Genomic DNA, 810,000 nt, shown 5'->3' with positions numbered 1-810,000 from the left:
CTATCTCACATCACACATCGTCTTTAGAAATAATGTTGGAAATGTTTGAAGAAAGCAATAAATACGGCTTTGATGAATGATGAATTGATATTAAAGTCAAATTATACAACATGTAGCACTTTTAACACTGGCACACCGGTCTACGTGTCCCTTTTGTAACCTACGTGATCCTGTCCAGATAAAAGCCTATCGAGTGAAAGCATCTGAAGTGGAATTCCTCCCACGTGTAATATTCTTGGCAAATAGATTTGGATTCTCTAAACAATACAGAGAGCTGTTAAATATTGCCTTAACACATTACAGCGATGTACCTTAAATAGACACTTGGACAGGGGAGCAAGTCACTGCCGAGCTGAACTCAGTCCAACAAATCATTGTATGTACTGTAATGTTGTCCCAAACTCATTCTCCACTTCCATCTCCTCACAATCCGCTCTCTCAACATGAGACGGAGTTGTCATATATATTCTCTTACAAAGTGGAAGAATGGAAGTAATGAGAAACAGACAAAAGCTGCCATTATAGAAATTACAGTGTAAACAAAGCACATTGTTTCCCTCAGTGCGTGGTATGTTAGAATAACAAAGAGATGTGCTTATGACTCCTATTATGCAATTTTACAACAACAAAAGGTGAACTCTTTCCACACTTACTTTAATAGTGATATATTAAAATCAATTTGTTGTGATAAAGTACTTATTTTATTTTATTTATTTATTTATTTGATAGGGACAATGCTCATTGATCAACAGACAAATTACTTGCTGTAAACAAGCCAGAGTTAGCCACAAGTGCTAGTTTCCATCTGTTGTCCCTAGCCAGGTCTTAACAGGCACCCTAAAATACAAAAATCAATACAAATACACTATAAATTTAAGAAATACAGTAGCAATGTGATAAATACAGCAGGAATTTTAAAACAATATGAATATATCCTCAAACAGACAATAAATTGCTCACCTCATCTAATCCTCAACTTAATTACAGTATAAAGTACAGTATAAAGAAAGAAAATAAAAAATAAAAACAAAATATGTTCATGGGCTTAAGTATGTGGTGTATGGTTGCAATTGTAATTGTCCCTAATCCAAGATTTAAGATGTTTTTTAAAAGAGGAGAGACTATTACACTCCCTTAACTCATTGGGCAGACTATTCCAAAAAATTGTGGCTCTGATAGAAAAAGCTGTGCTTCCAATCCTACTTTTTCTAAATTGAACTATGCAGTCCCCTCTGATGGTTGCTCTGGTTACTCTATTGACCTTATCTTTCTGTTTTATAAACTGGCACAATGGTGGTGGATCAAGTCTATGGAGTACCTTAAAAACGAGACAGGCATCAGCAAAGTTTCTGAAGTTTTCAAAGCTAAACATATTGTGTTGTTTAATTATGTGACAATGATGATAGCTATTACCCTTACGGTCCAATGTCTTTAATGCCTGTTTATAAAGTGACTCCAATGGTTGCAATGTTGTTTTATTGGCTTGCGACCAGCTAGTTAAACAGTAAGAAAAATGTAAAACTTAACATACTAACTCACTTTGATCTACGAAACAAAAAGTACAGTTGTATTGCCCCAGAACAATAAGGCTGCATGTCTGTAGTAAAGTGCGGATCGGGTCGCATTTCTCTGTCCGAGCCCGGCCCGCGTCCGACAGAGCAGTAACCGAACCCGGCCCGAGCCCGACAGGCATTAAGATATTTATGTCCGAGCCCGACACAGTTAAAATCTCGTTTTTTTTCTCATATTAATGACACATGTATGTTTGTTTGTGTGGAAAGCCCGCTTTTATTAAGCAACTGTAGGAAGGCATTCGGAAATGTCAACAGATGAGCGCACGGGGCAACAAGCGCACGTTAACACAGGCGCGCACCTACATAATAAGCTTTTTTAAATTGAAAATGTTCAATGCCTTATCGCGCTGATGTGACCAAGCCCGACCCAAACCTGAACATCATTTCTAAATATCTGTCCGAACCCGGGCCGGCCGGTTGGTTTGGGTATCCATCCTCTAGTCTGTAGGGATAATATCCTTAGCCATTAAAGGAGAATTCAACCCGTAGCTCTGTTGTTTGTAAATTTGGAGTGCTGTCAGATGTGAAAGAAATGCATAAATGTTGTGCTAATTCAGCTCTGTTTAGTTCCAATGTTCAGACGTGCTTCAGAGTGCTTAGGGACCGTCTACAAAGTACAACACCGAAAAGAGATACAACAATATTTATTAATTTAATGATTAAATAAGGTAGTGTCTCCAAACTTACCTCAATAATAACTTGTCTCCTGCTAGTTGTACTACAGCACTTACTTAAAAAAAAATAAGTATATGCCTATTTTTGAAAATATTTTTGTATCTCCTTTCGGTGTTGTACTTTGTAGACGGTCGCTGAATTAGCACAACATTTGTGCATTTCTTTCACATCTACTGCAGTCAGATTCACTGTGTTCACTCAGAAGGAATCACTTAATGACATTTCGAACATGTTAAGATGCTAAAAGCACGTTTAAAACTTGCCCGGTTTCAGCCCCCTGGGTGCCAACGCTAGCAGGGGGATAACACGGTGTAGGTAGCACCGATTGTTTTCGATTTTCTCGCTACTGACAGCACTCCGAATTTACAAACAACAGAGCTACGTGTTGAAATCGACCAGAATTCTCCTTTAAGTCTCATAAACATATAGTACATAAACATTTAGTACATAGATAGTTGTATCCTTTGCATATAGGATTTTAGACTTTAACTTCCATATATACCACAGAATATGCCCTTCCAAAATAAAACTAACAAAATCATTTTTGAATTAAATAAGATGATTAATCTGAATCCTGTTGTAAACCTCTGTCCCTCACTATTTTTGCATTCAATTCTATAGCAATCACTGATGAGTAAGTAGTACATGAAGAGACCGGTTAGGCTACTGTATGTCCCAGAGATGGAGACAACCGAGTTATCAATTGTGGAGCTGCAACTCAACACCACAATGTCTCACCATTCATTGTAGGTGTTTGCTATATATAACACAAACATTTTTAAATTATATCTTTTTTGGTGATATATATTGGAAGTATATTCATTGAAATATTCTCCTGTCAAATGTGAGTATTCTCAGTAAATATCTCTAAGAGACGTGGAATGTAGGTTGAAGCAAATGGACATTTTTACAATTTCCGCCATTACTGTCATATAGATATCTATATAGCTGTTAAAACCTTTTCAAGTCAAGTCAATTTCATTTGAAATAGACCAATATCACAAATCACACATTTGCCTTTTAAAGGATTGTGTCTTGCATTGGGGGTTGGTGGGCTTCAGAAACTTTGGGACTGAACTCAGGTCAGGGCTCTCTCTGACTGTTCACAGCACATTTGTCATCAATAGCCTGCAGAGTCTTACCTTTGCCTTGGAGTTTGCTCACCCTCCCGATCATGGACGTGAGTGTAAAAACGCAAGCTGCGGGCGTTCTGCTGCTGTAGAATAATCCGCGCACACCTGGATATTCTCCGCGGAGCTCTGGGTCGCTTCCTCTGTTAAATCCTGTGGCATAGTGGCGCAGTCCAGATCTCGGTGCTCCCCATGGCTGGAGACATGTCAGAGAGTGACAGCGGTGATTCTGCGGGGACTGAGCCGGCTACTGTCAGAGGAGGGCTGTCGTGGCGTGCCGTGCCGTACCGTGTGTCCTGCTGCAGGACAGGTGTGGGCCGACTGAAGCGTCATGTGCAGATGTGTGTGCGTTTAAAGACTGCGGTGTCATGTTCCCTCCTCCATCACACGATTGCTTACTGTGGCATTAAAATCAACTCAACACCGGCTACATATGATCACAAGTTCACAGTACAGGAAGCACTCCCCGGCGATGAAGGGAGCTAGGGGACATGTGAGGATACACATTAAAAGAATGAACTTATTAGCCACTCCCATCAATTTTTAGACCTCAGCTTGACAGCACTGTATCAATGGACATAGGGCAACACGAGCGTTCTTTTTAGCATGCATGAATGTGTGCATGTTCAATGTGTATACTAATGCAATATTAGATAATGCAATAGTCCTCATAGATAAGTGTGTACACACACACACACACACACACACACACACACACACACACACACACACACACACAAATGCTTTCTCTATCCTTATATATGCAGCATGTACTTTTTCCTTTTTTTTTCTTGATTAAAGTGTAAATACAACAGTTTATAAAATGCCACCTTGTGAGGAAATGTAAAGAGCGAGCTTGAGTGGTAAATGCTTCTGGAACCTGTACATAGGCATGCTCTGCCATTGTTGTTTTTTTTTTTCAGTTCACACCATGAGTTAATTTAACAATTTAGCACCCTAAAACCAAGTCAGCTCCGTGAGTGGATGAGCAGCAGTCATGCATTTTGCATTACCAGTGAAATGGGTTCCAAAAAAACAGGAGTGAGATTTTTGTCTGACCCTCAGTACCTTTACCTTTGAAGTCAATGTTCTTTAAAATGATAAACCATCTCTGACACAGCAAACTGTTTGCCCAGAGAGCACAGTAAAAGAGCGTACAGGTTTTCAGGGAACACATTTCCCGCAAGCAAACACTGGTGTGGTGTGCAACCCTCAATCCTGTGTGACTTATCAAGATTGGCTGGGACTCAAGTAAAACTTCACTCCAGCCTTTTTAAACCCCTCTCATGATTGTGGCTCTGCAGTCAGGAGCACCCCTCCTCCCTCTCCTCAACACAACATCTCCAGCAGCCCCCCCCTAAACCAGAAACACAACCCGAAGGCCGCGGCTCCTTCTATGGGCAGCGGCGGCTGGTTGATCGCTGCTGGAGCCTGATCCCGCCACCCTCCGCCGACCAGGGTCTCCGCTTGGCTTGAAAGGCTGTCTAATGGGTGGGGGTGAAGGGATGGTGGTGGAGGCCTGGCAGGGGCAGCGGGGCAGGAGACAGAAGCTCAGAGGAGCACTGAGGAGTGACCTGGAACGCACCTCTCCGAGCACACATTTATTCATGACTAACCTGCTCAGTGAACTGCGTCTGCTCCACAGGAAGCACCACCTGCCACTGACTGCCAAGTAAGCCAAAGATACTTGTAAAAACTTGTGAACAAAAGGAGAAAAAAAACATGCCCAAAACATGCTGGAGACCTCTTAACGTTTGAACTTCCGCCATGGTAGTACTTTCAAAACCCATCCAGAGCAACAGGGTCACCTCCATCCTCTGTCTTTTCAACAAGTTATCTTCTCTCCATTTTTTCTCTGTTCACACATCACTGACTACATTTAACATTATTAATCATCATTTAATTGTTTGTTTGTCTCACATTGCCAGATCTTCCGCCACAGCGCTGCGGAGGAAGGTCTGGCCCTTCCACTCAACATTCCTGGATGGGAGAAAAACGTGCTCTAGTTTATTGCCATTGCTTTAAACCGATCACAATGGTCTTGGGCGGGGCTAAGCACCGGACGGAGCAACGGTGCCTCTGTAAAATAGTCCCGGGAAGGAACTTGTTTTGGTGGAACATTTGCACCCCGCAAAAGAAAACGCCACATACAGTATTAAATTAAGTTAACTGTTGACACAATACAGTATCGTGAGCTATTTAAATTAGCTGGATACATGGTTAAACCTCATTAGCTCTTACCAGTGTATCTCTGTGTGTACTTCATCCATAGCAAATCCCCACCAATTGGTCCAAAAATGTCCCAGTTAAAGAGGAAATGCCGTAAACATATTCTTTGTAAATCTTTACAATCGTTCCCCGAAAGAACCAAGCAGGCCTGCCTTGTTGCATGATCCAAAGCTTGAAACAAGCTAGCGCAAACCGGTGATTAGCTTATAACGCTAGTCTTCGGGGCAGAGGGTAAAGTAAAAATAAATCACTATTTTTATACCACTAACAAGGCTCAAAATAGCACCACACTTCCACAGTAGCATAACGAGGGTCCCTACATGTAAACTGAAGAATTGAGAACTTTGTAAGTGTACAGACAGTTTATTAAAAAGATAGTTTATAAAGGCATCTTGGGAAAACAGTCATGACCAGTCGAACGACGAACGACCCCCCCCCCCCTTTGGGCTAGAGTGCTCCGACAATTGGGATTTCCATTGGATCAGAGTACTGTCACTGGGCTGCCTGTTCTGCCAATCTTCCCAGTCACATGACCAATTAATATTAATATATAATTCCATGATGACTATCCAAAATTCTGATACCATGGAACCAGCACTGGAATTATTTTTTTTTTTAAAGTGGCAGACTGATTGGTCCCCCCCTGTGCCACCCCACTTAAAAATCGCCCCTGAGTGATCCACAGCGCGGCTGATCAGATCAGGCCTGGCTGTTGACGCTCTGCACACAAGCCTGGAGTCTCTACTCGACCTCTGCTCTCCAAGAAACCATGTCTGAGCTGCACCAGCAGAGGCCGCGGCCCCCAGCAGGGAGTCTCATTCTCAGCCTGCCCGACCCACACACAGTCTATCCTGCCCAGCCAAGAAAACACCGGCCACCTGCTTACACCTCCAACACTCGCAACACACTGTAGTCACATAGAGGTGCTGCCGTATCACTTCAAATGCTGTTTGATTTTACTCCAAAAAGTACAAACAATTACAACTGTTTTAAAGGACACTTTTTAAACACTTGTGTTTTACTATTTAAAAAAACTTGCATATATTTTGCTTTTACTCATATTTTTTCTAGTTGCCTTTGTGTTCTAAAGATCTATCTATCTATCTATCTATCTATCTATCTATCTATCTATCTATCTATCTATCTATCTATCTATCTATCTATCTATCTATCTATCTATCTATCTATCTATCTATCTATCTATCTATCTATCTATCTATCTATCTATCTATCTATCTATCTATATGCAATGCACTGCTGAGACATAACAGGCCCTAACATAAACAAGCTAAAACTACTGTAAAACTAAATATATAAAAACTAAATCTTTCTGATATAATTAAAAATGAAACAAAAACTAGCAAATACACATTGAAAACTTTGAAATTCAAAACTAAACAAAATAAAAACTAATTAAACCTTATATAATAACCTTGGTTGAGATTGAGTTTTTGATCCACTGATTTGATTTAGTGTGGGTGAGGGCTTCCTAACTGAGACCGTACTGAGCTTACAGCGTCTCAAATGGGGATAGGCTGTTCTGTGTGATTCAAGCTGACACAATGAGCAGTTAATTACATTAAAACATTGCCCCAGGCAGCTTTACATTCTCGAGAACATGGTTACTTTCAAGCAACACATTTTTCCCTCCCTAAATCCACTCTTGATGTATTCTACCTTCCATCTCTGCCGCTTCCATAAGTCAACTCAGCTCTGCTGCCCTGCCAGACCCCGCTTCTCATCCTACTATACGAGTCTGACCGGCTGCACCTGATTATTTTCCCATAAATCCCTCCATCATCAATCCTCTCCTCCACACTTCCCAAAGGATTTAATTAACTTTTCCTTGCAAGCAGAATGATGGGTTAACCCTTCGGAAAGGAGTTGATGGCTGAAACAATTTTCATTTCAGTACTCATTTAAACTCAGTTTAGCCCCCGCCAGTATGATGTATTTCCAGGCGTATGGCTATCAGCTGCACAAACAGTGTGTTAGCGCGGGATGAATAATGTGGAGGAAATGGGATCTCGGAAGAGGTTGCACAAACCTGCGTAACCTGACTTTCCATCAAAGTCAGAGTTATTTGATGTAGTTTGGCTTGTGAGCTGCTACTTACATGCAACTTCGGAACCAAAAGCAACACATAGCCAGATGATAGATTGTATAATACTACTACTCGCCAACAAAGCACTAAATGGTTGTGGCCCTGAATATATACTGTAACTGACTGGTGGATGAAACCATCAGATACAGCTCTACTCAGTGTCCCCAGGATCAGAACCGTAAGAGGTGAAGCAGCTTTTAGTTTCTATGCTCCCCACCTGTGGAACAAATACTCTGAACACTCACATAGGTGTATTCAGTTATCTGGCTGTTTGACCTCTTCCCAGGACTGTGTGCTGTGGAAGAGGGTCTGGGTAGACCACACAACATTCCTGGATGGGAGAAAAACATGCTTTGGTTTATTGGCATTTCTATAAACCAATCACAATCCTCTTGGGTGGCGCTAAGCGCCCATGAAACTATCTGTCCAATCGGAGTTTTCTGTTGCACGACTAAAACAACTTTTGAGCGTACACATGTTCCACCAAAACAAGTTCTTTCCCGAGGCTATTTTGCAGAGCCATACTAAACAGTTGTTTAGTATGGCTCTGCAAAATAGCCTAAACAACTGTTTAGTATGGCTTTCATTTTAAAATGGTTATCTAACTCAATTTGAAACTATTTATTTGCTTGCTTTGTTTGTATTGTCTTTAAAACACCATCCATCCATCCAGCCAGCCAGCCATCCAGCCATCCAGCCAGCCAGCCAGCCAGCCAGCCAGCCAGCCAGCCAGCCAGCCATCCATCTTCATCTGCAACTGGAGGATCCCGAGGCGTTCCCAGGCCAGGGTGGAGATATAATCCCTCCATCTACTCCTGGGTCTTCCCCGAGGCCTCCTCCCAGCTGGACGTGCCTGAAAGGCTCTAAGGGAGACGCCAGCCATCCTCCTGAGAAACCCATTTACTCCGCAATCTTGTTCTTTCGGTCATGACCCAGCCTTCATGACCATAGGTGGTATTATTACTTTTTTTGCATTTTTTGTCTTTTACTTGTAAACTTAATGTCCTCTAACATTCTAGTTTTAATGTATTTTTCGCCCGTGTAAAGCACTTTGAATTTCTTCGTCTGAATAGTGCTACATAAATAAAATTCCCTTGCCTTGCCTTACATATATGCCTGTGTTTTCAAAGAGCAGAGTGCATGAGTGACGGAGAGATGCAAGCCGACTGCCAAACATGACAGGCTTCTTCAGTCATGGCCAATTACAACTGGCAGCGGATGTAGGCGAGAGGGCAGGCACAGACAGAAGCATCCAGACAAGATAACCCTGATCATCAGCGTGTGCACCAAAAGCTGAACATTACCCTGCAATCAGCACACACCCTGAGGTCAGGGCCCGCCACTGCTCATGCTCTACCTCCCAGGATCTCACTGCAGAGCACACTGCTGCTCCTGCTATCACCGAGTCTCACAATAGCTCTGAAGGACCTGATACCTTAATGTCGCCTTGTTCAAGCCAACCTTTTGTCACTGATTCCATTGGCCCCCTGGGGTCCAGCCAGAGTGTAGAGGGTGACATTGGGTCACTGTTATCCTGGGTGGTCACGCATGGTCCTGACAGTGTCCTGCTGGTCAGGGACGTACAGGCTGTGATTTGTGAAGAAAGCAGAGAGGGAATGTTTATTGATCATGCACAACAAAACAAAACATGAAAGAATTAAATTCCCCTTCCAATACCACCATGGATATAGAGCCACTGGGCCAGCCATGCCAAAACACTTATTTATGCACTTCAATATGCAATGGAATATAATCTCAAAATAAAATAGCACAACTTGGTGTCAACATAAAACACAGCGCTTTCAAGCCGGAGAGCAGCGTTCACTTTGCGGTAAAAACAAAATACTTTCATCCAGGAAATGTCCGTTCCTCGGGAGTGTTTTAATCCAAATCCGATCTTTTTCCTAAACTTAACTAGTCGTTTTAGTGTCTAATTTCTACTGTCATCGCCGCATGACGCTCACTTTTTATGACAAACGACCCATATTGTCGTATGGTTCTGTTCTCTTCATTTTGTTGTCCCTCTGTTTTCTGACTCCTCACTTATCTCTCCTGCCAAAGTGGATTAGAAATAAATTAGTAAAACGACACCGTTATGTTATCTTTGTGTTTAAGTTTGCATTATTTTGGATAAATGTGTCTCAACAGTACCTAAATGTGAGCATACAATAATATACTGTACATATAATATATAATAATACTATACTATTACACTATAATTATGCTAGGTGTGTGTGTGTGTGTGTGTGTGTGTGTGTGTGTGTGTTTGTGTGTGTGTGTGTGTTTGTGTGTGTGTGTGTGTGTGTGTGTGTGTGTGTGTGTGTGTAAGCTAATCCTATCTTGGCCATGTACCAGCTTTCACTGAGATAATCATGCATGAAAAATAAATATATACTGTATTGGGGTACCTCATTTTAACATGAATTTCAACCCTTTACACAAACTGAATTAAAAGAAAAGCATTTCAACGTCTGTTCAAACAGTTAATTAATTCCCTCAAGTGAAACTAACTAGCCGGCGTCACAATGGCTGGCCGCTGTTTAAAGTAGCGTGATCGCACAGAAGCTATTCATCAGAAGATGTCTGGGGATGGATGAACTGCGAGAAGTAAAAAAAACTCTCTAGTTCTATGTATCACGCTTCGCATGGATTCAGCCGCCTGTCGGGTTTCCTCAAGCTGTTGACACACAGGGTGCGATTCGTGATAAAAACAGAGGGGGGTGTTTTTTGATCAAGCACAACAAAACAAAACATGCAAGAATTAAACCCACTCTTCCAATACCATGGATATAGAGCCACTCGGCCAGGTATGTCAAACATATATTCGTGAACTTCAATATCCAATGGAAAATAATCTCAGAATGAAATAGCACAATGGGGTGTCAACATAAAACACAGTGTTTTCAACCTGGAGAGAAAAATTCTTCACCCAGGAAACGCTTGATCGTTCCTCGGGAGTGTTTTAATCCAAACCACCATCTTTTTCCTAATCTTAACGAGTCGTTTTGGTGCCTAAACTTAACTGTCATCGCCGCATGATGCTCACTTTTTCTGGCTAAACTCCACTACCACAGTCCCTGAAAGGACCGTGATCTGGCGGTGCCTGTAGCTGGCTCACAGTCACCTATTGGCGGCTAAACAACTGCCGCTGGTAGCCGGCGTCCCGGAGCTCTGTAGCGGCTAAATACAACCAGCAACTGCTGCTCAGATTTTATCGTTCTATTGCACTATAGACTGTTCATGTTACAGCGCTTTACTGAGTTTAAAATATTTCTATTTTAATATATGGTCTATTGGTGAAGTAGCATTGATCTCTTTGAGGGGCAGGGGGTACATTTTTTGTCCACACACACACACACACACACACACACACACACACACACACACACACACACACACACACACACACACACACGTTTAGGAAATTACTTCACAATTTTTATTATATGTTAAGTACATGTTTCAGTTTTTCATGAAAACTTGGTGTTTCTTTAAAAATGAGGCAGTGGTGCTTCATAAATTACTTTATACAAGCACTGGGAGTTTGAACATATAGAAAACACCTGCCTTCACATAAAAAACTAAACTAAACTGCATGTGTGTGTGAGTGAGTGAGTGAGAGAGAGAGAGAGAGAGAGAGAGAGATAGATAGAGAGAGAGAAGAGAGAGAAACTCAAGGCAGAGGGTTACTTATCAGTTAATCTCCCTCGGTGCGTTACTTGTCTATCAAAGTTATAGAAATGTAGAAAACAGATACTGTGCTAGAGGCTATTTCTATAAGTTCAGACCCAGGACCCTGGGTGCTAAGAGCCAGTTTGGGTCGCTGCCAAGAACGCAGAGGAGAAGAGCTTTTTGAAGGATTGGATCAAATCATAAGACAGCTTATCAAAAATGACTACAGTATAGAGGCTTTGATGCTGGGACAGATGTTTTCCCCCATTTTATGGCCATTAACTTACCCCCAGGTGGATGATGGGTACTTTCAACAAGACAACCCCCCCACCTGAGATTATAATGGCTTGAGGAAAATAACAGGTGAAAGTATGTTTAAGAACGTCTCACTGATTATCAGCTCCAATGAACACTTTTTGGATGATGCATCAAGCGTTACAGATGTGGAGTGTTTGCACAGAATCAGAAAAGATTTATTGCCATGTAAGTAACACAAGTAATTTGCGTTGGCGGGATGGTGCATACATAAACATATTAAAAGGAAATAAACAATAAATACAAAAACAAATATGTACAATATAACTGTTTATATAATAAGAAAAAGGCTGAATGGTTTAATGATGTGCAAAAATGTTAAGGGATGTGCAAAAGGGACAGGATATATAGTATGTGCAATGGACAGGTATAATCCAGGATGGACTGCAGATGGGAAGAAACTGTCCTGCCAGAGGGGAGGGATTCAAAAAGCTTGTGACCAGGTTGAGAGTTTCTCACCGAAAACACATTGGGCCACATGCATTTTCATATTCTTACTCTCAACTTCTCTTACTTTTTTCTGCAAGTCTTGCTTGTATTAGTATTCCGAGTTGTTTGGACCTGATGCTGATGCGGTTCATTTTTAATAATGTTCAAGCGGCCATCACTGGGCTACAAAAACAGACTTCTTTTTGGAGCCGGTGGAGTCGCTGTATGCTAGAAATGAGATAGAATGCAGGTTTAAGGCACTTCAGCATTGGCTACACTTTCCAGGCCCGGAAGCTTCGTCCATTTTTTTTACAGTCAATGTCTCAAACCCAGAAATGGATGTTGAGCGAGGCGACAGTGGTAACTGCTGCACCACCACTACCCTAAACTACAATATTACTCAACTATACTGTACATTCCTATTAGTAGCAAGGGTGTAGTCTATACCCACGATGTTCCACTTCCGGGATTGCTCCGTTGCCACCAAAAATTCTACTGAATTTCACTCTTTTTTCGGCCGGATGTCCGTCACCTTCCGCTTTTTTTGTATTGGAAATTTAAACTCCGGTAGATTTGTGAGGACTATGGTTAACTGCTCCTCAGATCTCTGCAGGGTAAATCCATGCTGACAATGCTGTGTGGACTAGCCAGACCCTCCTTTGCAGCGCTGTGGAGGAAGGTCTGACAAAGCGAGACTAACCTCAGTGTGACATTGGGCTACATGAGAAAAAAAAACAAAAAAAACATCTGAGATGATTTTTGTGACAGGTAAAGACAGATGCATGGATTCCATCTGTACCGCTGTTCAGGTTTTCATGGGGGATTGTGCTGTGGCCTTACCCAGTGCAGATGCACTGTCAGTGGGAATAAAAGAAAATGCAACCTGAGCCTGTACAGCCACACTCTCCTGCAGAACGGAGCTCAGCCTGCTTCCAGCTCCAGGATTAATTAAAACAAAATGATGCTCTGGGACGATTGGCCCGGGTCCGGTTCCACAGATGAAAAGGCAGTGAGTGAGATGAACACTTTGTCTGTAACTGGAGCCGGGCTGGTCACTGCGGCTGGTATGTGAACGCTGTCCCTCTGTGTCCTCACCATTCCCATGTTGTCATACCCAGGCCACCTACATAGTAGTGAAGAGCTTCTGTTTGTGTGTACTCACCCAGTGACCCCCCCCCCTCCTCCTCCCCCATCACAGCCTGAGAACATGTCCAGGTCAAGGATCCTCTTTTAATAGTGGCCACCTGCTCCTTCTGTCCATAGCAAAGCTGTTTGTGATCTTACACTTTCTAAATCGGTTTTCTATTCACTGCAGAGCTACAGTACACACACTCTGTTAGTATGTTGTCACTTTTTTTTTTTTGCTACATTGCACTTTTTTTTTTAGCATATCTAGGGAAAAAAACAGTAAAACCAGCAAAAAGTTAACCCTTTAGCAGCCTGCCCCCTGGAGACAGCATTATTAAAGCCACGCATTATCATGAAGGAGTTTGTATGATATCGTATGAAAAGGTATGCACAACAATTAGTATGATATCCTACGAAACTACGGCGAGCGCAGGCACATGACAGTTAAGTTTAACAAAATTGTTGGCACGTCCACATGAAACAAGCCTTCCGTGATCACGCTTCACCACCACCCCTCCTCCACGCAGTTGCTAGCAGCCAAGGAGGACACGGAGGATTAAAAAAAACATGATGGACTCTTCAGAAGAGGTCATTATGTTCACTTGAGTTTCTGCGCACGATAAAGTCGCCGGATGACACGATCTTCTGAACATACTGAAAAATACAGAGAGAGTTGTGTGGCGCTGATAGTCTTAATTAGCTTTGTAGCCATTTGGCAATGGCTTGAATGTAACATACGTTCATTATTATAAAAAAGTTACACACTAAAGCTTTAATATTTTCTAATTTCTTCGCTCCTCTGTGACCGTAAACTGAATATCTTTGAGTTGAGGACAAAACAAGACATTTTAGAACGTCATCTTAGGCTTTCGGAAACACTGATCCACATTTTTCACCATTTTATAGACCAAACAACTAATCTATTAATAGAGAAAACAAGCGACAGATTTATTGACAATGAAAATATTCGTTAGTTGCAGCCCTACACCTTCAGCCTTCGAAATAATGCTGTTTCCTCCCTGCCACTGTACGTACATTCACTAACATCAATGAAAGACTCCCAGATTGGGTCCCAACCTGTAAGCACTGCAGCCAGAGAAGTACTGTAGAGCTGCTGGCTCATGTTGCCTTTGGCAAGAACAGCTCAATCATTTAAGCTGCATGTTGGATCAAGTTAATATGCTGGCTGTGACAGGGTTGTTCTAAAATACCATGAAAAACATATACAGTGAAAATAAATATAGTGTGGTGGAAAATTGCAGATGGTTCACGTAATTACGTTTTTCTCCGATATTTAAATAATGTATTACATATACAAAAGGGACCTTCCTGAAGCTGAAAACGACTGTAGTTTATTTTAAAATTAGTTTAAGGTCGTGCATCTTAATAGTTTGTATATGCAGAGCCAACACATGGGTCAAAATATTAAAGAGCCCCTATTATCCTCCTTTTCAGCATCCTATTTGTACCCTCGGGGTCTCCTAGAATAGGTTTACATGCTTTGATGTTCAAAAACAGATTATGTTTCTTATACTGCCCATTGCTGCAGCTCCTCTGTCTGAAACACTCTGTCCGAGCTCATGGCCCTTATTTGATAGCTCCTTGACTCCTCGGTCCTCAGCTGAACTGGAAGTTGTTCTGTCCCTCCTCGGTGAAGGCCGTCTCAAAGCTCTTATTTCTGCCCCGAGGAGCAAGCAAGGAGGAGGGATCATCAAGGAGCTATAGGCGAGGATACACGAGAGCAGCTTCCCTGGAAGCCGTGCAGCTGAAGGAGTTGCTAACTCCGCCCAAACAGCTGACGAATTCATGTGACGCTTCAGAGGAATGGACGTCTCAGCCCTCTAAAACACGTGATTCCCTCGCGTCTCTCCCGTGCCTCCTCGGTGGGACATACAGAGGAAGGGAGGCAAGTGGAGGACTCGAGGAGGCAATTTAAGATCTATGAGATGCAGCGTCTGTCTGAGCTCTTGGCCCACCTTCCCGAAAAAAGCCCAGTCTGCTCTGATTGGTCCACTGGCACACTCGGTTGTGATTGGTCAACCAAATTCAAACAAGCCACTTTCTCAATCAGTGACATCACTAATTGAAGAATTTCAAACAGGAATGTGGGTGAGCCGTTTTCAGACAGTTGAGAAAAAGTGCTGTCTGTGGGAAAGAACGCTCCATTTGGAGTAAAATATGTTTTTTTTGTACTTTACACATCAATTACATACACAGAAAACTACACAACACACTAAAAGATGATGAAAAACCCAAAGAAGCATAATAGGGGCTCGTCAATGTGGATACTATGTTGAGATGCATTATAAGTAACTTTACTTGACGTCTCTGTTGAGCAGCACACACAAAAGAGCAACAATGCAGAAACATGTTTGATTTAGGTTTCTGTTTCCTCTGTGGCCTCCTGCTAGAATATGGATTTTCAAATTGGACTTGTAGCAGCTCCAGTCCAGTGTCATCTAGTCTCACATTTCCAGCTCTATCTCCACAGCGCTGTGGAGGAAGGTCTGTCTACATCACAAATACATTCTTGGATAGGAGAAAAAAACAATCTGGGTTGGTTGCATTCTCTTTAAACCAATCCCTATCGTCTTTGGCGGCGCTAAGCTCCGGACGCAGCAACGGTGGCTCTGCTAAAAAGTCTCAGGAAGGAACTTGTTTTGGTGGAACATTTACACCCCGCAAAAGAAAACGCCACATACAATATTACATGAAGTTAACTGTTCACACAATACAGTAACGTGAGCTATTTAAATTACAGTAGCTGGATACATGGTTGAACCTCATTAGCTCTTACCAGCATATCGCTGTGTGTACTTCGTCCACAGCAATCCCACCAATCGGTCCCTAAACATCCCAGTTAGAGAGGAAATGACGTAAACATATTCTTTGTAAATCTTTACAATAATTTCCTGAAAGAACCAAGCAGGCCTGTCTTGTTGCACCATCCACATTTTTCTTCAAAACTTGACATTTTCAGCGTGTAGCTTGCTAGCTCAAGTTTGTTGTTTTAAAGAAGAAAGAGTTAGACAGTGGCAACACACAGGAATGTTTTCGAGGCGATTATCCTGGAAATGAATTAGACTAAGTGTTATACACCCACACAGGTGTATTCAGTTAATCTGACTGATTGGACCTCTTCCCAGGACTGTGTGGATGTGTGTTGACTGATTGATTGACATTTTCCTGAGTCTACTCTAAAGGCCCAGACACACAGAGCCGACGGCCAAACATCGGCAGAAAAGGCAGTTGGACTGATCAGTGTCCCCGAGTTGGTCAAAAAAGTGCCTCGGAACACACCAAAGCGACGAGACGTAATACGTCTCCATAACAGCAGGTGGCGCTAATCTGTATTGTCGGCCAAAAATTTAAACCGGCAGCTGATTGGACGAACGCGTCATGTGGGTCTGGTTTCTCTGGAAATTCAAAGACAGACTGTCATGGCGGCTTGTTCAGAATACGATCTCATATTGTTCTAAAATAGTTCACCGAAACGTGTTTCTGAAAACATTTTAAGCGAGAAATAGGCCATGCAGTTGCTGAATCTGTCTTCATTTCAGATCAACAAAGGTCAGTTTAAGGCCCTGTTTACACGATGATGCTCGCGGGGTGAAAACGAAAAATTATTTTATTGGATGTGCCTTTCGTTTATACGGCGACGCCGTTTTTGGGGCTTAAAAACGCCAAAAAGCGAAACCATCCTCCAGAGTGGAAATCTTAAAAACGCTCCACCATCGCGTTACCGTCTAAAGGCTAAAAACGCAGAAGTCTGAAGACAGCAGTGTGGAGAGAGAGACGAGAAAAATGCGTCCAGGTAGTCTGTTGTTACGGAGTAGGCTACAGAAATTATAGGCTCCTGTTATCTAAAAGATTATCAATGTAATGGCTCAATATTTGAATGATTTCGACAATGTGGATAAGGTTCTTATAGTTCAATGACCATATGTAGGCTATTTATTTGAGCCAGAGAAGGGCTGCGAGGCTCAGGATATTGGTAGTGCTCCCGTGGGTGCTGTGCTGTGGCTCGGTCGACTGTGCCGGTCATCATCAGACAAACATGCAACTCCACCTCCTTGTCTTTCCAGACAAGCTTTTGTTGTTCGCTTCGACATGTTTTGGTTTAGCGCTACTAAGGAGAGAAATAGGAGGAAGGTTCTACGTAGGCGCGCGGCCTTGGTGGTGTTGTGTGGCAGTGCCACCTAGCTGCCTGGCATGCATACTACATCGAATTTCACACACTTTTGCGTCACCATATGCACGCAGATTTCCCCCCCAAATCTCTCGTCTAAACACGGAATAAAAAGTGAGAACACAATGCCACTTTTGCGTTTTCTCTTCAGATCGTTTCCGTCTAAACATAGCCTAACAGATTTTCGTCAGATTTTGAGAGACTCTAGTCACGCTCATTCCGCTCCCCGTTTCCGGGTTAGCACTCTACCAATCAGATGGGTCATTTGAGTCCAACTGCCGGCAGTGCCCGCCCCGCCGATTATACATGTCAAATCGGCCAAAATGAAGGACGGCGGCCCCTCGGACGGACGACGGCACGGAACACACCGAACAGACTCGAGTCACTGACCTCGCCAGACTGTCCAACGGCCGATTATCGGCTATGTGTGTCCGGGCCATTAGCGTTGTTGCACCTGTTGGGGCAGCACAAGTGACATCTTTATCATTCTTATTGGTAGATGAAATTTTATGACCTTATAAATTCCAATCAAAGCAATGCGACAGCAAATCCCACAACACAACAGCATTTTGCTACAACACGACAGCATTGTCATAAGAGACAAACAGACAGAAACCAAGGAGCTCTGTAACGTCAATAACGCTCTAATTTACATTTCTAATCAATTTTAAACGACTGTTGGTCTAGTTATTCACCTCTTTCAGCGCTATCTGGCGATGCCGCTAGAGCAGGGGTCAGCAGGGGTTACCATGGTTACGTGTCTTCAACGACAAAGAGACTCTTAGGAAGTGAGGTTGGAAATTACAGCTTAGTGCGTCCAAAAAGATCCACACTACTGTTTATTTACACAAAAGTATGTTGAACGATAGTATACATATTGTATCTATGTAATGCAGAGTGTGCGACTTCAGACGCAACCATAATTTGGAGTTTAAAGTCAGAATTCTGAGAATAAAGTCTGACTTTTTTTTCTTAAAATTCTAGCTTTAATAGACTGACAAAGACAGACAAATACAGATAATGTGAATGAGCTATAGAGTATGTAGGGAAATATTAGCCCAATGTTATCAGCTGAATAAAAATATCTGTGATTGAAGATAATAATAAAGACAAATAATGCCTTTAAATATTTAAATTCCTTTGATTATTGCTGATAATTTATTTTTTATTACGGTGGCCCTGAAGTGCGCGACAGCAAATCCCACAACGCAACAGCATTTCAGCGTTGTCGTTACTACCGCATTGCATTGTGGGATATTTGTATTGAACACTGTAATATTTTACCGGAAATAGTATGCAATTCACGCACTATTGGTTTCATACTAAGTTATTGGACATAATAAAAAATCTCACATACTGTTTTAGCTGCTAAATAGCATGTTAGTGTGGAATTTCGGACGCAGCCTATGACTTTATTCTCAGAATTCTGACTTTAAACTTTAAAGTCAGAACTCAAAGACATTTTTTCACAAGTGGCCCTAATCCTCTTCCATAGATTTACTCAATAAGCTTTAGAGTATTTTGTACCTCCAAGACAGTAATTTGTCTAAAGTAAAATAGTGGATTACTGACTTCAAGGTGAATCCCTATTTACAGATTGTGTGAGAACTACTACTAAAAATCAAAAGCCAGAAAAAACTAAGAAAAAAACAAGAAATGTTTGGGGACTCTTTGAATACTGTTGAATTCTTTCTTTTTTTTATTTTCTGTGATCACTAAGATTATTAAATGTTTCTTTTAGAAAATAAGAGGCTTCTGCAGTAGCCTATATTCCTCTATCACAACCAATGGGGGCTCTGGGATGAGACGGACTAATATGACGGCAAGTGGTTTCACTTAGCTTGTTTGTCTTCACTTAGTGGTCATTAAACGTGTAACACAGAGATGACTTGTAAACAGCTTGACTCAGCACACAATGACTCACTGAAGCCTTCGTGTTTACCTCCATTCACTCATAAACATGGAATTACTGCTTATAAAACAGCACCTGGATACTGGGACTGAGTGTCCAACAGGCTGGCTGCAGCCAACTGTACAGTAGGTGTCAACACTGCACAAACATCTTCATCTTACAGGCCATTTGGTCCCGGAAATCTTAAAAAAAAAAGATATCTTAAAAATAAATAAAAATACAAATCAACTTTTTCAAAGATTTTCGAGAATCAAAAGAAATTTGTCACGTCAAATGTTAAAGTCGGTCCAGTCGTTGACTTGTGCAATTCAAGAAAGACTGCAGCACTGGGCCTAAATTGCCCCCCACCAGACATAAACCACTGGGCCTAAGGACTTTTTTTTGTGTGGCATTTTTAGGCCTTTATTTCTGACAGGACAGCTTTAGACATGGAAGGGGCGAGAGAGGGGGGAATGACATGCAGCAAAAGGGCCGCAGGTCGGAACCAAACACCGCGGCTGCTACGGCGAGGACTGAGCCTCTGTATACGGGCGAGCGGTCTACCAGGTGAGCCACCCAGGCGCTGGGAATTATATTTGAATGTATTTTAAGACGTTTTTAAGACGGTTGGAAACTTTTCTATTTATATTTTCAAATCTCCGGTTAGCTTTTAGCTCTGACTTAATGTAGGGCCCTATGGAATCTGTCTCATAGCTTTTTAAAATCTATATATATATATATATATATATATATATATATATACACACACACAGTGAGGAAAATAAGTATTTGAACACCCTGCTATTTTGCAAGTTCTCCCACTTAGAAATCATGGAGGGGTCTGAAATTGTCATCGTAGGTGCATGTCCACTGTGAGAGACAATCTAAAAACAAAAATCCAGAAATCACAATGTATGATTTTTTAACTCTTTATTTGTATGATACAGCTGCAAATAAGTATTTGAACACCTGTCTATCAGCTAGAATTCTGACCCTCAAAGACCTGTTAGTCTGCCTTAAAAAATCATATATTGTGATTTCTGGATTTTTTTTTTTAGATTATGTCTCTCACAGTGGACATGCACCTACGATGACAATTTCAGACCCCTCCATGATTTCTAAGTGGGAGAACTTGCAAAATAGCAGGGTGTTCAAATACTTATTTTCCTCAGTGTGTATATATATATATGATTTTTTTTCATTACAAAAAAATTCTCATCTCAAGCTCAGGATTGAGACAAAAGTATGATTCCACAATTTTGAATGATTTCAGGACTTTGGTGAGTACACCATTGCTCTCATTACTGACAGAAACGGTGGACAATGCCAAAATAAGACTCAAGTCTAAATGTACTATTTTAAATTAAGTATTTAAAACAAGGGAAGAAATTTGCCATTTGATATTTCAACCTTGTAATTTAAAGTAATTTGATATGATTTTTAAATGTCTTTCTTCTTTTTCTCAAAAAAAAGATGTTACACGTTAAACGATTCTTATGTTGCAATGCCACTTGTTAAAAAAACAACAGACACGTTAAAATACAGCATCCTTATATCTTTATTGTATAATGTGTTCTTGTGCATAGCCTACAATAAATATGGGAATACTTTGGATTGAGCATCTGACCACGATCCACAAACTATGCAGGCCAGAGTGTGTAAAGCAACACAAACACATACACCCTTCACAATGGAGTGGATCTCAGTGTTACTATCACAGAGGTAAATAAAGAGCCTGAGATAGCAGCCCTCGGCAGGGCCGAGTGAAGAGAGTGGGGGGGGGGACGTTTTGGTGTTCTGCTGTTATTCTGGGCAATGAATAGAAAAAACTGAGATCAGAGTGAGTTTTTAAGATCACCTTAAGAGAAGAACTGGGTGGGTCTTTACTAGAGATGGTCTGATACCATTTTTTTTTAAACTTCCTGATATCGATTCCGATACCTGAACTTGCGTATTGGCCGATACCGAGTACCGATCTGATACCAGTGCGTCATATATTTTATCATGTTTTAACAGCAGTATACTACTATCCCTGTATGGATGTGATATGATTGCTATCATTGTTGTTAAACTCTGTGTGAAACATGAACAAACACACAAACAATGAACGCCGTAGAACTTTCTCGTATTATCCAGTATAACAGCGAGTCATAGCGGAAAAAGAACATAAATAAACTACTTTAAAGCAGATTTTCTTCATGGCTAAATTACGTGGTATCAGATCGGTGCATAAACTCCAGTACTCGCCGACACCATTTTAGGCAGTATCGGAGGCTTTTCCCGATACTGGTATCGGTATCTGAACATCTGTAGTCTTTACATCCAGCATCAGCATCATAACCGTGTCCAACACCATTGTTTCACATCAATGCATAAGCAATCATTCAGTGCCCCCATAATACATTTTAGGCAGAAAATAATTGAATACGGTTAAACTCAGAGCTGGACCCTGTTCTTCGCGTGTCACTGGCTAACCCGTATTAGTTAATACGGGTTAGCCAGTTTACCCTTTACTGCGGTATGAGAACTACTAGGGGTGTGCAAAAAAAAAAAAAAAAAAATCGATTCACATTCAAATCGCGATTCAAGCTCTACTGATTCAAAATCGATTCATAGAATTCCAAAAATCGATTCATATTTTTTAATAATAAAAAAATAATTTTGATTTATTATTATTTTTTTAAATTGTATGTCTACTGCAATCACATGGGAGAAGTAACCACATTTACATACTGTGAATCATTTTTTAATCGAGAATCGTTTTTGAATCGAAAATCGATTTTGAATCGAATCTTGAGCCTAAAAATCGATATTCGAATTGTGACATTTTCTGAATCGTGCACCCCTAATAACTACAGCGACAGATCCCAATGATTTCCTCTAAAATCTGAATTGTACCTTGAAAATAAGGAGCAAACACTGTCATAATACAGCTTCTTGGGCTATACAGCTGGATATGAACTTTATGTGCTAAAGAACTCAAAAACAATCAAATCAAGCTAATGCCATCTGTGTACGACAGTGCCCGGATGTGGCTTAATACACCGCAGTGGAATACGATTCATATGGATTCATGTAGTCATGCAAAGCAATTCCTTTTGTATGTCGGACAGAAAGATATAAACAGTTGTGATTTACCCCAAATTCTTACGAAATGAACCTCTGAAACAAGCTCTCCTTTTGAGTGGAATGGGGCGGGCTGACACCACCAGCTGACGAGCCTCTCAAGGTCCGGACCAACAATCCCGGAAATTAAACGTTGTCCATATAGACCAAATCGGACCCAGCCCAGACCCAGTGTTATGAATATCAATCTTTTGTGTTTTTAAATATATTTACTGTTCAATAAATTGTAAGTGACATTGAATGTATATATGTGTATATATAATAGATTTGTGATCCGTCGGATCTAATTGCATCATAGTGTGAAACACCGTTTTACTGCCGCTGTTAGTATGTGAAGTCGTGAACGGAGCGCCGCAAAGATGCGGTGGAGACGGAGCGAGACTACGTCGCCTCTAACAGCTTGTTCAAGTCACAGTGAATTGGGGCAAAGTGTGGTTACACTTTTCAAAACTCCACGCAGACAACGTTCGCTGCAATATAATGGCGAGCCGAAAGTGGCCGCAGCGAGTTCGCAACTTGAATGTACTGTATGTTGTTTTGTTTTTTTGTTATCGTCACTCGTTGCAGACCAGATACTGACTTTTGAGTAAAACGTCTTAGAAGCCCTGGTCTGGTCAGTACGCCGGACTTTGCCTTTGAGTGTGATGTCCATGCTGAGGCAGCACTTGTTCCTGTTTTATACCGACTCAACTAAAGCTCCGATAATTGCCATGTCGCTTTAACAGAATGGGTTTACCCACAGATGTCAGAGACTGGTCCAGGACGGCTGAGTCATGTGTAATGTAGTGTGCACCCTGTTTACCACAGAAACCGGAAGATATAAATAAGAGGCTATACGTGTATTGCGGATTACATTCAGATGTGCGAGCAGAAGGACACTTCTAGAGGTATTCTTGGCACAGGATCAAAGTTTAAACCCAACATCTTTATCCTCTCCTCCTCTCCGCAGCCTGCAACAGTTACAGCAGGAGGGCAGCCAGGTCTAGGTGCTGCTTTGATTGCTAAAACACTGCGGACGTACCCCTGAACCGTGGCACTAAACCATGTAAATATACACTAACCTGCACCCTGGAAAAGCTAAATACAGAGGCTTGCAATACTTTAATATGTGACACTGGGGCAGAGTGTTCCGCTCAATAAGCCTCATATACACACAGTGTCTCAGAGAGCAGTGTGCTCTCTGCTGGGACCGTGGCCCACCCAGCCTTTCGGCCCCCCTCTTCGTTCGCTGGAGCAGGGGAAGGTGAACGCAGTGCTGCATCCTGAGTGCAGACCATCAGCATCCTGCACCACAGATGCCATTGGTCCAGTCCTGGATGACTCCAGCCTTGACCAGCTTCAGCAGGAACTCCTTCTCTTTCGATATGTTGTGAGTCCAGGACTGCAGAGGGGACAGAGGCACACAGGACTGAAGATAGCTGCTAGAGATTTACTGTAGACAGTACAATACATTCAACAGTTGGGGGTTCTACATTTTTCACCTTTTAGATTTTAGAACATTTAATTCATTTGTTTTTCCACTTTCAACAAACAAAGCATATTAGTAGCTGTATTTGTGGCCATTACATTATAATATAATTTGCACAATGTGTTTACAACCATAAACAATACGGTTTATTCAAGGCCAATATCAATACCAATTATTAGTAGTTAATGAAACCGATAACCGATATTTGGAACCGACATGCATTTTCAGTGAAAATGAAAATCTTTAAGTAAAAATTAAGATTTTGGAATGTTACAAACTCCAACACAAAACTTTGTTTAAATGCTTTAAGCGATTATATAATAAATGAGAAACTTTCAACATAATACCCAGTAACAGAGAGTCAGATGGTGTTGTGGGCGGGACATTAAGTCAGACTCAGTGGTGAGTGAAACCGAAGCAGAGGGAGAGACACAGAGCTGTAGACGAGGCAAAGTAGACCACTTTTTAATTCATTAACTTTATCTGTTATCAGGCAAATAAAACGCCAATACAGATAATCTGCAAACTGCCAAACAAACGGCCCGATAACATATAGAACAGATAGTCTATCCCTACAATCAATGTTATGATTGAGAATTGATTTAAGTTGCATTTGGTATTTACGGGAATTCATTAATTACAGAAAAACATTTATTTTGAAGTCTCCGCACAATGCTCGTCGTGAGAGAGACCAACCCAGTCTCACGGCAGTTCGTGAAATGGTCACGTTATTTAATCTATTCATTCGTGTACACGGACACGTTTCTCTCGTTTATTTCGTGGTGGTCAGCACGTATTTTAAACTAATGTATTTCATTGGGAAGCATCTTTCGTGATCACAGCACGACTGCGGTAGCGAGTAGTATGAAATGTCGAAAATCAGTGCAGGGAGGTTGGATGGGTCAAACAACACAGGACTTTCACCCCGGACACCGGGGATCGTGTCCCGGCATTTGACGTGTCCTTTCCCCGTTGTTCTTTTCCTAAACCCAACCTCCGTATAGATGCTTCCCATTACGTGCTGACCAGCACGAAATAAACGAGAAAAACGTGTCCGTGTACACGAATCAGTAGATTAAAATTAACGTGACCATTTTACGAACTGCCGTGAGACTGTGTTGGAGAGACTCACAACATAGCAAGCTAGCAGCAAGCACGGACAATTTAACAATTTAATGCTCCAGTGAAAGGTTTTACAATCGTTATAATTTGATGTTAGCGATTTTCAGCGGGTGAAGAAGTATTCTGATCCTTTACTCAAGTAAAAGTACTAATACCACACTGTAAAAATACTTGTGTCTGCCTGTGCTTCGAGGGAATAATGGTGGCGTAATACCATGGGCATTGATACACATTTTTCTGAGTATTGTCGACACTTCTTCCCTTGGAATGATGCGAGGCTTAGGATGGTGATGTTGGTTAGTCTTTTCTGCCCAACACTTTGGTCCAGAGGATTTTTAAACTGCATAGCCAATGTCTCTGGAGAGTCAGCGTGGTATAAAAAAAACCAAAAAAAAACCCATCTCCACCTGGTATTAACATGTGATCTATCTGGATACGTTATCTGGATGATGACATCTGATCACAGGCCTTTAGATATACGCCCGGTATTAATACTGTAAGAGAACACGTACAGTCTCCTTTCTCCTCGCATTGTGATCACATCTCCGTATGCAACGTGAGGGTCTTGTGACAGCCAGAGACAGCCGAAGGCATCTGTAGGCTACTTTTCAGTAACCTTAACATTACTCATACTGTAAGAAGGTAATCACAGCCAGTGGAGAAGCTTGCTAATGCTAGTTTGATCTGCATTTCAGCCTTGCTAACGTTTTTAAACGCCATTTATTTATTATCTTATTGAAAAGTAATTTACTGTCATGTGCTGGCTGTTTGACATGTTCTATTGGTTTGTCTACGTGATTTTGTCTCCGAGCAGCCACTGTCGTGAGTCACATGGGTCTGGGTCATTAAGGGTTTAGTCATCAGTAAACATTTCTATAATTTTAAACTTCACTTATGTCCAATTGAACAGCATTGGGTTCTCGACTGATGGTCAGACTAATGAGAACGTGACCTCGGACTCTGTCCAATCCCTTTGTTTTTGTACTATTTTCTGACATTTTAGAGAGTGAATGATTAACCCATCAATTGAGAAAATAATGAAATAATAATACATGTAATAGTTTCAGCCCTAAATAACATCACGGTCAATATCAAGAGTTATGCTGAGTGCAAAAATGTATCGACTAATAAAGCCAAAAAAAACGTTTTGTTGTCTTTTTTGGCAACGTAAGAATCAGTTATAATTAAAATTGTGGCTCTTGCAATTGGAAAATCTCACTCTAATATTGATTCGCATTTAAAAAACAATAAAGAATTAATTTCTAATTCGTACTTTGTAATATACAACATCTCAGATTAAAAAAAAAGTCACGCCGTGCAAACATAATGGTGGTGGTCTCTTGTTAAAAAATGCCGCCTACAAAAAAAAAAAAAATAAATAAAAAATAAGAAGTCAGTGTAGGCTAGTGGAGGACTGTAGAAATGAGCTAATTTCTCTCCTGTCTCAATTATACATGCCGTGAGTCGGGGCCAAGCAGCTCTGTGCCTCTTTGAACTGAAACACAAGTCTTGTGAAAAAAGGACGAAGGGGATTGCATGTCTGTCTCAGTAACCTGGGCTAAGAGTGATTTATGAGCAGGCTGGAGACTATGAAGTGTGAACACTGTATGTAGTGCGCCGTGACTGAAAAACCAGTACCCAGCAACGTTCCTACACTTGAGATTTCATACACATCCCAGGCCACCACGCAGCATGCTGGGTAAATCCCTCCTGAGAGGCATTTTAAATGAGAGAAAAGGTCACAGTAAACTGTTCCAGTGTTGCGTAAACCTGGAAAACTAACAAATAGGATGGTGGTCTACATGTTGGTCAGAATGCTAACAAATTTGGGGGTTGTGAACAATGTGTGGGAGTACCGTCCATTAGGAGAAAAATGTGGAGGAAATAGTGGGTCACACACCTGTGGATGGAGGGGATGAATCATCAACTTAGAAGTCTGACTGAGTCCTTCACAAATTTAGGCTACTACTGCACCATAAATCTAGCAAAAAAAGGCAATTAAGGTTTCTGTCAAATGGCTACAAGGTTTCAGCAGATACACCAATTTCTTTAAGTTAAACTAATAACTGAATTGTCCTCACTTTGCTGCAGCTGTTGTGCATATTTCATTTGTTCAGAGAACATAATATAAGGGGTGCCATCACTGCGGAGTTTTCAGAACAAGGAGATAAATATTGATTTCTTAGCAAAAAGGTTAATTCAGTTTGACATTAAAGTGATGGTTAAATCAAAAATACATTTCCTAGTATCCTTATCCTGTGTCCCTGACCGCGCCGCTAACCCCGCCCATCATATAAAACCACTCCTGACTGAGATTGTGGGTCGCAGCAGCTAGCAGAGCGATATCATGGGTCAGATGGGTGTGTGTGGAGGTCAGTTGTAAAATAAATGAAGAAAAAAGAATCAAAAGAATGAAGTTGAGGTCCTCCCAGGTGGGCGAGGTGTGGTTGAAATCTAACAGTCCTCTTCAGCTTTGTAGCTCTGTAATCCCAAAACCACACTTGAGCAATCCAATCAAATTGAAAAGATTTGATTTAAATCCCTCTCATGACTTATCCCCCGCTCACATATTCTGTTTCACTCAGAAATACGCCACATCACGGAAGATTGAGACGATCCAACTGCTGTTTTGCTCTGACTTTGAGGGGAACACACTGGTGGCACTTGTAGCACATACCAGGTGAGCTGCAGACGTGATTAAAATACTCAAGCCTGAATGTGCTAATCCATGGAGGGAATGTGTGTGGGTGTGATGATGCACCGATCGATGTAAACCTGCGATGAAGACAGTGCCAGTGTGTGGGCTTACATAGAAAACGATAACATACGTTCTGACCCATGTCGTGCCCTGCTGGTGTTTATAGCCCTTACATTTATTTAACAGGAAGAATGGATCAAAGAAAAAAGGCGGATACATGTCAGAGTGGCTTAAAAACTGTTAGACTTAAGTCTTGAGCTACAGAAAAGCTCAGTTTTATAATCATACCAAATCAGGTCTTTAGTTACCTCTTTGATGGCCGACATCCTGATGTGCTGATCATAGTAGTGCAGAGGGGCATCGGGGGTGTTCATATTGTAACCAAATCCAGCTACAGCTACTTCATCACAGTTATGAAGGGCCATCGTTATGGCAACTGTCCCCAGGGTCGGGATATTCTGAAAAACAGACAACCGAGACTAGTATCCCGGATCATGAACAGTATGTAGTCTCACTGCGTTCAGAGCTTACAAAGCGGATGACTGGTGCAGGGACGCAGACTGACTGGTAGACTGGAGTCTGCGATGATAGGATGTGTGTTCTGATTTGTCGCGACATTACCCCATCAAGTTGTGATAGAGCTATAGTGCGTAGTTTCTGTCTCCCCCATGAGGAATTCTAAGTAATGTCTTCAGAAGATGTAATTATCTTCACTCGAGCTTCTGCACGCGAAAGTTGTTGGACTACTCCATTTTTTAAACACAGCCATACTGAGAAATACAGAGGGAGTTTTGTGGAGCTGATAGTCTTAAATAGCTTTATATCAACTCATTTGGCAATGGTTTAAATGTAATGGACGCTCATTTTTACAAAAAAAGTTATGCGCTAAAGTTTTAATATTGCGTCCGCATCTTGAATTTCTACAGATGAATTATCAACAGTGTCGTGGCTGACTGACACTGCACCGAGGACCGAGCTGGTCCGAAGAGAAGAGCCGAACGGCGCCGCGGCTACGACAAAGGTAGGCCTCTAATTCTTACCTTCAGTCTGGCGGACTAGCGTTAGCTTCAGAATCAGAATCAGAAAGGATTTTATTGCCAAGTACGTTTTTTAACACATACAAGGAATTTGTTTTGGTGTTGTTGGAATTTGATGGAATATTAAACAATATAACTATAAGTATAAACAATATAAGTATATGTACACAGTATGTATTAAATTAAAAATAAAGATATAAATAAAAAATAAAGAGCAAAGAGCATTACAGCTTCTGCAGTTTTCAAATGCACAAGCAAAACCAAGCTCTGTAAACCCTAGATTAGCCCCGATAGTAGTACGTTTCCTCAGGGTTGTGGTTATACCGTGACAGTAGTGGACATGTGAATGTACAGGAGACAAGCCTTATGGTTATTGTGTGGATATCTTCCAGATGTGAAATATGAAGAATGGTTCTATTTTTAACAGCCTAATCGTGACACTTTGTTTTCAGACTGGTTTAGGCTCTGTGGAGGTGCTCGGCTCCCAGCAGCATCTGCTGTGTGTTCACAGAGGCCTTCATAATGCAAACAGACAGACAGGGGAGTCAGCTACCAGAGCTGCAGTCCTGACCATTAACTCACCGCTGTGTGTGAAACAGCTCGCTGTTCCTAACACTTTTCTACCTGGACAGAAAGCGTTGCTAGGAAAAACAACAGGTATCTCACCCCTCTGCCCATCTGTCCATTGTTGTAAGGTAAACCAATCAACTTGAAGGCGGCCTCCAGGATAAAGTAGGGGTTTAGGATGCGCATGCTGCTGGGGTCTCTTGGAATGTACATGGCCACCGACTTCCAGAACCCTTCAGTGCTGCGCTGAGAGACAAAGAGCGGGAGAATGAAACAGCGTGGTTAATGTGAACCTGCACGGAAGCGCATTGCTGCCACACCAGAAAAAGAAAAACAGATCACTGTCAGGTAATAATGTGAAACATTTGTCATGACAAGATGTTTTTAGTGTTATGTAAGGGAAGATGATTCTGGGATTATGATCCAAGACCATAGACTGTTAATATTAATGGGCAAAGCATCCGGTTCCGCGAAGTGCTGCAAATGCGGAAGTGCCTAAAACCTGCATTCTATCTGAATTCCAGCAGGGGGCGACACGTGCGGTTGCAAAAGGAGGTTGGTTTCTGTAGAAGTCTACAGTGGTGGAATGTAACGAAGTACAAATACTTCGTTACTGTACTTAAGTACATTTTTCATGTATCTGTACTTTACTTAAGTACAATCAATAGTGTATACTTCTGACTTTTACTTTGTTACATTTTGCAGCAATTATCTATACTTTCTACTCGTTACATTTTCGTTACATTTTCTGATCAGTTTCCCCCCCTGCCAAAACGTCTTCTTGACCGTCACACGTTTGTAGTCCGCAGGGAAGCCTTCAGCAGCGGCCGTCCAGCTCCCTGTGCCGCTCGCGATATTACGAATCCCACTATGGCCACGCCAAGACCCGCCCTTCAATAGCATTTATTGGCCAGGCTCCCGGTACTACCACTGCTCCTATTACTGCTGCTGCTCCCTTCTATATACAGTCTATGGCTGCTCCCGATACTCTGCTTGGTCATATGTGAAGCATCCGTTCACATAGGGTTATTATACAACCCGAATATTTATCTTAAAAACACTCCTGGTCCTCCTCAGCTGTGCCGCCACATACTTGTTGTCCAAGCCCATGTGTTCTTGCTAAATAAATGTGTGCAGCATTCACTGTCCCGTGGGAAATAATGCAAAGTCGAGCTTCACGCAGATCACCCTGATAATAAACGTTGATTGTAAGTCAGAATGTAAACTGGGCCACAGATGGTAAGCACAATTAAATTAACCTAAAACTAACTTAATGCCACAGCCCATAGTTTTTTTTTTTAATTATTAGAATATAGACATTAAGAGAATAAATCGTTATGCAAGTACTTTTACTTTTAATACTTAAAGTACATTTAAAATCAGGTACTTTCTACTTTTACTTAAGTAGGGTTTTCATTGTTGTACTTTTAATTTTACTAAAGTAAATATATCTCTGGTTATTTGTACTTTTACTTAAGTACTGAGATTCAGTACTTCCTCCACCACTGGAAGTCTATGAGAAAGCGACCACTTCTCACTTGATTTATTACCTCGGTAAACATTTTCATAATGCGTTTATGGTCGCAATCGCTAGTGTTCATTCTTCCGCAATACAGAATGATGTTCATTTTTTGAATAAAATGATAAAGCAGGGGGTGTTTTAGGGCATGGCTATGATGTGACTGACAGTTTGCAGCCTGTCTTGTATGTAATATAACTATGGGACAAACCTTCCCTAAGGTACCAAACTGACCTTGAATTAAGTAGGCTAGCTTTCAGCAGCAGTTGCATCCAGATTGCCAGTGAAAGTGTGTAGCGTAGAGTGTAAGCAGCGTTGACAACTCTCAGCTATTGTCACAGTCAGATAGTGCCCAACAGTCTATGGCTCCTCCCTCACTCTTCCCTCTCGTCTAAAATCGTCACATCCGCAACCAGGATGGCTGCGCCCGTTATGGCAAACTCGACGGATAGCAGATCTTCACAAACCAATGGGTGACATCACACATGCTCTGTCCATTAATATTTACAGTCAATGTTCAAGACCTGCATTACCCTGTCAGCGTTCTAATTCGCAATAATGACCAGCTCGCTCTACATTATCCCGATTATTAAACGTATTCTTTTACGTACGGATTGCTCAGGTGCCGCCGGAAATTCCGGCGGATGTCCATCACCTTCCTCTTTTTTATGTGTTAAGTGTGTCATGTATGGATTTATGAGGACTATGGTTATCTCTGCAGGGTGAATCCAGACAGCTAGCTAGACTATCTGTCCAATCTGAGTTTTCTGTTGCACGACTAAAACAACCTTTGAACGTACACACGTTCCAACAAAACAAGTTCCTTCCCGAGGCTATTTTGCAGAGGCACTGTAGCTCCGTCCAAGTCCATTGTGATTGATTTAAAGAAAAACGATTTTCTCACAACCTGGAATGCTGTGTGGACTAGCCAGACCTTCCTCCGCAGCGCTGTGAAGGATGGTCTGGCAATGCGAGACTAGGTTCAAAGTAACAAACCAATTTCTGCAACAAAAAATGTTTGTGTACAGTTAAAAATTAATACAGACACTGTTTCTCAATAACCTCAAATATGTGAGCATTGTCTGTACGGACATAAATTGTTAATGATCAGACGACTTACATGACGATACCGGTATATCTATAATATATTGGCCCAAAGGATTTATCGATCACAGTTGCAAAAATTCATCCAGTATTTACCTGTAAGGAACTAATGTATTGCAGAAGTTCTTGTCATTTTTAAAAGATTTAAAATGATTATAACAACACTTAACTTTGTTTCAGTGTCATAATTTTCTTTACAGCATTTACTATATACACAATTCTAAAATTATTAAACAAAAAAAACATAAAACTGAAAGATATATCAGTCATCATAAATGTTAATGCGTAATAATTACCAATAATATTCACACCGTAAATATTTATCAATTCTTATTACCATGCCAAGTGGACAGGGGTGGAAAATATGATGGTGCTTAAGCAGCCCAGTGAAAGCAATAGCCTGAGCTGAGGCCTGGGGGAGGGGGTCAACACCATTAAAACACTGATGAAAAACAAGCGGAGCAAACAAAGCCAGTCAGAGAAGGAAGCCCCTGTATCAGTATACCTGGGGCCATTACACTAATTACCAGCAGTCTGCCCAGCAGTCCTGATGTCTCTTTATGAACAGTTACTGGGATACCTGCCTCCGAGTTCGCTCAGGTATGCTGGAGTGAGGGGCGGGGAGAAACCAAACAGCACTGATATGAGCTATTAGCTTTCTAGCATAGCGGTGTTACCCTGTTAGACTGTATGCGCCTCACTGACGGATCAGGTGGTAATCCTGTCTGACTGAGACCATTTTGCTCCTCTATCCCAGCGGGAAACCCAACACCTCTGCTCTGCTGGCAGCACTAGAAGGACACGAGTCTGTGGAAAACCCATCTGCACACAGCCGACGGGATCAGATGACAAGCGATTCTCACGTCCCTAATGACAGGATCAGTATACAGTTGTGTTCAGAATAATAGCAGTGTGTTTAAAAAAAGTGAATAATGCTCAAAATCCTTGGAATAGCTTTTAATTCCATAATATCAATGTATTGGGAACACTGCACATTCAATTCGAAATCAAAACATGACCAAAATTGATCAAGTTTGTGTTATACCTTTACAGAAAGTGTATAGCAGTATTTGCATTTTTCTTTACAAACTCAAACATTTACTGTCTCAAGGGTTCGCTTTACTTTGAATCACTGCACTAATATTTAGTTGCATAACCATTATTTCTGAGAACTGCTTCACATCTGTGTTGCATGGAGTCGACCAACTTCTGGCACCTGTGAACAGGTATTCCAGCCCAGGACGATTGAACTACATTCCACAATTCCTCTGCATTACTGGGTTTTGCCTCAGAAACAGCATTTTTGATGTCACCCCACAAGTTTTTTATGGGATTGAGGTCTGGGGATTGGGCTGGCCACTCCATAACATCAATCTTGTTCATCTGGAACCAAGACTTTGCTCGCTTACGCGTGTGTTTTGGGTCATTGTCTTGTTGAAAGACCCATTTCAAAGGCATTTCCTCTTCAGCATAAGGCAACATGACCTCTTCAAGTATTTTGATGTATTGAAACTGATCCATGATCCCTCGTATATGATAAATAGGCCCAACACTACAGTATGAGAAACATCCCCATAACATGATTTTTGCACCACCATGCTTTACTGTCTTCACAGTGTACTGTGGCTTGAATTCAGTGCATGGGGGTTGTCGGACAAACTGTCTGCGGCCCCTAGACCCAAAAAGAACAATTTTGCTCTCATCAGTCCACAGAACGTTGCCCCATTTCTCCTTTGGCCAGTCAATGTGTCCTTTGGCAAATTTCAACCTATTCAGTACATGTCTTTTTTTCAGCAATGGTACTTTGCGGGGGCTTCTAGCTGATAGCTTTGCTTCACATAGCCTTCTTCTGATCGTAGCAGTACTCACAGGTAACTTTAAGTCTTCTTTGATTTTCCTGGAGCTGATCATTGGTTGAGCCTTTGCCATTTTGGCTATTCTTCGATCCATTCGAATGGTAGTTGACCGGTTTTTCCCACGTCGTTCAAGCTTTAGATGCCATTTCAAGGCATTTGAAATAATTTTGGCTGAGCAGCCTATAATTTTCTGCACTTCTTTATATGTTTTCCCCTCTCCAATCAACTTTTTAATCAAAGTCTGCTGTTCCTCAGAACAATGTCTGGAACGACCCATTTCAGTGTGAAATGCACTATAACCAGCATGCACAACATTTGCTTCCTTCCTTCCTTAAATATGGGCCATAACTGACACCTGTTTCTTCACAGAATCAATCACCTCACTAATTGAACACAACACTGCTATTATTTTGAACATGCCCCTTTCAATTACAGATTCAATTACACAGAATGAGCAGCATGCATGTCATGACTGTTGGGTCTGTTGGTTTTCTAACACTAGTAAATTATTTGCCATGTAGAAATATCACTTCTACCAAACAATTTGATTTATGAGGTTAGTGATGTTGGACTGCTATTATTTTGAACACAACTGTATATGCTTATATACAGATAATTCTACATCAACAAATGTTAGTATACATACTATGTCACGAAGACAAGCTTCAGTAGCAGTAGGGCTGCACAATAAAAAAAAAATATCGCGATATCAACTTCCGCAATAAAAACACTGCGAAAGGCTACGACATATCACGAAAGACACATTTTTTGTTAGTCGAAAGAAAATATCAGTTGAAAACTGCACTTGTAACTGTCATTCTTTTTTAGTGGTGCCTTTATATTCAATTCAACGTTCAATTTGTTCAATAAAGGAATGTTGGAAATGATTTCCTTTCATTTGTTTTAAAGTCAACAAGTGATTTGTTGTATTTTAGTAGAATACTCAAAGAAGCCAAACACTGCTCATCTTAACACACTGCCCACACAAAGATGGATTAAAAAGGGCAAACTATCCCTTTAAATCATGCATTCATGCATGTTTTCTGACTTCATCCTGATTGTGGAAACATGGCAGAGGATACCACAAATAACTAAATCTCCTGCATAAAGATGGCAATTTGAGAAGCAATGTTCTTTGTTTTCTGGTTGCTCTGCAATTAAAACAGTTCAGGTATGTGGGTTTTACAAGCATGTTTAAATGCATTTGTAAAATAAAAAATAGACTAGAAGAGAAGTGTAAAAGCACGCCTCAGGTCACAGTGCTAACAATATTATGGAGCATGTCGAGAGCCGGTGTGGATGGCAGCAATAGCTAAAAAAAGTGTCTCTTCCACTGTAGACAAGACATAGGCCTGTTGACAACAAAGGACAGGGATGTAGCAATACAGCTGCGGCAGCGTCAGTGCTTCCACCTGTCAGTGGAGGTGAAATGTGATCCAGGACTAGGACCACCCTGGTGATAGCCACATGAAACCCTGGCTTCCTTCTCTGCCTCCAGTGCTGCAATAGAATGACAGCTGCTTTCTGATGTGCATCAGAGCTGAAGTCTCATACTCCCCACTCTGGCTGCCAGTTGAATACAGTAGGTATGCACGCTAGACATCAGGGGATTCTCAGTACTAAGAGTCTAAAACTGGCGAAGGGCAAAACATTGTGGCCATTGCCACCACTTCTACTAAAAGGTGCATCAATCAAAATTAAGCAATGGATTAAAAAAAATCTAAGGTATACCTGTGTAGGTGTAGGTGTTTGCTGGTAAACCTAAGGAAAAACAGAGAAACCCCACATATTGAACCCACTATATGGAAAGCTACCTGATAAAACAAGCTGCATTGCTGTTAGGTGTCCTTCAAGTGGTTATAAATAGTGTCGTGATTGACATATTATCTTAAACATTTATGCCTACACATGTTAAACATGTTTGCCTTTCACTTGCCCATGACTCTATGGTACCTCATATTACAGGTTATAGTAATTGTACTTTTTCTGGTAAATACTTTCGTTTTTTTCCCGGAATTCCAAGATAGCCATTCAGAATCTCAGTGGATTTACACTCAGCTGCCAGTTTATTAGGTCCACCTTGCTAAAACTAAAATTAAAATGCAGCCTAATACAACAGCCCAGCAAAAATATCTTCCCTTCATGAAGGTTATAATGTTAGGCGTTTGTTCACTTTGTGGTCACTTTGGTGGCCGCAGTGTTCGGTACTTTTAATCCGTAAAGTGATATATTTACTAGAGTTGAGCCGGATACTCGGCTGAAATGAGTATCCGGTACCGGTCCGGTAGTATAAAGCACTTTTGCCGAGTACGAGTATTATACGAGTAATACGAGTCAATATCTATGCTCGGAATGAATAAAAATCCTCATTGGGTAGCTGACTGTGTCTGCGTTCTGTGATAGGCTAGTCGTCACAGCGCCCCTCCCCTACACACAGAGATTTATTGTGTTGCTGTGTCCCGCTCTGCTCACTCACACACAGAACACTGAGAAGAGAACAGCTCTCTCTCTCTCTCTCTCTCTCTCTCTCTCTCTCTCTGTCTCTCCCTCAGTCACTCAGGTTTGCGGGTCTTTTCCGTTAACGTTCAGGGTTTCTTCAGCTTCAGGTTTGTTTTTTACTTCGGTTTGTAGTACTTACTTATTAACCAGTAGAGTTCTGGTAAACGTGGGGTTTGTTCAGACGTGGTGCTTGGTAGAATGCGACTCGCGTTGCGTCTCTGCCTGTCGGAGATAATTTTTTTTTTTTTTAAACCGTCAGCTGGCTCTAACCAGTTTTTTTTACTTCACGCACTGAGTGTCTGACACTTTCTTGCTGTATTTCATAAAAAAAAAATAAAGCTCTGCCCATTTCAAGACAACCCGACCCACTTCCGGGTTAAATCCCGCCCACTTCCAGTTTAGGCCCCGCCCAGTCCGAGTACAGATACAGATAATTCATATGGTTAACAGATACAGATACAGATAATGCTGTACTCGCTCATCCCTAATATTTACTGTATCTCTAGATATTTACTTATCTCAGAAACCAGGATGGAGCATACAGTAAGCTTAAACACTACAAATGACCAGCTGATCACAGTATCAGTCATTACTTGCTTTTATCCTAATATTTGGATCTATTTAAAGGTTTTTGCGCATTTGACCCCATTTGTTTACTGTCAGGGAGGAATGGACAGGGAGTACAGAGCAGGTATGTTGTTACTCTGGCTGCAGGAATGTGTGACATTCCCAATCAAGCATGTACGACCATAAAGCCTGTTCCCACATCTAGATGCTTTTGGAAGCGGGACACACAGGCCAACGGGACAGCAGAGGAGGCAGCCTTGGTATGCTGGGTTGATGTTCAGGCTTATAATAACTACTAAAGGCCTAAACAGAGGGGAACTTGTTACACACAGGTAACCCTCCCTCTCTACTACAACCCAGGGTAGAGCTTGGCGATATAGATAAAATCAAATATCACAATATTTTTGACCAAATACATCGATGTCGATAGCAAGCATCCGGCTTCCCATCTCCACCCTTTCCTCTATCAATGCCCAGCGCCATTTGTTTTTAACTCCTTTCTCGACTAAAGTTGTATCTTCTTCAGGTTTGATAAACTTTGCCTCAATTTTTTTGCCGCGTTGCCAGGTTACCACGGATACCAAACCGCACTAGCGTTTCTTTGCAAAGACCCGCCCTACTTTGCCTCCGATTGGCTAGAACTCGGTTCATTGGTAGGTGGAACTACGATGATTGGTTAAACCCAGCGCATCAAAAACAAATCCCATGTGGACTTTTATGTCATCCGTCGAAAATCTGTTACCAGGCCGGAGTCCTTTAAGCTCTGCGACATAATATCAATATACATTCCCCAGCCCTTATCCAAGATATCTGAAATCTGAAAGCTGATTTCAGAAGCATTTTAGAGTGCAGCACACATATAGAGCAAAACTGCTTTAGGTGTGAAAACATCTGCATTGCAACTCTGCCTCATCTTTCTGTCTATGTGCTACAGAGTTACCCAGGGATAACTAGATGCAGGAAATTGTCTGTAAATCACTACGCCAAAATCGCCAGACAAATTCAAGTAAGCCCCGCTGTGTAATTTGCATCATGTCCTGCCTCCTGCACGCTGCTGAGAGAGAGAGGTGTTTAAAATAAGGTTTTACGGTATAGGACAATCTTTTATTTGTTTGTGTTTGTTTTGTAATGTGTAGGTATGTAGATCTTTTGAAAACATGTTTATATTGACATAAATAAAACTGTAGGGACATATCTGCGATGATATTAAGTTGGATTATGACTGTCCTCAAAAGGTTTCCCCGGCTGCAGTTTCATTTCTCTGCTCACCCAGGTCACAGACTTCCATCACTCCTCCCCTCCTGCTATCATTTCTCTTCACTTTACCCCACAGAGGATCTACCTGCACCCTGCTGTGGTTTCCTCTGGTTCCTAGTGCCACTGGCCTTTGCATGCCACAGTGTATTGTTATGTAAATGAGCAGGAAACCCACACAGCATGTGTGTGCATATTTACCAGCTGCAACAGCAACTCTGGTATGGTTTTCACCTTGTGAGTCTATATGTATGTGTGTGTGTGTGTGTGTGTGTGTGTGTGTGTTTTCATGGCAAAATGTAGTCCCGAAGACACCTACTGCAGAAGCTACCACAAAAGGAGGATTTGAGGACTTTGCCAGCTGTTTATATTTCTGTCTGTCTGCGGACAGATTAAGTACAAATGTTGAGGTACTTGTACTTTACTTGTGTCTTTTCTTTTCATGCCACTTTCTACTTCTACTCCGTTACATTTCAGAGAGAAATATTGTACTTTTTACGCCACTACATTCATCTGACAGGTTTAGTTACTAAATACTTAGTCTCGCTTTGCCAGACCCTCCACCAAAAAAGCTTAAGGAGAGTCTGGCTACTCCACCTAGCATTCCGGGATGGGAGGAAAACGGGCTCTGGTTTAATGGCATTTCTTTAAACCAATCACAATCGCCATGGGTGGTGCTAAACTCCTCACAGAGCCGCTGCAAAATAGTCATGCGAGAGAAAACTCAGATTGGACAGATAGTCTAGCTAGCTGTCTGGCTTTACCCTGCAGAGATCTGAGGAGCAGTTAACCATAGTCCTCAGAAATCCATCAAATTTAAAATCCCAACACAAAGAAAGCGGAAGGAAACGGAAAATACATGCATCCGGCGGAATTTCCTTCAGCACCGGAGCAATCATTATAAATGAAACTAGTCAACAACATAACAGCCTACAGGTCCAGCTGAAATGATTAGATGATTAAACGCACAACTGTTTGGATCGTTTCCAGTATTGGTAGTATAGTACAGTACTGGGAGGATTTTTCTGCATTGAGTACTTCCTTGCCTTCCTTTTTCCTTAAAGTCTCATTGGAACTAGTTCCAATGAGACAACCTGTAGGGGGACCGAAGAGGGAAAAGTTACATAGTATGCCTTTAAGTAACATTTTCAATGCAGGACTTTTACTTGTAACAAAGTATTTTTACAGTGTGGTATTACTACTTTTACTTGAGTAAAGGATCTGAATACTTCTTCCACCACTGCCCCCCCCTTATGCTCCTTGGCCCAATTTGGTGTTGTGGCTGGTGTGATCCCATTGCATGCAAGATGGTCTCTGGTAATGTTTTAGGGACATCATTTCCAACTCATGATAAATACATCTCCTCCATCTGCAGTATCTTTCTTGCGTCCCTGCTGGAAGGAGCTAAGATGATGAGGGAATGTGAGCGAGGGAAGTGTGGAGCCGTGTTAGCCAATTGGAAAGTACTCCACAAATATCTGAAAAAACTCTACACCAATCCATGCAATAGTTTTTCAGAAATTTAAGTATGGACCAAAGAGGTGACATCAATAGAGCCATGCTGCTAGTGTGGATTAAAATCAGTTTCCATCAGCCTTCTGTTTCTGACTTTTTCAAAAAATGCTGTGATATTTATAATTCTTGGTAGTTCCACTCAGGTTTTTTAATGTACAAATCAGAAATGTGCATGAAAACAGGTGGATGTAAACATTCTCACTGTCCACTCTTATCACCAACTGTCTGCATTCACTAGTGGCAAAATAAAGTTTTCAGCTGCCTTACCAGTTTCTGCTTGAAAACCATGTATGAGAGCCACCTGAAGTCCAGAGCTTTAAAGGCCGAGAGGACAAACAGGGACTCAGACTCGTAGCTATCCATCTTCTGGATGGCCCCCTCTGGATAGGCGATCCTCATGGTGGTCTTGGAGCCGACATCTTTCTCAAAGCCTTTCACTGGGGCTTGATTCAACCTGCAACACAGAGCTGCAAAATCAATCATAAAATTCCCCGTCCAAAACATTTTTCATTTTAATCAGCAATTTACAGATCACAGCATTAGTCAAATCACCAAATACAAAAGTTGAAATGCTTACATGACTTCATCAAGTCATTTTTATATAGAAAGCCGATCATCACTGCTTTAGAATTTGCACACCATACGACACTCTCTGTCCATGGATATCGAAGAAGATGGGTCAGAATGATATTAATTTAATAGACCAACAAACAAATAGCCATTGAAATAGTGATAAATTATATTAAAAAATACATTTAATACATCAATATCAAATGACAAATTAAAAAACCTACCCCTAAATTATATATATAAAAAATGTATAAACAAATAAGCAATTAAATCCAAATATCAATATCCACTGAGATAAATACATATATGTATTATATATACAGTATATTATACAACTCCATTCTAACACTATTCTATATGTGGTTAAAGTCTTCACACACTGGTGTGGTCAGTCAGAAACCAAGCTGAAAATGGAATTAACATTTAGATGTGGGACTTGATGGGGGTTACTCTACTACTGTATGTCCTATGGCATATGTTGAAGTGGATATACTGTTGATTTGGGTTCTTGGAACAATGGACGACCCCTGATTTAAGGAAAAAGAAGTTGCATTAAAGTGATTCCTGTCTGTATAATACTTTTGTGTCACAACATACCTGACCACCACATCAAACTCATCAATCCTCTGTCCCAGAGACTTGCCGGTGAGGATCCCTCCGTTTCCTACGATGATGCATGTCTTACATTTCATACTGTAACACAGAACGATGCACCATTATGATGTGGTACTACTTTAGTCTAGTCATTTACCCCATGTGTTTGCTAGAATGGCTTTTTCTTTTTCTCATAAAAAAAAAAAACAAAAAAAAAAAAACGCACAAGACATCAAAACAGGTGTGTGATAAAACTAATATTTGCTTCCCTGACTTTTTTGTTTTGGATTGTTGCAATAATAATAAATATTTGCCGAAAGCAAGCATATTTGTCCACTCCCATGTTGATAACAGCATTAAAAAAAAAGAATCCCTTTTTAAAGTACATTTAGAACAGATAAAAAAAGTTAACTATGGACAGTTATGGGATTAATCACATTTACATATTTTAATCTATTCACAGCCCTATTATATATTTATATATTCATTCTTCATTGCAGTCACTCAGATTCTAATGTAGAAAACTGAGGACTATTAATGCCACAGTACTTGTATGATTAGCTTCTTTACTCACCATTTATACTCTCTGAGACACTAACGGCAGAAGTGTGACTGTTAACACAATGTGTTACACTATGGTTAATATTATGATTATAAAATTGTAATGTAGACTCAGTACATGTGTCCAGTGTTTGGTCTGCTTAATTCTGGGTGGAAAAATAAACACATTCCTAATTGTCTTGGCTGGCGGATCAAACCGGGTCAGTACTATACACTGTGTCTGTCCATATAAAGACAAAAACAAGGTGGAATCAAACAACTATTTTACTTCAGTAACTGATCTGGAAACCACTCATTAATGCTGGAGTTTCAGGGTATACAGACAGATTTACCATTAAAGCACAGAGTCTGTTTAGAATTTGTAACACATGGCTTTGGCAATTTGTTCAGAGAATATATGGACACGAACCCCCAGATTTAGAGAAGCTACTCCTTACGAGAGAGGCATTTTTGATTTCCAAATTAGGCACTTTTAGTCGAAGAGGGCCAAATGAAGAAGTAGATTTGAAGGCATTTATATGAAATACAGTGGATTACATTTGTTCTTTAAAAAAAAAGGGGATATTTCTTGAAAACAATATGAACTTTTGCAAGAGGAAGGACTTGTTGATGGTTGGCTTAGACCTTAGTTTGGATTATCCATAAACAAAAGATAGAAGAGATTTATGTTGAAAAATTTGTTTGCGGGAGTAGTACAATGTTTGTGATTTTGCGTTGAAAAATGTAGATTCAACATGTTTACCCGTTGATGAGTTCAGATGAAATATAGTTTTTTGTAAAGAGTACATTAAAGCTGTCTGTATTGCTGTATGTTTTGTGTTTATTGGTAATTGTATTAACTTGTAACCCTTGTCCTAAAGGATGATGACTGAAGTTTTCAGTCATCATCCTTTGAGAAGCAGCAAGACGAGTGCTTTGGGACCGTCTACAAACTACAACACCGAAAAGAGATACAAAAATATTTTCAAAAATAGGCATATGCTTATTTTTTAAAAGTGCTGTAGTACAACCAGACACGGCCTTACCTATGTTTCACCCGTTTCAATTAAAACAGGCCCCGCCCTCCAAGGGGGGCCCCAACAGACCAGCAAAATCACATTCATTTTCTCCGTAGGATATTGATTTTCAGCCATAATGTCTAAACCATCCAAGGTAGATTGATCACGAGCTACGAGGTTGTGAAACGAAAGTTTCTGCTTCTATAAAAGCCACAAGGTATGAAATCAACCTTGTTATTTGCGATCTTCTGGAGAAATACTACACTACCCATAATTCTAAGCAAAACACTGACGTCTGATTGGTCGAACTCGCGGTTACCATGGCGACGTTTACCGCCCCCGCGAACGGCTTAAGCGATCTGAATCTAATATCGGTAGTTTATGTGTTTATACCTTTGCCTTTTTGCCGTAAGGTTAAAATGTTATTTTGAGGAAAAGAATTTTAAGAGGAAATGAAACGCACATATGCCAGTGGTGCTGAAAAACGAAAGATATCGGACAACAAAAGAAAAGCTTTATTCAGTCTACCAAAAGTGACATCTTTCTTTGGTCCAGCATCTGTAACCCTACCGGCGACAGCAGCGGCCGAACCCCCGTCACAGGATGCTAGCCAAAATACAGATTATCCGTCTTCAACTCAAACTGCTGGCAATAATGATGACCAAACATTGTTAGTAGAACAAGAACATGACGATGAAGTTCCTACCGCTGAGACAGGTGAGGGAGATGCCAGGGAGAAAGGCCCGTTTACAGAGACAGACCTGGGGTGCTGGCATATTGCCGATGACCAACGAATTGATATTGTTAGGAGCGGTCCCGTTCAGATAGAGGAGTTTAACTTCCCACAAAGCCAATCACACCGCCGTTTTACCAAGGACAGATATTTCATGAAGATGAAAAATGGAGAAAAGATACGCAGGTCATGGTTAGTGTACTCAAAATCATCCGATTCAGTCTTCTGTTTCTGCTGTACCTTTTTGGCAAGCGGACAAGTAGTCTCACTCACAAAGGTTTCAGAATGTGGGAACGACACACTCTCACACTCCAGGATCATGAAAAATCTAATACACACCGTGCCAATATGGACAGCTGGCGCGAGCTGGAGAAGCGCGTCAAAACGCACAGTACCATTGACAAAACCTATCAAGAAATGCAAATGTTGAAAAAAAGACATCATGAAAAGGTTAATTGCCATAGTCTGTCACCTTGCAGAACGAAACCTTGCTTTCCGTGGCCACAATTCCAACCTACATTAAACAAACAATGGAAACTTTCTAGGTGTGGTGGAGCTGCTTGCAGAGTTTGACCCAGTGATGTCAGACGAGCTGAGACAAAAGAGATTGCTGACCATTATCTGGGGAAAACTATACAAAATGAGCTGATCACTCTTATTGGAGACAAGACAGTGGAAGCAATAATACAAGGAGTAAAACAATCCCATTACTACTCTGTGATAATGGACTGCACCCCGGACGCTGCACACATAGAGCAGCTCTCTGTGACACTGCGCTTTGTCAAGTGCCAAATCGGTGCCGGGGCTACTGTTGGAGAGCATTTTGTCGGTTTCCTACCAGTGCTTGACACATCAGGCGCAGGGCTAACAGATGTCTTCTTGAAGCATTTGGAGAAGTTAGGCCTGGATGTCGAAAAATGCAGGGGACAGGCGTATGATAACGGTAGCAACATGCAGGGGAAAAATAGCGGTGTGCAGAAAAGGGTGCTTGATATCAACAAAAAAGCACTGTTCATGCCATGCGCCAGCCACAGTCTAAACCTCGTCATTGTAGATGCTGCGAAGTCAACAGTGGAGTCTGTGAGCTTCTTTGGGGTGCTGCAACGTCTGTACACAATTTTCAGCTCCTCCACACAGAGATGGGAGATTTTCAAGACAAACGTACCACAGATGACCCTAAAGGCCATATCCAACACGCGATGGGAATGCCGCGTGGAAAGTGTGAAAGTGCGGTGCTATCAGCTTCCCGCTGTCGGCGAAGCTCTTCTCTCACTGGTCGATCATGCAACAAAAAAAAGGTATGTACGAGTCGAGTGTGTGTTATTTTGCTTTGTGATAGACAGTCTATGATTTTAGTGTGTTAGGCTACGTATTAGGGTGTTTTTAACCTATTTAAAAACTTAAACCAGACCCGGTGCCAGGATTATATTGACCTGTTTCAGTACAATGGACAGCGGCGCATGGCTTTGTAAAGCGTTATTATAAATTGTTGAAATTTAAAAAAAACAACATTATTGTTATTATCAGGTGACAGTGAGACTGCGTCTGCTGCCAGAGGCCTTGAACAGGAGATAACAAGCTGGAAATTCCTGCTTACTGTCATCATTCTACATGAGGTTAATCGTGTCAGCAAGCTGCTCCAGAGCCCACAAGTTGGGATTGATGTGCTACAGTACGAGGTGGGATATGTTCTTAAATTCCTAAAGGAATACAGAGAGAACGGCCTTTCATCCGCCCAGACAGATGCTAGAGACATCGCGGAAGAGATGGAGATGCCAATGGTCTTCCCCACTACACAAGGCCGAAAACCCAAACGCCAGTTTCCGTACGAGCCCCAAAATCCGGATCCTTCCTTAACAGTGACACCCGAGGAAAAGTTCAGGAGGGATGTTTTCCTCCCACTAGTGAACTCTGCCATTACAGGCACTAGTGAGCATTTCAAGTTGATGGAGACATTTCATGGTCTGTTTGGTTTCATTTATAGAAGAGAGGAAATGAAAAGGGCCGTGGAAAGTTACACCCTCAAAGAAAGCTGCGCAAATATAGAAAAAACCCTCGGCGATGGGGACGCTGAGGACCTTGTGTGCGAGATCTCGGCTGCTGTCACTGCCGTGCCAGCAAAAGAAACCACTGGCCTGCAGATTCTGAGCTACATTTACAGAAACAATTTAGTTGAACTGTATCCAAACCTCAGCATTGCTCTCCGACTCATGATGACAGTGCCTGTGACTGTAGCGAGCGGAGAGAGGAGTTTCTCTCGCTTGAAGCTAATAAAAACACACCTGAGGTCAACAATGCTCCAGGAGCGGCTGTCAGCTCTCGCTCTGATTTCTATTGAGCACGAGGTGACAAAATCGCTGGACAAAGATGAACTTATCAGGGCATTCTCAGCACTCAAACACAGAAGGGTGGATTTCTAAAAAGGGCTCAGGTGAAATCTACGCCCGCCGCCCGGTGAGCTGTCCACGGTGCTGAAAAAAACGCGGAGCCCTCGTTATTTATGATAAGTTCGGTTCAGTGTCAGTCAGACACTTTCTTCTTTGCTTTTGTTAAATAATTCAAGTTGAGGGGATGTTTGAGGTTTTTTTTTTTTAAAGTCAGCCCAGACAGCTGAAGATATACTGCGCAAATCAATTAAGCAGAGAAGTTGGCGTCCGTGAAAGGGCGAGGCTTATTCCAATGTAAAACGCTGTATAATTGTATATAGTTTTAATCAAATAAGGTTGGATTATTTCTATGTTGAGGTGCCTGTCCGTGAAGCTGACAGTGCACGTAATAAAATAATATATCATTGATGCAAACCAACAGGAATCCTTGCTTTTTCTGCTCTATTATGTTTATGTTTTATGTGGGTAGGGCCCCATATTAGTTATTGAAACGGGCCCCCAGATGCTTAAGGCCGCCGCTGAGTACAACTAGCAGGAGACAAGTTATAATTGAGCTAAGTTTGGAGACTAAGTTTGGAGACCTTATTTAATCATTAAATTAATAAATATTTTTGTTGTATCTCTTTTCGGTGTTGTAGTTTGTAGACGGTCCCTAAGTCTTGTCGTCTCAACACCTATTAAGAGGCTAAAAGCACGTTTAAAACTTGCCTGGTTTCAGCCTCCTGGGTGCCAACGCTAGCAGGAGGATAACACGTTGTAGGCAACACCGACTGTTTCCGTTTTTCTCGCTACTGACAGCACTCCAAATTTACAAACAACAGAGCTACGTGTTGAAATCGACCGGAATTCTCCTTTGAGAGAAACGGGGCAGGGTGGGAGGGAACAACATTTGAATCACTTCATTCACTTTAAATATCAGATGAAGTGATTCTTTTCTTTAATACAGATGATACTGTGTCATTTTAATTAATTATAAAGTAGTCAAGTCAAAAAATTATGATTTTTCCATGAATCCTCTATGTTAGCGTTTATAATGTTACCTAACTTGTTTGGTAGCTTATTTATTGTCTTGTTGGATAGTTAGTAAGCTAGCTTGTTTATTCCAGCCAACATTCTTTCACTAGTTACAGAAAATGAGCCGACTGGCTAGTTAGTTAGCTTGCTTGCTAGGGGGTTCAGTTCTCAGTTCAGCATCATTTGTATAACAGAAAAGAATCACTTCATCCTATGTTTAAAGTGAATAAAATCGCTTACCAGCCTACTTAGTTCCACAACAATTTTGGCTGTATTATTTGTGTCCCCTTCAAAAATTGCTCTTGAGAAATTTTATGTTTATTGACCTAATAAGCACCTCAATGTGTGTGCATTGTCAAAAGTTATAAACTGACTTCGTCAACGGTTTACAAATGCTCCTAATTGTAGCTTTAAATACAGAGCTGAAAGAACATGGAATATTATATTGTGATGACTGCAATATGTGGATCAGAGCATGACAGGACAACTAGCTTACCTGTCCAGTTCTTCCCCAAGGCCATAGCTCTGAGTAGCTGCCAGAAGAATATCTATGAGTTTCTCTGCAGGTATAAGAGAGAGACAGAAGCAGAAAGAGAAAAAACTGAGATGAAGATGAAAGTAAAATAATTATTTTTCCCTCCACAGTCCAACCCAGCTATGATGCCCTCATGTCCAGTACAACTAGACTAGCTGTGATAAATGAGGCAGAGCTGGGAGCCAGCGGCTGACACTTCTTCAAGTTACAATGTTATACAACCATTAAAGATGGGTGGCAAAGCAAGGTAAGAGCCCATAGACAGTCCTCCACAGCACTGCGGAGGAGGGTCTGGCTAGTCCACACAACATTCCGGGATGGGAGAAAAACGTGCTCTGGTTTATTGGCATTTTTTTTAAACCAATCACAATCGTCTTGGGTGGAGCTAAGCGACAGATGGAGCAACGGTGCCTCTGCAAAATAGCCTCGGGAAGGAACTTGTTTTGGTGGAACATGTGTACGTTCAAAAGTTGTTTTAGTCGTGCAACAGAAAACTCAGATTGGACAGATAGTCTAGCTAGCTGTCTGGATTTACCCTGCAGAGATCTGAGGAGCAGTTAACCATAGTCCTCATAAATCCACCGGAGTTTAGAACGCCAACACAAAGATAGCGGAAGGTGACTGACATCCGGCTGAAATGAGGGACATCCGGCGGAATTTCCGACGGCACCTCAACAATCCTGGAAGCGAAACGTCATCAATATAGACTAACAGTCCACCAACTCCTTCGAGGGAGTCGTGTATATGATTGCTTTGAAGAGTTCCAATGGGTGCTCCATTAAACCCAATATGTACGATTCATTGAGTCAAGACTACAAAGACACAAAAGACAGAATTGTTGGGAAAGGGCTCGGAAGGGTTTTGGGATGCAGCCAGGGGGATTCTATGACAGCAGGCTTTTCACCACTTTTTCATCAAAAGTGGCCATTCAGAACAGGTAAAACACTTCATTAGACGTGGTTTTATGACAACTTGTAGAAACTAGCTTGTTTGAAGCAGACAGAGGCTTTGACAGTGCTAGGGTATTTAATATACTAGTGGTTTGAATTTTTTTGTGTGTTAACTGGTAAGAAATGCAGTGCAACTTACATTGAGTTGAGAAGACAAGAATGTGTAATCATACCTTGCGATTTTACACCAAACGGAGGCAAATAATGATTAATCTTGGAGAATCTTTTGTAATTTGGATCAAGGAACATGGGCGCCAGTTTGGTGAACCTGTTGATATAAAAGAAAACATGTTACAACAAGTAAAGATGAAGAAGTGGTACTCGTCAATGCAGTATCTGTCCAAGACCCGTACGGCCGTGATGTGTACAGATGCACTGATTAATGGTAGAATTCTTAAGAGGATTTAAAGCATCGTGTTTCCAGCTAATCCACAGTTTGTCTGATTTCACTTTCACCTAAACAAATTCAGAAGCACATGTGTGAGAGAGAGGACAGAGCTGCACATCTCACACAGTGAAGCTGTGAGAAGGGCATTTCAAAGGTGGGAACTGAGAATCAGGCAAGCATGGCCCATTCACCTCTCTATCAAGATTCATCCTGGTGCTCTGGGAACTGAACCAGCGACAAGAGTTATGTCCCTGATGTGGCCGGACACTACTGCATCATGAACTAGCTAAGCCATGTACAGAGGTAACATTGTTTAAAACAAAAAAGAATAAGAACAACGTATTCTAACATGGGCATGTCTTTATGGCACCAAATGAACAGCAGCTAGTATCTTCAGCTTCTCGCCCCAGAGCTGTGTAAAGGGATATTTTCACACTGATGTTGATGGGTAATGGTAGTGGCAGAAAAGACTCAAAAGCCCTAATTGCACGGGACTAGTATGAGGGGACCTCATATGATTTAAAATTAACCCCACCCCATGTCTGTGTCTCTAGTGGTGCATTTACAGAGGATAAGCAAAGTCTGTATTTTACTGAAATTATCCCACAACCTTTGTTTGGGTAAAATATGGTAGGTCATTTGCGGCAGAATTTTTAATTGACAAATTAAGAGCCATGGCAGATTCGCACAAGATTAAGATCACAGACGACCTCCGTCTGAAACTTACAAATTACTAGAGGTCCCCAGGTAATACTAGTAAAAGAATATTAGCAGCAACAAGGATTCTGCTGGAGCCCTTATCCCTCCTTAACAAACACACTTTATAGAGGAACTTTAAATCTCAGGTGAATCAACGCTACTAAGATTAGGGTTGTTGGGCTGGTGGAAGAAGCTGCAAACCCTGATTTGCACACAGCCTGGGAAAAGACTTTTGTGATCTGGTCAACAAAGTATAGCCAGATAATGGGCTTTTGAGTAGGCCTGCAGCGACGCGTCGATGACGTCGACGCATCGACGTCAAAATTACGTCGACGTCGTATTTTTGCGTCGACGCTTCGCCACACACACATGTGGGAGACCAAAACATTGCAGGAAACAGCAACCTCCTCACAGAATTCCCAACAAAGCCCTGCAAAAAGCCCCATGAAAAGAAGAAGTCCTAAAAAAACAGCTCGCCCTTAATCATCGAGGGTATGGGAATACTTAAAATATAGTCCCAAGTACTAACGTTAGCTAAATTAATTTCATGTTTGTGTAGTGTGTTGTGTAGCCTGCGCACTTAGGTGGTGCTAGCTAACTATCTTAGCTCTCCGTGCAGTTTGTTCGTGCTAGGTTAGTAGCTAACGTTAACGTTAGCTAGCTACTGGCGCCTAGACAGCTGTGTTTAGCTAACGTTAGTTATCATCTAATGTTGGCTTGAATGGTAGCTAGCTTACGGCTGCAGAACACAGATATCTATAGTAGCTAACGTTAGCTAACGTGAACGTTAGCTACTAACCTAGCACGAACAAACTGCACAGAGAGCTAAGATGCGTTGGTTAGCCTAGCACCACCAAAGTGCACAGCTGCATTAGCATGTAAACCTACAGAATAGCAGTTAAGAGAGTCAGTTTGATTATGCATCAGGTTTTATGTTGGGACTGTTATGTTGTGTTAAACAATCCAAGGAATGTCTGTACTGTGCACTGCACAGTGTTTTTCTTTTTTGCACTACAACTTGATTTTTTTGAACAAGAGAGTTATGTTGGTACTGTAAAAGAGTAAACAGGCTGGCCTTTCATTTTGTATAACAGTAAAATAATTATTTTATTTTGTGTAAAGCAGAAGATTTTTTGCTGTGCAAAATTGTTTAATAAAATATATTATTAAGAATTTTTTGGTATTTATTTGAGATACATTATGGTTTTTATTAATCGAGCAACAGAAAAATAATTGTTATATTAATCGTCCAATTAGTCGTTAGATTAGTCGACTAATCGATAAAATAATCGCCCGATTAATCGTTTAATAAATAATCGTTTACCCCCAGCTCTACTTTTGAGGCTGAATCAGCTATCAACATAAAAATGCCAAAAGTCTATTTTTAACATACAAAAAACAATCTTTCACTGTACTGCAATTTTTATATTCTCTCTCTCTCTCACTCACTCACTCACTCACTCAAAAGCTATAGAATTTGAACACTACTACAAAATGCCGAACACACTATATAGTGCCCGCAAGTTACGACTTCAAGTCACGACTCACGTCTTGGTAGCGTTCCAGGCAAAGTCACGACAAACCCTTCTCTCTGGTCTGATGATCTACATGTCAGCAAGCCAAGCTCTGCTTGCACAAGTGGCTGCTCACTTCAATTACGCGAGCATGTATGTACAGCAGATTTATGCTTCTGATGATAAAAATAATGACATTTGGCACACCGTCAAAGCTGGCTAGCTAAACATTGTGCCGTTGGCAGGGTTCAGGCTAGCTAACGTTAGCTAGCGTTAACGTTAGGTAGTGGCTACCTAACGTTGATGTTAGCTAGCACTAGCTGATACTAGCGTTCCAGGGCACTTTCACGGGTAGTAGGTTGTGAAAACATGGGTTACGGTTTGCCTGGAACGCAGGATTAGTCTCTGGCCGTCAAGCCCTACGTCTCTCCTTGTATGCTTAAGTCTTGCCTGTTTCCACATGTTCCTGATTCTCTTTTGGATTTTGTTGAGTTCTCTGCCTGTCTTGGACTTTCGGCTGTAAGTATTTTCTTATAAAACCATTTGAACTCTACCTGCTTCCTCCGCTTCTGCTTTGCACTTGGGTCCAAACCTGCCTTCCTGAAGTTTTGACAACTATCATGTTTTTCTCACATCATGTACAGATTTTAAGGCATTCTATTATCAAATGTCATAAAAATGAGTGCATATAGCTGCCGTAAATGAGAAAAAATCCCTTCCAGCCCCAGGTCTGGCTGAGACTGTATAAAACAGGTCTGGGCTGAGCCCTGAATGTTTTTAAAGTCTGGCTCCGTCCCTGGTTGTCTCCAGTGATCCTAGGCTGCACGTTAAGTCAAAAACCATTTAAGCGTTAAAAGCTAGCATTTTTTTGGGTATGTTCTGAAAAGCTGTTAAGTATTCAATAACGTGATGTAATCTGCAACAGGGTTACACTTTAAACCATTATCCTTTTTATAAAGATGTATACACTAGCAGTGATAATAAGGGTATGAACAGGTATGTAAACAGTATAATAGGATAAAATAAGATAATTTACTCTACATGAACATAGTCCAACTGGCTGGTTACCACCAATAGCTCACTTATAGTGATGTGCTCAACATTGCATGTAAAACAAAAATTACACAGTTAAGTGTATTCTGTTAGTTTGTTGTTTCACAGCATTAAACCAGTTATGCTCGATTTAATCTTCACATCTGTCTCCATTTTGGGGGATTAGGCCTTCATAAATGCCTTCACAGTTGAGCTTCTTATAGCACAACTGGACATGTATGTACATGTGTCTTTTGCACTGTGCCAAGACCCCCAGGGTGAGAGATTACAAAACAGACATTAATGCCATTAATTGTCCTCAGACTTCCAAATCCCATGTGACAAAAGAGTTTAGTCTAACTGATGTAAAATATAGAAGCGGATATCTGACAATAGTCAGTAACAAATAAGAGAATATTAAAACTAAATAAAAACTATTTTTTTTATAGAGAGGACACTGTACTAAAAGGATTATGAAAGCTAAATTGAATTTCCTAGAATACTGGAGGGCCACTAAAGCTACATCGACACTACTACGTTTTCCTTTTTAAGCTGCGTTTTGAGACAAAATCGATGTCCGTCCACTAGAGGTGTTGAAATTAATCAAATAATCGATGCATCGAATCGTGGACATGGACGATGCTGCATCGATAATCGGCCGAGCCATAATCGATTATTACTGTTTACAATTTAATGTAGGCCTAACAACATTTCTGTTTACATATTATGTTATGTTTTGCACATTCAGGATGTGCTCAGTGCTGTAGTTTTATGTATCCAATTTATTTAGTATTAGAACACTGCAGAATGTTTTGTTTTTGAAGCTTGAAAAGCTATGAATTAAATATCCTATATGGCTTTAATAGAAAAATGTATTTGACGCATTGTGATGCATCGAGATATCGAATCGGAGACGTGATAATCATAATCGAATCGGGAGATCAGTGAAGATTCACACCTCTACGTCCACACAAGAGTTTTAGCTCCAGGAGCAGAACTAATGTTCGTCCATATTAACACGTCTAACAATGCATATCACATGAACATTCGCATACACTGGGCATGCACGTACCGGCGTAAACAGGAAGCCGATTGTCTGGCGTTACGCTTTAGAATCATGGATGTATACGTTAAAAATACAGAAAATACTTTGAATGTTGAACAACAATGGCGAAAAGTAAGAGCAGGAATTTATTAATTTGGACCGAGGACGAGGTGGAACTTTTACTGAAAGGTATGTAAGCTACCTAACTGATAAGACTGACTGACGTGTTTCGTCGCCAAAGGAACGAGCCAGGCTACAAAGCAACCCCAGAGTTTTCAAACCAAAAACGGGAGCAGCAGAATTTCCAAATCTCTGTTTTAGGGCCTCGGAAACGCCGGAGTAGTGTGGACGCGAGGCGTTAACGTAGCAAAAGATATATTCATTTTCAAACCAAAACAAAGTAGTGTAGATGTAGCCCAAAGTAAGTGCTATGCCAGGACACCAATTGTAAAAGTTGACTGCTGAAGAGTTTTTGACAGGAAAAACCGCATTCACAATGTTTTGAAACACTATACATGTATAAAAAAAAGGGATAAAAAAAAAATTAAAAAAATACTTAAAAATGAATTGGAAAAGACAAATATCTGAAAAACCAGTTAATGGTTTTTGCTTGGAAAAGTTGCACGAAAAATACATTTGGCTTTAAATGCTAATACAATATGTGTCCAATTTTGAAAAATGAAGCCTACAAAAGGAAATGTGTACATAAAACCTTGCTGTGGAAGAACTGAAACAGAAGGAAAAATGTTTCTTTAACCGAGTCAACCCGTGCAGCTTTGGCAGCTTGTTTCCTTTATGTGTAGTATCACATAATGAACTTGCAAATGAGCTCTGATTTGGTAACACAAAACAGCTGCTAATCAGTCAATGTTGGAAGGTCTACAAAATAATTGAAAGAAACATAAAAAACACTTCCAACGCAGTTAAGAAATCAGCTACTAATGATGCATCTTGCTTTTCTGACTGCGATAGCAGACACAAAGATCAGAAGCAACAACAGATTAGATAAAGAATGTATCTTATCTTATCTGTAGAAAGAGGAACATACAGGATAAGAATACAGTAATATATACAGATACTGTATTTCTTTTAAAGCAGCAGGAATTTATGAATGACTCCACCTCTGTTACGGTGCATTCAGACCAAAAAAAAAATCCAGTGATTTTTGCGCAGGGTTGTGCGGTAGGGGGAGGGTCAATGAACCGGCCCATTTGTGTGACGTCCTGTTGTGTTCTTTAACCCCCCAAGGTAGCATAAGAAGACTTTGTATTTCTGTCAGATCGTTTAAAGAGCCTGACGTTTCCGACCGCACTTGGAGGCAGCTTTGTTTCACAGGAGAGAGAGAAAGAAAAGAGATGAGCGAGACATAGCGAGTGCTTTGTTGTTGCAGGAAACATTCAGCTATTGCACAAACTCCCGGGCAGTTCAGTGCGTGCGTTTGGTGTTTTAAAACTTTCCTGTGGCAGCGATAGAGGCAGTGATGTTTCCTTTTTCCTGTACGGGACTCTCACACCGCCTCAAACCATAGCCCCAAACACTCAAGACAAGTCTGATCTCCGGTTACATGATTGGCCACCGCAGCGTGACGTGGGGTTGCGTTTCTCCAAAAGTTGAGTCGGTCTCAACTTTTCACCGCAGGCCCGCTGTATTTTTTTGTGTGTCCCCTCTGCTGCAAACCCCGCCGCATCATAAGCGCACTACCCCCATTCAAAATGAATGGAAAGACCTGCGATTTTGCCGGGCCGTCTAACGGCTGGCTGTGTGAATGCGGCCTTGGAGCTTCTCACCTGCACCACCTGCTGTTAGCTGCAGCAGTCCAACCAGCTGAGCAAAGAAAGCAGAATAAATGGGTCAAGGATTCCCTGGGCATTTTACCACTCCTTTCTCCTGAGGAAAATCCTCCCATGTTATTTTAACATGTCTCAATCTGGACTCTGCGAGCACACTTCATTAGCGCTGCTGTCTCAAGGCCCTGGTGGGTTCGAGGGTTGCGTGTCTCTGCTGCTCTCAGAGTAAGTGGGTAAGTGAACCGGCCAGAGGTTTTCTCACGCACTGGGACAACAGCAGAGCACAAGAGGACAAAAATAGTTCTGCACCACACATGGGCCCATTCAGACCACTGCATCTTCGGACTCATTTTATACATAGTGCTGAAAACACAAGAAGGTGAAGGGCTTTCACGGTGTGGGGACTTCTTCTGTCTTTAATAATGCAGAGGCAGAAACGGGATCTGTCCTCTACCATACCACTCTAAGCTCAGAGAGCTTTGTATGAAATAGGACTTGAAGTTTGCCTGAGAATACATGATTTAGGCCAGTTTTTAACCATGCTGTAGGTGAATTAGGTCCCCAGAGCACCACAAGCACAGTGAGTAGACTTTACCATTGGGCAAGGTAGGCAACTGCCAATTAAAAGCATAACTATAGGTTTATTATGATGGTTATATAAAAGATATGAGACTATGTAAATATGTAACATTAAAAAAAAAAAAAAAAAGAAGAGGAAGAGTAATACATTAACTATAAAACTCCCTTAGATATTCTACTTTTCTGTTGGCCCCCCTGAAACAAGCTAGTGCTTGTTCATAAATGTCGGTTTTTACTCTCACATAAATCATACATTAAAATAACCTGCGATGACTAATGAAAAAGCGCTGCCTACAGTTCGTCATTTTTTTAATATTATATCCGTTTTATTTTACGTTTTCATGCTCGCTTATAGGAGTTGTGTTACGTTACTACTGATGACATTTATTTTTGCTCCGGCTAGTCGGCCAGGTGGGCGGTGCTTGGTTTTGGCTCAACTTGGTCACAAACTTTCTTTCTGAGGCGAGAAATAGCCAACGCAGTAACAGAATCTTGATTCATATTTGATCGGCAATGCCTAGTGATGGACACTGCGTTAGAGAATCCTCGGCTCCGATTGGTTGTATCTGCGGACACGGTGGAAACTTGTAAATGCCTTTCGGGGAGGCAGAGGAACATCGTTTTCTAATGTGCTACTGTCAAGATAAAGTGACAGCAAATATGAGTTATTTAAAAAACAATTAAAGTTACCTACTGAACTACTTTAAAACATGGTGTGTAATTTGTAGTGATGGCCAAATGGAGCCTCATGAAGCTTCATGAACCATTTTCTTTATTCTCCGAGCCCACTAGATGGCGCTCTCTGTTCAAAAAAGGGCTGAAAGCACACTGATTTACCATTCCTTGAGCCTTCTTTTTTAAACCAAGAGCGCCATCTACTGGGCTAAAAAAATAAATAAAATGGTTCACGAAGCTTCTTGAGGTTCATCTGACCATCACTGGTAATTTGTTGAGTACCTACCATCAAATTGTAAAGCCATGGCATTAGTAGGCAAAACAGACGCCTATAGACCTGTATAGCTAAAAATAAAACTCTTATTGTCATCATCAGTGGAATTATTGTAATCATATGTCACTTAGAACGTTCTGGGAAAAAAGCAACCATGGTGGCACAGTAATAACACCAACCAAGTCTCATTTTGTAATCTTGTCTTTAACTGTTGACATCATGCATGCATGGACATTTGTGAAAACTACATAAGTTACTAAACGTCAAATGTGATCATGCTCTAGAAGAACCCAAGCACTAATAATAAAACAGGTATGGGATGGAACAGTGATTGCACTAGGGTCAAACTAATTACAATTTACGTAACGATCATGATGAATGTCTAAAATGCTGCAAGCTCACTTTCATAGCATGTACGTATTCTTACTTTGGATAAATGGCTGTCATCTTGGCAGCTGCAAAACCAGGCTTACAGGCTCCCTTGCTGAGATTGCCGTATTTGTAAATCAGCTCCAATGGCCTGGAAGAATGAAGTCAAGCAATGATTCAATATCACATAATAGTATGCAGTAAATACTGTAAATAACAGTAGGGACAACTCATTAATGCTGGCCCATGCACCTTATGCCATCATTGATACAACAAGCTACCAATGCACCCCACAGGTTAGTTCCTAGACACTGAAGTGAAACTTGTATAAATAGTAAAATGTATACTCACAGACTACCATCCAGCTTCCGAAGGAACCCTTGACTGTCATACACTAGAAAAAGAAAAATAAGATAAATATAATGACATACTATATCACAGTTATTTGTATGACACTGAAGTGATTTAATTACAAAACGTTAATGGGTTTCTGCACTGGCTGTCTGTTAACTCAGTCCAGTCTGCAAAAGTAATTCTGTTCATATTGGAAGATTCTACATGTTAATGTTCAGTGCCGATGCAGGCAGGTAGTGCCATCTATGTAAAGATAAAATGTGAGTGTGAGGGTCTGGTCTGAATGCTAACCTAAGTAACCCCAACCATGCCTTAAGCATGCTGTAGTTGTCATCCAAAAGAAATAATTAATTTAATTTTTTAAATTTGGAATTGGATTGAAACTTTAAAGAACATTGCCATGAACACAATCTATGGTTTTGCAGAAATGTCCAATGTCAACACAGTTTGACAAGTTTGCTGAACTTGAAAGCCTGATAATGCTGTTATCAGGCAGAGGGCCTGATAACATTGTTATCAGGGGGGGCCTGATAACAATGTTATTTTCTGAGCCGACTAGATGGCGCTCTCTGTTCAACAAAGGGGATGAAAGCACACTGAATCACCATTCCTTGAGCCTTTTTTAAGCCAAGAGTGCCATCTAGTGGGCACAAAATAAATAAAATGGTTCACGAAGCTTCATAAAGCTTTATTTGGTCATCACTAGACGACAGATTGTCAACAATACGAGAATAAACAGCCAGCTGACTTGGCCGATTGTTTTTGTATTTTTACGTTTTTGTCTCCGTCTGTCTTACAGAACGATGTATATTAACGTGGGTATGTTGCGTCTGGTCAAGGTGAGACGATGAAATGCAATTCAGAAAAATCTGTTTGAGTGTACATCCATTTGATGGCTTATCATAATCCAATACACTGCACAGTAGTTCACAATAATATAAGACAGGATTTTTACAACTCTGGCTGGTTTGAAAAGATACATCTACAGCTGAATTTGTCTGGCACATTCTCTTTTGTGGCTGCCAAAAGGTTACAGACTTACAGAAAGGCTTAAGTTCGCTAAATAACAAGCATTTGCTTGGCTCTACATAACACACAATTTTCTAATCAAGCCTGGACACAGGGTAGCAGAGGCTCAGCACCAGGCTCAACTCCACCAACCCTTTTATGAACTTAGAGAAAAGTCTTCATCTCTAACAAGCAGTGTACAAACAGCCAATCCAATCATCTCCCAAATTGCTAGCAAATGGTGATGTGCCCGAGGTAAAAAAGTAATTTGCTAAGCGTGTGTATTTTCAGTAGTTGCAGCTAACAGAGTGAAAAGAAAATGTATTCAAAAAAATAAAGTAAAAATAGGTTCAGCAATTGAATCTTGCTGGATTGTAGTGTGTAGGATGTAATGCTTTTCTTCTTTAAAAGCAGTGAAGGGGCAGTGTGGAGGAAAACTCTAGGCAAACTAAAACCACTAATGAAACATCCTGTCTCTAAGTAAATGGACTGGCTCCCCCATCTGGTAAGAAGAAGTGCCAAAGAGGAACCAAATTGTCATCCCTTCAACAAACATTAAGCCAAACTGAAAAATGTACAATTCCTTAAGAACTCATAGCAAACTGGATCTCTTTCTTCTTCACACTAATAAATAGACACACTTAAATAAACATGAATCCTTGTCTGAATAACCACAAATTTATTTATCCATCCTTCCCCTTTCACACATGTAATTCAGAGAAAATACGGTATTAAAAACCCTCTGCCAAGGTTTACATTTGATCGTTTACACAATTTTTCATAGTTCACACACACACAAAATTAAATTAAATTATGGTTCCCGTTTTAAGCTCTTTTTTTCTGTTAATGGCTCTCTGCTGGATGGCGTGACACATGCCACTTTATCAATGAGGACTGGCGGGTTAAATCGGCCATCCTACACACTGTTAGAAATATTTTGATTTACGTACTTTTCCTCTTGTTATTTATTAAACTGTTTGCAGAGAATAATATTATACCGATTACTATTGCCTCTCTCTGTTAAATGAAACTGTTGTGGACGTGTGTGGATATTGTTAAGAAACCAAAACACTAGAGGTGCAACGATGAATCGATTAGTTGTCAACTATTAAATTAATCGCCAACTATTTTGATAATCGATTAATCGTTTGAGTCATTTTTTTATTAAAAAAAATAAGATTTCTCTGATTCCAGCTTGTTAAATGTGAATATCTTCTAGTTTATTCTCTCCTTTGTGACAGTAAACTGAATATCTTGATCAAACACTGATCCACATTTTTCACCATGTTTTGACATTTTTATAGATCACACAACTAATCAATTAATCGAGAAAATAATCAACAGATTAATCGACTATGAAAATAATCGTTAGTTGCAGCCCTACAAAACACTGCTTGAACTCACAAGATAACATGGGAGCCACTGTTTTGTCCTTGTCTAAGCATGGTGTGTTCCTGAGGGCATACATGCCCTCCCAGACCAGATAAATGAAACAACATCGTCTCTTACCAGATAACAACTGACGACATCAACTCTGTATCATGATTGTATTACATTACACATTACAGGTATTTGTAAGTATTTGTATAAGTTTCCACCATTGGTGGACTTGTTGGCAAACACAGCCTCCCTCTTTTATTCCTTCAACCAGCTTCCTGAAAAAGGCCGTTGCGATGTTTGTGTATATCCAAAAACCTGTTGATATCCAAATCTTTCATAACGTTTAAAAGGAGGTGCGTTTCTCCTTCCGACCAGAAATGTGGGCTTTTCTTTTGGGCATGCATCTTTACCTACAACCACAGAAACGCACAGAGCTGACCATAAGAAAGCACTGATTGAGACGCATATTCTGAATGCGCTCTACACATGTCCAAAAAAAATGCTTCTAAAACCCAAATAATCTCGGCATAGCCCACGTCTAAATTGGAAAATGCTATATTTGGAAATTCAGGATGTTGTCATATCCAGAGTAATAGTGGAATATTAGTGGACATGGAAACATAGCCAGTGACTTGAGTAGAGAGAAGATAAGTTCTCTCACTTGTGGTCCAGTTGCCACTTGTCACTGAAATAAGTTACAGTTTTAAACTTCGTCAACCTATATGACTGTTTATATGAACACTTGGTCAGTTGTTCACATCACTATAGTCATTTATCATTGCTTTGGCACAAAATGCACCGAGTAAGCCTTGCATATCAAAATAGTTTGCATTCATTTGCTATTGAATCATATTATTCTCTAATGCAATTATACACGTTCATTGTGTAAATCCCTACATGCAAAATAGAGCAACCAACAATCACAACAACCTGTCATAATAGCCATGTGCTGCTGCGTCATGCCAAAAGAATTTTCCTTCATTGCATTGCAAGGGAGTACGTCAGGTGTGATGTCGATACAATGTCGTGGCCAGACAGAGAGGAGAGATTGGAGGACCGTTGAGGTTGATACATTTGCAGGATATTTTCGTTTTTCTTGCACAATTTTGTACAGTATTTCCTGTTCATTTTACTGTTGTATATCTTTTTTTCTCTACAAGCTTTCTTTATGTATTTACAGTTGGCTGGTGTGTACATACAATGAGAAAGTATAGTGTGTGCCATCAATACTATTCAGCTGCCTAAATATACAATGTCAGCAACTGGACAATGTTACAGAGGGTAACTATCACACTTTTAGAGCACGCTGTCATTTGACAAGATGTCTTTGCATTTTGACTGTCTTGGTCTAAGCAATGATAAAGGAACCTTTTGTTTTGATAGCAATGATTTATTCATTGATGGATTTATTTACACTGGAAACTTTATTAATTATTTTGATTGAGCAATCACCTTTTACAAGTCACATAAAGTGATGTGCTGAATGTACCACGTGGTGTGAGGATTGTACTTAACGTTTTGAAAATTGTAAGTTTGTTTCAGTAAATGTGCGAAAGTGATTGAAAAAATCTGTAATAAAAAGGTGATACTGTATATATGACATTATGCCAGCACTTATTAGAGGAAGACTCACGTGAATTGTGGCCCCAGCTTCCTGAGTTGGTCCTCCATGACCAGTAGTAGAGCAATCCCAGGGCCAGCAAGGAGCACAGGCCCAGCAGGAAGTTGCAGCTGGGTTTAATTCTCATCTCAGACTAGCATACATGGCACATCTCCTATTGGTGTCTGATTGAAGAGGAGATAAAAGGGTTAGTCCTGTGCTCATACACAGCTTGTCATAATTTAACACCATCCCCCAGAGACGCTGAATGCCTGAGACTCTACACCGGTCAGCAGAAGTATCAAATTCCTCGACTGTTTTCCCGAAGACGATACTTTATTTGTGGTGATCCACAATGGGAGTTGGGGTGGATGCTCCATCTTCACAGATCCACTCGGTTCTTAGTAACCAAGTCCAAGTAACCTGACCTGGAACCTAAGTCATACCCATTCTGTGATCCTCTGTTCAAGGCTGGATTAGTTCAAGGCTCCAGGCACACATTGTGGCAGTTTGTGTTTTTTTTATGTAATTAATTCCTTAATACTGCTACAGTAACTTCTAATTAGGGAAGTCGTTTTACCAACCTAGATGATTTCACACAAGACGTGTAGGTAATAAGCTTTAAAAGGAACACGCCGACTTATTGGGACTTTAGCTTATTCACCGTATCCCCCAGAGATAGATAAGTCCATACATACCCTTCTCATCTCCGTGCGTGTCGTAACTCTGTCTGACGCACCCACCGCTAGCATATATATATATATATATATATATATATATATATATATACATACATACATACATACATACATACATACATACATACATATATATATATATATATATATATATATATATATATATATATATATATACACACACACATAGGCTAGTAACGTTTTAGAGTGTATGTGTCGTGATTTTTAATATCGATGAATATAAACACACTAATTAAAACTTAGAACGAAGGGGGCAGAAGTGGAGAGAGTGGGAATGTGCTTTAACCACTAACGTTAGGTCAGGTAATTTATTTTACACTGGACTTTAAATCGAGTACTTTTATGCGACGGGCTCTGTGTATTGAACAAACCATTAACAGTGAATGCAACGTTAGAGTAACAGTGAAAAACAAGGTGATGTTATTGCAGCTAGCAGCTGACAGCTTATTAAGCAGCGTTATGTTGGCTGCTGTCCCCAGAGTAATGGTAGCCTATTAGCGTTTTAACGTTAGCGGCCGTAATAGCCTCCGTTAACGTTACTTCTCAGGCTGGCTGGTGGTGGCGAATGCAAAACGCGCGGCCCTACATGAATATGACAATAGGAATGTCAGGAACATTGAAATAATACAATAATAAATAGCCAATAAGCATGACTGCCTGGCAACGCTAGCAAGCAAGCCATTCACAAGCTCTTACCGCACGGATAACGTTACCATTATTTTTCAAGTAGACTTCAAATCCGTCGGTGCTTCCGTTGGCCACCAAACTGCCGATATGCATTGGTCAACATTAGCGTTATGTGAAAACATCCCAATAGCCATAACTAGCTCTGCATTATATCGACACAATTGAGGGCATTGGCTGAAAACTGAGGGGCAGACTCGGTGGTCCCTCCCCCCCTCCAGTCTTACTTGGGGATGCAACCCGATAGGTCCAAATCCAACCCGGTACGGAGAGAACATCACGCCAAACTTCAAGACACATCTTTTTTAATGACGCCCACGCCTTGAATAGAATGCAGTAAGTATTTTTGAATCGCAAAAGGAAAAAAAAACTACATAGGCTACAACTGGTTTTCTTTGTACAGCTCGTACACAGAATATAGCCTACCAAAAACTTAAAGTAGGCTTAACTTTACATTCACTCAGCCCAACAGAGTGTATCCCCCTGTCACACAGAATACTCTCTCACGTATAATCAACCACCATAGGGTCCCTGGTAGACAGTTTACCATGGGAGTCAGGACATTATCATGGTCTTCATCTTATCTTAACCTCCAGACACCTAGAGCCTCCTCACATAGAGCGGCCCAGAGTGAAGAATTATCTTAAAATACCAAACAATCACAATACACACATACATTTTTTCATGTTTATTGAACTGTCAGATACATTTCTACCACAGCTGATGCTGTTGCATGTGTTGAAACTCAGGTAAAGACAGTCAACTTATTACAGAAATCATAAAGTGTTTTTAGTTAAAGTTAAAGAATTAAATATTGATAAAAAAAAAGATGAAATTAGACAAATGAATGTTTTCTGTTTGAGTCTGAGATTTACTTCACAGTGCAGTGGTGGAATGTACAGTACATTTACTCATTGTACTTAAGTACAAATGTTGAGGTACTTGTACTTTATTTGAGTCTCGTCTTTTGAGGCTACTTTCTACTTCTACTCCGCTACATTTCAGAGAGAAATACTGCTACTTTTAACTCCACTACATTCATCTGACAGCTTTTGTTACTAGTTACTTTACAAATTGAGATTTCTGCACCAAAAAAAAATTGTTTATAAAATCTGATGTTTTATTATAAATGAAACTAGCCAACAATACAACGGCCTACAAGTCCAGCTGAAATGATTAGACCATTAAACTCTTCATTTCATTGACAGAACTGTTTGGATCGTTTCCAGTTTCTAAAATGTGAAGGGTTTTCTGCATTGAGTACTTTTACTTTTAAAGGTGCACTATGCGTTCCCGCATGGTTTCAGCGCAATTTCATTTTTCTCTCAAATTGAGGCATCTCTCCTTGATCCGCTAGCTGCCTGCCCTCTGAACACACCGTGAAAAAGCCCGGTCTCGGGAGACAACACAGGGGTCGTTAACGTCAAACACTAGAGACACAGGCTGTGCACCAAAATACAACAAACCACTCCAGCCAATCACCGACAAGATGGTTGGGGGAGGGGGTGAGGGTTAGTGACAGTTAGTCGTGACAGTTACAGAAACAGGGGGGGAGGGGCAAGCTTGCTCTGTTTTGTTTGAAATTTACTTGGAACGTCAACAGAAGTGACCACGCAGGAACTCATAGTGCACTTTCAATACTTTAAGTACATATTCCTGATGATACAGACTTTTTTAAGTAACATTGTCTGTTGCGAATTACTGGCGCAGAGAACAGAAACGGGTAGATAAGTGAACAAAAGTTTATTCGAACAAAAACGTCTTCAAGCAAGAGCAGGGGTGGCAGGGAGCTGGCTGGCTGGAGATGTTCCTCGGAGCCAGAGTGGAATACTAGGCTTGGGAAATCAGTAACATGATAGACCTCTGCAGCGTGGTTCACTTGTAGAGCTGAGTAAATAACCGGTAAGTCGACTGAACGAAGGCAGAAATCAGAATCAAAACAAAAAAAATCCTTCACTGGTAGGAAAAACCAGTGGGCCGCAGAGCGCTACCGAAACACGACAGAAGTATCTGGCAGAGGAGTGGAGTGAAGACCAGACTTATGGAGAGAGTGATGAGGTGAGTGGATACAGGTGGGCCTCGTCAGCTGCCTGGAGAAGCCAGCTACGCCCCCAACCATACACATGCCCTGCAGAGAGGAGAGGAGAAAAGGCACAAACACAAAAAAGCCACCAACAAAACCAGAATCAAACACAGGATTATAACAATTTAAGAATCACATCAAGGGTCAGACATGTATAGTTTATTTCAGTGAAAAAGTAAAATGTCTTACTACATGTTGCATCTGTTGCATTTTTTTTTTTCAAAATATATTTTTTTCTTTTTCTGTTTTTTTGTGGCTTTCTCCAACGTTTTTTGTCACTTTAAAAAAAAAAAATGTGTTGCTTTTTTTTTCTCCTGATTTTTTTGTGGCTTTTTTCTGACATTTTTATGGCTTTTTTTTTTTGACTGGATCAAAATCTGGGAGGGGCCGGATTTGGCCCGCGGGCCTTGAGTTTGACACGCAGGACAGTCCACAGTTTAATAAAAACTGTTCTTAAATAAACATAAAATTGACAATTACCATCAACAGTCAAACCCCTTGGGACCTGTTAGCAATTAATGGTGGATAAAAACAGCCATAACTTAAAAAATATTGCGATTAGACAATTATTAAATAATTATTACAGGCCTGGAGAGTGGACACACATTAATGACACAGAATGCACAATTTGCATGTGCTTTTGTTGAGTCTGTGCTGTTTTGGTTCTTGTTTATGTTTATTGTTTGTCTTTTGTACTTGCCAATTTGTGTTCATGTTCCTTAAAAAAAACTCAATAAAAACCTTAATAACAAGAAAAAAACATCTCAAACTGTCGACTAGTACAGAAAAGGATCACCGCAGTCTGCTGAACTGAGTGTTAATAAGAGGGCCGTGGGTCCACCAACTTAAAAGTAATGTTTCAGATATTTTAAAGTGTGGTTGTATGAGCTAGGCCTACTTCTCCATAGTCAGTGTATTACTAGTATCGCAGGTCTGGTCCACATAGCATTCCGGGATGGGAGGAAAACGTGCTCTGGTTTATTGGCATTTCTTTAAACCAATCACAATCGTCTTGGGCGGTGCTAGACACTAGACAGAGAAGCAGTGCCTCTGCAAAATACCCATGGGAAGGAACTTGTTTTGGTGGAACGTGTATTTTCAAAGGTTGTTTAAGTCGTGCAACAGAAAACTCAGATTGGACAGATAGTCTATCTAGCTGTCTGGATTTATCCTGCAGAGATCTGAGGAGCAGTTAACCATAGTCCGTATTAATCCAGCGGAGTTTAGAACGCCAACACAAAGAAAGAGGAAGGTGACGGACATTGGTGAAAAGACATGCATCCAGCGGAATTTCCTGCGGCAACGGAGCAATCCTGGAAGTGGAACGTGAAGGATATAGACTACACCCGCCTGAGTCTGTTAGTCTGAAACAACTACATGCATCAATTTTAAACAGTGATGTCATTATTTTGTCATCTTTATTGCCCAATCGGAATAGTATTAGTATGTACATCTATGTCTGAATAGTATTTAACCCTTGTGTTGACTTCGGGTCACATTGACCAGTTTTCAATTTTTGTTTTATATCAGAAAATATAGGACGTAGGAATAAGCACTGAAAATGTGTAGAAGAAAGATTTAACAATTTAAAACGTTGGAAAAAGCAAAAACACTGTGAAAAAAGGCGTCCAAAACGTTGGGAAGGTTGACAAGAAGACAACACAAGGGTTAAATGTATGTTTACTTTGTGCATATCACATGACAAGGGTCATGGGTCACTGCAATCAAATACATCTGAGGAAGGCCAGACTGTGGGCCAAGTGGTTTGTGCCTTATTTGCACTATTTAAGTATTTTTCTGGTGCATTCGGGTCAAATATGACCCATTTTCAAAATTTCTATATCAGAAATATGGGTTTCTTTTTATATTTCTAAAGATAATTTTGATCACCCAAAAATAACATGGATGGATGATTCCGTACAACGGCTTCGCAAGGACAACAAAAGATCTGATTTGAAAAAGAAATTGAACTGTTTCGAAACAGTATCCTCACTGAACTTTGACATATACCCTTCTGTGATTATCCTTCCTTTACTATTAGTCTAAATAATCCATAATATCTGCTTTTTTTTACACCTCAAAGATTAGGTTTAATTTCCTATAAATGACATTTATGGACGATGAATTCCAAAAATAGGTGTTAAAGCTAGTAATAAGTTGGTGTTTATAAATGGTAGTGAAAGGAAGTGTAAAATAGGGGGAAAAAAGCACCAAAAACATTGAAAAAAGTGCCAAAAGTGTCGAAAAAATTAACTAAAACTTCAGAAAAAGTGAAAATTTTCACTTTTGACCCATGAGGACGACAAGTGCATGGTCCAATGGAAGACAACACAAGGGCCAAGCTGTTTTGCGGACTTTGCCTTCTTTATTCATCAAAACTGAATAGACACGAGAAACTCTTTGACATGAGTGGATTTACAAACGTGTACCTTCAAACTTGATGATGGGTTACCCTTTATAACTGCGGACTTGATGGCTTATTAGAGCACATGAGTATTTATAACTGCTAGCTTGGCAACGCAAACCCTGTTCTTATTAATGGCTTAGTGACTTACAGCATCAGGCTTGTAAGTTAACTACAGCATCTAAATTCGGTAACACTTTACTTGAAGGTATCTACATAAGAGTGACATGACACTGTCATGACACTGTCATGACACAGTCATGACACTGTCATGACACAGTCATGACACATGAACCCTAAAGCCCCTGACACACTAACCCGACGGCTGACCGTTGGCAGAAAAGGCAGTCGGACTGATCAGTCGGCTCCCCGAGGTCCAAAAAGTAAACTCAGAACACACCGAAGCAACGCCGACTTGAGCATGTAATATGTCTCCATAACAGCAGGCGGCGCTAATCTGTATTGTCGCCCACAAAATGAAAACTGCCAGCTGATTGGACGAACGTGTCACGTGGGTCTGACTGCTCCTGGATTTTTCAACCGGGCAAAATGGCGGCTCGTTCAGAATATAATCTCATATTGTACTGAAATAGTTCACCGAAACGTGTTTCTGAAAACATTTTAAGCGAGAATTAGGCCATGCAGTTGCTGAATCTGTCTTCATTACAGATCGACAAAGGTCAGTTTAAAAGATTTTTGTCAGATTTTGAGAGGCTTAGTCACGCTCATCCCGCTCATCATTTCCGGGTTAGCACTCCACCAATCAGATCACGGAGTCCGAACAAAGGTCGGCCAAAATGAAGGCCGACAGCTCCTCGGATGGACGACGGCAGGGAACACACCGAACAGACTCGAGTCACTGACCTCGCCAGACTGTCCGATGGCCGATTATCAGGTTGGTGTGTCAGCGCCTTAACCCTAACTCTAACCATAACTTGTCATGACAAAAACCGAATGACACTTGAGAAAGAAGCGTTATGTCATAAACGTTTGACTTGTTTATAATGTTTATGACACGTTCATGACAACGTCATGTCACTCTTATGTAGATACCTTCAAGTAAAGTGTAACGCTAAATTCTTAATTACGGGTAAGAAAAACAGGTATCATTACGAGTGAATTTCAAAGTCCATTTTATGTTATCTTATCAAGAAGTATGAATAACGGGGAGCCTGGATAGCTCGGCTGATAGAGCATGCATCCCATGTGCAAAGGCTCAGTCCTTAATCTAGCAGCCGCGGGTTCGACTCTGACCTGCGGCCCCTTTGCTGCGTGTCGTTCTCCCTCTCTCTCCCGTTTCACATCTTCAGCTGTCCTATATAATAACGGTCTAAAGTGCCCCAAAAATTTAATCTTGAGAAAAAAAAAGAAGTATAAATAACATGCGAGTTAATGTTGAATGAAGACAGACAAATAGTTAGCTGAAGCAAATTTCTTTACTGAAACAAACCAATGAGTTTTTTTTTTTTTTACAAATTGAATGATGAATGAACTGGAAGTTCAGTTATACAACGAGAACAGACAGCTCATCTCCTGGGGTAACGGGTAACATCTTAAAATAGACTACATGCCATTTACACTTCACAGGTTTCTGTGAAAATACACATAGAACATGTTTTACAAAACAACGCAATAAAATAGATATGAACCCCCCCCCCCCCCCCCCTGTATAATTCTGTTGATACTTTATGAATAAAATAAATGTATTCTCCACTGGACTGATGAAAGCAGGTCCTTTGAATCTAAACTAGAAAACTAGCGTTCCTATGTCTGCACTCTCACAACAACAAGAACAAGTTTTCAGGCTTGAGCTTGATCGAGAGGGTGGGGCGCACAATCCGTAAGACATTTTTTTATTTCAATAAATGTACAATTAACATTTTAAAAACAGATTTTTTTTCAAACAAATCAGCAATGGCAGCACACAACTTTTCAAATGTCCCTCACAAAACTGGACTTAAATAAAAGTGCAATGCACGGCTTTTCAGTAGGAGAGTGAGGAAACAAGTGGGTAGACAAAGCGGGATTATAAAAATCTGAATGGGTTTCTTGAAAATGCATCTATATACTGTAGAAAAAATAGAACATACATCATGAAACTCAACCCTCCGCAGTATTATTGCAGACTTGTGTCTGCAATGCAGTGGTTACTTTCTCAAAGCACCGTTATAAATAGGCTGGTAACAACAAGCTATATTCTGTTTGACTAAATTCATATTAAGGAATGCAGTTCATAGTTATAGTTTAGGAGGAGGCATAATCACTGGATTAAATGGTATTGCGCAAAGAAATACTTCATACGTAGATTGTTAGTTTTGTAAGCATTTGTTGCAACCATGTCGTCTGGAATGCTGAGGTAAAAGGTTTCTTCTCGCAAGTGTGAGCAATTTCTGAGCAAAGTTGTAGGGAGATTCTATCAGACAACTTTTCAGTAGGAAAGGTTAAATTGCTCACACCAAGTTTGCTACATTCCACTCGTGTGTCCAAAACTATCTCCAAAACTGCATTTCAAACCTCGATTTATTTTCACACTGAAACGTAATGTCTGCTCAATACATATCTTGGTCGCACTTTTTTGTTAAACAACAAATGTACGTATAACAGAATAATCGCAACTCAAAGGCCACTTGCATGCTTTTCTTAGAGCTTCAAACTGCAGTTGAAAGCCCGGAGAAAAGCCAGTTGGGCTATGTTCACACTTGGCGGCTTTTGTAGTGAACAAAATTAGAAGCTGGCAGCGTTTTGGTTCCAAAAAGCAGCCGAGAGCGTCTTTTGTTGTTATAACAACAGCTACTGCTACAGTATCCTAGAGCGCTATGTGGACAGTGCTAATGTTAGATAAAACAAAGCGGTGGAGCAAGCTAGAGAAAGAATAGAGAGAGAGAGAGAGAGAGAGAGAGAGAGAGAGAGAGAGAGAGAGAGAGAGAGAGAGAGAGAGAGAGAGAGAGAGAGAGAGATGCTAACGTTAGATAAAACAAAGCAAGAGAGTACCGTAAAACTCACTGTGCTCCGACTCCATTTTTTCTTGTTGTTATGGAAACGACGGGTCTGGATACTCCGCTTGTCATTGGTCGGCTTTCAAAAAAGCGCTTGACATAGGGCGTTTTTTTCAGAAAAAGTTTTTTTCAACTTCAAAAACACGCTCCGAGCTGCAGAAAAGAAGTCGGTGTTGGCGCTCACCACTTTTTTGAAAACACGTTTACTCCACAGGATTATAATGTAAAACAGATGCTGGCAGCTTAAAAAAAAGACGCCAAGTGAGAACATAGCCTAAAAAGGACCTTTGAGATCAGTTTATTCCTGCGTCTGATACTAAGGTCACGAATGAATGCCACGCTCCACCAATCCTCATCACTAATGTTTGTCTGGTAACGTTGTTTTTAATTTATTTTGTATTCTACTACTCAAGTACTTCGTTTTTAAACTTTCGAATATTGATATCCATTTGAAAAAGCTGTCAGTGAATATCTGGTCAGATTTGTGATCTTGTTTACTTACTCTTTGATCAGATAGTTCCTGATAATAATTGAATGTTTAGCCAATTTCGAGGCAAAAAGTTAACGTACATCTGTTTGTGTTTCGACAACATTTAAGAACTTTGGCTTTTTTGTTTTTCTTCCACGCACACGCGCAAAAAAATCTCAACATTTTTTCAAAGTAATGTATTGAAAAAAGTATTGATTTGGTATGGGTACACTTTCAGTAGTTTCAGTAAAAATATTCCACCTGTAACTCCATTGTTTCGCAAAATGGCCTGGCACTTTTTCATGTATCGTAAGTACAAACATTCTGTGCATCATTCCAGGCTATCGGAGGCAAGTAGCTAACTGATACAAAAACATTTGGGGTGAAGTATTCTTATAATTAAAAAAAGGATAATATCAGCGCAAATTTGTTTTCCGATTAACGCGTGTAAAGAGTCTAACCATAACTGTGGCTATTGCAACTCGTGTTAACCCTTGTGTTGTCTTTGACCCGTTTTCTAAATTTCTATATCAGAAATATGGGTTTCTTTTTAACTACCCAATTGTAATTGGGTGTGAGTGGACCCCAGGAAGAGTAGCTGATGTTCTGCATCAGCTAATGGGGATCCTAATAAAATCTAATCAAATTACCCAAAAATAACACGGATGGTTCCATACAACGCGCTTCGCGAGTACAACAAAAGATCGAATCTCTACTTACAGAGAATTTTAGGGTGTTTGATTCTATTTTTTAGCATTTGAAATTTTTTTTATCCTGACTGAACTTTGACATATACCTTTCTGTGATGATCCTTCCTTTAATAACAGTCTAAATAATTCATAATTTATGATTTTTTAAACTCAAGAATTACGTATAATTGACGTTTATTGACCACAAATTCCAAAAATAGGTGGAAAACTAGAGATGGTCCGATACCATTTTTTGCTTCCCAATACCGATTCCGATACCTGAACTTGCGTATCGGCCGATACTGAGTACCGATCCGATACCAGTGTGTCATATATTTTATTATGTTTAAACAACTTTATACTACTATCCCTGTATGGATGTGATATGATTTCTATCTTTGTTGTCAGTCTGGCTCAGGTTAAACTCTTCGTGAAACATGAACAAACACAAAGAATGAACGCTGCAGAACTTTCTTTTTTTATCCAGTTTGACGGTCAGTTATAACGGAAAAAGAACATAAATAAACTACTTTAACGTAGATTTTCCTTAGGGCTTTATTACGTGGTATCGGATCGGTGCATAAACTCCAGTACTTCCCGATACCGATACCATCGGAACATCTCTATGTAAAACTAGTAATAAGTTGGTGTTAGTTGTGTTTATACTGTACATGGGAATGAAAAAAAGTGTTAAACGTCAAAAAATGCACCAAAAACATTGAAAAAAAGCACCAAAAGTGCCGAAAAAAAGAGACAAAAAAGGTCAGAAAAAGTGTTCAGTTTTGACCCAGCAAGTGCATGGTCGAATGGAAGAGACAACACAAGGGTTAAAAAAAAATAAATACTTGTTTCAATGACGTGTGACTTTAAACTTACAGAGGTTCGTAAAGCCAATACGTATTATGCAATGAAGCTAAATGACGGGCAGAGTGTCGAGCTCTGCTACCTGACACATTCGCTACCTTATGTGTTGGATACAGGACTTTATTTTTCATTTTTAAGTTATGACTTGTGTTGGTTGGAGTTAGGGTCCTGCTTTATTCTGTAATATTATGTCCCTGTCTCTGAGAGCGGCCCCATTTCAATATCTAGTTTTAAGGAATTCATTATTTTAATTTGTGTTATGTTCACATGGTGCACATTTCTAAATAAAATTGGTTTTTAATGAAATTAGCATAGCATAGCAGAACTCGAGCCCTGCCTCCTCAGAATATGGAGCCCGGCAGGTATCAGCGGTAACATTTTAAGTCAACATGAACCATTTTAGTCCATGTTCAAGCAAAAATGCCAAACATGGACTGCTTCCTGCTTCGCAATGAGAAGCTTGCTGCTTTTCTCTGTTTATAGTATTCCAAACAGCATTAAAAACTGAATCATAATGCACAAACATGAATATTTATCATTTCGGCTCAGGAAAATTCTGCTGAGCATTTCTCACTCCTTTCTGACACTGCATAGACAAAATAAAATAAGTGGCAGATTAATTCATAAAAATAATCGCTAGTTGCAGCCCGAAACAATTTTGAGCAATTCCAGCATACACTTTAGGAAATCATACCCTCAAATTAATAACTCGGGCACACAAATTAGTTATGAAATTAAGAAGTGTGGGAGGGACTGGATCTAAACGAATAATGGCAAGGCTTTTAATTTTAAATAATTTATTCAGCCATTTTAGGGCACAATTTAGTACTTTACAAATTTGAAATAAAATCAATCTAAACCTTTACCTTTGAGACCGGTTGGGCTCCGTATCATAGCCACTAACGGCAGCAAGAAATAAATAAAATGACGCTGATATTATCCTTGAAACTTAAACACCTGTGTTGCATATTTATTAAAATGTTTAGTAAAGATCAATTTATTGAACATAACTGTAATTAAAGTTGAACTCCAGCATTGTCTATTTTTTTACAGGTGCCTTACTGTCAAAATGCTACTTTAGTACAAATGTCATTTTTGTCTTACGTCCTACTTTTATGTCCTGCCAGGGCTGGGCGTCAGCCTACTGCACTGTGTGGAGTCCTCTGGAAAAACTGAACCAAAAAAATACTGCCGTTTCCTGTTTCGCGGTCAGACAAAAGCAAATAGAACTGTCATTGAATGAACAAAGACGGATGAACGAGAAGTTAAAAAAAATTATCGAGAACAGTCCAAAGCGAGTCCAGAAGAAAGTGGTCCGGAGCTACACTCTTGTCAGCGGCTAGCTGCTAGGTTAAGGTACAGTGAGCACGGGTCAGTCTGTCAGTGCTGGTGCTGTGTGGGTGGGTGGGTGGGTGGTTGTGGTTACTCCATGATGGCTCTGTAAATCACAGGCTCTATGTAGTCCCCCCTGTAACGCGAGTTGATCACTCTCTGTCTCTTGGACTCCTGGATGATCTCCTTCTCTTCAAAGATGCCGTCGAATCTCATGTCCGACGCTTTGGACTGCAGAGACAAACACCAGACTGCATGACAACACGGACACGGCTTTTCAATCGCTTTGTTTTTTACTCATTTTTAGTTAGGGTTGGGCATCGTTATGATTTGAACAATTCTGATTCCAATCGGGATCCTTCTTTTTCGATTCCGATTCTTTGAGGGGTGGAGTTAAACGGCTCACATGTTTATTTCACAGATAAGAGGAACATTTTATTTTATTGGTGATTTACAGTTTAACCGGGCTTTTTCCAACGTCAAATAAAGCCAAAAAACAAGCGCCTGGAAGTATGGTGGTCGCTACGGAAACCAAAACTTAACGCATGTTAAATTTGGAAACGATGACCCGATTCAAAACCAAGGTTGCGTCCAAAATCTCATCCTCTGCACTACAGACTCAATATGTGTACTATCGTTCAACATACTTTTGTGTAAATAAACAGTAGTGTGGATCTTTTCGGACGCACTAAGCTGTAATTTTCAACCTCACTTCCTGAGAGCCTCCTTGCCGTTGGAAGACGCGTAACCATGGTAACACCTGCCGACCTCCGCTCTAGCGGCATCGCCAGATAATGCTTAAATTACTGAAAGAGGTGAATAACTAGTAGCGATGGCCAAATGGAGCTTCGTGAAGCATTTTCTTTATTTTCTGAGCCCACTAGATGGCGCTCTCTGTCCAACAAGCTCAATGGTGTTTTTTGCCTCCAACGGCGCCTTCCAGGCAGCTAACCCTAACCTTAACCCTAAACATAACCATTGCCCCGCTGCCTGGGAGAAGACATTGGGGGCAAAAAACACCAAAGACCGTCCAACAAAGGGTTGAGAATAGACCTTTTCACGGCAGACATGTTGACATGTCATAGTAGGAAAAGCACAGGTGTATTCAAAACCATTAATGATGGCTGCATTCCACTTAGGAGAGGCCCTGGTATTGTGCATGCTGACTCACTGAAATAGCTTACTGGGACACTTCATGGAATTGAGTCATCGTTAAGGTTATCAATTTCAGCTGTGCTTTTCCTACTATGACGAGTCAAAATGTCTGCTGTGAAAAAGGTCCATACACTGAATTGCAATGCCTTAAGCGAGAATTATACTGGATGCATCCAAGGTGGTGCGTACAAATGTGACGTCATGGGATCGCCGTGACTATTTATACCCACGCTGGTGCTCGTGACACTAGTTGCAGTCTTCTCCTGAACAGCGGTGGCGCTAATGAGCAAAGGCTACCGACATTGCCCTTTCTACGGACTAGAAGAAGCAGAAAAAGGTAAACAATGGCAGATCTGGCAGCAGCATTGCCGTCAATGCTTCGATTTGATTCGATGACCTACTTCATCAGATCAAGCCTTTCATTCACCATAAAAGAACTCATCTTAACCCAGTAAGTTTACAAGAGAGACTTGCAGTCACTCTGAGAGTCCTGGCATCCGGTTGTCGGCGAACCCGTTCAGGCCTCGCGTTTCCGCTTTGTCGCGCGCCGCTGAAAAAAAAAGAGCCGTGAGCGACAGCTGGGCGCGCGCCATAAATCGGGCGCGCCGGCAGGATATTACGTCATTTTGACGTCACGCGCCACCTTGGATGCGTCCAGTATAATTCTCGCTTTAGGCCTTTCTCTTAAAACCAAGAGCGCCATCTAGTGCAGTGGTTCCCAACCTTTTTTCCTTGGCGCCCCCCCCCTACTCATGTCTAAGAAAAGCTGAGCCCCCCCAAAACCGAAGTTGAGGTAACTTTCCCTTACTTTCTTTTTTGATACAGAGGAGTTATCAGCACTTTTACGTTTCTCCGCCATGTTTCATTCATAAAATAGTGATGCCGTGGCGGCAGGAAAGACGAGGATGATAGCAGCTAGCAGCTGACTTGATGACAGCAAGGGTCACAGGTTATGAGGTCCCGGAGGTTTGGCCTACTAAGTAGCCTGCCTACAATTTTAAGCGAGAACAAAATTAATAGTTTTCATACAGACTTTTGTATACATTATATATTCTACTGTATTATCATAATTTGTTTATCATAATTTTTTTTTTTACCTCAACCTCAAACCAGATAAGACTTGCGCCCCCCCTGTGATCTTTGCCGCCCCCCTGAGGGGTGCCCGGACCCCAGGTTGGGAACCACTGATCTAGTGTGCTCAGAAAATAAAGAAAATGGTTCACAAACCTTCGTTTGGCCATATTGGGATATTTATGCCGGCGCAGTGTCTAGTATTGCATACTGTAACATTTTACCGGAAATAGTATGCAATTCATGTATTGGTTTCATACTAAGGTTTTAGACATAATAATAAATCTCACATACTGTTTTAGCTACTAAATAGCATGTTAGTGTGGAATTTCAGATGCAGCCATGTTTATTTCACAGATAAGAGGAACATTTGATTTTGTTTTATTGGTGATTTACAGTTTTACCTGGCTTTTTCAACGTAAAATGAAGCCACACTTTAGAGCGCCGCTTAGTGTGCTCCATGGCTGCTACACAACAAGCGCCTGGAAGTACGGTGGTCGCCTTGGAAACCCAAACTTGCACGTTAAATTTGGAACCAATGATCAGATCAAAACCACATTTTTCCAAACTATTCCAATAGAAAAACGATTCAATTGGAATTGGAATTTTTTGAAACGATTCCAAGTTGGAACCAGTTCTTGATGCCCAATCCTATTTTTAGTTCCAACTCAGTCTTTGTTAAATGAACACAGGATTAGAAATATATATACGGTGGATTAAAGCGTCCATGTGAGTGGTTTGGGTTGCATTTACCAGTCTGGATTTGACTCTCTTGGGGAGTTCCTCATCCAGAGAGTAGACGTCATCTCTCTTGGCTGTTAGCTGTGACCCATCCTCAAACTCCACCTACATTCCAGAAATGTAGCAAACAAAACAGTCAGGACACAAATAGAGTAGAGTTGTGTTGTGGTTGTGGACATTTCTGTTTCCTGTATTATGATTTCTGTATGTTTCCTGTTTTTGTATATTTATTCTGTATTTTTCTGTTTCCTGTGTTCTCTGTTCTCCCTTGTGTTGTCTAGTGTTGTGTCAAGTTTCTGTGTTTAGCTGATTTCATGTTTTTCCTGTTTTATTCTGGTTTTCTGTCTTGTCATGTCCAGTTTTACTTTCTGTTTAACCGCCTTTGTTGATTACCTTGTCTCTCCTAATGTGTTTCACCTGCTGTGTCACCTGCCCCTCGTTACCTCATTACCCAGTGTATTTAGCCCTTGTGTTTCCCTTGTCTCTTATCAGATTGTTTTGCGTCCGTTTTGCGTCCTTGTGTTTTGCCCGTCAGTTTGTTTCCTCTTCTGGTCAGTTCGTGTTTCCACCCTGTCAGTTTTGTGCCTGTTTTTTTTTTAAATCTTCCCAGCGTTCTTTTGTTCCAGTAAGTTATTCCCTGTGTGTTTTTCCAGTCTCTGTACTGCCGCTTTTTGTTAAATTAAACCTCAAGCTCAAACCATCTCCTGCCTGCCTGCCTCTCCCTGCATTTGGGTCCTATTATTCCCTGCCTCATCACAGAGTTGGACCATATGGAAAAAAAATATCATAATATTTTGACCAAGTACACCGATGTCGATATTGCGGCGATATTGTAGGGTTGACTATTGGTGCTTTCACAAAACTTTAACACAATGAGAGTTTTGATAAATGATCACCAATAATGTGAATACAATGACTAAGTGGGTAAAGGCAAATAATGAAACAGCTAGAACAGTCTGATAAGTTCAGAAAATGACATCGCTTTACTGTGATGCAGCCTTTAACTGTAGAATAATGTTATGTTATGTCTTACTATTGGTAGATAAATATAATAAGAATGTAATAGGTTTCCATAAGAGACCAAGAGTGTTTTGGTGCAGGGCTCGACATTAAGGCTTGTCCGCTTGTCCGGGACAAGTGGATTTTTTTGTAGGGCAAGGGAAGAGAAATTTACTTGCCCCACTGGACAAGTTAAAACTCAAATAAAACAAAATAAAATGCCATGTTACTTCACGTCATTACATCTATGTTACCGATTTGAAACAAATAAAATTTTTTCCCCACAATCCGGGGCAGCGGACTGCTATACATTAGACCCAGCGGCAGTGGGTCAGCAGACCGCTAACGTCGGACTGACTGCTAACGTTAGACCCAGCGGCAGTGGGTCAGCAGACTGCTAACGTTGGACGGACCGCTAGCTGTTCAGCTCATTCTCTGTAAGCGATGCAGCATAAAAGCACGGCGGAACCAGCAAGCCAGGCAACCGGTGTTAGTTAGCTAACATTAGCTTGCTAACTCCGCCTTAACGTTACCCCGTCGCCACATCGTTCACAGAAAACGAGCCGAATAAAGCTGTCACTCGTGGCGATAGCAGTGTGCTTTGTGTGGATGGAGCATGAAGTTAATTTGACTCATTTAGCGGCTGGCTCTCTGCCTCGTAACGTTACTACTCCACTGCTCATTTTTCAGTCAGTTATTGTAAAACATCAGCTCTGCGACTTGCCGGATTAAATATCAGGTAATAATCAACTGTAAAGTAGCTACACCTTTTAAAGGATCCCTTGGTAAATCAGCCTCTGTCGGGTAGAAAGTGAAATTGTAGAAAAAAAAAAAAAACCGTTAACACTAACATTTAGTGGCAAAATCAGTTATGTCTACAAAAATATTTTAGATATAAGTCTGTCTAACTGCGTGTCAATCACTGCTCAGGCACACGCATTTCATAGCATCCTCCCCTCCCCCTTCCCCGCGCACGAGCTGCAGATAGGTTTCCTCTCCTCCCCCCCTCTTCACACGCGCTCTATCGTGCACAGCTCTCCCTTGTGGGGGGAGGGGCTTAGGAGACCGTTTGGGCTTTAGCAGAAAGGGGGGAGGGACTGAGAAGTTGTTGATGTTCAAATTTTTTGGCAAAGTCCTGGATCTTCACAATCCTACCTACAGCACCTTTAAGCCATAACTATAAGATAGTTAGGGTCACAGTGTCCTCGAGCAAAGTACATTGAGTAATAATAATAAGTGAAACAGGAGCAGAATGTACCGCTTCGCGTGAGAGCAAATGAAGACAAGACTAGGCCTGTCACGATAGTCAATAAATCAATTAATCGCACGATTAAAAAAAATGAGCTCGATAATTTTTCTGGCCGCGATAATTTTCATTTGCATGCTTGTTTGTTTTCCTTGTCTCTCTCTCTCTCTCTCTCTCTCCCAAAGAGACTGGAGGACCACTCTCGGTTCCTTAGCGTAACGAGGAGTGAACCCTCTTGTCAGTCGCATGCTCTTTGTGTGGGCGGGACTCCTGGCGGAGAGAGAGAAAACGCTAGTTGAGAGTTGGAGCAGGGTTTCCCGCAGCACTTTGCAGTTAAGGCACCGTTAAAAAAAAAAAAAAAAAAAAAAAGTATATGAGCGATATCCGCCATGTTACTCGGCGTCCTGTTTTCTCCCTTTCATTCCAAACCACAGTTGACAACCTGCAGGTGGAGTCGGTGGAGACAGGCTCGGACATACACGCTGCTGTGGACCGCAAGCGGTTTCAGGAAAGTGGCTGCGTGTGTCCGACAGTGCACAGAACATTAACAGTACAAGCCTACAGCTGCCCGCGGGGTTGCAGAAAGTGTGTCAGAGTTGCGCCAGTGTGTGTGTGTGTGTGTGTGTGTATGTTTGTGTGTCGGCCCGAACCCACGAAGCTCCGACCTGCAGAGGAGAAGAAGCTGCACCTTCGCCAAAATGAAGACTGAAAAACAGAATTATTTTGGTACAAACATTTACTCGCCATGTGGCAGATAGCCATATAGACAGATTTCATTTATTAATTATATATTATTTAAATGTAATATTTAGTGTTTAATAAATCATTTTTAAATGTAGTACAGAGTCTGTAGTCTATCGCACAAACACTCGAGGAATGCTGCAAACATTTGACAGCCAGTATGAATTACCTGGGAGAACATACGTGTCACAAACGGCAATTCCACAACTGTACAACAGCGTGAAAGACGACATACTAGGAGATCAAAGACATACTGTGGATATTTAAAATGTCTTCCAGTTCCAGTGTTGAATATTCTTTAGAAATAAAATTGTATTGATCTTTGAAAAGGTGTACCTGCATTATTATGCCATTATCATTATATTAGATGAAAATGGTCTTGGAACGACAATATTATCGTTTATCGCAATAATTTCTGGGATAATTTATCGTCCAGCAAAATTTGTTATCGTGACAGGCCTAGACAAGACACAGCACAGTGGCCTCGACCCTGGCGTGTGTTGTGTGAAGATAACACTCCCTAAGCTGGAGAAAAGAGGGGGCCCAAGAAAGAAAGTATAAGAGATGAGGGTAAGAATAGAACGGGGCTCACAAGGTCTGACAGTCTAGAGATACGTGGACTGGCTCCGGCTTTTTGTCTGTTGCTAGGGAAACTTAGTCTCTGCGTGCTTTGTGATCCCACAGATCTGTGTATTGAAACTTCGATGCTTGACTGATTAAACGAATGTATTTGACTTTATCTTATCTTCTTATTTGGCTCTTGCTTAGGATCAATGTAATTCCAATTTAACGAATGCGCGGGGATATATAGGTCTTTTATTGGAGTCAGAAACATTGTCCCAAACGGGGGGACACAGGAGGAAATCCCAACTCATTTGGCAATGACTTGAATGTAACGGATGTTCATTAATATCAAATAATTACGCACTAAAGCTTTAATTTAAAAAAAAAATTAAAAATTAAAAATTGAAAAGTCTTAACATGGATCCAACATATTAGCAAATATAAATCCCCACTGCTTACTGGCCTATAGGTAAGGTAGTCACTAAAGCCATCCACAGATACAGTTCTTCCTGAGGATTTACTGTGCCACATGTATGTTTAACATTAAAACATGATTTATAAAACCATGCCAACAATGAATAGGCTATTTTAATAGCTTAGTATTATGTGCACTAAAAAGGTATGTATAAAGGCTTTAGGCCGCCCTGCAGGCCCAGTTTATTATGCAACTTCATTTCATACAATATATGTAGTAGGGGGTCCCTGCTCCATCTCTCTTTGAGTTAAGGGGTCCTTGGCTTAAAATAACATCGAAGACTCCTGCTATAGGACAAATGTTCAGCATCAGTAAGCGTCCACTAAAAGTGCTGTTTTTGCCGCTGAGATGCTCAGATTATTATTCTTAGTGTCTGACAATATTATGGAAAGGATCCCTACAGAGATGGACATTTTTCAATACTTAATTCAGAATGATTCGACACATATTTGGCCTTTAACAAATATTGCGCTAGTCCATATAGCGATTTCGATAAAATTGCGCAGCCCTAATTGTAATATACATGTCTTAGGTTCAAACAAACAACAGCACTCGTTGGCCAATCAAATACGTCAAATAAGTGCTGTTTCCAGGGTGATTACTTTGTAGCATGAACACAACATTTCTAACGTTTACCTCGGGCTCGTCCAAATGGAAGTTCAAAAAACTGCTGCTGTCTGAACTTGCCAGAGCAGCAAAATCCTTCCCCGTAATATTATAAATTGCTGTGCAGTGTTTTGGCATCTGCTAGACTTTCCGATTGTGTAACTCAAACTGGACTTCCTGTTTCCAATTTGATTGTATCAATGGAACCTAAAACAATGGCTGCTTAGACTGCAAGGCCACCATATGTTGTGGTTTACAGAGTCAAAGGCTACATTTATAGCTCTAATATTAAAATCTACTTACAATAAACAGAAAGAATTATTTTGGGAATAGCCAGTTCCAAAACCAAATATCCAAAAAAAAAAATCGTTAATATCTGAAAGTGATTAATTAAATGTAGACACTTCTTTTATACATTATTTTTCAATTACTTCAGTGTACACTTCCACACAAACGTTTACACAAATAATGCAATATGTGACAACAAAACATATTCCACGGTCAAAAGAAGCATGGAGAAAAATCTTATATTACCTGCCTGCCCCGACCTTTTGCTACAGCCATGTTTTCGGTGCTGGCAATTGTAATATTTAGGTTCAATTTGTTAGCATATTGTGCTATTAATTACAGCAAGTCAAACTTTGTCATGTGACACAAAACAAACACAGACACAAAAAGGAAATCTTACCAGGTACATGTGGATGGCATGCGTTGCCACAAATTTGGCCCCGTACACCAGGCCGTCTGTCCATCGCACTTGAACCACTTCACCCGGGGGTGGGGGTCCGAGCTGAGCACAGTCCCGGCTCTAAAACATAAAAACACACATGACAAACTTCTGAGCAAACTGAACACAGGCGTAGATATTTCCCCTATACTGACTGCTTTAGCCTGGGGGATACTTTTGAAGTGGACATATTATGCTTTTCCGTCTTTTCTGTCATACCTACAATGTTATAATGTCAGATTTTCATGTTAAACATCAAATATTTAGGTAAACGTATTTGAGATAAATCCCTGTGATCTTAAATGTTCAGATTTCCAACTGTTCTGAACAATCCGGTACAGTTCAGGTCATCTGCTCCAGGCAGGAGCTACTTTAAGGTACTGCGGTGTTAACATTATCGCATGTAGCTACATGCTAACGACAGTAAAAAATGTCATCTTGGCTGCCAGTGTTGTTAAATTCTCCTCAATCTCGGGTCGCATTACTGCTGAAACATGTCCAATTGTGTAGTGTTTGGTTCAGAAGCCTTTATCTGTGATTTTTGATGGTGGAAAGTGCTGCTTAGTTCCATTACAATCCAACGTTAGCCTAATGCTACATATTAAGTAGCTGCAATGTTTCTCCCCAATTTTGGGGTTACTGCTGGACAGTTATGTAATATTTGGTTTAGACGCCTTTATTGGTGATTTTTCACGGAACAAAGACCTGCTATATACTCCATTGCAGTAGCTCCAGGTTCCACTAGTGAAACAAAAGCGGAGCGGAGATTCCAGGAAACACGCTGGCCAATCGGAGCAGACTGGGCTTTTTCGGGAGGGGGGCTTAAAGAGACAGGCGCTCCTACAGAGCGCCTCAGACAGAGGGTAAATACTGAGCAGCAGCCAAAGGATAGTGTTTTTTGAACATTAAAGCATGTAAACATTTCCTAGCAGAAACACAAAATACAAATATGAACCTGAAAATGCTACTTTAAAGCTGGTTCACCTGTTACTCCCGTTATTTCCTAACAGTCCGGCGCAGTGCTCACTCCACATACAATGCTACGTTACATCACTTCCAAACAGCCTCAGCAATCTGGTTTAACGGATTATTCTCTGCTCTAGCTAAGTTAACAACACAGAATCCGTCAGCTAGTTAGCGTGTCGCCCACTACCGAGCTCGTTTTTCAACCGGCTCAGATACTGACAACGTTCTCTTCACCTGTTCTGACTTTAGCGGTTTAGACAACACACTAGACCAGGGACGTCAAACTGAGTTTCACTAAGGGCCACACTGAAAAATGAGGGCCACATCAAGGGCCAGACATGTTTAGTTTATTAACATGCTTTTATAAGAGAAAAAGTAAAATATCTTTGACTGTATTACTACATGTCTCATTTAGTCTTCTCACTTACGGTTTGGTCGACATAAAACCCTAAAAAAGTCAGCAAAAAAGTTCCTTTGCCATCATAGAGTTTAGAAAAATCAATCAAAACAAAGATTACATTTTTAAAAGCAGCTACCACACAGCCGACTCACAGCAACCTGTTTCACAGCTTGAATATGAATACATCTGCCTTTGTGGGAATTCCTGAGTCTTAAAAGTCGGGAAATCTGCCAAATTCTGCTCCGACTGTCGCATGATTACAGTTTGAAAAATAGTTTGCCATCAGTTTGATCTGGCGCACAACTAGGCGGGCCAAAATTGATGCGGGCCAGATCAAAATTTGTGAGGGGCCGGAGGTGGCCTGTGGGCTTTAAGTTTGACACGTTATCACTAGACTGTCCTGCTGTTACAGACGTGAACTAACCACGGACAGTTGTCTCATTCAAGGACTCACGGGAATGCTTAGCTGCAGTTCACGGCAGTGCGTCGCTGCAGAATGAATATAGGTGAAGCACAACGTATATTTGGCGTTATTTTTTGGCATAAAAAAAAAAAAGACAAGATAACGATAAACCAGTGAACCTACCACGATGTCTTCGGGGAAGAGATTGTCGCTGAAGGAACCATCATCAAAGTTGACTTCATAAAATGTCTCTTTAGACAGCTGCACCACGTCGCACTGGTAGTAGCGGCCATTCTTGTGCTTGCATATCACCTTCTGTCCCACAGTCAGCTCCTGCATGGCTGCTTTATTGCGCTGTAAAGGAGATTCAGGAAAATCAAATGTTTTATGACTTACTAATGATGACACTGCTTCAGTAGTCCCTGACATTTGGGACACTATAATGTAAAGCCTAGTTCAGAACAAAGATTCACGACAAGACAAAACTGTTTTAAAACGTTGCGCGGAAAAGTCAGTTGCCCGTCTCAGCTTAACTCAAGCCAGCTGATGGTGTCGCCTGGGATTTAGCTTGTCAAGTCGCCAGTGGCTGGGTTTATAACATAAGGGCCATCATCACCTGTTTCAACAGCCAAGTCAGCTGGTCAAGTCCGTTACAAACGGTTGCAAACTGGTCAAAGTGGCGGTTTTGGACGGAGGTAGTCTATATCGATAACGTTCCATTTCCAGGATTGTTCAAGTGCCACCGGAAATTCCACCAGATGTCCCTCTTTTCTGCCGGATTCCCCTCAACCTTCCTCTTTCAGCTAGCTAGACTATCTGTCCAATCTGAGTTTTCTGTTGCACAACTAAAACAACTTCTGAACGAGCACATGTTCCACCAAAACAAGTTCCTTTCTGAGGCTATTTAGCAGAGGCACCGTCATTTTTTCCGGGGCTTAGCACCAAGACGATTGTTGGTCTGAACTAGGGGTGTAAGAAAAAAATCAATACACTTGAGTATCGCAATATTTTATTTTGGAATACTGTATTGATTTTCAAAAACGCAATATTGATTTCTTTTTAAATTAAAAAAAATATATATATTTTAATTAATTAAATTTAGTTTACGTTCAAAAATATTCATGTAAGACAGTGGTTCACGTTTATGTTGTGTTTAAACCCCCTACCGCTAGATGGCTATGCTGAGACACACCACTAGTGTCCTTGCCTAACAGTGCCTAGCAATGCCTGACTTTTTGCTAGAAGCTAACAATGTAGCTATGGCTGAACTTTGGCCTACTTTACCATATAAAAATGTACTCACTAAGAACCTGTGAACCACAATCCCAAACTGCCAGTTTGATTTTCTCTGTACTGAATTGTTTACCTAAAGTAATGTCATGTCGTTTCATTAGGTTTTCTAAAATTATACTTAAAAAAAATCCCAATATATCGCCTCACGCACAGTATCGAAATATATTGCAATATAATTAATCGTGACCCATGTATCGTGATACGTATCTTATTGCCAGATTCTTGCCAACACACAGCCCTAGTCTGAACACACACAAAGTCCCAGTGATATGGAAAACAGCGGAAATTCTACCACTTCCTAAGAAACCCAAACCAGTTGGACTGAACTATTTTAGACAAGTGGCACTCACTTCTGTTGCTATGAAGTGCTTTGAGCGGATGATTTTAATTTGTCTCAAAATACAAACCCCAAGCTCACATGGACACATTACAGTTTGCTTACAGAGAGAAAAGGGAAGTGGAAGATGCTGTCACAACCCTCCTGAATGGAATTTACAAACACCTTGAAACACCTGCCGCTCATGTACGCATCCTGTTTGCAGACTTCTCTTCAGCTTTCAACGCCATCCAGTCACACATAGATAGAGAAGCTGACAAACATGGGTGTAAACCTCACTCTTGTAAAGTGGATTCAGGACCTTTTAACAGGCAGGCAACAGTATGTGAGGGCGGGTCACAGTCAGTTAAGAACCATCAAGACAAACACGGGAGTGCCACAAGGATGCGTTTTATCACCATTGTTATTTATTTTATATACTAATGATTGTGTCTGCCACCATTCCAACTGCTCACTGATTAAGTTTGCAGATGATGCTGCCCTAGTCGGTTTTTTAACAGATAATGAACAGGACAACAGGGCTGAGGTTGTTCATGAATGGTGCAATCAAAACTCACTAATTTTAAAGATTTCAAAAACAAAAGAAATGGTGATTGATTTCAGGAAAAGGCCCCCTCCACTGCAACCTGTTACTATTCAAGGGACAGTCATTGAGACTGTGGAGGAGTATAAGTAGCTGGGCACTATTATTGATTACAAATTGCCAACACACTAGCAAGATACTCGAAAGCACAGCAACGGCTCTATTTTTTAAGGAAACTGCGTAGTTTTAATGCAGACACAACAACTCTGACATTGATTTATATAACTTTCATTCAGAGTGTGGTGACTTTCGCCATCCAGTGCTGTGTGTGTGTGTGTGTGTGTGTGTGTGTGTATGTGTGTGTCTTTCTGTCCAGAACAGGAACATGCTGGACAAGGTGACTAAAATGGGCAGGAAAATTACTGGATCCGATGTTAAAAGCACCTCCAACCTCACAGAACAGTATACCCTCAATCTGGCCCTGAGGATACTGGATGATCCATCCCACCCACTTTTCTCAGAGTTCCTCCCCCCCCCCCGTCCTCTCTGGACGTAGATTTCGAATGCCCCTAACAAAACCCAAACGTGCCATTACATCGTTTGTGCCGAGGAGCATTCAGTTACTGAACAGATCAGACCCATGCACATAGACATTTTATAATGTGCACTATTGATTATTTATTTAATTATGTATTAAGTCATCTTAGCTATTGGACCGATGATTGCATGTCACCACCATTGCTGCGTTGTTGTTGTTTATGTTCTGTTTTCTGTATCCTCTACGTCTTCATTGTTGTTGGATGTTTGGTGTGGTTTTTATTGCATATGGTTATTCACTGTTGTATGTGCTTAATGTTTAATGTGGCTCCCTTGAGTGCAAAACAAATTCCCCTCGGGGCAATAAAGGTTTCATAAATAAACTGGGCCTAACAGAACTGGACAATGCTTTCAAAAAGTGTCAAAAGTTCATCTCTAGTGACAGTAAGTCCTTAAAGAAGAGGTTACCAGATCCTCAGAAGCTCCTTACCTCAATCTGAGTGGGGCCTTTGTGTCGACAGCAGGTAACGTGGACCACAAAGGGCCACTGATCGGGCTGCATGAGTACTCCAGCAGCCTGGGCACAGGTGGGGTGGTAGGCAGTGGGACAGCGGCCATGAGAGCACTGCACGCAGCAGCCAGACGCCTTCTTCATCCGCTTCTTACAATAGTAACATTTCTGATGGAGATTAAAGGACAGGAGCCAAAGGTCAGGGAACTGCCGTGGATTTGAAATGACTCAATGAAGGGGAAGCTAACACACAAGGACCAGTATTAGATGGAGTGCAGCTGAAGCCTTTAAACGTCATAGCTTCACATCCTGTTAGCTTAGTTCTGTGAGCTACATACATACATACATACATACATACATACACACACACACACACACACAATATATATATAGACATAGACATAGATACCCTGGCAGAGAGATGTAGGGTTGGGTACCGAAACCTACGCAACCGGTAGGAATTGGACCGGATTTGAACGCAAATTTCGGTTACACTTAATGTGTCGACTGAAATATTTTACCTCTGTCGCTCCGAAACGGACATAAAAATATCACACTTTCTCTGTAGTCTACCGTTAGCTAGGTACCGTAAATGTAGGCTACTTTTAAAATGCCATATTTTCCCTCTGGGCTCACCAAAACGGACATAAACGCATATTAACCATTCACTGCACGTGATCACTAGTAAACATGTTACACTTGTTCTGCCAGTCTATCGTCAGCTAGCTACCTTTTAGTGCATTTAAAATGCCTTATTGTATATTTAAGTACTTTAAAACGTTAATATATTGTTAAATGTAAATAATTTTCAATTTAAAAAAAACTCTACAAAAGAGACTTTCTTTCTTTTCTTCTTTTCAAGAAGCCAGACTAATCTGCGAGTGGAAAACTGGAGCTCGCGAGATCAGGATGGTCTCACGAGGCTAGCACAATCCAGGCATGTATTGTGACTGGACTTAAACTGTGTTTTGCTCACCCTTCAGCATGCGCTGCTCTTCTTTACAACAGCCTACAGTGTGAGTGTTTTAGCTCCAATATGTGTGAAGATATAGATTAATAAGTCTTGAAATAGATAAATCTGTGTTTGATTTGGAAATACACTGATGACGGATTATCTCTGACGCTAAGGAATCTTTTATCTCTCCAATTTCCTTTTAGCAAATGTGTACAAAACATTCAGGTAGCAGCTTCTCATTTTCGCCAGATAAAATGACAAATGTTGACTTTTGTTGGTTACAGCTAATAGAGTCTATATTGACGACGTTTCATTTCCGGGACTGCTCCGGTGCCGCTGAAAATTCCGCCGGATGTCACTCTTTTTGGCCGGATGTCCGTTACCTTCCTCTTTCTTTGTGTTGGCATTCTAAACTCCGGTGGATTTATGAGGACTATGGTTAACTGCTCCTCAGATCTCTGCAGGGTAAATCCAGACAGCTAGCTAGACTATCTGTCCAATCTGAGTTTTCTGTTGCACAACCAAAACAACTTTTGAACGTACACATGTTCCACCAAAAACAAGTTCTTTCCGGAGGCTATTTTGCAGAGGCTCTGTCATTGAGCGCCGCCCAAGACTACTCTGATTGGTTTAAAGAAATGCCAATAAACCAGGGCATATTTTTCTCCCATCCTGGAATGCTGTGTGGACTAGCCAGACCTTCTTTCGCAGCGCTATGGAGGAAGGTCTGTAGCTAAGTTAGAGCTGGGCGATATGGAAAAAATCTAATATCACGATATTGTTGACAAATTCCTCAATACCGATATTGCGGCGATATTGTAGGGTTGACAATTGGTGCTTACAAAAAAATATTTACACAATGAGATTTTTTATAAATAATCATCATTAATGTGTATATAATAACTAACTGGGTAAAGGCAAATAATAGAAAAGATATAACAGTCTGGTAAGTTAAAAAATTGCATCACTTTACTGTAATCCAGCCATTAAAACCAGGAATGACAACACAACTTGTCATATCACGATATTACAATATCCAAAATCTAAGACGATATCCAGTCTCATATCACGATATCGATATATCGATATATTGCCCAGCCCTAAGCTAAGTCATGTTAATTTCATGAGTTAATTGATGACAGAACACAATGAAAGTTGTTGGTTGTGTGTCTGTCTTCAGTTAAAGAGCATTTGCATGTTGCTTTGGATTGCAGTTAAAGGAGTAGTTCACTGTACCATAGATAAATAAATTGTACATAGTACTCAACTCCCTGGGCTCTCTGTAGTCCCGGAACAAGTTTTCTATCGAATGGCATTAAGGAGAGTGGAGCGCATGAAAAATGAAACGCATGAAAAATGAAACGCATATCAGTGCCAATAGACTTCAACGGAGGCTGAACAAAAGACAAAACCCTACAAAACGCATGTGCACTAGAGTGCGGATCGGGCCGCATTTTTCTGTCCCAGCCCGGCCCGCGTTCGACAGAGCAGTAACCGAACCCGACCCGAGCCCAACAGGCATTAAGATATTTATGTCCGAGCCCGACCTGAGCCTGACAGTTAAAATCTCTTTTTTTTTTCTCATACTAATGACACATGTACGTTTGTTTGTGTGGAAAGCCCGCTTTTATTAAACTGTAGGGCATTCGGAAATGTCAACAGATGAACGCATCAGCGCACACGGGGCAACAAACGCACGTTAATAAGCTGTTTATTCATCTAAAATGTTCAATGCCTTATCGCGCTGATGTGCCCGAGCCCGACCCCGAACATCATTTCTAAATATCTTTCCAAACCCGGCCTGGCCCGTCGGGTACCGGCGGGTCCTGCCGGGCTCGGTTCGGGTATCCATCCTCGCATAACAAATTCCTTCACAGGACGAAAATCCGAAAATGCTATTTTTAGCAATAGCTTAGCGATAAAGTTGTGTTTGGATTTCCATTAGCGCACAAATGGATACAAGACACTTCTTGCGTTCTTTCTTTCAGACTCTGTTGAAGTTTGTTTTCACTGATGTGCTTTCATTTTTCATGTGCCATGCTCTCCTTAACGGCATCAGATAGAAAGCCTTTTTGGACGATAGAGAGCCTAGGAAGGTAAGTACTATATACAGTTTCAACTGTTATCGGGCAAACTATTTCTTTAACTTCCTGCTCAGAAGTTTAACATTAAAAAGCCTTGCAGCAGATCCGAAGGCTAAATCCCACCTGGTAGGCCTTTCATTTTAATTAGTGAAGAAACACAGGACTTCTGTTAGATATACATAACTTGTTGTACACATGGAATTAAGGTTATGGAAATGTTTATTATCTTAACCTTGTGTTGACTTTGGGTCACATTGACCCGTTTTAAATTTTTGTTTTATATGAGAAAATATGGGATGTAGAAATAAGCGCTGAAAATGTGTAGAAGAAAAATTTAACAATTTAAAACGTTGGAAAAAGCAAAAACAAACTGTGAAAAAAGGCGTCAAAACGTCGAAAAAAAACTTGTTTTTTTCAAGGTTGAAGGGAAGACAACACAAGGGTTAAATTTACAGTGTAAACTAGCAATCAGCCTCTATTTGTTCATGCTGAGCTGGCTATTATTTGAGACTCAGCCATTGTTTATATACCAGCTTATAATGGAGAATGTAACGGCAGCTTATCCATACAAGTGTGTGACTGTTATTTGAACTCACCAGTTTAAATCTTTGCAAGGGGATTCCGCTTAAATCCACAGGACTTCTTTCAGTGATGTTGACAAAGCGAGCCTCCAGCACAGCCACTGCACACAGCACATGTACCCACCTAAAACACACACACACACACACACACACACACACACACACACACACGCACACACACACACACACACACACACACACAATGTAGTCTATTGTTGCTGCTTCTTGTTGCGTGGTATTGGGAGCGTACTCCGTTTGCTTTCCAAGAATCCCTACTCTTCTTTGAACAATCACAACCATGATCCGACTGTTGATGGTTTGAGACAGCCGACAGCTGATTCCTGTTTAATACAACTAAGGGCTTTGGAGGTACACATTCTACCGTACTCAAGTATGGAGTATTTATTAGAAGAATAACCCCTTAGGATGAATCATCTCATTTTTGAGGGGGTCCTTAGTGTTTGATCCTGCAACCACGGCAACATGCCAGGGCTGAACTAGTGATAACGGTGATATTTAACAAGTTACATCCAAGACTCCTCCAGGGTGTAACGCTTTAGTTAAAGAAGATTAAGAAAACATTAAGAACTGGGTTTCGATTGTCATCCAAATGAAAAAAGCAAGCCAAGGCCTTGCATTATCAGAGGACATTGTTGCCTGAAATTCCATTAGCAGAGCAATAATTATATTTTTCTCATGTATCAGCCAATAATATATTGGCCACAGGGTGCGATTTAGGGCCAATGCCCAGCCCTACTTATTTATGAACTTCAATATCCAATGGAAACTAATCTCAGAATGAAATAGCACCACTTTGGTGTCAACATAAAACGCAGTGTATTCAAGCCGGCGAAAACAAAATACTTTCACCCAGGAAACGCCCGTTCATACATGCCTGGGATACATTTTGTCCCCACCGGGAATAAAAATAATTCAGCAAAGGCAGGGGTATATATAGACCAGAAAGGGGGAAATCCCACTCATCCACCCCGAGCAAATCACACCCTGATTGGCTACCAATATAACGTGCATCCCTACATACAGTAATACCTAATCAGTTGGACCATGACTATTCCAGTTTTCTGACTTAGAACTCACCTGTTGATGGCTGTTAAGGAGTTGAAAAAATCAATGAGCAGCTTAGAACGTTAAACCAGTTTGGTGTTATCCTGTTTAAGGATAAAGTACCATTAGTACCTGTCTGTTTATTTAAGGGTGTTTATTGTATAAATATTGTATAGTAATATTTACGTTTTTATTACTATTATTATTATTATTATAACTAATTCTATTTTTTCTATTTCTTATACTTTATGTATATGTTTTTCTCCTGTCTACTTAATGTGTATTATTCTAATGTGTGTAAAAAAATAAATTCTTTTGAGCTGCTGTAGCACAGGAATTTCCCCAGTGTGGGATTAATAAAGTCTATCTTATCTTATCTTATAATAGTGCAGATGTTCTAGATGTACTGCTTCTGGTGTCTCTGGAACAACTTACTTGTTGTTGTTAGCTTTCTGCAAGGCTCCCCCTCTCAGCGAACACAAACAGCAATTCTGCAAAAAGAGCATCAATCAACTAACCATCCAAACAATAAAGACCCGCATTTTTCATTGTTGTAGCTTGTAGTAGTCGACTAAAAACCACATTTAATTTGCAGCCGTTATCAAAATCAATGGCCATCTCATGTTAATGTGGGTCCAACTGTTATACAGTGTGTTCCAAATTATTATGAAAATTATATTTTACACTTATTTTCCTAAATAGTCGATGCAAATGACAGTCAGTATAATTTTCAAGTCACCAACCGTTAGGGTATCAGTCGAATTTCATTGAACAAACCACCCAATGAAAACAGTATTTTTTTCAAAAATAAAAAACTCAAAATGCACTGTTCCAAATTATTATGCACAACAGAGTTTCAAAGCATTTTATAGGTTGTAAAGAACTGAAAATGGTCATTTGCTGAATTTGCAGCATTAGGATATATTTACAGAAATCAAAAGCTATTTCAGTCTTAACAGGGCAAGTTACATGAAGAGATTTGTGGCTGATTCAGAGCACACACGGGTTCGTGCAGATAAAGGCATAATGAGGAAGTTTTTACCAGACAAATTCATCAGATTAAGAGAGCAGCTGCTAAAATGCCATTACAAAGCAGCAAACAGGTATTTGAAGCTGCTGGTCCCGCGAACCTCAAGGTGTAGGATCCTCCAGAGGATTGCAGTTGTGCATTAACCTACTATTCGGCCACCCCTAACTAATGCTCACAAGCAGAAACGGTTGCAGTGGGCCCAGAAATACATGATGACTAATTTTCAGTCAGTCAACAGTCTTGTTTACTGATGAGTGCCGTGCAACCCTGGATGGTCCGGATGGATGGAGTAGTGGATGGTTGGTGGATGGCCACCATGTCCCAATAAGGCTGCGACGTCAGCAAGGAGGAGACGGAGTCATGTTTTGGGCCGGAATCATGGGGAGAGAGCTGGTAGGCCCCTTTAGGCTCCCTGAAGGTGTGAAAATGACCTCGGTCATAGTCAAAGTATGTAGAGTTTATGACTGACCACTTTCTTCCATGGTACAAAAAGAAGAACCGTGCCTTCCGTAGCAAAATCATCTTCATGGATAACAATGCACCATCTCATGCTGCAAAGAATACCTCTGTGTCATAGGCTGCTATGGGCATAAAAGGAGAGAAACCCATGGTGTGGCCCCCATCCTCCCCTGACCTCAACCCTATTGAGAACCTTTGGAGCATCCTCAAGCAAAAGATCTGTGAGGGTGGGGGGGCAGTTAGCATCAAGAGGCTATTCTGACATCCTGCAAAGAAATTCAAGAAGAAACTCTCCATAAACTCACAAGTTCAATGGATGCAAGAATTGTGAAGGCGATATCAAAGAAGGGGTCCTATGTTAACATGTAACTTGCCCTGTTAAGATGTGTTTGTTTGAAATAGCTTTTGATTTCTGTAAATATGCTCCTCCTAATGCTGCAAATTCAGCAAATGACCATTTTCAGTTCTTTACAATCTATAAAATGCTTTGAAACTCTGTTGTGCATAATAATTTGGAACAGTGAATTTTGAGATTTTTGAAAAAAACTACCGTTTTCATTGGGTGGTTTGTTCAATGAAATTCGACTGATACCCTAACGACTTGAAAATTATACTGACTGTCATTTGCATCGACTATTTAGGAAAATAAGTGTAAAATACACGGTATTGTATGGCTATAACCATCTCCAGTGCAACACATTTTCACAGTAGAGTCTTCCATCTAAAACTCCAGATGATAGGAAAATCTGAATTTATAAACCTGCAGTTAACGTTCATTCCATTTATTGTTTTCAGTCTACCAAATGCTGGGTTTAACACCGGATTTCTGTTACCAGCAACAGCAGCAGCTGTCTCATTAAATACTTGTTAAAGTGCCCATATTATGAAAAAATCACTTTTTCTGGGATTTGGGGTGTTATGTTGTGTCTCTGGTGCTTCCACACACATACAAACTTTGAAAAAAATCCATCCATGCTGTTTAGAGTGAGATACAGTTTCTGAATGTGTCCTGCCTTCAGTCTCTGGGTGAGCTGTTCAAAATCGGCATGGCTTGTGACGTCACAAGCCGAAACAAGCAGGCTAACCGCAACCATTAGCTCGTAGCGTTAGCATGCTAACGCTAATGCTAACGCTAGCATGCTAACGCTAGCATGCTACCTCGTTCTCAGTAGCAAAGCACTGCTACAACACACACAAGTTCACCATAATCTACAAAAGAACTACTTACATGTGCGCCCTCATTTAGAAGTCTCCCAGCTAATCCTGCCTTGTAACTGACCGAAGTCAGCCTTTCTTTTACTGTCTATGGAGCTAGCTAGCTGACATGATCTACATCTGAGCTACTGGGCATGTGCAGTGCAATCAAAGATAGTACAGAAGAAGAAGAAGAAAAGAGGTCTCACTCTGTAGCTAAAACAGAGACCAGCTGAAAAGAGGATCTGCAGCAGTGAGAGAGAGCGGTGCAGTACAACAAAAATATGGTGTTTTTTGAAAATTAAACCATGTAAACCTATTCTGGTACAACCTTAAAATACAATTATGAACCTGAAAATGAGCATAATATGGCTGCTTTAAGGATGTTGGCAATGCATCAAATAATCCTGTTACTATGGCAGGCTCTGACACAAAGCTAAGCTTGAGAGGTTGAGACTGATCTCTCTTAAGGGCCTGGCACACCTAGGCCACATTCAGCCTCGAGAAAACGTAGCAAAACGGGTTTTTTTTAACTGAAACGGGGGGGTGTTGAACACCCTGTTGTGTGCGCTGCCTTTTTATTACCACCGGTTTACAGACACGTCTCTGCTGATTGGGTATCACCTGTGACACAGCCAATAAACGAGACACACCAGCCAAACAAGAAAAAACATATCTCAAAGCCGTTGCACACTGTTTCACCCCATTGCACACTGTTTTGAGATTGAACGCGCTCCAGGCCGAGAGCAAAGAACTAAAGGTGCAGAGGCCTACTGTGGCGTCTCCTCATGTTGCCTGTATCTTGGCCAAAAAGTTGCACTTGAACACAACGCAAAGACTACAGCCGACCAAATAGCACGTACGTACGCCAGCAGGCGGCGGTTAATCTATTCAAAAAGGGAAACCGGTTCCCAAATCAGCCAGCGGCAGGCAGCACAGAGCCTACAGTCCCTCTGCTTCACTCCCTGCCGGGACGACAGCGCACGCCGGGAGACGGCTAACTAGATTGTCCATCTCCAGGTAGTCTATATCCTTCGCGTTCCACTTCTGGGATTGCTCCGGTGCTGCAGGAAATTCCGCCGGATGCATGTATTTTCTGTTTCCTTCCGCTTTCTTTGTGTTGGAATTTTAAATTCGGTGGATTTATGAGGACTGCACACACACACACACACAGCGTTTTTACCCTTTAGACAGGAACGCGACGGTGAAGCGTTTTTAAGATTTCCACTCTGGAGGGTGGTTTCACTTTTTTGCGTTTTTAAGCCCCAAAAATGCCGTCGCCGTCTAAACGAAAGGCACATCTGATCAAATATTTTTACGTTTCCACCCGCGATTGATTCGCGTAAACAGGGCCTTAACCACCAAGAGGGCTCCGATGAAACAACAACGTGCCATGTAGAGTAAATCTACCCTGGAGTGTTAACTGACCTCAGTCATGGCGTTGGCTTTGCAGCGCGCACATTTCCACTCCTTGCTCACACTGGCTGGGTCCACACCGTAACAGCCTGGAATATACAAACACAAAGACACAGTCTGACACACTGGTGTAGTGGCTGAGAGACTCAGTCAGTACATTTTCATGCACACTAATATTCCACTATGATTCAGAATATGACAATTTTCCAAATTTGATACATGTAAACAGCATATTCTGTTTGAATATTCCGAATAAGGCCTTTTTCCGTATAAAGCATATTCTGATTGATATGTGATATTCTGGTATTATTCGGGTTTTAGAGGCATTCTTTGGACAGCGCATTCTGAATATGCGTCTCAATCAGGCTTTTACCACAGTTTGCGACAGTTTATGGCCTCTTGCCTGTTTAGGCCTTACGATTACTTTTGTGCGTTGCTATGGTTACTGTACACAAACCAACCAGCCAACAGTTTGCAGGGCTGGGTTAGAGATGCATGCCCAAAAGAAAAGCCCCACATCTAGTCGGAGTGAGAAACACAGCTACTTTTAAACATTATGAAAGACTTGGATATCAACAGGTTTTTGGATAGGCCCCAAACATCGCAACGCCGACCTTTTCAAGAAGGTGGTTGAAAGAATGAAAGAGGGAGGCTGTGTTTGCACGGTCGGCCAAGTCCACCACAGGTGGACATCTTTAAAAAAAAATCCTATTTTTTCATGGCTGCAAGAATATTAGAGGAATATTCACTTTCATTAGCCATGTAAACAGCTTAGCCGGAATATCGTCTTTTTCGGAATAAGGGCAAAATCCAGAATATTATGTGTATGTAAACATAGTCGGTGTCATGTCATCATGAATGTCTGTTAGCATGTGCTGCCATCCACAGACAGTGTTTAGTCAGTGCAGTTGAAAGTGGTTGTGTTATGCCAAATATCTGCCATCAAATGTTGCTGTCTAATTCTATAGTAACACGTTTCTGTACCAATGCCATATATGAAATTTGGGGGAATAAAGATTGATGAAATAAGACACGTGTAAGGACGACAGGGTTTATTTAAGAACACTGTGATCATGTGCACACAGGCTGTGTTACATGTTTGCAGCAAATAATCTCAGTTCAAGTGTGTGTGTGTGTGTGTGTGTGTGTGTGTGTGTGTGTGTGTGTGTGTGTTTGTTTTACTATATTCGTGGGGTCCAAAAAAACGGGGAATACAGTATACTTGTGGGGTCTGCACAGCCTTGTGGGGCCCAAAATGCTGGACCCCACAAGGTTAAAGGGCTGTTTGAGGGTTAAGACTTGGTTTTAGGATTAGGGTTAGAATTAGGTTATGGTTAGGGTGAGGGTAAGGGTTAAGGTTAGGCATGTAGTTGTGATGGTTAAGGTTAGGGTAAGGGGCTAGGGAATGCATTATGTCAATGACTGGTCCCCACAAAGATAGTGAAACAAACATATATGTGTGTGTGTGTGTGTGTGTGTGTGTGTGTGTGTGTACTGACTGGTGTGAACCCGGATGCTGCACTGAGAGCAGCTGATGAGGAGGCTGGTTCCATCTTCCTCCAGATGAGGCGTGACGGGCTGCTCCTCACACTCGGAGTCATCCTCCGTGGTGGTGGTGAAACACATCTCTGGGATCAGAGGTTTGGTCCGCATCCGCCCGCCAGCCACCATGACAGGCTTGTCTCCACTGTTCCCACACTCAGTCTGACGGCAGGCACAGCACGCAGAAACATGGAGCTTACAACACTGTGCAACAAGTCATATCCTATTCAACGTATTACAAATTATTACATAATTGTCTAATTGTCAATGATTTTGACATAATCGTGGTTTCTTTGTTTAACCGCAATTAATTGCTAACACTAGCTAAGGTCTCAGGGAGTATGACTGTTGATGGTAGTTGTTGATTTTGTTTAGATGTGCCAAATTGTAATTATAGTAATAAGTATAGTAATAAGTGATTATTGGTCGGACTCTTGAGCTAAAGCGATGCTAGTTGTTGGCACTTGACCCTATACATGTTCATAGTAACAAAAATAACAAGGGGGGGGGGGGAGAATACAGTTAGAAAAAATGTTTTATGATAATAAAGAGGAGTGGTTTACATCATAGGCTGTGTATTTGTGTTATTACATTATCTGGGTCACATAACAGGGATTTATAACCAAAAGATGTATCCTGGGATTCATTCAAAACTTGAATTTGTTTAAAAAAAGAAATCAATAAATCAATATATTTTTTTAATTTGACAGAAAGAGACAATTATATTGTTAATCGCAATTATTTCTGATATTTCTATATTGGAATTGTTACAGCTCTATCCTATTCTAAATATGGACTAACGTCAACTAACGGTCACAAACACCCTTACAAAACAAATTTTGCGCAATGCGAAACATGGCTTTAAGCTGTGTAAATACCTAATGTTAGCAAAAGAAAGTATTAATAAATTATGCATATACAACCTTTCATCCATCCACACAACGTTCACTTGGCTTTCAAAGTTTCCATGTAGGAGATAGGAAGTGTGTACCGTTTCTTACCATTCGCGCAGCATGTAACGTGCGATCTTTAGCATAGAGAATCTTTGATAGGGACCGCAATATTTTTTTCACTCAAACCAGATTTGAAAAAAATTGCAGAACTATGCCTCCATGACATTATATCTAGTCATAGTTCTATTACTCTAACTCTAACTCTATTCTAACTCTATTTACTCTCGCAAGGATCCTGGAGGGAGCCTGGGAGTATGCCCAACCGGTCTACATGTGCTTTGTGGATCTGGAGAAGGCGTATGACCGGGTCCCCCGGGAGATACTGTGGGAGGTGCTGCGGGAGTATGGGGTGAGGGGGTCCCTTCTCAGGGCCATCCAATCTTTGTACGACCAAAGCGAGAGCTGTGTCCGGGTTCTCGGCAGTAAGTCGGACTCGTTTCAGGTGAGAGTTGGCCTCCGCCAGGGCTGCACTTTGTCACCAATCCTGTTTGTAGTATTTATGGACAGGATATCGAGGCGTAGTCGGGGTGGAGAGGGGTTGCAGTTTGGTGAGCTGGGGATCTCATCGCTGCTTTTTGCGGATGATGTGGTCCTGATGGCATCGTCGGCCTGTGACCTTCAGCACTCACTGGATCGGTTCGCAGCCGAGTGTGAAGCGGCTGGGATGAGGATCAGCACCTCTAAATCTGAGGCCATGGTTCTCAGCAGGAAACCAATGGAGTGCTTACTCCAGGTAGGGAATGAGTCCTTACCCCAAGTGAAGGAGTTCAAATACCTTGGGGTATTGTTCGCGAGTGAGGGGACAATGGAGCGGGAGTTTGGTCGGAGAATCGGCGCAGCGGGTGCGGTATTACACTCAATTTATCGCACCATTGTGACGAAAAGAGAGCTGAGCCAGAAGGCAAAGCTCTCAATCTACCGGTCAGTTTTCGTTCCTACCCTCACCTATGGTCATGAAGGCTGGGTCATGACCGAAAGAACGAGATCCAGGGTACAAGCGGCCGAAATGGGTTTCCTCAGGAGGGTGGCTGGCGTCTCCCTTAGAGATAGGGTGAGAAGCTCAGTCATCCGTGAGGAGCTCGGAGTAGAGCCGCTGCTCCTTTGCGTCGAAAGGAGCCAGTTGAGGTGGTTCGGGCATCTGGTAAGGATGCCCCCTGGGCGCCTCCCTAGGGAGGTGTTCCAGGCACGTCCAGCTGGGAGGAGGCCTCGGGGAAGACACAGGACTAGGTGGAGGGATTATATCTCCAACCTGGCCTGGGAACGCCTCGGGATCCCCCCGTCGGAGATGGTTAATGTGGCTCGGGAAAGGGAAGTTTGGGGTCCCCTGCTGGAGCTGCTACCCCCGCGACCCGTTACCGGATAAGCGGAAGAAGATGGATGGATGGATGGTTAGTTCTATTACCTTTATTGTTACTATAATGGCCACTGTTCATCATACCAACTGCTACGATTATTATGAATCTAGACCTACTCTATCTGTAAAGTGTCTCGAGAAAACTCGTTATGATTTGACACTATGAATTGAATCATTATTATACCACATATATATTTAAGGGTGAACTATGACACTTTTCCGTATTTTTGGTCACATTTATAATGTTGAAATGTTGAATTTTCATGTTAAAAGGTGCAGTAGGTAAGACTTATAAAACTAACTTTCTGTCATATTTGCTGAAACTGACGCTATGTTCCAGTAGAACTACATGAAGCAGGTCATTTAAAAAAAAAAAAACTGTGTGCGGTGTCTAACTGCGTGTCAATCACTGCTCAGGCACACGCATTCATTCTCCCTCTGAGAAGTTGTCGATGTTTGGCCTACAGCACCTTTAAACGTGGCCAAAGCGTCAAATACTGAGGTAAATGTATTTCAGTGAGCAAAAACCTCAGATTTCCCTCTGTTCTAACTGCTCTGGTTTCAACAGTTGTTTCTACTCTCAGCTCTGTATCACATCACACGAACTAGGATTGGTCCAGGCACTGCTACTGCAGTGTTTATATTGTCACATATAGCTTGCTAAAGTCAGAAAAGCTGAATGACACCTGCATGTCTCCGTAGTGCATGGTCTATAGCTGACTGGTAATGACTGGCGAGTGGAGTCCGCTCTGGTACCGGTTACCTGCTGGTAGGTGTGAAACAGCCTGCAGATGGAGCAGTACGGAGGTTTGGATTCCATGAGCTGGTTGTACTCTCTCTCTTTCTTCAGGTTGGGAGGTCTGTTCTGCCACAGGTGGGCCAGAGGTTTAGCCCAGCTCTCTCCTTCCAGGCCGCCCTCCTCTACTGGGGGGGCCTCCTCTGGAGCCTCTGAGGGACAAAGAAGAAGAACAGCAAAGTTAGCATACACATGCAGATCAAATAACTAGCGGGTGGATATTTGCTCAAGAGACCGAATGCTAATTAGACCTAACGCCCATTTCTATAAATGGGGTATTTGTTTGATTTCGCTATACTGCAGTCAAAAAGGACTATAGCTCTCATCTTGAAGAAAATGAAGACACCTACAATTGGTGCTTGGATCAAGAATATGGCGCAAAGTATGTCCATGGAGAGAATACCATATGTATCAAAATATATTATTGTTTGACCAATATACAGTGCTCAGCAAAAGTGAATACACTCATGCTAAAGTTGACTAAAAAGAGGAATACAAAAAAATAATCTTTTGGAAATTGATCTTAATGCCTTAATTAAAAAAATGAGGAAAAATCCAACCTTTAAGGACACCAATTTTCTTTGTGAATGAATAATGTATCGTAAATAAATAAATGTTCTTCCTTAAAATACAGGGGGCATAAGTGAGTACACCCCTATGTTAAATTCCCATAGAGGCAGGCAGATTTTTATTTTTAAAGGCCAGTTATTTCATGGATCCAGGATACTATGCATCCTGATAAAGTTCCCTTGGCCTTTGGAATTAAAATAGTCCCACATCATCACATACCCTTCACCATACCTAGAGATTGGCATGGGGTACTTTCCATAAAATCATCTCTCAATGCAAATCAAACCAGCTATTAGGCTAACTGATAATTGTAGTAATTGTTACCTAAAATGTGGGACAGGATACCTTAAATAAAAAGAAATGGTGTACCCCAGAAGGGGAAAGTACTGAGGCATGTCTTGGAGGGTGATAGCAAAGGTGCAATTCTTATTTTTCTTTTGTATTTATATGCGTATTATGGCTTGGGTCAGGGAGGGGGAACTTGTTAAACAAAAGTTGTAATGTACTAACTGTGAGTGCAAAAAACCAATAGAGAAACTGTAAAAAAAAAAAAAAAAAACTTGGTAAAAACCCAAGTTGTTTTTTATAGTTTCTCTATTGATTTTTTTCAGCCAATATAAAGTATGATGGTGAGACATCCCAGTGAAGTTGTTGCAGCAGATGGGACAGACCTTCATCACTCATGCCGTCCTTTATGAGCGGATGGTGGCCTGGCAGCTGCCCTAGATCGCTCTCCAGCTCTCCATCTGCAGCCAACTCTTCTGCCACCTGCTGGAGAGACACACACACACTGTTACTATCAGCATCCAGGCTGGACAATCTTTTCAAGAGACCAAAGGTCACTCTCTCGCCTCTAACTGGTTCAGAATGCAGCAGCTAGGCTTCTCACTGGTTCTAATAGACGACAGCACATCACCCCAAACCTGGCTTCTCTCCATTGGCTCCCTGTTCGATTGATTTTAAAATTTTTACTGATCACTTTTAAAGCTGGTTTGGGTCTGGCTCCTAGTAGTCTCGCTTTGCCAGACCCTCCTCCAAAGCGCGCTGGAGGTGAGTCTAACCGGTATCAAAGTCACAGATAATTTTTTTTTAACCATACCCAGCCCTCATTAGGTGTGTCTACCATCTGTGTCCACTCACTGCTTTGCTAACATGTCTGTTGTCTTTCTCCGTCTCCGTGTCGCTGCCCTCACTCTTCTTCTCCTCTTTAGGCGGGGCTTCTCCCTCTCCGTAGTCTCCTTTGGCGTAGCTGTGAACGTGCAGGACGTCCGCGGGGCTCAGCGTCCTCTGGAACACTTTGTGTGCCGGGCTGCAGCCGCTGCCCAGCGGAGCTTCCTCCTCAGAGCACAGAGCCACGGGCTCGGGCGGACAGACGTCTGCAGCCGACACGCCGTTCTTCTCTTTTTTTGACGCGCTTTGTCTGTGTGAGGTTTTCTTCGCGCTGGCTTTGGACTGGGATTTAGTCTGAGGCTTGGTCTCTTTCTCCTTCCTAGGCTCCGTCTTGACTTTTACTGTGTCTGAAAGAATAATACAGCAATGATTATTAGTCGTTGGCCGCTTGACTGGGGTGGGTGTGGCCTACCTGCGTCACAGAGCTCAAAGCAGAAGTGACAAAATGGGTTGTCTTAACAGTAACTTCCAAAAGGCCACGAGAAACCAAGGCAGAACACCGTAACACCAGTTACCGCTCTTTGACTTTGTTTTGGAACGCTCAAACTGAGTTAGGGTACAGGATAGGGCTGCACAATTACTCCCAATTGTATCAAAATCGCAATATGGACTAGTGCAATATCCAAATCACAGGGGGGGGGGGCGCTCCCTATGTTCCAGTTCTTTCTATCCTATGAAACAAATAATTACTGCGGAATTTACGTAATCCACTCTAATTAGGTCTACACTCTAAATCAGGGGTCACCAACACGGCACCAGGTAGCCCCCAAGGACCACATGAGTAGCCCTCAGGCCTGTTCTAAAAATGAAAATTGAATATTGATATTATCTGTTTCCCACCTTGTTAAGTCATTGTTGATAATGAGAAATCATTAACGTGATCAGTGTCTTCACATAGATGACTACCATTAATCATTAATAATCATATATAACTAAAGGCAAACTGAGCAAATTTGATATTTCAGAAGAGTGTATCAAACTGGTAGCCCTTCGTATGACTCAGTACTCATGAAGTAGCTCTCAATTTCAAAAAAGGTTGGTGACCCCTGATCTAAATAATAAACTCCAGTCATCATCAGAATAAACTGTGCTTGTTACTAGATGCTTCAAATCTGATAACTGGAGTTTATTATGAAAAATAAAGCTGGGAGAATGACTGTAGCTCTTAAGATGCAGTGGTCTGTTTGACCTTAAAACTGTACTGTACCTTTATCTGGCTTGACGGGGACTTTAGTTGGAGACTCCTTGCGTGACAGCTTGGCCTTCTTTGGCTCCACCTCCTCCGTCTCCTTCATGGTCAGCTCAGGTTTGATGTCTTCAGAGGCTTGGATAGCTTCCAGCTGACGCTTTGTCCCAGTCTGGGGCTTCGGACTGATGCATGGGAGACATTAGTGAAGACATGTCAGACGGGACTCACGGGGAAACATTCTGCATAATGAGCACTTTTACTTTCGGTACTTTAAGCATATTTTTGATGCAAATACTTTTTTTTTATTTTACGTAAGTGAGAATTTGAAAAGACTTTTACTTTGTTTGTATTTTTACGCTGCAGTATTGCTATTGTTGGAACCTAACAGTTTTGAAGGTACTATTCTGGGAGACAGAGAAACTTCCACAGGCCTGAAGCTTCCCCTGAGGCCAAAGAGCGGTACAGTTTATTAAAAAGAAAGTTTAGAAAGACAGTAGCTCCCAAGACGGCGGTCGCCTGTATACGAGAACGTGACCGTCTTTATAATCTATCTTTTCAATAAGCAGTCTGTACACTTACAAAGTTCTCAATGCTTCGGTTAACATTTAGGGACCCTCATTATGCTACCATTGAAGTGTGGTGATATTTTGAGCCTTTTTAGTGGTATAAATAGCGATTTGTTGTCCCAGAGAACGATCGAGTGGGTACACATCAGTTATTAACCCCTAGGTTTGTTTTGCGCCGGAATTGTCCTTTAAGGTAATTTCTATGCATTGCTCCCGGGTTGACCCAGGTGATCTCTGAATTGTCACGACCAGGGATATACCCGTGTAGACTGGCTTGGTTTGAATTTCCAAAAGGAGGGTTGAACCCTGATCAGACAACCCTAGCCCGACCCTGGTAGGTGGTGTGAAAGCGGCATAAGCTACTAACGTTACCATGGCAATTACCAGCAACAGACGGAGTCTACACGCTGCCTCCTGTTTATGCAGAGTGCGGTTTGGCCGTGTGAGTTTAAACAGAGATTAGTTCTTCTACTGGAGCTAAAAACACTTGGCTTAAAAAACAAACTCCAAACCAAAATGTAGCAATGTAAATGTAGCCTCAGTGACCACGAATCTTAAAACTGAACAAAAGCAATTGAGTGATTTAAATAAATACTCATATAACATGGGTTGTAATGAAAATATGCCAAAACATTTTTTGAATACGGCTATAATTAGGTAATTGAGCTGTGTTAGTAGCAAGTGTGAAGCCAGACCTTTTGTCCTCCTGGACAGGGGTAGTGGGCTCCTCAGATCCAGCTTCACTGGGAGTCTCTTTTGAAGGCTCGCTCTTGTCTTCTTTCAGGAACACAGCAGCCTCTGGTGTGGGTTTGGAGTGGTCAATGGGAGCGTTGTCTTTCCCCGCCTTCCACAGTTTGTAACGGTCGGGCTGAAATTTGCGTACAAATACATCCATGGAGATCTTCACCATGTCCTGCCGGCACGAACACTGGAAGGAGCAGAAAGATAAAAATTTTAGTCTAGGTTTGACCCATGGTAGTCTGAGCAGCAAATGTTTCCCAAATCGACAGGAGTTTAGAAAGCCAACACAAAGAAAGCGGAAGGTGAGGGACATCTGGCTGAAAATGAGGGACATCTGGCGGAATTTCCGGCGGCAACAGAACAATCCTTTTAATGAAACGTTGTCGATATAGACTAGATATTCAGAGGATGATCCTCAGAATGTTAGGTTAGGTTAAAAATGTTTGTCTGATTAAAACTAAATTTGAACCTGGACAGGGTGAGCCTGACATTGTAGCATTGCTACTGGTAAGGCTTTGAAAACAGAATAAGAATTTGCACGTTCCATCCAACACCGACTTCCATATCGCATATCGTTTGGTGCACATTAAAGTCGGTTTTGATTGCTCATTCTTTCGGTTCATTTAGGCTGGTGTAAAAGCTGTCAATCAAAGTCTGGAGGACGCCAAACAACAGGACCAAGACCATTTGTAAAGAAGGGTCTCTGTGTGCATCCAGTCAGACTCTATGCGGTGCGTTTGTGGTGTGTGAAAGCAAAAACGAGGGTTTTATGATGACAGATATGTGATCAAAAGATAACCTACTATTACATCCATCTGCTGATCACGGAAGTAATAATAAAAATCAGTGGGAGTTATCCAGACTTTTTGGGGTTCGGCCGAATACCGAAACCGAATACCAAATCCTACTCCCATCCTCAGTCCATTAACACAGTAAACACATTAATGTATGTAATGTACCTTAAGTTGCTGCATTCTGGCTGCTGTCTGTAGATTCCTTCATGCACAAGTCGTATTCTTTCGGATATACCAAATGTTTTAACAGCGGCGATGTTGTGTATTGTTTAGGGTCCTTGTCACCACGAGAAAGATCGGCATTGAAAATTGAACATGTAGCTGGACTTGAATGGCCTGCTTTTGACTGAAAGTACTGCCAAACATCACTTTTTCTGCTCACGAGTTCCATTTTCACTTTCTCACAGCCTACTGCATTGAACGGTCCACCTACGTAAACACCTTCCCGTAATCAATGGCGGCGTCATTACATCGACCAGCGTAGCGTGCGTAGTGCAAGCGTATGGTTCGGTAGAAAAAAATTCTAAGGTTTGGCAGAAACCAAACGTCGTCAAAAAGCCCAATATTTGGCTGAATCCAAAGCCGAATCCTGGATTCGGTGCCTCCCTGTCCAGATTAGATTATAATGTTGACAATTTGACATGGGGATTTTATGGTTCTTCAAAGCTGGTTTAAAAATCATCTGGAACTGTTTGTCGGAGCAATAAGTCCTTAAGCCTAAAACCTGCAAGAGTCCAGCTATTGAAAGTTAGCTGGACCATAGTCTGAATCGACGACAGTTCATTTCCAGGGTAATCGCCGGAACAACAACAAACTTCGAACTAGCAAGCTACATGCTAAAAAATGTCAAGTTTTGAAGAAAATTTGGATCAAACAAGAAGTCAGGCCTGCTTGGTTCTTTCTGGGAATGATTGTAAAGTTTTACAAAGAAGATGTTTACGGCATTTCCTCTCTAACGGGGATATTTGCTGTGGACGAAGTACACAGAGATACACTGGTAAGAGCTAATGAGGTTTAACCATGTATCCAGCTAATTTAAATAGCTCACGTTACTGTTTTGTGCAGTTAACTTCATTTAATATTGTATGTGGCGTTTCCTTTTGCGGGTTGCGAATATTCCACCTAAACAAGTTCCTTCCCGAGATTATTTTGCAGAGCTACCGTCGCTGCGTCTGGAGCTTAGCGCCACCCAAGACGATTGTGATTGGTTTAAAGAAATGCAAAAAACTCCACAGCAGTGTTTCTGCTAGAAAAAAATTTGTGCCGGTAAGGCTACCTTGGCCAGTTTGACCCACTCCGGATAGATTTTACCGTAATCCCTACTAAGCACCTCGCAGGCTGTTGAGAAGGTCAAGCCTCCGTAACCGCGGAGGGCTGTCATCATAGGGATGGTATCATTTGTGGCATTAAAGGTGCAGTAGGGCTGAAACGATTCCTCGAATAACTCGAATAATTCGATTACAAAAAATCCTCAATGCAAAATGATTTGCCTCGAAGCTTCGTTAAATCAATGTTACCAACGTTGTATTGCTGACAGACATGGTTTCCACACGGATCATTATTATTGTCACACACCAGACGCTGCACAGTCTGCTGGCGACACATGCCAGAGCGTAAATAGTGAGGGGCTAAGAGAAGAGACAGGCTGGAGAAAACGACAGAAAGTGTCCAAAGTTTGAAATCAGTTCAAACGTAATTAAAACGAGAACTCTGTACAGTGTGTCTACTGAAAAACCGAACTAGCTTACCACAATAATAGCACGACGTCAATGCTTCAGCATCTCAACAGAAAACATTTCTCATCCATTCCACAAAGCCGATATACATTAAAATAGATTGAGTATACTTATTATTTACATATGTTTACATATAGGCCTATATACAGATCAGTCTCAGGATGAAACTTGTAGTTCTGAAAGTTAAGTTGAACAACTTAAGGTAATGTTTATGTATGTTTAATGTATGCCTTAGTGTGAGGTTGATGTCATTTCAGAATTTTTTTTTGAGAGATCATATTGTAAGCAATGCAGGCAACAAAAATGTTGCTTTTTCCGAAAGTTTAACCAAACTATTCTTTATTATTGCTCTTCAATAAAACAAAAGTATTTCTTATCCGATTACTCGATTAATCGATGGAATAATCGGTAGAATACTTAGCTGCAGCCCTATGGTGCAGTAAGTGATGTAAATCCAATAAACTTTTTGTCAAATTCAGAGAATATCTCCTTTTTTTCTGTGTGCACTTAAAAAAATCCTGTCTAAATACACACCCCTGGCTGTGTAAATGGAAAACAAACGAAAGAAAGAAGTGCATGAGCCACAAAACACTATTCCAGCCAGTCAGCACTCAGCCAATCATATAAATGCTGATAATGGTTCCAACTCTTTACTTTTTGTTTGCCTTTATTTCACAATAAGAGCATACTGTTATTCAAGATAACTTTATCCATGATTAACAAATCAATCCTCAAACTGCGCTCAAAGAACCTAATCACCTGGATGGGAATGAATAGATTATTTCATCTTGATAACAGCATGTTAGCCTGGATTGGAAAAGCCACATTTGAAGAACAGGGCCCAGAACTAAACGCAGCAACTTTTTTTTCCCATTGGTCCAGACCAAATAGGGGTACAACAGGTGTGAATCACAATCGTCTTGGGCGGCGCTATGCGCCGGACGGAGCCACAGTGTCTCTGCAAAACAGCCTCGGGAAGGAACTTGTTTTGGTGGAAAATGTCTACGTTCAAAAGTTGTTTTGGTCGTGCAACAGAAAACTCAGAATGGACAGATAGTCTAGCTAGCTGTCTGGATTTACCCTGCAGAGATCTGAGGAGCAGTTAACCATAGTCCTTATAAATCCACCAGAGTTTAGAACGCCAACACAAAGAAAGAGGAAGGTGACGGACATCCGGCTGAAAAGAGGGACATCCGGCGGAATTTCCGACGGCCCTGGAGCAATTCCAGAAGTGGAACGCCATGGATATGCCGTAGATTAAAAAGGACCAAACAGCTCAGATGTGAAAGCACCCTTAAGGCCCGGACACACATAGCCGATAATTGGCCGTTGGACAGTCTGGCGAGGTCAGCGACTCCAGTCTGTTCGGTGTGTTCCGTGCCATCGTCCGTCTGAGGGACCGTCGTCCTTCATTTTGGCCGATTTGACATGTATAATCGGTGGGGCGGGCATTGCCGGCAGTCGGACTCAAATGACCCATCTGATTGGTAGAGTGCTAACCCGGAAACGGGGAGCGGAATGAGCGTGACTAGAGTCTCTCAAAATCTGACGAAAATCTTTTAAACTGACCTTTGTCGATCTGAAATGAAGACAGATTCGGCAACTGCATGGTTTATTTCTTGCTTAAAATGTTTTCAGAAACACGTTTCGGTGAACTATTTTAGTACAACATGAGATCGTATTCTGAACGAGCCGCCATGACGTTCTGTCTTTGAATTTCCAGAGAAACAAGACCCACGTGACGGGTTTGTCCAGTCAGCTGCCGGTTTTCATTTTTGGGCGACAATACAGATTAGCGCCTCCTGCTGTTATGGAGATGTATTACGTCTCATCTCATCGGTGGGTTCTGAGGCATTTTTTTGACCAACTCGGGGAGACTGATCAGTCCAACTGCCTTTTCTGCTGACGGTTGGCCGTCCAGTTGGTGTGTAAGCAGCTTTAGATTCACAGCTGTTTAAATAAATAAATGAATGTTTTGCGTACCAGTGTCGCCTGTTTGCCGTAATCAATCCATCGCTGGGTTGCAAAGTTGGTGGACTCGGCACAGTTGAAGCCATGGTTGAAACCTGCGTGATAACCAAACGGGAACGTCACAATGAACTGGCCGGCCTCCTGCGTGACCTGAAAATGACACCGAACAACAGAGAATTACAAGAGCGGACACGCCATTTCATTTCAAACTTTCCACCGTTGCTTCATGTCATCACTATCACTATATTTAATCATGAGGTTTATTTACTGCCCGTTTGTTAAAGACATGAGGTCAACACAAAGTGAATGAATGGTCACCTTCTCAAATGGTATGCCATATTTCTTCAGGATTGAGGGGGAAATTAAAGTCATCTTGTGGCGCAAGAAGGCTTCACAGCTCTGAGCATTCCCGGGAAAGAAACCTGGAAATACAGAAGGTCATCCACAACATCATTGTTAATTAGGGCTGCACAATATATCGTTTTTTTTAATCCTCGTCGGGATATCAACTGGCACAATAAACATATCGCAAGAGGCTGTGACATATCGCGAAAGACGATGAGGGTTGCCCGATGGCCCGGGGAAAGTAAAACGCCATGGGCAAGTCAATATAAAAACCCACTTGCCTGTTCGGGCATCATTGTATCATCGTTTTATTTGAATGTGCCGTTGGCCAACAGTGTTGGGGAAGTTACTTTTAAAAAGTAGTGTTTGCTCGTTACTCGTTACTTCTTAAAAAAGTATGGAAAGTAACTTTTTACGTTACTCGTTACGTTTACATTACTTTTAAAAGCAGGCGTCTCTGGCAGAGACTGAAGTTAATTATACAAAAAAGCCAATCTATGGTTTATCAGTGAAGTGTCTGAACTACACTGCAGACTGGATTCTCTACTCACAGAGTGATGGCTGATTCATTATGAACGAGTCCAGCGCAGGTTGAATGCACATCGTCAGGTCAACGGCGTTACACGGTGTTAGTGTATACTATGTAGTGTCTGTATCAACTTGTACCGGTCACGCAGCCACGATGGTCCGTGCATTGTTGTAGACACATGCAGCCTCTTTTCTGGAAATCCTCGCGTGTCCGTGCGACCGACACAAGTCCACAGCGGTCCGCTGCGTGTAGCCTATGTATGAGCCCATCTCCACCACATCCATCTGTGAGGTTGTCAGCTTTGTGTCTGCCTGGCATGCTCTGTTTGTAGGACGGCCGATTTAACCGCCAGTCCTCATGCGATGTAGTGGCATGTGTCATGTAGCTCTGCGCTCAGAGCGGCAGGCCAAAGCCACGAAGCTTAAAACGCTCTCAAAAGTTAGCGTTGGCTGCTTCTCGCTTGCCATGATTGCTCAGCTACCAGCCTCTGTCACGTACCGTGTGGAGCTTGTGAGCGAGCAGCTGAGAAGGCAGTGTCGCTGATAAATGGGTCCCTGGGAAAAGTAACAGCCGAATTGAAAAAGGAACTACGTTTCGCTACCAAATTTTCAGTAGTAGCGCGTCACACTTCTTTTTACCTGAAAAACTTGTTACGTTACTGTAACGCGTTACACACAACACTGTTGGCCAATCAAGAACTGCGCTGGCGCTTTACGATTTTGATGCGGTTTTTTTCGACATTTTTTTACTCTTTTGATGCTTTCAACGTTTTACTTTTTTTCAACATTTCTTTTCTACGTTTTTGTTTGTATTTTGGACGTTTTTTTTAAAGCTTTTTTTAAGTTTTTCTTCCAAAGTTTGACAGTTTTTCTAAACTTTTTTTGACGTTTTTCCTCAAGAGAAAAACAACAACAACAAAAAAACATTGTATAGGGGCCAGTAAAAATTTACTTTGGGCAAGTAGAATTTTTTTTTTTACTTTCTCGACCGGACAAGTGAAAAAAAAACATAATGTTGAACTCTGCACTGAGAGATTTTGTGTGAGATTTGAAAGGAAAATGTATAATGTCATTCTTTTTTTACTGCTGCCTTTTATATTCAATTCAATTTTAAATTTGGTTAATGAAAGAATGTAGGGAAATGATTTCCTTTTGTTTGTTAAAAATTCAACAAGCAGTTTGTTGTATTTTAGCAGAATACTGAAAGCAGCAGAACTGACAACACTTTAACATCAGTTTATTTAACCCAAGTAATATCGTTATGGCGGTATTCAACAAGGTTATCTGCAAATATCAGCCCTGGTGTTTATGTATTTTAAGTTACGGACATGTGAACATAATTGCTGTTGTGGTTTCAGAGGTACTTTCCATACAGTGTGGAGGTTCACCGGAAGCACTTCCTCTTTGAAACCACTGAGCATGACAAGCTGAAGGGAGTTGTGTGACCCAGTGGTTAAAATGTATCTGTGTAACAATAGTGTAACTGATCCGTTCTCATAGGGGATTCAAGACAAATGGGATAAGTGCCTGTTGTGACACATTCAAATCCATCTATGGAGCAAGAAGCCATCACATACCCTTAGCAAGTCGTTCCAGTCTTTTTCCATGCTCCGGTGGAACAACATACCTGCAGAGCAACACAAACACCAGTATATCAAATATGATTTATGGCTATGATATTGACAGCAGAGAAAAAAACGGATATATGCTTCCTTATGGTGGCCAAATGTTTTAGAGAATGAAGCCTAATAACCACAAAGGCTCTCAACAATGTCATCATTCATTGCAGGGTGTTTTTCAGTGTATCTGAAAGAATCTGCACACATCAGTAACTGGCCTGAAACCAGATTTGTTTCTTTCGTTTCTATTTATGTCCTCCAGCAAACACAAAGCTTATTTACATGGCAGTATCATTTAGCTAATAAAAAATATTGTTCTCTTTCCCAATTTTCTTTTTTCCTAGTTGCCATTTTCTCTTACAGTAAATATAAAAACTACAGATGCAAATAAATATATCTATATCGATATTACGAGGCTAGATATCATCTTAAATTTTGGATATCGTAATATGCCACAAGTGTTGTCTTTTCCTGGTTTTAAAGGCCGCATTACAGTGAAGTGATGTCATTTTCCGAACGCACCAGACTGTTCTAGCTGTTCTATTATTTGCCTTTACCCACATAGTTAATATATCAACATAACTGATGATTATTTATCAAAAATCTCATTGTGTGCATATTTTGTGAAAGCACCAATTGTCAACCCTACAGTATCGCCGCAATATCGATATCGAGGTATTTGGTCAATGACTGTACCAGGACTTTGGCTCTCCAAAGTGCAGATAGTTGATGCTGTACAGATCCATGTCCTCCGTGTGCCACGCGAAGGCGCTCTTCCACATCCCAAAGTAAAGGTACGGCGTGTTGACTCCTTTAATCTTGATCCCGCTCTCGTTCTCCACAGTGTCTAGAATGGTGTTGAGGCGGCCGATGTTCCATTCAGCCACATCCTGTAAAAGGAGGGATTCAGCAGAGGCTGTAAGGTCTGGAATAGAGCTGAAGATCTTTGCCCGAACCCGCCGGGACCTGACGGGACCCGACGGGTTCGGTCGGGTTCGGTCTTCATTTCTATCATGTTACACAGGCTTCTGGAGGACTTATTTTATTTCTTTGTTCCAACTTCCATGTGGCCTATAGCCTCTCATTCTTGACGGAAGACAAAAGAGCTGTGTGCGTGCGGCGCAGTCTCTTTTTTCTTTCTCTCCCTTTTCCGCCGAGTGGTGCGTGTGCCCAATCGCGGCGTGAAGAGCGTGTCCGCGCTATTTTCCGACATGCACTCTAATCACTGCTGATAGACGGCCTTTTGTACAGTCGGGCTGTAAACGGGTTCGGGCTTTTAAAAATCTGTCAATCAAAATGTACTTGTCGGGCTCGGGCCGAATTCTCTCGGGCTCGGGCCTTGTCGGGCCGAACTTTTAAGGCCCGATTACAGCTCTAGTCTGGAATGAGCTTGATCACACTATAAAAAAAAATGTCTTTAGCTGTCCCTATCACGGAAATAGTGCACTACACAGTGTGTTCGCCATTTGGTAGTGGCGTTTGAATTCTCCGTGGTTAATTTCATTCACTCTATCATCGAGATCTTCGACAGGGGGTCACACACATGTAACCGGCGCATCTACTGACGCAACAATACTTTCAGTGAGTGTCCCAAATCTCGTTTGGCCGGTTCCCTATATAGTTCACTATTTAATAAACACTATATAGGGAATAGTGAGTGAGTGAATGAGGGAATGGTTTCAACACAGATAGTTTCTGTGTCTGCTTTTAAAAAGAGACTAAGACAACAGTGACTACTAAAGTATGTTGAAGCTTGAATATTCTAAACGGCTGGGGACTTCCAAACAAGTGACTCTGAGATCCTTAAATTTTTACTGTTATTCTCACTTGTTATAGGTTTACAGGGATTTTCCTGCAGAGATTAATTTTTGGCGCCCCACAAAGAGGTGTTTGTTAGTTTTGTTAATTGGGGTTTTATGTACTCAAACATAATATACTTTGTTTATCAAACTGTCAGAAATAACAGGCACGTGCATAGATTTCTGTCAAATAAGGTATAACACAGACTCTTTGCCTTTAATGTAAGCGGACCGATCACGGTTACTAGCAAGTGTAGTCACCCCCCCGAAAGGCTCATTCTGAGTCAGGAAAAACCCTGGCTTTATGTGTATTGCATTTTATTTATTTAACCGATGCTTAGACTGACAGACTAAATGTCTCGGGACCTCTCAGGTAGGGTTAGGGTAGTAAGGGTTTCTTCTTCTTGTAGGTTGTAAATGATGTTGTATAATACATTTAAAAAAATACAAAAAATCGAAAGGGTCTGTGTTAACACGGTAAAGAGATGTAAGTTCCAGTTGGTGGCCTTATCCAACCTATTACCACTCACTTAGTCTCGCATTGCCAGACCTTCCTCCACAGCGCTGCGAAAGAAGGTCTGGCTAGTCCACCCAGCATTCCAGGATGGGAGAAAAACGTGCTCTGGTTTATTGGCATTTCTTTAAACCAATCACAATCGTATTGGGCGAAGCTAAGCGCTGGACGGAGCCACGGTGCCTCTGCAAAATAGCCTCGGGAAGGAACTTGTTTTGGACTCTGGAATTAAAATAGCTGTTGAGTTTGTGATGAGAATTTTACTCAAAAAAAAACAAACAAAAAAAATAGAATTGATTGTCGGTTCTAGCTCGGAGGGTGTTTCTCGAATCGCCCGGAGTTTAGAACGGCAACACAAAGAAAGAGGAAGGCGACGGACATCCGGCGGAAAACGAGGGACATCCTGCGGAAATTCCGGCGGCTCCGGAACCATCCTGTTAATGAAACGTCGTAGATATAGATTACCACTCACTGGATCATACAGTGTTCCGCTGACATCAGCCCCATAGAGGGGGTGGTTGAAGGTCAGGTTCTTCCAAAACTTCCTCTCCAACTCGCCAAAATCCACATATCGGGGATTGCAGAACCTACAATGAGAAATCACAGAAGAGAACTCGTTTGGTATTTTAGATAATAGGCTTACGTAAATCACGTACAATACAGGTTGTCTACATTATAATCGTATATTCATTGCAGAGCTGGGCAATATATCAATCGATATATGAGATAGATATCTAGATATCGTCTTAGATTTTGACTATCCTAATATGGCATAAGTCTTGTTTTTTCATGGTTTTAAAGGCTGCATTACAGTAAAGTGGTGTCATTTTCTGAACTTTCCAGACTGTTCTAGCTGTTCTAGTATTTGCATTTACCCACTTAGTCATTGAATCCACCAAAAGTCTAGCCTGGTCCTACCAGACTCTCGTACATTTCATTTGTACAGAGAGTCTGGCCACTCTCTGTTGAGTGTTAACTTCCTTGAAGGCGGTACCAGGGCTTAAAGTGAAAAAAAATCCTGAAACTTTTTTTGAACGGAGGGGGGGGGGCGCACAGTCTAATATTTCAATATGCACTCATTAAAGTTTATTTGACTGGCAAAACTGTTAGTCCTTCTTACATTACACAATAATAAATGTCATAATTTTTAAGAACTAAAAAAAAAGCGAATGAGTACATTCATGATTTTGTCCATGTTGACATTATCATCATTTATCAAAAATGTCGCATTGTTTAGCTTTTCATATAGCTAGATGTCTTAACTCTGGGACAAGGCCGTTATGTTTAAATACCTGCCATGCTGATCCCAAATCAGTCGCAGTCGTAACGGTAGCCGTCGTTGCCGGTAACTTAATCGCATGACAGAGTGCACAGACCGAAGCATTGTAACTAGCAAGCACTTTCTTAACGCTGCTGCCATACAGTATCTTCCTTGAACATGCGCTGCAGAAGCAAGCACCCGGCTCCCTCAAAAATGAGGCACTAAGTGCTAAACGGCTTCCCGTCTCCACCCTTCATGCCCAGCGCCATTTGTTTTTAACTCCTTTCTCAACTAAAGCTGTATCTACATGCTACAAGTTTGATAAACTTTGCCTCCATTTTTTTAGCCGCGTTACCACGGAGACCACACCGGCACCGCACTCTCGCATTTCGGCAAAGACCCGCCCTACTTTGCATCTGATTAGCTAGAACTCCTTTTTGGTAGATGGAAGTTCGATGATTGGTTAAATCCAGCGCATTAAACAAATCCTATGTGGACTTTTAATTTATTTATTTTTCTAAAATAGTCATACGCCAGAAATCCGGCCCCAGGCCCAGTACTTTAAGCCTTGCGTTAGTTAGAGCTGCGTTCCTCTCATATGATTGGTAGGTGAAATCAATTGACTCGAAAATATTAAACCGCATGCAAGTTCCCAATTTTATTTTTTTTCCCTCACGGTCGCACACCGGAGATCTGGCACAGTGCCGGAATACTTTAAGCCCTGCGGTACTCTGTTGAAGTTTAAAACTATTGGATCTGCCCAGAGCCACTCTCTAATGTTTGGTCGTGACGTCGGCTTAGCATCGCTAGCGTTCGCCTTAGCCAACTCCTTCACCACTAACGGAGCGAGCTGGAAAATCAAACTGTTCCCGAACCCCGTGGGGAGGAGGGCCACAACATCATGGTCACCAACAAAACTCAGCAAAGAGTGTTCTTGCTCAGGCTTTAACTTCTGGATATTCGACAGCGTTGCCACAACGGACCGAATGGCTTTGCTCGCATCTTTCTCCGCCGCCATTACGGAACTACAACTCAAACTACCGCACGACCTCAACGTCATCGTTCTCAGCCACTCCCTCTGTTCGCTGATTGGACCGCCAAAGATTTGGCCGGAGAAAACTCAAGAATATACCGCAAACCTAGACGGTGTACTGAAGGAAAATGAAAATTGAGCAGAAGTACGTAGGAGGGCGGAGCCAGGCTACCAATAGTCAACCCTACAATATCGTTGACATTGAGGTATTTGGTCAAAAATATCGTGATATTTGATTTTGCCCAGCCTTAATTCATTGTGTGAAAAATATTCATCAATCCACTGCGGTTCATAGTTTGACTATGTAAACTGACTTGTCCAGGTTGGAGGTCTTGCGGAACTCGTGGACCGTCATCGGCTTCTTCTGGATGTTGTACTGTGTGAACAGTCCTGACTGGCCCGTCACCACCTGCTGAATGGGAGCAGGAATCACCAGGTCGTCGATATCATCGTATGTCCGTCTAGGTTTCCAGCTTTTAGGTGGAATAACCTGCAAAGGAAGAACAGCGCAGAAACAGAATGACAAACAGTGGAGGGATGAGCAGGGCTGAAACGATCGCTCAAGCAACTCAAATATCGCGATTACTAAAAACCATCGATGCACATTTCTTTTGTGGTGATGCCGGACTTGGGAGCAGCAGCCCGTGGGTCCACAAGACTGATGTTCTCTCCACATTACATGTAAATCACGCTATATTCCCCCCTTCAAACCCTTAAACTTCAAACCAAAACAGTGAAAGAAAGACAGAAATAATAAACAACTGGGGATGAGATTTCCTGTTTGGTTTTGGTGTTTACCTTGGTATGAAATTCTCAAGAATCTTAGAATTTCACGGGTATTGGTGTTGACTGCTAAGTTTCTGGTATCGTGACATCCCTAGTTGCTTCACAGTAAAAGAATAACAAAGGATAATCTTTTTTGGAAGACTTTCACTTAGGGCTGGGCAATATTTCAATATTATATCGATATCGTGATGTGAGACTAGAAATTGTCTTAGATTTTGAAGAATTGTAATATCGTTACATGGTAAGTTTAGTCTTTTCCTGGTTTCAAAGGCTGCATTACAGTAAAGTGATGTCATTTTCTGAATTTACCAGACTGTTCTAGCTGTTCTATTATTTGCCTTTAACCACTTAGTCATTATATCCACATTATGATGGTTATTTATCTAAAATCTAAATGTGGAAGATATTTTGTGAAAGCACTAATTGTCAACCTTGCAATATCGTTGCAATATCGACATCGAGGTGTTTGGTCAAAAATATTGTGATATTTGATTTTCTCCATATCGCCCAGCCCTACTTTCACTGTGAAGCAGCCACAGGAAGCGTTGAGTTTGCATTAACATCATACTAAGAATCCAAACAAATGTCTAATACTCTCTTTCTTCGGCAGGGCATTGATTCAGGTAATAAGTTGGGCTAATTGCATTTTCAACTTAAGTCAATTTTTCTATACTCCCTATCACTACGAACCAGTGCTGTAGTACTCAAGATCGGTCTTGACTTTTTGAAGGTCTCGGTCTCGTCTCGGAATCGACCGCATTTTTACTCGGTCTTGTCTCGGTCTCAGATAAAGAGGATTCTGGATTTTATTTCAAAACCGGTAAAGATCACAACTTCAGGGACATCACTAAATTGCCTGTGTATCGTCTGATTTATGTGTTAACGTCATTACTGTGATTGGATGTAAAACTCCCTGCTTCAAATGCAACCAATAACTTGACTAATATCTAGTTGTGTTACTGTTAACCCCCTCTTCCCGCCCCCCTTAACACTCACTCCTAAAGTGAATGTAGGGAGATGTCAGCCAAATCCTTGGTAATAACATTTTATTTATTACATTTTTCAAAAGAGTTTTTGCAATAACATTTAAAAGAAAGCACATTTTTGTGAAAAGAAAACACACAGCAGTGTGCAAATTCTGCAATGTAACGCTAGCCGTCACAGCTTGGACCACCTACATTTTTTATCAGCACTTTGTAAGAAAGCATAAAGAAAGGTTAGTTAAGTGTTATGTGATGCTAGCGAAGCTAGCTAGCTAAAGTTATCTGCCTCTTCAGGCCCGGACACACATAGCCGATAATCGGCCGTTGGACAGTCTGGCGAGGTCAGTGACTCGAGTCTGTTCGGTGTGTTCCGTGCCGTCGTCTGCCCGAGGGGCCGTCATCCTTCATTTTGGCTGATTTGACTTGTATAATAGGCGGGGCGGGCACTGCCGGCAGTCGGACTCAAATAACCAATCTGAATGGTAGAGTGCTAACCCGGAAACGGGGAGCGGAACGAGCGTGACTAGAGTCTCTCAAAATCTGACGAAAATCTTTTAAACTGACCTTTGCTGATCTGAAATGAAGACAGATTCAGCAACTGCATGGCCTATTTCTCGCTTAAAATGTTTTCAGAAACTAAGAACTTAAACTAGAACTATTTTAGTAAAATATGAGATCGTATTCTGAACAAGCCGCCATGACAGTCTGTCTTTGAATTTCCGGAGAAACAAGACCCACGTGATGCGTCCAATCAGCTGCCGGTTTTCATTTTTGGGCGACAATACAGATTAGCGCCGCCTGCTGTTATGGAGACCTATTACGTCTTATCGCTTTGGTGTGTTCCGAGGCACTTTTTTGACCAATTTGGGGAGACTGACCAGCCCAACTGCATTTTCTGCCGACGTTTGGCCGTCGGCTCTGTATGTCTGGGCCTTAAGTCTATATCCTTGACGTTCCACTTCTGGGATTGCTCTGTTGCCGATGGAACATCCGCCGGATTTCACTCATTTAGGCCGGATATCCGTTGCCTTGGGCTTCCTTTGTGTTTGCATTTTAAACTCTGGTGGATTTATGAGGACTATGGTTAACTGTTCCTCAGATCTCTGCAGGGTAAATCCAGACAGCTAGCTAGACTATCTGTCCAATCTGAGTTTTCTGTTGCACGACTAAAACAATTTTTAAACGTACACGTTCCATCAAAACAAGTTCCTTCCCGAGGCTATTTTGCAGAGGCACCGTGGCTTTTCTCCAGTGCTTAGCACCGCCCATGACGATTGTGATTGGTTTGAAGAAATGCCAATAAACCAGAGCACGTTTTCCTCCCGTACCTGAATGCTATGTGGAGTAGCCAGACCCTGGTCCAGGGCACTTTGGAGGAGGGTCTGGCAAAGCGAGACTATCTGCCTCTGTACCAAAACTCTTCAGAAATCTCTTCACCCCTCAACCAAAGTGATTTAGCAAATATTGGCTATGCATATTAGCTAGTTTTTTGGTCTTGGTCTTGTCTCGGTCTCTATACATCCTGGTCGTGGTAAAGACTTGGTCTCGGTTTAGGTGGTCTTGACTACAACACTGCTATGAACTACTAATTACTAACTACTCAGCCAACAACATGGCTAATAACGATGTCCCATTTAATCATAAAACAGTAGATTATCCCAACTACAAGTTATTATGCATATAGTACATTTAAGGAAAACTATCAGATCAATCAAAACTCATTGTATCGTAATAACCTGACAAAATACAATAGACCCTTACTTACTTTTGCCATTCCAGCTTTGTGTGCTCCTTGTGACTCCATATAGGCAATGTACCGGCTGAAGTCCTTGAACTCCTCTTTGGAGGGGTTGAACGTCATTATCCTGGAGCCTGCGCCTTGGGCTGGCGTGTCTGTAGTCATCTTGGGTTGGTTACTTTGACCTCAACTCTGATTGGTGGAAAACATGGACATGATTAGGGATCGACCGACACTGGTTTTGCAAGGCCGATACCGATTATGAGTAGTTAATAAAAAACGATATTTGGAACCGATATGCATATACAGAAAAAATCTTTAAGTCAAAATTAAGATTTTGGAATGTTACAAACTCCAACACAAAACTTTGTTTAGATGCTTAAAGCAATTATTTTATAAATTAGAAACTTTCAACATAATACCCAGTAACAGATAGTCAGATAGTGTTGTGGGCGGGACATTAAAAGGTGCACTACAGACAATCTGCCAAAATATCGATAATCGGCCAGGAACGATAATTGGTCCATCCCTAGACATGATCATGAAAACATTTAGGTTACATGTCTGACAGTTGCATGTCTGACTGGCTCACTTTAATGAAGTTGCATAAAGTCTTAAAAGTTTAATAAAATCCATAAAGTTTTTTTAGCATGCCATCACTTGACAGTACAGACCATATCAAGCACACTGCTGAAGTTGCTCTCTTCGATTCAGGAGTAAAGGGGAAAGGTAAGAGATATTATAACTTGGCCAGTTCTCTGTTGTTACATCACTTATAGTTATTGAAACAGTACCAGATATCATAGTTACAGCCCCAAAGCTGGTACACTCCTCAGCAGATTTGTGAAACTGAAAAGCTGTTTGTGAAAACAGAATAAAAGGATATTTCACAGCTGTTTCCAAAAACCACTACACTCTGACTTGTCAAACCTGAACCTGAAATTAACAGACCTTTAATTCTACTTCAGTTTTTCTCCATGCCAGACAACACAAGAACAGAAACCGCCATACTTAAACCTAGACAAAGCTTGTCTTAATTATTATACAGACCCAAAAGACAATTTATAACCCAGAGTTGTAATTTCCTCTATTCTATTTGTGAAAACAAATTGTATCCAAAGTATTTACTGATATTACAAAAATAGTCACTCCTATTTTGCATTTACCCAAGTTCCCCCTTAGCTACTATGCTACAAAGACTTTCTCCAACTTAGACCTCCAATTTGACTACCATAGTTAAGTAATGTGCATTACAAAAATCTTTTTGTTTTGTGTAGAGTTGACCAACCGAGGAGATGCTCAACTTTGAGCTAACGGGCAACGTATTTGAACTTAAGCATTACGGACTTTACTTATAAAAAAAACCCCTGAAGACTTAGGGGTTCCCCGTATACTGTGATTGGATACAATCCTGATATGCTCAGTCAGTGATTGGTTGAATACCATGTCTGTTAAACCGTGGCCCACTGACAGCGCTGCTCCACGGAAAAATATGAAGCTAACGTTACGTTAGTCCGCTAGCTAACATGCTAACTGGAAGATAGCTTGCTCTCAGTCTCAGGAATTAAAAGTGTAGTCAACAAAAACCAAACCACCGTCATATTCAGGAGTAGACCGCACGTAACTAACATTTCCAGACAATGCGATTCTTCCCGTCAAACCAGATAATCATTTATTGAAAGCAACCGCTAAGTGTGTAACGTTAGATCTGACAGCTGCCTCTGCTTTCAGCTAGCAAACATGGCTTGTTGCCGACCGCCAGTTTTTGTGCCCAAACTTAGAGTTACTCCTAATTTCCTAAAAACGAACTCATTCTAAAGTGTCAAACATTAACTTACACTCGCTGAATTGCAGACGAGTTGTTTTTTTCTCAGATCACAGGTAGTAGAGTAGAAATACAGACATCATCAGTCCGGGTGGAAAAGACAGTCCTCCATTATTCCAATGACGCATGCCCAGTGTGTGTTTGTTTACATGGAGCTCAGCGGGAGGGGCTTCCGTAGTCCCCCAGCCAATCACAACGCCCTCTCCTCCAGACCATGCCTGCACCCAGGTTTGCCAGTCTGTCAGAGATTTAAAACTCACGCACACGCACTCACACACACACACACACACACGCACACACGCACACACACACACACACACGCACACACACACACACACACAAACACACACATTCTGAAATGCTATTTTACTGTATCTAAAGTTCCTTAGTCAAATGATGTACTTATGGAGGTATATTATATTAACCACCAATTACTACATCTGAGTCTAACTATTTTCCAAGAACGGACTACATAAAAAGATGAACCTGTGATAATCATCCTTGTGTGAAACAGAGAATGAATATGTTATTGAATAAAGACAGCAATCCAAGTCAGCTATAAGAAATGTAATATTCCGTGTTCCCCACCAACACAAGGGCTCAGTAAATGGTGTGATGTGTATGGATACAATGTTAGGGTTGGGTACCGTTTGGATCTTTACGATTCCGATGCCGAACCGGTACTTTTAAAACGATTCCGATTCCTAAACCGATTCTTGAAAAACTGAAAAATGACATCAAAGAAAGGCTCTTTTATAGAGTTTTTTAAAAATGGAAAATTATTTAAATTTAACAATATATTAACATTTTAAAGTACTTAAATATATAATAAGTAAACCTAAGTCACCTAACACATAACTACAAGAATTTAACAAATAACAGTTACACTATTAACAAATAACAAAATAAATGTTGAGTTGGTATGCTAAATAAACCAGCTTCAAACTTTAGCAGTTCTTTTGCAGAAAAATGACCATATTTCCCTTTTCTGGCAAGATACCACACCTGTACACACAGGTATGAGTTTGAAAGGGCAGACAATTTGAGAAGGCTGTCCCGCTTCCCCCACCACCAGGCTACACGGTCTTGTCCTGAACAATAGACTAGCAGAACAAGTTTACTAGTGATCACGTGCAGTGAATGGTTAATATGCCTTTACGTCCGTTTTGGTGAGCCCAGAGGGAAAATATGGCACTTTAAAAGTAGCCTACATTTACGATAGCGTGATATTTTTACGTCAGTTTCAGAGCGTGTCCAAAAAGCCGTCTATCAGCAGTGATTGTAGAGTGCATGTCGGAGAATAGCGCGGACACGCACTTCACACCGCAAGCGGGCACACGCGCCACTCGGCGGAAAAGGGAGAAAGAAAAAAGAGTCTGCCGCTGTCCGGAGCGACAGAGGGAAAATATTTCAGTCGGAACCCAAACCCTAATCTGGTCCGAATACTATCGTTTGCCTGGGAACCGGTTCCATAGTGGAACCGGGTTTCGGTACCCAACCCTAGTTCCGAGGCACTTTTTTGACCAACTCGGGTAGACTGATCAGTCCACTGCCTTTTTTGCCGAGGGTCGGCCGTCTGGTCTGTTTGCCTGGGCCTTGTCTGTTAGTCATGACAGTTACGGAAACATGGGGGGAGGGGCGAGCTTGCTCTGTTTTGTTTGAAATTTACTTGGAACGTCAACAGAAGTGACCATGCAGGAACTCATAGTGCACCTTTAAATGCACTTATTGTAAGTTACTTTGGATAAAAGTATCAGCTAAATAAATGTAATGTAAATAAATGTAATGTAATGCAACATTTTATAACCATCATACATAAATAGTAAATTGATAGTTAATTAAACTTTAAATACGTATTTTACTGTAAACAAAAAACGACATGATTTATATTGTTGACTAGTTATTAGTAAAGTTATAATCTATGTTATTTTATAAGTAGTTTAATGTAATATGAAAGCATGAGTTTGTAGAAAGTAACCCTTCCTCACTTCTCTTTTAAAACAAAAAAAAATCCATTTGTCCTCACATGCTCAGAAGCATTTTTATCTTTTGAAACTTCTCAGATCAATAATGGCCTCGGTAAATTAGCTTAGTTTTGTTGCACTAAATACATGGAACAAAGTACAACAGATATTCAAAATAGACGGGTATGTGTCAGCAATGCCAGATGATGTGGTTGTGTTCCTGCTTCAGTTAATCCATAGACATGGCTGTTATGTATTTTGTTTTTATTTGACATATCTATATTTATTGTTTGTATTGCTGTTGAAGAGCTTCATGCTCAGTCAATGTTCCCTGAATAAATGATGATGATCAAGTAACATTCATTTGGGCCCATTACATATTTTTAGTTATCTATACAAGAGACTTGATTATTTGATTATTAGTGCACTGATAATAGCTATATCTAAATAATGTTTATAGATGCTTCACAAAGTATTTATTACCCATTGACAAGATAGTATAATCAACTGTTGCAACGTTACTTTATAATAGCCATCCAAATAATGATTTTACTTTGACATGCACTTGTTAATTTCCCACCCACTTTCCCACCCACTGCTGCTGCGGTAAGGACTGAGCCTTTGTGACGTTACATGATGTGCACACTCAACCAGGTGAGCTACCCTGGCGCCCCGGGAATGGAGTATTTTTAAGGAAAGTTTTGATACTTTTCTTAAGTGAATAATCAACATTTTAATTCCAGCACTGCACAATGATCTCAATATATTTCAAGTCCATACATCCTTTATAAATTGAAGTTGCAAGCAGCGATTAAGGGCCCTCCACCTCCCCGCCCCGCACATCCGACAACGGCAGGAGATGAGGCGCTGGAGATGATGTATTGGAAATTTTGGATCACATCCTGTGTCCACTATGTGGCATTAGACAACATGCACTAAACATGCATTATGTCGTTCTAAGTCTATGTTGACAACGTTTCATTTCAGGGATTGTTCAGGTGCCGCCAGAAATTCCGCCGGATGTCCCTAATTTTCAGCCGGATGTCCGTCACCTTCCTCTTTCTTTGTGTTGGCGGATTTATGAGGACTATGGTTAACTGCTTCTCAGATCTCTGCAGGGTAAATCCAGACAGCTAGCTAGACTATCTGTCCAATCTGAGTTTTCTGTTGCACGACTAAAACAACTTTTGAACGTACACATGTTCCACCAAAACAAGTTCCTTCCTGAGGCTATTCTGCAGAGGGTCCGTGGCTCCGTCCGGCGCTTAGCGCTGCCCAAGACCATTGTGATTGGTTTAAAGAAATGCCAATAAACCAAAGGGCGTTTTTCTCCCATCCCAGAATGCTGTGTGGACTAGCCAGACCCTCCTACGTAGCGCTGTGGAGGAAGGTCTGGCTATGCAAGACTATGGTGTTCCCAACCCGGTCTCACGCCAGTTCGTAAATAGTCACGTTATTTTGATTTATTAATTTGTGTACAGGTCACGATTTTTTTCGTTTATTTCGTGTACAAGTCACGATTTTCGAACGTTACCATTTCACAAACTGCCATGACACTGGGCTGCTCTGGGGGACGCAACAACGGGGAAATGAAATGCCACAACGGGGAAATTCAACGACACACGCCGGCGACAACAACAGGACGGACCACCACACGCGACCACAATGGGGAAATTAAACGCCACACGCTGGCGACAACAATGGGACGGACTGCCACACGGGGACGCGATCCCCTCTGTGGCACGCAACAACGGGGACATGGAACGCCACAACAACGGGACGGTTGAGGTTAGGAAAAGAAGAACTGGGAAAGATACCGTCACACACAGGACACACCGACAACAACGGGACGGTTGTGGTTAGGAAGAGAAAAACGCTGAAAGGAACTACAACACGCAGGACGCGATCCCCGGTCTCTGGGGTGAAAGTCCTGTATTGTTTGACCCATCCTCTACCCTGACCAACCTCCCTACGTGGATTTTCTGCTTTTCATGCTACTCCCTACCGTTGTCTAGCTGTGATTACGAAACATGCTTCCCATTTACGTAAATACATTAAATTAATATTCGTAATCACCACACGAAAAAAACAACATAATCGTGTCCTGTTCACGAATCAATAGATTCAATAACGTAACCATTTCACGAACTGCCATGAGACTGGGCTGGGTGTTCCATATCAAGTGTAGACCAAACAATGTACATTTCATGTAAATCCTGTGACGCTGTCACATAAGGTTGATTCCTTGTTGCTTGTAGATAAATACAAACTTTTTTTTTCAACGTTTTGGTCGTCTTTTTCGACACTTTTGTCACTTTTTTCCAATTTATTTGTCACTATTTCCAAAGTTTTTGTTGATTTTTTTCTGCGCTTTTTGACGTTTTTGCTGTTTTACCACCCACGTTTTTGAATCTTTTCCCACCATTTTTGTCACTTTTTTCATGCCATGAAATATAATAAAAAACCCAAATTCAATGAAAGTAGTGAACTGATCATTTATTTTACTTGTGAAGAGTGTTGTAGGGAACCATCCAAGTTATTTTTTTTGGGCAATTTGGTTGAAAGAAAACCCAAATTTCTGATATAGAAATCAAGAGGGTTAATATTGGCATGTAGATGTCCCCAGGCCTCGCCTGTTATCATGCATGAGAAATGTGAAGCCGATTGGACAATGCACATTTGAGTTACAGCATTGATTTTCATCCAAAAAAAAAGTCTCTCAGTAATATGTTGCACTTGTGAAGGAGTCTTGTAGGAATTGTGCAGGATAATAATCCGACAGGACGTTTTTGTAAAAAACATTTTCTGACACGATAAAATGTCTGTCTTGCAAAGCTCACTAATAATCTATAGAATTTATAAATATAATCTCTTGATACTCTTGTACATAATTCTCTCTGCTGAACGTTCACTTATGAAACTGTCTTCATAAATGTGAAACACTGCTAATGTGAAACACCACTTAATAGTCAACAGAAGAGAGTGAGGGAAAAGAGAAGGAGGAAAGGGGAAGGGAGAGAAGAGTGTGTGTGTTATGCAACTCTGCATCACTTTTACTGCCTGTCCTGCTCAGAGTAGCAAACTGGGCCATGACGGGTCCACGGAGCGTCACAAAAGGAAAGAAATTCACCACATTTTATATTAATAAAAACCCAGTTATCCAACTTTATTAACATCAAGGTTTTCAAGACAATTCAGTCTGTTTTTTATTAACAAATAGAAAACAGATCATGTATACAGATAAACAGATAGGACCCCTACAGCACGACTGTGAAATGAATCCTTTATATGGTCCACTTCATCCAAAAACCACCTCCCTTTGTCATCTCATCCAGTGAAAACCACAGAGCTCCACCACTGAACATTGAGGCTGCTCGCAGTTACAAGTCTGTCCGTCTGCAACACAGTTATACAATAGCTGAGCTGTAACATATGAATGGGGATCCAGTGTGTCTGTGTGTGTGCCCTGTCTATGTAAAGCCCAGTGTATCTGCTCGTGTGCCCTGTCTATATGTAAAGCCATGTATGCAAACCGAAAAGTGGGAGAAACCCGAAATGTGTCAAGATCACTAAATCACTTCCCTGTGTGATGTCAGAGTCATGTTGGGTGCAGTACATGTGGTCTATGTGGCTATTTTTGTAAAAACGAAATGCTCGGAAATTTTGCAAAATAAGTATGAAGACACGGAAACCAGATTGCATGAAGTTTTGAGCGAGTTTTTGCACACATTTTGAGCGAAAATAAGTTTAAGTGACAACCAACATCCTCACCTTAAAAAAATCTGGTTGGCTGATAATCTGGCCGAAAATATGTTTTTTTGTGCTTTTGTTTATCTGGCCGGCCATACTTTCTTATTCTTTTCATATGATCCAATAGTCCCCCCACATTTCTAAATTTTCTCCAAGCCCACTGTAAATGCTTGTAAAATTCAGCTGTGAACTGAGTTGGGTTTAAAGATCCTATGACATGCTGCTTTTTGGATGCTTTTATATAGGCCTTAGTGGTCCTAATAGTGTATCTGAAGTATCTTTTATATAGGCCTTAGTGGCCCTAATACTGTATCTGAAGTCTCTTTCCCGAAATTCAGCCTTGGTGCAGAATTACAGCCACTAGAGCCAGTCCCACAATGAGCTTTTCTTAGTATGTGCCATTTCTGTGTCTGTAGCTTTAAATGCTATTGAGGAGGAGAGAGGGGGGGCAAGGTGGAGGGTGGGGGTGTGGCCTTGACCAACTGCCATGCTTCGCTTGTTTGCAAGCCATGATGTCTCTTTCTTTCTCATGGGCGAGCAAAATTCTCTGGGCGGGCAAAGCAGAGAAAGGGCAGGTAACCTTTCCCCTTATGACATCATAAGGGGAAGATTCCAGATTGGCCCATCTGAGCTTTCATTTTCTCAAAGGCAGAGCAGGATACCCAGGGCTCGGTTTACACCTATCGCCATTTCTAGCCACTGGGGGACCATAGGCAGGCTGGGGAAACTCATGTTAATGTTAAAAAACCTCATGCCATGGGACCTTTAAGAACATCAACAGGTGGAACATTTTAATATTTAGAGCGTTGTTAGCAGTTATGACAGCATCAGGGATCACACATGTAAAGTTGAGCAGAAAATTCAGATATGAATAGGTCTGGCAATATTCTACAGCATCTTTTTCTTCTTGTCAACAAATCCCACGTGCAGACCCAAACCAACAGTGAACTGATCTTACTAATAATAATTGAGTGTGTATCAAAGCCTGATGTATCAGTTAGCCACATGTTCCTTCATTACCATGAACACACACACTGTAGTTTATTTTGACTCAATCCCACACACACCGTCCTGCTACCACAAATATTCACTAGAGCACCAAAAGTGGATAAATCCGCTGCTAAAAATAGACCCCAAGAAAAGCACTATTTCCTTCTGTTATGAGTAACGTTTGCCTTAAACTACAGTGTCAACCTGTTATAGGAAATTACTGAGACTTTTTTTTTTTATTTGAAAATACACTCACCTAAAGGATTATTAGGAACACCATACTAATACTGTGTTTGACCCCCTTCCGCCTTCAGAACTGCCTTAGTTCTTTGTGGCATTGATTCAACAAGGTGCTGGAAGCATTCTTTAGAAATGTTGGCCCATATTGATAGGATTCATTAGTTTTGGTGTTTTCATGGGATTTGTTGACAATAAGAAAATATTTAATAAAGCCAGCCTTATCCTTTAAGGTTGGGCAACTAAACCAATTCAATTAAATTTCAGCATTGAGTCTTGGTCTCGGTGCCATAATGGATTTATTTTCTCTATTTTCTGCACGAACCACGTTTGGATAGCAATATGGTCACACTTACTGTATTCCACCAAAATTCTCAAGAACAGACCGTCTGTGTTTAGTCTACCTGAGTCTATATATTAAGAGGGGGTGTGAAAACACAACCTTTCCAACAATTTTATATTTCCTTTGTTTAAAGTGTCCAGATTTCAGAAAAATAGTCAACAGTTATTGACTCTGTACATGTCAGCAGTTGTTCAGATGTGATTAGTGTTGGTATGTTTATAGCCAAAGGTTTATTTCATCTTGAAGTTCACAAATTTGATCTCGTTTATCTGATCTGTTTGGTAGATATCATCATCATCACCATTCTGTTGGCAGTCAAGACAGGAAGTCAAAACCCTCATTTCCCCCTAAATAAGATTAACTGAGTAATGATAACATTAGAACATCATATATATGGTACAAAATAAAATGATTAGCAGCTGTGAGTATGCGCTCTCCAGTATTAATGTTGAAAATACATGTCCTTTGTTCTAATAAAAATAATAAAAAAGACAAATCAAAAAAAGACCCATTAAGACATACAATAACAAGTGTAAGTGATTACAAAATAAATTCTAAATATTTATAACAACATAGTCATGATGAATATAAATGAAAATAGCAGAACATTTGCTTTTTCTATAAGGAGGAGGCAGACATTGGGGAGTGACGGGAGTATTGAGTGAAAAATCGGAATGAGTCATGACTACAAGTCTTTCAGGGTTGCTTTTTGGGAGGTTTTGGTGTCGGGTCTGTGGCAGAATCATGGCACCAGTGCAGGAGGAGTTTGTCCTGTCTCCTCTCCTCTTTCCTCCAATCCCCAACTTCCTGCTGTGGTTCCCACCTCATCAGTCCCCCCCCAGAGCCTCCTCATCAGGCCTAAGGGACTGATGGAGCGGAGTAGATGTGGCTCAGAGGAGACACACAACTCTTCTGAGGGTGTCTTTCTGGGTGGGGTTATGTTGCATAGTGATCAAAGCTTCCAAGGTACTCCAGAGCAGCCCGGTAGCACAGTTGGTACTGGTCCTAGTGACAAAAAAACAAACAATGTTTTGGTCAGTTTATAAGTGGGAAGCCAGAATTAAAGCTACAGTGCGTGACTTTATGAACGTTACATTCAAGCCATTGCCAAATGAGTTGCTACAAAGCTAATCAAGACTATCAGCTCCACAAAACTCTCTCTGCATTTCCAACACATTCTCACTCCCATTGTGTCAGAAAGCGACGCCTGGTCAGGTGCCTTTGGTGTTTGTTATTGACGAAAAAAGTCTCCTTTGGCGTCATATGTAGACGCGCTTGGTCGGGACTCTTGGCTTCACTTTCTGACGCTCTGGGTCGGGACGTACATTTAACTGACATGCGGCACATGAACGGGACAGTTAGGTTTAGGAAAAGATGGTGGGTGGGGTTATAACATGTACGTTTCAGTGACACACGGGACAAGAACGGGACACGAACCCCCGGTCTCCTGGGTGAAAGTCCTGTGTTGTTTGACCCATCCACCCCCCCCCCAACCAACCTCCTTACGCGGATTTTCAGTCTTTCACACTACTCTCAACGGTTGTCTCTCTTAATACTACGTCATCTTACAGCACCGCGGTCGAGCTGCTGCTCTGCCCGGTGCGTTCAATACAGACACTAAAGGGTTATTTGTGCGCCAGTATCTGATATTGAGACACACTGACCAAGCGTCAATATTTTACGAGTTGGGAGTGAGAACGGGTTGGTATAGTTTCATATTGTTTCTGTCGACTTTGAATGAAGTGTATTTTACAATGCTAAAATTACTGTTTATTTACATGGAGTCTGGTGGGTTTAGCGGAAGCAATTTCGTAGATGTTTTGATGTTTTAAAAAATGGATCTTACTCTTTAACAGAAAAGTCGTCTTCCTTAGAAATCCTTTCCATAATGTTGTCAGACACTTAGAATATTAATCTGAGCCTGTCAGTGGCAAAATGAGCACTTTTGTGAACATAAATACAAGCTGCACAATTGCCCTATTAAAGCTATAGTGTGTAGTTTCTGTTGCCCCCATGAGGAATTCTAATTAGGGGTGTGACGAGACACCCAGCTCACGAGACGAGACGAGACGAGACACGAGATTGGGTTCACGAGATCGAGACGAGACAACGTTTTAACACTATTTTACGGACAACTTCAATGAAAAAATAAGACTCGAAAAATAGTCCGTTATTCAATTGAAAGTCACAAAATGAAAACTGAGCAATGAAAGGTTTTGCCATTAACTCAAATGACTGGCTTCTCTCCTGTATAACTCCTGTTACACTGTTACTTATTCCATATGTATGGTGGAGAGAGTCTCTTCACTCAGAGAACCAAGGTTACAACATAACTAAGCGTTTTCTGGCAGTAGTTGAGATGGTTGAGACCAAATGTTTTGTACTCACATCGATTACGTTCTAAAGCACAAATAAATTATCATCAAACGCTCAACAGATAATTTTTGTGAAGACAGATGCTATTTTCTCCTCCTCTGCATTTTTTTAATTGCAGCACTAAACAAGGAAGTAGACTACTCTAGTATAGATTTATGACCATTATAGGACGAAGGGAGAACATTTGTCTTTGTTTAATATCATTAAAAGTAAAGTTAGGTTTCAATATCAAAAGGTTACGCACTAAAGCTCTAACTTATATTGTAGCTTGTTTCGCTGACTGCAGCGATCTTGCTTAATACTGGACCAATGTCAAAGATAGTTGTTCCCATCAGTCACTTAGACACAAACACATGGAAAATAGGTTTCAGGTTGGAAAAAAATGGGTCCAGGTTGGAAAAAAGTTACCCTTTAATGCTGCCATTAGTCTGTGATTGGGCCCAGCCGGGCCCTCGTCGAAAAAATATTTAATATTTGACTTTATTTCCCCTTTGAAAGGGTTGCTTAGCTGCTCATAAATGCTATTGAAGTGAATTAGTTGAAAGATCTTCTGGGCTGGTGCGTTACAGTAGATTAATATACTATGGAAAAATAACTTGTAATCAGATGTTAGCGGGTGGCTTGCAGAAACAAGAAATATTGTGTGTATGCCATGACTCAACAGCCACAAATAAATGGTCAACGTGTGAGAAACCCTGCATCCTGATTGGTCATACCTCTGTCTGCACCATGGCTGGCCTCTGAGTTCGGAGCGTCTTGACGGTGTGGAAGAGGTCCACCGCTCCCTCGTATCTCATCCTCTCCAAGACGATGCTCAGGGTGATGAACACACCGGTCCGCCCAACACCAGCACTGGTGGACACGCACATTATAACATTCTCATTACAAAGAAACAAGTTCGGAAATGTAAGACAGAGGATGGCCAATTACTTCATGTCCTATGGTCCTGCGATAATTTTAGACCTTATTTAAAAATGACTTATTTTCTTCCCCATTACCTTCTCACAGCCATTAGCATTTGTAAAATGATCTCTTTATACAGCACCAACATATACAGGTATTATCTCTTGGCTTTAGCCTAGCCATATTTCTTTGAATCCTGTAATATCGATTAAAGATCTTATAATTGATTTGTAAAGTGTCTCTAATATTTGTGGACAAAATGTTGGAAACACCCTTCAATATAACTGCAGCCTCCAACATGATCAGTAAACTCCTCTCTAGTCTATAGCCTTGACGTTCCACTTCCGGGATTGCTCCGTTGCTGCCGGAAAATCCGCCGGATTTCACTCATTTAGGCCGGATATCTGTTGCCTTGGGCTTCCTTTGTGTTGGCATTTTAAACTCCGGTCGATATATGAGGACTATGGTTAACCTTTTCTCAGATCTCTGCAAGGTAAATCTAGACAGCTAGCTAGATTATCTGTCCAATCTGAGTTTTCTGTTGCATGACTAAAATAACTTTTAAACATACACGTTCCACCAAAACAAGTTCCTTCCGAGTCTATTTTGTAGCGACACTGCGGCCTTTCTCCGGTGCTTAGCAAGACGATTGTGATTGGTTTAAAGAAATGGCAATAAACCAGAGCACGTTTTCCTCCCATCCCTGAATGGTATGTGGAGTTGCCAGACTCTCCTACAGCACGCTTTGGAGGAGGGTCTGGCAAAGCGAGACAAACTCCTCTCTGACTCAAGAGTCAACAATAATTAAAAAGTTAGATTTTTTTCAAAGATACTGTAGGATTTGTTTCAATGGATTGCAGTACAGCATTTACAAAAATGCTGCAGGAAACTCACAGGGGACAGTAAAAAGTGATGCACATGACTGGGACACACAGCGCTTGTTGTTGCCGTTTGTGGATTATGAAGTTATTGAAGTCGGCTAGCCATCAGTGGTGTTGGCAAATGACTTCGCAAGAAGATTTACCTTGTGGTTACACAGTTTGAAAGCAGTGTCTGCGTCAAGGCGAACCGCTCTTCTGTCGGCTAGTCTGTATGTGTTTATTGGTTGCTTAGCTGTGTAACTCTTTTACACTCTGGCTAACGCGTTACGCCGAGCCTCCCTGGGTTTGGTTAGCATTCGTTTGTTAACCGGACCGGGTACCTGGAGTGAGCTAATGTGTTACGATGGGCTAACTCTTTCGGTACACGGTTACCGTTAGCTCAGGCTAAACCCTGGGTGCTAATCTTGCCGACAGGCTATTGTGTCACGATGCGCCTGCTAAGGTTGAATATTTATGCTGTTTTTCTTCTTTTCCAGTCACAATGTCCTCGGCAGCGGCCCCTGCCAAAGGATCGGAACCGAAGGCTAGTGAGACTGTATCCCGCCTGTGCCCCGCGTCATGTGGGGCATCCATCTCGGGCAGGGACCCTCATCAGATGTGCATAGCCTGCATGGGCGCTAAATACGCTCAGGTAGCGCTAGCTGACTCAGTTGTGCACCCACTGTGTGTCAATGACAGAAAAGATACTGGAAAGGCGACTGAGGGTGGCGGTGGCCAACAGTCATGACCCATGTCTGTCGGGAACCACCCCGAAAGCCACAAACAGTACCCATCCAGTGTTCATCTCTCTGTCAGGCGTAAATGCATCGCTGGGTGTGGATGCTCTAGTTTTTCTGTAGTACCTGATGGATAAAGGGAAGGCTTTTTCGACAATTAAGGTGTACTTAGCTGCTTTCTCAGTTTGTCACGTGGGTTTCGGGGATAAGTCGGCGGGGCAACATCCCTCAGTTTGTCGTTTTATGAAAGGGACACGCCGCAAGCTCCCAGTTTCTAGGCCCCTGGTTCCTCTGTGGGATTTGTCGGTCGTGTTGGACGCCCTCGCTCATCACCCGTTTGAGCCTATGGAGGCGGTGGGGATGAAGTTTGTCTCTCTTAAAACAGCTTTGCTCTTGGCTTTAACCACTGCAAAGCGCGCAAGTGACTTACAGGCTTGGTCTATTCACCCTACCTGTCTGCAGTTTGCCCCAGGGCTCTCTAAAGTCTGTTTGTGGCCCAACCCAGCCTTTGTCCCTAAGGTGGTGGAGTCAGCCTACAGGTGTCCCTCAGTGGAGCTCTTGGCTTTTCACCCGCCTCCTTTCTCCTCAGGAGAGGAGCAAAGACTTCACATGTTATGCCCTGTCCGGGCTCTGCACATGTATGTGAGTCGGACGGCTGGAGTTCAGCTGTTCGTGTCCTGGGCTACTTCCCATAAGGGCAAGCCATTGTCCTGCCAGAGGCTATCCCACTGGATTGTGGAGGCCATATCATCATCATATCATATCACTGTAATATGTAAAGTGTCCTGAGATAACTCCTGTTATGATTTGATACTGTAAATTAAATTAAATCGAATTGCATTGAACAAAGAACACAGATAAGCCTGGTGTGCATTTCTAAAGCTAAAGGGACTGGACTAATGCGTACACACACACACACACACACACACACACACACACACACACACAGTTACCTGCAGTGCACAGTAATTGGTCCGTCTTGTCCGAATTGCTCTTTAGTTTTATGGACTTGGCCGATGAAGTCGATGAATCCTTCCCCAGTTTTTGGCACTCCTTGCTCTGGCCAGTCAGTGAACTGAAACTGCCTGATGGTCCTCGACTGACCATCCTGACAGATACACAGAGAAATGGAGACAGTATGTTAGTAACTCACACACGGTCTACAGCCCCGTCATCAGATGCAGTAGAAACCAGTGTTGGGGTAACAGATAACCAAAAAGTAAGGTATTACTCTTCTATTACTTTTTCCTGTAAATCTAGGAATTAGTAGTCCAATTTTTAGTGCACAATACAGACTTAAGAAGTTTCTTTAACGTCTAAGTCATTTTGTCTTAAATTTTCCTTTTTATGAAAAAAATAGTCACACATGTACATGAATACAACAGGTAGTAATTCCCATCATTTTCAGTTTTTTTTTCAAGTAAAGTTGAGAGAAAATAAACAAAACAAAACTCAAGCAGAAGACCCTCAGTCATGACCAGTCAAATCACCTTTTCTTTTTTCAGACAGTGAACTCTGTGCCCTGCGTGGGGAGCGCGCAGTCCCAAACCTCCCACTTAAGTGCAGTGAAATTCACAAAATGCTTAAAAGACACAGATGGAAAAAGAAACCTCTGCATGCGAAGAAAAATGGCACTCTGCCAGCACAAACATATTCTGTTGCAGAAATAGCACCCTAAGTGCCGTTGATGTCCTTTCCAATTAAAACGAGCTGAAACCATCTTCCTTCTGCTGCAGCACGCAATAGCAGCAAAGCTTTGCTGAGGAGGACCTACCCTGGCGTCTGTGACTTTGAACTCTCTCAGGATGTACTGAGGCATGTTGTATTCAGCCATGGGGTCCACAACAAAGTACTGGTAGCGTGCGGAGCGCTCAGCAGGCCAGTACTGATGGCACTTTTCCTAAAGAATGGAGAGAAGAAAAGTGAGTATTACACTGGATGATGAGGAGTGGGACAGAATCTGTAGGAATATTAAAACAATGTCACGTGATTCAGTTCAAGATTATGCATCACTTCTATATATATATATAATTGAATATTGCAGTTACTGTGTCATATATATAAAAATATATATTTCGATTGTTGTCAAAAATGTGCTGATGATTTCTGTATTTAAGCTGTGTGATTTCAACTTTCTAATTTTGTAGTTATATGAAAGTAATACAACTTAAAATATACTATACTACAACACATACAACATATACATTGAACTAATACTTCAAATGTACAATAGTAATTGTACAACTACATTGGGTAAAATCCTTTAAGTTTACACAAAGTACATGCTAAAAATACATTTAACAATTTAATGATAGTATGAACAAACAGTTTAAAGTAACTTTTTTTTATTACAAGGAACACAACAGGTTATGTGCAGGTATTGGCAAATTCTGTGAGCTTTTTAAGGTTTTTTAAATGTCAGATTTAGCAAACTGTAGATTCATTTCATATCCCCCAAACATTATGGTCAATCATGCTAAAAAGGAAGTGAACCAAATTCTAATTACTTTAAATGTTAAAATGCATTCCATATTTGTATTTTTTTGTGCCTGTTTTTATATATATTTTATTTGTACATATTTTATGTATGTGTATCAAAAATGTATATACTTATATAATTTAAGGCTTTAATTTTAGTCAATTAGATGTAATACTGTTTGATACTAAATGACATGACATGACTTAAGGTGTGATGGTGATGTGTTACCCGTCCCATCTCGCGGAGTTTGGTGAGCATGACTACAATGGTGGAGTTGTGTTCCCACAGCATTCTCCAGAAGTCCTCAGTGGTCTCGGCTAACGGGCCCTGGGTGGCCATGTACGCTTTCTGCTGCCTGCAAATTGGAACAGAGACACTTCTGTGTTTACTCCTGAGGGTTCTCTGGATACGTTTCAACTTCAGCCCTAGCTACACTCTAAGAAATACCTCCATAAAATAACAGAAAAGTTTCTGGCAGCTCGTTACCCAGACTTTGTAGACTTTGTAGACTTTGTACTTAAAAATACAGAACATTTTGTTAGGCCTATTAAATAAAATTCTCTCATTCAAAGCTGCTCAGCACTTCTGAAAACGTTGAGAAATGCGACAAAAATGACGTAAAAAGTGTCACAAAAGGTTGGAAAAAAATGACAAAGTGGACTTCTTTAATCTCCCAAAACCAAACTCCCTGGCCGACAAAAGTTGTCGGAGCACAAATTATGCAATTTGAACTCTTAAAAAACAAAAATACAACTGTGAATCATGTTCTACGGACAATTTCTGTTAAAATATACAGACATATAACTTAAATACACGGATATTTCTTGGAGTGTATGGTCCCGCTGCAGATTTCCATTTTACTGTAATAAAAATACAGGTGATGGCAGATAAATAATGATGCTGGTTCATTACTACATCCAGTCATATTCATGTCATCATAGTAAACAGCCAACAAAAAGCTTTAACATACAGCTGTTGAGTGTGTCTTGCCCAGGCTGTGAGTAGATGAGTTTGTTTGTGGACATGCATGGCTGGAAGAACCTGCTAGGGGCAACCTATTGTCCCCCTTTCCTCAAAATACATAGTAATAGAAATAGAGGCTCACACATGCCCAATTGTCATAGATTGGTTTCCAAGGAGTTATTATTATTATATAGTTATGGTTTTGGTGTTTTGTCTTAGTCTGTTTTGCTGTCATATTTTGGTAGCCTGGTTTTCTGTCATGTCTTGTTTCCTTCTGATTGTGTGATTTTCGGTCTTGTCTTGTTTTATGTTCGTTCTGTTTCCTGTTTTATTTTGATAGTCTGTTTTCTGTCTTGTCTTGTCTAGTTTTACTTCCTGTATTTTCCCGCTCTTGTGATTGCCTGATGTTTTCCACTTGTTTCCCAGCCCTTGTGTCACCTGCCTCTTGTTACCTCGTTACCCTCTGTATTTAGTCTCTGTGTTCCCCTTGTCCTGTGTCAGATCATTGTGTGTGTTTGTTCCTGTCATGTTTCTCTGTATCAGCTAGTCAGTTTCTGTGCTTCTTATATTTTCCTATTTTTGTATTTTCCTTTGTTTTTGGATTCCTTTTTCTACATTCTGGAATTTGTTTTTTGCCTGCTGCAGTTCTCAGGACTCCCTTGGTTCATTTTTGTGTTTTGGTCTAATAAATCCTCAACTCCAACTTTGTCCTGCCTTCTCTCTGCTATTGGGTCCAATTATTCCCTGCAACATAACAAGGAGGAGGAGAGACATTTCTGTCCATCCAACACATATCAAGGTCAATGTAGCCTCTAACTTTTAATCAGGGGGAAACTGCCCAAATAAAGCAAAGTAGCCAAGATTATCACAAGCTGCCCAATCAAATGCAAAGTAGCCCAACTTGGGGGGGGGGGGACCACCCAATCTGGCAACACTGTTGTCTGTGCACTGGTCTAGTGCACACGAGTACCCATAAATACAATGAATGTGGTAGAATACATATGGCATCTTAAAATTGTACTTTAGAATAGCGTACTACCTGGAACCTTTGCTGTGTGTCCAATAGTTAGTGATCATTTAATTAAATGCACAATTTTAGCTTTTATTTGAGATATTAGTGGGATCCCTATTAGCTGATGCAGAACATCAGCTACTCTTCCTGGGGTCCACACAAAATATAAAACATGACAACAGATAAGACGCTTTCAGACAAAACAACCACATGGAAATAAAAATAAGAAAATATAGCTAGTAATATTCTTTCTTGCAAACATAACTATACATATTTCTGTTCATATACACATATATATATTACACTAAACTCATAAGCACTGAATATACAAAACTGAAATCTTACATCATAGTCATATACCTGTAAATATTCCTATACATAAAAAGTACAAAAAGTAGTTACAAAATATGGTTACAGGCGTATGGGCCACAGTATTGGAATGTAACTAAGTCCATTTACTCTAGTACTGTACTTAAGTCCAAATGTTGAGGTACTTGTACTTGAGTCTTTTCTATTCATGCTACTTTCTACTTCTACTCTGCTACACTTCAGAGAGAAATATTGTACTTTTTACTCCACTACATTAATCTGACAGCTTAAGTTACTAGTTACACACGTAGTTTATAAAATGTGATGTTTTATTATAAATTAAACTACCCAACAATATACAGGCCTAACATTAGAAATGATTAGATGATTAATCACTTAGTTCATTGACAAAACTATTTGGATCGTCTCCAGTTTCTAAAATTTGAGGATTTTGCTGCATTGAGTGCTTTTACTTTTAATACTTTAAGTACATTTTCCTGATGATACTTGGCATTCTTTTAATTAAGTAACATTTTCAATGCAGGACTTTTACTTGTAACAGAGTATTTTTACAGTGTGGTATTAGTACTTTTATTTAAGTTCAAGGAATGGCAATTCAGTGTGCTTTCAACCCTTTGTTGAACAGAGAGTGCCATCTAGTGGGCTCAGAGGATAAAGATAATGGTTCATGATGCTTCATGAGGCTTCATTTTGCCTTCTTCTCTGCCTTTGCTGGCACATTGTTGCATATGTTGGTGTGGCCTAATAACACCACCTTTTGATCAGAGGAATAGTGCGCAACCATTGGCACGGCTGTGTATGACGTCTTCATGAGAGTCTTCGTGCATGAGATAAACAAAACTACTGCTTTAAGGTCCTTATCATGCAAAGTAACAATGTACTTCAGTGGTGCATATTACTCGTGATGGCCTAATTAAGATTTGTGAACCATTTTTTGAGCCCACTAGATGGCGCTCTCTGTTCAACAAAGGGTTGGAAGATTGAGGTTTTTTTTTCATTTCATTCAATCTTTCTATAATATACATCCACCTATAATGTACATTAAGAATTCCTGTCATACATATTTATGTATGTGAATCTGCAATAAAATTACATAAATAAAACTGAGTACATTCAGATTCACCCTTCAGCACATTCCTTTAATAGCTTCTAGTTCCAGGCAATGACGTCCCACAACTGTTGAACTGTTTAGGACTGAACTGAAATTAAATCAAGTGTTAAATATTTAACATTACACAGTCCCTTAAAGTAAATTTGATGAGTCAGCTGTTGCTAATGTATGCACTGATATTTAAATGCTTTTGCTTGAACACAGACCCTTTTTTAACAGCGCTGTTAAAATGACAGATGCCATCCCAGCTGCTCAGCTCGGCTCGGGGCTCCGGAACTACTCCCGACCTGCCCACTGGGGGACAGTGTTGAAGCATGCAGCAAAGGGCTTGGGTAATGCAGTCAAGCCTGTTTGCCTGAGCGCCTGAGTGCCAGTGCAGCACACATACTGAGTATTCCTGTTCTGTTATCTGTGTTATCAGTGCTGTATCATTTGTGCGTAGCCAGAGATGGCTAGAGGCACTGTTGTTTTTGGTTTGCGAGTCGCCCCTGTCCTGCTCTCAGGTTTCACCTCTGTTCAACAGGCACTGGAACTGTTGTTTGAATACCTTCATAATACAACAAACAAATATAAACTTAGGAACCAAAGCTTCTGTATTTTGGTGGGATTCTGGCTGGCTGTTCTGGCTCACCAATGCTCACAATGATTAAAGGAACTTAGACCAGTACCAGATGTGGGAGGTTGAATAATAATAGCATCATTACTGACCTCTATGCATTCAAGCAGGCAAACAAACAACCAAAAGCAAACAGTTTGGCTGCTAAAGAGCACCCAGAACTGTAAACTGTTTTAACCAACTAATGTTGCTATATAGTTATGCTGATTGATAAAACAACATATGCTGTAGTGAAAATCAAAGAAGAAGTGTGTTTAAAGGACAAAGCTGGCTTTATTCCATACTGTTCCTATTGTCAACAAATCCTCAGGAAAGACAAAAACCAACAATGGTTTATGCCATCTCTCAATACTTTCTGATTCCCCTCCCCTGTGGCAGGAGGGAACAGTGTATTTGTTGAGCACTATTTTCAGCTGCGGATGAATCCTCATATATAGGGGGTTTGTTCATGGTAATAATGAGACATGTCAGCCAGTGCAACGGTAAAGGTAACTGGACTGCATCTTTTCTACCTTAACAGACAAATTGCTGAACAATTCACCCATTCACTGCAACTGGCCTGCACATTGGAAGCAACTTGGGGTTCAGTGTCTTGATCAAGGACACTTTCCCAGGGATTGAACCGCTAACCTGTAATGACTGGACAACCTGCACTACCTCCTGATGTGTTTTGAACAGTTTTTGGACAACAACAATGGAGCTCTATGGCAGAGGAACAAGATACATCAGGCTGATACACACAACACTTGTTAGTAGAATTTGATCATTGTTGTTGACAATATACATATAGAGTATTGTAATCTGTGTTTACTGTTGTCTGTGTGAGTAGCCATGTTCACATGATGTCACATAATGAACTAGGGATTGAGTAAAAAATGTCCCCTCCAACCTACAGTAAAAGCATGTTTTAATATAGTGGATACAGATGACCAATTTTTATTCTAGTGAAACTTGAATAAAGTTTAATTTCAGTATAATTCAAGTCATAATAGCATTGCACTCACAGAAAAAAAAAGCCATCCCTTCGGAGCAGCAGGAGTCATTTGGCATCTCTTCCAGCAACATTTTGCGATGTTATCATAATTTGGAAGAGCTTCCGGTATCAACTTTGACCAACTGTACTTACTGTAGCTGTGTGCACAGTTTTCCTGAGCAAATGGGGATTCTTAGCCATTTCAGGGATACTTACATTCAGTTTGGACTCTAAATAATGGTTTAGATTAAGTGGTAACTGATAGAAACAATGGCCAAACCAACAAAAAGTAGATACAAGTTTTCCTTAAAGTGACTAAATGTAACTTTTTAATGTTTCTGAAACAGTTAAGAACGCACATTGTGACGGGTCACAGATTTCTTTGTAACACCGGAAAAAGCCTACGCAGCCAGGTAAAAGGTAGCAGGAGTTTTCTTTATATAGGCCTAATTGTATTTTTATTTTACAATTTTAAAAGATAATTTTTTGGGCATTTTAGGCCTTTACAGGACAGCTGAAGATATGAAAGGGGGGGAATGACATGCAGCAAAGGGCCGCAGGTCGGAGTCAAACCCGGGCCTGCTGCGTCGAGGAGTAAACCTCTATATATGGGTGCGTGCTCTACCGACTGAGCTATCCTGGCGCCCGTATTTTTATTTTAGAAGTTATCTGTTGTAGTTATGGCTGATACTGGGACAGGGCCATCACAGAAAAAAAATGAAATTAAACGGAGAACAACTAAAAGCTAAAAAGGGAAAGTGACAAACGACGGGTGAAAACTAGAGTCAATCTCGGTCGGGCTTTTAACAGATGGAGACAATTACGGGATTGTAAATGATTCAAAAACGTCCCTGAATTGGCCCTCGGGTATGTAATATGTCTATTTCATTCATAAATTAACTTTACAATGTGCAATGTGGTTGTACGTCAGTAACCAACATTAGATTACGTCCCCCTTCCATTCAGCGCGGACGTTTTATTAATCTAAGTTATTATTACGTTGGTTGCTACAACAATCTCTTAATGCTTTGGCTCGTGACACAGTGACAGTGATACCCGGTTTAGCTCACGAGACATCCAAAGTAGGCTAAGTTACCGTATGCAACACTTGAAATGCAACGATGCATCTGTAACTCATTCTCTTATTGTCAATAAATGATTTTCTGTCTGAGCAAAATAGTCATAGCAACTATATGACCTCCCCATAACGCTAACCCAGCAATCTACAGCGTGCAATACAGCACCGTAAAGAAAAGATCTTTACAGCAGGTGTGGTAAAAACACTACCGCTTTTGTCCAAAGCGGCCGCTAGAATCGACACAAACTGAAAGTTACAAATAGCCACTTTAATAATAGTCACATTACAGTCAAGCCATAACAGAGTGCTATCAAAGGATAATAAATGGTTTAAGCAGGAAGTCCATTCTATTCCAAGTATTCTCTAATCTAGAAGTAATGATAGACTGGAGTACACCTGCTTACTGACTTTCTATCTCACATCACCATGAACAGGCAACGAGCTGAATGACTACAGCTGATATACTGTACATTGAGGTGATTGGACACCTCCACTAATCATCGTTATGTCTCTCCCCCTCACCTTAATCCATCCTAATCCACACTGTGCACTATAAAGGCTGAGCTCAGAGAGTACTGGATCTCACTCCACTATTAATTACTGCAAGAGGAATTACAGGACACCCCTGCCTCTTTCCCCATCCTCCCTTAGGTGGAGGTGCCCAGGGGACTTCATTAGGCGCTGACAGCCCAGAAAAAGACACACCCACCCTCGCTGCAAGTAAAAGTCCTGATTCATTAGCACAGACTTTACTCTGCTAGAGCACTGGAAAGTATTTACAATTAGTGTTTACATTTTCAGAAAAGAAGTACTTCTCCGAGAGGCCTGAGATTGAGGCCCTGGATTATCTGACATCTGACAATACCAGTGGTGACATCTAATATTTGTAGTTGTGTTACAAACTCAGGCAGACTCTCTTTCCCTCTCTTTATTTAGCTTTTGCATAGTGACGGAAGTCCTTTTTAATTTATCATTTGCTTTGTAAGACAATGAAATCTTGAAGGATTGCTTCAGAGAGAGCTAAAGACAGAGGCAGTTAAGGGCAATTTTAGCAATAGCTGAATCTGTACCCAAATGTCACTACTATGTGCTTGTACTATTCGTTTGTGACATCAATGGTGGATCACATCAGTAGGCCTGTACTACGAAGCAAGATTTGGCGTTAATGAGGTAACTTCAGGTTCAACCCAGGGTTTTGTGTATCACGACGGTGGATCACTTGTTACCGGGTTAAATCGCCGTGGTAACATATGCTGAACACCTAACCTGCTCGGACACTTATGTACAACTTGCACTCAAGCAATCAATTAAGCACAAAAAGTAAAAGTATACTTCTACTTTAATTTATGTTTCTTAGACACTAAAGTATACTACTTATCTCTTTCGCTGGCCCTGTGTGTCACACACCACAATGAAATGGTTTCCATGGATTTACCTGTATCCGTCGATGAAGCTGGCGTTGATGTAGTCGGAGCCCTCCACCCCTCTGATTGGCTGCAGGCAGACACGGGTGGACTCGAAAGGCATGATGTTCACCAGGCGGTTCTTGAATTTGTTACACGGCAGGTTGGCACTGATGAATCTTGAGGTATGTGCTTTAGAGTTGGCCAGTTTCTGCGGACACAGAAAGGAGGACACGTGCACTGCAGCTTCACAACTACACCCACTGTCTCCACTATCCGCTGCCAACAGATTCTCACTCCCATCTCGTAAAATACGGACGCTTGGTCAGGTGCCTTTGGCGTTGTTATTGACGTTAAAAGTCTCCTTTAGCGTCATATCTAAACGCGCTTTATCTAAACGCGCTTGGTCGGGACTATTGGCGTCACTTTTGATGCAGTTAGGTTAAGGAAAAGGTCGTGGGTGGGCTTACGTTTCCATGACACGCGGAAAGAACGGGGCGGTTGGGTTTAGGAAAAGAAGAACGGGACAGCTGGGTTTAGGAAAAGAAGAATGGACGGTTGGGTTTAGGAAAAGAAGAATGGACGGTTGGGTTTAGGAAAAGAAGAATGGATGGTTGGGTTTAGTAAAAGAAGAAAGCGACGGTTGGGCTTAGGAAACGTGACACGCGGGACACGATCCCCATTCTCCTGGGTGAAAGTCCTGTGTTGTTTGACACATCCACCACCCCAACCAACCTCCCTATGCGGATTTTCGGGCTTTCATACTACTCACTACCGTAGTCGCTCTTAGTGCTACGTCATCTTCAAACACCGTGTAGCTGCTGCTCTCCCTGGTGCGTTCTACAAACACAGTGAAGGGCGCTTTTTGCATCGCTTCTGACGCTGACAGCCACTGTCCAAATGTCCGTATTTTACAAGTTCGGAGTGAGAACGGGTTGCCGCTGCTGGTCTTTCAAAGAGCTAATACAACCGGTCTTGGTGGAATGTGGTAAGGTTGTTAAAGGGCTTGGGGATCTAACATTCTTATTAATGCATGAAAAATGCACTTTGAGCTGATCCTCTTTGTTCTCTGACTTCAAATAAACCTGATGCCGGGCTGTGTTAAAACATCCTGAATGTGATAAGGTCCAGGAATTTTGGACTAGGATACATGATAACCTATGTCTGATTCCAGGGACCCAGGTTCCATTCAGCCCAAGATTATTTGTTCTGGGAGATGGGTCAATCCCAAGCGGGATGGATAAGCACATAAGAAGCTGGGTCCAGACTAGTTTAATGATAGCCTGACAGATTCTTTTAAGAGGATGGAAGAATGAGGGGTAGAGCTTAAATCGGCCCAAAAAATCAAGCCCGAACCTACCCGAGCCCGAGCACGTTGCGTCCGAGCCCGGCCCGGCCCGACACATTAACTGTAATTATGAGCCCGAGCCCGATTTAAACCCGACACTTTTTTAATAAGTGGGCCGTTATAACTGACGTTCAAAACTACAATTCAGAGTTGTTTGAACTGCAGAAATCTGTTATTATATAGAATAATGCAACAAGGACGAAGCCTGTAAACTGCGCTGTTTGTTTATTCAGAATGGAACGGATTGCAAAACATATTGTTGTCACTGCCCACGACTTGTTTAAACTGCTTCCATACCTCCGACTTTCCTCCACACTTGCTCAAAGGTAATTCTCCTGTTTTTCTTTTTTTCTTTACATCTTCAAGCTCCATGTTGTACTTAAGATTCACAATACAGCACAGCAGGCCCGGTGTGATGCGTGCGAGAGGAGGAGACTCCGCGCATGAAGTGCTGCATTTTGTAACTGCAGCCTAAATTTTGTACACATTTGTTACTTTTATATAGCTTATATATACATATTTATAATAGTTCTGATTATGGCATAGCTTTCTCCCCACCCAATTAGGCTAAATAGGTAATGGATAAAAAAAAAAAAAAAAAATGCTTGATGAAGGGTCCGGCCCGGCCCGAGGATAGTGGCGGAAATAACGGCCGGGTCGGACTCGGGCTTGGGCCGAGAATCTAAACTCTAATGAGGGGGTGCCGTCAATCCAGGAGTGGGCTTGTGAGATGGCTAGGGTAGCGGCTTTTGAAGACATGTCATATATTTACAGTTTGCCAGATTGAATGTCTATACTAGAAAATAGGGGAAGTACTTGAACTTTCTGGAGAGCTCCTAAGAAGCTTTGTGACAGATGATATATGCAGACACAGGTATGATGGTGTTAAAAAAAAAACACCTGAAGACATTGACGAGTCAAAACAAACACATATTTGCTTTGAGCTGACGTAGAGAGGCCTGTATCAATGCATATTAAGCCGAGGAGAATAAAACTTTTGAATGGCAACATCCCAACTGAGTTGGGTTTTTTTCGGGCTGGCTTTGCTGACAGGCCCTAATGTGATTCCTCTGCATCGCAAGGGCAAGTGTCATTTTGAGAAGTGCTTGCGAAAGACATTTACAGTGAGTCGAGGATGAAAACCTAATTATGCTCCGTCCGGATTTATAGCCGTCCTGCTTGCTTGAACAAGCAGTATAATTCGGGTTGTGGCCTGCCGCCCCATGCGTGTGGGGTGTTGAATCACTGTGGTGTCGCTCAGTGCGGAGTGAGCATTAGAGGGTGGTGCAGTGCTGCGGCTCATCCCATGTAAAACCACCAAACCCAGTAGGCCCTAATCGTTAAGCCGTCAGACATCCAGTTTGTCCCGGCCCTGTCTCCTTCCCTCCATCCCTCTCTCCCTCTGCACCCTCCCTCTCCTTCGGCCTGTCGTCTTAAGTTCAGAAGTTAAGCTCTCGCACTCGCAGCTCCTCCTCTGAGAAGGAGTTCATCTCTGTTGCACAGGCGGAAGATAAAAATCCTCACCCTTCCCTAGCTCTCACTGCATCATGCCGTTAAAGGGGCACTTAAGCCATTTAGGATTGCTCTTCCATTATGTTGGAAGATTTGGATAAAAAAGAAAACGAATGGCCAAAATGAATGCAACAGAGGCTGAGATATCCTGACTTTTAGTCCGTTGAATTGTTGTTATTGTTGATTCTGACTTTATATGCTCCAGAGCCAAGCCAACAACATAACAAAAACTACATTTTATCATATCAAAAATATAGCTGGAGTACAGTTAGAGGCTTCTTGTCTCAGGTAGATGCAGTAAAACATACATGCATGTGCCTTTCTTGGTACGACAAGTCAAAATGTCTGCTGTGTAAAAAGATCTATAAATCGATTTGAGTGCTCTGATGCTAGCAAGGCTACGAGGCACGGGTTAGCAAACTGTATTAAGAAAGCAAAACGACATGTACAGTACAAGATGGACAGAAAAACAGGTGATCATCAAGCAAACACGCAAGTCAAATCCAAAATATGAAGCGATGTTGTTGTGTATTTGGAATGTAAAAACATTGGACAAAGATCAACTTGAATTTTTCATTTGCACAGCAGAAACGTGAGAAAACAACACAGTTCATGTTCTTAGCAATGCTATTTCAATAACATTTAAGTGTGGCTCCTTTAGTTGTGTGTTTACAGTTAAAAATGCAAGGAATTTCAGGGTGAAGGGAGAATGACGTGAAAAGTTTGGAAACCATTGGGTTTAGACTATTGCAACACCCTCCTCAGCCTAAAAAGACTGCTCCCAGAATTACAAGAAAGCGCATATTTGGTCACAATACACCTGTTCTAAGATCTTAGCTTTGTTTTCTGGTTAGCCCCAGAATTGATTATAGGGCTGCAGGATATAAGGAAAATATTGCGATTATTTTGACTGATACTGCGATTGCGATATGATTCATGATATTGGAGGAATGATAATTTTTGTATCATTTTTTGTCATTATTAATGAAAAATATTAAAATGATTATAGTGTGATTTTTGCAAAAATCTGTACAAAACAAAGACTTTTTTTCTTTAGACTGTAGGATAGGATCTCTGCAGCACCATAATACTTCATTCAGACCACCCCTTGTGATTAGGATATTGCACTAGTCCATATTGCAATTTCAATAACATTGTGATTAATTGTGCACCCCTTATTGATTATACTTCTGTTTTTTATTTTACAATGCCATTTACAACAACAACCGTTTTGTTTCATAATACGGCATTGCGTCACAAAGTCTGTCAATCAAGACAAACACAGCAGAGCCAGTCATGTGATCGGAGTTCCACTTTAAATGGACTATCAAGCTGTGCAAATTCACCATGCACAAAACAATCAAAAACAAAAAAAGGTACCAACCTTAAACTCCAGTTCCATGGCGGTGACACTCTCTCCGGGAGGGATCTGGGTGAGCTTCTGGATGTGGGCGTACAGGTTTCGGGCAGGGACTTCTGTGTTGCCACATGTTGCAGCTTCCAGCAGGGCCTCATGGATGAATATGTACTGATCCTCTGTTTGCACCATGTAGTTCCTCTGAGCTCGCATACATGTCACATGACCGTAAATGTCCACCGACTTCTCGTGTTTCATCCTCTCCAGCATGGCTTCGATCACAATGAGGCAGCCTGTTCGGCCCACTCCGGCACTGACAGAGCACACAGACAAAACATGGTTGACACAATAATTTATTGGCATTTGTTGTTACCAGCTGGTATTGTTTTCACCTTGTGTGTGTGTGTGTGTGTGTGTGTGTGTGTCATCATGGCAAAATGTGGTCTTTGAGACACCTACTGTAGCAGATCTACCACAGAGGCAGTTTTAAAGTACTTTGCCAGGTGTTAATACTTCTATCTGTCTGTAGAAAGATTTTGTCACTGCAGTAGTGTCACACGGTGCAAGATGCAGATACAAAACTTTATAGATGTGTAGTTAGTTGAGATCAAAATGAAGGCTGAGTTTGAAGATGGGCGGCGGAGCTAGGTGGCAAGGAAGTGCAAAAGGGCCTTGGCCCCCAAACTTTACGCTCCTGGCTTGATTAGGCATCACGGCTGGTGTAATCCCATTGCAAGATGGCTTCTAGTTGCCTTGGCAACAACTACTCTTTCTGGGGTTCGTATTCTCATAAAATACATATAGGTCAAATCCTGTAGGTGTCACTGTAGGTGTCCATAGTGACCACTGTGTAGCAAAATCATCAATGACTCACTCAAAGACCATTTATCGAAACCCATCACCTATAGATCTGACAAAGATTTAGCCTCTGGGGGGAGTGGCCAATATTTCGGCGCTTCAGCAAGCCGATATCCAGACCAGTACTACTTAGGATACAAACGGAAACCTGAATGCAAACAGGCATTGGAAATAAGCAATAGCTATGAATGGTGTGATGCTGTACATTGGAGATTTGTTGCACACATGTCTATGTAGCAGCATCTGTCCCTATTCAAAAAGAAATGCTTCAGAAACCAAAATCTTGTCCTGTTGCCTACATATTCTGCATTCATATGCAGATATCTGTTAAAAGAGATCATTTATTTGTCTACTGCGCTTATATTTTGCTTATACATTTAGCAACACTTGGTTGCTAGTGAAAGAATCACAACAAAGAAAACGTTAACCATGCCAGACACATGTTGTGTAGAAGACACCAGTGTATTGCCTCAGCGCTTCAGTATGGCGTGCCGTGCTAGACTGCGAACATCGCTGACCTCACTACAAAGAAGAAGTGATGTGAAGGCCTGTTAAACAGCAGGGAGGGAGCAATCTGCCTAAAGAAAACTGGACTGGATTTTCAGATCTTTGCCTTTTCTGTTCTTTTGATACGTGTGGTATAAAGCCCCACAGACCAGCTGGGCTAGTACACATGAGAACTTTCAAAGATCTCTGGGTATTTCTCGGTTTTGTTTTGATGTAATGCAATTACTGATAAAATTACTAACCCATGATACTTATTCTATGCACACACACATTTGATCCAGTTAGTAGGCATAGGCATACAGGTGTCTGTTGACCGGTCATTTTAAGTTGCTATAGCCATGTAGTTGTGGCTTGGTGATGGCACAGTGGCTATGACACATGCCTTTGGTGTGGGAGATCTGCGTTCAATTCCCACTGTGATACATCAACCAATAGTTGCTCCAGAGGCGTGTGGCCTCTGACATACATATAGCAATTGTAAGTCACTTTGGATAAAAGCGTCAGCTAAATGACATGTAACATATGTGTTTTTCAAATGTATCCATTTTTCAAAATGGTCTGGACGAGTTGTGTTATACTTATTAACTCACTTTGCAACAGCCTTGCTTTGTAAGTTATTGTGTGCTTGTTTAACATGCTTCCTAGTAAAGTCATTTAATCCCCTGCTTTCCTGCTAGTCATCTTCATTTAACAATGTGCCTGTGATTCGTAGTGTTGCACTCAGTTGTACACATGAAGGGTTTAAACCCCGCCTACTCTGCCTGATTGTGCGCCTAGCTGTTCATAACAGATGCATATTTCTCTGCGCCGGTCAAAAAGTGGTCCTTCTCCTCTCCACTCTACAGAACATCTCTCTCTCTCTCTCTCTCTCTCTCTCTCTCTCTCTTCCCGTGTGTGTGTGTGTGTGTTAATCTCTCTGTCCCTCCGTCGGTCTCTCTCCGTGTGCCTGATCGCGTATCTCGCTGTAGACACAGTCAATCTCCATAAACCTGGGTGTTTTATTTTGAAATTTGTTTTATTTTGTTAAGTATCTGGCTGCACTGGTGGCCTTCCTGTATGCGATTACCTGCCTGGCTTAACACATTTGCTCGCAGAAGAAATAGAGGAGACGCGGAAACGTTCGCTACAGCATGCGGGCCACCTCAACACACTTGGCCAATCACTGCGTAATGTGGCCTTGATAGTTGGTTTGCCTGTTTCACAAAGTTAAACTAATTGTTGGACGCCATTGGAAAGGGGATTTCAGACTATGCTAGATGTTCCCACACACTTTTCTTTGAATCATACTGAGGCCTTTGTGTTGATGTAAAAGCCAACCTGGCGTCAACTAGTGCCGACGAAGGCCAACTGTTGCGTCTTGGCAAAAACACACCACTTGAACACACCACAAAGAGTAGCACGCACGTTCTGCACCTGTGTGAGTGGAAATAATTGACCGACCGTCTGCCTAGTGTTTTAGGACCTTAAGAGGTAGCTTACCTGCAGTGGACCACCATGGGTCCAGCGTCTGGAGGATTACAGGCCTTGACTCTGCGTAGAAAGGCCAGTGTTGGGGTAGGATACTCAGGCACTCCATGGTCAGGCCAGGCCATAAACTGGAACTGTCGAACCTCTCTCTTCTCACTCGAGCCATTCTGTTAGAACACACATACACACGTTTTGTCATTTATAAAAATGTGATTCGACACACTGAAAAATTCATGATTTATTCATCTGGCTATAAATAGAGACAGAGCGCATCACATCATACTTTGAAAGCCACGCCCACCCACAAATCAATGGAAAATCCATTAAACAATATCCAAACAAATCCATTGATTTGTATTGCGTGAAGGTTCCTCCTAGTCAATTTTGTCTGCTAGCAAACAACTGAAACATGCCTAAAGGCTGCTGTGTGGTGATACAACAACAGGGTAAATAACCCATGTGTTAAGTTTTTATAAGCTCCCAACTCTGAAAAACTGATCTTTTATGAAAACAAAAGTAGAAACAGATGTGAGGAATCCGCAGGTAGAATGGACAGTGGGATCCTGACAATAAGCTAACGTTATGTCTACATGTGCAGCAAACATTTTGTTACCAAAAATAAATATCCAAATGTCAGTTTTAGCCTAACTGTCTGTAAATTAAGCTAAACGTAACTTGGACATATCGTTGGATTATGGGTTCTTAACATTGTTGGTAGTGAATATCACCACACAACAGCTTTTTGCCATTTTTCTCTTGTTTGCTTGCAGGTGGAATTGATGAGGAGGCACCTTCAAGCAATACAAGTCAATGGGACCTAAATGTGCTCTATCTCTATGTACTGCAGCGAGCAAAAGAGCGCGAGCTGTACCCTGCATGCCGTTTGGCGTTGAACAGTTACTCCTTCCATTTTGGTTAGATGCATCACAGTAACTAATTGATAAATCAATCACAATGAAATGTACTAAAACAAATATATGTGACGCAAAAAGACAATTTATAATTACCTCGCAACTTTTATTCATAACTCTCAGGAAGCCACAGTTTTCACATTTTCCTCACTCAAGTGTATTTGTCTATGTAAACACAGTGTACATATAGAGTTCCCACCTTATATAGGGCGAATGTGCGTATGCTGTACGTAGCCAGCTCCACAGTGTCCAGCATGGTCACCTGGATCATCCCATATGTCTCTGTGCCTCGACTGGGCCAGTACTGGTCACATTTCACCTGCACACAGACACACAAAGTGTTATTGTTGAAGTTTAAACATAAAGCTGAACATTTGAATATGGCAACCAAGTCAAGAAAATATTTTTGGTTTGTTTTCTGCTTTGTGAGATAAGAGACAGATTCAAAGAATAAAAGGATCAAAACTGATGCAGCAGAACCCAACCTTCTTTCTTGTCAAAACCTGGCACCTACATTACGCACAATGCAACTCGACTGCTGACAGTTTGGTTTGAGGTTTGGATGTGCTATGCTAGGAGCAGCTAATGTAGCCTGGAGCCTCTAGCCTGCAGCAGAGATGAGGATACAGAGGTCTGGTAAACTCACTTCTTTCCACACCTCCAGATTTCTTTCATTTCAAAGTAATTTCAAATGGAACACATTTAACTCAGGAGTTACGTCATTCCAAGCTCCAGCTTCCGAGTTCCGAGGTAAAGGGAACACACTTTAAGGTCCGACGCTGACTCAAGAGACATCACTTGAGGACATTTATCAGACTCTACACAGCTCCCTCTGGAGACACGGGAGGCTTTATACAACTTTTTTCACATATGCAAAAGTTCTTCCCAACACCTGTAAACAGACTTCAATGTGTAAAGTCTGTGGAGTCACACTTTAAGTAATTAGTCAAGCTGAGCTCTTGGATAGAGTGTGTTGGGTAGTGTACTACTGCTTATGCTGCTGCTTCACAGACAAAATGAGTTTAATTTAGCTCTATTATAGCATCCACTGGTTTCTTAATGAGCTCTTTGGACTTCCTTCTCGCTAACACTGCGAACCCAGAGTTACAGGGTGAGCAAAAACAATATAATACTGTAGTATAAATATACTACAAGTAGAAGTTACACATACACTTTGAGAGCGTTGTGATGCACTGCAAAAGGAACATTAAGTGAGACGGAGTTCAAACAAGGTTCTTCAGATTAAAAGGACTTGAGTCATAAAACAAATTGGTCCAACAAAGCTCTGCCCTGTTAGTGTTGCTGTTGTTATTCCATGGATGGACGCAGGGGATGAAGCAGCCTTCATGTGGACATCAGTGCTGACTGAAGGGGACTGGTGGCCGCAGGAGCTTTGCATAACAGATGGTGGTGGGGGGGGTTTGCAGGTGTCAGTGTGGGGGGGTGGGGGTTGTTTTGCAGGGCCTGCGGCCAAGTACAGGGCCACATGGCCTTTGGTCAAAGTGGTATGAAGAGCCACCACCTGGACTCACACATCACACATGGCTCATTAAGTGTTACAGGCCAACAGAATGTTAACTAGAGATCTGAGAGACTCAACAACAGCATCAACCTTAACCAATGGTTACATTTTCTTGACAAGCTACCTCGTGTTTTCAGTAACTAACTACATTTACTCAAGTAATGTAGCCTACTTAAGTACAAATGTTGAGGTACTTGTACTTTACTTGAATTTTTTCTTTTTATGCCACTTTCTACTTTTACTCTGCTACATTTCAGATGGAAATATTGTACTTTCTAAGCTACATTCAGTCGGAGAACAAAATAATTTGTGTGACGTCCTGTTTTGTTCTTTAACCCCCCAATGTAGCACAAGTAGACTTTATATTTCACGAAACTGTTTTCCGTCAGATCCTTTATAGATCTCAATGTTTTCGACCGCACTTGAAGGCAGCTTTGTTTCAAAGGAGAGAGAGAAAGAAAAGAGACGAGCGAGACATAGCGAGTGCTTTGCTGTTGCAGGAAACATTTAGCTGTCATACAAACTTCAGTAGTTCAGTGCTTGGGTTTCGTGTTTTACCCTCGTAGTGTTTTAAAACTTGCTTGTGGCAGCGAAAGTGATGTTTCCTGTTTCCTGTACGGGACTCTCACACCACCTCAAATCATAGCTCAAAACACAAAGACAAGTCAGATCTCCGGTTACATGATTGGCCACCGCAGCGTGACGTGGGGTTGCGTTTCTCCAAAAGTTGAGTCGGTCTCAACTTTTTCGCTGCAGGCCCACTGCGTCCCCCTTGCGCCAACCCCCGTCTCAGTCTAAACGCACTACCCCCATTCAAAATGAATGGAAAGAGCAGAGGGGGGGATGTTTTTTGATCATGCACAACAAAACATGCAAGAATGAAATCCCCCTTCCAATGCTATGGATGCCACACAGCCAGCCATGCCAAAACACTTATTTATGAACTTCAATATTCAATTGAAAATAATCTCAAAATGAAATAGCACAACATGGTGTTAACATAAAACACAGGGCTTTCAAGCCAGAGAGCAGAGTTCACTATAGGGCAAAAATACCAAAATACTTTCACCCAGGAAACGTTGTTATTTCCTCGGGAGTGTTTTTACCACAATCTTTTTCCTAAACTTAACTAGTCGTTTTGGTGCCTAAACTTAACTGTCATCACCGCATGATGCTCACTTTTTCTGGCTAAACTCCACTACCACGGTCCCTGAAAGGACCGTCATCTGGCGGTGCCTGTAGCCGGCTCACAGTCACCTATTGGCGGCTAAACAACTGCCGCTGGTAGCCGGCGTCCCGGAGCTCTGTAGCGGCTAAATACAACCAGCAACTGCTGCTCAGATTTTATCGTTCTATGGTACTATAGACTGTTCACGTTACAGCACTTTACTTAGTTTAAAAAACTTCTATTTTTGGTATATAATAGACATGGTCTAATGGTGAAGTAGCATTGATCACTTTGAGGGCGGGGGGGGGGTACATTTTGTCCCCACATTTTGTCCCCACCGGGGATACAAGCAGAGGCAGGGATATAAAGACCAGAAAGGGGGAAATACAATGCACCCCGCCCCCCCCCCCCCCCCCGGAAATGGCACCGTGCTTGTAGTCACCACGTTGGTATGTGTTGATCAGGGGTGGAGGCAATAATCGTTTATGGTCTGTCGCTGCATTGATGCAGAATCGTCCAGGTCTGCATCGCGATGCAACGATGCAATGATTAATTTCAACACCCCTACTGTGTATCCTCCTATCCACCTACAAAGACTTCACTTCACCACCCTCCATGTGTATGTTAAAAGAGTTCATGATTGCTGTAATCAGGATAGCGTCATAGTGTGACTGCACAGTAAGAAATTGGGGACAAAATCCACAGTCATTACATGCAAAAATGTATTCAAAAGTTCAGCCAAAGCTAATATGAGGCCTCAGCAAGCTGAAAGGCCTGCCTGTAGAAACCTTGACAGACCAGCTGATTGACTATGATTACTGCTCCTGCTGACACCAGTTATCACTGCAGTTCTTATACAAGATTGATTTTTCCATTTCATATATTTCACACTTCAACCTGCTTGTAGTTTGTTGCTATCATTCAAGTACAGGTTTTCCAGGTGGGTGAGGATTACATCTACAACATGAAAGTGGCTGCTTTAAGGCAGCAGTAGTAACAATAGTTGTTAAGTTGTAGTAGAGATTTTATTCATTTTTAATAAGTGGAAAATGTGGCAGCTGTATGTTTATGGTTTTGTAAATTATCAGCTATAGAAACCAGCACTGCAATGCTGGAACAATACCTGGACCCATGTCTTGTGTCAGATAGTTGGTGCAAAATTGATTCAACACAACTAGATACCAATTCTGATACCTGAACTTGAGTGTCGGACGATACTGCGTACCGATCTGATATCAGTGGGTTAAAAAATACATATATATATATATATATATATATATATATATATATATATATTTGAACAGCTGTACTATCCCTGTATGGATGTGATATGGTTTCTTTGTTGTACGGCCTGGCTCAGGTTAAACTCTTTGTGAAACATGAACAAAAAACAGAGAATGGATGCCAAAGAACTTTTTTTCTATTATCTAGTTTGAAAGTCAGTCAGTACGGAAAAAGAACATAAATAAACTACTTAATACATTGCGCGGTATTGGATCGGTGCATTAACTCCAGTACTATCCGATACCAGCATTTTAGGCGGAATTGGAGGCTTTTCTGATACTGGTATCGGAACACCTCTAGACACAATTTTATTTAGATATACAGTTGTGTTCAAAATAATAGCAGTCCAACATCAATAACCTCATACATCAAATTCTTTGGTAGAAGTGATATTTCCACATGGCAAATAATTTACTAGTAAGTGTTATAGAGTAATAGAAAACCAACAGTCATGACATGCATGCTGCTCATTCTGTGTAATTGAATCTGTAATTGAAAGTGACATGTTCAAAATAATAGCAGTGTTGTGTTCAATTAGTTGAAGAAACAGGTGTCAGTTATGGCCCATATTTAAGGAAGGAAGGAAGCAAATGTTGTGCATGCTGGTTATAGTTCACACTGAAATACTCAACAAAATGGGTCGTTCCAGACATTGCTCTGAGGAACAACGGACTTAGATTAAAAAGTTGATTGGAGAGGGGAAAACATATAAAGAAGTGCAGAAAATTATAGGTTGCTCAGCTAAAATGATTTCAAATTTCAAAAAAATGGTCAACTACCATTCGAATGGATCGAAGAATAGCCAAAATGGCAAAGGCTCAACCAATGATCAGCTCCAGGAAAATCAAAGAAGACTTAGTTACCTGTGAGTACTGTTACGATCATTCTGTGGACTGATTAGAGCAAAATTGTTCTTTTTGGGTCTAGGGGCCGCAGACAGTTTGTCCGACAACCCCCATGCACTGAATTCAAGCCACAGTACACTGTGAAGACAGTAAAGCATGGTGGTGCAAAAATCATGTTATGGGGATGTTTCTCATACTGTAGTGTTGGGCCTATTTATCATATACGAGGGATCATGGATCAGTTTCCATACATCAAAATACTTGAAGAGGTCATGTTGCCTTATGCTGAAGAGGAAATGCCTTTGAAATGGGTCTTTCAACAAGACAATGACCCAAAACACACCAGTAAGCGAGCAAAGATTGATGTTATGGAGTGGCCAGCCCAATCCCCAGACCTCAATCCCATAGAAAACTTGTGGGGTGACATCAAAAATGCTGTTTCTGAGGCAAAACCCAGTAATGCAGAGGAATTGTGGAATGTAGTTCAATGGTCCTGGGCTGGAATACCTGTTCACAGGTGCCAGAAGTTGGTCGACTCCATGCAACACAGATGTGAAGCAGTTCTCAGAAATAATGGTTATGCAACTAAATATTAGTGCAGTGATTCAAAGTAAAGCAAACCCTTGAGACATGTTTCAGTTTATACAGTAAATGGTTGAGTTTGTAAAGAAAAATGCAAATACTGCTATTTTTTGAACAGCCTAATATTCCTTTTTCTTCACTTTCTGTAAAGGTATAACACAAACTTGATCCCATTATGGAATTAAAAGCTATTCCAAGGATTTTGAGCATTATTCACTTTTTAAACACACTGCTAATATTCTGAACACAACTGTATGTAAGTTGCACAATATAATTTATAATAATATTTTTCACACATGGCCCTTCTCCAAGACAGGGCCCCAAGATAGCTAATAATATAAACCCTGCCTCTTTTTATATTGCATTATATTTTTCATATTGTAATATATTGCTTATATTGTAGTATATTGTCCTTATGGCAAATGCTCCAACAACATTGCAAGTAATCTAATTACGCAAACACTGTTCACTTTGCAGTTGCCCCCTTTTGTTTGGAATCCAATCCTGGTGGTGTCAAGTCTGACCAGTTAACACTTGTAATGGTCTTGTTGTTGTTGTTGTTGTTGTTGCATTGTTGCTCCCCAAAGTATGAACCCAGGGTTTTTAGCCAGCCCTAAAGGAAAATCACCAGCACCAAAATGATAATTGAGAATAAAAATAGCAATTCAAATCCTCTCTGCATGTGTTTTGGAGTAATTAACCAAACAGTTAAACAAGCAGAACATAAACTAAAAATATGAGAGCTAATCTCTGTTTTGTCTCCAGAGTCAGGCTGTACCGGACTCTCCAGGTGATTTATTTAAATGTTAATATTCATGTTTTAACCAGTTTTTGGGGTTTTATTTACTCAAGCATAATATATATATATTTGTTTATCAAATTTTCAGAAATAACAGGTGAATGCATAGACTTCTGTCAAATAAGGTAACGCAGACTCTTGCCTTGCTGTGTGCGGACCGATCATGCTTACTGTCGTGCGGAGTCCACCCAGAGGCCCATTCTGAGCCAGAAAAAAATCTTTTAACCCTGTTGATTTTATTAACCCCATGAGCCTTTTTTTCGTGCTACCACCAGGAAAGACATTACATTATTAACTCCAATACTGGTAAGGATCTAAGAGGCTGGTCTTAGCGATAGTTATGACCGTGGAATTTTGGATTGAAATTACAGCATTGCTGAGATCAGTGGATTCCCTTGTGGGGGCGAAGCTTGAGCAGTGTTCTAGCAAAGAATGTTACCTGTTAAAGCTTTAGTGCGTAACCTTTTTATATTAATGAACGTCAGTTACATTCAAGCCATTGCCAAATGAGTTGCTACAAAGCTAACTAAGACAATCAGCTCCACACAACTCTCTCTGTATTTCTCAGTATGGCTATGTTTAGAAAATGGTCTCGTACGGCGACTTTCGCGCGCAGAAAATCAAGCGTAGATAATCCTCTTCTGAAGAGTCCATCATGTTTTTTTAATCCTCTGAGTCCTCCTTGGCTACTAGCAACTGCGTGGAGGAGGGGTGGGGGTGGTGCGCGATCACGGAAGCCTTGTATCATGTGGACGCACTGACAGTTTTGTTGTCATTACACAGAATTCCTCATGGGGGCGACAGAAACTACGCACTTTAGCTTTAACAAGACCCACAATTCACCAAGCTCTCAGGATCACATATTTGGTTGGACACCCAAATGAATATCACTGGGCCGTTTTCTGGAATGACTAATAATAGATAATAGAATATTTGTATTGTGGGGTGTACCTAACACTAGATCTGGGCAATATGGAGAAAATCAAATATCACCATATTTTTGACCAAATACATCAATGTTGATATTGCGGTGATATTGTAGGGTTGACTATTGGTGCTTTTACAAAATATTAACACAATGAGAGTTTTGATAACTAATCACCAATAATGTGGATACAATAACTAAGTAGGTAAAGGCAAATAATGAAACAGCTACAACTGTACTATATTGTACAACAATAAATTCAGACTCTTTTAAAACCAGGAAAAGACAAGACTTGTATCATATCACCATATTACAATATCCAAAATTGAAGACGATATCTAGCCTCATATATCAATGTCGATATAAATTTGATATATTGCCCAGCCTTACCTAACACTGCTCTACATTTTTGACGACTGCTCAAAAAAATTTAAAAGGAGTTTAAAGCTATAGTGCATAGTTTCTGTCTCCCCCATGAGGAATTCTAAGTAATAACAACTAAACTGTCGGTGCATCCACATGATACAAGCCTTCCGTGAGAGAGTTTTGTGGAGCTGATAGTCTTCATTAGCTTTGTATAAACTCATTTGGCAATGGCTTTTTTAAAATTTTATTTCCAAATTGTATATATTTTAAATATTGCTCGTGTAGTATTCTATTATTTCATGTATATTGTTTCCTATTATTTAATGTTTACTCTGTATGTGTGCTGTGTGTCTGATATTTTGCTGCTGCAACACCGTTATTTCCCATTTTTTGGGATCAATAAAAATCTATCTATCTATCTATCTATCTATCTATCTATCTATCTATCTATCTATCTATCTATCTATCTATCTATATATCTATCTATATATCTATCTATCTATCTATCTTAAATGTAACGGACATTAATATAAAAAAAAGTTACGCACTAAAGCTTTAAAAATTGTCTTCAAAAAGTAATCACATGACTTTTGCATAGCTGTATTGCCTTAGAGACATGTACACTGTAATGCAAGAGTGCCTCATATCAACAGTGGACAAACTGATGTGTTTGGTTATCAGGGCAGCCATTGCCTCGGCCACAGGTTAGATATCATCTAATATATGCCGCACCTCTGGTTGAACCACAGACGGATGTTATTGGCTCTGGCAGAGGGCTGATGGTCTCTGTCACAAATAATAATGTTTCACTGCTGTGGCACTCAGTTCTCCTTGGTTGTGGAGTTATTAACAGTGTGAAACAGGGCTGCAATCATTACTCACATGACAACTGTCCCTGCCCTGCTAGCACTCATCTGCCATGTGACTGGCTGTGAATGCCTCATACCTCATGTTGCTGAGCCAAGCTCATCTGCACCACTGGAACTGGTGCACTACAGAGCAGATCAGTTTACTGATGTATGGGACACTCTCATTGTTGCATTTGTGTACCTAGGGCTGGGCAATAATTCAATATGATAATTTACGTCCTATTGTGTTAGAATGGACAGCCCTCATTCTGACAATAGTTGGTCAAAAATGAAAACTTGTAGCTGTTAACTTTTTTAAATTAGCATCACTGGTCGGCCGGCGAGCGAGCGATCCCGGCAGCCCCCAGCTGGCTGTCACGTCAGACTGGAGCTTATCAAGTCCGACAACATCGGAGCAAATGTGCAATTGGCCATCAATTTTCGTAAAAATGCCCATATTCGAACTCTGCAGTTGATTTCTCGCATAAAAAAGTCTCAAAAGTGAATTTAGTGGTGAAATAGCAGACACAAATTGTAAAACCTTTCCAGTTGTTGGCTGCAGCTACTATGGCAAACTCCCGATCCAGATTCTAGAATCGATTGCTTTTCCTTGGGTTCCCGGATAGTCACACTGAATTTTAAAGATTACATTTTGCAGCTGAATTTGGCCTGTTGAATTTGAACAAGTTGCAAATATATTAGTTGAATTTTAAACATTGTATTTTGCATCTGAATTTGGTAAATGGAATTTTGTTATGTTGAATTTTGGATTCTGAATTTATGAACTTAGAACACATTATCGATTATTATTTATCTAAAATCTCATTGTAAAAAATATTTTGTGGAAGCACCAACTGTCAACTCTACAATAACGTCGCAATATCGTTATCGATGTTCTTGGTCAAAAATATTATGATTTCTGATTTTCTCCATATGGCCCAGCACACCCCTATTTGCATTTTGTTATTGTTGTTAGAATGGACAGCGCTCATTCTGACAATAGTTGCTAAAAATTTATAACTTGTATATAACTGTAACTTTTTAAATCAGTAGTTACATCAAGAGTTGCTGATGATGATGATGATCTACTTTTGTGAGTGTACATGGTGTTTCAATGGATAAAGTAGTGGTTAAGATTAAAGTTAACATTGCCAGCAACTGGGAGACCAGGACTTAAATACCTGAAGCTGTAACAAAATATGTTTAGTACTTTGGATAACAATATGATATTTGCTGAATTCTTAAAGTCTGTCACAATACAATTTTGATTCGATTTAATTCACGGGCCTACCATCGATATGAGACGATACATGAGCCCATTTAACACAGTTCCATTTATATCAACTCAAAAAAGCAACTTAAAGATGATTGGACAAATGTATTACTGAGCTCTTTCAGACATTTAAATTATAAATATAAAGTGGGATTCTAAAATAAAGGGGTGTCTGACAGTCGATATGTATAGATATTTAGAGATTTCACCTTGCATCGATAACATTAGATCATGGATCATTGAATTGATATATCGATCCAGATCGATGTATCGTTACAACCCCTAATTAATTCCACGCAAAAACAGAATTTGCTCTATTTATTTATGTTCTCATTAAAAACATGTTGTGCCTCTCCTTTGATAAATGCACTGTCAACCAAAGCCATTGTCATGAGAGTATTATTTTGATTATTTCTCAACATGAGAGGCTCACCCGTGACTTCTCCTCCAGACGGGTCATCATAATGATGGTGCAGGTCCTCTGCTCCCACACCATCCTCCAGAAGTCACTCAGCGTCTCCGGCAGCGGCCCCTGTGTGGCAATGTAAGCATTCTGCTTCCTGTAGCCATCAATGTAGTTGGCGTTGATGTAGTCGCTACCTGGAACTCCTGCAGGAAGGAACAAGTTGGACAAAGTTGGCAAGCAAATTAATAGGGTTGCCAATCAGAAAACAGTGGGGCTTCTTTACTAAAATAGGATGAAATACACTTACAGTATTTGACAGGGGAAATCAGAAATGAAAGGTTGTCTCATTATATTAGATTGTTTAAACCCTTGTGTTATCTTTAGAACTTAGATTCTCTGCCCGAGCCTGAGCCCGAACCTGGCCGACATTTTACACCGCTATGATCGGGCCGGGCCCTTAAACAAGCATTTGTGTTTTTTTTTAATCATTACTTTATTAGCCTTATTCAGTGGTGAGCAAGCTATGCCTCTCCAGCTTCTCCCGTAGCTCTGGGTGTATGTCCTGCACTGACTTGAGTGTGAGGTAAACTGTGATACATCGCGTCTCCCCCCCTCTGCAGCACTGTTGTCGGCCAATTAGGTGATTGAGACAAGAAAGTCTCCTATATGGTTCCAGGGCTTTGATTATGTTGCTGTCCCACACTATTCGGCTGAGGGAGCTAGGGTCGAGGTTTTTTTTACGTTTCTTCTTTCGAATAAACAAACAGCGCAATTTACATGCTTCGTCCTTGTTGCATTACCGGTATTCATTAAGATAATTCTAAACAGATTTCTGTAGTTCAAACTCGGAATTGTAGTTGAGAACATCAGTTATAACGGCTCACCTATTAAAAAATTGTCAGGTTTAAATTGGGCTTGGGCTCATAATTACAGTTTGTGGGCCGGGCCGGGCTTGGACGCAATGTGCACAGGCTCGGGTAGGGTCGGGCTTGATTTTTTTGGGCCCGATCTAAGCTCTAGTTGTCTTCCAGTCGACCGTGCACTTGTTGAACAACTATTTTCTGATGTTTTTTATCCTTTTTGCGACACTTTTGTCGCTTTTTTTCGATGTTTTCGATGCTTTTTTTACCCTACCACCAGTACATACACCACTAACACAAACTTATTACCACTAGATTGACACCTATTTTTGGAATCCATGGACAATAAACCTCATATGTAGGAAATCTTACCTAATTTTTTAGTTAAAAAAAGCAGAAGTTATCAATTATTCAGACTAATATTAGAGGAACGTGTGTTGGTAGATAATCATAGACGTGTGTATGTCAAAGTTTAGTCAGAATACTGTTTTGAAACCATTTCAATTGGTTTTCAAATGCCTTTAAATTGAATAAAACACCCAAAATTTAATAAAAGTAGTGATCATTAATTGTACGTGCGAAGAGCATTATATGGAATCCATGTATTTTTGGGGTAATTTTTGTCAAAAAAACAAACATATTGCTGATATCGAAATTTTGAAAATGGGTCAAATTCAACCCAGGGACAACAGGATGATTAAATAAAGGTCTGGTTCTCTCTGCAGTTGAGGTAAATCAAGGCCCCGACCACTATGTGAGAATTACAGTACGTAAAGTGGCCTCTCTTGAGTGTCTCTTACCATCCACAGGTGTGAGGATGACCCTGGAGTGGTCGTAGGCAATAACATTTGCATAGCGGTTCTTTGGCTTGCTGACTTCAAGGTTGGAGTGCTCCCAGGTGAACTGCTGTCCTGGATCAATAGACTGACACACAGAGGGGGGGGGGAGCAGGTAACCATTTATTACAACAGTGCCTATATTCTTTTCTGTTTTTTAAAGCCTGTCAGAGCTTGGAGCGAAGAGTCCAGACTAATAAATGTGACACAATTCATCATCCCTCCCCCAGCCTGCAGCTCTATAATATGAAAAGCCCTGGGTGATCTTTAAGCCCCCTGGATACACACACAGGGCTGTTTGGACTCACCTACCAGCTCAGTGCCCGGTATTAACAAAGAACAGATCCAGTGAGGAAGGGAAACTCCATTTTCCAAAAGGTTTTGGGACAATAGTCCTTGGATGTATGTTTCCCAGTAGCATACATTAGGTTGAGTGATGGTGGACCACTAGCACTATGTCAAGAGTCAACAGATAAGGACTTGTGGTAGATGTTATTTCTCAATACAGCCAAAAGTGACAGGGGATAAAATAGTGATAATTCAGTTGAGATTGGGTCGCTGAATTCAAACATGGACTAGCACACTTTGGGAAGCACCCTCATGGAGTACAGCTGTGGAGCGGCAAAGGGCGTGAAATATGTCCCGTATCAGAGGGTAGAATTAAACAACCCATATCTTCACCGTCATATGGTTTGGAGGACTTGTTGGGTTATTTACATAGTCATTTTGTAACTATTCTACACTTATTGTTTCTTTGCTTCGATAATTCATACTCCTTTTATTTGAGTCTCTTCTCCATAGCTAGAGCAATGCTTTAGTACAACAGACAGCACAAGCTGCAGAAGTTCTTATTTTTTCTCATTTTTTAGGTTTCTACACAAAGAAACATGACGTTAGAACAGATGTTGAAATATTCTTCTCTTAATAGTTTTTTCTACTTATTTGTTTGTACTCTTGTGAATTAAATCATTGCAGTATGCGAGATGGAAAGCCACGCCTGTGTTCCAACGATGGTAGAGTGTGTCTTGATAAGCGCTGGACAGGTTTTCACTATGCTGCCTGATGATTGGTGTTGGAGACCGAGCAGTGTGATTAAACACTATCTTTAAACAAAGAGATCTCAGAGAATGTGACCTCTGAGACAAAGGAAACCACATGGCTCACATGCGGCCTGAACGCCCTTTTCAAACAAAGAGAACGCAGCCTCCATGCAACCGTAAAATCCTACAAATTCACGCTTTCATGAGAAAAGATGGCTGGAGGTCTAAAAACTACAGAGGTTTTAGTTCACACCTACATGTCACCTTCAAGAACTCTGATTCCCTATTGGCCCGGGGTGCCTGAACGTAGCAGGGGTCCGTGCCCAGGTGACCGGGGATATAAATACTCTGGTGACCCTCTTTTCATTGTCACTCACTGCAACACCTTGAGTTGCTGAAGAGGACAAACATCGGTCACTCACTGCAACGCCAAGATGTTAAAGAGGACAATCTGTTGCTCTCTATTGCATCCGTGCTAAATTGGAAGCACAGTCAAACGTTTGTACTCTTAATTAAATAGTTTAATTTTCCGGACGGGTGAACTATTTTGGATCCTGTTGAAATATGTGTGCATCAGTTTCATCTCTACAGAAGAGAAAACGAGAAATCGGACAACGTGGACACCGGTTTTCTTCTAAAGTCGACTGAGCTGGTTCTTCACTGCCTTTGGAGAGAAACCAGCTTTTTTCCCGTGAATCACTGACGAGTGAGACGGATCCGTTTTGTTTACCGTGGAGCATCTGTGGGACCAAACAAACGAGAACACACACAGTAAGGAGGCTTAAGTTTGTGGGCAGAGAAATATAGGTGTGTGTTATTAATGTCAGTAACTGCCATTGCTGCAACTTGTTACTACTGTAGTAACAAGTTGCAGAAAGTTGCAGCAATAGCAGTTACTGACATTAATAACACTGCTGCCTCCCGCCCCGGAGAAGTTGGTTACTGTACACGCGAGATAATAAACCGTCACTCGAACCACAGCAGGCTGAGTAATAAACATTCCCCTCGTTAGACAACTTCTCAGACCCCTGCCATAACATCAAGTTAGGTCAGAGTCCTGAGTGAATGAGAAGATTGGTTATTATCACTTCCTTGAAAATCAAGATTCCAAGTGTCTTTCTTCCTCTAAAGTGGGCTTTTCTGTCCCCTTTACACACTATCCTAACACACACACACACACACACACACGTACACAGATCAGCTGACGGCCACCCCACAGTCACACGGTATTGCAAACAAGTTTCACTTCCCGCCATCTTGGGAATAAATAGCCTGTTCGTGTATTTCCTCGAGTAACCATTTTGTGCCTTGCGCTAAAACTACAAAGAGCCTTATCCTACTACACACCGAGCCGATAATCGGCCGTTGGACAGTCTGGCGAGGTCAGTGACTCGAGTCTGTTCGGTGTGTTCCGTGCCGTCGGCCTTCATTTTGGCCGATTTGACATGTATAATCGGCGGGGCGGGCACTGCCGGCAGTCAGACTCAAATAACCAATCTGATTGGTAGAGTGCTAACCCGGAAACGGGGAGCGGAATGAGCGTGACTAGAGTCTCTCAAAATCTGACAAAATCTTTTAAACTGACCTTTGTCGATCTGAAATGAAGACAGATTCATCAACTGCACGGCCTATTTCTCGCTTAAAATGTTTTCAGAAACACGTTTTAGTGAACTATTTTAGTACAATATGAGATCGTATTCTGAACAAGCCGCCATGACGTTCTGTCTTTAAATTTCCGGAGAAACCAGACCCACGTGACGCGTTCGTTTTCATTTTTGGGCGACAATACAGATTAGCGCCACCTGCTGTTATGGAGAAGTATTACATCTCGTTGCTTTGGTGTGTTCCGAGGCATTTTTTTGACCAACTCGCGTAGACTGATCAGTCCAACTGCCTTTTCTGCCGAGGGTCGGCCGTCTGGTCTGTGTGTCTGGGCCCATATATAGGGCCCAGACACACAGATAATCTCACAGTGTTTCATCCGCCATCTTGATCTCGCGTGGCTTAGCTACCCATGTGATCTTGTGATCTCCCCCTCTCTCCCTTTTTCTCTCACTCTCACTCTCACACTCACTCACTCACACACACACACACACACACACACACACACACACACACACACACACACACACACACACCACATGTTTGCTTGTTTTTGCCTATGTTGTAGTTGTACCAAGTAAATAGGTTTATTGATTGAAGAACTATTGATTGACAATTGATAATTTGGAAGTTAAATAAATTCTATTATACTTTCAAGAGCAGTTGTTTGTGATTATTTGTGTATATGTTGTAATAACAGCTGGTTGAACAGGTCAGTGCTCGAATTTCACCCTTCCCGTTCACTTTATGAATGTGAGATAAATTAATTAAATTAATTAAGATCTGTATTTTCAAAGAGCACACCACCTATGAGACTGTTTTCACAGTAGTTATTGGTCCCTGATTCCAGGGTGGTGGCCTGTTTTGATTGTTTGTTTAATTTGATAATGTTGTTAATACACATATTCATAACTTCATTAATATTGATAAAACATCTTTGATAAATTGCTAATAATTGAATCTGTACCTTCCTAATCCCCAACATTGGTCTCCCAGCGATTGCTGGCTGTGAATGCAGGTGCAGGTTTAGCTGAATAATGACATGCTGAGGATTGTTTTTCATGATTGACCTTTCACGCTCCTACTTATCTTGTATCATCTGGAAAACAAGCCCACACCCGTATACATACACACACACACACACACACACACACACACACACACACACACACACACACACATGCATAGGCAAAATGAAGCTGCAACGAGGACTCTAATATCCTGTTCCTCTACTCCTGACTGGCTGGCTGGGTGGCGGCTCAGCCCCCCCAGTCTACAACTGATAATAATGAAAATGGAGAATGAGGTTGAATGCACATCTTATTTAACAGTCTGTTAGGTAAGGCTTCCACCACGCTGCAATGACAAACCACTCACATTACTGCTAATGTGCTCCACCGACGCGTAGATCAGTTACCCAGTATGTCAGTGTAATCACACTCACGGAGCTGCAGTTCCACCAACAAAAAAACAAAGCAGGTAAACACAGAGAGAGGAATAGCCAGGCATGAAGCATGTGGATTTGTGTATGGCAGAGTCAGGTTTACACTCAGCACCCGCTGCCACATTCACTGAGTTAAGAATAATAAGTTACTTATGTCTAATACACGTTACGTTTACAGGAGTCCGTGTTGGCTCTGAATTGGCTGCACACCTTTTCATCTATCTTACATCTTATCTACTTCACCCTGTCAGATGAGAATCACACTCACTTTGCTGAGTGTTGTTTAAATTAAACAAAATAAAAATACAAACTATATGTATTTTTATCTGATGCTTTCTGTATCTTCCAATGTTTGCATCCAGTGTATACTAGTCTATATCCACGACCTTCTACTTTGCTCTGTTGCCGCCGTAAATTCCGCTGGATGTCCCTCTTTTCGGCCGGATGTCCGGTACCTTCCTCATTCTTTGTGTTGGCTTTCTAAACTCTGGATTTATGAGGACTATGGTTAACCGCTCCTCAGATCTCTGCAGGGTAAATCCAGACAGCTAGCTAGACTGTCTGTCCAATCAGAGTTTTCTGTTGCACGACAAAAACAACTTTTGAACAAACACTGATTAATGTTAACCTGACTCCGCCAGATGGGTTGCTTCGCATTTGCTCGGCATATCCATCTGGGAACTTTCCGTTGGAGAACTTTTGGGAAGGGGCGAAAATACTGGTTAGCTGATTGGATAAACCATCTGTTTATCACCACCTATGTTGGTGATAGACGGGCCAAATCAGATCAACGATATATAAAAGCCTCCAGTGCCGTTTTTGCTCTTCTTTCAATGAAGGAATACTTTCTAATTTGGATAAAACTTGCGCGATAGCTACGCTCATCTCATCCGTGGAAGCCGCCATGTTGTTTAGACTGAATAGTCGCTTGTCGTTGCATCACACCTAAACCCGCCTCAAAACCAACGCTGATTGGTCGGTCATTTTGCGAACGGGTCCAAATTTTCTCTGTCTCAAGATGCCAGACTGATCTGCGAGTGGAAAACTGGAGCTCGCTAGCTGTTTGTTTCTACAACTTCAATTAGTACAAGGCAGGATTAACTGGGAGACTTCTTCTAAACGAGGGCGCACTTCCAACTTTGCGTGGAATACCTGCAGACAAGGGACATATGTAAGTAGTTCTTTTGTAGATTATGGTGAACTAGTGTGTGTTGTAGCAGTGTTTTGCCATTCAGAACGATTCATGCTACGGTGAGCCCCCTCGTTTCGGGTAGTGACGTAGAAAACCCTGCAGATTTTGAACAGCTCACCTGGAGACTGAAGGCAGGACACATTCAGAAACCCGTATCTCACTCAAAACAACATGGATGTTTGTTTTTTTTCCAAGTTTGTATGCGTGTGGAAGCACCAGAGACACAAAATAACACCCCAAATCCCAGAAAAAGTGTTTTTTTCATAATATGGGCACTTTAACAAAATTACAAATATAATGTAGTTTTGTTATTGGTTGACAATAAAAAAGAATTGGAAATTAAGTGTGATTACATCGCAAAAACTGATCAAAGCAAAACTGCCTCTTGCAATCATAACTTAAATGAGGACATATAATCTTTCCATCAGTGGCCATACATAAGCAAAACTTTAGGTTGCAGACATTCCTCAGTTTTTTTGTTGGTTTGTCTTTGAGCAAAGTTTCAAACCCCCCGTTGTCACACACAAACACTAGCACTCCTGCTGCGCGGTAACACACTCCAGAAAAACTGTTCACAGTGAAAGTCACTGCAGCCCAGTGACTGGGTTTGTGTTGGCACTTGGGAGTAACTGGAACTTCAGCAAAACAGAACATTGGCCAAGTATTAAGGATGATATAAACATGCCACTCCTGTTGTTAATGCTTTGTCATTTCCAAAATTAGATGGGTCCTTATATATGTCCTTTTGTAAAATACGTGTGAGTGCGTGTATGAGTTGTTACTATGATAGCCACTGTTCATCACACAAACTGCTATAATTATTATGAATCATATTTCTCTATATCTCTATATCTGTATCAGTGTCTCTGTGTCCAAACTGGCAGCAGCAGATGGCCACCCACCAAGAGCATGGGTCTGTCCGAGGTTTCTGCCTTTTAACCTTCGCCACTGTTGCACTAAACATTTGCTTTTGGGGGAATTATTGGGTCTTTGTAAATTATGTGTGGTCTAGACCTACTATCTGTAAAGTATCTTAAGATAACTCATGTTATAATTTCATACGATAAATAAAATTGAATTGAATGAGTTTAGTGTGTTTGTGAAATATGTATTTGCCAATGCATTGGCCCAAGAAACAGTTATCGATCCTCAATTATACAACAAGTGGATCTGACCAGGCAATCTAATTGGTCAACTAGACATTAGAAAGTGCTCAAATCAGCATGACAGCACATCCAGAGCCATTTGAGCACATCATGCTCATCACTAAAAATATTTCTTCGTATTTCAACTCCGCATTCCGCATGTCAATATTACAGAGTTTTTGAAATATTTGTATTCATGAACATAAATCAGGAACCACAGGGTAACACACAGAAACTCTGCAACATTTTTATATAAAGTGACTCATCAGATTGAAAAACTTATTTTTTTACAGCAACCTGGAGCCTGTTATTGGAAATGTTTTGATCACATCAGCTGTGCCGGCATGACGCTATGTTAAAGCTTTAGTGCATAACATTATTTAAATAATGAACGGCCGTTACATTCAAGCCATTGCCAAATTAGTTGATACAAGGCTAATTAAGACTATCAGCTCCACACAACTCTCTCAGTATTTCTCAGTATGGCTATGTTCAGAAACTAGTGTCGTCCGGCGACTTTCGCGGGCAAAAACTCGCGTGAAGATAATTACCTCTTCTGAAGAGTCCATCATGTTTTTTTAATCCTCCGTGTCCTCATTGGCTACTAGCAACTGTGTGGAGGTGCGGTGCGCTATCATGGAAGGCTTGTATAATGTGGATACTCTGATAGTTTTGTTGTCATTACTTAGAATTCCTCATGGGGGAGACAGAAACTATGCACTATAGCTTTAAAAATAGCCTGCTACATGTGAATTACGCAGATGTACAGGAGCTAAATCTATCCATGGAAAATTTTTCATGAATATATATTAATATAATAAATATATTTTTCAGAAGATATCTTAGTTACAACATGATTGAGCTAGAAAAGCAGTTTTGTGTTTCAACCCGTTCTCACTCCCAACTCGTAAAATACTGACGCTTGGTCAGCGTCTCTCAGCGTCAGATAGCGACGCAAAAATCCCCCTTTAGCGTCTGTATGGAACGCACCGGGCAGAGCAGCAGCTCGATCGCAGCGCTGTAAGATGACGTAGTATTAAAAGCAACAAGGGTAGCGAGTAGTATGAAAGACTGAAAATCTGCATAAGGAGGTTGGTTGGGGTGGTGGATGGGTCAAACAACACAGGACTTTCACCCAGGAGACCGGAATTCATGTCCCATTCTTGTGCCACGTCAGTTAAACGTACGTCCCGACCCAGAGCGTCAAAAAATGACGCCTTCTAAATATTACACTAAAGGGCTAGACGCGAGTCCCGAGAGCGTCAAACAGTGACACCAAGAGTCCCGACCCAGAGCGTCTAAATATGATGCTAAAGGAGAATTTTTGCTTCAGTAACAAATGCCAAAGGCACCTGACCAAGCACTGCTTTTTGACGCGATGGGAATGAGAATGTGTTGGTTTTTATGGGCGGTATTTATTCAGTTTGGGAAAATCCCATGATCTCCACAAAGCTAACTTTAGCTTAAGTTGGCTAGCTGACTAAACAGGGAGGGACTAGAAATCGTCTCTGTTGCTAGTTTTATTTTGAGAGCGTATTGCTCCACAATATGAATACAGTTTGAGTAGAACTTTTATTTTGTTGGTAACCGTTGTTGTATTATCGCAATACTACATTCAAGGATTTGATTTAACGGCATATTATTGGCACTTCAGTGATGCTTACGGACTTCGGCGAAGTCCTAGCCGCATTACTGTCGTGCCAATACTGACGTTAAATCCCACCCTTGAGTGTTATATTGCTTAAATATATATTAATTAACAGCAGCGGCATGGACAGTATTCCTTGCCAATGCAGATATGAAACAGATCTGAGGCTCAGTTAACAGCCAAAACTAAGTTTTACTAGTGCAAACCAGCTTTTACGCATTTGATATGGCTAATAAATGGATGTAATCATTATTCTGTTATATATGTTATATATGGAGTGTATGAAGTGGTCTCAAGTAGTTCCCAAACTCATTCATCAGATGTAACAAGCTGTAAGATACTCACTGGCAGGTCTCATTTGAAATGCAGCCATTATCAGCGTTTCATTTCAAGGCCTGCTGCTCTTACTATAGACTAATGGGTGGTAGCGCCGATGCAACAGACACATGAGGACATACGAGGGTGTGTGAGTGTGTGTGTGTGTGTGTGTCCCACTGTGATGTGACGATGTAAGCCAGATCATTGCAATGGATTTTGCATGCATTCACAATTGATCCAGAGAATATATCCAGATACAGATAACAATAAAAAAATATAACTGACAACTCAAGTAACATTTAATTAATAACCTTGCATCATAGATAAGCACTAACCTCTAGTTAAGTCTGGAACTGTGAGATGTTACATTGAGATGGCTTTTTGAGGCATTTGATTAATTACGGTGTGTGCGTCTGTGTGTGTGTGTGTGTGTGTGTGTGTGTGTGTGTGTGTGTGTGTGAGTGTGAGTGAGTGAGTGAGTGTGAGGGAGAGACCTAGTGCCTCGGCCATCCACAATCTCCAAACAAACGATCAAACTTTATTGAATTCTACGGTATCAGATTACACATCAGCTGCTGTGATTTTTGGTTTCATTCTCAATACTGATGGCCAAATGAAGCAATATTTTAACCACATTCTTCATTTTCTGAGCCCACTAGTTGGCGCTCTCTGTTCAACAAAGGGTTGAAAGCACACTGAATCTGATCACACTGATCTAGTGGGCTCAGAAAATAAATAAAATGGTTCATGAAGCTTCATGAGGCTTCATTTGGCCGTCACTAATTCTTGATTACTAGCAGAAACTAAGAGCAAATATTCAGACGGAAGCCACCTGAACCAACTGGTTGCTGCACTCGTCTGAAAACAGCACCATTTTTGTACCTTGGGTAAAAACTCCCAGTCTATGCAACACGGTCTCACGGCAGTTTGTGTAATTGTCACGTTATTTTTAATCTATTGAAAGGACGCCTCACACGCCGGGAGACCTCCGCGGGGGACGCGCGACAATAACGGGACGGTTGTGATTAGGAAGACAACGGGGAAACAAAACGCCACACGCGGGACGCGATCCCCGGTCTCCCGGGTTAGTCCTCTATTGTTTGAGCCATCCACCACCCCGACCAACCTCCCTACGCGGATTTTCGGCTTTTCATACTACTCCCCTACCATGCTGGCCACCACGAAAAAAACGAGAAAAACGTCCCTGTGAACACGAATCAATAGATTAAATAACGTGACCGTTTCACGAACTGCCGTGAGACTGGGTTGCATGACACATGGTTTTTTGGAGATGGCAAATCACGGTGTCTCTCAGGGTGTCTTGTGGAGAGTGCTGTGAGAATAAAGGGGTTGGGACTGTTGCTATGAGGCATCCAGTCCTTGTATAAGTGGAACAAGAGTTGAGTCTGTATTCTTGGCAGGAAGTCAAGCATTTTCTCAGTGGGAGTTGGACTCTGCAGGGTTGTCACCCTGTCACCGGTACTTCTTGCAATTTTATTGGGCAGAATCTTAATAATAATAATAATAATAATAATAATAATGTATACTTTATTAATCCCGCAAGGGGAAATTAAAATGTTTTCACTCTGTTGTTATTACACACAGGCTTGAATTACACAGCTCAGTACCTATACATGCACTAATGGAGAGATGGATGGAGCTGCCCATGGATTTACAAAACAACAGCATTTAATAATAATCAGGTAATCCTTTAATCCTTTAATTATTAGACTAGTAAATACAAGTCATTGGATATGTGGCTTAGTATCATCCAATACCAAACATTTCATATTTTCCATCCAAATATTTTGACATTTATTTCGAAGAAAGGCTTACCAAAATATTCTAAACTGAATAGAATGTTATCTTGTTTGGCAAACACAACAACCTGTCTCCACAAAGTTCCCTCCATTTCACAATATTGGGTAAGAAAAATACTTGGAAAGGTAGAAAAGTTGATGCAGCTGCTATTTCATAATTTATATGTCCTCCTTCTTCTAGGGTACATAAACAGTGCACCAATCTGTCCTGGTTTATCCGCTGGAAATTCACTACTTTAAATGCAAATAACCTTCCATTGTAGGACATCAACAAGCCATAATCCCTCACTGGCTTTTATAGTAGGTAAAGGCAGTGGGTTATACATATTATTCTTGGAAAGGAGGCAGAGATTTATGCATACTTAGCAGCATCCTTTTAAAAATAACCAATGCTGAACTTTAACTCTGCAAGGGTGAGCCAGCTCGATACATGAGTAAAACATCAGGCCTGGAATATGTGAGGTATTTTAGTGAGAAAATAGAATGTTGATTTTACAGATGCATGGGAATTGGAAAAAAAATATTTATCCCTGGCCTGACTGAAACAAAAAGCAGTTTCCAATATCACTAAGTAACACGAAAAATAAACTTGTAGGGTAAATTCATAGTTTTCAGGGCAGAGCAGACATTGTAAGAGCAACGAAGAAGGTAGCAGAGTTAGTTGATAGATTAAAATTTTGCCGTTGAGCTGACTTGTTCGCGGGCAGTGGAGGGCAGCTTCGTTTTGTCCTGATATATATTATTTTCTCTTGCTTTTTGTCTAGCTTAGTGTTAAAACAAAGTTTTATTTTACCTTGCTCATTGAATTGGACCTGAGAGAACTTTTCTTCCACACCATGTATAAGAGCAGGAAGTTACCTCGTACTCCTGAGAGAAGCGCAGACCGTCATTGGCCTTGAGTCTCTCTATGTAGTCCGCCAGGTCACAGACAGCGATGGGAGGATGTTCCCTCATCCCTGCAGGGAGAGGTGGAGCGGTAAGTACAGTCCATCTCACACACACACACACACACACACACACACACACACACACACACACACACACACACACACACACACACACACACACAGGGTCCAAATTTAGCACCATCAACTAACATCAACTGGTACAATATTCAATTGTCTGGTAGATTTGCTTCACTCAACAGCCAAAAAAACGATGGTGATCTATTGAGTGTATGGTAAAATTTGTCGCACGCACACATGCATGCACGCACACACTCACCAGAGTGCAGATGCATGTTGAAGGCTCAGAGCTAACTGGTCATAGTGATATGGGGTGACAGTGAGGGTGCTGTGTGCTGAGCAGAGGGATGATGTATGACTGTGCAGCTCTTCAACAGCATGCCATAACCACACTGGTGATGTGAGCGTCAACGAGCATGCTGATTGGTTAAAGAAATCCCATTAAGCCATAAGTGAGTGTGAAAGTGCCACACGGGTGGTTGGGGCGTTAAGAGTACCTACAGCATCTTACACTGACATTTGTTTCTACATATCTTTGATTTTTTTTTTTTTTTATGTCTTTCTACTGTATTTCATTTCAAATCTCAGTTTTAATGACATGGACAGACTATGAAGGAAGTATATGGAGTTTAATAAGAGGGCTCTAGTTCAAATGGGTGCTATGTAAAAAGAAAGGGAAAGAGGTGGGGATGGAGGAAATCAGTAAAACACAAGAGGGATAAAAAACTAACTTGGAGTATTCGGGCAACTGAGGCCACTGGAACCTGTGGGGGAAAGACCAGGCAAAACAAACAGAACAGGGGTCAGTTAGGAGAAGACAGAGAAATGAAAAGAACACATGGATCTGTTTTGTGCTCTGCACTGTGATTCAGCTTTATCTGTAAAATATCGCTTAATGTTCATTGCATCCGAGCACAGATGAAGTGGCTTCAGTTGTTACGGGACAGTCACACCAAAATAGGCGATCCAGCGATTTTCTGCAGGGTGGTGCAGCAGGGGGAGTGTCAATGAAATGGCCCATTTGTGTGACGTCGTGTTGTGTTCCCCCAAAATAAGCACAAGTAGACTTTATATTTCACAATTAATTCCATCAGAACGTTTATAGATCTCGTCGTTTCCGACCGCACTTGAAGGCAGCTTTATTTCACAGGAGAGATAGAGAAAGAAAAGAGACGAGTGAGACAGAGCGAGAGCTTTGTTGTTGCAGAAAACATTCAGCTATTACACAAACTCCCGGGCACGTCAGTGCGTGTGTTTGGTGTTTTAAAACTTTCTTGTGGCAGCGACAGAGGCAGTGATGTTTCCTGTTTCCTGTACGGGACTCTCACACCACAAACCATAGCTGAAAACCAGTGTTGTGTTGGTAATGAAACGTAGTTCCTTTTTCAATTCGGCGCAACGTTACTTTTCCCAGGGACAGATTTGACAGCGACACTGCCTTCTCAGCTGCGCGCTCACAAGCTCCACACGGTACGTGACAGAGGCTGGTAGCAGAGCAATCATGGCAAGCGAGAAGCAGCCAAAGCTAACTTTTGAGAGTGTTTTAAGCTTCGTGGCTTTTTGCTGGACGGTGCTCTGAGCGGAGAGCTACAGTTGTGTTCAAAATGATAGCAGTCCAACATCACTAACCTTATAAATCAAATTTTTTGGTAGAAGTGATATTTCTACATGGCAAATAATTTACTAGTAAGTGTTGTAGAGTCATAGAAAACCAACAGACCCAACAGTCATGACATGCATGCTGCTCATTCTGTGTAATTGAATCTATAATTAAAGGGGCATGTTCAAAATAATAGCAGTGTTGTGTTCAATTAGTGAGGTGATTGATTCTGTGAAGAAACAGGTGTCAATTATGGCCCATATTTAAGGAAGGAAGGAAGCAAATGTGCATGCTGGTTATAGTGCATTTCACACTGAAATACTCCGCAAAATGGGTCGTTCCAGACATTGTTCTGAGGAACAGCAGACTTTGATTAAAAAGTTGATTGGAGAGGGGAAAACATATAAAGAAGTGCAGAAAATTATAGGCTGAAAAAACGGTCAACTACCATTCGAATGGATCGAAGAATAGCCAAAATGGCAAAGGCTCAACCAATGATCAGCTCCAGGAAAATCAAAGAAGACTTAAAGTTACCTGTGAGTACTGTTACGATCAGAAGAAGGCTATGTGAAGCAAAGCTATCAGCTAGAAGCCCCCGCAAAGTCCCATTGCTGAAAAAAAGACATGTACTGAATAGGTTGAAATTTGCCAAAGGACACATTGACTGGCCAAAGGAGAAATGGCGCAACGTTCTGTGGACTGATGAGAGCAAAATTGTTCTTTTTGGGTCTAGGGGCCGCAGACAGTTTGTCCGACGACCCCCATGCACTGAATTCAAGCATTAAAGCATGGTAATGCAAAAATCATGTTATGGGGATGTTTCTCATACTGTAGTGTTGGGTCTATTTATCCCATACCAGGGATCATGGATCAGTTTCAATACATCAAAATACTTGAAGAGGTCATGTTGCCTTGTGCTGAAGAGGAAATGCCTTTGAAACTTTCAACAAGACAATGACCCAAAACACACCAGTAAGCGAGCAAAGTATTGGTTCAAAGATTGATGTTATGGAGTGGCCAGCCCAATCCCCAGACCTCAATCCCATAGAAAACTTGTGGGGTGACATCAAAAATGCTGTTTCTGAGGCAAAACCCAGTAATGCAGAGGAATTGTGGAATGTAGTTCAATCGTCCTGGGCTGGAATACCTGTTCACAGGTGCCAGAAGTTGGTTGACTCCATGCAACACAGATGTGAAGCAGTTCTCAGAAATAATGGTTATGCAACTAAATATTAGTGCAGTGATTCAAAGTAAAGCAAACCCTTGAGACATTTTTCAGTTTGTAAATGTTTGAGTTTGTAAAGAAAAATGCAAATACTGCTATTTTTTTGAACAGCCTAATATTCCTTTTTCTTCACTTTCTGTAAAGGTGACACACTATGACAATACACGGACCATCGTGGCTGCGCGACCGGTACAAGTCGATACAGACATTACGTACACTAACACCGTGTAGCGCCGATGACCTGCTGGACTCGTTCATAATGAATCAGCCGTCACTCTGTGAGTAGAGAATCCAGTCTGCAGTGTAGTTCAGACACTAAACCATAGATTGGCTTTATGGTCAAAGATAGTTTTTGTATAATTAACTTCAGTCTCTGCCAGAGACGCCTGCTTTTAAAAGTAACGTAAAAGTAACGAGTAACGTAAAAAGTTACTTTCCATAGGGGGTAACTAAATAAAGTAACGGATTACTTTTTTAAGAAGTAACGAGTAACGAGCAAACACTACTTTTTAAGTAACTTCCCCAACACTGCTCAAAACACAACGACAAGTCTGATCTCTGGTTACATAGCTAGCCACCGCAGCATGACGTGGGGTTGCGTTTCTCCAAAAGTTGAGTCGGTCTCAACTTTTTGCCGCGTGCCCGCTGCGTCTTTTTGCGTGTCACCCCTGCGCCAACCTCCGCCGCAGCCTTAAATCACTACCCCCATCCAAAATAATTGGAAAGACCTGCGTTTTTGCCGGAACGTCGGACGGCTGACGCAGGCAATCTGAACACGGCCTTAGCCATGCCAGCGGGGATCTCTGGGGGTGGAAACGTTGGTCATCGGTTGTTGGTCACTTTGTCAGGTCACCACCTAAAGGCATGGTTAAATTACGTTTCCGATCAATGAAATTTACTCACATTCGTCCCCAAAAAAGGCTGTTGTGTTGGCTATTTACAAATGCCCCAAAAAGGGCTCCTTAGGGAGATCAAACTGTTGCTTATACCTTCTTGAAATATGTCAACATAGGTCCAAGTCCAACCAGAAACATCAGGTACGATTCATGAGCTTCAAGCTAACGTTAACGTTGATGTGAGCGGAACAGCTAGCGTTAATGAGGAGTCTGCAGCTGCCAACCTTAACGTTACCTTAGTCAATGACACCGACGTCAACAATAACGTTAGTAACGAAACACATGGATGGCCTGACTGTTGATCAAGGGACCAAATTATGCATTTTTACTCCACGAACAGCTGGCTCGTTTTTAAAGATAACAAACTGGGCTGCAAAACATGTAGCAGCATCACTTGCTGGCCAGACAGAGAGGGGACTAAAGCTGTCAAGAGAATGACTGACACACACACACACACACACACACACACACACACACACACAACTTGTTTAAATAAATACATACATTTATGTTGTTAATAAATAACAATAAATTGTTGTTGTACCAGCAACATCTCCAAAGTTTTGTTGTTCACTGTAGAAATCTCAAATGTCATAATGATTTGCCAATGCAAGAGAGTACCGGTACCTTTTTTTTCCCACTTCAAGCACTGTTGATGGTGAATAAAACACCTGCAATTAGTTCTTCAATTTTATGGGAAACTGGAAGTTTTTGAGGCTTCGAGGCCACCCAGTGAGCTTTCACTGGAGGGGGAACAAAGGTTGGCAGTCAAAGGAGTTGCTGAATTTCTGTTGGTGTAAACAACATCTGCCAAATACCCTCCCACTGCTACCTTAGGTAAATGCCAGCCATCTGATTGAGAAGAGGAACATGGATAAAACACAATGACAAACCTCCCACTGAGTTTAAAACCTCCCACTAAAAGACAGGTGGGAGAAAGAAATAAGAGAAGTAGTTGGATGGGTGAAGAGATCAGTGAAAACGTCTGACAGGAGAGTGACTTAGGAAACAAAGAGAAAGTAAAACAGAGATTTAATAGTCAGAGAATAGAAAAAAGAAACAGGCTGCATGGTTCATATAACTAAAAGTAGTTATGATGGGAGGAAAGAAGGAAGTTAGTTGATGTTATAGGGCCACAAAGTCTGCGTAGGGAGGAGGTCAGGTTTAATGGATGGATCACCAAAACATCAGGTTCTAAAACAAGAGACTGCTGTTCGTTTCCAACCAACAGTCAACGTTTTGTTCAAAGCATGACCATGATCGTCCCCTATCCTTAACCACATTTTTGTTAGAATAACCACGATGACGAAGGTTCCCCAACTTTAACAAAGTTCTGTATTTTAACCCAAACCAACATCTGTCACTACACCTAGTCTATATCGACAAAATTTCATTTCCGGGATTATTCAAGTGCCGCCTGAAATTCTGCTGGATGTCCCTCGTTTTCAGCCGAACGTCCGTCACCTTCCTCTTTCATTGTGTTGGCGTTCTAAACTCCGGTGGATTTATGAGGACTATGGTTAACTGCTCCTCAGATCTCTGCAGGGTAAATCCAGACAGCTAGCTAGACTATCTGTCCAATCTGAGTTTTCTGTTGCACGACTAAAACAACCTTTGAACGTACACGTTCCACCAAAACAAGTTCCTTCCCGAGGCTATTTTGCAGAGGCACCGTTGCTCCGTCCGGCGCTTAGCGCTGCTCAAGATGATTGTGATTGGTTTAAAGAAATGGCAATAAACCAGAGCGCGTTTTTCTCCCATCCCGGAATACTATGTGGACTAGCCAGACCTTCCTGTGCAGCGCTGTGGAGGAAGGTCTGGCAAAGCAAGACTACTGTCTGTACAGTGTACGGTTCGGACAGCAGCCTCTCTGTTTTTGTATGATGATCCTCATAGGTAAACAACACGACGTGATTGGTTGATTGGTCTTTATTTGCGTCGCGAATGCTCAGAAAAATCTGCCTTGTTTCTAAAAAAAAAATTACGCCGCTTTATCGCAACGAAATATCCCCGTTCTGTGTGAAAGTAGTCAGGACAAAACAACGGTTCCAATCGTTTTACACCGGTATCGAAAAAATAATAATAATGAAAACCAACCCTAGTAATAAGCTGCGTGTGCAAACAACCTATGGGGTCATTTATTGGGTAAGGACAGTTGCATCCAGAGACAAAAACCTAAGCAGATATCTGTCAGTATTATCACGGCTAAGGGTACATCAGAGAGATAATTTGGATTCAACAAGTGTCTACTTGCAGGCAGTTTGTTTGTGTGGGTCAGTTTGAATAAATATGAGCTTATAGGTTCTAGGGACAGTTTGTGTGTATGTGTGTGTGTGTGTGTGTGTGTGTGTGTGTGTGTGTGTGTGTGTGTCCATGCCTTGTGTCTGATAGTTGAGTCTCCTCATCTCCACAGGGTCTGAGGAGTGGGCCAGCAGTGAGTCCTTGACCCCCGCCATGTGCTCATCCTTGGCTGGAGATGTTCGTTTCCTGGTGGAATGAAGAAGTGGTGCGATGAGAGAAGGCAACCATGCAAGCAACTCAAAGTTCAGGAAAACTCTCGTCATAGATTTAACCGTTTATTGCCACAAATGGAAATACAGTTATGCTTGTTGCTGATGGCTCTGCTCTTGATAATGCTCCCTGGACCAGCCAAGCAGCATGCTAAGCTGAAACAGGGAGCGCTATGCAGAAACCCCATTGGGTATAAAAGAGTGAGCCAAAAGAAAGACATTGAAAGCCATTTTAAACTTTAAGTCATGTTAGGACTCTGAACTAGGAAGGTGGAGGCTGGGGTGGTGGAAGCGAAGCATTGCCAGCGGCAGCAGCAGCAGTGAGTGAAGCAGCGTCAGTGTAGCTGGGATCAGTGAGGAGGGAGTCATATTTAAAAGGACGCCTTGATGTAAGAATGGCTGTGACTGGAGTGCACCTGATAGGAATGATATTCAATCAGCGGGTGTATGACTTCCATGTCCTGCATGAACTTACGCTAAGCTTAATTTAGTACTTTATCTCAATTCTGTTTAAAATGGGATGAGGTCCAGATAAAAATAAAGTATGTTGAATGGGGAAATGCTGTAAGAACCGACAGAGGCACTAACCTTTCTTGTTTGCTGCATCCACAGAAAGCAGGCAGACAGTGAACAAGGGAGCAGAGAGAGAAAGGATTCATTTACAAGTTGTCAGCAGCAGGGATGCCACACAGAGTCACAGTGGACGAGAAGTGCACCTGACAGAGCACATTACAGCACCTAACTTATTACTCCTACTCCTCCCTTCGCTCTTTATCTGATCCACAGCCAGCTGAGCAGCTTCTCCTTCCAGCGTCTGAGATCTTCAGCTTACACACATCTTCTTTTATTGCTATTTAGAATTATATGATCATCGATTGACACCCCCTCTGTTTGTCCTTCTTTGTGCACTGTGCAAGTATCTTGTTGCCAACTTAAAACCTTTTTTTTAAGCTTGAACATGTCCCTGCCACATATCAAAATAAATAAATGCATTAAAATGTTAGAGATAAGGGTACATTGGCAAGGATTTACGGACATTTCAAAAGCATCGCACATAACAGAACGGATGAGAGCCACTTATATATTCTTTTATTTACGGTGCTCTCTTGCTACATTGTTAATAAAGACAGAAAAACTGTTCTTCGCCCTTGACACTCTGAGCTTCCTGAACGATAGCTGTCAATCAATATAAACTAAGGAGGTCTGTGGGTGAGATCGCCTTGAAAGTGACTAATCATAGGAGGGCTAGTGCCTCCTTGGTTTCTGCCCCAAAATGTCAAAAGTCAGTTTCATTCAGGCGAGCAGAAATCAACTTTGCTGGCAGAGTTTAGCTGCAAGAGCGTGTATGCCCTCCAGAGCTCGCACAGCAGTAGTGGTGTGCGATACTGCAATATTTGGTATCGATCCGATACCAAGTAAATACAGGGCCAGTATCGCCGATACCGATATCAATACGATACCGATACGATACCGATACCGATACTTTTTAATAATTAAGGTGGATGCATCATCAAATTGCTAAATCTGAATGATTTTTTTATGACCATAATCACGTTTTTGTGATTTTACCTTTGGATTATTAATTACTTAAAACCCAGGAAAGAATTTTTCATATGCTTGAATACATCTGTTGTGTTACCACTGTATCATACAGCCTTTTTACAAATTATACAGCTTGCCGTTGTTTCATTTTCGGCCTGAAAATATAGCCACACAGTGCTCGTCTTCCTCTCTGCCGTTCTTCTGCTCCGTCTCTGTCCTGCTTGTGTGTGCATGCGCCGCTGAGTCATGAGACGGTACAACATCAAATCACAAGAGTGGGGAGGAGGAGCAAAGTGTGCCTGCTCCGCGCTGGGATAGGAGTGGCATTTGAAAGCACCGGCACTTACACAGACACTTTTTGAAGAAACCGCAGCAGTGCATACTCAAGAGAAACTGAAACTAAAGTATCAATCTCTTTACACTGGTTGATCAATATCAATACCAACGTTGGTTTCGATATTATCGATATTTGGATCGATCTACCCATCACTACACAGGAGACACTCGCAGGTGCGTTGTGGCTGCTCTGTGTGCGTGCTGCTTAGTTTTATATGCGCAGGTGCCATTCTTTCCCTCTCCCTATGTTTTGTTGCACGCTTGCAGCTGCCTGTACAACTCTTGATTGTTGAATTGGTGCGCAAAGAGTAATATCTGCGCGCAGGGCTTTAAATTAACTTTTTTTTTTATTACCAGCCAACATGGCTAGTAGATTTTAAAAGTTGCCAGCCAATCAGATTTTCCACTAGCCACGTTTGTTTTTTTCCTAACTAACTTTACTTGACTCCTCTGGTTCGTCTTCTCCGTTTCAGCGTAGCTCGTAATCGATCGCACGCACACTATTGTCTGATGCGTCACGACTTGGTGTTCATGGGAAATGTAGGGTTAGTACAACAAGCAGTGTTGCCAGATAAAGATTACGTTTCCAAGCCAAAGACACACAAAACTGCCCAAATTTCCTGGCAGAAAACAGACCAATCTGGAAACACTGACTGCCGATTCAAACAGACGCTTTGCTTCATTCATCAAAAAATGCAGTATCACAAAGCTTAAAGGAGAATTCCGGCCAATTTTTACGTTAATCTTGATTGCTATAGCTATGAGAGTACTTTCGATAGAAAAAATTAGATTTTCACAAAAGCCTGGCTGAACACACTTATCACGGACGGCAGCTAACAGCTAGCAGCTAGCAGCTAACAGCTAGCAGCTAACAGGCCAAGCTACCCATGGGCAGGATCAAGAAGGGTAGGTGAATTTAAACAATGTCTGAGTTGAAAACACATCTTGTTGTCACGTTAGGGCCCTGTTCATGTGGCACAGACATATTAATTGCATTTTGTGTCTGTTAAGAGGCACAAAGGCACTCTAAAACTTGCCCCGACAACTGCCGTTTTAGCTCAGTGGAAGCTTGTACACGTAGTGCAGCTACTCCAGTTTACTAGGACCGATCCAGGTCGGGTTTTTTTCTATCGAAAGTACTCACATAGCTATAGCGATCAAGATTAACGTAAAAATTGGCTGGAATTCTCCTTTAATATACTGTATTATGGAATATAAGGTTACACTTTACTTGAAGGTATCTACGTAAGAGTGACATGACACTGTCATGAACATGTCATAAACATTATAAACAAGTCATAAACGTTTATGACATAACGGTTCTTTTAGTAAGTGTCATTCGGTTTTTGTCATGACAAGTTATAGAGTTAGGGTTAGGGTTCATGTGTCATGACTGTGTCATGACAGTGTCATGTCACTCTTATGTAGATAACTTCAAGTAAAGTGTTACCGAATATAAATACATTACCCAACGCAAGCTCAACTCACTTTTCATAGTGTACTAAAGTAAATGGAAACTACTGAAAAGTAGAAAAAAAAACAATCAACAATCTATAATACCATTATATATTTAGGAAAATGTGTGCTAGCAATGTAATAAATATTTGATTAATAAGAATGAAATATGCAAAACATCAACTTGGTCTTGGAAGACCAAGTGATTTCAGTTTGAGTTGCTTTCCTCTGAGACTCCCCAGTACCAATATTACCAAACAAATCCTGACACATCAAGAGAGAACGAGCAAAATGAGAAAAAGACTAAACGAGTGTTGCCATTCGAGCAGAGCAGTAGCCATATGGAAGCCCCCATCAGCCCAGTCAGCAGCTCCAGATGTTTGATCCAAGCAAAGGAAGCACGGGCCAACTGTTAGCCTGGAAGGGCAGCACCTCGGGGCAACTCACAGCGCCTTCCTCCCATATGCCGTGGAGGGCCTTTGCCTTCAGGCCGGCTCAGCGAGAATAACTGTCTGTCTGTACTTTAGAAAATACTCCAGTCTGACCATTTCTTGGTGCCTGACTCTTGTTAAATGTTCTTGTCATCTGCTGCACTGAAGAAAAATGCCCCAAGTTTCTCTCTGTACTGGGCTTAAATGATCGCTCAGCTAGATGATATGAGGAAGAACACAATGAGCATGCACTGCTTCAAGGTATACTGACACTATTCCTGTCTTTATTATGACAGATAAAACAAAATTAACCTGTGTATATGTGTATATTGGGAATCCCACAATATGTAGAAGAGGTAGATTTGTCCCCCACAAAAAAATACGAAAGAAAACCCATCCCCCAAAAGAGGTAATAATAAGAATTGTGTCTACCTGTGCTAAACTGGGGGGCTAAAGAACACAACAGGAGCGTGAAAAATAAAGATAAATTCATGTTAATTTAAATTTTTGGAGCTTCTGGCTTTAACAAGTCTGTCTGCTGTTTTTTTTCCATCAGACTCACCTCTTGAAGAGTAGAATAGCAATGACTATGATGATGATGAGAATGACCGCCAGCACTGGACCCATCACCCACAGCATCTCGGAGTCCTCAGTTTGTCGGGCCATCCCACTGTGGAGCTTCACCATGATGGGCTCGGAGAACGGGCTGGCTGCAAACGTCCTCTGCTGCAAATGAGGATGATCCAGAGTCAGTTCACACTCACTGAGTTACACACAACAGAGCAGAGAAAATCAGGACATTTTACGAGTTCGGAGTGAGAACGGGTTGTCCCAAGCATGTCTCTTTTGAGAATGATACCCTGTGTCTCAATGAGATTACCTGTTTAAATAAAGGTTAAATGAAAAAAAAAATCTCCAATGGCTGAAGGCCACCACGGTTTCACAATGAAACCTTTTCCACCAACTCACACAGTGGCTGATGTGTCCAGGTTAGATTTGAACTTTATTCACACACCACACTTTCTTTTCAAGGGAAACTAGTGATGGCCAAATGGAGCCTCATGAAGCTTCATGAACCATTTTCTTTATCTTCTGAGACCACTACATGGCGCTCTCTGCTCAACAAAGGGTTGAAAGCACACTGAATTGTCATTCCTTGAGCCTTTCTTTGAACCAAGAGCGCCATCTAGTGGGCTCAGAAAATAAATGTGGTTCATGAAGCTTCATGAGGCTTCATTTGGCAGTCACTAATGGACACCTAAATGGTTTTCTATTGTATTATCTATAATTTCACCATGTGGGGGAATTGGGGAATTGGCGTCCCTGCTTGCTGAGAAGGTACCGTGCACAGAGAAGCTGTGTGAGAAGGGGAAAGGGGAGGGGGGAGCAGGGGACAGTTCACCTCTGGGTCGAACGGGTTGCTGGGCATAGGTGCCGATACTGTGGCTGCTCCGCTAATAGGCTACTGAGCACCCATCAAGCTGATTGCGGTTATGTGTCAGTTAAAATTTTCATCTCCAATCCTATCCTGAGTTGAAAGATAGCCTACTTTACGGCTTTATTATTGAGTTGATAGGAGTGTGTGTTCGTGTTGACCGTCTGAAATGCAAACATTTTTTGACTACTATTTTTTTTAAAGGGCGTGCGCCCGTGAGCACCCACGGAGGAAAACATAAATCGGCGCCTATGTTGCTTGGTCTCCCAAATGGAACGGTCCGGACAAGGGGGGGAACGGGGGACCATGAGCCTCCTTGTTTATCACTTTTATGCATGATAAGGATCTATCGGAGATCTACCCCGACTTTTGGACTGCTCTCAGGATTGCACTTCCTCTGCAAGTCACTGTGGCTCAAGCAGAGAGGAGCTTTTCAAAACTACAGTTGATCAAGTCATACCTGAGGTCAACCATATCCCAGGAATGGCTCACCGTCCTTTTCATCAGTATTAATCATTCAATAGAGGAGCAGATTTCATACGATAACATCATTGATGATTTTGCATCAAGAAAGGCCAGAAAGGTCAGGTTTTAGTTTTAGTTTGTGTTTTCTGTTCTTAGTACAATAGCGTAATAATTAGATTCTGTTTAGTGCATTTTCACATTTGTGTGATGAAGAATTTGTGCTATTTAGAATATTTATTCTATATTTTATTTGCACATTATTCTTAATATTTTATATTATTGCTGCTCTCTGCTCTTGATACATTTTTTATATATCTGATTGTATATATGTTTATCGAAGGGGGTCACGCCCTGGGTGTAATTCAACGTAGAACCGTCACTGTGCTCCACACAATACAGCTGGCTGTATAGTTTTTAAGTCTCTGTCCGGGTAAGAACATTTCCTCTTTAAGTAATTAAGCTATTAAGTAATTAAAGCCAGTATTTGCAAAATGTTCTAACAGCTAAATAGTATAATTTCAGGTGCCCAGTGGGGAGTTTTTGTTTATATTCAGTGTTTCTCATCTAAACTAATTTTGTGTATCCTTGAGGTCTAACAAGTGTGCATGTGAGAAACACAACCGGGACCCACTAATCACATCCATAGCACTACCAGAGGTCAGAAACTCCACAGGGTACCATTTATCTGTGGAAGATAAATCAAGATGGTGCTCGACTTACACACTTATCTGAGGTGGACAAGGTCGAGGTCTGCAAACTGGTTCTGTTACTTTGGCCCAGCTTTTGTCAACACAAACTATGACTAAAAATATTCATTAAAACCCCTTTTTTTTGACAAAACTAAAATTATGCCAAAATGTGAACTATGAACGAGTAGATTTAAGAAAACTAAATGCAGCCACAATGCTAACAAAAATCGGACAAGAGGCCGCAACAAAAAAGCTGGGAAAAGCTACCAAAAACCTGCAGACCAACAGACTGACATTAACAAAAAGCTAAGCTAACATTAACCTGACATTATAGAGGGCTATGGATGTGGATGTAACACTTATGGTACTTTTAGTTGACTATTATTTTGGTGTTAATATGGGATATTAATAAGAATGAGTGCAGGATTAATGTGCTGTCAACCATTTAAAACGTATAGTATAGGGATAGTTTTACATTAATCAGACATTTTAGCAGGTCTTCTCAAGGAGAACACAGAGAGTAGAGCAGATGAGTGAATCCATCTCCTGAATGATTCGCTGCTCTGCAGTGGAGAGCACAGGTAGCTGGAATAATGAACAGTGATCAAGAATGACAGAGAGTACCCAACTACGTTCGAACAGCAGAGTGTGGGAATAGCAGCCATTTACTGAGGAGAGGCAGTCAGTTATGTTACAGTGGTATTAGTCTCGCATTGCCAGACCTTCGTCCACAGCACTGTGGAGGAAGGTCTGGCTAGTCCACACAGCATTCCGGGATGGGAGAAAAGCGTGCTCTGGTTTATTGGTATTTCTTTAAACCAATCACAATCGTCTTGGGCGGTGCTAAGCGCCGGATGGAGCCATGGTGCCTCTACAAAATAGCCTCAGGAAGGAACTTGTTTTAGTCGTGCAACAGAAAACTCAGATTGGACAGATAGTCTAGCTAGCTGTCTGGATTTACCCTGCAGAGATCTGAGGAGCAGTTAACCATAGTCCTCATGAATTCACCGGAGTTTAAAATTACAACACAAAGAAAACGTAAGGTAATGGACATCCGACCGAAAAGAGTGACATCCAGCGGAATTTCCGGTGGCACCAGGTTTTCATTATTATTATTTTTTCAATACCGGTGTAAAACGATTGGAACCGTTGTTTTGTCCTGACTACTTTCACACAGAACGGGGATATTTCGTTGTGATAAAGTGGCGTCATTTTTTTTTAGAAACAAGGCAGATTTTTCTGAGCATTCGCGACGCAAATAAAGACCAATCAACCAATCATGTCGTGTTGTTTACCTATGAGGATCATCATACAAAAACACAGAGGCTGCTGTCCGAACCGTACACTCTACAGACATTAGTCTTGCTTTGCCAGACCTTCCTCCACAGCGCTCCAGAGGAAGGTCTGGCTAGTCCACACAGCATTCCAGGATGGGAGAAAAACGCGCTCTGGTTTATTGGCATTTCTTTAAACCAATCACAATCGTCTAAGCGCCGGATGGAGCAACGGTGCCTCTGCAAAATAGCCTCGGGAAGGAACTTGTTTTGGTGGAACATGTATACGTTCAAAGGTTGTTTTAGTCGTGCAACAGAAAACTCAGATTGGACAGATAGTCTAGCTAGCTGTCTGGATTTACCCTGCAGAGATCTGAGGAGCAGTTAACCATAGTCCTCATGAATTCACCGGAGTTTAAAATTACAACACAAAGAAAACGTAAGGTAACGGACATCCGACCGAAAAGAGTGACATCCGGCGGAATTTCCGGCGGCACCAGATCAATCCCGGAAGTGGAACGTCGTGGATATAGACTACAGTGGAATAAACAGGTCACAGTGCCTTTTTTGCTAACCCTGCCATACATGAGAACAACACCTGTAACTATGGCAACTTTACACAACCACGATGGCATCAACGAGGTGCTGACAGCTCAACCCAGTGTCCAGAAGGAAATGTTGGCATTGTACGTTTCTGCAAACCACGGATACATGCATGCATAATACTGCAACCCGTTCTCATTTTCCACTCGTCACATTCCGACGCTTTGTTAGGACCCCTGGCCGTCACTTTTTGGTCGCGTCTAGATGGGGATCCAAGATCTCCGTCGACGGTTGAGAAAAAAAAAATTCTAGTGACTGGCTGGACAGCTGTAGTCCCAGAATGCTTTGACGAGATACGATTCAAGAATGCATGATAAAAATACTCAAATGTGCCAGACATAACTAAATGCCTAAAATGTGAGTAAAATCAATATACAATTTTGGTCATAAGACTAAAACTAATTAAATAGTTGCCAAAATGAACTGCCCTTCTCATTAATGTATAGTATATAATATATAAGTTTTCCCATGGACCAATCGAAACATTGGAAAATGATGACCTGTTTCAAATAACCGACAACCAGTTTTAAATGAAATGGCTTAAATCTATGTACTACAGGGAGGGTGACATATTTTGATGAAACATTTGGCAGCTATACTTTTTGCAGTTTACCTGTCTTTGACAGCTGACCCACAATGTTACATTTTGGACACTTGTGGGTATTCAGTGAGGCAGGACTATATATGAGAGTATGGAGGATGTTGGAGTCCTGCACACACACACACACACACACACACACACACACACACACACACACACACACACACACACACACACACTGTGATGACCAGTGGTGGTATGTAACTAAGTACATTTACTAAATACTGTTCTTAAGTCAACATTTTGTATTATCCTTTCATGCCACTTTCTACTTCTACTCCGCTACATTTCAGAGAGAAATATTGTACTTTTTACTCTACAAATTCAGATTTTTGCACACGAAACACATGCAGTTTATAAAATCCGAGGAGGACAGTGAATCGACGGTGAGACAGACAGCGGCAGGCTGCTGTGTTGGCTGCGCCAGCTATGGGAGTGAAGAGTCCCCTCTGAGGCCAGGGAGGAAAGGAAGCAGCATAGGGGAGGATCCGCATCAGTGACATCCTGAAGACAAATCCAATAATGCAAAACAACTTCACACGCCTTCTGGACAGCTGTGGAGACCTGAGGCCGGCCCTGGCTATTTCCCTGCCATCATTAGACAACATGGCAGTCTCTCCTGTATCCAAAGCACACAGGACACACTCACACTGCTGCCAGGAGACACAATGTCTTCGAAGGTGACTTGCTGAGCAGGTTGTGCTGCCATTAGTTATTATCCATCACTATTTGAGATGGCTTCAAGGCTATCTTTAGCTCACATAGAAAAATATATTTGAACCAGTCTTACTATTGATATACTGTAGACCTTTTTCAGTGTTGCATTTGTGTAAGTGTGTATTACACCATACGTACAGTAAAGGATGATTCCACATTATTAAAACTTAGGTCTTGTTTTTGTAGTTTTGTCCATCACATCTATCAGTTATGAGAACAGTGGATCATCAACTTCATTGCTGAATGAGGGAATGTGTTGACATCCAAGGTCAACAAAAATAAGACCCAAGTTGAGCTTGACAGTTCATACTTGCTCCGGAGCAATGAATCATAATCACTAGTGATGTAACGTTCTGTGCCGAGGCTTTGGAACGTGTGTGTCGAGAAATCCTCGAAGTTATCCGCGAAGCGCGTATCGAGGCTTTTATCGTTTTAGACAAATTACGTCATTGATGACATCCGAAGCCTCGTTGCCCGTCCATACCACTTGTCAGCTTGACGTTAGCAAACGCAAGTTGCTTCTGCTACGACAGAGTTCTAAGGCCATCATAGGGAAAAAAATAATGTAACGGACCCGGGAGAGAGGGGTAATATTCCGATAAAAAAACCTCTGAATTTCATTAATCGGGGTATTCCTGCATGTATACACTTTAACCGGGGTATGATCGGTTTAAGCATCTGCACATGCTCCAAATGCCCCTTCCCACTTCCCTGGAAGGACCATCAGCAGCAAAGAGTCTGCGGTCCAATCAGTTTTACTCCACGCCGAAGCTCAGCGGACATCGGGAGATGTCTAAACAGATCCATCTCCGGGGCTGTCAACGCCGTGTCTCGGCTAAACAGTGGAGGGACCGAGCAGCCTCCGCTGCGGCCACTGGCTAACGTTAATGTTTGTTAGCTAACGAAGTTAGCTTTCTTATTCCACCCGACACTGGACGACACTTGTAACAGATACAATGACCCGAACAAGTTGTGAGTCGCCGGGCGAGGGCACTGGGCTTTCCTACGCTGTGACAAGAGTGTGTAAATGAAACATAAAGTTGTTACAGTAGGTAGAGTGGTACAGTAGGTGGCAGAGCGCCACCTACTGTACCGGAGGTAGAGTTACTCCGTCATTCTTCCCCGCTCATGTATTCAGGGAGAACTGGCATAACCTGGTTACTGCTGTGCATGTAAACGCACTGACTGACTATGGACATGTATGTCATACAACACCACTTCAAAAAAGCCAAACTAACCATTTAAGTTGGGGGACTCAAGAACAGTCAAAATTGAACCTGAGACACCCTGACTTTTAGTCCCCAGTAGTAAGTTTCAAACTTCAAAGCTGTGTCTTTGAGTACGTAGTGCGTTTACTCTGACCAAGTGTGGCCACATGCAGTGCAATGCGAGTACCTGGATGCTGCACTCATAGCGGTCAAAATGTTGAGAATGGATCGGTGGACACTACTCACCCTCAACAGATGCCATCTTTGCTGAAACGGCAAAACACAAACTATACAACTGTTATACACGCTTTTTTCTATATGTACCACTATACTGTTGTCAGTTAGTGAGGAAAACAAGCCGGGTGGACGACAATAGCTGGAGGTAAAGCTTTGGCTGCAATTTACCATTAAACTGAAGAAGATAAAATATTTTCACGACCTGGTCATCATGATATGATAAAAGCATGCTAGAAGCACACTCTCATTACACATTAAATATTATAAGAACAGCTGATTTCTGGCGCAGTAAACCGCTCCAGCGGGCAGGCGTTCTTTGTGCGTACTATGAAATAGAATCCTGCAGGCACCACTGATTGAACAGTCAGTGCTTAACGGCGGCGAGCGATGTGAGACAACACTACCCTGTTGAAATGTACGCACTTGCACAAGTGTGCACTGTGCACACTACATGTAAGTGCTCTCACAGAAGTATCCAGATTGAGACACAGTACACAACTGCTGGATCCTACATTTCCCTAGAATCTATTTGTCAGACATCTTTAAAACTCCACACCCCTAGTTTGTAATGCAGACTTTGTGTTATTGATGTGTGTAGTCTCAAGTGATGGCACTCAAACATGATGCAGTGACAGAACATCCCATCATTAGAAGATGTGAAACATATCATTGCATCATTAACCTTCAAAGAAAAAAAACCAATTTATTTTTCCATCCTGATTAGTGCAGATTTGTAGCCAGTTGGATATTGGCAACGTAATAAACTTTAAATAGGAGTTACATGGATCAATTTGCAAGGCGTAATTCACTTTAAGTAACTGTGCTGCTTGTCACTTAATGTTCTGTGAGACAAGTGCAGCAAGTTGGACTGTGTTAGTGAATGGGAGTATAAATATTCCTGTAAGCCTGATGGGGCTCTGGCTCAACAAGGCTAGCTCCAGCTCCGGCTGCAGCTCCTCTGGGTGAAAGCTGTAAACACAACTGAAGAATGCTGCTTGTTAAAACAATGTCACCCCGCGAACTGGCTTTGCTTCCTTATTGATTCATTAATTTCCACACGTGTCATGCTCTCTTTCTCTCCAACTTTCATTGTGAGAGCGCGTGACATCAGGGCTGACAACTACAAATGAATTATACGTGACCTGGCTGTGAGAGATTTGTTGAACATTTGTCATGTTGTGGAATGCTGAAACGAAACAGATGCTCACATTTTGATTGATATTATATATATATATGCTTCTCATACAAACGCCCATGAGTATATCCATTATAAAAGTTATTTTGCTGTTGTTTCATTTTTTTTTTTGCACAGTACCTCAAACAATGAAAGAACATGATTCTAAATCAGGTTTTCTGTACCTTTTTAAATTACATTTTCAGCTAGAATATATTTAATACACAATGTAAATGGATTTTCAAGGTAAAGTATAGCAGATACAGTCAGATCAAAGCGCTTGGTTTGATTATGCAGAAGGATTAGGATACTGATTTCCATTTGGAGAGCAAAGTAAACAGCCATCCAAATGTACTAGATCTATGGTATATATGTGTAGATGTTGATGTGCTTGGAAGGGTCTAAGATACGGTGGCCGACAGGGGCAGACGCCCTGCAACTTAAGAAAACACACGCAAATAGACAAAACACAAGCAAATTAAGAAAACAACTTCATTCATTTGACAACATATGTGCAGCATTCAGCAAACGCACTGCAAATACCACAACACAACCAAATACATAAACGCGCTGCAAATACACACAACACAACCAAATAGATAAACGCGCTGCAAATATGAAACGATGCAAAAAGGAAAACACACAAACCCAGAAAACAAATGCAACAAAAAAACGCTGCATCCAGATTACACAACGGAAGTTCTCCAGACCTCTAGAGGGAGCAGCTAGTGGAACAGCTTGATTTTAGACCCCACGGGGAGGGAGAGAGAGAGGGAGAGAGAGAGAGAGAGAGAGAGAAACTGCATAGACTGTAAATATTAAATCTATGTTTGAGATATGTTTTCTCTCGTTTGGTGGGTGTGTCTTGACTCAGGTCACAGGTGATACTCAATCAGCAGAGACGTCTGTAAACTCGTGGTGATAAAACATTTAAAACTGCATCAGCGTTTAACGTTGACGTTTGTTTAAGCCACATGAGAGGGTTTAATTTCGAGGTCCGAAATTACTGAAGTGTAGGCCTCCTCAAGTGTAATATTGTGATTATACAACAACGGTTACCAACAAAATAAGTGATCAATCTGTATTCATATTGTGGAGCAATTCACTCTTGAAATACAAAAAACAGACAGGATTTATAGTCCCTCCCTGTTAGTAAACCAGCCAATTTACCGTGGGATTTATCAAACTGAATAAATCCCGCCTGCACATATAAACACAAAACTGCTTTGCTAACTCCAACGTGTTGTAAGGAAGACATCTGCTGAAAAAGTTATTGTATTCATCAGCATGATTGCCGTACTGTTTAGTTCACAAACATCCAACACACCAAAGTACAAACACATAGCGGACCAGACGCAAGCTTTTATTTTGAAAAGCCGAAGCTCTGGGACGGCACCAGCCAGGAGGGCATGAGACGGGAGCATAGACTGTATATTATTAATATATTATGTTATTAATAATAATAATAATATGAATTTAATATCGGTTAATAACGGTCGAAAATCAAGCTGTTCCACTAGCTGCTCCCTCTAGAGGTCTGGAGAACTTCCGTTGTGTAATCTGGATGCTGCGTTTTTTTGTTGCATTTGTTTTCTGGGTTTGCGTGCTTTTCTTTTTGCATCGTTTTTTATTTGCAGTGCGTTTATGTATTTGGTTGTGTTGTGGTATTTGCAGCGCGTTTGCTGAATGCTGCACATGTGTTGTCAAATGAATGAAGTTGTTTTCTTAATTTGCTTGTGTTTTGTCTATTTGCGTGTGTTTTCTTAAGTTGCAGGGCGTCTGCCCCTGTCGGCCACCGTATCTTAGACCCTTCCAAGCACATCAACATCTACACATATATACCATAGATCTAGTACATTTGGATGGCTGTTTACTTTGCTCTCCAAATGGAAATCAGTATCCTAATCCTTCTGCATAATCAAACCAAGCGCTTTGATCTGACTGTATCTGCTATACTTTACCTTGAAAATCCATTTACATTGTGTATTAAATATATTCTAGCTGAAAATGTAATTTAAAAAGGTACAGAAAACCTGATTTAGAATCATGTTCTTTCATTGTTTGAGGTACTGTGCAAAAAAAAAAATGAAACTTTTATAATGGATATACTCATGGGCGTTTGTATGAGAAGCATATATATATATATATATATATAATATCAATCAAATTTTGAGCATCAAACACTTTTCTGCATTAATTTATGGTGGAAATGCCTTCATCTATAAAAAGTAAAATACAAAATTGAGGGGTGGGGGGGTGGGATTGCTGTAAAGAGAGTCATGGCTTTTTTTTGGTAAAATAGTCAGTAGTAATTAGGGATGCACCGAATCCAGATATTTGGGGTTCGGCCGAATACCGAATCCACTGGTTAAGATTCTGCCGAATCCGAAACCGAATACCGAATCCTACTCCCATCCTCAGTCCATTAACACAGTAAAGTGGGTTAAAGTTTTTAGCTGTGACTGTCCTTCCTTTGCTGTACCTGAAGTTGTTGCATTTTGGCTGCTGTCTGTAGATTCCTTCATGCACAGCTCGTATTCTTTCGGATATTTCATACCAAATGTTTTAACAGTGGCGATGTTATGTATAGTTTAGGGTCCTTGCCACCACGAGACAGATCAGCATTGAAAATTGAACATGTAGCTGGACTTGAATGGCCTTCTTTTGACTGAAAGTACTGCCAAACAACACTTTTTCTGCTCACGAGTTCTATTTTCACTTTCTCACAGCCTACTGCATTGAACGGTCCACCTATGTAAACAGCTTCAGTAATCAACGACGGCATCATTACGTCGACCAGCGTAGCGCACGTAGTGCAAGCGTAGGGTTCGGTTTGGTGGAAAAAAATTCTAGTCAAAAAGCCCAACATTCGGCCGAATCAGAAGCCGAATCTTATATATATTTCTTATTTTTTTGTCGTATACAGATATGCAGTGATGTTTGCTGGGTAGTTTGTATGCAAATGTTGTCCAATGTCAAGTTTCTAGTTGATGATGTGACAAGACGATATACGGTAGCTAGTTTAGGCACAAAATCTGTCAAGACTGACAAGCTGAGCACATCCGCAAGCCAAGCAAGCAGTCGTGTCTTTCAGAACACTTTTTGTTTTCATTCAGAGCAGAAAGCAGGGAAGCTTCTTACTGAAATAGAATTACCGACTAGATATTAAAGCCGGTTTTTAACATAAACCTGTTTCATTTAAATACTACAGTAGATGTAGATGGAGTTATGTGGATGTTCAAAGCTAGCCTCGTGAGACCGTCCTGATCTCGCAAGCTCCAGTTTTTGGGTTGGTGGGATAAGAAACAAGTGTTGAGATGAGATGGGAAATAAGAGAGGAGTGTGCAGATTAGAGCAGAGAAGACAACATGATCCAGTGAGAATATGGGGGTGTAAAAAAAATCCATACAGATTATTCAGTTCATCACCCCGGCTTCTCTCACATTTACCATCAACCAGCCATAATTAATATTATCACTCCCAAGTCATTCTCCATGAAGCTGACATCACTTTTCTCCTCTGGTATCCAGCCTGATACATGACACGTGCTACACAATATATTTCCGATATATTTTCCTTATCCATCATTTATCATAACGACTATATACTGCACACGCGTTGCAGTGTGTGAATAATTGCCATCCACATCAGAAGAGTGAGTGTGCACCAGTTGGCAGCCGGCTTACTCCAGGCTCATCCTCCCACAGCCAAACTGTCTCTGATATCACTGCACCATTTCACCGCTCTCCAACAACCACATAGCAACCAAAAGTCTTATTTCCTTGGTTGTTGTAAGTACCTTTTGTGATAGATCTGCTCTGTACCGTTTCCTCCGTCACCAATACAAAACATGCTGCTTTTAAATGGAGGGGGGGGGGGGATTGTAAGGGGATTTGATTGGTTATTGATGATTCTGGTTCCAATTTATATCTTACTTTTTCTAATATCCATCCTTATTAATCTTCATCTCAGTGGATTTACCCTGCAGAGATCTGAGGAGCAGTTAACCATAGTCCTCATAAATCCACCGGAGTTTAGAACGCCAACACAAAGAAAGAGGAAGGTGACCGACATCTGGTCGAAAAGAGGGACATCCGGCAGAATTTCAGGCTGCACCGGAGCAATCCTGGAAATGAAACGTTGTCGATATAGACTATCTTCATCTTAACATGATTTAAATTGTTCTTCTGGAATTCGGAGAATACGTTTTATGATGACAGTGCCTTTTTTTCTAGAAAACACCTGGCACACTGGAAACTGCAAAGGCAACAAGGAAATCATGCCACACCACAGGCACAGGCATAAATGAATTTTAGACTCAATGACTTGTAAGACATACAGTATGTTTATGTAGTGCATTAGCAGACGTGCATTCTTTTGATTATAAAGTTGTCAAGAAAGCTTACGTTTTCGGTTTTGCATGCCACTGGGATAACGTCGCTTAATTTGTTTATTTTTCTCTTGTAGGTAGTGGTGCAGTGGTGAGAGAAATTACGCATAAAGTCAAGTGGTATAATGTTGTTGATTAAGTAGTGGAGGGAGTGGAGTTGACTTGATGAAAGGGCTTTTAATCAAGCAGAGGAGGGTGTTTGTCAGTAAGCAAATATTTGAGAGGTGTCCTGTGGAGGTTTTTTTTAGTAGTGCTATGGGGCAATATTTTAATGAGCGGGTTCCTGTTTTGCTTGTATCTTGTGCTCTACTAGCTACGAGGATGCATTGTATTGTATGTGAGCAAGGATAAGTTACAGTAACACGTAACCGCGATCAGCTTCGTGGTAAATTAAGAATCACTAAAGTTTTCATCCGAGAGATGCTGTGATTGGTAGATAGGATATGGAGCAGGGGACTGACAGCAACATAACCAATCACACTATGACAGACACTCCACTTAGCACCAACTGCAATGTTTAATTTTAAATGACTGTAGCCTACTGGCAGTCTGACACACGTGGGTGCTCAGTATTTTCCGCCTATACCGATATTGTGCCAATATAAAGACGTATGGCTATGCTATGTAAAACATAAAACAATGTATGTGGGTGTTTTTCGGGTGAGGACAATTGCTCACCCGTTCACTTTGAGGGCCCTCATCTCATTTTGGACATAAGCTAAATGAAAGTACTGTTTTGAGTGTTCAGTGGCAGTTGTGTGCCTCAAGCCCCAGCAGCAAAAAAGTCCTGCAAAAGCACAGAATATCCATAATATTCAGTGGAATAGAGTGAAACTAGCAGCGGGAATGTAAATTGCATCACCCGCATTCATCTCCAATCATATCTGTATTTGTGAGAAGTGGCGCTGTCCTGAGTTGAAAGAAAGCCTACTTTACGGCTTTATTATCGAGTTAATAGGCGTGTGTGTTCGTGTCAGCCACTGTCCATTTCCTAAGGTTCTGAAATGCAAGCATTTTTTGACTACTTTTTTTTTTCTAAAGGGCGTGCGCCCGTGACCACCCATGGAGGAAAACATAAATCGGCGACTATGGCATCAATGCCATTTTAGAATGCACTTCTCACTTTCTACTGTTGTTTTTTTATTTTATTTTTTCATTCTTTTTCATTATTTGTATGAAATCATTTTATACATTTTTTCCAGTTATGCCTGCTGCTGTCTACTTGACTTGATATTTAAATATTTTCTTATTTTCATTTGATTGTATTTTTGTTTGATATTTCAGTTTGTACTTAGATCTCACTTGCAAATGAGATCTTGATCTCAATGTGATTTCCGTAGTAATTATGACGGTAACAAAGAAGGAAGTGCCAAAGTATAAGAGTGCCAAATTTCTGCATAAACAGGTAGGTTGGGGGGGGGGGTGGATGGGTCAAACAAACACATGACTTTCCAGGAGACCAGGGTTAAAAGGAAATGGGGGGTTTATTAACTTTACGGAACGAACAGAGTCACGTCCCTTTCAGCGTCACGTGCGTAACCGGAAGTGGAGTAACGTCTGATTTGAACCCAAATCACCATATTTTTATTAACTCAACTACATAAGTAGTTTTGGTGTCCAAACCTAACCAAACTGGGACCGTTTCACAACGTTAACGACGTGTTTAAAACCGTGACCATTACCTTCTCTGATTTAGATATGAGGACGTATTTCCTGCCACCACTAGGGGGCGCTAGTTTATGAAACCCTCCTGTGGGTCATATTATGGCGCTGACACACCAACCCGATTATCGGCCGTCGGACAGTCTGGCGAAGGTCGGTGACTCGAGTCTGTTCGGTGTGTTCCGTGCCGTCGTCAGTCGGAGGAGCTGTCGGCATCCATTTTGGCCGATTTGACTTGTTGAATCGGCCAGTGGGCAGTCGGACTCAATGACCAATCTGATTGGTGGAGTGCTAGCCCTTGACTAGCGAATCAGTGCACTTATGTTAAAACACTTCCCGGAAATGACAAGCGGGATAAGCGCGACAAACAAAAAATCTCTCAAAATCTGACGAAAATCTTTCAAACTGACCTTTGTCGCTCAAAAAAACAGACAGATTCATCAACTGCATGGCCTATTTCTCGCTTAAAATGTTTTCAGAAACACGTTTCGGTGAACTATTTTCGTAAAATACGAGATCGTATTCCGAACGAGCCGCCATTATGGTTGGCTTTGAAATTCGGGAGAAGCAAGACCCACGTGACGCGTTCGTCATTTTCGGTTTTCAATTTTTGGGCGACAATACAGATTAGCGCCGCCTGCTGTTATGGAAACGTATTACGTCTCACGCATACGCAGAACAAACGCTCAAGTTGGCATCTTTTTGGACTTCGGGGAGCCGACTGATCAGTCCGACTGCCTTTTCTGCAGACGGGCGGCCGTCAGGTTGGTGTGTGCCTTTAGAGGGTAGGAATAGGTTTGGAGGACTTGTTGGTCCAGAGGCAGTGTACTGTAGGGTTTTTAGCCCAGTATTCAAAGGGACTATGTCATGTTCATCCAAATTAAATGACAAAATACGTTGTTTGTCCCTCAAGTCCCTCAAGAACAAAACACAAGTTGTATGATCTGTCGCCACTATGGACAGGACAACATAGTTTGCCTTCTAAAACTGTTTGAAATCACTCCAATCTTCCAACTTTGTTTTAAATAGTCTGGAGAATAAACCTCGAAACCTTAACATATAAAAGGTGTGCAGCTTGATACCATGTTCAGCTCATCTGTCTCCTTGGCTCTTTGAGCCTTCTTTTCTCTGTACTACTTTTTGGCACTTCTAGCAGAGTATTGCCTACAGCTCTGAAAACTTTTTTCAATGATAATTTTCACGGGCTTTTAGGCGGCACAGAAGCATATTCTGAAGGATATTTATAAAATCTCAGGGGGGGAGTTTGGAGGTGATCAATCTCAGTGGCACTAGCTGATAGATAGTAATCATTCAGCAGAGAAAAATGTACTGCTGCTACATCTGCAAGCTGGAGAGAGGAGGTGGGTTGTGCAAAAAGAAACGTGGCTTTAATAGCAGTGGGAGGATGAACATTTTTCTATTGTTTTCATTGTCCATTATCTCCCCACCCAAAAGAGCATTTGAGTCATAAACACTGTGTGATTCTAATGTGTTTTGACAGCTCTGTTATTTTCCAGAATATTAAAGATTTACGCCTCAGTCCGAGCCTTCCGCTCACAGCTCCTCTATCTGCGACAAACTGGATGCTATCCAGTAGGCTCAGTGTATTACCCACAATCCCCAGTCCTCTGCACTGCCATCCTTCTTACTTCCTCTCTGTCTTTTCTCCTCAAAGTTCAGCATCCCTCCCACATCAGGAGCTCATTCCAGCATCCGAGCCATTCTCTCTCCAATGATTGCAGCGTTTCTCGCCTTCTAAAGTGCGTCTGTGCATTTCCCTCAGGACCCCCCCCCCATTCTTAGCAAACTTATCCCCCCATTAAGCTCCCTCTCTATTCTCTCTCCACCTCTCCCTCTTCTCCTCACCTCGCTGTCACTCCCACAGGGCCCTGCATTCAGAGGAAGCTGCTGTTCACCGCTCGCTATCCCTCCCTCCTTCCTCTGCTCTAAGTGATCGCACTGTTTGTATTGGCCTTTTTTTCTTTTATCCAATTTCACACGTCCCAGCTTGTTTACTAGCAGTGGGGGCCATAGAAAGCCGCAGTGCCCTTTTTGCTTCCGTCTCCAGCACCCCCCACCACCCACCCCTTCTTTCTTTCTTCCAGCCTGCCAGCAGCTTTGCAGTGGCAATAAAAGCTATAAGCTTACTTCCTGTTTTCAATGAATGTGATTAGGTTTCTATTTTTGTACAGACTCGAATCACATTCAGCTGAGTGTCATTTACTGAACCTGGGCTTTTCGCTGCTCTGTTCTTAACACGATGAAACAATCATGGTCCAAGGCTACACACGCTTGATAAAAGCCGGGGTGTGCTTGGTATGTGTTTGAATGAACCTGAAGGAAAATTAGCTGTTGGACCCTGTTGACCTTCAACAAAAATTACCAGAAATTCCATTCCATGTCCATTGATAGTGCTGGTACTGTTAAAGTAATGCTGCCAGTAATAAGCTGTACACAAGTCGTAGCAGCCACAAGATTTGTATTTGACTAGTCTATATCCACGACGATTCATTAAGGGGATTACTGTGGTGCTGGAAGATCCGCCGGATGTCCCTAATTTTCGGCCGGATGTCCGTCACCTTCCTCTTTCTTTGTGTTGTAATTTTAAACTCCGGTGGATTTATGAGGACTATGGTTAACTGCTCCTCAGATCTATGCAGGGTAAATGCAGACAGCTAGCTAGACTATCTGTCCAATCTGAGTTTTCTGTTGCACGACTAAAACAACTTTTGAACATACACGTTCCACCAAAACAAGTTCCTTCCCGTGGCTATTTTGCAGAGGCACCGTGGCTCTGTCTGGGGCTTAGCGGCGCCCAAGACGATTGTCATTGGTTTAAAGAAATGCCAATAAACCAGAGCACATTTTTCTACCATCCCAGAATGCTGTGTGGACAAGCCAGACCCTCCTTTGCAGCGCTGTGGAGGAAAGCCTGGCAATGCAAGACTACTAATTCAGGCTTTTCTTCTCCCAGATGCTTGGCCATTATTCTATTAGCTCTTTGGTTGTTTTAACTGCGTCCTTTTCTAATGCAGGACAAGGCTGTTGAGCAGAGAGGGAAGGCTCAGTAAATTTAGCTAATTGTGTTCTGGTCTTATCATGTTTACATCTTACATGATAATCCAAACTTTAAAAATTACAATTTCATTTAGTTTTTCTTTATAGAAATGATGGTATTATGAGATATAGGCCAACTGTATATTAAAAAAAAACTTTAAAGACAGCCTTGAAGAACCTTTACAATTACAAGAAATATTTTACTCCATTAAGAGTATGCACAACAATTAGAGTCTTGGGCCAGATGGAAAAAGTGAAGGGGTCTGGACCAAGCACATTGAAAAATTAAGCCAAAGGGGTACCTAGAGCATATGGCTGTTTAAAGGTAGTAAGTCAGACTTCACAAGTGCTATTCTGGACCAGTCTCGCTCAGATCTTAACACCTTTCAATGAAGATGACACAAGGGTAAATGACTGATATGAGAAACAGATGTAATAGAAATTAGACTGACAATGCTGTCCACTGGAAGCAAGATGACAGCGGGGATCATGGCATCACTGCCTGAGAGATATATACCTGCAGATGCATGCATGAGTCAAGGACGTGATTCGCATCAGAGCGTCGTGCCTGTCAATGTGTGCACCGTTGCTTGAGGGGCTGCTCCTTTGTTCCAACAGAACAATCCAGGGAGGAAAAACAGACTCAGCTCTGTTTATTCAACAATGCAAGGCCTTGAGAAAATGCATGGGACACACACTTCAGTTTAAGTACTAGAATGTGACCCACAATGTAGAAATGAAGTTTTATGAGAACTATTCATCTGACGGTTATTAAGGCCAAGAATGCAGACAAAACAGCAATAGATCTGTATATTAAAAACCCATCCACGTTGCCTCAGCAGCAGTAGTTTTATGATTTATTAAAGGGCGAGAGGTGTCAAGCACAGCCTTGGTCTTGGTGAACTTTTCCTGACACTGCACTGCTGCATACAAGGCAGACTGTGACTTACAGCTTAATCAAGTCTAATACTAAACTTTGCTTCTTTCTCACGTGGTAAAAGCTAGCCGGGGCCAGTGTATTTAACTGGTATAAGAATGCAGAGGGAGTATTTGACATAAAACAATTGGTGCTAAGATTGGTCAGACCCGCTCTGGGAATTAATTTGTATTATTACCAGAGCTTAGTTCTGACAAGGTTTAATTAATCAAGGATGCCAAAACATAGTATGGAGAAAATATCAACTTCATATATAATGCAATCCAGTACAACAACAACACAGACTGTGGCCTCATCACGGAGCTGAACCACATTATTCATCATTAAGTGCACGTTTCACAGAGGTTGCAGTCATTGCAAAACTATTGCATTATATCAAACAAGTATCCCTGTTATTGTGTCTAGTGTCTGTATCTTATCAACATGTGGATGAACAGGTTGTTGTAAAAGATGGGCAGATGCTGTACGAATTAAGCAAGAATTTAAACCTGAATTGGTCATTCCTGGCTAACTTCAGAATCAGAATTTCCGCTAGACCGGCTGTTGTTTGACATTCAGTTTGAGGGTGGTCATGATAGCAGATTAATTCCCTCGAATGATCAATGATCTATCTGTTGGTTGATCAGATGGATTCCTGACAGGTCAGACATTTGGTCAGCTGTCTGCAGTTTCAGCAGCTCTGATTACCCACATGGCTGCTGTTAAAGATCTGTTGTAAAGCTGTAGTAAGTTTATTTTAATATTATTTTGAGTAGTATTTTAATGTTGTGGCTGACAGTATTCTGGCTACATTTACATTGCTACGTTTTAGTTTAAAAACGAATATCTTGCTACGTTTCCCCCTCTCATTTCCCCTGCTCTGGAGTTTCCGAGCCCCTAAACCGGAGACATTCAGAAAAACTTCTGACCTGTTTTGGTTTGGAATCTGCGGGGTTGTGTTGCAGTCTCAACAGCCGCAAACGGAGACCTTTGGAGATACCGACACTGACTCCAACGTTTCTCCGCCTGATTGGGTCTTAACGGTCATGACGGCTCGTTCTCTGAGACTAAGCTACTGATGTAACAATGGCAACTACCAGCAAGGGGCAGAGTATACATGCTACTTCCTGTTTATGCCAACAGTCGCAATTTTCATGAGTTATGCAATATGGTTTTAGGATGTTAGTTAAAATGCAAATTAGTTCTTCTACTGGAGTTAAAAACACTTGCACAGGGTCGCTTTTGGCTCAAAACCCCACTTAAAAACCAAAATGTAGCCTGTGTTGAGATTCTTATGAGAAATAAAACTGCAGACAGACAGACCAGCAGAATTGACAAGCAGCATTGCACAAATTAATGTAGACTTTCTCTTCTTTGGATTATTTCACAAACTTTATTTTAGTTTTTGAATGGACCAAACTGATTGGTGTTCCGTGAGTGTGAGCACTATGTTGTGACCGGTCGATTGAGCTGTCAAGTGTGAGCATTGACATCATATGACTTAGTTGCTTTGAACTTGCATCCGTAGTCAGGTAATACATTTTGGTGTGGACTTCCCCCTCTGCTAAAAGTACAATAAGTACACGTAGACTCACATAATAATAATAATAAGGAAAAAAAGGGTTCACCTGCCCCAGTGAAACAGTGTAAGTAAGCACAACACATTTTAAGTAGATCAATATAAACTTATAAGAAAAGGGAAATAATTCACCATGTTAATGATCCCCATACACTATACACTGGTTGTTTAGTATAAATATATTCATCATCTTAGTTGAATGAGCTTATTAGTTTCTATATAATTTGTATTGTACATCCGGTTGTCCTGGAAGCAATGAATATGATTATTATGCTGACATTTTAGACATGCTGTTCATTCTAAAGGGCTCCTTTTCATTGAAGTTCTCATATTTGTTTGCTGCAGCAGTGTAGTGTAGCATGCCTCTTTGCAGGTTTGCCCATATAGGATAGACAATGGAATGAATCATTATACAGTGTATAGTCATAAAACTATAAACTAGTTAGTCTTTTATCAGTGATGGCCAAATAAAGCTGACTGAAGCCACTTTATTTTCTGAGCAAACTAGATGGCGTTCTTGCTTTAAAGAAAAAGACTAAAGGAATGGCAATTCAGTGTGCTTTCAACCCTTTGTTGAACAGAGAGCACCATCTAGTGGGCTCAGAAAATCCAGAAAATGCTTCATGAAGCTTGATGAGGCTTCATCAACAGATAATTTACCAGAACTGGCTGAAATATTAACAAATTGAACAAATTGAAACTGAACATTGGATTGTATTACCAACCTCTACTTCTTCTCCATTTGTGCTACTGTACATTCACCTACTCTGTTTATTACTAGCTCTGATGATTGCCTTGTGTTTGGATAGCAACTGACCAAAGAGTCTTGTGATTGGCCAGAAATGCACCATCCTCTGCACAAGGTTCTGTAAGTACTGTACATGTCCATACACCATTAGCGGGGAGGGCTTGCTGTTGTGTTAAAAACATGCAATGAAAGTATAGGAGACATTAGAAGCTGTTGTGGAGAGGAGGTCACTGAACAAACTGTTATATATCATGGATAAACCCGACCAGCCAGCCTCACCCCCCCCCCCCCACCCACACACTAGTCCAACAGCGGAGCACTTTCTCTAAGAGGCTTCGACAGCTTCGGTGTCACACTGACCGCTACAAGAAGTCATTCCTACCACAGGCAATGAAACGTTTTAACACTTCATCACTGAGTGTTGGCTAATAGTCATATACATCACAATACTGCACTAAGTGCAACTTGCACAGACAGTTTAACCACAAAGCTTTAAAATGTATTTAAGGTGCCGTACATTCTGATGTCCTTATAAATACATAAAGGTGACTCACAGACTCGTGGTCCATCAGGTCTGCCAGAACAAAGCAGCGGTACTGCTTCTGGCCTGGGAGGGGTTTGTTGTAGTAGCCGTTGTATTTCTTCTCATCACCCAGCGTGAAGATCTCGGGCAGAGCGTCCAACCTGGCAGCGATGTAGGGCTGCAGGACGTCCTGGCTCTGTCTCTTCTCTCTCTGCAGACTGCTGTCGGCACCAGGCTCCAGGAGCTGCCAGAAGGACGACACAACAGGCCACTTTGGAAAACTTATCGTAACACAACAACATAACAAAACTGACCTCTGTAGGAGATGTTTCTTTCTCATGCCGCACCCCAGGTGGAGGTCAGAGGACAGTGAATTGTTCCTCCCATTTTAATTGACGTATTTATCTCTCTTCCCAAGTGACTTTAATTCTTGCCAATCCCATCCGAATTCTGTGACTTTTAATTCTGATCCAGTTTCAATTATTTTTCCTGGTTTGGACGACATAGTTCCACAGAAAGGGAGATCTTAATACTACACACTAGAGGGCTGCATTGGGATTGGGTCCTACCGGGACCCAACGCAAATCTCGTGGGAGCGGGCGCTTTGAACTTTGCTACGGGCAGGGAACGGGCGGGATGTAGCCTGGAACCCCCCCACGCCAGCAGACACCATATATATGTATACTGACAGTATATATATACAGTATCTATGAGCAGACACCAGCAGCGTGTCTGAGCCTCCCAGGACGGGGGAGACCCGAGGCTCCGTCCACCGTCCACCTGTTCCCTCATCCTCTGCTCCTTCCTCCCCGTCTAACAGCAGCAAGCACCTGCCTTCTTTCCCTGCATCTTCTCCCTATTAGCCTATAAAATTACGTGTGTTCTCATGCAGGACGGGAGAAGACACAAAATCAATGCATCTCTATTATTGTGCGGGAGTAAATTCTCAGAGTTTTGCGGGTGCGGGCGGGAGTGGACATACACATTGCAGGTGCTGGCAGTAATGGTCAGAAATTCGGCGGGAGCGGGATGAAGAAAACAGTCCTGCGCAGGGCTCTACGCCACACTACAGAAGGGGTTCTACGTTTTTTAAGCCATGGACCCCTTTAGCTGAAAAAGACATAGAGCAGGGACCCCCCCCACCCACCACATATTGCATGAAATTGAATTGCATATTAAACTCAAGTGTAAACTTGAGTGTTTTTTAGGCTATATAATGGAACGACTGCACAAGTGGAACAGTATCATGGCCGTTACACACTAGGGACTTTTTTTCATTGTGTTTTTTTTTTCATTTCGAACCTCGCTTTATTGATTGAGCTATAAAGCAGGCACTTATTGTGGTTCAATCCAAAAACTCTGGTTTGGTATCTTCCATCTCGTCATAACAAATACACACTGATGGCCAAATGAAGCCTAATGAAGCTCCATGAACCATTTTCTTTATCCTCTGAGCCCACCAGATGGTGCTCTCTGTTCAACAAAGGGTTGAAAGCACACTGAATCACCATTCCTTGAACTTTTTTTCTTTACACCATGAGCGACATCTAGTGGGCTCAGAAAACAAATAAAATGGTTCACCAAGCTTCATGAGACTTCATTTGGCCATCAATAAAAATCCACAACTCTTCCAAGAATAATTTTTCCATAGCACCAATTAGACCAATACAGAAAAGAATACACCGAAACATAGGAATGGAATTGTAATGTAAAGGTATTGTTGCATATTGTTGTAAGTTAGTGTAAGACCTGAAAAATTGTATGCTGTATTTGCATATCTACTTACTTTGTAATAATATGATTTTGTGAAATAGGGGCACGAGCAAATAAGCTATTTGCTTCCGCCTGCTCCTTCTTGAACTAATCCTTTTATTTATATATATATATATAATTTTTTATTTTTTTTGTTAAATTCTGATTGTTTGTGTTTTATTTTATGGTTTTAATATTTTGGTTTTGTCTTGCAACATGGTTGATTGTTCAAGATAAATAAATAAATGAAATGAAATTAAATGAAATAGTACTGTAATTTCAGAGCTTATACAATTATAACTTTAGTAAAGTACTCTGCTAGTTCTGAGAAATGATGAAGGATACCAGACTTTATGATTAGACAGGACTGAAATCGTAGAGTTTGATGACCTTCAGAGGGAGTACAGAGGGTCATGGCTTCATTACAGAAGCTGAGAGCTGAGTTTTATTCTTTCCAAGTTTGTTTGTCTGTGTGTATGAGACATCTTTCTCCACCACCTACTTCCTATCTCCACTTTGTATCATCTTAGCTGCCACCCTTCAATGTCCAGGGTGACGCTGACGCTGTAAATTGTCACTAAACTCACTGGAGAAGCTTCAATCACACATAGACCACATCTGTAACCAGTTTTTTATTATTTATTTTTTTAAAGATAATTTTTTGGGGCTTTTTCCTTCATTCGACAGTGACAGTGGTTAGACAGGAAAGGGAGGAGAAGGGGGGGGGGGGTGTGTGTGTGTGACATGCAGCAATGGGACGCAGGTCGGATTCGAACCTGGGCCGCTACAAAGGACTCAGCCTACATGGGGCGCACACTTTACTGGGTGAGCTAATGGGCCACCCCACATCTGCAACCGTTAGTGTCTTGGCATCTCAAGCACAGACATTGTGTAAAGAAAAGCAACTCAGTTTATCAACCAGAGTGGAAAGACTTAACTACCATTTTTTTCAAGTGACTGATGGGAACAACAATCTTTGACAGTGGTCCAGTATTAAGCGAGATCGCTGCAGTCGGCAGCAGTGAAACAAGCTACAATGTAAGTTAATAGGGCAATGTGCAGCTTGTATTTACCTTTCACAAAAGTGCTTGTTTTGCCACGGACAGGCTCAGATTAATATTCTAAGTGTCTGACAACATTATGGAAAGGATTTCTAAGGAGGTCAACCTTTCTGTTAAAGAGTAGGATCCTTTTTTTAAACATAAAAACATCCCAAAATTGTGTTTGCTAAAGCCACCAGACTCCATGTAAATAAACAGTAATTTTAACATCATGAAATACACTTTATTCAAAGTCGACAGAAACAAAATAAAACTATAAAAGGCCATTTTGGTCGTCTTTCGACTTTTCCAACCATCACAACTCAACTAATTTTGGTTTAAATAAACACATAGTTTACCGATTTACATGTGAAAATATTTTGGCCCTATGCATGCTAACATATTGTTTTTTTTAAATGGAGTCTGGTGGGTTTAGCACCAGCGACCTCAAAGCTGTTTCTGGTTAAACAGAAAGGTCTTTAAGAGGTTTAAAAAAGGTCTGTCTCTGTAGGGATCCTTTCCATAATGTTGTCAGACACTTAAAATAATCTGAGCCTGTCAGTGGCAAAAACAAATGGTGTAGACCAAATTCGAAGATGCACATTTGCCCCATAGGGTTACATTGCAGCCTGGTCTGTGGCTGCTGGTTACAGCGTTTACACTTAATACTGAACCAGATTGTTGTTCCTTACACACAAAAACATGGTTGAAAAACCCCCAAATTACCCTTTAAAATGTAGTCTTCTGAAATAGAGGAACAAAACCAAAACAGATTTCACAAATTATTCTGCAGGATACCGCGAGGTCTTAAACGTATTAAAGAAGCTTTGAATGTAATATTCTTCATATAAGGCCCAAGTAAGTGTGCATGTAACGTTACACTTAACTTTGTTTGGTGTGGTGGATGTTATACAACAGGTACAGGTACTGTTTATGTCAGTGTTCTGCTTTACGCTCTTGAACGTGAAGTGTGCGCGAATGTCTCGCACCGTGCTACTAACAAGCTAACGTTAGCTTGTCACCTCAGAATGGGCAAGTGTCATTTTGACCCTGCTGTAAGTAGCTGCAGAATCCAAAACATGAGTGGGTTAAGCCTATTCCAGGCAGCGCTTAAAACCTGCGGAGCGGCTATTGCTACGAAGCATTACTGGATAAACAGACTGCGGCCAAGGGTGCAGAGCCGCGAAGACTGTAGAAGACCGGAGATTCTTGTGACACTCACTGACACACAGCGAGAATGGATTGCTGCATTTTCTGATCCTCATCTACTGCATGCTATGCCTGTTTTGTTTTAATTACCTGATGACCTAATTTCAGGTCAAACTGAAAATTTTGTGACCAAAAGGCCCTATGTAAGGCAACTAATACCCATCTTGTTCATTTTAAAATTGCATCTTGTGCGTTTTAAATGTACACACATACACACATCCAGGGTGCTATTTTCTGGGGGGGATGCGTGGGATTTTCCCCTTTCTGGTATCCCTGTCTATATATCCCCTGCCTCTCACCAATAGACCATATGTTATATACCTAAAATAGTGAAATAGTATTTTAAACTAAGTAAAGTGGAGCTCCAGGACGCCGGCTACCAACAGCAGTTGTTTTGCCGCCAATAGGTGATTATGAGCAGGCTACAGGCACCGCCAGATGACGGTCCTTTCAGGGGCCGTGGTAGTGGAGTTTAGCCAGAAAATTGAGTGTCATGCGGCAATGACAGTTAAGTTTAGGCACCAAAACGCATAGTTAAGTTTAGGAAAAAAGTCGTGTTTTGAATTAAAACACTCCTGAGGGACGAACAAGCGTTTCCTGGGTGAAAGTATTTAGTTTTTTGCTGTGAAGTGAACTCTCTCCGACTTAAAAGCGCTGCGTTTCATTTCGTTTTATGTTGACACCAAGTTGTGCTATTTCATTCTGAGATTATTTTCCTTTGGATATTGAAGTTCATAAATAAGTGTTTTGGCATGGCTGGCTGAGTGGCTCTATATCCATGGTATTGGAAGGGGGATTTAATTCTTGCATGTTTTGTTTTGTTTTGTTGTGCATGATCAAAAAACAATTCCCAACCTCTGCTTTCTTCACAAATCGCACCCTGCACACACCTCCCAAAGCTATTGTGTATTTAATATGAATGTGAGTATTTTAATCTCTCTTACAAGCCATACTGATTTATCATTATATCCCTCATACTTTTACCAGTTTGGCCATGAAGTTGGCATGAAATTTCATTCCAAGTGAAAAGGTATTAAAGTCTTACATTTAACTTGGAAACCCTTGGGGGTACCCTGTTCTGGTTTAGGTGTTATTACTTACTAACCAATCAAGTTTGTCATACTGTAGACATGGTGCATGTACGTGGCCCAAATTGAGAACTGAACTTGTCATGTTTCCTCTAATTTGTTGCACTTGATGGATGCAGTACTTACACTTTTTGTACTTCCATCTTTTTAACTTTAAGATATAACTGTGTTCTTTTGTTCCTGATGTGAGTGGTGCATGAGTTGTGGCACTTTGACATTGACTGCAGTCACTCCCACCTTTGGATCCACTATCCAATAGATTTGAAATCATGCTCAACCTATTATCCACACGAGAGTTGTCAACCTGTATATGTGCTTTCCTTTTGTCTTTTTCCATTTTGACCAGGGTTGAAACATTGGTCTTTTGTCACAACCAGTGCTGTGGTGTGGCTCTATGTTTCGTTGTTGTCTCTTCCTTTTTTTCTGTTGTCTGTGTTGTGGGCGTGTCTTGGGCATTGTGGAGATCCAAGTGATTGGACTCAGCTGCAAGCAATCTCTCATTAGCTGTGGCATAAAGACACCAGCCTTCCAGAGACTCAATGCCACATTATTGCTTACCAGTTTAGGTATTGAACCTACAAGCTACTCATTGCTTGGCTTTAGTCTAACCTTATTTTTGTTCTTTCTTCTCTAGAGATCCCCGATACAGTCTGGATCTGTTCATTCACACCTGGATCTTCTACTCTTCATTTGAATACCAGGAAACCATCTTTACCTTGCTGCCGCCTGCTCACCCCACACACCCAGCCTTTGTTTTGGTTACATGTTCTTTAAATAAATCCTGTTCCTTGTTACTTGCCATGCTCTGTTTCCACACCTGAGTCATCCTCTTCCCCGCCGTAACACTTTTTGCGCTATTGAAGGAAGCAAACCAATCAGTGTGCTCCCCGTCTTTCCCTTTGAAGTCACTCTGTAGCCTCAGAATGCTGAGTTGATATAATTACTAAACACACGACCAAAATAAGACTAATTACACAGACCAAAACTAGACTGAAATATCTTTAGTTTTCGTTGACTAAAACCAACTTTAATGAAACGGCTAAGACTAAACTAAATCAAAATCAGATGCAACAAATGAAATAAAGCCTGTGATCTAGTTACTCATTTCACTGCCATATATCCAATGCACCCTTTTAATTATAGTGGTGAACTTCTGCACTCCGTGCTCTGTACTAGGGGTGTCTCCCCACGTTGCAGGGAAACGTTGCAGTGATCTGAACCGGCCCGGAGGCTCAACGAGCGCCCGCCAGCAACGGTATATGGTTGAGCGACCTAGAGAGGGACTGAAGAGAGCGAGCGTCGTTAAAACAAAGCAGTGAATCAGAGAAATAAAACTTTCCACATTCATATTTAGTCGCAACAAATGATATATCCAGCTACAAAAAGCATGAGTCAAAAGTTAGGACGGAAGTACAAAGAGCTATGTGCTATGGACATGATACACCATCTCATCTCGTCGCATTGGCGTAAACTGGCAGGTTTCAGAACGCTGCAGACCGACCCGTTGCAAGAAGCTGCAAGTTTCAACTTGTCTCGTCCAGAATCTCTGTTCTGAACTGGACTTTACGGCGCTGTGAAGATTCGACTGTGAGACTGGCAGTCGAATCAGGCTCTTTCGATCGAAGCATCGAATATTCGACTATTCGGGGGTCACCCCTGCTCTGTACACTCTCGTGCTGCATGCCTGCTGCCCGACTGTTCACCTGAAAGGTATGATGTCACTTGCTGCTACTGCTGCTGTTTATATGGCATTTTAAAAGCCCCGACATCCACCTGGCTCTGATGTATTCCCCTGTGTGTGTGTGTGTGTGTGTGTGGGTGGGGGGGGGGTTATTATCCTTCCCACTCCCTGTTTTGTTCGGGCTTGGTGTTTACCACTAGGGAGAGACCAGGTCAGAGCCTAGACGCCAATAATAAAGAACATTATGAATGAAATTTAAGACCTATACCACAACAAAAAAAAAGAAAAAAAAGCTGGAGCTGCCAAAAACTTGGCAGAACTGGCTGATGGCTGTTGTTTACTGGAGACCTTTCAGATAGATGTTTCTCACTTTCACAATTTGCATGAGACTCCAGTGTCTGTACACCCAACGTTCCCAGTTGAATTGCTTTCTTGCATAAAGCAGTAGGCTTCAAATACATTGTTAGCAACTGGCTTTTACCAAGCCCTAAATTCAGTTTTTTTTTAAGCCAAGTATCGCTAATCTTCCACTCCCCCATAGCTGAAGAATGAAATCTGTAATATGTCCCTGCTGTGTCAGGTCTTGTGTTTGCAACTGGCGAGAGACCAGGTCAGAGCCTAGACGCCAAGACTAACGCTGCACATATTCAACATTTACATAATAATCTATTCCACATGTCTGTGCTGACTTTAATAACTCAGATCAATGAGCTGTGACCTGAGTGAGGTAGAGAAATCACACCAATCTCCCCTTAGACCTGTGTATTAATGTAAACGTAATAACGTAAATGCTATATTCAGCCATCAAACTTCAACCCGCTGCAGCCTGCTGCACCGACACACTCCCTTTGTGAAACCAAAATGCAAAACGTATCGAAGTGAGTAGCAAACACATTTGAATTAATAAGAGAATGGAGCAGATCCAATCTTTGTGGGAAGTGTCGACGGTGCTCGGTGGCCTTGTTGTGTTTGAGGACTCTCAGTCTGCTACTTCGTCTTATTTATAGATATAAAAAAACAATCAAGGCTGCAGCAACCAAACCTGGCAGATATGTAAATCCTCATTCGCTATTTCTAATAATACGTAATTTTATTTATATCTTTATATTCACAAGACCTGTCTGAAGAAACTTCAACCCTTTGCCGGTGCATTTCCCAAACAACAATCCAAACCACAAGTAAATTCTTAACCTGTGGGTTGAGAAATACTTGTGGTGGTGGGTAGGGCAGGATGTGTGTGATGGCTGGGTTCAGTAATAGACTAGCCAAACAAAGGTTTATTAACTAATTATTGAAAAAAATGACTACATAACAAGATCATTTAGAAAGAAATAACTGTTTACAAATTAAACAAACTAGACTACAAGATGATACAGATACAGATGAAGTGTAGCCTATGATGTGCTTTGTCAATTAAATCCGGTTGGTTTGTCAAAAACATTTTATGGTTCAGCAGATAAAATACCTGATTAACCGGAGACAAAATGTTATTAACAACTTAACCTTAAAACCATACTATGATCCATACAGAAAGTTACATGCTATTATAAAACTCAACACTGTGTATCTCTTCTCCTAACCCTTAAATCACATTAGCCTAAGGCTTTCCTCTTTTTAAGTGTTTTAATCTGTGTTTTGGGGATCCTAATAACATTAAACACGCTGTTTTGTACTATACCTGTCTGTGCTGCCCCACCCAACTCCTTCACCAACAACAATTCTACTACTCACTGGAAATAAACATACTTAAACTATCAAAAATTAATTAGATACTGATATATGTAAGATATAATCTACATAAAGTTGTGCCGTTTTAAAAAAGAAGAGCGTAAAATGAAGGCCTTACGCAGAGCAGAGGTGTATCCTAAAAATGTAATCCTTGTACATGTTCTAATACTCTCTTTAAATAGAAACATTACTTTGATTATCCAACAAATGGAAGAATGTTGACTAGCAAAGGCTAAAAGCTATAAGCCCATTATGGTATATACAGTGCAACAAACAGCCAAAGAACGCTAAAACAACCGACACAAAGGGGGGTGAGAGGCTGCCTCATGACCATAGCATTTCTGGATCAGACCATTGCAGTGATATTTCAAAAAGTGCCAAGGTGCCCCAAAATTACAATACTTGATCCCTATTTATGCTAGATATCGATCTGCTCCAAGTGCAGCCACTGAAGATTAAACTGATTCTGAAGATTAGAGACACACACACACACACACACACACACACACACACACACACACACACACACACACACACACACACACACATAAGGCGTTTCACTATCTTTGTGGGGACCCGTCATTGACATAATGCATTCTTTGGCCCCTAACCCTATCCTTAACCATCACAACTAAATGCCTAACCTTAACCCTTACCCTCACCCTAACCATAACCTAATTCTAACTGTAACCCTAAAACCAAGTCTTAACCCTCAAACAGCCCTTTAAAGTTGTGGGGTCCAGCATTTTGGCCCCACAAAGCTGTCCGGACCCCACAAGTATACTGTATTCCTGGTTTTTGGACCCCACAAATATAGTTAAACAAGAACACACACACACACACACACACACACACACACACACACACACACACACACACACACACACTTGATTTTGTCCCTTAGAAGGACCTTGCATTAAATTGGCGCTATGGTGCATGGGCCTTTTTCACAGAGGACATGTGACATGTCCCAGTAGGAAAAACACAGGTGTAAATAATAAAACTACTGATGGTTGAATTCCATTTAACTGCCTCAGTTTCAGGGCCTTGGAATTGTGCATGCTGGCTCACTGTCACACAGCTGTGGCTTTTTTGGGGCAGAGCCATCGTTAATGTTATTAGTAACACCTGGGCTTCTCCTACTATGACAAGTCAAAATGTCTGCTATTGTATTCATGAGCTGGTCCCTGTTTTCTTCGTAACACATGAACACAACGATGCACAGGTATATAACAATGCATGTGCAGGCTTTCTGCAGGTTTCACCAAGTCAAATTTAAGACTTTTAAGACCCTTTTAATACCATTATGAATGAATATATGATATATATAAAGAAATGAGTTAAAGTGAATGAGGGGTAGGAAACTTTACAAGCTTCGGCTTCATCCTGCTCCTTTTCGGACACATTTTTTAAATCAGAAATGGTAATAGTATGTTTAATATTACTTGTAAACACTGTATGGATATTGTTCTTTTTCCTTTGGTGTGTTGCTACACACTTTTTATTTTATATATATATATATATATATATATATATATGTATGTGTATTTGTATATATATATATGTATGTGTATTTGTATATATATATATATATATATATGTATGTGTATTTGTATATATATGCATATGTATGTATGTATGTATATGTATATATAGGTACATGCTGTATGTGTATATGTATTTTTAGTTTTGTTCGAAATAAAAATAAATGAAATGAAATGAAAAATTTAAGACCTATACCATGACAAAAAGCTGCTACTAAACATGGATGAAAATAAAATTAAAATTGTATCCAAAAAGGTTGCTTTGCAAATGTCTTTTAAGAAAGAAAATGCTTTCAACACTTTAATTATGTCTCAACGGTACACATAATAGGCCTCATGCAAAAAGATTCCCACAAAGCCCTATGTGAGGCAACCTGTTTTCCATATGTGGACAGGTCTCATTTAAATTAATGTCAAATGTAAAATGAAGAACTTCACACTGCAAGAAAGAGAAAAGAAACCACTCTGAATATGTGATTGTACAAGTGGTTGTTGCATGAGGTCCCAGTGTGTTTAAACAATTTAAACATAACCTTTGACCGTAACCACTACATGCCTAACTCAAACCCCAAGCCTGACCTTAACCAAAAACCTTAACCTGAAAGGCTCAACCTGAAAATGAAAGGGTTTGCCTTTTATGGGAGCAGATTTTAGGGACTCAGTGTAAACAGACTTTTGGCGTTATTCCATTACATGGTACCTGCTCGACTCGCCTCGACTCTACTCGCCTTGACTCGACTCACTGTGCGTCCGTTTTCCATTGCAGACTTTAGTACCGCCTCAGCGTGGCTGGTCGTCTTGCCACGCAAGTATAAACATCAGGCCACTTGAGCTTGTTTTACAGTTCTGTGGTGGCTCCACGCAGAGCTTTCGCCGTAGCCTATGTAATATGTGGCCTGATGTTTATACTTGTGCGCTGGTGTGTGTGTCGAGGCGGCCATGTGTGTGTGTACGTAGGCTACGGTGAAAGCTCTGCCTGGACTGGAGCCTCCGCAGAACTGTAAAACAAGCGGCGCTGTAGTAAACTGCGACACACACACAGAACGTCGAAGGTGTTGTTGCCACAGCCAGAAGACACATTTTATTTCAGAAGAAGCTGGAGGCAGCAAAAAAAAACACAGCTGGCTAAACTGTTTAAAAATAGCGGGTTTGTTCAGGACACCCCCCTCTGTCGCTTTCGCGTCACCTTTTCGGCTTGCCTCAGCTCGCTTGGAACCTCGACTGAGGAGGTACTAAAAAAAGTACCTGTTAGCAGGTACCAGGTACTTTTTTTCGTAATGGAAAACCAAAAAAGGTAGGTAGAGTCGAGGCGAGTCGAGCAGGTACCATGTAATGGAAAAGCGCCATTTGTCCCCTTTACAGTACATGGCAAATACAAGTACACGTCCACTCACCTCATGTATGTCCATGTCTTCAGGGTTCTCCCATCTTTTGAGAGAAACTGGGGTGACAGGGACAACCACTATGTAGTACCACCTGTATCAAGCACAGTAACACAACTGCATTACACACCCATATGTCATACGTATATGTACGTACATACATACATACAAGAAAACACAGCATCAATGTGAATTACATACTGTCTCATTTTATTATTTTTTTTTTGCCATTTTAGCCTTTAAGCCTTTAATAGACAGGACGGCTGTAGACAGGAAAGGTGGGAGAGAGAGGGAGAAGACATGCAGCAAATGGCCGCAGGTCGGGCTCAAACCCTAAGTCTCTGCGTCGAGGACTGAGCCTCTGCATATGGGCACCTCTACCAGGTGAGCTACCCGACGCCCATTTGCTAACGTTTTGTAGGACCTTTCTCAATATTTGTTCTGCACTTTTAACATTCATGTCTCCTCTTCTCCTAAACACCGATATAAATACAGAGTTTGCTCTGGGACTAATGAAAAAGTCTGGGTCGGACATTCATATAGAGATTATATTAGTTTTTCTTCTCTCCATCAGCCTCACTTCTCTTTTTACAGCGTACTTGTGGCCAAATCCTTCAGAGAAATAAACACTTGAATTACAATTAAGTCCAAGCTATTTTCAGTGCCTGTCTTCCTGATCGGCTGTGTAATAATACAAAAAAGTAACCGTCTACTGAGTTTCAGCCTTTGCATTGGGATTCTCTTTGCTGATCAATTGTGGGTTTAAAGCTCCAATCATAAATAAATTGCTTTCTAGTACCAGGAGAGAGCTCAGGAGTGGCACTGGGGTTATTGTTAGCATGGCCATTGGTTTATAAGTTATAAACATGGTGTTGTTGTGTTGTGGGAATGTTTGGGTGGCTTTTGCAACTAGTTTGACCCTAAAAGAAATCTCTGCTGCAGCGGATAATTGGCTGCTTATGAACTGGCTAGAACAGGGAAAGATGTAAATAAGCCAGGTTTATGGCTTCAACTTTTAATTTAACATAAAAAAAAACATTGTCTGCGTGCATCTTTGTGTGTGTCCACTCCACTGCTGTGTGGTGAGTCTTCCAACTGCTCATACACTGAATGTATGCTGGATAGAATAGCATGGCACGCTCTCTGAGGTCACTTCTCTCATCGGTATGAGGTGCAGTGGTGAAAGAAGTACTCATACCCAATAACTAGAGATGTTCCGATACCGATACCAGTATTGGAAAAAGCCTCTGATACTGCCTAAAATGCTGATATCAGTATCTGCAAGTACTGGAGTTTATGCACCAATCTGATACCACGTAATTTAGCCACTTAATATGGAATCCCATCAGTACCCCCAACTGGCTGGGAGGGGCGAGGGTAGCTTTAATATTGGGTATTATTTTTGATGCAAATCATGTAAGGTGCATTTTAATGTCGTGCCTAGTTAAGGTGTAAGACATTTTAACTACTTGTTATACTGTTGGCTAGTTTAACCATAACAATGTATTTTTAACACCATCAATAGTTATACTTGTGTACTGTGACTTAAGTTACCTTTAGAATGCATTTCTACAGTCCTATTACTCATAAAGCTCTGAGTACTTCTTTTACCAAAGCAGTAAACCAACCATGCCAAACACTTGGGACTTGGGAAACTGTGCTGGGCATTTTTCACTGCTTTCTGATGTTTTATGCAGACCAAACAATCGAGAAAATCTGCAGATTAATCAATAATAACAATAAACGTTTGGTGCCGTACTAACTTGCTTTTAGGCTACCAAGAACCTTTAGTACTTGAAAGGACCATATAAAATGCATATAATAAAATAAGGGCTGTCAAACAATAAAAAGATTTAATCGCGATTAATCGCCAAATTTCTATAGTTAATCACGATTAATCGCATGTTTTATCACGTGAATAAAATTCTATTATTTTGCATTTCAGAACTGTTTTTAAGTACATATTAACAATGGAAAGCCATTCTTACCAGTGTACCTTAATTGGGAATCAAATGAATGCAAAGAAAGTTACTTTATGAACTTGACTTCAAGATTTGTAATCGTTTATTATTTATTTACTGTAAACAAAAGAAAAATGTGTGATTACAATATCAAACTGATATGTGCAGAGGAGAGAAGACATTTCAGAGCCATCTCTGAAATAATGAATAATCGCTTATCTTTTCAGTATGGTTCCCACTATTAATCGTTTTCAAATCAAAATCGAGATTTTAAAGAATTGGGTTTGATTAATCGAATGTGAATAAATAGTTGAATGTTTGGTGTAACATTTGGTTTAACATTTTTAATTCCCCTTTTTATTATTATATTTACTCTTTTTTTCATAGGATAAATGCTGGAATAATGTTACATATCACAGATTGAAAAATGTTCTATTTTCAGTGGATTTTTCATTTTTATTTTGTATAACTTTATTTAACATGATAGTAGAAGGTGTAATATGTAGATGCTGCTGTTGAACTGAGACATAGCAGACATTTCAGTTTACAGGAAATTGTTTTTGTAATATTATAACTTTTAGCTTTTGTGATAAATGTTCTGTGTTTGACTGTTCAATGTCCCATGCTTATTAAAAGAAAAGCACTTATTGCTGGAAATTCATATCGATGTTCTCATCGTTGCATAGGAATATAGAGCCGTTTTGATGGTGTCTCCTGTTATAATGCTCCATGACATGTTTTATCTGTTACACAGTGAATATTGAACTTTTTTTTGAACTTTTTCCCCCAAAATCATTCAGCCATAGTTCCCCCCTGAGACAAACAAACAGCACACACCTGACGTGGGCTTCAGCAGGCGCCCTGAACAGAGTGATGGTCACTCTACCCCCGTCCTCCACATCGTGTTGGTATGGAGCCGGTTTCATTTTCAGCAGATCCGGAGCTGTTCGGATGGAAACCTGCTGCTGGAGGCCGCCGGCACTGTTTCCCCGGCTCATTAGCACAAAGGAATAATCCGTATCCGGCTGCAGCTGTGTGATCAGCTTCCTCTTCAGGTTGCCTTGGACTTCCACACTCTGCTGGTTGTACAGGATCTGAAACAAAGATGACGTTACCGAATTCAATATGTTTAAGGCATGCACCAAACTCCCTCTAAAGCAGAGATCTTCAACAGGGGATCTGGGGCCCCTAGTGGGTCCTCAGAGTTCCAGGGGGGCCTCCAAATTATTGTTAATTAAAAAAACAAAATTCAGTACAGAACAATACTTTGCGCATCTATAATGTGAGACAGGTGCATCGGAGGGAGATAAGTAGGTCAGAAGTTGCAAAGACACTTACGCACTCTGTCTTACTTGCAAACAATAAATTAAATAGTAGGCAACGTTTCGGTGCTAGACCATCCTCTGGCAAAATGAATAAAGGGAGATTCTTTGCAACTTTTGAAAGTTTTTTCAAAAATGTAAATGTCTTAACATGACATTAAAATTAACATCATTAAAACATGATTCATAAAATCATGTATAATCATATATATCATGTATAAATCATATAGCTTAGTTTTCTATGCACTAAAAAGATGTGTATAAAGGCTTTAGGCCAGAGATCTTCCTCAGGGGTTACAGAGACTTACAGCAGGGGGGCCACCAAATTGGCCTAACATGAATCCAACATATTATTAGCAAATGTAAATCTGCCTATTTGTGATTTTTTTTTAATTGATAATAGGCTTACTGCCCTATGGGTAAGGTAGCCAACAATTATTATTTTAATAGCTTAGTATTGTATGCAAAAAAAGGTATGTTTAAAGGCTTTAGGCTGCCCAGGTTAATTTTAAACAATTTTGTAGTAGGGGGCCCCTCTTTCTGTTAAAGGGCTTAAAAAACGTTGAAGACCCCTGCTTTAGGCTTAATGCAATTTAGTAGTAGTAGGGGGCCCCTACTCCGTCTCTCTCTCTCAGATAAGGGGTCCTTGGCTTAAAAAACATTGAAGACCCCTGCTCTAAAATATTGAGTATCGAAAAATGCCTCGTCATTCAATACCCAATTTCAATACCTAAGGAGTAAATCAGTAGTGCGTCAGTGAGCCAGTAAACATGCAGCATGCTTCTACTGTACCAACATCTTATAATGCTGATGATTGGCTGTCTCATGTTATGTCTCATTGGATTATTGTATCTGTGCTGTGAAACTTTGTAACCTCGCTGCCTCCTGTGTTCTCCAAGTTTGATCGTGTGAAGAACTCAATATGTAATTGTTTAGTGTTACAAGGTGCTGTAGAAAAAAGTATGATTTACTTGCTTACTATTATTTAGTTGCTGATCCATGGTCATAAACCATTGTTTCTGCACTTATTCTGAGCTTATCATCAGAGCTACACAGTAACCACACAGACTTAAATAGCCAGTCATAAAATTCAGTTACAGGCAGAACTTCATATGGTGCAAATTGATTTTCTTGATGATTTATGGAACCGCTGTTCTGCTAAGAAGTACAAAAGAGAATATTTCAGCTATCTCATATACATGTAAAAACATTTTCTATTATTGTTATTATTTTATATTGTGATTATGATACCTCCTCCTGCAATAACATTCATTTTATACCTACCATAGAGACAGAGCACATTTAAAAAATGTCTAAAAGCTGCTGTGTGGTGATATTCACTACCAACAAGGTAAAGAACCCAGAACTTAAGTTTTTATAAGCTGCCAACCCGAAAAACTGAGCTTTTATGAAGACAAAGGGGGATCCTGACACTAAGCTAACATTTTATAATTTATAATTCATACTCTTTATTGATCCCCAATGGGGAAATTACAATTTACACTCTGTTGTTATTACACATTACACACAGGCCTGAAATACACACACATGCTCAGGTCCTATACATGCACTAATGGAGAGATGTCAGAGTGAGTGTGCTACGACTGGACAGGCGCCCTGAGCGGTTGGGGGGGGGGGGGGGGTTGCCTTGCTCAAGGGCACCTTGACAGTGCCCAAGAGGTGAACTGGCATCTCTTCAGCTACTAGTCCACCTCCTTACTTCGGTCCGTATGGGGTCTTGAACCAGCGACCCAACTCCCTACGGACTGAGCTACTGCCACCCTGAAATGTTATGTCCGACATTACGTTTGCAGCAAGCATTTTGTTACCAAGTCAAATAGCTAAATGTCAGTTTTAAGCTAGTCTATATCCTCGACGTTCCACTTCTGGGATTGCTCCGGTGCCGTAGGAAATTCCGTCCGTTTCCTTCCGCTTTCTCTGTGTTGGAATTTTAAACTCCGGTGAATTTATGAGGACTATGGTTAACTGCTCCTCAGATCTCTGCAGCTAGACTATCTGTCCAATCTGAGTTTTCAGTTGCAGGACTAAAACAACTTTTGAACGTACACGTTCCACCAAAACAAGTTCCTTGCTGAGACTACTTTGCAGAGACACCGTGGCTCCGTGCGGAGCTTAGCGCCACCCGTGACAATTTTGATTGGTTCAAAGAAATGCCATTAAACCAGAGCACGTTCTTCTCCTATCCCGGAATGCTGTGTTGACTAGCCAGACCCTCCTCCGCAGCGCTGTGGAGGAAGGTCTGGCAAAGCGAGACTAGTTTTAGGCTAACTATATCTCTGTAAGTTAAGCTAACACATGTAACGTCGGACATAACGTTAGCTTAGTTTCAGGATCCCCTAGTCTTCATATTCTCCTTGCTGATTCCTCACACTTGTCTCCACTTTTGTCTTCATAAAAGGTCAGTTTTTTTGGGTCGACAGCTTATAAAATCTCATGGGTTATTGACCCTGTTGGTAGTGAATATCACATAGCAGCTTTTAGGCATTTTCCTGTTGTTTGCTAGAAGACGAAATTGACTAGGAGGAACCTTCAACCAATGCAAGTCAATGAAGAGCGGAGAATAGGTCTTTCTTGTCTAGCCATATCATATAGATATTCAAAAACATTGGCTACTTGGTTCTAGATTATCAGTAAGAAACATCTGAGTGAGTTTTTAACTTCAGTGGCTGTAATGTCTCAGTGTCTGCAGCTGCTGTCTAGGTGACAATGTGGGCTCATCTTACCTTGAGAGGCACTTGGGATTTGTAAGTTTCTGGCACTTCCCAGGTCAGCAGGACAGAGGTTTTCATCACAGCCTTCACACCAAAGTTCTTGGTGAACACTGAGGGAAGGTCTAGATGATTATTAGGTGGTTAATTGAATTGCAGATATGACTGAGATGACACAAAGCAAGAAAAACAAGGGCATTTGTTCACTAAAATGACACTACACTCTACATTTGCATATTCATCAAAATAAGAGCACAGAGTCTGTATTATTTGGCACGGTCATCTCAATGCCAGTGCAATTATACCTTTACAACGCATTCTCATGAATAGGTCCGTGTCATATAGTACCAAAAATGTATGCATATAGTATGAAAAATTATGCACACAAAACGTAAGATATCCTACGAAACTAGGAGACCGCCGGCTGCTCATGTGACACCGACTACAGAGCTCCATGATGCCGAGCGGCAGTTGCTAGTTGTTTTAAGCCGCTACAGAGCTTTGTGACGCCGGCTATAGACCTCCGTCACAGCTCGTCGTATCAGCGGCAGTTAGTAGATGTGTTAAGCCGCTACAGAGCTCTGTGACGCCGGCTACGGTGCTTCGCATGGTGCTCCGCATGGTGCTCCGCATGGTGCTCCGCATGGTGCTCTGCATTGTGCTCCGTCAGGTCAGCAGTAGTTGGTGGTTCAGTTACCTGAGAATAGGTGACTTTGAGCCGGGTACAGAGCACCACGACCTGCTGGTCGTTTCAGCAGACATTACAGTTAAGTTTAGGCAACAAAAAGTAAGCGTTATTCGGTGACGAAAGTGAAGTTAAGGCCGATTATCGGGCTGTTTTTTTGGTAGTTTGCAGATCATCTGTATCTGCGTTTTATTTGCCTGATAACCGATAAAGTTAGTGAATTAAAAAGTGGTCTACTTTGGCTCGGCTACCGCTCTGTGTGTGTCCCTCAGCTTCAGTTTCACTCACCACTGAGTCTGACTTAATGTCCCGCCCACAACACCATCTGATTCTCTGTTACTGGGTATTATGTTGAAAGTTTCTCATTTATTAAATAATTCCTTATAGCATCTAAACAAAGTTTTGTGTTGGAGTTTGTAACATTCCAAAAATGTAATTTTGACTTAAAAGATTTTCATTTTCACTGTAAATGCATATCGGTTCCAAATATCGGTTATCGGTTTCATTAACTACTAATAATCGGCATCGGCCTTGAAAAACCAGTATCGGTCTATTCCTACCTACATGTCCATGTAATGTACTGTGTGCTGACGTCAGATGCAGCTGTCTAAAAGCACCATGAACGCAGCACAGAGAAGTAGCCTGTGCTTCTCACCTGGCATGGACGTGGACATGGTCCGACTCTGAATGCTGGGGCTGATCGGTCCCCCCCCCTTGCTGGTGAAAGCTTGGACTCTGATGTCGTAGGTTGTGTCTGGCTGCAAACCTTGGACAGTCATCTGTGTTTCCGCGGTACTGTTGGTGTTGTTGTGTTGGCTGTTGATATCTCGATAAACCACCACGTACTTGACAATCTTCCCGTTCCTCTCGGCCAGCGGCGGGGGCTCCCAGGCCAGCTTGGTGGAGGTGGCGGTCAGGCCTACCACGCTCAGATTCTGGGGGTAGCTGCTGGGAATGTCCTCAGGGGTGCTGATCTCCTTCACATATTCCTCCCCGTTGCCGGCTCGGTTTTTGCCGCATAGTTTGAAGATGTAGGTGGCTCCCTTGTGGAGGCCGGTGACTGTGAAGTGATCGTCTGACTTTCTGAAGTCTTTGATGGTGAAAGCGTCCTCCTCTGCTCTCTTGTACTGCAGCTGGTATCCCACATGCTCCCCCACCATCTCCTTCGGCGGCTGCCACTGGATCAGGGCGGTGTTCCCTATGGTGGTGCTGATCATCATAGTGGGCTTGCCAGGCACTGGAAGACATTCCCATGTCTTTGTTACTCTTAAAACAACTACATTCGATTCATTCAACACTAAATAAATCTTAACTCTGCTAGGACCGCTACAAGAAATCATTCCTACCACAGGCAATGCAACTTTTTAACACTTCATCACTGAGTGTTGGATAAGATCCATATACATCACAATACTGCACTGAGTGCAACTTGCACAAACAGGGTTTCCTGGAACAGGTATATTAACACTGCATTTCAGTCAACTTCTGTCAAGAATTATAAAAAGAGGCTTAAGACCTATCTGATTAACTAAACTTAACTATCTGTATTGATCTGAACTATTCATATCACATTTTGTTTGGCCTTGCTGTCTGTCATTTCTACTAACACATACACAGATCAGTCCACATATCCTCATTTTATCTATATTATTGTAATTTATTTTATGCCTTTGATGTTTATGTAGCCAACTTTATGCTTTTATTTTAATTTTTTTTTTTTTTATTCAGTGCTTACTTGTGTTCAATTTGTTGTTTTTTGTTTAGGACACTTATATTAATTGTAATTGTTCCTTATCTATATTATTCCTCTCTTCCTTAGGTGAGACTCCTTCTATTTGCCCCTAGGGGTTTTCTTAATCTCACCTGCACAATCTATATTTTTTATTATTTAACTTTTTTGTGTTATTGTTGTCTTGATTTTATTGTGCAAAATAAACAAATCAAAAAAATACTTACATCTTTATAAATACTATTTAAGTAGTTGTATATTTTTATTCCCAACTTGTATTTACATTTGTACATTCTTTCCTTTGTATTCTTTATCTGTATTTTTTTAATTTTTGTTCTTGTATTCTATTCTTAAAACATAACCCTAACCTTAAAAGCGTGATTAAAAAGTTTCCTTAGTTTAAAGTGCTCATATTATGCTTTTTGGCTTTTTCCCTTTCCTTTATTTTGTTATATATCTTTTTTGTGCACATTATAGGTTTACAAAGTGAAAAAGCCCAAAGTCCACCCCAAAGGGACTTACCATCTCCAACAGAAAACACTGTTCACAAACTGCTCCAAACAGCTCTATTGTAGTCCAGCCTTTACTTCAGAGACAAACGTGCATCACTTTGTACCACACGTTATAATGCTCGCCTAGCTGCTAGCGTGGCACGCCCTCATACTCTGCTTCTGACTGGCTAGTAGTCCTTACCTATAGGTACTGTGCATGTGCTACTCCCAACAAAGATGGAACAGAAGTGTGATGCCTCACTCTGTAGCTAAAACAGAAAGCTCAACACACAGGGTGAAAAGAGGAGCTGTATATAAGTCCATTTTGGTGCACTGAAAACAATCTCATGTCCTTTTTTTCTGTCATTCTACCTGGGCAACAACACAAAGCGTTAGTTGTTTATATGAGTTAGGTTCATAGGGTCACCACTTGGTCATATTGTAAACTATCTTGCATCCTCCGCATAAAGATCAGGTTTGGTCTGGGACAGAGAACAAATTCTACCGCAGCAACATTCAAAAACATGGTGGGTGCAACACACCTGCTCCTGTGGTGGTGACGACCTTGGCCTTGCTGCGAGCTCCATCGCCCTTGGTGGTGTACGCAGCCACAGTCACAGAGTAGGTTGTCTCTGGGAGCAGACCTGTTACTATGGCCTCCTGTGTGGTACAGAGACACAGAGAAGAAGAAAGACGGAGGGAGGGAGGGAGGGAGGGACACAGAGAGGAATGGAGACAGAGGGAAAGAGAAAGGAAAGGACAGAGAGAAAAGGGCAACAACATTCAGGTTGAGTCAGTCAGTGGCCTCAGTTGAATTGGTGTGCTGTCAGCCAGTTTACTGTACAAGGCACTCAGGCACATTAAACAAGTCAGGCGCACACAACATGCCTGTCCAACACTCCCAAAGGCATTTAAACTGTTTTCTTTTTTAGGAAAAAGTAAAGTGAAGGCCATGCATGTAAACCTGCAGTGCATTTAGATAAAATCCTCCATAAAGTTCAAGGTACCTGGTCCTTGAGGTACTGTTAGATGGTCTGTAAGCTGGAGCAGAAGGTGGATCTGTAAATTAGGATGGATTGTTACCTTATGGACAGTAATTTGCCTTTGTTTGTCCTCTTGCAACCAGTCCTCCAAACCATATGACAATTAAGGTTGTTTATTCCCCCCCCCTCTAATATAACCCACAGGAGCATTTCATAAATTAGCGCCCCTAGCGGTGGCTGGAAATATGACCCCATATCTAAACCAGATAATGTAATGGTCACAGTTTGGTTAGGTTTAGACACTAAAACTACTTAGTTAAGTTTAGAAAAAAGATGGTGGTTTGGGTATCTTCCGGTTATGTATGTGACACAGAATGTTACTTTGCACCGTTTGTTCTGTAAAGTCAAAAAGAAACTCGCTGTGTACTTTTATTTTCAAACTGGACACGAACTGTGGTCTCCTGGGGGAAAGTCCTATGTTTGTTTGACCTATCCAGCCCCCCAACCAATGCACGACTAAAACAACTTTTGAAGGTACACATGTTCCACCAAAACAAGTTCCTTCCAGAAGCTATTTTGCAGAGGCACCGTTGCTCCGTCCGGCGCTTAGCACCACCCAAGACGATTGTGGTTTAAAGAAATGCCAATAAACCAGAGCACGTTTTTCTCCCATCCCGGAATGCTGTGTGGACTAGCCAGACCTTCCTCCGCAGCGCTGTGGAGGAAGGTCTGGCAATGCGAGACTATATAAAACATAAAGCACACAAAGGCAAAAACCGCAATAACAAGAGACTTCAGACGCATTTCAAACTTGATATGTTCACTCACGAAAATGACTGCCCACACACATCTAGAGCACATGTTCTTACATGCTACTTCACTGCATAAAAAAAGCCTTGTATATACAGCAACATGTACATTCTGTCAGCAGCTGGGAGTCCATTAAAAGGTTTGGAAAAGGCCCACTCCTCTCAGATAGCTGCAGATTTCTTTCTAGTGCTGTTCCTGAGTGATGAGTGGAGAGGGGTTGCAGAGATGAAGCAGCTTGTGATGAAAGAAAAATGGCAGCAGGATGGTGGTTGGAGGTGTGGGTGTGTGCGGCGGAGATAATATTCCCAGCAGAGAACACCCAGCGGCTTCTACTTCCCCCCATCAGACCGGCGCCTCCGCCTACAGCCTAGGGCTCGCTATACCATCCATGGAGATGACAGGGCAAATTAGCAAGGCCCTGCCAAAGCAGCCAGGGGTTCCAGCAACAACCAAAGCTCTAATTATTATTTCATGCCAGGCAATTTTATATCTATCACAGGATGTTTAAAAGGTTTAGCTGCTCATTTAGAAGCAGACATGTACAGAGCAGAAATCAGCTGGGACCTAAAGAGTTAACATATATATATCCTCCTTCCTGTCTGCTCTGCAGGGCTAAGAAGGGGAAAGATAAAAAAGAAATGTGACTCATGTGAAGTTACTCTAAAGCCTCATTATTTTAATCTGGTGGTATTCCTTTTCACTTTCTTGCATTTGGAGACAGAAGAAAAAATAATCTAATGGGTCTTTCATCTGTCTTTTTCAAATGCACAGCCAGCCAGTGTGTGTGTGGGGATGAATTCCCAAGGACTGAACAGATGAAACATTTGACATTAAGTCAGGAGACATCGCTCCTGTGAGGGGAATGTCTGGTTTAACAGGAGCCAATCAATGTTCAGTGACTTCTTGTGTGTCAAACATCAAATGCTGCTGTCCTCCACCTCCCGTCCTTTTAAACCATTAATACCAGCTGGGAGGGTTTCTACTAATGTTACAACTCCACTACAAAAGATTATTAGCAGTGACAACAGTGTGCTGATTCATCTGCACTGAGACTAACACTAAGGGAGGGACATTTAGTGGTGGAATGTAACTAAATTAGGGCTGTCAGCGTTAACGCGTTAATCGCGATGCGATTAAGGGCCGACGCGATGCGATTAATTTTTTTTAATCGCATTAATTGCATGCCGGCATTTATTAATTTATTTTACACTTCACTCGGCTTTGCATTGTGCCTAACAGGCTACTATTTTTACCCTTTGCAGCACCGTTACTTATCATCAAGCTACCACTTCCTCGTAACACATCCTGCTGCTGCAGGCTGCAGGCATGATGGAGAAAGACAGCAGCAATGAAATCCTGAATGGCGCTTTTTATTTTCCAAAACTCCCGGACGGCTCGTAGAGAAGTCGAAAGCCATATGCACATTGTGTAAAATATCACAGAAGCACGTCAAGCTTGAGCTACCACCTACGGAGCTAAGCATAGTAGTACAGTTAACGTGATGCTACCTGCTAGCATGCTACACTATACTACGCTATACTACAGCTCTTGCGAAACGGGTGGCAACTAACTGCAGACCTGTCAGCATAGTAGAGGACTCAGGTCTTAAAGACGTACTACGGTTGGCATGTTCTGACCTGTTTGTTGCCGTCGAGGGGACAGTAGTTTCACCATACACAGCCTGTATGACACGGAGAAAGCAGCCACAGCGGAACTGCTGCAAGGTGCTGCAAACGCTGTCTCATTAACCGGTGATCACTGGTCAGTGAGTAATCAACATTATTTAAGAGTTATTAAACACTATATTGACCCTAGTAAGGATAGGGATTTTTAGTTTTTTAATTAGGTACTTGGATGAATTGTGCAATAATGACAGATTCACACATTTTTCTTTTGTTTACAGTAAATAAATAATTACAAAAACTTTCTTTGCATTCATTTGATTCCCAATCAAGATACACTGGTAAAAATTGCTTTCGATTGTTAATATGTACTTAAAAACTGTTCTGAAATGCAAAATAATAGAATTTTAATCATGCGATAAAACGTGATTAATCGCGATTAACTATAGAAATTCAGCGATTAATTGCGATTAAAAAAATTTATCGTTTGACAGCCCTAAACTAAATACATTTTCTCAAGAACTTTACCTAAATACAAATGTTGAGGTACTTGTGTCTTTTCATGCCACTTTCTACTTCTACTCTGCTACATTTCAGAGAGAAATATTGTACTTTTTACTCTGCTCCACTTAACAAATTGAGAAACCACAATGTTTTATTATAAATTAAACTACCCAACAATATACAGGCCTACAAGTCCAGCTGAAATGATTAGACCATTAAACACTTAGTTGATTGACAGAACAGTTTGGATCGTTTCCAGTTTCTAAAATGTGAAGATCTTTCTGCATTGAGTACTTTTACTTTTAATACTTTAAGTACATTGTCCTGATGATACTTACATACTTTTATTTAAGTGACATTTTCAATGCAGGACTTTTTAGAGTGTGGTATTAGTACTTCTACTTAAGTAAAGGATCTGAATACTTCTTCCACCACTGGGCATTTCTGACTGATACTTTGATGAATGTTGGAGACCAAGTTTCAACCACAGTCACTGTTGGTATAGTCTCGCATTGCCCAGACCTTCCTCCCCGTGCTGAGGAGGAAGGTCTGGCTAGTCCACACAGTATTCCGGGATGGGAGAAAAACATGCTCTGGTTTATTGGCATTTCTTTAAACCAATCACAATCAGTCTTGGGCGGTGCTAAGCGCTGGACGGAACAACGGTGCCTCTGCAAAATAGCCTCGGGAAGGAACTTGTTTTGGTGGAACATGTGTACGTTCAAAAGTTGTTTTAGTTGTGCAACAGAAAACTCAGATTTGACAGATAGTCTAGCTAGCTGTCTGGATTTACCCTGCAAAGATCTGAGGAGCAGTTAACCATAGTCCTCATAAATCCACCAGAGTTTAAAATTCCAACTCCAAGAAAGCGGAGGGTGTCGAACATCCGGCCAAAAAATTAGTGATTCCCGGCGGAATTATTGGCGGCACCAGAGCAATCCTGGAAGTGGACCGTTGTGTATATAGACTACAGTCGGTATGTTATATTTAAGATTTCCTTTGATTTGACATTTTAAATTGCAGCCAGTGATATTAATCCAATGCGTTCATCTATTATCATTATCCACTAATCCTGTACAGAGATATTAGAGTGGTGGTGGTAGATGGGTGGGGGTCTGGAGCCTGGCCCAGTTAACAGAATATACAGAATATGTTTTAATTTGACCTGTTTTAGGCCAACAAAATAAATAAATAAATAAACTAGAAAAGTGCGCTCAGTAAAGTGCAGATCTCTGCCAGGTGTGTCTCCCTTTGCCCACCCAAAAAAACATAATTTATGCAATGGCGGCGAAGACGCTCCGGTTCAAAATGAGACCAAGACTGTCTAATGCAAAAATGTTGCTAAAAGAGGATTTGCATCCTGCTTTCAAAGAATATCCCTCTGTTTATTTCCCATTAATTCTAATTCCTAATCAGCTACTTCCTAGCAAGCTTTTAACTCATCAAAATGATGTAACGTTATGAAAGGCAATATCAAAGCTGTGAGAAATAAATGATGTGCTTTTGTAAAACTCTGTAGCTGCAGGAGACCACTACATAGATCTTCTAGTTCTCTGACTCTGCCCACAGTCATGAGAAGTGCCGCCGTGATACTGAGACTGCAATCAAAGAGATTCCACTTACTGGACATGATGCTGGGACCAGCGTTGTGCTTGTTACTGAGAAATCCTCATTAGTTACAGTTAATAGTTACCTCATTAAAAAGTTACTAAATGACTTTCCACCCAAAACTATTGCGTTACTGTGATAAGTAACGTTTTAGTTACTTTTTAAATATATACTTTGAAATGCTGCCATTGGTAATGTGCCCATAGCATTCCGGTACTGTTGCTATTATCTCTGCTGGGATCATGCATTCAGTCGGTGTGTATCCGTCTGTCTGTCTGTCTATCTGTCTGTCTGTCTGTCCGTCTGTCTGTCCACAGCTCATCCCACATACTACTAGACCCATCAGCCTCATATTTTTTGTTTCATATGTCATATATTTATGACTGTATGGTGTTGTTGGTTGCGGTGGCCATTTAATACATTCAATAATGTCAGAGAGCTGCTGAAATGCCTCTGTCAGTTAACTCATCACTTATGGTGGCGATACACTGGGCGACTTTTTGGTCAACATGGCAACGTTGAGGGCAATGTGCACACGGCAATGTGCTGCCAACAGGAATTAATGTACACTGAATGCCTTTGTATATGTAGCAGTCAATGCCGGGATAAAACAGTCAATAAAGTAGGTTTTAAAAGAATTGTGAATCACCGCAACCACAAGAGGTCCTTGGTCATACAGTCAAAAATGTGCACAAAAAATATTAGGCTGATGGGTCCAGTAGTATGTGCACACACATGACCAAACTCATGATCCCCTTCAGGCTTCAAAGCCAAAGCTACAACACTTAGTTACTTATGGTAGAAACACAAATATCAGGAAGAAAAGGACCAAATCAACAAAATCTGCAAGTCAACAAAATCGGGCAAGCAAAAATGCTCCTCCTTCTAAAACGTCTATCCCGCGGCCCTTGTCTTGCGAGTTGTAGAGTTTCCTTGAGTGTCCCACTGTGATGTGACGATGTGAGCCAGATCATTGCAATGGGTTGTGCATGCATTCACTCCTGTTTTTCCTGATCCAGAGAAGATATCCAGATACAGATAACAATACAAAATATAACTTTTAATTAATAACCTTGCACCATAGATAAGCACTAACCTCTAGTTAAGTCTGGAACTGTGAGATGGCTTTGTGAGGTATTTGATTAATTACACTGCGTGTGTGTGTGTGTGTGTGTGTGTGTGTGTGTGTGTGTGTGTGTGTGTGTGTGTGTGTGAGTGTGAGAGTGTGTGTATTTGTATGGTCACAATTATTGATTGTTGATGGTCAGATTGTCTATTTTATGTTGATGCTTATACTCTATTCTTATATGGGTTTATGATTTGTTCTAATGTTTGTGCTGTTTTTAATGTAAAGCATTTTGGGTTTACATGTAATGAAAGTTGCTATATAAACAAAGCTGTCATTGCAGCTTTTTTTCAGCATTGCAGAAAAGGAATATATCGGAAGGATACTGTACTTTTCATGCTCAGCACAGTAGATGTAAGCTTGTAAACAAAAGCTGTATGCACTGCTAGTCTCTGTGGAGTTTTTATTGCAAAATAAACCAACAGGAGCTGGACTCAAGTAGAATCAATAAGCAGTCTCAGCTTTTATTGGATGGTAGGTAGCAAAAAACAAACCCCTGAGTTATACGGATCCGTGTGATTCAAGGGAAGTGAGAGCGGAGGCGGCAGGAGACACTGAACTAGAGGCTGAACACTTTGATAATTACTATTGCAGAGTCTGAAATACATTGCTGCATTTTTATGTATGTGTTCTGTAATACCATGGCAGATATACAAATATTCATCCCTGGGCCCAGATAAACAGACAGTAAAACCACAACTCCAACTTCACTTCCAGAATAAAATCAAAAGAGCGTTTACAGCTGCGGCTGCTCAGAGCCTGGGAGGCTGTGACCAGAGCTGTCAAGACACATATCAACACACACACACACACACACACACACACACACACACACACACAGTAATCAGTTGTTGCAGTTGTCATCCTGGTCTTCAGCAGCGAACATTGGGCCATGAAGTCTAGTCTTATGTCACTCTCAGTGTTTATATCATGCACGACCCCATGACACCCCCACCCGACCCACATTCAAGGCATTTAAATCCACACACGCGCACACAAAAACCATCACAACCACCAAAATTCACTTTAGAAACAAACACGGCACACGGCGAGATGAGTAAAAAAAGAAAAGAAAAAGAAGCCACAGTTAGGAGTTCTAGATGGACTTTCTCCACTGAGGAGCTGTCAGCTCTCTTGAAATCTGATGGTTTTGAGTTTCTGGTATGAAGCTAGAATGAGGTGACAGTATCCCACCTGTTAGAAACTGTCTTGGGGATGTAAGGATGAGGCATGAAGTAGTAAAGCAAAGGGAGAAGGCTACTAGACAACTACATACTTCTATAGAGACTTCTATAGAGAATATCCAGCATTGCTTTCCTCAACACATACATGAGATTTGCTCATATATCAAGATATAATTTACCAAGTGTAAATGCAAACCTCCATGATCAGCTGTCATTATCCAGATACTGTATCCAGATAAAGATCAAATGCTAATACCAGGTGGAAATAGGGCCAGGATGAGTATATAACTGTAGTTATAAATAGGACTTGTTTGGATAGCTGCTGCACGCCCACACTGGCTGGAGAAATAATCCTGTTAGTACCCACGCAGAGATCGGAAGATGTTATGACAGAAAACACACTCCCCATAGCCCCTGTCCACCCAACACTGTGGCTACTCACGTAGTTCGATGAATCCTCATCAGTCCACTGACGAAAAGGACAGACAGGGGAGTGGAGTCAGAAAAACAGAGGGAACTTTCTGTCTAGAATGTACTTAAGGCCATTTTACGAGCTGATTAGCATGCTGGACGACAGCAGTGAATAGTGACTATTGAGTAGAGAAAGAGCTGCCAGGGCGGGGGGGCTGCTTTAGATCACGTGTCAAATCTGGCCCCTCGCAGATTTTGATCCGGCCTGCATTTCAATTTAGGTTCACAATACATTTTGGCCCACCTAGTTTTTGTCCCTTTATTTCCCTTTAAGTTTTTGGTGCTTTTTCAACGTTTTCAACACATTTTCTGGCGTTTTTGTCCCTTTTTAGATAATTTTGTCGCTTTTTCCATCTTTTTTGTTCATTTTTTTTCAACATTTTTTGGTGGCTTAAGAATTTATTGCCAACTTTTTTGGGGCTTTATGAGGCCCAAACTGTATGTGAAAGCTATATGAGACATGCAATAATACAGTTAAAATATTTCACTTTTTCGATTAAATAAAAGCATGTCAATAAACTATACATCTGGCCCTTGATGTGATTCTCATTTTCCAGTCTGGCCCTTAATGAAATTGAGTTTGACACCCCGGCTTTAGATTTTGCATGTTGTAATGGAGGTAACATCTGGATGAGTGTGTTTGTATAATAAGAGCTCTTCTGCGTAGTGCCACCTGATGAGACAAGTCTGGGCCATGCTGATGAGGCAACACATAAGCTAGCGTGAGCCTGCCAGGGGCCCCCCATGCCGTGACATAGCATATCCAGAGGGTCTGAAGCCCAGACTGCTGACTCACCTGTACCATGAACCCAGTTTCCTCAACCTGGGAGCATGGGACATGCACTCAATCACACTTTCACTTTCCTCCATCAACCACATAGTGTCTGATTGTAATTCATTGTTGTCATGGCTCCCATTGTTGCTTCTAACCTCAGGCCACTAGGAACCTACATGAGGACCCTGCCTAAGACTAACCAAGTAAAACAGCATTGTTTTCTATGTGAGCATAAATCTAATGAGTGAAAACTAAAACCAGTAGTGGAAGAAGAATTCAGATCCTAAGTAAAAGTACTACGTTTGTAATACCACACTTTAAAATACTAGGTGCACGTAGGTAAGACTTATAAAACTAACTTTCTGTCATATTTGCTGAAACTGACCCTATGTTCCAGTAGAACTACATGAAGAAGGTAATTTAATATAATCCGGCTCCTCTGGCACCACCTACAGCCTGTAGTGCGATTTGCAAAAATCCACCGCTCCCTGTTCAGATGCACCAATCATGGCCAGGGGGGGTGTCTAACTGTGTGTCAATCACTGCTCATGCACACGCATTCATTCTCCCCTGTGGGGGCTCAGGAGACCGTTTTGGGCTTAAGCAGAAAGGGGGGGAGGGACTGAGAAGTTGTCGTTCAAATTTTTTGGCTAAGTCCTGGATCTTCACAATCCTACCTACAGCATCTTTAAGTTAAAGTATGTAAGTATCATCAGGAAAATGTACTTAAAGACTTAAAAGTAAAAGTATTCAGTACAGTTCTGTCAATCAACTAAGTGTTTGATCAGCTAACCATTTCAGTTTAATTTATGATAAAACATTGTATTTTCTAAACTACATGTGTTTTGTGCGTGTAAAGTAACTAGTAACTAAAGCTGCCAGATGAATGTAGTGGAGTACAAAGTACAATATTTCTCTCTGAAATATAGCAGAGTAGAAGTAGAAAGTGGCATGAAAAGAAAAGACTCAAGTAAAGTACAAGTACATCAAATTTGTACATGGTACTTGAGTAAATGTACTTAGTTACATTCCGTCACTGACTAAAACCATGATACAGTCAAAAGAGAGAAAGATAAATGTCTTTGAATTACTGCTGCACTGTTATTTGCTCTGTATGTCTTGTGTCACTGGGATCTATTCATAGTCAGTATTCTGGGGCAGCAGCAAATCACATTTTCAGTTTCTCATCTATTCTTTAGACATCAGAGCTCATCCCTGAGGTTGTGTTCAAAGCAGAATGAGACAAACAGAGATGAAGAACGAAGCATACAGAGAGGGATGAAGAAGAGTTTGTACTGCTGTAAAGTCAGCCTTCAGACGTTGGAGCCCCTTGGCTTCTCCAGGAATGATTTGGGGGTAGCAAGTGTTTGGGTGTTCTGGAGGTACCAGTACTTCACTCCTTCATGCAGGCTTATTTGATCATTAACAAAAGCAGCCAGATATGTCACTGCTGCACTGTGAACTGGCCTGTCCCCAAAAAAGAAAATTGTCTTTTAACCCTTCCTTTACAAGCTAAACATTTGACACAATTTATAATATTTGTTTTTTGATTGTGTGTCCACATGTTTTCAATACAACCCAAATATCCATATATGAATGGATGAATGAAATTAATGGTCAGTGTTTCAGGGATAAAAGAACCACGCTGATAGGATGTTACAAGCCTTAGTTCTGTCAAAAATGTATTGATAGTGCAAAACCAAAAACGCTTAGATTCTTGTATTTTTCACTCCTTTAACGTATTTTTCTTTTACTTATTTCCAATGATGGGTGAATATATTTTGAGTTTTTAGCAGTATGCCTCCCATCATGCTTGATAATGTTGCAATGGAGCCTTTTTTATTAGTTATATTTAGCTGAATCTGTTTAATGGAAAGTCATGCTGCATTACAGACACAGCCACTCAGAATTTCCCCTCCTAACCAAAGGCCTTCTGGCTGTCAGCCCAACTTCCAGCCTCTAGTAGTAAAGGTGATGATGTTTCTATCATGTTGCACCCGCGAAACTGGAAGACAACAAACAGCCAAGGCTGAAGAAGAAGGGTGATTTACATGAAGCCAATGAAAATGTCCAACTGGAGAAACAACGAGATTCTGGGCATTTTTTCAGCAAGGGTCGACACTGAAATTGTCAGACAAATTTAAGGAACAGCAAAAGACTCGGTTGTTTATGACCAAGTTACAAACCGGCTACATGACCAGTGTAATCAATGTCATGTCCTGCCTCCTGCACACTCTACCCAGGCGCCACCCCTCGCCTAAAATGGAGTATTTCCAGGGAGTGACAACACGTCTGTTAAGGAAAATGTCCTGTTGTGTGCTACATGTGTGAAAGGGCAACAGGTCCAACACAAATCAGGTCCAGACATTGTCCAGAGTTCATATGAGAAAACAGCTTATGTGTTGCATTTGCAACACGGTCTAAAGTTGATGTTGCACCTCGAGAAAACAGGCTTTAAAAAGTAACAATTTGGGAAAACTAACAAAATTTTGTGAACCAAAAATGTGTGCCAAAAACAACACTTTTCTTCCATTTCTTTGTTTTATCACTGCAAATCAGCTCACCCGCAATTTGGAGCCCTGTCTCGCGCATCATGGTATTACGTCATGTCTGTGTGTTTTTCGGGACAAAACATTGTTTGGAGACCAGCAAACACATCAGGTATTCCTCCTGGTGAAAGATCTTGTAGTGTGTGACTCCCTGTCGCCGCCCAGTCATGAAGTGTGAAAACCATACGACTTCAAGACTCCCGATTACAAGACAGAAAATTAAAGTAGTACAGTGTAGTCTGAACAGTACAGCGATCTGACTACTTTGAAAGTCGTGTACTGTGAACTTATCTTAAAGGTCCGGTGTGTAACATGTTTAGGTGAAAGATCTTGTAGTGTGTGACTCCCTGTCGCCGCCCAGTCATGAAGTGTGAAAACCATACGACTTCAAGACTCCCGATTACAAGACAGAAAGTTAAAGTAGTACAGTGTAGTCTGAACAGTACAGCGATCTGACTACTTTGAAAATCGTGTACTGTGAACTTATCTTAAAGGTCCGGTGTGTAACATGTTTAGGTGTTCATTATCAAAATCTGTGTTGCCCGTTCACAAACTTTTTCATGAATATTTACCACCACCATCAATTCCAAGTATTCCTTTTGGCTTTACATTTTACATTTGCATTCGCATGAACTGGGGTAGACGCTCCATATTCATGCGCCATCTTGAAATACGTTAGCTGGTAAGGGACATACAGGACATACTGCTCCGCCTTTCACGTTTTCGCTGTCACATGATAAACTCACAGGTGCTGCTAATGCTGCTAACGGGTATCGTAGCTTCAAATCAAAATTCTAAAATTTCATCCAAAAAAACAAAAAATCCAAATTTCAGGAACAGAAGTCTCCTTCTTCGCCCAGAATAAGAAAAAGGATATTGAAAAGAGCAAGAGACTGGCTTTTTGAAGCGTGAAGGCTACCGTAGCTGTAATACGTACTTTGAACTGCGTGGTGCGAGAGAGTTGATTGCGATATATGATCTCAGTGCTAGATGGGAGAAATTCCTACACACTGGACCTTTAAGCAGCAGAGACCTTTAGCGTGTCACAGCCCTGTCCTTGAGAATCACTGATCGAACCTGACCAAATCCACATATACTCACAAACAATAAGATATAAAAGCAGCACACATAATAATTGTGTATTTAAGGATGAATAGAGTGAGAGTATGAGACCAATATGTTTGATTTGCAACAAAATAGTGGCCATTGTGAAAAAGTTTAATGAGGCTCAGCGTAAATTCTTTCAGGAAGACGTCATTAACCCAATCACTACTCTTTCTTCTTAAATCAAATCAGCTGTTTAGAAGCGATACTTTCAGTTAAACCAATCAGACATGGCCACGAAATTCAAGGGCCAATCACAGCATTACAGATCTGCTTTAAATCTGTTCTCCCTGTGCTGTCAGCTGTCGTTTCAGGCAAAGCGCTCAACCCTCCACCTCCCCTGCCGCCTCCAGTTATTATGTTTCTCCCGGTTGACGGTTCCGTTGCCTCGTCTGATCTCCGGTCTCCTTCTCCGCCGCAACCAGTGTCTAGACTCCATCGGGGGGTTATGTTCCTGTTCTCTACCCCTTTAAAAATATTATTAATTCGATGGAGTCTAATCTCCAAAAGACTTTGTACATTTTATCATGCAGTTATATAATACATATTTTTGCATATCTGCAAACAAAGTCTCTCATGATTTAAATACAGATCATGCCTTTTGTAAATCCCCAGAGCACAGAGATAAGTAGCACTCCAGCTGTAATCTTCATATCAAGCTATCAGCATAATAATTGTAAAAATGTAAAGTTCTTGAAACTTAAATATCACTCACTTAATCCAACCTGGACCTGTGGCACCATGGACAGTTGGTTAGTGGACAATAAAGAACCCTTATCATACTTTTGGGGATTTTCCCCATCTTTTAGGGTGTTACATCATTTTTTGTGTATGTAATAGATGTATAAAGTACAAAAAAACTCATTACTCTCCAAATGGAGCTTTCTCTCCCACAGACAGCACTTTTTCTCAACTGTTTGAAAACTTCTCGCCCACATTCCTGTTTGAAATTCCTCAATTAGTGATGTCACTGACTGAGAAAGCCAGCCCAGTTTTTCACATGAGCTGCCCATTGGTGCATTGGAGAAAGCACAGCCCGCCCAGTGGCATGTGTGAATTTGGTTGACAAATCACAACAGAGTGGGCCAGCTGACCAATTATAGCAGAGGGCCATGAGCTCAGACAGAGTGTGTCAGACAGAGGAGCTGCAGCAATTGGCAGTATGAGAAACAAAATATGTTTTTTGAACATCAAAGCATATACACCTATTCTAGAAGATCCCAAGAGTACAAATAGGACGCTGAAAAGAAGTATAATAGGGTCTCTTTAAAGTCTGCTATGTAGTCTTTTCAGAACAATTTAAGCATGGAGGTATAGAGAACCATGCTAAAATGGCCACACAGGTATGTGTGGAACCATTCTGCATTGTTATGCATTGTGATCATCTTAAATAACAAGCAGTACTAATTTAAAGGAACCCTTATTGTTAATAGTGTTTGCTTGTACTGATGAATACCAAAGGACATTAGTCGGCCTGTTTTATTCCAAACACGAGTGGCTGCTTCAACAGCAGTGATTCAGAGGCATTTGTATTCTGCTTCCTGACCTTGCTGACTAACCAGAAAAGACAAAGGTCTTTCGCTTTCTCAGCTTCTTAGAAGAAATAAATAAAAGCTGTTATCATAAACAATGTAAGCTGTTAACAGTGAGGTGAAAATGGGCTCCATTCGCTGGCCAAAGTGCAGCTCATGCTCTAAATCAAAAAGAGATTAATTATCGAAAGCAGCAGGGAGACTAAAAGTGGCCCCAATGTTGAGTAACCATCATTCTTTCATAGAGTTACAGATGAATCACTGGGCTCTACATCTTGATGTATCACTGGCTCTGTCAGTGAACTTGTACATTATGAGGATGGATTCCTCTGAACTCATGATGGCTGTCCTCACTTCTATACCGCTTATCAACTTCCCCGTTGGTCTGGAGTGAGACTCTCTGGTTGAAGGCAATGGTAAGCAGAGCTGTAAGATGACGTAGTATTAAGAGCGTCAATGGTAGCAAGTAGTATGAAAGACCTAAAATCCACATAAAGAGGTAGGTTGGGTTGGTGGATGGGTCAAACAACACAGGACTTTCACCCAGGAGACCAGGGTTCATGTCCCGTTCTTGTGCCGCATGTCAAACGTACTGTACATCCCGACCCAGAGCCTCAAAAATTGACGCCAATAGACCCGAACAAGCCCGTCTAAATATGGCGCTCCAAAGGGCTAGACGCGAGTCCCAAGAAAGTTAATTAGTGACGGCAAGGGTCCCGTAACCAGAACGTCAAAAAGTGACACCAAGACTCCCGACCAAGCGTGTCTAAATATGACGCTAAAGGCAACTTTTTGCGTCAAAAAAACAAACGCCCAAAGGCACCTGTCCAAGCGTCGCTTTTTGACTCGATGGGAGTTTAGAATGTGTTGACTGTCTGTTGACAGGGTCAGATTTAGAGGGTCATTCGATCTTTGTTGCTTCACTCATTACTATGAATGGTTTGACTGCAATAGCAAATTACATATATAAGTATATACATTACTTTGATCTGACAAAAAAAATCTCTTTTTTAAACATAATACTCAGGATAAGTCACCGACCTCACTTGGAACACTGAAGAAAACTTTTGTTTGTGGATTATAAATAGGTACCAGGACATAGTCTGCTGTTGAATTCAGTAAATGTCCTTTTTTCCATGCTGTGAACACCACAAACTTAAACCAATTCATCCCAAAAAATCTAGAAACCTTAACAAATAACACCACAACTATCTGCATGAATAACCCTAGCAGTAAATGAAAAAGAAAATTATTTTAAATTTGGGAGAAATGGTCCATAGACAGACACAAACATCTGTGACTACCATGTTGACTAATTTACTGCCTTAAAAACCCAAAATCTGTTTACCTATTTGTTTCTTCGTTGATTCAGATTAACTGAGGTTAGCGACTAACACAAGACACTCTCAGTTTGGATCTCTGTCTCTTGTTGATGCTTGCCTGTTTTTATATTTAGACCTTATTTTTGCACGGCTAAATACTCTAATGGACCTCCATCACAGTGATTTGTGATTATAAATCTCTACTGAGTCAGAAATGAATACCACGGTTGATAGGAAGAGCCACGAATGTGTTCATTTACAACTGGATGAAGTGATATTATATCAGCCTACCTGCAGGGGCTTAACCAACATCTGGTCTGTAAAGCCAATAAGACTGAAAATGATGAAGTTGAATATAGCAACACTTTCAAGAGATGTTGTCTGTTGTAAACAGTTTATAAGCAAGACTAGGTGGAATCGTAGTATATGGCTGGACTGTGTATGGTCAATATGCTTAAATCTGGCCACATTGTTAAAGGGATAGTCAGTGGTGTCTATAATGTATAGATATTACAATTGTTATATGTAGTGGTCCCATTGATATTTGTTTATAAAGTGTGCTTGACTAGCATAGCATATCATATGACATGGTTAAGATACATCTGAGAAAAATAATTCACTGATTATCTTATTCCACTGCCAATAGTGATGGCCAAATGACGCCTCAAGAAGCTTTGTGAACTATTTTTTTTTTTTTTTTTGGGCCCACTAAAGTATTCTTTTGGTTTAAAGAAATAGGCAATTCAGTCTGCTTTCAACCCTTTGTTAAATAGAGAGCGCCATCTAGTGGGCTCAGAGAACAAAGATAATGCTGCACAAAGCTTCATGAGGTTTCATTTGACCATCACTAGTCTCGCATTGCCAGACCTTCCTCCACAGAGGAGGGTCTGGCTAGTCCACATAGAATTCTGGGATAGGAGAAAAACGTGCTCTGCTTTATTGGTATTTCTTTAAACCAATCACAATCGTCTTGGGTGGCGCTAAGCGCCGGACAGAGCCACGGTGCCTTTGCTTAATAGCCTTGGGAAGGAACTTGTTTTGGTGGAACATTTGTAAGTTCAAAAGTTGTTTTAGTCATGCAACAGAAAACTCAGATTGGACAGATAGTCTAGCTAGCTGTCTGGATTTACCCTGCAGGGATCTGAGGAGCAGTTAACCATAGTCCTCATAAATCCACCGGAGTTTAGAACGCCATCACAAAGAAAGAGGAAGTTGACGGACATCCGGCCAAAATGAGGGCCATCCGGGGGAACCTCCGGCGGCACCTGAACAATCCCGGAAATGAAGTGTCGTCAATATAGACTAGGCCTTCACTAGCTGCCAACAAAATAGTTTTATGAAACCTTGCTACTGTGGTGTTGCCATGTATGTTAATATGTATTTCAGTTTGTACACAGCAGGCTCATTGCAGCCAACTAACTACACCCTCCTGCAGAACATGGGGCAGCCTGTAGCCCTTTGAAGCTGCAGACTGAGCTAAGCCATTATCATTCTAAATGTCATCCTGTCTGGTGTTTTTTCACTCCGATGTAATCAATTCTCGCTGTAAGAATTCTAATATCATCAAAAACATCAAAGGAACACAAGGAACAGGAGTTTGGTGAAGCATGTTAGGGAGCAGCTTATCAAGGCTAAAGTATAAGGCCTCTGTGACTTATCAATGAACTCTAAACGGTGTAGCGGATTGTTCTTTCATATCAAAAAACTCCATGTAACATTTGTACAGTATAATATTCTTGTGGCAATGTAACCTCATCATAATCTGTGGCATTTGTTATTTTTTCTCTGGGATGAATTTTTCATTTAATGCCTAAAGGGACCAGCTGTGTTTATTGCAGCCATCTACTCTGTCTGTAGGATGATCAGTTGTTTTGGCAAGTGTCACAGGCTGAACTAATAAATTAACAGCAGTACTCAGACAAACCTTTAGCTCAAGAAGACAGAGACAAACCAAAGGATCCAAAAGTCTTCCAGGATCAATGACAATCTCCTTTCTTGGGGAACTGTCGGTTTCATTTCATCTCATGAAACGGAGACACAGCTTGACATTCAATTAAAAATTAAAAAAACATTGTTTGCTATGGCTAACTATGGGTGAAATATATTGGAGAAGCAAAATACTTAGTGCCTAGTCTAAACACTGCACATAAGGTACAGTATGTGACTGATGGTATTGTGTTGTCAATTATCAACGCTACTACAAGATATTCAAATTATCTTACGGCACACGCTAAATACACTTAAGTAAAGTTTTTCTTAAGTTCTCAAATGGTAGCATTGTTTAAATTGGACAAACAGACTATACAGGGCTGCCAACTCTCACACATTGATCGTGAGACTCATGCAATTGACATTTCGTAAAGAACTGTACTTTTAGTGAAGCTGTGTGAAAGGTTTTTGATGCGTCAGGCTCAAACTTCTGTTGATGTGCAGAAGAAACTGTGTAGAATAATTCATCAAAAGACATCTTTGATGTGCACATAAGCACAAGGGTCTGTGGTTGTTTTACAACTGGCTGGTTGCACAAAATACAACCAGCGGACGTGCCGTGCATGATTGGGGCTTGGAATTATTGACATTATCTCTCCACTTTGAGACTGCAAATTGGAAAATATACCTGCTGCCTTCAGTATAGTACTACCAACTGTCACGATAAACAGAGCTTCATTCGGACAAGCTGGAACTAATGCCACAATCGCTAGTTGAAAAAATCAGTATCATTCAGTTGAATAAAGTTATTGTTGATGTCACTAAAATTAACTCAATTACATATATTACCAAATTATCAAAAAGTATCATAAACCACCAAACAGAGTTCAATGAGTTATCGGTTTCAACTTTTTAAGTGAACTTCAACACAGGCTATGATGTCTAGAGGTTGGCAAGTATGCTGATCAGGCATACTTATTTATCATTGACCATGATCATTGACTTGTCTTTTCATCTATTTATATATTATTATTATATATTCAAGCATTTATAAATGCTTGAATTTGCCTTGAATTTGGCTGCTGAAGTTTTTAATGAAAATTGCAGGGGGTTGAGGAGTGATGACTCCAACCCCTGAAGTCGGTAATGTCACAGAAGGCCTACTCATAAAATGCATGACTTCACCGTTATCGACTCTCACTTCAAACTAAATTCAGAGTGTATACAACCTGTTCTGACACAACAGTCTCAATACAAAACTGCTTTCTATTACCAGATAAAATATTTTTCACTGTGTAGTGTCCATCCATTCATCCATCAATACATCTATTTTCTGCCCCGTTTCTGAGTATTGGTTACAGTGACTAGGTTTACATGCACATAATATTCTGGTTTTTGCCCTTATTCCGAAAAAGACAATATTCTGACTAAATTGTTCACATGGCAAATGAAAGTGAATAGTCTACTAATATTCCCGTTTAAGGTGGAGGACTTGTTTGACCATGTGAACGCAGCCTCTTTCTTTCAGTCCTTCAACCACCTTCCTGAAAAGGTCGACGTTGCAATGTTTGTGCATATCCAAAAACCTGTTGATATCCAAGTCTTTCATAATGTTTAAAAGTTGCTGTGTTTCCTTTCTTTTGAGAATGCATCTCTACCACAACCGTAAGCCGTTAACTGGCCAATATTTATTATATAGCATATTCCTGAATCAAATTTTGGAATATTGTCATATTCGGAATAATAGTGGAATATTAGTGTGCGTGTAAACATACTCAGTGACAGCAGGCTAACAGATCACACCTATAGACTAAAGAGTTAAAAGCCCACCGGATGCTCTTTATGAATGTATCATTGCAGTAACAAAGATTTAAAAGTTGCGCAGTGCAACCTGCAAAAGCTGAGAAATAATCAACTTTATGCAAATGTCTTCTGACATGCAGGAGCAACAACGCAGAGACAACAGGTCACGCTTGCTTGGAGTTAAGGTAGCCCAGTTGTCCTTCTGTCCAGCCACATCCTATAGCTCCTCTTGGGGGATCCAGAGGTGTTCTGGTTTTGCCCCTGGGTCTTCTCCCAGTTAATATATTCTCAAAAAAACTCCACCGGGAAGCATCCCCCTATAAACCAGCTTTCAATACGAAGGAGCAGCGGTTCTACTCTTAATTTCTAAACATTTAACCACGTCCCAAAAGCTGAGCCCAGACACTCATGAAACTAGCAAATGGCTGAAACTTTTTTATTTATTTGCATCTGCATGATGTTTTGAGTTTCAGTCATCGTTCGAAAAATAGATCAAAGTGGAACGACTGAATGGAAACATTTTTTGCAAGCCAACAGAAACTTAAAGCAGCAGAGATAGCAGCATATACTGTATATATATATGTATACATGACTGTTTTAAAGACATCCTTGATTCTCTTTGCCACTGAGGCAATTATGAGTAAAAAATTGGACTACTTTGAACTGAAATTAACACTTGATGGCTTTTTTCTTATATTCTTTCTTCTTATATACATGAAGAAGATAGTCTAGATCAAAGGCTGTTACTATCATCAAACTGTTGTGAGTAATTACCAGTCCGACAATACATTCACAGAGTTTTAGTGGTGCTCACTGTCTGGCTGGATAAATGAAGCAGCCATTAGGTTGTTGAACAGTGGCTGGAGGAGCCGTTCACAGCAGGGTCCAACTACCCTGCACTGCTGGAAATCCATAAATCCAGCCATTTGAAGGCAGAAAGATTATTGAAATGCATATTCTCTTTGCCAATTTCCCAAGGGGGGTGATTAAAATTAATCTTTAAATGTATTATTACCTAACTATCCTCTCGCCTTTCCTTTCCTTTGCACTGATGACAACAACAGACCGATAGAGACGAGAAAGGGAGGGGAAAGAGAACTGATTACTGATGAGAACAGTAAAAAAACATGATCCACACTGAAATCTTTAGCAGAGCTACATATTCTAGATGCCTTTATGTCTATCTCTATCTAATGATCTTCCTTTATCTTTTCTTAAGACAATGTCGAAATATTAGGTCTGCCTGGTACTGCAGTACATTTGCAACTGCACTGTAAAATAAAAGTATGTTGTGCCTCACTGTACTGAGAAGATATGGTCCTACACCCTATATACATTACTATAAGCAAATTATCCCATTATCCCACAATATTCCCCATTGTGTGGTGTTAAAAATAATCTGCATACAAAGAGGATTTGTACTCTGTTTCCAACAGCAGCAGGTAGCTGTTTTCTGGTAAACCCACTATACACTACCTAGTCAGCACATTTTGAGACTAGCAGGCATTTAGCAGCTATAGAGACAGATATTTTCCCCAGGAGTTGGTGGAGATGAAAACAGAGCTAAAAGGAGACCAACTTACAACGTGAGACATCGGCCCTTTAAAGGTCTAAGGGGGCTTTCACACCTGCCTCGTTTAGTTCGGTTTATTAGAGTTTGTTTGCCCGGCTGGTGCGGTTCGTGTGGGCAGGAGAGAATGCGGAAACCGCACTCGGGTGCTCCCCAAAAGCGGACCAAACAAGCATACCGAGACCTGCTTGATGAGGAGATCTCATCCAATCCAAATCCAGTCTGAGCTAATGTCTCCTGTCAGGTGTGCTATGCAAATTCAGCGATGCAGCAGAGCAGCAAACTGTAGCAGCTTGCATTGTTTTTCTCACAGAAATAGACAGCAGTCAAGCTCGCCGTCCGTCACTGGCATCTCCGTGGTCAAACAAGTCGCCGCTAAAGTTGGAGACAGACACCGGCAGAGCAGAGCGAAGTCTCTTTGACCAGAGCAGACATAGTAACGTTGCTTGCCAAACCATGTCTGATTATTTAAACGAAAGGAGCTGGTTTGACAATGGAGACGTCCGGAACACAGGACCTTCTTCCTGTATTTATTTTCTTGCTCCTACCCCAGACACTGACCAATAAGAAGAGTGAATGTTCTTGCGTGATTTGTAATGACGCATTTTGGTACGCTTGGATTTATCCAGGTGTGAAACCAAATGGAGGGGAAATCGCTCCTAGTTGACAAACTCATCAACTGATTTGGACCAGAGCAAATCAACTGTAGGTGAGAAAACGCCCTAAGTGTGCTTTCGCAACTAACCTGTTTGGTTCGGTAAAAACTAATTCTGGTGCATTTGCCTGTTTAGTGTGTTTATTTTAGAACGCGAAAGCTGTCAATTGAACTGGTGCAGAAAAGACAATCTGACCAAGACAGTCATTAAGGTGCCTCCTTTTGTCCTTTCTCTACCTGTTTTTTGTTATTCCTAACAAACAGTGATTTGATAGTAATAATAATGCTCATAATCAGTTATTTCTTTGTGACACCATACAACATAAATAAGTAACGGTGTTGGAAAGTGCTGCATGTTTTGCTTTTAGTCACCGATATTTGATTTCCCACGTGTTTACGTAGCGCAGATGATGCAGGATGACGCCCAAACTGTCCTATCAATGAGTTACCAGTCAGACTTGATGACTTCATGCTTATGTGGCACACTAAGGAATAAGCTAATTTATGTGACCAAAAAGACAAACAATGAAGACTTGGGGCCCTATCTTGCACCCGGCACAGTGCAGCACAGCGCAAAGCCCGACGCAAGTGTCTTTGCTAGTTTAAGACCGACACAGTTGTCAATTTCCTGTCCAGAAATCCACGTCGTTTAAATAGCAAATGCACCTGCGCACATCTGTGCGCCCATGGTGCGAGCTGGTCTTACAGGGAGGTGTGTTCAGGTGCATTCTTGGCGTATTGCTATCTTGAGTCAACGGAAAGTGATCGAGCCATTGACCAACAAAAACCTGGTCTAAAGTCAATAACGCAGCATTTCATTGTTATTTTAACAGAGCATTAGTAAAATGTGCCTAGGCTCGTGCACAGCGCACGCACACTATGCTTGTTACACAGACACACGCACAGGGATGCGCAACAGCACACAAACATGCAAAAGATAAAAAATTGAAATATTACAATGTGAAAATTATGATATGATCTGCTCGCGCGCTTTCACTTCATGCATGAGCAGATCAGTTTCTTCTCCTCTTCTTCCTCTCCTCTTCTCCTTCCTGCTTAGCAAGTCCACCATCATAATAGCAACGCGCCAAGGTACAAGTGCGCCTGGCTTTTAAAGGAAATGGGAGATGACACTCTGATTGGTTTATTGCATGTTACGCCTAAAACACACCTATGATTAATTAAGACGCTAAGTACAACCCTTTTGAACCATGCGCCTGGTGCACGGACCCTTTTTTCCGCCGTCAAACTAGCAAAAGTGGATTCATACACGCCCTAAACGCACCTGCGCCAGGCGCTTCACGCCGTGCGCTTAGATCGTTAAAATAGGGCCCATATTCTCCTGCGACTTCCTTAGTGCTCTGCCATTGGCTGGGTATGTTTTTTTGGGATACAACAAGACGAGAGGAGCCACAGACAGGTTGCCATATCTTATCAGATCAGGTGATGCTCACGCTTCACAGCCATCAGTGCTGGGAGGGATAAGAGGCTCCTTCAAGCATTCTTCAGCCATCCAAAAATACGCTTCACTGAGATCTAAAAAACCCACAAGCTTGCCAGCAGAAAAGCAAAAAAGATTTAGTGAGTTGATTGTAAAGGTAAAACAGTGAAAAAAGACCAAACTGGGAATGAGCAGCCAATTAAAGCTTTGCACCCTGTCTGTAAGCTCTGATAATTTGGCATGACTGTATTGAATTTGCCATCAAGGTCTTTTTTGTGACAAAAAAGCAGTAATCTGTACAGACTGTTGGCAAGCCAAAGCTCTGTGAAACAGATGAGGGATTTTTCAGGCTGCTTCACTGGAGACAACACACAGCTCAGCACTCACAGCCCAGCTTAGTGGCTTTAAAAAATACTGCTCTTTGCTTTAGTGACGTCACACTGAAGCTGTGTGACGGACTCCAGAATCTCATCAGCAGAGCTAGAGGCTGCTGTCCATCACCCTGACAAGGACACATGGGCTGTAAACACAGCAGCTGGGGTACAACTGGTTCTGCTGGCACACAGATCTGAGCCTCCTTCTGAAATGATTCATCAGTACACCAGACTGAATCCATTCATCACAGAGAATAGGTGGTGTCAATACAAAAAGCATGTCACGCAGTCTAACTTGGAAACTCTTCTGCTGCTTTCCACATTGTTAGGGGGCAAGTATACTCAATCTGAATTGCTTTCCTATCAAGTTCTCTTATTTATGTTTTTACTTTATTTAAAAAAAAAAAAAAAAAAAAGTTTTTACAATATTTCTGTCAGCTTAAAGGTAGTCTTGCATTGCCAGACCTTTCTCCACAGTGCTGCGGAGGAAGGTCTGGCTAGTCCACACAGCATTCTGGGATGGGAGAAAAACATGCTCTGGTTTATTGGCATTTCTTTAAACCAATCACAATCGTGTTGGGCGGTGCTAAGCGCCGGACGGAGCAACGGTGCCTCTGCAAAATAGCACTCGGGAAGGAAGTTGTTTTAGTCGTGCAACAGAAAACTCAGATTGGACAGATAGTCTAGACACCAGACTAGATAGTAGATAGCTATAGCTGTCTGGATTTACCCTGCAGAGATCTGAGGAGCAGTTAACCATAGTCCTCAACTTACAGCATGGCGATTCTGCTAAAAACTTTAATTTCATATGAACATTCAAAAAACATTGTTTCACTTGGGTTAACACTGAAGGTCATTGTCAAATCCAAGAAACTAATGTCCCCACATTGGAAAAAAACAAAACAATGCAAGACGTGCAGCACAAATAATTATTGTAGAAGTGAAGATGGAGGTTGCATCACAAGTGCAAAACCAAGGCTTATGGGTCAATGATACTTTACTGGTATATAGTATGTTATATTTCATATTTTTGTGGAAACAGATTCAATTTGGACCAATGGGCTTTTTTGTTGCAAAGAAATTTGGTTATTTTTTCAAATACAATTTATTACAAAATTTCTCTCCTTCTTTAATGTTATAAAACTAGGTAGTTAATTGGAAAGTACTATCTAAATTCATAGAAAGTACACAATACAACTTGGACTGTTACAAAATAAACCCTGGATAACCTTTTATTGCTGGGTAACTGAGGGGGTATTTCTTAAGATTGGTTGCCTTCTTCTTAGGATGTACTCAATTTTATCTGAGTTATTACTATCCTAAACCGGTCAAAACGACATGGTACTTTGTTGAATTGAAGAGCAATACTTGAGGTTCAACCTTGGACTTTAGCTGTAGTTTCTCTATAATTACCTCCTTATTACAAGTGGTATTTACCTAATAATGTAATATTATTAATATGTAATAATATTACATTATGTAAATGCCAGGTACTTACTTACTTACTTACTGTAAAAAGAAGGGTTACCGCTTCATTTGGCCATCACTTCACATATCCCATATACAACCACCTGTTGTGACTGAAATTCCATACTTTGGACATGTGATAAAAAGTGAACCATCTCCATGAAAACTTCTAGTCCTATAGACTACTAGGGAGAACTGTAATGTTAAGCGGGAAAACATCAGGTACCAGTGAAACCAGGAAGTCATCAGATGACGATGATGCCAAAACAACTTGCTGTGGTTTACACGTATATTAGAAACAGGATTTTACAACTTTGGAAGTTCCAAAAAAATAAAAATAAATCCACCAATAACACAGCCCCCAGCCACACAGTAAGAGCCTCAAAGGAGCAGGCAAAGAGCCGCATACGGCTCAAGAGCCACAGGTTCGCCACCCCTGGTTTAGGTGCTATGTCGGGAAAGGAAACCTGATTGAAATTTGTTAAAAATATCATAATTATTCATTAAATAAATCAACTCAAGTAAACCACTTTCTGTAAAAAAAGTAAATTTCAGTCATTTGTTTTAAAGAACAGAAATGTGAAGGACACCTGATTGGGGTTTCTTCTGTATGAAGTTAATTCTGACAGTTTGTTGTAATGAAATAGAAATACCTGGCTTCTTTTGCTGCTTTTTGATAAGTTGGCATTAGTCTATTCCAAATGTAGCCAGGTCAGTGGGTGTGTGGGTCAGAGTTATCCCTCTGGAGTGTATGCTGTGTGTGTGTGTGTGTGTGTGTGTGTGTGTGTGTGTGTGTGTGTGTGTGTGTACTGTATGTGTGTGGTGTAGAGGATTTTGTTTATGGAGTCCCTCCATGGACTGTGTGTTGACTCTCATCACCATCACTGACGCCAGGGGGATGGACTACACTTATCACAGATGAGGCTGAAAGAAAAGTCCCGTCAGCAGGTGTAAGAAGTATGTGAGGGTGTGTGTGTGTGTGTGTGTGTGTGTGTGTGTGTGTGTGTGTGTGGGTAGATGGCTTGTAGGATACCGGACCTCCATCGGGCCTCCTGCCTTGCACAGATAAGACAGGAATGCTGCTTATAAAGGAAATCAGGTGAGACGCTCCTTCAGGAGACCAAAACAAGCCGAGAGGGAAAGAACCTGAACGCCATCTCACTGCTGAGTGCTCTGAAACATCCACCCTTTGACTTCTGCTTCAATGGACTCACACATTATCACTCCTGCTGCTGCTAACCTGCTAATCCATTACATTGTTGTTCCCCTTTAACCTGGTTTCTTCTTTGGTGCAAAGATTTCACAGTCATCTCATTTGCTTTCTTGGATAGTGTGTGTGTGTGTGTGTGTGTGTGCGTGCGTGCGTGCGTGGGTGCGTGCGTGCGTGCGTGTAGTGCACCTGACTTGTGGACCCTTTCTTAAAATCAACTGGTTCAGACATTTTACAAATCTGATTTTGGACCTCAAAACTTCTATTTGTCACTGCTTTACATAATTGTACTTTATTTTGCATCCTGGTTGTCCTGATCTGTTTATCACATTGTTTTTCCATTTCGGAAAGTTTGAGCATCTTTCTATGTTCTTATGATGATGTTGCTTCCTTCTCTGTGTTGTTTTCTTTGTAAAATGAGGGGCTGCCCCTCAATGACTTTTTTTTTTTAAGATAATTGTTTTTGGGCATTGTAGGCCTTTATTTTTATAGGACAGCTGTATACATGAAAGGGGAGAGAGAAGGGAATTGACATGCAGCAAAGGGCTACAGGTCGGAGTCGAACCCGCCGCCTCTGGGTCGAGGAGTAAACCTCTCTAAATGGGCACACGCTCCACCAGGTGAGCTACCCAGGCGCCCTGTCCTGAATGATCTTTTGCGTATAAATAAAGGTTGAATGAATATATGTGTGTGTAGCATGAAGAGAGTACAACTTGCATTTTTGTTGTTGTAGACTGACATTAAATGAACCTTGAATCAGAATGGTAAAGGATTCAAAATGCTTTGTTCTTGCAGTTGTAAATAAAACATTGCGCCATGGTTGCTGAATTCATCTAAAATTGACAAAAAATGTAAAAGATTGATGTAAGCAGCAGATTGTCTCTCAACACTGTGATCGACTGCAGTTAGCAGGTCAAGTAACAGAATTTGAGGCTCGAGGCTCGATTTCTTGTCGAAATGCACCTTGCGAGTTGCAGTTGACTTCTACGTTGACCTTTTCATGTTCACAGGCTTGTAGAATCTTTTTTCTTTTTTCTTTTAATCAAAGAACCAGATATTTTCTAACACAGTTGTTAATATATCACCCTGATGATTCAACTGGGAGAGTTCCAGGCTGATCAAAGCAATGGAAGAGCTGTGAGTGACATAACATTGTCTAAGGAGAAAATGAATGGAACTTTTACATCGGGAACCAGAAATGCCTGCAGTAGCTCCTCCCACATCACAACTGAGCCTTGTTTTTTATTTTATGTTTTTATATGCTGCACTGTTCATGCAAATTCTGACATTACTAAGGGTCAGAATAGTTCTTCCATTCCTGCAACATTGACACATCTTTCCATGCATATACAGACTTTTACTGTGTTGGAAAAAAACATGAACTAGAACATGTGTGGTACCACTTAAATGTATACATTTTCTGAGAAACAAAGAGTATCCTGAAAATAACAATATACTGTATGTATGCTATGCTAACTGACTTGCAGTATACTGTATCTCTACTTCGAATCCCCTTTATTTCTAAATAACTCCACTTTATGTACAAACTACTCCTTTAAAGATTGATGCCACTTGACCTATCTCAAACATAAATATATGCACACACTTGTCTTTTGCTTTCTGAAGCACAATTACCTAGGTCTTTCTATCATTCACACATTCATATGTGTGGCTGTTTCCCACCACTGTAGGCTGGAATAAAAATAAAACTGCAATAAAAATGAAAATTTCAATTGCGAAGTCAGGCATTAATCAACTACAAAGACATTATCTAAAGAAATATAAAAACAAAATAAAAAACCTGAAACTACATGAAGTGTATTTCCTGCATTTATATAGGCCTACATTTGTATCAATGTAACAAATTACACATTATAATGAAATTAGTCAATAAGCTCTCCTGAATAAGGGTGTTAAGGCTTTCCTTTACTTAAGTCTTTTCAGTCATGGGAAACGTAACACTGCTGGCTGCATTATGATGGCTTTTTGTCATGCAGACACAGATATTTTTAACGTGAATGTTTACTTATAGCTTCATTGAGACATTTACGGAACGAGACAAAGACCAGAGCAAAGAGACCACAAAACAGCCACATCTGTTTCTGAAAATGAGAGCTATGCAAGCATAGTAGTAGGATTGAGCATCGATTCCAACGGTTCCAACTGGTAATCGTTTAAAAAATTAAGATTCGATAGGGAATTGTTTTTTTATTGGAATCGTTTGGAAAACATTGGTTTTGAATCCAATCATTGGTTCCACATTTAACACACGCTAGTTTTGGTTTCCTTAGCAGCCACTGTATTACCAGGCTTGTTGTGTTGCATTCATGGAGCACAGTAAGCAGCGCTCTTGTGTGACTTTACTCAACACATTCTCATAAACGGGTCAGTATGATATCCTACGAAATTAGGAGATCGCCGGCTGGTCACGTGACGTCGGCTGGCTACGAGCTCCATGATGCCAAGTTGCTAGTTGTATAAGATGCTTCAGAGCTTTGTGACGCCGGCTACAGACCTCCGTTGTATTAGCGGTAGTTGGTGGTTCAGTTACCCGAGAATAGGTGACTTTGAGTCGGGTACAAAGCACTGCGAGCTGCCGGGCTTTTCGGCGGACAATGTGGTTAAATTTAGTCCACAAAATATGAGCGTTTTGCCGCGACAAAAGTTAAGATTAGGCACCAAAATGACTAGTTAAGATTAAGATTTGTAAAAAGATCGTAGTTTGGATTAAAACACTCCTGTTAGGGTTAGGCTTTAGTTTTCCCCAGGAAGCGATCTCCGCTGTCTGGCTTGAAAGTCTTGTATGTTAAAGTTAAAATGTTAAAAACTCCTTTTGATGATGAAATAACTTTTTGTGCAGCACTAAATATACAAAGTTTATTATTATTACTTTATAGCTTTCTGTATTTTGTTCCATTTTAAAACATTTATCACAAAGTTGCATTTGTCAAGGAATAGCGTTTCCCAGTGATTCCTGGATTCTTTAGTCCGCCATTGTTCCCGCCAACTTAAATAAACATTTACCCAACACATTCTCACTCCCATCTCGTCAAAAAACGACGCTTGGTCAGGTGCCTTCAGAGTTTGTTATTGATGCAAAAAGTCTCCTTTAGCGTCATATTTAGCTGCGCTTGGTCGGGACTCTTGGTGTCACTATTTGACGCTCTGGGTCGGGACGTACGTTTAACTAATATGCGGCACAAGAACGGGACAGTTAGGTTTAGGAAGAGATGATGGGTGGAGTTACAAAATGTACATTTCAGTGACGCGCGGGACAAGAACGGGACATGAACCCCGGTCTCCTGGGTGAAAGTCCTGTGTTGTTTGACCCATTTACAACCCCAACCAACCTCCTTACGCAGCTTTTGGTCTTTCATACTACTCTCTACCGTTGTCTCTCTTAATACTACGTCATCTTACAGTGCCGCGGTCGAGCTGTTGCTCTGCCCTGTGCGTTCCATACAGATGCTAAAGGGTTATTTTTGCGTCGGTGTCTGACGCTGAGAGCCACTGACCAAGTGACAGTATTTGACCAGTTGGAGTAGGAGAAAGGGTTGATTAACCACCTGCTTAAGAGCGTGACAGTACCTGGGCTTCAGGAAAGGAAACGTCAATGATGACCGGCTGGCCGTGAGGCTCCCCGTTTTCCAGCCGGGAGTAGACCAGCTGGTAGCCTCGAATCTGGCCATGCTGCTTCACAGACAGGGGGGGCTTCCAGCTCACCCGGAGGGCAGTGGAGTTGAGCGCATCTGCCTCTACCTTCCTGGGTGGAGCTCCAGGCACTGCAACACAACACAGCACACAACCTCAAATTTAGGGTCTTGAGCGACAGTTTCTTTTTGTTATATCTGCATTTACCTTTTGGTTAGTCTAGCATTGCCAGACCTTCCTCCACAGCAAGGAAGGTCTGGCTAGTCCACATAGCATTCTGGGATGGGAGAAAAATGTGCTCTGGTTTATTTGCATTCCTTCAAACCAATCACAATCGTCTTGGGTGACCCTAAGCAGTTGACGTAACACATATGTCACCAAATTAATTTCCTTGTTTCTGATATGAAGACGAGACGTGTGTGACTCGAACATCTCACATTTACCAACAGCAAAAGACAAACCATTTCAGACCGTCCTGCCAACCTGTATACATCTTAACATCAATGTATGCTGTAAACGATTTGTTTTACTCTGAAGTCGCTGAAAGCTGATGCTGTTTCCTGCCGGCTCTCTGCAGCGGGCGGGGCTGCTGCTCAGTTCCCCCCGTGACTGACGCGCGCACACGCAAACACACACGGTGGATGCAGGAAAATCCGGAGATGAGACGTACACCATGACCTAAATTGAGGACAGCTACGCTCGTTATTGTAGGTGCAATGATAAGTTAAAGTCCAATAAGTACTTTATCAAACCGTATGAATGTGTGTCCCAGGCCAGGATAGGAAATGAACTAACAATGTAAAGATCAACAAGCCACTGGCAGATATGTTCAAATTTGATTTATTCAATAAATTATTATTTTTTGTCTTAAATCCACCAGCCATTTTAATATTATACCAACATTTGCAGCATCCTGAGCCTTTTTGGTAAGGGTACTAGGAAAACCCAGCCCAGAGTAGTTTTATTCTCCCCGAAACAAGTTTCATTTTATTTTTAAAGAAGTATACCAACAAAAAAAAAAAAGAATCAGGCATTTTGGGCTGCAATAATCTCAAAAAAAGGCCGTGAAATCATGGAGGGACTGATCAAGACCCGTAAGACCCGCTCCCGTTCCACCGTCTCATCTCCGCTGAATTACAATAGAAATATATTGGAATATATTCATAAGTCGCTAAGAGGGTCTTAAAAGTCGCTTAATTTAGCGAGAAAGTTGGCAAGTTGGCAACACTGCTGCAGCTTCCTGATTTTCCAAACTACGTGGAAAATCCCAGAAAATGCGTCCGTTAATCGGACACAGAATTATTTTTTATCCCCAGTGGGGACAAAAATGTATACCCCCTTCAAAGTGATCAATGCTACTTCACAAATAGCCTAGACCATATTGTAATTATATACCTGAAATAGAAGTATATTAAACAAAGTAAAGCGCTGTAACGTGAACAGTCTATAGTGCCATAGAACGATAAAAACCGAGCGGCAGTTGCTGGTTGTATTTAGCCGCTACAGAGCTCCAGGACGCCGGCTACCAGCGGCAGTTGTTTAGCCACCAATAGGTGACTGTGAGCCGGCTACAGGCACCGCCAGATGACGATCCTTTCAGGGGCTGTGGTAGTGGAGTTTAAAAAACTTAAAAAAAGAAAAAGTTAGCATCAAGCAGCGCTGACAGTTAAGTTTAGGAACCAAAACGACTAGTTCAGTTTAGAAAAAAGATCGGATTTGGATTAAAACATTCCCGAGGAACGAACAAGCGTTTCCTGGGTGAAAGTATTTCAATTTTGCCGCAAAGTGAACTCCGCTCTCCGGCTTGAAAGCACTGTGTTTCATGTTGACACCAAGTTGTGCTATTTCATTTTGAGATTATTTTCCATTGAATATTGAAGTTCATAAATAAGTGTTTTGGCATGGCTGGCTGAGTGGCTCTATATCCATGGTGGTATTGGAAGGGGGATTTAATCCTTGCATGTTTTGTTTTGTTGTGCATGATCAAAAAACATCCCCCCCTCTGCTTTTTTCACAAATCGCACCCTGCATAGACGCACACGGGTCATTAAGACTGCTTATACACTACTCTGTCTAATTTTAAAAACGCAGTCCACACTAGTGTTTCCAGGTTTTTCTAGTATTGACCTCTGTCCACAAAGAAAGACATGAGGCAACATAATCCAACATTATGCTTTTCCGTGTTTTCTGCCATATCTACAATGTTATAATGTCAGATTTACATGTTAAACGTGGCCAAAACTTACCTCTGGTTTCAACAGTTTTTGCTACTCTCGGCTTAGCCCGCCTTCTATGATTGGGCATCTGCTCCGGGCAGGAACTACTGGAGTTTTTTTTTTTTTTTTTTTAAGTGTTAAAATTGTCGCATGAAGTAAAAGATGTCATCTGTTGTTAAATTCTCCCCAATTCTGGGTCACATTACTCCTGAAACATTTCCGGTTATGTAGTATTTGGTTTAAAAGCCTTTAGGTGCAATTTTATTTCTGACTGTAGAAAGTGCTATATTCTATTAGTGTTCGCTGCTAACTATAGTAGCTGTGAGCTAACCGCAGGGAAACCTGTAATCTTACACCTTTGAAAAACCAAGCTGGTGTTTTAAGATTTATACACTCCAGAAACTGCTTTAGAAAAGAGTAGATGGTTGGGCGAGAGAAAAGATGTGTTTGCAAAATGGAACGGCTTAATGCGGCTGTTTTATAAGAGTAATATAAATAGTTCCACCCCAGTAGGATTAGATATCACATCAAAACAGTTTGAACACCCAACATGTCAGGTCAGCAGAAGATGTGCTGCATAGAAGCAAAGTTGTGTTAATCCTGTTCTCTCATATGCAATCCAGTGGTTTCTTTATCCCCATTTGGTAAGTAACATCAAGGTTTGAAACTTCTCCTGGCCTGAGGAGATAGTTAGGCCCAGCAAAGTAACAAAGTAATGTGAAGGTTGCTGGCTATCTTTGCAGGTTATACACATCAAAGCTTGTCACATGGAGCCCCAAGAGGATGCTGGGAGAAGGTTTTATTCTACTTTATAGATAAATGAGGTCACAAAGATTTCTCTAGAATGCTTGGTCAGCTTCAGAGGGAGATGGAAATGAATACAAATTTGACTTCAATAAAAAAGAAGAGGAAATATTAATGGAATTTAAGACGGACAAGGAGAGGAGCGGAAGCGTTAGAGGTTTAAATGCACTGCACCAAGAGATTAAGGCATGGAGAGAAAAGTGTTAAAGCAGCTATAAAGCAGCAAGTATGACCCAGCACAGCAGGCAAAGTAAAGCTCTGTAACTTGGTATCAGCATTATGCACTTTAGACCCATTGGAATCGTTTAACCTCATATTGTCTCAGCAAGCTTCCAGAATCAAGCTCCAGGCTTTGGAGGTAAAAAAGCGTCAATAAACTTCTGTTCTACGAATACAAAGCCATAGCCTGTGTAATGCGGAAGAAGAACAAAAGAGATTGTGTAAAAGACAACCGCAGACTAAACACATCTTTGAAGTCAGTATAGTAAGCAGGAAATATCAGCAACTTCTGGATGTTCAGTGCTACGGTAGCCTCATCGCCGTTTTACCCAGGGGTGTCGGACTGGGGGTGGAAATGGGACTGAGTACCCAGGGCCCTCATGTGAGGAGGGCCCAAAAAGATGCAAGAATGAATACCTGTGGATGCAGGGAGGGGCCCATAGAGAATACCTTTCTGAAGGGCCCAGAATTTTGTGCTACGCCCCTGACTTAGCCACTTCATTCATCTATGGCAACCGTATCACCAGAGTTTTATGTTGACACCACATTGTGCTATTTCATGTTGAAATTATTTTCCATTGGATATTGAATTTTCATGAATTTCATATCATTATAATAAAAATAAGTGTTTTGGCATACCTGACGGAGTGGCACTATATCCATGGTATTGAAAGGGGGATTTAATTATTGCATGTTTTGTTGTGCGTGATCAAAACCTAGGTCCCTGCTGGGGCGGGCTGGTCAAAGATAGGGTCCAGTCCATCAAACAACCCTCTGAATGGCCTTGTCTGGAAGGAGAATTTGTGGGCAGAGCACAGCGAAAGCTCCTACAGTCTTTGTGGAGAATGGACAGATGCCAGTCAGCGATCATAGCTCAAAGTCAAATGGGGTGCATGCAGGGAGATGGAGAGAGATGAAAAAGAGTGTGAGATTAAAATTCAGTGCGTGCGCAGAAATCAAGTGAGGTGAGAGCGGTTGAGAGAGAGAATGAAGATTGGGAGCGAAAGACAGCAGCTGGAGAGGGTTAGTGCTTTGGAGGGAGGAAGGAAACAGTGCTCCCAAAACTATTTAGACACATCGTCAACCCGGCAGCACAGAAGATCTGCCCAATCACCACAGTTTAGCGTCACTAACTCAATATCAGACCAACTGTCTCCCCTTCTGTTCCTGAGTTATGGCATTGAATAATGGCCAGAAACATTATGATGTCACAGTGAAGTTGACCTTTGACCGTTTGAGTATATGTCATCACTCTGTGTCATTTTTGTGTAAAATCTAGTCATTATTAGTGTACAAACTAGTTATGGCCCTAAACTTTTTTTGAAAGGTCACAGTGACCTTGACATTTGACTTCCAAAATCAAATCAGTTCATCCTCGGTTCCAAATGGAGGTTTGTGCCAAATTTGAAGAAATTGACTCAAGACATTGAGATATCACATGTACGAGAATGGGACGGACAGACAGAAGTATAAACGGAAGGACATACAACCCAAAACATAATGCTTTTGACCACAGGGTAGATGCTAAATTGGATCTGCTAGCCTTAGGTTAAGGCGTGGGGATTGGTTAGGGTTAGGGTAGTCTATATCCACGACGTTCCACTTCTGGGATTGTGGCGGTTCTGCTGGAAATTCCGCCGGATGTCACTCATTTCGGCTGGATGTCCATTTCCTTCCTCTTTCTTTGTGTTGGAGCTCTAAACTCTGGTGGATTTATGAGGACTATGGTTAACTGCTCCTCAGATCTCTGCAGGGTAAATCCAGACAGCTAGCTAGACTATCTGTCCAATCTGAGTTTTCTGTTGCATGAGTAAAACTACTTTTGAACGTACACGTTCCACCAAAACAAGTTCCATCCAGAGGCTATTTTGCAGAGGCACCGTGGCTCCGTCTGGCGCTCAGCGCCGCCATGACAATTGTGATTGGTTTGAAGAAATGCCAATAAACCAGAGCACGTTTTTCTCCCATCCCTGAATGCTGTGTGGACTAGCCAGACCTTCCTCTGATGTGGAGGAATAGGAAGGTCTGGCAATGCGAAACTAGGATTAGTGTAAGACTATCAGGGTAAGCCAATTGGAGGCAGAATAAAAAGGGCCACGAGACACATCCTTCGATGTCAACACTTCTAGCGGATCCGATCTAGCATCTACCAGGCCACGGCTATCGCCGGCACGGAGGCATAAAATCACATGTTAGGACCCAAGAAAGGGTGGGATCATTGTTGAGTTTTTAGTATTTCTTTAAAGAGCCCCCTATTATGCTAATTTTCAGCAGCATATTTGTACTCTCTCCTAGAATAGGTTTACATGCTTTGATGTTCAAAAACAGATTATGTTTCTCATACTGTCCATTGCTGCAGCTCCTCTGTCTGAAACACTCTGAGCTCTTGGCCCACCTTCCCGAAAAGCCCAGTCTGCTCTGATTGGTCAGCTGGCCCACTCTATTGTGATTGGTCAACCAAATTCAAACAAGCCACTTTTGGGCAGCACTTATGGAAAAACTGGGCTAGGTTTTTCAATCAATTACATCATTAATTGAGGAATTTCAAACAGGAATGTGGGCAAGGTGCTTTCAGGCAGTTGAGAAATAGTGCTGTCTGTGAGAGAGTGTTTTTTTGTACTTTATACATGTATTACAAACACAAAAAACTATATAACACAATAAAAGATGGAAAGAATCCAAAAAAGCATAATAGGGGCTCTTTAAATAATTGGGTCACAATCAAGCATTAGGTTTGGGAGGGTTAACCCTCCCAAACCTAATGCTTGATTGAAACAAAATTCGGTCAAAATAAAGTCTTCACTGTAGAAAACGTAAATGTCATAAATTGGTTACTGAACCCTTGTCATTGGAGTCATCAAATCTACCCAGCACTGACCTCCACAGTGCTTTGATGTGGGGAAGGAAACATAATTTAGACTTAATAATCCTAGAATTCTGGGAATCTGACTTTGATCTAACAAATCAATTAACAGAGAGCAGATAAGTAATAGCAATATACACATATATACAGTACATACATACATACATACATACATACATACATGCATCATCGTCTCTCTCTCTCTCTCTCTCTCTCTCTCTCTCTCTCTCTATTTCTCTCTCTCTCTCCATTTGCCCCATAATTACCATTGAGACACAGACAATTTAAACACAATAAAAGCAAGAGGTAATCAAATTAATCCAGACATTGGGCTAATATGACTAAGAGGGGAATTTAAAGGGGTTATAGAATGCAAAACCGATTTTACCTTGTCATAGTTGAATAACGACAGTTTGGTGGGTAAATAGGACATACATAGAACCTCAAAATCCCATTGACATCCCTTTCCTCTGCAAATCTTACAATTTGAAACTGCCTCTGAAAACGGGCAAATCTCAACGAAGGTAATAGTTGACGTCAACTCGGTGGCTCCTCCTTATTTGGCTCTAGTCTCTATCTTTGTCACGCCCCAACATTTACATCAAAATTAAATCAGGTAGTCTTCTGAATAGGTCGCGCAGATCTCAGAAATTGTATACATTGTTAATCTGCTATTTTATCACTAAATTCACTTCTGAGACTTTTTTATGGGAGAAATCAACTATGTAGAGGTCAAATATGGGCCGTTTTACGAAAATTGATGGCTAATTGCAAATTTTGTCCGACTGTGTGTCGGAATTCAGCGGCCGGTGCTGCCTGGGTTGCTGCCTCGCCGCCCGGCCTGTCCTACTTCACAAACCACGGCCCGCTGTGAGCTAGATGGAGCTCCGTCACGGCCGGCAGCAGGCAAGTTCTGGGTTACTGGACTACCAAAAGCCGCTGCCCTGACCGAGCTCCAGAGCCTGCAGCTCCCCTCTTCCTGCTAAATGGCTGGTGTGTGAGTGAGAGCGCGGTCAGCGAGCTTGTTACGCCCGCAATCTCTTACCACAGGTTTCATTTCATCTTATAATGGATATGTGTGTTGAGTTATTTAAACAAATGATCGGGGAAATAAGCGCCTCTTGTCCGCGAGCGAGCTCTATCACTGAGAGCTACCTTGCCTCCTCCTAACCAGACCTCTGAAATTCACAAAAATGCATTAAATTGAAATCGGACAAAAGTGTTAGCTAAGCTTTGTAAGACCTTAGGGTAGCTGTGATATACATGGCGTGACAAAATTCAAAGTGTAAATATACTATAGTTATGCCGAAATTGTAGCGCCGATCGTCAGACTGTGTGGAGCTCCTGAAGTCTGACACGTCTTACCAAATTTGCAATCAAGTTTCGTAAAACGGCCCATATTTGAGCTTTATATAGTTGATTTCTCGCATAAAAAAGTCTCAGAAGTGAATTTAATAACGAAATAGCAGACAAACAATGTATAACGTTGCAGTGTCTGAAATATAAGACCTGCTGTTTCGTCTCCAATGTATGTGTATGTGGTTCGCTCAACCAATCAGCTATGTAGAGGTATCATCTAAATATTCATGAGCATACCATATTTGGAGGAAAAGCTCTTGTTCCAAATAGGGCCAAAACACAGGGATGCATAAGGGCCCATAAAATAGCAACCGGGCCATTTTCAGCCCAATCAATGTTACATACCCTATTAGGAGACCTTAAGGAACAGTGTGAAATACCCTATAAAAGCATTATATCACCCCTTTAAGGTAGGAGTCAAAGGCAGAGCTGGAGTTCATTTGAAAGCAGTCAAAGAGGCCTGAGCTGGTCACAACAGTGAGCTTTAACAGAGTAGAGGTTCCATACATGCTGCTATTCTTTCTAAGCCTTCCTGACATTGTCCAGGATTTATTTCTGTGATACTTTGATTTCCTCTAGTGGCTCCAGAAAAAGAGCCTGACACTCTTTGCTCTCATTGGTCATGAAATAGCCAATTGTGCCCTCACAAAAAAGGTGAATCCTCTTGTAAGGATTTGTTGTAATGGTGTCTGTCTTATAACTGTGGACATTGGGCTGTGCTGCGTTCTGCGTCTGAGTGTCTCCAGCAGTGACAGTAATAATGAATGTGTTCTACGGATGGCAGAACCTCAATATGGACTGAATCATAGCAGCCAGTCAGACCTATCTGACTGAAGAGAGGGAAAGAGCATGTCATGTTCCCACTCAGGAAATTCTCCAGACACCGTAGCCTAGCAGGGCAGCAGCCCGGCAGGCTAAAGCTATGTCATGATGCTAGGAAAAAAAGTACAAACACAAAGAATTGGCAGAGAGAGGCAGGCAGGAGATCAGTGGCAGCAAACGTCTCACAAAGCAGACTCACAAAGTGAAATGAGCACATGCAAGCTCATGCTGTGACTTATTATCACGTCTATTCACCATGACATATAAATAAATTACAGTATACTGTAGCAAGAATACAAACTGGTCATACTATTTGATTCAAGAAAGGGTAAGGTCATTGTTAGATTTTGGCAAGTAAAACATTGTTTGAAGCTCCAATGTGTAGGATTTTTTCTGGTTATACAACCGCATTCTACACAACCCAGAAGTACATTTAATGACTTTTTTTAGATTATTTTTCAGGCATTTCCGCCTTTAATGGATAGGATAGCTAGATATGAAAGGGGAAGAGAGGGGGAAGACATGCAGGAAATTGTCACTGGTCGTACTCAAACCCTGGACCTTTTGTGTCAAGGCAAACACCTCTATATACAGTATGTGTGCCTGCTCTACCAACTAGCTAACCTGGCCACGGCAACTTAACAATTTTTAAGGTATGGTTAAGGTTAGGCAACCAAACCGCTTGGCTAAGGTTAGTGAAAGATTTTGTTTGTGACACGAGAACTTCAGTCTCCCACATAAAGGTTGGATGCACTACTTGATCCACCACCTTGACCTCCTTTCACTTCGCTACACAGCTTCCTGCAATTAATTTGAATGTTGTAAATGACATGCTGAATAATAGTCTAGTATGAATTTGATTACTAGGGATAATTGTCTGAGTATTGGAATCTTATTAACAAATAATCTAGTGGCACAAACAATTCCAGTGGAAATTGATGCAGTCTATGGGCACATTTTAACTGTATGGACGGCAACTGAATAACTGTATCTGTATGTCAATCACTGGAACCTCAGTGTTTGCTCTAACTACCCTTCTTACTTTCAGAGGCAGAACTTTTTTGTAGACCCAGGCCAAGTTGCAGCACTGGATGTGTCTCATTGGTCAAACACAATCCTCAAAACTAATAAAACTTTTGTATAGCATTTATCCAGGCTCCAGCAACCACTGCTTGCTGCAAATACCAATAGTCTTGGGATGGGAGTTTCTGTAATTTTGTTGGTGGCGGGGTACATTACTGTCGACCACACTGTATTTTTTTATCTCACCACAAGGAGTCAGCAATGTTAAAAAATTTCAAATCCTACAATGGGCCTAGGCAACTGAACCAGTGTTAACGCATGTTGAGGTTTAGGAAACTTATTATGTTTAGGAAAACCAGACTAACTGTAATCATATAAACCAAATAATAAAGAGTTATTATTATATATAAAAGACAGACAAGAGAGAACATATTCCAAGAGCTGCCTTACAATTGTTATAATTTCAGTAGGTACTGTGTTTTGGACAAATTTACCAGAAAAGGGTCAAAGGTCTGGCGGCCTGAGGCAGTTGCCCACTTTTCAGCCATGCCAATACTAATTAGGATTGGGCATCGAGAACTGGTTCCAACTGGGAATCGTTTAAAAAATTACGATTCCAATGGAATCATTTTTTTTATTAGAATCCTTTGGAAAATTTGGTTTTGAATCCTATCATTGGTTCAAAATTTAACACTCTCTGTAGCGATCACCGTACTTCTAGGCACTTGTTGTGTTGCAGCCATGGAGCACAGTAAGCGGCGCTCTAAAGTGTGGCTTTATTTCACATTGAAAAAAACCGGTAAAAAAATCACCATTGAATCAAACTAAAATTTTCCTCTCAGAGAAAACTTCCTCTGTGACATAAGCATGTGACCCGTTTCAACTCCACCCCTTAAAGAATCGGAATCGATAATCGATAACAACTGAAATCGAAAGTAAGATTTGGAATTGGAATTAGAATTGTTAAAATCAAAACCATGTCCCACCCTAACACTAATTCAAAATAATTTCTTGCACTCACACATTAAGCAAGAGCTTGTTAGACTAAACTGCAGCAGCAGTAGGAGAGGAGCAGAGTGAGTATTGGAGGGTTTGTATCCCAGGCTGCTCCCAATGACACCATCAACATACCGTCTTCCTTGGTTCTGATGCGGGCTGCAGAGCTCTCCGGGCCAGGCCCGACGTCAGTGTGAGCCCTCACCCACACCAAATACTCAGTCCACTTCTGCAGGTCGTCCAGCACGTAGCTGGTGACATCAGCACCGATTCCTGACACCTCGTGACGCTTCACGTCCTCCCCTGTGAGTGCTTGGTAGGCCAGGGAGTAGCGCACTAGCTCCCCGTGGCGGCTGTCTGTGGGCGGCGCCACCCAACTCACCTTGATGCTGGTGGAGCTGAGGCTGAGTAAGCGTACCTCCTGGGGAGGGGCTGAGGGGGCTGATGGGAGGGGAGGAGGGAGGGTGATGGTCAAACAGGGTGGACAATGGCAGACAGAGCAACTTACCATCTGGACTGCAAAGAGATAATGTGCTTAAATGTTACAGACAGGTTTCCCATTGTAAACTGGTTAAAAGCGTTCTCATGAACAGGTTCGTACTATATTGTGCTAAAATATATGCACAACAATTCGTATGATATCCTACGAAATTACAGCGACTGCCTGCTGGTAACGTGACGACCGGTCACATGACAGTTAAGGTTAGCCGACAAAGGGTAACTGTCATGCGGTAGTCTCGCATTGCCAGACCTTCCTCCACAGCGCTGCGAAGGAAGGTCTGGCTAGTCCACACAGCATTCCTAGACGGGAGAAAAATGTGCTTGGTGGTTTATTGGCATTTCTTTAAACCAATCACAATCGTCTTGGGCGGCGCTAAGCACCGACGGAGCCACGGTGCCTCTGCAAAATAGCCTTGGGAAGGAACTTGGTTTTTGTGGAACGTGTACGTTCAAAAGTTGTTTTAGTCATGCAACAGAAAACTCAGATTGGACAGATAATCTAGCTAGCTGTCTGGATTTACCCTGCAGAGATCTGAGGAGCAGTTAACCATAGTCCCCATAAATCCACCGGAGTTTAGAATGCCAACACAAAGAAAGAGGAAGGTAACGGACATCCGGCGAAATTTCAGGCGGCGCATGTACAATCCCGGAAATGAAACATCGTCAATACAGACTAGTCATGTGGTGACAACAGTTAAGTTTAGACACCAAAACGACTAGTTAAGATTAAAACACCGGTCCCCTAAGAAGTAATCCCGGTACACAAACACCCGTTTTCTGGGTGAAAGTCTTGTGTTTTCCCATTAACTTTCTTCTGAGCCACGAACTCCGCTCCCCTGCTTGAAAGCCCAGTGCTTTAGGTCTTACATACAGCGGCAGTCATGTTGTGTATACAGTAACACATACTGTACGTGAAATATGAATTAAAGTGCATTACTTTTCGCAGCTATATGCACGAATGGTTCATGAGAACAGCCTGACTGGGTAGCCTATGTCCTAAACAATTTGTTCATATCCTACTAATTTGCTTTACCATTATGTTTTGGAGAAAAGGTTATTACAGCTCACCTCATGTTCAATAGCAATTCCATTTTTGTGTGACATTCTTATACTGTACAGAAGTCATAGAGAGGAGATCTCAGTGGCGTGTGTGTGAAAAGCCCAGGACTTTGACACTATAGACTTGGGTTCACAAGTCCCAGCTGTCATTTAAGTTTACAAAAACAAGGTCGGTGAAAGATTGTGTTCTTGGTTACATATTGAAAAAGTGAACACTTTAAGCCAACATTGACTTTTTAATATTTAACCAAGAGCACAATGAAATTATCCTTTAATTTCAAGCCATTTTGGCCATCATTTGCTTCAGTTATGAAACGCTAGCTAAAAAGAAGTTCAACGCTGCAAGAAACGAGCAGTCGGGCGATCAGATCAGGTTGTGAACAAACAAAAAACGTTTATCCAGATTATCTTAACCACTTTATTAGTTGGGTATGATCCCTCACTGCACCGACAAACTGCAGTAAATACAGCAGGTTAAAGTTAAATCAGAAATTTGACTGACCTGGAGGTTTGTTTCCAACCTTTGTGAACGTCTGACTGCCCGTGTTTCTTGACCCATGGGACTTTGTTCTTAGCAGATCTCAGTAATAACCTTAGTGAATACAATATTATCATAAGGGATTGAACCAGTGACTAAAACTATGAAAATAAAATGTAATAAACCAACCACCAATTATCCTAAAGGTGTCTGTATATAAAGGTTTCCTCATTATGTGAATTAAAAAATTTGATTTGAGCAGCACAATGTTCTCTACAAACCATATTAATCAAATCAGTTATATATGAATTTATAATTTTTAGAAGACAGGGTTGAAACTGGATGGTTAATTGTTAGGATTTGCATTGAACAATAAAGGTGATTTATTTTCCAATTAACACACACTTTTACATTTCTGAGAATTGCTATCTTTTTTGTTTTTATCATATTCACAGTCCGGAGGTCAGACAAAAACAACTTCACACTCAAGCTACCTTTCTGTAAAACAACATTGATCTCACACAGACATGTAACTAATGCTGCATTTCCACTGCATGGTACGGCACGGCTCTACTCGACTTGCTCTTTTTAGTTTTCCATCCCCAGTGAGCAAAAAGTCGTCTAGAACACGTCTAAAAGACGGACATCCAGAAGACGTCCTCTGGGGAGCCAGAATGAAAGTTTTTTTATACGTCTTTTCTGGACGTTGTATAGATGTCAATAAAAGATGTTTTAAAGACGTGATTGTTAGACATCCAGACAATGTCCTCAGGGGAGCCAGAATTAATGTTTTTTATACGTCTTTTCTGGACAGTGTATAGATGTCAATTAAAGATGTGTTAAAAACGTAATTGTTAGACATCTAGAAGGCGTTCGCACAGGAGCCAGACTTAAAGGTTTTTAAACATCTTTTCTGGAGGGTGTATAGACGTCACCCAAAAGATGTCCCAAAGGCAGCCAGAATGAAAGTTGTTTTGAATGGCTTTTCTGGACACAATATAAATGTCAATGAAAGACATGTTAAAGACGCCATGGCAATCAGCTGAGAATCCCGTCTACACTGAGGGGGTACTAGGCCTTTAACAATTATTACATAATTGTCTAATTGTCATTTTTTTTCTTTTCATAATCACAGTTTCTTTGTTTAACCGCAATTGATTGCTTAATTAGCTAAGGTCTTAAGGCATATGACTGGTAGTTGTTGATTATGTTTAGATATGCCAAATTGTAATTATATAAGTGATTATTGGTCAGGCTATGCATTTTATTATTATTTAAATTGTTAGTTGTTGGCACTTGACCCTATATACGTTCATAGCAACACAAATAACAAGGGGGGATACAGTTGTTACTGTTTTAGGCGTGTTTTACGTCACAGGCTGTGTATTTGTGTTATTACATTATCTGGGTTATATAACAGATATAACCAAAAGATGTATCCTGGGATTCATTCAAAACTTTAATTTGTTTAAAAAAGTAATAACAAAAGAAATATTTTAAAATTTGATTGAAAGAGGCAGTTATCTAGGGGTTACTACTATACGCAGTGGAAAACGAAAAGCAGAAATGCACCATACAGTGGAAATAGGGCATAACACAGTGTGAAGGTTCACCAACTGAAACGTAAAACAGGGACACTACAGATGAATGCATGCATGCACAATGATAACACAAGAGCAGAATTCCACAAAATACAGCAGCAAAACAGTTGAGATGAGTGTGGAGCAGGTGGGAGAGATAACACAGGGGACTGTTATCATGCTCGCCTGTGGTTCGGCAGCCCAGCAGAGCGCCAGGACCCAGCGAGGTTACTGTTTGAACAGTGTTGGAGGCTGGTTTGTTCGCCTGCAGCAGAGGTGCTTGTGACGAGTTGAAAGAGACGCACAAGAACAGCCGTTCCATCACACATACAAGAACCTTTGGATACGTCCATGCAGGGGTGCAATAGATCAAAGAGACAGAGACCCATGAGTGGGAGATGCACTGAGGCTGATTAAAGTCGCAAATAGAAACAGGGTTATGAAAAATACCAAAACTCGGAGTAGAGGGCAGGTGGCTGTGAGAGAAAAGGAATTATAGGATTTGGACAGAAAAAAAATGAACCTAACCAGGAAAGAAGACTATTCGATTGGGATAAAAACAAAGTGGTGTCATGTTGAGAAACTGCATAGAAGGATTAGGTAAAATTTGGGCGGAGACTGCCTCTATTGATCGCACAAGAAAATGAGTATTCATTTATAGGAAAAAACACCCATCTTTTCATCTCTAGCTGCACCGCAAACTGTGGATTTAAAGAGTCAAAGCTGGATTAAAACCACAGTGAAATATTTTTGCCCATATGTCTTTTAGGAATCCGTTTTTTAAGTTTGTATCTATTTTTTATTTACTATAATTTACTATTATTTACTATTTATTTTGTATAATTTGTTTGCTTGTTTGTTTGTCTGCACTCCTTACCCTTATTTCTAAGATCTAGAGGGAAATATCCAATATAGTGCACCATGAACCTGTCAATTCCTTTAATACGACTACCCTAAGCTGTGTGAGAGAGGGAACGTGCAGTGTGAGTGATTGGGAGCTGCGGTGGGCGGGACTAGTACAATATCGGTGTACTGGGTGAGTTAACCTTGGTACATCAATCACAGAACTTCTTTGCTTTTATTATTACCCTCGTCAATTTGTAACTCTGTTCAATTCAGTGCAAAAAAAACACACATTTTGGATTATATTATGGCTGTATGAATGCGGGGTTAGCACTTTAACTCCACATCTTTTCACTGATTCATTATTCAATAAATAATATAACAAAAAGGTGGTTGTGATGTGCTTTGCAGCAGCACAGAGCCCCATTGGATGTGTGTGGTTTCTCACTTTAACAACAGTTGACTTTTGACAGCCGCCTGCCATTGCTAAAAACAAAACGCACCCTGGTTTTCTCCTCTGATGGCCTGTCAATTTTTAAGAATCATAATCTGACAAGCTCCAGATATATACTGTAAATTAACAGAAGAAAGGAGACAGAGAAGAGCAGACAGATGACACTATGGAAGGGATTTAGACAAGCAGTAAGTGAGAGTGGCAGTGGTCAGGGTCTTTAGTTTCCTGACACGATGGGTTTGACTGCCAGAGGAGTGATGGGAGACTGAAAATCAGAGCGACTAGTTGTAAAAAAAATTGTTTGCAGTGTGAATGCTGGAGCAGGGATTTCACCCCTGACAGGTAAAACAAGAGAGAGGACTTAGATTCTGCTGTCATACACACTGCAGGTTCGAGTCCATATATCCCAGCATGCCAGAGAGCCAGAGATCCAATGCTCGATATGCAGCTAAGCTCAGAATGAAAGGTGTTCAAGAGTATTAGTGTCAGCGGGGAACAGCAGAATTCCTGCACATGAGCACACTCGATGCCATGTTTCACATGACAAACTATCATTTTGAAGAGACATGGCAGTCATGATAAAAGCTGTCTCTCTGTGCAACAGTCTGTTTGTTTTTCCTTGGTCTTACATCATAACATTCTGTTTGTATCGACTCAATGCCTTTATTAGACTATTTGTCAAAATGTGCAATGTGCGACGTCTGGTGATTTGTTACGCAAAGGCAGCAGAAAGCAGAAAAAAAGATAAAAAAAATATCAAGCAATACTAGTGTGCCTATGAATGATGGCTCGGGTGGAACAACGGATTTTACGCCTGACAAAAAAACTCTTTAGAATGACATTTTCTTTTGTTGTTGCCTTGGTGCTTGAACTTTGTAATTGAGTTGCATGTTCAGCAAATTCGAGCATGACTGACACGTGGAAAAAAAAATCTTCACATAACTAATGCTACACTGGTAATTACATTTTGCGAGCATGGAATTTCAATTACACAGCCCGTCTGCTGCAAGCATTACTGTGTTGTAATAGTTTGAGCAAACACAAATTGCTGGTTCAGAACAGGAGCTTCTGCTCCCCTATTCAGATTCATATAGGATTTTAGAAAGACGGCATTAATTAATCTTAAAAAATCTACATTTTGCCAGCCAAATCAAATCATCATATTCAACCTTTGTTTCGTTATAATTTATAGAATTTGTTGTTTCCAATATTTGAATCCTTTCTTTACAAGGAATGTATAAAGGCGATGACGTACCAATATGTCCATGTATATTTGATATGAGTTTACAGTTATTTACAATTCCTCTTCTGCAAGTACAAACATGGCTCATATTTTACATGTGCTATACCAATTTGAATGGGTCCTGAAATGTATGTTTAGGCTTCAAGTCTATTTTCTTCCGTTTAACTTCAGTGATTAAATACTGTGCCTGAACGCATCTTGTGTTCACACTGACGATGATGTGTAGACATGCTGTCAGCCGTCTGCCTCTCTCTGGAGTCTGTCCTGGCAGGCTTATATTAGGTAAAAGCCACCATTTTGAAATTGACAACCAATCACAATGACAAATGACTACCAGTGACCGTGACACTGGCAGTCTAATAAAAAAGCACACTGTTTTTTTTTTTTTTTTTTTATAAATCAGCTTCATTTTAGGAGTAATACCCTATATCATTTGTAACAGTTGGCCCAAACATGGCCAGTGAAACTCTGGAGAACTTTTAGGACAATCCCCAAGGAGGAGAAATATTTCACTAAAATGCGGAATTTGAGACTCGCACATACAGTGCCTTTAGACTTGACATGAGTCTCGTCCCAAAAGACTTCAGACTCGACTCGTACTCGAGATGCGGGCCTCGTGAACAATCATTATTTTTAGGAAACGTCTGACGAGCTGATAGTTATTCCCCTCCCTGCCCAACCTATAACCTACCTACGTAACACGTATCTGCTGAGACCTGACTTGGACTCTAGCTCATAGACTTGTGAGCATTTCTGCTAAAATGCTGCTGACTGTTCATGTTTTACCTCTGCAGTTTGCGCATGGTACAATCTGATGCTTCTTACAGCTGGGAAAGTTAGCAGAGGAGAGATAGAAAGATACACACGCACGCATGCACAAACACACACACACACACACATACACACACACACGCACACTTGAGTGTCCATGGGGTCCATGTGGCGCTGATGATGCAGATGACATCACCAATACTGTCCAATGACGATACGACGTCATGTTTACTCCTCTTGGTTCATTTGTAACTACATAAAATCTGCCAGGACTTAAAGGCAACAATGAATCATTTTTTCTCTTCGTCCGGACAGAATAACCTGAACCGGGACATTAGAAGGCTGGAGTACTTACTGGACTGGGCCGTCCTGGCCGCAATAGGCTGAGTAAAGACTCCTAAACCCATCTCTGATCTTGCTGCCAGGGAAAACATGTAGAGTGTGTCTGGCTTTAGACCATCAACTGCATGGGAGCCCGCTGGGTCGAACGTGTCGTGATGCTGTGGGAAGATGTAAACCATGAGATCATGAAGACAACGGCACATACACACACACACACATATTGAACTATTGTATATATTATTATAATCTTGGGTTTCATTTAGTACAAATTCAACACAATCAACTAAATTCCTCTCATGTGTTACCCTGAGATAAATCGAATTATCAGAAGGAGCCAATGCCGGTGTTGATCTGAGGCTGTTTTTGGGGAAAAAGGTAAAATGATTTCATAGGCACATCATTCTGAGTAGAGTTGGGTAACGAAATCTGGTGCTAATATGGCACCGGTGCCTAAACGACCGATATCTACTGGACCGCATAGCAACGCAGATTTCAGTGCCTCATTTCGGTGCCAATTAAATGCCTTCACTGCTGTCTGGTGCTTCAAAACGGAAGTTAGAGGCAACGGAAGCTTTGCTGCATGTCACGCTACACTTTGCAGCAGGTAATGTTAGCCCACCGTTAGCTAGTAGCTGGATTAAACACGGTTAAAATGCTGATAGCTTAGCGGTGTAAAGTGTGACTGTATTTCACTGTAGAGGATTCCAACAGCGGGACGTACAACAGTCTGCAGCTAAAGACACAAACTAGCACTGAGGTGCTGTATAAAAAAAAGTTTATTATAGGTATTATAATCACACTCTCATTGGAAGAAACATGTTTTTAAGATGGTATTTACCTTGTCTGTAGGAGTGTTGTCCTCCCAGTAGAGCAGTTCAAAGCTAATGATGGGGTCCTGGACAGGCCAAAGCCAGGACAGCATGATGCGTGAGTCCAGCTCGGCCTCAGCCTCGAAACCAGACGGCTGAGCTGGAACTGGAGGCACAAAAAAAGGCATGAAGAGACTCAAAGACAGTAAAGGGTGTGTTCAGAGGTGGAAATTCAAAGTAAGGGAGTCAGGAGGTGAAGTGGGAGGCCAGGCCCAGAGACGCTGCAGTCAATACTCATCAGTATTCAGAACAGCAACAAAGCTGAGGAAGTATAAAGAATTCCATCACCTTTAAATCCTCTAAGGTAATTGAGATTTAGTTTTACTGATAGTTGTCTACTAAGTCTCTCATGTCCATGACTGCCATGAATTTACTGAGGTGTGTTTTGCTTACATGGCAAATCATCATAAGTCAGTGGACCACTCTCCCAACACAGCTCATTACAAATCCTCAAACATTTTCATGCTTGACACAACTCTGGATATTGTCACACATTTATGCATTTGTGTGTGTGTGTGTGTGTGTGTGTGTGTGTGTGTGTGTGTGTGTGTGTGTGTGTGCGAGTGTGAGTGTTTTTGGATTTCATAGCTTTGTTGGGAAGGGATAGGGGGGGAACGGTTTTATGATGTTTGAACGATTGAGCCCAAGATAATTTTATTGATGCAACTTTGCACATATTGGCATTATTGAAAATTAGGTGTGAATGTGTGAATAATATTTATTGTTTTACCTACCTGCCCAGGGACTACGGGCGGGAAATAGCACATGTGCTACAACCTGGTGCAATGCATCTCTCCTTGTTCTTACACAAGGTTAATGTTTAACTAACTTACAATTAGTATTACATTACATAACATGTCAGGTCACAGTTTCCCCAAATGCCATCATGTTTTCGCTGCTTGAAGGTTGGTCTTGGCTTTATTATTTGCTACCATCTTTGTCAGTTACTGGAGCCTAAAAAAATCCTCATTATGGCAAAGTACAGTGGAGCTGGGGTGAGACAAGAATGCAGCAACAATCACAACTCATCTACGAATAACTCCAACTTCTGTCAATCAAACAAGCACACTCCTAAACACACTGTCGCTTTTATGTATTCTAAAACTGCACTATTTTTTATCTCAAAGATCCCCTCCAGGCAAGTTTTAAGACATAGAAAACAACTAATAACTTGTGTTTGATGTGTTTTTTTTCCCCCACAAACTTCTCCTCACTTCAGCTTGTTTGCATTCAAAAAAATAGTTGGCGATGCTGGCACCACATAACAGGCAGACAAAGTTAGCTGCTGAACCTTAATGGAGTATTTAGTAGCTAAAGCTCCAGATATATTCTCAAGAGTTGCTTGGAGGGACAAGGGGGAAACGCAGCGGTGAAAAGTTGAGACCGACTCAACTTTTGGAGAAACGCAACCCCACGTCACACTGCGTTGGCCAATCATGTAACCGGAGATCAGACTTGTCGGTGTGTTTTGAGCTATGGTTTGAGACGGTGTGAAACATCACTGCCTCTATCGCTGCCACAAGAAAGTAAAAAAAACACAAGCACTGAACTGCCTGGGAGTTTGTGTAATAGCTGAATGTTTCATGAGTCAGTATCATGAGACACATAAGTGTGACTGTAGCATACTTAAAATAGAAGGTGAATCTATATTTTCAAGATCAGTGAGGATGGGACTTTGTTCTGTTGCAGCCAGGGTACCCAATTAGCACCATCCAACAGATAAATGCTGGAAAAATATGGAAGTGGCTGGTAGATTTGCTTCACTCCCCAGCTAAAAAACAATGGTAATCTGTTGCGTGACATCTGAACATTCACTAGACTTTTGTTGATTTTGCACCCTACTATTTTTTTTGTTGTAGCTTGAACCGATTTCAGTGCATGTGTTGCTTTGAAGGCTCCTGTAAAAGTTGTGAATAAAAAAACAGTAATTCTTTGCCTGAGCTCAGGCAAACAGTCCACTGCTCCAGACGATATGATAGTGTAGACAGCCACATAATAGATGACATGACATGGGAACATTTTACATTACTCGCATTGATGGGCTCATAAAACAACGGGTAGAATCTGTCTTAGTCTGATACTAGTTACTACACTTTCTAATATGCATTTAAGTCAAAATGATTTATGTCAGCCTGGAAGGGTGCTGAACTCTATTCCAAAAATAAATAAAGTGGGTCAGCTGAATTTGGGTGGCTTTATCTTTTATTGCAGCCCTGTTGTGATGTCATGTTTATTCCAGCCAAACACAGGAAGCTGAAAAACAGACTCTCTGTGAATGAAATACTATTATTAATCCCCTACGTGCAGGCAGCCACTTTGTCCTTGAGGATAAAGTGTAGGAGACTTTCATACGCACGCACGCACGCACGCACGCACGCACGCATACACACACACACACACACACACACACACGCACACACACTGTGTTCATCTCAGCTGGTGAATATCTCACATTACAGCACAGTTTTTCTGCAATTTCAAAATGATGTGAGTGTGACTAAATTTATCCCAGACATTTTTTGCAGCTACCAATACTTTCTTGCATACATCCATTTCACAGAGACACACAGTTAGTACATGTGTAGTTGGTGCAAACCGCCAGGCACCAATCTATATAACACAGCTCTCTAATTGCACCATAATTACAGTCTTGGAGGTGTCATTTAGATATGCTACAGTACATGTAGCAGCGTAGATGACTGCTAACTGTAGACTCTTAGTTATGTCAGACTGCTGGTTTTGTCGTTGTTCATATTTCTCATCGCCACAGTGCAATGTTCACACACAGAGGAAGTGAAATACGATGAACTAATACTTCATTTTTTTGGTTTCCTTAAAGCTGCCCTACCATTATCCCTAATTTATTATAATTTCTTGAAGCTGTATGTAGCCCCTCAATTTCCAATTTCCTTTTTATTTCCATTTTTGTATTACAATTGTGCATATCAACAGCACAGTCAAAAATGTTGTTTTTTTTAGCATGCACACTGACTGTTTTGAGTATACTTTCTTGTGTCACCTTTCTTGTGGGAATACACTACATACTCTAAACCTGTTCACAATAAGTGTGTAGTTGTGACCCAGCTAAAGTTAGTGATGAGGTGGTGAAGAAAGGCTAAAGAAGCAGAACATTTTTCAGGAGTTGGTGGAAACCAAGCCAGAGCTAAAGGAAGAGTGAAGGTTAGACTACCGATTACTGTTCATTCATCAGGTGGACACAAATATGACTATGCAAATGTAAATGCAAATGTTGCTCTCTCTCTGCTGGATTTGTAAGTAGACAGTTTGCTACCACGTTTACCATAACAACTTCATTAGGTGATAATATGTCAATGTTGTGTTTGCAGCTTCTTCCAATACAGCAATTTTATGTGTAAGAGAGTACATTTTAAAGGGTAACTACCGTTTTTTTCAACCTATTTTACTATGTTTTTGTGTCTAAGTGACTGATGAGATCAACAATCTTTGACATTGGTCCAGTATTAAGCGAGATCGCAGTCGCAGTCAGCGAAGCAAGCTACAATGTAAGTTAATAGGGCAATTGTCCAGCTTGTATATTTACGCTCACAAAAGTAATTGTTTTGCCACTGACAGCGTGTCTGACAACATCATGGAAAGGATTTCTAAGGAGGTCGGCCTTTCTGTTAAAACATAAAAACATCCCTGAAATTGCATTCGCTAAAGCCACCAGACTCCATGTAAATAAACAGTAATTTTAACATCATGAAATACACTTCATTCAAAGTCGACAGAAACAAAATTAAATATGAAAAGCTGTTTTGGGTCGTCTTTCCACTTTTCCAACCGTCACAACTCTAGTTATGGTTGAAATAAACCCATAGTTTACCGATTTACATATATAAATATGTTGGCTCTATACACGCTAAAAGTATTGTTTTTTTTAATGGAGTCTGGTGGGTTTGGCGCTAGCGACCTCAGAGCTGTTTCTGGTTAAACAGAAAGGTCTTATAGAGTTTTTAAAATGTCTATCTCTGTAGGGATCCTTTCCATAATGTTTTCAGACACTTAGAATAATAATCTGAGCCTGTCAGCGGCAAAAACAGCACTTTTAGTGGACCAAACTGACAATGCAAATTTTCCCTATAGGGTTACATTGCAGCCCAGTCTGTGGCTGCCGGTTACAGCATTCTTGCTTAATACTGGACCAATTTCAAAGATTGTTGTTCTGATCAGTCACTTACATAAAAAAAACTAAGGAAAATATGGTCCAGGTTGAAAAAAACGGGAGATACCCTTTAACCTAAGTAAATTATCTGAATAATTGTTAAATCAATTTCTGGCACTACTTCTGTTGCTACAAAACGATCCAGCAAGAGTTTTCTCGTGCCATTGCTTTGCAGTGACATAGTGAGCGTGTTCTCACCTCCCTGCTGGGTCTTGATCTGCAGCACATCAGAAGGCGGCCCGTCCCCCACAGAGGTGAAGCCCAGTACCCTGAGGCTGTAGGTAATATCTGTGGTCAGGCCTGAGATGGTAGTGAGCTGGCTGTCATCTGTGTTGTGTTTCTGCCAGGCGCTGAGCGGGGCGTCATGTTCCGAGCTGTAGTAGACCCGGTAGCCCCGGATTTGGCCGTTGGGCTCCTCTGGAGGCTCCCACTGGACCAGCATGGTGCTGGAGCTCAGCATCCGCGCCTGGATGTGAAGAGGCGGTGATGAGGGGGCTTGCTCACTTGTTCGGGTGTCTACAATACCGCTGGGAGGCCCCCTGCCCACGTTGTTGACAGCCATGACACGAAACTCATATTCTGAGAAGGGGCTGAGGCCGCCAATGCTGTATCGGGTTGTGGCTACCCCGTCTACTTCCTGGAAGCCGTTGTCAGACAGTTTGGCCCGGTACTGGATCACATAGTAGGATACTGGTTCTGGGTTGCCAGAGTCCCAGGTAAGAGTGACACTGGTGGCCGTGGTTTCTGTCACAGTGAGGGAAGTGGGTGGCTTGGGCAGGGCTGTTAGAGAGCAGAGACAAACAAAAGAGTCAGACATACAATAGTGGCAGTCTGTCAGTGAATTATCATTCAGGACCCTGTGTCTGCCCTCTCCTGATCTGCACAGTGCCAGCAGGCTGAGCACATGTATTATGTTGCAGGTGGGTGCACGTACTCCTATGCAAATCCATCTGTAGTCTACATAATTGAGATCATCAGAAGTGCATATATTCAATGCAGCCACACAGCAGAGCCTACTTTGCTGAATGTTTAACAGATATAACAAAATTATTTTGAATGGAAAGTTGAGTTTCAAAGCCCTTCCAGATGGTTCTCTCCCCCAGACTAAAGTTATTTGCATGTACTGTCGATGTGAACTGAGTTACCACCGGAGTACATCCAGTCTTAAATACCATTTGCAAAATATCCCTTTTTAAAAGTACATTTAGAACAAATAAAAAAATTTATTAATTTACAATTAATTGGGAGTTAACTATGGACGATCATGTGATTAATCGCAATTTTAATCGATTGACAGCCCTACTATTTATCCATTTGATATGGAGCCCACAAGTTGCAAAAAAATCACAAACATACTTGAGTTTTGCTCTTGAATTACATAATTTGTGCGCCGAAATTTACAGAACATAATGTTAAACATATATATATATATATATATATATATATATATATATATATATATATATGGGTAAAAAAAAAACAAAAAAAAAAACTCTCATATATAAGTGTTATATCGAGCACAAAAAACATCTCACATAACCCACAAAAGCATGTAATAATAATGGCAAATATTGTGGCAGCAAGTGGCAGCAGATCAAGCATCAATCATCACATCCATACATATATTAAATAGATAAAAACAAGAAAATACAGTATTAAAAAGACATTTTTTCAGTGCCTGCTTAAAACCTCCTAAACTTCTGACCGTCTTGGAGATGACTTTGTTGTGGCTTAGGTGGTCTAAGTCTCGCATTGCCAGACCTTCCTCCACAGCGCTGCGGAGGAGGGTCTGGCTAGTCCACACAGCATTCCTGGATAGGAGAAAACTGTGCTCTGGTTTATTGGCATTTATTTAAACCAATCACAATCGTCTTGGGCATTTGCTAAGCGTCGGACGCAATAACGGTGTCTCTGCAAAATAGCCTCGGGAAGGAATTTCTTTTGGTGGAACATGTGTGCGTTCAAAAGTTGTTTTAGTCGTGCAACAGAAAACTCAGCTAGCTGTCTGGATTTCTGACCTTTGACAGTGATCTGGGCCGTGGTCTCGATCATGCCCAGGGACGATATGGCCACACAGGTGTAGTTGCCAGACTGCCGGATGTTGGTGAGCTCCAGGACGTTGCGGCCAATAGGCATCTCCTCCTCTCGGGTCAGCTCCACCTCGCCACTCATCCACTTGACGTAAGGCATGGGAGCGCCAACCGCGACGCAGGTCAGGTTGACGCTGCCGCCGGGCATCACCTCGTGATTGGTGGGGGGGATGGAGAAACGGGGAGGCACACGGCGAACTGCAGGGGTAAAGAGAGGGAGTGTGAGAGGACAGAGGCGGAGCGGGTGGGGATCACTGGACCACTGGGCTGACGTCATGTTTGACTGACCTGGCTTGTACTGTGCACCACAGTAATGCCTGAATAACAGTTTGACTGTCCCATCATGCTCTAAAGTTCGTTGTAGGCTATTTTTGATTTCTGAGGGAGTCTGGATGTGTTTTTTCAGCTCGTAAATCAGTTTAAAGCCAAGTTATAGGCAGTTTTTTTTCTCCTGCTACCTTAATACTTTTCATTAGAATGGTTTCAGTTTAGATGTAGTCCTTTTGCTTACAGTCTTTGTTATATTAATGAGTGTCATAAATATTAGTCTAAGTTGATTTGTAGCATGTGATGTCTACAGTTAAAGAGATACTCTGCCGATTTTCAACCAGCATTTTATCATAACAATGTGGGTAGTATGTGTAATCTAACAATGGTAAACTTCCCTCTATTTTGCCAGTGCCCAGATCTCTGTGCTCATCTTCCAGCTAAAATCCAACAGATGATGCATTTTGCGTCATCCGTTGGATTTTCGCTGGCTTGAGGGCTGTTGCTGGAACTACAGATTGTGATTTAGAGAGTTTAGAGAGTTTAGATCAGGGGCGTCAAATTCAACTTCACTAAGGGCCACACTGGAAATGAGAATCACAATATGGCCAGACATGTACAGTTTACTGACATGCTTTTATTTAACGAAAAAAGTAAAATATCTTTGGATGTATTATTGCATGTCTCAATTAGCTTTCTCACTTTCTCACTCTCACAGTTTGGTGGCAAATCGTGAAAAAGAAAGATTACATTTTTTATAGCAGGCTACCACACAGCCGCCTCACAGCAACCTGAATATGAAAACTCTCTGCTTCTGTGGGAATTTCTGAGGCTCAAAGTCGGCAAATCTGCCAAAATCTGCGTCCCTGAGTGTCACATAATTACAGTGTGAAAAACAGTTTTCATGACTTTTTTGGTCTGGTGCACAACTAGTCGGGCCTAACCTAAATTGATATGCGGGCTGGATCAAAATTTGCAAAGGAATGGATTTGGCCCGCGGTCCTTGAGTTTGATACCTGTGGTTTAGATCTACAGAGAAATTCAGAATGAACTATAAAAGTAGACAGTACTGATCACATATGAACCAAGATTCTTGACTTCACTGTATTGCATACTTCTCACCGCAAATGTTTCCAGAAACTTATTTTAGCTTACCGTTTAACTGTAAGACAGGATTGTTTGTTACCAGCTGGCTGCGATATTGCCTTCTGTGACGTGCTCGCATTATGTCACCCACCAGCCGGAGCGTTTTCCACTGCATAGACAATCCAGTTTTATGACAAGACCCCGTTTCCGGCAGTGAAATACTCCTTTAAGTGCTTTTTTTTGATTTTTAGATCTATCAGTTTGTTTCGAAGGAGTTTTTGTGTCACCATGTCTCAATGATATGCCACTGATTTAACTTTGGGACTCAATGCACTTTGAGAGAGTTTTGTTAGGTTGGTTCACAAGAAATATATTAAAAGACAATTATAATCCAACCTTCAAGCGGTCCAGTGCTTTTATTCATCAAAAATCCATTTATAAAGACTTGCAATTCATCATCAGTGAACATCATGTGTAATTTGCATTTTGTGATAAAGTGACTATTGCTCACTGTGCAGACATTTCAAGTCATTCTGCTCTCACAGGTCATGTCTAACCTAACTGCCAGAAAGCTAGAAAAAAATCATATCAAAGAATCAAAAACATTACAGTATACTTTGAATTGACAGTTCCAGGCCAGGTATTTAAACATGAATACACATAGTCATTTATTGTATTTGCAATGTGTGTATCATTAGCACCTGATTTACTGAAGCTGGGTTTATACTGGACGCAATGGGTCAATACCAGTCTGGTAGCAGGTCAAGGTTCTGATTTATTGTTCAGTTTTTTTTTCCACCACAACATGATAACTGTGATTACATTCTTTAATTTACTTTGTGATATGAAAGATGGACTATAAATAGAAAATGAAAGAAGTGCAATTACCTCCAGGCAACTTCTAGTTCTCCTTGTTTCATTACTGAATATGAGACCATTTCTGTGCAATCATTGTATTTATGTTCTTCCATTCACTGTGATGGAGTGGTGATCATGCAGAGCTGAACGATTTGAAGTGGAGATGTCTTTTTTTAGATGTGTCTTACTAATTGGAGTCTTTTTTTTCTCTCCACATTGCTTCAATGTTGTCTTCACTATCAACATCCCCACAGGCTACAGAAAACACAAGCAGCCCACGCTGACCAATCACAGTTCTTTGTCCGTGGTGTCCACGTGGCATCTTTGTACGGCGGCTACATGTGTAAGCTCTATTAGATCTTTATGCGCAGCTATAAATCTCTCTTCAGTGCTTATTATCAGTGACCGGGCCTGTCCTCCAAGTATGTTGTTGTTGGATCACCAAATAGCGCTGAAACGCCCCTCCTTTATTAAACCTCTCTCTCAGACTCTCTTCTTTTTTACTCTTCACATACAGCTACTGCTGTCACTCCGTTCTCCATGATTGCCTTCAAGGCGAAAATGTCCGAATGTTTTACCATTATTCCCATCTGAATGATCATTATGTCTCATCGCTCTATATATATATAGTATATATAACTGAATTATTTTCCCTTTAGATGTGTTTGGACGACACTCTCCTATAAAACCCTCAACTTTTTGGTGCCATGGCTGAACTCTTGTAGGAACGGAGCTCTTGTAGGAACTCTTTACTACAGTCTGGGACCAATGGATTAGTTTGGCCTTCCCTATCAGAGCCTCATAATGTTGACATGGCATTACCTTCTATTATGCCAGCTTCTCTATACTAGATGTAACAGTGAATTTAAAGTTTGCCATGTTGAAAATGGGGTAAATTGAGAGCCTGTGCCTAAGGCGTGTAGTTGAATTTATTTGAATTTCTCCGGAGTATCTGGGCTTTCCTACTGGGCTGCAGGGATTAAAATACACCTGGAGTCTCTGTGATGCTAGTCTGGGGCACTTCTATCACATCCTGATGCTAAGGCACCAAGTGAGTGAGAATACAGAAGGATTCTCCCCTATTGTTAACTCTCTTCCTTAGAAATCTCCCCTAAGTGCTGGGATCTCATTACACTACATCTGAATTAGTGCAACAGCACAGTGTGAGCATTAAATACGCAGATGGCTGCGCTGCATAAGTGGAGTTCTCGCTCTCTTGACTTAGCCAGCACAGGGTCACGGAAATCTGACTCACAAAGTGTAATTTAAGCTGCGGGCTGGAATACGGGTGTGAGGAGCTTACACTGTGGATCAGAGGCTTTTCTAAGGGTTTGGTTTAACTACAGAGAGGGAAGAGCGAGCTTACAAATTATATCTCTCTGACTCTCACACAAAAATCGAATGCAGAATTGATGATGCTGGAGTTGAGAATTGGGAAGTAGCACTAGTACGTACAGTATGTTTGGCTGAACAATGACTGACAACATTCAAAGAGCTTTGGAGTGCATGCGTGGGCTAAATGTTACTGTGGTGGAGGATGGAATAGAGTTTTTTGGGCACTGCTCATACAAGAACAGCATTGTTTGCTGGCATGGGAAGCACTGAAACGCAGATGGCTGGCGTTAAGGTGGACTCCTGTGGAGGCTAAAGCGCTAGATCCACATGATGTGGAAGAGAAGGAGGAGGAGAGGAGGCAGAGGGCTGGGACAAGATGGTGGAGAAAGAGGAGGAAGATTTAAGGCCAATTTATGCTTCTGTGTTAAATCAACGCCGTGGCTACATACGTAGATACATGGAGATACTGACCCTAAACTGGACCCTACGCCTTAGCCTGACATGCACCTCTTAAAAAATTTAACTACACGTCGTGGCGTGAATTGTCTGTTTGGCCGTTGCTTGGCCGCTGCTTGGCCGCTGCTTGGCCACTGCTTGGCCGCTGCATGGCTGTTGCTTGTTAGTGTTGCATTTCCACCGACTCACTTCCTGGTTCTCCTCCATAAACAACATGAAATCAAGGAGAGGGTTAACTTTTCCTGCTACAGATTTCACACCGTGGTCAGAAAGCACGAGGGAGACACTTTGTTTCTCTCATTTTGACTCTAGAGTCGGTACCCGCTCTGAAGCTAATCACTGTCACTCTCTCACTCGCTCTACCACACACGGACACATACACTGGCTCTGCTATTCTCTTAAAGAGATCGATGCACACACCAATGCACAGGTATAAACTTCAGGCCACTTACGTAGGCTACGCCGAAAGCTCTGCATGGAGCTTCCGTAGAACCATAAATCAGACTTAAGTGGTAAACTGCGAGGTCAGTTAGGTGGAGGCTCATGGGAAATCTATTTTACTGTGGCTGGTCACTTGTTTGATGCTGGATGATTGATTAAAGGTACAATTAGGTCTAATTAGATTTTGAATACTTCTTCCACCACTGATTGCATGGCAGTAAAAGGGACAAAATTCTGATGGCGTTGTAAATTTTTAGCAGGTGCACAGAAAAAGCCAGGCCTTAACATTTCATATCCCCATTGATCTTCCAACACACACACAGGTGGCCTGTCACTATTGCGGCCAAGTGGTTCCCAGCCGGAATCATTTCAAAGCAGGAGTGGCTTTGACAGCTATGAATAAGCTTTTAGTTGTAATGTTGATGTACCAGGGACGGGGCCAAATACAAACCCTTAAAATGTGGATGCTAACAGAGGGGAGTGACAAAGCTCTGTGTATGTGTTGGTAAATGGAAACACTAGAGTAATACATCAGAGATCTTACTGATAGACATCTTAACATTGAAATTACCTGTTACCACAGCAAAGTGGGGGTAGTAAGGTCACTAAAGTAGGATGTGTTAGCCTCAGCTGGCCAGCACTTACATCAGCACTGTTTTCCCAATGTACTGAATCTGGATATTGGAAACTAGTGAATCTTTAGCAAACATTTCAGTTTTACATGACGTGTGCAAGATGAAGTGTGTGGTTTGTAGCCTTTCCATACTATTCACCCTCTGAGGAATAAATGGGCAATGTAAGGGCAGCTTAGCAGTGATATACTATGGGAGGTTTATGGTGCTGGATTGGCACGGTGCGGCCACCTTTTGTGTAGTATGCTCAATTAATCCTAAATATGAGACCTTGGCATTGGGGCTTATGCTGTAAGTAAGTAACTGCAGTGCAATTTCATACATATATACTTTAATTATTTGCACTTGGAAGGTGAATGTAAGACACTTAGTTTGATTCAAGTCACTGAGATGCTTGCTTATTCTACATTCTGATGCTGGATGGTATCAATGTGCTGGCCAGCACTGAGGAAATCATCGTGTTCTTATATTAGTCAATTAGAAACCATGAAGTTACCCGAGGACATGGAAGACGGTCACAATGTCATGACAATTGTTATTTGAGTCAGAAGTTAAAAGTGATGTTAATATTGCTTCTGTTGGGCGGGACAATGTGGATGACTGAGGCACTGACACAGGCACAGACTGAATTTGTTACTCAGTCGCCACAATGACATTTAGGAGTAACAGATGCACATTAGGAGCAGCTGAAAGTTAGAATGCAGACAAACTCATATCTTTAGTGGCATGCCAGAGAAAAGAGACGGGATAAGGAAGGGGGAGGGACAAGTGAAGAATATTTGGGAAGCCAAGTCCTAAGAAAGAAAAAGCTGGAGTTGTAGGGGAAGCTAAGATGGGTGGGGTAGCAAACATCTGTATGGATTGCCAGGGAAATCATGCAGCAGCGCATGTAGAGAGGCACCGGCATGCAGGATTCAGAGACAGGGATTACGCTTACTGAATTGATAAATGTTGGTAATGGAATCTAAGTAGACGCAGCTTTTGCTTTGATGAACATTTCAGCTTCAAGTCTAATGTTCATTTTATCATTTTCCCTTACTTCCATAGTAACAAGTAAGTTCTTTAATCTTCCAAAACCAACCTCCGTGGCTGACAAAGGTTGTCGGAGCACAAGTTATGCAATTCGAAATGTAAAAAACAAATCACGTTCTATGGACAATTTCTGTAAAAATATACAGTAATACAACTTTATAGATATTTGTTAGAGTGTACGTCAATAAGGAAAGCACCAGACCTAAACACACAGCGGGACATACCCCTGTAACCCATATGATATATGCCATAATATCAAAAAGTAAACACCATAGAGTTCCACTGTGCTGGGAGGGCATACAGCCAACAGCTCCGAACCTCTGTCAATCTATAGTTTTGGTCTTTTGGTTGACCTGACGCATTCAGCATGTTAGGCTGATCAAAATTATGTTAAACCGCCTTCTTTCACCTTCGTAACATTGCACGCCTCCGCCCCTCTCTGTCCACCACTGCAGCTGAAACACTCATCCATGCCCTCATCACCTCCAGACTGGAATACTGCAACAGCATTCTTTACGGACTACCAGACAAAATCACCAACAAACTCCAATACGTCCAGAACTCAGCTGCCCGCCTTCTCACCTCCACCCGCTGCCAAGACCACATCATCCCTGTTCTCCACAACCTCCACTGGCTCCCAGTCAAACACAAAATCAACTTCAAAATACTTCTCCTCACATACAAAGCACTTAATAACCTTGTCCCTCCATACCTCTCCGACCTCCTCCCCGCCACACTCCCGCCTGCCTCTTCAGGTCCGCCGATGCCAACACACTCAAGACCATCAGGACTAAGCTCTGGAACAGGGGCAACAGAGCCTTCTCAGCTGCTGCACCCATCCTCTGGAACGCCCTCCCCGACCACATCAAACAGTCAATGACCCTACCATCCTTCAAACAGGCCCTCAAAACCCACCTCTTCAAACTTGGTTTTTCCTGTTAACAGACTTTCCCAGTTTTTCCCTCCTTTTCATTGCCCACCTCTCCTGCTTTGCCTGTGCTTGTCCATGCACCTATATGTTTTCCTTTTCTTTTTGTCTGTCATGTAACCTTGTCTACGTGCCTTTGTCTGTTTGTAACCAAAACTGTAAAGTGTCTTTGAGTGTCTAGAAAAGCGCTATGAAAACTAAATGTTTTATTATTATTATTATTATTATTATTATTATTACTATTAAATCCCACTATTGCATTTAGAATGTATGATGCTACTCTATGTTGACATGACGTCAGAATCAGAGTCAGATCTTTGAAACCATGACCATCTCAGTCATCTTCCTTATTCAAGTCCAGCTTGAAAGAGAATTTTAGGTTTTGTAATAACAAGCTAGAATTTCTGACTTTCTCTGATGTTTTCAACGCAGCATCATTTGTGTTTACAGATTTGTAAGAGAATTGTTCATGTTCTAAAATAATGTTTTGGACCAAATCTCCCTTTACCTTTCAATTAATACTTTGTAAGACACAAACATTTAGGCAACATGAATGCATTCAAAGTCAGTGGAAAGAAACGAAAGGAGCAAGATGATGCAACTTCACTCTTGGCAGTGCAAGTTGCCTCACGGAGGAGCTACAGTCATGTGAACAAATTAGGACACCCATGCTAAAGTTGACTAAAAAGAGGAATACAAAAATCATCTTTAGGAAATTGATCTTAATGCCTTAATTAAAAAAATGAGGAAAAATCCAATCTTTAAGGACACCAATTTTCTTTGTGAATGAATAATGTATCGTAAATAAATAAATGTTCTTCCTTAAAATACAGAGGGCATAAGTGAGTACACCCCTATGTTAAATTCCCATAGAGGCAGGCAGATTTTTATTTTTAAAGGCCAGTTATTACATGGATCGAGGATACTATGCATCCTGATAAAGTTCCCTTGGCCTTTGGAATTAAAATAGCCCCACATCATCACATACTCTTCACCATACCTAGAGATTGGCATAAATCGGTGCTGATGTACAGATTTTGCTGCTGTACATAACATCCAGTCGCTACATGCTGTCCAAAGCATCAATCAAAATGGAAATGATGTGATGATAGATGTACCATCGGCATACAGCATTAGGCTGATGGAGTCTTAGATTCAAAGCACCTTAGTGCACCAGGACAACGCATTCTCATTAAAGGAGAATTTCAACACGCTAGCTCTGTTGTTCGGAAATTTGGAGTGCTGGCAGTAGCAAAAAAAACGAAAACAATCAGTGCTGCCTACACCGTGTTAACCTCCTGCTAGCGTTAGCACCCAACAGGCTTAAACAGGGCAAGTTTTAAATGTGTTTTAAGCCTCTAAACATGCTCAGAATGTCATTACAAGTGCCTACCCATGTGCAATGATTACTTCCGAGGGAACACAGCAAATCTGACTGCAGTAGATGTGACAGAAAGGAATAAAAGTTGTGTTAATCTAACAGTGTACATACCTCTGTTTATTTCCTGTTTTCCGGTCAAGTCCACACTAGTTGATTGTCGAACTCATACAATCACCAATATTCCAGTCAAATTTGCTGTGTTCCCTCGGAAGTAATATAGAGGCTAAAAACATGTTTAAAACTTGCCCTATTTAAGCCTGTTGGGTGCTAACGCTAGCAGGAGGATAACACGGTGTAGGCAGTACCGATTGTTTTCGTTTTTCTCGCTACTGACAGCACTCCAAATTTACAAACAACAGAGCTACATGTTGAAATGGACCGGAATTCTCCTTTAACGGGTCCGTATGATATCGTACGAAAATGTACGCACACCAAAACGTAAGATATCGTACGAAACTAGGAGACCACCGGCTGGTCACGGGACGCCGGCTACAGAGGCCGGCTACGGAGCTCCATGATGCCGAGCGGCAGTTGCTAGTTGTTTAAGCCGCTACAGAGCTTTGTTACGCGGCTACAGACCTCCGTCACAGCTCGGTCGTATCAGCGGCAGTTAGTAGATATGTAGTAGGATGCTCCCTTGTATCAGCGGTAGTTTGTGGTACAGTTAGCCGAGAATAGGTGACTGTGAGCCGAGTACAGAGCACCGCGAGCTTCTGGTCGTTTCGACAGACATTACAGTTAAGGTTAGGCGACGAAATGTGAGCATTATGCAGCGACAAAAGTTAAGTTTAGGCACCAAAACGACTAGCTAAGTTTAGGAAAAAGATCGTGGTTTGGATTAAAACACTCCCAAGGAACACGCATTTCCTGGGTGAAAGTCTTTTGTTTTCCCCGGGAAGCGAACTCCGCTCCCCGGCTTAAAAGTCCTGTTTTATGACCCACCCATCAACCCCGTCCTCCTCCCCTCGCGGCCAATCACGTTCTTATACAGCAACAGTCAATGTGGTGAAATGATATTCCTTTACTTTCTTATCAGGTACAACATAGACACACGTAGTAGGAAGACAACACAATGTAATAGCTCACTGAAGACAAAAGTAACATCATAATGACTTCTTATTCTGATCATTTTGTCATGTCTTTGTCATGTCTATCCACAAGTCGGCAAATCCACATATCAAACACAAACTAGAGCAGCTAGGGCGGCAGTTTTCTCCAATAGTATTTCACTCCCCCTCAATTTCTGAGCTCCTCGATGTACTCCTATTAATGAGAAAGCAGTACGAGTCTTGGAAAAAGCTACAAACACATTTTGCTCTATGTGAAAGTGTAGTTTTCTAGGAGACGCAGATAAGAAGAGTGCATGGTAAAAGCAGTTTGAGCTCCGAGGCTGTTGCTCAGCGTAATGATGGTCAGACAGCAGATGAAGAGCTGGGACGAGCCGTGCCTTTGAATTAGCCAAGACAATAAAAACATAATCAGCATGCTGGAGAGGACATCATGGGACTGACACAGTCACAACATTTTGTAAAATGAGCACAAACTTTCAATTCAAATTTGATTTTGTGGGCATACATTATGTAAAGATTGTGTTCCTTCACCAAGAAAGGTTTGAGGTGTATGACAACAGCACATACTGGACAAATCCTTGTGATCTCTTTGGCACTTATACACAGGCCCGGATCTAGGCATAGGCATTCTAGGCACCTACCTAGGGCCACTAAGGGACACAGTAAGAGGGGAAATATATATTATTATTATTATTGTTATATACATATTTATAGTTTTAAAAATAATTTAAAAATGTAAATTTCCAATCTAAAACTTCATCTTAACTTGTTCATTTTTTAAGTGTATATATTACTATATTATTTTAATAAAAAAGTACAGTAAAGAAAAATCTCCATTTGTGGGGAAATGCGTTTCCGGTTCCGGATGTAATCAAGCCAAAACGGTTAAACTACCACTTTTCTGGGATGCTTTCGGGTGCAGCAAAGTGGAAAAAAAGAAAAATGAAAAAGAAGACCGACAAGGGGCAAAAAAAATCTTTACACAAGTTTTTCTCAGGCCCTTCAAATAATCCTACATTAGATGTATAAAAAATTAAAGTCTTTAACTGGTTGGTTGAGTTTAGACAGCAAAACTACTCGGTTAGATTTAAGAAAAAATTGTGGTTTGGGTTAAAATTAGTTTTTTTAAGGACATGGGTTATACTTTACTTGAAGGTTATCTACATAAGAGTGACATGACATGTCATGAACGTGTCATAAACATTATAAACAAGTCATAAACGTTTATGACATAACGCTTATGTCATTAAGAGTCATTAGTTTTTTTTCATGACAAGTTAGGGTTAGGGTTCATGTGTTCATGACAGTGTCATGTGTTCATGACAGTGTCATGTCACTCTTATGTAGATACCTTCAAGTAAAGTGTTACCGAACTGTCCCTCCCAACGCATACTTACTTTTTGCATATTTTAGCTGGGATAATTGGGAGCTGGCTTGTGTGAACCTGTGGGTCCAAACGATCCCTGCATGTATTTTGCATCAACCAGCAGTGATGAGAAGGACACGAGCCCGACACACAGCTGTTTGTGAACTATAACAGTGTCTCCAAATTTAGTTTTGGCATTTTTTCAGGTGAGAAATTAACCTTTCAGATTTGGAATATGTGATGAATTTGTCAAACTAAAACTTTTAACTCCAATTTGTTTATTTAACCCATATTTAACATGACCCGTTGAGATCAATGATTTATTTTACAAGGGTGACCCGGGGCCTTATTTATCAACCGTGCGTACCCCAAGATGTGTGCGTATGTAATGCGTAAGAACATTGCCAAAGTATGGAATTCATCAACTTGTACTTACACTTAGGAAAGTGTGTAAATCTAAGCACAGCTCTGGCCATGCTTACGAACACAATCTAGTGGCAGAATAGCGATGCTACAACTAAAAAGCATTTAAGAGTGTCACAGTATGCATAACACAATCAACATCCACATTTGTCCTGTGTTTCCTTTTATTAGAAAACACTCAATTAGTCAGACAGCTGTGACAAATGTTTGAAATATAGTGCAATGGCTTATCTTGCGTCATGGGAAGACTGCCCACATTGGAAATCTAATTAAATAAATTTGTTGCTGCCAAACTGGTTTGTCTGAAGGTAAAGTCAATGGTTTATATTCTTTAAAGGCCTCTGTGAACATTTGGCTCCTTACATGTACAGATGTGCTGCACTTGAATAATATTTCCATCCAATAATATTTAAATGAAAACAAACAGAGGCGGTATGGTATATGATGTTTGATTTTGCTTTACCGTTTTACATTACAGTGAGGATATCAGGTGTATCAAAATAAAGGGGAATTACACCGGAACCCTGGATACATGGAATTATTTCTCTCACCTTGCAACGTTTGGGGTTTGGTCACTCTTTAGTTTGAAAAAGTAAAGAAGAAATTTCGGCTCACACAGTTACTAATGCCTGCAATTCAATATCAGTGTCACATCCTAAATGTAAACCTTTCCTGGTGGGGAAATATAAGATCCTGTGCAAAAGCACATTATTGGCATTCAAGACATGCGCATTTCACAAACTTTCAGACGAACAAGCTGCATAGAGCAATATGTGATGTGGTGCAAGGCAGCATATACTATAGCAGGGGAGGGGAGGGGGGGCAGTTGGGGTAGCAGGTGGGTTGCAATGTGGGGTTGGGGTCCTGAGAGAGAGGCCGGGACGGGCCTGAGGCGCCCAGCGAGATGCTGGCGCAGCACGGCTCCAGTCTGCCAGGCCTTGGCTTTAGGAGGGTAAAGAGTGAAAGAACCAACCTTCCCGTTGATCTGAGTGGTGAGATTTGGATAGTATTTTTTTTGGATGGCGGGGTGCAATGATGATGGAGGGATTTAAGATAAAGTGAAAAAGAAAAAAAAAGAAACAACAAGAGGGGCAAAATAAGGAGTAGGAGGAAGAAGACAAGGAGAAACAGAGAGAGTAAAACAGGCAAATATCTGCTTATCCATTAATGAGTGAGAAAATCACAGTAAAGACAGTAGCCTGTGCAGTGAGGTGACAAGCACACACACACACACACACACACACACACACACACACACACACACGCACAAAGCGAAAGGCCATGAAGGAAACACTCTTAAATAAGCACACAAAGACACAGCGAGATTATCAGTGCCAATCGAACTCCGACAACAACAAAAAACACCCACACATTTGGACACACAGAAGCAGACACGGACATACATTTACACACTGCCCTCCCTGTCCTTAACTTTGCTGCAGTGTTTTGAGTCCTTCAGAGCCTTGGAATTAAGGCAGCATTAAGGGAGGCTGACACTTGCTGACAACCAGACTTCATTAAGCACACAAAGCAGACAGTGTGTTACTGCCCACATTTATTCTGCCCATTGACTCTGAGCGCACTCAGCCGCCGAGCCTTGAAATCAATGAGCACATAAAGAATGTCCCTGATAGGATTAGTCAAACACTCACCTTGAAAGTTTGTACTTCTTTTGCCATGTGCCCAGTCCTAACTGAGATTTCTACGGCGGAACACTTGATTAGCTAATACTGCATTAAATGAGCACACTGACACTGTCCCTTTGGTCCACTTACCCACTACCTGATGAGAATACAGACATTGATGCACTCGATGTGTGATCTGGCAGTGACCGTGGTCAACAATCGGTTTTCATTAAGCTGTTTAAATATTTTTTTTTTTCAAGATTATTTTTGGGCATTTCTGCCTTTAATCACAGCTCAGACATGAAAGGGGAGAGAGAGAGGGGGAAGACATGCAGGAAACCACCGCAGGTTGGATTTGAACCCTGGGACTCTGCGTCGAGGAATAAACCTCCTCATAGGGGCGAGCGCTGTACCAGCTGAGCCATCTGGGCGCCCGTTTAAACACATCTACTCCAATGTCTGTGCTACCAAGAAGAGCTGGGTTAATGATTGAAGATGTCTGAGTTTCCCTACACAATTCAACATCAAGCCAGATTGTTATGTCTTGAGTATAGTGATTTACTAGTGAGCACATTTTTTCTGTTCATTAAGTAACTCTGTGACTGTGCCGTCATGGAACTACTGAGCCCTCTGACAGGCGACATCATTCTCTAGCCTTTAAAGCCTCCTCTCACCCAAGCAAAGACCAGATACTTGCTGCGTGACTAAGCCTCATATCCACATTGCATCTGTTAAGGCTAAACTACAACAACAGATCTCTCAGAACAAGCTAGACAGGGTTGTGCTCGGCTTGAACCCACAAACGGTTGTTAGCAAACAGCAAATCCAGGAGCTTGGGAGGTTACCCTTAACGAGTGTAGATCTACATCTGCTACTCAGTGTAGTGCTTAACAGCAGAGCCTGAAGATCTCAAAGCTTTGTAGGGTTGGAGGAACTCATACCCACCAAACTAGAGCCAGTGCTGCTGACCTGTGCTTCCCATGAATACACAATGCTCTGTTGTGCCAGGAACGGCAATAATATAAGTAACCACCACAAATGATGGGTTATGGGAAACTACAAAGTGTAAGCTTATTATCTTAGTCTTTATCAGTTATTTGTTTTTATAAGTTTTTCAAGCTTGATGTCAGGGCTGTAGCATTTGAGTCCGGACTGGGACTCAAGACGTTTTTGTAATGTCTCTGACGTGTCTTGGACTCGTTGGTATTTGGATTCGGACTTGTCTCGGACTCGGCCATTGGACTCGCCAAATGTTCTTGTTGGTCTCGATCGAGTCCAGCACTGTATGCTTTTTTCTAAAGTAACTTCCTCCTTCAAAACAAAACCACTGATGAAGCGAGCGTCCAAAAAACAGGAGTTGGTTTAATTCATAATGCATTAACATGGGTCGCCTGGCATACGCCTGGCTGGGTCATATGCCTCAATCATCAGGCATCAATCATTTTTATTTTGGCCACAGACACAATGTCAGAGAACACTGTGTACTATGGATTCTTCAGGACAAGTAAAAAGTTCAAGAATGGGAACATTTTTTAATAACACCTGTGTTGCTTTTTATTTGTTACATTTTTCATCAGCAGTCCAGAATGTTCTTGTTACACCAGAATAAAAAGACTCAACATCTAAAATGTGAAGTTGCACTTCAGCTTTATGTGACTTAACTGAAACTGTTATACTAAAAGTAAATAACATGGCCTAATTTGATCCTTTCTTTCTCGCTCTTGACTGTCTCTCATTTGGACTCGGTCTTGACTTGGACTCAAACATCGTTGGACTCAGTCTTGACTAGTCCTGGTCTTGGACTTGTCTTGGACTCGACAAAGGTGGACTTGAGTCCAGCCCTGCCTGGCTTACAGTCAGTATTCATTGTGTTAGTTTGATGGTAGTATGATGTCGCCTTGTCAACTGGACTTTGCTATCTTTACATTTAGGAACACTATTGAGCTTTTTCCCCAGCAGACATGTTGGCTTCTCAGAGCAGGAAAAGTACGGCTGTAACTGATAACATTAAAAACAAATTAATTCCATTTAGGTGAGCCAGTTCCAGGGTCCTGGTATCGTGCATGCTGGCTCAAAAGCATGGCTCATGGGACACTAAATGGAACTGAACCATCGTGAACAATATTAGTTTCACCTGTGCTTTTCCTGCTATGACAAGTCAAAATTCTGCTGTGGAAATGGTCAATGGAAAAAAATATGGACCTTATTGTGTCATCCTTTACATTTTTGTAGTTACGTGTGATTTATTGTCCATCGTCTTATAATGTCAAATGAACTAAGTCAAACCAAAGCTAAATGAGGCTTTGAGATTCTGAATCAGCCAAATCAGTCGGGTCCAGTCTTTTTAGTCTCTTTGTGTTTCCTTGCTAAGCCATAACAGAGAGATACACGTGTCTACCACTTCATTTAGCTAACTGACATGTTTATTGAAAGTATATTATGGATATAATGTGGATATTTTACAGAACAGTTAGTAACTGGACCTTAAGCTGAAGTTCATTGACACAATTCATGTGTTTGCATTGAAATTTAATGTTCTCTATTTTCAAATACACAAAATACTGTACTAAATGCTATCATGGAGAACTGGAGCCGTCTTTCACCAGTATGTGTATTTGATTGCAACATTCTTATCTCTTAGGTGGCTTTCACACCTGAAAGTCCCAACCAAGGTCTGGACCAAGGTTCATGTTTTTGCATTTGATCCAGTTGGTTTTGGTTTCACACTGCAGTTATGCAAGCGCACTAAAGACAATATGACGTCCTGTCGTCATCACATATGTGAGCTGCGTCTCTCAACAGTTGTAATTGATTGGTTTATAGACGAGCTTCCCCGTCTTCTCATATCTTCTCTCTATTGGTGTTTTTCCATTACATGGTACCTGCTGGACTCGCCTCGACTCTACTCGCCTTTTTTGGTTTTCCATTATGAAAAAAAGTCCCTGGTCCCTGCCAACAGATACTTTTTTTAGTATCACCTCCGTCGAGGTTCCAAACGAGCTGAGGCGATACCAAAAGGTGACGTGAAAACCTGCAGACTACTGATTGGACGGAGAGAATTGTCACTAATCACTGCGTCATCATTGCTAGCGACAGACGGGGGTGTCCTGAACGCGATATTACGAATCACACTATGACCATGCTAAGACCCGCCCTTCAGTAGCATTTATTGGCCAGACGTCCATGCTTACGCGAGGTAACGTAACCCCATTTGTACAGGTCCTATCCCCTGACCGGCTGTGCTAACCTTAACTATTCAAGGTTAAAGGTCCCATGACATGGTGCTCTTTGGATGCTTTTATATAGACCTTAGTGGTCCCCTAATACTGTATCTGAAGTCTCTTTTATATAGACCTTAGTGGTCCCCTAATACTGTATCTGAAGTCTCTTTTATATAGGCCTTAGTGGTCCCCTAATACTGTATCTGAAGTCTCTTTCCCCAAATTCAGCCTTGGTGCAGAATTACAGCCACTAGAGCCAGTCCCATAATGGGCTTTCCTTAGTATGTGCCATTTCTGTGTCTGTCGCTATTGAGGAGGAGAGGGGGGGGACAAGGTGGAGAGTGGGGGTGTGGCCTTGACCAACTGTCACTTTGCTCGTTTGAAAGCCATGATGCCTCTCTCTCATGGGTGGGACAAATTCTCTTGGTGGGCAAAGCAGAGAAAGGGGCGGTAACCTTGCTCCTTATGAGCTCATAAGGAGCAAGATTCCAGATCGGCCCATCTGAGCTTTCATTTTCTCAAAGGCAGATACCCAGGGCTTGGTTTACACCTATCGTCATATCTAGCCACTGGGGGGCCATAGGCAGGCTGGGGGAACGCATATGAATGTTAAAAAACCTCATAAAGTGAAAATTTCATGCCATGGGACCTTTAAATGCCTAACCCCAACCAATCGAGCTGCTTCGTAGGGCGGGTCTTAACGTGGCCATAGTGTGATTGGAAAATGACACCGAGCCGAGCTGAGCTGGCACTAGCAGTGGGTAAGCGCCATATGTCATATGTTTTGTTGCGTTGTTGAGAAGCAAGACACGGGAACTTTACTTGGGGGTTTGAGGAGCTGCAGCATTTATTCAGAGAAAAAACTGAAACCTACACTGTACATTTACTACCAATTGTAGTAAACTGCTGATTTAGTCCCAGCTCTGACAGCCGACAGCTGTCTGCTCTGAGCGCTGACACCGCCACTCTCTCACATCCACACTAAGCACTGAGCTGTTCCTTAAAGCAACTTCCCCGGTTTTATAACAGGACGACAGTCTGCCAGAGCTTCCTGTATTTGGTCCGAAAGTCCAAACCATCCAAAAAATGCTTTCACACTAGAAACAGTTCAGTTTGATCCGGACCTAGACTACCTCTTTTGGTCGGAGCAAGTTTCAGCTGTTTGGTCCGGACCGTGGTCCGGGGGAGGTTTCACACCTGTAATTTTGGTTCGGATCAAACTGAAAAGTCCGAAAGCCCGGACCAAATGAGATAGGTGTGAAAGCCCCATTAGTGGCTAAGTGGACCAAGATACATTTCTATATATGAATCTCTCTATATGAACAACATCCACAAACACATCCTCTCACAGACAACACAGCAAACTCAAAATACGTTCTCACATGTCCAACAGAAGAGGTGCAAACAAAGCAAAGCACATTAAACAATGAAAACAGCTGCCATCATGTGTAGATAGAAGGATAAGCATTGGAGAGATGAACAGACACATATACAGTCTGTGTATATGACTGACACATGAGTGGAGGAGGGATTGGAGGAGAAGGCCTGAAAAGCTAAATAGATGAAGAGAAATATAGATAGCATAAAGAAGACACATACACATACACACACACACACGTTGGTAACATATGGTATGTCCCAATGTTTGGTCAAAAGCCAAACTGTGAGATGACAATGGAGACAAAAGCTACCAGCACACCTGGAGAGGTTAAAGGTTAAACACAGACAGGAACCTTGAAAAGAGAAGCAGAAATAAAAACAAAAACAAACATATATTTCATAATCTGACTTTGTTGGCTACGGCTCTGTTTGGTTTACTGAGGGATGCTTCTTGCGACAAAAAAATCTTATGTTTAGAGAGATTGTTGAAAAGTGTTTTTTTTTGTCAGTTCTCAAAGGCAATGTTACATTATTTTGGGACTGATGCATGTACATCTGCTCACATCACACACACACACACACACACACACACACACACACACACACACACACACACACACACACACACACACACACGATTGTTGATTGGTCCACTCTGCTTAAAACAGAGATGGATTGAAGTTATGTACTGTATACCTTTGAATAAGCTATCTTTCTATCAAAAATATTAAATATACAATATTTGTGTGGGAAATGTTTTCTAGGTGAGTAAGCTATTTGGGCGGGTGATAGTCGTTTTCAGACTAGCCACCGTGCCAATCTGTTATAATTGCTTTGTTGCATGACTCTCTTGAAAATATATCATCTATTCTTTTAAACAAGCAAACAAAAACAACTTCCAATTGGTTTAAATGCATTATTACACAAGTGTAAAACCACACTAAAGATTAGGTAGTAACTGTATTTAGCATGCAGAAGCTTTGATATATTTTTAGAGGGAAACTGCATCAAAGAGCAATGTCAATGAAAATGTCAAATGAACATGAGACCAAAGCAGTAATGAATCACCCCTATGCTTTGAAAATTGCCTTTGAGAACATGATTTTGGCTGAGGCTAATTGAGTTGTTAGTTGACAAGGCGTACACAAGAGAAGCCCCGAGGCTTGCTTTCACCCCTGCTGGCTTTCGGTGCAGCATACCCAGTCGACCGGAGCACGCTTTCGGGGTGGGGGGAATTTCCTGCCTGTCTCCTCCGAACACGGGACGCACAATAGCGATCGGTGTCGGCTTCTCTTTGTGGCAAGACTCCACACGTAAAACTCCACCTCCTCAAAACAAAGAGACAGAACCGCAGCCAACCTCTCTTTCACCCCTGATGAGTCAAAACACAACCCCCCCCTCCCCCACCCTGCGCCCTCACTGTGAGGTCAAACAAACTAACAGGGGGTTGGAGCAAAATACATAAATCACCCCCCTGGAGACAAAGACAAGACAGAAAGGGAGAGAGAGAGAGAGAGAGAGAGAGAGAGAGCAGGAAATGACAGTGTGAATGCAGAGAGCGGACGGGCATCAACAGGTTTGACTTTCACTGCGGTTGAATCAGGCAAGCCAGCTTTCCTATCAGCAGTCAGGAGGCAGAGCATCAGTGCATCGGTGCAGAAGGTGTGACGACAGAGGACCTTAGTGTTGGAGGCGGTGACCTGAATAGCAGCGGGGGGGAGGTCAAGAGGGGTCAAGAGGGATCTTACCTCGGACATAAAGGTTCGCCGGAGCAGAGTAGCGAGTCCCGGCGCTGTTGACTGCCACACACTCGTATTTGCCCTGGTCCGACTCCTCGCTGTTCTCAATCTGAAGCGCTCCTGGGAAGGGAGGCCAAGATGTCAAAGTTCAGGTCTGCACCACACACGTTCAACCAATGCACACGCACACACACACACACACACACACACACACACACAAATGGGGATAGAGTAATCTGATTTAGACACACACACACACACACACACACATACACACACATACACACACATACACACACTAGTCCTTTGCTGTCAATATCCTTTTCTGAATAAACTCCTTTTCATTCTATACCTTATAGGTAGAAACATTTAGGAGAAAAGCATTCAGGATTCACATTTCTTCTTTTTGTTTATTATTTGGAGTCCTATGATTTGTCCAATAATTTATGGCAATGACCAAATATTATCAGGTTTGTTTCGAGATGATCCAGTTCTGTCCAACTTGCTCATTACTTGCTGTAGTGTCACACTAACTAACACTGTCAATCAAAGAGGCATGAGAGCAACAAGGCTGCAGCAGTTCTCCACTGACTGCAGAAGCTTAAAGGATAAGGCTGGTTTTATTCTTATACTCCAGGGGTGTGACACTCAACTTCACTAAGGGCCTCACTGGAAAAAGAGAATCGCATCAAGGTACATGTATAGTTTATTGACATGCATACATTTCTCAGACGTTTTTGTCACTTTTTTAAAAATGGGTCGCTTTTTGTTACGTTTTTCTTACTTGTCACTCTTTCCTCTTTTTAACATAAAGCTCTACAAAAGTCAGCAAAAGGTTCCTTAGCCATCATAGAGTTAAGCAAATCATGCAAAACAATGATTCTTTTTTTTTTTTTACAACAACCTGTTTCACAGCCTGAATATGAAAACTCTTTTGTGGGAATTTCTGAGTCTCAAAGTAGAGTGTCGCCTAATTGGAGTTTAAAAATAGTTTCCCGTCTTTTTGGTTTGGTGCACAACAAGGCGGGCCAAAATGTATTGTGAACCTAAATTGACATGTGGGCCGGGATCTAAATCAGCGAAGGGCCAGGTTCAGCCTACGGGCATTGAGTTTGACAAATGTTTTATACTCTATATACTGGGTGAGATCTTCCTTCATTACAATAATCACAGCCACTGTCGTTTATGATCTTTCCCTAAATGTTCACTAGCCCACAAAATGTGAATACATCTACAGCTGAAAATAGTCTCACAGAGCCTCTAGCATGGCTGTAGAATGTTACTCTAGTTGGACATTATTTCACTTTTTTGTGTGGATGAAATGTAATATTTGTGAACCATTTTTGGAACCAATGGGCTTGGGGCTGAGAGCCTCAGAGCGGGCAGGGAAATTAGAAAGTATTTAAACACAAATTGTCGGTTTGGGGGCTTTTCATGGTTGCTGACTGGATGAAAATAACACCAGCTTTATCCTTTAATGCATGATGGGAAACGACTGATCTAAGTGCTCATTGGCGCAGATGTTTCAAATACATCATTACACATACATAAACACTGTATGAGACAGTTAGTAGTTGCTTTGTCATGTGGTGATATTACAACCTGGCTCAAAGAAAACATATACTTTTGAAGCTGGTGGAAGTTAGAATATTTCACGTCAAAGTCTACGTACTGTACATGTATTGACTGCTGCATAATGTTATTCCATAGCGACAGTCTGGGGTTGGACTTCTCCAAATGTCAATCAAGTAAACGACGGCGGGTTTTAAACACATCTAAATTAACCATTACGGTGCGGACTTTATCCCAAAAGCTTTCAGCGAAAGGTCTTAAAGTGTTTCAGAGGCTTTTTTCAACGTGACAAGGAGAACATGCAGAGAGAAACATGCAACACCTGTCAGTTCTGGAACATAAGATGTCATTTGGATGCAATTAAAGACACTGGACTGGTTGAATCCAAAATTAGCAGCAATAGCATACATGTCCTGATTGGTCAAAGCCTTTAAAATAGCATTGTGCTATATTCTCGTGTTTCCACTGGACAGACCCTAGCCCTGACGTCCACTGATCCCTGCTCTAAAAGCAGAATACTTCTTACTTTTTGTATGCTAAAGATCTCTTTGAGAGCTTTCATTTTGTGGAAACATCAGATAAAACTTACCTGGAACTATGATATATAAATCCATTCATTTCATAACAATTTCATAGCATTTATACAAACATTTAATATTGAGTTGTCAGTAGAGATGTTAGGTATGAGATAGCAAACATTTATGTATTTTTTAGCAAGGCTGTGAATGTGACATACATCATGCAGTTTTGCAGTGGACAATAAATGTGAAATGTTAGAATAATGTACATATTTCAGAATACAATCCTGAAATGCAACATGGAATGGGTTTGTAACACAATGTTGAGAACTAGTTTAAGGACGAATAAAACAATCAGCGTGGGCACATCCCCTGTGGATCTGGTGCAGACAGTGAGCCCAGAGATGGAGGAGGAACAACCTTCATCTGGGATGTGTGTCCGTAACACACACACATACACACACAGTATGTAGGCAAGCCTTTCTCCTACACATCACAAAACATCGAGTCAAAATGTTAATGAAAGCCGTGTATTTTAACCTTCTCCCATTGAGAGTCAGTCCTGGAGACCAATCCTCACACTATTGTGTGTTGAAGTGTGAAGTATTATGTGTAGCAGTACAGTATATCACCGCACATTTAGCACCTCTACATGGCAGCTGCCTTTTAGTAGAAAATGCATCATTCTCTCCTGAGAATTGCAAATGGATGCTGACGGACGTCTGCTCTGACCTCTTAGCATGAAAAAGGTTAATGAGTGCTGACAGAGGAGGTGTAACTTCTTACAGAAGAAGACTATGAAACCCTAGTCTTTATCGACGACGTTTGATTTTTAAGGGTTGTTCAGGTGCCGCCGAAAATTCTTTGTGTTGGCATTCTAAACTCCGGTGGATTTATGAGGACTATGGTTAACTGCTCCTCAGATCTCTGCAGGGTAAATCCAGACAGCTAGCTAGACTATCTGTCCAATCTGAGTTTTCTGTTGCACGACTAAAACAACCTTTGAACGTACACCTGTTCCACCAAAACATGTTCCTTCCCGAAGCTATTTTGCAGAGGCACCATTGCTCCGTCTGGCGCTTAGCGCCGCCCAAGACGATTGTGAAAGAAATGCCAATAAACCAGAGCATGTTTTTCTCCCATCCCAGAATGTTGTGTGGACTCTACATTTTTTTCCACACTGAACTGAAATGCACTCCTGCACTTTTTTTTCTGCTGCTAAATTCTATATATTCTACCCCCACCTCACTGTGAACCTAACCTACAACAATCAGTGGTCTGTAACAACTCTACTTATGCCCTGTCTTTTGTTGTCTGTCCTGTCCCCTGTCTGTCTTAAATGCTCTACTTTAAGTAGTAATTTCACTTTATGTATAGTCTATAATGTGTGTGCACTAAACGTAGCATGTCTTGAATGTCGTTTTTATATAATGTCGTTTTTATATATTTTAAATGTGTAACACCACTTGATCCATGGTGAAATGTTGTTTCATATACAGTGTATATGGTTGAAATGACAATAAAACACACTTGACTTGACTTGACTTGAGTTGGACTAGCCAGACCTTCCGTCGAAGCGCTGTGGAGGAAGGTCTGGCAATGCGAGACTAATGAAACTCTAAACAACATGTCAGAAGCTGATGTAACTTTCTCTGCCCTTCAGATGTAGCGCCCTCAATACCGTAGCATGTGTTCCCTCCAGACAGAGAGGTCAAACCGTTACACCTTCATGACAAGCACTTTGCAGACTACTAATTATTCAAGAGGTAAGTTATCACATATGCTAACTGACTCACCTCCATGACCTGGTTCACTGGCATGACCTAGGCAGTGTTTCCCCCAGTTTTTTGTGAGCCCACCGGGCCTGAGTTGCCCCCCCACCAGGCCTAAGCCACTGGGAATTATTAACGTATTTTTTTATACGTTTTTTTACCTGTAGTTACAGTGGGGCGGCTCGGTTGGAAACATATTTTGTTTAATTTAAAGTTAGGTTTTAGCACTGACTTTATGTAGAGCTAAATCTGGAATCTGTCTTGTAGCAGACTCCATAGGGCTCTACATTAAGTCAGTGCTAAAAGCTAACTGGATATTTGACAATATGACTACATCTAAGTTTCCAACCAAGCCACCCCGCTGTAACTAGTTTAAAAAAGTCTTAAATCAAATTTTTTTCGCTGGGGGCTTAGACCCGGTGGGCCTCCGGGCTCGCAATACACTGGGGGAAACACTGTAAATAGCATTTGTTAGCCCACTGCTGCCTGTAAATCAGCGGGAAGTGGTCAAAGTGATTTTATTTGAGGACATTGTCACTAGAAAGTGTGACCTTTTTCTACTGTATTGTCTTCATCTCTTCCAAGACCATATGCGCTTTGGAGAATGTGGTGACGGCAGAGTAAGTGGACTGAGAGCTGGAAATGGGACATACTGAGGTGACAGGAGGAGGAGGACAAAGGAGATGGAGGAGAGGAGGAGAGGGTGATGAGAAGAGGTTTTCTGTACCCAGCATTCTTACCTCTGATTGGTGTACCACCTGGTGAGGTAATTTGAATGCAAATAAGATTAGAGATAACCATTAGCATAGAGAGAAGAGAATAAGAAAGAGAAACAGAGAAAGACAAGAGTGGCAGGAGAGCAAAGAGAGGAAAAACAGCAGAGATAAGAGTGACTGCTATTCTCACACTGTGAGAACAAAAAAAACATCCATAAAAAGGTATTATTAAATGTTTAATAAGTCAACGTGTTAGCCGAGAGTGAGAAATACACTTACTGATGATTTCATTAAAAATCAGTTTCATAAATGACAAGTGTGAAAAATTCTTTCTTCTGTACAAATGTGTTATTTAAGCACAAACATGTTTCAATAATTCATACCCCAGCTACAACTGCCAGTCTGTCATTTGTGCATGTGGTTATTTACTTTAACATGCTGCTTATTTGCCTCATACAGCTAGCTATTTGCTCCACAAAGCTGGCATCCTGTTGTGATCGTAAAGCATCTCATTCCCCACACCTGATTCCCCCCCACCCCTGACAGCACCTGGCTATCAGGCACTTGACCCCTCATTTACCAACAACAGGCGTTTTTTCTGTTAGATTTTTTTCTCCTGCATCCTGCCATAACAAGGCAAATCATTTTCTTTTCATGCCATTTTCTACTTCTACGCCGCTACATTTCAGAGAGAAATATTGTACTTTTTACTCCACTACATTCATCTGACAGCTTTAGTTACTAGTTACTTTACACATTAAGATTTTTGCGCACAAAACACATGTAGTTTATAAAATCTGATGTTTTATTATAAATGAAACTAGCCAACAATATATATATATATATATAAACAGCCTACAACTCCAGCTGAAATGATTAGACCATTAAACACACAACTGTTTGGATCCTTTACACGTTTGAGTTGTAAAGTTGGTGGACCTATTTGGGTTTCTACTTAGATTAGGGCTCAGATGGGCATGAAACTCTCCCGGTTGAATCATCGGTAAAAAAGATGAACAACTACAGCATGTCTGTTTTTTTTGTTGTTGATAAAAAGCCCAAAGTACAAGCTAAGTTCGGAAATGTTGATTTGATGATTTGAATACCAGTCAAAAGTTTGGACACGCTTTCTCATTCACTTGAAAGGGAAAGCGTGTCCAACCTTTTGACTAGTACTGTACATATTTGATTTTGCTATATATACTACGTATGTAGGTTGGTACATTTTATTCTACACTTGTACATATATGTACATTATTTTCATTCCTCTAAGTATGTATTTTTTCAGTAGTTCTGGCATTTTGATCGTTTGTTATCTTATTTTATCTCATTTATTATTTCTTTTTTATATTATATTTATTATATTATTTTTGTATTTTCTGTATGTGTGTGTGAGTTTGTGTTTGTCTCTGTAACCTGTTGCTGTAACAGAGTAATCTATCTATCTATCTATCTATCTATCTATCTATGACTCCCAAGGTGCATTTTTGGTATAGTGTGTTGCGAGAATTGACAAGACAAGTTGCAGCTTAAATCAATTCACTTTTGAATTCTGGATCAATGTTGGATAAATTCAGCAACTAAAGCGCAGTGTTGTGTTCTCAACTGCACAGACAAAGTGTTTTAACCCTAACGCTGACTCTGCTCCATGGCAACAGCTGCCCAGCTTCATGGGTATCGTAGTATTTCTCATTTTATTTCTCAGAAACAGAGTTGAAGCAATTACCACTTCCAGAACCACCTCTATTAATGTGAGATGATTGATTTGATTGATGATGATTTTTTCCCAAACAGTGCAGACACTGACAGTCAAGAGAGCAACAGCCTATCCTATTTTGTTCAACCATCTCACAGAATTAACTTTAATTAGCTACCGCTGAGTAAATCTGCTGGCAGCAGTTATCGTTATAGTCGGGGAAAATTCTGGGTCACTAACTAAACCTTTCACCTCCAGCCGCTTACCAACAAAGGGTTAATTACATGTTATATAATTAAAATCACAGCTCTTATGAATCGACAATCACACTAAATTATACTTTTAAAAATGATGAATCTTTCAGCCCTAATACTATTCATTCTTGTACCACAGCAGCAGCATTTCTTCCTTTAATCTTGCATCTCCCTGCCTGGTGTAGGTAATCTGTAGTAGCTGGCACCATTTGGGCATATCAGGTCATATGCAGCAAATGGCAGAGAGACGAATGGCTACTATGCAGATGCCAGTGATCTGGATAATAAACCAAGCCGCTCTTCAGTCGACAAGAAACACAAAGAAGTGTCAGATAGGTGGTGGGAGACAGCAGAGGGGGGAGGGGGGCCCTGGAAGCTGTGTGGCCCCTGGGGGTCTGATGGGGGGGGGACATCAGCAGCTTTCAGAGGGCCGGGCTAGGCAATGCGGAGACCTGCCATGACTTCTTACAGCTAGAAGAATCCCGCGCCATTTCAGCATGAAAGCAGAGTGTCATGACAGGTTTTGGGTTTCATTGTGAAAAATAATAGGACTTTATTATATTTTCACAATGTCTGGATTGGGAGGATTTGTTTCTGTAGTAGAGTCAATCAAAAAAGAATAAAGTAATGGATTGGCAGTCCTCAACAACTTTGCACATGAGTATCAAACTGGTGGTGTGAAATGCACCAGTTGCATCCAGCTTTTGTCCATTTTTGCCCTTTCTTTGAGGGTAGAGCGGGTTGTCCCCAGTGTTCTCAAGGTTGGCGCTTCCCCGGCTTCTCCCGTTCACATGTGGAAGTGTCCTTGGGCAAGACACTGAACCCCCAAGTTGCTAGCGATGATTAGCCAGCAGTACCTTGCATAGTAATCATAACCTGCTGCCATCAGTGTGTGTGTGTGTGTGTGTGTGTGTGTGTGTGTTAGCATGTGTGTGAATGGGTGAATGAGAGGCAAACATTGTAGTGTAAATGCAGCCCATTTACCATGGCAACGTGATTGGCTGTTAAAGGGGACCTCCATTGATTTTACACACCACTATTAGTTTTCCTCCCATAGGGAGTACTGCTACGCCTCTGAAAACAGTTGATAATGTCTTCTCTGGCTCTGGAGGAGCTTTGTCAAATCTGAGAAAAACCTGTCATCAGGTGATTTCAGTGATTAGTGATGTCATTATCTAGTGTTGGGCTTGTAGACGACACATTTTTAATAGAAAGCCTGTGTTACAACCTGGGGCAGGGATTTGCAGGAATTAACTCTATCGTTTGCATTATGGGATCCAGTATTTTTTGGAGTTTGCCTATTGGTGCAACGGTACACAAAGTCTATGGTTTGGTACGTGTCACTGTTGTGGGGGATAATCGACCATTAGAGCCAGTGGTTTAGTTTAAGTTTCCAGTTGGTGCTGATACTCAGGCAAGACCTATTTGTAGCCCTGGACGTCAGCGGTACCCCGATTTTCCACCATGCACGTCTGTGCTGTTTTCCGGCTGCATTCCGGTTTTGTTCCGTCCTCGGCCATGTGCAATACCACACCGGGAGCGTCTCAGAAGCGGAGCGTTTTGCCTGCCTGATTTTATTGTCTCTTTACAGAACAATCACGTGTCTATTAAGCTAGTATCTACCTTCCACTCCAAGCACTCCTACAGTTAAACTCCATGCCTTCTCTTTTCTGGTGTTGTCCTGATAAAAAGGATCTGTGATGTCTATCATGTTTTTCCACCTCAAAGATGAATTTCTTGTCATCCGTGGTGTTGCAGAGGAGACATATAGACTACAATATTGGGGGGGGGGGGGGGAATGTATTTAAGTAAATTGACTGGATGCTCTCTCTGTTTCTCTTCCTGCCCGGCTGTCTGAACGGTCCGCGGCTCGCGCGGAAACAGACCTGGCTCGTACCTTTAGCGGAGCGGAGAGCCGCACTGTGACGCAGGTGGTGGAATATCAAGCATTGACTCGAATGGTCGCCATTAGGCCTGCACGATAAATCGTTAGAAAATCGCGATCTCGATTCACCCCTGTTCGTGATTTAATTTTGAAATGGCTGCAATTTTTATTTTATTTTTTCTCCTTCAAATAATTTATTGAAAGCATTTGACATTGACATTGACATGTTTTAATTATGTAAAGGCTTTTTCAAGGAGTTCAGATAGAGCCTGTATCAGGAACATATTTAGTTCAATGTGTTATATCACTATTTTTGGTAGCCTACTGTACTTAAATGGCCAGTATCTTATTAGATACTTATTAGATCTTATTATTCATTGAAGCCTCTATATTTACAGGCTTGTGGTGATGTGCATTGTGCTATAAGTGCCAAAAAAAAAATCTATGTTTGGTACTGCCAATTTGTTTTGTTTTGTCATGGTTCATGTGTGCAATAAACGGTCTTTAGTGTTTTTTGCCCCTAACGTTCCAGGCAGCGCGGCAATGGTTATGTTTAGGGTTAAGGTTAGGGTTAGCTGCCTGGGAGGTGCTGTTGGAGGCAAAAAACACCATTGAGCGCTATTAACATTGCATTTCGTGAGAAAAAAATCATGGCAGAGAATCGTGATATCAATTCTAAGCTAAAAAAAATCGTTATTCATATTTTCGCCGAATCATGCAGGCCTAGTCACCATTGCTCGCAGGGGGTGGCGGTGCTTCCGGAACGCAGCGCAGACGCACCCAGTGGAAAATAGGGGTTAGAGCAACTGCTGGGGCAGTGGATAATTCCTGGATGACTGCAGCTTGTGCACATTTATATGATGCTCAAGCGAAATAACATTATATCAGGGGTCAGGCTGTGTGATAGACAAATTAAGGTGACACTACTGCAATTCCCATCCTTTCCACCACTCTGCCCAGGGTCATCATAACGTACTGGAAAGCCATAACGCTCCCAAACAACAGACCTAAATAATAACATCAGAGGCTTTTTCAGCTCTGGTTTCTCATTTACATTTGCCATAGTGACAACACTCAGTATGAGTCATACATCCAGGAACTAACCCGACTAACATGGTTTAGCTAATAGACAGAAACTGTCCCACTGTCAATACATTCTCTATGGAACTCACACTTTAGAATTCATGTTCCTCACTTTCTGAGACTCAGACCTAATTAGAGTGTACATGTATTAGGATAATGTGACTGGATTTATTTGGTTTATTGGGCATGTCAAAAAGAGGAAAGTTACGTATTGAGGTCAACGTCCTGTATCCAAGGATTCAGAACAAATACATGTAAGCTTAACCCATTGTACTTCCAGTTTAACCATTCGTTGGGACTCTCTTGCGAGTGTCCCAACATTCTGAAGTTGCAACACTACATCACTGGAGTACCCCTTAAATAGCCAATGACTGCAAAAACAATTCAGCTGGGGCCATCTTTGTCAAGCTTTGTCCACACATTGGCCACTGGAGTTTTCTGCTCTATGAACTCAACAAAAAAATATAAAAAATCTTGAAAATAAATAGTCTTCAGTGACTGGTGGTGTTATTGCTGCGTTTGAGAATATGGCGGCTGAATCGGAACCTTGATGTTTCACTCCAGCATTGTTTACCACAGAAGAGCTGTGTCCTGTTGCATTAATCTTCTTCTTTCCCAATCCCTTCGGACCCTGAGGCCAGCAGTCACAGTGCTCGCTGGTCCAGCATCCAGAGAGTCGACAGTGGTCTGGTTCACAACACTCTTCAATGGACAAACTTTGGTTGTAATTACTGGCAGACAGTTGAGCTTTGGAGCGTCAGAGGAAGCCTTACAGAAGCCAGAGGACATTTTTGTTCCTTTTATTCCAAAACAGAGCAAAGGTCTCAAATTGAAAAATGAAGCTATTAGTGTTTCTTAATGGATCAAATTAATTTAATAGGTCTAACTTATTCATGAGCAAATCTAATCACTCCTCTATATAATGAATTCTATTGAAACAAATAAATGGAATAATTGTGGAGTGCTGACTTTGCGCACGGCTATATATTTCACTTGCCTTTGTGTAGCACAGGATAACTCAGATTTTCTTATTAAAAGAAAGTCAGCCATCTGTGCCTGGCTGCTGTGGGACTGCATGTGACGACAGGGCCCTATGAAACAAATTGCCATGCTATTTGGTTAATAATACATGGCATGTTTGTCTTAACCTCAGGCCCAGACTACGACTTGGGAAAATCCTTAAAGTGGGTTCAAAGCCAATGATATCCTGGAGTTTGTCTCTCAGCCTTTCCTCTCTGCTTGTGTTAAGGTGAGAGCTGCCACAGGAGGCCTCCCGGAGCACCCCCCATCCCCCCTCAGTGATGGGAAATATGCTTCTTACTCCAGCCGCAAGGGCTGGCAAGAAAGTCCGGCCCTGTACAGCCGTTCCGATGTTGTGTAGGTGATTGCAACTTTTGGCAAGAAGCAAACATTTCTATTTTCTCACAGAAAGAGAGAGAAAAGGGCAGCTGAAAGGATGTATAATGCTTGGGTATTCAGCCAGCAGCCATCCAGCTCTGCTGCGAGCTGCCCGAGTTGGTTTTGTGGAGAAAGATGCCCTATCTGCTCTTCTGGATCCTGGCCACGTCCTCACAGAGCTGCCTCACATGGCTGCCTCGGCTTTAACATTCATCACTGTCTGTGGAGTGTTAAGCACTGTTGGCACGGCACTGTTCCCACACAGGTGCTGCTCAGGCAATTACTGCAATCTATGACATCCCGCTCAAAGTCTGAACCACTTATTTCCAAAAGCTTATTGCGTTTTACTTTCTGAAAATAGAAAGCAAGATAAAAACTTTCACGATTCATCTAATCATGGCATTCATATGGGCCACGATGTTTTTTTAAATGTTCTTTGCTTTGTTTGCATTTCTCCAAGAAATGCATACATGACCAAATCCTGCAAGGTATCAAAGGTTAGTTACCCCACCCACCAACACCTGATAGGGCAGCCAACTGCACTGATTTTCTAAAAAAAGAGACTTGTGTGTGAACATGTTGAGATGAGTGCTTTACCTGATCGCAGCTGTTTAATGCGCCCGTTGCTGCTGCTGATGTCAACAGGCAGGAAGTCTTTGAACCAGTAGATCTCTGGGTCAGGGTTGCCGCTGGCTGCGCACAGCATCGTAGCAGTGCGCGTTCTCTCCACAACCTTCAGCTGGGGCCCCATGTCTATGGTGGGGAAACCATGGGGGATCTGGTCCTCTGTGACAAAGAGAGACAAATAAACATTGGCACTCTGACACATGACAAGTGGATGATGTCAGTTAAGACTTGAGTCAATCATTGGATGTTCTCTTCAGGCTAGACCAGGAGTGTCAACCTCAATTTCTCTAAGGGCCACAATGGGAAATGAGAATTAAGAATCACATCAAGGGCCAGACATATAGTTTATTGACATGCTTTTATTTTGAAAAAGTCAAATATCTTTGACTACATTATTGCATGTCTTGTAAAGTCTTCTAACTTACAGTTTGGTCGACATAAAGTCAGAAAAAAAGTTCCTCAGCCATCATAGAAAAAGTGACAAAAAAAAACAATTTAAAAAATTGTCAGAAACTTGGAAAAAAGTGCCAAAAGCGTCTGCAAAAGTGACACAAAAATTCATAAACGCGACAAAAATTATGTGGGACGAAATTTATTGTGAACCTAAATTGATATGCGGGACGGATCCAAATCTGTGAGGGGTCGGATCAGTAAAATCCACCTCTAATGTAAATAATGCTGGGCCACTGCATGACTAATCCTTCCAAGGAATTTCTCGTCATGGATCGGTGTGAACGAGAGCGAAAGCGATGCAATTTCACCCCGAGTGGAATGCATTCTGAAAGTGCACACATAATCTGAAACGCTTAGTGCGGTCAAATGTCAGTCCTGCCAAATTATGGATGAAACATAAATAAAATCATGGGCTGAAAATCCCATTCCACATCTCTGCCCATGCTGCTGAGGACAGACACAGCAACAGTCAGAGCTTCACACACCTTGTCTCGTAATCATCAGATTCAGACTATTTTTTCAGCATCAAAAAAAATCCTGTTATTGTTGTCTGTGGTGACAGTACAAACACCAATTTAGGTATGGATATATAGGTAATCCCTGATTTGTACTCAACATCCGCTATCTTCTTTTACATTCTGAAGGTGTGCCTTTGAAAACACCAACAGCACTGACAGACTGGAATATTAAATCACAAAAAAGATTTCTCTTTGTCAAGTTAAAATTCCATGCCTGAAGTTTTGAGGAATGCCTCTGCACCTCGTCGGTCAGGACCTGCAGCTCGCAGTTTGAAAACAGTTTTTCTTTTTCCCTCTGCCATTGTTCTGCCTACTGTGTTTTTGGTGCAAAGACAACATTAATACTTTGCCACATGGAGAATTGCAATCAGATGCATAAAAAGGGCAAATTGTACTCAACGCAATCCTTTTTTTTGGAATCGGACCTTGAGACGGGACAGGTAGCAGTTGCAGGTGACTCGCAATTCATGGTGCTGTGATAGGCCCTGAGACTCATTTCTGACTCATACCTAGAAAGACTGACAAGCATTAGAAAGGATGTTAATGATGGCTACAAGCACATAATTAACCTCTGCTAGAGCATGGGGAATTCTGAGGAAAATGACAATGCATGATATTTACTCTAGAATTTTTACTGCCCAGACACTAACTTAAAAACTTTGCCTTACTACGTTGTTTAAAGAAGGCAGTCTTACTTGTAGGTCAATACATCCATCTATAGTTACACTTATAAGAGACATCAAGGATAGCAATGGGAACTGATTCTGTCTTTTTGAAATGAAAGACACATTGCTTCTACATTAGTGCCGAACATTGTTGGGTAATGAACATTTCTATTGGAAGACAATTAGTGGCATATGACTTTGTTTTAGTATGACACAGGGTGGCATGAAGTATGCCAAGTAAAAGTCAAATTGCAGAAGCAGAAACTGAGAAAGGAAAAGCTTAAATGCAAATGCTCAAATAGGAAATTAACACACAGTGCATGTTTTTTTTAGTTTGGTTTTTCCTCCCAGCCTACTGCATTTGCTAATTACTATTCATATTTTTAAGTCCTATGTAAATGAGCTGTACCCTTTCATTTTTTTCAATTAGACTTTATATTTTCAGTATGCTTTGATATTGTATATATCTGATGATAACTGTTATTTTTGGCTGGACCACAGCACTGCCAGCGAGGCCAGTCCTTTAAACATGAAATTCTGTCACTGAGTGAGTCACTGTGTGAGTAATGAAGTTACACCATTGGTGGGAATGAGTGATGAAAAGGACAATGACACATATTTTTCACAAATTTCAGCATGCACTGTGGCAAGCTCCCGGTGCCACAATGGGACAGCCTCTGATAAAGAGCTTAGAATGGGCCATGGGGAGGGGAGAAAAGATCCTGTGGTGACAGATAAAAAATGAAACTCCGGGGAACAAAGGAGAGGTGACAGCCAGGCTGGCTGAAAGCCGCTGGAAGACTCCCAGTGTTGAAAAAAGAGCCTCTTCACTCCACACAGTAAGCAAATGAGACCAGTCATTCTTGTTTTTTTGCTCCTGTGTACCCTCATTTGTTATTGTTAGGGTACCAGAGGGCCCTGGGTTGATATTAGGGAACAGACATAAACCGGTGCAACCCTGCTCCTAAAAACAATTACATTCCAATACAACAAAACTGCATCCTCAATTACGTTTGAGGCAAAAAGTCAAGTCACTCGCCAAACTCATACCCACAAACCATGTTCAACCCGTTCTCTCTCCCAACTCGTCAAATACTGTTGCTTGGTCAGTGTCTCTCAGCGTCAGATACCGACGCAGTGATCCCCCTTTAGCATCTGTATTGAACACACCGGGCAGAGCAGCAGCTCGACCGCGGCGCTGTAAGATGACGTAGTATTAAGAGAGACAAAGGTAGAGAGTAGTATGAAAGACTGAAAATCTGCGTAAGAAGGTTGTTTGGGGTGGTGGATGGGTCAAACAACACAGGACTTTCACCCAGGAGACCGGGGTTCATGTCCCGTTCTTGTCCTCTGTGTCACTTAAACATACATTTTGAACCCCACCCACTTTTCCTAAACCTTACTGTCCTGTTCTTGTGCCGCGTGTCAGTTAAACGTACATCCCGAACCAGAGCGCCAAAAAGCGACGGCAAGAAGCCGACCCAGAATAAATAACATCCCAAATCCCTGAAAAAGTGATTTTTTCATAATATGGGCACATTAACAAACTCTGAGTCTAACCCTGATCTCTGAGTTGATTTACCCTGAGATGGGAAACTCTGAGTTTTCGTTTCCTGAACAGCTGATTTAAGTTGGTTCAATCAACTCAGAGTAGGTTCACTCAGAGTTAAGCGCGTGCACCACCACTATAAAAAGGCAGCATGAATGGAGCCATGATATTACGATTCACCATGGTAACAACCACAAACAAACTGGTCGGCGCAAATACTCATGCGCACATACAGCGAGTTTGAACATGTATTTTGTTAAAAAAGCAACACAGCGGCTGCTGCAAAAGAGAGAGAATTTGCGTGGGAGAAAATTGCTGCTAGAGTAAATGCGTAAGTTCCAATATAGTGTATTAATATCATATTTAATTATAAGTATAATATTACTGGTGAAATGGTATTGAACCTATAATCTATTTCATTTAGGTGCAATTCCGCGGGCGAAAAAGTCCTAGGTCCTACTAACCTCATTCTGAGGCTGCAGCACCATCATTAACAGAATTATAACTCATAATCTTTTATTTCAAAGGGTTTACATCATTCACCTGCAATACTGTGGAACTCGTTTTTAACGGCTCTTACTGGTCTGTGTCCAGGGAACACTACAAAAACGTTTAAAAAATGTTTCAGAGCGAGTCACTTTCTTCTCACGCCGCTTTGCTATACAGTGGCTTTACTAATATGCTCCGCATCACCAATGTTGTAAAGAAAACTGCAGTTTGAAAAAAAAAAAACGTAATGCGTGACCACAATGGGTGACGTTAGTGATGTGAGGACGGATAAGGTTATGTAGGCTACATAACTGATAGACTGGGAAGAAAAACGATACCGCTCAAACAGGTAGGCTAGTATCTGGAAATGAAAATGCATCTATAGCCGGGGCCTCAATATCATCTCCCGACATATGTTTAACTCTCTGTGTAGGAATACAGCTTCTTCAGGATCACAGACAAAAGGAAATGCCATGTTTTGAGAAAAAAAAATGTTTTATAGACTGCCTAACATAGTTGCTCAGGCACCTTGCAGAGTAAACCTGTACTAAATGCACCTTATTCAAATGTACTTTATAGACTGCACAATACACTTTTATGGGAGTTGCAATAGCACAAGGTCTTTACAGCTTTTTACTGGTTTGAATGATTGTCAATGTGATTGTCTTTTATGTATGTGTATGGATTGCCTTTTTTTAACCTGATTGGTACCAAGACAAATTCCAATCAACTGTGTTGACATGGCAATAACATAATGAACTGAACTTGAACTTGAACTAGTTAATAAACCAACACTGTTTTTTTATTCATGCAGATAAACTGCGCTAAAATGCGCCTGATACAGACTTAATGAATGAATGAGGAAATGAAAGAGTGCTGTGTCAGAGGGAGGAGACTGAGATAAACTCGAGGTTTATTGAAGAAAACCTGCTCCCGACCAGGTTAGGTTTCACAGACTCAGTTACCATAGTAACTGAATCTGAGGTTAAGTTACCTCCCTTTCTGAAACAGCAAGCCCAGAGTTTCCCTCATCTCAGCGTTAACAAACTCAGAGTTTTCACTAAACCTGCTTTCTGAAACGTGCCCCAGGGCGGGGCAGACAATCGCAAAGGCGGGAAAACACCCGCGGCAGGAAGTAAAACAAGACATGAAACAGGAGAAATCACATTACAAAATAAAACTGACGGGAAGGATGGAACTGGGTTCGACAAAACAGAGATCACAGAAAAGAACCATGAAAAAGGAATGAGAACAATAGAGCAAAAAAGGAAACAGTATTAAAAATAGCAGGGAAACAAGCAAACATGGAATAAATTAACAAAAGAAAACAGGAAAAATCACAACTGAAAACCACAACCATGACATTATGACATGTATCATTCCACACTGAGACATGTGTGTGAGATGTGCCTCGTTCCAATGTAAGCAGATCAGATGCAGTCTGGGAATCACGAGCGGCTTTGCATTTGTTTTCAACAGACTAAGATGACTGAAAGAAAGCTCCTGAAACCCTATAACCTCTATCTTGTCTCAGATGACGTGGTCCTAACTAATACCTACAAAGAACTGAATCTTCGACATGCTCCATGACAATAAAGCAAAGCTGGTTATGCATGCAGGATTTTGTACCCCTCCCAAGACACCTGATATGCGTGCATGAGCTCCGGGAGTGTAGTAAATGAAAAGACTTCACGATAAAGGTAGCTGTTCCAAGGCAACGCAGCCACACACTTGAGAGGGGAGGAATTACCATGCTTTTCAACTGAGACTCTACAAATTAATCCAATGTGACTCAAAGAGAAAAAAACAACAACCTTAAATTGGATATTAACGTTAATCACATTAGAGCCACATTGTGCTGCAGCTGATTGGCTGTCCGTCAAAGAGTGTTTGTATGCCGGTGTCCATGACATGTCCACTCCTACTCTTTTCTTTTTATTAGCTCTCTGGGAAGAGAGACGGTAACCCAACCCTCCTCTCGTCTCTTCAGGCAATTTGGACCCATAAGCACACACGTCATTACTGCAAGCTGCAGTTTAGAAAACCAAGTTTAAAGTATCATCATGAAATTGCAACCTTATGCAACTTGCCTGCTACCAGCCTGATATAAAACTTTCGTCCTGGTTCGGAACTCTCTCAGACCATGCAAGATGTCTAATATCACAGTCAATAGCTTAGCTTAAAGGGGAACACCACCTAAATTCAGAGTTTCAATGTTATTTCCATGGCCTAGGAATATGAAGGTAAATTTGGTGCAAAATGCGAGAGCTTGTAGACCTGATGTGAGCACTTGTAGAATACAATGTGAGAACTTACAGAACGAAACATCTGCACTTGTATGTTAAGACTTGCACTTGTAAAAAAATATTCACACACTTGATCTGAATTTGAAATCACTGAAAGAAAAAATACACGACAGCTTGTAGAAAAAAATCTGAACTTGTAAGTTGAAGTTTGCACTCGTAGAAAATGTTCACAAACACCTGTTCTGAATGTGAAGTCACAAAATAAAATTGACAAATGTTACATAACACATGTAAATATCAATCTATACATTTAATCTTTATATTATATTTTTTTTACAACTGCAAATTTTAACATACAAGTGCAGGTTTTTTCTCATATTGTATTCTACAAGTGTTCACATTAAGTCGACAAGCTCTTGCATTTTGCACCATATTTACCTTCATATAGCAAAGTCCAATTCATATTTGTGAACATGAGCTTCTCTCTTTCAAACCAGAGAGGTAAAACTTACACGTGTGATGTCATCAAGTATACAGTGTGTGGAGCTGCTCCGTAGACAATGCATAGGAGACTGATTTGGGGCTTCTTTACTCTATTGTAGTGTTGCCAGTTGTGAAACAGAAAGTGGTCTCGTATACTCAGAACATTCCCCTGGATGCTGCCCAGAGGTGGAAAGTGACAAATTACATTTACTCACGTTACTGTAATTGAGTCGTTTTTTTGTACTTATTTATTTTTTTTTATTAAAGTGCTCATATTATGCTCATTTTCAGGTTCATAATTGTATAGAGAGGTTATACCAGAATAGGTTTATGTGGTTTAATTTTCAGAAAACACCATATTTTTGTTGTACTGCACATTGCTGCAGCTCCTCTTTTCACCCTGTGTGTTGAGCTCTCTGTTTTAGCTACAGAGTAAGACATCCCACTTCTGTACCATCTTTGTTGGGAGTCACACATGCACAGTAAGTACTACTGGCTTGTCAGTTGCAGAGTATGAGGAAGTGCAGCTAGGCGAGCATTATAACGTGTGTTATAAAGTGATGCACGTTCGTCACAGAAGTAAAGGTTGGACTACAATAGAGCTGTTTGGAGCAGTTTGTGAACAGTGTTTTCTGTTGGAGATGGTAAGTCCCTTTGGGGTGGACTTTGGGCTTTTTCACTTTCTAAACCTTAACATGCACAAAAGATATATAACACAATAAAGGAAAAGGGGAAAGCCAAAAAGCACAATATGAGCACTTGTGTATGTATGTATGTTTTGTGTGAAGAGTTGTACTTTGCCACATTTCAAATTAAAATTTGTTACTGAGTAAAAAAGTAAATAAAAAAGGTCTAACGTTTTTTATCGAAAGCGGCCCTTATCAAATCGCAAAAGTATAAAAGTATAAATAAGATATCAGAAGTATAATCTAAAAAAAAGCATATCTCCCCCCACTGTTAAATGTAACTAAGTAACTTTTACTGAGTACATTTTAAATGAACTACTTTTTACTTTTACTTGAGTAGATTTTTATACCGGCAATTTTACTAAGTAGAATATTTCCCAGTTCATTGTCTACGGAGCAGCTCCACACTTTACTTCATGACATCACACATTTGAGTTTTAGCACTCTAGTTTTGGGATTTGGGAGAGAGCTGTTCATGTTTTCTTGTTACTATTTTTGGACTTCGACCCTAGAAATAACATGTAATGAATTTTGAAAATGGCCGTAGTTCCCCTTTAAGCTTAACAGCTTCACCAACACCACCTCAGACAACCTATAATATTCCGCTCAGCTCAACTTTTCATTGAGCGCTTCAGTAATCCACTTTGATTTCATTCAGCTGAGGAAGTGGATTTTCTTTCCACTCAAAAAGGAAGTACTTTGCCCTAAAAGGTGGCTGACATCAATCCATTGGAGAGTTTATTGAGAAGGTAGACTGCTCCATTATTAGGTGAACTGCATTTTCAATTTACACTTTGAATTGAGTCAACTGTGAATTGAATGGATCCAGAGGGGAGTCCCAGAGCTGGGTCCCTGTTGACTGTGGTAAGGCTTCACTGACAGCTGAGGCAGAACAGCTTCACTGTTAGCACTGTAATGATACTAATATACTGCTACTGGATTTCAGAATAGCCCAGATCAAAACATAGGAACTCCCTTCATCTGGGCCTTCAACCTGCCTAATGGGGTTAAGAATTAATTCTGGCAGGAATGGCTTAAATTAGCAAATTCTGAATTAAATATTGAGGGAAGTAAAGAGGGATAACAATCTTTAAATTGTGAATATGTAACAAAATAGCAGTAACTAAAGCAATAATTGTGTTGGTGTTCTTGCCAAGCTCTTGGAAACATAACCAAACACTTTTAATTGCTTTTACCAAAATTCTATCCATTCCTTTATTCGGATTAGCTGCTAACAATGTAGCAGCTACTATTCCTGCTGTCCACATAAAACAATCACAACATATACATAAAAATACCAAACATACAATTTTACATACATTTAAAACAAGACATATAGTACAAGTAAAAGAATATCACTGTGTATATGTTTTCGTAAATTAGTGTCAAATAGAATAACATCACATTCTGACAATAATAGCCCATCATAGTTAGATTAAATAATGTTTAGTGTTGAAGTGTTTTCTAAGTAGTCTTTTAAAAGTGGCCTTACTGGGTGCCTCCACTATGATAGTTGGCAAGCTATTCGTGATGGCTCTAAACATTACAGACCTGCACACAACACAACACATCCATCCAGCCATCCATCCATCCATCCACCCACCCATCCATCCATCCATCCATCCATCCATCCATCCATCCATCCATCCATCCACCCACCTACCCATCTATCCATCCACCCACCTATCCATCCATCCATCCATCCATCCATCCATCCATCCATCCACCCACCCACCCATCCATCCAGTTTCCTGCTTTAGGTATTATAACACTTGCATAGTTTTTTTCATCACTCAGAGAAAAAGGTCCATATATGGAACACTGCTCTCTCACTGTGTCACTGTGTTAATGTTTGAACAAGAAGTCCAAGCTCCCTGCAACTTTCTAAAAAAACTTAAATGAAACCAAAACCATCTCAAATCCAGCAAACAGTAGCTCCTACATTACGTATCGAAGATATGGTACAATGTTCACTCCAACAGCTACAGAGATTACTACGGTACTATGCTGTGTGTACTTTCAGCTAGACTCAAAAACAAGTGTTGTTGGGGAGTGTTTGGGAAAGCTATGGGAGGCTCGCACTTCTTGGAACAATTGATCATTATCAGATTTCACACAGCTCCATGTGGGGCCACAAAAGGCTTTAGATAACTTTTTCACATATTCAGCAGCACTCCCAAAGGCCTGCAAACAGACTTTGAGTGGAAAATCGGTGGAGTTTCTCTTATCATAACAGCCATTGTTAAGTAATATAATTGTTATTTTGGCTCAACAATGTACTGTAGATTTTAGGCCAAGGTGTTGCAGCCATTAGTGGTAAGATGGTCTACATGGTAAGATGCACACAGCTTTTAAAGTTCACTTTTTGGATAACGACCAAAGTAGCTTTTAGAATATTGAATTTTAAAGTTACCAACCATTTCTTTGACCCTCCCCTTTTGTTCAGCGACACATTATTCCATGTCCGATAGTCACATGTCTGTGAAACTTATTCAGTTTGTATCTTAGTTGTTGAATCTTTGTATGTTCATACAAATATTTAGTTAAGTTTGCTGAAAACAAAAAAATGAAAGCAGTTGAAAGTGAGAGGACGTTTCTCTTTTTGCTAAGTTAATAACAGAAACCCAAACCGTCGCCGTGCTTGAGCTATGTTACTGGTTACTGGTTGCCCGGCGTTCGTGGTTCAACTGGTCGTAACTGTTTTCCAAGATGGCGCCTGCATGTATACATCAACGCTACTGTCTTCATAATCTATCTTTTTAATAAACTGTCTGTACACTTACAAAGTTCTCAATGCTTCAGTTTACATGTAGGGACCCTCATTATGCTACCGTTGAAGTGTGGTGCTATTTTGAGCCTTGTCAGTGGTATAGAAATAGCGATTTACCCTCTGCCCCGAAGGCTAGCGTTAGCATCTAATCACCGGTTTGCGCTAGCTTGTTTGAAGCTAGAGACACATTCGATTAGCATGAAAACATATCCCAGAGAACGGTCGACTCGGTACACACGTTATTAACCCCTAGGTTCATTTTGCGTCGGAATTGTCCTTTAATCTACATGTTATTTATCCCTGCACATGAATAATATCCTCTCTTTGGGGATAAAGGTGGGGTGAAAAATGTATGAAAATATTTGCCACAGTTAGGGGGGCAGAGGGGGGGCTGAGGCTTAATATTAAGGGGGCACTGGCCACCCTCGCCCTGCCCCCCCCTAGAACTGCCACTAATTACTAAACTATTTATTAACCCCTTGGAAAGCCACTGGTTAGAATTTATAAACGTATAAAGACTACCTTGTGTTAATAATAAATCAATGACTTCTCTCCGCAAATGTTTCTCATCAGTAGGTGCTAAAACATTCTCGCAAGTCTATGATACTGTACAGGTTCCCATGTCTTACTGGCTGTAATTGGCTAAAACAAAGTCTCAGTTCCAAATAGGGAGAAGTAAGCTGTAGTTGTGAGTGTATTGATAACTACAGGGAGTGGGATGGGAGTTTTCACAACAGAGGCTAGAAAGTGAGTTTTCAGCAGCCAGCCAAGGGACTACAGAGCCACTGATCGATGCACAGCCCAACCCCTCACAGGTGCATTATGGTCATTCTGTGCTGTGGGAGGGTAAATACCTCAGTTATCCCCTCTTGAAGTTGAGTTAATGTTTAATAAACTGTTATGGGCAGTAAAAAGTGCAGCCCGGGTGCATCCTGGCTCAGTGTAGGCCTGACTGATTAGGGCCACTATAGACTGGTGCACACTGAGCTCATTGTTCTGCTGTGACAGCCTGTATTTTGCTTTTGGCTGTAATGCAGCAGCCACAGAGGGAAACCAGATCAGACCTGATGGTGACAGGAGCGGGGTCAGGCTGGGGTTGGTGTTGGAGTTGTACACAGAAGATAAGTCTTCATACAGGTAGGTTGGATTTACAGGCCTGAGGGCTGTCAGGTATTCCACTACAGATTACTGAATACATCTATTGGAATTTTTATTGAAATTTATTGAACATATTCTGGTACAGGATATAAAATCCTCTATTCCAGACTCAAAAAAAGAAAGAAAAAGATTTAAACAAATGTCAAAGCTCATTCATTTCATAAATCGCATTCATATCACGATTAAGATTATTTACAATTCATGAATAAGTTACATAAATTACAAAACAGCTTCATAAACTTAGCACAAAAAGTAAGTAGGTAGGCAGAATCTGGACTCATCACTGAACATAACGTTCCTGTGTCAAGTGACAAGTGTCAATAGCAACAGCAAAATAACCTGTTTGGCAATGGCAGAGAAGATTTGGCAAATTTTTCATGGGCACAACCTACATACTCAGCGCTTGCTGCTCATCCCACAAATGCATGTTCCTTACAAATGGGGCACCATTTGTAAGGGAACTAAACAGGCTTTCCAACGGTATAAGATTTATTGCCAAAAAGCATTGTTACGACAGAGAAATAATCTACCAAACACAAATTTCCTTACTTTTTGTGCTAAGTTTAATTGTACATGACATCTTTTGACAGACAACATGTATCCAACCTATTCTTGAAAGAGTTAACTGAAGGGGAGCGCACAACTTCTTCTGGAAGTTCGGTCCATGCTTTAACCGCACAAAATTCTTTCTCTTTTCAGACAAGCATGTTCTGGAGTAAAGCATTAAAGAATTCCCTCTTAAATCATACCTATTGCTCCAAAATGAAAGATGGGCTCAGCCTGCCCAAAAATGTAATTTGTAACATATTCCAACACATCACTCAAATTAAGTAAGGTATTATAAATACTTTGTATAGCTTCTGTAGTATTTTAAAATCGTCTTGCTGAGCTCATTTGTTTGATAATGTCCTGGCTGTGCGTCTCCTCTGCCATTGTTGCGTGGCAGGTGATCAACCAAAAACAGGCTCCTGGTTGACATGAACACAAACATGAAGCTAGGCAGTGCATTTGGTTTGAACATTGAATATTCGAGGGGGGACAAATTAGCTTTCTTTCATCTTTTGGAGAGATGGACAATTATGCGCCTGACAAGGGATTTAGAGACATTCCTGTGGCCAACACTTTAACAGATTTGGAGTATAAAATGTAAGCATTTTCTTTGCTTGAAAACAAAGCAGGGGCCAGCCCTAGAAGTCTGTCACTAAGTGAGTGATGAAGTTACACCATTGGTCATTGTGAGTGATGAAGTCACACCGCTGGTCGGTCCAGTAGGAGTTTCCACATTGGCCATTGCTCTTTCAAAATTATTAGGCTGTATTTCCGCAGGCAATATAAAAAAACCAAAACATTCCACCATCAGTCATCTGATCAACTTCCTTATTTCAAACTTGATTGCTGTTACTCTACCTACAAAAACCTGTAAACATTTCAAATTAAAAGCCCTGTAGCGTTTCAGTGGACAAAATCCCATCACTAACATGGCTTTTATTGTGAATTTGGTCTGTTTATAATTTAGCCAGTTTCTGCATGTTCCCTTGTATATATTGTTGGAAGGCTCCCTCTTATCAACATTTATAATCCACAGCATGTTGGTATTTAAAAATGTCTGTCAGTTGTGTTCATCCTTATTTTGGCCATTTGATCAGTGATGGGTATGAACTATGGCTAAGGAACCAAAATGAGAACCAGGGAAAAGTGGGTACAGTCACTGAGTCTGAGAAAATGTTTTGCGAAAGGTTGCTGTGGTAGACCAGGGCCTTAGATCAATGCTGTTGCATGTTGCCATCATTTAGCAATCTAATCTTGCTGATGTTAGTGTGGTGGGAGCCCCGGACCAGCCAAGGAAGGATAATTTCACCCTGGTGAGTGTTTGCAGTCCGGGTGCAGACAGACAAGTCTCTCTGCAGCCTGACATGGCAGATGAGGATCACTTACACTCCCAGACTGACTGTGGCTGCGAGGGAATACTTTGGACAAGAAACAATGGTGCTCATGATGGGAAGATTTTTTTTTAGCAGAAAGGGTACAATCTTTAATTTGTGCTGTTGCAAGGCACATTGCTTCTCCGCATCCCATGGTTAATGATATCATTAATTCGTCAAATTTGTCAAAATACAAAGACAACACCTGTAGATATTGCTGCTGTACTGTTACATTGTTCTATACATTTGTATTGATGATGATGATGAGAACTATGAATTTGCACCAAAATTGGAAGTTTGATCTTACACAAATCAATCAAATTATGAAATTGTTTAGATTTTCTTTATAAAGCTAGGTAGGCAGCTAGCTAGCAATGTAGGAAGATGACATCCCAGTTGTCCATCTTGCATTCAAATCTGTGATTGGCTGATTGTTTGTCCAACACCAGAATAACTGGGCAACTCGGAGATACTGTATGAGCTGTGATTCCGAGTTCTGCAGTCAGACAAAAACCTTGCCAAAACAATTCACTGAATTTGCTTATTTGATGCTCTTTTTTATTAGGATTCTGATGGAGCTGAGCAACTTAATCATATGGTGAGTTTACAGCTTATGCAATAAATAGAGCTTCTGCTGTCCGCCACCCTTTCCTGACTTCAGGTGGGAGCCTGTTCTCCTTTTGTCGGAGTGGAACTTTCCCTACCGGTAGTTTACCGGTAGTTTTAAATCAAGACATTGAGTACTAAACCTAATGTCTAAAATGTTAATATTCCACAACATCCATATATGGCTAACTGTGGGAGAAAAAAAAATGCATATGTTTGTGTTTACACAGAGTTTACCCATGAATCACACAGGTTATGCATCTGGACTTGGGTGTTTAAAACAATAAATATAAGTGTTTCATGAAATGACTATGGGTAAAGTCCTTGTATGTCTAATAAAACAGTGAAATTAAGAACATTTCACAGATTACTGCTGTTACATTATCACTACAGCTATGGGTGGGCAAAACGGCAAAAATATCATATCACGATTCTTTTTCATCTTGGTTTTATGACTATTTTGTAAGTTACTGAACAGTACAACCAAACTAATTTCCCCATTTAAAAAGTATAGCCCTTTACAAAAAACCTCTTTAATGGTTCTGTGGCAGACAGAAGCAGAGGCAGAAAGCTATTTGCTCTGTAAAGATAAAGATATACGTGTCACTGAAACGTATATTTTGTAACCCCACCCACCATCTTTTCCTAAACCTAACTGTCCCGTTCTTGTGACGCATGTCAGTTAAACGTAGAGTCCTGACCAAGCGCGTCTAAAAATGACGCCAAAGGAGACTTTTTGCGTTAATAACAAACGCCAAAGGCACCTGATCGAGCGTAGCTTTTGGACGCGATGGGAGTGACAATGTGTTGTGTGTGTGTGTGTGTGTGTGTATATACTAGGGCTGCACAATATATTGTATTTTATCGCACTCGCGATATCAACTAGAGCAATAAACACATCAAGAAAGGCTGTGACATATCACAAAAAAGACACTTAGAGATTTATTGAGTCAATTGAAAGAAAATATCAATAGAAAACTGCACTTTATAATCTAATTATTTTTAGTGGTGCATTTTATGTTCAATTCAATGTTCAATTTGTTCAATAAAAGAATGTTGGAAATGATTTCATTTGTCTTAAACTCAACAAGGAATTTGTTGTATTTTAGCAGAATACTGAAAGCAGCAGAACTGAGTTCACTTGTATTGCATAAGTATTATTGCTATTGCTATTCGACATACAACATTATCGCATATCACATATTTTCCCTATATCGAGCAGTCCTAGTGTATACATTTCAGTTGTTACTCTACACATAAATCTTACATGCGATAACTAATGAAAAAGTGCTGCCTACAGTCTGTCTGTGTGCAGACATAAGGATGTCTATTGACAGCGCAGGGACCTGTGCAGTTGAGAAAGATGTTCATTAAAGTCTCAGTGTGTTCAGCTTTCAGTACGTTTGTAGCATTTACAAAGCGATGAAACTAAAAGTAAGGATATTGCATATCGGCAATATTATACCCCAATAAGAGAATATAATGTACAATACATGTGTGCTATACATATCAACGAGGTTAAATCCTCCACTGAGCTCTAAATCTATTCCTACACTGTAGAAATCTATAGTAACCCCCAGAGGTATAATTTGTCTGCTGAAATGGCGTTGCTTACCATGGGGATCGTTAGAGTGTCATTGAGTCTTCTGATGCCACCGCAGGTAACTACCTGACAGATGGCCTTCAAAGCATGACGAAAACGTTAAAGTCTCCACAGTTTAGAGATGGCATTACTGAAAGCAGAAAAGAGGGCTTCAAATCCTCAGTGGAGCCCTGACTGAAAACTTCAGTCTATGTAGATAAAATAAATTAATTCTCAATGTCACCAGTGAGTAAGGCCGACATCTTGGCAGACGGGAGGGCCAATGAGTAAATAAACAGCTATTTTTACACAAGACTGAAATCGGATGGCTTTAATTGCTTCTTTATCAGCCTTGCATTGGTGTGCATGTGTGTGTGTCTTTGTCATTGTACCTCCCTGTGCTTCTGTGCACTGTAGGCTCTATTTGCCAGTAAATGCTTGTGAGCCTGGAAGCTGAGTGTTGGGCCTGTTGTGGGGAGATAAACAGCGGAGGAAGATGGCAGATAGTTAAGTCTGAAATCTCTTTACTGCAGAAACCACTACAGCAGCATTCACCCTATACTAAAAAGGCCCTTTTACAAGAACATTCACTAGATTGGCAAAGGAGAAGCAATTCTGACAACACTTTAGTCTGTGCCTATTTGGGTCTAAGGACTGAAATCAGCATGTCCAATACATTGTAACTCCCATTGCGTAAAATACGGACGCTTGGTCAGGTGCCTTTGGCACCTGACCACCTGACCAGGTCTTCAAGCGCCACTTAGCTGCTGCTCTGCCTGGTGCGTTCTACACACACGCCGAAGGGACCTTTTTGTGTCGGTATCTGACGCTGACAGCCACTGCCCACGCGTCTGTATTTTACAAGTTCGGAGTGAGAACGGGTTGGCATGTGTTATGCACAGATCTAATGGTAAGATTCAGCTAGTGAAATGAATGCATGCTTTGGAGTGTACTGTCTGTCTTTTCAACAGTGTTGAGGCTTTCTGGTGATGGAAACTTTGAACCATTCTCAAAGGTAGCCTCCTCCTCTGCAGACCACTGCTCACTCACAGGTTGCAATGTTTATGTGTGTGCGAGCGTTGGTGTGAGATTGGGTTTACTGAAGGCATGAATATGTGAGGTAAACCTCCAATCTGAATGTGTTAGTCAGGATTTGAATGCTCAGTGTTCCAGAACCGCAGCTCTGTGCAAAGGAGCAGGCAGGCCTGAGACCTGAGCTGTAGCTGTAATTGGCATTGCTGCTTTAAAATGAAGGAGGATTTTTCCTCTTTAGAGAGCATTATGTGCCCAATGGAGCTGCTATCCATCATTTTGAGCAAGGTGCTTTTGACAGATAGAACAGGATATCTCCTTTTATTCAACCTCAGCGAGGCTCAGGGCAGCAGGCCTGTGCACACAGCCACACAGCCTGCTGCACCACCACAGAACATAATTAGATTCTTGACAGAAGACTAAATGGTTCGTTTTTAATGACTTATTTGAGTCTCTTCGGTAGATTAGGCAGAGATGCCATCATATATGTTTACCTGCCCAATGAATTGCTACTAAATGAGTCACTTAAGACGGAGATAGTTTGAGTTTCCTTCTTGAAGCTTGTAATATAGAATTAGAAATTGGTCAAAGGCCCTGGAGTTGGACTGAAAATCTGTGGCCTTGGCCAATAGCTCCAAGATGTAGAGGGTCTAGTGGTTTTGGATGGGAGGTCTAAACCAAAACGCTCAGCATCAGATTGCCTTGAAATTTGATGAAGCTATTCATGGTTCCCAGAGGATAAGTACTTAACCTAACCTAGTCTATATCAACGACGTTTCCGGAATTGTCGAGGTGCCGTCGGAAATTCCAAAGGATGTCCCTAATTTTCGGCCGGATGTGCGTCACCTTCTGCTTTCTTTGTTTTGGCGTTCTAAACTCTGGTGGATTTATGAGGACTATGGTTAACTGCTCCTCAGATCTCTGCAGGGTAAATCTAGACAGCTAGCTAGACTATCTGTCCAATCTGAGTTTTCTGTTGCACGACTAAAACAACTTTTGAACGTACACATGTTCCACCAAAACAAGTTCCTTTGAGGCTATTTTGCAGAGGCACCGTCATTGTGTTCTGCGCTTAGCGCCGCCCAAGACGATTGTGATTGGTTTAAAGAAATGCCAATATTTCTGTAATGCTGTGTGGACTAGCCAGACCTTCCTCCGGAGCGCTGTGGAGGAAGGTCTGGCAATGCGAGACTGCACCTAACATTACGCTTCTCAGATGGTTTGTTACACAAAACCATGTGGTCCTCCTCTACTGCCCAGATTTGGCGTATGATTTAGTTTAGGGATGTATAGAAGTGTGTTGTTTGTATGATGTCCATTGTGTCTATTTTTTTATTGTCTTCCTTTGTTTTTATAACATAACTTTGCACAGCACTTTGTTCAGCCTAGGTTGGTTTTAAATGTGCTCTATAAATAAATTGACTTGATTTGATTTGCATCCCCTGTCCATGTCCGCATCAGTTTCTTTTAAATATGCGACTCTTCACATAACTCACACAGCCTCAAGTACTTGTCAGTTACAGATAAACAAAGGTCGTATTTAGACATTTCAACACGTTTCGACATGCTTTCCTTGCAAGCATGTCACTGTCAACAACCAGTATTCAGTGGGCTATCTGTCTGTGCTTCAATAACGAAAGCATGACTTGCCAGTGGAAATATGCAGACCAATATTTCCGCTTCAAAGTTGGCCCCTTAATGACATCACTGGAATAAAGATAGGCATTTAGATTATATATGCTATAAGGAAAAGACTACTACATGAATAAATGCATTTGAAAAATGTATTTAGGAACTATTTAATAACAACTGAAATACAAACTTTTATGTTATGGAGGTAATCGTGGCATTTGAATGACTTAACTAAATGTGTGCGGTACAAAAAAACAGTACTGCGACAGCCCTAGTATGAATCATAAAGTATTTAATATCTTTGTGTAGATACTATTGTGTAACACAGTGTTGGGGAGTAACGGAATACGAAAGCGTTACGTATTCAGAATACAAATTATGAGTAACTGTATTCCGTTACAGTTACATTTTAAATAGTTGGTATTTAGAATACAGTTACATTGTTGAAATCAATGGATTATATGACGATACTTCTCTGTTTCACAAATTTATTCACTCTCTGAATAAATTAAGGCAATTCCATGCATTTCCCAGAAGCCCCCAATATGAAAACGAAAAAATTAGCTATTTGCGTGATCGCTGATAGAGGTAGAGATGGATAACCGACACAACAGAGCCAGGGCAGGAATTCGTTTCTATCTTGGAAATTCAAACAGCATTTCACATTAAAGAAAGAATAGGGAGAACGAAATATAACTGTGCAATGCAACCTCTGCTTGCCAGCAACCAACCTCTTTTCAGCGTCCAAATTACTCCACCTCCAACCTGAAGAAGCATCTTAAAGTAAGTTTTTTTTTTTATTAGCCAAGGGTAGTTTTCTGTTGTAGTTTTACTGGTCATCTTGCTATTTTATAGTTGACGTGCAACTTTACATTCTCCTACATGCTGATTTACTATCCCCAGAGCCGTTGAAAAACTGACTAGCCCCGTTTGACATGCTAGCTAACGTTAGCTAAAATTAGCTTGTGGTAGCTTAGACTGCGGTTAGATTTTTGTAGTATGAAGTTCGGGACTACAAACAAAAATCTATCTGCTTGTTCAGGTACACATTAAGCTAGTTGGAACAGAAGAACACACCAGAATAGGCCTGTTTAGTAAGCTGTATGTGATGGTGGAGATTACTGATGACTGCATGTGTTGTAAGGCAGAGGATATACAACTGTCAACAAAGAAAATGGAATATATTTACCCCTGATAGCTTTATATATGTACCTCTGTTTTTCTATTGAATAACATGAAAGTGTCCTTAGGCTACCAGCACCATGACTATACATTTCAAACGGATAGTGTGAGTGCATTTTAATGAATTGATTCCATTTTTCGTATATACTGCCAACATGTGCCTTGGTGTGTTATGCAAAGAGAAAGTTTGTACTTTAAATGTAAAAAATACAAGAAACTCTCTAGCAGTGCTATTGCAGATCCTAGCTGCATGTCTTCCCTTTCATTATCTCGGAATAAAATAAATCACTGTTTGTTTATCGCTCTTAATTATTTAAACAGGAGGGTTCGGCTCATAGCATCACCCTACTTTCAGCAGTAAAGTAACCAATCACCTGAATTATTATTGTGTAGGATCTGTTTATTTCTGTGTGTGTGTGTGTGTGTGTGTGTGTGTGTTTACAGCAGCATCCTGCCCACTCTAATTACCAAGGAGAGGGACCCCACAGCAGCTCCCACTGGGTTCCCATCACAGCAAGTTGCCACATTAGGTTCAACTATCCAAACACAGAACAGCTGCCAGGGATGACACATCACCACACACACACACACACGCATACGCACACGCACACGCACACGCACACGCACACACGTTTACTGACACACATCATTAGCATAGCATGCTGCTGATAATTGTCCAGATACAGCATTTCCTCTGCTGCTTGTCTCTCAGCAGCTGAAATTGTTACCACAGTAACAAACACTTTGATTCGACTGTCATAGAATGACTAAAGTCAGATATGTCAACTGGCAGTAAATTTACTTGCAATCCCAAATGGCATTTCAGCATCACCACCACAGGGCATATGTGGATTGAATAGAACTTAATTGCAATCAATGGTGTGGGTTTGGTTTCAGAGGTGGGCAAATAAAACACAAAATGAAATTGGTTCCATAATATGGTCATAATGGAAAAGAAAACTAGCATGCTTTGTAAATTGTTGTCTTATCAATGCACTAACCCTACTTAGAATTGTAATAAGTCTCTCTGATAGAGACCGGATACATAGTTATTGTTGTGTTTGCAACAACCTACCTTTGACTGATGTTCAATTCTAGGGTCTTTTGATTAAAGTGTTAAAATTACACACAACACTAAATCAACATTGGCATACAATATTTTTTAGTGCTGAGTAGTGTCTTTAACCTTTCTTTTTGGCTGCCACTAATCACCAATTAGAACAGCGATAATAATGAAGCACTACTTGCAACTTAGCTTATGAATATATATAAACTGTCAGACCGTCTCTATCTGATTATGGCAGCTGGACAGTCAGAGGAAACTTTTTTAGAGCGGAGACTAGGGGACATTCATGTGCTTTCTTATCTCCTTTCTTCATTACACTGGAATACTTATTGTTTAGACCCCATTAAAGTTCTGTCTCATTTTGTTGGAAGTGCATGTTTATCCCATGGATACCTGATCTAACTCCCACTGACAGAGCAACAGGAGTTGATTGGGTTGATGTGCTTGAGCAGCTTGTAAACAGCCCGCAGCATCTCTGTCTAATGTTGTGTGAGTCTATAATCCATTAACTGGATGACTTAGGGCCAAAAAGAGCACTTACTAATCATTTCCAAAAAAACCCAGAAGCCAAAAAAGTCTGAAAGGTGACAACTGCACCAGAAACCCCATCCAAAACAACAGCAGGGGATAATCCTACAGCCGGATTTGATGTTAGAAAGGTGGGTGTAACAAACAAGCTGTGATTTGGTTTCATGATCAGTTGTGTACAGTTGTTTGTGATAATAATCAGTAGTGATGGACAAATGAAGCCTCATGAAGCTTCATGAACCATTTTCTTTACTCTCTGAGCCCACCAGATGGCGCTCTCTGTTCAACAAAGGGCTGAAAGCACACTGAATCACCATTCCTTGAGTCCTTTTCTTTAAACCAATAGCGCCATGTACAGTTGTGTTCAAAATAATAGCAGTCCAACATCACTAACCTCATAAATCAATTTTTTTGGCAGAAGTGATATTTCTACATGGAAAATAATTTACTAGTAAGTGTTAGAAAACCAACAGACCCAACAGTCATGAAATGCATGCTGCTCATTCTGTGTAATTGAATCTGTAATTGAAAGGGGCATGTTCAAAATAATAGCAGTGTTGTGTTCAATTAGTGAGGTGATTGATTCTGTGAAGAAACAGGTGTCAGTTATGGCCCATATTTAAGGAAGGAAGGAAGCAAATGTTGTGCATGCTGGTTATAATGCATTTTACACTGAAATACTCAGCAAAATTGGTCATTCCAGACATCACTCTGAGGAACAGCGGACTTTGATTAAAAAGTTGATTGGAGAGGGGAAATCATATAAAGAAGTGCAGAAAATTATAGGCTGCTCAGCTAAAATGATTTCAAATGCCTTGAAATGGCATCCAACGCCTGAACGACGTGGGAAAAAACGATCAACTACCATTCGAATGGATCGAAGAATAGCCAAAATGGCAAAGGCTCAACCAATGATCAGCTCCAGGAAAATCACTGAAGACTTAAAGTTACCTGTGAGTACTGTTAGGATCAGAAGAAGGCTATGTGAAGCAAAGCTATCAGCTAGAAGCCCCCGCAAAGTCCCATTGCTGAAAAAAAGACATGTACTGAATAGGTTGAAATTTGCCAAAGGACACATTGACTGGCCAAAGGAGAAATGAGGCAACGTTCTGTGGACTGATGAGAGCAAAATTGTTCTTTTTGGGTCTAGGGGCCGCAGACAGTTTGTCCGACGACCCCCATGCACTGAATTCAAGCCACAGTACACTGTGAAGACAGTAAAGCATGGTGGTGCAAAAATCATGTTATGGGGATGTTTCTCATACTGTGGTGTTGGGCCTATTTATCGCATACCAGGGATCATGGATCAGTTTCAATACATCAAAATACTTGAAGAGGTCATGTTGCCTTATGCTGAAGAGGAAATGCCTTTGAAATGGGTCTTTCAACAAGACAATGACCCAAAGCACACCAGTAAGCGAGCAAAGTCTTGGTTCCAGATGAACAAGATTGATGTTATGGAGTGGCCAGCCCAATCCCCAGACCTCAATCCCATAAAAAACTTGTGGGGTGACATAAAAAATGCTGTTTCTGAGGCAAAACCCAGTAATGCAGAGGAATTGTGGAATGTAGTTCAATGGTCCTGGGCTGGAATACCTGTTCACAGGTGCCAGAAGTTGGTCGACTCCATGCAACACAGATGTGAAGCAGTTCTCAGAAATAATAGTTATGCAACTAAATATTAGTGCAGTGATTCAAAGTAAAGCAAACCCTTGAGACATTTGTCAGTTTATACAGTAAATGTTTGAGTTTGTAAAGAAAAATGCATTTTCTTGCTATTTTTTTGAACAGCCTAATATTCTTTTTTCTTCACTTTCTGTAAAGGTATAACACAAACTTGATCAATTTTGATTGATATTGATATTATTGATATTATGGAATTAAAAGCTATTCTAAGGATTTTGAGCATTATTCACTTTTTTAAAACATCTTCTTCCGCTTATCCGGTAACGGGTCGCGGGGGTAGCAGCTCCAGCAGGGGACCCCAAACTTCCCTTTCCCGAGCCACATTAACCAGCTCCGACTGGGGGATCCCGAGGCGTTCCCAGGCCAGGTTGGAGATATAATCCCTCCACCTAGTCCTGGGTCTTCCCCGAGGCCTCCTCCCAGCTGGACGTGCCTGGAACACCTCCCTAGGGAGGCGCCCAGGGGGCATCCTTACCAGATGCCCGAACCACCTCAACTGGCTCCTTTCGACGCGAAGGAGCAGCGGCTCTACTCCGAGCTCCTCACGGATGACTGAGCTTCTCACCCTATCTCTAAGGGAGACGCCAGCCACCCTCCTGAGGAAACCCATTTCGGCCGCTTGTACCCTGGATCTCGTTCTTTCGGTCATGACCCAACCTTCATGACCATAGGTGAGGGTAGGAACGAAAACTGACCGGTAGATTGAGAGCTTTGCCTTCTGGCTCAGCTCTCTTTTCGTCACAACGGTGCGATAGATTGAGTGTAATACCGCACCCGCTGCGCCGACTTTTTTAAAACACACTGCTATTATTCTGAACACAACTGTAGCTCTGAAAATAAAGAAAATGGTTCACAAAGCTTCATGAGGCTTCATTTGGCCATCACAAATGTTTAGGGTAGTATGTTTTGATCATAATGCATAATATAATGCAAATGTAACTTATTTAGGGAAAGTGTTTTTACAGCTGCAGGTTTTTGTATCAGTATTGAACTTGGGTTTCGGTTCGTTTCAGCACTAGGTCCTTTCAAACAATATCCTAGCCAAATAATCAGATTGAATTCCACTTGAATCATTCAGGGTGACATGCTTGTGTCAGCTGATTTCTTACTGTAGGAACAAGTAGTTTTGGTGTGTTTTTGTATATCAATACTTTCTGTATTTGTATTTTAAAAAATCTGTCATTTTACTTTTACTTTTGCTTTTTTTCCCAATGACATAAAGCATGACTATATTATGAACATAAGGACTCTGGGGCAATGGTGATGTTCCATTAGACATACCTTGACATGGGAATGTCCTTTTCTAGTCAAGTTTTTTTATTTATTTAAGACCTAAATGTGTTTTTTAATTCAACTGTTCTATCATATATTATCAAATAGCATTTTATCTTCACCTTCCCACCCTCTGTCTTTAATTACAATTACTGTATACATGCAAAATACATTTTAACTATCCTACTTTTATTTTTAAAACAAGTAATTTTACTTAAGTCAAATGCCAAGCGTGCAAGCCATGCAAGTAACATCCTCTAGTACTCTTTCCATCCCTGCTGATTTCTGTTTGTAGAATTACACAGAATTAGAATGTTTTTTCCAATCAGCAGCCAGTGACTTATCCTCCCTACCCTTTTTTTACTCCATACAGATAACAAGTCGTTGCTGGGAGAAATAACTAGACATTTTTGTCGAAGACCAAATAAACATGCTGCTTCAAGAGTTGTCAATTCTGTACCTGCAGCTGCGTTTATGTCTTCCACACTTCTTAAAGATGACGTCACCATGCCTGATCCCAATTAACATTTGTCAATGAGCACAACACCAGACTTCTGGATCTTTGAACAAATAGATAAGTTGAACCAGACCTATGATCATTAACCCTAATAAATACATATAAAACAGTGCAAACACAGAAATTACACATTATGTACAAATTTGCTCAATATATCACAGAGAAAACACAGAACTAAGTGTGGTGTATAATGAAGCTCCCCAGCTCTGCCAGTGGAACGGACTGGAGGGAACTGTCTATTATAGGGTGATTGGGGTGAAGGTGTCTATGGTCACTGTATGTATGTGTATGTATGTATATTTGTGAGGCCCTGTACAGACTGTAAAAACCAAGTTCCCCAGTGGAGACTATCCATTTAATTATAAGCATGCTCTAGGAGCTAACTAGCTTTGGGGAGTTACAGTATATTTGTCACCTAAAATGCTGGTATCGGTAAGTACTGGAGTTTAGGCACCAATCCAATACATAATTTAGCCCCAAAGAAAATCTACTTTAAAGTAGTTTATTTTTGTTCTTTTTCCGTTATGAGTGACTGTCAAACTGGACAATAAAATAAAGTTCCACGGCATTCATTGTTTGTTTTTGTTCATGTTTCACAAAGGGTTTAACCTGAGCCAGGCCTTAAACAATGATAGAAATGCTATCACATCCATATAGATATAGTAGTATAGAGGTGTTAAAACATAATAGAACACACTGGTATTGGATCAGTACTCGGTGATGAAGTCTTCCATCATGCAGATTAATCTGGTAGGAGGGGTTGTAATTAGGAGGAATAAGGGATGGCCGCTCAGACTTACTGGACAAAGCAGAAACAGAAAGCAGCCAGGCCCAGAACTCAATGCTAGAACAAGCCCCCAGTGTGGCCATAAGACTGAGATCAATGGCAGGCAAGAAACATCAGCTGAGTTCTTAATGATTGTTAGTGTACTAAATAGCTTAGCTGGTGGCAAATCACTCCATAGAGACCAATGCATGTGTGCCACCACACAATTGACACCCTCAGGATCCAATAATAGCTGCAAAATGTGGAAGCTAATTGCAGCAATTCAAAGCCTCCCAGGTCTCCAGAACTTTTACTTGAACTGCTGCTTGGGGAACAGCTGCATTCATTAGTGGGTCAGTCACCTCTATTCCATCAAAATGATGTGAAATATCTGAAAGGTAGTATCGACATGCTAAAGGTGGTGACACACTGACAAAAATGTATTTCTACGGATGTCTATTTTGCTTTACGAGGGCTGCTTTTAGTGGCCACTTCAAATCTCTTGTTGCAAAGAAAACATTCATAGCTGCAAGCATGTACGTAGGTCTACTTGCTGTGTTTTGGCACATCTGATGTATAATAATGCGGCGGGGGGGGGGCATTTGTGTGACATCCTGTTGTTTTCTTAAACCCCCCAACAAAGCACAAGTACACTTTATATTTCACTATTACATTTTTATAGTCAGATCGTTTATAGATTTCGACGACCACACTTGAAGGCAGCTTTATTTCTCAGAGAGAAAGAAAAGAGAGACATAGCGAGTGCTTTGTTGTTGCAGAAAACATTCAGCTATTACACAAATTCCCGGGCAGTTCAGTGCTTGTGTTTGGTGTTTTAAAACTTTCTTGTGGCAGTAATAGAGGCAGTGATGTTTCCTGTTTCCTGTACGGAATTCTCAGACCGCCTCAAAACACAACGACAAGTCTGATCTCTGTTACATGATTGGTCACCGCAGCGTGACGTGGGGTCGCGTTTCTCCAAAAGTTGAGTCGGTCTCAACTTTTCACCGCAGATCCGCTGTGTTTATTTGAGTGTCCCCCCCCTACGGCAACCCCCACCTCAGCCTAAACGCACTGCCCCCATTCAAAATGGGCTGACACAGGCTGTCTGAACGCAACCTTATTGACCACATCAAACCTCCCAACAGATAACAAAACCAAATATCCCAGATTGATGCAATACAGCCAACTATGTTAGGGCACAGTATACGCTGCAGGGAGTGAAGATTTTGATATTGCACCGCCATGCTTCGATGGTGATGGCAAGAATAGCACGCACGCCGGTATCTTTATTAGAGTGAATTAGTGATGAATCACCCTTATGCATGAATCATACTATAGTATAACAATAATAGCCTAATTTTACTCATGATCGATGATGATGAAGAGACAGAAAAATACAAATGCATGACATAATAGCATATTGTTCACATTTTAGAGCAAAATTCATAAATCATGTTTTCAGGGCTCCCCTGTAGTTTGCACCCTGGATTCAAATGCTTTCGGTGTTTGTACTTCACCTTAACTGCTTACATTTCAACTGACACTTTAATTGTAAAAACTGAAAGATGATGTCAGGTGAAGTGACATTATTTCAGGATATTTCAACTGTTCCTTTTATCACTTCCACTTTCCACGTTACCTTGCACGGCAGCTGGACTCTCGCAAAATCACGGGATGAGATACCACAAGAAACACCATCTAGTCAGGTTTCAAGTAATGTGTTAGTAATGCGTCCGGACACAAATTGCCATTCTATATCTTTTAGTGCTTACAATTTCAGTGTCCATATTTTAATTTAATCTTTATTTATCCAGGTAAGTCGATTGAGAACAAATTCTCATTTGCAACGACGACCTGTCACATTCACACAGTTCCACATTCATACCTGGAAGCTGCCCAGTACAACCACAGTGTGATCTGCTGGCCACTGAGCAGCTCCACTGGAGCGTTTGGGGTTAAGGGCCTTGCTCAAAGGCATCTCGGTGGTTTCACTTTCCCCACCCAGATTTTTATCCTGTCGGTCTGGGGATTGAACCGACGGCCTCCCGGTCACAAGCCCGCTTCTTTAACCTTTAGGCCACCATTGTCCATAGTGAACTACCAAACGAACAGTACAGGCAAAAAAAGAAGAAGAACATTTTTAAAAAGCTGGAGACCTAATTTACAACCAATAATCAAAACTGGGTAGTGCAACCCACCCCAAAAACCTAATTTAATTTCCTTTACATAAATAAATGTTAATAATTGCACCATAAATTGATGCCAAAAAGGCACAAATTGTTGCAGAAAAATTCAACACAATGCAGCACATGAAGTCTTTGATATGTTAAAGATTTCAATTTTGCTCAAAAGTGGAGATTTCAACCCCCCCCTAATGTTGAACCCAAAGGTGGGTGGCATACTATACTGTTAGTGACTTGTGGAGTTAGGGCTATAGAAACAGAATGAGAGTAGAATGGGCATTCAACTGCTTGCCGTCAACACCTGTCAACCGAAAGTGGTAGATGCTAAATCGTACCCGATACATGTGTCGACATCAACACTGGGTTTCCCTTCCTTTTCGTCATTGCAGCCGAAGACTGGCCGTAATCGAGCATAGGGGCAATTTCTACCGTGAGAAATCACCAATAAAGGCTTCTTACCAAAACCTACACAACTGGACATGTTCCAAAAGCAATGCTATCCAAAATTGGGGAGAAAGTAACGTCATTGGCAACCAAGGTTACAGGTTTCCCTGATGTTAGCATGTAGCTACATGTAACCTGACTCAGCTCTAGATTAGTATATAAGGCACTGGTTGGAACAGATACGTGTAACTCTTACTAATCAGTAATCACATGGACCAGTGCATCAGAGAAGTAGGTTCGCCCACAAGAGAAGGGAGTATTTACCAGTAAGCATTAAGTAGCAAGAGTAAAGAAGACTCAAAGACAACAGGTACATTTGAAAGGGAATATCACTGTATTGATTGTTTGTATGACAATGAAAAGAATTGAGTTTAAAAATCATAGCAAAAAAAATCACAATACATACGATTTTCGATTTTTTTTTCCCCCAACCCTAGTTCTTTGCAATGGTGCACATAAAAATGGCCATCCTACTATGTTGAGTTGAATAGGAATGTCCTTTCTACTCTAAAAATCTATTTCTATGGCTAAAGCTGTTCAGTCTGCCATGCGACATTGATGGTTTGGCTTGTTTGACTTGGTATTACAGTAACATGATGGTCCCCTCCCTGACAATGGGAGTCACAATATTGCTATGAAGCACAACACAAACAGCTGCTTTCCCATCAGTGACAGACAGAGAGAGAGAGAAATGGTGTGTGTGCTTCCTGCAGTACAGTGAGAGCATCTGAAGACGGCCAGGCTCTGTAAGGGTGATGGATGACAATAATTATGTGGGACATCCACTTGCATGGCGGGTGTGTGTGTGGGGGGGACCCTCAGTCCACTCCATCATCCAACAACTAAACTGAGCCTCCAAAGGTTCAGAAACACCAAGGGCTAATGATGACCTTTTATTTTGGTTGTCCCCCCCCTAGAAATATTATTAAAACCACGCTATGTATTGTACATAATATATACTTTAAATAATTGTGAAAGTAGTAAACAATACAAACACGCACGACCCAAAACATGCGTTTTAAGTTTAAAAACAATTTGATTCCCCCCTCTCTTGCCTTACAGTGGTAAAGATCCACTGCTTGGTTTTCTCCCTTTACGTTAACGTACACAGAAGTCTGTGGGACTCGTGGGAGAGATTTAATTTCGTCAGCTAACGTTAGTAGGCTTGCAAGGCTGTTTTATTCACTTAAACATGGGATATAGTGATTCTTTTCTCTAACACAGGTGATGCTGAGTCATTAATAAATTAGTCATCACAAAAAAAGTATGTATTTTTCCACGAGTCGGCTAGGTTAGCAGTGATTAAGTTACTTAGCTTGTTTGGTAACTTGATGGATAGTTAGTTAGCTAGCTTGCTAATTCCACCCACCGTGTTTACACACTGGTTATAGAAAATGAGCCGAACACACTGATCTGGCGAGAGCGTTGTGCTTTCCTACGCTGTGACTGTGAATGAAACATGAAGTTGTTAAACTTTCCTAATTTAGCATCACTGTGTCCACGTTCGGACACTACTCGCTGCTATTGGCCATATTCGGACACTTCCGACCTGACACACTTTCCTGTCTTTTCGCGGTACTTCACCGGTGATAACGTACTTTAGCCAGCTCTTGTAAAATAAAAGCTAAAGTAAACAGTTAAAACTATATACCGTTAGAAAGGTAAGAAGTTACACTTTAGTTTTACACTATTAAATTAACTGAAAACATTAATAGATCATTTATATTCGCATTTGAACAGATATTTTGATAGAACGTCAGCCAATATGTGTCCGAACGTGGACATAGTGATGCTAATGGCTGGCCGGCTGGCTGGCTGGCTAGTTAGTTAGCTTTCTTGCTAGAAGGCTTAGTTCTCAGTTTAGCATCACATGTATTAGAGAAAAGAATCACTTCATCTGATGTTTAAGGTGAATAACCACCAGCTTACTTACTGGAGTTCCACAACTACACATATCTTCTACAAGTACAATTTTGTATGTATTATTTGTGTACTCTTCAAATATTGCTCTTAAGAAATTTTATGTCTATTGTCCCGCCCAACTGTTAGATTAGATTTATGCCCATGGTCGCAACTGGTTGTCTGGCTGTTTTCCTTCGACAGTGAACACACCAGCCAGGCAGCAGACGGACAATGCTTCTGCTGTCTAGATGTCATCTCCGTCTCCCCGGGGGTAAAAGACTATTAAAAACAGCAGTACAATAACAGCATGGCAAACCTCAATATCCTCCACCAACAGTCTATTCAATTAGAAGATCCACGCTTGGGATTTACAGTCTGTCTTTTTTATATGTCCAGGATTTTCTTCCTGAAAGGAGTTAAAGTCACAAAGTCATGATCCAAAAGTTCCCTTTCTTTTCTTTTGCCTGCTTATTTTGTGTCTAGTCTTCGCTTAGTTTCTGAAAGACAGGCGCTTTCCTTTGTCTCATGACCTGATACAGGAAACACATCCCTCTCTGTTCACCGTCACATTTTTTCTCACCTGACACGGGGCCCGTGGTTTGAAGGCCGACACAATAATGTTTATTGACGGCACTAGAGCTTGGTCGGAAAGCTCGCCACTCAGAAGCAGATTCAGTCCAGCTGCTGCTAACGAAGTGAAAAGGTGGAGCTAATAAAAACTAATGAGCTGCATGTGTTGCCTGTGTAGCGGCTACTGAATCATGAGCACTTTATCCCAGTTTCACATTATGTTACTTCAAATTAGTAAAGTTGTAGTAAAGCCAGTTCATTGTTCCTAATCCAGATAAAACAAATCACATTTACCTCAGTTCCCAATAGTGTGATTTCATCTAAAAACCATTCATATCTCCTACATATGCAAATTGCCTCATTTACAGTATTTAAATTCTAAAAAGGTCAAGTTCATCTTGCATAAGACCTAAAGAGCCCGCTCTCTGTAATTGGAGCGTCATAACATCGCATCCAGTGTGTGTTAGAGGCAGGCTCTATGCTGGAGGAAATCAATATTAAAGAGGATTGTTAGAGTAAAAAAACAATAATAAAACTGAAAATATATATGTGTAATAAAACTTTTGAAGGTGCTGGGTATTAACGTGAAGTCACTGGACTACATGCTCCCACTGGTGTGGGTGGACCATGGATGTGTGCATGACCTTATATAGTTATCTAATTCTATTTAATTTCCAAATATCACTGTATCAGTTGGAGCAGTGGCGCTGGCAGGATTCTTCTTCATAGTATACACAAGAACCACCGGCCCCCAAGCGGTTTCCTGCGCCAGCTGTTCTTATAATATTTCATGCGTATGAGAGCGTGCTCCTAGCATACGTTTATCATATCATAATGACCAGATCATGAAAATATTTTACTGAAGCGTTTTGTAAGAGAGAGAGAGAGAGAGAGAGAGAGAGAGGTGGATGCGCTAAGAGCAGACAGCTGTACGGAGATATAAATAACATGATTTCTCTGTGCCATGTAAACATCATATCCTGAATATGATCAAAAACGGGAAAAGCCTCATAACCGCAATATTCATGTTAACACACATGATTCAAACAACATGCTATAGCTCCCTCCGTGGGTTCAGCGATACTCAGTGTCCAGCAACCAGTTTATCTACGGATCATAAAAATGAACACTGATTGATAGTGGATGGGTTGTTGGTGAATAACGTATATTCAATGATAAAATGTGAACAAAGCAGAGAGCACAACAGGGCAGCTGTCGGCTGCTGCTCCTGTGCGCATTTACGCATTATCATTAGATGCGTTGCTATTCTCACAGAAAGATGCACAGAGCGTACAGGATTACAGCTGCCGGCGCCTTTGACAGTCCCTCCAGGTTTTCGCGATGTCACGATCGCGCCAATTCACGCAAATTCAACCAATCACCATGACTTTGGTGCGACTCACAATTTTGACCAATCAACGCAATTTTTCCACAAATTTGACCAATAACCGGAGTTTCCCGCGACTTCAACCAATCCCAGCAGTCCCACGTGCCAGAGTTTACGTCAGTATAATGTGACTCTGAAATTTGATTAATTCAATAAATTATTATTTTTTTAAATAATAATTTAAATCTTAAATCCACCAGCCATTTTCATATTATACCAACATTTGCAGCATCCTGAGCCTTTTTGGTAAGGTTACTAAGAAAACTCAGCCCAGAGTAGTTTTATTCTCCCCGAAACAAGTTTCTTTTTTATTTTTAAAAGAACTATACAAAAAAAAAAATCGCAACTTTTTTTTGCAACTTTCACTGTCTCCAGCAACTTTACTGCAACAAACATACAAAGACATTGCAACTTTTATCGCAATTTTTTACAAAAGCTCCCGCATAATCAGGCATTTTGTGCCGCAACAATCTCAAAAAAGGGCCGTGAAATCCTGGAGGGACTGCTTTCAGTTGGAGTAATTATGATGCAAAGTAGTATCTATATTGCGTCATAATGTTTCTGTTTTGAATTAACAGCATTACTAAAAAAACTTAGTAATGCAGTCTGTGTACAGTTTATCTGTTGGGGACAAATGCTACAACTCCTCAAGACCTTAGCCAAGTTCCTGCGTCTTGCTTGCTACCTGCTGGTTAAAGTGGGGATTGGACAGGTTAGCCTCGGAGCTAGCGACAACTTCAGCTAAGCTTCACTAACTTTGAGTGGGCTTACCTTTAAGATGGACCAGCTTTTCTCATTTTAGTGACAAACTGCTCCTCCAAAAACATTTTTTAGTTATCTCTCCCTCGCTGCAAAAGACAACCACTAAGCTTCATGCAAATAATTATGTGATGACATCACTGATATGCAAATGAGCACATGACATCATTTGCACCTAAGCACTCTAAAAACCCAGGGGAAACCCTGTCTTCATTTTGCTCTTTGATGAATCTAATGCAAGTTAGACATTTTCACAAAAACAAAAACGGACTTATTTTAAACCCAGAAAGTTAGCCGTACCCCCAGGCTACCCCACAGTTAAGAGTCATGTTGCCATGGAAACAATCAGATGCACCTGCTGACCAGAGGCACAGAATGACAGAAAAGAGCTCATTATTTGTGGTTTGCTAAAACTATTGTGGAGTAAGTAGGTAATGAGAAAGGTAAGAGATCTTAGAGATGGCAGTAACCTGTTGGAAATACACAGCAGTGAGGATCAGCCAAAGTCTGTGCTGACATGTTTTCCCCCATCAGAATACAGCATAGAAAATCTACTTAGAAATATAGGAAATATTGGATAGGATAGAACGACATATTGTAATTCTGCTAAATTAAATATCACACTCATTATTTATTTTAATTGTTTTCATTTTAAATAAATTCTTTCTATTTTTTGGAAACTAAAACAGCCTTACTAATGTTTTGTGCCAAGGCCCAGGCATGTTTGGCCCTTAATCCTCTGGGGCCCACTTACGTAATTTTTCGGGACAAGAAAGACTATTTCTTCATTATATGAAACATTTAATTCATTATTTACAGTTACAGTTATAGATGCACAGAGGTTAGAGAAGCACTATAGGGGCCCAAAGTTTCTAAGTATCCGCCCACGTTGAAATTTTTAGCTCAAACTTGTACTAGTACACGTAGTACTGTAGTTGGGTCGGATCCAGGACGGATCACGTTCTCACCACAAACGAACCATACCGAACCAGACTGAGATCACCTCTAGTTGTTTTTGGTCCGGACTGCAGTCTTCACACCTGCCCAAACGAACCGCACCAAGGCGGTAAAAGCTCCAGCGTTCGATTTAACCAAAAGTCCAGGTCAGTCTTTTTCCCATTTGGACGTTCCGACAAAATCAAATGTGTTGATATTTTGAAGTTTGAAGTCTTGGTAATGAAGTTAAATCATGTGAACATTGTCAACAACCAATGGGTGTGCTCCCTCTAACACCAAACAGGAAGCAGCAAACGGCTAGAGCCAGTGTTGTTTATGGTTGCTATGGCGCCGAGCTAAGCTAAACTCTAAGGAAGGAAAGTTGCTGATTTCCAACGCTTCTGAAGCGAGTCATCCAACGGGAGTTTTAATCAGCAAACTTTCCCTCAAGTTACCAGCTAACACTAGTGGTAGCTAGCTAGCTTGGTTCCATTTTTCAAAATAAATCTAGTTGTATGTTCTATGGTCTTTAATGTTAGATGTGAGATGATTGTCTTTAGATGTGAGATGGTTTCAGACTTCAGTCTTTTTAAAGTCTGCTAGTGGATGGTAGGCATAAGGCTAATAGAGGTGTTTGTCTTGCTTGAGTGACAGATATTTCAGCCCAAATCACCTGAATAATTTTGTATTTTTGGGCTCCAGTAAGAGGCAACTGAAATCATGACCTGAATATGTCTGGTTTTTTTTATAGTTATTGTGTAGGGGTGGGAATCAATATGTCATTTTCTCTTCTTTTTTATCAATGATTCCCATAAATATGTTCTGTTTATACGGTACCGCCGACGGTGACTACATCATATCCGTTTCCAGCAAAACAGACTGAAAGCAGAAAATCCATGTGACTTCATGTTTTCTTTACAAATGAAAATAAAATGTCAGACTGACGTGATGTGCATTCTCTTGTGTATTAGTTTTTAGAAATGTCTCATTATATATTGCCTCTAGAAATGTATTATTCAACTTTTGTTTTTGTTAAAAAAGTAAAAGAAAATCGCAATACTCAATACTATGGAATCGTAATACTTCTAGAATCACAATAAATGAAAGTCGCAATACAAATCCAACCGGCACCCATGTATCGTAAAAGAATCAAATCGGGATAAAAGCATATCGTCCCAGCCCTACTATTGTGTCTGGTTTGTTTTTTATAACAATGGTGAACCTGTGAACTTTGTCAGCTCTGCCAATAACTACTGATCTCATTGCTCATACTCCATCCACCTGTCTGGCGTGTCCAGAAGCAGCCGGCTTCACCCTGTCTTTAGAGAGCAGAGCTGTTGAAAGCTGCAGGTTTGGCTCTGGAATGCAGACACATGACCAATCTCTGCCAGGCAGACATGCTTTCTCCCTGTCTCCTTTCTCCTAATTAGAGCTGCTGATCTTTGTGCCAAGACGTCTTGATACAGGATGTGCCAGGGACCTCATAAGACTCTTTCATGTCTATCTCTTCAACATTATCAGTGAATTATATTTTTTACCCTAACCTAATTGACTTGACATTGATACAATAGGTTAGGGTCAGGTTGTGCTGTTTTAATCCCAAGCTTGGATGTGTTGTGAAAAAAATTTTGATTAGAATCCGAATCAGCTTTATTGGCCAAATAATTGTCTCTGGTTTTTGGTTTTTCATTACAAATCTAATATCAACACAAATACATTTCAAGGCAAAGTCAAGCTCGACTAAGCCTACTGAAAGTTGCTTATACAATGTTCACATTGGTGGCAAGATGTCTTGACAAGATAGAAATGTTTTGCCCCTCTCTGATTATACTTCTGTATAATCACAATATCTCCCTAAACCAAAGCACACAAACATTTCTCACTTAAAGGTGCTCGAAGCGATGTCACGCGTTTTTTAGGCTACAACATTTTTTGTCACATACAGCAAACATCTCCTCACTATCCGCTAGCTGCCTGTCCCCTGAACACACTGTAAAAAAAGGCGGTCTCTGTAGACAGCCCAGGCTCCACAAACGGCAACAAAAACAAACTGTGCCAACCTGCACCACCAAACATAACAAACAATGTTCCAGCCAATAACCGACAAGAAGGATTTGGGGGTGGGGGTTGGGGGGGTTAGAGCACGGAAGGGAGGGGGAGGGGACGGGATGAGGAGGAGGGAGGGGTGGGCTAGCCTCCGTTTTGTTTGACAATACTTCGAACGTCAACAAGAAGTGACATCACCCAACATCACTTCCGTTTTTTTAACTACTTCCGTCTTCTTTTTGTAGATTTGACCTGCATTAGTATCAGTTCTCATAACATTGTACAAAAAAATGAATTGCTGAGGTTTGGCAACACAATGGCATCATAACAAAGTCTGACAACCCCCAAAAAAACATTAGCAGACATCGGTCAGACGATCAGACCGGTTCATCTAAACCCCTTAAGTTGAAAGTCAAACTTGAAATGTTGCTAATCATCTCTCATTACACAGGAAAACTGTACACACAACTACAGTACAGCAGGTCAAAGTTGAAGCAGGAAGTGGCTCTGTAAACTGTCATAAATGTCTACAACGTACAGTGTGGGTAATACTTTCACGGTTTGCCTTTGCTTTCTCTTCTACTAATAAGTTTGGCTACACTGGAGGTTTGTTTACAACCCCTCTGATCATACACTCGTGTTTCTAAAGCAGTCTCTCTGTTTTTAGTGACGTTGCTGTGTTCCCAGATGTCAGTACTGAACTTATTGAGTACAGGATAAGTTCTGTACCAAATTGGGTGAAGATCGGCCCTTAGGGGGCGCTATGATCAAGATAGACGCGTTTTGGCCTGTAATTCAATAAATGTAAATGGGAAATTTGCAATTGCAATTTACTACAGACCTTTCAGCTTGCGCGTTGCGATATTTTCGGCTGTTTGCATTGCGGCTGTCACGCTTTGGGTTCCGCTTTCACGGGCTCCGCTTTCACGAGCTCCACGGGTCGTCGGGGGTGACTCAAGTCAGGGGGGCTTGGACCGCGTCATAACCGCTTGCAGTTCTAGTGTTATGGTTGTAACCCGCCATAGACAATGAAGTTTTAGTTCATTTCCGCCACGTATTATATACCAAACCAATACAGATATACCAAGTTGACGGCAAACAGCAAGTGACGTCATTACACACAGGTTTTTATTCGCTTTAAAGCCGTTGGATGGAAGCACATTTTCACCGGCTTTCTTCGTATTAATGTTTTTAGCAAACTTCAGACAATTCCATTGACAAGTGGATGGAAACATAGCTATGGTCTCCTCTTTATATTCCAATGAGCTCCCATTCATACAAGCATTTCTTGTTACACAGAAAGTGCCAAGAGTCCCTTTTAATTCTACACTTTGAAACATCACTTTACTTTACTTTACTCAGAAACCTGAATTTCTGTCAATTATATTTCTTCACCACTTACAGTGTAAGGGGAAAGGGTTTCTGTGTGTGTTCCCTGGCTACGTAAGAGACAGCTTGTTAGTGCCAGTATTTCTCATCAATTCAGTAGTCTCCCCTAAGACATAAACTAATGAGCCGGCCTGTTGCTGGCAGTGCCTGTCACTCTCCACTCAGGAATGCTAACAGTACAGCAGTTTGCCATATTAGCTGGACCAAAGACCCATAATTAAAAAACTCCCACATTCAAACAAGTAGCTGGTGAGGAAACCCCCTTCCTGGCATTGAGTAACTCCCTTTAAAGACCTCTGTGTCCATTCACCTCTGTGGCCCGGGTCGTGAGAGAACCACAGATTCCAGGAGGGATTTGAGGGCTGCACTGTCTAAAGTTTCATAATATATTGTCAGTGTGTGAACGTGGGGCCCTGGTGTATTATGCTCACCATTTATGTAATCCCTACTGTAACGTAATAGCCTGTACTTAGGCAGGAAAACAAAAGCACAAGGCGAGAGAGAGCTTAAAAACACTGCGTTGGATTTCATCACATATATCTGTGGCATTCAGCGCTGTCTGCCGCCTGTCTGCAAGGTATTCCACATAGAGAGGGGAGAGCCAACATAAGATTGTCAAATACAGGAAACCACTGAAATCTAAGCATGAAGGCATGCAAACAAATCAGGTAATACTGTATGATGATGGCCTAAAGGATGGAGGATATGTTTGACAAAAACACATCAGATCAAGACCAAAAAGGCTCTTCAAGCCTGTATTTAGGACTGTATGTGTAAGATAAATACACACAGTTCATACAATGTACCCAGTTGTGAACAGACTAGTGCTGTCAGTTAAATACCTTATTAACGGCGTTAACGCAAACCCATTTTAACGGCGTCAATTTTTTTATCGCGAGATTAATGTTCTTTTTGGCCTGGCAAACTTTGTAGTTTTTTTCACATGCTGTTGCAATAACTAGTAACATTAGAAAAACTACAACACCACACCGGATCTAGCTAGACCGGAACCAAAACAACAGGCACGCCGCACACACTTGTTTGGGCTTGCGAGCCGGCCAAAGAGTAGTAGGCTAATGTTACGTTTTGAGTGGATGGCGAACGCGAGACGCCGAAATGGATGCCAATAAGATTCTGAATGGAAAGTTTACTTTTAAAAAGTTGCCAAATGGTTCCATTGACAAGACCAAAGTGATCTGTGTGTTTAGTCGTTGTGAACTGAGCTATCATCGCAGCACGTCCAGTCTGAAATACCACTTGATGGCCAAGCACACAGCTGATGCGAATTCTCCGCCCCCTCGTCAAAGCCGTTACATTGTGTGAGAGATTATTTGCTCCAAGTGAGAATGTTAGTGTGAAACTGAACACTACAGTATGCCAATATTGTTTTCAATAAAAAAACATTTGCACAAAGCAAGCCACTTTTCCACTTTTCCATGTTGATAAGAGCATTAAAATGAGAAAAAATAATGGGACAAAAAGAAATCAAGGGACATTTAGAATAGACAAAAATGTCCAATTAATTGCGATTAATTGCGAGTTAACTATGACATTAAATTTTATATGCTTCCCCTAGGCCACATAATTAGGCAATTTGGAGATATACGTTATCATTTCTACGCTGATGACATCCAGCTGTATGTCTCTTTTAAACCGGAGGAAACTAACAAAGTGTCAGCCCTGCTCAATTGCTTGTCCTCCATTAAGGATTGGTTGGCAAACAATTTCTTGCAGCTTAATGAAGAAAAGACCGAAGTCCTTATTGTTGCTCCGGATACTACAGCCTCCAAAGTTGTTAATCTTTTGGGGTCCCTTTCTTCAGTGGTACAGTCCAATCTTAGAAACCTTCTAATTAGTTTAATGCTAAACTTAGGACCGTGGTTTCACAAGGTGAACTTGAGATGATCATTCATGGTTTTGTTTCATCACGGCTTGATTACTGCAACTCCATTTTCACTTGTCTTAGCAAGTCATCCCAGGAACGTCTGCAACTAGTGCAGAATTCTGCGGCTAGGCTGTTGACCAGGTCCACCAGAATGTCACACATCAGCCCTGTGTTATCCATGTTACATTGGCTTCCAATAAAGTTTAGGATAAAATTTAAGGTTCTAGTTATTACATATAAAGCATTGCATGGACTCCATCCATACATCACTAACAGGTCTCTCAGATCTTCTAACCAGGGACTACTGGTTGTCCCACGTGGAGGAAGGTCTGGCTAGGCCACACAACATTCTGGGATGGGAGAAAAACGTGCTCTGGTTTATTGGCATTTCTTTAAACCAATCACAATCGTCATGGGCAACACTAAGCGCCGGACGGAGCCACGGTGCCGCTGCAAAATAGCCTCGGAAAGAAACTTGTTTTGGTGGAACGTGTATGTTCAAAAGTTGTTTTAGTTGTGCAACAAAAAACTCAGATTAGGCAGATAGTCTAGCTAGCTGTCTGGATTTACCCTGCAGAGATCTGAGGAGCAGTTAACCATAGTCTTCATAAATCCACTGGAGTTTAAAATTCCAACAGAAAGAAAGCAGATGGTAACGGACATCCGGCCAAACAGAGCGTGATCCGGCGGAAGCACCGGAGCAATCCCGGATGCAGAACATCGTCAATATAGACTACATGGGATACAACCTGACACTGAACATTAAAAAGACAAAAGAAGTCATTATTGACTTCAGGAGACACCGAGGAGACCACTAACCACGAGGGGAGAGGAAGTGGAGAGGGTCGCCAGCTTTACGTTTCTGGGGACTCACATCAGTGAGGACTTTCACATGGACAATCAACCCCACTGTCCTGGTTAAAATGGCTACTATTACTTCTTACAGACACTGGCAAAGAACACACTGTCTGCAGAACTGCTCATAGCCTTTTATCCCTGCTCCATTGAAAGCGTTTTAACATACTGTCTGACTGCCTGGTATGGGAATTGTACAGAGGCCGAAACTGCAGGAAATAATCATTGGACTCACTCTGCCCTCTCTGGAGGACACCTTCAGGACAACATCCTGGTAGATGTGACCCACTCCTGTCATCACCTCTTCTGTCAGGGACCCTCTGGGAGGCACTACAGAGCACTCAAAGCTCGCCCCTCCAGACTGAAAGAGCCATCATTGAACTGAACAAAATCAAACATTTCCTCACCTTGGTGTCATGAACTATATTTGAAATAATACAACCTCTGCAATAGTGTTTCTATGCTTTAAAAATGCTTGTTCATATATTTCTTGACTAGAATGACTGTGCACGAGTGTATGTTAGAGTATTTATTTGTGTACTTAATACTTTTAGCACTTTATATTCAGGTACGGTAAGCAAATTTCGTTATACACAAGCTTGTGCAATAACACTAATGTCTATTCTTTTCTATTCTATGCACCCTGCAGACCTACACACCTACTGTATATGCAGGCGTTAATAAACAGAGAACTGAATTTCCATTGAATGGGGAAGTTAGTGAATGCGAGCACATAGAGTAGACACGGGACTGTCCTTACCAGAAAAGCAACAACATCAGTCATTGGTTCACGTGCCTAAAATGACCTATGGGTCAGTCTTGTATAAAGTACTCAAAAGCAATACTTGAGTAAAAGTACAAGTATCTTCCCAGAAAATGACTGGTAGAAGTTAAAGTCTCCTTTTAGAATATTACTTGAGTAAAAGTCTTAAAGTATCTGATATTTACAGTACTTAAGTATTCATAGCAATTTTCTGATATTAAATGTACTTAAGTAGAAGTAAAAGTAAAAGTAAAAAAAAACTTTGATTATGAACTTTATGGCCAAAGGTGTGTAATGTTATCTTCATCCCCACTGTCGTCGGGGTGATCGTCTGTTACCATGGCAGCAGAGCCTGCAGCAGGTGCTTCCATGACACTCATCAGTCATTATGCTTCCTCCTCTTCTTTAGTTTTGGCCTATGGTTTTTTTTTTGCCACTTGGCCACAAACAGGCATCACGTCACCAACTGGAATGGAGCGTACATTATCTTGGCAATTTAGGAGCAATGATTCGCCAAACTTCCTTTTTTTCAGTGTAATAAATTTCTTCTGATTATATTTTGTAGTAACGAGTAACTAAGATGCTTAGGGGAAATGTAGTGGAGTAAAAGTATACATTTTATTTAGGAAATATATTATTATATATTATATATTATAATATATTTCCGGAAATATAAATAACGAAGTAAAGTACAGATACGTGAAAATTCTACTTAAGTACAGTAGTGAAGTATTTCTACTTTGCTACATTACAACACTGCTATGGGTAATATTTCCTGACAAGTGACCTCTTGTGGACATGTGAATTGAGTCTCCCTCGGAAGTAAGGGTTAGGGAGGGTCTGATGCTGAAAACCACAGTGAGCATCATGGCTCCTACCAACAGTCAACGTTGGGTTGTTTTTACTATGACCACCATCTTTAACTAACCTTAACCAAGACATTAAGCTGCCTAAACTGAAGCAAACTTGAACTGTAGGGGTGAAAAAACACTAATATTAATCTTTTTGTAATGTTGATCGGCAAAGATTTGGAAGGCTGATGGTTTTGCTGATGATTGAGTAATAGTAGATCAGTCCCTCCAGGAAGTTGAAATTATGAAATTATAAGACTTAGGCCTCTTGCAAATTTACCCAAACAATGCACTGAATTATTTGCAAGAGTTAGTAAAGCCCAGTTCAGACCAAAGTTTCGCAAAAACATTTTAGAACGTCGCAGAGAAAAGTTTCAGCTGTCTGAAGCGGCCCGTCTCAGCTCGACTCAAACCAAACCTGATGGTGTCGCTGCAACTCAGCTGTTCAAGACACAGAGGCTGGTTATAGAACGTAAGAGACTTCGCCTGTTTCGACAGCCAATAAAGAAGTCAAATTGTAAAGTCAGCTACAATGAAATGATCCATAATCCATTTTATTTCTGTTACAAACTAAAAACGGAGGCTCAACATGCATCCGCGAGCACTACGGTGGAGCCAGCTAGAGAGTGACAGAAGAGAGGGAGCGCCTAGGACAAATCAGGGAAATAAAAACGTGTTTTCGCCAATTCATCACTAGACATTTAACTGTAGCAAGCATCTCCCTATCACTAACGTTATCCACAATCATACTACAAATCAGCTACAAAAAGCCTGGAAGTCGGAAGTTGCTATGGTGGCCAGGTCGGCTCAGTGGGTAGAGCAGGTGCACATATATTGCCTCGGAACACACTGAAGCGACTCCGACTTGAGCGTACGTTCTGCGCATGCGCGAGATGTAATACATCTCCATAACAGCAGGCGGCGCTAATCTGTATTGTCGCCCAAAAAATGAAAACTGGCAGCTGATTGGACGAACGCCTCACGTGGGTCTGGCTGCTCCCAGGTTTTACAACGAAGGATAATGACGGCTCTTCGGAATACGATCTCATATTTTACGGAGATAGTTCACCGAAACGTGTTTCTGAAAACATTTTAAGCGAGAAATAGGCCGTGCAGTTGCTGAATCTGTCTTCATTTCAGATTGACAAAGGTCAGTTTAAAAGATTTTTGTCAGATTTTGAGAAGCGTTAGTCAGGCTCATCCCGCTCGTCATTTCCGGGTTAGCGCTCCACTAATCAGATTGGCCATTGAGTCCGACTGCCCGCCTTCCGATTCAACATGTCAAATCGGCCAAAATGGAGGCCAACGGCTCCTCCGGGCCGACGATGGTACGGAGCACACCGAACACACTCGAGTCACTGACCTTGCCAGACTGTCTGACGGCCGATAATCGGGTTGGTGTGTTAAAAAAAAAGAAGAAGAGTTGTTGTTATGGAGATGATACACCCTCTTGTCGCATTGGTGTGAACTGGCAGGTTTCAGAACTCTACAGGCCGCCGCGTTGCAAGTTACAAGTAGTTACAAGTAGTTACAAGTTTCAACTCTTCTCGTTGCGAATCTTTGGTCTGAACTGGACTTAATGTTGTCCAATCTAGATTGTCCAATTGATAGTTTTGGTGTGAGTTGCCCAGTGTTGCAGATATCGGCCATAGAGATGTCCCTTTTTTATCACGAGTCAACTAATAATGATAATGATAAGTGTTTGATCTATTGATGCCGCTGAAATATGTAATGACAAAATACAGTACTTCATAATCATAAATGCAAAATAAAACAAGTTTGCTGTTATGTAGCCTATGTCTCTTTGTTTCTGTGCTGCATGTTTAATATTAATATATAATTAAGTACCTGATACTCTGTCACATGTGTTTGAAGATGACTTTACTGATATTGAAATGAGCTTTTATTCATTTATATTAGATTTATTGCCCTGAATGCTTATATTTAAATAATCCATTTTCATATTCTGACTGAGTAGCATCTTTCCAGGAACTACATATTAAAGAAACATATACAGTATATGAACCCATTTTATTTTGGCTATTTGTGAAGCAACTTAGTTGTTTAGTCCCTCACAGAGAGTAACCTCTGTGAAACATTTGCCTCGGCACATGCTGAGGGACAAAAAGGTTGCAGTGCTTGAAAGCACGCATAAGAGCGTCTGACCTGCAGTGAAAGTGTCAGCTATGGCCGTTAGGTCACGTCCTCCTCCGGAAACAGGTGTGTAAAGCCAACACATGTCCCGAACACTCTAGGGGCCCCTGAGCTAAGGTCAGGTCAGGGGGCCCTAACCCTTTTACTCCCAGCACGGCGGGGCCACAAGTCACTTCCACAGCTCTTTACTGCCATTGTAGTGCTGTAACAGTGCCAGCACCACACAGCCTGACGAATCCACTGCAGAGTAATTCCAAGCCAGAGATTTTCCTCTCTCATTTTGCACCATCTTAACTCCATATCAGTGTTTGAAGTCTTGACAGGCGGGCTGGTTGGCTCACAACACTGGCTTGATGATTGAGTCCCCACTAATTGTTAACTGCTCTGTCAAAAAAAAACAACTTTGCACTTTATATGCATGGCTGATAAGCTCCACCACTGAAGATGTTAAGCAGTCTAATGTTAGTGCACACTGCATGGGTGTGTTGAGGATGCACCACGGAACAGTGTTTCTCAAATGGGGGTACCCATACCCATAGGGGTACTTTGGAGTACTTCAGGGGGTACATGAGATTTTATTTGCCTGATAACCAATAAAGTTAATGAATTTTATTTGCCTGATAACGGATAAAGTTAATGAATTAAAAAGTGGTCTACTTTGCCTCGGCTACAGCTCGGTGTCTGTCCCTCTGCTTCGGTTTCACTCACCACTGAGTCTGACTTAATGTCCCGCCCACAACACTATCTGATTCTCTGTTACTGGGTATTATGTTGAAAATGTCTAATTTATTAAATAATCGCTTAAAGAACAAAGTTTTGTGTTTTTGCTTTCGAACTATGGGGCCCATAGAACAGGCGCACTAGAGACCTCCGGCTACTTTTTTTGGCGCTCCGCTAACTTGAATGGGAATAAAATCATTTAATCACGCAGCTCTTCTAGACTTTCCAAATGTCATTGTACCGAATGGATCACATTTTGATAGAGTTGTAATTCCACTGTTTTGGCTTCTATGTCAAGTTTTTACACTGTCCCAAGGACATATCTTCATCAAAATTCTTTAGACAAATGTAAGGGATACTCTGCCTTGTTCACATTACGTTTTTTTGTTAAAGAAAAAAAAAAGAATATTGGCTGATATGTTGTTATAACACATAATATAAAATTGTCAATATTATCAATACCACTAACCTAAAAAATTCCCGTATTGATAGGTAAGTATTATATTGTCTTTCCACCAACTTGCAATTTTCAAACATCACTGTAATTTATCGCAAAACTATTTTCAAAAAAGGAACAGCATTTTTACAATCAGGACTATTGCAAGTTTCCACCAACTTTCAATTTTCAAACATTACTGTAATTGAATGGCTTCAAAGCCCGGCGCATATCCTGGTGGCCTGCTTTGACTGTTGTTTTCTGTCAGCCTCCTTCTCCCTGAAAGCCAGAAGGCAGCATATGAGACGAGGATCCCTCTGTATTTGCATTCAAGATACACAACAGTATATCATAACACGAGGACAGTGCAGGATATCTGCAAAGTGCAGAGACAGCGATGTTGCAGCCCTCTGGATCACTCCTGGAGCTTTCATCATCCACAGCCAGACAACACAGGTGCTGTGCAACAACGTTTCACACTTCTCCGTCACGCTGCAGCTCAGTGAAGGACGACCCAGTTACCTGAGTGCTGAACAATCACCTGACACTGCAGCGAGAGAGAGAGAGAGAGAGAGAGAGAGAGAGAGAGAGAGAGACCTGCATATACCTCCATATGAGCATTAAGATGGTTGCTAACAGGTCAAGTCAAGTTTTGTGTACTGTATGTCTAGACCATACAACAATGGTCTAAAAATATTTCACTCACTTCATTCACATGCACATGATATTCCAGGTTTTCCCCTTATTCTGAAAAAGACAATATTCCGACTAAGCTGTATCCACGACAATGAAAGTAATTATTCCACTAATATTCCCGTTTACATGCAGCCGTGCAAAATAGGATTTTTTTTCAAAGTTTTCCATCGGTGGCGGACTTGTTTGACCATATGAACACAGCGTCGCTCTTTAAGACATTCAACCAGCTCCTTGAAAAGGTCAGCGTTGCGATACTAGTGCAAAACTGTTGATATCCAAGTCACAATGTTTCTCCTTCCTTTATTTTGGCCATGCATCTCTCCTGCAGTCTTGCAAACTGTTAGCTGGTTGGTTTATGTACAACAACCATAGCAACACACAGAGCTGACCGTAAACTGTAAACAGACAAGAGGCCGTAAACTGCAGTAAAAATCCTGAATGAGACAGATTCCAAATGCACTGTGTAAATGTCCAAATATTCTAAGTCTAAAACCCAAATAATACCGGAATATCCCACGTGTCTTAATCTGAAAATGCTATATTCGGAAAAAGGCCTTATTCGGAATATCAAAACGGAATATGCTGTTTACACGACCTGCATCAAATTTGGAATATTGTCATATTCGGAATAATAGTGGAATATTAGTGTGCATGTAAATGTACTCAATGACTATATTTCAGGCTGTAGTTAGCACCTGCTAAACACTAAAACACTTATTTTAGGGTTAGGGCAAAAGAAAGCACCAAAGGCCCTGATATCCTGACTTTTTGTCTATATTTTGGAATACTACAATTCCCATATTGTTGTACATACACACGCACACGCACACACACACACACACACACACACACACACACACACACACACACACACACACACACACATTGTGGGTGGCACTGTCTTTGTGGGGACCCGTCATTAACATAATGCATTCCCTAGCCCCTAACCCTAACCTTAATCATCACAACTAAATGCCTAACCTTAACCCTTATCCTAACCCTAACCATAACCTAATTCTAACCCTAATCCTAAAACCAAGTCTTAACCCTCAAACAGCCCTTTAAAGTTGTGGGATCCAGCATTTTGGCCCCCACAAACAATTTGGTTTTGGGGAATTCTACAAGCAGCAATACCACAGGCCAAGCAATCGGCCTGTTCCAAACAGACACATTTTCAACGGGCACTGTACTAGTGCTTTATGAACAGGCAAAACAGAAGGACAACACAAGGGTTAAATAAAAATAACTACTTCCGTAAGTTAGAGATTAATGACGTATTCAAAGTAACTTTTTTCAGTGATGCTGATGTTGAAACGGATGCTGGCTTACTTTCCCTGCTTGAATCAGGGGGTAACAGTCCCTACAGGTCAAAGGCTCAGCAATGCAGCTATCATTCATCTTTTATAATGTCATTTATCACCGCTAATAAAGCTTAGTCCTATCAGGCCGCTCTCTCTCTCTCTCTCTCTCTCTCTCTCTCTCTCTCTCTCTCTCTCCCCTTTGGAGGTATTTTGGTGCTGAAAAGGCTAGAGGGATGGATGACTTCCAAGCAGGAGATGCAGAGTGCTCATGCAGGAAAAGGGCTATAAGGAAACTAATTAGCCATATCAGGTCCCAGGACCGCAGAGTGGATCTCCTGTTTTGTGAAGTCATTCTGGGTTCAATCCCCCATGAGGCAATTTATGCCAAAGTATCCTTGAGCAAAATATTTAACCTCTACCTGAACAAGACCTGGCTCACCCTGCTTTCCACACAGGGAAATTCCAAAATAAGACAGTTCCCCCTCTTGTAAGTAATACAATGTGGAAAAAAGTCACATTCTAATATGGTACAAATAATTTTCAATCTGAGCCATCATACAAACTTGTTGTTCACTACCAGTGACAAATGACAAAGAGCTGATGTAAATGAGGGTCTGGTGTGTAATTTAGCAATGATATGAAAGGCAGCAGGATACGCGTTACAAAGCTCCAAACAGTCTATATAACCTGACTCTGGGGGCAAACTGCAGGAGCATCAGACACATAACTACAAAATGGTTTAATATGCCCAAAACAACATACGACATAAATCGTAAGGACAAAGTAGAGCAAATTGTTACAAACAACTAACCGCCAAGGATATAGACACTGCATCATGTGTGAAGTCACATCAGAGGTCAGAAAGCCATTGATGCATCAGGGATCAGTCCCATTGTATACCATGTATATGTGATACTCCATTCCTACTTAATTGACCAGTTTTATGCAATGCAATTTTCAAAAGTTCCGCGATAGCAGTAGTAAAGAGAGGGAAAATGTTTGATCAAATACATTACGCTAATTATTGGCCATTTCCTGTTTGGGAGGAGAGATTATTTTTGCCCTAACCAATCAGTAGCGAGTGATATATCTGTGCCATTGATGTCATTTTTACTTGACATAGAAGCTGTGGTCATGGTTGCTACGATCATCTACCGTTTTCCATCCGTTGATGGATAATATGCATGTTAGTTCTGTGAGCCAACTTCCAACCACCTACACAGCCAGCAGAGTCCAACTCCCATCACGTCAAAAAGTGACGCTTGGTCAGGTGCCTTTGGCGTTTGTTATTGACGCAAAAAGTCTCCGTTAGTGTCATATTTAGACGCACTTGGTTGGGACTCTTAGCGTCACTTTCTGACGCTCTGGGTCGGGACGTACATTTAACTGACATGCGGCACATGAACGGGACAGTTAGGTTTAGGAAAAGATGGTGGGTGGGGTTACAAAATGTACGTTTCAGCGGCACGTGGGACAAGAACGGGACATGAATCCCCGGTCTCCAGGGTGAAAGTCCTGTGTTGTTTGACCCATCCACCCCCCCAACCAACCTCCTTACGCGGATTTTCAGTCTTTCATACTACTCTCTACCGTTGTCTCTCTTAATACTACGTCATCTGAGAGACCTGCTGCTCTGCCCGGTGCGTTCCATACAGACACTAAATGGGGATTTTTGCGTCAGTATCTGACGCTGAAAGAACACTGACTTAGCCTCAGTATTTGATGAGTTGGGAGTGAGAACAGGTTGACACAGCTGCACTGATCTCATTAATGCTTGTAGCCATTTTTCTGCTCAATCTCTGGCTCTGACGATAATGTCCTCGCTCTGACAGCTGACAATCGGCAAATTACCAGACCTGTTAAAATCGCTACACAAATCAGAAATGGGGGCAGCGTTTCCAAGCAGTGGTCTTCATGTTTCATTCCGAACAGAGCCATGGAAAACGTACCCGAACATGATGTTAATTAAGAACATATATATTAAGACCGGATCAGACCAACGCACTCTCATGAACGGGTTCGTATGATACCATACGAAAACTTATGCACAGCAATTCGTATGTTATCTAACTTTCGTCATGTGACGATGAGTCACGTGACGGTTAAGTTTAGCGGTCTTTACAGATAACTTTAGCCAATAAAAGGTGACTGAGAGCCAGGTACAGAGCACTGTAAGGTCCCGGTCGTTATAGCGGCCGTTACAGTTGAGTTTAGCCGACATAAGGTGACCGTCATGCAGCGACGACAGTTAAGTTCAGGCTAGAAGGGTAAGGGCTAAAAAGCATCCTTTTTGCTAATTCTGGCATATTTATAGCAATGTTTTTATGCACTGTCTCTGTCAAATAAATTATACAATTAATAAAGAAAAAAAATAATACAATCTGAGAGTAATTACACTTTCAATGGGAGGTACATTTAATTTTATGAATGTTGTTCATGATTACAGATGATTATAGTTATTACAGTCTGTAAACACAAAGATCTGTGACAGCTTAGGTTAAATTGGCGTCTTTAGTCTATATCAACGACATTTCATTACCAGGATTTTTCGGCCGGATATCCGTCACCTTCCTCTTTCTTTGTGTTGGCGTTCTAAACTCTGGTGGATTTATGAGGATTATGGTTAACTGCTCCTCAGATCTCTGCAGGGTAAATCCAGACAGCTAGCTAGACTATCTGTCCAATCTGAGTTTTCTGTTGCACGACTAAAACTACTTTTGAACTTACACATGCATGCTCCACCAAAACAAGTTCCTTCCCAAGGCTATTTAGCAGAGGCACCGTGGCGTTTATCTGTGTTACGTCTACGTCAACGTCGCACTAGGATTAGGCAATGGTTATGGTTAGGGTTAAGGTTAGGGTTAGGTGCCTTGAAGTGCCTTGAACGGTCGCAGCGCTGCCTAGAAGGAGACGTTGGAGGCTTAAAACACCATCGAGCTACCGTGGCTCCGTCTGGCGCTTAGCGCCACCCAAAACGATTGTGATCGGTTTAAAGAAATACCAATAAACCACAGCACGTTTTCACTATGTGGACTAGCCAGACCCTCCTCTGCAGCGCTGTGAAGGAAGGTCTGGCAATGCAAGACTACTGACTCATAGACTGGATATCTGTTTTGTAATCCATTAGTGCCAAAACATAACAGAAAACTCAGTTTAGTCTCTTTTTAGATGTTTGAGGAAGCATGCACTCTGTTAGAGGGCAGTCATTTCCCTGAGGTTAATGATTTGAAGAGGAGAAATAACTCCAGCTCATGGCTTTATTTGGCCACACTGCAGCACTGAGACACTCAGAGGACACTCATAGTGTAGCTGCTAATCCCTTCTGTGTATCCAAGTTCCAGCACTCTATAACAGGATAATTGTAGATGGGACCTGCAGACCCAGAAGCTGTTGAACGTACACAGTTATCCACGGTCCTCCCCTGGCCTTCTGATAGTTGTTTTTGCTGAAGGTGCTTAACCTACTGCTTAAACACATGGACAGTGGTGGAATGTAACTAAAGTACATCTACTCAAGTACTGTACTTAATTTCAAATGTTGAGGTACTTGTACTTTACTTGAGTCTTTTCATTTCATGCCTCTTTCTACTTCTACTCTTTTGGAGCTCTGCTGAAATCCAAACTGTTTAGATCATCAGACCCTTTAATTTGGACAGATTGTTGTTCCCATCAGTCACTTAGACACAAAAACATAGGAAAATAGGGTTCAGGTTGAAAAGTTACCCTTTAACACACAGTGTTTAGAATTATATTCACCATTTGAAATGTGTCTACAGAAGGGATAAATCCATATTAATCATTAATAAATATAATGTGAAGAAGCTGTTTTTGAAGACTGTGACTTCACAGGGTCAGAGATTCTGTATTTGGCCAGTTATTGTCAGTGTTGGCCCCATCCTGCACGCATATGAATTCTGCCAGAGAGCGCTTTTGTATCTACACTCCCCACCTTCACTGTCAAAGTGCCCTTCGGCAGGGCATCTCAGAGGAAAATATACAGCCACAAAAAAATTCAAGTCACCTCTCAGAGATTGGTTATTGCTGACACAGAGCCAGCAGCAGAGGACAGGAAAAGCAGTGAGAAAAAAAGAAATCTAGTGATTACAAGACACTGATGCTGATTCAGTGCCTATCAATGCGACCAGCAGTACCACTCGGGGCCATAACAAGTGCACAAGGCTTGTTCGGAGAGATGTGCATTTGCTCCTCTTGAGTGTCACAATCGACTTAAGGAGAAAAGTATATAGTGTTTTCTGCAGGAAGGCACGCAACTCCTACACGTGAGAATTCCCTCTTATCTCCGTCTGCATTTTTCTGGCTCCAGCTCCTCCCTTCATCCCCTTAAGCTCTCTCTGTCGGTTTCACTTCATGACTAATGCTGCGCTCTCATTACCCAGAGTCCCGCTGTCGACTCTGCCGCGTCTTCATCCTCTTCCTCTCTCCCCTCACTCTCTCATCTGTCATTTATGCCCACTCTCTGTTATTGCTTTTGCCGTTTTGTATTTCCATTCTCTCTTCGGCTCTCACTCTTTCTGCAGCTGACACGCGACACGCACGCACGCACGCGCACACGCACACGCACGCACGCACGCACGCACACACACCCTGGGTGGGTCATTACAGAGGAGTTTTTTTTCTTCAAAAAGACAAACCCACCATTAGTGCTTTTACCGTTTTGAATTTCCATTCTCTATTTAGCTCTCACTCTTTCTGCAGCTGGCACGCACGCAAGCATGCACGCACGCATGCACACACACACACACACACACACACACACACACACACATCACAGAGGACTTTTTTAGTTCAAAAAGACAAACCCACCATTTGTATATAGTGACACAAAATGGTGACTGGAATTGGTCTCATTATCAAATATACTGAAAGCTTTTCTAGCTTGTACTAGAGGACTTCACCATCTGCAGTTAAAAGGTTGAGATGGGTAAACAGCCTTGTGGAACATTTTTTTTTTCTATGAAGCAGCTGTACATTGTCTCTTGAATCTCTTGATTTTCTCTCAAAATGTAATTCATACGATGCCTAAAAAAGCTTTTACATCATCATGGAAATCGAACTCTAAATTAAAACAAAGACTAATTACATTTGTTGAGTCTTAGCAGCTCCCTTAAAAAGAGAAACCCCCGTAACAGCAGCATTAACACCTTTAAAGGCCTTAGAACAGCTTTACGTTTCATTTTCGGGATAGTTCAGGTGCCGCCGGAAATTCCACCGGATGTCCCTCAGCTTCGGCTTTCGTCGTGTTGCCGTTCTAAACTCCGGTTGGGGAAACATCCTCGGAGCTAAAATTGTCAATCAAATTATATAATTATAAAGATATATATTATATATCTTTTTTAGGGTAAAATTCTCATCACATATTTGTGAGGTTCTTTATTCCAGCAGCAGTCAGACTATTTAATGCAACATCATAATGCAGCACTGCTAGCTGTTTCTGCAATATGAGCCATCACTGGACAATATTCTGCACATTTATCTATTCATTACTCTGTGTCACCTCCAACTGTGCAATATGTCATCTCTATTCATTCGCACCTTCCTCATCTGTATATCTGTGTTTATATACTGTCTGTTTATATAAGGTTGTTTATTGTGTAAATACGGTTGTTTATTACTATTATTATAATTAATTCTATTCTATTTTTCCATTTCCTATAGTTTATGTATATTTTTTCTCCTATGTCTAATTAATGTGTATTTGTGTTATTCTGATGTGTGTACATTTTTCTTTTGAGCTGCTGTAGCACAGGGATTTCCCCAGAGTGGGATTAATAAAGTCTATTTTATCTTGACAGACATTTCAATTCCAGAGCTTGCCTCTCTACGTGCACACGTTCCACTAAAACAAGTTCCTTCCCGAGGCTGTTTTGCAGAGGCACCGTGGCTCCGTCCGGCGCTTAGCACCGCCCAAGATGATTGGGATTGGTTTAAAGAAATGCCAATAAACAGGAGCACGTTTTTCTTCCATCCTGGAATGCTGTGTGGACTAGCCAGACCTTCCTCCGCAGCGCTGTGGAGAGAGGTCTGGCAATGCCAGACTACAGTAGTTGGCAATTGACAGTGGCGGCTCGGTGCTGGTGCCGCAACTAATAGCCTACCGACAGCCTCTGAGGCATTTGCACTGCAGCTAGCTACTAATGGTGCAGCTACAGCAGCAGAATTCAGAAAGGAACAAGTAATGTGCTTTCCAGCAACTCCGGGAGGGGTGGTGTAGTCATTTTAATATTGCATTTAAAACTGGTCAGTGACCCTAATCCTGTCCGGAGCCCATATTTATTAAGTGTCTCACAGTGCAGATCCATTTTTGCGACACGACTGAAGCGTGGTGTTGCAATGTCATACATCCATGGTTGATGCTCCACGCCCTTGACTGGCAGCTGATTGGACAAACGCGTCACGTGGGTCTGACTACTCCTGAATTTCAAAACGACAATAATGGCGGCTCGTTGAGAATACGATCTCGTATTTTACAAAAATAGTTCACCGAAACGTGTTTCTGAAAACATTTTAAGAGAGAAATAGGCCATACAGTTGATGAATCTGTCTTCATTTCAGGTCAACAAAGGTTAGTTTGAAAGATTTTCGTCTACTTCTACCGGATAGTCGTGTCGCGTTCAACGGATTCATTTGCATCAAGAATGGCATCGGCCAGCTTTTTTGACGTGCAGCATTTTTCAAATGCAGCGCCACCTTCCCGGGATGCTTTGTGGGCGCGTTAAAGTTGCTTGACGTCACCCATAGGGATAAAGTGGAGCGCAGTGCAACAGAAGCGTCGCACGATCAGAATCACTAGGAATCCTAGGAAACACTCCTGGCGCTTCACTGACTTCTGAACAACGAATAAAAACTGCGACATCGCTGTTTTACTAAATTGGTCCAGTGTTAAAGAGTGAACGCTGTAACCGTGCATCGTCCAATTCCGTCTACTAAAAGTGCTTTTTTGCCACTGACAGGCTCAGATTATTATTATATGTTTTCACATGTAAATCGGTAAACTGTTTATTTCAACCAAAACTAGAGTTGTGATGGTTGGACAAGTGGAAAGACAATCCAAGTTTTTCATAGTTTTATTTTGTTTCAGTCGACTTTGGATGAAGTGTATCTTACGATGCTAAAATGAAAATACATGGAGTCTGGTGGCTTTAGCGAACGCAATTTCGAGGATGATTTTATGTTTAAAAAAAGGATTTTACTCTTTAACAGAAAGGTCGACCTCCTTAGAAATCCTTTCCATAATGTTGTCAGACATTTAGAATATTAATTTTGAGCCTGTCAGTTGCCGTATTAACTTACTATTACAGTAAGCTTGTTTCGCCGTTACCAACTGCAGCGCTCTTGCTAAATACTGGACCAATGTCAAAGATTGTTGTTCTCATCCGTCACTTAGACACAAAAACATAGGAAAATAGGGTTCGGGTTGAAAAGTATCACCAATGTGACACAGTATTTCTACCTTTTCTCTCAAACTATCAGTGTTAGGTCCCTGTTTTTGTTACTCTTTACCAAGTGGAAATCTGTAATGAAACCTCGGCTGCCTTAATGAACCGCTGCCTATTGTGCCTGGGCTTCTGTGAGAAGTTTCATTGATTATTTAAGCCTGACAGACACATGGAGAAAGCTGCAACTGGGATTTATGAAAGTGTTACACGTCATACACATCAATATTTATAATTATTACTGTTTTAATGCATATATTGAAGGAACTGACAGATATTTTAAAATGATTTTACGTGACTAATTATGCATAAAGAGATAGATATAGACAGACATAGATAAAGATAAATATAGAGAGAAAGATAAATAGAGAAAGATATAGAGAGTTATAGAGATACATAGAGATTAATAGATACTGTAGATAGATAGATAGATAGATATGTAGATAGATATACAGATAGATATATAGATAGATAGATAGAGAGATTGATATATATATATATATATATATATATATATATATATATATATATATAGATAGATAAATAAATAGAGATAGATATAGACATAGAAAGAGATAGATAGATATAGAGATAGATCGATAGTGATACAGTAGATATATATAGCCTATATATATGTATTAGGGCTGTCAATCGATTAAAAAAATTAATCTAATTAATTACATACTCTGTAATTAATTAATCGAAATTAATCGCATACATAATTAACGGTGCCTGAACCGATACTTTTTAAGAAAGTAAAAAAAGAAAAGAAAGAAAAAGGGTACTTAACAACAGTTGGTGACATTAAAGAACGGCTTGTTTATTGCTAAGGCCATATGGTCAAAATGAAATGATTTAATAATAATGTATAACAATAACAATAACTTATTTTACTAGTAAATTGCTGTTGAACGACAAAAACAACCACCAGGTGGGAAAAGGACATTTACAATAACTTCAAATGCACCACAAGGCTGTAGTTTACCAGTTTCATTGAACGCACCGTCTGTGTTGTTTTTCCAACGGCTAAAACACAGTCAAACTTTACACCATTTAGCGTTAGCTGTCAGCATTTTAATTGTTTTTAATCCAGCTACTAGCTAGCGGTAGGCTAACGTTAGCTGCTGTCGAGTATTGTGTTAACTAGCGTCACGTGCAGCGGAGTTTGTGTTGCCGTCTCTTTCAGAGCATCAGAGAGAAGAGCACAGACATATCAGTGGCACCAGATTTCGGTAGCCAGGGTTGGCAGGAAGAAGATTTTTACAAGTAAATGTTCCAGTTAATGATCCAGGCAGCACATTCTCGTCTCCCTCCTTCATTTAACAGTCAAATGGTGGCTAGAACGGCTGGAATGGATTAATCTGCGCTATTTTTTTTAACGCGTTATTTTTTCTCAGATTAATTAATCGAAATTAACACGTTATTTTGATATATATATATATATATATATATATATATATATATATAGAGAGAGAGAGAGAGAGAGAGAGAGAGAGAGAGAGAAAGAGAGAGAGAGAGATACTGTTTTAACGCATATATTGAAGGAACTGACAGATATTTTAAAATGATTTTACATGACTAATTATGCATAGAGAGATAGATATAGACAGAGATAGATAAAGATAAATATAGAGAGATAGATATAGAAAGATACATAGAGAAATATATAGAGTTATAGAGATACATAGAGATTGATAGATACTGTATATAGATAGATAGATAAATGCATATATAGATAGATAGATAGAGAGATTGATATATATATATATATATATAGATAAATAGAGATAGATATAGACATAGAAAGAGATAGATAGATAGAGATAGATGTAGAGAGAGATAGATAGAGATAGCTGGCAGCTAAATATGTATCTGCCTGCCACAACCTGAGGGACTCACCACTATGAGATCCGAACATTACAGATTGCTTTAGGATTGTACAGTAATTATATTATACAAAACTGTTCAGTATTATATTGTGTTATGTAATTGTGTTGTAATGTAGTGTGTTGTATAACTATCAGTGCAGTATAGAATCTATGCGACACCTACTGTATGTATTTAATATGTGATATGTACTATATATGCATTTTCTGTAAACTGCTTTGGCAACGTGTTTCCTTTGTTCATGCCAATAAAGCAAATTGAATTGAATTGAATTGATAGAGATACTGTATATAGAGAGGGATAGATAGATAGATAGATAGATAGATAGATAGATAGATAGATAGAGATACAGTTGTGTTCAGAATAATAGCAGTGTGTTTAAAAAAGTGAATAATGCTCAAAATCCTTAGAATAGCTTTTAATTCCATAGTATCAATGCATTGGGAACACTGCACATTCAATTCCAAATCAAAACATGACCAAAATTGATCAAGTTTGTGTTATACCTTTACAGAAAGTGAAGAAAAAGGAATATTAGGCTGTTCAAAAAAATAGCAGTATTTGCAGTTTTCTTTACAAAGTCAAACATTTACTGTATAAACTGACAAATGTCTCAAGGGTTCGCTTTACTTTGAATCACTGCACTAATATTTAGTTGCATAACCATTATTTCTGAGAACTGCTTCACATCTGTGTTGCATGGAGTCAACCAACTTCTGGCACCTGTGAACAGGTATTCCAGCCCAGGACCATTGAACTACATTCCACAATTCCTCTGCATTACTGGGTTTTGCCTCAGAAACAGCATTTTTGATGTCACCCCACAAGTTTTCTATGGGATTGAGGTCTGGGGATTGGGCTGGCCACTCCATAACATCAATCTTGTTCATCTGAAACCAATGCATGCTTACGCGTGTGTTTTGGGTCATTGTCTTGTTAAAAGACCCATTTCAAAGGCATTTCCTCTTCAGCATAAGGCAACATGACCTCTTCAAGTATTTTGATGTATTGAAACTGATCCATGATCCCTCGTATATGATAAATAGGCCCAACACTACAGTATGAGAAACATCCCCATAACATGATTTTTGCACCACCATGCTTTACTGTCTTCACAGTGTACTGTGGCTTGAATTCAGTGCATGGGGGTCGTCGGACAAACTGTCTGCGGCCCCTAGACCCAAAAAGAACAATTTTGCTCTCATCAGTCCACAGAACGTTGCCTCATTTCTCCTTTGGCCAGTCAATGTGTCCTTTGGCAAATTTCAACCTATTCAGTACATGTCTTTTTTTCAGCAATGGGACTTTGCGGGGGCTTCTAGCTGATAGCTTTGCTTCACATAGCCTTCTTCTGATCCTAACAGTACTCACAGGTAACTTTAAGTCTTCTTTGATTTTCCTGGAGCTGATCATTGGTTGAGCCTTTGCCATTTTGGCTATTCTTCGATCCATTTGAATGGTAGTGGACCGGTTTTTCCCACGTCGTTCAGGCTTTGGAAGCCATTTCAAGGCATTTGAAATAATTTTGACTGAGCAGCCTATAATTTTCTGCACTTCTTTATACGTTTTCCCCTCTCCAATCAACTTTTTAATCAAAGTCTGCTGTTCCTCAGAGCAATGTCTGGAACGACCCATTTCAGTGTGAAATGCACTATAACCAGCATGCACTGAACATTTGCTTCCTTCCTTCCTTAAATATGGGCCATAACTGACACCTGTTTCTTCACAGAATCAATCACTTCACTTACTGAACACAACACTGCTATTATTTTGAACATGCCCCTTTCAATTACAGATTCAATTACACAGAATGAGCAGCATGTATGTCATGACTGTTGGGTCTGTTGGTTTTCTATGACTCTACAACACTTACTAGTAAATAATTTGCCATGTAGAAATATCACTTCTACCAAAAAATTTATGAGGTTAGTAATGTTGGACTGCTATTATTTTGAACACAACTGTATATATAGATAGAGATAAATAGATAGAGATAGATATATAGAGAGATAGAGCTAGATATAGAGATAGATAGAGGTAGAAAGAGATAGATAGAGATAGATAGATAGATAGATAGATAGATATAGATAAATAGATAGATAGATAGATAGATAGATAGATAGATAGAGATATTTAGATTAATAGATAGATAGAGATAGATTGATAGATAGATAGAGAGAGATAGATAAATAAATTATCACACATATTTTTTCAATATATTTTTAGTTTACTCAATGAATTGTATATACAGCATGTATTTTTCCTATACATATTAATAACTTTTGTTTTCATATTTGATATTCATGTGTTTGACATTTAAGACCCCTGTGTTAACAGATTGATCATCAGTCTGGCCCCTCACTCTCTTTTTAAAAAGAGCCTGAGTGGTGTAGAGGAAAGAAAAGGCCGGTGTGTTTGGTGCAGCGAGCGCTGGAGCCTCCGGCTGTGTTTACTGCTGACGAGATCTACATGGCAGAAGAAATATAATGGGTTCCTGAGTGATTTGGAAAAGGCTGCCAGAGAGACAGACCATTCTTTGTGTGCGGTTGTTTGTCTATCAATTAGAATGTCAATTAAATAAGCGTGTTTTGGCTCCATCTTTGCCGCTGGCAAACAACAGAGCTGTCTAGAGACACACCTACAGGAGGTTCCCTTTCAACACATTCCTGCTCAATAAACAGCATCACACAGAGACACTGGGCTCAGACCTCTAACAGCCCAAAAACATTCTGACATGTTGCTCTATCAAATACAGATGTGTGCTGTAGTGTAGTCACTGTGCAGACACAATCCCGTCATAGGCGTAATTTACAGGGGGGATGGAGTGTGTTATAACCCCCCCCCCTCATAATCAAAACTGGCCAGTGCAACCCACCCCAAAAACCTATTATGACTGCCTTTACATAAATAAAGACATCTGCACGTGTTTGACAACCCCCCGTAGCGGAGTAGAAGTAAAAAGTGGCATGAATAAAAAGTGGCATGAGAAGAAAAGACTCAAGTAAAACATTTGGACTTAAGTACAGTACTTATTTTTCCATGTGCAAAACTCTGGTGTAGTCACATCACAGATGAAGAAAAAAAGCATTAACCAGTCCTTCCAGAAAAATGCGGATTTTTTTTGTGATTGTTGTGGGCAAAAATCCTTGATTATGCGGCACGTTTTCTTAAAAAATGCGATGGAATATGCGGGATATTTATGCAATTTTATGCAAGGAAATTGCGGAAACTTGCAAAAATTGCGGGAACTTGCAAAAATTGCGGGAACTTGCAAAAACTGCGGTTTAATCATGGCTTCATCGCGGGGTTTGCAGCTTTTCAATGATGTTTACGTCGCATAATTACGTCACTTCATAACGTTCTCATGGCAACAGGGGAAAATGACTGCTCTTGCGTGAAGTAAACGCAACATTTTGCAACTTTCTGCTAAGATATATGTGACTTTTTTGCAACGAAAATACGAGGATTATGAAATCATGCATGGGCGGAATTCTGCAATTTATGCGGCAAAAAAATGCGGCGTATTTGAAAAAATGCGGCCCCCGCATAAATATGCGGACTTTGGCTGATTATGCGTTGAATTATGTGATCGCATAATTGCGTTTTTCTGGAGGGACTGATTAAAACATGCACACACACAAAAAAAACAACCCACAAGCAGAAACCAGAGGCACATGACAAATTAAAGTAAATACAAATAGCCATGACAGATCATACCTTTATATCATCATCATCATCATCAATATATCAGCCACTGACAAATGATGCCAATAGGGAACGCCAGATCAGAAAACATTAATGTGCTGTGTTCTGTTTGTTTCCCGTTTTCAACTAAAATGTTTGCAACACTCCATGTAGACGTAGGTTTGTTATTTAACAGTTTAGACACTGGAGACAATGCTGTCCTACTTATGTGTGTGTGTGTGTGTGTGTGTGTGTGTGTGTGTGTGTGTGTGTGTGTGTGTGTGTGTGTGTGTGTGTTTGTGTGTGTGTGGCACATGTTTAAAGTCAAAGTGAAACAACATATTTCATCATTTAGTTTGGAGGACTTCTTGCGTTGGGAGGACACACATGGGAAGAAATCACAGCCTTTCTGAAAAGCTGCTGTTGCAGGGAGGTATTGAGACTTACCATAATATTCCCCTTTCTAGCAGTGATGCTGTCTGGCATTAGACTGCATGTCTGGAGACAGCTAGTTGAATTTGTTGCAGTACATGGAAGTGAAAGCTGTCACTGACTAAGCTACACCCACAGGTTTTCATTCCTCCAGTCCGTGCACTTTGAATATCTGCAGCAGAACTGGCAACACAAGTGAAGCAACATCTGCTTGATTTATGAAGGTAACATCAGTGCTTCCAAAGCTGCTGCTGTCTTCCACTTCAGACCTACTGCCACAGCAGAGGCCACATGTAACCCATTGTTCACTTCCCAACCCGTTCTCCCTCCCAACTCGTAAAATACTGACACTTGGTTAGTGTCTCTCAGCGTCAGCTACCAACACAAAAATTCCCCTTCAGTGTCTGTATGGAACGCACCGGGCAGAGCAGAAGTTTGACCATGGCGCTGTAAGATGACGTAGCATTAAGAGCTACAACTGTAGCGAGTAGTATGAAAGACCTAAAATCTGCATAAGGAGGTTGGTTGGGGTGGTGGATGGGTCAAACAACACAGGACTTTCACCCAGGAGACCAGGGTTACTTTTTGTAACCCCACCCACCATCTCTTCCTAAACCTAACTGTCCCGTTCTGTTCCGCATGTCAGTAAAACGTACACTACCAGTCAAAAGTTTGGGGTCACTTAGAAATGTCCATTCCACTCCATTATAGACAGAATACCAGCTGATATCAGTTGCATGTTTTTTTTAACCAGGGCAGCAGTTTTCAGATTACATTATGTGCTTACATAATTGCAAAAGGGTTATCCAATGTTTTCTCAGTTAGCCTTTTAAAATGATATCAGATTAGTAAACAGAATGTGCCTTTGGAACATTGGATGAATGGTTGCTGATAATGGGCAATGTAGATATTGCATTAAAGATCAGCCACTTCTTTCTACAACAGTCGAGAACCCTTTTGAAAACTGCTGCCCTGATTAAAAAAACAATGCAAATGATCTCAGCTGGTATTCTGTCTGTAATGGAGTGGAATGGAAATTTCTAAATGACCCCAAACTTTTGACCGGTAGTGTACGTCCTGACCCAGAGCGTCAAAAAGTGACGCGGCCAGGCACCTGACCAGGCGTCACTTTTTGGCGCGATGGGAGCGAGATTGGTTGCACTTCCACCACCGGACCAGTGAGGTTTCTTTACCCTGATGTTTATACCTAACACATGTATGTGTGCTCCAAACTGTGCACTTTACAGCGGATTTTAAGATACTTTGTGCATTTGTTTTCATTATTTTCAAGCAATGCATTTAAAAAAAACTAAATTATGGTACCAATTAACCAAAATGACAGAACTGAAACTCTAATTTAAAGCTACTCAAATATAATTGGCTGATGCGGCTATACATTCATCTGGAAGAAAATGGAGGCACCTACAATTGGTGCTTGGATTAAGAATATGGCGCAATGGCTGACCTATATATTGAGAGGAAAATTTGTGGTGTATGAAAAAATTCTGGAGGCCATTTGACCGGTTTGTAAAAGAAGAAGACATAGGGGAGCGGCTACTGTGATAGTGTTGTATAGTTTGCTTTTTGTTTTTTGACTGTTATAGTACGTCAAAGGTTGAGAGAGAAATATTGTAGTGGGTTGGGAAAGAAATGACAGAACTGAGTATATAATGATCAAACACAACAGAGCAAAAGCAACTTGTGCCATTAATGTAGTAATTCTTGGGTTGGATATGGATTTCACTATTGGTGGTCATCACCAGGCTCTGTACCAGAAAGCAGCTATCTCTGGAAAGTTGCTAAAAACTCTCTGGTTCTCACTCGGACGCTGCAGCACTAGTTATCAAATCAAATGAATCAAGTACCATGACTCAGTACAACACTCTGACTCAATTGACCTGACCTAAATGGTTTCGATCAAACTCAAACAGGCATGATTGTAGGAAAGCGCGTCATGTGCTCTAGGTACACATAAGGACCAGGTCTAACCTTCGGGCAACATAAGTCCCAGTTTCAGTAACCATGGAGCTAGGGGAACTCAACTTAACTGGACTAAACTAGAACACAAAAGTTTCTTTTGTGCATTCTTGTTTGAGAAGATTGAATTGAGATTAGACCAATAACCACTTTATAAACGATGAGAGCATTTGAAGTACAAACATTTTACAATTTACACAAGGAAACAGAATGCAGAGCCATCATGTTACACTTTGAATTCACTGTGGCACAACAGTGGATGGATGCAACAAATGCATGAAAAGGAGACGAAAAACACCAGAGCACCTGTCTCCAAAGCAACGTCGACGAAATTAACTTTCAGACTCTGGGTTCATTTTGGATGATTTAAAAAACTACGGCATTTGGTAGTGTTGAATTTCCAACTGCAATCATTCCTTTCCATGCACACTTGCTAGTTCGTTTGTGCTCACACACACACTTTTTTCTTTACCTGACCAGTTAGGAAGCAGATTAATCAAATTTATTAATATCAGATAGTAAAATAACATGTTTTCTCTACGGGAAGGGAGAAAACTCAAAATAAATAGTCCATCTATTGACAAATAAATGTACTGTTTGCAGTGCAAGCAGGAGCAGACACACACACACACACACACACACACACACACTGCAGGAGCGGGCTGTGTTGTTACTGTACTAGTGGTTCCTGTGTCCGGGGAAAGGTTCCTGTGGTGGGAACCAGCTACAGCTCGCACTAGAACTCACCCATGCCAGTTATCAAATCATGTGCCTTTAAGGTAATGTGACTCAGTGCAACACTGTTCCACTTTAACTGAATCTAGTTGACCTAAATGGTTAAAGCTGAACACAAACAGGCATGTTGGAATGAGTCAATGTTGTATGTTCACATGAGGACCAACTCTGATGCAAGGGCAACACAGGGTCACATGACCATGAAAACCCCTTCAGTTGAGAGAGTCAGGAAGGTGAGGGCAGGCTGAGAAAGCATGAGTAGGAGTAAAACAGCCAGGACACATGTGGACACGTGTGAAACATAGAAACAGAGCGCATCGCGTCATACTCTGAGAGCCACACAGCCACTCTCTGCTCTCCATTGACTTGTATTGCGTGAAGGTTCCTCCTAGTCAATTTTGTCTGCTAGCAAACAACAGAAAAATGCATAAAAGCTGCTGTGTGGTGATATTCACTACCAACAGGGTAAATAACCCAAGAATGACGTTTTTAAAAGCTGTCGACCCGAAAAACTGAACTTTCATGAAGACAAAAGTGGAAACAGACGTGAGGAATCAGCAGAGAGAATGGAGAGACTGGGGAATCCTGACACTAAGCTAACGTTATGTCCAACGTTACGTGTGCAGCAAGCATTTTGTTACCAAGTCAAATATCTAAATGTCAGTTTTAGGCTTACTATATGTCTGTAAGTTAAAGGAGAATTCCGGTCAATTTCAACACGTAGCTCTGTTGTTTGGAAATTTGGAGTGCTTGGCAGTAGCAAAAAAAACGAAAACAATCGGTGATGCCTACACCGTGTTATCCCCCTGCTAGCGTTAGCACCCAACAGGCTTCAACAGGGCAAGTTTTAAACGTGTTTTAAGCCTCTAAACATGCTCGACATGTCATTACAAGTGCCTACCCATGAGCAGTGATTCCTTCCGAGGGAACACAGCGAATCTGACTGCAGTAGATGTGACAGAAAGGCATAAAAGTTGTGTTAATCCAGCCAGTGCACATACCTCTGTTTATTTCCTGTTTTCCGGTCAAGTCCACACTAGTCGATTATCGAACTCATACAATCCAATATTCCAGTCAAATTTGCTGTGTTCCCTTGGAAGGAATCACTGCTCATGGGTAGGCACTTGTAATGACATTTCGAGCATGTAGAGGCTAAAAACACGTTTAAAACTTGCCCTGTTTAAGCCTGTTGGGTGCTAACGCTAGCAGGGGGATAACACGTTGTAGGCAGCACCGATTGTTTTTCTTGTTTTCTTGCTACTGACAGCACTCCAAATTTCCAAACAACAGAGCTACGTGTTGAAATTGACTGGAATTCTCCTTTAAGCTAACATATGTAACGTCAGACATAACGTTAGCCTAGTGTCAGGATCCCCCAATTTTCCCGTTCTCTCTGCTGATTCCTCACGTCTGTTTCCACCTTTGTCTTCATAAAAGCTCAATTTTCCGGGTTGGCAGTTAATAAAAACTTAAAGGAGAAATCCGGCTCAAAATGAACCTAGAGGTTAATAACACGTGTACCGAGTCGACCGTTCTCTGGGATATGTTTTCATGCTAATCGAATGTGACCAGTTTTAGCGCAAACCGCTAATTAGCTTATAAAGCTAGTCGTCGGGGCAAGCTAATTAGCGGTTTATGCTAAAACTGGTCACTTTCGATTAGCATGAAAACATTTCCCAGAGAACAGTCAATTCTGGGTTCTTTAGAGTGATGGTAGTGAATAACACCGCACCACACAGCAGCTTTTAGGCATTTTTCTGTTGTTTGCTAGCAGACGAAATTGACGAGGAAGAAATCTTCACGCAATACAACTCAAGTAGACCGGAGAGTTTTTTTCCCCTCCGGTGGGGGCGGGATTTAAATGCGCTCTCTCTCTATCAGTGAGACAGCAGTCAGTGCTTACCCTCTAACACAGTGAGCTTGGCGCTGGTGTTGATCTCTCCCACGCTGTTGGTGGCTGTGCACTCATAGATGGCCTCGTCGCGGTGGGTCCTCAGAGGCTGGATCCGCAGCACCGAGCCCGAGCCGTCATCAAACTCAATCACCTGGCCAGACGACAGCAGAGGAGGGTTAAAGTAATCACCTGTGACATTCTGTTGCGCTGAACAATACAACACAATAGTGTTTAACTTGCAAGACTTCCTTCAGATACTTATTATGAAAGTCTATACATGCTGGTCTCCTGGTCATTCCCCTAGTAAGCAAAAAGTCAGTTGGTTATAGATCATTATCCTACCGTGCCCCTCATCTGTGGAATGGCCTCCAACTACATGTTAAAGAAGCTCACTTAGCTGACATTTCTAAATCTAGATTTTAAACCCACCTCTACTCATTATACTACAGCCATCCATAGTGACGGACTGGCCATCTGGAATTTGGGGAAATGCCAGAAGGGCCACCTCCCTATGGACCCCTATGGGCCAGTACTGATAATTTGTCTTTGGTTAATTTTGAAGTTATTTTATGCATGCAGCCACAAATACCCTTTAACATACATACCCAAATAACCCTTTAACAGCCAGCCAGCCCCCTATGAGTGTGGTCCACCAAAATGAAAACAGACTTTTTAGACCGTTAGACCCTTATGATGAAATTGGAGCGAGAGATTTTAAATAATTCATCACATTATTAGATGTCATGCTGCTGTAAAAGTAGGTAGGCATACATATTTAAAGGAAAAGTTTGGTAAATACATCTTCTATATAATATTCTTTCGCAGAGTGAGATGTTCAGATGGATAGCAGTCTCATGTCTGTGTGTTAAGTACAAAGCTGGAGTCAGGACGTGGTTAGCCTAGCTTAGCATAAAGACTGGAAGAAGGGAGGGAAGGGGGGACTAGCCTGACTCAATTAAAAGTAAGAAATATACCAACCAACACCTTTAAAGTTTCTGCACACACTAAAATGAATTCAGCTCAGCTAGCTTCTGTTCTATTGCTTCTGTAACTCAATACGATCTCTCCCTGAGGATTTCTTTAATTGGTCTTTCTGAAAAAGTCAAACATTTTCTTGGGGCTTACTATTCATGTTCTACAGTACATGGGCATCTTCCACAGCACTTGCCATTGGACATAATCTCGAGATCTTAACAAAGTTAACAGTTCATTTCTTAGCAAACAAAATAAGATAGATAGATCCGGACTCACCAATGGACAAGGATCTTTTTTCATCTAAATGTTTTATCCATTTTATTTCTTATTTTCTTATTTGTTTCTTTCAACAGTAGTCTTTTATGCTGCCTTAATGAGAATGGCACACTGCATTTCACTGAACATTTTGCTTTTTTGTTTGTGAGGGTGAAAGTAAAACCTTTGAATTCCTGTATCCTTGAATCATTTTGTTGAGCTGGTGTTTAAACTGCGATGGTTCAGGAATTATGGGAAATGGTTTGTGTTGAAGGCAGCTTGAAGCAGAAATAATATATAAACCACCATATTAAATTGTTATATATTGAGGGAAGCACGTTATGATCCTTGGCCATAGTTTTTTGCCATTTGTCATTAATAAATAAAGTAAGATACAACATGTTAACCTCTGAACTTTAGGGGTCTTGCTAGATGTATTTTTCACTTTTGACAGAGCCAGGCTTGCTGCTCCCTGTCTTTATGCTAAGCTAGGCTAACCATCAACCAGCTTTACGTTTACTCTTGGAAAGAAAAAAAAGAAAGCATATTTCCCAAAATGCTGAAATGTTCCTTTAAGGTTTTACTTGTTAACTCTTAAATGAGTTGAACCTGAATGACTCCATTTCTATAACGAGCTATTATTTTGAAAATGGCCACGTTGACTCAAAAGAAAAGAGTAATATTTATCGTTACACACATTACATGTTCATATTTATGCAACTTTTCAGCAGTCCATAAAGGGTTCACCATAGTGCGCAGGGTCCTGCAGGCATCAGCCATGCATTATTCTGCATCAGAAATCTAGTGTGAGCTGTGAGACTGAAATTGCAAAATACACAATTGTTGCTAGAGCTCAGGCGCGTAGCCAGTAATGGGCCAGGGCAGCACTGGCCAGCCTCCTTTACTATTTAAGTTGAAATCTTCCTAAGAAATCTTGAACACTGATGACGGCTTATAGCTGAAACGCGTTTGTGTTTTGCCCACATTAAATAAGAAGATAACTTATCTGTGAGTGCCGGAGGTTTTGTTTTCTTTGATCCTTGTCACTGCCGTGCAGTCGATAACACTGTCTAAGATTTGGCGCTGTGTGGGCTACGTTCCATTATATCTTCCTTAATTCATATAAGGCTTGGCTGGAAGTTTTAAAACTTTTATTTTCTTTTACTGCTGATTTGTGTAAACAGCTGGTAAGGCATTGCTGCTCGTGATCTGGCCATAGTCCTGAAGCAACAATGCTGTAATGAATGAAGGAGGGATATGTTCCACATGCGATTTCTGTCTGATGTATGCTGTCATACAGTATGTTAACACTTCTCTGCTGTTTGGGTGCCACTGTGCAATAACATGGTTCACTATTAACAGTGCTGTGCAATGCAGAGCCCATGCTGCTGGTTCTGCCAGTGTAAATATATTTTAGCCTGAATAGGTTATAATAGACAGGTTTTCATCAATACTGTTTTTATAGTCTTTTTAGACTGAGCGATGTTGGTTTAGCATGTTGTATAGACAGTGTTTTGCTGTTATTGCCCTCATAATGCAGTATGTTGGGAAGTAAACTTATTGGTGTTTTGTTTAATTTGTCTACGTTTGTCCTATTTGCTACTTCTAGTTTTTATAAATCTTTTTTTGTGGGAAAAGATGGTCCACTCACTTTTGTACTGGCCCACCCAAAATACAAGTTCTGCCTATGTCACTGCTGGAGCTTTTGTGCAATGATGTTGCATAAATGTGATGTTAATATATCATTTCATAAATGTAAAAATGATGCACCGCTGCATTCATCTTATCAACCACAGTGTACACATGCAGTAGTGTAATTTTGTTGTCAGCTACTCCACCTACATAGAACTTTAAAAAAATGAAATTATAGGGTGCAGTTTACTTAGATAACAGCTTCGCCTGGGCTTTACAACACTGCCGTGTCTTTGAAGGTAATTCTAATCATTATCTTGGTTTTGTATGTTTTGTAAGTATTTTGAAAAAAATCAATAAAAATGTGCACATTATGTGATCAACACATTGCATTCTTCCTGCTAAAAAATGTTTTGCTCTGTGCACTGTGAGGAACGTTATGAATGTGCTCAAATGCTGATGAGAAAGTGATATCGGGAAATGATATCTGCATGATGGTGGAGACTTTGACACATGACGAGTCCGATGAATTTAGATTAAATGCAGCTTTATTCAATATTGAACATAACTTTCATGAAAGTGAGACAACGTTGTACACACTACCAGAGTGGTGCCTGTTCGAACATCAGAATGACTCCACTCCTTTTTATATACTCTCTCTGGAACTCACATATTCCAACCTATCTATTTCTGTGGGCTAGTGTTCCTGTCAAACTACCCTCATGTGGAAGATACTTCTAATAGATTCACACATTCCAGTCTATTTCTTTCTGTGAGATAATGTCACCTTGAAAACCAATCCTTATATGGAAGATCCTTAGAATAGATGAAATACCTTTGAACATGTGAATATCCAACCTATCAGAAAGTATGAAATATCTACTATCGATCTGTTCAAACTAACACTGAGCTGTTCAATATGTTGTGTTGTTACAATTGGACTAAGCTTCATGCATAGCTGCAAGGTACACTAGTTGCATCTCCTGTTCTGACATTTTGAGCAGTTAACGAGTAGATTTTTCACATCAGTTTATTTCAACTAAAGGCTTGGTTACTGGTGCATGCCTCCGTAGATGGTGCGTGCGCTACAAGTAGCACAGAGACGTTTATGCTCAACGCATTGTTCGTTGCAGTGTTCTCCAAAACAACAGGAAATAATCTGTGAATAAGCAAGAAGAAGAGAGCGGAAGTAAAGGAAAGCAGACTGCATGGCAATAGCAGTAAACACATTCATGTTAAACACAGACCTACCGCCAAACATTTATCTACTCCTAAGTATTAACCTGACATGTTGTTTATCTCCAAATTGAAATTAATATCTGCCTCTAACATCGTTAAGAACACTCTTTCGATAAGGGCTGTTTTTAAGCTTTTACAAAACGATCTCTCATGTTTTTCCACACTCTCCAGCAAAATGCTTCTTCTTTTCCCAGTGTGGTGTCTCTATCACATATTTAAGGCTGTTTGACTGTCTGTGGTCTGTACATGAAGAATCATACAGATGTTTGTAGAGGCGAACCTGCTCGGCCAGTCTTCCCAGCCAACCGCGTTGAAGTTGAAAGCGCAGCGTGCGCCGAGTTACAAAATTTCAGAGGTGCACAACCCCGTGCCGCAACAACTTGTGGAGCCTTCGCGCTGGAAACGTCAGCCCTGGTGACGTCATTTTATACCGCGCCGACCATAAACCTAGTGTTGTGCTGTTATCTGTAGGCTAACTTGTTGTCAGTCTCTATTGCTCTTGTCATTTGCCTGTATACATGTAGAACGCCATACAGCTACAGCGGTACTTAAACCTAGCGATGTTACTGCGTTTCCAGATCTCTGCAATATTGAGTACAATGTATAGGAATGATGACCAAAACAAGGAAAACGAATTAGGAAAATTATTAGAACCTGAGGACACGAGACGGTGAAAACAGAAGGATCAAGTTCTCACAGGGTTTCGTCATGTTGCGTGGAGTGACCGGAGTCCTGCTAAAGGAGGAAGTACACAGTCATGAGCATGAGTGGATAACAGGTATGTGAGGGGTTTGAGGAATGTTAGGGTGGGGGGGGTGCTAAAGAATCAGGGGTCAGGGCACTGGGCCTTACACTTCCGCCCCACTGTGGTGTGTGTGACCCAAGAAGCCGACTGGCAGGAATCACATTCTTGCTCTAATGAAGGAGGAGCAGAGCTGCACTCTCTTCCTGTCTCGGGAGGAGGTCAACCCACCCCACCCACAGGGAAGCCGAGGAACACTTTGCCCAAAGGAGAAACATGACATGAGTCCATTATATTATGCAGCCATCAGGGCTTTAAATTGACACCCACCAACCCCCCAAATGCAGATAAAAATGTACTTTGGCAGGTTACATTGTAAACTTACTAGCCAATTTGGCCGGTGATGAATGAAGCGAACAATACTGCGTTTTTTTGAACGGCAGGCTGCAGAAAACAAGTCAGTGTTTGCAGATTGGTTTGTTTTCTGCCATGAAATTTGGTGTGTGTTTGGCTTGGAAAACATAATCGTTATCTGGCAACAGTGCTTGTAGTACTAATCCTACATTTCCCATGAACACTATGTCCTGGGATTTCATATCACCGTTGGCTAGGTGATTGCGTGTGCAGAATCGATTACGCTGTAACAGAGTAGATGAATGGAACGGCACAAAACAAACCAGAGGAGCTGAAATTAAAGTAAAGTTAGGAAAAACTAAATTTGGCTAGTGGGAAATCTGATTGGCTAGTAACTTTAAAAATCTACTAGCCATGTTTACTGGTGATCAAAAAGGTTAATTCAAAGCCCTGGCAGCCATAGTAAAGGAGCTTAGACATGGAAAAAAAGCTATTTCATACTAAGAAGGTTTAAACTTCACCATGCCCACTGTAGGAAAGAGGTGTATAACAAAACCAGGTCCAACCAGTCAAGTTCAAATCAAAACAGAGAACAGGGACTGGTTTTGGATAACCCTAACTCTGATCCATCCCCAGCTTCAAGCCACTTAGCTCACTCCTGCAGAGATCACGTGTCTGATGGAACATTAACAGGGAGATCTGAACAAGAAATGCAGTCATGAGTGTCGAAATAGCACAACAATGTAGTAACGGCTGTAAAAAGTATTAATCCTGCCAATGCAACCGTGTTTTCTACAAATAAGATTCTTATGAAACTCATTGGCAATAAGATAGCACTTCACTGATGCAAAGTGAGGACATTATGAATAGAAATGCTAAAGGTAATGTGACATTATGGTCCAGTGGTGGATTGTTGGGTGAACAGTGTTAAATATTTGTTTACTGCACAAGTACAATTCTTGGGAGAGACACTTGGCAGTGAGAACATGTATCAAAGATGAAACAAAGTTAGAAAGATGCAAAGAGATATGAAAAGAAATTGAAAAAGGGAAAACGTTAAGAAATTGGCTTTAAGACTCAATGGAAGTGGTGCTGAAGATATCAGGTGGATAGTAACCTCTGTTTTGGTGGTTGGATGTAGGGGAGCGATTGTTCGGAGAGTCTAGGGTAGGGTTGCACGATATTGACAAAATGTGATATTGCGATATTGGTTATGAATATTGCGATATCAATATTAATTTCGATATTTTTAAACATGTGTAAAATTATAAACATTACGGGAAAATGCATCAAAACAAATTAAACAAGTTTTCTTACAACACAAGGTTTTCAACTGACAGTCATATTGGACTGGTACAACATGAATAAATAAATAAGGACCATGTCTCCAGAACAGGACATGTTTTACTGGTTGGACAGTAGAAAATAAATAAATAAAGAGAACAGGACACAACTTGTCTTTCGCTTCTCTGATTCGTTCCGTTTTGTTGTCTCTATCTATTTCTTCACTTACACTGTCACTCTGTCAAAATATGCACACACGTGGTACACTACATAGGGTTTGTCACATAGTGGACCCGTGCGCTGACGTGCATCATTATAGTGTTTCAAGCGGGCTCTAAATCGAACACAACTAAGCCACATAGCCAACGGACGGGACGCAGCGCTCCACAAAATAAACTAAAAATTGCATACTTATTGCAACACTTTCAATGTAATATTACGCAACTTGATATTGCGATAACGATATTGAGTCGATATATCATGCACCCCTAGTCTAGAGAAAGGGTAACATTGCAAACTTTCAAGCTATGAGTGTAAGACCAAATTTTCACCTAGTATTAACATTAGATCTAAATAAGGGATGCCGGTGCATATGTATGCAGAGCACATTAAAATTAGAATGCAATCGAACCCATCAGACCACATATGGAGGTGTTCTAGTGACAACTGCATCGTGCATGATTGAGTGCCACAAGACCAACATGTGTGGATGAGCTACAGTAGCACTAGTGTTACCAGGCAATCTTCTTACAGTCTTCTTACAGTCATCCGATCCCAAAATGATGATAATGACGCTTATTTAATACCAGGCCTATGGTATTATCCAGATCACATGGAGTTTTCCACTTTGTGGAAGTGTGTTCTAAGATAGACCTTAACTCTGTAGACTGGTCTATATATCTCTGAAGAAGGATATCCACTCGACAGTCTGCACATCTAAATCATAAAGTTATGATTAACGGTTGTAATGCTGTAACAATGCTGTAACATTCTTTCAATGTTGAATGTTGAGTGAGACTGATTCATGCATAGACATATGAGGAACATTGCACTGATGTAACTCAATACATGAGTTAGAATTGGTAGTGTCAAAGGCAAAGCAATTGAATTTGGACGGAATTAAGAAATATACTGTATCTTTATTTAAGGATTTAAGATTCTCTTTCTATTATATTCATCAATCAAGAAGGCCTGGCTTACTGAATAGAGTTGACTAACAGGGTAGTTAAAAGACAGCTGGAGAGCTGGACTGTCTGGACTGTGGGGCGGACGTACCCCTTCCCCATGCAGGGTAGCCATCAGTTTGAGTAATGCTGTGCAGACAGGTGTAAGATAATTCCTATTACTCACAACGACATGAACCAAGTGTCTCCGCCTGCGCAGGACTCATGTTGAGTCACTTCACTTGAAGCCATTTGGGTTGGCTGGCAGCTAATGACTGTTTTCCTGCTGCTTTCAGAGTCCTGCAGGAAGGCTCATACATTCCTATTAATCAAGCAGTTGCTGTGTGGGTTAATGCAGCTGCATTCATAAAACGCCTAGATTCTGGTAAGCCTACCACAGTGCACAAAGTTTCTGCACATTCAAATGTAAAAGAGACTCGGCAGGAGACTCTGAGAAGGTCGGTACCAACACATATGTTGCAGGTAATACATCACATTAATTATTTTGTTAACTATTTTTTTTGTCAACCCACGTCATGCAGTTGCATACAAAATACTATTTTAGTTAGCTGGGGACCAGCAATCTTGTTGTTAATCAATTCAAAAATTAACTTCACACTGTACTTACGGGCCAGCTACATTATGCAGAGTGAATGTTCCAAAACTACACTTTCGCTATAATCAATGAAACTGGCTACAGCGCGTAAGTGGTGCGTATGCTCCACTCTACAAGCGTAAAAATAAGAGGTGTTCGCAGCAATTTTACACAGAAATTGATCATAAAGTGTCTATATTTCTTTTAAATTAAACTACATGGGTAGCTCATCTGGTAGAGCCCCTCTCTCTCCCCTTTCATGTCTAAGCTGTCCTGTCATAATACATCTACTGCCAGCTGACAGTAGATTGATGTTTCACAGCGCCATGCCAGCTCCAAAAACTGAAGAAACAACACCAATCCCAAAGCAAAAGCTCATCCTCTGGCCTGTGACTTATATTTCCCCTTAACTGCCGAATCGGAAGCTGCGAATCGGCAGCCAACTTCAGTGCCGTCAATCCTACGCCGTGTGTGCGCAGCACGTGTAGCCAGTTCAAAGATACATACATTCTGCGGCACATCCACTCCTAGAAACAGTCCGCATACGTTACGCGTTCAATGTAGCCAAAGCGTTAGGGTTTGATCAGAGAACAGACCACCAAGGAGAGTTTTTAAAATGCTCCCCACATAATAGCGGATATCAATTTAGACATTTGTTACTGTAAGGGACCACCTCGGCCTTTCTCAGTACAAAGTACGCCACGTTCAAACTGGAGAGTCCAGACTGTTGAGAACAGCAGGATGCAGTATGCTCAGTTTATAACTTGCTGATGTGATTACACTTCAACACACCTGCTGTGTGACTAATAATCTCAAATCACACATCTACTACTCTACTACTACTTTCTTAGCTTTTTTGGAGCTTTCAACCACATTGACTATCAATAGCTGGGATTTCATACAATGACAACAGTCATGACTTTTTAGTTCTTGGAACAACTTTTAAAGCAACTAGAAAGTTCAGTCAGCCCATTGTTATCTGCGTTTCCACCGTGGTCTAAAGACCAGTGAATATTAGGGAAATTAGTCCGCTGCTGTATGATAAAGCAACATGACAGGACGAGGGCTGCTGTAAAAATGTCCCGGAAAATGTCCCCAGAACATAATTTGTACCCTGGTCTCTGCGGTTCCTCAGAAGGTTCCCAGGTCCAGGGGAAAGGAGGATGCTGGCGTCATCCAAAACAATACATTAATGCTACTTATATGTATTGTCTGTGTAGCCACAGCCTGATAAACCTGTTCCTGTATGCCATAACAGTGTATTCAACATGTATTAAATCATGACTTCGCGTAAACGTACACGGCACTTTCCTAAAGCCAAGTGGCGTGTTATCTGTACGCACTTTGAGCTATCCGCGTGTATACCTACGCTGTATATAGCGGACAGCAGTCGGCAGTCTGCTGTATCACAGCGTAAACATACACGCCACTTTCTAAAGCCACGTGGCGTCTTATCGCGAGACTACGTGTTATTGCGAGGCTACGTGTTATTGCGAGGCTACGTGTTATTGCGAGGCTACGTGTTATTGCGAGACTATGTGTTATTGCGAGGCTACGTGTTATTGCGAGGCTACGGTTGGTTTTAACATCACACGCGGGGGGAAAAGAAAAACCGGTTGGGATTAGGAAAAGAAGAATTGGGTTGGGTTTAGGAATAGAAAAACGTGGTAAGGAAACAACACACGCGGAAAACGAAAGAAACATCACACGCGAGACGCGGTCCCCGCTCTTCTGGGTAAAAGTCCTGTGTTTTACCCATCCACCACCCCGACTAACCTCCCTACGTGGATTTTCGCTCTTTCATACTACTCACTACAGCGTCAATTCACACGCAAACGCAAGGTAATGTAAGTCAATGGAGGCCAAACGACGTTGATGAACACGCTGAAAAGTGAGTGTGCGTCTTCATAACACGCCAATAACGGCATACCAATCGGCATACATACGCCACTTCATGAGATCAGTCTGGTGTATTAAACAAAATAGAAGCATACTGTCACACGTGTTGACATGTCCCTATATTAAATGTTGTTTATTCTACAGCATTTTACCACTGCCTTCACTATCTCTGGAGTGCAGCTGTCAGGCAGACATCACTGAGCATGTTTTGGTTTTTCACAGCTTTTAGTTTGATTGCACATCACAATATCAAGCCATAGCCTGTGTTTGATTCATGTGTTTTTGATAAATACTTTTAATAAGGAGAAATTCACTATTGGTTTTGGTCCTTTAAAGGTGAATTGGTGCTAGTTATAAAAATGTGTATCCTTTAATCCTTTAATCTTTGAAGTAGTTCAACTGCATTACTGTACCACAACATGACCTAAATCAAGCAAGGTTCAAGTTGTTGTGAGCTGGGTTCATAGAAACATGAAGGAACATGTGGATGGTCACCTTGGGCTATAAGAAAATGTTTCACTATTTTCAGATATTAAACAATCAATCTGTGAATTTAAAAAGAAATTAGTTAATCAATAATGAACATAATCGTTAGTTGCAGCCCTTTTCAGTCGTCTTATCGTCCACTTTTCCACAACACACAACGCCTTGAAAGTACAGGTGTCATTCAGTGTGTGTGTGTGTGTGTGTGTGTGTGTGTGTGTCTGTGTGTGTCTGTGTGTGCTACTGTGGTTTATCACAGTTCTGCTCTTTAACCTGTCAGCTTAACATGTAGACATGTACTCACTATGATGCGGAGCCTTGGGTATTCTAAGTAGAATATTGCAACTAACTTGACTGCATTCAGTGGTCTCTAAACAGGCACTAAGGCAACATTAACATTGCTACGTTTTGTTGTTTTAAGCAGCGTGTTGAGACAAAAGCGATCTCTGTGCACACAAGTGTTTTTATCACCAGTAAAAGAACTAATCTCCGTTTAAATTAACACACCCAAACCTCATATCTCATCAACATTCTGGTACATTGGGCATAAACAGGAGGCAGCGTGTTGCTCCGCCCGCTGCTGGTAGTTGCCATGGTAACATTAGTAGCTTAGTCTCAGAGAACGAGACTTCGTGACCGATAAGACCCAATCAGGCGGAGAAACGTTGGCGTCAAGTGTCGTGTTGCCAAAGGTCTCCGGTTCCAAACCAAAACAGGTCAGAAGTTTTTCTAAATGTCTCCGGTTTAGGGGCTCGGAAACGCCAGAGCAGGGGGAATGAGAGGGGGAAACGTAGCAAAAGATATTCGTTTTTAAACCAAAACATAGTATGTCCAAATCGTAGCAATGTAAATGTAGCCTAAATGCAGTAAAAGCTTCTGTATATTCTAATAATGAGCAAATACAGCTTGAGCCGAAAGCTCAGCTTTACTGCTGCTAAACACAAAGGCACCTGAGAAGGTACGTTGACACACTGGAACTGCGAGTTCAACATGAAAGAAAACAATCTACCCTGCTCTGTCTTTCTTTGTCTTAGGCACACATAAATGCAGAGAGCTAATGAGCAGTGAGGGTATGAGACATTCAGACAGGGAGCTTTGAGGCCCGCTGTCGAGTCATACCTCAAAGCGCTGGGAGCTGACTTTCTTCCCCTTCTTCATCCAGGTGATGCGAGGTTTGGGCTCACCCACTGCCTGGCATACGAACGATGCCACTCCTCCCGAAATCCCTGTCTGATCGTCGGGAGATTTGATGAAGCTGGGCATGCCTGGGGGAGAGAGACAGCGAGAAATAGGAGCAGGGAAGAGAGGACAACCAGCATCAGATGAAGAGGCCTGACAGAGACACAGCTCCAGGCAGGTGATGGGGTTTTTACATATTTAAATCTTCTGTAAGTGTTGCAATAACAATGTGCTCTTTCAAAAGCTGTCTCATGCCCGTAGCCACAACTATTCAGACATAAATCCAGTAGAAACAGCCAAGCTCCATCCTGATAATAAGCAGCACGTAAATCTGAAGGTGTCAGCGGGAGCAATTATACTGTACATCACCAAGATTAAAGGCGGAAATAAGTGCTGAGCATGGATAATAAATGATATTTACATGTCACGTTATGGTCATGCATATATTAAAGGCTGCTATTGTTTTGATGAGCAGCTCACCCTTTGTTTGTACCGGACGCTCTATATCAACCGCACAAGCTCACGAGCATACAGGTGACGCAATACACACTCCTGCCGACTGCAGAGGGTGCTAATGCAAACATCAAGAGCTCAGAAACGCCCCTCAATATCACATTTCACTGATCAACAGTTGGTGCGGGTACACCTTCAATAGTCCAATTTTAGAGATGGAGACTGCATGCCAATGGAATGATTAAATAAGTTTAAAGGAGACCTATTATGTTTTTCCGTATTTTCTGTGATCTATAATGTTACAAAGCCGGCTCCATGTGACGTGGGAGGCTGTGGCTCAGGTGGTAGAGCGGTTGCCTACCATTTGGATGGTTGGTGGTTCGATGACTGGCCCTGCAGCCCCATGTCGAAGTGCACCTTGGGCAAGACACTGAACCCTGAACCCCACAGTGTATGAATGTGTGTGAACGGTTCCTGTACTATGTAAAAGCGCTTCGTTAAGACTAAAAAATGCTAAATAAATACAGTCCGTTTACATTTTACATGATATACCGAGCCAGGTTTCTATATATGGTCATCTGCTCCAGGGAGGCACTACTGCAGTGTTTACATTACATACACTGCTGCTACATGTAGCTACATGCTAACATCAGGGAAACCTGTAATCTTAATAATTGGCTAATGATGTCGCTGGAACATGTCCGGTTGTGTAGTATTTGGTTTAAAAGCCCTTATTGGTGGTTTTACACGGTATAAGCTCTCGCTGTATACTCTGTGGCAGTCAGTGTCCACAGACTGTACAGAGACAGCGACAGCAGAGCACAGATGAGGAGACTCCAGAGATCAGGAAACGCTGATCAATCAGAGCAGACTGGGCTTTTTAAAGCGACGGGCGCTCCAGCAGAGCGTCTCAGACAGAGGGGGAACACAGGTGCAGCAGCCATGGGCAGTATGAGAAAAAGAAAGTTTTTTCGGACATTAAAGCATGACACCTTCAAGTAGAAATATAAAATACAAACATGAACCTGAAAACGGCATATAATAGGTGTCCTTTAAAGGGATTTAATGGGGTATTTAATATTGCATTTCGGAAACGTTGGGGGACTTGCGATGTTAAAAAAACAAGTCAAAATCATCACTCGACAGGTTTATAAACCTCAAGGATACCAACAATGTGTTTTAGTGTAAAAATAAAATAGCAGCAGGAAAAACATCATCTTCAGTACCTTAAAAGCATAATACCTGTTGATCTTATTTCAATAGATCTGGTCATCGTTTCTGTAACAATATACTCACAGAGGTAATGGCTGAGATCCAGGAACACACTGACATCACTAAAAAGAAGTCAGACCGGTCAAGAAACAAACAAATAAACAGCAGTCAGACAGGTTGTTAGCAAAAGTTACATATAATGCCGACCTTACACCAAACAACTTTTCAAGTGTTTCCACTGTTACAAACTGATTCATTTTAGGCAGATTTCATTACGTGTGTGTGTTTGTGCCTGTGTGTGTGTGTGTGCGTGCGTGCCTTTGTGCGTGCGTGTGTGTGCATGCGCGCGTGCGTCCTCTAATGAAACAGTTTGTACTATCGATCAGTAATCCACGTTTACAGCATTGTGACTGCAAAATTTTCCAAAATGTCGGGCTACAAAGGCAAGGGTCCCCAGCAGGGAGCCATGAAGAGCATTTTGAAGGCAAGGCAAGACATTTTCACAGTTACTTTTGGCAATTGATAAGTGAGCTCTTTAAAGTTCAATGTGATTCTAAACCCATTTGTGTAGTCGAAGCCAAGACCTGCTCCCCTGGTACGTTTCCATGGAAATCCAGTCATACAAGTTGTACAACAGGTTACTGTAGGGTCCTGAGGATGGTCAATGTACAGCAGGGAAATACTGCCCTTTACAGCGCTATGCAAAAGTAAGTAGAGCCAAGCCAGCACAAAGGGTTTTATCAGAGGTTCCAAGGAGGCCGAGGAGGTGGGTGGAGAGGAAGGGAGTGGATCGTACCATTTTTAAGCTATTTATTTCCCTTGGCTGCTGTTGTCTGACCCTGACGCTTGACACTCTAAATGCAAAACATGCTGAGTGCTTCGCCTAGCTTAACTGGCAGCTGTGAGTTGTCTCTCCCTTGCATTCTTCTCTGACCCTGTTCTTGCTGTTTCTCTCTGGGGTGTTTCTTTAGAATATGTCCATTTGACCTCTCACATATAATCCACAAGGATAGACACTTTATGATGAGAAGAAAATGTGAAAAAGTAGGACTCAAAACACACTCTCCAGCCTGTCTACTCTAACAACCCAGAAACAGGGCTGCCAACTCTTACGCATTGACCATGAGCCTGACACAACTGACACTTTCCACACCGTCTCTCACGCCACACGTCCATTTTTTTTCACGCAAAGAAAAGCACATGTGTGACTGATAACATATTGTCGACAATAGTTAAACCTGCCACAAGCTCAGTCAAAACTAAAAAGAAAAGAAATACATACAGGCAAGTACGGGCTGATTACCACTGGGCGTACTTTGTGGTGTTTATTCAACATGTTATCATGTTTGCCTCGGCAAGTCGATGGTTATTTAGCAAGTGTGCCCTGCCAAGTGTTTTGAGAGATAGCCAAACACACTTTTCATGGCAAGGCTCCCTTGGATCACCTGTGGCACGCTTGGAGTTTAGACTATTGATGGCCAAATGAAGCCTCATGAAGCTTCGTGAACCATTTTATTTATTTTCTGAGCCCACTAGAAGGGTGTAAAGAAAAAGGTTCAAGGAATGGCAATTCAGTGTGCTTTTAACCCGAGTTGAACAAAGAGCGCCATCTAGTGGGCTCAGAGAATAAAGACAATAGTTCATGGATCTTCATTTGGTCATCACTACTCAGGAGTGCCTGGAATGTGAAATATGTAAAGGTCAGTCAGTTCTTCATTTAAAACAATCACCTCATTACCTTTTAGAAATAATTTAGATAACCAAACTAGAGCAAGACTGAAAAATCAGCCAGGCCGATATTATCTTATTGCAGATGTCAGTATCAGTTTATATGATGGTAAAATGGTTCTCGGAGCTTCATGGGGCTTCATTTGGCCATCACTAGTTTAGAGAATGTTTAGAGCTGGCAGGCTGGTCTTTTATGTCTGTACTTGACTATGGTGATGTTTTATACATGCATGCTTCAGCTCAAAGTTTACATGCACTGGACACTGTATACCATGGATCTCTGAGGTTCATCACTGGTATGAAAGCCCTCACTCACCATTGTGAACTGTATGAACGTGTTGGATGGCCTTCTTTATCAACATGGAGACTTCAACACTGGCATATCTACATATACAAGGCTATTTTAGGTCTCCTTCCATCCTACCTAGGTCAGAAACCTATATCAGTGTAAATAGTACCGGGACTTACAATCTTCGTTCCCAGGATCTTTTCCTTCTGTCTGTTCCAAAGGTTAGAACTGAACTGGGGAAAAAAGGCGTTTAAGTTTGCTGCTCCCTCTACATGGAACAAGTTACAGAAATCCATGAAACTTACTGAGCTAGTCTCATTGGTCGCTTTTAAGAGGATGTTGATTGACTTGGAGGCAGCCACATCTGGCTGCAGATGTTTTGCCTGATGTGTTTAGGATTCTGGTTGACTTTGAAGGATTTGCTGTTTCAGTTGCTTTATGTTTTTAGTGTTTTTGTGTATTTTGTGTTTGTATGTACTGTATGTGTGGTTGTACTGCTGCCTGTCTTGGCCAGGACACTCTTGAAAAAGAGATTTTTAATCTCAATGAGTCTCTTCCTGGTTAAATAAAGGTTAAGAAGAAGAAGGAGAAGAAGAGCTCTCCCCATCATAAAGCACTGACAGTTTGGGAATCCTGTATTTTTTTCAGAGGAACCTTATCGTTTTTGGGGACAAAAATCATTTTTAAAGTTTAGATTTGAGCCTGAACAATATCTATCACATCACGTTGCGTTGTTGAATCTACCTGTATTATGATTAAAAATGTGGCGCTCCAGGCTACCAGGTGACACTTTAGCCAGATTCATTAAAAAAAAAGGTGACGCGTGCAGCCGTTACCCCGGTTACCCAGTGTTTAGGATCGAGACACCGGGTGAAAGACCCTGAGGTCCTGAGCGAGTTATAAAGAGAGCGAGAAGTTATCAGTGATTCAATTTTTCTTTGAGCTGTGTGAACTGTTTTTAATGCATAGCAACACGCCTGTTGATGTGCAGAAGAAACTGTGTAGAATACAATACTTACAGCAATGCATATTTAAACTCTGTTGTTTGAAAATGTATTGATATAATTATATAATTGATATATTTTAATTTATGTTAAGTAGATGTACTGCCCAGCACTAGGCTACTGGAGATCAAAGGTACAGTATCTGCTGAAAATCTCATACATCATGTAAATTGTGATGCAGCCGGTATGCCATGCCATCTGGAGGAGGTGAGGGATTGAACACTGACTGACACACAAACCAAATTACCCAGCACCAAGGCAGTTAGCAGAGTGCCCTAAAACAGCTACAGATACAGTATGACTATAATAGGCTTAGTGTGTGCTAAATGCCAACCACTGCTCCCTGCACATTTAGCGGCTGATCTTTGCATTAAGCTGATCTCACAGAGGACACGCATGGCTGGAGCCACAGACGGGAGGTTGTTTCGTCACGAGGTGGAAGGGTTTCTTTTCATAGAAAAGGGAATTGCCTTTGGTGGTGAATGACAGGTTTAAATCAAAATCACAAATGTGAGATCATAATATATGGAAATGTATGCTTGTATGGCTATACTGCATTACACTGCCAAGTGATAGCTCCTAAACTTAATACGGTTTAACAGAAATCATGCACACCCTCTATCCCAACACTGAGCATCTTGTTCCAGGGCTACAGTGCTTTGGATCAAGTCCAACTCAATGGAGACAAGTCCAAGTCAAGTCTCAAGTTAATGGAGACAACTTCAAGTCTCAAGACTTGTCAAAGTAAATCTCAACCAAAGCCTGAAGGCCATGATTGTGAATGCTGACCATTTAAATGACGTGGCATTTGTATGCCATCTTTTCAAAGCTGTGTTATTAGTGTTTATACATTGTTCCCATTGTTCAATAGTGACCCATCACTCCAGTAGTGTTCATCAGCACCAACACACTTGGGTTACATTATGTTAGTTTCTGTGTGTGAGGCATTGCATGGTCTACAGCAAATTATGGAAGAGAATTGGAGGCAGTGATGGATTTCTTTAAAGCTGACTGATGCTTGTTTGTTACGTTGATAGACATAGAGCGGGAATTATAACTTAGCCTGCTCTGACAGTTAAATTGCAGGCTACTGACAAAGGATTTCAGCAGCAGATTGGTACCAAGGTAAAAATACTGTATTCATATTAGTATCTCTTCTGTATCAGGCTATAATGGGTCTGGCTCATTTTGCTTGAAGGGACACATGCCACATGTTTTCCCCTGCCAGATCTAACACCACCATCTCCAAGACATGACTCTGCCCAAACAACTTCAACCATATGCTGAAGGCCAGGCAGCAGCAAAGCTGCAACTGAAAACATATTCTGCATCCAGAAACATTATTAGGAGGCAATATGGAGCAGGAAATCAATAAATTGATTGGAGTCCGGCCTTTCCATTAGTAATGAGGATACAATTAAATTCCTTTCAACTCATTCAACATGTATTTATTGAGAATGATGGCACTTACTGTCCTACAACTGGACAAACCAATAAAAGTGGTTGGAAGTACAGAAATGCAGCAGGGACATTGTTAGGGTAATTGTTCTCTGCAAATCCTTTCTGACTTTTATGCTTATTTCATCTTTTTTTTGATGAAAAAGAAATAAAGAACTACATTGAAATCCTTCAACCAAATCATATGGCTCACTGTATTATCCATTAGTGAATAATACATTGAGGTTAGGTTTCTGCCAGGTTAAATTGCTTGCATGAAAATAAAATAAAAAGTGAATGGATTTAGAATAATAATAGTATTGCGTTCATTAATGGCTCTACCTCCATCAATGATATTACAGAAGCATGTTAATATTTTGCAATGTGAAGATGATCCCCGTTATGTGTATGAAACATCACTGTGGGTAAACCTGCAAAGTTTTTATTTAAGAAACTCGATCAAGAATCCTGTTTTTTATACATGTAATGTTATATTATTACACATATCTAAAAACAGCTTTAAATGCAAAGTTTTAGTCCAAGTGCCAGGCATGCTCAGACTTGCTAACAGCATCTCTTCTGTCTCGACTGCGCATGTTTTAAATTATGAATGCCAACTTTTGCCTTCTAACAGGCGATTTAGAGTCCCTTCGTTTAGATACAACAGGCTAAAGAACTCTTTTATACATCAGTCTATCCTGTTGCTAAACCAAAATCAGAAGATAGAAGATAAAATGTAAACATCTAAATCAATATTCAATATTCTACATCCTGCACATTGTATATATCCTGAACTTTTGCACATTCCTCTACATTTTTGTACATCCTGCATTTGTCTTTCTTAATGTTAAATAGTTACATGTATGTGTTATGTGTTTCTGTATTTATTTATTTTTTCATATTATTGTTTGTATGTATTCACCATGAACCAAGGCAAATTCCTAGTAAGTGCTACTTACCTGGCAATAAATTTCTCTGTGATTCTGAAATTCTCTTTCTGATTCTGATTCCTCTACCGTACGTCTGGCACAAACAGTATGGTAACCGGGTGACATGTGTGATGGAATCCCACCAGCTCACACAACACATTCTCACTCCCATCGCGCCAAAAAGCGATGCTTGGTCAGGTGCCTTTGACGTTTGTTATTGACGCAAAAAGTCTCCTTAAGCATCATATTTTGACGCTCTGGGTCGGGAACCTGGGCGTCACTATTTGACGCTCTCGGGACTTGTGTCTAGCCCTTTGGCGTCATATTTAGACGAGCTTGGTCGGAACTCTTGGCGTCACTTTCAACGCTCTGGGTCGGGACGTACGTTTCACTGACAAGCGGCACAAGAAAGGGATGATTAGGTTTAGGAAAAGATGGTGGGTGGGGTTACAAAATGTACGTTTCAGTGACATGCGAGACAAGAATGGGACATGAACCCGGGTCTCCTGGGTGAAAGTCCTGCTAATACTAAGTCATCTTACAGCAACGCGGTCAAGCTGCTGCTCTGCCCAGTGCGTTCCATACAAACTTTCATCAGTATCCGACGCTTAGAGCCACAGACCAAGCGTCGGTATTTTATGAGTTGGGAGTGAGAACGGGTTGGCACCCAATGCATCCCTCAGACCAGTCTTGTATATCCAACATCCTCCGGGCTACTGGATAAATGTTGGAATAAAGTGTATTGGTTATGAGCTCATCCCTTCATGGGTGGTTTAACAGAGTGTATTCTTCATTCAATTACTCCAGTAAATGATGCCACAGTAAACAGGAGACACGGCTTTTAAATCAGTGCTGCAGAGGCCGGTGGCAGCAGAGCCCTCCTCCACCCTGATGGTTCTCTGACACCAGCCAGGGAATCCATCCGCACAGCACTCTATGCTGCTTACATGCTACACTGACTGCCTTGTACAGGTGCTTGTCACTCTCTGTGCCAGTCGCAGTGAAAACCTTGTCACTTCCTACTGGCTTTCTCACATCCCATGCTCATGGACTGCATCTGCTGAAAGACAAAGGCTACATTTACATTGCTACGTTTTGGTTTTTAAGCGGAGTTTTGAGCCAAATGCGATGTCCGTGCACACAAGTGTTTTTAGCTCCAGTAGAAGAACTAATCTCCGTTAAAACTAACACGCCCAGACCGCATATCTCATCAACATTATAAGTCTGGCTATCACCAGACCAAGCTCAATCTTTTAAGATTGAACATTAGTCTGGGGAGTCTGCTCTGTATTTTCTACTGCACAAGAGGCGTGATCAACGGGCATAGTTCAAATGACTCTGTACGCAATTGGATAGTCCTTCAACCAATCAGACCAACGATCCGGGTGACGTAGCAGCTACAGCGGCGTCAATGGGTTGCTGCGCTTCGGTGGCCGCTATGTTGAATGTAAATAAGAAGCTGCTTGGTCGCGTCTCTATCGTCATCGTGTTAAACCCGCCAATAGCGCGCCAGGTGGATAAGCCAGTTTGTAATTGGTCCCCGTAAAACTGTAACGGAAGCAGGATAGATAAACGTACAGTTTTCCAGCCTGAGCTGCAGGGCGAAATCAAATCGCCGGCAGATCGGGCTGGGTTTACCCAGTCTACAACATTATTGTATACTGGGCATAAACAGGAGGCAGCATGTATACTCTGCCCGTTGCTGGTAGTTGCCATGGTACCGTTTGTAGCTCAGTCTCAAAGAACGAGACGTCATGATCAATAAGTCCCAATCAGGAGGAAAAACGTTGGCATCAGTGTCGGCGTTGCCAAAGGTCTCTGTTTGCAGCCGTTGAGACCGAAACACAACCCCGCAGATTCCAAACCAAAATGTGTCAGAAGTGTTTCCAAATGTCTCCGGTTTAGGGGCTCGGAAACTCCAGAGCAGGGGGAATGCGAGATGTAAACGTAGCAAAAGATATTTCTTTTTTTAAACCAAAACGTAGCAATGTAAATGTAGCCAAAATCTGGTGCCATGTTTGAGTCTCCAAACGGCAACTGTTAAAAAAAAACTACAATACATCATCAACTTCAACGTTGGGGCTGAGAGTGTCATAAAACAGCAATGTCACTCTCTGCCTGATAGTAATCCCTCTCCGCCTGAGAGTAAGTGTTTAAAGCTTTAAAAATAACTAAAGTCCCACTCTGAGTCCACTATCTACATGATTCCTGGGAGGGATTCTGATACTACACCTGACTTTTCCAAATGAATAATCCTGATCAACGCTGGACTAGAATTACACGTAGACTTCATATGATTTTCCCATTTACTTAAATCTGTGCTTTGTGTTGCACAAAGTCTGTCTTTCACATACATTTAGTGAACCAAACCTTAATCCTATTTCTTGATAGGCCAATGATTAAAACATAATGGGTCTCCATGCTGAGTTGCTAGATGAGCCTAATCAATTTGCACCCACAATGCTATAAAAGCTCTCATCAGTATTTTCCACTGTATCCTCTCCACCAAACAGAGGAAGTTAAGCTGCTATCACAAATTACAATAATGGTAGTCTTTACATTACATGGGTTTTTATCCACGATGTTCCACATCCAGGATTGCTCTCGTTCTGCTGGAAATTCCGCCGGATGTCTCTCTTTTCAGATGTCCGTTTCGGATGTCCCGTCACCTTTCTCTTCCTTTGTGTTGGCGTTCTAAACTCTTTATGAGTTTTTATGAGGACTATGGTTAACTGCTCCTCAGATCTCTGCAGGGTAAATCCAGACAGCTAGCTAGACTATCTGTCCAATCTGAGTTTTCTGATGCAGGACTAAAACAACTTTTGAACGTACACGTTCCACCAAAACAAGTTCCTTCACCAGGCTATTTTGCAGCTGCACTATGGCTCCCCTCGGTGCTTAGCACTGCCCAAGACGATTGTGATTGGTTTAAAGAAATGCCAATAAACAAGAGCATGTTTTTCTCCCATCCCAGAATGCTGTCTGGACTAGCCAGACCTTCCTCCGCAGCACTGTGAAGGAAGGCCTGGCAATGTGAGACTAGTATAATGGCAATCTACATGGAAATGATATAAGCAAAGGACCTCTGTGTTTCCTGAAATATGGTGGGTAAATTTAGGGTGAAACTTTTGCTTTATAGATTACAGACATGGCACTTTCAGAAAGGATTGTAACAGGGATGACCACCAAATATTCCGAATCATATGAGGTTCATTGGAAATGTTCTGCGTGAATACAGCTTAAAGCTATTGCTTTGAAATATTAATTTATACCTGTGACATGTGACTCTGCTGACAAGTGAGTTAGCCGGAAGAGGATGGGTGTGCATGACTTTTTTCCTGCAGTCGTATATCATATGCGCATAACGAGAAGTTAGGCATCTCCAACTACAGTGTGTCAAATAAAATGCTCGTCAGTATTATGTGTATCTTTAAAGGTTGATGTAACAGATGCCACGAGTTCAGGTATGAAGTTAGACATTCTCAACTCGTCAAATACTGACACTTGGTCAGGACCCCTTGGCGTCACTTTCTAACGCTCTGGGTCAGGTCATTTTTCAACATGCAGAGTAAACCACTTAGTTAGGGTTAGGGAAAGGGTTAAGAAATTAACGTTTAAGTTACATGCGGGACAAGAACAGGATACAAACCCTTTTTTCCTGGGTGAAAGTCTTGTGTTGTATTTGATACTACTCCCTACCTTTGTCGCTCTTCATACTACGTCATTTTAGAAAGCCGTGGGTGCCTTGTGCGTTGGTATCTGATGCTAAGGGCATCCAACCAAGCATCAGTACGTGCCAACACAGTATGTGTTAGTTGGGAGTGTTTGGGAATGTCTATGTTCAGGTGATGACTACAGATAGTTACATTAAGGTATGAGTTTGGAGTGGTTATGGTCAGGATAATTGGTGAGGGAGGTTAAAAACTGACCTTGCAAAAATGCTAAATTGTCTTCAGGGGTCTTTCCTAATCTGGCTGCACTCCATTCTGTGGAATGTAGTTAGTCTTTTCAACACCTTTTTTATGTGGTTGAAGTTATGCTAACATACTGTATGATTATGTATGATTAAGATAAGTCAGCCATGGTTAACTACAGCAGAACAACCACAAAGACTACTTTCGTCAGAGAGAAAGTCAAGAGAGAAGGCTGTTTAGCCTCAAAGCTAAATGTGTTGTGATGCTATCCCCTAGTTTGTAGCATGTTCTTCAATAAGCAGTGCCAGTGGGTTTCTTTTCAACTCAACCTCCAACCTAACAACCCCCCTGTCTCCCTACCTGTTGCAATCTGTATTGGCACTAGGGCTGGGACGATATGCCTTTGTCCCCATTCGATCCTTTCATGATACATGGGTGCCGATTCGATTTGTGATGTGATTGTGATGTAGTCACATTCAATGATACCGTATATCAAATATTTAGGGGAATCATTGTTAAAAAAAACATTGCAAAGAGAAATCACGATACATACAATTTTTGATTTTTTTCCCCTACCCATAAATGGCACTTTACTGATCAAACAGTTTGGTTTCAAAAAACAATTTTTTTTGGAAACGCACTTATTGCACATTTTAATTTCCAAGTTTGTGTTTTCCATGTTGCCAACTAGTGTTTTAAGCCAACAATAAAAGAAAAAAAGATTTACTCTTTGCAGGCCAGTATATATAGTCTTATACTGTAGATCAGTCTGCCTTGGATGAAGGGTAAGCAGGTGGAAAATTACATCCCAAAAATGGCTGGGCCGTAATACTATTCCTAGGTCCCAACTATTCTTCAACAAAACTATTCCTCAACTCATAAGTTGACAGCCTATTGGCTCACGTCTCATTGTCACCCATGGCAGCACACTTGTTTTACAGGCCTGTTTCTCATTTGGGCTCAAGAATTTAATGGTGTCTAGGCATGCAGCCAGGCAGTCAAATGCTGTGTGAGGCGGAATAAAGCTGTGTTTCTGAGGCAATTCACAGTGACAAGTGACAACAGTTTCACACAAAGTGTCTTCTCCTCGCAGAGACTCATTAGGCTGTGGAGCAGCCATGTAAATCAACCTCTTATAAGTCAAAGTGACATATAAACAATCTGGCTTCCTACTTCTGGACACCCAAGGTAGAAACATTGCAACGCCTTCCACAGTTCTCTTACTAGCCTTCTCCTGGGTAGTCTAGTCGTGCAGAGGTTGATAATTTTGCCTCTAGCAGGAAGTAAACAGTAGTCATTAATGCTGATACAGGCAGAATAAAATGCCTCCAATGCTGTCTTGGACTTGTAAAAGTAACATTACCCCCCTTTGTCACCAGCTTCATTCAAAGTTAAATTTATTTAATATGAAGTTATTTGTATTACTACATCCTTAGAGATACATTTCAGATGGAAAAATAATAATCTTTAAAGAATATTTTGGCTTTTTTATTATCAGTTGTGATAACAACTGGTTACCTTAGTAAATAATTGAGATCTGGGAACATGTTGACATTGCTACAATGAAGACAGAAGTCAGATAACATGCCAACAGTTTATTGAGATTACTTTTTTTGCAGAATAGTCCAATATCATTGTTGATTACAATGTTACTTTACTGATAGGAATGGTGGCCAAAAATATAAAAAAGAAGACCCCGTAATTATCCTTTCATAATCATTTAAATAAAAAGTGTCTAAATGAATGCTCTTCTTAATGTGTAATATGATGATGTTATCCCATAAACTATGAAAAGTAATCCTATGTAAACAGAAATAGCATGTTTACATTGCCTATCAAGTGAACAGAGGATGGAAGAGCCAACGTTTGCACATTGAGTTTCACAGCACAACTCTCCTGCCCCATAATACAGAAAACCCTGCCAATTTCCCAGTGCTGCTCTTTGACGGGCCTGTCAACATAACCTGTCAGCCGTGCACCACCGGTAACTTCCAGCTTCCGTGGTGTGAAAGAGAGAGCAAGCACAAGTTTAATACATGGCTGCACAGAGGGACAGAAAGTGAAAGATGATGTGCCAAAGCAACTTACAGGGACACCTTGACATTTCTGACTTTTAGTTTTTGTCGCCAGGCAATGTATTTGGTCTTCAGTAAAGTCAAAAGTTGCTTGTCAACCCTACCAGCAGTTATGCTAGTTATACACTAGTACATAGCACAAAGGGTTTGTCCATCACTAGTCTGGATTGACGACATTTCATTTACTGGATAATCGCCGCCAGATATCTCTCGCCTTGCAAAACTCTGTGCGTTTCGGGAAACTGCCTTATTGTCCAAGGTGTATTTGTACACAGATGTCACAATGTGGTTCACACTCTGGTTTATGAGTCACGGTTTTGGTACAGTGGAGAAAAAAATGCATAAGGATCCATTTATTTTAATTTATTTTGAACAGACCAAAGTGCTAGTACCAAAGACGGACACAATACTCCCATTGGGGACTGAGGTAACATTTATCCCTCTGGCAGCTTTAGTGAACAATAGATTTTGGCCCGCCTAGTTGTGTGCCAGACCAAAAACTGTTTTTCAAACTGCAATTACGTGACACAGAATTTGGCAAATTTGAGACTAAGAAATTCCCCCAGAAGCAGAGAGTTTTTATTTTCAGGCTGTGAAACCGGTTGCTGTGAGGCTGTGTGGTAGCCTGCTTTTAAAAATGTAATCTTTGTTTTGCTTGATTTGCTAAACTCTGTGATGGCTAAGGAACTTTTTTCCTGACGTTTTTAGGGCTTTATGTCGACCAAACTGTAAGTAAGAAGGCAATATGAGACATGCAATAATACAGTCAAAGAAAACATAAATCACTGCTTTCAGTGCTTTGAATGAGAAATGTTTCTCTTCTCTCTGCTTTAGAACCATTTGAAATTAAATAGACCAATAACAGCCAACTTTTTCCAGCAGTGACCATAAGTGTTTTTTTACACACAGTAAAATAGCAGCTCTAAGACAGGGCACTTCCTGAACTCCTGTGCAAATATTAATCAGTAATCACAGTCACACTATTGTAACAACAACCACCCAGGCACCCAGCAATAAAAATATTCAGTGCAACACACAGTAACCACTTATTACTGTGAAACTTTTTTCAAGTAGTAAAGTCAAGTGCAACTACTCTCAACAAAACAGCAGCTTAGCAACTTTAAGACAATGACAATTATATACCTGATCCTACCAATCACATCAGCTGCATACAACAAAATATCAAGATGTGAAATACATTGTAATGTAAACCAAAAATAAAGTGTGTAGGCTTAGCCTACTACCAAATTTAATACCAGCACAACACTTTTATCTGTTAGCTGCCATTCCTCCACAACATCCAAGAGTAGCCTCGCCATATGAGCACCAGTGTGGCTCTCATAAACTGCTCTCGTCTGCAGCACATGTGATACAATCTACCAATCCTCGCTAATATAATGTGCCGTTATGGTTACGTAGGACTCTGTTGCGACTGAAGTCCAGGCGTCACTTGTAATGGCTACACGACTGGCTTTACACATTGATTCCATTACCTTTGCTTTGGTTTCTTTGTACAATGCGGGAAGCGCAGAATCAGTGAAGGTAGCTCTTGTCGGTAGCTTATACCGGGGTTCAATTGTTTTAAGCATGTGGCGAAACCCCGCAATTTTCTACCACAGAATAGGGTCGTAGATCCTTCGCTATGAAACATGCCACCGATCGTGTGATCCTCTTTGCTCTCTCGGAGTTGTGTGGCAACGTTGAGCTAGCGACTCGTCAATTCTTGGCTGGGATGTGTCGACTTTTTGTGTTGTTGTTGTTGAAGCCAACTCAGGATGCCAACAATCAACATGGTTCGTGAAGTTAGTTGTATTGCCAAAGTGCTGGATTTTAGTGTGGCAGGTTTTACACACCGCGTAAGTCTTGTCTAGTTTCCCATTAACTTCGTAAAATCCGAAATGTGCCCAGATGTCCGCTTTCCAAGCTTTGGGTGTGTTTTTAATTACCCGTCTATTGCGGTCATCTCCCTCTGCCTCAGCCATCTTGAATGTTGTTGTTATGCCCCCGGAAGTAATTGAAACTTCACAACTTTATTGTCCACTCAAGGCCAGAAAATAAACAATGAAATAATCGATTATGGCACTTTGCCGCATCCATGCTGAATCGTGTATGCCCCGCATTGCGATGCATCGGCGAATCGATTATTGTTGACACCACTAATGTAAACCTGTTCTAGTAGAAACCCCAAGTACAATTATGAACCTGAAAATGAGCATCATATGGGACCTTTAACCTTAATTTAACCAGAATTAAAGACACATTGTTATTAAAAATATTTTTCAAGGGTGTCCTGGCCAATACAGTCAACAAGACAAATAAAAACAAATTTAATGAAAGTCTGAAATTTCTAATGTTGCACAACAAAAACCATAGGCCTTTTTTGCAAATTCCATAAATTACAGAGATTGTATCACACGGTTCTTTCAATCCTTTTACAGGGAACAAACTAGCTAACTGTATGTTTGTAGTCATGTCTAGACTGAAAAATGCATTTTTCCAAAAGAGAAAAAGAAGCCATTCTCCAATTCTTCCTCATGACATGATAATCCAAATGTCAAACCCTTGCCAAAACAGCACATCTTTATCAAGATTATAATGGACCAATCCATTCACTGCCTTGTCAATAGCAGCCTGCCAGCACAGACACTGCAAATCCAATCAATTCAACTGAGCCCAGCTGGCAGGCTGAATGGAGAGCAGAAAAGCAAATGACAACAGTTCAATAAGTCATTACAAAATAATTTCTGCAATTAACTCAAACTGAGTGATTGTTGTTACATAACAATGTCAAATCTATGGGTGGAGTTTCCCTGTAAGGTGTTCTTCGCAGCCTTTTGTTTGTGTGATATTTAGTTACAGTGGACTGTTCTCATACAGCTTTGTTTACATGGAAATCTCCACTCACTAAGCATCCTTGGTGATACACATACAATGTTCGCATACTAGTAAGGAGAAGACACCAAGGCAGAATTTTGCATCATTACAATGTGCATTAAGTCCATACAGCCATATGGAATAGTCTAGACAAAACAGGTAATTTCAACTTCCTGCTTTCTCCCATAGTCTAATACCCACAAGCAGTTGGACCGCCCAGCAGAGACTCAGTAATCTTAACTTCCATTTGGAGAGCTGGATGCAGAGACACTGCTGCCACTTGTTTGTTGATATAAATAATACATTGTGTTCTCCTGCTCCTTGTTCATGACCCACACAATTGCCTCCCACACAAGTATGGTAGCAGCATGAAGGCTGGAAGGCAAAGAAACAGTGAATAAACTGATTCTATTTTGCAAATCATTATGTGTATGTGACCCTGGGGAGTTGCAAATACAAGTACAAGCTGTAAGGTGGAAACGGAAGGTTACTGCATACTAGCCCTGCCTGGATAAGAACATTGTGAGTCCTTGAATACAAATTTCGGTGTGACATTATACTATTGACACTCAGGAGATAATTGAAAAAGCTACGTAAGGCCTCATTCAAAATTCTCACAGTCCATATTTGAATCGGCTTCATGTAAATTCCTACCACCAGACCCCAAAACGCCAACATCTCAAATATTTGATACCATTTTCTGTCTTTTCTACTGTTTTTTTCAACCTGGACCGTATTTTCCTACATTTTTGTGTGCAAGTGACTGATAGGAACAACAATCTTTGACACTGGTCCAACATTAAGCGTGAATGTTGCTGCTTTATAATAACCATTATTAATAAATAGTAAATATAATAATAATACATAATGAATTAAACTTTAGTTGAATTATTTTGCTGTTAACAAACAATTGAATGATGATTGATAATGTTTACTAATAGTTATATTACAATCTGTTATTTTATTTAATTAGTTTAGTGTAATATAAAATAATGTGTTTATTCATTCAAATAGATAGTTAATACTTTGTCAATGGTTGATAATTGTTTTGTAAACCATATATACATGTTATTTGGATGCTATTATAAAGTATTGCTTATAATAATTACTTAAAGTTAATAAATTACAAAGCATCAAGTAACTTTAAAATGGGCCCCTCAAATCTCTTTCGGCGATCTTTAAAAGAGATGAATATTTAATTATTGGAGCACTGATAATAGCTATCTAAATAATGTTCATAGATGCTTTGCTTTAAGCATGTATAAACCATTAACAAGGAATTGTAATGATCAGTATAGAGCTGGGCAATATATCGATATTATATCGATATCGTGATATGAGACTAGATATCATCTTAGATTTTGGATATCTTAATATCGTAATATGTGTGTTGTCTTTTCCTGGTTTTAAAGGCTGCATTACAGTAAAGTGATGTCATTTTCTGAACTTACCAGACTGTTGTAACTGTTCTATTATTTGCCTTTACCCATTGCCCATCCCTAGATCAGTAGCAACTTTATAATACCCATCCAAATAATGAGTTATAATAAGTTAATATAGCATTACTAATAATTGGTAAACATTATTAATTAGCATGTCATTGTTTGTTGTTAAAATACCTATTAACTAAAGTTTAATTAACTATCAGTTTACCTTTTATTAGTAACCCTATAAAGTGTTACCAAACAGGGTTCTCTCTCATCTTTCTTGCTGTTTTCTGGCTGTTTTATTAACTCTCTTAAGAGTTTGCATCATGGTTATATTCTTGGAGGATTTCAACGGTTGTCAGTACTTTGGTATCTGGTACGGATCTTGTCGAGGTTGTCTAGGGTTCAGCTGTCATCTCAAAGTGAAGTTGTGAGTCATTTTTTAATAAGCACATGGCTGTGTATTCACATGCTCAGGCTGCAGGCTGTGATAAATGGTTACTTTTGGAAGTTGGATGTTTTTGTCTGCGGTATGCATGGTTGTTAGCCGCAGCTTGTGTTGGATTCATTAATATTGCAGGGAAAGGTAAGTAAAATAAGTGACATTTATGCAAAAAGCACTTTTTATCCGTGAAAAATGCTTTAAAAGCATATAAAAAACTTACACAAGAACATAATATATTATTATTCTAAATGCATAAAAAACACAATTACATTTACATAATAATACATGAAGTCCAGACCAAAACGGCTGTTTAAAAAGGTAGGTCTTTATCTGATTTTATAAGAGTTCACAGAAACAGCAGGCAGTATGGGAGGAGGCAGAGCGTTCCATAGTCTAGGTGCTATGGAATCAAAAGATCGATCACCACTGTTCCTATGCTGGCTGTGTGGAACAGAAAGCTAATTTAACATATTAGACCTAAGAGAGTGAGCTGGCGAAGTTGTTTAGCCACATGTGCAGGTGCCTGACCGCGCAATGCTCTGTATGTAAGAGCGAGAATTTTAGACTTACTGAGGAGAAAAGTGCGTTACAATTGTCAATGTGAGAGTAGTCTCTGATTGCCAGACCTTCCTCCACAGCGCTGCGGAGGATGGTCTGGCTAGTCCAAACAGCATTCCAAGATGGGAAAAAAACATGCTCTGGTTTATTGGCATTTCTTTCAACCAATCACAATTGTCTTGGACGGTGCTGCTGCAAAATAGCCTCAGGAAGGAACTTGTTTTAGTGGAACGTGCTCATTCAAAAGTTGTTTTAGTCGTGCAACAGAAAACTCAGATTGGACAGATAGTCTAGCTAGCTGTCTGGATTTACCCTGCAGAGATCTGAGGAGCAGTTAACATAAATCCACCGGAGTTTGCAAACACAAAGAAAAAGGAAGGTGAGGGACATCCGTCCGAAAAGAGGGACATCCGGTGGAATTTCCGACGGCACCGGAGCAATCCCGGAAAATGAAACGTCATTGATGTAGACTAATGCGAGATGAGATAAATGCATGTATAAGCATCTCATGTTCAGTAGTTGAAACTACAGATCTCAGTTTACTAATATTGCTTAAGTGGAAAAACACTGGATCTGTTCAGCTGCTTTACATGTGTGTAGAACAACGAAGATTGCTCAAATATCACCCCTAAATTACAGAGGTTGGAGCGGACAGCAGAGAAAAGAGGCCCAATACATGATCGTGGGGACGAGCTTTTCTAGAGCAACAACTAGAACCCCAGTCATCTTAGCATTGAGCTGTAAATCTTATTCTTCTCCAATAACGTTGAGACAGTCCAGAAGCCTAGATTATCTAAAAGCCTCACTGGGTTTGAATGAGAAATGGAGCTATCATCCCCATATAACTGGTATGCTATATTACATCTGTTTATGATCTGACCCAAGGGCAGCAAATATAAAGTGAATAGCAGGGTTAAGTCAAGTCAAGTCAATGTTGTTTATATAGGCAATTATTACAAATAAAAACATTGCCTCAAGAGCCTTGGTATGTGTTTTTAGAGTGCAATAAGTGCCAAGAAATTGCATAAGCTGTCAAGCTAAAGTAGGGTGCGACCAGAGTGCTTGGGGCTAAAAAACAACCATTGTATCATTTAATTGCATGATATATTGTTTTATCATTTGTATCTAGTATTTAGTTTGGTAAGAACTACAGGCAATTTTGAACATTGAATTGCATAATTAAATACCTTTTGAAAAGAAGTTTGTTGAAAACCCTGCTCTATTGAAAAGTCTACAGGTTCAGCTAAGCTGGAAAAAATATTAAAATCAACTGTGCTCAACTGTTTTAAAATATCTGAAAAGGGGTTATTCTTTTGTTTTAAAATCTAGCCTGACCCTTTTTTTTTACAATGAGTAAACCAAAAGAGTGTGAGCTGTACTCTGTGTGATTTAGTAAAAATTCTTCTCTACAGCATTATGACAGGGACCCTCTGTGGAGAGCCGTCATTTAACATGCAACTGGCTCACGCAGACATCACTTTGTTGATGCTTTTTACACTGAAAGAGCTCGTTTTCTTCAGCATGTGGAGTTCAGTGTGTAATGGAGTCTGTGTGATTAATTGTATTCAAATCCAAATTGCCATCCATCCATCCATCTCATTCACAACATCCCACATTTCTGTATTTGCACAGCAGGGAAATCCACTGCATCTGAAGTGCTAATACTCTCTTCTTAACCCTCCTGTTGTCCTCGGGTCAAATTTGACCCATTTTCAACAAGTTTCTATATCAGAAATGTGTGTTTCTTTCAACCAAATTGTCAAAAAAAATAACGTGGATGGTTCCATACAACCCTCTTCACAAGTAAAATAAATGATCAGTTCACTACTTTCATCGAATTTGGGTGTTTGGGTAAGATCTACATCATTTTGACGTCACATTCGTGCACGCCAGCTCGGCTGCGGCGACTGTAAAACGTCCCTAATACTACGTCATCTTACAGCGCCGCGGTTGAGCTGCTGCTCTGCCCGGTCCATTCCATACAGACGCTAAATGTGGATTTTTTTTGGGCTCCTACATCAATTGGCATACCAGTAGTACTATTCATGTTCTAGGATGAGTTTTACATAATTTGACATGTTTGAGTTATTTGCCTGTATGTCCACCAGATTTTACACAGTATACGAATGGATAGAGGAGAGTCTGCCGGTTTGTACTGTAACCAAGGATACATGGACAAGCACCACTGAATTCATTTTTATGCTAAACAAACATCTAGATTTGATGATTATGTGGCAAGATCTTTGCTGATGTCTGTCGGGCCTTACGGCTGTGGATATAAACAGAATCAGTAATCTGACCAATAAGGCAGGATCTATTTTATGGCTAGACTGAGGTTTCCCTGGAGACCATCACAGAGCAAAGACCCAGGAGGAAGATTTGGAGTGTTGCACAGCACCTTCATCCACTGAAAGGTCCAGGACGTCTTGTTCCTGCAGCAGTTAGGCTTTTTAATGAACAATGTTGATGCAATGTCTTTTCCACTATTCATTCATTCTTTGTATGGGGCAATTACTTATGCTGTTATTGACTGCATACTGTTTACATCGTTGTACACTGACAGATTTAGACTTTTTGTTTTTAATGATTTTGTTTTCTAACCTATTGACTGTATACTTGGCTTTTACTTACCCTCTAATTGTTGTTGCAATGGAACTATGTACTTCACTTCAATGACTCTGCCTGGTGTTATTTATTGTGTAGAATTTTGTTTGTTTTGTTTTTGTTTTTGCTGTGTCTATGTCTTTGTCGACATAGTCTATTTCGACAACGTTTCATTTCCTGGATTGTTCAGATGTCGCCGGAAATTCCACCAGATGCCTTTTATTTTCGGCCGGATGTCCATCCCCTTCCTCTTTCTTTGTGTTGGCGTTCTAAACTCCGGTGGATTTATGAGGACTATGGTTAACTGCTCCTCAGATCTCTGCAGGGTAAATCCAGACAGCTAGCTAGACTATCTGTCCAATTTTTTTAGTTTTCTGTTGCACGACTTAAACAACTTTTGAACGTACACATGTTCCACCAAAACAAGTTCCTTCCTGAGGCTACTTTGCAGAGGCACCGTGACTCTGTCCGGCGCTTAGCGCCGCCCAAGACGGTTGTGATTGGTTTAAAGAGCATGTTTTTCTCCTATCCAGGAATGTTGTGTGGACTAGCCGGACCCTTCTCTGCAGCGCTGTGGAGGAAGGTCTGGCAATGCGAGACCGTTGTCGACTAGACCTGCAAAGATATATGGATTAATCGATAAAATGTCCAGAAGAAGACATACAGTACTTTAATGATTCTCAAAGGGAAATTACATTGTTTTCACTCTGTTGTTATTGTTTTACACATTATGCACAGGCCCGAAATACACACACGTGCACAAACAGCACTGTGTATGATTGTGTATGTGACAATTACAATTGTAATTGGATTAAATTGAAAATTATAAAATGCATTATTGGAGAAAGGTCTATTAAATGAATCACCAACTATTTGGATAATCGATTTGTTTGATTTTATTAAAAAAAAAAAAAAAAAATGAACTCTGATTCTAGCTTCTTAAATGTGAATATTTTCCAGTTTCTTCACTCTACGACAGTAAACTGAGTTGTGGACAAAACAAGACATTTACAGACGTCATCTTGGGCTTTGGAAAACTCTGATCGATATTTTTTAGCATTTTATTACATTTTAGAGACCGAACAACTAATTATTCGAGAAATAGATTAATCGACAATGAAAATAACTGGTCGTTGCAGCCCTATTGTCGACATAGTGTGTATGTCTTTGTCTATATTGGCCAACTGGTTTGGTCTTTGGGAATTAAAAAAGTTCATTCTGCTACTTCCAGCACTATGTGTATGATGTCTGTGCAATTTTTGTCATAAGCTTTTGGTTCCATTTAGGTTCAAAGGGTTTGGTTTCTATAAGAATCTCCGAAAATCTCAACTCTTAGTGAGAAATTGATGATTCTCATTTTCTCTGGAGTGCAGTGCTCACACAGGAAGGTAATTGCTGACACAGCCCCTCTGATGAATTGCTATCTGCTAAATTATAAAGGAAATTACACAATGTGTTCATTGCAGCCATAAAGCAACTAGTCCCGATAATGAACCTGTTGATTAGAAACATTGCCCTCCGAGGACCTCTGAGGGTTTAAGGCTTCGCCCTGCCTCTGCCTGGCCTACTTACTGAGAACTGCTCCCAGCATGCATCAGCAGTGTTTCTAAAGTCATCTGCACCTGGTGTTTGGTTTTACTAACACACAATACACATAAATACATAGACACAAAGAAACTGACTTATATTTTGCTGTTGTCAGGACAATGAGCAATGCATTATAAAAAAGAGGGCATACAATGCTTTAAATGATTGACAGGTTACTTTCAGGAGGACGCCCAAACTTCAATATCTCATCAACATTGTCGTATACTGGGCATAAACAGGAGGCAGCGTGTAGACTCTGCCCACTGCTGGTAGTTGCCTTGGTAACGTTAGTAGCGAGACGTTGTGATCGATAAGACCCAATCAGGCGGCGAAACATTGGCGTCAGTGTCGTTTCCAAAGGTCTCCGTTTGCGGCCGTTGAGACTGCAACACAACCCCGCAGATTCCAAACCAAAACGGGTCAGAAGTGTTTCCAAATGTCTCCGGTTTAGGGGCTCGGAAACGCCAGAGCAGGGGGAATGAGAGGTGTAAACGTAGCAAAAGATATCCCTTTTTAAACCAAAATGTAACAATGTAAATGTAGCCTGAAAGTATTTATTTAACTGCCAGAGATCAATGGTCATGTTTGAATATCTGTCTCAAGGCTTGATTAACTAACTCCTGTCAGCTGTATATAATGTTAAACTCATTTCCCTTACTGACTAGACTAATATGAAATTACATTTTCCATGTTCCTACTCAGCCTTTCACCTCTACTGCATTTGCCATCCCCAAAATTGATGTTGTGCTCATTAAACATAGCTGACTTGGTTCAATGGAATTCTCATGGGAGACGTAAAGAACCATCATTGCATTAGCAAGGCTCTGGTCAATGCATGCAGATCATTTTTTAGTCTCCAAACCCAGCCATGAACCCTGACTCAGTGCTCTTAACGGGCGCTACATGTTGTTGACCTTTTTACAGTTTTTTCTCCTCACATTACCGGATGCAGGGTACAGCTGTGGAGAGTATCTTAGTAACTACACGGACAGAATCATCACGAAGCCACGACCAAACTATATTTCTTTTCTGAACATTTTCAAAAGAGACTGTTTCCCAGTCTGAACGCAGCCTTGACATCTACATTCCACTTTGGATTTGATAAATCTTCGGAACACGTCTTTGAATTATCAACGCAGAAGAAGGTAGGTGTCAATTACAATATTCTCATTGACCCCCTTGTAATCAACAAACAGTAATCTGTTTAAAAAACAAATGCAAAGGTAATGTACTGAAGTCAAAATGTTTCTATGGAAGTAGTGCTGTGTTCCAGTCACATAAAAAAGCTCTCTGCAGTAGGGCTGGGTATCGTTAAAAAATGTTTGATTGATTCTGATACCAATGCTGTGACTTTGATACCGGTTCCTAAACAATACTTATTTTCGATACCAATTCTATTAAATCTATTTTAAAGGTCACATATTATGCTTGTCCATGTTTGCTGTCACATATACAATGTTATAATGTTGAATTTTAATGTTAAACGTGGCCAAATAATGAGGTAAACTTCTTTTAGACAAATCCCTGTTGACAAATCCCTGTGAGCTAAAACACTGAACGCTACGGTTTCAACAGTTTTTTCTACTCTCGGCTAACTAAGCCGGCCTGCTCTGATTGGTCATCTGATCCAGCTAGGCAGGACTGGAGTGTTTTTTTTACTACGCTACTGCGGTGTTAACATTGTCCCATGTAATTACATGCTAACAGCAGTAAACAATGTCACCTTGGCTGCTAGTGTCGTTAAATTCTCCCCAATTTGGGTCACATTAGTGCTGAAACATTTTCTGTTAGTAGTATTTGGTTTAAAAGCCTTTATTTTAGTGTCAACTGCTAACTAAAGTAGCTACATGGCTAACGGCAGTAAACAATGTCATCTGGGCTGCCAATGTCATTAAATTCTCCCCAATTCCGGGTTGCATTACTGCTGAAACATGTCTGATTTGGTAGTGTTTGGTTCAGAAGCCTTTATCTGCGATTTTTGACAGTAGAAAGTGCTGCTTCGTTCCACTACAATCTAACATTAGCATACTGCTAACTATTAAGTAGCTGCATGCTAACGAAACATAGCTGTAATCTCGGCCAATGCTGGTCATTTCTCCCCAAATTCCGGTCACTTTACTACTTGGACATGTCTGGTTGTGTAATATTTGGTTAAAAAGACATTATTGGTAATTTTTCACGGTACAAAGTGCTGCTATATACTCCATTGCAGTAGCTCCAGCTTCAACTAGTGAAACGTGGAGCGGAGGTTCCGGACATTCCACGAAGCACGCTTGCCGATCAGAGCAGACTGGGCTTTTTTGGGAGGAGGGATTAAAGAGACAGGCGCTCCTACAGAGGGTGAATACAGGTGCAGCAGCCATGGGCAGTATGAGAAAAATACTTTACATTAAAGCATGTAAACATGTTCTAGTACAAACACAAAATGCAAGTTTAATCCTGAAAATGCTATATAATAGTTGCCCTTTAACAAAAATAAATTACAACATTACACATTATGGTACAAATTTATTGTTCAGCTCCTACTACGTGCGTCCCGTAGCTATATAGCGTAGAGTTTTTCCGCCGTGTTTCTACGACGTTAGACAGCCAATCACCCGAATAATTAGATCTTGGTAGAAGCATGCTGCATGCTTATTGGCTCACTGACTCTGATGAGATTTACTCCTTAGGTATTGAAATTGAGTATTGAATGACAAGGCATTTTTCGATACTCAGTACTAAGGAGGTAATTCGGTTCGTGCCTAAAAAGTATTGAATTGGATACCCAGCCCTACTCTGCAGCCTCCATTGCAGCTAATGAATCCTAGCTGTCTGTAACACTGCTGACATATGGGCAGAGCTCGGAGCTGTGTGAAGAATATGAGTACTCACTCTCTGTGTGAGACGGCAGCACCAGTCCGGCCAGCAGCACCAGATGAAGAGCTCCCCCGGCAAGAGGCGACAGCCGTCTAAATCTAAGGTCCATGGTCTGACTGTTGGTCCTGACGCTGCTGCTGATTGGCTACCACCTCACACATTCACAGAGTGACACCTGCAAAAAGAACTGATGTTAACGATAGAGGTTCTGTAAAAAAAATATTATTAATTGTATTAGGACAATGCACATTAATCAACATTTCTGTAAATGCACCAGTGCTAGCCAGACGGCTAATTTTCAACTGTAGTCCTAGCCCAGCATGCATGGGTTTATGGTGGAAGGAAACCAGAGCACCCAGAGCAAACCCACGTTTCTCTCATCTCATCTGGCATGTGAAAACATTAATAGTTGCCACTGAGTTTGGTAGTATTGCATTCTAATACAAAAGCCATACGTTGCACCTTCAAGAAGTTTATAATGTTCCGTTTTGATCAAACTGTTTCAAAGAAGTTTTGACTTTGAATTGTGTGTATCATTTTAGCAGCCACAGATAGAGTACTGTTGAATTTTACCGATCAACACTTAGAAGTGGCATTATATGTACAAATATATGTATATTTTGTCCACCCCATTTACATCAATAAGGGTAGACTGAATATTAGAAAAACCACAAGGTAAAACACAACACAATTCAACAGCACTGCAAAACATCATACAGTTGAATCACCTCCTCTCTAAAACACTTTTGACAAAGTCAAGTCAATGTATTTATAGAGCACATTTAAAACCAACCTAGGCTGAACAAAGTGCTGTACAAAGTCATATGATGTTATAAAAACAAAGGAAGACAATACAAATATAGACACAATGGACATCATACAAACACACTTCTATACAAATGTCCCTAAACTAAATCATATGCCAAAGAATAAAAATGTGTTTTAAGACAAGACATAAAGATCTCGGCAGTAGAGTAGGACCTAATATGAATGGGAAGTTTGTTCCAGAGTCTCAGGGTGACAACGGAGAAGGCACGATCACCCTTTGTTTTCATCCGAGACTGTGGAATAGCTAAAAGGAACTGATTAGACGATCTTAGGTTCCTGTAGGAGTGATGTAGGGTAAGGAGATCAGGAAACACTGAATGTTTCATCTTTCATAAAGGCAGGACCTACTGCAGACTGAATTAGTTTCTGCAAGTTATAGCTAATAAACTGGCAACTGGGTGTATATTTGCTACATTCACGTCTGTTACAGCTGTTGGAGCGAACATGTTCCAACTTTTAGGCTTTTTTGTAGCTGGATATATCATTTGTTTCGTCTAAATATGAATGTGGATAACGTTTATAATATTGAGATGCTTGCTACAGTTACATTTCTAGTGATGAATCGGCGAAAACAATGGTTTATTTCTAACTGAAACGCCCATACAGTCTTGGACCGCAAAAAATCATTAATAACCCTGGTGGTTTTGAGTCGTCATTTAGACAGTACATGTGATACTTTAACCTGACTCCACCAGATGGATTGCTTCACATTTGCTCGGCATATCCAACTGGGAACTTTTGGGAAGGGGTGAGAATACTGGTTAGCTGATTGGATAAACTATCTGTCTATCACCACCTATGTTGGTCGGACCAAATCAACCAATCAGATCAACAATATATCAGACTCTTGCCGAAACCAGTCGGGAGAAGAGCAAAAACATCTTTTCCTCCGAGAAAAGTCTCTGGTGCCGTTTTTTGCTCTTCTTTCAATGAAGGAATACTTTCTAATTTGGATAAAACTTGCTCGATAGCTACGCTCATCTCATCCGTGGAAGCCACCATGTTGAACAGTCGCTTCTCGTTGCGTCACACCTAAACCCGCCTCAAAACCAACGCTGATTGGTCGGTCGTTTGGCGAACGGCTCCAAATTTTCTTTGTCTCAAGATGCCAGACTGATCTGCGAGTGGAAAACTGGAGATCACGAGATCAGGACGGTCTCACGAGGCTAGTGATACTTAGGATTGGGCATCGAGAATTGATTTACAATTTGGAATTGTTTCAAAAATTACGATCCCAATGGAATCTTATTTTTATTATAAATGCTTGGAAATGGAAAATTTGGTTTCAAATACGATCATTGGTTCCAAATTTAACATGCGCAAGTTTTGGTTTTCCGTAGCAGCCACTGTACTTCCATGGAGCTCAGTAAGTGGCAATCTAATGTGTGGCTTTATTTTATTTTGAATCAAAACAACATGTTTCTCTGATCTGTGAAATAAACATGTGAACCCAACCCCTCAAAAAATCTGAATGGATAAGAACTAGAATCAAAGGAAGAATCGTAATAGGAATCAGAATTGTTAAAATCCAAATGACGCCCAACCCTACACATACTGTAAGAAATGCGATCCTAAATCAAGTTTTCTGTAACTTAAAAAAATTATACGCGACACGGACTCGGCATGCAAAATGAGCGAAGCACTAAACCCATCACCTGAAATAAAGTCTGTAGGTGGGTACCTGATTTGAGACAAGAACATTGCAAGATTATGGCGCATATTACAACTTTCATTTTCAGCCAGAGAAATACAGTATCTTTGAGAATGCAGCGCTCAGCAGTGAAGTGCACCTGTAGTAAGTGAAAGCACCTGGCTCCACTCTCATGTTCCTGCTATTAGTCAAAATCGTCCTGAGCCAAACATGAACTAAAGCAGCAACGCTTCCAGCCCATGTAAACCACAGGGGCCTGGCCGGTGCCAGCTGGTGTTTAAGGGGCCAGCTAAATCTGTTCCGTAGTGAAGTAATACAACAAACCACATGACATTACAAGTCAATCAACTACAGATTGCTTTATTTGTATACAAGATACTTCCTTCATTCTATAATGAACTCTATTGTTAGGGCCCTATCTTGCACTCGGCGCAGCACTGCACAAAGCCAGACACAAGTGTCTTTGCTAGTTTATGACCGACGCAGTTGTCAATTTCCCATCCAGCGCCAACATCGTTTAAATAGCAAGTGCACATGTGCACATCTTTGCGCCCATGGACGTGCTGGTCTTACAGGGAGGTGTGTTCAGGTGAATTCTTGGCGTATTGCTATCTTGAGGCAGTGGGAAGTGATTGCACCATTGACCAACAAAAACCTGGTCTAAAGGCGCAGCATTTCATTGTTTTTTTAACAGAGCATTAGTAAAATGTGCCTAGGCTCGTGCACAGCACGTGCACACTATGCTTGTTACAGACACACAGGGAAGCGCAGCAGCACACAAACATGCAAAAGATTACAAATAAAAATATTACTGCAAATCCTTCATCATAATGGCAATGCTCCAAGGTACAAACGTGCCTGGCTTTTAAAGGGAATGGGAGATGACACTCTGATTGGTTTATTGCATGTTACGCCCAAAAGACACCTATGATTAATGAAGACACTAAGTACAACCCTTTTGAACCATGCGCCCGGCGCACAGACCCTTTTTTCCGCCGTCAAACTAGCAAAAGTGGATTTGGACACACCCTAAACGCACCTGCGCCATGCACTTCACGCCGTGTGCTTATATCGTTAAAATAGGGCCCTTAATGTTAGTAACTTCATAATCATACCACTTGAAATAACTACAAACTCAGGCCTTCTATCTGTCGAACATTTCAACTTGAGTTTGGTTTAAATTACAGAGGTTCAGTGATGTGGAATGCTTTACCATCAGATTTTTCAAAGCTAACACCTGTCCAATTTAAGTAGCTGTTAAAGGTTTGTTTTTGTCTGTGCAATGTTCTCCCTATGGGATGTCTTTGTAAACAACCCATGCGACTCCTAATATTATTTTACCTTTCGTATTCATTCTGTTGATTTGATGTTGTTTGTAATTTTAGTTTGGGCCTTTTTCTCTCTCTCTTTTCTTTTCTTTTCAGTATTTTAGTTTCTTTCTTTTTTTTTTGCATCTCTTTATCACATCTTTTATTGATTATGAGTATATTATTCTGTAGTATTTGTATATGTGTAAACCTATAAACTAAACTACAAAAAACCTAAACAGTCAATAAGTAAACTCTCTCACTCTCAATACATTTACATTTGCATCAAAAAGAAGCAATGCGCTTTTCATGGATCCATGACTTACATGCATTTCCTGTTTATTTTCTTACAGTGGAGTGACTATATTGTGACACATACAGACCAGTGAATACTGAAAACACTGACGGATCTAAAAGTTTATGTTGATGAAAAATTACCAATGCATGTATGAAATGAATTATCTACACACTCGTATTGGTATGCATACACAATATAGCCTACAAGGCCTCTAGTGTTCTAGAAACTTTAAGCCCATTGCTCATAATACAGCACAGTGTACAAACAAAACAAAGATGGAGGAATTCTCACAAGCAAGTAACAGACCTACTTCACAGGCTCCTTCACAAATCACACCAACAGGTTCCTGAATAATCAAGCATTATGAGACATTTCAAATGGATTATGTCTTGGTTCCTGAGATAAAAACCCCATAGCATTTCAGGAGGGCCACAAGGGGGCCCTAGGCTTGTTGCAACAGGGGCAGTGGCCCCCACCCAGAGGCACCACAAAGTACTTATGATTATTTCATACTGCAGTTTAGGCTACATTTACATTGGGGCATACAACAGGAGGCAGCGTGTATACTCCGCCCGTTGCTGGTAATTGCCATGGTAACGTTAGTAGCTTAGTCTGAGAGAACAAGATGTCATGACGCCGAAACGTTAGCGTCAGTGTCGGTGTCTCCAAAGGTCTCCGTTTGTGGCCGTTGAGACTGCAACACAACCCCGCAGATTCCAAACCAAAACGGGTCATAAATTTTTCTAAATGTCTCCGGATTAGGGGCTCGGAAACGCCAGAGCAGGGGGAATAAGAGGGGGAAACGTGGAAAAAGATATTTGTTTTTAAACTACAACGTAGCAATGCAAATGTAGCCAAAGTATCACATGTACTGACTTTTTTAATTAAAAAACACGTCATTATTTATTTTTGGTCGTTTTGCCTTTACTTGACAATTGAGTGTAAAGGTAGACAGGACACAAAAATCTAACCCGGGTCATTGTGTGCTTACATGATAAGCACTACTAGGCCATGGGGACACCCCAACAGAACAATCCAACCGAAATATGACTTAACAATACTTGAGCAGGAATAAAAAGATGTATGCACTCCAACCCCTGCGGTTATCAAAAATAATGCACTGCACAAGCACCCCTACAATAAGCTGTAGCTTGTTGTGGATTATCCCAAACAGGTTTCTTGTGGTTTCCACTGATTCCATGTGGTTACTGAACTGCAAGCACCTGGAACAAGTCCAGCCCAGTCTTTACAACTTCACTGATTGCACATCAAGGCCAAATATGTGCTGAGATAGATCGCTGTGAATCCAGGGATCAGAGCGATACAAACCACTGCCTTCTGCCTCAGCACACCAGCAATTTACAGAGAGAGCAGTGGTCCAGCTGTACTTTACCCTGATCCTCCTCCTTTCTCAAATGAAATCCAGAACAATATGAATCCCATCAACTTCACCATCCGTGCAGATGCACACAGCCGACAGCTCGAATGCATATTCAGTTTATCTGCCTTTCAGTATATACGATATGTTAAATCTGCGTGACAGCTAAACACTTTTTGCTGAAATATATTCAAAAGAAAATACACACACACACACACACACACACACACACACACACACACACACACACACATACACATTTCATGAAAGCTTTGAATATTTCCACAGTGTGCCTGAAAACCCACCCAGGTTGAACAATTACAGAAAGTCTTTTAGAAAGGGTTCAGAGAAAGTTTGGGGACAATTTCCAACATCTTTGACGTGTCATTAGCTGTGCTTTGACAGGAAGACAGGGAGGTGACTAAGTGCTGGATTTCCACAGTCTTCCTGGATCAACAGCATTTCTCCATACCATTACTATTGTCTGCCAACAGTGGTGTAGAGACAGCTGCAAAAACCCTTTCATGTGTGCTCACCCGTCTCACAAATCACAACGCATCCATTCTACAGCTCAAACTGTTTAATCACCAACCAGTGGGATCCGAGTTACATCCTGGCTCGGTTATTTCTGACATTGCTGCACTGCAGAGTTTTGTATCTGTAATAGGACAAAACTGAAAGAAAATGACCACAGAAAATAAAATACACACACACACACACACACACACACACACACACACAAACACAGTATGTAGACAGACATACTAGACTAAGAAGTTGTATATCATTACATCTTTGCTTTGAAAAAGCACTCAGAGAAGACTCTTGTTCCAACCCATCTGTCCTCTCGTTTTTCCTCCTACACATGACAGTTAAGGCTTACGTAATGCCTGAGCTGTAGTTAGGTTTGAGACTTGTAGTTGTAAAAGGCAGGTTTATGTATTATTATTATTATTATTAGGGCCCGAGCGCCGACAGCGGCGAAGGCCCTATTGAAACTGAAGGAATTATTATTATTCTTTTCCCGGCAAATGAATTGGCTTTTTGAGGGGCTTAACATATTCAAAAACTCACCAAATTTGGCGGTCGCATCAAGTCTGGTGAAAATTTACGTATTTTAAGGGTTTCGGGAATAGGCGCGCAAAAATGGCTCGCTAGCGCCCCCTACAATGTTAAAACAATTGAGCACCTGCAGTGTGTTTAACGTAGACTCACGAAACTTGGTACACATATGTATCATGTCAAGATGTACAAAAAACGTCATTGAAGCCATACCCTAAGCCCAACAGGAAGTCCGCCATTTTGATTTCAAAGTTCAAAATTAGTGCGATTTTGGCCATTTCCACATCCTCCACTCCTCCTAGAGATTTCATCCGATCAACTTCAAATTCGGTCTGTGCCATCTTAAGACATGAGAGATGAAAAGTTGTTAAAAGAAAAACTTTTTGTCATAGGGCGTGGCCGTGGCGGGGCGGCCATTTTGTGCATTTCGCCGCCGAAACAGGAAGTGGGTGTAACTCGAGTGTACATTGTCCGATTGGCTCGAAACTTTTCAGGATTCATAAGAGTCCAACCCTGAGGACAAATAAAGGCCGATATTTACTTAAAGTCATAGCGCCCCCTAGTGACAACAGGAAGTAGGCCTAAAAGTCAAGGTGCTATACTTTAACGAACTCCTCCTAGAGATTTCATCCGATGTACTTCAAACTTGGTCTCTATCATCCCAACACCTTAAAGATGAAAAGGTATTAAAAGAAAAACTTTTCGTCTGACGGTGTGGGCGTGGCGTGGCGGCCATTTTGAGTGTTGAGCGATGAACAAATAAATTGTTGTAACTTGAGTGTACGTTGTCGTATCTGCCCGAAAATTCTCACGATTGACAAGGGTCCAGGCCTGAGGACACCTACAGGCCAAATTTGACTTTTGGTCATAGCGCCCCCCGCTGGCAACAGGAAATGAGCCTTATATGACAAACATCATCCGATTTACATGAAACTTAGAATGTGTGGTCTACATGTGATAATGAGCCGGCCCCTATAATATAACCATGCCCACTTACTCAGGCCACACCCCCTTTCATAACATTTGCACCGTTTAAGGTAGAGTCTTGTGTGAGGTGTCATTGAACTCAGCAGAGAGTTGCTTCTTCATTGGTGATGGTTTGGCCCACCCCCTATGCTTAAGCCACGCCCCCTTTCATGAATGCTGATCCATCTAAGGTAGAGTCTTGTGTGAGGTGTCATTGAACTCAGCAGAGAGTTCCTTCTTCATTGGTGATCGTTTGGCCCGCCCCCTATGCTTAAGCCACGCCCCCTTTCATAACATTTGAACCGTTTAAGGTAGGGTCTTGTGTGAGGTGTCATTGAACTCAGCAGAGAGTTGCTTCTTCATTGGTGATGTTTGGCCCGCCCCCTATGCTTAAGCCACACCCACCTTCATAACATTTGAACGATTTAAGGTTGACCATTGTGTGAGGTATCAATGAAATCAGCAGAGAGTTCCTTCTTCATTGGTGATGGTTTGGCCCGCCCCCTATGCTTAAGCCACGCCCCCTTTCATAACATTTGAACGATTTAAGGTTGACCATTGTGTGAGGTATCAGTGAACTCAGCAGAGAGTTGCTTCTTCATTGGTGATGGTTAGGCCCGCCCCCTATGCTTAAGCCACGCCCCCTTTCATAACATTTGAACCGATTAAGGTAGACCCTTGTGTGAGGTATCCTTGAACTCAGCAGAGACTTCCTTTTTAATTGGTGATGGTTGACCCGGCCCCTATAATTTAGCCACGCCCCTTTTTATAACTGGTGACCCATTTAAGGAAGAGTCTTGTGTTAGGAGTCATTGAACTCAGCAGAGAGTTGCTTCTTCATTGGTGATGGTTTGGCCCGCCCCCTATGCTTAAGCCACGCCCCCTTTCATGAATGCTGATCCATCTAAGGTAGAGTCTTGTGTGAGGTGTCATTGAACTCAGCAGAGAGTTCCTTCTTCATTGGTGATCGTTTGTCCCGCCCCCTATGCTTAAGCCACGCCCCCTTTCATAACATTTGAACCGTTTAAGGTAGGGTCTTGTGTGAGGTGTCATTGAACTCAGCAGAGAGTTGCTTCTTCATTGGTGATGTTTGGCCCGCCCCCTATGCTTAAGCCACACCCCCTTTCATAACATTTGAACGATTTAAGGTTGACCATTGTGTGAGGTATCAATGAAATCAGCAGAGAGTTCCTTCTTCATTGGTGATGGTTTGGCCCGCCCCCTATGCTTAAGCCACGCCCCCTTTCATAACATTTGAACGATTTAAGGTTGACCATTGTGTGAGGTATCAGTGAACTCAGCAGAGAGTTGCTTCTTCATTGGTGATGGTTAGGCCCGCCCCCTATGGTTAAGCCACGCCCCCTTTCATAACATTTGAACGATTTAAGGTTGACCATTGTGTGAGGTATCAATGAACTCAGCAGAGAGTTCCTTCTTCATTGGTGATGTTTTGCCCCGCCCCCTATGCTTAAGCCACGCCCCCTTTCATAACATTTGAACCGATTAAGGTAGACCCTTGTGTGAGGTATCATTGAACTCAGCAGAGACTTCCTTTTTAATTGGTGATGGGTTGACCTGGCCCCTATAATTTAGTCACGCCCCTTTTTATAACTGGTGACCCATTTAAGGAAGAGTCTTGTGTGAGGTGTCATTGAACTCAGCAGAGAGTTGCTTCTTCATTGGTGATGGTTTGGCCCGCCCCCTATGCTTAAGCCACGCCCCCTTTCATAACATTTGAACCATCTAAGGTAGAGTCTTGTGTGAGGTATCATTGAACGCAGCAGGGAGTTCCCTTTTCATTGGTGACGATTTGCGGTGTCTGAGTGCCGCGCAAATGCACGGTCGCAAGGAGCGGCGACCGCTGGTGACCCCGACGCGCGCAGAGGAGCGAGGGCCCGTCCATCGCTGCTTGCAGCTTTAATTATTATTATTATTATTATTATTATTATTATTGTAATTTTAATCTATGCCTTAGTTTTAGGTTGTTTTAGCATTTCAGAAAATATTTTCTTTAAAAACCAGACTGTAATATGATACTTCAATGCATTTAATGGGTTTAGTTTTTTGAAGGATAATATTACATGCAATTTAAGCAATGAAAATGTAGCTTTTTCTAAAAAGAAAACAACTCTCTTTTGTGTATTTAGTATTGCTCTTCAATAAAGTAAAGGTATTTCTCATCCGATTGCTCGATTAATCGCTGCAATAGTTGGTAGAATAGTCGATTACTAGTCTTGCATTGCCAGACCTTCCTCCACAGCGCTGCGGAGGAAGGTCTGGCTAGTCCACACAGTTTTCTGAGATGGGAAAAAAATATGCTCTGGTTTATTGGTATTTCTTTAAACCAATTGCAAGTCTCGGGAAGGAACTTGTTGTTTTAGTCTTGCAACAGAAAACTCAGATTGGACAGATAGTCTAGCTAGCTGTCTGGATTTAACCTGCAGACATCATAACAGGAGTATAGAACGCCAACACATAGAAGGAGGAAGGTGTCGGACATCCAACCAAAAAAGAGGGATCTTCCGGCGGCACCTTAACAGTGTGAGGTTGGGATGATGTGACTCCCCCAGAAGGAAGCACACCCTCCCACACTTATCTCCCAGCATCCTTGGAGATATAGTTGTGTGAAGAATGAAAAAATAAAGTTTGAGGGAGAAGTTTAAACCCCTCCTACCTTTTTTAAAATATTTTAACTGTAATAGTACACTGGCAAAGACTGTGAGCATGATCACTGAAAAGAAGCCACCTGTCTGTTTTCCGTCCCTGTAGGCTAGAATTTAGATTCTCTGCCTGAGCCCGAACTTGACCGAACTTGGCCGATACGTCCCGCCACTATCCTCGGGCTGGGCGGGGCCCTTGATCAAGCATTTGTATTTTTTTTAATCATTACTTTATTTGCCTAATTGGGTGGGGAGAAAGCTATGCCTCTCCAGCTTCTCCCGTAGCTCTGGGTGTATGTCCTGCACTGACTTGAGTGTGAGGTAAACTGTGCTAAATCGTGTCTCCCCCATCTGTAGCACTGTCTTCGATAATTGCACAACCAGGCCAGATTTTTTCAGATGTCGGCCAGTGCATTGGCATGCCTTTAATTATGTTGCTGCCTTGATCTGTTACCCACAGTATTCGGCTGAGGGAGCTAGGGTCGAGGTTTTTTTTTTACGTTTCTTCATTCGGATCCATTTGCAACCCATTCCATTCTGAATAAACATACAACGCAGTATACATGCTTCGTCCTTGTTGCATTATTCATTAAGGTAATTCTAAACAGATTTCTGTAGTTCAAACAACTCGGAATTGTAGTTGAGAACGTCAGTTATAACGGCCCACGTATTAAAAAATTGTCAGGTTTAAATCGGGCTTGGGCTCATAATTACAGTTAATGTGTCGGGCCGGGCCGGGCTCGGACACAACGTGCATGGGGTCGGGTAGGGTCGGGCTTGATTTTTTGGGCCCAATCTAAGCTTTACTGTAGGCCCAGTTTGGCTACAGTCACAGTAATGGTGCGACACCAGAAGTGCCCCATACATGTTCCCTGTAAAGGCCCAGAGGAAAACTTACTGTGGTCTACTGTGGAACTGAGGCAATAACAGCAAAGCCTCACAGCTCAGTAGTCTGGCTTAGGAAGTAACACGTGGGGCACATGCTGAGACATCCCAAAGAATTCAGAGTGATATGGTACGATAGCAGAGAGACGATACACTGCTGCTGAGTGATTTCAAATTCCAGACAACCATTAGCAGAAGTATTTGTTGTGAGGAGTGCCTGGAAGGTAGCATTGCATATTTCTGACAATTCATTGTGAACACTGGCAGGAGCGCTGAGTTAGGGTACACACTGTACAGTATACAGTATGTTCCTATAATCCCCACATCAGTGGGGATTATGGGAACACATACTGTACTAAAATAGCAAAACCAAAGGATTCTACCTATTAAATAAAGACATATATGAGAAGTTGTAGGACTGTAACTAAACTGATTATATTGTTGATTCATCTGATGATTTCTTTGCTATTTAATAGTTGTTTAGTCTATATAATGTACAAAAATAGTGAAAGAAATGGCCATCGCAATTTGACAGTGCCCAAGGTGATGTCTTTGAATGTTCCATAGATATTCAGTATTCATGTAAACCCCACATTTAACTTGATGATATACTGGATCATTGTTTATGGGTACATTATTGTACCGGCACAAAAATAGACTCGTAAAACAGGCTACCATAATGTAAATGTAAAAGGTAATGTCCCAACAACAAACCTTTAGGTTGTGTAGAAACTGATATTATAATATTGTAGCTGTGCATAACATAATGACGGAGGATAATGTGATTACATTTTTTTTTATTATTATAGCCACTCTAAGTGCACCTGTGTCCTTTTTGAATGATTATGCTTGTTTGACAGTGGCAGTGATCTTCAGTTTAATGACATTTACTGGAGCTTCTACGTACACACACAAGATTATAACGGTACTACCAACTACCAACAGTAGTTCAAATGAAGCACAGAAAGAGGGTGTTATGTGCAGCAGCCACAGATGCACTCCTATAGCTACGGAGTGTGAAAGGTTGAGGGTAACTACAGTATATGTGTGAGATAACGTCACTACATTATCTACATGTACTGTATGTGCTAACTGCTTTATAAGTCTCCAGACTCCTGTATGTCTGGGCTGTAAAAAAGAAACCAATAAATGCTGTGCATTCTTGGAGCAACGAGGGCCAATACATTGATAAATGTGTGGAATGCTACAGTCAGCTCATCTCATTTAGCCGTCCGTCAGGTTTTTGACAATTCCATAAATAAAGGTTGTATCCGAAATTCCATACTAACACGCTATTTAGTAGCTAAAACAGTGTGTTCGATTTTTTTATTAAGTCCGAAATCATTAGTATGAAAACGATAGTACATGAATTGCATACTATTGAAAAAATATTACAGTATGCAAACACTGGACACTATCCTGGCAAAGGTATCCCACAATGCAATGCGGTAGTAACGACAACGTTCTAAACGGAGAGACGGACAGAAACCAAGGAGCTCTGTAACGTTAAAACACTTTAATTTATATTTCTGCTAGGGCTGTCAGCATTAATGCGTTAATCGCGATGAGATTAAAGACAGAGCATAACGCGTAAGGGACCATTCGGTATTTATGGAATGGACCACCGGAGGAAAATAGGGGAGGGTCATGTCTTTTTATTTTATGCTGAGGGGAGGGTCATCCAACATGTTTTAGTCTGGGTGGGGGGGTCACCCAATTTTTTTATTCATGAAAAGAGCAAAATTTCAAAGTGGCTTGTTTGGTGCATATTTATCCATGTAGCTCTCAGTCTCGGCCCCCCAGCAGATGGTTCTGACCGCATACGAGGAGTTTGCTGGGGGGGCAGGAGGAGCACTGCCCCCCTGGTGGCTCAAACAGGTAATTGCATTGTTTAAAAAATGAGTGGAATAATTACATCTAGCATGACCAGATATTTTATAAATATCTTAAATAACACAAAACAACTAAATGGTGATAGGTAATACATCTGATTTCATATACTGCTTTAGTAAAAAAAATATTACCTGGCTGACGATGGGAGCAGCAGGACGCAAAAAACGAAAGTTACTGTTGCACTAGTCTGGACATCTTGCCGTGCCAACCTTGCAATAAAGGTTTCCTAAATGCCATGTATATACATGTGATGTCAGCTTACTAATTGATTGCAGGTTTTGTGTAGATTTAGACTTTTATACGTTTATTCTCACTGAATGTGACACTCGTATCGGCCTTGCTGGATACACCGTGTCATTTACCTTTTTGTGGATCTACTGATCTCTGTGGATTACTTTTTTTTTCGTGTCATTGGATTACGGCAAAATACGGATCTTTTTTCTCAACGTGTCTTAACGTTTTATGGTGAGTTTGGAGAGGCATCTCAACAGAATGTAGGTCCAACACTGATTGTTCACTGTTACATTTTAGTTGAATTTAAGCGTCTGTCTATTGCGTTCCAAAACAGCCGTGCCTCGATTGGATTTCATAAGAGCGAATTGTTAAATTGTTACAATGTAACTTAAAAACTTTAAAAATAAACATATGTGTTTTGGAATGTAATGTTCAGCTTCGGCAGCTTTACCTATGTGCTAAAATATACAATGACGAAGCCTAGTGACAAGTCCATAGCAACCAGTGTTGAATTGGTTAGCCTATATCCCAGTGTCCTTTGCTGAATGGTCTCAATGTTTTATTGTCTTATTTCATGTGAATACTAGTTTACTAGAGGAGTAACTTAGTATTTGAAGTAATGCGGTAATGCATGAAGTGTGCATTTAGTTTCCAGTGCTTATTATATTTCCACAACTATGTTAGTGAGTAAATCCACTGAAATGGCCACCACACCATAACAGAGGTTAACTCCTGCACGTCATGGCTGTAAAAATCAAACAGTATCTGTACTTCTTTGCTAAGTACAAACTTGCACGCAAGGGGAGGGTCATTCCTCTTTTTCAAATCATTTTGGAGGGTCATAGGAAAATTATTACTGACGAGGGGAGGGTCAAGTCTTTTTAGGTTAGAGGCCACAAAACTCCTCTGGTGGCCCCTTAATTAAATAACGAACAGTCCCTAATAATTGTGTTCATCACGTTAATCGCGTGCACCAAAGATTCTTCATTTGACACCGTCACTGGTGCTGTAACCAAATAATCTTTGCTACGAAGAATCACTACGCTCTAGAATCTTTGGCTGCTAAAATGTTGACCCTTTGAGGCACCTTTACTTGTTGTCAAGCTGCCACTGACACTTCCAACCTCCTGCTGCAGCCATGGAGATGACACAACACAGTTCTAAATGGCGCATTTTACTTTACCCTTGTGTTGTCCTAGGGTCAAATTTCACCCGTTTTCAAAGTTTGTTATATCAGAAATATGGGTTTCTTACAACCAAATTACCCAAAAATAAGTGCATGATGTACATTGTATGGAACCCATATAACAATCTTCCAAGATGCAATTAATGATTACTTTCATTGAATTTTGGGTGTTTTATTCAATTTCATAGCATTTGAAAAAAACAAATTATGTTTTCAAAACAGTGTCAAGACTAAAGTTTGACATAAAACAGTCTGTGATTCATTCAACATCCCCTGATCTTAACTATTAGTGAAAACAATGCATAATTTCTGCTTTTTTTAACTCAAATAATGGGTATAATGTCATTTAAATTAGGTTTAATGACCATGAATTTAAAAAAGCGTTGAGAAAAGTGCCAAAAACATGTGTGTGAAGTGTCAAAAACATTGGAAAAAGTGCCAAAAAAAATTCATTTTCAATTTTGACTCGGAAGGACAACACATTCATGGTGGACAGGAAGACAACATGAGGGTTACAAAAAACTGAAGCACTTCAAGTTTAAGCTACCATCAGTGTTGTAATGTAACGAAGTACAAATACTTCACTACTGTACTTAAGTAGAATTTTTGTTTTTACTTTGTTATTTATATTTACAGAAACTTTTACCCCATTACATTTCCTAAATAAAATGTATACTTTTACTCCACTACATTTCCCCTTAGTATCTTAGTTACTCGTTACTACAAAATAAAATCAGAAGAAATTTGTTACACTGAAAAAAAGCAGGTTTGGCGAATCATTGCTCCATGACCACCCCGACGACAGTGGTGATGAAGATAACGTTACACATCTTTGGCCATAAAGTTCATAATCAAAGTTTTTTTTTTACTTTTACTTCTAATACTTTAGTATATCTCTTTTCAGGAAATTACTTTTAATACTTAGGTACAGTAAATATCAGATACTTTAAGACTTTTACTCAAGTAATATTCTAATAGGTGACTTTAACTTCTACCAAAGTAATTTTCTGGTAAGATACTTGTACTTTTACTCAAGTATTGCTTTCAAGTACTTTATACAAGACTGGCTACCATCTACAAGCTAAGGCCGGCTACACACTGGCTGCGTGGGGTGTCCGTTTTTATTTCGGCTCCCATGTTAACAGGTTAGAGCTTACACACTGCCTGCCAGCCCAGTCTCATGGCAGTTCGTGAAATGGTTACGTTATTGAATCTATTGATTCGTGAACAGGACACGATTATGTCGTTTTTTTGTGTGGTGATTACGAATTTTAATTTTATGTATTTAAATGGGAAGCATGTTTCGTAATCACAGCACGACAAAGGTAGGGAGTAGTATGAAAAGCAGAAACTCTGCGTAGGGAGGTTGGTCGGGGTGGTGGATGGGTCAAACAATACAGGACTTTTACCCCGGAGACCGGGAATCGCGTCCTGCGTGTTGTAGTTCCTTTCCGCGTTATTCTCTTCCTAACCACAACCGTCCCGTTGTTGTCGGTGTGTCCTGTGTGTGACGGTACCGTTCTCAGTTCTTCTTTTCCTACCTCAACTGTCCCGTTGTTGTGGCGTTTCATGTCCCCGTTGTTGCGTGCCACAGAGACCGCGGATCGTGTCCCTGCGCCTGGGGATCGCATCCCTGTGTGGCAGTCCGTCCCGTTGTTGTCGCCGGCGTGTGGCGTTTAATTTCCCCGTTTTGGCGTTTAATTTCCCCGTTATTGCGTCCTCCAGAGCAGCCCAGTGTCATGGCAGTTCGTGAAATGGTAACGTTCGAAAATCATGAAAAAGATCGGAAAAGATGTTTATATGTCATTTTGACACAAATACATATTAATAAATGACATGTTGATGTTTGAAAGTCTCTAGGTTTTGACATAAATGCAGATATAAATGTAATTTAAGAAAAAATAATAAATAATTATCGATTTTCAAATATTGCACCTGTCAATACAGAACGAAATATTCTGTTGCCTATTTTGCCATCAATGCTGCCAACGTTGTCTTTGCTGTAATCAAATCAGTATATATTTATGTTTAACATGAAGTATACTACTGCTTGAGTGCAGTAAATCAATGGGAAACATACATGTGTACAGGGCTAGCAGCAGCGCTGCGTCAGACACGTTTCTGGTGTGTAAAGACAGAAAAATCCACGCAGCCAACACGCAATTGACACGCAACAGAAACGCCACGCTCACGCCACACAGCCAGTGTGTAGCCGGTGTAAGCGTGCAGCTAGTACAGCTAATCAGGTTGATGCTAGCGGACTCAGGCAAAGCTCTATTTTGGAGAATGCAAGTCGCCACAGACCTGTGGATGAAACCAAATTGAAAAAAATTAACTAAAGCGCTTGCGAAATGGGTGGCAACTAACTGCAGACCATCTTGACATCTTGTGCATGCACTTGCTGTATCATTTATTTTTAAAAAGCAAGTAAGGCAAGCTATATTCCTAGACATTGTGTCACCTCAGTAGCGTTGCACATTTTTTTATTTGATATGAGCAAATAAATCTAAAAATCAAGTTCATAAAGTAACTTTCTTTGCATTCATTTGATACCTAATCAAGATACACTGGTAAGAATTATTTTTTATTGATAATACAGACTTAAAAACAGTTATGAAATGCAAAATAATTGAATTTTAATCATGTAATAAAACATGCCATTAATCGCGATTAACTATTGAAATTCAGTGCGTCCGAAGAGATCCACACTACTGTTTATTTACACAAAAGTATATTGTACAGTAGTACACATATTGAGTCTGTAGTGCAGAGACGATTTCGGACACAACCTATCCAGGGAGTTATGGCATTATGCCATATTAACATAAACTCCAGCAGGAAACATTGAGACTCCCTCTGATTTAGTAATAAGACACGGGTTGGACAGCTAAGAGTGAAAGTTGTGTTTTTGTTCCAAATATATTGATATAGGTATTGAATGACGAGGCATTTTTCCGATAGCCCCAAGTTTAGATCGTTGCCTAAAACGTATTGAATTCGGTAGCCAGCCCTACTATTCGGTGCACGATAACAGGAGCAGCATCAGAAACAATAAAGAACACCCATGAACCCAAAAGCCCAGTCTGCTCTGATTGGTCAGCGTTTCAGGGTCTCGGCATCCGTGCTCCGCTCTCGCTGTGTCTGTACCGTCCGTTACTGACTGTAACGAAGTATAGCAGCGCTTTCTACTGTGAAAAATCACCGATAAAGGCTTCTTAACCAAAAACTACATGAGCGGACATGTTCCAGCAGGAATGTGATCCGAAATTTGGGGAGAAATTAACAACATCTGCAATCAAGATGACAGGTTTCCCTGACCCTTAGCATGTAGCTACGTGTAACGTGCCTGGAGCGGATGACCATGTAAAGAAATCTGGCACGAGTAGATGTCAGCTTCAGCCGAGAGTAGAAAAAAAACTGATGGCGTTCGGGACGGTCTGACGTGAGGGTTTTGGCTCAAAGGGATTTATTTCACATACGTTTACCTCATTATTTCAAGCTTTGGTCACGTTTAATATGATCACCTGACATTGTAACATTATAGCTATGACAGAAAATTCTGAAAAGCATAATAGTTCTCCTTCAAAAGATTTTTAACTTGATGAGACATTGTTTGAAGCTTTGTTCTATCCATCCACTCTGATTCTGAATAAGAGATAATTACCCAAAGTGTTTGGATTTGTCTTTTTTTCGACAGGAATGGCAATTAGCTGCAGATGCAGAATACTTTACACAAAGTGCCGTTGGACTGCTATTGTACTCTTTCCGTAATTATGCTAAAACCATCAGTGGCAAATCACAGAAATGGGCTTCATTTGGGTTAATTCAATTCAATCAGCTCTGAAGGGGAAATGATGTGTTCAGTCTCAGAGAAAAGAGGAAAGAAAGGAAGGAAGAGCAGCAAGTGAATTGTATCGGTTGAAACTGTTGAGATTATGGTGAATTCAGAATGAAGCTTACAGTGAGTTGACAGAGAAAGGGAATACATGTTCACTGGTTGCCTGGACTTCCTAACTCTCTCTTTGGATACTTGTTCCACTCTTCTGGCAGTCAAAGCCAATTGAAGATTAAAAAAAGTCATAAAAATAGCTCAAAAACTGTTGTTTTTTTTAGGAATTTCAGAAAATTATCTATTTGGTTGTGAATGTATTGCGGTGTTGCCAGTACTATTATTACTTATTACATATATATATATATATATATATATATATATATATATATATATATATATATATATATATATATATAGGCTGCATTTTCTTAATCAACTAAATCAAGGTAAGAATATGTTGTTAGTTAGGCATAAGGTATATTTCTATTCACTTTTAAAAGCAACATTATGTAACTATTTTATCTAGTAGTAAACAAAAAGTAACAGCTTTAAAGGTCCCATGCCATGAAAATTTCACTTTATGAGGTTTTTTAACATTAATATGAGTCCCCCTAGCCTGCCTATGGTCACCCAGTGGCTAGAAATGGCGATAGGTGTAAACCAAGCCCTGGGTATCCTGCTCTGGATTTGAGAAAATGAAAGCTCAGATGGGCCGATCTGGAATCTTCCCTTTATGATGTCAGGGGAAAGGTTACCGCCCCTTTCTCTGCTTTGCCCGCCCAGAGAATTTGACCCGCCCATGAGAAAGAGAGAGACATCATGGCTTGCAAACAAGCGAAGCATGGCAGTTGGTCAAGGCCACACCCCCACCCTCCACCTTGCCCCCCCCCCCTCTCCTCCTCAATAGCATTTCAAGCTACAAACACAGAAATGGCACGTTCTAAGGAAAGCTCATTGTGGGACTGGCTCTAGTGGCTGTAATTCTGCACCAAGGCTGAATTTTGGGAAAGAGACTTCAGATACAGTATTAGGGGACCACTAAGGCCTATATAAAAGTATAAAAAAGCAGCATGTCATAGGACCTTTAAAATCACCAAAACCAGCCAACAAAGGAACTATCCAGCTCCAGTTGTATCACACTGTATGGAACAGCAGCTATATTAATGCATATATTTGTTTTACTTACTTAGAACTAAACCCGTCTGAGGCTAGCTTTGACTGTAATTGTTACTGTGAAGTAACTGATCCCCTAAAACTACAGATTGAAAGTGGTTTCTTTAAAACTTAAACGTTATCAGATCTGCATCAACGGTGTTGGGGACAGACATTAGAATCTTGCAATCTAATTGACCTCAGCCTGACCCCTCAGCCGGATCCATTGAGTTGACACAAACAACAAAAGAGAAGAACACAGATACGCAATCACAGAGACAAAAAGAGAGATTGAAGAAAGAGCAGTTGCTGAATGGGTTTATTGTGCACTGGTGATGTGTATTCAGCAGTTGTGTTGACGTCTAAATCCCCAAAGCTTTAGTGCACTCTTAAAAGCTTTCCTTTATTTTGTCTTAGTCGGCCCTTTCTCACTTCGATTCCGAAGTCCACAGAGATAAGGGCGGCAGTCATTCAGACAGGATGGAGGGGGGAGGAGCTGCTGTAGGTGTCCAGGGTGGGGGTTTGTACCGAGCTGCTGACACCACTAGCCGGACTGAACAAAGCTGAAAGCTGTGAGTTCACTGAGCTGTGTCCTTTAAGCCAGTTACACACTGGAAAATTGATCAGCTAATCATTACAGTAACTCTCTATAAGAAGTAAATAAAAGAGGACAAAGCATGACATGTGACGTATGGATAAGGTCCACAGTGAAATATGCAACACAACCTGCTGCATGTTACTGGTATCATATGAACATGATGATCAGAACAATTAAAGGGTAACTTCATTTTTTTATTTTTCAACCTGGAGCCTATTTTGTGACAATAAGTGACTGATGGGAACAACAATCTTTGAAATTGGTCCAGTGTTAAGCCAGATCGCTGCAGTCGGCAGTGGCGAAACAAGCTACAATGTAAGTTAATATGGCAATCGTGCAGCTTGTTTACATTCACAAAAGTGCTTGTTTCCCACTGACAGGCTCAGATTAATATTCTAAGTGTCTGACAACATTATTTGAAGGATTTCGAAGGAGGTTGACCTTTCTGTTAAAGAGTAAGATCCTTTTTTTAAACATAAAAATATCCCCAAATTGCGTTTGCTAAAGCCACCAGACTCCATGTAAATAAACAGTAATTTTAGCATCGTAAAATACAATTCATTCAAAGTCGACAGAAACAAAATGAAACTATGAAAAGTAGTTTTGGGTCCTCTTTCCACTTTTCCAACAATCACATCTCAAGTTTTTGTTGAAACAAACACATAGTTTACCGATTTACTATGTACATGCTAAAAGTTTTTTTTTTTTTTTTAAATGGAGTATGGTGGGTTTAGCGCTAGTGGCTTCAGAGCTGTTACTGGTTAAACAGAGGTCTTAAAGAGGTTTTAAAAAGGTCTGTCTCTGTAGGGATCCTTTACATAATGTTGTCAGACACTTAAAATAATCTTAGCCTGTCAGGGGAAAAAACAGCACTTTTAGTCGACCAAATTGACGATGCACATTTGCCCCATAGGGTTACATTGCAGCCCGGTCTGTGGCTGCCAGTTACAGTGTCCAGGTTGAAAAAAAAAAAGGAAATTACCCTTTATGTCAGGGCAAAAATGCAATCATTAAATTCTACAATCCTCTTTCTCTTTGAGAACTGTGCTGTGTGAAAAAAATCCACATCCAAGTCATTTAATTCCATCAGCAGAAATAAAATCAAGATAGAAAACTGTCCTCAACTTTAGCTGCAAGCAATGCGATGTCGTCTGACAATGCACTGCGATGGCTGGTCAAATGTGCGTGTAAAACACATTTCTAAAAGATTACTGGTGATCATCACGACCAAAGATGAAATTACTGCTGCCATGATTACTTTCCAGAGATGTAAAATCAAATAATGGTCAAATGAAGCCCCATGAAGCTTCATGAATCATTTTCTTTATCTTCTGAGCCCATTAGATGGCGCTCTTTGTTCAACGAAGTGCTGAAAGCACACTGAGTTGCCATTCCTTGAGCCTTTTTCTTTAAACCAAGAGCGCCATCTAGTGGGCTCAGAAAATAGATAAAATGGTTCATGAAGCTTCATGAGGCTTTATTTGGTCATCAATAGTAAAATCCCATAATTTAAAAACAAATAACAAGGGAGCAAGGAAGGTTAAGGTTGCCTTCACACCTGAGCAGTTTGGTCTCTTTTAACCGACACCCTGCCGAGTTTTGTTGGATAGTCCGGTTCGTTTGTGGCGATGTAAAAGCTCATTCAAACTCTGGTGTGGACCAAACAACCGAACTCTGGTCCGCCTAGAACCGGGGGTCTCTGTTCGCTTCCATATTCACTAGAGTTCGGTTCACTTCAGGTGACAAAGCAATCGGACCCAAATACAGGAAGTGGACCAAAAACAGAACGTTTATTAACCTCTAATTTCAACCCTGCACACAGTTTATGGATAACTCCAAATCCATAACCTATTATGATCATACATTGCTTGCTGTCTGTGTGACAATACATTATCGTCTCTCTCTCATCAGGATGGTGGCCCAATGGTTAGCACTGTGGCCTCAAAGCAAGAAGGAAGGTTCTGGGTTCGAATCCAGGTCGTTCCGGCCCTATCTGTGTGGAGTTTGTATGTTCTCCCCATGTTTGCGTTGGTTTTCTCCAGGTGCTCTGGTTTCTCCCCACCATCAAAAAACATGTACTAGGTTCTCCAGTCAGTGCCCTTGATCAAAGCACTGGCTCAGATCTGGAGTTGGTCCCTGGGGGCTGTAAATGGCTGTCCACTGCTCCCTTGAGGGATGGGTTAATTGCAGAAAATGAATTTCGCTACATGTATGTGTATGTGACAATAAAGTACCTTTACCTTAAAAAGAAAACCCAAGACTGCATAAATTATTTCTGAGACCAAAAGTGTCGGCGAGTTTCACTTGGATATTCTGTCCAATAGACCAGCGACCATTTCGACCGTCTAGCATTTGTTTACAATGTTTGGGGCGTTTGACAAAGTGCAATATGATTGCTTACCGAACTGAATGAACAATGCAACAATTGGAATTTTGCAAAGAAAATTGCAACTAAAGGTGTGAAAGCGCGCTCAGAGTAGGGTCTCCCATCAGTATTCTCTTAGCTCTCAGTAGTCTCAGCGGTTGAAGATGTAATAAGTCCTCTAACAATTCATCTATTTTGCCAACTACATCATTTACTGTTTATTATTAATTGTGTAATCTGGAAATGATCTCCACCTTTCATTGCGTCCATTCATTCATGTATATGTTTATTTAGTAGTGTCCTATGAGTCAGCTAACACCCAGTAAGAGATGAAATAAAGCTGCATATGCCATCAGGTTGGGTGAGAAATGTGGCACTACCAGTTGATTGGGGTCTTAAAGAAGTGTACTGTATGGGCCAGGTTTAGGTCTGTTTCAGACTCATGCAGAGTTATCGGGTACTAGAGTCTATCCAAGAGGGAAATATATTTACCCAATGGATGGAGATGAAGTCTATCACTGGATAAACATAACTAATCTGCATTAGACAATACATCTGAAATGCCAACAAGCCGGAGAGAGAGAGCAAAGCATCGGTGTGGTCGTTGGAACCCGCTGCAGTGATTTACACTAAATAATAGTCCACTGTGAGCTGTTAAATGATACGTGATGTGAGAAGGGAGATGAGCCTACAGTCGATACCTAGCCTATCTCCTGTCATGGCTCTCCCTGCAGCCCCAGAATGCTCCTCTGCAGACACTGATTAGTCCCTCTCATCACTCTGTGGACACTGAGAGATACTATCCAGGCTATTTGTCGACGGGGTTATTCACTGACTGATGGCCCAGACAGCTGGCAGGAAGAAAGACTGGCTGGCAGCCACAGCAAATAGATGAGAAGCAACCTTCAGAGAGCTTTGATACATCAATGCAGTGAGATGAAGCACTGCACTCATCAATCACCAATCAAATCATTAATCCACCATGTCGCTCTAATCAATTCTAGAAAAAAAACCTCTGTATTCACTGTAGGGTTTTTACTGTGATTATGCAACAATGGGATCAACACAGATTCCTATTAAACATGCATGATGATTTCGTAATAAGTTATAGCCATGTATGTAACAATATTACTCATTTTCGGATACACTAATGAAACAGCCTCTTTGTCACTACCCGATGTGAGTCGAGTGCAGATGTGAGTTGCGCATGCAGCTATCGATGATTGTTTGATTGCTAACGTTAGGTCAAAACGCCATTTAAGTGACAGCCTTTGTTGTGTTGGATTTCTAACTTGTAAACGTTTTAGCTATCTATGATTGTTTGATTGCTAACGTTAGCTCAAAACGGCATTCAAGTGACAGCCTTTGTTGTGTTTGATTGACAACTTGTAGCCAGCAGTGAACGAACATCATTATGTAGGTCCATTTTTATTGTATTGACATTACAGAAGTCTCTCGTTAGAAGGTTCTTGTAGGCTACTTCAGTCTCTAATCTAGAACTGACATCAGGGATCATGCTGTGAAAATGTGATGCCTTACGCATGCGCAACTCACATCTGCACTCGACTCACATCGGGTAGTGACACTCTTCTCTAAATCTGCAAGGACCTCATTCCTGTTACACTCAAATATTGATTAAGTATTAGAACTCACAAGTACCCAACACAGCACATGCACACAGGCCCATTGGACCAGCAGCGTTGATTTTGGCATTTTACTTGTCTTTTGGCGAAAACTTATATTAGACACATTTTATTCATTTGATAATTGTTCAGTTTAGGCTGGTTTTAGAAAAAAACAGCATACAATTAGAAGACAACCTGCATTAATACTGAGCTATTTCCTGCCTACACACAGATATAAAATAGCCAAAGCAACATTAACAGAATGTTATTTTAGCATTAGCTTACCTGTTATACATATACCTAAATATTTTGAGATTTGTTCACTGTTTTGTTTTGCATTAAAAGAGTATATAGTTTGTGTTCATTGATCTTTCACATTATTGATTAGTTTTCATTTGTTGACAATTTCGATGGTTAACAGTAGTGACAGCCAAATGAAGCCTCATAAAGCTTTGTAAAGCGTTTTCTTTATTCTCTGAGCCCACCAGATGGCGCTCTCTGTTCAACAAAGCGTTAAGAGCACACTGAATTGCCATTCCATGTGTCTTTTACTTTACACCAAGGGCGCCATCTAGTGGGCTCAGAAAATAGATAAAATGGTTCATGAAGCTTCATAAGGCTTCATTTGGCCATCACTGGTTAACAGAAAACATCAATCCTGTTGTCATTCCACATGAAAGCTAAATGAGGTAACTGAAAGTAAAGTTAATGTTATTAGCTAACGTGATAATGTACTGTTAAAATTTGCTTAGCTTTTTATAAATGCGTGTCATGCATATTTGATTTGCATATCATGCGTTCCTTCTTTTTTTATCATATTCATGGTTGCAATTCGACTTCATGAATCTGGTAGTTAGCTGGCAGAGACAGGACGTTAATTGTAATACATTTTAATCATAGTTGATAAAATTAGCATTGGGTCATAGAGACAAATTTGGGTCTCATGACTCAGTGTGAGATGGTCCCCATCAAAGTGCAACCAAGTAAGAACATGTCGTGCTGAGAAAAGTTTGGACAAACAAACACAGCTATGTTTTTTCAGTACAACATGAGTCAATTTCCTTCGTATCTCGAGGATGGAAAGAGATGGCTTGGGTGAATAATTTATGTCCTTCTAAAAGCCATCTTTCAGCCAATTACTGCCAGAGCAGCCCAATTTCCTCGAGGGCCAGTGTGCTGTCAACCCAAAACCTCTGCATTCCTAAACTTTTGTGTAACACTGCACAGCAGCATGGCCACCAACAACATATGGAAACAGAGGTGGGGCCTGGAACCTTACAGGGCCAGTCATCCCAATATTAAATGATGGGCTTCATATCACATACAGTAAATGTTTTTAAGCTAAAATCAGAAAACAGTTTTCAATCCTAGGCGTATTGTGGATTATCACTCAGCAGCATTCAGTGATGCATTTGCACTACTGCTTTATTGACACCTGTGTTACATGTGGGCACTGTAATATATGTAATATAAGTATTAAGGGAAGAAGGAAAGTGAGCCTATGTTTGCGTGTGAGAAGAGTGATTACAGTTTAAGCTTAAAGTGTTTGGGCTAATTTGTTAGCTGCCACTGTTTGAACATTGAAAGGATAATGCACCTGATCCAAAAATAATAACCAGTCGACTAAAGACATTTGAGCCTGTTACTCAAGAGACAGTATGGAGTTCAGTTACATTCGGCTACAATAGCTTGAGTGAAGTTAGCAAAGCAAAGTGGATATTAAATGCAGAAGAATGCAACCTGAGAGTTCTTACCACGCCCTGAAGTACGCTGGAAAATTACAGCCTGGTCTCACAGAATTCCGTGAAATGATCACAAACTGTTAACACTGCGTTAAGTGGTGGTGGCATGGAATGTGTGAAAATTCCGTGTGGCCACCACGGAAAACAATGCCAATGTAAAGTCAATGAGAGGATGACGTAGCATTAGGAGTGACTACGGTAGCAAGTAGTATGAAAGCCCGAAAATCCGTGTAGGGAGGTTGGTCGGGGTGGTGGATGGGTCAAACACAGGACTTTTACCCAGGAGACCGGGGATTGTGTCCCGCATATCACGTTTCCTAAACTCAACCGTAACCGTCCCGGTCTTCTTTTCCTAAACCCAACTGTCCCGTTGTTGTCCTGCGTCCCGTTATTGTTTTCCTAAACCCAACCGTTTATTATTTTCCTAAACCCAACCATCCCGTTCTTTTTTTCCTAAACCCAACCGTCCCGTTGTTGTCCCTCGTGTCATGGAAACGTAAGCCCACCCACGACCTTTCATTTCTCGGAAATTCTTCCGTGGGCCCATCATGGAATTTTCGGCAATCCGTGTTCATTTCACGGAATTCTTCCGTGGGCCCATCATGGAATTTTTTGCAATTCCGTGAAACTGCCACAGATTTTGAGTTAAGGGGCCGTGTTCATTTCACGGACTGCTGTGAGATCAGGTTGAAAATTAAAACGTCACACAATTACAACAAATCAAACTAACTAACTATAGATATAACTAGAGAGATATAGAGCATATGAAAATGTTAACATGTTTTAAATCATGTTTATACTGTAAGTAATTCTCATAGAAATAGAAAAAAATGTGAAGTATGAAGCTGATAAAATAATATGATGTAGTTTGAGCTGTTAAAGAGGGCCCAGTGTCTCCAGCATCCCAAACATAGCATCAGTGTTACACATAACATACAATACAGCCGTTGTTTAAAATTCTGACCCCATGTGCAGCTTTGGGTCTGATGTGGGTCTTCCTCTTTAAGTGACTAACCTCGGTTTGTTGGCCCTTCTCACCGTGCCGCTGCGCTAACACAAAATTAACTTCCGGGTAGACAAACTGCAGTTTATTTGAATTGCGGAGATATGTGAAATCATCAAACTTGTTTATTTCTGTTGTCATTTTCAGCCGTAACTGTAAAAGTTAAAGATATATAGTTACACATGGAGGTCCGGCCTATCTGTTGTCTCTGCTGTGTTTATTTTATGTCCTGTGTTGCTTTGCTAGCGTCATTGATAAACCAAATCTAACGTTAGGAACAGCAACATGTCACCGATGCTCGGACTAACTGCTAGTGTGGGTGGTGTCATGTACTTTAGTCTGTGGCCCAACAGGAACATTAGCTCTCCAAGCCAACCAGAGGTGGAAAGTAACAAATTACATGTACTCACGTCACTGTAATTGACCTCTCGCCGGCCCCTCCCCAAAACGGCCATTGTCCAATCACACATCATAGCAACCGTTACTATGTGAGTAGGTCCGACAAACATTGACTCCAAGCAAGATGGTGAAGCGGTGCGCCCACGGCGTTTGTAAATCGGACACTAGATACCCCGAGAGATTGTCTGGAGGAGTTGTGTTCTTTCCATTCCCAAAGCCGAAAACACAACGTGAGCGGTGCCTACAATGGATAAAACAGTGTGGACGGTCCCACTCCCAGTCAAATGTGTCGAACATTACGAAGCATAAATGCGTCTGCTCAAAGGTAAGGCTAACAGCTAACTAGTTACCGTGTTGTCTAGATCTACTAACTAGAGGCAAGAACACAAATTGGACCAAAGTTATGATTACCATGGATATCATTGCCAGAATGTTAACCTACTCTCTAAGCTAAGTTTAACGAGCCCTTTAGCTTTAGCCAACATGAGTTAACATGTTAGCTAACGCTAGCTACATTGCTAGCTGCTGTTGTGTTGGGTCTTTGAGCTCCCCAACTTTATTTTTCGTCAGTTTACAACAAAGTCGAACATAGCGCCCCAACAAGCAACTTTAAATAATTTTGTTTTTATCTTTCATGTAGAATTTTATGAACGGAAAACCTACCCCTGAGTTCCCCAATCCCGCATTTGAGGTACAGGTCATGGGGTTTCTCAGATTTCGCTTGAGACCGGTAAGCATTAGCCTCGATAGTAGTCGTGTCTCCTTCATTGCGTATTTTTATATTTTGAATATATCCCTCCACTGCATACTGTAACCCCTTTTGCCTCGATCTGGAGGATATTGCGGAGGTATTGCCCCAAAAAAGGTCACTGACACGCACGGGTATACCTCTTCCCGTCATGGCAATCTGTCGCGCTGGTCGTGTTTGACCATTTGTTTGTCGGACGTAGCAACAGTAACTAAGGAGGGCGGGGCTCGGCGAAAGGCTAATTGAGTAGTTTTTGGTGTACTTTTACTTTTTAAAGTAGTTTTTAAAATCTGTACTTTTACTTTTACTTAAGTATGCCTCTGTATAGAGAACTGTGTGGACATAGAGTAGGTGACAAAAGATTCAGTTTGAATTGCATAATAAGCCTTAAAATGTCCTGACTTGGAGCCAAATATTTTATTTGCAATGACCAAATGCAGCAATTATACTACACATTACATTACAGTGCTCTACGTATCCATGGCTACAAGAAACACAGCTATAACCAAAGAAAGAAAACAAAACCTTTTTAGCTCTGAGCCAATAAAACTCAAGAACCCTGAGAAGTGTGAAGTACTCTTGAAGAAATATTACATGTATCTCAGTGTCTGCAAAAAGAAATAAAATAGTTGAAGTGATTATGTGACCAAGTGCTATGAGGTCATTGAAAGAGCAGCATCCAGTATTTACAGCTTTAGGTCCTGCTATTAGACAGAACATTTTCAAAAAATGCTGAAGCAATCAGCATTGCTGCATTTAAACAACAATTTTAGCAGCAAAAATGAAATGAAATAAATAAATAAAAATGACAGCCTTTTTACTGACACCAGGATAGGTTGGTATTACTGTTAGAAAGGGTAAAATCAAAATGTTCCTCTGGCAGAGCTGCTGATTACATTTGGTCTTAAATTACTCTCTATTTTCTATAATTATGGTGCAATTAGACAGCAACAATAAAGTATATTATAGCACATTACAAGTCAGTAAGCAACCATTAATGCATGGGGGTTAAAAAGTCCATTTGTTGTCTCTATTTGCTGTAGATGTCTAAATTATCTGAAATCTTAATGACAGGCTCTCTGGCTGCAAAACACTCTTTGCTACATTCCAATGTATGTAACGTACTCTATCAACAAGTTGTCTCCTCACACATCACCACATTGTGTTCCAGTCAATGCTTTCACCATAGCAAAGGCCACAGACAAAGCTTTTTTAAGGAGACACTTCCTGACTCAACAGCTGCTAACTGACTGCCTTCATAAACACTGTTAAATACGAACGCTGCTGATCCGTCATGGCTCCAAGCTGCATGGACAGAGTCACATTCCCTCACGCCTTCACTATGGGGACAGAAGTGTGACCCAGTCTCGCATTGCCAGACCTTCCTCCACAGCGCTGCACAGGAAGGTCTGGCTAGTCCACACAGCATCCTGGGGTGGGAGAAAAACATGCTCTGCTTTATTGTCATTTCTTTAAACCAATCACAATCGACTTGGGCGGCGTTAAGCACCGGATAGAGCAGTGGTGCCTCTGCAAAATAGCCTTAACTTGTTTTTGAATCCTGACTTTAATCTCAGAATTCTGACTTTAAACTCAAAACTCAATACGTTTTTTTCACATGTGGTAGGGCCATCCTCTTCCGTACATTTTCATAGGTTCACACAAAATATTATTTTATCAGCTTGATACTTCATGACATTTCCTAATTCTATGACCATCACTTACAAACACAGACCGATGCCACATACCACAGAATGTATAGCCTAGATGGTCTTTTATACAAATACACAAAACAGAAAAAGGAACAGCCTCTATTTATTCATGACGACATGAATGATCACAATTTACAAACTGTAACTATCTATTCTAACTATCTATCTAATCTAAATTCAAACCTAAAACCACCAGTTCAAATTATAAAAAAAATATAAATCCAGCTTCACAGAATTAAAATGCAAAGCCTGCCGGCACAAATACCTGCCCATAGCCTGCAGTATCACCGAGTCACTTATCATTTCCCTCTGCATCAGCTATCAGCATACTAATGTATCTGTAGACAGACAGGCTGGCTGAGAGGAGGGCGGCTCTTCAGCTCAATCTGATGATAAATACCCCCCTTCATGTATGAATGATGACACATATTCAAAGAATCCCAGCCCTCCCCTGCTCTCCATTGTATTGTCCCATTCAGCCTGGCACAGTGAAATGAAGGCAAAGAGCGGTTGTCTTACAGCATAACTCCTGTCATAACAGCCCCCCCCCCCTCCACACACACACATACACACACACACACACACACTGCATTCAGCAGGTGTGTCGCCACTCATCCTTTGCTTAAAACTTTACACACGGGCGGTGTTGTAAAGCTGCTCTGGAGCTCCACATGCTGCTGAGTACATTTACATGCACACTAATAGTCCACTATTATTCCGAATATGGCAATATTCTGAAATTGATTAAGGCTACATTTACATTGCTTGAGCCAAAAGTGTTTTTAGCTCCAGTAGAAGAACTAATCTGCATTTAAACTAACACGCCCAAACCTCATATCTCATCAACATTCTCGTATACTGGGCATAAACAGGAGGCTACATGTATACTCCGCCCGTTGCTGGTAGTTGCCATGGTAATGTTAGTAGCTTAGTCTCAGAGAACGAGACGCCATGACCCAATCAGAGGGTGAAACGTTGGCGTCAGTGTCGGTGTTGCCAAAGGTCTCCGTTTGCGGCCGTTGAGACCGAAACACAACTCTGCAGATTCCAAACCAAAACGGGTCAGAAGTGTTTCCAAATGTCTCCGGTTTAGGGGCTCGGAAAAGCCAGAGCAGGGGGAAGGAGAGGTGTAAATGTAGCAAAAGATATTCCTTTTTAAACCAAAATGTAGCAATGTAAATGTAGCCTCAGGTCATGTAAACAGCATGTTTCATTTGGATATTCCAAATAAGGCCTTTATTTCAGAATTTAGTGTTTTCCAATTAGGACATGTGGAATATGCTGGTATTATTCTGGTTTTAGAGGCATTCTTTGGATATGTATACAGCGCATTCGGAATATGCGTCTCAAACGGGGTTGTTACCGCAGTTTTCAACAGTTTTCAACAGTTTACGGCCAGTTCACGGCTTACGGTCAGCTCTGTTCGATGCTACGGTTGTTGTACACAAACCAACGAGCCAACAGTTCAATTGAGTCCGGCTGCGGTAGAGATGCATGCTCAAAAGAAAACAAACACAGCAACTTTTAAACGTTATGGAAGATTTGGATATCAACAGGTTTTAGGATATGCCCAAACATTGCAACGCCGACCATTTCAAGAAGCTGATTGAAGGAATGAAAGAGGGAGGCTGTGTTCACATGGTCGAACCAGTCCTCCACCGGTGGCAAACTTTGAAAAAAACCTGTTTTGCACGGCTGCATGTAAACGGGAATATTAGTGGACTATTAACTTTTATTAGCCATGTGAACAACTTAGTCGGAATATTGTCTTTTTTTATAAAAGTGCAAATATGCAGAATATTATTTGCATGTAAACGTAGTTACTGTCTTATGTGGTGATGAATTCTTCCTTTCTACAATATCTGTGCATGGCTCTTGAGTTTACCCTAGGTTGCCTGCTTTAGCCTGGCAGATTGGGGGGGGGGGATTTAGTCATCAGTTACTTTTACAAAATCCACATGAACCACTCCTTACATTGGCATGAATTGAATCCACCGCACAGCATTTATTAAAAAAAACAAATACATCACTTTTAAAGCTGGTTCACCTTTTACTTCTGTTAGTTCCTTCCATGCAGCAATTAAAAAGGCTAAGGCGCAGTGCTCACTCCACATAAAAAACTGCATTACATCCCTTCCAGCTCACAGGGAATAACAAGGGCAAAACAGCATCACCGATCTGTTTTAACCGAATAACATCAGCTAAAAACACCGAAACCGTCAGCCTATTAGCATTTCGTTCACTAAGCGGCTCGGCTGCCAACAACCTCGAATCGAAAATCGTATGGATCGTGATTTTTTTGTGACGATTCTTTTCCCCAGATTTAATATTTCTCTATTTTCACCAATAATTCACCTGGATATTTTATGTTTATACGTTACCACCGACAGCGACTACGTCATATACGTTATAATGGCTAAGCCTAAAAATTTAAAGCCACTGAAGGGCTGCTATATGGACTTGAAACTAACAGTCTATGGCTAGTAAACTAGCTGATGAGCTCTCGTCTACCTTACACCGCTCGGTAGCCTACTGTTGAAATCACTGACTCCAATAGTTATTGTTGCGTTTTGATTTATTGATCACAATGTTCTTTGAATGAACGTGCAAGAATCCATGTGTCCATTAAGCTCCATCAACAAACATTTACACATCCACATGAGCGTTGCGGTGTGTAGCGATTTGATGCGGTCAAAAACTATTTGTGCTCCTCTGATTAACAGCATCCCCGTTACCTGTTGAAAGGTTCCTACCTAAATAGACATCACTCAAAGCACACTAGTGACACCAGTGGACAATTTGTGTCCTACACCCAAAACAAATGAAAATGGCTCTTACATCTGTTTCAAGCAGAACAAAATAAATGTCAAGAAAATTACAATACTCAATACTATGGAATCACAATACATCTAGATGCGCAATAAATTAAAATGGCAATACAAATCCAATCGGCACTCATGTATCGTAAAGAATCAAATCGAATCAAAAGTATATCGTCCCAGCCCTAGGGGAAACACTGCTATTACAGTATGGCTGATGTTAGGGAAATATAGTGGTTGTGGCAAATACACTATGGAGAGGTGTGGTTAAGGCTATGCAACTACACCACCTAGTATAAAGTAAAAGTAATGACCTTTGAGGGAACAGAGAACTGGAGAGTCCGAAATGAATGCAATGGCAACAGAAATGCCAAATGCATTTTTCCATGAACAAAACTAACCACAACATCTTGCTGTAACTCTGGTGTGACCCAGCACTGGTTGCTTAATGTTGGTGTGCCACCAGAGGCAGTAGCTGCTAATTGTTTTTTGACTGAACAAGAAATATGTGCAGAAATCCAATTTGTGCTACGACGTACAGAAGTCTTGTAAAAGAAATGGTTTTCATCACAGTTGACTGACATAAGGCTAAAGATGACAAGGCTTCAGCAGATCTTTGAAAAAGGCTGACATACATTATGAATCAGATAGGCTTTGCAAAAGCCAGAACAATCCCTTGATGGATTTTCTTTGCAGCTGCTGAATCAGAGAGGCACCTTGATGAGCAGTTGCCTTGACAATGTGGGGAGCCTGTAAATGGCCCCTAAAGGCAGCATATCACTGACTGCTTCACAGCAAAAGATTCCTTCAAAGGAATGTTCACATCTCTGTTTTTATGAACAGCTATAAATCGCTTCCTGTAGCTAACAGTTAAAGACAGGGTTGGTAATAGGCGTGTAACGATACATCGGTCTGGATCGATATATCGATTCAAAAATCCACGATCCAATATTATCGATGCAAAGTGAAAATATCGCTACATATCGTCTTTAAGATTCCCCTTTATTTTAGATTCCCACTTTATATTTATTCTTTTTTAATTAAAAATAATAGTTAGTTTTTTATTTAAATGCCTGGAAGAGCTCAGTTACAAAACTGATAAATCATATTTAGTTTCTTTTTAGAGTGGATATAAATGTAATTGTTAAATTGGCATATGATATCGTCTCGGTCACAGGTTCCTGAATGAAATTGAATTGAAATCATACCTTGACAGATTTTAAAGCAACACTTAAAGCAGCCATATTATGCTCATTTTCAGGTTCATAATTGTATTTTAAGGTTGTACCAGAATAGGTTTACATGGTTTAATTTTCAAAAAACACCATATTTGTGTTGTACTGCACAGCTCTCTCTCACTGCTGCAGATCCTCTTTTCAGCTGGTCTCTGTTTTAGCTACAGAGTGAGACCTCTTTTCTTCTTCTTCTTCTGTACTATCTTTGATTGCACTGCACATGCCCAGTAGCTCAGATGTAGATCATGTCAGCTAGCTAGCTCCATAGACAGTAAAAGAAAGGCTGTTTCTACAACTTTGCTCAGATACAAGGCAGGATTAGCTGGGAGACTTCTAAATGAGGGCGCACATGTAAGTAGTTCTTTTGTAGATTATGGTGAACTTATGTGTGTTGTAGCAGTGCTTTGCTATTGAGAACGAGGTAGCATGCTAGCGTTAGCATGCTAGCGTTAGCCATAGCGTTAGCATGCTAACGCTACGAGCTAATGGTTGCGGTTAGCCTGCTAGTTTCGGCTTGTGACGTCACAAGCCGTGCTGATTTTGAACAGCTCACCCGGAGACTGAAGGCAGGACACATTCAGAAACCGTATCTCACTCTAAACAGCATGGGTGGATTTTTTTCAAAGTTTGTATGTGTGTGGAAGCACCAGAGACACAACATAACACCCCAAATCCCAGAAAAAGTGATTTTTTCATAATATGGGCACTTTAAGAACTTTTCCCGCTTCGGCCCCCCTACAGGTTGGAAGCGTAATTGTCCATTACATTACATTATGCAAGTTTGCCAGATTGGGTAGCAAAACTCTGGTACAGATCCTGTAGTTCGAATGAACTGGACAATGTAATGTAATGGACAATTCCGCTTCCAACCTGTAGGGGGACCGAAGCGGGAAAAGTTATTTAGCGCTGCTTTAAGATATCAGCAAATATCCTATCGTTGTCCAAAGAATCAATATAATATTGTATTGTGATAAAAGCTGTGATTTATCACCCCTAGTTGGTAATGTTGAAAAGCTAGCAAAATTTGAAAGTAGTATCTCCTCGGGGCTCTGTCTAAGTTTAAAGCATGTTTTGTTTAAAAGATATCCAAAGAAAAACCCCTTTCCTTAGAAAGAAACTGAAATAACCGAATTGTTCGTTAGATTCTCAAAATTCTGACCATCCATGAATGTGTCTCAGTAGAACCCGACAACATATGTAAAAATCACCAAAAGTAGTCTATATCCTTGACGTTCCACTTCCACGATTGCTCCGTTGCCGCCAGATAATCCGCCGGATTTCACTCATTTAGGCCGGATATCCATTGCCTTGGGTTTCCTTTGTGTTGGCATTTTAAACTCTGGTGGATTTATGAAGACTATGGTTAACTGCTCCTCAGATCTCTGCAGGGTCTATCCACTAAGGACGTCCAGATCCGATCACGTGATCGTCCAGATCCGATCACGTGATCGGAAATCGGGCCCGATCACGTGGTTTCAGACTCGATCGGAATCGGACGTTACCTCCCGATCAGGACTCGGATATATACGTATATATATTCTCATTATTTTTTAACACATCTATAGTTATGCGGTGGCACAGAGTTAGACCCTTTTGACTCCACACAGAAACAGCAACGCGTGCGGCATGACATCACTTTGTTGCAGAGACGCTATTGGTTAAATGCCGGCAAAGTAGAACACGCGCAAGTATGTCTGCGGTCTGGAGGTATTATAAAGTTGATGACAACAACATTGCTATAGCAAACTGTGAGATATGTAACAGAAGTGCTCTGTTTGTTAACAGAGTTGTTGAATGTTAAAATAAGGTGAATTAAATAAAAAATAAGGAACATCCTGGATCTGTTTTTTAGCTCTTCTTTATTCTTTTGTTATATTTTACAGAAGTATCGGATCGGGACTCGGTATTGGTAGATACTCAAAATCAAATGACTCGGATTTGGACTCAAGGGCAAAAAAACCTGATCGGGACATCCCTAAAATCCACAGTTAGCTAGACTATCTGTCCAATCTGAGATTTCTGTTGAAAGACTAAAACAACTTTTAAACATACAGTATGTTCCATCAAAACAAGTTCCTTCCCGAGCCTATTTTGCAGCGGCATTGCGGCTTTTCTCCGGTGCTTAGCACCGCCCAAGATGATTGTGATTGGTTTAAAGAAATGGCAATAAACCAGAGCACGTTTTCCTCCCATCCCCGAATGCTATGTGGAGTAGCCAGACCTTCCTTCAGAGAGCTTCGGAGGAGGGTCTGGCAAAGCGAGACTACTCCAAAAGTTACTTAGTAACATTTCACCACTGGTGTTAAGTTTATAAAGATTTCACTAATTCTTTGTGTGAATGATGTGCAGCCAAAATATTTTTTTTCGTGTATTGTATATACATGTGTTCCCTTAGGGAAATGTTGTATTATCTGATTCAATTGTTTTTCTATTTAAAAATAATAAATTATCAAAGGAATTTAACTTTCCTTTTTGTTACGTTTTTTGTCATTATAACTGTGTTATATTGCTCAAAAGACATTTAGGAGCTATTCCTGCTTCTGGCCATGGTTGTGTTTGTTAATTCGAGATGCAAGAATTGCAGATAAAGTGAAAAATTTGCCAAAAGTGAGTAATAATGTGACAGGAGCAAAAATGCTGTTTTCACAGGGTTAATTGTGAAAATTAAAAAAAAATACTAAAAAAATGAGTTTAAAATTTTGCAATGTCAATCCACAAAGAGCAAGACGTCAGAGGGATTAAGTTCCACACAGACCCCAGTTATACATGTCACGCTAAATAACTGAAGCAGGGAAAATGAAATGGTAGAACATATTTTAAACTCTGCTTTTGAAGCTTGTGGAAGACGGAGGGGACTTTGAATTCCTACATCAAAGAGGGAAGGAGTACAGTGCAATGCTCCCTTCATAAGGCAACTAAATTGCCAGTTTTAATGGCAACCTCAGTTTCATCTCCATCCAGCTGTGGTAAGAAAGGTTTCAAATAGACATCAGACATCAGATTGAAAATGTGTGTAAGCATATATTTTCCCTGTGTTTCGTCTTCAGTAAATGTTTTGTGTATTAGAGAGAACCCGACAGTTCCCTGAGCTCCATGAAGTATTCATCAGAAAGACAAGAGCACACAGAGCCTGAGTGCTAATCAATTAATACATGCGACCTCGCACAATAACCTGGCAAACAAGCTCAAATCTGGAGCGCAAACTACACAATGGCGGGATTAGCTCCATTAGCGCAGGAATCTCAGAGGCAATTAACCTGCCGCAAGCAAAGCCCTCTCTCAGATTCCATTATGTGGCGGCAGAGCGCATGGGGGGGGCGAGTGACGGAAGAGTAAGCTCTCAATGCTGGGGGTCAAAAGCAGCATGTGATTGGTATGGAAAGCAGTGATGAGGTGAGGACCTATTCCAACAGCTAACGCTGGCCCGCATATACCTAGTGGGAGAGGGAAGTTCCACCGCTCTACACGCTCATGTCCCATGCTTTCTCTTTGTTTCTTTAAAGCACTACCACTGAGGGCTACTGGCGCTGGAATAAGGGGGAACAACTAGATTTTTTGTTTTCTTTCAGGTGTCAACACGCCTGTTGATGTGCATAAGAAACTGTGTAGAATAATACATTTAAAAGACATGTTTGATGTGCACATAAGCACGGAGGGTCTGTGGTTATTTTACAACATTCTGAGGCTTGTTGCACAAAATGTAACCAGCGGATCTGCCATGCGTAATTATGGCTTGACAGCGCGCAGCATCACTCACTCACAGTTAGAGACTGCAGTATAGTACCAGAGTACACGAGTGTTGAAATGTTAAAAGAACCCTTCCCAGTGCCTGCAAGCCATTATAGCGATAACTACCAAACCAGCCCAAACTCGGTTGGAGCATGCAGTCTCCTTAACATAATATTCCAAACATTTTCCATTCCCATTTTTACTTTGACCTGAACTACCAAAACAATAAGAAAGTAAAACTGCATCACAACCACTAATCTGGAAAGGAACAGGGTTTTAGGAGTACAGGGAAGTATCATTCTGTCCACAGCAATATCATTCAGACAAGATATACTATGATACACATGATGGGAAATGTGTCTTCTTTGCCACATTTGACGAATTATTATTATTAAAAAGAAAAGAAGCAAAAAAAGTTAACTATGAAGGAAAAAGCTCAAATATTTTGGAGCCAGAAAATGTGCATCTGTTCGGGTCTTAGGACTATTGTTATCACGTTCCTGGCCAGACCAGTTGGCCTGGGTACCAGTTTAGTATGGTTATAGAGTGAAAACGTGAGAAGATGATGTGTTTTTTAAAAGTGTGTCCCCATTAGAATATTTATATTCATATACTCAGAATTGTAACTTCACATCATTGTGGTAATGTTACATTGTCGCTTCTGCCATAGCACTGCTGAACAAACTATATCGCGACTTTGTATAGTACTGGTGTCGTTGTAAATGTGGTTGTTTCTACGTGTCTACACGTTTCTATGTTTCTACATATACCTGTACTTATGTTATCTGTTGATATATTTGTCCCTGTATTTTGCCATGTGCATGAAACAGACTGTGAAGACAAATGTCCCTCATGGGACAATAAATATATATCTATCTATCACAACAATAGCAATTATAATGACAAAGCCTTGCAGAAGTAACAAGTCAAGTCAACACAGCTGGATTTCTGTTTGGTGTTAGGATTTACTAGAGCACCACAAACACAAATCATCATACAGTTCTTTAGGGGGAAAACAATTGAACAACTATCCATGTCCATCACATGACATCAACTTCTTGTGATATTTACAATACAAGTACTGCCTCATGTTAATTATTAACAGTAACCAGTATTTTGGAGCAGGTAAATTCCTTCGATACGAAAGGACACATGGTGAAATGAGATGTAGTGACATGTTGGACAGCCAGATTTGATAAAATGGTGGCTTCTCTAAACTAACAATTTAGCGGCTGCAGAGGACTGTGGGATTAGCTGCTGATGATAGCGTGGTTGAAAGACATAAGCCGAGCTGCCTGAAATGTTAGCACTCCCCAAAGACCGGCCAGCTCTCTGCTCAACAACTTCAGACATAGGCGTAACTTCCCCCCCCCCCCCCACACACACACACACACACACACACACACACACACACACATTTGCACCATAACTTGATGCAGAAAAGGCAAACATTGTTGCAGAAAAATTCACCACAATGCAGAAAATGAAGTGTTAGATGTGCTCAAAATTTCTATTTTGCTAAAAGGTGGAGATCTCAACCCCCTACGATCTCAACCCATTCCCCCTTCCCCCACCCAAAAAAAGGTTGAACTCAAAGTTACGCCTATGACTTCAGACAAGTTGCTCAGTGATTTGTGACCAGAACACATCACTCCAGGGAAGCTGACCCGTACGGCACTGTTGGCCTACTTCTAACTTATTTTTCTGTTTGTTGAACTGAATACGTAAAATATAATCAGAACTGATATGTCCTTGCGTGAGTTTCAAAATATTACAGCTGTTTTTAGTGCAGATTTCTGTACAAATTGGTAGCTAAGATTCCATTTCTTTCTTTCATTTGAATTTCTTCCATTCAGTTTGAAAGTAAAAAAATGAACTATGATATTCTAAAACGTCTGTAAAACTCTCTGATAAAGAACACATTTTCTCCAAGGAAACCCTCTTTGGCTTCAAACTTAAATTTTTCTCAGTTATAAAAAAAAACTAAACCAACCAAATTTTACTGTAAACAAACAAAAGACTTGTAGTGAGGTAAAGTAACATTGGCTGAGAACATACATTAACTCAAGTACTGTACTCGCGTCCAATTTTGAGGTACCATACTTGCACTCCACTACTACTTGATGTGACAGCTGCAGTTCCTAGTTGATCAATGCATCAGTAATAATACATCTATAATATAATATAAACAAGACATTAGAAGATGCCACCTTGGACTCTAGGAAAGTCTGATGGACATGTTTCACTCTTCTCTGACATTGTACAGACTGGCAGACTGTATTAACTTCGCTTGAAGTTTAAATTTTTCACACTTAGTAAAGTTAGTTAGTTTTATGAACTTGTGTAACTTGTAGAGTTCCATATTACTTCATCATCTTGATTTTTGCTTACAGGCTTCATGTAATGTGGATCTTAAGCATTTGTGGATTGTGTCAATTTTCCCTGAAGCACTTATTTAGAAAAATGTCTCAACAAATAAGATGAATTTCATAACTTTTAACTGCAAGGCTTTGTTAATGAATATCTGTTTCAGTTGAACTCTCAAAGTGGAGGCTGGGTGAAACGTGCAGGAGGTTAAAAGCATCAAAGACGGACAGTAAGTAGAACGCTCAAAAGTTTCACTCCGCAGGCAAATTGAAGTCTTCGGTGCACTTTGTCTTGTTTGTCCATTCTTTTCTCTCTGTCTCCTCTAGTTTGGTATTTGTGTGAGTGTGCATGTGTGTGTGAGTGCACAGACCCGCATCCGTAGCCAATAACTCACTTTAGTTGTTCAGTGCAATCCATGAATCCTACAATTAAATCTTTGACATCATGATATTCAGAGAGGCCTTAAATTGATACTTCAGAGCCACAAAGTTATAAAAAAAAACCAATGTCTCAGAAGGCACATGATCAGGTGGCCACGTTCAGCATGAAAACTTCACAAGTTGCTGAAAGGCAAGTGCTTACCTGTCAAGCTCCATGGAGAAAACAAGAGTATCCTGAGAATTAGTGCTGTTCCTCAGAGGTATAACTGAGCAATTCCCCTACAAAGCCTGTAAAACAATCCCCCTGCAAGCCGACGGAGCGCTGAGCCTGGGGGAGGTGTGCAGCCGCTCAGGTCAGCCACAGGTAGAGGCTTCAGAGCTCTGCAGCAGCGTGATTGATCTGAACACAGATCAGCTCCGTTCGAAGGGTAGCGCGGGTCAGAGCTGCTGATCTCTCCTGGGAGTGAAGAGCAGTGAACAGCCTGCAGCGCTGTGAGCAGGGCCGGCCAGCCAGCCAGCCAGTCAGCCAGTCAGCCAGCAGCCAATGTCTACGTGCATGATGTCACAGGTGTTGGGTTTCAGCTGGAGGCTGAGAGGCGGGCTCTGCTCCGGTGGGAAGCTATGCGGAGGGTTTGACCCATGCAGCGCAGGTGAGACAGACTCCTCCTCCATGCTTTACCTGGCGTCAGAGCAGAGGGGAGCGCAAAGGAGGGGGGGGGGCTGCTTTGTTTGTTTGCATGGAAACAGTCAGTGTTTAATGGGTCAGACGGGGTATTTAGAGCCATTAGCACCAAAAAGCCTTTGACAACAAGGTCAATAACAGGACACACAACACAGCCGCTTCACAGCAGGGGCGGGTCTAGAGGGTCTCCCCCAATTTTTTTTCCTTTTATTGATCCTCAATGTAACATACGGGACAAGGGACTCTCACAGCTCTAAATACTGCAATATCTTTAAGTCAGTCAGAGGTGTGAATCAGAGCTGTAGTGAATTTAAAATGTTGGGAACAATACACTGCACCCTAGTTACTGATTCACTCAAAATTAACCCACAGCGGCAAAATTAGCAGAGCAAAAACAAATGTTGAGCTTTGTGATTGTGTGTTTCTAACGAAAATGCACCTTGGGAGTCATGGTTAATGTCTCACATTGCATTTTTATGTCCACGGGGTTGTACTTTTGACTTTTTGTCAAAAATGCAGATATTTGCTAACGTTTTTTAACAAGTAAGTAAAATGTATTTATATAGGGCTTTTCACAGATAAAAATCACTAAGTGCTATATGATACAGATATATTAAACACAGTGCACAATTAGAATCACAAGGTAAAACATAAAAAGTCAAATAAAGTGCGACAGACGCCAAACGCCTGTTTTTAATCAATATAACGTAACGTACTAATGTCCATTCAAGACTTAAGGAGCTCCTACTGTGAGTCACATAACACGGTCCTATGGAGAAAATGAGTGGAACTTATACTTCTGGAACCAGGGGCACGTGAAAGCTCATCACACTTCACAACATTTAGTATATTAGTGAAATTTTTCTCCAATTCAAACATGACCTCATGCGTTATGTCGGACCACGACAACAGAGCTGGAAAATCCTCCTGCTTCCCTGAAGTCACCGTTGTGACAACATTTTGTATGCCAAACAACGAATGGTAAAGGGTATGGGCACCGACGGCACTTCATGGTGCATTCAGGTGCACATCGTTAACTTACGGTGCATTCAGGTGTGCCTCGTAAAATCGTAGTGCATTCAGGTGGACCTCATTAATTCATTTTGTGTGCCTAGGAGTCTGTTTTGGCATGTTATGGAGTATTGTTACCATGACAAGCTTAGTAGTACTTTCTTAATAAAGGCTGAAATTGCCCGCTAATTTGGCAACTGCTCTGGCTTGTTTGATGTCATTGATATCAACATATCATTATCGCAGAAATACCCTGAAATATTGTGATATTATTTTAGGGCCATATCGCCCACCCTTATGGATTGGAAAAATGTTGCCAATGAACATAATAGAGCCAGCAATGACTTATTCTCAGACAAATATACAAATAATGTGTAAACATAATTTCTGGGAAATACAAAATATACCATTGCAGTCGTAAATCAACGAGAGAAAGTTAACTAAAAAGAACTTAAACTTACATAAAACAGAAGAAATTGGTTTCGTCTTCCAAACTCTTTAATAATCATCCAATAAAAATAAGGCCTTACTGTTACTATGGCTGATGCAACAGGTAGGTTTAGCATCTTTCCATATACATAAGGAGTACATATTATTACACTGCAATCTGTTTTAATAAAGAAAAAGTAAATCAATCACACAAAATAAAGATTTCAGCTCAAAAAGTCTAGAGATGTCCATGCAAAATCTTCCAATTCAAGATCTTGTTCCAAATCCAGATCACCGCACATTTCTGTCTGACTTTGTGAGGATTCCATCCCATAACAATAAAACTCGCACAAACTTATGAACTCCCAAAACTTTTTTCAGTTTACACAGTGGGTTTTAATGTTTTTTAATGGTCACAACCTTTCCTTTACAAATGGAGCAGCATGTAAGTTGTCAAATCCAGCAGGAAAAGAAAAATACACTGAGTTTGGAGTCACAGAGGTTTTCTCACAAGAACAGAGCTCAAAAGCAAAGAACAAAAGGGGCACAGTATGGGCACATATTTTCCTGACAATTAAATATCCACAGCTTACAAAATAAATCAGCTATAATTACTTCCATTAACTTGGAATGTGAGAGGCGGAGATCAAGATAGGAACTACAATTATTTTCTACCTCGTGTCCTAACCACAAATGCAAGATAAAATCCCAACAAAAAGGGCAGAATATAAAACATTTACAAAACAAACTATATGCCTATTTGATCACCATGGAAGTAGACTTTATTATCTGAAATATGTGCATACAATGCATGTTTTATCCAGATTTAGTGTAAAGTCATCACGTGTAGACTGACACCCAATAATTACAAAGTCATATTCATACGGACTGAACCAATAATAAATAACTGTGGTGACAGTCAAATCTTGTCATAATTTCACATTAGGTCAATACTACTATGTTGTAAATGGTTATTGATGATTTGATTTTAGGTTATTATTGGTTAACAGAGGTGTCAAGTAACAAAGTACAAATACTTTGTTACCTTACTTAAGTAGAAATCTTGGGTCTCTATACTTTACTGGAGTAATTATTTTACAGCAGACTTTTTACTTCTACCCCTTACATTTTCATACAATTATCTGTACTTTCTACTCCTTACATTTAAAAAATAGCCTCGTTACTCCTATATAGACAACCATACAAGGGTAATTGTTACTAAGCCTGCCTTGGGTACACCCATTTTCTTGTCCAGTTTTGTTATCGTACATCCGTTGCCCTTACAGATTCCTGCAGCTAAGCTTGGATGTACATTTGCATTCCAATAAAGGCTATTGATAACATGCCTCTGAAGTTTGACAATACTTATAGGCAACTTGTCATCATATCTTCCGCTCCATGAAACACATGCTAATGCTCAGTAGTACACATATATGGTTCTTTAATGTATTTGCATTGTACTAAAATGCGTTCATTTTCAATGGGCATAAATGTGGCTGAAACAGGTGCATCCCAAATTTTTTAACATTAACATTTTAATATAACATTATAGTCATTATGGCCTTCAGAAAAATGTTTTTTTGTGGAGGTGGGGTAGTACACTATAGGCCCCTGTGGCATGGCCTAAGCTTTTGTCCTTAATGGCATTTTTTTACTTTTATACTTTAAGTAGTTTTGAAACCAATACTTTTACACTTTTACTTGAGTAAAAAGCTCGAGTTGATACTTCAACTTCTACAGAAGTCTTTTTAAACCCTAGTATCTATACTTCTACCTGAGTAATGAATGTGAATACTTTTGACACCTCTGTTGGTTAACAATGAAGTACTGTGATATTAACAGTAACTGACTATTGAGTATTGGGTAATTAATGTTAGACATAGGTATTTGGCTATCTATAGTTAATAGGTAAATTGTTAATAATAATTGAGTGATCAGTTAGACTTTGTAAAAGGTAAATAGGATTGCCATGGGGGGGAGATGCCTGTCCAAATGAGCTTTTTGCGCACCCTATTAATTTAATATTTATTATATAATTGTGCCCCCTCTGATGAAAATTATGAAATATTTTATATTATGTATTGAAGAACATAGTTTTATTTTACATTCAAGTCATGTTTTCTCATGTAAAATGACAATTTGTAAGCCCAATACAAATAACTATCGTGTACATTCGGTGAAAACAACAAATCAAAATGATGCGATTGACGCAGGTAGGTGGGACTATGTGTGTGTGTGTGTGTGTGTTGGTCCCTTTTACTGTTGGCAGGGAGTGTTGCAGTGTAGCAGCTGATGACTTGGGTAGAACTAAAGCCAAAAAGTCATATGGATAAAATGGTTTACATCAACATCGCAATGAAGTGTAAGAGGATTAATCGAGTCCCAGTGCCAAGGCATTTATGAATAAGCTTGCCCCTTCCATTTTAAGGAAGGGAGGAAGGCTTTTACCACAGCAGGACCCTGTTCAATACAAACAAGAAAGTCAGTGACATTAAATCCATCTGCAACAAAGAGCATCTCTCTTTGCCTCTGCTGTGGCCGCTTTGACGGGGGGTATCCATTTCAACGTAACATCACAGAGCACATTTTCAAAAGCCTGCCAGCTCATGTTTCTCATAAAGATTTATCATTTCAGCAGAATGAACTCGCGCAATTTCACAGGGTCAAAAGACACATCAAACAAGCTGTAGTTCCCCCTGAAAGTGAGCGGCCACCTGGTAGAGGAAACTGGATGTAATTCCTTTCCCGTCATTCAGTTACAAAGAGCCGCTTGGAGTCTGTGATTAGTGACGTGAGCTGGCTGTTAATAACCTTCTGAAATCATAGATTCAGAAACACAATGTGTCAGGCCGAAATACAATAATACTGTAAGTGAACTGATCCCTGAACTTCAAGAAATTGGTTAGAGTCTTGAGTTTGCTGTGGTGCAGGACGCATCACTCTTCTCCTCCAGGAACACCCCTTTTAGGGGCGGGCTGCTCGTAGGAGACTTCTGACGGCATTTCAAGAACACACACACACACACACACACACACACACACACACTCTCTTCTCCAAAACATCTACGATCTCGTAAAATAAGCACATTATTCATATAATGAGAGACTGCTCCACACGAAACTCTGACAAGTAAATTTGTAAGTGGAAAGTTCTTTGTGTAAACCCCAGAACTGACTGAGAAAAAATGATCAGTCTCCATTCTGCTTAAAGGGTTAACCCCACCTACTCCATGTGATTATTGGTCAATATTAAACTTGCCGACAATATTTCATTGGTTGATATATTGTATATAATGCAGTTTTTTGTTTTTGCAGGGTTCACTGCACTTTTCTTATTGTAGTCATATTCTTTGTATGACTGTTGCTGTGTAAAATGTTTCAGGTTGAAAATAATCTGTTAAACTGTGTCTAGATTGCACTCTTGGTTTAAAGAAAAAGACTGAAGGAATGGCAATTCAGTGTGCTTTAAACTCTTTGTTGAACAGAGAGCGCCATCTAGTGGGCTCAGAGAATAAAGATAATGGTTCATAGAGCTTTTTTTGGACATCACTACTCAGGAGTTAATATTGCATGCAAATATATAAAGGTCAATAACATTATCATTAAAAATAATCACCTAATTCTCGAATAAAAATAGATAACCAAACTAGAGCTAGACTGATAAATCAGCCACGCTGAAATGATCTTTTTGCATATATCAGTATCTAGTTTATAAGCGGCCAATAAGTAATAGAAATGCCAAACTAGGTCTGAGGTTATTTAGAAAGTGTCTTAATTACAGAGTTTGTCCACCGGAGAGCATGGCGAGTTTATTTTTACAATTTAAAATGTCCGGCTTAGTACGCATCTTGAAAAATCAGAAAATCAAAGGGATCTGGATCTCTAAGATTGTTTATGTTAAAAAAGTACTCTGTGCCGATATACCATATATTTTAGATATCAGCCTTAAAAATCCAGTAGAGGTCGGGCTATACACCAAACTGCCACCAAACAAGTCAAATCAATACAAAACATTTAAAAAAAATAATCAAGATTGTCCTGATTGACAGGTCCTAAAGCATCCCCTACGTTATTGTCAATTTTAAAATAAATGGGACCATAATTTACTAAATGAACATCAGGCTTCATTGAAGGAGACTTGAAACCAGCGATTGAGACCATAGATGAAAATGTTTACTGAGGTAATAAATCAATTGAGAAGTAGGCTCATTTTCCCATAAACCTCTACAGAAACAGACTTCTTATTGGAGCCAGTGAAGTCGCCCCGTGCTGGATATTAGATAGAATGCAGCTTTAAGGCACTTCAGCATTGGCTTCACTTTTCAGACCCTGAAGTTGCTGTTGGGTTTACTCCACCATAAAAAATATGGTCCTTAGAAATAGGCCCCAATTTAGGGAATGCTGATATTGAATTCTGAAAGGTCTGACTACTCCACATTTTAATTGTGATTTTTTTGTGAGTAAAAACTGAATCTACAATGTTCTCTGTCAAGTAAATGTAGTAGTACAATGTGTTCCATCAAAATAGAAGTAGTAGAAGGCAGTAGTAGACTATATAGTGTGGTTGCACATTACGTGCTTTGGGGTACAGCTACAAGCAGCAATACCACAGGTCAAGCAGCAGCCCGTTCCAGACAGGCACATTTTGAACGGGCACTGTACTAGTGTAGCTAAATGCCAGTGTGAGAAATGAGTTTAAAAAAAACTTGAAACACCAGACTGAACCACAGTACTTATCAGGGGAGTGATCTGAAACATTATGTGCTCAACTCTTTTGAATGCTGGCTGCTGCTTTTGTAATTGAGCATGATTCAGTGGAGTTCTAAGGAAGTAAGTAAGTCTGTTCCACTCTGCAAATCTATACATTATGAGATCCTAGATATGAGATTACTAGCAATAAAAGAGGTATAATCTATTTGCCTCATTTTTATCAAGCTCTTCTGCACTTTATTTTTTAGCTCAAGTGATCGAGACAGGATTTAAAAACAGGCAGTGTAGGGGCCAGTCTAAGTCAAGGCTTTATGGTTCTGTGTTGAATCTACGCCGTAGGTACGTAAGTACGTAGGTACCTACTGCGTAGGTATGCGTAGCCTGACGAGCAGCTTTCCAGAAATCTAACTACACGTCGCAGCAACGCAGAGCGCAACAACTGGGATTGGTCCTGTTGCCTGGGTTTGGTAGCCTTGCATTTCCCCCTACTCATTTCCGGATTCTCCTTCTCCATAAACAACATGAAATCAAGGAGAGGGTTAACTTTTCCTGCTACAGATTTCCGATCGTGGTCAGAAAGAACAGGGGAGACACTTTGTTTCTCTGTCTTCGCCGCTGAAGTCGGTACTCGCTCCGAAAGCTAATCCTCGTCACTCTCTCACTCCCTCTAAGCACACACACCAGCTCTGCTTTTCTATTAAAGAGATACACTAGAACGAACACACCAGTGCACAAGTATAAACCTCACAACGGTGTAGGCCACTTACGTAGGCTAAGACGTAGGCTCTGCGTCGTGCATCCGCACAACCATAAATCCGCCTTAACGTGTAGAGGCAACTCATTACAGAATTTGGGGGCTACAACTGTAAAGGTGCGATCCCACCCATGCTTCAGCCTTGATTTTGGGACCAAAAGGAGCAACTGGTAAGCTGACCTGAGTGACCTTGGAGGGGCGTAAGGTTGCAAAAGGTCGGAGAGGTAGGTTGGAGCTAGCCCATTTAGTGATTTGTACGTAAACAATAAAAATCAGTTAATTTAAAACCAGTTCTATAACACAGTTAAGTTAAGGGAGTCCAGTATGGCGGAAATGTGCTCTCGCCTGCCTGATCCTGTTAAAAGACGAGCTGCAGCGTTCTGTACCAACTAAGCGTGAGAGGGAGGCCTGGTTTACACCAACAGAAAGGGCATTACAGTAGTCAAGTCAGGTAGAGATAATAGCATGTATAACCCTTCCAAAAGGACTAAAAGATAAAAAGAGTTTGACCTTAGATAAGAGGCAGCTGGGGGTGGCTGCGCTCAGTCTGTAGGGACTTGGCTGGGGAATCGGAGGGTCACCGGTTCAAGTCTCCGGGCAGACCAAGTACAGAGAGTGGATTGGTAGCTGGAGAGGTGTCAGTTTACCTTGAGCAAGGCACCGAACTCCCAACTGCTCGGGGCGCCTTTAATGGACAGCCCCCCTCACTCTGATATCTCTCCATTAGTGCATGTATAAATCCTGTTTGCGCATGTGTGTGTAATTCAGGCCTGTGTGTAATATGAATGACTAACAGAGTGACAACCAGTGATGGGAATAACGGCATTACTAACGGCGTTACTTTTTTTAAGTAATGAGTAATCTAATTGATTACTCTTCCCATCTTAATAACGCCGTTACCGTTACTGCCAAAAAATGCGGCGTGTTACTATATTTGAAGCTGTTTTTTTCGACAGACCAACTAGATCTCTGAGTCTGAGCCGAGAGGCAAATACTTTTTTTTACTGTTCTTCCTTGGTTAGTGGGCAGTGCACGACGCAAGCGCATAAAAATGGTTGAGTAAAATGTCATGGTGAGCCAATCAGAGGTTGAGTTGGGCGGGTGTTCGAAAGCACGCATAGTCGGACACGCAAGACATGTTGCAAGAACAACACAAGCGAGTCAGTCAACGAGAGAGAGACAGGTATGGCATTATGAAATCAAGGAGAGGGTTAACTTTTCCTGCTACAGATTTTCCACCGTGGTCAGAAAGAACAGAGGAGACACTTTGTTTCTCTCACTATGACTCTAGAGTCGGTACTCGCTCGAAAGCTAATCGCTGTCACTCTCTCACTTCTTCCTTGCTCTATCACCTACTCCCCACACACACACACACACACACATGCCGGATCGACGCACACACCAGCACACAAGTATAAACATCACGCCACTTACGTTATTTGCACTACAAAGAGTGTATATATTTGTTATTTATTTTTGGTATAGTGCTTAACAAGCATAATTTAATTTTGCTTAGTTGTGGCCTGTTGAGGTGTTGTGTTATTTGTATCGATCCACTATATAAACATAATATCTACATACATGGCATTTGATTGGAGGCTAGCCTCACTTTGTCCCACAGCAACATTAAAATAGTTTAGATTTGTGTACATTGTTTCTGTTAATAATGTATTGTATTGAGTGTCCATTTCATTATAATATTCAGATTTATTATAAATAATTGAACATGCACATGTATTTTAAGTTCCATTAAAGAGGGGTGGAGGTGGGGTCACATTTGAGCATTTAAAAATGTACTTGAAAGTAACGCAATAGTTACTTTCTGAAGTGACTAGTTACTTTCATAATTTGTACTATAACTAATTTAATTACTTTTTGGAAGAAGTAACTAGTAACTGTAACTAATTACTTTTTAAAAGTAACTTGCCCAACACTGGTGACAACATTTTGTATTTCCTCTTGCGGGATACAGTTAATAAAGTATCACTATCACGATCTAAGCGCACAGCGTGAAGCGCCTGCGCAGGTGCGTTTAGGGCGTGTCCAAATCCACTTTGCTAGTTTGACGGCGGAAAAAAGTGTCCGTGTACCGGGCACATGGTTCAAAAGGGTTGTTCTTAGTGTCTTCATTAATTCATAGGTGTGTTTTGGGCGTAACATGCAATAAACCAATCAGAGTGTCATCTCCCATTCCCTTTAAAAGCCAGGCGCGTTTGTACCTTGGCGCATTGCTATAATGATGGTGGATTTGCACCATAATATTGTAATTATTAATGTTTTTATTATTAAAATATGAATGGCGTATTTTACTAATTTGCTGTTAAAATAACAATGAAATGCTGCGCTATTGACTATAGACTATAGACTATAGTTTTTGTTGGTCAATGGCACGATCACTTCCCGCTGCCTCAAGATAGCAATATGCCAAGAATGCACCTGAACACACCTCCCTGTAAGACCAGCACGCACCATGGGCGCACAGATGGGCGCAGGTGCATTTGCTATTTAAACGACGTGGGCGCTGGACGGTCTTAAAATAGTCAAGACACTTGAGTCGGGTTTTGCGCCTTGCTACGCCGGGTGCAAGATAGGGCCCCATATCTTAATGGCCTTAGTTGGAAAAAGCTCGATTTTATTACAGAGTTTATCTACTTGTCCCTTTTAAAATCCAAGTCCAAGTATGTATACACTGTCTCTATTTGTTCCAGAAGAACATCACATGAATATGACATAAAAGATTTTAGTCAAAAATGTCAATACACTGATGCATTTCATTTCTTTTACAAATCAATTTCCGCTCTGGAAATGCTGACTCAGACAACGTGCAGGCTTCTATCGAGCCCTCCACAGGCTTGGAAAATAAAAGTCAATTGCAATTTTGTACAGTCTGATTCAAGCTCTTTTGTTTCACAAAACTACAGTCCATGCAACAGCTTTAATGGTTTCAACTCATCACTTTTGGAAATGCATGATAATGAAATGTTTATTCATAGATCTTACCACAGACGTGGTGAGATTGTGTCAGTTTTCATTCAGTTGGTCTTGTACCGTTTGGGTCAGCGTTCCAGCCTGTTTTCCCTGCGTGCTTCCAGTGCAGACTGATCTCACTTAAGTGGAGTATGTATAACACGCCAATTCATATGCCATTTTTGCGTGTTATGAAGATGCATGATTGTTTTTTAGCGTGTTTATCAACGCCGTTTGGCCTCCATTGACCTACATTACATGTGAATTATCGCCGTAGCGAGTAGTATGAAAGGATGGAGGTTGGTTGAGGTGGTGGCGGATAGGTAAAACACAGGACTCTCACCCAGAAGAGCCGGGATAGCATCCCACGTGTGGTGTTTATCAACCGTATTTTTTAAATAAATCCTTCCCCAATGTTCTTTTCCTAAATCCAACCGTTTATTGTTTTCCTAAGCGTGTGACGTTCTCGCAATAGCACGGCACGTTCTCACGATAACACGCCACGTGGTGTGTATGTTTACATCCGCTGTATACAGCGTAGACATACACGTGGATAGCTCAAAATGCATACAAATAACACGCCATTTGGCTTTAGGAAAGTGGCGTGTATGTTTACGCAAAGTCATGATGCCATGTTGTCCTGTTGAGTTGAGTTTGATGACCCTGCCTCGTCTTCTGGTTTTTGAGCCCTGCCTCTGTGTTTTGGTACTTTCGCCTGTGTTTGTTGACAGTTTGAGAATAAACTGGTGGACTTTGACACATGTGAACAATCAAGCACTTGTGAGTTCATTACCCTGTGTAAGCTGTCTGTCATAAAGCACATATCTAAAATAATAATGAAAGAAAATCTGAAAAAACAAAAACCACATTGTGCAATACGTAGGCTATTGGGGTTGTGCAATATGTTAGTTGGGCAATACGTAGGCTATTTGGGTTGTGCATTATGTCAGTGCACTGTATCATTTTGTGCAATACATACAGGGTCGTTCAATTAGAAACTGCCAATGAAAGGAGGAGTTAATGTGCTTACTATATAGGTACCTGTCTAATGTATATGAAAGCATGTTTTGTGCTGCATTAGAGTATGTGTTGAGAGATGCTTATTTTCTGTGGAACGGACAGAGTCCAAAACAAATTTCCCTTCGAGGACAATAAAGTATATCTTATCTTATCTTATTGAAAACTTGTAAACATCTGAAAGAACATAAAATGCATGTTCAGTAACAAACGTGTCAATTATTACTTAACAAAATTTGTTTTTGTGGTTATTGATAGGAACCAAATAGGGACAATATGAGCTGTTCTGTGTCTGTGTACATTACATTGACAAGCAATTTTCTCAGTGTTACAGGTTACATTTTAGTATTAGCAGTGTTTTTGGCATTGCCACACCTGAAATAAATCCACCAGTAACCACTGGTTGGCCAGACACATGTCATATGTCAAAACAAAATACCCCCCCTCCCAAATAAAAATCTGCTACCATGAACACAATGTCAGGCTCCCCAATTGTATGGAAGACATTCTGCAGTGCGGACATGCTAACAGTAATCAGTGTGCTTGTGTTGCCTTGTGAGATTAGTGAATTCAGACTCTGGAGATTTATGCCAGGGCACCGTGATGCTCTGAGTGCCATTTAACTCCATAGAATGCATTAACATTTTCTTTCTCTAATTACAAATACAGCCTCTGTTCATCAGCGGATAACTAAAGGTCTGTTTAAAGGTTTCCCGTTGGCTCTCTGACAGCCGCACACAACGCTCCGTGTGCTGCTGTTCAATCCAGGGAGACTTGACAATCTGTCCCATCACACCTGCTTTTTCAAACACTTTGCTTCCCACAGATGGTACAGTAGTTCTACAAGAATTTGTTGGAGAAAGAGCTGCTCTGGACATAACCACATAACATGCATATGATACCCCTATGCTGCTTTTGGTGATTTTTTTCTGAGCAATCAATAGCTGTTTTACATGGACATGGACACTCTGGACTGCAGCCAATTAAAAACCACAGAGGTTCGGAAAAAAAAAAGGCAGGTGTCACTTTGAAGACACATGCTATTGACAATGACTGGTAGGGCTGGGTTAAATAATCGATTCTCCAAATAAAAATCGATCTTTGTTTTAATGGTCTGATATCTATTAATAAAACCACAACTTTTTCACCATGGATGTACTGTATAACCCACAACAGACATTTTGGGGGTCAATTCTTGTAAACATTAACCTTGTGCATTATAAAAAAAAAAAATGCTTCTTGCTTGTTCAATTTACAGCATAAGTTCTCTGAGAATCTCTTTTATATCCAAGCTAAATTGGTATTGTAATGGAAATTTCTCTAACCTAATTAATCAGAAAATTAGAAACGGAAACAAATTGGCAACTTGTGAATTGGAATCAAATCAATTTGGGAAATCACTGTCGATACCCAAACCTAATGACTGTACTATGTAACTCAGTTAGTCAGTTAGTGAGACGTACTGTGAAAGCAAACAGAAAACTGCAAAATGTTGAAGCTGGCTCAAATTTAAGCACCACATAATGTGATCCATGTCATCCAGCGAACCCTGTGAGTTGGCCAGTCAAATATAGGAACGTGGTAGATTGCTTTGAAAAAGCTGGTGATAATTGCAACAAATGTCAAAATGATTGCTGTCATGATTTATCCTGTAAGTTGTATAATTCTGTCTCCAAGTATTATACACTTCTGCAGTTCTTTGGCTAATTAGCCTTCAAACTCTTGGATCTACTAGCCAAACCAACCGTTCTACATTGTAGCCTACTTCATTGTCTCACTGAAAGAGACTGAACAAATCCATCTGATGAAGTTGAATTGATCAATGTTGACACTAATCAGTATTGTTTTTGTCTCCATAACATCTATGTTGCGATAACTGGAAAATTAAACTTCCTTTTCCTCTAAACCATGCTCTGAAACCAGTTTAAGATGGGTTGCAGGTTTACGATTGTGTAAACCTATTGTTGATAATCCAAGCAGAGGTTTGATGCTTATGTGCTGGTCCAACTCACAAAAGTGTCAATATTAAACTAGTCTACAATACCCTGGATTACGTTCAATTAGAATTTCTTTAAAATTAATTCTACCTCCAATTTCTGTGAATGGCAACTACGCCTCTACACTAGACCTTGATTTCCCAGCTTTGACACTTTGACTTGAGTTGGTTGGTTGAGTGATCACCATTCTCTGGCTTTTCCAGACATCCATTTTGATGGGTTTTTGCTTGAATATAACGTAGTGTTAGTCCAGCATTCCAGTTTAAGGCTTGATTTTCAGATATATCAGATTCCCAAATATCAACCCTAGCCCTGTCGCAAGACAGAACATTGATACTGGACGATTCTGTGAAAGTCTAGGCTGTGTTCAGTGACAAGATTTTTTTATGTGCAATGCCACCTTTTAAAAGATTCTTTCTTTCTGCAAGATCTGTCTGTGTGTGGCAAATATAGATTGATTGATTGTGAAAGACTTAAGACATAAAAAAACAACCTTGGTTCAGATATGGTTAGGCAACTAAAACACTAAGGGGAAGGAGATGTGGTTAAGGTTTAAAATAGAACATTAACTGCAGGTCTGAGGTGTGACACAAAACACTGATCTCCTGCATAAAAGTCAGAAACGCTACACATCCATCCACCACCCTGACCTCTCCAGCCTAACTTATAGCTTTGCTACATATAGGACACATTGACATTGGCAGTGGATGTGAATTGAAACGTGCTTAAGCAGGTCAACCTATAATCAACCAGCTTGATCTAGATGCTCTATCAGCATAAACAAAACAAAGCACTGCCAAGACATGCTATAAACTGGTCAATGGGAGTTCAGCAGGTGAAGCTGATGCTGGTGGTGTGACCATGAATTTTGTTATTGACTACATTAGGACCAGTTGATAGCATATGTGATCTCATTTACATACCATAATCAGCATCAGACATTTTCTATCCAGTGTAGACTACAGTCAGCCAGCTCTCACTGGTCCAGGTTGGATTTTTTTTTTTTTTTTAACGTCTTGATTTCCTCATGCAAGGTAATTATTCCCTAATGTAAACCTGACCTCAGCATGAGACAATCTGATATTCAGCATATTTGTGCTCTGTGTGTGTCAGTTGTGAGTATTCATATTTAGAAAATCTAAATGTCAGCACATGTGAGGGGCGATGGAAACCAACAGAGTGATGGCCATAAGCCTGATGAGAGTCTTGATGGGTAGGGAGGAAGCGGCAGATTAGTGTTCCACCACTAATGCTCACAATCTAAGCCCATAACCTGCTACATGACGGACACAGCAGGCTCCTGTATAATTCTTCTCACACAGTCAAAAACACTCCTAATATCCACAGGAATCTGAATGTGTTCATCAGTGGCAATCAGCAGCCCCCTCGACACAACACGCCTGATGATCTGTGCTGATCATATTTTATAGTGCTTCATAACACCCACATAGTCCATGGATGTGCCATCCCAGGGGGCCACAATAATGAGGCGATAACAACCCACATGTTTGCAAGAGCTGACGCTGCAGGTAGGCAAAGTCAGAGTAGGCTTCACGTCTACACACACCTGTCTTGGCTATCTGCCCCACCATGAGAGAAGCTGTGTTTATCAGCAACAAAATGAGATCTAATGACAAGAGCAGCTGCAGCTGTAAAGCATATTCCAGGGGATGTTTCTGTACTGCTGCTGATTACTGACATTACGCTTTATAGATGCAACCAACGTGAAAACAAATCTTACATTAAACTTGCATGTCAGTGTGAGACAGATGAAGGCTTTTGTTGATGTTAAACCTGCTCTACCTTCTGTTGGAATCCATCCAATGAAAGAAATAAAATAAGACTAAATGGCAGTGCAATGTTAACTGCCCACTAGTCTATATCGACAACTTTTCATTTCCGGGATTGTTCAAGTGCCGCCGGAAAATTCCGCCAAATGTCCCTCATTTTGGCTGGATGTTCATCACCTTCCTCTTTCTTTGTGTTGGCGTTCTAAACTCCGGTGGATTTATGAGGACTATGGTTAACTGCTCCTCAGATCTCTGCAGGGTAAATCCAGACAGCTAGCTAGACTATCTGTCCAATCTGAGTTTTCTGTTGCACTAAAACAACTTTTGAACGTACACGTTCCACCAAAACAAGTTCCTTCCCGAGGCTATTTCGCAGCAGCACCGTAACTCCGTCCGAGTTTTTATCGACGCCCAAGACGATTGTGATTGGTAAACCAGAGCACATTTTTCTCCCATCCCAGAATGCTGTGTTGACTAGCCAGACCTTCCTCCTCAGCACCGTGGAGGAAGGTCTGGCAATGTGAGACTCAAGAATAGTTAAATCTGAAGAAAATTACATTTTCACTGTTTTCTTAATCCTTCTCCTGCTCTTCCGGTGGATTCCTGACCATTACCACCCGCTACTGCTCCCGTATATGTCTGTTCCTTCCTGTTCCCGCAAACATTTATTAGATTGACCAATTGATTTAGAGACTTCTCCCCTCCCGCAGGGAAAAAAATATTTTACCTGAATACCTGTCGGTAATAAGTACTAAAATTACGTTTAAAACCACACGCTCCTACACGATTTGTGTTGGGTCTTGCGGTTTTCCAATCCCAATGCAGTCCTCTAGTCCAGACCTTATTCCAGTAGAAATGTTGTGAAAAGACCTGAAGAGAGCAGTTCATGCATGGAAGCCCACTGACATACTTGAGTTGAAGAAGTTTTATGAGGATGAATAGGACAAAATTCCTCCAAACAGATGTGTGGGACTGATCAACAGATACAGAAAATGTTTGTTTGAAGTTATTGCACCAGGTACTGAGAGCAATCAGCAAGCAATTCACATCAATTTCTAGTAGAGTTGTAACAGTACACAGAAGTCACGTTTCGGTTCATACTCCGGTTTAGGAGTCACAGATTGGTGCGAGTTTGGTACAGCAGTAAGAGCTAACTGAGGTAGCATTTTGCCCACTGGCAACTTTGGTAAACAATGTTTTGATCCTATTATTTTATCCTATGAAATTGTAAATACGGGTTGCTTTTCCCTTGTCCGTGTGATCGGCACAGCTGGCTGATGCCATCTAATGTGTGTTAGTATGTGTTTCCATTCACATACCCTACAGCAGTGGAGCAACCCTACACACTGTCTCTCTCCGTCACTGTTGAAGCTGACTGAGTCTTCCAGCTCCAGTGTTTCATCACACGTCAATCAGCTTGCTGTGGTAACCACGACACTATCACAGCTTCTAACTCACGCTTGTGAACTTTGGTTTTGTATTACATGTATTAATCTACATACATATATTCTGCATGCGGCTGCGTGCACCGGATCGTAACCCCCATACCGTGACAGTTAGAATTGTATATCATTAATCCCAACTCAGATCCAGTATTTACAATTTGTATAGTATATAAGCACTGCAGGGGTGGGGCACAGGGTGGCACCAGCCCCCCCTGAAATAGGATTCCCCCCCGGACTCAGACCTTAAACCCCCCATTCCTGTAGACAGAGCTGAAGCGAGGTGGTTGAGACAGAGATAACAACAGAGGGAACCGAGACAAGGTCATTGTCCTGGTGTTGGTCATGTCACCTCCTGTGATCCGTCATCGGTGAGGTGTCTAACAAGGCAGCTGGCAGGGAGAAGACAGGTATGAGGACAGAGCGGTGTGGCCGGGAGGCCGACACCTGTCAAATTAATGTCCTCTGCTACGAGCGCCGCTCAATAAACTCTCCCAACAGCAGCTGATGAAGGATGTGTTCCGGATGCCCTCATCGATCTCCAGCCCCAATACAAAACACATGTTAGTGCTGTAATGTGACACTGCTCAGCCCTCACCTGCTTAACGAATCACAAATAGGTTTCTTACATTTCATATTTTGTATTTAATGGTATTTTTATATTAGTTTCAATAAGTTTATTTTTTGTGTTTGTTCAGTGACATGACTTTCTCTTTTCTATTGTGTCAGTCCTATCATTCAGTACTGTTAAATGCAATGCTGTGCCAAATGGGGCATTATTTGTGTCCATGTGTGTGTGTGTGTGTGTGTGTGTGTGTGTGTGTGTGTGTGTGTGTATGTGTGTGTGTGTGTCTAGATTCTGTTGTGGAAATGCAGAGTCAGCTTTAATAGTCAAAAATATCACTCCTCACAGTGACCTGCCCCCCCTCTTCTTCTTTTTTTTTGTTACAACCCCCCCAATAATCAAAACTGGCCAGTGCAACCACCCCCAAATATCTAATAATAATTTCCTTTACATAATTAAAGACATTTGCACCAGAAGCTGATGCAGAAAAGGCACAAATTGTTGCAGAAAATCACTAGAATGCAGGAAAGGAAGTGTTTGATATGCTAAAAATTTCAATTTTGTTCAAAAATGGAGATCTCAAGCCACCACATGTCTGTACGGTCAATGTTTTTTACACTGTTTGTATATGTATCTTTTATGTTCTTCCTACGTTTTTCCTATCTTATAATCATTGTATTATTATTATTATTATTATTATTATTATTATTATTATTATAGAGCAGCAGAGTGGTGAGTATGACAAGAGTTATCAAGAGAACAGGTAATCTGCCAGACCTAGATATCCGGCTCGGAAGTCTCTAGCACTGCATTCTATTTATTTACAACGCCTTGCTTAAATAATTGCCTGTATATTTAACAAGCTTGCTGGATTTTTAAATCATATCACTATGGCACTCGCACTAGTGATTCCTTGGTCCTACATATTCCATTTGTTAGGACAGAATTAGGCAAAACTGCATTTGAATATTATGCTCCATGTAAATGGAATAACCTGCAGATTCTAATGAAATTAAACAGCCTTCCATTGAATCACTTTAAATGTCTTCTTTAGGAGTCCATGTATTCTGAATGTGCATGTGCACTTTGAGTTGTTTAACATTCTGTAAATGTTGTATGTGTGTACTGTGTATTGCAACTGTATATTATATATTAATTACTATGTTCACTAATTGTATGTGTATCATTGAATGCCGGTCTCTGTCTTGATGAAGGTTGGTGGACTGTGTTAAGACCACCATTTATGATGACTTTATCTTTCTATCAATGAATGTCTAAAATGTTGTACTTTCTATAAATGTATTAGAATATTGAAATAAGCCATGACCAAAACCCAAACATTGAGGAAGGGTTGAGTTTGCATCAACAACCATCAGCATCACAGGTATATAAAGCTTGGGAGCCTTTACTATTAAGAACAACAAACTGACTCTACTAGGTTATAATGTTAGGTTTGGTTAGGTTTATTATTTTGGCAGTTATTTTTTATTATGTTACTGTAGAAAGCTAAGAATATTTACAAAAACAAAATACCAACATTTCTTGATTGATCAGATTGCCATGACATTTACTTATATTCATGAAACTCAAACCCTGCTGAATGCGGCGACCCTTGAGCATGCTTCTATGGACACCTTTGGGACAAAATCACAAACAAAAAAATCCAACTGCACAGAATATTGCATTTATTTCCTAGAAAAGATTAAAAATAGTGAGCTGAACTGTTGCGAACTCAAAAAATTAGCAAAGAAAATTAAACATTTTGTGGCTAGAGTTGTAAGTTGGTGAACTGTCCCTTTACTTCAATTTTCATCTAGACTTAAGTTACATTAAGTCATAGTAAAAAAAACATCTAATTTGAGATTCTGGATATTTATCTTGACTCCTATTTATGTGGGCAAGTACACCATTTCTTCAATGTCATGCAGTATGCCTGTGGCTAATGGCCAGCACTTAGCAATTGCTTTCTGTGTGTGACTTCAGGTGTTTAAGTGTCATAATAGCGAGAACACATTTATATTCATGAATGCAGCTTTGCTAATACAGAGAGGTCCTCTGGGTGCACGGCAGAGGAGGCAGTCCTCATGTGATGCAGCGCTCCCACAGCACACCAGCAGCGTCTCTCTGAAGCGACCAATGTAAAGGTTGTTTGCCCACATGCCATTAACCAGCACACTTCAACCAGCAATACTATCTGTCAAGAGCTCCTCTCAATCCCAGAGCAGTGGCAAATTGTGTCTATTTTAACCGTGCTATGCTAGCGAGAAAAATAACAGACAGTGATGGAAACGGAGATGAAGATTGGCTTTTTATACTGTTTCAGCTCTGTTACGACGACTCACTGCTAAGAGTTGTCTTGATAAGATAATGATATTCAGACCTCTAAGGACAAACACATTTCACAGTGTTAATGGGTTAGTCAATGAAGTCGGACTCTCTGATAGATGTTTAATGAGGAAAACAAGAGAACAAAAACAACATTTCCCAGCAATCAGCAATAATCACCCATTCTTAAAGGAGGGTTTATTCAACCCGTTGTCTCTCTCTTTATTGTTATTATAACTTTAGCTTTTGTGATAAATGTTCTGTGTTTGCTTATTAAAAAAATAACACGTATTACTGGCAATTCATATCTATGTTCTCATCCTTGCATAAGTTTTGATGGTGTCTCATGTTAGAACGTTCCATGATATGTTTGATCTGTTACACAGTGAATATTGAACTTTAACTATGCTTAAAGAAAAATCGCAATTCGATTTTTGCCCCCAAATCATTCAGCCCTACAATAGTTATAAAGTGCTTTATAAACAGCTAAAACGGAAGCAGAAACATAAAAGGCAAGATAGATGAAATTGAGTAGGATGCGGCAAACAATAAATAAAGACAAAGAAGCTATAAAGAAGCTATGTTAAAATGATACCGATTTTAAACATCAACAACAGCTGATAGAATAATTTTGTCAATCAATGTCATCACACGCTACCAAAGCCCAAAGCAAGTCTTTGACATTGCTTACTCCATCTGATCAACAGCGTTAAGGCTATTCAGTTAGAGCACAGAAAAGCAAGCATATGTTTGCATTAGAGAAGCTGCTACTCTGCAGTCATTGTTTAGGATTTTCATCACGTATTAAATGACATGAATAAGGAATTGGATCAAAACTGTCAGCAAGTAATTTTACGTCCATCAACAAAATCCCAAAAGCCAGGCTGCAAATCTTTCACGAATGAACCAACTTGGCAGACACTTCATGGGTTTATTGCTAAACCAGTAAACAACAAGTGGAAAACTGGTGTAAAATAATTCATTTACATTATGTAGCTGTAACAGCTTGGCACATGTTACCCTTAAACCACCATGTCACCAATATATCTGCCGTTTAGATATTAGGAATCATTTATTTGTTATGTTTATGGTCCTTTCTTATCTATCCCTATCCAGATTATGCTCTGGTTCAAGGGCACCACTGCTTAATTACCAAATGCATCTCACAAATACAACTGATATCAATTGTGTTAAAACTCAGTCCAAAATTTGATTTCTGTTTGTGTTGAGTTAGTGTAACTAGAGACTCCTATATCAGCTGCAGTGGTCCTTTTGCATTATACTGCATGTGAGAGTAGTGCAAGATTATTCGTTTTGTCAGCACAGAAAAACAAACCAGATGCAGGTGTTTCAATGGCAACATACTGGCAGAACTGACGGCTCTAAACCTTCAAAGCCAGCAGCCAATTCTCCCTCTGCTGAATACATTTAGAGGAGAAACCTGAAATCCTTCAGGGATTGAAAGTGGCTAAAACGCCCTCACCTGCACACAAGCCAGGCAAACATGTCTTGCTGCTCTAATGCTGCATTTGAGTAGTCTTATTCAGAGTGCTTCTCTTTCAGCTGATGAAATTCTCCCAGGACTTTGAAGACAGCAGGATGTGTGTTTCTCCTTTAACCTTTACCTGAACGGCCCTATCTTGCACCTGGCGCAGCACAGCGCAAAGAAAATGCACCTGTGCCCATCTTTGCACCCATGGGCGTGCTGGTCTTACAGGGAGGTGTGTTCAGGTGCATTCTTGCCATATTGCTATCTTGAGGCACAAAAACCTGGTCTATAGCGCAGCATTTCATTGTTATTTTAACAGCGAATTAGTAAAATGCGCCTAGGCTCGTGCACAGCGCGCACACACTATGCTTGTTACACACACACAGGGAAGCGCAGCAGCACACACACATGCAAAAAATTACAGATAAAAATATCACGGTGCAAATACGCCATCATTATAGCAATGCGCCATGGTACAAACGCGCCTGGCTTTTAAAGGGAATTGGAGATGCCACTCTGATTGGTTTATTGCATGTTACGCCCAAAACACACCTATGAATTAATCAAGACAGTATAACCCTTTTGAACCATGCGCCCGGTGCACAGTCCCTTTTTTCTGCCGTTAAACTAGCAAAAGTGGATTTGGATACGCCCTAAACGCACCTGCGCCATGCGCTTCACGCCATGCTCTTAGATCGTTAAAATAGGGCCCGGAGGATCAAACTGTAGCTTACCGTACACCAGTGCAATATACGGCCTAGGTCACACGTGCTCTGAAAAAAAATGGTATGCGCAATGAATGGAATTACCGCAGTAGCACCTGTGCCATAAAGCTTTGCGATGTGTCTATTTGAGACAGAGCGGGCTGCCTCAGCAAAAAAAACAAAAATTACAAAGAAGACAAAGGCGAGAGATGTGATCCATGACCAGAGTTTTCATAATTTTTTTTTTTTTAAATACAGTGTTTGAATATATGTCGGCATAATTAAACATAAGTCAAAGTTGTAAATCATCAGATACAACAACAGCACAGGGAGGATTAGGGTTCGGTCCATGGACAACGCCATTGAATGTCATCAGCCCCAAAGTAAAAAAAAATTTTTTCTCAACCCTTTATGTAATCAGAATCCTCTATTACAGTATTTCACAATTGCTAAAACACTAAACCCCATTCTCTGAACCCAATGCTCAGTGGCCTAAACCCATTTGTCGAATCAGTCACTTTGTTGGCAAAACCTTAAACAAGTTCAGGTAGTTAAGACGCTGTTTGCAAATCCCATCCACTCTTTTTGCAAAACTCTAAACACATTCTCACTCACTAAAACACATTTTGCACTGTGTTGCAAAATGGTAAATACATGTGGCAAAAGTTAAACACAACTACAACACAGCTGTCATCGTTTACACACAACTCAAAATTGTTCACACTTGTTTCTAATGATGTGATCAAATCAGTTGTCTAGAATATAAGCCAGTTCAGAGTACACAGGTGGCCCAGGTACGTTGAATGTTGATACCACAATGGATGGAAACAATGTGAGAGGCAGAGGAGGAAGAGGAGGAAGAGTTTGTGTAAGAGGTGGTGAATGAGGAGGAAGAGTACAAGGACAACAAAGAGCAAGACCAAGAATAGTAATTTCAGATCAAATTCGGGCAACTGTGATAGACCATGTTCTTGTTCATGGAATGACAATGAGGGAAGCAGGACAAAGAGTACAACCCAATTTGACCAGATTCTCTGTGGCCACCATAATCAGGACATTCAGAGAAGAGAACAGGTAAATGTATTGTTTTTCTAATTTGTGCGACTGAAAGTTTACTGTATACATTTGATATAGTACATCAGTTTGTCAATAGAAAGGGGACTGGGGAAAAAAGAAAAAAAGATTTACAATACATTTTACATATGAATGTGATGTCCATTACTATTGTTTCTGTATGTATACATTTGTAAGAGCATTGTAAGAGCATTTTCCCTTTTGTAGAATTGCAAGACTACCAAATGAGGGTGGAAGGACTCCTTTGTTCTCCCAACAGCAAGAGGCTCTCATTGTTGATATGGTCCGTCAAAACAATGCCATCCGACTGCGTGAAATACAGCAAAGAGTTGTAGAAGACAATGTAAACTTTGAAGGAATCAACAGTGTCAGCCTTTCTACCATTGCCCGTGTCCTCCATCGCAACAGGGTACGCATGAAGCAAGTGTACAGAGTACCCTTTGAGCGCAATTCAGAAAGGGTCAAAGATCTACGATATCAGTATGTGCAAGTAAGTGTACACTTTCAGCAACGATGCTTACAGTACAAGTTTCTAGCCTACAGTTATTGTCCTATACTGTTACTGTAACTGCACTATATTATAGTGTATGTAAATCAGGAGTGCATATACATACACTTTTGCAGAAGTATGTCTTTCTGTAACACTTACTAAACTATTTATTTATCTCTTTTATATATAGAGGGTGTTTGAAATGGATTCCATGGAAAGGCCCCATGAATATATTTTTGTAGATGAAGCAGGGTTCAATCTGGCGAAGAGGAGAAGGAGAGGCTGGAACATAATTGGCCAACGTGCCATTGTGGAAGTCCCTGGCCAGCGTGGTGGCAATGTCACCCTATGTGCAGCCATAAGCAATGGGGGGGTTCTCCACCGTCATGCAACCCTGGGGCCATATAACACTGACCATCTTCTTACATTTCTGGGTGGTCTTCGGGATGTTTTGTTTGAACGTGAGCAGCAGGATCATCAGCAGGCAGTGCATCCTGTCTATGTTGTGGTTTGGGACAATGTCAGCTTTCACCGTGGTGTCCGAATACGTGAGTGGTTCAACATCAACCAGCGATTCGTGAATGTTTGCCTTCCACCATACAGCCCTTTCCTCAACCCAATAGAAGAGTTTTTCTCTGCGTGGCGATGGAAGGTCTATGACCATAACCCATATACAAGGGTAAATCTTTTACAGGCAATGGAATTGGCCTGTGGTGACATAGGTGTGGAGTGTTGTCAAGGCTGGATCCGTCACACGAGAGGGTTCTTCCCCCGTTGCCTAGGAAGGGACAACATTGCATGTGATGTGGACGAAGTCCTCTGGCCGGACCCAGCACAAAGACGGAATGCTGAGGCAGAATGAGTCTCTCATTGACTTTGATTTTGCAATTGCACAGTATTTTGTGTAATACGCTTTTCATTTAGAGTTGTCTTTGTTCTTTGGGCTTACTTTATTTTCATGCTGAAAATACAGAAATTCAATACTGTATTACTTGCATTACTTACTGTATGCAATATATTTGCTGTACTGAGTTGTGAATTATTTACTTTTATTTATGGCAAAATTATTTTCTATATGCAATAAACATTGTTTCTCTGTAACTACATGCCCTGGACGCTGTGTTCTCAATTTTTTTATGTAGTGTCTAATGAATGCTGATGAGTGTTTATATATTGACTGGCTGTGTTTATGTTTTGAAAGCATTGTTTGATTTTGAGCACAGATCAAATGGTTTTGAGGCAAGTGTTTGATTTTGCCAGAAGAGTCCCTGGCAAGATTTTGCCAGGGATTTTGTGAATGTAGTTTAAAGACTGGGTTTTGTGTTTAAAGTTTTGAGATTATGGGTGAAGGTTTCAAGAAATGTGTCTTAGCAATTGTGAAACCCAGACAAATTGCCTATGAGTTGTGATGGCCAAATGAAGTGTCATGAAGCTTCATGAACCACATTCTTCATTTTCTGAGCCCACTTGAAAGCACACTGAATTGCCTTTCCTTGAGCCTTTTTTTTAAACCAAGAGCGCCATCTAGTGTAGAGGTCGACCGATATGGTTTTTCTCCGGCCGATGCCGATCTTTAGAAATCAGGGTCAGCCGATGGCCGATTAATGCTGCCGATTTATTTTGGCCGATATTTGGCCGATATGTGCTTGTTTTTAAACCTCTATTTGAAAGATAAAATGTAATACTAATATACACAGAAAAATGTATTGAACACCACCAATCTACACTTGTATACTTCAATTAAAAATGTAATGTAAAAACATACTGTATATTGTATAAATAACGTATGAAACGAAACAGGTAAGAAGAAAATAAACTTTGTCAAACTTTTAAATGAAAAAAATAAAGTTTAGTGCACTTAGCAGCATTAAACTTCTGAGAATACAAATCTGCAAGCTTCACAGAAAGTGAAATGTTATTAATCTCAACACTATTTCCTCCTAACTCCTGTTGAATCACATAAGACTAGGGCTCTCTAAAGTCAGTTCTTGTTCACCTGGTTTGTTAGATCATCAGTGTTGGGCAAGTTACTTCCAAAATGTAATACATTATAGATTACTAGTTACTGTCATTTGAGAGCAATCAGTTATATTACAATATTACTGTCTCTGAATTGTAATGCGTTACACTACTTTTGCATTACTTTTGAGTTACTTTCACCAAAATAACAGGGGAAATTTGATTTGGCAGCTAGCTTGTGAATTTCACCACCGGATCAATAAAGTCTCCTCTTTATCCACTTATAATACAGATTATTCATATTTTGTATAATCAATATAAATATGCAAAGTAACTAAAGCTATAAAAAATAGATAAGTAAAACGTATAACAGGCAAGTAGGAGAAAATGAAAATACTCAATTAAAAGTACGACATTGTTGTAAAATGTTTGTTTATAGCACTTGAATAAGAAATTCATGTTGTTTAGTTTAAAACACTCTAAAGGAAATGTTCAATTATAGTGTGATTAAAACTCACTATTTACATTATTTACAGTACTTGATTTACAGCTGATTTGTGAAAAGGTAGCCTACACAACCTTATTTAACAGTAATTTAGTTTTACTGCGAAACGTCACAGGAAGTGCTTTTATTTTGAAGTAGGCTACACGGAAGTTGTCTGTTGTGTAGCCTACTCTTGCTAGCTTACTGAGATGCAACATGTCCGTCAGGCTCAAGTTGTTCACTTTCTTGTTTGTAAAACTGCAACATATTGAACATTAAATGATCACAGTAAAAGACAAGCGTTTTTGGTCGTCATTCGAAGCCATTCCACTACAGGCAGAGTTACTCTCCACGGCTGATAAAATGCAATGATATTTACATGTAGCAAGCCTCAACATTAATTCCGACATGTTTATATCTGTCAACCGCTGACATACCGTCACCTGTTGGGACATACATGCTGTCCGTACCGTCTCTGGTTCTGGCTCTGACCACGGGAACAGAAACAGGACAGCTCACTTCAACGCAGCGTAATAACTCCTGAAAATAATATCCATCTCGCAAATGTATCTGTCTCTGCAGTCATCTCAACCATCGAATACAGCGACAGGAAAATAATACGGCTTTTTTTTCCTGTGAAGAAATGTGCGGTGTTGGTGAATTCTTTAAAAAAACAATGCACCACTAAATGTTGCGTTAAAATGCGTTGTAACTCGCGTTACTGAGATTGTAACGAGTATAATATTACCGAAATTGAATTAGTAATGCGTTATATTACTGCGTTACAGCAAAAAGGAATACATTACTGTAATTGCGTTACTTTTGTAACGCGTTACTCCCAACACTGTAGATCATTGTTCATTTGTTGTGTGTGTTTTATCTGTTTTGGGGACCCTACTGTTACATGTCCTGTTGACCTCATTAGGATCTTATCTGAGCAGATTTCTGTCATTCAAGCAACTCTTAGTTGTAATTTAAAACTCGTCCAGCCAATTTAATAAAATTAAGGGTTTTATTCGTGCTCAAGTCCATAGATGCAGTTAATGGATACAGCCACGGAGAACTGAAGGCTCTATTAGCAACGATTAGTTCCGTTAGCGGTTAGCTCCGTTAGCGGTTAGCTAGCTCCAGTTAGCTCCGTTATAGGAGTGGATGAGACTGCCACGGACAGGGGTAACAACCAGACTCTGATAAATGACATTTGGGGAGCTTCCACAGCGGTGTGGCCGCGGTGTTTTGTACGGTTTTATTAGTACAGTTAATCCCAAGGCAAGAACACCAGCAACATGCTACTACTAACGGTAGCGTCTGAGCCTGAAGTGGCTGCGCGAGACACACGGCTCACAGCAAGACTTCTAGAGAGGAGGGGCTGGAGGCAGCTGGTCTGGGCGCGCTGTAAAAAATGTCGCCTAGTCATGTTTTTAACACTAGGCTGCCCGCAGATGCGCCTGCCTATTAATCGGCTTGATATACTGGGATATTGGCCAATGCCGATTATGTTAAAAAAGGCCAAAAATCGTCCGATTAATCGGCCGGCCGATTAATCGGCCGGCCGATAAATCGGTCGACCTCTAATCTAGTGGGGTCAGAAAATAAATGAAATGGTTTACAAAGTTTCCTAAAGCTTAATTTGGCACTAGGTCTATTTGACTGGTGGGCATGCTGAACGGCGTTGTCATGGTTGGCATGGTTTTATATCGGTTAGCCTAATAGCTGGTTTGATTTGCATTGAGAGATAATTTTATGGAAAGTACCCCATGCCAATCTCTAGGTATGGTGAAAGCCATGTGATTAAGTATCAGGATGCATAGTATCCTAGAATCCATGAAATAACTGGCCTTTAAAAATAAAAATCTGCCTGCCTCTATGGGAATTTAACATAGGGGTGTACTCACTTTTGTTGCCAGCGGTTTAGACATTAATGGCTGTGTGTTGAGTTATTTTGAGGCAACAGCACATTTACACTGTTATACAAGCTGTACACTTAATACTTTACATTGTAGCAAAGTGTAATTTCTTCAGTGTTGTCCCATTAAAAGATATAATGAAATATTTACTAAAATGTGAGGGGTGTTCTCACTTTTGTGAGATACTGTATATAGCAATTGTATGTCGCTTTGGATAAAAGCGTCAGCTAAATGACATGTAATGTAATGTAATGTACTAGAACTAGTACAGGTACTAAGACAACAAAATGCAGTTAGAGCATCTAACGAGAAGCGCAAAAAAGCAGTAAACTGCAGAGTAGGATTGCAGAATGTATGTAATAAAATGAAGAATAAATAGAATGTGGAATACAGGGGTTGGAATGCAGAAATATATACAGTATGAACAGTTATACCAGTGGTATGAATATGCTAAGATATTTACAGTTGAACATAGTAAGCAGTGCAGGTAAGTATTAAGAAGTGCAGACAGTGTAAGTACAAGTTGTGCTCATAGTTCAGGTATATCCCCGCCCAGGCTTTTGGATCCCCTTCCTTGCCGCCATCCTCCATCCTCTTCACACATGTTGTCGTTCATTGTGTTCTTTTCTTTTCCCTCATCGTAGTTTTTTAGTTGTCCCTGAAACTTTCTTGCACCTAATCCAACTTATTCTCGGCCAGTTTAGTTTCTTGTAAGAGCAGCAATCGTGCTTTTTTTTAATTAGATTGATCGGGAGAGTTTTCCATCTATGCCGTCATCTTGAAACATTTCAGCTTTTGTGTTCATATTTGAAACTCTCCCAGACAACAATAACAATTTCCTTTATGAAAACTCTCCATGAGATCCTCAAAGTGTCACTGTGAATGTCAGAGTTTGAAAATGCTTTTCAATAAATAAATACTTGTGGCTTTTTGCGTCTCTTTGTAGTCGTGTTGAGTGTCTTTTTCGTCATTTTTGATTTCTTTGGTGTTTGGGTTTCTGTGGTCGGTTTGTGTCCCTTTGTGGTAGCTTTGCATCTCTTTTTTTACATTGTTTCTGACCATTATTATCATCCTTATCTGTCTAAAACACTAGAAAAGCTAGAGCAGATCATAAATAAATAACCTTAACAAAGCTGAAAGACAAAACTTGCTAAAGAAGATCTGAGAAAAGGCTTTTAGTTACATGTATTTGGCTTAGGTGCTGCCCAAAAAGGCTTGGGTGCTGCACCTAAACCTTATAATGGCGGGGAAAACCCTGCATGTGATCGACCAGGATTGCCACCAAATTACCAACATTGCGTAGGCACACACCTGGCGTACAGTACAGGCCAGGCACACTAGACAGTGGGTTAACAAAAATAGAGCCTCCCGCCTCAACAAAAAATAGACACTGTATGTAAGGTGATATTGACTGCAGCACAGTTACATTGCAAAGGTTGTTTTTCTACCAGTGGGCTTCCATCTTGAATTCCCCAGGAGTTGCCAAAACACTAGTTTTTGCATTGCCAGACGCTAAACGCCGGACGGAAGCGTCCTCTGCAAAATAGCCTCACGAAGAAACTGGTTTTAGTGAAACATGTGCACTTAAGGCTGTTTTATGCTTCTGCGTCAACTCCACACCGTCGTGACCCTTTCGGAATTCTGCGTCGGGGTTGCTTTGCATCGCGGTGCATTTCACCGCCATAACGCTAGGGGGGGTGTGGCTTAAATAAGTCTGAGGTTATTTGCGAGGTGTCTGCCAGGCAGTTTATGTTATGTTAGCAAGCAAACTTTAGCACAACTGCCCACAAAGTACTGCTTGCTGGCGAAGTGCTAATTTCAAACCGTTATTACATATATACACTTTACAAACGGGTAACCCCGTCATTGTAACCAAAATATGTCTGAGTTTATTTGCAAATCTTATGTCAGTGAACTAGCATGTTGCTACTCCCCACAGTAGGCTGCTTGAAACACTGACTATCAACACACAGGACCTGTTGACCAATCACAGTCCTTGAGGTCTGCGTCGCCATTTTTGGAGGTGCACGTCGAGCTACGGCGGAGGGCTCGGAGGGGGGGTTTCGCGGTGACGCAGAAGGGTCGATTCGACGCAGAGGCATAAATCAGCCTTTAGGGAGGCGAGCTCTGGAATTCGCATGGCTGTCGAGTGCGTGTTGAGAATTTTGCTCCAAAAAAAAGATAAATATAATTTGATTGTCGGTTTTAGCTCGGAGGATGTTTTCCAAATGGAGTTTAGAACGCCAACACAAAGAAAGCGGAAGCTGAGGGATATCGGGCCAGAAATGAAGGACATCCGGCGGAACCTCAACGATCCCTTAAATGAAACGTCGTCGATATAGGCTACCAAAACACTTAGGCTGGCGACAGACTGGATGCGTGGCATGAGCGTGGTGTTTCTGTTGCGTTTCAGCTGCGTGGCGGCTGCGTGGATTTTTCTATGTCTTTACACGCCAGAAACGTGCTGCTGCTAGCCTTGTCTGTACACATGTATGTTTCCCATATTCCCTGCACTCAAGAAGTAGTATACTTCATGTTAAACATAAAAATATTCTGATTTGATTACAGCAAAGACAACGTCGGCAGTATTGACGGCAAAATAGGCTACAGTATTGACAGATGTGACATTTGAAAATCGCTAATCATTTTTATTATTTATTTTACATTTATATCTGCATATATGTAAAAATCTAGAGACTTTCAAACATCAAAATGTCATTTATTAATATGTATTTGTGTCAAAATGACATATAAACATATTGTCCTATTCTATTTTGCCTGGAAACGCTTCCACCACGCTTGCGTGTCATGTGAAAAATAGTCGGTTCTATTTCTAGCAGGCACGCGTTTTCGCGTGTCACACAGGCAGCGTGCAAGCTCTAACTTGCTAACATTGGAGCCGAAATAAAAACGGACACGCCACGCAGCTGACACGCTCACGCGACGCATTCAGTCTGTGCCCGGCCTTACGCTTAACTATATTGTTCAAGCGCTCCAACTCATGTGCAGCTGGCTGGCCCAGCTGATAAAATTATACTGTCGTCAGCTGAGACTCCCGGGAGAGCCTCATTAAAACCCACAGCAAACTAAAAGGACAGAGAGAGACAAAGCGAGAGGCACAGGAGGACTGAACGTAAGGCTCAAAGTATCACACAACTAATTAAAGTGGCAACAGGACTAAAGGGCACAGAGAGGACAATGACTGGCTCATTATTTACAACTCTTTATCTCAGGTTTAATGGGAAAACAGTTCCTAATTGCAACAAATTAGTCTTGCCAGAGGCTCACAGGGCTTCACATTAAATCATTAGCAGGTTTGACCCCGTCTGTCTCTCTGCTGTTTATACTCTGCATCACACATTGGATTTTCCCCCTCACATCAGACTTACAGCTGATGGTTTCTAGTCAGTGTGAGCAGCAAAATGTTCTACGGAGCTTTGACTAAATTGGCTAAATTCACACTTATGGTGGGAATCACAGAGTAGCTCACGATACGATACTATTACGATAGGTTGCCCATGATAACGATGGTTTCACGACACAGCAATTCTGCCATTCTAGATACATTGCAAGTCAATCATCTACGATACATCACGATATCCGTTTGTGTAACCGATGAAGAAAAAAGACGCCTAAAAAGGCGAAAAGCACAAATTATGTATTTATTCACTGCCTTTGTGGTGTCAGTTTGACATAATTTGAAAACTGAGATAAAACAATGTACAACAAAGCGCAGAGTGTTGATGCATGTTTCACACACACACACACACACACACACACACACACACACACACACACACACAAAATAAATATCTACACCATTAAAAAACCCATCCCACACACATCTGCTTTGTTCAGAAAACAGATGTTTTTATACACACAAATTCATTTTGATCAAGTTATGAAAGGGAGGGAAGAGGTCGGTTTGTGTCTGACATTAAATAGAGGAAGTGGTGAGCTGTTGCTGGTTATCATGCAGAGTAAATCAGCCGGTAAATTAGCGATAGATCTGTTGAGAGCAATACCAGCGATTGCATCCATCGCTCAAAGGATTAGCACTAATAAATATACGACTAGATTATTATCGCTAGAAGTCATTTTGAAATAATGGTTTGAGGGCACCGCCAGTGACTAGTGTTCACACAGTACCACAAAATTATAACTTTAATACGATACCCTGACTAAATGTCAGGGATGGGCAGGCCGACAGAAGTGCTGCAGCAAAGGACAGTATAGACCGAATCACTGTAAAGTTACGCTAAAACAAAAATCACTTCCGGGTAGACAAACTGCAGTTGATTTGAATTGCGGAGATATGTCAAATCGGCAAAATTGTTCTGTTGTCATTTTCAGCCGTAACTGTAGAGTTTAAAGATAACTAGTTAAACACGGAGGTCCGACCTATCTGTCGTCTCTGCTGTTTATTTTCTGTCCTGTGTTGCTTTGCTAACGTCATTGATAAACCAAATCTAACGTTACGAACAGCGACATGTCACCGCCGGTCGGACGGACTGCTAGTCTGGGTGGTGTCATGTACTTCAGTCTGTAGCACAACAGGTAAATTATGTCTCCAAGCTAACGTTAGTCAAAGTGTTGACATATGAAAGCATCAAACATGCATTTTAGATGAAGGAGATGAGAGTATGTCCAGTTGTTCCTCGTTCCCGTTTGCTCAGCGACGTTAAACTGTATGTACGGGATGCAGGGGTTTCTACACATAATAGTAAACAAACATTGTGTCTGGGTCTATAAAAAAATGTGTTTTTGGAACATTAAAGCATGTAAGAGTTTTATAGTAGACCTCCTACTATTATGTAAATAAAGATATGAACAGAAAATGAAAATGAACATAATATGGAACTTTAACGTACTGCTTTGTTTTTTTTTCCTGGCATGACATTCCCCTGATGCTGTGACATACAAGGCGTTGCTCTGCAGCCCTGCCCAGCAGTATCCAGGGGAGCAGCAGATTGCCGGGACCGGGGGCTCTGCCAGGCTCAGTGGGTCACATCCCCTCAGAGCCTGGGCCAGGCTGCCGTCGAGCCAGAAGCCAAACCTCCTGCCACTGGGGACGTCACGCTCCCAGAGAAACAGGGCCAGCACCCTGCCGATCCTCTCCTTATTCAGCTTACAGCTGACTGTACGGGCACATCATGTACTGGACATATGGGCATGATTCATATCCGCCAACGGAATCGCTTGTGTGACAAAATAAGCTGTAAAACCTCAAAGTAAAGACAAGTAGGGACAAGACAATGGTGGCAGACAAGAATAAGCTCTGCAAGACAAAAGGTGGGAAGCCATTAGTGACAATGGGGGACATCCCAGCAGGACAGCAGCTGCAGGCTGTATGCGATTCGTTGTTGAATATCACAACGATATTACTTGCGATAAACAAACAGATATTAAAGTGTACTCAGTTCTGCATTTCTGGTAATTTCGGTATTCTGCTAAAATACAACAAATGGCTAGTAATTTTGGGGTACAATTTGGTTCTGGAGAATGCCACAAGAAGCAATACCACAGGCCAGGAGTGGTTTTCCGATATGTATATTGCGGCAGTTGATATCGCGATGATGATTAAAAAAATTATATATTGTGCAGTCCTACTCCGACTTAGGCCAAAACGCCTAAATCAAAACAGTGGTCATTGATGTCTTCATGTTACAAACCTGAAAACGTCCTTCTTCTCTGATTATTGACATTTTGCTATCACAAACTAAATTCTTAGTACACCAATTTGCTATTTTGCTAGCCCTAGTAGGGCCATGAACTAGATGGTTTTTGAATGGAAGAACAAACTGAGTGCTAGTTATGGCCAAATGAAGCCTTATGAAACTTGTGTGACTGACTTTATTTAGTTGTTGAGCCCACTAGATGGCGCTCTTGGTTTAAAGAAAAAGGCTCAAGAAACAGCAATTCAGTGTGCTTTATACCATTTGTTAAACAGAGAGTGCCATCTAGTGGGCTCAGAGAATAAATGAAATGCTTCACATGGCTTCATTTGGCCATCACTAAATATTGTATAGCTTGTGTAGATTCGGTACAGAATGTCTAAGAACTGGCACGGTAATGGCTGATTTTCAAATGGGGAAGTGGTTGAGAATAATCTCAGCCTGAGCCACAGTGACTCACTCAGCGGCTTCACTCCCTTGGCCAGAATCAGATTTGACCTAGGGCCAAATCCAGGGGGAGCAAAGTCGAGGGTAAAACAAGTGTAGAACAAGAGGGTCAAGGGAGGAGGTCAACACTGTGAGCAAAGAATGGAGCATCCAAGCTGACTTGTCACTAATTCAAGGAGGACAGGGCAGACAGTGGATTATGTTGGCTTGAAGGAATTTGTTTTAGATTCTCTTTGGTTTGGAGTAGTTGGTAAATGAGAGTACCTTGACGTTGGTAACACAGAACCATCTGAGAAGCCGTCATTTGAAACGGCTTGGAAAAGGGAAGGCACTTTCAAAATATTCCTGGCAGGTGATTGGATGAGCCATCTGTCTATCACATCAGCCATTGTTGTTTTGAACAAACAGTCGCGGCCGTCACACACACCTAAACCACGCTGTAGCTGCCAGCAGCTCCTCAACGGACGCTGACTGCTTCGGTCCGCTGCTGTTCAGACACAAACGCATTACCTGAAGCCTGACGAGATGGATTTTGGCGTGATAGTTGATCCTGCGATGCTCCCGTGATTTTGTGATATCGCGATAATCCAGCTGCAGTGCAAGGTAAAAATGATAGATGAAATTCATGAAAAGAAAGAAGTAACTAAGAAGAAATGATTTCCCTGGCTAGTAAGGTCATATTAAAGAACCTTTTTATGTTTAACATTTTTTTTCTTTACCACTGACCATTTTCCCAAGCATAGCTGAGCCTTTTCAGATTTGTTTATGTTTTCATATCTTTTCAGCCAAGATGGCTGCTTTGCTTCTATTGTCAATACTTTTCCATTATTGCTTATTCGTTCAGTCTTCTGCAGCTCTTATTCAATCACATTACCTCTAGCCTGTATGTTTGTCAGCTTATTTGGCTTTGCGGTCTTTGTTAAATTGTATCTTACTGTACAGTACATGTGCCCTTGACGCTGTGTGTAAGTACACTGAGAGCTACTGACAACTAGAGTCCACTTTCAATAGAAGCAATGCTGATGTTGACATAAGGCAGCCATTAGTTCCCTTTTAAACACCTAGAAATCTGATGTGTTCTTTGTAAAATACAAATGAGAAACACTGCTATGGTTAGGGTTGACATTCTACGTGAGTCTAAGTAAGTTTAGCTTTCAACATTTGCAAGTCAATTTGCAATTGATCATTAAAATTCTGTTCCCAGCTGTAATCACCTTAAATTGTCTGGGAAGGCAGAAACTTTATTAATGTCCCCATCCTGTAGCTACAACCAGGAAGTGAGATGCACAGTAGAAAATAAAAATGTTGATTAAATATGTAACACTGACGTAACAGTTGTAGCCTACTTACTTTGCACACTTTATTTTTCACAAGGTACTCGCTCCAAATACTGGAGGTCCTGATTACATTTTTTTTCAATTGCTTTACCTATCCTTAGAATCCTAGATTCTTTTTCAAAACTCTTAACACAGCAACCCACGTACCTTACACAAACAGCCAAATAGTGCATTCTCTGCTCAAAACCAGATTTTGTTCATTAAATACCAACTCTACATTTCAAAATGCAAAAAAACCTTCTCTTCATACATTAACTCTATCAAAACATAACAAACCTGACACTAGAACGCCCCAATAGGAGAATATAGTCAATCATAGGCCAACTACTTTCTAAATACTAACAGTTGATGACATTACAAAAACTGCATTACTTTTATGTTTCAGTTCTACCTGCATACAATAGACAATGTGAAATATATTGCTTTTTGTAATTCAGTTCCCTTTTACTTTTAACCACCCAATAGTTTTGGCTTGAAGGTTGAATGTGTGCATTTTTGGCAACAAACTAATTAAGAAGTGAATGAGTCATCTTTACTTTGTAGAATGTACAGTAGAAAAACGACAGAATTGCCAAAGTAAAACCTTTACATGTATTAGCAACAGGAAATTGCAGTCAGTGATCAACATATAATCCAACCTACGTGGCTTTTGGTTCAAATTTGTAACAAAATTTAAAAACTCAAATACACAATTAGAGTGAAATAAAAAGGGCACAGAAGGGAAAAAATCTGAATACGTTAAAGGTGCTGTAGGTAAGATTGGGAAGATCCAGGACTAACCGTGCGTTCATGGACATCGGAAAAACGTTTTTCCACGTGAAAACGTCATCATTCACGTCCCTTCCTGTGGGAATCAGAGGTGGGAAACTCAGGCCAGATTTTGCTAACCGAGTTTCCCAGTTGGTGACAACTGACGTTTGATGTAGGCGAATTTGGTTCACTGAACATATTTCACTGACAATAAACGTATTTATTGTGGAGAAACGCCTCTGCTGAGAAACATACACAGACATAACATGTTTCAAATTATTCATAAATAGGCCTATGTATAAAAAACAACCAACACCTTATCCGTGTCCTTTCCCGTTCGTTGTCCTGCAGATAACACAAACACCTGACGATGTGCTGTTTGTATGCTCGCATAAGAAAACAGCAGCAATTCACCAGGTTTTCACACACCTGATGCTCTAGGCTACAGCCAACAGTTGGTGGCAGTCATGCAACAAGTTGTTATGCCAAACGCTAATATAACAGAAGAAGAAGAACACGCATCCCGACCATCCTAACCATGTGAACGCTGGTAGTCGGAAAAACAATGTAATCACGGGGGCGGTCCCTGTCATTCCGAGGTGGCATGAACGCGCCATTAGCCAAATATTTTAAACATCAACAACTTCTCAGTCCCCCCCCCCCCCTTTCTGCTAAAGCCCAAAACGTTCTCCTAAGTCCCTCCCCCCACAAGGGAGAATGAATGCGTGTGCATTAGCAGTGATTGACACACAGTTAGACACCCCCCCACCCTGGCCCTGATTGGTGCATCTGAACAGGGAGCGGTGGATTTTTGCAAATCACACTACAGGCTGTAGGTGGTGCCAGAGGAGACAGGTTTTTTTTTAAATTACCCTCTTCATGTAGTTCTACTGGAACATAGGGTCAGTTTTCAGCAAATATGTTAAATAAGTTTTATAAGTCTTACCTACTGCACCTTTAATGGTTTCATGTAGGGTTTGATTAGCCTCAAGCCCCATTCCTCTCTGAGAGATATCCAACACAGTATCAGTACTATAACCCATGTTTACATGTAGAGTAACAAATGATAAAACTCACTATAGAACAAGACATTGGATAGACAACATACTGTACCTGGACGTATTGGTGCCTGAGTTCCGTAACCCATTCACTATTCCTTTAAAAATATTTAAGATTTGGAACATTATGTCTTCAATTGTGGCGTGTTGTGTGCGAGCATTTGTAAATAAGACAAGAAAGACCCATCATTTTGGTACTGGGCAAGCTTGTATGTAAAGAAGAAATTAACATTTTAGAAATGGGTTAATTGACTGCATATTTTGTAGAAACAACACAAATCGTGTTAATGGTATGGCCTGAACAGTCCGGTGTTGGGCTAAATGTGATAAGAGTTTTGAAAATGTGACTACAGATTGGACAAAAGGATGTTAGCGATTATTTAAAAAAAATAAGTGGAGATTCTGCACTGTAGTCTTATTGAACTACAAAAACACATGGTCCACTTACAGTCCTACAGTGCCGTTTGAAAGTGATTTTTCTTTTTTCTTACAAACGATCTTTGGCCCAGACAACTGTTTGCAGAGAGCACAACAAGACGACAAACAAAAGCTTAAGTGCCAAAGTGTTCCCAGCCATGGTCCAGGACAATAAATGTTGATTTCAGAAATATTATGATGTGAAATACTACACTACACACAAAGGCAAATATCATATTAAAATAGATCGTAGTGCATGTCATCTTTTAACCATGAATATTATCTTTCCCCTAGCCTTGGGGCAGCGGTGGCTCAGTCAAAAGGGACTTGGCTGGGGAACCGGAGGGTGGCTGGTTCAAGTGTGTACTGTCTGTACGGAGTGTGGACAAGTAGCTGGAGAGGTTCAACTCCTGGGCACTGCCAAGGTGCCTTTCAGCAAGGCACTGAGACGCTGTGCTATGTGGAAGCCCTAGCACTCTGACATCTTTTCACAAATGTGGTCCTGTGTGTGTGTGTGTGTGTGTGTGTGTGTGTGTGTGTGTCTGTGCATGTGCGTGTGTGTAAATACATAATATACATACTGTATGTCCAGCATTCGGCGGCTAAAAAATAAAGCCAAGGCTAACAATATGTAAGTCCGTTAAGAAGGATTGCCTGAATACAGACTGGAGAGCAAGAAGCAATGGAGCAACGTAACGTTACTGTCTCATCAGCTGTAAACTGGTCGGAATCACACATGCCCCCAAAGCGCCTGATTACTGACTCGTATTTCACCGGCTGCAAAATAAATGGAAACATACAGATAAATGTACGTGATACAAAAGATGCTGGGTGCTGCGGTAACGTGTAGACAGACATGCGTCCCGGTCCAGTTGTTAAACAATAGCACTCCCTCTCGTGAAATATTTTTTAAATATCTTATTTAGATTAGGAAAATACATGTTAATGCAGATGTCAATGCACAGATACATTGCAATCACAATAACCAGACCACATGGGAAAGGGGTCTACCAGGTGTGAATGCAAAAGTCTTGGATTAGGTGCCATTATCCAGATATCCAGACACAGATTACATGTTAATACCAGGTGTGCTCTGTTACACTCTAATGCATCTTTAAGTGCTCATATTATGCTAATTTTCAGGTTCATAATTGTATTCAGAGGTTGTACCAGAATAGGTTTATGTGGTTTAATGTTTAAAAAACACCATATTTTTGTTGTATTGCACATTGCTGCAGCTCCTCTTTTCACCCTGTGTGTTGAGCTTTCTGTTTTAGCTACAGAGTGAGGCATCACGCTTCTGTTCCATCTTTGTTGGGAGTTGCACATGCGCAGTAGCTAGGTAAGGACTACTAGCCAGTCAGAAGCAGAGTATGAGGGCGTGCCATGCTAGCAGCTAGGCGAGCATTATAACGTGTGTTACAAAGTGACGCACATTTGTCACAGAAGTAAAGGCTGAACTACTATTGAGCTGTTTGGAGCAGTTTGTAAACAGTGTTTTCTCTGGAAGATGGTAAGTCCCTTTGGGGTGGACTTTGGGCTTTTTCACTTTGTAAACCTATAATGTGCACAAAAATATAATATATAACACAATGAAGGAAAGGGAAAAAGCCAAAAAGCATAATATGAGCACTTTAAAGCTGCCCCAGACAATTTAATGTAAATATACACCTGTTTAATTACAGTGAACCCCAAAATGGAGCCACTAATGAGTCTCATCCCCACTCGTCTTGCATTGCCGCAAGGGCGTAACTTTGGGTTCAACATTGGGGGGGTTGAGATCTCCACTTTTGAGCAAAATTGAAATTTTGAGCTTATCAAATACTCCATTTCCTGTATTCTGGTGCAAATGACCATGAGGGTCTGGCTAGTCCACACAGCACTCTGGGATGGGAGAAAAACGTGCTTTGGTGCTTGGGTGGCGTTTAGCGCCGAGCGGAGCAACGGTGCCTCTGCAAAATAGGAAGGAAGGAACTTGTCTCTTGTGAACCTCGTCTCATGCTGACCACCCTCTCTATAACATACTGGACACACAGCGAAGCTCTTTCTCCAACAGACTGGTTCAGCTTTGCTGTCACAAGGACCGATACAGAAACTCTTCTCTGCCCCAAAGCAATTACTCTGTACAACACCTCACCTCTCTCGAACTTTACTTCAGAACTATCTCTACAGTTATTGTCTCAACCACTCCACTGTGTTTTGCCCCTCCAATGACCTTATACAAAGTGATTTTGCACACATTTATTCTCCCACTCTACCTCGTTACTTGTCTAATGTACCCTGTATAGTGTCTATATACTTTTTAATAATAAATAAATAATTTTATTAGTAGTAGTAGTTTTGTGTATTCAAAGTGTATTCTAGTTTATTCTTATATTGTGTATTATATGGATATATATGTTATATATGTTTATACAGTATGCTAAGGCCTTTCTTGTATTCTGCATTGAGCTATTTTAATTTATATTATTTGTTGCTTTAATTTTCTATTGATATTTTCTGGATGGATTACTTGCTGCTGTAACGAGAGAATTCTCCGATTTGGGATCAATGAAATACTATCTATCTATCTGTCGTAGTACAATTCTCGCATGTGCATGCCGCTTGACACGGTTATTGGTCCCTGGAATCATTCTCCCTGGAATCAATTAGGAAAGGAACGTTTCATGGACAGAATGATGAGGAGGGACAATAACTTTCAATGTACATGTGGGCATGTGAGAATTGTGCTGAAACAGATGATAAGAAATGTGAACCCTGCCAAGGGCAACATTTGTTTGTTTGGCCCCTGTGTCTTTGTGCTTTCTGTATGCTCTCTGAAAGCTCCCATCAAGTGCAGTGCACAGAGAGACCCAAAAACCAGCCAGTCCTCTCCAGCATAAGAGGAGTTGCCCGCACTGCCATCCAGCCTCAAGTCCAGCTTTCTATTGACTAAGTTTGCAAAATTCTGGAAAAGTTGGAAACTTTCCATGGGAATTAAAGGGAATTAACGGGAATAAACAGGAATAAACGGGAATTAATGGGAATAAACTGAATATTTTTAATATTGCTTGTTATAATACTGTTAGTCTATAACAGGGAACTTAAATATAGTTGAAAAAAATAATAATAATCTTGGTTAAAACTACCTGATTTAATGCAACTTCAGTTGAATGTCCCTAGCTCCCTAGGGGAGATTAGTTCCCTTTCGGTCAGAACACTCATGCAACAAGAACATTACAATGTTAATAATTGTAATTGTGAGCATGTTAGCATGCTGGCATTAGCATTTGCTCCAACACATTCTCATTCCCTTCGTGTCAAAAAGCAGTGCTTGGTCAGGTGCCTTTGGCGTTTGTTATTGATGCAAAAAGTCTCCTTTAGCGTCATATTTAGTTAGTCGGGACTCTTGGTGTCACTATTTTGAGCTCTCAGGACTCGTGTCTAGCCCTTTGGCGTCATATTTAGACGCATTGGTCGGGACTATTGGCGTCACTTTTTGATGCTCTGGGTTGGGACGTCCGTTTCACTGACAAGTGGCACAAGAACGTGACAGTAAGGTTTAGGAAAAAATGGTGGGTGGGGTTACAAAATGTACATTTCAGTGAAACGTGGGACAAGAATGGGACATGAATCCCGGTTTCCTGGGTGAAAGTCCTGTGTTGTTTGACCCATCCACCCCCTTACACAGATTTTTGGTCTCTCATGCTACTCGCTACCGTTGTCTCTCTTAACACTACGTCATCTTAGAGCGCCGCGGTCGACCTGCTGCTCTGCCCGGTGCGTTCCATACAGACGCTAAAGGTGGATTTAGGTGTCGGCATCTGACGCTGAGAGACACTGACCAAGCGGCAGTATTTTACGAGTCGGGAGTGAGAACGGGTTGGCTCAGCCATCAGCCATCTGAAGGCAGGACGCTCATGTCGATAAATATGCAGCCTCTGAGTTGAGTGCAGTGCCATTACACACGGCCGTCTGCTGTGTTCACCTTACTACGTGCAAAGACGAAGTGTTTTTTCCCTCCTATCCCCAGAATGTATGTGTGGTGTAGCCAGACCTGAGCTGGCAATGTGAGACTAGCTCATCCTAAACCACGCCCTGACATGAGGTTAGACGGGCTGCGGGGATGGCGCTGCAGATTAATTTGACTTAGCGACACGCCTACCTCTGTGTCCCCTTAGAATCCATTAATATGCAGGAATGTCATTGTCTGACCATCATGTCACACGGCATTTAGTTTTAGGAATAACGTGATCACTGCTATTAACACAGCCTCTCGTATCTTAAACAAACAGCACCATCACTGTGACTGTAGAGACAAGACAGAAATAAATGCTATTTAGAATATAAAATGACCAATTAGTCCATCTCAAATCCACAACAAAGTGTTATTTGCCTGCTCCTCTCCTCCTTTTGAATGCTGATGAAATGACTGGCGTGCACTTTGATTGAAAACACACAGTGTACTGTGTGATCTACTTCAACACGGAGCAAAGAAATCTACGGGGAGTTTATTAGCGAGCCTCTTATTCGTGTGAGCAGAGTTAAACGTTAATTAACAACAAATCTGGACAGAAAGCAACAGAGATTGATCAGTATTCAACAACACAGCCACTCACACTTCCATGTGCTGCAACGCTTAGAGATAAAGATCCCGCCGAGCGAGCCGCCTTCCACAGCCACCTGTTGCTGCTGTCAGAGGAAGCTCGGGAGACCATCAACATCTGAAAAGCTGCAGGTTTTTGACATATAAAAATGAAATTAATAAACTAATTGTTTAGTGCTGATGGTTTAGGTGAGCTGGGGTACTGTAGGAACCAGAAATGTCACCGCACTCAATGACTCGCATGACAGCTACGTTTTCTATCCTTCATCATCTCTGATATCTATGGAAGCCCTGAAAGGAAAGGTGGGAGAAAAAATTGCAGGCAATTTTGGCCAAAATGTATCTCCTATGTACGAGATAATATCTTAAAGTTTATCTCCTACATAGGGGACATTATCTCGTACGTACAAGATAAACTTTTATGTTCCTAACCTTCTCAGTTAACTACGAATGTCCACTGTAAAACATAATGGAACTGTGCATAGGGGTTAAACAGTTTAGATAAGTAGATAACGTCAGATGAAATCATATTTTGAGGAGACTGCGTGTTCAACCCTCGTTGGGGCTGTTTCAGGAGTTATCGCTATAATCACCTGCAGGCGCTGGGAAAGGTTATATTTAAAATGCATATTTCAACACTTCTCTGGTGTGCCTTAGTTCTACAGTATATGCAGCCTCTAACTAGAACAATGTTGTGTCAAGCCATTATGCACGGCAGATCGGCTGGTTACATTTTGTGCAACCAGGAATGAATTTTCTCCGATTTAGATCGTGCAGATTTAAGCATAATTCATTTTGCACACAGGCTTTGCATTTTGGAAAATGGACGGCATCCTGAGTGGTGTCCACACTCCACACGCACACACACGTGCACACACACACATATACACACACACACACACACACACACACACACACACACACACACACTGGCAGTAGTCAGAGAACAGGGCCGCGGTGAAGTGAACATGACAACTCACGTTATAGCAGTACTAGTAAGTGCAAACTAGTAAGTGCAATAAAACCTTTGTGAGTATACAGCCAATACACCTGTTCAACAGGCAAAAAGATACAAAATTGATATTTTAATCTGCTCTGTCGATGCACAAATAGTTGCTTCAAACAAGCTACAAACGAACGCTGTCTGAATGTAGTCTAAGGCTACGTTCAGACTGTCAGCCAAAAATGGCCCAAATCAGATTTTTTTTGGGGGGGTTTCAGGTCAGACTTCTTCAGAAGTACACTCAAATCCAGATCTGACTTTTTCAAATCAGATTTAGACCACTTCCATATGTGGTCCTGAATCAGACCCAGGTCTAATTTTTTTTTCAATGCGGCTGCAGTGTGAACAACCAAGGCAGATTTGATACGACTTTTACCTCAATCTACATCGACATTTGTCACAATTATGCGCCGGCGGGAGTTAGCCCTAGACACAGACAGTAAAATTAAAAACTACAAAAGGCCTACAAAATGGCAATCCCCACAGTCATAACCCCGCAAAAGGCCAAAATAGCCAATTTGGCTCTCTTTCTCTTCATTCTTCTCCTCCTCAGCACCTGCTCATTAATGTTATGGCTGCCATTACACAAACATTTTGAAATAAAAGCGAAAATGCTTACTTCCTCCATAACCTCCCTAACTTTAGTGCAACGGCGTGCTGCGTCTGATGTCATTGTTCTTTTGCGCATGTGGTGCAGTTCGAAACCGCAAACAGTTCACACAGGAATCTGATATAGGCCACATTTTAAAAGGTAATGTGAACAAAAAATCGGATCTGAGCAAAAAATCTGAATTAAGCATTAAGACTTGCGGTATGAACGTAGCCTAACTGTTTATCTTATAGTTTGCCACAGATCTTGAAATTTGGCAAATTCTTGTAAACTCTCAGCTGCTTGCTGAGACGAACCACCCTCTTTTTCTCTCTTCCAGCGGTCCACATGGCCAATTAATATTCACGTAAATGACATCACCGAACTACACATGACTATCATTCACTGTTGTTTCAGAACCATGGACAATGCTGTTTGTGTCTTGGTACATTTACCTCAAGGATACACACAATGTGTTTTGGTGAGAAACAAATAAATTGGTAAATATACTCGGCAAAAAAAGAAACGTCCTCTCACTTTCAACTGCTTTTATTTTCAGCACACTTAACATGCGTAAAACTTTGTATGAACATAACAAAATTCAACTACTAAGAACTAAACTGAACAACGTTTCACAGACATGTGACTAACAGAAATGGAAAAATGTGTCCCTGAACAAAGGATGGTCAAAATCAAAAGTTGCAGAACGTTACAGGGAAGACATTCTCCTCCCTCATGTGGTACCCTTCCTGCAGGCTCATCCTGACATGACCCTCCAGCACGATAATGCCACCAGCCATACCGCTCATTCTGTGACAGGAATGTTAGTGTTCTGCCATGGCCAGCGGAGAGCCCGGATCTCAATCCCATTGAGCACATCTGGGACCTGTTGGATCGAAGGGTAAGGGCAAGAACCATGCCCCCCAGAAATGTCCAGGAACTTGCAGGTGCCTTGGTGGAAGAGTGGGGTAACGTCTCACAGCAAGAACTGGCAAACCTAGTGCAGTCCATGAGGAGGAGATGCACTGCAGTACTTAATGCAGCTGGTGGCCACACCAGATACTGACTGTGACTTTTGATTTTGACCATCCTTTGTTCAGGGATACATGTTTCCATTTCTGTTAGTCACAAGTCTGTGAAACGTTCTGTTTAGTTCTTAGTAGTTGAATTTTTTTATGTTCGTACAGAGTTTTACGCATGTTAAGTTGGCTGAAAATAAAAGCAGTTGAAAGTGAGAGGACGTTTCTTTTTTTGCTGAGTTTATGTACATTTGCTTTCACGTCTGTTTGGGCACCTTGAATTAAAAATGTCGTCCACTGTAGTTTTTTGTTTGGCTGCTCATTTTCAGACACAGTCCTATTTCTCTAAATGCACCATACGTTTTGTGAAATTCGCGATTGTCCTCTCTATTTGTTTGGTATTTTTGGGGGCAGCCGCTGTCATTTTCTACATTGTAATTTTGTAGTACTCTAGTTTTGTTGTGTCTATTTGCTGCTATGACAGTGACAATCATTCTGAACCTAATCCAATGCAATCTGCTCTTGGCTGAGAAATTTGGCTTCTCCGTGCTTTCCTCAAAGGGGGTGCTCTCCCAATCACAGGTCCCCTTTTGTTATGTGCTGGCTACCAACAGCCCACCTGAGGAGTCACCACCAACCACCTGACTGCAACACTCTCCATGTGATGGTGTTCTGAAGGACTATTCAGGCAGTGTAAGAGCACAGAGACAGCATGAAGGTTATTATAACTGCAGCATAACACAATATAAACTGTAGAAATGTAGGAGGTTGAAACCATTACGGTGCAATCAGACACTGTAGTTTATGACATCTTATTAACCCTTGTGTTGTCCTTGGGTCGAATTTGACCCGTTTTCAAAGTTTTTTATATCAGAAATATGGGTTTCTTTGAACCAAAATACCCAAATATAACATGGATGCATGAATGTACGTTGTTTGGAACCCATACAACGTTCTTTGCAGGTAAAATTAATGATTACATTCATGAATTTTGGGTGTTTTATTAAATTTTGATAACATTTGAAAAACATGTTTAAATGGTTTTAAAACCGTATCCTGACTAAACTTGGACATAAACCAGACTCAAAAAAACGCAGCGTGCCAGCAGCGAAAAGTTGAGAATGACTCAACTTTCGGAGAAACGCAACCCCACGTCACGCTGCGGTGTATGAGGCGATAGTTTGAGGCGGTGTGAGAGTCCCTTACCGGAAACAGGAAACATCACTGCCTCTATCGCTGCCACAGGAAAGTTTTAAAACACCAAACACAAGCACCGAACTGCCCGGGAGTTTGTGTAAGAGCTGACTGTTTCCTGCAACAACAAAGCACTCGCTATGTCTCACTCATCTCTTTTCTTTCTTTCTCTCTCGAACGCCATGCTTGAGCTATGTTACTGGTTACTGGTTGCACGGCGTTCGCAGTGGTGGAATGTAACGTAGTGCAAATACTTCGTTACTGTACTTAAGTACATTTTTCATGCATCTGTACTTTACTTAAGTATAATCAATAGTGCATATTTTTCAACGTTCTACAACATTCTGTTACATTTTCACAGATCCTTCATCGGCTTCCAAGCCGGCTCCGGCCCGGGCGCAGCAAACATTTTCATTTTCAAACATTTTCATTTTCAAACTGAAAATGAAAATGTTTGTTTTTTTATTATTCCCGTTTTTAAATCTTAGTTGCCATCTATTTCTCTCCACAGCGTCGTTCACTTCTTCGCCAGGCTGCGTAACACGCGTTCATATCTTATTTATTTGGCTCGGCCTCTTCACATCGCCTCCCCATTTCAGCTGCTTCACACACTTTATTTGCTTACGCTCCCATGGTTAAAGGAAATAAAACTGTCTTAAAATACATCCATGAATAAAAACCAACCGCATTGCGATTCTACCAACATATTTCCGTTTTATGCTGGTTAGGATAGGAACTTTTTTTAAAAGCCAGGCCTTGTTTGTGGTAGTGGACAGTATGGATACTGTCGAATAAAACCAACCGCATTTTAAATGGTAATATGCAAATACGATTAAGAGAATCAATCGTTATGCAAGTACTTTTACTTTTAATACTTAAAGTACATTTAAAATCAGGTACTTTTAACTTTTACTTAAGTAGGATTGTCATTGTGGTACTTCTACTTTTACTAAAGTAAATATGTCTGGTTATTTGTACTTTTACTTAAGTACTAAGATTCAGTACTTCCTCCACCACTGGTTCGTCGTCGTTCTGCTGATCATGACTGTTTTCCCAAGATGGCGCCTGCCTGTATACGTGAACGGTACTGTCTTCATAAACTATCTTTTTAATAAACTGTCTGTACACTTACAAAGTTCACAATGCTTTCGGTTTACATGTAGGGACCCTCATTATGCTACCGTGGAAGTGTGGTGCTATTTTGAGCCTTGTTAGTGGTATAGAAATAGCGATTTCTTTTAACTTTCGCGTGCCCCGACGACTAGCATTATAAGCTAATTAGCGGTTTGGGCTAAAACTGGTCACATTCCATTAGCATGAAAACATATCCCAGAGAACCCCACATTATGTTTTAACTTTACTTGGCATTACGCCATGGCAATCCCACTGCCAGGAGAAACACAATAAACCAAACCAAAATAAATCAATACAATCAGGTAAAGGCAGCAGTGGAAGAAATATTCAGATCCTTTACTTAAGTAAAAGTACTAATACCAAATTGTTAAAATACTCTGTTACAAGTAAAAGTCCTTCATTGAAAATGTTACTTAAGTAATAGTCTGTAAGTATCATCAGGAAAATGTACTTAAAGTATGAAAAGTAAATGTATCAATGCGGAAAAAAACTCAGTTGTGTATTTAATGGTCTAATCATTTCAGCTGGACTTGTGGAGTAGAAGTAGAAAGTGGCATGAAAAGAAAAGAAAGTACAAGTACCTCAACATTTGTACTTAAGTACAGTACTTAAGTAAATGTACGTAGTTACATTCCACCACTGGGTAAAGGTTTACAGAGAATTGGCAGTGAAAATGACAGAAGTGAGCTCTGCTGGGAGTTTCTTTTGTATCGCGATGCGTTCAGGGTGCCTCTGTTCTGGGGGGAGCTGTCAGCTTGCAGGAACATAGCGTTTGGCAGCAGCATGGAGACATTTGGGCCTGTTTCTGTACAAGGCTTTCAGAGATCAATAGTGTGCTATCAGTCATGAACAGACTTACAAAAACTGTCAGCTTCCTCTTAAGACGATTCAAGGATTGAGCTGTGAGCAGCCACGGTCCCGCCGTCAGTCTCATGACCTGCTGACTGCTTTTATCCCACACACATCAAACCCAACACTACCTTGTGTTTTGTGTTTGTTTCCTCAGCAGATTTATATAAAGTTATACTGTATATGGAACAGATAATGGCCTGATGCAGTCAGCGTTTCTACGTCTGACATTGTGACATTTGAATGAATATACAGTATATGTATTTTATAATTAATCAATATTACACTGAGTTATAAATAAGTAAAGCAGACTGTATTGTATTACGCTGAGATGTTCTATAGCTGCTTGTGTTCCAGTAAGCATTTACATTTCACATTTATGGCTGATTTGTAAAAAAAAATATGAAGCCTCCAGTGTCCATCATCATCCATGCTTAGAACAGTGAATGACCAGTGGCACAGTAGAGCTGAAGATCTTTGCCCGAACCCGACGGGACCCCATTTTACATGGGCTCGGCCCGGGCTCGGGCCCGGGCTTGAGATTCGGGTTGCATGGTAAATGAGCGGTCAGCTGATGCATTTCGATTAGCGCGAAAATGGATGCTGAGGAGGTGAAACGGAGGTGAAACGGAGGCTGGCCTCTGGCGATTACCTTTTGGTTGCACCGGCAAAGAAAGCAAAGTCTGAGGTGTGGAAAACTTTTGACCATGTACATAATGAGAATAATGAGCCAGTGGGTTATGTGAAATGCAAACGATGCGACATTCTGTTAAAGTACGACAGAAAGAAAAGAGCTGTGTGCGTGCGCACATTTGACTAATGTCGGGCTGTAAACGGGTTTGGGCTATTAGAAAGCTGTCAATCAAAATGTACTTGTCGGGCTCGGGCCGAATTCTGTCGGGCTCGGGTCATGTCGGGCCTAACTTTTAAGGCCCGATTACAGCTCTATGGCACAGATACCGCCATAGCATTTCAAACATGAGCTATGATTCCTTTTGAAAGATGAAGTTCAGTCTGAGAGATGACATTTATTATTTAAAGCTGGCTGAAGGTAAGGTTAAGGCGGATGCTTTTATTAGACAGAAAAGGTTGTCCAACAGCTTTTGATTCTTTTTTTTATGTAAAGATCCGCCACACCCCAACAAATATGATACATGTAGATTAAAACAAAGTATGATGTTAGACTTGTTTTACTGTAAATATCCAATACAGGTAGGATAACAGGTGTATCTGTTGTGTTAAAGTGTTATCACAGTGTAGCTGCTGATTGTCCCACGTGCAAAATGTACGTGTCCTCCTGTGTGACGCAGTTTCACGTGCACAGCATCCAGCGGTGCCGCGTTCGGGCTGTGCTCTGACTCAGTCCCGCCTCTGTTGTCGTTTCAATGTCCACTTAACCCTTGTGTTGTCTTCCCGTCAACCTTGAAAAAAACACTTTTTTTTGACGTTTTTGATACCTTTTTTTCACAGTTTGTTTTTGCTTTTTCCAACGTTTTAAATTGAAAAAATTTTCTTCTACACATTTTCAGCGCTTATTTCTACGTCCCATATTTTCTGATATAAAACAAAAATAGAAAACGGGTCAATGTGACCCAAAGTCAACACAATTAAGCCCAATCTCTGACAGCAATATATCTCTCTGTCTCTCTCTCTCTCTCTCTCTCTCTCTCTCTCTCTCTCTCTCTCTCTCTCTCTCTCTCTCTCTCTCTCTAACTACAAATACAAAAATCTTGTTTTGCTGTGTATGTGTGTAGACAAAGCCGAAAACAAATAAATTAATTAAAATTTAAAATTTAAACGCAATCTTAAGTTAATATGTAGGTATAAATAGAGGTATTTATACCAATATTAATACACCAGATATATACCTCACTCACCCTGACAAGAATACGAGTCAGTTGGAACTTTCACCTTGTGAATATACTGGCATCCTAATCTGGGAATACAAAAATACTGTAGTGATACTCTACATAGTGATGATGGCAGAGGTCACAGTTTGGAAACTGCAATGTGCTCGTGCCTAACATACAGCAGTTTGGACCAGAGATGATCTTGGTTGAGATCCAGGTGGCTGCGTCTACTCCCTGATACACCGAGCCGGGTGAAAGGAAACTAATCAAACAATTAAATTCCATGTGTAATGTGGAGCAAACACCTCACTCCGTCCAGCTCACCAGACCGCAGGGATACTGGAAATGTGATCCTGTCCAGCAGACTAAGCAGTGGCCAATAAATGTCAGGAACTGATTACAGTCTGTGGCCCATAATGAGCGATAAGGGAGAGAGCAGGGGGGGAGCTGACTTCAAACCCTGACACTTCCCTTATCCAGCCTGCTGCTGTCCCCTTATCCTGCCTGCTGCAATCACTTTCATTGATCTACTGCTTCTCCACAGGGGAGGTTCAAAGCACTCCACCAGACTTAACAACTCCTGAAACACAGAATATTCACCGTGTTCCCTCATCAGACAGATTGAATTTTGCAAAAGGTGACGCATTAAGCGCCGAGACCCCTGCTGATTTGAGTAACTGATCATTTAAAATGTAAAATTAGCAGTGTGATAGTCATGTTGTGCAGGTTCCTACCTAAACATAGCTACAGATGTCCTGAAAAACCCCATTAGGTTCATTTTCTTTGCAGATTGTATTGAATACAATTGGTCTGTTTACCTCTTTGCACCCAAGCATTCATCCACATAAATCAGTAGTCTAACCCCTATTTTCCATTAAGCGGCTCACCGCTCAGCTAAAGATACGAGTCAGGTCTGTTTTCACGTTTCGGGGGCGCTCGAACAGCCGGGCAGGAAGTGAAACAGCGAGAGCATCCAGTCAATTTACCAAAACACACCACCCAATATTGTAGCCTATACACATACGTATATATATACGTATATACTAGTGCTGTCAGTTAAACGCGTTATTAACGGCGTTGACGCAAACCCATTTTAACGCCGTCAATTTTATATCACAAGATTAGCGTTCTTTTTGGCCTAGCAAACTTTGTAGTTTTTTTCACATGCTGTTGCAACAACTAGTAACGTTAGAAAAACTACAACACCACACCGGATCTAGCTAGACCGGAAACTATACAACAGGCACGCCGCACGCACTTGTTTGGGCTTGCGAGCCGGCCAAAGAGTAGTAGGCTAACGATAGGTTTTGAGTGGATGGTGAACACGAGACGCCGAAATGGATGCCAGTAAGATTCTGAATGGAAAGTTTACTTTTAAAAAGTTGCCAAATGGTTCCATTGACAAGACCAAAGTGATCTGTGTGTTTTGTCGTCGTGAACTGAGCTATCATCGCAGCACATCCAGTCTGAAATACCACTTGATCGCCAAGCACACAGCTGATGCGAATTCGTCATGTGCATAATGAGAATTCGTCAAAGCCAGGCAACAATGGATGACTTCAGACAGAAGCACATCCACAGGGGAAAATGGCTGCTCTTGTGTGAAGTAAACGCAACATTTTTCAACTTTCTGCTAAGATAAATGTGACTTTTTTGCAACGAAAATGCGGGGATTATGAAATCATGCAAGCCCCGCATGTTTTGTGCAGAAATCGGCAATTTATGTGGTGAAAGTGCGGCGTATTTGAAAAAATGCGGCCCCCGCATAAATATGTGGACTTTGGCTGATTATGCATTGAATTATGCGATCGCATAATCACGTTTTTCTGGAGGGACTGAGTAGACAAAACATTTCATTAAAACTTGTGTGTGACAAATACTGTATATGTCAAAATCTAAGCATTGTCTAGCTGCTTTGTCTAGGAAGTGATTGGCAAACTCTGAGTAGCAAACTCAGATTTATATGTATATTTTTAAAAATCACGCATGGAAATGTACATAAAAAAATTGTTGCATCGATAATCGGTTTAGAATCGAATCGATGGCCTATGAATACGGAATCGAATCATGAGGTGCCAATCGATTCCCACCCCTATTATTCATGCTGAATGACTGAGGCTATTTCCAGAAACTTATGAGCACATCTCTCGTAGACACAAGATTAAAAGTGGTGCTTCTGCAAGATCATCTGTGGAGAATCTCAGTTTTACAGATCTGTCGATTAAATCAACTGGAAAAATAGTATTAGCGTTAGTCGACAAAGAGTTTCTTCAGCCAGGACAGCCCTACTATAGACTATGCTGATTCACAGTGTCACAGTCAATGCACCAGTTCAGAAGTCATAGGGAAAAAAGTATCAAATCCAGTATTTATTGTTTGTCCACCATGGTCACACTGCAAACAGGAACCAGTTAATGCAGCATGATGATGGGGACATTCCCCAAAATGTGAACAACATTAGGCCAAGAAAACGCTACTGTAAATGACTGACTGTATGGCAACATTCAATATCTTGTTCATATCATTCAAAACATGATGGGAACTGTAGAGCCAAAACTCAAAACATACTCTGGCAAATGGAAATAAAAATAAATAAAAGAATTGATGAAATGCATGACTATTTGGTGTTTTCATTATGTACTTCAGTAAATGTTTTTGCAGAACTAAGGCTAAAAATCAACATGGTTCAGATTAAAGATCTTTGAGCTAAATGCTATTGTCGGCATGCTTACAATATTAATTAGATAGGTGCTGTAATGTTAACCATGTACCTTAGTGTATCATTTAAGAGGACTTGCATGGACTTATTAACAATAAACCCAAAGCACAGCTGAGTTTGACGTGCATGCCATTAGTTCTGCTGGTATTTGATCATTAATATTGGGCAATGCGACATTTTTGAAGATACAACACACTTTCACACTAGTCCTGTTGGGAAAGCTTCCTTGAGACACTATTACCAAAGAGAAAACACAGAAAAGACGCTTTGGATATGTTTCCTAGCAGCTAAGCATGCTACATGAGCCTTTAAAAACTCCTGTAGGTAGCGATGGCCAAATAACGCCTCATGAAGCTTGGTGAACTATTTTTTTTCTTTTTCTGAGCCCACTAGATGGCGCTCTTGGTTTAACACAATTCAGTGTGCTTCCAACCCTTTGTTGAACAGAGAGCACCATCTGGTGGTCTCAGAGAATAAAGAAAATGCTTCACAAAGCTTCAACCTTCATAGCTGTAGATTAAACTGGGCTAACAGAACTCTTTTGGGAGTGACTCTAACTCTAACAGAGTCACTATAAACTGACTTGAAGTAACTTGCTAGCCTGGTAACATTAAGGCAACAAACTCCCCATTACGGAACAATCTGTGTAAACTTACTCTGGCAATAATCTTATTCTTATTCAGATTTTTTTTTACAAATTATATATTATTTCCAGAAGAAAATATTGACTTATATATGGCTCAATCCTGTATTACAATTCATCCTGAAGGGGACATGAATGTATGTCACAACTTTCATGGCATTCCTTTCAATGGTTGTTGAGATATTTGATTAAAGGTCCCATGACTCAAGGCTCAGTGCTTGGACCAATTCTATTCTCCTTATATATGCTTCCTCTAGGCAATATTATTAGGAAACACTCAATTAACTTTCACTGTTATGCGGATGACACCCAATTATATCTGTCAATCAAGCCAGACGAAACCAGCCAGCTAGCTAAACTTCAAGCTTGCATTAAAGATATAAAATCATGGATGGCCTACAATTTCCTGATGTTAAACTCAAACAAAACCGAAGTTATTGTCCTGGGCTCCAAACCCCTACGAACCTCATTAGCCGAAGATATAATTACTCTGGATGGCATTGCCCTGGCCTCAAGTACTACTGTCAGAAATCTAGGAGTTATTTTTGATCAGGATCTATCCTTTAACGCCCATCTAAAACACACCTCTAGAACAGCCTTTTTTCACCTTCGTAACATTGCTAAAATTAGGAACATCCTGTCTCAAAACGATGCAGAAAAACTAGTCCATGCATTCGTTACTTCCAGGCTGGACTACTGTAATTCCTTATTATCAGGATGCTCAAATAAGTCCGTTAGGACTCTCCAGCTGATCCAGAATGCTGCAGCGCGTGTTCTGACAAGAACTAAGAAAAGAGATCATATTTCTCCTGTATTAGCTTCTCTCCATTGGCTTCCTGTAAAATCCAGGATTGAATTTAAAATCCTTCTTCTGACCTATAAAGCTCTAAATGGTCAAGCACCTTCATATCTTGAGGACCTCTTAGTACCTTATTGTCCCACTAGAGCACTACGCTCCCAGAATGCAGAGTTACTTGTGGTTCCTAGAGTCTCTAAAAGTAGAATGGGAGGCAGAGCCTTCAGCTATCAGGCTCCTCTCCTGTGGAACCAGCTCCCAATCTGGGTTCGGGGGGCAGACACCGTCGCTACATTTAAGACTAAACTGAAAACTCCCCTCTTTGATAAAGCTTATAGTTAGGGAGTGAGGAGTTGCAGTGAACGCCTAGACCGGCGGGGCAGGGTGTATAGCTGCAGACACAGCACCCCTGCTTTTCTCTGCTTCTCTTTACAGTCATCAGATTTACCTATCGTATAATCAATAATATAGTGCCTCTCCTAGTTATGCTGTTATAATTCTAGACTGCCGAGGAAGTTCCTTCTTATGACACGCTCTTTTCTTTTGTTTCCTTTTATGCACATCATGTCTCAGAAGTGCTTGTTACTCACCTAGCTCTGGGGAGTTTACTCCCCGGAGTCCTTATGTTTCTTCTTCACCCAGAACATCGCCTCGGATTAGGGCGACACCAAGACCTGGGTCTTGGGTGCAGCTGTGGCTATGGACCTGCTACACCCTGCTACGCTCTGCGATTCCCTGCAATGCCCGACTACGTCCTGCTGCGTCCACCGCGTCCACCCATGCTCTGCTGTGCCACGCTACATCCTGTACCGTCATAACCCCAACCGTCAGACACCGCCCACCAAGAGTCTGGGTCTGCCGAGGGTTCTTCCTAAAAGGGAGTTTTTCCTCGCCACTGTCGCAATAGCCACTGCTAATGCTTGCTCTTGGGGGAACTATTGGAATTGTTGGGGCTTTATAGAGTGTGGTCTAGACCTACTCTATCTGTAAAGTGTCTCGAGATAACTCTTGTTATGATTTGATACTATAAATAAAATTGAATTGAAATTGAATTGAATTGAAATGACATAGTGCTCTTTGGATGCTTTTATATAGGCCTCAGTGGTCCCCTAATACTGTATCTGAAGTCTCTTTTATATAGGCCTTAGTGGTCCCCTAATACTGTATCTGAAGTCTCTTTTATATAGACCTTAGTGGTCCCCTAATACTGTATCTGAAGTCTCTTTCCCAAAATTCAGCCTTGGTGCAGAATTACAGCCACTAGAGCCAGTCCCACAATGAGCTTTCCTTAGTATGTGCCATTTCTGTGTCTGTAGCTATTGAGGAGGAGGGGGGGGGCAAGGTGGAGGGTGGGGGTGTGGCCTTGACCAACTGCCACTTTGCTCGTTTGAAAGCCATGATGTCTCTCGCTCATGGGTGGGCCAAATTCTCTGGGCGGGAAAAGCAGAGAAAGGGGAGGTAACCTTGCTCCTTAAGCTCATAAGGAGGAGATTCATTTTCTCAAAGGCAGAGCAGGATACCCAGGGCTCGGTTTACACCTATCGCCATATCTAGCCACTGGGGGATCATAGGCAGGCTGGGGGAACGCATATTAATGTTAAAAAACCTCATAAAGTGAAATTTTAATGCCATGGGACCTTTAAAAAAACACAAATGTGAACCTGAAGGTGGCGCTACAGGAACTGCTGAGGATCACCAAAGCTTCATCCTTTGGCAACCATACCGTAAATGTCTGTACAAAATTTCATGCAACGCTAAGACAGGTAGTTTTATATCATAGCCCTGTAAATACAGAGAGTGAAAACAACAGAAAAGGGCTTTGAATTCAGAGGGTTAACTTTGTATCAGCACAAAGGACACCGTCTCATTACAATGTTGCAGACAGAAGGTGAGTTTATGATGCTGGTACAGTCCAATGTGTGTGCATGTTAAAATGCATAACGGCCTCAAAGAAGCTGGTAGGGGGCAGATGAGTGAATGAATGGATGAATAAGGATAATAGAGAATAACTTGTTCTCACACTTGCATTTTGACATATCTTCGTATTGATATCAGCTTTGAAACACTCAGGTTGGACACTTCAGATATAGGCTAGATGAGAGTGAGAATACCTTTATTCTTTGGACACTAAGATCTTTTACTTTTTTGCTGTATTGTCGGCTAAGAATATTTATTTTGATGCTGTGCTGGACAAAAAGCAGAGATAAGAGAGCAGAATGACCGTTCATCCTTGTCCACAGGGTATTAAAACACAGCTTCTTCGTGGCAGCTTACAAACAACATCCCTGTGTCATAAATTCAATTGCTCTTTTTGTTCCATATCTCTCAGAATTTATAGCTGAAATAAACTTGAACTGTGGCCATGAAAGTGCTTATATCCCTGCCGGTAACATGGCTAGCTGTTTGTTGCATCGCCAGCCATAAATCAGGCAGCGGTGAGCCTGTCTTGGCCAAAGCCTTTTCAGATCCATTTACCACTGATAATGCCTGCTGTTCCAGCAGGCCTCCAGGGGCCACAGCCAGATCTCTTCATGAATAAGCAGACCTGCTCTGTCCTCCAGCTGAAGCCCTCAACTGGTGCTGAGCATCGGGAAAACGGTGCACCATGTTAGCAAAGTGCTGACATGAAAGATGAGCCTATTTTTTTTCTCCACATAATATCAAAAGGGCTTGAGACTTCCATCATGTTAAAAAAAATGTTATGACCTTGCACATGTACACATCAGCTGTATTGGACCACAACTAGGGGGTGTAAATCGTATAGCCAGTGATTCAAAGACATCTGGTGTAGGGCTGGGCAATATATCAATGTTATATCGATATCATGATATGAGACTAGATATCGTCTTAAGAGTTTGGATATCGTAATATCGTAATATGGTAAGTGTTGTCTTTTCCTGGTTTTACAGGCTACATTACAGTAAAGTGATGTCATTTTCTGAACTTACCAGACTGTTCTAGCTGTTCTATTATTTACCTTTACCCACTAAGTCATTACATCATTTCTGGTGATTATTTATTAAAAATCTCATTGTGTAAATAACATTTTGTTAAAGCACCAATAGTCAACCATACAATATCATTGCAATATCGACATCGAGGTATTTGGTCAAGAATATCGGGATATTTGATTTTCTCTATATCGCCCAGCCCTAATCTGGTGTTATGCTCATTGATTAGTGGTTAGAAAAACAGTTGAGCCAATAAAAGCTGTGCAGGTATCAGGAATGAGGCCGACATTCTAAGTGCCGTGTTGTAAATACATTGCATTCGAAGTATGGATTCACGATATATCGGCAATCAAATTGATATCAGCCGATGCTGGTATCTTTTACATCGGCATCGGTCCGATGAGCAAAACTGGCCAGATGACAACAACCCAAACTGCTCATGAGTATTGGAACCCCTGCTAAAGTTTACTAAAAAGAGGAATACAAAAATCATCTTTTGGAACTTGATCTTAATGCCTTAATTGAAAAAAAAAAAAGGAAAAATCCAACCTTTGAGAACACCATTTTTCGTTGTGAATGAATAATGTATCGTAAATAAATAAATGTTCTTCCTTAAAATACAGGGAGCATAAGTATAGACACCCCTATGTTAAATTCCCATAGAGGCAGGCAGATTTTTATTTTTAAAGTTCCCTTGGCCTTTGGAATTAAAATAGCCCCACATCATCACATGCCCTTCACCATACCTAGAGATTGGCATGGGGTACTTTCCATAAGACCATCTCTCAATGCAAATCAAACCAGCTATTAGGCTAACTGAAACAAAATCATGCCAATTTCTAGGTAGTTTGTGTCATGTAAGAAGTTAAGGGGAAAACACAAGACTTTCTGTCGCCATAATTTTGTATAATATCATACGAATTGTTGTACATATGGCTTTGTAAAATATCATACAAACCCATTCATTAGAATGGTTGAACCAGTGGTTGAAGCCTTTGTATAGTTGTCAGTTTATCAGGTAAGGGTATGAACTGCATGGCAGTCTCTGGTAACAGTGCCAAACAGAGTGACAGCTGTCTCATATCAACTTACAGCGTGAATGTGCATCGGTAGGTCCTGCTCCTCTCCTGTATCCCCGCTTTCCTACATTATTACAAAGTGTAATAACGTGTCACATCTGTCGCCCGCATCCATACACGGCATCGTCCCTTCCTCTCCTCGCAGCTCTCATGCATTAGTTCACTGCTGTTGACTGTGTAGTTGTGGCTGTTTCAACATTTACAACATTCACAACTTGTTATTTATTGAATGACAATACACTTATCTGTATATGAACATACAGTATGCTTGTGTTCAAGTTTGCTGTCTGCTGTAGTTACGTTCTAAAATGAGTGTAAAATGTTGTTGGTAACTATTAAATGTAAATGACCCTGGCCATTCAAATGAATGTTGCGCAGCATTTAGTATGAGGTCATTATATGGACTGACTTCTTCCAGCACGCAGCACTCTGACTGACGAGCAGCTTCCCTGATCAGGCTGCAGATTTCTCCCAGCCAACCAGGATGGTGCACTGAGTAAGAACATAGAGTGGTGCTCATGACTCATAAAAAGGCATCACAAGATCATTATATTGCACTAAAGGCTATTAGAATTGTTGCACTACAAGCCAACTGTACCACATAATAAGCTCAAATAGAGCATTGGGAGTCTAAGAAGGCGAAATACTTAGGGCTGCGGCTATCGATTATTTTAGTAGTGAAGTATTTTACCGATTATTCCACTGATTAATAGAGTAAAGATTAGACATACTTTTGCATTGTTAAAAAGCAATAGTAAATAGTGGTTTGTTTGGCTGAACACACAAAAGACGGTGCCCTACCCTGCCTAAATGATATTTACAGCAGGCGCTGCAAGAATAAGGCTAGGAGAATCATTACAGATCCAAACCAGCCGGGTAACTGGGAAGAAGGTACCGGATACACCAGGCCAGCACTGAGAGGCTCAGGGGTGGGGGCTTTCTCCCCTCAGGCCACTAGGATCCTACATGAGGACACTAAGACACCAAGAACTATAACTATAACGATGACTATAAATAAATAGTTTTAAAAATCATTCTAACTCGGGGCACCTGTATAGCTCACCTGGTAGAGCGTGCACCCCATGTGCAGAGGCTCAGTCCTTGCTGCAGGTTCACTTCCAAATCATGGCCCTTTGCTGCATGTCATTCCCCCTCTCTCTCCCCCTTTTATGTCTTCAGCTAGCCTATCTAATAAAGGCCTAAAAATGCCCCCAAAAAATATTCGTAAAAAAAAACAACTGGCGGAGTCCACACCACGACTATCGACAACGACAGTGGAGAAGGATATCGATGGGATCACTTTCAGAGCGACTTGATTAACGATAGAAACGCTTACAGCCAATCAGAATCCATCTGAATTTACAACACGGCACAGCGGAGAGAGACACTGCAGAGAGATTTGTTTCACCCAGGTGGTTAGGGTAGTGGAGTGACTTTTCCCCTCGCTACGGGGCTACGGTCCTTTAGCGTTGTGTTTTTGTGTTTTTAAACATCAGTGCTTTGAAAGTATTTCTCATGTCACAGAAACCACTGAGAGTGAATCTTGTGTTTTTGTTCCGGTGCTCTTCACAGACGCTCTGATCTCCGGCTCTCTGGAGCTCTGAGCTCTCTGGTGTCGGCGCCCCAGGGACCGCCGGTAGACTTTTTTGGTTCAAAAAATGTACCTTGAATTCACAAATGTATGATGTAGGAAATAGGATATGAAGGATGTAGGAGATGTAGGCTATTATTACAGACATTCCTGTAATTGTACATCTGCTGTATTAGTGTATTATGTATTATCATCAGCTGGAGCGTGCAGCGCATGCTTGACGTCGCTGTTTACAGAACGTTATCGTTCAGCAGTTTGGATGGCCCTTAAAATTGCTTAATTGCAATTAAGCAATTGCAATAAATAATGTTGTAAATGCCCAGTATATGAGTATGATTGTGTTGGCAGGATGACTTTAACAGGCCTTTGTTGAGGGACTACTACTATGAGCTCTTCAGAAAACATGAAACAGTGCAATGCAACATCATGCTGGGCTCTAATGACTCTGGTGCTCTACCAATCACCTTATTAGCTGCATTAGCTGCTTAATTTTGCCTCATGAGCAATATTTCAAGTAATGCATAACCCAGTCACTCAAAGGGACACAATCTATCTTCAATGACTCGTTATGAAATAAGGATTGATATTTATGACTGTGCAGTACCGAGATAGTGGTAGCAATATGAGAGCTGTAAAGGCAAGTGTATGGAGTGTCTTTTATAGGGCTTTTATTGAGCCTCCCTCTAACAGGACGCAGATAGGTGTTGGAGTGGCCAGTTATAAAGGAGAGCGAGGACAGACACGGCCACTAGATTGGAACGGAAGTGAATGACTGTGTTTAATAAAATATTCGCTCACTGCCATAAAGAAGCCGCGCTTATGCCGTTTGTTTTTTCTTGGACAGATAATCAAGTAGGATTTATTTCAGTTATATTCATGTTGGAGAAAAATTGCTTCCTGAAATTCAGCTGGAACCATCTTGAATAACTAAAACATTACAAGTTAGTGAGCACGGCTTGAGATAACAAATGTCTTTGATGTTATTCCAAAGTGTGTTTCACTGCATGCAGACATTAAAGCAGTTTGAGTGGGCTGTGCTTTCTGACAAAATGGAAATATCATAGTATGGTATTTTTGGTGAAAATGTTGTGATATGTAACATTATTCCAGCATTTATCTTGTAAAAAAGCAGTAAATATAATAATAAAAGGAGGAATAAAACATGTTAAACCAAATGTTACACCAAACAGTGAATAGCTGAATTTTGTTGGGCTTTACGTCGACCAAATAGACTATATGAGACATACGATAAAGTCAAAAATATTTTACTTTTTTTAATTAAATAAAAGCATGTCAACAAACTTTACATGTCTGGCCTTGATGTGATTCTCTTTTTCCAGTGTGGCCCTTAGTGAAATTGAGTTTGACACTCCTGTCCTATACCATGACAGGTTCAGGGGCTGCTCTAAACCTAGGATGTTTCATTAGCTTCACAAAACGTAAGCAAAATGATTATACTGTATACACGAGACATGATTGAGCCAGTCCATATTCAGAAATATACATTTGTGTATGCATATTAAATACAACAATAATGTAAGTAATATTAGAGCAGGGTACTACATGTAACAATTATAGAATGTAAACCCTCTTTTTGTTCTTAAAAAAATGGTAGTTGTTACAGTAGTAGGGCACACACACTTTTCACTTTCAGCTTTACCTCCAAATGAAGTAGTTCTGGAAGAAGCTTGTACACCCAATGACTGATTGTCTGACTGCTCTTGTTTCCTGCCCCGCCTGACAATTAAAACCCCCATTTGTAATAATCCTTTTAACAACAGACACTAGGCTTTCAGTAGAATCTACCTCTGATATGATGGAGCTTCCTCCCAGCCCACAGTCTGGAAAATCTGACATGATATATTTAAATGTATTTATTTATTTATTATTGCTATTGCCCGGCAGCCTAAATGTTCTGTGAGACCGGGCAATAGCATTCTAGGAGAACAGTGAAGACGTTATTTTTTTAGCATGAAAAGGCTTACATTCATAGTGAATATTAGCAGATAACATCTGAATCAGATTAGGAAAGGCTATGTCAGATAAACCCATGTCGAGGGGCGTTGCTGGACATACTGGGGCACGGGCCCCCTTAAAAAATTCTGAGGACCTGCTTTGTGTATGAAATGCGCTATACATACTGCCCTTGCTTGTTCCACTATTACTGCCATTTTGTATTCTGCTGCTGAAATTGAAACTGGGCTTATTCTGCAATACTAACAATGAACCCAAATTGCAATAACAAACATATATACGAAATGCACTTTATGATACAAGGAAAATATCTCCAAGAGGGAAAGCCTTTTCGGACAACATCTTTACAGACACCGACCTAGTTATTTCATTCAACTTTTGTATTACGAACAATATTAAAGAAGTAAAGAAGAAACATTTTTTTACACAATATATATACTATATATCCAACAAGTTTATATTTCAATACATTTTCAGAGATTGGTGAACCAGAATCTTAAACAAATTAATTTTACTTTTGTATACACAACCATTTCATGGTATTGGCTAGAAAATGACTGATATAAAAATTACGTGTGAAAATGTCATCCCTTATTTGAAGACAAAGCAAGTGATATTGTCTTTATTGTGCAATTATTACTTACGTATGGTAAATTTCCCATACATAAATGCAAATTTAAAAAAAAAATGTTTCCCCCAACTTTTCAGAATGCTTCTTATGTCCAACACCAAGTCCAAATGGAGTTGGTTCATTTCATTTTAAGTAAAAACATTACCCATTTTATAAATCAGCAGATACATCACTCAGTGCAGACTTCCGTATGTGATACAGCAAATACAAAACATGAAACGTCTTAAAAAACATTTTGTGTCATTCGGCTCAACGGTATTTCACTAAAAATAGGAAACATGTAGATAATTCATGCCATGCTCCATTTAGATAAATTAATCGTCCTCTTGTGTTTCCACATGCGGGGAGCTCTGATTCTGTCAGAGCTGCTGGTGGCCATGTTTGCCTGTCAGAAGCATTTGTTTTCCTGCAGAGTGCTAGCACACAGCTACGGCAGCAGGTCTGTTGGGTGGCCGGATTACAACTCTGATTTGGAACAACTCAAGGGTTGCAGCCACATGGCCAATTGCAAATAACTGGCAGGTGGCTGTGTAGTATATTCAGTATAATGTATGTTGCATCAGTAGGGCTGGGTACCCAATTCAATACTTTTAATGCACGGACTGATTTGCCTCTAAAGTATCGAGTATCGAAAAATGCCTCGTCATTCAATACCCAATTTAAATACCTAAGGAGTAAATCTCAGCAGCGTCATTGAGCCAATCAGCATGCAGCATGCTTCTAACAACATGTAATAATGTCTGTGATTGGCTTACACATGTCTAACGTTTCCTGCATGTCGCAGATACATGCAGGAAAAACTGTACGTTACACAGAGACGGCTATTTTTGTTTTATAAAATTGGTATTGAAAAAATGTATCGTTTAGGAACCGGTTTTAAAGACACGGTATTGGTATCAGTACTGGTATCTCATATTTTTGAGCCAGCCCTATACATCAGACAATGCCCAGCAAAATATTAAAGCAACTTACATTCAGAAAGGCAAGTAAATGATGATAGCACAGCATATACTGTGTATTCATTATATTTATTAAACAAAGCTTGTGCAAAATGTCCATCTGTCTGTCCAACTTATTAATAATCAACTAAACTCAACTATACATTATCTAAACTTAATGGTCAGATTCATTTGACAGGAGTGGGCGATATTGCCCTTAAATGATACCATAACACTGCAGGGTATTTTTGCTTTTAAGATATCCATGGCCATATCATGAAATTATCGATGGTCAAAATAAATGAAGCCTCACGAAGCATTTTCTTTATATTCTGAGCCCATTAGATGGCGCTCTCTGTTCAAAAAAAGGGTTGAAAGCACACTGAGCTGCCATTCCTTGACTTTATTTTTTTTTTTTTTAAACCAAGAGCGCTATCTAGTGGGCTCAGAAAATAAATAAAATGGTCCATTTACTTAGCCTAGAAATCTAGACGCACCCTAGCGGCAGCAAATTTAATTTGCAGCCAGGGGGGTCTAGGCACTCTCCGTTGGCTTGCTAGCTGGAAAAACCAAACTCTGGTCAGGCCAATCACATCGTGTATAGAGTCGGTAGGCGGGCTTATGGCTTTTGAGACTTTGAGTTAAGCTTTTCTTTGAGAAAAGAACAAAGAACGGCACTGAAGTCATTCTTAAAAAAGGAAGATGTGTTCGCAGTTTTGCCGACCGGATACGGCAAAAGTTCAATCTATCAACTAGCTTCGATAAATTCTTCGTTGCTCTGCCTGGTTGTAGCGCTATCCTATTGTGTGCAGAGGGAATTTGAAAGACAACCGTTTATCCCGCCCCTCGGATTGTGCTCCGTCAATGGTGAGTTCCCAGAGCCAACATCTTGATGTGGGTCTGGCTTGTCAGGCTACCATTTACTAGCTACTTCCAAACATTCACTTCACGCCAGGCTGAACACCACCTTTTAGCTGTGATATTTTCACAACGTGCTCTTGCTTAAATAAAGTATAACAGCATTATCACAGTTTCACTGATAAGCCTTGGCCTAAATAAAACCAAATATGTTATTGACTAAACAATTACATATCAAGGTCCATTAGTTTGCTTTTTCCAGAGCTTTCAACAGTATCGCACGGTCATCATAGTGGATAGATTTGGCTTAGTTGTCATGGAGATGTATCTTTTTAAGATGCAAGCTCAGTAGCCATTATGATTTTATCCATAGTAATTTCCTTGTCTTTGTTGACTTCATGTGAGGTTTTGTAGTAAATCCTTGACGTTGAAAACAGTAGTTTAACAATACAATACCAAATCATGGTCCACTTTTTGCAGGGCCATCAACTGTACCATGCAATCTTCATCTACTAAAGCCACCTACACATGATAAGCGATTTGCTCTCCGAGCGGTGCGCAACGCCAGGGGTAGCGCAGCGCATAGTTGGCCGCCACCGCACTCCCCATAGGAAATCAATGGAACGGCCAGCGCAAAGCGGTTTTGCCACCTATCATTTGTAGGCGGCTTAATGTTGCATGTCAACAAATCCGTCTCCATGACAACTGAGCAAATTCCATTCACTGATAAAGACTGTGGGATACTGTTGAAAGCTCCAGAAAACGGGACTTGATATGGACTGTGATTTGGTATTGTTCTGTCAAACTATTTCCTGAGTCAAGATTTGTTCCCTCCAATACCTCAGTCTCTGGGGGCTGGGACATTTTAAGTGTTGTTATCATTACACATGTGTATAAATATATATATAATCAGTTCATGCTCAACCAGTACTTGACTGCAGAAATGACTGCTGGCTTTTTTTTCAGGAGATATGAACCCCATAGAGACTTTTAATGAGGGAAGTCACTGAGCAAAGTAAATTCAACATCAGGTGAAATAGGCAGAAAATAGCTTTTTATGAAAGCAGCATGACCTCCTGTCACATAAATTACATACACACCATCATAGGAAGAGCATGTTTTAGCCAGCAGGACTAACTATTGCAAAAATATCTCAGACTTCAACAGAAATACAACTCCTTGCAAGAAGAAACATGGGATAAAATGCAGCATTAACTGTTTAACTGATTTGTGATATCAGGCAGTAAATAAATTGACTTGACTGTGCATTGGTTTCAAATGTATAAGAACATATGTATTGTTATTGAGTGTGGAAGTTAACTCAGTATGTGTGGCAAAGCAATGCTTACTGGTTATGGGACGACCATGAGATGAATTTAATCTATTGAGATTTCACATAGGCCTACATATGTTGCGGAATATCTTTGTTAGATATTCACATGCGTAATCGCCCCATGGTTGTTTGAAATGCTTTCTCACATTGGCAAGAAACCAACTGTGGGGAAACAATGACAAATGAGTGAATATTGGCTTTTCATTCTTCAATCTATTAAACATAAGTGTTACTATCAACCTTCAAGACTGCATAGCCCTCATACAGTGACAGCCTTGAACTGATGATGAGGCAAGTTTTTTACATTCAGAGAGCATCCAGGGGCACGACCGAGTCACAGTTGCAACACTGGAATCTATTCATCCAGAACATCCAGCAGTTTGGTGCAGGGTGGAAGGGAGGCTTCACAGACAGCATGGGTACTATGTCTGATCTGTCATATACAGAGGGCTGGGCGATATGGAGAAAATCAGATATCATGATATTCTTGACCAAATACATCAACGTCGATATTGCGACGATATTGTAGGGTTGACTATGAGTGCTTTCACAAAATATTTTTTACAATGAGATTTAAGATAAATAATCATCAATAATGTGGTAAACAGTTTCAAGAGAAATTATAGAGAAAAAATAAATGTCCAGCTATATACTGACTATCTTAACATGTATGCACACAAAAAGTGCGATTTTAAAACAGAACAGATTTTCTGAGAAAATTGAGTAATTATGTGCTTGTTAGTATCAATTAAGCCAAGGTAATTGTATATCACGATATCTCGATAAATGATTTCATCACGATGTGATTCCATTAAAAGACGATAAATTATCATATTGAATTATTGTCCTGCCCTACATACACATATTAACACAGCTTTAATCAACTGCATGTGTATCTGGCATTATTCCACAGCTCAGCCGTCTGCTCATTAGTCTTATTAATTGAAGCACTGCAGTAAATAGCCGGCTTATGATTCTGACAGGGAAGCAAGCAGTAGAGCCGTGGGACAAAGCCACAGCTGACAGAGAAAACAGACAGAGGCCCGAGAAGCAACTTTCGAGACAGTACAGTCTTGTGCACAAGAGGAGGACAGAGGAATATCAACAGCATCCCAGCAGAGCCTCTCAACCACTGATCAAAATTCAATGCAATTCATCAATACTGATATTTTACTCTTTTCTACTCTACTCTAAGAGGCTACGACAGCTTCGATGTCGCACTGACCGCTAAAAGAAATCATTCCTACCACAGGCAATACAACTTTTTAACACTTCATCACTGAGTGTTGGATAAGACTCATATACATCACAATACTGCACTAAGTGCAGACATAGGTTTTACTTACATCTTTATAAATACATATTAAGTAGGTGGTCATTTTTATTTGCCACTTGTACATACGTTTGTACGTTCTTTCCTTTGTATTTTAGTTGTTCTTGTATTCTATCCTATTTATTATTTCTTGTATATTCTATATGTGTGATCTGTGTCTTATATTTTGCTGCCGTAGCACTGATATTTCCCAATTTGGGATCGATAAAGTCTAACTTATCTAATATAATCTTTGTTTGCTGACAGTGTGAACCGTAGAAATAGAATGAGAGTATGAGAACAGAATGGACATAGGTCTGTTTGCTGTGGTCATTTGATTTTAGTTAAAAAGAAAATACTACAGAAACAGAATGAGTTGGCCCACTAAAATGGTCACATTGTTTTGCAATGGCAATGGTACACAATAAAATGGCCGCCGCTCTGGCCATCCTGCTATGTTGATTTGAATGGGAATGTCCGTTCTACTCTCATTCCGTTTCTATGGTATATCGATGCATCGTGGAGTACACCTCTATATATATATATATATATATATATATATATATATATATATGGACGCCTGCTCTACCAGGTGAGCTACCCAGGCGCCGAAGAATGCCGCTTTAAGTGATTGGGCCAAAAACTAAAAAAGTATGACTTGAACAATGAATCAATTATCAAAATAGTGTCTAAATAATTATCTAATCCAAAATTCCTAACTAATGGTTATGTTCCTATCCACTAGGTCGCCAGCGACCCGGTTATGGAAGTTTGGATGTGTTTCACATTAAGCATTTAACCACATTAGCTCAACACTTGTTTTACACGTTGTTAGATTGGTTAGATTCTCCACAATTCAATCATTCGACTCATTTTACTGAAATCATAAGCACCAAAGCATGATTCATAATTTTTGTGCTCATGCTAATGATCAAAAAGAGAGCAGAAATCATGACGATTCACTACTTGTGAGCTGGTCCCATCCGTTGAAACTGGGTCCATTCCTGGTTTTTTTATATTCCTCTAGTCTGCAAGGGGTTTTCCTAAAAATGTATCCAAGTTCTGAATATTGTCCTGTGGAGTCCATTGCTAACTGTCTTCTAATGCTAACCGTCTGCTAGTGCCACCTGTCTGCTAACTGTCCGCTAATTGTCTGCTAGTGCTAACTGTCTGCTAACTGTCTGCTAGTGCTGTCTGCTAACTGTCCGCTAACTGTCAGCTAGTGCTAACGGTCTGCTAACTGCCTGCTAATGCTAGTGCTGTTTGCTAACTTTTTTTGCCGAACTTGGTCTTAACCAACGGGGTAAGCTTCTCCTCACAACCAAGGGGGTAAGCTTCGCTTCAGAGCTCGAACCTCTTACGGCGCCATTTTGATGCTACAAAACGATCACCCGACGTTAGCATTCAATTGACTGCCATTCATTTTGACGTCACTTTGACAGCGAATAACTTTACATCTTAAAGACTTTATTTGTCCATTGTTTATTTCTAAAGAAACACGACAATGTATAAAAGGCTCCATTACCTTGTATCTCACATTATGGCTCCGTAGCAGCCGTTTTTGTAAAAATAGGCTAACGATTGTGTCATAACCACGGGACTTACTGTCGCATAGTAGAGGAATTACCGTATAGTACAGGAGAAGCTTGCAGGCAGTTTCGACTTACATTAGCTGTTTAAGTTTAATTACTAATGGTAACTAGCATTTTAGTTAGCAATAATTAGCCTGTGTCCATGTTATCTCCTTACATATACCTACACTCTCCGTCTCTGCAAGATTGGAAATGATTGAGATTTCTCTTGGCACAGCTACCAGAAGACGTACAACTTTTAGACAGGTTGCTCACGTCACATTTACGTTGTCTCTCTCGGTTGGAGGCTGTGCAGTAACGCTCAGCGCTCACCGGAAAAGTGAGTGGAGAGGGTTTGGAAAGGTTCAGGGACTACAAACTGAAAACAGCGACAATAAGGTAAGGCCTAAAGGTCTGAAACCTTATGCAGGTGTTGTTGATTAGATGTAGAAGGTATGTGTGGTGTCATAAATCATGTCTTAGTTATTGTTATTCAAATATGACTTTTATAGACAATGGCCAAAAACACTGTTTTGAACCATGTTTGAACTCAAAATTGTGTTTTAATCACATGCTAGAAGAGCACATTTTCAGAAAATAGAAGAATTTGGGTTTTAAATGAAGCCACATACAGTACATGTATTTTGGCATTGTAGTTCTTCTATTAGCTTTTCAGTTTGGGTATGGCAAATAGAGGTGGATATTAAAACTTTACTTTAGTATGTCATGTAGGTCATTCAATTTGTCTTAGAAGATACGTTTTTCTTAAACATCGTTATATCATTATTTATATAATATTTCTGCTTTTGACAGGCTATTTTAATTGTTTCACTTCAAATCAGCTTAACCCCACTGGGCTTCCACCAATTGCTAGGACAACTGCCCTTTTATTTTTTTTTTTTTTCAATTATACAATATATACAATAGCCTTCTTACATTTAATTATACAGTAGACACTTAAAAAAACAACAACTTTGTTTTACAGTAATTTAGGTCACCTCCCATTGTATGCATATCCTTCTGTTTGTAAAGAAAAGCCATGCAATAATATCATGCAATATGGCCTAATGAGGTCTCTACCATGTATTATTCACACTGTTGAAACCCCTCCCATTCTTATTTGTAATATTTATCTCCACCTATTGAATTTCCAAATATGTACTTTAAATCTTTTATTTTTTCTGAACATGTTAACTCATGCTTGTGTTTTATATATATATATATATTTAGACTTTAATTGTCAGGCTCATTTTCTCCTAACATGTTGATGCGCCCATGCCTGTCACATTAGTTTACCTATATTTCTTTTTATGGCCAAGTCATTACATGTATGAATGCTTCTATATAAACACACCCAGATAACACATGGCTGAACTGCCTGTGTAAACAGGGTGTACTTGTTATAGCAGTGTGTTCTGGTAAAATGCATCTCTGCTACTAAACAGTCGATCAGCAGGTTGTGTCCCACCCAAACATCCTGTTTCAACTACAAATACATTACGTTATTCAAGCAGGACATCCTCAAAAAACTGCACAGGCCAAATACCCATTGCAGAGATCATTTTCGATACCAGCAACCATCCTGTGTGACAGTGGGGAAATTACAGGTCTGTCAGTGCTGATAGGATCTTGCCCTGGCTCTGAGGTGAGATGAAACAGCAAACAATAGAGAGTCTCACTGAAAGGCCCAGCTATTGTGGTTCTGTTCTATCTAGGGAATGAAAGGAGACAAGCTGGACTGTTCTGTAGATAGGTCAATCAGCCCAGGAACAATACCACGACATGCAAGAGACAAACTGAACACTCCCATCCAATCATGTCCACACCTATCAAATGAGTTCCCCGCTCCTCAGAGAGACCAAAAACTCCAGCATTGCATGTACATCATTACTGACTACCAGAGAATAGATTTGTTGAAATAAAATGTAATGCCCTTTTAATATTGTCTTGATATACAGTACATGTGTAAGAATTTGGTTTGACAATAGAGCTCAACAGCGAGCACCCACTTTTTGAACGGCTCTGCTTCCAGAAGTGATTTTCGCCATTCAATATCTACATTGACGTTTCATTAAATGCTTATGTAAAGAGTTTTAAGCCTGGAAACAGGGCCAACCAGCTACGAGATAAATCGTGACCATAAAACATTTGATTCAGCGCAAAATAAAATTTTGAAAAGGGCAAAAAAAGTACAAGACTGTACAGATACGATCAGAGACTTCAGTAGTAACAGCTATAGCCATTTGCAGTTTCGCGGGTACGCTAAACGTTTTCATGGTTACTGCAAGTTTCACCAATCAGAGATGTGGCTGTAACGCTTAGGATTGTGGGTAGTGTAGCACTTACTATCCTATTAAGAGCGGCAACAGTAGCGTAGAGTAGTACAAAAGCCCGAAAATCTGCATAGGGAGGCTGGTTTGGGGGGGGGAGGTGGATGGGTCAAACAACACAGGACTTTCACCCAGGAGACCGGGGTTGGTGTCCCGCGTGTCACGTTTCCTAAACCGAACTGTCCAGTTCTTGTCCCGCGTCACGGAAACGTACCTTTTGTAAGCCCACCCACGATCTTTTCCAAAACCTAACTGTGTCAAAATTGATGCCAATAGTCCCGACCAAGAGCGTTTCGATAAAGCACGTTTCGATATGATGCTAAAGGAGATTTGAGCGTCAATAACAACGCCAAAGGCACCTGACCAAGCGTCCGTATTTTACGCAATGGGGGTGAGAATGTGTTGATACATCATGTAACCTTTGTCGATTCAGGGACTTATAACTAAAAGAAAAGCTCTCTTTTTCCATACTTATAGAGAAACTCCCCATAAATAACCCTTGTGTATACTACAGACAGATGGGATGGGATGATAGCAGGGAACGGTTGTCTGTGTTGTTACAAAACTTGATTAAGAAATATGCTTTTCTTTGAAGATGCTGCAGCAGGAAATGCAACCTGCTGTAATCTGATCTCATTGGGGAAACAACTGTGGCACCAGCTAAATAAAAACTGAGTGTCTAGCATCTGCTCTCTGTTCTCTTTCATGTTAACAGGAGAAAATGATGAAAACTGATGTTTCTGCTGAAGAATGATGTACAGGAATTTTTTTGTGAGTGCAGCCCTGAGTTGAGAAACAACATCCTGAGATGTTTGGTTTACGGCCAAGAAAATGATCCTAGAAGAAAAAATGAGCTTCAAGAATTTAATTAAAACTACAGGTTTTGGGGTGACCTTTAGCTCTATGTCGTCCCCTCTGTCTGTCTCTCTCTCTCTCTCTCTCCAATTTCCTGACTTGCTTCAGATGCTCTAAAAAAAGAAAAAAGCCCTAAAAAATATCTATACCAGGTTTGGGCTTCACAAAGCCAGACAACATCTCACAAGCTTTTTATTTTAGTCTGAAAATTATCCACTGACAACTTTTGATAATTTATTTTATCGCAACATTTGTTTATGTTGTGTGTAGACATGAGAAAGAAAAGGATATCAGTGATATATTGTTATCAGAGTTCTATCATTCTCAACTCTGGGTATCAGCCTCAAGTAGCCACCATCTACATGATACTACAGAAACTTTCTAAACAGGCTAATTATAGAGCCATAAGGGTCCTGTATGGAACCATCTGAGCATGGGTCTGGTTCCAGCCTGCAGGGTTCTGTAGTCCTCTTGTCTCAATGTGCAGACTCTAACCTGGATGGAAATGCTGTATATACACAATGCCAAAATATAGCAGCCCCCTCCACCCATATGTTTTCATGCTTGTTCATCCCTGAAATTACACACAATTTATCAATGTGGAGAGGACGGCTGAGTGTGAGCAGAGATGGAGGGAAGCCAGCCCACATACAGCTGTGAAACAATCAGCAGCCAGAGCCTTAGATGGAACTGTGATCAAGAAAGAGGAGCACAAGTTTGCAGTCAGATTCAATCCCATACCTGCAGTGAAGAAATGATATTGGGGTCATTCTGTGTCAAGTCAGATAGAGGTTTTTGTTTCTTTTTAGATTTTATGTATATGCTATTTGAGAATTTCATTTTGATTTAATTTCGTAGCGGGAAATAATTTTTAGGGTTCAAACTTCAAAACTCCTAGTGCCATGAAATTTGGTAGGGGTACTGACAAACCCGTGTACAACAGATTCAAGCCCTGACCGTTTATGTAGGGAGGGGCCAAACCTTCCTCTGCAGCGCTGTGGTCTAGCAATGCAAAACTAAACAACACAGGACTTTCCCCCAGGAGACCGGGGTTTATGTCCCGTTCTTGTCCCGCATGTCACTGAAACGTACAGTTTCTAACCACGACTATCTTTTTCTGAGCCTAACTGTCCCGTTCTTGTGCCGCATGTCAGTTAAGCGTAGCCTACTTTTTCTAAATGATGCCAAATCAGTCCTGCCCATTGTGTCAAAAAGTGACGCCAAGAGTCCCGACCAAGCCCTAATTAGTTGAAACCCCCACTGCGTCTGACCGAGATGCTAAAGGAGACTTTTTGCATCAGTAGCAAATAGGGTTGGGTACCGAAACCCGGTGCTTATACGGCACCGGGTTCTACCGGTATCTACCGGACCGAATAGTAACGCGGATTTCGGTGTCTCATTTCGGTGCTACTGAAATGCCAGCGCTGCCCTCTGATGCTCTGAAACGGACGTTAGAGCCAACAGAAGCATCGCTGCATGTGACGCTAGTTAACATAATACACTTTGCAGCAGGTAACGTTAGGCTGCCGTTAGCTAGCAGCTGGATTAAACACGGTTAAAATGCTGACAGCTAACGTTAGACGGTGTGACTGTGTTTCACTGTAGAGGATTCCAACACCGAGACGTAACACAACACAGACGGTGCGTCACTTGAAACTCGCCTCGCCAGCCTCGTGGTGCATTTATGTAAAATACCAAGTTATTTAAAATACCCTTTTTCCATCTAGTGGTTGTTTTTGTCATTTACCAGCAATTTACTGGTGAAATAAGTTATTGTTATAAGTTATTGTTATTTCATTTTTAATAAATCATTTAATTTTGGCCATATGGCCTTAGCAATAAACAAGCCGTTCTTTAATGTCGCTGACTGTCATTTTGTGCTCCTTTTTTCTTTTTTAAATATGTACATATTTTAAAGGTCCTATGACATGCTGCTTTTTGGATGCTTTTATATAGGCCTTAGTGGTCCCCTAATAGTGTATCTGAAGTCTCTTTCCCGAAATTCAGCCTTGGTGCAGAATTACAGCCACTAGAGCCAGTCCTACAATGAGCTTTACTTAGGATGTGCCATTTCTGTGTCTGTAGCTTTAAATGCTATTGAGGAGGAGAGGGGGGGGCAAGGTGGAGGGTGGGGGTGTGGCCTTGACAAACTGCCACCTTGCTTGTTTGCAAGCCATGATGTCTCTCTCTTTCTCATGGGTGGGCCAAATTCTCTGGGTGGGCAAAGCAGAGAAAGGAGAGGTAACCTTTCCCCTTATGACCTCATAAGGAGGAGATTCCAGATCGGCCCATCTGAGCTTTCATTTTCTCAAAGGCAGAGCAGGATACACAGGGCTCGGTTTACCCTATCGCCTTTTCTAGCCACTGGGGGGCCATAGGCAGGCTGGGGAAACTCATATTAATGTTAAAAAACCTCATAAAGTGCAATTTTCATACCATGGGACCTTTAAAAAATCTTTTTAAAAGTATCGGTTCAGGCACCGTTTAGGCACAAGTATCGTTTTAGCACCGGTATCGGAAAAAACCCAAAAGATACCCAACCCTAGTAGCAAACATCAACGACACCTGACGAAGCGTCGCTTTTTGACGCTCACTGTGAGAATGTGTTGATCAACTAAACTCCACAGCGGCTGCAGCCACAAAGACACATATTACAGCAAAGGACAAACTGCACAGTTTCTACACCGCTTAAGCACAAACCATGGATGTAATAGTAGAACGGGACAGAGTGTTCAAGGCGGAACCCCATTAATTCCTATGAGTTGCTCAGTGGCACTTCATGGAGCCAAAACTGCATATAAAATTTTCCGGATGATCGACACTGTGCAGCCCATACACCAGGCGCACTAGAGACCTCCGCCAGCCGAGCCAAATTCTGATAGTGGAACGAGTCATTTTGTGAAAATGTACAGACAAAAGTCTTTTTGGGCCTCATGGCATCACGTGACGGGCCACTATGTTAAATTTGTTTCAAAGCCCGGCACCCTTCCTGGGGGCCTGGCACAAACGCATACAAACTACGTTACTAGGCAAAGCAACACCTTAGTTTGTTATTTTGGTAAAAATAAAATGGACTCTTTAACTAATGAATGTGTGTGGATATATAGATAAAGTATATTAGTGTGGAGATATATGTGAAATAATATGTGTGAGTGTGTGTGTGATGCATTCAACATTCAGGTCTGAACCTCATGCAGCCTTCATTAGGATGAGAAGAGAAACACACACACACACACACACACACACACACACACACACACACACACACACACACAAACACACTCTCTGCATTCCGTTATTCATCCACAGTGCTGGCATCCAGCTGATGCATTTATCAAGGTGGATGAACAACACGCAGAACACTCCTTCCACCTCCTCTCTGTCTGCATCTTGTTTCCGTGACTCCAGCTCCTCTCCAGCCTCCCTACCCTCAATCCTCTTCCCTCCATCTGTTGCACTCATTCCCTACGCCTATAACTCACTCCTTCTCTCTTCTCCATCCAGCCTAATTAAGGCTCTGTCAAACCCAGGTGAACTGCACTCTCCTTCCTCTTCTTTCTCTGCCTTATTTAGTCCTGAAGCATTTGGATTTGTTCATCCGGCGCATGAACAGGACAGCTTGCTATTCTTGCTTTCTAAAACTGCCAAAAGAATGCAGCACTGAGGGCTAAGTCATACAATATAACTGGCTAATAATGCAGCATGAAACACACGGGCTGCCACACAGAAAACACAACAGAGCTGAGACTAAATCTCAGTCCAGAGCATTTGTACAGTAACTAGACTATACTTTCATTTCTCATTACAGCAATAGGCCTGCTCTATAGGCTACACAAGTAATGCATTCTTATATATGGTGTTTCTTACAAACAATACAACGTGCCATTGGCCTGAGGTGTTGCTGGTGATGCAATTTCTGTAGGCTTACATTTTTGAAAGCATGGATGCATTACAGAATAGTCTGCAAGTCGCACTGTTTTCCCAAAGGGTCAAGCATGCCATTTCAACTTGAATAAATGCATCAAAGCAGCAAGACAGTTTTTGAAAGTGAGTTTTCTTTTATCATGTAGATTATCATGTATCAGTAGATTATAATGTGAATATCATACCACGGTCAACTGACCGGAGAGTCTGAACAGAGAGCCCTGTTATGAAAGGCAAGACCTAATTAAACTAATATATGATGCAAATAATGCTATAATTATGCAAAATGACAGGTTTGATACAGACATGTAATTTCGTATAAAATGACATGGGTGCTTTGATTTGCAAATATTTTCAATGTAACCTACAGCACGAGTGTGCCATTAATTTTTTTTTTTTGTACGGAAATACCTTAGAATTCTGCATTTTAAAAGCTGCAAGAAGGAATCTTTGTTAATCATAAAGGCACAGAATATAAAATCTGACTCATTTCTTCTGACTCCTTACGACAAACTCTTCATGAAAAGCATACATTTTAATACAACTTTTACAGCTTAATATCCATCTGTAAGAAAAGCCTTTGTTAACAAAATTTGCCTGTAAAAGTTGACTTTCAAAAAACATAATCCCTATTTAGGATTATATGGGAAAACTGCGGACACAAGCTATAGTAGGCTAATATCATTCCCTTTGAGACAGGATATGGAATTTTGCGGGCAAACAGTGTATTGATTTTGAATAGATTTGGGTGTCATGTTGTGTCAGTGTAGGCTGCGATGCCAGATGCAAGTGAGAGCTGACGGACTTGTGTGAATATGTGATTCAGTGTTGCATGCAGCGTGTCCAGTCTGCAGGACGCCCCTTCGACCGCACACATAGTCACAGCTGCATTTCTGACACTTCACACAGCAAAGCAGTTCTTGGAAAGGATGCCATAACTCACCATTTCCTAGGGTTTCCAGGACGTCTGCATTTCTGCAAAATATGTTGAAGACAAGAAGAGCAGGGAGGTCCCGAGATCAGACACAGTTTAGAAAATAGTCTCCCAGTTCCTCCAGTCCCGCAACACTTGCCCTAATACCCCCGAGGTGAATTGGAAGGAGAAAAAAAAGTCCGTGGAAGGTCCGTAAGCAGTGTCAGGTAAATCCCCGCTCCTCTGCCGGACTGTCTCTCTCTCACTGTGGGTTAGTGTTCCCGAGAAGACGGCGGTATCCGTCTGCTCCCTGCCCGTCCGCGGCGGCTCCTCTCTGACAGAGTGGCATCCCTCACATTTTCTCCACATACACGCTCGGGAGGCGTCGGCCACCTTCGGCTGTTTCCGGGAGAAAAAAAAAAACATCTATGGGGGTCCTTTGGAGTTACTGCAGGGGGCCAGCCTGATTACTGTTTGATAATTTTTTGATAGTTTCTTTTTTTCCAAAAAATTCAAATATATCTGAAAATATAGACATTATTTGCAAAGCCTATAATGTATTTAATTTAATTTACACAATATTGATGACAGAGAAAGTCCGCCTCCACCAACTTATTGCAGAAAAGAATTTTTTTGTTGTTGTAACAATATTTCACGTTTCACGTTATAACGTGAAAAGTTTCATGTTAAACAATAAATGATCGCGTTTTTACGTGAAACTTTTCACGTTATAACGTGAAACGTGTTAACTAGTATATTGTTACAACAACAAAGTTTCTTTTATGCAATAAGTTGTTTTTTACGTGAAACTTTTGTTTCGTGATAAAAAAAATGTTCTTCTCATAACTTGATGAGTTTGTATGTTGTAATAACGTGATAATATCTTGTTAAAACTTGACAAACACCTTGTTATTACAATAAACTTTTCACGTAATAACGTGATGCTGATACGTTTTTCTTTTTCAGGCTTGGCAGCACTATGCTTCCGTAATGTCAGGCTTAAAGGTAAGAAATTAAAACTTGATAAGATAAGATAGACTATATTGATCCCACACTGGGGAAGTTCCCTTGTTACAGTAGCTCAAACAAATCCACACACATCTGAATAAGAAAAAATGCACGTTAAATAGACATAGAATAGAAAAAAAATATCATAAGATTAGCAATAGTAATACATTGTATATAATGAAATACAGGTAAAAAATAATAAATATTCTGATATAAAAATATGCATAGTGCAGAATATTGTCACTGCCAATATTGATGTATTATTAATATGTGAATATCAATTTCCCTCCAGTTTAATTAAACTGAATACAATGTATGTAGTTGGGGGTCTCTGCTTTCTTTTAGCTAAGGGGTCCTGGGCCTAAAATACTTTGAAGACCCCTGGCATAGTATAAAGGGCTTTTCACAGGGCGCAACAAGGGGCGGACTGGCCATCTGGCATAACGGGCACTTTCCCGGTGGGCTGACATGCTTTTTAGGCCGACCGCCGACACTTTATTTTATTTTTTAATTTTTTAATTTTAATTTAATTTTTTTGTCGTGCCCATAAAACTGGTAGGCCTAGATCGGCAGCCCATTGTTTTTTCAATTGACACTGGGCTGCTGTCCCAAAACACTTTAGTTAAAAATATCACAGGCTAGGTTTTTTTTCTGACAGACGCAGCCCATGAAACACGTAGCTCAGCGGCCCATTGGTTGTTTTCTTAATTGACACTGGACTGGCCCAATCATATCTTTAAACAGCACCCTCTTTGGGATTTCTGCCTGCATGCAGTTTCAGTGTGCATCTGTCAGGCTAGAATAGTGATAGAGATCATGGAAAAGAAACGCAATGGAGGTGCAGAGAAGCTGCGTGAGAAAAAGAAACAGGCCCTTCAGGCAGACGCTGCCAAATGTGTCAAATTGACAGACATGTTTTCGGCAGTAGCAGAACCTTCATCAGCTCCCGTGGCTGATGATAGTGGTGGTGGTGTCGGCGGCAGTGGCATGCACAGTGAGGAGGAGACTCAGGAGGAGAGGGACAGAGATGAGGGAGTGAGGGTAGAACCATAGACATTATATAGAATGGACCAACAGATCCCGTTGCTCTGAACGGAGACCAGTGAAGGCCATTAGAAGCACTTTTCCGGTGATGGCTGAGCGTTACTGCATAGCCTCCAACTGAGAGAGACGACGTAAATGTGACGTGAGCAACCTGTCTGAAAATTGGAAGTCTTCTGGTAGCTGTGCCAAGAGAAATCTCAATCATTCCCAATCTTGCAGAGACGGAGAGTGTAGGTATATGTAAGGAGATAACATGGACACAGGCTAATTATTGCTAACTAAAATGCTAGTTAACATTAGTAATTACACTTAAACAGCTAATATGAGACGAAACTGCCTGCGCGCTTCTCCTGTACTATGCGGTAATTCCTCTACTATGCGACAGTAAGTCCCGTGGTTATGACACAATCGTTAGCCTATTTTTACAAAAACGTCTGCTACGGAGCCATAATGTGAGATACAAGGTAATGGAGCCTTTTATACATTGTCGTGTTTCTTTAGAAATAAACAATGGACAAATAAAGTCTTTAAACGCTTCAGATGTAAAGTTATTCGCTGTCAAAGTCACGTCAAAATGAATGGCAGTCAATGGGATGCTAACGGGGGGTGAGTGCTTATTAGCATCAAAATGGCGCCATAGGAGGTTCAGGTTGTGAGGAGACGCTTACTCCCTTGGGTAGAACCTGCGGTAAGCAGAATTCCCCTTAAAACACTTTGCCCCTTGATAAAACTGAGCCAAAAACAAGTGGTGGACAAACTGTTGATGAAAACACTGAGGAGTATACCGTTTTATTAATAACCGTTTTAATGTGTCAACTCTCACTAATTCTTGCTTACTGATTACATGGCGTGAGTAGTTTTAAGGGGTAGGAGTTGGTATACATATTCAGGGGAGTGCAAGGACAGGTGGTATTTGTGATCTTATGTGGTGGGCCGGTCTGGGCCAAAATGCGAGGGCTGATTTTTGGTCCCAGGCCGTCCCTGGGTGCAATCCCGTGAAACTGTCATGTTTCGTGCTCTTCACAAGCCCGTCCGCTGCAAGAGTTAAATTGTGTTGAACTCTTCCCTACGCGAGCGTGCAAATCAATGAACAAGAGACTGATTCTTCAGTGTGTGAGTTCCCTAAAATACAATAACTGTTTTCTTAACAGTTATCAGGACATAGACAGCGGGGCTTCTGCTTGGATTTATCAGGTTATCAGGTAATTATAACTATGCTAATTTAGCTAACTTTAGCTATCAAAAATAACAGTCAGTTGTTAAGAAAGACTGGGATTACCACCATTTGTTATAAATCTCCCTGTGATTAGGGATACATGATACCACAGTCAGTCTACTGTACAGCAGGGATACAGTAACATTAGTGCACCGAATCCCCATGGTTACCACACATTGATCGCCTACTACAGGAATGTAGTAGACCCCACGTCGTAGACCCCTGTGTGAAAAGGCCTTAAAGGAACACGCCGACTTATTGGGACTTTAGCTTATTCACCGTATCCCCCAGAGTTAGATAAGTCCATACATACCCTTCTCATCTCCGTGCGTAGCGTAACACTGTCTTACCCACCCACCGCTAGCCTAGCTTAGCACAGATCCTGGAGGTAACCGGCTCCATCTAGCCTACTGCTCCCAATAAGTGACAAAATAATGCCAACATTTTCCTATTTACATGATGTGATTTGTACAGTGCTCGAATTATCTTTTTGTCTTTAAGGGGGTCTCTCTATCTCATAAAAAAAGGTTGGCACACCCTGCACATAGCCTAACAAGGCTATATAGGCCTAGGCTATAACTTGACACACGCACACAACAGACAGAGAGATTTATTTTTACAGAAATGGATTCCTTTTAATTAATTTCAACATATTATTGATTGTAATAGTCCGTATTTCATTTCAATTTCGCAATACAAAGAAATAGACTAAACAATTTAGTCTATTTCATTTTATAGTGTCATTCTCAATTTCACAATGAAATAAAACGTAACTCATTTGAACTAGACCACCGTCTCAGATATTCTCAGTGTCAAACACAATAATGCATGTAGTCTTTAACTTATACACAGGGAAAATGCACTAACTGGCAGAAATGAATAAAGCCATTGCACAGCCAAACTATGAAACTAAACTGTCTATGTTTACTAGTCTTATAATGTACACGTAGTGATAACAACACCTGGGTGTTCAGTCGTCTCGTGCCTTGAACCATGGAAATAAATAGACGAACAATTTTGGAATTTTCACTGATGTTGTCGGGTAGCCTATTCACTGAATATTCCGCCATCAGAGATTGCATTGTATTGCTGACAGGTGTTTCAAAAATATCTGGGAACTTTTCCGCAGCTCTGAATGGCAGAGGATAGCTACAGATTTATTTATTTAAGATGTATTGGTGGTATTTACCTCAAAAGCACATTAAGCTAAAGCAAGGTGACTTCTTCGGACTTGCGAGTGCTGTCAAACCGATCGTAGCCTATGCGGTTTGCTCACATAGCCTAGTGGTGTGGTGGTGAAGTGCAGTCATGCTGCGTTCATGAGCGTAGGGTAGGCTCAGGTCTACATTCCGTAGTAGCCTATATTTTATATTTTAATTTAACATCTTTAATGTTAAGAGACCGCACAGGGATGGATAATGTTGTTTAAGATTAAATTACAATGCCACATATGGCAGACACCTTCAGATATGAGAGACCCCCTCAGATTTTTGACTTTGTTGCTTTCATGGGAGCCAGCCCTCACTCTATGGGAGCTCGGCTCCCTCTGGCTCCCACGTAATTTGAGCACTGGATTTGTATAGTCACAGCGTGTACAAATAACAAGGTTAGCACCTGAGAAGCACTGTTGTGAGGAGCAGAGGAGTGTTTTTTGAATATTTGGTGTTAAATGTCTATATTGTTTGTTGCAGAACCCCCTTAAACCCTCTTATTAATGACGTTTTAACATTTATAATTGCATGTGACTTGTTACCATTTTCTGGTGGCCTATTCAAAAGGGGGTAAACAACCTACCCTATTAATGACTTTCTCATTGACTTGATGAGTCTGAGACCTCCCGATTATTAATTTGTGTATTCTAACTCATTGACTTGGAAAACCAGTTATTTCCCTCACAGTTTGTGACTCAGTGTGAATTGAAAACCATACAGCTGGAGGTCCATGGGCACCAACGCCTGTGTATACTAATTCTGTGCAATCCCTAAATGTTAGTAGTGTTAGGTGATATGACATTATGTACTGTGCCCTGACATTATATGGTTTGTCATCTGGCAAAAATTGACCGTCCTATGGAGACGAAAGTTAAGTTTAGACACCAAAACAACTAGTGAAGATTAGAAAAAAGATTGTGGTTTGGGTTAAATTGGTCTTTAAGTAGTACTCCCGGTACAAACACCCGTTTCCTTGGTGAAAGTCTTGTGTTTTCCTCTTCCGGATCACAAACTCCGCTCCCCTACTTGAAAGCACTGTGTTTTAGGACCCACGCATCTCCCCCGACCTCCTCCCTATGCGGATCTTCACGCTCTTGTACAGCAGCAGTCAATGTGCTGCTGACAGTAATAACTAGTGGAATACATACACTTTTGGCCAATTGAATTTACAATGCATTATTACTTTTCATAGCTATATGTACAAATGGTTCATGAGAACAGCCTGTGCAAAGCAATGAGCAGGACTACTTTATGGCATCATTAGATCTACTGGATCCCATCATCCTGCATGCTGTCTCTCTGCTCCCCCCAGAGAGCCAAGCCTACTCACCAACACCAACTCACAATACTCCACCTGACCTACACCTACATCACACATTAATATACACACTGACTGATATGATGCATCACATATGATCCTGCAGACAGGACCACTAATAATGCTTTAGATTTGTGTAAATGATTCCCATAAAACAATACAGCAGAGAAAATATACAGCAAGTGTACTTCTTAATGCAAGAATGAATGTGAATATGCAAAAAGTGACATTTGGCCATTTATACAAATGTAAAAATTCTGTTAAAGTCATTTTTCACAGCAATTGCCTTATTTGTATGTTTGACTGTAATAGAATTGTAGCTTGTGAATTAATCATGGTTTTCTATGTCAGCTTGCTCATTATCCCGAGTTAGTTGCTGCTTCCTCAGTCACCAGCCCTGCTCTTTGTTTCTGCATGCATCAATTCTACTACTACAAACATCATTATGATGATGGAGTTACTGTTAAAGGGTAATTTTGGGAATTTTTCCTGGATCCTATTTTCTTATGTTTTTGTGTGTAAGTGACTGATGGTAACAACAATCTTTGACATTGGTCCAGTATTAAGCATGAGCACATTATTGCAGCCACAGACCGGGCTGCAATGTAACCCTAAAGGGCAAATGTGCATCGTCAATTTGGTCCAATAAAAGTTCTGTTTTTGCTCAGATTATTATTCTAAGTGTCTAACAAGGTTATGGAAAGGATCCCTACAGAGATAGACCTTTTTAGAACCTATTTAAGCCCTTTCTGTTTAACCAGAAACAGCTTTGAGGTCGCTAGCACTAAACACACCAGACGCCATTTAAAAAAAAAACAAACACTTTTAGCGTGTATAGAGCCAACATATTTTCACATATAAATCGGTAAACTATGTGTTTATTTCAACCAAAATTAGAGTTGTGACGGTTGGAAAAGTGGAAAGACGACCCAAAACGTTTTATTTTGTTTCTGTCGACTTTGAATGAAGTGTATTTTATGATGCTAAAATTAATGTTTATTTACATGGAGTCTGGTGGCTTTAGCAAACGCAATTTCGCGGATGTTTTTGTTTAAAAAAAGGATCTTACTCTTTAACAGAAAGTTCGACCTCCTTAGAAATCCTTTCCATGATGTTGTCAGACACTTAGAATATTAATCTGAGCCTGTCAGTGGCAAAACGAGCACTTTGGTGAAGGTAAATACAAGCTGGACAATTGCCCTATTAACTTACATCGCAGCTTGTTTCGCCGCTGCCGACTGCAGCGATCTTGCTTAATACTGGACCAGTGTCAAAAATTGTTGTTCCCATCAGTCACTTAGACCCAAAAACAGGAAAATAGGGTTCAGGTTGAATCAAACGGTAGTTACCCTTTAAGGTAAATGAGAAATACAGTATTTAGTATTGATTCATTTATATCAGATATATCAGTGCATGCTACCTAGCTATTGACAGTAGCTCTTTCCTTTTCTTAATGTGCCCTTTGCTTGCCATGTAAATCCCATTCTGTTCAGCTTCATATGTGCAGTAATCATCAACCTAATTAAAATGACTTATATGACGGTCTCCCCCGGCTCCGTAATTTCTTCCTACAATGGCCCTGATACGCCGTTGTACACAACTCATAACTACAGTAGTGTATTGTTATTTATTTTTAAAATGTATTTTAAAATTGTAATCCTGTTGATAATCCCAATTTTAAATAAATGTATTAGTAATCTGATTACGTCTTTTTTCTGTAACTTTAATGGAATAAGATATCAGGCTTTGATACACACACAGTACAATAGTAGGTATAATAGTCACAGTCACTAATCACTTTAACTCTGGGTCAGTTACTGTGGTACTTACTCTGCAAACCGTACCTTGCTGACAGGTTTTCTTCAACAAACCCTGCTTTTCTATCTGAAGGATCTTGGAGACAGACGCTTTCCTTGATTATCCTAGATATTGAAGCACAATTCATTTGCAAAGCCTTAGGTCAGGAAAGGATGATCAGATCCCCTTTGCATGTGCTATAATATACCATATTCTAATATTCTACCTTGTTGAATGTTCATAAATCATTTATCTGATCATTCATTGCCCTCTATATCACACATGGTGGATGTGCCCTCAGGTGAGAGCAAATTCGTTGTGTTGTCCTTTGTTTTTTTTCTTGTATAATATTGGCAACACATATTGGAAAAGCCACAACTTCTAGAGCTATTGGAAAAGGGACCCTTGCACTGAAACTGCTATTGCAGATTTTTATAGTTTTCACTGGGCACACACTTATAAGGATTATCAAAGAGGAATATTCCATAGGATTGCAGTGACTGTTAGAAATCACTGATGACATCACCACTCCTTCAGTAAATGAAGGAGACTATGTAAATAGCAAGTCTTTCCATAGCAGTAATGTGTAGGAATATTATAGGCTACTTTCTTCAATTAGCAAAAACCATCCAGCACAATATACTGCAGCTAATTACTCTCAATCATCTGCAGTGCCAAGATCACATGTGATGAAACACAAATCATAACTAATGTTAAAGCCCAGTGGCCCGGCTCCGTTCATGACTCACACATTTATTGAGTCCATCCTGAGCAACAGATTTGCATGTAAATCTTTGTTTAAATATCATTCCATTTTCTCCCTCTTTTGGCCGAAAGCACTTAAAACAGTATGCCCATATGATACCCCTGTCAGCCCTGTTGACCCCTTATCTTGACCCTGATCCTGGTCCACAGCAGTGTTACAATGCCACTTAAGAATGCATTGTGGTTCTTGCATGAGACCCAAAGTGTCTTCATCATCATTGTTTTCCTGTGATAAACATGCGGAGTATTGAGTACTTATCAGTTGCTGTTGTGACTGCCCAGTGTTCTGTTCTTCTACATCTGTCCTGTTTTTGCGGGCCTACTTCCTGTTGGCTGAGTGGTACTCAAATTTTAACCTACTCAGCAGGAGTTTGGTGATTTGCAGAAAAAGACACATAGGTGTGGTAAAACTGTACTCTTGTAACACTTTTGTATGTTCCAGTTGCAAATTGCACAATTTACTGAACTCCGGTGACAATGTGCAGCACTTAGTGTTTCACCTCCAACTGTGAAAACTACACTCATTCCTTTTTTCAAACAATGGAGAATGAAAAGGTTTTTCATTTTGGTAGGAGTTTCTCCTACCGGGATTTTATTCCCTTCATGGTGAGCAGTTATAGAGGCACTTGCTGTTTGTGTGTGTGTATGTGTATGTGTGTGTGTGTGTGTGTGTGTGTGTGTGTGTGTGTGTGTGTGTGTGTGATGTATTCCACATATGTATTACATTGACCACTGCTGTATAAGACCTTAAGGGGGAACAGTGTTTTAAACCAAACCACAATCTTTTTTTATTCTTAACAGAATGTAACAGTTTTGGTGCCTAATGTTAATTGTCGTCGCTGCATGACAGTCACCTTTTGTTGGATAAAGGACAATTCCGGCGCAAAACGAACCTAGGGGTTATTAACAGATGTGTACCCACTCTGTCGCTCACTGGGACATGTTTTCATGCTAATCCAATGAGTTTGAAGCTTGAAAGATGCTAGCGCGGACCGCTGATTAGCTTACAACGCTAGTATTCGGGGCACAGGGAACATAAAAACGAATCGCTATTTATACCACTAAAAAGGCTCAAAATATCACCACACTTCAATGGTAGCATAATGAGGGTCCCTAAATGTTAACCGAAACATTGAGAACTTTGTAAGTGTACAGACAGTTTATTGAAAAGATAGATTATAAAGACACTCGCGTTCATGTTTACATGCCGCCGCCGTCTTGGAAACCAATCATGACTTACAGCTGGCGATGCAAACTAAAATCAAAAGCAATTTGCTCAATATATCTGAAATAATCGCACTCTGTATAACTTGTCTAGTGTACTTACTCAGTGGATAGCTGTCCATCTGGTCCCTCCGGTCTGGGTCGCCAGTACAGCCCTGTTTATCAGAGAGGGGAAATCTTCAGACTGTACAAAACACTGCGTCTCTTGGGCATCGCGACGCAACAGGTCCCACTCCTTGTAACACAGACACTCCTGTTCGGTGGCCATAGCTTCACAATGTCCGCAGGTACACCACCAGTTTCCCGAAGTACGAGGCTGTGTTGCGGCATTGACTACCGGTAGCTCTCTCTCTCTCGTAGCCCTTTCACGGAGCTCCCGCAGCTCTTCGTTCAATAAACTGTCTGCACACTTACAAAGTTCTCAATGCTTCGGTTAACATTTTGGGACCCTCATTATGCTACCATTGAAGTTTGGTGATATTTTGAGCCTTTTTAGTGGTATAAATAGCGATTTGTTTTTACTTTCCCTGTGCCCCGAATACTAGCGTTGTAAGCTAATCAGCGGTCCGCGCTAGCGTCTTTCGAGCTACAAACTCATTCAATTAGCATGAAAACATGTCCTAGAGAACGACAGAGTGGGTACACATCTGTTAATAACCCCTAGGTTCGTTTTGCGCCGGAATTGCCCTTTAACTGTAACGTCCGCTGAAAAGACCGTCGCCTCACGGTGACCAGTACCTGGCCCACAGTCACCTTTTCTCGACTAAACTTAACTGTAATAAACTTCAGCACGTGACCGGTTGGCGGTCGCCATAATTTCATAAGATATACAAATTATTGTGTAAAGTGTTTGTACAATATCATATAAACCCGTTCATGAGAATCCTAGCAGCAGTTGCTGGTTGTATTTAGCCACTACAGAGCTCCGGGATGCCGATTACCAGCGGCAGTTGTATATCCACCAATAGGTGACTGCGAGCCAGCTACAGACACCACCAGATGATATGGGCCGTGGTAGTGGAGTTTAGCCTGAAAAAGTGAGTGTCATGCGGAGATGAAAGTTAAGTTTAGGCACCAAAACAACTAGTTCAGTTTAGGAGAAAGATTGAGGTTTGGATTAAAACACTCCCGAGGAACGAACGAGCATTTCCTGGGTGAAAGTATTTTGTTTTCGATGTGACGTGAACTCCTCTCTGCGGCTTGAAAGCGCAGTGTTTTATGTTGCTATTTCATTGAAGCCAGTGAAACATCAATCTACTGTCATCTGTTATCAGATGACGCAGGTGAGGGAATCAAGAAATAAAAACAGAAACTCACAAATTGAAACTGCCAATACACTCATTGACAGTCATTAATTGTCATTAAGTCGTTTCCTGTATATCAGTCCATCAATGAAGTGGCGGGAGACAGTGAAAGTTGCAAAAAAAGTTGCAATTTTTTTTGTATAGTTCTTTAAAAATAAAAAGGAAACTTGTTTCGGGGAGAATAAAACTACTCTGGGCTGAGATTTCCTAGTAACCTTAACAAAAAGGCTCAGGATGCTGTAAATGTTGGTATAATATGAAAATGGCTGGTGGATTTAAGACCAAAAAAAATAATTTATTGAATGAATCAAATTTGAACATATGTGTCAGTGGCTTGTTAGTTAATTTCCTATCCTGGCCTGGGACAAACATTCATACGGTTTGATAAAGTACTTATTGGACTTTAACTTATCATTGCAACTACAATAACGAGCGTAGCTGTCCTAAATTTAGGTCATTGTGTCGTCTCATCTCCGGTTTTTCCTGCATCCACCGTGTATGTGTACGTCAGTAGCGGGGGGAACTGTATGAGCAGCAGCCCCGCCCCTGCCCGCTGCATACAGCCGACAGGATTGAAACAGCAGCCGCTGACTTTAGAGTGACAAAACGTTACAGCGTACATTGATGTTAAAATGTATACAGGTTGGCAGGGAGGTCTGAAATGTTTTGCACGGTCTTTCGCTGTACGTTTTGTTGGTAAATGTGAGATGTTCGAGTCTCATCTTCAAATCGGAAACAAGCTCTCTCACGTGAATTGGCGCGATTGCGACATCTGACTGATCCGATTGTCCTGTTTTTACACTTGTAGAGCGGATCTCCGCGGAGCATAAGCACTACTACACGCTGCTCTAATGTCCGATGCCGCCAGTTTCATAGATTATAGTGAAAGCGTAGTGTTGGATCCGATCTGCATATGTTACGCGTGCAATGTAGCCAGCCTGTCAGTCTGCCACTTTTTAAAAAAACAATTCCAGTGCTGGTTCCATGGTATCAGAATTTTAGATAGTCATCATGGAAACATTAATTGATCACGTGGCAAGGGCTGGGAAGATTGGCAGAACAGGCAGCCAAGTGACAGTACTCTGATCCAATGGAAATCTTTCAGTCAGATTTACAGCACTGTAGCCCAGTGGATGGGGGGGTGGGGAGGGGGGTGGTGCCACCCCGTGCCCCCCTTCTAGCCCTGCCCTTGCATATTTCCCATTTTAAAATGCCACTGATGGAAACAGCTTAATGTGTCAGTATTGGTTGTGTTTTTAGACATTCTATTAAACTTCTGCTGTTTAATACCTTTCCAAAAAAGGTAGAAAGAAAGGCTACATCGACTTTCAAAGGCTGATGAGCATCAGGACTGACATCCATGTTTAACACAATTACTTCTTTCTTTCTCACTCTCCTTTTAAAACAGGACCGTTTTTGATTTGAAGATTTAAAGATTTCCGCTGATTACACAGTCATGACCTCTATTCTCCTGTTAAAACCCACATTTCTTTTTTTACAACAGTGTAATTATTGTCACACGGTGTCTGCTTGCTAACAAAGTCCTGCTCTTTTAGTGAAGCCGCAGTGATGCCAACCCCGGTCTCTTATTAAATTGCTGTGGCTAATTTGTTTGAGGTGCTTTCAACTGTCTCTGATAACCACCGGCTTTATTACGTTTGCATTGAATCAAAGTGAAAAAACCCTTTAATTGAAATTGATTAAATTGTTACACTAATTTGGAAATAGCTACAAACAGCAGAGCATCAGTTGCTGTCACTGGATATGGATGTGCCCCAGCAACGTTAGTTCTTTTATGTTTCCTGAATGATGTTCTAAATATAATCATTGACAAGTTAAATTTTGTTACTCAGTATAAAAACTGTTTTCTGATAGCTCAAAGTTGCCATTAACCTTCTTCATCTTTTGTATCAATGAATGTAAATAAATGTGGTTCTACATTGAATTACACCCAGGGTGAGACCCCCTTCGACACCCCAAAAAAACAAACACACAAAATTGCAGAATTATTAGAAATTATTATATTATATTGTATATTTATTTTAAGTTCTGATTACTTATACTGCCATATTTTGTGCAGAATTGTGTTCATTGTCTTTTGAAAATGTTGGAGGTGGAGATTGTGCAACTTATAAAGTGGGTTTCCTGTTGTAATTGCAATAGTTAAATAACTGGATTCTCTTAAGTGTGTTTTTCAAATGTCTGATGAATGAAAGATTTGTGCAATTGAGAAATATAATTTTATCTTTCACTTATGTTGTTATAATATATATATATGTATATATATATGTATATATATATATATATATATATATATATATATATATATATATAAATGTGCCAAAAATATAAACAATCAGATATATAAAAAATGTAACAAGAGCAGAGAGCAACAACAATATAAAATATTAAAAATAATATACAAATAAAATATAGAATAAATAACTAAACTAAAACCTGACCTTTCTGGCCTTTCTTGATGCAAAATCATTAATGATGTTATCGTATGAAATCTGCTCCTCTATTGGATGATTAATACTAGGGCTGTCAATCGATTAAAAAATGTAATCTAATTAATTACATACTCTGTGATTAATTAATCGAAATTAATCGCATACATAATTAACGGTGCCTGAACCGATACTTTTTAAGAAAGTAAAAAAAGAAAAGAAAAAAAAGGGTACTAAACAACAGTTGGTGACATTAAATAATGGCTTGTTTATTGCTAAGGCCATATGGTCAAAATGAAATTATTTAATAATAATGTATAACAATAACATTAACTTATTTAAATTGCTGTTGAACGACAAAAACAACCACCAGATGGGAAAGGGACATTTACAATAACTTTAAATGCACCACGAGGCTGTAGTTTACCAGTTTCATTGAATGCACCATTTTGTTTTTCCGACGGCAGCTGCAGATTGTTACATGTGTTGAATCCTCTACAGTAAAACACAGTCAAACTTTATACCGTTTAGCGTTAGCTGTCAGCATTTTAACCGTGTTTAATCCAGCTACTAGCTAGCGGTAGGCTAACATTAGCTGCTGTTGAGTATAGTGTTAGCTAGCTAGCGGTAGGTTAACGTTAGCTGCTGTCGTGTTAATTAGCGTCACATGCAGCGGTGTTTTGTTGCCTGTATCGTCTTCAGAGCATCAGAGAGAAGTGCAGACATATCAGTGGCACCAGATTTCGGTAGCCAGGGTTGGCAGGAAGAAGATTTTTACAAGTAAATGTTCCAATTAATGATCCAGGCAGCACATTCTCGTCTCCCTCCTTCATTTAACAGTCAAATGGTGGCTAGAACGGTTCCGGGTCAAACGTCAATATGGAATGGATTAATCTGCGTTATTTTTTTTAACGCGTTATTTTTTCTCAGATTAATTAATCGAAATTAACGCATTATTTTGACAGCCCTAATTAATACTGATGAAAAGGCCAGTGAGCCGTTCCTGGGACATGGTTGACCTCAGGTATGACTTGATCAACTTTAGTTTTGAAAAGCTCCTCTCTGCTTGAGTCAGTGACTGGCAGAGGAAGTGCAATCCTGAGAGCAGTCCAAAAGTTGGGGTAGATCTCCGATAGCTCCTTATCATCCCCCGTTCCTCCCCTTGTCTGGACATTTCCATTTGGGAGACCAAGCAACATAGGCGCCGATTTGTTTTCCTCCGTGGGTGCTCACAGGCGCACGCCCTTTAAAAAAAAAAGTAGTCAAAAACGAACACACACTCCTATCAACTCAATAATAAAGCCGTAAAGTAGGCTATCTTTCAACTCAGGATAGGATTGGAGATGAAAAGTTTAACTTTTCCGACACATAACCGCGAACAGCTTCGTGGGCGCTCAGTATTAGCGGAGCACCAACTGTCCCCTGCTCCCCCCTCCCCTTTCCCCTTCTCACACAGCTTCTCTGTGCACGGTACCTTCTCAGCAAGCAGGGGCGCCAATTTGTCGATTCCCCACACGGTGAAACGATAGATAATGCAGTAGAAAACCGCTTGAGGATTTTTTTTTGTGCTCGTGCTGTGTCATGAAAAAATGCCTCCTCGGGTGTTAGCCACAGCAAATTAATGAGGCAATACGTACTGTATGTTCAGCTGTCATTTATGGGCCTATCAAGTTACATCATCTTTACAGATTTATTTGGAATTTCACTTAATTAATCAACTTTAGTTATTTATTTATTTGTTAACGTTAGCATGCTAACATGTTCACAGTAACGTCAACGTCTTGCTGTTTAGTTCAATTCAATTCCATTTTATTTATAGTATCATATCATTACACAAGTTATCTCAAGACAATTTACAGATAGAGTAGGTCTAGACCACACTCTATAATTTACAAAGACCCAACAATTCCAACAATTCCCCCAAGAGCAAGCATTTAGTGCGACAGTGGTGAGGAAAACTCCCTTTTAGGCAGAAACCTCAGACAGACCTTGGCTCTTGGTGGGCAGGTGTCTGACGGTGCTAGTTGGGGGTGTGATGAACAGTGGCAATTATAGTCACAATAAAGATAATGGAACTTTGACTAGAAATAGTAGTTGTAGTAGTTCATGGCATAGCAGGGCGCTGAGCAGGACCACGGCGACAGCTGCAACCATGATTTAGGTGCCACACTAATCCAAGGAAAACTGCAAGGCGAGAAAAAATAAGGGCTCCGGGGAATAAGCTCCCTAGAGCTAAGTTAGTAACAAGCATTTCTGGGGCATGAGTAGCATAACTAAGAGCTGGTCCAAGGCAAACCTGAGCCAGCTCTATAAGGGTTGGTAGATGAATCTGACGACTATGAAGAGAAGCACAAAAGCAGGTATAATGTTTACCATGTTCATCTTAGTTTAGCTTGAGCTTGCTAATATTTGTATATTAGCACTAAACACAAAGTACAGCTGAGGCTGATGGGAATGTCTTTAGTTTTTAGGTATTTGGTCATAAACCATAAATAAATTAAAATGTTGACCTGATGATGGTGTTATAGGAAAAAAAGGGATCAGTAAAGCAGTATTATTACAATTCATCCTGAGGTGGGCATGAATGTGTGCCCCAAATTCCATGACAATCCATCCTATAGTTGTGTAGATATTTCACTCTAACCTCAGGATGGTGTTAGAGGAAAAGTCAAGAGGATCAACAAAGACTTAAAGATTCCTCTGGGAACATGGATGTCTATACAAAGGTTCATGGCAATCAACCCAATAGTTCTTGAGATCAGGGCATGAATTTCATGGAGGCCATGAGGGCCATGGCCCCCATGCCCTTTCCTGTCAATACGGGTTTTAGACACAAGTGTCTTTTGTTAAGATTCTGAACTCTTATTGGGCAACATCAAGTGCATCGCTGCGCACATAACCAGTGGTGGGTTGGATTTCCAGCCTGGTATGAACTACTAGAAAACCAGGCTGTTTAATATCGATAGTTTGACACAAATCTAACCAACCAAGAGACTTAATCAAACTCATCCTGATGTGCTACTGCTGCAAAAGCTGTGACTGAGTGAAATCTGAGAAGACTGAGCGGAGGCAAGAAAGTTTGATAAATTTGCAAACGAATGAGACAAGAAACTTGTTAATCATTGCTTGAATATCGCTACAAAGTTGACTTAGCTGACCCAGTCGCCTAAGAAGTGTTACGTGCCCAAAGAGTATTATAGCCAATTGTTTGTAACATTAATGTAACAAACCTAAGTTAAATTCATTCTTTCTGTGGACTTAAAATCATTATTTTATTTGATGGCCTTGCTGCCCTGGCATTTGGCCTTTGTGCCTTCTTGCTCCTAAAATGATGAAATTCCAGGCCTGCTTGAGATCTTTCAGCCTGGACCAAAGTGGTGGACTGACTGATATTGCTAGTGAAATTTTTTTAGCGTAGCTTGCGGGATGGCAGCAAAATTCCAGGTTAACTAAGTAATTATTCTGTACAGTGGGCAGAATAATGAAAACCCTTCGCTGTCCAAACTTCCAGCAAGATGAGTGAGTCAAAAAGCAGCCAACAGTGTGTTTCACAATTAAAGTGACTATCCCTTAACATGAGTTGACACTGAACCTTGCAGCGATCAATGAGTAAGCAGGCTGAGAAAAACAACATGCTAAGTTGTGATGTGAGCACACATCCAAAGGTGACTTTTAGGTGCTAATTTGAAAGAAATCAGAGATTGAATAAACAAGGGCTGACAATGCTGGAGACTGCCTGCTCTACTCTGCCTGCTGCACTGTAGGAAAAGAACCTGCTTTGTTTTCCTGACAGTTTGCAGTCTGGCAGTGATCTCAGCTTGTCAAGCCCTTATTAGCTGTTGGCAACCATTTGCTGTTTTCCATATTTCACAGTACAATTATTTGCCCACTTATTCTACTACATTTTAAACTGGCTGGCTGTCGCCTTAGATTTTTCATTTTTCACATTTGTCTCTATGCCGTACTTATTGTTCCCTTCCTTTATTGTCTGATTGATGAACTTCTTTCTATAGTAATTGCACAGAAGGAACATTTTCAACCTTCTCTTTTCTTCAGGAAACATCACAAAATAAATCAGTGACCTGGTTAATTTTTAATGACTTGAATGCCGAGCCGTGCTCCGTTAGGCAGTATTCTATGCTCAGATAAGATATCCCCTTGCAGACTGTGGAGGATGAGGGGGAGCTGCTCTCCAGTGACTGCAGTATCACTAGACTCCATTTCACTGCAAAACGAGCTTTTTGGTGGCAACCGTCCTCTCTATCGACTGCTTCTTAGTTACTGGAAATGCTTACCAGGCTTCTCTTTACTATTTACCGTTAACAGGGGATGTACTTAAAGTTATCACTCTTTTCAAAGGCAAACTGTGATTTTAAGTTGGATTTTAGAGTGCAACTTAGCAGCTGAACATATTGTTCCTCGCTGGCCCCCAGTGGTTTAACTTCTCAGCAGCTGCAGTGATGTAAAAGTTTACCAGTGCACCATGACATTACAGTTGGGAGTATTGATGGCCAAATGAAGCCTCATGAAGCTTCATGAACCCTTGTCTTTATTTTCTGATCCCACTAGATGGCGCTCTCTGTTCAACAAAGGGCTGAAAGCACACTTAATTGCTATTCCTTGAGCCCTTTTCTTTAAACCACGAGCGACATGAGGTGGACTCAGAAAATTAAATAAAATGGTTTACGAAGCTTCATGAGGCTTCATTTGGCCACTAGTTGGCAGTGGTTGCAGGAGCTGCAGAGAGCTTCTGACGTGTGGTCCAAATCTTTCAACCAGTCTGGTATTAAGTAACCATGTAAACACTGATTTGTAGGTAAAATGGCATTTATTTTAATTTTCATTAATATTACACCATAGGGTAATATTTTTTTTCGCAGAACAACAATTCTTTTTTAAAGGTACTGAGGTTATTTTTGCTGCAGTGGCATAGGACAAAACGGCATCACATGCAGCTGCCCATGACAGGTTGTTTTAGTTGTTTGAAACATGAGAACATTGCTTTTTTTATGGATGTTTACTTGGAAAGTTAGGGCCATCATTTAGTAGTTAGGGCCATTTATTCTTGAAGAAGAAATGTAATTTTATCTTGAGCCTCGAGACAAGGTTTTCATCAATGTTTATGGCAACAAACAGGAAGAGCCGGTGGGGTGTTTTTTTTTCATAGTGTGTGAAAATAGAAGGAGTTAAAGGCTACTAAAAAAAACCTCATATTTCTCTTCAGGAAATCTAAATGGACTGTTTCTATATAGCGCTTTTCTAGTCTAAATCACTACTCAAAGTGCTTTTACGTAATACAGGAACCATTCACCATTCACACACTGTGGCCAAGGCTGCCGTACAAGGTGCCATCTGCTCATCAGATAAACATTTACACACATTTACACTCCGATGGCGCAGCATCGGGGGCTCGAACCACCAACCCTCCGATTGGTAGGCGACCGCTCTACCACTGATCCACAGCCGCCCAAAAAGGTAAATGGGGGGAGTAGAGAGGCCGAAAAGTGGTCTTGATTTTGATATACTGCACTCATTGTCTCAATGCTGACAATGATTATGATTGCCACATAAATGAGCAGGAATATAAGAACCAGCTACTGTTGACACACAATACTGTCTGTGACTTCAGAACCTTGATGCATAATAAGTGAACTTAAAGTTTGTGAGTTACTGCCAGAAAAACAGGGAGCAGCAAATAAAGTCGCCTTCTGCTTCCACATGGATGAACCTGTTTGCCCTGCACGAAGCAATGCTGTATTCAAATAGCCTGAATGGCTGGGCTGCAGGCACCACAGGCTGCTCTGGGACCACTTTACATCCCTTCAGTTGATGCATGAACATGTTAATTCTGTCCCACTGGAACATGCATTGTAGGGGTAAAAGCAAAGCATGGAAATAAACTGTTACAAGGATACATGAAAACACAGAGTGAAGCAGGAAAGTGGCTTTAGCAGAGGCAGAGTGAGCCCTGTTAACTCTGTATTTGAAATGTTTAACAACCACATAAAATCTTAACTTGGTAACACTTTATAATAACTGCACACTGTGAAGCATTAGTCAAGTATCAGTAAATACATGTATCATTCAAATTAATCATGTATAAAGCACTGTTTCTACATTATTACACATTAATTATTTATGTGTTATTCTTAAAGGTCCCATGGCATGACAATTTCACTTTATGAGGTTTTTTAACATTAATATGAGTTCCCCCAGCCTGCCTATGGTCCCCCACTGGCTATAGGTGTAAACCGAGCCCTGTGTATCCTGCTCTGCCTTTGAGAAAATGAAAGCTCAGATGGGCCGATCTGGAATCTGCTCCTTATGAGGTCATAAGGAGGAAGGTTACCTCCCCTTTTTCTGCTTTGCCCGCCCAGAGAATTTGGCCTGCCTATGAGAAAGAGAGAGACATCATGGCTTGAAAACAAGCGAATCATGGCAGTTGGTCAAGGCCACACCCCCACCCTCTACCTTGCCCCCCCTCTCTCCTCCTCAATAGCATTTAAAGCTACAGACACAGAAATGGCACATACTAAGGAAAGCTCATTGTGGGACTGGCTCTAGTGGCTGTAATTCTGCACCAAGGCTGAATTTCGGGAAAGAGACTTTAGATACAGTATTAGGGGACCACTAAGGCCTATATAAAAGAGACTTCAGATACAGTATTAGGGGACCACTAAGGCCTATATAAAAGCATCCAAAAAGCAGCATGTCATAGGACCTTTAATTAATCTTTTTTATGAATGAACCCTTTTGGACATGTGTAATTTACAAATCTCATTTACTCACAGATGGCTTTCATTACTTTTAGGCAGTTATCTCAAGATGGGAGCGTTTGCTGATTCTGATGTGGTACGCATGGAAAAAAAAGTAAGAGAAAGTTAAGAAAATGTTCTTGCATGAGGCCCATTGTTTAATTTTTTGAATTGTTTTTGTGATTACAGTACCTTTTCAATTATCTGATATCAGTTTTTGTTTGTATTGTTGGTGACACTTCCTTTTTTATTAAACTACCATTGGAGGGTGCCAGTCAAGTCTTTTCTACAAATAGGGGCTTTAATTTGACTGAATATTATTAAATTGGTTGTCAGACAATTTTAAGATTTATAAAAACTATCTGTGTACTCTATACCTAAGTGCAGGATATTCCATCTGGTAATGAGACAATAGTGCTGACACAAACTGGGATGTGTCGTAACAGTCGACTCATGTTATTAAATGCTGAGTGTACAGATTCATGAATTTAAATGCTGGAACAAATGTACAAACTGTTTGAGTATTCTTGGTTTTCTCTCCAAGCTCAGTAAGAAAAGGCTTGTCAGTAGAGAATTTAGAAATATCCATTCATATATGTAGAGATGGCAATATTGTAATACAAATATTTGTGTATGCATGCTATAGAGGCATAGTGTTGCATCCTCCATCTCCCCGTAGACTAAAACCAGCCACCAGATGGTCTCCCCCAGGATACAGCCACTGAGGGGATGTACGCTGGGAAAAGCAGCTAATATTATACATATTAGAGCATTTCTCAAGGTGTTTCCACTGACATGGCATGAAAACATTTCCACACAGAGTCATATAAACGCCCTATATTTAAGGCCAGAGATCCAAATGTGTTGTTTTTTTTAAAAAAAGGACAATGCACATTAATGTAAATGCGCCAATGTTAGCCAGACAGCTAATTTTCAACTGTAGTCCTAGTTACCCAGCATGCATGTGTTTATGGTGGGAGGAAACCGGAGCACCCGGAGGAAACCCACGCAAACACATGCAATAATGCAAATCATGCAAACTCCACACAGAAAGGCCCTGCCTGGACTGGGGATCAAACTCTTTAGTGCCTATTTGCTGTGAGGCAGCAGTGCCAAACACTGAGCCAACCTTGCTGCCAGAAAAAAAAGAAACGGAACCCTGATACAATGCGCTGCGGCGGCCTCGCCCTGGCCGTCCTCCGCGCGCCTTGGGGTACTCAACTCTCGGTGTTAAAATATGTCAGTAATTTTGATTAAAAGCAGTATTTGCTTATCCCGTGCGAATACATTTCTAAATCTCACAAGGTCCCCAGGTGATACTAATCCCGTGTGAATTGGGTTTATGATTAGCCTAGAAATCTAGACGCACCCTAGTGGCAGCAAATGTAATTTGTAGCCAGGGTCGTCTAGCAACTCTCTGTTGGGTTGCGAGCTGGAAAAACCAAACTCTAGTCAGGCCAATCACATCGTGTATAGAGTCAGTGGGCGGGCTTAACATAATAACGGCAGAGTTGCGACGGTTCCACGTGAATTCCCTGCTACTTGAAAACAAAGAAGATGGCTGGTGGCGAACAGCGGTCTTTGGAATCGGCTTTGGCTGTGACTCTGGAAGACTTGGAGTTAAGCTTTGTTTTGAGAAAAGAACAAAGAACGGCACTGAAGTCGTTCTTAAAAAAGGAAGATGTGTTCAGAGTTGTGCCGACTGGATACAGCAAAAGTTTAATCTATAAACTAGCACTGCTCTGGTTGGTTGTAGCGCTATCCTATTGCGTGTAGAGTAAGGTGACCAGATTTCTGAGACAAAATCCGGGGACATTTTCAGCTCAGAAGCGTAAATACCTCAAAAACAGGTAATGTTTTTATCTTTGTAAACTTAAAACGGGGACACTGCCCCAGGGACGTCATTAGACCTAGAGCTGCTTGTGCCCCAACAAGCCCCCCTAGGGGGGTCCATGGTCATGCTCCCCTGTAAGAAAATTGTGTCTATTTTAACGTTTAAATGCATCAATCTGGTGCACTTTGAAAAGAAATTCAGAGGTTAGACTTGATTATTCTTATCTATGGATGGAAATATTTGTGCTGTAGCCTGAACTATTTTGCACTTCAGAATTTTAACCATGCACGCACAGGTGGAATAGTTTTTTCTTCATATTTTTGCATTAACATCACTAGGAAGCATACCAGTAGAAATATATATTCATATTTGTAAGTGGGATATATATAAGTAAGTGGGATTGTCTGGAATCTGGCAATATAATAACCATTATGGTGGGATACACTGGCTAAGCAATTTACAAAAAATATCTGTGCTGACATAAATAGTTTACATGAGATTAAATTATAAAGTTGGAGACCATGTAGAAATTTTGTTGCAATTTCAAAACCGTATTACTCAGGAACCGCTTGTTGTACTGATGCATGTGTTGAGTATAGAGTTTGTGAGATATTTCACAGAGAGTAATGGGTGTGCAGAGATTTGTGCAGAATGCAAATATGATAACATTTCATGTAAGTTCAATGTTAATTTTCTTGCAAACCATTTGTCACAGCAAGGGGCATCCACTATATCCGTGTCACATTCTCATAGGGGCTGAGACCCCCTAAAGGTCTGATCCTAGAATCACCCCTGCTGCTACTTCATACTTGTGCTCCACTACACCTCAGAGGGAAATGTTGTAATGTTTACTGCACTACATTTATCTGACAGCTTTTGCTTTATTGCTTCACACCTGGGCTTGTTTCTGCAACAGCTCATTGAGTATCGGATACAATTAAAACTATTGAGAAAATATTTTCCTTTGACATTGGTCCAGTATTAAATGAGATCGCTGCAGTCAGCAGCGGCGAAACAAGACAATTGTCCAGCTTGTATTTACGTTCATAAAAGTGCTTGTTTTGCCGCTGACAGGCTCAGATTAATATTATAAGTGTCAGACAACATTATGGAAAGGATTTCTAAGGAGGTCGACCTTTCTGTTAAAGAGTAATATCCTTTTTTTAAACATAAAAAGTCTGCGAAATTGCGTTCGTTAAACCCACCAGACTCCATGTAAATAAACAGCAATTTTAGCATCGTAAAATATGGGCATTCTAAAACATCTCTGAGCTCTGAGCAGCGCTCGCTCTGGCTGTCTTGAGCCTGCGTGCGTAGGGTGCACGACTATACGTTTGGTCAATGTTTTCTTTCTTTCATTCCAATTTCGGGTCTGTCAGTCACAGTGAAAACCTTTAAAATTAAAACGTTTTGAAAACTACTGGCCAAATAAACAGATTGACATTTTTTTCTCCTTCTAGTACCACCATCAAACTAATGGCGTTTTTCCATTACATGGTACCTGCTCGACTCGCCTCGACTCTACTCGCCTCGACTCGACTCGACTGTGCGTACGTTTTCCATTGCAGATTTTAGTACCACCTCAGCGTGGCTGGTCGTTATGCCGTATCGATGCACACACCAGCGCACAAGTATAAACATCAGGCCACTTGAGTTTGTTTTACAGTTCTGTGGAGGCTCCACGCAGAGCTTTCGCCGTAGCCTGTGTAGCCTATGTAAAAGTGGCCTGATGTTTATACTTGTGCGCTGGTGTGTGCGTGGAGCCGGCCATGTGTGTGTGTAGTTAGGCTACGGCGAAAGCTCTGCCGGAGCCTCTGCAGAACTGTAAACAAGCGGTGCCGCAGTAAACTACTGTGACCTAACGTGAAACACACACAGAACGTCGAAGGTGTGTGTTGCCAGAAGACACATTTAGTTTCAAATTAAGCTGGAGGCAGCAAAAAAAAAACAGCTGGCTAAACTGTTTAAAAATAGCGGGTTTGTTCAGGACACCCCCGTCTGTCACTTTCGCGTCACCGTTTCGGCTCACCTCAGCTCGCTTGGAACCTCGACTGAGGAGGTACTAAAAAAAGTACCTGTTAGCAGGTACCAGGTACTTTTTTTCCAAAAAAGGCGAGTAGAGTCAAGTCGAGTCGAGCTGGTACCATGTAATGGAAAAGCGCCATATAATATCCCCTTGTACACTAGAAATATTCAAATCTACTAGACAAAATACCAAATCCACTGAACACAGTCATGTTTTTCAAAGTATGACCCATTATTGTTAGGTACTCCATGAGCTTTCCAGAGACTGTCCTCCCCCCCGTAAAACGCCACCATAGATCGTCTGTTCAAGTAGTAGTCTATATCTACAATGTTCCACTTCCGGGATTGCTCTCGTTCTGCCGGAAATTCGGCTATTGACTATAGTTAACTGCTCCTCAGATCTCTGCAGAGTAAATCCAGACAGCTAGCTAGACTATCTGTCCAATCTGAGATTTCTGTTGCATGACTAGGGTTGGGCATTGTTTGGATTTTAACGATTCTGATTCCAATTGCGATTCTTCCTTTCGATTCCGGTTCTTATCAATTCTCGATTCAGATTCTTTGAGGGGTGGAGTTGAAACGGGTCACATGCTTATTTCCCAAATAAGAGTAAAGTTTTATTTTGATTCAATGGTGGGTTGCAGTTTTACCGGGCTTTTTCAACGTAAAATAAAGCCACACTAGAGCGCTGCTTACTGTGCTCCATGGCTGCAACACAACAAGTGCCCAGCTGCTACGGACCCCAAACTTGCGCATGTCGATTTTGGAACCTATGATCAGATTTGAAACCAAATCCTCCAAATTATTCCAAACGATTCCAATAAAGAAACGATTCCACTGGAATCGTAATTTTTGAAACAATTCCAAGTAGGAATCGGTTCTCGATGCCCAACCCTATGCATGACTAAAACAACTTTTGAACAAGCACATGTTCCACCAAAACAAGTTCCTTCCCGAGGCTATTTTGCAGCGGCACCGTGACTCCGTCCGGCGCTTACACCGCCCAAGGCGATTGTGGTTGGTTTAAAGAAATGCCAATAAACCAGAGCACGTTTTTCTCCCATCCCGGAATGCTGTGTGGACTACCCAGACTAGCAATGCGAGACTATTCAAGACTATTCAAGCAGCAATCAGGACTCATGTTTATATGTTATATGTTATATGTTTTATGTTCATAGTTCATAGCCCTCTTGTGGCTGTAGTAGTTATTACAGGAGCAAAGCATGTGAGGTATAGTATAGTATAAGAAGGTAGATTGGGGGGGTGGATGGGTCAAACAAACACAGGACTTTCACCCAGGAGACCGGGGTTTGTGTCCCGTTTGAAAAAAATGTAAACGGTGAATTTAAAAAAAAATTAAGGAACAATGAATTATGGCACGTTCTGTGTCACATGTGTAAAGGGAAGTGACGTAACAAATGTACTGATTTTAACCCAAACCACCATCTTTTGAACATGAACATAACTAATTAGTTGTTGTTCCTGAACACAACCAAACAACTGTTTCACATGGTTAACAAGGTGTTTAAAACCACGACAGTTACATTATCTGGTTTTGATGTGAATACGGGAAAAAAACGCTCCTGTGAGTTCGAAAGATGTGTGTGGTCCGAGCAAGGGTGCCAGTATGGAAGGAGCCATTGCCCCCCCACACCTTACGCCCCTGGCCCGATTTGTCGTTGCAGCTGGTGTGATCCTAACGCAAGATGGGGTAACACTTCACTTGAAGGGGGGTGCATAAGACTGACATGACACCATTGTCTATGATCTATGTAGTCTATGATCTATGTAGTCTATGATCGTTTCTGTACACAATATCGTACTGTATTTTTTGCTGTTTTCAAAATTTGCTTTTGCGACGAATCAATAATGTTATGGTCACGATTAATTTCGTAGCTAGTGTGATTGGTTCCAGGCTTACAACTCTTTATAAAAGCATTTTCTGAAACATCAATGGAGATATTGAACGGGGGAAATCACTTCCAGGACCAGAGCGATTCAAAAAATGGGCTGGCACCATTTAGCTTCAACTGGTTTACTGCATCTGTCTGCATCAGCAGAACGCGGTATGGGCTTCACCATGTCAATGCTACACACCACTACTTCACAGCCCTTATTAGCTGCACACACTAAAGTTCAACTGTATGCTATTTTAATGTGTGCTCACATGTTGAGCACACAGGGAAATTTCCTTGGTTCACACTTAGCTGGCTGAGACAGCATCTCCAAAATTCAGATGCTGACTGATAAATGAGCAGGCTAAGTGGATATTCCCCACGCCCTTGACAAATTAACGGGGTTTTAAGTTTTTTGGTAGGTCTTGAAACTTTTGAACTCCTTTCACTCGCTTATTGTGGCAAACATACCAGCTTAATAAGTATTTACTTGGCTGCTTCAATCAGAATGCACTAGACTGGAGCTGTTGTAAGCCTTCAAAAGTCTGGCCGCTGAGGGAAACCGAAAGGTGAAATCATGTGAAAAATAACAGCCTGTTACATGTTGAATGAGCAACATGCTGAATAGAGAGCTCCAGGAAAGTGGCATTTAATTTGCAGTAAAATTCGGTGTTGCTGTCAATTATCTGAACTATTACTGAAGACAGGATCAAGTTTTTTTTATCACTCACTGTCTCACCCTCTCTGTTTCCCTCCCTTTAGTCTCTTTTCTTTGTCTGTGCCCAATAAAATACTTTACAAAGCACACGGTTTTTACACCAGCTTTGTCCAGATAAATTCAGACACAGTTTCCTCTGCTCCGTCAGGTCCGTCAGCAATGATACATCAAGTTCAGTTACATTTTCATTGCCTCCCATATTTTGTGAAGTAGCTATTATATTAACCCAAACAAATCAATCTTGAACAGTGCTGTTTTTATATAATTTTACTGGCCCAAACATTCACAACACACAATTTGAATGTTTAGTGCTTAAACAGGGTGTTATATGCTTTGCAAATATCTCCCTTGGTTTCATGTTATACCTAATTCTAGTATGGCTGGTAGAACAGTTTTATGATAATTTTTTGGGCATTTTAGGCCTTTATTATAGAGGACAGCTGAAGATGTGAAAGGGAAAAGAGAGGGGGAACGCATGCAGCAAAGGGCTGCAGGTCGGATTTGAACCTAGTTGCTTTATTCACAACAGCATAATGCACTTAAACAGTAATGCCTGGGGGTGGGGGGCAGTATGGGAATGTGCCGGTGGCCAGTAGTTATCTGTCCCTGAATCTGGGGGGAAGGAGCTTTTGTGCAGAATCGCTTACTGCACCTTTAATCATATCTTATTTATCAATGCTAAAGATGGAGCAGGTTAGCACTTTAAAGGGCCACAAACATGAAGAAGACATGAGCATCATAAATATTGCAGGAACAATACATTAATGAATGCATCAATTAAGGTATTTCAATCATCATGATTACTGATTTAAGTCATGCATGAGATAATATTAATCCTTGTACATTATTGATAGCTCATGAAGTACTACATTAATTAGTTCATGCTTTTTCATGCATGAATTCATGATAATTCACGTACCATTATTATAAAGTGTTCAGATCATTCATTAATTGTGCTACCTTATGAAAAATAAAATATTTTATAGCCAGTATATAAAGACACACATTAAAGTTATAGTGCGTAGAATCTGTTTCCTCCATGAGCAATTCTAAGTAATGACAACAAAACTGTTGGCGCATCCACATGATACAAGCCTTCCGTGATCATGCATAATTCATAAAGCATGCTTAATTCCCTTAAGCTGTGACATTATTTGAATAATAATGTGCGTTTCTGCAGAACAAAGATTCAGGGTGGGAGTTAACTGTGTTGTATGTATATTCCCTGAGCTGAGACACTGGAGCTTTTGGAACAGGAAAAGGAAAGATTATATGGGAATTAAACAGAACGTTGGTGCAGATACTGTATGCAGCCAATTTGTTACATAAAGATATGTCAGTTGATTGTGGTTGTGCTCTGAAAGTAAAAATGTCAGCTTTCCATTAATGAAAGAAAATGTTGATGGATTCAAGTTTATGTTGTTTATTCCAGAGGGTTGGAGCTCAAATGGCAAAGGCACGATCACCTTTGGTCTTGTAGTTAGAGCGAGGAATGGTTAAAAGACCAAGGTTGGAGGATCTGAGTGGGCGTGTAGTGGAGTGAGGACCAAGGAGCTCAGAAATGTAGCGGGGGGGGGGGGAAGGTCATGTAATGATTTGAAGCTAATCAAAAGGATCTTATACTGTATTCTGAATTTGACCCGAAGCAGATGAAGGGATGCAAGGATTGGTGTGATATGAGACCGGCGAAATGTGAATAGAAATTGTTCATTTAATTACGTTTACATGTATTTCTTCCATTTTGGTCCATAAAGTAAAGAGAGTAAAGATGCAGGCCTCTACTGACAAGGCAACATGAAATTAAAAAATCATACTAATTACATATACAGCATAATAAGAAAGGCAAGCTTAAACTTCCAAGTTTCCCATTATAGGACTTTTGTCACAACAGTATCTCAGTCCGTTTGGGAACCAAAGAGTCGCTGGTTTAAGTCTCAGTGCAAGTTCACTGCTGAGGTGCCTCGAGCAAGGCACCAAACCCTCAAGCAGTGCCATATGTGTGTATTTCGGGCCTGTGTGTCTAATGTAATGTAAAAAACAACAGAATGAAAAAAGAATTGTATGTCCCCCTTTGGACATAAATAAAGTAGACATCTTCTTCTTCTAGTCTACAGCAATATGTAAAATCCCCATCAATACATATATAGACTTGATTTTCAATAATTATGTATGTGAGATTAATATTATCATTTTTGTATCAGTTTTATTTATATAGTAACTGTTTGATTTCCCCGTGTCAATGTTCTTTTCATTTTATCCGTTATTGTGGAGCACTTTGTAAACTTTGTTTCATGCGGTAAACTAAATCATTGATTATTTCTCCACAGGCTAATGATGATGATTGCTGATGATGGTTTACAGCTATATGTAATAAATAAACGATAAAATGCGCTATGAATTACCACAGCTGTGTGTAAGGATGGCCGTTCTGGCTTTGCATCACGGCCTGTCCAGGGTGCTGATTTCAGAGTTGTCCTGTATGCTGCTACGGTGCGCTGGAACCATAGACTGTAAAAATAATGGATGAATCTTCTGGGTCTGAAAATGAAAAGCCAATGCTGAAGTGCCGTAAACCTGCATTCTATTTAATTTCCAGCAGGGGGCGACTCCACTGGTTCCAAAAAAATGTCCGTTTCTATAGAAGTCTATGAGAAAATGAGCCTACTTCTCACTTGATTTATTACCTCAGTAAACATTTTCATAACGACTTTATGGTCTTAATCGCTAGTTTCAAGTCTTCTTCAATACAGCGTAAAATATGGTCACATTTATTTTTATTATACACAATAAAGCAGGAGATACTTTAGGGGCGTGGCTACACGCTGACCTGTCAATCAGGACAGAGGCTTACCAAGGCAGACCTGAACTTGCTTTTGGCTGTTGTCCGTGTTTTCATCTTAAACTTTGACCCTCTCACTGTGTGTTTTCACTTCATGAAGGTGTGTCGCTGAGCTATTGGATAGATGAGATCAGCTGACGTTACCAGCTGATCAGAGCAGCTGATAAGATAATTGACAGCCCTGGACAGGACAGCAAGGTATAATGAGGAAGCATATGTGAGAGGATTGAATGCAGATGTGTGAGAAATAAAGAAAGCAATGCAGATGAATGGCGCCAGTACCCGGAGGTCCGCAATTACCTGCCGCTTACTCCACAGGGTGACTCGCTCCAGAAGGGTTAGAAATTGACAACTTTCCCCCTTCAGCGTTTAGTTTAACCCTGGCTTGGCCGCGTCATCCTCCCTAGCTTCACCCTCTCGTCCAAAGATCCACAAACCAATGGGTGACATCACTGCTGCATCGTCCATTATTTTTACAGTCTATGGCTGGAACGCCACTGTGATGCCATTGCCTCGAATCATCGGTGTCGTCATTTGTCACGCCTCATGCATGATGTAGGTAAATGAAGGAGTTAAATAATAATACATTGATGATGCTGAACGAGAACACTTCATGTCTCCCATCATGGCTCAGAGTGGAGTCGGATGTGGCCGTACAGTTACATCTGCTTCTCAGGCCCTGACAGATAGATGCATGAATGGTCCAATCAGAGCTTGTGTGAGCGCTGTGCCAGAATGTTGGCGAGATGATTGACTCCTGTAACTCTGTGCCACTCAGCCACAGATGACAATTAACTTAGTGGGAGGTCTTGGCAGCAGTAAGCCTCATATGAATGCATGTCACCTTGCTACCATACGGTTCCCAATTCTGGTAACAATGGATTTGTTGTTTACAAAGCTGTACGTAGTTATAAAGCTGTTGGGCTTGGAAAAGGCAGCCCACAGTTTCTTGTCTGCTCATGAGGCAACATATTCTTTGGACAGGCTTCATTTCAAATGGGATGATTGTCTTTCACTGACACAAAACACTGATTAATATAAATGCACCACATGCTGGGCTGTCTCAAATGTAGTTGCTGTCTGAATGATGTTCTAACCTTATTGGAGTCGTAGGTCGAAGGGTCAATGGATGAGAGTACAAAGCCTAGGGCTTTGACAACAGGGACTGGGGTTTGTGCAAAAGCTCATAAATGATTCATAAATCCACAATTAGGTTTGTGTGTAACGTTCTTCCTCAGTTCTTAGTAATTACTAGTCAATTTCATACTAGTGATTTACTGAATGGGGTTGCACCATTGAAACTTAGTAAAGGCCTTTGTAATGTGTGAATAAGTTGCTAGGAAACATCTGTTATATGAGTTATAGCCTACTACAACAGCTCACATTGTAAATTCAGGATAATGGGCATTTGCACCGCACTAATTCCATCAGTGCAACAACGGCATCTTGTTATACTAATCGCTCTTAACAGAAATTAATTAATTAATAAGCATTAATTACTTGCATGCGTTTGAAATGAAGGCAGAGTTTGAAAATGGGTGTGGCCTGAGCATGGCCACCGAAAGTAGGAGGGTTGGAAGTTTGGGAGGGGCCACTGAGAAGGCTTCTCAGCCCAGCAGACCAGGGGCACGTTCAATCTCAAAACAGTGTGCACCGTTTTGCTACGGTTTCCTGGTTGAACGACATGTTTCCTCGGAACGGTGTGAAATGGTGTGCAACGGGCTTTGAGTTATGTTTTCTCTCATTTGGTGGGTGTGTCTGTCGTTTATTGGCTGTCTCCCAGGTGATACCCAATCAGCAGAGACGTGTCTGTAAACTCGTACTAATAAAAAGGCAGTGTTTGCACACTCAACAGTGTGTTCAACGCACCCCTTTTTCAGTTTAAAGAGCTCATATTATGCTCATTTTCAGGTTCATAATTGTATTTAGAGGTTATATCAGAATAGGTTTACATGGTTTTATTTATTTATTGTACTACACATTTCTGCAGCTCCTCTTTTCACCCTGTGTGTTGAGCTCTCTGTTTTAGCTACAGAGTGAGACATCTCACTTCTGTTCCATCTTTGTTGGGAGTCGCACATGCGCAGTACCTAGGTAAGGACTACTAGCCAGTCAGAAGCAGTCAGAGTATGAGGGCGTGCCACGCTAGCAGCTAGGCAAGCATTATAATGTGTGTTACAAAGTGACACATGTTCGTCACGGAAGTAAAGGCTGGACTACAATAGAGCTGTTTGGAGCAGTTTGTGAACAGTGTTTTCTGTTGGAGTCCCTTTGGGGTGGACTTTGGGCTTTTTCACTTTGTAAACCTATAACGTGCACAAAAAAGATATATAACACAATAAAGGAAAGGGGAAAAGACAAAAAGCATAATATGAGCACTTTGTTGGGGCTGAACTGAACTGAACTGAGCCCAGGTGAACCTCCGAATTTCCTACTGAAGGGGGAGGAGAAAAGAGACCAAGCTAAACAAGCCAAGCAGAGTAGTGAAGCAGGCATGCATACATAGAAATATGTTTTAGAATTGGAAGTACCCATGCAGTAAAAGTGTTATGTTCAGTCAGTGCAGTCATCACTTATGGACCCCAGGCATAATGGACTTGGCTGGATGACAACATTTACTGTACATCATGCAGGTCCTCTTTGCTGTGCAATGCTGACAGTGCACTATGTTTTGAGCATGATATTTTAGTTCCTTAGTTTATTTCTACTTCAATATGAATTCAAACAAGAAAAGATTAAGAAAGCAAAAGGACAAAAGAGGAGCAGAAGTGGGAGAGACAAGAGAGACAAGTGAATAAGTAAAGATGAATGTTTATTATAAAAGATGATATGTGATAATTAAGTTTGGGCAGAAAGTCTCAGACTCTACAGGGAGATTTGTGACTGAGGGGCGTCTGCCCTGAGCAGCAGCAAGATGAATCCCCCAGTGGTGGTGGCTGATGGTTCTGGTAAGGCAGATGGAGCTGATGAATCTGTGGAAACTGGCACTGAAGGAGAGCTGGAGCTAGAGCTGGGCGATATGAAGTAAATCAAAAATCACGATATTTTTGACCAAATAAATCCATGTTGATATTGTGGGGTTGACAATTGGTGCTTTCACAAAATATTAACACAATGACAGTTTTGATAAATAACCACCAATAATGTGGATATAATGATTAAATGGATAAAGGCAAATAATGAAATAGCTAGTTAGTCTGGTAAGTTCAGAAAATGACAACACGTTACTGTGATGCAGCCTTTAAAACCAGGAAAAGACAACACTTGTGTCATATCACAATGTTACGATATCCAAAATTTAAGACGATATCTAGCCTCATTTATCGATGTCGATATAATATCGATATATTGCCCAGCCCTAGGTGGTTGGTCTCATCGCATTTGCGACAATTTGCACTGCAATGACAGCTGACAACCACAGAGAGGAGAACAGATTTAAATAGCATAACTGCCGAGAACGCACCACAAACCTACTAAAGGCAGAGAGAGAATCATATTTAAACAATGCAGGAGCAGGATGATAGGCTAACAATGTAGGTTTGTCTCTCGCTAATGGATAGATGAGAGCAACTGACGTAACCAGTTCAAGCTCAAAACGGTGTGCTTTGTGTGTTGCGGTGTATTTTTCTCTGGTTTGGTTGGCGTGTCTGTCGTTTATTGGCTGTGTGACACCCAATCAGCAGAGACGTGTCTGTAAACTCATGGTAATAAAAAGGCAGAGCGCTTGCACACAAAACAGGGTGTTCAACCCACCCTCGTTTCAGTTAAAAAAAATCGTTTTTCTAAGTTTTGTTGGGGCTTAACGTGGCCCAGCTGATCAGAGCAGCTGATAAGGGCAGCAGGAAATAATGAGTGAGCATTTGTGAGAGGAGTGAATGCAGATGTGTGAGAATTAAAGAAGGCCTAATCATGCAAAAGTATAGTCTTCCTGACTGAACTTATGCTATAGCTTAATTTACAGTAAATGTAAAGTATATGTATAAATAGCATCACAACAAAGAAACATGCACTATATGTGCTGTGGTGCAGTCTTGTATAAAGTACTTGAAAGCAATACTTGAGTAAAAGTACAATTATCTTACCAGAAAATGACTTTGGTAGAAGTTAAAGTCTCCTTTTAGAATATTACTTGAGTAAAAGTCTTAAAGTATAAGATATTTACTGTACTTAAGTATCAAAAGTAATTTTCTGATAATAAATATACTTAAGTATTAGACGTAAAAGTAAAAAAAAACTTTGATTATGAACTTTATGGCCAAAGGTGTGTAACGTTATCTTCATCACCACTATCGTTGGGGTGGTCATCATCTGTTACCATGACGGCAGAGCCTGCACCAGGTGCTTCCATGACACTATCAGTCATTATGCTTCCTCCTCTTCTTTAGCTTTGGCCTTAGGTATTGTTTTTTTTTTACCGCTTGGCAACAAACAGGCATTAGGTCACCAACTGGAATGGAGCATTATCTTGGTAATTTAGGAGCAATGATTCGCCAAATCTGCTTTTTTTCTAGTGTAACAAATTTCTTCTGATTTTATTTTGTATTAACGAGTAACTAAGATGCTCAGGGGAGATATAGTGGAGTAAAAGTAAACATTTTATTTAGGAAATGTAGTGGGGTAAAAGTAAAAGTTTCCGGAAATATAAATAACAAAGTAAAGTACAGATACGTGGAAATTCTACTTAAGTACAGTAGTGAAGTATTTGTACTTTGTTACATTACAACACTGTGTGGAAGCATGTCCCAAAAATGTGAAAAGAAAATAGAAAATTGGGGGAAAGGTGTACGGCTTTACAATTTCCTACTCTGAGTTCATTTTCCTGAACTGAGCCTCCACTGGCTCTACTTTCTGTTTCAGTCAGTCAGTCTGTTCTGTAATTAATTGGCTGTATAGTCCTAATGTGCCGTTTTGATTGCAGTTTTGATTGAAAGCCCCATCTGGATATCAGACAAATGACTTAGTTAGTTTTTCATAACGGCTTTTAGCCATGATATTGTTTCAACAAATTCATTTCAAATAAGCTGTAATTAACGTAACAAGTGTTTGGCCCCCAGACAGATTTATACTCAACAGCAACTCTATAACCAGTGGAAAGTTCAAATCGTATAATGGTTTACAATGATGGTTTATGTGAGATTATATAACATCCATATTCTAATGTAAGTGTTCATGTGGTAGTTTTAATCATGATGAGTGTATGTCATTTATTAGCCCTCAGTTCCTGTAACCCGCCTGCCGGTTGTGTGGAGGGGAGGAGTGGGGCAAAGCGTGAGTTTTTTACAGTGTTAAAGTAATCCCGAGATAGTTGCCTATACATCCATGGGCACAACGCAAACAAGAACTCCTAATATCTAATTCGGCATACTTTTGATGGTTCCAATTGGGCCAACAAATATAGGATCAAAACAACCTACCTGTAGCCAACAGCACATTTGAGAAGCTTCAACAGGGTCTTATTATTAGCATGTTTCCATCTACGTATTAGATTGGCAAAAATAGTTTTGACTCACTCCATTTTATAACAAAGTCAAATATCACACTGAGCTATAAAAAGAAAGAAAGGAAGGAAGGAGGAACAAGATTGGAGTGCTGTATATCTGGGCCACGTTCAGTGCCGAAAAAACGTAGCAAGACATTTTTTTAAACTGACACGGGTGTGCGTAAGCGCTCTGCCTTCTTATTACAGCGAGGTTACATACAAGTCTTTGCTGAGTCGGTATCACTTCTGACACACCTAATAAACGAGAGACACACCCACCAAAGGAGAGAAATCATAACTCAAAGCTGTTGCAGTGTCAGTGTTCAGGACATCTAGGTGTAACAAAAAATCAGCTCAAGCATGTCTTTTTGCTAGGGTTAAAATACGATAACCCTAACCAAGCTGTCAGGTCACTGGTAAAACAAACTATCCCTCCTGCCACACTACATCCTTCTCCTGCAAGAAGAGATGTTTGAGTGTGGTGTGGTATTTGATTGAGTTGGTCTCTTGCCTAGACCATAAGTGGAAACCAGTACTAACCAATGTGTGCACTGCCAGCCATTGTTACGAAGCTGTCCTGCTGCGTAAAATAACCAGCAGCTCAGCTGGATCCAAACTAATCAAAGCACAGTTGACAAACCTTAAAGATACAGCACAGTTTTTTTTTTTTAAATGTGTCAAGGACTTATAAGAGCTGATCCCTGGCTGCCCGGCCCTTATATCCTCCCACCAATCGCCTAGGTGCCCGGCCAAAATTTGGTGGACATTACACCCCAGTGCCTGTGAATTATGAAGAGATTGACACGCTCCTCTATGTCAGAGCAGCAAAAACAAACATCTGCACAGGAAAATGTGCTTCCCAATTGAGGGGTCTAACAACTAAACTGAGAGCCGTGCAGCGAGAACTTAGGCCAATAGCCAGTAGCTCCCGTCAGTTCCAGAGCATATGAGCGGAGTGGAGCGGTGAGAATCTCAGCTCATCGCTCACGGAACTGTTCACCCCTATACTCCCCCGCTCAAAGCTACATCGGGCCGCTCCACTCAACGCCGTTTGCTTCGCGCTCCACTCAAATCGCCCCCTGCTCGCTCCAAAAAAGGAAAAAAATCTACATGTATATCACTTTTAGCTTAGACCACAGCCTTCCAAATGTCCGCTGACAGAACGAGCCCATCACCATTTTGCAGTAGGTCTCGCAGTTTGGCTTCCATCTATTCCACAGCATTTGGCATGTGCGTGTCCCGTACGGTGTTGTAGCATGGGGGTGTGTAACCCGGTTGAGCTGCGCTGGCGAAGTGTTGCATCCCTTCGCGTTCTCCTTTACTCAGCGGTTCATACATGAGCATGCTTCAGACTCGTGGTGTGAGCCGAGCGAAATTGGAGCGGGAAATAGAGCGACGCTCCGTCCTTTTAAAAATGCCGCTCTGCGCTCTGTCTAAGACCCGCCCGCTCCACTCCGCTCACATGCTCTGGTCAGTTCCATTAATTTCCTTCTCTCTTTTTTTAAAATGTATTTTCAAAAAGGACATTTATTATTTCATGAAACAACAGTCCCAAAACCTTTATCCGAAAATTAATTAAGGAGTTTTCACAGAGCTGTCCATGGTCCTGAATCCAAAATAATTCCCACTGTGCTGACAAGTGAGATGAGGATAGTGAATGGCTATTTTCAGAGTAAAATTAAGTTGTATTGATTTTTTGTTTGTAATCATTTATTGAGCGATTTATCTGCTTTTGTTTATCTGTGTTGAAAAGTTTTATAGTAATAATAATAAAGTTCTATAGTAATAATACAAATCTGAATCAGAAAGGAGTTTATTGCCACAGTAGTTACCATATGTGGAATTTGCCTTGGTGATTGGTGCATACATACACAAACAAACATATTAAACATTAATAAGATTGAACAATAAATACAGTAGCAGAAACAAATATATACAAAATAGCTGTTTAAGTAGTTTAAGCACTGCATGCAATAGATAATAATTATGATAAGATGTAAATGTAGGTCACACAAAGGTGGAATTGTTGCAGAGATGTTTGCAAGGTCAAGACAGGCTAACTGAAAACACAGCAGATTATCGGAAATAATGTTAAACGATGTTTTGTCTGACATGCCGCGCTCGTACGCTCCTAAATGAGGCGGCAGGGCAGGTGGCTCCTCTGCATCTGGTTGAGTCTTTATCATTTTCACACACAGACCGGCTCTCATGGCTATGTTGTGAAGGATGCAGCACACGACTATAATCTGATATACTTTGGGGGGACTACACAGTATTGCTGCACTGATCCGCTACGATCCAGGCATCCAAATCTGTTTTTTAGAATGCTAAAGGTGCACTCAATTACACCACCGTGTTTTGATGTGATGTGTGCCCGGTTGTAAGCCGCTTCCCTGTCATTTGTTGGATTGCGCACCGGAGTCATCATCCATGGTTGCAGTTGGTAGACACTGTCACCTATAATATAATCTCGCATTGCAAGACCTTCCTCCACTGCGCTATGGAGGAGGGTCTGGCTAGTCCACACAGCATTCTGGCATAGGAGAAAAACCTGCTCTGATTTATTGGCATTTCTTTAAACCAATCACAATCGTCTTGGGCGGCGCTAAGCACCGGACGGAGCCACGGTGCCTCTGCAAAACAGCCTCGGGAAGGAACTTGTTTTGGTGGAACGTTTATGTTCAAAAGTTGTTTTAGTCGTGCAACAGAAAACTCAGATTGGACAGATAGTCTAGCTAGCTGTCTGGATTTACCCTGCAGAGATCTGAGGAGCAGTTAACCATAGTCCTCAGAAATCCACTGGAGTTTAGAACGCCAACACAAAGAAAGAGGAAGGTAACAGGATATCCGGCCGAAAAGAGGGACATCTGGCGGAATTTCCGGCGACACCTGAACGTTCCCTGAAGTAGAACACCGTGAATGTAGACTATCTATAACACAAATGCACATTTACATACTAATGTGTATGTAATGTAGGAACAATGCTTGATAAATGATGACCTAAGTATTACTTAACTAATGATTCATAGTGTGTAGTTATTATAAAGTGTTAACCATTTTTCTTCCTTTCAACTTTTTTCATAAAACAACTTTCTTACTACTAGCCTAGGGTTGTCATCATACAACCACTGAAAAAGTCTGGGCGTGACACCTCTTATGAATGTGCTTCAGTTTGGTGAATTTGCCCCTCAGTATGCACAGGCAGACCCTGCAGGATGATCACCGAGACATGAGAGCCCTATTACCAGCTGACACAACTTCAGTATACAAAAAACTCTCTACTCTGATGAAGGACATGTGCATGTGTTTTTGGAACATTAAAGCATGTAACCATGTTTTAGTAAAAACCCAAAATACAAGTTTGAACCTGAAAATGAGCATAATTTGTCTCTTGTAAATCAGAATTCGAAATTATGAGTCTGTGCAGCTGTGATTTGTTGTATCTCTGTTGAAACTCTGAGTAAGGAGTCTGTTTTTGGTTGTATTTTTTGTTGTTGATTTAAGCAACACCCTCAGCCTGTTTATTTGTAGTTCTCCACCTTTGCCTGTGACTGATCCATGCTATAAATTACCGAATCTATCAGGTTTTATGTTACTTCCCTGTGTGTGTGTGTGTGTGTGTGTGTGTGTGTGTGTGTGTGTGTGTGTGTGTGTGTGTGTGTGTGTGTGTGTGTGCGTGTGTGTGTGAGGACTTCCAGGATTTCTGGTTTTCATGGCTCTAAAATATAAATCTGTCAAAGCTCAGATTTGAATTACACATCAGCCCCACTCCACCCATCTGATGTTTCTGTCATCTGTCTGCTGCACTGCAGAGGAAAGGAAACTCAACTTGCAACAGGGACTCTGATAATCATCGTTTTTATTCTTCTCTTTCACCATTTGTCCTTCATACTGGTCACATGCTGGCCCACTCTTTATCTCACAAACAAACTCCCTTGATAGTACATCTCCTCAGCAGATGCTGATATCAATGTCAAATCTGTGCACTACGGATAACAAATGTATTCAAATCCGCTTTTCTGCTGTATCTTCCATTTGAAACTGGGGGGCTGAAATGTCCAAATGTTTTTGGTACATTTAGGCAACACAATTGAGAACTATAATGTTCTACAGTATTTTTCTTCTGGAGATGCTACGTCTTGGATGGACATAGAGTTAGGGTCCTTTAAGCGGAGCCTAACTCGGTGGAAGAAGTATTCAGATCCTTTACTTAAGTAAAAGTATTACTACCACACTGTAAAAATACTCTATTACAAGTAAAAGTCCTGCATTAAAAATGTTACTTAAAGGAGAATTCCGGTCAATTTCAACACGTAGCTCTGTTGTTTGGAAATTTGGAGTGCTGGCAGTAGCAAAAAAAAAGAAAACAATCAGTGCTGCCTACACCGGGTTATCCCCCTGCTAGCGTTAGCACACAACAGGCTTAAACAGGGCAAGTTTTAAACGTGTTTTAAGCCTCTAAACATGCTCGAAATGTCATTACAAGTGCCTACCCATGAGCAGTGATTCCTTCCGAGAGAACACAGCGAATCTGACTGCAGTAGATGTGACAGAAAGGCATAAAAGTTGTGTTAATCCAGCCAGTGCACATACCTCTGTTTATTTCCTGTTTTCCGGTCAAGTCCACACTAGTCGATTGTCGAACTCATACAATCCAATATTCCAGTCAAATTTGCTGTGTTCCCTCGGAAGGAATCACTGCACATGGGTAGGCACTTGTAATGACATTTCGAGCATGTTTAGAGGCTAAAAACATGTTTAAAACTTGCCCTGTTTAAGCCTGTTGGGTGCTAACGCTAGCAGGGGTATTACACGGTTTAGGCAGCACCGATTGTTTTAGTTTTTCTTGCTACTGACAGCACTCCAAATTTCCAAACAACAGAGCTACATGTTGAAATCGACTGGAATTCTCCTTTAAGTAAAAGTATGTACCCACCCATCCCGCCCTGCACTAGCAGCTACTGCTGTGGTCCTGCTCAACACCCTGCACTGCAACAACTACTATTACTTCTAGTCATTGTTCGATTATCTTTATTGCTACTATAATATATATATATATATATACCCTGCAGTGCCCTGCTACACCCTGCGATGCCCTGCAGTGCCCTGCTACGCCATTAACTACTACAACTACTAATTCTAGTCATAGTTAGATTATCTTAGTTGTGACTATAATTGCCATAATCTTAAACATAATCTACCACCTGGTATGTACGTGGTATCATGACAGTGGCAGGAACAATACATGACCTAGAGACAATACAAGTATATAAAAACATTTGGTGAATATTGAAACTAATTAACCTCAGCGTAAATTCTTTCAGGGAGCCTTCAATAACTTTATCACATCTCTCCTAAACTGATCAGCTGTTTTCGAGGCATTCACTTTTCAGTTAAACCAATCAGAATTGGCCATGTATTTCACAAGGCAATCACAGCATGACATCCCTGCTTTAAATCTGTTCTTACCTCTGCGGCTGTCAGTTGTCATTTCAGGGAAAGAGTGCAACCCTCCTCCTCCTCTTCCACCTCCAGTCACCTTCACCCACGGCACCCTGGGTCTTCTTCCAGCTGACCGCTCCCATTAAGTCCTTCGATCGTGTCTTCATGCTCCTTCACCACCACCACCACTGGTGTCTAGACTCCATCGGGGGATATGTCTGGGTTTCTCTACCCCTTCAAAACATATATTTTATATAGGGATGCACCGAACCCAGATTTTTGGGGTTCGGCCAAATACTGAACCCACTGGTTAAGATTCTGCCGAACCCTGATCCGAACCGAACTGAACTCTACTCCCATCCTCTACTCCCATCTTTTATCTAATATTTTATTTTTAATTTAAGATATACTGTATACTGTGTACATATGCTTATACTTTACTTATATTGTTTATATTCTATTTAGAGAATGTGTGACATGCACCAACAACACCAAAACAAATTCCTTGTATGTGTTAAAAACGTTCTTGGCAATAAAGCTTTTCTGATTCTGATTCTGATCCTCAGTCCATTAACACAGTAAACACATTAATGAAGTAAACAACATCCACAACCTCTAAAATAGTTAAATGTAGCAACTTAATGTAGAATTCACACGCTCTTTTCACATCGTAGGAAAGCACATCGCTATCGCCAGCTGAATGACAATTTTATTGTAAGCTAGCTAGCATTAGCTAACGAGCAGCAGTCGCTCTGCTCCCACTGTAGGGAGACTCATTTGCCAAGAGAACGGCTGACAGCCCGGGAGAGGCACTGTCTGGTTAACACAAGTTTTCAGCTGTGACTGTCCTTCCTTAGCTGAAGTTGCTGCATTTTGGCTGCTGTCTGTAGATTCCTTCATGCACAACTCATACACAAATGTTTAAACAGCCATGTTGTGTATTGTTTAGGGTCCTTGCCACCACGAGACAAATCAGCATTGCAAATTGAACATGTAGCTCTACTTGAATCGTCTTCTTTTGAATAAAAAATTATGCCAAACAACACTTTTTCTGCTCACAAGTTCCATTTTCACTTTCTCACAGCCTACTGCATTGAACGTAAACACCTTCCTGTAATCAACGGCGCCATCATTACGTCGACCAGCGTAGCGTGCGTAGTGCAAGCGTTAACTCTACAAAGAGTATAGAAGTAACAAGAGGCTTCAGTCCAAGATGGCGGAGCTGCAGCTCAGTCATGGGTGCGTTTGTTGCAATGGAACGTTCTATTGAGTTTCGCCTCTTGTTACTTCTATACTCTTTGACAAGAGCAAAAACTCAACACAACGTTTGCCTCTTTTTCTCGAGTTTGCCTCTTGTTACTTCTCTTTGGTAGAGTTCAGTTCGGTGGAAAAAAATTATAAAGTTCGGCAGAACCCGAACTCTGGGTTCGGTGCATCCCTAATTTTATACGATGGAGTCTAATCTCCAAAGACTTTGTACATTTCATATGTTGCATATGTAGCTTACAAATAAATCTTTGCATATCTGCAACGAAGTCTCTCCTGATTGAAATACAGTCAATACCTCTACTATCTGCTATAATTGTTCGGCAATATCCAAAACCCTCAGCGTAGTTCAGTTCATTGCCAGATTCTTCCAGAATTGGGGAAACTGATGATTCATGTTTCCCAGGAAAGTTCATGTTGGGGGTATATGATTAGTGCTAGTGTTCTGGGGACCGGGATCACTCAGAATGAGGGCCATTACAGGAAGAATGAATTAATGAATAATTGAATGCATTGGGCCATAAAATGAGCAGGCTTTAATGCTTACAAAAGAAGCAGGGATGGATATATACATACAGTGAACTTCCTCCCAGTAAATGAAAAGACATAATCTATTAGAGGATTTAGGAAAGTTAATTAAGCTAGGCCTTGAAGTAAATCTGATTATGGTTCTCAAGCGCACATTTGAGTAAACTTAATACAATGACTGCACATTGTGCACCAGCACTGTATCTGTGAGAACACTTATGAGGTGTGATGTGTGGAGGGGAAGGGGGGGGAGGGACTATGGATCCAGACACGGGGCAGAGTCTATACAAATTTGAGATGGTCCGACAGCATTTTTTGCTTCCCAATACCTACTCCGATACCTGCATTTGCATATCAGCCAATACCAAGTACTGATCCGATACCAGTGTGTCATATAATTTTGTATGTTTTAACAGATGTATACTACCATCCCTGCATGGATGTGGTATGATTTCTATCATTGTTGTCTAGCTGTGGTCCTGCTAGCTGCCCTGCTACGCCCTGCTACACCCTGTTATGCCCTGTTACGCCGTGCAGTGCCCTGCTACGTCCAGCTATGCCCTGCTACGTTGTGCTATGTCCTGCTACACCCTGCTACGCCCTGCAGTGCCCTTCTACGCCATGCACTACTACAACAACTACTATTTCTAGTAATAGTTCCATTATCTTTATTGTGACTATAATTGCCACTGTTCATCACACCCCCAACTGGCACCGGCAGACAACTGCCCACCAAGAGCCTGGGTCTGTCTGAGGTTTCTCCCTAAAAGGAAGTTTTACTCACCAATCAAGGTTTCTGCCTAAAAGGGAGTTTTCCACTGTCGCACTAAATGCTTGCTCTTGTGGGAATTACTGGAATTGTTGGGTCTTTGTAAATTATAGAGTGTGGTCTAGACCTACTCTATCTGTAAAGTGTCACGAGATAACTTTTGCTATGATTTGATAATATAAATAAAATTGAATTGAATTGAATTGAATTGAATTGTACGGTCTGGCTCAGGTTTAACTCGTTGGTGAAACATGAACAAACACAAAAAATGAATGCCTTAGAACTTTATTTTATGATCCAGTTGGACAGCGAGTCATAACGGAAAAAGAAAGAAAGTACATTTTCTTCAGAGCTAAATTATGTGGTATCAGAAGAAGAGAAACGGCAGTAAGAGTGAGACAAGACACAACTCAATAGGTAGGTTTGAAGAGGTAAGGAAATAAAACTTTAATTCTCTCTATTCTCTCATTCAACCGGTTTTCTTGTGTATTTTTCTTAGAACAGTATTCTTACAAAACAACATCACAGGTGCAACACCACATCATATGTAGAATTATCATAAAACACTTGACTTATAACAATTCTTTGGTTTTGTTTCCATTAAATCTAGTTAAGAATCCACTTGTCAAGTGAATACTTAGTTTGTTTACATATCCCTATTAGATTGAAGATGTAATGCTACGCTAGTTCCGTATTATTAGTCAGGCACTCATTAATGTTTTTTTTATTGATTTATATTAGGGTTTATAGATCCTATTTTATAGTGCCTCTAACTAAACAAGTGGATTCTCTGAATATATATATATATAATTTGGTACTCTCTTTTCCTTGTATAACCAAAAATCAAATACCAATAACAAACTCGAATATATATTAACATGAAAATTAATCACATGAAACCTCAATGTCACCCGTCACATTTACCTGTGCTTTTACCTGTAACGATCAGAGTAATGATATAACTCAACAACACATTCTAGAGCTATGACCTTTGATATGACAAATCTATCACTATAGTATTAATAAGGACAATGACCAAAGAGTTCAGTTCAGTGAGTTACTGGGAAAATCCATCCATTGCAGTGTTGTATCCTTTGACCGTTAAAGTGTAGCGTAACAATGTCTGTTTCCTTCAAACTCGGTGTGGGGCAAGCAACATGTAATTGTCCTGCCACTTTTCTTCCCTCTTTCTATTTCAGTATCTCCTTGTTTGCAGGCTCATGGGGTTGGCTCGCCACTCCAGGACCAGACACTTCTCTACAACAGTCAATGTCTCGTAGAATTCCACACCTCCGCAAGAATTTTCCTTTGGCAACTAGCAGCAGGATTGTAACCACTACATGTCGTTGTTTAATCTGATTTGATCATCTATTCTCTGCTACTTCGGCTGGAACAAAAGAACTATTTTTTCTTTTCTGCTTCCTGCTCACACGGACTCGAGGCTTGTAGGAACATTCTCTATGCAAATTTGAAATGAACTAATGTGAATCATGAAACGAAAGCGAATTTAAACTACACTCTTTCAGTGTTTTGGGAAGCCTGCCCATTAAACTATACTGCTGCTTCGAGTGACACTGCGGCAGACGTTTAACATTACAGAAACTACAGGAAGCGAGCCAGATGAGGCTGATGCTATACGCTTTAATGTTACAAAATACGTATTGGGTTGTTGCTCTGGGACGGGCGCTTATGAAGCGGGAAGGGAAAAATCATAGTATACCCACTACAAAAAACTAGATCACACCAATGCGAGACTAATGGTGTCATAGTGTGTGTCACACGTAGACACCTGTAGCAGACACTGACCATGTCATACGGACACAAGAACGGGAAGTGGATGTGATGAAATGATTGCCTTCCTGGTGATTTGACAAGCTATGCTGGGAAATAGAAGAGAGATGCATCCTGACACGCTGACACACACAGCTTTACACAGATCCACACAGCTTCACACGGATCCAGACCTTTTGTAAGTATATTATAATCTTACAATAACGTAATTATGCCATAGCTATTTTGTAAGCATTTTTCTTTAGTTTTCTCTCTGGATAGAGACTGAAGTGATAAGAAAATCTGTCAAGTGTCTTTGTCAAGTGTCTTTGTAGCAATAATGTCTTTTCTTATCCTTCCTCTTTTCTTCTGTTTCTCAAGGGAGTTTATAAAATTTGCTCAGCACTTTTTGTTTGCATTCAGCCCAAAGCTGTTTCCAAAACAGTCGTCAGTGTGATACAGAGAAGGCAATCTGCTTCACCACATCATAGCGGCTAATTTTCAATCACTTTACTTTGAAAATGTCTTCGAACAGTGAGCAGCAGTATTTTACTGCCTTAAATGCAAATTATAGCCTTTTCTAGTCTTAACGACTACTCAAAACGCTTTTACATAGTACAGGAACCATTCACCGTTCACACACATTCATACACTGGTGGCCGAGGCTGCAATACAAGGTGCCACCTGCTCATCAGATGAACATCCACACACATTTACACTCCGGTGGCGAAGCATCAGGCGCAATTTGGGGTTCAGTGTCTTGCCCAAGGACACTTCGACATTGGACTGCATGGCCAGGTATTGAACCACCAACCTTCCAATTGGTAGGCTACCACTCTAACAGCTAAGCCGCAGCCGCCTTACACATTATAACAAAATACTGGACTTTTGTTATGACTATTCACTTTACATTTTACAGTAAAAACAGCAGGGATTTGGAAACACTGGTACATTATCATTTATTCCAAAAGAAAAACATGCCATGTCATTTCTCCGACGCTCCATTGTTCCGACCTCTCAATAACCCGAAAAATTCCAGCCCATTGGTCCGACATCCACCTGCGATATAATGAATCCCACTATGGACACGCCAAGACACGCCCTTCAATAGCATTTATTGGCCAGGCATCCATGCTTACACAAGGTAACGTAACCCCATTTGTACAGGTCCTATCCCCTGACCAATCGGCTATCCTAACCTTAACCACTCGAGGGGCGGGTCTTGGCGTGGCCATAGTGAGATTCGTAATTTCGCCACCAAAGGGACGTCGGACTAGTGGGCTGTAGGACCAAAGGGAATTTTTCAGGTTATTGAGAGGTCGGAACAATGCAGCGTCGGAGAAATGGCCAGTCCCGTTTCCCAATAACCATAAATGAATTTGTTCAATGTGACTTTGAGCGGATTTCCTCTGGTTGACTCATTTGTGTCTTTGATTCTTAAGCAGTGTACATTCAGGGACAAAGTTTAATCTTAGTGTTGCTGTCCTTCAGGCACGCATGCTTATCTCTTCACTGCACACCTTAAAAGCCAAACTAGATCAATCAACACTGGTCAAAGCCTTGGAATTACTTCCCCCATGCTTTTCCCTTTTCTGTCATCAATCACTTTTCCTGGTGGCTACAGCCTTGTTACAATATGCTTAAAAATGAAAGGCAGGCATACATTGCTCATTACCGTCATAATATGACAACACAAACAAACACTATATGTGCATGGATGTTGCTTTAGAGTTATTACTTCAAAATAAACACTGCTCGTTCCTGGACCTGGATTTGTCCTGCAGTTTGACTGAGCAGCTGTTACAGTATTGACCTGACCTTCACTATAATTCACTGTAATTATTTTAACTCGTGAGACACTGAGGTTGCCCTCATTTAAAGTGACGAAGAGCAAGATAAATGTAAATGTTATTTATTACAATACATAGTATGAAGCATAATCATAGTTCAAGTTCATCAACATTTTTTTAAGTAGTTGAAAGTAAAGGGCTGATCTTGATGCATTGGTCCATGAGTCTAGCCTGACATCGCCAGACCAAATCGCAAATGTATGGATTTCCGTTTCAAGGATGTTAAACACCTTTTAAACTGAAAGTCATGCACATTATTTTTTGGAAACATTTTATTGCGTTAATTACAACAGATCATAAGGTGAGGAACAAAATTGAACAAAAATATTAAACCTTAGAATTTATAGGGAACAATAGGTAAAACATGATTATGATAGCGGGTGTCATGATAATGTCAAATAAACAAATGAGAACTTAAAATGATCTAACACAATCACTCATTTCTTAGATATTTAATAATTATTTATCTTAGCATTAATTGTGTTCATGAGATATTGTTCAAGTAGAGTGCCAAAGACAAAAGACCATCTCGCACCATCACACCAGCTGCACCCCTTTCCGAACGCGGCATTCAGTTTGATCTCAACTCCACACCTGTAAAGTTTCGTGACTGCATCAAGCACGGTTGCAAAAGCTGTCTACAGACAGACAGACAGACAGACAAACACTGGCAAAGTAATCAAAACTGCATCTGAGGTAGTTCCAGCTACAGAAGGGGTCTTACACACATACACACACACACACACACACAGGTGAAAATAATACCAGCGGTGCAGATTACTGTATTTTTGTAAAAACATATACAGTTCAAATTTTTAATAAAAAATTATATTTTTATATATATATATATATATATATATATATATATATATATATAATGCTGCATATCTCAGTACCTTACCGCCACCTGTAGGCCAATGGAATAGTGCCAAACCGTTGGCAGGAATGTGTTCAGCTTCACTCGTGTATCTGCATGCATGTGAATCCTTGTACTTGTACATGTACTTGTACATGTACTTGCATGAGACAAAAAAAACAATTTGGTTTTATTTGGATGATGTGTATTCTGTTTTTAATGAAAAGCACTTTGGGTTTACGTGTAATGAAAGGCGCTAGACAAATAAAATTGACATTGACATTTACTGTATGCGAACCAATCATGCTGCTTACTACCATGCCTAGTCGCTCTCCCAAAGGCCCATTCTGAGCCAGATAAAACCCTGCTATTACAGATCCGTCCCGTGTCCTGTGTAGACAAAGTGTTTTTCAGAACCACAGAAGGTCAGGGGACTGTGGGGAAGGCAGGGAAACACCTCGCATAGGTCTGGGACAGAGGGGTCTGTTGTTGGTTTCAATTACAGCCCGCTGCAGATCAGCTGGATCGGAGAGGGGAGTGAGGGGTGGGGGGGCTCAGTGGATGAGGGGGTGGACAGAAGAAAGAAAAATGCAGAGAGAGAGAGAGAGAGAGAGAGAGTAGCAGGCACAAGAACAGTTGGTGGATGCTTCGATCCAGATTGCATTCTATTTTGAAAAATGCTGATATATTCAGTATATGCATGGGATATATACTGGATCTAAATCCCCAACCGCTGAGCTAAGCTGATTCACTAATTGCAATAATAAATTATGTATTATTAATAAACCAGGTAATTGTTTCAGCAAGTCGTTTAACTGAATAAAGTTGTAAGGAGTAAGTTGTGCCAGTCTTCTCTTCCGAACAATGTAGGAGGACGGAGATGAACCCGGGTGTGTGAGGGTCTCCAGAGCAATTAATGGAAGGAAACAGATGGCAGGAGGCCATTTCAAGAGAGAAATATCTCCCCCCTTACTCTCATCGGCAATCCATTTATTTGATAGCTCAAACAATGCTGCTGTGTTTTCCAAAGAAAGATCTTTACAGAGAGTCGAGGAGACGGGTCACATGGGGCAAAGACCCACCTGCTGGCAACACAGAAACATGTTGTGGTTTTAGTGGTACTGAGTAATTAAGAAATTATTATCATTCTGGATTAATGCATGTCATAAAACATCCTCAGTTGCAGCTGTTACTCATCATATTCCATACCTATCATACCTATTTTCCTGTTTTTGTATCTAAGTGACGGATATGAGTGATGGAAACAACAATCTTTGACATTCAGTCCCTCCAGAAAAACGCGATTATGCGATCGCATAATTCAATGCATAATCAGCCAAAGTCAGCCATATTTATGCGGGGGCCGCATTTTTTCAAATATGCCGCACTTTCGCCGCATAAATTGTCGATTTCATGCAAAATATGCGGGGCTTGCATGATTTCATAATCCCCGCATTTTTGTTGCAAAAAAGTCACATATATCTTAGCAGAAAGTTGAAAAATGTTGCGTTTTCTTCACACAAGAGCAGCCATTGTCCCCTGTTGCCATGGGAATGTTATGAAGTGACGTAATTACGCGACGTGAACATCATCAAAAAGCTGCAAACCCCTCGATGAAGCCATGATGAAACCGCAGTTTTTGCAATTTCATCGCATAAAATTGCATAAATATTCCATTTTTTAAGAAAACGTGCCGCATAATCAAGGATTTTTGCCCGCAACAATCACAAAAAAAATCCACATTTTTCTGGAAGGTCTGGACATTGGTCCAGAATTAAGCGAGATCGCTGCGGTGGGCAGCGGCGAAACAAGCTACAGCGTAAGTTAGTAGGGCAATTGTGCAGCTTGTATTTACGTTCACAAAAGTGCTTGTTTTGCCACTGACAGGTTCAGATTAATATTCTAAGTGTCTGACAACATTACGGAAAGGATTTCTAAGGAGGTCGGCCTTTCTGTTGAAGAGTAAGATAAAATACACTTCATTCAATATCGAATAAAACTATAAAAAGCCGTTTTGGGTCGTCTTTCCACTTTTCCAACCATCACAAACACATAGATTATCAATGAATGTGAAAACATGCTGGCTCCATGCACGCTAAAATTCTATATCTATTCAAGTATAACAGGCTACACAATATATCAAAAATAGAATAATCATTACTTAACTATACATAGACACTAGTAAAAGACTGGAAGAAAAGTTTAAGTTAAAGTGTCTCATATAGTCTTTTCACTTACAGTTTGGTCCACATAAAGCCCAGAAAAAGTGAACAAAAAAGTTTCTTAGCCATCATAGAATTTGGCAAATCAAGCAAAAGAAAGATTACATTTTTAAAAGCAGGCTCCCACACAGCCAACTCACAAAAACCTGTTTCACAGTCTGAATATGAAAACTCTCTGCTTCTGGGGGAAGTCTCAAAGTTGGCAAATCTGCCAAATTATGCTGTGTCGATAATTGCAAGATGAAAAAAAAAATTTTCAACGGAAGCCGGCTTCTCTCAGCTGCAAGAAGCGGCAAATCTGTCGGCGTCGTGTTTTAAGCGACTACAGCGTCAAGCAGAAAGTTGAAGTTTGGTCAACTATATGGTAATGAGCTATGACGCGGTTCAGCGGCAAATGGCAACAACCAATCGGAATATAGACGTCCTTCGTGCTGACTGATTCCGGAGAAACATACGATGTAAACTTTCGTTCCTACCAAGACATTAGTTCTGAGAAAATGGAGGAAAAGTTAATCGCCATTGCTGGGTTCCCTATCATTGATGATATGACCTTGTTTGCGTATAGGGACCAGTTAACGTTACCTGCCGGTCACATCGTCTCTAAACAGTCCGCTCACAGTGAAGTCTTGCACGGATCAACAGAGTAGATTCTGGTGGCTGCTCGCTCTGCCTGCATTCTGCTGCGGTTCAGCGGCTAACGAGCGAGCTAACTGCTAACAGACACCACTGCGACCAACAAACAATACAAATTCTGACATTATATATGTAATTTATAAAAGGTTTCTAGTGTCAATGTATTGGCCGTGCAGTGGCTGCTTGTGCTTTTTCTTTAATCGTGTATTGAACATGATCGAAGAATGCTGCCAAGTCAGAGCAGCCAAAGCGTCAAAAGCTTCCCCGTACTTTTTGACGAGCGCCCTTAACAGGGCGGCCAGAGCTTCTTTTGCAGCTCAAGTCGGCGGCGGTGTTTACGTACAGTTAGACCATGGAAACAGGCTCCGACTGTAGCCAGAAAGTAGCAGGCCAGCCAAAAAAAACAGCCGCCAATAAATGATCAGGAAAAAAGTATACACACAGGACGTTATTTCCACGGGGGGATTGGAACATGTCCATCTCACTTTCCAAATTCATATTTTGTTATGTGTTTTAATTTTGCAGGTGACAATGTGTTATTTTACAGTGATATTCTCATGTAAAGATGGAGGAATTGAAACAGGGCAACAACAACACAAGGCAAACAGTGCTGTTTGTGGTAAGATGCAAATACAACATAATCTGTTGTAATGTAATTTCAGTGGGGTCAGTGCATTAAAACTAAATTTCTAATTATTTGGTTAGACTACTATAATTAGCACAATAATCATCATAATGTGTTTTTGCTAGATTGATATAAATGTATGTTTTGATTTGAGGTTTTAGACACTTTAGACACACAATCCTGCAAATAAACAGAGTGGTATTGTTACCACTGTTAACAATGTAGTGCAGTGATGGTGAAACTTGGACATATTGTATGTGGCCTCAGGGATGATGAAACAACAGAACAGCCGATGCTGCCTGCAGCCAACTCATGGTCTTGGAGAGGTTACCGTTTTCAAGTTTTCAACAGCACAGCAGCAGACTGGGGGTCCCAGGAGAGGACATCACATTAACCAAATGCTTCTCTGGGTTCACACAGTTAGACGCAGCTCAGTGCTCTGCGGGCAGCCAGGGTTAACAAGTCAATTCTTGTTTTGGTGGATCATTTGCACCTGCAAAAGAAAACGCCACATAAAATATTAAAAGTATAGTAAGTGTTAATGTGTTAATGTTAATCCAATACACTTTTTGTCAAATTCTGTGAATATCTCCTCACGGTCTCCTAGCTCTCTATTTTCTGTGTGCGCTGAAAAAGAAACAGACCTGTCTGTGTAAATGGAAAACAAACAGAAAGGAGTGCACGGACCAAACAACATTATTCCAGCCAATCGGCAACAGGCGGTGTCAGTTGATGGTGGTGGTGGATGGGTGGTGGGGGGTGGGGGGTCAGCCCTATGTTCCCACAGCCCAATGGTCCCACAGCCCTATGTTCCCACGTTTCTAAGATTTTTCTTAAAATTAGGCCCTATGTTAGGGTAAGGGTTAGGGTTACATTCCATCCATTGCTACTGGATAATAGGTTGGGTGTAATTGGCTACCAAATTGGGAGAAAGGGGGATAAAATCTGATACAAATTTGTGAAAAAGGAAATGTGGGAACATAGGGCCTAATTTTTGAAAAAAATCTTAGAAATGTGGGAACTGTGGGAACATAGAGCCTAATTTTGAAAAAAATCTGGAATGTGGGAACATAGGGCTGTGGGAACATAGGGCCTAATTTTCAGTGAAAAAGAAATTCTTAGAAATGTGGGAACATAGACATGCTCCCGGCCAGCCAGTAGTTATCTGTCCCTGAATCTGGGGGGGCGGAGCTTCTGAATGATGTATTTGTTTGGCAGTTGAGTTCAAATATAAACAATCTTTGTGCAGAATCACTTACTCAATACAGTAAATTAGCTGGATACATGGTTAAATGCCATTTGCTCTTACCAGAAGTACTTCGTCCAAAGCAATCCCACTAATTTTTAGCGTGTAGCTAGATAGATAGATAGATAGATAGATAGATAGATAGATAGACAGACAGATTACTTTATTAATCCCAGCGGGGAAATTAAGGTGTCTTCGCAGCCAGATACTTAAATACAGTTATAACATAAAACACTACTATTAATACAGTACAATACAATAAAATATGATACAGTCACAATACAAATGCTCTTAAAAAGGTGGGATACAAATACTACAACTACAGTGGGACTGCATAATGGATAAGGTGCAGAGAGGACAATAAACAATAAAAATAAAACAATAAAAAAAAGTAAATAAATATTATTAATATTATTAATAATTATTATAATTTCACACACATATATATATATATATATATATATATATATATATATATATATATATATATATATATATATATACACTATTGATAATATGTGTGAAATTATAATAATTATTCTGGACTGTTGAGTTGATAGAGACTAATAGTGGTCATCTAATAAGGGCAGATAAGTTATAGAGTTTAATGGCAGCAGGCAGGAATGATTTTCTGTAGCGTTCCTTTGAGCAGCGTGGTTGAATGAGTCTGTTGCTTAAAGTGCTCGTGAGTTTGTCTAGTTTGGAACATTTGGAGCATCCTGTTACATACATTGAAGGACCTGAACCTCCTCATATTCAACATTAAGAATGAATACAACTGAAATTCGAGAATGTGTGTGGAATAACAATTGTCAGGGCTACTGTGGAAATAAAGAAGATTAAGTTTCACTAGGCTGTGTCCAGGAGCTGCCCCACTGTCCTGGATAGTCTATAAAGCCCAGTTCAGACCAAAGATTTGTGATGAGACGAGTTGAAGCCTCCGTTTGTAACAGAAATAAAATGGATTATGGATAATTTTATTGTAGCTGATTTTACAAGATGACTTCTCTATTGGCTGCTGAAACAGGTGAAGTCTCTTACATTCTAAAACCAGCCTCTGGAGACTCGACCAGCTGAGTCGCAGCGACACCATCAGGTTTGGTTTGAGTCAGGCTGAGACGGGACGGTTCAGACCGCTGAAACTTTTCTCTGAGGCTTTTTTTTTTTTAAACGGTTTAGTCTGGTCGCAAATCTTTGGTCTGAACTGGGCTTAAGGATCGAGGTGGTCTCTCAACTGACTCAAATAACCTGCTTTGTGGTTGATAGAAATGTCCTAACTGGGTCAGAATGACCCGACAGGCTCATGCTGAAACGGCTGCTCAGTTAGAGAGGGACCAGGAAACACTACCCCATTTGTATGTGTTAACACTATGTCTTGGTCGCAAAAACCCAAATAAGTAATTATCTTGGGTTCTTGAGACCGAAATATTCTAGCTGAGAAGAAGACAGGATACTTAAAAACATGATCCAGGCTTCTCTTCACTGTCTGCTAGCTTCAGTTCTAATGACAAGGCATTTCAAAAATATATAATCAATAAATACTCATTATAGATAGATAGATAGATAGATAGATAGATAGATAGATAGATAGATAGATAGATAGATAGATAGATAGATAGACTTTATTAATCCCAAATTGGGAACATATACACACACAAGGACAGGCACACATACAGAAAATAACAAGAAATATACTAGAAATAATAAATAAGATTAAAAAAAAAATAAGATAAAATAAAAAAGATAGCAAAGATAAAAAAAAAAAAAAAAATGCCAGAACAACTACTGAAAAAAAAAATATATATATAATATAATTATACTCATTATACAGCTGTTTTGAAGCCAGGAGTTTGCATTTGGGCCGCCGCCATCTTGATATTTTGGAGCCAGAAGTGACCATATTTGGACAAAATGGCGGAACTGGGGAGGATAATGCGTCTAAGCCAGTGTGTCTATGGTTTCAATTGTGCTGCGCTAAGCTAAATGCTAAACAGGGAAAGTTGCACATTTTCAACCCTTCTGATGCGAGGCAGCCAGCAGAGCTGGCAGCTGGCAGGTAAACGCGGACATTCAGGTACTGGAGACATTCATCTGCATGTATGGCAGTACACAGAACTGGTTGGAAATTGGCAGACTTTTCCGTAAGTTACCAGCTAACACCTGCACTAGCTAGCTTTGGTTGAAAAGGTGCTACCAAACATTGAACAAGACATTTTTAGGCGACCAAAATGTTCCAGATAACTTTGATGAAGTGAGAACACACAGTGAGAGGGTCAAAGTTTAAGATGAAAACACTGACAACAGCCAAAAACAAGTTCACAGCCTTTTAATGTCCACAGGGTCATGGTTAGCATTGCTAAGCCTCTGTCCTGATTGACGGGTCCTAAAGCATCCCCTGCTTTATCGTCTATTTTCAAATAAATGAGACCATCATTTACAAAATGAACATCATGCTGTATTGAACAAGACTCAAAAGTAACAATTGAGACCATAAACTCATTATGAAAATGTTTACTGAGGTAATAAATCAAGTGAGAAGTAGGCTCATTTTCTCATAGACTTCTATAGAAACAGACTTCTTATTGGAGCCAGTGGAGTCGCCCCCTGCTGGAAGTTAGATATATTGCAGGTTTGCTTCCGCATTGGCTTCACTTTTCATATTTACATATACATATTTATTTTTCCGGATTATTGCCCCTATTCTGTTTAAAAAAAAAAATCTAAATTTCTACAAGTTGATTGTACAAGTAGAATGTTTTTCATGAAGTTTGGAATAGGCAGCCAGCACAGTCAACATGTTTACCGCTGCATGAGAGAGCATGGGCCAGAGCGAGTTTGATGTCATCGAAAGCAAGGCAAGAAGTATGCTCTGCCTCTACGCCTGGACATCACAGCCTGCAAAACAGCTCTGCCCCAAGTGCAAGATGTTTGACAGTGAAACATTGTCCAATACACTGCAAAGGGGTGTGGAAATGGGAGTTTTTTAAGGACCGGCTTGACAATCCCAAATTTAAAGCAGTGTTTTGTATAAAGTACATCAGTGTGTTGTTGTTGCCTTGAGAGAGTAATTCAAGTGGTGCATGTGTGTATAATTTTGTTGCAAAAAAATGCCATTTTGAATGGATTTTGGATTGTTACGTTTTGATTGCAGTTTCAACTTGACATAGAAGTGAGATATTTATCTCCAAGTGTTGTGTCTTATTTGGCTTGAGTGAAGAGTTTTGACACAATGAGCCACATTCCGCAAAAAGTGTGTAGGCACTGTCCGCTTTAGCCTACTGTACCACTACATAGTCAAACTGTTAAAGTCTGTTCCAGAATTATTGGACACCCCCTGAGAGCTCTGTCCACCCTATGCGAACAGCAGACCTTGAAGACTGCCTGTAGGATCCTTCGTGATCCATCACATGTCATGTTTTCGATGTTTGAGTGGTTCCCCCCAAGGCGCAGACTCCGCTGTCAAGGCTGTAAGACCCAGAGGAGGAAGGTGACCTTTGTCCCCAGGACTGTCCAGCTCCTAAACTCCCAGCCCCCCCAACCTCCCAAATCTTTGGACTGCACTACAAGATTCTGCAGACTGATGACTGATTAGTTCACTGGAACAGTAACTATATAGTGTTGTAGGCTACTGTACATTCATGAAACAACAGGGAGAGGACACCCCAATAGTTTTTGTTTTTATAGTTAGTTTTTATATTTAGCTTGGGGGAAATAACTGATGAATATATTCTGTTACATTCATGTTTACAGTGTGCATGGAATTTATCACTTAATTATCTTTATAGTTTCTAGATTTTAGAGTCCAATTTCTTCAGTGTCTTTCTTTTCTATGTCCATATATAGGAGGGAGCAAAGCATATCTATCTATAAATTACAGGAACGTCTGTCTGTGTGTCTGTGTGTCTGGGTGTCTGTTATAAGCATATCTCTCGAACCATTAGGCTGATGGATTTCAAACTTGCCAGGTGTCTTGCTACAGGAACGAGTAAGTGCAGTGCCAAGTTTGACGTTGTTTGGATTAGAAATGCAAAAGATATCGTTAAATATATATCGGTAAAAGAAGCACACATTGGCTTTTGCCGCTTTGCCCCCTCTCACACTGCACACTGACTGAGCACAGCACAGGACCAGAGACAGAGAGGGTCGAAGAAAGCAGCAGAGCTTTGGCAGCTAAAATGTGAAATATACCTCAGACCCACACAAATGTGCAAAGTAGCACTACTTTGGACTGTCTTTGATTTTGAATAAACAAACGAAAATTCCCGAATTTAACTAAGTAACTAAGTGGCAGACAGAGCGTGATGCCACTTATAGGTAGGCTACCAGACACTGTTTTTGAGTCACATCATTGCAAATATCACATGATGAAGCATCATTCCACAAAATGGTTTGTCTTCTGTATCATCAAGTTATAATACTAATAACTTTACCACCGGCAAAATAACACCACTAATCAAATCCATACTTCAACATTAACCGTCAAGCCTCTAAGCCTATATGGAAATGAACTTAACTTTGTTAACGATAAAAATGACGAGACAGGACTTGACATGACTGTGGTGATATCAACATGCAATATCGTTGACGAAAAAGACAACATTAAAATGTTTTTGCCCCCTCCCTCTCTCTCTCTCTCTCTCTCTCTCTCTCTCTTTCTCTGCACGCACAAACACACACACACACACACACACACACACACACGTACACACATACAGACACAAAGAGTCCGTTTCTGGTGGTTGATTAAGGCAGATATGTGCTGTTTAACTCTCGTAACGGGCTGGGTGGGTAGAGCACTGCCATGACTGTCTGATTATTCCACATTTTAATTGTGATATTTTGTGATTAAATTCTGAATCTGCTACGTTCTCTTTCAGGTAATTATAGTAGTACAATGTCTTCCTCTGATGTAGAAGTACTGTATACTGTAAGTCAGTAGTAGGCTATACAGTTGAATTGCATATTAAGTGGTTTGGGGTCCTTCAGTAAGTCATTTTGGGGTACAATTTGGTTTTGGAGAAGCTTCAAGCGCCTGTACCACAGGCCAAGCAATCAGCCCGTTCCAAGCAGGCACATTTTCAACGGGCACTGTACTAGTATGTTACAAGTGGGCATGTTAGAACCAAAATAACTTGGGATGTTTAGGACCTGCAGAGTTTCAAACAGCTAACAGAGCTAACTAGCTAATGCAGTTAGCAGCAGTTAGCAGTTCCTTAAACCAGGGGTCTTCAACATTTTTTAATTTAACTGTAAGAGAGACAGAGCAATATACTACATATATCATATACAATTAAGTTGCATATAAAACTGGGCCTACTATAACATGTAGAGTGGCCTAAAGCCTTTACATAGCTTTTTAGTGCATAGAATACTAAGCTTTTAAAATAATTATTGTTGGCATGATTTTACAAATCATGTTTTAATGTTAAACACAGTGGCACAGTGAATCCTTTGGGATTAACTGTGTCTGTGGATGGCTACCTTAGTGACTACCTTACCTATAGGCCAGTAAGCCTATCATCAATGTTTTTTTCACAAATAGGCTGATTTATATTTGCTAATAATGTTTGATTCATGTTAAGACATTTAGGATGCTTTCACACCTGAGCAGTTTGGTCCGGTTTAACTGAACACTGGTGCGTTTCGTGGAATAGTCCAGTTTGTTTGGGGGGGGTGACAGCTCATTCGAACTCTGGTGCGGACCAAACAACCAAACTCTGGTCCACATGGTAACGGGGGTCTCGGTTCGCTCCCAAGTGCACTAGAGTTCGGTTTACTTTAGGTGAGAAGGCAATCTGACCCTAATATAGGAACTGAACCAAAAAGCAATGCATTTACTAGCTTGCAATTTTAACTTATATAAGGGATATCTTTAAAATCCATAACCTCCTCCTTACTCGCTGTCTTGTCAGCTGTTTATTGTTCGCCTTCTTCTAAAATATTAGAAACACTAAAGCAAAACCAGAAAAACCAAGACGTTACAAATTTGATGTTGCTCCATTATTTCTGAGACCAGGAAGAGTCAGCGAGTTTCACTCGGATATTCTGTCTAATAGACCAGCGACCGTTTGATTATAATGTTTGGTGCACTTGACAAAGTGCAGTGTGAGCGCCAAACGAACATGTGAAAAATGCAACAATGTTACAACTACAACCCTGAATCACACCGAGTCTACAGAATTAAAGGTGTGAACCAGTGACTGTTAAAAAACGTCAAAAGGTGTGAACATGCCCTTAGACTTCAGAATCACTTGTTATTGTGTTAAGGTGAAAATGAAAGATCATCTTCAGTTCAATCAAAAAATATAATAAAAATATAAAAAAAACATAAATATATAATATATATAATATATGACATTTGCGGTCAGGTTTTCACGGTAAATGTGTGTTTTTATTGAACTCATTTAAAAAGACAAATGCACAGATAGGAGATTTATTTAAAATATATATATTTTAATAATTGAAATGTGGCAGTAAAACCGGATCACCCAGAGTACAACAACACTATTTTAAAATTTTCACCTGCAAGTTTTTGAAATGTGGCAGTAAAACCAGATCACCCGGTTTTAGGGGGGGGGGGGGATCGAGGTGAAGTGGAGGAGAGAAAGGTTGATGATGTTAATCCTCTCTCTTCTCCTTCTGCTCCTCTTCCGTCGCTCTCGCCTCCTTTTCTTTATTCTGTCTTTTCAATCCCTCCTTCTCTCTCTTCGCCTGCTCCTTCCTCTCTTTCTTTACTTTTTTCTCCATCTCCTCTTTTTCCTTCTTCTGTCTATTCAATTCTTTCTTCTCTTGCTTCCTATTTTCCTCCTTCTGTTCATTCTCTCGCTCCTCCTCCTCTTTCCTCTCCTTTTTCAGCCTCTTTTCTGTCGCCTTCTTGGCCTTCTCTTCCTCCTTTTTCATTCTGGCCTTCTCCTTATCAGTTTTTTGAGCCAGCTCCTGCAGGCTAAGGAGATTGACCTGAAGTTCAGAGTTTTGCGCTTTTAGGATCTTGATTTCGTTCTCCATTTGGCTCTCTTTGTTAATCCACTCATTCTCCATCCTTCTGCTGTTCTTTTTGATCTCTTGGAGGCTGTGGTTTTGTACCTGAAGATCAGAGTTTTGCTCTTTTAAGAGCTTGATTTCGTTCTCCATTTGGCACTCTTTGTTAATCCACTCATTCTCCATCCTTCTGCTGTTCTTTTCGATCTCTTGGAGGCTGTGGTAATGTACCTGAAGATCAGAGTTTTGCTCTTTTAGGAGCTTGATTTCGTTCTCCATTTGGCTCTCTTTGGTAATCCGCTGCTTCTTCATCCTTCTGCTCATCTTTTCGACCTCGTTGAGGCAGTGGTTTTGTAACTGAAGAGCAGAGTTTTTCTCTTTTAAGAGCTTGATTTCGTTCTCCATTTGGCTCTCTTTTTTGTTCCACTCCATCTCTCTGCTCTCTCTTTCCAGCTCAAGCCGTTTCTCAAAGTTCTCCTCTTTTGCAGCGAGCTCACACGTCATTTGGTCTTCCAGAGTGGCGAGTTTTGTTTCAAACTCTACCTCCCTCTGGATGATCTGCCTTTCATTCTCTATGAGCTTGGCTTCGCTCTCCAAATACTTTACTTCTAGAGCTGTCTTTTCCTCCTTTATTTTGTTGATCAGATCATCCTTTTCCTGGACGACATGGCTCAACTTCCTATCATTGTCCTCTGCCAGAGTTTGGAGCTTTGCGTCCTTGTCCATCAAATTCTGGTTTGGTATGTTTGATAATATACCATTAATCTTCTTCTCCTGGGTCTCTCTGTTCTTCTCTTGCTCTTGTTTCAAGAGCCCAACGACCTGGTTGAACTCACCACTCCAATGAAGTTTGGCTGAGAGGAAGATGTTCTTCTCTGCCTTCAAACTTTCTCTGAGAGAGTGAATCTCTTCATTGTTCTCCTTCTCCTTGATCTTACTCTCCTTTTGGACATTTTTCCTAGTGGTTCTCTCTGAGCGTAGAGCCGTCAGTATTTTAATTTTCTCTTCCTCCAGGGCAGCATTTTCGGAGACCAGCTGGTTGATTCGTTCTTGAGTTTCCAGTTGGTCTTTTTTCAGGTCCTTGAGCTGTACGCTGGGAGTTGGGCAGACGACTGTCGCCGGCATTGTTGCCATGATCGCTGAACAAAAGTATTTGTTGCGATAGTGGAGTAGTGCAGCGTAGAGTAGTATTGCTCTATTGTTGTAGTACAGAAGTTTTGGTCTGTCACACAAAGAGATGCGTCGTTAATGAGTTCAGACTGTTAACTGCCTGTAAGCACCCAGGGTTGTATTCTAAACAGAACCATAGAATGCTATCAAAGGTTTAGAATGTGTCACACTGTGAGATGTCACTCTGCATGACAAGTTCCAGAATGTGATGGCCAGAGATCATATATAGAACATGTTCCTTATCAATTCAATTCATGGGGCTTTAATTGACATGAATGTTTCAATAACAATGTTGCCAAAGCATCAGACAAAACACAATAAACTGTTATATGTACACATTAACACAATATTGGGTTTATATCATTTTATAAATCTATTTGTATGGTTATTAAGCAATATGAAAAAGTATATTCTAATAAAAATGTAAAGACAAATTTTACATTAGACATGTATGTACAGATACTGGGATCTTTGTGTGTGTATATCTATAGTGATGACACACTGGGCCAGATGTACTAACAGTTTTGCGCCCACTTCAGGCGTATTTGTTTTGCAACGTGCGCATAAAAAAATGGCGAGGTATGTACAAACAGGTGCAGGTTTGGTAAATGCGACGTAAACTGAAGTATCACAGCGTGCGCTTTCTGCAGGTTGGCCATGGCACTGATAACACTAAATTCGCAAATGTAGGTACATCTGGCCCACTGTGTGACGTTAGGCTGCATCACATGACTTCTCCAGACTGAAAAACGGCAAAATAGAAGTATATAGCCCAACATGGCATTTGATATGAAGTTCGCTTAGAGTCTTCTTAACAATGTAACAAAATGAAATGTTATAATTTCTCTATTAAAATCTATTTTTTAAACACAACAATGCATTTATTTTACAGTAAAGACTATAAATAAAGTCCTATAGACCTTTTTAATTGAATTCCATTGCAAGGCAACAGTCTGTCCTTGTTGTTGTTGTTGCAAACTGAAGTTTGTTTCCTAGAATCTTCTTAACTCTGCTGAAACTTTGCAAACTGTTACTTTCTTAAACAGATCCATAAGGTCAAGTGGCAGCTTTAATGCCATTATGTAGACGGAGATGTGAAGAATTTTTAGCAAAAAAAAAAAAGACAGTGAAATGAATAATTTAAAAATGTAATGCTTAAATAATGTAAACCCTGTGCTCTAAGGGACTGTTCATTTTTTATTTAAGGGGCTACCGGAGGAGTTTTGGAATCTCCCTTCGCCAGCAATACATTTTTCTATGACCCTCCAAAATGATTGGGAAAAGAGGGATGACCCTCCCTAACAATTTATTGATGCCTTCTGTACTGGTTTGCGCTAGGCAAAGATGTACAGATAGCCACTGTTTTTTTTTACAATTACGACATACATGACTTTACATGTTGACGTCAAGACATTAGTTTGGGTTATTTCTTAAACCTACCGGTTTGTAAACGAAGGGACATATCTCGGCGTGGATAATCGTGAGCAGTATCCCGAGCAGAGCAGTCCCCAAAGCCAATGCGCAAAGGCGCTTTTTATCCTCTAGTAAAAACTTTCTGTCTCGCAGTCTGTAGAGTAAGGCATGGATACCTGACCCAAGCCCAACGGCCCGTTGAATGTCACGTTACCCTCACCTTAACACTCCTAATTTACGCGCCGTGGTTATGCGCACTGATGCCATTTACACACTGCAGTTACGTTGAAAAATATGCACCAAACAAGCCACTTTGAAATTTTTATGTTTACATGAATACAAAAGTTGGGTGACCCCAGACTAAAAAACGTTGGGTGACCCTCCCCTCAACAAAGAATACAAATACATGACCCTCCCCTATTTTCCTCCGGTGGTCCATTCCATAAATACCGAACGGTCCCTAAGGGACGAATTTTTGCATTTCGGCACATTTTCAACTTTCATTATGCATTTATGCCACTACATGGGCATCACACAAAGTGTACTGTACACATTCTACTACCTGAAATAGTTTGAACATTTTCGCTGCTGTCTTCAAGATGCGTCCTTCACAAGCGTCCCTTTCAGTTTGGGCCGTGAATTGTGACATTCACTATGCTTGGAACCACCCTTTATAGTATCAATGTCAATATCTCTAATTTTTGCCCAATAAGAGCCAAGAAACACAGTAACACTAGAAAGTTTTCTTCCAGGGACCCACACAGGACGCTCCCCGCTGCAACGCAATGCTTAAATGTGGTGTTGAATCTTTGGTGTCATGTTAAATGAAAACACGGTGGGAATCACACCTTGTGCTGTATGTGGTGTGCAGGGATGTTTGATTTGGATCACAGTTCAGGGCAGGAAGTTGGTTCATAGTCACCAGAGGCTGTAGGAGCCTCCAACTGTCATTTACTGCAACTTCTGTCTAGTATTTAGTAATGCAAAGATGAAGTTCGACATAAATGCATTATGGCAGTCGGATGGTTAAACAGTGATAGGTTAGTGTTTATTTATTTCATAATCACAAGGCCCTATGCTGTTCACAAACATTTCTCACTCTACTTTGAGCAGAGGTGGAATGTAACTAAGTACATATACTCAAGACTGTAAGTACAAATTTGAGGTACTTGTACTTATTTGAGTCTTTTCTTTTCATGCCACTTTCTACTTCTAGTACTCCACTACATTTCAGAGGGAAAATGGTACTCTTACTCTATTACATTCATCTGACAGCTTTAATTACTAGTTACTTTACTAATTAAGATTTTTGCACACAAACACATAGGTAATAAAATACGACGTTTTATTTAAAATTAAACTACCCAACAATATATAAGACTACAAGTACAGCTGAAATGATTAGTCGATTAAACACTTAGTTGATTGACAGAACTGTTTTGATCGTTTCCTGTTTCTAAAATGTACATGTACATTTTCCTGATGATATGATACGTAACGTTTTCAATGCCTTAGACTTAGACTTAGACTTCTCTTTATTGATCCTTTTGGGATACTCCCGCAAGGAAATTAGATTTGGATCATGCCGCACTTTTACTTGTAACAGAGTATTTGTACAGTGTGGTATTAGTACTTTTACTAATTAAGTAAAGGATCTGAATACTTCTTCCACCACTGACTTTGAGTTAGAGGGGTACAGATTTCTAAATACATTTGAACAGTAAACTTTTACATTTTGTAAGTAAACTGACATGTCTGAATGTTTCCAGGTAGCTGCACAGGGGCACTAAGAAGTGTGTCCCTGTGTCAGTGAGTCCGTGGGGGTCTGGGACCTTGTTGTTGAAGCTGACTGCAGAGGGGAAGAAACTGTTTTAATGGCGTGAGGTTTTGGTCCTGATGGACCGCAGCCTCCTGCCAGAGAGGAGGGGTTCAAACAGTTTGTGTCCGGGGTGAGAGGGATCAGCTACAACCTTTTCTTCCCGCCTCGGCGTACTGGAGGCTGCAGGTCCTGGAGAGACGGCAGATTGCAGCTAATCACCTTCTCAGCGGAGCGGATGATACGCTGCAGTCTGCCCTTGTCCTTAGCGGTGGCAGCGTACCAGATGGTGATGGAGCAGGAGAGGATGGACTCAATGATGGCAGTGTAGAAGTGCACCATCATAGTCAACAGCAATAACAGGTTGAACTTCTTCAGCTGCTTCAGAAAGTACATCCTCTGCTGGGCTTTTTTGACGAGGGAGCTGATGTTCAGCTCCCACTTGAGTTCCTGGGAGATGATGGAGCCCAGGAACTCCATGAAGGACTCCACAATGTTTACTTCATCTTGGCTCGACCTAGTCGCTCCTCCTCAGCCTGGCTTGGCCTTCATGAAACGCACCTAGCCAGGATGCACAGATTAGACTAGGTCAAGCCTCGCTTTATAAGTTATGTTGGCTTTATAAATTCTGCTTTTGTGAAACATCCCCCAGATGTTGCTGACAACCTGGAATTGGATTTAAGCACATGCACTTGGCATGCCTCAGATGGTGCATCCAATATGTCAAGCCACTAAAAAAGGCTTTTCTGCTCTTATATCAACAGTCACCAAATCAAGTGCATGTTTGGTGCTATGCCCATGTGCTTAACCTTGTCTTTGCTGACACAATCAGTCATTGAAAGCAGATCACTACTGAATGATATGATATTGCTGTTCATCTTCACCAGTCATACAAAAGAATGAGTGTGTGGGAGAGTGAGAGCCAGGACCAGCAGCACAGACAATGGGCCAAGGATGCTACTTTGAGGATGTGAAGTGTTTGGATCTTTTTTTCACATCCAGTTAATAGTCTCTATGTGGGTGTTATTCTTAAATTGAGTATGTTTACATGCACAACGGTGCGATAAAGTGAATGTAATACCGCCCCCGCCGCGTCAATTCTCCGACCAATCTGCTGCTCCATTATACCCTCACTAAGACTCTTTTTTACTAAAAAATGAGGTATAATATCATGTATGCTATGCTATGCTTGACCATGAATTAAGACCATGAATTAAAAAAAGTGACAAAAATGTTTTAAAAAAGAATCAAAAGCACCAAAGCGACAGAAACGTTGGGGGGAAAAAGTGCCAAAAGGGAGTTTTCAAAAACCATTTTCAATTTTGACCCGGAAGGACAACAAGTTCATGGTCGATGGAAAGACAACACAAGGGTTAATAATCAAATATATTCTTATGCTGTGTGGTAGTCAGCTGATGATGGGAGCTGGGCCACCTGCTGGAAGCTGCAGCTGAACCATACAGCCACAAACAGCAACACCTTGTTCTGTTTGAGGACTCGGTGACACGTGTAATTTACAGCTGTGCACAGCAGCAAACAACTACGGCTGTGTTCATTTTGCTTCGGTGGCCATGGAGGCCCTGCCCCCGCTGTCCCCGGGCAGCACTGCACAGAACCAACACACTGTCAAGCCATCAGCTGGAAGCCTAATCTCATTTCACATGCAAAGAGAAGGAGACTCAGTCTGTTTAAAAGTGAATGTCCTCCACTTGCCCATAAGCAGGCCTGTTGTGAGAGTAATGAGCAGAGTGTTTAATGAACGCAGCCTTCCAGGGGCGTGTGGACGTTAGTGCACTGTAAAATGTCCCGAGCTGAGCAGAAGGAGCATGCACTTATTTACTGCTTCTTGAGAAGCGATGTGGCAGTGCCAGTAGATGACATGCCTGGCACGGTTCACTGGCTCGAGATCATTATGTCAGCATGGCCCCTCAAGTAGCCTCGAGGGGCACAGCTGAAATATTACTTCTGTTCTTCCACACAAACTGTTGTGTTATCGTCCCTCCCTGCTCATTTATCAGCTTGGTTTATAAAGTCCATGCAAAATGAAAGCAGTGGCAAGCTGTGCTTTCTTTTCTGGGTCAGGGGCAGTATAGTCTCGCATTGCCAGACCTTCCTCCACACGCTGCGGAGGAAGGTCTGGCTAGTCCACACAGCGTTCCGGGATGGGAGAAAAACATGCTCTCGTTTATTGGCATTTCTTTAAACCAATCACAATCGCCATGGACGGTGCTAAGCTCCGCACACAGAGCCGCTGCAGAATAGCCTCAGGAAGGAACTTGTTTTGGTGGAACATGTGTATGTTCAAAAGTTGTTTTAGTCATGCAACAGAAAACTCAGATTGGACAGATAGTCTAGCTAGCTGTCTGGATTTACCTTGCAGAGATCTGAGGAGCAGTTAACCATAGTCCTCATAAATCCACCGGAGTTTAGAACGCCAACACAAAGAAAGCGGAAGGTGACGGACATCGGCGAAAAGACATGCATTCGGCGGCATTTCCTGCAGCACTGGAGCAATCCCGGAAGTGGAACGTCATGGATATAGACTAGGGGCAGTATGGTTGGATCGTCTACTTTTATAACATACACACATATGTCCTCTATGGATCTAAAACAATACAAGTAAGCTTTTTTTGGTTGCTAGATTAGCCACTTCATCTAGAATATGTTGAGCTGTATTGACTCATGTGTTCAAACTAACCCTATCATTAGAAAGAGCATTAATATTGCAAAACCCGGGATTACACAAAAACATGTTTCTGCTACTGTATACAACACTGTGCTACTGTTAAATAACATTGCATTGGTGTTTACAGTGTACTTTTCAACCCCTCTCAGCAGATTACTTTCCCTCCAGAACAGTGTATGGAAATATAGATATCAGCCTATGAAAGACAAAATAGCTTTAGATTTAGAACAACAGTGTGTACATGGTATATCCAAAAAAGTACTATTATGAAAAAGTTTTTGCCATTTCATGCAAATGCTTCCTTTTGAGAGATGTTTATGGCATTTTGAACGCATTGTTTCATTTTGAAGGAGATATGAGGCATTTTTCACTCTGTGTGAGCAGTTTTGGGAATTATGTGTAGAGTTTTGAAAAAAAGCAGAGACCGTTTTTGAAAACGTGTGTAAGTAAACTCATTTGTTTCTACAATATCTGTGCATGGCAACTAGGGCTGTCCAAATTACACGGTTATTTTGATTACTTACAGAGAAAATAATGCATTATAAAAAACAACGCAGATTTATCATGCTATGATGCCGCTTAACCACGTAGATCATGAACATGACATGACAACCGTCCACAGTAGCTTTGTAAACATAATGGAAGCAGATAAGAAACCAGTGATCCAGTGAATGAAACAGCATGGATGGACCCAGCAGCCAGTGGGCGCGTCGGAGCGCAGCCGTTCACTGTGTTTACCCTCATTAAATCACCATGCTGCTGCAGTATAACCAAACAGACCTCTACACACATCAAACATCGGTTATAATTCGGCATTTCTCCATTTTCTGCTAAGATGGACAGGATAACTTGTGTGTATAGGAAAACTGTGTGTGTGTGGTGTGTGTGTGTCCAATAGATGGAAGAGGCTAAATCATAGAACAGTATTGGTGACTTGCGTATGCCATTGGGACAGTAAAAACAGTAACGTGAGCTATTTAAATTAGCTGGCTACATGGTTAAACCTCATTAGCTCTTACCAGTGTATCACCGTGTATACTTTGTCCACAGCAATCCCACCAATCGGTCCCAAAATGTCCCAGCCAGAGAGGAAATGCCATAAACATCTTCTTTGTAAATCTTTACAATCATTCTCTGAAAGAGCCAAGCAGGCCTGAGGGACAAAGCCCGACTTCCGGCGCGGAGCCGCACGGCGGATGTCAGGCGTTATCCTGGCAATGAACTTCCCTCGCAGCGCTGTGGAGCAAGGTCTGGCAATGTGAGACTACAACAATGGCAAATGCACAGCAGTGGTCTAGTGGTCACCTGATGGAACTCCAGTTCTTTAAGTGTGTGCATAGCCCACCTTCACGCTATTTTATGAAAGAAAGAAAACAAAAAAATAAAGTGCTCATATTATGCTTTTTGGCTATTTCCCTTTCCTTTATTGTGTTATATATCGTTTTTGTGCACGTTATAGGTTTACAAAGTGAAAAAGCCCAAAGTCCACCCCAATTAACGATAATTAATATTAATTTTAACGATAAACCATCCAAATACGCTAAAGTTAGCCTGGGTTCCTCACGGACGTGCTTGACCATTCTTCTCTTTATATAGGCTTCTAGGCAATAATTAGGAAACACTCAATTAACTTAAACTGTTACGCAGCGACACCCAATTATATGTAATTAAGCCGACGAACGCGGTCGTTAGTAAAACTTCACGGTGCATTAAAGATATAAATCATGGATGACACAATTTTCTGATGTTGAACTAAACAAAACGGAAGTATTGTGCTGGACCCAAGCACCACCGGAACTTCATGAATCTAAATATATAGCTACCTAGATGGTATTGCCCTGGCCTCCAGCCACTACTGTCCAAGAAATCTCAGGAGTCATTTTGACCAGGATCATCCTTTAACGCCCCACTTAAAACAAAACCCAAGAACAGCCCTTTTTCCTCTTTGTAACATTGACAAAAATCAGGAACATCCTGTCTCAAACGATGCTGGAAAAAACTAGCCATGCTTCGTAAATGCCCGGATGGACTACTGTAATTCTGTACTACAGGTGCTGCAATAGTCCATCAAGACCCTCCAGCTGTATCAGAATGCTGAGCAAGTGTCTGACAAGAACTACAAAAGAGATCACATTTATCTGTATAGCTTTCTCGGCAGGGCTTCCTGCTAAAATCCAGGATTGAATTTAAAATCATTTCTCTGACCTAAAAAAGCACTAAATGTCAAGAAACCATTCATTAAATAGAAGAGCTTTAGTACCTTATTGTCCACTAGAGCACGCGCTCCAGAACAGAGCTACTTGTGGTTCCTAGAGTCTCTAAAAGTAGACAATGGAGCCCGAGCCCTGGCAGCTACCAGGCTCAGCGCCGTGGAGAACCAGCTTTCCCCAACTGGTTTCGGGGGCGACACCGTCGCAATTTAAGAATATAACTGAAAAACATCATTTTGATAAGCTTATAGTTAGGGAGTGAGGAGTTTGAGCATCGTAGAGTAGAGTAGAGGGATGGCAGAAGTACAAGCCGTTTCCGGCCGGGGAGGAGTAAGAGCCGGGTCCAGGGCCCATCTCTTTAGCCGGCCGCTATTAGGTATGCTATTATAACTCTAGGACTGCTGTGGGAAGCGCCTTTCCAAGGACAAAGAGCGCCCATCTCTCTCGTTTCACTTGTCTCCTGTGTGTGCAGCTTAGTCCCAGAACAAATGAACTGTTACTACCTAGCTCTGGGGAGTTTTCTCCCCGGAGGTCCCTTTGCTTTTTCTTCACCCAGAACATAGCCTTGGAATGGGGTGGCACCTAACGGGGTCCGGGTGCATATGCGCTATGGATACTCACCCTGCTACGCTCTGCGTTTCCCCGCACGTGTCCGACTGAGTCCTGCCGCGCCAACCGCGTTTCCCCCCAGGTGCGTGCCACCTACACCCCGTAAAGCCCTGCTTGCCTACTATGACACTGAACACTATGATACAATGTATCACTCGCTTCACATCTTTATTATGACTATTATTGCCACCATTCACCACTCCCCAAAGGGTGCCGTCAGACACCGCCTACCAAGAGTCTGGGTCTGGTCCGAGGTTCTTCCTAACAGAAAAAAGGGTTTTTCCTTGCCACTGTCGCAATAGCTACTGGAAGGGCTTGCGTCTGGAGGCAACCACTGTATAGTTTGGGGCTTCGTAAAGTACCCCCCCAGGGGGAAGTTTTGGTCTGACCTACTCTTATCTGTAAAGTGTCTCCGGATATCTCTTGTTATGATTTGATACTATAAATAAAATTGAATTGAAAAATTGAATTAAAGGGACTTACCATCTCCAACAGAAAACACTGTTCACAAACTGCTCCAAACAGCTCTATTGTAGTCCAGCCTTTACTTCAGAGACAAACGTGGTCACTTTGGAACACGTTGTAATGCTCGCCTAGCTGCTAGCGTAGCACGCCCTCATACTCTGCTTCTGACTGGCTAGTAGTCCTTACCTAGTTACTGCGCATGTGCAACTCCCAACAAAGATGGAACAGAAACGTGATGCCTCACTCTGTAGCTAAAACAGAGAGCTCAACACACAGGGTGAAAAGAGGAGCTGCAGCAATGTGCAGTGCAACAAAAATATGGTGTTTTTTGAAAATTAAACCATGTAAACCTATTCTGATATAACCTCAAAATACAATTATGAACCTGAAATGACCATAATATGAGCACTTTAAGACTAAACAGTTACTGTGGGATAAACAATTATGTCTGGATTAGTTGATTAATCGTTAATCGATGTGTTTCAGCTTCTCAGCTGTGAGAATTTGCTGCTTTTCCTGGTCTTACGTTGTAGTAAACATAAGATCGTTGGGTTTTAGACTGTTTGGCAGACTAAACATGACATCTGCAGACGTCACCTTGGTCTTTAGGAAGTTTTTTTGATGTTTTGTAGATCAAACAATGAATCGTTTAGTCGAGAAAAGATGTGTCAACTGTGTATGTTGTAATGGGAGAAATCCGATACTGTAGGTGGTGCAAGTTTAGATTTGATTTTTTTATCCATAGCGACCATTAATGCAAGCTGTCGTTACATGTCAAGTAAAAACCAAGCTTTAGGGTAAGCAGTGGTCAATGACATCACATGCGAAAGCTGTATGGAACTCTACATTAAGAGACTGGAAATAGAAAACATCAGCTGTCTGTGAACACCAGAGCACAACCAGAAACAGCATCCACTGGAATACTTTTGCTTCTTTGGACAAGGTTTCCGGTATGAGAGCTAGAGGAAGCGTTGTTGGTTTTGTAGAGGGGCAAGATATCAGCATTAAATTGAGACTGAGGTTGCGTCCGAAATCGCATCATCTGCACTACATACTCAATATGTATACTATCGTTCAACATACTTTTGTATAAATAAATAGTAGTGTGGATCTTTTCGGACGCACTTAGCTTAGACGCATAACCATGGTAACCCCTGCCGACCCCCCCGCTCTAGCGGCATCGCCAGATAATGCTTAAATTACTGAAAGAGGTGAATAACTAGACAACAGTCGTTGAAACATGTAGAAATATAACTTAGAGCGTTATTGAGGTTACAGAGCTCCTTGGTTTCTGTCCGTTTGTCTGTTATGTTCGTTGTCGTTACTACCGCATTGCATTGTGGGATATTTATGCCGGCGTAGAGTCCAGTGTTTGCATACTATAATATTTTACTGGAAATAGTATGCAATTCGTGTACTATTGGTTCCATACTAAGGTTTCGGACATAATAAAAATCTCACATACTGTTTTAGCTACTAAATAGCAGTGATGGAAGAAGTATTTAGATCCTTTACTTAAAGGGTAACTACTGTTTTTTTAAAAAAACCTGGACCCCATTTCCCCATGCATTTGTGTCTAATAGACTGATGTGACCAAAACTCTTTGAAATTGGTCCAGTATTGAGCGAGATCACAATGATGGGCCAGAGCGAACCGAGCTACAATGTAACCTAATGGGGCAATTGTGCAGCCGTGCTTTTTGTCCACTAAAAGAGATTGTTTTGTTACTAAAAGTGTCTGACAACATTATCGATCTCACGAGGTGACTTCTTGTCTGAAGACAGCGGTGTGAAGAGTGGAACGCAAGATGAGAAAAAGGCATTCTGGGAAACTGTTGTTTCGGAGTAGGCTACAGAAATTATAGGCTCCTGTTATCTAAATGTTTGTCAGTGCCATGGCTCAATATTTAAATGATTTCGACAATGTGGATGAGGTCGTTATAGTTCAATAACCACCTGTATTCTTTTGAGCCAGAGTGTAGGCTATGAAAATATTACTTGAGTAAAAGTGTGTAAGCATCATCAGGAAAATGTAGTTAAAGTATTAAAATTAAAGAAAAATCCTCCCAATTTAGAAAGTAGTTGTGTGTCTAATCATTTCAGCTGGACTTGTGGGCCGTTATATTGTTGCCTAGTTTCATTTATAATCAAACATAAGATTTTATAAACTACATGTGTTTTGTGTGCAGAGATCTTAATGTGTAAAGTAACTAGTAACTAAAGCGGTAAGATGAATGTAGTGGAGTAAAAAGTACAATATTTCTCTCTGAAATGTAGCAGAGTAGAAGTAGAAATTGGCATGAAAAGAAAAGACTCAAGTAAGGTACAAGTACCTCAACATGTGGACTTAAGTACAGTACTTGAGTAAATGTACTTAGTTACATTCCACCACTGCTAAATAACATTGTTAGTATGGAATTTCGGATGCAGCCTGAGTCACAAAAGACAGAAGAAGGAAAGACTCTTGGTGGCCTGAGCAAGTCCCCTTGATCTTGTTGCAGGACTTGCAATAGGAAAGCTTTACCAGAGAATTTGGAGCAGCTCACTCTTGTTGTTAACACTGAGTTTGAGATCTGCTGCACATGTGGGCAGAGCAGACAGTCAATACTGTGAGCCAGTGCCACAGAGATCACATGAGGAAGCAGTGAGGGATTTGAAGGGAGAGCTCGAGGGAAATTCAGCGAAGAATCCTGGATGACATCTGTTTTCTTCACATGAATAGGTGACAATTCCCCTGCAAAAGATTGAGGCAAGGTATACATGCAGGTGTCTGAGATGAAGGGGGAAGATACAGAACATATTTCTTCTGGTCTGATAACGATGATTACTTTTTGAACTTGTAGATGTTTGATGTAGCAATGAAAAGCACTTGCAATAGATAGCAAGAGACAGTCTTGTGCCAATTTCTCTCACGTGATTTTTCAGGGTTGTTGTGCACCAACCCACAAGCTGTGAAGACAACCCAGTCAGTTTTTTGTGGGCTGCTATCAGAAAACATGGGATTCAACAAGCTGTTCAGATACAGAATATATATTGCGTCCCATCTGAGTATCTCCAACAACGGCTTGAGAACTGCCTTTTCAAAGTTGCACCACTACTTTTCCTCCAACCACAAGCAAACGCATGTACTGTATCAACGTATTGTCATGAACGGGTCCGTATGATATCGTACGAAAATGTATACACACCAAAACGTAGGATATCCTATGAAATTAGGAGACCGCCGGCTGGTCATGTGACGCCAGCTGGCTATGAGCTTCATGAGTGGCAGTTGCTAGTTGTTTAAGACGCCTCAGAGCTTCGTGACGCCGGCTACAGACCTCCATTGTATTAGCGGTAGTTGGTGGTTCAGTTACCCCAGAATAGGTGACTTTGAGCCGGGTTCAAAGCACCGCGAGCTGCCGGTCGTTTCAGCGGAGATTACAGTTAAATTATGTCCACAAAATATGAGCGTTTTGCCGCGACAAAAGTTAAGATTAGGCACCAAAACGACTAGTTAAGATTAGGAAAAAGATCGTGGTTTGGATTAAAACACTCCCAAGGAACACGCATTTCGTGGGTGAAAGGCTTTAGTTTTACCCAGGAAGTGAACTCTGCTCTGCTGAAAGTCCTGTATGTTAATGCCCACCCATCCACACCGACCGCCTCCCTTCGCGGACAGCCGCGTTCTTATACAGCGGCTGTCAATGTAGTGAATACAGCAAAACAAAAACGTGGAATACTTACGAATTACAGTGCTTAACTTTTCGTAGCTTTTTCGAACAACTGGTTCATGAGAACAGGCTGACTGTAGTATGACTGAAAATGAACCGAATCTGAATGAAAAAAATCACAAACATACCCACAGTTCTGCTTATCTGCAGTTAGCAGCTCTCCCCTTAGCAGAGCGGTTTTTACTGCTGATCACATGTTGCCGGCTTAAGAATGTGAAATTCGATGAAGGAATAACTTAGATGGGAGATGAGCTTTTTCCAAAATACATTTCTTTGCAAGGAAGTTAATCACAATTAGTGTCCCAGATTTCCTGTTGTCTCGAGAAAGATCAGACATGTTTAAAGATACAGACGCAGACCGAAATCAACCTCAATATCACTGACTTACCAAAAACATTATTTTTTTTCCCCACTGCAAAGAAAGTGTATAAATGTTCCCACTTTGCTTTTACATCTGGAACATTTGGACATGTGTCTCTTCAGATGTTACTGCAGTGAGAAAAATCTGTGAAAATATGCAAAATAAGCTTGTTTATTACTTAATATTTTTGTTACTTGTAAACAAAAAATGTGACACTGTTTTTCCATATCACAGCAATAAACTTGAGTAACCAACAAGTTTATTATTACTAGGAAATGGACACAAATACAAAAATAAGATCACAGTGCCAATAAACTGGAATTATCCTTTAATGTGCATCTACTATTTAGTTTGATTTATTTGTTGCTAATTCCATGGTATTTCTAATATTTTGTTCATCTCATTTATACTCCATAAATAGAGGTACACAAATATAAATATAACACTTTATAGTTTAACAGTCCAAAACAAAAGACAGCTCCTGGAATAGTTTTCAAGACCTCTCTGACACCCTGCCAACAAGAATAAAAATCATATGTTTTTTAATGTTAAGATGTTTTGTGCTGAGAATATTCACTGAAATACTACAATGTGGGTTAGCTGTTATTACTGATACCGTCATGGTCGGCTATAGATTACTTACTTATATAACTACTGTGACACTGCGCTACATTGGCTCAGTGCGCCGGTGTGCTGGACCAGGGAGCATTGCACCACTGTAAACTAGTATAATACTATAATACTTTACCCATGTTTTGACTTTTCTCCCTCTTTGTTATGTCATGCTATGTATATACCATTATTGCTTCTGGTTTTCAGTTATACTCAATTCATGTTCAACTTCAAGGCGACATTCGATGGGACTGCCTCATTGGAGCTAAATAAATGCAGTCTTGCCAATACATTATCAAATTTAATCTCTAGGCCAGCACATATCATATTTGCAGTTGGTTTTATTGTAGCATAAATGCAACATTACATTTGTATCAATAGCTACATAAAAAGTTTTTATTAACCAAATATGCGTTTATCTTCAGACTGTGGAAAAATATGTTGTATGAAATGAAATGCATACAAACGTACATACATTAGGATATGCATTTAACTATATATCTAAGACACATGCGATTATCATGTTATGCAACCATGGGCGTAAATCTCATCTAACAGTTGGGGGGACAATAAACATAACATTTCTGAAGAGCAATTTTTGAAGGGGACACAAATAATACAGCCATAATTATACTTGTAGAGGATATGTGTACACAGAGGAAAGCCTTAACACTTTCATTAGTGTAGCATGGAGAGTGTAGCATGGAGACTGTACCATTATCCTTCTTTTCAGTGTTTCTCTTGATTCAATAAAAAATCTGACTAAATTGACTACAAATATTCTTCTTTGAAACCATTTATTTATTTTTAAGTTGTTTACAATCAAGCCACAAAAATACCTTAAAACATAATGACTTATTTTAAAAAAGTGTCCCCATATAAAAGAAATACAATGCTTTTGTACACTTGTTAAATTGGCTGATCATAATGTAAATTAGTGAGCCACTGGTAAAGCTCATCTGCTAACCCTGACAGCCACACACCTACAAAAATATGAACTAAGCTCAACACACCTGACTGTCCCTGGTCTCCCTGTTCCTCAGTTCTTTATGTCTCCTTTTCCTGTGACATAATGACATTAGTATTTCCATAAGCACCCATTCTTATACATATGTTACCAAATTGTCTTGATATGAGGACTTATTGTACTTAGGGACCGTTCGGTATTTATGGAATGGACCACCGGAGGAAAATAGGGTAGGGTCATGTCTTTTTATTCTTTGTTGAGGGGAGGGTCATCCAATTTTCTTTAGTCTAGGGGGCATTTAGTTTCCATGCTTATTGTGTTTCCACAACAATGTTAGGGAGTAAATCTACTGAAACGGCCACCACACCATAACAGAGGAGTGTGATGCGTAAGATGAGAATGCAGAGGTTTAGTCACATATGTCATGGCTGTAAAAAAAGAAAAATGGGCATCTGTACGTCTTTGCCAAGTGCAAACCAGTACAGAAGGATTCAATAAATTGTTGGGGAGGGTCATCCCTTTTTACCTAATCATTTTGGAGGGTCATCCAAAATGTATTGCTGGTGAAGGGAGGGTCAGGTCTATTTTGACTAAAGATTCCAAAACTCCTCCGGTGACCCCTGAAATAAAAAACAAACAGTCCCTTACTTGGCGTTTTGGTGTACTGAAAAAGGATCTGATGTCTGTTTTTCTTTTCTCTGTCATTTTATCTGGGCAACAACAACATGAATCTTTAACGTCAGATTTCTAAATATGAGTTAGGTTCATAGGTTCATTGCGGTCATATTATAATTGTAAAATGATCTTGCGTCCTCCACATAAATATTAGGTTTTGTCTGGGACAGAGGATATATATTTAACTGCAGCAAACCCACTGATCAGCCACTTAACATTATATTGAGCAAAACACAACTGTAGATCTTCAATATTAACCCTAATATCAGTTCACACACATAACGTTAGGCTTATCACCGTGTTAACGTTAGTTGTAGCTAGTGGGTGCATTTCTATCCAACAAGCTATTAAACAAGCTAGGTAACGTTACATTATATTACACTAACAGCAAACTTTTTTGTCATGACTAATTTATTAATTACTCAGCATCATTTCTATTTGAGAAAAGAACAACTTCATCCGATGTTTAATGTGAATAAACTAGCCTTGAACCACCTACTTACTACATTCCACAACTAACGTTATATTACTATAGTGAATCCAACTACCAGTATGTTTTCTCATTTTCTCCTGCGGTCCGCCGGACACAGCATGGTTTTTAATGATATTTCTAGGGGGGGGACAATCCTTAGATGGGGGGCGGGGAGGTCCTGACCCCGCTGACCCCCCTGAGATTTGCCTCTATGCATGCAACTGCTGAATTAGGATACTGGCACCCTTTTTGTTCCAATTCAGGCACTGGATCAGTCAGTATATAATGCACATCAATAGCTATGAAGTAAATGTAAGTTACTGTATTTTGTCCATGTTTATTGGGAACAACATCAAAATACAATTCTATAAAACACACAGCTGCTTCCAACCTAGGAAAAACAGTGTTCTGCACTTTAGACTGTATGGCCTTTTTTAGAACATAAACACTGTAGCACCTAAAGAACACGTTTCCAGGAAACAATAGCCTTCTTGCTGAAAAGGCTGGGTTTGAAGTAAAAAAGCAATTACCAGATATGACCAGGTCTCCTCACATTTTATCAGGACAGAAATGAATTGGAGTCCACTGCTGGAAAAGCATTAACAACTATTACACTTCTGTTGGTCAGGCAGCACACTGTATTCCAGTCATGGCAGCCATCAGTGACCCTTTCACCCATAATCTGCCAGCAGATAGACACAACAGTGCAGAGCATACAGTAGAAACACTTCTGTAATTACGCTGGTGGCCCTCTACACATTCTGGGATTTGAGCTCAAGACTCTAATAAAGTCTGTTTCACTTCTACTGATCTACTCACAAATAATGCTTCAGTGTCTAACAGACAGATACAGACAGTTACTGTGAAGTTTTGAAGGGAGAAATACAGGACAGAAATATCACAGTTCAAGATATAACTATTGAACGCATTCTCATGAACAGGTTTGTATGATATTGTACGAAAAGGGCAGTTGCTCGTTGTTTAAGCCCCTACAGAGCTTCGTGACCCGGCTACAGACCTCCGTCACAGCTTGTCATATCAGCAGCACTTAGTAGATGTGTTTAGCCTCTACAGAGCTCTGCGACGCCGGCTCTGCTGCTCTGCAAGGTGCTCTGTCAGATCAGCAGTAGTTGGTAGTTAAGTTACCCGAGAATAGGTGACTGTGAGCCGTGTACAGAGCACCATGAGCTGCCGGTCGTTTTGGCGGACATTACGGTTAAGTTTAGGCAAGAAAAAGTGAGCGTTATGTGGCGACGAAAGTTAAGTTTAGGCACCACAATAAGTTTAGGAACAAGGTCATGGTTTGGACTAAAACACTCCCAAGGTAGACACATTTCCGGGGTGAAAGTCTTTTGTTTTCCCTGGAAGCGAGCTCCGCTCCCTGCCTTAAAGTCCTGGCCGTGTTCTTATACAGCAACAGTCAATATGGTGCATAGAGCCAAATAAAACGTGAAAAACATACGAATTACAGTGCTTAACTTTTCGTATGGTTCATGAACTACTGGATTGGGCTGGTCCCTGTTTACTTTATTTCTTTACAGTAACTACTAAATAAAATACTGCTTAGCTGCCATGGCATTAACCAGTGTTCTTGCAAGGAACCCTATCACCAAGGTTGGCGTTGGATGATTTTGACAAACCCATTTACGTTGGATGACAATAGATTTTCACGTAACAAATGTAAATTTGGACACACTACATCCACCGATCCTCTGCAAACTCTGCAGTTGTCATGGGTATATGACATGACACCTGAGTGGAAACGCAAATTTTCCCTTTTAAGGAGAGATGCTATGACGCTCGCCGCCTCCATCTGTAACTTCAGTCTGGAATCTGTAACTTCTCCGCCCATTCCGTCCGCCTCCACTTGCAAGCAGTATACGAACATTGTTCACAAATAGTGGGCACCGAGTTTAAAAAAGAGACTGAATAATAAACAGATATAAAGAAGAGTAACCCCAATGTAATGTTGTCACTGGCCTCCATGCGGCTTTTCCAAACTCTGTTTTCCGGCACATTGATGACATTTAACATGACACACCAGGAAAAAAGGCAAACTCATAACTGTAATTCGTATGATTTCCTGTTTGTTTTTTTTGCTGATTGCACCACACTGACTGCTGCATAGGGAGGAGATCGGGGTGATGGGTGGGCGCAGTAGTGGAGTGGCAATCAGGAGAGTCGGGACTCTTCCCGGTAGGCCGGTAGTGTTTTGAGGCCGCGAGGGCCGGTCTGATAATAGTTATACATTGCAATTTCTTAGCAACACCATCCGGCGGCATGGTGTGCGGCCGCTGCCCGCTGGTCAAACTGTGCAGCCTCTGCTCAACCCGTACGGTGGGCCACAGAAACCTCTTATTTCAATACAAACGCTGGATGATCAGAAAGCACTAACGATGTGCAGGTCACAACCATGTCTAGGATTTTCAGAAATATAGGGGGATCAGTGAGCGGTCCATCCCCAAATGACATAGCCCTGGTCGGCCTCTGACGTAAAGCCATCGAACACCTCTTTTTTTCCTCGTCACGTTTGGAAGTCTATCGTTTGGAAGTCTATCGTTTGGAAGTCTATCGTTAGGAAGTCTATCGGTAATGTCACCAACTACCGCTGATGCGACAGAGCACCATGCGGCACACCATGCGGAGCACCATGCAGAGCACTGTAGCCAGCGTCACAGAGCTCTGTAGCGGCTAAACACATCTACTAACTGCTGCTGATACGACCGAGCTGTGACGGAGGTCTGTAGCTGGGTCACAAAGCTCTGTAGGGGCTTAAACAACTAGCAACTGCCCTTTTTGTACAATATCATATGAACCCGTTCATGAGAATGCGATGAATAGTTATATCTTGAACTGTGATATTTCTGTCAACTGCCACTCGTCGTCACGGAGCTCTGTAGCTGATCGTGACCAGACGTCAGACCAGACCAGGTGGTCTCCTAGTTTCCGTATGATATCATAGGTGTTAGTGTGCATAACTTTTCGAATGATATCATACAAACCCGTTCATGAGAATGCGTTGCCTGGGTGCTGCATGGCAGCCCTACGAGGCCAGAGGGGAACACGTTTTCAGTGGTGGGGGAAACCAGAGTATCCGGAGAAAAACTACGCAGAAACAGGGAGAACATGCAAACTCCACACAGAAAGGATTTAAGCCCAGGAACCTAGCCCAGAACGAACTGGGTTCGAACCCCGTACCTTCTTGTTGTGAGGACACAGTGCTAACCATTGGGCCACCGTGCTTTGCCCTGAACAGCTCTTTAATATTAGGCCTGGAAGTCTTAAAACTACCATACCTCACAACAACAGACAAGTCAGTTAATTCCAGATAACAACATGTCTTTAATGTAGGCTTTCAATAACTTAGTGTTTGAACAGTTTAACAAGCAGCCATCCTCACACTGCAGATTGTGATAAGGAGACTGAGCAATAGATGAGGTTGATATTTTTTTGCATATAGGCTAAGTTCTTAAGTCTTCAAATAAACATGAAAAGACTCCCAAAACAGTTTAATGTGCATCTCTTTAATAAAAACCAAAGCCAGAATATTTGATTTGTCCTTATCAGTGCATGTTTGGTAGGTATGGTGCAGGAATTAAATTATGTTTTTCATTAACAACACTGATGTGACAAACTAATCATACAGGGCCTTTTTGATGTCTGATACCTGTGCCACGGAGGAGATGAAAATGTGTTTTCAAGGTGTTTTTTTCAGAGATAAGCTGAGCTAATGTCTGAATTAAAATGAAGGATAATAAAACGTAAAAGTACACTGTATATACAGTGAATGTGGAGCATGGATCAAAGGTAGGTTGGAAACAAGATACATACACTGTATAGAAACCACTTTACTTTTTGGTATTCGAATTGATTTTAGCTTTATGTGTTTATATGAAAAATCACGTTTATTGTTGCGTAGACGAGTAGATCTTAACTTGTCAGTGTAAACTGCTGAAAAAATAAATAATAAATATTATAAGCCTTCTGTGATCACGCACCAATCCCACCCCTCCTCCACACAGTTGCTAGTAGCCAAGGAGGACACGGAGGATTAAAAAAACATGATGGACTCCTCAGAAGAGGTCATTATCTTCACTTGAGTTCCTGCGCGGGAAAGTCACCGGACGCCACAATCTTCTGAACATAGCCATACTGAGAAATCCAGAGAGAGTTGTGTGGAGCTGATAGTCTTAATTAGCTTTGTTGCAACTCATTTGGCAATGGCTTGAATGTAACTGACGTTCATTCATATCAAAATGTTACGCACTAAAGCTTTAATCTACCTTAGCAGATAGAACAACAGTGAACATGTGACTCCACATGTATCTATCTCTTTGTGCTCCAGCTGTTAGAGAGTTCAACAGCTGCTTCCTGATGAGTATTCTGAATTATATATATTATGATGATTATGGTTATGGATGTGAAATGAATAATTTGTAGCTGTGTTGTTGCTCAGTTGCTGTAATAAACAGAAGTGGTTGTGCTGTGCAGCTGGAAGGACTGTGTATAACTGTATAACAGCGTGCTGTTGCAAACACTGCGTGAGTAAAAAGCCTGTCAGCACTTGAAACGAGCCTCCTGAACAGCATCCTGGGAGCTGATGATTTCCAAAGGAAAAAAAACTCACATCCTTACCATTATAGAGATATCTTGAAAATAAAACTTTACTGACCTAAACACAGAGACTGTGCAGGCCCAGCAGAGCTCCTCATTTATGGGCACAAACGATGGCTTATGATCTCAACAGGCTTCTCTTTGTATTGCAGAGAAAGACTATCATTCTAGTAAAGTAGTGCCCCATGATTTTAAATGACTCCTCCGCTGCAATCCTGCCTGTCTTTAAAGAAGTCCTATACAAGAGTAGGGCTTGTCTGCACAGGCTGGCTTTTGCTTTTTCTGTTTTACTCTGAAAGTTATTAATGATAGAGCCATCTGTTATACCAGCACACACTCTAGATGTAGAACTATGCAACCAAACAAAAATAAAATAAAAATGGAAACAAAAAAAACAAACAATGGTGGCTTCATGTAAACACATGATGTAAGTAGACAATATGGGGGGGGGGGTTGTCAAACAGTAAGAATCATTGACATTTTTATGTCATAAAATTGACATTATATACATTATCTAACAGGTTTTACTCACCAAAATTTAAGGGGAGGGTTAAGAAAGGGGATGCATTGTTAAAACAGTGGTTCGTCTGATACCTGTCATAAGATGAGCATGTGTTCACTACAGTGAAGCAGCCGAGCCTTCTCGATAAGTGAACTTTTTTAACATTAAAGCATGTAAACCTGTTCTAGTAGAAAGCTATAATACAAGTAGGAACATGAAAGTGATTGGTATGCCTCCTTTAAAGTAAAATTGAAGGCTATTACGAGGACACCTGCATGTGCATGTGGTTTGTGTTTTCAACAGCTGCCTTCACTATGAGCAACAGTCACCAGTTAACACGGTCCCTCGGTAAACCGGCACGGCGAGTGCAACTGGCGACTCAGACAAAACAGCTACTGGTACTGCTGAAGCCAGTTTATATGAATATTTGAATGATTTTTTTTATCAATTAATCAATTAAACTTTATTTGTATTGCACTCATACAAAGGTCATGCAACACAAAGTGCTTCACAATATAAAAACAGAGACAAAGTCACCCCCAGCCCCCTCCACAGACACACACACACACACACACACACACACACACACACACACACAGGTTTCTGGCACTATCTTTGTGGGGACCCGTCATTGACATAATGCATTCTCTAGCCCCTTACCCTAACCTTAACCATCACAACTAAATGCCTAACCTTAACCCTTACCCTCATCCTAACCATAACCTAATTCTAACCCTAATCCTAAAACCAAGTCTTAACCCTCAAACAGCCCTTTAATCTTGTGGGGTCCAGCATTTTGGCCCCACAAAGCTGTCGGGACCCCACAAGTATACTGGACTCCCGGTTTTTGGACCCCACGAATATAGTAAAACAAGACCACACGCACACACACACACACACACACACACACACACATACACACACATGCATCCACCCACACCCACACAGATTTAATGTAAAAGGCAATTAAAGCATGAGGTGAGGAAACATTATCTTGAACCAGTATCATATAACCAAAACCCAAACCTGCAATGAGGAAATACTAGAGACAGAGTAAGGTAAAGTAAGATAAGGATTAAGATAAATAAGAATGGGAGAAAGATAAAAAATAAAATATTGAAATGAAAATAATCACAATAAGAGAATACGAGAGCAGAATGAAACAATGTATCAATGAAGCAGACTCAAATGTAAATATATAGATAAATAAGTAAGTAAATAAACACAAATAGCTAAATAAAATAAAAGCCAGGTTAAAAAAGGTAGGTCTTTAGTTAGCTTTTACAAAATATCAACATTCTCTGCTGCCCTCAGGTCTTCAGGAAGGGCCATAATAATAAAAGGATGCCTCAGCGTGGGTTTTTGTTCTGACTTTGTTTTGAAGAACAAATCAGTACAGATTGTGTGATTAATTTAGTTTTGGAAGTGGGCAAGGGCATTTTAATCTGTGTTAACTGAACTTTAATCTAGCTCTGAGGCAAATGAATGCTCCTGCATCCTTCTGGCCTCTCTGTGCAAACTAAAGTGCATTTAGTGTAAATTCTTCGAACAAAAGGAAGATTGTCCCCAAAGGTTTCAGCTACACTCTGATTTCCAAATACACGCTTTTGGTTTCTATTATCAGTGGAACAAACCTCGTTTTCAGAGTGAACAAACAAGATGTCAGCTTTCAGACAATCCCATTCTTGTCAGAATCAGATCAGATCTGTTGAGGGGCTGTTTCTCATACAGACATTTCTGTGCTGCCTGGGAAATCATAAGTGATTCCTCCCTCTGCTACTCAGTGTGTGACAGAGTTTGTGGTGTGTTGGCAGAATGCTAATCCTCGTGTGGTGCTGAGCCTCCAGAGGCGCTTACTGCTTCACTTTACTTCAGTGTAACCTGCTTCTGTCAGGATATTTAGATTACACTTTGGCTTTATTTGATAAGGGTAGTTAACTTCCTCTAACCAGTGCTGTCCAGGGATTTGCTGGTAAAAGAAGGATGAGGGGAGGTTGGGTGCAGATTTAGAAAACTTACCAAACAATATTTATATATTTCAAAGCCTCATTTTCCTTTATCAAGCCAAATGCTGCTGTGTGAGCACAAAATAAACCTATCCGTTTGACTGTGTGCACAAGACACAAAGCATTCCTTTACTGTTTGTTACACTATGCCTTCATTGTCACTATGATCAAGGCGTAATTAAATAGGCATGTCGCGCCACCGCCCCTCTTAACGGGCAGATGGTGTTGCTTGGCACCAGAAGGGATGTTGAAGAAGCCGGTCAGAAAGTAAGTTATTAACAAAGAAATACGTTGGTCTCCCCACTCCCAAGCTGCCCTCATTGACATGCCTAGTGAACAGGGTATGATATGAAATATTAAACTCAGTGTATGTGTTAGCTGAATTGTTGCTTATATGAAACCAAGCAAGCTTTATAGTGTCTTTCAGCCCGTTGTTTTGGTTTACAGCCTACTACTTAACTGTTTTGGTTCAGTCTCAGCGCTTTGCTCTGTCTTGTTTCCGGCAGGAAGCCCTGCTAAAGCCACTGCACTCTGCCTGCCATCTCTAATGATTAGTCTATATCAACGACGTTTCATTTCCAGGATTGCTCCCTCATGTCCCTCATTTTCGGCTTGGTCTCACAGAATTCCGTGAAATGAGCATGAATTGTTAACAGCGCATTACGTGGTGGTGGCACAGAATGTGTGAAAATTCCGTGTGGCCACCCAGAAAACAATGCCAATGTAAAGTCAATGAGAAGATGGCGTAGCATTAAAGCAGCCATATTATGCTCATTTTCAGGTTCATAATTATATTTTAAGGTTGTACCAGAATAGGTTTACATGGTTTAATTTTCAAAAAACACCATATTTTTGTTGTACTGCACCGCTCTCTCACTGCTGCAGATCCTCTTTTCAGTGGTCTCTGTTTTAGCTACAGAGTGAGACCTCTTTTCTTCTTCTTCTTCTTCTTCTTCTTCTTCTTCTTCTTCTTCTTCTGTACTACCTTTGATTGCACTTGCACATGTAGCTCAGATGTAGATCATGTCAGCTAGCTAGCTCCATAGACAGTAAAAGAAAGGCTGTTTCTACAACTTCGGTCAGTTACAAGGCAGGATTAGCTGGGAGACTTCTAAATGAGGGCGCACATGTAAGTAGTTCTTTTGTAGATTATGGTGAACTTGTGTGTGTTGTAGCAGTGCTTTGCTATTGAGAACGAGGTAGCATGCTAGCGTTAGCATGCTAGCGTTAGCTCGTAGCGTTAGCACAAGCCTTGCCGATTTTGAACAGCTCACCCAGAGACTGAAGGCAGGACACATTCAGAAACTGTATCTCACTCTAAACAGCATGGATGGATTTTTTTCAAAGTTTGTATGAGTGTGGAAGCACCAGAGACACAAAATAACACCCCAAATCCCAGAAAAAGTGTTTTTTTCAAAATATGGGCACTTTAAGAGCGACTACGGTAGCGAGTAGTATGAAAGCCCAAAAATCCGCGTAAGGAGGTTGGTTGGGATGGTGGATGGGTCAAACAACACAGGACTTTCACCCAGGAGACCGGGGATTGTGTCCCACGTGTTACATTTCCTAAACCAAACTGTCGCTTTCTTGTTTTACTAAATGCAACCGTCCCGTTCTTCTTTTACTAAACTCAACTGTCCCGTTGTTGTCCTGTGTCCCGTTATTGTTTTCCTAAACTCAACCGTCCGTTGTTGTTTTCCTAAACCCAACCGTCTTACCCAACTTAAGGGGCCGTGTTAATTTCACGGAATTCTTCCGTGGGCCCATCACAGAATTTTAAGGGGCCGTGTTCATTTCACGGAATTCTGTGAGATCAGGTTGGTCACCTTCCTCTTTCTTTGTGTTGGCGTTCTAAACTCCGGTGGATTTATGGTTAACTGCTCCTCAGATCTCTGCAGGATAAATCCAGACAGCTAGCTAGACTATCTGTCCAATCTGAGTTTTCTGTTGCACGACTAAAACAACTTTTGAACGTACACATGTTCCACCAAAACAAGTTCCTTCCCGAGGCTATTTCGCAGCAGCACCGTGGCTCTGTCCGGCGCTTAGGTTAGCATGATGGGTTTAAAGAAATGCTAATAAACCAGAGCACGTTTTCCTCCCATCCCGGAATGCTGCGTGGACTAGCCAGACCTTCCTTTGCAGCACTGTGGAGGAAGGTCTGGCAATGCAAGACTGTCTTGTTCTAAGAACCACAGAGTGGTCAGAGAAATATTTGCAGCCCTTTGTATGCACTTGTGATTGATTGACGTGGGTTGGATGTTCGACCGAGACCACTCATTGACGTGTTGTTTGCACAACTGCACTTGTGGATAAATTACTGAAGAAGATCCAAGCCCTTCAGTGTACTACAACTTGTTTTTGTTTCTTACAGTAGTATTTCTGCTTTAGAGTGCAGGGAATTTACGGGGTTCTGGCACAGCCAGAGGATGCCTGTGTTCATGACACAACAGCAGCTAAACTGTGATTATCAGCTGTTGTCAGAAGTGCAACCTTGTTAGCATTTGCATATATTAGCTTAAGTGAGCAGGGCTGTTTGCTCAGAGATAATGAAGCCAGCAGTGACTCTGGACACCTGTAAATGCAAGTGGCAGCCTAAAACAGCTCACCTATCTGACAGTTCAGCACTACATTTCAAATGGAAATCTGCCAGGGATGAGAGTTTCAGCTGTAGGCCAAATATTGCCACAAAGAATATTTGGATCAGTTACAAAAAAATATAAGCTGTAAATGAAAAATCCCTGTGTGTGAGCTGTAGATACAGCAAGTCCTCCAAATGAGACAACATAATACGTCGTGTGTCCCTGAACTATAGAACAACACATAGAAGCCTTTTCTGATCTGATGGTACATCAGTAGGATGACAACCTCTGTCTGTGACTTCAAAACTGTTTAATTACACCACTGGTGGAAGAAGTATTCAGATCCTTTGCTTAAGTAAAATATAAAGTACTAATACCACACTGTAAAAAAACTCTTTTACAAGTAAAAGTCGTGTAGGAGGGCGCCCGGATGGCTCAGTTGGTAGAGCAGGCACCTATATATAAAGGTTTACTCCTCAATGCAGCGGGCCAGGGTTCGACTCCGACCTGTGGCCCTTTGCTGCATGTCATTCCCCCCCCTCTTTCTCCCCTTTCATTTCTTCAGCTGTCCTGTCATTAAAGGCCTAAAAATTCCCAAACAATAATCTTTAAAAAAAAAAAAAAAAAAAATAATCCTGCATTAAAAAAGTTACTTAAGTAAAAGTATGTAAGTATCATCAGGAAAATGTATTTAAAGTATTAAAAGTAAAAGTATTCAGTTCAGAAAAAATCCTCCCATTTTAGAAAGTGTAAAGGATCCATGTTTAATGGTCTAATCATTTCTGCTGGACTTGTAGGCCGTTATATTGTTGGCTAGTTTCATCAGATTTTATAAACTACATGTGATTTGTGTTCAAAAATCTCAATTTGTAAAGTAACTAGTAACTAAAGCTGTCAGATGAATGTAGTGGAGTAAAAAGTACTATATTTCTCTCTGAAATTGTAGTCGAGTAGAAGTAGAAAGTGGCATGAAAAGAAAAGACTCAAGGAAAGTACAAGTACCTATGGTTAAGGATTGATTATGTTGAGGGAAAGATCAGGGTTTAGGGAAACTTTGTTGTGATGAACACAACTGCAATAAGTACAGCAGGTGAAAGCTGAATCAGAAAGTGGCTCTGTAAACTGTGATGATTGTTTATTACACACGGTTTGGGTGATCATTTTAATTCAATTCAATTTTATTTATAGTATCAAATCATAACAAGAGTTATCTCGAGACACTTTACAGATAGAGTAGGTCTAGACCACACTGTAGTTTACGAAGCCCCAACTATTACAGTGGTTGTCTCAAGAGCAAGCATTAGCAGTAGCTAGTGCGACAGTGGCAAGGAAAAACTCCCTTTTTTGTTAGGAAGAAACCTCGGACAGACCCAGACTCTTGGTAGGCGGTGTCTGACGGCACCGGTTGGGGGTGTGATGAAGGGTGGCAATAATAGTCACAATAAAGACTTTTACTGTTCACTTTGGTTTTCTCTTCCGAATAAGTTTGTCTAACCTGGGGGTTTGTTTCCAACCTGTCTGATTGTGTGACTGCTGCTGGTTCTGACCTGTCTGACACCTTTTTATACGATGATCCTGTGTTCCTAGAGCTCAGCAATTAACTTGGTTAGCACAATGTTACCATAACTAGTACACATAATATCCAAGCCTGCAAAAACAGAATCAAAGTTCAGTGGTGGAATATAACAAAGTACATTTACTCCAGTACTGTACTTAAGTACAAATGTTGAGGCACTTGTACTTTACTTGAGTCATTTCTTTTCATGCCACTTCCTACTTCTATGCCGCTACATTTCAGAGAGAAATATTGTACTTTTTACTCCACTACATTCATCTGACAGTTACTTTACACATTAAGATTTTCACACATAAAACACATGTAGTTTATCAAATCTGATGTTTTATTATAAATTAAACTAGCCAACAATATAACGGCCTACAAGTCCAGCTGAAATGATTAGACCATTAAACACACAACAGTTTGGATCCTTTACACTTTCTAAAATGGGAGGAATTTTCTGCATTGTTACTTTTACTTTTAATACTTTAAGTACATTTTCCTGATGATACTTACGTACTTTTACTGAAGTAACATTTTCAATGCAGGACTTTTACTTCTAAAAGAATATTTTAGGTAAAAGTAAAGGGAGTACTTCTTCCACCACCTTCAAAGTTATAACTTTAAGTTAAGTATAACCAGACCCCTACCTGAAATTGGTGTACAACCAGAGATGTAATTGGTAAAAACAAGAACTGAATCATCATCTGTCACATTGTGTCACATATGTCACAATGTGTAATAGGCCCTCTCTGTTAAGTATAACAGACCAGCCAATAACAGATGAATAATTCAGCTTTTGACTATTAGTTTTACACATATTTGTGTGAGGTCTATTTGGTTACTCTTTAAGTCGTAAAGCCATTGTGTGTAGAATTTTTCTGGGATTATAGCATCTTTATAGCATTCAGTTCATTTATCTCCTCTTTTTGGATGCTACTACTTGTAGTGATGGCCCAATGAAGCTTCATGAACCATTTTCTTTATTTCTGAGCTCACTAGATGCCATTCTCTGTTCAACACAGGGTGAAAGCACACTGAATTGTCATTCAGTGTGTTTCTTTAAACCAAGAACGCCATCTAGTGGCCTCGGAAAATAAATGAAATGGTTTCTGAAGTTTCATGAGGCTTCGTTTGGCCATCACTATTACTTGAGAAAACTAGAGTTGGAATTTCAAATTCTACACTTAATTTCAACAATGATTTTTTTTTTTACAAAAACTCATATTCCATTGTGAAACGTTGTGTTGTAAAATGACAAATACATGAATTTGACTGAGAGCCAAAGTTCTTGCAGAAGAATAATGTATGAATTGTTTTACATTTCAGCGAAGGTGGGGTTGCTTGAATCAATGTTAGAATAGAGCAGCTGAACAGTAACTTAAAGCCCACAGTAGGTGGAAGTTTATTTAATCGGCTACTGTGCACATATCTCTGAATTTACACACACAATTGTGTAGTGGCCTGTGTAGTAGGAAATCTGTCTTATATTTATTTTACTTTGGCCGAGGATAATAATAATAATAATAATGTGAATGCTATCACACATAAAAAGAGTGTACAGAACCAGGCCCATACTCATGACATTTGACATTCAGGGCAGCACCATCAGTACTTTTTTGGGGGGGCTTTTTTCTTATTCTTTTTAGATAGTATACAGGAAGGGGGGGGGGAGAGAGAGAAGGGATGATACGCAGCAAAGAGCCACAAGTCGGATTCGAACCCAGGCTGCTGTAAAGGACTCAGCCCACATGCACTGGGCGAGCCAGAGGTCGCCCCAGCATTTTTCTATAGAGCTTCTTCAACTTGTACAGCGACAGACAATTCAGTAATATTCTTGACAAATCAGTAAATCAATCTAAACACCTGGTTACTATTGAGTTATGGTTAATGTTTGCCAACTGAAACACGAAGTGTTGCTTGTGACAGAAAACTGAGTTCAGAACTTCAACCCTGCATGAAACCAGCACTCCAACCTGTGCAGTCTTACTTTTTCCTTTACATATAGGACACACTACTTTCTGCACTGACACACTGAACAGTGACACCTGCAACACAATAAGTGCATCCTTGGAAAAGCAGGTCCCTTTGAACGCAAGGAGTCCCTCTGGGAAACATTCCATCACAGAGGACAGTAGTGTCTACAGCTGCATCTCTGACAGGTTGGGGAGCTGTCTGGGAACAGGCATGTATAAAGAATGCAGAGGCCCCTGGGCAGCCCCCCCCATATACAGGATTTACACAGAGAGGCTACAGCCTGTGATCAAAACATGAAGGGCAATATGAACACTTGTAGATATCTCCTGTCATACAGGAGTTACACCACATGATTGCAAAAATACTTACCTAGACCAGCGGCAATGATATCAACGCATTAGCCTACAATGGTAGCACAATGGCATATGCAAGCCACCAAGACTGTGCTATGATTCAGATTATTCCATCAATCGCACACACACACACACACACACACACACACACACGCGCACACGCACACGCACACGCACACACACACACACACACGCAGACACACACACATACACACACATACACAAAGCAAATAATAATATATGTAACCTATATGTAATATAGGTAACATCATAATATATGTAGACGCAATGATACAATAGCCTTATGTTTTTCAAAAACATCCAATGTCAACTACTTCACACTTTTACGTAAGAAAAGTCTATCTTTTTGTCTTCTTTCTGGCTTTTTTCCTCAAAACTCCTCCACATAGGTTCATAGATAATAGGCAAAAAGTAATAATAAACTGTAGGGCTTCTAAACTGGTACCGTACCCGTCATCGTGTCTCTGCAGCTTTGCGCTTCAGTGTCAGGCTCAAGTCAAGTCAGTCAACTATGTTGCATTTTTGATTTTTGTATTTATCATATTTATGTGTCAATCACAGTACCAGAGGAGACAACAAAGCATTCTCAACTCTCTTCTCCTTCCACACTCTAAGTTTTCAGCAAAATGGTAGAAAGAAAAAGAGTCTCAAAAGTTGACCAAAGTCGAGCAGAGATTTGTGCAGCTAAGAGGTTGCAATATGTGGAACTGAAAAACAGATTTTGTGGCCAATTCTTATATTCTTTTCTGGTAGTGTGATTGTGTACATGCTGCATTGCTTTTCCATGCATTGCTCTTCTGCCTTGACCTTGCAAGTTATCTGGTTAGGTCTGGTTGCTTTTTCTACTCCTTTCTCTCTGCTTCTGCTACTAACATGGTACTGTAAATCTTTATTATGCTAGGCGTCATCCTGGGGTAGCTGCATCCCTGTTAGCTTTCAGTGTGTCTCATGGGCACATATATTACTTAGCTGGGTCGGCATGCTCTCTCCTTCACCTTCTTCACACACATACACACACACACACACACACACACACACACACACACACACACACACACACACACACACACACACACAGGTTCCAAGAGGGAGGGAGAGAAACCCCCAGAGCTGTGGGCCTCTGTATGTTTGGCCATCTCTTTGTGCAGGCATTTATCTTGTGATTACATTCTGAATGAGACCCTGGTTATACATTAATGCTTGACGTAGTGAGGAATACTCTGATTATACGCGATTGAATGTAGTCAGGGCTGTACTGGTTACACACAGCATGCATTTGAACAGCACACTTTATCAAGGCAACTTAATAGGCAAGAGTACGCTCCACTTTGTCTTAACTCAGGCTGTGTCTACAAAGCCATTAAACATACAGGTGTGTGCTCTGTGACAGGAATTTGCTTCTACAACTGCACAATGTCCAGATATGTTGAGTACGTGACAAATAAAAGAAAAAATTTAAACTTAAAACAAAGTCTCTTCAAAACTGCTTTTAATGTGATAATCATGTTGTTTGTATTTCGAGTGTGTAGTTTTGTATTTTACCTGTTTAACGTGTCTTACTATTATGAAAAAGCTATATAAATAAAATGTAGGTGAAATGTAGTCTGGCTATCACCAGACCAAGCTCAATCTTTTCAGACTGAACATTAGTCTGGGGAGTCTGCTCTGTATTTTCTACTGCACAAAGAGGCGTGATCAACGGGCATAGTTCAAATGACTCTGTACGCAATTGGATAGTCCTTCAACCAATCAGACCAACGATCCGGGTGACGTAGCAGCGACAGGCCATCAACGGGCTGCTGTGCTTCGGTGGCCGCCATGTTGAATGTAAACAAGAAGCTGCTTGGTCGCGTCTCAATCGTCATCGTGTTAAACCCACCAATAGCGCGCTAGGTGGATAAGCCAGTTTGTGATTGGTCACCGCAAAATTGTAACGGAAGCAGGATAGATAAACGTACAGGTTTTCAGCCTGAGCTGCAGGGCGAAATCAAATCGCCGGCAGATCGGTCTGGGTTTACCCAGTCTAGGTGAAATGTGTAAATGTGTAAAATGTGTGTAACATGTAGTTATATAAATATATAATTGAAGACAATAATACCACAAAGAGCAAAATCTGGCTTGAAACACAGAATAGAGTGTCCTCTCATGTGACCCTGGCTGTCCTCATTTCCTCCTGCAGTAGCTGAGACATCCATCAGCATTTGGTATAGCTGTCAGTAAAAACATCAGCCTGAAAAGAAGAAAATCAATATAATGTCCAGTCTGAGTCTGCCAACCCATTGTAGGCTTGTTAGTGTACAGACATATGAGGTCTGGCGGTCTGCTTTTCAGTTCCCTGCCCTGAGTGGAAAACTCTGCTGTCTGGCTGCTGGTTACCTCGGTAACAGCAGGTGGGTGTCTGAGCACACATGTCCACACCATAGGTCCACACCTAGGGGACATGCTGATGAGCCATGCAGGCAAATTAGGATACCACTGTCTACGAGTGTGTCTGGCAGCGGTGGAAGAAGTATTCAGATCCTTTACTTAGGTAAAAGTACTAATACCATACTGTAGAAATACTCTGTTACAAGTAAACGTCCTGCATTGACAATGTTACTTAAGAAAAAAGGGTGTAAGTATAATCAGGAAAATGTACTTAAAGTATTAAAAGTAAAGAAAAATCCTTCCATTTTAGAAACTGTAAAGGATCCAAACAGTTGTGTGTTTAATGGTAGCTCACACTATAGCTGGTTACGCTGCACAGAACTGCATTGCGACTAATACACTATTCGCGTAACATTTGCTACAAAATACGGTTTAAAAGAAAATGTAACTATATGTGAGTTGTTTTTAGCTAGGAACCAAAGGGCTTTGCTCTATTACCTTTCCATTATGTTCATTTCTTACATAAGCATTAGGATACAATAGATAGAATCATTATACTGTCTAAAAATGATACATTTGCACATAACTTGTCGCACATCGTCTTGAAATTAGAACACTGCTGTCATAAAATGTGCAGTAAAGTTACAGGTATTCGACAATTTAATTGCATTAGAATATACTGTTTTTACAACAGATAGGTACAACAAAAGTCAAAAGGCTTCCAGTCAGTTTACTGAAATCATTCACTCATTCAATACACTGGTTTCATACTGCGCCTTTCTACAAAGGCAAGGCTCTTTATAATTAGTAAAAGCAGTAAAACACACACACACACACACACACACACACACGCACACGCACACGCACACGCACACGCACACACACACACACACACACATAGAAGGTGCTGGCCTGTCCATCAGGGGAGCAGGGAATTCATCCACCAACCTTTGAAAGATTGAAAGTCTCGTATGTTTTTTTTTATATCTGGTGCCATAGTGTTTGAGTTCTTCAATAAAATGATATAAACTGAGTTTAGAGCTCCTTAGGAAATATACACTTCAGCTGATAAACCACAAAGTACATCACATCAAATATAACATTAGTAGGCCTACCCATTTTCCTAGTGGTAAAACTTTACATATCCTCCTGAAATAACTGAGTGTAAGCACAGTGGAAAAAATAAATAAAATAAAAAGTGTTATAAAACACAAAATGAAAATTAAAAAAATTTAAATTCCTTACAAAATGAAGAAAACCTGTGGGAACTGCATTGCAAATACAGTAATAACGTATTGCTGTGATTGGTACCATACATGTTTCAAGGAAAATCAACACACTTTTTGTTGACACACCATATTTATTTATTTATTTGTATTTTTACAAATAAAGATATTTCTACAAAATAAATATTTAATGTTTTAACATGATTTTTACAAAAGCATTCTGGATACTGTGGGGAATTACATAATCATAACTTATTGGATGCATTATTTTGGCCCCCGTATTGGATTAAAACCATAAAATGCGTCACAACTTCCTGCGCCTGCGCATTTCACAGACCAGGAAGCATGCTACCAGTCATGTGACAATAACAAAACTCTCCGTCAGGTTAGACGCAAAATGTGCAACTTCTATTGATATTTAAAAAATAAAACTAGTTGTACAAAGGACACATATGAAAATCAATATAGCTACATGAATAAAGTAAGTAAATGGAAATAAAGACTTTTTTTTTTAAAGCCTTTTCCCCAATTGCTATACGATAGCTTAATGTTGTGCTGTCTCCAGTCCAACTTCACGTTACCTAATTTATGCTTTTTCCTCAAACAGCGAGGTCTACAGTTTTGTTTTGGAGGTGTAAGTATCGTTTTCCGCTAACACTGCTAACTGCGGTTAGCTTCATGCCGCTCTCCCCCGGCTGTTTTCGGGGTAAAAGTGCAGCCAGCACGCAGACGCGCACGGTCATTGGCCTCTGCAGGTAAACCGAGATGGCTCCGCTAAGGTTCTGTGCGAATATTTCCTGGCTGTTCACGGAGCTTCCAGACTTCAGTCAGAGGATATATGCGGCTGCCTCGGCTGGCTTTCAGGCGGTGGAGGCTGCCTGGCTCTACGACTGCGACCTGCCGGAGCTCCAGAGAGCCAGAGAGGCTACAGGAGTGGAGGTGGTCCTCATCAACACCCCGCCCGGTAACTTGCCGTAGAACACAAGCCTCTCTACACCAGCATGGGCCGCACGCAGGCACGCACACACACACACACACACACACACACACACACACACACACACACACACACACACACACACACACACACACACACACACACACACACACACACACACACACACACAACAGGACAAATGTTGAGGTACTTGTACTTGAGTCTTTTCTTTTTATGCCACTTTCTACTTCTACTCCGCTACATTTCAGAGAAATATTGTACTTTTTACTCCACTGTATACGTTCATCTGACAGCTTAAGTTACTAGTTACTTTACACATTAAGATTTGTGCACATAAAACATGTAGTTTGTAAAATGTGATGTTTTATTATAAATGAAACTAGCTAACAATATAACTCTATATAACAATATAAGTCCAGCTGAAATGATTAACCATTAACCATTAAACACACATCCTTTACACTTTTTAAAATGGGAGGATTTTTTTGCATTGAGTACTTGCATTGAGCACTTTTAATACTTTAAGTACATTTTCCTGATGATACTTAGACTTTAACTTAAGTAAAATTTTCAATGCAGGACTTTCACTTGTAACAGAGCTTTTTTTACACTGTGGTATTAGTACTTTTACTGTAAGTAAAGGATCTGAATACTTCCTCCACCACTGCAGCAGCAGCAGCAGCAGCTGTTCATTTCAACCAGACAGTGACACTTAAAGGTTAGCAATAATTAAAGGACGATGATGGTAGTGATAAGATGAATGTGTGTTGCAGGAGATGTAAAGGGAGGTGATCTTGGTCTCGGAGCGGTTCCTGGAAGAGAGGCAGAGTTCAGACAGGGTCTGGATCTGGCTTTGAAGTATGCACGAGCTTTGGACTGCAAAAGGTGAGGCACCAGCAGAATTGGTATTGATCTTTCACTGTGTGCATACTTAAGGCAAGGTGAGTTTATTTGTACAGCATGTTTCAACAGCAAGGCAATGCAATGTTCTTTACAAATAAAAATCCTCCCGTGTTGTCTTTGCTGTGTGCTTCGGCCCAGTGTGTCCTGAGTCCTGAGCTCTGGACCAGGGCTTCATTCAGCATATCTCTGTACCCCCCCCCCACACACACACACACACACACACACACACACACACACACACGCAGCAGTGCTGGGGTTTTCTCCAGATATGACGCTTACAACTGAGGCCAGATAGTTCAATAGTGGTTTTATCAGACCAGAGAATCGTGTGTCTCACTGTCTGAGGGTCCTTTAGGTCCTTCTAGAAGTTTATCCCATCTTCACACAGGATCTCTGGAGCTCAGCTAGAGTGACCATCAGTTCTTAATCAACTCTCTTCCCAAGGCCCTTCTCCCCAGGCTGCTCAGTGTTGGCTGGACGGCCAGCTCTAGGAAGAGTCCTGGGGCACGTTCAATCTCAAAACGGTGCACACGCTACGGTTATCTGGTTCAACGACATGTTTCCTCAGAACAGTGTGCAACGTTTTTGAGTTATGTTTTCTCTCGTTTGGTGGGTGTGTCTCTCATTTAGTGGCTGTGTCACATGTGATACCCAGTCAGCAGAGACGTGGTGCAGGGTGTTCAACGCCCCCGTTTCGTTGTTGCTACATTATGTCGGGGCTGAACGTGGCCCAGATTGTTCCAAACTTCTTCCTTTTAAGAATGACAGAGGCCACTTGGGACCCTTCAATGCAGCACAAAGTCTTTTGTTGCCTTCTCCAGAAGTGTGGCTTGACACAGTCCTGTCCCTGAGCTTTCTGCTCAGATATGCATTGTCAGCTGTGAGACATTATACAGACAGGTGTGTGCCTTTCCAAATCGATGTCCAATCAGTTGAATTTACCACAGCTGGACTCCAATCAAGGCGTAGAAACATCTACAAGATTATGAAGAGAAATGTCAAGTGCCAGGGGGATAGACATATACGGAAACATAAATACAGCAAAATTATAAAACAGAATAATGCACCTTCAATAAAACATCTATATTGCAGAGACAGTTCTGTCGTCAGGGCTTTTGTGTTTTGTGATGAGGAAACAGTCTTACAAAAAGCAGGGTTTCACCTTTTCAACGTAGCATTTGTGTTCTGACGTGTTTGTCATGCATCTATCAGGATCCACCTGATGGCAGGGAGGCTTCCTGTGGGCTCGCACAGAATGGCGGTTGCCAAGGAGATGGAGGCCATCTTTGTGCAGAACCTAACCTATGCTGCTGATATCCTCTCAAAGGTAGGTGACCCTTTCTCTCCAACATACCAACAACTCCCAGCAGTATGAGTGAAGTTACACTGGATAAATACAGACATGTAGTGGGATACTGCAAAGATAAAGAAGGATACATGTAAGATTAGGACAAATGGAAGATATTTGAATAATATTCAACTGACCTTTCCAGGAATTTGATATACTAAAAGATATTACTATACAATACAAAACTTCATGAATACCAATTACTGACTGTGTTTTTGAATAAATTATTCATGCACATGAATTAACCAAACACAATGTTTAACATTATTGTTATATTTGGATAAATGACTGAAGTTGTTTCATCTGCAAAATCTGAAGTGTGTCCAGATTATCATCCAAAATCAAAACAAAGTTTGTTACAAAATTAGTAAGCATGAGTTAAAGACAATGACTGGCTCCGTAGGTATGGGTATCTAAATGATCCAGAAACATAACAACGTTAATAGCATGTTTATACTGTACATCAATGTGCTAATACATCACTAGGTCTACAGAATATATTATTATACAACTCTTCACCTTATCAAATACATGGATTTCCAGAAAGAAATAATGATAATACTAGAAATACTTTTATCTGTAAAGGAATAGTTTGTTTAGGGAAAAACCTACCAGTTTATTCATCCACCCAGTACTTCTGTGCGCTGTCTCAGTGCGGCTACGGCGTAGGTTGCCAGATATGGTCGCAGAGCCCAGGTTTATGTCTCTGTACAGGCATCGCTGGTACCGAACCTGGCAACCTCACTGTAAGAACATAGACTGTAAAAACAAGAGCTGCACACAGTTGCTGCACCCAGCTGCAGTGACAGTTCTAGATTATTTTCAAATGGAGGGGCCAGGCTGGGGCCACATGCGATTTTTAGGGGTAGCAAATATATTAAGCACAAGTGTTACATAGACTCCAACCCTCCATATGTTTGGTTCTACAAAAGACTAACGATACACATAGGGACATAACACACATGCGACAATAAACACAAGAATACTCATTCAGTGGTAACCTACATGTATTTATCACTGCACATGAATAATATCCCCTCTTTGAGGATAAAGGTGGGGTTAAAAATCTATGAAAATATTTGCCAAATTTAGGGGGGCAGAGGGGGGCCACGGCATAACCCACCCTTGGCCCCTAGAACCGCCCCTGCCCAGTTGTTGTTCATCAAGATGTAGTTTGAGCACCTAACTCCCTTAAACTGCAAATTCTCTTTTTTCTTGTAAGATGGTTTGCCTTCATTAAATGGCTCACAGTAGAGTGTAGAGAGGAAATGATGAGTGAGAGAGATCGGGGTATTGCGATCACAGTATTCGGTATAAACCACTTGGCCAACATGACGCCCACAAATTGTAGTTTTTTTTCCCCTTTCTGTTATGTACAGATTAAATAAACAAAGTACAATGTCATATCATAATCACACTTGGTTTTATTTCTCTGTAGTGTTAGAGTACATAGATACTGTACTGTAGTATTCATGTAGTCGTTGCACTGTATGTATAACAGGTTTCATGTTAGTTAAATTTCCACACCACCCGAAATAAAGAGTTGCAAATATACTTGGGATTTTGTCATTGGAGCGTAACTACCACCCTGTGATGCTCTCCGTGTTTATCACAGTGTTGTGAAACTGAACTGCCTTGCACTATATTTATATTTAAATCTTAAATCTCAATCGACTATACTGATATTGCACTATTCCTTTCCTCTCTTCAATTGTTATTGTATATTTCTTGTAAATTTGTAAATTCTATTGTATTGTTATACTGTATATTTTACAGTGTTTTTTTTATATTTCTTACTGTCCTTTCTGTTTTTATTCTTTATATGTTAAGTGAGTGTTGTACTTTGAGAGCAAAGATTAACCGGAGTCAAATTCCTTGTTTGTTTACTCAAACCTGGCCAATAAAGCTGATTCTGATTCTGATGTCCTCACAGGAAGGAATCACTGGCTTGATTGAACCAATCAACACAAGGATTACAGATCCCAGGTATTTTCTGGACTCTCCTCATCAGGGTAAGACACTGTGTCCCACTGAGACAACCAGCAGGTCCGACTCTCAGTCCCACTCCTCCCTGCTGTAGGGGAACAACACACTGCTGCTGTCTAAGTCAGGCAAAATGAGGCAAATGCAACAACAATGTTGCTGTTAGGGAATGATCACGTCTTGCTTTGGAAAACAAATATAGTGTTTGATATGAATTAAGTCCTTTTTTTATATCCATCTGTTGAGTCTGGATTTCAGCACCAGGAGCTATCCACAGTCAAGCATTAAAGATGGCCAGGTTTGCTGGAGAATATTTTATCGGGCATTTCAAATTAATTTTTAAAGTTGTGCTGGTATTGTGCACAGTCTCCTAATTTTGATGCATTTCAGATTCAGCTGAGATCCAGATTAGGCACATCGGCTTTTTTATCTGACGCCCAACAGAAAGCTGTGCAGTGGACACGGCCACTACAAATCTAAACTTGCATGAATTAACTTCAGGTTTAGCGTTCTTCTCGTGTGTGTGTGTGTGTGTGTGTGTGTGTGTGTGTTTGTTTTTAATGAGATAAAATGAATATGTCCTCCTCATGTCATACTTCTGATTTGCCATGAAAAGCTGGCCAGCAATTAGGCGTTTTGCCACCATTAACAGATTTTGTAAAAAGTCTATTTATATAAGTGCATGGCACACGCATGTCATTTATTCTCAAGTTAAACACTCCTTACTTTATATTAATAGAAATAGGATAGTAATGGGTGCAGAGAGAAGGAGGCGTGTCATGACGTGACAGTGTGCTCAGCACATTGGATGCTGTACAGAAAGAGTACGCCAGTGTTGGATCTTATTGCTTGTGTCGCTAACACTTTATAAAAAATAGTACATGAATTATCATGACTTCATGCATGACAAAGCATGAATTAATTAATTTATGTAGTACTTCATGAGCTAGCAGTAATGTACAATGATTAAAAGTCTCTCATGCATGACTTCATGCAGGAACAATACGTTATTGAATGCATCAATGACGGTATTTGAATAATCATGATTTCTGATTTATTAATGATGTTCATGTCTTCTTCAAAAAAAGCTGACCCAGCATTGTACATATATCCTGAAGAATTGTAGTGTTGTAAACATGATCAACTAAATATTACTTCTTCATTACTTCATCATGTTTGTGGCCCTTGCTAGAACTGTAAACCAGCGGCGCCGCAGTAAACTACTATGACCTAACGCGACACACACACACACAGAACGTCGAAGGTGTGTGTTGCCAGAAGACACATTTAGTTTCAAATTAAGCGGGAGGCAGCAAAAAAAAAAACAGCTGGCTAAACTGTTTAAAAATAGCGGGTTTGTGCTGACCTGCTCCATCTTTAACATTGATACATAAGATATGATATGTGGTAGCATGAAATTAAATGTATTAAGAATTAAAGTAGTGGGTTGGCAAAATGATACTGAGGTCACCACATTAATGCAAAATACCAAATACAGTATATTGCAGATGCATTTTTATAGTTGCTTTATTCACAACAACATAAGGCACTTAAACAGAAAGGCCTGACGTATGCCATTTTGGAGTGTTATCAAGACGCATAATAGCTTTTTATCGTGTTTATCAACGCCGTTTGGCCTCCATTGACTTACATTACCTTGCGATTGTGTGTCAATTTACGTAGTGAGTAGTATGAAAGCCCAAAAATCCGCGTAGGGAGGTTGGTCGGGGTGGTAGGACTTTCACCCAGGAGACCAGGGATCGTGTCCCACGTGTCACGTTTCCTAAACCCAACCATCCTGTTTTTCTTTTCCTAAACCCAACTGTGCCGTTGTTGTCCCGCATCCCGTTATTGTTTTCCTAAACCCAACCGTCCTGTTCTTCTTTTCTTTCTCTTCTTTTAGACATACATGCGGATAGCTCAAAATGCGTACAGATAACACACCACTTGGCTTTAGAAAGTGGCGTGTATGTTTACGCGAAGTCGCAAACATACACGCCTGAGAACAATGCTCACCCTAGTAGGATATTTATGAATTTTACTTTTTAGTAACTTCTAAGTGTCTGAACACCAGAAATGTCTTGACAATATTATTTTTTTATTTGAGGGCTCACAAAGATGATTGCTGCATATGCCACCATTAATCATATCTTATGTATCAATGTTAAAGATGGAGCAGGTCAGCACGTTATTTGAAGGGCCGCAAACATGACGAAGTCATGAAGAAGTCCTGTTTAGTTGATCATGACTTTCTGTAGCCTGTCAGTTTAACTACAGATTTACCTATGAAAAAGACATGAACATCATAAATAAATCAGAAATCATGATTGAAATACCTTCATTGATGCATTCATGAACATATTGTACCTGCATGAAGTCATGTATGAGATACTATTAATCCTTGTACATTACTGATAGCTCATAAAGTACTACATGAATGAATTCATGCTTTTCCATGCGTGAAGTCATTATGTTAATTCATGTACCCTTATTATAAAGTGTTACCCTTGTGTCTATTATTTCTACCACTTCCCACTTCCTCTCTGACATCTGTAATGTCTGGCTGCCTGCCATGAGTTATGTTTCAGCTCAGCCTCATTTTTGTGTCTGCAGCGGCTGCAATACTGGAGAAGGTCAGAAAGCCCAACATCAAGCTGCAAATGGTGGGTGCTTTGGACATTTGTCTTGAAAATAATAATAATAATAAAAAAAAAAGAACCAAACAATACGGTGAAAGTCTTGACTTAACAAATGTCTGAACTGTTTCAGGACGTCTTTCACTGGCAAATAATGGATGGAAACCTGACACAAAACATACACAAGTATTTCCCCATTATTGGTGAGTGAGATGTTGTACCCCAATCCTTCAGCCTTGGTGACACTAGAGGCTCCCTCTCCCCTCTTCTACAGGGTCGCTTCGCGGGGTCTTAAAAAGTCTAAAATTTCAAAATCAAAATTTTAGGCCTTAAAACGTCTCAAATTCGCTCAAGTATTGTGTTGTAGGTCTTAAATAATTTATAATATTAATAAATAACAGGTCTTAATTTTCCGACGTCCATGTAACGCTAGCTCATTATACTCATTTTTTATTTTTTTTATTCTGTGGTGTTGTAGTTTCTTTTGCTAGTCCAAATATGTTGCTGTATTACGACGACAAATGAGACCAACATGTACTGATAATGCAGCCAATCAGCTTTCGCGTTATTGGCGCGAGTCTCTTTCAGATTGTACCACAGACATAAAACAGATTTTATTCTTCAGCTATGGGGAAGTGCAAGTGAAGTAGCTTGAAAAAACACTTAATTGAGGGCTCAGTTGATGTTGTGATATAGGTCTTAAATTTAATTTATAAAGGTCTTAAAAAGTCTTAAATTTGACTTGGTGAAACCTGCAGAAACCGTGTTCTATTCCCCAAATGTTGCTTATCTGGCAACAAAATCAATTCAACTAAATCCCGCCTGAAAGTCCTCTTTTGAATCCCCCACCACACCATCTCGTATCCCGGTGACCTTTAGATATCTTGGCATTTATATTGAAATGGTAAATGGACTGCTTTTTTATATATTGCTTTTCTAGTGTTAGCGACCACTCAAAGTGCTTTATAACACAAGTCGGCATTCATCAACCCATTCACACACCGGTGTCTGAGGCTACCGGTGTCGGAGGGTACCATGCAAGGCGTCATCAGGAGCGATAAACAGGGACAGAGGTTGGCAGCCAGTTAATGTCACACTGCAAACTGCTGTTTAGACTAAACCTAACTAGATGCTAGAAAGTGACAATATAAAGAACAACGGACTTGAAGCAGCACTAATTGATCTTTTGGGCCACTTTGGGGCAGCAGAACAAGCCGTTAGCGTAGTGTATATGTTGGTTTATCAGAGTTTTATCTTGGCTGAAAACAGCTGCCTGCTGCTGGAAATAAGGTTGATGAGAGCTGTGTGAGTGCTATTCGCTCCGACAGTTCCCACCCCTTATTCCCTGAATTTCAGTCCTTGCCGTCTGGCTCCCATCTAAGATGTCCATCTGTAAGGAGTAACAGGTATAAGTACTTCTTTATACCTGCAGCCATTCCCTTCTTCAGGAAATGGCTGAAGATCAGCCATTTCATGCTTTCAACAGCAGGGGTCAGGGGAAGAGTCTTTTTTGATCTCTTGGCTACCTCATTTTGTCCTCTTTCTTTTCTTTTTCGTTATTCCTTGGTTGGTTATATATTCTAGTCTGTTGACTATATGTTGAGGATGTCAGAAACGTTGATAAAAGGGGTTGGTGCTGTAATGTAATGGATGCTGATGTCGCTGACGATGGTCATTGTTGATTATATTGTGTCAACTTTGTAGGCTGATTGGCACTTTTTCCTACCCCATGTAGATTACTTTGACGCTGCTATCCATGCACCTTGTACTGGTATTTATTTGTCCTCGTACTGTTACCGTTGTGTTCCAGTTGGACTGTGTGTAGAACTTGTACAGTATGTATTTATGTGTCTTGTATGTTTATACTTGCTGCACACCTAATCGCCCTTCGGGGACACAAATAAAGTTGAAGTTGAAGTTGAAAAACCCAATGAGTCTAAGAAGTAGTGTTGTGTCTCAGGTCATGTTCAGGTGGCTCAGGTCCCGGGCAGGAATGAGCCCGACAGTGGCGGAGAGCTCAGCTACAGCTACCTGCTGAAGACTCTGGAGGAGCACGGCTACCAGGGATACATCGGCTGTGAATACAAGCCACGAGGCCAGTGCTCTCTTTATTTGATTCATTATGGAACCAAGTTAGAAAAGTATAAAAAATCCATGTTAATAATTATCTCTGTCCACTTTAGGCTCCACAAAGGAGGGCCTGGGCTGGATCAAAGATTACTGCACACACAGCCAATGATGAGCCCAGCTGTCCAGTCACACAGCTGTGCCTGCTTCAAGTGTTCTGCTCAATGGCTCCAACATTATAAACAAGTCATAAACGTTTATGACATAACGCATCTTTTAGTAAGTGTCATTCGGTTTTTGTCATGACAAGTTATGGTTAGGATTAGAGTTCATGTGTCATGACAGTGTCATGACACTCTTATGTAGATACCTTCAAGTAAAGTGTTACCACACGTTTTTATAAATGAATAATATATATAATGATTTAGGTACATTTCATACTATAGTTTCCCATCTAAATGGCATGATTAAACTAGGCCTGCACAATAGATTGTATTTTTTTTTTTTTATCGTCATCGCGATTATCAACTGGCCAGATAAACACAAAAAGGCTGCGAATATCAGCAGAAAACTGCACTTTAACATCTGTCATTCTTTTTTTAATGCTGCCTTTTACAGCCAATTCAATGTTTATTTTTTTTGGAAATGGGGTGCCTAGTGGTAGAGCAGGCGCCCATATATAGAGCCACAGTCCTCAACGCAGAGGTTGCGGGTTCAATTCTGACCTGCAGCGCTTTCCTGCATGTCATTTCCCCCCCCCCCCATCTCTCCTTTCATGTCTAAGCTGTCACAATAAAGGCCTAAATGCCAAAAAATATTAAAAAAAAAAGAAAATTTCCTTTCATTAGTTTTAAGTTTGTTGTATTTTAGCAGAATACTGAAAGCAGCAGAACTGAGAACACTTTAATATCTGTTTATCGCAAGTTATATCGTTATCGCCATATTTAAAAAACCATATTGCATATAGCATATTTTTCTCATATCCTGCAGCCCTAGATGAAATGACCAGTTGTTCTATTGGTGTTTGTTAACTCTGATAATTAACACTTTTATTTATTTTGCTGAAAGTATCCCCAACTTACATTGCATTGGTACATTTCTACATGTACTGATTTTATTTTATTGTAAAACCTATTCTACCGTGTGTAGATATTAAGCTTTTTACTTATTAATTAGCTAACTAGATTTCACTGAAAAATAAATTGTGATAATTATACTAAAATAGCTTGACGGATTCTATGTAATAGTAGGTGCAGAACAAGACGTGTGTTCATGTTTGGGAGTTAGATGAGAAGCAGACTTCAGCAGGAAAACACATGACAAGTGTTTTACAGAGCAGATATCTATGTTGTAGCAGACAGAAACATGCTATTTTATTTTAGTTGGCCAGCTTTGAAGAACTGAAAAGTCCAGACTTGTCAAACTATCAAATGAAGCTTACTCAGTTATCAATGAATGACAAACGGCCATATTTATCAGAATGCCGTCAATTTTGACGGTTGACTGTTTCCCCAAGTCATTTCACGTATTCCCCTCTAATTAGAAGACAGTGCCTACATATCATATCTTGTGTTCATGTAAAAACGATTCAAAACTTTCTCATTCATCCTGCTTTATTTACCATTTCACATACTGTATAAAGAGTTCTGTATATACATAATATACATTATACAGTTCGAGGCAGTGCCTATATTACAGAGTCAAAATGCTAAGGGCCAACTTGTTACAGTTCACATTGTGCATGATGAATATCCAGTGTTTAACATTCAGATTGAATTCTCAGAGCCGGGAGAACGCCACTTTGCTCGACGTTTCTTCATTTCACATCCACAAATAAGCTCAAACATTTGGCTTCCTTCCAGTGGGAATGTGCAGAAAAGCTCAAGCCGTTGAGTCTGTGTCATTAACGAAGGTATTGCGGTGGATATCAAGCCTTCATGTTTTGTGGTGATGTCACGGTCGTGTGTCAGCCTGGCTTCACGCCCTCGTGTAAATTGAGGTACGATTACCAGCAGCGTTGTTTCAGAGTACACAACGCAAGTCAAACTCATCACCCTGAACATGCCTCGGAGACACTCAGCTCTGACGACATGTGGCATGCTTTTATGTAAATCATCAAAGTTAATATGACCCATTTTCTTTTTCTTATGAAAGGCAATTTCTGTCACTTTTACTTCAAACTGACTCAGGCACTTTCACTGCATAACATCAGGGGTGTGTTTCCAAAGATGCAGAGCAGATGGAACGACAACAGTATCACTTCATACGTTTTGGGAAGTAAAATAAAAGAAAACAGGAAAAAATAAAGAGAAAGGCACTTTAGGGCACCAGACATGGCAGTGGTGTTCATGTTTGACACGTTTAAAAATCTAACATAAAAGCTGTCCCGCTCAGCTGTCTCTCACTCTGATAAAACACTGATGGGGTATGGAGAGCTAGCACAATGCTATTAGAAGGCACATGATCCGAGATGACGCTGACCTATCCATGTAGCTGTGGAGTATTAACCTTGTGCAGTTATATAGCCAGAAGGGTTCATTGTTGGTTGCAAATGACAGACTTGCATTACATTTCAGCATGAAGCGTCAGAATTAGTTAATCTAAGGCGCTAATAGACATTTAAGGTATTTCTCTGTCAGAGATGAGGAGAAAGAAATGCAGCAGTGTCTTCTCCACTGGTTCAAACCCAAAGGGTTTCCTTCACCATCAGAATATGTGTCAGAGCACAGTACTCCAGGACCCTCTTCCAGATCCTGATCCAACAGCCTGGAAGCATTTTGCTCATGCTAAGCAGACCCAAACGGAATCTTTTTATTTTCCGAATGAAAATCTGCGGAATTTTTTTTCCATTTGTTTAAAAACCTGCGGGAAAAAATTCTGGGTAATTCTGCTTCCCTGGAAGCTGGATAAGACATAAGAGAGGGACACATCTCATCTACTCTCTTGTAGCATTGTCGGAGGAACAGAGAAAGAGGCAGACTGACCGAGCGAGGAGTCAGACACGAGTAAACATAGGAGCTGCCAAATATCTATTCTGAAGCTGTAGGAGGAGCTCTATAGAGAAATCTGCGAGCAAAAAGCCAGAAAACAGCGAAGAAATGGCCAAAACTGCATAGCGCCTCTTTAAGAGTGTTAAGCGTTTCCCACTCAAACTGGTTAGTGGAGGTGATGACCGATGCAACTGAGTTTTTCCCAACACGTTCATGATTTATTACTGTGAAGTGAACTTGGATGTGATGGATCCATCACCTAAGCTGAATTGGACAGATCCTGATGCATCTTGTCTATTTATGTAGTTATGAGATGACTGTTAAAGTAACTGTTTTGCTCACCAATTCAGTGGCCTTTACCATCTAAAGCTGGGCAACCACTTAAGGTTAAGGGCAATTTTAACCCTGATTGGTCGCCCCCCGACTAATTTTTTTTAGAATTGGCCCAAATTTCCCGGTGTCTTCTTTGAATAGTCTTCTTCTGTATTGGAACAGACTAAACCGACTGGGGATTCCGTGCCAACGTTGCGTGCGAGCTCCACATCGTGGCTGCTCAGTCGATCTAACGGTGTGAAGGTAAACGTCGCAGAGAAAGGTTGATTATAATGTGTAGTGTTAAGAGTTAACCCAACGTACAAAATGAATAAACGCAGTGTCTACCCAGCTTTATGTAGCAGCTCTGCAAATGTTCCTTGAGGCTTTATATTAGGTTTTTATAATCCATTTCTTCTATTGTTAGCGGAAGTTTGTTTTTTGTTTTTATTTAGGGGAGGGGCTGTACCACTGCTATAATACACTGAGAAACCCTGTTCATACATTGCAGGTTAGCTTGGCTCAATACATTTTTACTATAGGCAGCTTTCTACACGTTTTGCACTCCATATGTGCACAGAGAACATGACACAATTACCTAATGCTTGTTATATACTTGCTTTTTAACAACGCGTACTCTGCAGCTGCAATGTGAACACTGTTGTTCATGCTGCAACTGCATACTGTGGACCTGGAGGATTGGAAAGTGACTGTGACGCAGACCACTAGAAATATAATTTAACATGGTTACACACATACCGCCACCATCCTTCATGGGTTTAATTCCATATTGTGAACGTGTAGCGTTAATGTCTGCATACAAACAATGCTCCGCAGGAATACAGGATGTATGGGCTGGTTCTCATGCTCACATGAAAGCGTAGTCAAAAGCACGTATATCAGAGGATAACGGCTGAGACTGAACTGGCTAATGGAGGTTTTCTACACAGCAGTTAGGAGCCATTTAGTTTTTAAATCACATTTTTCCCTGACTGGTTTGGGGCTAGGTCTGGGCTTCTGTCTGGTCCATTCAGGTTTAAATGCATTGTGTGCACTAGCAGGATATTGCATTAACACAGTGTCATCACTGTCCAGCAGAGCGCTGCTCCGTGATAGCAAGGCAGAGGTGAGCTCAACACGACGGTGAGTGGTGGAGCTGCCAAGAGGATTTTCCCCAAATTAGGGTCTGGCTAGTCCACACAGCATTCCAGGATGGGAGAAAAGCGGTGGTTCCTCTGGTTTATTGGCATTTCTTTAAACCAATCACAATCGCCTTGGGCGGTGCTAAGCTCCGGACAGAGCCACGGTGCCTCTGCAAAATAGCCTCGGGAAGGAACTTGTTTTGGTGGAACATGTGTACGTTCCAAAGTTGTTTTAGTCGTGTAACAGAAAACTCAGATTGGACAGATAGTCTAGCTAGCTGTCTGGATTTACCCTGCAGAGATCTGAGGAGCAGTTAACCATAGTCCTCATAAATCCACCGGAGTTTAGAACGCCAACACAAAGAAAGAGGAAGGAGACGGACATCCGGCGGAATTTCTGGCTGCACCGGAGCAATCCCCGAAGTGGAACGTGGTGGATATAGACTAACCCCAACTCAACTTGGTTTTCCTCTAATGTTGCTTCCTGTTTCCATATGTGGATGTTGATCACACTGGTATGAGCGGAGGTGTGTGCAGCTCTATAACAGGCCTGTCCAGAGGTTGTAGCAGGCCGTGTTGATAACAGATTCCAGGTGATGATACATGGACACCAGCTGGGGGGGGGGGCTGCCGCCGGCCGGCTGCTGCGACGGCAGCGGCTCCCGAAACACAACCTTTAGACTCTGTAGGAGGAACATAACGGAGAAGAAGCACTACTGATATGTTTGCACAACTATACTTTAATATTACGGATCATATCAATAAAATAACTCACTGTTTTTCCAGCTTGGGCGTCCAAAAAGACCAAAACAAAGCAGTCGGTGAACTTCTGGTTCAGAACAGCCTGAAACGAAGATGACAGATAAGATGGAGATTTAAAAGTCTGCTTACAAGGATTCATTCTTTTGATCTTCTTTTTTTGGTGACAATAAAAAAGTTCAAATGTTAAAATGCATAGCTGTATATTAATATAAGGGCTGGGTACCCAATTCAATACTTTTTAGGCACCAACCTAAGTGCCTCTAAAGTATTGAGTCTCGAAAAATGCCTTGTCATTCAAAAACCAATTTCAATACCTAAGGGGTAAATCTCATCAGAGTCAGTGAGCCAATCAGCACACAGCATGCTTCTACCAAGATCTAATAATGTCTGTGATTGGCTGTCTAACATTACACATCGTAGAGACACGCAGGAAAAACTAAGTTACACCGAGACGGCTCACGTAGTAGGAGATGAAAAATAAATCCAAAGATTTGTGCCGGAATGTGTAATGTTGTCATTTCTTTTTGTTTGATAAAATTGGTATTAAAAAAAAGCAAAGGTGGAAAGAGTACAAAACTGTTCTACTTAAGTAAAAGGACTATTACTTTGATGAACTTTTACTTAAGTTAGGGTGACCAGATTTCCCGGAACTAAAACTGGGACACTTTGCGCGTGACCGTAGTGCTTGTGCACGCACACGCTTTAATGTAAACGTGCCAGCCCAGGTCAGACATAGACACAGACAGATGAGACAATTTTGCCAACAGCACACGTAGGCCTACTGCTCACAACATAATGGGGTATCTCAGTTAATATTCATGAATTGTCTTGGTATGTAGCCTACATATCTAAGAAATAATAGGCTATTAAAAGACATTGAGTGAGTTTCGTGTGGGACCAACGTTATTTTTCAGAATTAAAGCATTCTTTTGGAAAATGCACCCACTGAACTTGTAAAAAACTTTGTGAAAAGGTATTTTTCATTGCATGGCACTGAACTAATTATTTGGAACTGCTGCCACAGGCTTGAACTAAAGTTATGGTAACACTACATGAATTATGAATTAATTCATGATTTGTGCATTACTTCATTCCTTTATATCTTATGAATCATCAGGAATTGACATGAGTTCACATTCATGACCTCATGCATGAACAACATATCAACTAAAGCATTAGGTAAGGTGGCTACATCATTATGCACAAGTTGTGTTCAAATCAGAATTTGTGCAGTGATGACCACATTTTTTTGCAGAAAAATAATCATGATCATGCTTAATAAATCATAATTCATAATGATGTGCCCATATACCTAATGCTTACGTTGTGTTGTTCATGTATGAGGTCACGAATGACAGACTATGAGCACGTCAATTCCTGATGATTCATGGGATATTACGGAATGCAGTAACACATAAATCATAATAATACATAGCCTACATCAATTAATTCATGCATGAATTCATGTACCCTTACCGTAAAGTGTTACCAGTGTTATTCTAACCAACAACACACACAAAAAATGTAATCTCATTTGATAGAGCAGATAGCTTCCCTATTGGAAACATTCATTCTGTATATTTGTTAGAGGAGTGAATTTGCTCAAGAATCAATGTGTTGGCTGAAAGCCTATTGTGAAATTATGCACAGGTGTCAGCAAAATTAGCCCGTGTGACGAGTGTCTGCGTCACATTTCCAGCAGGAGGCGGAGCGGCTGTGGGTTGACTCTCCACGGTTCTCATGGGCTTTACCCTTGTGTTGTCTTCCTGTCAACCTTGAAAAAAAGACTTTTTTGACGCCTTTTTTTCAGTTTTTTTTTTTTGCTTTTTCCAACATTAGAAATTGTTAAATTTTTCTTCTACATATTTTCAGCGCTTATTTCTACGTCCCATATTTTCTGATATAAAACAAAAATTAAAAACGGGTCAATGTGACCCGAAGTCAACACAAGGGTTAAGTCCTAACGTGAAAAAGCTTAACGTGGTTTAATGTACCTAAACAACGATCAGTGATCACCAAATTTCTCTCTCATATTGCTCCTCATAGCCAGAGCATTATGAGAGAGAAATGTGGTAATCATTGATTGTTGTTTAGGTACATTAAACCACGTTAAGCTTTTTCACGTTTTAGAATGTCCACATTTCCACCCAGCGCTCGTCCGCTGACTTTCCAGCGGACCTGGAGGGAGTGGTTAAAACAAGGCATTGCAACAATGTTTACAAATATAGCCTACATTGTAATGCTGGCTGCACAGATTATGCAGACCGCTACAACTGACTGACACACACACACACACACACATTGTTAAAATCATACGCCTGACGCTTTATTAGTCTTTCTACATGGGTTTAGTTAATTATCGGGCTATAATAAGACCATGTCGGCTATGTAATCGCTGACAACCGGGACAATGTCATAATGGTTGGTGTAAACCGGGACATTTTAGCGTCCCGACAGCCTTTTGTCGGGACTCGGGACACGCAATTCAAAATCAGGACTGTCCCGGTCAAACCGGGACGTCTGTTCACCCTAACTTGAGTACAAGTAAAATTACCGATATAAAAATCTACCCCCCACCCCCCGAGAAGGAAATAAAGGGAAAAAACAACTATTTCCTGGTGCTAAAACGACACATTTAAAACGGTGCCTGAACTGAAAGAATTATATATATATTTAAAATTAAATTATTTATTAAAAATGTAATAACAACTTATTTCACCAGTAAATTCCTGTTAACGACAAAAAAAAAAACACTGGATGGGAAAAGGGTATTTTACAATTACTTTGAATGCAGCATGAGGCTGGCGAGGCGAGTCTGTGTTTTTCAGACAACGGCAGCTACAGTCTGGTGTTACAGTCCTCTCCAGTGAAATACAGACACACTTTTACACCGTTTAGCTGTCAGCATTTTAACCATGTTTACTCCAGCTGCTAACTAACGGAAGGCTAACGTTACCTGCTGCTAGCTAACGGTAGATAACGGTCGTTAAGGCACCGGTGCCGTATTAGCACCCCCCCCCACGTGGATGACATTTTCCCATTCAAAACGGCAATTTTCGCCAAAAAGCGACTAGTTTGCAGGTATGTTCTGGCTACTTAAAACCAGAAAACACCAGTTACACATCTTGATTGATTCATCAGAGTCAGCGTTGATTCTGCTTCATTGTCTCTCATATACAAAGAGAATGGAGGAAGGGTGCATCTTCTCACCAGATACTGGATGCCGTTGTCGTCAAAGTGTCTGCAGCTCTGAGGGAAGCGGCTCAGCAGGACTTTGATCAGACTCTGGTACCAGGCCGGACTCATGGTCAGGAAACAGTCCTGCACACACACACACACATCACACACCGCTGTCATTCCCCATCAACACTATCTGAACACACGTGCACATTCAGGGAAGAAATGACAACTGCTTTTCTTCTGGGGGATCTGTGGGGTTATGATCGAGGTTCAGTGCGTTTGCATTGCGTTGAACGCTATTAGAATATGTTTTATGTGGAAAACATTACGCCCCGCTATGCCCTGAACTCCTACAACTATTATTTCTAGTCATAGTTCCACTGTCTTTATTATTACTTTATTTGCCACTGTTCATCATACCAACTGCTATAATAATTATGAATCATATTTCTCTATATCTGCATCAGTGTCTCTGTGGCCGCCCACCAAGAGCCTGGGTCTGTCCGAGGCCTAAAGGGAGTTTTCCTCGCCACTGTCGCACTAAATGCTTGCTCTTGGGGGAATTGTTGGGTCTTTGTAAATTATAGAGTGTGGTCTAGACCTACTCTATCTGTAAAATGTCTTAAGATAACTCCTGTTATGATTTGATACTATAAATAAAACTGAATTAGTTTAACACCATTAAAAACATATCATTTTATAGTTTTCACACCATTTTTTTTTTATTCGGACGTGCGCAACTAGGTGTTGTGGAGAGAGAAAAAATACTGGAGGAATTACCTATCCTGCTTTTGATAGTCGAAATAGAAAGCTCATTTCGATCCATTTTTGATTTAAAATGGGAAATGTGACACCAACAGTATTAATGTTACCAATCAGGTTAGCCAAGTAAGTGAGGACAAGAACCTGGAGCAGTCCTCTGACAGTTCCAGGTTCTTGCCCTGTCCACTTCTTTATAGAGATGTCACTATGTTTCCAGGTCTTAGCAATAAACCTGGTGAGCACACAATGTTCTTTAATACCAATAGGAATGGCGGCAAAACTGTGAATATGTTAGTAATAGACCAAAAATGACCCTTATATTAATGTCCGGGTACATCAGGCCTTGATAAGTGCACCCAAAGGTTCATGTTGAGCGCTGACTCAAAGGATGGTGGATGAATGTAAAATGAAAAGCTTAAGAGGAAATTAGGGCTGAACGATTAAAGGTCCCGTGGCATGAAAATTTCACTTTATGAGGTTTTTTAACATTAATATGAGTTCCCATACCCCCCAGTGGCTAGAAATGGTGATAGGTGTAAACCGAGCCCTGGGTATCCTGCTCCGCCTTTGAGAAAATGAAAGCTCAGATGGGCCAATCTGGAATCTTCCCTTTATGACGTCATAAGGGGAAAGGTTACCTCTCCTTTTTCTGCTTTGCCCGCCAAGAGAATTCGGCCCGCCCATGAGAACGAGAGAGACATCATGGCTTGCAAACGAGCAAAGCAAGCATGGCAGTTGGTCAAGGCCACACCCCCACCCTCCACCTTGCCCCCCCCCTCCTCCTCAATAGCATTTAAAGCTACAGACACAGAAATGGCACATCCTATGGAAAGCTCATTGTGGGACTGGCTCTAGTGGCTGTAATTCTGCACCAAGGCTGAATTTCGGGAAAGAGACTTCAGATACAGTATTAGGGGACCACTAAGGCCTATATAAAAGAGACTCAGATACGTATAGGGGACCACTGAGGCCTATAAAAGAGACTTCAGATACAGTATTAGGGGACCACTAAGGCCTATATAAAAGAGACTTCAGATACAGTATTAGGGGACCACTAAGGCCTATATAAAAGAGACTTCAGATACAGTATTAGGGGACCACTAAGGCCTATATAAAAGAGACTTCAGATACAGTATTAGGGGACCACTAAGGCCTATATAAAAGCATCCAAAAAGCAGCATGTCATAGGACCTTTAATCGCGATTTGAAAGAAGATTAGCTAATCGTGAAGACCGTGCTTAATCGAATGTGAAATATTTAGTTGAATGTTTAACATTTGATGTTTTTTATTCCTCTTTTTATTATATTTACTGTTTTTTAATAAGATACATGCTGGAATAATGTTACATATTACAGATTGTTTACAGAAACTGATGAATGAAAGGATCTTTCATTTATTTTTTATTACTTTATTTAACATGATGGTAGAAGGTGCAATATGTAGCAAAAAAAAAACGCAAATGGAATTGTAATCGCAATATCTCGCAGGAAAAAAAAAAAAAAAATCACACTTAGATTTTTTTCCCCAAATCGCTCAGCCCTGGTGGAAATCTTACCAGTTGTGGGTCAATCTCCCCCACCGAGCGGCTCTGCACGGCCTCCAGCAGCTCCTCCAGCTCGCTGAAGGACAGCTTGGTCAGCTTGAGTTTGTCCAGGGCCAGGTGCTCTCCGTGGAACAGCCTCCTCCACAGGTTGTCCCTGCGGCAGTGTCCCATGGCCTGCTCCACGCTGGCCTGGATCTGTCTGCGGGCTGACGCCACCTCGTTGTGGAGCAGCGGGAACAGAGGGGAGGGGTAGAGCAGCCCCTGAGCCTCGGGGCCCGCCCCCGCCAGAGGGTAAAACTCGTTGCCGTCGCTGGGAGCCAAGGCGGCTGCAGCTTCAGATGGTGTTTCCTCCCAGAGGTCCTGGTCGCCGCCACGTGACCCGCTGGCCTCGGCCTGGTCCGGTGGTGGGCGGCCACCCGGCTCACCAGGATCACGGTGGATCTGAGGAAGCTTCTTGAAACGGCGCATGTCAGCAGTGAGGCGGGGGAAGAGCTCTCTCTGACTCGTCATGATCACATAGAATCGCAACCTACACATAAAGATATATGACAATTAAGAACGGCATTCATTGCAATTGTGGCATATGCTTCTTGAGATTACAGCCGGACTAATACATACCAGATATATCTGTATTGTTGTAGAAAGTTATTACTATGTAAAGATGAACTGGTCATGACTGTTATAACCGTCAATCATTCATTAAAAGCAGGACTATGTAACTTTGGCTGAACAGCCGCCACTGTGGCCTCTGGTAATTACATGACATTGGAATTTAATTTCCCGACATTCTTTCACGTTATGTGCACATTGTCTGAAAGCTTTACGGCTATGGATGAAACGGAGCAGTACCACTGGAAAATGTGGAGGAAGTGTAGCCAATAGTTCAAGCGAGACAAGACCATAGTTTAAAAATGGCGGAGCTAGGCTACTTACTTCGCCCAGGCACAGAGACAGTTACTTTAGAACAGCTGGGAGGAGACTGGACGGGAATTATATGGGAGTTGGACGCGGCGAAGGAAAAGTATAGGTCCGGGCGAGACCGATTACTTTGAGCCCCCTTTAGTGGATGTATTGCTTAACATCCATGCCAACATAAAGGACGCATGGAAGTATGCGGGCAGTGATGCTTACATCGTTTGAAATGGACATGGATCTATTTTCGTACGTAACAGGGAGCATAAATGAGCCTTAAGTGTACTGAAGTGCAACATTGTATTTTATTGCTTATGAATTCTATGAACGTTTCATAAGTGAGAGGCAGGATGTATTATTCCTTTTCTTTCAAAACATAGTAAGAAAGACATTTAAAGAATTATGATCAAGATAGCTGGGACATTTTACAGTGTAAGAATAAACTTGTCATGGACATGTACTGTATATCTTTAGTTTAAAATCTATTGTCATATTTGCTGTAAAGGCGTGTTCAAGTTTCAGCGGTAAAAACAAGGGTCTTGCGTTGCGTACTGGTCGACGCAATATTTACCACTCTGAAACTCCCGGTGCATGCTGTTATTTGATTATTAATGTTTTTGTCTGGTGCAATATGAGGCCAGTTTATTATTGTACAGTTCTGAAAATTCAGTCACAATAGTAGGCTAATCATTTTTTGGTCCACATTTCAGTTCAAGCTGTGCTAAGTCAACGCAACAAATCTGGACTTTCGCAGTGCCCCCTGCTCAGCTTGGCACAAAACAACCATAAACGCAGAGCCGTCGCAACACACCACATAGTAGTGATGCCCAAATGAAGCTTTGTGAAGCATTTTCTTTATTCTCTGAGCCCACTAGATGGCGCTCTCTGTTTAACAAAGGGTTGAAAGCACACCAGTCTATATCGACGACATTCCACTACCGGGATTGTTCAGGTGCTGCCGGAAATTCCACCGGATGTCCCTGATTTCCGGCCATACGTCCATCACCTTCCTCTTTCTTTGTGTTGGCCTTCTAAACTCCGGTGGATTTATGAGGACTATGGTTAACTGCTCCTCAGATCTCTGCAGGTTAAATCCAGACAGCTAGCTAGACTATCTGTCCAATCTGAGTTTTCTGTTGCACGACTAAAACAACTTTTGAACGTACACATGTTCCACCAAAACAAGTTCCTTCCCGAGGTTATTTTGCAGAGGCACCGTTGCTCCGTCCGGCGCTTAGCGCCGCCCAAGACAATTGTGATTGGTTTAAAGAAATGCCAATAAACTAAAGCAAATTTTTCTCCCATCCTGGAATGCTGTGTGGACTAGCCAGACCTTCCTCCGCAGCGCTGTGGTCTGACAATGCGAGACTGAAAGCACACTGAATTGTCATTCCTTGAGCCTTTTTCTTTAAACCAAGAGCGCCATCTAGTTGGGTCAACAAATACAACTATTGGTTCACAAAGCTTCATTTGGACTTCACTACCACGTACACAATGATAAAAAAAAGCTTTTAGTTTTTTACATTATGTGAATATGTGAACAATGTGAATATGCCTTATGTTGTTTGTTTATTTTTCAACTGTAAAATGTCCTGCTCAGTGCAATTCTTTACTAACCAAAGGGATCTTCATCAAAAACGAAATGTTAGCATTATGTGTTTCTATAAAAAGAATTTAAAATATATTTAGCAAAATATAGTCCGATTTTATTTAAACTCAAATATCGATATTGGCATCAACCTAAAAATCCAGTATCAGACTACATTAGATAATCAATTGAGATCTACGACCAAACTAAGGCTGCTATAAACTATTATTTTCCTAGTCAAGTCACTATTTATTGCAATTAATAAATACAATTTCCAAAAAAAAAAAAAAAGCCAAGTGGAAATCTTTTTGCTTTTATGGGCTCACGCTTTATGTCTTCCTTAATCCGTTCTTTCATATCTCTTTACCTCAGCAGATGCCTCTCCCCGTCAGACTGTTCCTCGAATGGAGCGGCATTATGGCACACCACCAGCGACACGTCAAAGTCATCATGGTGGTGCAGGCCCTCCAGATCCTTGTAAGAACCCGAACTAAAGCAAGAAAGAAGAGAAGAAAGAGAAGGTTGAAATTAAGCGGTTTATTCAGATTCAGAAAACTTTATTAATCCCCAAGGGGCAATTCATTTTTACAGTCTATCCCATCCATGTAATAAATAAGTACAACAACAATCAGCATCAACATCAACATGCCAGTGGCAACAAGATCATAGATCAGATCAACGGTTTGTATTCAGTAGCCTAATGGCTGAAGGAATGAAAGAATTCACATTCCGATTCGTTTTCCAGGCAGGAACATAAAAGGGTTAAACTGAAGGGCTGGCCTGACGGCATAACAAAAAAATTCACTAAGAAGTGCATGGTCAGGTTGAGTTATTTTTTCAGCTTTCTGAACTAGGGCTGCACAACAAACGGTGTGTTAAATTTAAAACAATTGGAAGGGAAATCATTTCTAACATCCTTTCATTAAAAAAATTGAAGATTGAATTGAACATAAAGACAGCACTAAAAAAAGAACAACAGTTACATTGTAATGTGCAGTGCTCTACTGATATTTTCTTTCAACTAACACAAAAAATCTCAACCTTTTGTGATATGTGTATTGCGACAGTTGATATTGCGATGACGATAAAAAAAAACAATATATTGTGCAGCCCTATTCTGAACCACCTGTATCTTCCACAGAGAGCTGAGGTCTCTCTGCTGGACTCCAGTGATCTTGGAGCAGACCTGGAACAGTTTTTGTCCTTCACAGACAACCCATTATGTCATGAGAATTAGGGATGGGTCTTGAAACGTGGTTCTGTTAAGGACCTGATTCCAAATTTCTCAAAACCCAAAAAACAATAAGGTCCGAGCTTATCGATACTGCAATCGAGACTAGTGGATCATATAATGTTATGTCTAAAAATAGATATGTGCGCGAATCAGAACAATGATTTACGAGCACAGTGTGTGCGTAAAGACCAGAGGTAGAGATTAGCCCCCCCCGCCGCAAATCATTGAAAACATAGTCGGACAGGATACCGAGAGCACCGCTCTCTATGGGCCGCTTAATCAACGACAGCGACAGAAGAAATCAAACAGTCACAGACTCACAGTTTTTGCAATAAAAGCAATAATAGTTCTGTTAAGATGAAGAATTTGTCGTCTCGTCTTACCACCAAATACTAGAAAAGTATCGATAATGGTATCGATAAAGACTCGGATCGTTAAGCAGTCTCGAAAATGGTATCAATATCAATAATAATTGTTGAATGTATTTTCACCTGTTCCACAGAGCCACTAGTGCATACTCGTGCAGGTCAGGCGTCCCTTTCTTGTTGTCGGTGGCGACCGCAGCCTTGGACATGCGGAGCGGCTTCATGCCGTAGGTGCTGGCGTGGTCCGTGATGTAGTTGTAGAGCTGATGAGCAGTTATCATCCCCGTGGAGATGGACAAGCTCCCTGATGTACACAAGGATCAGAGGCTCTCATGAAGATAATCACAGAGCTTTTAAAACCCTTCATGCGAAAACATGATGCAAATATCTTTCTTTTATCTCTTCAATGACTCAGAAATAACTCCTCCTAAGACGGAAACAGCAGTGATAAGGAAAGGAAAACAAATGAAAGCAGTTAGGATTTATATAATCTCTTTTGTGTGGCAGTGAAACATTTTGAAAGGGGATTCTCTTTTGGCCAGCAGTAAGCAGTAAAGGGAGCTGGAGGAGACACCAGACATTTAGCGCAGGTTAATAGCTAGACTCACAACTGAGACCCGCGCCAACATTACTGTCTTTAAGAAGCTGTAGTGGGCTGGCTTCTAAAGCTAGGAGGAGATATCAGTATCATATGAAATGACATGCTAGCGTCCCGGAAATGGGGCTAAATAACGCTCCAAAGTTTGGCTAAATTTCGGTGAGGGAAAAACTGGCAGGCCACCTCACCTCAATATGTCTGAATGAAAATGGGTTCTTATAAGACATAATAGAGCATGGGGATGGGCCTCATATACTTTAATTACAATATTTTAGGCCCTTATACACGCTAAACCTTAACAAAAATGGGTCTATAGGGTATCTAAGGGTTAAGACAAATACAAAAGTGTGTGGTGTACCCCATGTTGGAATTACCATGTACTGTATGTTCCTAAAAGTTATAAAGGAAAAGAACTGTAGGAACTTGTTGAAAATGTTTCATGAAGCTGCATGAGGCTTCATTTGACCACTACCAATAGTACATGTGAAGTGTTTTTCTGCAGAGGGTGGGGGCAGAGCATGTAGCATCCAATAGATGGCAACACAAGCAGAATTATTAGCCTTGGTATTACTCTTTAAGTACCATTACTTACCTCCAGTGCTAGGTGCACCGAAATGTGTCAGTTGCACCAAACTCCAAGTGTCAAGTATTTAAAGTTGGCCCAGAATGCTTGGTCAGATTCTTAGGCTTATTTATGCATTTCCTAATCCAATAGTTCTTGATATAAATCTGAAAAAACCTTTCAAACTTTAGATTTTGGCAAACTTCTTTAATTAATGCTGATGTATTGAGCATTTATTTTGTTCAATAAACAAATGTGTTAAATGTATACATCCCCCAAACTAAAATTACTGCTTTTGGTATCACTGTCATTTGAGAAACCAGTTAGAATAGCATTATTTTAGATTGTATAATATCAATATTGAGATATTGACAGATGGGGTGAGATCCTGAGGCTTAGATTCTAATGCATTGTGAAGCCAAAAACTATCTTTGTCTGCACAAGAGTTTTAACTCCAGTAGCAAAACTAATCTCCTTCCATATTAACACGTCTGACATTACATATCACATGACCATTAACATACACTGGGCATGTGCGTGCTGGTGTAAACAGGAAGCAGATTGTCTGACATTACTCTGTGGTTGAAAATCATGGATGTATGAGTTGAAAATACAGATAATACTTTGGAGCAAGAACAACAATGGTGAAAATTAAGAGCAGGGATTTATTATCTTGGACCGAGGACGAGGTGGAACTGTTACTGAGAGGTATGTAAGCCTACCTAACTAATAAGACTGACTGACGCGTGTCTTCGTTTCCAAAGGTTTGTGCCCGTCCAGACTACAAAGCAACCCCAAAGTTTTCAAACCAAAACAGGGGCAGTAATGTTTCCAAATGTCTCTGTTTTAGGGGCTCGGAAACGCCGGAGTAGTGCCAACGTGAGGCGTAAACTAAGCAAAAGGTATTTCAAACCAAAACGTAGTAGTGTGGATGTAGCCTAAGCCAAGACAGCAGAGGTAGCTCACTCTACTCTTTATCCACTATAGGTTAACCACATGGTATTCTGATGTAGCCATTTGCTCTTTTAAGCACAAACCTGTGTGAATCTGCCTATTTCTGGTGATTCTAGATTTCCACAGCAATTGGGAGTTGCAGGGTAACTTTAAATATTACTTTACACCAAAGTCACCTTGGAAGACGTGGTTGCGGCCAAACTTGGGAATGTCCGGGTGATGGGAGATGAAGTCGTCCAGGAAGTCGGTGAGCTGGTAGCCCTGGCGTAGCGTCATGTGGCAGCCAACCAAGTACTGGTGAACCACTCGCAGGTGGAAGTCGTAGCTGAAGGAGTGAACGTGCATCAAGTCCCGCACCTTATCACACTCCTCAGTGAAGAGCATGGAGAGCTAAAACAGAGGGGTGGACACAGTCATTACCAGCACAGAATGACTAGCGGATAGTCACAGGGCGAAAGAAGTCACACTAAACAAGTATGGCCTCAAAATCCAGAACGTACTCTAAATCCAAACTCAAAGCTGACCATTATCATTACACACATCCCTAGAAGATGAATATAATCTGGCATATACCACACTTTCACTAAATGGTTGAACCTGTTTTGCATTTCAAGGTTGAACACCCTGCCATTCCAGCTGCTCCCAGCTTTGACTGCTTTAGGCCCTGCTGCTCTGTGACTCCCATTGCACCTTGGTGAGAGCCTTTTGTTAGCAACTTTTGATTCATATAAGTATTTTATTTAATTAAATCCAACATCAAAGGGGGCTGACAAAAGCATTAATTGCAAATGCCGTGAGAGGCTACTGTGTGCAGGTAATTACAGCACAATGGGAGTTTACAGGGAGAGCTGAATGCTACTTGCGCGTTTACTTTCATCAGGACCATTTGCCTGGCACCTATACAAATAGGCTTTATTAAATCAAAGAAGCAAGAAAAACTGCATAGCTTTCTTAAGAAAAACTTTTATCTCTATGTCAGTGTCTGGAATCATTCAGCCCCTTTTCCTGTTGTACTAGCATACGGGCAGGAGATTTTCAACATCATCACTAACCTCAACACACAGATGAGAAAGAAGAATATTCTTTTGGCACAGAGGTATGAAAAGATGAACTTTAACTTTTCTCTCCCTGGTGGTATTCCCGCAGTCTGTCAGACAAATGAAGTATGACCTCTTAGTCTGCTATCGATGGAGCCAGGAGGCCACTGGGACTACAGATACCTCTTTAGTACATTTCCTGCATGTGTCCCCTTGACTATCAAGCTAACATTTATTATTTCCTAACATGTAATCTCAAATGGTTCTAGCTAATTAAACGCCCTGTGTAACTTTGACAGAATAAATTGTCAGGTTAAGACGAGGGGCTGCAGCTCGTATCCTGTCTGCCTTACTCAGTGGAAGTGAAATGAATGACAGTGGCGACATTGATTGAAGAAGCTGTAATAATTTGGGGTCATACAAGAAGAAGACAATACACAAAGCAAGCTGATTAAAATAAAGACAAGAACAGTCATGATAGGAAAGCTTAAACATGGTGAAATCCATCAACATTTCACTTTGAGGTTGTACTCCTGCATTTTCTGTCCAGGAACAACAGAATTTGACATGTATTTTATACACAAACACTATGTAATTTTGGTGGAAAAGAAGTATTTTACACACAGGTAGCTAGTACAGTGATCTGACAAACCTTTCTAGGTCTTTCTTAGATATACATTCTTTACTTTTCACTATATATTTAATGTGGTAGCAGATTTACTGTCGTCATGTTGCGAGGACCGTGGCTGGGATTATAAAAATACCAAGGTCATGAGTCCAAGTTATGAAATATTACAGACATTAGGAATAATGTTCAAAATAAAGTTTCTCACGGTATGTCCAGAAACCACATATGCCTACATATGATTTTGTTTGGGTATCTATGATCATTTCTACCTTGTCTGCTTGCTGAAAAAAAAGATTGCTTTTTCATATGAATATATTTTGTAGTTTTTTTAGTACCTAAATTCAAATATTAGGTCAGACATTTAGATGTCTGTTTCAATCTTGATAAACGGATGGTGGACTGTAAAAAGATCAGGAAAAACAACTTTAGTTTTCTATAAACATATTAGAATGTTGTAAATAAACTGAACTTTTGGCTTATGTATGAATTGATTCACATGTGAAATGTTGTTTGACATGTATATGAATGTATATGTAAAAACAGTGTTGCACATGTGATGTTAAATGTGAAATTGATGTTTTCACAGGTCCATGTGAAATGGTGTTTGAGATTAAAATTGATTGACTTTAATTATTTGATTAAAATGTGAAACATGTTTTTAAATTGTGAAGCGATTTTTAAGCATACAATATCGTGTCTACAAGTACTGGATCCAGCCTATAAACTCATATACATGTTTTTATTATACAACGTAGCTCCCCCAACATTGCTACAGTCCTCAAATTCTTTCTTTTTAGCACATCAAATCACTAACTTGCACGCATTAATTTTGCGTAATTTAAGCTAGTGGGAGCATGTAGAGTTTAAACAGTGGTAGCCCTAGAATCGAACCGTGGAGAACTCCACATCATTTTTGTTCGCTCAAATATGTAGTCACTGAAACATTACCATTGGGAACCAATAGAATTGTAACCAATTTAGTGGCAGAAAATCCAACAAAGTTTTACAGTCTGTCGATATGATCATCTATAGCGAGCAGAGCAGCAGCAGTTTTCAGCCCCATGTTATTCAATAATTGACCCTTTAAACCCCAAAAGATACTAGAATTGATAGTGGAAGTAGACCTGGAAGAAAGTCCTAGCTCCAGTCAACCCCCTGGCAACCAAGGATGCAAGAGGAAATGTAGTAAGATTATTAAAGAAAGGGCAGAGGGGACAACAGTGGTTGAATGGACACTTAGAAAAACACAAGCTGAGACACCCACGACACCCAAACAAGCAAGCACGGAGATGGACAGCCTGTTGAAAATCAAGAAGGAAAAGGAAATCACAGGGGAGCTTGACTCAGGCCTGAACCTCAAAAAAAGAATATATTTTAATACCTGACCTTTGCCCAGGTAAAACCAATCTTTGAGACCCTACATCCAGCTAAACCTGGTACTTGCCTTACAGTCAAGCTGTATGTTGTAGCAACTGTAACTTCCACAGGTATGAAAGAACACTTCATTGAACACTGAAACTCATTCATTACCAAAGAGACAAAAAGACATGTAGATTTGGAAAGGAAGAGACCAGGACTGATGGCAGCAAGCAGAGCGGCGGGGAGGGGTGAAACCTGATTGTAGTGAGACACCCCTCCCTTGAGAATGGCTGGGACATACCGCACAGTCAGATACTGGGGGGGCATCTGGAAACGGCTTGCACCGAGGTTTGGTGAGGAGGCTGCCCTGATGGAGAGATGACATGAGGTGGGACTAGGCAGACACACAGACACACAGACAGATGGATGGAAAGGAAGACTGAAGAGATACTACAAGAATAAATAAGAACATGGATTTTCAAACCTTTTCCATGGTACAAAAATGCAATGAGACAAACAATACATACACACATTATAGCTGTGGACCTCCATTAGATAAGACTGTTGCCCAGAGGTCAATATAGGAAAAGCATGTCTCTTGTAGATTGGACCATTTCATTGAAAGTCTGGAAGAAGTTGCCCTAATTATTGACTAGTCGACTACGAAAACCACTAGTCAGCGCTGTGGCTAGTGTTTACAGTAGTTCATGTGTAAAACAGCAATGCGGTATATACAGTATTTACATACTTTCTGCAACATCATTAAAGGCAAAATTGGTAATGTTGAAAAGCTAGCAAAATTTGAAAGTAGCATCTCCTCGGGGCTCTGTCTAACCCCTCCCCCCGCCCTTGGGGCTCCGCCCACACACAGACGTGCACGAGCACCGCTGCCTCCCTGCTTCAGAGTGGAGCAAGGACCGCAATTTGACTTCATGTCTCATTCAGCGTTAAGCAAACAACGAATATCATCATCCAGAATGTATAAAACAAACATGACTACTGGTAGCAATGTGGCGACAACGCACACTGAGCTCAGGCTAGTTCATGGGAGAGGTGGAGTAGGCACAGCGGGGCAAGGGGGCATTTCATTGATTCTCTCCAAGCAGACCGCAAGGCAGTGATTGGTGGGCGTTTTTAAGGGATTACAGCAGCTACAGATGACAGATCTTTTTCGCACCTTTTTTCAAGTTATTTATAGCTGTCAGGGTGTAAAGCCCATTTCAAACAATATATAAAAAAAGTGTATATTGGAAAAATGTACCAGCCCTGCCTTTAAGTTGTGGTGCCATGGCAATCCCCTGTTCATTCTTTATTATTTACTAGTGCATTTTCACAGTATTTTGCTTCTATTTTGTTCAGCATTGCTTTCTTTAGAGTAAGTTATAGATACAGCTACTCTTAATACTAACTCCTGTATCTGTTTTATTATAAATGGATTTTACTGTGAAGGCAGGGGTAGGTTTTATTGTGAAACAACCACAGGATACAAGCTACAAAGTTTCCTTGACTCATCCCTCTGTAAACCTGTGTACCTTAATGAAGGAGCCATCATACGCCGTGCACTCACCATTGTTCATGACACCAAGGTTTAGTAAAATAGATATTGCTGTGTAAGTTTGCAGACTTCATCACTCTTCTCTTCTGCTATAGGCCTTTTTCTGAGCAGACATTCTGACTAGTCATAGTAGGAAAAGCACAGGTGTTACGAACAACATTAACAGTGCCCCAGTATGCCATGACAGTGTGACAGCATGAACAATACCAGGACCCTGAAACTGAAGCAGCTAAATGGAATTCAGCCTTCATTCATTTTATCATTCACGCGTGTTCTTTAATTATTATTATTATGACAATTAATGAAACAGTTATTTAGGCCCAGTTTAATGCATTTCAAGCCTTTTTTCAGACTATTTCAGAACATCCTCAGCAGACACAACAGTTGTAACAGATGCATCCTTTCTTCCTTTCTCACCCTGTTGTGGCTCCTCCCGCTGTGCATAAAGCCACCGTCTCGCTGACAGTCATTCTCTTATCACTTTGTAGACATTCTGACAACAAATCCAGAGGGAAACAATTTCCGCGACATCTTTCAAAACATCCTTCTCTGCCTTTATTGACACAACAAAGTGTACTGATCCAGAAATCTTAAAAGAGATCAGTCACAAGTGCGGGAGAATGGAAACGGTTTGTGATGTTACCTAATATAGTACCAGGGTTTAAGCAGGAAATTAAGACATGGGGTGTTGGCAGATGGGATTAGAGTTACATCTGAAAGGCCTGAAATAAAAAAAATAAAAAATGCAAACCTCTGATTATGTGTAGACCACACAATCACAGCTTTCTGCAGAACTCACAGTAGAGCTGTACTTCCTTAAACTTATATTATTTATTTAAAGTCACAAAGCTTGATTTAGTATCATGTTTCTTCCATCGAGAAAATAGTGGAAATAATAAAACCAGTTTGTTTTCACTTTTAGCTCAAGTTCTTTCAGCCACAATCCAAGCTAGTCAGATCAGTTGCTAACAGGACAATATGTTAACACATTTTATTCTAGAGAGATATTTGTCCCATCAAGTTCTGTCTCATAACTGTCCTAAATCCAAGTCTGTTCTGTGGAGCAGTTATACTCCAGCAGAGGAGGGTTAAATAAAAGTGGATGGTGCAACTCAGCTAATAAGCTACAACAACTTCTGCTGTTTTGGACTCTCCAGCTCTTCATTTCCTCAAAGGTCAGCTCTGTCAGAAAGTTTGCTACTGGCTAACGGCAATTGTTGTGAAAAAGTTCTCCAATGTTGAACTTGAAGTAAAAGATTTCTGAAGATTTACTTACACTGCACGTGAATTCCATCGTCAATGGTAGTGTGACCGGTGAAAAAAATAGCCAAATATACACGTTTCCCCTGTAATAGTTTACACTAATTAGCCTAATGACTGTCACTCAGAGGAGACGCCCAGGTGATTTCTTTGATTAAACTTTTAAAACCCAGCATCTGAAACAGTTAGTAAAGATAATATGATTCAAGGAAAGAAACACTATATGGGCAAATTAATAGCAATTGATGCCATTTCTAAGAGCTGATGGCCAAATATAATTAAGACCCATTTAACACCTATTCAGTTACAAATGCACAATGTTGAGCTTCCTGTACCTTTAATACACTTCACTTTACCTTCTCAGCCAGCTTTGCATGTTTTACAATAACTCTTTACTACGGATCGGAGAACCCAATGAAGTCTAACCATTGACATAGTGTGAATAACACCCTGGATGTCAAAGTTAGTTTCATCCCAGATGAAGAGCATCAGGATTTCATCTTCACAAGTGGTTACATTCTGAAAGGGTCTGAACCGAAAACAAAGAAATGCCTCCAGTGTCAACAATGGAAAAAAAAAACATGTCCAGAAATGAATCCAAATGAATGCATGTAATATCTAACTTATAATTCCTAGAGCTTGATTTATTGCACTGCATTAATTAAAAAAAAAAACAAAAAAAAAACATCATAGTACAACAATGGAAACAACTGTATGGCTTTAATAAATTAGTCGACACGGTTGTACTGTAAAGCAATGTTCCTTTGTGCTGTGAAGAAAATGAGCAAATACTAGTACTAATACTGCAAAACTAGTTTGGCTTACTGGATGTACAGTGCACTTATAAAGCCTGACATCCAGTGCATCTATCACGCTCTTCCCCTTCCACAATCTATTTTGCAAAGCGCCCTCGCTGCATCCGGGGCGATTGGGATTGGTTTAAGAAATACAAACAAGCCAGGGTGTTTCTCCCCTATCCCAGAATGTTACTCTGTGAAGCCAGACCATATTTCAGCATTGACACAGCGCTGTGGAGATAGGTCTGGCAATGCCAGACTACTGCCAAACTAAGAAAAAGGTGTCACGCTAAGTTAAAAGGAATGCAGAGGCCGGCAGATGCTGCCAGGATTGTAATAGCTTCTTTTTTTTAAAGATCCTACTCAAGTGGCCAATTAGCTCAGTTGGTAGAGCGGGTGCACATGTAGAGGTTTATTCCTTGATACAGAAGGTCCAGGGTTAGAATCCGACCTGTGACGGTTTTCCTGCATGTTTCCCCCCTCTCTCCACCCTTTCATATCTCAGCTTTCCTCTCTAATAAAGGCAGAAATGCCCAAAAAATCGTTAAAAAAAAAATCCTACTCTGCTGCTATTTCGAGACTCCGGTGGTAGGTCGTATCAGCTGTCGCTAATTAACATTAATTCTGTGAGTATCTTGATGGCAGGCCCGAAATGAAAAGCCTGTTTGCTCTCTGCGAAATATTTTTAAATCCATAAGATTTGGTCATTGTGTGATTAAAATAGGGCCCCAAATGAGTTTCTATGAGCATAAAACCTCCGCTTTGGATGAACAGACAGAGCAAAGAGCACCAGCTACATAAACTTCATCAACAGATAACCCTGCCTGACCTGTAATCTCAGCAGTGACCATCTGGCACCAAAGATGTAGACAGAAAGGAATCCCACAGCAATGATATCATAGCAACAAAAACAGAGACAAAATAAAACAAAACTACAGCAACGACCACGTAGCAGCAAACTTATTTTCAAACATTCTTGCACCATGGACCCCCATGTAAAAACACATTCCACCCAAGACATTTATTGCAAGTTTATTCTGTTATCCCTATATATTTGGAGAGTTTAGGTGTCTTTTAGTGCCAAACTTTAGACATATCTACACTTTACATGAGAAGATCAAGTGGAGAATGTCATTAGAGTAGTCATTTTTGATTTTAATAATATCTATCAAATAAAAACTGTGAAAATAATGTTGCAGATCCCAAAAAAGACCTCTGAACCATCCAAACGTTCAATCTTACTGACACCTGGGACCCCCTCCAAGACCCTGGAAGCAGAACCAGCAGCCCTGGCACCTTCTTAAGAACCTCAGAACCCAATTCAGGACCCTCAAACCTCCCCCAGAAGTCCTGGGACCCTACTGTAAAACCACTGGTATACAAAAAGATCAGTACACCCGCCCCCCTCACATGTGAAACTGAGACATTGAAATCCTTTTGGATTCCGTTTTTGGTTACTCTTGCTCTCTCTTTCATGCTTCCAATCCCTACAAAACCCCAACAGAAGAAAAGGCACAGCTTAGTTTTGAGTGTCCACACAGCAGTGCAGATTTCTGCCAATCACTTACCTGGGAGTTGACTGTCTGGCCCATGGGAATGCGGGAACACTCCAGTGCATACTGCTTCACACAGAAGTAACAGCCCTGGCAGAAAGAGAATGAACACACCTGATTATTTAATGAAACGATTGTTATTAATGCGTGGCTTAAAAGCTGATGGAGGCACAAAACAAAACCCCAGACCCCAGGAATTTGTTTGCCTGAAAATAATATGGCTGGGAAAGCAGACAACGCACACGGGGTCAAACTTACTGTACGTTGACAGCATGGAAATGTTATCACAAATTTATATCTTTTGGTAAAAGTAAACCTTTTGCCTTATTTCACTTGTCTCAGCTCGAGAAACGATATAGTTATGTCTTATATGGCTCTGCAGGAGCTGTGTCAAGTCTGAGAACATTTATCAGTGATTATCTTAGCTTGGGAACTACAAACTGTTAGCAGAAAGGCTGAGCAATATACTAAAAAATACTAATAAAAACATTTATGGTCCCCAGAGGATGAATCCTAATGACTTTTGGGGATCCTCTGACTTTTCATCTAGCGCCGTCATCAGGTCAACATTTGAATTTGTCCAATACTTTGGTTTATGACCAAATACCTGCAGAACTAAAGACATTCCCATCAGCCTCAGCTGGACTCTGTGTTTACTGCTACTTAGCAAATGTTAGCATGCTAACACGCTTAACTAAGATGATGAACAGTTTACATTATACCTGCTACACATCAACATGTTATCATTGCCATTGTGAGCGTGCTGACGTTAGCATTTAGCTGGGAGCACCACTGCGCCTCACGGAGCTGCTCGCATGGCTGTAGACTTTCAGTCTTGTTCAACATTCTCAGAGTGATTTCGTGATTTGAAGGGATCCACTGCTTTACACTCATTTCAGTGCTACATGAAAATCTAAAACTAAAAGAGACTTGAAACATGCCTGAAGTTTGTTATCCATCACGGTGACATTTGATGTTACATGGTGCAACCATTCTTTAAGGCCCCTGACCATTTTAAAAGGATACATGAAGTCTGCGAAATTTTATTTTTCATACTGCAATGTCCTAGGCTGATACTCATTGTAAAAAAAAATCTTTGGTATGCTCCAGAAAATTGTTGGCATTATACTTAACCCTTGTGTTGTCTTCCCTTCAACCTTTTCACAATTTGTTTTTGCTTTTTCCAACGTTTTACATTTTTGAATTTTTCTTCTACACATTTTCAGCGCTTATTTCTACGTCCCATATTTTCTGATATAAAACAAAAATTTAAAACGGGTCAATGTGACCCGAAGTCAACACAAGGGTTAAACATACATGAATTGTACCAAATGTGCTAAAACGCTAAAACATTAAAAGGGGCGAACATATTTTTACCTTTGTGATGTTAGCAAGTATAGCATAGTTAGTGAGAACAGTGATTCGGAGTGATCCTAATCTCACCTGAAAAGCCAGTTCCATCAACACGATGCCCCCTGGCAGCGCCCTCTGGAGGTGATACGCCGTGGCGCCAGAGGCTGTCGTCTGCAAAGTCCATTTAAAAAAAAAAAAACAATCTTACAATCACAGTTTGTCTAATGCAGGTGCTTGAAGGCAGATACAGGTGGTTTCTAAGCCATGTTGCTGATATTTTGTGCTGCTATTCCATTTCTTTATAGAGTAATTAAACCTGCGACCAATTTGAGTACGAGTATGGGTAATGTTAAAATAATAAATTTAGAATATTATCTTTTACTTCACCGGGCCTCTCTGCTATCCGCACTGTGTGTGTGTGTGTGTGTGTGTGTGTGTGTGTGTGTGTGTGTGTGTGTGTCTCGCAAACAGAGGCTGCATGCACGACCACGGGTTACAGCAAATTCATATTTTCTGCTCTTCGCCAAATACAGATAAAAGAAGTCACCGGTCATCCCTATTTGTGAGTTGTCAAAGTTGTGTGCCAAAAAAAGGACAATGAACCTCTAATCCAAGCCACCTCTCACTGATGTAAGCAGCAATGAAAAGGTTACCACCACCTGCCAGAAAAATGCCCTGTTTTTCCTGAATGCCCAGCAGGTATTTGAGCACTGCACTCTTTCTTCATTATTACAACACCACACACATTCTGTCACTATTAATATTGTCTTCGGAAGCATTTATCTGGTTTACTGGAAAAAATCCAGAAAAATATGAAAATATAAACCGCGAACAGCAATGTACCAACTAACAAGTCTAGTATACCTATTACAACAAGTCTTCACTTGATCTCCACTGCACAGCTTTGGGCTTTGACTCAGTTCCTATGGTGACTGTTATGTTCTGCCTCACCACACCTGTGTCAGCACTTTAGTCGGAGCCAGTGCATGATTTAAAAAAGATGGAGATACGCTTCACGGTTGTCAGATTTGGTATTCAGTGTTAGATATTCCCACTGCGGACTGGGTTTAGGTTTTAGATTGTGCATGTAGTAACAGTGTTTAACTTCCCTCCACTCAAAAATGTGTTTTTGTTATGTTGATGTCCCCTAAAATTTCTGATCTTGACTATACAGTCTGGGTCTGACTGCGGAGCATCTTGTCTCAACAGCGTGGGCGCCCAAGGAGAGCGGGCAGCTTCGGGTGCTGTCCGCCCTCTGTCTGAACTCGGCACGAGGCTCAAACATGTATGGCTGAGCCCAATGTTTTTTAGCCATCTTGATGCACACTGCTCTTTCACCGGTCAACACAGCGCAAGCAGCGGTGTTAAGACGGGGCAGGAGGCCACTTCCAGAATTTCTTAATGAGGGAGTGTTAAACAAAACATTCATCATTGAAGTAGTATTTTACATACTTTAAAATGTGTCAGGAGGGGGGACTCAAACTGCAACTACTATTACTACTAATTCCAGTTTCTAAATATTTATATTCAGAAACTGAATGCAGTTCACGTGTAGGCTTCAGGAAGGGAGTGAATGAAAACTAGAAATAAAATATTACAAGGAACAAAGGGAGGAACTGTTTTTGCGCACACATTTGAAATTATAGGGGCCATCGTTACAATAACAACCTGGCTCAATATACAAGACTGTGTGTGTGTGTGTGTGTGTGTGTGTGTGTGTTTGTTTGTGTTTGTGTGTGTCTGTGTTTGGGGAATATGATTGGTGAACACTAACCTTAGGGCTGTCCTCGCTCTTCTGCTTTACATAAGAAAAAGACATCCTCCCTTCCGATGACATAGAGCTAAACAAGGCAGCACGAGCCCGGGCAATGCTGCAAGAGATGGGGGAATTAAGACATAATTCAGAGAGAGTCACACGGTCTGAGCCTAGAAAGTGACAGGCAGGACAGGCATCTGCTCTGCTCCCATCAGCCATGGGGCAGCAGTACTGGGAGGTCAGAGGTCAGACAACAATAAAAAAAGACATATGATGACTAATGGCCGCTCACAATGGAGGAAGAGAAAAGACAAAGAGAATAGTAGAGAGGCCAAAATGTTTAACTTTCACACAAAAAATTAGCAGCCACATAAGGAAAAACATTTTGTGATACTTTGCAACACATTTACTAATGGAATGACCAGGTAGTTGATATATTTCAAAACAGCAAACCAAAAGCTTGGGCTGTAAAAACAGTGTAATACTTCCATGTACTTTATCTACTGCCATCAGGATTTGATATGCATGGTGTGTGCTCCTTTGCTCCTTCGAGTATTGAGAGATGGTTTGACATGCATTCGAGCCCACTTTGATTGACAGTAGGGCTTCAACAACGAATCGATAAAATCAATAAAATTCGATTATTAAAAAAGTTGGCAACGAATTTCATTATCAATTCGTTGTGTCGCGCGACACGCCACTCAGTCGCGGAGATAAAAGCAATTGAGTTGAGTGCAGCGCGGAGCGAAAGAAAAGAAAAAAAGAGTAGAGCGGGGGTAGAGGAAATACGGAGAGAGACCGGAGAGACCCTTAATGTTGTTCTGAAACACATGGCGGAGGCAGAGAAATCAGTACGACCTAAGTCATCCAAGGTGTGGGAGCATTTCACACTAAATAAGTCGAAAACGTGTTAATTGCAAGATAAGCAAAAGCGACACGTCATGGCACAGGCGCCACGGTGATGATTCAGCACCTAAAACGTAAACATGTTGGAGTCCTTGATGAGGAGGAAGGGAGTTCAACAGCAGGGTAAAGTCACTACAGAATCCTACTTTTGTTCTGTTTTGAAGTGAGGAACGTAACGTCCCTCCAGTGGTGCTGGTGTGGTGTTTACTCGTTATCCAGCTTGAGAAGCACAACAAGCTAGCGTTAGCTCGTTAATAACAGTAGTAAAGCAATACTAAAGACACGATTTTATTCACTCGCCTTTTTTGGCCCATTCATTTTTCAATCTATTGTCATGTATAAATTCTGTGCTTTGTCCCATATCAGTTATTGTTGACTTAGTATTTGTGTGTGTTGTACTTTTTAAATTTCATTTTAAAGTTCTTCTATAGCACTTGGTCATCTTAAGCTGTGTTTAAATGTGGTGTACAAATGAACTTAACTCGCACTTACTACAATGATGGTAATAATGTAATGAATAAGCTTCAAGTGAACGTGTGTGTGTGTGTGTGTGTGTGTGTGTGTGTGTGTGTGTGTGTGTGTGTATGTGTGTGGTCTGTATCTGCTCTTTGGGTTACTTACCTTTACACAACTATTAACTAAAACAACAAGGAAGGAAGTATGTATTGAGTTGATGTAAATTTTTGTTTTTTATTTTTTTATCCGATTCATCGATTAATCGAAAAAATAATCGACAGATTAATCGATTATTAAAATAATCGTTAGTTGCAGCCCTAATTGACAGTGCTCCATAGGAGCATGGAATTACATTAAACATAAGACGTTAAGAAAACATTAAAATTGAGTTTCAAAGACAATACGGACAAAAAGTGAGAACAAACTAATAAATAGTTAAAGATTAGAAAGAAATTGTTTGAGGGGAAAGCCTCAAATATGCAAAAAAAGATGCAATTTTTGCAGAAACAGACCTGCGAGCTGGAGACTGAGGTCGGACCTGGACAAGAATGAAGCCCATGCTCTGCAGGTACTGGACATACTGCTGGAGGAAGTTGCTAGAAATCTCGAGCAGCCAGGGTTCTTCCTTCAGCCGGCTGGGCAGCATATCAGCTGAGTCAGTGCTGTAGCTGCGGTCCCGACCGGACGCTGTGGAGTCGCTGGAGCGATGGCGTTTCTGGCACAGAGAACAGTGGACATCATTTAAAAAAGTATTTTATGACTGGAAAGAGGGTCTTTTCATAAACTGGACTACGTTTTCGCAACACAGGAAACAGTATGGTGTCCACTTTCCGTTCACAAACTCTTATATTACTGCCAAACACCACTGAAATATATTTCGGAAAACATTTGAGGTGAGAAGTAGATAAGTAACACTAACAGAGTCTTGGTTTATATTGGATCAACACTGTCTAGTTTTACAGTTTAATCTGAGTTCGGTCTGAGTTTGAGAAAGAGAGAGAGTGGCGGCTCTCTCTCTCTCTCGGTCCGCTCCTATACTCTTTTTGTCCAAATGCGGAAGTACAATCTATAGTTGGAGCAACAGCCCTCAAAGCCAGCGAAAATCAAAGGATTTGAGCTGGGAGATGAGCACAGAGATCTGGGTGCTGGCAAGATGGAGGGAAGTTTGCCATGGTTAATTTACACATACTACCCACACTGTTATGATACAAAACTCGTCGAAAATCTGCAAAGTATCCTATTAGGCACACATGACCTACCAACCTCTCTTGCAGAGGTCCATGTGCAACACAAGGCCCTGACATATCCTGGGCTCAAAGTAGATTACCTTGATGACATGGAGGTGTTCTGGTCACAAACCACAGAAAGAACCTGTCACCTGATTGCACTATTCCACCCTGCACTATTTAAAACTGATCCGCTGACCATATAACTCAGAGTATGCAGTTGACTAGTCCTGTTTTTTATTGAAGAATAGAACCGCTAATTAGGCTCTGCCAACTTGGTGACTGACTGATATTGCTTTTCCTATATCTTCTTCACATAAAAGCCTCCCACTGGTGTACCAGTGGAAGTCTTTTATTGTGAAGCAGCAGCAGTAGCAGCTGGAAAATGTTCAGTTTGCATCAGCCGTAACTTAACACAGCTCCAATACAATTGTAGGCGATCAGCAAACGGTAAAATAAGGCTGATATGTGATTGATGTGATGAGATCCAGTTGACTTTGAAGATACTTTGAAACAGAGCTTTCTCTCTAGTCACTTGCGCGGATTTTGTTTGTGATTCTTTTGGACATTATTGCATATCTTCAACTAGTGATGTAGTTTGTTTGACTAAATCAGGCTGTGACCTTAAATGGACCCTAAGATATTTAGCAGCTGAGCTTGAGTTTCTGCCCCGAGTGAAGGAGTCAATCCATCTTCGCAACTAGACTGGTGTGGCGACAGCAGTGATGTGGATGTGGTAAGATTTGGAGCTGAGCTTAAAGGCAGAGCTCTTAATTTACCAGTAAATCTACATTTGTACCTACCTACCATCTACAGTCATCGGGTGCAGTCTACACTTCTCCTACTGTTGCGGCGGTAACACCTTTAAGTGGCAGCAAGGGCGTCAAATCAAGTAACATCTGTAACCTTCAGTACTATCCTACAGCGAGTTTCAATACACTATAGAAGAGACATAAATATGGCATGACATGCAGCTCATCATTTGAAGAAAAAGTCCATTCTGTCAATAACTTTACATCTAAAACTTTAAACTAATTTGAACTAACTTTACTGCTAAAGTTATGTGATGCTAGCTAGTTTTACTTCAGTTGGCTAACTGGTCCAAAAAAATGCCGACGTAGGTGACTAGGCCAGCTAGAAGGCTCCGGCCTGTCAAAGAATACGCCCAACAGGGCAAACTCGAAATTTGATTGCCCCCACTGGACGACATCTTTAAGATCCGCTGCCTCCGCCAAGCGCACAATATTCTGCAGGATGAGACACACCCCTCAAACCATCTCTTCTCCCTGCTTCCATCTGGCAGGCGGTATCGGACTTTTAGAGCACGCTCTTCCAGGCTGCAGAACAGTTTTATCCCCAGGGCCATCACAGAACTGAACAATCATGCCCCCCACCCCCCAGTCAGCACAGTTGCATTTTCTAGATAGGGAATCTATGAAATGGGACTCAATGCAATATTGGATGCCTTGATAATGTTTTTATATTTTTCTTATTTTATCTATTGTGTGAGTGTGTATATGAAAGTGAGTATTGTTTTAGAGGCTGCACAAGCAAATTCCGTTGTATGGTTCTGCTGCACAATGACAATTAAAGTCTATTCTGTTCTAAAGAATATGACAATCGACAACATCGTCCCTATATGCCTAAACAACAGAGGGATTCCCTGGAAATTCTGAAGGCCTAAGATTAGATTTTTCACCCGGAGACAGAACAGGGGGGAAATCTGATTGGATAAAAGCTCTAATTTATGAAATGCACTGGAAGCCGCACAACCGAGAGAGAGAGAGAGAGAGAGAGAGAGAGAGAGAGAGAGAGAGAGAGAGAGAGAGAGAGAGAGAGTACCAATGAAACCACAGCAATAGACTCATGGGAATAATGAAGTAAATAAATAAATATTTATACATTTTAATATATATAAAATTATACAGATATTATTTTCTGATTGTGACAATCTCTTGGCCAGCAGAGAAGGCCTTGTTGGCCCTGACGGCCCACCTCTGGTAACCCTCATCTATAGCCGTGGTTGAAAAAAGGGCACCCGGGCCACTCTGCTGCCACCACAACCTGGACCCAGATGAGCAGCAGAAAACGGATGGATGGATGGATGAGCTCATTAAAATGGCTTTTATAATTAACTACATATGGCAGAGATTTTCAACAGGGGGTCCGTAACCCCTAAGGGGTCCTCGGAGTTACTGCACGGGGGCCGCCAAATAATCTCTAAAAAAATATTTTTTTGAAAGTTTTCTTTTTTCAAAAATTTAAACATATCTGAAAATATACATTGATAGGAATACAACATATTAATAGCAAAGATAAATTGGCCTATTTGTGAAAAAATACATATATTTACATATTGAAGATAAGCTTACTAAGGTAAGGTAGCCACTATGGCAGCCATAAAGTTAGTCTTAAAAATTCACTGTGCTTTCCACATGTACTTTTAACATTAAAACATGATGTATAAATAATTACCATTTATTTTCATCCATTCGGCCCATTTTAATATAAGCAGTAGGGGGTCTCTATGTGGTCTCTCTTGGAGCTAAGGAGTCCCTGGTCTAAAAAACTTTGAAGACCCCTGACATAAGTACAAAATTGTCAGGTACGTTTTTGCCCGATTACCGCCCTACCATTTGTTTATTCCCAGGGACAGTGCACATTGATCAACATCCCTGCAAATGTGCCGGTGTTAGCCAAAAGTCTAATTGGTCAGATGTTAATGTTCTTCATTTAAACAACATATGGTGCAAACATAGACGAGGCTCAATGCACAACTGTCTCAACTTCTAATATAGTTTGTGTTTCTAGTGAATAGCGGTATGTAAAAAGTCAATGATGCATCTATAGACAGCAGTTAATCAAGACACAATCTCCTCTACCTGTCACTTTCCTTTGAGTCAGACAGCACACATACCTTGGCTGGAGGCTGAACAATCTGTTCTTCTTGGATCTGCTTGCGAAAGACGGGGTCAAAGAGGAGAGGGGTGGCACAGTAGTGGACAAGCCTGGACGACTGCTTCAAAGTCTCTAAATCTGCCCACTGTTGAGACACCCATGTTAGGATTAGATGGTGACACTGCAGAGGGTAAACTTTGAGAGAAGTAGGATGATTATGATACATAAGAATAAAGCTGTCAGGGCTGTAGCTTGTCGTCAGTGAGCAGTGTTTACAGGCAGCTGCAACATCAAAGATAAACTAAACTTAGTGTATTAAGTACATGGGGCAGGAAAATCAGATCCAAACCTGACTATGATGCAGTCAGATCACATATAATAGTTAATTTAGTTCATCCAACTAAAACCAATTGCCAGTCCAAATGGTTGTGGGTCCGGTCAGGCTGCAGAACTCCTATTGGATGTGCTAGAGTAAGAATGATCTGTGGGTGTCTGCTGAAATATCAAATTCGTAAATGTAATGCCACCATGTAACCTCTCTAGAGATGTCACTGTAGAAGACAAAAACCTTTTTTAATTAGACCGGATATTCCCCCCTTTGAAACAAGGCAATACTAAATAATTTCTCAGAGGAATGAACTGTGATTGGGGCTCCTTAAATATATGCTCAAAGGCTGAGTGTCACAAAACTCTGGCTCAATGAGTCCCCCCACCCCCCCCACCCCAAACTTGACCCGTGACTAGAATAATCATCACTCCGCCTGCAATGTGGGTGTGAGTTTTGACTTTGAGCTTTGTTTTGACTTACAAATCACAAAAAGATTGTACAATCATGCTTTCTCTACCTTAGAAATATTGCAAACATCTGAATTTTGTTTACATCAAGCAGACCTTGAAAAAGTAATGCATGCTTTCATCTCGTCACAGATTGATTTTTAGTAATTCCCTGTAATTGGCGCTCAGCCAAAAGTCCAGCTCCCGTCTCCAACTCCCAGTCTCCAGACTTTTAACAAATTTGAAGGGACAAGATCATACCACTCCCATCCATGCAACACTACGGTGGCTACCTGTACCTGGTACAGAATTGATTTCAAACGTTGACTTATTAGACCTAACTGGGCTTGCTCCTTCACAGATTTACTTGTGCCCTACGAACCTAGCCACTGTCTGCGCTCCTCTGGTAGGACCCTCCTAACTGTTCCCACAGCCCGCCTCGTTACGTGTAAGATACTAATGGGATTTGATCTGTTCATGCTGCCATTACAAAGAAACATTTACCCTGTACATGAGGGGAATACATACGGTTTTTTACCAGGTGCACCCTTCAACTACTTGTCTTTAAGTTACAAATATTTAGTTATGTCTGCATGTGGCTCTCAGAACTATGACTTAGGGTACTTACTGAAATGGGCATGTTGGACTGTGCTGACCTCTGCTGCCAAGTCACAAACAGGTTCTCTATCTTCATCTGTTTCTCCAGTTCTGTCGGCACAAAGACAAAGCCATGACCCTTCCTATCCAGTGTGGAGTTTGATGAGCTCATTGGACAAAAGTGCTATTATTATTATTATTATTATTAGTAGTAGTAGTAGTAGTAGTAGCAGTATTAACCCCTCCGCTCCGTAGCTTTGATCTCCAAGAGCTGGCCGCCATGTCGGGCCACCGCATCCCCCTCCATCAAGGGTCGGATGGTGCACACGTCCCTCAGAGCCTCGTCAAAGGGAAGCAGCTCGGAGGGGAAGTGGAGCGGAGCGAGGCTTCGGCCAGAGCTACCCAGCCTGCCCTGCTCTTTACTGGGCAGAGGGGGAACTGCGCTACGCAGCAACGCATCCGGCTCCATGGAGGGGCTTAGGAACGGGTTGGGATCCTGGAAAAGACAGATGGAAAGTAAGAAAAATAGAAGCAATGGGTCAAAAAAGACAAAGGACATCAGTTGAATGGTTTGACAATACTTGCTTAGAAAAAAAGCTAGAGCTCTTGGAAGCATCAGAGGAAAGGATTGGTACTTCTAAATGACAATGCTCCAGGTGTAAAAAACAATCATACTATCAGTATTGAATGTAAGAATATTTTTTTTTTTATTTTGAACATGAGAACTGGAACATTGAATAAATTGGCAAATGTTACTTATAGGAATACAAAATAACAAATGTTTCCCCCAATTTCACTGCTTTTTTATGCGAATTCAAGGAATATATTAAGTCTCTCAAACTTATAGACACAAAAAAAACTGTCATATTGTACTGTGAACTTAATAAAGAATAATGTATTAATTATTAATTTTGTCTCATAATTTTACATTGTTTAATCATACCCCTCTACATTGTTTTTGGTTATTAACACTATTTTTATTGATTTAAAATCATATTATTGTTCATCTGGAGCAATATTTTGAGTATGCGTCTGAAATGAAATATATTTTAATGTATTTTTGTGAGAAAAAAAAATCATCCAATGAGTTTTAGGAATATTCAAATAACACAATGACCATTTTCCTCCCACTGAAAACGTTATGGATGAGCTGGAATGGCGTATGCATCAATGTCTGCATGGTCAGCTTCAACACTCGCATGCTACAGAGCCCACTTCACTATCACGACCTGTGGCTTTTTACATAATATGTTCACTGCATTGTATATCAGTGTTGATGAGTATTTTTATTATTATTGGATACGTACATTTCCAGAGCATAGTTGGTGTGCCGTGGTTGCTGTTGAGAGGAACTTTTGGGTGAGTTTGTTCAGCGGAGCATGTGAGGGCGCAGATGCCCCAGTGTGGCTGCAGCACGCCTGCAGGCTGCAGGGTCAAACTGTGCACTGGTGCTCCCTCTGCTTCTCATCAGGACCATGACAGATGAAGCTCTGTTCAGGCAAATTTTCTGCTGCTCTGACTCTGCCTTCTGTCTGCACTTATTAGTAATGCAGCGATGAAGAGTTAGTTGGGCCATTGGAGGGAAAGAAAAAGTTTGGTTCTTTCTATTCTTTGAGCTTGTTTTGTAATTGGCCGTGGGTGGGGGGGTGGGGCAAAAAGGGCATTTGGTGTCTTCTTTGCTGTCCAATGCTGCAGCCAGGTCTACACAATGCTGGAACAACACTGAACGTGACATTTTGTATTTTTTAACCTTTCTTCATTTAAATTCAACTGTGTCTCGTGTCAGTGTAACCATAGCCAGATTGACCTGCTAGGGGGGCCCTAGGGCAAAAATGAACTACTGGGCCCTATTTACCCATCCACCCTCCCCTCCCTCCCACTCTGTGCATTCTGCATGTTGTTCATATGCTGCTGTTTCTATGCGTTAATTTGATTAAACACGAATTCATTTAGGAATAAGAATCATGTCATCACTCATTGCTTTAGCAATTTGCGCTGCTGCTCATACATGAAACACAGGTTGGGCTTGGAGATGCCGTCCACCTAGACCTACCACTTGCTCATTATCTTATCATTTATTTGCTTTCAGATAGGCACGTTACAAAATTAATTACCACATGGGGCTTTCCAGGCCCACTCTGCCTGGTTGCTAATTAATCCATGTTTAACACTCAAATTCATAATTCCCCCACGTTCAGCACTGTTGCTTATAGCAGCTCAGGGCTCAATCCTTGTCCCAATAAGGCTTATATTAATTGACACTGTTATTAATTTAATTGTTATATTTAATGGAACAAAGTTCAGTTTTTCCATTACAGCTCAAAGTCACTATAAGTTAAACTGAACACTAAATGTTTATTTGAAGAAATGCATCTTATACAATTTTGGCAGAACAGAACTGTTGATGCACCTGCAATGATTGTGACAGTATAACGTTATATTATAGATGACCTATTCTAATTTGATGTGTTATTTAAAATGATGTAATATCCCGGGTAAAGCAGCAGTATATCTCTGCCACCTGCCAGTTTTAATGGATTTTTTTTTTTTAGAAACAGTGGAAGCCTATTACTTCCTGAGATAAGGAAAACCTGTAGCTCGGTGGCCTTAATAGTGATGGAAAACATTTACCTCAACAGCAGTTGTTGAGGAAGGGAAAACTGTTACTGATGTGCTTCTCTAACCACATTTTCCCAGCATGTTCCAAAACTGGACGCAGCAACCTTTTAGTCACCCAATTCTCAATATATCTTGGACCTACTGTCAGACTCCAAATGTCTCCCCCAAAAAGTCTACGCAGTTGGAGAAACTTCCCTTTTTTCCCCTTACGTATATGCAAGTGCTCTCATGGTCTTTTACACTACGTCAGGCTCTCTAGCTTCTGACCAGTGGCTGTGGAAATGAAAATCACTAGGCTCAAAGTTGTAATTGGAGTCTTTCTGCACCACTGTCCTCTTACTTACCAGTGGTAACAGTGAGGTTGATATGACAGCTGACTCATGATGTGAGGGGGGAGGAGAGCAGAAGTAAAAGTGTGAAGGAAGACGGGTTGTTAAATATGCTTAGCAAACAGTTTTGTCACTGGAAGCACATCTCAAAAGCTACAGACTGTGAAAGCCTCCCTGCCAGAGCTGAGCATAAATAATCCAAGAGGATATATGGAAACTGACAAGGACTAAATTGCATTGTGGTGGTAAAGTATTTCATTTTGAAAAACAAGGCCGTTGACGTGTCAGGGTTGTATTTCCAGGATATGATCAACACAAGAAGGCAGGGAATACAGAGGGGGTGATAATCAAGAATAGAAATGCTTGGTCACATGGCTGAGAAATCTTGTTTGGGTTTGTGCCGCAGAGTCCATCAGTCGCATATTGATCTGCAGCTTCATATTTAATACAGGAGGTCCAGCAGTTGTGCTGAGATAATCAAAACAGAAAACAAGCCTGAATAAAGCAGCAACCAGCTCTGATGGAGCTGCAGGTAGCAGAACTATGGGAGGGAATTCAGTGACAGCCTCTGCCTGTCAGCATTAATAGTGAATGTCAACTGAACCCTGTGTTCACCTGAACTAATTTCCTAATTACTCCCCATCTAGTGTAAGTTAATAATTCCTATATTATCTAAATAGCAAGGCTGGTTGTCTTCTCGTTTTGTGTGACCAAAGACAAATTGAAGGAGCACAGATGCACCATGGGAACCCAGGTAAAACCAGATCTTCTGGGTTCTGTTCCAAATGTAAGAAAACCAAATGTAAACGTCTCATTAACATTTGTAATAACAAACATTTCTAACTTTCATGACCTAGATAAACAGATAAACGCAAATGTAAATGGACCAAGTCCAGTTTCTTTCAGCTCCGATCCATATCCAAATTAAAGTCTTTCCTCTCCTGCCCAGAGCTGGAAATAGTCATCCATGCCTTCATTTTCCTCACGGATCGACTACTGCAACTTCCTCTACTCTGGAATCACCCAGTCATCCGTGTCCTGCCTGCAACTGTATATCTGTAGTAATATCCTACATATAAGTGATGGAATCTCAATGCGTCCTGGTGCATTCACATACTTAAGAGCTGTCCACTTGTGATCGGATCGCTCAGGACGAATCTCAATGCCAGGCGTGAATGGGGCGCTAGTCATCTCACCATCAAACTACAAACAGGGTTGATTGCACCTTTGCAGCCACGGCCCCTAAAGTTTGGACCAATCTCTCCCACTCTCTCTTAGATCAGCCCCTTCCCTAAGCTCATTTAAAACTCAACCCAAAACCTACCTTCAACAAGTAACAGTAAAACTATTAATGCATTCAAATGTTTACTTCAAGTGAAAAGAGAGGCATTATAACAGCACAAAGTACTTACATTGACTTAACGTCAACAAGGTGGAGTTTTCAACTCTAACATAATACTGGATAGTTTAATGAGTAATGTATCATATTTTAATCACAATATTTTGTGAGTAAAATCTGAATCTGCAACGTTAGTAAGCACTAACATTTCTCTGTCAGGTAAATGTAGCAGTAAAATGTTTTCCTCTGAAGAAGTACACAGTGAGTCAGATGTACACAATAAGTGTAAGTTATTTTGAGGTACAATGAGTTAGAACAGCGGTCTTCAACGTTTTTTAAGCCAAGGACCCCTTAACTGAGAGACAAACAGAGCAGGGACCCCCTACTACATATATTGTATAAAATGAAGTGGCCTACACCAATTAGCACCAATTATCCTGGGCCTACAATAATGTGTGGGCAGCCTAAAGCCTTTATACAGTACATTTTTAGTGCATCTTATTTTTCTTCTCATTCGTTTTATTGGCGTTAAAAATTGGCATTTAAGGTGCATGCCGCCACCTACTGTACCGGAGTGTGTAATATCATGACTTTAAACAACCATATTTTAGGTGCATAGAATACTACGCTATTAAAATATTAATTGTTGGCATGATTTTATAAATCACGTTTTAATGTTAAACATACATTACAGTGAACAGTGAATCCTTAACTGTATCTGTGGATGGCTACCTTAGTGACTACCTTACCTATAGGACAGTAAACCTATCATCAGTGGGGTTTTATCACAAATAGGCACATTTGCTAACAATATGTTGGATTCATGTTAATGACTTTTTAATTGCCCCTCAGGGACAAATAGTTTTTTAATTGAATTGATTTTAATTGAATGTAAAGACATTTTCTTTCTTTTTTTAATCTTTCAATTCGGCAGCCCCCCTGCAGTGACTCTGAGGACCCCCTGTTGAAGATCTCTGAGTTAGAATATACTATAACATATAACATACAGTACTGTGCAAAAGTTTTAGGCAGGTATGAAAAAATGCTGCAAACTAAGAATGCTTTCAAAAATGGAAGTGTTAATAGTTTATTTTCATTAATTAACAAAATGCAGTGAATGAACAGAAGATAAATCTAAATCAAATTAATATTTGGTGTGACCACCCTTTTGCCAGCATCAATTCTTCTAGGTACACTTGCACAAAGTTTTTGAAGGAACTTACTACGCGTGACAGTAAGCATGATCGGTCCGTGTACAGTGAATGCAGTGAGTGAATGAGTCTGTGTTACCTTATTTCACAGATATCTATGCAAATGCCTTGTTATTTCCGACAATTTGATCCGACAATTGACAATGAGAATCCGGAACAGCCACAATCTGGACAGTAAAACTGAGATTAGCTCTCATATTCAAGTTTATGTTCAGCTTGTTCAAAAGTTATTTGGGAAATTACTATTAAACACATTAGGAGAGGATTTGAATTGCGATTTATATTCTTAATTTATTTTGGCGCTTGTGATTTTCCTTTGTTGCTGGCTAAAACCTTTTTCTATGCTGGAAAAAACCCTGAAATAACTGAACACTGAATTAGTTTAGATGCAGCGTTGTAAAATGCAGCTGATTTAACGACAGCAATTCTGTTGTTGACTTGCTGACAATGCGCCACATTAGGGACGGCGTCAGCGTCTTTACCTGCTTGGAGTCCATTTCGTGGATGGGTGCGTCAGAGAAGCAGTAGTGATGGAAGAGGCCCATCTTCTGGTTGAGAAGGCAGTGGACAACATGAGCCCTCGCGTTCTGCCACTTCACTAGGCGGCCCAGCTCACGGTTCAGAGAGGCACCCAGGTCCACAGACCAGTTATAGCTGTACAGAGTCACCTAAAGAATGATGGTAACAATGAGTCAAACACACCCCCAAGATGCTTGCACTTATACAAGATGTGGCCTGTAAACAGCAGAGCAGTGTAGGCATCACATTACTGTTACGACTGCACCTCTAACTTTTAAAGCTCAGCTAAGACAAGTGGTCAGAGGGTAGAAACTGTCCCCATTTAATAAGTGATTTACACAACAGAAACTATGAGCAAAGATCCGCTATACTAAAGATAGCACATTTCAAGCAGCGCCAATGGTATGAAATGGTACACACTTCCTGTCTCCTAAAGGGGCGTGGCCTCGTTTGAAAGTGTAGTGAACGTCGTGTGGATGCGTGAAAAGTTGTATTTGTATAATTTATTAATATTTTCTTTTGCCAACATTAGATATTTACACAGCTGAAGGACATATTTGGCATAACAGAGATCAGTTAAATAAATCATAAATAAACTGAATTGAATAGTTTTGTTAGGGTGTTCACGAACGTTAGCTTATCTGTGTTGCCAGATCTCGCGAGAGTTTGGTCCTGAGACAGAAACCTGCCGCTAGTTTCCTAAAGAGGCGTGGCCGTGGCGGTGCCCACGTGACACAGATACAGGAAACTACTCTGAGTTGGGGCGTCTCAGTTCTAAATCGTCTCTGGTTTTGTAAGGGTGTTCACGAACGTTAGCTGACCTTAGCTTATCTGTTGCCAGATCTGGCGAGAGTTTGGTCCTGAGACAGAAACAGGTGTCGAACAAAGATAACTTTCTCCTGATGTGTCCGTCTGAAAAATGACTTTAGTGTCAGAATGTTCTGGAGATGATGCGGCTTGTGAAAAATGGCTCGTATATATACTTTGGTGACTATGGGGCAAAAGTCATAATCCGTGTTCACGTTCACTTCTCCCGTTGGAATCAATACACTCAGGACCTGCCGCTAATCTCCTAAAGAGGCGTGGCCGTGGCCCACGTGACACTGATACAGGAAACTAAACCGTCTCTGCTATGAGTAAGTCAGTGTTGTTCATCTACCTAAGAAGCTGTTAAATGCAAAGAAGGACCGGTGAGGGGACATGCACTTCTGCATTTAAAGGGTCATTTCGGTTTTTGAACCTGGACCCTGTTTTGGCATTGGTGTCTAAGTGACTAAAACATCTTTGAAATTGGTCCAGTATTGAGCAAGAATGCTGTAACCTGCAGTCACGAACTGCGCTGCAATGTAACCCTATAGGACAAATGTTCAGCGTCAGTTAGCGTCTACTAAAAGTTCTGTTTTTGCCGCTGACAGGCTCAGGTTATTATTCTAAGTGTCTGACAACATTATGGAAAGGATCCCTACAGAGATAGACCTTTTGTAAAATCCTTTCTGTTTGTTAACATGAAACAGCCCCGAAATCACCATCACCAAACCCACCAGACTCCATTTAAATAAATAATACTTTTAGCGTGTATAGATCCAGCATATTTCCACATGTAAATGGGTGAATTAAGGGGTTATTTCAACCAAATCAGGGTGGTGATTGTTGGAGCAGTGGAAAGACGAACCAAGACAGCTTTGCATAGTTTTATTTTGTTTTTGTCGACTTTGAATGAAGTGTGTTTTACGATGATAAAATTACTGTTTATTTACATGGAGTCTGGTGGGTTTTTGCGATAACAAAAAGGATCTTACTCTTTAACAAAAAAGGTCTATCTCTGTAGGGATCCTTTCCATAATGTTGTCAGACACTTAGAATAATAATCTGAGCCTGTCAGTGGCAAAAACAGTTAGTGGACAAAAATTAAAGGTGCACATTTGCCCATTAACGTTACATTACAGCTTGTTTCGCTGCTGTTTACTGCAGCGATCATTAATACTGGGCCAGTTTCAAAGATTGTTGTTGCCATCAGTCACTTAGACACAAACACACTGGAAAATAGGGTCCAGGTTGAAAAAAAGAGTTAGGTACCCTTTAACACAACAGTGGTTCAATGTTCAGAGATGTATTCTCAGCTGAAACAATCAGGACCTTTTGTATTTTTAAGAACTCTGTCTTGTTCTCTTGGCCTAAAGGGGCATTCACAATACTGAGGCTACCATATGCTAAGTCACCTTTTTGTCCACGATGCTGATGAAGAGGAACCTCTGGCGGGGAGCCAGCCCAGCCCCGGCCTGGCTCGGACTGAACCAATCACTCTGCTCCAGAGCCTCGAAGCGCTGAAAGCCCTTATGAGCTGGGCACGAGAGAGAGAAACTCAGTGAAATGGCAAAGCAATAAGTCCTTTTACACTGACTCCCTAATGACTGTCAGGACCCTCTTTCATCTGTTCTTAACTGTAGGATAACGGTCAATGGACAGCACCGTACCATGCCTTTGGGATCAACTTTTTACATGTAATTCATTTTAATTTGCACATGTACTGAGAAACTGCCCAGCGGGTCTTTATGAACCCAGAAGCCAAATGCACTAATTACCCAGGATTCTCTGAGAGGTTTCCAAGGTTTTTGACACATGACTGACAGCTTTGCCTATTGGAAGAAACAGTAATGCTGCTCTAGAAATTCCAGCCATTTGTCAGAGAAAAAAAAATGTGCTGAAAATGATCAGTGGGAGAGAGAACAAAAGTGTTTATTTTCCATGTTAACATGATATCATTCAGAATCCAGTATCTATATATATGTTGGGGACATTATATCTAAGTCGGAAGGACATTATGAGGTAATGCCATTACCAGAGATTGGTCGGATGGTATTTCAATTTGTTTCAACTCTTAGGTCTTTTAAATTAAACAAATGTATTTTCAGCAGCATTCATTTCCCTGTCTGCTGTGTTTTTCCTGCCACGTATGTCTCCTGCCATTTCCATCCCCGCCCACCTGCTGAGCTGTTCCCACTTCCCCCGTCACCCCTGCAGTATATATACCCGCCCATTTCCACTCATTCCCTGCCAGATTATTCATTGTGCTTACGCCTTCGCTTTCCAGCCTTTAGTTCTGCCTGCCTGACCCTTCTTCAGATAGGTTTGCCTGTTTTGATTATTGCCATTTTTGACCATAACCTGCTCATCTCTGACTCGTGCATCTGGGTTCAAACCTGAGCCTTTTCACTTTGAGCTATTTATTTACTGTATTAGAACAACACTAAAATAGCACTGTCATTTATAAGCCTTTATTTTAATTATCATGTTATTGTCTCCTTTATTTCTTATTTTCAATGTATGGTATTTTCCTTTTTATTGTCTTTTTAAGAAACTCATTGAGTATTTTCACGCAGCACAAAGTGCAGCTCTGTACTGGCAAAGTGACATGTACTCGGGCACACTGACGTCTGCCCGGGGAGTAAGCTCCACGCTCGTCTTTAGGGCTGTACGTACTTACTTTTGTAAGTCACTGAAGTTATAAATCAGTTACATCAAAAAAGATTGAATATATAACTTTACTAACTGTCCTAAATATGCTCAGCACAGATATTTAAATAAAGATACACCCATCACCAACAGATGTGAAATGTTGATTAAATGTATCTTTTTGATCCAAATTTGGAAGTTCTGATTCAAATCTTAGTCAATCAGCTTAAATAACTGATATGACATGAATGAACTTTTAACTGAGATGTTGGGAGACTGATCCTGTCACATCAACGGATCTTTTGACCATCTGTTGGGAGTTGTTAGTACTGCAAAAACACACAGTCCACTCTGATTGTACAGCGCTGTTTCACAGACTCTTCGCTCACAAATGATCTTTGGCTGAGTGCAGACACTGGCTTGCAAAAGATCGCGAAAGATCACTTTGGCCCTGTTATCAAGCATCTTGTGAAATTAACGTTAATTAGAAACAGCTGATATAATCTGCAGCCGTTGAAGTTTGTCATTTTTGCCTCTAAAGTATCGAGTATCGAAAAATGCCTCGTCATTTAATAACCAATCAGCATGCAGCATGCTTCCACCAAGCTCTCATAGTGTCAGTGATTGGCTGTCTAACGTTACACGTCGTAGAGACACGCAGGAAAAACTCTACGTTACAGAGACGGCTCACGTGGTAGGAGCTGAAACATAAATAAATAAATCTGTGCCGTAATGTATATTGTTGTAATTTCTTACTATTTTTTAAAATTAGTATCTAAAAAAAGTATCGTTTAGGAAATGGTATCAAAGTCACGGTATTGGTATCGGTACTGGTATGGAATATTTTTTAACAATACCCAGCCCTAGCCAGTACTGATGTCTCGCCGGGCGCTGTATTCAGAGGAGAGGTGTGCCACTGCCAATCCAGAGCTGCAATTCAACTGGGCGCAAAGGTTGCTTGTTTCGTACTGTTCTACAATATTTCTGTCACTTTAATTAGGGAAGGTGTACCCACTCTCCAAAATCCCTCTCCCTTTAGTCACTTGACAGTGCTTTGTGCCTCACGCCTTGATTCACAAAAACAGGGCCCAGTGTCTTTGTTTTATGCCTTATGTAAATACGTAAAGCAGTTAGAATTGCATTTGAGGAGTTTGAAAGCTGTCCACTTTTAGGCGGTGTTGTGTGTTAAATAATACATTTATTTAATAAAGACAATCCAAAACACATATTAAGCACTACGTTTCTAACAAAAGCAGCAATTTAAAACATCCCATCAGCATCGATGTGTGCAAACTTACGTGTGAACCTATTTAGCACTGGGGAGTTTTCCTCATCTGAACTGTCTTCTGTAGGCAAACAGAGATGGTACAAACAGCAAGGCGGCATGGACAGTGAATAGCACAGCTCGACACAAACAGAGCAGACACTTGCAAAATAACACAGTGATGTTAGATAGCCGTTAGCACGGACATAGAAACACAGAAACAAAGAGCAGCAGCAAGGAGAGCATGTTGGAAGCTTGGACTCAGGCTTAGACCTCCTCTACATAAGGGCAAAACAGGTGTTAGCAACATGCAGCAGCTAAGTCTTTACACAATATAGGCCTTCATTAAAGGTGCTGTAGGTAGGATTGCGAAGATCCAGGACTTAGCCAAAAAATGTGAACATCGACAACTTCTTAGTCCCTCCCCCTTTTCTGCTAAAGCCCAAAACTGTTTCCTAAGCCCCTTCCCCCACAAGGGAGAATGAATGCGTGTGCATGAGCAGTGATTGACACGCAGTTAGACACCCCCCCTGGGCCTGACTGGTGCATCTGAACAGAGAGTTGTGGATTTTTGCAAATCGCACTACAGGCTGTAGGTGGGGCCAGAGGAGCCAGATGTTTTTTTTTTTTATTACCTGCTTCATTTAGTTCTACTCGAACATAGGGTCAGTTTCAGCAACTATGACAGAAAGTTAGTTTTATAAGTCTTACCTACTGCACCTTTAACATTAATCAATATCAGCTCCTCTGGATACCCTCTGGTCCATTTCAATTTAAACTACACAACACTAGATTAGACTAAATTGTTTGTTTTAATTTCTTTTCTTTACTATAAGTCTCAATTCCCACTTCCATTGTTATATATAAAGGCACAATGAGTAGGATTTCCCTAAAAAACAGTTTAGACTAAAACAAAAGTAATCCCTCTCAGTCATCACTAATGACCCATCTGTATCTGCAGAGAGAGAACCAACTGTCTGATGAATAGGGCTGGGTATTGTTCCAAAAATTGCAATACCATTAAAGTGATACCGATACCATACCAAAAGAGTACTTTATTTGATACCTTTTTTTTCTACTTCATTCGGTACCCAGTATTTGAATGGAAGCATTTAGTTGTGTAAAATGCCTCCACCTCTCCTTCCTATCCAAATGTAATTTACACAAGTACATTTTTAAAGGGTTTGAATGTGTTTGACTTCACCACACCACAGACTGTATGAGTTGTAGCTGCTGCGGTATTGGGCCAATCACATGTCGCAGTAAAGCCAAAGAACACTTGCAGTGATTGGCTGCGAGCAAAACATACAAGTCTTCTTTCTAGATATGGGTACAAAAAGTACTAAATGCATGTATCGTTTGACTGGATAAGCTTCGATGGTATTGGGTTATTTCAGTCGATACACAGCCCTATTGATGAGTAAACCGGACTTTTGTTTGGGGGTGCAATACAGCGTCTAGCCTGCTAAAAACACAAAATAAGATTTTGGATTGATTTGGAGCGGAGTCACCTGTGCACGTCAAGAAACTCCGGGAAGTCCCCCCCGTTTTACCCTCAGCTTGTTTCGCTGCTGAAAGATGCGAGTACACCTTTTGATACATAAAACGGTGGGTGTGTGTGTGTGTGTGTGTGTGTGTGTGTGTGTGTGTGTGTGTGTGTGTGCGTGTGTGTGTGTGTGCGTGTGTGTGTGTGTGTGTGTGAAACTGCTTCTGTGTTGAGCAAAACCAATGCTATGTTACAGTTTAGGCATTCAAATGGCCATTCACAGAAACCCAACATTTCCAGGACCTGCGTGTTCGACATCTTCGCTAATTTATTTGGTTTGTTCGTTGAATACAATTTTAACGTTGGACAACGCACAGAAATCAACCTAACAAGACAAAAATATGGGGTAAATATATAGAGGTAAAAATCTTTTTAAACTAAGTACTTGCTAGCTTCTCAATCCCCCATGTCATAGAAAAGTTCAAATGAATTTGCTGTTGCAGTTACCTTTGAATTAGTACCTGGAGTTACTACTTAGGACTTGGCCAATACATGCAACTTAACTGATTATAGATGACCATTATGTTGCATAATGGATTGCAAATCATTCATTGTGTTGCATTGTGTCTACTGTACAGCTGTGTAAGCAGTGCAGAGGATGAGCACTGGCAGCAGGTGGCTGCTGGGAATGTTTAGAGACACTGGCTTTAGCAGTTACCTTGCTCTGTGCTACAGTGCCACTGATGGAAGTTGCGGCCAATGAGAACAAAGCTCCTTGTAGTGTCTGGAGGCTGGCTGAGGTTCTGGACAAGGGGGAATGGTACAAACATGTCTCCAGATGGGGGACAGCTGAAAAGGTTAAAGAAACAGAGAAAACCGTTATTGTGATGTATATGTAACACAATATTGGTTTGAGTTATTAAGAATGAAGGGATGCAAGATGAATAAAGTCCCTCTACACTTGGGCAACAGGATTTTTTTTATCCCTTTTGTCTCCTGATGTGGAATATCCTTTTCCCTCTGCAATGCACTGTTGTCTGCTAACTCTGCTGTTGGTTTGTGTCCCACCTCAAACAGCCAGTAGGAGTCACTAGTGCAGCAATAAGGAAGTAATCCTTCACGGGCTTCCCACCAGGCGAGCGCTTGTGTATGTTGGATGCAAGAACAAGGTGGAGGAACTACTCACAACCCGGGAATAAAACCCTGTCTCTACGGTAGTGCTCAAGAATGTTGCCCCTGCAGCATCTGTATACTCACAGACTTCAAATTGGGATGCAATCCAAACTTTTATTGCTTGTTATCTGTCTGGCAGGGGAAAGGGAGCCACTACTGACTGGAAGAAACTTGTGTTCTATTGTTCAGTGAGTTACATGATTGTAGAAAATGTCATAGTAAATGTGTGATCTGAAGTTATCATCCAGTCTGTTGGAAATCTTGTAGCTAAGGACATTGTAAAATAAAATCAGAAGGAAAACTTGAGTCTTATTTAAGGTTGTTTTCTATGGAAGTAAATCTGTTTCATCTGATTTTGAAATTAAAAAGCCATTGAATTTCTAGCACTGAATATTTATGCATTGAAATTATGTATCTGAATTTTTTGCCTCTGAATTTTACTCTTCAAACTTACAAACAACTAATTTTCACCTTTATTTTTCTAAGTTCATAAATTAAGAATCAAAAATACAACGCATATATATTATACTATATAAATTCAGATGCAAAATACAATGTATAAAATTCTGTGTTAACATCCGGGAACCAAAGGAAAAGCAATCAATTCTAGAATCTAGATCGGGAGTTTGCCATAGTAGCAGCAGCCAACAACTGGAAACTTTTTACAATTTCGTCTGCTATTTCACTAGTAAATTCACTTTTTTTTATGGGAGAAATCAACTGTGTAGAGTTCAAATACGGGCAGTTTTACGAAAATGTATGGCCAATTGCACATTTGCTCCGATGTTGTCGGACTTGAGAAGCTCCAGTCTGACGTGACAGCCAGCTGGTGGCAGCCGGGATTGCTCGCCGGCCGGCCCGCCAGTGATGCTCACAGACCCCGCTGTCAGCTGGAAGTCTCTCAATACGATACGATATGATACGATACGATACGATACAACGATATGATACAACAATACGATACAACTCTTATTGTCAGCCAGGGCTGAAATTCTTTTTGCATCCCTGGGTACCTCATATAAGAAAGAGGGCATAGACATACATACAGACATACATAAGATGAATAACACCAAAGGACATACATGAAACATTACCACAAATGACATAAACACACAAGTAAGGAAACAAAGCATACATGTATAACAACAGAAAATGACATGACCATACACACAGACAAGGTCTTGGAGACTCGTAAAGCTGAATAAATACTGCACTGGATTTAATGTAGCTGGTTTAACAATAGGTTTTTAAGTCTGTTGTGATTGAAAGAATGAACTCTAAAGCGTCTGTTTGAAGGCAGAAGCTGATATTCTCTGTGTAAAACATGTGAGGAGTATCTTGGAAAAACAAAAAAGTCCAGGGTGCTCAAGAAGTTCAATCAAATGCTTGAAGGTGCTCTTTGGGGTCGGGAATTCAATTGAGTGTAGAGAAAAAGAAAAAGAAAAAATCCAAGGCACTCTTCTTCAGAATTATTTAAAAAGCCTTTATTTTACTTATGGATAAGTACTGGATATTTCATGATAGAAAATGTAAAAGACATTGGGAGAAGCAACCCACTCGTAGCAGCACAGACAGCCTTTCTTCAGAAATAATTTTGAAGAGTACCTTGGATTTTTTTCTTTTTCTTTTTCTCTACACGTGAGGAATAATTCGAAATGTTCCTGGCCAGTCTGAGCATACTATTATTGTGAGCTTCCTGAAAGGAGTGTGTTACAGGTGGTCCTATAATCTTCAATAGACTCATGGACACAATTATCCATTGTAAGATAAAAGGCAACCTGCAGTTATCTGCCTTTTCGGAGTTATAAAGCTCCACAAGCGATTGCGGGCGTAACGTTTACGAGCTCGCTGGGCAGCCACAGCAGGAGTCAGAGCAGTAAGAGAGCAGCGTCTGAAAGGGCAGAGAGATAGGTCTCTCTTTAACATAGCCTATGTGTAAATAATAAATAATGGCATATGTTATTTAGACTTGTTGTAGGTAGGATTGTGAAGATACAGGACCTAGCCAAAGAATTTGAACATTGACAACTTCTCAGTCCCTCCCCCCTTTCTGCTAAAGCCCAAACGGTCTCCTAAGCCCCTCCACCCACAATGGAGAATGAATGTGTGTGCATGAGCAGTGATTGACACGCAGTCAGACACCTCCCCTGGCCCTGATTGGTGCATCTGAACAGGGAGCGGTGGATTTTTGTAAATCACACTACAGGCTGTAGGTGGTGCCAGAGGAGCCAGATGTTTTTTTTAATTACCTGCTTCATGTAGTTCTACTGGAACATAGGGTCAGTTTCAGCAAATCTGACAGAAAGTTAGTTTTATAAGTCTTACCTACTGCACCTTTAAGGGGAGACACCAAAGCTTATAATTTTCATTCATTGGCTTATTTAAAACAGGGACAATAAATGTATTGCACCATGATATAGGCTATCACAATGATAATTCCCATCTGTTGTCTCTGGGCATGTAGGCTATAAGTGCACATCTATAGGCTATATAAAAAATATATTTCCACATAACACTAATGTACACCTGTAGGACAGACCAGTGTTCAGAGAGGCATTATCAGACCTGAATGACAACAGGACTCTTAAAACTTGTTCATGTTAATAGAGAAGTTTGAGCAAATGTTGACAAGCAATGTTTTATACAACCCTCGTTAAATAAAAGAATGTTAAAGAGAGACGTATGTCTCTGCCCTGTCAGGCGCTGCTCTCCCTCGCCTCTGGCTGCGGCTCTGTGTGTGTGTGTGTGTGTGTGTGTGTGTGTGTGTGTGTGTGTGCACGCGTGTGTGTGCTCCAGCTTGTAAACGTTACGCCCGCAATCGCTTGTGGAGCTTTATAACTCCGAAAAGGCAGATAACCGCAGGTTGCCGTTTATCTTATAATGGATACTTGTGTTTTGTTATTTAAACAAACGATTGAGGAAATAAACTTGTCCACGAGTCTATGGTGAGGCTTCCAGCTGACAGTGGGGTCTGTGAGCATCCCTGGCCGGCTGGCTGGCCGGCCGGCCGGCCGGCGAGCAATCCCAGCAGCCACCAGCTGACTGTCACGTCAGATCGGAGCAAATGTGCAATTGTCCATCAATTTTTATAAAACTGCCAATATTCAAACTCTACACAGTTGATTTCTAAGTTTCCAGTTGTTGGCTGCAGCTACTATGGCAAACTCCCGATCCAGATTCTAGAATCGATTGCTTTTCCTTGGGTTCCCGGATGTTAACACAGAATTTGAAACATTACATTTTGCAGCTAAATTTGGCCTGTTGAATTTGAGCAAGCTGAAAATATATTAGTTGAATTTTAAACATTGTGTTTTGCATCTGAATTTGGTATACTGAATTTTTTACGTTGAATTTTTGATTCTTAATTTATGAACTTTTGAAAAATTGTTGTTGAAAATTTGAAGAGGAAAATTCAGAGGAAAAAAATGCAGCTATATAATTTGAATGCAAAATATTCAGTGCTAGAAATTCAATGGCTTTTTAATTTCAAAATCCGATGAAACAGATTTACTTCCATAGTTTCCCCCGGACATGACAATTTGCTCAGCTTGTTTAAAGGAACACGCCGACTTATTGGGACTTTGTCTTATTCACCGTATCCCCAGAGTTAGATAAGTCCATACATACCCTTCTCATCTCTGTGCGGTCTGACACACCCACCGCTAGCCTAGCTTAGCACAGATCCTGGAGGTAACCGACTCCAACTAGCCTAGTGCTCCCAATAAGTGAAAAAATAACGCCAACATGTTCCTATTTACATGTTGTGATTTGTATAGTCACAGCGTGTACAAATAACAACGTCACATGAGACACAGCTATCTTCTAACCGTATACAAACTGGGAACTATATTCTCAGAAAGGCAAAGTGCTCCTCACTACGGGGCTTCTCAGGTGCTGCAAGCAAATCACTCCGCCCAAGTAGCAGAAGTAGCAGTGCTTTGCCTTCTGAGAATATAGTTCCCAGTCTCAGCAATAAAAGCAGTTGTAATAAGTTGTGACAAGTCAGCACTTAAGGCGGTCGGGCTTTCATTTGAAGTGTAACGGTGAAGACCCATTTTACTGCTCATTTCATACCCAGCACAAACAACTCACCTCGTCTTTTCAAATGCTTTCACTGTCGTGTCACTGGCCAGAGAGCTGACCAAATTGACAATCTCTGCTAAGATGGAAGGCAGCAGGAAGTGCGAAGCCATTTCAGCCGTGCACTGCTGAATGGAGGGGCACCCTGTTTTCCAGCAGCCAGGTCAGAAAAGAGATAATAGGTTGAAAAAAAACACGTCAGAATATAAAACCGCTCATTGTCAGAAGATGCAGTCTTTCTGATATACAGTGGCACTCCTAAGTTTATGAACCCCTGCTAAAGTTGACTAAAAAGAGGAATAAAAAACATCATCTTTTGGAAATTGATCTTAATGCCTTAATTAAAAAAATGAGGAAAAATCCAACCTTTAAGGACACCTTAAAAAAATGAGGAAAAATCCAACCTTTAAGGACACCTTAAAAGTATCGTAAATAAATAAATGTTCTTCCTTAAAATACAGGGGGCATGAGTCAGTACACCCCTATGTTAAATTCCCATAGAGCCAGGCAGATTTTTCTTTTTAAAGGCCAGTTATTTCATGGATCCAGGATACTATGCATCCTGATAAAGTTCCCTTGGCCTTTGGAATTAAAATAGCCCCACATCATCACATACCCTTCACCATACCTAGAGATTGGCATGGTTTGTTTTTGCCTAATAGCTGGTTTGCATTGAGAGATGATTTTATGGAAAGTACCTCATGCCAATCTCTAGGTATGGTGAAGGGGATGCTATTTTAATTCCAAAGACCGAGGGAACTTTATCAGGATGCATAGTATCCTGGATCCATGAAATAACTGGCCTTTAAAAATAAAAATCTGCCTGCCTCTATGGGAATTTAACATAGGGGTGTACTGACCTATGCCCCCTGTATTTTAAGGAAGAACATTTATTTATTTACGATACATTATTCATTCACAAAGAAAATTGGTGTTCTTAAAGGTTGGATTTTTCCTCATTTTTTAATTAAGGCATTAAGATCAATTTCCAAAAGATGATTTATTTATTCCTCTTTTTAGTCAACTTTAGCAGGGGTTCATAAACGTATGAGTGCCACTGTATTGTTTCGCATTCTGGTAGAAAATATGAGACTTAAATAACACTTACCAAGTTTAGCCATGAAAGTGATCCATGGCTGGCAGGTAACCTGGTAGATGGGGTGTAGAGTGCCTGCATCTCCCTCTTCCAACTGATACATCTGCCTCCTACACAGCCAAAAAACACCCATAGTGCATCAGGGCATGTTTACAGCTGGTGTAGCACTAACAGACATGAGCTCTGGGGGTTTAAAGGCTTGTTGAGCGTTGTCAGTAACAACGATTTCTAGGTCAGGGGCTCATGACACTGCTAACCCATGGTACTCAGGGTTTCGCCCCAGAAAAGTTGTTGAGCCCGGTGGCAAGTGTCATTTTTCGACAATGTCCAGCTGATGGCAGCATTAATTTAGAGCCAAATAGTTTCTGTGCCCTACATTAAGTCAGTAGCCTGGGAAAACCCTGACGAACTTCCGGCAAATTTGAGATTTGCTCTGCAAGTCAGTCTGGCCAAGAGCCCATTTCCAATTTTTTCAAATCAAGCACCAATCACAACGGTGACGATAGCGCAGCGACAGCGAGCAGCTTTTTGTTTACATTCAACATGACGGCTACCCAAGCACAGCAACCCGTTGATGCCGCTGTCGCTGCTACGTCACCCGGATCGTTGGTCTGATTGGTTGAAGGACTATCCAATGCCCCCAGAGGCATTTGAGCGCCGTCCGTTGGTGACGCCCCTTTGGAAATGAGCTGCGAATGAACCTTGCCCAGACCCACTCTCAGTTACAACTGAGGATGGTCTGGTGTCAACCAGGCTATTAAGTCAGTGCTAAAAGCTAACTGGAAATTATATATATAAAAATATGATTTCTGCTGTTTGGTTGCTGAATACAGAGTGCAGTACACTGCCCGCCCACTCACACCTCTATTCCCTCTTGGTAATATAAAAATAGTTTTAATTGCAAAAACCCTTTTGTGGTCAAATCTTTCAGCTCTAGCACCCATTGGTAATAACTCAATGCACTGATGTTACTGATAAGAGTTGCAGTTATACTCTACCTCTGGGTCTGCTCCAGCTCCACAGCCAGAGCTTTCTCCTGGCTCCACGGCTGCTTTACGTTCTCCGTCTTGTGTCTTCGTCGTGCTACTCGGCCCTCCTCTCCTCTTTCTTGCACTATGTCGTCAGTTGTCTTTGGGCTCCCGAGCTCGGATGAATCTGGCTTACTCTGCAACACATTGAAGTCACAAATAACGAATATAAGCTTTGTGTGTAGCACTGGCTCATATGGAGGAATACAGGCTAAAATGTAACCGCAGGTTTCAACAGTAAGGGTCGCCCGATGGCCCGGTGGCCCGGAGTTGGTGCTTGATGATTTTGACGTGTTTTCAACATCAAACATTGAAAGCTTTCCATGTTTGACTTTTTTTTCGACATTTTGTTTGGACATTTTTGTTTACATTTTTTGGCGTATTTTTTCTCCGAAGTTTGACAATTTTTTCCACAAAGTGTAAACTGTAAATAGTAAAGCTGGCAAACAATACATTTTAAGCTGGAACATGATAGTCAAACACTATTAGTAAGCATCATAATTTAAAGGACAATTCAAAAACCTTTCTTTTAAAACTCAAATGGTGACTACCTATTGGCTTATAATTGTTCAAGACATTTTGGTCTGTTGGTGTTAGATTATTAATGTTAAACAGGCAGTGAGTATCAGTAATGTACAGAAAACACTGAATAATATCATGAGGTAGGTGCTTTCTGTTGAAGTTATTATTTCAGTCAGCAAATTTAAAGAAATCACAGTGTCACTATAATATTAATTTAACCCAGTTATACAACTCATTTACAATAATACGTCCATGCATATTGTTTTAAATTGTAATGTAGCCAGTGATTAGGAAACACAGAGTTCCACGATGAAAGGCTTCCTCAGGAGGAACTGACCTGAAGTATGTCCCAGAAGCTGCGGCGGGTGCTCTTGCTGGTGGGTGTGGTGGACTCGGGCGTGGCGGTCCCTGTCCCGGGCGTGCTCCCTACAGACTGGGTTAAGGTGATAGGAGCAGGGCAGCTTTTGAAGACCCGGGAGCCACTGCTCTGCCTGGGGCTGTCCTTCACTTCCTTCACCTCGGGCAAAGGAATCAGCAGCCCTGAAGACACATTTTAAAAGAAAGAAACAAACAACAAGGCAGTTAGATCCAAGTCAGGGTTGTCCCTGTCATTATAAGGTTTAGCTGCAGCAGCCAAGCCGAATAAATGTAACTATGAAGACTTTTCTCAGATCTAATGATGTAGTTGGAATTCTCTTCTTGGAAACGTTTTTTTCTTTAATTTAAGCTTTTTGAGTGTTATTTATTTATGATCTGCTCTAGCTTTGCCAACGTTTCAGACACAGATATGCTAGTAATAAAAAAGGTCTAAAATGATGTGAAAAAGAGACACAAAACAACCCCAAAGGAAACACAAATTACCAAAAAGAGACACAACACGACTACAAAGAGACGCAAAAACCTAAAAGGAGACACAAAATGTATAGGGAAATTGCATTTTTTCTTTTTTTTTTATTAAAAAATAATTACATTTTCTTGAGGAAAGACGCCTTAACCCCCCGCCAAATACACACACCTAAGTCTTCCAAAAAGTGAGAGAAAACACTGTAAGTTCATTTGAGACTGTGTATTTTACCAGTAAAGAATGAAAGAAGAGAGCTTTGGTAAATAGTGAGTTGATCTTCCTTAGTTTTTTTTCACAAGTTCACAACTTGCACTGTAGACAGATGGACATGTGTGTGATTTGCCTGTGCAGAATGAAAATAACTATATTAATATTAAAAAAATAATATAATAAAATTAATTAAAATAAAGAGATTTAAAGGTCCCATGGTATGACAATTTCACTTTATGAGGTTTTTTAACATTAATATGAGTCCCCCCAGCCTGCCTATGGTCCCCCAGTGGCTAGAAATGGCGATAAGTGTAAACTGAGCCCTGGGTATCCTGCTCTGACTTTGAGAAAATGAAAGCTCAGATGGGCCGATCTGGAATCTTCCCTTTATGACGTCATAAGGGGGAAAGGTTACCTCCCCTTTCTCTGCTTTGCCCGCCCAGAGAATTTGGCCCGCCCATGAGAACGAGAGAGACATCATGTCTTGCAAACGAGTGAAGCATAGCAGTTGGTCAAGGCCACACCCCCACCCTCCACCTTGCCCCCCCTCTCTCCTCCTCAATAGCAAGCAGAGAAAGGGGAGGTAACCTTTCCCCTTATGACGTCATAAAGGGAAGATTCCAGATCGGCCCATCTGAGCTTTCATTTTCTCAAAGGCGGAGCAGGATACCCAGGGCTTCTTTTTAGTGAAAAGGTTCAGCAGCGTGACAGACATATGGACACAAACTCAGTGCTTTAGTTTACATTAACTGCGTTGAGCTCGGGTCGGGTTTGGACATGAAAAAAACAGAATCTATCTCTCTAGTTTGGGCAGAAAAATGTGGCCCGAGCTGCAGTTCATTGTCACTATCATCGCTCCCATGCTCTGGTTCCAGCGGCTCGTCATGCTCGATGCCAGCTGGCTTGCTAATTGGCGCCATCAGCTGTTGTGAATGTTTACTGACATAAAAGTACCGACCCCGAATGTAAGACAATCTCACGTTTTTCAGACGTATTTATATTTGGGTCCATACGGTCAGGGTTCAAAATTAACTTTTTCATCCACCAGCCAAATGGCAAGTGAATGTTCGAATTTTACCAGCCATTCAATAGATTACCATTGTTTCTTTGGATGGTAAGTGAAGCAAATCTACCAGCCACTTGCATATTTTACCAATATTTGGCTGGTGGATGGTGCTAATTTTGAACCCTGCATACGGTACATGTTAGTCATTGATTAAGAAAAAAAACTACGGGAGGTTTTTTTTTGGTGAGGAAACATACGCTGAAAAAAAAATATGAGCTCACCTTTAGCCTCTTCTCTCTGAGCTTTGGTTGCTGGGCAAAGCACCCCCAGACACAGAGGATTGGGCAAGACTTTCAGCTCCATGACGACATCACAGAGCGCGTGGCGCAGCGCCCCCTGCAGTTTATCGCTCAGCTGTAAGGGGCTGACGTTGCCTTGTTCCCAGATGTCAAAGCGCACATACAGCTGTGGCTCTGTTAGAACACAAGCAGACACAATGGTGATTGGCAGCTTTAACACCTTTGACTCAGTACTCCCACACATTCACATAAAACCAACTGGATAAAAATACTGTAAGACTGTAATGACTCTGCACCAAATAATATTGTTTCAGTTCCTAAAAGGGGATCAATGACATCTGGAAAATGTTTAGAGAAGGGCTGCACGATATGAGGAAAACGTTTCTGAATATCGCAATTACGATATCACTTGCGATAAATAAACAGATATTAGAGTGAATTCAATTCTGCTGCTTCCAGTATTCTGCTTAAGTACAACAATTTGCTGGTTGAATTTAAAACAAATGAAAGGAAATAATTTCCAACTTTCTTTAATTGAACAAATTGAACACTGAATTGAAAAAAAGGCAGCACTAAAAAAAAGAATGACAGTTACATTTTAAAGTGCAGTTTTCTACTGATATTTTCTTTCTTTCTTTCTTTCTTCTTTCAACTAATACAAAAAATGTGTCTTTCGCGATAAGTCGCAGCCGTTTACAATATGTACTGTATATTTTTGATATCTATATACAGTTGATATCGCGATGGCGATAAAAAAAACCAATATATTGTGCAGCCCTAGTTTAGAGTAGTTTTAAAATAGATAAAGACAGGACGCCCGGATAGCTCAGTTGGTAGAGCGGGCGCCCATATATAGAGGTTCACTCCTCGACGCAGCGGGCCGCGGGCCCTTTGCTGCATGTCATTCCCCCTCTCTCTCCCCTTTCATGTCTTCTGCTGTGCTATCCAAATAAAGGCTGAAAAATGCCCCAAAAAATAAAAAATAAAATAAAATAATTAAAAAAAATAGCTAAAGACAGGTTAGTACTAGGGCTGCTTGATATGAGGAAAATATGCAATGACGTTGAATATCGCGATAACGATATCTTGCCATATATAAACAGATATTAAAGTGTTCTCAGTTCTGCTGCTTTCAGTATTCTGCTGAAATACAACAAACTGTTTGTTGGATTTAAAACTACTGAAAGGAAATCATTTCCAACATTCTTTTATTGAACAAATTAAACATTGAATTGGATATAAAAGACATGGCTAAAAAATGAATGCAATTCATTTCAAATGCAGTTTTCTGCTGATATTTTCTATCAACTAACACAAAAAAAAAATCTAGTGTCTATCGTGATATGTCGCAGTTTTTCGCCATGTGTTTATTGGGCCAGTTGATAATCGCGATGATGATATATATATATATATATATATATTTATTATATATATTGTGCAGCCCTAATGAGTACATATAGTGGGGTTATTAGGGTTAGTGTTCTGGGGGGGAGAGCGTCAGGAATCAACATTCAATTTAAATGAGGAAGCAGCAGTGTGAGTCTGCTGTGTGAAATGTGGTCTTAATTTTACAGTAGGTCAGCAGTACTGACTTGAAGTTATTTATCATCTCTACCATGGTGTCATTTCTTTCCCAAGCATCACGATTATTCTGACTGTGATGTATTAATATTTAAAACACAAGTCAAAGATTATCCACATCTCCCCTTGTGTCAGGCACTCACACAGACCTCGCACACTTCATTCGTACAGTCGGATACAAATATCATCTTTAGAGGGGTAATGAAAAATAATACTCATGTTTCCGATATGGAAATAACTGACAAACTAGATATTATGAAGAATTGCCGTTGCCACTTCTGTCCTCTGCTGCTTCCTTCTTACGCTTTTCATCAAAATTCCACATCATGCAAACTTATAATATTTTGGGTAACCTTCCATTAATATGTTTTTAAACAGTATACAATAACAAATTTGGGGACATGCATTATGATTGTCACTGAACAGTAACGTTTTAACTAATAAAACCCACCATTTGAGGATAGCGATATTTGAAATGCCCCAAACCAAACAGCTGGGGTCTTATTTATCACTTCTCTCCTGTTGCAACACTGACAACACAGTATGGCTAACACTTTATCAAGACAATTATATTAATGAGCCCTCAGAACCATGATTTAATGTTGATTTATGGCCCTGTGATGCAGTGTCACATTGACAAATCTAGCCTCCAGGAACAACAATCTCTTCATATTACACAGTTGTATTCATTTACCAGGAAGATTTACTCGTTCATTTTTAGGGGCTTTTAATATTTAGACTTTAAATTGAATAGCCGGACTGTTACCCATAACGCCGCTTGACATTTTATGACTGTAATTAATCCATTTCCAAATTAGTGCAGTTTATACAATGAAATGGCTCCCGGGAGTCGGGGCCTACTTACTGTAACCTTGTAAAAAAAAAAAAAATTGTAATTCTAAAAGGGAAACTGCACTGATTTGACATGTGGATTTGCAGGAGCTTTTGCAGAGTCTGAGAAAATAAACCTGAAGATGTCATTAATGCAGCGTGGGCTTGGACGTTTTAAGACGCCACTTGGTATTAAAGGACAAATTCGGTGCAAAATGAACCTAGGGGTTAATAACACGTGTACCGAGTCGATCGTTGAATTGATCGAAATATGTTTTCATGCTAGCATAATGAGGGTCCCTACATATAAACCGAAGCATTGAGAACTTTGTAAGTGTACACGTAGGGACCCTCATTATGCTACCGTGGAAGTGTGGTGCTCTTTTGAGCCTTGTTAGTGGTGTAGAAACAGTGATTTCTTTTTACTTTACCCTCTGCCCCGACGACTAGCGTTATAAGCTAATTAGTGGTTTGCGCTAAAACTGGTCACATTCGATTAGCATGAAAACATATCCAAGAGAACGGTTGACTCGGTACACGTGTTATTAACCCCTAGGTTCATTTTGCGGCAGATTTGGCCTTTAACATGTGATCTGTATCTGGATATCTTATTTGGATCGGTGCATATTTATTCAGGTGTAAATGTAGACAGCACATCAGAATCAATCAGATCACCCAGAGCACATTTGAAGGCAGCCTGTCTCACAGTGGGATCTAATCACAGCCAGGTATAAATGACATGGGTACAGTCTGACCACATTCTCAGAGCAACGGAAAACCAGAGTCAAATTCCTTGCACCGGTACACATACTTGGCCAATAAAGCTAATTCTGATCCTCTCCCTGCATTGGTTCAATAGGTTTACTTTTATAGTACCATACCTTATTATTAGGGATGGTAATTGCATTCATGCGTGAATATGGACCTTCATTTTTGCTTCATCTTGCGTTTTCTTACATTCAAGGGCATTACTGCGTGAAGGCACCCATTAATTCATAACCCTCATGTCATCAGTAAACTGTTCACGTTTACCAACTTGACCAGTGTATTTAGCTTTATACAGCGCCACGAATGGATCAGGCCCAGGGGGAATTTGCTATTTAAATGACGTTGGCGCTGGACGGGAAATTGACAACTGCTTCGGTCTTAAACTAGCGGAGACACTTGCGTCGCGCTTTGCGCTGCGCTGCGCCGGGTGCAAGATAGAGCCCATAGTCTGGCCACTATCTAACCTGAACCAGCATCAAGCATATCACAACCCAAATTAGGTTTACCGGTACCTGAGCTGATTTTGATGGAGTTCACTTTACCCACAGCGGTCAGCTCATCAAAATGGTCTGGATGAAGGGGCGTGGAGCAGTTCTCGGGTCTCTGCAGTGCTGCACAGTCCGGAACTGGAACCTGAAGGGGACGACCATGGACGTCCACAAATGAGAGGGCGATGCAGGCGATACCTGAAAGAGCAGGGGGATATGTTCAAATGAAATCTAGTCTCCATTAGGTTTCCAACTCCTACCCGCCGAGTCACAAATCATTTGCTTTTGTTCAAAATTATCCAAGGAGCCTTGACAGTGAAGCAATTTTTATTTCAGCCTCGGGGTTATTAGGCAAATATCCATTTGTATAACTGGAAAATATAATATTTGGTTTGAATTGCCATGTCTGTCACCTCATCCTTTAGTTTTGTTACAGCAGAATAGATTTAATATGAGCACAGTAGAACCTAACAGTGAAATTGGGAGTCTGTATATCCATTTATTATCCTTTGATCCTTCAGTTCCTCATCACATTTCAACTGTGCACATGCGTTACAATAGCGTATAGTTGCCCTATAACACTGGATGTGTTAGCTTTGACATGCTGCTGGGTGTTATTTAGGGATAGACCGATTATCGGCCCTGGCCTGTTATTGGGCCGTTCTTTTTTGTCAGTTTGCAACTTATCTGTATCGGCGTTTTATTTGCCTGGTAACCGATAAAGTTAATGAATTAAAAAGTGGTCTACTTTGGCTCGGCTACAGCTCTGTGTCTGTCCCTCTGCTTCGGTTTCACTCACCACTGAGTCTGACTTAATGTCCCGCCCACAACACTATCTGACTCTCTGTTACTGGGTATTATGTTGAAAGTTTCTCATTTATTAAATAATCACTTAAAGCATTTAAACAAAGTTTTGTGTTGGAGTTTGTAACATTCCAAAATCTTAATTTTGACCTAAAGATTTTAATTTTCACTGTAAATTCATATTGGTTCCAAATATCGGTTATCGGTTTCATTAACTACTAATAATAGGTATTGGCCCTGAAAAACCAGTATCGAACGATCCCCTAGTATTATTACACATAATAGGTAGGAAGCGCCATGCATGCCATCACAGGCAGGAGAGAGGAGACACAGATGCATTTCAGAAATACTTTTTTGCCATTTCTAACAAAACATGCCATAAAGGAGACGTGCCCATTTTTTCTAGTTATTCATTATCGTATATATTTCACCAAAATGATCACATATCACATATATCCATTAACAATGAGAGGGAAGCTGTACTGTTACAGAAACTTTCCAAATGTAATTACTAGCACAGAAACCCATACAGATTACTGAAAGGCTGGTAATAAAAGTAAATTAAATTGAATGTGCACAAGTTATTAAAACTTTAAATTGCATCAACTTCGGCACTGGGCAGGAACTGTTCACACCGGTTTCGTTTTTCCACGTTGCATATGAACTTTTTAAAGGGGTGGGAGGGGTCAGCCACAATCTTTCCAGCACGCTTCAGAGTCCTGGTGGCGTATAGGTCCTGGAGCGGCGGCAGATTGCAGCCAATCACCTTCTCAGCTGACCGAATGACACGCTGCAGCCTGCCCTTGTTCTTGGCAGTGGCAGCAGCGTACCAGATGGTGATGGAGGAGATGGAGGAGGTGAGGATGGACTCAATGATGGCTGTGTAGAAGTGCACCATCATTGTCTTTGGCAGGTTGAATTTCTTCAGCTGCCGCAGGAAGTACATCCTCTGTTGTGCTTTCTTGACGAGGGAGCTGATGTTCAGCTCCCACTTGAGGTCCTGGGAGATGGTAGTTCCCAGGAAGCGGAAAGACTCCACAGTGTCGATTGTGGAGCCACAGAGGGTGATGGGGGCAGGTGGGGCTGGGTTCTTTCTGAAGTCCACAACCATCTCCACTGTCTTTAGAGTGTTGAGCTCTAGGTTGTTTTGCTTGCACCAGGTCACCAGGTGGTCAGCCTCCCACCTGTAGGCGGACTCGTCTCCATCAGAGATGAGTCCGATGAGGGAGGTGTCGTCCGCAAACTTCAGAAGCTTGACGGACTGGTGACCGGAGGTGCAGCTGTTGGTGTACAGGGAGAAGAGCAGAGGAGAAAGAACGCAGCCCTGGGGGGATCCGGTGCTGATGGTCTGTGAGTCGGAGACGTGTTTCCCCAGCTTCACATGCTGCTTCCTGTCAGACAGGAAGTCAGTGATCCACCTGCAGGTGGAGTCAGGCACACCAAGCTGGGAGAGTTTCTCCTGAAGCAGAGCCGGGATGATGGTATTGAAGGCAGAGCTGAAGTCCACAAACAGGATCCTGGCGTAGGTTCCTGCGGAGTCCAGGTGCCGGAGGATGTAGTGGAGGGCCAGGTTGACTGCATCATCTACAGACCTATTGGCTCTGTAGGCAAACTGCAGGGGGTCGGTGATGGCTTTGAGGTGTGAAAGCACAAGGCGCTCAAAGGACTTCATAACCACAGAGGTCAGGGCGACGGGTCTGAAGTCATTAAGTCCTGTGGTCCTTGGCTTCTTGGGGACAGGGATTATGGTTGAGGTCTTGAAGCAGGCTGGCACGTGACATGTCTCCAGTGAGGTGTTAAAAATGTCTGTGAACACTGGAAACAGCTGATCAGCACAGTGCTTCAAGCTGGATGGGGAGATAGCATCCGGTCCAGCAGCTTTCCTGGGATTCTGTCTCCTAAAGAGTCTGTTGACGTCCCTCTCGTGAATGGAGAGAGTCGTCACTGACGTGGGAGGGGGGGGTGGAGGTGGAGGGGACCTTTAAGGAGGGCATTGGTGGGGGGGCCCAGGACCCTGCTGAGGTGGGCGAGGTGGAGGTGATGCACAGTGGCTGTAGCTGTAGGGAGGTGTCGTGGGGGATGGTGTCAGGACTGTCCTTTTGTCTTTCAAATCGACAGTAGAACTCGTTCAGGTCGTTGGCTAGGTGTCGGTCATTGAAGGAGTGGGGGGTTTTAGGCTTGAAGTTGGTGATCTGTCTAAGTCCTTTCCAGACAGTCGCAGAGTCGTTAGCTGAGAACTGGCGTTGGAGCTTCTCAGAGTACCGATGTTTAGCCTCCTTCACTGCCTTGCTAAATTTGTACTTTGACTCTTTAAATCTGTCTTTGTCCCCACTCCTGAACGAGTCTTCCTTAGCCAGCCTTAACCTTCTGAGTTTGGCTGTGAACCAGGGTTTGTCATTGTTGAAACTCACCCTGGTGCTTGATGGAACACAGCAGTCCTCACAGAAGCTGATGTATGACGTCACAGCCTCTGTGTACTCATCCAGACTGTTGGTAGCAGTCCTGAACACATCCCAGTCAGTACAATCCAAACACGACTGGAGATCCTCCACAGCCTCACTGGTCCACTTCCTTGATGTCCTCGCTACAGGTTTGCAGAGCTTTAGTTTCTGCCTGTAGGCGGGGATCAGGTGGACCATGACGTGGTCAGAGTGTCCCAGTGCAGCACGGGGGACGGCGTGATAAGCATCCCTGACTGTGGTGTAACAGTGATCCAGAATGTTCTCCTCTCTGGTCGGGCATTTAATATGTTGTCTATATTTAGGGAGTTCATGAGTGAGGTTCCCTTTATTAAAGTCACCAAGGACAATAACTAGGGAGTCCGGGTTGGTCCGCTCCACACATAGTATCTGGTCGGCAAGCATGCGCTGCGCGTCCTGCACGTTGGCCTGCGGTGAGATGTAAACACCGACCAGAATGAATGAATGAAAATGTGAATGAATGAAATTTCCGTTACATTAGGTCGGCCTACACAACAGTTTTAGAACAAGCTATTTAAATTCATATATGTGCAGCAGAGCCAGAGGTGACACAATGTTTCAGCAAACTATTTCAATAATAATTGGCACTCCTTTGCGAGCGTTCGCATCATTTTGATGAGCAGCCAATGAAATTAACAGATTGGAATTCAGGCCTAGTTGCAAAGACAAACGCAACAGCACCGCTGGGTGGCATAAAACAAACACAAGTAAATGGAATAATGGCAAATATGTGTGTGACAATCTTCAACTAAAATTCATGATCGTGACAGCCCTTTGTGACAGAATTGTACATTCAAGTAGAAAGGTCCCCTCTTCTGATGCCAGAGGGGCTGCTAACAGGTGGCTTTTTGTGCACAGGGATGGTGGATGGACAGCTGCGCCGGCCATGGTATTCAGATGGATCTGCCTATCAGACCAGTGGGGACATCTGAGCAGATACTATGTGGCTGGCAGTAGCTCAGTCTGTAGGGACCTGGCTCTGGAAGCGGAGGGTTGGCCGGTAGCTAGAGTTTGAGTTTATTGAATTCATGCTCACAGCTAAACAACTGAATGAAAAGCAGAATTTACATCAGTTTAGAAAAATATAAAGTCTAGCCCTATAAAAATAAATATACATAATTACACAGTATTACACAGTATACATTTATACTCACATACAAACAACCATCCAGTTATAAACCATTGATATGGTCTATGTAAGGGCCTTAAAAACAGTTAAAAAAAAAACAATAATACAACTATAGTATAGTACAACTTGATGTACAGCACATGCACAGCCAACAGCAAACTCCAGAGACTTCAGCTAGTTGTAGAGAGGTGTCCGTTCACATCCTTGGCACTGCCGAGGTGCCTTTGAGCAAGGCACTGGACCTGTAAGTGCTCGGAGCGCTGACTATATGGCAGCTCCTTCGCTCTGATATCTCTCCAGAGCAATGCATGTGCATGTGTGTATTGCCAGCCATTTAGTAGCAGCTTAAATCCATGTCTGTCCAGACTCATAATATAAGAGACTTTGAAGGAATTTAATAAAGAGGTATTAAGTGTATTTTCTGTTGAAATGGAAGTTCAGAAATATGCTGTCTTTACTTAGAGACTATTTATTTTATTTTTTATTGTTTTACAGATGACTGATAGCTTTAGACACATTGTGCAACAACAATCACCTGAAGCTCAATATCAGCAAACACAATGAGCCTGTGATGGACTAGCAGAGGAACAGGATAGAACACAAAGCTGTAGCCATGACAACAGACAATGCTTCAAATATGGATGTTACTGCAAAAAAACTACAAATTCTAAAACCTGGATGTTTCACACACACACACACACACACACACACACACACACACACACACACACACACACACACACACACACACACACACACCTTCAACCGGGCAGCACAGAAGATATATCCATTCACCAGTTTCAAGAGGAGTGTCACCAACTCAGTATCCGACCAAACCGTCTCTCCTTCTGTTCCTGAGTTATGACGTTGAGTAATGGTCAGAAAACTTCATGAACTTCAAAATCTAATCAGTTCATCCTTGAGTGCAACTGGACTATACACACACACACACACACACACACACACACAAAAGAGTGCGGATCTAGCCGCATTTTTCTGACCGAGGCCGACAGGGCAGTAACCGAACCCGGCCCAAGCCCGACAGGCATTAATATATTTATGTCCGAGCCCGATACAGTTAAAATCGCATTTTTTTTCTCATACTAATGACACATGTACGTTTGTTTGTGTGGAAAGCCCGCTTTTATTAAGCAACTGTAGGGCATTCGGAAATGTCAACAGATGAGCGCATCAGCGCACACGGGGCAACAAGCGACGTTAATAAGCCGCTTAATTTAAAATGTTCAATGCCTTATCACGCTGATGTGACCGAGCCCGACCCGAACCCGAAGTTCGGGTATCCATCCTCTAACACACACACACACACACACACACACACACACACACACACACACACACACACACCAAGGCAACTCAAAGATGTATGCAGTTTTTAATAAACATATAAGTTGGGGGAAGCCTTAACAAAAGGAGGTACAGCACTGCAAAGAAATGCCATTAGGAAAAAAAGGCCAAGAGCAGAGCACATGGGGGCCAGTAGCAGCATGAAGAAGAAGAGGGGGGTACCTTTAAATTGAGAAGGTGGGAGGAGTTGCTGAACCAGCTCCGACATGGTACCTGGGCCCACATTAAAGACACCCAGAGAACAGCATTAGGAATGTACCAATATAATTAATTCCCTTCCAATCCAATTTAACCAACACATTCTCACTCCCAATGGGTCGGGACCCCTTTGGCGTGAATTCTTCACAATTGTGTTGACAGGCACTGTTGCCTCACAGCATGAGGGTCATAGGTTCAAATCCTTATAGGACCTTTGTGTGGGGCATGTATTTTTGTGAGAATCCCTTAATGTGTTTTGGTTTTCTTACACTTCCACCAATTGCCCATCAGTGGATCTTTTGGCCCTGTGATACACTGATGACCTTTTGACAATGTGTCCCTCCCTTTTGCCCAGAGAATAGAAAAGCCAAGGAAAGAGAGTGGATGGATAAACTCGTAAACTCATCATGAACCAAGTACCAATACCATTACTATGTTTTATGAATCAAAATCTGAAACCATTATTCTGAAATGACTGGGGAACTGGCACTGGAAAGGTACAGACCTCCGCCAAGGCCATGCCTTATCTTGCAATGTTTAACGAAAGTGAAGTATAATTTGTGTGTCCGCCCCAGGATTTAGATCCTCGGCTCATGCTACACCTTCCACCAAGTTTCATAAAAATGATGCTAGTAGTTTTTCCGTAATCCTGCTGACAGACAAACAAACCAAACTAAAAAAATCACCTCCTTGACGGCGATAAGGCCAATGACATGCAGTCTATCACTCTCCACTCCACTCCACTCCACTGGAAGAAAACGCTCTTGCTTGTTACACTTGATTCTAGTGGTAGACTTAAAGACAGCATGTGTAGAATGATTATGAGATTAGAAGATCTTTCAAATGATTCTCATGGCATATGGTTTAGTTTGGTGCAGTCTGTGTGTTGCAATCAGCCCATTCTTTTCAATGTAGATTCAGTCTGCAACAGTGTCTTTTACAGGGGGTACCACACATTTTCAAATTCTGCATGTAGTGGTTTTTAAAAATACGTTCAGAGTTATTGTTTGTAATCATTCTTCCATATTAGCCGTGAAGGGATTCGTTCCTAACCTGACCACATGTAAAAAATATAGGACACAGTCAAGGTTTCACGCAAAAATGCATTCTAAAAGGTCAGCCAAAGCTAACATGTTCCATCAATAAACCTACTAGAGACAAGCAAGGAAACACAAAAGGGGAATCTTGTGCTAAAGAAGAAGAGATTTTTACACTCTGTTGATATATTACATATTACACACAGGCCCGAAATACACACACATGCACACACAGGACCTATACATGCACTAATGGAAAGATGTCAGAGTGAGGGGGCTGCACATTCACTAATAATTGAAATAACTTTTATTTATATAGTGCCTTTCATGAAACCCAAGGACACTTTACAGAATTACTGTGGCTATACTAAGGGAGGTTGTAGGCTGTGGTAAACAAGTGGTGTTTCAGGAGTTTTTTTAAAAATGTCCAGGAATGTAGCATTTCGAATATCTGCAGGGAGGGTGTTCCAGACGGATGGGGCTGCAACACTAAAGGCTCTGTCTCCAAAGGTACAGAGTCCGGTGTGTGGAGCAGGCCAGCGTCTGAGGACCGCAGGTTTCGGGGTGGGCTGTATGGATGGAGGAGGTCGGAGAGGTACAGTGGGGCCAGGGCATGGAGGGATTTGTAGGTGAGGAGGAGGATTTTATATCTGACGCAGGACTTAACTGGGAGCCAGTGAAGGTGGATGAGGGTTGGGGTGATGTGCTGCCACGTCTTGGTGTGGGTGAGGACACTGGCGGCAGAGTTTTGGACATACTGGAGCCTGTCTAGGGTTTTTCTGGGGACCCCAGGACAGGACAGGACTCCATTGCAGTAGTCCAAACAGGAAGTAATGAAAGCATGTATGAGGGTTTCTGCCACGGAGTCAGAGAGTGATGGCCGGAGTCTGGAAATGTTTTTAAGATGAAAAAAGGCAGATTTGGTGATACATTTGATTTGAGTATGGAAAGAGAGGGTGGAGTCTAGGATTACACCAAGGTTGCGGACCTCAGAGGATGGGCAGATGGTGCTACCGTCAAGATCCAGGATAAGATCTCCAACCTTCTAGAGCAGCGCCTTGGGGGCCACAACCAAGAGCTCTCTTTTATTGCTGTTGATATCCAGGCTTTGATGTCATGCAGACAGTTGACCAGGGAGAGGGGGGGAAGCTGAGTGGATGGTCTGGTGCTGATATAGAGCTGTGTATCATCGGCGTAGGAGTGAAAACTGAGACCATGTTGCCGTATAATCTGACCAAGGAGGAGCATGAAGATGTTGAAGAGGAATGGTGACAAATTGTTTCCTGTGTAAGAGGTAAGACTGAAAGCAGGAGAGAGCTGTGCCAGTGATACCAAGGTGATGGGATAGGCGGTTAAGGAGAATGGTATGGGAGATTGTGTCAAAGGCTGCGGAGAGATCGAGGAGAATGAGTATGCTGATGTGTCCAGAGTCAGCAGTGGTGAGTAGATCATTTGTGATTTTGATGAGGGCGGTAGTTGTTTGCATCCTCCGGATCCGAACTTGGCTTCTTGAGGATAGGGGTGATTGAGGCAGTTTTAAAGTAGGTGGGTACTACGCCAGATTCCAAGGAGCAGTTGATGACATCAACCATGATGGTGCACAGGACAGGCAGACATGCTTTGACCAGGGCTGTAGGCATTGGATTCAGGGAGCAGGTGGAAGCCTTTGCTTTTGTGACCAGCTTGGTCACTAGAAGGTTGTCCACAGGCGTGAAGGAGAGGCAGCGCTGAGGCAGATGAGCAGGGGAGGAAGCAATGTCCTGTGGCAGATTGGAATTAGAAGGGGAGGGGGCACACACCAGGAGTTGCTGATGGATAAGATCCACTTTGGCGCAACAGTCAGGTTCATCCGGAGGTTGGTGGGTGTCAATGGGGCATAGCAGTTAATAGTGGAAAACAATCTGGGGTGGTTTTGCTGGTTGCCGATGAGGGTGGTGTACTAATTTGTCTTGGCTCTGAAAGAGCTTCTTTGTAGGAGCTCACATGTACATTAAAGGCGTGCCGAGCAGTTGGGGGTTCGGTGCCTTGCTCAAGGGCACCTCAGCAGTGCTTAGCAGTGCCCAGGAGGTGAACTTGCACCTCTCCACCTGCCAATCCACAGTCCGTACTTGGACTTGACACCTCCGGTTCCCAAGCCAAGTCCCTATGGACTGAGCTACCGCTGCTCCAACCAACAACTCTGTAACATTGGAAGATACTCACTTTATGTGATTATTGGGGCTGCAGAACTAAACACAATTTTCCAAATCGCAGGGGGCCGCAATATTTGTTAAAGGCAAAATACAGTATGTGCCAAACCATTTTGAATGAAGTATTGTGGTGCTGCAGAGACGTCCTGTCAAAATCCTATCCTACAGACTAAAGAAAAAAATCTTTGTTTGGTACAGATCCTCGCAAAAAACACACTATAATCGTTTTAAATTTAATATTTTTCAATGAATCATATCACAATCGGAATGTCAGTCAAAATAATGGCAATTAGATACAGTATTTTCCTCATATCGTGCAGCCCTAGTAGTTACCTCAGACTCCTGAAGCCTCAAAATAACTTCAGCTGACATTTGGAGTGCATTTTTGAATGGAATGAGGAGCTGTGCTACAAAGCAATCACTCACAGCCAGAATGGGCAGAAGGAGTGGTTACAGCAGTATGTTCATTTAATTTCAAATGGCATTTACATGAAGCAGTAACGTCGCTGTTCTGTGATAAGCTGGACAGCCAATGACCACCAGCATGAGATAGAACACAAGATAAGCAATAGACCTGAGCAACAACCCACATTAGCAACATTAGCTACGAGCACGGCACTAGTGCTGGGCGGTATACCGGTTTAGACCGTATACCGGTATTCATTTAGCCTGGTCCTACCAGACTCTCGTACATTTCATTTGTACAGAGAGTCTGGCCTCTCTCCATTGACAAGTGTTAACTTCCTTGAAGGCGGGTACTCTGTAGAAGTTTAAAACTATTGGATCTGCCCAGAAACACTCTGGATCTGCAATAACCAATCGCTAACGTTTGGTCGTGACCTATGTCATGCGCATGTGCAACAAGAGGGGAGACCGACAACAACTATCGGCTTATATTTAGCATTAGCATCGCTAGCGTTAGCGTTAGCCTTAGCCAACTCCTTCACCACTAACGGAGCGAGCTGGAAAATCAAGAGCTGGAAAATCAAACTTTTCCCGAACCCCGTGGGGAGGAGGGCAACAACATCATGGCCAGCAACACAACTCAGCAAAGATTGTTCTCGCTCGGGCTTTAACTTCTGGATATTCGGCAGCATTGCTGCCACAACGGACTGAATGGCTTCGCTCGTAGCTTTCTAGTGCACGTCCTCAACGTCATCGTTCTCAGCCACTCTCTCTGTTCACTGATTGGACCGCCAAATATTTGACCGGAGAAAACCCAGGAATATACCGCAAACCCAGACGGAGTAGTGAAGGAAAATGAAAATTGAGCGGAAGTACGTAGGAGGGCGGAGCCAGGCTAGTATTCATTTCCCGTATGATGTGAATTTTTCATATACCGTAATACATTGCTGCAGAGAGCGTTACGGCCGAAGTAATTGCGAGTGAATTGAGAACAGGAGCCCTGTTAACTGTGTACCCTGCTCACTCATGGTAGTAACTTCATAACACAACAATTAATAACCCACAACTAACTCTCTTTAACAGGATAAAACACCATAGCACACAACAATTTGTAACAAACAATTTCTAACACTAATAATTTTACGTTTACAAATTTACACCGCCGGACGGCATGTTGGGTAACATTATAGCTGCTAGCTAGCCAGGTAGCATAACAGTCTGTTAAGCTGGGAGAGGCTCCGGTCGCTACTGCACATTCAAGACCAGAGAAGAAAGTTAGAGGATGAAGAAAGACAGGAGATACACCAGAACAACGTATGCTCAAGAGGGGAGCCGTCTGTTGTTCCAAAGTTTTTTGTTTCTAAAAAAATCGGACATAATTTAGCCACTGTTGTTGCCCATCGCTCTAACATTACTTGGTTGCGCTAACGTTAATCGGCCATGCTAACGTTAAAGACATGTCACTTCAAGCATGCAGCGGAGCAACATTATGAACGCAACAACAATCAACCTACGGTCCCGCTACAGACCGTTGAGAAAGACGGGTTCAGAGCAATGATTAAAACACTGGATTTAAGATGTCTTGCCTCGCTGAAATACGTCGACCAACCTACTAACATTCAAACACTGAAGGAGGCTGACAGCAGAGCTACGTTCAGTCGCCCACTTTTCTACAAGAACCAAACTTACCTGTGGCCAAGGTAGTGTTGATACAACTATTTGGTTTTGAAAGGGAAACTATGTTAAAGTGGTTTGTATGTGTATTCATTCGATTTAAGTTTATTTTACTACTTTGCAGTTTGCACAATAAAAATAGTTTAGATTCTGTAACTGTTTCATGCATTCTCCTTCATATAACGTTATTGTATAATGTTGTGGAGCTAAGCAAACCCTTTAGTAATCAAAGATTTTAGTAAACATGATGACATTACAATGTTTTTGTGATATTCTATGTACTCCTGACAGTAGAATAAGTCATTATAAACCTATATAAAGGCCCAGTCAAGCAAAAGAAAGAAAATACCGCGATATACCGTGAAACCGCCAGAATCTTAAAAAATACCGTGATACAAATGTTTGGTCATATTGCCCAGCACTAATAGGCACGTCCTGTTTAACCCCTTGACCTGCTGGTTCGAGCTGCCAAACAAACATCCACCAGGTAAAAGTGCGATGCTAACGTCAGTTTGCAGTAGGGCTGCACAATTAATCGCAATGTTATCGAAATCGCAATATGGACTAGTGCAATATCCAAATCACGGGGGGGCGTAATATTTGTTTAAGGCAAAATATGATTCTGATGACCATTCTAAATTAATAATTGTGGCGCTGCAGACGTCCTGGCCTTCAAATCCCATCCTACAGATTAAAGAAAAAAATCTTCTTTTGGTACAGAGCCTTGCAAAAATCACATTTTAATCACATCAATTCTAATATTTTTCAATGAAAATGATACAAAATTGATTAGTCCCTCCAATATCGTGAATCATATCGCAAACGCAGTATCAGTCAAAATAACCGCAATTAGATATTTTCCTCATACCGTGCAGCCCTAGTTTGCAGGCTACATCGCTAATTAGCTAGTTTGCTACAGCACATTGAACTTAAAATGGTAAAACTTGCTAAAAAAAAAAAACTGCAAAGGTCAACATCAGTCAGCTTAGATACTTAGTTACTGTATGTGGTTGTGGTTCCATTTCAATTGGGAGAAAGATGGAAATTTTATTTTACACACAAACGCATGGTCATTATATAATAAATGTCTCTTGTCATTTTACTGTCAAGGTTTGCAAATACATTGGTGTTTAAAAAATTAGGTCCATTGGCAGACAGTGCAACTAAGAGTCATTAGCAAACACTTCATTAATTAGCTGCAGAAACAGGTTAGTATCTGAGTTATTTCACACACTGGGCAGGGATCAGGTAACATCATATAACTTAAAGCACATTGTTTCGCAGCTGCTAAAACTAATGAGATGGAGTCAGAGCTTCTCCGCACAGCAATTAAAAAGTACTTAGACAGCAAGTTGAGAGAGTGCAGGAGCAAGGAACAAACTCTTCCAAGCTGCGCTGTCTAGGATTCGACAGCCGCAGAGAGGTCATTTTTAAGAGAGACTAAAGGTGAGAATCCCCAGAGAGCTCCCAGTACACTGCAGTTGGAAACAGAACTGTATTTAAAGTTGTTAGCTGAGCTGTTGGCTGTTACTTCCACACATGCTCACAACACACTTTCAAAGCAAACTGCAATTCTAATCTACTGGCAAATTTAGGGGTGTGAGGGGTGTGCGATCACGGAAGTTTTGTATCATGTAGATTAGAGGGGGAAAATTTTTCGGTACTCCCGTGGGTCACGTGATTCCCGCGGTAACGTGTTCGAGACGGATAAAGCATAGAAATTAACTGGAGCGGGACGGAGCCGGAGATTAAATTAAAAAATGACGCTGCAATGTGGTGAGTGCGCCCAAAGATTGCGAGGCATTTCGTTTTAGAAAAGAGAACTACTTACAACTCACAATACGTTTGTTGATTGGGAATACCGTGACCTGAGGGGAGTCTCGAAAAATTTGCACTACCTAACCCTAACCCACCCAGCAGTGAGAGACAAATGGCTCTGCAGCGCTGCATTCACACAACAACATTAGCGCAGCAGAGGAGCTGCTCTCGCTCCCTCGGGCCATCACTGCAGCTCTGTGCGCACACACACGCACACACACACACACACACAGAGTCTGATAACTTTAGACAACATAGGGAACGAAACGGGAGCGGGACAGGATTCGGGAGTCTTTCTCTCGGGATTTTACAGTCTTTTACAGCTTTTTTTTACAGCAGTCTTTGACTGCAAAACTTTTTACAGTTTTGCAGTCACGTGATCGGGATGTGACAGGAGTATTTTCGTGGGCTCGGGATGGGATGGGAGCGACAATTGATTCCTGTGTCACCCTCTAATGTGGATGCGCCGACAGTTTTGTGGTTATTACTTAGAATTCCTCACGGGGGAGACAGAAACTACGCACTACAGCTTTAAGAACGTTTAAGCAGAGCTGGGACAAAGTCAGATTAATGTGACTCGAGTCCACATCTCTGCCTAACACTGAAAGTAAACCAAAGTCTGATTGTATACGGTTTATTTGTTTTTGCTAAATGGAACAAAGCTACTTCAGCCAGCCCACCCAGAATAATGTGTTCTGCAAATGAAAATGTAGTACTGTGATTAAGAGTCAAATGTTGAGTTAAAATGGCAATGAAAGGTAGCACATTACAAAAATATTAGTCATTATAAAAGAGGGTTATAATTCTGTAAACTCATCATTTACATTCTTAATGAGTTGCCCTTTGGTGAGAGCTGTTGAAGGATGGCAGAATTATTTATTCACTTTCCACAGCAACAGTTTCACATTGAACAGAGTAACCTTTCAGTCACACACCTGATTCCAGCAACAGCACTTTAACTGACTTCAAATGCCAATAGATGACTGAGCATATTGATGAAGAGAAAGTATTGCAACATAACATTTCGGCATTGATCACTTGACTGACTGAAATATATGGAGAGGGAAAGTAGCAAAACAGAGAGCTTAGCTGAACTCTGTTTCATCTTGATTGCATAAAAGCATTCAATTAGACCAGATACTGTTAGTCTCGCATTGCCAGAGCTTCCTCCACAGCGCCACGGAGGAAGGTCTGGCCACACAGTCCACACGGCATTCCGGGATGGGCGAAAAACGTGCTCTGGTTTATTGGCATTTCTTTAAACCAATCACAATCGTCTTGGGCGGCGCTAAGTGCCGGATGGAGCAACGGTACCTCTGCAAAATAGCCTCGGAAAGGAACTTGTTTTGGTGGAACATGTGTACGTTCAAAAGTTGTTTTAGTCGTGCAACAGAAAATTCAGATTGAACAGATAGTCTAGCTAGCTGTCTGGATTTACCCTGCAGAGATCTGAGGAGCAGTTAACCATAGTCCTCATAAATTCACCGGAATTTAAAACGCCAACACAAAGAACGAGGAAGGTGACGGACATCCGGCGGAACCTCCGGCGGCATCGGAGCAATTCCCTAAATGAATTGTCGTGGATGTAGACTAAGGTAACGTTAACACTAAGTAATTCAATTTCCACACGAGTAAGAATACGTACTGCACTAGATTTTAAGGTTCTTGTTTTGACATATATATACCTGTGTCTATCTCTACCCTGCTCCCTCCTTATATCCCCGGTAGGTCACTCAGGTCTTCTCCAGGATTACTGCTTGGACCTCGCGCTCTACTAAAAACTAAAGGTGGCCGTGCCTTTAAAGTGGTGGCTCTGACCCTGAGGAACGCCCTTCTTATTGTCATACGCTCTGTGTCTCTGTTGACGCTTTAACAACTTTGTTTGTTTTTAAGTTTTATTTTTCTATGGTTACTTTATTCTTTTTTGCTTTATTTTACTGTTATGTGTCTTATTTTTAACCATTTTTCTCTTGAAAAGAACTTTGTGACTTTGTCTGTAAAAGGTGCAATATTAAATAAACGTAACTTTAAATGTATTATTGTAGGATTGGTACCGAGCCCAGGGCAGCAGCCTGCTGCTACCAGTGGTGGAAGAAGTATTCAGATCTTTTACTTTAAAAGTACTAATATCACACTGTAAAAATACTCTGTTACAGTAAAAGTCCTGCAGTGAAAATGTAACTTAAGCAAAAGTATGTAAGTATCATCAGGAAAATGTAGTTAAAGTATCCACACTATAATCATTTTAATTTCTTTTCATTTGAGTAATTTTCAATGAAAAGAGAATAATAACACAAAAATGATCATTCCCTCCAATATCGTAAACCATCAATCATCAGTCAAAATAACTGCAATTACATATTTTCCACATATCGTGCAGCCCTATGCAACACAATCACAAAGTGAAAAGTCTTTAGACACACATTAAAAGGACACCCACTAACTGATGAGGAAGCAGACTTAGACACAACGGTTCGAGTAGGGCCCTGAATTCTCCTTTAATCACATGTCCACATAAAATCCCTATATAATGGTCACCTCATATAAATATTTAGGTACCATTTTTGATGACCACCTTACATTCAGTGTTAATACTGAGGCTGCTGTGTAAAAGGGGCAACAGAGAATTCACTTACTCAGGACACTGAACTCCTTTTCTGTCAGGCGAGTCATTCTCTGTCGTTTTTATCAATCTTTAATTGAAATTCTTATGACTTTTTCTTTTACCTGCTGGTTTCACAGCCTCACAGTGAAGCCGCCTACACATGCTCCGCGGCAAAACCGCGAGTTAGGGCGCAGAGCAAAGAGGCAAAGCGCAGCAATGTTCTGTGCCTTGAAAGGTGAAATAATTTGAACTTTGAGCGAAGAGCAAAGCAGCAATTCCGAGCGGCGCGCAACGCCAGGGGTAGCACAGCGCCTAGTTCTGCTGCACCGCTCTCCCCATTGGAAATCAATGGAACGGCCAGTGCAGAGCGCTTTTGCCACCCATCATGTGTAGGTGGCTTTAAAAACAGAAACAATATAGTCAAAACCTGCTCTAAAAGTATTGCCGTGAAACAAAGCGATTTAATTATCTTTGATTTGAACTAATCTTGCGTAAAGCAACGAGCATTTTGTCTTCTTCAGATAATGTTCTTCAGGGTGAATTTTCTCTGTTGCCATCAAGACGTCGTTAGATTTTTACCTGCTTTTAAAACTAATCACCACTCTAATTCTTTTATCCCTTCTGCAATTTGACTTTTAAATAGATACAAAAAATCTATTCTCTAGGGTGTAGGCCTATATGTAGGCTTGTATGCTGTTATGTATGTTTGTGTTGTCTGTAGCTGCTCTTAACTAATTTCCCCTTGTGGGATTAATAAAGTTGTTGAATTGAACCAATGTTTGGGTTTAATGATTGATCAATTCATTGATTATCAAGAAAGCTGACAATAGAGCGATAAGATAAGAGACTTTATTATCTTCCATCTGTATACTGTACTGTGCAGTACAGTACATAGAGGAACAAAACCGTGTTTCTCCTGGTCCCCGGTAGCCTGGTTGACACCAGACCCTTCTCAGTTGTAACTGAGAGTGGGTCTGGGCAAGGTTCATTCACAGCCAACGGACGCTGCTCAAATGCCTCTGGGGGCAATTGGATAGCCCTTCAACCAATCAGACCAACGATCCAGGTGACGTAGCAGCGACATCGGCATCAACGGGTTGCTGCGCTCCGGTTCGGTGGCCGTCATGTTAAATGTTAACAAAAAGCTGCTTGCCATCGCTGCGCTATCGTCATCGTGTAAAGCCTGCCTCAACGGTTGTGATTGGTGCCTCGATTTGGAAAAATTGGAAACGGGCTTGAATGGGCCAGACTGACTTGCAGAGCAAATCTCAAATTTTGCCGGAAGTTCGTCAGGGTTTTCCCAGGCTAGGTCCACGGTGCAAAACCAAAAGAATGAATGATGCAACGTTCAGTGGGAGTGAAGCAAACATTCAGACTACACATTAGGTGCAAAGTAGAAAATCAAGACACCAAACAAAGAGCAAACATGTTCATGTGGTGCAATCCAAATGACAACTATACAAGACTGTTATAAAACAATAGAAAAGTATAAACATAAATGAGGGTATATAAATAAGTGTAAAGTGTAAGTAGTGCCGTAGCAGTTTGTGGGTCCCTGTGGCTGGGGAAATGTGACTACCTTTGCCTCCCGTCCCCTGGCCTCCAGGTTTATTGTAGAGGTAGATATCACCATCAGCCAAGTCACTGCTCAAATGAAAGTAGTGCTGCAGACAGAACAGGAGAGCAAATCAGCCTCTGGGAACTCAAACCACACAAGTCAGCATTTATTTCATACATCACAATGGGACTTGTCAAAATGATTTTAGTCTCTGCCACAGTTTTTGCAGCCTCCCATATCTAAGATTTATTCATTCTTAACCCAGATCACTTTAAAAAGAGCTGTTTGTCGTACACTTGCATATGTCAAACTGCAGCAATGCCTTGTTTTTACAAGTCAACAAATCGTCAAAAGTAGATGGAGGACTTAAAAAAGTCAGTCTGTTTACTTTGGGTTTATTATTAGCCAGTCCTTTTCACTGCTGTTAAGACAGTGAGCATTTGCCAATAGCTTCTAGGATTATGTGTGAGTTGGAGCTATCACAAATCCTCTTGTGATGATTTGATATGGCTGTTGAACAACTTCACCACAGATTTTGCAATGTTTCAAAAGCTTTGAACCTGCAAAATGTTACACAGCGGTGCCCATTGTCTAGGTAGGGTTAGGGTTACACTGGGTAGGTAGGTAACAAACAAGATATATCATATCAATTAATACGCTTTAGAGGTGTAGGTTTAATTTTGAACTCTGTACAGAGCCATGCTAGCTGTTTCTCCCTGATTTATGCTAAACTTAGCTTTTTGACCCCTGGCGCTAGCTCCATAGCTAATGCATTTGAGACATGAGAGTTCCTCTTGAAAGGATTACAAATGAGAATTCCATAAAATATAAAACTATTCCTTTTGGTCACACCACTTGTCTTTGGTGAAGAATGACATTTGACTTTGAGGGAACGGAGAGCTGGAGAAACCAAAACAGAGAAAGCTATTATAATATAGTGTTAGCTTTGTTGCACCATCTACTTGTATGTAACCCTGCTCTGCTAGAGTATAACTGCTCCACTAAAGAGACATGGTTTGCAAACAGTTATAAGACAGCATTCAATAGTACAAATATGTCTGAGGGAATATTGTTTACAAGTGAGCAACCCAGCTAGCTTGGAGAGCGACTGTGACTGACCATAGATGTGGTGACTGACTAGTGTTAGCATGTTGGCTGGTGGCTGGCTATTGTGTAAACAATTAGCTCGCCACCTTTGGTAGTTCATAAACCCTACGAGAAGTCACTACGTCAAAACTTATTGTTGAGTTATGGTTAATTAAAACGATTGAACAAGAAACTAATAAATATTGAGTTTAGTGAACATGAAATACTATGTAATAAATGACTAATTATCCAGTCATGTTAAGTTAATACTTTTGAGTTACATATACTGATATTTGAGTTGGCTTAATTAGTACTTTAATTTAACGGTAACCAAAAAAATGCAAGTTCACTTTACTCCAAATATTTAAGCTCTACCAACCTGAGACTTTTGAGTTTATAAACTCAGAAGAATTGTGGCAACTGATTGCCTCACTTTTTTTGAGTACTGCTTACTTATTCTGGTTCACAGTGTACCATAACTTTCTGTTTTTAACATCCATCCCAGTTTACAGAGCCTCTTCCTGACCTGCTGTACTTACTGTAGTTTCCTGTGCAGGGAGGGCTTATTTGCATCAAATGGGGTAAGATCACTCTCTTTTTGACCATAAAATAAAGTGATTTAGACAATTTCTCTGTTTTGTATTTTATGAGAAAGCCCTCTGAGCCGAAAATAAAGATGATGAAACTACAACACATAGTATGAACCAAGTTGTAATAAATCAAGGTCAACCAACAGATTCTGCCCTCAAAATTCTTTTTGGTATCTATACATATTTTCTATGCATTTATAGAAAAAAGAAAGCAGCAAGAAAGAAGCGGTTTCATTGTCATGGGGGTAAATACATTTTTACACTTTGTTGTTGTTATGCATTACACACACAGATAGGTCCGAAAGACACATGCTCCAAGCAGTTGGGTGACTTGCTCAAGGGTACCTCAGCAGTACCCAGTAGGGTTGGGCATCGTTTTGATTTTAACAATTCGGATTCCAATTCCGATTCTTTCTTTCGATTCTGATTCTTTGAGGGGTGGAGTTGAAATGGGTCACATGCTTATTCTACAGATAAGAGGAACATTTTATTTTGATTCAATAGTGAGTTACAGTTTTACCGGGCTTTTTTAACTTAAAATAAAGCCATACGTTAGAGCGCCGCTTACTGTGCTACATTCAATTTATTGTTATTTATAGTGTCAAATCAAAACAGGAGTTATCTCAGGACACTTTCCAGATAGAGTAGGTCTAGACCACACTATTATTTACAAAGACCCAACAATTCCACCCCAAGAGCAAGCATTTGGTGCAACAGCGGCGCAAAAAAAATTCCTTTTCGCAGGCAGAAACCTCGGACCAAGGCTGCAACCAGTGTTGGGAGTAACGCGTTACAAAATTAACGCAATTACAGTAATGTATTCCTTTTTGCTGTAACGCAGTAATATAACGCATTACTAATTAAATTTCGGTAATATTATACTCGTTACAGTCTCAGTACCGAGCCCAGTCTCAGAGTTACAACGCATTTTAATGCAACATTTAGTGGTGCGTTCTTTTTAAGAATTCACCAACACCGCGACACATTTCTTCACAGGAAAAAAAAAAAAGCCGTATTATTTTCCTGTCGCTGTATTCGATGGTTGAGATGACTGCAGAGACAGATACATTTGCGAGATGGATATTATTTTCAGGAGTTATTACGCTGCGTTGAAGTGAGCTGTCCTGTTTCTGTTCCCGTGGTCAGAGCCAGAACCAGAGACGGTACGGACAGCATGTATGTCCCAACAGGTGACGGTACGTCAGCGGTTGACAGATATAAACATGTCGGGAATTAATGTTGAGGCTTGCTACATGTAAATATTATTGCATTTCCTCAGCCGTAGAGAGTATATGCCTGTAGTGGAATGGCTTCGAATGACGACCAAAAACGCTTGTCTTTTACTGTGATCATTTACTGTTCAATATGTTGCAGTTTTACAAACAAGAAAGTGAACAACTTGAGCCTGACGGACATGTTGCATCTCAGTAAGCTAGCAAGAGTAGGCTACACAACAGACAACTTCCGTGTAGCCTACTTCAAAATGAAAACCACTTCCTGTGACGGTTCGCAGTAAAACTAAATTACTGTTAAATAAGGTTGTGTAGGCTACCTTTTCACAAATCAGCTGTAAATCCAGTACTGTAAATAATGTAAATAGTGAGTTTTAATCACACTATAATTGAACATTTCCTTTAGAGTGTTTTAAACTAAACAACATGAATTTCTTATTCAAGTGCTATAAACAAACATTTTACAACAATGCCGTACTTTTTATTGAGTATTTTCATTTTCTCCTAATTGCCTATTATACGTTTTACTTATCTATTTTTTATAGCTTTAGTTACTTTGCATATTTATATTAATTATACAAAATATGAATAATCTATGATGTATTAAAGTGGATTCACAAGCTAGCTGCCAAATCAAACTTCCCCTGTTATTTTGGTAAAAGTAACTCAAAAGTAATGCAAAAGTAGTGTAACACATTACAATTCAGAGACAGTAATATTGTAATATAACTAATTACTCTCAAATGACAGTAACTAGTAATCTATAATGTATTACATTTTGGAAGTAACTTGCCCAACACTGGCTGCAACACAACAAGCGCCTGGAAGTACGGTGGTTGCTACGGAAACTAAAACTTGCGCGTGTTAAATTTGGAACCGATGGTTGGAAATAAAAACCCAAACTTTCCCAAACGATTCCAATAAAAAAAAAAGATTACGTTGGAATCATAATTTTTGAAATAATTCCAAGTTGGAACCGGTCCTTGATGCCCAATCCTAGTGCCCAGAGGGTGAAGCTACCAGTCCACCCTCCGTACCGTGGTCTGTGCAAAACTCCAACCGCCACCCTCTGGTTCCCAACAGACTACAGACTGAGGTCCTTCCGCCCCAACATTAAGAACATTATATGCCAATTACATGATTAAGTAAATAACATTAAGTTGGTGTGGATTGTACCTTGAAGTGGTGTGCTGTGTTGCTGTCGGTGTACTTGGGTACATGCAGGAAGATGAGGAGGTTCTGCCTGAGGTAGTGAGCCACAGCGGGCAGCCAGGGAAGACAGTACTGGGGGAGGCTGAAGTTCATCACCTCAGTGGCTGGAGATCCTGATGGCTGGATGAACTGAGCAGACAACATTTTGTGAAGGCTTTTATCTGAAGCATTTTCAGAGTGCCCCAGTGGGAATAAAACCCATAATTCTGGAAGTGTACACAAGTCCATGTACACAGAACTATGAATGAATAGTTTTATTTTGAACAAGATACCAAAAAAAACGACACGAAGAATAAGCTAAATAAATAAATACTCTTGTCCGAAAAGGAGTAGGAAGAAGCAAAATGCTTTTCGGGTCCTACCCTTTTTTAAATCTCCATACCCTTAACAAAGTGTTTTCAATCTATTGTTTTACAAACAATACAATACAGACCTATAACTGAAAATCGGCAAAATCCCAAAAACATTTGATTATCAATTAATCAATCAAGTGACTATTCCATAATTTTCTTAATTAAATAATGTATGTACCACCCTTAAGCTACTGTCCATCCAGTATATTTATCAAGCACAATTAGCTTCTAAATAGATCAGAACAAAACTTAAACAAGGTAATTCAAAATTATACACTACCCGTCTATTTATTTATTGACAGACCAACCACAAATAACACAAGATTGTTTCGCTGTGTGCATTGGAAAAAACATCTTAGGTGCTTTCCCTCTATTTACCTCCACATCAGCTGGTGTCAGCTTGCAGTTCCTAACTAGCATGACCGTGATGATGTCCAAGGTGGTCTCATCCAAGCGCTTGCGCAGCACCTTGACAAGCTCGTCTGTGATCTCTGGACCTGAACAAAAAGTACATAAACATCTCTGTTTTCAACCTCATGCTGCAAATACACAAACGCTCCGGCTAGCGCATTACAAATGGGATTGCATTACAGTGATTAAAGGTCTCACCCATATTTTCCACTGTGCGTGTCTGCGCTGCGTTATGGGCGAGCTGCGGCCCCCGCAAGCAATCGTGGCAATTCAAGTCAATGCTTGATTATCCACTAGGTGCGCCGTGGCGCGTCCCAGAAGCATGCGAGGAGCGGCTCTCCGCTCTGCTATAGATATTAGCCAGGTCTATTTTCACGCGAGCCACGGCCCTTTCGAACAGCCGGGGAGGAAGTGAAACAGCGAGAGCATCCAGTCAGTTTACCAAAACACACCCACCAATATCGTATACGTCTCCTCTACAACACCATGGACGACGAGAGATTCATCTTGGAGGTGGAAATGATATAACATCACAGATCCTTTTTATGAACAGACAACAGATGAAAAGAGAAGGCATGGAGTTTAACTGCAGGAGTGCTTGGAGTGGAAGGTAGATACTAGCTTAATAAACACGGTACGGTAAAGTACTTGTAGAGACAATATAATCTGAGAGTCGGGCAGCAAGACGCTACGCTTCTGAGATGCTCCCGGTGTGGTATGGCACGTGGCGGACGACGGAACAAAACCGCGCCGCAGCCGAGTAAAGCTTTTTTAAACTTTTGACTTTAATTTCAAGCTTATCTTTGTGGTGCTTTTATTTTGGCTTGTCCTAAGAATTTTGACATTCTCCGCCATTTAAATGTATTTTGTAGGACAGATGCAGAAAAAGGAATTGAGCAACAAAGGTGTTATTCCATCAGGCCAAAGTTGAGTCTCTCAGTCAAGATGAGTCCATACACAGTCTGGTCAATTTAAGTATAAAAATTATGAAAAAAATTATGAAAAATGTATTATACTTACATGTTCTGTGTTAGAAAGTATTTAATTTATTAATGCTTCAGAGGATTACAATATCAAGTGCTGTGTATTCAACGTCAAGATTTTCTTCTGCTGACAAAAGAGACCTTCATGGTGTACTTTGCAAAAACACACACATTCACACTTCAAGGAGGGTGTCTATACAGCTATAGTGATGTTGATGTTCAAAGTACAGTGAGTGGAGCGAGCAGACAAGGACTTTAATGAGTTGTGCTTCTGAGAAACTGCTGATGTAATTCCAGCCTGTCGAAAACAAGGGAAAAAAATCCCAGTACAACAGTGCCATCAAGGCATCAACAGGAGGAACAGCAAATCTGTGCAAAACGCAGCAAAGCACACCAACATAAGGTGATACATTGTACACTATACAACATGACACATTCAACAGCCCATCATATAAAACTACACACTTATAATAAGCAGCATGGGGGCTTGACTTAGTGGAAGAGATGTCACTGTTTGTCTGTAACTACTGTTGTGCCTTAAACCTGGGCACAAAAGGTGTGACTGCCCCACAGAGTTACTGATCCAGGTGTTCATTGGTCAAGCAGCTGCTGCATGAGCACATAGTTTTATGAATGATTGAATGTTCTTTATTATATAATTCTGGTTGTAGCCTCAATAATTCTTTATTATCTTCATCAACTTCCGTTTTCTTTGCAAACCTTGAGTTTGACATCTTGAAACTAGCAATATTGTTAATATTACTATGTCAGTGATTGGTAATGATGCTTCTTGTGATTGGACTGGAGTGAATGCACACACAGGAACTGACAATGGCTTGGAGAGTCTTTCAGACTTATTATCTACTGTATGGAGAGAGCAGCCTCAGTTCTACCAGACTATGATGGGGGACTGGAAGGACCATGGACAATTAGCTGATCCTGGTAAATTAATTCTATAATAACATGGAAGCCGGTGCATGGCGGCCAGGATGGGGGTGGATAACTGACATGACTATGACAAACTGCGTACTTGTATCTAATTTGGCCAGGATGGGGGTGATGTGGGCTCTTTTCCTGGTTCCAGTGAGCAGCATAACCAATGGGCTTGGAGAGCCACAGACAGGGTGGGGAAGTCAGAGAGTATAGAGAGACTAACACATTCAGTAAGTCAAAACACAAGCACACATAACTGACATGACTATGACAAACTGCGTACTTGTATCTAATTTGGCCAGGATGGGGGTGATGTGGGCCCTTTTCCTGGTTCCAGTGAGCAGCATAGCAGCAGTGTTCTGAACGAGTTGCAGGCAGGACACGGATGACTGGGTGATACCGGAGTAGAGGAAGTTGCAGTAGTCGATCCGTGAGGAAAATGAAGGCATGGATGACTAATTCCAGCTCTGGGCAGAAGGGGAAATGCTTTAATATGTCTATGGATCGGAGCTAAAAGAAAGTCGACATGACAACTACATGTATCGGTTTATCAAATTTTAAAGCAGAGTCGGGGCTAGGTTACTGGTGTGTTGTTTTTATAATTTAGGCTTTGGTCAATCCAGCTTTTAATATCCTCAAGGCACTCCCTGAAGCACTTTATGTCAGATGGGCAGTTGGGTCTAGGGGTAGGTAGAGCTGGGTATCATTGGCATAGCACTGGCAGGGATGTTATATTTATGTATGATTCTACCAAGGGGAAGCAAGTAGATGAAGTAGAGGATAACATTCATCTTTGTTCCAAGAGCAATAAAAGCGCTTCATTTGCAATGAACTGAACCGAAATGCTTAGCAGCACTTTATCATGGCTTTCATTCGAAAGGTTTTATACTCTTTATCTGGTTGTTATCTATAACTGTTGTGATAAATTTCCCATGTCCTTTTGTACGTTATGTTTGTGGTTTTGCCCGCTACTGCAAATCAAATTTCCCCTCAAGGAATAATAAAGGTGTGAACTGAACATAGGGCCGAGGACGGACCCTTGTGGGACTCCAGGAGAGATTGGCGGGAGGAGAGGACTTTAGGAGAACTAATCCAGTGCTGTACCCTTAATTCCCAGCTCGTGCTTGAGATGGTTGATGAGGATGACATAATTTACTGAGTAGAAGGCGGCACTGAGGTCAAGCAGGTAGTGTATGGTGTAGTTTTCTGAGTCGACAGTCAGGAGCAATGCAATGAATGTTGTAAATTAAATGTATCTAATAATTATAAGTACACTAGCAATTTATTACACAATAAAATATATGTACAAGATACCCATGTATAAATAACAGGTAGAGTTGATATATCAGACGATATTAGCTTTAGCAGATATATAAGTATCAGCAGATACTGTATGTCAGTTGGAAACAAGCAACTTCTGTTTGTACATAGCACTGAAAGTGATTCATTGAAAGAATATTTCTTTTTTGTGTTCTTTATCAAAAACTTTTATGTATGCATTACTGTAGTGTGAAAAAAAAAATACTCCCCTTGTTTGTTAACTAAAAACTACATTCATCAGCTGTTTTAGGAAATTATACAATGTATTTGTGAGGTGTTAGATTCCAGCCTAACCAATGGGCTTGGAGAGCCACAGACAGGGTGGGGAAGTCAGAGAGTATAGAGAGAGAGACTAACATATTCAGTAAGTCAAAACACAAGCACACATAACTGACATGACTATGACAAACTGCGTACTTGTATCTAATTTGGTACTCACACACCCCTACTTTTCAGGCTTTTTTCCTACAAAATATGTCAGGAGAAGTAGGTGACAAATGCCTGCTCTGTCAGTGGACCAAGCCACACTCACTGAGAAGTGCAGCAGAGGATGTTTGCAAAACTCTAACTCCGTCTGTTTCGGCCGCCCCCTCGCCATAATGCTGTCAGTGCAGTGGAGCAGCATCAGTCCCCAGCTCGTTCCACTGAGGAGCACTGAGTGCTGCTTCAGGCCTTCATTTGTGTTGACTGCCATCCACTTCTAAAATGCCTCATCCCATAACACCACAAGCAACGCGATTAGCCAATGGCATTTAGGGAGTTGTTGAGAACTGCTTTGCCATTCATGCATGATCTGCCTCGCTCTTCTTTCTCCCTCTTCTACAGCCTTAGAGAGTAATGTTTGTTCACAAATTATCCACAGATAGAGGGTGACCGTGTAAATACCACTGTGAAATGTCAATTTGTGAATTAATCACATGCAGAGCTACGGTAAATATTTCATCTTCATAACGCTGCATTTTATCTAAGCTACAGCCAACACCCCAATTCACCATCAGTTACTAATAAACACACTAAGATTCTATAGCTGTGAGACTGTAATGCTGATAGTAAAGAAAACCAAAGTATATGACGGGTGATTATGGTCCTCCTTGCACGTTAAATGAGAGGTACCAAGAGAAAAATGAGGCAACAATCAGTGGATATGAAATAAATAGGGGGATTGAATCAGATCAAACAACAACAATGCTAGTGTTAGCATGGCAACATGTTCACAATCACATATCATAGTGATCATGTTTACCCTGTTCAACATTGGTTGTTTTGCATGAATTCTTCTTTAGATTAAAGCATAATATCCTCTACATTGAACTTTGGCAAAGCAAGTGAGAAGTTCTATTATCAAATATATTATAACAAATCTTGAGGACTTAGTTAGAAATTCAGTTAAAAACGTAACGAATGCACTTCCATGCTACGTGTATTCCGTTGTAACCATTTGTATATCTCAATATCTTTGAAACGTTTTTTTGTCTGCCCGTTGGCTGATTAGCTTTGTGTTGTTAAATCTTTCCTTGCACACTAAGTGTTTCCCACAGGCATCCCAAATTGCAGTTGTACGCACACTTCAGACATTTAATTTGAACTCAACTAGCTTCAGTTTGTGACTAAAAAAAAGTCTGTATTCTTCTAATTCTGGACCTAAGAGCAGCCTCTGATCACAATATTCTAACGGATAGGTTGGAAGGAAACTTAAGGAAATAAAAAGAAGTTACATTCCCGCTGGGCATGAGAATTGCATGTCAAAACATGCAGAATTAAACTGCGCAACAGCTGCTAGCATCGAAAACAAGGCCAGAAACACCTGTAATTCAACATGGATAACGAGCCATGTTGAATTAACAGTAGCGAAGGCTGTCATTTGTATTCTTTCAGAAAGGGGTTACGTTATGCGTGGCGAATCAGGGAGTACACGTCGGGACTCATATACGGTGGTTTCGCATTACCAGATCTATCTCCACATCGCTGTGGAGTAAGGTCTGTCTCCTCCACACATACAATCCAGGATAGGAGAAAAAAAACCGCTCTGGGTTGTTTGACTTTTCTTTAAACCAATCACATTCGTCTTGAGTGGAGCTAACCTCCGGACGCAGCAACGGTGGCTCTGCTAAATAGTCTCAGGAAGGAACTTGTTTTGGTGTTTATCAATGTTTTAAGCCTCCAACGTCTCCTTCCAGGCAGTGCTGCCTGGAAGGCACTGGGTTAGGCAATGGTTATGGTTAGGGTTAGGGTTAGGTGCCTTGAAGTAAACGGTGGCCGTGCTGCCTTGAAGTCGATTAGGTTATGGTTATGGTTAGGGTTAGAGTGAAGGTTAGGGTTAGGTGCCTTGAAGTCAACGGTTGCAGCGCTGCCTGGAAGGAGAAGTTGGGGGCTTAAAACACCACTGAGCTGTTTTGGTGGAACATTTGCACCCCGCAAAAGAAAATACCACATCGTTATTAAATGAAGTTAACTGTTGACACAATACAGTAACATGAGCTATTTAAATTAGCTGGATACCTTGTTAAACATAATTGGCTCTTACCAGTGTATCACCGTGTGCATTTTGTCCACAGCAATTACATTACATTACATTTCATTTAGCTGACGCTTTTATCCAAAGTGACTTATAAGTGCTATATATTTCAGAGGTTACACGCCTCTAGAGCAACTAGGGGTTAAGTGTCTTGCTTAGGGACACATTAAAACATCCCAAAACGTCCCAGTTAGAGAGGAAATGCCGTAAACATATTCTTTGTAAATCTTTACAATCATTCCCTGAAAGAACACCAATATCCACATTTTCTGCAAAACTTGCAAAGCTTGCTATCTCGAAGTTTGTTGCAGTTGAAGTTTTGCAAGGCGAGGGACAGCCGGCGATTATCAAGTAAATGAAATGTCGTCGATTTAGACTAGGACTGATAAGACCCAGGCAGTAAGCGTACGTTGGTGTCTGCATCATCATTTCCAAAAGGTCACCAGTTCTGCCCGTTCACGCTAAAAGCCAACCCTGGAGTATTTTAAAATAAAACGGTGTCAGCAGCGTTTTCAAATGTCTCAATTTTAGGGGTTCTAGCAAAAGTTATGCGTTTTAAAGCGAACAAATGTAGTAGTGTGGTTGTAGCCTCAGTTTTGCGTTTTAGCCTTGTGAAACAGACGTGTATAAGGTCGGGTATAATGTTAACCCTCTCCCCTTTTGTTGACCACAGACAAATGTGTATATAATCCATGCTCTTCTAATGCTTTTAGGGTGCAGAGCAGAAAGGTGCAGAGGCCACTCCACCATAATCATCTGTTTTCTTCTGATCAGATTAAGAAAGTACCCGAGTGAAGTCTTCTTCAACAAAAGATTTCTTCCCCCCCCACCGATCCACTGACTCTCCCTGAGGTGAAGCTGTCTTTATTACCCGACCCCAGATAAGCGGTTGAATATGGATGGATGGATTTTTATTACAACTCCACCATTTTAACATGAATCACTTTTGCTAATATTCAAAATTGAAATCATTATCAGTCCTTGATATTTCCCAGCTCTTACCTGCGTTTCCCACTCCATGCACCAGCAGCAGGATGTGTTTGTCCACTTGTCCAACTGGCCGAGAGCTGTCCACAGAAGACCTGGAGCCCTGAAGAAAGAGACACCGATGATGTCAACAATCATGGCACCAGCACTCTGACTACACCTCTAATCCAGATTGAGAAAGATTACACGGACTGACCTTTGACAAACAGCTTTTATTTAGTATGTTTCAGTGTAGTTTTATCTATGTGTGAAGCATTTGTGCGGGGACTTGGCATCCCTCATGTAACTCACACATGTGAGCCAATGCATACCAAAATCCTGCCCTTCTCTTGTTATTCACTAATGAGTCCTTCTACTAAATAGGAGATGAGAAGAGAAGAGCAGGTAAACCTTGAAACTGTCAGTTTCCATTGTAATAGACGTCTCAGAATCGGCGTTTTCCTCTCTGCTTCTACAGACAACATGTGCCATGCATCTAAAACTGGTTATGGAACCATGATACGTGATAACCTATGTCTGATTGCAGGGACCCAGGTTCCATTCAGTCCAAAACTATTTATTCAAGGAGATGGATCAATCCTAAGCAGAATAGATAAGCACATAAGAAGCTGGGTCCAGTCTAGTTTAATGATAGCCAGACAGATTATTTAAGGGGATGGGGGAATGAAGGGGTGCCTTCAATTAGGCAATATATGTAATTGACATCGATATATGAGGCTAGATATCGTCTTAAATTTTGGATATCATAATATCATGATATGATACACAAAACTCTCATTGTGTTTATATTTTGTGAAAGCATCAATAGTCAACCCTACAATATTGCCGCAATATCCACATCGATGTATTTGGTAAAAAATATTGTGATTTTTGATTTTCTCCATTTCGCCCAGCTCTACATTTAATCCAAGAGTGGGCTTGTGAGATGGCTAGGACGTTTGAAAAAAATGTCATATAAACGGTTTGCAAGATCAAGGACTTAACCATAGGTTTTTGGGACGTAACCATTCCCAAAAAGACAGTAAAACCTTTCTCAAATAACAAACCTCGGGTCACCCCTGAACTGTAAGAACTGCTTAATCAAAAAAAAGTAAGTAAAGAGGAAAAGAAAGCTGTACAGAATCGAATTAGGAAGAAAATAACAGAGTGCAAAGCTGCTTATAAAGACAAAATGCAGTCATTTTTAAATATGACACAAAGAAAGCCTGGCAGGGACTGCAAATGATCACAGGTTATACACCTAAAATGTACTCAATGAATGCATTTTAGATTGAATGTCTACACTAGGAAATGAGGAAAGTGGGCTCTTAAGAAGCCAGGTGCTGTGGAGATGTGTATACTATGTGCCTATGGTGTTACCACATACACATATTATGTTTATTTGGTTTACAGTTTGGTGTCTATGTATGTATGTTAACCATAGTCCTCAGAAATCCACCAGAGTTTAGAACGGCAACACAAAGAAAGCGGAAGGTGAGGGACATCCGGCCAAAAAGAGGGACATCCGGTGGAATTTCCGGCGGCACCGGAGCAATCCCGGAAGTGGAACGTTGTGGATATAGACTAGTCTCATAGCGGACGAGTCCAAGTCGAGTCCTCAAATTACAAATTTACTAGAGTCCAAGAAAGTGTTCAGCTCTGATAAGAACCATAACCAGAATTTGAGTGTTTTAGTGTTGGTTTATGGTCCCTACATGACAATTTGGTTACTTACCATAGGTTCCTCTGGAAACAAGGGCTCTTGACTCCTAGCAAGCCCAATGGAGCGAGTCATGTGGAGGTTCCCATCCACGTCAGAGTATTTCCCCGTTAGCGATGTTTCACAAAGTCTGGAAAGATAAACACAAGCAACAGGTAAGGAAGTTAATGTCTTTGTGATTTAGCGGGTAATCAGTCAGGTACTTACTGTATGATAGTTTTGGAACAATTCCATCTTCTTCCATTTATATCAAATGTCACCCACTGGCTATCCTGTCCTCTCTTATCTTTCTTTTGTCCCTCCCCAGTGTTTCCTACCTTTTCTATCTGAAAGCCACTCTCACTAATGTACTAATGTTTCCAGGAAAGTGTTGGAAAGTCACGCCAAAGAAGGAAATTACAGCACTCAGTCAGTAAATAATTTTTAGAAACTGAAAACCAAAGACTGATGAGATCTTACAAGCCAAAGCAGCCAAAAACATTGTGTCAAGTTTGCTCAAGAAAAAATTGTCAAATTGTGACATAGAACAGGTTCTTACGGGCTTACACTGCTGCTACGTACAAGCTGGACTAAGCGCCCCATAATATACCACAAGAGGGTTACCTAAAGAAGCAGGATTTATTGTGAAAAGCCTGGCTTAAATGGGTTTACTAACCATGATTAAACTTGTCATAAAGACAACACAGAGCATGTTTGACTACAAGACTGAAGCCATTTACATTACAAGAAATGTAACAGACATGTTTCTATTAAAAATACAGTGTGGTGTCTCTCTCTGACCACATATTTAAGGCTGTTTGACTCTCTGTGGTCTGAAGAATCACACAGATGTTTGTAGAGACGAAGCTGCTCTTCCCAGCCGACCGTTTTGAAGTGAAAGCACAGTGCACGCAGTTACAAAAATTCAGAAGTGCACAGCCACGGCAGCTGTTGTGACGTCATTTCATGGCACGCGCGCCTCGAGCTGGGGACACCGTGGCGACCATAAACCTAGCTTAAGGGACTCCACACAATTCACAAGCTTAACCTCCATTATGAAAGTATTTACTGAAGTGACCTAACTGGTAATGTTGCTTAATGAACAGCCCCATCATACATAATGTATGCATAAAGTGGTCGACAATGCCACATGATTAGTTGTGTGTCTTTACAGCGGCATGGTATTATATAAGGGATAACGCCGTTTCCCTGGTAACACCTGAGGACTTGACTTATACCTGGAACAGTCATTCCCATCCAATGAGGTTCTAATGCAGTGCAAACATTGCTCACTGCTCCAGTTAATAGGACGGACCTTAGCTACGTGTGTTAGTGCCAGAGGCTAAAAGGGGGGCACGGGGTGGCACTGGCCCACCCTGAAATATGATTGCCCCCCCCCACCTCCCAATCCATGGGCTAGAGTGCTGTCAGTCATCTGAAAGTTGTGATTTCTATTGAATCAGAGTACTGTCACTTGGCTGCCTGTTCTGCCAATCTATCCCAGCTCTTGTCACATGACCAATTAAGACGACTATCCAAAATTCTGATACCATAGAACCAGCACTGGAATAGTTTTTTGTTTCTTTTTAAAGTGGCAGCCTATAGAAAATGTGTATTGAATTCTCATATGCAATTTGTTGAAAATGAAAACAAGTAAAACTTATAATGAATGTGTTTTATTTAGCACAATTACATTGTGTTGTTTTATCCTATCCAATATTTCCTATATGTCTAAGCGGATTTTAATAAAAATGTCCCGTCCCCCCCCCGAGCCCCTCCCTGACTGATTAGTGATCCCCCCTGTGCCACCCCACTCAAAAAAATCCTGGAATTGCCCCTGGTTAATGCCATCGTGTGGTGTTCAGAGGACAATGCCCTGAAGGAAATAACATAACATTTAGCGCATTCATTTAGAACGGTAAACAGACAGTTTCACCAGAACTACTTAGTAGGTATTAAAGTACACCCTGCAACCAATCAGAATTGAGTATTCACCCAGAACATGGTATAACCAGAGGCAGTTCTTTGGTATACCTTCTTTAAGTTCCTATCTTTACTCTCCCTTCTGCTCACTCACATGCTACATCCCGTTGAGCCCAGTCTTGTTGAAGTTGTGTAATGATTTGTGAAACGTGTGAACCAGGGACTGTTCCCTCCAACCTCACAGTTAATCTGATATGGAAGCTCCATATTCTGGCTCGGGGCATCCAGAAATTCGGTTTACTCGCAAGGCCGTGTTTGACAGCAGATCAATTTCCAGCCACGTTTGATTTCCTTTTAACAATATTACTGCCTTGAGAACATCTGTGGGTGTATTTTCCCTTCCGGCAGGCTGATGGAAAATGTTCCCCAAAACTCAAGTGTCTCCCTTTGAGGGTAAAGTTTGTAAGTGAGCTGTGCTGCAACAGCCCTCCCAAAGCCCCTGCATGTAAAAAGGTTTGTGAGATATTGTGTTTTAGTGAATTTGGGGTTGAAAATGCTGAAAGACTTATTGAATAAAAGTGTGAACCCTAGCAGGGAAAGATTGAAATCCAGTGAAGAAGTAAAAATTGAATAATGATGAGAAAGTCTAACCTGAGGTAGAAGACTGATTTGGTTGTACGTTCCTGGTAGACAAACATGTTCTTCCTGTTGACCACACAGAAAGAGTTGAGCACAGAGCGCAGCGCCTGGATCGCTGCCATAGGGAGACAAAAACATTTTGACAGGTTTAGCAGGTTTGCAACATAAATCCATTCATTTCAAGAAGAGGATCGTCACTATATTAGTCTATATCGACGACGTTTCATTTCCGGGATTGTTCAGGTGCCGCCGGAAATTCCACCGGATGTCCCTCATTTTCTGCCAGATGTTACCTTCCTCTTCCTTTGTGTTGGCGTTCTAAACTCCGGTGGATTCATGAGGACTATGGTTAACTGCTCCTCAGATCTCTGCAGGGTAAATCCAGACAGCTAGCTAGACTATCTGTCCAATCTGAGTGTTCTGTTGCATGACTAAAACAACTTTTGAACATACACATGTTCCACCAAAACAAGTTCCTTCCCGAGGCTATTTTGCAGAGGCACCGTTGCTCCGTCTGCTGCTTAGCGCCGCCCAAGACGATTGTGATTGGTTTAAAGAAATGCCAATAAACCAGAGCACGTTTTTCTCCTATCCTGGAATGTTGTGTGGACTAGCCAGACCTTCCTCTGCAGCGCTGTGGAGGAAGCTCTGGCAATGGGAGACTATCACTATATTAAAACAATACAATAAATTGAGACGTGGTCAATTAATGTGAATGTTAGAACAATGGCTTTGTAGCTAAAAGCTCCTTGGATATAACTTCTGGCACATAATCCCTGTGAAAAGCTTTGTAAACTAGACACAATTCCACACTAAGCTGCACCGTGCAACCACACTCCTACCTGCTGTTCATTAACCAGCCTCACTGCACCAGCAGGGCGTTTAGTGCCTTGCACAAAGGCATGTCAGTCGTGGCTAGTGGTCATTCACTTCTCTGCTCTAATCTTTCTTGTTGGGCGAGGGATCAACCACAAGCTCCCCTGTCCAACTAATTGGCCCATCACTTCAGTTTTACTATATACGTTTTCCAGGTCATGTAGTTCCCTAATAAATTCCTATGTTACTGTAATGTCTTTGAGGATTATGGAAAGGACGTGTCATTTGGTACTAATTATCGTGGGAAACAGAGAAAGTGTTCAATTGGAACACTTCTTGAAATTACTATTCATTTTTTTCACATAACCTAGAGTCTCTGAGTTGCTGCATATCAGGACAGCTGAACATGCAAATGTGTAAAAAAAAATGCTAACATTTCAACAAGGTGAATAAAGTTTTGAGAATTAAATGAATTTACTCAGGTTTAAATTAATCTCAGTCAGATTTGTTTCCCCTATTTTATTGGTTAGGTGAGATCACCTCTAACTTAAAGCTTTAGTGCGTAACTTTTTGATATTAATGAACGTCCGTTACATTCAAGCCATTGCCAAATGACTTGCTACAAAGCTAATTAAGACTATCAGCTCCACAAAACTCTCTCTGTATTTTTCAGTATGGCTATGTTCAGAAGATTGTGGCGTCCGGTGACTTTCTCGCGCAAAAAAACTTGAGTGAAGATAATGACCTTTTCTGAAGAGTCCATCATGTTTTTTTAATCCCCCGTGACGTGTCCTCCTTGGTTACTAGCAACTGTGTGGGTCATGGAAAGCTATCGTGTTTTGTTGTCATTACTTAGAATTCCTCATGGGGGAAACTACGCAATATATCTTTAAGTGTAGGCTTATTTATGTAATTGATCAAGTGTGCCTTAAAAGGAGTGCAACAATACTGCAGGGTTTCCACCAGTTTATTGCAAGCCCTGTGGCCCCTAAGTTGCCCCCCACAGGCCTATGGCACTGGGAAATATTTTTTTTATATATTTTAAAGATGTTTTTTAAACTACAGTTACAGTGGGGCGGCTCAGTTGGAAACTTAGACATATTTCTTAAATCTCCAGTTAACTTTTAGCACTGTATTAATGTAATGTAGGGCCCTATGGAATCTGTCTTATAGTTGTTGTTTTTTTATTCTTAATTTCGCAATTCCATCCCTGCTTCTGTTATCACAGAAACTATTGGGCTCTACATTAATGCTACCATCTGTAAGGGACTGTTCGAAAAAGACACTTGCCATCGGGCCAAACAACTTTTCTGGGGGAAACCCTGTACTGTTAATGGATTCCATGTGACAATGAATATGACCATCTTGTAGCAGTGGACTGGACCCTGTGTGTGATGTTGGATTTTTTTTTCTTTCTTTTAACTTTTCTTTTCAAAATGTAATATATATATATATATATATATATATATATATATATATATAGTATAGAGTGCTTTTTATTCACCTTCTTTGAATTGAACAAAAGAAGAACAGATTCCTCACAGAAAAATCAGAGCTAGGCTCCACTCACTTCAATTTAACATATTAAATCTTTTTTTTTAGAGTCATCTTCAGCAAAGTGAATACTCTAACTGTAATACGTAGGACTCTGGTTTTCCAATAACTTCACAGATTTGATGAGTCATTGTGGGTGTCAACCATATATAGGAAAAAAAAATTGAATCTAAAACCAAGCGTTCAGATCTGCAACTCACCCCTTGTTACTCCGTTGCTGGGTCCCATCTTAAGGCGTGGGTGAATGTGGATGATTGTGCTCCACACCACGTCACAGGCAAAATGTCCGGGGATGAAATGCATGGTGGCTGCCAGGTAGTCTCGGGCCGGGTAGCTCTCCTCTGTGTTGTAATCTGTGTCAGAGTGAAATATTTAAAAAACACAAGGGTCAGGTGTAAATATGAGACATCAAAAGAATACATTAAAGTGTCTGCTCAGCCAAATTACTAAACGCATCCTTTCATACACACAACATTGTCTTGGGGTGCACACAGAAATCTCAAAACCTGCAGATAATAAAAGCAAACTATCTGTTCTGCTGACTTACCGTCGGAGGTGTTGAGTCTCTGCCTGTAGAGAGACTCGTTCTTCCAGATGTCTTCCTCACTCTCAGCCACCAGCAGAGAGTTACACACATGGCTGTCGTGTAGGTCCTGCAGCAGCATACGCTACACACACACACACACACACACACACAAAAACACACAGAAGAAGCCACAGTTGCACAATCAGTGAGCCCTAGCTAGTGGACAAACCCTGCTTTGTGATAGTCACCTGGACAGAAATGAAGATGACCAGTGCATCTTATTATTACATCAAAAGACAGATAAAACACAACCACACACACACACACACACACACACCCTTACCTTAACCATCACAACTAAATGCCTAAACATAACCCTAACCATAACCTAATTCTGACCCTAATCCTAAAACCAAGTCTTAACCCTCAAACAGCCCTTTAAAACTTGTGGGGTCCAGCATTTTGGCCCCACAAAGCTGCGCACACACACACACGCACGCACGCACGCACGCACACACACACACACACACACACACACACACACACACACACACACACACATATACACACACACACACACACACACACACACACACACCTGTGATGTAGCTACCTGATTGACTGTTCTGCACATTTCGCCGATCTTCCTGACCACCATTTGATGCAGGTGTAAGTATTCAGGCAGCTCCTGCTCTTCTTCCTTCTTCTCCAATACCTCAGCACTGACCTCTTTGCCTTCTGTGAAGCACCTGCAAAAATATGACAAATCCTCAGTAGGGCTGGGTGCCGAATTCAACACTTTTTAGGCACCGACCGAATTGCCTCCTTAGCATTGAGTATCGAAAAATGCCTCATCATTCAATACCCAATTTCAATACCTAAGGAGTTCATATCGAAGTCACTGTATTGGTACCAAAAAAAATAAAAATAAAACGCGCTTGGAATGGGAGGGGCTTGAAAGTAATATTCAGTTGGTTGTCATATACAATTTCACCGCTAGATGGGAGAAATTCTTACACAACGTAGCTTTAATTACTCTCACAGCAAGGAAAAGATTTTTTTCCTTTGAGAGCGAAAGTGACATGAATGATGAGTTCTTAGCCTGTAACACAGTAGCTGAATACAGGATGACTTTGCAGTAAACGTTTCTTTTACTTCTGAGATTAACAGAACAAGCTAAAACGTGCCATTCTGAGAATTCTGGACCAGGTTGAAATCTCTGAACTGCTTGATAAATATGGGCCACTACATGCCGCTATGTGCTGATTATTAAATGTTAAAGACATATAGGAGGAATAAACGGTGGTGCTTAGAGCATGGTCTAAGGGTTGTCTCACCTGGAATGGGAGTAGACCTTCACTCTGTCCTGGTGAATCTTGACAATGAGCCAGAAGTCGGGCATCAGCGGTGACTGACCCTCCTGATCATCCAGGATGGGGCTCTCACACTCCGAGTCACTGCTGCCGCCATCATAACCTTCGGACACACAAAGCAAAACAACATAATTTACATTATCTTCATCATTTAAGTCATGCCAAGTCTGTAAATGTTGGTAACAGCAGCTTCTCATCTCTGCAGCATGATTTATCAATGTCAGTAAAGTCTTTGAAACGCTTTGTAATTGTTTTGAGTATCATGCAGTACAACCAGTGGTGTTCCACAAGGTTTGCTATTAGGGCTGCACATTCTTGTGTTAATAATACATACTAATAATAATTGACTAAAAAACAATTATGAATGATACAGTTTTGTATTCTACAATCTGAGCTTTGGACCCATTAAGATTGAAGTGACTTTACCAGGCTCCAATTCTGGTGGTCATAAATGTACACTAGGGCTGGATGATTAATCGAAAAATAATCGGAACCGAAATTCAGAGCCTATAACCGACGTAATTTTACCAAGTCGGTTATTTCGGTCTTTTAATCCTATTAATATTTCCGCGGCCGCCCACTGTGTGTTAATGTACTTTCCCCTTAAAACATATTACGGCCGCCGCGTGTGTAGTCACATGACTCCGCCCCGTCCAGTCAGCGATCGGATAGTACTTGTACTTTTTAGAGGAAAAGTACACTTCTAAGCAGTTCTAAGAACTACTCTCCCCCAAAATCTTTTTTCCCGTTTGCATTCCCACTGGCCAAGTGGCCATAGGGACTGGTAGGAGGGGTAAGGGAGTGACGCAAGCACGGCAACGGTCTTTATAGCATCGTCACTAGACCTTAGCGTCACATACAACAACAACAAATGATGCTAATACGAGCCGCAAGACACACTTGTGGAGTTTAACTCCGAAAAGACAGTTAACCACAGGTTCCCGTTAGTCTTATGATGGACATTTATTATTTATTTTCTACATTTTTAGGAAACTTTTTTACATTAAAACTTAAATTACTTTTTTATAAGACGTTTTTATTTCATTGTAAAATCTACTGTTGTAGATTTCAGTTCAGTTGTTTGAAATATTTAATAAATAAGCATTAATAGCTATCTGTGTGTTGTTTCCTTATTTTAGAATCACAAAGATTATGCACTCTTTCATTATAAAAAATAACCGTGAACATATTTACAGTATAAGAAAAGAAAAAAAATTTAAAATAATCGTTCAATAATCGTAATCGAGGTAACTTGTTTGATTAATCGTGATTAGGATTCGTCCAGCCCTAATGTACACAACGGATCATAGCTGTAATTATAGCATTTACAAGCAGCTTCGACATTAACATCACTGGATAAAATGAATCATGTGTCTTGAGCTTTATCTCTAGCAGATCTAGTACTGAGCTATGACAGTGACATTTAATTTTGGCGTTAAAAACAAAACCTAAAACGGAAAAAGGAAACTTGGCCATTGGAATAAAGTTCCACTGAAAAATGAAACACAATATTATATATATAATATTATTTCGATATTTGTTTCATTCTGATGTGTTTCTTAATGACAAGCTTCTGATTTATCTGGACCTGATGTCCACTCCGAAGCCTTTGGCATCATTGCACACTTAGCATACAATTCCTGGCGTTTTCTTTTTAAATAAATGTGAGGATAAATGTTATATAAAGTTTTTATAAAAGTTAAAATATAAGGATGTGTCAATGTTCCCTGTACAGTAAAGTGGGAAAGTACTTAATTTATATGGTCATAGAAACGTTTATTTTTTTTTTTTAAAGATTCTTTTTTGGGCATTTTAGGGCAGCAAAGATGTAAAAGGGGAGAGAGAGGGGGGGAATGACACGCAGCAAAGGGAAGCAGGTCGGAGTCGAACCTGCAGCCCCTGCGACAAGGACTGAGCCTTTGTACTTGGGGCACACGCTCTACTAGGTGAGCTATCCAGGCGCCCCTCATAGGACCATTTTTGAGCAAAAATCAATCATGCTTCTCAGCAAAACATGTAGAAACGATTTTATCATATTCAGGGTTTAAGGTTCATGTATTGTCATTCTACATACACAAAAAAAAAAAACTGTATGGTCGAGTACGGAAGATCCAGAGTACAAGCGGCTGAAATGGGTTTCCACAGGAGGGTGGCTGGCGTCTCCCTTAGAGATAGGGTGAGAAACTCAGTCATCTGTGAGCAACTCGGAGTAGAGCCGCTGCTCCTTTGCATGGAAAGGAGCCAGTAGGTGGTTCGGGCATCTGGTAAGGATGCCCCCTGGAACACCTCCCTAGGCCTGAGAACGCCTCGGGATGCCCTAGTCAGAGCTGGCTAATGTGGCCAATGTCAAACTTGTGATGTCATCAATTATAAAGTGTAGAGCTGCTTCAGAGACTGAAATGAATGAATATGAATATATGAATATGAACTGGAGACTAGAGCTGTCAGTCTTCCTCTATAATACCATTTGAATTTCATTTGTTTGCCGAAACAATTTGTCATAAACTAAGTAACAACAGTGTTAGCCATGATGCTAACGGCATTGATAACTAAACCAAACGGTGCTGCCACTACTATTTTAGTGATTTATAAGCAACCTGTTTCTTGCAGATTGTCACGTTACTGAGAATACAGCTGTTAGAAGGTAATATATGAAGTTTAAGCTAACTCTGACAGCTGTAGGGCAGCTAACATAAACTTTAGCTGTCTCCATGAAACTCCCAGCTAAATTCCTATAACTTGCGACGCAGTTAGGAAACCAAAACGAGCTAACTATTGATAACATAAGCATTTTGGCTCGGTGGATGTCAATTTTAAAGTCATGTTAAAACTATTTCCCATCCTTATTCCGATTTCCAGCCGCAGCTTGTCCCTTCCGTGTGCCGTGTTAGCTCACAAGGCATTGTGTTCCTCACTCCCGTAACTTATTGTTCATCAGACATGAGAAGAAGGAGATTAGCTAACATTAGCCAACCTATTTATATAATAAAAAAAAAAAATAAATAATAATAATAATCACATTTCAATAGTAATTTCAGCATTCGAATAGTATTGATTTTTTTACTATTCAAATTATATTTGACTTTCGGAATTTGTTACCAACAGCCCTACTGGAAACTGATTTGGTTTTTCTTTACTCTATTGTAGTGTTGCCAAACAGAAAATGCTCCTGTATATATTCCCCTGGGTGATGCCAGTGTCCTCTTTAACATCTTACCCAGTTCATTGTCTATGGAGCAGCTGCACACTTTATACTTAATGACATAACAATATTTAGTTTTAGCACTCTAGTTTTAGGATTTGAGAGAGTTGTTTATGTTTACTAATATGTTTGGACTGTATCAGATGACAGTATCTATCTATAACATCTATGACTATGAAAACAGGCCTAGTTCCCAGAGGTGGGACAAAGTCATTGTTATGCAAGTCACAAGTAAGTCTCAAGTCTTTGCCCTCGAGTCCCGAGTCAAGTCGAGTCAAAGATGAGGCAAGTCCCGAGTCGAGTCACAAGTCAAAGCCAACAAGTCTCAAGTCGAGTCCAAAGTCCTACCATTTTAGTTTCGAGTCATTTCAAGTCCTCTTACCACAGAAATAAAATTTATACAAATCATGTATGTCTGTAAGATTTGTATTTATTTAAACCTCTTTTTATACAATGACAATCAAATAAGGGCCTGCATGTTTTGCAAATTGCAACTCTTTTTTTTGTCGACTACCTCGTAATTTTTATAGCCAAACGAAACTATCTTCGGTATCATTTTGCCAACTGGCGCGTTGTTGCTTGTGCTTCATTGGTTGTCTTGCAATGTGCCTGCTTAGATGCTGTCGAATCAAAACAACGTGGGACTACAGTGATTGGCAGGCAGAGCGCGTGCTCTCTGCATGCATACAGGTGGTGCACATTTTTTTCACAGATGCAGATAAACTGAGAGCGGCGCGGCCGTGTGAACATTTTCTTCCCCAGTTTTCATGGGAAGTAGCAAGTCTTCTCGAGTCAAAAGGCGCAAGTCCAAGTGAAGTCACGAGTCATTGATGTTAAAGTCCAAGTCGAGTTGCAAGTCTTTGTACATTTTGTCGAGTCGAGTCTGAAGTCATCAAATTCATGACTCGAGTCTGACTCGAGTCCAAGTCACATGACTCGAGTCCACACCTCTGCTAGTTCCCCTTTAACATACTTGCTGTCAATCAGTGTTAGAAATCACAACAATCTATTATAATTCGGGGGCTTTAACTTCTTTCCATTGTACAGAAAATGTAATGATGTAAACTGACCACAAGATGGAGCTATTTATCCAGGTGAACTGTACTGGAACGTATTGGAACGGTGTACCAGACTACCAGCAGCTGGATGGTGCTCAGTTCCAGCCCCAACAACTTTTGTAATTCAGTCAAATGTATTCTTAGAAACACAGACTATTTCGATTTTAAGCCAGACCAACTGAAATAATAGAGATTTCTCTTCACAGCTAGAAGAAATAGACAATACATTTTTCAAGCTTGACTACATGGCAGCAGTGTGGTTACATGCTCTTACACTGGGAAACTCATTTTGGTCTAAAGTGTTTTGAATGTGGAAGTTAACCTGTGTGCAGCTTTCATATTGTAGGTCTGTATTTTGTTTAAGTGTAAAGCTAACAAGCTGGTGAGAAATGAGCTAAAGCAGGGATCTTTAAAGTTGTTTAGCTAAAAGAGAGATGGAGCAGGGACCCCCAACTACATACATTGTATAACATTTACTTGTCCCAATCACTTTGTTCTTCAAACGTCTCTGACACTGATCACGCTGGTCCAACACCACTTACCCTGCATGTCTGAGTCCATACTGCCCTGGCTGGAGACCACGCTCTGGACTCGACTCGGCCGGAGTTTGCCACAGCCTGAGGAAAGATTATTTGACATTTCTGTCAGCAGAATGACCAGTCACAAATCACAAAAACAAGAGATGAGCTCTGCCAGATGGCACACCCTCAGAGCCTGAGAGAGCAGTTGGAGAAAATGGACAACCCTGCCTTCTTCCTCTTTTTAGGAATATTAACATGAAAGAGCTGGGCGATATCACCTGAAATCAATATCACAATTCATTGTCACATTTGCCTCGATAAAGATGAATGAATAAAGTCTTATTAAACACACCTCACAGTGGAGCTCACAAAGCAAACATACAGCAAACTCTGACTGGTTGTATACTTTGGCCCACAGTATAGAGCTAGATTGAAATCTCATCATGTCACTATGAAACTTAAACCAATCCTCTCCAATACTGGCCACCAAAATGTCCATCCCATGCAGTTGTAGATTTGGTAACAATGGTTGAAAACACAGCAGAGGAACACTGAAAGCCCCTGACAGAATATAATAATATATAATAATAATAATAATAATGTGAATGTCTGATAGCGATCCAGCTGCAGACAGGCTGCCAGTACCCTGAAACACAACTGTATTCAGCATTTAAGAGATTGGCTGCCAACTAGTACACGCCAGGCGCTACTGAATCTGTCAGACAAACCATGATTCAATCTACAGTAATATAAAACACCTCACACGTAACAAAGTCGAACCAGAGACTGATTTGCCTAGTAGATGACTTTAAACCTCATCAGTCCCTCCAGAAAAACGCGATTATGCAATCGCATAATTCAATGCATAATCAGGACGCATTTTTTCAAATACGCCGCACTTTCGCCGCATAAATTGCCGATTTCCGCGCAAAATATGCGGGGCTTGCATGATTTCATAATCCCCGCATTTTCGTTGCAAAAAAGTCACATATATCTTAGCAGAAGTTGAAAAATGTTGTGTTTACTTCACACAAGAGCAGCCATTTTCCCCTGTTGCCATGGGAACGTTAAGTGACGTTATGAAGTGACGTTATGAAGTGACGTTATGAAGTGACATTATGAAGTGACGTTATGAAGTGACATTATGAAGTGACGTTATGAAGTGACATTATGAAGTGACATTATGAAGTGACATTATGAAGTGACGTTATGAAGTGACATTATGAAGTGACGTTATGAAGTGACGTTATGAAGTGACATTATGAAGCGACGTTATGAAGTGACGTAATCACGTGACGTGAACATCATCGAAAAGCTGCAAACCCCACGATGAAGCCATGATGAAACTGCAGTTTTTGCAAGTTTTTTTCATCAATCATCAAGTCAATTTCATCGCATAAAATTGCATAAAAATCCTGCATATTCCATCGCATTTTTTAAGAAAGCGTGCCGCATAATCAAGGATTTTAGCAACAATCACAAAAAAACTTTTTCTGGAAGGACTGCCTTATATGACAATTAATAAAGTAATCAAAGTTGGGGTTGATTATGGATGTTAATGATTAAGCGTTTAAACGTTAACAGACAATAACACTTTTGCCCGATTAATCAGTTAAACAGCTAAAAACGTGTTGTTGTGTTTTTTGCGGGCGCCCAGTTAGCTCAGTTGGTAGAGCGCGCCCCCTCTGTAGAGGTTTATTCCTCAACGTATATCTTCTAGTTTCTTTACTCTTCTATGACAGACTTTTCAACATTTTCTGACATTTAATAAACCAAACAACTAATCCAATAATCGAGGAAATAATCAACAATAAAAAATAATCGTTAGTTGCAGCCCTATTAGACAGACATCCTAATCCATCGGAGGGCTTATAACAACTATTATAAAGCATGTAATGAAATGCCTTAGTAACACATTACAGATCTGGGTTTTGAACAACAAATGTCTGTTGGACTCACTGTGAGAGGCTGACTGCATGGACTCAGCCAGGCTGACACTGGACGGCGTCTTGGGGGGGGAGGTGGGCTCTGTGCAGCAGTCAGTGTGGAGCTGGGGGGTCACCATGCTGGCTGAGCTCTGGGAAACAGTGTCATCGGCCTCCGGCTTCAAGCCTCTGATTGGCTGAGTGGCTTCTGCTGCTGTGTCAGCGGGTGCGTCAGCAGCAACACTGGGGGGCTTCTTGTCTTCACTCTGCAGTTGGTAAAAATAAGTGGCATATTCATATAAACATGTTTCATCAAGACATCTCAGAGCCGGATGCCCTGGTTGGTGAGCTTTGAAAATGCTATCCAAAAAAAAAAAAAAAACACAGCCCGCCGTACTCCTGCTGCTTAAAGTGCTCATATTATGCTCATTTTCAGGTTCATAATTGTATTTAGAGGTTATATCAGAATAGGTTTACATGGTTTAATTTTCAAAAAACACCATATTTTTGTTGTACTGCACATTGCTGCAGCTCCTCTTTTCACCCTGTGTGTTGAGCTCTCTGTTTTAGCTACAGAGTGAGACATCTCACTTCTGTTCCATCTTTGTTGGGAGTCACACATGCACAGTAGCTAGGTAAGGACTACTAGCCAGTCAGAAGCAGAGTATGAGGGCGTGCCACGCCAGCAGCTAGGTGAGCATTACAACGTGTTACAAAGTGACCACGTTTGTCTCTGAAGTAAAGGCTGGACTACAATAGAGCTGTTTGGAGCAGTTTGTGAACAGTGTTTTCTGTTGGAGATGGTAAGTCCCTTTGGGGTGGACTTTGGGCTTTTTCACTTTCTAAACCTATAACGTGCACAACAAAAAAATATATAACACAATAGTGTGTTAGTTTGAGTAAACATATATGAATTTTACTTATTGTTTCCCCCTAGTTTAATACTGCTTTTATTGTTCTTAATGGCTGTGTCTGTTCTAATTCTTCTTTTTTTTTTTTACTTTATACCATGTTGTATTGCCTTGTTGTATACTTTTCTGATTTTCCGCTGTGTCTTGTTTTATGCTAAGTTATGTGTTGTACTTTGTCTTGTTGTTTTCAGTCTCTGTGACGTGTTATGCTAAGTTTAGTTTTGCTTGTGTTGTTTTGTTGTATTTTAAAAAGCCTTTTTTAACATCGAAGGCAGGGGACTACAGATGAAAAATAGCCTTAGGCTAATTCTGGCTTTTTTAACCCATGGGAAATCATGTGTTTTATTAAATTGCGCTGTCCCCTTCCATAATAAACTAAACTGAACCTTAAAGGGAAAAAGCCAAAAAGCATAACATGAGCACTTTAAAAGACTGAATAAATGTGTACAAGTTTTGACAATAAAAAGTCTGTGCTGAATCATTCCCATGGCAACATGAAAGACTAATTACTCAGCGCTTTATTTCTATGCTGCCAGATATTGTGATCATGATTAATATAGATCCCACTGAATAAAGACTTCAAAGCTTGGCAACAAACCCTGTGTTTTTACACTGCAGCTGCAAACGGCTCAGTTCTGACACCTATACATTATGAGATCTGTTGTTTTCTGGTCTGTATTACTTGATTTCCAGCACAGAGGTGGGCCACCTCATCTAAAATGAACATTACTCCCACTAACAAAATGCATTACACAGAAATGCAACATGAAACTTCGGGAAAAAAGGGCAGAGACAGTGAAGGCCACAAATGTAATGAGGCAACAGTTTGAACTGAGTCTGTGTGATTCAGCTCAGGAGGTGACACCTTGATATATCCATCTCATTCTTTGTTCTTTTTGCAGCATATTTAATCAGCACCCCTTTCCCACAAATGCATTGTGCAAACACTGTTTACACACAGCTCACAAATGGTGGAAGTGTTGCATTTGACAAATGATTGTCACTTGCAAATGTATGTGTAATGTGGAAGACCTAACAGGGCTCTTGCCTGCACATCACTGGGTTGCTACTATGGTATGACGTTTGTTCTGTATAGCGAGTAAAAAGGGAATTGATCTTATATTACAAAATGACGCTTGTGTGAGGCAAACTTAGTGAAATGTGGCCATATAGGAAATACAAATAAAACCTGAGGTTTCACAAAAAAATAGAGAAGTAGGGGAAAACGGCTAGGCAAGTCAGGATCAGGTATTGTTAGATATTAGATATTGGTTAATTAAGGCGGTTTGTCACTCCTCCTGAGGAGTGACAAACCGCCTTAATTAACCAATTATCTAAGGTCAACCCTGTACTAATGTGAACGTCAAAGAAAACTAAACACTTAGGGCTCCTGCACAATGCCTGCATGGCGTGAGCGTGTCAGCTGCGTGGCGTGTCCGTTTTTATTTTGGCTCCCATGTTAACAGGTTAGAGCTTGCACACTGCCTGCGTGACACGCACGTCTCAGGCGTGGCATGCTAGAAATAGGACCGACGCCTATTTTTCACGCGACACGCAAGCATGTTGGAAGCGTTTCCAGGCAAAATAGAATACGAAAAGATGTTTATATGTCATTTTGACACAAATACATTTAATAAATGACATTTTGATGTTTGAAAGTCTCTAGGTGTTGACATAAATGCAGATATAAATGTAATTTAAAAAACTCATAATAAATAATTATCGATTTTCAAATATGGCACCTGTCAATACAGACCGAAATATTCTGTAGCCTATTTTGCCGTCAATACTGCCGACGATGTCACAAAAATATTGACAAAATAAAGTTGAAGAACACGCTATTATTTCATTTTATCATTGGGAAACATACATGTGTACAGACAAGGCTAGCAGCAGCAGAGCCGCGTCAAGACACGTTTCTGATAGAAAACGCCATGCAGCCGCCACGCAACTGACACGCAACACAAACGCCACGCAGGCAGTGTGCGGGAGCCCTTAGAATGATTATACAAATGCAGACATCAAGTATCTGGCATCAACGACGTATCTGACCTCGCTGTCTGCCTGAGCCTCTGCTTCACTCTCCAGCATCCCGTCCTCCACCTGTGCTCCAGCGCTGCAGGCGTTGGTGTGCTGCGGGGGGGCGGCGGCGCTCTCAGACAGCCTCTTGGTAGCGTGGATCCTCTGAATGTGCAGTCTGCTCAGGGACATGTAGTAGAAGCTGCCCTGTTCTCCATTCAACACGTAGCCAGAGAAAGACATTCGGCGGAACTCCTGAGAGATCAGACATTATCCGATCATACAACAGAGTCATACATCCTAACTGTGTCCAGACACTCAAACAACCATGTGTGCTCTGCTCTACTACTGACAAGTACTCAGTACACTTCCTGTACAATGAAAAGTTTGTTTTTAAGTAGTATATTTGTATTCATAATTATAGGTGCAAATATGCAAGTTCAAGTCTTTTGTAATAATGATGGGACATAATGATATTGACATTTTGAAATTATTTTTTTTTTTCAACACCATACATGTTGCAGTAACAGTTGTGGCCAATGAGCCACCATTTAATGACCCCGAAACCACAGTACGTACCAAACTGTACATTTTGTGTTACACTCAAACAGAATGGGAGGAAAACATTATATTGATATACTGACCATTATATTTGTGGAGATGGCAGGAAAGGAATCACCTCCATTGGAATCAATGCGTGTGTGCAAGTGTATGTGTTTTTTTATGTCTGTGTGTGTGTGTGTGTGTGTGTGTTTCTTTGTGCGTGTCTGTGTGTGTGTGTGTTTCTTTGTGCGTGTCTGTGTTTCTTTGTGCGTGTCTGTGTGTGTGTTTCTTTGTGCGTGTCTGTGTGTGTGTTTCTTTGTGCGTGTCTGTGTGTGTGTTTCTTTGTGCGTGTTTCTTTGTGCGTGTCTGTCTGTCTGTCTGTCTGTCTGTCTGTGTGTGTGTGTGTGTGTGTGTGTGTGTGTGTGTGTGTGTGTGTGTGTGTGTGTGTGTGTGTGTGTGCGCGTGTGTGTGTGTGTGTGTGTGTGTGTGTGTGTGTGTGTGTGTGTGTGCGCGCCTGTGTGTGTGTGCGTGTGTGTGTGTGTGTGTGTGTGTGTGTGTGTGTGTGTGTGTGTCCCTGCCTCTTTGAATTTCTCCAGAGACTGCTCCGGCCCGAAGACAAACTGAAGTGGGACATCTTCACAGTGACAGTGGGGTCGCCCGCTGGAGCGCACAACATGCTCCGCTACTTTCTGCAGCGTGGCCGAGCTGATGACCCGAGAGTGACGCAGCGCGGAAACAATCTCATCCTCCAGCAGCCAGCGGATCTGAAACACAGAGTGTAAAACCAGGACCAGCTCATCACTGTTGTGCATGTGCAATACTAGCAAAAATATGGACCTCATTGTTTTCTGTGAGGAATAAACGTATCCCTTCTAATATCAATAAGACTTAAAGCTGTAATTCTCATTACAAAGAAGCATTCACAACGTCCATGCTCAACAAAGTATTAGACAGAACCAAAAACATGATGATTGATGATTCAGATATCCTTAGAATCTTACCAACAGTGAGGTAAAAAATGTAAAGTTTGTACTAAGGTCAGTAAACCAATCAAAGGCTCAATAAATAAAAATAATAAGGGTCATAATGTGGTCAATAATATGTCTTTTTTGCCTGAAGCTGAAAACAAAGGAAGGAAAGCCTTGTTTGAAAGGGTCATTTTTCTTTCAACCTGGAGCCTATTTTCCCATGCATTAGTGAACTCAAATCTTTGAAATTGGTCCAGTATTGAGCAAGAACGCTGTAACCTGCAGTCATGAACCGGGCTGCAATGTAATGTAAGCGGCTGTTTTTGCCACTGACAGGCTCCGATTATTATTCTAAGTGTCTGGCAACATTATGGAAAGGATCCCTACAGAGATAGAGTTTTTTGTTAAAGAGTAAAATCCTTTTTGTTCAACATGAAACAGCCACCGAAATCACCATCACCAAACCCACCAAACCCCATGTAAATAATCACTACTTTTGTGTATAGAGCTAGCATATTTCCACATGTAAATGGGTGAATTAAGGGTTTATTTCAGCCAAACCAGAGTGGCGATTGTTTTAACAGTGGAAAGACGAACCAAGGCAGCTTTTGATAGTTTTATTTATTTTTGTCGACTTGACATAAAATGTGTGTTTTACGATGATAAAATGACATCAGTCACACAAAAACATGGTGAAATAGGGTGTGCCCTGTGGGGAGCATGCATGTGTTCAGTAAACGTCATGGTAACCTGACAGTTAGTTTCAATATTAAGCTAGGAAGCTTCCAAATTTCCCCTTTGTAATAGGACGTATTTTTCTCTGAAAGTGTACATGTGAACTGGGTGAATGCCCAGACTGCTGCATATTTGGGTGAAGCTAATAAGTGAAGCTACTCTCATCTAGAGGTTGTAGGTATTATTTGTTGCGTTGCTGCTGTGATAGCTCACATTTAAAAGAATACGACTCACCTCGTCCATTGTGGCCAGGATTGCTGACTGGTGAGGAAGCGGCAGTTTGGATAAGGGATCACCAGAGACCCTGATAGAAGACAAGACAGATATAAGAAATCTAAAAAGGACAGAATCAGAGTCAACCAGAGACAGTATTGTAATGTTGAACAAGCATGTGTGTTGGACCGACTCACCCATCAACGCTTGCCCCCCTCAGATTGTCATACACGGCCATCATTTCCTCATCAGAGCGATAGGAGGACGGCTGTCCTGGTGAACGATTCAGGGACACACTGCTCTCTGAGGTGTACCTGCACACAGAGAGAAGATCATTCACAGGCTCACAGTATCCTCATATCACATCAGAACATATTTACTTTATAATTTGTGCACAGCTAGTCTCACATTGCCAGACCTTCCTCCACAGTTCTGCGGAGGAAGGTCTGGCTAGTCCACACAGTATTCCAGGATGGGAGAAAAACGTGCTCTGGTTTATTGGCATTTCTTTAAACCAATCACAATCGTCATGGGCGGTGCTAAGCGCCGGACAGAGCAACGGTGCCTCTGCAAAATAGCCTCAGGAAGGAACTTGTTTTGGTGGAACGTGTACGTTCAAAAGTTGTTTTAGTCGTGCAACAGAAAACTCAGACTGGACTGTCTGGATTTACCCTGCAGAGATCTGAGGAGCAGTTAACCATAGTCCTCATAAATTCACCGGAGTTTAGAACGCCAACACAAAGAAAGAGGAAGGTGACAGACATCCGGCGGAATTTCTGGCGACACCTGAACAATCCCGGAAATGAAATATCGTCGAGACAGACTAGTGCACAGCTTAATGACAACTGTTTTAGATATGTCTTCCAACTTTTGTGCATTATTGTCGTTTTTGATTCAAAAACTGCTGAAACAATTGATAAATTATCAAAATAGTTACATATTTGTTTTCTGTCGATAGAGATCCATGAATCCTTTAGTTCTATTTCACACTATTCACTGATTGACAGCTGCGGGTTGTAATACGGCAAGAAATGTAGCAATGTGCTAACAAATGCAAGGAAAAAGAAAACAATTTAAAAATGCATGTAAACAATACAATACATACAATTTAAAAATGCATGTATACAATACAATACATACATTTTTAAAATGTATGTATTTTAATATATATATATATATATATATATATATATATACACACACACACACACATAAATACAATATTTGTTTGCCTCTGCCTACCAGTCAAGTAGCAGTTTCCATCCATGTCTGACTCATATAATATACCTATGTAGTGAAGACTTTTTATATATTTTTGGGCATTTTAGCCTTTAATAGACAGGACAGCTTTGGACAGGAAAAGGGGAAGAGAGAGAGAGGGGTTAGACATGCAGCAAATGGCCACAGGTCGTACCCAAACCCTGAGCCGCTGCGTCGAGGACTGGGCCTCTGTATATGGGCGCCCACTCCACCAGGTGAGCTACCCAGGCGCCCTGTAATGAAGACTTTGAAGCAATTAACAAAAAAGTATTTTTAAGTGTATTTTTTGCTTCACACACATCTTCAACCCAGCAGCACAGAAGATGTATGTAATCAGTACATTATGTCATTCAGTTATGTCATTGAAAAATGTCCAGAAACGTTATGATGTCACAGTAAAGTTGACCTTTTGGTGATAAAATATCATCACTTCATCCTTTTATCCTATTAGACATTTGTGTGAAATCTTGTTATAATGAACGTATCAATTCTTGAGTTATGGCCAAAAATGGGTTTCGTGAAGTCACAGGGAACTTAACCACCAAAATCTAATCAGTTCATGCTTGAACCCAAGTGGATGTTTTTGCCAAATGGAAGAAATTCCCTCAAAGCGTTTACAAGAATAGAACGGACAGACAACCTGAAAACATAATTCTGCAGGTTTCACCAAAACAATTTTAAGACTTAAGACCTTTTTAAGACCATTATGAATGAAATGTAAGTCCTTTATCACAACATCAACTAAGCCCTAAATTTGTGTTTTCAAGCCAAGTATCGCTAAACTTGCACTTCCCCATAGCTGAAGAATAAAATCTGTTTTATGTCCGTGGTACAATCTGAAAGAGATTTGCGCCAATAACACGAAAGCCGATGCAATATCAGTTGCATGTTGGTCTCATTTGTAGTCGTAATACAGTGAAATTATATTTGGACTAGCGAAAGAAACTGCAACACCACAGAATAAAAAAAGAGCATTAGAGGTAGAGTTACATGGACGTAGGAAAATTAAGACCTGTTTAAAATGATTTAAGACCTAGAACACAATACTTCAGTGAATTTAAGACTTTTTAAGACCCAGCGGAAACCCTGGTAATGCCTCGGTCGGGGCTGTCACCGGCTTGGAGGCATAAAAACTGAAATAACAAATATCGTGTCCAAAAAAACCTTACACTATAATTTTATTTTCTTGCAAACCTGCTGAATTGTGGCTTTTTGCTCACTTTGACTCACCTGTTATGATGAAAATCGGCCATGACTTCAATCTCCACAGGCAGTGTCAGGACAAAAATATCTAATGTGACCGAGAGCTCATTCAAATCCACAGACTGTAAGGCCTCAGCATTCTCCAGGAAGGAAATAATCTCCCCTGCAATCACAAAACTGAAATAAGCACGGTAACAAAAGCAATAGTCTCAGTGGTAAACTCTTAACGTTTCAATTAAAGATTTTACAGAGGGAAGATGGAAAGACAAAAGCTGACGACAAAAGACCCGTTTTGATGAATGAATGCATGAAGGCTGTTAAAAAATTCTGAATATTCTCTTGGGAGAAAGGCAGAGATCTTAACCAGACTCTTGCGTTAACGTTGGGTGTCTCTATTCTGGTAAAGTGAAGAGACAATCAAGGCTGTACTCACCAAGGCAGGTGGGCAGTGTTTGTATGGGCATGGAGCCGTGGCAGCTTTTCAAATTCACCGAACAAGTGACATGAACGAACAGCGGGGGCATGTCCAGCTGTGGCCCCTCGGCCTCCAGCAGGGAGTCTCCCTCCAGGATGCTGAAGGAGTCCTGGTCCTGGTTGACAGTGTTGGAGTCTGACAGGGACTGGTCGTCACCGTCTCCGTGGGAACTGGTGCCTGGATGCTCCTCATACTCCACCACCAAATCGGTGTCGCTTTCCGTCATGATGCAGCAACCCGACAAGTGCTCTGCACACAAACCAACCAACTGTTCATTATCATATCACTAGTCTTTAATCGATGACGATTCATTTCCGGCATTGTTCAGTAGGGCTGGGTACCGAATTCGATACGGTTTAGGCACCGACCGAATATTAGTATCGAAAAATGACTCATCATTCAATACCCAATTTCCATACCTAAGGAGCAAATCTCTTTTTTTCATAATTATTTTTATTATTTCCATCAAGAAGTAATACATATACCAGCATACTGTGTAATTTTATACTCCAATCAGAGTACAACTCCTACTAGTAACAGTATTCCTCTACTCCACAGGATCTTAAACTCACACACTCATGCATGCTCACACTCATACTTTTACATACCCACCTCCCCAACCATACACTCTCCATGCTTCCACTCATCCATATATACCATTTATACACATTCCACTCCTCCACATATACCATTCATTCCCACTCATCCACATATATCGTTCACATTTTTGACACACAAACCCACTCCTTAGTATCGAAAAATGACTCGCCAATCAATACCCAATTTCCTTACCTAAGGCAGCTTTATTTGTAGGAGCAAATCTCATCAGAGTCAGTGAGCCAATAAACATTCAGCATGATTCTACCAAGATCTAATAATGCTGCTAATTATCTTAAGTTACACGTCGAGGAGGCATGCAGGAAAAACTCTGAGTTACGAGACAGGGCTCACGTATTAGTTTATCTAAAAGAGTTGTGCCGTAATGCATAATGTTGTAATCCATTTATGTTAAAATGGATTTTATAAAATTGCAATTGAAAAAAGTATCGCTCAGGAACCGGTATCGAACATTTTTTAACGATACCCAGCCCTATTGTTTAGGTGCTGCCGAAGGTTCCGCCGGATGTCCGTCACCTTCCTCTTTCTTTGTGCTGGTGTTCTAAACTCTGGTGGATCTATGAGGACTTAGCGCCACCAAAGACAATTGTGACCGCTACAACTACGACCGGAAGCATGGAACAGATTGTGCAGTGCCATAAATCCTCGTAAAACAGGATTATCATCTGCGCATGCTCGAACATCTTGCGCATGAGCAGGACGGATCGTGCAGGCAGCACAGATCGGGTACCGACACTATCCCATCACAAGTTGAGGAGCACAATTTCGTGTATCTCACTATTGGTCATGGGTCAAAAATAAAATGACAGAAATTACCATAATGCATTGTTATTATACCAAATAATGCGTTTTACATGGTATACAGGCACATGTGTCATTTACAGACAAAGAAATGTACTATTTTGTACAGAACAGTATGTACCACTACATGTAGTATGTCCTCTTATGAACATCGACTTATCTGGGATTTGGGACGTGTAGTGATTAGAGTGGCGATACCCGACCCAAGCTCGACGGGACCCGACGGGACCCGACGGGACCCAACGGGACCCAACGGGCCGGGTTTCGGACAGATATTTAGAAATGATGTTTGGGTTCGGGTCGGGCTCGGTCACATCAGCGCGACAAGGCATTTGTTGTAAAATGGTGCTGCGGCTCCTTTAAGAGAGCTCTGTGCGTGTGGGTGTGTGGTAAGTGGGCAGAAGAGAGATAGAGAAAGAGGAAGCAGACGTGTAGATGCAACCGGAGCAGAGTTGGCTACATGTGTCAATATGAGAAAAAATGAGATTTTAACTGTGTCGGGCTCAAGGTTATTATAGTTTTGCATTTTTCATTAGTTTTTATTTTTATTTTGTTTTGACTTTTTGTATTCAAATTCAGTTTAGTTTTAAAAGCGGGTTTGCTAGTTTAGTTTAGTTTTTATTAGTTTTAGTCTTTTTTGTAATATGGGTTATTTGTCGGGGGATTCAAAAAGTATTGTGTAATAATAACTCAAGAAAAACATCATACAATTTTAGAAATATGTATTCACAATGTATTGAAGAATAACACCAGTACATAAAATGTAGCCTACATGGTCATTAATATGTGAACAGTCTACACAAGACGCTGCAGTAAGTGCAAAATGTGTAAGTGACATGTTCCAGGAAAAAAAACTAAATGGCAACAGACTAAAGAAGACATACATCAACAGGTGTTTTGAACTTTGGTTCGAGTAAAGTGGCAAACTTTTTTTAGTCAATCGACTCACACAGTTGTGTAGACATCCCAGTATCAATCCACATATTAACCCACGCTTCCTCCCGGTGTTCCTGCGTATGTACTAACCAGCAGCTATCGGGTCGCCGGTGAAAGCCTTCCTGTAGTGTTCTCTGTCCTGCTGTTGTCTCTGTCATGCTGCCTGGCCCTGTACCCATACATCCATGCCCGTAACGTTACCGGGGTTAGCTTCTGTTTCGGGGAAAGGGGGCTTTGCGTTCTCCTTTACCTTGTTAAGGTAAGCTAGGTTAGCCTCCTAGCTTGTGTGCGTTTCTCAAATGTACTTTCAAATTCGTGGGATTTTTCCCTTTAATAAATTGTCCACATATTTTACCACCTTCCACTGCAAGGCACTTGCTTTTATCTGACACAGTCATAATCAAATAGGTGCCGCTTTCTTCCGACTTTCGGTACCGCTATGATGCCAGGCGAGGGGCATGGACTATGTTGTGTTCAATTTGACGTGGAATGTCGGGATTTCTGGGTTCCCAGTCGGAAACTATACATGTCTACGGGAAATGTCATGGTCGGAAAGATATAACGTTATTTGCTCTACGAAAGACATCAACAAAGACGAAAACTAAGGACATTTACTCGATAATTTTATTTTATTTTAGTTAGTTTTGCAAACAGACATTACAGTTTTAATTTAGTTATCGTTTTTTTGTAATGCCTCGTTTTTATTTTTAATTTCAGTTAACGACAATGTTTTTTCCCACCTAGTTTTTGTTATTTCGTTCGTTTTCGTTAACGATTATAACCTTGGTCGGGCTCGGGCATAAATATATTAATGCCTGACGGGCTCGGGCCGGGTTCGATTACTGCTCTGTCTGACGCGGGCCGGGCTCGGACAGAAAAACGCGGCCCGATCACCACTCTAGTGGTGATGTGTATAAAGTATTGTCAACACCAATCACAGATATAGAGCATATTAACATGCATACATGTTTATATATTTATTCTCATACAAGAGTTGTATTACCAATGCACATGCGCATGATATACCTTCACGACCAAATGTTAGCGATTGGTTATGGCAGATCCAGAGTGGCTCTGTGCAGATCCAATAGTTTTAAACTTCAACAGAGTACCCGCCTTCAAGGAAGTTAACACTTGTCAATGGAGAGTGGCCAGACTCTCTGTACAAATGAAATGTACCAGAGTCTGGTAGGACCAGGCTAAGATATCTCTCCCTTCAGCAGAAGAATGCAAAAAACACCTCTCTAGTGACAACCTTTGTCTGACATCTTAGGTCACCTAAGATGTCAGACAAAGGTTGTCACTAGAGAGGTGTTTTTTAATCTAACATAAGAAAAAAACACTTTTGAGTGGAGAGGGACTTTAACCTAACTTAAACAGACTCAACACTACCTTACCTGTCTTAACCTAACTTAATTTATCCTGACTTCACCTATTCACCTAATTTAACTTAGCTTAACCTGCTAGCCTAACCTATGAACTTTGTGTAATCAGAATCTATTCCATGTTGCTCCTTTCACAATGGTCAACTGATGTAAGCTTTAGGAAACATGAAATCCTGACACTGACATGAGATCTTACACTTGTATTATGTATATTGCTTTTCTGATTTTAGATCTATTGTTGCTCTGTGAAGCACTTAATAACTATGTAAATGCATTGTCAGAATGAAACAATATAATTGCAGGGTGTACCTAATTAAAGCTAAAGCTTCGTGAATGACGCTCACCATCCTCAGTAGCTGGCTCGGCCTCTGACACCAGCTCCTCACTGGGTCTCCTCCCCGTCTCGCCGTCCTCAGAGTCCTCCTGAGGAGACAAACCACAGTGCAAAGGTTTATCCAGTCCAATCAAGAGCAGTGGTTTCTCTTTCCGAGACATCCATTTACAGCAGGGGTCTTCAACGTGTTTTAAACCAAGGACCCCTTAACTGAGAGAGAGATGGAGCAGGGACCCCACCCCTTCTACATGTATTGTATAAAATGAAGTTGCAGATTTAACTGGGCCTACTATCTGGACCCCCTGTTGAAAATCTCTGATTTACAGGGCCCTATTTTAACGATCTAAGCGCATGGCATGAAGTGCATGGCGCAGGTGCGTGTAGGGCGTATCCAAATCCACTTTTTCTAGTTTGACGGCAGAAAAAAGGGTCCGTGTGCCGGGCGCATGGTTCAAAAGGGTTGTACTTAGTGTCTTCATTAATCATAGGTGTGTTTTGGGCGTAACATGCAATAAACCAATCAGAGTGTCATCTCCCATTCCCTTTAAAAGCCAGGCGCATTTGTACCATGGCGCATTGCTATTATGATGGCGGATATGCACCGTAATATTTTTATTTGTAATCTTTTGCATGTTTGTGTGCTGCCGCGCTTCCCTGTGTGTGTGTAACAAGCATAGTGTGCGCGCGCTGTGCACAAGCCTAGGTGCATTTTGCATTAGACCAGGTTTTTGTTGGTGAATGGTGTGATCACTTCCCGCTGCCTCAAGATAGCAATACGCAAAGAATGCACCTGAACACACCTCTCTGTAAGACCAGCATGCCCATGGGCGTAAAGACGGGCGCAGGTGCATTTGCTATTTAAACGATGCGGCCGCTGGACTGCGTCGGTCTTAGATTAGCAAAGACACTTACACTGGGTGAAAGATAGGGCCCGCAGTCTCTTTTCTTCGGTTAAAGAAATACATATTACTTATTTTCTCCCGCAGGCAACGTTAATCCAGAATCATTTAATTTTCCTACATATCACCAACGATATTAATGAGATATGAAAGCAAAGCCAAGTCAGTCTTCCAAAAACACAAGGATAACAATTAGAACATGAACACAAACACAACTTGGTCAACTCACGTCTCTCTTGTATGAAGGCGGGCAGTAGAAGAAGTAGTGTGGATTGGAGGGCACAGTTTTGAAATACTGAGACACGATCCCCATGAATTTATCCTGTTGAATGATTAGATCTTTTTCAAATTTGACATCAGTTTGACCTTTTTAGCTTATTAGCTCATGTAGTTACTAATTACTCAATTGACAGTCTATGATCAAAAGGAATCATCAGATCTACTTGAAAATATGAAACTATGAGCAGGAGATTAATAATTAGGAGCTCAGACAATACCTGTATTATGTTGCGCAGATCTGGATACACTTCACACTTGGCCTGTGCGTGAAGCAGCGTCAGAGGGAACTCTGGGATCTTGGCTGTCTTGGACTCATCCAGGATCAGTGGAGATGTAGGAGGAGAGGACTTCCCTCTAGATTCAGCTTCAGCGGCATCCTCCATTTCAATACTATTGTCAGAAGCATTAACATTAGACATTAATAATTGTATTAGCTCATTGGTAACAAGTAAAAAACGCCTCATCAACAAGGCCCCGGACCCCCACTGATATTGACGCTTACTTCTGTATCCTTATTTATTGGCTTATTTCTAATTTATGATTAATTTGTATGGTTGTGTATGTATGCACCATTCACCAAGGCAATTTGACCTTTGGAATTAAAATAGCCCTACATCATCACATACCCTTCACCATACCTAGAGATTGGCATGGTTTTATTTATTATTTATTTAGTTAGCCTAATAGCTGGTTTGATTTGCATTGAGAGATGATTTTATGGAAAGTACCCCATGCCAATCTCTAGGTATGGTGAAGGGTATGTGATGATGTGGGGCTATTTTAATTCCAAAGGCCAAGGGAACTTTATCAGGATGCATAGTATCCTGGATCCATGAAATAACTGGCCTTTAAAAATAAAAATGTGCCTGCCTCTATGGGAATTTAACATAGTGGTGTACTTACTTATGCCCCCTGTATTTTAAGGAAGAACTTTATTTACTTACGATACATAATTCATTCACAAAGAAAAAGATTGGATTTTTCCTAATTTTTTAAATTAAGGTATTAAATCAATTTCCAAAAGATGATTTTTTTATTCCTCATTTTAGTCAACTTTAGCATGGGTGTCCTAAGTTTTTCACTGTATATGCAAACCTGAACATAAGCAGGTAAATGTGTTATCATGCTGTTGTTTTTTTATCTCTCACCCTGTATATCATGTCATTATTCATTCTTTTAGCTCTACGCAATAAACTATAAAGTTGTAATTGTTGACAAGATTCAACAATAAAGGTTGATATAGCCTGATGGCCCGGGGCAAGTAAAATGCCATGTCGGGCAGGTAGATTCCGACAATTTAAAAAAAAATAAAAATAAAAATAAGTGTATATGGGCCAGTAAAAATTGACTGGGGCAAGTAGAATTTTCTTTCACTTGCCAGACCGGACAAGTGAAAAAAAACCTTAAAAAGGTCCCATGGCATGAATATTTCACTTTAGGAGGTTTTTTAATTAATATGCGTTCCCCCAGCCTGCCTATGGTCCCCCAGTGGCTAGAAATGGCGATAGATGTAAACCGAGCCCTGGGTATCCTGCTCTGCCTTTGAGAAAATGAAAGCTCAGATGGGCCAATCTGGAATCTTCCCTTTATGACATCATAAGGGGAAAGGTTACCTCTCCTTTCTCTGCTTTGCCCGCCCAGAGAATTTGGCCCACCCATGAGAAAGAGAGAGACATCATGGCTTACAAACGTGCGTAGCATGGCAGTTGGTCAAGGCCACACCCCCACCCTCCACATTGCCCCCCCCCCTCTCTCCTCCTCAATAGCATTTAAAGCTACAGACACAGAAATGGCACATCCTAAGGAAAGCTCATTGTGGGACTGGCTCTAGTGGCTGTAATTCTGCACCAAGGCTGAATTTCTGGAAAGAGACTTCAGATACAGTATTAGGGGACCACTGAGGCCTATATAAAACCATCCAAAAAGCAGCATGTCATAGGACCTTTAATGTTGAACCCTGGTTGGTTATGTTTAGTATACATTAATAAACATATCTTACCTGGACGAGGAAGCCAGGGCAGCCCTGTCATCTGCTCGGTCCTCCTCAACCTCTCCAATGATAAAGGTGGTAAGGCTCCTTGAAGTTTTTGGATTCCCTCCCCATCCTGGAATCTCAGCTTGCTCCCTGAAGACCCTGATGTGTCCGCAGAGGGTCTGCAGGAAGGAGGTGACGTCGATCTCCTGCAGGGATTCTTCACAGTAGTCCATGGCCATCAGAAGGTCCTGAGAGCTGATGCTGTAGGACTGCTGCAGGCTGCGGTACACACCTGCAGAGCAAAAGGTGGGAAAATCAACGACTGGTGTTCCACACACGTTGGTAAGTCACGCAGCCACTGACTTTCATTTACAATTTAATACAACACACTTCACGCTAGGGCTGGGTACCAAATTCAATACCTTTTAGGCACTGACCTAATTGCCTCTAAAGTCTAAGTAGAGATACGCAGGAAAAAGCAGAGACGGCTCACGTAGTAGGAGCTGAAAATTAAATACAAAGATTTGTGCTGTAATGTGTAATTTATTTTTATTTTATAAAATTTAGGAAAAAGTTTAGGAAAACGTTAAGGAACCAGTATTGAAGTCACGGTATTGGTATCGAAACCTTTTGAACGATACCCAGCCCTACTTCACGCAAAGCTTTGTCTGATTTTTGTAGTATTATAATGTAGCGATTAACCAATCTGAAACAAACCAGTGTATTTTTAATTATTCAAATGAAAGTCAGTGACAGTTTGACTTGCACTCTCCAATGGATTTGTGGTGCAAATATCTGCATGTATGCTCTAATATGAAAACCGTTTCCTCAGGCCATGTTTATAGTTTGACAAGCATGTACCAAGAGAAAACAATGGGGCCCGGCATGGAACACTGAGGCACTCCACAAGAAATATTTACTCCCAGCTTCTGGAGCTGCCTCTGCTTGCTTATCAAACGTACATGATATGATTATCATGATATTTTTCTTCACCTACGGCATTCATTCTTATTCATAAACAGTTTTTTATTTACAGTATATATGAAGGATAAGTCAACTATCGTGTGTGTTTGAAAGCCCGAGCCTTAAGAGTTGTAGTCAACCCATTTCCCATTAAAGTAGCCAGAGTGTAAACACTGAACTGGACAGTTTTGCACTGTACCAGCAGATAATAAAGGCACAGATAAACCAAGTTTGACCAGAGGTCGTGCACCACTCTACGACAAAGCGGAAACAGGAAGCATTAATGAGTTCGAGGGCAACCGGATGCGAGGACTCTCAGAGTGACTGCAAGTCTCTCTTGTAAACGTACTGGGTTAAGATGAGTTCTTTTATGGTGAATGAAAGGCTTGATCAGACGAAATAGGACTGTTGACATTGATGTCAATGCTGCTGCCAGTTCTGCCATCTTTCATTAGCGACACCACTGTTCAGGAGAAGACTGCAACTAGTGTCATGACCACCACGCGCGAGTATAAACAGTTACGGCGCTCCCATGACGTCACACTGTCGCGCGACAGGTCGGGAATGGAGAGTATACTGAACGCTTTAGCCATGCCACTGTAAAGACATGCTAATAATGGGCTAATAATCGGCCAATATTCCGTCGTAGTCCAGGTTATCATTGTTATATCTAGCAACATGAAACAGTGAAGAATATAACACTTATAATTCCCGGGCAGACATAACTCTGTTCCAGGTGTATGTTGGTGGGTCACCTTTGACGTAGCTCTGGTGGTAGTGCTCCTGCAGCAGGCTGCAGTAGCTGGCGAGCTCCTTGTGTTTGTGAGGCTGAGCCAGGAGGTCGGTCCAAGGGGACGGACTGCTGCGGTCCTGGGACAGGGACCTGCCGCAGGACAAGAGCACAGCAGACACACCCAGACAGGAAACATACATACTCATTTAGAAAGACCAATAAAGGATCTGCTGAACCCACATGGACTAGAACTTCATTTCATGATTTCCAATAGATTTATGTCTATGCATATAACCTTAATCCCACATCAGGGCTGGGTATCGTATTCAATACAAAATGCCTCGTGATTCAATACCCAATTTCAATACCTAAGGAGTAAATCTCATTAGTGTCAATGAGCCAATCAGCATGCTTCTACCAAGATCTAATAATGTGACATGTGATTGGCTGTCTAGCGTTACACGTCGTAGAGACACGCAGGAAAAACTCTAGGTTACACATTGACGACTCACGTAGTAGGAGCTGAAAAATAAATATAAAACTTTGTGGCATAATTTCTAATGTTGTCATCTCTTTCTGTTTTATAAAATTGGTATAGAAAAAAGTACTGTTTAGAAACCGGTATCAAAGTCACGGTATTGGTATCGGTATCGTACATTTTTGAATGATACCCAGCCCTATTCCACATATGTGTAACAAAAATGCTCGACGGTGTTTTTTGCCTCCAACGGCGCCTTCCAGGCAGCTAACCCTAACCTTAACCCTAAACGTAACCATTGCCGTGCTGCCTGGGAGGAGACGTTGGGGGCAAAAAACACCAAAGACCAACAAAAATACAATGTCAGTTTAAAAGACATATAGACAATTCCATTCGTGTCATTTTGCATAAGCATTTAGATAGATTTAGCCCAGATCTCCACTACAGTAAGCAAAGTCCAAGGAGCCGACAAGCCTGTGAGGGACAGCTGAACTGTAGCATGCGTTTGAAACATTATCAGGACAAAAGGGAGGAAAAAAACATGAAACAGGTGGAAAAAAAGACCTCGATCACCGAAGCGTTTTCATTCATGTAACAGCAAGGTGTCAAGACAAACTGCTGCGACATACACAGTCTCCTGCCAAGCTGCTGCAAGCACACTTAGAATAAACTCTAGTTCAATAAACCTGTTGTTCTACACACACTTTACTTTTGGAACTCACTAGTTTAAATGTATTGAATTTGCATTGTAAAATATATATATATATATATATATATATATATATATATATATATATATTATATATATATATATATATAAAAAAAAAAGTATACTATATATATACTGTAAATCATTAAATCTGCAAAATAATTCTGCTAAAAGATGAAATAATATAAGATTTTAAAGATCAAATTGCAGAATTAAGTTTAGAGAAGAATGTAATTTGATGACTATAAAAGAATTATGCTTCCACCAGCTCCTTCTCAAACGTATCCTTTTTATTGTTCTTTGGTAAAAGCTGATTTGTCGGTTTGTGTTTTTATATTTTGTGTTTTTCCTACAACATACTGTTTGTTCGAGATAAATAAATAAAAATCTCAAATTAAATCAAATCTGTCCCATACCTATCAATTTATAATAATCATCTTTTTTCCCTCTACTGTATCAATAATATAGTGTTATAATGTACCGATAGTAAATGATTGCTTCTGTGGTGGTCAGCGACTTAGCAATGTATTTGGTATCAGCATATGGATGGATCAATAGGTTTTATTTGAGTATGATTTCTATAGCGTGCTCCCGGTTTTTATTACATGCAATCTCATAAACTTTATCCTCGTTTCCTCACCAGTGTATGTGGTTCTCCAAATCAAAAGGAAGTCAGGTACAGTAGAATGTTTTTTTGCAGTCATGGGCACACTTATGACCACAACATATTAAAACCTGGCGGCATCATTATGCCACAGCGAATCTGACACTGTTGTGAGGCTGAGCACGGTTAGATTTCATTGGTGCCTTCCCGGACTTCTGGGTAGTTACCAGCAGAGAGCGCTGGTTAGTGGCTTCAGCCAACAACACTTACACTCCTAGCTGTACCGGTTATCATTAGTGCAACAGAAATTCCTATTAATAGGAACATTTCATTTTCTCAATGTCACTGTCAAAATACCTGAACAAATACGGTCAATTAAAAAAACAGTAAGTCTGTAAAACATCATTATCAAACACTGAAAGCGTACTGATGTTTGGTTACTTGTGGGAAGAGGAACTTGTTGCAAACAGTTAGGTAATAAGTTAAAAGCTCTGTAGAGCTGAGGGGAATCATTCTGTGTAATGCACAAACACAGGCACCCTTGAATATTCTTTATATTTGGCATTGCCCACTCTATGATGTGATATTCCTATTTCTTGGATTCCTGACTTCCTGGTGATGATGATCATTTTCGCAAAACTCTGTGTAAACTCATGACGATGACAAAAGACAAGTGATTTGTTGACCAGTGCAACAGGCCAGCAGTTCACACACACTGCGTAAGGTAAGTGAACTAGGGGTCGACCGATACTGTTTTTTCAGGGCCGATATCGATACCGACTATTAGTAGTTAATGAAACCGATAACCGATATTTGGAACTGATATACACAAACAGTAAAAAATTTAATCTTTAAAGTCAAAATTAACATTTAGGAATGTTACAAACTCCTACACAAATGTGTGTTTTAATGCTTTAAAAAGTGCTCATATTATGCCTTTTGCCTTTCCTTTGTGTTCTATATCTTTTTTGTGCACGTTATAGGTTTACAAAGTGAAAAAGCCCAAAGTCCACCCCAAAGGGACTTACCATCTCCAACAGAAAACACTGTTCACAAACTGCTCCAAACAGCTCTATTGTAGTCCAGCATTTACTTCAGAGACAAACGTGTGTTCTAATGCTCGCCTAGCTGCTAGCGTGGCACGCCCTCATACTCTGCTTCTGACTGGCTAGTAGTCATTACCTAGCTACTGCGCATGTGTGACTCCCAACAAAGATGGAACAGAAGCGTGATGCCTCACTCTGTAGCTAAAACAGAGAGCTCAACACACAGGGTGAAAAGAGGAGCTGCAGCAATGTGCAGTACAACAAAAATATGGTGTTTTTTGAAAATTAAAACATGTAAACCTATTCTGATATAACCTCTAAATTAGAGGTGCAAAGATGAATCGATTAATCGATTAGTTGTCAACTATTAAATTAATCGCCAACTATTTTGATAATCGATTGTTTGAGTCATTTTTTTATTAAAAAAAATAAGATTTCTCTGATTCCAGCTTGTTAAATGTGAATATCTTCTAGTTTCTTCTCTCCTTTGTGACAGTAAACTGAATATCTTTTGAGTTTTGGACAAAACAAGACATTTGAGGACGTCCTCTTAGGCTTTGGGAAACACTGATCCACATTTTTCACCATGTTTTGACATTTTTATAGATCAAGCAACTAATCGATTAATCGAGAAAATAATCGACAGATTAATCGACTATGAAAATAATCGTTAGTTGCAGCCCTACTCTAAATACAATTATGAACCGGAAAATGAGCATAATATGAGCACTTTAAGCAATCATTTAATAAAACTGAAACTTTAAACATAATACACAGTCAAAAAAAAATTATAAATAAAAACAAAATAGCTTCCTGAAGTTTTAACATGCCAACAGCTTGTTTGCAAGTGTTGCAGACTGCTAACAGAGCCGTAGCGGAACCAAAGTAGCACACTTTAATTAATTAACTTTATCATTTATCAGTAAAATAAAACACTCATGCAGATAATCTGCAAATTGCCAAATGTCGGCCCCGATAATCGGCCGGGCCGATAATTGGTTGATACCTAAAGTGAACATTCTGACTTGTTTTGGTGATGTGCGTTGGGCCTGCGCTACTCTAACACTGACTAGTGTGAAGAGGGAAACTAGTTGAATTGTTTGTTGTGTTCAGTGTGTGGCAGCGCTGCACCCGCTGTGTGTATGTAGCAACACAAGCCTGAGGAGGACGCACAGACACGCCGGGGCTTCAGAGCCGACAGCATTAGAAAAAGGGCACCCTTTCCCACTGGACAGAAGACAAGCGCGTCCAATGAAAGATGAGCAGCTGGGGAGCAGAGATACAGAATCGAGCAGAGCTACCTGAACTGCTTCTGCTGATACATCTCGCAGGATTCAGCATCTTGAGCTCTATTCTCACCCGTGAAGATAATCAGAGACACACATGTTAACAACTGGACTCAAACGTATTGTGACAACATTCATGGGTCAGTTATGTCAAACAATGGTGGGGGAACGTTTCAATTAAAGGATCCTGCATGCTTCTTTCTGTAACTTTGTCCATCATTAGTTATGATAATATTGTACTCACCAAAGAAATTGCTGAAAATCTGGGAACATAGCAGCTTGACTAAAACAAAGTAGTCCGACGGTAACACAGGTTGTAAACTAGAGGTCGACCGATTTATTTTTGGCATTTTTTAACATAATCGGCATCGGCCAATATCCCAGTATATCAAGCCGATTAATAGGCAGGCGCATCTGCGGGCAGCCTAGTGTTAAAAACATGACTAGGCGACATTTCTTTCAGCGCACCCAGACCATCTGCCTCCAGCCCCTCCTCTCTAGAAGTCTTGACGTGTGTCTCGCGCAGCCACTTCAGGTTCAGACACTACCGTTAGTAGTAGCATGTTGCTGGTGTTCTTGCCTTGGGATTAACTGTACTAATAAAACCGTACAAAACACCGCGGCCACACCGCTGTGGAAGCTCCCCGAATGTCATTTATCAGAGTCTGGTTGTTACCCCTGTCCGTGGCAGTCTCATCCACTCCTATAACGGAGCTAACTGATGCTAGCTAACCGCTAACGGAGCTAACAGAGCCGTCAGTTCTCCGTGCCTGTATCCATTAACTGCATCTATGAACTTGAGCACGAATAACACCCTTAATTTTATTAAATTGGCTGGACGAGTTTTAAATTACAACCAAGAGTTGTTTGAATGACAGAAATCTGCTCAGATAAGATCCTGATGAGGTCAACAGGACATGTAACAATACACAGATAATTGAACAATGATCTAACAAACAAGGTGAACAAGAATTGACTTTAGAGAGCCCTAGTCTTATGTGATTCAACAGGAGTTAGGAGGAAATAGTGTTGAGATTAATAACACTATATTAATTATTAATGAGATTAATGTCACTTTCTGTGAAGCTTGCAGATTTGTATTCTCAGAAGTTTAATAAATGCTGCTAAGTGCACTAAACTTTATTTTCTTCATTTAAAAGTTTATTTGACAAAGTTTATTTTCTTCTTACCTGTTTTGTTTATTTAATATATTTTTCATACATTATTTATACAATATACAGTATGTTTTTACATTATACATTTTTAATTGAAGTATACAGGTGTTCAATAGTGTAAGTGTAAGTATACAAGTGTACAGTATGTTCAATAAATGTTTTTGTTGAGAAATTCTGTGTATATTAGTGTTACATTTTATCTTTCAAATAGAGGTTTAAAAACAAGCACATATCGGCCAAATATCGGCCAAAATAAATCAGCAGCATTAATCGGCCATCAGCTGACCCTGATTTCTAAAGATCGGCATCGGCCGGAGAAAAACCATATCGGTCGACCTCTATTGTAAACAAGCCAATAGTTTATCCAGAGTGTCTAACGGCGTCAGTGCTCGGATCATGCTTTTGCTGCCACGCTGCTGCTGCTGCCGCCGCTGGAACAGCAGTAGTCCAGCTTCTTTTAGTGATGTCACTGTGATCTCAGAAATGACCTTGGTGAGTACAATATTATTATTGGTGATCAGAATGATTGCCAAGACAACAAAACTATTTAATAATTCAATTGACGACAGAAATCTCTCACTGCAGAGATCCGTTCTGTTCACCATCTGGACCCTTCAGTGGTCCAGTGGCGCAGACCACAGAGAACGGTTCTGCTGCAGAACAGGCCAGGATGTTTGGAAAGTGAATAACCTCACATATGATCAAATTGATCCAAATCTAAATCCTATTATCCCAGATAAACACTGTGATTCCTTGAAAACCTTTTCACATGGGTACCAGTTCTATTTGGAAGCTTTCTTTCTGTAGGGTGAGCACAGTACCTGAAGAAGATGTCCCTGGGTTGGCGGCTGGAGTTGGGGTGCACCAGTTGCTCCTTTAGCTGCTCCAGGGAGCAGCTGTAGACGTAGACTGGACACTTCAACTGGCTGCTGTCACTGGTACTCTGCTGGGAAACCTGCCTGCTGAAGCTGATGTGCAAATCGGCCTTCTGTGGTTCAGAGAATTGGACTCCTTCTTTCTCTCCAAGATCTGGAGAGTAAGAAAAGTCAAATTGTTCAGCACTACCTGTTGTGTGTTAAACACATGTGGTAACAATGTAATGTATCAGTGTGGTGCGTGTGACGTTGCTTAACGTTGTCCCTTGACCCATTCTTGACTGAAATACACAAATTTGGTTTTTGACTACAACTCTGGACAAAAGCATGAGACCGACCTGAGCCTGGGGTCTCTGTCCCGGTGTCTGTCTCCGACCCTCTGCTGTCCCAGCTGTCCTGGTCCAGGGTTAGTGAATCAGCGGGCCCAGTCTGTCCCTCGGGATGCGGTGAGAGCACAGGGGACCTGGCGGTTAAGTGTCCACTGCTGGAGCTCCTTGGCAGACTGAGGCCGGACTCAGACCTGGAGCTGGACAGGGAGTCAGCCTGAGATTTGTGGCCGGGAGTCAGAGTGTCGTCCTCCTGCGTGCTGATGTTACTCTGAGGCTCTGTCTCCAGCCCGGACGCCATCAACATCAAAACATCTGCAAAATGAACACAGTATCCGCATGTATCTCTTGTGTAGAAGAAAATGAATAACCCAACAGTTTTAGTCTCATTTTATCCTGATATCCAATTTCCTGTTCACTGATTAAGTTCCTATTATTTTCTCTGATCAACAAACTTTTAGTGTCTCCTGTGTTAATTAAGTCTCCAGCGGTGTACACATCTCATGTAAACAAAGGACTGTTTTTCAATAGTTTGAGCAGACGGTATTGGGTCAATGCAAATCTACTTAGATAGTTTTGTGAGTGAATGTCTTCTCAGCTTGTGTTTATTCTGTTGAAACAACAGAATACCTGTAACCTTGTTTAAATTGTAGTGCTGTCAGTTAAACGTGCTATTAACGGCGTTAACCCAAAACCCATTTTAACGGCGTAAAGTTTTTTATCGCGAGATTAACGTTCTTTTTGGCATAGCAAACCTTGTAGTATTTTTTCACATGCTGTTACAACAACTAGTAACATTAGAAAAACTACAACACCACACCAGATCTAGCTAGACCGGAAACAAAAACAACAGGCACGCTGCACACACTTGTTTGGGCTTGCGAGCCGCCCAAAGAGTAGTAGGCTAATGTTAGGTTTTGAGTAGATGGATGCCAATAAGATTGAAAGTTTAACTTTTAAAAAGTTGCCAAATGGTTCCATTGACAAGACCAAAGTGATTTGTGTGTTTTGTCGTTGTGAACTGAGTTATCATCGCAGCACGTCCAGACTGAAATACCACTTGAAGGCCAAGCACACAGCTGATGCGAATTCTCCACCCCCTCGTCAAAGCCAGGCAACAAAAGCACAAAGCAAGCCGATCCACTTTTCCATGTTGATAAGAGCATTAAAATGAGAAAAAATAATTGAACAAAAAGAAATCTAGGGACATTTAGAATAGATTAATTGCGATTAATTGCGAGTTAACTATGTCATTAATGCCGATTAATCGCGATTAAATATTTTAATCGTTTGACAGCATTAATAAAATGGATAGAAAACTCATTCTGGTCAGAGAGAATCCTACAGCTTCTTGAGAACTTCTGCCTGCACTGCACAGTGAATAAAACTCATCTGAACCAGCCACTGAATTGGACCAGAGAGAACTTTTTCTTCCACAATGTGTTCAAAACCCTAAGAACCACATCATAGTAAACACAATGCCAGGTGTACCTGTGAAGGAAGCAGGCAGGAAGGTGAGGATGATCTGCTGGGAGCTGATGTACTTGGCATAGCACCTCCACTGTGGCGCAGAGCAGCTCCTCTCCCCCTGCAAGGGCTCTTCATCCACAAGGTCTGCATTACTGAAACTCTGCCAAGACCCAGAGGAAACACATGTTTACATTATTACTGCAGTTGTTAGGAATACACATAGCTCCTTGTTACATCTCCCAAAGCAGATTTCCAATGGAAAAATATTTCAAAAAAGTTTTCATATCCAGTGTCTGATATTCTGGGACATGCCGTCAAAGACATGTATGCATGCACCTAAAACTGGAAAAACTCAGATATACATTGCGTGGTTTCATTGAAACATTTTGTAAGACTTGGCAACCCTTCATTGATATTGTAGAAGCTACAGGCAATAAATATCCCCTTGGCTTTTACTTTAACTCTCTGGGCCCTATTTTAACAATCTAAGCACACTGCGTGAAGCGCATGGCGCAGGTGCGTTTAGGGCGTGTCCAAATCCACTTTTGCTAGTTTAACGGCGGAAAAAAGGGTGGGTGTGCAGGGCACATGGTTCAAAAGGGTTGTACTTAGTGTCTTCATTAATTCATAGGTGTGTTTTGGGCGTAACATGCAATAAACCAATTAGAGTGTCATCTCCCATTCCCTTTAAAAGCCAGGGGCGTTTGGACTTTGGCGCGTTGCTATAATGATGGTGGATTTGCACCGTAATATTTTTATTTGTAATCTTTTGCATGTTTGTGTGCTGCTGCGCTTCCCTGTGTGTCTGTAACAAGCATAGTGTGCGCGCTGTGCACGAGCCTTGACGCATTTTACTAATTTGCTGTTAAAATAACAATGAAATGCTGCGCTATTGACTTTAGACCAGGTTTTTGTTGGTCAATGGCGCGATCACTTCCAGCTGCCTCAAGATAGCAATATGCCAAGAATGCACCTGAACACACCTCCCTGTAAGACCAGCGCGCACCATGGGGGCAAAGATGGTCGCATGTGCATTTGCTATTTAAACGACGTGGGCGCTGGACGGGAAATTGACAACTGCGTCGGTCTTAAACTAGCAAAGACACTAGCGTCGGGCCTTGCGCTGCGCTGCACCGGGTGCAAGATAGGGCCCTATAGCTATGACAACTATTTGAGGTGTGATGTCAATAAATAGGTGGGGCCGCTTTGTTCTTTTATTATTATCTAATCTGATTATCTGTTGTACAGGACCTATTGTGTAGGTGTCAGTCTATGTAAATGTTTTTGTAAAACTATTTCTGACCTTTAATCTGTTAGTGCCAGGTAGATGGATACAATAATAAAATATAAAACATATGTAATAAATACATTAAAAATATAAAATCTAATTCTGTACTATATATATATATATATAATGTATATGAACATGCATGACTGATTTAGCATTAACGCTTGAATGGGTGTTCTTTGATGGCTGGGTTACCTGTAAAGTGCTGGTAGATCCCATCACCTCTTTGCTGCTGCCAGTGGTGTGGAACGACGTCATGGTGTCCTGTCTGTCTGGAGGCTTCACACACTCCTCTGACAAAACACAAGAGGCAGAAATTGAGATACATTAGAAGTTATCTATAACCACGACGTTCCAATTCCGGGATTGTTCCGGTGTTGCCAGAAATTCCGCCGGAGGAACCTCTTTTCGGCCGGATGTCCGATACCTTATGCTTTCTTTGTGTTGGCGTTCTACACTCTGGTGGATTTGTGAGGACTATGGTTAACTGCTCCTCAGATCTCTGCAGGGTAAATCCAGACAGCTAGCTAGACTATCTGTCCAATCTGAGTTTTCTTTCTTTTCTTCTTAATTGAATTTTGGGTGTTTTTTTCCCACAAAAAAAAAACAAAACGGTTTAAATGGTTTCAAAACAGTATCCTGAAACTAAACTTTGACAAAACACAAAACAATTGATATAATTTCATATAAATGAGGTTTCTTGACCATGAATTTGAAAAAAAATTAGTGTAAAACTAGTGGTAATACATTGGTCTGAGTCATGTGTACAGTATACTGATGGTAGTGTAAAAACATTTTTTTTTTTAAAAGCGCCAAAAAGCGATAAAAAATGCATCAAAAAAGTGCCTAAAAAGCATCAAAAAAGTGTTCAATTTATGTTTTGACCAAAGAGGACAACACAAGGGTTAAGAAGTGTAGAGAATTAGAGTAATCCGCTTCTGTAAAACGGATGACTAAGAAAGACAGACTTTAATCATCAACTGTTGCTGCCTGTTGCCAATTGGCTGGAATCGTGTTTTGTGGCTAGTGCAGTCCCGTTTGTTTTCCAATTACACGCGCTGTATGAACACCGGATTCTTTTTCAGCGCATACAGAAACTAGAGAGCTAGGTGAACGTGAGGAGGTAGTCGTTGAATTTGAAAAAGTATTGGATTTACATCACTTACTATACCTTTAATAACAGGTAAGGAGAAAGGAGCAACGTGGCCGTCTCGCTCTCGCTCCAAGATGTGGTGCATGAAGGAGCCGTGGTCGCTGTGGGCTAACGGGATCTCTCTGTCGCTGAGCTCGTGCTCCAGGCTGCTGTGGAAGAGGCTGAGCAGCAGCTCGTTGGGCAGACAGGGGGAGCTGTGAATCTGCTCCTCCGTCTCCACGGCTACACACAGGAAGGGGAAGACACAGGTGACAACAAGGCACACGCACGGTTTCTAAATATAAAATCTATCCGGTGGCTGACTTTATTAGAAAAAGGTTCCAATTTGAATTAGATCTGTATGTATTTTGTGCGGTGGCTGATGGGACTTTGGAACACGTTCGTTTCTTTGCCCTGTGTCCAACAGCTTCCGATCCGAGCTACATGATTGGCTGTCACTTAAGACTGATAATATCTCAACTTTCGATCACACATCCTCTTTTATATGGATACTATAGATTCATCAATATCTGATAGAGTTACCATGATTGCTCTCATGGCTAAATATCATATTCATTGCAAGTGGAGATGTTCCACGCCTTCCTTTGTTAGGTTTATACATTTTAAATTGTTTTTAATGTTGTTTCTAGTAAAACTGCAAGACAAATGTGTAGTGACATGTCTAGGAAATCATTGTTTTGATTAATCTCCCCTTGTGTGCTTAGGGGATTCTTCTCTTTCTTGTACATTGACAACATTTGTATTGAATCTACAAATGTATATCTTCACTCCCCTTCGAGAGTTTTGTATGTTGTTATTTTTAGTCAAAGTCTACAGGAAAAGTATTTTAGTAGTAGTTTGTATTTCATGATGGATGTATATCATTCTCATTGTTCAAGTGAACTGGGCAGATGGAGCGTCTGATTGTCATACCTGTACTGAATGTAAGGAAGAAGATCTCAACCTGCAGGCATTTTGGGAGCAGCTGAATGAGGTCAAACTGGAAGGGAACCATGTGAATGCTGTCCTCTGAGGCCAGGGCTTCTCCTACACACACACACAGACACACACAGACACACACAGACACACACAGACACACACACACACACACATATACATACACACACAAAATAATCCATCCTTCAATTTATAACAGCTTTGCCTTTCAAATACAGCAATACACAGATTTGACATCGCAGAGATTGGGCAATATGACAGAGCCAGTAGCTGAAGGGGACACGTATTAGTACAACACAAAATATATTGGTACTTTGGCAGAAACTTAACAAATCCAGTTATTTCCAATCCGCTACCATTTTGCTTTTTCTTTAATTCCTGCTGCTGCCGTTCATAAAACTCAACAATTCCTGCATAGATGCTTCACGTTAAAAGCCTTCAAGCAGCTTTAAGGCCATAATCCTCCCTGTGCTGGTAGTTTGAAACATTCATAGAAAAAACAGGAAAATAGAAGTGATCGGAATATTACTCTCTGTTACCTTCATGTCATCTCTACTCAGCTGCACCTTACTCATCTGTATATCTGTGTTTATATACTGTATGTTCATATAAGGGTGTTTATTGTGTGCATATGTTTGTTTAATTACTATTATTAAAACTAATTCTATTTTTCCATTTCTTATACTTTACGTATATTTTTTCTCCTATGTCTACTTAATGTGTATTTGTGTTATTTTGATGTGTGTAAATTCTTTTCTTTTGAGCTGCTGTAGCACAGGAATTTCCCCAGTGTGGGATTAATAAAGTCTATCTTATCTTATAAATTAGTATTTCTCTTAAAGAGCAGCAGTCCTGCAGCAGAGTGGTGAGTATGACTTGTGCTGGCGGGGGGGGGAGCACAAAAGGGATGTTTTGAGTATGTTTGGGGTGGACAGTCTGTAATAGCAGCCTTTTTAAATGAAATCTCTGCATTTGAGCTTAATAAGCCCCGGACCACCAGTGGTGGAACGTAACTAAGTACATTTACTCAAGTACAATTAAGTTATTTATGCTTTACTTCCCTTACTATGCTACCTTACACTTTTACTCCACTACAAGAGGGAAATACTGTGTTCATCTGGCAGCTATAGTTAGTAGTTACTTTACAAATTAAGACTTTACAGACATAACTGTGATGAGTAAATAAAATGTTTTCTTATTGGTTATTCTACCCAGCAGTATATGTTGCTTACTCATTAATCAGTCAGTAATAATAATTCAAATTATAGCAAGAATAGTATAACCATTTTTCTGCATATTGAATACTTCTGCTTCTACTACACTATTATACCATTTTGCAAATGTTACTTAAAGACTTTGGTCATATTTTCAACACAGGATTTTAACTTTTGTCAGAGAGTTTCTACGGTGTGCTTTTGTGCTGGACCTGAATACACCATCTGAGAATTTACTGTTATGTCCAGTGTCAAGTAACATTGTAGGAAATGTGAGATGTTTGATTACCTCTCCCATCCTTGAGTCCAGCTGGCAGTGAGCAGACCTGGTTCTTATTCTGACACAGTTGGCTCAAATACTCAAAGGTCATCATGGTGGACATGCAGGCCAGATCCCTTGGGAAGATCTGCAACAACACAGCAGGTCACCATGAAACACAACCTGATAGGTCTTAAAATAACCTCACATACAGATAACAGTAAACGGAGCTCTCTGAATGCACACAGAGATTTAGGCTGCGTTCAGACAGGCTGCGTTCAGACAGCCTGCGCCGGCTGTCCGACGGTTCTGAAAAAACGCATTCTTTCCATTCATTTTAAATGAGGGTAGTGCGTTTAGGCTGCATTGGGCACACTTAAAAAAAAAAAAAACCACAGCAGACCTACGGTGGAGGAGTGGATTGACATTATCTACGATATTTTCAAGATGGAAAGGATTACTTTTGCTTTGTTTTTTTTGGTCTGACTGCCCAGGTCCCCCAGATCTATTTTCACAGTGAACGGGTGTGTGGACGGACTGCCCCTCTGGGACTAGCTGCTGTGTAAATTAGCTATACACACTGCTTGAGGGATCTCCTGGTACTTGAGGCCCTGGAAGTGGCGATGGTGGTCCATGCAGTTCATCACTATGCCGCTCTGTGGTTCTACCCAGCACTCTGTCACCAGGTTCAGCTCTGTGTCCATGTCCACGGCCTCCACCTCCGTGTCGTTGTCGTCATCGGTGGAGAAGCTGGAGTCCCATGAAAGACAGAAGACAACAGGCTGACAAATGTACATGATGCCAGCATTCACGGAGGAGGGTCGGTGTGAATGCCAAGGTAAGCAGGCCATACATCAGAGTTAAAGCCACTGTGTGTTTTGTTTAGAACAGTGGTGGGATTTCCCAAACTGAATAAATCCTGCACACATAAACACAAAACTGCTTTGCTCTATCGTGTTGTAACTAAGACATCTGCTAAAAAAAAATTATTTTATTCATTAGCATGATTGCCATAATGTTTAGTTCAAAATCATCCAAAACACCAAAGTACGAAGAGGTAGCGGACCAGATGTACGATGAGACGGGGGGGGGGGGGTCTTTGGTTGGAACCATAGGCTGTATAAATATAGGACGAAGCTTCCGGGTCTGAAAAGTTAAGCCAATGCGGAAGTGCCGTAAACCTGCATTGTATCTAATTTCCAGCAGGGGGCGACTCCACTGGCTCCAAAAACAAGTCTGTTTCTATAGAAGTCTATGAGAAAGTGAGCCTACTTCTCACTTGATTTATTACCTCAGTACACATTTTCATAATGAGTTTATGGTCTCAATCGCTAGTTTCAAGTCTTCCTCTATACAGCATGATGTTCATTTAGTAAATGATGGGCCCATTTATTTTAAAGTAGACGATAACGACAATACGTTTTCATCTTAAACTTTGACCCTCTCGCTGTGCGTTTTCACTTCATCAAAGTAAATTGGAACACTTTGCTTGCCTAAAAATGTCTCGTTCACCATTCTGCTAAAAAAGCTAGCTAGCTGTTAGCTACCGCTAGCGTCAGCTGGTAACTTAAGGTAAAGTTCGCAGATGTTCTGTTCTGCCGTACATGCAAATGAACGGCTCCAGTATCCGGAGGTTCGCGTTTCAACCCATCTTCCCAGACGGCCATATTGCCAAACTCGAGGCTTCAAAACATCAGTCCACAAACCAATAGGTGACGTCATGGCTACTACATCCACTATTTTTACTGTCTATGGTCGGAATCAGAACCTGTAGTCCGGGCATCACCAAATGACGGACTGCAGTCTGGACCCGGACAGAGTGACAGTTCAATCCGGACCCATGAGCAAATTCTGATAAAATTGTAAGAATAAATAATCTTTGCGGGCCATTGTTGTTTTTGCAGCAGCCCTCAGTGTCAGCACCCCATTCTAATGAATGAGAGGCTGACAGGTGATTACTGCCAGTCTTACCTGTCCTTAGTAGATGTAGAGTGAGGTGGAAACAGGATGTACTGAACAATACAAGAGTGACTCTCTCTGTCCGAGTCCCCCGACATGCCCTGAGAAATAGAAATTCAAAATTGAATTTAGCAGAAACCAATTAGGAATATACTGTACATAAACATTACAGCACTGAAGATGAAAACTAACTAAATGGTGCAGCGTCAGCATTTCGTGATGTAGGAGATCTGGCGTCCTGCTGTCCTTTACCTTCATTGGCAGCTCGATCACCATGTTAATGATGCCCTCTCCACTGGCAGCAAAGTGGAAGCCTTCCGATATGCGGATCCTTCACAGACATCAAGAGGGATTTTCAGGAAACATATTCCACAAAGCTGCTTATCTAACATTAAACCAGGCCAGCTGCTATGACTTCAAGCATCTATGAGCCAAACAGCGTTCAAACAGCTATAATTAATTAGAATTAGCTGCACTCATAAAATATGAAACCACCAAACAAGCGTTGCTTCCTGGAATTGTGGTGCTCAGTTTATAATATTGTGTTTATAATACGTAAAGCACATTGAATTCCCTCGTTGTTGAAAGGTGCTATACAAATAAACTGGCCTTGGATAACGTTACAATGTTCTATTATTTATTTTGCTACTATAATCGCCACTGCGCATCATACAAACTGCTATAATTATTATGAAATTATAGATCTGTATCAGTGTCTCTGTGTCCCAACAGGCAGCAGCAGATGGTTCTCACCACTGTCACACCAAATGCTTGCTCGTGGGGAGGGAATTGTTGGGTCTTTGTAAATTATAGAGTGTGGTCTAGACCTACTCTATCTGTAATGTGTCCTGAGATAAATTCTGTTATGATATGACACTATAAGTAAAATTGAATTGAATACGCTGCTTTTTTGAGAAATGTTCTCCCCTCGTCTTAAAATGCTCATGAATCCATACTTGAGTACTTCGAGTTGAAGCAGCCGTGCTGTGTGTGTACCAATCAGCGACGGTCAGCCCTACAAACCCCACCCCAAAGTTCCTGTACTTTTAGAAAATACTGGCCTCTGATCAGGGACTTTTTGGGGGGGTAAAAAGGCCCCGGAAAATGTCCCCAGAACTTCATTTAGACCCTGGTCTCTGAAGTCGAAATGCAGGGGAAAGTTCCCGCGATCAAAAAGCAGCTATAGACTACTTTGGGTTTATTAAATCAAACATGTGCTCCATCTGAGTTTATACAGGGTTTACAGCCCTGTAATACAGCCAATTCACTAAGTATATTGCTCTGTTATACTGATGGAATAAGTGCAGTAGAAATTCACATTATACTAAATGTATCAAAAACAACATGGAGGAGGCATTAAACAATTAAGTAAAGGCCTCTCAAAAGTTACCGCACACTATTTGATAATTTACAGTATTTGTATAAAACTTAAATGACAACACCACCATATACCAGATATCCTTTAGCAAATTTGTTCGTTTTCTGAAACAAATCTCAAATACTACTCGAGTAGGGCGACAACAAGAAACACAAATGATGAACTCACTCGGAGAGCATGGACAGGATGTGAGCGACAGCCTGCATGGCCACGGTCAGTCCGTGGCTGCTCTGCACAGCCCACACCCAGCGCTGGTGAAGGAAGTAACGGGACAGCGAGGCCAGGGTGGAGGAGGCGGTCCGGTTGGCTGCCATACTGAGGGGGACCGAACTGTTGGAGGGCTGAGGAAAGTTCTCCATGTTGAAAATGAAAGGAGTCCTGAAGTCCAACGGCAGCTTCTCATACCTGCAAAGCATCCAAAGTTCGCTTCATTAAATTGCAACATTTCCTTAAAATCAACTCACTTGTGCCTTTTGGACAATTTAGAAATCTGGTTTTAAACTTGCAAACTTCTACTTGTACTTGCTTAATATAATTGTACTTTCTTTTGTATCCGTATTATCCTAATTTATTCATCACATTTTATTTATCAAATTTTCAATTCAGAAAGTTTGATTGTCTTTTTTATCTTTCTTATGATGGTGTATTCTTTTCTGTGTTATTGTTTTGTTGTCTTTGCACATGCATTCATTCTCCCTTGTGGGGGGAGGGGCTTAGGAGACCTTTTTGGGCTTTAGCGGAAAGGGGGGAGGGACTGAGAAGTTGGCTAAGTCCTGGATCTTCACAATTCTACCTACGGCACCTTTAATTTAGAAATTTTAACAATGCAAGAAAAAAAAAAAAAAAAAAAGGTTTATGACACAGTCTGGCTGTATTTGGTTCCATGTGGTAGTTCTGATGCCCTGCTATCATACGCACTGACCTTATGAGCAGCTTCTCCAGAGGCTTGTTGAGAACCACCACACAGGGTCTGTCTGACAATGCAGGTTTGGGAGCGGGGATGGAGGGAGATTTGGATGGTGATGGATGACCAACTATCTTCCTCTTGGTCTTGGGAGTCGCCTCTTTGTTCTGAACACGATGAGGGAAGCGCAGTTTGAGGATCTGCTCTCGCAGCTCATCTACAATCTGACGGAAAAAGACTAAATGTCAGGAGGGGGTTACAGCAAAAACAAATATACCTTTCAAATGTTGATGCAGATATTACAGTTCCTACTGCCACAAAAGGTTAAGCTTGTTCAGATACGTTACCAAGTGTTTTTTTCATGAAAATATGCACCTTATCTAATAATTCTGAGAAAAGATCTCGTAATTATGAGAAAAGTTAAGGTATAGTTGTCAATCTTCACTAACTTAGGCAACAGGATAAGACAGTGGGCAATGATGCTTTAATCTGCTTTTATTTCCTTTAATTAACGGAAACTCAAACTAAACTAAAAATGCCATCTATATTAAGTAACATTATTTTTTCCCAGTGTCTCATAGCGAGAGAAAAAAGGGCAGAAGAAATAAAGACAGATTAAATGCGATAGCGCCATCACTGCCAACTGTCTTATCCTGTAGCCTGGGTTAGCGACGATATAGCTCAACTTTCAGTCCTTCCAGAAAAATGCGGAGTTTTTTTGTGATTGTTGCGGGCAAAAATCCTTGATTATGCGGCACGTTTTCTTAAAAAATGCGATGGAATATGCGGGATATTTATGCAATTTTTTGCGATGAAATTGCAGGAACTTGCAAAAACTGCGGTTTCATCATGGCTTCATCGCGGGGTTTGCAGCTTTTCGATGATGTTCACGTCGCGTAATTACGTCACTTCATAACGTTCCCATGGCAACAGGGGAAAATGGCTGCTCTCGTGTGAAGTAAACGCAACATTTTTCAACTTTCTGCTAAGATATATGTGACTTTTTTGCAACGAAAATGCGGGGATTATGAAATCATGCAAGCCCCGCATATTTTGCGCGAAAATCGGCAATTTATGCGGCGAAAGTGCAGCGTATTTGAAAAAATGCGGCCCCCGCATAAATATGCGGACTTTGGCTGATTATGCATTGAATTATGCGATCGCATAATCACGTTTTTCTGGAGGGACTGAACTTTTCTCAGAATTACGAAATCCTGATCTGTCTAATTTTTTTCTTTTTTTGTGAATGCAACTGGCTTCCGTTATTGACTAACTTTCTCCTCTCATTGTCTTTATCAGCAGATGGAGCATAACCAATGGACCCAGAAAGATCTAGTAAATCGCCCTTGGGTTGAGATTCTTTTGTCAAATTACATGTTATTTCAATTATTAATACATGTACTGTACACTCACCCAAAGGATTATTAGGAACACCATACTAATACTGTGTTTGACCCCCTTTCGCCTTCAGAACTGTCTTAATTCTTCATGGCATTGACTCAACAAGGTGCTGGAAGCATTCTTTAGAAATGTTGGCCCATATTGATAGGATAGCATCCCCCACACCATTACACCACCAGCCTGCACCAGCCTGCACAGTGTTAACAAGACATGACGGATCCATGTTCTCATTCTGTTTACGCCAAATTCTGACTCTACTATCTGAATGTCAATTTTCCACTAAATAAGACAATATGTGGCCCGTGAGGAACACTAAATACAAACAAATGCAGCATGCAATCCAATACATTGTCAGCACAAACCCACAGGCTGGAACCTTCACCTCTCTGACACAGTGTGCACCAAACACTGAACATTATCATGGTCTGGATTGTGCCAGAGTGTCCCTGATACTGTGTGTTTGACTCTCAGTACCTTGTTTCTAACATGGGCTGGTGTACCAATAGGGAAGCCCAGACGCAGAACCATGCAAGGTGTCTTGGAGATGAGACGGACCAGGTAGAAGGAGGTAGGAGGCTGGTCCGACGAACTGTGGAGACACGATTCATTTAAACCTTGTTGGTGTAACACAGACTTCTCATTTCAAAGAGCTATAAAAAGTGCTGTGACCTGAAGCAGTGTTACGCAACCATTCTGGCTTGTGACAGCTTTAAACAAGTTATATACCCTAAACATCTTGGCCTTGACATGAGTTGACAATAGTCATTTGTCCTTGGATTTAAAGGATTTGTTAAGAGTCTAAAGAGATAGAAGTATCTAGTATTTCACGGGGAAAAGAACAGTTGTGGAAGCAAACTCTGAAAAAATACATAATTGTGTATTTTTCTTTCTTATCCATTTACGCATTTTGTCGCCCCGTCAGATTTATCTCAGGATCTCTTGAGGGGTCCCAACCCCTAGGTTCGGAACCACTGGCTTAAAGGCTGTGTTTCAACCCCTGCTGAGAACACAGTTGGGTGTGGGAAACATTTCCCATTTAGGGAGACTTACTTTGAGAAACCTGAAGATGCTAAATCCTGGAATAAATATCAATTACCACCAGCTCTGATCCAAAAATACTGATATCGCTATGATCAATTAAATAATCTTAGTGTCAGAATTCTGCTTATGAAACAGCAAAAGTTTCTTCCAGCTCTTGGCCTAATGTGGTGATTTCTTCATCCGTTGTCTCACCTGTATATGAGTTTAACATATGAGTATCCCTCCACCAGCACGAAGCTGCTCCAGTCCCTCAGCAGTGACGTGAGGGCAGAGTGGGAGATGCGGCACTGAATGGTGCTGTAGCGTCCGTTGTTTCCAGCTGTGTGCAGGTGTTTGGGGACAGGCCTGTAGGGTCAAAATTAGGAAAGTAATGACGGACTGACAGACCAGAATAAATAGAGCCAAACAAACATGGCAGATAGGGCTGGGCGATTTGGAGAAAATCAGATATGGCGATATTCTTGACCAAATACATCGATATCGATATTGCGACGATATTGTAGGGTTGACTATTGGTGCTTTCACAAAATATTTTTTACAATGAGATTTTAGATAATTAATCATCAATAATGTGTGTGGTACATAATTAACATAATATGTGGTAAAGAGTTTCAAGCGAAATTATAGAGAAAAAATAAATAATTATTTTCCATGTTTACATGCATGCACAAAAATAGTGTGGTATTAAAACAAATCTGCAATTCTTCAATGAGATTCCCTCAAAATGTTTCACAACAGATTTTCTGAGAAAATTGAGTTAGTATGTGCTTGCTATTTTAAATTTAGACAAGGTAATTGTATATCACGATATCTCGCTATATGATTTCTTCACGATATGATTCCATTGAAAGACGATAAATTATCATATTGAATTATCGCCGATAAAGGCAGATAATAAGCATCGTAAAATTTGGAGCTACATCCACACAAGCCACTGTCTTTTCTGAAATCTATCCCTTTTTATATCTAGTGTAGTTGGTCTTAGTGAAGCTGTTCCTGTTGGCTATGGCTGTGCAAATCCTCTTTAAATAGTTCAACTCAACTATACATTTCTCACATGTCATGTTCAAGGATGATAGCAATGCGATGCATGTGCAGCCATCTCTGCCAGAAAGTGGCATCCATGGAAAGGATGGGCTTCCAATAGGAAGCAAACTGGGATTGAGAGGAGTCTTTGGATCCACTGTGCTGCAAGGACAGGACCTGGGAAAAGAGGAGAACATTCAGGAGGTACGCAAACAGAAGTGAGTCTCAGAGGATGCAATGATTATCGATCCAACTGCATCACCATTACCTGGGGAAGGCAGATCAGCACTGTGGAACCATTCAGGTTATTTGTGCTTGAAGGATAAAAATAGCTTTTCTTATTGTCAACAAATCCAATGAAAAGACCAAAAAGCAACAATGCATCCGTTACAGCCATCTCCATGCAGTGCGTGGAGTCCTACCCTCTCTGTGTTTCTCAGCTTGTGAGAATCACAGATGTAAATCTTTGAAAACACCTCACACACATAGCTTCATTTCTAAAAAAAAAAAAAAAAAAAAAGGCTCTGTAATTTCCTACAACAGCTGATCACTGTAGTTTTTATCAAACAAACTGGAGGAAATAGTGACTTTGTTGGGGGGACTATTTTCAGCAGCGGATTTATCCACATTCGGTGCTGTAGTGAGTATCTGTGGAAGTAGGACAGTGTGTGTGGGATTGGGTCGAAATAAACTACAGTGTGATTGAGTAGGTTTACATGCACCCCAATATTCCACTATTCCGAATATGACAATATTCCAAATTTGATACGGGTCATGTAAACAGCATATTCCGGTTGGATATTCCAGTAAGGCCTTTTTCCGAATATAGCATTTTCCGATTAAGACGTGTGACATTCTGGTATTATTCGGGTTTTAGAGGCATTGTTTGGACATGTATACAGCGCATTCAGAATATGCACCTCAATCTGGGTTTTTACTGCAGGCTTATGGTCAGCTCTGTGCGTTGCTATGGTTGCTGTACACAAACCAACCAACCAGCTAACAGTTTGCAAGGCTGCAGACCCAATAAGAAGGAGAAACACAGCGACTTTTAAACATTATCAAAGACTTGGATATCACCAGGATTTTGGATATGCGCACACATCGCTACGCCGTCCTTTTCAAGAAGCTTGTTGAAGGACTGAAAGATGGAGGCTGTGTTCACACGGCCCAACAAGTCCGCCGCCGCTGGTAAACTTTGAAAAAGTCCTATTTCGCACAGCTACATGTAAAACATGAATATTAGTGGAATATTCACTTTTCATTAGCCATGTAAACAGCTTATTAGCAGTATTGTCTTTTTTGGAAAATAAGGGCAAAAATCAGAATAGTATTTGCATGTTAATGTAGTCAGTGTTCAATGCATGGTACCTTATGAAAACAAGCATTTTTCACAAGTAAAAAATATTTTTGTACTGACTTTTAAACTGGGTCATGGTTGGACACTGCCTTAGCGATACACTCAATCCTTACCACAGCTTCACTCCACATACAGAAATACAAAACGTGTTTAATGTTGTACGGACACAAAGATATTTTAAAGTTAACTCCCCCCTCATATTATATCCCCCATCTCTATTAAAAAACATGTTTTGAATATATCCAGGGAGTAGGTTGTTTATTGCTTTATGTATTATATGTGCCATTTGAAAATAGTAATGCTACAGTTAAAGGGGCGATATGCAGTTTTGGCCATTTCTTCGCTGTTTTCGGGCTTTTTGCTCGCAGATTTCTCTATAGAGCTCCCCCTACAGCTCCAGAATAGATATTTGGCAGCTCCTGTTTACTTGTGTCTGACTCCTCGCTCGGTCAGTCTGCCGTTTCCTCTTTCTCTGTTCCTCCGACAATGTTTTCCTAGCTTTCTGCTTCTTTTTTGCCAGCTCAGCCATGACGATAGTGGGAAAAACTCCATCGCTACCTTGTTCTTGCTAGCCGGTTCTTGAATGGGGGCGTGTATGTGTGCAGTGCCTAAAGCAATTTGTTACATCGTGAGACCTGATATCACGCGATACTTCCTGATGCTGAGGCCGGCGACTCGCCGCCCAAAAGTTGTTTTTCCGCTCACAGAGCGAGACGACCACCATTCAACCCGAAAAAAAATCAGTCATACAGTATAACCATTCCAATGACTCCAAAGCTGTTCAGTTAAGGTAAATTAAGCTAAAAAAAAACTGCATAGTTCCCCTTTAAGTATAATCAGTGAATGTCTGCACAGTACCGGAGTAGTAGAGCCGGGAGGGATGTAGAACAGAGGAACTCCGTTTTTGGTGCTCTCGGGAATCATGTAGTTCTCAGGAATTGAATTGAACGATTGGAGGTGCACCAACATCTGATCAGTCTGGTTGATGCTGGAAGGACACACAGCCCATGTAGTCAGATACCAACACACACAGTATCAATATCTATCAAATGGTATTTATATTATTATTGTATATGTTCTAAGTGAGGGTGGAACTGCACAGAATCTCTATTTAGTCTTTATTTACAGGATCTCTCACTTACCTCTGCAGTGTGTTCCAGAAGCGGCGGATGACAGACGTGCGGTACGGGCTGGTGATGGGTTTCCTCTGGGTGCAGCTGATGTCGTGCAGGATGTCATAGCTTCCCTCCATCGTCACCTCCACCCGGGTGATTCTCTTGGCGGGGTCCAGCGGCCAGGAGGCGGCCGCCAGGTACTCAATGTGCATGTTGTGTTTCCATAACAGCACCAGCTTCACCTCCAGCTGAGTCCCACCTGAAGAAACCAGGACCAAGGTCTAACGCAGCACCATCTTGTCGAGCCATTTGCTCTTTAGACTCTTTTTTTTTTTTTTTTTTTTTTTTTAAACAACATACAAAACATACACTTCACATTCATTCACATTCACACTTCTGTGTGTCACACTTCTATTTCACAAAACCAAGATAAGGGATTAAGCCAGGATTTCCCAGTTATCCTGGCTCAATTTAGCCTTGACTCGGTTTCACAAAAGCAGAGGCACCTAAGTTACCATGGAGATTTATTCTGTACAGCTAGCCTGCTCCTGACCAGGCTAACAGCCAGGATTTATTAATCCTGGACCCTTTTCTGATCACCCAGCAGTGGTTTTTCCTTATTGTTATCAGCCTGGATTAAAATACAACAGGTGCATGTTGCTGTTCATTTAAGCACTGTTATTATTTAAAGTTGTGACCATTATTTTTCATAATTAGCATAAGACATTGTTACTGTTATATTGCTGTATGGAGACTGCTGTTCATATTGTTGTTAGAAGTTTGATGAATGTATTACGGCTGTTGTTGAAATAATTAGAAAAGGCTGATAAAGTTGCCAAATGTGTTTTAAATGAAGTCTGTTACTAAGGGCAATATATAAAGTGCTGTACATGTGTGTTTCTATAGTGAACCAATGTACCTTAAATTATTTTAGTTGATTCATTTTTTGTGTATTCTTTAACGACTATAATTTGGGAGGATTGTACAATTTTAAGAACATATCCTAATTGTACAATCAACAAAAAATATAGTCTTAGTTCACTGGACCAGTAACTATCTAGTGATGTAGACTACTGTACATTCATGTAACAACAGGGAGAGGACACCTCAATGGTTTTTGACCTTATATTTTGCTGGGGGGGAAATAACTGATGAATATACTAGTTACATTAATGTTTACAATGTGCATGACATTTTATAGTTTCTAGATTTTAGAGTCCAATTTCTTCAGTGTCTTTCTTTTCTATGTCCATATATACAAGGGAGCAAGGCATATAATATGTAAAGAAGGAAACTCGTCCTCTAAAAAAAATGTGAGAAAAAGCGTGGCAGATAATAGCGGACAGACTGAATGATAGTCTAAAAATATACATTCACAAACTACTGCTCTTAACTGAAAGCATTCAATGAGTCACTTGTCATTTGCAAAAACGAACAGTTGTACACTTTGCATTAAAAGCGAGCAGTGGAAATTAATATGACTTAGGAAATTTATATTTTAGCCCATGAGAGAGAGGGAGAAACAGAGTGAAAGAGATATTTATGCATCATATTCTAGCGTTGTAGAAAACTGATCTTCATGGTAAATTTCCTGAGTAATATTATCTTCTGCTTACTTTTAAGGCAAAGAGTAAAACGGTGAATTTGTGCAAATGATTAGTAGCCTAATCCTTGAATGGTATGATTATGACGGTTTCAGTTCAGAGCAGTCGTCAGTTAATGTATTTTTTTTGGCTACATACGCATTCAGTCGGTCCGCGATCGTCTGTTACGCTTTCTCTCGCTGTTTTATTACAGCGGCCGTGTTTCTTTTTTACAAATAATGTGTTTCACGTTATCATACTTCCACAAGAAGCTGCTGCTCACTCTGTATAAAGTATGAACAATGCGTATTCTCCATTTTAGCATCAATAAATCGGTTATCGATCTTGCGGTCTGCTAAGGAAAGCCGTGAACACGCATCTATCCAAATTACTTCGTCCTGGCTCGACCTAGTTGCTTCTCCTCAGCCTGGCTTGGCCTTCGTGAAACGCACCAAGCCAGGATGCTGGCTTGGTGCCAGCCAAACTCCTACCACATACAGAGCTGTCTATGCACTTAATGCACTTTTTCCATTTCTAATCTTTTTGCAAACTATTTAGTTTCTGGATTTAAAAAAATATATATATATCGGCCGATATATCGGATTTTTAAATCACCAAATATTTGTATCGATATCGGCCTTAAAAATCCTTTATCGGTCGGGCTCTAGTCTGGCTATCATTAAACTAGTCTGGACCCAGCTTCTTATGTGCTTATCCATCCCGCTTAGGATCGACCAATCATCTCGGGCTGAAGGGAACCCGGGTCCCCGCACTCTTGGTCTTTTCAAATATTTGAGACTTTTGTAAAGATAGGTGTTTACCTTTGGTGAGGCTGACCTCTCTGATGGTGTAGCCCTCTCTCAGTCGCACGGACACCACGCTGATCAAATGAGCGTGGACCTCCTTCTCGGTGTGCTTCTTCCTCCTCATGACCAGCGCTGGGTTACCGCTGGCTGACACCAGGTGCTCGTTGAACAGTTTGTGCTGGGAAACTACAAAACACTGAAGTAGTTAGTATGTGGGCCATTTTTATTTTCATCATCATAACCCTCATCAATACCAATTAACCTTATTATGTATTATTAACTGGATGATATGTGCCAAATTTGAGGTGAAATGTTCACTCTTACATAAAAGCATGGAATTTGGTACACTTATCAGTTTGGGGCGCTTAACATTTTCCGAAAGAGAGACATCGCAAAAACTCCTTGTGGTTGCCATGGGCTTTTTTTCCTTGGGTTTATCCAACCCCAGTCTATTGCAGATGGCATATTTGGTTCCACCTGAAGTGCTTGTCTCCCAACAGTGTCCTTCTTGTCATACTGCTCTTTTGAGGTGCTACACCCGTGCATTCTTAAGTTTTAGGGGATTTGCTCCATTCCACTTGCTTTCTTTGTGAATAACTCAAGACGAGCTTGATCACTGCTGGGTTGGCTGCTGGTGCGATGGTGGAGGAGAATGGAAATTGTTTCCTCTGGAAACCTTTTTGGTTTCTGACAGATATCATCCGGACTACATTTGTATGTCAATGGAGCCCACAAAATTATAAAAATACAATGAACTCTAAAATTCAACAATAAGTATGGTTTAGGAATTTATTTGAAGTAAATATGAAACAGCCGCCCAGGGTGGGACAGCGGTAGGGGTACAGATCACAAAACGCACAGCTCGGACTGTTTCACGGTTTTGAGTATAAAGTATAACTTTGCTTTCAAAGTTATACTTAAACCTCCAACCTTTCACTCCAAAAGCTACCTCTGCCTCGGCAGGCAACAGATTATCAATCCCATTTTCTTCAGGTTTAGCTGCAGGTGAGTCTTTTTTTTTTTCTTTTCTTTTTTACGATTATTTTTTTGGGCATTTTAGGCCTTTATTTATATAGGACAGCTGAAGACATAGAAGGGGAGAGAGAGGGGGAATGACATGCAGCAAAGGGCCACGTCTGCTGCGTTGAGGTATAAACCTCTATATATGGGCGCCTGCTCTACCAGGTGAGCTACCCAGGAGCCCCAGTGAGCCAGTCTTTAACGGGTTGTCGGCAGAGAACATAGAAGAATCCGCCAAATTCATTCAATTCGTGTTTAATGGACATTGAGGCGGAGCAAAAGGTTTTAGAGTAGGAAGCAGTAGGGGTAGAATTTTATATGTGTGTGTATATATGTATGTATATACTGTTCACACCATATATTATTGAACATAAATATTTTACACGTGACAAAAGTGCTGATATAGTTATACTAATATCCAATTTTCTCCGTTATTATTATCTCTGCCACAATTATTACATTCCACCCTACTAAGGTTCACCAAACATGTACCTCCACCATGCCAGTCATCCAAACATCAATACATCCATACACACATTTACCTTATATATGTTGTACATTCAATCTTCAATCACACCAACATTTAACATAACTGATGTATATATTGTCTGTGACTGTCTGTAATTATGTTTGTTTAATCTATATGTCAACTTTTTTTTTTTTAAAAAAGAAGAAGCTTGAAAACTCAAGCAGACGGGTGCGTTACACCTACACACAGACTCAATTTCAAGACTTTGTATGCATAGCTGTCTCACCACAGAAGTACTCGGAGTTCATAGATTCCAGGGTGTTGAGGAAGGAGTAGGTTAGGAAGGCCTTGTGGTAGGTGTTCATCTCCTGGCATTCTGGGTCCACATCAGGACAGCTGGGCAGGTATGAGCCAAAGGTGGCTAATGAGATGAACTTCATCAGCTCTACGTTGGGGATGTAGCCAAAGCTGCAGTCGTAGGAGTACGCACCGCCAACCTGGAAATGGACAAACACAATTCAAAGAAGAGCAGTCAGAGACTTCAGTATAATGTCTCCTCCGTTCTGGATCAAGATTGGGGAATCATTTTAGTTACAGAATCCCTCCTGCGTAATAGTTCTTTGAGTTGGAGTTATTAAGTACATCAACATGCACCCAAACACTCTAGTTCATCATGTTCCGGATACAACATTTCATGGAACAGTTAGCTTAGAGCAACCTGGACATTTATATCCCTGTATACATGACTCTTAGCCTGGCTCCGCCCTCCTACGTACTTCCGGTCAATTTTCATTTTCCTTCAGTACACCGTTTGGGTTTGTGGTATATTCTTGGGTTTTCTCCGGCCAAATATTTGGCAGTCCAATCAGTGAACAGAGGGAGTGGCTGAGAACAATGACGTTGAGGTCGTGCACTAGTTTGAGTTGTAGTTCCGTAATGGTGGCGGAGAAAGATGCGAGCGAAGCCATTCGGTCCGTTGTGGCAACGCTGCGGAATATCCAGAAGTTAAAGCTCAAGCAAGAACAATCTTTGCTGAGTTTTGTTGGTGGCCATGATGTTGTGGCCCTCCTCCCCACTGGGTTCGGGAAAAGTTTGATTTTCCAGCTCTCTCTGTTAGTGGTGAAGGAGTTAGCTAAGGCGAACGCTAGCGATGCTAAGCCGACGTCACGCCCAAACGTTAGTGACTGGTTATGGCAGATCCAGAGTGGCTCTGGGCAGATCCAATAGTTTTAAACTTCAACAGAGTACCCGCCTTCAAGGAAGTTAACACTTGTCAACGGAGAGTGGCCAGACTCTCTGTACAAATGAAATGGACCAGAGTCTGGTAGGACCAGGCTACATGACTCTAACATTATCCCTTAAAATCACACACAAATACAAATACAGCACACACCGTTAGGATCAGCACACAGACCATTGACAACATGTCTCGTGAATATTTTTGACTATTTTGTCAGAGCTGCAAGCATGGAGATGTTATCGTCTTTACCTGCACAAAGGAGCAGGCGATGGTTCCACTCCTGAGCTGGTTCAGCAGCGTTTCACACACGGCCACGTCAGGAACACTGGTCACTCCGTCTGTGATTATAATGATACCTGCAACACACACAAGTTAAATTACTAATTCTGATCATTTTGATGTGCTCCAATAGTGTAAAAGATGAAATTCTCCCAACAACTAACCACAGGGCTTCTGCAGGTTTTACTAACGCAAATGTAAGACTTTTTAAGAACATTATGAATGAAATTTAAGACCTATATCACGACATAAAAGTACAACGAAATGCACAAAAGTCACAAAAGTACTTGCAAAAAGAGACAAATGTATTCAAATTGAATAAAAGCGACACAGAGTAATAATAATCTGTACGTATACAGCAAATTATATTTGGACGAGCGAAAGAAAGAACTGCAACACCACGGAATAAAAAAAACAAAAAACATTTCAATAAGCATTAGAGGTAGCGTTACATGGACGTAGGAAAATTAAGATAAAAATTAAAATTATTTAAGAACTAGAACACGATAATTAAGACTTTTTAAGGCCTAAAATTTTGATTTTGAAATTTTAGACTTTTTTTAGACTTTTTAAGACCCCGCGGAAATCCTTCACATTTTTACACACTTTACACAGTGTTTGTTCGGGTGTGCAGAGGTCTGAAAGAAAGCAGTGTTTGACTTCTCTCTCAGCTCTCTATTTTCTACTACAAACTTCTGTCACTTTTCCTCTGAACAAGCAAGTGCGACAGCATGACTGTCTTTAAGGAGAGACCTGTTGTGTGCACAGTTATCCCCATTTGTACGATTAGCCTGACGTCGTCATACTCAGATTCTAGTCAGAATATGAGTCTGATACTGCTCCATTGGGCTGTGAATATGGGGGGGGGTGTTTCAACCGAACCAGGAAAGAAAATGCCTCTGCACTCAATTGGATAGACCTACAACCAATCAGAGCGACGGAGACAGACGTCACAGAAGCTGCAAGTCAAAGGCAGGCTTCGACAGAGCAAAGGCGGAGGCGGCAGTTTCCGTGTCGTGCGGACGGGTGTGGCAATGTGTATACATATACGTGACCGCGGTTCTCTGTTCCTCTTTTAAAATGAATGTGCTTTTGTATAACAGACGCGATGGCAGCCATCTTTGTTGTAAACGAATTCAACCCAAGCGCTCTTTGGTGACGTGGTTTATTACGTTACTGTTGATCATCTGTCCATCATCGTATAAAGCCCACCCCTGACAATTTCATTGGTCCGAACAGCTCTGGTTCGAGCATAGTTGCTCCACAACGGATCAAGTCCAGACCGAACTTCCCAACCTCAAATGTTGTGGGCAGGGCTAAGTTCGGCTGGCATCCAGGCTAGTCAAGACTAGCCAACAAATAAAGAAACAAAAGTTACCAAAGATGCGGTAACTGCCCGTTGAAATGCCTGGTTGTTAGAGGTGTTTGGAGAGGGTGTTGATCTTCTTCAAAGAGGTTCTAGGAAACAACTCAGCAACTCAGCAACTGAGGAACCCTTAAGACAAACCCTTGATTGAGAAACTAAATGACAAAGTTGGGTGCTTAAGACAAACCTACCTGCACTGGAGTTTGGGGGCAGCAACTGGAGGGCAAGGATGCCCTGACGTACCATGCTGACCAGACCCATATCAGCTGACACCATTGAAATGCCTTGCTTCCTGTGGGGCTGCTCATCCAGGAGATTGCTATTGGGACTTGAGCTTTGGACTGGCTCCACACACTGGAAGGAAGCAATAAACACATTTAGGGCTGGGCGAAAAATGATTTCCCGACTGGGAAAATGTACACTGCGTTAACTTTGTGAGATAGGGCATGCCTTGGCGGATGGGCCTGGACTCTACGAGTGCCCTTCTAGTTTTCTATGTAAATCGCTTTGCCCAGGATACACAATAGTTGTTAGTAGATTACTAGATAGATATTAATACTGATAACAGGAAAGGATTCATATTAATGTGTTTGCATTGCTTTTGATGAAGGTGATATGCTTTGTTTTAATGAGATATGTTGTTTCATTAACCACATCTTTTCTCCCTTGCTCTTTTAAAAAAAAAATATATATACAATTCATATACTGTTCATGAGCACTTGCCTGTTCATGCTGCTGATGTAGGACTTCTGCGATGTTGCTCTCCACTGCTCTGAGCTGCTGGTAGATGTGATGCCGGAACTCATCGAGGTCGGTCCTATCAAGCTGACAGCCCTGTACCAAAACCTGCAGGGGGAATCAAGGCTGTCAGAGGACTGCAACATCTGCAGCAGCTTTCTGCATCACATGGAAACCAATTAGGGCTCTACGCTTACATTTATTTTTAGGTGCACAGGATGTAGGGACAAGCTGATTTCACTTAAGACTTTCAAAATGTCCTTTGGACCTAACAATGGCCAGGGACTCAAGTGCTTCATTAATGCTGTGGTTCCAGAACTGGGGGGCGCAGAGTTAGTATAGTATAATGCATGTTTCTGCTGCACTGCTAGCAAAGCATGGGCAATGCAAATATCTACAAAAGAATGTGATAACATACAGAAAAAGGGGACCACTGCATTAACGCATTCCCTTTCAAACAGCACAGAGGGTGCTAATGGTTGCATTCACATCCCTTGAATCACACTGCTTTTCACAGTCACTCATTCATTCCAAGGCTCCTGAATCTTCTTAAGACATTAGGGTACATAAATGTGTTCCTAAAACACCAGCATGGAACAGGATGACACGTAAACTACTGTAATGACCTGATGGGAGGCGAGGCCAATAATTGACGAATACGCCAAGATGGTGATGAAAATCTTGGGCTTGAAAAGTTGATCAGTTCCGGGGACTTTGAATGGTTGTGCCAGACCAGTCAGACACCTCGACAAGGCATGAAACACCTCATCAAAGATCATCTCTCCTGTGCTGTCGTCCTGCAGAACAGAAAACAAAGACATACCTCGAATACAGAATTTTGCGCTCAGTAACTTCTCAAGTATTATGCCAGAGTTGTGTCAGACAGAGGGCATTACTTTTGAGGTAAGGTTCATACTGATATACACCACGGCTGAAAAACTGTAGCATTAACAGAGAATCCCACAATGCTTTAGTCTAACACTCATAGTTAGCAGGATGCAAATGATAAGACAGAGGCAATGATAGACTAGTCTTGCTTTGCCAGACCTCCACAGCACTGCGGAGGAAGGTCTGGCTAGTCCACACAGCATTCTGGGATGGGAGAAAAACGTGCTCTGGTTTATTGGCATTTCTTTAAACCAAATCACAATTGTCTTGGGCGGACGGCGCAACGGTGCCTCTGCAAAATAGCCTCGGGAAGGAACTTGTTTTGGTGGAACATGTGTACGTTCAAAAGTTGTTTTAGTCGTGCAACAGAAAAGATAGTCTAGCTAGCTAGAGATCTGAGGAGCAGTTAACCAGAACGCCAACACAAAGAAAGAGAAAGGTAAGGGACATCCGGACGAAAAGAAGGACATACAGCAGAATTTCCGGCGGCATCGGAGCAATCCCGGAAGTGGAAGGTCGTGGATATAGACTAATGATAGACTGACACACATTACAAAAGGTCCCATGTAATGCTTATTTCCAGGTTCATACTTGTATTTTGGGTTTCTATAGAACATGTTTGCATGCTTTAATGTTCAAAAAACACTTTCTTTTTCTTATACTGCCTGTCTAATGTACCTGTATTCACCCTCTGTCTGAAACGCTTTGTTTTAGTGCCTGTCCCTCCCCCCGAAAAAGCTCATTCTGATTGGTCAGTGTTTCCGTGTCTTCTACATCTGCAGTCTCGTAGTCTCTGCACCATCATTGCAGCTCATGGATGTATAATAAGAACTGGCGCTGGAATGACCCGGATGATCAGTGCTGCTTCTGCACCGTGTGGCCCATAGAGCAGGCCACTAGAGCTGAGGCCGAGCCGGCTACTTTCTGTTTAGCGCTCCGCTGACTTGAATAGGGATTCAATTACTGCATTTAATTGTGGAGCTCCTTTAGACTTTCCAAATGTTATCGGACCAAATGGATTTATATAGCACCTTGGCCTGCTTTATAATAAATAAATAAAAAGACTTTAGGCTTAGGCGGGCGGTGTAAACATTTTCAAACAGTTTTGATATTAAGCCACTTGCCGGGCCATTATACCAAATTTGACCACTCAGTGTCGCAATTGACTCAAACTGACCCATAATGAGAGTGTAGGGTTAAAGTGTTAAAGTTTACCCTCAGAGAATTAACAATCAAATGAATGACTTTATGTGGTTCATAGTGGGAGTCGTAATATCGCACCCCGAATACAACGGTGAGGTTAGGAAGACGTGAAATACATTTTTTATTAAATGATTTATTTATTTTTTAATTAATCACATATTATTATACTGTGTTAAAAGAAATTCCATGACTTTTCCAAAACTTTCTGGGTCTTTTTATTTTTCCAAAACCTTTCCAGGCCTGGAATTTGCATTTTTCAAATTCCATAACTTTTCCAGGTTTTTTCAAAACGTATGAACCCTGTTAATATATATATATATATATATATATATATATATATAAAAGCGTTGTGACGCTGTTGGCACAGGTTGCTTATGTCCGCTACTTTTTAATTTGCCAGAACGTGTCATAATGACAAATGCCGGTTGAGCCGGTTTGCGTAAAATCAAACCAGTTTAAGCTCGAAACACCGGACCGGCAAAACCGGAAATATATCCAACTCTAATGCTGTAGCTTCTTGCTACTTGTCTGCCGACACAGACAGCGATGCCGATGTCTGCATGGGCTTCAACTGGAACATGGACCGTGACCAGACTTCTCAGTTACGGTGTGGCATGCGACTACGACTAACATAACACTGAAGAGGTTGCTGTGAGGACCGACTTGCCTCTTTGAGACTAATGCAGTGACACAGGTTACTGTGTTACACCTGCATTCGGGGGTGATCTGAATTGTTCAATGTGCTTCATTAGACCTAAGTGCAGGACCCTAATCTAGCCTTTGGTGAACAGGCATGTCTAAAGCCCTCTTCAGACATGCACTCCTTAACCTTAATCTCATGGCGGTTTTACAAGTCGGTGTAACTGTGAAACACAGAGAAAGCTGAACAGGTTTTTTTTTTGTTTTTTTTTAAACTCAGTTTTTTTAAATTTTTCATTTATGCCGTCTGCAACCAGCAACAGGAAAAGACATTTACATATACAAATGTGAGAGACGCAACTGTCCTGTCTTTCAAGGCTTGTGTGTGCTGTCTTATGTTCTCAAACAAGAGCAGAATTTGCTCTCTAAATAATGTTAAATAATGAAAGTGATGTGGAAATGTATCAGTGGATTCATTGTGAGAGGGGAGTTTCACTCGTGCTCAGGATGGTCCAATCCATCAGCCCTGCCTGAGAGAAAACAGAAAACACTCTTCTTCCTCCTAATCATATGTTTAACTCACCACTGCTCTCTCTTTCAGAAAAGAGCGTGATAGGGAGGGATGGAAAAATGCAGAGAGAAGTGAAAGTGAAACTTTTTTTCAGTACTTGTGTTATGTGATTCTTTATAATTCTGTGGTTTAACAGTAAATCACGTGGAACTACATCTGATGGGTGCTGACAACCAGAGATTAATTTGTGTCTCCAGTCTCACATAAATGGGTCAAACATAATGCACATTCAGTAGTAGGGCTGGGCAGATAACGCTTGTGTCATTTCACGATATTACGATATCCAAAATCTAAGACGATATCCAGTCTCATATCATGATATTGATATAATAGATATATTGCCCAGCCCTAGGTAGACATAAATGCCAGCACAAATACAAATGATCTGTGATATGTGAAAGTGTTCCTAAACATATCGTAATTTGTATTTGTGCAACTACAGTAAAAGTGATTTAATGTTTTTTAACTCACCACACCCATTTAGTTATTATATACACATTAATGATGATTATTTATCAAAAATCTCATTGTGTAAATCATTTTTGTAAGCAGCAATTGTCAACCCTACAATATCGATATTGAGGTATTTGGTCAAACATATCGTGATATTTCATTTTTTCCATATTCAGTAGACCCAGGTAATATTCGTCTGCGGTACGAAAGAAGTGGAAGTGTCTTGTATTTGCAACAAGAGTTGGAATACCAAGTTGGTTAACAAGAAATGTCATATGAATGAGTTCATATTGTTGATCTTGTACACAGTTTAAAAAAATACTACTTCTGTCCCCAACGTCATCTGGCTGGCCCTATATATTCAATGCTGAGGAGTTTCAGGGTAGTAACCCTGTCTTAGGCTGCGTCTCATTTCTCTGTCTTACCCCTTCCCCTTACCCCTTCCCCTTAGTTTTGCGCGTTCACGTGAGACTAAGGGCTGTCCCAATTCTCATTTTGATCGAGGGGTAGGGCTAAGGGGAAGGGGTACATACCCCTTAGCAGTGTCAGCAGCTCTTTAACCTAAATGCTCCTCCTGTGTTCAGCTATGCATGGCTTGACTCGGTTTCTCCATCTGTTTTACTTCCCGCCAAGGCAGCAGCGGAAACCGGGAGATGGCTAAATAGTAGAGATGAGCCGATACCGATACCAGTATCGGTATCGGCTCTGATACTGCCTAAAACGCTGGTATCGGGAAGTACTGGAGTTTATGCACCGATCCGATACCACGTAATAAAGCCCTAAAGAAAATCTACGTTAAAGTAGTTTATTTATGTTCTTTTTCCGTTATAACTGACTGTCAAACTGGATAATAAAAGAAAGTTCTGTGGCATTCATGTTTCACAAAGAGTTTAACCTGAGCCAGACCGACAAAGACAAAATAATATCACATCCATACAGGGATAGTAGTATACAGTTGTTAAAACATAATAAAATATATGACACACTGTTATCGGATCGGTACTCGGTATCGGCCGATACGCAAGTTCAGGTATCAGAATCGGGAAGCAAAAAAATGGTATCGGGCCATCTCTACTAAATAGATTGTCCATCGCAAAGTTAGCTTGCCAATTACACCTGACACTCGTTAGATACAATGAGCCGAACAAGTTGTCAGTCCTCTGGCGAGAGCACTGTGCTTTCCTACACTGTAACAAGAGTGTGTTAACAAAACTTTAAGTTGATGCATTTTACTAATTTAGTGGCGGTTGGTGTAATTTTGGCATAGGTCAACCGGAAGAAAAAGCCAGTTGTGCGTTGGCAGAGCGCCACCTACTGCTCCGGAGGTAGAGTAACTCCGCCATTCTTCCCATTCTCCCCCGCTCATGTATACGGGGAGAACTGGCATAACCTTGTTATTCACTTAATAACCTTACACGTGCATGTAAACGCACTCTGTGACTTATCGCCTCACTGCAAAGTCAACACTTAAGTCTTCCGAACATTGGACGAGCTGAGATACTGTCCTGATTATGGAACTAGAAAAACATTTCAGAAAATCACCAAGGCATTACATCTCATCCTGTTGGGGCCATGAATGTCGCCCCAAAGTTTGATTTTGGCAATCCATCCAATTGTTGTCAAGACACTTCAGTCTGGATCAAAAGGGTAGAGCGACAGGATAAACTGCAAGTAGCTAGCCAGTGCCATGTGCAATCTGACCTGCACACTAATATATACAAACTAGAACTGTACAATTATAACTCAAGCGCGGGATGGCAATTACTGAAAACTGAATATAAAGTGGTGGCTGTGCATGATTCTTTGTGGAGAAACTCGGGTTTTACAGATCTGTCGATTAAATCAACTAATCAATTAGTCGACAAAATCATATGAGGGTTAGTCAACGAAGAATTTCTTTAGTCGAGGACCGCCCTAACAAGTACTAAGATGGAGTATTGTTTTGTGCCATGACCAATCTAATCTACACGCTGAAAGCATAAACTGTGTAAATTATGGACATAGTCTCCATGATTTCACCCATAGGTTTCTGAAGAGCCAAAAAGCCCTAAATGGCTTTACAGTTTAGTATAGAGTATTTGTCCGAGATTTTAGCCCTTCGCGAGCACAACAGGTCATTGCGGTCATTAAATCAACTGGTTTTAGAGGTCCCAAGGTCTAGGTGCAAACTGTGGGGTGATCGCCCTTTTGCAAGTTGCTGCACCGAGACTTTGGAACTCACATTCGCACTATTACAGACGTAGCTTTTTAGATCCAAACTCAATTCAGATTCTTTTTATTGAAGCCTACTGAATGTTATGTTGTTTTTTGTGGGGGCATTTTTAGGCCTTTATTTCCACAGGACAGATGAAGACATGCAAGGGGAGAGAGAGGGGGGAATGACATGCAGCAAAGGGCCGCAGGTCGGAGTCGAACCCGCGGCCTCGAGGAGTAAACCTCTATATATGTGCGCCTGCTCTACCAACTTAGCTATCCCGGCCACATGTTATATTCTTGTGCTTGATGTAAAGCACTTTGGATACCTGCTGGTTGCTGTAAAGCGCTATATATATATATATATATATATATATATATATATATATAAATAAATGTTGATAGATTGATTGAAAATGAAGCTCATAGTGGGCGGCTAGCGGTGGCTAAGGCCGTTGCTATCTTGGCAGTGCCTGATGTCGGCTATTCCAAAAATGGGCAAAAGAGAACATGGAAGGAACGGAGGCGGGCTGAGTGAATCCTACAGTCTATTCTCGCCTTCTGTGATGGCGGCCACGTGTCACTCAAAGCGGAACGCCCTTAAAGAGCTCATATTATGCTCATTTTCAGGTTCATAATTGTATTTAGAGGTTATATCAGAATAGGTTTACATGGTTTAATTTTCAAAAAACACCATATTGTTGTTGTACTGCACATTGCTGCAGCTCCTCTTTTCACCCTGTATGTTGAGCTCTCTGTTTTAGCTACAGAGTGAGGCATCACACTTCTGTTCCATCTCTGTTGGGAGTCGCACATGCGCAGTACCTAGGTAAGGACTACTAGCCAGTCAGAAGCAGAGTATGAGGGCGTGCCCTGACAGTACCTAGGTAAGGACTACTAGCCAGTCAGAAGCAGAGTATGAGGGCGTGCCCTGACAGTACCTAGGTAAGGACTACTAGCCAGTCAGAAGCAGAGTATGAGGGCGTGCCCTGACAGTACCTAGGTAAGGACTACTAACCAGTCAGAAGCAGAGTATGAGGGCGTGCCATGCTAGCAGCTAGGCGAGCATTATAACGTGTGTTACAAAGTGACGCACGTTCGTCACGGAAGTAAAGGCTGGACTACAATAGAGCTGTTTGGAGCAGTTTGTGAACAGTGTTTTCTGTTGGAGATGGTAAGTCCCTTTGGGGTGGAGTTTGGGCTTTTTCACTTTGTAAATCTATAGTGTGCACAAAAAAGATATATAACACAATAAAGGGAAAAAGCCAAAAAGCATAATATGAGCACTTTAATGCAGAACCTTAAGCTTTTCACCTCCATTTTTAAATATATTAGTTCAACCCATGTCATGAAGGGTGAACTTAGCTATATTTTTTTTGACCAGGCTATAAACATGTTTTATTCTGCTGAAAAGTTGGGTAGGGGGATTGACTCCCTTTTGGAGCCAGCCTGAAGTGGCCACTTGACGAACAGCAGTTTTTGGGAACTTCTGCATTGGCTTCGTTTTGCAGTACCGGAGGCTGCCTCTTGGTTGAAATCTTGGTTACATTGGTAAGCTGCGCTCCTACTACGTGAGCCGTCTCTGTGTAACGTAGAGGTGTTCCTGCGTGTCTCTGCAGCGTGTAACATTAGCCAGCCAATCGCAAACATACATCTTGGTAGAAGCATGCTGCGTGCTCGTTGGCTCACTGACGCTGATGAGATTTACTCCTTAGGGATTGAAATTGGGTATTGAATGATGAGGCATTTTTCTATACTTTAGAGGCAATTTGGTCGCTGCCTATAAAGTATTGAATTCGGTACCCAGCCCTACCAACACAATAAAGATAGATGTAGCTGTACCTGTGGGCAATGCAGCAGAGGACATGTACTTGGAGTGAGCCAACTAAGCTTTTATGGTGGATGTTCTGTAGATATTATAGATACAAAAAATATACATATACATTGTTCCACCATTGTGTTTACAAAATCTAAAATTGATCAAGATATTAGTTGTTCCTGGGAGAAAAAGACTCCAGCCACTTTTTTTTAGCACTGGGGGCAGGTCCGCATCCCCCCCCCGCCCATGAAACGGAACTGACACCTCGCTGCAACACAAACTAATATATTTATTCACCTCTATTCCCACACACAATGAGGCATATTTTCTGTTGTGATTGAACTGTATTTTTTGCTTTTACTATATAGGCCAACTTTGCTCTTGACATATAGGCTAAGCATTCTGTAGCAAATAACAATAAACCCACTATTAACTACATTATCTTAATGCATGTAAATAATGCACCTAAAATACAAACGTGGGCGAGGGCGTTCAGCAATCGCTATCGAATCAACAGCCACGTGCAATTTAGCTCGCAGGTGAAGAATACAAACAACGAAAATCACCAGTTAACTTCATTTAAATTTGCAAGACCAGGCTTAAATGAACTGACAACATAAGTTATACGACTTACAGTTCTCAAGGACGTACACACACGATCTCAACTGGCTAGTTATCCTCGTGTGTCCGCGCTATTCTCCGACATGCACTCTAACAATGCAGCCCTATTTCTGATACCGTGGGGGGCAGAAATGTTGCCGTGGGGGGCCGCCACGGTCAAATCAACATAGAGGAAACACTGTTTAAAGTATTTGGTTTCAAATCCGTTCATCGCTTCCCAATTTAATATGTGCAAGTTTTGGTTTCCAAAGCGGCCAGGCACTTGTGTTGCAGCCTTGGAGCACAGTAAGCAGCGCTCTAGTGTGGCTTTAGTTTACATCGAAAAAAGCCCTGTAATACTGCAAACCACCACTGAATCAAAATACAACTTTCCTCTTATTTGTGAAAATAGGCATGTGACCCGTTTCAACTCCACCCCAGAATCGGAATCGAGAATCGATAAGAACCGAAATCGAAAGGAAGAATCGCAATTGGAATCAGAATTGTTCAAATCCAAACGATGTCCAACCCTACTCATCTGTGTCAACGGCATTCATTCAGGAAACAAGTGACCAACCATTAAACTGTGTTTGAGTCTTACCACGATCCCTGTGGAGGGGCTAAGGTCCAGCTCAATGATGAAGCGGTACCTCCGGGCCAGGAAGGTGGCTCGAGTGGACGGCACCAACATGTAGGGGTACATGGTGGGGGAGAAGTCCGTCTGCCATCCTTTAGGTAAGATACTCAGCAAGTCCAATTCATTCTCGGAGTTCAGCTGTAAATGAAGGGACGGTCAAACGTGACATCAGTTACTAATCATTCACAACATGTATGTGGTTCAGGAATTTCTCAAACTATTAAACAGGTAGATTTTTTTGGGCATTTCGGCCTTAAATGGAAAGGACAGCCAGATATGAAAGGGGAGAGAGGGGGGGAAGACATGCAGGAAAATTCCTGGACCTTCTGCGTCAAGGCATACACCTCTATATATGTGCGCCTACTCTACCAACTGAGCTAACTCGGCCTCATTTCGGAGCTTTTTTTGTTAACCTTAATATAATCTCTTTATCTGTGTCTCAGAAAAAAATATTAAAGAAACTAGGGCTGGGCGATATGGAGAAAATCAGATATCGCGATATTCTTGTCCTAATACCTCGATGTCGATATTGTGGTGATATTATAGGGTTGACAATTGCTGCTTTAACAAAATAGCTTCACAATGACATTTTAGATAAATAATCACCAGTAATGTAGATATAATGACTAAGTGGGTAAAGGTAAAAATAATAGAAGAGCTAGAACAGTCTGGTAATAGAAAATGACATCACTTTACTGTAATGCAGCCTTTAAAACCAGGAAAAGACAACACTTAAGCCATTTACGATATTACGATATCCAAAATCTAAGATGATATCTAGTCTCATATCACGATATCGATATAATATTGATATATTGCCCAGCCCTAAAAGAAACTATATTGGATTTGAGGATTCCATATTTGGAGCCCCTGTAGAGGGAACTTTGTAACAGTATTCTTAAATCGTTAAAATGAATGGATGGACCAGATGTCACCAGAGCAACACAGAGATAGAAAAGTGGCTAGAGGCTAATATCAGCGTTGACTTTTGTCATGTCTCTCATAAACTGATGTATGCCACTTGTGTCAAAGGGTCATATGCCAGTTCTTAGTGGTATGCCACTTTGTGTGCTATTAGCTATGGCTGCACAATATGAAGGTAAATATGGTGCAAAAAGGGAGAGCTTGTAGAATACAATGTGAGAACTTGCAGAACAAAAAATCTGAACTTGTATGTTAAAATTTGCACTTGTAAAAATTTAATTTGCACTTGTAAAAATAAAATTTGCACTTGTAAAAAATATTCACACACATGTGATCTGAATTTGAAGTCATACAAAGAAAAAAAACATGAGAGCTTGTAAAAAAAATCTGAACTTGTAAGTTGAAATTTGCACTTGTAGAAAATGTTCACACACCTGTATTCTGAATGTGAAGTTACAGAAAAAATATTCACAAATGTGTAGATTGATATTTACATGAACACAATGACAGCTGCAAACTTATAATGCAACATTTACTCGTATACTTTTTTTTTTACTCTGGTTCATTTTCCATCACAACCACAACTCAGTGATTACAACCTCTGGAATCTGTCACTGCAACTTCACATATGTGCTCTCTCGCATCACAAAGTGGCCAATCTGCGCACCTCGACTTTCACAACACTCTTGACGATACATTTGGTGCAAAACTAATTTGTACCTGTGGACTTAGGCTGTGGAGCTCTGAGCTAACAGAACGGGAAAAGCCTTCTTATATACAGTCTATGGGAAAATCAGGGTTTCTATCGCCAGATGAGGGACAACTCTGTCCGGCTTATTTATGTAGCATGGAAACTTGGTGGAATAGCATGTTAGCGTTAGCTAGCTACTAGCAGCCAGCCCGCTTCTAAATAAATACCTTTTAATTATCTAAACACTTTTTAACAGTCAAACTAAAACACTGGCGGTGAGCTCCAGGGCCTGCAGCCGCAGACGGACCGTCATCAGTGGGGATCGACCAGCGTAGTAACACTGCTTTTGCCAGAAAGCTTCGCTGCCGACCTCGACCTGTAGTCGGAGCTCCAGCGGGACACGGAGAGCCCCACATCCGGTAGCAGCGGCCCATCCCCCGGCCATGACCAGAGCTTGCTTTGCTGATGTTGTGCATCCCTGCTAAGAATTGCACCCGCTTGCGCAGAAACAATAATTTCTGCAGAATTCATTGCTGCCGAAAATTGCATCTAGGTAGCAAGGAAATGCTACTACAGAGTCTGATAAAACATTGATATCTCTAAACCTTCTAAAATCCTAATCATTATTGATGAACATGACAAAGAGATTTACTATTGCCTAGTTTTTAAACAGTACTTTGCCTTATAAAATCATTATTTTCCCTAGTGGATGCAATTCTCGGCAGGGATGCGAAACTTGGCACCTGTTACCCACTGATGACAGTCCGTCTGCGGCTGCAGGCTTTTCCCGTTCTGTTAGCTCAGAGCTCCACAGCCTAAGTCCACAGGTACAAATTAGTTTTGCACCAAATGTATCGTCAAGAGTGTTGTGAAAGTCGAGGTGCGCAGATTCGCCACTTTTGTGATGCGAGAGAGCACATATGTGAAGTTGCAGTGACAGATTCGAGAGGTTGTAATCACTGAGTTGTGGTTGTGATGGAAAATGAACCAGAATTAAAAAAAAAGTATACGAGTAAATGTTGCATTATAAGTTTGCAGCTGTCATTGTGTTCATGTAAATATCAATCTACACATTTGTGAATATTTTTTCTGTAACTTCACATTCAGAATACAGGTGTGTGAACATTTTCTACAAGTGCAAATTTCAATATTGCGATAATGATATTACTTGCGATAAATAAACACATATTAAAGTGTTCTCAGTTCGGCTGATTTCAGTATTCTGCTAAAACACAACAAATAGCTTGTTGAATTTGAAAACATATGAAGGGAAATCATTTCCAACATTATTTTATTGAACCAATTAAACATTGAATTGAACATAAAAAGGAAAAGAATGACAGTCACATTTCAAAGTGGAGTTTTCTGCTGATATTTTCTTCCAGCTAAAAAAGAATCTCTGAGTGTCTTTCGCAATATGTCGCAGCCTTTTGCGATGTTTATTGCGCAGGTTGATATCGCGATGACGATTAAAAAAAAAACTATATATTGTGCAGCCCTACCATTTGCTATTAGTGTTTTACTGGCATTGCGCACAAAATGTGCATGTCCCTCCTGTAAAGGTATGTGCCAGTGGCATATGCCATCATGCACCACTGAAGGACAACGTTTTTCATTGACAGTTCATTTACTGTGTAAAATTGGCACCTTATGTCAGGGGATGTCACGTTTTTAAGCCAAGGACCCCTTAACTGAAAGAGAGACGGAGCAGGGACCCCCTACTACATATATTGTATAAAATGAAGTTGCATATTAAACTGGGCCTACAATAACATGTAGGGTAGCCTAAAGCCTTTATACACACCTTTTTAGTGCACAGAATACTAAGCTATTAAAATAATAATTATCGGCATTATTTTATAAATTATTATTTAATGATAAACATACATGTAGCACAGTGAATCCTTAGGATGAACTGTATCTGTGGATCTTAGTGACTACCTTACCTATAGGCCATTATATTATATTAGCTAATAATATGTTGGATTCATGTTAAGACATTTAAAAAAAAAAGTTAAACTTTCAAAAATTAACAATAATTTGGAGGCCCCCCTGCTGTAACTCTGTGGACCCCTTAGATCTCTGCCTTATGTTATAGCACTATATCTGCAAGTGGAATACTAGTGACAAGCCTTTTGTAAGTCACATATGGGGCGTTCAGTCAGAAATCAATCACTTTCTGAACTCACTCCTTTCATTCTTTTCCCACATGTTGGGAGAGTGTTAGAACATGGTTTGATATACCAGAAGGAGCAACCGTTCAGAAGACAGGGGCCCTCAAAGTTGACCCATATGGGACGCCCACCCCACCTAAAGACAGAGATCTTCTTCAAAAATAAACACAACAGCATGGTTCTAGCATGGTACTAATGCATTGCATGACACCATGTTGGGTTTTTTATACACCATCAGGACCATAGTACGGTCTGTTGTATGGTATTGTACAGTATCTGTTGTTTGTACATGCTGTCTGTGTATATTTGTTTTTACTATGGCTGCAGTATGGGTTAAGTGATCAAGAAAAATTTCCCACGATGTGGGACAATAAAGTTAATCTTGAATCTTGGTTCTCTGATTATTATTATTATTATTATTATTATTATTATTAAGTATTAAGTAAGTATTAAAAGTATTATACAGTGGCAAACCATTTATAATTTGCATAATACCACTTCCAACCAGAGTGGTACACCATAAGCCATTTATTTTCAATCTTGGTGCTGTTTGGCCCATAGACAGTATATAAACTGGACCAACAGATCCCGTTGCTCTGGACGGAGACCAGTGAAGGATATTAGAAGCACTTTTCCGGTGAGGCTGAGCGTTACTGAGCAGCCTCCAACTGAGAGAGACGACGTAAATGTGACGTGAGCAACCTGTCTGAAAGTTGGAAGTCTTCTGGTAGCTGTGCCACGAGAAATCTCAATCATTCCCAATCTTGCAGAGACGGAGAGCGTAGGTATATGTAAGGAGATAACATGGACACAGGCTAATTATTGCTAATAAAGCTAATGTAAGTCGAAACTGCCTGCGAGCTTCTCCTGTACTATATGGTAATTTGTCTACTATGCGACAGTAAGTCACGTGGTTATGACACAATCGTTAGCCTATTTTTACAAAAACGTCTACTACGGAGCCATAATGTGAGGTACAAGGTAATGGAGCCTTTTATACATTGTCGTGTTTCTTTAGAAATAAACAATGGACAAATAAAGTCTTTAAACGCTTCAGATGTAAAGTTATTCGCTGTCAAAGTGGCACCAAAATGAATGGCAGTCAATGAAATGCTAACGGGAGGTGATGGCTTGGTAGCATCAAAATGGCACCATAGGAGCTACGCATTCTGGGGAGAGGCTTACCCCCTTGGTTTGGCCTCCGGGACAGGAAAAGGAAGTGAGACGCTGCGGGATTAACTCACCAGTTCAGGCTTTGAAGCTGGCCAGATGACTTGGTTAAGTTTACCAAGGAACCACGCCAGACGCACATTCCTAGAGATCCGATACTCCTCCTTCATCAGCAGGTAGATCTGGTCAGCCTCCTCCACCTTCAGATGACAGACACATGGTTAGGGCTGAACCATTCATAGTTTTCAAATCCAAATCGAGATTTGAAAGAATGCGATTAGCTAATCGCGAAGACCGCGATTCATGGAATGTGCAATTTTTAGTTGAATGTTTGGTGTAACATTTGGTTTAACATTTGTTATTCCTCTTTTTAATATATATATTTTATTAAGTTTTTATTTAATAAGTTAAATGCTGTAATGTTACATACCACAGATTGTTTACAGAAATGTCCTATTTTCAGTGGATTTTTTTTATAACTTTATTTAACTTGATGGTAGAAGGTGCAATATGTAGATGCTGCTGTTGAACGGAGGCGTATCAGAAATTTCCAGTTTACAGGAAAGTACTGATATTTTTTATTGGAATTGTTTATTATTATTATGACTATAGCTTTTGGGGTAAATGTTCTGTGTACTGTTCAATGTTCCATGCTTATTAAAAGAAAAACACTTCATTTTATATCTGTGTTCTCATCCTTGTGTAAGAATATAGAGCAGTTTTGATGGTGTCTCCTATTAGAATGCTCCATGACATGTATCTGTTACACAGTGAATATTGGTAAAAGTAGCTAAACTTTTTTTTTAAAATAGCAAATCGAATTGTAATCGCATTAGATTGTTTTCCCCAAATCCTTCAGCCCGAAGGCATGTTCACAGTTTTCTGCAGTGCAGTATTTTTTTTCCTCACTGATCTGAATTGGCAGGCACTTGATTTAGCCACTTCTTTTTAACACCAAATTCAATTTAAAAATCTGGCAATTTAATGTCCATCACGTTCCCTTGCTTGCAAAGTTAATCAGCGGAAAACATTATTATTTTAAGACCTTTAATGAAAATTGGAGCTCACAATATAGCTACGCCAATCCACCAACTAGCATCTCCTTCACTCAAATTTCTACTTTCATTAATCGTCCTATTATTATCTAACTTTAACCCCGCAAGGTCCCATGTGTACGCTGGCATGACGTATGTAAAATTACCATTTCAAGTTAATATTTTACCTAAATGCGATGCATTTTAAAGGGTTACTTATACGCCGAGTTGAACAAAAGGTCTAACTAATTTGCAAAACCTCAAATATAATGTAATAATAAAAATACATGTTAACCTTTGAACAGAGCAGCTAATTTTGGTGCTGCATCTAAGGCACTGCGTGGTCTAGCTACATCAACCAATTGACTATGTTTCATCATCTGCATTGATCTAGCTAATCACTGTGCTGACGGCCCAGAAACACAGAAACATCTCTAAACTTAAATAGCTCGTGTCGTGTAACTTGCAGCTTGGCTGTTATTGCTAGCAGCTGAGCTAACATACAGCTAACACAAGTTTCTATTCGTCCGGAAATGTTAGCAAAGCTGTATTGGCTAATGACTATTCTTAGTCATGCTTCACTTCAAACAGTAGCTACTTTGTCGAGTTGTAACTGTTCGGACAAACAAGCAAATGTAAAATGTGCGCTTATTTTCCCCCAACAAATGCAACCCCTGTGCTGTGCTTCTTACAGCAGTAATGTTACCTCATTGTCCTGTCTCTCTGCCATGCCTTGTATGGCATAGGGACTGCGGGGACGTTAGCGAGCCTCCGCTGACCAATATTCACTTTGGTTTGGGAAAAAGAATTTGTCCCAATACTTGTTTATCATTTGTCTTGTCAGGTGTTGTTCGTAGAAGTGTCGGCTAGTACAGGGTGACAGCGCATTCATCTTCCGGTCAAATTTTTCAAAATAAGACGTGTTAGACCTACATGGAAACCATACTGTAAATATGAATTATTCATATTTACAGTATATGATGGAAACATGCATGAATCAAATAATTGTCTTCAGGTAATGCACCCCAAAATGTAATAATAATAATAATAATAATAATACAGCACAGCACATATGTGATAGGCCTAGATGTAAGAAATGACAACAGTCATTTAATTACAAATAACCACATATGATATATAATCCAAAATGCTATTTTTTCAGAGCAAATATATGTTTGACCTTATCTCATATCTTTTAAAGTGGTTTGATAATATGCCTTTTTCACAGCAGGTATTTGACATTTTTCACAGCAGGTATTTGACATGTCGCCATAGAAAAAGAACAGGTGTGTGATTAATAAAATGAACAAAGGCTGAATTCCATTTAGCTGCTTCAGTTTCAGGGTCCAAGGGTGCGATATATTTTTTTTGCAGGGTGGTAGGGGAAGAACCCACCCTACTCTCCCTCTGAATGGCTAGTAGCCTACTCGTTGCCTGCTCTGGTTGGGTTCGTTAGGTTCAGGCAAGAGGAGTGGGATTGGTTATTGTTAGGGTAAGGGCCTTGACACACTAACCCGACGGCCGACCTTTGGCAGAAAAGGCAGTCGGGCTGACTGCCTCCCCGAGTTGGCCAAAAAAAGTGCCTCGGAACACACCGAAGCGATGCCGACTGCCGACAGCAGCTGATTGGACGAACGCGTCACGTGGGTCTGGTTTCTTCGGAAATTCAAAGCCAGACTGTCATGGCGGCTTGTTCAGAATATGATCTCATATTTTACTAAAATAGTTCACCCAAACGTGTTTCTGAAAACATTTTAAGAGAGAAATAGGCCATGCAGTTGCTGAATCTGTCTTCATTTCAGATCGACAAAGGTCAGTTTAAAAGATTTTCGTCAGATTTTGAGAGGAGTTAGTCACGCTAATCCCGCTCGTCATTTCCAGGTTAGCACCCTACCAATCAGATTGGTCATTTGAGTCCGGCTGCCGGCGGTGCCCGCTTTCCGACCGAGCATGTCAGGTCAGCCAAAATGAAGGCCAACATCCCCTCCGACAAACGACGGCATGGAACACACCAAACAGACTCGAGTCACCGGCCTCGCCAGACTGTCCGACGGCCGATTATCAGGTTAGTGTGTCAGGGCCTTAAGAATGTCAGGGCGAGCCAATCAGGGATGAGTTCCCTAATGAATATTCATGAGTCTTCCCCTACCACCCTATAAAAAAAAAAAATCAAGTCCAGGATATTATGCATGCTGGCTACACTGCCATGCTTACTGCATGCTTAATAAAAGCACTGTTAATGTTATTACCTGTAACACCTGTACTTTTCTGACTATGACAAGTAAAGTATCTGCTGGGGAAAAGGCCTATAGACATGAAATATTTCATTTATAAAATGTGAGTGATCTTGGCTTTCTGTGGAATAGTAATACATAGAGAGGGCTATGTGAATTGTTTCATATGGATTTACATTATTTTTCAGCTACCAAAAGTACACAACTAAGCTACTTACAGAAAGGTGTCACAGTAGTGGTATACAGTGGTGTAGTCTACGTGATACACAGATATACGCAGTATTCCCGCTAAGAAAGCTCCAGGATTTCCATATACCCACTTAAAAATGCCCAATGACACGCAACAACATACTTTCCATTATATTTTTGATATATTTTGAATTGTCATCTGTGTTTTTCTTCTTTGCATAGGCTAAATAAAGGTATTTCCCCTGTAAATTGGTACATAAAAGTGTATCTGAATACAGGAAATGAAGTTGTTGATGCTCAAAACTTCCCTGGGGGAGGAGACCCAGACCCCCCACTATGATATGCCCCCCCCCCCAAAAAAAAGGCAGATTCTGGCCAGTATACAGTACAGTATACCCACTACAATACATTAGACTACACCACTGGTGGTATAGTGGTATCGTTTTTGTCGCAGCTGTATAACTGTACATTTCTGTCATCAAATCATGTTTTTTATACTGTAATCATAGTGTGTAAACCGTGTTATTTCTTTTTAATTTCACGTTTCGTCTTGAAGATTCCTTTATATCTAAATAGTAGTTAGACCACAGGTTTGGGTTTAGGGGCTTAGACACAATCAAGAAGCTTTTGTTTTGGAAGGGCAATCCTTTAACTTCCGTGGATCTTGTTTTTAAGTGGCATGTGATCCGGGCGAGTTCTCTTTTTTCTTTTTTCGTACTTTCTTTATTGTACACATGCTCATGGTTAAGCTACAGAGGTACAGACGGATACATAGACAATATATATATATATATATAAATAAACACACACACACATATATACATATATCAATACATATACTGTGTATACATATAAACACACACACACACACACATATATATATATATATATATATATATATATATATATATATATATATATATATATATATATATATATATATATATATACACAAAACACAAAAAAGTTTGTTTGAATCATAACTTAACAAAATATTCGTACATGCATTGCATCAACTATGTGTAAACATAATGAATATATATTCTAGTAGAAAGTATATAGCCTGTATTACATTGTTAACTGTATTACTTATTTTTCAGGGAGCAGTATTATTTATTATTTGTATTGTATTGTATATTTGTATGTAAGTACAAAGCCAGAAGAATGCAGAGTAGGGTTACAAAATAAAGAAATAATATGATGCCAGAAAATAAAATAATAACAGAGAGAAAGAGTATATTTCAAGTGTTTAGCTGCTGTAGTTTTGACTCAGGAGGGTATAAAGTGCTGCCTGACATTTTTAACATTAGGGGGCGGGGGGGGCAGGCATAAATATATATAAAGGCCTTCATATATATCTGACACCAGGGGCCAAAAGCATAGGCCAAAAGATCTCATAGGTCGCGTGGTGATGACGTCGTGCTACATGCGACGAAGAGCTGTCTTTTTTTTCCACGCTTTAGAAAGTGCAGCCTGCGTGTTTTGTTTTTTTAACTCCTTTCCTGCTCTGTTTATCTTAAACCATGGAGACAAAAGGCACAAACCCTGTCGGGAAGAAACGTAAACCCGTGAAGATGAAAGACGGCACCGACCCCGTCAAAAACTTCGAGAAATGGAAGAAAAAATACAACAAGACGAAAGCACAAGTGAAGAGAGAGCGACCGCAGAAGAAGCCCGAGTGGCAGGTCGAACGGGAGTACATCGACAAGCTCGTTAGCAGGTACGGTGACATAAACTCCAATGAGGCTGTTAAGTTCTCAGACTTCCCAATTTCAAAGAAAACCTTGTTAGGTTTGCAGGGGGCTCAGTACAGACAGCCCACGGAGATCCAGAGACAGACTATCGGCTTCGCTTTGCTCGGGAAAGATGTCCTCGGCGCGGCTAAGACCGGCTCCGGGAAGACGTTAGCCTTTCTCATCCCGGTGCTGGAGTGTCTGTATCGCCAGCAGTGGAGCTCCATGGACGGCCTCGGCGCTCTCATCATATCCCCCACCAGAGAGCTCGCCTACCAGACCTTCGAAGTCCTCCGCAAGGTGGGCAAGAACCACGAGTTCTCCGCGGGGCTCATCATCGGCGGGAAGGACCTCAAGAGCGAGTCGGAGAAGATCCACCGCACCAACATCGTCATCTGCACCCCGGGCCGGCTGCTCCAGCACATGGACGAGACGGCCGCCTTCCACGCCACCGACCTCCACATGCTGGTCCTGGACGAGGCGGACCGCATCCTGGACATGGGGTTCGCCGACACGCTCAACGCCATTGTGGAGAACCTGCCCAAGTCCCGGCAGACGCTGCTGTTCTCCGCCACGCAGACCAAGTCGGTCAAAGACCTGGCCCGGCTCAGCCTCAAAGACCCGGAGTACGTGTGGGTTCACGAGAAGGCTAAGTTCAGCACGCCGGCCACCCTGGAGCAGAGCTACGTGGTGTGTGAGCTCCACCAGAAGGTCAACATGCTGTACTCGTTCATCAGGAGCCACCTGAAAAAGAAGATCATCGTCTTTTTCGCTTGCTGCAAGGAGGTGCAGTACCTGTTCCGGGTCCTGTGCCGCCTCAGACCGGGCATGCCCATCCTGGCTCTGCATGGCAAGCAGCAGCAGATGAAGAGAGTGGAGGTCTACAATGACTTCCTAAGGAAGCAGAACGCTGTGCTCTTTGCCACTGACATAGCCGCCAGAGGCCTGGACTTCCCTGCCGTCAACTGGGTGCTGCAGTTTGACTGTCCGGAAGACGCAGACACCTACATCCACAGGGTGGGCCGGACGGCCCGGTACAAGGAGGGGGGAGAGGCCTTACTGCTGCTGCTTCCCTCAGAGGAGAAGGGCATGGTTGGCCAGCTGCAAGAGAAGAAAGTTCCAATCACTAAGATCCAGGTGAGAGACCTCATCCATCCACAGCATCACAATACACACACACACACACACACACACACACACACACACACACACACACACACACACACACACACAGCGAGCAGAAGAATACACACAAGTGTACAATGTAATGCGATCCAGTACATTATAAGTCATCTCTGTGGTCATTTACAGTATAGGCTGATGTTGTGTTGGATTGCATTGTAGAGTTGCAAAGATTAATCGATTTTAATCGATTAGTTGTCAACTTTTAAATTAATCGCCAACTATTTTGATAATCGATAAGTCGGTTTGAGTAATTTTTTAAGACAAAAGTAAAAATTCTTTGATTCCAGCTTCTTAAATGTGAATATTTTCTAGTTTCTTCTCTGCTGGGCTTTTGGGGAAACACGGATCCACATTTTCACGATTTTCTGACATTTTATAGACCAAACAACTAATCGATTAATCGAGGAAGTAATGAACAAAATAATCGACTATGAATATAATCGTTAGTTGCAGCCCTATTGCATTGCACTCAACAGTTAAATGCCAAAGACACAGGACAACAAGCAGATGATACAACATAACACCCGTCCTGTAATAAAGTGCATATAGATTCATTAGATTACACGTCATACTTTAGGAAATAAAAACGATGTTGAATCTTCTTAAAGGTCGCTTTTCAGTGTTGTGAGCACCACAAACCCCCCCCCCCCCCCAAAAAAAAACATGGACAATGGGGTGCCTGGGTAGCCTTCCAGGTTGAGCATGCGCCAAATGTACAGAGACTCAGTCCTTGCCGCAGTGGCTGCAGGTTTGATTCCGACTCCAGCCCTTTGCTGCCTGTCACCCCCCTCTCTTCCCCTTGTATGTCTGTTGTTCAAACCATTTGCGACAATTCCCGTGTCCAGCGGAGTTAAGGGTGTTTTTGCAGGCAAAGTTTCCATCGCTGCGGGGAATTGCATCAACAAGGGAAACTAATGTGGCCGGGTTGGCTCAGTGGTCAGGTCAGGTTACTTTATTGGTACCCGTAGGTAAACCAGGTTTACAGTCTAAGAGGCAGGACATCCTTAACACTTTGTAGACCACCACATAACATGCAACACACAAAACATTAAAACATATAAAACAGACAGTAAAACCTGGATAAAGAGAATAGAAAACAGTACACGACTCCCTCCAGAAGGGAGATACTGGAATTCCCTATTCAAAGGGTGTAGGCTATCTTCTAAGATAGCCATAGCTATCTGCTGTAGTTATTTAGCATACAGGCATGTGGGCTGCAGCAGTGGGTAGAGCAGGCGCACATATACTGAGAGGTTTATGCCTCGACGCAGAAGTCCAGGGTTCGAATCTGACCTGTGACGATTTCCTGCATGTCTTTCCCCTCTCTCTCCCCTTTCTCACCTTGCTGTCCTATCAAAATAAAGGCGGAAAAGCCCCCCAAAAAATAAAATAAACAAGGGAAACTAATGACCGTGAGATACTCCCAAAACAAGTACCCCCTCCCCTCATCAAAACATTACTCGACTAGTGGTCGAAAACTCTACAGGATGCATTTAATTGCATCACAAACTGTATATTTGAGTGTTACTAACACTAGCCAGACAGTAACATCTTATTCATTATTTTTGTTTTGTGATGTATTCCAGGTGAACCCAGACAAACTGCAGAGTGTTCAGCAGAAGCTGCAGGCCTTCCTGGCCCAGGAGAAGGAGCAGAAGGAGAGGGCTCAGCGGTGTTTTGTCTCCTACCTGCGCTCCGTCTACCTGATGAAGAACAAAGAGGTGTTTGACGTCTTCAAACTCCAGATTCAGGAGTACGCGGCCTCTCTGGGCCTCGCCGTGGCTCCAAGGGTGCGCTTCCTCAGTAAAGCCCAGGCACAGAGGGCTGAGAAAGACGGCCAGAGAGAGGAGGAGCAGTCTGAAGAAGAAGAGGAGGAGGAGCTGAGGAGCTTCAAGGCCCGGCTGAAAGGAAACGTTCCTCCTGAGGAAAGTCCGAGCTCCGAGTCGGAAGATTTGGGCGGCGATGAGGAAAGTGGTGATGAAGCAGAGGTGGATCAGCCCATGAGCCGTCTCCTGGGTGCAGATGACAACGAGGATGAGGACGATCTGAGAGACTTGGACCTGCTGACGGTCAAAAGAAAGGACGTCTTCAGTCTGACGGCGGGCGAGGAGAGTCCCGAAGAACCCGCCGAGGACTCCAGAAAGAAATCGGAAAAGGAGACAAAGTTCACAGAAGCCAAAAAGGCCCTGAAGAGGAACTTCCAAGTCAACACCAAAGTGGCTTTCAGCGAAGAAGGCGAGGCCGTGCAGCTGTGGCCTCCGGTCCAGCGGGCGGCGGCCGACGACGAGGAGGAAGAAGAGGAGGGGGTTTCGGGTATCAACATGGAGAAGGCCCGGGAGAGGCTGCAGCGCGAGGACCAGGAGTTTGACAAGCACGAGTACAGCCGCAAAGTGAAAGCCAAGCACAGGGAGAAGAGGCTGAAGGCGAAGGCGGCCAGGAGGGAGGCCAGCAAGCAGCACGGCCGCAAGTCTGACTCGGAGGACGAGGAGGACGAGGTGGTGGCGTACCTGGCCAATCACAGCGAAGACGAGTTTGACCCCAGCACCCTGCCGGACCCTGACAAACTGCACTCTGAGGAAGAGGAGGACGAGGCGGGGACAACGGCAGCCAAACGGCAGCACAGCAGCGACAGCAGCGACGAGGAAGAGAAGCAGCTCCCAGTGGGGAAGAGGAAGAAAGTGGGGCGACCGAACGATGAGCCCACAGCCCTGGACACTGGTCTCTCCCTGGCCGAAGACGAGGAGTTGGTCTTGCATCTGCTGGGAGGGCGCAGTTAGAGAAAATGGAGAGGAGTATGAGGATTTACAAACAGTATGACGTTTTCACTTAAAGTTCCAACCACCAAGTCAGTAGTTCAATGAGAAAACTAGGGCTGCAACTAACGATTAATTTTCATAGTCGATTAATCTGTCGATTATTTTCTCGATTAATCGATGTTGTTGTTTGATCTATAAAAATGTCAAAACATGGTGAAAAATGTGGATCAGTGTTTCCCAAAGCCTAAGAGGACGTCCTCAAATGTCTTGTTTTGTCCAGTTTACTGTCACAAAGGAGAGAAGAAACTAGAAGATATTCACATTTAACAAGCTGGAATCAGAGAAATCTTATTTTTTTTTAATAAAAAAAATGACTCAAACGATTAATCGATTATCAAAATAGTTGGGGATTAATTTAATAGTTGACAACTAATCGATTAATCAATTCATCGTTGCACCTCTAGAGAAAATGCAGAAGTACACACGTTTCTGAGTCTGAATTGTGTTGGAAAAGTGACAAAGTTAAAGGGGTGCACACAAATTTTTGGGCGTTTCTGCCTTTATTGGAACGGGAAAGCTGATATCTGAAAGGGGAGAGAGAGGGGGGGGGAAGACATGCAGGAAAACCATCGCGGGTCGGACTCGCACCCTGGACCTTCTGCGTCGAGGAACAAACCCCTGCACGTGTGCGCTCACTCTACCAACTGAGCTAACCGGCCACACATTGGAGGACTCATAAATAAGAGATTTTAAATAAGAACGGTTGGTTGAAACTGAAGCATCAGCAGCCGAGACATCCTGACTTTGAGTCCGCATGGGTCAAGATCCTACAACTCCCATAATGCAGCCAACACCATCTTTTCATTAAAATCCCCTGAACGTGTGACTCCAAATCTCGTGTCTGTAACATTGGATATACCTGACTAAATAAGCAACTATCCAAGTTATATACACGTTAACATCTTCAAGTATTCTTGAGAGTTTCACTCAGGAAAATCTGCTTCATCAGGACCGCGGCTGACTCTTTAACCCGATTTTTTTTTTTTTTTAAATGACGATAACCGAAAACAACCCATCAACTGTTCCCAACTGACTTATGGACACATTTTTTTGTATTTACTGTGTGATGGTGAAGGTGCCCTGTGGAGTTTTCTTGTAAATACAACAAAACTGATTAAACGGATAAGTTAAATACGTGATAGTACCGCATTATTTTTTATTATTCCCATCAAGAAGTAATACATATACCAGCATACCGTGTAATGTCATACTCCAATCAGAGTACTTCAACTCCTACTAGTAACAGTATTCCTCTACTCCACAGGATCTTAAAGCACACTCACGCATGCTCATACTTTTCCATACACACCTCCCCAACCATACACTCTCTCCATGCTTCCACTCAATCCACATATACCATGTATCCACATTCCACTCCTCCACATATACCATTCATTCCCACTCATCCACATATAGCTTTCACATTTTGTTAGTCCAGTAAGAACTTCTTCATTTTTCTCCATTCCCCTTCTCTTAAAATCCTTGTGTATAAACTCCTAACATCATCAGAGGGACCTGACATCTTGTAATTAATGACATGTATTGAATACTTAACATGGTCTGTTTGTTATCATATGACTTTAATGTCAGCGAACGTTATGAGCATTTTGATTCTTGATTCTTTAGCCAGAGGGATATAAAAAATTTAAAAAAAACAAATTCAAATACTTTTTTCCCAAAACTGAATGGACTGTCTTGATGAAAACGCATCTTTTTTTTGTAGATTATTGTTTAGGCTTTGTTTAATAGAGCAGATGAAGATGTGAAAGGGGGTAGAGAGAGGGAGAGGGAGGGGAATGGCGTCCAGCAAAGGGCCGCGGGTCGGATTCGAACCCCAGCTGTTGCAGTAAGGACTGAGCCTTGGGTACATCGAGCGCACGCTCAACCAGGTGAGCTACCAGGGCACCCCGAAAACACATTTTCCCTGTCATAAAAAAAAGGTCCAAAATATCCTCTTCTGTAATCGTCATGACATATCGAGTATCTGCATGACAAAAACAATCTCAGAAAGGTCATGATCACTTATGATTGCCACTGGGGAACATTCTTTTAATGTTTTTTTAAGACGTTTTTTTTTTTAACTGGTTAGCGGGGAGGCTCGGTTGGTCATATTTTCAAATCTCCAGTTAGCTTTTAGCTCTGATTTAATGTAGGGCTCTATGAAAGCTGTCTTAAAGCTTTTTTAAATTCTCAATTTTGTGATTCTGTCCATGATTCTGTTATTACAGAAACTATGTGGCTCTACATTAATGCTGCCTTCAGTCTGTGACTGGCCCCCAAGCGGGCCCTCATTAATAAAACCGGGCCAAACAACTTTTCTGGGGGAAACCC

At 41.0% G+C, this 810,000-nt stretch overlaps 7 protein-coding genes and 7 long non-coding RNA genes across 52 annotated transcripts; 7 read left to right on the top strand and 7 right to left on the bottom strand.

Moving 5' to 3' along the window:
- Nucleotides 1-23,020: 23,020 nt before the first annotated feature.
- On the bottom strand, nt 23,021-62,364 carry st3gal3a (ST3 beta-galactoside alpha-2,3-sialyltransferase 3a). 3 transcript variants are annotated; one of them, XR_004898706.1, is made up of 12 exons: nt 62,130-62,364; nt 60,748-60,899; nt 56,724-56,766; nt 56,431-56,523; nt 48,184-48,278; nt 47,022-47,085; nt 40,836-40,931; nt 39,936-40,122; nt 29,454-29,600; nt 28,059-28,208; nt 23,426-23,843; nt 23,021-23,386 (listed from the first exon to the last, which is right to left on the bottom strand). XR_004898706.1 is itself a non-coding variant. In XM_031311762.2 (11 exons), exons 2-11 carry the CDS (start codon nt 60,860-60,862, stop codon nt 23,739-23,741), a joined length of 1,095 nt encoding a protein of 364 aa, XP_031167622.1. In that variant the 5' UTR covers nt 60,863-60,899; nt 62,130-62,364; the 3' UTR covers nt 23,021-23,738. The 3 variants fall into 3 exon arrangements, 2 of the variants coding, with proteins under 2 accessions (XP_031167622.1, XP_031167624.1); XM_031311762.2 differs by having other exon boundaries at nt 23,021-23,843; XM_031311764.2 differs by having other exon boundaries at nt 23,021-23,843; nt 62,147-62,349.
- Nucleotides 62,365-72,664: 10,300 nt separating this feature from the next.
- kdm4aa (lysine (K)-specific demethylase 4A, genome duplicate a) lies at nt 72,665-120,995 on the bottom strand. 2 transcript variants are annotated; one of them, XM_031311668.2, is made up of 22 exons: nt 120,860-120,995; nt 119,049-119,213; nt 115,829-116,004; nt 113,693-113,807; nt 111,604-111,797; nt 110,866-110,915; nt 108,734-108,837; nt 108,428-108,565; nt 103,869-104,101; nt 102,626-102,789; nt 101,389-101,765; nt 100,920-101,019; nt 99,646-99,830; nt 96,533-96,737; nt 95,046-95,122; nt 91,370-91,425; nt 89,885-89,993; nt 86,229-86,417; nt 83,232-83,402; nt 81,241-81,360; nt 75,934-76,026; nt 72,665-73,185 (listed from the first exon to the last, which is right to left on the bottom strand). In XM_031311668.2, exons 2-22 carry the CDS (start codon nt 119,184-119,186, stop codon nt 73,045-73,047), a joined length of 3,135 nt encoding a protein of 1,044 aa, XP_031167528.1. In that variant the 5' UTR covers nt 119,187-119,213; nt 120,860-120,995; the 3' UTR covers nt 72,665-73,044. The 2 variants fall into 2 exon arrangements, with proteins under 2 accessions (XP_031167528.1, XP_031167529.1); XM_031311669.2 differs by having other exon boundaries at nt 100,920-101,016.
- On the top strand, nt 102,797-112,606 carry LOC118496205. The gene is made up of 3 exons (XR_004898707.1): nt 102,797-102,922; nt 112,012-112,021; nt 112,596-112,606. It is a non-coding gene; the product is annotated as an uncharacterized LOC118496205 (long non-coding RNA).
- A 7,346-nt stretch (nt 120,996-128,341) lies between the features above and the next one.
- On the bottom strand, nt 128,342-528,458 carry ptprfa (protein tyrosine phosphatase receptor type Fa). Of its 29 annotated transcripts, none has more exons than XM_031311904.2 (37): nt 528,152-528,458; nt 411,963-412,122; nt 386,493-386,638; nt 374,762-374,903; nt 310,573-310,761; nt 303,684-303,701; nt 299,091-299,201; nt 292,090-292,101; nt 279,770-280,039; nt 277,950-278,531; nt 273,535-273,671; nt 272,710-272,854; nt 265,561-265,866; nt 255,061-255,254; nt 233,713-233,739; nt 225,976-226,093; nt 223,869-224,450; nt 222,544-222,653; nt 219,315-219,571; nt 216,529-216,610; nt 205,124-205,336; nt 184,377-184,540; nt 180,639-180,650; nt 179,918-180,027; nt 174,551-174,583; nt 173,713-173,810; nt 162,610-162,733; nt 160,977-161,152; nt 151,131-151,250; nt 150,033-150,187; nt 147,216-147,501; nt 143,004-143,182; nt 135,714-135,840; nt 134,781-134,906; nt 133,960-134,114; nt 131,223-131,358; nt 128,342-129,135 (listed from the first exon to the last, which is right to left on the bottom strand). In XM_031311904.2, exons 2-37 carry the CDS (start codon nt 412,054-412,056, stop codon nt 129,067-129,069), a joined length of 5,805 nt encoding a protein of 1,934 aa, XP_031167764.2. In that variant the 5' UTR covers nt 412,057-412,122; nt 528,152-528,458; the 3' UTR covers nt 128,342-129,066. The 29 variants fall into 29 exon arrangements, with proteins under 29 accessions (XP_031167764.2, XP_031167763.2, XP_031167766.2 ...); XM_031311903.2 differs by lacking the exon at nt 528,152-528,458 and adding an exon at nt 452,204-452,528; XM_031311906.2 differs by lacking the exon at nt 528,152-528,458 and adding an exon at nt 452,204-452,528 and having other exon boundaries at nt 222,544-222,641.
- On the top strand, nt 173,157-191,464 carry LOC118496328. Its single transcript, XR_004898892.1, has 3 exons — nt 173,157-173,167; nt 186,126-186,132; nt 191,408-191,464. It is a non-coding gene; the product is annotated as an uncharacterized LOC118496328 (long non-coding RNA).
- Nucleotides 174,615-181,560, top strand: LOC116058939. The gene is made up of 3 exons (XR_004107158.1): nt 174,615-174,625; nt 178,102-178,105; nt 181,418-181,560. It is a non-coding gene; the product is annotated as an uncharacterized LOC116058939 (long non-coding RNA).
- Nucleotides 351,593-367,752, bottom strand: LOC118496327. Its single transcript, XR_004898891.1, has 3 exons — nt 367,740-367,752; nt 363,021-363,022; nt 351,593-351,824 (listed from the first exon to the last, which is right to left on the bottom strand). It is a non-coding gene; the product is annotated as an uncharacterized LOC118496327 (long non-coding RNA).
- LOC116058938 lies at nt 352,559-363,273 on the top strand. The gene is made up of 3 exons (XR_004107157.1): nt 352,559-352,783; nt 359,182-359,186; nt 363,263-363,273. It is a non-coding gene; the product is annotated as an uncharacterized LOC116058938 (long non-coding RNA).
- Nucleotides 528,459-534,303: 5,845 nt separating the features above from the next.
- Nucleotides 534,304-552,170, bottom strand: LOC118496293. The gene is made up of 4 exons (XR_004898837.1): nt 552,053-552,170; nt 543,237-543,238; nt 536,359-536,363; nt 534,304-534,315 (listed from the first exon to the last, which is right to left on the bottom strand). It is a non-coding gene; the product is annotated as an uncharacterized LOC118496293 (long non-coding RNA).
- Nucleotides 552,171-586,782: 34,612 nt separating this feature from the next.
- Nucleotides 586,783-588,489, bottom strand: LOC116058721 (calponin homology domain-containing protein DDB_G0272472-like). The gene has a single exon (XM_031311562.2). It carries the CDS (start codon nt 588,320-588,322, stop codon nt 586,829-586,831), a length of 1,494 nt encoding a protein of 497 aa, XP_031167422.2. The 5' UTR covers nt 588,323-588,489; the 3' UTR covers nt 586,783-586,828.
- A 33,424-nt stretch (nt 588,490-621,913) lies between these two features.
- On the top strand, nt 621,914-631,729 carry hyi (hydroxypyruvate isomerase). The gene is made up of 9 exons (XM_031311758.2): nt 621,914-622,043; nt 622,170-622,526; nt 623,294-623,405; nt 624,636-624,750; nt 626,705-626,783; nt 629,368-629,417; nt 629,524-629,593; nt 631,351-631,485; nt 631,574-631,729. Exons 2-9 carry the CDS (start codon nt 622,328-622,330, stop codon nt 631,627-631,629), a joined length of 816 nt encoding a protein of 271 aa, XP_031167618.1. The 5' UTR covers nt 621,914-622,043; nt 622,170-622,327; the 3' UTR covers nt 631,630-631,729.
- A 4,652-nt stretch (nt 631,730-636,381) lies between these two features.
- szt2 (SZT2 subunit of KICSTOR complex) lies at nt 636,382-800,397 on the bottom strand. Of its 7 annotated transcripts, none has more exons than XM_031311751.2 (76): nt 800,219-800,397; nt 798,553-798,678; nt 793,484-793,657; nt 785,143-785,313; nt 784,502-784,624; nt 783,970-784,132; nt 782,383-782,489; nt 781,180-781,390; nt 779,420-779,590; nt 777,043-777,274; nt 776,759-776,888; nt 774,572-774,717; nt 773,707-773,859; nt 772,948-773,062; nt 771,091-771,296; nt 770,337-770,573; nt 769,043-769,121; nt 768,803-768,891; nt 767,413-767,581; nt 766,862-766,979; nt 765,335-765,448; nt 764,441-764,644; nt 763,465-763,562; nt 762,003-762,141; nt 760,524-760,826; nt 760,132-760,339; nt 758,151-758,198; nt 754,035-754,162; nt 752,341-752,608; nt 750,560-750,731; nt 750,292-750,384; nt 749,174-749,252; nt 745,048-745,338; nt 744,642-744,777; nt 742,349-742,465; nt 742,173-742,242; nt 740,814-740,999; nt 739,726-739,947; nt 736,797-737,028; nt 734,859-734,933; nt 730,021-730,159; nt 729,297-729,432; nt 728,705-728,825; nt 728,358-728,510; nt 725,800-725,902; nt 723,262-723,376; nt 721,563-721,650; nt 714,777-714,895; nt 714,010-714,174; nt 709,947-710,031; nt 698,604-698,654; nt 692,688-692,861; nt 688,978-689,169; nt 686,974-687,176; nt 686,085-686,251; nt 685,099-685,196; nt 684,003-684,135; nt 679,456-679,586; nt 677,286-677,333; nt 674,754-674,875; nt 672,498-672,683; nt 666,758-667,013; nt 666,549-666,628; nt 665,166-665,291; nt 661,535-661,737; nt 659,679-659,775; nt 657,995-658,075; nt 656,567-656,641; nt 651,688-651,753; nt 648,539-648,752; nt 646,375-646,552; nt 645,017-645,139; nt 642,162-642,678; nt 639,874-639,984; nt 636,677-636,745; nt 636,382-636,584 (listed from the first exon to the last, which is right to left on the bottom strand). In XM_031311751.2, exons 1-76 carry the CDS (start codon nt 800,240-800,242, stop codon nt 636,441-636,443), a joined length of 11,196 nt encoding a protein of 3,731 aa, XP_031167611.2. In that variant the 5' UTR covers nt 800,243-800,397; the 3' UTR covers nt 636,382-636,440. The 7 variants fall into 7 exon arrangements, with proteins under 7 accessions (XP_031167611.2, XP_035863389.1, XP_035863391.1 ...); XM_036007496.1 differs by having other exon boundaries at nt 677,286-677,330; nt 800,219-800,242; XM_036007498.1 differs by lacking the exon at nt 758,151-758,198.
- LOC116058837 lies at nt 767,940-784,845 on the top strand. Its single transcript, XR_004107133.2, has 3 exons — nt 767,940-768,019; nt 768,391-768,393; nt 784,833-784,845. It is a non-coding gene; the product is annotated as an uncharacterized LOC116058837 (long non-coding RNA).
- Nucleotides 800,398-803,328: 2,931 nt separating the features above from the next.
- Nucleotides 803,329-808,282, top strand: ddx10 (DEAD (Asp-Glu-Ala-Asp) box polypeptide 10). 2 transcript variants are annotated; one of them, XR_004898844.1, is made up of 3 exons: nt 803,329-804,805; nt 806,440-807,720; nt 808,081-808,282. XR_004898844.1 is itself a non-coding variant. In XM_031311752.2 (3 exons), the coding sequence occupies exons 1-2, from the start codon at nt 803,459-803,461 to the stop codon at nt 807,628-807,630; spliced, it is 2,538 nt and encodes an 845-aa protein (XP_031167612.1). In that variant the 5' UTR covers nt 803,329-803,458; the 3' UTR covers nt 807,631-807,657; nt 808,087-808,281. The 2 variants fall into 2 exon arrangements, 1 of the variants encoding a protein (XP_031167612.1); XM_031311752.2 differs by having other exon boundaries at nt 806,440-807,657; nt 808,087-808,281.
- Nucleotides 808,283-810,000: the final 1,718 nt, after the last annotated feature.

The sequence above is a fragment of the Sander lucioperca genome, chromosome 11 (genome assembly GCF_008315115.2).
Source record: "Sander lucioperca isolate FBNREF2018 chromosome 11, SLUC_FBN_1.2, whole genome shotgun sequence".
In the NCBI taxonomy this organism is placed as follows: Eukaryota; Metazoa; Chordata; class Actinopteri; order Perciformes; family Percidae; genus Sander; species Sander lucioperca.
The sequence above is the reverse complement of the archived record's forward strand: the minus strand, read 5'-3'. Positions and strand labels throughout refer to the sequence as shown.

Excerpts from the sequence above, each read along its gene's own strand:
- st3gal3a (XM_031311762.2), bottom strand. The coding sequence starts at position 60,862 with ATGAGAATTAAACCCAGCTGCAACTTCCTGCTGGGCCTGTGCTCCTTG. Across the intron at positions 40,932-47,021 it reads CTTGGGGAAGAACTGGACAG|TATGAAATGTAAGACATGCA; the intron begins GTAAGCTAGTTG and ends TCTGTGTTACAG. Across the intron at positions 40,123-40,835 it reads GAGTTTGATGTGGTGGTCAG|GTTGAATCAAGCCCCAGTGA; the intron begins GTATGTTGTGAC and ends TCTGTGTTGCAG.
- kdm4aa (XM_031311668.2), bottom strand. The coding sequence starts at position 119,186 with ATGACTACAGACACGCCAGCCCAAGGCGCAGGCTCCAGGATAATGACG. Across the intron at positions 91,426-95,045 it reads AAGCCAACGCCATGACTGAG|AATTGCTGTTTGTGTTCGCT; the intron begins GTCAGTTAACAC and ends CTCTTTTTGCAG. Across the intron at positions 89,994-91,369 it reads CAGAAAGCTAACAACAACAA|GTGGGTACATGTGCTGTGTG; the intron begins GTAAGTTGTTCC and ends TGTGTGTTTTAG.
- ptprfa (XM_031311904.2), bottom strand. The coding sequence starts at position 412,056 with ATGGACCTTAGATTTAGACGGCTGTCGCCTCTTGCCGGGGGAGCTCTT. Across the intron at positions 224,451-225,975 it reads CGTCACCACCACAGGAGCAG|TGCCTGGCAAGCCCACTATG; the intron begins GTGTGTTGCACC and ends AATGTCTTCCAG. Across the intron at positions 219,572-222,543 it reads AATCCCAAGTGCCTCTCAAG|ATCCTGTACAACCAGCAGAG; the intron begins GTAAGATGAGCC and ends TCTTTGTTTCAG.
- LOC116058721 (XM_031311562.2), bottom strand. The coding sequence starts at position 588,322 with ATGGCAACAATGCCGGCGACAGTCGTCTGCCCAACTCCCAGCGTACAG.
- hyi (XM_031311758.2), top strand. The coding sequence starts at position 622,328 with ATGGCTCCGCTAAGGTTCTGTGCGAATATTTCCTGGCTGTTCACGGAG. Across the intron at positions 622,527-623,293 it reads CCTCATCAACACCCCGCCCG|GAGATGTAAAGGGAGGTGAT; the intron begins GTAACTTGCCGT and ends TGTGTGTTGCAG. Across the intron at positions 631,486-631,573 it reads CTGTGAATACAAGCCACGAG|GCTCCACAAAGGAGGGCCTG; the intron begins GCCAGTGCTCTC and ends TGTCCACTTTAG.
- szt2 (XM_031311751.2), bottom strand. The coding sequence starts at position 800,242 with ATGGCAGAGAGACAGGACAATGAG. Across the intron at positions 782,490-783,969 it reads GCCCCCAAACTCCAGTGCAG|GTATCATTATAATCACAGAC; the intron begins GTAGGTTTGTCT and ends TGTGTGTTGCAG. Across the intron at positions 765,449-766,861 it reads TGGACTCAAGGATGGGAGAG|GAGAAGCCCTGGCCTCAGAG; the intron begins GTAATCAAACAT and ends GTGTGTGTGTAG.
- ddx10 (XM_031311752.2), top strand. The coding sequence starts at position 803,459 with ATGGAGACAAAAGGCACAAACCCTGTCGGGAAGAAACGTAAACCCGTG. Across the intron at positions 804,806-806,439 it reads TTCCAATCACTAAGATCCAG|GTGAACCCAGACAAACTGCA; the intron begins GTGAGAGACCTC and ends GATGTATTCCAG.